At 42.2% G+C, this 1,153,433-nt stretch overlaps 2 protein-coding genes, 4 long non-coding RNA genes and 2 other non-coding genes across 19 annotated transcripts; 5 read left to right on the forward strand and 3 right to left on the reverse strand.

The window, feature by feature from the left end:
- The first annotated feature begins 119,120 nt into the window (after nt 1-119,120).
- Nucleotides 119,121-119,225, forward strand: LOC147350067 (U6 spliceosomal RNA). The gene has a single exon (XR_015149319.1). It is a non-coding gene; the product is annotated as a U6 spliceosomal RNA (small nuclear RNA).
- A 14,025-nt stretch (nt 119,226-133,250) lies between these two features.
- Nucleotides 133,251-165,324, reverse strand: LOC147350068 (uncharacterized). 3 transcript variants are annotated; one of them, XR_015149157.1, is made up of 3 exons: nt 165,204-165,324; nt 160,868-161,108; nt 133,251-133,715 (listed from the first exon to the last, which is right to left on the reverse strand). It is a non-coding gene; the product is annotated as an uncharacterized LOC147350068 (long non-coding RNA). The 3 variants fall into 3 exon arrangements; XR_015149155.1 differs by lacking the exon at nt 133,251-133,715 and adding an exon at nt 159,915-160,782; XR_015149156.1 differs by lacking the exons at nt 133,251-133,715; nt 165,204-165,324 and adding exons at nt 159,915-160,782; nt 162,551-162,703.
- A 112,155-nt stretch (nt 165,325-277,479) lies between these two features.
- SEMA5A (semaphorin 5A) lies at nt 277,480-844,949 on the reverse strand. 6 transcript variants are annotated; one of them, XM_086361185.1, is made up of 24 exons: nt 844,810-844,949; nt 710,131-710,223; nt 653,446-653,520; nt 644,175-644,369; nt 588,703-588,802; nt 570,374-570,419; nt 484,428-484,490; nt 474,186-474,284; nt 472,040-472,253; nt 450,014-450,299; nt 444,014-444,149; nt 435,096-435,300; nt 397,904-398,111; nt 377,239-377,356; nt 367,231-367,412; nt 359,443-359,586; nt 349,380-349,527; nt 306,534-306,759; nt 303,171-303,389; nt 299,028-299,198; nt 296,848-297,003; nt 294,155-294,202; nt 286,760-286,971; nt 277,480-284,209 (listed from the first exon to the last, which is right to left on the reverse strand). In XM_086361185.1, exons 4-24 carry the CDS (start codon nt 644,293-644,295, stop codon nt 284,090-284,092), a joined length of 3,222 nt encoding a protein of 1,073 aa, XP_086217311.1. In that variant the 5' UTR covers nt 644,296-644,369; nt 653,446-653,520; nt 710,131-710,223; nt 844,810-844,949; the 3' UTR covers nt 277,480-284,089. The 6 variants fall into 6 exon arrangements, with proteins under 6 accessions (XP_086217311.1, XP_086217312.1, XP_086217313.1 ...); XM_086361186.1 differs by lacking the exon at nt 653,446-653,520 and adding an exon at nt 714,981-715,161 and having other exon boundaries at nt 844,810-844,942; XM_086361187.1 differs by lacking the exon at nt 844,810-844,949 and adding an exon at nt 714,981-715,120.
- LOC147350070 (uncharacterized) lies at nt 740,913-749,453 on the forward strand. The gene is made up of 2 exons (XR_015148605.1): nt 740,913-741,049; nt 749,263-749,453. It is a non-coding gene; the product is annotated as an uncharacterized LOC147350070 (long non-coding RNA).
- Nucleotides 844,950-845,770: 821 nt separating the features above from the next.
- LOC147350071 (uncharacterized) lies at nt 845,771-858,718 on the forward strand. Of its 5 annotated transcripts, XR_015148601.1 has the most exons (5): nt 845,771-845,808; nt 847,888-847,977; nt 848,968-849,596; nt 851,661-851,902; nt 857,329-858,718. It is a non-coding gene; the product is annotated as an uncharacterized LOC147350071 (long non-coding RNA). The 5 variants fall into 5 exon arrangements; XR_015148600.1 differs by lacking the exon at nt 847,888-847,977; XR_015148603.1 differs by lacking the exon at nt 847,888-847,977 and having other exon boundaries at nt 858,234-858,718.
- Nucleotides 848,799-848,868, forward strand: LOC147350072 (small nucleolar RNA SNORD123). Its single transcript, XR_015149305.1, has one exon. It is a non-coding gene; the product is annotated as a small nucleolar RNA SNORD123 (small nucleolar RNA).
- An 82,362-nt stretch (nt 858,719-941,080) lies between the features above and the next one.
- Nucleotides 941,081-941,971, reverse strand: TAS2R1 (taste 2 receptor member 1). The gene has a single exon (XM_086362327.1). It carries the CDS (start codon nt 941,969-941,971, stop codon nt 941,081-941,083), a length of 891 nt encoding a protein of 296 aa, XP_086218453.1.
- A 204,515-nt stretch (nt 941,972-1,146,486) lies between these two features.
- On the forward strand, nt 1,146,487-1,149,072 carry LOC147350074 (uncharacterized). The gene is made up of 2 exons (XR_015149158.1): nt 1,146,487-1,147,415; nt 1,148,431-1,149,072. It is a non-coding gene; the product is annotated as an uncharacterized LOC147350074 (long non-coding RNA).
- The last annotated feature ends 4,361 nt before the right edge of the window (nt 1,149,073-1,153,433 follow it).

Consider the following 1,153,433-nt stretch of genomic DNA (forward strand, 5'->3'; position numbering starts at 1 on the left):
ATGGTGAGATACATTTTATTTTTTAATATAAATTTATTTATTTTAATTGGAGGTTAATTACTTTACAATATTGTATTGGTTTTGCCATACATCAACATGAATCCACCACAGGTATACACGTGCTCCCCATCCTGAACCCCCTCCCTCCTCCCTCCCCGTACCATCCCTCTGGGTCGTCCCAGTGCACCAGCCCTGAGCATCCAGTATTATGCATCGAACTTGGACTGGCGATTCATTTCATATATGATATTATACATTTTAAAATGAACTGGAGACATGTTAAAGTGAATTGGAGTCAAATCAAAGGACATATACTATGATGTTATATTTTTTCAGTGTTAAGAGGGAATTGGGACAAATACAAAATGATTTATAATATTTTCTATATGCACTATAATTTATGTTATATCAAAAATAATCCAAGAAAAAATATTCAACAACAGCCTACATATATTTTTGTCAGTTCCCATCTGCATGAGTATGAAGGATTTCTCTGAGGACAGAGGAGTTTCTGCTAAGAGCAATTTGCTTTGCTAAGCCTGCATATGTTAGTTTACTACATAGAATATTTAAAATAAAGTGTTACATACATGAAATATGTGAAAACATACAGAAATATGTGAAAACATGCTCTATACTATTTTTTATTGAGTGAAAATCCCTCACCCTTTAGGAAAATTTCTGTATATCAAGTGAATATATACATTTAATTACTTGGACTACCAAAATAGAATTTATTTGATAAGATGGATAAGTATGTGCATCGAGACTAAATAACTGTTCTTTAGGTTATTGCATAAAGCAGTAGTATAGTAACTGCATTTGACATTAAATGTGAGGTGAAATATAAGTAAAATAAAAATAAAACTACTTAAATAGGTATCATACACTGGTGACATGTAATAAAACAATTTTTATGCAGGAACAGTTCATTATTTTTGATCATGACATTTTTTGAATTAGAGATCAAAATCCACACAAATATCTATACTGTTTAAAGAACATCAGTCTTCTCAGAACTAATTTGCAAATTGTCCAAATAAAGCTCTGACCTTATACTTCTTCTTCCATGCGGTGTAGGGTCAAAAGTTCCTTGTTCCTCTCTGCATCTGTATTTGTTATTGTGTATTCCATCTTGTTTTATTACAGCTCACATATGTTACTGTGTTTGATTATCCATTGAAGACAGGATTCAGTTTTTGAACACTTTCCCATCCCCAGGATTAAGCACCAAAAGTAACAGTTTTCTGTGAAAAACAGGAACATCTAGTCATCCATTTGGTTGAATGAGTAAAAGGATTAATGTTAATTTATTTTTAAATCTGCAGCAACAACTGCCTTTATTTACTTTTTAATAAGAAGCACTTTGCCCTACATACAAATACATGTGTATATATTATTTATATTTATGTGTGTGTGTGTCTGTGTGATTTACCATACAGGTTAATGTACTTTTTATTCAAATGCTCATAAACAGCTAAAAATTATATGAGATATCATCAACACGGTCTCGCCAATTTACATTTCTATCAACAGTGTATGAGGATCTTCTTTTCTCCATATCTTTGCTGACATTTGTTATTTATGGTCTTTTTCAATGATAGGAGTGAGGTGATATCTCATTGTGGTTTTGATTCGCATTTCGCTGATGATTAGCAGTGTTGAGCATCTTTTCACATGCCTATTGGCCATCTGCATTTCCTCATTGGAAAAATGCCTAGTAAAGTTCTTCTGCCCATTTTTTAATTAAATTATTTGATTTTTTGGTGTTGAGTTGTATAAGCTGTTTATACACATTGGATGTTAATCCAGTGTGTGCATACATGTGTGTTAAGTCACTTAAGTCATATTTAATTCTTTGTGACCCTGTGGACCATAGCCTGGGTTCATGGGGATTCTCCGGGCAAGAACACTGGAATGGGTTGCCATGCCCTTTTCCAGGGGATCTTACTGACTTATCCCAGTGTAAATTGGTGTAGCCACTGTGGAAAACCAGTATGGAGGTTTCCTAAAAAAATGGAAATAGACTACTATATCATATAGCCATTCCACTCCTGGGCATATACCTGAAAAAAGCCAAAAACACTAACACAGAAAGATACGTGCACTCCAAGGCTCATAGCAATTGCTAAGATGTGGAAGCAGCCTATAAGTCCATCAACAGACAAATGGATAAAGAAGATGTGAGATATACATAGCACTTTTCACTTTATTGGATATTTAGATACTCATGAGAAATTGAAATTATAATGGAGTAATAAGAGTTAAAGCATACAAAACTGGAGGTGTCAGTCTTGAGGTCCCGTTCTCAGACACATCCCCATATCCCTGAGAACTTGAAATTTCTGTGAACTATACCTAACCTATGGAGTAGAAAAGGCAATCCACTCTAGTATTCTTGCCTTGAAAACTTCCGTGGACAGAGGAGCCTGGCGGGGTCACAAAGAGTCAGACATTACTGAGCAGCTGAGCATCCACATAACTAACCCGAGGACACCAGTGTCTTTTAACCCAATACCTGCTACCTGCAACCTTGTTTTTCAAGGCAGTTTCCCTTGTAACTAAGTAGCCAATCACTTCAGGTCTCACCCAATCCCTACTTAACAAACACCCTTTACTCTTAACAGCTTTAATTATTATTCTCAAATAAACAACTCACACAACTAACTGTAGCCTTATGAGTTTCGCTTTTATAAGCACCCGCCCCCCTTATTTTTTAGGCTGGCAGAATAATTCAAATGCTTCTTGAATCTGTGTGTCATGGGCTACTGTCCCACATGCAAAGTCACTTCAGTCATGTCCAACTCTTTATGACCCCTTGGACTATAGCCCGCCAGGGCAGAGGTATACACAGCAAGTATACTGGAGTGGGATGCTGTTTCCTTCTCCAGGGGATCTTCCCAACCCAGTGATCGAACCTGTGACTCTTGTGTCTCCTGCACTGGAAGGGGTGTTCTTTACTACTAGCACCATCTGGGAAGCCCAGGCTACAATCCTAACCAACCCCAAATAGACACCTCTTTATTTCAATCAGGTCTCTGTTTTTTAAAAAAAATTAATTAAAAATATTTAACATGAGTTTATTTTCTATAACTGATTTTATTCTGGCCATCTGCAGTTGTTGGGCTTTTTTTTTCTCAATAAACATATATAAAACCCAAGCCTGTTGGACATGAACTTCTTTGGCTCAGGCAGTTAGGAATCTGCCTGCAGTGCAGGAGACCCTCCTATGATTCCTGGGTTGGGAAGATCCTCTGGAGGAGGCAATGCAACCCACTCTGGTGTATTTTTTTTTTTTTTACTTTACAATATTGTATTGGTTTTGCCATACATCAACATTTTTATCTGGATAATTCCATGGACAGAGGAGCCTGGCAGGCTACAGTCCATGAGGGTCACAAAGAGCTGGACACATCTGAGAGAAGAGCACAGCACACATCCTTATAACATGGAGGTTAACTTAGGTGTGAGTAAAGGAGCTGACTTTACCATCATATTTATTCTCAAACAGGAGGTATTTGTTAGGTCGCCTACGCTTTCCAGATGGCTCAGAGGGTAAAGCAATGCAGGAGACCCAGGTGTGATCCCTGGCTTGGAAGGATCCCCTGGAGAAGGTAATGGGTATCCACTTCAGTATTCTTGCCTGGAGAACCCCATGAACAAAGGAGCCTGGTGGGCTACAGTGCATGGAGTTACACAGAGCCGGATACCACTGAGCAACTAAGCACAGCACAGCATGTTGTTTCTTACTTTTTCAGCGACATTATTTGAAACAGTAAGATTTTATGCATGGGCTTCCCTGACAATTCAGTTGGCAAAGAATCTGCCTGCAATGCAGGAGACCTTGGTTCAATTCCTGGGTTGGGAAGATCCCCTGGAGAAGGAAAAGGCTACCCACTCCAGTACTCTGGCCAGGAGAATTCCATAGTCCATGAGGTCACAAAGAGTCGGACACAACTGAGCGACTTTCACTTTGATGCATTATTTGAACTTTGAATTATTTTCCACAGTAGGTGTACTAAGTCAATATTGACAATATTAGCAGCTATTAATTGGCTTGCTTTACTTTTGTGTTAGCTCTGTCTGGATAGTGTTTATTCTTAATTCATAGTTAAGAAAAAATTGCTTATGGATGTTTCTGACCTATTGACTTCTTTTTGATAGTGCCAGTCTGTCGTTGTTGTCTCATGGGTGTGACTATGATTTTCATCACAATTTTTACAAGTCAAGTCATTGTGCCATTATGATCTGTGAACAATTACCAGATAAACTATGAAAATTATACATTTTGCTTTCTGTTAAAGATACAGTATTTGAAGGATTTTTACATTGCAGAATTCAAAAAGTGGTAGGTTTTGGAACTTACTGACCTATATTTAAGAAAAGTTATGACCAACCTAGACAGCATATTAAAAAGCAGAGACATTACTTTGCCAACAAAGGTCCATCTAGTCAAAGCTATGGTTTTTCCAGTAGTCATGTACGGATGTGAGAGTTGGACTATAAAGAAAGCTGAGAGCCAATGAATTGATGCTTTTGAACTGTGGTGTTGGAGAAGACTCTTGAGAGTGCCTTGAACTTCAAGGAGATCCAACCAGTTCATTTTAAAGGAAAACAGTCCTTTAAATATATGATGAATATATAATATTCATCGGAAGGACTGATGCTGAAGCTGAAACTCCAATCCTTTGGCCACCTGATGCAAAGAACTGACTCATTTGAAAAGACCCTGATGATGGGAAAAATTGAAGGTGGGAGGAGAAGGGGACAACAGAGGATGAGATGGTTGGATGGCATCATGGATTCAATGGACACAAGTTTGGGTAAACTCAGGAAGTTGGTGATAGACAGGGCGGCCTGGCATGCTGCAGTCCATGGGTTTGCAAAGAGTTGGACTCAACTAAGTGACTGAACTGAATGGAACTGACCTATATTTAAAAGGAATTGTTGACAAAAATGCACCAGAAATCATCTGAACAGACGAGAAAATCCAGTGAATACTACTGAAACTCACTAAAAACATTCTAGAACATATGGCTTGAAAAATCTATTTTTAATTACATGAGTTATTAATCTTCATTTAAAATTTTACTTTCCTTAGAATCTGGGTATTTTTTTTGTTATTGTTAGCTAAAATGATCTTTCCATTATAGCAACTCAAAGGGAGGTATATTAAAATCACCGCTACAGCTAGCTTTCTTTAATTAATTAGGACTTCAGTCTCTATCATTTTTCATAAGTGAAGTTAAAATGCATTTTTGACATTTAACAAAAGCGTGGGAGAGAACTTTCTGCTTTCTGTTAGATTTAAATACTTTGGTACATACCAATATGTTCAGTGACTATTTAGAAAATAATGTAGGATATTTTTATGGCAATTATCAATTACATCCCAGAATGTTGTCTTATGAATTGACTACTAATATTCAACTACAAAAATAGCTAGAATGTGGAAATACTATGTCATTGCCCCACTTTTATTGCCCCCATCATTATGGTATTCTTCTTAGAGTAGCCTTTAATATTCAGCTTGGTCCTTCTGTAAAATACCGGTTTGAATACATACAATTGGTGATTACTTGTTGGACACCCTGCTCGTTGTTCTTCATCCCAGGAAGGCTGCTCTCTCAGAACTGCAGTGCTCTTTAATTGTCTGTTTTAAACCTCCCTCTAAAGTTTTTGAGATTCCTTCTGCAAATGGCAGAGTCTAATTTCTCTCCCCTTGAATGTGAACATTTGTAATGGGAAAAAAAACCCAAAATTAGAATTACATCACCACTGAGACAAGGTTAGAAGAAGTGATGCTGCTATTGCCTGGCACTCTCTCCCTCTTCAGACACATGTCTTGACTTGTCTAAGACATGTCCACTGTAAGACATGTGCCACGGAAACCTAAGCCAACTTCTAAGACATCCACCTACCATGAAGCCGCCATGCTGGAGAGCCCTCATAGAGAGGACACACAGAAAGAGAAATGCCCAGGCTTAGCAGTGCCCACCTGTCGGAGTCGTAGCTCAACTCTCTGACATGAGTGGGCAAATCTTCAGATTACTCCAGCCCAGTTTAAGGCTGCCCTTCTTACTGAAAATTCAGACATGATCCTACCCCTTTCAGCCCTGTCCAACTTCCCAATCCATAGAATCTGTAAGTATAAAAGATTATAGCAATGTGCCAATTTAGTGTTCATCTGCTTTGCAGTCATAGTAAATGAAATCCCTCTAAAATATATTCATTAAAACACCTTAATCCATTGATATCACAGGTCCCTTCAGCTACTCTTTCTCTCTCCCATCTCTTAATTTAAATCAAGTTGCTAATCAATAATGGAGTATACAGGGCACTCTTGAACAAAACAATAAATAATTTTATTTTACAAACTAAGTATAAAACTACCTTTTCTACACTTTGAACATAATTTCAATAAAATATAATCTTTACATTTATTTTTAAATATCGCCTCTTCCCTTTTTAGACAATGATTATTTGAGTTGGGATAAAGCCCATAAACAGGGCTCCACAGGTGGTGCTAGGGATAAAGAATCGCATGTCAATGCAGGAGATGTAAGAGACTCAGGTTCAATCTTTGGGTCAGGAAGATCCCCTGGAGGAGGGCATGGCAACCCACTCCAGTTCTTGCCTGGAGAGCAGCCCAGTGGGCTACACTCCGTGAGGTCACACGTAGTTGAACATTATGGACTGTTGCCCACTTTAGTTGGACTAAAATGACTTAGAATGTGTGCAAAGCCCATAAGTATCTTCTAAGAGACACATTTATAAGCAAATCACTGAGCTTCCTTTTTTGTAAGTTTGCCACTCATTGTTCAGAGAGGTGAAATTCTTCAACAGTGAGTACCAGGTGCTGTGGAATATTTACAAAGATGAGAAAGAGAGAGAGTAAAGGCTAATGGCAGGTTTGGTGAGAGACACTTGAACAGAATTTCATGATAACCAAGAGTCTGAAGGATTAATAAGATAATCAGTTCACTTCAGTTCAGTTGCTCAGTCGTGTCCAACTCTTTGCAACCCCATGAATCACAGCACGCTAGGCCTCCCTGTCCATCACCAACTCCCAGAGTTCACTCAGACTCACATCCATCGAGTCAGTGATGCCATCCAGCCATTTCATCCTCTGTCACCCCCTTCTCCTCCTGCCCTCAATCCCTCCCAGCATCAGAGTCTTTTCCAATGAGTCAACTCTTCGCGTGAGGTGGCCAAAGTACTGGAGTTTCAGCTTTAGCATCATTCCTTCCAAAGAAATCCCAAGGCTGATCTCCTTCAGAATGGATTGGTTGGATCTCCTTGCAGTTCAAGGGACTCTCAAGAGTCTTCTCCAACACCACAGTTCAAAAGCATCAATTCTTCGGTGCTCAGCCTTCTTCACAGTCCAACTCTCACATCCATACATGACCACAGGAAAAACCATTGCCTTGACTAGACGGACCTTTGTTGGCAAAGTAATGTCTCTGCTTTTGAATATGCTATCTAGGTTGGACATAACTTTCCTTCCAAGGAGTAAGCGTCTTTTAATTTCATGGCTGCAGTCGCCATCTGCAGTGATTTTGGAGCCCAAAAAAATAAAGTCTGACACTTTCCCCATTTTTTTCCCATGAAGTGATGGGACCAGATGCCATGATCTTCGTTTTCTGAATGTTGAGCTTTAAGCCAACTTTTTCACTCTCCACTTTCACTTTCATCAAGAGGCTTTTGAGTTCCTCTTCACTTTCTGCCATAAGGGTGGTGTCATCTGCATATCTGAGGTTATTGATATTTCTCCATGCAATCTTGATTCCAGCTTGTGTTTCTTCCACTCCAGATTTTCTCATGATGTACTCTGCATAGAAGTTAAAAAATCAGGGTGACAATATACAGCCTTGACGTACTCCTTTTCCTATTTGGAACCAGTCTGTTGTTTCATGTCCAGTTCTAACTGTTGCTTCCTGAACTGCATACACATTTCTCAAGCAGCAGGTCAGGTGGTCTGGTATTACCATCTCTTTCAGAATTTTCCACAGTTTATTGTGATCCACACATTCAAAGGCTTTGGCATAGTCAATAAAACAGAAATAAATGTTTTTCTGAAACTCTCTTGCTTTTTCCATGATCCAGCGGATGTCAGCAATTTGATCTCTGGTTCCTCTGCCTTTTCTAAAACCAGCTTGAACATCAGGAAGTTCATGGTTCACATATTGCTGAAGCCTGGCTTGGGGAATTTTGAGCATTGCTTTACTAGAGTGTGAAATGAGTGCAACTGTGTGGTAGTTTGAGCTTTCTTTGGCATTGCCTTTCTTTGGGATTGGAATGAAAACTGACCTTTTCCAGTCCTGTGGCCACTGCTGAGTTTTCCAAATTTGCTGGCATATTGAGTGCAGCACTTTCACAGCATCATCTTTCAGGATTTGAAATAGCTCAACTGGAATTCCATCACCTCCACTTAGCTTTGTTCATGATGATGTTTTCTAAGGCCCACTTGACTTCACATTCCAGAACGTCTGGCTCTAGGTGAGTGATCACACCATCATGATTATCTGGGACATGAAGATCTTTTTTGTACAGTTCTTCTGTGTATTCTTGCCACCTCTTCTTGATATCTTCTGCTTCTGTTAGGTCCATACCTTTTCTGTCCTTTATCGAGCCCATCTTTGCATGAAATGTTCCCTTGATATCTCTGATTTTCTTGAAGAGATCTCTAGTCTTTCCCATTCTGTTGTTTTCCTCTATTTCTTTGCATTGATCACTGAGGAAGACTTTCTTATCTCTTCTTGCTATTCCTTGGAACTCTGCGTTCAGATGCTTATATCTTTCCTTTTCTCCTTTGCTTTTTGCTTCTCTTCTTTTCGCAGCTATTTGTAAGATAATGAATATAGCCAGTTCAAGATGTTAGCTATGAAGTTAAGAAGAAATATAAAACTGCAATTCCTAGCAAACATGAAAGCAAAGAAATGTGTCGATTTTCTTTTTTGTTCTCTTTTAGATGGCAGTTCTTTATTGAAGGACTCAATGGAGAGCAATATTGACAATACAGATTTTCACAAAGACCGAAAAGAGATCAAGGTTCCTGTGTTCAGACGCTCAGTCGTGTCTGACTCTTTGAGACCCCACGAACGGTAGCCTGCCAGGCTCCTCTGTCCATGGAATTTTCCAGGCAAGAATACTAGAGTGGGTTGCCATTTCCTACTCCAGGGGATATTCTAAACCCAGAGATTGAACCCTAGTCTCCTGCATTGCAGGTGAATTCTTTATGCTGAGCCATTAGGGAAGTCCCTTATTTTTCTGACTTCAGCCTGGAAAGGTTCTCTGCATCTCCTGCATTGGCAAGAGGATCCTTTACCACTGCACCACCTGGGAGCAACATCGAGGTCCCTAACTAAAGGAAAATAAACTTTTTCATCTCTACTGAGCTTACAAGGAAGGATTTGTTTAGAGACAAATAAAAGACATCCTTTCATGTAAGACAAAATAATATTAAGTGCTAAATAGAAGATTAAACTTAATTTGCCAAAAATATAAATCCTAAAGTCTTGTTAGGACAAAAGGAGATGGAGAATAATCTAGAAAAGCATTTCTATATTAAAGGACTAGCACCAGGATGCTAAGGAATATAACTTTAAATACGATAAAAGTTGGCAGAACTCTTTCGTCTCCAGCCCTTCCAAGGGAAGACAAAAGAGCTACAAGTACTTACGGAGGGCACCCTTCACAGCCAACCAGGAGGTCTTCTAGCAGAGATGTCCATCACATGTCCTTCTTCTTTTTTTCCTCCTAAAAGAAGTAAAAATGATATTTTCATAGTTCTTTTTTTTTTTTTTTTGTAAATCAAAACGCTCAATTCCAGGAATGCAATATACTACTATGGTGACAATATTTCTTTGACATGGAGCAATTGAATAAATCTTCTAAACATGATAACATTCACCCCTACCTTTTGTCAAGACATATAATAAAGAAACCTGTGCTAAATTATACTTTAGTTCATCCACTTTTATATATATAAAATGTTTATTCTGTATATGTACCCGTGAATCTATGAAGAAAGATAAAACATACATACAGCATTTGCACTTACATTGTCAACTGCTTTGACAAGTAAATCTATGAGTTAGCTTAAAATTCCTCTCCAGAAAAAGTTTGTGGAGAGTGAAGAAGTGCTATAAGATGGTGACATTCTGGAGCTATTTCTATTGCACATAGGGGCCTAGGTAAAATTTATTTCCCAAAAAGATTTGTCTCCTCTCAAAAACACTATGGAGTACAAGATTCTAAGACATCCGTCTTTGATTTTTTTTTAATTATTGTATTATTTGGTTAAAACCCTCAGCTGTAATATAGAAACCAACTTATAGATAACAATTTATGAAATTCTAGACGGTTACAAACATTTATGAGCCTCTAAGGTGGACGTATTCTTCATTTTCATCAGTTTGCATTGTGTCATGCAATAACCCCTACTTCCACCAAATATCATTTGGACATCAGTGTCTTAAAAAAAAAAAAAAAAAACTAATCTAGGCAGTCTTAATATTTTTCCAGCATAAAGCAAATAACTGTAACTTTTTTTTTCTGTTACACTTTATTGTTATTACATTTTATTTCTTGACCTCATTCTGAGTTTGAATGACAAGAGTCTGTTGAGCCTCTAGCCTATGGTCCACGCTAAACTCCCTAACTATAAGTACCTGTGGAAGTATAACCATAGTATTAGCAATTATCTGCTTATTCTTGCTCCTCACACATACAATATACAAAGAATGAAACAAAGGCAAGATGTAGAAAACTGTCAAGAAGGGAACTCAGGTGAAAAGGTAAAACAGTGGCAGAAGTTCAGCAGTCTCTGGACACAAACCATCTTGTAAAGGAAAGACAGGATCGTACAGGAGCTAGAGTTGTTATTGTTTAGTCTCTAAGTTGTATTTGACTCTTTTGCAACTCCATGGACTGTAGCCCACCAGGCTCCTCTGTTCATGGAATTTTCCAGGCAAGAATACTGGAGTGGGTTGCCATTTTCTTCTCCAGTAGAAACTAGAGTAGCAGATGTTATTTGAGAGGTAAGAACCAATACCTGTGAGTGCAAAGGTAGCCAGTTCATCTCCAGGGGACAAGATTGACAAGGTTCATTTGCTATTAGAAGTTGGTATTGTTGAAGGAGTCTTTGGCTTTTTCAACTAACTGGTTGTTAAAATCCGCAAATCACTCAGTCTTTGAGGTTCAGCTTCTTCATCTGTAGAATGCTCTGGTGAAATATTTTAAGAGTTCCTAGAAAATATAAGGAATGATGCTAAAGCTGAAACTCCAGTATTTTGGCCACTTCATGTGAAGAGTTGACTCATTGGAAAAGACTCTGATGCTGGGAGGGTTTAGGGGCAGGAGGAGAAGGGAACAACAGAGGATGAGATGGCTGGATGGCATCACTGACTCGAAGGACGTGAGTCTGAGTGAACTCCATGAGATGGTGATGGACAGGGAGGCCTGGCATGCTGTGATTCATGGGATCACAAAGAGTTGGACATGACTGAGCAACTGAACTGAACTGAACTTAAATGAGAAAATATAAAATTCAATTACAATAGTACAGGATAGAGGAGTTCAAAGAGTAGGCATTAGAAGCAGAAATTCTGCTTTGCCTACTTCCTCTTCAACATTGCTTGGATATGGTATCATTCATCCAACTATCTATGGGTCTATTTATATATAATTTTATGAACACATATGCATATATATTGATTTACTAAAATTTTATTTACAATATGTGTCAACATTCATAAAGGATTCTGGTCAGTGGTTTTCTTTTCATGTGATTTTTTTTTTTTTTTTGGTTTTGATATCAGTGTATTAGACACTATATATGAGTGGAGAGTTACCCCCTCCTTTTTAATTTTCTAGAAAAGTCTGTACAGATTTAGTATTATTTCTTCACTCAGTGTTTCTCAGAATTCTCATAGAAGCCATCTGTCCTTGATGCTTAATTTAAGGGAAGGATTTTAATTATAAATTCAATTCCTTTGATAAATAGAGTTCTACTCAATTTTGTATTTCTCTTTGAGTAAGTTTGGTAATTTATTTCTTTCATGTAATTGTTCAGTTTTATCTAAGTTATCAAGCATACTGTCACAAAATTAATCATAATATTATCTTTTTATTCTTTTAATGTTAAAAAAATGTATAGTGATATCCTCTCTTTATTGGGTGTTTTAATAACCTTCATCTTCTCTTTTTCTCCTAATCTCTCTAAATAGAAAATTTTCAATTTTTATTAATTTTCTTAAAGGACAAGATTTTTATTTTGTTGATGATTTATTTTGCTATTACCTATTTCATTATTTCTATTGTTTTAGATTTATTATGTTTTCTTACTTTAATTTGAAGCTATTTCTCTAGTTTCTTAAGGTAAAATCTGAGTCACAGATTTTGTATTTCTTTTTTTATTAAAGAGTTTATTACTATAACATTCTATATATATTCTGCTTTAGCTATATCTCAGAAGTTCCATATGTTGTATTTTCATTTTAAGTTAAAAAATTATAATTTTTCTTTTGATTCCATTTTACCTGATATATTATTCAGAAATGTGTTATTTAGTTTCAAAGTGTTTGGAGATGTTTTTCAGATATCTTTCTTTTAGTACCATACAAATTAATTTTAATGAGGTCATAAAACATGCCTTAAATCATTAAATTCTTAGAAATATATTGATGCTTGATGAAATGGCTGACAACATGATCTATACAGTAGGTTTGCTCCTGCTTCTGTATCTGCAGGTTCTGCATCTGCTGACTGAACCAACTTCAGACAGAAAATATCCAGAAAAAAATTTTTCAAAAAATTTTGAATTGTCCATTATTTGCCATACATTTACAACTATTTACATGGCATTTACACTGTATTTACAACTATTCATATTGCATCCATATTTACAAATAATTGTATCCATTATTAAAAATAATCTAGAAATTATTTAAAATATATAGAAGGAGATGTGTAGATTTTATGCAAACACTACAGCATTTTATATAAGGGAATTGAGCATTCATTGATACCAAGGGAAGACTGTACTGGAAAGTGTTCTCTGTTCACTTAGATTATGTATTCTGACTTTGTGTGGAGTGTTCTAGAAATGTCAATCAGATCAAGTTTGTTGATAGTTTTGCTTTGTTTAAGTCTTCTCAGTCCTCACTGATTTTCCATCTACCTGTTCTATCAGTTATTGGGAGCTGGATGTTGACATCTTCAACTGAAATTGTGGACCTGTCTCTCTCGCTCCTTTCTAAAGCTCTGCAATTGGATGCACAGTATAAGTTATTGTGTCATCTTGTTGATTAGACATCTGAGAGCAATCAGAAAAAGTGAACAAAAGCCTATTATCTCAATTGCCCTTGAATCAAGTTGGGCATATTTAAAAGGAAGTTGTTTTTCTGTTTAAGACACTGATGAGTTTATGTAGGGAAATTAGTGAATTGAAGGATAAAAGATAGAGAAACAATTTAAGTTTGTGGCAAGGAATCTCAGAGGGCATATGGAAGAGTCATCTATGGGGCAGGGCTTTGCTAAGAATGGGGATCAAGAGGGTACTTGGTGGGAGGTGACCGAAATGGTACCTTGCAGAGTCGAAATGTCTAAGATGGGATTGGTGTTTTCCAGGGGGTGTCAGGCATACATCTTTCCTATAAGCGACCTACAAAATCTTCATTAAAGTGTGCTTTTATACCAACACTCTCTGTTTGAACAGCCTTTTGCTCAGTTCAGAACAGCCCTGCGTTTTAAGTCTGAGTCAACATGGGGAAGTCCAAAGATGGTCAAATTCAAGAAGTCTGGGTCAGTGCGGCCATTGGAATAGGAGGTGCCTGAGAGTCTGCAGGAATTTAGGAAGCTTTGAACATGTCTCCAGTTCACTTTAAAATGCATCTCACCATTTTTGTCTGTAACTAAGACCGTTGGCATTGGTTTTTACCTTCATTACTGTGACTGTGGTGTACACTTGCTGTTAACATGCTCAAGAAAATTGCTGTCAGAGTCTAACTAAATATGGACTCTCTTATAAATCGAAGCAGTCGAAGCACGGCCCCTCCCCTTGAGTTGACTGGGCTTTTGTCTTTGGCAACCAGCAGAATACAATGAATGGAATCGATGCTGTGACTTCTAAGCGGAGGTCAGAAAGTCACACAACCTCGATAGACTTGGTTTACCTGACTTTCTGACTGTAGCACAATGAACTATATTCACTTTCACTTTCACTTAGGGCATTTTCAAACCATGGAATTTGGAGCTGAAGGTATTCTTATATGCTCTAGCTGGAGGACAAAATTACAGCAAAAGAAGGGATTTTTTAATCATTAAATACACTAGATTCACCCTTTTCATAAGTGATTACAAAGTGAAGTTGCTCAGTCGTATTCAACTCTTTGTGACCCCATGGACTGTAACCTACCAGGCTTCTGTCAATGGGATTTTCCAGGCAAGAGTACTGGAGTGAGTTGCCATTTCCTTCTCCAGGGGATCTTCCCGACCTAGGGATCAAACCCAGGTCTCCACATTGCAGGCAGACGCTTTACCCTCTGAACCACCAGGGAAGCCCTAAGTGATCACAAGGAAAGTCCTAAATTTAAAAATCCTAAAAATTGTACTGTTTCCTATATTTACTATAGGAAATCTCAATGGTGAGGCATATCATTATACCTTTGAATGATTTGCCATTTGTCTATGATCAGATGTTTTCTGGTTAGGGTTTGAGAGCCACAGTATATAGGCTTACACATTTATTAACATCAGAGGTTCCACACATATGCTTATAATGAGTCATGGGGTCATTTGAAGGAAATTTACTTTCAGCTGAGGAAAGCCTTAGAGCCTTTACTTACATGGTTTGAGTTTTGTTTACAGTTTTCCATATGCCCAGACTTTAACAATCTGTCACACAGATTAAAAAAAAAAAATCATTTACAACCATCCAAGTTTGTTTCAGCATAGAGAATATATAGCCAGAAATGTTTGAAAATTAAAATGAAAACCAGCAGTTTGGAGCATACTGAGTATGAATTAAATTAGGCTATCTGCTTTAAGTGGGAATTTTTTGAGAAACAGATGGGCACTTTTCTAAAAAAAAGTCAATAGCATTCACTAATCTGCAGGGTCTTTGAGTCATTCAGTCCAAATATGGAGGTGGTGCCAAAGGTAAACGAGAGTGGGTGCATTGCCAGCAGCGAAATGACCCCTTAGATGGAATGTTCTCAGAATAGATAATGAAAAGTGAGTAATAGTTTCTAATAAATTAAGTTAGAGACATCTTCAGTTCAGTTCAAAATTCTAAATCCAACCCCCATTCAACCTGTGGACTTGAAGGCTGGTTCTACACAACAGAAATGTACTATATCTGGAATTTACAAAGACGTTTAGAAGCAGAGCAGACAGAAGTTTACATTTCTAATGGAATTTGGTTTACAAGAATGGTCAACGCACTGGTTTCACCTTTTGCACAATGTGACCTCATCGTGTGCCTGCATCTGATCTGAAGGTGTACAACATGATATTTTGATGTTCATGTCCATTGTGAAATGATTACACCACCATCAAGCTGGTTAACATATCCATCACCTCACATATTTTAATTTTTTGTGTGGATAGTGAGAACACTAAATATCTCTCTCGGCAAACTTCAGGTATACAATATGGTGTTATTACCTATACTTGTCATGCTCTATGTTTGGTCTCCACAACTTATTCATCTCACAAAATCAAGTTTCACCTTGGTGCCCCAGCAACCATTATTCTATTTTCCTCTTTCTTGCTTTAGAATTTTTTTTTTTTTTAAGATTCCACATGTAAGTATAATCATGCATGATTTGTCTTTCAGTTGCTGGCTTATTTCACTTAGCATCATATCCCCAGGTTCAGATATGGAAACAGGTGTCCACTGATGGATGAGCAGATAAACATATGGTGCATATATAATGAATTTAAAACATACAGCAAGAATCAAGAAGAAAAAAGAAGCAAGGCGGAAGAGAGTAGGATGCAAATAAGGTGTCAGGAGTTGAGCTGAGTTGGGAGAGAGAGTGAGACTGTAAGGTGTGGGAGTAGCTGATTCCAGCAGGAAGCCCAAAATGAAAGAGTCATGCCTTTACTGCAATTAAAGCCAGCGTGCAAAACTGGAGAAAGTGCTGACTTGCCATGTTCCATTTGCCCCACGCAAAAGCACACCAATTCTGGATCAGGTAGTCAGTATAGACAAGGGGGTCATTAATTTTGAGGAATCCCTGAACAGAGTCTCTGGCAGTTTTATGGGCTCTGAGATCCAAGCAAGGGCACAGAGTTGAAGAGTACAAGGTGCTGACTCAGACCGAGGAAAGCATTTCAAGATTTCTTGCTTCTCTCCTCCATAAGGAGGTCTCAGCAGAGAGGCCGAACGAGGACTTCACCCCAAGGCTACAGATAAAGAAAGAGAATAAAGAGCAAAACTTCCCGGGCTCACCAATAACCAGTTGAGCAACTGCGGCTTTTATCTGAGGGTCTCAGACAGCAGACACATGGAGGCAGATGGATTTTACTATTATTAGGAAATGGCCAAATTAAGGATGGCACAGCTCTCAATCTGAGGTGAGTATAGCAGTGCCATATGCAGAGATACAATCAATTTAAGTGATTCAACCATTCTTCCCCACTGAATTCCACCATGAACTTAGCAGGTCTTACAAGCTACTGGCTTGTTTGTTTAATTTTTTAAAGCAGAATGGAATGTTTCATCATCTCAAGATCTTGGAAGAAAAACTACCTTTGCCCTTGTTTATGAATAACACTCACACGATTTTGTCAAATTACTTTGATAGGAATTAAGAAGTCCATAAAAATAAGCTTGAAAATGAATATGTTAGTCATTCAGTCACGTCCAGCTCTGCATCCCAATGGACTGTGGCCCGCCAGGCTCCTTCCTCTGTTCGTGGAATTCTCCAGGCAAGAACACTGGAGAGGGTAGCCATTCCCTTCTCCGGCAGATCTTCCCAACCCAGTGATGGAACCCGAGTCTTCTGCATTGCAGACAGAGTCTTTACCATCTGAGTCACATATATGAATATATGATTTATTTGGGTCCTTCCATTCATTAGTCTTGCTTCTACAGGAAAAATGAGACAAGTCCACAGAAGACCTTTCACAATTAGCACATCTATCTTCAAGCCTGAAGGTCTTTCATACTTTCTTGTGTGTCTTCTAGTATATATATAATAAATTACTTTTCCTAGAGTATTACAACCTTAGGTATAGTAATTATAGTGAAACAAATTGCAGTGGTCATTTAGTAAAGTGATGAATTGGTCAGAACCCATGAGAGGCAGAAAATGTAACATTAAGACATGATGAATGGGTGAGTGATGGTAAGACTGTCTGTAGATGTAACTTGAGGAGAACCCAAAGCAACAAATCTTCATGGTGGAATTGAAGATACATATACATGGAAGGGAGATGGATTTCAATTCCAACAAATCATGCCAAGTATACTTCATTATATGCTCTAAAAATAGCACCCTTACTATAAATAAATTATATACTTTAAAAAAAATCTTATCTTTTATTGTTTTATCCCAGGCAATTACTTTTTACTTCTATGGCAAAGTGACATTCCTTGAATTCATACTTTGTCTACTATCCTTAAGGTTGGTAAATTAAGTATATTCTTCCCCACCCCAGCATACAATTGTTGTGATTCTGCACTGTTAAATCACTTTTAATTGTATCCAGTGGAAACTGAATGAAGATTGTTTTTAAAATAAACTGAAAGTATAAGTTTCAAATATATGGTAAATTTAGAAATGTTGGGTAGTAAGTGTAATTGCAAAAGGACAAACTATTATTTTAAAAGTAATCATTAGTTAAAATCCCAAATGATTTTCTGACATTGACTTGTAGATTATTGTTAAATGCATGAGAAAAAATCAGATGTTCTAAAAAAAAACAAAAAACTAAGCAAAATTTTAGAAACCTTGAAAGTTGTTCAGCATAGAAGAATCAAAGATTTTAAATAATTACATATTCTGCTTTTTGCATTCTTACTTTCACCCACTTTATCTTACTAGTTATATCAATTCACTGCTGATTATCATTCATGGTTTCCCACCCAAAGACCATGAAGCCAGTGCCCCTGAAGTTCGTTTCTATGACTTAGTAAAGAACTTATCTTATAAATGTGTGTGTTAATAAATAAGAAATACTTATTGACTTTCCAATATGTGCAAATTGTTATGAAAGATCAAAGGAAGAATAAGAGCTCTCCTTTGCCCTCATGTACTTTGGAATGGTGGTGATTGTGGCTGTAATGGATAACAATGTTATGTGCAATTCAATTTTAGTCTAAGGCAAGGATTGCCAGGTTTTTTGTTTTTTTGGTTTTTTTTTTTCGTTCTGAAAAGGGCTAGATAGTAAAGATTTTTGACTCTCAGAGCTAAATAAAGTGCCTGTTGCAGCTAAATAAAGTGCCTGTTTCAACTCTGTCACAGCAGCATGAAAGAAGTTATAGACAATGTATAAACCAATGGGTGTGGCTAGATTTGACCCCTGGGTCACTTTTGCCTACCCCCAGTCTAAGGCAAAAGCACACAATTTGATGACATGCAGGTAATTTAATGTAACCTGTAGCTAAAATATGAAGAAATAAAAGCTGATAAAATCTGTCAAGATGATTTCTGAAGGCATCTTCAGAAAAAAAAAAATCGTAATTACTACCCTGGAAGAACTTCTAGGCTCCAATAGGAACTGGAGAAAATATAGTTATTCCATATAAGAAACCTCACTGTTACTGAGTATTTTCTGAGCCTGACAGGGTTAGTCAGTGGGTAGTAAACAAGAATAACATCTCTCCATGCTCCTGGGTGGATAACAGATGCAAAGAAGGAGGACAGTCTGCCAAGATCTCTCGATCTCGGGCCCGTTTGGTTGAAGCACTGTTGGAGCTGAGACTGGAAAGACTAACAAGTTAATATGCCAAGAATGGAATCAAAAGCCACCATTCACTTATTTCTGCAAGGACTATGAAACTTTTATTTGAGACTGATGGCCCTGTGAGTTCAAACTTTCATAATATCCTTTCTACTTTATGTAAGAGCTGACATGTTTACATAACAGCTCAATTATATACCAGAGCTCTGTGTGATGTTTACATCTAAACACATGTCATGAGTGTATGTAGAAATACATTGTGAATACTAACAATGCTTACCTGTTTTTGTATCTATTATTTTTTATGTCTACAAAAAACTCTCTGCATATTAAAAAGCTATAAGCTTTTCTGCAACCTAAATCCTTTCTTTCTTGTCACCAGTAATAGTCATTTCTGAGTCCTGCTTTCTCTTTCTTAAAAAAAAAACTAATGGTCCTTTGCTTAGATTCTCATTTCTGAAAGACCAAAAGGTCAATACAACCATAATCCATTTAGTAAAAAGATGAAACATTTAAAAGTGTAAACATTTTTTCTCTCTATTCAAGTCATTTGAATTGATTCATGAACATCTTCTTGTTGTTCAGTTGCTCAGTAGTGTCCAACTCTTTGCAACCCCATGAACTGTAACACAACAGGCTTCCCTGTCCATCACTATCTCCCTGAGCTTTCTCAAATTCATATCCATCTAGTCGGTGATGCCACCCAACCAACTCATCCTCTGTTGTCCCCTTCTCCTCTTGCCCTCAATCTTTCCCAGCATCAGGGTCCTTTCTAATGTATCAGCTCTTTGGATCAGGTGGCCAAAGTATTGGAGCTTCGGCTTCGGCATCAGTCCTTCTAATGAATATTCAGGACTGATTTCCTTTAGCATTGACTGGTTTGATCTCCTTGCAGTCCAAGTGACTCTCAAAGGTCTTCTCCAACACCACAGTTCAAAAGCATCAATTCTTCAGTGTACAACCTTCTTTATAGTCCAACCCTCATATCCATACATGACTACTGGAAAAACCATTGTTTTAACTAGACAGACCTTTGTCAGCAAACTAATGTCTCTGCTTTTTAATATGCTGTCAAATTTATCATAGTTTTCCTTCGACAAAGCAAGCATCTTTTAATTTCATGGCTGCAGTCACCATCTGCAGTGATTTTGAAGCCCAAGGAAATAAAGTCTCTCAATGTTTCCATTGTTTCCCCATCTATTTTCAATGAAGCAATGGGACAGATGCCATGATCTTATTTTTTTGAATTTTGAGTTTTAAGCCAACTTTTTCACTCTTCTCTTTCACCTTCATCAAGAGGCTCTTTAGTTCCTCTTTGCTTTCTGCCATAAGGGTGGTGTCATCTGCATATCTTAGATTATTGATATTTCTTCCTGCAATCTTGATTCCAGCTTGAGCTTCATCTAGACCAGCATTTCACATGAGGTACTCTACATATAAGTTAAATAAGCAGGGTGGTAATATAGAACCTTGATGTACTCCACTTCCAAATTGGAACTAGCTCATTGTTCCATGTCCAGTTCCTGACCTGCATACAGGTTTCCCATGAGGCAGGTAAGGTGATCTGGTATTCCCATCTCTTTAAGAATTTTCAACAGATTGTTGTGATCCACACAGTCAAAAGCTTTGGTGTAGTCAATGAAGCAGAAGTTCTTCTGGAACTCTCTTGCTTTTTCTGTGATCCAATGGATGTTAGCAATTTGACCTCTGGTTCCTCTGCCGTTTCTAAATCCAACGTGAACATCTGGAAGTTCACGGTTCACGTACTGTTGAAGCCTTGCTTGGAGAATTTTGAGCATTTCACACTAGCGTGTGAAATGAGTGCAACTGTGTGGTAGTTTGAACATTGTTTGACATTGCCCTTCTTTGGGATTGGACTGACCTTTTCCAGTCCTGTGGCCGCTGCTGAGTTCTCCAAATTTGCTGGCACATTGAGTACAGCACTTTCACAGCATTTTCTTTTAGGATTTGAAGTGGCTTAGCTGGAATTCCATTGTCTTCACTAGTTTTGTTTGTAGTAATGCTTCCTAAGGCCCACTTGACTTCACACTCCAATGTGAATATCTTAGAATTATCTTAATAATAATTTCATAGAATGACATCCTTGATATTTCTTTTTACTCTCCTACAAAAGGAAAAAAAAAACAGTATATGCCAATGGACTGAACTCTTTTACATACAAATAAACTTGTATCCTTTTGAATGAAAATTTGTACACCCTGCCTATGGTAACTTCTTCTGAGATTAAAGAGAGATCCAATTTGATTCAAATTACTCTTTCACTTGTACCTACTTTATGAAACTATTTATAGGTGAAATTATCTGTAGAAGTGAGAGATTACTAAAGATTAATCTGTGAAAATACATTACAACTTAATGTATGTTTTACTCATCATTACATTAACTAAAAGTAAATTGAATCACCTGCATAATCATTACAAAAACATTCATCTCCCCTCACACACAGCATTGTTGCAGAAAAAGCCATGTAAATGCAGAGAATATGAGCTGCATCTCCGCAATTGAATAAAAGATGGTCAAAATTAATCAGCTTTTAAAAAATAGGAATGTAAAGCCAATGTTACTTCATTTTTTTGCTGTTTTTTCTGTGCTTAATATATCAAAAAAATTATTTTCACATTTAGGTTATTCACGTAATTAATTACATCTAAATATGTAGACCTTTTAGACAGGTCCCCTACAGGTATTAAAATGGTGCAGTGCACCCCCATTCCTCATAGCTAACCCTATTCAAGGTGTTATAACACAGAATTAAGAAGTAATTCAACAGGAGTAATTTTAAACCTTTGAATAATGGCTGACAAAAGGGATACTGGCTGATGACTGATGGCCAGGTGAGGTCAAGTCAGGTTCATTATAGACTTGCTCATGGATGCTCAGCTTTTCTGGTGTCATATTCTAACTTTAAACTTTTCTTGTCAGATGGTCTTCTACCGCATACTATAAGCAACTCAAAAAAAAAAAAGAAATTTATGAACATCATGTATGAGATAAAATGGAGTCAAGACAGCAAGGAAAAGTTCTGGTAAGCTATCATCATTTCAATTTCACCACTTTTCTATGAAAAAGAGTAAATCATTAAAGTCTATTTTCAAACAAATTACCAGAATGTAGAGTTTCAGTGTTGCTCTGGATAATCTTTAGGAACTTTATTTGGCCATTTTACTTGTTCACTGTCCTTTCTTCAGATCTAATAATGTTACCAAGTCCAATCTTTTACTGCTTGCCAAATGACCGCGTAGCAGACCAGTAATTCAAGGGAAGAGCTATCGGGGAAAGGAATGGTGACTTTGAGAAAGCCAACAGACCAAGAAGATGGTAGACTAGTGTCTAAGAACCCTAAGAACCATTTTTCTCAAGTTAGAATTCAGGCTTATTTTATACTAAAAAGGGAGGGAGTGTGGTGCTGGAATCCTTTATTCTTGGCAGCTGTCCATGTCAGTCTGGTCCTATAAAACCACAACAAAACCACTTTTATTATCTGTATTGCAACTTTTTGTTGCAATTATCTGTATTGCAACTGTATTGCAACCTATACAATAGGAAAAAAGTTATACTCTTAAAGATTAGAGCCTTGAGAATGGGCTATCCTGTGTATTCCAGGTCATAGGCAACACTCTTTTAAAAAATATGCAAAGCCAGCATGATTAAGCACAGGCAACACAGCACAAAGGTTTGAGCAAAAGAAATAGATTCAACACGATGTCAGGTTTGATCTTCTTTATTACAGCAAGGTGAATTAAAGGTTTGCCTATAGAGAAAACAGAACCACATGATATTCTGGGTTCCCTGGGCCCCCTGCGATTAAAGGACTCAGATTCTATGAATGCGGATAATAGTCATAAGGATTTGTTTGGACCTTTTGATTATACTCTAGGACTTCTAGGCTTCTTGATTCTAGAGAGGGTGCCCTGTTTGGGGAATACCTGAATTCACCTTTGTTCTGGTACGCTGGAGAAGATTCTTGAGAGTCCCTTAGATAGCAAGGAGATCAAAGCAGTCAGTCCTAAAGGAAATCAACCCTGAATATTCATTGGAAGGACCAATGCTGAAGCTGAAGCTCCAATAATTTGACAGCCTGATGCGAAGAGCTGACTCACTGGGAAAGACCCTGATGCTGGGAAAGATTGAGGGCAGGAGGAGAAGGGGATGACAGAGGATGAGATGGTTGGATGGCATCACTGACTCAGTGGACAGGAGAAGTGAAGGACAGGGAAGCCTGGCCTTCACAAGAGACTGAGGCAGACCTGCCTTTGGGTGTCTGAGTGTCTCCTGTGGAGGCACGTGTCAGCAGTGGAACCTCTTCCAAAAAGACTTATACCAGTATGCCGTAACCTCCCAGGGCTTTTCAGTCAGTATCCCTGACCCAGGTCAGGCCACTGTGGACTCAGGCCTCCACCAGAGACTCCCGACACTCACAGGCAAGTCTGGCTCAGTCTCTTGTGGGGTCGCTGCTCCTTTCTCTTGGATCCTGGCATGCTCAAGGTTTTGTTTGTACCCTCCAAGAGTCTGTTTCCTCAGTCCTGTGGAAGTTCTATAATCAAATCCTACTGGCCTTCGAAGTCAAATTTCCCTGTGGGTTCTCTGTCCCTTTTCCAGATCCTCAGGTTGTGAAATCTTCTTGTGGGCCCTAGAACTTTTGTAACACAGCAAGAGCTTCTCTGGTATAATTGTCCTCCAGTTTGTGGGTCGCCTGCTAGGCGACTCTATAGTGGGGCTAATGTCAACCTCCTCCAAGAGGAGGGGTCACAACTACACCTGTCAGGACCACTGCTGCCAGAGCCCCTTGGCCTGCAACAGGCCACTGCTGACACTCAGACAGGAGACACTCAGACACTCAAAGGCAGGTCTGTCTCAGTCTCTTGTGGAGGTCACTGCTCTTTTCCCTGGATCCGGGTGCACACAAGGTTTTGTTTGTGCCCTCTGAGTATCACTGGCAAGTATGAGCTTTGATTTAAAATGTGATTGCACCCCTCCTACCATCTTGCTGCAGCTTCTTCTTTGCCCTTGGATGTGGGTTATCTGTTTTTGTTGGGATCTTACATTCTCCTTACATCGACATTTTCCTGTCGATGGTTGTTCAGCAGCCAGTTGCGATTTTTATGTTCTTGCTGGAGAAGATGAGCGCACCTCCTTCTAATCCACCATCTTGATAAGGAAACTATCCAAGAACCCACTGGGTGAAATCAAATTGTGTAATTTGCCCTTATGTTATACTTGATCTAGGGAGCAATTGTCTATGAGAAACGGAGAGCATTAATCCCTAATCAAACTTGGGATAAGGTTAAATGCATGAAATCACTTTTACACTTTTGACTTTGCTAGAAAGATTTTGTTTAGAATGCCCTATTAATTTGGAGCTTGGCCTCAAGATAGAGTCAACTGGGGTGAATAAATAAACCATGTAAGCAGAAAAATGGTTAGAAACACCTCTCACCAGTGATTCTGTTTCGCAGCTGAGAGAAATTTTCTAGGAAAAAACAGAGTTAATGGGATACTTAGCTCATCTTGATACTATTAATTCTCTTAAATGAGCTGAGAGGAAGGTAGTTAACCAGGCATATTACCCCAATTTTACTGCATCACTAATATTCAATTGCCTGTCCCAGGTCCTGCAGTTAGTTCAACCCATTCTTTTGCTTAATCTTCTCAGTATTTTCCTGGACAGGCATTGTTTTGAATACTGAGTTCTCGCCTTGTATACGAATGCAGTATGTAATAAATTAGGATGGTGGTAAAAGAGGTGACTCATTAAATTGTGATGAGATATTACCATTTATCATCCAAGTTCAGTCAAACTTCTTCCAACTTTCTTCCCTTTGGCCCCATCAGGGTTGATGTGAAGCCCCTTTCAGTCGCTCCAATCTCCCTCACGTTCTCCTCATCACCACTCCCCACCTTTGCTCAACCCTGAAAATTGTATTGATTTGATGATCATGGGGCCCATGTTTATTTTATTTTATTTATTTATTTTTTTGAGATGTAGGGTGTGGCTCCTGTCAGCATCTATGTGGTCCTGGACAAGTAGTTAACCAAACTCTCAGTGTCTAGTGGGGATGGCAGCTCTAGTTTCATAAGGTGGCTGCAGAGAAATGAGTCAGTGCATGTGAAAGACTTACCTATATTTCCACATTGTTGGCTATCACTAATGTTCTCCACTTCACCCTCACCACCACAGAATTTTGTTCCTTCTTTCCCGGGCATTCCTAACATCTTTCTTACAACCTTTCTTTGAAACTCAAGCCCCCTGATCTCATTTCCTTGAACTTTGACAAAGATGATAGCTCTTGAGTTCATACCTGATTTTATTCTTCAGAGGTTTGCTATGTCCTTGAGGCTGGATCTGAGTTGTCTTCATTCAGGTTGTCTCTAAGCAAAACCTGGCTATACGATGCAGCTTTCATCTGACTGACCAGATGCTGGGCATGCTTCTGTTTCCCCTCCTGCCCTCCATTGCCCTTTATACATTTTCCAAACATTCCTTGCTTATTAAAAGTCTATCTTCAGTGGTCATCATAAACCCTCTTGGTTTCATAGGTGAGTATAACTTAGCAGACAAGATAAATTTCTTTTATTTTTATTTTTTTAATTTTTTATTGTAACAGAATTTTATTTAATTTCTTCTTTTAAATTTTTATTGTAGTGTAGTTGATTTACAATGCTGTGTTAGTTTCTGTTTTAGAAAGAAAAATTTCATATGATACTACTTGTATGTAGAATCTTTAAAATGCCCCAAATGGACTTATTTACAAAACAGAAATTGAGTCGCAGATGAAGATGAAATTTGATCTAGTAAGTAATTCATGCTTAGGCATCAGTAACATGAGATTTTAGGGAAGAACAATAAAATAAACCTTAATGTATCCACTTTTGTGATTGACATCTGATCAAACTTGTATTCTTTTAAATATATTAAATATGCCAAATCATCACATTTGATTATAGGTAGTACCCTTGTCTGGAAAATCCCATGGACGGAGGAGCCTGGTAGGCTGCAGTCCATGGGGTCACTGAGGGTCAGACATAACTGAGCGACTTCACTTTCACTTTTCACTTTCATGCACTGGAGAAGGAAATGGCAACCCACTCCAGTGTTCTTGCCTGGAGAATCCCAGGGACGGGAGAGCCTGGTGGGCTGCCATCTATGGGGTCGCACAGAGTCGGACATGACTGAAGCGACTTAGCAGCAGCAGCAGCAGCCTATGTATTATGTTGCTTCTTAAAATATTTGTCTTTCAATTAGAATTGTATCATTGTCATGTTTTATTACTACTAATTTAGAAGTCTACTTTTAGGAATGAAATAAAAATATAAAGATGTTTTAAAAACACCTTCCATCATTCACTGTATGAGGATGCCAAGAATGCTGTTCAGTTCAGTTCGTCGCTTTTCAGTTCAGTCAGTGTCCGACTGTTTGTGACCCCATGGACTGCAGTACCCCAGGCCTCCCTATCCATCACCAACTCCTGGAGACTACTCAAACTCATGTCCATGCTATTAGTTGCCAAATTGATCCAGAAAGATATTAACTACATTTAAAAATTCTCAGAAATACAGAGTATACAAGTATAAGCAACCTATAAAGAAGCCAAATAACTGTGATTGTCCAAATGTTCTCTGATAATTGTTCACACTCTGCAGAGGGCTGTCAATAAATCTTGTTCACCACTCACAATACCTTAAGAATTATGAATGCTCGCACCATCCCCTAGAGGATGAGAAGTTCATGCTTTTCTGGAATTCCACCATTTGTCTGTATTTATTGGTATCTCTGCTTTTTCATATCTCATAGAATGAACAACTGGCATAGTTTAAAGTGCTCTCACAAACATTATTTGGAGAACTTACAACATTCCTTCCAGATGAATAACTGAACAAACAAACCTCTCACTTTATTTGTTATTTGTTTAGACACAAGGTTAATAGGTAGTGAAATCTAAAAAAGAAAAATGCTAAGACAAAAGCAAAGAATAGCAGTCTGGAAACTGCAGGACATCTTTCTGAGGCAAGACAGACTTAAAGTCTGGGACTGTGAGTGACACAGACAAAGTCCTGGGACAGCAGTGGGAAGCTTCCATCAGCTCACAGGCTTGGCAGCTTCTCCATACCCAGGAATAAAGCCCCCTCCAGGGCCTCCAGCCTAGGAGGCTTCAGGCAGAAAGCTTCAGCTGTCCTTCCATTTTCACTGTGAAACAAACAAGTTCCAGCTCTCTGTGGTCTTCCTCAGAGGGCACATGCCTCTACTTGGCAAGATTCTTTAACACTGTCCATTGCTGGGAACCCCCAACTTTACTTGGTTCCATACACTGCTTAGGGTACCCGCACCTCCCTTTGGTCTTAACCTGTGTCAACTGAAGTCTCTCTTCTCACAGCCGTGGCCCCTTTGGATTCTGACAGTGCAAAGCTGAGATCTAAAACTGCACATTCATGTCTCTGAATTCTTCATGAATGAACACTATAAATAAAGGAGAGATTGCCTTATCCTACTCCTTGTGTTTGTCGTATAGATTGCAAACATCCATTCAGGTCAGTTCAGCCACTCAGTCATGTACAACTCTTTGTGACTCCATGGACTTCAGCACACCAGGCTTCCCTGTCCATCACCATCTCCCAGAGTTTGCTCAAACTCATGTCCATCAAGTCAGTGATGTCATCCAACCATCTCATCCTCTGTCATCCCTTTCTCCTCCTGCCTTCAATCTTTCCCAGAATCAGGGTCTTTTCCTATGAGTCAGCCCTTCACATCTGGTGGCCAAAATAGTGGAGCTTCAGTTTCAGCATCAGTCCTTCCAATGAACATTCAGGACTGATTTCCTTTAGGATGGACTGGTTGGATCTCCTTGCTGTCCAGGGGACTCTCAAGAGTCTTCTCCAACACCACAGTTCAAAAACATCAGTTCTTTCATGCTCAGCTTTTTTTTATAGTCCAGCTCTCACATCCATACATTACTACTGGAAAAACCATGGTTTGATTAGATGGACCTTTGTCATCAAAGCAATGTCTCTGCTTTTTAATATGCTCTCTAGGTTGGTCATAACTTTTCTTCCACAGAGCAAGTGTCTTTTAATTTCTTGGCTGCACTCACGATCTACAGTGATTTTGGAGCCCAAGATAATAAAGTCTGCCACTGTTTCCCCATCTATTTGCCATGAAGTGATGGGATGATGCCACGATCTTAGTTTTTGAATGTTGAGGTTTAAGCCAAGTTTTTCACTTTCGTCTTTCACTTTCATCAAAAGGCTCTTTGGTTCCTCTCTGGTTTCTGCCATAAGGACGGTATCATTTGCATATCTGCGGTTATTGATATTTCTCCCAGCAATCTTGATTCCAGTTTGTGCTTCATGCCACCCAGCATTTCACATGATGTCCCCTGCATAGAAGTGAAGTAAGCAGGCTGACAATATACAGCCTTGACGTATTCCTTTCCCAATTTGGAACCAGTCCGTTGTTCCATGTCTGATTCTAACTGTTGCTTCTTGCCTGCATACAGATTTCTCAGGAGGCTGGTAAGGTGGTCTGGTATTCCTATCTCTTGAAGAATTTTTCACATCCATTAGGTTGTTTGTTCTTAACTGTGTGCTTTTTATCTGTTATTATTTATTTGCTTTTTTTTTTTTTTTTTGCTATCAGGCAGCGCCCCTCTTGCCCTCCCCTTTTTGAAATAATCTTGCCCATTTATTTATTTGTTTTTGGCCCCGTGGGGCCTTGTTGCTGAGTGGCCTTTTCTCTAGTTGCAGGGAGTGGGGGCTCCTCTCCAGCTGTGGTGCTTGGGCTTCTCATTGCAGTGGCTTCTCTTCAGTAGTTGCGGTTCCCGGGCTCCGAAGCACAGGCCCAACAGTTGTGAAGCATGGACTTAGTCGCTCCGCAGCACATGAGTTCCTCCCAAACTAAGGATCAAACCTGTGTTTCCTGCACTGGCAGGTGGATTCTCTACCACTGAGCCCCCAGGGAAGCTACCGCTTTGCCTGTGACATGCACACTTTCTAATGTGCTTCAGTCCATCTGTTTTTTAAAGACTTTTGACCCACGATCGGAAACATTTTCCCATTTGCATCCCTATAAATATTTTTGAACTCTATTCTGGGGCACAGTTACTTAGAAAGTTACTTAGAAGTTAGCTGATGTTTGAGGGAAAGAAAAAAGAAATAAAATAGATAACCAACAAGAACTCACCATGTAGCACAGGAAACTCTGCTCAATATTAGGTAAAAACCTAAACAGGAAAAGAATTTGACACAGAATAGGTATGTGTATAGCTTAATTATGCTGTCCACTGAAAACTAACATGCCATTGTTAATCAACTATGTTAGTCTCTCAGTCATGTCTGACTCTTTGCAACCCCATGAACTGTAGCCCACCAGGCTCCTCTGTCCAAGCAAGAATACTGGAAATTCTCCATGCAAGAATACTAAAATGGGTACCCATTCCCTTCTCCAGGGGATCTTTCCAATCTAGAGATCAAATCCAGGTCTCCTTAATCAACCATACTCCAGTGTAAAAAAAGAATTTTTTAAAAAATAAACAATAAAACCAGGAGAAGAGCTCCATTTAGTCCAGGGCTGATTATTTCACACCCGTGAGGCAAGACCCTTCTGAGTATTCCACCCAATGACCCGGGAATTAAGACACCTTTAAGTCTGGTGATCGGAAGTGCATGCTGTTCCCACCCCTGTGTGATGCCAAGTGGTGAGCCCCAGTGATTTCAGGAGGGTCTTCACTCACGTGGATGTGCAGCTCCCTGCCTAGTCAGGAGCCTCCGCAGAGTTCCAGGGTTCTGCTCAAAGGCAGGATTTCTCCTCTTTGGTATTCTGTCCTAGACACTCCAATCACTTTGGTGTCCCCAGAATTCAGACTCCATTTCCTCAATAAAGGAGACACCAATCCTTGCCCTGTGGCCAGGAAAGTCTCCCCAGGAAGAAAGATGGGTGCCAGGAGCCGGTGAGGCATTCCACTCGTGACAAAGGTCATGAGGAAGGAGGCTCGGCATACGCAAAGGCAGGATTGAGCCTCAGGAGTCCGCCCGGATATTCTCGAGCATCTACCCCCCAAAAACCCAGAGTCTGCCTACTTTATTGCTTTGTGCTCTCACCTCTGACATTACTGGGGGCTGTCCCCTACCACCATCTCTCTCTCTCTGTCAAAGAGTTAACTTACAGCTCCAATTAATAAAGTTCCTGGGCAATTAGGAGTGTTTAAATCCAAACCTCTCAGATGGCTCTCTAACTCGCCTGACAAGTTTACCCGGACTCCTGCAGCTATGCATACGATTCTTTACAGTCTCCCAGCCTCCAGAGGCACGGGAAGCTTAAGATATTCAAATAGCTTAGAGCCTCTCAGAGAGTTAGAAACTGTCAGAATAAGACTAGTAAGGGATTTCATTGATGAGTCAATGCTTGCTGCCAAGTTTTCACATCCCCTGAATTGTATCCTTGAATATGTATTAATTAATAGTTGGTATATAGAAAAAATAAGTAGGGGCCTTGGTGTTAGTAACTTTAGACCCTTAAGGTAATAAATTCTTTCCTTTGTTGTAAACCCATTACACATCCGCCCTATAGGAATGCAATTTTATCTTTAGAAGATGGCGCCAAACCTTAAAATAATTACTCTTAGAGAAAATAAGTCTTTGTTGACAAGTCCTTGTCAAGAGTCATAAAATGTTAGTAGGCCTTCTGGCCAGAAGATGATGTAAATCACCTAAACCATTTGTATACGATAAATTTGCAGGAAAGAAACCCTGGTTTTTGATAAGGATCAAAAACTGCTGACTTTGCATTCCCTATTATCCTCTATGTGTAACTTAGGGTATAAAAGCCCCTGTTGAAAATAAAGCTACGGGCCTTGCTCACCAGCGCAAGGTCTCCCCATGTCATTCTTCCCTTTAACTTCCAGCTGAGTCTCCATCTGGAGTGCGGAACCCACCACGCTTACTAATTATGCCTGGGCTTCTAAGACCCACTCGAGAAGGTGTCTAGGGTGAGGCACCTTCCGCTATTCGAGAGGGCACCTGCGGCCTACGTAAGTGGTGCAAACTTCTTGTCTTGAAGTTTTATTGGTCTCCCGCGTAAACCAAGCTACTCAGCCTCTTTTCTCCACTGAATTTTCCTACTGAGCTATCCTCATTCTATTACTCTTTATATCTCTAATTACCATTTGAATAGGTCGCCGACGCCGTCTCCCCTTCGAATACCCTGGATCAGCTGGGGCTGGTCCTCGGCAGATGGGGAAATTTCATTGTTCACATCATTTGGATCCTGTCTCTCAGGAACCAAACCCGTGACTTCTCAGTGTCTGTTCCATATATTTTGCTTTGCCCTGTTTGTCTATTTATTTCCCTTGTTTCAGAGCATAAATCTACTCCCGTTTGTTCTCTCTACATTGGCCAGAAGCAACATGCAACTGCCACACTGTTTTAACTACTGCTCCTTCTGTTATGTGGTTGACATCAGTGGGTCTGATGCTACTGCTGCTGCTAAGTCGCTTCAGTCGTGTCCGACTCTGTGCGACCCCATAGACAGCAGCCCACCAGGCTCCCCAGTCCCTGGGATTCTCCAGGCAAGAACCCTGGAGTGGGTTGCCATTTCCTCCTCCAATGCATGAAAGTGAAAAGTGAAAGTGAAGTCGCTCAGTCGTGTCCAACTCTTCGCGACCCCATGGACTGCACCCACCAGGCTCCTACGTCCATGGGATCTTCCAGGCAAGAGTACTGGAGTGGGTGCCATTGCCTTCTCCGATCAGTGGGTCTAGTTCAGGTTTATTCCACTGAAGTTTTGGAAACACCTTATCAATTCATACAGGTTTATTTTTCATGCGTTCTTTAGAATCAACTTATCTATGAAATAATCCTCTTTTGTTTATTGGTGTCCATGAAATGCATAGGCTAATTTCCAGGAAAAAAATATACAATAAAGCCTTCTATACAATAAAACCTTTTACATTTCAAGAATAGGATGTGTTTATTATTCCAACCCTGTACACATTCCTCAGGTGCATTTGTCCTACAGATTGTGTATGTATCCTGGTTTATTCCTACCTATTGTAACCACTTTTGTTGATTTGGGAAACTGACACTATTATTTCCTTAGTATTAACTGTTATTCTTGTTTGGGAAAGTTACTTTTTTCATATGTGTCTTGTATGCAGGAACATTACTGAATTCTGTTGTTTATTCAAATGTTTTTATTTGCATATTTTGTTATCTTTTCATACTATTCTCTCACAGATACTATTCTGAAATAATTTATGACTGATTTGTGTTTTTAAATACAGGTCTTTTTGCTTTTTGACAAACTTTATTTTTATAAGTTTACTAGATTCTAGTTCTACCTCTTACTTTTCTCCGTATCAATTATTAATAGAAAGCTTGTTTGAGAAAATCTCATTGATAATTCCTTTCTACTCTTACCTATTCTTTTGGACTTCAAGGGAGTGTCAAGTGAATTTATAAGATAATTTTCTTAAAATAATTAAGACTGTTCAAGAGAGAGATTTTACTTAAATATTAAAAGTTAGCATAGCACTTTATCTTATAAATATTCAAAACTAAAGAGATAGTAGCATAAGAATGGTAAGTGGGCTTGATTGTGTTAAGAATTTAAACTATGTGTGTATGAATTACAGATTCAGTCTTAACATAAATAATTTACATTAGGAGAAGAAGCTTAAGCCCATGACTCATTTATATGCAAATATGCATCATCTAATGTTGGACTTTGAGAAAGGACACAATTAAAAGAAAGCAGATGTGCTAAGTATTACAAAGGTGAATATTTTTCTGGTATTTAATTTTTTTAAAATCTAAAAATGTTGTGATATCTACTAATTGGATCAGTGTTACATTTGGAGATAATGATATCTAAATTTCAGCAGCCTTCCATAGGAATGTGTTCATGCACTTCGGAAATCAACGGGAATAACTGAGGCTACATTAAGCATTTTGGGTATCAAAGGCTTAACACAGGAAATAGCATCTTATACAACTTCTGAGGATGAGGAAAGCTGCTGTAACTGTCTCAGTCCACCTGATATACTCAAGCGTGTGCTTTTTAGACCCACTTGGAAACTGTATTGTTGGAAGAGGGTATTTGCTATGGCCAGTGTGTTCTCTTGGCAAAACTCTGTCAGTCTTTACCCTGTTTCATTCTGTACTCCAAGGCCAAATCTGCCTGTTACTCCGGGTATTTCTTGACTTCTTACTTTTGCATTCCAGTCCCCTATAATGAAAAGGACATCTTTTTTTGGGTGATAGTTCTAGAAGCTCTTGTAAGTCTTCATAGAACCGTTCAACTTCAGCTTCTTCAGCATTACTGGTCGGGGCATAGACTTGGATTACTGTGATATTGAATGGTTTGCCTTGGAAATGAACAGAGACCATTCTGTAATTTTTGACATTGTATCCAAGTACTGCATTTCAGACTCTTTTGTTGACTATGATGGCTACTCTATTTCTTCTAAGGGATTCTTGCCCACAGTAGTAGATATAATAGACATCTGAGTTTATTCACCCATTCCAGTCCATTTTAGTTTGCTGATTCCTAAAATGTCAATGTTCATTCTTGGCATATCCTTTATGACCACTTCCAATTTGCCTTGATACATGGGCCTAACATTCCAGGTTCCTATACAATATTGCTCTTTATAGCACTGGACTTTACTTCCATCACCAGTCACATCCACAACTGGGTGATGTTTTTGCTTTGGCTCCATCGCTTCATTTTTTCTGGATTTGTTTCTCCACTGATCTCCAGTAGCCTATTGGGCACCTACTGACCTGGGGAGTTCATCTTTCAGTGTCCTGTCTTTTTGCCTTTTCATACTGTTTATGGGGTTCTTACTGTTCATGGGGTTCATATTGTTCATGGGGTTCTTCAGTGGAGAAATATTATTTATATATATACTGTTCAAGAGGATCTCAAGGAAGAATACTGAAGTGGTTTGCATTCCCTTCTCCAGTGGATCACGTTTGGTCAGAGTAAAAAAAACATGGAGTAACAGGCAAATTTAGCTTTGGAGTATAGAATGAAGCAGGGCAAAACTAACAGAGTTTTGCCAAGAGAATGCAAACACCCTCTTCCAACAACACAAGAGAAGACTCTACACATGGATGTCACCAGACAGTCAATTCCAAAATCAGATTGATTATATTCTTTGAAGCCAAAGATGGGGATGCTCTATACAGTCAGCAAAAATGAGACTGAGAGCTACCATGGCTAAGATCATGAACTCCTTATTGCCAAATTCAGACTTAAATTGAAGAAAGGGAAAACCACTAGACCATTCAGGTATGACCTAAATAAAATCCCTTACGACTATACAGTGGAAGTGAGAAATAGATTCAAGGGATTAGATCTGATAGAGTGCCTGAAGAACTATGGACAGAGGTTCATGACATTATACAGGAGGCAATGATCAAGACCAACCCCAAGGAAAAGAAATGCAAAAAGAAAAAACGGTTGTCTGAGTAGGCCTTAGAAATAGCTGAGAAAAGAAGAGAAGCTAAAGGCAAAGGAGAAAAGGAAACATCTACCCATTTGAATGCAGAGTTCCAAAGAATAGCAGGAAGAGATAAGAAAGCCTTCCTCAGTGATCAATGCAAAGAAATAGAGGAAAACAATAGAATGGGAAAGCCTAGAGACCTCTTCAAGAAAATTAGATATACCAAGGGAACATTTCATGCAAAGATGGGCACAATAAAGGGCAGAAATGGTATGGACCTAACAGAAGCAGATGATATTAAGAAGAAGTGGTATGAATACACAGAAGAGCTATACAAAAATGATCTTCATGACCCAGATAATTACGATGGTGTGATCATTCACCTAGAGTCAGACACCCTGGAGTATGAAGTTAAGTGGGCCTTAGGAAGCATCACTACGAACAAAGTTAGTGGAGGTGATGGAATTCCAGTTGAGCTATTTCAAATCCTGAAAGATGATGCTGTGAAAATGCTGCACTCAATATGCCAGCAAATTTGGAAAACTCAGCAGTGGCCACAGGACTGGAAAAGGTCAGTATTCATTCCAATCCTAAAGAAAGGCAATGCCAAAGATTGCTCAAACTACCGTACCATTGCACTCATCTCACATGCTAGTAAAGTAATGCTCAAAATCTCCAATCTAGGCTTCAACAGTACATGAACCATGAACTTCCAGATGTTCAAGCTGGATTTAGAAAAGGCAAATGAACCCGAGATCAAATTGCCAACATCTGTTGGATCATTGAAAAAACAAGAGAGTTCCAGAAAAACATCTACTTCTGCTTTCTTGACTATGCCAAAGCCTTTGACTGTGTGGATCACAACAAACTGTGGAAAATTCTTAAAGAAATGGGAATACCAGACCACCTGACCTGCCCCCTGAGAAATCTCTATGCAGGTAAGAAGCAACAGTTAGAACTGGACATGGAACAACAGACTAGTTTCAAATCAGGAAAGGATTACGTCAAGGCTGCATATTGTCACCCTGCTTATTTCACTTGTATGTAGAGTACATCATGAGAAATGCTGGACTGGATGAAGCACAAGCTGGAATCAAGATTTCCAGGAGAAATATCAATAACCTCGGATATGCAGATGACACAACCCTTTTGGCAGAAAGTAAAGAAGAACTAAAGGGCCTCTTGATCAAAGTGAAAGAGGAGAGTGAAAAATCACTTTTTATAAGAGCCTTTTGGGAGAAATTGTTTCAAATGTGTAGACTCTTGCTCCTTGCAAGAAAAGTTACGACCAACTTAGACAGCGTATTAAAAAGCAGAGACATTACTTTGCCAACAAAGGTCCTATGGTTTTTCGAGTAGTCATGTTTGGATGTGAGAGTTGGACTATAAAGAAGAATGAACGTCAAAGAATTGATGCTTTTGAACTGTGGTGTTGGAGAAGAGTCTTGAGAGTCACTTGGAATACTATTCAGTCATTAAAAATTATATATATATATATATATATATATACACACACACACACACACACACACACATATACTGACACATACACAAAGGATCCTTATCCATTCATCTGTTGATGGACATTAGGTTGTTTCCATGTCTTGGCTATTGTAAGCAGTGCTTTTACTGACATAGGGGTGCAATTTGCATTTCTGCCAACAGTATAAGATGGTTCCTTTTTCTCCACAACCTCACCAACATTTGTTATCTGTAGACTTCTTACTTATGGCTCTTCTGAGCAGTATAAGGTGGTTCCTCATTGTTATTTTAATTTTCAGCACTAAGATTAGTATCCTAGGAAAACACTAAACTGTTTCAAAGATATTAAAAGCAATCATTCAATGAATAAGAAAATATAAGGTATCAACAGTATAATATATGTGGATGAACTGTTATTTCATGTTACGTTTCTCTCATATTACTCTTCCTCCTTCTGTCCTATCAATAGTCACTAAGAGGAAGCTCCTCTTGTGGCTGAGTGGGACCATACAGCCTGTTCCTGTCAATGGAAAGTGAGTGAGGTGATGGGGGGGTGTCCAGTTCACTGGAGTTGACATGAAGTTATTGCCTCAACACTCTGCACTGTCACATGAGTTTTCATTTTAGAAATAAGTAAAATAAAAAAGCAAATATTAATGCTGAACTAATCCCAACTTGTGTAAAAGTATTAAATTAATATACTAATATTTCTCTGCTGACTGCCATACAGATCCTTGTCCTAAAGGGAATGAGAACCTGCAGAAAAGTTACCTTCATTATAAAGTAATGAAGAAGAATCTGAAGTGTACTGATGAAACACAATTTTTATAAGAACAGAAACGAGACCCTTTTTTAGTTTCACTCATTTGCATGTAGTATGATTATGTGCAGTTTTCAAATATATGCCTTTTATAACCTTGTTTTGGCTAGAAAACAGAGTCTTGGGTTGCACTCATTATTGTGAGGAAAAAAAAAATAGAGGTTATCTGAATTTCTACTGGAAACTTTGAGTAAGCAATGAGAGAATAAACATATTTATGGTTTCTGAAACACTTTCTATTAAGACAGAAAGGAGATTTGAGAAATTACTTGTTAGGAACATGCTATCCCTTTTATTCACCTAAATACATCTTATTGAATTGTTTCTGAATGAAGGAATGAAGTGAATTATTTGTGTAATGCATTTACTTCTCTGTCTCTATAGCAAGGCTTTCAAAATTAGAAATTTTATTCCCTTCACCTAACAAAATCTGCCACATTAATTTTTGTGAATGAATAAAAGTGGAAATTACAGTCAGATGTGCCTGAACAGTTTTTTTCCCAACAGCAAATCCTAATATTTCTCTGTGCAAAAGGGTTTTAATTATGTACTCACATCACACCAATTTACTTCTCTTATGTTACTGTCCCCTTATGCTATGAAGTTCAAATAAAATCTACATCATTAATATTATTCAGTCACCAATTCTATATTTACTTTGCAATGTCACATACATTTTTACTACAAAAAATACTACAAAGGTAGATACACTGCATTTCCCCAAAGAGACGTTAATATTTAAGTACATACGTAAAGTTTTATTGTGTAACTCCAGGTCATCTGAGTTAAGATCTAAGTAGACTTAATCATTAGCAGCTGCCTGAATTAAAGCTTCTTTGGGGATTATCTACGATTTGCTTAAAATTTGAGAACAATTAACAGAAGCATTGCACTATGCTAGGTACATATTACAGCTCTGACAAAGATTTTTTACAGATCATATACTTCCAGACAATTTTTTGGGCCTAAAATTAGCTTCACTCAAAAGATATTGTCTTGTAGATGCATTATCTAAAAAATTTAGGCAAAGTGATTTAAAAATGAATAAACACAAATAATAAATAACACATATCCATGTAATCTAAGGGTTAGAGTAATATTATACTTAAATTCTACTTTTTATGTATTAGATTCTCAAGCACATCACTGCAAAATGCAGTTCACAATGCTGAATGGGAGTGGCACATGGGGACTATGAATAGTTATGTCCCTGTGGGGCTTCCCATGTAGCTCAGCTGGTAAAGAATCCGCCTGCAGTGTGGGAGACCTGGGCGCAATCCCTGGGCTGGGAAGATACCCTGGAGAAGGGAAGGGCTACCCACTCCAGTATTCTGGTCTGGAGAATTCCATGGACTGTATAGTTCACGGAGTTGCCAAGAATCGGACACAATTGAGCGACTTTCATGCGTTAGTTGCTCAGTCATGTCTGACTCTTTGGGGCCCTGTGGACTGTAGCCCCAGGCTCCTCTCTCCATGTGATTCTCCAGGCAAGAATACTGGAGTGGGTTGCCATTCCCTCCTCCAGGGGATATTCTTCACCCAGGAAATGAACCTGGGTGTCCCACGGTGCAGGCAGATTCTTTATCATCTGGGCCACTCAGAGACAATATAAGTTTATAGAACTTTGAGAAACACTGAGTCCCTGCCACTTTACATGTTTGTAAAGAAAACTTAAAATAAATAGATATAGAAATTCAGTAGACTTCCTCAAAAAGGGAATATGAGGAGTCGTGTGTGTATGTGTGTGTGTGTGTGTGTGTGTGTGTGTGTACAGACCTCGAGAGCGGGTGCATCCTGCAGCTGTCTCAGAACTGGGAAGCCACATAGAACAGACTCCCTAGTGTACTCGCCACTGTGACCTGCAGTAACACAGACAGTTTTTCAGGATAGAATGTAGCATCCTTGGCATAACTGTGTTACTGCTCCCTATCAGCGGCTTTATTTGTGTTTGTTTGGTCATATAAAAAGGACTGCACTTTAAAATTATTATGATGTATGAAATAAATAAAAATATAAATGAGTGGGATTAATGTTGTTATTTTGATCTAAAGCTTGATTATATGTTCTGTCACTGGTACCTATTTCAATTTGTAACTAGGCCTTCATGACAATAGAGACAGTAAATCTGTTATTTGAGATATCTATGACTTTTTTTGTAATTAACTATGGAGGAATCAATTATTATAGAGGAAGCACAGTAATTACTAAGTCTTGTAATTTTATCTCATAGATGACTAAACATTTTGAAGACAATTATATATTAATAAAGAAAATATAGACATACATAATAAGGAATATTATAACAGATTATTTCACTTGTTCATTAAGCAGAGAAAATTGACATTCCTCCACCAGGAAATATATGTAATCACAATGCATCATGTAGAGAACAATTATATTGTCTTGATGAATAAATGAAAATTGATGTTTTTATGCATCAAATTTTTGGTCTATAGTTTACCTGAATTTGATGATTTTTAAAACATCAATGAAGTTATTCACTCTGTTAGAATGTTGAATTAACTCTGCAATTATACTGAAGAATAGTATGCCAACTTTTGGTTCTTTGGCAGATTTTTAGATTTATGAAATACTAGCTTAGCATTTAATATAGTTTTGCATTTCCTGTAATAATAAAACAAACTAGTGAAGCTTGCTTAAAGCAGCCAGTGTAAAGCATTGAAGACGACAGAAAAATCTTGACAGAAAGTGTGGCTCAAATTGCAAATACTCCATCAGAACCAGCAGCAATGTAAACTCTGGTCTGCATGAAATCACTAAACTGAAGAAAAAAAAAAAAAAACTATATGCGCACGATGGAGCTCTTCAGTGTTTAATACCTCCCTGTGTGTGCATTTCATTTTCATATGCATGTTTTCGTCAGTTCATTAGTGTATATAGGAACAACTTTTCTATGGATTAAAATGAATATAAAACTCCTTATATTTTTTCCATGGATTAAACTGATAACCTCTCAAGAGTCTTCCCCAACACCACAGTTCAAAAGCATCAATTTTTCGGCACTCAGCTTTCTTATGTTCCAACTCTCACATCCGTACCTGACCACTGGAAAAACCATAGCTTTGACAATACAGACTTTTGTCGGCAAAGTAATGTCTCTGCTTTTTAATATGCTGTCTAGGTTGATCATAGCTTTTCTTCCAAGGAGCAAGTGTCTACACATTTGAAACAATTTCTCCCAAATGGCTCTTATAAAAAGGATTCCTGTTCTATATTATATATTGCCAAGATAATTAAAATTTAGTTATTTCAAAATAACCTTTTCAAAGATTTTCCATCATAACAGTAAAGTAAAGGTATTTACTAAGCCACCATAAAGATGTTTAAATTGAAACTGAAACACGTGAGGCAATTAGTCCATCATGTTTATTTGTTTTCCTCATCCATAAACATACTGAAACATTCAATATGTGTCATATATTTGAGGAGCTATACTTTTTTCAGCATTTTCTTCTTAAATAAGCTTTATTGTTTAGCAATTATTTTAAAATGAATACTAAAATTAGTTTATTTGAAAGAATCAGTCAAGGAGAATTAAAAATTAATTACATTTCCAACTTCTCAGATGACAGACCCAGCTTTGTGTTTAGAGGCTGATATTTTCTTTCATAACATTTTTTATTTTTTTCCTTCCCTAATTATTCAATGAACAAAAATTAAGTTAATTTTCAATAATTAAATAATATTATTCAATACTTTAAAATTCCTTACAAATATTATTGTTTGGGGGCTGTTTACTCTAAACTCCTTCAAGTTATTTGAGAAGTATATATTAAAATGACTGAAACCTGAGTTAACTGTTACCTTATGAATTTTTCTAGTGTATCATTAATGATATTTTGTATTTTTGTAATGTACTTTCCATATTCAAATGAGGTTGTAGGTTGTTACCTGACACTCACCTGTGACATTTCACATTCTATGTGCTGTCATCAAAGTTTGCTCTTTCTTTAAACTCCCTTAGTGGCAAAATGAGAAAGTCTATAGAATGGACAAGAATAATTTAGGTCTTAAAATCTTTAGCTTACATACTTCTAAAATTTGGGAAAATATTTTGCTCATTTGTTTTTTTTGCTGGAAATTTGCTAAAGCAACTCTCCTTCCACACTCCTGAACATCAAGCAGAGTGGTACAATCTCTTTACAGGAGTGGTAATTATATCATATATTTGCACAAGAAAATAAATATCCATAACCCTGTCCTCTAATGCAGTCAATGTTTTCAGGGTATTATTAATACAGAAGTCTCTTTCTGTATTTTTTTTCTCATAATGTAACATTCTAAGTTATCACTAATGAATGAGTGATGCTTTTTTCAACATATATTTTACAGTTTTCCACAATAATGTAGGGAACACAGCTAACTGTTAAATTCATTATGCAATCATAGTACTCTATAAATACAGGATAGAGATGATTTCTAGGGATACTTATCCAAGGTTTTTCGGTCATGATATTTTATGTTCAAAGAGGTCATATTTTAGTTTGATGATTTCAGATTATTCTAGTGATTTACAAAGATGTAGTTGATTAGCTTCCAATTTTTCTCTCTCTTCTCTTTCCTAATTGAAAATGTCTTTAACCTGCCTCCTTCATGATTCTGTTCTATATGAATTTCGACATACAGTGTTCTGACCTTTCTGTATCAATTCAGATTTACTTTCAGCTCCTAGGAACAAACATCCTGACTTCAGACATCAGTATTCATAAGGATTTATTCCCTTCCATAAAAGAGCAGTGGAAGTTGGCTGAACAGGGCTCACAGCGCAGATCTACTAAGTTGTCAGAATGTACTTGAATCTGTTTTGCCACTTTCAGTATAAAGCTTCCAGCCATAAGAACACCTAGAGAACAGCAGCCCCCATGCCCATTAAGTCAACATTCCTGAAAGCTGATAAAAAGAAGCCTACTCAATATATTCACCTATGTTCGACGCCAACATTAATGAGACGGAACCAAGTTTTTAGAGTGGAAGTGAACACAATGTTTAAAGCATAATTTTTTAATTACAAATTTTCTTAAATGAGTAATTAAATAAAAGGTACATTTGGAGAATCTTAAGGTTGTTGAAAAATTCATTTTATTATAGGCAGAGAGTTTTCCAGATTTGGGTTTATATTTTATATAAACCTGGTCATATAAAATTGTGGTTTAACAAATCATTCTTTTAGTTAAATTTAAACTCTTTTTTTTTTTTTTTTTACTTTTGCAAGAAAGTCAGACCTCAAATATCAGTGCTACCAAAAATGGTAATGAACTGAAGCTGGTCCATATCAATGAGTCTGCTTGCACACTCTGTGTTACCAATCTATTGATCATATCCAGAAATAAGAAGGTACATCACCAGTAATTGATCATGCATTTGGACCATTAATAGTTTAACATATCAACCACTCTACCAAACTGATTTACTCCTAAAGTTGCATATTTATTTATAAGATTTATTAAAAATATTTATACCTATCTCTATGCAGAGCATAAAGTTTATAGTGATTGGACTATTAAAAAGTTATAAATTGTCAAAAGCTCATAGAAATGAATTTTATTTAATGGCTGTTGATTTCCCAATAAGCAGCTTATTATGCACTACAATATCTTCATGAAATATGAAACCCTGAAAGTTAATATTTTTGAGTGGAGGTAATATCGTTCTCAGTAGCAATATGGTAATCTCCTTGTGATTTGCTAGCATGTTTTTCTGCACATGCTTCTGCCACAAACACTTTATTAATGCATTAAATCTGCCATTAAAATAAAATGACTTAAATCACTGAAAATGGTACTGTCTACTTAAATTATTCATCCCAATACTTTGTGCCAAGGGAAAAGTTAAATTAAAACTCTGAAACTCATGAAATCCATGCCCAAGAAATTTTTTCATGGATTATACTGAAAATAGCATGCTATTAATTTTGAGATGCCTGTGGCTTCATTTGAAATTCACAGCTCTTCTAAATATTTTCTTCTTAAATTTTTAATAGCTGAGAGAAACCTGAGAATTTTAGCATACATGCCCTGAAATGAGCACAGAGATCTGAGGCCTGTCTTCTCAGTTTAGTTAGAGATTTTAGCACTCTGCTTTAGTAACGTATCTACTATTAGACCAATCAGATCTAAAGAATTCTAGTCTTGAACTGCCTTGTCTGCAAGCATGTAATGTTTCCCTAAATGCATGTCAAGTGGTTTTTGTCTCAGTGAATCAGAGTCAGTGAATTAGCAAGTATTTTTCCAGATTCCTTATATATATGAAACATATACGCGTTAACATACGACATTTGTTTTTCTCTTTCTGACTTCACTTTGTCTGACAGACTCTACGTTCATCTAGGATTACAGATAGACATAGAGAGTGGACTTGAGGACACAGGGCAGGAAAGAGAGGAGGGGACAAATTGAGACAGTAGCCTTGACATATATATACTACCATGTGCAAGATCGGAGAAGGCGATGGCACCCACTCCAGTACTCTTGCCTGGAAAATCCCATGGACAGAGGAGCCTGGTAGGCTGCAGTCCACGGGGTCACAAAGAGTGGGACACGACTGAGCGACTTCACTTTCACTTTTCACTTTCATGCACTGGAGAAGGAAATGGCAACCCACTCCAGTGTTCTTGCCTGGAGAATCCCAGGGACGGGGGAGCCTGGTGGGCCATCTATGGGGTCGCACAGAGTCGGACACGACTGAAGCGACTTAGCAGCAGTAGTATGTGTAAGATAGCCAGCTAGTGGGAAGCTGCTGTACAAGACAGGGAGCTCAGCTTGGTGCTCCGTGATGACCTAGAGGGGCCAGATGAGGGGTGGGAGGGAGATTCAGGAGGGAGGGAGCTCAGCTTGGTGCTCTGTGATGACCTAGAGGGGCGGGATGTGGGTGGGAGGGAGATTCAGGAGGGAGGGGATATATACATAGAGCCGATTCCGATGCCACACAGCAGAAACCCACACAACATTGTAAGGCAATTAGACTCCAATTTAAGATATAATAATTTTGAAAGCAATAATAAAAAAAGGAAAAGAAGTCTTGATATCTGTATCTGAGGCATACCATCGACATCTGAACTGTCTTCAGCTGACATCCAACCATCTCTTTGCTCCTGTGTCTGTCTGAGTCATTGTTATAAGCTCTATATCCAGGCTGATCTAAAACTTGACCTCCTGATGGCTTTTCACATGCCTCTAAGATCAGGTTGGTGGTTCTCCTTCTCCTCAACACCTCCATTCTGCACTGTGTCTAGGAAGTTCCAGCATGCCCCTGGTGTTTCTTAAATTATTTCTGAACAAGTTTATCTAAACAATATATTTCATTTGCCAGTGGGAAGAAATTAATACATAAAGTTTAAATCAACTGCACATAAAAATCAACAATAAGAACAGAGAATGGCAACATAGAGGGGTGGGATGGAAGTTCAAGAAGGATGGGATATATGTATACCTATGACTGATTCATGTTGAGGTTTGACAGAAAATAACAAAATCCTGTAAAGCAATTATCCTTCAATTAAAAAATAAATTAATTTTTAAAAAGAACAGAGAATGGGATTTTACTGTGGGACTCATAATTTAGAACCTAATGAAATTCTGAGAGTATATTATAATAATTCATCAAATAGATTATATTACTTAATTCATGGTGTTCTCATGGTCTTCTTATCATAGTAGATGGAAACCAATTATTGTCTTGTCTAAGCTTCATAGATTTCCACTAAGCAAAAGCCAACAAACTTCAGACAAGAGCTATATATTCTTGTGGGGGAAAAAAATAACAGATTTTAAGTGCTGGACAATAACTTGTCATCTTCCCTGACTTCTTATCCAACTTTGTCTTTGGCACTTGTCATTTTGAATAAAGACATTTGACTAAATACACTTTTGTGACCCCTGACTACTCATCTTGGAAAAGCCAAGCACTTGAGAGAATAAAATTGTTCTGAGAAAAATCCATGAGATCAGCTCCTCTCTCTAGGACTGTCAATTCAAGTCCTAGTTCCTTTGGGAAACTGTTGAAATGTCAGTGTCATCTTAATACAAGGGTGCCGAGATAAATCTCTCATTTCACAGGAAATGAGAGGAATGAAATTAATTACTTTGAGTAAACTGAACTTACTTGTACCTCTCTGGCTTCATCGTACCTTCAATAGACCCCCAGTGGTGTGAATTGCTGTGGTGTTTTGATTTGGTTTCTATCTCCCAAGTAGGGCTTCCCAGGTGGTGCTAGTGGTAAAGAATCTGCCAGGAATCTCCTGCCAATGCAGGAGATGCAAGAGATGCAGGTTCAATTCCCAGGCCAGGAAGATCCTCTGAAGTAGGAAATAGCACCCCATTCCAATACTCTTGCCTGGAAAATTCAGAGGAGTCTGGCAGGCTACAGTCCCTGGGGCCACAAAGAGTCAAACTCAACTGAGCAAGCAAGCACACACAAATTCCCAAGTATGGCTGAAAGTTTTTGAGGGACCATGAAAAAAATATAAAAGTCTCCAGTATTTAGCATAATATTTAGTATATCAAAGGGCTTCCGTTGTGGCTCAGCTGGTAAAGAATCTGCCTGCAATGCGGGAGACCTGGGTTTGAGCCTTAGGTTTGGAAGGTCCCCTGGGGAAGGGAAAGGCTACAGACTCCAGGTTTCTGGCCTGGAAAATTCCATGGACTGTATAGTATATGGGGTCGCAAGCAGTTGGACGTGACTGAGCGACTTTCACTTCACTTAGTATATCAAAAGTAATCAACATTTGTCTGAATAGAGAAATATCATAGCTATTAACACATAATATATCTCTGGTTTTAACTAATTTTTTAGATGTTATTTATAATTTAGATTGTTATTATTTCTTATTGATTTAAGCTTGGTGCAAACTTGTTCTATTGATACTTATGCAGCTGAGAATATATGTTTTTCCTTTTTGTGTTTATATGCAATACTGCAGCTCAGCAGGCTTATGCACTCAAATTTTCATTCTATGGCTGAAAGTGTTCAAAGAGGAGAAACAGGCTAGATGTATTTCAGTGGAGCATTCTTATTTCCTTGACAGTCTTAGATCAGTGAGACACACTGTTTGTCTTTGTCTGTTAAATGCAAGAATGAATATGGAATCTAAGAAATGTTTTTTCACGTAAACTAAATATTGTTTCACATATTAGCTTCTTTATTAATTCTGAACTACTGTAATTAACACTACTTGGTCTTATGTGGTGTCCTAATATTTTACTAGATTCCATTTTAAAGTCTTCTAAGGACTTTTGTATTAATACATAAGTTTTAATGCTAATGCATATTAATCTGAATAAGATAAATTTTATTGAACGTGAACTTGTCAGTCGCTTAGTCGTGTCTGACTCTTTGTGACTGCATGGACTATAGCCCACCAGCCTCCTCTGTCCATGGGATTTTCCAGGCAAGAACATTGGAGTGGGAATGGTAACCCCACTTGGAAAGAATCCAAGAATCTTTCCAACCCAGGAATCAAGCATATTGCATTTTAGGCAGATTCTTTACCGTGTGAACTACCACGGAAGCCCATGAAGTAATGAACAAACACCCAGTCTCAGAAGCTTAAACAAGTAAGATCAATTTTTAACTAATGGTATAGATGCAAAGTATGTTGGAGAAGACTCTTGAGAGTCCCTTGGACTGCAAGGAGATCCAACCAGTCCATTCTAAAGGAGATCAGTCCTAGGTGTTCATTGGAAGGACTGATGCTAAAGCTGAAACTCCAATACTTTGGCCACCTGATGCAAAGAGTTGACTCATGGGAAAAGACTCTGATGCTGGGAGGGATTGGGGGCAGGAGGAGAAGGGGACGACAAAGGATGAGATGGCTGGATGGCATCACCAACTCAATGGACATGAGTTTGAGTAAACTCTGGGAGTTGGTGATGGACAGGGAGGCCTGGTATGCTGTGATTCATGGGGTTGCAAAGAGTTGGACATGACTGAGCGACTGAACTGAACTGAACTGATAGATGCAAAGCTGTTTCACTGGGAGCTCTGCTCTATAAATTCACTTACAGACTTTATCCAAAAAGTCAACATTCATCTTTTTCTGGCCTCACCATCAGGAGCATGAGACCTTGACTGTCTCTGAGGCAGAGAGAAACGTGGAGATCTTACATCAGCTGAGGCAATGCTAGCCAAATGTCCGATCTTACAGCCACTGACTTGAAGTGGTCATGTGAGTGGACAAAAGCCTGGCTTGTGTAGTCTTTCTTGCTCCTAGATGCAGAAGTACATATTGGTAAGCTGCAGTAATAGTTAACATATGTCTATCTTTGTTATGCTTTGGAAAACTGCAATAATCTATCTTTGTTATGCTCTGGAAAACTGCAATAATTTATAGTGGCTACTTCCTAGGATTTCTGTGGATTAATAGGGATAAAACATATAGAGCTAGATACATAGTAACTATTGAAACCTGACTACTGGAATAATTATTATACTGCTGCTGCTGGTGCTAAGTCACATTAGTCGTGTCCGACTCTGTGCGACCCCATAGACGGCAGCCCACCAGGCTCCCCTGTCCCTGGGATTCTCCAGGAAAGAACACTGGAGTGGGTTGCCATTTCCTTCTCCAGTGCATGAAAGGGAAAAGTGAAAATGAAGTCGCTCAGTCATGTCTGACTCCTAGCAACCCCATGGACTGCAGCCTACCAGGCTCCTCCATCCATGGGAGTTTTCAGGCAAGAGTACTGGAGTGGGTAGCCAGTGCCTTCTCCATTATTATACTAATTAGGAGTAATAATGGTGGTGGTGTAGTGGTCACGATAGTAGCCATAATCACATTTGCATTAGTAGCAGAAGGAATAGTATTGGCAAAAGTCGTAGCAGAGGATAAGCAGTAGTGATAGTGACAGTGGGGATGGCAGGAACAGGAATAGCAGCTACAGTGATCATAGAAGCGTGGTGTAGTAATAATACTAGCAGCAGTAATACTAGTGATAGTAGGAAGAGGAGCAATAATGTCGTTAGTACCAGCAGCAGTAGCAGTAATAATGAGAGTGGGGATGGTAGGAGCAGGAGTAGCAGTAGTCACAGAGCTGTGGTTGTAGTGGTAGTTACTTGTAGTGGTTGTAGTTAAAACACGAGTGGTAGTACTAGTAATAGTAGTAATAGTATCAGCAGCAGCTGATAGATATCAGTATCAGCGGTAGTATCAGGGGAGCAGTAGTATTTGAACTATAGGCAGACCTTGGAGATACTACAGGTTTGATTCCAGACCACTGCAATAAAGAGAACATCTCAGTAAAGCCAGTCAAACTGAAGTTTTGGTTTCCCAGTGCATGTTAAAATTCTGTTTACACTATGCCGTAGCCTATTAAATATGCAATAGCATTATGTTTAAAAAGACAATGTACATTCCTTAATTTGAAAATACTTTACTGCTAAAAAATGCCAACCATCATCTGAGCTTTCAGTGAGTCACAGTAGTTAACATCAAAGGTCACTGATCACAGATCACCACAACAAATTTAATCATAATTGCTTCCCTTATAGAGAAGCTGCCTGCAATTCAGGAGACCGGGTTCGATTCCTAGGTCGGGAAGATCCCCTGGAGATGGAAATGGCAACCCACTGCAGTATTCTTGCCTGGAGAATCCCATGGACAGAGGAGCCTGGCAGGCTACAGTCCATGGGGTCGCAAGAGTCGGACACGACTTAGCAACTTAACTACTACTACTAAAGTTTGAAATATTGCAACTATTACCAAATGGGACACAGAAATACAAAGTGAGCAAATGATGTCTGAAAAATGGCTCCAACAGACTTGCTCAACACAGGGTTGCCCCAAATCTTGAATTTGTGAGAAGCTTTTTGTATTTGTGAAATGCAATAAAATGAGGTGTTGTTACCCTGACACACAGTGAAGCGAAACAAGCTGAGACGTTGGAGTATGAAGCAGAGAAAGGGCTTCACTGCAGGGCCGTGCAAGGAGACAAGGTGGCTCATGGATGGAAAAGCCCCCAGCTTCTGAAGTGTTTCTGCAAAGCACTTTTAAAAGACAGGTGAGGGGACATTGCAGGGTACCTGATCAGCCTTTGCATAATTCTCTGATTGGCTGATGGTGAGGCAGTAGAATGGTGTCTCAGGGGTGAACATAGTCATTATGTTCCTGGAGGCCTGGGACTCTGTACTCATAGTCCTCCATTAATTCCTCCATGGGGTGGGGTGAGGGAGGTGCACATCTGCAAAACAACTCAGGAAATTTGCTTCAAACTCTATTGCTATTATCTAGGTACTTTCAGTTCAGTTCAGTCGCTCAGTAGTGTCTGACTCTTTGCGACCCCATGGATTTCAGCATGCCAGGCTTCCCTGTCCATCACCAACTTGCTCAAATTCTTGTCCATTGAGTCAGTGATGCCATCCAACCATCTTATCCTCAGTCATCCCCTTCTCCTCCTGCCTTCCGTCTTTCCCAGCATCAGATTCTTTTTTGATAAGTTAGCTCTTTGCATCAGGTGACCAAAGTACTGGAGTTTCAGCTTTAGCATCAGTCTTTCTAATGAACATTCAGGAATGATTTCCTTGATGATTGACTGTTTTGATCTCCTTGCAGTCCAGCGGACTCTAAGAGTCTTCTCCAACACCACAGTTCAAAAGCATCAATTCTTCGGTGCTCAGCTTTCTTTATGGTCCAACTCTCACATCCATACACGACTACTGGAAAAACCATAGCTTTGACTATCAGACCTTTGTCGACAAAGTAATGTCTCTGCTTTTTAATATGCTGTCTAGGTTTCAAGTGTTTAATTTCATGGCTACAATCACCATCTACAGTGATTTTGGAGCCCAAGAAAATAAAATCTGTCACTGTTTCCTTTGTTTCCCCATCACTTTGCCATGAACTGATGGGACCGGATGGGAGTTGCATTTTCATTTTCTTTATGACATCCTTAGAAGTATACACATTTTTATTTACATTTCCTTTACAATATTTGGTTTTTGCATTCTAAGAATCTTCCTCAAATCTCAAGATTATAAAGATTTGTTTCCTATGTTTTCTTCTAGGAATCTTAAAATTGATTTCTTTAATTTATTATCCTTTTTCAGGAATGTTTTGCATTACCTTCTATAGATATTTTCTTCCCGTTTTTATTACAATATATTAACATTTAATAAAATGCATGAATTTTAGCTAAGCAGTTTTATGAACTTAGCAAACCTATCATACACCTGTGTAATAATCACTAAAAAAAACCAGCAAAATATTTCCATCACTCTATAAATTTTCCTCATACCCATTTCCAGCTAATTCTCACTGCAAAATAGACAAAGAAGTCTTACTATTTTAGATTTTAGTTTACACATAATTGTCTGATGAGATGGGGTCCCTCCTCCCATCCCCCACCACATACTGAAATGTTCTGCTTCAAAACCATTTCTTGAAAATAATACATCTGTATCTATTATTTTATTATTTGTTTTCTTTTGATCTCACCAATTTGATATATATTCTCTCTGTGTGTTTTAATTTCTTTTGAATTAACTCATGAATTATCATTATCTGCTCTTTACATTCAAGAGTTGCTTTGGAGATTACAACATATTTCAATGAATTATTTTCTCCTAAGGTAAATTATTTTATCTCTGTCTTCTCATACAATACTAGTGTTGGAGGATACTATAACTTCACTTACATCAATGACTTTTTAATATTTTTTTGTCATTGTGCTTGTCCATTTTATATATACATATATGTTTTATATATTACAGAGCATTATTATTATTGGTTTCTAATGTTAATATTCATTTCCATTTACCAATAGATTTATTTTTTCTGTTGTCCTTGATTCTATCCTAATTTCTCTTTTCTATCTTGGATTATTTTACTCTGGTGAGAAAGATACCTTTAATATTTCTGTTAGTGAATATCTGTTTCTAGTGATATATATCTAGTGATATAACATATATATATGTTCTATCTAGTATATTATCTATATATAATTATATATATATATATAATTATATAACAGGTGATGATTCTGTTTTTATTTGCTCTTTCCTTGTTTATTTTAACTGTATATGTGTATATATTTTCACTTGGTATGAGGATTTCTAGATTAGAAATTGTTTTCTTTCAGCCTTTAATAATGTCATTTTATTTCTTCTGACTTCCATTGTGTTTGCTGACAAAAGCAGCTGTCAGTCTTAATCTTGCTCCTTGATGGTGATGTACGTTTTTATTTCTGTCTGGTTTTTATATTTTCAGCATTTTTAATCAAGATTTGTCTAGGTGTGGTCATTTTATATTTCAACTGCTTGCACGTACTGAGCTTCTTGAATCTGAAGACAGGGATTCCTTTATTGATTTGGAAAAATTATCAGATCCCTATCTCAGTCTCTCAGTCTCTCAGTCTCTCCTTCTAGAATTCTAATTATACGGAAGTCAGAGCTTTTGACCAAGCCTCCTCCACATTTGAAACTTGAATATTATCTTATTCCAGAAAAAGTTCACCCTATCCTAAGGCGTTTAGCTAGAGTGGAGCAAATCATTTCATTTCAGTACAGGTCTGCCCCTACTCTGTGTTAAAATTTTGAAACTGCTACCACTGATTCACCATTGCTACTACTGCATAGCTCTCCAACTGTCAGACATATAACCTATTGTATCGCCAGTGTTCCAAGAACATCTTATGTGCTCAGCCCCAGTTTCTATCTCCTCTGCATTGGAAATAAACTGACAACTACACTCTGATGTTCAGCTTTTGTTGGCTTATTTTCTCATTCACTTCACTTGTGCAGTTCAGGAGTTTTGCATACCACAACATGAAAACTTATTAATATTCCTCAACCCTTCCCTTTTCTTCAAGATGTTGGCCTCCTGAATATGAATTGTCTACCATTTTGGTTCCAGTTATGCCTTTGGAATAAAATCAGAAGAGCAAGACTGGATCAAATGTATTCACTTTAACAAATTTTGCTGTTAAGCTGCCTTTCACAAAGATTGATTTAATTCATTCTCCTCTCAAAGTATATGGCATGAAGTTTATTTCCTTGTGAAGTGATTATTTTCTGTGGTCTCTTGCTTCAATATAGGCAATCAATAAAGATGAACAAAATTGAAGGAGTGGCTTTATCTATAAGAAAATCCTTCCGTAAGTAAGTGGGGAAGTGTGGTGGCAGAGAATTCCTTTTAGCTTAATAAGACAAGATAAACTGATGGCACTTCCTTGATGAATTACAAGCATCATATAGAAATCACCATGAATTTAGCATTAGACAGCATATCAAAGGCTAATGTTACAGAGAACTTATCATTTAGCTTATATCACTTGGCTTTGAGGAAAGATAAGTCTTTGCTTTTGCCTTCTACCACTTTGTGTCTATGTTTTGTCGAGGAATAAATAAAGCTTACGTGCTTTAATACACCACAAATGATTTGCGGTTTGGCACTCTGTCATTTCTCTTCCACTTACGTGTAACAGCTCCTGGTGCATTTTGGGTGCTTAATGAAAGCACGTTGATTGAATATTTCTTGAAGGATGTAAACTTAGCAACATCAGCAAAATCTTTAACCTAAAACATATCACTGCAATTGCCTTTTTCTAAGAAATATCTCATGAGCTGCCTAATAGATTCCTCTCTATTGGTGAAAAAGAATTATTGGAGCATCCCAGACACAGAGAAGCCTAGATCAGCCAACCTAGGTCCCTCAAGATTAAAGAGGCACATGCAATTCATTGTCTTAATCATCTTGTTAAATATACTATCTCATATTTTTAAATTTCAGAATCTTTACTTGCTAACACAGCTAGTACCCAAACAAGAAGTAATTGCTGTTTTCACAATGTTAAAACTAAGAAGTTCTGCAATCTTCCATGATTCATGGCCCTCAGACTCCCAGGGTCTATAAAGGGTGCACATGTATGAGCTTAAGAACAAGCTGTGACTCATGCAAACTGGAGGAAAGGTTTTGATCATGATACACATGGTGTAAGGGGGAAGTCTGAAGAGTTATCCTCAACTGCTTCATTCACATCTCTTAGTCAGGTTCTGCTTGTTCCACAGTAAGGGCCTCATGGCCCTGTTCACTCTGGTGGATTAAACGTGTCTTCAGAGCTTTAGGCACATCCTCACAAAAGATCTCTCCAGGCACACATTTTACAGGGTAACGGAGTCCAGAGTATTGATGAAACTATTCATCAAAGTGTCATTCCTTAAAGGTTTGAAATTGCAGTCTTTAATATTCCAGAGATAGTCAAGATTTTAAAGAACCTTGATGCCACTGTTTTAATTTGATTAAAAACTACCCCAAATTCTCAGAACTGTAACATCTGAAGAGACAACGTTTCTTCAAAAATATAGGCATTTTGTAGAATTAAAGGAATGTCAGGCCTTAAAGAAAATCCCTTTCAAATAACCATCTCACCAATGTTGGGGAATGGTTCTGTCTGTCTATGATTGGGTCACCGTTTACTCCTTAGCTCAGCCAGGTACAAGTATAGTTCTAAGTTCACCATGTAAGATTAAAAGGCGACCTGGTGCACATCTAACGAGATTCAGGTTTAAGATCAGGGCTGCTCTTGTCTCTAAAGCTGCTAACTTTCAAACTTTGAAGAGAACAGATAAACATCAGCTTTCAAAACACCAGTCTTTTGATTGTACAATAAGAAAGTCTGGACAAAAGGATCTTTTTTCTCTTGGTTGGTCCCACTGATGCTTTGTCCTTGAAGTAAGGGATTACCTTATTACTAAGGGACTGAATCTTAAAGTTCTATTGATTTTGGGCAGTATCCCTGGTGGCCCAGACCCCATGAGTTCAACACTGAAAGGATCAAAGTGACCTCTTTGCCCTCAAAGTGACCTCTTTGAACTCAAAACTCAAAGGTTTTTAATTCAACCTCTAGAACAGGAGATCATAAAGAACTTTAAGGCTCGTTACACATGAAACTCTATGGAAATGATTGTCAGTGCTATGGAAGAGAACTTTATCAGAGAAAATATCATGAAAGTTGGGTAGCATTATATCACTGAAGATGCTATCACTATAGAAAAAGCCAAGAAAATCATCAAACCAGAGACAATAAATTCTTATTGGAGAAAACTCTGTCCAGATATTGGCCTTGATTTCATAGATTTAAAAGAGAATTGATTAAGGAAATCATGAAAGAGATTGTAGATATAGGGGAAAAAAAAGGTAGGGGAAGGGTGTTAAGAAATGGATCTTGGAGAAATTTCAAGAGCTAATAGACGCCGCCCCAGAGGAATTAACAGAAGACAATCTAATAGAGATGCAAGCTTCTGAACTGGTGCCAGACAACAAGGAAGAAGATACAGAAGAAGCAGTGCCAGCAAAAAAAGAAAACGTTAGACAAACTGGCAGAAGAGTGCTGAGAAACCAAGACTGTCTGTCACTTCTTTAACGACATGGACTCTTCTATGATAACAGGCCCTGAGACTAACGCAGTGGAAGAAGGATTGGCACCGTATGGAAACAGTTTCAGAGAAATGAAAAGCAAAACAGAATTACAGTGTTTACACCAAGTGTGCCTGCCTCCCCTTCCACCTCCTCCGCTTCTTCTGCCTCAGCCATCCCAAGACAGCAGGACACATCCCCCTTCTCCTCCTCATCCGCCTGCCCAGCAGAAAGCAGCGAGAATGAGCACCTTCATGATGACCCACTTCTGTTAGTGAATAGTAAATAATACCATGCTGTACAGTTAATAAACTCATCTGTTGTGTATGTGTGAACGTCTTCTTCATGTGAAGATCTAATAACTGGATGGCAAGAACTGTACGAGGTTTTGGCAACATCATCATCAACACTTAGTTATTCATTGTGTAGAACATCTTATGCAAGACTTGAAGTGGATAGGCTATCCTTACATAACATTAAGTGACTGATATTCAATATGAAATTAATAATATGCTGGTTTTCTTACTGTTTTATAACTTTGCTTACATTACTGTAAAGTGTGTGCTTCTCTCTTAATTGAATAAAATGAGCATCAGCCTATCATATCAGGAAACTGTTTTTTTAACGTAATAATTTTCTAATACTGTATTATAAGTATGACTGTAATTGTTGCTGTTCAGTCGCTCAATCGTACCTGACTCGGTGACCCCATGGGCTGCAGGCTTCCCTGTCCTTCACTGTCTGTAATACTGTATGCCGTAAAAATTTTACAATGACTTATTTATTAGAGTATAGGCTAAGCTACCATGAAGCAGTTGTATCAATTACACAAGACTACCCTAAAGAAATCCTATTACTGCTTCTTCATGATCAATGCATGAATCATCTCTTTTTCACATGATCTTTTCATTGTGGCATCTAATGTTATAACACCTACATTGTTTTGTATCATAGAATACAATACTGATGTAGGCACTAATAGATAATTCATCTTGTAAACAGATGACATAAACATACATTATGCATAAATCAGTACAGTATCATGAATATATTTTCTCTTCCTTATGATTTTCTTAGCAACATTTTCTTTTCTCTAGCTTACTTTATTATAAGAATACAGTATATAATACGCAAACATATTAATACAAAATATGCATTAATTGACTTTATGCTATTGATAAGCCTTCCAGTCAACAACACTCTGTTAGTTTTGGGGGAGTCAAAAGCAATATGTGAATTTTCACCTGCTTAGATAGTCAACACTCTGACCCCATTTTATTCAAGGTGCAGTTTGTACACTGTTTACTTAAAGAGAGAAAGAAACGTAAAGACAATCAAGAAAACACATTTTAATAAGTGATACCAACATGATACTTAGAGTAAGAAGAAATAATTGACTAATGGGTGTTGTCTCTCTCTCTCTGCCATACTGTATACTTGAAATAGTACGTAGAAGTCAATGCCATGCTTAGTTGCTCGGCCGTGTACGACTCTTTTTGACCCCATGAACTGTAGCCCACCAGGCTGCTCTGTCCATGGGATTCTCTGGGCAAGAATACTGGAATGAGTTGCCATTCCCTTCTCCAGGGGTTCTTCCCAATCCAGGGATCTAACCCAGGTCCCCTGCATTGCAGGAGGATTCTTTACCGTCTGAGCTACCAGGGAAGCCCAAGAATACTGGAATGGGTAGCTTAACCCTTCTCCAGGGAATCTTCCCAACCCAGGAAGGTAGGAGTCAGTAGGAAGACCAAAAAATAGTAGCATATCCTGGATAATTCTCAGTCTAAGTAATAGCACCACAATGTTCTTATTTGGCTTAAAATTATCTCTGCATATAGGAATGTGAGAGTTGAAATTCTAATAAAATAACACAGACTCAATATAATATCCCTGTGCTGTTTTAATATTGGGGAAACACAAACTCTTATAAGTGGGGAAAATCTCATGATACTGCCTATCCAATGTGTTTGGAGCAGGGGAATTCAACTCTATCCCTTTAGAGTCACCTATAGGTAATAGCATGTACCTACCCCTACTACCCCTGCCTTTGGGCTTCCCTTTTGGCTCAGCTGGTAAAGAATCCACCAGCAATGTGGGAGACCTGGATTAGATCCCTGGCTTGGGAAGATCCTCTGGAGAAGGGAAAGGCTACCCATTCTAGTATTCTGGCCTCGAGAATTCCGTCCATGGGGTCACAAAGAGTCGGACACGACTAGGCAACTTTCCCTTCACTTCACTTCACTGCCCCTGCCTTATCTAAAGTAGCCAATAGGTTAAGATAAGCAATGTCAGACCCTGAGAGGGTGCAGGAGCTTTTGAATTCCAATTTCAAATATTTGAATCAGTAGTTTTTAAATGGTGGAACACTCATTTTTTTCTAGCTTTATTGAGATATAACTGACATGTAACATTGGCTGAATTTAAAATGTACAATGTGATGGTTTGTTACACTTATATATTATGAAACAATTATCATGCCAAAGTTAGTAAATACTTCCAACACCTCACATAATTATTATTTGTGAGTGTGTGGTGAGAAACAATTAAACATCTCTCTTAGCAACATTTCAAGTATCTAATACAATATCATTCACTATAATCACCTTGCTATACATCAGATCCTCAGAACTTATTTATCTTATACCCTTTTGACCAACACCTCACTTCTCTCCAGCACCAAACCCTGGCCACCACCATTCTACTCTGCTTCTATGAATTCATCCTTTTTAGATTCTACACATAAGTGAGATGGTATAGTATTTGTCTTTCTCTCTGATTCACTTTACATACTGCAATGCCCTGAAGTGCATCCAGGTTGTCACAAATGGCAGGACTCCCTTCTTTCTGGGGCTGAATAATATTCTGTTTTATGCCTATGCCACATTTTCTTTGTTCATCAATCTGGTGATAGACACGCAGGTTGTTTCCATGTCTTGGATGTTGTGACTAACGCTGCAATGAATATGGTCATGAAATAACCTGTTCAAGATCATGATTTCATTTCCTTTGGATGTATAAACACAGAAATGAGATTGTTGGATCATATGGTAGTTCTATCTTTAATATTTTGAGGAACATTTGGGAAACTTTTAAAACCTAAAGTTTCCCTTGTGTGTTCATTGGAACTGCACGTGATTCCTGGTCTTATTCCATATTTTCTCCACTGATAGATGAGATACTCCTAAATTCATCTACACAAAAAATACTTTCTTTACGTAAAGCAATCATTTAATTACTCCATTTAGAACTTATAAAATGTCATAACATATACAAACAAGACAAAGTAATCAGTAATATGATACTGTCAGTGCGTATGTGTGATCTGCCAATTGTTTTTTAACACAGATACTTTGCCGATAGCTCAGCGGGTAAAGAACCTGCCTGCAATGCAGGAGATGCAGGTTCCATCCTTGGATGGGGACGATCCCCTGGAGGAGGAAATGGCAACCCACTCCAGTATTTTTTTCTTAGTTTTTTTTCTTTTTTTTTTAGTTTCTTTTTAAAAAACTAGTTAATTTATTTTAATTGGAGAGTAATTACTTTACAAAATTCACGTTGATGTATGGCAGAAAACATCACTCCAGTATTCTTGCCTGGAAAATTCCATGGACAGAGGACCCTGGTGAGCTACAGCCCATGGGGTCACGAAGAGTCAGACACAGCTGAGCACACAGGAGCACTTCCCCCGCTTTCTTTTATGAATCATTGTAAGTCACCAGCTGAACAATATGTATCAAGAATATCTGCTTAATATATACTACTTCTACCCCATTTTCCTGTTGATAAACTTGTTCAGAAAATTAACAACACAAAGTACTTTTAAAAACTTATTTTCACGGAAATGTTTCATTTTAGAGGTAATGACATTTACAGCAAAGTAACAAAGAATTAGATGTCAAGACTGAGTTTCTGAATTTTCTCCTTAGATTTTTATTGTAACAATTTAAGGAAGTCTCTTGTGGTGTTAAACCAAATATGGCAACGATATCATAAATATAATTTGAAGATGGACACTTTATATTGAAGTTCTGAGGATTAAAAATGATGCTCTTCCACTACTGAAGACTGTAAAATTGTGTTTTAAGAATACTCTGCTTAGTAATACACTGTTTAGTGTTTCCAGACATCCCTACTGAGATGAACTTAACTGCTGTCTCAGTGGTGAGTCCCTGAAGTCAGAGAAAACACTTTTTTTGACAAATGCTCATTTCCTTACATTATTTGTATTTCATAAAAATTATCCAGCATATTTTAGGCCATGTTAACTATTTTTAAAATAGAATATTAATCATATGTTTTTCTATGGGTATTTGGAGCATCACTATATATGGTTTTATTGTCAGTTGCATGAAAGTATCAATTATAGATACTAAAATATCAATATATGAATCAGTCTTAATCTACTCCATTTATGTTATACTTCCAATAAAAATCTTAATTTTTTAGTCAAATACAGTAAATGGAAGTTTCCATATAATCTTATTTTTGCAATCTGATTTATAAAATTATATTATTGCCTCAAATTCCCAGGTTTATGTGAACTTTAAGGCAGTTTAATGCTTTCCTAAAGTAAAATGTCTCAGATATTTTAATCAAAGAATTGATAGTCCTCGCTGTGCTAACATGTCTGCATGGAAGGATAGAATTTGAATATACTGAAGAGAGAGAAGGAAAAGAGAATTTGTCTTTCTCTGACAGTAACAGGCAATAATGCTGGATTCTTTCCCATGACAGCCACTGACCCTGGTCCACCCAGGAACTCCAGTTATGGTGAGCTGAATCAGTTCACTTGCAGACGGCACAGACATTTTGTAATTAGACAGTCATTTCCCAGCATCTTTCCTTGTGTATTGTTGATCATTTGAATTCTTGAGGGTCAGCATCCCACCAACCAAGCATGAATCCCTTTTCCTTGACACAGCTGATGTCTGGTGCTCTGACATCAGACACCCTAGGTCATCTGTTGTGTGGAATCAGGAGTAGACAGCAGGTGCTTATGTGTATACATTCTATAAATGTTTTGTAGATTCCATGGTGGCTAGTACATGTAGTCAAAAGTGGAGTGTGACTGTTTTGTATTCCTTTAGACTTCTGCTACACCTAAGAGCTGATATAATATTTGAAGGCTCAATTTTGATGTTTTTACACCCTCCACACATTTTTCAAAGAAACATGCATTAACTGATCATGTCAAAATTTACACTCAAATATCCTGTTATGAACTTTGTTCCTAAATAATTACTTTGCCTTTTTTTTGAGGACTATCAAAAATTACATCAATTTATCACTCTTATATTTATATTTATCACAGAAAAATGAAAGGAACTGGGGAAGGAATGGTGAAGAAACCAGTAATCCAAAACTGTTCTTGCTTTATTTTTTCAAGATTTTCTGATGGGGACTGTTTTTAAAGTCTTTATTGAATTTGTTACAATATTATTTCTGTTTTATGTTCTGGTTTTTAGGCCATGAGGCATGTGGGATCTTACCTCCCTGACCAGGGATCATCCCACATCCCCTGCTTTGGAAGAGTCTAATAAAAAATTTATTCACAACCTGAAAGTAAAGTGTTCTTTTATTTGATGAGAATGTTTAGGACCCTTGAGCCTGGGAGACAGTAGCTCTGAGAAAATGACTCCAAGGAGGCAGGGGAAGGGGAGGGGAGAAGTCGATCTATATGAAGTTTACAACAAAGGGTGCAGGCAGTCTGAACATCAAAGCTCAGGTATCAAGGAATTTAACATTCTCTGTATGGGAAGATGCAAGCCTATGGGCTCACTGAATTCACTCCTTTCTAATGCACCTCAGCTATCTGGGGCCAATCTTGTTTCCTTGTTCACCCAGCTTCTTGCATTCCCTTAGCTCCTCCACAAACTGTGGGGGGCAGCAGCATCCACTGGATCTGTTTTGGGAGCCCTCATTCACATTTGGAGGCCAGAAATTGCTAAAGGCTGTGACATTCCTTGTTTATTAATATGTCGGGAGATATTTTCATTTCACAGAAGGCACAGTCTTAACCACTGGACGACCAGGGAAACCCTCCAAAAGGATATTTAGCTAGCAATAACTTTAGAAAAATGCCTGTTTCTCCTAGCGGATGGAGAAAATATTATAATGGCTCAATTTCTAATTTGCTGCTAAGAAAAAGATGGTTAAAAACAAGAATTTTTTCTTTTATGCACAGAATTTTTTAAAAATGCTTTTTTATGTACCAAGGTGCACTGAATCATTTTAACTATAGTGAAAACTCTGCTGGAACTAAAATTTCAAATGCACTACCAGGTTAATTGCTTGCATTAAATACAGCAAAAATAGCCTTGCTGACTTAAAGCTATTCCTAGGAACATGAAGTTTGTAATGTCCCGAGTTATAGGCCTTCAGATGTGGCATCATTCTCATTAGCCAGTATTTACCTCTCCTCTTCAGCTATCTTTTTGCCCTTTTGGATGGAGAAGCCCGGAAGGCTGCAGTCCATGGGGTCGCTAGAGTCGGACGCGACCGAGCAATTTCACTTTCACTTTTCACTTTCATGCATTGGAGAAGGAAATGGCAACCCACTCCAGTGTTCTTGCCTGGAGAATCCCAGGGACAGAAGCCTGGTGGGCTGCCGTCCGTGAGGTCACACAGAGTCGGACACGACTAAAGTGACGCAGCAGCAAGAGGAACCAAAGGGCCTTTTGGTGAAGGTGAAAGAGGAGAGTGAAAAAGCAGGCTTAAAACTCAATATTCAAAAAAATTAAGATAAGCAGTCCCATCACTTCATGGTAAATAGAAGAGGAAAACATGGAAGCAGCAACAGATTTCCTCTTCTTGGGCTCTACAATCACTGCGGATGCTGACAGCAGCCATGAACTTAGAAGCCCAGTGCTTCTTGGAAGGAAATCTATGACAAATGTAGGCAGTGTATTAAAAAGCAAAGACATCATTTTGCCAAAAAGGTCCATATAATGAAGGCTATGCTCTTTCCAGTAGGCATGTATGGATGTGAGAGTGGGACCATAACGAAGGCTGAGCACCAAAGAACTGAAGCTTTCAAACTGAGGTGCTGGAGAAAACTCTTGAGAGTCCCTTGGACTGCAGGGGGATCAAACCAGTCAATCCTAAAGGAAATCAACCTGAATACTCATTAGGAGGATTGATGCTGACGCTGAAGCTTCAATACTTTGGCCACCTGATGAAAAGAGCCAACTCATTGGAAAGGACCCTGATGCTGGGAAAGATTGAAGGCAGGAGGAGAAGGGGGCAACAGAGGATGAGATGGTTGGATGGCATCACTGACTCAACGGACATGACTCTGAGCAAACTCTGGGAAGTAATGAAGGACACAGAGGCCTGGCATGCTGCAGACCTCCATAATTTTAGGAGCTGAGGCCTTTGGGAATTAATTAGGTCATACAGTAGGCATCCCTATGATGGGATTATAAGTATAAAGTATAAGTGTTAGTTCCTCAATTATAGGGATACAAAGAGTGGGACACAATTTGGTGACTGAAAAACAACAACTTGAGCTATCTCGGTCTAGATTCCCAATCTTACCTACCAAATTAATTCTCTAGTTGTGTTTTGCTCCCCAGTCTTCCTACTAGTCACGTGTTTATTAAATGAAAGTTAATACAATCAAGCTTTCATATTTGTTTCATTCTGATCGCATGTGACTGCCTCCCACAGCCATTTATAGCCTGATCTGTTTGTCAACAAGACATTCCAGTGCAGATGGTGGAGAGCAGCCACTATTTAGTCTGGGGCTCACAGAAGCAGTCAAGGCTGGAGATTGACATGTAAAAGTCACCAATATGGAGACAGAATTTGATGCCCACAGAGTTAATGGATAATATCACACAGTTAATGTCATTGGATATTGTCTTAGTTCAGGCTACTATAATAAAATATCAGACTGTGTGGCTTAAACAGCAAGCATTTATTTCTTACAGTTCTGACGATGGGGTTCCAAGATGAGGGCACCGGCATGGGTGAGTTCTGTGGGAGCTCTTTACCTTGTTACAATAGCTGTCCTCTCATTTTGTTTTACATGGATAGGAGAGCAGAGAGAAAGCAAGCTCCCATGTCTTCTCTAATCCCATCACCTAACTATAGTGAATCAGACAGTAAAGAATCTGCCTGTAGTGGGGAAGACCCAGGTTCAATCCCTGGGTAGGGAAGATCCCCTGGAGAAGAGAATGGCTATCCACTCCAGTATTCTTGCCAGGAGAATTCCATGGACAGAGGAGCCTGGCAGGCTACAGTCCCTGGGGTCTCAGAGTCATACATGACTAAGTGACTTATACTTTATATTTATAATACCATCACAGGGACACCAACTTCATGATCTAATTACTTCCCAAAGGCCCCACCTGCTAAAATTATGACACCAACTTCATGATCTAATTACTTCCCAAAGGCCCCACCTGCTAAAATTATGACATTGGAGTTTAAGATTTCAACATATGGATTTCAGAGGTACACATTCAGTTCACAACAGATAGCCTGTTATTTCCTAAGAGGGAGAACACCAAGATCTGAACTCTAGGTGACCCAAACACATAAAGGTTTCACCATGGGCTTGGAACCAGCAGAGCAGCCTCTTAAGAACTGACCAGTAAGAACAAGGGAAAACCAAGATATTAGGTCTCAGAGAAGCCTAAAAGTATAGTGTTTTGAGAAGAAAGGAGATGTCAAAGTTTGAACGGCTTATGAAGAAGAGAGTTTTAGGCAAAAAGGTAAACTGATTCTCTGGTAAGGCATCAGTGCTTCAAAGGATCAACTGTCCATGCACACAATGAAAATACTTAACAACTGCATCATAAACGTAGGACACTCTTTCTGTCTCTCATTAATGTGTGTAATTATAAATCTGTTCTTCAAATGTATTTTAGAAAATATTAGTTTAAAGCCTTTGTAATATATTTCTGAAGCTCAAAGCCAAGCTGGGAAAGCATTTATTGCCGTGGAACCTTCTCCTGTGCCAAATGGCTTAGTGGGAGAGATGTTGATGCACAGCCAGCCAATATGAAGCCAAAGCAAAACCTTTAACTGATCATTGAGATAAAAGCAAATGATACAACAGTTTCAACAGAGTAACTGAGACTGGAAGGCAACCATTCATCCTCTCAAGGGTTTGGATTTCATTCCCTGAGGTGCAATAGAAAAGCACCATTTAATGTCAGTTATAGAAACACAGTTCTGATTCTGATGAATCTCTCATGAGTTGTGTGATGTTGGCCAAGCATCTTGGCTTCTCCCATATTGTTTTCTTGCCCGCAAAATGGTGAAAATTATATCCATTGCATGAAGTTTGTATGTGGACTAAATTAGATATTTCTGTAAAAATTCTAGAAGGACACTGAATAAACATCCCTAACCCTGACATATATATTTCCATCTTATCTGAAAAGCAACTAGCCTTTATTTTTTTTTAATTTTTATTTTATTTTTTAACTTTACAATATTGTATTGGTTTTGCCATATATCAACATGAATCCACCACAGGTATACACGTGTTCCCCATCCTGAACCCTCCTCCCTCCTCCCTCCCCATACCATCCCTCTGGGTCGTCCCAGTGCACCAGCCCCAAGCATCCAGTATTGTGCATAGAACCTGGACTGGCGACTCGTATCATATATAATATTATACATGTTTCAATGCCATTCTCCCAAATCATCCCACCCTCTCCCTCTCCCACAGAGTCCAAAAGACTGTTCTATACATCAGTGTCTCTTTTGCTAGCCTTTAATATATTTTTAGGTGGATCAGTAAAATACATTTCTGTTATTATTGTTGTTCAGTTGCTCAGTCGTGTACAACTCTTTGAGTCTCTGACTTTATGACCCCATAGACCACAGCATGCCAGGCTTCCCTGTCCTTCACCATCCCCCAGAGCTTGCTCAAATCAGCCACCCTCTATTGTCCCCTTCTCCTCCTGCCCTCAGTCTTTCCCAGCATCAGGGTCTTTTCCAATGAGTCGGCTCTTGGCATCAGGTGTCCAAAGCATTGGAGCTTCAGCTTCAGCATCAGTCCTTCCAGTGACTATTCAGGGCTGATTTCCTTTAGGAATCACTGGTTTGATCTCCTTCCTGTCCAAGGGACTCTTGAGAATGTTCTCCGACACCACAGTTCAAGAGCATCTTATATACTAACCTTAACTCATAATCTCCTAAATACTTGCTAAATAATAATGAAAAGATAATTTCACCTTTGTCTCTTCTCTATAATCTTTTAGCTCCTATATATTCCAACTCTAAATAGTTTATTTTCTTTCTCAACTTATTTTGAAAATGGAAAATTTCCAGGTCATAGAGGACGGGGAACTGGTTCATAGTTAGATAAAGAGTTTGGAATGAAGAGGTAAGGGAAGTTCATCTGAACTTTCTGTTCTGTTCTGTTCTGTTCTGTTCACTAGAGATTCCAGAAAACATCAAGACTCTGTCAGATTAGTTAAAACTGTTGCTTCACTTGCTATACTCTCACCCTAGTAATATGCACTTGTGAGTGTTTTAGACACAATATCTGGAATTTAGACCTTTATTATATATTCAAAAATTGGGAGAAACCCCATTAGACCCTATTAGAAGTTAGTTATTTACATAAACTTGCAGAAGAGACACTCAGTGATCACAAATCAGTGCCTGGAAGTGATTTTTTATTAGTTATCATTTAGTTTAGAGATACTGAATTTTTTTTTGGTTAATACTAGTTCAACAACCTAAATAATTAAGTTTTGCTGTTACATTTCTGCAATTTCACAGCCAGATTCCATTCAGATTATTTTTAGCATGAGACATTAAGTAGGAAGTTAATTTTATGATAGTGGACTTTTTAAATCTGAGTTTTAAAAAATGTGTTATCTTCATTTAAAAGTTCACTGTAATTTCATTGCAAAAGATTAAATTCAAAACAGTTTACACAAATTGAAGAAGCAATTTGGCTTTCCAGGTGTGTGGGATGTTTTTACACTAACAACTAACTGACCAAAAAATAAACATTGTTACCCAAAGATGCCAATTACTGCTTCTATTTGATGGAGGGCTTGGTTCAATATGCCTCTTCTAGAAACACTTTGTTATCCATAACACATTGCTACTGTACCTTCTCAAATACAGAGCTAATGCCATAATATGCTTTAATTTTTCAATGAATGTATTATGGTTCCAAACCAGTTTAATTGAAGCTTTCAGTGGTTATCATTGTTAAGACTTTAAAATTAAATATACCAGATCATTTTCATCCTCACAGCTTATAATCAAAGAGAATCATCCTTGATAACCTGCTGACAGGTCAATTTAAAAGGATGTCCCATTTCTTAATTCAATTTTAACTTTAAATAATCAGTCACACTTCCTAGTTTGTATTTGAATGGTGCTGTTATTCATGTGCCTGAAATTACAAGTAAATGAATCAATGAAAAAGCAAAGAAAACAATACAATTCTACTTTGTCATTTATAGAAACAATATTGTTATATGATATACAATTTTAAAATATAGAACACATAGGGGGAAAAAAAAAGCATCACATTCAATGCCCTCTCCTGAGAGAAACCACTGTTTACCACTTTCACAATTGTGATGTTTTTGTGTAATTGGGCTTCCCTCATAGCTCAGTTGGTAAAGAATCTGCCTGCAATGCAGGAGATCTGGGCTCGATTCCTGGGTTGGGAAGATCCACTGGAGAAGGAAATGGGAACCCACTCCAGGATTCTTGCCTTGAGAATCCCATGGACAGAGGAGCCTGGTGGGCTACAGTCCAAAGGGTCTCAAGAGTCAGATGTGACATAGCGACTAAACTCCTACTAACAGTGTAATTAAAAGTATCTACTTGTACATACATGTGCAAATTTACACAAACACAAGAGGATGTTCCTACATACATATGGGTTTAGGGAGTCATTTTGCATATTCTCAATTCTGTTTTTTTTTTTTTTTATCAGATATTTCTGCTAGTTTTCATGTTCTAATAATTGCTTATTCTCAGGTAAGTGGTAAATACAATCCCTACAATTCTTCTCAGACTCTTCATCAGCTTGTTCCTGCCAGGTTGGAGAATCGACATGAAAGTGAGCGTGTTACAAACTCTACTGTCATTTCCACTCATCACCATCCCACAAATTGCACCGTATTTTATTTTACCCACAGAGCCTTGAACGCTGCTTTCTAAGAGCATGGTATTTCCTTTCATCTCCCTTCCTTTGGAAACAAGACTCAAATCATATTTCTAAAGTATAGATTCTTTACTCTTTGGTTTCTAGAAGAGTGTGATCAAAGAAAAAGACCCACATGAACAGAAACATTAAAAATCTTGTACATTCTATCTTTGCTGTTAGACTTGCCAAGGAGAATATGCTTATAATACTAATAGAAACAATTTGTCTCATTATTAAAATGCGTATTGTCATTGGTTTCTAGCTGTAGAGATTGCTATTAAAGGCAGAGGATGTATCTTATGTCTTGAAAGCTTAAGCCTTATTTTAAAAGCTTGGTGTTTTTCATTAGGAAGTCTATGCTTTGTTATTTATTAGTGCACTGATCTCTAACACCATTATTAACAATCTGTTTAGAGTAAATAGAAATCCTTCTGTCTGTCTCTCTCTCTCCTACCTTCTCCTCTCTGTCTCCTTTTTCCTCTCTTTATTCTGACTTTCCCAATGCCCTTTCCACCCAGCTAATTGTAACACTGTGCTCTTGCACATTAAATATTCCTGAGGTAAAGATAAGAGAAAAAGAACAAAGTTTAAATATTTTTTTTTCCAAAGGACAAAAGAAACAAGTTTCTGTGACAGGACAGAGAAAAGAGCAAGTTAAGTAATTTATCAAAGAAAAGAAAGTCCTGCCTCTCAGCCTACAGAGACGTTGTCAGCTCGTCAATGTGCTGACTGGTGGACACACAGCTCTACCAAGGTTAAAAGCAAAAGCAGTCACCTCACATTGTCAACTTTTTAATTTCCCCTGAGGTTAAAATGTAAAGGTAAGATAATGAGCTCGATTTATTTAGGGACAAAATCATCAAAAACAATGTTTTCTTTATTAAAATAAAATGTTTAATTACTTGCCATACCACTTGACTATTATATACTAGTCACATGATTAATCTAATAATCTTGATAGTCATAGTATGAAACTCTTGTATAATATGCACAAAGTGAATGTAGTGAGCTAAGTTGGAATGATATTTAAATTTTTTGAAAGAAGAAAACTTAAATATTAAAGGATATGTGACAAATTTGCATAAGTATATATACTTTCATAAATTACAGAATACATAAGATGGGCCATGATTTGTGATTTAAAATGTGTCACATGTATTTCCTAAACTGCATTTTCTCATAGGATCCTAGGAATTGTGCTTTATAAGTTATGTTTAGTTCATCCAGAGAGATCATGAGTACTGTGCAGTGCATTAGACTTCATGGACTTTGAGCTTGGCCTCAATAGAATATGTTTTCTTATCTGACTTCACCTTCAGCTAAAGGTTAACTTAGAAAACTGCATTTTAAGATACAAGTAAGTAGACACTGAGGTACATGCTACCCTTCCATCGAACAGCAAATCTTATGTGTAGAGTGTTAGAGATTTCAGGGCTTCCCTGGTGGCCCAGACGGTAAAGAATCCACCTGCAGTGCAGGAAACCCAGGTTTGATCCCTGGGTTGGGAAGATCCCCTGGAGAAGGGAATGGCTACCACTCTAATATTCTTGCCAGATTTCAGGCATTGTCATATTATCTGATAAGAGTTTGTAACTCTGGCATGCATAGTGAATAGGTTGTTCAATATAGACATATTATTCTCCCAAAAAAATACATTTTTCTGTTACAAATTTCTAACGGTTACTTTTCCAAAAATTTTCATCATTTTCCTTTTTCATTAAATGAATGTGTGCATGTATGCATGTGTTTTTAGTAGAAGCTATCAGACATCTTAAGCTTGGGAGCCTCAGAGATGTTCAGACAGACAACACATACTGAATAATTCATGATGCAAAAGCAATTTAAGGACCTTTGAGTGCCAGGCTGAGGCATTCCATTCTGTGGTACTCTTTGAGTTATTACATTTGTTCCTTTTTTTTTTTTTTGATATTTTTTTCTTCTGTTGCTGCTGTCCACTGACATTTGTAGACGCCATGCACATCCATTCCTTGAGGAATCTTTTCAATGATGTATGATATCTGCTGTGTTCTTGGAAACTACAGGCCCAAACTGAAAATACAGGAAGAAAGTAAATAAAAGACATCTCTGAGAAGAGGCACATCTTGTGGTGCCATAAACCAAGTGCTCAAAGGAAAAAAGAAAAGAATAGAAGAGAAAACACACAGTCAACTGGACAGAGGAGCCAACTGAAATAACCAATAATCAAAGCTTGAACAATCTGGGCAACAAAATTAATAAAGAAGTAATAGATTATAACCCAAATAATATCCATGAGTATGGATTAAAGGAAATAAATGACTGAAAAATAAACGAATAGGGGAAAGAGAAAAGTTTCATATGCAGGAAAAATCCAAATCAATTATTTTGATTCTCTGCCTTCCTTCAAGTGGAGTTTACTCCCCACTCCTTAGATGTGAGCTTCACATAGTGACCTTCAAAGACTACAGGAGGGAAAGAGGAGATAAAAGAGTAACTTTACAGAAAAGAAATCTGACAAACTCTAGCTCAGCCAGTTGAATAAGGTCACCAACAGCCACAGATCATATTGACATTATATGACCTTGATATATGATGAGAATGGCTTTTTTCCTCTGTGAATCTTTGTTTCAATAATCCATAAACTCTGTCTAATCACACATACACACACACGCAAAAATGTCTGACAAACCCAAACTGTGGGATACTCTACTGGACCAGTGCTACTCAGTATTGCCAAGGTCATCAAAAAACCCAGAAATTCCCAGAAACTGTCACAACCAAGAAACGATATGAAATATGATGGCTAATTGTAATGTGGTATGCTTGATGGAATCCTGGGACAGAAAAGACATTGGATAAAAACTAAGAAAAAGCCAAAATAAATGGAAACAACTGCAAGAAACAAACTGAATGAAGAATAACCTATTAGTGTTGGTTTATTAGTTGGGATGAATGTATTGTACTAACATATGCAGTATTCAAAAAACTAAGATCACGGCATCCGGTCCCATCACTCCATGGCAAATAGATGGAGAAACAATGGAAACAGTGACAGACCTTATTTTCTTGGGCTCCAAAATCACTGCAGATGGTGATTGCAGCCATGAAATCAAAAGACGCTTCCTCCTTGAAAGAAAAGTTACGACCAATCTAGATAGCATATTAAAAAGCAGAGACATTACTTTACCAATGAAGGTCTGTCTAGTCAAAGATAATGTTTTTCCAGTAGTCATGTATGGATGTGAGAGTTGGACTATGAAGAAGCTGAGCGCTGAAGAATTGATGCTTTTGAACTGTGGTGTTGGAGAAGACTCTTGAGAGTCCCTTGGATTGCAAGGAGCACCAACCAGTAAATTTAAAGGGAATCAGTCCTAAATATTCATTGGAAGGACTGATGCTGAAGCTGAAGCTCCAATACCTTGGCCACCTGATGTGAAGAACTGACTCACTGGAAAAGACCCTGATTCTGGGAAATATTGAAGGCAGGGGAAGAAGGGGACAACAGGTTGAGATGGCTGAATGGCATCACTGACTGGATGGACGTGAGTTTGAGCAAGCTCCAGGAGTTGGTGATGGACAGGGAAGCCTGGTGTGCTGCAATCCATGGGATCACAAAAAGTAGGACAAGACTGAGCAACTGAACTGAACTGAATGCAATGTTAGGAATATGCAAAGTAGAGTTGCAGTATACAGAAAATCTCTATACTATCTTTGACACTTTACTGTTGTTGTTGAGTCACTAAGTCTTGTCCATCTCTTTGCAATCCCATGAACTAACACACTCTTGATTCCCCTGACCTTCATTATCTCCTGGAGTTTGCTCAAACTCAGGTTCATTAAGTCAGTGTTGCCATCCAACGATTTCATCCTCTGCTGCCCCCTACTCGTCCTGCCCTCAATCTTTCCAAGCATCAAACAGTTTATCATTTAAAAATAGTAACAGCTTATTTCATAATACTTAAGTGTGTTAAATCACATGATCATTTATAGAAGGTGTTCTACAAAGTGTCACTTTAAATTAGTGTTTTCCAAATTCTAATCTGCATGAGAATCATAAGTCTTTCTTCAGTTCAGTTCAGTTCAGTCACTCAGTCGTGTCCGAGGGGATGGATATTCCTGTCCAACACCATCTCCCGGAGTTCACTCAAACTCACATCCATCAAGTTGGTGATGCCATCCAGCCATCTCATCCTCTGTCGTCCCCTTCTCCTCCTGCCCCCAATCCCTCCCAGCATCAGAGTCTTTTCCAATGAGTCAACTCTTCGCATGAGGTAGCCAAAGTATTGGAGTTTCAGCTTTAGCATCATTCCCTCCAAAGAACACCCAGGACTGATCTCCTTTAGGATGGACTGGTTGTATCTCCTTGCAGTCCAAGGGACTCTCAAGAGTCTTCTCCAACACCACAGTTCAAAGGCATCAATTCTTCAGCACTCAGCTTTCTTCACAGTCCAACTCTCACATCCATACATGACCACAGGAAAAACCATAGCCTTGACTAGACGGACCTTTGTTGGCAAAGTAATGTCTCCGCTTTTGAATATGCTATCTAGGTTGGTCATAACTTTCCTTCCAAGGAGTAAACATCTTTTAATTTCATGGCTGCAGTCACCAACTGCAGTGATTTTGGAGCCCCCAAAAATAAAGTCTTACACTGTTTCTACTGTTTCCCCATCTATTTCCCATGAAGTGATGGGACCAGATGCCATGATCTTTGTTTTCTAAATGTTGAGCTTTAAGCCAACTTTTTCACTCTCTTCTTTCACTTTCATCAAGAGGCTCTTTAGTTCCTCCTCACTTTCTGCCACAAGGGTGGTGTCATCTGTATATCTGAGGTTATTGATATTTCTCCCGGCAATCTTGATTCCAGCTTGTGCTTCTTCTAGCCCAGCGTTTCTCATGATGTGCTCTGCATAGAAGTTAAATAAGCAGGGTGACAATATACAGCCTTGACGTACTCCTTTTCCTATTTGGAACCAGTCTGTTGTTTCATGTCCAGTTCTAACTGTTGCTTCCTGACCTGCATATAGGTTTCTCAAGAGGCAGATCAGGTGGTCTGGTATTCCCATCTCTTTCAGAATTTTCCACAGTTTATTATGATCCACACAGTCAAAGGCTTTGGCATAGTCAATAAAGCAGAAATAGATGTTTTTCTGGAATTCTTGCTTTTTCGATGATCCAGCAGAAGTTGGCAATTTGATCTCTGGTTCTTCTGCCTTTTCTAAAACCAGCTTGAACATCTGGAAGTTCACGGTTCATGTATTGCTGAAGCCTGGCTTGGAGAATTTTGAGCATTACTTTACTAGCATGTGAGATGACTATAATTGTGTGGTAGTTTGAGCATTCTTTGGCATTGCCTTTCTTTGAGATTGGAATGAAAACTGACCTTTTCTAGTCCTGTGGCCACTGCTGAGTTTTTCAAATTTGCTTACAATCTTATAAATAGTTTGAAGCTGGTTTATGTTGTTAAGCTCAGTCATAGCCAACTCTTTGTGACCCCATGGTCTACAGCATGCCAGCCTTCCCTGTCCATCACCAACTCCTGGAGCTTGCTCAAACTCATGTCCATCCAGTCAGTGATGCCACCCAACCATCTCATCCTCTGTCATCTCTTTCTCCTCCTGCCTTCAATCTTTCCCAGCATCAGGGTCTTTTCCAATGAGTCAATTCTTTGCATCAGGTGGCCAAGGTATTGGTGCTTCAGCTTCAGCATCAGTCCTTCAAATGAATATTCAGGACTGATTCCCTTTAGGATTGACTGGTTTGATCTCCTTGCAGTCCAAGGAACTCTCAAGAGTCTTCTCCAACACCACAGTGCAAAAGCATCAATTCTTCAGTGCTCAGCTTTCTTTATAATCCAAATCTCACATCCACACATGACTACTGGAAAAACATTATCTTTGACTAGACACACCTTTGTTGGTAAAGTAATGTCTCTGCTTTTTAATATGCTGTCTAAGTTGGTCATAGCTTTTATTCCAAGGAGCAATTGTCTTTTAATTTCACGGCTGTAATCCCTATCTGCCGTGATTTTAGAGCCCCAAAAAACAAAGACTCTCATTGTTTCCACTGTTTCCCCATCTATTTGCCATGAAGTGATGGGACCAGATCTCATTCCCATGATCTTATTTTTCTGAATGTTGAGTTTTAAGCCAACTTTTTCACTTTCCTCTTTAACTTTCATCAAGAGACTCTTTAGTTCTTTGCTTTATGCCATAAGTGTGGTGTCATCTGCATATCTGATGTTATTGATACTTCTCTTGGCAATCTTGATTCCAGCTTGTGCTTCATCCAACCTGGCATTTCACATGATGTATTCTGCATAGAAGTTAAATAAGCAGTGTGACAATATACAGCCTTTAGGTACTCCTTTCCCAATTTGGAACCAATCTGTTGTTCCATGTCCACTTCTAACAGTTGCTTCTTGACCTGAATACAGATTTCTCAAGAGGCAGGTCAGATGGTCTGGTATTCCCATCTGTTTTGGAATTTTCCACAGTTTATTGTGATCCACACAGTCAAAGGCTTTGGCATAGTCAAGAAACCAGAGGTAGATGTTTTACTGGAACTCTCTTGCTTTCTTGATGATCAAACAGATGTTAGCAATCTGATCTCTGGTCCCTTTGCCTTTTGTAAATCCAGCTTGAACATTTGAAAGTTCATGGTTCACGTACTGTTGAAGTCTGGCTTGGAGAATTTTGAGCATTAGTTTGCTAGTGTGTGATATGAGTGCAATTGTGTGGTAGTTTGAACATTCTTTGACATTGCCTTCCTTTGGGATTGGAATGAAAATTGACCTTTCCAGTCCTGTGGCCACTGCTAAGTTTTCCAAATTTGCTGGCATGTTGAGTGCAACACTTTCGCAGCATCATCTTTTAGGATTTGAAAGAGCTCAACTGGAATCCCATCACCTCCATTAGCTTTGTTCATAGTGATGTTTCCTAAGGCCCACTTGACTTCAAATTCCAGGATGTCTGGCTCTAGGTGAGTGATCATACCATTATGGTTATCTGGTTCATAAAGATATTTTTTGTATAGTTCTTCTATGTCTGCTTGCCACCTCTTTTTAATATCTTCTGTTTCTTTTAGGTCCATATCATTTCTGTCCTTTATTGTACCTATCCTTGCATGAAATATTCCCTTGGTATCTCTAATTTTCTTGAAGAGATCTCTAGACTTTCCCGTTCTATCGTTTTCCTCTGTCTCTTTGCACTGATCACTGAGGAAGGCTTTCTCATCTTTCCTTGCTATTCTTTGGCACTCTTCATTCAAATGAGTATATTTTTCCTTTTCTTTTTTGCCTTTAGTTTCTCTTCTTTTCTCAGCTATTTCTAAGGCTTCCTCAGACAACCATTTTGCCTTTTTGCATTTCTTTTCCTTGGGAATGGTCTTCATCACTGCCTCCCATACAATGTCACGAACCTCTGTCCATAGTTCATCAGGCACTGTAGCAGATCTAATCCCTTGAATCTATTTGTCACTTCCACTGTATAGTCATAAGGGATTTGATTTAGGTCATACCTGAATGGTTTAGTGATTTTCCTTACCTTCAATTTAAGTCTGAATTTTGCAGTAAGAATTTCATGATCTGAGCCATAGTCAGCTCCTGGTCTTGTTTTTGCTGACTGTATAGAGGTTCTCCATCTTTGGCTGCAAAGAATATAATCAATCTGATTGCAGTATTGACCATCTGTGATATGGTCAATAGCTATATGATGGTAATAGCTATATGTTGACTTTTCCGGTATATCTACCTCTTCTTGGACCCTTCACCGAGAGACTCTCTTTACTCTGGTGTGTACTGGACAAAAGGTTTTTCAAACACTGTCTATCAATTTTGATGTACAGCCAACACTGGGAAGCCTTTTCTTTACTGCTTTGTATTGCAGAAGAAAGCTGTCTTTCCCCCTCCCCTTAGAATGCAAATAGCTCTATCAGTAGCTCTAGGGTTTAACTTTACATGTGTACCTTCCTAGTTTCTACTCCAAAATTAGAATGATGGTCTCAATATTCAAATTTAGCAGTGCTAAAATGCTCTTATCAGTATGTGAATTTCAAATGGCTGATAGAGTAGAGTCCTAAGGAAAGAAAGAAACCTGGGGAGAGAGAATGATGTAGAGGTGGAGGGAAGTTGAGGGGAACCAGAGGGGAGCCATAGGCAAGGGAAAATAAATTTTAAAGACTGAGAAGAAAATAAGAGGATGAGGAAGACACCAAATAAAAGAAGATACAAATTAAAATTATTGAGTTTATGATTATCAATCTTCCTTATGTATTTTCAATAAACTATCTAATTAAATTCTCATAAGACTGAATTTATTGTTTTTCCTATTTTACAAATGAGGAAAAGACTGGGTGATGATTAATTACTTGCCTTGGAGAGTCTAGCAAACACAAAGGAGGGAAGGAAGGCAGAGATATGGAGCTGGGGTTGCCTGCTACCCATTCTAGGAAGAGGATACAAGGAGTTGATGATGTACTTGAAAGGTTTGTATCATCAATGCAATGAAGTCAGGCAAACCCAAAGCAATTCTTGTGCCCAAGTCAGTGCTTCTGTGGAGAAGTGCTCTTGTAAAGTCAGTACACCCATTAAATCATTTATTTTAATATTAGAATAACTGCATGGATTGATGGAATGTGCTCTTGTGTTGACCTTTCATTGGCGTTTCCTTAAAGTTAAGTATTTCTTCTCTGAAATACTGTTCTGTTTAACATAACCATCAAGAATTCACTGGGCTTCCCAGAAGACTCAGTGGTAAAAAAAAAAAAAATCCACCTGCCAATGCAGGGGATGCAGGAGATGCAGGTTCAATCAGTGTTGGGAAGATCCCTGAAGGAAGAGATGGCAACCCACTCTAGGATTCTTGACTGGAAAATTCTATGGGCAGAGGAGTATAGCAGGCTACAGTCCATGGGGTTGCAAAGAGTTGGACACAACTGGGCATGCAACACACTCAGAGAATTCACCATGTGCAACAGTGAGCATTCACAATATATCTAATTCTTGTTGCTCCTTCTCTTTTCCAAGGGGTTTCTTCTAGTGCACCTGTAGAGAAGTGCCCATGTCTCAGGGAATTGCACCAGAAGGGCTGATAACCCCATGAGGGGTCTTCTTTGTGGTGTGCTGAACCAGGAGGGATCAGTGTGTGGTCCTTGTTCTTGTTCACCTGCTATGTCATGCCCAACTCTTTGAGATCCCATGGACTGCAGAATGCCAGACTCCTCTGTCCTCCACTATCTGCCAGAGTTTGCTCAAATTCATGTCCATTGAAAGGGTGATGCTATCTAACCATCTCATCCTCTGTCATCCCTTTCTCCTTTTGCCTTCAGTCTTTCCCAGTGTCACAGTCTTTTCCAGTGAGTTGGCTCTTCAAATCTGGTGGCCAAAGTTTAGAGATTCAGCTTCAGCAAGAGTCCTTCCAATGAATACTCAGGGTTGATTTCTTTAGGATTGACTGCTTTGACCTCCTTGCAGTTCAAGGGACTCTCAAGAGTCTTCTCCAGGGCCACAGTTTGAAAGCATCAATTCTTTGGTGGTCAGCCTTCTTTATGGTTCAACTCTCACATCTGTACATGGCTACTGAAGAAACCGTAGCATTTTAGGAGTAGGTATACATGAGGATGTCTGTTTCAGGTCCCAGTATCGAATTCTGAGAAGTGATTGGGAAATCACTTCTGAAAAGACCACGAAATGGAATGAGAATATTTAATGATCCTGCAGAATATGTAGACACTAACTGCAAATGAGAAACATCAGGGAAAATGCCTCATACTGTCTGGAAACATCACTGTAGTGGTACATGGTTTACTTAGGGAGAGAACTATAGTACTATTTAGTTCAGGAAACATGAAGAGAAATTTGTTCCAAGAAGAGTTTGGAAGCATCCCTTGATGATGAAGAAGAGCTCACCATATGCTGAAGGGAGGAACTGTTTCATCAATGGGTATTACTTGTGCTGCTGTATTCGAATGAGATGAGGGTCTTGACTGCAGATGGTAAGAAGGAAACTGATGGGGCCAGCTGCCTAAATGACTTCAGAGGGAGATTCTGTCTTAAGCTGCTGGAAAGATAACAGAAGAGAAAGCAAAATCCTGGGGTGGATATTAAACTCTCCAAATTTGCTAGCTCTTTATATGGAAAGAAATTAGTCTTCAAGTGACTGGAAAAAAAAAAAACAGCAAATCAGGGGGTTAGGGACAGAGACGGGATGAAAGAAAGGAATATGGAACATCACAAAGTTAAGTAATTTACTTTTGTGGAGATGCTTTCAGAAGAGTAATTTCCTATTTTTTTGCTTTCTGTTATTATTTCCCGTTAGCTGCAAACCACACGTTTTTGGTTCACTCAGTTGTATGTATCAATGTGTGATCTCAATCAGGAAGTTGTTGAATTGTATGACGGATATTGACATCCATGTATCTACAGAGCTGTGATTGTTTATTCATTACCAGCATAAAGACAATAAGATAATTTCCCCCTGCTGATCTTGGTGCTCAGGCAGATAGACAGGGAGTGTAACTGGGTTCCCCACTTGCAGGTCTGGTGCCATAAGGACATGCACGCCCTCAAGTAGGCTACTCCAGGGTGGCTCAGCCTGTGTTCACTGACAGACCAACACTGGGGATGTCTTCCCAACCTCAAATGACAAAGACGCATGTGTGTGTATGTGTGTGTGTGAGAGAGAGAGATTGAGTCTAATTATCAGCCAATATTTAAATGATTTTGTCTAACTATCAGCCTCCTTTCAGTTTCAGCCCCACTCCATCCTTAGTTGGTGACTCAGGGTTTCCTGGGTAACCTACAGTCCACCCCATCGACTGTAGCCTGCCTGGCTCATTTGTCCATGGGATTTCCCCAAGCAGGAATACTGGAATGGGTTGCCATTTCCTTCTCCAGGGAATCTTTCTGACCCAGGAATCAAACGCACGTCTCCTGCATTGGCAGATGATTCTTTACCACTGAGCCACCTGTGAAGTGTAATTATCAGCCAGTATCTAAATGATTTTGTCTATCAGCCTCCTTTCAGTTTCAGCCCCTCTCCATCCTTAGTTGGTGACTCAGGGTTTCCTGGGTCATAACATAAGACAACAGTTCAGGTTAGTAGGTGAGTGAGTGGTATTGGTTCTGCTTTTTTCACAGATTGGTGAACATATTAAACAAATTATCATAGTGATTCAATTAATGCTATCTTACATAAGATGAATAAAGTCTGGAGGCTTGATATACAATATTGTGCCTGTTCAACAATACTGTGCATTGAAAAATTTTTTTTTCTTTTTTTCTTTTTTTTCTTGCTATAAGGAAAGTAGATCTCACGTTGAATGTTACCACAATAAAAATAAAACAAAAGCTAAACACAAGAAGGAGAAGGAGACAACTTTTGGAAGTAATGGCTATGTTACCACTTTGGTTGTGGTTGCTTTTGCAAGTGTATATGTACATCAGGTTAACTGACTTGTGTGCTTTAAATACGTATAGTTTATTGTGAATCAATTACACCACAACAAGGGCTTCCCTGATGGCTCAGCAGCAAAGAATCTGCCTGCATTGTAGGAGATGCAGGTTCACTCCCTGGTCAGGAAGACCTGCAGGAGGAGGAGATGGCAACCCACTCTAGTATTCTTGCCTGGAAAATCCAACAGAGGAGCTGGACTATAGGCCATAAGGCTATAGGCCATAGGGTTGCAAAGAGCTGGACATAACTGAAGGAACTTACCATGCAGCACACATGCATGGACTGTAGCCTGCCGGGCTCCTCTGTCCATGGAATTCTCCAGACAAGAATACTAGAATGGGCTGCCACTGTTTTCTCTAGGGGGTCTTATTGACTCAGTGATGGAATCCGGGTCTCATGCTTTGCAGATGGATTCTTTACTAACACTGAGCTACCAGGGAAGCTCATCCAGAACTTAATGATGCATGGATGATAAGGAATGATCACAGACCTTCCTACTAGTTTTATTCACATGGTAGAAGCTCAGTAGATGCTGAATAATTGACAGAACCTGTAGACTGAAACCTGGGCTGGAAATCAAATTCCACAGGAAATTTTTTTTCCTCTGGATTATTCCCCCAATTTCTGAGCTCTGAAGAAGCTCTCAAAAGAGATGTCAGTGTCCTTTGGAGGATTATTTACATTTCCAATATAGTGTGGGTTAAAAGGCCCTCAAAGAAAAATGGCGTGTAATAACCTGGGCCCTAGGGGGTCCCTAGGAGGATGTAGCTGGAGTGAGTCACTTGAGGTATCTAAGGCAAATACCACCCTGTCAATAATGACAGGCTCTTGCAGAAGATGAGTTGTGGGAGAATAAATAATAAATAGGTTTCCAGGTGTCAGTCAGAAAATAAGCTATTACTTTGTCCCAAGTGCAGCATTTGGGGAAAACAGAGCAGAATACTGCCTATCCGGATGCTGCCATGAGCTCTGGATACCATGACAACCAGGACAGGATTGGGAGGAACATTCATTCCCAAGGTAAATGGATCACAACAGGTTTCCTCTCTGAGCTTAGAATACAGAGGCTGAGAGGTATAAATGGATAATTGATTTCCCTAACTTCATACATGACATTCTGAGAATGTTCAGACTTCTGGAGACTCTCAGGCAGGCCCTGGGCCATGGGTGGGTGATGGAGAACTAATTCAATCATCGTCTCATCCCTCCCTTGCTGTGTGAAACTTAGCAACACCTCATTTTCACCCTGCACAGAGAAGCGCTGATCAGAATCTTTGCCAACTACCACTGGGAAGCAAACGTTAATGGAATGAGCTGGAGATATTTTGAAATAAAACAACTTCAGATAACCCATATTTTGCCTAGAATGTGAGTTATTTGCTATTGCAGAATGATAATTTTGAAATTCTAAAAACTTTCATCACCCATTCATCCTGTGATCTCAGTAACAAAAGGATCTGAGTGGCAGGATGCTGAGTGATTCCCTTGAGTCAGTTCTTTGATTTCTATTTTTGAGTGGCATTTCTTTTAAAACAATAAAAACAATAAGCTCAGATTTGGGCTCGTGCAAATGAGTAGGCCAGAATCAGAATGCACAGTGTGAGACGTACTGATTTAAAGTTTAATGTGCTGTTCGCAACCTTCCTTCTATTATACTTTTCTCTACATTAAAGAGGCAATCTATCTGTTAAATTAGTTTTTGGTATAGTCAAGATTACTCCACAGTTTATTTAAGAAATACTTTTGAACTTTTTTTCTAGGCCTTCTCAAGTTATGGCTAAAATTCTTTACCACTGGGCTTCCCTGGTGTGGTAAAGAATCTGCCTGCAATGCAGAATACCCAGGTTCAGTCCCTGGGTTGGGAAGATCCCCTGGAGAAAGAAATGGCAACCCACTCCAGTAGTCTTGCCTGGAGAATCCCATGGACAGAGGAGCCTGGAGGGCTACAGTCTATGGGGTTGCAAAGAGTCAGGCAAAAAATGAGTAACACTCTCTAGACCTTCTCACATTCTGACTATAATTCTGCATTGAGTTCTGATGTGTCGGTTTTCCCTCCACATGACGCAACTCTTCTCACCAGCTGGATATCCTATGACTCAATTCTGACACGATCTACCTGAAGACAGTATCAGATTCCATAGTTCATTTCAAGGGTTCAGTCCTACAAGACTGATCTCCACATCAAACCCTGATCGGAAGGCCAGGTTGTTATCTGGACTTCTGACCAACTATTTGGAGGTCCCCACAGTCTCATCCATGGTTCAGTTAATGTGCTAGAGAAACTCACAGAACTGGGAATATTCAGAGAAATATTTTACTTCTGAGGTTATAAATTTATTGTAAAAGGGCTTAACTCAGGAACAGCTAGATGGAAGAGACACACAGGACAAGATATCGGGGAAGCCTGTGGAGCCCCCACTTCTCCAAGTGTCCCATTCTACAGGAACATCCATGTGTTCCCCAACCTGGAAGCTCTCTGAATCCCATCCTTTTGTGTCTTTATGGAGGTTTCATTATGTAAGTATGACCAAATAAATCTCTAGACCATTTTCTGTTCCTGGAGGTCAAGGGAGAGGGGCTGAAAATTCCAATCCTCCAATCACATGGTTGATTCCTCAGTAACCATCTTAAAGTGTTTTCCAAAAGTCATCTCATTGACATAAACCCAGCTGTGGTTGAAAGGTATTTCTTATAAATACAAATTCCAAGGATTTTAGGAGCTCTGTGCCAGGAATAGGGACAAAGATTAAAAACATATTTATTATAAATCAGTATCATAGTGACTCATATGTTCCTGTGGACCCAAGGCATCTTCTCAGATACAAGAATTCTATAAAATCTTTATCATGTTGTGTTTTTATCTCATTGAGTGTCCTGGGGTTTTTGTGTGTGTGTATTGTTTTAAATTTATAATCTGTGTTGAAGAATAGTTTCATAGAATAAGACCTGGTACTTCAGTTAGTATTTTGCAAAGTGGGACTGCATGTTGTTGCTGTCTTATTTCAACTTTAAAGAAAAACATTAATCAAGTTTGGGATATCTGTTCTATACACATCTATGTCACCCTTGTTTCCAGAACTTTGATGTATAATCCAGAAATACTAAGCAATTTACCTCTTCTTGGAGTCCAGAATAAATGCCTTGCTTTACCCACTCTTCTGAATACTAAAATCAAAACCTGTTAATACCAACATTGAAAAATAAAATATTATACTAAAATTGAACAATAAAATCTAACTGGTATTGAGAAAGCACGAATCTTTATGCTTTTATGCAAATAAAATATTTCATATTTTTACTCTCAATTCTCTGAGATGTGAACAGAAAAAACAGAATATGACTAAAGCAAAAAAAAAAAATGCTACTTGGAGGTTGAGTAAATAAATACATGTCATTTGATCAGTTTAAATCCATTTTGGCATGAGAATTAAACCAAAGTGTTGGGAGACAATCCCCCATGCATTTTCCAATTTCTGAGAGTCATGTGAACACATGTTATAAATAATTTTATTCTTTCTATGGAAGCTTGTATAGCAAAGATCTTTGGGAGATAGTGACAGACAGCATACTTACTTCTTAGTAAAATAAAAACAGAGTCTCCTTCCAAGCCAAGAGTAACATGTTTGCCACCTGTTTTAAAAGATTTAGGTTCCTGATACACAGGGTTCCTGTTTTTAAATTCAATCTATGAGTGAATACAAATATCATTTAGCCCTCCTCATATCTTCTTCTTGCAGTTGAAAAATGTATGGCTGATCTCATATAATATGAAATAAAAGAGACTTCAAACTGTGGTGCTGTAGAAGATGCTTGAGAGTCCCTTGGACAGCAAGGAGGTCAAACCAGTCAGTCTTAATGAAAATCAACTCTGAATTCTCATTGGAAGGACCGATGCTGAAGCTCCAGTATTTTGGTTACCTGATGTGAAGAGCTGATTCGTTGGAAAAGTCCCCGATGCTGGGAAAGATTGAGGGCAGAAGGAGAAGAGGGTGTCAGAGGATGAGATGCCTGGATGGCACACTGATGCAATAGACATGAAATTGGGCAACCTTCGGGAGTTGTTAAGGGACAGGCAGGCCTGGCGTGCTGTAGTCCGTGGGGTCACAAAGAGCTGGACACAACTGTATGACTGAGTAACAACAACGACAAAAGAGACTGGAAATATTCAGTGTATGAAAGGTTAGGGCAGACTACTCTGATTCCAAAGACAAACCTGAAAACTACTGGAGGAATTTGCAAGAAGGTCAGCTTTTGGAAATTTTGAGCTGATCAGAATTGAATTGGTTACTCTTTGAGAAGTGTATCCAAGGCTTGGTTACTCTTTGAGGAAGTGTATCCAAGGCTCTTCAATCAAAGTCTGAACAGTGTGTGAAGAGATGGGACCTGTGCCTCAGGTGGCATTGGCTAAATGAGCTCCACGTGGCCTCATTATATTCATTTATTCTGTGGCTGGAGGACCTGGCTGTTGGGAATTTGGGGACCAAAGGCTTGGCACTTGGAACAATGTGCTCTGCATATTCCATATTCAAGTATTTGCAACCACTGAAAACATTGCAAGGATTTGTAGTTCTAAGGATGCTACTAATGTGTCTGCTTTCTTATCCTCTCCTCTTTCGCAAAATCATCACGAATCATCTTGTTTTCTTTTCTTCTGGATAAATAATAGGAAACATTAATATTGAGAGGAAGATCATCCATCAATAAAATGTCTCATATGCCATTTATTAGGGATTTGCCTTTGGGGATTATCCCACTAGAAACTTTCATGGTAATTATGTTAGGGGAAGCACACTGATTGAAACTGCCCACCCTGGCCAGGCACCATAGTAACCATTTGCATGAGTTGTTTTTTGACAGGAGATCCTGATAAGGAATACTAAATTAATAAGCCACCACCAACCGGAAGAGTCCGGGAAAGGTCGAAAGGAGACACCGCGTGTCTGTCCAATTCCCAGAATCCCTCTCGCTAGCATCCATCTTGGCTGAGTGATGTGTGCACCACCAGGAAAGACTCTGAATTAGAATGATTGGCCAAAGACCACCTGGAAACTAAACCCATCACCATAAAACCCGACATTGCGAGCCATGCGGCAGAGCAGTTCTCCTGGGTTCCCTTACCCTACTGCTCTCCACGCGGGTCTCCTTTCCCAATAAAATCTCTTGCTTTGTCAGCACGTGTCTCCTCGGACAATTCTTTTCTGAGTGTTAGACAAGAGCCCGCTCTTGGGGCCCTGTAGGGGGGGCCTCCCTCTTCCTACCACAATTACACTATGCATTTGTCAAAACTCATAAACATATTCCCAAAAGAGTACATTTTACTGTATTCTAATTAAAACATAAGCCTTTAAAAGCTGAATTCTAAAACTTATTTCAGTTCTGACAATAATCTATCATGTGTTCAGTCATGTCCGACACTTGAGACCCCATGGACTGTAGCCCACCCGGTCCCTCTGTCCATAGAATTCTACAGGCAAGATACTGGAGTTGGTTACCATTTCCTCCTCCTGGAGGTCTTCCTGACCCAAGAATTGAACCTGTGTCTCTTGCATCTCCTGCATTGCAGGCAGATTCTATATGGTTCGAGCCATTAGGGAAGCCCAAATTGATTATTATAATTCATTACATGCTCAGGTTGTATTCTACTCTTTGTGACTCTGTGAACTGAGTTCTAATAGTTTTTGTTTAAAGGAAGATTTTCACTTCCCAGAAATGTTTTCCAACATTTTAGCAGAAAATGTATTTGTGGAGGAGGGCATGGCAACCCACTCCAGTATTCTTGCCTGGACAATCCCACAGACAGAGGAGCCTGGCAGGCTACAGTCCATAAGGTCACAAAGAGTCAGACATGACTGAAGTGACTTAGCCTGTACCTATTGGAAGGTTTGCCTTAGTAGGATCCTGACTCCTGTATAGGAGATCTAATTAATATTGAACGAACTCTTCACCATGTGTTTCTTGAAAACTGAAAGAGCTGAAAAGAGCTTCAGACTGTTTTAGGAAAGAGCCAATTCTGACTCCATGTTGGATCTGTTACTTCTGTTGCAGTGAAAAGAAAACAAGAGGAATAAGATTTTCTTTCCCTTTCTTGAGAAGAAGATAAAGAGAACAGTGAGCAGGCCAGAATATTCCTAGCTTTAACTTCAACTATTTCTAATCTATAATCTGTAACAAGTTTGCTTTTCTGCTCCCTAACTTTTCATGTGCTACATTATGCACATGTTATCCTTTGATATTGTTTTTGCTTTTGTTCAGTCCGACTCTTTGTGACCCCGTGGATTACAGCACGCTAGGCTTCCTTGTCCTTCACTATCTCCGGGAGTTTACTCAGACTCTTGTCCAATGAGTCGGTGATGTCATCCAACTATCTCATCTTCTGTCACCCACTTCTCCTCATGCCTTCAATCTTTCTCACCATCAGGGTCTTTTCCAATGAATAAGGTGTTTGCATCAAGTGGCCAAAGTATTGGAGCTTCAGCTTCAGTCCTTCCAATGAATTATCCTTTGACTCTATGCCAAATGCATCCTGTATCTAGTGCTCACCTTTACAACACTCTTCCCCTTGTTGTTGTTCAGTCGCTCAGTCATGTCTGACTCTGCCACCCTGTGGACTGCAAGAGGCCAGGCTTCCCTGTCCTTCACCATCTCCCAGAACTCGCTTAAATTCATGTTCATTGAGTTGGCAATGTCATCCAACCATCTTGTCCTGTACTTCTTCTCTTTTTGCATATCAGGAAGAAGGTCACAGAGCCACCAGACTGCCGGACTCAATTTCTGGATTATAGACAACAGCCTATGACTGTTTTTGAAACAGTGCAAGAGGAAGTGTTGCAGAAACCAGTAATCAAGAAACCAAGCACCAAACAAGGAGAGTTTGAGAATTCAGGTTTATTACTCTAGTGGGCCCAGAGGAGTTAACATTCAAAGCTCAGAGCCCCAAACAAAGGGGTTACAGAGTTTTTATAGACTGACGATAGTGGGCAACACTAGCTGTTAATAGGCTGGTTAAAACTAAAGGGTTTCACACGCAGGAACAGTGGTCAAGATGGGGAGGAGGGTGCCTGACCTTTACATGCGTAGGCATGATTAAGCAGGTTTGCAGGGGCCGGGCAAAGAGCAGGACAAGGGTGAGTGAGATAAGCTCTATTCCCTAGTATTGTAAGACCCCATTTTCTGAGCCTATGTAACCTACGTGATCCAGACTTTGCAAGGAGCAAGCTGAGTTACAGAGTCAGGAAGAGCAGGAGGTTATGTAAAATTTTAGCTTTTCCCCTTCAGGAGAAAATAAGATCCTAACACCTTTGTTTCTCATCACTGACCGTTGACTACAATCCCTCATCTGGGGCACAGTTCTTGAGGTTTGAGCCTACTGGTCCCCCTCTCTGCTGGTTGAGAATTAAAGCCACCTTTCTGTTTCCTCCGAATTCTGTCTTTGTATTTTTCATTCAGCTTGGGTGGGCAAAGAATGCCAAAATTTTGGCCAGTCACATTTTAACCTTTGCTTCTCAGTCGCTGTTGTTCACTCACAGGATACTGTTTATACCTAATGGCCTGCCTCAGGTAACTCTGCCCCTCTGCCTGGATGTTAAGCCACCTGCTTTTGTTCAGGATTCTGTCCACCTGTGGACCACCACAGAAAGGAAGAAACTGACACATCCCCTCCCCGATTGACACATCCCCTCCTCCTCCTCTACTGGTACTAAGTGGTAAAGAACATGCCTGCCAATGCAGGAGACATAAGAGACACGAGTTTGATCCCTGGATCAGTAAGAGGCCCTGGAGAAGGAAATGACAACCCACTCTAGTATTCTTGCCTGGGAAATCCTATGGACAGAGGAACCTGGCTGGCTACAGTACACAGGGTCTCAAAGAGTCAGACATTGAAGTGACTTAGCATGCACACACCCCGAGGCTTGAGATTCTAGGAGATATTTGCAAGATTAAATTCACTTTGCTTGCTTCCTCACCAATCCCCCAACCCTGTTCAATAAAAGAACCTGATGTGCAGACCCCATAAAATGGCTATTTGGGGATATCATTCTGCCACATTCTCGGCTTTCCGAATAAAGTGTATTCCTTCCTCAACACCTGGTCTCCATACTTTGGATCTCTTGGATTTATTGGCCTGTGGTATAATGAGCAGAGCAAGCCTGGACTTGGTAACAAAATTGCTAGTACTCGTGAAGCCGGCTTTCAAAGGCATGGAGTCCCTTTAGTTCAGTTCAGTTCAGTCACTCAGTCATGTCTGACTCTTTGCGACCCCATGAATTGCAGCACGCCAGGCCTCCCTGTCCATCACCAACTCCCGGAGTTCACTCAAACTTACCTCCATCAAGTCAGGGATGCCATCCAGCCATCCTCTGTCTTCCCCTTCTCCTCCTGCCCCCAATCCCTCCCAGCATCAGAGTCTTTTCCAATGAGTCAACTCTTCGCATGAGGTGGCCAAGGTACTGGAGTTTCAGCTTTAGCATCATTGCTTCCAAAGAACACCCAGGACTGATTTCCTTTAGAATGGACTGGTTGGATCTCCTTGCAGTCCAAGGGTCTCTCAAGAGTCTTCTCCAACACCACAGTTCAAAAGCATCAATTCTTCGGCACTCAGCTTTCTTCAGAGTCCCTTACTGTGATGAAATAGCTGCCCTTGGTGTTTGAAGAAATGCAGCATGCTTATTTGGTGCAAAGTAACACCTGGTGTTGTTTTTACTTCATGAAATGACTGAAAAAATTCTCTAAAGTTACTGACATTAGCAATCTTGGTATTTACCAGGCACTGTGCAAAACGCTTCACTTGGATAATTACACTTAATCCTCACCACAAACTTGCAATCTCAATACTGAATATTTTCATTTTTTACAGAGGAATAAAATTATTAATTCTGTGCTTAGTCATTCAAATGTAACAGACAAGGCTACGATTATAACTCAGATCTGTGTGTCTCAAAAGCTTGCTTTCTCAATGACGTGCAGAGGGTCACACACATCTGTTTCTCTGTGTGCATGATTGCTAAGTCACTTCAGTTGTGCCTGGTTCTTTGCAACCCTGTGAGCCCGTCAGGCTCTCCTGTCCATGGGATTTCCCAGGCAAGAATGCTGGAGTGGGTTGCCATCCCCTTCTCCAGAGGATCTTCCTGACCTAGGGATTAAACTTGAGTCTCTTACATCTCCTGCATTGGCAGCTGGGTTCTTTACCACTAGCACCACCTGAGAAACCCCTGTTTCTCTGAACACTATTTAAATTTATTTTGGAACTCAGTCAGAGACTAAATAAACCTAATAATCTTGTTAGAAAACAGTAGGAACTCACCCCTCTGTTAAGCATTAAAATCTTACATATGGGATGCAGAAATACTACTTTCTATGCCTTAGTCACTTTATATGACTTGATTTTTTTTAATCTTAAATTTTTTTTTTACTTCACTGAGCAGTATGCAGGATGTTGGTTCTTAGTTCCCCAACCAGGGATGGAACCTGTGTCCCCTGTAGTGGAAGTGCAGAGTCTTAACCACTGAACCACCAGGGAAATCCCAGACTTAAACATTAAATCAAGATTTAAATCCACCATCGTAGCCCCCCATTTGAAATGAGAAAACAAAGCGAGGATTGGGATTGTGAACAATTGCAGCCAACATGCCTCCTGTATGAGGTTTAATCTCTCCATGATTCTCTGTCCGTGATGCTATGTCCGTGTCTGCAGCCTCCAGGGCTGGGAGAGGAAAGAGTTACCAGGAGGAAGCAGTGAAGAGTGTCCTGCACATTCTCTTTTCCCCTGAAGTTCACATGGTCCTGATGACATCATCTGGGGGCTGCCCCTTGGTTTTCCTGGAGGGGCAGTATGTGGGTTGGGGGCCAGCAGGGGTTGACACATTAAGGTGCTCAGCCGGAGCACTGCTTCTATCCATTAAACTGAACCAGAAGTCACTCTCCTCTGTGTCTATTTTATTGTTTTTGGCAGATTTGAGCAAATTATTTCTGAAAAAGTTCAGTAGGTTGTGAACTTCATGCGTTTTTCCTGATCTATAAGCAAAGCAGTTCTGTTAGTGACTCAGTTGGGTAGGGGGAGTAGAGGGGATTTTTCTTTGCCTGGGAACCCTCCGGGTGGTCATCCTGCAGAATGGTGAGAAAGGATGTTTCTGACCTTGGCTAGTGAGTCTATGTGGCTGTTTAATCACTTTGACGCTATTAATTTAGGGAGTTGCCAAAGTCCATTTCATGTGTTTTCTACAGATTCCTTCCCCACAATCATATTCTATCCCTCCTATAAATGTACTAGAACTTGGGAAATGTTAAATACAAGGAAAGTTTCCATATTTCCCATTACTTCGACTTTGTTTTCTGTTATAATAGGTTATTATAAAGTAATAAAGTAATAGATAAGACATGTTCACTGAGGGTTTCCCAGGTGGTGCTAATGGTAAAGAACCTACCTGCCAAAGAAGGAGACATAAGAGACATGGCTTTGATCCCTGGGTTGGGAAGATCCCTTGGAGAAGGGAATGGCAACCCACTCCAGTATTCTTGCTTGGAGAATCTCATGGACAGGGAGCCTGGAGGGCTACAGTCCATGGGTTCACAACGAGTCAGATACAACTGAAGCAACTTAGTATGCACACATGCATGTTCATTGAAGCAAAAAGAATAATAAAGTTACCCCAATCCATTGAGTTTGTTAGACTCAATGGCAGAAGAGAGAGGAAGCATGACAATGTCTTTAAGATGTCTCTCTTCTCCTACCAAGCTATGCTGAATGTCTCTGGACCTTGTTCAGAAACTGCCTGGAGAACAGAAAACATGTTGCACTGTGTGAGTGAGGGAGGTTTTCCTTTTGCTTAATTTGGAAGCACTGCCTGCTGCAGTGGTCCCAAGCAGAACATCAAAATCAGAGGGCTGTGAAGCATGAGCTCCTCTCGCTAATTTATCATTGATTTGCACCTCGATCATTCTCTGACACTGAGCATCTGGTCTGGAGCTTATTGGGCCCAACACACCTCCCCAGAGCATCCCCAGCAGGAGCACAGCAGGTGGCCTCTGGACCAGCCCAAGGGAAGCCCAGTGCATCTCCTTCTATTAGCAGGTGCTGTCTGAGCTACTGTTAGCCTGATGACTTAGAGAAAGAGAGAAAAAATCCAAAGTGATGATGCCATGAACCATATCTGCTGGCTGAGTCTCCTGAGACTTGTAACTTCACAACTTCTATTCAGAACATGAACGCAGAGTTAATTAGCCATTGTTGTGACTGATTCTGAAGCCCATGATTTTTCTTTTTATGCGACTGATGTGTTATCTAGGCTAATTTGCAGAAGTTTAATAACCAGAGGTTTCACACCAGCATGAAAAGTAAATCACATGTGATGAAAACTTATTAAAAACATCCAAATAATCAGTCTGCAAACTGCCACTCACTCCCAGTCACTGGAAGTCATCAAAAAAGAACCACCAAACAAAGGAATCCATTGAGAGCTTCAGCTAAAATTCCACCTTTAAAAAACAAAAAGGGCAATTTGCACATCTTGATTGGAATCAGAATTCTTGGAAACTCAGCCTAGGTAGAGATGCCATGAAGGGCAAACTGCTTAAATCTCATCAGGCTGTTGGGGAGTGGGGAGAGTGAAGGCCGTCATGAGGTCAGCTCTGTCCCCCAAGGGAGCAAGGATACAGATGCTGCAGGCTCCAGTTGGGGTTTCTCCCAAAGGAAGCCTCTACCAGGCACATGCCCAATCCTTTCAGAGGAGCTATGAGAGGCAGTTAATGCCCCTACATCTGCCACCTGCAGAAAACAACACAGACTTTGCAAGGGCACTAATACCCAGCAGAGAGTTCCTGACATACAGTGTAAGAGAGTCATTACTACACTCTTTGCAGTTCACGCTGAGCAAAGGTTGATAAAGAGGCCAGTGTATAATAACCAGACATGGATTCCAGTTCCACAGGACAAAAGATGAGCCTGCCCTGCCAGGATCCACATGAGGCTCACAGAAGGACCAGGATGCAATGTCAGTGCTCACCTGTCCATGATGTTGGCACCCAGCACCTCCAAGCTCCTGATGAATGTCAGGTGCCGTGTGTTCCAAAGAGAGGGAGCCACCCATTTGCACTGTGGTTGTGAAGAATGTAGTAGGGAGGTGAGGAAATGTCAGCAATCTTCTGGCAATCCATGGCCTGGAGTAACTAGGAGGTAGGGTTTCCCCGAAAGGAAAGGGAATCTGGCATTAAATTAGTTCTTATCACTGACTAAATGGAGGTGAGTTTGAGTAAATTCCAGCAGATGGTGAAGGACAGGGAAGCCTGGCATGCTGTAGTCCATGGGATCGCAAACAGTTGGACACGACTGAGCGACTGAACAACAACTATGTACCAGAAGGTGAAAGGCTCTTTGAGTATGATCCCTCATCAAACTCTCACCCCAGTCCTGAGAAGGAGCTTTATCATCTGCCTCTGACCACAGATAAGCTAAGGTTTTGTGAGGCTAAGCAACACTTCTATCACTCAGCTAAGAGTGGACAGGGCAGAACCCAAATCACAATGCCTCTGACCCCAGAGTCTAAGCCCCTCTACCACCCATCTGGAAAACCCTGATGAAGGTGTCCCATTACTCCTGAAGTACAACCCTGGTCATTTCATTCACGTCCAACACATGATAGTCAAGCTGCCAAGCAAAAAATAAAATAAAATAAGAACAGTCATCACCCTGCGGAGGAATAAAATCTACATTCAAGAACTTAGTTTATCAGCTCAAGATTAGATAAGATCAGGAAACTATATTTCACAAGTTAGGCACCAGGGCTTTAATTCAACTGCTAGGAACTCTTGGTCTTCTCAACTATCTTTTCCTGAATTATTACTCAGGAAGAAGAGATGGGCTGTGTGTTAGAGGCAAACTGCACAATTTTTAAAAAAAAATTTATTTCTCCAACTCCTTTCTCCAAATGATATTTTCGAGTCTCTTAGTTTAGAAACTGGTATTAATTTTCACTTTTTTCCCTCCTCTTCCTCCCTAAGTCATTCCTATCACCAGATTGCAGATGGCTCTTAGTCACCACTTCTTTCTAGGTGTATTTTGTTACCTCTTTAAGCCCTCATCATTTTGCCTTTTTTTTTTTTTTTTAGATTTCTTTTTAATGTAGCCCCTTTTAAAAAATTTATTGACTCTGTTACAATATTGCTTCTGCTTTGTGTTTTGGTTCTTTGGTCAAAAATCATGTGGGATATTAGATCCTTGGCCAGGAATCAAACCCACAGCCCAGGGAAGTCACCATCCCAGATAAAAGTGATTAAATCCCTCTGATCATTTAAGGGATACTATCCATGTATTGCAACACTATGCATAGAGTTATTAATGGGAAAGTTAATAGAGATCAGCTCCTTCTTAGAGCAAAGAATAGGGGCCCCAAGAGTCGCCTCCCATCAGCAATCAGAATATGTAAAGACAGAGGAAAATATTTCCACTGGGTTATTTGGGAAGCTCCTTGACAGAGTGGCATCCTCCTTCAAAATGCCCCATGCACGCACTGCCGCACTCAGTGCCCCCAACCCTGCAGCAGCCCATCGCTGACCCACACCTCCTCCAGAGACTCCTGGACACTCATAGGCAAGTCTAGGTCAGTCTCTTGTGGGGTCACTACTCCTTTCTCCTGGGTCCTGGTGTGCACAAAGTTTTGTTTGTGCCCTCCTGGAGTCTGTTTCCCCAGTCCTGTGCAAGTTCTATAATCAAATCTCACTGGCCTCCAAACTCAAACTCCCTGGGGGTTCTCAGTTCCTTTGCCAGATTCCCAGGTTGTGAAATCTGTTGTGGGCCTAGAATTTTATTAACAATGTGAGAATTTATTTGATATAATTGTTCTGCAGCTTGTGGGTCATCTGTTCAGCGGCTCTATGGTGCGATTAATGGTGACCTCCTCCAAGAGGGCTTATGCCACAAGTTATGTGACCCAGGTCTGCTGCATCCAGAGACCCTGTCCCTGTGCCAGGCCACTGCTGACCCGTACCTCTGCAGGAGATAACACTCAAACACTCAAAGGCAGGTCTGGCTCAGTCTCTGTGGGGTCTCTTGGTCCTGGTACAACCAAGGTTTTGTTTGAGCCCCCTGAGCATCTCTGGCGGGTATGGGGTTTGATTCTAAACATGATTTTGTCCCTCCTATCTTCTTGCGGGGGCTTCTCCTTTGCCCTTGGACATGGGGTGTCTTTTTTTGGCTGAATCCAACTTTCTCCTGTTGATGGTTGTTCAGCAGCAAGTTGTAATTTTGGAGTTCTTGCAGGAGAAGATGAGTGCACATCCTTCTACTCCACCATCTTGCCTTCACCATAGTTTGGTCTCAGGTCAAGCAACAGGGAGGGAACACAGCCCCTCCCATCAACAGAAAATTGGGTTAAAGATTTACTGAGCACAGCTCCACCCATCACAACAAGACCCAGTTTCCCCCTCAGTCAGTCTCTTCCATCAGGAAGCTTCCATAAGCCTCTTATCCTTATCCAACAGAGGGCAGACAGACTGAAAACCACAGTCACAGAAAGCTAATCAAACCGATTGCATGGACCACAGCCTTGTTTAACTCAATGAAACTATGAGCCATGCCATGTAAGGCCACCTAAGATGGACAGGTCATGCTGGAGAGTTCTGACAAAATGTGGTCCATTGGAGAAGGGAATGGCAAACCACTTCAGTATTCTTGCCTTGAGAACCCCATGAACAGTATGAAAAGCATAAAGATGTGACACTGAAAGATGAACTCCCCAGTTCTATAGATGCCCAAAATACTACTGGAGAAGACTTGAGGAATAACTACAGAAAGAATAAAGAGACAGAGCCAAAGTGAAAACAACACCCTGTTGTGGATGTGACTGCTGATGGAAGTAAAGTCCGATGCCACAAAGAACAATATTGCTTAAGAACCTGGAATGTTAGGTCCATGAATCAAGCTAAATTGGAAGTGGTCAAACAGGAGATGGCAAGAGTGAACATCAACATTTTAGGAATCAGTGAACTAAAATGGACCGGAATAGGTGAATTTAATTCAGATGATCATTATGTCTACTACTGAGGGCAAGAATCCCTTAAAAGAAATTAAGTAGGCCTCACAGTCAACAGGAGTCCAAAATGCCGTACTTGGGTGGAATCTCAAAAAGAACAGAATGATCTCTGTTTCCAAGGCAAACCATTCAATATCATAGTAATCCAAGTCAATGCCCCAACCTGTAATGCTGAGGAAGCTGAAGTTGTATGGTTCTATGAAGACCTACAAGACCTCTAGAACTAACACCCAGAAAAGATGTCCTTTTCATTATAGGGACTGGAATGTAAAAGTAGGAAGTCAAGAGATACCTGGAGTAACAGGCAAATTTGGCCTTGGAATACAAAATGAAGCAGGGCAAAGGCTAACAGAGTTTTGCCAAAAGAACACACTGGTCATAGCAAACATCCTCTTCCAACAACACAAGAGAAGACTCTACACATGGACATCACCAGATGGTCACTACTGAAATAAAATTGATTATATTATTTGAAGCCAAAGATAGAGAATCTCTAGACAGTTAGCAAAAACAAGATCAGGAGCTGACTGTGGCTCAGATCTTGAACTACTTATTGCCAAATTCAGACTTAAATCGAAGAAAGCAGGGAAAATCACTAGACCATTCAGGTATGATCTAAATCAAATCCTTTATGATTATATAGTGGAAGTGATGAATAGATTCAAGGGATTAGATCTAATAGACAGAGTGCCTGAAGAACTATGGACAGAGGTTTGTGACACTGTACAGGAGGCAGTGATCAAGACCATCCCCAAGGAGAAGAAATGCAAAAAGGCAAAATGGTTGCCTGAGGAGGCCTTAGAAATAGCTGAGAAAAGAAGAGAAGTGAAAGGCAAAGGAGAAAAGGAAAGATCTACCCATTTGAATGCAGAGTTTCAAAGAATAGAAAGGAGAAATAAGAAAGCCTTCCTCAGTGATCAATTTAAAGAAATAGAGGACAAAAGTAGAATGGGAAAGACTAGAGATCTCTTCAAGAAAATTAGATATACCAAGGGAATATTTCATGCAAAGATAGGCAAATATAGAACAGAAATTGTATAGACCTAACAGAAGCAGAAGGAGAAGGTAATGGCAACCCACTTCAGTATTCGTGCCTGGAGAATCCCAGGGATGGTGGAGCCTGGTGGGCTGCTGTTTATGGGGTCACAGAGTTGGACATGACTGAAGCGACTTAGCAGCAATAGATGCAGAAGATAGTAAGAAGAGGTGACAAGAATACACAGAAGGAGTATATAAAAAAGAACTTCATGACTCAGATAACCATGATGCTTTGCTCACTCACCTTGAGTGTAATGCGAAGTCAAGTGGGCTTAAGGGTCACTATGAAAAAAGCTAATGGAGGGGATGGAATCCAGTTGTCAAGTATGGATGTGAGAGTTGGACTATAAAGAAGTCTGAGTGCCGAAGAATTGATGCTTTTGAACTGTGCTGTTGTAGAAGACTCTTGAGAGTCCCTTGGAATGCAAGGAGATTCAAGCAATCCATCCTAAAGGAGATCAATCCTGAATATTCATTGGAAGGACTGATGTTGAAGCTGAAACTCCAATATTTTGGCCACCTGTTGTGAGGAACTGACTCATCGGAAAAGACCCTGATGCTGGGAAAGATTGAAGGCGGGAGGAGAAGGGGATGACAGAGGATGAGATGGTTGGATGGCATCACTGACTCAATGGACATGAGTTTGAGCAAGCTCCAGGAGTTGATGATGGACAGGGAAGCCTTGTGTGCTGCAGTCCATGGGGTTGTGGAGATCAGACACGACTGAACAACTGAACTGAACTGAATGAGAGAGTAGAGAATTTGAGTTGTAATACGAGTCATGAAAGAAGACATACTGTGGATATTTGGTGCAAGAGTATCTCATTGGAATGAAGTGACCTGAAGCCGGCCAGTCATGTCCGACTCTTTGTGATCCCATGGACTGTAGCTCCTCCATCCATGGGATCTTTCCAGGCAAGAATACTGGCATGGGTTGCCATTTCCTTCTCCAAGGTATCTTCCTGACCCAGGGATCGAACCCAGGTCTCCTGCATTGTAGGTAGACACTTTACCATCTGAGCCACCAGGGAAGTTCCATTGGAAGGAATACAAGTGAAAAAGCCTGAAGGCAGGAAAACCTTGGGAGGATTTAAGACAGAAAAGGACAAACATTTCTGACAGGTAATGACAAGCAGGAGGATGACATTCAAATTTTCATGAAGGTTGATGGAGGTGTGATATTGTGAACCTTTTCAGACCTTGCAAAGAAGTTGGTTTTGGTTCAACTTGTAATATAAAATTATAGTGGCCTGTCATTCTTCATTTACATTTTAAGAAGGTAATCCTTCTTCCTGGGTTGACAATGCATTGGAGGAAGGCAAGCAGAGAGGAGCAGAAAGATTCTAGGATGCTGTAAAGGAGAGCCAGGAGCCACATGATATTGGTCTGGACCACACAATTAGCACTTGAAATGTCAGAAGAAGTGGATGGATGACTGAACATTTTTCATGCAGAGCTGCTAGATATGAGACGTGCAGGAAAGAGAAGAAATAAGGATGACTGAAGTGTCGGCCAGGGCAACTGAATTTTTGGTATTAGCAGCTAACAGAAGAAGAAGGTGTCTATGTGTGCAGGGCTGAGGGTAGGGCTGAAGTCAAGCAAAAGTGGGGAGTTCTTGTTGATTTCACTTTCCCTCCCTCCTCATTCCCCCAATTTATCCAGGAGGAGTTCCAGCTGACACTGTTTCCAATATGTATATACCCTGAGTCCTTCCATGTCGCCCCACTTCTGCGGCCACTTTTCATGTGATCATCATCTTCGCCTGAGCATCCATTCTTTCCCTCCTACATTCCATATTCCGTTTTCCATGCACCACTCATGATCTTTTAAAAATGCAAATCTGATCCTATCACTTTGTTGTTTACAAATCTCCTAATGAATACTTATCAGATTCAGGGTAAATGTCAGACTCTGGCTCACGGAGGATCTGCAGGTCTGGTTCCACCATTTCTTCACTCTCCAGCCACACCTCTCCCCACTTCACCCACTGCAATCTGGCACGAAAGTCTTCTTTTTGGTCCTCAGCCTCCCCAAAGAGCCCATGTGTAGAACCTTGGGAATAACCATTATCCCTCCTTGATCTCTTTGTAACTGAGTCCTTCCTGTCACTCAAATGCAGTTTAAATGTCACTCTTCAGAGAAATTTTGTCTGTCCCCTCTCCATCACATAACTCTATCGGCACTCTTACTGTTACTATAATTACAGGCATTATTCTTGTTAATTTGTTTGTTGTATATAAGCTGCCTCTCCCAAATGTAAATAAGGTCCATGGAAAGTGGCTCTGTTCACTTTGATCAAGTCAGACAGTGCCCAACACCTAGAAATTCAAATATTATTTAAACAGATTAATTCCCTAGTACCTCACACTTGGCATAAAGCAGATATTCAACAAAGGTTTTGAAGGTTTTGATTTTTTTAAATAAATGAATGCTGGAAGAAAGAGCCCAAAAGATACTCAAGAGTCATCCAAGTGTCTCATTTCTTTTCACTGTATCACTTGAGTAGGCAGTAATGAGTAATTTTCATAATCTTTGAATCAAAATACCGCTGTGACCACTGGCAGCTAGGTACTGTGAGATACCTAATATTTTCCTTCTGCTTTGGATGTAGAAGCATTATCTCAGGATTTGCAACCTGATTTGTCATGTATTGTTAAAAATTGTCACTAAGTGCATCACCCTCCATGAATCACGGCCGTTTTTCCTGTTGGGCTCTGCATGGAGATTACTGCGCCTGCTTCATCAAAAGAAGATTAGACTTCTCTCCTCTTCATCTGTGGGGATTTCCTTCTCAAAGGCAGGGGTCTGATTGGAAAAACAGGAGCATATTTGCAGATAGGCTGCAGTATCTGTTTTATTGTAGAATTAAGAAGTAATTTAAATAGATATTCCTTTACTTGGCCATAGAAAGTGAAGAGTTAGTTCAGTCAGAATAACAAACCATTTATCAAATTGATTCTGCTGCACTCACACCCCAGTTGGTACATACAATTAGCATGTTGCCAGAGTTTGGGTGGTGATGGAGGAGAAAGGAAAAGGTGGGTACTGAAAACATTGGCACCCAACTGGGATCCAAGCCCAAGAAAATAATCAAGTGGTCAGCAGTCTCAGGATAAACATGGTTTACTATGCTGGAGCACTGATTTATCTCAAAATTTTGGGGAAAACATTAGACACTTAAACTTACAAGTTAAGATCATCATTTTTAGTTGAAATAACACATTCTTGGGAATGCTTAAAAAGCAGAATGCATGTTCACAAAAATTTATGAGACATGAAATGAAACTGTAAAGGGAAGCCCATTAGCCTTAAGGGCTGTTAAGGTTATATAATCAGGGACCTGGGGGAGTCCATACTGCCATTCAGCTCCCACTGTTATAGAGATATCATCAGAAAGATTCTAGAAGCCCAATGATGAATAAGATCACCTCTCTACTGTCTTTGCCCCAACCCCCAACAGATGACCCATCGACCTCCCAATTGTGCTTTCCTCCTTTTGTTGGCAAACCCCAACTGACTCCTCCATGACCTGCTGCTCGTGGGCATTCCCTCAAGTAGATTTTGCCAGAAGGAACCCACTTAAGGTGCCCACCTCACATTCCACAAGCCTCTGAGACTCATCCACTCCACTAGCCTTTCTATCTGCTCCACCAGGAGGCAAACTCCAGTATTCTAGTGTCCAAGCTCCATCTCTGCATTCCTGGTACCATTGGGGCTCATTACATACCTGAAGAATTCATAGACTTACTTTCCTTAATGGATAGTTGTGCTGGACTTGATGGCAGAGTAGTGGACACGAGTCACATGAAGCATAAGAAGAAACATAAAATGGGTAGAAGTGAGGGTGTGTAGCGATGTGAGATGATTCTGGAGAGGTAAATAAAACAAGACCTGCAGAGCCCAGTAGGTCAAGCAAGGGATTTGGACTCAGAATAGATGCAATAAGGAGCCTTGAGTTTTCACAGAGGGCATTCATAAATTGGCATGTTATTACACTTTCCATGTGATGGTTGAAGGACATTTTGAAAACTAGTTTTAAATCTTAAGTACATTTGGTCTAAAATAATCTTGAATGTGTAGAGTCTAAAACAAATGTGTAGACTCTAATTGCAAGCTGTTTGTATTATGTAATTAAATGGATATAGAATGCTAGAATAGGAAATGGTTTAACTATTTAAAATATTTCCTACCATTTAATTAAATTGTCTTTAAATTTAAATAAAAATTTGGCATCATTAAATAATTTGACATAAAAGATGTTCAATAACTATGCTCATATTCCCTTCTAATCTTAATATGTAATTCTTAATGCTTAACTTTTTCACATTTCCTTTAATTCAGATGTTTGAGGAAAATAAATTCAACTCTGCATACTTCAAATACAATTAATTTTACTTTTAGTCTTTTAGATTATGAATATCAATACAATAAAAAGTGAATTTGTGTCACACAAAATTGGTGTGAAAATCTTGACTATGAAAGCATAGTAATTTTGTGTTCAGGTTATCACTTATCCAAACAATGTCCAAACAATCTACTAATAGAATACTTAGATGTAGGCAATGGTAGCTGATTTCCACTGTTTTACTATTTTGTTGACTTTCAGTTATGCAAAAAATGTAACTTTTTTTTCCAATGTTGTCATTTTAACAATGTATCTGGAAATTTAGGATGATAGAACAAAACATAAACAGGTCGTTCCCCTGATTTATGTAACTGCGGCGCGGTGTGCACCCCGCCAGTTCTTCAGTAGTGGTGACTGAGTCGTTGCTGACCTTCACAGAGCAGCACACTCAGTGCCCTTACCAAAACTGGTGAGTCCTTTTCCCTTGCCTTTCCACTTCAACTTTTATCCAAAACCCTGACCGTGATTTCTCAACCGAATCTCATCTGCCACCTTTCCCTAGGAGCTGAGCAACCCAAGGCAGGGTCTGGGTGGGTGGAGAGGAATTCAGAATCATATAGATGGAGCTACTGCAAAGTGGTCTTTAATTGATGGGCCCACCAGGGCTTCACCACAGATACTGTGTATCCCATCGAGCTCTTTTCTCTTCCTCCTGTGATGATTATTTCCACCCGCTGCTCCTCTCCAAAGTGAATGCCAAGGGGACAGAAGAATTCACTGACAAGAATAAGTATTTGAATTCTACCTCCACTCTTTATCTGACCTGGCTAAATAAATACCAGAGCTTCTAAGATCTGGAGATCCTTCACTTATGAAATAGAGGTAATAACGTCTATCCTGCAAGGTTGCTGTAAGGATAAGAGGTAATAAATAGGAAGTGCCAGTCATGTTGAATGACTGGTAATAGAATTACCAGATTTCCCCTCTTAACTAACTCTCAAAGAAGACTCTTACTTCTCACTAACAACAACAAAAATAGGAGCCATGAAGCAAGACTGTTCTCATTTTCCCGTGTGGCCAGTTAGTAATTACTTTCTTTGTGCTCTTTTCTCTTCTGTTGCAGATTGTCCATAACCCTCATACAAATTTCATGCCCTTACTTTCTATGACTACATTTCCTCATCCAGTCCCAAGTTTACTATCTTTGCCTTTCACTGCCCATTTATTGATACTTATTGGCTTTTAAACTAGTTTATACAACACAAAACCTAACAATTTTCCCCAAAGGAACATATTGTGGTTCAGGTCTTCTGTTCCAAATTACATCTCTCTCCTTACATTCTTTATGCGGTTTTAGTGGTGAAGAATTTTACTAGGGTGTGCCCATGGAAGTGAACAGGTCAGACAGGTTCTACCTTGATTCTTTTGAAGTTTCTGGTTTCATCAGTCCAGGCCATTTTGTAAAGACTTTGCCCACACAGGTCTATCTAGTCAAAGTGGTGGTTTTTCCAGTAGTCATGTATGAATGTGAGAGTTGGACTATAAAGAAAGCTGAGCACCAAAGAATTGATGCTTTTGAACTGTGCTGTTAGAGAAGACTCTTGAGAGTCCCTTGGACTGCAAGGAGATCAAACCAGTCAATCCTAAAAGAAATTAGTTCTGAATGTTAATTGGAAGGACTGATGCTGAAGCTGAAGCTCCAATATTTTGGCCACCTGATGTGAAGAACTGATTCATTGGAAAAGATCATGATATTGGGAAAGACTGAAGGCAGGAGGAGAAGGGGATGACAGAGGATAAGATGGTTGGATGGCATCACTGACTAATGAGCTTGAGTAAAGTTGGTGAAGGACAGGGAGGCCTGGCATGCTGCAGTCCATGGGGTTGCAAAGAGTCAGACATGACTGAGTGACTGAACTGAACTGAACTGTCTCAGGTTGGGATTGCTGACCCATGCAGATAATGCAAACTCAAACTTCACACCCTGATGTGACAGTTCAAGAAGTCAATATATAATTGTCCATATTTCAACAACTATTAACTAGGCACCAACGATATATGAGACACTGCTCCCGGTGATGGTTATAGTAATGAACTAAAGAGGCAAATACCCTGCCTTCATGATGCTTAAACTTTCAGAGGGTATCAGCTCTCTTACTCTGGGGGCACAGGAAAAAAGTAACCTCTTATGACAGTCCTGGGTCATTTTCCTTACATATTTAAACTAGCAGCATCAAAAGAATCCTGGTTCTGTGCCAAAATCAGCTCTATTTCCCCTTCTTGGGTCATGTCAAGGTGAGGAAACTCCCATCCCATGGAAACTCTGTCTCTATAGGATATACGTTTAGATCTATATGCCTCCCTCTTTCAGTACCTGTATTACCTTAAGCTGCTAGGGATTCAGCTTGAGTTCTCCAGCAGTCCTGGGCCCCAGTGTTTCTCTCACTTTTGAGCTAAGCAATTTATTGAAGTCATTTTTATTGTTTACTACATTTTAGGGTGTGCACAGAGCCTGAAAATAAAGGTTTTTTTTTTTATATACTAAAGATGCCCTAGATGATGTTTTTCAGATTTTATGGGCACAATTCTTTAGGGAACAGCATTTGATTCCACTCGGTCCACCAAGTTACTGATGGTACATTAAGAATTTAGGCAGTATTCAAGTATGAGTTGGAGAAGGCAATGGCACCCCACTCCAATACTCTTTTTTTTTTTTTAATATAAATTTATAAATCCCATGGACGGAGGAGCCTGGTAGGCTGCAGTCCATGGGGTCACTAAGAGTCAGACACAACTGAGCTTCACTTTCACTTTTCACTTTCATGCACTGGAGAGGGAAATGGCAACCCACCCCATTGTTCTTGCCTGGAGAATCCCAGTGACAGGGGAGCCTGGTGGTCTGCCATCTATGGGGTCTCACAGAGTCAGACACGACTGAAGCTACTTAGCAGCAGCAGCAGCAAGTATGAGTACCATCTCCAGCTTCTCACTTCTCTTTTTAACGTATTCTTACTATGGAGCAATAGGAAAGGAATGAGTCACAGCCCTGTCCTGATGCGGACATAGTGCTCTACACAATCTAAGGAACCAATGCTCTCTTTTTCTCTTTCAGGATCTGTGTTCTCTGAGCCCAGACTTCCACAGTGGCTCAGAGGGTAAAGAATCAGCATGCAATGCAGGAAACCTGGGTTCAATCCCTGGGTTGCAGAGATCCCCTGGAGGGGGAAATGGTGACCCACTTATGTATTCTTGCCTGGAGAATTCCATGGGCAGAAGATCCTGGTGGGCTGCAGCTTATGGTGTCATAAGGAGCTGGACATGACTAAAAGACTAACACTTTCCTCTCTGCTTGCTAACCAACCTCGGAACCTCATTCTCTGAGCCCATTCATTGTATCTCCTCTATTTTATTCCAGGGTTTTGCCTCCACCACTTAAGCACTGGTGGGGTATAAGACTTGGTCCTCAAGCCTCTTTGTTTCCAGCTCTTCACTAGATGAACAGCATCTGTTCTATGCACTTGGCATCTCTTCCTCCATCCTTGGTTTCAGTTGTCTTCCTCACATAGGAATTCTTTTCTTCCTCCTCCGTAGCTGCTGGTGAAACTGTTAACCTAAGTGCTTTGCTCTGCATGACAACAGGAGAGGAAGAGTGAGCTAATCTGGCCCATTTTGTAGCAATTCTAAAATCTCAGGTTTCACTGCTGTGCAGTAAACCACCCAAAGCTCAGAGTCTTGAAATCACCTTAATTTATATTCATTTATGTGTTTTAGATTGAGGGCAGCAGGATAAGGGGGCAACAGAGGATGAGATGTTTGGATGGCATCATTGACTCAATGAACATGAGTTTGAACAAACTCCAGGAGATAGTGAAGGACAGGGAAGCCTGGCATGCTGCAGTCCATGGGGTCCCCCAAAGAATCTGTCATGACTGAGCAACTGGACAACCAATGCGTTCCACGAATTCATAGCGTAGGTGTTTTCCTCTAACAGATGTAATCTGTTGTTGGTAGGTGTTCCCTCTGAAATTCCTTGTTGTCACTGTTGTTCAGTTGCTAAGTCATGTCCGACTCTTTGTGCCCCCAAGAACTGTAGCACCACCAGGCTTCTCTGTCCATCACTATCTCCCTGAGTTTGCTCAAACTCGTGTCCTTTGAGTCAATGATGCCATCCAACCATCTCATCCTCTGTCATCCCGTTCTCCTCTTTAGAAATAAAATTCCTTAGGTCTGTCCAATTCTCAGTCCCCTTCTCCTGTAGTTAATTTACATCCCTCATAAATTCTCATGGCAGCAGACTCCTTGCATTCACTGCTACCCATCCAAATGCTGTTCACACTGTTGTCATGGTGATATTCCCGAAGCACACAGTTGATCATGTCCCTTGCAGTACAGAATCCTGCAAAGTCTCCCCTTAGACTTTGGAGTGAAGTCCACTATTATGATGTTGCAAGAAGGAATCTGCAATCTGCTCAACCCTTTTATCTTTTCCAGCCTCACCCCTTACCACAGTGCCCCTTGTTTCCTCTGGGCTTCACCCATATAAAAAGTGCTTCAATTTACTAAATGCATTACACTTTCTTTAGAAAGAGTTTTGTGACTTCTGACTGGCTTCCCTTTTTTAATTTGTTTGTTTCATCTGACCCCCCCCCCCTCCACACACACTGAGACCACTATAATGCTTACTTCTGGAGGGTTTTGGTAAGGTCGAGGCAGCAAGTGAGACAAACATTATAAGATGAATATTAATACAATATAAAAATGCACCTACCCCTTGACTCAAAAATTATACTTCTAGTCACCAAATAGAAAAAGTACTCAGATTTGCTCCAAAATTATTTCATTGCAATAACTTTCGCTCTGATGCACAGCAAAAATTAAAAACAGGGAAAACAGAGGGAAAGATGACTGGGTGGTATCACCAACTTGATGGACATGATTTTGAGCAAGCCCTGGGAGTTGACAATGGACAGGGAAGCCCAGCATGCTGCAATCCATGGGGTCACAAAGAGTTGGACATGACCGAGCAACTGAACTGACTGATATGCCTTCCGACAAGAAACTGATAAAAACATTTTGTACATTTATGCAATCAAACATGATACTAGGCCCCTGCTAGTTCCATATGTAATATCACTGAGAAAAATCATATTATTAAAGAATATGAAGAAACAGGGACACTAATCACCTGGGAACATTGCACATAAGAGACTGTTAATTTTTCAGTTGATTGGAATTTATTATTTATTATCAGAGAAATGTATATGTTACTTCTGGAACATAAAGGTAGAAATGAGTTTAAATGTGCCAACAAGCAAATCTTAACTTCTATGTTAGAATTAGAAAACATTCATCTTATAATAAAATTGTCAATTTTCTTCCTTTACTGTTTCTGGTTTAATTTTTTGTCTGCATTTTGCCACTCAAATGCATGAAAGATCTATAAAATACAATCAGCTATGTTTGAGGAGTCATTTTCATGCTAAACTTTTGTTCTTAATCACAAGAAAATGGCTTTTGGTCTAAAATTTCTCTAGCAACCTTCAAGCCAGCAATAAATGTTATTTGGAAAACTTATGGAAAAAAAACTTAACTCCTTTCAGTTATTAATATTTAAACAATGTGGTTTTTTAGGCACTGAAAGAAAAATAATAACATTTAAAGCCTTCTGTCTCTATTGATTAAAATCTGAAAATGTTTTCATTGAATTTTTCTCACATTAGCATGATTGCACTTTGAATTTTTAAAAATGTTTTCTCTATTTGTACCTATATCCAGGTGAGTAAAAGTGAGTAGCAGCAATGAAATAATGATTTCCTTTGTGACTTCTTTGTGTGATCAATTTCCATGTGGATTCATGCAGATAATTAAGTCTCTTCATGGAACCAGTGTGTGTGCTTAGTTGCTCAGTCATGTCTGACTCTTTGCAACCCCACCAGGCTCCTCTGTCCATGGGGATTCTCCAGGAAAGAATACTGGAGTGGGTTGCCATGCCCTCCTCCAGGGGATCATCCTCCCAACCCAGGAATCAAACCGGGGTCTCCCACATCACAAGCAGATTTTCACCAGATCATTGTTTAATTCTTTCCTTACATGAACACATTTCTTTATGTCTGTTTTTAACAACATCAGCAAATCAATATGGCATTTCTTATATATTTATATTATCCTGTGTCTCTCTCATCTGTTCTTTGACTTCAGAAGTCATTTTTTTCTCTTAAAATGGTGAAGCTTGGCATGGGAGTATTTTATAGGATGTGTGTGTGTGTGTGAGAGAGAGAGAGAGAGAGCGTGCTCAGTCCCATCCAACTCTCCGTGACCCAAGGACTGTAGCCTGCCAGGCTCCTCTGCCCATGAGAATTTCTCGGCAAGAATACTGGAACGGGTTGCTGTTTCCTCCTCCAGGAGATCTTCCTGACACAGGTTTTGAACTTGCATCACCTGTGCCTCCTGCATTGACAGGTGAATTACTTACCAATAAGCCACCTGAGAAGACTTTTTTTATAGAATACTATTTATCAAAACATTTCCTTTCACTTTCCTAATTTTGGCCTGTTGATCCCATGCCCTGAGATACTCGATTGCACCATTTCCTAGGCCTTTGAAGAATCTGCCATATAAACTGAGCAAACTGAGGTTTCCAGGCTTTCTCTACACCACTGTAGAGTACATACGCTCTCCCTAAAATCACAGCACCACCTGGAGGCCTCAGGTGACCCGAGTCTGTCTTCAGCATCTCCTTCCAGATTCTAAACCCCACAGCTATTGCGGCCTCTCCCGTGTTTTGTTGTTGTTCAGTTGCTCAGTTGTGTCAAACTCTCTGTGACCCCACGGACTGCAGGACGCCAGACTGCACTTTCCTTCATTGTCTCCTGGTGTTTGCTCAAACTCATGTCCACTGAGTCAGTGATGTGATCCAACCATCTAGTCCTCTGTCAACCCCTTCTTCTCCTGCCCTCAATCTTTCCCAGCATCAGGGTCTTTTCTAGTGAGTCAGTCCTTCACATCAGGTGGCCAAAGTATTGGAGCTTCAGCATCAGTCTTTCCAATGAACATTCAGGACTGATCTCCTTTAGGTTTGACTGGTTGGATCTCCTTGCAGTCCAAGGGACTCTCAAGAGTCTTCTCCAGAACCAATTCAAAAGCACCAATTTTTCAGTGCTCAGCCTTCTTTATGGTCCAAAGCTCGCATCCTTACATGACTGCTGGAAAAACCATAGCTTTGACTAGAAGTACCTTTGATGGCAAAGTAATATCTCTGCTTTTTAATATGCTGTCTAGGTTCGTCATAGCTTTTCTTCCAAGGAGCAACTGTCATTTAATTTCATGGCTGCAGTCACTATCTGCAGTGATTTTGGAGCCCAAGATAATAAAATCTGTCATGGTTTCCTTTGCTTCTCCATCTATTTGCCATGAAGTGATGGGACTGGATGTCATGATCTTCGTTTTTTGAATGTTGAGTTTTAAGCCAGCTTTTTCACTCTCTATGTTTTGTATCTTAAAAAAAAAAAAAAAGGAAACTAGTTTTATTGGTGATTTCTGGAAGGAAAGGATTTAGTTCTTACAGCTTGAATTCCATCTTCAAATTTATCTAGAAGTTGTGTGCAATCTTTAAATACAAGTGCAATATAATTCTCCTTTGAAAGTGGTTCTGGGAAGCTGAGATGGGCTAAAGAAATCTAACTATGAAATTCAGGATTTATTTCTTATTATCTTGGGTAGAAAACATCCTGAACTTTTCAGAACTTCAGCTAATGGACAGAACAGTATTTTAAATAATAACAGAGTGAACATATCCCAAAGCAGCAGTATTAAGGCCTCTAATCTCCCATAGTATTGAAATGTTAAAGGACCATTTAATACCTTACATACTAAGATGCAGAGTTAACACTTTACTTGTAAAATATATGAATAATTTAAGAGATTTATCTAATGCTTCTGTGTGAGGCAGATAATCATCGATAACTTCCCAACTCTAAGGTGTTTGTTCTAAACTATGAACTAGAGGAACATTTGAAGCAAGTTTTATAATCCATTTTTTATTATCCAATTAAACTTATCTTAAAAGTACAATTAGAAATTCATGAGAAAGGAATCAGAACTCATTAAAGAGTAATGCTGATATCAAATTTCTAATTTATGGACTTTCAAACTTTTAGCCTTCTGCCCTTTATATTGATTAAAATGCTTATTCTTTTCTAATCTACATAGACAAACTATTGAACTCTAATTTGTCATTGCTAAGTGCATTTGAAAATCCTACATGTTCTTTGTTCATGTAAAGAGGAAAGCCATACTAAATGACACTCAGATTTGAGGTTTTGTATGAAATATACCTGTACATAACTATGATTATCTCTACATCTATAATTAATGATTTCCTGGGACTTATACTCCTAACAATATGGCAAATTGAATACTTCACAATTAGATTTTGAATGAATTGAAAAAAATACACTAATTTTTTCTTCCAGCTTTATTAAGATATAAATGATATATAGTACTGTATAAGTTTAAAGTATACAGCCCAATGATTTGACTTACATGCATGTTGAAATGATGATCACGATAGTTTAGTGAACATTTACCATCTCATATAGATATAAAATTAAAAGAAAAAGAAACAAATGTTTTCCTTGCAATGAGGACATTTAGGATTGACTCAACAAATTTCATATATAACATATAGCAGTGTTAACTACATTAATCATTTTTATCTAATAATTGGAAGTTCATGCCTTATGACCACACTCATCCACCTAGGAAGACTCAAAACTGGTGTGGCTTTAGCTGGTGGCTGAAATCATCTGGGGGCATCTTGACTTACATGGTTGGTGGGTAATACTGGCTATCAACTTGTACTCAAATTGGGCTGACAGAACAATTCCATATGACATCTACACATGTGGTTTTATCTGTGCACCCCAGAATATGAGAGGACATATTTGGGTTCCTCAAGTTGTGGTGGGTTGGCTCTGAGAGCTAGTGTTCTGAAGAAGTGTGCCTTTGTTATGACCTCGCCTTGGAAGTCAGCCAGCATCACATCTACTATTCTCTGTTGGATGAGACAGTCACAAAGATCCAGCCAACTTCAAAAGGATGGAGCATACATACATCCCACTACCAGACGAGCTGAATGTCAAGGTCACATCATAGGAGAACATTTTGCACCACCTTTAGAAAATACCCTGGGTCACAAGAGATGAAAATCCATGGAGGAGATTAGAAAAGTCTCACATGCGAATAATCAGGATACCAGGAAGAAAGAAAACAACATCAGAGAAGCAATTTTCAAACAGAAAACGGCTGAGAATTTTTCACAAGGATAGACTACATCAATCTACCAGGAATCACAGCCTCTACCAATAATCTGTGACATAATTAATGGGTATTGCTTAAAAATGATTTTTTAACAGAAAATGTATTTTTTCATACTATGGTAAAAAATACAAACAAAAGGAAAAATGGAGAACATTCTTAGGACAAAAAGAGAATAGAAGAATGATTTAATGAAATAATATAAGGAATGGCTACTCAGGCGCGAAAATAAAAGACAGAAAACTATGTCCCCAGAGTGCTAGGGAAAATAGATCTCATCCTAAATGTGTATATGGAGCAACATCACTTCATTAATGAAGGTCATTTTATTTCAGGTCATCAAAAACTGAAAAATTTCACCATCAGTCAATCTTCACTGAAGAACTTTAAAGGACATATATTTTTGGTAATTTTTCAGATTTGTTGAGGTATAATTAACACATAGGAATTGTATATATTTAAGACATACAGCACTTCCCTGGTAGCTCAGTTGGTAAAGAATCTACCTGTTATTCAGGAGAAACTGGTTCAGTACCTGAGTCAGGAAGATCCACTGGAGAAGGGATAGGCTACCCACTCCAGTGTTCTTGGGCTTTCCTGGTGGCTCAGCTGGTAAAGAATCCACCTACAATGTGGGAGACCTGGGTTCGATTCCTGGGTTGGGAAGATCCCCTGGAGAAGGGAACGGTTACCCACTCCAATATTCTGGCCTGGAGAACTCCATGGACTGTACAGTCAGACATGACTAAGCAACTTTCACTAAAGACATACAACCTGATTTTTGGTATATGTATAAAGTGAGAAATGATCAACACAATCAAGCTAACGAACAGATCCATCACCTCAGTAAGTTTTTATTTTTTTTCTTATCAATTTATTTTCACCATTTCTCAAATCATAATTTGCTTTTGTTTGGGCCTAGTTCTATTATGACTTTTTAACATTAGGACACTTTTTAGAGCAGTATAAAATTCAAGGTAAAACTAGGGGAAAGGACAGAGATTCCCCAAATATACCCATCCTCACATACTCATAACCACCCCCTCCCATTATCAACATCCTCTCCAGCATAAAACATTTGTTACAGCTAATGAAAATATGTTGACACATCATAATTGCCCAGTGCTCATGTTTTACTCTCTTGTTTGCATTCTATAGGTTTGAGCAAATTTATGATTTGTATCCATCATTATAATATTGCACAAAATATTTTCTCTGACCTAAACGTCCTCTGTGCTCTACTTATCTGTACCTCATCTCCAACCCTTAAACTCTGCATCCATTGATCTCATGACTGTCTCCATAGTTTTGACCTTTCCAGAATTTCATTTCATGAAATCATATACTGTGCAACATGTTCAGACTTTTTTTTAAATGGTGGTAGTTTAGTCGCTCAGTCATATCCAACTCTTGCAGCCTCATGGATTATAGCCCACCAGGCTCCTCTGTCCATGGGATTTCCCAGGCAAGAATAGTGGAGTGGGTTGCCATTTCTTTCTCCAGAGGGTCTTCCCATCCCAGGGATTGAGCTCAGGTCTCCCGCATGGCAGGTGGATTCGAAGCTGTCTGTGTTGCTAATCTCAGGAAACAAACATAAGACGACCTGGAAGAGGTTACTGAGGGACCATGATCTTTGCTTGAAGTGTGGGAAGCACCATTCTGGATAGTGTCTTACAACATAGGGGAAGGGTATTTGCAGTCATTCTTTATGCCCTTTGTGTAAATATGTTAAACAGACCCAGGACTGATCTGTTGAAGCTCTGCTTTATTTTTCAAGGTTAATTCAGCTCTCACTGTATTGGCAACAAAACAGAATCAACTCGGTCTTCACCTTTCCCCTGTTGGAGTCTTTATCTTGTTACCTTAGCAACTCAGTCTGCAGATATGATGATAATTAAAGACTAAACAGGAGAGTATCCTGACCTACTGAAACTGGGAAATAAACCCTCAAAACTATGAAGAAAAGTAAATATCAAGCTGTTAGGCAAAAGAAATTTCAAAAGTTGTACAACTCACTGTGATGGGGAAATGTATTAATAATTAAATTGTTTATGCCTTTAACAGTTAATTATGCAGAAAAAATACTTGGTGACTATGATATGTACTAATAATTTTTTTTTTACTTGACTCAAAATTATCATGTGGATTTGGGAGTATGGTATGCATTATGTTTGGAAGTAAGATGACACTGTGCCATTTATTAATCTTTTGCAACAAATGGAACTATATACTGTAAAAAAGGAGAAGCCAAAGTTCACTTTCCTTACTCTTAATCTCCAACCATTGGTAGCAACTCTAGTTCCTTCTTTGTGAAGCACCACTTTTAACACTGTTTGTGTGTGTATGTGTGTGTGTGTGTGTGTGCCAGGACTTCTCAACCTGGAACTGTTGGCATTTGGGGCTAGATCACTCTTTGTTTTGAGGTGCTACCCTGTAGAACGTTTAGCAGCATCTTGGCCTCTAAACAGTAGATGCTACCAGCATAACCCACATCACCCCCTCCCCAAATTGTGTCAAATAAAACCCTCTCCAGGCGTTGACAACAGAGACTACTGTCCTAGGTCAACGTTCTCTGACCTTCTTTTGTTTATACTCCACTCACACTTCAGTGTGCATGGGTCTCCTGCAAAAAGGTTCAGATTTCAGCTTACAGCTGAGATAATAACAGGCCAGGGAAAACTCCCCAATACCATGATGGTGGGGGCACAGGGCCTTGAATCATAGGATGTATTCAAGAATTTCAAAACTGTCACTTCGGGATTGGCCTAAAGTATCCCCACAGCATCTCCATATACACTACAGGAGGTGGAAGTTGTCACTACCCAGATCGAGGTTGCTGCAATCTGCCTGCAGTGGAGAATAACTAAAAATCTTGCTGTGGAAGATCAAAACAAGTGTTGTTGTTGTTTCCAAATTAAGCCAGTCTTTCATACATTGCTCATCAGAATGCAAATTGGTACAACCTCTACGGAAGGTAATTTGAAGGTACATGTCAGGATTGTAAGTGCATACAGCCTTTATCAATTCTGTATCTAACATTCTGTCAATCTTCTTGCACACATGTAAAATGGTATATTTACAAAGAGTCTCAGTGAAACAGTGCTTGTAATACAAAGCATGGGAGGCAACCTGAATAGTCTCAGTAAAGAGATCATATCCATAAAAGGTAACTGTAACAAATCACACTTCATTGTATATCCTTTTATATTTTGTGAATCCTAAATTATGTGTATCTGTTACTCATACACAAATGAGGTACAACGAGCCTCTAGTTTCTGAGAATAAATGAAGAAGAATGCCTTGTTATGTAGCAAAAACCTATTAATACTGATACCATTTAAAATATATTTCACCTCAACATACGTAAGATAAAATGGAAAAGCATTTTCTGAAACCTCATACTTCGCTGACTCCCTGCGGCCCACACCTCGTTTCTCCTATTTTCCAGGCTATTAATTCTAATGGAAGAAATACCCCAGAACAGAAGTTTGGGACTTTAAGACGTCAGTGGGCTTACCATCTATGATTAATCCAACTGAAGATTGTTTTCCAAAAAATAATTTCTTCATCTCACGTATGTTGAGGTGAACTATATTTTGGAATTTATGTGATATGAATATATAATACACATGACTACCAAAGTATAAAAATTGGGGCATGGTAAATGGAAACTTACTGTTTCTAGATATTAATAGTTTATAAGTAGTACAATATTAATTCTAATTAGACTGTGAAGAATCAAAGATATACACTGTAATCCCCAAAACAATTATACAAAAGGAATGATGCTAAAGCTGAAACTCCAGTACTTTGGCCACCTCATGCGAAGAGTTGACTCATTGGAAAAGACTGTGATGCTGGGAGGGGTTGAGGGCAGGAGGAGAAGGGGACGACAGAGGATGAGATGGCTGGATGGCATCACTGACTCGATGGACGTGAGTCTGAGTGAACTCCGGGAGTTGGTGGTGGGCAGGGAGGCTTGGTGTGCTGCGATTCATGGGGTCTCAAAGAGTTGGACACGACTGAGTGACTGAACTGACTGACTGATTGATAATGCAAAGATGCCAGCATTAGTTTTGTCTTTTTTTTTTTTTTTCCTGAGGAGGAAAAGAGGTAATTCTTCTAAGTATTCAGTATTATTTCAATGTGACTTTAATTTGCAATCCCTTCTTTCTTTTATGATTCTTCCATATTGTGTTCTATATTAAAACTTTTACCCCAAGGTCATCAAGATTTTCTTCTAGAAATTTTATAGTTTTAGGCTTTACATTGGGGTACCTGATCCACAGTTATGGATATCCACTGCTTTTTCCCCCATACATCTTTGCAATATACTCGGTAGTAACTGTTTTGGGGATTACAGCATGTATCTTTGATTCTTCACAACCTAATTAGAATTAATATTGCACCACTTATAAAATATAAATATATAGAAATAGTAAGAAGTTTCCATTTACCATGCCTAAAGTTTTATACTATAGTATCATGTGTATTATATATTCATATCACATAAATTCCAGATACAATGCTATAGTATTTGGTTTTTTTCCTTTCATTTTTATCTCATCTGAACTCAGCCTCCAAATTCTGTCTTCCCTACAGTTGTCAGAAGCTCACATACGTCGAGTCAATTAACACTTTCTGGGTTACTTGGAGCCTGTTCTATAGAAGCATGGTTAAGGGGAAAGCCAATAATCTGGACAGATTGGACAGAATTTGTTCCCCTCCTTGGGCTTTATTTTCCATAGAATTTTCTCCATCACATTCCAACTGCTGTGGTCTCTCCCTATTTCACTCTGATTCTGAATCCAGTAAAACTGCTGATATTTACCAGAAATTTAGCCACTGCATGTGGGAACATCCAGGGCCTGCCACCAGGCACCGAGCCACAACCTGGGCAAGTTACACAGTGTGGGCATCTTTTGCCATGACAACTTTCCTCCTACCTGCTGTGGGTGCTTTTTAGTTCCTTTGGACTTGTTTTGTTTGTCTGTTTGTTTCTCAATTATTTAATATTATCTGATGAGGAGTTAGTCCAATATGAGCTACTCTGCTATTACCTGAAGAAGAAATCCTTATGGTGATTTACTTTTTAGGAAAAAAAAAAAAAAGAATATTTTACCGCTAAGGGTATTAAAAAGAATTTGCTTCAAGAAGGATCATAAAGGAAGAGCAAATTGATTAATTCCCTAATAACAAAGTTGCATCAGAGTGCGATGATAACCTTGTGAGCAGAACTGACTTCTGTTTATCTAAATTTACTTCTGAAAAAAACATAGTGATCATTCCAAGTATGTTCTTTTTTGGAAAATGGATCTGCACTCTTTAAAAGCACATAGAGTGAGGGACTACTGCTGGAAAAAAAAGGATGGCAATTGTATCAGGAATGAAGGTAAGTATAAATTGAAGAAAAGACAAATTAAAAAAAGAAACAATTTTATTTATTTCAACTTGAAATAACTTTTTTCCATTGAATTCCTCATTTTGCACAAGCAATCACATAGAAAATTACTTTAATACATGATTAAAAGTTTAAAACATTCCTAATTGTTTTGTTCTTCACTGATTCCTAAAGTGCTTTATGATAATAAAATTCATGGTTATAAAAACTATTACCATGCAGAATACAAAAAGAAGTGTATTTTTTGCACTATCCAGAAATAACACACACTATTTTCAGTCCTCTTCAGGAAGTTTTTGGAAATAAGTCTGTACATTATCATAGTGTTTCTGCATTGATATAATAATAACCATTCTTCTATCCTGTGACACGTTTAGTCGATGGAGTTTGAATGTAACAACTCTCTGATTTGTCCACATTCTAAAGGAAATCAGTCCTGAATATTCATTGGAAGGACTGATGCTGAAGGTAAAACTCCCATACTTTGGCCACCTGATGTGAAGAACTGACTCATTGAAAAAGACCCTTATGCTGAGAAAGATTGAAGGCAGGAGAAGGAGACGACAGAGGATGAGATGGTTGGATGGCATCGCTGAGTTGATGGACATGAGTTTGAGCAAGCTCCGGGAGTTGGTGATGGACAGGGAAGCCTGGCATGCTGCAGTCCATGGGGCCACAAAGAGTCGGACATGACTGAGCAAATGAACTGAATTAATACTTGGAAATATCATGTGTGTATATATATATATAAAGTAAATGGTTTGTATTTTTTAGAAAGATGACAAATTCTTTTGACTTTCAAATTATAAAAAAATGTATATACATTTTATCTCAGAGAAATAATGTGTGGCATACTGTAGCTAATAACTATTTACATAAAATATTTTTCTTTAAAAGAATTCATGACATGCAATATTCACTATGTTGTTTCTGAGGCTTTGCGAAATCTTGACTCAGATAAATCTGTGCTTCTCAACCTGCCAGTTTCTCCCAGGTTTCCAATCTACTAAGAACTTCTGAAAATGGGGCTCAAGCATAAACATTTTCTAAAAAATTTTCCCTAATCATAATGTGCATACAATATTGATAATTACTGACAAATTTCATCAAGTAGAGGTATCTATTATACATTGGTTATTGTTTTTCTGATAAATATGGATAATAAATATATATTAATATATGCATATCAGAAACTTAATTCCAGATAATCTGATATTTGATTTTTTTTGACAGAACATGTTTAAAATAACAATAAAATTTTGAATATTTAATATAGAATAACAGGGCTTCCCAGGAGGTGTAGTGGTAAAGAATCTGCCTGCCAATGCAGGAGATGCAAGAGATGTGGGTTCAGTCCCTGGGTGGGGAAGATCCCCTGGAGGAGGAAATGCCAGTATTCTTACCAGGGAAATTCCACAGACAGAGGCGCCTGTTGGACTATAGTCCCTGAGGTCACAAAGAGTCAGATGTGATTGAGCACAGTCCTTATTCCTTCCAGCAGAGTAAAACTAAGATGACTGGAGACCTCATACAAGAGAATAAACATAATCTCGTTGTATTCCTCCAATAACTACGCAATAATTGACTCAGTCATTGCCGTTTTACATGCAAGGAAATCAAAGCATCAAATAGCAAAGAAACTTGCCCAAGGTGGTAGGACAAGCGTAAGCCACGGATGAACCCAGACAGCCTGGCTTTTTAAACCCAGCCTTTACTCTTAACACCCAGACTTTTCTACTCACACAGTAGTGATTTCCAGTGAAAATTAACTTTCCTGGAACATCCACTTCAAAGATGTCTTCCCTCTTAGTCTCATAATTCCTGAATTGTCTTCTATCACTGAGCTTCCCTGGTGGCTAAGATGGTAAAGAATCTGCCTGCAATGCGGGAGACATGGGTTCTATCCCCCTGGGTCAGGGAAGCTTCCCCAGGAACTTCTGAATTGTTTTCTATCAATCACTACCTCTCAAGAAAACCAGAGAAAAGATTTTTAATTCTTTCCCAAGAGCAGTACTCCTGAATTCACGGTCCCGATTACTTCTATTCATGGTCCCTATTATTCCCACGGACACAGGAGCCTGGCAGGTTAACAGTCCATGAGGTCGCAAGAGTCAGACACAACTGAGTCACTACACCCCACCACCAAGGCAGTGCTCAGTGTAGACTTAAGTTTCCTCGCTATGAAGGCAGGACCCTTTGAGCATAATTGAATCCCTGTGAATTAGGAGATTTTGAAATCTGGTCATGGCAACACATGCTATTCCGATACTTTTGGTTGTTTCCTCCCCCAGACTTGAGGACTTCCTTACACATACACACTCCTGAGTATTCTGTGAAACAAACTCTGTGAACATCTGCAGATCAAGACCCTTTGAAAACCTCCAGATTTCTTTCTCTCTACAGTTCTTTTTCCTCTCTGATTCTCAGTCCTATAAATTCTAGCCAGCTGGGTCTTCTGCGGTTATTGGAAGAAGTAGTCAATTGATGTCAACTATATCCAGTTGCTCCAACTACCGCACAATTGCACTCATCTCACACGCTAGTAAAGTAATGCTCAAAATTCTCCAAGCCAGACTTCAGCAATATGTGAACCATGAACTTCCAGATGTTTAAGCTGGTTTTAGAAAAGGCAGAGGAACCAGAGATCAAATTGCCAACATCCACTGGATCATGGAAAAAGCAAGAGAGTTCCAGAAAAACATCTATTTCTGCTTTATTGACTATGCCAAAGCCTTTGACTGTGTGGATCACAATAAACAGTGGAAAATTCTGAAAGAGATGAGAATACCAGACCACCTGATCTGCCTCTTGAGAAACCTATATGCAGGTCAGGAAGCTACAGTTAGAACTGGACATGGAACAACAGACTGGTTCCAAATAGGAAAAGGAGCACATCAAGGCTGTATATTGTCACTCTGCTTATTTAACTTCTATGCAGAGTACATCATGAGAAAGACTGGGCTGGAAGAAGCACAAGCTGGAATCAAGATTGCTGGGAGAAACATCAATAACCTCAGATATGCAGATGATACCACCCTTATGGCAGAAAGTGAAGAGGAACTGAAAAGCCTCTTGATGAAAGTGAAAGTGGAGAGTGAAAAAGTTGGCTTAAAGCTCAACATTCAGAAAACGAAGATCATGGCATCCGGTCCCATCACTTCATGGGAAATAGATGGGGAAATAGTGGAAACAGTATCAGACTTTATTTTTCTGGGCTCCAAAATCACTGCAGATGGTGATTGCAGCCATGAAATTAAAAGACACTTCCTCCTTGGAAGGAAAGTTATGACCAACCTAGATAGCATATTCAAAAGCAGAGACATTACTTTGCCAACAAAGGTCCGTCTAGTCAAGGCTATGGTTTTTCCTGTGGTCATGTATGGATCTGAGAGTTGGACTGTGAAGAAAGCTGAACACCAAAGAATTGATGCTTTTGAACTGTGGTGTTGGAGAAGACTCTTGATAGTTCCTTGGACTGCAAAGAGATCCAACCAGTCCATTCTAAAGGAGATCAGTGCTGGGTGTTCATTGGAAGGACTGATGCTGAAGCTGAAACTCCAATACTTTGGCGACCTCATGTGAAGAGTTGACTCACTGGCAAACTCTGATGCTGGGAGGGATTGGGGGCGGGAGGAGAAGGGGATGACAGAGGATGAGATGGTTGGATGGCATCACCAACTCGATGGACATGAGTTTGAGTAAACTCCGGGAGTTGGTGATGGACAAGGCAGCCTGGCATGCTGCGATTCATGGGGTCGCAAAGAGTCAGACATGACTGAATGACTGGACTGAACTGAACTGAACTGTGTAACCAACTATACACGATTAATGATTTCTATTCAAGCTCCTCCATTTGATCCTTCATATAGTGAATAAATATGAAATGATGCCTTAAGGTATTCGTTTGCATCATCCAGAAAAATAAAGACTTTTTAAAATATGAAAACACTGAGAAATCTAAAAGTGAATTGACTTAAAGCTTTTTCTAAAATTAACATAGAAGCAGCCTAAATGTCCATCGACAAGAGGAATGGCTAAAGATGTTTTACATTTATACAGTTGAATATTACTTATCCATGAAAACAAATGACACAATGCCATTTGCCACAACATGGACGGACCGAGAGATTGTCATGCTCAGTGAAGTAAGTCAGACAGAGAAGGAGATATGTCATATGACATCCCTTATGTGTGGAATTTGAAAGAAATTATAGAAATGAACTTACAAGACAGAAAGAAACTCACAGAGAACCGATTTACAGTTGGCGAGGGGAGGGCATAGTTAGAAAGTTTGGGAAAGACATGGACACACTGCTATATTTAAGATGGATAACTAACAAGGACCTACTGTATGGAACTCTGCTCACTGTTCTGGGACAGCCTGGATGTGAGAGGGGCTTGGGGGAGAATGGATGCATGTTTGTATACGGCTGAGTCCCTCCACTGTTTACCTGAAACTATCATAGCATTGTTCATCGGCTGTACCCCAATACAAAATTAAAAGTTCAAGTAAATAAATAAAATTAAGAGGAAAAAGTAGTTATTAGATCACTTCTCAATCATAATATAAAACTTTCAGGGTACAAATTTCTTTTATTATTAAAACTGCAAAATTTTATACTCCACAACATTGTTTCACTAAAGCATATAAAACATAAAATTATCATTCTGCTTTTGCTGCTCTTTCATGAAATGACTACAAAATATATAAATACTGTTTAATATTCAATAGAAAAATTGAAGTTTCTTTATGTATATCAAGACTTTTATTAAGATACCTGCCTGCATTTAATATTATTTTCATTTTGATTGAAGATATAATGTCTTACTAACAATAGGACTTCAAAATATACTGCTGCTGCTGCTGCTAAGTCACTTCAGTTGTGTCCAACTCTGTGCGACCCCATAGACGGCAGCCCACCAGGCTCCCCAGTCCCTGGGATTCTCCAGGCAAGAACACTGGAGTGGGTTGCCATTTCCTTCTCCAATGCATGAAAGTGAAAAGTGAAAGTGAATTCGCTCAGTCGTGCCTGACTCCTAGCGACCCCATGGACTGCAGCCTACCAGGCTCCTCTGTCCATGGGATTTTCCAGGCAAGAGTAGTGGAGTGGGTTGCCCTGTTCTCTTCCAAGGGATCTTCCCAAGCCAGGAACAGAACCTGCATCTCCTCCGTCTCCTGCTTTGCAGCTGAGTTTTTTACCAATCTAGAAAACTCATCCTGAGTTATTTTCCCCCACTGATTAATTACAGAACTAATTGTTCACACAATTTGAATGTTTCCTATTTATATATGCTTTTTCCTGAGGATAGTTTGAAGTTATTTACACTTCAGTCATTAATTTAAATAGTTCGTATCACAAAAATATCAGGTTCAAACAAGACACAGAGAGTAGCAACTTCACTTGCTGATTGACATGCATTTGATTGATCCATGCAGAATGTGCTTCCAGAAAGGCTTTAGGGAGGTTCACACTGACACACAATGTACTAAGATGAAACACGATTAAAACTCAATTGGGTCTGGTGAGCTGCCTGCTCTTTCACTCCTGTGTCCCTATCCTACCTTCCTCCAAAGGTCACACAGTGTTACTCAAACACCCTAATTCTTTGCAAGAAAAAAATGGACCCATCAGAGAGAGTCAAATTTTATTGAGACACATGGCACTGAATGTTCTAGAATGTCACCTGTGGGAATTCTGACCATTCATGGATCTGCAATTTGGGCAGTTTTGCTTCTGGCAGATGTATTTCATGTGACCACCTGACCATTCTTAATTATACCTCTTTGCAGACTCTTTCTTTGCTTTTTAAAAAGGGGAGATGTTGACTTCCTAATCACAAGTTCACACAAAAGAAATAAGAGCTGGAATTTATGACACTAGCGTTGCAGGAGCTTAGAAAATGCTGACGAAAATGCTGAAACACTCTGTGCTGTGGGACTAGCACACGCCGGCCATCCAAGATAAATAGCTTTAAGCACCTGGAGCAACCAGGGAGAAAGCACGGCCTCTAGCCAGGCCACCATCACATTCACCTTCTCAGGGACCCGGCTCAACTAAGGCCTAATCGAAAGGTCATTTATGCCTACATATGACCTCTTGATTTGACCTATTTGGTAACATTAAAATTTCAACTGATAAAATTATATTCACTGAGTTTTACCAAAGTCTCCATTAGTTTAGCAAATTTGCCAGTGCAGGAGACATAAGAGACGCAGGTTCATTCCCTGAGTTGGGAAGATCCCCTGGAGGAGGGCATAGCAATAATAATAATAGTAGGCATAGAGTTAGAACCAGTAAATGGATTTTTCCCATGGTAATTACAGGTCCTGACATTTACCTGAAAAGGGAAAATTTAGAGGAAAACATAAGCAGTCAAAAACATCGGCTTAGAGTGCTTGCTTCAGAAGCATGTACACTAAAGCTGAAATGATACAAAGAATTAGCATTTCCTCTAAGTGAAGATGACATGCAAATTCTAGAAGTGCTCCACATTTTAAAAAAACAGACAAACATTGGCTTAGATGCACAAGGAGGACAGAAAGATGCCTAGATACACAATATGATCCAAATCTCTCCTTCTCGGAAACAAGGAAGAAATTATTTGTTTTGTACAGAATGCCCTCCATGAGCTAGCAGCAGGACCCGGCTGGAATCAGAAATGGAAGCAAGTGCTGAATCAATGCCTCTTCTAAACCACAGTGACCTCTCTCTGTAGACTCTTCTTTCAGATCCCCTGGAGAAGGAAATGGCAACCCACTCCAGTACTCTTGCCTGGAGAACTCCATGGACAGAGTGTCCTGGTGGACTATACAGTCCATGGGGTTGCAAGGAGTCGGACATGACCGAGTGACTAAAACTTTCAAATATTTACATAATGAGGATTGAGAGATGTATCGGAACTGCCCTTTAGAAGCCAAAGATTTCCTTTTGGCCCTAAGGAAATAAAATTCTATTTCTTGGGTGCCTGGAAGCAGCAGTCTGGAGGAAAGGAGTGAATAAGTGTAAGGCCTTCCTGAGATTGGATTACTGAGATAAGCTTGGGGTGGAATGAAAATGTATCTCTTACCCCATAAGTACAAATGACAAATCTTTTATGTTTCACCATTTCCAAGGTATGGTCGTTTTTTGCTTCCCTGACTGTTGCTAAGGTGTTATTTGATCCCTATGAAAGTGAAAGTGAAAGTGATAGTCGCTCAGTTGTGACCCCACGGGCTGTAGCCCGCCAGGCTCCTCTGTCTATGCAACTCTCCAGGCAAGAATATTGGAGTGGGTAGACATTTCCTTCTCCAAGGGATTTTCCCGACCCAAGGATCAAACCCAGGTCTCCTATGTTGCACGTGGATTCTTTACCATCTGAGTCACCAGAAGTCCATGCGGCCCCTATGCACCTTTCTCCGCAGCTCAATTTGGCTCATTCCTTTCTGTTTGGTTCGCTTAGTTTATCCCTATTGTTTCCCAACACCAAGTTCAGGTCTCACTTTCTCCAAGACACCTTGCTGACCCTCCCTGGAGTGGGCTGGGGGTTCTATACGAAAGCCTGCTCAGTCACTGTCATAGTGGCTATTAGTAATTATCACACTGCATCTCCATTGTTCCGTACCACTGGGCAGTGAACTCCTAGAGCACAGGGTCTGAGTTTTCCATCTCTGTCTCCCGGGGCATAGTGGATGTTCAGAGAAGACTTTAATTGATGAAACTCCAGCCCTATCTCTTTTCTGACACCATCAGAGTCTGTGCTGGGTTCCACACAAACCCTTTATTATCCTCTCATGAAGGAGTCTTAGAATGCAAGCGACAGAGGCTAGGTTCCAAAGATAACAGTCCACCTACTTTGATGCAAAATAAACAGTGAGGCATCATTAAGCCACCCTAACTAGTAATAAATGGCTTGTGAACACCTCACATCAGATTACAATTCATAGATGTCTTACCAATCTGAAGTTGCCAGTGTAGATGTCTTACCAATCTGAAGTTGCCAGTATAGATGTCTTACCAATCTGTCTTACCAGTCTGATTAGCTAGCACCCATGGATCAGGAAAAAGAAAGTTCTGTGGAATAGATATGTCCCCAAAACACACGAAGACAAATATAACCTTGGTCATGTGTGTGCATACTCACTCAGTCATGCCTGACTCTTTGGGATCCCGTGGACAGCAGCCCACCAGTTTCCTCCATCCATGGAAATTCCCAGGCAAGAATACTGGAGCAGGTTACCATTTCTTCCTCCAGGGGATCTTCCTGACTTAAATATCGAACCTACGTCTCTTGTGTCTCCTGCATTAGCAGGTAGATTCTTTACCACTGTGTCCCAAAGGAAGTCCTGGCTCATGTGAATTATGAAATTATGAGAGCTCCACCCCTATCACTGACAGCAGATGCTTCCCCAGATTACCCATGTTAAACCCAAAGATATGAGGTGAGAGAAGCAACTCTCAAGAAACCCAAGTTAAATGGTACTTTAATATAATACAAGAGTATCTCCCTATAGCAGATTTCTAGAGACTCCCCTCCAAGATGTGCTAACACAGACAGGTAAGGTATAGTAAATTTAGGAACTACCTACTGCTTTTGTTAAATCCACATAGACTTATTTGTTAGCAAAGCCCACCCTGTTTTCCTGCTTGGGATTTTTAAAAAAACTAGCTGTTTCAGTCAGTTCAGTTCAGTTCAGTCACTCAGTCGTGTCCAACTCTTTGCGACCCCATGAATCGCAGCACACCAGGCCTCCCTGTCCATCACCAACTCCCGGAGTTTACTCAAACTCATGTCCATCAAGTCAGTGATGCCACCCAGCCATCTCATCCTCTGTTGTCCCCTTCTCCTCATTCAATCTTTCCCAGTATCACAGTTTTTTCCAATGAATCAGTTCTTTGCATCAGGTGGCTTCAGCATCAGTTCTTCCAATGAATATTCAGGACTGATTTCCTATAGGATGAACTGGTGTGATCTCCTTGCTGTCCAAGAGACTCTCAAGAGTCTTCTCCAACACCATAGTTCAAAAGCATCAATTCTTTGGCACTCCGCTTTCTTTGTAGTCCAACTCTCACATCTATACATGACTACTGGAAAAACCACAGCTTTGACTAGACGGACCTTTGTTGATAAAGTAATATCTCTGCTTTTGAATATGTTGTCTAGGTTGGTCATAACTTTTCTTTCAAGGAGGAAACATCTTTTAATTTCATGGCTGCAGTCACCATCTGCAGTGATTTTAATACTATAAACCCAGATTACAGTCCCAATTCACAGAGCTACAGTAGGAGTTGAGTAAAATTGGTTGAGGAAATAATATCAAGAGAAATTTGACATGATTAGTTCTCAGCCGAAATGAATGAAGGGTTATGCCTTTGTTCCATGGTTATTAAGGTGAAAAGCATACAAAATGGATTAGAGGATCAGGTATGCTTGTGTTGTTGGACTGGACTCTTTCCATGTTTCATTTGGGCATTAAATGCTATGATTCTAAGACAAGAGTCTCAAAACAGCCTTTTTCCTCAGGTTCCACTGAGGACATCTATGAACACCCACGTGGAGGGAGCCACCCTGTGTGCCTTATCTCCTGGCAGTCGGGTGTGTACAGAGCACCAGCCAGGAGTCATCACCTCCTCTAAGAAGGAGCAGAGATGCCAGTGCAGGTTCTCAGAATCAAACAGAAGATGAAGAGATTAAAAATCAGAAGCAAAGAGAGATGAGGGTTTTAAATCAAAGTGCTGTGCACTGTTCAGTATTTTTAAACATCCACTTTCTCCATGCAGGTCAATGCTGATGGCATGTCCTTAGTAATTCAGTCTTGTGAAACTCCTGTTTGATGCTCAGTTTTGTTGTGGAACATTTGCATTAAACTGTGTGAGGCTGTGGATTCTGCATCGGGAGCTGGGTGGGGAACATAATGGTCAGGCTCCCACCATGCCGCCATATCACACTTGGGCACGAGCAGATCTCTGCATTGAGTTTGCTCCAGCGATGATGAGAAAAAGTGAGGACCTCAACCCAGCACGTCCACCAAAGTGAAATATCTGCCAGGATTCCCAGGGGTGTTTGAAACAGAAGCTAGCATGAGAGAAATGGACCTTGACAAGGGGTGAAGGATGATTAAAAGCATCAGATATGACAGTCAGGGTGCAGCGTTGCCTGAAGTGTGGCAATGCTACTCTCTCATTAAACTCCATGAGCAACAAATGTCAACCTTTTAAGCTTTAAGGAGTCACTTTGGCATGAAGGTAACTACCTTAGGCAACAAAATACAGTAATTTTTCTGAGATATCAAAGCCTCTCTTTCACTACTTTCTGGATGAGATGAATCATAAGAACATTTCTTTTCTACACTGACGTCCCCCATGGACCCCATCCAAGTCCGATACCAGCTTTCCGTGAATGTGAATTACTGGTGCATGGACAAGAATGATGAGAATTCAGTGGGCCTGCACATCCAATGTCTCAGTCTTTGGTGAAAAAACCATCAACATCATGCAAAAGGCACCCAATTAAACACATGTGGGATATAGCATAAGGAAAAGTTCTACATGTAATAGAAAGTGAGCCAGCCCTCTTGGGAAAATAGAGCCCATCAGTAAAATGGGTTTTATTTCTACTCTGAAATTACTGGCTAAAATCAGAAAGCAAACATGAAAGAGAAAATGGGAGAGATGAGAGAATTTCATTATATTTGCATTTTTAATTCATCTACAATTATTTTTGTAGGCTGTCAGATGTTTTTTCCATTAGAATATGGAATTGGTCCAATGTTTTTATTTAATAATAGATATGTTATGGAACCATGCAGAGATATCATGCATGTATTAAGGACTTTGTACTTTTTATCCTACAAGCACTGAGAAAAACCATTGGAAGTTTTTATTAAGGGCAAGGCATGATTAAATTTACTTCAGAATCTAAAAGAACATTCCCCTTAGAGTACACAAAATGGATTAGAGGATCAAGTGTGCTTGTTGTTGGACTGGACTATTTCCATGTTTCTTTTGGGCATTAAATGCTATGATTCTAAGATGAGAGTCTCAAAACAGCCTTTTTCCCTTGTATATGAGTCATATGAACTTGACTAAAAGTAGCATTCTGTAGAAACTCTTCAAGAAATGGTTTTACACTCTCCAAAGAGGCAAAGAACAGCTCTGAATTTATAAAACAACACAACTTGCAAGAGGCCAACAGAAAATTCAAACAGAGTATTCAACAAATTCTGCACCAAATAGAGTATCTGTGTTCTGTTTTCAATGCCTTTCAGAATATCAAGATTTCAAAGAAGTCTATATGACAGCTGCAAAGATCATATTGTGTTATAGGTCACTTTAGAAATTGTACTATATATAGATAGATAGATGGATAAATCAGTTGCCAAAACTACTAATTTTAATATAGACCATTTACTAAAAAGCCATTTACTACATTTTAGTATAGGCCATTTACTAAAAGGATGGGAGTTGTGTGGATGAACTCAGTTGGTTCTTTCACCGAACCAAACTCAAGGCAATTCTGTGAATCCTCAGATGTATATTTCCCCTGGTCAATCAATTATGAAGTTCTGGGTATCTATTGCAGAGTAACAACTAACTGGATTAAAACAATTGTTTGCTATCTCTCACAGTTGTGGCAATTGATGAGTCATCTGAGACTCTGCATCTTAGGGTCCCCATCCATTGAGGGAGGTCAGGGCTGAGTCTGGAGATGTCTGAAGTCTTCTTCACTACATGCCTGCCATTGGTGCTGGATGCAAAATGGGTGGAAAAGTTGGGGGTAGACCAAGCATCTCTTTCCATTTGTTAAACAGTCTTGGAATCCTTGCATGTACAGTGGTTTCAAGAGTTCAAGCATCATGCATGGCACCTGAATTACACCAGAGCAGGTGATGTGAGGAAATATGCAGAAGTTTCAGAAGTTTCATAGTGTCATTTAGGTTTCTTGTAACTTAGTCTCAGGAATCAGCATCACTAACACTGCATTCTCTTGGTTACACAGGGTCAGCTTGAACTAATGCGAGAGAAGGCTACCCAAGGGGGATGAACACCAGCAGGCATGGTTCATCAAGGCCATCTGGTAAACTAGCTTGTTGTTCAATCACTAGCTTGTGTTTGACTCATTGCAACCCGTGAACTGCAGCATGCCAGGCTTCCCTGTCCTTCACTCTCTCTCAGAATTTACTCAAACTCATGCCCACTGAGTCAGTGACGCCATCCAACCATCTCATCCTCTGTTGCCCCCTTCTCCTCCTGTCTTCAATCTTCCCCAGCATCAGGCTCTTTTCCAGTGAGTTGGTTCTTTGCATCAGGTGGCAGAATTATTGGAGCTTCAGCTTCAGCATCAGTCCTTCCAATGAATATTCAGGGTTGATTTCATGTAGGATGGACTGGTTTGATTGCCTTTCATCTACTGGAGGCTAGTGGAGCAAAGAAGATGTGATGATTAAAGAAGTACAGCTTTTCAGCCCAGTTCTTTTGAAGGAAAGGGATGCATGCTACACGGTAGATCCGTGCTGTGATATCTTACTGAGCAGATTCCACAGAGGAAGCCAGTTTAACTAAAGAGGAAACTCATTTATTACCATGTAATATTTCTTAATATTTTGGGAGGAAACAGAGAGTAAGACAGGTACTGAACATTGCTATTTCTTGCTCTCACAAAAGGATTAAATAAAGGGAATATCTCTTGGAGTCCATAGGTTAAGTTTACTTGATGAAAGTGTCAGGAATGGCTATTTACTGCCAGGAAATGAGGGACCAGCCCAGTGATTAGAATCCTTCAGATTCTTGAATAGTCCCAGCAGTCAAGGAAGCTGGTAACTGATTTATCTGTAAACCAGAAATGTCACTTGCCTCTATCATCGATCAGGAGGATGTCGTGTCAAGATGCTGTAACGTGTGCTGCCTGGTACAAATTATCTGCAATGGATGGATCTGTTTCTCCTCATTTTCTTCATCCTTTAGAGGTTAATGGACACGAGAATCACTCCAGAAACCCCCAAAGCCCCAGGGCTTTTGTGTTGTACTCGGTAGCTATCTAAATCCTCATGATTACAGAAGTTGAATCTCAATTTAAAGAAAAAAAATTCCAAAAATACTTTAAAAGTACCATCTTTTTTAACTTGTTGTTCAGTTGCTCAGTCGTACCTGACTCTTTGCGACACCATGGACTGCAGCACACCAGGCTTCCCTGTCCTTCACCCTCTCCCGGAGTTGCTCAAACTCATGTCCATTGAGTCGGTGATGCCATCCCACCATCTCATCCTCTGTTGTCCCCTTCTCCTCCTGCCTTCAATCTTTCCCAGCATCAGGGTCTTCTCCAGTGAGTCACCTCTTCACATCAGGTGCCAAAGGATTGGAGCTTCAGCTTCAGCATCGTCCCTCCTGATGATTGATTTCCTTTGGGGTTGATTTCCTTTGGGAATCACTGGTTTGATCTCCTTTCTGTCCAAGGGACTCTCAAGAGTCTTCTGCAGCACCACAGTTCAAAAGCATCAATTCTTCAGTGTTCAGCTGTTCTTATGATTCAACTGACCATCCATCCATAGCCACTGGAAAAACCACAGCTTTGACTAGAAGGACTTCTGTCAGCAAAGTGAAGTCTCTGCTTTTTAATATGCTGTCTAGGTTTTTTTTTTTTTTTTTTCCCCAAGGAGCAAGCATCTTTTAATTTTATGGCTGCAGTCACCATCCACAGTGATTTTGGAGCCCAAGAACAACCTCGTGACAAACTGGTTTGTCTTCAGCAGTACAGAAGCATAGAGGCTGCAACCCCACATGAGAGTTTAAGCCAGGAAAGAAAAATGCCCATGTGATTGGAATCTGTGGAAGGAGAATCTCCGTGAGCACCAGGAGTGATTCCAAATTCTGGAGAAAAGCCAGCAAAGCCCGAGGCCCCCAAACAAGGAGGGCTTAAATGCTCGGGGATTGGGGGTAGTCTCAGCCATGGAGAGACCCACCCAGCCCAAACGTCGCCAGTGAAGTCTGTGTCTGTAGAGGAGAGCAACTTTGCCACCTGCTGGACCACTGGAGACCCAGGGAGACACAGCAACAAGCACCAGGACAAGAAGGATGCTGTGCATACACAGAAGGTACAAGCACGTGAGGACGGCTGGTCTATAGACCGGTTTTCAGGGGATGGGACTCAACATGGATTTGCAGACGCAAAGTTGTCAGGCTATGCATGTGACCTGTATTTAAGCTTTTTGTCTTTTCCCACTTCTAGAAGTCTGGAGAGAGTGATGTTTATAAACTGACTGCGTCTTGGAGCAGTTTAACAGACAGGTGTGGATATTCGAGGTGAGCAGCTCATCTCCACCTGGGGGACAGGAGAGCAGCCAGAGGCAGGGCAGGGCAGCAACGGGGCTCATTGCTCATTACTCACAGAGTCCTCTTGTGTTGGGCAAGGGAGCTCTGCGTCACCTCCAGGGAAGGGTGTGTGGGGTTCTAATGCCTTCAGGGTCCAGTCACCCTCATGCCTCACCCAGGGGCCCCAAACACGTTAGTGAAATGGTAGTGAGAATGCACATTCAGGCACAACCCCACCTCTCAGGACACAGAAGCCTCAGGAACAAATGTAAGTCTGGCTCTGAGTTGACTGAGTCAACACAAGGACCGTTCACAGCAGCCGTGCGAGACTCTTAGGGAACACACTCGGCACTGTTCCTGGTTGGTTCACAATCCAGGTGCTTTTTCTCCTTATTTCATGTTTAGTAAGTCTCCCCAGATTCCCAGGGTTAACAGAAGAATGCAGTGGCAGGAGAGCCCTGCCCTGGGGGCTTTAGGACTTGTGTCTATAACCTTGTAGTTTTACAGCTGTGTTGCCAACTCTGTCCATTTGGAGTTCATCCTCCTTAAGACAAAACACAGGCTTTGAACCAGCAGATCTCTGACCTTCTGTGGCATTTAGATGAGACCATGAATGACCATAAAGCATAAGCAGATTAGTGTTGACTCCATTCCTTCATCATTCACTTATTCCATATGTGTCGTTAAAGCCTGATCTGTGCCCGAAAGTCATGATAACAGAGGTGATACCGTATAGCCTGGGTCCTCAAGCAGCCCCACAGTCATGAAGGGATAGAAGCACAATATCTTTGATTACATTCATTGATATATTAAAGGTAATTAATGCTTAAGGTTTATTAGAAAAAAGGAAGACCTCTGACTGACACTCACAATCAGACATCATTTGGGTCCATGGCTGTCAGAGAGCCCACACCCGCAAGGCACCTGTGATTCAGGAGGAGAGTCCCCAGGCGTCCCTCAGGGCAGCCTGTGGGAGGTCAGTGAAATAGGAGCTCCTCATATGAGCAGGACAGATTAAAGTCCTACCACCTGCTTTGGCACGCTTCTGAGAGGTCATTAAACCCTGAGACAATGATAGGACTCAACTCAGAAAGGAAGATGTCTAAATGATACCCCCAAATCTGAGACTGTAATAAAAATGTGACAAACGCTCCACACAAGATGTGATTTTCCCGCAGCCACAGTCATGTCCGATATTACGTTTCATTATCTCAGAACTCTGTGAGCTACACAGATGAGAACAAGTGAGGTTCTGAGGGTTGAATCTTCTCAAAATTTCCCAGCTGGTGATGGTGTTCTTCAATTTCTTTTAGTTGGAAATGCTGTCCTATTTGTTGAAACAAAGGATGCCAACCCCACAGGGCCTTCGGTCAGTTGCTGATTTTACATGGGATACACCGCATCAGGGTGTGTTATCATAACACCCACCGACAATTCCAACAGAAGAGCTTCTCGTGATGAACTGTGGCCAACTCCCTCGAGGCAGCCACTTGAGCATGTGTATCCACCTCTTAACCCTCATGGCTTTTGCCCTGTGTTGCTTTTGCTTTGACCTCTAGAGTTTAAGCTGCCCTCTGCTGTTTTTTTCTTTCTTTTCCACTAGTTCCTCTGTGTGAGCTCAGGGTGACTGTCACTCAAATCCCTGGGCAAAGGTCTAGAGAGAGACCCCACTTCACAGAGAAGGGCAACACTAAGCAGTTATCAGACCATGGGGGAGAGGACTCGGATGTCAAGGACAACCAGAGTGCTCCTGTCAGGCCAGAGCTGACAACCATAGGCCAGTAAACCAGGAGGAGCAAGGGGCTGGCTCTGCAGCCCCCCACCCCACAGGGACCTGTGAGGGGAAAGGCAAGGATGAGGGGAGGCTGGAGACGTGCCCTGACTGCCCCAAGGGGGCAGCGTGGGGTCCTGACGGCAGGGCACCTCATTCCTGAAGACCTCGGCTTCCTGGGCCCTGTGCCTGGCTTTTCCCTCTGTTGGCTGAAATGACAGCGTTTCTCCAAGAACGGGACTCTTTTCAGAGGACCTGGAGGGAGGGCTGTGCTCCCAACCGCACAGCATTTTTCTTTCCTGGGCAGGATCCATGAAGCTTAAAGCTGAAGGCTGACAGGAGATTGAATCACACCAGCCTCTCATGCCCGGGTGTCCCAGCAAACGCCTGTCTCAGCTCTGGTGTGGAGCCGTGCAGAGGGGGCACGTGGTCTGCAGCTCTTGCTGCTCCTGAACCAGAGGAAGGGGCACTCAGGGACCGTGGGGCCAAGAAGAGAAGGGGGGTCTCAGCCTCCTTCCACGTCCAACCATGTCTGACAGGGCGGGTCCCATACCAGCTGGGCTGAGACCCAAGGCTGGTGAATCTGCAGAACGTGTGTGTGTGTGTGTGTGTGTGTGTGTGTGTGTGTGTGTGTGTGTAATGGGGGCTGTGCGTGGGGGCAGGTGTGAGAGAGAGAGAGGTGGGGTGGAAAATGCCTGTGATAATATGTGTGTTTGTACTCTATGCTTAAAAATGTGATTGTGAGCACATGGGTATTGTTGAGTGCATGATGAACGTAAGAGAACGTGCATGAGTGTAAAGGAGTTTGTGAGTGTGGGTGTTTTGTGTTTGTGGATGTGAGTGAACTGTGAGTGAACTGAGGTTGTAGTTGTGAGTACATTAATGAGTATGAGTGTGTATGAGAGTATGCGAATGTATTTGTGTGTCTGTGAGTCAGTGAATGAGAGAAGGTGTGTGTGAAAGGGCTGTGTGCTGGTGTGTTCTGTAGGATTGGGGAAATGTGGTGAGAAGGGACATGGAGAGAGTCTTAAGCACTTTCCAGGGAAAACATGGACCCTGGCATTTCCCCTAATTCGTGCACACACATCTTGCTGAACCACAGGCCCAGGGAGCCTGGAAAAGTGGTGTGGAAACCCTGTAAGATGAAAACTGGGACCCCTCTAGATACAGTGCCCCAGTGCACATTCTTGTCCTGGCCCATCGGCCCCTTCACCTTGGGCAGCTCTCAGTCTAGGTGTAGGCTGGCAGCATCAATGGAGAGAAAGCCCATCATTCCCTTGGGCAGGCCTGGTCTCCTGCTCCTGTCTGTTTACAGCCTGTCTTCCCTTCATGCTTTCAGAACATATGATACTGATCACTTCTGGGCAGTAATTTTCAAAAAGAAATGATCTTGAAAAGGTCCATTCATTTTAGATTCTGCTTCTATACACCTGTTGAAGCAACTTATGTGACAAAATGAGCAGAAGCTGGAAGAATTTATGGATTTGCGTTTCTGCATTGCCCTGAAGGAACGCCTATAATTGGGCACTGAGAGTTTATTGGAAAGTCCTAACCGCGGGATGCGGCTGCACTAGCTTCCCTTGCAGACAGAACGTCCCTCCCCTTCAGGGGAAAGTCTTCCTCTCACAGGTGTTGAAGGGCTGTGGGGAGCAAAGGGAAACCTCCATCACAGCCTCCTCTTCTGTCAAATCTCTCTGAGAAAACAAGTGTTGTCAGGTCTTAACTCCCAAAACAACTTTTTTCAATCCAGGACATCTCCAGAAGAGGGAAATGCATTCCCTGAGAAAGAAGGCAAAGACGCGAGAGCAAAGAAAAATAACAGACTGGTGGAACGTCCCATGGATGAGATCCTAGGGCCGGGAATCAAGACCCAAGGCTTTGTCTTCAGCTTCTACAACTTGATGTGTGATTCCGATTCTGAAATATTAAAATTGATATAGATGTATTTAATAATAATTTGAGAAAACTTGCCTTATTCTAAGGGTATCAAAGATCCCATTAGAAAAGTCTATATTTACTACAGATTTTGAAGCACAAACTAAGAGCTGTCAGTGGTACCTCCTCCATACAAGGGAGTTTCTATGTTGGTGAGGCTGAACATCGGCTCCAGGCGAACAGGGGTAGAGACATTTCAACCTTCCCCTGACCTTGGTCTTGGATCCATTCTGCAGCTGCATATGGTGGCCACTGCAGCCATGGTGTCAGGAGATGACCTACATAAAGAAAAAGCAGAGGTGATTAGAGTCTCAGTGTTCCCAGAGAATGTGACCCCACTCTGTTATCACTGCTTTTTCTTTTCTGAAAATGCAAATAATGTCTTCCCTTTATCTGTTCATATGGGTATAAGTGTCATACATATTGATATAGCTGATCCTACTAGAAAAATAGGGGCTTCCCTGGTGGCTCCATGGTAAAAGAATCCCTCTGTAAATGGAGGAAATTCAGGTTCAGTCCCTAGGTGGAGAAGATCCTCTGGAGGAGGAAATGGCAACCCACTCCAGTATTCTTGCCTGGAGAATTCCATAGACAAAGGAACCCCCGAGGGCTACAGTCCATGGCGTCACAAAAGAGTTGGACAGGACTTAGCGACTAAACCACTGGAAGGATATTCCTTCTGATTTGTTTCTTTATGGGTGTTCATTTTTATGACCTCCATGGTTTTAAGGTTCAACCCAGAGCCAAAGAAAATTCCTGCTAATGCTGAGAAAGACATTTCTGTATCATTTCTAACATGTTAAGAAGCCAAGATATTTTCATTTCCGAGAAGAGCAGCACCTGAGGCAGGGACTCTTGCCTGAGCTCTCCTTACTGACATAAAATAGAGACCCAAAGGATTTTTAAAACCTCTTGATTGAAGAAGTGGGGGAAGACTGAAGTTTCACACAGTAGTGACATTCTGGAAAATTATTTGGGTCACCTGTGCTGGGCCTGTCTTAATCTGTCTACACCAGTATCTGTGGACATGCTCTGGTTTCCTTCAGTCTCAGAGGGCACCCCAGTGGTCCCCACGGTTAGGCATGTGCTACACAGAATTGAGAGAGAAACAAGGGTGACAAAATCATTATTCGACACTTAGCACTAGAGTATTTTTCACTACCAGGTCACTCTATTGAGATGATGAAAACTCCTGTACGTATTGCTGTATGGTGACCAGGCCCTGCATCTACTGAGAAAGGCATCTCCTTCAGTGAAGCTGGATACGAGTGCCTCAGCTTTAAGCTCCTTTCATCTATTACTCATTGACGACAAGCCAGGTTGTTGGTTCTGAGGAGATACTGAAGCTTAAAGGTCAAAGTGATGTTTAGGTTAAAGGAAAAGAAAGTCAGACTTCCAAAGTGGTATATTTGGGAGCCATGGAGTTTAAAAGAAGTGAAGTGCTTTTAGTGAATGCCAGGGACAAATTTTAAAATGTACCTCTTGGCATAGTTGAAAAGATTTTTTTTTAGTAGGGGGAAGTGTATGGAAAATGCAAGCACTGTACTATGTTACTTTATCAATACAGGGCTTAGGTACATGAAGCAAAGAAGAAAGATTGCATTCATATGCATGTATCAATTTAGACGTTAAGAGCAGAGACACACTGAAGAAAAGCAAAGCAATCTATTTTGAGTTAGATATTAAACTCCTAGAACTGGACACTAAAAAAGGCTGCATCCAAAAATAAGGATTTTCCAGTGGTCACGTATGGATGTGAGAGTTGGACTATAAAGAAAGCTGAGCAGAAGAATTGATGCTTTTGAACTGTGGTGTTGGAGAAGACTCTTGAGAGTCTCTTGGACTGCAAGGAGATCCAACCAGTCCATTCTAAAGGAGATAAGTCTTGAATGTTCATTGGAAGGACTGATGTTGAAGCTGAAACTTCAATACTTTGGCCACCTGATGCAAAGAGTTGACTCATTTGAAAACTCCCTGATGTTGGGAAAGATTGAAGGTGAGAGGAGAAGGGGACGACAGAGGATGAGATGGTTGGATGGCATCACCAACTCAATGGACATGAGTTTGAATAAACTCTGGGAGTTGGTGATGGACAGGGAGGCCTGGCATGCTATAGTCCATGGGGTCGCAAAGAGTCAGACACAACTGAGCAACTGAACTGAACTGAAAAATAAGAATATTTCTCATATTGTCATAAGTGTACCAAAATCATTTTAGTTTTGTATTCATGGGTCTCCATATTATTTTGGACAACTTGATATGGGCTTTCCATGTCCTGAAATAAGTAGCTGAATTTGCAGCTTGTGGGAGTATACCAGAGAAACTGTGGCCGGTGAGGCAACTTTGCTGCTCCCAGACATACCTTCTTGCGGTGCATGTTTTAATCAAGAATGTAACATTGCTTAGTAGAAAGTAAACCACACTGCCTGGATATTCCATTTGCTTTGAAAGATATAAAGAATAAAATAAATACAGGTACTGAATTCATTTTACAGTTGCTGCCATGACAAATTACTACAAACATAGAGGCTTAAAACAGCAAATTTATTATCTGACAATTCTGTAGGATGAAAATCCAGGCAGCTTGGCAGATGTTCTTGCTCCTGCCCTCTCACGACTGAAGTCAAGGTGTCAGCAGAGCTGTGCTCCTTGCTGGAGGCTGTGGAGCATCCTCTCCTAGGCTCTTGATGGCTGTTGGCAGAATTCAGTACCAGGTGGTGGCTGCATCGAGGTCTCCATTTTGCTAGCTTCTGCCTGGAGGTCATTCTTAGCTTCTAGAGGACATCTGAATTCCTTGACTTGTGATAGCCTGCATCTTCAAAGTCAATGACAAATCCCTCTCAGATTTCCAATCTCTTGGACATTCTATCCTGCCTCAGCTGAAAAAAGTTCTCTGCTTCTGTGGGCTCACATGATCTGACCGTGCCTGTCTGGATAATCCAGAAGACCCACCGCATCATAAGGTCCAGAAATTTAATTAGATCTGGTAAATGCCCTCTTTAAAAAAAAAAAAAAGCATATTTCTTTCATTATTAAAAGCATACACAGGAGAAGCCATTAGTTTTACATAGGAATGTACTCATGAACAAAGCATTTCTTACAGTTTTCCAAAACTAATACAGTATTCTAAAATTCATTGAGTAAATACATCCAAATTTTTAAAGCTAAATTGAAATCCCTAAAATTACTGGGCAGAGTAGACTTTTTCAAAATCAAATAAAAAGAGAATGTGACTATGGTTTGTATTGCCTGCCTGCCTGCTAAGTCGCTTCTGTCATGTCTGACTTTTTGCGACCCAGTGGACTGTGGCCCACCAGGCTCCTCTGTCCATGGGATGCTCCAGATAAGAATACTGGAGTGGGTTGCCATGCCCTTCTCCAGGGCATCTTTGCAACTCAGGGATTGAACCAGTGTCTTTTGAGGCTCTTACATTGAGGCAGATTGTTTACTGCTGAGCCCCCAGGGAAGCCTGCTCTGTATTAAATAAATTTCACTTTTAGCTTTGGTGTTGTCATTGTCATTCAGTTGCTCAGTTGTGCCCAACTCTTTGTGACCCACATGGACTGCAGCAGGCCAGGCTTCCCTGCCCTTCACCACCTCCCGGAGCTTGCTCAAAATCCTGTCCATTGAGTCAGTGATGCCATCTAACCATTTCATACTCTGTCGTCCACTTCTCCTCCTGCCTTCAGTCTTTCCCACTATCAAGGTCTTTCCTAATGAGTCAGCACTTTGCATCAGGTGGCCACAGGATTTTATAAGATGCACCCTTATTGTTTCTTTGCAAACAGGATAACTTTCTTTAAAACCTGATCAACATTTTCAATATTTATAGCTCTATATGACAGATAACAGGGAAACATTATTCTCATTGTGTAATTATAGACATATTATAAAACCCAAGAGCATGAGATAAGCAAAAGAAATACAACTCTGAGCCATATGAACAAGATATAGTGGAAAAAATTTACAGGTTTCAAAGATTGGAAACCGGACATCTCTCTGGGACCATTAGTTTTTCTATCTTAGGTACTGTTTTCAAATAATACAGAAAATTTAAGAATTATCCCCATAGAACTATCTGATTTTTTGAGATAAAATTAGAATTTTGAATTTAAACTATTTGGAATTACTTAATACTTAAATATATTGTTCAAGTATATTGGTAAGGATTTATGCCTCATATTGGCTTCATACATATGTCTCCTACCGCACATGCACACATAACTTGTATTTACATTATATGTAAAATATTATATATAGCATATGTATATATGAAGTATGCATATTAAAGCTATGAAATAAAGGTCACTGAATTTTTATCTGTATTGAATATTTCAACTTCTGATAATTCATTACTTTCTTCTTTCTGCTGTTTTTTGATTGTTGTTCTTGTCATTTTTTGTTTTAATGATTATCAATTATTTTCTAAGTTAAAAGTAAAGCTTATTTTTCTTTGGCACACTGTGCAGGATGTGGGGGTCTTAATTCCCAAAGCAGAGATCTAGCTTGTGCTTCCTGCTTTGGAAGAGCTGAGTCTTAACCACTGGACAACCAGGGAAGTTCCTAGCAAAACTTAAAGACAATTTCACTAGGAAATGAAACTGTTCAATAAACATGAAACAGATCTTCCTCTCCTCTACTATGCTTTCCCTCCTCTAGTACAGTGAACTATTTTAGGGCTTTTACATAACGTAGTACCTTCTCTCTCAACCTAAACGCTACGATTGTTACTAGGGACAATGTGAATTAATAGGGGAAAACTCAAATGATTATAGTTTCCATTTTATCTATCTTTAGAGGAATCCACATTATTTTTAAGGGCATAAACCTTTTGCATACATATTTACTACAGTCAAACATTTAACTTTCAAATTACAAAATGGGTTGATTTCTAAGAAACATATTCCACTGTGGCCTCACAGTGAATGCATGGTTGCAAAGCAAGGGCTAGATGCTAAAAAAATACCTGATGCTTCAGAAACATTCATTCCAAAACAACTAAAGGAATGAAAAAGCACCCAGTCCAGCTGCATTTCAAGGGCAACCTTCAGCTTTTCTCAGGTCACAGAGAAAATAAACAAAAATTTATTGTTCTAATAATTTGTCACAGGAGAAAACTTCTGATCATATCTGTCCAAGCTTCTAAACAAAACACTGAAATTCAGGTCACCACATTACCTGGACTCATTATGTTCTATCTTTTTTAAAAAGTAAATTCTTTTTTAAACAACAGCTTGCAATTTCTGTTCAAAATAAAAGGCTGATTTCAGCTCATTTGCCATGGAAAATTTCTAACATAAGAAATTCAGAGCAAAATAAATTGAATTCAATTTCTTCTCATGCATTGCTTAGTGAAGGCAAAGGCTTTCTGCAAAGAGAAAATTACAGCATTGAAGGTTACATAAAAAGGAAGACTGAGAATAAAATGACACAGAGGAAACATTAAATATGGGGAAACCTGCCTTGAGCAAATACTGTACATTGACGTCTTGATTTCATAGCATTTCCAATAGCATTTGTAAAAATGTTCTGCAAATTGCCCTTAATGTTTTGAAAGGAATTCAATAGATTCAGGCAAAGTTGAGACAGAATATCCACCGGTGAAAGCTAAGGCACTTGGCTTTGGCACCTGAGCTGTCCGCGTGTCCTCGGAGGACACGCTGGTGTGTGACTCCAGCCTCACTCACAGGAGTGAGAATACACGAGGACATGGTCCTGGCAGAGACTGTTCAGTCTCCTCACAACAGGGAGTGGGTGATGAGGAGATCAATCGTCCAATACAACCTCTATGCCCCCGAGCTCCCCTGCCTGGCCCACCGGGGCTCCGCATCTGCCAGGGAGTCAATGAGCAGATGTCTCATGAAGCATCATCACCCGACCTGATAAACGCTAGCAGGAGACACCGGATTCTGGAGCGGGAAGAGGCTCAGTGAACCTGGGAACAGGCCAGCCTCCCCACTCCACTCAAGCCAAAGGCAGCACCTGCAGGCAGACTCGCTGGGTCAGGCAAGTGCCCCCAGAGAGGAAGGGCAGGGCAGCCTGTGTCGCCCAGCTCGCACTTCCAGGGGTCCCCACTGGCCTCAGCTCTTCCCTGGGCGCCATGAGGAGAAGCTGGGAATCACACAAATGAGCACCCCTCTTGGGATGAAGACTCAAGGTTAAGTTGATTCTCTGGGGTGAGACACCCCTGACCTTGACTCAGACCAGCCACCCTAGGTGGGCAAGCTTCCTGATTCTCACCGGATTTCATCTCTTCATATGTAAATGAAGGCACAGTTCATTATGTAGATTCAGGAATGGGAGATCAGCTATGTGAAACACTTAGCAGATGCTTCATAAATGTGAGTTAATATAAAAATTGCCACTCTGAGCCAAATGTATATTTAGTCAATCATGGTGTTCTTGATGTTTATTCATATGTTAACATCTGACTGGTTACAGTTATACCACAGTGCCACTCCACTTAATCTTTCTGCATTCATTTTGATAGAAATCAACATATCCTGTACATGGATAACGGTGTCTTTTCAATCAAATGCTTGCAAATGCAACTAAGTTGTAGCCAGATGCTACAGACTGAATGTTTGTCTCTCCAAAATTGCTATGCTGAAGTCTAATCCCCTGTGTGATGCTTTTGAACTGTGGTGTTGGAGAAGACTCTTGAGAGTCCCTTGGACTGCAAGAAGATCCAACCAGTCCATCCTAAAGGAACTCAGTCCTGAATGTTCATTGGAAGGACGGATGCTGAAGCTGAAACTCCAAAACTTTGGCTATCTGATGTGAAGAACTGACTCATTTGAAAGAAATCAACATATCCTGTACATGGATAACGGTGTCTTTTCAATCAAATGCTTGCAAATGCAACTAAGTTGTAGCCAGATGCTACAGACTGAATGTTTGTCTCTCCAAAATTGCTATGCTGAAGTCTAATCCCCTGTGTGATGCTTTTGAACTGTGGTGTTGGAGAAGACTCTTGAGAGTCCCTTGGACTGCAAGAAGATCCAACCAGTCCATCCTAAAGGAACTCAGTCCTGAATGTTCATTGGAAGGACGGATGCTGAAGCTGAAACTCCAAAACTTTGGCTATCTGATGTGAAGAACTGACTCATTTGAAAAGACCCTGATGCTGGGAAAAATTGAAGGCAGGAGGAGAAGGGGATGATAGAGGATGAGATGGTTGGATGGCATCACTGACTCAATGGACATGAGTTTGAGTAAGCTGTGGGAGTTGGTGATGGATAGGGAGGCCTGGCGTGTTGCAGTCCATGGGGTCGCAAAGAGTCAGACACAACTGAGCGACGGAACTGAACTGAACTTATGGAGTAGGAGGTGGGGCGTTTGAGAAGTGATTAGGTCCTGACTGTGGAGTCCTCTAAATGGGATTAGTGTCCTCATAAGAGAGACTCCAGAGAACTCCCTGTTCCCCCAGAGAACACGTGGCTTTCTGCCACAAGACAACTCAGAGAGATGGCCATCTACAAACCAGGAAGCAGCCCTCATCACACACCAAATCTGCCAGTGTCTTCATCTTTGGACTTCCCCATCTTCAAACTGTGAGAAATAAATTTCTGTTGCTCTGGCCACCCAGTACATGGCATTTTTATTATAGCATCTGAATGAACTAAGACACCAAGTTTTCTCTCCCCAGAGTCCCTCTGTTAATTTTACCTTCTTAATATGGCTGAAATGTGTTTACCTTTCTGTACTTTCTTAGACACTACCTTGGTGAATGCCTTCTCACCTGTCCTCCTGAATAGGTATCTGGTAACTAATCTGTTTCCTTCAATCTCTACCCCAGCTGACCGAGAGAGACTCATCTAAGCATGCAGATCAATTCAAGGACATCCCTTTGCCCCAAGACAAAGTCGAGCCTCTGCTTAACACAGCCGCTTCTAGAGTCTGGGCTCCAGCCCTCCTTTCTTTAGACTGAGTCAGGTCCCCAGTGCCCATCCTCTGGACCTTTACGTTCTCTCACCTGCACCCTGCCCTCCTCTGCTGGCCTGATTAAACTGTACTGGCTTTTCACCTTTGTGGGTTTATCAGTCCTCTTATTAGACGTGACTTTCTCAGGAAAGCCATCCTTGACCTCCCAAGGCTGGAGTAAGCACATATGTGTGGGTACATGCTAAGTCATGTCCAATTCTTTGTGACCCCGGGGACTGTAGCCCACCAGGCTCCTCTGTCCATGGGATTCTCCAGGCAAGAATACTGGAGTGGGTTGCCATTCCTTCCTCCAGGGGATCTTTGCAACCCAGGGAATGAACCTGTGGCTCTTACGTCTCCTACACTGGCGGGCACATTCTTTACCACTAGCACCGCCTGGGAAGTCTGTAAATACATACAGTCAAGCCATTACCTTAATACTTCACATTTTGTTATAAATTAATTTTTAACTGCCTCTGCCATCAGACTGGACCCTGTGCCAGAACACAGAGCCAATTATTTCATGAGTATTCTCAGTACCAGGCCAAGGATAAGCACATACTGTGTCTTGAATAAGCATTGCTGCAATCGATTAAGAATGAATGAACAGGATAAAAGTTTACCTCATGACTCTGTTCTCTCAGTTCCCATTCACTGTTCCTAGTGCCACACTGACTTCTTCGTCTAGAATAACCAGGATAAGATTCAAAGTCAAGGTCACTGTGGTGACATAACGGTGCAGTCAGAAGAGCTGTCAGCATACAGATTAAAACTGTAGAACCTGAAACTTCCCTGATGGTCCAGTGGGTAAGACTCTGCCCTCCCTATGCAGGGAGCATGCGTTCGATCCCTGGGCCAGGGACCTAAGATCCCACATGCCACATGGCATGGCCAGAAAACATGAATAATAAAGTAAATTTAAAAATGAATAGATAAAACTGTGAAATCCACTTGGCACATCTCTTTGAGAATCTTTCTTCTTGGGACCTTCTTCCCCTTTGATTTTTCTTCTTTTGCATGCTGTACTTCCTCCTTCCTCATGTCATAGTCAACCCTTTTCTCTTGGGCTGGCCAACTTGAACAGTCTTTGGGTTTTTATATGTTCAGTTATCAGCTAAAGCAGGCTACATCTGCACAAGACCAACACCTGAAACTTTAGAATGGACAGGAAAGAATCCGGAAGTGTGGGGGGTGGATGTGAGTCTTTGACCAGCTACATAAGACTTGAGAAAGTAAGTATCTCATTATCCTCCCTACTGAAGTGCACATCTATGGAGGATGAAATGGAGGCGGGTAAATAGATGTGTGAAAGATGCTAGAGGCAAGTGTTTTTGCTATTCATTTTGTTATCCTGTACTGTTCAGAACCAAGTTTGTGCAACTAATACCTGATAGAGTTATCTTTAGGCAAGTTGGCAAGGATTCCAAGGCCCCTTAAGAAGGAGGTATACATTCTTTGCCTATAAACAACAATCTATCTTGCTCAAGAATATATTTTTCCTTAGGCTCTGTGTTAATGACTATAGAGCAAAAATGTATCTTCCCTGAGGACATATTTTTCCTTAGGTCCTGTGCTAATGATTATGTAACAACAAAGTATCCTGCTTGAGGACACCTTTCTTCTTCTTAACAGGAACCCTTTCCTTCTGGCTAATCTTGTACCTATGTTATCTCAAGATGTATGCTGTGTGTGGGAGAGCTTCTAGGAGAACTTTTACAACCTTGAGGTAGTCTTCTGATCCATTGCTAGTAACTAATCAAAACATACAATGTTCTGCTCAAGTTAACGATCCAGGTATTCTCTTTCACCTCCTTCTGATGTCTGTGTCAAAAGTCTTCTCTGTTTCTTTTCAATAAACTCTCCTCACCGGAAGCCTCAAGTGGTCCCTGTTATCTGCCAGGATGGGTGAGAGAATTCGTCTCCCCGTGAAAGCTATGAGCTCAGGTACAGCCTACATTTCATGGCTTCATCACATCAGGACAAGTTTCACACTCAGTCCAGACTGGTCCACCGGGTACAAGTTTTCCATGCTATGATCCTAGATCAAGGAATAAAGCGATAAATTATATATTTGCTTGATTTTCCCTGCTCATCTTCAGATCCTTGCAGAAGTAGGAGTCAACTACCTGAGGTTTTAAAGACCTTGCATCCCAGCTATTTCTGCATGGGATCCTCAGAGACAATGAGAATGGCATTGCCTCCTGATGAGGGTCAGTTCTTCTCCTAGCACTTACGACTTTATTCTCCTTTGCACAATGAAGCATGACTTCTGTCATGTCTTTCTCCCCTCTGGTTGCACCTTTCCTTTAGCATACATTAGTGTCCACTGCACACAGTCGTGTCAGAACATACAGTAGTGTCTCCAAAAGTCACTGCAGATGGTGACTGCAACCATGAAATTAAAAGATGTTTACTCCTTGGAAGAAAAGTTATGACAAACCTAGACAGCATATAAAAAGCAGAGACATTTCATTGCCAAGGTCCATGCCAAGGTCCATCTAGTCAAAGCTATGGTTTTTCCAGTAGTCATGCAGGAATGTGAGAGTTGGACCATAAAGAAGGCTGAGTGCCAAAGAATTGATGCTTTTGAACTGTGGTGTTGGTGAAGATTCTTGAGAGTCCCTTGGACTGCAAGGAGATCCAACCAGTCAATCCTAAAGGAAATCGGTCCTGAATATTCATTGGAAGGACTGATGCTGAAATTGAAGCTCCAATACCTGATACAAAGAGTTGCTCATTAGAAAAGATCCTGGTGCAGGGAAAGATTGAAGGCAGGAGGAGAAGGGGACGACAGAGGACAAGATGGTTGGGTGGCCTCACTGAGTCAATGGATGTGAGTTTGAGCAAGCTCCAGGAGATGGTGAAGGACAGGGAAGCCTGGAGTGCTGCAGTCCATAGGGTCACAAAGAGTGGGACACGACTGAGTGACTGAGCAACAACAAGTGTCTGTTAGTCATTATCTCTGAAAGAAATATTTCCTCAGTCTTCTCATCATGTCTTCCTCTCATGCAGCTAACCTATCTCTATCATTCCCTTTTCTTCCAAACCTCTAGAAAGAACCATCTAGGGACTTCTCTTGTGACTCATTGGTTAAGACTTCATGCTGCCAAAGGAGGGGCTGAGGGTTCAATTCCTGGTCAAGGAGCTAAGACCCCCATCCCATGTGGCATGACCAAAAGATATAAAAAAGTAATAAAAGAAAAAACTAAATAAAGAACCATCTAGCACCACTGTACTTACTTCCTTAACTCTCATTCGTTGGCCAAGTCCCAAACTCTGCTATTTCCTTAAAATCAATTTATTTGTTATTTTCTGGAAATTGCATTTGCCAAGGTCAACAGTGACCTATAACTTGCACATCACATCCAATGTTGGGGTTTTGTTTTTTTTTTTTTTCATATAAAGGGTATTTTTTAAATTGTCTGCTAAAATATCTTCTGGGGGCTTTTTGGTCTTCCACAAGCATTGTCTTCTTCTGAGATCTTTATGACAACATTTCTTCATAGCTCATGTCTCACAACTTCCCCTCCTCCTCCACTCTCTCCCCTTTCCCAGTGTTACTCAGAAGTCCAGTATGAGGCCAAATTTCTTCTCCATCTCTGCATCATTTACAGATCACACTATCCATCCCTATGTCTTTAGCTACCACTGACAACTTTTAAACATCTTTCAGCATTTTGACTTTTTTCTGATGCTTAAATACACATCTCCAAGCTGCATACAGAACAGTTTCATGAAAATGTCCTAAGGCAGTTGAAATTTAAAATTCTAAAACCAAATCTCATTTTCTATCCCTAAACACACTCTACTTCTCCTCTACAACTTGTGGGTCCGGGGCGGTTTTGTTAATAACATTTTATTAATTGTTTAAAATCACTTCTGTTTTCCATGGGGAAGGGGCTATAACAGAGGAGTTCTTATTAATCTACAGAATGCTATGAGGTGGTTGTAAAGCTGAGTTTATCCATGGAAGCTGGGGTGAGTTAAATGCTTGACATAAACAAGAACTGTGAATGTCCAGTTACTTTCCAGGACAGAGTGAGGGATTAACACAGGAGTAGGGAAGAAGAGAAAAGAGTGGGTAAAATAATAAGCTAGGATTTCATTTGGTAAAGAAGAGTTAGGGAGAGATGTCAGTGTCAAGATAACTGAAAGGAGACACAGTCATTGTATGTTTCAATTCATGCAGGACTGAGCCCTCCCAGTGTTTCAGGAGAGAATTCTGGCCAAATTTAGCAATTGCCTTTGGCAGAGAGAAAAAAGCAGAAGGGATTATTTATTGGGTCTGGAAGGATTCAGTTCAGTTCAGTTCAGTTGCTCAGTGGTGTCCGACTCTTTGCGACCCCATGGACTGCACCACATCAGGCTTCCCTGTCCATCACCAACTCCCGGAGTTCACTCAAACTCATGTCCATTGAGTCGGTGATGCCATCCAACCACCTCATCCTCTGTCATCCCCTTCTCCTCCTGACCTCAATCTTTCTCAGCATCAGGCTCTTTTCAAATTAGTCAGCTCTTCGCATTAGGTGGCCAAAATATTGGAGTTTCAGCTCAAGCATCAGTCCTTCCAGTGAACACACAGGACTGATCTCCTTTAGGGTGAACTGGTTGGGTCTCCTTGCAGTACAAGGGACTCTCAAGAGTCTTCTCCAACACCACAATTCAAAAGCATAAATTCTTCAGTGCTCAGCTTTCTTTACAGTCCAACTCTCACATCCATACATGACTACTGGAAGGACACCAGGGCATTAAGTAAGGACCATCTTAAAACAGACAAGAGATAATCAAGTTCACAGAGGTAATATGTTGACAACAAAGACAAGGAAATGTAGACCTTGATGGAAATTTGGAGAGATCTGGGGGATGTGTTCAGATGTCCCCAGTTTCTGAAAGAGAGTTCGAATCAATCTTTTCTGATTATTAGGTCAGGAAACTCCCACCAGAATGGATTTCTTCAAATGAGTTCATAACTTGATCACAACCAACTATCTGGGAATGGACTCGGAGACAGTCACCATTACCACCACCATCTCCAACAGGTCCTACTTCTGGACCTATTGGTCTCTATTGCTTTCTTCATCCTTCTCCTCCCTACTTTCTAGTGTATCTGTGTATGTACGCTCAGTTGTTCAGTCATGTCCGGCTCTTTTGCAACCCCATGGACTGTAGCCTGCCAGGCTCCTCTGTCCAGGGGATTTGCCAGGCAAGAACACTGGAGCGAGTTGCCATTTCCTCCTCCAGGGAGTCTTCCTGACCCAGGAATCAAACCTCATCTCTTGCATTGGTAGGTAGATTCTTTACCACTGGGGAAGCCCAAGCAGACTATGTCTCTCGTTCTCCCAAGATAGCTTTGCTCTGGTGGGATCCTGCCAATACGAGGCTCTAGAGGGAAATGGGAGGGAGAAGGGAAGGGAGAAATCTGTCATTGCTGGAGACTTTGTCAGCAGCTGAGTGTCCTCTGTGGATCCAGACAGGATTCTGCCCTAGACCTGCCACTGGGGACCCCAACCCTGGCTCTGGACACTGCCTCCTGCCTCTGAGCCTCCAGTCTGCAGGGGAATGGAGTCCCGTCGTGTGTGGCCCAGGCCTGGGTGGCCTCACAGGCTCGTTCGGACTCTCAATTTCCCCGTCACATGTATAAACAGCATTGTTTACATCTCCTCTTTTTTTTGTAAATTAATTTATTTATTTTAATTAGAGGCTAATTACAAATTGTCGTGGTTTTAAATAGACAAAATGATTCCCTTTGTCCTGTTTAAACCCTCACTGATAAATTACTCATGGACAAAGGTCAGTAACAAGCCCTAATGAGACATATATACTCACGTTTCAATTTGGGTATCATATTTCAACCATTATCATTTCTTGAATTTAGTGTTAAACAAATATCTGAAGTATTAAATACATAAAATTCTAAACAAGGGTATATCAAGGGCAAAACAGCCCTGGAATGCAAAATGCTTTCCTGGCATTTTGAACAAGCCTGAGAAAGAAAAAAAGTTGTTCATCCATTCATTTCTCTGCACCTATTTGCTGAACAAACATTTACCAGCACCTTCTGTGAATCAGAAATTCTCCTTTGTTTCTGCAGGAGAGGGATTGGAAGTGTGTGGAAAGGGATAAATGATAGCAAAACCAGCAGCAACAACAACGAAAACAAAAAGAGGTTTCTGCCTCTGAGGAGTTCGGGTTCAATCGCAGGAGAAGAGTGTAAACAAATAATTACTGACTCCAACAAGGTTATGCTTCTATGGTGCCAGCTGGGGAAGGAAGGACCCCACAGTCATTTCTCATTAAAAAGACAGAAATGTGACTTTTAAATAAATATTTATTATCTCCTGTGTGTTTACTCTGACGGCAATTCACTTTTATGCATCTTCTGTTTGACTGTCTTAGATGTTCTGTCCATCAAGCCTTGCCTTCTCACAGCTGGAGGAGACCAAAGTCCATGTTTTTGTGTTAATTTGATTTATCATACAGGAAACAAATGTGTGCTCTGCTGAAAGGACCAGAGAAGCCATATAACAAGACCTATTTTAAAACTGACTACATTATGTATTGCTTTTTTTTTTTCCAGTTCACTGAATATTTCCCAGAGCAGAAATACATTTAAATTTGTTATTTTGTAGACTTATCTGTGTACCACCAAACACAATATTTCATTTGATTTGAAAGCCAAATGCAATCTAAGCTGATACCCATATCTTTTATGAAATATTGCAGCACAGACCAAACCTTGAAGAATCACAGATTGTGAGTGATGTCGTGCGGATCACCTCAGCATCTGGGTGTCACTAGGGAGCCAGACAAATCTCCATTATTCGTATGAGCATAATTCTAAAAGGGCACAAAAAGATTTTTGGGAATCAATTGTGTGAGAGATTGAGTATACAAATGGACAGTGTTAGACTGTGTATGAAAATAGAACCCTGATCCACAATTTTCAGTGACCGGCCCAGGAAACCAAACCATTATCCACATAAAGGGCCCAGGAAGCCAGCTTGCTTTCTGTGTCAGACTTGTAGGAAGTCAGATTACTATCTTTCGTGAATAATCCTGGAAGCTCATCAATAATCCTTATAATGATTGGTCAGAAAGAACCAGGACTTGGTTAACAACTGGCAGCCTCCCTAATTTTTATCCCCACTTTTAATCTAGGACTAACCAGAGTAACCTGTAACCAATGTACTCCTAAGCAATCACATTGGAGACCTCAGTTCTAGTTAGCTCACCTCCAGCCTCCCTACACCAACAAATTCCAATCAGAGCACACCAAACACTGTCTCTTGGTTTTCCAAAATAGAATTCCCCATTCATCTGCCTGCCTTCGAGTCTCTGCTGAAATGCAAGTGATGGTAACTGACTCCCTTACTCTGGCAAGCTCTGTATAAGTAGCTTTTGATTTTCTCATTTGATTGATCTTTATTTTCACATATGATTTCTCTTTGCACGTGAATTTAGTTGACGATATATAAAGTTCATTACTGCATTGAACAATGCACTCAGTGTTTTAAAACAAGATTAATTGTCAGAGTTTCAGTAAGCTATTTCTAAGAAAGACTATGAAACTGTTCATCATAGCATCTTGGCTATGAACCTGAATGTGTCTAATAAACTCAGTATAAGTGCTGAGAAATTCCCTATTGGGATCTACATCCTTTGTTCTAAGCATAAATGTAGGTTCTTGTGGAGACATGAGCTGAAGAGGTGAAATTAGAATGTACCTGGAGCACAACTCTGCCATATGAAAGAGGATTTGTAACAACTACAGTACCCAGAAGAGGATCAACAGGACATCAGAATGGGTCTGGAAGCCTCAAGAGAGTGGGCCAGTTACTGCGAGTGATAGTCCACTCATAGCAGAGGTTAGAGAAGAATTTCAGGGGGCAACATCACAGGTTTAAAAGGATCTGTGGTTGGAAGGGAAAAGCTGTCTGTTTTGTGATGCTTTAGAATACAGTACATGGACTAACATATTGAACATAGATGGAGCAACATATTTCACATGTATGATTTGGGATGGGCATTAGACCGGGTGATTTCTTATACAGTCTCTAAGATTTCATGATTCTGTACAAACTATTATTATAGTAACATAGTAGCATAATAAAGTAGCCAGATATTTGCATTGCAAAGCTCCTGACTAGTGTACTTCCACTGAACCAATCCAGGACAATGTTTTGAATTCAGGGAGGAAGTTTGTCTCAAAAGTATCAAGAGCTTGTTTTATAAGAAGAAATGATAAATGAATCCAGTGTTTTATCCTGGATGAACTCCTGGAACAGAAAAAGGAGAATAGGGTACAGCTAAGATAATCCAAATAAAGTATAATAAAATATACAGTTCAATTGGCACTGGTGATCAAGACTGGATCACTGGTTGTGACAAATACTCCACAGAACACAAGATGCTGACGGGGGAGGGTGGGAGGAGAGATGGTGAAGGGAGAGGAGCCTGAGCTCCAGACTCCCACAGGCACGAGGAGGTGCAGCCACATGCAGAGCAGCTCTCACTGAACACAACCTGCAGTCTGGAAGAAGGGCTCTGCTACCCAGAGAGCCCACACATGCTAAAGTGGTTTCACTAAAAACACTAAAGTGCTTTCTTTAAGGGGAAAAGAAAACACGTGAGAAGGAAGAATTCATAGGAAAGGAAAACTTCCACTAGTGAAGGACATGTGAAGGATGTGGACCAACCACCTACAAAGCCAGTGTGATTAAAAGACAAGAATTATGAAATTAAGTATAATTGCAATAAATAAACCCTTAAGGCTGAGACATGAAGATATAAAATGTGACATCAAAAACACAAAACGTAGAGGCAGGGAGTAAAAAAATGTACTTTAGAAAGTGTTTGAATTTAAATGATTGTAAGTTTAAAATAAGTAGACATAGTTACAGGTCAACACATACGAACCCTGTGGTGACCACAAATGAAAAACCTACAATACATAACACAAAAACTTTCCAGAACCGAACTCCAGCATAGCACTAAAGAAAATCGACAAATCACAAAGCAAGACGTTAAGAGAAGAAAAGAACTAAGAATAACTAAGAAACAAAACAAAACTCCCCCCGCAAAAAAGCAGCAAAATGGCAATTCCGTAAATGCATGCTATCGATAATCCCTTTTAATGTCAACAGACTAAATAATCCAAATCAAGAAACATTGAGTGATTGAAGGATTAAAAAACCTAAACACATCTACATGCACCCGTTTTATGGCTGTATTTTTTATGATAGCCAAGATCAGGAAGCAGCTTAAGTGTCCATCAACAGATGAATTTACAAACAAGATGTGAGATACACACACTCACACATGCACACACACACACACACACACACATGCAATTGCACATTACTCAGCCATAAAGAAAAGAATGAAATTTTGCCTTTTGCAAACATGGATGAACCTGGAAGGTATATGCTAAGGGAAAGTATTCATTTAGGGGCAGACAAATAATCCATGCTGTCATTTACACGTAGAATCCAAAAAATAAAACAAATAATGTGTGTATATATATATATAATATTTAAAAATATAAATAAATAGGTAACAAAACAGAAACATACTCACAGATATAGGGAATCAATAAGTGGTTACCAGTCGAGAGAGGGATGGAGGCGAGGGAAAACTAGGTTTAGTGGATTAAAAGTTACAAACCACTATGTATAAAATAAGTTACAAAGATAGAAGGATACATTTCATAGCACAGGGAATATAGCCAGCATTATGTAACAACTTCAAATGGAGTGTATTCTATAGACCATCCAGACACTATGTCATACTGAAAACTAATGGTAATGTTCTAAATCAACTGCACTTCAATAAAGAAAAATCTATAGAGGAAAGAATATATAGAACTCTCCAAACTACTTTTACAACTTTTTTGAAATCTAAAACTATTATAAAGTTGAGTCGATATAAAAAAATTGATGCTTCTTAAAAATGCAAATGACTGAGTGCGTAGTTTTTAATTTTCTCTTTCCTTAGTGTTATTCAGGAAAGAACATTGTCAAAATTATAACATATCAATCAGACACACTAGATTAAATTGTAACCTAAATCTGTGAGTTGGGAAATTCAAATAAAGTGAGGAGAGTTCATGCTACCCAAACAATTCAGAGTAGTCAATATATTCAGGAAAGTTTGAGAATCAGTCATTGCCATAGTTTCACCTGAGACTAGTCTTATTTAATCATTTTTCCAGTGTCCAAGCTTACTGTTAAGGCGTGGGAGTATAAATCTTTATTACAAACTATATAAAATATTTTGAAATGAGCTGGTTCTTTTATGCGATTCCACTTACGGATGTGGATTTCTAGTGTGGGAATTTTAACTTTTAGTCACTACATTAAAGAAACTGTTATAACCAAAGACTTTTGATAATGGCCCATTGTTTAATAGATTGCCACTAACAATAGTCAATTATCATGAGTGATGACAAAGCAAAACGTAACATCTGCAGGTTTCACTAGATTAAACCCTGTGATTCACTGAACAGGACACTGAACAATTAGGGATCCATCGTAAATTAAGACTAATTGAAAGTTAAACTTGAGAGATAAAGGGAAAAAAACTAACAAAATATTTGTGAGCAATTCAAGCAATCAACTCTGGATTTCATTACGAATCCATCATAGAGATATTTTAATGCATGAAAACTATACTATAGGGAAAAAGTTAAAGAAAGATGACTTACTTTTGCATTTTAAAGTATATATGTGCTGGAGCTTTAAAAAGGATTTATTGAGGTATGATTGACATACAGTAAGCCATAAATAGAAACCATAAAATATGTGCAAAAAACATAACTATTACCACAGTCAAGATGGTGAACATATTCATCAACTCTAAGGAATCCTCGAGCCCTTCTGATATTTCGTCCTCCTTTCAGTGTCTGCCCCCCATCCCCAGACATGCACCAATCTACTTTCTGAATTTTCTATAATTACATATAAGTAGATGATAGATAATTACACACAGAGAGAATATACTTCTTTCAATCATGGTAGTTTATGATTTATTAATGTTGTATGTATCACTACAGCACCATCCTCTTTAATTTTTGAGTAATATTCCCAATATTTTATGGCATAGATGTATTTAATACTAAACTTTGTTTAGTCATTCACCTTTCATCAGTTCAGTTCAGTCTCTTAGTAGTGTCTGACTCTTTGCGACCCCTGGGACTGCAGCACCCCAGGCCTCCCTGTCCATCACCAACTCCTGGAGTTTACCCAAACTCACGTCCTTTGAGTTGTTGATACCATCCAACCATCTCATCCTCTGTCATCCCCTTCTCCTCCTGCCTTCAATCTTTTCCAGCATTAGGGTATTTTCAAATGAGTCAGCTCTTCACATCAGGTGGCCAAAGTATTGGAGTTTCAGCTTCAACATCAGTCCTTCCAATGAACACTCAGGACTGATCTCCTTTAGGATGGACTGGTTGGATCTCCTTGCAGTCCAAGGGACTCTCAAGAGTCTTCTCCAACACCACAGTTCAGAAGCATCAATTCTTCAGCACTCAGCTTTCTTTATAGTTCAACTTTCACATCCATACATGACTACTGGAAAAACCATAGCCTTGACTAGACAAATCTTTGTTGGCAAAGTAATGTTTCAGGTTTTTAATATGCTGTCTAGGCTGGTCATAAATTTCCTGCCAAGGAGTAAGTGTCTTTTAATTTCATGGCTTCAGTCAGCATCTGCAGTGATTTGGGAGCCCAGAAAAATAAAGTCTGACACTGTTTCCATCCCCATCTATTTGCTATGAAGTGATGGAACCAGATGCCATAATCTAAGTTTTCTGAATGTTGAGCTTTAGGCCAACTTTTTCACTCTCCTCTTTCACATTCATCAAGAGACTCTTTAGTTCTTTTTCATTTTCTGCCATAAGGGTGGAGTCATCTGCATATCTGAGGTTGTCGATATTTCTCCCAGCAATACGGTTTCCAGCTTGAGATTCATCCAGCCCAGCGTTTCTACTCTGCATAGAAGTTAAATAAGCAGGGTGAAAATATACAGCCTTGACATACTCCTTTTCCTATTTGGAACCAGTCTATTGTTCCATGTCTAGTTCTAACTGTTGCTTCCTGACCTGCATACAGGTTTCTCAAGAGGCAGGTCAGGTGGTCTGGTATTCCCATCTCTTTCAGAATTTTCCACAGTTTATTGTGATCCACACAGTCAAAGGCTTTGGCATCGTCAATAAAGCAGAAATAGATGTTTTTCTGGAACTCTCTTGCTTTTTCAATGATACAACAGATGTTGGCAATCTGACCTCTGGTTCCTCTGCCTTTTCTAAAACCAGCTTGAACATCTGGAAGTAAATGTTCATAGACATATCATTTGTTTCCAGTTTTTGGCTGACCATAGCCTGCCAGTCTCCATTTGTCTATGGGACTTCCCAGACAAGAATACTGGAATGGGTTACCCTTTCCTTCTCCAGGGATCAAACCCTCTTCTCCTGCATTGCAGGCAGATCTTTGCAACCGAGCCACCAGGAAGCCCCAGGATACATGATGTGCTGTGCTGTGCTTAGTCACTCAGTCATGTCCTGTGCTTTGTGATCCCTTGAACTGTAGCCCAAAAGGCTCCTCTGTCCGTGGGGTTTCTCCAGGCAAGCATACTGGAGTGGGTTTCCATGCCCTCCTCCAGGGGATCTTCCCAACCCATGGATCAAAACCATGTCTCCCGCATTGGAGACAGATTCTTTACCATCTGAGCCATCAGAGAAGCCCAAGAATACTGGAGTGGGAAGCCTATCCCTTCTGCGGGGTATCTTTCCAACCCAGAATTGAACCAGGGTCTCCTACATTGCAGGTGGATTCTTTATCACTGAGCAACAGGGAATCCCAAGATACATGATAGGGGAACGCTAACTCTCTTTCAAACGGTTGTGCCAGTCTATGTGTCCCTCAGGAGTATATGAGAGCTCCAGTTACTCTGCATCGCGAACAACACTGTTTTGTGGGCTAAATTTTTAGCCATTCTAATTGGTGTGTAGTGCACTTCATTATGGTTTTAATTTGCCTTTCTTTGTTCACTAATGGGCTTCGCTGGTGGCTCAGCAATTAAGAATCTGCCAGACAATACAGGAAACCAAAGAGACACGGGTTCAAACCCTGGGATGGGAAGATCTCCTGGAGAAGGAAATATGTGACTTGTATATATTTTCTTCCAATCTTCTTTAGTGTCTGTTTTAGTGCTTTTAATATTGGGAGAAATATCAATAATTGCGGATACACAGATGACACCACCCTTCTGGCAGAAAGCAAAGAGGAGATAAAGAGTCTCTTGATGAAAGGGCTGAGCGCCGAAGAATTGATGCTTTTGAACTGTGGTGTTGGAGAAGACTCTTGAGAGTCCCTTGGACTGCAAGGAGATCCAACCAGTCCATTCTGAAGGAGATCAGCCCTGGGATTTCTTTGGAAGGAATGATGCTAAAGCTGAAACTCCAGTACTTTGGCCACCTCATGTGAAGAGTTGACTCATTGGAAAAGACTCTGATGCTGGGAGGGATTGGGGGCAAGAGGAGAAGGGGACGACAGAGGATGAGATGGCTGGATGGCATCACTGACTCTTTGGACGTGAGTCTGGGTGAACTCCGGGAGTTGGTGATGGACAGGGAGGCCTGGCGTGCTGCGATTCATGGGGTCGCAAAGAGTCAGGCATGACTGAGCAACTGAACTGAACTGAACTGATGAAAAGGAAAGAGGAGAGTGAAAAAGCTGGCTTAAATCTCAACATTCAAATAAACGAAGATCATGGCATCCAGTCCCATCACTTCATGGCAAATAGATGGGGAAACAATGGAAACAGTTAGAGATTTTATTTTCTTGGGCTCCAAAATCACTTCAGATGGTGACTGCACCCATGAAATTAAAAGATGCTTGCTCCTTGGAAGAAAAGCTATGACCAACCTAGACAACATACTAAAAAGCAGAGAAATTACTTTGCTGACAAAGGTCCGTCTAGTCAAAGCTATGGCTTTTCCAATAGTCATGTACGGATGCAAGAGTTGGACCATAAAGAAATCTGAGCACCAAAGAATTGGTGCTTTTGAACTGTGATGTTAGAAAAAACTCTTGAGAGTCTCTTGGACAGCAAGGAGATGAAATCAGTCAATCTTAAAGGAAATCAGTCCTGAATGTTCATTGGAAGGACTGATGTTGAAGCTGAAGCTCCAATACTTTGGCCACCTGATGTGAAGAACTGACTCATTAGAAAATACCCTGATATTGGGAAAGATTGAAGGCAGGACGAGAAGGGGATGAAAGAGAATGAGATGGTTAGATGGCATCACCAACTCAATGGACATGAGTTTGAGCAAGCTCCGGGAGTTGTTGATGAACAGGGAAGCCTGGCGTGATGCAGTCCATGGGATCTCAAAGAGTTGGACGTGACTCAGTGACTGAACTGAATTAAATATTGCCTTTTAAAAAGCAGATGTTTTTAAATTGGATGAAGTAGTAGGTATTGATTTATATTTTACATGCTAGGCTCAGATGTTCAGTCATGTCTAGCTCTTTGTGACACCATGGACTGTAGCCCACCAACCCCCTCTGTCCATAGGATTCTCCAGGCAAGAATCCTGGAGTAAGATCCCATTTCCTCCTCTAGGGGATCTTCTTAATCCAGTGATCAAATCTGAGTGTTTTGCATCTCCTGCACTGAACAAATGGATTCTTTATCACTAGTGCTACCTGAGAAGCCCATGTGAAAGTGAAACTGAAAGTTGTTCAGTTCTGTCCAACTCTTTCCTGTATAGTCCATGGAATTCTCCAGGCCAGAACACTGGAGTGGGTAGCCTTTCCCTTCTCCAGGGAATCTTCCCTTCTCCAGGGATTGAACCCAGGTCTCCCACATTGCAGGCGGATTCTTTACCAGTTGAGCCACAAGAGAAGCCCAAGAACACTGGAGTGGGTAGCCTACCCCTTCTCCAGCAGATTTTCCCGACCCAGGAATCAAACTGGAGTCCCCTGCATTGCAGGTGGATTCCTTACCAACTGAGCTATCAGAGAAGTCCATATATGTGTGTAATTTTATTACATATAAATTATTTCTTCCATGTGTTTTTGCTTGTTCGAATTTGCCCAGCAAATTTTCATTCTCCAGAAATCCAGAAGAGCCAAATGTTTAAAAGATTCACCCCCCCTCATCAAAGAAGTAAACTGTATCTTCCCATGACTTATGTGTGGGCTGCATATAGCAGCTGCTTTCTAAAAGTATAACCCTGAAAGGGGTAAAAAGAGTAACTTCATGGTAAAGAAGCTTGACAAAAGTACTTCAGTCAATTGATCAAAGCTAACACCCTTAGTCGGAGAAGGCAATGGCACCCCACTCCAGTACTCTTGCCTGGAAAATCCCATGGACAGAGGAGCCTGGTAGGCTGCAGTCCATGGGTTCGCTAAGAATCGGACACGACTGAGCGACTTCCCTTTCACTTTTCACTTTCAGGCATTGGAGAAGGAAATGGCAACCCACTCCAGGGTTCTTGCCTGGAGAATCCCAGGAATGGGGGAGCCTGGTGGGTTGCTGTCTCTGGGGTCCCACAGAGTCGGACACGACTGAAGCAACTTAGCAGCAGCAGCAGCAGCAGCAACAGCCTTAGTGATTAGTCATGTTGACAGTATGTACCTTCAACATGATGTGAGGAAAACCGCACTTTATTTCTATGGTCTTCCTCTCAAAACTAAAAACCCCAGGGTGGGAAACATATCAGACTCAGCCTAACAGAGGGGAATCCTACAGTGTAAGGGATCAATGCTCCTCAGGACTGTCAAGGTCAACAAAAGCAAGGAAAGTCTGAGTAACTGTCATAGCCAAGCAGAGGCTTAAGAAGAGATGACTTGTTAATAATTGCGATGTGATTGGTTCAGTGTATCCCAGAATCAAAAGGGAACATTAGGTAAAACTTCAGGAAATCTGAATAAACTATAGACTTGTAATGTATCAACATTGGTTTATTGTGTAACAAATGTAATACACTAATGTGAGACATAAATAATAGGAGAAATGGTGTGAGGCATATGAAATCTCTGTACACACTCCAAGTGCCCCTTAAATCTAAAAAGGTTCCACTTTCAAAGATACGTATTTAAAAATTGTCTAAGGACTTGGATTTATGTAATACCTTTAAGCTCTTCTTTAGATGTAGATATTATGAATTAAAGAGTCGTTTTCTATATTTCTTATAATATGAATTGGTCACTGACTGCCATAATGATATACTTAGAAGCCAATGTTCCTTTTCGTGTTTGTTTGGTCCAGTGAGTTATTATCATGAGGAATAACTGCCTATGATTTGCAAAAGTAAATATATATTTCACATCAAAGACTTCCATGGCTTATAGGATTTTCTTTGCTTGAGTGGTTTCTGAGGATGAAATTCAAGCTGGAACAGACATTACAGTGAAATCTTAGTGAATTTTGAAGAGGTCTGAAGGATTGAAAACATTTGATGAAACAGAAGACAAGTATCACTCCTTTCCATAGATAATGCTATAGAAATATAACCAACTGAAATATTATATTAAATGCCCTAAGTAACATTTAATATGTTGACAGTTTTGTGTTTACCATATGAATATAATGTGAGGGTTTAATCACGCAGTTGCCATAAATCACTAATAAATGAGAGCGGTGATAAAAGTAATAAATAGTGCAAGGTTGTATGTCAGATTCTCATCTCCACCCTTCTTATCTGCTATGTGATTTTTAAGTAAACCATTTAACCCAGGGTGTTCCTGTTCTTCCTTCTGTGAAAAAGGGATAATAAAGTACCCACCTCCTAGGATTATGAACAAATGCTGTTTCTGTCACATCATTTACCTCTAAATATATCGTAAATCCTACTCTATAGTGTTCCTTCAAAAGTTAGGTTTCTAGTAAATTAAATAAAGATAAAAGAACACACTTTTTATAGTCAATCATCCGTTTATCGTTTACTGTGCCCACAGTAAATGATCAAGTTTTCCAACTGGTCTCAGGACCTTCAGCCTGAAGGACTGACCCTACTCAGCATTTCCTGCTGTGCAGATTGTCTCAGCTTCTGTTAACATGAAGCTATCCTGATTTCCTCTCAGCTTTGGAGGATACTTTTGGCTGATACATTTTTATTTTTTAATATTTAGTACTTTAAAAGTATAATATATCTGTAAAATCAGCAGTAATTCTTATCTTTAAATGCCTTTTCGTAATGTTTCTTCTTTTCTCCCCACTCTGGCTGTTCCCAAGTTTCTTTGGTTTTCTTTTTTGATTTTTGTTTATAGCATTTTGACTATGGTATGTGTAGTATGAGTCTTTTAATACTTACTTTGCTTGTGTCCTACTGAGATTCTTGCATATGTAAACACATTTTTTCTGCAGATATTGAAAGGTTTTAGCAATTATGTCTTCAAATATTTTTTCTACTCCAATTTTACATATTTCTTTTTCCTGAGGAACAATTACATGGACACTGGATAATTCAATATTATCTATAAGTTTCCTTAAGCTATTCACTGGGTTTCTTTTTTTCTAATTCTTTTTCATTCTAGTTATCTCTGTTCTTCAGATTGGATAAATTCAATATTTATACATTTATTTTAAAATAACAGATATTTACTAATTTATATATTTAATGATAAATATTATAATAAATGTTTAATATGCAAAATAACACAGTACATAATATAATGAATATACATAGTATGTATTACTTTGTATTATATGTCATATAATATATTGTGGTTTATGATATAAATATTATAATAGAGTGTATTAATACACAATATCATTATAAATAATTATAATTTAAATATTTATATAAATATACTTAACCTATAAAATTTAGGCATTTAATTTATATTTTGGAGAAGGCAATGGCACCCCACTCCAGTAGTCTTGCCTGGAAAATCCCATGGGCAGAGGAGCCTAGTGGGCTGCAGTCCATGGGGTCACTGAGAGTCAGACACGACTGAGAGACTTCACTTTCACTTTTCACTTTCATGTATTGGAGAAGGAAATGGCAACCCACTCCAGTGTTCTTGCCTGGAGAATCCCAGGGACAGGGGAGCCTGGTGGGCTGCCATCTATGGGGTCGCACAGAGTCGGACACGACTAAAGTGACTTAGCAATTTATATTTTAATTATATATAAGTTGCATAGTATGTTATATATAAAATAATATATAAATATGATTCTGTATATGTTTGATATGTTATGCATATGTTATGCATAACATATAATTCATGTATAAATATTTATATTTGATATTTTCATTCATATTGTATAAACTTAAATATTGTTAGGTGACATTATATATGCATATATTTTTGCTCTAAATAAGTTACTTATTTTCTGTCTAGGAGGTTTAGCTCCTCCGTTCATCTTTCTGCAGACTAAAATTGTGTAGCAGTTACCATTGCCCTTCCTCAGGAGAATTATTCTTCCTGGATATTCTGAGCTGACCCACAGCAATATTACTTGCTTTGATCAATCAAACGAGATTGAAACTGACACGACAATTCCAGACATTATTATGAGTCAGTGTGCCAAACGAAAAGTAAAAATTAGGGTTAAGACTCTGTGCTTCCAATGCAGGGAATGCAGGTTCTATTCCTGGTTAGGGAACTAAGATCCCACATGCCCCAATGCAGCCAAAATAAGTAGATAAATAAAAATTAAATAACGAAAATTAGTATCAAATCAAGAGGGGGAAAAAAAAGCATCAGTGTGCCCTTCATCTGATATTCTTTTTTCTCTGGTTTGTTATCTAAGACTGTTCTAGAAAGTTGAAGTCTCAGCAGGCTGACTTTGGCATGAAAATTACAATCATGCAAAGCAAGAATCTATAATGATCTGAGCAAAGAATAAACATTTGTTGTTCTAATCAATGAGATGTGGGTGTCACTTGTTACTATAGCCAAGTTAATTTATCTTTCTGATACCTTAGATAATATAGGTACTTATGTATTTATAGTTTTAGAATAACTTATCATTTTAAAGTATATTTCACTACTTACACTTTGGAATTTTGTTAGTCACACAGAACAGTTCAAAGTAATATACATAGTGAGATTATTGAATCACCTCCTTCAAAAGGATAATGTGTTTCCATTTATGTAAATCTTCTCTTACGCCACTAAAGAGACATTTTAGTGCCTGTCATCGCATAATTTTAGAGAAGGAAATGGCAACCCTTTTCAGTATTCTTGCCTAGAAAATCTCATGGACAGAGGAGCCCAGGGCACTAGAGTTCAAGGGGTCACAAAGAGTCAGACACGACTGAGTGACTGAGCACAGACATCACATAATTTATGTCAATCTTTTTCTAATGAACAGTAATTATTTTTATCTTTAATCTATTAATAGTAGTATAATCAAAAACATTCTGCATAAAACTTGACATGACTTCTAATTAATTCTCCATCATAAATGCATAGAGTAGGATTACTAAATTCAAAACGATAATGATTTTTAAACTCTTGATTACTGTTAAATAATATCTTAGAATAATTGCATGAATTTACTTTCCCACCAGCAATATATTTATACTGGTAATTTCATACATACAATGTTACAATTATTAAGTTTTATCTTTTCTTCAGTAAAGCATCCATATGGATAGGTAGATGGATAAATACGTAGATAATATGTGTGTTTTGTGAGTGTCGATGAAGATACTCCCACAAATAAAGAGTATTTAAAATGCACGTGTGTATACACACACATATATTTTTCACCTAAACAGTGAAATATACAGTTATATATTCATTCACATATTCACATATATTAATACATATGGATGCATACACACATAATTGTTGGCTGTTGCTAGCAGTTAGAAATCATTAGTTGGTCAGTCTTATTTAATTTGTACTCTCTAACTTCCTGTTAAAGTACAATGCAAATCCCTGACATCGTGTCATTTTACCTGTAAATTCTTCAATCAAGAATCTTTCACAGATAAGAATGCAGCACTATTATTACTATTAGCAAAATCTTAGTACAACCCACTCCAGTGTTCTTGCCTGGAGAATCCCAGGGACGAGGGAGCCTGGTGGGCTGCAGTCCATGGGGTCGCTAAGAGTCAGACAGGACTGAGCGACTTCACTTTCACTTTTCACTTTCATGCATTGGAGAAGGAAATGGCACCCCACTCCAGTACTCTTGCCTGGAAATACCATGGACAGAGGAGCCTGGTGGGCTGCAGTCCATGGGGTCGCTAAGAGTCGGACACGACTGAGCGACTTCACTTTCACTTTTCACTTTCATGCATTGGAGAAGGAAATGGCACCCCACTCCAGTACTCTTGCCTGGAAATACCATGGACAGAGAACCTGGTGGGCTGCCGTCTATGGGGTCGCACAGAGTCGGACACGACTGAATCGACTTAGCAGCAGCAGCAGTACATCCTTATAGCTATATAGTATTCACTTTGTTCAAATTTCCCATTAAGTCGCTTCAGTAGCTTCCCCTAATAGCTCACAAATATTTGATGTTTTACACTTTTTTGTGTTTTTCTGTTCCCTTTATCATCAGAATCTTTGATTAAAAGTTATTTAAAGTAAGACTACTTTTAACATGCATGTACATATATCTTTGTAAATGTGTGATTCATTTTATCTTTGGTCTCTGCATAAAAATGAAATTGTGGGATCATGAAACAAATACACCTTCTTCTTTTGCATGAAACTAAGTAATTCCCCGAAGTGTTTAAGTTTACTTGCTTGTGTGCTCAGTGACTCAGTTGTGCCCAGCTCTTTGCAACCCCACGGACTGTAGCACTCCAGCCTCCTCTGTCCATGGAATTCTCCAGGCAGAAATGCTGGAGTGGGTTGCCATTTCCTTCTCCAGGGGATCTTCTCGACCCAGGGATCGAGTCAGCGTCTCTTGCATCTCCTGCATTGGCAGGTGGCTTTTTTACCACTGTGCCATCTGGAAGCCCCTTATGCTTATTTATATAATCACCAATAGTAAATCATAATTCTTACTTCTTATTGGTCTACATTGAAGCTAGAATCTCTTTGCAAGAGACTATCATCTATTGTTGAATCTGTTTTCATTTTTAGTGCAATTGCAAATCATTTCATGTTTAATTAAGGCTTTTGTGTTCTACCTTGATTTCTTTGCTTGCATCCTTTGATATTCTTCTCTAACAAGAAGCTTTGCCTTATTTTATTGATTTGTAATGATATCATATATCCTGAATAACAATCTTTTGCAATAAACAATATAAGTATTTTCTTCTACTCTGTTTTGACTTTTATAAGGTTTAATGTCACATAGAATTCATACAGAAGTTTTACATTTTAATGCAGTCAGTCTTTTCTTTACGTAGCCTTTTGTCTCCTGTATAAAAATTATTCTGTATTACAAGACCACAGATATTTTATATATTTATCTAAACATTTCAAATGTTGCTTTCACATTTACATGTTTATCTAAAATTTAGTATATTTCTCCACTTGTTCAGTTACATTTCTAAAAAAAAAAAAACAATTTTTTCTCATTTCCCCCAATATATCTGCTGTTACTAGGTCTCATATTCATATTTCTATTTCTTGTTTCCCCAGTTATTTAAACTTATTTATCTTCCATGAAGAAAACTTAAAAATGATGTAATTATTATTTTATGACAAATCATGTTATCTTGATTAAGTCAATCATTACTACTCCATTTTTTCCTTCATCTATTCTTAAGTTTTTATTCTTTCACAGGAATTTAAAAATTAGCTTTATTGTATATTGCATTATTTTATCAATCATTTGTTTATAAAAAAGAAATACTAAAAGATATTTTAAATGAGAATTCTTCAAGAAATATATGATTAGCTCATCCAATTTAATTTTTAAAATGTTAGGAGTTTGATTAGAATTTATTAAATTTATACATTATTTTAGATAAAATTAATATTTTGCTTTGATTATCCCCATAGTATTCCATTACATTATTATTTTTTTCAAATAATATTTCACAGTTTTCTCCATATGTTATGTCCATCTTCTTTACTGTTTTATTTCTAGGTGATTGCAGTAGACTTTTTCTATTTACTCATACTTTCATTGTCTCCTCCAGATCCTTGGAAGGATTAAACTACCCCCACCTTGAGGTTAGATGTGGACAGGTGTCTTGATTTGATCAGCAAGATGTCTGCAAAAATTATGTTTATGATTTCTAGATGTCAGCATTTAAAAATCAGTATCCCATTCCCCTTCCGATCCTATAGCAAACTCACCACAAAGAAGGATGCCTCCGGTGACACATGGAGGCTGCAGGACAGCGGGGTCTCTGTCGGCAGGAAAGTTGTTACAAGGGGATGTGAAGGGCAGTCAGTCTGGAGACACAGTGGACACCGAGTCAGCAAGAAAGAAGGCTTCCTCTGTTAGACTTCTGAATCTGGGTGTTCTGCAGCATAATTCATTCTAATCTGATTGATGTAGTACCTTCCCAGCAAATTGTCTGTGTAGACCATGCATCTACAGTAAAAAAAAAAAAAAAAAAAAAGCTGTCTTTTTTTTCTTCGCAACTCCCATAGCACTTACTTGTTTTCCTCATATACCTGAATTGAGAGAATCTTCCGTGCATCGTTGTGCAGAAGGTATACCTGCACTGAACACTCATTGAATAATAAGGGAAGAGAAAATGACTTTGTCTTGCTCCTTTGCTTAATAGAATAGCTATTTGTTGTTGTTCAGTTGATAAGCCGTGTCTGACTCTTGGCAACTCTGACTCTGCGACAGCACACCCGGCTTCCCTGTCCTTCACTGTTTCCCAGAGTTTGCTCAAATTCATGTCCGTTGAGTTGGTGATGCTATCTAACCATCTAATCTCTGCCACCTTCTTCTCCTTTTGCCTTCAGTCTTTCCCAGCTATTTAAGTATCTCTAAAAAGCACTGCATTTGCTGTAGGTCTCTGATAGCTGATCTTTATCAGGTAATAAAATGCATTTTTTATTTCTTCTTTACTTGATAGTTTTTTTAAATCACAAATGATGCTGAATTTCATCAAACATCCCTTACATAGCTTTATCCTAAGATGTGGAAGCTGGTGAATCTTATTCAAGGTAATTTTGTATTCTCCATCCTTTGCATTTACATAGACAACTGAGAACATACTTGTAATTTTCAACAAAAAAAATAAATAAATAAAAGCAACAACATCAACAAAACCCACTGGATTCACCATAGATCTACCAGGGGAATTAATAATAATTTATAGCAATATACGATGTCTGGTAACATTATTTGTTGTCAGTTTTGTAGAAAATACTATAGGCTCTGGGATTTATGAGTTGTTTTTGTTTGTTTTCCCAGAGACGAGTATCCCTCTTCTGTAAAGCAGGTGTGATGAGAAACTGATTTCAGTTCAGTGAGGAACTGGAGAGGGTCCCACCTGGTAGCAGCTTTAATGACACCCAGTCTTCCTCTGGTCTCCATCATCTGGAGCCTGTGGTCTCTGCTCTTCTGTAGCTGCAGACCCTTGCTCTAGGGGGACTTGATTTCCTGGACACCAAGAGGAGGCAGTCCTGCTGCTTACCTTTCCTTGCCATCCCAACACTCAGCAAATGCCTCGTGGAGAAAAGCAGCCTCCTTCAAGATGGGGTCCCCGTGAAGTCTGTCCCTACAGCCTACACTCTCTGCTGGTGTCTTTCTCTTACAGAGTCCTCTGCCCTGAACCAAGAACACGACCATCCCCTCCACGGATTGCCAAGTGTCCCCAAGAAAATAACTTGAGAAAAAGTTTAAGTGTTGTGATTTTTCATGGCAACAAAACTTTACAGTTGATGTATCTCCCTTCATCCAGTAGGACTTAGGAAATGGAATTCTGCATCTTCTAGCCAACCTCCAAACTCAAATGTTTTTCATTCATTCCTACCCCATTATTAACCTGGAAAAACAGCTGCTTTGGGGGCCTTTACCTGCAGTTTTCAGGGAAGACGTGAATGTCTTAAGACTCTAAGATGAGCTGATCCTACTTGTAAGCTGCTGGCTGCACAAGCCACGTGATCAGGCTCCTCAGTCCACGCAGTCTCCTAGCTTCCTCCTCACCCCTTCAGTTCCTTTTCCTTTTCAGATGCAGGATGGGTTTCACACCTAGTTGGGAGTCCTGGAAACGCCAACACCTTCTTTCAGTTCAGTCAGTTCAGTTGCTCAGTCTTGTCTGACTCTTTGCGACCCCATGGACTGCAGCACGCCGGGCCTCCCTGTCCATCACCAACTCCCGGAGTTTACTCAAACGCATGTCCATTGAGTTGGTGATGCCATCCAACCATCTCATCCTCTGTTGTCCCCTTCTCCTCCTGGCTTCAATCGTTCCCAGAATCAGTGTCTTTTCCAATGAGTCAGTTCTTCGCATCAAGTGGCCAAAGTATTGGAGTTTCAGCTTCGCTATCAGTCCTTCCAATGAATATTCTGAACTCATTTCCTTTAGGATGAACTGGTTGGATCTCCTTGCAGTCCAAGGGACTCTCATGAGTCTTCTCCAACACCACAGTTCAAAAGCATCAATTCTTTGGTGCTCAGCCTTCTTTATAGTCCAACTCTCACATCCATACATGACTACTGGAAAAACCATAGCTTTGACTAGATGCACCTTTGTTGGCAAAGTAAATTAAATTAAAAAGTAAAAAGCTTTTTAATATGCTGTCTAGTTTGGTCATAACTTATCTTCCAAGGAGCAAGCCTCTTTTAATTTCATGGCTGCAATCACCATCTGCAGTGACTTTGGAGGCCCCCCAAAATAAAGTCTGTCACTATTTCCACTGTTTCCCCATCTATTTGCCATGAAGTGATGGGACCTGATGCCATGATCTTAGTTTTCTGAATGTTGAGTTTTAAGCCAACCTTTTCACTCTCCTCTTTCACTTTTAACAAGAAGCTCTTTAGTTCTTCTTTGCTTTCTGCCATAAGGGTGGTGTCATCTGCATATCTGAGGTTATTGATATTTCTCCCGGCAATCTTGATTTCATCTTTACTGGATACAGAAACATCACCTGTTGCTAGCAACCCCCTGATCTTAGCTCCCTCATTCAAACAACTCTGAAGAATAGTCATTTCCATGGGTTACTCTGAACTCTAAACCTCACATCCCATTCCATTCCTGCTTCCCCATGCCTTTAACTATACCACAGGGATGCTTTGGGGCAGAACAAGTAAGACAGCTCAGAAACTCTTGAGTCCAGTTCTTCCTGCATCTTCTAGCTTTCCCTGCATCCAAGCAAGTGGAAGGACCCCTCTTGTGATCATTTCCTGTGGATGCCGCCCCCTCTATCCCATACAGAACTGCCAACCAGGCTCCTGGGGGCTAAGGAGTCTCTCAGTTTTGTCTGCCCCAGAATTTGCAACAGGAAATGATCATGGGTAGTGGAGACTATTGCATGACTATTAGCAAAATGCTTTTTTAAGGATGGAGTCTAGATTCACTTCAGCAAATGTTGGATATGGAGCAGGGCTGTCTTGGGCCCTGCTGTTGTTGCTTAGTCTCTCAGTCATGTCTGACTCTTTGCCACCAAAACGACTGCAGCAGGCCAGGCTTCCCTGTCCTTCACTATCTCCCAGAGTTTGCTCTGACAGACGGTAAAGCATCTGCCTGCAATGCAGGGGACCCAGGTTCGATCCCTGGGTTGGGAAGATCTCCTGGAGAAGGAAATGGCAACCCACTCTTGCACTCTTGCCTGGAGAATCCCATGACAGAGGAGCCTGGTGGGCTACAGTCCACGGGGTCAAAGAGTCGGACAAGACTGAGCGAGTGCCTTGCCTTTGCCTTTTGCACGTCCGCTGAGTCGGTGATGCCGTCCAACCACCTCATCCTCTGTCACCCCCTTCTCCTCCTGCCCTCAATCTTTCCCAGCATCAGGGTCTCTTCCTATGAGTTGGCTCTTCCTATCAGTATTGGAGCTTCAGCTTCAGCATCAATCCTGTCACTGAATATTCAGAGTTGATTTCCTTTAGGATTGACTGGTTTGATCTCCTTGGGGACTCTTTAAGGGGCTCTCAAGAGTCCTCCACACCACAGTTGGGCCCTGAATGGAGAAAAATCCATGAGTTCTCTTCTGCTTAGACAACTGTTCTCTCATGAGAATCAGCTTCTTGATGGGTCAGAAAATCAAGCAGAATACTATATGTTAAAAGTCACAGAGACTGAAGGCAATTAGAAGCTAGAGTGTAAATCCATCACCTTTCAGGGTCTTGCTGCCTGAACCCCTTCAAAGGAGAAGGGTGCCCTCACAGCTGGAATGGCAGCACAGATATCTAAAGGATCCTACATGGAAGCTTTAGAGTAAGGGTGACTTAGATTGGAAAGAATTTGGCTGCAATTCTGGGATACCCAGGTTCGATCCCTGGGTTGGGAAGATCTCCTGGAGAAGGGAATGGCAACTTACTCCTGTATTCCTGCCTGGAGAATTCCATGGACAGAGGAGCCTGGTGGGCTACAGTCCATGGGGTTGCAAAGAGTCAAACACAACTGATGCAACTAAAACAGACACATATAGGAAACCAACGCACTCCGAGCTGGAATATTGTAAAAACCTGCTGTAGAAGGTTAGCCAACATTCTGTTCTTCTCTCGTACCTTTCCCAGAAGGCAACACAAGAGGAGGAACCTGCAGCAGTGAAGTGAAGCTTTCTTCTGACTCCTTTATTTTTCGCCTGCCTATTTATAGGAAACACTTGCTAGCACTAAACCACCACGTGTCCCTGTTTTTCCCTGGGTTTTTAAGCTGTGGTGACTCACCAGATGCATCTCATCTCCATTTTGGCAAAGGCACAGTTGATGTGATGCCACAGACTTTTCCGGATGCTGTCATTAATCAAGATTTCTCCTTCAAACACCTGTTTCCTTGCAGGCAGGATTATTATTCGACTGTAACAGCCACGAGGAGACACCTTGAACCCTAAAACATAGAGCTTCTGGAAGGTGGTCCTGATTTCTTCCAGGGTTTGCAAAAAATTAATCTTTCCCTCCTGTGTGCTGTCATAGCACAGTCATTAGTCAAGAGTGATTCTTGCACATCTCAGTGTTCCCTGTGAGGATAAGGTTGACTGTTTATGACCCAATGTTACTCAGAATCTCCATTTTCATCTTACCTGTTAAAACATATGCTCTTAACCTGACTCTTCAAGAATCAGGTTCTGCAAGGAAGCAATTTCTCTGTCTTACAGCAACACTTCTTAAAATCTTCCTCTCGACCTAAATCTCAGGGCAGAGAAAATAATGAGACCACTGAAATATCAGGGGGAAAGTATAGCTTTGAAAGTGAAAGTGTTAGTCACTCAATCATATCAGACTCTTTGTGACCCCATGGATTGTAGCCCACCAGGTTCCTCCATCCATGGGATTTTCCAGGCAAGAATACTGGAGTGGGTTGCCATTCTCTTCTCCAGGGGATCTTCATGACCCGAGTCTCCTGCATTGTCAGTCAGATTCTTTACCATCTAAACAACTGCGCTCTGAAGTGTACCTTTAGATAAAATGAGATTCAGACTGAACCCCCATGTTTCACCTGTAAATACCGTGTGAATTTTTACCATGTACCACTTATTACATTTATCTTTTTCAGAGAAGTAATATTTTGTATAACCCGCCTTCAAGGAAAATTAATTTTACTTTGAAGTTTCTCATCTTTATCTTGCAGCTTCCTGTCCTGACATATGTGAGTCCCATTTTGAAAATTAATGATTTAAGGTTCTTAGCTCCTTTTACTTGGAAATATCACTTTAGTCCCAGATTATGGGATGATTTATCAGTCAACTGGCCAATTACAGTTTAGTATGAATAAGCTTGCTAGATCTTTCTTGAGAAAGAGTTACTGCAAAAGAAAAGGTAGTGTAATTATGAGAATGCTGGTGACCTAATAGGGGGACTGAGTATCACTGAGTGAGGGCTTTGGCAAGGAGCTGGACAGAGGATCACCCAATGACGGGGAAGCAACACACATCCAGTTATTTGTTTAGGAGTTAGCACCAGGGATCAGAAGCTGGCCTCCCTTATAGTTGAATACAGGCAAATTGAATAACTTCTATAGCAGTAGATCTTTTAGTCCTACAAACCACACTCCTGATAATAGCTAGGAGTAAAAAGTAGAACATATTCCTGAATTAAAATAAGATGTGATCTAGATATGAATGGTTGATGCAAATGCAAGATCATCTGAATACATGTCACAAGGCTGGTACAAATAGGCTGCTCTAGAAGTTCATTTCATGGAGGGGCCCAGAACTTTTTTAAAGGGTGAAGCCTCACATAATAATATGCATAGTAAATTGATAGTGCCGGGAGAAATATCAGCACCCTCAGATATCAGATGTGTGTGTTCGTCGTTCAGTCATGTTCAACTCTTTGCAACCCTATGGACTGTAGCCCGCCAGGCTTCTCTGTCCATGGGATTCTCCAGGCAAGAATACTGGATTGGGTTGCCATTTACTTCTCCAGGGAATTTGTCCTGACCCAGGGATCGAACCCAGGTCTCTTGCATTGCAGGCAGAGTCTTTACCGTCTGAACCACCAAGAAAGTCCAGATATGCAGATGATACCAGTCTAATGGCAGAAAGCAAAGAGAAACTAAAGAGCCTCTTGAAGAAGGTGAAAGAGGAGCATGAAAAAGCTGGCTTAAAACTCAACATTCAAAAAACTAAGATCATGGCATCCAGTCCTATCACTTGTCAAATAGATGGAGAAAAAAGTAGAAACAGTGACAGATTTTATTTTGTTGGGCTCCAAAATCACTGTGGCTGGGGACTGCAGCCATGTAATTAAGGCTGAGCACCAGATAACTGATGCTTTCAAACTGTGGAAGGACTGATGCTGAAGCTGAAGCTCCAATCCTTTGATCACCTGAGTCAACTCACTGGAAAACACCCTGATGCTGGGAAAGATTGAGGGCAGGAGGAGAAGGGAACAACAGAGGGTGAGAGGGTTTGATGGCATCACCAACTCAATGGACATGAGTTTGAGCAAACTCCAGGAGATAGTGAAGGGTAGTGAAGCCTGGTGTGCTGCAGTCCATGGGATCACACAGAGTAGGGCATGACTTAGGGGCTGAACAGCAACAGCACCAAGGCCAGACAAAATAAAGTTGTACCAGAAAAAGTCTCATGGCTCATTAAAAAAATCACAAATGTTTTAAACTTATTTTAGTTTTTAGAGCACTTTTAAGTCCAAAGCAACATCAAGAAAATGTACAGAAATTTCCCATATACCTCCTGGCCTCATATATGACAGCTTTCCCATCATCAACATCCTCCCCCAGAGTGGTCCATTTGTTATAACAGATGACTCTGCACTGACAGGTCATTATCACCATGATTCACATTAGGATCCACTCATGGTGCTGTACATTCTATGGATTTAAACACATGTTCATCATTATAGCATCATAGAGAAGAGTTTCACTGCCCTAAAAATCCTCTGTGCTCTGGGTATTCATCACCCGTCCTTCAGTACCTGACAACCATTGCTTATTACTTGTCTTCATGATTTTGCCTTTTTCAGAATGTCATATGGTTGGAATCTAACAGTATATAACCTTTTCAGATTGGTTTATTTCATGGGGTAATATGCATTTAAGTTTCCACTGTGTCTCTTCTTAATATCTTGTTTCTTTTAAGTGCTCAATAACATTCATTTGTCTGATTGCCACAGTTTATTCATTCACCTACTTAAGGGTATAGTGACTATTTCCAGTTTGGGGCAATTATGGATAAAGATGCTATGAACATCGTGTGTGGGTGTTTTTATAGGTATAAGATTTCAGCTGATTTGGGTAAATACCAAGGAAGATGTTGCTGGATCATAAGGCAAAAGGACATTTAGTGCTATATGAAACCAGCAATCTGTCTTCCAAGGTGACTGGACCATTTTGCCCTCCCACCAGCAATGAATGAGAGTTTCTGTTGCTGCACACACTCACTGGCATTTGGTGTTGTCCTTGTTTCAGATTTTCATCATTTTAATAGAAATCATCGGGAAGATCCCCTGGAGAAGGAAATGGCAACCCACTCCAGTATTCTCACCTGGAAAATTCCATAGATGGAGGAGCTTGGTGGGCTACAGTCCATGGGGTTGAAAGAGTTGGACACCACTGAGCGACTTCACTTTTCACTTCACTTCACATCAGTTTTTAGCTTGGCTTGGAATTTCAGGGCATGTGAATAGGAGTAGTGGGTGCCAAATAAGTAGACCGAGCTCAAATTGTAATTGGTTCTAACAAAAAGACCACATCATTCAACAGACGTATGATCTGAGTGTCTTCTCCCCATTTTTTCCAAAGGTCAACTCTTTGCAGGTCTAAGTGGCAAGAGAACAGAGTTTATCCTGCAATCCTCCAATCTGGGGCTCTGAACTTGCTTTTCATGCTCAAGTGCCCCCTCCCTGGTCCCAGCAGTCCCTCCCAACCCGCCCCATCCCAACTCGTCCCACCTAGTGTCCCTCTGTTCATTCCCTCCCTCAGTTCCCTTGCTGATCCATTCCCACATTTTTCATTCTTTACCCCCACCCTCCCCTCCCTTTTGTTTACTTCCCAGGCCCTGCCATCTCCTCTTCTCACTGGGATGGAGGCTGCACGGGATGTTGCTCGTCTGCAAGGGTAACAAGGGAAGACCTCACCTTCCTTCACTTCTCTTTATTTATCCCCTGTCATCTGACCCCACCCAAGGCTCTAAAGATGGATCAGGGCACCCCCAAATTCCTAACATGGTATTTTCTTTGCTTCACATGCCATGACTTTGAAGAAAGAGCATCAACCACAGAACTCAAACTCATGGCATGGATTTGTCTTATAATCTATCTGTTCTCCCCAAAGCCCCTGTTGAAGTCTGATTCAAGAATGACCAGAGACATCCCGGACACCAAGAACATCCCAGGAAAAGTTTTAGTGTTCCAACTGAAGGCCAAGAGCCCAGGGCAGCCAGGGACAACCTTGTCCACCCTCTTCAGAGGTCATGGCCCCTCATCTTTTGGGTGACAAAGCTGACGCGGGAACCACACCCCTGAGTGTGTAGATTCTCCCTGCACAGACACCAACTTCTGACTCCAGCTCACCTGCAGCTTTCCCTGCTGCCCAAGGGTCACTGGTCTCAATCAAGCTGGCAGCGTAGGACCTTGTTCCATCTGTTGCCACTGGCCCCCATCCCAGTGACACTGGTGTCCAGGTGCTCAACCCTTCCTGGCATTTAAGAGACAGCAGTTTCATGGAGCCTGATATATGGTGTTATCGGCATGGAAACAAATGGTTGCCTGACGGCCGCTGGCTTGTCTGAACCTGGGCAGCCACTCACTCGTTAGAGATAATGGCATAGTCAGATGGTAACTGAGGTCAGCGAGCCTCACTCTGTCATGCCTGGACAGAGGCTCTGCCCTGCACTTTTTCATTCTTTCATTTGGACTTTAGCCTAGAAGAGGTCACAGCAGTAACTGATCAGTTTGAACAAATGCCCAATATTTTGATTTTGCCTTTGAAGGTCTGTTTTGAAGGTAGTCATTGGGAACCATTAGCACACTCAGAGAACTTTTATGAGAGCAGCCTTATCTGTTTGAGTAGTTTAAGCTTTTTGTTTATAAAAGGGTAAATAACATTACAGGGAAAATGTATTTGAAAAGCAATGCTTTCTTTTCAGTTTGTCAACCAAGGAAGACCACTATCGTTCAGTTCTGGAGAGGAATGCACATGACCCAAGAGCACTGATACGTGTGACCCCTGAAGCCAGCGAGCGTGGGGCTCAGGTACCAGGACTCTCACCCACCTCTCACTTGTGGCGCATCTGTGACAATTAAGGACAACTGTTGCATTTCGCCTGGGACCCATGGGTGGACACAACACAAAGCCAGTTTGGGAATCTACACAATTAAAATTCTTACTGGAATAAACCATTCCTGTACCAGTGCCCCACCTGGAGATTAAGTTTTGTTTATTCTGTGGTTAGATGTGGATGTTGGAATGATAAAAATGTTCAGCTAGAATTATATATCCCTGATGATCATGCCAGGTGGGGATTGGGTCTCAGGCAACATTGTTCGAAAGATTCTTTTTCTCTTCTGAGTCTTGGTCTGAAGACTGATTAAAAAAATAATAATGATAAGGCAACTCTGTTCACATATACTATCCAGGGTTCCAATTAGCTATCAATAAGCACAAAGTTGTCTGGGCTTGATGGGATGTTAAATATAGAGTCCTAACACCCTTTCTGTTCCTGTAACTTTATGTTACAGACCCAAGAATGAATGACTTCACCAGGAAACTTGAGGCCAGCTGAGGGCTGACACCTAAAGTCAGCCTCCACCAATCATGGTTTTTCAACTTGTGAACTGAAGGGGTTAAACTGTGTTACCAAGAAGTTCCCTCTCAACCTGCATTTCTACCAACAGCTTAACTGTGTCACAGGCATTAGAGATGTTTACAAACAGGTGTCTTTCCACTTTGTTTTGCACATGTCAAGCCAGAACTTCACTTCTCTGTTCAAAAGTGAGCTGGCACTTGAGTTGTCTCGGCCATTGAAGAGTGAATGGAGGCGAAATACATGACTGCAGAGCAAAAACTTCAACAACCAAGGCATGATTTATCATGCCCCCCATTCACGATGGCAACTTGAGCTGAGAGGAAGCTTTGTTAGTGTGACGATGGAATAACAATCCTGGGGCAAAACATCTTTTCCAGTCCACATGGTAAAAACCAGAGACAAACCTTAACTATTTAGACCACTGAGATGTTAGGGATATTTGTTACTGTAGCACATTTATTTTTTTTCTAACTGATACAATATATTTCAACTTCTGAAAGCTTCTTGAGGACTTTTTAAATTCTTGCTGCCCCACTGAGAATGACTTAGTCAAATGTGTAATGGTCATGTTGATCCTAATGGAGTAACCTCTCTAACTTACCAAAAAAGAGACCATTTTTCATGTATGGTAACTAGGTGTGTGCTAAGACTCTTCAGTCATGTCTGACTCTGTGACCGTATGGACTGTAGCCTGCTAGGCTCTTCTATCTGTGGGGTTATCCAGGCAAGAATACTGGAATGGGTTGCCATGCCCTCCTCTAGGAGATTTTCCTGACCCAGGGATCAAACCCAAGTATTTCATGTCTCCTGCACTGGCAGGAGGGTTCTTTACCACTAGCACCACTTGGGAAGCCCGATTAAACATGTTTATTACTTCATTTGTCAATTTCTTGGATTTGGCCAGTGTAACTTGGAGAGGTTAGTGTGATCCAGAGATTTCTGATTCTGAAGCTGAAAATTTAAGAATTTTGACTCTAAGTGACAGCCACCAGTGAAGCAGCAGGAGCTTTTTTGCCATTTAATACTTGATGATTTGGACATCAAATGCTACAGAATTTGTAAGAGAAACTTCAGAGGAAGTAAATTTCCCTTTTTGAGATTTAATCTGATTGTGTTTAACATTTAATACCTGAAATATTATTAGCTTACACTTGTGGCAATGAACTGGGTAGATGGCATTCAGCTGAGATCATATGCACAAAATTACATGAAAAATTGAAATATCAAGGTTCGTTTAGCACAACTGTTTGCTAATGAAGACATATTACTAATGGAGAACTTTTTCTCTAAAAGGAACTTCCACCTGAGGCTGTGAAAATACAAAAGAGATAAGTAAACTAAGATGGAGACAGAAGGAAAAGGAACTTCCACCTTAGGCTGTGAAAATACAAAAGAGATAAGTAAACTAAGATGGAGACAGAAGGAATTATTCCTAATTAAATATCAGTGATTTATTTGCCAAATCTCAGATATTGCAATGAATAAATCACTGGTTGTGAAGGTGGAATTCAGGCTCTCCTCCTGACTGATACTGTGATGAACTAATTTGAGTTTGAAGTCTCCCATGTACTTTGCCCTGTGCTCCTGTCACTATAAAACACATTTCCTTGTATCTTTGTTCTTCATTCATGCATTCCAACATAAGGCAGTGAAATAGAAAACAGCTCTTGAATTTTAGAATAACAACAGCAGCAGCACAAAACTGTACAGCAAAACTGTTCTCCTTTCTGTGCTGAAGATGCTAAAATACTGTTACCTGCCAGAGTCAAAGCAGGTCCATAACTTGTCTGATAGTTGGAAGTGCATCTCTGTTTTTCAACCACTCAGCAGTGTGTGCTTGCTTTGTGGAAATACATGGTCTAGCTGAAGAAAAATCATCTATGTTGAATATTCCCAAAGGTTTCAGGAATGAATTCAACATAAAATAACGGATGGCAAACACTGAGGCTATTAATTTTGAGGCAATAACGTGCAATACAGAGGGGCTGGGGGAGCCAACGAGGGGATACTGGCCAGACATGGAAGGCTGAAGTGCCAGGGCTAGTTCTCACCCTGAGGACAGCTGATGGTGGGGTCTCACCCCTGTGGTGGATGATCTGATGACTCTATCCACTGAGTGGTTATTCAAACGGGAATGTGTTGGAACATTCTGATGAAAGCTTATGTCAGAGGTTTCTTGCAGCCCTCAAATGATAGCTTATGTACTGTTTTGCATGCAGAGATCTCCTGTCCAGAGAATGTAGCAGCAGAATGTAATGACTTTTGGATACTGATGTCCACCAGTTCATCATGGGTATTTACTGTGTGCTTCAGTGCTAGAACTGAGGATATAAAAATGAACAAGGCCAACACTTGGTTTTCAAGGTAGCAAATCTGGGTGGCCCTTGAGATTTATATTCTTGTTTCTTTGGGGGCCTGGGTAAAGAGTAAAGAATCTGCCTGCAATGTGGGAGACTTGGGTTCCATCCTTGGGTTGGGAAGGTCCCTTGGAGAAGGGAATGGCTACCCACTCTGTATTCTTCCCTGGAGAATTCCATGGACAGTGGAGGCTGGCAGATTACAGTCCTTGGAGTTGCAGTCAGACACAACTGAGCGACTACCAGTCTCACTTTCACATCTTTGGGGGTTCAGCAGACAGGAAACTTACCAAGTCAGTGTTATTTCAACAGACAAGTAGGCTGATACCAGCCACTGCTCGCCCTTCCTAGAAAGGAAGTTCTCAAACCAGGAACCGTCCATTGGTGACAGTCACACAAGTGTCCCTTTCTCCCAGACGCTAAAGGTGAATCAACAGAAGACAGGGACGCTCTACACTGGCAGGTAGGTCACTGGCTGGGGCAGACGAGGTGTGAAATGGTGAGAGTTCAGGGGTCCATGTGCTCTTCTGCCTCTCGGCTCGTAAGATTTCCCAGGAAATCCCACGTTCTACCTGCAGCAAGAACTAGTGGGATTGGAAGCATGTCCCCTAGAGTTACCAGAAGCTGAGAGCTAGTGGGAATTCTTAAACAAGTCTTAGCAACAGAAGTGGGAACAGCTTGTTAAAAGTCCTTTGCCCATATACTACCTTCATTGATTAAGCTTCTTTTTTCTTTTTTTCTCTTTAATCACATACCTTCCCAGCTTCATGCAGCCCAGTTGTTTTACAGGAATTGGAGTCAGCTCCTGCCCCGTGTCAGATGGCTAGGTCTGGTTGGGACCACCGACCCTAAAACGAGGCCTATGCAGGTGTCTGACGAATGGCTTCTTGACATCAGAGGACTCAAAAACTCTCCCCTCAGGTCACGCTATGAATTTACATTTTGAACATGCACAGGCATGTAACTGACACGCACCTGTGCAAAACTCTGGCTGCCTCCCCTCTTCCCCACCTCCAATAACCTTTCCCCAAACTTGGGATCAACATGCTTACCCCATAAACATCCCAGGCCCCTCACCTCTGGGGAGGCAGATCTGAGACTTGGCCCTCCCATGTCCTCACTTGGCTGCATTGTAAATAAACTCTTTCTTAGCTGTGAACCTCTGTGTTCTCTGTTTGTCTTGCTGCACATCAGGCAAAGAGACTTGGTTCATTAGCAGAATCTGAAAGCAACCCCTTGGCACAGTTCCAGAGGAGCACAAACAAGTCAGCCACCCACTAAGATGCTGCTAAACTGATATAAAGTTATCCTTGTGATGCAGAGAAAGGAGCGTCGATTCCCTCTGAGTCTACTGGAAGGTTTCACAGAGGATAAGGACTTTAGGTTGAGCCCTAAAGACTGAGTAGGACTTGGATTAAGGCAGGGAGAAGGCCTAGGGGTGCAGGCAGGAGTTCAAGGTGGAGATTCTTGAGTGGCGAGAAGCCCTGTAGGACTGGGATGTCTGTGCACTCGGTTAAGTGCATCTGTCCAGACAGCAGAGCCTGCAGTGAGCTTCCGGGTCAGTCTCAGCCTATGACAATGATGCTTTCTGCTAGGAATGACTGGGCACTCACCTGGGCACTTACTACCTGTGGCTGTCCCCACAGGTATTTCCCCGTCAGAGCCGATGTCATGGCTGCACCAGCCCTTGTGCATCTTGCTATTACTGTAAGTTGCTCCTCAGCAACAAGCACCAGGAAAGCTTCAAATAGCAAACTTCCTACTCACAAGTCCTACAGGGTACACAGCACACCTACAGTCACACAGTGAAGTGGGGACGGGGAGACCTCAGCTCCTGCCTTTATTGGAATCAAGGGCGGGGTGACTAGGATTTTACAGGTTCACTCTTCAATGGTGGATTTTAATCTAAGAGTAAAAATTAAAGCCCAGAGAAAGTAAATAAAGCAAGCAAGCAGGTCACACAGGGCTTCCTAAAAGGAGAACGTCATAGGTGGAACATCATAATTGACTCCTTTTTTAGTTGAATAGCAGGGAAATCAGTCATGAATATTCATTGGAAGGACTGATGCTGAAGCTGAAATATTGGCCACCTGATGCAAAGAACTGACTCACTTGAAAAGATCCTGATGCTGGAAAAGATTGAAGGCTGGAGGAGAAGGGGACGGCAGAGGATGAGATGGTTGGATGGCATTGATGACTCAATGGACATGAGTTTGAGTAAACTCTGGGAGTTGGAGATGGACGGGGAGGCCTGGCGTGCTGCAGCCCATGGGGTAGCAGAGTCAGACATGACTGAATGACTGAACTGAACTGAACTGAGGCAATGTATTTTTTCAACATGAGTGCCTTGAAGTGGATGCCTCAGCAATCCACCTCCCCTTCAAAGCATTGCTTCCTCTAATAGTAGAGCCTTAAGCTCCTAGTACAGTACATGTACAGAGAAGGCAATGGCACCCAACTCCAGAACTCTTGCCTGGAAAATCCCATGGATGGAGGAGCCTGGTAGGCTGCAGTCCATGGGATCGCTAAGAGTCGGACACGACTGAGCGACTTCACTTTCACTTTTCACTTTCATGCATTGGAGAAGGAAATGGCAACCCACTGTTCGTGCCTGGAGAATCCCAGGGACAGGGGAGCCTGGTGGGCTGCCGTCTATGGGGTCGCACAGAGTCAGACACGACTGAAGTGACTTAGCAGCACAGTGCATGTATAAAGTTTATTAAATATTCATTTATTTTAAAAGCGTTTTATTCACTGTTTCTCAAAATCTGGGGCTAGTATTTGATGGTAATCACTGGTGCCACTCCTCCTGTTTTGACACACGGATTTGTGCTTTTTTTCTTCTGAAAGTTCTGTAGTTTGCATTGAATAGGGCCAACATTGTAAGTGTCTAAGGAGAAAACATCAGTCTCTTTTAAAGTCTTAAAGAAAATACCTGTGTTCAAATGCCAACTATATAATAATAATGTGACATTCTGTAAAGAGCTGTCATTTTCTAGGAAGGCTTTCTGATATCACTTTAGCAGAATAAGTGCTGAGCATGGTGGAGGGGGGTGACTGGAAAGGTCATCCAACTGCTTTTTTATATTTTTCTCAAAAACGTGTGATACTATTGACCAAAGGTAAAAATTTTAATTCAACTGAAAAAATATCTTTGAATTAGTGAGCAAAGATTTTAAAGATTTGAGGTTAGATGAAAATTATAAACTTCATAATGCAACTCAATATGAAATACTTTAGCTTTTCACGATGGAACATGAATGGGTGAAAAGGGCAGTTTTAAAACTGAATTAAATGCAGAGTTAATACTTCTGTCAATCTTCTTATTTCAACTGCCTTTTTTTCTTAACATGCAGTTCACGTTAACCTTCTCAGGTAACCTTTCCTAGCTACTTGAAGAGAACTAGGGGAGCGTGACACAATGAATACCATGAATTACTAGAGGGGAGATGACCGTCTAGAAACATATCTAGCTAAAATTTCCTCCTCAAGGCAAAACGAAGGGTTGCTTAATCAAACAAAAATAGAGACAACTTTTTTCTTTGCAAACAGACCTTGTCTATAAACTCTGTTAAAGAAATGTCTTCAGGTTGAAGAGTAGTAATACTTCGTGGAAACATGCATCTACGTAAGTAATGAAGAGCACTGGAAACGATAAATATGTCGGCAAATAAGAGATTTTTAAATATTTATTTTAAAGAGAATTTGTGTTCCTGAACTCAGATTTGGCTGCTCACCACTTGAAAGCCAGTACCTGAGAGAAGAATGTTGGTAGGAATGGAAACGTTGCCTTATTCAGGAGGCTGGCAACCTGGGGAGAAGGTGGACTCGAGTGTAAGAACCAACTCCCCAAGATTCTACTGAACCATGAGCGTTTTCAAAGGGGGAATTAATTGTAGTTCATCATTTCAGGAGGCGTCAGAGTCTTTGTTATCTTCCACTGTTTGCAGAGTTTATGATTGGTGGTGAGATTATAGGACGTTGCTCCAGGACTCCTGTGCTCAGCCTGAAAAAGAACCTGCCTGCCAACACAGGTTAGGCATGAGAGATGCAGGTTCAATCCGTGGATTCAGAAGATCCCCTGGAGGAGGGCATGGCAACCCATTCTAGTATTCTTGCCTGGGGAATCCCACAGACAGAGGAGCCTGGCAGGTGCTCTGTCGTGTCTGACTCCTTGTGATCCCATGGACTGTACCCCACCAGGCTCCTTTGTCCATGGGGATTCTCCAGGCAAGAATACTGGAGTGGGTTGCAATCCCTGCTCCAGGGGATCTTTCCAACCCAGGGATCAAACCCAAGTCTCCTGCTTTGCAAGAACAGGATTCTTTACCATCTGAGACACTGGGGGCCACCAGGGGAGCCCTTCAGATCAGATCAGATCAGATCAGTCGCTCAGTCGTGTCTGACTCTTTGCGACCCCATGAATCGCAGCACGCCAGGCCTCCCTGTCCATCACCAACTCCTGGAGTTCACTCAGACTCACGTCCATCGAGTCAGTGATGCCAAAGTTTCAGCAAAAAAAAAAAAAAAAAACCTCCAAGGTATTGTTATGTATATTCCTTGAGGAGGAACCAAGATTCTGCATTATTGGTTTACCATTGCTTCTGCTTTGTTTCTGCATTTCCTAACTTTTCTAATCAGCAACTGTTTGAATCTGTCCTTTGATATTCAGGGAAGTTTTAGGAGGCTGAAGCTTTTTTTCTAGAAACAAGAAATGAGAACATTAAAAGGATTTGTACCTTGGAGGCTCCCATAGGGTCCTTTTTAGTTTCAATAGTCAATTCTGAAAAATTTTAAGGAATCAATTCTGAGATAAAATGTTTTATTTCAGATGAACTTTACAGTCTTAAAAATTATTGAGGACCACAGAAAATATTGTAATATCTACCAATACTTTGTCATATAAGAAACTAAAATAAGAACATATCTTCATTAATAAATATTTTAAATATTTGCTTATTAACTTGCTTTAAAGTATTAATAATTAACCATGCAAAATACATGTTTATATATAACTGAATCACTTTGTTGTATACCTGAAACTAACACAGCATTGGTAATCAAATATGCTCCACTATAAAATAAAAAATTTTTAATTAAAAAAATAAAGATTGAAGGCAGGAAAAGGGGATGACAGAGGACAAGATGGTTGGATGGCATCACGAACTCAATGGAAACAAGTTTGAGCAAGCTCCAGGAGATGGTGAAGGACAGGGAAGCCTGGTGTGCTATAGTCCATGGGGTCACAGTCAGACAGGAGTGCATGACTGAACAACAACAAATAAGAAAAAATAACTACATCTTCCAAAAGACATTATTTTTTATTTTTCAAATCTCTTTTATACTTAAATAAAGACAGCTAAAGTATAATATCTGATTTTTCATTCATTTTGTTGTAATATAATACATAATACAGCAATTTGAAAATTCTTTTTTATGACAGAGTAAAAATTTAGAAAGCAAACACTGTTTCATCATCATGAAAATGATTTTAAACTCATGGGTGATCTGAAAGGATCTTATGGATCACAGGAGACCTTAGGCTGTTCTTCGAAAACCACTTGTTTAAATGAAAAATAAAAACAATATGTTTTGAAGTTAATAACATATGTAGAGGTAAAATGTGTAAAACCGCTAGCATTTAGACTGGAATGAAGGAAATGAACGTAAGTACTGCACAGCTCTCACACTGTACTTGAAATGGCATAATTTAGAAGTAGTCCATGACAATATATGTAAATTGTAAATCTTAGAGCAATTGTTAAAAATAAATAAATGAACCAGATTCAGTAAATATTCCAAAATTGAAGACAAAAATCAAGTATTAAAAATCACTCTCAAAAAAAATAAGGAAAAGCAAAAAAATGAAACATTAATATGCAATATGTCAAGTTTAAAAATATATGCAATGTGAGAGTTGCAGGTTATATTTTATTTGGGGCAAAATGAAGACTGTAGCCTGGAAGACAGTGCCTCAGATAACGCTGAGAAACTGCTCCAAAGAGGCAAGGGGGAAAGGTCAGTATATATGTGATTTCAGTGAAGGGAGAAAATATGCAAGCAAGCACATACTTTTCCAGAAGGTTTCTACTAGTCTCGTGAACCTTGGCTAGTCACAAGGAACAGTTGTCACCGTAAAGGATTTTAGTGCTTTTCTGGATATGGGGAAACACAAGAATCAGGGCTCATAAAATGAGCTCCTGAAAAGATCTAACTATCTGAAAACCTATCCTGTCAAATATTCACTGAGCACAGAGTGCCTCATTTCTGCTCTCCACCCTGAACTGCTTTTGGGGGCTTTTTAAGGCCAGCAGCTGCTGCAGCACATGATTTAATCCTTGTAGAAGTAGGTGGCAAGTGCCAATTATTAGTTGACAGATTCAAATAGGAAGTACATTAGTACACATAAACCTAACAATATCAGAAGGTACATTAAAAGTAAAAAGTTGACAATCAATGACACCTTCAATTATTTAAATTTCACCTTAAGAAGACAGTAAAAGAGCAAATTGAAACAAGATGAGTATGAAAAAAGTGAAAGTGAAAATCGCTCAGTATGTCCGACTCTTTGTGACCCCATGGACTATACAGTCCATAGAATTCTCCAGGCCAGAATACTGGAGTGGGTAGCCATTCCCTTCTCCAGGGGATCTTCCCAACCCAGGGATCAAACCCAGGTATCCCACATTGCAGGTGGATTCTTTACAACTTGAACCACCAGGGAAGTCCAAGAATGTTGGCATGGGTAGCCTATCCCTTCTCCAGTGGATCTTCCTGACCCAGGAATCAAAATGGTGTATCCTGCAGTGCAAATAGATTCTTTACCAGCTGAGATATCAGGGAAGCACAAAATACTGAAGTAAAAAATAAAGAGTGGAAACGATGAAACAGAAAGCAGAGCCAGTAGACAAAAATGGTAGAACCAAAAGCTAGATTTTAGAATCTAGTTAAATCAATAAAATTTGTAAAATTTTAACTCTACTTAAAAAGGAAAAAAAAAAGAAAGGCAAAACCAAATATTCAGTTCAGTTCAGTCACTCAGTCGTGTCCGACTCTTAGCGACCCATGGACTGCGGTCTACCAGGCTCCTCTGCACATGGGATTTTCCAGGCAAGAACACTGGAGTAGGGTGCCATTTTCTTCTCCGTAGACTTGAATTACGGTGATATTGAATATTTTGCCTTGGAAACGAACAGAGATCATTCTGTTGTTTTTGAGATTGCAACCAAGCACTGCATTTTGGACTCTTTTGTTGACTATGATGGCTACTCCATTTCTTCTAAGGGATTCTTGCCCACAGTAGTAGATATACTGGTCATCTGAGTTACATTCCCCATTCCAGTTTATTGTAGTTCGCTAATTCCTAAAATGTCAATGTTCACTATGTGGTCTCCTGTCTGAGCACTTCGAATTTGCCTTGATTTATGGACCTCACATTCCAGGTTCCTATGCAATATTGCTCTTAACAGCATTGGACCTTACTTCCATCAAACTTTATTCCACAACTAACTGTGGAAAATTCATAAATAGATGGGAATACCAGACCACCTGACCTGCCTCCTGAGAAATCTGTACTCAGGTCAAGAAACAACAGTGAGAACTGGACATGGAACAACAGACTGATTCTAAATCAGGAAAGGAGTACATCAAGGCTGTATATTGTCACCCTGATTATTTAACTTATATGCAGAGTACCTCATGAGAAATGCTGGGCTGGATGAAGCACAGGCTGGAATCAAGATTGCCGGGAGAAACATCAATAACCTCAGATATGCAGATAACACCACCCTTATGGCAGGAAGTGAAGAATAATTAAAGAGCCGCTTGTTGAAAGTGAAAGAGGAGAGTGAAAAAGTTGGCTTAAAACTCAACATTCAGAAAACTAAGATCATGGCAACAGGTCCCATCACTTCATGGCAAATAGATGGGGAAACAATGGAAACAGTGAGAGACTTTATTTTGGGGGGCTCCAAAATCACTTCATATGCTGACTGCAGCCATTAAATTAAACCTAGACAGCATATTAAAAAGTGAAGACATTACTTTGCTGACAAAATTCTGCCTAGTAAAAGCTATGGCTTTTCCAGCAGTCATGTATGGATATGAGAGTTGAACTATAAAAGCTGAGTGCTGAAGAATTGATGCTTTTGAACTGGGATGTTGGAGAAGACTCTTGAGAGTCCTTTGGACAGCAAGGAGATCAAACCAGTCCATCCTAAAGGAAATCAGTCCTGAACATTCATTGGAAGGACTGAAGCTGAAGCTGCAATACTTTGGCCACCTGATGTGAAGAACCGATTTATTGGACAAGACCCTGATGCTGGGAAAGATTGAAGGTGGGAGGAAGAGAGGACGACAGAGGATGAGATGGTTGGATGGCATCACCGACTCAGTGCACATGAGTTTGAGTAAGATCCAGGAGTTGGTGATGCACAGGGAGGCCTGGCATGCTGCAGTCCATGGGGTCACAAAGAGTTGGACAAGACTGAGTGACTGAACTGAACTCAATTGTGATATGTTGATGAGAGAAAATACAAAATTAAACGTCGGAACTGTCCTGTAGGAATGTTTCTTCTTTCAGATAGGTCTAAAACAAATTGGGATCAGGAAAGGCGGGGTTTGTTTTATCACACAGCTCAGTGTTCACATGGGATCCAATATAACAATAAGGGAAATAAAATTATCTCCCATTCATAAAAGGACCCACCACTCAGGTGTGGAGATCTGCTGAAAGGCATAGCAATGACTCTCTGACTTTTCAAGCAGCTTGCCTCCTGGAGCGCCCTGCAGTCTTTATTATGGCAGCCACAGACTCTCCCACAGCAGCAGACATCATTTAACACAGGCGTCCCGTGTGCCCATTGTATGTGCTGGCAGGTGTTTAATCACCAGGATCACCCTGAATCATGGAACCACATGGAGGCTAGTTCCCTGAGAATTGATGCCCATCAACTGTCTACCTTTAACTGATGCTCTGTGTGTGTGTGTGTGTGTGTGTGTGCTAGTCACTCAGCTGTGTCCTACTCTTATTGACCCCATGGACCATAGACCACCAGGCTCCTCTGTCCATGGAATTCTCCAGGCAAGAATACAGGAGTGGGTTGCCATTCCCTTCTGCAGGGGATCTTCTCCATCCAGGGATAGAACCTGGATCGTCAGCATTGCAGGTAGATTCTTTACCAACTGAGCCACCAGGGAAGCCCATAACTGATCCTATTATATTCAAAAGAAATATGCCTGGCCTGGTGCTCTATGAAGACCTAGATGGATGGGAAGAGGGGAGGGGAGGCAGGCTCAAGAGAGAAGAGGTATGTACGTAAAGTTATGACTGACTCATGTTGTCATATGCCAGAAACCAACACAGCATTGTAAAGCAATTTTTTCTCCAATTAAATGATAAAAAAAAGAAATACACAAAGTAGCAGCAAATTAAGGAAGACTGAAATCTGAACCCCCCTGAGGCTCTATCCACACAAGTGGGTTTATTTGTTCCCCTTACAAGGCAAGATAATAAAGGACTTCTGATTAATTAGATAAATATGAATATTATTGCAGATGGAATGACTGACTCAGGGACAGATTGTTTAACTGGCCTAGTGTAGAGTGTGGGAGTACTGGGCTGTGTAAACCAAAAGTTCTTCAAGGAGACAGGATAAAATATTCCATGCAAGCAATTTACAACCATTTCAAGTAAGACAAGCAAAATATTCAGAGGAAGAATAGATGAACCTGAAAGCCCAGTGACTCAGCAAGAAAACTGATCTCATGCTCCTGTAAAGTACAATGGATGTGCTCCGCTTTGTGCAGGCATTCCAGAGTCCATGCCAACAGAAGCTCAGCCATGTGAGACGCATGGGTCCCCAGGCCACCTGCATTGATGACCTCCCAGCTGATGGGAGGACAGAGGGATTGGATGGTCTGTCTGGATGTCTGTAAGGGTCAGAGCTGGAAGAACATAAATTACATCAGCCCACATCCAATTTACTAGAAGTCAGTGACCCCATTCAGATAAAAAGGGGTCAGCAAAAATAGCTACATTATGGAAGAGATACATGAGTCCTTGGTGACCAGGAAGCTATCTCTACCACAGACACTTAAGTATTGTTTGAAATAAGTTTCAAGACTATTAATGCCATAAGGTACTCTACCAGAGAATGCTTGCTTTGAACCTCAAAATATCCAATATGATTAGAGGAGATGATTCAAAAGTAATCTGCTAGAAAGACTTACCTTTAGCATAAAATAATTTCCACTTTTAGGAAAAAGTTATAAGCAAAATTTAATAAGTGTGCTTGGTCTCTCAGTCGTGTCCAACTCTTTGTGACCTCGTGGACTGTAGCCCGCGAAGCTCCTCTGTCCATGGGATTCTCCAGGCAAGATTACTGGAGTGGGGTGCCCTTTCTCACTCCAGGGGATCTTCCCTGTGTCTCAGGGGATGACACGTCTCCTACATTGGCCGGCAGGTTCTTTACCACTCGTGCCACCTGGGAAGTCCAAAATTCAATAGGTGGTGAATATTTATGTTGAGAAAAGAGAATAGAGGCTAATATTTCCTAATTAGAGAGAGTTCTTAGTGAGGATACAATTAACCAATTTTCTTATTAGGGTGTGTGAACAGAAATTTTAGAACATACACAACAATTATTTTTTAATAGCTGTTTTGTTGGAATGCAATATACAAAAATTGCTCAAGTGTTCCCATCAATGAATTTTCACAGAATGAACGTCCTAGGAAACCAAAACCCAGCTGGAGATAAACATGACCAGCAACCCCCAACCCTTTTCTGCCCTACACAGATTAGAAGACAAGATACAGTTAACTGCTCTCCTGGCTTCAGCACTTCACATGGGTTCTACCCAATTTTTTATTTTAAGTTTTGGAGTTTATTGGTTTATTGGTTTATTTGGTTTATTATGTAGTAATAGGTAGACAAAACAAGAATATTTTCATTATTTTAAGTAAATTTTCAACACTGTATCAATGTTATTATAATTTCAAATTAAATAATTCACCACAGTTAGGCACTGGAACCACCATAACCCCAGAGTAATCACCATAGTTGTGGCTTCTTCCTCCTAAGCATCTCTCATCGCCACCCCCTCTTATTTATCAACATCATTGCCTAGTTTGAATATCTTTCATCCCTCACCTGAACCTCCCTGTTATTCCTGCTTTCTGACTACTCTCTTTATAAATCAGAGGTCTCCAGAGTAACATAACAAACAGGAAACATAGATATGTAAGAGGAGATTTTTTTATGAGAATTGGCTTATGTGATTGTGGAGGATAAGATATGCCATAGACAGCCTGAAGAACAAAGAAAGCCAGGGGTGTAATTCAGTCTGAGGCCAAAGGTTTGAGAAGTGTGCGTGTGAGTTTGTGAGTGTGTGTGTGTGTATGAAACCAAGAGTTCTGCTGATTCCAAGGGCAGGGCAAAATTGACATCCTAGCTCAAGAGGAGAGAGATTAATCCTTCCTCCACCATTTTTGTTTTCTATTCAGCTAGGTCCTTACTGGTTATCTATTTTAATGCTGTTTATTTGCTCACTTGGCTGCATCTAGTCTTGGCTGCAGCGCATCGGATCTTCCCTGTGTCACACAGGGTCTTTTTGCTGCAGCGCATGGACTGTCGACTTGCGGTGCGTGGGCTCAGTAGTGGTCCGCAGGCTTAGTCGCTCCACGGTATAGATCCACAGGATCTTAGCTCCTTGACCAGGGATCTAACCCACATTCCCTGCATTGCAAGGTAGATTTGCTACCACTGGACCACCAGAGAAAGTCCCTCCTCCACATTTTTGTTCTGTTTGTGTCCTTCGAGGGATTAGATGAGATCCACCCACATTGACGAGAGCCGATCTCCTTTATTCATCTATTAATCCATCTCTTCCTCTTCTCTTCCAGCTCTCTGAGAATCCCTAAGCACTGTCAACGTAACACTGTCAGAATATCCTTCTTATAATAAAAATCATAAAAAAACTTCAAAGTCCCTCAATGTCCTTACTTTTTCTAAAAGTCAAATATTGAAGGCATTTTAGGATCTATGATTACCCTCCAAGCTCATCAGACACTTTCTCCAGCCACTCCACTATGAATGCACCCCATGCCTTGCTACAGGCCCCATCCCGTGACCACCATTGCTAAAGGACTTCCTCTGACATGTCAGAATAGGCATGGCCTGGAGGCTTTCCCTATTCCGTGTCCTCTGCCTGGCACCCCCAGCACTCTTTTATGAATTCCTAGGGAATCTATCTACTCAGATCTGTCTATTACCATGATCTCCCTTGCTCAGAGGGGAACCACGGTTATTAAAGTCACCTATTTCCTATATCAAAAGCAATTTTCTCTTGATCTCTCTCCATACTATTTGCTTTGGCCTGTCTACTTTTCGAAGCATTTCTGATCCTGGATTCCCATCTGGCTTCACCTCCCTTTGCATTCATACCCAAGCCATTTAAGCCACTGTTTCAAAGGTGAGACTTCATCATCCTTCATGAAGAACTCATCGCACAGCCACCTGGCTTCCATGTCTCCTCCATGTTCAGCTATTTCCTTTGATCTCTGAGAAAAGAAAAGTGAAGTCACTCAGTTGCGTCCAGCTCTTTGTGACCCCATAGACTGTAGCCTACCAGGCTCCTCCATCCATGGAATTTTCCAGGCAAGAGTACTGGAGTGGGCTGCCATTTCTTTCTCCAGGGGATCTTCCTGACCCAGGGATTGAACCTGGGTCTCCCGCATTGCAGGCAGACACTTTACCATCTGAGCCACCTGGGAAGCCCTAACATAAGTTAAAAAAATATTATTTCAGTCCTCACGATTCCCCATCTCCTTCAGCCATGACATCAAAACCTTTAATTCCGTCATGACCTCACTTCCCTCCTCATTGTTTGAGTCCTCTCTGGATTTGTTTGGGACTTTTGCTGAGGCTTCACTGCTGTGGCTGGCCCCTCACTCAAAGGCTCTCTCCCAAGCCCTGCCCCTGACTCTCCAGGTTCCTGATTTAATCCTTTCCTGGATATCCTCACGCAGCTTCAGATGGTGGCTATAGCAACTGGTGATAAGGACAGACAACTGGTACCCCAGTTCATCTCCTGACTCTGACTTTCCTCCAGCACTTAAAGCTTATCATTTCCCAAAGACACCCAGGTCTCTCCTTATCTGCAAATATCCTTCTTACTCACCACTCAGCTTTTCAAGTTGTAACACTGAAGTTTTCAATCATTCTTCCCCCCATCTTGCCCCCCAATCCCTCTACCTCCAAAACCTCTCTTGCATCTTTCCATCTTGACTCCTCCCCAGGTGGGTTTCGAACCTGATCACCTCTTCCAGGCCACTGTGTTTGCTTCCCATCCACCTCCAAACAGCTGCCAGATATTTATCACCAAAGTGAAACTGGAGACATTGCCCTTCTGCCTAAAATGCTAAGGTGGCTCTTTATTAAATGCAGAGTATAAAATGGGGAATCTTAAAATTATTTTGGAGCTTCCAACCAAGCAATATTACCAGTAACTGAACCCTGTATTCATAGGCTTTCTTTCTCTGTTCTCTGCATGTGTCCTCTCCTGCTTGCCCTCACAACATCTTACCTTCATCTGAGCACGCCATGCACGTCTACATACACCCTTCTGTCTAAGAAACCTTTAAGTAATATCTTCTGGTGTTCCTTTTAAATCTTTAGGTATTTTTAGAGACCCAACCCCAGTATCTCTTGTGAGGTCTTTTTATCCATCATTTCTCCATATATCCATTTAATCCATATATTTCTTTACATAAATGTAGCACTTTATTATTTGGAGAAGGAAATGGCAACCCACTCCAGTGTTCTTGCCTGGAAAATCCCAGGGGCGGTGGAGCCTGATGGGCTGCCGTCTATGGGGTCACACAGAGTCATGCACAACTGAAGCGACTTAGCAGCTTAGCAGCACTTTATTAACATTCCTACTATAGATTTTCTTAAAACTTTTGACGTTTCTTAGTTGCTAAGTCATGTCCAACTTCTTTGCAACCCCATGGACTATAGCCATCCAGGCTCTTTTTTCCATGGGATTTCCCAGGAAAAAATACTGGAGTGGGTAGCCATTTCCTTCTCCAAGGGAGCTTCCTGACCCAAAGATTGAGTCTCCTACACTGGCAGGCAGATTCTTTATCAGTGAACCACCAGGGAAACCCTTTCTTATCATAAGTGAATACAAAATACATTTTTCCTTCTAGAATATGATCTCTTCAAAATTAAGGACACCATGATATTCATCATTGCATTTCCAAGACCTAGCAAAATGCCTAGAATATGATAAATTATTGGAAACATTTGTTTTTTGTCCCTATTGAAACCGAGCAAGACCCTGCAGGGCTGTTGGTCAGAGAAGCATTTCTGTGTCCTCCATTTCTTGCTTGTAGGGAATAGAATGTAGCCTTCATGATCTTCCTTAAGTTCCAAAGGGTAGATGTGAGCAGCCGTTAATCAAAGAAGGGAGAGGATACAGAGACAAGGGAGGGGGAGACAAGAAGCGATAGTTCCATCTCAAGGGAGCACATAGCAATATCTCTGAGCTCTTTACAGAGCCAAACGCCCCAACAAATGGAGTTAAAATTCTTCATTCCAGGGAAGACAACCTGAGGCCAGATTAAAGGAACCAGAGAAGTTCATCAAGAGAAAACCTGAGATCAGATTAAAACAGTGCAGGCCTTGCACTCACCCTATATATTATCAGCAAACCTGACCTTGAACTGTTGCTATAAACCTGGCAAAGCAACAAAGCTATTCTTTTCTACTTCACCCAAAACTCTTTCTGCAAGATTTGATTCAGCACCAGTGTACAGAGGTCAAGTTTTTGACATCATTATCAGGCACTTACATTCTATTTCATGTTACACTTCCATGTTGGAATCTGAGATACTACTAAAGCAAGGCCAGGAATATTTGTATGATGTCATTATTAACTTGGAGAAAATGTTCTTTATTTGCATTATTATTTTTTTCAGGACCTTCTTTTTTTTCACAGAAGCTTTTAAAGGTTATGTTCTGCACAGCATGCCTAAGTACTGTGAACTTTGAGCTAATGGACTCTGAATGATATTTTAGAACATCAAGTGCTTTCTGTCCTAGAACAACATGATTGACATATTAATAGCATACACACAGCATTTGAAGTTGAGGACTTGAGAAAAGTCAGTTGTGTTAAATACACAGTTACCTTAACTTATAGACAAACAATGACATTGGTAATAGGGATCCTAAATACAATTTCATGTACTTTAAATCCTTAGATATTGTCTTTACCAAGATGGGGGGAACACATAACAAATTCATTGGTAGGGAAGATTAAATAGCAATAAAAAGGAACAAAAACACAGATGGCTAATTATATATGACTAATGAGAAAACCAGCTGGATAGTATTTCCATGACTTAAAAATCTGGAGATAATGTAATGTATATAAGTGTAATCAATAGTTACATGCATCTCAGGCCATCTACAAAAATCGAAACTCTTAACCGTAGGAGAATTCAGATGCAGTTCCTATACCAGCCACAAGCAGAGCAAGGAAACCAAAGTGGGGTCACAAGATGTAATCCTTGAAAAGCTATTCAAGGGAGGATCTGAACGGCTCTTCCCTGGAAGATTTCAGCACTTATTCTGCACCATCTGCACAGAAAACTGGGATACTTCCAAGAACTTCCTGAACTGAAGATATCAAACATTCAGCTTCTGGATTTGCTGTTCTTGTTGTTCAGTCTCTAAGTCACGTCCAACTCTTTGCAACTTCATGGACTACATCACGACAAGCTCCTGCATCCTCCACTGCCTCCCAGAGTTTTCTCAGATTCATTTCCATTGAGCTTGTGATGCTATCTAATTATCTCATTCTTGGCCACTCCCTTCTCCTTTTGCCTTCCATCTTTCCTATCATCATGGTCTTTTCTAGTGAGTCAGCTCTTTATATCAGATGGCCAAAGGATTGGAGCTTCAGCTTCAGCATCAGTCCCTCCAATGAATATTCAGGACTTATTTCCTTTACGATGGACTGGTTTGATCTTCTTGCAGCCCAAGGGACTCTCAAGAGTCTTCTCCAGCACCAGTGTTTGGAGGCATCAGTTCTTCAGTGCTCAGGTTTCTTTATGGTCCAACTCTCACATCTGTACATGACTACTGGAAAAATCACAGCTTTGACTACACAGATCTTTGTCAGTAAAGTGATGTCTCTGTGTTTTAATATGCTGTCTAGGTTTTTCACAGCTTTCCTTCCAAGGAGTAAGTGTCTTTTAATTTCATGGCTGCAGTCACCATCTGCAGTGATTTTGGAGCCCAAGAAAATAAAATCTGTCTCTGTTTCTACTTTTCCCCCTTCTATTTGCCATGAAGTGATGTGGCCACATGCCATAACCTTAGTTTTTTGAATGTTGAATTTTAAGCCAGCTTTTTCACTCTCTTCCTTCACCTTTATTAAGAGATTTTTTAGTTCCTCTTCTTGATAGCCTGTATTACAAAGGACAGAGCTTGACTACATCACTTTGCTTCTCCAATAAAATCATAACCCTTTGGAAAGAAGAAAAGATAGAAATTCTCTATGTTGAGTTTCTCTATGCTGAGTTTCTCTACATTTTTTCTTTGTCTCCCTGGATATTTTTCCAATTTTAATCTTTATGAAATTGTATTTTTTCCTAGCCTGGTGCTTGAGTTTGACTGTCTACCAGGATGATTGTTGCTGGTGTTGTGATGCTGCTGATTCTCTGAACTAGGAGGATATTGAGATGAAGTTTTTCCACCTTCTGTGACCTGGTGCTGAAGGGCAGGTTCTGCCTGAGAAGCCTGTGCAAAGAGATGAGCATTTCATATTTAATTGCACTGCAGTCCTCTGATCCATAACAGTCCTTCTCCCCTGAGGGAGAACCAACCTCCCTGCAAGTGTCCCAGGTCACATGAGTTGCCAGCACCAGTGACAGCACAGAAGGAAAGAACCGGTTCCATATCCTGAAGGGAGTATAGATTTCCTTCCTTCCATTCACAAATGTACTGTTTTTATCTTAATAGTTGAATTTATTTGGATAATTAGCTTTCAAAGAAGATTTACTTTAACTCACTTTTTCATTGATGTGGAGACTTTTGGCTTCTTTCTTTTCAAGACTTCAGAGTATTCTACATCATTTTCATTAATGAGTTGCTATGATTTTCTGCAACAAATGTTCACAACAGTTTTGTTCCAGGAGCAGGTGGCTCAGAATCTATATCATTCTGTTGCATTGTTTCCTTTTCCTCAGTTCATTCCTACAGCTTCTTAGGGGAATTCCTTATGATTGGTTGACTGAGAATGTAAAGTTTCAAGCCTGGTTTACAAATGAGTCTGCACAGTAAACAGGTAACAATTGAAAAACTGGTAGCTACAGTATTACTGTCCCACTTGGAGAACTTTCTTTCCCCTCTGTCCTTTAAGGTCTTCTCTGAGTTCCAGGGCAAATCCCTCTCCCTCTTAGCCTCTGCCCACCACAACCTGCCTAGATGTCTGGATGCTCAGAGACCTGCCGTGGGTATTCAGTGTTCTCATGAAGCTGGGGCAGCAAGGGGGTCCTCCAGGCACTTTGTTGTCAGAACTCATGAGCGCATGAGAACTTCCACAGAGAGGAGGACAAAGGGGCAGCCTTGTGTGTTCATGGGGACACGTGGGGACATGAACCTCTAAGAATTTCCAGAAATAACTGGAGGACTCATGGGGGGTAAGGATTAGTACTCCATCACCAACACAGAAAGGATTTATCAGTGCAATTGCTACTGATCACATCATCATTTCTCATAGCCATGTCACTGTTCCCAGGAACAGTTCCCATGATCTCTTGGTTGATGTAGTTTATACCATTTATACAGCAGGCTTCACTTTCTTTTAATTAAATACATTCATGTTCTTAATTCCAGAAAGATTCCACTCCTGAAACTGACTAAAATTGGGGTGGGTGGGGGGAAAGATGATTCTCCTAGAACTAGTGAAGATACCCGGAAATAAGGTGGAAATATGTATCAGGATAACCTTCACAGAGAGAAATTTAGCAATCAAATAAAAAGCCTCCCTCAAATAAATGCCTGACTTTGGTCCAGTAACTTTTTTTAGGGGAAATATCGAGAAATTAACTATTTCCTGGCGTATCAGTAAACAAAGATTGTCACAGTAATCAGGAATTGCAGTCACCTCTGTTGCTGAGCTGATAAGCCCTGAGGGAACTCAGGATGGAAAGAATACCTGCCATCTAGCAACCATCAGACTGCAGCCACTCCCTATGGTGAGCCCCTAGAAAACTCAGGATGAGAAAGTACAGGAAACTGGCCCCAGACAGCTGAGGTACATTTGGAAAGAATAGTTTCAGTAATCTCAGACACTTGCATCTTCCCATACATAGAAAAGGAGCTAAATTCCTTAACTTGAGATATCTGGTTTTCTTTAATTAACAATGACCTTTTGATGTGCAGACCACCTGCTCTTTGTTGTAAAGCTCCTATATATCCTGGCTTCCTACACCCCTGCTCTTCAAACCAGTTTTCTCAGGATTACTTGAGATGCTGACTCTCTAAAAATTTGAAGACCTGAAAGTTGCCCCTAATAAAACATAACTCTCAACTTTTAGGTTGAGCATTTTTTTTAGCCAATGTTCTTAAGGGATACTTATGAAAATAGTCGTCTCAGTCTTGTTTGTAATAATGACTCTTGGAAATGACCTGCTGCTGCTAAGTCGTTTCAGTCATGTCCGACTCTCTGAGACCCCATAGATGGCAGCCCACCAGGCCCCCCATCCCAGGGATTCTCCAGGCAAGAACACTGGAGTGGGTTGCCATTTCCTTATCCAATGCATGAAAATGAAAATGAAGTCGCTCTGTCATGTCCAACTCCTAGCGACCCCATGGACTGCAGCCTACCAGGTTCCTCCATCCATGGGATTTTCCAGGCAAGAGTTCTGCAGTGGGGTGCCATTGCCTTCTCCATGGAAATTACCTAACTTCACACAAATTGGGATTTTACTTTCATGACATGGAAGCTGTGGAGTCACTTAGCATGATGGGGAGGAATACCTAGCAGACTGTTCCATGGAACACATTCATGAACAATGTTCAGCGGGAAAACAGATTAAAGAGTATTTATCTCCATATTTATAAAAATTATCTATAAATGCCTAGCTATGCAAACATCTCACTGGAATAGACACATTCTGGATATGAATTTGCCTTGCTTGCACCACCATCTGTATACTCTTAATATCTATTATCATGGTTTCCACACAGCAATGATTTTGACCAGGAACTCCCTTCACAGCAGCAAGCACTGCAAGGGGCTTATATCCAAGGACAGGACAGTTGTTATCACACTTTCACCCACCTGGAAGCAGTGGTCAGAACGAAGGGTAGAAGGGCTTACTGGGAACTCAGTTATAGCAGCAGTAACACAATACCCAGAAACGGAGTGGTGTTCTGTGTTGTAGGTACACATTATTCTTTGAATCAGAGATCATTATATGCTGCTTTCTCCCCCATAGCCAGAAAGCATGAGCCTGAGGATCAAAGGTTAAAAGTTGATACATCTTCTCTTAATATTATCCCTAACAAGCAACTCGGGAGAAGAAAATGCCAACCCACTCCAGTATTCTTGCCTAGAGAATCCTGTGGACAGAGGAGCCTGGTGCGCTGCTGTCCATAGGGTCACACAGAGTTGGACATGACTGAAGCAACTTAGTGTGCATGCATGCGCTGGAGAAGGAAATGGCAACCCACTCCAGTATTATTGCCTGGAGAATCCCAGGGACGGAGGAGCCTGGTGGGCTGCCATCTATGGGGTTGCACAGAGTCAGACATAACTGAAGTGACTTAGCAGCAACAGCAGCAGCAACAAGCAAGTCACAAAAGTTTTGCTTTCTGTTCCAGATGCATTGAGCTCTCCTGGTTTGGGGGTCTTATTTCCAAAGGGTGATGTTTGCATGAAGGCATACAGCAATAGCTCACTGTAATGGAAAATGAGATACCCAATTCTGACATATTGGCTTTCTTATGCCACTGAACCAACAGAAAGAAAAGGGCTACTCCCCTGAGGAGAATGATTGATCTTTATTATCATCAGGATAATCATCTTGATATCATCAAGATATCATCTTGAGCCCCGCACAAGAGCAGACAGGGAAGACTGTCTCTAGAGCCCAAAGGGATGCTTTGGTTTAATGCTTAACTGTCCATGCCCAAGAGTAAAAATTAATGGAAAAGTACAGTAATCAAAATAACAGAACTCCTGAGTATCAGCACTATACAGGAATGAAAGCTTGAATCACTCTACCGGCTGAGGACCCCTGACCAGTTTATGTGAAAGTGAAAGTCACTCAGTTGGGTCCAACTCTTTGCAACCCCTTGGACTATACACTCCATGGAATTCTCCAGGCCAGAATACTGGAGTGGGTAGCCTTTCCCTTCTCCAGGGGATGGCTGAGGAGAAACGTGAAATGTTTGTGGAAGGAAAAAGCCAGAGATAATCAATTACAGTCCTGTGACCAATTTTTCAAATGAGGATTATCATATATTTGCATATTTCCCATTTTGTTCAGTCCCTGAGTTGTGTCTGACTCTTTGCAACCCCCCTGGATGGAGCACACCAGGCTTCCCTGTCCTCCACTATCTCCTGCATTTTGCTCAGATTCATGTGTACTGAGTTGGTGATGCTATCTAGCCCTCACCTCCTCTGATGCCCCCTTCTCCTTTTGCCTTCAATCTTTCCCAGCCTCAGGGAAATATTTCCTCACATTTGATATATATTTATACTATTTGTAGATATAAATTTGGTTTTTCCTTTCTTTCCATTTTTATTTTATGGGCAAGTTATTGGCAAAAGGAGAGAGTGGGTGAGGTAAGCATCCTTTCCAACAAGGTCCGAGTCTCAGCTCTGGATGTCGTGTAGGTGGGTTCTTCCAACTAAATGATTCCCTTTGATCCTTCCCTTAGTCCCAGATTTAGTGGTTACTGTTTGCATCTCTCATCTTGTGTTCCCTAAAATTCTCTTTACCCCTTTTACTAGTTAGTTCAGTTTCACTGTTCCTTTTGGATGCATGCAAGAGCATGGCATGTGTGAAGAAACAGAGGCATAAAATCAGAGGGGGTTATGTCTGCAAGCGTGGCAGGGTGGAAGACTTCCTCACATCTGCCTCTCCATAAAAGCAATGAAAAAATTGGCAACCGTTGTCAGAATCAACTTTTTTAAATCTCTGAAAATCAACCAATAGCTGGCAGCAAACTGGCGCACATTTAGTCAAGAAAAAGAGCTAAAGCTCAGTAAGAACAGTGAGCTTTGCAGCATTTCAATTCATCTAGTCACATCTCCTGCTGCCCAGCTCCACAGCCCTGGAAAATAACAGCCCAACTTCCCAGAGCAGAGGGAGTCACACAGGACTGGAAACCTCTCACAGCCTCATTCCCAAATAGGCATCATTATCTGATTTGATTGGTATCCCTTGGAAGAACCAGAGGTCCTAGGAAATTAGAGAAATCTCTTTACAATCTCTAGCTGATCACTAAACTAATCAAGTAGATACCTCAAAGATACAGACTTTACAGAAATTGATTTTAAAAAGTCACTAAACAAACAAACCGCTACACACATAGCAACAAAAAACCTTGGAGTGGGGTGAGAAATGGATTTCTAGAGTGCCAAAATATTTGAAATGTCTTATTTTTAACTTAAAAAAAATGTTATAGAATATTACCCATTCACACAGAGAAACAGCAATCAATAGAATCCATCCTCTGGGAAACCCAGATAATGAAAAATATTTTAAATCAACTATTATACATATTTTTAAAATCTAAGGAAATCAAGCTTACGGAAATAAAACAAAGTGTGAAAAATCTCTCACTAAATACAGCTCCTTCCATTGCCCTGATTTTGTTCCAAATCTATAAAAAATATTAATTCTGTCTCTCACCCTCATTTGCAGATGCGATCCTGAATAGTTCATGTCAATCAATCCATCTTTATTGCCAATATTTGGATCAGGAGTGGAAACATGGCACCCTCTGGACCAATGAAGTACAAATAGAGGTTTGCCACCAGTTTCGGAAGACGCTACTGTCAGTCTTCTGGGGAATGCCCAGGAGAAGTCTTTTCCATCTCCAGATATAAATGAGGAAATCCTGGAGCCCCAGGTCCTAGAGATCCCACTTTCAGGAAATGAGTCCTGGCAGAAGCTGTGCTATGTACCAGAGTCTGGAGAGACAGAAAGCCTGGAGCCCCGAAGCTCTACTGAGTCAGGACATCCATCAGCAGCAAAGCCAGAGACACCCCAACCTTCCAGGGAGGCATTCCCCAGAGCCTTCCTACTTCCTTACTAAGCAATTAGGACAGGGTTTCTCCTTTAGAGCTTCCAAGCCCAGAGAACCAGGTCTTATCTAAATATGTGTACAGTGATAAAGAGAATGGCCTAGTGGATTAAGTCTGGGAAGTTTAAGCTAGAGACCTTTTCCCAGAGATCAATTTGCCTTGTAATTATCCATGTCTTGGTCCTTCCTCAGTCTTCGCACTCAAGTATATAAGAAACATTATTCCATGGGACTTGATGAATGAATGGCAATGCCCACACAAAGTCAATTATAGTTAAATTTATCATGCTTTCATCTTGATCTGATTCATTACAGGAAGGTAAGTTTTCAGACAACTTTGGATTAATTCTAGAATAAAATTTGGGTCTCCAGTCCCTTCCCTTGAATCACTATTAACAGTCAGCCAGTAGCTGTGATTTAAATGCATTCCATTTGGAAGCTGGCCAGAAGAACTCCCCTACAGAAGTAAGAGGAAATGAAAGAACTTGGCATTTATATAGGCCTGTTTCAAATTGCATACCAGCAAAATTCATTGAAAAATGTGTTTAAAATTCTGCTTCCCTATCTGTCGATTCTCATTTGGTCAAATTTTTAATGAAGTTATTGAACTAATACACAACTTCACAAAGTTACAGATGAAATCTCTAAACTTCCAGCAGTGCAGGGAATCAAACAACAAAGTGGCTCAAAATACACTACATTCCTAGCCTCAGTTTTCTGTTCTGTAAAATGCAGATCAACTTACCAATCTTAAGATTTATGAGATTTAAATGAGATATTAGAATACCCAGTACCATGGCCATCTCACAGCAGGTACGCAATTGCTATTTGTGTTCACCACCTTCTCTACTCACAAGCTTCAAAAACTAACATCTGCTTGGTCTAGGGCTCCAATGTGTTCTCTGTTTGGCTTCAGTTTGATTTCTACCTTGCCTTCAGCTTTTCTCCTAATCAATCATCTGCTCTTTCCAGAATCAGCTCTATCATCTTCCAATCACTGGGGGTTACCGCCTCCAGCCTGGTTTCTGTCCTGTTTCTTCTCCCTCGGTCGCACACTCTCTGCTCACTTGTCCTCTCCACACCTCAGCAGCTCAGTTTTCCACCTGCTCTCCCCTGAGGTCCTCTCCCGCCCACTGCAACCGTCTCATTGCACTGGATCTGTCTCCAGTCCATCTCATTGGACACGCCTAGTGTCCATCTAATTGTGAAGGCAAGTCCAGGTAGCACTAAAGTTAAACGGGTGGCTGGGGGTCTAGAATATCTGATTTAAAACTGTTTCCCTCACTACTCTTGCGACTTGTAAGTTCCATAATTTTGAGAAGTCTTATACCCCTGTCTCGAAAAGTGAAGTGACACTGTACTTGGGTCATGAATTTGTTGCGAGAAGCAAATGATGAGCACACCTGAAGCGCTTTGGACAGAGTCCTGCAGGTGGCGTGTGCTGACTACCTCGTGCAATGACAAGGATTGTCCACTAGGGGAGCACGTCATCAGATGACTCGTTCCAAGGCTCTCGGGGAAGCCGGACGCAGAGCAGACTTTCTGGTCCAAGAGGGATCCCCCAACTGTCCGCCGCTGACAGCAAATAGGTTTCCAAAAACAGTGGAAGCTGAAAACGCTACATTATCCTTTCTATAGTTCATGCGGTACAACTTGGTTTCTTTTAGTTTATATTTGATTTAGTGACATGATTCCTCTAGGGAACTAAGAAACATAATAATTAAAAAGCTAACAGCTTACTCTTAATTTTAATTACATTACCTAATCTATACATCATACTTTAGTAGAAAAAAAAATATTAACCAGTACTTTAAAACCAGCTTGAAAAATTATTGGCCTCATGACCCTAGAAAAAGACATTTCCTTTCAAGAGCCTTATTGTCTTTACTTAATGCAACACAAATAAAACAGCTGCCCTTGCTATCAAGTGTATTTACTGAGAGTTCAGATTGAATAATTTACATGAAAAATGCGTGAGAGCTTTGACCTACTAGAGAAGCACAAAGGTCTATCAGGAAGCTGAACTTCCCACAATGTTTTTAAATTAAAAATTGCCTGGGGGATAGGTTTTCAGGGTGTCAGCTGCTCAAAGTTGCACAGAGCAAGGCGTTGCTATGTTAGTCGAGTTCTGGCCTTTTGGAATTCACATTTAAATCAAACAAGATAGTGGGATGAAGTGTGGCTTTTTCCTTTCCAATCTCCTTAAATCAATCATTAACGAGTCAAATGTGATCTGTGTGGGTTTGGGTAGGAATAAAGCACACAGCCATATACATTAATATCTAGACTCTCAGGGAAACCATCAAGAAATGACAGAGGCTTCTAGAACAGAGTGATTCAATGGTGTTTACAACTGAAAAGATCACACATGATTCCAGATTTTAACCCTTCTTATCGCATCCAGCTCGCTGTGTTCAGCAGGACTTCCTCCATGCCATGCTAGGATGACAGGAGCACCATAATTATGTGCTTCTGTTGATTTACCTGCTGTGACAGTGCCCATGAGGCAGGAGACGGGGAACCCACAGATAAGCAGTGCTGCTCGTGTTTTTCTGCTGCTCAGATGCCGTCTATTTTCCCTGAAGTAGAGTGAAGTTACTGCAGAGATTGAGAGCCATTTAACTCCCCAAACTTATATGGCTTCATCTATGGCATGGGGATCACAGTACCGTCCTTCATAGCATGGTTGTTGTTGTTCGGTCCCTCAGTCATATCTGACTCTTTGTAACTTCATGGACTGCAGCACGCCAGGCCTCCCTGTCCATCACCAACTCCCAGGCCTTGCTCAAACTCATGTCCATCAAGTCGGCGATGCCATCCACCATCCTGTCCTCTGTCATCCCCTTCTCCTCCTGCCTTCACTCTTTCCCAGCATTAGGGTCTTTTCTAATGAATCAGCTCTTCATATCAGGTGGCCAAAGTATTGGAGCTTCAGCTTCAGTATCAGTCCTTCCAGTGAACACTCAGGATGGAGTTCCTTTAGGATGCATTGGTTTGATCTCCTTGCAGTCTTAGCATGGTAGTAAGGATTAGAGGAGAATTCACAGGCAATGTCTTGTGGATCCTGGATCTGGGTTTTCTTCCCTCTGTGCCTCCCTAGACACACATTCTCTGAAGTGCAGGCAGCTGGGCTGCACAGAATCCTCTGTCCTAGCAGAGGAGGTGTCAAAAGGTGAAGGAAAGTAAAGTGAAGTCACTTAGTCATGTCCAACTCTTAGCAACCCCGAGGACTGTAGCCTGCCAGACTGAATCTGCCATGAAAAAACTTCCAGTTTCCATGTTTTGCCTAAACGCTGCTTTCTTCTGAGTAGGACAAAGCACATGGAGCACCATTAGAGATGCCCTTCCCCGGGTTTGCTGAGAGAGTGAAAGACAGGCACTTGCCACCTCTCCCAACGGAGGCAGCAGAAAATGAGGCAGAGGATCAAGGGAGGAAATGGAAAGAGCTGAAATCACCAGACATTTCCACGTTCCCATTAAACTTCCCCAACAGGACTGAGTGAGCTGATCCTTCCTCCCATGAAGAAGTTAGTCATCACAGAGCCCCGAGCTGAGCTCCATGTGCTCCCTAGCGATCTACCACACAAACAGTAGTATATATATGTCAACCCTACACTCCCAGTTCAGCCCACCCTCCCCGTTCCCCTCTATGTCCGTATGTCTGTTCTCTATGTCTGTGTCTCTATTCCTGCCCTGGAAATAGGTTCACCTGTACCATTTTTTCCCCTAGATCCCATGTATATGCGTTAATGTACAAAATTTGTTATTCTTTCTCTGCTACTGCTGCTGCTAAGTCACTTCGGTCATGTCCAACTCTGTGTGACCCCATAGACGGCAGCCCACCAGGCTCCCTCATCCCTGGGATTCTCCAGGCAAGAACACTGGAGTGGGTTCCCATATCCTTCTCCAATGCATAAAAGTGAAAAGTGAAAGTGAAGTCGTTCAGTCGTGTCTGACGCTTCTCGACCCCATGGACCCAGCCTACCAGGCTTCTCCATCCATGGGATTTTCCAGGCAAGAGTACTGGAGTGGGGTGCCGTTGCCTTCTCTGATTCTGTCTCTGACCCCCTTCAATTTGTATGATAGACTATGCTGCTGCTGCTGCTAAGTCGCTTCAGTCATGTCCGACTCTGTGTGACCCCATAGACGGCAGCCCACCAGGCTCCCTCATCCCTGGGATTCTCCAGCCAAGAACACTGGAGTGGGTTGCCATTTCCTTCTCCAATGCATGAAAGTGAAAAGTGAAAGAGAAGTTTCTCAGTCGTGTCTGACTCTTTGCGACCCCATGGACTGCAGCCTACCAGGCTCCTCCGTCCATGGGATTTTCCAGGTAAGAGTGCTGAAGTGGGGTGCCATTGCCTTCTCCATGATAGACTCTAGGTCCATGATAGACTCTCAGATCAGATCAGATCAGTCGCTCAGTCATGTCCGACTCTTTGCGACCCCATGAACCACAGCACGCCAGGCCTCCCTGTCCATCACCAACTCCCAGAGTTCACTCAGACTCACGTCCATTGAGTCAGGGATGCCATCCAGCCATTTCATCCTCTGTCGTCCCCTTCTCCTCCTGCCCCCAATCCCTCCCAGCATCAGAGTCTTTTCCAATGAGTCAACTCTTCGCATGAGGTGGCCAAAGTACTGGAGTTTCAGCTTCAGCATCATTCCTTCCAAAGAAATCCCAGGGCTGATCTCCTTCAGAATGGACTGGTTGGATCTCCTTGCCATCCAAGGGACTCTCAAGAGTCTTCTCCAACACCACAGTTCAAAAGCATCAATTCTTCGGTGCTCAGCTTTCTTCACAGTCCAACTCTCACATCCATACGTGACCACAAGAAAAACCATAGCCTTGACTAGATGGACCTTTGCTGGCAAAGTACTGTCTCTGCTTTTGAATATGGTCTCTAGGCCCATCTATATCACGACACATGGGAGGGAGTTCCAAGAAGGAAGGAATATATGTAACTTATAGCTGATAAACTTTGTTGAACAGCAGAAACTAATGCAACATTGTAAACTATTTACAGTCCATTAAAAATAATATTTTTTTAAGTCTAAAAAAGAAGTCGGGAGGGATAAGTAATGTTCTTATAGTCACACAGACAGTGCATGCTGTTTCTGGTTGCCTAGGAACGAACTAGATCTTCTGGAAGACCTTGTATCTCCCTGGCAAAGGAGGGGACCCATCCACTTCCAGGCACCCAGTCCCCTGGATGTGAGAGGCAGAAGGGCAGGGTGGCAGGGAAATTGCTCTGTAGATTCACAAAGCTTGTGCTTGGGGATAATATCTCTTTTGTAGAGTTAAAAAAATTTTTTTTTCCTTTCTTCCTGTCAAGGAATCTTTCATTTTTCTCCTCAGTAACTTGGAGCCAACCATGGATTCAGAACCACCTGGGGAATACCCCTCCCCTGAGACTCAGAATGAACTGACAGGTGGCCCACTGGAGGGGAAGGCTTGATGAAATGCCTCTCAATCAAACCATTCACCTAGTAAAATGCTGCCTCCTCCACCATATGGCTGCCGTAGCCTTTGCCAAAACGTCTCTTGGCTGGTATGAGGGTAGATCTTTACTGCACAGATTCTTATGCATTGTTGGAAAGGAACAAAAGAAATACTCATTTAGTGAATCTGAAACTACAGAAAATGGAACAGAAAATTGGTCAATTTAATGATATTCATTTCAACATGTATCATAAAACAACTAAATTTATTTTGGATGTTGCGAAAGAGGATACTATTAGAGGAAAAGTTATTTTCAAGTTGAAATTTTCTTCTACAGAGCATGCATTTGTTAGCAGCAATGCAACTCTTTTAGACCAAGAATATAATGATTTGTATCTTAGCCAATTCAGAAGTCCTGGTTTAGTAAGATGCAATCAGAATCTGGACTGAGGTTGATACTCTGCCTCAGAATGGTTTACAGATCAAAATTGGCAAGTAATGATCTCATCCATATATTATTATTAAACATTTACAATTGAATTCTTAATTTAAATGCATTTCAGTTGCTTTCTTTGGGAACATTTGTCATAAATGTATAAAAAAAGAACTAGACAATTTGGATAATATAACATAAATGTTTTTTTAAAAATCTTTTGAGTGAGTTAGTACTGCGATTTTGGAGAGGTGACACTTCTAACTTAATATAAATTTTGAATGCAGTGTAGTAGGATGTGTGACATTGAAGTTGATATACTTAAATAGTATTAATAATCTAAGGTGTCTGATACCAGGTAACAAAGATCAGATGCAGGTAATTCAGGGCAGCAACATGACACATAACAGATGTAATGTCTTCTGTAGAAAACATGAAGAGATCGTGCTGACTCCATGGCGATATGAGGGCAGTAAACTTGCATTAGCAGAAAAAAGAGGTCATCACTGTGCATTAAAAGTGCATTTCTGCCATGTTCCAGGTATCATGCTGAGGCTTTTACATGAGTGTTTCATTTAATCTTCAGGATTTACCAATGAAAGAATAGCAGGACTCAGCAACAAGGAAGAGCAGCGAGCTTGAGATTTGACTTAATACAATGGGATCAAAAATCACGGTGATGATTGGCAGGACACCCCTGCCATCTAGGAAGAATTTTCTGCAAAGTGAGTGTTTCTTGGTAGACACTACATGTGTGTTAAAGAGTCTCAGTTATTCCAAGCAACCTGGAAAGTGATATAGTGTGAGTTTAATGAACAGAGAAAAATGACACGGGAGGAGAAGAAATTAAATGGGACTAGATCATCAAATGAAGTTGAGGGCTTCCTCAGCTGCACCCCACCAGATCCCAGAATCAGACCAACATGTGATGTCCTCAGCTCAGCTCAGCATGCTTAGTCACTAAGTTGTGTCCAACTCTTAGCGACCCTGTGGCCTGTGGCCTGCCAGGCTCACATGATGCCCTGTCTTACTCATATTGCATCATACTTTCAGCAGGGTCAATGGTTATTGAAGCAGAAGCTTATAAATGTTTTTTAGTGTGGGTCATGCAATGCTCCTGTGTGAGGCAGATGAGCGTTGGTTGGGAAAGTAAATTAAATGCAGTTCTAAATTAAATGTAGTCCTTGTATATGTACAAAAATACATGGCTGGTTTGGGTCATGAATGTTTTTTTCAAACATGCCTTCGGGAATGGCAATCCACTTCAGTATTCTTGCTTTGGAGATCTCATGGACAGAGCCTGGCTGGCTTCAGTCCATGGGGTTGCAAAGAGTCAGACACAACTGAGCGACTTTTTTTTTCATATTTAGTATACAAATATAAATACGTGCATTTTCAAAAATTAACTCACTTGTTCTCAATACTCTTACATCCAGTTATATCTTCTGCTAAATTTTCAAGCTCAGAATTAATCAATAGATAGCTATTTTATAGTTGAAAATTTTCCTTAATCATAAGCTGCTGCTGCTGCTAATTCGCCTCAGTCATGTCCAACTGTGTGTGACCCCACAGATGGCAGCCCACCAGGCTTCCCCGTCCCTGGGATTCTCCAGGCAAGAACACTGGAGTGGGTTGCCATTTCCTGCTCCAATGCATGAAAGTGAAACGTGAAAGTGAAGTCGCTCAGCCGTGTCTAACTCTAAGTGACCCCATGGACTCCAGCCTACCAGGCTCCTCCATCCATGGGATTTTCCAGGCAAGAGTACTGGAGTGGGGTGCCACTGCAGAAACACTAATAAGAGGTAAATGCAATATTTTGCTTCTTTTGCAATACATTTTCATATTTTATAGGAAATATTTCTAAATTTAAAATTTTTATTTATATTGTTGCTTATTTTAGAATTTGACAATGTGTAATTTTAAAATATGAGATTATTTACATTTTTCTTATTTTGAGCTTTTATCATTGGCCTATGAATGTATTATAATACTTTTTCAAACTGTACTGGCACTGTCTATATTTTAAAATGCTTCATAAATCAGACTGCCATGTCAGAGTTCTCTGAATCATGAGAGAAAAGACTCTACTCCAAAGAAACTGGGTAAAACTATATATGAAAACTAAAAGGTGATGAAGACAATTTTTCCTGTCTTCATCGACGTTAACAATTAACTATATTGAATCTTATGTAATAGAACATTTTGAAAAACATTAGGGTGACAGGCATCATTTTGAGACTAATCATTCAAAGACTAAAGAAAAAAGAATTGACTATATGAAGCATAGCTCTTTAAGACACACAGACTGTTAAAGAGTTTCACACCAGAAATGAGAAAGCCAGGAAGCGTCCTCCAGGGTAAATCTCTGCGTTGTATTGTCTGGGGGACCACAGAGCAGCTGAGACACCCACGGCTGAAAGCCTGCTGGGTACCAATGCAGCATGATCCAGTGTTGCTTTCCCAGGATTCAGTAACTTGTTGATTCACAGATTTTGCTACAAACACAAAGACTGAGTCAATATCTAAGTGACAGAATTGCACTTTGCGTTACACATAACTAAACTTCTAGATGTGAGAGGACTTGCTACATTGGTCCAATAGGAACACCAAATAGTTGTTTAAAAAAGACTTCCCAGTACCTGGATTTTTTTTTTCTCAACATCTTATTTTTTTAAGTTTTTTTAAATTACTTTTTTTTGTCACTGTGGACAGTGACTGAAGCCATGAAATTAAAAGACGCTTGCACCTTGGAAGAAAAGCTATGAAAAACCTAGACAGTGTATTAAAAAACAGAGACACTACTTTGCTGACAAAGGTCTGTCTAGTCCAAGCTATGGTTTTTCCAGTAGTTAGGTATGGATGTGACAGTTGGACCATAAGGAAGGCTGAGTGTCAAAGAATTGATGCTTTTGTATTGTGGTGCTGGAGAAGACTCTTGAGAGTCCCTTGGACTGCAAGGAGATCAAACCAGTCAATCCTAAAGGAAATCAGTCCTGAATATTCATTAGAAGGACTGATACTGAAGCTGAAGGTCCAATCCTTTGGCCACCTGATGTGAAGAGCTGACTCACTGGAAAAGACCCTGATGCTGGGAAGGATTGAAGGTGGGAGGAGAAGGGGACGACAGAGGATGAGATGGTTGGATGACATCACCAACTCACTGGACATGAATCTGAGCAAACCTGGGAAATAGTGAACAGGGAAGCCTGGAGTGCTGCAGTCCACGGGATCACAAAGGGTCAGACACGACTGAGCAACTGAACAGTGACAGCACAGTTGCTTCACCCAAAAGGGCGGGGATATATGTATTCGCATGGGTGATTCGTTTTGCTGTACAGTAGAAGCCAGTGCGTGAATATTTAACACAAACCTGAAGTGGTGTTGAAATATTTGAACTATTGAATAACTTTTAAACTCCTGCTTTATCTCAGAAAAGAATGTTGATGTTTTTGCTATTGATGCAGAAGCAGTGGTGGTTAAAACTTCTGGCACGTGAATCAGAGTCGTGGCAGGAAACTGTACCAGCAGGCGTGGTCGTCCTCCCTACTACACACTCCCATAAAACAAAACCAACGCATTTTATTTCAAAAAGGGTTATACTTAAGAATGTCCTAGATGAAGCAGTAAAAATTATTATTATTAAATCTCAACCCTTTAGTATACATCCTTTTAAAAAAATATTTTGGTTGTTAAAGTGGGATGTAATGGTTATCTCAAGGAAAACTGATTGTGTGATTATTTCAGTTACAAACAACACTAGCTATTTTTCCACAGAACACCTTTTATATCTGAAAAAGTAACTGACAGACCAACCATGGCTTTTCAAATATAGATATTTGGCAGATACTCTCTTAAAAATGAATAAAGTGAGGCATTTTCTTCAAAGAAAACAGCTGACAAAACCTGTTTCCAATGACAAAATTCGAGCTTTCAAGTGAAAACTAGAATTTTGGAAAACTTATGTCAGCTACTGTGAACTGGATAGCTTCCTGATACTTTTAAAACGTTTCTTATGACTTTGATGGTCATATTAACAATCTGACTTGTGTTCTATATCGACAGATGGAAAACTCATAAACAAAAGCTCATTTGGAACACTCCTTAATTCTTTGAGAGTATAGAGTGGTTCTGAAACAATAAGAAGGAAATATAATTGGAAAACCGAGGTAATGAACTGTTTCAGGGAAACTGAAGAGGGTCAGTGGGACATGAATCGTGGTCAGGCCTACCAGAAGAGCAACAATTTTCTTACTTCAATCCAGCACTTTAGTGAGGGGGTAAAACCAGTACTTTTATCAGTAATATGAAGCCTCTTTAACACAAACATGGCTGAAGCAGTGCACTGTAAAGCCTGCCTGAAGAAAACCAGTTCTCACCGAGTCATGCGGGGACTCAGTGAGACACAGGCATCATGGCAGATGAAAGCTCTAATGCTGTGATAACAGGTACCTACGTCTGAGTCCTGGCTCTGCCCAAAGCCGTTCTGTGACTTGAACACGTGGGGCCAACCGCCAGTTTCCTTGTTTTTAATGTTGGAGTACACCAGTACCTTACAGGGCTCTTAGAGCAATGGATGTACATGCTGAGTCCTGACAAGAACACCCTGAATGGAGTGAACCTGAGGAAACAGCCCCCTGTGCACTGGGATGAGAGGTGGGAAGACTGGACCCGGGGGAAGGGAAGGAGATGGGTGGAGCTGGGCTGTATCTCGTGGTCGGGATGGTCAGGTAGGTTTGCTTAGGTTTTAAGAGCCAGGCTGCATTGCCATCTCCCTGTGTGGCAAAAGGCAACAGTATTAGTAGGAGGGGGTAGCATGCATCTTCCAGAAAGAAGGCTTTGTTTGACTCATGGCTTTGGAAAATTATTTGCAAATATAATTTAAGATGTTACACAACTCACTATTTTTCTCATAGAAAAAAAAGGAGATATTCTAGTAACTTGTCAAAAAGCAATTAAAGTACTGGGTGATGCTGAGTGATACTTGGCAATTATTTTACTCATATCCTTGTTTCATCTATTACAAAATTGAATGTTTACTATCATAATTCTATAGTAATGATTTTTACCATTATAAGTTTCCGTGATTATACTTCAGAAGTATTACCATACATATTCATTTGCCACTTCCATTTTTTTCTCGTTTCCCAACATATATTTTTATAGAGACATATTTCTGTTAAGTTTTTCAATATATTAAGCATTCAGCAACTGGATTACTCACATTTCTATTTGTATTTTTATCCTATTGTCTTTTTTAAAAACTTGCTTTTATAGCAAGAACATTACAAGATATGGCAGGTTTTCCCAACCATTTTAAAAATAGATGTACTTAGGGCAATATTTCTATGTAATTTTGATACAATAATAACAGCATTATGACTGGTTTGCCAAGGAATGGAGTGAGGAAAAGGGACGTTTCACTATAGATACATAAATCACACACATAAATCAACATGCAATTTTACAATCAACTGGCCAGCCAGCTAGCATCTGAGATAAACGTCTTCAGGTTTTCGTCATCACCACAGTTAAGCTGACGACCTTCTCTGCATTATTAACAAGGACTCAGTGGACCACATTTAAGCTGACGACCTTCTCTGCATTATTAACAAGGACTCAATGGTCCCCCCCCAGCTTTGCCTGCACTCTTGGCTCTCCCTTCTGGGGAGCGGGGCAGGGCAGGAATATGGAGTAAGTTCTTCCACACGAGGTGCTTAAGCTGTCTGAAACTATTCACCCTCTTGCCGATTTTCTCAGAGCAAATATTTCAATATACTCCTTCCTTTTTCCTCATATCTAGTGAATAATTCTTTCTGTAATGCATCTTTCATTCAGCCAGGGACTCATAAAAGTAATGTACAGTTTGCTCTATGGCATCAATAACAGGAGAACAACACCTGCTATTTGCTACCACTGAAGATGCTGCCTGTCTGCCAATTCACATGGAATACCAATACATCGATAGTAGCAGCAACAGCGATCAAGTTTTATACCAGCTTCATAAGTCTTGAGATTTTGAATTGTGCCCAAAGCAGTAAATAATTAAGGATCAACTTCATGGAGATTACTGGTTTCTGGCACAGCAGGAATCTCAAGAAGCCCCCTGATCACACAGGGAGGAAGATTTCTAAATTCCCAAGAGCTTCAGTTCATGACTTGGTTGTGACACCTCGCCCTCCAGGAGGGGCAATTTTAGCAAAGAAAGAATTGGAGAATAAATTATCTCTGCTTCTCTTAGATGTTTCAGTTTGGTCATGCATGCGTGTGTCCTAAATGTCTTCAGTCATGTCCAGCTCTTTGCAATCCCCTGGACTGTAGTCTGCCAGGCTCCTCTGTTCATGTGATTCTCCAGGCAAGAACACTGGAGTGGGTTGCCATGCCCTTCTCCTCAGAACCTTCTTTGCCCAGAGATAGAACCCCTGTCTCTTACCAGTCTCCTGCACTGGCAAATGGGTCCTTTACCATGAGCACCACCTGGGAAGCAGTACCAGCAGTGAACTCTAAGCCACTTGCTTAGGATCAGTGATGCCAAAAGCATTTATCTTCCCTCTGAGCCCTTACATTCCATGTAATTTCAAACACTAGGGCATGTTGCGTTGGCTTGGTTCCATAGATAATATTAAATTACCCAGGAAATAAATCTAAGTTTGTTTCTCTTCAGAGTTCTGTCCTCTATATTGAACGTCATTATTATAACGAGACAGTGTGTGTAGTTTGTCTTCTCCTAAAGAGAAAAATCTGTTAAAAATACAAATGAAAGTTATAAACCCTCTTTGCACAGTTCTAGAAAGTTGATATAGACTTCATATCAGTCTCTCACTGTTATTTTATCCACATGGCAGTGCTGTAAGGCAGACTGGTTTTTGGCTCTATTTCACAGATGAAAAATAACAGACAGGAGTATTGTGCCATTGCCCAAAGACCTTGAAGCTTGAATATGAGGGAGAGAGATTCAAGCCAAGATGCTCTGGTCTGTCTAGAAACCTGAACCTCATTGCTGCTCCTTACAGTCCACTGGCTCACAGTACTTTGAGAGAGGGGGTTATGTAAATTCTATTGGTTTAAGGATAAAGGTACATGAAAATCAAAAATTTATCTAAATAATAAGTGCCTACTTTCATTATATTACTTTGTGTTGGCTTAGCTAGGTTTCTAACAAGTTATCAGTGGATTTGCATTCTTCTGATGTTTGTAGATTACTTTGTTGCACTCCAACCATCCCACCAAGAACTGCTAGAAACACTGAAACAATAAAAGGGAATTATCTGTTTGAAGGCGTTGAAGAACTGCCAAGATAGGAGAGGAGAAGGCAATGGCACCCCACTCCAGTACTTTTGCCTAGAAAACCCCATGGACGGAGGAGCCTGGTAGGCTGCAGTCCATGGGGTCGCTAGAGTCGGACACGGCTGAGTGACTTCACTTTCCCTTTTCACTTTCATGCATTGGAGAAGGAAATGGCAACCCACTCCAGTGTTCTTGCCTGGAGAATCCCAGGGATGGGGGAGCCTGGTGGGCTGCCATCTATGGGGTCGCACAGAGTCGGACACGACTGAAGCGACTTAGCAGCAGCAGCAAGATAGGAGAAGCCAGGATCCCAGAGATAAAAGAAGTGCAGAGAAGCATATTCACCATGAAACACAATTTTTTTTCCCTCAAACTACTTGTAAATTAGAAGAGTAATTCCCACTGGTTCAGAAACCAATCAGACAGACAGAGTTGAGAGGTGAGGAAGTTGAGCAGGATTTCCAGAAGTCTCAAAGCATTAGAGAGACGGAAAAGGGAGTTCGGGTCTCAGCAAGAAGAGAATGCCTGGTGTTTAACCCAGGAAATCCTGAAGGTCTACATGCTGTAAGAACAAAGTGAAATGCACCAACTCTTTAAGAATAATAATAAATTTATTTAAGAATAATGAAGTTCAGCCTCTTATTAATTAATCCCTGGTCAATTTCAATTTATGATTTGTTCTGAGCTACTGGTTCCAAACTTTTAGTTCACAAAACCTCAAGGGGCATTTAGTGCTTAGTGATGAATGATCTGCTTGTCAGAAGTAAAAATAAATCTCTAAGGATGATAACAAACTTTATCATTTGTCGTAACAAATGATCGTTACAAGTTTTTAAATGTACGTTTTGACATTAAATTTGAAAATCACTCAACACACCAGGATATAAGACCAAGTGATAGAAAACAAGCAAAAAAAAACAGACCCAGACCCATGGGGAATTCAGACATTTTAGTTAATTTTATCAGACACAAACTTTAAATTGTACACACATGTACAAATGTGATCACGAAATTAGATGGCAAATGGAGATCATCAATAAGGAAATTTAAGCAATAAAAGTAAATCTAATGGAAAATATAAAATTAAATATGCTCTAAGTGTAATTAAGATTGTTTGATAACAGGATATTGAGAGCTGAAGAAAGGATAATTAAGCCAAAAGACAAGTCAAAAGCAAATAGACTAAAATTGAGGGAAGATATGATTAAGGCCATCTCATCCTCTGTCGCCCCCTTCCCCTCCTGCCCTCAATCTTTCTTAGCATTAGGATCTTTCCCAATGATTCAGCTCTTTGCATCAGGTGGCCAAAGTATCTAAAGTTAACTTTTCTTTATTCTTGTCAATATCTTTCTCTCTGCTACTTTTTAGTATGGAATGATGTGGAATCAAAATGACTGAAAAGCTTTTCCTCCAAATCAAAATTAGGGCCTGAACAATATGATTGTGCATTTCGGTCTTCTGTTCATTTTGTGATCTCTTATCTATCTGTCTTATGAAATCCCTGGGCTTTATGAGTCAGGATAGAAATCAGACTCTACCAGATCCCTATAGAAATAGTATATGGGAATAGGCGTAATCAATGGACACAGAAGCTGTATCATATTCTGAGCAGATTTGCTTTCTATCTTCAAAGTCATCACTCAAACTCTGTGAACTTACATAGTTTGTTTTACAGTGTAGATGGCGAATGTGAAGAAGAAGGTATCTTTAGATTAAAGTAAACATCCCAGAATGGAATAAGAATGTATTCTTATCCAATGTATTTGAGTCTTTAAACTATAGCTAATTCAGTTTCCCATTCTCTATGGCTTATTTCCAAACGTTTCCCTTCTCCTAAATCTCACTTATACAGGAACTCTTCTTTCTAACATCTTTGGAAATTAAACCATTACCTACTATATATCAGATTTTTAGCACTAATTCCACACAATTGCTTTCACTTTGTTCAACATTTTTCTCCCCTTGTGTCCTTGGGAGAAGGTGCTCCTGAATTTAGCCAGCTCTTGCACCAGATACCCAGTGGCTTCATCCACATAGCCCCCCTCTCAATTCTCAGCAGTCCTGATCTAGCAATTATCTTCTTTCTGCTCTATATTCAACCTCACCTTTTTATCTCCTCATCAGTATTTGGAAACGCTCAAGAACACAACATTGTAAATCAAGTATACTCCAGTTTTAAAGAAGTAATGGTGTCTCAACCAGGGATTGAACCTTCCCCTGGTTGCGGCAGCATTACTGATGATTAAGTTACAAATAACTGTTAACTTTTATTCAGTATCTGCTATAGTCTCAATGGCACCCCACTCCAGTACTCTTGCTTGGAAAATCCCATGGATGGAGGAGCCTGGTGGGCTGCAGTCCATGGGGTCGTAAAGAGTTGGACACGACTGAGCGACTTCACTTTCCCTTTTCACTTGCATGCATTGGAGAAGGAAATGGCAACCCACTCCAGTGTTCTTGCCTGGAGAATCCCAGGGACGGGGGAGCCTGGTGGGCTGCCGTCTATGGGGTCGCACAGAGTCGGACACGACTGAAGTGACTTAACATAGCATAGCATAGTCTCAAGACACATAGCGTGTTAAATACAGTACAGTCACGGAGAAGGAGGTTGGGATTAGCTGATGGAAACTATTAAAATACAGCATGGATAAACAGCAAGATCCTACTGTTTAGCACAGAAGACTATATTCAATATCCCATGTTAAACAACGTGATGAAAAAGAGTATTTCAAAAGAATGTATACACACATGTACAACTGAATCATAACTGAATAACTTTGCTGTACAGCAGAAATTAGCACAATATTGCAAATCAGCTATCCTTTAATATAGATAAATAACATGATCAAGAATCTCCTATGTTTAAAAAATGCCTTTGGCTCTATATATTCCTCCAGTTACCCCCATTCCCCTCATTTTCCACCAAAAACTTACTGAAAATTTGCCTCATTCATTCTCTGCCCTTCTTCACCACGACTCTCCAACTCCATCAAGGCTCTCATTTCTCCCAGTATGGAGTTCGGACTACTGTGTATAAAGGCCCTAGTGACTCTGTGTGGCTGGACCAACGAATGCTTCGTACCTCCTCCCGCCCCACACTCGGTGCTCCTTTCCCTGTGGCCCCATGTTCTACACAGTCGTTGGAGCCAGCAATCTAGGAAGGAACACCATGGAGATGGGAAGACACACGGCCTTTCTGGTTCACCAGCTACTCAGCATGGAATCCTGCTGTGTTTCACAGACAAACAAATGCCAGGCACATTGCTAAGGCTTTTGAAATACTTAGGCGATTATCTCTGAGAATGCTGTATTCGTTTATAATTCTACTGGAAGTGCATGAGAAGGCTGGATTTGACAACATTGGAATATTTTCATTTTTTTGTCTTGGCAAATGTGATGAGTGAGAAATGGTATTTCATGTTTTTGAATTTCAATAAGACTAGAATCTTTCTTCGCATAGCTCTTGGCCCTTGTATATTGACCCTTGGAGGGGTTTGCATTTTATCTGATTTCCTTTTACTATCTATTTCTTATTGGTTTGCAAACACCTTAAAACTTGATATGATTCTTTTGAATAAGTTTTTCATCTATAGGATACACCCAAACTATATTTTGTCTGCTATATATTAGGTGTGTGAATATATATATGTATATATACTTAATACAATCAAATTAAATTATCTGAGGATCTGGTAGAAAATCACAAATCACAAACTGTCATTAATAAAATATCAGCACCATGGTAGACCCAACTTTGGGACTGAGTAGACAGTAATAGGGCCAATGAATTATGTCTTTCTCAGATTGAAGAAGAACCTTGAGTGTATTACTAGTTCATTCTAGAACAAACACTATATTGCTTTTTAATGAAGCTCAGAGTTATTGATTTTAGCAAGTCTTCAAGCCAAGAAGATTGTAGTCTGACTTTATAGTGAACTGAGAGGTGCTTCTAATCTCGCCCCTTGGGTGTATCTGTCATTTTGATGAATGTCTCTCGGCTCTTCCTCCTGGGCTGAGTAGTGGGCAATAATAGATGACGGGGGTGGGGGTGGGTACACTCTTCTCCAGTAGCAGATTGGGCACCTACCCACGCAGAGAGCTCATCTTTCATTGTCCTATTTTTTTGCCTTTTCATACTGTTCTTAGGGTTCTCAGGGCAAGAATACTGAAGTGGTCGGCCATTCCCTTCTCCAGCGGACTGCATGTTGTCAGAACTCTCCATCCATCTTGGGTGGCCCTACACAGCATGACTCATGGGTTCACTGAGTTAGACAAGGCTGTAGTAGGTGATCAGTTTGATTAGTTTTCTGTGATTGTGGTTTTCAATCTGTCTGCCCTTTGATAGATAAGGGTAAGAGGCTGATGGAAGCTTCCTGATGGGAGAGACTGACTGTGGGGGGAACTAGGTCATGTTCTGATGGGCAGGGCCATGCTCAGTAAAACTTTAATCCAAGTTTCTGTTGATGGGCTGGGCTGTGTTCCCTCCTGTTGTTTGACCTGAATTCAGACTATGGTGGAGGTAACGAAGATAATGGTGACCTCCTTCAGAAGGTCCCATGCATGCACTGCCGCACTCAGGGCCCCTGACCCTGCAGCAGGCCACCACCGACCCACGCCTCCGCCAGAGACTCCTGGACACTCACGGGCAAGTCTGGGCAAGTCTTTTGTAGGGTCACTGCTCCTTTCTGCTGGGTCCAGGTGTGCACAAGGCTTTGTTTGAGCCCTCCGAGTGTCTCTGGCGGGCATGGGGTTTGATTCTAATTGCGATTTTGCCCCTCCTCCCATTTTGCTAGGGGTTCTCCTCTGCCCTTGGACATGGGGTATCTTTCTTTGCTCGCATCCAAAAAAAGGGGCTTCCCTGATAGCTCAGTTGGTAAAGAATCCACATGCAGTGCAGGAAACACCAGTTTGATCCCTGGGTCGGGAAGATCTGCTGGAGAAGGGATAGGCTACAAACTCCAGTATTCTTGGGCTTCCCTTGTGACTCAGCTGGGAAAGAATCCGCCTGCAGTGTGGGAGACCTGGGTTTGATCTCTGGGTTGGGAAGATCCCCTGGAGAAGGGAAAGACTATCCACTCCAGTATTCTGGCCTGGAGAATTCCATGGACTTTAGTTCATGGGGTCACAAAGAGTCGGACACGACTGAGCGACTTTCACTCTTTCTTTACAAATATATAGTCTAAGTCCTAAAAAACAATAATATGCAGAAATCTGGATTAAGCAAGAGATGGTTTTCAGCTCTTCTCAGATTGATACCATGTGGTTCCCTGGGCTGCTCTCATCCCAGCTCTCCACCCTTTGCTGGAAGATGCATCCAACCTTTCCAGACTTGGTACCTGCAAAGATTCCCCCCAAGCTCAGTTGCACAGAGTGAGCTGGTAAGTCTCCCCAGGCCTTGACTTTGGCACTGTCATTCTCCACATATTCCAAAGAATAAGAGTAGGTTTAGGATACCATAGAAAGTATTCATTCCTTTCCGAACTTCGCAAGATAATAATAATTCTTTTTTGTTTGTTTTATTTACTAGTTATGCTTTTCAGAGTCCGTATATAAGTGAAACCACACAGCACATCTTTGCCTGACTTATTTCACTTAGCCTAGTGTCTTCCAAGTGCATCCATGCTGCTGCAAGTGGCGAAACTCCATTCTTTTTTAAGGCTGAGTAGTAGTTCAGTATATATGTATATATACCACACTGTTATCCATTCAGCTGTTGGTGGACATTTACTTAGGTTGCCTCTAGACTCACAGATTTAGAAAGTAATTTAGGTGGCTCAGACAGTGAAGAATCTGCCTGCAATATGGGAGACCTGGGTTTGATCCCTGAGTCAGAGAAGGCAATGGCAACCCACTCCAGTATTCTTGCCTGGAGAATTCCATGGACAGAGGCAGGCTATAGTCCATGGGGTCACAAAGAATTGGACATGACAGCACACAGGCAGTCTTTAGTGTTTATCAATGGGGAGAAATAAGGGGAAGGAGCAATACAGAGGTAGGAAAAAAGGTATTATTGTGGGATTATATGAAATTACCTGTGTGAAACTTTTGTAAATTGTAAAGCACTGTAGAATTGAAAGAATCTTTCATTATATAAAAAAAATAAAGATACTAATAATTCAGTGAATCTACCCTGGAAAGATGGAATGTAAGCACCTCAGTACCTGGTTGAAAGCCCTCCATGCCCAGATGGACCCTTTTTCAGATGAGATCTTTTCCCCTCCAAGTCCTCCCCTAAAGGACGTACAGACCCCAATTCACTCTGACTTGCCTTTGGATTTTCCTAGAAGTCCTGGCTCCACCCCCACTCAATTCAGGCTGAGAAAAATCTGTCTTTCATCCAACATTCCAGCCCAAATGTCCCAGAAGGCATCATATTCCCATATAGAACTGAGCAACAGAGCATCCCAGAGCCTCAGAAAATACTTCTACTCCGGGCACCTCTGATTCCAGGTCAGAATTTTAACGATAGCTAAGAAGCCAGCCAATGATCCTTAGAGCCTAAAAGCACTGATGTGACCACCCTCCACATATGACCACTCACCGCACTCACTGCATGTTTTATTAGCGGGTGAGAGGCAGGCCTCAGCCTGGCCTTCCCTTTATCCCGGGCTCTCCAGGCGTTGGCAGTGATCACAAATCCATCAGGCCCAATCCCAGTCCCTCAGCCTCCTGGCTGACAGGTCTTACCTGGAGCTCTGCTAAGGCAGGGTTGGACCTGCCTGCTGGTACCCGCATTCCCTCACATCCCATCTAGGGCCAAGGCTCCACCCTCTCACAGGCCGTGGCTCAGTCCCTGCTCACCGGCACATGGCCCTGGCCTGACACACACCAGGGCTCACGGGTCTCCAGACGACAAGTAAATGCCCCCATCCTCTGGGTCTGCCTCTGATGCAGGCCCCCATACACAGGGTTTCAGAGACCCCTGGAGAGGAAGGGATTCCACTGATTGCACACTGGGTATTTGGAGGAAGAAAGCATCTTGGAGAATCAGAAATCACGTAAGTACCTGAGACTCCTTTCTGTACCAGAAGATGGAAAGAGAAAACCCAGTATGAGCAATCAAGACATCTAAGCTTATGTTTGCAATTATGATCTGCCAAGAGAGCTTGTTTCAGTGAGGCGAATGCCACCTGCAATTTGTGGGGCGGGGGATGAAATATTTGTTTCAAATCCCCAGAACATTGGTTTGCGATTGCAATTCCAAGGGTAAAACAGAGAGAAATATATTCCACCACAATGCAGCTCTACGTTCTACCCTCTCAAGCCCCGCACATAATTCTTAGAGTTAAAAAGGAAAGGCCAAACTGGCAAAAGAGCATTCATGTCTGATTCGTGTTGCCTTTGGAATGGTAAAAAGTGCTTAGCTCTTTCACATACAGAAGCCACTCTGATTAGTTCCTACAGGATTGTAGCACACAGAACAGTGATAAAGGATTTGGTTGATGAGTTAAGCTATTAAACATTTATAACAGTGTATATTCATACTGATCAATTCATATTTCTTCTCATGAAGTCTGATTATCTAAGATCAAATTGAGGAAGAAATTTTGTCATCATGCAGTGACTGTCAAAGATGATAATTGCCAAAATAGATAATTCAGGTTAAAATGGCCTTCATTTCATGCCTCAATTATGAATGTTCACTGATCCTTGCAGTTTTCTGTTAAGAGGACAAAATAGAAAGTCATGAAGTCTAACCACGTGACAGTAAAGATAATGACTAAGAATGCTCAGTCTTCCTAATTTTGGCGCATCGTTACTTCTTAGATTTTGAAGAAAATTTTACATTTTCTCCCAACATCTCTTTCCTTTTTACCAATCTTGTAGCCAAAATGACCAGTAAAACATGTTGAGACTATTTTGGAGATTTAAAATAAGATGAATATATGGATGAATGTGTGTGTAAAATATCAAAGTATGAAAGGTTAAATGTAACTGGGGTAAGTTAGAGGGTAAATGAGTAGAAAATGACTATATTTATCAAGTTCTGTGTTTCTTCCTATTTTATCTTCCACTAAGTGCCTGTGGTCACATTTAGTTGTCGTTTTCCATGATGATTGTTAAGATGTCTGGCATTCTACTTTTCCTCATCCTATGTAACTTATATCACAGTTTCTTTCAACTGCAAGTGATATAAAATTGAATAAAGTGGTAAACTCCTTCCATTTTTCCCATAGGCACCAGAAAGCTAGAGGTAAGCATTCTGAATGGAAAGAGCATCTCCAAACTGAACCTCTGAACCAAGTTCCTCCTCCCTTCCTGTTCTGAGACCCTTAATGAATGACTTTCATCCTCATGTTCACAGAATGGTTGCTGTGCCTCTAGGCATCACATTTCTATTTCAGGTAGCAAAAGAGAAAGGGGAAAAGGGCAAAAAGAATGTGCCAGCTGAGTCTGATACTTTTTATTAAGAAAAAAGCAGCTTCTCCAGAAACCCCACCCACAATTTCTTATTGGGCAGAACTGTGTGTCACATGGGCACCACTAGCTAGAAGGCAGCCTGGAAAACTGAGATTTTCAGCTGGACACATGGCTGCCCAACCAACATAAAGGGTTTCCTTAGGGGGCTTCCCTGGTGGTCCAGTGGCTAAGACTGTGCTCCCAATGTGGGGAGCCTGGATTTGATCCCTGGTCTGGGAACTAGATCCCACATGATACAACTAAGAACCAGTGCAGCCAAATAAATCAATAAATATATTTTTAAAAAACTGTTTCCTTAGAAATGGAAGAAGAGTGGTAATAAGTGTGGGTGGACTAAATACAGTGTCTTCTACAGCTCCTGCTATGGTTAGGGTATATCTATACAATTATATAGTTATGCCTTAGAGATACATAGACTCATCTATTTGTGGTCTAGGACGGAGCTGTGATCCAGTAGGGAGTCATCAAACCCTGTCTGACTAGTGAGTGGCAGTGCTCACGGGATGGTCAGATGAGCCCCTGGAGAAGGCTCTAGTGCAGCTGCTGAGGCTGCTAGTGCTGGGTGTCCTGGGAGGAGAGTGGGTGGGAGAAAGGCAGGGGCTGACCCTGGAGAGCAGGGTCTCTCTCCAGGAGAGGGAGAATGACGTAACCACAATGAAGGCTCACTCCTGCATGGGGCTTCAGATACCATGTCACTATTCCCCTTGATACCATGTTCATCAGGACAGAGTGTACTTTCCTGAAGCTCTGAAATCAGAATAGTGTCTAATTCTTCCACAGGACACTGATGACCCCAGGAGGGCCAGTGATGGTTATATAAATGCAAGAATTTATCTGAATGTGCTGGGAACTAAGTTCGATTTTTTTTTTTTGTTACTGACCCTGCAGCAGGTGCTATGCTGGGTCTTCATCTGTAGGGTCTCACCTAAGCCTTGTGGAAACCCCGTGGTACGCGTGTACCATGGATGAGGCAGATCTCCTGCTGATCCACACCCTCTTGTCTACAGCTCTGTATTATTCACAGTTCTTCAGAGAAACAGAACCAATAGGATGCATAAAAATTCCTTTGTGTGGTGTGTGTGTGTGTGCGCACCTGTGCACACATGAGTGTGTACATGCCCATCCAAAAGGCAGGGGAGAGGAGAAATGAAGAAATGCAGGTGCCTGCTGATCAGGTTAGAACCTCTTCATCCAGCCATGCCTGAACTGGATCTCTGCTCTGGGAGCCATTAAATTCTCAGTTTACATCAGGCTACTGTGAGTTGGGTTTCTGTTGGGGTAGAATCTTTTCAACTACACTTAATAAGCATCTTTTCTTCCCCAGTTGCCAAATAATAACCACTATACACATTTCCTTCTGAGGGCTCTCCCTTCAGCATACACAAGGCATCCCCTGTCGGGGGTGGTGGTGGGGACAACAAGTCACAAAAAAATAAAACATGCACAAATACACCAACACGCAGCTTCTGGTCATGAGAGGACTGTCCCTGAAAGGGCCAGTGTGCAATTTTGAAGTCATGGTTTAGAAAAATGGACTTGTACTCTTTTTATATAGAATATGAATCTTCTCACTTTCTCTTCATAGCTCCTCATTTTGGGGTTCTTTGCCAAAAAAAGAAAATTGAGGTTCTCAGTAGAATAGTTGATATGCTCAGATCCCGTTAAACTGTTTTGCATCAGGAGAATAAGTCAAGTTTCTATCTGTGATGATTCCCATTACCTTCTTCCCTATGGTGGTCCTCATATGAGGGTCAGAGGTCATCTATGTCATCTCCAACCACTACTATGACAACAGCATCCTGAAGGAAGCATTTTCCTTCTCACTTAGCCCACCGCAAAACCCTCTGCCTCATTTCTATCCCTCTGTGAAAATAAACTCTCTTTTCTCAGTATGCTTTTTTCATTCAGTCACATTAAAATCAACAAATTTATTCTCTCTTTAAAATATTCATTTTTAAATCTTTATAATTTCTAGAACTCATTGGCCATGTTTCCAAGAAAACTATCTGATTATATGATATATATTGACCATACTGACTTGATGGACATGAGTCTGAGTGAACTCCAGGAGTTGGTGATGGATAGGGAGGCCTGGCATGCTGCGATTCATGGGGTCGCAAAGAGTCGGACACAACTGAGCGACTGATCTGATCTGACTGTATTCCATATGCACAAAGCCACATTTATTCTTCATAAAGTAATTCAGTAGCATAAATTGAGGACAAGTGAATTTATACATCTAGAAATATATGCGGAGTTCTTTATTCCTCAACTATTTTCCAAAATGATTGTCCTTGCATCCCAGAATTTTAAATCTGGCTAAATAAGGGAATGTTTAAATTCCTCTTAATCATCTCAGTTCAGCAGGTCCCATAACTTCTCTTTCTAAGCAGGGCATTCTCTCCCATTGACCAGCCTCTGCTACCACTTAGCACCTCCCAAATCCAAAAGTAACAGCTAATTTACAGTCTGTTTTTTTTCTACTTCTGCCTAGTTCTGTAGCAGATTATTAAGAACCATTTAAATCACTGGCAAAAAATGATCAATCTTAAATTGACACTATTCAAACCAATTATTAAAAGAACATTTAATAATTTGTTTTGTTTTCTCTTGCTTTCCTTTGGGCTCCAAGAAAGAGAAAAGGTTTATGTACTAGATTACATGATATGCTTCAGCAATATGTGAACCGTGAACTTCCTGATGTTCAAGCTGGTTTTAGAAAAGGCAGAGGAACCAGAGATCAAATTGCCAACATCCGGTGGATCATAGAAAAAGCAAGAGAGTTCCAGAAAAACATCTATTTCTGCTTTATTGACTATGCCAAAGCCTTTGACTGTGTGGATCACAATAAATTGTGGAAAATTCTGAACGAGATGGGAATACCAGACCACCTGACCTGCCTCTTGAGAAATTTGTATGCAGATCAGGAAGCAACAGTTAGAACTGGACATGGAACAACAGACTGGTTCCAAATAGGAAAAGGAGTTCGTCAAGGCTGTATATTGTCACCCTGTTTATTTAACTTATATGCAGAGTACATCATGAGAAATGCTGGACTGGAAGAAACACAAACTGGAATCAAGATTGCCGGGAGAAATATCAATAACCTCAGATATGCAGATGACACCACCCTTATGGCAGAAAGTGAAGAGGAACTCAAAAGCCTCTTGATGAAAGTGAAAGTGGAGAGTGAAAAAGTTGGCTTAAAGCTCAACATTGAGAAAACAAAGATCATGGCATCTGGTCCCACCACTTCGTGGGAAATATATGGGGAAACAGTGGAAGCAGTGTCAGACTTTATTTTTCTGGGCTCCAAAATCACTGTAGATGGTGACTGCAGCCATGAAATTAAAAGATGCTTACTCCTTGGAAGGAAAGTTATGACCAACCTAGATAGCATATTGAAAAGCAGAGACATTACTTTGCCAACAAAGGTTCGTCTAGTCAAGGCTATGGTTTTTCCTGTGGTCATGTATGGATGTGAGAGTTGGACTGTGAAGAAGGCTGAGCACCAAAGAATTGATGCTTTTGAACTGTGGTGTTGGAGAAGACTCTTGAGAGTCCCTTGGACCACAAGGAGATCCAACCAGTCCATTCTGAAGGAGATCAGCCCTGGGATTTCTTTGGAGGGAATAATGCTAAAGCTGAAACTCCAGTACTTTGGCCACCTCATGCGAAGAGTTGACTCATTGGAAAAGACTCTGATGCTGGAAGGGATTGGGGGCAGGAGGAGAAGGGGACGACAGAGGATGAGATGGCTGGATGGCATCACTGACTCGATGGACATGAGTCTGGATGAACTCTGGGAGTTGGTGATGGACAGGGAGGCCTGGCGTGCTGTGGTTCATGGGGTCGCAAAGAGTCGGACACGACTGAGCAACTGATCTGATCTGATCTGACATGATAAGCACCTTGATCTTTGACCTTCTTTCCCAAGGTGGGGAGTCACGTGGCTAATCAGGGGTCACACAGATTGTTTTTGGGTTGGAAGATGGCTGTGATAAAGGTAAAAATAGCCACATTCAGAATGGACAGAATTACGCGTGGGAATCATCTCAAGTGTGTGAATGGGGGTTTCCTTTAAACGTGACACTTGAGGAACCTCAGTGAGCCCCCAGTGAATTTTTGTGTGTGTCTGTGAACAACTGTGGCTATAAAGATATAGTTGTAGAGTCTCCAAGGATTATCTTTGGAAAAGCACATAGGATCCAAGAGATTGCTAAAGCATAAAAAAAGATACTCTTTTTTTTTTTCATTAAAAAAAAAAATGGCTAAGAGGAAAACCAGCCAAAAACATAGGCATAGACAGTAAAATTTAACACATACAAGTACTGGAATGAATTAAAAAGAATCCATTTGTACCCGCTTTCACAATCAAAAGGGACTCAGTCCAGAAATCTGTGGAGCTTTGTATGGAATTTATTCAAGAAGATGGAACCAATTTATTCCAGCTATTATCACAAGCCTGAAAGATCAGAGGGGAGGCAGCAGATAGGGCCTGTCTGCTGCAAAAGTCATTTTTCCCTCCTGTGGCCCCTTCTCAGACAGCAGCTTAGCAAGTCTGACCCTGAGGTCTTAGAAGAGAAACACAAATCCACTGGAAAGTTAGCCAGCACCGCAAGCCAGTAAGCTAAAGATGTAACCAGACCTAAGTCTCGTCAACAATTGACTAGGACAATCATCTCTGGAGAAAGAAAAAAAAAAAAAGATTTTGGAAGAGGTTTTCAGTATAATCATAATAAAATTAAACAAAATAGAAAACATAAATTGCGCGGTATTAATATAACTCTATTTGGAACTTTGCTTTCTGGGACCTTAATTACTTACTCATCTTAATTCTTCCTATATTTTATCTAATAAACCAGTAATATGGTTATTTTTGCTATTTTATTGGTAATATCAAGGGACTACTACTATGTATATGCAATTTCACCTGCAACTGAACCCAGTAATAACACCATCACAATTTCTGATTTTGCAGAGAAAGGATCTGAGTTTTCAACAGTTCATGTAAAGTGTCCAAAATACACAGAGTGAGTGGTGAGGACAGTGATCAGAGTCCAGTTGAGCCCAGAGCCAAGCTCTGCACCTCTGCGTACCCTGCCTCCCAGATTTCTTCAATCCCTCCTGGGATTTAAACTAAGAAGGATCTTGAAACAAAGGTCACTAATTCCACCTCTGCTTGGAGGCATGACTTGTGTAGTTGCAGAAAATCCTCCGACTGAGTGGGGATCTTTGCTCCAAAATGTTTCAATCTACTATTGTAGCAGGCGCTTAAACTCAGTGTCCACAGGGCCAGGCAGGTAACCTGAATGTGTAATTTCTCTGAAAATACGAAGACACACTTGCACACATCTTCACCCATCTGGTAGGCTGTCTTTTGGTTCTGTTGATGGTTTCTCTCACTGTGCAGAAGCTTTTTAGTTTGATGTAATCCCATTTGCTTATTTTTTTGTTTTTCTTTTCCTTGCCTGAGGAGACAGATCTAGAAAGATATTGCTAAGATTCACGTCAGAGTGCACTGCCTACGCTGTCTTCCAGGAGTTTTATGGTTTCTTATGTTCAAGTCAAATCCCTTTAGAGTCAGTCTTGGTGTATCGTCTGAGATAATGATCTAGTTTCTTTTCTCTTTTTTTACATGTGGCTTTCCAGTTTTCCCAACACCATTTATTGATTAAGAGGCTGGTCTTTCAGCACTGACTGTTCTTTTCGCTCTTTTGTCATAAATTGTCTATATGTGTGTGGGTTTATTTCTGGGATAAAGAAGATGCAGAATATATATAAAATGAGATGCTACTCAGCCAGGAAACATGAAATGTTGCTATTTGCAACAGCACAGGTGGATCTTGAGGGCATTGGGCTAAGTGAAGTAAGTCAGGGGGAGAGACAAAGGCCATGAGAGTTCACTCATGTGTGGACTAGGAAAAACCAATAAACAAACACATGGAAAAACAAATAGATGAACAAACCAAACAAAAAAAGAACACATAGGGAGACGGAGGAGAAAAGGGGGAAAAGAGTAAAGCTGGTCAATGTATGGTGACAGACGGAGAATGAAACGGTGGTGGTGAGCACCGCGTAGGGTGTGCAAAGTTAGAAGTAAAGCACTGAAGGTATGGAATTTGTGATATAAATCAATGCTTGTTGTTGTTTAGTTGCTAAGTCATGTCTGACTCTTTTGTGACCCCATGGACCATAGCCCACCAGGTTCCTCTGTCCATGGGATTTCCCAGGCAAGAATACTGGAGTAGGTTGCCATTTCCTTCTCCAGGGATCTTCCTGACACAAGGATTGAACCTGTGTCTCCTACATTTCAGGTGGTTTCTTTACCACTGAGCCACCAGAGAAGCCCTAAGTCAATGCTACATCAAATACATAAATAAAAATACAAGATGAAGAAGACTGTATCTACACACACACACACACACACACACACACACACACACAGGCATTCAAATCCACTTTTGTAATTCACTCTAGACTGACCAAAGGAAAGCACTCCACAGCTGAGATTGCCCTAGTGGGCAAGGGTTTATGACTCTATGTTTGAGGTCAGCAATAAAATCAAGTGAGAAAAGTGCTTATTTAATACTTGGCTAAAAGCACAAATAGTGAAGAAGATTCAGACTTTGAGGTACAACTGTGAATGCACCAAATAAGTACGTTGTAAATGGATATACTTTTACAAGATTGAAAAGGCAAACTAGGGGAATGAAGTAATAAAATTACACTTTTATACTGAGGACTACTACACTGAGCAGTAGGGGAATAAAAATTGGGCCACTTTAATACTCTAAATTGGAGACGGAAATGGCAACCCACTCCAGGACTATTGCCTGGAAAATCCCATGGACAGAGGAGCCTGGTAGGCTACAGTCCATGGGGTTGCAAAGAGTCGGACATGACTGAGTGACTTCACTCACTCACTCAAATACTCTAAATAGATGCACTGTTGAATGCTGTTGTTAGTATAGACTTCTCAGTTTTTCAGAGATTAAAGCCTTTTGTTCCTACCTGATGTGAACAACCTGCAGTTGTAGTAAATGAAAAACTAGGGATGCAAAACCAAAGGTCCACTCATGCAAACTACTTGAGCATTTGAATCTATTCTGTAGCATGTTTACTGAGAAAGATAAGGTTCAGAGCTTCTGTAATTCATCTTTGTTTAAACTGTAGAATATCCTGGTAATGAATTTAAAATGACTGGGAAATGTATTTACCAGCGTTGGAGTCTATTAAGGCACAATATAAATGTAAGCTGGCAATTGGGATTTATCGTGATCACTGGGGCACTTTAATGATAATAAAGTAGCTACCTTTCAGAATCCTGTTTTGAAAGGAGTAATTTTTATTTTTTCATTTTTATTATTTTTGCTCTGACTTACCAGTGTTAGACTTTATTATTTTCTGTTATGGAGATCGGGATTTGGTTCTTAGGCTTCCAGTATACATGCTTCTTCCCCCTTCTCCTTGCATAACTTTTATGCCAAACTGTTGGTGACATCAGATTGCAAGCTTGCATTACTATGACCAGTAACTATTGTTTTCTGCTTAGCTAAGTGGTGTAGTTTGATTAGGCTCCCTTTGCCTTTTCAATGATTTTTAAAAGTTTTTAATTAGAGGATAATTGCTTTTCAATGTTGTATTGGTTTCTCCCACACAATCACATGAATCAGCCATAAGTATCCATATGCCTCTACCAGGCGAACCTCACTCCCGCCCCTGGCTCCATCCCATACATCTAGGTTGTCACAGAGCATGGGGCTGGTTGAGCTCCCTGTGTTACACAGCAGCTTCCCACTGGCTGTTTGACATATTGTAACGTGTTTCTTTCAGTGCTACTCTCTCAGTTCATCCCACCACCTCTGTTCCCCGCTCTGTACACTAAGTCTGTTCTCTACGTCTGCATCTTTATTCCTGCCCTGCAAACAGGTTCATTGGTACCAGTTTTCTAGACTCCATATATATGTGTTAGTCTATGATATTTACTTTTCTCTTTTTGACATATTTCACTCTGTATGACATGCTCTAGGTTCATTCACCTCTGTTCCTCTATCTGGCTAAGTAATATTGCATTATACATATGTACCACAATTTCTTTATCCATTCATCCATCGATGGACATCTAGGTTGCTTCCATGTCCTGGCTATTGTAAATAGTGTTGCAATGAATTTTGGAGTATATATGTCTGGTTCCCCTTTCTTTAAATATAGAGTTATTTTTCCTATAATTAATAGCTATTCTGCTCTTTCACTTCCATAGATTTCTATGTAACCCTCACCAGTTCTTCCCACTTTCTCCAAATACTTCTCAGTGGTGTTTTCCACCTGGTCCAGTGATCCCATGCTTCTGTTGGTTCCATCTTGCTTCCAACTGCTTCTCTCTTGGTCCTGTCCTCTGGGGAGGGCCCCCTGCTCCCTGGGGTGAATGCCCAGCTGTCATCCTGAGAACGCTGGACTTTTACTTTAGCTGCCTTTGGTTGTCTGTTCCTTACCGCAGCAGAACCTTGTGTTGACATTGATTTTACATCAATTTTCTATTGTAAATGGAAAAAGGAGACATAAAAAGAGATAGGATTGTATCAGAAGATGTCCATGTGAAGGCTGGGATGCAGGGACAGTGTCCTGTGAAGCTGGAGGATTGGACTGAAGCATTTACAATTCAAGGAGTGCCGGAATCCCAGAAAACAACCAAATCTGGGAAGAGGCAAAGGAGGATCACCCTACAGTTTTCAGAGAGAACATGTCCCCGCCAACACCTTAAATTCAGACTTCTAGCCTCCAAAACTTTGAGACAATAAATTTCTGTTGTTTTAAAGCCACTCAGGTTGTGGTCCATCCTTGGTTGTGGCAACTGTGGAAACTAATACAGTGGAGAACTAGAAATAAGCCTAATAGGTACAATTATCAAAGACATTGCCATTTATATTGGTTATCTTTTAATAACATTCCTTAACTCTCAGAAGTGACCCAGTGTGGATGAAAAATATTAGAGGCTCATTCTGTAGCTTGTGGGAGAAGGCAATGGTAACCCACTCCAGTACTCCTGCCTGGAGAATCCCATGGACAGAGGAGACTGGTGGGCTGCAGTCCACCAGGGGGTCGCACAGAGTCAGACAGGACTGAAGCAAATTAGCAGCAGCCAGCTTCAACTCATCTTTAATTCCAAGTGTTCCCCTCGTTAAGCATGTGAGTGAGGGGTATAAAGAGTTAAGAGATAAAGTGAACAGCATTTTGGTATGAGGTGCTAATTTTTAAAAAAATCACTGAGATAGAAAAAGTGTAGGCCATGTATACTTAGTTGACATACAGGAAAACTAGTTGCTTCAATTCACATCTTAGCTAATCAGCTTGTGAATGGTCAAAAGACCCAGGGAAACTTAGTAGAAACTCCAATAAGAGAAGCTGCTGCTGCTGCTGCTGCTAAGTCGCTTCAGTCGTGTCTGACTCTGTGCAACCCTATAGACAGCAGCCCACCAGGCTCAGCCGTCCCTGGGATTCTCTAGGCAAGAACACTGGAGTGGATTGCCATTTTCTTCTCCAATGCATGAAAGTGAAAATTGAAAATAAAGTCACTCAGTCGTGTCCAACTCTTCGCAACCCGGTGGACTGCAGCCTACCAGGCTCCTCCCTCCATGTGGTTTTCCAGGCAAGAGTACTGGAGTGGAGTGCCATTGCCTTCTCCGAAATAAGAGAAGAGGACTCTATGAGTTCCCATTCTTCCAGCTTGTAGCTGAGCCAGGCTTCAATCAGGGCCATGCTGGATGTCTAAGACCCAGATAGAAACACCAGGTCTTATTGACTTGAGAAATGAAATGACAGAGTTCAAAGTAAATACGGAAGCTAGAAAGAGAGAAAGGAAATCCTGATATTGGGGTTTCCCTGGTGGCTCAGACGGTAAAGAATCTGCCTGCCAAGTAGGAGACCCGGCTTTGATCCCTGGGCTGGGAAGATCCCTTGAAGAAGGAAATGGCAACTCAGTCCAGTATTCTTGCCTGGAGAGTTCTAAGGACAGAGGAGCAAGGTGGCTGCAGTCCATGGGGTTGCAAAGAGTCAGAAACGACTGAGCGACTAACACAACCCAGTGCAAGAGCCCCAGATTCTGTGTGTAAGCCACCCACGTGTCTGACCGACGCTGTAGTCCTACTATGTGTATGTAGTCCTACTATGTGTATGTAGTCCTGCGTGTAAACTAAGTTCATCTCAGGAGAAAGGACCTGCACTGAGACCTTAGCTACTGCCATTTCTATGGAGACAGGGTAGGGAGTTTGAGTTAAATAAAACAAAGAAACTAAATCAGGACTTTTCAGAGGAACATGTCAAGATTCTGAATTCTGAACATTCAGAACATCAGAATTTTATGATGTCTCAGTCACACCCAAGATACAATCCAAAATTACCAGACTACAAAGGAGAACACGTGAATGCATACTCAAGAGAGAAAAGGCAATAAATGGAGACCTCCTTCTCTTCTAAAATATTAATGAATTAAAAGAAAAAAATGAAAACAAACAAAGCACACAGCTGTAACTACTGGGCTTTCTGGCACATACAAGTAGGCAGAGCCTTCTGCCACGAAGTGCTCACAATGCGCTCCTTTTATTTTCACAGTTCCACGGTTCAACGGTCCGTACTTCAAGCCCTCATCAGTTAATGTTATCCTTTATTATTAGAGTGATGGACAAGAATAGCCTGAGAGTGAAACAGTGGAAAGACAAGGGAAAGCAGTTTTGTTTTCCTAGTTTGGTGAGTTTGCTTTAACTTTGAAGTTATATGACATGTAGGGAGATGCTGATGAACAATTTTTTCAAGCTTTGGTGATTCTGCTGCTCATTTGCCATGCTGTGTAACAGCGAGCAGAGGAGGTAACCTATCCCTGTCAAAAATTGTATCATGGCTCCATTTACCTCTAGGCCAGATTTTCTAGTTGCTTCATTAATTTTACTCCATAAGAGCTTAAAAGTGCCTGGGGGTCATCTGATCTCTTTTCATCTGTTGGGAACCAGTCCCAGAAAACTCAATAAGTTTACAAAGTTAAACACCTTGTTAGTATCAGTTCAGTTCAGTTCATTTCAGTCATTCAGCCATGCCTGACTCTTTGCAACCCCATGGACTGCAGCATGCCAGGCCTCCCTGTCCATCACCAACTCCCAGAGCTTGCTCAAAATCATGTCCATTGAGTCGGTGATGCCATCCAACCATCTCATCCTCTGACGTCCCCTTCTCCTCCTGCCTTCAATCTTTCCCAGCATCAAGGTCTTTTCAAATGAGTCAGTTCTTCACATCAGGTGGCCAAAGTATTGGAGTTTCAGCTTCAACATCAGTCCTTCCAATGAATATTCAGAACTGATTTCCTTTAGGATGAACTCCTAAAGGAGTTTGAACTCCTTGAGTCCAAGGGACTCTGAAGCGTCTTCTCCAACACCACAGTTCAAAAGCATCAATTCTTTTGTGCTCAGCTTTCTTTATAGTCCAACTCTCACACCCATACATGACTACTGGAAAAACCATAACTTTGACTAGATGGACCTTTGTCAGCCAAGTAACATCTCTGCTTTTGAATATGCAGTCTAGGTTTGTGATAGCTTTTATTCCAAGGTACTGTTAGTATCAGTACTGGACTATAATACTGCATTTCAGCATCCTTCCACAAATCAATTGATTAGCACATTAAATGTAATTTTTTAACATGACTATTAGGTACCAAGAATCATCCTGGGAGATGGAAGTACATTAGTGAACATGATAGAGAAGTTCTCTGCCCTCAATCTATACTTACCAATTCTGTCTTGGAAATTATTTATCACTTGGCTTGGAGTTTTAATCAACTGATAAATACATTATTATTGTTATCACTTATGATAAAAGAATTCCTTTGGTTGATTTTCCTAACATGTTATTCCTCTACCCCTCATTATAATAAGTAAAACTAAACATTGAAAAAAACAAAATGATACCCATTTAACTTTTGCAATAACTAGGCTGGCTTCTGGGCATTACTCCCCTTCATTCATGCTGTATCTATTAATCATTCATTCATGTGACAATGAGCCCATTAAAGATCATTTGAAATTATACAAGTTATACTGCATGGAATATGCTCTATTCCAGAGTCATTTAGATGTCTTTTACTTGCTCTCCTCCTGCTGCTTTGTTCACTGCTGAGAACAAAGACAACAACTGAACAGAATGGGTCATTACTTTTTACTTACTTCTTTTGGCAAAATTCATTGTGATCTAGTATAAATTAGTTTCCCCAAATTAAAAATAAACATTTTGCCTATTAACATGAGGTTCTTGCTACTTCTCAGTTTGTCTTCTCTTTCTTGAAACTTGACTCATGATATTTAGCCTTCACTAATTGGCTGTAACTATTAAAATTGAATTCAACTAAACTGCAAATGCAATGTAGACACTAAAATAACCTGGTTTTTCATTTGCTCTAAAGAGATTGAATATGTAATGGGGAGTGTTTATATGTGTATATGTGGCTATTTTATTAACCTATGCATCAGAGTGAAAAGAACATAAGTTTTTAGAATGAACATGTGGATTAATATTTATGATACAGTGGGCTATTATTACTTCTCATTTATGGGCTGCAAAGAAGCCCAAATCTTTAATCTGCACCATTGTGCTATTAAATATCCAATATCCAAAACCTAAAAATCAACTGGGTGTGTGTAAGTTCTGTCCCTTGAGAGTCCCTTGGACTGCAAGGAGATCCAACCAGTCCACTCTAAAGGAGATCAGCCCTGGGATTTCTTTGGAAGGAATGATGCTAAAGCTGAAACTCCAGTACTTTGGCCACCTCATGCGAAGAGTTGACTCATTGGAAAAGACTCTGATGCTGGGAGGGATTGGGGCAGGAGGAAAAGGGGACGACAGAGGATGAGATGGCTGGATGGCATCACTGACTCAATGGACGTGAGTCTGAGTGAACTCCGGGAGATGGTGATGGACAGGGAGGCCTGGCGTGCTGCGATTCACGGGGTCGCAAAGAGTCGGACACGACTGAGCGACTGATCTGAACTGAAGTTCTGTCTCTCAGTTGTGTCTCACTCTTTGTGACTACCATAGACATAGCTCGCTGGGCTCCTCTGTCCATGGAATATTTCAGGCAAGAATACTGGGTTGGGTTGTCATTTCCTATGCCAGGGGATCTTCCAAAACCAGGAATCAAATCTATGTCTCTTGTGTCTCCTGCATTAGCAGGCAGATTCTTTACCACTGTGCCACTTGAGAAGTCACAAACATGAATTTGCCAACACTTTAAAACATTAATAATGCTATTCTTCAATTTACTCAATAAAAGAGTTTTGCTAATAAAGTATTACTGAATCTTCTAGTCCTTTAATCTGTACATATATTCATATAACAACAGGAGGAAGAAATTACCTTGACGATTTAATCAACCCTTGAGGATATTTTTCAGGTTCTCTTCAAAGTTTCCTTGCCTCTCCATTCCAAAAGTGAATCATTATTTCTAATAAGATTAGATTTCTAGTCAAAAGAGCAGAATATTCCCAAAGAACTCTTCCCGCCACTAAAAAAGAAAAAGTAGAAGCGTGCACACACACTCCACTATAGGTTAAAATTTTTTTAAATTTTATTTTATTTTTAAACTTTACTAATATTATATTAGTTTTGCCAAATATCAAAATGAATCCGCCACAGGTATACTTAAGGTAATGTATCCTTGGATATATCTACAGAAAGAAGCCAAATATTTAGACCTCTACATATTCTAGAATTAGATGAAATCAGTGAAGACTCAGATATGCAGATGATACCACTCTAATGGCAGAAAGTGATGAGGAATTAAAGAACCTTTGTATGAGGATGAAAGAACAGGGTGAAAAAACTAGCTTAAAACTCAATATTCAAAAAACTAACATCATGGCATACAGTTCCATCACTTCATGGTAAATAGATGGGGAAAAGTGGAAGCAGTGACAGATTTTATTTCCTTAGGCTCCAAAATCACTGTGGGTTGTGACTGCAGCCATGAAATTAAAAGATATTTGTTCCTTGAAAGGAAACCTATGACAAACCTAGACAGTATATTAGAAAGCATATTAACTTTGCTGACAAAGGTCCATATAGTCAAAGCTATGGTTTTTCCAATAGTCATGTATGGATGTGAGAGTTGGACCATAAAGAAGGCTGAGTGCTAATTGAAGGCTGAGTGCTTTTGAACTGTGGTGCTGGAGAAGATTCTTGAGAGTCCCTTGGACAGCAAAGAGATCAAACCAGTCAATCCTAAAGGAAATCGACCCTGAATATTCATTGGAAGGACTGATGCTGAAGCTCCAGTACTTTGGTCACGTGATGTGAAGACCCTGACGCTGGGAAAGATTGAAGGCAAAAAGAGAAGAGAGTGGCAGAGGATCAAATGGTTAGATAGCATCACTGACTCAATGGATATGAATCTGAGCAAAGTCTGGGAGATAGTGATGGACAGGGAAGCCTGGCGTGCTGCAACCCAGGGGGTCGCAAAGAGCAGGACACGACTGAGCGACAAGTGGAGGCTCACATTTAATTTGCTCAGAGAAACAGCAGTTGAGCTCAGCCCCCTTGTTGCTGACCATAAAATGACTTCCTATATTAAGTGAGGTCTAAGTCTGAGGGTTTTTTTCTCATAAGCAGAAGTTGAACATGCCCTGTTAACCCACCTGCCATATTGTAAGGAAGTCCAAGCTGCCCCACACAAAGAATTTTACCTGCAGTCAAATTCCAGGCCCCCAGCTCAAAGCCAGCATCATGCAGCCAACAATGAGAGAATGAATCCTCAGATGACTCTAACTTCTGGGCCTTCCACACGAGGACCTGGATGCTGTGGGGTAGAGACCATTGGTCTCTGAGGTTACCTGTTTAAGCTGCAGACCCACAGAATCTCTGATCATAAGGAATGTTCGCTTTGCCCTGCTGAGTTTTAGGGTATCTGTTACCTAGCTTTAGTAACCATTCATAATTTAGCTGTTTATATATAATTTCAGTTCAGTTCAGTTGCTCAGTCGTGTCCGACTCTTTGTGACTTCATGAATCCCAGCACGCCAGGCCTCCCTGTCCATCACCAACTCCAGGAGTTCACTCAAACTCACGTCCATCGAGTTGGTGATGCCATCCAGCCGTCCCATCCTCTGTCGTCCCCTTTCCTTCCTGCCCCTAATCCCTCCCAGCATCAGAGTCTTTTCCAATGAGTCAACTCTTCGCATGAGGTCGCCAAAGTACTGGAGTTTCAGCTTCAGCATCATTTCTTCCAAAGAACACCCAGGACTGATCTCCTTTAGAATGGACTGGTTGGATCTCCTTGCAGTCCATGGGACTCTCCAGAGTCTTCTCCAACACCACACTTCAAAAGCATCAATTCTTTGGCACTCAGCTTTCTTCACAGTCCAACTCTCACATCCATACATGACCACAGGAAAAACCATAGCCTTGACTAGATGGACCTTTTTTGACAAAGTAGTGTCTCTGCTTTTCAATATGCTATCTAGGTTGGTCATAATTTTCCTTCCAAGGAGTAAGCATCTTTTAATTTCATGGCTGCAGTCACCATCTGCAGTGATTTTGGAGCCCAGAAAAATAAAGTCTGACACTGTTTCCACTGTTTTCCCATCTATTTGCCATGAAGTGATGGGACCAGATGCCATGATCTTCGTTTTCTGAATGTTGAGCTTTAAGCGAACTTTTTCACTCTCCTCTTTCACTTTCATCAAGAGGCTTTTGAGTTCCTCTTCACTTTCTGCCATAAGGGTGGTGTCATCTGCATATCTGAGGTTATTCATATTTCTCCCGGCAATCTTGATTCCAGCTTGTGCTTCTTCCAGCCCAGCGTTTCTTATGATGTACTCTGCACATAAGTTTATTAAGCAGGATGACAATATACAGCCTTGACATACTCCTTTTCCTATTTGGAACCATTCTGTTGTTCCATGTCCAGTTCTAACTGTTGCTTCCTGACCTGCATTTAGGTTTCTCAAGAGGCAGGTCAGGCGGTCTGGTATTCCCATCTCTTTCAGAATTTTCCACAATTTATTGTGATCCACACAGTCAAAGGCTTTGGCATAGTCAATATAAGCAGAAATAGATGTTTTTCTGGAACTCTCTTGCTTTTTTGATGATCCAGCGGATGTTGGCAATCTGACCTCTGGTTCCTCTGCCTTTTCTAAAACCAGGTTGAACATTTGGAAGTTCACAGTTCATGTATTGCTGAAGCCTGGCTTGGAGAATTTTGAGCATTACTTTACTGCGTGTGAGATGAGTGCAATTGTGCGGTAGTTTGAGCATTCTTTGGCATTGCCTTTCTTTGGGATTGTAATGAAAACTGACCTTTTCCAGTCCTGTGGCCATTGCTGAGTTTTCCAAATTTGCCGGCATACTGAGTGCAGCACTTTCACAGCATCATCTTTTAGGATTTGGAATAGCTCAACTGGAATTCCATCACCTCCACTATTCTCTGAATAAATGACTATTTTTGGAGTCATTTCGCAATTTTTCCTGAAGTCAATATTGTCAATGCAGTCATCTAAATAGTAACGCAAAGAGCAATTACTGTGGTTACTTGTCAGATGCTACTCATGGCTGGATCTTTTTAGTATTTTCTTTCGATTTCTCTCAAATCCACTGACTTCACATATCACAAGGATTTGATGTTGTCACTCACACCAATTATGCTTTTCCATAGACTGTAATGTGAGACACAGACTCTTTCAGAGCAGACTTCAGGGAGTAAATTCCAGTGCTGTGCTGAAATTGTAGTTCACATGGGTTCTACTGTAGACAACTGAATTTCACTGTATCTTAATTTACTAGAAATGGTGATATAAAATAAGATCTGGCTGAACACCTGGGGTGTCTAATCAGGGTGATGAAGATGGAGTGAGAGTCAAGATGCCCTTGGTGTTAATGAAACCTGGACATTTAATTCCCCCAAATAAGTTTTCTCTAATGCCTAACAGTGTCCTTCCTACTGCGAATGATTATATTTTCCGTGTGGACACAAGTGTTCTTCCCATCAGTTACCCAGTTCATAGTTATGAAGTTCTACCCTCCTGAGAGTCAAACTCAACTTTTCTCCCACCTTTTATATTTTTAGATTTGTTTTCTTCTCTCCTTTTTCATTTTCCTTCAGCTATAGGAAAAATCTAGATGCTTAAACTATCATGATGACCTGCCACCTTGTTTACCAACAGAGGCCACTGTCTGCTACTCAGCACATCATGGGCCATTCAGTCCCCTGTGCCTGCCATGAGCTGAGTTAGAGCAGCTGTAACCAATCCTTCGCCTACGAGTTCAGTAAAGCTCAAATATGTGGAGTTGGAATCCTCGTAACAGGATTTCAACACATTGAATGGTCTGTTATTAAAGTGGAAACATATTCTATTAACTGATTGAGTCACATACTTATTATTTTTATCAATTTTAAATCTAGCTTTTAGAGAAGACCTGCTGTGTCTTACATTAGACACATTAGATGAGAAAGACATGATAAGATGAAAATACTTGCATTCATAAAAATACAGAGTATAAAAGAGACAAAAAAAGAGATATAAAAGAGAGAAAATAATCTGAAGGCTAAAGCAGCCTTGTGTCTGTTCTTCAGTTAATTCTCCCATTTTCTAAATTCTGTAGCCATGTTAGTCTTTGCATCTAACACGATGGGCATCTATAATGGAAATGGGGTGGAGACGGGCAAAGCTTGGGGAAAAGATTGCTTACAGTTAATGATGAAAGAAGCCAAATTCAAGATGTTGTTTTAAAATCCAGTATAAGATTTTAAAATCTTTAAATCTCTTAAATCTATTAAACCGTACTCCCTAATTTTAAGAATTCAATGTTCGTTTATTTCAAAGTATTCTAATTCACAGTCTCACACAAGATTTCTTTTGAGATCCTCATTTACCAATGAGGAGTGGCTACATTTGAGTGAAGCAATGACTTTCTAGACATGAGATGACCTCATGTTTGAAACTGGAATGCATAGTCGAAACTTTCTTCCTCCTTGAGTTGCAGAGAGCACAAGGTTAGCCCCTTCTAATAAGTCAGCTTTTTCTAATAAGCTACTCATACTAAATACTTTGGCAAAGTCAAAAGACATGAAGAAATGATCTCTCCTCTTTCCTTCTACACATCCCAGTGGGAAGCTGGCTACCCCTCCTCTGAACTCAGCTATCACTTTTTAACCACTCTTTTGGAACTTATTGATGTCTCCCTGGTGTTATTACATAAAGAATAAAGTGTGAGTCTCTGGAGGGCAGAGTCTGTGATCACCGCCAATCCCAAATACCACCCCCCCCCCCCGTCACCATTTCCCCTGAGGTCGCTTCTACACAGGGGCTTCTTGAATGTGGAAGAATTAGTTTCAGGATCCTCACAGATGGTTTAATCCTCATCTCCATCATCAGCTGGACAGTAGCGGCCTGTGAACAGCTCCGTTGTGTATTTTTTTCCAGAACATGGAAAAAATGCTGTTAGTTTTACTTATCACAATACACAATTGTGCTCCACAGATTTGTTCTCTGCTTTTTTGATAAAATACACTTGGCTCAGTCTACTGGCCTTTATTAATGGCATCTCTGCCTCAGCACTCCTGGTTCTGTCTATTATCCCAATCCCATACCAAGTGCCCATGACCTAAGAAGACAGGTGTGTTGATACATCTGTTTAATCCAGCTGGAAGATCAGTCTTGTCTGCAGGCAGCTAGATAAGAGTGAGGACCGTGCCGTGCACGGATCTGACAAATGCGTGTCTGTTGTTTCATGAGTCTCAGAGTGCTGCATGTCCTCTGCCTGGCTGAACAGGGGTGCAGGCTGAGGGGCCCTGATGGGAGGGAGGCTGCTTGCGTTAGACCCTCCCACAGAGGCTGCTACAACAGGTGTTCGGATGGATGCACACGCAGGAGACATCATCCCAGGACACTGGATGTGAGAAGAGTTAGTCCCAGCCCTGACTACCCCCAGTGAGACCTGGGACCGGGAAAGTCATGGTTTCCTCCTGCCTCAGTTTCCTCGGGGGTGGAGTGATCGGGCTGTGACCAGACTATCTCCAAAGCCAATGCAAGCTGTGGCACTTTGTTCCTTAGAAAGCTTAGGGATAAACACAGGTCATCTTGAGTTCTATCAGATGCCCAAGAGTCGTGTGACTGTAAAGGATGAACCTATCTAGGCAGAGTGTTAAAACAAGATGTGTGCAGCCAGTTTCCTGTGATGGAGAAGCTTGTGGATGAGGAAACAAAGGCAAACAACACCCCAGGACTTCTATTCTTCTCCAGATAATTTATCGATGCCAAGGTCCTCAGATTTATTCTTATATCATGCAAAAGAGTGGAGTGTGTCCCAAAGCAGCCCGAGCTGAGGGATCAAATAGTTTCTGGAATAGACCTGTGAATGCATTTTTTGACAGTGTTTTGGTTGTATGCTTCCCTGGTGGCTCAGACAGTAAAGCGTCTGTCTGCAGTGCTAGAGACCTGGGTTCGATCCCTAGGTCAGGAAGATCCCCTGGAGAAGGAAATGGCAACCCACTCCAGTATTCTTGCCTGGAAAATCCCACGGACAGAGGAGCCTGGCAGGCTACAGTCCATGGGGTCGCAAAGAGTTGAACACGACTGAACGCCTTTCACTTTGTTATAAGAAGTGAAAGGTTTTTATTTCATTTAAATTAAATGTGAACAAGTTATCTATCTGTACATATCCATGCATGCATGCATCCATCTCTTCTTTCTGACATCCTACCCATTGTGATGAATGGTAAAAATAATTTTTATATACATTACTATGTATAAAATTGCTAGCTAGTGAGAAGCTGCTATATAGCACAGGGAGCTTAGCTTGGTGCTCTGTGATGACCTAGAGTGGTGGGATGGGAGGGTGGGAAGGAGGGAGGCTCAATAGGGAGGGGATATATGTGCCTATATTGGAGAAGGAAATGGCAACCCACTCCAGTGTTCTTGCCTGGAGAATCCCAGGGATGGGGGAGCCTGGTGGGCTGCTGTCTATGGGGTCGCACAGAGTCAGACACGACTGAAGTGATTTAGCATATGTATGTATATATATGGCTGATTTACAATGTTGCACAGCAGAAACTAACACATTATTGCATTCCAACAAAATATAATAAAAATTTTAAAATGGTAAATATATACCCTCACAGTCATATGCTTTTGGAATAGTTCTTAATTCCAGGATGCTATGGAAAAAAGAGTTCTTAAATTCTTGAGGCACCCCTGTGAACATGGCCCAAAATATAAGAACGACTTGACCTCTAGATACTATCCCCCAAACCTACCCTCGTAAGGGTAGAGGCCCACAGTGAAAAGGAAAAAAAGTAAGCTAGAGGGGAAAATTTGGCATACCTTCATACTAGACTCTCTGTTCTGACTAAAGGACTTCTAAAGAACAGAAAGATAAATTCAGGGGGAAACTGTAAGGACGGAACACTGATTAAATCATAATTTAAAAAGATCTTTCAAGCTTTTCCAAGTGGATGTTAGATGAGTGTCTTCCTCTATGTGCTGTAGATATGGACTAGTCACAATACAATTATTTTCTTAGAGATGTTGAAATAATCCTTCCTTTTATTTTAAAGCCTTAGTACTCACAGTGAATTTTAAAGAGAATATTATTTTGTGTTTTCTAGTTAGAGAGTTATAACAACCTACAATGATGAAAAACATATTTTATTGGGAAACTTATTTGTGATTTAGTTAAGGCTTTCTCAATTGCAAAATTCTCTGTCCTCATAAGATTCTCTGTCCTCTGCCTTCATAACCTGCAAGCCTCCATGCTCAATGGCGTCTAACTCTTTTTGACCCCATGGACTGTAGCCCACCAGGCTCCTCTGTCCATGGAATTCTCTAGGCAGGAATACTGGGGTGGGTAGCCACTACTTTCTCCAAGGGATCTTCCCAACCCGGGGATGGAACCCAGGTTCCATCTGCAATCTGCATTGCAAGCAGATTCTTTACTGTCTGAGCCACCATGGAAGCCCTGGAAGCAAAATAGAATATTGAAACTAAAATTATTTAAACTAGCAGACACCTTTGAAATCTCAGGGCCTAAGATCCTAACTTCAGTTTTAACAGCTCACAGGAATGTATATATTTTCCTTCTCTGGGGTGGTCACTGGCAGGCCTAGGTTACAGAAAAATACATCAGCAGTGCTCACTTCCTACACTTTACAGCTGATACAGTTCAATATTGCAGAAGAACTCAGTATTCTCAGTCCGATCATGAAATTGCACAAGATATTTTTCTTCACCAATCATCAGCCCCTAAGTGACAAAAACTAGATGGTTTGAGGTTATAAAACAGATATCAAAGAAAGCCTGTCTTTCCATATCACTGGGAATGACTGTACCCTGTCTCATGACCACTGTGATAGTGATGAAATTGCAAGAAAGCAATCTTTAAATGCTTCTTCACCCCTTCTCAAATGACAAAAAAATGGAAAAATCACAGCAATTGGAGATCTCAAACTATCATTCTCCAAGGAATTCTGGAAGCAGATGGTCCATGGAAGCTGAGTGATGATATATGATTCTCAGAACAAGCAGTTTATGAAATCAGCAGCTTCTGCACAAGACCATAAGGACAAGATTTCTGGACATCTTTGGAGCCACTGATAGTCACATTTCCCTTTGTATGGTGTTAGTCGCTCAGTCGTGTCCAACTCTTTGCTAGTCCATGGACTGTAGCCTGCCAGGCTCCTCTGTCCATGGAATTCTCCAGGCAAGAATACTGGAGTGGGTTGCCATTTCATTCTCCTTTTGCATACTTTTGGTCATATTTTTGGTCATCCTTCTTTTGGCAATATTTTTACCAGTTCATATTTTAAATTTTTGACTTTAATAATACTAAAAACTTGCCTAAGTCTATTGTTGTATTATAGACAAACTCCACCCCACACTTTAAAATTCAGATTTCACAATCTATTGCTAAGACAAACAATTTAAGAATTGTCAGACATATTATACCTTTCCAGTTTTTAGAAAAACTCAAAAATGGCCATAACTACAATTAATGCTTCAAATATACATCTTTATCAAGAATATTCTAATCATTAATTAACCTTAACAAGTGGTAGACTGATAAAGATCCAAGACAGAGTGACTATGATTTTACTTATATAAAAACCACAATTCACCATTATCATTGATTTGATCTGATCCTCAACATATTTTCTCTTTAATGATTGTTCACGATGTTTCTCCTGTAATAATACTACAAATCAAATCCTCAAAGAGACTCCAACTTCTGAAATCATATATATTACTGTCAAATGACAGAAGATCAAAGCATTTAGGATTATAAAAATAGAGCATAAGAAATGCTATGTTACATCAAATTATCCAATAAAGACTCAAAGACATATACAGAATGAAATATTGAGTCACAAGTATAAATGAGATCTCAGATTCTAAATCAGACACACAAACTATAAATCAAACTATATGTGAAAATTCAACACTGAAGACAGTCATCACTTTGGGCTGAAACTTTGGATAAAGGATGATCAAAAAAGCAGATTTTGAAGAAGAGTTCCCTGACTTTCAGAAAAACGTGGGCGGTCCTGTGACCATAACAAGAAATGACAAAGAACCCGAATTAATCATGTCTGATGGATTAAATAAAAGTAAGCTCCATGACATCACTTTTAAAGCCAGTCAGTCAGTGACAGGTGAGCTTCCCAGGTGGCTCAGAGGTAAAGTATCCACCTGCCAGTGAAGGAAATGTGAGTTTGATCCCTGGATCAGGAAGACCCCCTGGAGGAGGAAATGGCTATCAATTCCCTTTGTTGCCTGGGAAATCCCATGGACAAAGGTGTCCAATGGGCTACAGTTTACAGAAACACAAAGAGTTTGACACGACTGAATGACTGAGCACAAGAGACCAGAGACAAGCCACACTCCTAAAAGTGCACATAATGGCAGCATAAACGTGTTAGCAACCACTGTTTTGAAACCAAGCCAGTCACCAGCATATACACACTATGCTAGCATTTACGTATGGATTACCCAGATGATAAAACAAATGCTTACACATTTCTACCTGTCAAAGCCCACCAGTCTCTTAATTACCCACTTCTCAGAAACCCATATGAAATCAATTCCCTGACCTGCTTGGACAGATTCTTCCTACAAGCATAGCTTTCTTTGACTTTGCCATGTAAAAAAGTTCAACTTCTTTGGGTGGTGGCCAACTTCTTTGAAAATCTGAAAAAAAAATCACATTGATAATGGTAGTTTTTAATAGCAAAATAGTTGTTTTTTTCAAATATGTAGAAAATTAATACAAGGGATTATAAAACACATAAGGAATTTGATCTAGGTTATTCCTGAATGGCCTAATGGTTCTCCCTACTTTCTTCCCTAACAGAAGCAGAAGATATTAAGAAGAGGTGGCAAGAATACACAGAAGAACTGTACAAAAAAGGTCTTAATGACCCAGATAACCATGATGGTGTGATCACTCACCTAGAGCCAGACATCCTGGAGTGTGAAGTCAAGTGGGCTTTAGGAAGCATCGCTATGAACAAAACTAGTGGAGGTGATGGAATTCCAGTTGAGCTATTTCAAATCCTAAAATGTGAAAGCTGTGGAAGTGCTGCACTCAATATGCCAGAAAATTTGGAAAAGTCAGCAAGGGCTACATGAGTGGAAAATGTCAGTTTTCATTCCAATCCTAAGGAAAGCCAATGACAAAGGATATGCAAACTACTGCACAATTGCACCCATTTCACACACTAGCAAAGTGATGCTCAAAATTCTCCAAGCCAGTCTTCAACAAAATGTGAACTGAGAACTTCCAGATGTTCAAGCTGGTTTTAGAAAAGGCAGAGGAACCAGAGATCAAACTGCCAACATGTATGGGATCATAGAAAAAGCAAGAGAAATTCCAGAAAAACATCTACTTCTGTTTCATTGACTAAGCTAAAGCCTTTGCTGTGTGAATCACAACAAACTGTGTGAAAATTCTTAAAGAGATGGGAATACCAGACCACCTTATCCGCCTGCTGAGAAATCTGTATGCAGGTCAAGAGGCAATACTTTAGAACCAGACATGGAATAATGGACTGGTTCAAAATAGGGAAAGGAATATGTCCAGGCAGTATATTGTCACCTTATTAACTTATATGCAGAGTACATCATGAGAAATGCCAGGCTGATTGAAGATCAAGCTAGAATCAAGATTGCTGGTAGAAATATCAATAACCTCAGATATGCAGATATCACCACCTTAATGGCAGAAGGTGAAAAGGAACCAAAGAGCCTATTGATGAGGTGAAAGAGGAAAGTGAAAAAGTTGGCTTAAAACTCAACATTCAGAAAAGGAAGATCATGGCACCTGGTCCCATCACTTCATGGCAAATAGATGGGGAAGCAATGGAAACAGTGGCAGACTTAATTTTCTTGGGCTCCAAAATCACTGCAGACAGTGACTTCAGCCATGAAATTAAAAGACGATTATTCCTTGGAAGAAAAGCTATGAAAAACCTAGATAGCATATTCAAAATCAGAGACATCACTTTACCAAGAAGCGTCCATCTACTCAAAGCTATGGTTTTTCCTGTAGTCATGTATGGATGTGAGAGTTGGACCATAAAGAAAGCTGAGCACTGAGGAATTGATGTTTTCACACTGTGGTGTTGGAGAAGACTCTTGAGAGTCCCTTGAACTGCAAGGAGATCCAACCAGTTCATCCTAAAGGAAATCAACCCTGAATGTGCATTGGAATGACTGATGCTGAAGCTGAAACTCCAATACTTTGGCCACCTGATGCAAAGAACTGACTTAATGGAAAAGACCCTGATGCTGGGAAAGATTGAGGGCAGGAGGAGAAGGGGACAACAGAGGATAAGATCATTGGATGGCATCATCTACTCAATAATCATGAGTTTGAGCAAGCTCTGGGAGATAGTTTTGGACAGGGAAGCCTGGCGAGTGACAGTCCATGGGGTCACAGTCGGACACATCTGAATGATTGAACAGCAACATAAAGTACATGTCTGCATGCTGGTGGATGAAAGTGAAGTGTTAGTCACTCAGTCATGTCTGACTCTTTGTGACCCAATGGACTGTAACCAGTCAGGCTCCTCTGTCCATGGGATTCTCAAGGCATGACTACTGGAGTGGGTAGCCATTCCTTTCACCAGGGCATCTTCCCAATCCAGGGATAAAACCCAGGTTTTCATGCATTGCAGGCAGATTCTTTACCACCTGTGCGACTAGGGAAGCCTGAACAAATGAAATGGTGGGTACATTCCATCATTTGATGGTAGATACATTCCATCAATGGAGAAGGCGATGGCACCCCACTCCAGTACTCTTGCCTGGAAAATCCCATGGACAGAGGAGACTGGTAGGCTGCAGTCCATGGGGTCGCAAGGAGTCAGACACGACTGAGCAACTTCACTTTCACTTTTCACTTTCATGCATTGGAGAAGGAAATGGCAACCCACTCCAGTGTTCTTGCCTGGAGAATCCCAGGGACGGGGGAGCGTGGCGGGCTGCCGTCTATGGGGTCGCGCAGAGTCGGACACGACTGAAGCGACTTAGCAGCAGCAGCAACATTCCATCAAGGGCTTCCCACGTAGTTCAGTTGGTAAAGAATCTGCCTACGATACAGGAGACCCTGGTTCGATTCCTGGGTGGGGAAGACTCCAGCAACCCACTCCAATATTCTTGCCTGGAGAATTACATGGACAGAGGAACCTGATGGGCTACAGTCCAGGGGCTGGCAAAGAGTCAGATATGACAGAACGACTCACACTACTGTTACTACATTCCATCAAGTCTTTCAAACTTCCCCAAAGGAAAAGCTTTGGCTGTTTAAAAGAAAAAAATAAAAGACATCAACTTTATTACAGAAAGTTCAGAAGCATTTGCCTGTTTCCCTTAAGAGAAACAAGAAAACAGACATTTCTCAGAACAGTCCTACCTTCCGCAAATGTTCAGGTCAGTAGCCTGTCAGCCACTAGTCCCTTTTGACATCTTGTCTTGCTCTGAAGTCTGCATCTTACTTTGTGAGTTCAGAACTTATCTAACCTCTACACTTGTGTATACACCTTTGTCTGAATTTATATGAATGAGAGAAAACAATCAAACTTACATACAAGATGATGATTGCACATGGGGTTTCCCAGGTCACACTAGTGGTAAAGAATCCACCTGCCAATTCAGGAGATACAGGTTCGATCCTTGTGTCAGAAAGATCTTCTGAAGAAGGAAATGGCAACCCACTCCAGGATTGTGGCATGGAAATGTCAAAAGAGTTGGACAGGACTGAGCACAAAGTGCAATAGGTCCCAGACATTTTCCTAGAATAACTATCTCTTTTTGAATCTGATGAGAATACACAACACCCATACATCCCCTTCTTATTCTCCCAATACACACAAATTATAGATGGATAACTTATTCAAAGGACTTCCCTGGTGATTCAGCGGTAAAGCATCCACCTGCCAAACAGGAGACCTGGGTTTGATCCCTGGGTCTGGAAGATCCCCTGGAGAAGGAAACTCCACTCCAGTATTCTTGCCTGGGAAATCCCATGGGCTACAGTGGGATTGTGGGCCACAGTCCATGGGGTCACAAAAGAGTCAGATAAAACTTAGTGACTAAACAACAACTTATTCAAACTTCTGTAAAATATAGAAAACTATATTTTACAAAGAAAGGGAGTAAGAAGTCAAGGGAGAATCATCCAACAATTTGGTTTAAGCACTCCTTGATTTTAACCCATGTGTTGTTTGCAGAGCCATAGCAGCTTTCATAATGTAAAAATGCAGAATTCAAAAGAGATGATCTCACAATAGAAAGCACATAAAATTTCATTTTTCCCATAGTATGGAAGGATTAAGAATCATTCATATGGTGTACAAACTGAAACCTACTAATGCAGTATTTCTTGTCAGTAAAAGCAATATGATCATTAAAACATTTCCTCAAATGTTACTCGAAGTTAATATCAATTTTAATAATGATCAGTTTTCCCTGATCTTTAAGTGGTTCATAATAACTGATTATGTGATATAGGAACAAATGCATTGGCTCTTCTGTATTGGCATAATTTAAGAGATAGTAAAATCACTTAATAATTTCAAATGTTCCTTTAATATCCTAGTTAACATTCTTGTAGCTAATGAGCTGTTTTTAAATTGCATTACTCCTTAGAGAATATGCTTAAATATAGTCTTCCCTCAAACTCTATCACAACAGTTTGGCTAATTAAAAACTGAGGATAAGTTATTCTTAAAGCTGTAGACAGAATAGAAAATGCAGAGTTTGAATAGAAGTAAAAAGACATTACATTAAAAAATCCCTAGTTTATTCCAGGTTTACTTTTTTTGAGACCCAAATTATGCTTGATATCAAGTGCAAAGCTAAGCATGATTGGGACTTTATGATTAATGTCATCACAGGCCATGCCTCTCTGAGAAAACCAACCACCTCTACTGTGTGTAAATTGCATATTTCAGAGACATGATATGTATTGGGTTGGTCAAAATGTTCATTCAGGTTTTTCCATAACATCTCATGGAAAAAAAATTTGAACTAAAGAGTGAAATTTTTGGCCAACCCAATACTTGCTGTATCTGTAGGTTTCCCAGGAAGAAAGTGAAGTGAAGTGAAGTCGCTCAGTCGTGTCCAACTCTTTGCGACCCCATGGACTGTAGCCTACCAGGCTCCTCAGTCCATCGGATTTTCCAAGCAAGAGTACTGGAGTGGGTTGCCATTTCCTTCTCCAGGGGATCTTCCCGACCCAGGGATCAAACCTGGGTCTCCTGCATTGTAGGCAGACGCTTTACTGTCTGAGCTACCAGGGAAGCCCTCCCAGCAAGAAAAAAGGCACTCAAATACGATATTGTTAATGATATGAACAAGGTTAAAGCAAACCAAAACGACTTTATACCACCGCAAATTTAGAAACTGTAAGACTGTGACCAGGGGCTTCCCAGATGGCTCAGCGGTAAGGAATCTGCTTGCTAATGCAAGAGACTTGGGTTCAACCCCTGGGTCAGGAAGATCCCCTGGAGGAGGAATGGCAACCCACTCCAGGATTCTTGCCTTAAAAATCCCCTGGAGGAGCCTGGCGGGCTATAGTCCGCGAGGTTGCAAGAGTCGGACAGGACTGAGTGACTGAACAGGCACGTGCACAAGTATGACGAACCTTAGGTGCGTGTCGAGGGGAGAGAGATGTTTCCAGAACCCAAAGAGAGCTGAAGCTACTGAAAAGAGTCACCCATAGGAAGCAACGCCCTTTAGTGAAAGACCACAGTTACTGTCCACCCCTGGTCCAGTAGGCAGGGAGCCAGGAGTAAATATCCAAGATTTCTTCTCCTCCCAAGCTGGGATCTGCTCCTAGAACCACTTGTTCCCCAAGTTCAGATGGGAGCTGGAGGACAAAGGAACCAATTGAAGCTGTAAGTAAAGGCTCAGAACAGTGGAGATGGGAGGAGAACGGGTCTTCAGGAGTAAGCGGAGAAGACCTGGCCGGCCAGCTGTGCTGCTCTTCACTTCTGGCAGAATCCTTCTCCCCTTCCAAGGGCAACACGAACATCAGCTTCCCACGAGGCCTGTATACTGACCACATTATATTGCTTCTCCCCTGAAGAGCTGCTCAGTGTAGCCCCAAGGTGAACAGAGGCACTGTCGTATTAATCAGGGTCTCCCAGCACTTGACAGGATACCTGGCATAAAGTGTGTATACGAGAGGTTTGGAGATTGAATACATGTATGATTTATTGGCACAATAAAATTGTTTGATATTATTTAATATTAGGAAAAGATTTTTTGTTTGGTGGGGGAATTATAACTGCAGAGGAACCCAGTTCTTTCAGACATGCTGCTAGCGTTTTGTTTCCTTCTGTAACAATCTTATTTTTTTTTTGTAAGGCTGATTTCACAGAGCTCTCAGAACACTGCATTCATGACTCTCAAGTGTCCTCAATCAGAGGCAGCACCCTAATGAAATCTATCTGTCATGGAGAAATCCAGGCTTCCTGCTGCTCCTGCTGCTGCTAAGTCACTTCAGTCGTGTCTGATTCTATGCGACCCCATAGACGGCAGCCCACCAGGCTCCCCCGACCCTGGGATTCTCCAGGCAAGAACACTGGAATGAGTTGCCATTTCCTTCTCCAGTGCATGAAAGTGAAAAGTGAGAGTGAAGTCGCTCAGTTGTATCTGACTCTTAGTGACCCCATGGACTGCAGACTACAAGGCTCCTCCATCCATGGGGTTTTCCAGGCAAGAGTACTGGAGTGGGGTGCCATTGCCTTCTCCGTCCAGGCTTCCCATTTTCCCCTAAATCCTGTCTCTACTCTGTTTGCCCTTTGATCCCAGGCTGGCAACATGCTCCGCTGACTCAACGCGGAGCCCAAAGCGAACACATTCACTGGTCACCAAACACATTTCGACCTATGTCTCTGAATCCAACTAAGACTGAAGCAGTGGTTTTCTAGTAAATTCCTTAAACAAACAATTTAAGAATCTAAGTCCCTTTCCCTCACGTCCAGCTCCGGAAGATTTTTCCAGCTGAACTCTGCTCTCACCGACTGGGTCTCAGGCTCCCCTTTCCCTTCCTGCGTCTCTCCCAGAGAATTCCAAACCCCTCCCTCTGAGTGTGTCTCTGGAGTCCTTCTCACGCACAAGCTGAAGTGGCTTTCTTACCAAAACACTTCCTCCAAAAAAACACAACACAAAGCTCAGTCCATTGTAACCATCAGTGAGTATTAATTGGCAGAAGAAATAATAGCTAACATCTAGGAAATCCAGGTCTCTTTTTAAATGAACTCATTTAATCCTCACTGAATATCAGACCACCTGACCTGCCTCTTGAGAAACCTATATGCAGGTCAGGAAGCAACAGTTAGAACTGGACATGGAACAACAGACTGGTTCCAAATAGGAAAAGGAGTACGTCAAGGCTGCATATTGTCACCCTGCTTATTTAACTTCTATGAAGAGTACATCATGAGAAATGCTGGACTGGAAGAAACACAAGTTGGAATCAAGATTGCCGGGAGAAATATGAATAACCTCAGATATGCAGATGACACCACCCTTATGGCAGAAAGTGAAGAGGAACTCAAAAGCCTCTTGATGAAAGTAAAAGAAGAGAGTGAAAAAGTTGGCTTAAAGCTCAACATTCAGAAAACGAAGATCATGGCATCTGGTCCCATCACTTCATGGGAAATAGATGGGGAAACAGTGTCAGACTTTATTTTGGGGGGCTCCAAAATCACGGCAGATGGTGATTGCAGCCATGAAATTAAAAGACGCTTATTCCTTGGAAGGAAAGTTATGACCAATCTAGATAGCATATTGAAAAGCAGAGACATTACTTTGCCAAAAAAGGTCCATCTAGTCAAGGCTATGGTTTTTCCAGTGGTCATGTGTGGATGTGAGAGTTGGACTGTGAAGAAAGCTGAGTGCCAAAGAATTGATGCTTTTGAACTGTGGTGTTGGAGAAGACTCTTGAGAGTCTCTTGGACTGCAAGGAGATTCAACCAGTCCATTCTGAAGGAGATCAGCCCTGGGTGTTCTTTGGAAGGAATGATGCTAAAGCTGAAACTCCAACATTTTGGCCACCTCATGCGAAGAGTTGACTCATTGGAAAAGACTCTGATGCTGGGAGGGATTGGGGGCAGGAGGAAAAGGGGATGACAGAGGATGGGATGGCTGGATGACATCACCAACTCGATGGACGTGAGTCTGAGTGAACTCCAGGAGACGGTGATGGACAGGGAGGCCTGGTGTGCTGCAATTCATGGGGTCGCAAAGAGTCAGACATGACTGAGCGACTGAACTGAACTGAACACCACTAATGACATCATATTGACTGGTTTAGTCACCAAGTAACATCGAACTCTTTTGTGACCCCATGGACTGTCACCCTCCAGGCTCCTTTCTCCATGGGATTCTCCAGGCAAGAATACTGGAATGGGTTGCCATTTTTTTCTCCAGGGGATCTTCCCGACCCAGGGATCGAACCTGAGTCACCTGCATTGCAGGCAGATTCTTTACTGCTGAGCCACCAAGGAAGTCCATGGCATTATGACTCAAGTTATACTTTCATCTTCATCTTCTAGGATAGGGAAATGGAGATTCACAGATGTTAAGTAAAATTGTCAAAATCACAACACTAGTAAAAAGAAGAAAGGAAGAAGGGGAGGGGGAGGGAACTCCGTCTCTTAACCATTCAGCTGCACTTTGCATCTCACCATTGCTGCTTGCTATTCACTGGGATTTATCACACCTCCAGAGAGCTTCAACGTGAAATAGCAACCCCGGCCACCTCCCTTCTTTTATTTAAAATCAATTCCGTCCATTGCAAGTTCACCATGTTTAACTTTGCTTCTGTGCCAAGCAAACTCATTGGTCTGAGTCCTTGCCCAGGGTGTCTAAGGAATTCCTGGAGGCATAAAAGCCAATGCGCCTGAAGTCAAGGCCCCTCTCAGCCCCTCAGTAGGATTGTTTCATTCCATTCACATCCAAAGTGTTTGATTTTGAAAATGGGAGGAGAGAGGGGACATTTTGAGGAGGAGAGACTAAAATGAGAAGAAGAAAAGTTTCAAGGGCAAGGGGCACCTGCTCACTGAAGTCCCTGGAGCAGATTTAAAACTCCCAAACAAAGAGGATTCAAATGCTCCAGACCACTGACCAGCCTGAAGAACTTGGTCACTTGGAATGTTGAGCCGCTGACCTTGTGTCTAGAGTCGCAAAATAAAGCACCTACTTGGGGGAGACCCTCCTTCCTCCCAGCCTCTGCCCCCATCAGCCTGCAGCCTGAAGGCCCAGCAGCGCCAAGACCTGCCTGGACTGTTTAGTGTCCTTTAGAAGACTGAGACAACAGAGGGGCTTTTCGGGCGAGTTTGTGGGACAATAGAGGGCAGGGTTGCCAAGAGAGGAGGAAAAGGGTATAGGATTATGTGTGGGGGTACATGGGGAAGCTGTGAACCGTTTAAGGTCTTCCAAAAATCACTAGAGTGGAAGAAGTCCTTAGGGCAAAAAACTGGCGATGCTCCATCACTAACATGGTAGGGAGCTGGTAACCCAAAGACTGCAAACTACATAATTATTTTATGCGATACTTCTCTGTCCCAGGTACAGTTTCTGTCATCTTCCAGTTGAGATGGCTTGAAGCTCCAATCCTTTGCCCAACCTGATGTGAAGAGCTGACTCATTGGAAAAGCCCCTGATGCTGGGAAAGATTGAAGACAGGAGGAGAAGGGGACAACAGAGGATGAGATGGTTAGACAGCAGCACCAACTCAATAGACGTGAGTTTGAGCAAGCTCCGGAAGATAAGTGAAGGACAGGGAAGCCTGGCGTGCTGCGATCCATAATGTCACAAAGTCGGACATGACTGAGCGACTGAACAACAGCAACATGCCTTTCATACAAATGGACCTCAGCGTCTCCTGATTAAGGTTCTGCATCCTCTTAGCACCCCTCACAATTTCAAAAAGAGGTCACCAAAGATTAATTTAAAACATAACCCCCTTATACCTAGCGAAGGTACTTGGAAACAGGGTAGAAATATAATAGCTTTTCTAAAGGGCAATTTCATAATCAAATCAAAAGCCTCAAATCCATGCCTAACTTTGACTCAGTAATTTCATTTACAAGAAATATCCCAAGATATATTTACAAAGATAGTCATCACAGCCTTGTTGTGATGACTTGGAACACTTGGAAACCACCTAACATCCCGCAAACAGAGATTGTACATTCCTGACAGGGGGATGAATAAAGGAGCCATTTAATATGATTGAGAAGCAAGCAGCTTGTTTCCTGGAACAAATTACTGTACAATGTTAAGACAGGAAAAATGGGTTGAATAATATTTGTCTGTACTTATAAAAATATTCCTGTGCATGCCTGCTCAGTCGCCCAGTCATGTACAACTCTTTATGACCCCATGGACTGTAGCCCACCAGGCTTCTCTGTCTATGGAATTTCCCAGGCAAGAAGATTGGAGTGGGTGGCCATTTCCTACTCCAGGCGATCTTCCTGGAGTGGAACCCATGTCTCTTGCGTCTCCTGCATTGACAGGAGGAATCTTTCTCACATTGTTTCCAATAAAAGGAACATTAACTGATAGCAGTCATCTCCAGATGACAAGTGTATATGGCAGATACTGCTTTTTAATCCACACGTTCACAACCCTGCCTTTCTTCTCAAGAGAGTCTTTCCTGTGTTTAGAATTGCAGTGTACCAGGTAAAGAAGGACACTTTCCAACCTCTCCCTCCTGATGGCTTAACCGAACGAGATGGCATGGCTATCTTCCCGCAGTTCTTAGGAGCTTTGTTCTGCTCCACAGCAGGACCACTCTTCCCTCCCTCTCTTACTTCTTCCTGTCTGGAGTACAGATAACACTTGGAGTTCCTGGAAGGCAAAGACCCCTTGATAAGAAGAGTAGAAACACTCTGAATAGAGGTTCTATAAACATTCCTGTGCCAGTGGCACAGTGCTAAAGAATCTGCCTGCCAATCCAGGAGATATGGGTTTGATCCCTAGATTGGGAAGATCCCCGGAGAAAGAAATGGTAACCCACTCCAGTATTCTTGCCTCGAAAATCCCACTGACAGAGGAGTCTGGCGGGCTACAGTCCATGGGGTCGCAGAGTCAGACATGACTGAGCAAGCATGCAGTCCAAACATTCACGCACAAGTATTTGTGTGAATATACAATTAACCTCTGGAGGAGTGCAATCACCAGGTCATATATGTAACACACACACATACACACACACACATATAAAATTTATGAGACAATGATCAATTTTTCTCTGGAGAAGCTGTACTGTTTGGCATGCATATATTACAATAATTGATTAAGGAATGAGGCTGAATCTGATTGCAAGTATGACGATCTTTCTTCAAAATTTGCTGTTGTCATTGTTCAGCTGCTCAGTCATGTCTGACTCTGTGACCCCATGGACTGCATCACGCCCGCTTCCTCTGTCCTCCACTATCTCTTAGAGTTTGTGCAAATTGAAATCCACTGAATTGGTGGTGCTTTTTAAATAACTCATCCTCTGTTGCCCTCTTCTCCTCCTGCCTTCAACTTTCCGAGCATGAGGATCTTTTCTAAAGAGTCAGTTCTTTGCATCAAATGACCAAAGTATTTGAGCTTCAGCTTCAGCATCAGTCCTTCCAAAGAATATTGAGTTTATTTCCTTTAGGACTGACTGGTTTGATTTCCTTGCAGTCCAACCCTCTGTCAAATGTACTTCTCAATATGTTCATATCTACTCAGGCACATTTTAGTATGACTGCTGAATGAATGTCATAAATGTTGCTATTATTGCCTTAACGTTGTCATCATTTTAGTACGCTTCTATTATGCATATAGGTGTCAGAACCTTCTCCTCCCTTAAATCTGTGACTTTGAATCATTTGTATCTTTCCAGGTTGAAGTGCAATGAGACATACAAGTAGGTGCCATGATACCTTCATAGACAATGGCAAGTGGAAATATGATGAGATGTATTAGCCTCTGTAAAGGTTGGTGACTGAAGTTTCTGAAACCTCAAATCATGGCTTCCCTCTTCAGAAGATTTTTCTCCTTGAAAGTACCTAATGTATCTTATCTTCTTAGAGAATGCTGGGACCTTATGTTTTCCATTTCTCATCAATGCATACTTTCCATGAACCCAACAATGACTTTTCAGAGAGGCTTGACATTAAATGTACTGAAATTCTTTCTAGGCTCTGTGACCCTGAGTATTTCAAAGCCATAACACAGAATCTCTGTCTTTTTAAGAAATAACATATATTTTCTAGTGAATTCTTAGAAAATGCAGGAAAAACATACATGGTATTAGTTCAAGATTTTCTTGCGAAGAAGAGCCATTTTTACATCATTTATCTCTAATGATATAGCAGAAGGAACTGACTGAACAAAAAGTCTTGAGAAATATTACAATTATCTTTGTAAAAGATCAAAGGGATAAAATGCCTGAAAGAGGAAGCTTATTTGTATAGAATGGTAGAAACCTGTTACATGCTGTTGAAGAGGAAACGTTAAAATTTTATATAACCTTCTACTCATTCTGCCTCTGTAACTCAGCTTGCGCCTTGCAAAGTCTGGATCACATAAGTCATGTAGTCTCAGAAAGTAGGGACTTACAATAGTAGGAACTAGAGCTTATCTCACTCACCCTTGTCCTACTCTTTGCAATCGCCAGGCTCCTGCAAAACTGCTTAATCATGCCTGTCTGGGTAAAGGTCAGGCCTTCCCCTCCCCATGCTGATCCCTGTTCCCGCGCGCGAAACCCCTCAGTTTAAACCAGCCTTAGCAGTTAGTGTTGCGCACTATAGTCTGTCTATAAGAACTCTGTAACCTCCTTGTTCGGGGCTCAGAGCTTAAGTCCTCAGGGCCCGCGAGTGTAGTAAACCTGAGTTCTCCAACTCTCCGAGCGCGGTGCTTGGTTTCTCCAGTACTGGTTCCTGCAACCGTGTCTTGGTGACATTTAGTGTAAGCTAACTGATCAAACAGAGAAGGCAATGGCGCCCCACTCCAGTACTCTTGCCTGGAAAATCCCATGGACGGAGGAGCCTGCTAGGCTGCAGTCCATGGGATCCCTAGAGTCGGACACGACTGAGTGACTTAACTTTCACTTTTCATTTTCATGCATTGGAGAAGGAAATGGCAACCCACTCCAGTGTTCTAGCCTGGAGAATCCCAGGGACTGCGGAGCCTGGTGGGTGCCTTCTCTGGGGTCACACAGAGTTGGACACGACTGAAGCGACTTAGCAGCAGCAACTGATCAAAGGGAAAGATTTCAAATGGGAAAATGGCTCAGACACTGTAAGAGCTTGTTGGCAAGGAATGAACTATTGATAAAGCAGCAATATGAAGGAATCTCAACTAGCCTGACTCTTTTGGGGGTCCCCAGCAGCAGTGCCAAGGCCTTACCCGGCACACAGCTTCCAAGGCCTGGGGGGCACCTCCAGTCAGAACAGAGCCTGGGAATGATGGGTATCCTTTTCTTGGACTCACAGCCCATTGGTCAGAATCCTCATCTGATTCACCTAAAGACCCTAGGATAGGGAAATACATCCCCTCTCTGCATGGCCCCCTCCAAGGAACAGCTCTACCTACAATGAGGGAACACTGATCTTTTGTGGACAGTAAGCCCTCTGACCAACTGTTGTTCCAGAATATGTCATTTGTTTTGTTGATTTATAGAATGCTGGGAAATTGAGATGTGTCTTGGATATTTTCCCCATAATCTTTTCCTCTTTTCTTTCCCTGAGTGTCTAGTACTTTTACTTCAATCCACTGCATTAAGTCTAAGCCAGATTCCCAGCAGTGCTTCCTACTGTATTTTTCTGGGGTTCCCAGGTGGCGCTAGTGGTAAAGAGTCTGCCTGCCAATGCAGAGACCTAAGAGATGTGGGTTCAGTCCCTGTGTCAGGAAGATCCCCAGGAGGAGGGCATGGCAACCCGCTCAGTATTCTTTCCTGACTAATCCCCTGGACAGAGGAGCCTGCTTGGCTACAGTCCATGGGGTCACAAAGAGTCAGACACAACTGAAGCACCTTCAGATCAGATCAGATCAGATCAGTCGCTCAGTCGTGTCCGACTCTTTGCGACCCCATGAATCACAGCACGCCAGGCCTCCCTGTCCATCACCAACTCCCGGAGTTCACCGGGAGTTCACGTCCATCGAGTCAGTGATGCCATCCAGCCATCTCATCCTCTGTCGTCCCCTTCTCCTCCTGCCCCCAATCCCTCCCAGCATCAGAGTCTTTTCCAATGAGTCAACTCTTCTCATGAGGTGGCCAAAGTACTGGAGTTTCAGCTTTAGCATCATTCCTTCCAAAAAAATCCCAGGACTGATCTCCTTCAGAATGGACTGGTTGGATCTCCTTGCAGTCCAAGGGACTCTCAAGAGTCTTCTCCAACACCACAGTTCAAAAGCATCAATTCTTTGGTGCTCAGCCTTCTTCACAGTCCAACTCTCACATCCACACATGACCACAGGAAAAACCATAGCCTTGACTAGACAAACCTTTGTTGGCAAAGTAATGTCTCTGCTTTTGAATATGCTGTCTAGGTTGGTCATAACTTTCCTTCCAAGGAGTAAGCGTCTTTTAATTTCATGGCTGCAGTCACCATCTGTAGTGATTTTGGAGCCCAGAAAAATAAAGTCTGACACTGTTTCCACTGTTTCCCCATCTATCTCCCATGAAGTGATGGGACCAGATGCCATGATCTTCATTTTATGAATGTTGAGCTTTAAGCCAACTTTTTCACTCTCCTCTTTCACTTTCATCAAGAGGCTTTTGAGTTCCTCTTCACTTTCTGCCATAAGGGTGGTGTCATCTGCATATCTGAGGTTATTATATTTCTCCCAGCAATCTTGATTCCAGCTTGGGTTTCTTCTAGTCCAGAGTTTCTCATGATGTACTCGGCATAGAAGTTAAATAAACAGGGTGACAATATACAGCCTTGATGAACTCTTTTTCCTATTTGGAACCAGTCTGTTGTCCCATGTCCAGTTCTAACTGTTGCTTCCTGACCTGCATACAAATTTCTCAAGAGGCAGGTCAGGTGGTCTGGTATTCCCATCTCTTTCAGAATTTTCCACAATTTATTGTGATCCACACATTCAAAGGATTTGGCATAGTCAATAAAGCAGAAATAGATGCTTTTCTGGAACTGTCTTGCTTTTTCCATGATTCAGTGAATGTTGGCAATTTGGTATCTGGTTCCTCTGCCTTTTCTAAAACCAGCTTGAACATCAGGAAGTTCACAGTTCACATATTGCTGAAGCCTGGCTTGGAGAATTTTGAACATTACTTTACTGCGTGTGAGATGAATGCAATTGTGCGGTAGTTTGAGCATTCTTTGGCATTGCCTTTCTTTGGGATTGGAATGAAAACTGACCTTTTCCAGTCCTGTGGCCACTGCTGAGTTTTCCAAATTTGCTGGCATATTGAGTGCAGCACTTTCACAGCATCATCTTTCAGGATTTGGAATAGCTCAACTGAAATTCCATCACCTCCACTAGCTTTGTTCATAGTGATGCTTTCTAAGGCCCATTTGACTTCACATTCCAGGATGTCTGGCTCTAGGTCAGTTACCACACACATATTTCTCTCTTCTCTACTTCAGCTTTAGATGAAATCTGTACCTTGTTTTAAATTAAATTTTCTCATTGTTTTTGTCTTGACTTTTAACTTCTATTTTGTATTTCATATCTGTGGATCATTTTGTCTTAATTCTTGAGTTTTAACTTCCAATTACTGTCTTTCCATCTGTAACATCTAATTCACCATTTACCCTTCTTCTGAGATATTTTTCAATGATTATAGTTTTTTTTTCAGGATTTTGATGAATTTCTAAATTTCCATTTCCTTTGTGAGTCATGCCTTATTCTTGCCTTACAAATTCTAATCTTTCTCTTATTTTTTCCAACATCTTAAGCATATTTGTTTTCAAAACTTTTTATAAGATTTAAAGTAGCCCCAAACTAGAAATACCCTGAATGGTCATCACTTGATGGCAGTGTCTGAATATCTCTCAAGAATCTTCTCTTATGTGGTCATATTCTTTCCTTACCTTATGTGGGATATATTTTAGGGAAACACATTGCTCCCAGATGTGGAGAATTCACAATGAGACTTTACATTTAGGTTCACAAAATTTTATCTTTTTCTAGACTAAATTATTTTTTCATCAGCATTACTGAAATATGTAAAATACACAAAATAAAATATAAGGGTAAACTTTGATAATTGTTTACAAATATATACATTCTTCTAGCCATGTTATTGCTGTTCAGTTGCTAAGTTGTGTCTTTAAGACTCCATGGACTGTAGCCTGCCAGGCTCCTCTGTCCATGGGATTTTCCAGGCAAGAATACTGGAGTGGGTTGCCATTTCCCTCTCCAGGGGATCTTCCTGACCCAGGGATTGAAGCTCCCCGTCTCCTGCATTGGCAGGTGGATTCTTTACCATCTGAGAGCCCTGTGAAGCTCTTCTAGCCAAATGGTCATTTGTATCACCCCTAAAATGTCTCTCAGGCTCACTGGCAGAGAATGTACTCCTTTCCCACTCCTGCCCCAGACAACCCCAAATCTGTTTTCTGAAGCAACAGGGATATATTGTACCGCACAGGAAATTATAGCCATGATTTTGTCATAAGTTTTAATGGAGCATGATCTGTAAAAATATTGAATCATTATGCTGTACACCTGGAACAAATATAATATTGTAAATCAACTATACTTCAATAAAAGTAAAATCTGTTTTCTGTTACTATGATTTTTTGGCTTTACTAGAATTTCACATCAATGGACTCATAGTTCACGTAATGTTTTTGTGTGTATGGCTTGTTCCACTTAATATCATGCTCTTGAGTTCATTTATGTTGGTGTGTATCAGCAGTTTATTCCATTTCATTACTAAGCAGAATTCCATTTTATGAATATACCACAATTTATCATTCACCAGTTGCTGGACATTTGGGCTGTTTTTACCATTTTGCTGCCATGAACAAAGCAGCTATGGATTTTGCATGCAAATATTAGTGTCATAGTTTCTTCTTTGCATGCTTGGTATTTGGTTAATGGATGCTGAAAATTGAAAATTTGTGTGGTTTAATGTTGAACTTTTTTATTTCTGTATAGTGTTGGGACCTGTTCTGATGATCAATTATGTTATTTTGATTGCCTTGACCTTTTCAAGATTTGCTTATAAATTTGTCAGAGTGCATATGAGCAGAAATTTTATCGTTTTAGGCTAACTTTCAACATTTATTTCTACAGAAGATTTTTGCACATCACGCAGCCTGTGGTTTCTTCATTGTCATGGGCTACTCTCTTCCAACAACAGCTCAGAATCCCAGCTCAACAAAGGCCTGGGATTCCTCAGTAGTGAACACAGGGTATTCATCCTTAACCCCCTGGGTGGAACTGACTTCCCAGTTTCTGACCCTATTGTTCTTTTTCAGTCTCTCAGTCTTGTACGACTCTTTGTGAGTCCATGGATTGCAGCACACCAGGCTTCCCTGTCCTTCACTGTCTCCTAGAATTTGCTCAAAATCGTGTCCATTGTGTCAACGATGCCATCCAATCATCTCAACCTCTGTTATCCCCTTCTCCTCCTGCCCGCAATCTTTCCCAGTATCAGGGTCTTTTCCAGTGAGTCTGCTTTTAACATCTCGTGGCCAAAGTATTGGAGCTTCACAACTTAGCACTCATGCATGTGTGTGTGTGTGTGTGTGTGTGTATAAATGACAGAAGAAGTAACAGTAGTTACTTGCTTTGCTGAGGTTTGCGTGGGGAGGTGGAGGGATTAGGAGCTGAACAGTTTGTAGAGATGAGTATAAGGAAATTTTTCACTAGTCTTTCTTAAATTTTTAATTTTTTCAAATTTTATGATTATGAATTTACTTCTTATTTAAACAATAAACATTTGAAACAGCAAAAAAAAAATGTATTGGAGCTTCAGGTTCAGCATCAATCCTTTCAAAGAATATCCAGGGTTGATTTTCTGTAGGATTGATTGGTTTGATCTCCTTGCTGTCAAGGGACTCTCAGGAGTCTTCTCCAACACTGAAGCTTTGCAACTGTGCCAAAGCCTCAGTTCTTTGGTGCTCAGCCTTCTTTATGGCTCACTTCTCACATTTGTGCATAACCATCGGAAAACCATACTTTTGCCTATAGGGATATTTGTAGGCAAAGTGATGTCTTTGCTTTTTAATACACTGTCTAGGTTTGTCACAGCTGTTCTTCCAAGAAGCAAGCGTCTTTTAATCCATGGCTGCAGTCCCCGTCTGCAGTGATTTTGGAGTCCAAGAAAATAAAATGTCACTGTTTCCATTTTTCTCTCATCTATTTGCCTTGAAGTGATGGGACTGGATTCCCTTTAACATCACGTGGTTTCATTGTGCCCCTACATCTCTTACAAGCATGCCTATCACCTCAAGCCTACTTTGCACAATCTTCCGTTTTACCAAAACCTTTACCTTAAGGGATGCTAAGCATTTACGATAGAGCTTTTCTGGATGGGAACCCCTTAAGTATCACTGCTATTTCTGTAAATGTATTTTATTTCCCTAGAACACACTCTTTGAATATGTGCAGAGCGGGCAGCTTAGAAATAGGGGACTTGTTGAACCCTGGTCACAGTAATTTACAAGTGATACGAGAAGTAATACAGATCAGACCAACTTTTCCAGGAGAAATTACTTCCCTCTTCAAAACATGTATAATCATTAAAGGGAGGATCCAATGTAGTGGAGCAAATGCAATGACTGTCCTCTCAAAACAAGGCAAACGTTGGGCACATTCTCTCATTTGTGATTTACAGGAGTTAACTCGCTTTTGTTTCAGGCTGTCAGCGTTTTGTAAATAACAATGCCCTGTTTTGGCAGTAGAGATGTAGGACTGAGACATGCCCGGGTATTTTCCCTAATCCCTTCCTGCCCTTTGTCTCTGAGCATCTAATCCTTTTCTTTCCATTAGCCACATTAAACCGGGCAAAGTGAGGGAGCTTCCACCCCTCAGATACTAGAGACGGATTCAAAGGGCATTTTCACCTGGGCTGGGTAACATCTCATTGTCTCACAAAGGACCCAAATGTAGACTGTTCAACAATAGGATCTGTTGTTACCTAGGCCCCAGTTTAATTTTATTACACTGTTGAAACTCGTTTTCTGAAAAGCTTCCAGAAAAGAGCCTGACCACACTGTCAAGTTCACAGTGGTGCATTTTGAGAAAAATAGGACAGTTGGCTATTTTCTAAGCATGGAGAGCTCACCCTGCATCCTGGTCTCAGGTCTGGGAATCTGACTTTTGGTGACTGCCAAGGACAGAGGGCCCATTCTCATCAAAAGCCCAGTCTCTGCCATGCGGGCCTTTCCTGCTGCCAACACACCCATCATCTCTCCTTCTTTCTCTTAATCCAGGTAACAGAGCTCATCTAGTTGTGCTGTGTTTACTGCCCCCAGGTCTATGGAAGGGCCATCCTCCCAGTGATGACTCTAGATCACAAAGCACTTTCCACCTGGTTGTGCTGCGTTTACTGCCTCCAGGTCTATGCAAGGACCATCTTCCCAGTGATGACTTCTGGGCACTGTTCTTTCCAGAGCAGCCTGTGGTTGGGGGTTTGGACAGTACCAGCCGCTGAAGGTGAGAGGAGAAGGGGACGACAGAGGATGAGACGGTTGGATGGCATCACTGACTCCATGGAATAAGTCTGAGTAAACTCCGGGAATTGGTGATGGACAGGGAGGCCTGGCGTGCTGTAGTCCATGGGGTCACAAAGAGTCGGACAGGACTAAGTGACTGAACTGAACTGAACTGAAGCAGCCCCAGGCATGGGGAATAGCCTGGGATTAACAAGTGTCTCCATGCCTCACCCAGCTCTACCGTTAACTGTTCTATGCAATTGTGTTTTGCACACATTTTATTTTAAAAAGAAAGAAATTTAATAGAAAAGAAATTAAGGCCACTCCTCCAGGGGAGTAAGAGCTGCTTGTCTTTGATGGTTTCCAGAGCCCTTTGTGGGGGCTCCTCCAGATCTAACTTGTCCCCCCTCCTCTCACCTTGCTCCATAGAAACGCTCCGTCCTGTCGAACTCTTTTCTTTCCTCCAGGCCTCAGTGCACCCTGACCCAAGCTTCCTCACCTCCCTCCATGACCAATACTCTGTGCTCTGCTGGTCATCACACCTGCCCATCCTCTGCTCCGTCCCTGCCTTTGAGGAAAGTGCCACGTGCCCAGGCTCTCAGGAGTCTCCCTTCCTCCTTCCTGGTGCAGACAACTTCCCCGCAGAGCCTGAGGCCTCTTCCCCTTCCAGGCACCCGGGCCACGCACAGTAGACTCATCCCTTCCACTCTGGACAGCTCTTTACCTGGTCCTGCCCCAAGAAGACCCCACAGAGTGGGCTGGCTAACCAGGAACCAACAGAGTTGTCTCAGCTTCACAGACTCCCATTTTCTGCAATTTTAGACAAACATTTGCCTTTGCAAGGAGGCATCTTCCTATGAGGAAGTAGGTTCCTCATAGTAGGTTCCTGCATCTATGAAGGAGTAGGTTTGTATTTAGATTCAGCTGCTGTAAGTAGGTTGACATTTGCTTGGACAGCAAAGAGATCAAACGAGTCAATCCTGAAGGAAATCAACCGTGAATACTCATTGGAAGGACTGCTGCTGAAACTGAAGCTCCAATACCTTGGCCATCTGATGTGAAGAGCCTGTAAGGTATAGTTCAGGCCGAGGCAGAAAAGAAGGAGAGACGACCTCACCATAGGTAGGTTACCTTTATTCAGGCAAGGAGGGCGACAGTCAGCCTAGCAACCAGGCTGAGAGCTAGAGGGATCAGGGAGGCTTCATATTTAAAGGGAGGTTTGTGAAAGTGAAAAGAGAAATGTTAGTCAGGTGGGACGTTTTGGGTAATCTGTAGTTGAGATGGCATTTGTAGTTGAACGGGGGTGGGAGGTTTTGGGCAGGTGGTGATAAGTCCCCTGGGCAGGGGGTGATAAGTCCCAGGTAGATTCAACCATCCTGGAGCATCAGTTCGGTTTTGTTTTCCCCAAAGTTAGATGATTCAGCAAGGGCATTTGAGACCGTTGTTTTCTTTTCTAGGCCCAAGGATTCCTTCTGAGCCAACTCATTGGAAAAGACCCTGATGCTGGGAAAGATTGAAGGCAGGAGAAGGGGATGACAGAGAATGAGATGTTTGGACGGCATCACCGAGTCAATGGACATGAGTTTGAGCAAACTCAGGGAGTTGGTGATGGACAGGGAGGCCTGGCGTGCTGTGGTCCATGGGGTTGCAAAGAGTAGGACACGACTGAGTGACTGAGCGACTGAACAACAGCATTTCTCACCACGGCAGGTCTGGGCCCCGTAGTTCTCCGTCTACACCAGGAGAGTGCAGGGAATTCTGTGTCACCTGGTCACATTGGGCGTAAGGAGGACCTGACTGCTTCTGGTCACTTGCTGCTCATTCACACCTTGGCTGGAACAACAGGAACCACAGCCCAGCCCGAGTTCAAAAGGTAGAGGAGACAAAGAAAAGAAACAAACAGGGTGACTGGGAGAAGAAATGCAAACTAAGTCATTTCAAAAATGCTATTCTGTCCCAATCAAAGCAACCACTCAGCCCTTTCCTTTACACAGGATTGGGGTTTTACCCTCTTTCCTACACTGATCTCCTGCAACCAGCTGTGGTGGGTTCTCCCACCTCCTTTCAAAGAATCTCAGGCCCTGGTCCTCACATGACAAGGTCCCCTCCATCAGATGCCTCAGCCAGATTGGACAAGTGCTCTGCCACTCAAAGCGGGCGCTGCACTAGGTCATCAAACTGGGTCTGAATCTGGCTCTGTCCTCGGGGACAAGATGGTCAGGGCAGTGAGCAGTCACATGCTTTCAAATGTCTGGACTTTTGATTGCTTCGTAGGTGTCTCTCCTGTTGGACTGAATCACCACAGCTAAAAAAGCCAGTTCACATTTGCTTTCTACAAACTTTTCTTTTTCCACTGCTCTCAAACACCAGAATTTGTCCAAGGCTACTAGATATTTATGTGAGTATGTGCAGGTAAGACTCCAGCAAATAGCTTCAGAATCCTGCTGTGGATGCAACTTGCAAGGTTCCATTCCAGACAACTTTCTTGTTGTTTAGTCGCCAAGTTGTGTCTGACTCTTTGCAACTCCATGGACTCTACCCCAACAGGCTCCTCTGTCCATGGGGTTTCCCAGGCAAGAATACTGGACTGGGTTGCCAGCCCCTTCTCCAGGGGATCTTCCCGACCCAGGAATCAAATCCAGGTTCTCCTACTTTGCAGGCAGATTCTTTACCACTGAGCCACCTGGCAAGCCCCCCCTCCCCCGCCCCCACCCCGCAGCTAACTCTCCTTGCTCATATATTTCTTCTTACCCACAGCCCCCTGCACCCAGGGAAATTCTTCGGGGAAATTCCAGGACCCACGCTGTCTGAATTTTGGTATGTTTTACAACTTCTCCAAATCCCAATTTCCACAAAACTTTTGAAAAATATGGAGCAGCGAAAAATCAAACCCAAAGATCAAAAGAGAGAATGTTAAATATCCAGGTCATAAAGCATGTTTCCACCAGCAGGTTTTTCTCTAGTTCTCAAGCGGGCCCTTGTGGAGTCATGATGACACTGGTCTCCATTTTCGGAAGCAAAGTTCAGAGGTTGGATTTTTCTTGTTTTCACCCTTCAGGGCTTCCCATCATCATGCCTCTTGACAAAAAGAAAAATAGGATGGAAACAAATAAAACGGGAAAAAGCACCTGCCTTTTAAAAACTTGTTGCTTTCTCTGGTTATCTCAAGGTCAAGGAGCCCAAGGTACCTAGAAACCTCAACTACTAAGCACAGAAAATCTGTCTTTTCCATAATTTTTTAAATAATTTTATTTATGTATTGACTCTGCTGGGTTTTTGTTGCTGTGTGGGCTTTTCTCTAGTTGCAGTGTGGCCTCTGGTGTGGAGCACAGGCTCCAGGGTGCTCAGACGTCAGCAGTTGCAGCACGTGGACTCAGTAGTTGCGGCTCTCAGGCTCTAGAACACAGGCACCATAGTCGTGATGCTTGGGCTTAATTGCTCCACAGCATGTGGGATCTTCCTGGACCAGGGATCGAACCCGTGTTTCTTGCATCGGCAGACAGATTCTTCCCCACAGAGCCACCAGGGAAGCCCAATCTTTTACCATAACTCTTGAACAAACTCAAATATCTCACATTCTCTGTTTACATGATGCATACTAATTATGAGAATGTTGCCATAAACACACAGAAACCCTTCATTCCTGAGAGCTGTAAGAATATCGCCTGTCTGAGCCAGTCCTTCCATTACATGGTAAGGAGAGGATACAGGCTGCTCTACAGAACAGAGCCCTTGAGGGTCTAAGTGTTCCTTCCCATCAGCACCTCTATCATGGATAATCATTACTTGCCTCTGTTTTGGAGGCCCTGGAATAGTCCCCAAAATACATATCGGACCAGCTTGATTCCCTCTTTCCCTGCAATGGACGCATAGCTGTTCCTTTTAGTTTTTAAATTTTTATGGGAGTATAGTTACTCTACAGTGTTGTGTTAGTTCCCAGTGTACAGCAATGTGAATCAGCTGTATGTGTACGTACTGCTGCTGCTGCTAAGTCACTTCAGTCGTGTCCGACTCTGTGCGACCCCATAGACAGCAGCCCACCAGGCCCCGCTGTCCTTGGGATTCTCCAGGCAAGAACACTGGAGTGGGTTGCCATTTCCTCCTCCAATGCATGAAAGTGAAAAGTGAAAGTGAAGTCGCTCAGTCGTGTCCAACTCCCAGCGACCCCATGGACTGCAGCCTACCAGGCTCCTCCATCCATGGGATTTTCCAGGCAAGAGTACTGGAGTGGGGTGCCATTGCCTTCTCCCATATGTGTACATAGATCCCCTCTTTTTTGGATACCCTTCCTGTTTAGGTCAACACAGAGCACTGAGGAGAGCTCTCCAAGCTAGTCAGTAGGTTCTCATGAGTTATCCTTTTTATGCATAGTATCAATAGTATGCTGCTAAGTCACTTCAGTGGTGTCCAACTCTGTGTGACCCCATAGACAGCAGCCCACTAGGCTCCCCTGTCCCTGGGATTCTCCAGGCAAGAACACTGGAGTGGGTTGCCATTTCCTTCTCCAGTGCATGAAAGTGAAAGTGAAGTTGCTCAGTCGTGTCCGACCCTCAGCGACCCCATGGACTGCAGCGCACCAGGCTCCTCTTGTCCATGGGATTTTCCAGGCAAGAGTACTCTAGTGGGGTGCCATCGCCTTCTCCAATCAATAGTATATATACTTGTATATATATATGCATGCCAGGCCCAGGCTCCCAATTCCTCCCACCACTTCCTTTCTCCTTTTAGTGTTTATATGTTTGTCCACTACATATGTGTCTGTATTTCTAAGGAAGATGAAATATGTATATTATGTAGCCATAAAAAAGGATTGAAATTAGGTCATTTTTAGAGATGTAGATGGACCTAGAGACTGTCATACAGAGTAAAGTGAGTCACAAAGAGAAAAACAAATATTGTATATTAACACATATATGTGGCACCTGGAAAAACTACGTTTATACGTATCTGTTCTGATAATCACTTGACCTGAAAGCACATTTCCTCTCTTAAAGTGTTGTGGAGTTTGTTTGTTTGTTTTTTTCTTTTTTTAATTGACTAACATCCCAGTTTTCACAAGGAGTGTTCAATAAAGGATCATATTTAAATATTGTTCACATTGTTCTTCCATTCACAATAAAAGGAATAATAGCAAAGGCGTACTTGTTCAGCACCTTGTATGTGGCCAGGCCCTTTGCTATGAGTTAAGATAGATGAACCTAAAGATTCATCCTTTAGATGAATCATCTAAAGGACCTTTCAGTATAGGCAGACCTTGGAGATAGTGTGGATTCGATTCCAGACCACTGGAATATGGTGAATATTGAAATAAAGCCAGTCACGTGATTTTTTTTCTTCCTCTGGTTTCTCAGTGCATGTAAAAGTTATGTGTCTACTGTACTACAGTCTATTAAGTGTGTGAGAGCATTGTGTCTAAAAAAATGTCTACCTTAATTGAAAAAACAGTTCCACTCAGTCGCTCAGGTGTGTCTGACTGTTTGCTACCCCATGGACTACAGCATGCCAGGCCTCTCTGTCCATCACCAATTCCCAGAGCTCACTCAAACTCATGTCCATTGCTTCAGTGATGCCGTGCAACCACCTCATCCTCTGTCATCCCCTTCTCCTGCCTTCAATCTTTCCCACCATCAGGGCCTTTTCTAATGAGTCAGTTCTTTGCATCAGATGGCCAAAGTATTGGAGCTTCAGCCTGAGCATCAGTCCTTCCAAAGAATATTCAGGACTGATTTCTGTAGGATTGACTGGTTCAAAATCCTTGCATTCCAAGGGACTCTCAAGGGTCTTCTCCAGCACCACAATTTGAAAGCATCAATTCTTTGGCACTCAGCTTTCTTTTTAGTTCAACTCTCACATCCATACATGACTAGTGGAAAAACCATAGCTTTGACTGGATGGACCTTTGACAGCAAAGTAATATCTCTGCTTTTTAATATGCTGTCTAGGTTTGTCATAGCTTCTCTTCCAAGGAGCAAGCATCTTTTAGTTTCATGGCTGCAGTCACCATCTACAGTGATTTTGGAGCCCAATAAAACAAAGTTTTTCACTGTTTCCACTGTTTCCCCATCTATTTGCCATGAAGTGATGGGACCAGGTACTATGATCTTCGTTTTTTGAATATTCAGTTTTAAGCCAGCTTTTTCACTCTCCTCTTTCACTTTCATTAAGAGGCACTTTAGTTTCTCTTTGCTTTTTGCCATAAGGGTGGTGTCATCTGCATATCTAAGGTTATTGATATTTCTCCCGGAAGTATTGATTCCAGCTTGTGCTTCATGCAGCCCAGCATTTCACATGATGTACTCTGTATATAAGTTAAATAAACAGGGTGACAATATACAGCTTTGATATACCCCTTTCCCAATTTGGAACCAGTCTATTTTCCTATGTCCAGTTCTAAATTGTTGCTTCTTGACCTGCATATAGATTTCTCAGGAGGCAGGAAAGGTGGGCTGCTATTCCCATCTCTTTAAGATTTCTCCACAGTTTGTTGTGATCCACACAGTCAAAGGTTTTGGAGTATTCAATAAAGCAGAAGTAAATGTTTTTCTGGAAATCTCTTGCTTTTTCTATGATCCAGCGGATGTTGGCAACTTGATTTCTTGTTCCTCTGCCTTTTCTAAATCCAGCTTGAACATCTGGAAGTTCTCAGTTCACATATTGCTGAAGCCTGGCTTGGGGAATTTTGAGCATTACTTTGCTTTCGTGTGAGATGAGTGCAATCATGTGGTAGCTTGAGCATTCTTTGGCATTGCCTTTCTTTGGGATTGGAATGAAAACTGACCTTTTCCAGTCCTGCAGACACTGCCGAGTTTTTTTAATTAGCTGGCATATTGAGTGCAGCACTTTCACAGCATCATATTTTAGGATTTGAAATAGCTCAGCTGGAATTCCATCACCTCCACTAGCTTTGTTCGTAGTGATTCTTCCTAAGGTCCACTCGACTTCAAACTCCAGGATGTCTGGCTTTAGGTGAGTGATCACACCATAGTGGTTATCTGGTTCATGAAGATCTTTTTTGTATAGTTCTTCTGTGTATTCTTGCCACCTTGTCTTAATATCTTCTGCTTCTGTTAGGTCCATACCATTTCTGTCCTTCATTGTGTCCATCTTTGCATGAAATGTTCCCTTGGTATCTCTAATTTTCTTGAAGAGATCTCTAGTCTTTCCCATTCTATTGTTTTCCTCTACTTTCTTTGCACTGATAACTTAGGAAGGCTTTCTTGCCTCTCCTTGCTATTCTTTGGAATTCTGCATTCAGATGGATACATCTTTCTTTTTCTCCTTTGCTTTTCACTTCTCTTCTTTTCACAGCTATTTGTAAGGCCTCCGCAGACAGGAGGCCTTTTTTGCATTTTGCTTTTTTTCATTTCTTTATCTTAGGGATGGTTTTGATCACTGCCTCCTGTACAGTGTCATGAACCTCTGTCCATAGTTCTTCACCCAGTCTGTCTATCAGATCTAATCCCTTGAATCTATTTGTCTCTTCCACTGTATAATCATAAAGGATTTGATTTGAACAGTCTAGTGGTTTTCCCTAATTTGTTCAATTTAAGTCTGAACTTGGCAATAAGGAGTTCATGATCTGAGCCACAGTCAGCTCCAGGTCTTGTTTTTGCTGACTGTGCAGAGGTTCTCCTTCTTTGGCTGCAAAGAGTATAATCAATCTGATTTTGGTGCTGACCATCTGATGATGTCCATGTGTAGAGTCGTCTCCTGTGCTGTTGGAAGAGGATGTTTACTATCACCAGTGCATTCTCTTGGCAAAACTCTGTTAGCCTTTGCCCTGCTTCATTTTGTACTCCAAGGCCAAACTTGCCTGTTACTCCAGGTATCTCTTTTGACTTCCTGCTTTTGCATTCCAGTCCCCTATGATGAAAAGGACATCTTTTTTTGGCGTTAGTTCTAGAAGGTCTTGTAGGTCATCGTAGAACCATTCAACTTCAGCTTCTTCGGAATAAGTGGTTGGGGCAGATTTGGATTAGCATGATATTGAGTCAAAAAATACTTTATAGCTAAAAAATGTTAACCATCACCCATGCTTTCAATGAAGTGTAAGCTGGTGGTGTGTGTTAGTTGCTCAGTTGTGTCCGACTCTTCATGACCCCATGGACTGTAGGCTCCTCCGTCCATGGGATTTTCCAGTCAAGAATACTGGAGTGGGTTGCCATTTCCTTCTTCAGGGGATCTTCCTGACCCAGGGATTGAACTCAGGTCTCCTACATTATAAGCAGACTCTTGACCATTTGAGCCACCAGGGAAGCCTTTGAAATATTGTTGAGAAACGCCAAATGTGACACAAAGGCAGCAAGTGAACAAATGCTATTGGAAATACGACACCAATAGACTTGCTCTATGCAGGGTTGCCGCACACCTTCAGTTTGTAATAAAATGCAAAACTATGGAATGCAGTAAGACGAGGTATATTTAGGTGGATGCTCTTGTTATCTCCGTTTACAGATGAGAAACTGAGACACAGACCAGTGATCAGCCCCAAGGTCACAGCCATAAGGGTAGAGCCTTTGTTGGAAGCCAGCCCAGCACCAGCTCCCTGTCGTCAGGGAGCCAAAGACGCAGCTGTCTTGTCAACACCTTTTCCCATCTTCCAACCCAGACCTGGTACCTAGTGGCCCAGAGATGGAGTACACGGAGGTGTTGGAGCACGTGCTTCGTCCCCTCACTTGTGTGTGTCTTGTGAGGCTTTAAAGTCTGAGTGATTTTCTAAAATGTGATCAGGTGGAGAATTCAACCACAGGTCAGATTCCTTCCTTTTAATTTTTTAATGTTTTTTAAAAAGTCTTTATTGAATTTGACACAATATTGCCTCTGTTTTATACTTTCATTTTATAACCACCAGGCATGTGGGATCTCAGCTCCTTGATCAGGGATCGAACCCAAATCCCCTGCATTGGGAGGCGAAGTCTTAACCACTGGACCGCCAGGGAAGTCCCCAGACTCTTTTCTATTTCCATTCTGATTCCCCTCCCCACACATTGCCCCTTGTACTGGGTGGGGTTGGAATGGCTGTAGACGATTCTGGGAGGTTCTATGCAGAAACAGATGGGGATACATTCAGTTGGGCTTCAGGAAGAGCATGTAAGTGGTATGTGATCACCTCTCTGTAAAGTGACGTTACTGCAGGCATCTTGCTGTCAATACGGCAGCACTTAACCTGTCTGTCATATCACCCCTGTGTTGACATGAAGGTGTGGCTTCAGAGGGGCTGTCTTGCAGTGCACAAGTCTGGGAATGGTGGAGGGGAAAGAAGATTTGGAAACACAAGGCCATCAGCTGCTCTACATAAGTAATCATCCTTGTCTCTTAGCTTATATGAGAATAAAAGTTGAAATAAGTGTTCCAAATTTTGACAGAAACTCTGTAATTCCACATATGGCTACATACAACACGGTGTTATTGATAAAGATAAATCAGCCTGGTTTAATAATTATCTTCTATTTTTGCAATAGTATAGTTTTTGTCTGGTAGTTAAGACACACACTCTGTTATTTTTTTGAATTATTATATATGTAGTTTCTCCCATAATTTAAATTTTTTTTTCGTTTGTAGAGATTTATTTTCTAAGTCTGAATAAACACTGATTTTCATACTTCATAGTGTGAATCACATATTCCTCTTCTCTCAAAGACACCAAATTAGATAAGCTTCAGGTGCTTTAAAGTGGGATCTATCCTGAGTATGTGCTACACAATGCATGTGCCACAAAGGGTTAGGCTAGAGTGACTGGAAGCCCAAGGCAAGTGTTTCTCCAAGTTCAGAAGGGAAGCGTGGCAGCTGTCACAGGTACTTGAGCAAATGTGTGTCCCCTTGTCCGTTCAGGAATTGCGAGCGCCTCCTAGGTTCAGGACAGGGACTTTCCAGCTGCAGTGCCGATCTGTAAGTGTGTGCACGTAAACACACCCACTGGCCAACTGCCCACCTCTCCTCCTGATGGGCATGTCCTGACGCCTTGTTGCTGCCCCCACCAGGCTTCTGTCAGGGACCGTGAGGCCTGGCTACCAGGGGATGCCAGCCTCAGAAGGGGCACAACTGTAACTCTTATAAAGGGTATCTACTATCAGGAAACAGGGCTTCCCTGGTGGTTCAGATGGTGAAGGATCTGCCTGCGATGCAGATCTGGGTTCAATCCCCGGGTTGGGATCAATCCCCGGGTTGGGAAGATCCCCTGGAGAAGGAAATGGCAACTCACTCCAGTATTCTTGCCTGGAGAATCCCATGGACAGAGGAGCTCGATGGGCCACAGTTCATGGGGTTGCAGAGTTGGACACGACTGAGCAACTAACACTTTCACATCAGGAAAAAGGAAGTACAGCAGGGCTGAGGTGGCAGAGGGGCAGACCCTGACAAAAAAGAGACCCATAGACAGGGCTCTGCACAGCACTTGAGTGTGAGAGTGGCTGGCTTCAGGAAAGATGATCCATGAACCTGTAACCGAACCCAGGTCAGCTGCTCACTGCTCACTGGCCAACCATTTGAGAGGCCGGTGTCATAGAAAGGAAAAGTGCTTTCATCAAGATCGCCAGTCCAGGTTCGATGCATGAGACAGGGTGCTCAGGGCTGGTGCACTGGGATGACCCTGAAGGATGGGGTGGGGAGGGAGGCGGGAGGGGGGTTCAGGATGGGGAACACGTGTACACCCATGGCTGATTCATGTCCATGTATGGCAAAACCAATACAATATTGTAAAGTAATTAGCCTCCAATTAAAAAAAGAACAACAACAAAAAGAAAATTACAGGTAGCAAGTAGCTGTGATACAATAAATAAGAAATTAAAAAAAAAAAAAAAGAAAAGAAAACCAGGCAATCTGGGGGGAAGGTGAACTCATATCCAGAGACCAGCTCCAAAGATTCTGCTTGGCCATGACAGTTTTCAAAGGGAAAAAAAAAATGGGAGAAGAGGGGTAGATCTCAGTGAGGCACTGGGGAAAGAGGGTGGGTTCTGTCTCCATTGTGTGCAGACCGACGGACTCTCTCTTCAGATATTATCCTGTCCATGTGATCTGTCTGCAGGATTGCTTAGAGGGGCTACGGGGGCAGAGAGCTAGTCTTCTTTTTAATGTAGGAAAAGAATCAACAGGTTAGATAAGGCATGGCGTGCATGCAGGACAGCATAAATCAGGGTTAGTTTCAGTTGCTTAGTGATCTCATTCCCATAATTAGATTCTTTTAAGATTAGAGGGGAGCAAAAAAGGGCAAACAGGAAAGGGAACAAAGAGCTGCTTTCAGAACCACCACTAGGATGAAGAATTGACCTTCTGGCAAAGGCCATGGAAAGTACCTGACAAATATCACTGAGCTCACATACATGAAGACTGGAAAACCTTCGTCCAGCAAACTTTTCTCTGTATTCTAAGGTGAGACTCATTTTCCAAACATTAATAGTGGTTTTTCAAACTGAAGATGAACTTTTGCAGTTTCGGAGGTTTGTACCAGGGATCATTTCACCAAGGGTTACCTTTTGAAAAATAACAGGGTTTCCTCTGTTATTTTTTAGTAGCTGGTCTTAGGAGCTCCGCACTACCCCGCACCATCAGATGTTTATCAAACGTGTTCTTGTTGCTTTCAGTTCTGGTTCTGACTGTGATCACAGGGGTGAGGTGAGAGCTTCGAATACTCCCAAGAAAAATGTACGCCAAGTCGATTAATGAGAGAAAAGCCATTTCTGACATTCCCGTTTGATTTTATAAGCAAACTCCTGTAAAGAAGTAAACCAAATATAAACAAGTATAACTCCAGAAAATAATATAGTTTCAAGTGTTATTTTAAGGACAATTTCTTCTTACATTAATTTCCTACAATTGTGCAGTCAATACATTCAATCATTCCTGTTATTTTTCATAAGCTGGGCTCGAGGATACACTTTAAATTGAAATTTACATTGTGTATTTCAAATACATCCAGAGAGGGATTTTAAATCATGTTAATTTTACTTTTTAAGAATAAATGAAGTAGACTCAAAAAAGAGGAAGTGGATACATGAATATTAGATGAGAATGTTTAAACATTAGAATGAGTGTGGTGTGTGTGTGTGTGTGTGTGTGTGTGTTCAGTTGCGTTTGACTCTGCAACCCCATAGACTGTAGCCTGCCAGGCTCTTCTGTCCATGGGAGTTTCTAGGCAAGAATTTTGGAGTGGTTTGCCATTTCCTTCTCCAGGGCATCTTCCTGACACAGCGATCAAGCCTGCATCTCTTGTATCTCCTGCATTGGCAGGCAGGTTCTTTATTGTAAGCTGAGCCAGCAGAGTAGCCCCCTATTATAATATATCACTGTAAATACAAAGATTCTGAAAAAAAAATCACGAGGAAGAACACTAGTGCCACATTTATTCCACTCACTTTCTAACAGTCAAATGTAGGTTCTCTGGTGGTGTTTTAAGATATAATACAGATACTCAGGAAGTATCCAAACTCAAATGGTCTGGGATGGGGTCTGGGTGATGTTTAAAAAACAGCTCCCCAGATAATATCAATATGCAGCCAAAGTTGATAATCTCTTGGATTGTCAACCTGCTAAATCATGAAAGACAAATCTCCCCAAGAAGCTGCAGGAAATTCTTCTGCACTTTTAGCATTAAAACACCCCCAACCTTCCAATCGAAGAGAAGTCTATAAACTGTGCAAGTCAGCCTGAAACATCTGGGTAAAGACAGATTTATATTTCATTAGTTGGAGTTAAAGTTAGTTAATCATTATAGCATGCTTCATTAGTTTATATTTTTGTATATTTTGTTATTTTTTGCTTCCATATTAAATGAGCCTTCTGGTCAATTGAAAATTATATATGGGGAATTATACACATATATGGAGAAAGAGGTGGCAACCCACTCCAATCTTCTTGCCTAGAGAATCCTGTGGACGGAGGAGCCTGGTGAGCTGCTGTCCATAGTGTAGCACAGAGTCAGACACGACTGAACTGACTTAGCTTGCATGGATGCATTGGAGAAGGAAATGGCAACCCATTCCAATGTTCTTGCCTGGATAATCCCAGGGATGGAGGAGCCCAGTGGCTGCTGTCTATGGGGTCACACAGAGTTGGACACGACTGAAGAGACTTAGCAGCAGCAGCAGCAGCATACAATATATGTTTAGATATATATATATATATATGAGTGTGCATCAGTTCAATTCAGTCAATCAGTCATGCCCATCTTTTTGCGACCCCATGGACCGCAGCACACCAGGCTTGCCTATCCATCACCAACTCCTGGAACTTGCTCAAACTCATGTCCATCGAGTTGGTGATACTATCTAACCATCTCATCCTCTGTCGTCCCCTTCTCCTCCTGCCTTCAACTTTTCCCAGCATCAGGGTCTTTTCCAGTGAGTCAGTTCTTCGCATAAGGTGGCCAAAGTATTGGAGTTTCAGCTTCAACATCAGTCCTTCCAATGAATATTCAGGACTGATTTCCTTTAGGATTAACTGGTTGGATCCCTTTTCAGTCCAAGGGATTCTCAAGAGTCTTCTCCAGCAGCACAGTTCAAAAGCATTCTTTAGTGCTCAGCTTTCTTTATAGTCCAACTCTCACATCCATACACGACTACTGGAAAAACCATAGCCTTGACAAGATGGATCTTTGTTGGTAAAGTAATGTCTATGCTTTTTAATATGCTGTCTAGGTTGGTCATAACTTTCTTTCCAAGGAACAAGTGTCTTTTAATTTCATGGCTACAGTCACCATCTGCAGTGATTTTGGAGCCCAAAGAAATAAAGTCTCTCACTGCTTCCATTGTCCCCCATCTATTTGCCATGAAGTGATGCGACCGGATGCCATGATCTTAGTTTTCTGAATGTTGAATGAGTCTTCTGATCTTAGTTTTCTTTTTTTAAACTTTATCCAAAATTTATTAGTCAGTTTTTTTAACAATTGGTAAATGATTATGTATTTTTTTACATACCAAAAATATGGTTGACTTGTCCACAAAATATGGTATGAAAATGGATACTTTTAAATTAAAGCATTGTGCAGTAGGATTCACTGAAGACCTGAAATTAGTATTCTACTAGGAAATTCGGCTGCAGACTTACTTTCAGAACATGGACAGAGATAACTGGAAAAACTTATGATTTGGGAAAATACTTTATTAACAGTGTATTATGAGTGTTGTCTTCAGTTAGCCATGCCTTTCTATATTCTTGCCTTTTGTTTTAATTGCTTTACTTTAGCAGCAGCAGCAGCGTCATCAGTGGAATTTTGTTTCCAGACTGAACCAAGTCCAGTAAGCTGATAAAGCAGATAGCAGCTAATGAAGCTAACAATGGGCCCCATAAATGGATGATATTATGTAACTATTACACATAGACCCAACAGATTTATGATTTTTCTATTTTGGCCCAGAAAAGTTTATTGTGCTGGGATTTTTTAAAAAAATTGAACTGTAGTTGATTTACAATACTGTTAATTTTAGGTGTAGAGCAAAGTGATTCAGATTTATATAAATATACATATTTATATACATACACACTCTTATTCAGATTACTTTCCATTATAGGTTATTATAAGATATTAAATATAAGTCCATGTGCTATACACTAAATTCTTGTTATTTATCTGTTTTATATGTAGTGGTGTGTATTTTTTTTTTTAATTGGAGGCTAATTACTTTAAAATATTGTAGTGGTTTTTGCCATACATTGACATGAATCAGCCATGGGTGTACATGTGTCCCCCATCCTGAAGCCCCCTCCCACATCCCTCCCCATCCCATCCCTCAGGGTCATCCCAGTGCACCAGCCCTGAGCACCCTGTCTCATGCATCGAACCTGGACTGGTGATCTATTTCACATATGGTAATATACATGTTTTGATGCTATTCTCTCAAATCATCCACCCTCGCCTTCTTCCACAGAGTCCAAAAGTCTGTTCTTTACGTCTGTGTCTCTTTTGCTGTCTTGTATATAGGGTTATCATTACCATCTTTCTAAATTCCATATATATGTGTTAATATACTATATTGGTGTTTTTCTTTCTGACTTACTTTGCTCTGTATAATAGGCTCCAGTTTCATCCACCTCATTAGAACTGATTCAAATGCATTCTTTTTAATAGCTGAGTAATATTCCATTGTGTATATGTACCACAGCTTTCTTATCCATTCGTCTGTCTATGGACATCTAGGTTGCTTCCATGTCCTGGCAATTGTAAACAGTGCTGCGATGAACATCGGAGTACATGTGTCTCTTTCAATTCTGGTTTCCTCAGTGTGTATGCCCAGCAGTGGGGTTGCTGGGCTGTATGGCAGTGCTATGTCCAGTTTTTAAAGGAATCTCCACACTGTTCTCTATAGTGGATATACTAGTTTGCATTCCCACCAAAATGTAAGAGGGTTCCTTTTTTTCCACACCCTCTCCAGCATTTATTGTTTGTAGACTTTTTGATAGCAGCCATTCTGACTGGTGTGTGTTGGTACCTCATTGTGGTTTTGATTTGCATTTCTCTGATGATGAGTGATGTTGAGCATCTTTTCATGTGTTTGTTAGCCATCTGTATGTCTTCTTTGGAGAAATATCTGTTTAGTTCTTTGGCCCATTTTTTGATTGGGTCGCTTATTTTTCTGGAATTGAGCTGAAAGAGTTGCTTGTATATTTTTGAGATTAATTCTTTATCAGTTGCCTCATTTGCTATTATTTTCTCCCATTCTGAAGGCTGTCTTTTCACCTTGCTTATAGTTTCCTTCGCTGTGCAAAAGCTTTCAAGTTTAATTAGGTCCCATTTCTTTATTTTTGCTTTTATTTCCATTACTCTGAGAGGTGGGTCATAGAGGATCCTGCTATGATTTATGTCAGAGAGTGTTTTGACTATGTTTTCCTCTAGGAGTTTTTATAGTTTCTGGTCTTACATTTAGATCTTTGATTCATTTTGAATTTATTTTTGTGTATGGTGTTAGAAAGTGTTCTAGTTTCATTCTTTTACAAGTGGTTGGCCAGTTTTCCCAACACCACTTGTTATAGAGATTGTCTTTTCTCCATTGTATATTCTTGCCTCCTTTGTCAAAGGTAAGGTGACCATAGGTGATCTTAGTTTTCTTTGAATGAGTTTCTGATCTGTTTTCTGAATGTTGAATGAATGAGTGTCTATATATATATATATATATATATAGCTCAGTCAGGACAAAATCTTCCTGTGATCCAAGAGACTTGGATTCCATCCTGGGTCAGGAAGATCCCTTGGAGAAGGAAATGGTAACCCACTCCAGTACATTTGGTGGGGAAATCCCATGGACAGAGGAGCCTAGAAGGCTATAGTCCATGGGGTTGCAAAGAGTCTGACATGACTTAGTAACTAAACCAACTGACAACATATATATGCGTGTATATATATATATATAGAGAGAGAGAGAGAGACAGAGAGAGAGAGAGAAAGCTGTTCAGTGGTCAAGTCATGTCTGACTCTTTGTGACCCCATGGACTGCATCACACCAGGCTTCCCCGTCCCTCACAACCTTCCAGAGTTTGCCCAATTTCATATTCCTTGAACCAGTGATCCTATCCAACCATCTCATCCTATGGAGAGAGAGAGAGCGATTTAATGGGATCATGAATACTGAAATATGACTTTCAGGCATCTTCTAGCTATGTTTGGGCTTACTAATTGTTAGTGTTCACTATAGAAAAACCTTATCTTATGCAAGAAAGAGTGGAATTTGATGTGCTGTAGAGAACATGAGCTTCATAGAAAAATAAATTGATCATTGCCAATACAGGATATCAACTCCTTGTAAATTAAAAACCTGATTGATTTTCCTCAGGACGCATTTCTTGTTGCCCACTGAGATACCTGTAAAAGTTGTTTACCACATCACAGAATCATCAGGAGACTGGTTAGTCCTGTCTTGGCCTCCACACAAGAGGCCATGGCAACACACTCAGGAGCATGTTGTGGCGTTTCCCCCGGAAGTTGTCTGCAGTCTCCCTCCAGTGAAACGCTTTCCTTTAAGTGGTGATCACACCTCAGCACATCTGGAGACAAAGGGGCCACTGAGGCTCCACAAAGAAAAATGCCACTAAATTGTTTCCTAAACAGTAGGGTTTATTTCAAGGCTAACTTACAATGGAATGAGACAAACTGTTTACATAAAAACCTAAGTACAAAAAATATAATACAACTTTTACTGTACATATCAGGATTCTCTTATTTTTTCCCACAAATGTTGGCAGATAGAGATGAGGAGGGGGCTGCTGTGGAAGGAAAATTGGGGGAATGTTGGCAGGACCCGGGATCATCCTTCATGAGTTGTTTATAAAAGATGCAAAGGTTTGGGTTCTAGCACTTGGCAATCCGCCAAGAGCAGTGAGTGAGCAGGACACTTGCACTTCTGGGGTACCAACTCATTTTACCTTGTAGACATGCTTGTTTTCCTCAGTGTTGAGGCTGGGAGCTGGCAGGAGTTGGTGTCTGCTGACTGGCTGCATGACCCCTGTGCTCTTTGCCCCTGAACATCCATCACTAATCCAGGGCAGCGGGCAATGGGCTCCCTACCTGCGCTGCACAGCCGGTATTTTAAAGTGATTTTGAAAACAGCATTATCTGGTGTCTTGGACAACTTTCTTAGATTTAGACCTGAACAGCTCTCCAGCAAGCAGTTAAGAACAGTGAATCGGGTGTGTGTGTTAAGTTGCTTCAGTCTTGTCCTACTCTTTGCAGCCCAATGTATGGTAGCCCACCAGGTTCCTATGCCCATGGGATTCTCCAGGTGAGAATACTGGGGTGGGTTGCCGTTTCCTTTTTCTAAAATTGTGTGCGTGCTGAGTCACTTCAGTCATGCTGGACTCTTTTCAAAACCAGTGAACTGATGAACAGAAAAGATGAAAGTGAAGATCACTGGAAATCTGGATTGCACATTTCTAGCAACCAGGTTTCCAATGAAACCTTGAAAGTATAATGTAAGGAATGAAAAGCAGTGTAGTATATACACCCAACAGTCATGAGGGGAATGTCCAGAAATCCACAAGTATTCCAACAAGACAACTGAAGTTCCATTTTTCTCACTCCAGTGAAGGGCAGACAGTGCTACCTCATTCTAAAAAGGGTCCATTATGATAAATATATATTGTCTCTTACACATGAATTTCAAGATCAGTAACTTTCTGTAAGTTTACCAAAGGCTCAACATGACTTCCAAGAAATTTCAATAAAAAAAAGAAAAACAATCCCAAATAAGTTTATTTTGTATCACAAAAACAGCAACAGCAAATTAACAAGGAATGAGGCATTTAACATTTCATAACATATTCAAAAGTTGTGAATGGCATAACACACAATTTTAATTACATACTTTTGAAGAATCTTACATTGGACCAATTTTGTGCACTTTCTTTGCAAACAGTGTAGAATTTTGGTGGTGTATGTAGGGGCTTGTGTTGAAGGTTCCTACTGTGCTTTCTTTCAAAGTGCAGAAATTCAAGTTTGATTTTGGCCAACAGTCACAGTATGGGTTGAGGGGAGAGAATGAATCAAATTTAACAGAGAAAACACCTGATTCAAATTAAGGAAGAAAACTTTGTGAACTTATGAAGCAGTTTTGACACTGACTTCAAACAAACAGTGGGCAGTATTCTATGTGGTTGTCACTCCACTCACCAGATCTGCCAAGCATCACCAGCTTCCATCTGATTTTCCTGTAGCTATAGAGACTTGACTGAAGAGGGCCAGTAACAAGATCCTTTAACTTCTACAGGCATCCCATTGACATTCCTTCTACAGAACAAACTCTCAAGTATTTTTGAAAGATGTAAAATTAAAGTGATGACAGTTTCTGGAAGGCTGGGCTCACCTAAATTCTGAATACATCATGCCACCCCACTCCGGCACCACAGCTCCAGTGGGGGCAGAATTCACACCTGACGATGCTGTGCTTCTTGTTCTTTTCCTGAGATCAAAGAGGCATATGAGTGATTTTCATTAGAGTACAGCCAATCAGTCTTCTGCTTTGAACAAATATCCAGATAAAATGATAAATCATCATCTGAAACAAGGCACTGGCGATTTTTTACAGGAAATTAAACTACCTGCACTTACTAACAAGGCTCTTTCTTAGTGATGATAGTTTGGGTCTTCTGGAATCCAGATTTTGCTTTCCAGCTTGTATTTATCTAATGTGGGGACCATTTTAAACATCTAACATTTGGGTCATTTTTGGCATTAAGTTGCCAAAAAGCTGAGAAAGAACAGGATCATCTTTGAATGGCTGGCCTAAGATTTCTGACTGATATGGAAGAGGTGGAATGAATTTTGTTGCCCATCCAACATGTTTGTTTAAGAAATGCTATACAGTGATTTTCCATTTCAATTTTTCTCCTTTCAGGTGTTACAATACCTTTGACTAGCTACTGTTGTCATGTCAACAACGTGAAGCAAGTTTGGTGGAATGAAAAATGGTTTTGGGTAATGGGTAATAAGGGGCTTCCCAGGTGGTGCGGCGGTAAAGAATCTGCCTGGTAATGCAGGAGATGAGACACAAGAGATATAGGAAGGAAAATCCGGTGGAGAAGGAAATGGCAACCCAATCCAATATTCTTGCCTAGGAAATTCCAAGGACAGAGGATTCTGGTGGGCTATATAGTCCACAGGGTCATGGAAGGTCACACATAAATGATCAACCAAGTGCACACACACACACATACAGTGGGTAAGAAGCTTGAATGTTTTGTTTTTCTTAGGCAGGACTAATACAATCTTTTAAAAATACTACACGAGACAACTTTCATTGGGAATAGTACATTCATGTCAGGCTCTGATTTTGGTTTTGATAATGCTGTTAGACATTTTGCAATGTGAACCCATATTTTCAAAAGAGAAAAGGTCTCCATTCCTAATGTTTCTGAAACATGTACTAAATTTTTGATGATGCAATATATGACCATTACAAAACTCCCACTTTGATCCATCTGCTCCAAAAATATCTATAATGCATCTTTAACATAAATCCATAAAAAAGAGAATGGAATAGTCATTTTGATAAAAATCTCTGCCAACAGTCCAACTTTATATCTTGCTCATTACTTTTCAATTTCAAAAGAAAAAACAAGCAAGGATGAAAGCAATATATTATTTTGTGTTTTATCAGGTTATCAAAATAGAATGCATTGGTTCTGTATTTGTAGAGTTACAAGATATATTTAAATTAATTATTATTAATGACAATAGGAAAGAATAACAAATAAATTCCACTATGGTCACTGGTCTCTGTATATTTTATCTTAGATGGCAATTTGCTGTGAAATATTTGGCATTCCCTTTTGTACATTTCTCAGGCCAAAATGAATGTTACTGTGTTGTCCCACTTCACACTCATTGATCAGAGAAGCTTTCTAGTGTCTGACAATAGTTAAAAAGGTAGGTAATCAGAAGTATTCAATCTTGGTAAAGCCTTGTCAACACGAATCACCATGTCAACATAAATTACCATGAAATAAGAGACAGTAGACGAAATGAATATGCTGGGCATAGCCAATGAGATCTGTGAACTCCATTTTGTATCGGCTTAAAAATAAGAGCAGGAAAACAGTTTGAATATGAATAGATTTAAGTGTGTTTGTTTGTTTCTGTTTAATTCCCTGCCTTCACAGACAATGATTATTGGAGTTGTGGGATTTATGTGCAGCCCTGCCACGTGGAGAACATATGCCTAGAGGCAGACTCGGTGCACGGCATTCACCCCTGATACTTGTTGCCTCTGGATAGATGCCCCAGAGTCACCTTGTGAAAATAGACTGAATTCGGTGTAGTTATCACGAAATGCCACACACAAGAAAATTCCACTGAAATATAAAAGACATCCTAGGGCTAAAGAAAGTTGATGACCTTGGGGCAAAGTCAATGCTGAAAGTGGTTTGACAGTGCTGGAGAAATATTCATAAATGTCAAAAAGGAACATCAGGATATTTGTAAATGCAAACACCATCACGGCTGCACCTCCAATGTGCATTAAGGGAGTGTTTACACAAAATGACTAACTGAGCGCAGACTTTGTACATTAAAAAAAAAAAAAATCTCCTTTGATTTGCAGTTGCACTAACACATCCTTTCAGGAAGCCCCTGGGCTGAACATTTGTCCGTAACTCTGAAGGCATCTGACTCACTAACTCTCTAAATTCTGAAGGATTCCTGTGCGAACTCTGACCACACAGGCTTTGATGCCCATGAATTCACCCTTTTCAGATAAATGAGGAAACAGAGGCACCTTCATCTGCACTCTGGGCAGTTGATCCCGGAAGATGCAGGGATCACACACAGGACTGTGTGAGATGATCACAGTCTCCACCTGGGATCATCCACAGCCCTGGGCTGCGAGGGACCAGAGTCCCTTCTTCACAAGACCACTTTCTCCCAAATTCACTTCCTTTCTCTTTGACATCACTCATGAGTCAAGGGGCCAGACCCCTGGCTCTCACTGACCCCGTGGGCTGACCATCCCTGGGCACAGAGCCTTCTCCACATAGGAGCCCTCACATCTGCTCACCACTTACCCCTCTCAGTTCCTTTAGGCTCTCTGTCCACCCTCCATACACACAGGGAGCCATCTTTTCCCCCAGGATTACTGCCAATTCTAGTTGGAATCGACAGGCTTAGTGACACGTCCCTGAAAGAGCAGGAAGGGTCAGATCCCCCGGTAAGTCCCAGGGGCACCAGCACAGAAGCAGGCCTAGAGCAAGTCAGGCAATCAGGGAAGAAAAAGCCCGAGTCCAGGGAACCTGGGTCTTCATGCAGCACAGCCTGAGTCTGTGTCTCCAGAATCCAGAGTTGAGGTCATCCAGGGAGACAAATCCCTCAGTGTGATCAGAGCCATCATCTGCAGAGCTACTTTGAGAGGCCACCTGCTATGCTGTGAGCAGGGAGCCTGGGGCAGTGCGGGTTGGTGTTAGCCAGTGACTAGTCTAATCTAGACAAAGCACCCAACACTGGGAATCAGATTCCAAAGAATTTCAGTGTGAGACCGAAGCCCGTTTCCTAATGAGAACCAGCCAAACTTCAACTATATCTAGAAGCAACCCTAGAAATTAAACTGTTATTAGTTTTTATTTGTGCTGCCTGTTTCAGAAAAAAAAAGACAAAAGGAAAGGAAGAATGAAAGAAAGAAAAAGAAAAAGAAAGGAAGGAGGTTGGATAATGAAGAAGTTACACAGAAATTTAAAATGTGACAGGTGTTGGCAGGAATCTCTACCATCCCCCTTACAAAGAGCTGCTGTTGGAAGTCTCCAGCAGAAGTGAGAGGCTTTACCATGAAAGCCACCACGTAGGGGCTTAATGAAGGGTACAGAGGGGAGGCAGACACGTGAGCAGTAGCCCTATGGTAACGGGAAAACAAAAGTTATTCCATGGCTGGTTAAAATTCTTAGATTATAGCTAAAACTATTTCAAAACCAATCCATATTCTATTAAGTAAGAGGGAGGGATGGAGAGAGGAAGGGATGGGAGGGAAGGGGAGAGAGAGAGGAGAGAGAGAGCAGAACATTTTTGTTTTGAATAGAATGCCAGAGAACAAAAACGAATGAATTTCTTTGCGGTGATCATCATAAAGCTTTATGCGATCAACAACATGAAAAGCCTGTTGCGGGGGAGGGTGCTTTCCTTAGTGTGTGAGACTAATTAATGACCAACTTTGAAGTCATTTAGAGAACATTTCCCATCAAGTCCAGTGATGCTTTTTTTGTTTGAAATGTCAGTATCGTCCGTCCTAGGGGAAAGAGAATGATCTTTTAAGCTTAGAAAACATTGTGGGGGTTGGAATTCATAAAACTGTTAAATGTGCTTCACGATGCGGACATCTGTCTTCCAGAACAGTGATGAGACAGGGTGAAGCAACCAAGGAAAACACAACCCAAGGACAATTAGAAAACCAAGTGTGGACTTCAGACAGAGCAATCTCACACAGCATTCAAGGGAATATGGGAGACACAGCATGAACTCCCCACTGGGAAGACCCAGAACATCATTCACTTGAAATCTATCAGACCTCCCAGAGCCCAGCTACAATTAAGATTTTATTTTAGTAGAGCCATTTCAGAAAATTTGGGTACATGAGAATGTTTTGAACTCAACAACATTCATTACGAAGCATAAAAATTTCGAATTTCTTTAGATAGGAAAGGGTGAATACATGTATGCTAAAACATACATGTGTCCCTCGATGCCCATACTGTAGATTTTCACAGATCTGAAGGTTCATTGATCAATAAGAGTATGTTTTAATGTCCATCCAGGCCTTTATCATGACACCCAGAGGCATCCAATGGATAGTTTCAATCTTCTTGTTACTTTCAAAAATTATTCAACCAACTGCCATATATTATGTATCTTTCTTTTGTGAGTAATTTATCCTTTTTTTTTCCTTCTGGGGACCACACTGAACAGTATCATAACTCTGAAATGCTTATGAATGATTGAAGCTCAGAACCACAGGGATCAATGAAAGCCTTAACTTCCAGATACCCTGATTTCTCAGGGTACTTCTTCTGAAATGTTGTTGCCCCATGCAGGGAGAGATGGGAGTAGGTGGGTGGGAAGGCAGCACTGAGATAAAAAAACAAAAGGCACCCAAGCTAAATACCACCTCCTGACCTGACCTGGAGGCAGCAAATGACAGCTTGGAACTTGGGGAGCACTTCAGTATGCACAGCAACACGCTGCAGAAAGCCAGCTTTACACATCGTTAATGCTCTTAGTAGGGGCTGGTGTCCATACGTTAGTTCTATCAGGGAGATGGAAAATAGAAAGTTGCTTTTCATTAAGTGTCAGTTCATCCAATGCCTTCTGTAGCATGAAAAAAAAAAGTTGTTTTCAATTATATTTCAGTTCTTTCAATACTTTCTTCAATTGGCATCATGAATGCTCAAAATTTTTCTTTGCAGAGAGAGGGCAGGTGCACAATCTATTATACAAATGCTAAACAAGTGGTTATTTTACAGAGTGGTTCTTTAGGATGTTACTACGGCCCAGACAGGCAGGCTCCCTTGACCGCGTGGCAAAGAGCTCCCTGAACTGCCATGAAATCCACAAGGCAGAATAAGGCGAGCTTCCCGGCAAGCTGCAGAACACATTCACCCTTCATCCCGTCTGTCCCTCTGTTCTTTACACTCACTTCCCCTGGGAACACCACAGCAATGGCAGCAAGGCTGAGGGTGGAGACCTCACATCGCGTACCTGCACCTCCACAGATGCCAGCCAGGCTGAATCCCCGGGCATCCTCAGGAGAGAAGCATTCCAAGTCCAAACACACACAGGACCATCCAGAATGAGAAGATGGAGATCACCACAATGGTGAGTCCTGGCATGGCCACATTCATATTCTCCATTTTATCAATACTATAAAGCATGTGGAGGTGGGGAGGCTCTCATATAAAGTGCCTGCTTTCTTGAATTAAATCACCATTAAGATTTATGCTCAGAGTCAAGAAGATTGTTCATATTTCTAAAGACTGCTTCCAATGTGGGTGGTACAGTTATGAAAAAGCTCAAAAAAAGCAACCAACTTATTCGAAAAGTGGACTGAACATAATAAAAACAAAATAAAACTGCACACCATGGCTCATTAAAGACAATCATCAAGAATTGTAGACCAGATTTCCACAGTCATGTTTAGATTTTTGTTGCTTTTGAGAACGTTTCTCTTCAGCAGCAATGGGACACTAGTGGCTTGAAATGCACTTGAGATGTATCCAGACTCCATCTCTGAAAGCTTGGAGACATGGGCAGTCATGGAGCACAGGCCTTAAGGAACTGGGGGAATTACATGAAGCCAAAAATAGAAGAGCTCTTAGTACTCATCATAGTTATTGAGATCTGTAAAGTAGGCGTTAGAATAGGTCTTCCCGGTGAGATGTGGGTTGAAGTATTTGTTTCTTTCCTCTAGGATCAAGTTGTTTTTGTTAAACGCCTGTAAAATATAAGATAGAAGACTTACAAGTACTCAGTAAGCAGTATTTCAGAAAGAGAATATAACAGGAGACAATTATAGTTGACCCTGGAACAACACAGGTGTTCGGGGCACCGACCCTCCTCGAAGCTGAAAATCTGAATATAAGTTATATCCACCCTCCATACGTGTGGTTCTTCCACGTCTGAGGTCTGCCTGGACACACAGTGCTGCACCTGGATTCAACCAACTTCCTATCGTGGAGTACGGTAGTAATACTGAGAAAATCTGCAAATAAGTGGACCCAAGAAGGGCAGTGTTGTTCAAAAATCTGCTGTGTGTGTATGTGAGCTCTCCCCTAAGCCTTCATTGTTTTCAAATGTCTTTTCTCACTTACACGCTTCTGCACATCATTTTCCTCGTTGAGGACTTGCCTCATAACTAGGATGAGGTCGGTAGATTTTTCAGTCCAGATTATTTTTGAGCTTTACTCAGAAAGTCTACTTTTGAACTTTAGTCTGAAAATTTCCAAGAGTTAGAACACCTAAATTGAAACCTCCAGGAAACCTAAGACTCTAGTGATTTCAAATTCACGAGCACTTTGAGTATTACCACTTGTAACTGAGTAGCTGTATAAGCAGCTTTTGGATTGTCATGGTACATTGATAAAAGATTTTGAAGGAACACATTTACATAAATGCATGAGATTCTTAATTTCTCATTTTCTACACTTGTGGGAAGGTGACTGTGGTGGTGGTGGTTTCTACTGCAGCCATTTCTGACACAAAATCTCCTTCTCACTAAGAGAATAGTTACCCATACTCTGGGGCCTCCCTGGTGGTTGAGATGATAAAGAATCTGCCTGCAATGCAGGAGACCCAGGTTCAATCCCTGGGTCAGAAGATCCCCTGAAGAAGGGAATGGCTTACCACTCCAGTATTCTTGCCTGAAGAATCCCATGGACAGAGGGGCCTGGCTGGCTACAGTCCATGGAGCTGCAAACAGCCAGACATGACTGAGCAATTTTCACTTCACTTTACATACCCGTACTTTTGTTGAACTATCCCAAGTAGAGGGTAAATTATGAGAGGCTCAAAATAAAAGATGTTAGGTAGGTGGCAGAGCCCAAACATCCAGGATTTATCTGGCCAAGGAGTCATAAGAAAGTTCTAGAAAGACTCATTAGAGCCTGGACAGCGGTACTTTGCCTTCAGAGCAGCAAGATTTCAGATTAAGTGGCTCCTGGATCTTCAGTGAGAAGAGGAGACCAGCTAAATGATCTTCAGATGCTTGAAGCAACTGATCACAGGTGAGCTGATGGGTTGGGATCACACGGAGAAGGGCTCCCTTCTTGGCTACTGGAGGTTTCTCCTTGAAGATTCTTGCTCCTGGGAACACATGTTCCTCCTCCTCTGGGGGCTTGGTTCTGAGAAGGTGTGTGGGGTGTGTTATTAATTCTTGGGGCTTCATTTCCTGGCTCTATCATGGATCAGTATAATGTGCTGATGGCTGCTGGATCCAGCTCTGTCTCTATGCATGTGGGGGCCCCATGGTGATGATAGGAATGAGAGAGGCCCCTGCAGATCCTGGGACATAAGAGCCTCCAACTAGCTGAAGCTGTGAGGGCTGAAGAAACTCCGTTTTCCATGTGGGAAAGAAACTGGATTTTGAATGAAACCATCACAGCAGAGAGACAGGGCATCAACATACTCCCTAAGGACTATTAAGGGGAACCATGAACTTCACAGGAATGTCAAAATTCAGGTAGCTTAATGAAATGATGGCATTTGCAGCAACACGGACAGACGTAGACAGGATCATACTAAGTGAAGTACGCCGGACAAAGACAAATATCGTATGATATCAATTATATGTGGAATCTAAAAAATAATACAAATGAACTTATTTACAAAGCAGAAACACAGAAAATAAACTTATGGTTTCCAAATGGGAAAGGTGGGCATGGGATAAATTAGGAGTATGGGATTAATAGATATATATCATCATATACAAACTAAACAGCAAGGATTTACTGTGCAGCACAGGGAAATATATTCAATATCTTGTGAAAGCAAAGTGAAAAGTGAAAGCAAAGTCAGACTCTTTGAGACCCCACGGACTGTAGCCTGTGAGGTTCCTCCGTCCATGGAATTTTCCAGGCAAGAGTACTGGAGTGGGTTGCCATTTCCTTCTCCAGGGGATCTTCCCGACCCAGGGATTGAACCCGGGTCTCCAGCACTGCAGACAGACGATTTTACCGTCTGAGCCACCATGGAAGCAGCACAGGGGAACATAGTCAATATCTTGTAACAACCTATAATGGGAAAGAATCAGAAACCAAATGTACATGTAACAGAATCACTTTGCTGTGCACCTGAAATTAACACAACACTGCTAATCAACTCTCTTTCAATATGTCAAATAAAAATTAATGGAAAAAATAAGAGACGTCATTCACCTTGCCCCTCACCCCATGACCTGAATCACCACCGCTGAGTTTTGCCGACAGCCCCCAGGATAACACCTGCCTCCTTGGCATACCTGGCCACAGCAGTGGCTGCCGATCCTTACCTTGATGGCCTCCACCGAGTCGTACTTGTCCAGTTTGTTAATGTGGTTGGTTATGCTGGTGTTGAGAGGGGCGGGTGCGACAGGGTGGATGACGGTGGCGTCGTGGGATTGTTGCTGGTACCGCTGGCAGTAGGTATAGACGAGCAGCGTGAGAAGGCAGCCTAGGATGGAGCTGCTGAGCCCCACGGCAATCATGTGGAACAAGTTGAACTCTGGGGAGACAAGAGCCACAGTGAGGCCACCGGGAAAGGGACACACTCCTCCCCAGCACAGTGGGCTCAGAGGAAAAGAGAAGGATGCAAGGGGAAAGCACCACATTCCTTCCAAAACCAGGAAATCATCAGACCCTCCTTTGAAGTGTCCCAGGGACGTCCCCGGTGGTTTGCAGTTAAGACTCTGCCTTCTAAGGGGGGCGGTGTGGGTTTGATCCCTGGTCAGGGAGCTAAGATCCTACGTGTCTTGCTGCCCGCCCCCCCCCCAAAAAAAAAAACAGAAACAAGATACAAGACAGAAACAGTATCATAACAAATTCAATAAAGCCTTTTTTTTTTTTATGTGGACCATGAAAAAAAAATCTTTAATAATATAAAATGTCACTGCTACCAAAACACTTCTCCGCATTGACCAGTGTAGTTTATGTCAATGCTTTTATGGATTATAACCAGTCTTTTGGACGCCCCACACACCCTAGCAGAGACATTTTTTCTCTTTAAAGGCTTGAACAAGAAAGTCCTTCTGTCTCAAGTGCAGCATGATCTGTGGTTCCTGGGGTTTCTAGGGAGCACGTTTTCCATGCTCCTGAAGGGACTGAGGGCCCCAGCACACAGCCTGTCTGTGTCCCGGGAACAAAGCGAGGATGCATCTCACTGCTTCCCATCCCCACTCACCTGCAAGCCTGACCACTTACCCTCTCCTTTATCGCTTCATATTGTTTAAAACTGTGCTCTGATTGCATCATTCTTAATGTTTCCACTACATTTTTGGAATATGAATATGCACATATTGTAAAACATTAGAAAGTGCATAAGGGTAGACAAGAATAAGTCTTTTTAATTTTTTTAATTTCCAAGAGGAAACGACTGTCACCATTTCTGTACTATGTTTTGGAGACACAAGGCACACTCACATGCTGTGTGTGTCTGTTGTAAATGTCACCCAGGTACCATTTTTTTCACTCACTTTGTATTTTGGAGACCTTATAAGTAAAATGCTTTACTCCAAAGAAACAAAGGATTTGTATCAAAGAAATATGATCTTTTAATGGTCATGAAATGACCCTCTTTTATACAGTGTTTTTTTCCTACTTAATAACATTTCAAGTTATTTTGAGTTATAAATACAAAATATTGAAAAAATGAACTGATAGGGCCTTATGTCTCTAATATAGGATTGGTTTGAGTGGTATCAAAGTGGCATAGCAAGGCCTGCTTAATGTCTGAGAAAGAACAACAAAATAAAAAATAAGATATTCACTGTGTGTTGGTAAAACACTCGACAATCAAAATTTTAAGCCTTTTAGGAAATAAAGATGACATCTGAGCTGTGCCCGTGAAGCTGAAATTACTGAAATTCAGGTAAAGCAAAGTATGACCTCAATGCTTTTCTGCTGTCTTGGCAATGTATGGCTCACCAGTTGCCTGAGGGTTACTGGCCTTGTGTCTCCATTGCACAGGGCGCTTCTGAGGCTCTAGCTTTCCTCCCAGATGTCCCCTTCATGCATCACCAGATGCCAAGTGTCACCCTTCTTCTCTCTCACTGCCCACTCTGCACTCAAATGGGACCACTGAAGATGCCTGCTGGGTACCACTGTGGATGCCGGACGAGAAGACTGGGCCACATGGGGAGGTCCCCAGGGAGAGAAGACCTGTGAGTCTGTTCCCTGTACCCAGCAGGTCCTGGCATATTTGTTCTTTAATCACCTGGGCTCCTTCCCAAGGACTCTGAGGGCTGCCTTTGCCTCACCTGGAATCCAGAGCACAGGTGGAGCATCCTTCACCCATCTCTAAACCCTCTAAGCTTCTCCCTCTAAGCTGTGCCCCTTTGCTGCTCCTGGACACCATATTCTGGGGCTCTGGGGCCCTAGGAACTGGATTTGCACCCCAAGGTAGATGAAGATGGTGTAGAAGGGCAGCCTCTTCCTCTGTCCTCTGTGAGCTATAACCAATGTACTGCCACTCCCACTGAAATTCTAAACTGATGATTCCTAATAGAGGCCTCCAGTGCCTTCAGCACCTGAGGCTGGATAATCCAGGAGGATGATACTAGAACATTCCACAGTACCACCCATTCCCTGACATCCACCTCAATTTTTCACTTCTTGATTATTTGGTCACTGGTTTAACAAAGTGAAAGGAATAAATAAATCTGTGGCGTTTTCTGATTTTGTCTAAAGCCTTTAGGGCTGAATCTGGGACAGTAGAATTAAGTATGTAAGGGCCATTCTACTAGCAACCATTAGAAGCTTCTACTCTAACCCTAAAGCCACCCTCAAGGTAAGCAAGCGTGGACTCCACACTTGTCATTTCTCAATGCTTTATAGCCATTTAGACCCTCCAGGGTCAAGGCCATGTGGGGATAAAAGCACTTCTGCTGCCTATATTTTCCTCCAATAGTTTCAGAGCGTCCAGTCTTACGTTTACGTCTTCAATCCATTTTGAGTTTGTTTTTGTGTAGGTGTTAGGGAGTGTTCTAACTTCATTCTTTTATGCGTGGCTGTCCAGTTGTCCCAGCACCACTCATTGAAGAGAATGTCTTTTTTCCATTGTATATCCTTGTCTCCTCTGTCACAGATTAGGTCACTGTAGAAGCAGGTGTTTTTCTCTGGGTTTTCTATCCTAATCCATTGAGCTATAGTTTTGTTTTTGTGCCAGTACCATACTGTACTGATTACTGTAGCTTTGTAATATAGCCTGAAGTCAGGGCTCCTGATTCCTCCAGCTCTGTTTTTCTTTTTCAAACTTGCTTTGGCTAGTTGGGGTCTTCTGTGTTTTCATATAAACTGTAAAATAATTTGGTTATAATTCTGTGAAAAATGCCATTAGTAATTTGATAGGGATTTCACTGAATCTGTAGTTTCCTTTAGGTAACAATAGTCATTTTCACAATATTGATTTTTCCAATTTAAGAACATGGTACATCTCTCCATCTGTTCATGTCATCTGTTTGTCTTTTACTAGTGTCTTACAGTTTTCTGAGTATGGGTCTTTTGCCTTCTTATGTACATTTATTCCTAGGTATTTTATTCTTTATATCCAGCAAAACTGACTTTCAAGTATAAGGAGAATAATCTGTTGTCTCAGTGTCACAACTTGGAGAACACTGTTCACAGGAGCCCTTCCTGTGGGCATATTCAGAGAACAAGACCCATACAACAGGCAAGACACAGACAAGAGGTTGGAGGTGAGCCTTAAATACGCAGTGGCTTGTAAACAAAGGCCAGTGAGGGTGAGAGGGGAGCACGCACGGCACAGCCGCTCTGGGTTCTGATGGTGCAGACAGAGCACAGCTGCAGATTCTGTGCTTTTCACACATGGAAGACTGGTGGGGACTGTCTGTCTAGCAAGTCCATTGGCACCATTTTTCCAGCAGCATTTGCTCACCACGTGTCTCTGTGTCACATTTTAGCAATTTTTGCAATAGTTCAAACTTTTTTTTTTATTACTGTTATAATCTGTTATGGTAATCTGTGATCAGTGATCTTTGATGTTACTATTGCAAAAAATTATGACTTGCCAAAGCCTCAGATGATGGTTAGCTTTTTCTTTTTTTGGCAATACAGTACTTTAAAATTTATAAAAGTACTTCTGCTGTAGTAGTAACATATTATATTATAACAGGGGAAGATGTATGACTCTCTCCATATGCAGATACTTTGTCATTAGTCAAGTGAATCATTCCTGCAGGTGCCTGGGGAAGGCTGGGCCAGCTGACATCCCTAGGATGATCGTATAGTCTCTGGGTCTCATGCAACTAAAAATAGCTCTCAAAGTCAGAACCTTTCAAGAGGCCTACATTTTTTTCTGTGTAAGTGAAAAATTGTTCCTATTAAATCTCTTGAATCTGCTTAGTGTGGCACTTTGCTTTGAATATGCTTTTTTGCTATTGTTTTGGTTCAGTAAATTTGGAACAGAGACCAATTACCCAGTGGGCTCAACTGGCCAATTATCTGTGTAAAGTTTGACTGATTTTTCAATAAGCTGAAAAAAGTTATCTGTGAAGTCCCCTCAACATCCTCAAAACTCCTTGCTAGGTAACGCTTTTTACTTGTCACCTACAATTAGCCCCATCTGACCTCTTACCCCCAGGGCTTCCCCGGGGGCTCAGACTGTAAAGAATTGGCCTGTAATGCAGGAGACTCGGATTCAATCCCTGGGTCAGGAAGATCCCTTGGAGAAGGGAATGGTAATCTCCCCCACTATTCTTGCCTGGGAAATCCCATGGACAGAGGAGCCTGGAGGGCTAGAGTCCACAGAGTCACAAAGAGTCAGACACGACTGACCATCTGGAGCACGCCTGCACACATGACCACTTACCCACCTGCTCTGCTGTGCCAGTGTCAGCAGCCTAAGACCAAAACAATGAGTTTTGAAGACTGTGATTAAAGTTTCTATGACTGAATCAATAGCACCTTGAGGTTTGATTTGGTGCAGCATATGGCAGAACTGGCTCAAACACACAAATGCTGAGTCTTAGGATGGAAGTGGGCCTTCTGTCCCTCCTAGCTCAGTTGGTAAAGAATCTGCTTGCAATGCAGGAGACCCAGGTTCGATTCCTGGGTTGGGAAGATCCCCTGGAGAAGGAAATGGCAACCCACTCCACAGAGGCTACAGTCCATGGGGTTGCAAGAGTCGGACACGACTGAGCGACTAAAGAGAGTAAGAGAGACAAAAGGGCCTTCTGTGTCATGTCCTCCTGGATGTTCAAGGTCTTGGCAGGACTCCCATATCTTACCCTGAGAAGGCCAGCTGAGGAAAGTGGCTTGTGAATTTGTGTTACACCTGCAGGGTCAGTCATGCTGCAGAAGCATCAGCTGGCTGCACCCAGATTCTGCCTTGAAATCCCTCAGGATGGGGACACTCTCTATAATCTCTGCCACTCTGGGGACCCTGGGTATTGTCTAAGAGTGCTGCCTGGACAGAGATGCTATGGCTGCAGACCCCAGACACCTTCCCGTGGGACACTCAGCACCAGGACTCTTTTCTTGTGGTGATTGTTGTTTAGTTGCTAAGTCATGTCTGACTCTTTGTGACTGCACAGACTATAACCCATCAGGCTCCTCTGCCCAAGAAATTTCTCAGGCAAGATTATTGCAGTGGGTTGCCAATTCCTTCTCTAGGGGATCTTCCTGACCCAGGGATTGAACTGACATCTCCTGCTTTGGCAGGCAGATTCTTTATCACTGAGCCATCTTGGAAACCCAAGGTGCTCCGGGCTTAACACTCACACTGGGATCCCACCGTCTGGATCTAGACCCAGCTCCACTTCGACTTCCTGTGAACCTCTTCTCTCTGACCGTCTCTCTGTTTATAAAATGCAGATAAAAGCTCTGGCTGCTATGCCTTCTCTACAATTCCCAAAACCAGTCTCTGAACACAAATGATTTTTCACCACTCATCTGGCAGCGAAGCCCGACCTGACCGGACCTGATCGTTTGCTGCAGAACTGACCAGAAATGCCAGGAGGAGCATTCATTAGCCGCTTCCCTTCATCCATATTCCATGGCAAGGTCTTTAAAGAGACTGGTTACTATGGAGTGTGGTCCCCAGATCCTCGGGGATGTCATACTGTATATGCCCAGTATCAGCCGTCTATACCCTGAAAAACGCTGACTTCCGAATCCTTCTCTATTGCCAAGGGTTTTACAAAAAGAACCGTGGGCTGCGGCACCCACAGGAACAAACTTTGCAGGGATGAAATAGGAAACCTCCTGTCATCTGATACAGTGTTGAGCATACAGTGACTGATCCAAAAATACTAAGGTGCCAATTATTCTTCTGTGAACCAACCCACATTCATCTTGCAGCTGGATCCCAAGGTGTGTGCGTGCTCAGTTGCTTCAGTCATGTTTGACTCTTTGCAACCCTATGGACTGTAGTCCGCCAGGCTCCTCTGTCCATGGGATTCTCCAGGCAAGAATACTGGAGTGGATTGCCATGCCCTCCTCCAGGGGCTCTTCCTGACCCAGGGATCGAACCCCAGTCTCCTGTGTCTCCTGTATTACAAGAGGCTTCTCTACCACTGAGTCACTGGGGAAGCCCAGATCCCAAGGCAGTGGTCGCTAGTCTGTGAACTCAGTGAATTGACCCACATCAGACTTGAGACTTCACCCTTCTCAGGCACAGGGCTCTCCTGGGATATGTCATTTCTTTCCAGATGAGTTGGAGCTATTAGAGTCCCCACTGTACGCACCCCTCACAAAACTGGAACAGAGTGGGTGCTCAGTAAACACGACTGAAAACAAATGGATTAACAGATGGCTGAGTAAACAGAATGTAACAGTGTAGACAGACTTTATCAGTGTATTTAATAACGCAAGTACATCCCCAAAACACACCTCTGAAAATCCAGCTTCTTTCTGAGTGTGAGAGACCCAAGACCTTTGACCTGAGCTGTCTGGGACTCCCAGCTGGAATAGATTATGCTAAGACTGGTCAGCACGTACACACAGGAAGACACTGGTCCTGTGTTTGGGTACTGGCTCCACACAGCAGCTGGACAGCGGCTGGACTCTGATCAGTGGACAGCCAGCCCCTCCAGTCCAGACAGGATAGAACTAGATGGGAAAGTCCAAAAGCATCACGGATTTGACCCAAGGAATGCGATTTCTGTCATTCAGGGTTGCTGGAAGTTTGAAAAATATCTCTAGAGATATGTCTAACCTTTCGCCCATAATAAAACTGTATCATTTTATTGCTTCAGCCTTTTGGAGATCTGAGGCTGGCTGTCATGGATTTACACTATAAATATAAACAAAATGGTTGCATTCTGTTTTACTCGTGGGAAATCTAACTGTAGCTAATACCAGAATCACTGGATCATACAGCTTACATCCACCAAAAACACCTGAGGGCCTTATTAAACCACAGAGCCGGACCCCTCTCAGTGAGGTTCTGATTCTGTAGATTGAAAGGGGCCTGAAAACCTGCATTTCTATCAAGTTCCCACATGATACTGAAGCTGCTGATCTAAGGACCCAATGTAAGAATCACTGATGCAGACATCAAATATGGACTCCTTTGCATTTTCACTGCCAAAACAAAATGTGTTTAGATCGAGGAGTTCCTCTAATCTGTTTTTCTTGGTCAATAGCAGAAACATCACATGAAACACATGAGATTAGAAACAACTGGAAAATATCAGAAATGCACTAGGAATTAATTAAAAAGCAGAACTCACCCCCACATCTTTTCTCTTCTATGCTGCTGGATCTGGCCACAGACACTTCTGGAAAAAAAGATTCAATCACAATGTATGAAGGGAAGGAAGATCACATTAATGATTCATTTACAAAGTGTCTAATGATTTTGAGTTTTATGTGAGTCAATGTTTCGAAAAGCGTAATCAATTTTTTTTTAAAAACACAATTATTTGTTTGTTTTAGCCAACCTGAGATGCATCTGGTCAAGGTCATCTTGATTGCAAAGGAGTGAGATTCATTACAGCAACAGAGAATACTATGGTCTCCCAGACTGAAATCAGGGCACTTGTTTCAAAACAAGGGTGGAGTTTGTGCAGATTTTCTGTTACAATGTATTCTGCTCGCTGTGGAACACTGTAGCGTCTGCCTCCCTGGTTTCTGCCTCAGATCTTTTGTCTCATCAAAACCAGTGTTGTCACATTCCCTGGGGAGGAGACCATTCCACTAGAGCTCAAAAGAAATTGCCTCAACAAATAATTTTCCTACTCAGAGCTCATTCATGCTGTCTTCCATGCTTATGTGAAACCCACAAGTAGGATGCCAATAAAAGGAGAGATCCACCTAAATGTTTAACTCCCAAGGATACACACCATTTCAGGAGTCCAGAAATGCTCCTGATTTTTCATTCAATAGCAAGAATTAAAAATATGTCTATGGTTGAAAAGGAAACAATAATAAACACTCCTGCAGTTCTAGACGGTGGAAGATTGAGGTGCCTTAGGAGGCCTAAGGTAACTTTCTCTAAAACACGACTACATTTTCCTTTAGGGGAAAACAAGGTATTCTCTATTGCAACCTTTTAAGAGGTTACTCTCTGCTTTTGGTCCATGTCAGAGTCCTAAGGGACATGGTAGAAATATGTGAAATATTTTGTAAGTATCTAGCCCATGCCTTTTGGTTTGGTGTTTAGATGGTATCACCACCTCAATGGACATGAACTTGGGTGAACTCTGGAAGACAGTGGAGGACAGGGGGGCCCACTGTACTGCGGTCCATGGGGTCACAAAGAATCAGACAGTTGAGTGACTGAACAACAGCCGGTGCCTGGGTGAGCACGTGATGGGTGATAAGCTATCACTATTAACCAGACATTGATTTCACATGGAAAGGACTGTAGCCAAAGGGCCAGCCAACCTCTTCTCTAAGACGAGAATAAGGATCGGTTTCCATTTTCCCAAATATACTAAGATTACATGAAAAGAATGGTCCTCTTTTCTCTGTGCAAACAAATATGCACAGCATGGCCAAAGCATTTAATCTAATATTTAAAAAAAAATCTATTTTCATTTTTTGAACAAACTGTGTTATAGTCAATAAATTGTAGAAGATATTGTGCTTAAAAAATCTTAAAACTCATGGCCTAAATTCAAGTCTCCAACTGCATTACCCACAAATCCATGCATGTGTGCATGCCTGCTAAGTTGCTTCGGTTTTGTCTCTTTGTGACCCCAAGGACTGTAGCCCACTGTGCTCCTCTGTCCATGGGATTCTCCAGGCAAGAACAGTGAAGTGTGTTGCCACGCCCTCCTCCAGGGAAACCTGTATCTATATCTACACCTATACCTCTATCTACATCTGTATCTATGTCTATACCTGCATTAGTGTCTACACCTGTATCTCTGTCTATATCTACGCCATGCCCTCCAGAGGACCTTCCAGATCCAGGGATTAATCAGCATCTCTTACGTCTCCTGCTGCTAAGTCGCTTCTGGAGAAGGCAATGCACCCCACTCCTGTACTCTTGCCTAGAAAATCCCATGGATGGAAGAGCCTGGTAGGCTGTGGTTCATGGGGTCGCTAAGAGTCGGACACGACTGAGCAACTTCATTTTCACTTTTCACTTTCACACACTGGAGTACTCTTGCCTGGAAAATCCCATGGGTGGAGGAGCCTGGTAGGCTATGGTCCATGGAGTCTTGAAGAGTCGGACCGACTGAGCGACCCCATGGACCGCAGCCTACCAGGCTCCTCCGCCCATGGGATTTTCCAGGCAAGAGTACTGGAGTGGGTTCTTTACCACTTCTTATGTTTCCTGCATTGGCAGGCAGGTTCTTTACCACTGGCATCACCTGGGAAGTCCCATCTATGTCTACACCCTATCTATACATCTGTATCTTACATCCAACTCTCACATGTATATCTATGTCTACATCTATATCTATGTCTACTCTATATGCATGCATGCATCTGCATCTACACCTGTATCCACATCTATGTCTACACCTGCATCCATATCTACATCTACGCCTACATCCATATCTACGTCTACATCTATATCTATGTGTGTGTGCATGCTACATCACTTCAGCTGTGTCCTACTCTTTGCAACCCCGTGGACTGTAGCCTGCCAGGCTCATCTGTCCATGGGATTCGCCAGGCAAGAAAAGTGGAGTGGGTTGCCATGCCCTCCTCCAGGGGATCTTCCCGACCCGGGGATAGAACCTGCATCTCTTATATCTCTTGCATTGGCAGATGGGTTCTTTACCACTACACCACCTGGGAACTCCCACAAATTCATAACCACCTTGAAACCATAAGAACTGATTGAATGATCTCTTGTTTTACCAAACAGAACCTCAAAGAGCAGTTAAAACTCCTACCCATGAATCATTTCCTCCTGAAACATTAGAAGTGATTTTGTTCACACTAATAAGCATCTCTGCCCCCTTACCTGGAATGAAGTTGGAATCAAAAATGCAGGGCCGGCTTTCTGTGGTGTTTCCGGAACACTGGCTGCCCACAGGGAACAGAAGGACGCACTGGCGGACACGGACCTGGACTCCAGCCACGTCACACTCTGACCACTCTGACCACTCCGACCAGCTCTCTGCAGGGGCCCGAGGAGACGAGATGAGGCAACAAGACCATTAACATCCACCAACCTGGAAGCCTGGCAGCTTACCGACATTGAGTTTGCATACGATATTTATAGTTTACAAATAAGATAGACTCACATCTCATGACCAAGTTCAGTAAATAAAACACACTGGAGCATGAATCAAAGAACTCATATACCTTTGATTAGAAATAATGTGCTTAGAGTACACTTTCTAAAACACACATTATTTTAATGCTCTAAAGTAATGTTAGACACTATCCTGCAGGATCATTCACACTCACATACGTCCCTGGAGAATTTCTACAGGTCTCAGCACCCAGGCAAGAGAACTGACGTTAATGAGAAAGTCTTGGCTGCTGAAGGGGGTTCAAGCTACTACACATACTAATACTTTCTTTTCTGTTATGAAAACAGCTCTGCAGAGTCAGTACACCACTGGCAGGCGGCACTTGAGGTAGAATTCGTTCTATCCCGTGTTTACTGTGCCTGAAGCACCAAAGATCCATGAACAAGTCTGGGTCAAGGTCAAAAGATGAGCCAGCTAAGGTCACTTTACCCCAGAGGAGGAGATTCCCTAGGATTTGTTAAATTCGCCCGGGTACATAGATGTGTGAAAAGAGAGGATTAATACACATTTTAAGTGAGGAGTTTAAAAAAAATGAACTCTCAATAATATTTCTGAAATATTTATAATATAAAATATTGTTAGTACACACTTTGCTTTTTTCTTCCTTTTTTCTACACACTTTGCTTTTTTCTTCCTTTTTAAATGTAAGTATCCTCTTTGCAGTTCAGGGAAAATCTGGAAACCAAACTTGTGTTTTGATCGATTGTAAAGGGTACAGTATTTTCTGAGAAATGTGTAAAGTAACTACTTTTGGACTGACTGAGGATACAGTTTCTAAACACTTCTCAATATACAGGAAACCTGCATGGAAAATATTCTGGAGCTAGTTAAAAAAACACACACACACACATACACACACGTTAGTGTGTTTCAAAGTTTAAGTCAGATTCAGAGGAGAGTGTCTCATTTTCACTCCAAGTGGTCCCTCTATGTTAGAAAAGTGAACTACTCTTGGATGGGGAAGGCTCTGCAGGGTGTCCACTGGGCACCTCGGCCGCCCAGCCTTGGAGCCCGGAACCCACGCCTACGGCCCTGGGGGGATTCCCGTGAAGCCACTCCATAAAGGCTCTCTGATTCCCACCCTGATTCTCAGCAACAAAATGTCAGTTCGCATTCCTTGCCTGCCTGCTCAGTCACTCAGTCATGTATGACTCTTTGTGACCTTATGGTCTGTAGCCTGCCAAGCTCCTCCATCCATGGGATTTCCCAGGCAAGAATATTCGAGTGGGTGCCATTTCCTTCTCCAGGGATCTTCCCGACCCAGGGATTGAACCCACATCTCCTGCACTGGCAGGTGGATTCTTTACCACTGAGCCAGAGGGGAAGCCCCTCAGTACCCATTACCAGCTTAAATATTTTAAGAATGCTTGGTCATCACCAGTTTCTGTTGCTAGTTCTGCAACCGTGGCATGGTGAGAATGAGTCCATCGTATTAGCAGAACAACGTGTTATGAAGTCACTTCACGGGCAACACTGTGGCACCGCTGTGTCCCCTCTTTTAGTCTTCCTGAGACACACTTTTGTCAATTTCACCATTCCCCCAACAGAGCGAAAAGTGAAAGTGAAAGCCGCTCAGTCGTGTCCGACTCTTTGCACCCCATGGACTCTATAGTCCATGGAATTCTCCAGGCCAGAATACTGGAGTTCCCTTCTCCAGGGGATCTTCCCAACCCAGGGATCTAACCCAGGTCTCCCGCACTGCAGGCGGATTCCTGCTGAGCCACAAGGGAAGCCCAAGAAAACTGGAGTGGGTAGCCTCTCCCTTCTCCAGCAGATCTTCCTGACCCAGGGATGAACCGGGATCTCCTGCATTGAGGGCAGTCTTTACCAAGGGGAAGGCCAAAATCGCCCTGTCCTCTGCGCTGGGCAGGGAGGGGCTGCTTACCGGGGCAGGGCTGCGTGTTGCAGAGCGCCTCCTCTGTGTGTAGTCCCAGGCAGATGTCACCTCCGTAGGCGGGGGCTGGGTTTGTGCACGAGCGTGTCCTCATGTAGTGTCCCCCTCCACACGTTGCCGAGCACGTGGACCAGGAGGACCAGCAAGACCACATGCCATCCACTGGGAAGGGGCAGAAAACCACAGCGCTTCTGAAACCCACATCTGACCGAGCTGGTGGGGCTGCCCAGGGTCTGCACCGCGGGAACGCGCCGGGCACACCATGGACCATCACAGGAGGGCATATGGGGTCTCCCACATTCCTCCCCATGCTTCCTCAGCTCCTCTCAATTCTTCCAGGAAATACTTCTAAGCATGGAACATGCAAGCGTAAGGGTGATCGAGGAATGCGTGTATGTCTGTAGAACAAAATCCAGCCTCTGGGGCTGACCTTGAACCTGGTTCTGTAGCTGTTCAGGTGAAGCTCCAGCTACCGCTCACTGCTGCCAACCACACAGGACAAAACCAAAGTCTTAGGCTCCCTTTGTGTTCCTTGCAGTTTACTGAACAAAGTGTGGACTTCAGGATTTCACGGACAGAGAAGCAATAAGTGTTCTTAGCACACCACAGGCGCCTAATATATGTTATAGACAGAACACTGTGGTTATTTAGTGGCTAAGTCATGTCTGACCCCATGGACTGTAGCCTGCCAGGCTCCTCTGTCCATGGGATTTCCCAGGCAAGAATACTGGAATGGGTTGCCGTTTCTTTCTCTGGGGGATCTTCTCAACCCAGGGATCAAAGCCACATCTCCTGAACTGGCAGGTGGATTACCCCTGAGCCACCAAGGAAGCCCATAATGAGAAAACTCATTTTAAAATAAAATACAGCGCCCCTTTGTGGACGCAAGAGGATGGAGGAGGAGTAAATTCATAGAAAGGGAAGAGTCCTAGTTGAGGCAAAAATAGCCCATAGCCGGCTGAGCAGCTCAGCATGCAAAGCTACGAGCTGTTTCAATCCCTGCGTGTTGTGGTAGGAATTTTCTAGGAGGCGGGAGAGAGAATCAGCATTTGCCCCACTTAGCCCCTGAACTTGTACCCTCCCAAGTGGAAAGTAAGAGGGCCACTCTAAATGTTTTCACAGCCCTCTAGGGAATCTTGGCTTTCAAAAGAGCTATTGCAATACAACAAGGTTATGTATACACAGTGTTGGCTTGACCAGCAGATCCACAAAAATAAAAGCAGCCACTAGGTCACACTGATGGGACGTATCTGAGATGGACCCCAGCCTAGCACCTGAGGGCCTGGGCAGCACCCAAGAATCTGCAGGAGTCTGCACATTCTGCCGACGGCAGCCAGGGCTTGTGTCTGGAGTCTGGGGAGGTGGCGTGGGCGAGGGGTCCTGACTTTCTCATGCTGCCTCCCGGCCTCTCTTTACAGCACAGATGCTAATCTAATCATGTGGCCCCTCGGGTTCCCTCTTGGCCCCCCGGGGGAGGAAGAGCCCTTTGACTCTCCACACTGGGGCTGTGGGAAAGACATGACCTTTCCCAGCCCCTCAGCATGGCTCAGCCAAGAAAGCTGGGTAGTTTGGAGGGAAGAGTCTCCTGAGGCTGGAGAAATTTAGGCAGAGATAGTCTAGGAAGTGCAAAGTAGCGGGAGGAGCAGGAACATGACTGGGAGCCCCCACTACAAAGCTGGGGACTGTATATTAAGTTTAATGTACATGTTTATTCACCCACCCAACTATCCACCCACCATCTTCTCATCATCCATCCATCATCCGCCCACAATTCGCTCATCATCCATCCATCTGTCCATCTAACAGATGCTGTCTAAGTACTGTTGCAAGCCAGTTCCTGGCTTAAGGAATCCAGGAAATTTTTTTTTTAACCAACTGAAAAAGATGCTACAGATACAGGCTTCTGTGCCTTTAAAAACCCTGTGCACTATACTTAGCGCGACCCCTTATTCCCCACCCCTGCTTGTCTATATGGCCTACTCGCATCTGGCCCTGAGGACTCAGCCCAGGGGCAGCCTGCTCGGTACAGCTGCCCTGATTCCAGCTCAGTGGGTCCCCGGCTGAGGTAGCCACCACATCTTGTCATCAACGCAACAGCTGGTGACCTACTAGGTTGTCATTGTTCACAGGATGCCTCCTCACTAAATTCTTAAGTTCCTTTCCAACCTGGACCAGGTCACTGAGTCTTTCTCTGTGCTGTGCTGCGCTTAGTCCCTCAGTCGTGTCCGACTCTTTGCAACCCCATGGGTTGTAGCCTGCCAGGTTCCTCTGTCCATGGGGATTTTCCAGGCAAGAATACTGGAGTGGGTTACCATGCTCTCCTCAAGGGGATCTTGCCAACCCAGGGATGTAACTGAGATCTCCTGCACTGCAGGGGGATTCTCTACTGTCTGAGCCACCAGGGAAGCCCAAGAAGACTGGAGTGGGTAGCCCATCCCTCCTCCAGGGGATCTTCCCGACCCAGGGATCAAATCCAGGTCTCCTGCATTGCAGGGGGATTCTTTACCAGCTGAGCTACCAGGAAAGCCGGAGCCTTTTTATATTCAGTAAATAATGCAGAGTGGGTTATCAAAAATGTCTGCTGAAGAACTGAATGAATTAAAAAAAGGAAGATCAAGTAACAAACTGCTTATTTTCGTATCCTTCAACAACCATCACTGCAGCTATTTGGAGCGTGTGCCAGGCTCACTGGGAGCTGAGGGCATGGTCAGGAGTGAGATGGTCACCCTCCTTGGGTGGTCACTCTGACAAAGTCGAAGGCAGGATACAAAATCCCAGAGCCCAGCACGCAGGATGGCCATGCAGCATGGGGTTAAATGAAAGCTGCTCTGATGTGGGAAGGCCAGAGGAAGCGATCAAGGTGACACAGCTGCACTCAGAGCCAGGGCAGGAAGAAGGCAGAGATGGTCAGAGCATCAAAGACGACAGAGAGCCTTTGGAGCTGTGTCAGTGCACAACACCCTGCGTGGGGCCCTTGCAGCTCATTTATTGACCCTGCGCTTGTGCGGGAACTCGTGGACTCAGGGAGGAGACTCCGACAGCGCACCTCCAGTGGGCCTGCCGGAGAGGCGCTGCACGTTTAGAAGACTGGACTCAGGAGGAGGTGGACACCTGTCAGCTCAGGGCACCTGGGGGCGGGCTTGGCAGGCCCCATGGGGGCCAGCCCTGTTAACTGTCACTCTGGTGAAGGCTCTGCGGTATGAAGGGAGGCCAGTTCTGGGGGATTGGGCCCGTCACAGGCTGGGAGGAGCCAGCCTCCCATGTCAAGGACAGGACACGTCTCTCCAGATGACGAAGCCCAGCCCGCTTCTCCTGAGGTGCAGTGCCTGGGCCCACCATCCCTCAGAGGGGCTCTGAGTATGTTCCGGTTTCTTTAACAGCAGCAGAAACAGATAAACATAATCTGGTCTAGGTTATATTTGTCTTTATAGCAAGGAAGTTGGAAGATCATCTCTACATCCATGTATCTAAACTGATATGTATACTTACATCTATGTCTGCGTCTACACCTGCATCTACTTCCACATCAACGTCTATGTATCTAACCTATGTCTATGCTGTGCTGTGCTAAGCCACTTCAGTCATGTCTGACTCTTGAGACCCCATGGACTGTAGCCCACCAGGCTCCTCTGTCCCTGGGATTTTCCAGGAAGAATACTGGAGTGGGTTGCCATGCCTTCCTCCAAGGAAATCTGTATCTATAGCTACACCTATATCTCTATCTACATCTGTATCTATGTTTACACCTATATCTATGTGTGTGTGCATGCGATGTCACTTCAGTTGTGTCCTACTCTTGTAACCCTATGGACTGTAGCCCACCAGGCTCCTCTGTCTATGGGATTCTCCAGACAAGAACACTGGAGTGGGTTTCCATGACCTTCTCCAGAGGCTCTTACTGACCCTGGGATTAATCAGCATCTCTTATGTCTCCTGCATTGGCAGGTGGGTTCTTTACCACTAGAGCCACCTGGGAAGTCCACAATTTTTGTATCTACACCTCCATCCACACCTGTGTCTGTATCCACCTATCTATCACAAGTTATACCTCAAACATAAAGCCAGGGAAGACGGATGAGAAGGTCTTCCAAGACCTTGATGTTTCAGTTTTTCCAGATTTCGGGACCTGCTCACCTGGGCAGGGCAAGATGTTGCATTCCTGGTATTCCAGGGACGGGCCCAGGCAAGGCATGCCCCCGAACTTGGGCTCCGGGTTGTTGCAGACACGCTTCCGATTCCGGATGCCCCGGCTGCAGTCTCGGCTGCACTGTGACCATGACGTCCAGGCCGACCACGCCCCGTTAACGGTGTGGGCGGAGTATCTCCCTGCCCGCAGGAAATCGCCCGACAGGCCTGCCAAGGAAATGGCCCAAGTGTGATTCAGTCAGGAGCTCTTAGAGTAACCAGAGTCCAAACTAACTCTCATTCTGCAGCCACTCTCTGCTCTGCCTCTGTAACTACATTCTCAAGTATCCGTGGAACAATTTTTACACTGCAGAAGCGAAAAACGAAATAAAAATAAAATTGCAGTTTGCCTGATAATCTCCTATAATTCAAGTCTTCTATCTCCACAGTTGCTATTAAATAATAGTGCAAATAAGACCTCGATTTGTGAATGTGGCAAAGTCCTTGTACAATAACAGAGTTCTTTCTTTTTTTTTTTTTTGGTAATAGATCACTTATTGTTCTGAGAAACTTCTTTCAAAGAAAATACAGCCTTCTCACTTCCATTGGGAATTCTGCAACAAATTGCCCTTGTGCAATTTGTGATTATTTTGATGAACATGTCTACTGCCTTAAAATATTAAGAAATAGTCATTTTCTCAAATGGAAGCAGGGTGACATGGGTTTTAACAAAAAACTCTCAAAGTATGCCATGAGGTTCTGGGTGTGAGGAGGCAGACAAGTATGGATGGTTCTAGGCTTCTTGGTTGCTTACTTAAAATCTGTGGCTCAGAAACCTATGTGGGGTGCTCTTCAGAGAAAATGGATGAGAAACCTATTTCTCTGATGAGACAGTCCTTTGTGGTTAATCAATACAGAACACACAATTTAGCCTTGTTTTGTGTGATAGGAGCCAAACAAGTCCAATTCTGTATTCTCAGGGTATCAATACCAAGATGCGTGGCTGGTAATTAGAACTTGAAGCCACTAAGACACAGAAGGATGAAGTATTTTTAAAACTATGCCCACAATATACTTTTAGAGGAAAGGTAAGATGTCTTTTTAAAATGTATATAAAAATTTTCCTTAGCTTATATTACTATCATTAAAATGAATGTTAATGTTGGTTTTATATATATATGAGAAAGGAAGGATTAAAAAAATATATGTTCAGAAAAGAGAATAAAGAAACAATGTCATTCATTTTCTCTTTTTTATCTTTGATGTCATAAGAATTAAGTTCACAGCCTGCTCTTAAACAAAGGAATACGTGACTGAATTGAAGACAGGGTTGCCAGATTTAGTGAATAAAATACAGGAAGCCCAGTTAAATATTAGTTTCAGATAAATAACAAATAATATTTTAGTATAAATATGTATCTAAGTGCATGGGATATACCTATCTTAAAAAAAGACACATGGAACATGTGTGTGTTAGTTGCTCAGTCATGTCCAAGTCTTTGCAATCCCATGGACTATAGCTCACCAGGCTCCTCTGTCCATGGACTTCTCCAGACAAGAATACTGGAGTGGGTTGCCATTCCTTTCTCCAGGGGATCTTCCCAACCCAGGGATCAAACCCAGGTCTTATGCATGGCAGACAAATTCTTTACCATCTGAGCCACCAGGGAAGTGCATAGAACATACTTATACTAAAGTAATTTTTGAAAAATATCTGAAATTCATATTAAATTGCACATTTTGTATTTTATCTCAGAACCCTACCTTGAGATCATAAGACCATCCCTTGTGGTATGTAGATATCTAAAATGGGTCTTCAGTTATCTATTTCTTGGTATTCCATCACCTATCTTTCTTTCTCACTAAAGTAGGATTTTATAATGAATCAGAATGCATATCATGTTGCTTGATTTTTTAGGTAGGTAGTTTTTATTCATTTGACTTAAAGTGTATACTTATTCAAATAAAATACTTCACTATGGTAGACTTCCCGCCCCCTTCCCCACCAAGAAACAATGAACAACTTGTATAGCTGCTGAACTACAGGGAACAGAATGGTTTGAGGTCAGGAGACAGTTAATGTCAGTGGAAATATGACTGGGAGTGGCTCTTGAGGGCAACTTTTGAGCCCCAAAGCATCCAGGCTGGCAGCTCCAGGAGGAGGAATGGAGATCTGAGACCTACAGGTAGCTGGTGACCCTCACTCAGAGCCGCTCCTTGTGAGTGCAGCCCTGTGACAAAGCAGGAGCAGACTCATGGCGCCTCCATAAGCTTATCCCACCCACGGCAAGCCCAACATGGTGACTCATCAGCTCTGTGGTCCGTCAAGGCCAATCACTCTGAACCTATAAATGATGTTGATGGTGACTGTGTATTCTCTACCACAGTCACATTGGGAGAATAACAGAATCGTAAACGAAAAAGTGTAAGAAATGTTCAAGCAGGCCCAGTGTAAGATATGACTCTACTGTTCTCATCATCTTGCTTCAAGAACCATCTTATTTTCTTTTTAACATTGCACTGATTTTCTTAAATCAGATGAGCATTAGCAGAGAGATGAAGGCAGAAGCAGAAATGAATCTCTTTGGGATGGCCAACCTCACTTCCTTTTCTGTAGTTGAGACACCTGAGCCCCAGAGGGAGCTAGTGAGTTGCCCGCTGGGTACAGGCAGGAGTGGCATTAGTGGCGGGAGGTGACCATTCAGTGGCAGAACCCGGCAGAGAGTGGATCATCCCATCTACCTTAGTGCTCTCCCTACATAAGTCATATGGCATTGAAGGGATTTATACAATTATAAGGGGCAAAGCAGTTTCAAAGAGTATTAAAGGATTCTCACATACTGCCTTTTTTAGCAGAAAGATTCTTTCATAGATATAAACACAGATATGTACTTCCTTTGTCTTTGTCCCATTTGGGGAGTAAAAAAAGGAAAAGCTTTATTTGCAGGTTAAATTTCAGTGCCAACTGCAAAGGGATCTGTACAGTCTCTGACATCAACAATGATAAATATATATAATTGTGTGTGAATAAAAGTGGTGATGGAAGAATGCAGAGGTTTCTTCAGTATATATTCTGATACTAAATCAATCTCCCATAAACTTTTCTGAACTCATTATAAATATGGTGCTATTTTGAGGGACGGAGTCAGGGAACCACCCCAACATGCAACTGAATATTTATAGTAAGAGTCTTTCCCACCAGTTCGCTATAAAGTCAGTTCTGATGTACAGAGATCATTGTTATAAACATGGCTAAGCCATAATGAACAGGAAAAATCCACCCCCCCTCCCCCCACGATTCTATGAACTTGGAGAGGAGACAGAATGCCTGTCCCTGGAAGCAGGTCAGTCCCTATGGAGTCGCTGACTCACCGTCGGTGGAGCAGCCACTGGTTCCATCACTAGAGCAGTACCGCATCTCAATTCTCTGTCTTCCCACTTCCAGCAAGTTTGGATCAGGCAGACGGGCTTTGCACGTGTACCGAAATCGCTGCTCGTAGTGACCCCCATTGTCAGAGATGTTGACAGGCGTCCAGGGAGTCCAGGGCGTAGTCTTCTTCAGCTCAGGGCATGGGTTGGTGTTACAAGGCTGGTACTCCTGGGAGAGAAAACGCATGACATGTGCTTATCATACTGCAGAAACAGAGCCTAGTGCTTCCTTCCTTAGGTGAAAGACAGGATTCTTTCAAACTTCAGGTCCTGAGACCCACCAGCCACTCTACAAAGTTAAAAGCACATTTTTTGGGGGTCAAATTAGGCATATAAGAGAAGTTAACTGCAAAGGAATATGCACAGTTTCCTCATCAACAATGAGAATGAGACAATAAATGTTATTGTATGCGAATAAAAATGGTACCTATAATTACATTTACTGAAAGTGAATAAAGATGGTGAAAGGGCTTCCCAGGCAGTGCTCATAATAAAGAACTTGTCTGCCAATGCATGAGACATAAGAGGTGTGGGTTCGATCCCTTGGTCGGGAAGATCCCCTGGAGAAGGAAACAGCAACCTATTTCAGTATTCTTGCCTAGAGAATGCCATGGAAAGAGAGGTCTGGTGGGCTACAGTCCACAGGGTCACACAGGGTCAGACACAACTGAAGCGACTGAGCACAGCAACAAAAATGGTGATCCCCCAAATCATCTTCCTTTCACTTAATAATCACTGAAAATGCTGTTTATTCTGATAGGTTTAGCTGCTTTTGTTTTTTAAGATTATAGTTAACTAAAATGATGGAACCAATATATTTGTTTTTAGGATGATAATGTGTTTGATTTGAGATTTATGAATAGCTTAAGCTCTGGATCACAGATTCAAAGTGTTAGAAAGGTAGCTATCCAGTTGATAACACAATACATGATAACTTTTAGTCTATAAGAAATTTCCACAAGGTAATGGTTTTTCTCAGTCTCAGCTCCCTTTCCTCACTGCCAGGTGCCTCCTCCAACAAGCAAAGGTGGGAGGACCCAGGCAAGTGGGCCATGCAGCTGTGGGTGGTGCAGTTTAGGACCATACGTCTAGGTCTAATTATTTGACAAGAACTTTAAGCACAATGTCTCCAAAAACAAGACCAAACCTAAGGGGTGCAGAGTTTGACCTTGAACACAGCACTAGATCCCAAGTCCTCCTTTTGACAGCAAAGGATGTTTCATTAGAGAGAAGACCTACAACATGCAACACACTCAATGATGGCCACACTTTTAAAACAATTTTATTAATTTTAAAAATACATATCAAATGGGAGTAAAGTAGCTTTCTAACATTTATTACGAGAGATAGTAAATTTTTCATAATAAACATGGCATCCAGGCCCATCATGTCATAGCAAATAGATGGGGAAACAATGGAAACAGCGACAGATTTAAATTTCTTAGGCTCCCAAATCACTGCAGATGGTGACTGCAGCCATCTGAAATTAAAGAGTGTTTGCTCCTTGGAAGAAAAGCTATGACTAACCTAGACAGTATATTAAAAAGCAGAGACATAACTTTGCTAACAAAGGTCCATCTAGTCAAAGCTATGGTTTTTCCACTAGTCATGTATGGATGTCAGAGTTGGACTATAAAGAAAGCTGAGAGCTGAAGAATTGATGCTTTTGAACTGCGGTGTTGGAGATACTCTTAAGACTCCCTTGGACTGCAAGAAGATCCAGCCAGTCCATCCTAAAGGAAATCAGTCCTGAATATTCACTGGAAGGACAGATGCTGAAGCTGAATTTCCAATACTTTGTGAAGAGCTGACTCACTGGAAAAGACCCTGATCCTGGGAAAGATTGAAGGCAGGAGGAGAAGGGGATGACAGAGTATGAGATGGCTGGATGGCATCACTGACTCAATGTATATGAGTTTGAGCAAACTCTGGGAGATAGTAAAGGACAGGGAAGCCTGGAGTGCTGCAGTACACAGGGTCACAAAAAGACACGACTTAGCGACTCAAGAACAACAAAAATTCTGTCCTTTCCTCCATCTCTTTCAGTTGAATATCTAGATGTTTATCCCTTAGAGCTAACAACGAGAATTTTCCAGTAATAGGCATCATCTATTAACCATGTACCATGGGAAAAGGATTTCAATTTTTATTCCTTACCCTCACTCTGCATTAGAGAAGGAAATGGCAGCCCACTCCAGTACTCTTGCCTGGAAAATTCCATGGATGGAGGAGCGTGGTAGGCTACCATTCATGGGGTCTCAAAGAGTCATACCCGACTGAGTGACTTCACTTTCTTTCTTTCTCATTCCATGACTCCAACATTGATGCAGCTTTCTCACCTCCTGTCATCTCAATGCAGTCACGCTGAACTTTTGCTTAGATCAAAATCCAGTGTTTACACTCGTTGCTAGATGAACACTACCCATAGGTGACTGTTGTGGAAAACTGATTAATTTCTGTCTTGTGGCCAGTTCCTTCCCGGCCCGAGGCAAGGGCTCTCCTGTTTTGTGGGGATGGTTTTCTAGTCTCTATGAACTTGTCATGCATTCGTACCCCCTCCTCATCAGATATTTGGACACAGTAAGAACTGTGTTGCCTGGTGTATGCTTTGAAAATAAAGTATTAGTAATACTGTATAAATGAAGTCTGGTAGGGCAGAAAGTAGCCATGTGCATTCAGGCCAGAAGCTTTAACTGGAAGCCTATTTAAATGTTTATTTTGTCACAATTCTAATTATTTAATTAGTTTTCTCTACTCAGTGTCCATCTTTTAAAATTTTGTACAAAGAACCATAATCAAAGGTTCTTCATTTTGTGACTTTGCAGGCTTTTAACAGAAAATATGTAATCACTGCTTTCCTACTTTAATATCTACTGCATCCCTTCCCCATCCCACATGGATGGCCCCCATCTCCACAGAAACACACACTGGAAGAGAGATGACTTCATTTCCTTTGCTTATAGCATCTTTTATTATGGCATCTTTTGGATGCTGCTTTTTAAATGAAAAAAAAAAAAAAAAAAAAAAGCTCTAATGGGTGAAATAAACCTAATCGTGTGAAGTACTAGACAGAACATGTTTGTGCTTTTTTCACTTGAGATGGAGACCACGGGATAGGAATGCCTTCGACCTTGTCTCCAACCGTCCAGGCCCACAGTGTGGGATACTGCCACCCCCAGACTGAAATTCCATGCGCATTCCTTTCCTCACTCTGTGCCAGCCTGGCTGGGCAAGTGCCCACGGGCTCCTTGCCAAAATGGACTTAAAGCACATGCTGCTCATGGACTCCTGCTCTTAGCATTAACACATTTGGCATCACCCGCAAACCTAAGATCCCGTGTCTCAAGGAAAAAAAACGTATAAAGTCCAATAATTCTGAGTTTCCTTGCACCAGAAATTTCACCTCTTCTATGGAGACGAAGCTTTGGTTTTGAAACAGATGAGTAGAGAACATATTTTAAAACCTGAGTTTGCCTCCGTGTACTGCTAACAGGCTCAGCAGGGAGTGGGGGTGAAATCATCCCAGAGGTGGGCACAACTCGACGGTGAAGAAGAACAGTTCGGAGCCATTAGACCTGAACCTCTGATAGCAAACTGTGTCTTCTTGTCTCCCATTAACTCATCACTGCTCAAAACTCAACAGAGTTTCGGGACCTCTCCTTTCAACTGCTTTTTAAGATCTGATGATGATGCATTTATTTAAAATATCAAATTTATTAAATCCTGAGAAATGGTATGACTGACCTGTTTTATATTAATAACCAAAATTATAAAGTGACTCAATTCAATGGTGAGTCGTTGTATGGCTTCACTGTGCCCGTGAGCTCCAATTTTCCGAAGAATTGACGCTATAAGTAAAATGGAGAGACTGTGACAATCCAAACAAGTCCAAATTTGAATGGACGCGGAACAACATTACATTTAATGTTAAAGAAAGAATTTGTTTTAAAAGTGATTTCAGGGAAATAAGTGTTATTACCTGCCACATAGGATTCTTAATATTCTCATGGAAAAGCTAAGATGATAATTGCGACTAAATCAATCTCTATATTGATATTGCTGCTATATATCCAAAGGAATTAAAGTCAGGATCTCATAGAGATATCTACACTCCCGTATCCATTGCAGCATTATTCACATTAGCCAAGATATGGAAACCTAGGTGTCTAATAACAAGTTAATGGATAAAGATGTCCACACACACACACACACACACAAATACTATTCAGCCACGAGAAAGAAGGAAATCCTCCCATTTGAATAACTTGATTGGACCTTGAGGGCATTACGCTAAGTGAAATAAGAGAGGTAGAGAAAGACATTCTGCATGATCTCACTTATACATGGAATCTAAAAATGACAAACTCAGAGACACACAAAGTAGCGTGGAAGTTACCAAGGAACTTCCTGGTTGGGGGAAATGGGGAAATATTGGTCAAAGGGTACAAATGTCCACTTATAAGATTAGTAGGTTTGGGATCTGATGTACCGCTTGATGATTATAGCTAATAATACTGTATCACGCACTTGAATGATGCTAACAGAGCAGGTCTTCAGTGTTCTCACCATAGCAAAGAAATGGTGATTACGTGACAGGACGGAGGTGCAGACTAACTAATGCTATGCTGGTGACCATTCTGCAATTTATAAATGCATCAAATCAACACACTGTACACTTTAAATATATACACAATGTTATGTGTCAGTTAAATCTCAATAAAGCTGGAAAAAATAAAAATAAGGACAAAAAGAACAAAAGACGCACGATTACTACAGCAATTTTCAGCAGTTCTTCCAGTCTGTTGTCTGTGTCCTCTCTGTCCCAGTCAACAGGAACACAACCGGGCATTTAAAGTTTGATCCAGAGACCTGGGTGGCACTTCCTGTTCCCCCTCACCTCTGGGCCAAGTCCTACATACACACACACACACACACACACACACACACACACACATATATATGTACACACACACACACATATATATAGCCTCCTGGGTTCATTCTCTCCTCCCCATCTTCATCATCTTTTTTTCTAATTCAGGCCATGGCACGTCAGGCCTGTTTCATAGAATTAAAGCATGTATTTCACTGACATTTAATTGTATATGTATAATTCAGCCTTCATTAATAGACTGGAAATTTGTCAAGAGCAAGACATTTGTCATATTTATTTTACACTATCAATCTTAAGGCCAACAATATTATTTTTGGTGAATGGACAAATCATACTGATTGATTCACAAGAAAGTCCGTTCTGGTGGAATTTGTATAAATTTGGGAAAAAATTAGATGGTCAAGTGGGGGTGCTCTATTTTGTTATTGACTTTTCCACTGAGAAAATGAAGGTATCTTATATTCCACAGGTTGAAAGTAAAATAGAGAGATGGTGACAATCCAAGAAAAAAAAATTGATACCACATGTTTGGCACAAAATAAGAAAATTACCCTTAAAGTGATTTCATCAATAACTGAATATATAAATATCGTCTCATCATGGAACACTCATGCTTTCTACATGCATTTATCAAGTTTTCTTTCAGTAACTTAGCATGTCACACACAGAAACAGAAAGCCATTCTGCATAAGAGAAACAAGAAAGGAATGCAATTGTGCTTTCAAAGGTCCAAAGCACCAAAGCACATGCACAGAAGCATATCTGTGACCCCAGGAGCTTGTGGAAACAGAGCCAAGATTGACAGGGAATCCTGGAAGTTAATTTAGAGGTCACAGCAAGGAAGAGAAGGAAAGGGAGACAGTGTATCCAAAGTTATAATGCTGCAGAATCACTTCTGTGTCCAACTAAGATGACGTAACAGAAATAGGATTAACTCTTTCACCAAAAATAACTTAAAATACATAAAACAACAGGTCTTAAGACATTGGACATCAAGCGAAGAAGGATACTGGTTGCCAATTTTGGGAAACATGAAGTGAGTCCCACAACTGACCAAGCCTACAACCCTAAGAAGGTTTCTAGGTGGTGGTGGAGGAAGGAAAAACCCAGGCCAGGCACAGGCTAGTGTTCAGGGAGACAGAGCTGGAAACTGGAGGAACCCAAAGGTGCTGGAGTTCTCCAAAGGAGAGGCCTACAAGACAAGCAAATTCTGGTTATGCACAGCTTCTCCCTCAAGTATTTAGAATAGCAGAAACCCACAAACATGTATGAAGAAACTGCACATTGGTGGCGAAAGACCCATCTGAAAAGATCAGAAAGAGCAGTACTTGTCACGGACATGAGGTTGGGAATAGTGCTCGCTCCTAAGAGCCATTCTGAAAAACTCCGTAACTCTCCTAGCATCAGTTAGGGTACCAAGAAGGGTCTTGTCTCCACACTGCAGAAAAATCACTCCAGACTGAACTCTGTTCCGATCTCAACTAACAAAGCTTATAAGCAAAAACCAAAAAGATCAAACTAATTGCACATAACTTGATCTTGTCCCAAAGGAGAGGTCTAGCATATTTGGGGGAATTCAGTATTATCTGATGAACAAGGAAAAGGTTACAATATCTTACATCTGGTCTAAAATTACCAGATATGCAAAGAAGCTTCTGAAAAAATAATAAAAGCAAATAACAGAACCTATTATGAGAAGAAACGTAAGTCAACTGAAATTGGCACAGAAATGACATACGTGACAGAATTTGTGATTCTATTTTTTAATATCTGTGGCTGATATTTAAAACTGTTATTATAACTGTATTGCATACGTTCAAGGAGCTAGAAGAAACTAATATATTAAGTAGAAACATGGAAGATACACAGACGAGATATAAAGTCAACCGTACACAACGTCAACTCTAATTTGATATAAAAACCAGATAAAGACATTAGAAGGAAACAAACTTACAAGTGAATATTCCCCATTAGCTGAGATACAAAAGTGCTTAACAGGGTTTTAAGAAACAAAATTCTCAACTATACACAAAGGTTAATATTTCATAGGTAGGAATTATGTCAGGGGTGTAAGTTTGCATTAACATTTAAAATTGGATCCATGCAACTCACCATATCAACAAGCTAAAAAGTAAATCTAAGCTGTGGGAAGCTGTTGTCTAGCACAGGGAGCTCAGCTCTGTGCTCTGTGCTGACCTAGCAGGGTGGGATAGGAGGCGGGAGGGGGGTCCCAGTGAGAGGGGACATATGTCTACATATAGCTAATTCACATTGTTGTACAGCAGAAACTAACACAACATTGTAAGTCATCTAGCCCAGTGGACATCTATGTTGCTTACATGTCCTGGCAATGAACATTGGGATACCCATGTGCATCATCAAGCCCAATTTTGCCCGTCATCACTTATGCCTGAAAAACGTTATTTTCTATCATACAATCAGCCAGTGTAGCAACTGCTTGTTATAGCTACTATGTACACATGAATGAACTGCATGCTTTTATAATCTTATTTCTCTTACAGTTTCTTTTATTTTATTTTTAATTTTATTTTTAAACTTTACAATATTGTATTACTTTTGCCAAATATCGAAATGAATCTGCCACAGGTATACCTGTGTTCCCCATCCTGAACCCTCCTCCCTCCTCCCTCCCCATACCCTCCCTCTGGGTCGTCCCAGTGCACCAGCTCCAAGCATCCAGTATCGCGCATCGAACCTGGACTGGCGACTCGTTTCATACGTGATATTATACATGTTTCAATGCCATTCTCCCAAATCTCCCCACCCTCTCCCTCTCCCACAGAGTCCATAAGCCTGATCTATACATCAGTGTCTCTTTTGCTGTCAGTTTCTTTAGCTGCAGTGCATTTCCATGCTGATACGGGTCTTTGAACACGAAGGAGTATCTTCCTTGGGGTTTGGAGAAGTTTGTGTGCTGCAAGATGGCTTGGTAGAAGGAGAACTCAGCCCAAAGGCCACCTTCTAACTTCTGTGTGAACTTGTGCTCAGTCATGTCTGACTCTTTGCAGCCCCACGGACTGTAGACTGCCAGGCTCCTCTGTCCATGGAATTTTCCAGGCAAGAATACTGGTGTGGGTTGCCATTTCCTTCTCCAGGGGATCTTCCTGATTCAGGGTTTAGGATTTGAACCCACGTCTCCTGAATCTCCTGCATTGGCGGGCAGTTTTTTACCACTAGTGCCACCTGGGATGCCCACCTTCTAACTTAATGCTAGAATAATCTTCTGATAGAACAATCCTCAGCAAATCCTAGAACATGTCTCAGTCCTCCCAGAGACTGGGAGGTTTGTAAACCACAGGAATTTATTTCCCACTATTCTGGAAGCTGGGTGTCTGTCTGCACGGCCAGGTGAGGGTCCTCTTCTGAGTTACAGATATCCCTGTATCTCTGGGGCCTCTTTCATAAGGACACGAATCCCACTCATGGGGGCTCCACTCTTATAGTCTAATCATGTCCTGAAGGCTCCATCTCCTAATACCATCATCTTCAGCATTAGGTCTTCAACACACGGATTGGGGTGGGGGAGGGCAGAGGCAGGGCACAAGAATTCAGCCTATAGCAGAACGCATCCAAAAAATGTCAAGGGAGAGGTTATACAAGATGATCTCAAAGCACTTAACAAACACATTTTGGATATCCACCGTCTTGCTTTTGATTTAGTCTGCTGACCCAAAATAAATATTCAGTACATACATTTGAGGGCTTCCCAGGTGGCTCAGTGGTACCCACCTGCCGATGCAGGAGAGGCAGGAGATTCAGGTTTGATCCCTGGGTTGGGAGATCTCCTGGAGAAGGAAATGGTAACCCACTCCAGTATTCTTGCCTGGGAAATCCCATGGACAATGGAGCTGGGAGGGCTACAGTCCATAGTGTTGCAAAAGAGTGGAATACAACTTACCAACTAAACAACAATACACAATTGAATATGGTTCATAGAAAGGGAAAGATTTGATATCAGACACGACTGAGTGACTGAACAACATAAACGTGACCAACAGCCAGTCTGAAGAGAGGAGGATGTTAGAGATTTTAAAGAATATTCCTGATTTATTTCCATTACTATTATGAGTCATTAATGGCCCCCTGACATAACATAGAAATATTCTTTAAAATGTAAAAGCAATATTGGAACAAAAAGAGTGAATATTTTTAAGTATAAAATCCATTGATAGAACCACTATGGAGAAGAGTATGGACAGCCCTTAAAAAACTAAAGATAGAAATACCATATGACCCAGCAAGCAGAAAATCATAATTAAAAAAGACAACATGGGTATACCAATGTTCATTGCCAGGACATGCTTTTCTATTTACAATTTATTATAATAAAACTATTTACAATAGCCAGGACATGTAAGCAACCTAGATGTCCACTGACAGATAAATAGGTAAAGAAGATGTGATACATATATATACATATATATATATGTATATATATATATATAATGGAAAACTGCTCAGCCATAAAAAAAGATGAAATTAGGTCATTTGCAGTTGTGACTGGACCTAGAGACTGTCATACAGAGTGAAGTAAGTCAGAAAGGGAAAAAAAACAAAACAAATATTGTATTAATATATTAACTCATAGATGTGGAATCTAGAAAAACGGTATTCGTGAACCTATTTACAGGGCAGGAATAGAGATGAAGAGGCAGAGAATGGACTTGTAGATACAGAGGAGAACAGGAGGGTTGGAAGAACTGGAAAAGCAGATTTGACACTTTCAGTTCAGTTCAGTTCAGTTCTGTAGCTCAGTCGTGTCCGACTCTTTGCGACCCCATGAATCACAGCACGCCAGGCCTCCCTGTCCATCACCAACTCCTGGAGTTCACTCAGACTCACGTCCACTGAGTCAGTGATGCCATCCAGCCATCTCATCCTCTGTCATCCCCTTCTCCTCCTGCCCCCAATTCCTCCCAGCCTCAGGGTCTTTTCCAATGAGTCAACTCTTCGCATGAGGTGGCCAAAGTACTGGAGTTTCAGCTTCAGCATCAGTCCTTCCAATGAACACCCAGGACTGATCTCCTTGAGGATGGACTGGTTGGATCTCCTTGCAGTAGATCACTAGTGAGAACCTGCTCTATGGCACAAGGAGCTCAGCTTGGTACTCACTGATGACCGAGACGGGTGGGATGGTGAGGGGAGGGAGGCATGAGAGGAAAGGGATATATGGATGCCTGGAGCTGATTCACTCTGCTGTACAGCAGAAACTAGCATGACATTGCAAAGCAATTATACTCCATTAAAAAAAGTGTTGTTCTAGTCCATCGCCTTAACCCCTCGGCCACGACTACATATATCATGTTGATGTATGGCAAAACCAATACAATATTGTAAAGTAATTAGCCTCTAATTAAAATAAATAAATAAAATAAATAAAAATTTAAAAAGTATTGTTAAAATGTAAAAAAAAACAGTCCCTACCCCAGGGGAGGGAGGTGGGGGGGAGGGGTTGAGGATAAGGGACATGTGTACACCCATGGCAGATTTGCGTCAATGTATGGCGAAAGCCACTACAATATTGTAAAGTAGTTAGCCTCCAATTAAAATAAATAAATTAACTTAAAAAAAATCCCACTGTTCTATTACAATAACTGCCTGCACTTCAGCAGACCTCCTCTGAGCAGCCACACTCCCCTCTTATGCCACGTTCATAAGTCTTTGATCATTTTTTCCTAGGGGTCCCCCAAGCCTGCAAGCTTTTTTAGGGTAAATCCTGGGGTTGAAACAGCTTCCTTCCATTTGAGTGAAGCACTGGCAGTACCGCTGGCTCCAAAGGGGGAACAGATTGAGATCAACGTCTCGGGGACTTTCAAATGGGTGCATTTACTTTCAGCAAGCAGTCAACCTGCATTTTTCCAGGTGCAGAAAAGCAGCAAAATATTCCTGTGCCTTTGCACTAAAAAAGAGATGTGTGTGCCTGTGTGTTTTGTTAGATTATATACATGTGCGTATCTATAAAAAGGGTAGCTGGCTTTCTTCCTCACACATAATTTTAGGCATTCCTGTTTATAACACTGTAGAAAGCCCAAGAGAATAAGGAAACCAGTGCTGTTGCTGGAAATCTCTTTTATTCTAGGGGCTGTGATTTGTGGTCCACTATAAACTTACATCTCACATGAGAAGACCCATTTATTTGCTTTATTCTTTCACTATCAAGCCCTTAAATTCTTAGTCTCTGAGAGTGAACATCAAGAATTCTGACTTTTTTTTTTTTTTTTTTAGGCAAACACCTTGCAACAAGAGGAGAAACCACTTTTAGTTAGGAGTGAGAGGCTGTCATTAGGAAGAGTGTTTCCTTCTCAGACGGTGATGGAAATGGGTGACCTTGAGCAAAAAAGTCCACCCATTACTGCCATTCCTCCATTTTTAAAGGAAAAAATGCTTCACTGTAATATACTTGCTTCGGAGTATTTGTACATATTTTAAGAGTTCTTAGAGGAATTTTGGAAGAACCAGAGTAAATAACACAAACCAAAATGAGGCTCTATTATTTAAGTTTATGACGAACTCATGGGGCATTGCTTTTATACTAATACATGATGGTAGTTGCCCTGGATTCTTTTAAGTAAGAAAAGCAAATCATCTGCTTTCTTACTAGAATATGACCGTGTGTGTGTGTGTGAATCTCACCATACATATACAATAGAAAAACGTGATTAAAGGAAAGAAATCTTCCCTATAAACATAAGATGTGGATGTTATGGATATATTCATAGAGTCACACTTGTGTGCACTGAAGTGGCTCTACTTCTTAAAAAAAAGGAGTAAGGGAATGGTTGTAAGTCATGAAAGTGAAAGTTGCTTAGTCGTGTCTGACTCTGCAACCCCATGGACTTCTGCAACATCCATGGAATTCTCCAGGCAAGAATACTGGAGTGGGTAGCTTTTTCCTTCTCCAGGAGATCTTCCCAAATTCAGGGATTGAATCCAGGTCTCCTGCATTGCAGGCGGACTCTTTACCAACTGAGCTATCAGGGAAGCCCATAAGTCATGAAGACACAGGTTAAAACCATACTCATGGTTTGGGTAAACCCTAGTTTAAAAAAAAAAGTGTATTGTATTAATATTAAAAGCTGTTACTTAGCAGCCTAGGCAACTGTTAGTATTTTACCAACATGTGGTTATTAGTCTGTGTTGGATACATAAACATTTATTTTATATATATATATATATATATATATATATATATATATATATACACACACACACACACACATATAAATCCCTATAACAAATGGTTCTGAGCTTTTGAGAAATGTACTAAAAATAAATGGGAGTCAGATGCTGCTTATAAATATATGTAACTCTTTTCTACTTGACCACTGACTGCAAAATAACTTAATACCATTGTCTTCTTTTAGATAATTTGGATACTTTTGTTTTTTTCTTTATTCTGCTTTTGCAGCTAAAGAAACTTAGATTAAAACAGAGTTGTAATATCTTCTATTTGTTTATTCAATTGGCAAAATTCCGAAAGACATCTTTAAAAGATATCAGGTTCTTCTGCCTTTCATCAGGGATGGAGGGCTGAGTGGTCCTCTTTGGTCCCAGGCAGCAGCTGGTCTGTTTGCCATTAGTCACCTGTCCCCTAACCCCCTGCTTATGGCACAGCTGTGATCTTAAGGGAGCTCTGACATTAAGGATCCACCTGCAGACTGTGGTGGGCAGAATTTTCAGATACCCTCAAAAGCCCCACCACCTGGATATCACGCCCTGTGTAGTCCCCTCCCTGCGAGTGTGGATGGACTTCTGAAGCTGACAGCACAGTGAGGCTCCTCCTTATCTGAGACCTCCCCACAGGGGACCAAAGAGAGAGGCTCCTGTTGGTTTTGCGAAGGTTAGTGCCCCGCTGTGAGTGGATCACGTGGCCAGGACCTGGGGGCAGCCCATAGGAAAGGACAATATCCTCCTACCCACAGTCAGAAGAAACTGAGACCCTCAGTTCCCAGACTTTAAGGACCTGAGTTCTGCCAACAACCACAGGGTTCCTAAGAGGATCATGAGCCTCAGAGAAGTTTGTAGCTCTGGTCAACACCTTGATTCCAGCCTGTGAAACACTGAGCAGAAGAACTGCTTCCACTGGGTCCAGGCATCTGAACCACAGATCTGGGAAACCATAAATGCATGATGTTTTAAGCCACTAAGTTTGTGCTGATTATGTTTTTTCCAGTGGTCATGTGTGGATGTGAGAGTTGGACTATAAAGAAAGCTGAGCACCAAAGAATTGATGCTTTTGAACTGTGGTATTAGAGAAGACTCTTGAGAGTCCCTTGGATTGCAAGGAGAGCAAACCAGTCTGTCCTAAAGGAAATCAGTCCTGAATATTCATTGGAAGGACTGATGCTGAAGCTGAAACTCCAATACTTTGGCCACCTGATGCAAACTGACTCACTGGAAAAGACCCTAATGCTGGGAAAGACTGAAGGCAGGAGAAGGGGATGACAGAGGATGAGATGGTTGGATGGCATCACTGACTTGATGGACATGAGTTTGAATAAACTCCGGGAGTTGGCAATGGACAGGGAAGCCTGGTGTGCTGCAGCGCATGGGGCTGCAAAGAGTCAGAGATGACAGAACGACTGAACTCAACTGACTGATTACATAGCAATGGAAAACCAATATGTGCATGTTCAGTCACTCAGTCATGTCTGACTCTTTGTGACCCCATGGACTGTAGCCTGCCAGGCTCCTCTATCCATGGGATTTTCCAGGCAAGAATACTGGAGTGGGTTGTCATTTCCTACTCAAAGCAATCTTCCCAACCCAAGGATTGAACGTACATCTCTTGCCTCTCCTGTACTGGCAGACAGATTCTTTGTCACTGAGCCACCTGGGAAGCCCCAGAAAACAAATACATTCCTATGTAAATATTTATTTATTTGGTATTTATATATAAAAGGGAATCTATTCCATGATCCTGATTTCCTTTCAACAGTCCAGGGATTCAACTTAGTAGATGATTCAAATTAAGCTGGATTGTCTTATCTGCTGCCTTCTTTACCCCTTATTCTGGTCGCCTAGTGGCAATGAACTTTCCTTCACAGAAACCTCATTGTCCCTGCTATGAGAGTCCTCCGATATTCTCTTATAAGAAAGTTTTAGTTAAAAGTTAAAAGAAAATCTGTAAAATCACTCATCTGTCGATGGACTTTCAGGTTGTCTCTGAGCCTTGGTTATCGTAAATAGAGCTGTTAACACATGGGTGCATGTATCTCTTCAAATAGATTTTTCTCCAGATATATGCTTAGGAAGGGATTTCTGGATCGTACAGCATGAATGATATAGATGAGTGGATAAAGAGTGTGGTATGTATGCATGTACATATACACACATACACATCAATATTCATATACACCAATATGCATATGTACAGTGGAATACTATTTAGCAATAAAAAAAATAATACCATTTGCAGCAACATGGATGGACCTAGAGATTATCATATAAGTGAAGTAAATCAGAGAAAGAAAGACAATTAACATATGGTATTACTTGCATGTGGAAGTATTACTTGCAAGATACAAATGAACTCATTTACAAAACAGAAACAGACTCATAGACATAGAAAACCAATTTATGGTTATCAAAAGGGAACAGGGTTAGGGGAGGGATAAATTAGGAATTTCAAAGAAAAAAAATGACCATTACTTGTCATTAATATTACATAGGAAATTCAAGGTGTTAATGAGAATCTGCATGTTATCTATCATGTTGGGGTTGGTTGTTACAATTTGTTTTATTAAAAGTGCCTGATAACATCCAGAGTTAATTTTTTTGAATTCAGTTTCATAGAATAATGACAGAATAGACATGTGGTGATCATCAAATTATATTTCAAACTCATCAGTTCCATTAAAGCTGTAGATTTCAGTTTATTGTGTTTGAGTAAACATGTTGGGTAAACGCTTTTGCTTTAAGGTCTTGAACAGAATTTAAGATGAAGCCCCATTCCCTCCATGAAAGAGCTTTTCCTAAAATGTGTCTCTGTGGGATGCTCATGGCACTACTGCGAAAAGCATCTGCTGTTGGTACAGAAAAGCTCCGGGTTCAACAAAGTTAAACGGGTTTCATTAAGCCAGGACGGACCAAAGCTGAACTGGCAGCTTTTTTTCTCAGAGGTATTCAGGAAGCAGAACTGGGTAGAGGGCGTCTTAGCACATGCAGTCAGAGAGGATGCTACCTGCAATCAAAGGAGTTCTCGAAAGGAGAGAGCAGACTTCTCCTCAAATGACTGATTCCATAATCAACTTCACTGATTCAGAACTGGAGATAGGGGTGTATCCCCAGAGTTTTGAAGTTGTGTGGAAGTCACCTGTCTTCTGCCAAAATTAACCAGGATTTAAAAGATACAGTTTTTTTGTTTTTTTTTTAAGTATAGTTGGTTTACAACGTGCTGTTAGTTTCTGATATAGAGCAAGGGGAATTCATATATATATATATATATAGCTTCCCTAGTGGCTCAGTGGTAAAGAATCTGCTTGCTATGCAGGAGGCACTTCATTCACTTCCAAGTTCATGGCCCCATATAATAACCAGGTATTCCCACATGGTCTTAACCTTAACCTAGCACCTCAGACTTCTCTTCCTGCATATAAAGGAATACATCATAATGACTGAGGAGTGTTAACAAGATAAGGTGTTCACAGAGATTAGCAAAGATCCTGGTATATGGAGCATCTCTGGTCTGCACAGAAGCCTGGAAATGAAGATGGGATGCGGAACACGAAAATATTAGGGTTTCTTCAAAGTTGGTCACTAGCAATCTTGAGAAATCACCCTCTGTCCAAGAAACTGTAGATGGTCGCAGCAACCCATAAAGATCCCAGCAGAGTTACACACACGAGAACGGATTTACCTAACTGGCAAAATATGTTTAAATTTGACTTGCATCCAAGTTTACATGTATTATCATTTCACTCCCTCCGTAATGTGATCATCCAGTAGATAATTACCTCTGAAATTTGTTATCTGAGTTTATATGAAACTGGCTTTTAATAAGTTCAAATTCCTTAAACAGTTAGTTAAGATGTCATGTCCTAAAAGAGAGTAGCAGGAACATTTATTTAACCTAAAATTCCTACAACATGAATGATGCATTTGGAACTTTCACTAAGATCCAAGTTCTTCAGTCATTTCCTTTCACCAGTGTGGAAATATCTGGAACTTTGTGTATTTTTTTTAGTTCTCTAAGCTCAGATTATATCATTTAATGGTCTGGGAAATGAAAAACATGTATATTTTATCAATACCTTTGCTTATAATTTAAAGCACAAGTAACCAATTTTTTTTTTGCTCTTTTTTTGGCCAATTTATTCTAGGAAATTATGGTCCTCAAATAAGGTTCTTTAAATGACTTTCTTCTTATAATTCAGATTAACTAGGTCTCTATTACCTCATGAGTATTTCCTGTCAGACATTATGGACAATGTCCTAAATACCTAAATTTAAACAACTGTGTTTTTGAAATTAAATGTCAAAGTAATATTGTCCAAATAGCATTTTCAGTGATAAACATAGTCATGAAAATAGAAGTATCTTGTTACCCATCAATTCATCTGCTCCTCCATCCATACTTAGCCCAATAATTAGTGTTGGAGACCATTTGTTATGCAAGATGCTAAAAGAGTTAATTCTTAGGTAGGTTGATAAGGAGATCAGGGACCTCCAGGAGGAGAAAAGGACAAACTTTTTTTCCCCTGCATTCCTGCATCTTAGTCACATAAAACATTTTTTTCTTTAAGCCCAGAGCTAATGATTACACAACAAAGCAACTCATCTTGCTCAAGGATATGTTTTTCCTTAAGCTCTGTACCAATGATTATGTTGTTGTACAAAGTCACTGCTAATACAAAGCAAAAGAAAACCCCAGTGCACTCTCATCCACCTTAAAAAAGTTTAAAGTTTTGATTACAGAAAATAAACGGCCAACAGGTTAAAATGCTGCTGTTTTGCTATGAAGTCATGTCTGACTTTCTGAGACTCCATGGACTATAGCCTGCCAGGCTTCTCTGTCCATGGGATTTTCCAGGAAAGAATACTGAAGTGGGTTGCCATTTCCTTCTCAGGGGATCTCCCCAACCCAGGGATCAAACTAGGATCTCCTGCTTTTCAGGGGGACTCTACCACTGAGCCACCAGGGAAGCCCACAGGTTAAAATATAAGCTGTCAAAAGTGCTGGGTATGTGTTCATATTTTTTCTTAAAGATAAAATTTGTTTTGCCCCAGTTTTATAAATGTATGCACAGGGTTCCAGCAGTAGGTTTGGTGAAAAGAGGAAAGTGAGAGGGTAGCCTGCCCAGGACTGTGGTCACAACTGATGGCCAAGCATCATTCCAAGGCCTGGGTGGTACCCTGGGAACATCATTATTCTACTAACTTTCCTCTCAAAGCCAGGAGCTACAGCAACAAGAGACCACCAATCTCGCAGCAAAGGAGACGCATTTCAACTCTAGGAAAAAGGCATTGCGCTTTCTTGGTAAAATCACAGTCTCCGTGCAGTAATATAAATAAATAACGGCTTCCCTAACATTTTTCTCAAATAAACGATCACAATAGTGAATATTCATTCTGTCTAAATGAACCGACAACATCATAACACAATATGTGTCTAAGACTGCTCTTGATGGATTTATTCCTAAGAATTTATTCCTAATAATAGTTTAATGGCTTATTGATGTCTTGGAGTTACAATTAAATTTACTTATTGCTGACAATACTATTAATGTGTGGTTGTTGTTCTTTTGTCATAGCCTAAACATATTTCTCATGTCTGCTTATATTTTTTTCTGTAAACTGAGTTTTTGGCCACCGCAGGGGCTTCCCAGATGGCTCAGCACTAAAGCATCCACCTGCCAATGCCGGAGACACAGGAGACGTGGGTTTGATCCCTGGGTGGGGAAGATGCCCTGGCATAGAAAATGGCAACCCACTCCAACATTCTTGCCTGGGAAATCCTGTGGATGGGAGAGCCTGATAAGTTATAGTCCAGGGAAGGGCAAAAGGTCAGACACGCCTGAGCAACAGCGTGTGTGCACACACTGTATGGGAGGTCCTGTATGGGAGGTCCTGTGCACCCACTTCTCATGGTCCTCTTTCTCCCCTCCTTAATGGGATATTCTGGACAATGGACCATTCAACTGCTTGGAGCACGTATCAAAGAGAACAGCCAGACCTGGCGAGCACCTGGAGTCTGTGCCACAAGGCTGGACAGAAAAACCTTTGAACACACCTGCTTCCTAAACCCAGTCTGACAATGGCCACCAGCAATGATGTCGTTCTTTTCCTATCAGTGAGGACTGTAGTAGAATTAGGATATTCACAAGGTTAACCCCAAACTTGTAAGCTAAACAGTTCTGGCCTTTAATATACTTAACATATGGCTATAGAAGTTTGTGATAAAAAATAATTGTCCAAATGAACTTTTGAGGACTGATCTGCATTACGGATTTTCATCTAGTTAAATATAATTTGAAAATCTATACATCTTTAATATACAATATGGTGATTAAATTATTAAGTTGATAAACTTGTACCAAATCCATATTTTTGGCAAAGATATTTATTTATCATGACAGGACTGGGCAACTGAACCAATGCTATACATGGGCTTCCCGGGCTGCACTAGTGGTAAAGAATCCACCTGCCAACGCAGGAGACATAAGAGATGAGGGTTTGATCCCTGGGTCAGGAAGATCCCCTGGAGAAGGGAATGGCTACCCACTCCAGTATTCTTGCCTAGAGAATCCCATGGATAGAGGAGCCTGGCAGGCTACAGTCCATAGGGTTGCAAAGAGTCAGACATGACTGAAGTGACTTAGCACACGTGCTATACATTATTTAGATTTTGTAAAAGTAAAAGTGTTAGTCGCTCAGTCGTGTCCGACTCTGTGACCTATGGACTGCCCGCAAGGCTACTTTGTCCACGGAATTCTCCAGGCAGAAATACCGCAGTGGGTAGCCTTTCCCTTCTCCAGGGAATCGTCCCGACTCCAGCATTGGCAAGGGATTCTTTACCACTGAGCCACCTGGGAAACCCCCATATGAAGATTACAGAACTAATAAATGTGGCTACAAATCTCTTGTTCTAGAAGGTTCCTTTAATAAAGGAGGAGTGTTTCTTGGGTTTCTTATGGAAAGCTATCTTTCAGGACAATAAAAAATGTCCCATTAAAATATTTAGAATTCTGTACTAAGTTCTGTAGAATTCACAGTTGCTCTGTGAATGATTTTGAAATTCATTTTTTTCTTTTCTAAGAAATGTAAAATTTAAGCAAGACTATCAACTGCTTGAATTCGTGCTTCAATTTCTACTAATTTAGGCAAAAAAATTCATAAGGTGGCTGAATAAAAAGGCCTGCCCTACCAAAATCTGACTGAAGTAGCTCTAAATTGCTTAATTTTCCTACAAATAAAAGTATATGGAATAAGAAAAATAAAGGATGAAGCGACTTAACATGTTCGCACATAGCAACTAAATAACCGCAACAACATGGGGTCACAGAAATGCAATTAACACTAATTAGCCAGGGTTTTTTGAGGCTGCCACCCCACCATTCAAACTCTCTTCCCATGGAGCTGCCTTGAATATGACTTTCATGATAATTTTGTTAAATTATATATATATATATTTTATATATAGCTATGTATTATATATATTAATATATAATTAGGCTTCTAGCGGAGAAGGCAATGGCACCCCACTCCAGTGGAAAATCCCATAGACGGAGGAGCCTGGAAGGCTGCAGTCCATGGGGTCGCTGAGGGTCGGACACCACTGAGTGACTTCACTTTCACTTTTCACTTTCATGCATTGGAGAAGGAAATGGCAACCCACTCCAGTGTTCTTGTCTGGAGAATCCCAGGGACGGGGGAGCCTAGTGGGCTGCCATCTATGGGGTCACACAGAGTCGGACACGACTGAAGTGACTTAGCAGTAGCAGGCTTCTAGCTGCTGGTATCATTCCTGCCTGCCTGTGTAAACTCTTGTTTGAAAAAAAACCTCACATCTCACTCTCCTGACTGCTACGTTCTTTCATGGTATAATAAAGCCAAACAACCTCTAACACCGAGGAATAATCTAAAAGAAGAAAACTAAATTTTCTTCTGTCACGTTATAAGAGAAAATTTGGATGTCTGTAGTCATCCTGCGTGCATGTGTGCTAAATCGCTTCAGTCGTGTCTGACTCTTTGTGACCCCATGCGCTGTAGCCCACCAGGCTCCTGCGTCCACGGGATTTCCCAGGCAAGAATACTGGAGTGGGTTGCCATGCTCTCCTCCAGGCGATCTGCCTGACCCAGGAATCGAACCCGTGTCTCCTGTATTGGCAGGTATATTCTTTACCACTGAGCCACCTGAGAAGCTGGGGTGACCAGTAGAACAAAACCCAAAGTACTCAACTTTCCAGATTCAGAAAATGAGATCCACTGCACTGGCTCCTCCCCTCCCATCCCACACCCTGTATTTGAACCAGGTGGCACTGTCTTAGGGACCCGTGAAGGCATGCTGTGGCTTCAGACCTCTCTGTCTTTGTTGCCACTGTCTTTCCTGTAATATGGGACTCTCCTACATTTACCCGCAAATACCACCCCCTCCTTCATGCCACCATAGCACCCAGAAGACAACAGACAAAGATGCGTTGCCAAAGGACCTGTCTCCTTTCATTTTGAAGACACGGGCTACCTGGTTTTCGTGCTCCATTTCTAGCTCGGCACTGGACACTTGCTCCTGTCACAAAGGAGAAGAATTTTCAGCCCCACACTGGACACTTGCTACCTATCAAAGAGCAGAAGACCCCCCGGCCCTTCCTCTGACAAACATGTCACTAATGGGGTCCATGCATCAGAAAATCAGCCTTCGCACCTGTGCTTTGACAGCTTTTCCTCAACGGTCCTCAAAATCTTTAAAAGCACTGAATAACCTTTCAATCAAAAGAGAATACACAAAGATCAAGTGGCCATAGTTCAAGTGGGTTGGGGCCAGGAGTGGTCCAGTTGGGCACTTGCTATGATCCCAATGCCACCTGCCCAGGCTCAACATGGCACCATTAGCCATACACAATAAATGAATGTTACCCTACAGCTATTGACTGGTTATTAACTAGTAAGGCATGGTAAGTGAGCTGGAAGCATTCCTTGGGAAAAATCACTCCCATTCTTGACCTAACAAGTACTATTTCTTTGCCTTCTTGTGTTGAATTGACCATGAGGTCCAGAACAATACTGAACATTAGCAGTGCTGGCAGGAATCCATGGCTTGTCTTTGAATTCAATTGAAAAGCATCTAACCTTTCACCACTATGTACGATGGTGTTTGCTGTATCATTTTAGAAGGTATCCTCATAAGGTTAAAACAGCTCCCATCCATGCTTTGTTTGTTGACTTTTAAAAAAACTATTACGAATGTTAAATTTTATCAAACATTTGTTCTGCATTGGGATAACTCTAACATTGTTTTTCTTTTCAAATCTTACTAATGTCAAATTTATTATTTACAAGGTTCTCTACTTGATCATTATAAATGTCATAAATATGAACATATAAGTGAAATGCAATTATTTATCTATGTAGAATTTATATTTATACATAAAAGTCTGATGAATTAACATTGTATACGGTTGTACAATATGTACACTGCACAGAAGAAGCCCCTGGCAGAGGGAATTGTGAGGGCTGAAATTCAGCCTGACTGTTTTCCTAAACCATGAGTGTTGGCAGAAGGGCTGTCTGTCCTCGGAGGAAAGGGCATAAAAACATGCTGGCTGCCTGCTGAGCTCTGAGCTTGTGGTGTTAGGACCCTCAGGAGGGGAAACAGGTACTACTTCACAAAAAGGTACCTTATAGGTGAGCAGTGGCTCTGGGGCTCACCCATTCCTAACCCTCAAGGCCAAAGGCATTTACCAAGCAACTCAACGGTTAGGGGTAACATGCTGACTGAAATCACCCACCCTGCCCAGGCACCACAGTAACCATTTGTGTGAGTTATTTTATGAAAGGAGGTCCTGGTAACACGGAATTAATAAGCCACCACCAACCAGAAGTCAGAAAAACATCTAAAGGAGATGCTACTTGTTGGACCACCTCCCGGAATCCTCCTCGCTGGCATCCACCTTGGCTGAGCAATGCGTGCGCCACCAGGAAGGACCCTGAGTCAGGATGCTTGGCCAAGGACAACCCGGAAACTAATCCCATCACCATAAAACCCGAGAGCACGAGCCACGTGGCAGAGCAGTCCTCCTGGGCTCCCTCACCCTATTGCTCTCCACTGGGTGCCCCTTCCCATGAAGTTTCTTTCCAATGTTAGACAAGAGCCCACTCTCGGGCCCTGGAAGGGGTCCCCCTTCCTGCAGCTCAACTGCTGGATACCTTATCTTGGGAGAACTTGCTGGAAGAGCTTCTCACTTTGAAACAAAGGATCCCAACTTCTCAACTGCTCAGAATCCCTGCTGCCATCTCTATGAGCTAGCAACACTGGCTCTGACTTCTCATATGCTCCCCTTCACAGTGATGCTGCCACAAGAAAAGGCACACAAACATTTAAGTAAGGGAGAAAGATACAAATGCAACTAAAAATGATGAAGACCTGACTCTTCTTGAAAAATAAGGATTGTTCGGGGACTTCATGAGGGAATGTGTGATCTCTGCTGCTGGTTTAAATTTGTGATGATTCTTCCTTCATTCGAATTTTACCAGGAACTTTCACACAGTTTACTGAGCAGCTACTTTGCTCCAGGTATCCAGAAGGTGCTGAGGATATAGGGCTGAGCCCCAGAGGCAGGGCATCTGCACTTGGGTTCTTGGAATCTCATGGTGTTCACAGCAAGGCGTCCCCAAGCCTCCTGGGATACCACCCCTCTCTAGTGGAGTGCACCATAAAAAAAGCATCACTCAGCTTTCTGGAAATCAGGCTCACCTATGATTTCAGCCTGGTACAGTTACAAGGATATGACTGACAACCTAAAACTCAGACGAGCACAGTCCTGTCTTCCACTGAGATGTAAATAAAACACCCACAAAGTGCCAGCTTGTAAACCTGTCTTTGATAACACTAGTCCCTCATCTTTTTTTAACTTGAGGACAAATGCTGAAACTTAATTCAGATTCCTTTCAAATGAGGCAAAACCCAATAAATGTGTAATAAACTCATAGCTGCTTCTACTCTGAGGCTTCCCCTACACAAATATCAGCCTAAAAGCAACAAGGGAAACTGCAACTTCTGTTAAAGAATAAGGAGCAATGACTTCTGGGGGAAAAAAGTTACCATTTCCACTAATTATTTTTTGACAAGATTCAGGTAAGAGAATAGTCAGAATTCTAATAATTGACACTTTGTATCAGGACAAAGTGGGATTTCCTCCGGTCAGGTTCCTCTCCTTATTTTGAGTCCTGGGTCTCCTCTAAGAATATTATAATCTGTGAGGCCAAGTGTGACAGACAAGACAGAGAGCACAAGAAATATGAGATCATTTAAGACACGTGCTCCCAAGAAAAAGGGTGTCAAACCCTCACGAAGAACACGCACGTGGAGTGACACCTCAACAGTCCAAGGAATCGGGTTTTACAAAATATAAAATTAATTCCAGTGGGCCAGAAGTATTTGCGTTTCCAGTTTAATGGCTTTACAGGCTAAAGGACTCGTCTGTTTCAAGATTTGCAGTGTGTGGAAAAACATGATAAACGCACTGGAGGTGCACAGGCCAGTCTCTGTTCAGCCGGGTAATCAGCGGGAGCTCTTCAGAAAGCACTGGGAGGGTGCTAGACGTAAGCCACCCCCCGCCAACACACACACATCCTCAGGGAAATGTCAGCACCTCAGTCAATCTCTGACTTGGTTTGCTAGAGCAAAGCAATGGGGGGACACCATTTATATCTTTTTATTGGAGGATAATTGCTTTACAATGTTGCCTTCCTTTCTCCTGTACAACAGTGAGTCCCTATGTGTATATATGGGTCGCCGCCCTCTTGGACCTCCCTCCCCCCTGGCTATCCCATCCCTCTAGGTCGTCACAGAGCACTGAGCTGGGCCCCCTGTGATGGCCAGCAGCTTCCCACTAGCCTTCTGTTTCATGTCTAACTCTCAGTACCACTAAAATAAAAGGAGAACATCAAGGCTGTATATTTTCACCCTGCTTATTTAACTTATATGCAGAGTACATCATGAGTAACGCAGGGCTGGATGAAGCACAAGCTGGAATCAAGATTGCCGGAAGAAATATCAATAATCTCAGATGCAGATGACACCACCCTTATGGTAGAAAGTGAAGAAGAGATAAAGAGCCTCTTGATGAAAGAGGAGAGTGAAAAAGTTGGTTTAAAGCTCAACATTCAGAAACTAAGATCGTGGCATCTGGTCCCATCGCTTCATGGCAAATAGATGGGGAAACAGTGGAAACAGTGTCAAGACTTTATTTTTGGGGGCTCCAAAATCGCTGCAGATGGTGACTGCAGCCATGAAAGTAAGACACTTGCTCCTTGGAAGGAAAGTTATGACCAACCTAGACAGCATATTCAAAAGCAGAGACATTACTTTGCCAACAAAGGTCTATCTCGTCAAGGCTATGGTTTTTCCAGTGGTCATGTATGGATGTGAGAGTTGGACTATAAGGAAAGTTGAGCATGGAAGAATTGATGATTTTGAATTGTAGTGTTGGAGATGAGTCTTGAGAGTCCCTTGGACTGCAAGGAGATCCAACCAGTCTATCCTAAAGGAGATCAGTCCTGGGTGTTCATTGGAAGGACTGATACTGAAGCAAAAACTCCAGTCCTTTGGCCACCTGATGTGAAGAACTGACTCATTTGAAAAGACCCTGATGCTGGGAAAGATTGAAGGCAGGAGAAGGGAACGACAGAGGATGAAAAGGTTGGATGGCATCACTGACTCATGGAGATGTGTTTGAGTAGACTCCAGGAGTTGGTGATGGACAGGGAGGCCTGGCGTGCTGCAGTCCATGGGGTCACAAAGAGTCAGACACGACTGAGCAACTGAACTGAACTGACTTCTGCTAAAATAGTGAGGTGGGGCTTGTCCAGAAAAACCCATCCCATATAGAGGGGGCTTAAAACTACCAGCCTGACTCCTCCCAACTTTTGGACACATGTAGCTTATCTCCAATACAGCACTGTCTACCAGAAGCTGATGTTATGGGGTCGTTAGTATTAGTATCTCTCCTCCTAGGCTGAGAGCTCCTCAGTGTTAAGGACAGCCACCTACCCAGATTCACATCCCACCCAGCCTGCATCCCTGGCTGTGGTTCACACTCATGGCTCTTCAAGACTCACTGTGGAGGGAACAGAGCTGGACTCCACGTTGGCTGTGCTCATGAAATGCACCAAGGAGATAAGACAATGTTTGACTAACAGGCAGGCTGATGGTCTGCAAAGGGCTCAGGGCCATTACATTTAATTTCTTATTTACAAAGGAGAGCTCAAATCCTGGAATCCGTGCAGCTTTAAAATATTAAATTCACATCTTCTTTTCTAATTGGGAGCTCTGCATTAGTTATATGTACTCAAGTCTTGCCTATGGGGGTCTGATAAGGTCTTGGAAGGTCACCGCTAAGTCTAATCTAATATCAAAACCAATTTTAATGAACTTCACACGCTTTTACTGCAGGCATGCTGGTTTTCAGTGCAGAATTTCATTTGTTTGGAGCAGCCTTGTAAAGTTAATTAGAAAGAATTTGAAATACTTTAAGAATATGAACAAGAAATGAGAAGTTCATAAGCGAATACCATGGAAAGAAAAATTAAATGTGAACAAAAACTAGCTCCATCGGGGTATGAAGAGTCTGGGTGAAGAAGACTGATCACAAAATACGTTCCTTCATAAGAAACTGTAAGAAAGAAACAAAGACTAGACAAAACCAATATAATGCACGAGTATAATCACTTCATCCAAATTGCCATCATCTTTAACAGATTAATACATAAAATTAATAACTAGTTTCATTTATTCACTGCTATACATTCTGCTAGGTACTGAGGATACAATCCCAAATAAGACAGATATTGTCCTAGACTTTGTGCTAAGTTACCTTAGTCGTGTCTGACTCCTTGTGACCCTATGGACTATAGCCTGCCAGGCTCCTCTGTCCATGGGATTCTCCAGGCAACTGGAGAGGGTTGCCATTTCCTAAAAATCTTAAAATATCATCTTTTTTGGGTATTAATAAGTTTAAAAGAAACTTCCCTGGTTGTCCAGTGGTTAATAATCCACCTTGAAATGCAAGGGACATGGCTTCGACCTTGGTCAAAGAACTAAGATCCCACATGTCTCAGAGTAACTAAGCCCGTGTACTGCAACCACTGAGCTCAAGGGCCACAGTGAGAATCCATCTGGCACAAAAAAGTATTCTTCATGATGCAACAAAGACCCTGTAGGCCACAACTAAGACCCGAGGAAGACAAATAAATAAACAGAAATAAAAGCATCGCCCAAAGGAATTTAAACCATGTGTAAAAAGAAATTAATTTATCTCATATTAATGTGATGGAACTTTCCCCTTTGAAATTGGACTAAACCCAAGTTTACATGACATATTTGGGGGCAACATTGACTTTATGTTTTTATGGTTTTTTTTTTTGGTTTAGAAGTACCTATGAAAGTTGAAATTATGATGGTGGGAAAATAGCAGATTTTAGAATAAGGACTCTGCACCTACACAGATCTGCTTTCAAAATGTTATGTTCATGTTGACAATTAGATACTTTCTTTTAGGTAGTAAAATCAGGATGCTTTTGGTTGTTGGGGGGGGGGTGTCTATCAAGAAAAATAACTGAAACCAGGATGTAGCTTATATGTTTGAAATCACTCATGGAGTTATACTGTGGAAATATTAACACAAGAAAATTTTCCTAGGGCTGTGAGGTGTGGCCAAAAAGTTAAAAACAACAACAACAACAACAACAAAGTTATAGTAGCCCCAGTTACATAGCTGCAATAGTGAGTGAGTGAGAGTTAAATGGCTATGCCACACCTCAGCCTAATGTTCAAGGCCTTTCAGGAATTGAAACACCTTGTTTTCCATATTGCATCTTGCCATATTCCTTGATGACTTCCCTGGTGGCCTAGATGGTAAAGCATCTGCCTACAGTGCGGGAGACTCGGGTTTGATTCCCGGTTGGGAGGATCCCCTGGAGGAGGAAATGGCAACCCACTCCAGTATTCTAGCCTGGGAAATCCTGTGGACGGAGGAGCCTGGTAGGCTACAGCCCACAGGGTCGCAGACAGTTGGACACGACTAAGCGACTTCACTTCATATTCCTTGACAACAACCTCAGGCTACGCCAGTGACGCTGAAGGACAGGGAAGCCTGGCATGCTGCAGTCCATGGGGTCGCAAAGAGTCGGATACAACTTAGCGATCTCAACAGCAACAGTGGCTCCCAGGGTGTTCCCCACCCCTCTGATCCACAGACTTCCTTTATGCTACTTTTACAGGGAAGCTCTCATTCCCACTTCAACTTGGCCAAACCCTGGCCACACCTCTGGGGCCATGGACCCATCCAGTCAGAAGTAACAGCCCCCTCCTCTGACCTCATTGCTTTCTGGCATGCCCCACTTCTTCCTTATAATCTGCCCATTAGATTTATGTTTTCTCCCATGGATAGTTTTCTTGTATGCACTGAGTATCTTCATCTTCCACAGTACCTCCTACAGTTCTTTACACACAGCACATGTCTGACATTTTTGGTTGACTAGATATACAGATGAAAAGATCTGAAAAGTCTATGGAGGATAGAATGGAAGACATGGATCCATAACTCAAGTCACTGAGAGCCTTCTTTCCTTTTGCATGTGAAACTGTTAAGAAATTAACAATTACATATGAGATCACACCAAATGTTTGAGAAATGAATTATCAAAGATGACTCATGTAACAGGTCAAGCTCCCTTCCACCCTTCGCTTTCGGATGTCAGAGCTTATCCCTAAAAGCTATTAGCCGTGACAAGAAGATAAGAGAAGGAAATCAATTACATCAGCTTCATAACCGCCAGGCTAACATCAGAGGGCTCCTCCTAAGATCTGGATTCCATCCGTTTGCCCCATGCTATTTTTGTCTCTCTCTTTGAGAGGCGACGGCTCACATGCTTTGAGGGAGCCTAAATGATTTTATAAGGTAGATTCCACAGCTTCCTTTTTTTAGCCACTGCCGTTTCTTTCTCCCAGCATGATGACACTCGGGTTCCTTGGAAGACTGCTTTTTAATAGCTGCAAACTGGGCAATTTCACGGGACTAGGATAGACTGGAACAGATGTGGAAAACCTTCCCCATCATGATAGAAGCAAGATGCCAAATACTAATGTGGAGGATTCCGCTTTCTCACGCAGCTTGGCTTATATAATAACGCAAGAACGTGACACAGTGCAAGCCAACTCCGTCTTCAACAGCCTTTCCTGCAACTACTTCTTTCAAACCAGAACCTCGTGAGATTCTGCAAATCAAACGGATCTGGGGAAAAAAAAAATGCCAAGTAGTAAAATGAACAGACAACTGTTCTAAGAACGTGTGCGATTTCAGCACATCCTCAGACCACAGAGCAAAACCGTTCAGCTTTAAAAAATTTTTTCTGCCCAACGTTGAAGGCTTCTAAATAGAACCTTGCATTTCTACTCAGAAATATTAACCAAAAAAATCAAAATGTAGCAGCAGCCTCTTGCTTGTATTCACATTGAAGAGTTCTGAGCTAGGCTCTTGTTCTTCGAAAATTCAAGGATTAATAAAAGGATAACACTTGGGAAGAAAGAAACCATGGCATCTGGGAAAAATATTTAATGTTTTAAAACCATTTTTTTCATGTTCCAACATCTGTTAGTTCCTTCTTTACTTAATTACAAGTTGCTTTGAAAATTATTATGTATGCACATTGTTCTAACAACTGAAATTATACATGTTCAATAATTCCATTGGAGGCATTCAGATGAAATAATAAAAAAAAAAGGGGAAATGCAAATCTTAGGCAAAACACCAATTAAATCATACTGTTGATATAATTAAACACTTATGTTACTTCCCCTAAAAGGGAAAACTGTTTGCCACCAGTAAAGCCAAATGACAAGTATCAATATGACCAAAACTTGTGTTAAAACTCTTTGGTTGCCCTAGTATACGTGTGAACTATTTCTACAACACACTACTCGTGCTAAATCAACACTGGTACTAAAGTACATTGTGAACAACACAGGGAGAGGGAAGGACCCTAAGGCAACAGCACATCCTCGTTACGAACTGCATACAGAGGACAGGAAGTCCTCATCTCCAAATGACAGCATCATTTAAAGGCCAATTTGATGGGACAGCTAAATTGCTTTTTTAAAAACTAGGAACAATCAAAGCCTGTTCAGACGCCAAGAGACCATTCTCTTTAATTGCAGTGGCAAGCGCCTGGTGCGACTACAAGGAAACAAGGTGAGCTACAGTAATTAACTAGAAATAAATACCCAGTGTGGCAGAGACATCAAGTCAAATAAAGCACCTACGCATAATCCACGATTAACCAAAAGTGTCAGCAGGCCAATGATCAAAGACTGAAGATGCATTTGGAAAAGAATATTCCCTGACTGTTGTTATAGGAACTTCTACTAAGGCTTTAAATTTACAAAGTCACATTTCATTACTCATTTGCAGCAGTTAAAACTCTGGCATCATTTGAAACAGGAGCCTGGGGGACATGCTTGGTGGTCCAGTGGTTTAAACTCCACGATTCCATTGCAGGGGGCACGGGTTCGATTCCTCTAGTTGAGTATTTACTAACATCTTTAGAATATGTTTCTTATTTGTGTACTGTGTATTTGTGTAGGTCTACAAAAGATTTTTAAACTCATGGTCATTGAGTGGCAATTGTTATGGCTGAGAATACTGTTTCTGTTTCCATAAGTTAATTTCAGGTATTTTAAAATCAGGTATTGGAAAATCTTTATCATGGAATGTATTAGCAACCTGTAAAGAAAGAGCCTGTGTGTGTGTGTATGTGTCACTAAAGTCATTTTTACAACAGAAAATCTTCAGCAAAGTGTTTCTTTTTCAATTAATGTTGCAATCACTCTATTTGAATTGTTACAGGCAGAAACAACCCCAATTTTCTGTAAAGCCAAAGAAATCTGGGCAATAGCCTCTTCCAACACTGTAACGAAAACACTTTTGTGAACTAGTCCAGATCTCCATATCAATTAGTTTCCAGAGATGGTAGCATAATTCGTATGTTCTAGAGGCAGGCTTTTGATGGATTAAGTCCTGTAATCCATCATTTTCTTTTCTTTCCATCTGCATCGTACATCATTCTTAGACTTGATGGCCACACTTCCAGTTCTAAATTTCAGAATGCTTACATGTTTTCAGTTATCTGCTGTACCACTTGACTGCATGTACTGATATTAACTTTTTAAAAATATTCAAGCCTCTTTCAACAAATTCTGGCATTTTTAAGCTGACAATCTTTCATATATGCAAGCTTTTCACTGAGATCTCAAATAACAAAACAAAGCCAATTTTGCATTCCCATGCTTAGGAAGGTGTAATATCTAGTTTCAGCTAGAGAGATCCATCATTCCCCTCACAGAATAATACGTAGAAGTACAAGTGAAAGCATTTTACAAGCACAGTGCAGTGGGCAAGTGATGGTGATGAAATGTACATATATTATTTTTATTTATAAAAAATTTTCAATGTTTCCATTGAGTAAGAATCAACTATTTGATTTGCACTTAATTTTATTAAATTGTATTTCAGAGAACAGCCTTTTTAGAATTATGAAAAGGGACTGCAAGGAGATCCAACCAGTCCATTCTAAAGGAGATCAGCCCTGGGATTTCTTTGGAAGGAATGATGTTAAAGCTGAAACTCCAGTAGTTTGGCCACCTCATGCGAAGAGTTGACTCATTGGAAAAGACTCTGAGGCTGGGAGGGATTGGGGGCAGGAGGAGAAGGGGACGACAGAGGATGAGATGGCTGGATGGCATCACCGACTCGATGGACATGAGTCTGAATGAACTCCGGGAGTTGGTGATGGACAGGGAGGCCTGGCGTGCTGCGGTTCATGGGGTCGCAAAGAGTCGGACACGACTGAGCGACTGATCTGATCTGATCTTCATAAACAATGGATAAAGCTAGTTGTATTTAACCCAGAAGGGCCACTGACTGACTTATTAACGTAAGCAGAGCTTTCAGGCTTCCCTGGTGGCTCAGTGGTAAAGAATCTGCCTGACAGTGCAGGAGACACAGGAGACTGGGGTTCAATCCCTGGATTGAAAAGATGTTCTGTAGGAAGAAATGTCAACCCACTCCAGTATTCTTGCCTTGGAAATCCCATGGACAGAAGAGCCGGGCGGGCTACAGTCCATGGGGTTGCAAACGAATCAGACATTGCTGAGAGGGCTAGACAGGAGCTTCCTGCAGCTCAGTGAAAAGCCCGAGTAAGCAGCACAGATGGCGGGCCAGCGTTTGTGACCGAGCCTTCAAGGTATTGCTGGGGAAATAGACAAACGTGCAGAAGTGGATTTTGGTAGAAGTGAAATAATAACCCTTTGAACAACACAGCTTAGTGTAAACTGGCAACATGCAAGAGCCTCTGTCTAGCATATGCTGGGCTTACATCGTCCAAACGATAACAAAAGCAAACAAAAACAACAGGACCAAGAGAAAACGTGCTTGCCCCTCCTCAGAGGAAAGTTCCTGTTCTCCACAGCAGGACCACGGAGCCCTAGAAAATCACCTTTCCAAGTGAGGAAATGCGAAACAGGAGTGCAAAGGAAACTGGCCGACACACACCAGGACGCAGACTACTTTTCAGGTTTAAAAACTTCCTTCTCTCCCAGCTAAGGTGTCCTTCCTATTTTCTGCAGAAAGGAGGTGCGAGCTGCCCCATCTGAGGAGAAGTGGGTGCCCCTGCAAGGAGGTCGTTATTCTCTTGAAGGGATGTGTGGTAGGATGTGTGCGTGCTCAGCCGTGTCTGACTCTTTGCGACCGCACGGACAGTAGCCCACCAGGCTCCTCTGTCCATGGGATTCTCCAAGCAAGAATACTGGAGTGGGTTGCCATTTCCTTCTCCAGGGGATCTTCCCAACCCAGGAATTGAAACCATGTATCTTGCATCTCCTGCAATGGTAGGCAGATTCTTTATTACTAGTGTCACCTCTTAAAGATATTTTGAAAGCAGTGAAAGTTGCTCAGTCGTTTCTGACTCTTTGTGAGCCCCTGGACTGTAGCCTGACAGGCTCCTCTGTCCATGGAATTCTCCAGGCCAGAATACTGGAGTGGGTAGCCTTTCCCTTCTCCAGGGGATCTTTCCAACCCAGGGATCGAACCCAGGTCTCCAACACTGCAAGTAGATTCCTTACCTTCTGAGCCACAAGGAAAGCTATTTTAGCACTAAAAAAATTGTCAGGCACAGGGGGCGCGGGTGGACTAAAAATAACTTTATCAATATAGAAGGAAATTAATCCAGCTTCGTGGGCAGGGTTATTACTTTGTGGATGGGGTTATTAACTTGTGGTTGTTAATTTGTGGGTGGGGTTACTACCTCCTGTAGAATGATTAGTTCTTACCCCAGTATCTTCTGAGGAGGCCACAGCATCCTGGACTTTCCAGCATCTTAAGGCGAGAAGACCTGCACCCAAGGTCTTACTCTGTCAACTTCGGGGTTTTGCGTACACAAATGATTTTCCCTGAGCTGTGATTTTCTTATTTGGAAAATCAGGAACATATGAGATAACCTTTCCCAAAGTATTTTGAGAAATCCAATGTGCTACACAAAACCCAGTTATTTTGTAATATTGTTATTATTTTCATACAGTGCGATCTATTTAAACTGCCAATTGCCAGGTCTTACTTGTTTCTAAATGTATCCACGATGACATTTGTTGTTCAGTCACTAAGTTGATCCAACTCTGTGCCACTCCATGTACTTCAGCACACCGGGCTTCTCTGTCCTTCATTATCTCCCAAAGTTTGTTCAGACTAATGTCCACTGAATCAGTGATACTATCTAACCATCTTATCCTCTGTCACCCCCTTCTATTCTTACCCTCAATTTTTCCCAGCCTTAGGGTCTTTTCCAGTGAGTCGGATCTTTGCATCAGATGGCCAAAGTATTGAAGCTTCACTTTCAGCATCAGTCTGTCCAGTGAATATTCAGGATTGACTTTCTTTAGGATTGACTGGTTTGACCTTCTTGCAGTCCAAGAGACTTGCAAGCGTCTTCTCCACCACTACTATTCGAAAGTATCAATTCTTCAGCGCTCAGTCTTCTTTGTGGTCCAACTCACATTCGTACATGACTACTGGAAAAACCATAGCTTTAACTATACAGGCACCATTACTCGATTCAAACAATTTCCAATGTGTTATATCAACTCTGATTAACCCTCCCAGAAGCCCTTTTGACAGCTTGTATTGATTTTGATGTCTTTATTCCTGACCTTTCAGGGCCTTCTGTGGTCCAGTTCTTTTGTATCTAGAAAATAGATCTCCCTCCTCTACTCCCTGCTGATATCTGAAATCATGGCTTTTGTCAACTGCTTTACACTGGGTGTGATATTTCAGTAATAAATATAGTGCTGGCAGGACTAAGACTGTTTTTGTTTTTGAATTATCTTAGTGTATGTGACACTGTCTTTAGCTTTATTCTTCTGCTAAACCTTTGAGGGAATTCGGAATTACATGAATTTAAGAAGCAACTCTATATATACTGTAATATTTTATGCCTTCCTTGGTGTTTTTAAAGAAACTTATGTATTGATTTTGCCTCTGCTGGGTCCTTGCTGCTGCCCTCAGGCTTTCTCTACTTGCAGTGAGTGGCGGCTGCTCTTCATTGCAATGTGTGGGCTCCTTATGGCAGGAGCTCCTCTTGCTGCAGAGCGCAGGTTCTGGGCGCACGGGCTTCAGTAGTTGCAGCTGGTGGGATCTAGGGCTCAGGCTCAGTAGCTGTGGTGCATAGGCTTAGTTGCTTACCAACAGGTAGGAAACAGGTAGGATGATCCTGGACCAGGGATCAAACCTATGTCTCTTGCATTGGTAGGCTGATTCTTATCCACTGCACTACCATGGAAGCCCTGTCTTTCTTCCTTTTGTATGTTGCAATTTTCAGCCAAAACACAGAAGTAAGATTTGGGTTATGAGTTCACCTTCCATTCATTTCCATGCTCATGAGAATCTCTACATGGAACTCTCATCCTGGGGGCTGGCGAAAGGATATGACTGCAATATTATGGACATCAAGGAAGCTAATGAACTAGGGGAGGGTTATGGAAAGACAAAAAAAAAAAAAGGTCTTCTTTTTTTTTGAGGTACAATTTGTACTTCATAAGAGTAAAGAAAAATAAGGTCTTATCATTTATCACTTAATATTAAGCAAAAAAATGTGCAAAGGCAGTTGCATCAGTGTATTCTATTTGTACCCAAAGAACCAGTTCTCAAATGCTGGCCCAGTTACCCACTACAGCAGGGTACTGGCCAAGTTCATTAATCTTTCTCAAGTTGAGTTTCCCCATCTCCACATGGAGGTACTAATGAAAACTGCCTAGAAGGGACACAGTGAGAACAGAACAATGCATCACACCCAGTAGGAGCTCAATAAAACTGAATTATTTGATTAGGGAACACAGAATTTCAGTCTATCATAACACACCTAAATAAAACTCCAGGTTGCTTGGTTATAGTTCCAACATTTCATTTGATATTACGCAGTAAGTTATGATTTGTAAAACTTAATGTAATGATTACCTTGATGGTTATTGGTGTGATCACTCACCTAGAGCCAAATATCTTGGAGTGGGAAGTCAAGTGGACCTTAGGAAGCATCAGGAAAAACAAAGCTAGCAGAGGTGACGGAATTCCAGTTGAGCTATTTCAAATCCTAAAAGATGATGCTGTGAAAGTGCTGCACTCAATATGCCAACAAATCTGGAAAACTCAGCAGTGGCCACAGGACTGGAAAAGGTCAGTTTTCATTCCAATCCCAAAGAATGACAATGCCAAAGAATGTGCAAACTACCGCATAATTGCACTCATCTCACACGCTAGTACAGTAATGCTCAAAATTCACCACATTACACTTGAACAGTACATGAACTGAGAACTTCCAGATGTTCAAACTGGATTTAGAAAAGGCAGAGGATAGAGAGATCGAACTGTCAACATCTGCTGGATCATAGAAAAAGCAAAAAAATTCTAGATAAAACATATACTTCTGCTTCATTGACTACACTAAAGCCCTTGACTTTGTGGATCACAACAAACAGTGGAAAATTCTGAAACAGATGGGAATACCAGACCACCTGACCTGCCTCCTGAGAAATCTGTACATAGGTCAGTAAGCAAGTTAGAACCGAACATGGAACAACAGACTGGTTCCAAATTGGGAAAGGAGTACGTCAAGGCTGTATATTGCGACTCTGCTTATATAACTTCTATGCAGAGTACATCATGCAAAATGATGGGCTGGATGAAGCACAAGCTGGAATCAAGATTGCTGAGAGAAATATCAATAACTTCAGATATGCAGATAATACCACCCTTATGGAAGAAAGTGAATAACTAAAGAGCCTCTTGATGAAAGTGAAAGAGGAGAGTGAAAAAGCTGGCTTATAACTCAACATTCAAAAAATGATTATGGCATCCTGTCCCATGGCAAATAGATGGGGAAACAATGGAAACAGTGACAGGCTTTATTTTCCAAAATCACTGCAGATGGTGATTGCAGCCATGAAATTAAAAGACACTTGATCCTTGGAAGAAAAGCTATGACCAACCTAGACAGCATATTAAAAAGCAGAGGCATTACTCTGCCAAAGGTCCATATAATCAAAGCTATGGTTTTCCCAGTAGTCATGTATGGATGTGAGAGTTGGACTATAAAGAAGGCTAAGTGCTGCAGAATTGATGCTTTGGAACTGTGGTGTTGGAGAAGACTCTTGAGAGTCCCTTGGACTGCAAGGAGATCAAACCAGTCCATCCTAAAGGGAATCAGTCCTGAATATTCACTGGAAGGACTGATGCTGAAGCTGAAGCTCCAATACTTTGGCTACCTGTTGTGAAGAGCTGACTTAAAAACCGTGATGCTGGGAAAGATTGAAGGCAGGAGAAGAAGGGGATGACAGAGGACAAGATTGTTGGATGGCATCACCAACTCAATGGACATGAGTTTGAGCAAGCTCTGGGGGATGGTGAAGGACAGGGAAGCCTGGCGTGCTGCAGTCCATAGGGTTGCAAAGTCAGACACGGCTGAGAAACTGAACAACAAGAAAAACAAGGTTAGAAATGAAGTAAAAATATGCCAAATATAATTGAGCCCAAAGTGCCTATTCTAAAATGATCTAATTAAGTAATATAACTATATCCTCACAGTTCCAAAGCACTGCTGTGATCTAGGCTTAAATCCCGGCAGGAGACCTGGAACAGACACTGATTTTCTCTCAGCCCATCTTCCTGCAAGTAGAAGAGGAGGAGATACTAGAATGGAGACACTTCTGCCCTCCTCCTCTAGGGACAGGCACAGTACCCTCGGGCAGTTTAACCCCTGGGCTGTCTCACTAGGCTTCATCCATAAGCACTGGTGTAGTTGAGTCACATTTACAGAGTGGTTGCATAGAACAAGAGGCCGATAGACTGCATCCAGCTCTCAGCAGGTGCTCAGTAAAGAGCATCGTTTCCCCTGGTTTCTACTGCTGTCCCTTGTGGGTTTCCCTTGTGGCTCAGCTGGTCAAGAATCCGCCTGCAATGCAGGAGACCTGGGTTCAATCCCTGGGTTGGGAAGATCCCCTGGAGAAGGGAAAGGCTACCACTCCAGTATTCTGGCCTGGAGAATTCCATGGACTACTCAGTCCATTGGGTCACAAAGAGTCAGACACGACTGAGTGACTTTTATTTTTACTACTGCTATCCAGGTTTACTATGAGAGCTTTGTTAAATGACACAGGATTTCAGTCTATCATAACCTGACTAGATAACAACTCGAGTATGTCTAATCATCACCTCATTTCAATAATTTGTGTGACGTTATGCAGTAAGTTAGGATTTGTAAGACTTGATCTAACAAGCATCATTATGGTTATCAGCTATTATTGAAAGAGGTTAAAAGTGAAACCCATATGTCAACCTCGGGCTTCCCTGCTAGCTTAGTTGATACACAATCCGCCTGCAATGCAGGAGACCAGGATTTGATCTCTGGGTTGGAAAGATCCCCTGGAAAAGGAAATGGCAACCCACTCCAGTAATCTCGCAAAGAGCTGGACATGACTGAGCAACTGAACACATGTGCCAACCTCATGTAACATAAATAACTTACATTTAATATAAATTTCTATATTTACACAAATACAAATTATAAATTATACAAATATGAATATACAAGTAATTTTAAATAGAAAAACATAAAATGTGAGTTGCTAATGGTATATTATTCAAGAATAGAAGATTTGTCCCCAAGACTATGACTTGATGCCAATAATGATGACAGCGGGTGGACCCTCAGTCATGTTCGCCTCTTTGTGGCCCCATGAACTGTAGCCCACCAGGCTCCACTGTCCATGGAATTCTCCAGGCAAGAATACTGGACTGGACTGCCATTTCCCCCTCCAGTGATTGACCCAGGGACTGAACCGTGGTCTCTGGCATTGCAGGTAGATTCTTTACCACTAGCGCCACCTGGGAAGCTTCAATAATGATGGTGACATTTTCTATTTCAGTTTGCCTTGTTGGGTTTGTTACTGAGCAATGATATATAAACATATGTCTCATATATTCTGTGCATCCTCCCAGACAGCCAGGGGATTGCATTCAAGGATGCTGACTGGAGACATGGAACAGGGCCCCAAGCGCCCTGCGTACTTACAGGCAGAGCTGGGGTGTGACACCAGCTTCCTCACCTGTCACCTGTGCCTTCCCCACATGCTCTGGGAGCCCACAGGTGTGAAGGGAGCTGTGGAAGAGCAGCAAGGACCAGAGAAACCCAGCACTCATATGGGTTCTACAGCAGCTTACTCAGAAGCAGGGCCCGGTGCTCATACAAGTTCCAGAGCGGCTAGAGCAACTTACGCAGAAGTGGGACCCAGCGCTCATATGGATTCTAGAGCAGCTTATACGGGTTCTAGAGCAGCTTACTCAGAAGCGGGACCCAGTGCTCATACAAGTTCCAGAGCGGCTAGAGCAGCTTACTCAGAAGTGGGATCCAGTGCTCATATGGATTCTAGAGCAGCTTATACGGGTTCTAGAGCAGCTTACTCAGAAGCAGGACCCTTTGCTCATATGTAGCACTCATATGAGTTCTAGAGCAGCTTACTTAGAAGTGGGACCCAGGGATCATTTGGGTTCTAGAGCAACTTATATGGGTTCTAGAGTGGCTTACTTAGACACGGAACCCAGCGCTCATATGGGTTCTAGAGCAGCTTACTTAGAAGTGGGACCCAGGGCTCATATGGGTTCTAGAGCGGCTTACTTAGAAGTGGGAGGAGTTTGTCCATTAAGTGTCCTGTTGTATCTCATTCCAAACTCATCAGAGGATTCAGCCACGAGGGAAGGACACATGTGTCCCCAGGGTCCAGGAAAGGGGTATCAGGATCAGAGCATCAGTGATTTCAGGGCCAGCACACATGGCCTCTAGCTAGCTTTGAGACAGAGGCCCAGAGGACAGTGGGCAGACCTCGGGGTCACAAAATTAACTGGCTGCAAAAGAGCCAGGCCCTCCCTCTGCATGTGTCAGTGAGCTCCCCAAACAACCCAAGGCTCGGGGCCCCCAAGCCTTTGACATCTGGAACTTACTTTTATCTTTGTTTTTTATTATGCTATTTTATCATGGTAAACATGATAAAGATTTAACATGTGAGCGACCCTCTTACAGATTTTTAAGTGTTCAGTACTGTATTGTTGACCGTAGGCACAGTGTTGTAGCATACCTCTAGAACTTGTCCATCTTGCTTAACTAAAACTTTATCTTCCCATCTCCCTCTCCACCCAGCCCCTGGCAAACACCGCTGCAGTCTTTGATCCCAAGTATCTGACTGTTTCAGATACCTCCTTATAAGTGGAATCACATGCTATTTGTCTTCCTGTGAATGGACAGTTTCACTTAGCATAATGTCCTCAAGGTCCATGTTGTTCCATATGACAGAATTTCCTCCTTTTTAAAGGCTAAATGCTATTCCATTTTATGTATATCCTGTTCTTTATCCTGTCATCTGTAGATGGACATTTAGGTTGCTTCTACATCCTGCCTACTGTGAATAGTGCTTCAGAGAGCTTTTAAAGATCTTGGTTTCAATTCTTTTGGATATAAAGAAATTGAAACCCTTGCATGCTATAGATGGGGATGCAAAATGGTGCAGCCACTATGCGAAACACCACAGAGATTCCTCAAACAATAAAAACTAAAACTACCATCCGATCCCAGCAAGCCCACTTCTTCATATTTAACAACAATAAAAAAATATAAAATCAGGATTGTGAAGAGATACCAACATTTAGAACTTTAAGAGCTGAGATTCACAGAAAAAAACTAATGGTTCTCAATGAGGATTCTTGACTGACCATCTCTTCAGTTCAGTTTTGTTCAGTTCAGTCGCTTAGTCGTGTCCGACTCTTTGAGACCCCATGAATCGCAGCATGCCAGGCCTCCCTGTCCATCACCATCTCCCAGAATTCACTCAAACTCACGTCCATTGAGTCGGTGATGCCATCCAGCCATCTCATCCTCTGTTGTCCCCTTTTCCTCCTGCCCCCAATCCCTCCCAGCATCAGAGTCTTTTCCATGACCGTCTCTTACTGAGATTTAAATAAAGGCTTGGAGATTTATTCAAAGACAAGGACATATGAATATCACAGGTGAAACATGGGAGATATTTTTGGGGAAATTTCAAGTTAAAAATGGCAGAGCAAGAAAAGATTCTCAAGTCTTTTATATCCTATTCATTCTTGAACTTGAATGCAACACTTTTTCTACTGGCTGCTGTTGTGCTTATGAAATTTAAGTTCTTATACTTTTCACGAGTCTGTCCTTTACTGTGTGAATAACATTTCATTGGTATAAATAATTTTTAACAAGCTTGAACTCAAAGGAGCAGCTGAAGACCAGGAATAACAAAGAAGTGAAAGTAGGGAAGAGAACTCACAAGGAAGCTGAGACTTTCTGGAAGGAGGTCACGGGCATCACTGCACTTGATACTCACCGTGGCTCTGGGAGGGATGAAAGATCACCCTCTTCTCAGAAGAGGAGCCAGAGATTCAGAAATATCACCTGATGTCATCCAGCCAGACACGGGCATGCAGATAACAAAATGTGTGACTCCAAAATCAACAAATTACCTATACTTACAGCCACATCTTTTTTTTTTTCTTACCAATTTAAAATATCCTTGTTTTTTTTTAATTCTCTTGTTTCAATATTTAATTTTTATTTTATAATAGAGTATGGTCAATTTACAATGCTGTGTGCCACCATCTCAATAGAAGACTAAACATCAAAAACAAACATACATTGTGGCCAAAGATGTCTAAACTGCAGCTAGAATATGATCAACATGTCACTTTACCTAAATGGCTATTATTTTTAAATAAGCATCTTAGGAATTGACCTGATAGGATATGTTTTCTAAGCAAGCCAAAGAAACCAAGCCTCTCCTTCATTTCGCTAAGAGACAGAAAGTGGAATAAATAGGAAAAAAAATGTGGGAAAAAAATAAAAGTTGTGCCTCTACTATAAAGAACAGAATGCTCCAGTGTGCCGTAATAATACCTCCAGGAATTACACGGCCAGTAGTTTAACTACGGAGGGGAAGAAAAAGAAAACTAGACTAAAATACCTAAAAACTTATACTAAACTCCTTAGAGATGCTCCTGATATTCCTCTAAATTTGAAAACTGATGTTACAGTTTCCATAAACCAAATTCTGCAAATTTAGACACAAAGAAAACAAATACATGAGCATTTTAGGAAGACATTCAAGTTTTACACATATAATCACATGTATCTCACACACACACACACAGACACACACACACAGTCCAGTGACTGCACAGGAGACAGGCTACACTTTTCTTTCATTAAATTTTTTATATGTAATAATTTAAGTAACTTTGCAATAAGAAAATTAATGACTTGAAATGGTTTATGAGTTCTTTGTAGTGCAAAGTTTACAAACTAAAGTGCAATTCCACTCAGGTCATCCGTCCCTATGGTTTACCAGCAGAGGAGACAAATTTTGACTTGAGAGTGGAGACCCGAGTGATAGACGCCAAACCATCTGGATCAGGACTGATATATTTTAGAAAGGCCAAACCTACCACATTTGAACGGTTTCCTAGACCTTCTAAATGATCACAGATTTACCTGTCACATTTTCATAAATAATTTTAAATCTCAGTATCTGAATTATCAATAATTACATCATCCTAAACTGAACACTCAGAGACGGCAATGGCACCCCACTCCAGTACTCTTGCCTGGAAAATCCTATGGACAGAGGAGCCTGGTAGGCTGCAGTCCATGGGGTCGCTAAGAGTCAGACACGACTGAGCGACTTCACTTTCACTTTTCACTTTCATGCATTGGAGAAGGAAATGGCAACCCACTCCAGTGTTCTTCCCTGGAGAATCCCAGGGACGGGGGAGCCTGGTGGGCTGCCGTCTCTGGGGTCGCACAGAGTCGGACACGACTGAAGCGACTTAGCAGCAGTAGCAGCAAACTGAACACTAAGATATTCCATGGTTGAGTTAGTTCAGGCTGACCTGGAAAGAAGTGCTTCTATAATCAGTAATAGATTCTGCTAAAGCTACTGCAATATCTTTGCCAGTGCAAAGGGGAACAAATCTAATTGCAAATCCCAATAACAAAATCTCCTTGGGTTGGGTATAATATCTGACAAAGCATCTCATAACCCTCTTCCCCTCTCCAAATTTCCCAAGACTATCTGAACTGTGTGGTTTTTAGGTCTCACTAAAACAAACTGTACAGCAGCACAAAAACCTTCTATGCGTCATGAGCCAAGGTTACAAAATTACTGCAAAGACCAACTGGAAGATCAGCAAGGAAGCATGCCCAACCAGACCTTCTCATGCTGAACCTCCCCACCAAGGCATCCCTACTGTCTCTACAGTCACTCTGCAATGTTTGCGCTGGGGGCAAGCAAATGAAGCCAAAGCCCCACAGACTTAGGTGCTCAATCATTCTGACAGATGGCACAGGAAGAGCAACATCAGACCTTCGCATAAGTGGAATTCTGACAGACCAAAGTGTTAGGAGAAATAGGACCCACTGAGGCATAAGACAAAGAAAACCAGAAGTCGTCTCTGATGCCCTTAAAATTGGCACCAAATGTGCTCTGATAACGGCCCCATAAAGTTGGTGAATCTTCAGCGTCTAAGGTTTGCCCACATGTTACATTAATAACTTAGTGTGGGCTCAGTTTGATGATTTTATCCCATTTCCCAAACCAAATATAGCATCCAGAGTTAAGCAGGCTGAAGTTTTTGTACTAGCTCAGAGACAAGAACTGGAAAACTCCTGGGGCAGCTTATCCCATATGGGAAGATTTCCTCCAATCAGCCTTCAGGATACTCTTAATTCCAAGTATTTCCTCCAGACATTCTCCTTAGCCAGAAAGACATGATTCACAGCATCTACTACCTGAATAGGCACTAGATTCACAGCATCAAGTTTCCAGCACATCAAGTTTCCAGAGCATTTTAGGTGTGCAGAACATCAAGTGTCTACTGAGAAGCTCCTGTTCGTTGTGTATCTAGTCAGTGAGACCACCTAATCTCTGCAGAGCACCTGTGTTTGCAAAACATCGTTTGCGAGTGTAGCATTCAGTGTTTGCAGAGCACCCAGTGTTGGATGACTCTGGTCTCCCAGCTCTAGAAGGCGGGCTGGGGATGAGGACTACTCACCACGTTACAGCCTGCACAGTCAGGCCCGTTCTCGCAGGTTCTGCGGCGAGCTTGAATGCCACCCCCACACTGGGCTGTGCACCGTTCCCAGGGTCCCCATCCTGTCCAGAAGACGTGTGGCGGGCACAGCAGGTGCTCATTGCAGTATCTGTAACGGGGAAACCAAGAGGGGGAAAAGCAGCCGTTTAGTGTCACGTGAGGCCGCGGGCCTGTCCACTCTCCGTCCCTGCACCGGATGTTGAACCCATGCGCATGCTCCGCGTGGAGGGGCGCTTCAGTGTTCCGAGTGGTCGCACAGGGAAGGAGGCGGATGCGGCGCTGGCCATGCTGTGTGAGCACAGACAATGGGATGTGCGGGAGACAACGCAAGATGCTAGACTCACGATGCAGGATGGAGCTTCCTGTGCAGCCAATTAGAGGAGAAACAAACAAACAGAGCCCTTCAAACAGATGCTCGGAAAAACGAGAACACACACAAAATACCTAAGTAGGGCATTTATCTTCGAAACATAAACACTGAAAGATAAAGTAGGTTATGAATACTAAGTCAGCAAATTGTGTTTGGGATTCATTTCTCATCCTTGAATCAAGTAAGGCCTGTAATCCTAGTAACATACCTTATAGAAAAGTTAGTCTAATTTTAGTATGAAGCTTCCAGCCACACACTGCCTAGGTTACTGTATTTTTAAATTTATTTGTAGACTCTCCCAGAATGATGTCCCACAACCTTAATTTCGATGAGCACCTGTTATCCAAAAAGAGGTGAATTACTGTTGACAACCAGTCTTTTGTTTTAGTGACTGACTACGCGTCTGTGTGTATATTCATATTACCAATTCTTAGCCAAATATACAAAGCTGTCCTTAGGCTTAGATATGTCAAATTTCTCCTCAGTCTTTCATACTACAAGTGAGATAAAATGAAGTGAGAAAAGCAAAGAATAAGAAGGAAACAAGCTGGCAATGCACAGGTTTATGGCTCACAGGTAAGAAGATGCTATTCCTCTTCATCAAGGGAGCTTCCCTATCTCAGGTGTGTCCAACCTGAGTTGCACTAAGGGAAACAGACACAAGCCCAGGGTGTGCAGGACAGAACAGACTTTTTAACTGAAATACAGTTAATTTACAATGTTGTGTTAGTTTCTGGTGTATAGCAGTGTTTCAGTATATATATATATATATATTCTTTTCAGATTCTTTCCCATTATACTTTATTACAAGATATAGAATTTAATTCTCTGTGCTATATAATAGGTCCTTGTTGTTTATCTATTTTTAAGGAACCTCCATACTGTTCTCCATAGTAAGAAAAACACTGTCATAATGAGCAAAAAACAGAGGTAAGGAGCTGATTTCCAGGAAAGTAAGAAAGGTAGTTTGGGCAGCATAGTTTCCTGACAGCAAATGCTGATATGACTCAACTGTTTTTCCATCAAATGAAGGACATTTAAGGAATATGGTAGATGCAGGAATATATACAAGCATGAAAAGCAAAAAGGCCAAGCTGAAGGGAGTCCAAAAGATGAAGCACAGAGAGCATCACTGGGCGTTCTGGGAAAGAATGGAAAGCAGGAGTGGGTCTTCCCAGTAGTCATGTAGGGATGTGAGAGCTGGACCAGAAAGAAGGATGAGCACCGAAGAACTGATGCTTTCGAATTGTGCTGGAGAAGACTGTTGAGAGTCCCTTGGACTGCAAGGAGATCAAACCAGCCCATCCTAAAGGAAATGGACCCTGAGTATTCACTTGAAGGACTGATGCTATAGCTGAAGCTCTAATACTTTTGGCCACCTGATGCAAAGAGCTGACTCACTGGATAAGATCCTGATGTTGGGAAAGATTGAAGGCAAAAGGAGAAGAAGGCAGTAAAGGATGGTTAGATAGCATCACCGACTCAATGGACATGAATCTGAGCAAACTCCAGGAGATAGTGAATGACAGGGGAACCAGGGTGCCCTCCATGGGGTCACAAAGAGTTGGACATGACCTAGCAACTGAACAACAGGAATGGGAAGACTGTGGTTAAAAAGTGCTTAAAGAGAAGTGAATAGAAAAAGTCGAGGAGAGTGGAATGATCTGTCTTTATATAGATGGAGTGGAGGAACTTGAGCTTTATTTTCAAGGAACCAAGGAAATCTCAAGCTCCAGAGAAAAAACGAGTACTGTCAGAGTTGGAGTGAAGACTTGGCTGCAGGAGTTGGTGCCTCATCCTGATGGTACTGGAGCCCCTGAGAGGAGCAGAGTTCTCCATGCTTGCATGGAGGTGGTGCTGAGTTCCCAAAGGTGGATTAGGAGGAGCTGATGGAGCAGATGCCAGCCAAGAGGGCGTGTTTGCAACAATCTGAGGCAGAGACACCCCAAGTTTGACAAATACGATGGTGATGGCAAAAGACAGGAAGCGACATCCATGGGACATCCGTGGTAGAGGGGGAACAAGATGGCAACTGTGTGGACATCAAGACAAATGAATAAATAAACTGTAGAGTCTAAAGTCAGCCTCTCCAATGAAAGTGGGTGGCGTGCTTACTTCTAGAGAGAGAGGGCTGATATTTCACAGCATAGGGGGAGTCGGGGACTAATTGGGAAAACGGTTTCGCCTCTAAATCTTCTCATGAAAGAGTAGGCAGTGAAACTAAAGAGTTCTCGCTCTTCTTCATAAGACAGTCTTCCAGGGTCCTGAGTCTCACAGCTCAGGACTCCGGACAGTCTTACATGTGGGAGGGAAGGGGAAGGAGGCTTCTAATTAACAGAGTATGACCTTGAAAACAAAACTGAGGATATAATAGATGAAAAGTGCCAGACCTTTGCAAATGTGCAGTTACAAGACGTAAAGCAAAGCATCCTGACTCCTCAGTGACCATTAACATCCATGTCAGTGCAATGATTGTTCTACTAGGAAACTGCCCTTTGTTTTAAGAAGGTGTTTGGAAGAAGTAAGTCAAGAATACTCAAAACATCAGAATTCTTAGCAGTAAATTAAAAATATCCATGCGGAACCTTTCTCAATGTGGACAGAAGACCATCCCCAGTTTCCAAAGTGATGTTGCCGACATGTAAAGGGTCTGGAATTCCTCAACTCCTTAACACTAACTTCAGCTTTCTAAACCAAAAACAAACCCACATTAAGAGTAGAGCGGGCAAAGGAAAATCTTATTTATAGTACTCATAAAACCCTTGACTTTTTAATAAAAAGCATAGCAGTGGAGCTACCACTTACCAAAAGGAAAGCAAATCAGAATGCACGTATCCTTTCTCATCTCTGTCTACATCATGCTCCCCTCTGAGCATGATGTTTATTACGTTTATTACAGCTGAAAGTCTGCCACAGGAGAACCTGATAACTGTGTGTAGCCTAGAACTTTCTATCCATGTTATAAATTATACCCCTGGCTGCATTTTTAGGTGGTCAACAATGTGCTTTCCTTCTCTTTCTTCTTCTATAGTAGTTCTGTGACAAAAGGCACACCAGATAATGTAACTGGTGTCCTCTGCAAGAGAAGTCAGAGAGCACTAGACATTGCCGGGCTAGTCTGTCATTTATGTCTAGGTTTCACTCAAAAATTCACCTTGGGGGAGTCTGCTCAGATGCTGAGCCCTTACAAGCTCCTAGCTCTGGATTCTCTGCAGTGTCAAGAGAGCACTGGCCCTCTGCCTTTCTTACTCCGTCACCCAACAAACACATGCCAGAGAGACGTGTCTCTTCTTAAATTACAGACTTGGTCATGAACAACAGTGGGCATCTAACCCACTCCAGCATTCTTGCCTGGACAATCCCATGGACAGAGGAGCCTGGCAGGCTGCAGTCCGCAGGGTCGCGAAGAGTCAGACATAGCGACTGAGCACACACAAACTTAGTTACCTCGGTGACTCTGGGTGTGTAAGGATTTTTATTAATTTACGGATAAAATAGATACACAATATATCAGCCATTTGCTCTTCATTACTGAGTCCTTTATACATGGCTGGCTTTTACCAAAGGACAAGCTGAACAGTTCTGAAATCTTATTGGCTCTCTCGGACCCCCAGCCTCTTAGAGCACCGATGGTCACAGATGCATTTCACGATGCATTAAAAATTAAGATTTTCATTTTTCCCATGACTGCTCATTCTCATTTTGCATTTCAGAATGAATTAATAGCCTGGCGCTATTTCTCCATAAATTATCCATTTTCCCACAGACCTAATCTCTGTGAAGAGAACTATCTTTCATAATCCTGCATGGACTAGATTTTCAAAACTGTATCATTTTCCCTTGTCCTATTTCTTCACGCTACAAATTGTGTTCTGTTCTGGTTCCACCCATGTTGGTTTCTCACGAAACCTGTTAGCCTGAGCCAATCAGAGCCCTGTGAGAACTGTTTTCTCCTTGATTTACTCTTAAGTGATCATTGCTTTTCTGGGCCACACTGGGAGAATGGAATCTTCTGTGGCACCAGAGAAACTGTACAAGTATTGAGTTCTCCACAATATTATTTTTTCCCCAAGAAGAAGCTAAGGGATCCATTAGGAAAGAGTAGTGATAATGATTTGCAAAGAGCATCACTTTGACTCATCATGGGATTAAGCAAACTTGCCTGTGCAGACAGAAAAATCATATCATAAACCCCGATTGGTGGCTGGGTCTCTTTACTTTGATAACACAACTGAAAGACGCTAGCGTGGTCTCCATGAGCCTCACTTCCTGGAATTCACATCTTGTGTAATTCCTTCCCACTCTGTGTGGGTGGGACCTGTGACTTGCTTCTAATCAACAGAATATGGCAAAGATGACAGATTGTCATTTCCATGATATGCTACCTAACCCTGTATTATCCTTCTTTCAAGAAGTTCCTTCGTCTTGCTGGCTCTGAAGAAGTAAGCAATCAGATGTGAAAGTCCCAGAGGCAAGGAGTTTAGAGTAGTTTCTGGAAAACAGCTTCAGTCCAACAACACAGGAGAAATCTAGGAAGCAGACCCCTCCCCTTGCCAAAGGAGCCTCAGATGAGACTATGGCCAGTCTATACCTTGGTGCACCCTTGAGTGATGCTGAAGCAAGGGGTCCAGCTAAGCTCCATCCAGGCCACGACCCCAGAGACACTGTGAGCCAATAAAGCACGTGGTGTTTTAGGCAGCTAAGTCTGCAGTAATATTTTTATGAATGACAACTAGAACAGATCTTGATACTTAGACACATGGAGCTACTTTAAGAAGGATCTAAAAATATCAGAGAGGCTTCAGGACTAGAAACTGAGTAGAAGCAAGTAGAATTTTGAGAATCATGGTAGAGAAAATTAATCCCTTTGAATAAACTGTTAGTATAATATTACAGAAGAATATTATTCAGCCTGAAATGCAATGAAGTTCTGATACGTGCTACAAGATGAACTTTGTAAATGATATGCTAAGTGAAATAAGTGAGATACAAACTAGAAAAGATTATATGATTCTACTTACTCAATACTTACTTAAATCTTCTATTAGGCAGATTTATCAACTATTGGTTCCAGAGTTCTTGTTTTGGGGGATGCAGAAGTTTTGGAAATGGTGTTATGGTTGCTCAATAGTTAAATGTAATAATATTCCTAAGTCAAACTCTTAAAAATGGTTAAATGACAATTTTATGTTACAGGCTTCCCTGGTAGCTCAGATGGTAAAGCGTCTGCCTGCAATGCGGGAGACCCAAGTTTGATCGCTGGGTCGGGAAGATCCCCTGGAGATGGAGGAAATGGAAACTCACTCCGGTATTCTTGCCTGGAAAATTCCATGGACGGAGGAGCCTGGTAGGCCACAGCCCATGGTATCGCAAATATTCAGACACGACTGAGCGACTTCCCTTCCCTTTATGTTACAAATGTGTGTGTGTGTGTGTGTGTGTGTGTACATATATATGTGCATGCATCTTCAGTCTCTTCAGTAGTGTCCAAGGCAAGAATACTGGAGTGGGTTGCCATTCCCCTCTCCAGGAGATCTTTATAAATCAGGGATCAAACCCATGTCTTCTATGTTTCCTGCATTGCAGGTGGATCCTTTACCACTGAGCCATTGGGGCAGCAGAAAAAGAAATTGAGGGAAATAATATTAAACAGAAAGGAAATTCTTGGCCTCTCCTGATGGCAAAAGTTACTAAAATGAAGAGGCAGCTTCTGAGCACCACTAGGAATGGCTGGCAAAGAGTAAAAAACTGAAGTTGTGAATGTACAACCTTTTGTTAAAACCTCAGGAGCATCAAAAGATCAGAGTAGTGTTCAGTCCCACAAGGAGTCCTTTCAGAAGTTAAAGAGCAAGAGTCACAGATCTTCTCAATCACAAGAAAGCTGGAGGGTGTTGTCCCTCAGCTGTCTTAGCAGAAGCCCCAGCTAGAGAAGGCCTGTCTCAGAAAGATCTGTGGGTGTAGACTGTTTAGTGGAGCAAAGCCCAAGGAAATTCATGGCAGGCTTCTGAAGTTGACTTCAGCAAAAAGATCACTAGCTGAGAGAAAGTACAAATGAAATGAGGCTGTTGGAAACCCAAACTTCCACTGGCAGGAAGCAGGCTCATTAAACTAACCAGCTGCAGGCACATGCTACCTTTCATGGAAAAGGAAGGGTCAAGCAGGAAACAGACATGAGAGCAGAGCTAAGAACTGTGGAGAATCACCCCCAAGCTTTGCAACTTCATCAAGCAACTCCATACACTTATCTGCATAGATCTCAGAATTTTTACGGAAATTTCTTTGTACCTTCCGTTTCCCCCTTTTTGAACAGAAGTAACCATAGTTATTATCCTCTGCCTGCCCCACCATGTGTCCGCTGAGTGTGTTGGTGGCCAGATAACTTGCCTCACACTTTAAGATGGACAGGCTGAAATGAACTACACCCAGGGAGACTCATTCACTTTGAGTCTGATTTGAATAAGGTTCCAGATTTGGGGAAATGACTGAATGGTATAAAACTGGGAGGAAACTGGAGATGGGGTGAATTGGATGTTGTATGTGATAAGGACAGGTCATCACTGATGGCAGATAAACTCTACGTTGAGCCCAACGATTCCTGCCTCTTGATGTGCAACATCCTTTGCAATGCATACGTTTGTGTATGATGTACATATCTTTCCTCTTGATTGAGCACTAGGTCTGTGACTTTCTTCTAACCAATAAACTATGGCAAGGTGTGGGTATGTCACCTTTGTGATGATATTACATAAGACAGTAATGTTCATTTTGCAAGGAGATTCTCTTCCTTCCTGAATTTGAGGAAGCAAGTGACCACATTGGGAAGGCTTGTTTGTCAAAAAACTGAGGACAGTTTCAGACTGACAATGAGTGAGCAACCAAGGTACCCAGTTTGATGGAAATGAATGCCAATAACAACCACATGAACTTGGAAGTAAATCCTTCCCCAGGTGAGCCTCAGATGAGACCACAGCTCTGGCCAAGCAGAGAACCCAGGTGAATCATAACAGAACTCCTAGTCCACTGAGAGGTTTGTTGTTTTAAGTTTGTTGAGGTTTGTTGAGAGGTGTGTTGTTTTAAGTCAGTAAGTTTGCAGAACTGTTGTTACACAGCAGGAGAAAGTGAATACAGACAAGGATATTCGCATTTCAATAATATTTACACGGGTCCACTGCTTCATCCTTGTGGGCAGCCTCTCTGGGAATCAATACTTCTACTCAGTTTTTACTACTCAAGAAAATAATTTTCCAAAAATTTTGGAACAGATAAACAAATGCCCATGCCTTTTAAAGTACATCTAGAACAGAAATTGGATATTTTCTTTATCCATTATTTAGACAAAAATCAATGTGAACATTTTTGAGATTTCTGTTGCAATAATGTTCTCACTGAATTTTTCACATATTGGAGATTTGATCACAAATAAAAAGTCACTTAGCATTAATTTAGGGACCTTACCGGGAGAGTCAATTTATTCATTTGTGGCCACTCAGGAGTTTTTTAGGTTTGTTGTTGTTCAGTTACCAAGTTGTGTCTGTCTGACTCTTTATGACCCCATGGACTGCAGGATGCCAGGCTTCCCTGTCCCTCACCATCTCCCAGAGCTTGCCCAAGTTCATGCCCATTGCATCAGTGATTCCATGCAACCATCTCATCTCATCGTATCTCATTTTTAGGTTTGATGGTGTTTAAATAAGCATGATGTGACCTTATTAATGAGTGTATATGTCTAGCCCTTGTTCTTTCATACCTTCCCATGAAGATCAGGGTCTCCTTTAATCTTAAGTTCAGTTCTCAAATATGTCTTTTGTCAAAATTAGGATGGTATTTCTTTATATTACTTAGGTAGAGAGACTTCCCACATAACCTGACAAAGACACTAAGAACTCTTTGCTAGTGAAGAGTTCTTAGTGCCCAGAAAGAGTTCTTAGTGCCAAGAGTTCTTTGCCAAGAAAGAGATGCCATGCATTTGTTTTTTCTAGCTTTCATTAACTTCTCAATCACCCCCTAAGAAAGGCTGTTTCAAAGGGAGATTCCCTGGGGATACAGGCCCTGTTCTTATCATCCACATGTCTATTACTTAGTTCAAGTTCCCTCCTCAAGCAAATACTCATCTAGTCCAAAAGTGTTTCTTCTGTAAAATAAGAACACTTTAAACGAAAGTTCCCCAAACACATTAACCATCCTGATCTTTTTCTGAAAATGAAGCTTTATGAACACTTGTAAATGGATACAGAACATATATAGATGTTAACCACACAATTAACCAGCTTCTTCCTTCCTGTGTGCTCAGCTTGGGAAAGGTGATAACAGGTGTGAGGTTTGTGGAGGTGCTGTGATTCTAGGGGTGGATAGAGGTCACTTTACCTGAATGGGCTCTATTATGTGACAACATGCAGCATTTAAAACTTCTGGCCAATTTAAAACCTTCTAATGCTGGAAGACATCTTCCCCATAATCGACTTTCCCACTTATCAACTGGTGTCAGATTGGAAATGACAGGCTTGTGTTAGACTGTCACAGGGTACTACTTCAAAAACAACCAACTTTGCCTTGTAAAAATCATCCTTCATTTTTCTCTGAGTCAAAAGAATGCAATCTTAATTGGTGATTTAGGAACACAATGAAGAGAGAAGAAAACGATTCTCTCCAGTTAATTTCAGGTTGTAATAAATATCTGATGGAGAATTACCTACCCACTAAGCCTGTTGGCTTTGTCTGTATAAATATTAATCACATAAGCCAATAACTGCATAGGTATTTTTACGAGGCACCCACTGAAGTCATTTCACAGGATACAATTTAATTAAAAAGTACTGAAAGCCAATTTGCTTCTCATGGACCAAGAACATAAACTGATGTGACTGTGGAGAGTTAAGACTCACAAAGGTGACGTGGAATTCACCTACCTGGATTTTCTCCCAAAACCATAAACGAGGGTGTACTTTAAATACGGAAGGAAGAGCCAGTTATCACAACTGCAGATTTATAAGGCCAAAACCAAATGTTTGAGTCTACAAAGAGCAACAAGTTGTTAAATGCGAGACTGAACTGAAATGTCCCATGGACGTGCTGAAAGCTTAAAATACACATGGAAAAGGAACCCTCCCTCTGGGTTGTCCTGCAGGTTCACTGAGGGGTCCTGTTAATAGACAAGTGTGTAGTTGTAATTATAGCCAAAATACTCACTATCTCACCTGGTGCCAGTGCTTAATTCAGTCGTGATGGAAAACTTACCTCTTCTGATCAACACCATCTGGACCCAGGACCAGCTCAGGCCCTATTTGGACCTGGAGGTGTGAGACCAGTCTAGCAGAATTTTAATAAGAGCAGTCACTCCCCAGCAGACTCACTTGCTTCATCTCTGGGGAGCCCAGCAAAGAGATGCCCGCTGTCCCCGTGTCTCTCATCCCTCAAGAGCCGCTGGGCTGAGTGAACCCTGCAGGCTCCACGGTGCCCCCACCAGTGATGCTGTCCACCCCAAGCTTTGGTTGAAATTAACGGATGAAAGAAAAGAGGTCATTCAGCTCAACAGAAAAGGATGCCACAGACAAGCTGAGCTGGATCCAGAAACTGAAACCGCAGGGAAACCGACTGCACCGGGATGACAGGAAGCAGGAGGGTGGCAACCCGGAGGCGCAGAGGGTAGGTACCCACCTCTCCTCGCGGTTCTGCCCGACGCACACCCGGCCCCCGTGCCGCGGGGTGGGGTTGCTGCAGGACCGCTGCCGCACCTGGAAGCCGATCCCACACGTGGTGCTGCAGGGAGACCACGAGGTCCAGGGGGTCCAGCCTCCGTTCCTGGGGGAAGAAGCAGCAGGGTCACTGGGGTCAACTTGCCCGAGGCCCAACTTCTATCTGCACCCGCCCCCAAGCTCGCACGGGGGTTCCCCCCACGGGGACCACTGACCGCCGGCTACGAAGGCTATGGGAGCAAGCAGGCCTGGGAATCAATGAAATGTACTGTCTCGGGAACCACAGCTACTATGAAATCTGTCCCCGCCCCCGAACCTGATTTTCGAGTCAAAAAAGAAAACTTGAGAGTCAAGTTTTACATGTACTTGCAAATAACTTAAAAACAGGCTAATTAGAAACAAGAAAGCTTAATGGTGAAAACGTTAAGCTAATGAAAAATAATGCCATTTTTGTTTTTTGACAAGCAATTAGAGATGCATCCCTGAAACTTTGGCCTTTATAATTTTATTTGATTTGTACTGTATCAGTTATAATCTAGGAAAAGGGCACATTGAATCAAATAATCATCTAAATGTTTCCTTTAAAATCTATTAATGGCAGTGACAATCAGTAACTCTCTTGATGGCATTCGTGTTCATAAAGAGTACCATAATGTCCAAAGTTATAAAACAAGCTTTATTAAAAATGAAGAAAGGATATTTTAAATTCAGATTCTTGGCTATTCTCTAATAATCTGACAAAGATATAGACTATAATCAGATCAGATCAGTCGCTCAGTTGTGTCCGACTCTGCGACCCCATGAATCACAGCACGCCAGGCCTCCCTGTCCATCACCAACTCGCGGAGTTCACTTAGACTCATGTCCATTGAGTCAGTCATGCCATCCAGTCATCTCATCCTCTGTCGTCCCCTTCTCCTCTTGCCCCTAATCCCTCCCAGCATCAGAGTCTTTTCCAATGAGTCAACTCTTCACATGAGGTGGCCAAAGTACTGGAGTTTCAGCTTTAGCATCATTCCTTCCAAAGAAATCCTAGGGCTGATCTCCTTCAGAATGGACTGGTTGGATCTCCTTGCAGTCCAAGGGACTCTCAAGAGTCTTCTCCAACACCACAGTTCAAAAGCATCAATTCTCCAGCGCTCAGCCTTCTTCACAGTCCAACTCTCACATCCATACATGACCACAGGAAAAACCATAGCCTTGACTAGATGAACCTTTGTTGGCAAAGTAATGTCTCTGCTTTTGAATATGTTATCTAGGTTGGTCATAACTTTCCTTCCAAGGAGTAAGCGTTTTTTAATTTCATGGCTGCAGTCACCATCTGCAGTGATTTTGGAGCCTCCAAAAATAAAGTCTGACACTGTTTCCACTGTTTCCCCATCTATTTCCCATGAAGTAATGGGACCGGATGCCATGATCTTCGTTTTCTGAATGTTGAGCTTTAAGCCAACTTTTTCACTCTCCACTTTCACCTTCATCAAGATGCTTTTGAGTTCCTCTTCACTTTCTGCCATAAGGGTGGTGTCATCTGCATATCTGAGGTTATTGATATTTCTCCCGGCAATCTTGATTCCAGTTTGTGTTTCTTCTAGTCCAGTGTCTCTGCATATAAGTTAAATAAACAGGGTGACAATATACAGCCTTGACATATTCCTTTTCCTATTTGGAACCAGTCTATTGTTCCATGTCCAGTTGTAACTGTTGCTTCCTGACCTGCATACAAATTTCTCAAGAGGCAGATCAGGTGGTCTGATATTCCCATGTCTTTCAGAATTTTCCACAATTTATTGTGATCCACACTGTCAAAGGCTTTGGCATAGTCAATAAAGCAGAAATAGATGTTTTTCTGGAACTCTCTTGCTTTTTCCATGATCCAGCGGATGTTGGCAATTTGATCTCTGGTTCCTCTGCCTTTTCTAAAACCAGCTTGAACATCAGGAAGTTCACAGTTCACATATTGCTGAAGCCTGGCTTGGAGAATTTTAAGCATTACTTTACTAACGTATAAATAGGAAGTGCCAATTGTGTATATCTTTATTTATGTTACTTTAACATGTATAAAATAAGGCAGATATATTAAAATATAAAATAAAAAACACTTTTATAAAAGTGGGTTATACAATAAGCTGCTAGTAACAGCCAGAGAAAAATTTTTGTTTAACATTGTATTTTTTTTCCTTAAAATGTCTGTTTGTAGAATATTTATAATTTAAATATCTCCCTTAGTATTTTATCCCTGCTATTTAAAAATAAACTATTGGAATTTTTTTTAATTTAAGTATTATTAATAAAATATATGTTAAAACCAGAGTCCAAACTCCCATATAGTTAACTGCATGTAGAATTGTTTCTCTATTTCTCTATTCACATATGCATTTCTAAATACTGTTACTCTTGTCTATGGTATTTATATTTCCACTGAAATAATTCTTATTTTACTTCATACATTCCTTTAAAAGCATGCAGGTGCACAGCTATACCATTGAAGCTCAAGGTATAAACAGCACACTACATACATAATTTCTAACACAATTTCAAATGAAAGCTCCTCTGAGAAAATTCTTAGCATATTTCATATTTCCCTACTTTATTTTCTGAAACTTAAAAATAATCAAAATCAAAATAAAGTGATACCTCAATGTATGATATAACAAAGCTGCTTCATAATAATTTAACCAAAATAACACAAAATAAGACAGATTTCTGAAGCTGTTTCTACAATTAGTATCTTACATGTCATTCCTCACACAATTTTAAAAAGTATACAAGTAATGTAATTTCAACATAAATAAAATGAAAACATAAATAAAATAAACATAAAAATAGAAATAAACATAAGTAAAATAAATTTCAACATAAATAAAAAGAAAAATTTTAAGCTTCTTTTATATAAAAAATATTTAGATAATGCAAGAAATACTGCTCCCAAAATTGCTTGGAAATTCTTAATCACCTAAATCTTTTAACAAACATGACACCTTATGATGTCATCTACTCTCAATCTATGGAACCTGTTGTATACAGGGCAGTAGGTATTTTAAATCATAGGAATATAGTACGTTAGGAGATTAATGACTGCATTGTACACATACATGACTATTTTATGGTGCTGGGTTCACATACCTCAAAGTGCTCTTTAGAGGCAGCCATAGCAGCAGGCAACCAAAGAAGCAGCATTGAAAGTGAGAGTGTTAGTCACTCAGTTGCATCTGACTCTGTGACCCCATGGCCTGTAGCCCACCAGGCTCCTCTGTCCATGGGATTCTCCAGGCAAGAAGACTGGAGTGGGTTGCCATGCCCTCCTCCAGGGTATCTTCCTGACCCAGGAATAGAACCTGGGTCTCCTGCATTGCTGGCAGATTCTTTACCAACAGGGCCACCAAGGAAGCCCAGAGTAGCATTAAGTCAGCATATATCAGCAGATGGATCATTTTTTTTATTAAGTCAGTTGAAAACAATCCACTTAATGCATTTAAAACATCACTGAAGCAGGTTTGTTTACTAATATTTGATTTTTAGTCTTAAAATAACCACTAATTGTATCACAGCTCCTTTTAGTGAATGGCATTCCAAAACTAGAGCCAGAGCTGAGCAGGCATCAATAAAGTCACAAGAATGTCTGTGATAGTCCTTTTTTCCATTAAACAATATAAAATAGAGTACCACTCATTGACTGTAGCCTTCCAACAATAACAGTTCTACAGCTTTTATGAAGTTTCTGCCAGGCATCAGTGGAAACCACCTTAGTTTTATAGAAATAATGCAACACGCAATGTTGAGATGCTCTTGTTTTCTGAAATAACGCAAACAGTCTAATCTCTGTAGCCTTCATGGGCTCCTTTTTGACTGTGTGGAGCATCTGAGCTGGCCTATGGAGATGGTGAACAGAGGGCAAAATCTGCCCTTGCAGCCTGCCTTTCCTTATCTGACCGCCCTTCCCTTCTTGGGCAGGCAGTGTCCTCAGGCCCTGGGTTGCCATACAGTGTGGTCCCCCAACACGTTTGTCAGTGTGAGTGATGTCACAGACCACTTGCACAGAGGTCTCTGCATTCTAAATTGGCTCTTGGAAAGAAGATAACACTTAGGAAAAATAAGTCGTACAATAAGTGAGGAGGGTGAGTGTGGACACTGATCTGAGAAGCTTTCCCGGTGCTTCTTGCTTTTTAAATTTTTTATGTCTTTTTTATTGCAGTATGGATGATTCACAATATTGTGTTAGTTTCAAGTGTCCTGGTGTTTGTTTAAAATATAACATATTGATTGGGAGACCAGGACTGACATGTGCACACTGCTGATCTTGTGTGTATATCTGTGATGCTCAATCATGTCTGACTCCTTACGAATGCTTTGATTATAACCCACGAGGCTCTTCTGTCCAGGGGATTTTCCAGGCAAGAATACTTGAGTGGGTTGCCATTTCTTACTCTAGAGGATATTCTCAACCGAGGAATCAAACCCGGTGATACTTTGTATAAAACAGATGACTAATGAGAACCTACTGTATAGCACAGGGGACTCTACTTGATGCTCTGTGGTGACCTAAATGGGAAGGAAATCCAAAAACGAGACGATATCCGTATATGTATAACTAATACACTTTGTTGTACAGTAGAAACTAATATAACACTGTAAAGCAACTATACTCCAGTTTTTTAAAAAAAGGAACATATTACTGTGGCCACAGCACTATACATGGTGCAGGGAAGGGAGGAGAAAAGTGACTATGGTTGTAAAAAAAAAAAAATGAGCCAACAACAAAACAATACACAGATGACAGAAAACCTACTCATGGCTGACACCGTGTGAGCCTCCTCCAGGTTACTCAGCAGCGGATATTAGCTGCGCTTCCCTTCAGCTGTTCTGAGCATTCCTGCTAAGTTATTTCAGCCCTCTCTGCCTCTCTGTGACCCCATGGACTGTAGCCCGCCAGGATCCTCTGCCCATGGGGAGTCTCTAGGCAAGAACACTGGAGTGGGTTGCCATGCCCTCCTCCAGGGCATCTTCCCCACCCAGGGATTGAACCTGTGTCTCTCACGTCTCCAGTACTAGCAGGCAGGTTCTTTACTACTGGCGCCACCTGGGAAGCCCGCTCGGAACGCAGCGCAGAGCTTTCTGGGTAAAGACTTGGCTTCTGTCAGAGAACATAGTGGTAGACTCTGGGGTCTGTCTGCCTTTCTCCAGATGGTGAGGGTATCGGCGGTTATAACTCTCAGGTGAGAGAATCTAACACCGTCAAGGGTTCTGCCGCTACAGAGCTCCCCTTGTGAACAGCTGCGGTCTTTATGGGGCCTACAGCACAGCACACCCAGCTTCCTGCCTTCCCCTCATCCCCCCTGGAGATGCTCAGAACCCTCTCCGTACTTCTGCACACAATCTCACTGTCAGAGTGGTCGTCCTGACCAACCAGGACGGACGCAGGTTTTGCTCCTAGAAAAAAAGTCCCATTAAAAAAAGTATACGGAGCCATCATTGGAAGCTGCAGACTTATTTAGATGACAAAAACTCTGTCAAAGCTCCAAGCCTTCCTTGACATTCTACCTTACTACTGAGCTAGTTCGAGTTCTGTCTCTCTCCGTTCCTTCCTCCTTCCCAAAGAATTAGAATTCAGAAGGGGTGTAGACATTCATGTGTTCACTTTAATTATAAAATTAAACCAGATTTTCATGATTGATAGGAAGTCTGACTTGGCCCCAGTTTGATAATAGAGTCTGGCTTAGCTAATTACCTTATACTGTGGATTTATTTCCATAAATTGAATGCCCTTAATCTGTAGCTCCAAGATAATGACAAATTTAAATGATGTGATATAACAGCATTTAATCAAAGATATTATATTTGCCAAATGTATTGAATTAGCAATATTTTGAATTCCCCAACACTTTCTGAGTATATTAAGTTAAACAATAACAAAGATAAATGAAGAAGGGGTTTAACTTAGAGTCATTAGATCAGTCTTTGTAAAGGCTTTCTGATGTACTTTGCACTAATTGAGGAAGTACTTGACATCAGTGACTGTGCCAAAAAAAAAAAAATCAGTTTGCAAGTTAGGTGGTTTCCACTTTTCTGCTTCCAACAAAACTGAGTGAGGCCAACATAAACAAGTTATCAACTGATAAAGGGCATTAAAAACAATTTCTGATGTCAGATTACCATAGTTTTGGCAGATAACTTCAAAGGAATATGTAAACTAATAAGCCCTTGCTGCTAGAAAACCAAATATTTGCTGCGAACTGGCCTTGTTCACTTGACTTCTCACCACTGTCTCTTTCCTTTGACAGCACCAGGGGCTTCCAGTGGATAGAAGTAAGTGAGTGCTATGGTTCCTCCCTCTTGACCCTGCAGTGAGGTGGTTCATAAGGATGAAGATCAAATCTGGTGACACCCATAAAACTGCATCATGGCCTGTTTTTGCCAATGATGGAATCCTAGCTTCCTATCCCTCGGGCACACTGAAATGTGCACTCATGAGAGGTCCGCATCAAGCAGACAGGATGCTCCTGGCAGCTGAGCATTCTCTTCCGTTACCATGAGAGACACAATCCCCGAGTCAGGCAAGGACAGAGATGCAGGCACAGTGTATTAACTCATGCATTCTTGGATCCCCCTTAAGTCGTCAACCAAAAATTATCGCTAATAGCTCATATACCAGTAAGTGACACTCTCATGTGGATTTGGAAAGCCATATGCACTTTTAGAGGGGCTTCCCAGATGGCACAGTGGTAAAGAATCTATCTGCCAAAGCAGGAGATGTGGGTTTGATTCCTGAGTCAGGAAGATCCCCTGGAGAGGGAAATGGCAGCCCACTCCAGTATTCTTGCCTGGAAAATCCCATGGTCAGAGGAGCCTGGTGGGCTTCAGTCCCTTGGGTCACAAAGAGTCAGACATGATGGAGCATCAAGATATTGAAATATGCATTTTAAGAAGCAGGGTCCTCTGAGTGTAAGCATCAGGGTAGGATAGCTTTGGTAGTTTCAGAAATGGCCCCTAGAGTCGACATTCCTGAATCTGTGAAGGACTGGTCTAGGGTAACAACTAAAGCTCACATGTCCACACAGGTACCTGCAGTGGGTCAGCTGCCAAGCACAACGTTTGTACTTGGACAGTGTGGTTTTTGGATGTTCTGTCTCCATAGCAAGCTACTCACCTGCCCTCTAAAAGAATGGTGGTAAACTAGATACCCTTCATATACTTGCAAGTTGTCACTGAATTCTCTTTTCACCAAAAGCTTCAAATGTTGCAGACATTTCTGTTACATCACTATTTGAATGTGTGAATGGAATTTAAATACCACAGAGATTTGATAGTCACCTTCGCATTTAAAAAATTGATGGGCAGAGTCTAATTTAACATTCAGAAACTGTATGCTTTTCTTTCTTCTAACATTTTGCATACTCAAAACACTTTTCCCAGTCTAACAATGAACATAAAGAGGCTTAGAATCTGATTTTTAATTTTTTAAATTGAGTTATAGCTGATTTACAATATCATGTTAGTTTTAGTTATATAGCACAGCAATTCAGTTATAACACATCTATGTACAGGATGCATAGGTATATAAGTGTATTGCAAATTAGGTTTTTAATTTAAAATCTCCCCCCACAGATCATGTCATTTTTAAGTGATCAACCTCTCTATCTTTTTGTGACCTTTCTCTTGAATAGGGAAGGCATTTATCGGAAGTGATTTCCCAAACGCCTGGACAAGCTGGGTTTACACTTGCGTTTAAGCCCAAGTGTCAGGAGGGACGCACCTGGAGCAGTTCGCGATCTCCATGCGGGGGCCCTGGCACTGCCAGCCGCCACACTGGGGGGCCGGGCTGTCGCAGGAGCGGGTGCGACAGAGGCAGGATCCCACGGCGCTGCCATCCGTGTGCGTGCAGGGTGTCCACGGAGACCACGCGCCAAAGTGCCCATCCACAGTGAGATTCCTCACCTAGGAAGCAGACATAGGCAAGGATGTCAGAAAGGGTTAAGGCTGCAAACATAATAAGAAAAAAAAATGAGATCTCCCACAAGGCCATCAGAGCTTCTTTGGAATATCTCATATTGCAATCAAAAAGAGAGGAAGGGGAAGTATTTCGAAGGAAAGCAGGAGAGGCCACTTTGGAGACAGGGATGAAGTGGAGGAGAGGAGGTGGAGGAAGGAGGTGGAGGGGAGGAGGGAACAGACGGAAAGGAGGAGGGAGAGGGGGAAGGTGCTAATGACCTGTCAATCAAACCATGGCAGGGTTGTCTACTCTAGTTCTTTTTTTTTTTTTTTTTAATTTATTTATTTAAATTGGAGGCTAATTACTTTACAATATTGCAGTGGTTTTTGCCATACATTGACATGAATCAGCCATGGGTGTACATGTGTTCCCCATCCTGAACCCCCCTCCCAACCTCCCTCCCCACCCCATTCCTCAGGGTCATCCCAGTGCACCAGCCCTGAGTGCCCTGGCTCATGCATCAAACCTGGACTGGCGATTTGTTTCACATATGATAATATACATGTTTCAATGCTATTCTCTCAAATCATCCCACCCTTGCCTTCTCCCACAGAGTCCAAAAGTCTATTTCTTCTTGTTTCTGTTGTTTTTCATAACAAAACATCTTTTATTCGTGAGGAAGCCATGTAAAACTTATTATGAGTAAGTATAAGTATAATTTTAGGAATCAAATTTAGGACTTTCCTGTGGCTCAGATGGAAAAGAATCTGCCTACAATGTAGGAGACCTGGGTTTGATTGCTGGGTCAGGAAGATCCCCTGGAGAAGGAAATGGCAACCCACTGCAGTACTCTTGCCTGGAAAATCCCATGGACGGAGGAGTCTGGTAGGCTACAGTCCATGGGGTCACAAAGAGTCAGATATGACTGAGTGACTTCACTTTCACTTTTAGGAATCAAGAATAAAGGACATCCTCTCTCCTCTTCTAAACATGCAAGAACAGAGTGGAGCAGAATAGGCTGTAGCTACTGAAGCTAAAGGTAAAGGAGAAAAGGAAAGATATATCCATCTGAATGCAGAGTTCCAAAGAATAGCAAGGAGAGATAAGAAAGCCTTCCTCAGTGATCAGTGCAAAGAAATAGAGGAAAACAATAGAATTGGAAAGACTAGAGATCTCTTCAAGAAAATTAGCATTACTCTAATTAAATACCAAGGGAAACTTTCATGCAAAGATGAGCACAATAAGGACAGAAATGGTAGGGACCTAACAGAAGCAGAAGATATTAAGAAGAGGTGGCAAGAATACACAGAAGAACTGTATAAAAAATATCTTCATGACCCAGATGATCATGATGTTGTGATCACTCACCTATAGTCAGACATCCTGGAATGTGAACTAAAGTTGGCCTTAGGAAGCATCACCACAAACAAAGCTAGTGAAGGTGATGTAATTCCAGCTGAGTTATTTCAAATCCTAAAAGATGATGCTGTGAAAGTGCTGCACTCAATATGCCAGCAAATTTGGAAGACTCAGCAGTGGCCACAGGACTGGAAAAGGTCAGTTTTCATTCCAATCCCAAAGAAAGGCAATGCCAAAGAATGTTCAAACTACCACACAATTGCCCTCATTTCATATGCTAGCAAAGTAATGCTCAAAATTCTCCAAGCCAGGCTTCAACAGTACATGAACTGTGAACTTTCAGATGTTCAAGCTGGATTTAGAAAAAGCAGAGGAACCAGAGATTAAATTGCCAACATCCACTGGATCATCAAAAAAGCAAGAGAGTTCCAGAAAAATATCTACTTCTGCTTTACTGACTATCCCAAAGCCTTTGACTGGGATCACAACAAACTGTGGAAAATTCTGAAAGAGATGGGGATACCAGAGCACCTGACCTGCCTCCTGAGATATCTGTATGCAGGTCAGGAAGCAACAGTTAGAACTGGAAAAACAGACTGGTTCCAAATCAGGAAAGGGGTACATCAAGACTGTATATTGTCACCCTGTTTATTTAACTTATATGCAGAGTATATCATGTGAAATGCTTGGCTGGATGAAGCACAAGCTGGAATCAAGATTGCCAGGAGAAATATCAATAACCTCAGATATACAGATGACACCACCCTTCCTTATGGCAGAAAGCAGCAAGAACTAAAGAGCCTCTTGATGAAAGTGAAAGAGGAGAGTGAAAAAGTTGGCTTAAAAGTCAACATTCAGAAAACTAAGATTATGGTATCCGGTCCCATCACTTCATGGCAAATAGGTGGGGAAACAATGGAAAGAGTGATAGACATTTTTATTTTGGGGGGCTCTAAAAATCACTGCAGATGATGACTGCAGCCATTAAATTAATAGATACTTGCTTCTTGGAAGAAAAATTATGACCAACCTAGATAACATATTAAAAAGGAGAGACAGTACTTTACCAACAAAGGTCCATCTAGTCAAAGCTATGGTTTTGTTAATAGTCATGTATGGATGTGAGAGCTGGACTATAAAGAAAGCTGGGCACTGAAGAATTGATCCTTTTGAATTATGGTGTTGGAGAAGACTATTGAGAGTCCCTTGGACTGCAAGGAGATCCAACCAGTCAATCCTGAAGGAAGTCAGTCCTGAATATTCATTGGAAGGACCAATGCTGAAGCTGAAACTCCAATACTTTGGCCACCTGATGGGAAGAACTGACTCATTGGAAAAGACCTTGATGCTGGGAAAGATTGAAGGTGGGAGGAGAACGGGCGACAGAGGATGGGATGGCTGGATGGTATCACTGACTCAGTGGATGTGAGTCTGAGTGAACTCCGGGAGTTTGTGATGGACAGGGAGGCCTGGCGTGCTGCAATTCATGGGGTCGCAAAGAGTCGGACAGGACTGAGCGACTGAACTGAACTGAAGGACCTATTTTAAAGCACAGGGAACTCCGCTCAGTAGTCTGTGTTGATCTATATTGGAAAAGAATCCGAAAAATTAATGTATGTGTATATGTATATATGTGTGTGTGTGTGTGCGTATGTGTATGTATATCTGATTCACTTCATTGTACACCAGAAGCTAACACTATACTCCAATAAAAATTAATGAAAAAAGAAAACATAAAATGAAAAAAAGAACTGAAGTTAAAACTCATACATGTACAACTCTTGCATTTTTATGTTCCTTAAAACATTGAAAGATTGGTCAACTAGTTTTATTTAAGATCTGGCTTGGTCTAAAAAAGTCATTTCAAACTGACATTTAGTTTACAAATTAAAAGAGTACCTATTAAGCAACCAGATATGTCCTAGTTGTTAAGCACATGCCAGTCAAATCTGTATTGTGTCCACCCTCCCAGAGTTTATGAGTCGGCATGGAGGAGCTGGACCCATAATAATTACTGCAAATAAATCCAATGATACAGCTCAGAGTAGGGGGTGTGAACGAGGAGATGGGGGGCTTCCAGCAAGCTGGTGGGGTCTGGAGGGATGGTGATGATGGGGCGTCTGGGCGAAGGGGTCTGCTGGGGCTGTGGAGGCAGAGGGCAGCCTGAGTGATGACAGAGGGGAAGGATACTGCCACATGTGTGGGCACCAGGCTGCTGTCCCTGGGACGGGAGGAGGTGGCCCAGAGGAAGCAAAGCTGAGACCTGAGCTAGAAGCTTCTAGAAGGGTCAGAACAGAGGGTGGGAGGGGTGTGTGGATGCCCTACGATGTGGATGCTCTGTGACGTGGGATGCTGAGAGCCCTAAGGGAGGGCCCTTGATGGTCCCTTGACCCATGGAGCCTAGTCCAGGGCAGGTGGAACCACATCATGTCAGCTCAAATCTGACAAGGGGATCTTCCCAGGAGGTAGTGAGTCCCAAGATTTGAGACTCACGGGACCCAGACTTCAGATCACCCAGCCCGCAGAAGGAATTTCCCCTTTGCAAATGGACAGAAGGCATAGAGTCCAAACCTCCTGAATTTAACATGGGGAAACTGTGCGTTTCTTAGAAAATACGATAAACGAAGAGATGAGGTTACATGTAAGTTACATGCTTCGCTTTATCCTCTGCTCTCTGCTGCTCCCACCATCTTGCTCACAAGTTCCTGCCCTGGTTGATTCTGGGGGATTCAAGACTCGTCATCCACATGGGGGGAGCAGAACTCCAGGGAGGAGAGAATTAATTCCTTTGGAGCAAACAAACTGTGACATGACTGAGCGGAGTCAGACACGACTTAGCAACTAACATGAGTAACTTGTAAAACAAACTGTACTTGTGTGTCACAGTTTCAAAACAAAGGCGAAACCATATTTTGTGAAAATCCAGGCAACTTTCCTGTGGTCTGGTGGCTAAGAATCCAAGCTCCCAATGCAGGGGCCCTAGGTTTGATCCGTGGTCAGGGAACTAGATCCCATAACTTGCAACTAAGATCCAGCATAGCCAAATAAATAAATATTAAAAATACATATATATCCAAGTCAGTTTTATCTCTGCACTGTCATGCCTCCAAATACAACAGGCAAGAGTAACCACTGCTGGTGGTTTAGTCGCTAAGTTGTGTCCAACTCTTTGCGACCCCATGGACTGTAGCCCACTAGGCTCCTCTGTCCATGGAATTCTCTAGGCAAGAATACTGGAGCGGGTTGTCATTTTCTTCTCCAGAGGATCTTCCTGACCCAGGGATTGAACCCAGGTCTGCTACATTGCAGGCAGATTCTTTACTGACTGAGCCACCAGGGAAGTTCAGCATTAACTGTTTCCATTTCCTCTGACCTGGCTGGTTGCTCGTCTCCAGCTGCCACAATGATGACTCTGTCCTTTCTTATCCACACCCAAGGCTTTATACCCACTTGCCACACCTGGCTCTTTCTATAAGATGCGGTCAAAAGGGAGAGGAGAAACCTGCCTGATCCTCTGGATTCTGAGTGATTCACGGGATCCTACACAAATGAGTGAAGGGACGAAGGCAGATATTTCCTGAAGCAAACATCCCCGTTTCTAAGTTCCCTGTAACCTACTGTCCCACCAGGATAAAAAAAAAAAAAATGCAACTCCTACTCTGACCATACTTCAGACTGTGGTGTTGGAGAAGACTCTTGATCCTCCCTTGGGCTGCAAGGAGATCGAACCAGTACATCCTAAAAGAAATCAACCCTGAATATTCTTTGGAAGGACTGAGGACAGATGCTGAAGCTGAAGCTCCAATACTTTGGCCACCTGATGCTGGGAAAGACTGAGGGCAGGAGGGGAAGGGGGCGGCAGAGGATGAGATGCTTGGATGGCATCACTGACCCAGTGAACGTGAGTTTGAGGAAGTTCCAGGAGATAGAGAAGGACAGGGAAGCCTAGTGTGCTGCAGTCCATGGGATCGCACAGAGTAGGACAACTTAGTGACTGAATAACAACAAACTCTAACCTTAAGGACACTTCAGTGTTTTCTTAGAAACAGAGTCCTATGTAACCTTAATTCCCTTTTCCTTCTTTCACAGTAGATTTCGGTAATACCTGTCTGGCTATCTGAACATAACATGTGGATGACAAGTGGGTCACCAATCACTTAGTCTACCGATCAGCCACTGCTTTGGGAGATGCTGCCAGCTGGGAATGGCACTGATCTGCAGAAAAGGGAGAATCTCAGAAGTATTGGACTTAAGTCCAGATTTATTTCCCAATGTAGTTTCAGAATCCTGTGTAAAATTTTTAGTCTGTGGTTTATGGTGTCTGATGTCTAAATAAAGAGCTCTAGGCTTAATCATTGCTAATGTCTCCTTTCACTCAAAGATGTTAATTACATAGTAGCCAGGGAAGAATCTGTTATTTTAATACATTTAGGTGCTTATTTGGTATACTTTATTTTGTTAGTCACTGCAGCATGTATTTTGAAAAACAGACTCATTGTATGACATAGTGTGCTAATAACCACGTGTGCAGACAGTATTCTTTCTTGGTGAACCCCAAGGACAGAAGAGACTGGCAGGCTACAGTCCATAGGATCGCAAAGAGTTAGACACGACTGAAGTGACTTAGCATGCATGTACACACCACCAGAGTGTGGATGACATTCACACATAAATCAAGCCCAGGTGGATTTCCTTGGTAGCTCAGATTAAAGAATCTGCCTGCCAATGCAGGAGACTCGTTTGATCCCTGGGTCAAGAAGATCCCCTGGAGAAGGGAATGGCTACCCACTCCAGTACTCTTGCCTGGAGAATTCCAGGGACAGAGGAACCTGGAGGGCTTCAATCCATGCAGTAGTAAAGATTCAGACACAACTGAGTGACTAACACTTTCACTTTCTCCCTTGTTAAGCAACACTGCAAGTTAGGACATATATATTACTTGAATCACTCTAGGTATATAAATTTAGATCTAACTTTAGTATTTGAAATCTCTTATACTGAGTAAAATGCTTACATTACAATAATATAAGCAAAAAGAACATTAATCAATATGTCAATTAACTAGTGTCCTGTCTCCTGGATAAGGGAAATCCATAAACATTTTTAAATAGGGAACTTTGAGTGGAAAATAGGTCTCTGTCTTTACTCTGGTCCATAAAGTCAAACTTTTCTTTCATTTCAGTCAAAAATTAAAAATAATAATATAAATTACATTTTAATTGCTTTTAAAAATACTTCTCTAAGCCTGATCTACATCAATGCTAATCATTTCATTTAGCTCATTTCTTTCTAAGAGATTTTTCGAAAGATATGTATAATTAATTAAAACAAGAGTTGGGTAATATAGGATTTCCCAAATTCTGCCTGGCAACGTACATTAAATCAGAAAAATACACCCTTTTCTTTCCTTAGCTTTGCTCGAAGTGATACAATTTATTGTCTGTTGTTGGATGCTTTGCATATTCTTATCAAAAGTGTATCTTGGTAAATAACCAATTACATTGAATGAGATGGGAGAGATGGTTGTGTGTAATGAAATCACCTCAAATCAGGGGGAAAAAAAAAAACCCTCTTAAGTGTGTTTTAGGGACAGTGAATCAGAGATCACATCTCAGCCACATTTTCCAAAAAGAGGTGGTGGAGGGGCAGCTCTGAAACCAGGGTAGGTCCACATCACCCCCTGACCTTTCCTGAGTTTGTATCAGAAGCTGTCCTCTCAGCAGAAAGAAGCAACTTTAGTGATAACCCTCCAGTCGCTTCTTAAATATCTGGTCACCTTCATTTTCTGACCATAGAAACATACACGTGTACTTGTTACAAACTAAGTGGGCGAGTGTGTATTTCGCATTATGTAATTAAGCATGTCGCAGATAGCCACTGAAACACCCTTGAGCCCTGGACCATGACTTTATTGCTTAAGAAGAACTGCTGTTACCTTCTGCCCCGCTTTTAAGCATTAAAATAGTAAGGTCAAACTTCTGCAAGAAGATGTGCTGATTCTTCTAAAGTGAATGTCTGAACTTTTAAAGCTACATGTCACATAGCACACTTTGTGTTGTCTTTAGCTGCAAAGAATTTAAAGGGGATACCCCTGTGCTTGTACAGTGCGGTTCAGACAGAAGAAAGGACTTCACACAGACAGTGGCATGTTTGAACCGGTTTCAAAGACAAGACACTGCAGATGTGTTGGCCCCTAAATTCAGAGATCCGGAGCTAAAGAACAAAAAGGACTGGCAGCTCAGCCCACCCCCTTCATGGCTTTGCTGAGAGCCTGGATGCGGTGAGGCACCCTCCTTTAGAGGGAAAAGCCTACACTTTGTGCCAACAATTGGGGAATGACACCGGTTTAATCACCTTACCTTCCTCCAGTCACTCTGCCTGCTTGTCTCACTTACAAACTGAAGGACAGCCTTTGTGACACATGCTTAGATAATGCAAAAAGCAGCTTCCTTGATAGGAAATGGACAGACTGTTCCAATGTCTCCGGCTGTTTGGAACAGAAGGATCATCACGGGTTTAGCATAAGGGACGGTGTCCCTCCTTTCTCATCTGTCTTGCAGGGTGAGAAAGGCCAGGGCTGATAAGAATGCACATGGGCAGTGAGGTGATGGCCAAGGGACTTACCTAAATCCTAAATGTGCTGAAGTTAATAGTTGTTGCTCATATTCTCCAAGGACAGAAAAATAGAACTTGGGATGACTTAACTGACAGCTCTGAAGACAAAGGAGAAGAAAGGCCGGATTGTGCAAGTGAGGACCCAGATAAACACAACGGCAAAGGCAAGAGTGGAATGTGCGTTCTTGGATTCAGAGTCTGACTGTAAATGGACTGGAGCTTCTCCACATTCCGCAGGGTTCCCTGGGGGAATGCACTTTAGGCTGCTTCTCCCAGGAATTCCCTGACCCTGCTCAGTAGAGAAGACACTGTGCCACATGGGGTTCCATCACACTATCCTTTAGTTTGTTTAAAAGCTCTGTTTCCCCGCTTCTGGAATTATAGCTCCCAGGAGATATGGATGGGTGTGGAAGATACTATTTTATTGATATTAATGCTACAAAGGGCAAAATAGTCCACACCAAACTCTGGAGACAAAAAAATCCAAGAATTAACAGAGATGTTAGATCCCACTTGCAAACCAGCACTATTTTCTCTTAAGATCATACATGTGTGTGTGTGTGTGTGTGTGTGTGTGTGTGTGTGTTCAGTCATGTCCAGCTCTTTGCAATCCCATGGACTGTAGCCTGCGAGTCTCCCCTGTTTGTGGAATTTTCCAGGCAAGAATACTGGAGTGGGTTGCCTTCTCCTGCTCCAGGGATTCTTCCTGACCCAGGGATCAAACTCTCATCTCCTATGTCTCCTGCATTAGCGGGTGGATTATTTTCTCTTTTTTTCCCCTGAAATTTAGGTATATTTAATTGGAGGATAATTGTTTACAATGTTTTGTTGGTTTTTGCCACACATCCCCATGAATCAGCCACAGGTATACAGATGTCCCCTCCCTCGTGAACCTCCCTCCCACTTTCCAGCCCATCCCACCCCTCTAGGTTGTCACAGAGAACCGAGTTTGGGCTCCCTGGGTCGTACAGCAAATTCCCACTGGCTAAGGACTTTCCATATGGAAATGTATATGTCTCCATGCTACTCCGTCAGCTCGCCCCACCCTCTCCTTCCCCTGACTGTGTCCACAAGTCTGCTCCCTAGGACTGCATTTCCACTGCTTCCCTGCAAACAGGTTCATCAGAACCATCTTTTAGATTCCATAATAGTAGTGTTATTCACTCAGTCGTGTCTGACTTTTTATGCCCCACGGACTGTAGCCCACCAGGCTCCTTTGTCTATGGGATTCACCAGGCAAGAATACTGGAGAGGATTGCCATTCCCTTCTCTAGAAGGTCTTCCCAATGCAGAGATTGAACCCGGGTCTCTTGCATTGCAGACAGATTCTTAACCGTTTGAGCTACAGGGAAGTCCTCTAGATTTCTTATGTATGTGTTAATATATGATAATTGTTTTTCTCTTTTTGCTTGCTTCACTTGCTTTACTCTGTATAATAGGCTCTAGGTTCATTCACCTCATTAGAACTGACTCAAATGCATTCCTTTTTATGGCTGAGTGATACTCCATGATATCTGTGTACCACAGCTTCTTTATCCATTCATCTGTTGATGGACATCTAGGTTGCCTCCATGTCCTAGCTATTGTAAATAGTGCTGGCAGGCAGATTCTTGAGCCACCAGCAAAGCCACTTCTCTTAAGATATTTCTTTTCAAAGTGGACAGCAAGTCATGGCAGCATCCTGTGTGGCTTGGTGCAGGAAGAGCTGAATGAGTTAAGAAAGCACAGACCAGATTTATGAGGAAGGTTCTCATAGGAAAAGGAATGTATGCCACAGAAGAGTGGGTTAGGACTGTGGGTTAGGACCGCTGGGGTCCCAGGGACAGTGCTTCCAGAGCTGGGGACCCGGACACTCACAGGACAGGTCGCGATGCTCTGCTCCCACTGCGTCATGCTCAGGCTCTCCTCCAGGCTCGTGCATTTCTTCATCACCAGGTCCCAGCCACAGTACGGGTCCTGGGCCCCAATGCAGGCACTGAAAACACACACCAAAGGGTCATCAGAAAGGCAGGTTAATCTAGAACAAAAGAGGTAAGCTAAGAGTTAACCCTTAGGACTTGATGTAGGAGCTAGTTATGTGAAACAAAAGCTTCCGTCTGCACGTTAGAGAACATAGCTAACTGCATACACCAGTAAGTATCTAATTAAAATTAAACAAATTAATTTTAGTTGAAATGTCTATTTTTTTCTAAGATATAGAAAATGACTATCAGTGCTAACATGGTGACTTTAGGTGTTATGAATGATCTAAAGTCAGACTTTTGCTCAAGAATACTAGTTACCACCTCCACCGCCACCACAACCAACATCATCCCATGAATAATAGGCATTATTTGTGATAAGTAAAATTATTACATCGATACACTAACAGCTTTTATAGGAAGGTATTAATATTTTCGCTTTATTTGTCATCATAATCATTATCACTACCACCACCATCATCACTACGTCATCCTCACCCACTTAATGACAGATATTATTGGTTAAACAGACTGTGATCTATAAGATTATTACATAATTTAACCATTTAAACAACTCTAATGAGGAAGTGAAAGTGAAGTCGCTCAGTCGTGTCTGACTCTTTGCGACCCCATGGACTGCAGCCTACCAGGCTCCTCCATCTATGGGATTCTCCAGGCAAGAATACTGGAGTGGGTTGCCATTTCCTTCTCCAGGGGATCTTCCCGACCCAGGGATTGAACCCAGGTCTCCCACATTGCAGGCAGATGCTTTAACCTCTGAGCCACCAGGGAAGACTTCTAATGAGGAAGGTTGTTACTGATAAGAAAAAAGAGACACTGAAAATTTCTAAAATTTGCCCAAGGACAAACAAATACACACCCAAACCTGTAACACGACTGGTTCAAATATAATAAAATAAATAAGTCTTCCTTTTGAGTAGCAGACTTTAAAAATGTATTAAAATTTTCCATTTAATAGTGGTTTAGTATAGCCCTGTCTATAATATTCAATATACTGTATCATAAATACTGTAGACAGTAGATACTTTATTCTAACTCTGTCTCCGTGAAAGAGTTCATATACAAAATAGGAATGATTAGATAAAGATTTCTGGCCAACAACAACAGCAACAGATACAATAGAAGGCTGGGAATTCCCTGGAAGCCCAGTGGTTAGGGTTCTGTGCTTCCAGAACAGGAGGCACAGATTTGGTCCTGGCAGGGGAACTAAGATCCTATAAGCCATGGGGTGTGGCCCAAAATAAAAATTAAAAAATCCAGGAGATGTGGGGAGGGAGGAAGCAGACAGAGGACAGTGAGAGGGCCAGAATGGTATAGAAAATGCTCCCACAGACAAGCAGCCCATTGGACACTTTCTCTTAAGAGCCAGGAGGTCAGGGACGAAGGACACGGTAGTGAGCAAAGGCAGCGAATACAGCCTGGGAGTGACAAGGTCTACCAAGTTAGGACAGAGCTCACAAGAGACTATGGCCACCTCCAACACTTCGGCCACCTGATGCGAAGAGCCAACTCATTAGAAAAGACCCTGAATCTGGGACAGATTGAAGGTGGGAAGAGAAGGGGACGACAGAGGATGAGATGGTTAGATGACATCACTGACTCAATGGACATGAGTTTGAGCAAGCTCCAGGAGATGGTGAAGGACAGGGAAGTCCAGCAGGCTGCAGTCCATGGCGTCTCAAAGAGTTGAGCACAACATAGCAACTGAGCGACAACAACAATAAGAGACTGAAGATGCTATCGAGCTACCAGTTCGCTGAGAGCAGGACTACAAATTCTTACTTAATCATCAAACATGGGGCCAGGGAGGTAGTCTAAATAATAATGTCATTAATATTAATTATATTAAAAACCCCTTATTAACAAATCAAATATGCTAACCTTGAATAGAGTGCTGTTCTAGAAACTTGACCTCTATCTCCTCATTTAAACCTCATAAAAGCTTTAAATACACTACCCCCATTAGCTACTCCACTTAGTCTCATTTTAAAAGGGAAAAGAATAATCAAAGAATAGAATGGAGACAAAGACAAAGGAGAAGTCCAAGTTCCACAGTTGGGGATGATAATCCAAAGGCAATAAATCAAGCAATAGAGGAAAATATGGCTGGTTAAGTTACTATGTAATTACTGCTTATTAACCAGCCAAAGTTCAAAGGGTTAAAACTGGTGGTTCTCACTGCAGGACCAGGCTGGGGTGGAAAGGAGTGTCAAACAGTTACCTTCCCCATAACCTCACTGGGGCTTTTTGATAAGTGCCCTGTAGCTGTTAAAAGATAAACTGAGGCCTTTTAAACTTTTCGGGGGACTTCCCTGGTGGCTCAGTGGTAAACAACATGCCTGCCTGTGGAGGAGACACAGGTTCAATCTCTGGGTTGGGAAGATTCCCTAGAACAGGAAATGGCAACCCATTCAAGTATTCTTGCCTGGGAAATTCCATGCACAGAGGAGCCTGGCGGGCTACAGTCCATGGGTTACAAACAGCAGGACACAACTGAGTGACTGAACAACAGCAGCAACAAAATTAAACCATTCAAGAGTTTCTTTGAGCAAAGGAGCTAAGAAGCAGTTTTTATAGGGAAGATTCCCTGGTGGCTCAGAGGAAAAGAATCTGCCTACAAGGCTGGAGACCTGGTTTTGCTCCCTGGGTCAGAAAGATCCCCTGGAGAAGGGAATGGCTGCCCACTCCAGTCTTCTTGATGGGAGAATTCCATGGACAGAGGACCCTGGCAGGTTACAGTCCATGGGGTCGCAAAGAGTAGGACACAACTGAATGACCAACACTTTGAGTTGAGAAGCAAGGCAAGAAAGTTATTTGATTGCCTGCAGCTTAAGAGGCACCTTACTTGGGAAAGCCTGGTTGGCTGCTTGCCATCTTGTTCTTAAGTTTCACCTTCTCTGATCCCAGTGTGCTGACTGGGTCAGGCAGGCCCAGCCCCTACTCCTACTGAAACATCCCTGCCGGATGCTCAGCGTACATCACACGGCGGGATCTACTACATGTTTGATTCTGTTTTCCCATCGGTGGGAAAAAAGGGCTTCGAGAATTATTCGAGAAGCCTGGATTTGATTTCATGCTTTTTTTTTTTTTTTTTTAATTAAAGCAACATGACCATGAGACAAACTTCACCTTCCAAAAAGAAGGAAATTTCACCAAGCCCCTAATTTTGCCTGAGACTTCCCCTTGCAAAGTTGCCGGTAGAACTGAAGCAATGCCACAGGGTTACAAGGAATAGTTAAGCTGCTTTATACGAAAAGCAGCTTATAGTAACATCACTTTCTTCTGATACCACTGATGGTTTTGCAGTTTCTTAAAATGACACTTAAAACACTAAAACTTCTCTATAATCATAAGAGCCCATTCATTAAAAATACCATTTATATATAAACATGTTTTCCTCACAGTAAGTATTTCATACCACAAGGAACATTCTAATGATCTCTACCAATATTCTAAATAACACCTTAAGGAAAACTAGTAATGACTTCTTATTTTTGGAAGGTGGGTCTCTGAAGGAGGTTGTGTCGAAATCACAGACTCCCTACCAGTGCAGCCATTGTGGAAGTGGCTTTTCTTTATTCCGCCATGAAAATGTGTTTCTTTCTGTGATGAATCTTTTCAATAATATTTTTTTTTCTTATTTTGTTAAGAACTTTAGATTATTTTCAGCTGACTTATTGCTCTGGTGTCTGAAAGTATATGAATTCAGAAAAAAATGTTGGTCAGAATCCAAGATTTAATTTGAAAACACATTTATTGAAAAGCATATTTTAGAGCAAATTTATATTTTTAGAGGTAGGCCTTAATTCTAGAAGGATAAACTACTTTCCTTTTTACAGGAAATTTATCTAAATTAAAATTTATATAAACTCTTCCTTTACTTTTTAAAGTTTACAATTATGCTATTTGTTAAGTAATAGAAAAAAAAGGCATATTCATCAAAATCTTTCTACTGTATATCTGGAAAGCTGGTGCTAAATACTGAATATCATCCTCTTGTGTATTAGATTAAGTATCGATGACTTCATCTGGCTTGTTTCCATCACACTAACTGCCATTATGTCAACTTATTTTTGATATTAGGAATTTTTGCTGTATCAACAAAATTTATTCATGAAACATGGAACATCAGAAGTGTTCCCATCATTCATTTCTTCATCACATGCTTAGCACCTGCTGTGAACTGACCTTGAAAGTGATGGGTGTACCAGGCAAACAAAAGAGACAGTCAGTGTACCAAAGAACTCACTTCTTAGTGAAGGAAATAAACTTGAAACAACTACAACAACAGCCAGTTGCAAAGTAAAAAAAAAAAAAAAAATGAAAAGGGGATGAGGAAGTATGCAGAGAGAGGCATTTAAGATGGGGCCAATAAGATGACTAGAGTGATCGACATGATACTTTTCAGGGAAAATAGAACATTTTAGCAGGGAGATCAGAATGAGGCAGCAAAACCAGCTGGGAGAGAGCTTGAGGGTCTAAAGGAACACCCAGTAAACGGATGCGGGGTTTTGGAAGAAGCTTGGTGTGTAGAATCTGCTGAGCGCTCCAGCCTCCCTCCCTAAGGACTTAGGTTTCCTTGTAAATGCTGCATGCATCTTTAAGGTGTTTCCCAAATTCTACGCAAGAATCAATCACATGTCAAATATCGCTATTTATTTGTATTATCATGAGGATGATAGTGAGAGAGAGAATAATTTATCTGTTCATGAATGATAGTGCCTTAATTTCTAAGACAATCTCAGGTGCCTTATTCTTAATCACTAAGTCACCATATACTTCAGAATCTGTTTTTACTTTGAGCTGCATTAAAAGCATTACACTACTAAAAATAAGATGGAGACATTCCAATGAGACAGTAACCCTTTTGAAGAAGGGCTTCCCTCCTGGCTCAGATGGTAAAGAAACTGCCTTCAATGCAGGAGGCCCAGGTTGGATCCCCAGGTTGGGAAGACCCCCTAGAAGAGGAAATGATACCCACTCCAACACTTGCCTGGAGAATCCCATGGACAGAGGAGCCTGGTGATTTAAAATCTATTACGTCCTAAAGAGATGGACACAACTGAGCAACTAACACTTTCACTTTCTGAAAAATGCATTCTAAGACATCCGCAAACTCCTCAACTGGTAAATCTAATTGGAGCATATTGTTTTCCCCCTGTTTCCTCTTCTATAAAACTGGAATGATAATGCTCACCTCACTGGGTTGTTCTGAGGATTAAATACATCATGTAGTTAAGAAAAAAAAAGCAACCAAACAGAACAAAGTATTTTGAGATGTGATGTACATAGCTGTTCTACTTAATGCATGCATGCATCCTCAGTTGTGTCCAACTCTTTGCAACCCCATGAACTACATAGCCTGGCAGACTCCTCTGTCCATAGAATTTTCTAGGCAAGAATAGTGGAGTGGGTTGCCATTGCCTACTCCAGGGGATCTTCCTAACCTAGGGATTGAAATTGTGTCTCTTGTTCTCTTGCACTGGCAGGCGGATTCTTTACCACTGGTGCCACTTGGGAAGCCCCTTCATCCTTAACCTCTAAACATAATTACAAATTAATATATGCGGTTGATTTTTGAGAGCATCTGAAAACATTGTATTCCAAAAATACTAACTCTGTGAACACCTTGGGGTCTTTATTTAATAAGGGCATGTGTCACACCAGGATGTGTTCCTTTAGGTATTTCAGCTACACATTTGGGTCGATTTATAATGACTTTTTAACTACCTGCATATGCTTGCACAGTGCCGTGGTTTGAAGGCACAAGAACCAGGAGTGAACTTGCAGCCCAGTGAGGGAGGAAGACCATGGTCATGATCATTGCTTGACACCAGAGTTGATGACTGTTAAGTAAGACGTCCAGACAACCGGAGCTACTGGTGTCAGAGAGAGCTGTGGCCCAGGTGAGTTCCAGGAAGTTGGCCTTTGAATGAAGCTGGGGATTAGCTGAGTAAGAAGAACATCCCTGGTCATTATGGCCCTGGGAAGGACAACATGGAGTCACATGCCCATGGCATGATCAGGGAGGTAAGCCAAGCAGCTTGGATGGGCTGAAGTTTCCTCAAGGTTCCAGAGAAGTGTAGTGATGCAATTAAAACAGTGCTTTGCTTAAGCATGAGGAATTTGTCTGTGGTGTATTGGATGTATATGACATCTACTAGGAGATTAATTTGTAATTCCCAAGAAGAACTGAGATACAAGTACATTGGAAACAGCATTTTTTTTAAAGTTAGGACACATGCCAAGTAAACAGAAGACATAATTATCAATAAAAATATGTGTCCACACTCATGATGCACAGCATTTTGAAGGCTATGATTTGTAGAGAAAGTTAATGAACTAGAATATCAATTAGTCACTAACATTCAATATATTAAAAACTATTCACTATTGGCTTATCATTAAATTACATTGATTAAATAAAATGAGGATTTTTCACATTTCAATTTGCTTTTATCATCAAGTTCAAAATAACTGATTTGCACTGCTGGAAATAGTAAGCAAATGGTTTTTAGTTAAAATCTTAGTAGGGAGATAGAACACTCAGGTTTTCCTGAAAATTTTGTTTTAAAACTGAGCTAGACTGATATAAATTTTGCAGTGAGGCATTATGGGAAAATTAATAGTTTAAACAAATAGTGAAAAAAGTGGGGGGTCTGAAATAAGCAAAGCAAAAATGCTTCCTGGAAATTGAGCAGTTGTGATCAATTTTGGTTTCTGATGTGATACAGAGAGTCCTGTTTTATCCAGTTTTCCCACATAGATTACTGAGCTGTTTATCTTGGCCTCTGGGTGGACCTCAGTCACTGGGGACTTTTCTCTTGTCCAAACACAATGATTTTCTGGAAAGGTCATTCTGCCCTTTGAAAGAGAAGCTCTCCAGGGAAGGCGGGCTATCCAGTTTTGTACTTAGGGACAAAAGGGGCCCAGAGGGCAAACATGGGCCCTTCCCAGCTCAGGGCTGTTGAAGGAATTTCCAAGTGACCGGAAAATGCTGCGTCCTGCGCCAGGAGAAAAAGAAGAGCATCACTGGAGTCTTCTTCCAGGGAAAAGTCTACACTTTGGTATCCTATCCTCTCTACTCTGTACAAAAGAGGTAGCTACAGGTTCCAATCCCCTCTTCTGCCTGGCCAATCAAGGAAAACAATGCAGACACAATTACTTTTTGCCCCCCTCATGTTTAATCAAGAGAAATCCTTCTGTGCATGAGGGTTTAGTGGGCAGAATCAGAGGACACAGGAGGAGTCAAAGGGTCAACAGTAGCACCTGAAGAATGTAAGTGTCAAGTCACATATTTTAATTTTTACACAAAACCCTATAGGAAAGTAAGTCCAGAGTGGGGAGGGAAATATTATGTTGGCTTCTTACAATTCACTCAATAGTTTGCCCATGACTGAGTGAATGAGGCTTGAGCCAAGGTGTTAGCACAGTCCATCCCAGGAAGGACATCCACCCATCTCAGCAGAATAGTGGAGGCAAGTATGGTGCCCATGTTGCCTCTGGATTCTCTGTTACCCTCCCCAACCACTGGGAAGGGCCTGGTGACAGCACCAAAGATAAGCACTTGACCTTCCTCACACCTGGCACCGGTCAGCCTCCATCGGTGTCTGAACCTCAGCCCCTCTTGTAAAGACAGGTACTCACTCACCTGAAACAGGGGATTACTGAATTTCCACTGGCAGATGCACCTGCCTATTGGATGGGACCATGCTGACATCACTCACCTACAAACAGAGTGTGGTTGTGGTAGAAAATCCCTTTGCTCAAACAGACTAGAGCTAGGTAAATAACTGAATGCAAGGAGCAGAATCTAGCCTGATGGGTCCCCTACATCTCAGACAATGTGAAGTTGTTTAAAGGTGCAAGAACAAATTCCTGACAGCTCAGTGTGCCCTCTGTTTGGTCCAGAGGCAAGTGAAGCTTATCTGGACAAAGAAGGCAAAACACGTGTATAACAGCAGCCCTGGCTCCTCAGGACCTAGGTGAACTGAATATAATACTCAGGCAGGAAAGGAGAGGAGCATCTCATACTGAATTCTTTTTATTTGTCAGACCCATTATATGGTCTCTGTCTTTTCATTTTCCTGGTGGCTAAGATGGTAAAGAATCTGCCTGCAATGCAGAAGGATCTCCTCCTTGGATCGGGGAGATCCCCCAGAGAAGGGAACAGAATTCCATTCCTGTATTCTTGCCTGGAGAATGCCATGGACAGAGGAGGCTGGTGGGCTACAGTCCATGGGGTCGCAAGAGTCAGACATGACTCAGCGACTAACACTTAACACACTGAGTCACTTGCTCACAATCACACATCAAGCTAAAGTCTTATCCAGATCCACCTGCATCCAGAGCTCATGGTCTTTCCATATGGGAGCTGCTTTGTGCTGACAGAGGGATGATGACTTCCTTAAGAATCACTAATTCATTGGACCAGGCTGCAAATACAATCTTACGGGGACTCAGGGAATAAAAGCCAAGGTGTTTCTGCTGAGAATAACTCAGATGCAAAAATCCGGTGTTGCCTATAAGCTTGCTGCAGCCCAAACTTACCCATAGAGCACTGTTGTTGTTCAGTCACCCAGTCATGTCTGACTCTTTGCGACCCCATAGACTGCAGCACGCCTGGCCTCCCTGTCCCTCACCCTCTCCCGAAGTTTGCCCAAGATCATGCCCATTACATCAGTGATGCCATCCAGCCTTCTCATCCTCTGATGCCCTCTTCTCCTTCTGCCCTCAATCTTTTCTAGCATCAGGGACTTTTCCAATGAGTCGGCTGTTCACACCTAAATACTGGAGCTTCAGCTTCAGCATCAGTCCTTCCAATGAATATTCAGGGTTGATTTCCCTTAAAATTGACTGGTTTGATCTCCCTGCTATCCAAGGGACTTTCAGAAGTCTTCTCCAGCACCCCAGTTTGAAGGAGTGGTGGAATAGAGTTCGTTACATAGCTTTCAATCTGCAAGCTCAAAAACAGGAGGCCAGTGGAGTGGACAGTAAATAATGAAACCTTGCAGTGTGAATCCTTTAGTTGCGCCTCTCAATACGAATGAGGTACAAAGGGTTGGTAATTACACTGATTTTAAAACTCTATCCAAGATGACTATTTGGAACCCAGACTGCCACTTATAAGACAGTAACATACTCATTTAGGAAACCAACCAGAGAGTGAAACCCCAAAACTATTGGGTGACTAAGGAAAGCTAAGAACTTGTACTAGCGGATTTGACTTGTGGAAAATTCTTTGCAGTTTCTTGTTCTTAGAAACTTATTCTCCATTGTAATGACAATATGATTACTTTAACACATTTGGCAAAAGAAGAGAAGGAAAAAAGTGTACTCATAATTCTAAGGTTGTGGGGGCAGCCCATAGCATCTCTGCAAGATGACACTCATATGTTTTCTTTGCTTTCATTTTCTACCTGGATCAAATATATGTCTACATCATTGTCAAAGGTGGATGTACCATGATCCTACTGCACACTGAACTCCCTCACTTCATGAGACCTTCTAAGATTCTGTGATTAACTCGAGAATTTTTTTTTGTTAGTATTTGACATTCTTTTCCTTAGAACAGAGAATTCCTTTTAGAATAGAGAATTCCTCCCAAATTGTAAGCGTCCTACTTCACATAAACCCCATTTCCCCTGAATACTACTGAAGAGTAGTATGACATATTTCTTAATTTACTGGTTTAATTCATCCATGTTCATGTTCAATGCATGCTTTGTCTGTTCCTTATCCACCCTGCCTTGGGTGTGTGACTTAATGACTCTGCTGGAAGACACTGTGTTCCAGTTCAGGCCTACCTCCAATCCACTCTTACAGGGTTGTAATCAGCATGTTGGCATGTATTTTACAGTTGTAAATATCATGTGGACATATATACTTTTTGTTCTATTTTCTAAACAGTGTTAATGACGGCAAACACATGATGTCAGCTTATTTTTTTCAGTTCAGATCGTATCATATACATGTCTTCATAGTTACCATTTAATGATTTAAGAATAATCCACTGAGGGAATACTCCACCAAGTCAGTATACATAACTTGGTAATTAATTCCCTTACTATTGGAAATTTAAGATTAGAGCACTGGTTGTGATTCAGACATAGCTTAAAAAATAACTGGAAAGGAACAGCAGGCTTGGAGATTAGGTCGTAGTGGAGTCTAGGATCAGACTTTAATGATAAATCAATTTTGGGATAAAGTCTAAAGTAAGTCCAAGGTCCTCTGGTTTGAGTCCAGAAGAGATATTTGGGAGATTTTATTTATGTCAGAATTTCTTATTAGATTCTGAGCCCAGGAAGACAGGGTAAGGATGTGTCATCTGTCATCATATACACAGAACCTAGCTTGGTGGTTGGTACCCTCGAGGTTCAATAAATATACTATGAGTGAATTAACTAAGGAAATCCCACAGTCTGTAGAGGCTACACCAAAGCCAGTGCCAATAAAAGCTCAAGACACTGAGATTTAGAAGACTCTTGAGAGTCTCTTGGACAGGAGGGAGATCAAACCAGTCAATCCTAAAGGAAATCAGTCCTGAATATTCATTGGAAGCACTGATGCGGAAGCTGAAGCTCCAATCCTTTAGCCACCTGATGCAAAGAGCCGACTCATTGGAAAAGACTCTGATGCTGGGAAAGATGGAAGGCATGAGGAGAAGGGGATGACAGAGGACGAGATGGTTGAGTGGCATCACCAACTTGATGGACATGAGCTTGAGCAAACTCCAGGAGACTGAAGGACAGGGAAGCCTGGCGTGCTTCAGTCCATGGGGTCCCAAAGAGTTGGACACGACTTAGCAACTGAACAGCAGCAAGTTTTTTGAGACAGCAAAAGAGACACAGATGTATAGAACAGTCTTTTGGACTCTGTGGGAGAGGGAGAGGGTGGGATGATTTGGGAGAATGGCATTGAAACACGTATATCATACAAGAAATGAATCGCCAGTCCAGGTTCGATGCAGGATACAGGATGCTTGGGGCTGGTGCACTGGGATGACCCAGAGGGATGGTACGGGGAGGGAGGTGGGAGGGGGGTTCAGGATGGGGAGCACGTGTACACCCATGGAGGATTCATGTTGATGTATTGCAAAACTAATACAATATTGTAAAGTAATTAGCCTCCAATTAAAATAAATTTAAATTTAAAAAAATAAAATAAAGGGAGAATATTTATTTTGTAAAATGGGTACTTGTCAAAACATCCTTTTGATGTTTATATGATTCATAACTGAGTGGTTAAGTTTGTCTTACTGGGGGACTTTTCGGGGATTCTGCAATTTCTCTCTATTTACTGTGCTTGTCTCATCAGGCAAATGATTTTTTTAGAGAATATTTCATTAATAAAGGTGCCAATTATTAACTCCACCTCTTAAAACTTTGTTCTTTCAAATAATATACATCCTGCAGTAACTTAATTTTGATATTAATCGTCTTCATGAGGTGTTAACGTTTTTTTAATTACAGGCTAACTAGAATTTGAAATGTAGTTATTTGAATGGAATAACTAGACATCCATTTAAAAAGGGAGTTAAAGTTTTTTCTTAATGGTTTCCTCTTTCCCTCCAGTTGTATAAGCAAAATTTAAAAGAGATGTCTCTTATGTTATATATAGGCTGGGGTTCTTCCAGTTCTCAGCTTTTCTTCTCTCTCCAAATAGTTTTTTTATAACAAGGCAAAAATAAAACAAATACCTAAGGACTAAGGGCTTCCAGTCCTTTGGGTAATGTTTTACATCACTGCTACACTTTTCTGTGGGCTTTCCAGGTGGTGCTAGTGGTAAAGAACCTGTCTAACAATGCAGGAGATGTAAGACGTGGATTTGATCCCATGGGTCAGGAGAATCCCATGGATAGCAGAGGCTGCTGGACTACAGTCCATAGCGTGGCTCAGAGTCAGACACAACTGAAGCAGCTTATCACTCATGCATGCATACTTTTCTTTAAAGAAAGCTTTACAGTTTCTCAAGAATTGAGGGTTTTTTTTTTTTTTCTTTTTAAGGTCATGAAGAAAAATAGTAGAAAGGAGAGAGGCAGAGTATCCATTTGTTAATTTGATAAGTATTTACTGAGCCTGTCTCTGGCCAGGCACATGCTGAAGGCTACAGGGAGCCTAGAAAGACAGTGCCAGCCTTTGGAGTTCATGTTCTCAAGGGCAGAAGGAAGCCTCCCCTTGCAGCCCATACTCAGAATTCCAGTTTCTGTTCTGTGACTGATGAGTCTTTATACAATCTCTCTCTGATTCCGATCCAATTCCTCATCTGTGAAATGTTGACTCTACAGCCTAATAGGTTTATCTTAGCTCATAATTGTGGTGGGTGTCAAATAAAAAATAAAAACTTGATGAGTGTCTGAAGAGTAGAAAATATTAACTGGGTTTAGAGTTAAATTATGTAATTTAATACTTAATGGATGTAATTTAACACCCAATTTTAAATGTTAGTGTATATAATGATGCAAGGCACGTTGGTTCATTTGAAAGGCATATATGACAATAATCTAAGTCAGGAATCAGCAAATGACAGCCCATGGTCCTAATCCAGCCTATTCCCTGAAGTCTCACTGAAACACAGGGGAGGCAGATTCTTGGCCCCAGTATCCTGGTGACTGTCACATCTCCATGTCAGGCAAAGCTTAACCACAGCTGACCTAAGCTTAGGTGGAGTGCCCCGGGATGCTCCAATCACGCACATGCGAGGATTATGAGCGCCTGCTACAAAGCTGCTTTCCTTCCACCTTGCTGTGCTCCAGGCAGGGTTTCGTGAGATAGTTTCTCATTGCCTCCCGAGTTCTAATGAGGCATAAGGGTTTCTGCCCCCTACTCTCACCCCTACTAGAGTCCAGTTGGAGGCATAAAACTGTAGCACGTACCCAGTTCCTCAGCCATGTGGGGCCCAAGTTCTTCTGTGGGTTATCAGCTGTGAGATAAGGACCCTGGGTTGTTTTGTTTTGGTGTCATCTGTGGGATAAGGGCCCTGGATTGCTGTTGCCTGGCAGCTCAGTTATTAAGTCGTGTCCGACTCTGTGACTCCATGAGCTTTAGATAACCAGGCTCCTCTGTCCATGGGATTTCCCAGGCAAGAATACTAGAGTGGGTTGCCATTTCCTTTATTTCAGAGAATCTTCCTGACTCAGGGATCAAACCCACATCTCCTATGTCTCCTGCATTGGCAGGTGGTAGTTTTACCTGCTGAGACACCAGGGAAGCCCAAGGAACTTGGGTAGCTGATACATTTTCTGTTCTTACTTTCATTGTCTATGTAAATACTGAACTATCTGACTCTAAAAGTAAATTGTTTCTCTGCCTGATGAATCTGTGTGCCTTGCTGACATACAACCACACCCACTCATTATGATCTGAGGCTGCTTCCATGCTGCAAGGATGGAGTAGAGAAGTGGCAACAGAGACCCTACAGCCTGGGAAGCCTGAAGCATCTTCTATCCAGTTCTTTACAGAGGACATGTGCCAACCCACTGATCTAATTAATGCACAACCTTAAAATGACTTTAAAGTCTAAGTCAAAAGCCCTACCACTCCACTTCCCCAGGGTTTCTTTTCTTTAGACCTGGGGAGTTTCATTCAGCTGAATTAACTGGAAGGTCACACAATTTCCTTGGAGGTGGGAGGCAGGGGATAACAGCTTGATTCCTGGATGTGATGGTTATAGTCTGAGTCCTGTGGTCATTCCTTTCTTCCTAAAGCAGGGAGATGAGAACACTATCAATCCTTGGCCAGTCTCTTCTTTTGCAAGTGGCTGGTTATGACTTTACCTTGGTATTTGTATCAGCAGGAATTAAGTTAATGGCTATTCTTGGCTGCTTCATCCTGTGCATCCCTATGAAGACCTTGAACCACTTTCATGCTGGGAGCCCCTGACTGTGCACCAGCCTCATGTGAGGATGACATCAGCTTACCTACACTCCATTTCACAGGCTGTGCATATGTGCTAAGTTGCTTCAGTCCTGTCTGACTCTTTGAGACCCAGCAGGCCATAACCCACCAGGCTCCTCTGTCCGTGAGATTCTCCAAGCAAGAACACTGGAGAGGGTTGCCTTACCCTCCTCTAGGGGGTCTTCCTGACTCACAGGTTGAACCCTCGTCTCTTAAGTTTCTTGCACTGGCAGGCGGATTGTTTACCACTAGCACCACCAGGGAAGCCCTTCACAGGCTGTACCCACATCCAGCTCTTCCTAAACACACATGTTCCTTAGAATTCAGCAAATATGATTCATTTCATGAAACTAACACATGTGTGTGGTAAATAAGTCCTGGAGTATGAAGGGCACACAGGAAAAGTAACCTTTCTCTCCCACTCTACATCCTCAGAAGTCATCCCCCATTCTGATCAGCTGCTTTATTATTTGCATCATTTTTCCATGCTATTTCTTAAATGGGTTGTGCAGAAAAAAAAAAAAAAAGACTAAAATTAAAACAAGATCTTTCTGCTCATTTTTTTGAGGTCAAACTTGACCAAAATATATTTTTAAGATATTGTTCTTTCAAAATACCATTCTGAGGAAAACAGTTATGGGAAGTTAAAAACATCATGCCGTTGGCCCCAAGTTACAATGTGTGCACAGCATGGATGGCACAGGCGTGCACATTATTTTGGCCTCTCCTGGGTCCAGGGTCACCTCTAGAACAGCTGGAGGATAAAGACTCATTTTACAGTAGCCCAGCGGTATAAAACCTCCTTTTGGTCTCCTTAACCCAGCCTGGTGGCAGTCATAATAAAGAAAGGACTAATGGGAGGAAGCTGGGGGTACTTGTCAATAGACTGAGTTCAGCCTGTCCTGGTACTAATTCTAGCTCTCAGCAACTCCATGGAAAATGCCATCAAATGGTCCATCCCTGCTGAAATCGGATGACTGAGCATGACATATTCTTTGTACCAGGAGGAGCAGAGAGAACCAAAAATAAAGTCTGGGCCTTGGGAGCAAGAGAGTTCAGCTCCGAACCTGAGTTTTGAATGCAAGAGCTATGTGACCTCGGGCAGGGCACCAGAAATCCCAGCTACCATTTCTTTATCTGAAAATTGGAGATGCTGTTTGACTTTACTGTCAGGGTGCTGTGATTAAGGAAAGTGGGGATAAGATCCAGCATAGTGGCAGACATAGAAGAATCTTGGAAAACTGTATCAGGTGTTATAATTTCTAAGCATTGCATCAGATATCAAACTGCCTTGCCTCTGAGAAACAGATATTAACAAAATGAACAATGTGAGTATGATTCTGAAGGAGGTAAGTAATTTAGTTAAGCTTAATTTCTCTTCTTAAACACTTCAAAATTTACTCATAAAATTGATTTTCTGATAACAAAATTACTTATTCTATTATAAAAAGCATAATTAGTATTGTTAGTGTAAAGAAAAATGCAATAGATTTCTGTGTATTAAGTTTGTATCCTGCAATAAAAGATCAGAAAGAGAAATTAAAGAAACAATCTCATTTACCTTCACAGCAAAAAGGATAAAAGACCTAGCCTAGGAATAAACCTACCAAAGGAGGCAAAAACCCGTACTCCAAAAGCCATAAGACAAGATGAAAGAAATCAAACATAACACAAACAGATGGAAAGATATACCATGCTCTTAGATTGGAAGAGTCAATATTGTCAAAATGACTATACTACCCAAGGCAATCTACAGACTCAACGTGTGCTAAGTCACTGCAGTCTTGTACGTCTCTTTGTCCCTATGGGCTATAGCTGCCCAGGCTCCTCTGTCCATGGGATTCTCCCGGCAAGGATACTGGAGCAGATTGCCATGTCCTCCTCTGGGGGATCTTCTCCACCCAGGGACTGAACCCCTGTCTCCTGTGTCTCCTGCACTGGCAGGCTGGTTCTCCACCACTAGGACCACCTGGGAAGCAGTCCCTACCAAATTACCAATGGCATTTGTTATAGGCCTAGAACAAAATATTTAAAAATTTGTACAGACACAAAAAACCCTAAATAAGCAAAGCAATACTGAGGAAGAAAATCAGAGCTGCAGGAATCAGGCTCCCTGACATCAGGCTATACTACAAAGTTATGGTCATCCAAAGAGTATGGCACTGGCACAAACAATGTACATATGGATCAATGGAACAAGTCAGAAAGCCCGGAAATGAGCCCACACACCTGTGGGCAATTAATCTATAACAAAGGCGGCAAGACAATACAATGGAGAAAAGACAGTCTCTTCAATAAGTGGTGCTAGGAAAACCAGACAGCTACATATAAAAGAACGAAATTAGAACATTGTCTAACACAGGAGCACTCAACCTCCAGGATCTAATACCTGATGATCTGAGGTGTAGTCATAGAAATAAGCGCACAATAAATGTAGTGGGCTTGAATTACCCTGACACCATCTGCATTCTCATCTGCGGAAAAGTCGTCTCCCACCAAACTGGTGTCTGGTGCCAAAAAAGGTGGGGACACCTGTTCTAATACCATACCCAAAAATTAACTTAAAATAGATTAAAGATCTAAATGGAAGACTATACTATAAAATTCTTAGAGGGAAAACACAGGCAGAATACTCTGACATAAATTGCAGCAATATCTTTTTTGATCCATCTCCTACAAAAATGGAAATAAAAAGGAAAATTAAAACAAATGGGACTTAATGAAATTCAAAAGCTTTCGCACAGCCAAGGAAACCATAAACAAAATGAAAAGACAACCCTCAGAATGGGAGAGAATGTTTGCAAACAAAGTAACCCACAGAGGATTAATCTCCAAAATTTACAAATAGCTCATGAAACTCAACATAAAGAAAACACAAACAACCCAGTTAAAAAATGGGCAGAAGACATAAATATATATTTACCCAAAGAAGACACACAGATGGCCAAAAGGCACATGAAAAATGTTCAACACTGCTAACTATGAGAGAAATAAAAATCAAAACTAAAATAACACCTCACACAAGTCAGAAATACCATCATCAAAAAGTCTATAAATAATAAATGTTGGAAAAGGTATGAAGAAAAGGGAATTCTCCTAAACTGCTCGTGGGAATGTAAATTGGTGCTGCCACTGTGGAAAACAGTGTGGAGCTTCCTTAAAACTAAAAATGGAGCTCTGTATGGTCCAGCAATTCCACTCCCGGGCATATTTCCAGAGAAAATCATGGCTCGAAAATATGCACACACATACTCACTGCAGCGCTGTTTACAATAGCAATGTCAGAGACGTAATCTAAATGTTCATCGACAGAAAAATAGATACAGAACACGTGGGACATATATAAAATGGGATATCACTCAACCACTAAAACAAATGAAATGGTGGCTCAGATGGTAAAGAATCTGCCTGCAATGTGGGCGACCTGGGTTTGATCTCCTGGGAAGACCCCCTGGAGAAGGAAATGGCTACCCACTCCAATATTTCTGCTGGAGAATTCCATGGACAGAGGAGCCTGGCTGGCTACGGTCCATGGGATCGCAAAGAGCTGGACACGACTGCACGACTTTTACTTTCACTTTCACATTAACACAAATGAAATGCCATTTACAACAAGATGGATGGAGAGATTACCATACTAAGTGAAATGTCAGGCAGAGAAAGACAAATGTCATAGTGTTGCTTATATGTGGAATTCAACAAAAATTATACAAGTGAACTTATTTACAAAACAGAAACAGATTCACAGACTTAGAAAACAAACTTGTGGTTACCAAAGGGGAAAGGTGGTTGAGGGCATAAGTTGGGAGTTTGGGACTGACATACACACACTGCTGCTGCTGCTGCTAAGTCACTTCAGTCGTGTCCGACTCTGTGCGACCCCATAGACAGCAGCCCACCAGGCTCCCCCGTCCCTGGGATTCTCCAGGCAAGAACACTGGAGTGGGTTGCCATTTCCTTCTCCAATGCATGAAAGTGAAAAGTGAAAGTGAAGTCGCTCAGTTGTGTCCGACTCTTAATGACCCCATGGACTGCAGCCCACCAGGCTTCTCCATCCGTGGGATTTTCCAGGCAAGAGTACTGGAGTGGGGTGCCATTGCCTTCTCCAATATACACACTACTATCTTTAAAATAGATAACCAATAAGGATAAACTGTATAGCACAGGGAACTCTGCTCAATATTCTGTAATAACCTAAATAGGAAAATACTTGAAAAAAATAAATATATGTATAGCCGAATTGCTTTGTTGTACACCTAAAACTAACACAACATTGTCAACAAATTATCGTCCAATGTAAAATAAAAATTAAAAAAAAGAAAAAAATAAGAGTGAGGGGACATAGGTATAACTGTGGCTGATTCATGTTGATGTTTGGCCATAACCAACACAATACTGCAAAGCAATTCTCCTTCAGTTAAAAATAAATAAATTTATTTCAAAAAGAAAAAAATAGTATATTTAACAATTAGTATCCTATTCCTCTACAGCGTGTTTCTTTAGGCATATTTCTTGAAAATTAAAATTGCTTTTGTCTAGAAAAAACACACTATCTTTCTCCATAATTTATAAAAGTCTGGTCATGTAGCTATCAGTTCCTTAAAAATTGATTCTTTTTTTTCTCCCGGGAATGTTAAGAGAGGATTTCTTGTCTTTCTATGAGAGGAAGATGACAGAAAAACTTTGGAAGAAATTCAGAGAAACTCTTGGGTTGAAATCTTTAGATTCTCTTTCCTCAAATGGAGCATTTAAGGGTCAAATACAAACTAACCCAGTCTGTTGTGAGTACACAGAGGATCACAGTCTATCAGTTTACAATAAATATCATCTCTCACTGCTTTTCCCTGAGCAAGTGGACAAGAAAACAGCAGGCAGATTCAGCTCTGGATAGAACTGTAAAATTCTGTCCTCCCAGAAGCCTGATACAGACAGACAAGAGGCTTATTCTCCTGAAAGGAACAGGGGAGACTGTCAACTCCTCCTGGGCAGCTGTGCCTGGAGGCTGCTGGTGCCTGTGGATTCATGACTGAGCTGCAAGTGCAGTTGCCTAGGAGATGAGAGGCGTGCAGATGATGCCTGCCTTGCTTGACCTGATTCAGGATCTAGTTGCCTAAGCGGCATCTACACGTTGCTGAGCTAACAGAGCGCCAGAGAAAAGGGGAATTGCCTCCTGCTCTGCCTGCAACGCAGGAGACCTGGGTTAGACCCCTGGGTTGGGAAAATCCCCTGCAGAAGGAAATGGCAACTCACTCCGTTATTCTTGCCTAAGAATTCTATGGACAGAGGAGCCTGGAGGGCTATAGTCCATTAGTCACAAACAGTCGGACACAACTGAGCAGCTAAAACTTTTTGCAAGGCGCTAACATCCATTCTGGCAGCAGGAACACCTGTGTTTGGCTCGGGTCTGACTTCTTGTGTGATGTCCTCTGTCACATCCCCAGAGCTTCCTGGCCTGGAGCTGGAAGACTGGTCACCTTTCAGGTTCACTGAACTTGTGACACTCCCACAGGCAAGACCCCAGCCTTCCCGGTCAACCACTGAGCTATCAAGAACTGGGCCAGAACAATTTCTGCCCTGGGCCAGCACTGCGGGAAACACAAAGCAGAACAAACTACAAGCAGCCATTGGTTACATTTAGGGAAAAGCTGTTACATAAAAGATAGTCGTTAATCAATATCACTATTTGTTTTCAGCAATCACAAGAGCATTGTTATTAGTTGGGAGGGCCCTAATGTTATTTGTTTCTCAACACTCTGATACCAAAAGAGGAATTTTATTATATACTGTGCTGTCTAAAACCATCTATAAAGCAATATTGTCATGATTGTCATTAAATATAAGAATCTTTTTCTATGTAAGAATACTGACTTTGCAGAGTGCTTTAAATCTTGCACAATATATATTATTCAGTTAGATTCTACAGCAATTAGTATGTGTTAGATAAGAAAGGCGGGCTTGCTAGGTGGCTCAGTGGTAAAGAATCCACCTGCCAATGTAGGAGCCATGGGAGATGTGGGTTTTGATCCCTGGGTTGGGAAGATCCCCTATAGGAGAGAATGGCAACCCACTCCAGTATTCCCAAGGGACAGAGGAGACTGGTGGGCTATAGTCCATGGGGTTGCAAAGAGTCAGAGACAACTAAGCAACTGAACACACAACACACATAGATAAATACTTTAGTGACCAGGTCAATATATATATATATAACTTGTGCCAGATTAATTCAGGAAGACCAAATATCAGCATTATCATTCAGTGCTGCGGGCGTGCTCAGTCATTTCAGTCATGTCTGACTCTGTGACCCTTTGGACTGCAGCCTACCAGTCTCCTCTCTCCACAGGATTCTCCACGAAAGAATACTGGAGTGGGTTGCCATTTCCTTCTCCAAACTCACTGAACAATTCACTTCAATCCTAACATCTGCTTACAGATGTCATACAGGGGTTCTTCTTCCAGGGATGCTGATGTATTATGGTTGGCATAGCAAGCTGGCGTGTATCAGAAGTCTGCATCCTGGGATGCAGGACACACAAGGATGCTCTGGTCCCCATCCATCCTCAGGGCTCCTGAACCCTCTCCCTGGGCGGGGTGTCTACAAGGGGCGCCAGCATGTGGGATGGACCCCCCTCCCCGGGGCTGCCCTACCTGCGTGAGCGGTAGAACTGGCACCTCTTCAGCGGGATCTTGGCCACGTGCTCTCGCAGGCCCGCGAACAGGACACTCTGGCTGTGCAGGATCCGCAGGCTCCTGACGGGCTCGGGTCGCCTCTCAGGGAAGAGCTCCATCTCTTCCAGCACACAGCCGCCGGAGGTCTGGGTCAGGGGCGCCCGCACCTTCTTAATGGTGCCATAATCTGCGGAGGCAACAGGGAAAGCAGAAAAGTGAGGTCAGCAGTCTCACCGTCACTCACCAGCTAAGCCACCAGGCTTCTCCAGGTGGGCTGCACATAGGGCCATCTGAGGAGCTTGGACAAATGCCAGGAGACCCACCCTGGAGGTGTTCAGTGAGCCACACTGGACGTGGGGCCAGGCACCAGTATTTTGACAGCTCTCAGCACAAGCGAAATAAAACCGGAATTAGGACCACTTGGCTACCAGCTGCCTGGTTCCCACACAGGTCCAGAGACCCAGAGCATGGCAGAGCTTGAAAGAAAAAAAGAAAGTGAAGTCGCTTAGTCATGTCCAAGTCTTTGCGACCCTGTGGAGTGTATCCCACCAGGATCCTCCGTCCATGGGATTTTCCAGGCAAGAGTACTGGAGTGGGTTGTCAGTCCCTTCTCCAGGGGATATTCCCAACGCAGGGATCGAACCCTGGTCTCCTGCACTGCAGACAGATGCTTTACCGTCTGAGCCACCAGGGAAGCCCACATCAGAGCTTACCGTGGTCCAAAGCAGCCAGCTTTGCACCATCCCATGGAGAACACCAGGTGAGAGGGGCTGGATTCTCGGTATCAGACAGAGGAGCTGACTCTGCTGCCCAACACAGTGGACCCCATCTGACAGACAGCTGCAGATATGCAGGCGGCCAAGGAGGCTTCTGCTTCCTTCCTGTCCTGAAAGTATCTCCGTCTCTGTGTCTGCATCTAGACACACACACACTCCCTCTCTCAGACTTGTTCTCTGGGATGCTCTCCTGGGTCTCAGCTCCATGGATTCTTCTTTCCTATCCTACTGAACATCCATTTCGACCCATCACCCTCCTTCCTCCATATTTTCTGCTCATCACGTGTTTACACGCATTTTGGTCTTAAGTGCTGCCCCAGGACAAGAGGGCCGGGGTCACGTGAACCAACAGATCCCCCCGGAGCGGCTGTGAGGGACACGGAGGAGGGTCCTCCCAGCCAGTAAGGGGCACGGCACCGTCAAACCCCCAGGTCGGGACACAGACTTGAAACATAGGATGTTGTCTGTGGTGCATGGATGTGAAACCCCACCCCCTCTAGCCAGTCTGCCAATCCAGGGCATGGATCCAACCCTCCTGAAGCACCTCTGAGAGCAGCTGGCAAGCTCCTCAGATCACCCTGGCTGAAGAAAACCCAAGGGAACTTAGGTTCAAAACATCACAGTTCTCACTCTATCAACACAGATGAGGCTACGAAGTCTTCTTAAAGAGGAAGTGGAATCCACAACCTTTGGCTTCAAGGCCTCTGATCGATCTGCTAATCTCAGAAGATTTGGACAGAAATTACCTTTCCAGTTTTCCATTCCTAGGAGAGTCTTTACAGATGGAGGATGTACAAAGTGGATATATGTTATCCTGAGTTCATTAAGGAATATGTATCTGAAACATCTCCAGTGATCATTCATTGATTATGAGCTGTTTTAAGTATTATGTATGTAATAGTCTATTTAATTTTGCATATAATAATATATTCAGTATCATTAAATCATTGCTCAATTTTATTTTAGGTTAGTTGGTAAAACATGTAAATTTTGAGAAAGCTCAAGCACAAATAGAATTGCTATGGATGCTGGGAAGATTAAAAATAAGGAGAATCCCATGGACAGAGGAGCCTGGTGGGCTACAGTGCATAGGGTTGCAAAGAGTCAGACATGACTGAAGTGCCTTAACATGCATACACACACTTGTGTTTAAGGGAAGAGTGTGTTTGTGAACACACAGCAAAGTATGGGGATGGAGAGATCAGGGGGCAGATGATGTAGCAAGGCAGCATTTTAATAAATAATCAGACTTCAGTGTGGAAGAAAATCTGTATGTATTTATTATATAAGTCAATCTAATTTTGACTTGGAGACCTCAGTTCCCAGCTGGTGGGAAGTTCAACCCAGTGAGGTTCAGGTCTTCCTGCCTGTATGATGCAACGGAACAAAGTTGAGCAGAGCATCAGGGCAGTGGTGCAAACAAAGTGGGAGCTTCACGGAAGTTGACTTCAGCATCCACCGGCAGATGGAATTGCCAGGCTTCCTGTGGACCAGCAACAGGCAGGGAGCCCCTGCTGCCCTTCAGGAAACCCTGACAACCAAACAAGGTTTGACACTAAAGATAAGAGCCAGGCCTGCCACTATCCAGTGAACAGCAAGGCTCTGATGAGGCTTAAGTAAGACTCTTGGGAATATAGAGTGCCCATGTGTGTGTGTGCATGTGTGCATGCTAGGGTGCTTTAGTTGGGTCCAATTCTTTGGGGCTCTATGGACTGTAGCCCACTAGGCTCCTCTGTTCATGCAATTCTCCAGGCAAGAATAACAGAGTCAGTTGCCATGTCCTTCTTCTGGGGATCTTCTCGACCCAGGGATCAAACCTGCATCTCTTACATCTCCTGCATTGCCAGATGGGTTCTTTATCTCTAGTGCCACCTGGGAATATATACACTACTATTTTCATTATAGGGGACTGGAATGCAAAAGTAGGAAGTCAAGAAACACCTGAAGTAACAGGCAAATTTGGCCTTGGAATACGGAATGAAGCAGGGCAAAGACTAATAGAGTTTTGCCAAGAAAATGCACTGGTCATAACAAACACCCTCTTCCAACAACACAAGAGAAGACTCTACACATGGACATCACCAGATGGTCAACACCGAAATCAGATTGATTATATTCTTTGCAGCCAAAGATGGAGAAGCTCTATACAGTCAGCAAAAACAAGACCAGGAGCTGACTGCGGCTCAGACCATGAACTCCTTATTGCCAAATTCAGACTTAAATTGAAGAAAGTAGGGAAAACCACTAGACCATTCAGGTATGACCTAAATCAAATCCCTTATGATTATACAGTGGAAGTGAGAAATAGATTTAAGGGCCTAGATCTGATAGATAGAGTGCCTGATGAGCTATGGAATGAGGCTCCTGACATTGTACAGGAGACAGGGATCAAGACCATCCCCATGGAAAAGAAATGCAAAAAAGCAAAATGGCTGTCTGGGGAGGCCTTACAAATAGCTGTGAAAAGAACAGAAATGAAAAGCAAAGGAGAAAAGGAAAGATATAAGCAGCTGAATGCAGAGTTTCAAAGAATAGCAAGAAGAGATAAGAAAGCCTTCTTCAGTGATCAATGCAAAGAAATAGAGGAAAACAACAGAATGGGAAAGACTAGAGATCTCTTCATGAAAATCAGAGATACCAAAGGAACATTTCATGCAAAGATGGGCTCGATAAAGGACAGAAATGGTATGGACCTAACAGAAGCAGAAGATATTAAGAAGAGATGGTAAGAATACACAGAAGAACTGTACAAAAAAGATCTTCATGACCCAGATAATCAGGATGGTGTGATCACTGACCTAGAGCCAGACATCCTGGAATGTGAAGTCAAGTGGGCCTTAGAAAGCATCACTACAAACAAAGCTAGTGGAGGTGATGGAATTCCAGTTGAGCTATCCCAAATCCTGAAAGATGATGCTGTGAAAGTGCTGCATTCAATATGCCAGCAAATTTGGAAAACTCAGCAGTGGCCACAGGACTGGAAAAGGTCAGTTTTCATTCCAATCCCAAAGAAAGGCAATGCCAAAGAATGCTCAAACTACCGCACAATTGCACTCATCTCACATGCTAGTAAAGTAATGCTCAAAAGTCTCCAAGCCAGGCTTCAGCAATATGTGAACCGTGAACTTCCTGATGTTCAAGCTGGTTTTAGAAAAGGCAGAGGAACCAGAGATCAAATTGCCAACATCCGCTGGATCATGAAAAAGCAAGGGAGCTCCAGAAAAACATCTATTTTTGCTTTATTGACTACGCCAAAGCCTTTGACTGTGTGGATCACAATAAACTGTGGAAAATTCTGAAAGAGATGGGAATACCAGACCACTTGATCTGCCTCTTGAGAAATTTGTATGCAGGCCAGGAAGCAACAGTTAGAACTGGACATGGAACAACAGACTTGTTCCAAATAGGAAAAGGAGTACATCAAGGCTGTATATTGTCACCCTGTTTATTTAACTTATATGCAGAGTACATCATGAGAAATGCTGGACTGGAAGAAACACAAACTGGAATAAGATTGCTGGGAGAAATATCAATAACCTCAGATATGCAGATGACACCACCCTTATGGCAGAAAGTGAAGAGGAACTCAAAAGCCTCTTGATGAAGGTGAAAGTGGAGAGTGAAAAAGTTGGCTTAAAGCTCAACATTCACAAAACAAAGATCATGGCATCTGGTCCTATCACTTCATGGGAAATAGATGCGGAAACAGTGGAAACAGTGTCAGACTTTATTTTTCTGGGCTCCAAAATCACTGCAGATGGTGACTGCAGCCATGAAATTAAAAGACGCTTACTCCTTGGAAGGAAAGTTATGACCAAGCTAGATAGCATATTGAAAAGCAGAGACACTACTTTGCCAACAAAGTTTTGTCTAGTCAAGGCTATGGTTTTTCCTGTGGTCATGTATGGATGTGAGAGTTGGCCTGTGAAGAAGGCTGAGCGCTGGAGAATTGATGCTTTTGAACTGTGGTGTTGGAGAAGACTCTTGAGAGTCCCTTGGACTGCAAGGAGATCCAACCAGTCCATTCTGAAGGAGATCGGCCCTGGGATTTCTTTGGAAGGAATGATGCTAAAGCTGAAACTCCAGTACTTTGGCCACCTCATGCAAAGAGTTGACTCATTGGAAAAGACTCTGATGCTGGGAGGGATTGGGGGCAGGAGGAGAAGTGGACGACAGAGGATGAGATGGCTGGATGGCATCACTGACTCGATGGACGTGAGTCTGGGTGAACTCTGGGAGTTGGTGATGGACAGGGAAGCCTGGGGTGCTGCAGTTCATGGGGCCGCAAAGAGTCAGACACGACTGAGCGACTGATCTGATCTGATGGATAAAATAGATAACTAGTAAGAACCTGCTATATAGCACAGGGAACTCTACTCAATACTCTGTAATGGTCCACATGGGGAAAGAATCTAAGAGTGGATACATGTATATGTACAACTGATTCAGTTTGCTGTATACCTGAAGCTAACACAACACTGCAAATCAACTATACTCCAATAAACATTTAAAAAAAGACTCTTGAGATAAAATTGAACATTTTAGAGCAATGCAGGAGTATAGTTGGGGAGCAGCAGAATAGGCGGGAGTCCAGCTGAATAACTGTCATGTTTTGACTATTACCAGCACTGAAAAATTGATGCTTTCAAACTGTGGTGCTGGAGAAGACTCTTCAGAGTCCCTTGGATAGCAAGGAGATCAAGGCAGTCAATCCTAGAGGAAAGCAACCATGCGTATTCGTTGGAAGAGCTGAGGATGAAACTCTACTTTGTCCACTTGATGCGAGGAGCCAACTCACTGGAAAAGACCCTGATGCTGAGAAAGACTAAAGAACAGGAGGAGAAGGGGCCGAGAGAGGATGAGAGAGTTGAAAGACATCACTGACTCAATGGACATAAGTTTGAGCAAACTCTGCTGCTGCTGCTGCTGCTAAGTCGCTTCAGTCGTGTCCGACTCTGTGCGACCCCAGAGACGGCAGCCCACCAGGCCCCACCTTCCCTGGGATTCTCCAGGCAAGAACATTGGAGTGGGTTGCCATTTCCTCCTCCGATGCATGAAAGTGAAAAGTGAAAGTGAAGTCGCTCAGTTGTGTCTGACTCTTAGCGACTCCATGGACTGCAGCCTACCAGGCTCCTCCGTCTGTGGGATTTTCCAGGCAAGAGTACTGGAGTGGGTTGCCATTGCCTTATCCATGAGCAAACTCTGGGAGACAGCAAAGGACAGGGAAGCCTGGTGTGCTGCAGATCCATGGGGTCTCAAAAAGCTGGACATGACTTAGCAACTGAACAACAGCACACTATTTTCACAGGAGCCAAGGGTGAGAGAACTAAATCCTATTCAACAGGTGAACAAAGACGACAGGCTGATTACTATTTATTTTGCTGACAGATTACTCTGTGAAACCAAATCAATAATCATGCAAACATCCATATGCTCACACACACTTTGGATTCTTAAGCAACTGTGCAGGAAAAACAAATTTTAAAAGATCTTTAAAAATTTGATTTAAATGAACTAACCATCATTGACCAAAATTTCTTGGTGTATATTTCTGCACACCTTGTATCTACTTTCCAGCTGACTAACAAATCCAGGGATTTGTTCGATCCAGGGATCTAACAAAACTGTAGGACTCAGCACTTTAGAGAACGGCACCGTAGTGTCAATTTAGGTGCTTGCCTACTGAGAATATTTCCTGCCATATCAGTAAACAAGGATGCCACCATCATCAGTGATTGCAGCCCTGAGGGAACTCCGGAAGAAGAAAACCTGCCATCTAGCCTGTAGCCACTCCCCGGGGTGAGTTGAGAGGAAAGGAAGCTGAGGAAGTGAAAATGCTGAGGTGCATATCAAAGAGATGATTTCAGTGAGCCCAGACTCTTCCTCTTCCCATACATAGAAAAGTGCTAAATTCCTTAAACTTGGGATACCTCGTTTTCTTTAATTTACAAAAAAAAAAAATACATTTGACATTCAGACTATCTGCCCTTTGTTTGCAAGACTTCTATATAACATGGCCCCTCCTCTCTAAGCAGTTCTCTCGGGTTATTTGAGATGCTGGCTTCCTGGCTTGAAGTCCTAAAAACTCCCACTGAGTAAGACATGCCTCTCAGTTTTTACATAGTGAGTATTTTTTAATCCTCATCACCCTCTATACCTCTGCCGGGTCATCTTCACCCTGAGCATCCGTCACGTGAGGCGCCTCATGGAGCTCCCTGCTCTTTTGGCACTAGGGTGACTGTGGAGGACCCTCAGGGTGCTTGTGTTTTTTGTTATTTTGTGTTATAATGTTTCCAGGGTTTAATGACTGATTTACTTGTTTCATGGCGTCTACGCTTGACACGATGAGGCTCCAAGAGGGCAGACACTGTCAGTGTTGTTCTCTGATGTCTGCAGAGTGGCCATTACCGTGGCCTGTGCAGATTACTGAACACGCGCTGGATGAGAGACTGAACAAGTGAGTTAGGCAAGGAAGGAAAGTAGAGAGACAGAAAGGCAGGGACAGAAGGCAAACGTTACAGGGATGTCATGTCACTTGCACATTTGCCAAAAAGACTCCTGATTAATGCTCTCGAATCACAACTTTTAGTAAGAAATATGATATCAGTCAGTGTGAAGGGGAAACAAGAAATAATCCTCCACGAATTCCAAAATATTTCCTCTCAAAGCATCATAAACTAAACAGGAGTGAAGAAAATCATTTTAATTGGTTTCAGCTGAGAAAATACCAGCTCTAAAAATTTGCCGCAGAAAAATATAACCATACACACCTTCCATACTCCTGAAACTCAATACTCTAATCAAAGTCAGCTGAAGGTAAAAAAAAAAAGCTAGAAATACAGAAAAGCATCTCCATCAGTCTTTACCGTTTTGAGATCAGAAAGAAAAGAGAAAATTGGCACTTCCTGTCAATCACAGATCACTTCCCCAGAGAGACAATGAGGAGAAAGTGGTTCAGAGAAAGTGAAGAATCGGTGCCGAGAGCAGGACAATAGGGTGACACTGTTTTGGCCCAAATTCTCATAATAATTCACCTTTTTGTGAAAATATGAACTACTAATTATGTTATGGAAACAAATTTCAGAGTCATATATTTACAGTTTCACGCTCAAATTGAAAAACTACAGCTATTCATTATGAAGGAGATAGAGCTGCTGCAAGATTTTTAAGACTGATGGAAGTTAATAGTATGGTTGTTATTTGAAAGACATGAATAGCTGTAATTACATGAAAATGTACATAATGTACTGCAGAACTTATATTTGCTAATTTCAGCAGAACAGGAAGCATGCTTATGTTCTAGGGAGTGGGCAGACTAAAGAAAGGATGCCCACTTAAATTTGAATTTTAGCTAAACCATTAACATTTTTTAGTATTAGTATGTCCAATTCAATGCTATTCATGGTTTATCTGAAGTTCAAATTAAAGTAGGCATCCTGTATTTTATTATATAAATAAAACCTCATTATATCCACATCTCATTTGATTATCACAGCAAGCTGATGTGAATGTAAAAAATATGTGAATGAGTATTCTCACTTGAGGGATGAGAAAACTGAGTTTCCAAGAATAGAAGATCTGATATGTATTTCCTATGAACTGGTCTTTCAAAGTCCTATAAAGAAGTCAGACATAAAATGGAAGTTCAAGTCAATGCTAATGAATGAGATAAATGCAACAAAGGGCCCCAAAGCAGCATTAAATAAAAAGCTAGTGTGAGTGACACCTAGGAAAGGGCAGTTTTGTCGAGATTGTTTGCAATACTGTTTTTATTCCATGAAGTCTTCCACAAGTCATGAAACATAACCAGTTGGGAGGCAGCAAGAAGGCAGGCAATCTCCTGATCCATTGGAAGCCGCCCACATGGACGACATGCAGGGGCATCGGCTTCAGAAAGCACCAGACTCTCCTCGCCATCAGGATGACATCCCTTCCCTGGGTACCACAACCCAGGCATAGACAGGCAAACAGAGTGAGTGACAGCTGTATGCCCTTACACCATCTATTTAAAGAGGGAGGCACACTGAGCCAGATCAAACACCTGTCTGTGGATGAACAGAAGTTGTATGCACACTTAAAGGGCAGTATTTCTGGGAATAAGAGCAAAGGACCCCTGCCCCCAGCCCTCTGCCCCACAAACAAGAACCGTGCAAGGAAGGTATCCTCACCAGACTGACCTTGAACAAATGAAGGGCTTCAGCGAAGTGCTCACCAGTGATATGAGAACTCTCCTGGGCACACAGCATCAGACTGCAGGTCCCAATAATTCCTAATATTGATTTTTACTGGTGACTAACAAAGTCATGGAAGACCAGAGGCACAGCTGATAGCAAGTGGAAAACACAGGCAAAATTGGATTATCGCAATAAGAGAGATAATCGTTTCAACCTCAATTGAAGTTGAGCCATTCTGAGCCATTAGGAAAATGACCAAAGGAAAAAGCAAAAATCATAAATGAGATGGTTTTCTAAGTTAGAACATTGACACGTGACACAGCAAGAAATCCATTTTAAAAGTGACTGCTGGAGAAGAAATATTTACATAATACTTATCAGAAGACTGGAGTGCTACTTGAAAAGGGCATGAGAAATCCTTACATATCCCCAACCCTCACCCAATTCCAACCACAGGAAATGATCCATGAGACACTGAAGTGTGGTCCACAACCTCCAACCCACAGGAAAATCTGTGCAGCTCCTACAGCTAATAAGCTGCCAAATAACCTTAGAGGAACAATATGAGAATCGAGAACAAAACCAAGTAAACAAACATGCATGTGTTTTTCTGCAGAAAAAAATAAAAAATTGATTTCAGTGAGCGCAGAATGTGGTAGTCACGAAAGCTGCCAGGACACATTCCTAAAACATTTCATGGGAACAAAGTGACTGGCATGTGGGACCCAAGGAAGCAATGATGCCTAGAATCCCCAACAAACCATCGAGCATGGATGCCTGGAGGTGGAAGCTCACAGAGTAAGTCCAGACCAGCATCATTCAATGGAAATATAGAACAATCCATGTAATTAATTTTTTTTAAGTAGCCACATTTAAAAAAAGATTAGCAGGTGAGTTGAATTTAATTACTTATTTTGATTTACCCCAATGTATACTTTGGCCAACTGATGGGAAGAACTGACTCATTTGAAAAGACCCTGATGCTGGGAAAGATTGAAGGCAGGAGGAGAAGGAGACGACAGAGGATGAGATGGTTGGATGGCATCACTGACTCAATGGATATGCTGCTGCTGCTGCTAAGTCACGTCAGTCGTGTCCGTCTCTGTGTGACCCCATAGACAGCAGCCCACCAGGCTCCCGTCCCTGGGATTCTCCAGGCAAGAACACTGGAGTGGGTTGCCATTTCCTTCTCCAGTGCATGAAAGTGAAAAGTGAAAGTAAATGGGTATGAGTTTGAGTCAACTCTGGGAGTTGGTGATGGACAGGGAGGCCTGGCGTGCTGCAGTCCATGGGGTTGTAAAGAATTGGACATGACTGAGCGACTGAACTGAACTGAACTGAAAGAAGATTCTTTCTGTTTTTGCTTTTATGTTTTGTAGAGTTTTCCTTTAATTAGAGGTTAGTCTTATGTCTGGCCTTCCTCAGTGGCTCAGTGGTAAAGAATCCACCCGCAATGCAGGAACCTCAGGAGACATGAGTTGGATCCTTGGGTTGGGAAGACCCTCTGGAGGAGGGCATGGCAACCTATTCTGGCCTGAAGAATCCCATGGACAGAGGAGCCTGGTGGGCTTCAGTCCCCAGGGTCGCAAAGAGTCAGACACAACTGAAGTAATTTAGCACACATATGCAAGCTTTTCCCTACACTTCTGGAGTGAATCTTTTTTATTATCTTTCTGAGAAAACCAATGACCCTTTGCCCTCCCAAATAGAAATGGTGAGGGCGACATGACTTTTCATCACCCACAGCCTGAATAATCAACATATTAAAGCTAGTGTAAATAAGAAAAAGCCACTGATATATTTATACAAAAATATATGCTAACAAAGAAAGAAGAGCAGATGTAAAACTTGATGGACAGAAAACTATAGAATCCCTTGTTTTCTTATTCAGTCAGTTTTGTAAAGCCAAGGTAAATCCTTGAGGGAGAATACAAGAAATTCCATTGGTCTGGCCACCCTAAAGGCAAATCATCTACCATCACTATGTTTTCTAAGCTAAAATTTCAGATAGTCATAGGGTATTCGAGTTGGAAAGGACCTACAACAATATTTTGCATTTTGTAGGTAAGAAAAGCAAAACCCAGAAAAACTGAGTCCCTAAGGTCAGATTCTAGAATCTAAATGTAGGTCCTCTGTGTATCAATCAAGTGCTTGTTTCTAAATTTTTGATGGTCTTTTCATTTTGAAAGTATGGAAACTATAATATGCAATCCTTACAATGGTGAATCCAGAATACTATAGCTGACAAGTTTCTCAAAAGATTCAGTTCAGTTCAGTTCAATCGCTCAGTCGTGTCCAACTCTTTGCCACCCCGTGAACCACAGCACACCAGGCCTCCATGTCAAAAGATTAGGTAGTCTGATACTAAGGGTATTAAGCAGCAGTTATTATTCAAGATACGGATTAAGCTATGATTCGTGGACGTGCTTATCACAGAATTCCCTGCACAAACAACCAATGTGTAAATGGTGCCAAGCCCAGGATAGATCTAACTTCTCTACCAGGCTAGAGACTCTCATTTCCATGAGCTCAGGAAGCAAACAAGAGAATAAACTGACGGAAATATTGCCTAAGGACTTCCCTGGTGGTTCAGAGGTTAAGACTCAGTGCTTCCACAGCAGTGAGTACGGGTTTAATTCTTGGTCGGGGAACTAAGACCCTGCATGCAGTGTGGCTAAAGGGGGAAGAAAAGAAAAGAAAAATGAGTAGGGTATTCTATTTCAGTTATTTTTTTAAAGAAGGTTTAAGGATATAAAATGTTGGTTTAAACAAAATATTTTATAATAAAGGTATGATTTTTAAACCACTAATTTCTTTATGTAATGTAAGCTCTGTGTAATATAAACTCTAATACACATAATTTAGTTATAAGTGGTTGAAAATTAACTATATTTTTTACTCTGGAAGAAAAGAGCAGGTCTTTTCTAAATTTCAAAGTTCAGCTTCCTAATTAACATCAATTCAATAGTTTAAACAATATCCTATTCTGCATCTTGATAGGGATGGTCAAATACAGAAATCTCTCATTTGCTGTGAAGTATATCGTATAATATGCAGATGACACCACCCTAATGGCAGAAAGCGAAGAGGAACTAAAGAGCTTCTTGATGAAAGTGAAAGAGGAGAGTGAAAAAGCTGGCTTAAAACTCAACATTCAAAAAACGAAGATTGCAGCATCCTGTCCCATCACTTTATGGCAAATAGAGTTAACGATAGAAACAGTGACAGACTTTATTCTCTTGGGCCCCAAAATCACTGCAGCCATGCAATTAAAGGACACTTGCTCCTTGGAAGAAAAGCTATGACAAACCCAGTAAGTAATTGACTGAAAGTCACTCAGTTGTGTCTGATTCTTTGCAACCCCACGGACTATACAGTCCATGGAATTCTCCAGGCCAGAATACTGGCATGAGAAGTGTTTCCCTTTTCCAGGGGATCTTCCCAAACCAGGGATCGAACCCAGGTCTCCCACATTGCAGGCGGACTCTTTACCAGCTGAGCCACAACCCAAGCAGCATATTAAAAAGCAGAGACGTTACTTTGCCAACAAAGGTCCATCTAGTCAAAGCTATGGTTTTTCCAGTAGTCATGTATGGATGTAAGAGTTGGACCATAAAGAAAGCTGAGCATAAGAATTGATGCTTTTGAACTGTGGTGTTGGAGAAGGCTCTTGAGAGTCCCTTGGACTGCAAGGAGATCCAACCAGTCCAGCCTAAAGGAAATCAGTTCTGAATATTCATTAGAAGGATTGATGCTGAAGCTGAAGCTCCAACACTTTGGCCACCTGATGGGAAGAACTGACTCATTGGAAAAGACTCTGATTCTGGGAAAGATTGAAGGCAGGAGGAGAAGGAGACAAGAGAGGATGAGATGGTTGGATGACATCACTGACTCAACGGACATGAGTTTTAGCAAGCTCCGGGAGTTGGTGATGGACAAGGAAACCTGGCTTGCTGCAGTCCATGGGATCGCAAAGATTTGGACATGACTGAGTGACTGAACTGATACCATACAATAAAATATGGGTTATTTTGGGCTGGATTGTATCCCTTGAATATTCTTATGTTTAAGTCTTAATTCCTAATACCTCAGAATATTTGGAAAAAGGGTTTTTTTTTTTTTTTAAACTATTTATTTCGCTGCATCAGGTCTTAGTTGCCTCATGTAGGATCTTTGCTGTGTCCTGTGGGATGTTTCATTGCTACACACAAACTCTCTAGTTGTGGTATGAGGGCTTAGCTACTCCAAGAATGTAGGATCTTAGTTCCCCAACCAGGGATCAAACTGTGACCCCTGCCTTGCAAGGCAGATTCTTAACCACCAGACCACCAGTTGAAGTCCTAAGAAAGGGCTCTTAAAGAGATAATTAATGTAAAATGAATCATATGTGTGATTCCTAAGTCTAACGTGCATGCTGTGTGCATGCTAAGTCATTCAGTCGAGTCCAACTCTTTGTGACCCCATGGACTGCAGCCTGCCAGGCTCTTCTGTCCATGGGATTCTCCAGGCAAGAATACTGGAGTGGGTGGCCATGTCCTCCTCCAGATGGAACCAGCTTTTCTTACATCTCCTGCCCTGGCAAGTAGATTCTTAACCACTAGAGACAGCTGGAAGCCCAATCTCGTGTGTCTGGTGTTCTTTAAGAAGAGGAATTAAGATGCAGACTTCTGCATCCACATGGGAGGATACATCTGGAAGATACTTGACTACAAGCCAAGGGGAGAGGCCTCTGAAGAAATAAACCCTGCCAACACCTTAATCTCAAACGTCTAGCCTCCAGAGCCATGAGAAGTAGACTTCTGTGGTTATATCTCCCAATCTGCAGTACTCCATTATCTTTGTTAAGGCAGTTTGAGAAGACTAGCAGATGGACTCCATGTCTAGAGTAGGAAGATTTTGTCACCCAAATAATTTGCTGAAAGCAATTTCAAAACTAGGTTGAAAATTATTTTTCCACATTTCCCTAAGCTATTATGACTCAAATTCTAATGCAAAGACATTATAAACTATGTTAGACAATTTTCTTTTTACCTTGTATGGTTTACAACATGACTCATATTAGTAATAGTATGGTATTATCAAATATTGTCATATGTTTAATTTAATCCCCTATACATATGATCCTGGGCTAGAAAAGCAGCAAGAAATGACACAGAACATGTAGTATTCTGAAAAACTGATGCACTTTGATAAACACTATAAAATAATTCAAATAGCTGAAGCCCTGCTGACAACCTTTATGTTAATGACCCTAGTGATCTTTGGGAGACAATTAGAACTAAATGAATCCTCAGGAAAAAGCTTTTCCAATATTTAAGGAAAAGGTCATTGACTACAATGAATTTCTTTTTGGAGGATTATCACAGAAATTTCAAAAGTTCACGAATTTTTTTTTTTTTGAAAGAGGGACAGCAGAAAGGAAGAAGGGAGAAATAGGAAAGGAAAAGAAATATGATCAGCTGAGTATAACATTTACTACTGCTATAAATAAAAATATGTTTTATTTTTCGTACTTATATATAATCAGACAGCCTTCTGCAATTCATTAAAACTTCAACAATAAAACAATATTTGAAGGGAAAGTCATGTCTTATGTTTCGGGCTTTCCAGGAGGCTCAGTGGTAAAGAATCTGCCTGTCAATGCAGGAGACATGGAAACATAGGTTTGTTTCCTGGGTCAGGAAGATCCCCTGGAGAAGGAAATGGCAACCCACTCCAGTATTCTTGCCTGGAGAATCCCACGGACAGAAGAGCCTGGTGGGCTATAGTCCACTGAGTCACAGAGTTGGACATGACTTAATAACTAAACAACAACATCATGTCTCATGTTTATAGCAGCTTCAAGTCTAATGAACTTGAGAACCCTAAACAACAAAGAAAGGTTCAGAGAAATTAAAAATTCTTTTTGAGTATAGCAGCCAGAAGCACTTCCAAAACACAGAATAAATATATATCTCCTCTAAGTTTCAATAGAACACTTAGGAGGGTGGACCTGTAGCATACTCTACACATATAAATTTTTGTTTTAAGAAAGGAAAGAAGTCATACCATGAAACAAAGAGACAAATATTCCAGGGAACTGTATGACAAAAATGCAGTATTATTGCAAAGTCTTGGATGGTTAAATCTTTTAAATCTTGATTCCATTCTCCTTTAACTACTTTTCTAAGTTCTGCTGTATTTTAAAGGGATGTTCAACTTGCCGTGTGCTGAATCCAGTACAGAAATTCAACGTGTGAGCCAGTTAGGTGGCCATCCTGATGATGGTCGTCTGTGATGGGGCTGGAGATTCAGTGCAGACACCAAGGCCACTAATCAGGGAAGCAAAATTGCTTTATTTCCAATTGTGCATTTGACTCTGATTCTCTGCTGCTGTATCCAAGAGACATTTTTATTGTTTATCTCATCGACCCAGAGTGACTGCAGACTAAAAGGAAGCCCTTTGTACTTGCATCTGTTGCTGTTCGGAGCACTATCTGTGAGGTAATGACGAAGTGCCCTCTTCCACTCACTGGGCAGCATGTTGCCATGGCAACAGATCATTATACAAAGTTCATCAATTCAGCTGGTTGTTAGTCCCAAGTAGCAGACAGCGAATATGTTTCCAAAGGTCTTTCTTTTAACCCATAATTGAGCAAATGAATTAAATTGGTCTTGGCACTGGGAGCTCAGTATCACATTTATATAGTGAAGGGGAATTAGGAGGAAAAAAAAAAAAAACAAAAACAGGCTTTCTTGGCTGGTGTATGCCTGAAAAGGAGATTTTAATTAACTCAGTTTATCAGATTCAACTAATGGCTTATTTTTTCTCAAAAAAATAAAAATAAAAAGGACATGTAAGCCAGCTTAGCCATCCCAGTCATAAATTATATGTAACATTCTTTTATCGCAAAGTATTACTTTAAACCGTATCGAGGGAGTTTCCTGGCTGTCCAGTGGTTAGGACTTGGCACTTTCACTGCTGTGGTCTGAGTTTCACCCCTGGTTGCTGCTGCTGCTAAGTCGCTTCAGTCGTGTCCGACTCATAGACGGCAGCCCACCAGGCTCTGCCATCCCTGGGATTCTCCAGGCAAGAACACTGGAGTGGGTTGCCATTTCCTTCTCCAATGCATGAAAGCGAAAAGTGAAAGTGAAGTCGCGCAGTCGTGTCCGACCCTCAGCGACCCCATGGACTGCTGCCTACCAGGCTCCTCCATCCATGGGATTTTCCAGGCAGGAGTACTGGAGTGGGGTGCCATTGCCTTCTCCGTCATCCCTGGTTAGGGAACTAAAATCCTGCAAGCCACACGGTCTGGGCAAAAAATCTATCTATCTATCTATCTATCTATCTATCTAGATATATAGATATATATAGATACAGATATATAGATATTGTCACCCTCAGCATGTAAATTCCAGGCAGTCTTTGTTGGTGGACATAGTCTGACCTATTCACTGGGGACTCACCAGTGTCTGTGCCTGACACCCAGTAGGTGCTCAAGCAGAGCACCTGGTCCAGTGTGTGGACCCTGGAGCCTGAGGGCCCAGGTTAGGCTCCTGTCTCCAGCTCACTCACCTCTGTGTCTCCTACACCCTGGGACCCAGCTCACAGACCAGGAGCTACATAGGGAGCTTATCTACACAGAAGTCTCGGACAGTGCCTGGCAGGCAGGGTATGTTATATAATAATTCACTGTTATTACTTTATTGCTATTTTTAGCTTATAGATTATAAGCCCTCCTCAAGTTTTGTCTAAAATGAACAAGCACCCTACATCTGTCAGTACTGGCCTCACATAAAAGAGAGGAATAGATGATGGTTTTTTTGTTTTTTTTTAACAACCTCCACTGCCTTTCTGAAAACCAAAATGAAACAAAACATTCCTCTAAGTACTCTACATCATAAGCTGATGCTTACAGGAAATTTACCACTGGAGCATCCTGTGAATAAAAACCATATTCCATTGGAAGTGAAAGTGCAATTAATAGAGTCCTCTGGGTATCTTTTCTAAGCTCCCATCCTACCCCACAGCTTCTTTCTCCCATCATTCTGCTAAGGTGGCGATTCAAGTTTCTAGAAGGTAATTACTTGCCTTAGATTTATTGTATCTAAATTACCAAACAACGACCCAGTTGGCCAGGTTGCCAGCTCTTCATTGATAGTCACCAGGCAGGAACACGGAGTCTAAACGACCCTCTCACCCCCAGTGGTAAAATCAGTCCTGCCTCTGATCCCATTAGGTATGAACTGAGGTGGCTGAACAGATCTATGCAAAGCACTTTTGTACTTGTGCAACATTAATTTAGAGGGGGAAAAAAAGAGCTCTCTATTCAATGGAGTAAGACAATTATTTTGTCATTTTTCTGAATCACTGCATTGCACTAATTACGAACTAGTGGCTGATAGTCCCAGCTGTTGAGTAGCTGGACTTTTCACAAGCTTTTTTCAGGCATGATCTCACCCATTCCTATGGAGTCAAAGCCAATCTGAGCCCTCCATTACTGACCCAAACCTTTCTCTTTAAAAAAGGACTTCTAACCGACCATCAGACCTACCCCAGGAAACTGGAACTCAGTATCCCCAAACTGCACTGTTATCTCCCCTTTGGTGCAAATCTGTTCATGCATCTAAATCCCTTTCCATTCATTAGGATAAATTTTTCAATTATTCAATGTTTTCATTTGATCTTTTCTCTCAGGGCTTCCCTGGTGGCTCAGATGATAAAGAATCTGCCTGCAATGCAGGAGACCCAGGTTTGATCCCTGAGTCAGAAAGATCCCTTGGAGGAGGGCATGGCAACCCACTCTAGTAATCTTACCTGGAGAATTCCATGGATGGAGGAGCCTGGTGGGCTACAGTCCGGGGTTGCAAAGTGTCAGACATGACTGAGCAACTAACATTTTCTTTCACTTTCCTGCCTCTCTGCCTGTAACGCCAGTGAATGCAGTTTTTTTCACCTTCGGAACAGTGCATGCCTTTCTATATCTGCAGGTTTTCTATATCCAGGGTCTTCTTCTAGGAAGGTTTTTCCAAACGTTCTCCACTAGGAAAGCATCCCCCTGTCTTTCAAGAGCCAGCTTCCACCCACTTTCTGACCCTCCCAAGCCAGACCATTGTTCCCAAGTCTCTGTGCCCCTAGATGTACAGGAAGAAATCCTTAACCAGTCTTTGAGGAGAGGGTGGGGAAGGGGAAGCCTACACTCTTCAACTGGACCTTGAAAGATGAGCAAGCATTCACCAGGCAGAAAAGGAAAGTAGGGCAAGTTGGGGAGGGGTGTCCAATCAAAGTGGGGAGGATGGGGGACTCTGGCTCATAGATGTGTAGGATTAACTGTTCCTTACAAGGGTGACACATTGGAAAAACCCAAACAAACCTTTTGGCCAACCCAAGAGCAGCACCACTTACAACAACAGAAGACTGGAAGCCACCCAAATATCAATCCTCAATATTACCTTCAGTTTAGGCAAACTGGAAAACTGCAGAGTGGCAAAGACAAAGGGATTTTAGTTATGTGCACAAACATGGATGAATCATTAATTTAAAAAAATGCTGAACAAAATTTTAAAAAGACAGTCTTAGGAGAATATACATAAACACACTTACTGAAAATTCAAACCATATGAAACTAAGCAATGCCATCTCGGGAATAAAATATAGTGAAATTATCAAAGAAAGGAAGGCAATAATAAAAACAAAACTCAGGACTGTGGATACTTGGGGAAGAGTTCATGGCTTGAGGTGGGGTAAAGAGGGAGGCCCCCAGAACACTGGTGCAGTTCTGCTGTGTGACTTGGCTGGAGGGTAAACTGATTTGAAAGTGAAAGTCAAAGAAAGTGAAAGTGGCTCAACTGGGTCCAACTCTTTGTGACCTCATGGACTATACAGTCTGTGGAATTCTCCAGGCCAGAATAATGGAGTGGATAGCCTTTCCCTTCTCCAAGGGATCTTCCCAACCCAGGGATCAAACCCAGATCTCCCGCATTGTGGGCAGATTCTTTACCAGCTGAGCCACCAGGGAAGCCCAAGAATACTGAAGTGGGTAGCCTATCCCTGCTCCAGCAGATCTTCCTGACCCAGGAATCTAACTGGCATCTCCTGCATTGCAGGCAGATTCTTTACCAACTGAGCTCTCAGGGAAACTGATTTGACCATGTTATTATTCTTTACACCTAAAATATCTATCTAAAATAGTAGTCTACAATTAACCCTTCCCCTCAAAAAACTTCTTAAAAATGGAAAACTACTATATAGAATGTAATTCTTGACCTTGGCAAATTTACCACTTTAGGCAGATGGGCAGACCTATCTCTTATACCACATGTGTGTGTGCATGCTATTTCGCTTCAGTCGTGTCTGACTCTTTGTGACCCTATGGACTGTAGTCTGCCAGGCTCCTCTGTCTACGGGATTCTCCAGGCAAGAATACTGGAGTGGGTTGACATGTCCTCCTCCAGGGGATCTTCTCGACCCAGGGATTGAACTTGTGTCTCTTATGTTTCCCACATTGGCAGCCAGGTTCTTTACCACTAACACCACCAGGAAATACCACATGCACCCCAGGCCATTACACACATGCAGTTACACGATAGGAAGCTGATTTAGAGGCAAATATATTACATTAAAAGAGAGTATTAAAAACAAAAGGCATCATAAGTATGTAGTAAGTAATAATTAGTATGCAGTTTACAAGTATGTAGTAAGTAAGTGATTAATATATGCACTGCTATTCCCTAACATTCCTCTGGGACAGAACCAGTTATTCTTTGGGGAGTGCCCTGGACTGAGCTTGAGATGCGAGCTTACACACTTTCCTGTTATCCAGGCTCTAGATCTGGATGTGGGCGGGGGGCGGGCCGGGCGGTCAAGGGAAGAAGGTTCCACGGGAGATAAGGGTTGGAGAGGAAGAGTGAAAGATCAAGGGTGGGAGAGGGGAGGCTGGGAGATGGCCAGAAGCTGCCAGTAAAACTTCCCCATGACCATCGAACTTCTCACAGCATTGTCTGTAAACTCACTCAAGGCTTGCCGGGCCTTGTTCTTTTTTAAACACAATCTGGTGAGGGAGCTGAGTGTGTGTCTGACAGCGTGAGAAGCACGGTCTGCCTGAGAGTACGTAGGACTTCCTGAGCATAAGCTCAGAATTCATTAGTGGAAATCGTGGAGAGAGCTGAGGACTTCCAAGGCCATGAAATTGGGAGTCTGAAATAAGAACCAAAGACTCAAGGGATATGAAAGCCCCAGCGGGTTTCCACTGTGCAGGTGTGATATGTGTTATTAAATGTTTGTGTGCACAAAACAGCTCTGCATCGTGGCTCATTACTGAGATGAAGAGCTGGGATGTTCAGCCACTATAGAAGCCCCACACTAAGGATGCAGAGCCCAGGGCCCTCAGCCTGTTGGCCTCAAGGCTCATTTCCCACGTGTCTCTTGAACCTTTCATGGATGCCAATGAGTCCTAACAAAATTCACTGGTTTTCCCTAACTAGGATTTAAATGGCTAAGGGGCAGCTGGGTCTCAATACGAGCTGTACATCCTCCAACCATGAAGGCCAAAGTGAGGGTCCAAGTCATACAGCAGGAGACTGAACGGAGAAGGAAACAGGAGGGTGTCTGGAGATGGAGCAAGAGGGAGTGGGCACCAACTGCAGGGCACAGGAATGGCCCTGATTCCTGGGATAGGGATATGCCAGAGAAGATAGGACACAACCCAGACACTGGAGAGAAGACTGGATCACAGGCCATGAGATAGGATGTCAAGTCACTGAACTGGATGATAAGTCAGAGCCGAGCCAGGGCAAGATGAGCTTCACTGGGCCAGTGGCCTCCTGGCATACCTGGAGCTCAAGGCAGGGAGGCTCCAGAACCTGAGGAACCCAGAGGTGCAGGTTAAGGAACCCCAACCCTGAAAGTTAGGAGGTCCTGAAGACAAGCTGCAGGTGGCTCTTCCCAAGTCAACAATTCAATGAAGATCAAGACAACTGACCATTATCTGGTCTGTGTGGTGAGAAATTAATGCTGCCCACAATTTAAACAGAAAATGCCAATATTTTGTAAGCAGTATAATTTATAATTTATATATATATATATATATATATATATATATATATATATATATAGTTGAACTCAGAGCAATAGTGTGTTGTGAAGATGGCCTTTGAAATAACCAGTTTACCAAGGACAAGTCAACATCTCTGCAGATAGGGCTTTCACTTTGAACCAGTGTTCTTTTGCTACGGTCAAGCTCAGATTTTAAAAATTAATTGAGTATATCAATGAGTATCTACATGAAATGCCTACACTGATAATTAGATTTTAATATCACTCTAAATACTATAAGTGAGGATCTTTTTTTTTTTAATATTTTGAATAGTTAGACAATTACTGACATTTTTATCATTAACGCTGTCGACAAAAATTGTCACACCCTAAAAGTTGAGAGTTATGTTTTATTCGGTGGGACTTGTTAGGACTTCATGCCTGGGAGACAGCATTTCAATAACCCTGAGAGAACTGCTCTGAGAATGCTGGGGATGGCAGCGAGGAGTCAGGTTATATAGAAATTTGCAACAAAGGGCAGGCAGTCTGAACATCCAAAGTATTTTGTGAATTAAAGAAAACCAGACATTTCAAGGTAAGGAATTTAGTCCTTTTCTATGTATGGGAAGATTCAAGAATCTGGGCTCACTGAAATCATTCCTTTCATATGCATCTCAGCTATCTGGGGCCAGTATCCTGGGTTTTTTCACATCCTGAGTTCCTCAGTGCTCACTCTAGGGAGTGGCTGCAGCCTGATGACTCCCGGAGGGCAAGTATTCCTCTCCCTCCTGGGTGTCCTGACAGCTCAGAACTTCACATTTGGAAGACTGAAATCATTGATGACTGTGATATCCTTGTTTACTGATATGGCAGGAAACATGGTAGCTCAGTTGGTAAAGAATCCGCCTGCAATGCAGGAGACCCTGGTTCGATTCCTGGGTCAGGAAGATACCCTGGAGAAGGGATAGGCTACCCACTCTAGTATTCTTGGGCTTCCCTTGTGGCTTAGCTGGTAAAGAATCCGCCTGAAGTGTGGGAGACCTGGGTTTGATCCTTGGGTTGGGAAGATGCCCTGGAGAAAGGAACAGCTACCCACTCCATTATTCTGGCCTGGAGAATTCCACGGACTGTACAGGCTGTGGGGTCGCAAAGAGTCAGACACGACTGAGTGACTTTCACATTCCATTTCTCAACACAAATACATGGAAATTAAGGGTCATAAAACCTCATATTGTTCTTGGTGTAAAAACCAACTTCTACTGTTCTTGACTTAATATTCTAATAAGGAACTTGTAGTAATTTTAGATAATTCTCAATATTTTAGCCTCACATGATAATGCTTAACACATATTTTCTTGTTAAAGAAAGCAATCATCTATCTTGAGCAAATTTTCTTGTCCTTTCTCTCTACTCAAGTTTAATTCTTCAAATAAAAAATTACGTATTTAATCAGTTTCATTGTACTCAGTTGGAGTGCAAGATTAGACTAAAAATAGATAACAAGAACTGCCCTCTGAACATTGTTTTAATCTCAAAATGCTTTAATAGCTTCATACAGAGTTAAGCTTTTGTAGCCTTCAGAAATCCAAAAAGTGATGATAATTATTCACTTGGTCAAAAAGTTAATTAATTTGCATTGAATGCTCTTAAATGGTGGAAAAGCTCAGAGCTTTTTTCTTCTTTCTTTTACATTTGGGTTTAGTTAACATAATGACAATGGGCTGGATGACCGCAAGGATGGCTGGCTGGACAGATAGACAGATGACTCCTTGGTTTCATCTGTCCATTCATTCAGCACTGATTTGGCTTTTACTATCAGCCAATGCACAATTGGGATCAACTTCAGTGTTCATTTCTTTTTCATCTATGGGAGCAACTTCGTACATATATAATTATAATTTCAGATATTCTTGACTTTAGGAGGTAAGTTTGGGCTGCCTTGATTCTCCATATACTACAAGGTCTCATTAGCAAAAGTCATGCCTTCAGCATCTCCGAGGAAATACTTATTTACCCAACATGTAAATCAGATAGGACCAAGTAGGAACAGCATTTGCTCAGAGGGGCATTGCCTTAAAACATTATCTTGTTCTTAATACTATGAGAATTGTATGGTTCCTTGACAAGAACCTCTGCAGCATCTTTTTGGAAAGAGAATTCTGTTTAAAGACCATAAAATATTCTGTTCAGGAAACATCGATTTGACTATTTCAATATTTCAGTAAGGAAAAGTAGGTGAAACTATCATAAACCAACAAATAATTGGATGGGTTTTTAATCACACTGTAGGATTAGGCAATTTTTTTTTGCAAGAAATAAGTTAAAAGAAATTTTGATGTTGACATCTCTGCAAAAGACAAATACGGTTTCCCACACCCGCGCAGGTTTATAGATGTGCCCTGTCGATAATCACACTACCATCAAGCTGTTTACACCAATTACAATTTTCTGCAGGCATCCTGGCGGAAGGATTAATTCCTCCCACCTGGGTTAATTCACCACTTCCTCTAATGGGCTCCAGGTGGAAACTACAGTATTAATAGGTGCATGTCACCCACTACACCTTGGCACTCTCTTATCAGGTCTGTCAAACCTCTTCCTTCTGTGCTAAGGGATTTCTTTACCCCCATCTCTTCTGCAAAGGTTTATTTGCAAAGAAATGATAGGGAGTTTTTTCCTCCAGTCACTCTGCTGTGTAACAACTTCTGGAAAAAAAGGCCACATGTAATGTCATTGCTAATGATATTTCATCATGCAGTGAAGACTGCACTTATACCTTCCTGGCCCTTCTGTGTGCACTGCTGTCGGCTTTAGAATTTAATTACCTGGAGGTCATGGCCTAAATCTGCTCAGTAACGGTTGGTCATTATTGTTAGGTAAGGATCATATATACAAGCCAGCAAGGATGGCAGAAAGTGCTTAGACAAGGAATGAAAAAGGCAGATGGTTAAAGCCAAGATGTAAACAATCCTAGATATAATTTGCTGCTAGACATCAGATGCGGGTCCACTGTGGCCCAAGCAACCCGACACTTTGCAAAGCCTATGTTACCACGTCCTGTGTTGAGATGAAATCATTTTAGAAACATTTGCTCCAGGGACAACATTCCTTTCACAGGGCAAGAGTGAAATCTGAGTTTTTCTAGTGCAAAGATTCAATTTGTTAACACATCATAAACAGAATCAAATTATTCCAGATTTTATGGTACTAAGAAGAATCTTGCTTTCTGATTTAATGGGTTAGAGAATGATGACAGTGGGCCAGTTGACAGCAATATTACAATTATTTTATTGCCCATCAGCAACATGCAGGGTGAGGGGTCCTGAGTCTGTCCCTTGCATTCTCTTGGTGTTATTGTTTAGTTAATAAGTCGTGTCCGACTCTGCAACCCCATGCACTGTAGCCCACCATGCTCCTTTGTCCATGGGATTTCCCAGGCAAGAATACTGGAGTAAGTTGCTGTTTCCTTCTTCAGGGGATCTTCCTGACCCAGAGATGGAACCTGCATCTCCTGCATTGGGAGGTGGATTCTTGCATTTCCTAATGAATGACAAAGCCTCATTCTGATTCTGTGTGTTCACAGAGGTCCATGCCAACTGAGTATTGGACAATTTCTTACTGTGGGAATCCAGACAGCTCCCCAGTGGTCCTGGAATACCTGGGTGTCAGAGACGAAGCAACCCCTGGGAGATTAGTGCAGTCCCCTCCCTGCCTATAGGGTGATGTCAGAAAAATGTTCCTGACAGGCTATGTGTTCATCCCCACAGTTAGGAAAGCACTGCTCCTCAAGGTCACAGTCCAGAGAAAGGAAGGAGAGAGAGAGAAGGCAGACATGGGGATGGTCCTTGCATTTTTAACGTTGTAAGATATTTTGTTTATTTGTTTTTAGCTTGTGAGGGAATTATCTGTGAAATGCCATAAATACACGGCATTTTCCCCCAGACTTCCACTTCTACATTATTGATTTTTTTTTCCCAGTGCAGACATTAGCTCATGGAGCATCGGAGCCAATGAAAAATGACTTCATTCTGCTATGAGCACTTTAGTCTGGGCTAGACAACCAGGTGGAGAACAAATAATCGATGTAACTGGGCCAGCCCAGACTAGAGCCACAGGTTTTTGCCTTTTAAATATGAACGGCCCTAATACCTGCAGGACTGGAAACATTTTGTACTTAGTTTTAAATTTTCAAAATCGAAACATACATTGAGAGGCTTTTTTATCTGTTTGTTTGGTAGGAGTGGGTAGCAGATGTGGGTGGAGGCTTCAAGAAACTTCCTACAGCAGAAAAATTTTTAAGTGCTTAGTCGCTGCATCATGTCCAACTCTTTGCAACCCCATGGACTGTAGCCTACCAGGCTCCTCTTCCATGGGGATTCTCCAGGCAGGAATACTGGAGAGGGTAGCCTATCCCTTCTCCAGGGGATCTTTCCGACCCAGGAATCGAACTGGGGTCTCCTGCATTGCAGGCGGATTCCTTACCAGCTGAGCCATCAGATCAGATCAGTCGCTCAGTCGTGTCCGACTCTTTGCGACCCCATGAATCGCAGCACGCCAGGTCTCCCTGTCCATCACCAACTCCCGGAGTTCACTGAGACTCACGTCCATCGAGTCAGTGATACCATCCAGCCATCTCATCCTCTGTCGTCCCCTTCTTCTCCTCGAGAAGCCCCCAAATTTCTGAGGTGGCCCCACAATTACATGTATTATATATATGTGCCTCTCCTTGAGTGGTCCAAGCTTTGATGATGATATATCACTCCTGTGATTAGCTGACCTTGTATGGCAACAGCAAAGGGATTCTGCAGATGTGATTAAGATCCCAAATAAGTTGATTTGGGGTTAGAATGGGGTTATCTTTTGTGGGCCTGGTCTGATCAGGTGAAAACCCTTAAAAGATAGACAGGACCTTTCCTGAGAAGATGGCTCTTTGCAGGTGGATGGAAAAGACTGGGTGGGGAGCAGCTGCAGGCCGCCTGCAGGACATGAGATGGTTTCTGCCAAGAGCCATCAAAACCCTGGGGACCCCAGTCACACAGCCAGAAGGACCTGACTTTTGCCAGCAACCTGAATGAACCCATATGTGGATTCTTCACCAGTCCAGCCTTCAGAGGAGACTACAGCCCTACCTCACATCTTGACACAGCCTGGTGAGAGCCTGAGCAGAAAACCCAGCCAAGCCCAGTCTCCTGACCCACGGAAGCTGTAAGATAATACATGTATTTCGTATTAAACTGCTAAGATTATATATATATATATTAATATGCATATATAAGATATTATATATGTATGTGATTGCTCATTTGTTTTAGTCATGTCCGACTCTCTGCAACCCTGTGGACTGTAGCTGGCTGGGCTCCTCTGTCCATGAGATTCTCCAAGCAAGAATACTGGACTGGGTTGGTGCCCTCCTTCAAGGGATCTTCCTGACTCAGGGATGGAACCCATGTCCCCTGCATTGCAGGCAGACTGACCGCTGAGCCACCAGGGAAGCCCTTATATACATTTGTTGTTGTTCAGTCATTAAGTAGTGTATGACTCTTTGTGACCCCATATATAGGATTTAGACAAAATCCCTTGTAACAATATATATTTGGACAAAAACCCTTTTAACCAAGTTTCTATAAATAGGAGCCATTAACAAGTGTTGGTAATAACTGTACAATGTATTTAGCTCCAGATGACAAAATGAATGAGGATGGTGTAGCCATTTAATTGGGAGTCCTATTACCTCTGGGAATGTTTGTTTTTAAGATCAGCTACAGAAATCCTTTTATAATAAAACTTGCAGGTTCATAATCAAACTGGCAGAGAAGTGAGTCTTCTCATAATGGAATTTCCAGGATAAAGGTATCTACAAAAAACATACCTTAAATTATGCATTCTAATAACTGGTGATCTACGTTAGACTTGCCTTATGATGTTTGCAGAGCAAGTGGTTTGAATATTTCTCTGCAGAAGCGGAGTTCTCTGATTCACAGAACAAGGAAACCTGGGATATTTGGTGGGTATTACTAAAACCTCTTTGGAGTTATGATGTCATGTCACACAGAAACAATAATAGGCTTCAAGAGTTTTGTATAAATAGGAGAACAGCAAGACTGGGAATGGGAGAACTATCATCGTTAACCTCCAGTATTTGTCCTGATTTCTAAAGGAGTTACACCAAAAATGTGCACCAGACAGGATCTATATGAAAAGATGAGGTAAAGAGAAACAGTTTGTGTTGTCCACCGACTGTAACAATTTACTTCCTGGGGCAACTTTCAATCAAAACTGATCTCGTGAAATATGAAAGAGAAAGAATGAAAGACTTACATGGGTCAGAACCAAAGAGAGGCAGGAGAGAGAAAGCAGAGAAAAAAATGAAAATTGGGTCTCCCATAAAGACAGAAGTGGATTGCATCAATTTGGACTAAATTGTGATATTTACTAATTAGCATATAATTCAGATTATTTCGTGGTTGGGGAACTAGGCCTAAAGTACAAAAATTATTCAGAAAACATGTTTAAAAACAAAACACATTAAAAAGCAAGCAGTAATGTTCTTATAATTAGTAAAGTTGTTATACCATTTTAAGTGGTTTGGCATACATTAAATTGTATTCAACAGTAGACTTTTCATTTTAATTGGGCCTGACATAAAGTAATACTAAAACACTAATTTTGTTCGTTGCATTCAGGACATTTGAGGAATGTCAGGGGAGAGGCTAGCACTTAAAATTTGGCTGCAACATCAGGTGCAAAGTGGAAAAGTATACCCAGGTGAATTAGTGTCCTGAGGCAGCTACAATAGAATATCGCATTCTAAGTGGCTTAAAGCAGCAGAAATTTCTCATCCCACTATTCTGGAGCCCAGAAGTCTGAAATCAAGGTATTGGCAGGGCCACGCTCCCTGGAGACTCAGAATAAAATCCTTCCTGGTATCTCCCCAGCCTTTGGTGCTGGCTGTCCATCACTGGTGTTCCCTGGCTCAGTCACATCACTCCAATCTCTGCTAATTTGTCACATGCCATTCTCCCGTGTGTGTCTTTCTCCTCTTCTTATAAGAATGCCAGTCACGTTGGATTAAGAGTCCACCCTACTCTGGTATAGGACTTCCCAGGTAGCTCAGTGGTAGAATCTGCCTGCAATGCAGGAGACCCAGCGTCGATCCCTGGATCAGGAAGATCCCTGGAGAAGGGAATGGCAACCCACCCCAGCATTCTTGCCTGGAGAATCCCATGGACAGAGGAGTCTGGTGGGCCACAGACTATGGAGTTGCAAAGAGTCGGACACGACTGAGCGCAGCACACAAGACATCACAATGACATGTGCAAGGACTCTTTCCAGATAAGTTCACATTCTGAGCCAGTTTTGCAGGGAACACAACTGAGCCCGTGACACCAGGAAACTGGCATTTTCCTACATTATTGCTATTCACTACAGGTATTTTATCATTAAACTGAAAATTCATAAAATTTTATCAAGCACCCAAATGACGTAATGCTCCCTTTCAGCCTAGAGGAAGCCCTTACATAAATGGGCACATACAGAGCAAACCTGGATTAGATTGGGATTTCCAGCTTGCACTGAGAGGGAGAGAATTTGGAGTGACTGTAAAAAATCTTTTCAACATAGGATTTTCACAGATTGATGCTTGCCTGTGAAACTTAAGTAGTTTCAAATTCCTTATAAATATTAAGGGAGATAATTGTTAGTAATGGCAGCATTAAATGTATTACTTAAATTTTGGTGCTTGAAAAGATCTGCCTGGGGTCTTAAGTCCTGTGTACTTTAGTCCCAGGGAATATTGAGGCCCCTCCTTTACTCAGCAGTCTTGTCTTCCTCTCTTTAGAAAGGGAGCTGAAAAACTGTATAATTAGGTTCTGGAAGAAACTATATTCAGGGAAATAAGTCAAGAGCGGGGTTGAGCTAGGTGATGATCATTACAGAAGTTTCTGGAACATTTTTTATTTCTTTGTTTTTTCCCTGTGAGTTCATTTTGGAAATATTGCTGATTTCTGGATTTTAAGCATTGTTAATAGCAAGTGACAATTAAAAAAAAAAATGCCTGTTTTGTATTAAAAATCTATTTGGAAAAGAAAAGAGGGAAAACAGGATGGAATCATTGGTGATATTTTCTCCATGGTCCTTGTGGAAAAGCCACGTGGACTTGTGAGTCTGGTCTCCCATCTGCACCGGGGAATCTCCTTTCTCTTCCCTCTGGTTGGTTTGACCCCAGCCCCACGTGAGCATCAGAATGTCACCCATTTAGTGACTCTTTCTGCAGCTCCATTTTCCTTCTCAGGGAGATGATTCCCAGCAGGGGTTAGCAACTTTATGAAACCCGCATTCAAGGGGTCTAGTCTCTACTGAAAATATTCAAACTCATTTATTTCCCCAAACTGGAGTTTTGGAAAGTAGAATTCCAGTTTTTTTTTCCCTCTTGGAAATCATTATACATGATGGATCTCACGCATTACCCTTAGAAGGGACACTGAAACCTTCCCCTCCTCCATTCCTTCTTATTGCTTTATTTTTTCCCCATCTAACACTTAATGTAGCTATTTGTTTTATTGTTTGTATCTGTTTCTGAAAGATAGGCTTCTTGAGGACAGAAAGTCCCTTTTGTTTACTCAGGGAGTTTGACACCAAAGCTTCAACTTCTTCCCTTCTCAGAAAATGCTGTCAAAAGATTCTCAGCTTCAACTGCCGCCTCGCAAGAAAATTAAGACACTCTTTGATATGACCCCTTACCTCACCCAAACATACCTCCAGAACATAACATACACTGAATCTATTTACTTCTGTTCCCTCCATGAAAACACCCAACAGCAATGTTTCTCAAACTTTTTAAAATGATCACTCTGGCAAGGAGACTATCTTACTTCTTTTTCTGTAATTGTCCTCATGTCCATGAAATTTTTACTAAAGATAGTGTATTTGTTTATGTGGTGCATGTATCATCCGTTCAGTTCAGTCGCTCAGTCGTGTCTGACTCTTTGTGACCCCATGGACCACAGCACGCCAGGCCTCCCTGTCCATCACCAACTCCTGGAGCTTATTCAAACTCATGCCCATCGAGTCAGTGATTCCATCCGACCATCTAGTCCTCTGTTGTCCCCTTCTCCCCCTATCTGTTCCTTACACATCAAAATAAGGGTTTTGTCTCTTAAGAACTGATGTTTGCTTCCTTGGGAGCTGTATAGCCCGGCTGAGAGCACATGCTTCAGTCTACACCACCACTGCTTGTCTGCCGGCCAAGGCCACCACACCCATCTTGTTTATGACTGAAACAGCCTTGACCGCAGACTAGTCTTCATTACACAATTTCATTGAATGACATGTCACTACACTGCCTGTTTGTTCTTATATAACCAGCAGGTCGTGCCTTAAAATCATACTGATGTTGTAAAAAATAAGTTCTATCCTGTTTCTGCCCTTGCTACTACTCTCCAATCCATTCTTCAGGTACTATGGACACTAGTCTTTTTTTTTTTTTTTCCAACTTACTCAATGATTTTGAAAACATCTATTGATGCATATAATTTCCTCTTTTTACAAAGTTTTGTTGTATTATTATTGTTGTACTCAGATTAAAGTCTTAATCTGGTCTATTGAGCCTATATCATCTATCCCTGCCTTTGTTTACAGTCAGGCAACTCTACATGGTTAGGTGAATTCTTCCTTAGTGTGATTGCCTAGAAAGCTGAACATGAAGCAAGAATTAAGAGCTGATGCATTATTAGGGGTGCAACCCCAGGACGTGTGAGTGAGGGACAAGTTTGAGCAGGAAAGGTAGGGGTTAATGCCAAGTGAGGGGTCACTGTGGGCCACCCCTGTACGCTGAGACATCTGCTTGGTTATGTGAAGAACCCACTGGCCATTGGAGGAAAAAAAGAGAAAGGAAATTTATTAGTGGTTCCTTTCCATATCGTGCCTCTTGTCCATCAACGTTCACCTTACTGGAAGTTCATTCCCCTGAACTTCCAGGTTGCGTCTCCCAGATTGTTTAGCATTTGCTTGAGAATCACATTCCAGGCAAGCAGTGTGATGTCCCATCCATGTCCAGAAGTGGCAGGAGGGCCTGGCCACAAGCTGATCAGCATCAGTGGGAAAAAGCGCATCGTCTTGCCCAGGCATCTATCAGCCCAGGTGGCACCTGGGATGGAGCAAATGGCTGAGGATCCAGGGAAAGGAAGCCCAAGAAAATCTGAGGACGGGCTTAGTTCAGTTCAGATCAGTCACTCAGTCATGTCCGACTCTTTGTGACCCCATGGACTACAGCACGCCAGGCTTCCCTGTCCATCACCAACTCCCAGAGTTTACTCAAACTCATGTCCATCGAGTCGGCAATGCCATCCAACCATCTCATCCTCCATCATCCCCTTCTCCTCCTGCCTTCAGTCTTTCACAGCATCAGGGTCTTTACCAATTAGTCAGCTCTTTGCATCAGGTGGCCAAAGTATTGGAGTTTCAGCTTCAACATCAGTCCTTCCAAAGTACATTCAGGACTGACTTCCTTTAGGATGGACTGGTTGGATCTCCTTGTAGTCCAGGGACTCTCAAGAGTCTTCTCCAACACCACAGTTCAAAAGCATCAATTCTTCAGTGCTCTGCTTTCTTTATAGTCCAACTCTCACATCCATACACGACCACTGGAAAAACCATAACTTTGACTAGACGGACCTTTGTTGGCAAAGTAATGTCTCTGCTTTTTAATATGCTGTCTAGGTTGGTCGTAGCTTTTCTTCCAAGGAGTAAGCGTCTTTTAATTTCATGGCTGCAGTCACCATCCCCAGTGATGGACCCTCACGGCCCTTCTCTAAGTTTTCTGTGCACAGGGTGTTCCATCAACTCTCAGAGGCCTTCATGTTCTATTGTTGTTTAGTTTTTAAATGCTGTCTGACTCTGTGACCCCATGGACTGTAGCCCACCAGGCTTCTCTGTCCATGGGATTTCCCAGGCTAGAGTACTGGAGTGAGTTCCTGTATCTTTCTCCAGAGGATCTGCCCGACCCAGGGATTGAACCTGCATCTCCTCCATTGGCTGAATTTGGACTCTCTACCGCTGAGCCACCAGGGAAGCCCTCATGTTCTATAGAACTCCCTAATTTGTCTTTCATCCAAAATGAAAACGCATCCTTAGCTCATCAGCCATCCCTTTTCTATGACTTCTTTCCTGACATTTCTGTTCTAATTTTCTTCTTTGACTACAAAACACAGTTTTCTGTTTCAAAAGTAAGAAACCATAGATGCTATATTCCTAAATTTTCCATGTACCTTTATCTTTGAAGGCAAGATTAGCCTAGAATGAAAACTCTTGAGTCACATTCAACTTTCTTCCAATTTTTACATATATTGCTTTACTTGAAATCTAGTCTTAAGTGCCCCATTGTTTTGCTTTCTTTTTCTTTTTTTCTTTTCAAAACTCCTCCATAATTTGTTTGGCTGAATCCAGCCAGTAATTAGTCTTGTTTTGTGCTTGTAGAAGACACTCCTGGTGTTTATTCTATTGCTTGAGATTTTCATTTTGAGGAATGTCTGTCTGTTTTCTTCATTTCTATTTGAATATAATACTCTTGATTCATATTTTCTTTTTCTCAGAATATTTCAGACTACATTTCACAGATTTATGCAGTCAGAGAGTATTCTAGAACCACCTTTATTTTTCCACTTGTAGATTTTTTTTTGTCCTGAGCACCTGAATATTTCTTTATTATTGTAATTTAAAATCTTAACCTGACTATATTCAGTGTTCATTTATTCTAAGTTAATATTGCTCAAGAATGGTGTGATTTGAAATGTACAGACTCTATTCTTCCTTTATCTCAGGGAAGTCATTCCAGGTATCTTTGCCTGTCCAGCCCAGACCACCAAGTCCTATCAATATGATTTCTATTTCTTAGCCTGGTATATTTTAATCATTCTGTATTAGCTTGCTTCATTTTAAAACATTTTCTTTCAAGTCAAGTCACATCTGCTTTGCTAAAAGTGAAAGTCCCTCAGTCGTGTCCCCATGGGACACAATGTGACCCCAAGGACTATGCAGTCCATGGAATTCTCCAGGCCAGAATACTGGAGTGGGTAGCCTTTCCCTTCTCCAGGGGATCTTCCCAACCCAGGGATCAAACTTAGGTCTCCTGCATTGCAGGCAGATTCTTTACCAGCTGAGCCACAAGGGAAACCCAAGGATACTGGAGTGGGTAGCCTATCCCTTCTCCAGTGGATCTTCCCGATGTGGGAATCAAACTGGGGTCTCCTGCACTGCAGGCAGGAGATTCTTTACCAACTGAGCTATAAGGGAAGCCCTGGTAGCTCCCCTGATTAGCAAATAATCCCAGCAAGTGAGATGAGCTGTGAAAATGTCTGTAATGTTCACATCAAGTAACAGATTTTATATCTGCATCACGAACAATTAGAAATCAATCTCAATGTTATCAGAGCCCAAGCACAGAGATAAGCAAAGTACATTCATTATAGAGAAGTGAGTCTAAGTCAGTAATCATCACTATTTCCTGTAGAAGGGCACTTCTTAAGTATGGACCAGAAATGCCTGGCATTGAGTTGACCTGGGAACCTAGTAAAAACACCCCCATCTCTGTACTGAATCAAGATCTCATGTGGTTGGGCTCAGGAACCTGCATTTCACCTGTCCTCCAGGTGAGTCTTATCCATGCCCTCACTGAACAAACAGTATTCCAAAACAGCACCCCAGAAATAAGGGCTCGAATTAAGGAAATAAACAGTCATGGAAAAAATAAAATAAATGGTTAGCAGAGGTGGCAGAGGGCTCAGCATTATAGAATGTGGTACCTGAACAAGGGGTTTCCCAGGTGGCTCAGTGGTAGAGAATCCACCTGCTAATGCAGGAGACCCAAGTTCGATCCCTGAGTCAGGAAGATTCCCCTGGAGATGGAAATGGCAACCCACTCCAGTATTCTTGCCTGAAAAGTCCCATGGACAGAGAAGCCTGGTGGGCTACAGAGGACCCTGGTGGGCTACAGTCTATGGGGTCACAAAGAATCAGACATGACTGAGCACCTAAGCACATACACACATTTTAACAAGAGTGACAGCATGTTGGAGGAGCAAATCTGTAGACATTGGAATTGAGGCCCAGTCAGAAAAAGCAATACATTTCTCCCTAGAGAGGACAGTAGAAGCTCTGAAACAGAATGGTATTTGCAGGGTTGGAACAGAGAATGAGAACAGCCATAGCTAAGAGCAAGAGAGAGCGCCTCACATGAGGGGCAGGAAGATACACAGAGCTAGCAAAGGCATGTCACAGAGGGAGGACACAGGCCCTAAAAGACGGGGGTTCCCAAAATCAAGATGCCTAGAATCCACGGATGGTCAACACGATGCTCATTCTGTCCTTGGAGAGAGGAACTCAGCAGCTGTTTGGTTATAAGACCCAGTCATTCATAAAACGCCACTCTTAAATATTCTAAAGGCAACATGGCCATGTTGCCTCCTGTTCTGAGGAGACCTGCAAAATATCCTCACAGTCATGAGCCAGAGAATGTGTCTCGCCCTGGCTAGATTTTGGATAAGACAAAGATGGGAGTAGCAAAGACTCAGCCCCAGAAGGTGTACAGGAAAAGCTGTTGGTCTCAGTGCAGTGCTGGCCAGCAGGGACAATATCATTCGAGCTGCAAGAAGCACCATGAGCTGCACAATTAACAAAGGCCTATTTCACTTTGATTTTTAGATAGTACTGAGAAATAGAAGTAACCAACTTTCAAATGACCACGGGCAGGGTTTCTCCAATTTGTGCTTATTCAAGTAAACCCCAGGTAAAGGAAGAAAAATTACCAAATCTGATTGCTAAACCCAAAATACCCAACTGACCCTACTAGCGAGTTAGGAAGTAGTTCAGCTTCATATTCACTGGCTGTGAATGGTAATTATACCAATGCTGTATCAGCTGTGCTGTGCTTAGTCCCTCAGTCATGTCTGACTCTTGGTGACCCCATGGACTGTAGCCCACCAGGCTCCTCTGTCCATGGGGATTCTCCAGGCAAGAACATTAGAGTGGGTTGCCATGCCCTCCTCTAGGGATCTTCCCAACCCAGGGACTGAACCCAGGTCTTCCGAATTGCAGGTGGATTCTTCACCAGCTGAGCCACAAGGGAAGCCCAAGAATACTGGACTGGGGAGACTATCCCTTCTCCAGCAGATCTCCCCGACCCAGGAATCGAACCGCGGTCTCCTGCATTGCAGGTGAGCTACCAGGGAAGCCCTGTATCAGCTGAGTCCTTCTTAATGTCTGGATGATGTACAGCATATGGACAGTAAGGTCCTGCCATGTCTGCTCAGTATCAGCTCTACCATCAAATGTATCCAAGGTTTGCCTTGATGTCATCTATTGGCTATGTGCATGCTAAGTTGCTTCAATCATGTCTGACTCCTGGCAACTCTATGGGCTGTAGCCCGCCAGGCTCCTCTGTCTGTGGGATTCTCCAGGCAAGAATACTGGAGTGGGTCGCCATGCCCTTCTCTAGGGGATCTTCCCAACCCAGGGATCAAACCTTGCTTTTCTGATTCGTCTGCATTGGCAGGTGAGTTCTTTACCACTAGTGCCGCCTGGGAGGCCCATCCACGCTATAAATAAAAGCCCACATAAACATCAGCCTTCTGAATTCTAAAAGTCCAATTCTGCCATCTTTGACATCCCTACTTGTCAGAAATGGTTCAGCTCTTAGCAGGTTTAGTTAAAACAGGCTGGCATTTTTGGATATTCCTTCTAATATTCCATTTGTATGTTTCAATGCCTTGAAAATAAAGAAGAAAGCTATCTGCTGGATCATTTCAAATGACATCCTTTTAAAGCTAAATTGTATTTTGAATTAAACCTTGCAAAAGAAGATATCACCTTCAAAATGTATTCAGCAGTGCTAGAAGAGATAAATGAAAAGACCCAGAACCTGGTTGAGACATGAAATTTATAATTTAAGAGTCCCTAAAGTTAGAATCACCCAGCTAGTCTAAACAAATTAAATACTATCCATGTATCCAGCTGCTAGGAGAACTCTGCATGTCTGCCCTTAGGCCCTGAGCAAGGTCGGGAGCAGGGCTCTTTCTGTATTCATGGCCATTTCCCTGCTGGAAGGGGCCTTCATCCACGGCAATCCCCACTTCCCCTTGAGTTTAACAAACAACCTGACTAGTGTGTCATGGAAACTACAGAAGAGTTCTATGTATGGCGTCTTCTCCCAGCGCCCATCCTGTGATTGGCATTAGTAACATCTTGCTCTACTATGAATGAATTTATCGATAAGCAGTAGATTATATCAAAAGCAAGAAAACCAGGTCTGTAGAAAAGAAAAGTTAGTCTCTAGAGGACGTATTTACTGAATGGCTTGTCATCTATCATGATTGGAATTAGAACCCCAAACCAGAATGGACCTAGAAATGACCATACTAAGCAAAGTAGGTCAGACAGAGAAAGACAAACACCATATGATATCACTTATAGGCCTCCCCTTATAGCTCAGATGTTAAAGAATCTGCCTGCAATGCAGGGGACTGGGGTTTGATCCCTGGGTCATGAAGATCCCCTGGAGAAGGAAATGGCAACCCACTCCAGTATTCTTGGCTGGAGAATCCCATGGACAGAGGAACCTGATGAGCTACAGTCCATGAGATCACAAAGAGTTAGACACAACTACGCAACTAACACAGACACAGACAGAGAGTTAGGTGGAATCTAAAACACAACACAAATGAAATGAAACAGAATTTACAAGACAGAAATGGGCTCACATAGAAAACAGACATAGTTGCAAGGAGAATAGGGGAAGGAAGGACTAGGAGTTTGGGATTAACAGATGCAAACTAGTAGATATAGGATGGATAAACAACAAGGTCCTGCTGTAGAGCACCAGGAACTACATTCAATATCCCGTCATAAACCATGATGGAAAAGAATACGAAAAAGAATAATACACAGATGCACGCATAAGTGAATCACTTTGGTATACAGCTAAAATTGATGCTGTACTTCAATAAAATTAAAAAGAGAGAAATTAGGAACTGCTTTTCCAATTAGAGTTATAACTAATAGACTGAAAACAGATGATTAAATTACTTCAAAAAGGGTGATGAAGATAAGACAGCACTTTGATGCTTGGAGGAAAGAAGGCAGGCCCAAAGCATGGCACCGAGGTCACACACGAAATCAGAAGCCGACAGAACACTCAGCAGAGGAGGGCGGGCTCCTACCTGTGGCCAGGTAGATGATGTGGACGAGGGCGTCCCGGGCCTGCACCACATCCACAGCCACGTGGGAGAAGCGGCTGCTGTCCTCCATGAAGGCGGGCATGGGGCTCACCGGCTGCACCACTTCGTGCATCAGGATGAATTTCTGCGCGTCCTGCAGGTTCCTCTCCGTGAGGTTCATGTACACACCCTGGTCCACAGTGCCGCACTGCAGAGGGAGAGAGGCTGTTACCAGGCCCGGCCACCTGCACACCCAGGGCCGCTCCAGCCAGCCTGGCTGGGGGGGCGACTGGCAATCTGAACATCTGCTGGTGCCAATGTGCCCCCTTCTCCAGTCCCCTTACTGCCCCTATTCTTGGTGTCTCTCCCAGTTTAGATCTGAGCTCATCGTATTTGGGGAGTCTTCTCAACTCTCATCCTAAATGAATGATCAGAACAAAATGAAGTGACATCAACAAAGCAGAAACAGACCCACAGACTTAGAGAAGGAACTTATGGTTACCAGGGGAAGGGTGAGGAGGGGATAGCTTGGGAGTTGGGAATTGACATGTATATCCTGCTGTACTTAGAATGGATAACCAACAAGGACCTACTGTAGACCAGAGAGAAATCTGCTCAGTATTACGTAACAACCTAAATGGGAGAAGAATTTGAAAATGAGTAGATCTATATATAAGAATAACTGAGCAGGCTTCCCTGCTATCTCAGTGGTCTGCCTCGGGTTCGATCCCTGGGTCAGGAAGATACCCTTCAGAAGGAAATGGCAGCCCATTCCAGTATTGTGGCCTGGGAAATCACATGGACAGAGGAGACCCATGGGGTCACAAAGAGTTGGATATGACTGAGCATGCAAACACATTGCCTTGCATTGTATAGCTGAATCACTCTGCTGTATAACTGAAACTATCACAACACTGTAAATCAACTATACTCCAGTGTAAAATAAAAAGTAAAAGTAAATCAATGATCAGAAGTTTAAAAAAAACATGAAGTAGGAGTCACTGCTAATTTGAATAGCATATGCATAACATCTCCTCGTCACCTCTAGAGTCCCCTAGGGAGTTGTCTGGCTAAATGCACACTGTCCAATCTGCCAGACACATCAGATTCCCAGGTGGAAAATTCAGCCATCAAATGCATGACGCAGATTTACTAGCTTTCTTTGGGATGGCAGGTCTATAAGCAAGACATGGATTCTACGGAGATAGATTTAGGTCATTTTAATCTGCAAACTATGCAATACTGTTCTGCTGTCTTTCACATAAGCTACACAACACTACGTTAGCCGTATTATTGTGCCCTTATTATCTGGGCTTCCCTGGTGGCTCTGATGGTAAAGAATCTGCCTGCAGTGTGGGAGACCTAGGTTTGATCCCTGGGTCGGGAAGATCCCCTGGAGGAGGGAACGGCTACCCACTCCAGTACTGCTGCCTGGAGAATTCCATGAACGAAACACTCTGTTTGCCTTATTATCATGTGCTTATTATCTAACCCAAGCCAAAAGAAACAAAAACTCTGGTTAGAGTCAAGCATCGAATAAAAACATGGTGCAGGGCAGCAAAGCTTGCCACCCCAAACATCTCTCTGGCATGTGAACGATTTTCAGAGCAGAAAACAACGGAGGCCCAAAGGACTCGAGAAGAAACTGTGACCTTCCCCTAAACGCTTACAAAATTTAGATAGATGGCCTGTTCCTGGAATAGAGCTATTTCCAGAGATGTCTGCACTGAATAAGGGCAGACTGTAGTGGGGAAAACTCAGCAGGGCCCAGAGACCAGAGCCCACTCTGTGTCCAACAGTCTCTGCAGGCCCAGCAAACTCTTGTTTACCAAACATTTGCTTTTCTATGTGCAGGTCAATTGCCTTCCTCCTCTTTGAAGTCTCAAACCAGTACCAGCAACATGCTCTTTTATCTTTAGCTGAAGATGGTATTTAAGGTGAGGGTTTCTGCCATCAGGGGGAGTTACTCAGTTTTCCTGGGTCCCTCTCCTGTGTATGTGTTATTAATCTTGTGCTGGATTTTCTCATGTTAACCTGTCTCATGCCAATTTAATTCTTGGACTGGTTGGAAGAAGCTAGAAGGGCAGAGGAAACTTTCTTCCTCCCTGACAATGATGAATTTTTAAGAACAGGGGGGCATAAGGAACTAAAGGATGTGAGAGAGGAAGGAGATGAAGAGAGAGAAAAGGAAGAAACCAGAAGGAAACAGGAAGGAAAGAAGTGGACTTTTCAGGTAGAAATACCATGCAGAGGACTCTGGGACTAAAGCAGGGAAAAAAAAAAAATCCAAGCCTGGAAACTGCGGAGAATTAAATTCAGAGCTGCACTGTGCAAAGGCTGGCAGGTGTCGTGGAGGATGGTTTTGGACAGGGACGAGGTTAAAAGAGGGGTGGGAAAGCAAGCCAAGCTTTCCCAGGGCAGCGTACAGAATCAGAAAATTATCACCACGATTTCTCGTTTCTTTCATAAACTTTAAATCCTAGGTCCAATAAAGGCTGATCCCCGGCAGAACTTCATAGAGGCAGGGTTGATGGAAATGAATTTCCCTGTCCATTCCATCTGAAAAACAACCTTTATAACATGTCGTTTCTAATACGTGGTTTTATAATAGGTTAGAGGTGCAAAAGTAGATGATGGAAATGGCTTGTGAAAAATTGAGGATATTTTTGTAGCACTTGATAAAATAGCCTACATGCCCCCAAAGGATAGGCTGATGGTATATTTAAAGAATCTTGGAGCAAAATGGATGCCAAGACCAGTCCAAAGCTTAGTTTAAATGCTGCATCTTTGCAGGGGTGCCCCTGGTACCAGGTGGCGGAAAGGTCGGGTGAAGGTGAAGGGTCAGTTCTGTGGCCCAGGGACCATGCGGCCTCAGGTGAGTCCCTGCCTAGCAGTCCTTGTCTCTTTATCTATAAAGTGGCTCAAAAACACTTCTGCTCCCTTCAGAAGTCTGCTGTGAGGCTTGTAAACGCCAAGGAGCCAGGCCGTGCGCCTGGCACAGAGAAGCCATTCAAACAATGGTATAAATGGTCCATGGGTCTGCCTCACAGCAGGGCAGCAATTCTATGGTCCATTGAGCTGCAGGGGCCAGAGGGAAGGAATGAATAAGTGAAGGGAGGAAGGAATCAACGAGTGAACACACAGCAGTTGTGCTGGGGCAGGGGGTGCAGAGCCAGGGGATTTTATATAATTACCATATTTAACAATGACACGTGGAGGGCAGAGACACTGCCCGTTAACAACAGTGTCACAAAACGGTCTGAAGTCTGTCCAGGCGAGTTCTAGTTCTGACAGTGGCCAGGTCTGGCTGTTTTCTCTTCCTGAAATCAGCAGCAATTCTTAAGTCACAGGAGGCAAGGAGCAGTCTGCCTGGGGGATGGAGTTTTCCATCCAGGTTTTGTTTTCTCCACACAGTGCTTTTAAAATTGACATCATAAAACCCGGGAGGCATAATATGAAACTGAGGACCTCTGGCTGCTGTTGAGGAGTCTGGGGACCTGGGAGACTCCAAGTGTTAAGTCACTGAGGTGACCTCTGGACCTCACTGAAGGGTGGGAATGCTGCCTGCCAGAGCTGCCATCCCTGTGGTCAGAGGGTTGGAACTTTTGGTCCCACTGCGCTGAACTCCAGGAAGGAGAAAGATGCTGGAGGTTGAATCCATCACCAATGGCCAGATGATTTAATCAATCTGCTTAAGTGAAAAACACTCATAAAGCCCCAAAGGATGGAGCATTCAGACCTTGCAGGTTGGTGACCACATGGAGATTCAGCAAGCATGCTCAGCTCAGAAAGAGCTCCCTGCTCTTTACCCAAACCTTTCCCTACTCTCCCTGTGCACCTCTTCCATCTGAATGTTCCTGAGCTATGTCCTTTACAAGAAAGCTTATTTTCTTGGACTCCCAAATCACTGCAGACAGTGATTGCCTGAAATCAAAAGATGCCTGCTTCTTGGAGGGAAAGCTATGACAAATCTAGACAATGTATTAACAAGCGGAGATATCACTTGCAGATAAAGGTCCATATAGTCAAAGCTATGGTTTTTCCAGTAGTCATGTATAGACCTGAGAGTTGGACCATAAAGAAGGCTGAGTGCTGAAGAATTGATGCTTTCAAACTGTGGTGTTGAAGAAGACTCTTGTGAGTCCCTTGGACTGCAAGGAGATCAAACCAGTCAATCCTAAAGGAAATCAATCCTGAATATTCACTGGAAGGACTGACACTGAAGCTCCAATGTTTTGACCGTCTGATGGGAAGAGCCAACTCATTGGAAAAGACCCTGATGCTGGGATAGATTGAAGGTAGGAGAAGAAGGGGGCGGCACAGGATGAAACGGTTGGATGGCATCACTGGCTTAATGGACACGAATTTGAGCAAAGTCCAGGAGATGGAGAAGGACAGGTGAGCCTGGTGTGCTGCAGTCCATGAAGTCACAGAGTTGGACATGACTTAGTGATTGAACAACAACGACGCTCTCACAAGTAAAATGTTTGAGTTCTATGAGCCTCTCTAGATGATTAACAAACCTAAGGAGGGGATCCACCTATAGCCCAGGTCGGAAGCAAGTGTGACAACCTGGACTGGAGACTGGTGTTGGAAGCGAGGGTCAAGGGGAGAGTCTTGCAGGACCAAGTCTATCAACCATGAGATCTGATGCTATCTCTGGGTAAACAGTGTCAGAATTGAGTTTAATTGTTGGACATCTGGCTTGGTGTTGGAGGAAAAAAAGCTGCTTTGTGGTGAGGGGGGAAAAAGGCAGAGGTTGGATTCGATCAGCAGTATCATTAGCCAAGAACTGGTTGAAACTATACAGTGTCTTGGTTTTCTAGCCAACTTATAATGAAAATCTCACCCGAGGATTCTTTTTCAAATATTTTGAATTCTATTTAAATTTATACCAGATATTTATTGGATCATAAGTAATCCACCTAGCTCTCTAACGGGCTGCAAATTCTCTCACCATGCCTTACACATGGGGCTCCTGCAGTGTTGGCGTGACACCCCAGGGACTCTGAGCAAGAGGAAAACATTAAAAATAGTAAAAACACAGCCATCGTCCTCCTGCAGCTTACAATCCATAGTCTTTGTCTTGCTAACACCTCTGAGAGTAATACATCTATATTTCTACTAATTCTTAAAACAATAATATTTGCATTCTTGTTTATTTTTTCCAAGGATGACAGATCCATCCTAGCCCTAGCCTGCCGGCCCTTGGTAGGTACATCTACGATCACCGAGGCACACGCAGAGAGTGCTTGACTTTGATGGTACCCTTCCTCCTGTTTTGTTGTAAATGCCAATGGAGTACTGAAGGATGCTGATGACTTGGCCAGGTCCCATCATCTGGTCCTCCAGCAGTGGCCTGCTCATCTGCTCGACCACTTTTGAGGGTCTGTTATCCATTTCGGCTCCATCAATTTGGTTGCTGGTAATCAAAACTGCACAGAGATTTCTAGAGTCTGTCCCAGTGCAGCTGTACCACTGGGTCTGGACAATGTTTTCTGTAAGTGACTGAAGCTTTTCCTAGTGAGGCCCAGAGTCTACATGGCTTTGGGGACTGCAGCTCTAACAGGGACGACTTTCATAGCACCACCTGCAGTGGTTTCTAGATTGCAACTGATAAAAATTAATAGTGTTACATTTTGTTACTATCTTCAATAGAGAATTTTGTATCAAATCTTGCAAAATTAGGCATTGTGCAGCCTACCCCATTCTTCTTGAATCTGAGTCATGTATCTGATCTTCTAATTAATTAGCTATTTCTAGTACACTCGTGCTTAGTTGCTCAGTGGTGTCTAACTCTCTGTCACCCCATGGACTGTAGCTGGTCCAGCTTCTCTGTCCATGGGGTTCTCCAGACAATAATACCAGAGTGGGTTGCCATCCCCTTCTCCAGGGGATGTTCCCAACCCAGGTATCAAACCCGTCTCCTGCAATGCAGGTGGATTCTTTACTGTCTGAGCTACCAAGGAAGCCTTCTAGTACATATGCACTGCATAAAATTCCAAATCTTAGTAGGCAAACAATAATTTAAAATATCTAACTGCATGTAACCATTGGTTTTTGCAAATATAAGGCCCTTTATACACAGTTAGTGGATGGACCCTACCCCCCCATAACAGTGTGTGTGGTTCCTTAAAAGTCAGTCAGGTTGCCTTAAGTTAGCATGGTTATCAAACATGGTAAACCAAAAGAAAATATTCGATACTCATGTATATCAGGACTTATGCAAAGAATCACCATAATCTAAACTTTAGTCCTATGCAAATCTTAAATACCACCCAAGGAAGACAAGCTCAGTGGAGTAGGCTCCCTGCCTGAAATGCACACCATGTTCTGCAGGCTTCATTCATTACACCACACGGCCCGACTTCATCTCATAAACGTGAGTAAGCCCTTTAGTGTGACTCTGGCATTATAAAACTAGATGCCTGTGGCCTCAGGAAATGAGGGGATTTGCTTTGTGCTACAAATGTATCCAGACAAAGGGGCTAAAAGCTATCCACTGCCCAGAGGTGGTAAGGCATCACAGAGTTTATTAAGTCACTGTTCACTGTGAAGACACGTGCAGTTGAAATATCAAGACATTAAAAGAACCCTAAAATACCGTGAGCATCTTTGAAAATTTTTTTAAACTTTAGGATTTTACCATGGACTTTCTGAAAGGAAATGATATATTTCACCTTCATGGTTTTCCAGAGGGCCTTCTTAAACAGCTACATCACCCCAGGATCCAGGGATATGGGTGGGATTTAAATGCAGAGACTCAACAATGAGGCACAGGGAGTCCATGTTCAGTTACTAATTACATAAATCATGTATGTCATCAGGAAACCTGACGACTTCATGTCTGGTTCCCACTAAACTGTTTGCTTGCCTGCATTTCTTTGTCTAGTACTGAACTTTCTTAGTAGGGAGACTTGAATAACAACTATAAACTTGATCATTCAGTTTCCTGACTTACAAGTGGGGCTAATGACACCCACTTTACAGAGCTGCTGAGATGAGAAAATATGACAAAGTCGATACAAACAAATAACCCTTAAATAGTCCCCCCTGTTGCTGTTGCTGCTGCTGCTAAGTTGCTTCAGTCCTGCCAGACTCTGTGCAACTCCATAGATGGCAGCCCACCAGGCTCCCCCATCCCTGGGATTCTCCATGCAAGGACACTGGAGTGGGTTGCCATTGCCTTCTTCAATGCATGAAAGTGAAAAGTGAAAGTGAAGTTCCTCAGTCGTGTCCAACTCTTAGCGACTCCATGGACTTCGGCCTGCCAGGCTCCTCCGCCCATGGGATTTTCCAGGCAAGAGTACTGGAGTGGGTTGCCATTGCCTTCTCCAGTCCGCCTTGTTATGGGATGCTATATCATTTTCCCAAGTAAAGCAGTGAATGGTAAAGTGGACATGTAAGCCCATCTCTATTCTCAGTGTCATGATCTTTATAAAAAAATTTCAAAACAATTAGAATTGAATGATTCTTGTCAAAGTACAAGTAAAATGTAAAATAATTGAACTTTTCCACATTCTCAGTTTTCTCAAAAGCCAGAGGTTTTATGTGTTGGGTTGACAAACCAACCAGGATTTGGAGGTCTGAATACACAACTTGAGTCTAACACTGACTAGTTATGAAGACTAAAGTTCCTCTGGTTGGAAGAGGTTGAGGCTCTGAATCTGAGGACTGGGCCTGAGAGCCCAGCTCAGCCACTAAGGGGCCTGTATCCTTGTCCTGATGACATACTCTGAGGCTCAACACCCTTCTCTGTCAGAGGGAGCTGTTACCAATCATCACACAGTTGCCAGAAGGCGGCAAGATACATAGAAGCATTGAGCCCAGTGTCTGGAACTTGGCATTCCTAAAAATTACACCCACGATGATGATGGTGAAGATCCTAAGACAGTTCTTCTCAGAAGAAAGGAGCTCCAGGGAAATCTGCTGGTACGCATGAATGTCTGAGTCTCCCTAAAATTCATATGTTGAAATCCTAACCCTCAAAGTGGCTGTATTAGGAGCTGGAGCTGCTAAGGAAGTGACTGAGGTTAAATGAGGTCATAAGGGTGGGGCCCTGATCTCATAGGGTTAGTGTCACTTCATGCTCACCTAGGAAAAGCCACATGAGGACATGGTGAGAAGCTGGCCATCTACAAACTACGAAGGGAGTACACTCTAGAAACTGAATGGGCCAGAACCTTGATCATGGACTTTAGCCTCCAGAATTGTGAGAAAAGAAATTTCCAGTCTGTGGCATTTTGTTACAGCAGCCGGAGCTGACTAACACACCTGCTGACAGACCAAACAGTAGAGGCTTTTGTCCCTTTTGGTTTCAGCTCCCTCTCAACATGGGTAGATGAGAGCAGATGATGTCAGAGCCCCTGACAGCTTGAACACGCGGCATTTGGTGCCTTATACACAAATGGCCTCCATCTGCTCCTGTTTTCTCCACAGCCGCCCCATCACATCCCATTCACCCCAACAGGAAATCTCACCGCATACCCAATTAGAGCTCAATTCTGTTTGTGCATCCCCACTGCTCTGTGTCCTGGACCACGGTCATTACAGCATCATTCATTAGGAGTCAGAGCTCCTGGGGACACAGAGCCCACCATCATTAGTACTAATTGAAGCTGGATTCCCAACCTGCTGCATTGTGCTGGCCTTTTGCAGTCCAAGCTCAGGCGTCCCAGCTGACAAAAGACCCTTTGAAGGCCGGGCGCCTCAGGACACAAAAGGCCGTGGTCTATTTACATGAGACAAGCTGAGTGAGGGACTGTCCCACAGGGGGTTGGGGGTGGGGCAGCTCACAGCTGCACTGTGCGAGCACCAGGGTTTCAGTGGCCCCAGCCTGTCTGTCTGCACAAGGTTTCTGCCTGCTATCTGGGTGAGCAGCGGGAATGACTGAAGGAGTGGTCCTTTGTCCCCGGAATTACCTGGAAGTTGGGGTTGGGGTTGGGATACGGCAGCCAGGCGGACCGAGAGTTCTCCTGGTACTTGAAGGGCCCGTTAAAGGCCTGAGAGATGGCGCTGAGGTTGAAGACGCACACGGCCGAGGCGGCAATGCTGTTCCTGGGGAGGTGAGGAAGAAAGAGGAGAAGACGGGTCAGAGAGCACCCTCGAAGGTGAGCTCTGCTCCCCACGACAGATTCTTGGTGCCCAGGAAACACCTTCTAGGGGAACACTCAAGATCAGCAGGAATAAACACCCTACAGATGAGGCTGAAGCAGTGATGGTGCTCCTCTGGGTTTTTTTTTTCCTCCAACATTTCATTCTAGAAACAACAGTATTTAGCAGTTATGTTGCTTGTAATCCCATGGACAGGATGGAGTCCACACCCAGCTGGGGCAGAAATGATAGAAGCTTTTGAGGAGCTGTATGTTATACCTTTAAAATTCCTGGAGGAAAAAATAAATAAATAAAATTCCTGGAGGAAACAGAGTTCCTCCTCCAGGGCATGGGCCTCCCATCACCTCCCCACACTCTAATCTGGGCACTTTAGCTGGCAGTGGGGTGAGCTGCTGCTGCTTCTGTCTGTAAAAGCCCCAAATAGTTGTGAGTATTTGTCATCTTTTAAAAATAAACAACTGAAAGCATTTTGCAACAAGTGCCTGTTAGAGATCCTTCGCGTATATGTACATGTATATGTGAAAAGTATTTTAAATTCAAAGGGTCAAAGACAAATATTTGGCAGAGCACTGACATAGGACCTCTTGAAGCTTTAATTCAGAATTCAGTCTTTGCAGGACTGAAGGCTGTCAGTGGGAGGCTCTCGGAGTCCAAGGCCCTTTTACTAAGTGGAAAAAAGCAATATTTTTTTTTTTTGGTTAAGTAAATCTACATTATGAGCTCAGCTATGGTTTTAAAATTTCATGTTTATGCTATTAGCCAAAAGTATGTTTACTTATCAACTGTATTTCCTAAGGCAAAGAAAAAGCAAGAAACTATAAAATGTGAATGTCTACCTTATCCTTGGTTCATCTGAAAAACACAAATAGGTGGTAGATATCGACAAACTCCAACTCATCTAAGCTTCTTAAGGGAGGGGACATTCACTGACCAAATGAGGTTGAGACAACTGCTCCAAATCACCCAGCTACTAAATGGGGGAGTTGGACTGAACCTCCAGGTAGGTTGGCACCAAAATGGAAATTTTGAATTCTTGGTGACAGCTCTGTGTGGAGAGTAACAAAAGACACCCCGTGGAAGGTTGGAGGCTTGAGAGCAGGTATACCTGTTCCCTCTGGAAGCCCCAGAGAAGAGAGTCTGGAGGGAAGACTCACCCCCACTTCTGGCGGATAAAATGATAAACAATAAATGTGAACTCATTACTAATTTTACTCTTTGCATATTACCCTTGGAAAACAAGAAGATAAGTCAAAAATGTCTAAGGTAGAATTAGCCTTTGGACGTGTGAGTGGACTTCAGCAAGAACAAGACAAGTATGTTAGAATGAGGACGGCAGCCGGACCCCCAGGAGGGATACCACCCGGGGACCAGGTGACCACTCCTCGGTCCTGGCACAGCGACAGCGAGGGGCTCACTTCTCCAAGCCCTCTGCTAAGTGCCTGACAGGGACCTTCTTGTTGATCACAGGGAAACTCTAGTTCCTGAGGCCAGCCTGACTTCACAGACATACGGACAAAGGTACAGGGAGGTGCCTGAGTCCACATCACAGGCTGAGGGGAAAGAAACCAGAACCAACCTAGATAGCATATTCAAAAGAAGAGACATTACTTTGCCAACAAAGGTTCATCTAGTCAAAGCTATGGTTTTTCCAGTAGTCATGTATGGATGTAAGAGTTGGACCATAAAGAAAGCTGAGCATAAGAATTGATGCTTTTGAACTGTGGTGTTGGAGAAGACTCTTGAGAGTCCCTTGGACTGCAAGGAGATCCAACCAGTCCATTCTGAAGGAGATCAGCCCTGGGATTTCTTTGGAAGGACTGATGCTAAAGCTGAAACTCCAGTACTTTGGCCACCTCATGCGAAGAGTTGACTCATTGGAAAAGACTCTGATGCTGGGAGGGATTGGGGGCAGGAGGAGAAGGGTACGACAGAGGATGAGATGGCTGGATGGCATCGCTGACTCAATGGACGTGAGTCTGAGTGAACTCCAGGAGTTGGTGATGGACAGGGAGGCCTGGTGTGCTGCAGTTCATGGGGTCACAAAGAGTCAGACACGACTGACCGACTGAACTGAACTGAACTGCAGGGGGCCCTGGTGCTCCTGCCTTTGACCCCATTGCTATGGCTCTTTCTTGGGAAGGGAAGACACTTATCCCCCACCTGCCTGCATCCATTTCCCAGTTCACTGCACTCACTCACTCTGAAGGGCACTGGGTGGGGTCTCTGATGTCAAACTGGATGCCCCAGGGGCTGTCATTCTGAGTATCCCTGACACGTGTTGGTAGACACTTCTTCCCACCTCCTGGAAAGCAGAGCCCCATTGGTACAGGTTATGTGTTCTGTGCATACAACGCACACACACACACACACACACACACACACACACACACGCATGCACTTTCCTGCCTTTCCTCTACCGTTTAACTTGCTGCAAACTGAGAAGGGTGAGGAGGAAGGACCCGAGTGACCACCCCCTAGCAGCTCTTTACCCACTCTTCCTGGGATGGGTCTGCCAGCCAGAATTGCACATTCACCTTCCCCTGTTGGTCCCTGCAGGCAGTGGTGGTCAGCCCAGGTCTGGTCTACCATGACCTTGTGGACAAGTCTGCTGAAAGCTGGGGTCTACAATGATATATCCATTTGGCTAATAGACCTTCAACCACATGTTGCAAGCTGGCCTCTGTCATGGATAATACTGCTGTATCTAATGTTCTGTTTCATTTCTTTCCCTGTTCAGAGCCTAGGCATGTAAGAGTGGCTGCACCCCCTCCCTCCCCCCAGGTGAGCCCAACAATAGGGGAACTTAGAATCTGCTGGAAGCCACTAGAAGAAAAGTAGAGGCATTCCTCTTAGCTCCTTGTCTCTTAACAAAAGAAGAAAAATCAAAATGTTAACCCTCCCCTACTCCCACAACTACATTATCTGAAAGCCAGCATTTTTAGATTCCAGGGGAAGAAAAAAACCAGGCAAATCTCTTCAGAGACTCTGTTGCAGGAATGTACTATTTCCTGCAGCCCAATCCATGCCCCAGGGTTGAGAAAATCACTGAGCTCTAGCTGGAGAAGACTCTTGAAAGCTCCTTGGACAGCAAGGAGATCCCACCAGTCCATCCTATAGGAAATCAACCCTGAATGAATATTCAGGAAGGACTGAATGATATTCCTGAATATTCAGGAATATTCATTGGAAGGACTGGTGCTGAAGTTGAAGCTCCAATACTTTGGCCACCTGATGCAAAGAGTCGACTCATTAAAAAAGACCCTGATGCTGGGAAAGATTAACAGCAGAATGAGAAGGGGGCGACAGAAGATGAGAAGGTTGGATGACATTGCCAACTCAACAGACATGAGTTTGAACAAACTCTGGGAGATGGTGAAGGACAGGGAAGCCTGGTGTGTTGCAGTCTATGGGCTCACAGAGAGCCAGACATGACTTAGAAACTGAACAACTAGGGACAGAATGAGTTGGAACACTGAACTTTATCCCTATTCCCCAGTGCTGGAGACCAAACAAACCTATGAGCCTAAGCACTGGAAAGCTCAGCCAGGGCAGTTTTAGCCATCGGTTCAGAGACAGGACACAACCGGTACCTCAAACTGTCATTTTCTCTCCATTTCGAGTATGTCTTGCGAAGAATGCAGTCATCTCCTGAGGGAGTAAGAGCAAGGCTGAGACAGGAGAGGGAGCAGAGGTGAGACATATGCCGGGATTTGCAACAGATAGGTCAGAAAGCAGTTCCCAAGACCTACTGAGAATAAGTACTGGAGAGAGATGTGGAAGGTCTAGTGATTCTCTTCCTGTTAGTATAAGGTCTCTGTATCAGATTTCCAACATGATGAGCATCTTCAACACTAAGCAAATATTCTGGAATAGTCTGAAACCTATCTTTGCAAGTATCTAAATAGACCACTCACCCTCCTGGAATGGCCCAGACACAGAACTTCCACCACTTTTTAAATTGTTCCCTTTTGCCCGCAGCCAGGGGAATGAACGTCTGGGTAAGCCAAGCTCCATTGTTTGTAAAATTGATGTTAACAGAGCCAGTGAACATTCATCTTGTGCAGCTTACACTATTTCTTAAATAAGGTTTTGGAAAGCAAATCAACTTCAGAAGCTATACATTGATTTTCTTTTTCCCCCAAAGAAACTTATCAAGGAGAGAAAATAACCTCTGGGGTTGAAAACCAGATTTACAACAAAGATGGTCCTGGTGGGGTGGGGGTGAGTAGCGAGTCATCCATTTTAGTCTTGTTTTTCTAACTTTACATCAGACAGAAGACTCCTCAGGAACAAACTTGTTTGAAAGCAAATGTTAACACTTAAGCTCAGCAGGAAAAACGGGAGGGAAGAGTAACAAGGAAGTAAGATGCAGATGACGTGATTCTTCAGAAATGCAATTCGTGGGCAGCCTTCCCAAGTGGTTCAGTGGTAAAGAATCCCACTGCCAATGCAAGAGACACAGGAGACCTGGGTTTGATTCCTGGGTCAGGAAAATCCCCTGGAGGAAGAAGGAGCAAGTCACTCCAGTATTCTTGCCTGGAAAATCCCAGGCATAGAGGAGCCTGCATTCATGACTACAGTCCATGGGGTCGCAAAAAGTCAGACACTACTGAGTGACTGAGCATGCACCATTTGGATGCAGAGGACACGAAAACAGAAGTCAACAAGACTTGGGAAGCTAATGAAACATCATAGACTGACCGACTGTCCCAGTGACCAATCTCTTGGTCTCGTGATCTGGGACAGACCCGTACACTTGGCCATCGCACCTCCATGATTGGCATTCTCAACTCATCCTGACTCTGCTCCTTTACCCTGGATACAGATATCTGGCTTTTGTCCAAACCATTAGGTCACCAGATGAGAGGTTTCAAAGGTGATGCAAAGCAGAAATCACCCTGCAGAACCATCATGCCCACTGCGAAGGTGGAGGAAAGTGGAGCTTGAGTCTCTGTAATTCCTTGTGGTGGGTTTCATCTCATGGAGTCTGAGCACCTCAGCTAAGGAAGGGAATTAAGTGTGGGGTCCCACCACACTCCACCAGAGTGAATGCGAGTCAGGAAACTGTATATCCTGTACTTAGTCCAAATAGTGTCAGTTCTCAAGGAAGAGTATCTCCCCGCAAGAAATAAAACACTATATTTTTTCCCCCAAATACTTTAAAAGTAGAATCATTCTTTTAGAAATGTCTAAGTTATTCATCTAATAAAATAGGGTAAGCCTACTTATGTGCTCTTCCTATATGTGCAGTTCAGTTAAAAGTTATGTTATCACAAAGATCAGATTCTCCAGACAACACTGGTTTCATTATGCAAAGATGCATGACTTATGTATAGGGTAAAAAAAGAAGACCCAGAGCGGTAAGATGGGGAGGGAGGGGACACATATATAACTGGCTGATTCATGTTGTGGCACAGCAGAAGAAACCAACACAATGTAAAGCAATTAACCACCAGTTAAAAATAAATTTAAAAAAAAGACATCTAATATATTCTAGCATTTCAGAACATGCCCAGAACACACTAGTAAATCAGAAGGAAAAATTTACAGAGAATAATTTGAAGCTACCATAACAGAAGGATAGAGCAAAACTTTCTGAGCAGCTTTATATTCCTAAGACCCATCTCAGAAATCACATCCCTTTCAGTAGCACTGAATTCATACTCAAATTTTTTTTTTTGGCTGTTAGCCCAGAGAAAGAAGAAACATCTCTGTTAAAGCAACTTGCAAAGCTCAAAGGGCAGAGAACAGTAGAATCATTCACAAGGAGCGGAAGAGCAGGGCAAGAACGATTTGCAGTTACGTACACATTGGTGGTGAAGATGCCGTAGATCAGATCCAGCTCGGGCAGGAAGAAGGTGCCCTGGAGTTCATGGTAGTAGAAAGGCACCTCACCCGGGCGGGAGCAGTTGAGGCGAGCCTTCATGAACGTGGTCCATGTGTCCTCCAGCAGGAAGCGGCCCCCGATGTCGTTCTTACACACGCGGGCAGCTCGGGAGAACACGGTCTTCCCACAGTCGTGCTCCACGGCATTTTCTCGGAAGAAGAAGTAGGTGAAATTTCCGATGTCGTAAGAGGACACGAAGTTTGGTTCTAGAAACAACAGGAAAGAAGAAAAGGCTCAGCCCACTGGACAGCACAGCAAACTGCTCAACATTATGTGACAACCTAACCGGGGGAAGAATGTGAAAAAGAGACACGTGTATCACTGAATCACTTTGCTGTGCACCTGAAACTAACATAGGACTGTAAATCAACCATGGTGGTGGTGGTTTGGCGGCTCAGTTGTGTCTGACTCTTCACAACCCCCATGAACTATCACCCACCAAGCTCCTCTGTCCAAGGGATTTCCCAGATAATGCTGGAATGGGTTGCCATACACTTCTCAAGAGGATGCTCTGGACTCAGGGATTGAATCAGAGTCCCCTGCATTACAGGTGGTCCATTGCAGGTAATTTCTTTACCTACTGAGCCATGAGGGAATCCTCAAAACTATGCTCCAATGTAAAATAAAAAGATGATTAAAATAAAAGCAAGAGAGAAGAAAAGCCTAAACATCCACAAGCTACTCCTTTGTATCTTGCCCGCTCAGTATTTATTCCAAGGAGACTTGATTTTGTGTGGCTAACACTGTGTTCTTATAGAAGGAACACAAGGCCCAAAGAGCACCGTAATGATCTACACCACTGGTGGAACCTGGTGCGTGAGTTCTGCTGTTTAGCTGTTGAGTCATGTCTGACTCTTTGCAACTCCATGGACTGCGGCCCACCAGGCTCCTCTGTCCATGGGATGTTCCAGGCAAGAATACTGGAGTGGGTTGCCATTTCCTTCTTCAGGGTATCTTCCCAGCCAAGGGGTCAAACTCAGGTCTCCTGCATTGGCAGGGGATTCTTTACTGTCTGAGCCACTAGGGAAGCTCACATGAGTTCTAAGTGACAGGAAATAGCCAGTGTGATTCCACACATAAGCATCCCGAGTTAATATAGCACTTAGGTACATAATGAGGCTTCCCTGATGGCTCAGATGGTAAAGAATCTGCCTGCAATGTAGGAAACCCAGGTTTGATCCCTGGGTTGGGAAGATCTCCTGGAGTAGGAAATAGCAACCTACTCCAGTGTTCTTGCTTGGGAAAACCCATGGACAGAGGAGCCTGGAAGGTTCAGTCCATGGGGTCACAAAGAGTTCGGCATGACTGAGTAACTAACACACACAACTTTTCGATAGGTACATAACATTAATACCATCAAAAATCAGCAGCAAAACTTTGCAACACACTTTAAAGCCAGAGACAGTACTTTATTTGTATATGCTTAATAACCTTCAGAAACAGTGGGAGACGAACTTATTTACAGAACAGAAACAGACTCACAGACTTAGAGAATGAACTTATGGTTATTGGAAGGGAAGGGTTAGGGGAGGGACTGATTGGCAGTTTGGGACTGACATGTACACGACGCTATATTTAAAATAGATGGCCAACAAGGACCTATTGTAAAACAATAAAGGTTAAAAAAAAAAAAGAAAGAAAAAAATTAGACACAGAGATTCTCAGCAATAATAATAAAATAGAACAATTACTATAATATACCATAATAAAAGCTATATGAATTTGGGGAAAGAAGTGGGAGAAAATTACTAAAAACATGAAATGTGACTCAGAATATGGAGGTATTGCATTAATATCATGTTTGTGTAGAAGGCAATGGCACCACACTACAGTACTCTTGCTTGGAAAACCCCATGGACGGAGAAGCCTGGTAGGCTGCAGTCCATGGAGTCACAAAGAGTCGGACACGACTGAGCGACTTCCCTTTCACTTTGTGTAGAAGAAAACAATATTCTTTGATTTTACTTACATACTCGAGTATGACTTTGGCATAAATTATGTGCTTTCAGTAAGGACTTTAAAAATGTTTTTCATTTGTGGAAACTGAAACTATAAGGTTAGTGTCCTGAATCAGCTTTAGCCATTCCTGTTACTATGGGGACTACAAAATGTGATAATTCTTACTTTCTTATTTCTGGGGAATTCATTTAGAGAAGGAGAGGGTATTGAGATGGAGTCACTGCCTTTCTGATCTCATGATTAGATCAAAATTATGGACTTAGAAATGACAAATTATTGCAAACCTTTACTTAATCACCACACTCATTAGGCATTTAGGAATTTATTATAGATGGTCAACAGAACTTTGTATACAGCACTGAAAGCATTATCTTCATGACTTGCTGTTTGAGTCTATTGATAATAAAGATGATACCATTTCAGACACCATGCCATGACGTGCTAAGTCACCTCAGTCGTGTCTGACTCTGTGCAACCCCATGGACTGTAGCAAGCCAGGCTCTTCTGTCCAAGGATTTCTCAGGCTAGAATACTGGAGCAGGTTGCCATTTTCTTCTGCAGAGGATCTTCCCAACCCAGGGATCGAACCAACGTCTCTTAAGTCTCCTGCACTGGCAGGCAGATTCTTTACTACTAGCACTAGGTGGGAAGCGGCTGTCAGACACAGCTGTGCCCTAACACTTATCTTTTAAAAACTCTAATAACCAGGTTTGATTCTTATGCTTTTCTCCGTTGCTGAGAGTTTTCTACTCAATCAGCAAGTGCCTTAATTTATGGTGCAATTAAGATAATAGGAAAATATCCTTCAAAATTAATGGAAAAATACACACAACTGTATCCACAGGGCATATTTCAGGGACAATTGGCTTTGGAGGACAATTCAGTTGGCCTTGTGCTTTGTCAGATCCAATCATGTTGTACCAACAGACATATTATCAGCAGGGCAACTAAAAACAGATTTGGCTACAAGATGATCCATTAATGTTAAGCATTAGGCCTGGTTTGGGCTCACCTAAGATCTGAAATAGGACTTCCCTGGTGGCTCAGACGGTAAAGCATCTGTCTATAATGCGGGAGACCCAGGTTCAATCCCTGGATCGGGAAGATCTCCTGGAGAAGGAAATGGCAACCCACTTCAGTATTCTTGCCTGGAAAATCCCATGGATGGAGGAACCTGGTAGGCTACAGTTCATGGGGCCGCAAAGAGTCGGACACGACTGAGTGACTTCACTCACTCGCTCACTCAGGATCTGAAATACAGACGCTGATTCCAAGACTGACATGAAGAGGGTGCTGAGTACTATTCTGTCCTGAAAGGTGCTCCCAGCTTTCAACCAAATTCGACTGAATTTCAATCAAGAGTTGATGTTATCACAAAATGTTTCAAATTCATTCAACTTCACAGCTTCCCTGGTGGCTCAGAGGGTAAAGAATCTACCTGCAATGCCATAGCCCGGGGCTGGATCCCTGGGTTGGGAAGATCCCCTGGAGAAGAGAATGGCAACCCACTCCAGGATTCTGGCCTGGAGAATTCCACAGACAGAGGAATTGGGCTACAGTCCATGGGTTGCAGGGTTGGAAACGACTAAACAACTAACACCCTCACTTTCTCACATTCTAAAAATGTAAAAATATTCTACTATACATTGTATATGTCATGTGCTTCTCTCTTTAGCTCATGATATTGTTCTTAAATAGTTTTATGTGCACTAAAGTATTAAAAATAGAGATTTCAATAAGAACTGATTTTAATTTATCAACTGTTAAACATAGTGGCTGATCACTTGCTTTAACTCAAAACAGATATTGTAAAAAACACCCTAGCTTGCATTAAAACATATGAGATGGAAGTCAGACATATTTACTGTACAGTCTGCTTTAATACCCTGGAATGTGTTTTTGAAAAGAAAAGCATAATAGTTGGGGAGTTTAGAATCCATGTTCACTGTCTCCCAAGAAGAATTACTCACTGAAGCAGACCCCCTAAAGCAAATATATGAAACAATTTATAAGACTCTATTGAGTTTCTAAAGATAATATTCACCTGTATGCCTAATTCTGAAGAGAAGGTTAAATCTCTGCAGAGCGGGTTCTGCACCCAGGCTCATATAACCAGACTGCAGTTTGCTCAGTGAAATGAAGACAAACAAAAAACCACCTTCATCACCAACAGACCTTATGGAAAATGAAGAAATGGAAGGAAGACATAGGTGTGTCTAGCTATAGCTCCCAGCATGGGTGGATGAGGCGTGAGACAGAGTCCACAAGCTTTATCAAGCACCCTCACGACTACCTACTTCTGCCAGTAACTCAGGGAGACACAGCATGAAAACCACATAGGAAATATCTGTAGGATCCAGGAAGCCTTGAGCAGGAAATCAAGGAGCTGAGAACATAAAAAAGATCTGCCTTGGTGTCTTCCGGCTCAAAGTTGGTCTGTAATTTAAAAAATCTCCGAAGTGAAGTGAAAGTCACTCAGTTGTGTTCAACTCTTTGCAACCCGGTGGACTATACAGTCCATGGAATTCTCCAGGCCAGAATACTGGAGTGGGTAGCCTTTCCCTTCTCCAGGGGATCTTCCCAACCCAGGGCTCAAACCCAGGCCTCCTGAATTGAAGGAGATTCTTTACCATCTGAGCCACCAGGGAAGCCCAATCTCTATTGAAATTAAAAACTCTAAAATCTCTATTGAGTGCTAAACTCTTGTATAAGGCTCCAGGCTAGGTGCTTCTCTTTCAGAAGCTCAGGAAACTCCCAGGAATCATAGAAGGAAATGCTTGTGTTACCCATCCAGTTTCATAGATGAAGACACTACAGCCCAGAGGAACCCGACCAAGTTCACACAACCAGCATCCAAGAGGAGGTTATGTCCTGAGTCTAGATGGTCTGACCACAAAGCCTATACATGGACCATTACACTTCACTGAAAACATAACGGGCTGCGAGAGAACAGTTACTTCAACAACATTGAAGAACAGGTCTTGGAACTCTAGGCAATGTTTCAGAAACCACAGTGGTGGCTGGGTTTTACTCAGGACCAAGACGAGGAGGGTCTGAGAACAGACCAGAGGGGAAGAGGGATGCTCTGATAAATCTTTACTCTGCAGCTATCAGAGACATCAAGGATGCCACAGAAAGAAAAGTTGGAGGAAGGAGTCAAGAATCCCAGAGCTCATTAAACAAGAATAGTGTGGGAAGCATTTGCCTCAATTCTGGAGAAGATGCTTCCAGTGATGTCCACCAGAGCACGGGCGCATGCACCAGGGATCATGAGAGCATCTATCCATGCTCATCGTCCACCCTACTGAACAGTCTCACCCAGATTTCTCATAAAAGAGGAGTACTGAGTCAGGCCTAGCAGACTTGCCCATGGGTTCCTCTTTCCCTGGAGAACCTCCTATGTCTCTCCACACCACTCTAACCCATTTTATGATAGGGTGACATAGAGCTTTTTAGATAGAAATGTGCAAATAGATTTCTTTCCTACTGGGAAAACAAGGGAAGAATTTGTACCTGGAATGCAGTACTGTACATGAACTTGAGCAAACCTGGGGAGATAGTGGAGGACAGAGGAGCCTGGTGGGCTACAGTTTGTGGGGCTGCAGAGAGTCAGACATGACTCAGCAACTGAATGACAAAAACAACAACGTTGTCATGTGTTTCTCTAACCCACCACATCTTACAGATATTTTAGTCAAGGAGCTAAGCTACAGTTGGAAACACATCCTGCAGCCTCACATCCCTTCAGGGGGATGATGGGTTCCGATGGGTGACCTGCTGTCATATCAGGAAGTTCCAGAGCCTTTTAAAACTCAGCCAACATCCTGTTCCTTTGCCAAAGATAGTGGAAAAGCAGTGATAGCTGTTAAATAGAAAGCCAAGGAGCTGTTGCCTTTATAGATAGAAATCTGGAGGTAGGCAGTACTTGAATCTCACCTGGCGGTATAATAAAATGCATATTGTTTCCCTTCCATTATTTAAGTCCTGTCTCTTGTTAAAATGTGATTCACCATAAGCTAGTATCTTTCACTCCTGAGTGAACTGAACAAGTTTAGAAATCAGTCAGTGGCCTTCCTGTCTACAGTGAATGTGGGTGCATGAAAGACAGGTCTTTTATTCGTCATCATTATCAAGCTACAAATGAATAGTAGTTTTGCTAATTCAGAATAAAAACAGACACAGGTATTTGTCAGCTTATTATCAAATATATGCATGGAGAAGCTGTTTTTCCCCCTCATGTTTGTAAAACATATCAAGTAACAGATTACAGAGTATTCTCCAAATTTGTTAAAAGGGGAATTATGTTTCATGATATAAGCACTTTTATTTTGTACATTTACTGACATAATAGTGGCCATGAAGATGTGAACACTGAGTAGGGACCCAAGCAATATAAATAAACTTGAGTTGTAAGAAGGACAAAAGCATCAATATTTTTGAGGGGTTTCTGACCATGTACAACCAAACTCTAAACTGCCAGATGGATCCTTCCACTTGGTCTTCTCTCTGCTCCATAGCCTATTGCACCAGTCTGGAGGGGCACCAGGCTCAGTGGTCCAATCTAATGACTGACTGGACCACTGAGAGGCTCTTGATATAGAAATATTTGTCTAAACCGATGAGAATGGACATTAAAGATAGGGAGGAATTCTGATTTTCCAACTCTATAAAAATCTTACGAGAATAAAAATCTATCAAAGTTTTAATTTTTTTGCAATCAAAGGGAAAGGCAGACTAGAAAATATCTAGCAGGCTTAAAACCCTGGGCTGAACAACTGACATCCAGAATGTTCCTTCATCCTGAACAACTATTCAGCCTAGGAAAGAAAAAGGCTGATACAAAATACCCTCCCAATAAATGAAGGCTACAATTTTTATTTCATGATTTCCTTTTGCTTTCCTTGTGAATAATTTGTATTTAGTAGACCTTCTGAAGAATTGATGTTTTTGAATTGTGATGCTGGAGAAGACTCTTGAGAATCCCTTGGATGCAGGGAGATCAAGCCACTCAACTCTAAGGAAATCAATTCTGAATATTCATTGGAAAGACTGATGCTGAGGCTGAAGCTCCAATACTTTGGCTACCTGATGCAGAGTCGACTCATTGGAAAAGACCCTGATGCTGGGAAAGATTGAGGGCAAGAGGAGAAGGGGATGACAGAGGGAGATGGTTAGATAGCATCGCTGACTCAATGGACATTGATTTGAGCAAATTCCCAGAGATAGTGGGAGAAAGAGGAGCCAGGCGTGCTGAAGTCCATGGGGCCACAAAGAGTCGGACACAACTTAGTGACTGAACAACAACAAGTAGAACTTCACATAATGAAAATGAGTAATCAAACATGCATATATTAAAGGTGATCAGACTTTGAGAAACATAAATAAAGCCAGGTTGAGTTCTTAAAATAGCCAGCCATTTCACAAAAATAAAGGAGCTAATGGAAACAATATTTAGACATGACATTCAGTGAGACAGAGGTTTCAGTTCTATAATTTTTTGATATCAGTTACCACCTAAATAATTTCTGTGCATATTCCTAGATTTTCAGGTCCTCTCTTTCTTTTGAAGATTGTTTCCCTATCACAGCTACATGGAAATGTGCAGCAGAGGGTTCCAAAGTAAAGCTAACTTCATCTATGTGTTTATTAAGATTGGATAATGAAACTAAAATTTAATTAAGTAAAAAGTGGTTTAAAAGACATTGACATACTAAAATTCTTTCCTTAAGATTTCTAGGAAAAGACTAGGTAGATGGATCGATAGATCAGTAGATACAGATAGATGGATAGATATACATGTTTGTGTGTGTATGTTTTGAGTGTGTTACATGCATATGTATAGGATTGAGGTGTATGTATACATGGCTCAATACTTCCACCTACTGGCAGTAAGAATTGGCCAGATTATGTAACAGCACAAGTTCTCAGTTTCCCCCATTTAGAATGTGTGCTCAGTCGCTTCAGTCGTGTCTGATTCCTTGTGACCCTCTGGCCTGTAGCCCACCAGGCTCCTCTGTCCATGGGATTCTCCAGGCAAGAATACTGGAGTGGGTTGCCATGCCCTCCTCCAGGGATCTTCCCAACCTGGGGATCAAACTCTCATCTGCCTGCATCTCCTGCATTGCAGGAAGATTCTTTACCCACTGAGCCACCTGGGAAGCCCCTTAGAATGGTAATAACAATACCCGATACTTAGTATTATTTTGTTGGACATGACTTAGCACCCTGAACAACAACAACAGTATCATTGTGAAAAGTCAAGGGTGATGCCTGCCATGTGCCTATCACTTGGTTGCTAATCATCAAACTATAGATCATCATTTACATATATTCATATTTATCAGATCAGATCAGTCACTCAGTCGTGTCCGACTCTTTGCGACCCCATGAATTGCAGCATGCCAGGCCTCCCTGTCCATCACCAACTCCCAGAGTTCACTGAGACTCACGTCCATCGAGTCAGTGATGCCATCCAGCCATCTCATCCTCTGTCGTACCCTTCTCCTCCTGCCCGCAATCCCTCCCAGCATCAGAGTCTTTTCCAATGAGTCAACTCTTCGCATGAGGTGGCCAAAGTACTGGAGTTTCAGCTTTAGCATCATTCCTTCCAAAGAAATCTCAAGGCTGATCTCCTTCAGAATGGACTGGTTGGATCTCCTTGCAGTCCAATGGACTTTCAAGAGTCTTCTCCAACACCACAGTTCAAAAGCATCCATTCTTCGGTGCTCAGCTTTCTTCACAGTCCAACTCTCACATCCATACATGACATTAAGGCAAAGTTAAAGACCTTTAGTTCCTCTTCCAGGGCTAGAGATAATATTCTCAGATATATCCTCTGAGCTGTCTTGCAGATGCTGAAACCCCTGCCAAATGGGAGAAGTTAACTGTATGCTGCCCACAAGCACAGAGACCCCAGACCGGTTGGAACCAGAAGGTCAATGATGTTGACTACAGCTTACCTCAACACCCACCAGTCAGCAGAAGGTCCTTGAGCTGACCATATACACGGCAACCTTCTCCTCCTCTTTTTCCTATAAAATCTCCAAGCAAGACATGGGGAGTGGAGAGTTGGTTCTTTGGGACATGAGTCCACCTTCTCCCCAGGACTGCTGACTTCCTTGATAAAGCTATCTTTCCTTTCACTCAACACCTGTCTCTCTCAGGATTGGATTCTTTAGGGGCAAGTGGCCAAACTTGAGTTTGGTGAAAAAATGCCTTATTGCCAAGTAGAGAGCCTGCAACATTCGCCTGAAGGGATTCTGTGATTGCCCAACTTTCAGGAACTCAGTGCTCAAGGACCAGGACAGAACACACCACTATTTTTAGAGAGTATCACAAGAATCGGAGAAGGCAATGGCACCCCACTCCAGTACTCTTGCCTGGAAAATCCCATGGACGGAGGAGCCTGGTGGGCTGCAGTCCATGGGGTCGCTAAAAGTCAGACACAACTGAGTGACTTCACTTTCACTTTCACTTTTATGCATTGAGAAGAAATGGCAACCCACTCCAGTGTTCTTGCCTGGAGAATCCCAGGGATGGGGGAGCCTGGTGGGCTGCCGTCTATGGGGTCGCACAGGGTTGGACATGACTGAAGTGACTTAGCAGCAGCAGTAGCAGCAGCAGCAACCACAACAATTGGTTCCTTCCTGTCACCTACCAGACTTCTGCATGCATAAAGGGGTGTGCTAAATAATCATACAGACTTTTCTGCCTTGGGTTTAATAACCCCAGCTCATTCTACCTCCTTTCTCAAGTTTTCACCAATCCAGAAAACACCAGCCACCATGTCCACTGTCTCCATATCGCTGTACCATGGCAGCTTGTGCATAAAAATCTGGACATCTGGAGAGAGATGGGGGCAGCTCATGATGGTGGTGTTTCCCAAGAAGTCAATTATCCAAAGGGGAGGCTGGGAGCCTACAGAAGGAGGAGGATCTGTCTTCAATTACTAGCTTACACATGCATCAGCCATGAGGCCCTGGTTCAGGAGGCTGATTCCTCTGACCCAGCTCGCTCATCTCTAAATGGAGACAGTGCCGTCTCCCTTGTGGTGGGGGGGTGTTGTGCAGAGATTTCCAGAAGACACATAAATGGAGCCTCCCATCTACCTGGCAAGTTATAAATAGTCAGCATCACCACTCCTTGTGCATGGAATAATAATTGGATGTACCAGAGACTCCAGCAGGTACACAGACAGGCAGATGATATGCAGGGAGGCCATTTCTTTAAACTCTTTTCTGACTTTATAAAGATAATCAGAATTGATTTACAACACTATTTCCAAGATACATCCATCCCCCTCAAGGTAGACCATCTGCCCACAATGCCTTCTGATTGGCTTGATTAAGCCTGAAAACTAGAAAATGGCATTTGGTCATGCTGTGTCTCATGTCACATGACTTTGCTCCCAAGCTCTAAGTCCACATGCCATCACCCTAACAAGTTTAAACTTCTTGAGTCAGTGGTCAGGGTTTAGTCTTTCAGCTGCACTGCTGAACAGGGTCCATTGTTCATAAGGACACCCCTTTTAAGCATTTGCCCAGATGCTGTCTGATAAAATGACAAAACTAGGCTTCAGACTATATACATCAGTGTCTTTTGTTCTGGGTTTTACCGAGCTTATTTTCCTTGATAAACACTACAGATCTCCTAAAACAAACACACTCCATGTTCAGGCCCTACTTGTCTTTGCTTTGCTTATTCTGTGAACTCTGGTTCTACTCATGAATTTTCTGCTTTAGCAAATCTCGTCTGTACAGGGAGAGCCTAACTCAGAAGATTTACACCTTTGGGGACTGCACTCTATCAGATCAGATCAGATCAATCGCTCAGTCATGTCCGACTCTTTGCGACCCCATGAATTGCAGCACGCCAGGCCTCCCTGTCCATCACCAACTCCCGGAGTTCACTGAGACTCACGTTCATCGAGTCAGTGATGCCATCCAGCCATCTCATCCTCTGTCGTCCCCTTCTCCTCCTGCCCCCAATCCCTCCCAGCATCAGAGTCTTTTCCAATGAGTCAACTCTTCGCATGAGGTGGCCAAAGTACTGGTTTCAGCTTTAGTATAATTTCTTCCAAAGAAACCCCAGGGCTGATCTCCTTCAGAATGGACTGGTTGGATCTCCCTGCAGTCTATAGATTGTGCCAAAAGTGATCTCACTGTCCCCAGGATGGAACCCAACAGGATCACCCTATCCCAGCCACGTCTGCATCCCCAAGAAGTGGTGTCTGCTCCCGGGAAGAAGTGCCAAGCTCCACAAAGCACCTGTCTTCATGATAAGCAGAAACAATTCCCCCTTAGAGTTAAGCACAGAAGGGATTTTTCTCTCTCCAAGTAAATTATCTTTAATTAGTAGGAGGTTAATCATTGTATTTTAAAGACCTCAAAGAGTCTATTTAAATGTGGGTAACATCAATAAAGTATTTCAAACCAGGAGAGCTTGTGATGGTTACAGAAACAGTTTTCTAAACTAGAAACACAATAGCTCATAAAAACGACTCTATGGATTTCAAGTGTGTTTTCCTTCACAGTGAGGTCAAGGCTGGACTCTCAGAGAATGGGGGAGCTGCAGAAATTGTGAGAGAACCCAAGAGAGAGACAGATGCTGTCTCCAAGAAAGAAAAGAAGCAGGGTGCTGCATCCCAGTGAGATTATGCCCTGGGAGATGTTCATGTTGAGTTCATAAAGCTCACTGATGGATTCTTTTTTCACATTCTCTCCGAGGTTTCAGTCCATGTGCAAGCAAGCAGTTCCCTCAGAACCCACAAACTCAATTTGTACAACATTAATTTGGATATGCTATTTCCCCCCCTTTCATGGGTTGACTATTTCCCCGATTTGATTACCAGTTTCTTAAAGGCAAGTTTTACAGCTTCTCTATTTTAAGCATCGACTATGAAACATTTATTATCCTGCTTTACAGTAATCATTTAATAAGGGTTATTAACGACTAGTATTTTAATGCACTAAACACATAAATTTGCTTTAAGAGTGATTTTGGCACAGAGAGAAAAATCTGATTTTGAAACTTATACGACCAAACATATAACTCAATGCTTCAAATTCTGCCAGAATATTATCCAATCGATCATGCTGCCTTTGATAACTGATGAAATACATAATGGCTAAAAGTGGGAGTTGAAATAGGTGGTAAAGGAAGATTCTTTAAATGTCCAGACCTGCATCCATTTCAAATATACAAATCTCTATGTTTTAAATTCTGGGTTACAACTAACAATGACATGTTCCCTTTGTTAACAACAAAATTCATATTTCTGCTGCTTATGAAATGTGCTTATCTCCAACTCATTCAACAAATATGGATGGAGTCTCAACTGTATTTCAGGCAGTACATGAAATGCTGAGTGCACAGAAATTGATCCCATCTAAATGCTGCCCTCAAGGAATTCATACACTCATGGATGAGGAAACAAAGATGTAAACTACTAATCTACTAACTCATTTATTAAAAAGTGATGTATTGGGTGCTTCCTATGAGCCCATTAACGCTGAAAGATCTGGGATACATCAGTGGCCAAAGGAAATAAGAATGGCCACTGGAGAAGCTTCATTCCAGCAGAGGACAGGAGACAAGTACTAAAGGAGGATCAAAGTTGAACACAGCTAAGGGAATCAAGAGGGCTGGATGGAGGAGGGAAGGTGAAAGCATTAATCACTCAGTCTTGTCTGACACTTTATGACCCCTGGACTGTAGCCCGCCAGGCTCTGTCCATGGGTTTCTCCAGGCAAGAATACAGGAGTGGGCAGCCATTCCCTTCTCCAGGGGATCTTCTTGACCCAGGGATCAAACCCAGGTCTCCTGCAGTGCAGGCTGATTCTTTACCATCTGAGCCACCAGAGAAGCCCCAGATGAAGCAGGGGGGTCATGTCAAATAAGATGGTCAGGGCCAAGGTCCCATTGAGAAGGCACATCAGAGCAAAGACTAGATAGAAATAAAGCCATTGCCCACATGGACTGTCTGAGGCAAAGAGTTCTCCAGATAGTACAGGGGTCAGCACCCTATAGACCACAGCCTAGACCTACCCACTGGTTATAAATAAAGTTTTGTGAGCATACAGTGTTCAGTTCAGTTCAGTTGCTCAGTCGTGTCTGACTATTTGCGACCCCATGAACCGCAGCACGCCAGGCCTCCTTATCCATCACCAACTGCCGGAGCCTAACCAAACACATGTCCACTGAGTCGGTGATACTATTCAACTATCTCATCCTCTGTCATCCCCTTCTCCTCCTGCCCTCAATCTTTCCCAGAATCAGGATCTTTTCAAATGAGTCAGCTCTTCGCATCGGGTGGCCAAAGTATTGGAGTCTCAGCTTCAACATCAGTCCTTACAGTGAACACTCAGGACTGATCTCCTTTAGGATGGACTGGTTGGATCTCCTTGCAGTCCAAGGGACTTTCAAGAGTCTTCTCCAACACCACAGTTCAAAAGCATCAATTCTTCAGTGCTCAGCTTTCTTTATAGTCCAATTCTCACATCCATACATGACCACTGGAAAAACCACAGCTTTTACTAGATGGACCTTTGTTGTCAAAGTAATGTCTCTGCTTTTTAATATGTGGTCTAGGTTGGTCATAGCTTTCCTTCCAAGGAGTAAACGTCTTTTAATTTCATGGCTGCAGTCATACAGCATAGATGTACACAATGGCCATGTCCGCTCTCATGCTTCAATGGCAGCATTGAAAAGCTGCAATAAAGGCCATATGGATAACGTATTTCCTCTCTGGCCCTTCACAGACAATGCTGATCCCTGGCAGAGAGGAAGGGCCAGGGCCAGGTGCAGCATATAAGAGGTTAAAGCAGAAGGAGCAAGGGGTGGGCAGGAGTGAGGACAGTCAGGCAGTGGAGGCCGGCCAATGGCGTCTCCACCTTCTCTGCAGCTGAAACGGGGACTCGAGAGGGTCTTGAGCAGGAGAAGGACCACGAACTCCAGTGTTGTGGGGTGAATACAATCCTGAACATCGACCATGGGGAAGGAATGAAAGGGACCCACCAATTCTCAGGGAAACTACAACTGACTGGAGCTACAGAATAATAGGAATTAGGGAAAAGGCAAAACTCAGGGGAAGTCAGAACAGTGTAAACAGTGTGTGGGAAGGAGTCCATTGAGGAGGGCAGTCGTATGCAGGGAGTTGCATGCTCCTCCTGAAAGGGCACCTAGAAGGCATGTGCGCAGAGGAGAGGACTCAGGGCTGAAGAGCAGGAAAAGCCAGATAACACAGGGAGGAAAGAGGAAACTCCAGGAAGGTGCCACAGCCAGCCTTGCTCTCCTCTCTTCGTCAGCCCCTGCTGACAGCCGATGGCGCGGCCACCACGCAGGTCTTGCAAAGGTGCAGGTGGGAGGCTACCCATTGGTGGACACTCTTAGTGTTGGTGGTGTCAGAAGACATAAGACTCCTGCCTGGAACTCTGGTATTAGACTCAGGGCACTTAGCTTGCTCAGCGCAGGTTGTTGAAACTATACCAGGAAGGGATGCTGGGTCTCTGGGAGGGGCAGCAAGGAGATCCAACCAGTCCATCCTAAAGGAAATCAGCCCTGAATAGTCACTGGAAGGACTGATGCTGAAGCTGCAGTCCTTTGATATGAAGAGCCAACTCACTGGAAGAGACTCTGATGCTGGGAAAGACTGAAGGCAGGAGGAGAAGGGGACAGGAGAGGATGAGATGGTTGGATGCATCAGCGACTCAATGGACATGAGTTAGAGCAAGCTCCAGGAGATAGTGAAGGACCCAGAAGCCTGGCGGGCTGCAGTCCATGGGTCACAAAGAGTCAGACATGACTGAGTGACTGAACAAGAACAATGGGGAAGATCAGAGGCTTCACAGGTCCTTCATAAGGGCTTTCTGTAGGCTGGCAGGACATCACCCTGGTCATCTTGATGCCACCCTTTGCCTAGAAGAGGGCCCCTGAAGCACAGAGACTGGGGTCACTGAAGGGTCATGACTTTTCATGTTCTCTCTACATGTTCCCACATCCTGAAGAGCATCCTTTGCACTTCTCTTGACCTGAGGGTGAGTGCTCATTGTTGCCAGGGTTTCTCTACAGTCCGTTGAGGGAATAATTCAGAGAGAGAATATGCGAGATGAAATCCACATCTCCTAGGCTGCCTAGGAGAGAGGGACTCCTTCCCCAGAGATGTAGGCTGGAGGACAGATGCACAGCGGATAAAGCACAGGCTTAAGTGGACAGACTCTCCTCACCAGTGCTCTGGAGCACGGAAGGAGGAGAGAGGTGCAGGCCAGCTCGGCCCTGGGCAAAGAGGACTGTCCCCTGAGCCCTCCTCGATGACTTCTGATGCCCACTGGGAACAAGAAGGCAACATTGTTTGCCAAGAGTGAGGAGGATACTGCTGAGATGGGGGCACTGAGTGCCCAGAGGGTTTAGTGGCCGCACAGAAATAGAGTGTCACTGGAAAATGGAACGCCAGAGTTTAAGATTTCAACATTTGAGTATTTCCTGTTTAGGGCACTGTTAGGGGTTGCATTGTATCCCCCCCTCCGCCCCCGCTGCTGCTGCTGCTAAGTCGCTTCAGTCGTGTCTGACTCTGTGCGACCCCATAGACGGCAGCCCACCAGGCTCCCCCATCCCTGGGATTCTCCAGGCAAGAACACTGGAGTGGGTTGCCATTTCTTTCTCCAATGCAGGAAAGTGAAAAGTGAAAGTGAAGTCGCTCAGTCGTGTCAGACTCTTAGCGACCCCATGGACTACAGCCTACCAGGCTTCTCCACCCATGGGATTTTCCAGGCCAGAGTACTGGAGTGGGGTGCCATTGCCTTCTCCTCCCTACCCCCAGCTCCGCCCAAAGATATGCTGGTATCTATAAATGTGATCTTATTTGGAAATAAGGTCATGACTGATATAATTAGTACAGGTGAAGCCATACTGGAATGAGGTAGGCCCCTAATCCAATAGACTTCCCTGATAGCTCAGTTGGTAAAGAATCCACCTGCAACGCAGGAGACCCTAGTTCGATCCCTGGGTCAGGAAGATCCACTGGAGAAGAGAAAGGCTACCCACTCCAGTATTCTTGGGTTTCCCTTGTGGCTTAGCTGGTAAAGAATCTGCCTGCAATGCTGGAGACCTGGGTTTGATCCCTGGGTTGGGGAAGATCTCCTGGAGAAGGGAAAGACTACCCACTCCAGGATTCTGGCCTGGAGAATTCCATGGACTGTATGGTCCACAGGGTTGCAAAGAGTCTGGCACGACTGAGCGGCTTTCACTTTCACATCCAATACGATTGGTGTTCTCATATGAAGAAATGAAGACGGCCAAATGAGGACATGGGACCATGGGGCGAGGCCACATAAACAGAGGCAAAGCCTGGAGTGATGCTGCCACAAGCCGAGGGAAGCTGAGAACTAAAGAGGTGGGGAAGGGTCCTCCCCGGAGTCTTCATAAAGAGCATGGGCTGCCAACAACTTGGTCTGGGACTTCTCACCCTCATAACTCTCAGAAGACACATTTCTGTTTTAAGCTACCCAGTCTGTGGTACTTTGTTCCAGCAATGCTAGGAAAGAAATGAAACAAACACCCCCACGGTCCGAACTGCCACTGACGGTGTGGCCTGAGGAGATGGAGTTGGTTGGTATCCGGCTGTTGCTTGGCAGGAGGCTGAGAAGGAAGACGCCTGGCACAGGACTGGCAGAGGCAAATGAAAAATGTATGTGACTGCTGTACTGGTCACCCTATGCATGTCCCCTCTATGACTAATTAATCCAGTCATGGAAAGACACTCCCTCTGTGGACAGGCAAATTATCCTACAGAGAATTTAATCACAACAGTGGATCTGAAATCAGAAATTCTGCTGACCATGGTTCAGAGGTACCAGCCTCCACACCTCCCCTGCTGATAAAGTTTCCCTTCCTCAACAGAGAAATGATAGCCAAAAAAAAAAAAAAGTGTGAAAATGTCCAAAACAAAGACCGGAGCTCTGCCTATCATAACATGTGAGCAGCTGTTAGCTGAGTGATGGCCTCCCAGGGACCTTGGGTCTTGTTGACCCCTGGGGGTACCACGGATTGGGCAGTGACAGGAATGTACCTGGGGGACTTGGATGTGGCTGCAGCAAGACAGGACGGCCAGGAGAGGCCAGCCCAGAGAGGAGCAGGGAAAGCTCAGAGGCAGATGGTCAGAGTCAGGAGAGACAGGAGACAGGAGGCTGGTAGGTGTCAGCAATCAGGAACCACAGCCCCAGGTGCACTCAGCCAACAAGTATTTACTCTCTGGCTCTAAAGTCAGATATTGAATCAGGCATTGGGGAGTTCATAGTCATTACATCTATTTATAATCAGCTATTTGCTACTAATATTTATTATCTCTGATGCTGCCACTGCTGCTAAGTCGCTTCAGTCGGGTCCGACTCTGTGCGACCCCATAGATGGCAGCCCACCAGGCTCCCCTGTCCCTGGGATTCTCCAGGCAAGAACACTGGAGTGGGTTGCCATTTCCTTCTCCAATGCATGAAAGTGAAAAGTCAAAGTGAAGTCGCTCAGTTGTGTCTGACTCTTAGCGACCCCATGGACTGCAAACCACCAGGCTCCTCCACCCATGGGATTTTCCAGGCAAGAGTACTGGAGTGGGGTGCCACTGCCTTCTCTACATGGTCTCATTTTATTATCAGAACTTCCAGGTCCAGTGACTAGTTATCTCCAGTTGGCAGATGAGGAAATTGAGAACTGAGACAATTCGGCTCCCTGAGGTGTGAGTACTGATTGACTGGCAGGTATTTCCACCTCCAAAGTCTCCATCACTTACCTTTTAAAATGATCACTGAGCCCAAGAAAAGGGCTCTGTGATCATTTTAAATGACCTCTGCCCAAAGGACTCTGTCAGTTCACATGTGCGTGTTACCCTGCTTTCTGGCTCCTGGGGTGACCTGGGGTGGAGGGCTGCCCTTTCCCAGCTCCTGGTGCCTGGGTTCTGGGATCTGCAAGTGATACACCTTGTGATTGTACTTCCTTTGAATGAGTTTATGGAAACTGCATCTTCAATTAAAACGTTGGGTTTTTATTTCCCCAGATGGGAGCCTGATGCTGAGGAAGCTGCCTGCCAACCCCACATGGAAGGCTGCTCCTCTTCATTCAGCAGCTCGTGGTCTGCATCTTCTTAAGGTACCAGCTCTGAGAGTTTCCAGTACATTTGCTCAGCTCTATCACAAACAAATCCAGCTCTCTAATGGTCATTTATTAACCCCTGTGCCTAATCCTCCATCAGTTGAAAACTTAGAACATAAGAGCATCATTTAATGAGTCCCTGCTGCTGCTGCTGCTAAGTCACTAACATCACACAATAGGGTTGCAAAGAGTTGGACACAACTGAAGCCACAGAGCACATGCACAAGCAATTATCATCAGAGTGTGAGAAAGTTAAGGATATGGCAAAAAAGAAGGGACAATAGGTAAGGCAATAACTTCCAGTAAAGGAAGAAAATTACTCCAGCACTTGGCAGAAAGAAAAGAGACAGAGCGTCGGGTCTAAGTGCAAACAGATGCCAAGTGTGGACTCCAGCTAGGTCAGTGAGAATAAATGTCCAGGCTCCGCGGGGCCATGGATACAGAGCTAACTGGGGGTCAGAGACCAGAATCCATGCTGGGTGGAGGAGCAATCAGAGCAGAAAACCAGAGCCAACCAGAGGTAGAAACGATATCTCAGAGTTCAGCAGAACAAAGTGCCCCAAGAGAACTCAGAGAGAGAATGACCACTGCACACACAGCAGCCTGGGGCCCTCAGGGCTCTCTGCCCAGAAGTGGGGGCCTCCCAGTGGGGCAGGGCATCACTCTCTGAGGAAGGCAGGCCATTCAGTGCCATGGGGGCTATGATGACCCTGCGAGCCAAGCGGCGGCTTCACTATATTTATTTGCAATGTCCATAGTTTTATAGCGTCATCTATGATTTAGGACACGCATGCCTACAGTGACTGTCCTTACTTAGGCCCTCACCTGACTCTCAGATGGAAGAGATTCCACCCAGAGTGTTAGCAGAATCGGAGTTCCTGATCCGCCTAGAAATACATACAAAGAAACCGTGCTTATAACTCATGCTATAATTTGAATGATTTTTCCAAGATATTCTTCAGGGTGTCACTTCTGGGAAAAGAAAGACACTGTGCTCCTAATTACTTTTTACTTTGCTTGCAGCAAAGTCTAAATGCAATATTTGTGGTTGCGGAAGAACTCATTTTGATTTTTAACTGGAATTTTACTTGGACAGGAAAAATCAACAAACGAAAAGAAAGAACTTTAAGCTACACAGATGGATGTGTAGAGCAGAAAGAAGACCATCTGTAGAGTCAAAAGGTTCAGCTGAAACCAGTTCAACAGAAATAGTGTTAATACAGGGAAGCTGGTTACTGCTTCAGTTTGGGAAAGCAATTCACGTTGCCCTTTGGAAGCACATGGAGCCATTCTATTTGCTGAAGAAACTGGGTGAGGATATGCTTTTGTCTAAAAAGGAGTATTTTAAAGGCAAACTGTGATGGCTGGTTTGATTGTATTATTTTACAAAACGCTCATGTTATATATGTACCTGTGCTATGCTTAGTTTCTCAATCATGTCCAACTCTTTGCAACCCTTTGGACTGTAAGCCACCAGGCTCCTCTGTCCATGGGATTCTCCAGGCAAGAATATTGGAGTGGGTTGCCATTTACTTCTCCAGGGGATCGTCCTGACCCAGGGATTGAACCCCAGTCTCCTGCATTGCAGGCAGATTTAATGATTTGCCCACCGGACCACTGGGGAACCCCCATACACCTAAATAGCATACATGATCATTCTAAACCAAAATTTCTCAATAACAGGCAATATTTTTCCTGAGGAATATTTGCAAGTTTCTGAACAAATGTTTTGTTGTCACACTGCAGGGGGTGGGTCATGCTAATGTATCTAAGTGGTATAAGCCAGGGATGTAGCTGACCATCTTACAATAACCAGGACAACCCCCCACCCGCCCCAGCAAAGAATTATCTGGCCCTGAACACCAGTAGTGCTGAGGTCTAGAAACTTTAATCTACATCATGAGCTTTTATTGGTGGAAGTCAGTACAACTTTGTAGAACGTGAAAGCTCAGAACAGTAAACGTTATAAGGACAATTATAAGAGCTCATCTTTATGCAAACCATCAAACAAAGGCTTGAGGGAAAGGATTACATATGGTGCATGTATCTATACACAAGATCGTGTTTGCTAGTGTGTGTGCATGTATGTGTTTCACCATATTCACACATGAGTGCACACATATTCAGAGGGTTGGATTTCAGCTGGCACGTCTCAGTACATGGCCAACTTTAACTTCAATTTGGGATGCTGGAATCACTTTCCCCTTGTTTAGTGAGCAAGTGACCAAGTTCTAGCCCAGGACTGAAGGAAATCTGGCAGTTTCTTATGTCTTTAAAAAAGGACACAAGGGATGTGGTTCTCCCCTGGATATCGTGATATCTGAGTGCAGTACCTGGAACTGTAGTTGTGAATTTGCACCTATAAGCACAGCTAGCCTGTGGACCAACCTGACAGACAGAGACAGCAGTGACAGGACTTGGGGGCTTGTTAATTCCCGAGCCACTGAAATGAGCAACTCCAATGACACCTACCCTGACCTCCTGGCTTTAAGACTTGATACCTTTAAAAAAAATTTGGTTACCTTACCTGTGGAATCTAAAAAAAAAAAAAAAAATGATATAAATGAACTTATTCCCAAAACAGAAACAGACTCACAGACTTCGAAAACAAATTTATGGTTACCAAAGGAGAAAGGTAGAAGGAGGGATAAATTAGGAGTTTGGGATTAACATACAGACACTACTATCTATAAAATCCCCTGAAAGAGGATATGGCCACTCATTTCAGAATCTGCCTACAGTGCAGGAGACCAGGGTTCAGTCCCTGGGATGGGAAGATCCCCTGGAGAAGGAAATAGCTACCCACTCCAGGGTTCTTTCCTGGCAAATGCTATGGACAGAGAAGCCTGGAGGGCTACATACAGTCCATGGGGTAGCAAGGAGTCATACAAGACTGAGCAACTGAGCACACACACACACACACACACACACACATCTGTAAACTAGATACTCAACTAGGACCTACTGTATAGCACAGGGAACTCTAGTCAGTATCCTGTAATAAACCATATGGGAAAAGAATCTGAAAAAAAATGGATATATGTATATGTGTAACTGAATTACTTTCTTCTATACCTGAAGCTAACTCAACACTGTAAATCAACTACACTCCAATATAAAATAAAAAATTTAATTAAAAACATTGTCAAGCTAATGGTAACCCACTCCAGTACTCTTGCCTGGAAAATCCCATGGACAGAGGAGCCTGGTAGGCTGCAGTCCATGAGGTCGCTAAGAGTCGGACACGACTGAGTGACTTCACTTTGACTTTTCACTTTCATGCATTAGAGAAGGAAATGGCGACCAACTCCAGTGTTCTTGCCTGGAGAATCCCAGGGACGGGGGAGCCTGGTGGGCTGCCGTCTCTGGGGTTGCACAGAGTCGGACACGACTGAAGTGACTTAGCAGCAGCAGCAGCAGAGCCAAACACATTCTTTTACACAGTCCTCTGAAAATGTCATGCAATGCTAGAAACTTCACTTTTTAGGGATACAGTGAAGTCAAGAAAGATTGCACATGAGTCTACAGACATAAGTGACATGACATCAGATTTCCTGAACTTCAAACAATAATATGAGAAAGCAGCTTAAGTTTGAGGAACGCTTATATCAGCATTAGCTCTATGTTAACCATGTCCTACAGTGTTGAGAGGATCGTTTCTCTTCCTAATTGGAAATGAGCCCTCTGATGGCTTTCTACATCCAAGAACAAAACAAATTACATTTTGACTCCTTTAGAAAAGGAGGAAATCATTTTATTTTGAAAACTGTGACAGCTTGCTTCTGAGCACCAAGGAAGAGGGCATCAGAGACCAGTGAGATGGGAAGCCGGGTGGGAGGGTAAGACTCACCGTTGAGCCACTTGGAGTTGTACTGTGCGGTGCGGAGCGGGGGCAAGATGCCCAGGCTTCGGTAAATGGCGGGATCGCGTCCCGGGAAATCCATGGCCGTGGCAGCATAAAGCTCCCCGCCGGCTGTGAGCAGGGCTGTGGAGTTATGCTGGGGGCTGTAGGGGCAGCGTGCCATGCCACTGATCTGGTCATGGATCTCCGTCAGGTTACTCAACTAGAAGTGAGGACAAGAGAGAAAAGTCAGTGATCCCCCCCCATGAAACCCCTTTAATACTGTTAATGGATCAGATCTGCCCAACTTGCAAATGAAGCACATACAATAAACTCTCTGGGGCTCATAGCATGGGCCAGACGTCCACATATTCGATGAGAGTAATATGCTGTGGGGACCATCAGAGAATCTGGCAATTAATCTCTCATCATCCCGTGAGAATGAACCCCAGGCTGTTGGATACTCACCAAAGACAGAGGAAGACTATCATTTATGACTTCTACTTATAACACACAAGGCAATGCAAGTTTGCCCACTTACATTACAAAACTCAACCTCACTGTTTATAGAAGTTAGGTACAGGTTTATCCACAAAAGTGGATTAAAGTGGTGTGACTAGCCCAGACTGTGTTCACGGGTAAGGATGGGTGGACATTTAGCAACCACGGAGCTCAAATTTCCAAGGCTTTAGATCTTAGTGTTTCGAGAGGCAACTTAGTGATCTGCAGTCCACCCGTAGGACTCCTGCATTTGAGAAGCTGAACCATCACCGAATGAGAAAAGTCGTCTGGGTGGCTGGAGGAGGGGATCTCCACTCTATTCTTCTCTGCTCTCACCTGAGAGCTAAGAGAGCACAGGAGTCAGGCAGCGGCTCAGATGCCCTGCCTGCTTTTTACACGTGTGTGCTTAGTCACTCAGTCATATCCAACTCTTTGCGACCCCATGTACTGTAGCCCGCCAGGCTCCTCTGTCCATGGGATTCTCTAAGCAAGAATACTAGGGTGGGTTGCCATTTCCTTCTCCATCGGATCTTCCCAACCCAGGGATTGAACCCGGGTCTCCCCCACTGCAGGCAGATTCGTTACCATCTGAGTTACGAGGGAAGCCCTTATCACGCTTGTAGACCCAGGTAAGCTACTTAAATTCTTTAAACCTTAGAGTCTTCTTTTACAAAACGATGACCCAAAGGATAACCACCAGGCTGGGTAGATGTGAGGGTGAAGTGACTGGGTTGTTGTAAGGTGTGTAGGACAGGCCACAATACCTAGGGCTGTCTCTGTGAGCATCACTTCTTATCATCATCATCCTCCTCTCTTTATTTCCAATAACTGAATGTTAACTTGAAAATAATGAATAGGAAAAGAGGAAGATTAATTCAGCCTTTGAGAGAAATTGTGTAACCAGGAAATTAATATAATGATATTTCTTTATCATTTCTTGTTCCCTGAGGAAAAGCAAATGAATATCCCAAATTAGGAAGATTACATGTGTGCTCTGAGAACCCTGCAATTCTATAGGAATGAGACCTGGATACAGAAAAGTACCCTGTTCATAATGACGGGTTAAAAGAAAGAGAAAGAGGGTCGCTAATAACTTTATTTTTCCTACGGGTCCATTTCTTTGTTGCTGCTGCTGCTGCTAAGCCGCTTCAGTCGCGTCCAACCCTGTGTGACCCCATAGACGGCAGCCCACCAGGCTCCCCCGTCCCTGGGATTCTCCAGGCAAGAACACTGGAGTGGGTTGCCATTTCCTTCTCCAAGGTTGCTTTAATTTTTCAACATGCTTCTTATCCAATTTCTAAATTGCATTTTCTTTGTTTGGATTGTGATTTTAGGTCATTTTAATACTTAACACTATCTCTGCAATGAAGCAGGGTAAGAAAAAAAGAATATGTTTAGGATTATCTTTAGGGTCACTGTTGAGAAAAAAGCTGGTAGAAATAGCTTGAAAGAATATTTAAATTTAATTAAACAAGCTTATTACATAACGTGTAATAAAAAAATACATCAAGTCTTTATTCAGTTTGACAAAACATGCTTTGAATTAAAATGCAACTCCTTGGAGAATAGCAATACATTTTAAAAGTGGTGTTTTAATAGGCTGTTTGGGTTTTCCTGGCATTAAAATCTATCAAAACTCCACATGCAGCCATACCGTGCGGTTCGTGCAGACAGGCGTGAAAGCGTTGGTCCCACACGTGAATAACCGGTCACCACCCACCAACAGTACCCGAATGTAGTTCTGACATTCCTCCTGAAAAACAAAGGCAAACAACAACAAAAAAAAAACACGAGAAAAGGGATTAAGAGGCCTGAGCTCAAGAGGAAGGTGAATACGAAGATGTCTTGTCTGTTCAATAAATTAAAAGTTAATTGACCACTACAAACCCAACATACCACCTCCTCTCAGATACTGACGAAAAAATAACAACAAAAATCTTAAATAGTTTACCTTCGTCTGCACACTTGCTCAACAGAGGATATTTGTGAAGATTAATACATGTTCAGTTAAAATCTCAAAGCGTGTGTCTTCTTTTGATGAATGTGGTTTCATTTTGTGTTGTATCTGATAACAGTGCAAACTCTAAATTGCCTTTGACGTATGGTAGGAAAATAAATAAAGGAAACTACTTGAGTGCCTCATGAGACAGCAGTTTAGGAAACTTGCCCAGGAGCTTCAAAAACCATGGTGAATGCTCTCCAAAGACGAGAGTCACAAGTGAAGCTCTGATTACAACCAAAGCGAGTTTTAGATGAAGTTCTTAAACTGCTTTGTGTACGGCAAGAATCTGTAAACAGTTTTGATTTTTTTCATGAAAAAGTAAAATACAACTATAGCAAGTAAACAATGAGGGATGAAAGCCCATGCTAAGGGAGTGAATATTTTTTATGATTGCAAAACATACATATATATCAGGGGCATGGTCAAAGTAGTACAGGAACATTCAGCTACAAAGCTCTTCATTCAGCCAGCAGGAATTTACTGATGAGATACTCTATGGTAGAGACTGGGGAAGAAGTCACAATCTAGGCCTTTGTGTGTGGAATTTGCTCAGTCGTGTCCAGCTCTTTGTGACCCCAGGTACTGTAGTCCACCAGGCTCCTTGGTCTATGGAATTCCCCAGACAAGAATAGTGGAGTGGGTTGCTATTCCCTTCTCCAGGGGATCTTCCATACCCAGGGATCGAACCCAGGTCTCTTGCATTGCAGGCAGACTCTTTACCATCTGAGCCACCAGGGAAGCCTGCATGGAGGCCCTTGGCACAAAATTAAAATACATGGAGTTGTCCACACGCTCTATTAAGGAAGCACAGGAGAACAGCATAGTGCTAATTCTAGAGGGGAGGGGAGGGGAAGGGGGGAGGTACAGGAAGGCTTCCTGGAGGAGGTGACACCTAAGGTCAGTGTCAAAGGAAGAGTACGATTTGGTGCCACTTGGCACTTGCAGGATTTTTGCGAGAGAAGGAGGGAAAAGACATTTTCAAAATGAAGAATGGACTGTGCTGGAGAAAGCAGGGTGCTTTCACTGGGAACAGAGGAGGCACTGCACGAGCTGGGATGCCAGGCAGGGACCAGGTGTGTCTGGCCAGTGAGTGTGAGCATACTTTTTATTCAGAACGTGAACGGGCCAGTTTATATTTTCACTGCATGTGGTTTTGACCTGATCTGATGTTTGTTACTGAAGGACCAATCAGGAAGCCATGTGGATGCAAGCGAAGGCAGGAGACTGCAGACAGGTAAGGAAACCACGTCCATAATTCGTCCCTCCTCATTCTGTGCCTGGACCACTGTGCAAGGTGTGAGAGGGCAAAGCCAGGCTCCAGCAAATGGACAGGACGTGGGGACTGACCGGACACCGGGACCTAGAAGACGCTGCATGCCGACACACTGGTTTGACTCACAGGCTTCCCCAGTCAGGAGGATCTGGATTAAATGGCGCAGAGATGCTCTCTTCAATGAAACAGAGCCTCAGTCTCCAAGAAACATTGGTTTGCCGGAACGCAGCCTGCAGCATGGCCTAGCTGTGGATGTAAGATGAGCTAAAACACTTGAGTTTGCTTTCTAAACATAAAGTGAAATAGCAAAGGTAGATAATTTACCTAATATTACTGAGAGTGAAAGTGAAGTCGCTCAGTCGTGTTCGACTCTTTTTGGACCCCATGGCCTGTGGCCTACCAGGCTTCTCCTTCCATGGGATTTTCCAGGCACGAGTATTGGAGTGGGTTGCCATTTCCTTCTCCAGGGTGATTGTGGATTTTGAGATGAGATCAACCTGGATTAAGGTGGGCCCTTGTTTGTGCTCAGCTGCTCAGCTGTGGCAACTCTTTGCAACCCCATAGACTGTAGCCTGCCAGGCTCCTCTGTCCATAGACTTTTCCAGGCAACAATACCGGAGTGGGTTGCCATTTCCTACTCCAACCTAATATTACTATTACCAATAATAGTAACCAATTAGCACTGGCTGCTAATCTGAAGTACTTTGAGGAAAAAAAGGAGAGAATAAAAGATGGACGTTAACTATTAGAAGAATTCAGAAATGAGTGTAAACAGAAGACAAAAGCTGGTGCTCGGTGACAGCCTTAGGGATAGGATGGGGAGGGAGGTGGCAGGGGAGGTTCAGGAGGGAGGGGACACATGTATGCCTGTGGCTGATTTATACTGATGCATGGCAGAAATCATCACAATATTGTAAAGCAATTATCCTCCAATTAAAATAAATAAATACATTAAAAACAAACTGCATAACAGAGGATGAGATGGTTGGATGGCATCACCGACTCAATGGACACGAGTTTGAGCAAACTCCGGGAGTTGGTGATGGACAGGGAGGCCTGGCGTGCTGCGGTCCATGGGGTCACAAAGAGTCAGACACGACTGAGGGACTGAACTGAACTGAAAAAGGTACATCAGATGCGGAGGCTTGTTCTGTTCTGCTCTGCTTTGTTTTTATAGCTGGGGAAAGGGAAGACGAGTTCTAAAGAGAAAGAACAAAACCAGACTTCAAAAAGGCGCATTGGTCTCCTTTCCCAGGCTCTGGGAGCTTTGGCTCCGAGAACACAGAGGAGGGTGTGCAGCTGTGGAAAGCAGAGGGGCACAGAGACAGGATCACGGCCATGGTGGGAACACCAGCTCTAACCGCATAAATGAAGGGGCTCCAGAGAGACATCTCGGGGAACACAGGGCTCAGAGTGCTCTGGATGGCCGGAGCGGACAGAACAGACCCAGCGGTGATGCTGTAACAATGAATGAGAGAAGATTACAAACGGCACAGAGACTTTTAGGGGTGGGAGTTTGTTTCTGCTGCTGCTTTTAGACCTCTTTTAAGAATTGGGTCAAAATGTAAGAGAAACATTTTGTTGATTTTCCTAAGCAGGAGACTGACGCAGGTAGAAATAAGCTAGAGACAGTCACATCACAGGGAACTTGGGGGCAAGGCTGAGTTATTAGAAGAGAATCATTCCTGTTGAAAGAGGTGGTCTCATGGCTGAGTCCTACAGACGCTCTGAAGAAAAGCAAGGGTCTCTCACTGATTATGGGAAGAGAAACAATCAAGATACCACATGTGGTATTTATCTTCATCTCCCCAAAGAAAGACAGTGTAAAGAAGGCTGCAGGTCAATAACCGTCTTGAAGGTCCATCACAGACTTGATGGAGAACCAGAAAGGTGGCTGGGGATGTGATAATTCAGATGCTGACACATGTCAGAGCAGAGGGACAAGTCATCCAACCAGTTACCCACACACAAAAAAAAAATCTTGGAAAAATATATGAGAGAAGATACCAAATTATCTCAATTAGTAAAAAGTATGTTCTGGTAGTCAGGCCCCTTGAGAATACCCGCTCGTCCCGGAAGGCACTGCCGGCTGGGAAGGGCAGTGTGTGCCCACGTGTCCCTAGTCAGCTCCTCCATTTCTTTGTTTTTTCTTTTTTTACATTCTGTTTTGCTTAGATTTTCCCCAGTTTCTCATTTAAAAAAAAGAAAAGTTGTTTTTGATGTATTTATAAACCAAAACTTGGTGTGTGTGACCTGCACAGGTTGTTAGCATCCAATCTGAAAGAATCTTCCATGCTTGGGACAATTAAGAATAAAGAGTACAGAATAAAAGCAGTACTGTAGAGTACCACCTTCACTGATTAACTCACAGGTTTCTAAATATTGGCACTTTGGATGAAAGTGTTGTTTACCCCCTACATCACCAGGTTCCCAGGCAGGATGGTGGTTCCTTTTTCTTCTCTGGAGTTAACCTGTTTAGGAGCAGAATCTGACAACCAGGAAGCAGAACTATAGGATCCAGCAGGAGAACAATGCACAGAACACTGGATTCTAATCCAAACTCTCCCACTGACCAGCAGAATCATTCTAGGAACTTGGTGTTTAAAATACTGAGATGAGATCACAAACAAGAAGCTTTCAAAAATTATAAAGTATAATACGTGCATAAAGGAACTCTTTTATTCCCTTAATAATCGGCTGTGTTTCCTTTGTAAAGCTGTTAAAGGTCACGGTGGGAAGGACTTTGGTTTAGACATAATGACCCCAAGCAGACAAAGAGCTCTTGTTGGATTACAAGTGAACTGACTATTTACGTTTAAAATAATATTTGTGTCAAACACATTTAAATAGTTCTAGAAGCCAGATTCTATAATGGGGTTTCAAAAATAATGAACAACAACAGATTTTATTAGAAAACTGTTTTGAACCCACAAACAACATAAGAGTTCACCCTCCCTTTCTCGTAGATGGAATGTTTAAGATCCTTTCAGGCCAAGTCACCCCCTTTCTCCCAAGGGAGCTGGAAAAGTTTAAGTGGAACTGAATTCAAAGCTCACGAAGAACTGGCAGTCTCCACCCACCCTTCTCTGCTAAACAGGCCCAAATCAAAGATCTGGCGATGTTTTCTTGACCCCGAGTCCCTAAATGGTCACTTTAAAGGGCTGCACATGAAATGATGCTCAGGCTGATCCCAACTGCACGGGGAATCTTGAGGAAATGCGTCCTCTCTCTTCCCACCCCTGCAGTCTGGGGAGGAATGTTCTACCCAGGGAACAGAGTGGGCGTGGATGGTACGACCCCCACAGCCACAGCCCCCTCACCCATGCTCCACATTCCTGTTGCTACAGTAAAATGCATTATGTGGAGACGCACAGACCACTTTCTTTTTTTTTCCCTTAGGGTAGGAAAAAATGAGTTCACTCAAAATGGCTGGCATTTTTCTCATTTTTGAGATGTCACATTTTGCCTTATTCTTTTTTATTTCAGGGAGAGGGGAAACTGTCAATCTGTGTGTAAAATTTTCATATTACTATAGCACCAACCAAAAGATAATTGAATTCCTATTTCTAAGCCCTGGGCGACTAAGAAAATCCAAATTCCACTGCGCTCCCCCAAATAGATGTTATATTTTAGTCAAAGGAACTCGATGGAAGCGTTTTCTGATCTGGGCTCTGAAAGCGTCAGCACAGGGAAACTAGGGGTGTGTGACCTTCGAATTCAGAGACTAGCCCTGGGGAGTGGGTTATTTCCTCCCCTTCTGGGTTCCAAGAGCAGGGCTCAGGTCTTTAAGAAAGCAACTGGGAGGCTAAATAAGAGAAAGGAACTCATGGGAAAAAAACGAAGAGCCCGGGAGGTCCCTCTGCTCTCCCTGCCCTTGGACCAGCCCAGCAGCATGGTCTAGGTTCTCTGCTTCCTAATTCTATCATTTTGTGCCAGGGAACTTCACCGCACACAGTTCTGCTACAAAACCAAATTCTATTACAACCAAGCTCAGGTTGCTCAAAACTCGTCTGTGAGTTTATCAGCATACTTCATGCAGCCTAAAAGAACATGTAGTTTCTCTTTCCCACAGTGTTGGCACTTTGAAACTCATCTTCATCTGTCTTATAGTCATCTTAAAAAAAAAAAACCTCTATCCACAAACGCAGTTTGAATCAGTTTCTAATTACTGAGCTTTGCCATTGTTCTTAGCCGATTAAAACCAGAAACATGTGGAACGTAAAGGTATGATTTCCTTTGAAAACGTTTGTTTTGCTCGTTTTCTTTCTGTGTATCAGCAAGCCTCAATTACATATAATAATGATTCAACCCTTCTGTGAATCAAAAGTACACTCCTAATGAGCACGAAAGACGGTCTTTGCAGTGTGTTCTCTGGCTTTTACTTGCTTAATTTCTAAGCACCAAACAACCAATGATCACAGCTTAAGGCAAAATATGGGCCAATTTTGATTCAGTAGAAGCGACTCTGCACCCCGAAGAGTAATAATCTACTAGTATAAGGTTACCACAAGATTGTTTTAAAATTAAAGACTCATAGACTATAAGCAGGAGGAATCTTGGCTAGATTAAGTAATCGAATATTCTCCTGTAACACGTAGGAGACTGAAGTCCACAGAGACGAAGAGGATTAACTGTGATTTTTTTAAAGTCCATGAAATGAATACATAAGTAAGATTGATATGAAATACGAAAGGACTCTTAGGGAGAGTAAAATCTAACACAGACAATGTAAAAGTTGTCAATATATTTCCCATCTTGGGTAATTACAGCCAGAATTTTCAACCGAGTCATAGTCTGGCAATGTCTGGAGACATTTTTGGTTATTTTTGGTTGTCCTGATGGGTGAGAGGAATTACCAGCATCCAGCACATAGAGGCCAAGACCCTATTAAACATGCACCAATAACAGGACAGACTTCACAGCGGGGAGTGATCCAGCCCCAACATCAGGAATGCTGAGAGCAGAGCCCAAATGAAGGGTCCTGCGTTTGTTCACTCCATAGTGGAGTGAAGTTGAACAGCCACCACAGGCTGGGATCAACATGAATCCACTGGCCCAGCTCCCAGTTGAGGAGTTGGGGGGCTGGGTAATTAACATGCAGACTGACCAGGAAATACAAACAGCTACTGAGAAGCGATGCAGTGGTGTATGCTGGAGATGGAGGGTATTGTGGGACAGGTGAGGCAAGAATGCCCACCGACAGGGGACACACAAGTCCAGGGAGATGGGTGAGGGAGGGTGGAATGATAGCAAGGAGGTGGGGAAGGGTTAGGATGGAGCTCTAGAGGTGGAAGAGGGCACAGCCACCCCCAGACCCAGGGCTACCAACTACACATATTCTCAGACAAGCCTTAGGACAGGCAGGTGTCAATAGGATTTTTGGCTAGGTTTCCCAAAACTGACTAGTGCTGCTCATGGGTGTATCATAGCCCCAGTAAGCAGGAAGAGGAGGACAAAGATCCAAAGTCCTAGAGGAAGATGAAGACAAGACAATAAAGAGGGAAAAGAGGACAAGTGAAAGGTTTTTCCAGTGGTCACATATGGATGTGAGAGCTGGACCACAAAGAAAGCTGAGCACCGAAGAATTGATGCTTTTGAACTGCGGTGTTGGAGAAGACTCTTGAGAGTCCCTTGGACTGCAAGGAGATCCAACCAGTCCATCCTAAAGGAAATCAGTCCTGAGTGTTCATTGGAAGGACTGATGTTGAAACTGAAGCTCCAATACTTTGGCCACCCAATGTGAAGAGCTGACTCATTTAAAAAGACCCTGATGCTGGGAAAGGTTGAAGGCGGGAGAAGGGGATGACAGAGGATGAGACAGTTGGATGGCATCACCGACTCAATGTACATGAGTTTGGGTAAGCTTCGGGAGTTGGTGATGGACAGGGAGGCCTGGCGTGCTGCAGTCCATGGGGTCGTAAAGAGTTGTACACGACTGAGTGACTGAACTGAACTGAAGAGGGAGAAAAAAGCCCAAGGACCCTGGGGTCACCAGTGTCACCAGACAAAAGGACAGCATTGGCCTGAGAACCTTGGCCAGAGCAGTCAGCGTTTCCCATCAGTGGATCTTACTAGAAGGAAGAAAGTCGTGTTTCCAGGCCTCACACCCAAGCTGATCTGATTCCACCCTTTTCACTGCTCAGTCCAGAGGGTCTTCCTTGAAGAATTCCTTGTGTGCCAAGGAACAAGGAGCAAAAGTGCAGGAATCCACCCATCGAACACGTAAGTGTTAGAGGGCGGAGAGGAAAAGCATATAGGAAGCCCCTTTTCAAAATCTTTATACATAATGTATACAAATTCCACTGTATTTCTTATAGAGGTAAAAAAATTTAATACGTTCTGATTCATTTATTTTGGGGGGAATTTTAAGAGACGCTATTCTGATCCTTTGGAACTTGGTGCTACCTTTAAATCATCTGTGTCTCTGATGACTTATCTCAGAGGAATTTTTGAGGTTAAATAACTTTCAGTAAATAGCCTTCAGCAACTTTTGCTTTTTTATTAATGTCTCCAAGTGTTTCTCTAGCTAGGATGGCATTTTCTTCCTCCTCTTCCTTGTTTCTAGCTCTTTCCTCAGTTTTGGGAAACTGAATGACTAAGTGTGCTGAGACCTGCCTCCGTGTATGTCTCTCAGAACTGTTGATTTAAAAGACAAAGAAACAGGGGATGAAACTGGATAAAATAAAGAATAGAACAGTCTTGGACAAACACAGGTGGTGTGAGGATACTTCACCAGCGCCCTCTCTTCATTTACTGTATATCCCCCAAGCTCTTGGCCTTGGGACCACACTTTGCACAGGAAGCCCTCTCTGCCGCTGTGTGTCTGCTTCTTCTGTAACCCCAAGTGTGATTCACATCAGAAAGGCCCACATTCCAATAAAGTAAGATGATCACTAACAGAATGATCCCTGGTGGTTCAAATGGTAAGGAGTCTGCCTGCAATGCTGGAGAGCCGGGTTCGATCCCTGGGTCAAGAAGATCCCCTGGAGAGGGGAATGGCAACCCACTCCAGTACTCTTGCCTGGGAAATCCCACAGACAGAGGAAGCTGGCAGGCTACAGTCCATGGGGTTGCAAAGAGTTGGACACGGCTGAGCGACTTCACTTTCTTTCAACAGAATGAAACATCATGAGCTTATGGACCAGCTCCAGAAGAATTCCTTCAGGATGATCCAGTGTGATATTCTTGAAATATAAAATTCCTTGAAAAAAGGACTCAGACCTCTTACTGAGCCGACCAGTTGTGTGAATGTAGATTGAAGAATTAATGTTTTTGAACTGTGGTGCTGGAGAAGACTCTCGAGAGTCCCTTGGACAGCAAGGAGATCAAACCAGTCAATCCTCAAGGAAATCAACCCTGAATATTCATTAGAAGGTCTGATGCTGAAGCTGAAATTCTACTACTTTGGCCACCTGAGGCAAAGAGCCAACTCTTTAGAAAAGACCCTGATGCTGGGCAAGATTGGAGGCAGGAGGAGAAGGGGATGACAGAGGATGAGATGGTTGGATGGCATCACCGACTCAATGGACATGAGTTCAGGCAAACTCCGGGAGATAGTGAAGGACAGGGAAGCCTGGCATGCTGCAGTCTGTGGGGTCATGACAGAGTGACTGAACAGCAAGACCTGTGATGTGCACAGGAATTCAAGAAATGTATCTCCAACCTTAGCGATAATTTTTCCTTGGGAACTTACGGATGTAGATATTCATTCGGAGACAGACAGAGAGAGCGAGCTCGTTTTAAAGATGTGTGTGTTAGTCACTCAGTCATGTCTGACTCTTTGCGACCCCTTGGACTATTCCCCGCCAGGCTACTCTGTGCCTGGGATTCTCCAGGCAAGAATACTGGAGTGGGTTGCCATTCCCTTCTCCAGGGGATCTTCCCAACCCAAGGATCAAACCAATGTCTCTTGCATTGCAGGCAGATGCTTTACTATCTGAACTACTAGGGAAGGCTCTATATTTTAAAATATGTTAAACATATTTTAAAGATATGTTAAGATGCATTATTAAAACTTTTGATCTAATAATTAGATTTATTATATAATCACTTCCTGGATGAGCTGCAAGATATGATTGCTGTGCTGTGCTCATTTGCTCAGTTGTGTCCAACTCTTTGTGACTCCAAGGACCGTAGCCTCCCAGACTCCACTGTCTGTGGAATTTTCCAGGCAAGAATAATGGAATGGGTTGCCATTTGCTCCTCCAGGGAACCTTTCCAACCCAGAGATCAAACCTGTATCTCTTGTATTGCAGGCAGATTCTTTGAACCACTGAGCCATCCAGGAAGCCCATAGCAATGATTAGGGGGAATTAAAATAGTATTTTCAAAATTCAGGTCCATATTTTTCTAAATAACATCATAATCAATTAATTTCATGTCTCATTCTAATGATTGGGAGGGCAAATTAGATCTGCAATGTTCTGAATCCTAACAACTGATTATTGTTCATCTTACTTTTGAACGGTAGAACCTTGAGAATTTCCTGCGTGTATATTTTGAACCTTGCTTCATTTTCCAGTTTCCATGGCATCATAATCAGGAATAACCTTCATATGGAAATGTTCTATATACCGGCCTCCAAGTCAGTGATGACACGCCCATAACAGCGTCCTCCTTACCTGGGACTTGCCTTTGCTGTAACAGGCCTTCTTGGTTGCTTCATCACACTCCCATTCCACAGCCTGTAGGAAACACCAACATGACAGCAACTATTAGGACTTTGACTGAATAAAAGGAAAATAAATAATAAGGCATCAGTACCCAGAAGAGGTAACACAGAGAGGCCATGGCACCTAACATTTTCATACTAAAAAAGTGTACACAAAATGCATGTCTTCCTGTCATGTGGGCTTACACTGAGCTTTCAAAGGGAAGCATTTTAAAGGACTCAGTATTTTCATTCATGCAGCAATAATGTGATATTTCAAGCGTCACCATAAGACAGGCACATGCTATGAGTTGGTGACTCTGACACACTGATGACAGAAACATTCACTTCAGTGCATCACAGAATAGATTCTGAAGATGCTGAGAACAGAAGCCTTGAAACAAACTGATCTAAATCCTCATTTAGATGTGTACATCTTATTTGAATAGTCTGTCATTTATCAATATTAATAGATAATGAAGCGAGGTTGACTGCATGTATCCCTACTCCCCAAACACACATATAGATGATGAATAGTCAATAAAATAAGCAGCTCATGCAAAGCCCAGCTACTACTTCCTCCCAAAGCCACTAATTTCCATACTCTCATTAGCTCCCACTAAATACTGAGAGCTACAGCTTCTAAATTTCTTCCCTCACTTTCTAGATCTAACTCACGCTGATCAATTTGACATGAATCCTTTGACATCTGATGCTAACTCACAAGTGGACCTGTGATTAGTCAACATAATGTACACTTACTTCACAGGAGAAATGATGCTTGCAAGCTTTAACGGCTGGTATGTTGAGACTGGGAATCATATTTTGAACAGATTTAAGCGTCTGCAGTATTTATATTTTCTACTGTTTTATGGAATGTGCACTTTCATAGGGCCAAAATGTTTCCTTTATTCTGTCTGTCTGTCATCACAATTTTATCCTATTTTCCTGTTACAGTTGGATTTCTGAAGAATTTAAGAGTTCTGAAGAACCAGATGAATCATTACCAGAAAAAAAAATTGAGGTGAGGGACAATGTGTTTTTAGTTTGGATTACTGCTACATAATAAACTAAGTGAAAAAATTCTAATGTTAAATATTATGCAAGAGAATAAAGGCTTCACTCTTACTTCTAAAAAGAATGTTTTTTTTTTTCCTAACTCTTCTAAACTGAGGAAAATAACAAAAGTCATATCAACACCATTATCTAACATCTACTGTTCTCCAAAGAATGTTACATAAGAGATTAAAACATAAAACACCACATTTTCCAAATCTTATCTTGCTTATCAAATATGAATCCACAAGAAAAGTGTTCTAGCGAGAACCACTTCAGGGCCTTTCAAACAGAAACAATATTACAACTGTTTTCCCCTGCGCAGACTTAGAGATTTCTGTCCGTGTCAACATCTGATGAAAGAATTGGTTCTTTCTTCCTGTGATGTTTTCCTGTTCATAATGCTTAATGGCACCAAGAAGGTTAGAGCTAATTAGCATCTAATGCAAACAAATGACTTGAGTTTCACACTAGAGAGACAGATCCTTTTATGAGAAGTGGTGACACCTCAGAGAAGAGACAAGAGCTTCACATACAGTTGCATAATTATATATCTCCAGGAAGCACAGATAAAACAAGTGCATTGCTGCAGTTCTGAGTGGAGTGTCCCTTTAGCAGACCTCTGTATAAAAGCTCATCCTGTTGTTTTCGTTGAAATAAAGACACCCATGTCTTCACACTTCCTAAGGTGAGGGCATGTCTATGTGTTTAGTTGCTCAGTCATGTCTGAGTCTTTGCCACCCCATGGACTGTGTCCATGGGATTCTCCAGCCAAGAATACTGGAGTGAGTTGCTGTTCCCTTCTCCAGGGGATATTCCTGACCCAGGGATCAAACCTGGGTCTCCTGCACTGCAGGTAGATTCTTCACCATCTGAGCCACCAGGGAAGCCCCGCCTTCACCCTTACTTCACTATGATATTACAGTTGTTGCTTAATCCCTAAGTTATATGACTCTTTTGTGACTCCATAGACTATAGCCCTCCAGACTCCTTCTGTCCCTGATATTTCACAGGCAAGAATACTGAAGTAGGTTGCCATTTCCTTCTTCAGGGGATCTTCCCAACCCAGGGTCAAACTTGTGTCTCCTGCACTGGCAAGCAGGTTCTTCACCACTAGAGGCACCAGGCAAGCCCACAGTATGATACAGTCTTTAGCAAAGTAGACCCCGATACAACTTGGATTTTATATCATCAAGGGGACTTAGTTATATATCACAAAGAGGAATTTCTGTTGCATAATTGCTGGGCAAATTATTCAGTGCAATGTTTTCGATAATGGGGCATTCCTAGTGGCTCTCACTGGTCTAGTGAATTTGTTGAAGGTTCAACAGTACTGCGCTCTTCAGTAAACTTAAGAGCTGAAAGAAGCAGTTAGTGCCGGAGCTACTGGAAGAATATTTATCAAATGCCATCAAAATTCAAATCCTTCTGCTGAAATGGCAAACAATCAGCTTCCCATGTTTGCCTAACATCCAAGTAGCCTTTGCATTTTCAAGATAAACACTGGCCAAGGATTGGAAGGGGATAGTGATAGGAAAAAAAACTGTGACAGTTCTTGAGCATATATCACTACCTTATCCAGTTTACCCAGGAAGAGCAATTGTTCACGTAAGTTTATTAGACCAACAGAAAACGGAAAAAAACTGACAGATTTTCCTGAAGATGGTTATTAAAAGTAGCAAAATTGCTTTCCTGTGGCATTTTTATTACAGTATATCAAGTTTCCAATAATATTCAAATCCAGAATTAAATACTGTGATTATGTAGCTATTCTCTTGATTCACTTTCACCCTGACTAGAAGACAGGATAAAGGGAAATTATATTAAGAAGAGAGCTGAACTATCTTTTGTACAGTTGAACACATGTGATTGGATATCCCAGAATTCGAAAAAGAATGGAGTAGGGAAATGTATCTTTTCCGGATTGGCCTAAAATTGGGTGTTCCAGACAAGCCCCTTATTTTTTGTTCATTCAGCAAACTAGACTTTACCTATACGACCAGGTGGCAGCAATGGATAAAGACACTTTCACTGGGGAGAAATCTGAATTTCAGTGGGACTCTCCAGTATCAGATTTTTTCAAAGTTTCTCAGTTATTCTGCTTGAAGTAGATTATGTTTTAGCCTGGTCACAACTTTTCTTTATTCAATAAGATTTATTGTGCAGAATGAAATTCTTTCATAATTTTGGAACAAATTCCACTATGATTTACGAAGCCATCTTTCTGGTTGACTTGCATTTTAAGACACTTTCTACCCATGCAAACCTGTCTTTATGACAGTCACCACAAAGGCTAAGACATTCTACATTTCAGACCTCAATGCAACACTTGTGATCATATTTTCCGTCTCTGTTTCTTTTACTTCTTTAATTTCTGTCATCTCTTGTCTTTTTCTGTTGCATAAGACGTGGCAGAGAAAAGATATCTTAATGTTTGGCTCTATTCTGTATTTAGTCTTCATTATATTTTTCAACAGCAGACATGCTGCAGTGATAATATGGTTACCTGGATATCCAAAGGCAATAAGTTTGAAATATCTACAGCCTAAAAGACACAAAGATTCCGGTTTGTGACACAACTGTAAATAGTTAGAAATACTATCTGTGCTATTCAACAACGTACAGAAGTTCTGCTTTATGCACACACATTTACCACTCTCTCATTTAATATTCATTAACTACCGACCAAGGACAAGACACCAATAGATAACGAGCGAAATAAGGAAACACACACACAGAGATAATATTCACACAGACATTAATTTACAATAAAATGTAAGTGACTTCTGTCAGCCTAGACAGCATCAGGCTAAATCTGAGAATGCATCCAAAGTCATTTGTGCTGTTACAGAAGCATGTTCATCTCAGAATCCAGTGGTACACTGAAACTCACAACATCTTTAACTTTCAGGAAGTGACAGAACTTTCAGAGAGAGCAGGTTTACCAAAAATCACGTTATACCTGCAGAAATCCTGTGTGTGTCAAAGCATTTACTGTTTCGTGATACAGTACACTGTTCCCTGTCATGCACACATACACACACATGTTCAGGTTAGGATAAACAGAACTGTGATCTCTGAAGTAAATAGGACGTGAGAAAGAAAAAAAAAGATTGGCTCCTTTTACGGACGAGTTACATACATATAAATCCACAGTTCGTGGAAGTATATAAACAAAGCTGTGTATGATCACATTCTGCAGACAGAGAAGTTAATTAGACAGGGACCAGCCAAGGCAGATACTTTTCATAAAAATGAAGAGAACAACATTCTAGGCAGATGGGCCAACACTCTTTCAGCAGATGGCTTTGCTAATTAGATACTGGCAAAAGATAACATGAAAAAAAAAAAAAAAACTAGTTTAATTACACAGTGCCAAAAATTAACAACCACCTGAGGGCTTTTTTAAAAAATATGTTTGCATTCATATTATTATGTCATGGATTTCTCTGAAATGCTGGAGAATGTTAAATTGTCATGATGATTATAAACAAATTGCCAGGGACTGTGAGATTGTATGTGTTCAAAAGAGAAGCAAAATGCAAACGAGTTGGAATTCGAAACAGTTGTGATTTTTATGCGACCTGAGTCAAGCGTCAATCTAGTTATCCTTGGGCAAAGGCAGCTTCGATAATTATTTTAGGGGTCACACTTGATAGGTTCAAAACAAGTGGCAGTTGGGAATTCCCTGGCAGTTCAGTGGTTAGACTCTGCACTTCCATCGCAGGGGGCCTGGGTTTGATCCCTGAACTAGGAGACTGGGGGCCCTTGAGATGTTAAGGTGTGCACTGCAAGACATAAAGCGGAAAAGAGCTGAGTCATTTTGAAAGGATTTGTCCAGTCTGCCTCTGTGTCTCTACTTCTTAGTGGATATTAAGTGTATTCATTCACTTTTAGAGTCAATTGGCTGTACACCTACATTTACGTCTATGGCAAATGTAGGCAAGCCCACTTTATTCTTACTGGCGGTTTCCAAATCAGAGAATTGGAAGGGGACGTTCATCATATTTTCTAACTACTGTTTTTTGATTCTTACAAAACTGAAGTCATCCAACATTAGAGAAACATCTGAACCTCAGAGAGTCCTGTACAAGCGTGTTATAATGATTGTTTAAATCCTTATATATCAAAGCCCAAGATTTTCTTCCACAAAATAATACCAAGTCAAACTTCCTTTGATCACTGGCCAGTGGAGCTCCCAATTTGTCAAATGCTCACTGGGGCTTTTGTTTTATAATTGGGCTTTTTAAATTCAGGGCTGTTCTTCTTAATTGAGCAGACAACATATGAGATTCCTAGGACTGATGTAACAGAGCACCGCAAACTGGGTGGCTTTAAACAATACAAATCTATTTTCTCACAGTTCCCAGGGGGTAGGTCAGAAATCATCCAGATTGCTTCTTTCTGGGCTCCCCCGCCTCTGGTGACTGCTGGCCATCCCTGACCGTCGTTGGCTCCTGGAAGCATCACTCTAGTCCTTGCACCTGTCGTCATACAGTCCTTCCCCGTGTGTCTCTGTCCAAATGCACTTCTTAAGAAAACATTGGTATTCGAATTAGGGCCCATTCAATCCATTATCTTAACGAATTACACCTGCAAACACTCTGTTTGCTAAAAAGGTCACATTCTGAGAATCGAGTTGAGGATGAATTTTGGAGGGACCCCATTCCTCACAGCACAGATAGCCTGACATCACGACATAAGAAGCCCTGAAACCGACAACTGACAGCATGTTAATGAGGGACACTGTTCTGCTGCAAATTAGCCAGATCTTACCAAAGCGTGGATAACAGTTTATAAAACTTTCAGTCAGTTCAGTTCAGTTGCTCAGTCGTGTCTGACTCTTTGCAACCCCATGGACCACAGCAAGCCAGGCCACCCTGTCCATCACCAGCTCCCGGAGATGACTCAAACTCGAGTCGGTGATGCCATCCAACCATTTCATCCTCCATCGTCCCCTTCTCCTCCCACCTTCAATCTTTCCAGCATCAGGGTCTTTTCCAAAGAGTCAGCTCTTTGCATCAGGTGGCCAAAGTATTGGAGCCTCAGCTTCAACATCAGTCCTTACAGCGAACACTTAGGACTGATCTCCTTTAGGGTGGACTGGTTGGATCTCCTTGCAGTCCAAGGGACTCTCAAGAGTCTTCTCCAACACCACAGTTCAGAAACTTTGGTTACACACTAATCACAGTGCTACATGCTTTCTATACATTTATCTCACATATATGCCTCTCTATAATTTTATGGATTGGAAAATACCATTAAGGTTCTATTCTGGCTGAGGACAGTGGTTAAGGCACTTTGCAAAACCACAAAGAGAGTACGTGGGACACCAGGATTCAAATTTGGTAGCTTGGAGGAAGTCTGGGCTCTAATCCACTCTCCCTTCACTTTGAAATTGTCAAAGTAACTGACCTTCATTGGAGGAGGAAATTGTAATCCACTTCAGCGTTCTTGCTTGAGAAATCCCAAGGACAGAGGAGCTTGGTGGACAGGCTACAGTCCATGGGATTGCAAAGAGTTGGACACGATTTAGTCATTGACCACAACTGACCTTCATTACTGCCTATCAGGGTTTTCTTTTTTCCCTTAATTTAGAAAGTGAAGTGAAGTGAAAGCCGCTCAGTTGTGTCTGACTTTGCAACCCCATGGACTGTAGCCTGCTAGGTTCCTCTGGCCATGGGATTCTCCAGGCAAGAATAGTAGAGTGGGTAACCTTTCCCTTCTCCAGGGGATCTTCCCAACTGAGGGACCGAACCCAGGTCTCCCGAATTGCAGGCAGATTCTTTACTATCTGAGCCACCATGAAAGCCCATAATTTAAAAAAAAAAAAAAAAAAAAAGGAAAAAACCAAACAACTGTACACTTAAAGCTAGAAATGTGTGTACACCTAAATTTGGAGCTGTAGCCATTCAGCAAACATTAATTAATCATACAAGTCATCGATTGCTCTGTCATGGAATGCATTCATTTTTTAAGCCTCTGGGCCCACTCATGGTCCTAGCATTGATTTTAAAGGAGGCATGATTCATCTAATGAAACTCTACAGTTACAACTGCACAGCCAGGGTATGATATAAAAACTGAGGTTGATTTTGTGACATTACACATCTTATTTTCTTGGGCTCCAAAATCACTGGAGATCGTGACTGCAGCCATGAAATTAAAAGACACTTGCTCCTTGGAAGAAAAGCTATGATTAACCTAGCCAGGGTATTAAAGAGCAGAGTAGTCACTTTGCCAACAAAGGTCTGTCTAGTCAAAGCTATGGTTTTTCCAGTAGTCATGTGTGGATGTGAGAGTTGGACTACAAACAAGGCTGAGAACTGAAGAACTGATGCTTTCAAACTGTAGTGCTGGAGAAGACTCTTGAGAGTCCCTTGAACGGCAAGGAGATCAAACTAGTCAATCCTAAAGGAAATCAACCCTGAATATTCATTGGAAGGATGGATGCTGAAGCGCCAATACTTTGGCCACTTAATGCAAAGAACCAACTCACTGGAAAAAGACTCTGATACTAGGCAAGATTGAGGGCAGGAGGAGAAGGGGGCGACAGAGGACGAGATGGTTGGTGGGCATCACTGACTTGATGGGCATGTGTTTGAGCAAACTCTGGAATACTGGTGAAGGACAGGGAAGCCTGGCATGCTGCAGTCCATGGGGTCACAAAGAGTTGGGCATAACTGAGCGAATGAACAACAACAACAACACATCTCGAATATCAGAACAGTCTGCTCTTGAGACAACAATGATTTTGTGCTTTTAAAACGGATGTTGAGATCCCATCCCCCCTCTGCCACAGCCTTCCAGGGGTCCTTCATTTACCTGGAGTAAAAGTTAAAGCCATCTGGAAGGGTCTACCAGATCGAGCCACTTACCTTCTCTCTGCTTTCCTGGCCCCTATCACCCTCATCTCCTGTGATGATCCTCAGACAAGGCAGATGTGTTTCCTGTGGCTTGTGTACCAGCTCATCCCACTTTCTGGGACACCCTCCTGGCTAATGCCTATGCCTCTGGCTCATCTCTGCTCAAGGGTTACCTCCTCGTGGGGCCTGTATGGTCATGCATGGAAACAGCAACAGGTGTTCTCAGCCCCCCTGGAAGGTGACTCCCACTTGGGTAGGCGTCTCATCCTCTTGGTTCACTTCTATGTCCTCAGCACCTGGAACACTGCTTCACACACAAGAAGTTTGTTCAAGAGCCCACCTTCTGCATACATGAGTAGGCTGAGGAAGCTCTATGCGTACAACCTAGAAGCAGCTCCAGGCACCCTGATTGTGCCCCCCAAGTGGAAGGGACACGTGAGGCTTTGGTACCATACCCTGCGCACCTGTGGCCCATGCACCACAACAGTGTTTCTTCCAAACCCTCCCCTGACACTGGGAAGAGACACATCAAGGTGAGTGCAGAATCCACCAGAGCAGGGTCCCCAGGCTTTTAGGCTGGGGCTGGCTTCATGGTAGATCATTTTCTGCAGACTGGGGTGGGGGACAGTTAGGGGTTCATACAGCACATCCATTTACTATGCTGCCACTGACCTGACAGGAAGCAGAGCTTAGGTGGTAACGTGAGCGATATGGGGAGCAGCCACAAATACAGATGGAGCTTTGCTTGCTCACCCACCACTCGCTTATGATCTGCTGTGTGGTCGAGTTGCTAACAGACCACGGACAGGTACTGGTCCTTAGCCCAAGAGTTGGGGACCCCTGCACTAGAGTACAGATGTCTACATTTCTTCTGCATTTGTGCATATGTGTGTGTGTGTGTGTGTGTGTGTGCTTTCACCTCCTTAAGTCAAGTCTTATGTAAAATCTCACATGTTGTTGTTTAGTCACTAAGTCTCATCCAACTCTGTGACCCCATGGATTATAGCCTGCTGTCAGGCTCCTCTGTCCATGGGATTCTCCCGGCAAGAATCCTGGAATGGGTTGTCATTTATTTCCTTCTCCAGGGGATCTTCTCAAGCTAGGGATAGAACCTGCATCTCCTGCATTGGGAGGCAGATTCTTTACCTCTGAGCCATCAGGGAAGCCCTATAATCTATCAGTTCAGTTCAGTTCAGTCACTCAGTCGTGTCTGACTCTCTGCGACCCCATGGACTGCAGCATGCCAGGCCTCCCAGTGCATCACCAACTCCTGGAGTTTACCCAAACTCATGTCCATCGAGTTGGTGATGCCATCCAACCATCTCATCCTCTGTCATCCCATTCTCCTCCTGCCCTCAATCTTTCCCAGCATCAGGGTCTTTTCAAATGATCTCATATAAAAGAATACAAAAGTGGTATTTACTAAATTCACGTTATAAATATAATCAAGATGATAGCATTAAATCATTAAAAAAAAAGGTGACTTCAAGTGACCCTGAGTCATAACACACTCAGTATTCAATCAGTTCAATGTTTTGTTTTGATTACTGAAATAATACTGATTCATACCAATTAAGTAGTATTAAATAAGTTCACCTTTGAATCAGTTAATTTGGAGTAAAATCTCAAATGACAGCAGACAGTTTATTCCCTGCTGTACAATAAACCAGCTTATCTGGGTAATCATAGCAATAAAATTTATGTCACTGAGGGTTGCCAATGCCTTAAATTTTTATATATGGTATACATCAATGTACCTAATTTTTTATTAATAGAATTTTTTATTAATAGAATTAATTTTTATTAATAGAATTAAAATATATGCAATGCCTAAAATCCCTTAGCACCTCTAGAATTCTGGGACTCTAGGAAGCATATTTGGTTCTAAGGAACCAAGCATCTTTGATGAGCAATGTAAAGTGTGGAGGGACTTGCCTGGTGGTCTAGTGGTTAAGGCTTTGTCTTCCAATGCAGGAGGTGTGGGTTCAATCCCTGTCAGGGAACTAAGATCCCACATGCCTCTCAGCCAAAAAACCAAAACATGAAACCGAAGGAATATTGTAACAAACTCAATAAAGACTTTAAAAATAGTCCACAACCAAAAAAATCTTAAACAAAATGCTTGGAATTAGATAGAATTTGGAGAAAATGTAATGGAAGGTGAGTTCTAATAACCCCATTCCACTCCTGAACATGAATGAGCCCTCTCTAGATGATTTTGCTGATTAGGAACGAGGTCAATATCAAGGACATTATAAAATCTTGTAGAATATTTAGAATTATGACTGTCAGACACTGAGGCATCAAACAACTTTTATATTTCCAAAATGTTGCCATCAGTGAAAATGTTGCTGGAAGGTAAGCTAGCAAGCACAGCTGCTCTTGGTTTCAAAGAAGTTATTTTCATGGATCCAAGAGAGATTGGTTTGAAAAATGGCATACTGTCCAATTCATCAGCCTAAATGTAGGGGTAAAATTGTAATTATGGAGAAATGACTATTTTTATATATAAACTTGCTGAAGTATTTGTATATAAAGAATCCAATACAAAGTAAATCAAGCATGGGATAAAAATGTTGACTTCAGAGTGGACTGACTTCTCAAGGACCAGCTCCTTAACTGCATATATCCCAAATGCCTGAAAAGTATCGCTTCAAATGCCATATTTTCAAGCATACGATTACATCTTCCATCACACAGATGGGGCAATTCAAACATCATGATATTTGTAATGTTCAACAAAAATGGTGACATTCATTAGAAATGAAACAGATATAACACAATCAAATTAAAAGTAGGCATTCTAGCTGATGTAACATTTATTCTATTCATGCAAAGAAGTACCCTGAAAGGAATAAATTGATTATGTAGTCATGAGAAATATCAGACCAAGGTGAGCTTCTTAACACAACTTGAAGACTTCACAGAGCAATGACAAGAGGTTTTGCAAAACTGTTTTTTTTTTTAAAAAAAGGCAGCAAATTGACACGGAATGCTGTTGGACCTCAGTCAACTGGAAGGATAAGCAACTTTGCATAAAGAATGTTGTCCTGGAAATGTCTCCACAAGGCTAAATTTGTACTAGGGCTTTGACCAAAGCCTGCTTACACAGAGCGCTTGACTACTGACAGTCACATTTCAGATCCTTGGGGAAAATAACAGAAACAATTCTGGCCCCACTACAGGAATGAGTTTCCCAGCCATAGAACAAGACTTCATTTAGGAATGCAGTTAAAGAGTTTCAAAGAGACTGCATATCACAGTGAAGGAGTTTAGAAGGGATCCCATCTCACAGTGAAGAACCAATATGAAGGGCCAAGGTATTAATTTTGAGGCAACATGAGATATAGAAAAATACTCTAGCAACCATAGCATGAATGCAAAGAGATAGAGATTCTTTGTTTAACTTAGTTGTATTCTGCTGAGGTCAAAAAAATATTTTGTGTGTGTTTTCAAGATTTGTTTGTGATCCTATATATTCGGTTTCTCTTGCTTAAAGCATAAAGTCACTTTTATTGGGTTCATCAGTTTCGGTCCTATTACTGTATATTCTGGCTATATAGTAATGAATGCATTCTAGAGAAACTGTGACCATAACACTCAGCATAAATGTAAATACATGCATGTTTGTTTCTACTTTTTCCATCAATATTTTCTATTTTTTTCTGAAACTAACTTCACAAAAACAAATAATACGTTGTACTCGACTCCTTTTCTCCATGGTTCTAAGTTAGAATGTGTGCACTAGAATTCACTGAAGTACTTATAAAGCCCAGATTATGGATGCTTACAGGGGAATTATTCTATACTCACTGAACCACTCAGAATTTATTCATTGTTCACGTTACTGCTTCCTGAGATGCACCCTACCACTACAAAGATTGAATTTATTTCAACTGCAAAACATATTGATCTATTTGTCAGATCACAAAATATATGGAAAATCCATTTTAGGACTCTTATTCAGCCTTAGTTTCATAAATTTTAGTTTGCAGCTAAGAGAAACAAACATTAAATTTGTTTTCTGATATATATTGGGGCAGTTACATTTCTCTCTTATTTTACATAAAATGTGTAACAGGATGTGTAATTTCTGTTCAAGAAATATTATTTATAATATCACAATGTTAAAAGAGAACTAAATGAGCATTATCGATATATTTATTTCCCAGTTACTGAAGCTCATAATTTTATGAATACCTGCTTGAACTTACTAAAGCCAGCAAATAATTCAGCATTCAACAGGAATGTGTGTTTTCACCATTTATTTCATTATGAATTTGTCTCTTTTCTATAGTATAATCAGTTTATTTATGTGCCAAGGGAATATTATAACTATTACTCAATCTTTGATGAGAAAGAACTCTACCTTGTAAACAAGTCTGAAAGCGTTTCAAGTATGAGAATGAGAACTGGTGGTTCTGTGATATATGCAATGTCTAAGATCAGATTGATTATATTCTTTACAGCCAAAGATGGAGAAGCTCTATACAGTCAGAAAGAACAAGACCGGGAGCTGACTGTGGCTCAGATCATGAACTCCCAACTGCCAAATTCAGACTTAAATTGAAGAAAGTAGGGAAAACCACTAGACCATTCAGGTATGACCTAAATCAAATTCCTTATGATTATACAGTGGAAGTGAGAAATAGATTTAAGGGACTAGATCTGATAGAGTGCCTTATGAACTATGGACGGAGGTTCCTGACATTCTAAAGGAGATAGGGATCAAGACCATCCCCATGGAAAAGAAACGCAAAAAAGCAAAATGGCTGTCTGGGGAGGCCTTACAAATAGCTGTGAAAAGAAGAGAAATGAAAAGCAAAGGAGAAAAGGAAAGATATAAGCATCTGAATGTAGAGTTCCAAAGACTAGCAAGGAGAGATAAAAAAAGCCTTCCTCAGCGATCAGTGCAAAGAAATAGAGGAAAACAACAGAATGGGAAAGACTAGAGATCTCTTTAAGAAAATTAGAGATACCAAGGGAACATTTCATGCAAAGATGGGCTCAATAAAGGACAGAAATGGTATGGCCCTAACAGAAGTAGAAGATATTAAGAAGAGGAGGCAAGAATACACAGAAGAACTGTATAAAAAAGATCTTCACAACCAAGATAATTACGAAGGTGTGATCACTCACCTAGAGCCAGACATCCTGGAATGTGAAGTCAAGTGGGCCTTAGAAAGCATCACTATGAACAAAGCTAGTGGAGGTGATGGGATTCTAGTGGAGCTATTTCAAATCCTGGAAGATGATGCTGTGAAACTGCTGCACTCAATATGCCAGCAAATTTGGAAAACTCAGCAGTGGCCACAGGACTGGAAAAGGTCAGTTTTCATTCCAATCCCAAAGAAAGGCAATGCCAAAGAATGCTCAAACTACTGCACAATTGCACTAATCTCATACGCTAGTAAAATAATGCTCAAAATTCTCCAAGCCAGGCTTCAGCAATAAGTGAACTGTGAACTTCCAGATGTCCAAGCTGGTTTTAGAAAAGGCAGAGGAACCAGAGATTAAATTGCCAACATCTGCTGGATCATGGAAAAAGCAAGAGAGTTCCAGAAAAACATCTATTTCTGCTTTATTGACTATGCCAAAGCCTTTGACTGTGTGGATCACAATAAACTGTTGAAAATTCTTAAAGACATGGAATACAAGACCACCTGACCTGCCTCTTAAGAAAACTATATGCAGGTCAGGAAGCAACAGTTATAACTGGACATGAACAAGAGGCTGGTTCCAAATAGGAAAAGGAGTATGTCAAGGCTGTATATTGTCACCCTGCTTATTTAACTTCTATGCAGAGTATATCATGCGGAGAAGGCAATGGCCCCCCCTCCAGTACTCTTGCCTGGAAAATCCCATGGGCAGAGGAGCCTGGTAGGCTGCAGTCCATGGGGTCACTAAGAGTCAGACATGACTGAGCGACTTCACTTTTACTTTTAACTTTTATGCATTGGAGAAGGAAATGGCAACCTACTCCTGTCTTCTTGCCTGGAGAATCCCAAGGACGGAGGAGCCTGGTGGGCTGCCGTCAATGGGGTCACACAGAGTCGGACACAACTGAAGCAACTTAGCAGCAGCAGCAGCAGAATACATCATGAGAAACCCTGGGCTGGAAGAAGCACAAGCTGGAATCAAGATTGCCGGGAGAAATATCAGTAACCTCAGATATGCAGATGACACCACTCTTATGGCAGAAAGTGAAGAGAAAGTGAAAGAGGACAGTAGAAAAGTTGGCTTAAAGCTCAGCATTCAGAAAACTAAGATCATGGCATCTGGGCCCATCACTTCATGGGAAATAGATGGGGAAACAGCGGAAACAGTGTCAGACTTTATTTTTGGGGGCTCCAAAATCACTGCAGATGGTGATTGCAGCCATGAAATTAAAAGATGCTTACTCCTTGGAAGGAAAGTTATGACCAACCTAGATGGCATGTTGAAAAGCAGAGACATTATTTTGCCAACAAAGGTCCATCTAGTCAAGGCTATGGTTTTTCCTGTGGTCATGTATGGATGTGAGAGTTGGACTGTGAAGAAGGCTGAGTGCTGAAGAATTGATGCTTTTGAACTGTGGTGTTGGAGAAGACTCTTGAGAGTCTCTTGGACTGCAAGGAGATCCAACCAGTCTATTCTAAAGGAGATCAGTCCTGGGTGTTCATTGGAAGGACTGATGCTAAAGCTGAAGCTCCAATACTTCGGCCACCTCACGGGAAGAGTTGACTCATTGGAAAAGTCTCTGATGCTGGGAGGGATTGGGGGCAGGAGGAGAAGGGGACAACAGAAGATGAGATGGCTGGATGGCATCACTGACTCAATGGACATGAGTTTGAGTGAACTCCGGGAATTGGTGATGGACAGGGAGGCCTGGCGTGCTGCAATTCATGGGGTCGCAAAGAGTCAGACACGACTGAGCGACTGAACTGAACTGAACTGAACTGAAGATATTTTGATTGAAAATCGATATTGTGTTACAGTTTTACAATAGATTGAAATAAACATCACTGTTTCCCCTCACCCCTTTCCATCCATTCTTAGTTGGTCTTTACCTATATAATTAGCCGAATTGGCAACTAATTGCCAAGTGTTGCAACTTTACCTAATTTTGTGTGAAGGAATTTGATTTCTATCTCTATGGCGCTGAGTAGCATCCAGAAACACTATTTCGTGTGTATGTAGAGGTAGAGCATGGTTGGTGGATTTGAATAATGGCCCCCCCACAAAAGATATTCACACACTATTCCCTGGAACCAATGAGTGCTACCTTGTAGGGCAAAAAAGAACTTTACAGATGTGATTAAATTAAGGATCTTGAGATGAGGAAATTACCCTGTATTATTCAATACAGGGTATTGAATACAGTCATATGCTTCCTTATGAGAGAGGTAGAGGGAAACATAACACAGATCCGGGAACAGGCAATGTGGCCGCGAGGCCGGGACTAGAGGCACGCTGCCAGCAGCATCTAGAAATGGCAAAGAAGTGATTCTCCCCTGAACCTCCGGAGAGAGCACAGCCTGGGAGATTTAATTTTAGCCCCATAAAAATCATTTCAGACTCCTGACCTCTACAACTGTGAGAAAATACATTTCTATTGCTACAAGTCACCAAGTTTATGTCAATTTGTCACAGCAACCACAGGAAACATGAATACAGGCATAATACACATGAATTAGTCACATGCAAACACACACATGATTTTAACATCATCAGGTGAACAAATTCATCTCTGTGCTTGTGTTGGACATCTGAGTTGGTCCCTGCAGAGAGGAAACAGGCAGACCCTGCTTTGCAAATGCTGCCCGGGCAGATGCTTGCAGTGGTTTGGGGGCACGGAAGAGACCTGGCTTAGGGACGAATCAAGGGAATTTCTCAGGGCAGCAAGGCTTGAGCTTAATGGTGAGGGAACTGGCAGTGGAGGGTGGGTAGTCATGAAAGGAGAATGAATCGGCCATTACAAAGGCCTAGAATGGGAAGAAAGTGTGTCTGTGTGAGGACCCAGGTCACTGGGGTGGGGAATAGAGAGGAATGTGGCTTTCTAGGTTGGTGTGTAGCTCAAGATAGGGCTCACAAACCATGCCAAGGAGCTCAATTTTTTTCCCTCCAAATTACAAAAAGCCACCGATATGATGTTAACCCAGATGTTGGCATGGTGAGGTCAATAACTGAGAAAGCTCTCTCTGGGAGCCTGGAAAGGAGTGTAGCAGATGAATAGGAGACAGACACAGAGGGCACTTCAGGCAACCAGCAGATGCTGAGGGCCTGAAACACACAGGGCCAGTGGATAAAGAAGGGATGAGTGCCCAGCCACCTCGCAGTGGGACAAGCACAGCCAGCTTAAAAAGTAGATGCCTGGGAGGGAGGCACTCGCCCACCTGGCCAGACAACTGATCACCCATCAGCAGCTCAAGTCTGCCCAACCTTTAAGATGAAACAGATCACGCCCACTCCTCTGGCTGGGTGGGAACTAAGCACTGGGCACAATTCTGGACTGCCTTCTCTCACTCCATAGGTAACTTCAGAAAAATTAAGCTACCTTTGCCATGCGGTTTGCAGGAAAATATAATGGGATGATCCATCTACTATCAAAAACAGCAGAGGAGTTGGCAAAAAAACAAATTCATATGTTCTGATCATCACACTCTTGAAACAAGAGTATTTTGGCTCATTGGTAACAATATTCTGGGTTTTTGAAACTAACTCAAGAAAACACCACAATAAGCAAAGAAGCAAACCATATTCATCAGGTGAAAGATATCACTAACACTGAAGGCAGTTCAGTAAAAGAGCTTCTTCTGCAAAGTCACACAGTAATGACTTGTGTGCTTGGAATTCTATGTCCTGAGACAAGCAAATAGGATAATATAGAAGAAATGTGACATAAATGGGAATTAAAAATGAGGAAAAACATAATCTAACAAAGCTCACGATGTTGAGATTTTTAAGTGGAAAAAAATAACGAAAATACCGTAGAAAGAATGAAGCTTTTCACATTGGTTAGGCACATTCCTTTTAGATTTTCACCTATGTGGAAATTTCTGAGAAAGAACATGCTATTAAAAATGAATATCTACTCGCTTCTAAATAAGCCAAATTCAGAATTCAGGCTGGAGTTTCAGGTACAGGGGTTCAATTACTGTCATTCTTAACATTAACAGAGGAAATTTAATGCCATTTTTAGGGAACACTTTGGGTCTGACTGTGACTTTTCAAGTTTTGACTCTGAATTTATTACTGCCTGCCTTTTGAATCAGCGTAGTGAGTTCAACCAGATCCAACAGACGAACATAATATGCAGAAAGCTGTCAGTCAATCTGGAGTTGACACATTGTTCCAAGCATAGCTGACAGGCAGAGGAGCAATACGGGCGCAGAAACCAGAAACTAGATAGTATGCGGCAGTAAAGCACCCCTAAAATAGACGTCAGAAAGACATACCAGGGAAAACATTCTCGATTCCTGCTGGGGATGATGTCTGGTGTCCTTCCGCCCATCGCTACAAATTTTGTCTTCACCAACAGCCACACGAAGCAGCTACTAGCATTAAATCCATCCTACACAGCTGCTAGAAAGGTAAATAACTTCCCCAAGATTGCCAAGCTGCTCAGCAGATGACCTGGGATTTGAACTCAGGCCACCTGGCTTCAGCCTCTCTGATGTCAGCCTGTGTGCTATGGCCCCCGCTTCTAGTGTGTGGGCTCTGGGACCTCCCAGATTCCTGGCTCCTTCCTGCTCCCCAGAGTCCTACGCAAAGATGGCGTTCACTTGCTTTCAGCTTGTCAGAGGAGATGAAATGCATCATGTTCTCTTCATAATAAAAAAGCAAAAAGACTCTTGGGGGGAAATGGAAAATAAAATGATTTTGTTGAATTACATTGGTTGATGCCAGGGCTTGCAGGGTAGAGGGTAGGGAGGGGAGGTGGTGTTTCATGGGGACCGAGTTTCAGTTCAGGTGAAAGGTGAGGAATCTGGGAGACAGATGATGGTGAGAGTTGCACAACCAAGGGTGCTCAGTGTCGCTGGACTGTATAGTCACATGTGGTTAAAATAATGTGCTTCATATCATGTGACTTTTACAGGAAAAATAAATTAAGAAAACAATTTGGCTGAAGAGGTGATGCCTGTTCACTTTGTCTTTACTGAACTTTTGATAAAACCATTAATAGATTCAGTGCTGATTCCATACTGGGCACGTTCATTCATTTGAACATGTTGGCAAGCACCCCCAAAACCTTCCCACTGGTGCTCTGAAAAGGCACGGAGAATGCAGGGGTAAATTTAATTGAGAACAGTCCCTCACTCTGCAATTCTGCTGAATTACCAAACTCACTTGAAATGATAGCAAAGGGAAGGTGTAGCACATACATGAGTGGGTAAGTGTGTATATAATCCCATCTTCTGGCAGCGAACAGCTAGGGAAACATGATTAAACTACATACAGGTAATTCCCACCAGGTTATATCCCCAAAGTGAATTTACATGTTGAATTTAAGGGAATAAAGTAAAAGCTCTCCCACAGAAATATCATGGAAGCTGATAAGCACCCAGGTCAACCGACCCCTCACTGTCCTGAACAGGGTATGACAGACCCATCCATTACAGGGGCACAGCCAGGAAAACACAAAATTCCAGCGTGAGAGTGTAAGGTTCCAAGTTCTCAGTGCAGCGAAAGATGGGTCCCCACCTTCTCACATAGAATATGGGGGGCAACCTCCTCCTCCTTCAGCACAGAGCAGGGAAGCCCACAGGAGTGTGCAGGACCATTGAAGAAGCCATATCAAACCTGAGAAAGAAAATGAGGCGGTACCATGGGGCCCGGGGCACTGCTGGGTTCTTAAACTTGCTGGGAGCCAGCTTAACTGGTCTCTCCTAGAATGTGACTCTTCCCTGGGTCCAGAGTCTCAAGTTTCCACTTGCTGTCCTCTTACCAAAGGACCCAGCCCTTCAGTGCAGTTCAGTCAGTTGTGTCCAACTCTTTGTGACCTCATGGACTGCAGCATGCCAGGCTTCCCTGTCCATCACCAACTCATGGAGCTGACTCAAACTCAGGTCCATTGAGACAGTGATGCCATCCAACCATCTCATCCTCTGTTGTCCCCTTCTCCTTCTGCCTTCAATCTTTCCCAGCTTCAGGGTATTTTCTAAGGAGTCAGTTCTTCGCATCAGGTGGCCAATGTATTGGAGCTTCAGCTTCATCAGAACTGATTTCCTTTAGGACTGACTGGTTGGATCTCCTTGCAGTCCAAGAGACTCTCAAGAGTCTTCTCCAACACCACGGTTAAAAAGCATCAATTGTTCGGCACTCAGCTTTCTTTATGGTACAAGTCTCACATCCATACATGATGACTGGAAAAACCATAGCTTTGATTAGACAGATCTTTTTTGGCAAAGTAATCTCTCTGCTTTTTAATATGCTGTCTAAGTTTGTCATAGCTTTTCTTCCAAGGAGCAAGTGTCTTTTAATTTCATGGCTGCAGTCACCATCTGCAGTGATTTTGGAGCCCAAGAAAATAAAGTCTGACACTGTTTCCCCATCTATTTGCCATGAAGTGATGGGATCGGATGCCATGATCTTCGTTTTCTGAATGTTGAGCTTTAAGCCAACTTTTTCACTCTCCTCTTTCACTTTCATCAAGAGGCTTTTGAGTTCCTCTTCACTTTCTGCAATAAGGGTGGTGTCATTTGCATATGTGAGGTTATTGATATTTCTCCCGGCAATCTTGATTCCAGCTTGTGCTTCTTGCAGCCCAGCATTTTGCATGATGTACTCTGCATGTAAGTTAAATAAGCAGGGTGACAATACACAGCCTTGACATACTCCTTTCCCAATTTGGAACCAGTCTGTTTTTCCATGTCTGGTTCTAACTGTTGCTTCTTGACCCGCATACAGATTTTTCAGGAGGCAGGTAAGGTGTTACTATCTCTTGAAGAATTTTCCATTTTGTTATGATCCATGCAGTCAAAGGCTTTAGCATAGTCAATGAAGCAGATGCTTTTCTGGAATTCTCTTGCTTTTTCTATGATCCAACAGAGCCCTTCTGAGTCTTCCTAAATGGTCCTCAAGCTGTCAACAGTGCCACCATTACAGAGAGAAACCAGCCATGCTCTGGAAGCAATTACACAGGCTGTAAAAAAGCACTACTTTTCAATTTAGTATTTTCTGAATATTCATTAAAAGGATTGTTGCTGAAGCTGAAGTTCCAATACTCTGGCCACCTGATGCAGTCGACTCACTGGAAAAGATCCTGATGCTGTGATTGAAGGCAAGAGAAGGGGGCAGCAGAGGATAAGATGGTTGGATAGCATCACCAACTCAAAGAACATGAATTTGAGCAAGCTCTAAGAGATAGTGATGGACATGGAAGCCTGGTGTGCTGCAGTTCATGGGGTTGCAAAGAGTTGGACATGACTTAGCCACTGAGCAACAACCAGCCCAATCATACCCTAAAAGAGCTCTAATGTCTCTGAAACAAGTGATGCTCCTAGAGTTATCCTCCTCATTTCCTGAGGCCTACAGGTCTGATTAGGCTGAACAATTAAGAGAAGCTGTTTTTTCTTACTTTTTTCTTGCTTGTTTTTCCAAATAGGATCACTTTTTCCCATACACATCTGTATGTACTCTCACCCAAGGGCAACAGGCTTAATGGATTATGATGATGGATAATTAGGTCTCTTAATTATTTTCTTAGGATTATTGTAGCTGAGAAAATCAAGCCACATGCACATACATCCAAATAGTAATTATGAGACATTTAATTGCCTTTTAATTTAGAAATGATTTCTGGTTTTGAGAACTATCTCCAGCCAAGCGCGTTCATCATTTTTCTTTGCATATTCAAAGACATTCCCAGTCTATTTACAATCATTTTGATTGGTTTACCTTCTATGGTGGTTTGACAAATGTCATTTGTAATTGGTTAGATTTGTGTTCATGCTAATATACAATCAGAGTGATTTGACCAACATACAATGCTTAATTACCCAATTTTAATTGAATCTATTTAAAAAAATGGATGTGGCGAGTCCAAACGTGGCCTACAAAACCTCAGAATGTCACCTTTTCTAGACATCCAACCCTTGGCATTTCTAGAAAATGTCCTCCCTAGGGAATATCTGCCAATTCTTGCTTTTCCTTTAAACAATGATGAGTCTCAGGGACAGAAACTTTTAACTTTAGGAAAATAGCTTCTATGTTGCCATAATATTAGTGAGAATCAAAATTATCATTGCATAATCGTTCTAAAATGGCTAAGTGAACTTTCTCTCCTGATGCCTAACAACTGTCGCTGAGGCTCAGCCGTGTTAAATGCTGATGAACTCACAAAACCAGAAACATGAATAGAAACTGTGTGTTACCCTCAATCCTTTATAATTGGCTCAGTGCCGAAGAAAAAACAAAACAGGCAATGCTAACTAACTAGTCATATTTCCACACAACTCAGTTTACAACTTGCAAACTTTGTTTCATTTTCTGAGCTTCTACTCTGCGACAGAATCTGGGATACAGTTGGGCTCCTATCCAAACCTTCCTGCATTTTAGGAATTCTGAGCCCAGGAGAGGTGACAGAAAAGGTGTGATTGTAATACAATGTGGGAAGTAAAAGTATACACAGGCAAGCATGCAGAAAGGAACACCTTGGGTAGAGGTGATGATGAATCACACTAAGATGCTTAGCCAAGCTTCCATCTGAGCAGGGCTGGAGGAAACGTGGAGGTTCTTCCAGTAAATGAAAGGAGCGGTTGCTCCCTGGAAAGAGGCAACAGCATGCATAAGGTCCGTGAGAAGAGAAAAGGCATCTCCTGTCTAGGAAACTGCAAGAATGCTCTATGAGTGAAGGCCCTGGGAGATGCTGAGGAGACCAGCAGGCTTTGATGATGGAAAGAGAGAAAAGGTCAGACCATGAAGCTTCTTATATGATGTGGTTTGAAAACAGGAATGCCTATATTGAAAGGATTTAGTATAAAAATCATACACTAGTTTACCTATATTAAGACATGCATCTCAGTATGAGTCAGGGGAAACTGAGCCATAGTGCATTACAAACACCCGCCCAAGGTCAGGAAACATGGAAGGAGCTAGGTTTCAAGCAGCATTGGATAAACAGTCCAGAAATGGACTGGGGGAAAAGGGTTGAACAAATGAGCAAATAGAAAATAATTCATAAGAGAACATTACCTATTTTAAGCCCATAGAGGATAAAGCAAAGAAGCCAAATTCAAGAAGTGTGAAACTCCAATATTTTGGCCACCTGATGCAGAGAACTGACTCGTTTGAAAAGACCCTGATGTTGGGAAAGATTGAAGGCAGGAAGAGAAGGGGACGACAGAGGACTAGATGGTTGGATGGCATCACTGACTCAATGGACATGAGTTTGAGCAAGCTCTGGAAGTTGGTGATGGACAGGGAGGCCTGGCGTGCTGTGATTCATGCGGTCCCAAAGAGTCGGACACGACTGAGTGACTGAACTGAACTGAATAAGACAGAATCAGTGATAGAAATGAGTAGACTGTTGGATTGGGAAAAACTTGATTTTGTTTTTTTCCTACCATCTTAGGAAAAACCCAACTGAACTTTTTGGCCAACCCAATATCAGTACAGGCTTTATTAATGGAGACAGAAACTTCCAAAGGCCTTAAGTGCTCTGGACAGAAAGTTTCAAGTCTGTTCCCTGAGGTCAGCTTGAGGTATATGTGTGCTAAGTTGCTTTAGTCATGACCGACTCTTTGCGACTCCATGGACTGTAGCTTGCCAGGCTCCTCTGTCCATGGTATTTCCCAGGCAAGAATACCAGAGTGGGTTGGCATTTCCTTCTCCAGGGGATTTTCCAGACCCAGGGATAAAACCCACGCCTCTAATGTCTCCTGCACTGGTGTGCTAGTTCTTTATCAAATGGTGCTGGTGGTATGAAAAAGTACTCCATTGTTCCAGAAAGAAGCTAGATTGGAGGTAAAGGGAAAAAAAAATTTTTATTTCAAGACTTAAATTGTCTTTGCTTGGGAACTAAGGGGATACAGTGATTTAAGAGTGGCTCAGACATTTTGATTTGGCTTTTGTTCTTTTCTGGGAAGGGAATGGAATAAGAAGTCACAACGGCTCACACAATCATAAATCAACATTCTACATGCTGGTTAACATGCAGGGTCCATGCTCAGTTGCTGGTCATATTACTGTTATAAGTAAGGATAAATCAAAACCCTTGTATGTTCAGAGTGTGAGATGATTCAGTGGAACACAAAGACTCACACCTGCAGCACAGTGACATTAAGGTCAAGAGAATTGAGCACAGTTTGTTGTCCCGGACAATAGAGTGAAGCACCCAGCACAGCATCTGGTTATCTAAGCATTTTGCTAATGATTTCTCAAAAGCATTAGCAAATCGACCTCTCCTTCCTGCAAGAGCCGCCTTCTCCCCATGTTCTACAGCTCACACTCTTCAGGTTTTCTTCTCCACTCGCTAGCTGCTCCTTCTCAGCCTCCTCTAGCAATTCTTCCTCCTCTGTGTTCCCTCCAAATACTGGCCTGCCTCTGCCATCTGTCTGGGGCTCTTGTCTTTCCTCTCAACCTTTCCTTCCTGGGGACTATGATCTGGTCCCATGATGATAAAAGCCACTAATACACAGTCCCTCCATTCTTTTCCATTGCTATCGATTCATATTTTTAACTCTCGGAATATATCCCCTGGAATAATCAAAAAGGGTCTCCAGCTGAATGCATCCAAATCACCATGTCTGGTCTTCTTCAGTGTGTCTCAACTTGCTTCCCCTCCCCTCAGGTTTTCCCCATCACCACCGAGCCAGTCGCTTGGGTAAAAAGTATATGAAGCATCCTGGATTCTTCTCATTTCCTCATTGTGAACTTCTAAGCCACCAACAAATCCAATCGACTGTGACAAGCAGAAAAAGATCTCAATCCACCCAACCCTGAATACTCTTTGGAAGTACTGCTGCTGAAGCTGAAGCTCCAATACTCTGGCCACCTGATGTGAAGAGTCAACTCAGTGGAAAAGACTCTGATGCTGTGAAATATTGAAGGCAAAAGGAGAAAGAGGTGGAAGAGGATGAAATGGTTGGATGGCATCACTGACACAATGGGCATGAGTTTGATCAAACTCTGGGAGATAATGAAGGACAGGGAAACCTGTCATGCTAACAGTCCATGGGATCACAAAGAGATGGACATGACTTAGCAATTAAACAACGACAACCATTTATCTACACTTGAACAAAAGTATGTTTTTCAATGTGAAAATTAGTTGAATATCTTCTGGTGGCTTGATATTGTCCTTAAAATAATAGCCAGAGTCCTCAGCCTTGTTCAGAAAACCTTGTGAGATTTTACCACCATCTGTTTCCCTGATTACTTGATACCATCCTTCTGCCCCTTGACTAATAGGAACCAGTAACTTCTTTATATTCCTTTGGCCCACCAAGGTCTGTTTTGGTTCTTTGGATCTGTTGGTCTCTCTTTCCAGAACCTCTTTCCCTCACCTCTGCCTGACTCCACATCTTTCAGACATAAGCTCAAACCTGACTTTGTAAGGGTGGGCTTTTTCCAACCACCTATCTACAGGAGACCCAGAGACATTGCCCATTGTATCACTGCATTTCACTCTCTAATACTTTTCTTAGGTATGGAGTCCAACTATTATCCAACTTCTAAGAGAAGAAAGTCCTTCGTTCTGGCTTGCTTCTTTACTCCCCACACTTAGAAGTCTGCTTGCCACATATGACATCCCGAAAATAAAATACTGAAAGAAAAAATCTAGGATTACAAGAAGGTACAACGATTTTGCCTTTAGAAACTTTCTGAACAAAAGGTAACAATTTTAAGGCAAAATAACCTTATTAACATTTGTTATCAGGTGAACTTAACTTTAAGACCATTGGTGTAAAATGAGTGTTAAGTCTGGGCAAAGCATGCTGAACTTTTGTATAATGGGAAGAGTAATCTCTGTTTTTCTTGTTTCGCAGGATTGTTGTAAGGTATGAAGAGATGAATATGGGAGCCCTCTACAAACTCAAGGGCAAAGTACGTCAGTAGTAGTCTGGCCTGGGATCTCCTGTCTTCATCAGGCATTGGCAAGCTCATTCTCATCCTTATAGATATACTGTCCATTGTCACATAACCAGAGTGGTGGCTGTTACCACCTGGCCTTAAAGAGTTTTGCATCTGGCAACAATCCAGAACATAACTCCTTTGCAAGGTAAAAAAAACAAAAGTACAAAACAAAACACAGAGAACACTTCTTAGCAGTCATTTCTATTATTTTTTCATAGCTACCTGTCACGTGACATTCAGAATGTTCGATGGACAAAATTCAGCTCACCTTTTGCTTCCAATAGGATTCTTGGTACACGTACTACTACTACATTATTATATGGGGAAAAAGTAAAGCTCAGCATATCTGGGAGACTATGTATAATACATATATAATCTTTCTTCATACCAAATCAAATTTCACTTGAAGGCAAACCAAATGAAATAAAAGCTTCTATGTCACACCTAAAAATGTTCATCAAAAGAGACAGTTCCAACTCAAAATGTGTGGTTTATATTAGGGACCCAGACTCTGTACGAATCCAAAAAAAAACAAAAAAACAAAAAACTGATTATAATTTCTCCTTGCAACACCTTGGAGTTCTTCTGCAGGCACTAAGACCCCCACCCAGATGGAGGAAGGTAATTTCAGGCTGAGGACAAGATCCCCAGAGCACTGCCCTATTACCTCACCACTGACCAATCAGAAAAAAGTCTGCACTCAGTCGAAGTTGACAAAGACTCTGACCCCTTCCCAGAGGATTCGTGCCTCAAAAACTTTCATGGTGGTGCAGAATCTTTGGAGCTGGTTTTCGTACATTTAGTTCCTCCTCACGGGCTATATACAACCATGTGATGCATATCTTGGACTCGTTCTGCAGAAACTAAGCCCTTCATTCAGGTAGAGGAGGGTGGCGGCACACTGACCTCAGACATGTAGAGTCAAACTGGCTGCAGTCAGAAGAATGACTAAGATTCCAGAAACATGACCCTGTTATCGCGCCAGTAACCAGCGAGAAGAAGGTCCAAGAACTGCAACCCTCACCCCAAACGTTGCCTTTAAAAACCCTCCCCAGAAAACCATCAAGGAGTTCAGATCTTTTGAGCATCAGCTGCCTGTTCTCGTTTGACGCCCTGTGATAAACACTGTACTTTCCTTCACCACCACCTGGTGTCAATAGATTGACCTTTTGATGTTGATTTCTAACATAATTCCACAGTGATTAAGGGAACAGACTCTGTATGATTTCAATATGTTTAGACCATGAAATTTTTGCACCTTGTGTAATGTCCCTTGGTAAGTTTCAGTATCTCCCGGTTTATAGTCTATGGAAACTTGAACAGAATTTATATCATACTGTTGGGTAAAAATTGTATAAATCTTCACTTTGTTGAATTGGTTCACAGTGCTTTTCAAGTTTACCACATCCTTCCATTTCTCTGAGTATTCATTTTATTATTTTTTAAGAGTTTGATATTGAAACTCCAACTAAAAACTTTTTCTATTTAAAAATAAGTGTAATAAACAATAAAATTATATATAACCTAATTCTGTATTTTCTAAGTCTCCTGTAAAATACTTTCATAATAAAAAAAAATAATAGAAATTTTAAAAATAGACTGGGTTACTGTGAGTCAGGCTAGCAGATTCAAGTTCAGTTAGTACTAACAAGAACTTAAAGTGAAAGTGAAGTCGCTCAGTCATGTCTGACTCTTAGCGACCCCATGGCCCACCAGGCCTTCCGTCCATGGGATTTTCCAGGCAAGAGTACTGGAGTGGAGTGCCATTGCCTTCTCCGTTAACAACGGCTAGGCATATTATATTTACTTGGAGCTGGTATACTTGGTGACAGCCTTAGTGCCCTCGGACACGGCGTGCTTGGCCACGTCCCCAGGTAGCAGCAAGCACAGGGCGGTCTGGATCTCCCTGGATGTGATAGTCCAGCGCTTGTTGTAATGCGCCAGGAGCGATGCCTCACCAGCGATGCACTCAAAGATGTCATTGACGAAGGAGTTCATGATTCCCACAAGAACTTAAGAATGGCATTTAATACAGAGCCTTAATTAAACTAGGAGAATTTAATAATTTAAAGAAGCATCCATGTGAATCCACCTCTAATCCTTCAGCTATCTCTCTTTAACTTGGAATACAGCTATCGTGGGAGGGATATGTGCACACAGCTACCAGGCAACAGCTTGCTTTTCTTAAAAGGTTATAGTAACACATCTTTCCATGTGTGTTGACAAGAAATTGTCCTTTGCTTTGAGGGAGATGTGAAAATAAAATTTCAAGTAAATGCTTAAAGAATTCAAAATGATTTGAAAAGCTAAATCTATTCAGTCAGTAGAAAAAAAAATAAAGCTGTCTGCCCCCCCAAAAAATCTATTCAGAATATTTATACTTGCTTCTTGCAACATTTGGAGAGAACTGCAACAAACAGCGCAATGCCTTGAGGCATTTATAAAAATTAGCTATCAGTGTATGATACAAGGAGAAATGTATATTTGATCTTTGTCCTGTCCTTCTCACCCTCAGCTCCTGAGACATTTCTAAAACCCTTGGAATTTCCCCAAGTGACAGGAATATCTTTTGCTGTTCATTAAGAAGCTACTTTCAGTCACTCCTGAGTTTATGCTAATGAGGTGACTCTTGATGACCCCTATGGTGGCTTCAAGCACATACATTATTTTGCCAACAAAGGTTCATTTAGTCAAAGCTATGGCTTTTCCATGTATGGATCCCCTGAAGGAGAAAATGGCAACCCACTCCAGTATTCTTGCCTGGAAATCCCATGGACAGAGGAGCCTCATGGGTCCATGGGTTAAGGGTTGGATACGACTGAGCAAATAACACACACACACACACACATATGGATGTGAGAGCTGGACCATAAAGAAGGCTGAGCACTAAAGAATTGATGCTTTTGAACTGTGGTGTTGGAGAAGACTCTTGAGAGTCCCTTGGACCTCAAAAAGATCCAACCAGTCCATCCTAAAGGAGATCAGTCCTGGGTGTTCATTGGAAGGACTGATGCTGAAGCTGAAGCTCCAATACTTTGGCCACCTGATGCAAAGAACTGACTCATTGGAAAAGACCCTAATGCTGGGAAAGATTGAATGTGGGAGGAGAAGGGGACGACTGAGGATGAGATGGTTGGATGGCATCACCAACTCAATGGACATGAATTTGAGCAAGCTCTGGGAGTTGGTGATGGACAGGGAAGCCTGGCGTGTGGCAGTCCATGAGGTCACAAAGAGTCGGACATGACTGAGCAACTGAACTGAACTGAGGGCTTCAGGATGTAGCCTGATGCCCAAGGGGCAGTAGCTCTATGATCATAGGACTGGAACTTACAGTCTTTCCTGCTGGAAGGGGAGAGGGGCTAGAGACTGAGTTAAATCAACACCCAAAGATGTATTCATCCATCCATGCTGATATAATGAAACGTTCCCCAAATACCTGGGGTTCAGAAAGTTTCCTGGTTGAGGTTGGTGAACACTTTAAGATGCTGGGAGGAATGTGAGTTGAGAAAGACCATGGACGCTCTTTCACGTATACCTCCACCCAATTATTACCTAGATATGCACCTCTCTTTCATTTGGCTGTCTGAGTTTCATCCTTTGTAATAAACTGGTAAATGAATAAAGATAAAGTGATTCCTTGAGTTTTGTGAGCTGCTGTAGCATATTATTGAATCTGAGGAGGGGGAGGTGGGAAGCCCGATTTATAGCCAATTGGTCAGAATACAGATGATAATCTGGACTTTCTGCAACACAATCAGTTGATTGGCACTGAGTCCTTCACCTGTTGGGTCTGGTGAACTCCAGGAAGTTAGCTGTAGGAACTGAATTGTAGGATACCCAGTTGGTGTCAAGAGAGTAGCAGAACTGTTGGTCTAAGGAAAACACCCCTCATTTGATGTCAGAAGTGTTGTGAGTAGCCACAGGTCAGACAACAAAAGGAATAAAACTGTCCCTGCTTTTGCACCCTGTCCTCCAGGGTCATTGAAGTCACTAGAACACGTGCATCCTGCCATTTAACCTTTATGTGTGACTAGAGTTTAGCTTCTTGTGAAACATATGAGAACACGGTCTTTAATTCCTATGACATGTCCTAGATTCTCATCATGCTTACATGGGAAAAATCAAGTTATTCTTATTAATAACACTTGGGTTTTTAACCATGAGCTGCTCTAAAAGATGTCCCTCTTAGCCTGGGTTTCCCCCCATTCACTTGGGTGTCTGTTTTTTTTTTTTTTTTTCTTTTTTTTACTGTGCACAAACACTGATAAAACAACTTCAAGAGCTGTGGTCATTTCTCTTTTCTCAAACAAGCACTCACCTCATCTCTCCCCACCTCCCCTGCAGAGACTGGCAAGAGATGAATTTCGCTTGTAAGTCCACTTTTGTTGTCTTTAAACTAATTTTAGGATTGGAAACTCTCAAATGGTGGCTGTGTGCCTAGTTTCTTTTTAGGAAATATGGGCCAGTAATGAAAGATGTAAACAAACTTCAAGTCTATTTTGGGGAATTAGTTGTAAGTTTGGAAGAGAATAAAACATACACTTGAAATAGATCACTTAAGTTTTAGTTTAAGTCTATTATTTCCTATTTAAGAACATTTCACATTTGCCCAACACACTCCTATAAGCTAAGAGGAACAGGACTTGTGCCTGAGGATAAAGATGATAGAAAGAACCAGGGGCAAGAAAGGAGGGAAGAGAAGCCAGGAAGGAAGTAGAGGGGAAAGGGGTGAATTGGAAGCTGACAGTGATAAAGAGGAAAAGGAAGTTGGAAAGCATTAAACCACCTAGCCTCCAAGAAAAAACATAATTTTAAAAAAAGTAATGTTCAAAGCAAATTCAAGAGCAAGGTACTAGAATAAGCATCTGAAGTTAAAATGTGGCCACTGTTTTATAAGGAAGAAAGTTAAATACATGCACTGGAGAAGAAAATGGCAATCCACTCCAGTATTCTTGCCTGGAGAATCCCAGGGACAGAGGAGCCTGGTGGGCTGCCATCCACAGGGTCGCACAGAGTTGGATACGACGGAAATGACTTAGCATGCATGCATGCCTGCCTGCAAGTTAAAAACTGATGTCAAATGAAATGACTTGAGTAGAAACTATCCTCTGGTCCTCAGTTTTGAGATTTCACATTGATCAGCAGTGGGACACCCTCACATTTACACACTCCCTCTGACTTCACCTGAGAGTAACGTTCAGTGTTTCATCAGTGGACCCTGAAGACAGAGATGGAAACTCAAAAAAGAAGCACATGTCTAGTTTTCTGATTTTGTATAACCTGTGCTGTGCTGTGCTTAGTCACTCAGTCATGTCTTTGTGACCCCATGGACTGTAGCCCACCAGGCTCCCCTGTCCAGGGGGTTTACCAGGCAAGAATACTGGAGTGGGTTGCCATGCCCTCCTCCAGGGGATCTTCCCGACCCAGGGACTGAACCCAGGTCTCCCACATTGCAGGCAGATTCTTTTCGTATAACCTACTTGAGGACAAACAAGCTACCTTTCTTTTCAATAACAACAACAGCTCTTTAACCAAGAACCTGCATGGCTGCCTAACCTGTGATGTTTCCAACATTTGCTGCCTTGAGGATGGAAGGAAGTGAAGCAAGGGAGGGTGGCCTGTGGCCGAGAATCAAGTGTCTTTATCTACAAAGACATTTATCCCTTACTTGGAGCCCCTGAAAGGTGAATAAGAATGTCTTTGATCTAAGATTCCTTCTAATCTGACTCTTGGGACTCTCACCGTAATGTATACACACTTTAATATTTAGGAATAGCAAAGTAGGGGAAGAGTAGTAATACACGAATTGAGTGAAACAGTGAGTGAGTGGTCCACCGGGACTGCCAAGAAGTGCCTTTTTTTCCCTTTTTTTAGTTTCAAGCAAAGTAACGGAAATCCTGAAATGAAGGTCTACCTCTGTGTGCTGCCTCCAAATCTGCTGCTGGTAAGTGGCTTCAGTCGTGTCCGACTCTGCAGCCCACCAGGCTCCCCCGTCCCTGGGATTCTCCAGGCAAGAAGACTGGAGTGGGTTGTCATTTCCTTCTCCAATGCATGAAAGTGAAACGTGAAAACGAAGTCGCTCAGTTGTGTCTGACTCTTAGCGACCCCATGGACTGCAGCCCACAAGGCTCCTCCATCCATGGGAGTTTCCAGGCAAGAGTACTGGAGTGGGCTGCCATTGCCTTCTCCAGCCTCCAAATCTAGGGGAAACCTAAAGGGTCTTGAATGGTGTGACTGCAAGTTTCCTTCCTGCTCTGCTCCCATGGATGAGGTCCCTTAGCCAAACGACTCTCCTTGTCACAGGATGAGGCCCTGCTCCTGCTAATCCCTGGGTCACAGCCATCCCATGTGGTTATTCACACAGCCACATGATGAGGACGTGTTCCCATCACATGCTCTCGTGGGAGCCAGGGGCACTCTGCCCTTTGATCCTGCAAAGTCTGCGTCCCACAGCCCCCGGTTGCCCACTCTGTTCCCCTGGTGGCCCTGCCTGGTGGTCCGTGTCCTCCCACCCCGGCTGTGAGTACTGGTGACTCACACACTGTGATCACCTCCTCTGTCCCGGGTGGGTGCCCTGCGTTCAGTCATCTTCCTAACCCCGGTAGCAGGGGATCACCTTCCCCATCAGGGCAAAAGGCGGCAATGAAAACACTCATCACCTCCAGGGAGAGGCTAAACCAAGTCCTGGTACCGGTCCTCTCAGCTTCCTCTGACCTTCCACACTGAAAGTCTGGGCTCCAGACACAGGAGCAGGGAGCACTGGTCTGCTCCCCACCACGCGCTTGCAGGGAATGTGAGGCACTCTGCTGGCATGCAGTGATTTCATGAATCTCAAAAATGTGTGAAGGAGAAGGGCAGTGCTTTGTGGAGGAAGACCAAAGAGGAATTGCTAAGTTTTAACATTCCTGGCCCCGCAGCAACCCCTCCTTCCAAGCCTCTCCCACAGTTTCTCCCACCATCACCAAGAAAGCCACTTATCTTACATTCCCCAACCTGCTGGTGAGCAAAGGACATCAGAGCTCCGTTTCTCACTGTGTAAACTCTGAATATTGCTGGCTTTACCTCTGCCCTGAGGGCATCTGAGAAAACAATGGATCCTTCAAGTCTCTGGACACAGGTTGATGTGTGCAAGTAGAGAACAGTCTTGTCCACAGTTTTGTGTTGTGATGTTTCAGATAGCAGAATGTCAGAGCTCACAGGGGCACACTCCAAAGCATGAGGGGGTTTCTGTACTTTCTAGGTATCTTATAAATAGAATCTATTGGCAAGCCTCTACTCATAAATACTGTTAATAAAGAGGGTGAACAGAAACATATAATTTGGGGGATACCTTGTTATTTGTGACAATCTCTAGAGGGCTAGGGCTCCATGAATGACTATTTCATGGTCACAAAGTCTCTGTCAATGTAATGATGCAATGCTTGGTTGAATAAGCCCTTTTATTTAATGTAATTTTAGGCTACAGTGGAAACTTTCATCAGATCCCTTAAGACAGTACTAGGAAACAGTATTTTATCTTTAAAGCAATCTCTGCCCACCCTGTGAGAAAAAAAAAATGTAGGATGATTATAGCAATGAAATTATTGCAACTACTCTCTTTCGACAGAAGGACATGGGCATGGTTAAACTGAAAATGCCCTTCTTTCTCTGAGAGTGATGAAGACGAGTCTATTCGTTGCAAAATGCCCACCACCGGCCCACCACCTGTGTTCAGCCACCCTCATAACCTCAGTGGGTAGGGAATCTCTTTCACCATCGGGGCAAAGAAGGCAGTTTCTAGCCTCCCTCTGAATGGACCCTGTGTAGCGATCATTGTATCCTCAGATCACACTACTGAATGAATTAACACAATTCCCAGCATATCAAAGCAATATTAACATGGAAGATTTGAGAGGCTCTGAACATTTGAACAGTAAGTTTAAACACTAAATATCAAGCAACCAATTGAGTACAAAATATAAGAAAGAGACTTAAACGATGGTCCCTTGTTAAAGTCTCAGAAAACTCCTCAAAAAGCCCACTTTATAGATTAGGAGGCTGAGGTTCTGGTTGAGGGTAAATATCTCATTAAGCCCAGTGAGCAAGTGGCAGGATCAAGGTGAGCTGCTAGTTTGCTGGCTCAAGGCACTAGGGTCTTTCCACCACCCTATGTGCCCACACTATAAGCAGTAGGGAAAAGCTCTTTCCTGGCTTTCATATTCAGAAAATACTAGATTCTGATCTCATAAGGATGAGCTGAGAATCCAACAGTAATACTTCATAGGATCTTGGGTTTGGAGAGAGCTAGATGACTTCAAATCTCTTCTAAATCCCACCTACCTGCCCCTCTATATCATGCTGCTAAGCTGTTGCTCTGTCCACTTGATAAATCCTATTGGTTCAAAACATCAATTTCTTGTGACAGGCCATCGAATCTTCAGCCCACTTGGCTGTAGAAAGTTCTTTCTTTAACTGAGCTGACATCCATCACCCCATAGCTTTTACCCATTAGTTCTGGTTCTACGCCCTGGAGACACAAAGATAAATTCTTAACCTTCTTCCACATTATTGTCCCTTTCTTGTTTATGGACTCCTAAATCGTCCTCCTGCGTCTTCTACTCTCTAGACAACTGTACTCAAGTTCTTCCAATTTCTCGGATAATATGGTATCTGATTTCTCTCATTATTCTGCTCTCTTTCCTCTCTCTACTTTCTGACTGTACCTTCAAAGTATTGAATTCAACTAAAATGTTGGAAGATGATATGACATGTTGTCTGAGGTCTGCTTCAGAATAATTTGTGGCTCGGGGTGGATGTGGGATTCCCAGGTGGTTCAGTGGCAGTAGATACATGTTTGATCCCTGGGTCGGGATGATCCCTTGGGAGAAAGAAATGGCAACTGGCTCCAGTATTCTTGCCTGGGAAACCCCATGGGCAGAGGAGCTTAATGGGCCACAGTCCATGGGGTCACAGAGGAGTCAGACATGATTTAGCAACTAAACAACAAGAAGTGGTGGATGGAAATAAGTGGGTAAGGAAATAGATGAAATGAGATTTGCAAAATACGTGGATAAATTATTTAACTGACTGCTTAATGCATAGTTTCATAATACTATTCTCTTTACTTTTGTCTAAGTGTAAAAGATTTTTAAATGGTATGGCATCCAAAAACATGTATGATTCCTCATACATGATAGGATTTGTTGGGAAAAAGCTAAGGTTACATATTCCGTATCATAATACTGTACACTGATTACTGACAAACATGACTGCTTTTTTTTTTTTTAAGAGCCATGTAAATTCTGTTGATTTGTGTTTCCTGAAAAATCTCTGGTATTTCCCATTCTTGATTAACATGGTTGGTTCTTGTTTTTTTTTTTTTTAATTGGTGGTGGGTTTAGCTTCAATTGTACAGCTTAATATTTGCCCTTGAAAATATTATTTTGGAAGATTTCATCTATTAAACACCCACGGACCCTAAAACTGTCAATCAACTTATTCATTTGAGACTACACAAATATTTTTAGCACAGCCTTTAAATCCTAATCTGAGTCACTGATAAAATTACTGAGACAGACAAAGTTGGAAATCTAGAGAATGAACTTGCAAAACATTTTCTGTGTGGGGAGGATGTATACAACAATTTCTTCTGGAAAGCTGATTCAATAAAAATGATAAGACCACCCATTCATTGAGGCAAACACAGAAAATGAGGTCATGGAACTCTCCGAGAAAGAAATATAAAGCTTATTACTTGTCATTTTTGCATTAAAGTTCAGAATTTGTGTGTAAGGTGATGGCATTGACCTGGGATTTAAAAAATTGTGATGATGATGGAACTAAAAATGCCACCTTAGTAAATATTATTGTCCCTGAGCAGTAAGAGTTGATGTAGTGGTAGGGCATATTAATGCTAGAAGTGAGGGAAAGAGATAATTGCATGTTAATAAGGAATTTATTTTCCTTCCACTGTGGCAAATTTCATTTACATCACACTTTATAAATAATCACCTCAACACTTCAACAGATTGCTGCAATTTATCATAAATTTTTAAAATGCTACCTTGTATATAGATAATCAGCACCAACCGTTTGATTTGTAATTGCTTAATAATTTGGGGATAAATTATATTTATATCTGTTTTAAACATACTAAATTATTTTTGAAGTAGGTATATTTCAATTTGTTTTAGAAACAATGACAATTTCATGATAAATAAGCTAGTAAGGTATACACTGCATCATATAATTATCTTCTGAGAAGCTAAGCAGAAGCACATTTTTTTTCTCCCTCTAGACTGTAAGATCAGATCATTAGACTAAAGGAACTACCCAAAATGCATCCCTTGGACTCATCACACAAAGTCAGGTGGGGAGGGAATTGTACTGAGAAAAAACCCATCAGGTGAAGAGTTGAGAACCTCATGTCTCAAATCTGTTATGCCGTGGGACCACCTAAAGTCCTCACTGGCAACAGGCTGCCTAGAATGGAATCCCCGTCCCCATGTGGAGACACTTTGTTAGCAGTTGGAGGAAAGGGGCTAGCCAGCTGCATGACATAGAAGGGAAAGTTTAATACTCGCTTCAGTACGCATGAAAGCAATACAAATAAATATTAATGCTAATAACAACCTACTCTGTTGCAGGTGGGACTCTTAACTGAGTCAGTAACAAGACACTAGAGAAAGCTGCGGAGTTCATAGAGGAACATGGGGACTTTTTTTTAAACCTTTTTGTTTTGTATTGGAGTATAGCCGATTAACAATGTTCAGACACTTTCAGTTGAACAGCGAAGGGACTCATACATATACATATATTCATTATCCCCCAATCTCCCCTCCCATTCAGGCTGCCACATAACATTGAGTGGAATTCTACGTTACAAGGACTGTTTTTTTTAATTAGCTATACAACTTTGAGCAAATTGTCTAACCTAAGCTAGTTTGTTCACCTAGAAATACGGGAAGAAAATGCTTTAGTTACCAAAATCAGTGATAGAGAGTTCAAAGGAGGTAATATCCATGAAAATACCTTTATATTTCCACTAAAAAAGAAAGCAAATATGCTACATACAATTATTCATCTAATACCAACAAAAGAAGCATAAAATATAAAATACAAGATTCCATATGATGAAACATGATCTTAAGGTTTCTATAAATGTGTATAGAATCTCTCAACATGTATTTTCTACTTCTTTTACATACGCAGCATTAAAAAATAATAAATCTATACCAGCACAAAGTAAGGGGTGGTTCTAAGGGTCTCTTCTGGCTCAGGGATCCAGCGCTATTAAATTAAATTCCTCATGACAATGAACTCCACTTCCCTTTGAATAACTGTACAGAAAGGAGTCTGTTTAGCAGACATGAGACCATGATCCCCAGAAGGACCTGCTTGCAACAGTGGCCTTCAGCCAGTATCTGGGAGGCTGGATTTCAGAAGGGTTTCTATCCTTCTCTAAGAATGGTTGACTGGGCCTAAACTGTTTCTATAATGAGATGGTTTATGCTGAAACACGCTTTTCTTCAAGGAGTCTGGAAGTTTAGTAGGTCCCAGGCAGAGGGTGCCTATGTGACCAGCCCTCATGACTCCCGTGCATTGAGTTCAGTGAACTTCCCTGGTGGACAGCGCTTCACAGGTGTTGCTGTCACAAATGTTTCTGGTTCTGTCACAAATGAAGTCCATCCTGTGTGGCTCCCCTGGAAGAGGACTGTCGTAGCTCATCCCTAGTTTGCCCTGGACTTTCCCCTGGGGTCTTTTCCTTTCTTGGACTTGGCTGTGTATCCTCCACCATAAGAAACCACAGCTGTGAACGTGATGGCCTGTGGAGTCCTATGAATTCTCCTGCAGAACCATGGAAGCTGGGGGACTCTACACCCAAACACAGTAACTTTACTGAAGTATGCAGAAGTACATTCCCAGACACGTGAGCAGTAAGACTTCATAAGTCAACCTGGAAAAGTAAAGACCATGTTTTGAAACTCTGGCCAGAGGAGAAAGTGTAAGAGGACAGGAACAAGTCCTGGCTGGTCATATAGGCAACCTTCGCTCTGAAACACTTCCTCGGGTCTGCCTGAGTTCTCCTGGCTTGGCCCTCAATGAACCACAGGATACCATCAACCAGGACTCACTTTAGTCTGATACAGAGGAGATTTCTCCAAGACAAGGGGATGCAACTGTGTTTTATCTTCAATTTCCACTGAGGAAGAAGATATTAGGAATTGTAGAGCTGTTTTTAAAAATAAAGATATAATTATATGTGGGTGTTGTCTGTGTTTACATAATTTAAAGAGTCTCTTCGTTAACCTGATTCCTTACTGATAATATTAGTTAACATGGATTGAGAGCTTCTAGGCAAAATGAAAGCCACTTTGTAAGCCTTATATCAACTTCAAAATAACCCTAGGAGGCAGGTGCCCTCATCCCCATTTTATAGATGAGAACATCAAATATATTACTATTACTGCATAAATATGGATTATCCTCACAATTTAATCTCTAACATTTAATGATCTTTGAATCTATCTTTATCATGTAGATTTAGTAAAACTAACAAAATAAAAAAGCCACAGACAATTACGATACTTTGATAATGGCCTATTTACTTCTATTAGAATAAAATTTTCATTTCCCCTCTAGCACAGAATGCTGCTCTACTGGAATTAAAACACCTCATTCAAACACCTAATTTAATCCAGCCAACAGCTCCTAGTCAAATACGTTTTCCCAATGGTCTCAACTGGGGATGAATTTGCCCCTCCCCCCACCAAGGGACATTTGGCAATGGCTGGAGTTGTTTTTGGTTATTAAACTGGGCAGGGGCTGGGGGGTTATGCTGGCATCAGTGGGTGGAGGTCAGGGATGTTGTTAAGCATCACATAACGAAGGCTTAGGAGCTTAGGACAGTCGCATAATGCAGAGTTATCCACCCAAAATATCTACTGCAGCAAAGTTGAGGAACCCTAATTCATAGGAAAAGTAAACTTCATACCCATATTATTTATTGATTTTTTTAAACTGATGCATTGATTGACAAGGCTATGGAGAGATATTGAGAAATACTGAATTCTTACAACTATTTCTCAACAGTAAGGTTAATAGAGCCAAGAAACCTGATTAAAAGAGATCAAGAAATTCCGGTGTCCCTGAGAGGGACGAAGACAGCTGTTTGACATTTTTCAGGTCACCTAACCTCTCAGAATACTGGAGTCTCTTAAGAAAATTGAGTGATGGTTCATGTCTCATTTTTTTTCCCACTCAACCACAAGATCATCAGAATTCAGTTCAAACAAGGTTCATTAACTGGAGCAAATAGATTAATGTCAAACACACTTTAAAAAAAATAATGAATACAAATAAAATAATGAAGACCGAACCAATAGAGGAAAGTACAGAAAGAAAAATGAAGCAAAGAGAATATTCAGGTTGGAACAAGAGGTCAGAATAAACAGTGAGGCCTGTGGACACTGAATCATGGATTTGTCCCTGGAGTTTTCAGTAAGTCAAGTGAAGGGGACCCAAATACCCTAAAGGCAGTGACTAGAAATGGAGTAACTGCAAGTTTCCACAACTTTCAATCAAAGGGACACACATGTACAAAATGACACACTCTCCTTCCTTGTGAAATGGACTTAAGGAAAATCTATACTACCCAACATTTATCTATAGTTAAATCCACTAAATTAATTGACTAGTATTTCTAGAACTAGTGTAATCTCAAGCACCATGGGTACACTGAGGCATTACCTGCTTTCTGGCAGTCATAACCTGGCCAGACAGACAAACAAATTCCCAACTGGGCTCCCTGCCATTCCACTGGAATGGTCTTTTTGAAATACATATTCCACTCTGTCACACATATGCATTCCCACTGCACAACATAAAACTTGAATTCCCAATAGTAGGCAGAATAAAGATGCATATGTCCTAATCTTTGGAACCTGAGAATATATTAGATTACATAGCAAAGGGGGCAGGGTTAGGCTGCAGACAGAATTAGGTTGCTAATCAGTTGACCCTGAACTGGGGAGATTATGTCTGATTATCTAGTGAGCCCAATATTACCACAACAGTCCTTATAAGTGAAAGAAGGATGCAGGAGCATTGGAGACAGGAAAAGAGATATAATGGATAGAGCAGAGGCCAGAGTGATAAAATCACTGCTTTTAAAGATGAAGAGGGCCAGGAGCCATGGAATGCAGGCATCCTTTAGAAGCTAGAAATGGAAAGGAAAAAGACTATCTCCTACAGCCTCCAGAAGGAACACAGCCATGTCAAGACCTTGGTTTTACCCATTTTGAACTTCTGACATCCAGGAAGGGTAAGATGAAAAATTTACATTGTTTTAAGCCACTAAGTTTATGACAACTTGTTATTAAATAGGGAAAGCAATAGAAAATGTATGCACTCGTGTTTTAGTTTTCTATTGCTTTCTAACAAGCTGTCATAAACTTGGAGGCTTAAAGCAATACCCACTTAACAGTTCATGGTTCTTGAGGGTTAGACATCCAGATGTGGCTTAGCTCTGCTTATGATCTCACCAGCCTGTAGTCGAAGTGTCAGCTGGCACCAAGATCCTGCTTAAGGCTCAGGATCCTCTTTCAAATTCAATGACTGTGGCAAAGTTCAGTTCCTGTGGTTGTGGGACTGAGACTCTCTGCTCCTAGGAGCTGCTTATGAATCTTCGCCGAGTGGCTCTCTCCATGACATGGAAGTTTGCTTCTTCAAGGTCAACAGCAGAGCCTCTGGCACTATTTTGGAGTCCCTCTTAATTAAGGGCTTATATAGTTAGCTCAAGTCCACTAGGATAATGTCTCTTTTTGATTGACTTACACTCTACTCATCAGTGTTAATAACATATGCAAAATCCCTTTACCACACAAGGTGACCTGATCATGGAAGTGTGTTAGTTGCTCAGTCATGTCTGACTCTTTGCAGTCCCATGGACTATAGCCTACCAGGCTCCTCTGTCCATGGAATTTTCAAGGCAAGAATATTGGAGTGGGTTGCCATTTGCTACTCCAGGGGATGACCCAAGGATCAAACCTAGGTCTCCTACATTGCAGGCAGATTCTTTACCATCTGAGCTACCAAGGAACTCATGAAAGTGAATCCTGAGATAGTAACAATGCTCCACTTGTCCACCAGGGGGCAGAATGACAGGTTGTTATGGTTGTTCAATCACCTAGTTGTACCCAATTCTTTGCGACCCCATGAACTACATCACCCTGTTTATTTAACCTATGTGCAGAGTACATCATGAGAAATGCTGGACTGGAAGAAACACAAGCTGGAATCAAGATTGCCGGGAGAAATATCAATAACCTCAGATATGCAGATGACACCACCCTTATGGCAGAAAGTGAAGAGGAACTCAAAAGCCTCTTGATGAAAGTGAAAGTGGAGAGTGAAAAAGTTGGCTTAAAGCTCAACATTCAGAAAACGAAGATCATGGCATCCGGTCCCATCACTTCATGGGAAATAGATGTGGAAACAGTGTCAGACTTTATTTTTCTGGGCTCCAAAATCACTGCAGATGGTGACTGCAGCCATGAAACTAAAAGACGCTTACTCCTTGGGAGGAAAGTTATGACCAACCTAGATAGCATGTTCAAAAGCAGAGACATTACTTTGCCAACAAAGGTTCGTCTAGTCAAGGCTATGGTTTTTCCAGCGGTCATGTATGGATGTGAGAGTTGGACTGTGAAGAAGGCTGAGTGTCGAAGAATTGATGCTTTTGAACTGTGGTTTTGGAGAAGACTCTTGAGAGTCCCTTGGACTGCAAGGAGATCCAAGCAGTCCATTCTAAAGGAGATCAGCCCTGGGTGTTCATTGGAAGGACTGATGCTAAAGCTGAAACTCCAGTACTTTGGCCACCTCATGTGAAGAGTTGACCCATTGGAAAAGACTCTGATGCTGGGAGGGATTGGGGGCAGGAGGAGAAGGGGACGACAGAGGATGAGATGGCTGGATGGCATCACTGACTCGATGGACGTGAGTCTGAGTGAACTCCGGGAGTTGGTGATGGACAGGGAGGCCTGGCGTGCTGCGATTCATGGGGTCGCAGAGTCGGACATGACTGAGCGACTGATCTGATCTGATCTGAACTACATCATGCCAGGCCTTCCTGTTCCTCACCATCTCCCGAAGTTTGCCAAAGTTCACGTCCATTGCATCAGTGATGTCATCCAGCCATCCGCTTCAAGGATCACTGTCCTGTCATGGAGAAGGGCTTCTGTAAGGCAGTGAAGCTATGAGCCACGCCGTGTAGGGCCACCCAAGATGGATGCGTCCTAGTGCAGAGTTCTGAGAAAATGTGATCTGCGGGAGGAGGGAATGGCAAACCACCCCAGTGTACTTGCTGTGAGAACCTCATGAACTGTATAAAAGGACAAAATAGAATGCTGGGAGCCACCTGTGCTTTTCTCCAGCATACTCCTTCCCTGGGAAAACTGGATGCATTGCCAGTTTACACTTGCCAACTCATCTTTAACTGAATTCCCCAACACAGGCAAATTAGTAAGTTGTGACTGCCCTGAATACGCTCACTGTTACCTTAGGTATACCCCTCTCTCTCCAGTGACGGCCCCCAGGTGGTTCCCCCAGCTCCTTACCACCTCAAAGAGTGCCCAGACTTCACCTCACTTTCATCGTCAAAGTATCTACCACAGAACGTAGGTGCATGGAGTTAATTATTATGCATCTTAATGTAAACAATCCATAGTTTTATTAAAAGTATGTATATGACAATTTTTGTATCAAAGCGTTTTCCTGACTGAACACTGCAATTCCACATGAAAGCATGCTGTAACGAACACCTAGCAGTGTAATCAATTTCACTACACCGTAAAACGGGAGCTAATATAGGATTCTGAAAGAAACGGATTGTGACAAGAAGAAAGCCAAAGACCTTCATTTTCATAATGCAAACTCAGACCTAGATTTGCCTGCTTGAAAAGTATCAATGTAGACACATACTGAATGAATTATGTAGAGAAAGTGGCCCTATGGGAGTTAGCAATGAATGCCCAAATCAATGATTTCCATTCTTTTTTTTATGACGGATCGTATTGGCTCAAATTAGACACAATTTATCAATTATTACTAACAATTGCTAGCGATGGGATGATTTTCCTTTATTTTCTAACTCAAGAACTCTTTCTTAGGGTCACATTTTGAGAAAATCACAGATGGAACAGACTCCCCATCACGGGCTAGTGTGAACCTAGGGGGCTTTTATGTGAAAGGAAGAACAGCCTCCTTCCTTGTTCTTGCAGTTTTCAGCTGGAAGCAGTCTACCGCTGCAGAACGGATATGCTTTAATAAATAGCTCTCCTTGTGCCAATGCACCACACATTGCTTCAATTATAGTTCTGCTCCAGCACTGGGGGAGGGAGGGGTCACTCCTCACAGCCTAGCCTCAGGAAGGGGAGAGGGCTCCCCCTTGGCCAGCTAGATAGTCTTGTCAGTCTGGGGCAGCCAGCCCAGCAGGACAGCTCACATTCTCTAATAATTCTATTCTAATAATAACACCAAAGGAGAGGAAGGCAGGAAGAAACATCTACAGTTCTGCGCTAAATTCCTCATGCCCCCAACAGTTCCCAAACCCCCTCCTTTTAATTAGAAGCACTTATACCTCATCACAGGCCTCCTTAGCCTTCCATCCACTGTCGAAGAAGCCTCCCACTCTAGTAAGAATTTTGAGCATCTCTTGTTACCAACTGCTATAAAGGCTCAACAGTAAGTATTTTAGGCTTTGTGGGCCAAGAGGCAAAATCTCCTATATTATGCAGGTACTTATGTAACAAGGGGGAAAAACAGATCTACAGCTTTAAAAATCAATGCAATTCAAACTATAGCAATAATAATTGAGTAAATTTTAAAGACATAGGCCTACTAATTAAAATAGAATTCTAGTTTGGGGCTGGGGCATGGAGGATAAATATTTTCTTAATTGTGGCTCATAGATAAGATTGAGCAAATTCTGGGAGATGGTGAGGGACAGGGAAGTGCTGGTGTGCTGCAGTCCATGGGGTCACAAAGCACTGGACAGGACTGAACCATGGAACAACAACAATTTGTTAGACAATAATCCTGCCCACTAAGTGCCTGCATTTCAGGATGCAGCTAATCTCCTTCCATCGTGTAGGGCTGGAGACTGCAACTCATCTTGGAGGGGATCCTGAGTATCAGTCATTAAGCTGAAAGCCAGCCAAGCTAGCGGCCTGTGTGAGTTGGCGTGAAAGGCCAAAAATGCCTTGAGCTCTTCCTCTCCAAAGAAACAGGGGATTAACAAGGAACTCCGAAGTCTCTCAACATACTAACGTCCAAATTAAACACATCGTTTAACTCAAACTGTGGTCGCCCCATTAAAGCCATGATTCATGAGACTCAAAAGCAGCCAGGCCTGGTTCTTCTCTAGGCCGACCTGAAACATCGGCTCACAGGTTTCCAGAACAGCTGTTTCCGGCTGCCAGATCCATTTCTCTGCCAAATGGCGGTCCTGAGTGGGCAAGGGATGCCCTCTGAGGCATGAAGGGCTCATCTCGGGTGCACAGGGGAGGAGCACAGCCCCACAGGGATCTACCTTCTCCTCCATTGGAGGTGGTACCCTGGGATGAACGTGACCCTGACGCTCTGTTCATGGGGAGTTAAAGAAATACTATCCAAACATAGGGATGTGCCCACGGAAACTGATGCAGGAGGTACGAACTTGGGAGGCCAAGCTTTTCTAGAGAGCTGCACCAAATGGTCTTCATCTCTTTGTAGGAAGCTCCCAAGAATATACTAGAGATTTATTCCAGCTTCTTGATCAAATACAGATGCTAAATAAAGGCAATTCAATTCTATTTGTAACATTATATTAAAAAGAAATTACAAAGAGGTGTCCCACGAAGCTACATTTGAAAATGTACCTGTGTGTTACATGTAGGTGGCTTACCCTTATCTGATTGGATCAGCATGAAATCAAATTTTCTAATAGTTACAACTATTAAGAGCTATTTAAATTATATATACATATAATATACAATTATATATATATATATATAATTATAATATATGTACATGTATATATATACACGTATGGAGAAGGAAATGGCAACCCACTCCAGTATTCTTGCCTGGAGAATTCCATGGACAGAGGAGCCTGGTGGGCTGCTGTCCGTGGGGGTCGCACAGAGTCAGACGCGACTGAAGCGACTTAGCATGCATGCATGTATTGGAGAAGGAACTGGCAACCCACTCCAGTATTCCTGCCTGGAGAATCCCAGGGACAGAGGAGCTTGGTGGGCTGCCGTCTATGGGGTGGCACAGAGTTGGACACGACTGAAGCGACTTGGCAGCATATATATATATATATGATTAGTTTCTTCCTAGCATTCGATTGATAGCTTTATTTTTCATATACTCTGATGCCCATTCCCAATCTCTTCTCTACCTCCCAGTACTATATGTTAAAAAGAGTCAGCATCCTTCCTTGCGGCCTGATTTGAAATTCTCACATACTGCTTTGGGCAACCAGACAGATACTGGTGGTCTTCTCAGCTCACCAAGTCCAGTGCCAGGGAAATACCCCTTCAAAGAGTGAGCCCAAAAGACAGGTGCAATCTGCTTCCTGGTCACAGCTGACTGGACCAGGCATGGACAGTTAACCCATTCCACTACAAATAAGATATTCCTTAGTCCTCCACCTCAATCCCCATTTATTAAACATTTATTCAAATGTTCATATTCAACCTCCTATCTCTCTCCTCTCTCTCTCTCTCTCACACACACACACACACACACAATTAATATTGATGTCTGCCAATATCTGAAGTAAAGCCAGTCAGCAGAGATGGAAACAATCTGTGACGAGGTACATGCGAGTCTCTTGTGATCTGTCTGGGCCCAGGCCCTCCCGCACCCTGGCAACTCATTGACTTCAATATTTGCACACATTCCCCTGCTTTTTTATTGTTGTTTAATCACTGAGTCATGCCTGACTCTTTTGTGACCCAGTGGACTGTAGCCCACCAGGCTTCTCTGTCCATGGGGTTTCTCAGGCAAGAATACAGGAGTGGGTTTCCATTTCCTTCTCCGTTTTCTTTCTTTAGCTGCAGTCAAAACATGCAAACCCATTTCAGCCCACTGCTTTTGTTCTGCATGCACCCTATGCAATGGAGGGGACAGCACACACTCCAGAGTGATCAGCAGTGCTGAAGACCAGGAACTAATACATTAGTGCACGCATGCACAAACACACATGCACCCATGCAGAAAATGAATAAGGACATTCATTTTTATATTTAACTCAAATATCAGCATGATCTGAAAAATGCCATCTGTATCCACACTTGCTATGGTTAATTAAATATCTGTTAAGTGGTCTCAGAGTCAGCAAAAGTATCAAGTGCTATTTTTAGGCTTCACACAATGCACTAAATATTATTCTATTCAAACAGACTAGACACTCAAGTTCTCTTCATAAATATGCAGTTTTTATAGCCAAGTATTTCTTTATATACTATAATTATTTTCAGACAACTATAACTAGAAGTTATCCTTAAATAGAATTTAAATGATAATTTAAATGGCAAAGATTGTATAATTCCATCCATTGTGAAGATTTATAATTTATATAGCTTCAAAAATTCTATGCTTTTGAAATAAATTATATCCATTTCCCAACACTGTGTTCCTAGTACAGAAACTAGCAAACCATAGCAAGCAGGCCAATCTGGCTCACTACCTATTGTTATCAATAAAGTTTTATTTATACAACCATTTCTACTCATTTACATACTGCCTGCGCCTGGTTTTGTAACACAAATGGAAAAGCTGATTAGTTGTAACAGAGATCACATGGCCTGCAAAAGCTTCAAAACTCATTATCTGATCCTTTACAGAAAAAAAATGAGCAAACTTTTGCTACTGCTACTGCTAAGTCACTTCAGTCGTGTCCGACTCTGTGTGACCCCATAGATGTCAGCCCACCAGGCTCTCCTGCCCCTGGGGTTCTCCAGGCAGGAACACTGGAGTGGGTTGCCATTTCCTTCTCCAGTGTATGAAAGTGAAAAAGTGAAAGGAAGCCGCTCAGTCGTATCCGACTCTTAGTGACCCCATGGACTGCAGCCTACCAGGCTCCTCCGTCCATGGGATTTTCCAGGCAAGAGTACTGGAGTGGGGTGCCATCGCCTTCTCCAGAGCAAACTCTTATTCTGGTCAAATATGGCAAAGCAGTTTGAAGTTCTTTCCTCCACTCCTAACTTAAAAAACTTAAATGCCATCATATTCAACCAAACTCAATTGAAAATGTAAATTCTTAAAATCTGTCTCTCTGCAAAACCATTGATGGACAGAGAGAACAAGCAACAAATATAAGACAAATTTAAAACAGTGGCATATCTACTATATTACATATGCTGTTACAATACTTCCAAACTCTAAAATAAAAAAAAAAAACCTTTATAGGATATTTTATAAATCAAAGTTCCTATAAGAAATATGTGACATCATAAGATAATTTGAGGAAGCTTAATAAAAAGACTATAAATTAAAATGTGAGCAGGTAGAAGGCAACAGAAGAGTCCCCAGTGGCTACCAGGGGGTCAGACAGACAAAATCAGAGAAGACTGGGAACATAAAGAGAGAGCCAGGTGGTACAGAGCTCTGTGATCTGAGTCCTCGGAGAGCTGGCCTTTGGTCTAGAACCACAGCCAGCCTGAGGTGATCTTATGTGGACGATAACCCTGGCCTCCCTGACTTCTCCACCAAAGTTTCGTGTGACTTCTCCACTGGCCCCGTTTCTAACCAATCAGAAACTTGAAGGCACAGGAGTAGAGAGGTGGTCCCTGAAGCAGGGCCCCATGGAGAAGGGAAAAGTGTACCGGGAGGCACCAGAGAAGACGCATGTCCTTTCAAGGCTGATGAAACAGGAGAAAATAAATATGAAGCCATTCTCAGTGGTGTTTGTGTTTCTAGCAAATATAGTATCACAAATGAAATGCCATTTCTAAAATCAAGAATAAGAATGATTCTTTTTACCACCATTAAACTTAAAAACAATTTTACCAAAAACTCATTCCATGATGAAATGGCTGGAACCAAAAAGTAGTCTTGATAAGATTACAACCAACCTGGAAAGGGAATTTAAAAATTTTAAACTACAGCTACTTAATATCATGTGATATTTGAAAAAAGTAGAAATGACAAAACAAATAAGAAAGCAGAGGACATTTCAAACAAAGATTTTGTCATCTAAAAAATAATTTTAAATTAAACAGCTTTTTGCTGGAGAGAGAATATTATATGCATTAATATTATAATCAATTGTTTAAGTTTACTGGAGACCAGTATGTGGTGTTCACAAAGTATCCTTTAATATGACTCTATTAGTATTTCCTAAAATGTTTTTTTCATTCTCATCAGTAAGACTTTTGGCATTTCCTCTCTGCTGCTGCTGCTACTAAGTTGCTTCAGTCATGTCTGACTCTGTGCGACCCCATAGACGGCAGCCCACCAGGCTCCCCTGTCCCTGGGATTCTCTAGGCAAGAACACTGGAGTGGGTTGCCATTTCCTTCTCCAATGCATGAAAGTGAAAAGTGAAAGTGAAGTCGCTCAGTCGTGTCCAACTCTTAGCGACCCCATGGACTGTAGCCCATCAGGCTCCTCCATCTATGGGATTTTCCAAGCAAGAGTACTTGAGTGGGGTGCCATTGCCTTCTCCGATTTCTTCTCTACCAATGTATATTTCATTGAGCTCCAAAATCACTGCAGATGGTGACTACAGCCATGAAATTAAGACACTTGCTCCTTGGAAGATAAGCTGTGACCAACCTTCTTGGAAGAAAAGTAATGACCAACCTAGACAGCATATTAAAAAGCAGAGAAATTACTTTGCCAACAACGGTCTGTCTAGTCAAAGCTATGTTTTTTCCAGTAGTCATGTATGGATGTGAGAATTGGACCATAAAGAAAGCTGAGCACTGAAGAACTGATGCTTTTGAACTGTGGTGTTGGAGAAGACTCTTGAGAGTCTCTTGGACTGCAAGGAGATCAAAGCAATCAATCCTAAAGGAAATCAGTCCTGAATATTCGTTGGAAGGACTGATGCTAAAGCTGAAGCTCCAATGCTTTGGCCACCTGATGCAAAGAAATGACTTCTTAGAAAAGACCCGATGCTGGCAAAGATTTAAGGCGGGAGGAGGAGGGGACAACAGAGGATGAGGTGGTTGGATAGCATTACCGACACGATGGACATGAGTTTGAGCAAACTCCGGGAGTTGGTGATGGACAGGGAGGCCTGGCATGCTGCAGTCCATGGGGTCACAAAGAGTGGAACATGACTGAGTGACTGAATTGAATGTATATTTCATCATTTATATATTACACACATAGAACTATGCATACATATATGTAAATTTTCATTATACTTCAAAAGAATTACATAAATATACAATAAAGAAATACAGAAATAAATTAGACATATATATAGAAATAAATATAGAAAATAGAATAAAGTTATTTTATATTTTAATTGAACAAGTTTTTTAAAATCTTGGAATAAAGATTTATGATAACAGTGATTCAAAATTTTGTTTAGAGATTGTTTTCACATTCAGTTTATTTTGACTTTCAGTTTAAAATTGTTAGAACCAAAGTATACATCTCAAACAGACATGTAAATCCAACTGCCCCTTTGAGCATTCTTACTAAATTTTGACTTCTTTCAAACCAATCTTCTGATTAGCTGATTTTTTGTTGAAACTTTCCTAGAATATTTCCAACTTTACTGATGTCAAAATCTCTTGCTTGAAAACTCATAAGGAGTTTAAAATGAGCAAAAAACACACTGAAATCCTCCAGTGGGAAGTTTTACAGTAAAATTAAAAGTGCAGATAAGAATGCTTAGAAAATAATTTTCTACATTTCCAAATATCCAGTATGGATAAGGCCATTATTGTGGTGATATTTTCATTTTCAACCACAAATTCATGTAAGGATAGATAGAATTAAAGCATTTGATTAAAAAAAAACTTTTCCATTGTATTAGTTTTTTAAAAAATAGACTTTGTTTCACTCATTCTTAAAATGAAGATCATATTTTTTCCCCAAAGCACGTATTTATCACACTATTAAAAGTCACAGGAAGTTCAGCAAATTTGGACCTCTTCTCTTAGAAAGAATGAATAGATAGATGGGGAGATACATAGATGAATGGACAGATATGTAGATGATAGATAGACACACTTCATATATATGTGCATATATATGCTAAGTTTAATTACTTTTTAACATATTAATATGACAATTTTAAAAGTCTGTTGCCACTAAATACTAATGGTACTTCTCTACAGAATAAAGTAATGGTCCCTCCACACTTCATTACAAAACATTATGAAGATCCTACCATGTAGATAACATGATACAAAAATCCACTTTACTGGCACTTGTAAACCAAAATCCTTCCCCATTTGCCCACAGTTTCTGCAGGGACCCCAGAAATTGACCTTGACTTCTGTTGGCAACTGACAGGTTGAAAAAGTGAAGGCACAGCACAGACTTGTATATTAATATTAGTAAAGGTCACGTTGCTGAGTTTTACATAAAAATAGTAGAAATAAATTTGAGTACTTTTCCCCATGATTTTTGATATCACTAGCATTCAAGTCTAGACTCCCTACATCAGACTCAACTCAGGTGTTTGTTAAAAATCAAGATCCTTGGTCCCTGGGGGTCAGAATCCATGGGAGGTGGAATCCCAGGACCCAAGACTTAAAGGAATTCAGGAAGGGCGGAGTGTGAGCCCCTTGGATGGCTCCAGAGTGCTCCCCTCCCCAAAACAAGTTGTTCTGCAACCTGAGCTGCAGACCCCCCGCCCAGAACTGAGTCTAGTTCTCCACCTCTCAGCATCCCAAGGCCTGTGACTGTTCGACCAACAGAACAGGACAGAGGTGCCCTGACCCTGCCAGCTCCCTGCTCAGCCCTGGCTGGCTCCATCACTCAGCTTCCTGCCTCGTGAAGCCAGCAGCCAGGTAAGACACAGGATTGTCCTGAGAGCAGAGGGAGAGACCCCCAGGGATGAGATGATGGTGGCTGAGTGAGATGGGAAGGGTGAGAAAGTGGAGGACAAAGAAGGAGGGAGAAGGGGAGGGGAGGGAAGGAAGAAAATGAAGAAGAACAGGAAGGCAGAGGAGGAGAAGAAGGGCAGGGAGAGAAAGAGAAGAGGAAGAAAGAGGAGGCGGGGAGGAGAGAAGGAGAGGGGTGACCCAAGAAGCAAAGAAATGCAGACATAGTGGCTGATCAACCTGCTTGACTGAGAAGGCAATGGCACGCCACTCCAGTACTCCTGCCTGGAAAATCCCATGGACGGAGAGCCTGGCGGGCTGCAATCCACAGGGTCACTAAGAGTTGGGCACGACTGAAGTGACTTAGCAGAAGTGGCAGCAACCTGATTGTAAAAGGAACTTCTGGCTCCAGCTGCCTCCATTTGAAGCTATGCTGGTCACACATCAACTCCCCAACTAAGGTTTTCAGAATTGCCTGATTCACAAAACTGTGAGCAAAATGAAACAGTTGTTTTGAAACACTAAGTTGTGGTGTGGGCTCAGGCAGCAATCAGTAGCCAGTGGAAGCAAGGAGTAACCGCTCTACCACAACTTCAGCTCTTGAAGGGACACTGCCCTGATCCTCACAGGTGGGCATGTCAAGCCCAAAATGCCCATCTGACCGTCCACCCTGGCTCCCCTTGCCCAGCTGAACAGAACCAGAACTGGGGCAGGGACAGTAGTGGCACTTCAGTTCAGTTCAGTCGCTCAGTCGTGTCCAACTCTTTGCGACCCCATGGACTGCAGCACGCCAGGCCACCCTGTCCATCACCAACTCCTGGAGTTTACTCAGACTCATGTCCATGGAGTCAGTGATGCCATCCAAACATCTCATCCTCTGTCATCCCCTTCTCCTCCTGCCTTCAGTTTTTCCCAGCACTTCAGTTCAGTTCAGTTGCTCAGTCGTGTCCCACTCTTTGAGACCCCATGAATCACAGCACGCCAGGCCTCCCTGTCCACCACCAACTCCCGGAGTTCACTCAAACTCACGTCCATCAAGTCAGTGATGCCATCCAGCCATCTCATCCTCTGTCGTCGCCTTCTCCTGCCCCCAATCCCTCCCAGCATCAGAGTCTTTTCCAGTGAGTCAACTCTTCGCATGAGGTGGCCAAAGTACTGGAGTTTCAGCTTTAGCATTTTTCCCTCCAAAGAACACTCAGGATTGATCTCCTTCAGAATGGACTGGTTGGATCTCCTTGCAGTCCAAGGGACTCTCAGGAGTCTTCTCCAATACCACAGTTCAAAAGCATCATTTCTTCGGCGCTCAGCTTTCTTCACAGTCCAACTCTCACATCCATACATGACCACAGGAAAAACCATAGCCTTGACTAGATGGAGCTTTGTTGACAAATAATGTCTCTGCTTTTCAATATGCTATCGAGATTGGTCATAACTTTTCTTCCAAGGAGTAAGCGTCTTTTAATTTCATGGCTGCAATCACCACCTGCAGTGATTTTGGAGCCCCCAAAAATAAAGTCTGACACTGTTTCCACTGTTTCCCCATCTATTTCCCATGAAGTGATAGGACCAGATGCCATGATCTTCGTTTTCTGAATGTTGAGCTTTAAGCCAACTTTTTCACTCTCCTCCTTCACTTTCATCAAGAGGCTTTTGAGTTCCTCTTCACTTTCTGCCATAAGGGTGGTGTCATCTGCTTATCTGAGGTTACTGATATTTCTCCCGGCAATCTTGATTCCAGCTTGTGTTTCTTCCAGCCCAGCGTTTCTCATGACATACTCTGCATATAAGTTAAATAAGCAGGGTGACAATATACAGCCTTGACATACTCCTTTTCCCATTTGGAACCAATCTGTTGTTCCATGTCCAGTTCTAACTGTTGCTTCCTGACCTGCATATAGGTTTCTCAAGAGGCAAGTCAGGTGGTCTGGTATTCCCATCTCTTTCAGAATTTTCCACAGTTTATTGTGATCACACAGTCAAAGGCTTTGGCATAGTCAATAAAGCAGAAATAGATGTTTTTCTGGAACTCTCTTGCTTTTTCCATGATCCAGCAGATGTTAGCACTTTGATCTCTGGTTCCTCTGCCTCTTCTAAAACCAGCTTGAACTCTGATCACAGTTCACATATTGCTGAAGCCTGGCTTGGAGAATTTTGAGCATTACTTTACTAGCGTGTGAGATGAGTGCAATTGTGTGGTAGTTTGAGCATTCTTTGGCATTGCCTTTCTTTGGGATTGGAATGAAAACTGACCTTTTCCCGTCATGTGGCCACTGCTGAGTTTTCCAAATTTGCTGGCATATTGAGTGCAGCACTTTCACAGCATCATCTTTCAGGATTTGAAATAGCTCAACTGGAATTCCATCACCTCCACTAGCTTTGTTCATAGTGATGCTTTCTAAGGCCCACTTGACTTCACATTCCAGGATGTCTGGCTCTAGGTCAGTGATCATACCATTGTGATTATCTTGGTCATGAAGATCTTTTTTGTACAGTTCTTCTGTGTATTCTTGCCACCTCTTCTTAATATCTTCTGCTTCTGTTAGGTCCATACCATTTTTGTCCTTTATTGAGCCCATCTTTGCATGAAATATTCCCTTGGTATCTCTAATTTTCTTGACAAGATCTCTAGTCTTCCCCATTCTGTTGTTTTCCTCTATTTCTTTGCATTGATTGCTGAGGAGGCTTTCTTATCTCCCCTTGCTATTCTTTGGAACTCTACATTCAGATGCTTATATCTTTCCTTTTCTCCTTTGCTTTTCGCTTCTCTTCTTTTCACAGCTATTTGTAAGGCCTCCCCAGACAGCCATTTTTCTTTTTTGCATTTCTTTTCCATGGGGATGGTCTTGATCCATGTCTCCTGTAGAATGTCACAAACCTCAGTTCATAGTTCATCAGGCATTCAATCTATCAGATCTAGTCCCTTAAATCTATTTCTCACTTCCACTGTATAATCATAAGGAATTTGATTTAGGTCATACCTGAATGATCTAATGGTTTTCCCTACTTTCTTCAATTTAAGTCTGAATTTGGCAATAAGGAGTTCATGATCTGAGCCACAGTCAGGTCCCGGTCTTGTTTTTGTTGACTGTATAGAGTTTCTCCATCTTTGGCTGCAAAGAATATAATCAGTCTGATTTCGGTGTTGACCATCTGGTGATGTCCATGTGTAGAGTCTTCTCTTGTGTTGTTGGAAGAGGGCGTTGGCTATGACCAGTGCATTCTCATGCAAAACTCTATTAGCCTTTGCCCTGATTTATTCTGTATTCCAAGGCCAAATTTGCCTATTACTCCAGGTGTTTCTTGACTTCCTACTTTTGCATTTCAGTCCCCTATAATGAAAAGGACATCTTTTTTGGGTGTTAGTTCTAAAAGGTCTTGTAGGTCTTCACAGACCCATTCAACTTCAGCTTCTTCAGCGTTACTGATTGGGGCATAGACTTGGATTACTATGATATTAAGCAGACATCAAACATTAAAAGCAAGGTGATTTGACACATATGCAAATATGTAAGACCCCTTCTCCCTTAGCAAATGCCTATAGCCAGAAATTGACAAATAAATTCTGTGTTTCCCAGCCCCTTTATGGTCTTGATCTTAAAATCCAGCTGTTACTAGAACACACTCAATTTGTGAAGTTCGTGATTAAAACAGGAAAATAACAATGACACCCATTCAGGGTTCCTGATGAGCCAGGTAGCTCCCACAGTGTTAGCCACACTCACCATAAAAGTCTGCAGGAAGGCATGAGGATTAGTCCCAAGAGGAAGCTGAGACACAGTGAGTTTAAGCAATTGTCCACACACAGAGACAGGACAAACTCAGAAAGCATTTTCCAAAACTCCTATTTACTGCCTTCTAGTTATTAATGTGGAAGTTGTAGATGAAAAGGCTACTAACTAAACTTTGCTGAATTTATGGGAAGATGAAATAGAATTGCTTGTAAGTTTAAATAATTTTTATGTACTTTGTTAAACAAAAACTAGCATGAAAACTATATCTATTTCAGTATCCTAAGTAATATAATATTTAACTGCTCATACGTGGGAAAGTTTAAAACCTAAGCAATGGGTGTTAGTATCGACCAGTGGCTCTCAATCAGGGTGCTATTTTGACCCCCTTTGGCTCCATGGAATTGTCTGGGGAGATTTTGATTGTCATTGTTTGGGAGGAAGGGCACTAACATGCTTAGATAGCCTCCCACCCTACACCCCTGCCATGAAAAAGGATTATCCAGCCCAAGACACCAATAGGCAAGAAACTCTGGTATGAAACGTGATTTGAGCTGTGCCCTGAGCTGCCCTTCCCTGACCTTCTGGTCTGTGATCAGTGATCCCGTCTTCCTGCTCCAAGTTCCCCGGCCAGTCTGCTGTCACACGCCAGCGCTTAATCACAAAGGACCTGGGACAGCACTGTCACTATTACCATTGAGTCTTTAAGAGCACAAATCTTATCTTGTTAAATACAACAGAAGCTTCTGCTGAGTTCCCTTGTGCCTTTCTTCCCTGACAGAACACAGTGCAAATAGTCAGCACCTTATATCTATTTGTCAACCCTATTGACCTCGTAATTTCTATTCTTGGAAGATCTGAAATGAGAGATTCAAAGCAGTCCAGATAATTGCTTCCTTCTAAAAAAAAGTCTTCATTCAAGGTCTTTGACTTCTTAAGGATTTATGAAGTCATCCTGTCCATCCCTGTACCAAGAGGCATATGAAAAATAACTCTCAACTTTTAAACTGCAAGAGAAAGTTATTACAAGAGAAACACAGACTTGAATTTTTGAAGGTGCAGTGCTGACAGCAAGCTGTTTTATATTCACTATATGGGCAACTGCTGCTTTTCTGCAATAACAGTAATAAATCTAATCAGATCAGATCAGTCGCTCAGTCGTGTCCGACTCTTTGCGACCCCATGAATCGCAGCACACCAGGCCTCCCTGTCCATCACCAACTCCCGGAGTTCACTCAGACTCACGTCCATCGGGTCAGTGATGCCATCCAGCCATCTCATCCTCTGTCGTCCCCTTCTCCTCCTGCCCCCAATCTCTCCCAGCATCAGAGTCTTTTCCAATGAGTCAACTCTTCCCATGAGGTGGCCAAAGTACTGGACTTTCAGCTTTAGCATCATTCCTTCCAAAGAAATCCCAGGGCTGATCTCCTTCAGAATGGACTGGTTGGATCTTCTTGCAGTACAAGGGATGCTCAAGAGTCTTCTCCAACACCACAGTTCAAAAGCATCATTTCTTCAGCGCTCAGCCTTCTCCACAGTCCAACTCTCACATCCATACATGACCACAGGAAAAACCATAGCCTTGACTAGACGGACCTTTGTTTGCAAAGTAATGTCTCTGCTTTTGAATATGCTATCTAGGTTGGTCATAACTTTCCTTCCAAAGAGCAAGTGTCTTTTAATTTCATGGCTGCAGTCACCATCTGCAGTGATTTTGGAGCCCAGAAAAATAAAGTCTGACACTGTTTCCACTGTTTCCCCATCTATTTGCCATGAAGTGATGGGACCAGATGCCATGATCTTCGTTTTCTGAATGTTGAGCTTTAAGCCAACTTTTTCACTCTCCTCTTTCACTTTCATCAAGAGGCTTTTGAGTTCCTCTTCACTTTCTGCCATAAGGGTGGTGTCATCTGCATATCTGAGGTTATTGATATTTCTCCTGGCAATCTTGATTCCAGTTTGTGTTTCTTCTAGTCCAGCGTTTCTCATGATGTACTCTGCATATAAGTTAAATAAACAGGGTGACAATATACAGCCTTGACGAACTCCTTTTCCTATTTGGAACCAGTCTGTTGTTCCATGTCCAGTTCTAACTGTTGCTTCCTGACCTGCATACAAATTTCTCAAGAAGCAGGTCAGGTGGTCTGGTATTCCCATCTCTTTCAGAATTTTCCACAGTTTATTGTGATCCACACAGTCAAAGGCTTTGGCATAGTCAATAAAGCAGAAATAGATGTTTTTCTGGAACTCTCTTGCTTTTTCCATGATCCAGCGGATGTTGGCAATTTGATCTCTGGTTCCTCTGCCTTTTCTAAAACCAGCTTGAACATCAGGAAGTTCGTGGTTCACATACTGCTGAAGCCTGGCTTGGAGAATTTTGAGCAGTACTTTACTAGTGTGACATATCATTCAATTCTACACTGTTCCTGACCTCAGTTTGTCACAGCTTACACCTGTAGCATTTTTCTTCTGTGTCTTCCTCTCCTGTAGCATTTGGTCATCTAACTTCTTTATTTTCAGTCTTTTCTCACCTTCTCCTCCAAATTTAGATTTATTTAGATCAACTCTTTCTCTGCCATATTCCTAATTTAGCCATGTGATACCTGGAATTCAGAATTAAGAAACTGCTAACTCAAATTAGTAATTGATATTAAGGTACAGAAGTCTATAAAAAGATGAATGTTATTGATGTCTATGTTACCTCTGTATCAATTAATGTGCTATCTCTATACTTTTCTCCCAAAAGAAATGAAGAGTAAGTGGTTTCTTTTTCTGCAAATCACAGCCTATATATTTCACCCCCTCTAACTTATCACCTGATATCCCTTTTCACCTGCCAACAGAGGTGTAAGTGGTTGGAAAAAAATGTTGGCTTTTAATTAATCATATAATTGAAGGGAGAAGAGAGACAAGAAATGAAACGGGGGGTAGAAACTCAGATCAGACAGAGCAGTGGATTATCCCCAAATCTTGTCTTCAAAAGATGGCACGTGGGCTGGTCACCACACATCTCCAATGCGGCGACCACCTAACCATCATCCGGTTCAGCTCCACTGTCGCTGTTCAACCTTTGAGAGCTGGGAGAGGCATGACTCTTTGGAGGCATGACACCTGGAATAAGCCTCAGCACATGCAACCCGCATCCCTTTGGGGAACCAGACACACCCATGAGACATTCTCCATCACATCAGCAAGTTGCCCACAAACTGGGCAGTGGTCCTTGCCTTGGGCTCAGAAAGTCACAGTCCTGCCAGACACCATGAGACGGATGCTGAAACCCATCCCTCCATTCTCTCCTGGATTCCTCCTGCTGCTACTCACACAAGGACTAACATCATGCCTCCGTCCTGTTATTAAGTGCCAAACTCTCTGCCTGGCATATCCCAATACTTGATGCTGTCTAGACACCTTGGCAAAACTCTTCACAGATCCACAGACCAGCTTACCTGCTTAACCCCTCAGAGCTCCAAACCCTGTACCTGATATTTGCTTAGTCCATGGATACTGGAGTCCTAACACCTCATCCACAGAGCAGACCACGGCCTCTTCCTCTACACTGAGGATGCAAGGCGGAACTGGCTTCCTCGTGAGCCAACAATCTAGCCCCACTCCAAGATCTACCTGGTTCATCATTCATTCATTCATCCGCTCATTCATTTTCCCTCTCTCACTTTCACGTGCTGTTTTCCTCCTCCATCTTTACACCCACTAAGACTTTAAACTGCCTTTTCAAAGGCCCACTGGACGGCCAGGGAACCCAAGTTCACTAATGTCAAAGCAGAACGTCCCACGCTCCATTTCCTCAACCCATCCAACCTCCAGCCTCTGTAATTCCACTCTCCTGACAGATCTCCAGCAGTTCTAGGCTTAGAGGGACTATTTTCAGAGCCCATGCTTGGATCCACTCCCACAAAGCTTGACTGACATCTTTGCTTTCCTTTCTCAAAGTTCCTGTTAAGGCAGGAATTCCAATGACTCTCCATGCTTATTCACTAGACATGGGAGGGATTTGGGGATTTCCACCTTTAAAAGTCCAGCTAAGAGAATCTGATGATCTAACAGATTTGAGAACTACTGTGTTAAAAAATCATTAAGCCTCTTGTCCTAACTCGCATTTGAAACACGCATTCTAGTGGAAAAGGCATTGCACAGAAATAAATGAACCTTTGTGAGCTCGAATTAAGTGAACAAAGAGAGAGATAAGAGACCAAATAATTTCCCAGTAAGAGCTTGGATGGTAGACTTGATGGAATTTTCCAGTGGTTCATGAAGGTGGTATGTGGAAGTTAAATGGGAAAGGGATGAACAGTGGCGAGGGGAGGAAGAGGGGTCACTGTCTTCCCCATCCTGCTCTTCAGAATTTACGTTAGAAGGTTGCAAACGTATGCTACAGCCAGCAGGTCGGAGATCGAATCTGGAGTCCACCAAGGTTACAGATGTGATACGGACACATTTTCCTTGAATGCAAAGTCACAATAAAGATGGTGGCTATCAGATTCAATACATGCTGAGTTCTTAGCACACAGATGGATATATACATATACATATATATATATATATAGGCTAAGATCACCATTATATAAGTAAGATTCAGGAAAATTAAATTTCTTCTATTGCTAAATATCTTCAGAAAATGACATTGTACATCTTGATGCTGGGAAAGATTGAGAGCAGGAAGAGAAGGGGGTGACAGAGGATGAGATGGTTGGATGGCATCACTGACTCAATGGACACGAGTTTGAGCAAGCTCTGGGAGGGAGTAAAGGACAGGAAAGCCTGGTGTGCTGCAGTTCGTGGGGTCACAAAGAATCAGACACAACTTACTGACTGAACAATAACATATCTCTGAAAATCTGACTAGAAATAACTGTCCTCATCCAAATAGCACTCAACAGTCTTAGGTAGAATGAGCAGAAAATACAGCTTCTATTTGTCAAATAAATCTGTGATCAACCAGCAGAGCAAACAGATTATTACTTATCACCTAAAGGGCATTTTTATGTGGTGAATGATAATTAAGGACTTAAAAGTTCAAATGCTGCCATGTTAATTTAAAAGGGGGTGTGTAATGGGAACAAGGAAATACAGAATTGAATCCCACATGAGGAAAGGAATATGGTATAAAACAAAAACAGTCATTTTAGAAGGTCAGGAAAAGGTTATCAGTGAGTGAAACATGTAATTAATATACTATCTATACCTCCATTTATAAGCTTATCATGTCTTAGAGGCTGACCTATGACTCTTCATATATATTGGCTATATTTAAACTGCTATGATAAACTGGAATTTGTCAGAAACTGGTAAAACAGTTTTCTTTCTACAAAAGCTTAAACATGATGTATTTATACAGGGCTCTCCAAGCATCAGGCTGCATATAGAGGATGTGACATTTTCTATAACTATGAAATACACATGTTCCATGAAAACAGAGACCTAGATGTTCTTTGTGAAAAATGGCAACTTTCCACAACGGTACTTATTAACAATGAATCTGCCTTTTCTGGCAGAGTTCAATCCCACTTCCAATGCTGTGGGAAAAAAAAAAAGAAATTAGGGCTTCAAATCTGACTTATGAGCTAATTAAGAAAAAATCCTGAAATTTATAAGGAGACAAAAATATTACAGTAAGACATTAAATAATTTCATTAGCAATTTACTTATTGCATACATGGCATGTACACTCAAAAGTTTTGTTTGAATCACCCTATTCTCATTTTCAATTTACTTCAAGCATATATTATCTACTCAAGTTTACTGCTCCTGGATCATTCATTTTCTTTTTTTATAAAAAGTAAACTTAAGAGCAATGAGTTTAAGATCACATATATTTGCTTCAATCATGCTTCAAATGAAAAAGGCTATTATGATTTCCTGGTTGCGGGGGTGGGGGGAGTCACCTATTATTAGAACTATACTCTTATTCACACACTCAAGGCTAATAAAAAAACCATCAATGTAAAATCTCTATTTACCAAGGTAAATATATTATACATTCTTTTGTGACTCAGGGAACATATTTACATTTATGGTTATGTATAATTCCATTTTATACTAAGTTGCCAAAAGGCATCATATTATTATGTGCTTGGTCAGATTTTTATAATGCCTGAAATTTTATATTTTTACATTTTATAGCTTTGGTGCTCAAGATTAATTTGGTAACTTGTTTTTTCTAATTAGAAAAGGAAATCAGCATTTTAGAAAGTCTCCAAAACTTGGGGCTAGTGCACTGGGACCACCCAGAGGGATGGTATGGGGAGGGAGGAGGGAGGAGGGTTCAGGATGGGGAACACATGTATACCTGTGGTGGATTCATTTTGATATTTGGCAAAACGAATACAATTATGTAAAGTTTAAAAATAAAATAAAATTGAAAAAAAAAAAACAAAACAAATGTAAATGTAAAACATCATATAGAAAGTAACCTGGTCAGATGGAATACTTGATGACTTTTAAATTTCAGAACTAACTTAGGAAATAATACCTTTGTTGCTGCTGCTGCTGCTAAGTCGCTTCAGTCGTGTCCGACTCTGTGCGACCCCATGGACTGCAGCCTACCAGGCTTCTCCGTCCATGGGATTCTCCAGGCAAGAACACTGGAGTGAGTTGCCATTTCCTTCTCCAATGCATGAAAGTGGAAAGTGAAAGTGAAGTCGCTCAGTTGTCTGACTCTTAGCGACCCCATGGACTGCAGCCTACCAGGCTCCTCCATCCATGGGATTTTCTGGGCAACAGTACTGGAGTAGGGTGCCATTGCCTTCTCCCAATACCTTTGCAATATCTTATAATTTTTAAATTTCAGGATTAGTATGGAAAGCACCAGTATTGGGCAGAGAAAAGAGGAAAGGGGAGGGAAAGACAGAGTACATTCGGTATGTCAGTCACCATGCTCAAAATTGTATGGGCTAAAAAAAAGGTGTAAAGGCACTCTCCTTTCCTCAAGGAGCTTTCACTGAGTTACAGCAGAAGCTTCAGCATCTCCCTCTGGAAGATAAGACAAAGGAAGTGATTCATGATGGGCAGAGAACAACAGTTAAATTTCAGAGAAGACAGCCAGCATCCCTGGATGATCAATTTTGTTTAATCTCTTTGTCCAACTCTTTTGCAGCCCCATGGACTATAGCCCACCAGGGTCCTCTGTCCATGGGATTTCCCAGGCAAGAATACGAGAGTGGGTTGCCATGCCCTCCTCTAGGGGATCTTCCCGACCCAGGGATCAAACCCACCTCTCCTCTCTCTCATGTATTGGTGGGCGGGTTCTTTACCACTGCACCATCAGGGAAAGTGGGTGCTTCATTAGGAGGAAACAAAAAAGGGTTGAGGAAAAAGATGGGAAGCAAGGTGGCGTAACTGAGTCACTTTGCTGCAGCAGAAATTAGCACACATTGTAAGTCAAGTATCCTCTCCAAAAAAAATTAATTATCAGCCAAATGTTGAAAATTGATAAATTCAACTTAACAAAAAATACTTTTTTTTTCTAAATTTCATACCATCAACTAAACTATTCCACAGAGGGTGGAAGAAGGGGGGTGTTGATTTACTTGCTCACACATGTGTGCAGAATTAAATACATAGATATGAACTTAGGTGATCAGAATGTTCTTCGATTATTGAAAATGATATTGACAGTGTTAAAGTTTGAATTGCGTCCCTCCCGTAAATGACAGGTTGAAATCCTAATTTCTAATACCTCAGAATGTGATGTCAACAGGAAATAACGTTTTTCTAGAGGTAACCGAGTTAGATGAGGGGAGACCCAGGTTCTGTCCCTGGGTCATAGAGAACCCCTAGAGAAGGGAATGGCAACCCACTCCAGTGTTCTTGCCTGAAGAATCCCATGGACAGAGGAGCCTTGTGGGCTACAGTCCATGGGGCCACAAAGCATTGGACAGGACTGAGCAACTTTCACTTTTCACTTTCATTAGGAGGGGCTCTAATCCAGTATGACCTATGTCCTTTAGAAAAGGAGAAATTTGGACACTGAGACAAATAAATACAGAGTGAAGCTGATGTGACAACAAATAGGGAGAAGGTGGCCATGAGACTAGGGTCTGCATTTACAAGCCAGGATGCCAAGGAATGGTGGAAAACACTCGAAGCTGGAAGAGGCGAAAAAGGACCCTCCCCTGGCACCTTCAGAGAGAGCACGGCCCTGCTGACACCTTGGTTTCAGAGTTTTGGCCTCAGGACCTGTGAGGGAATATATTTCTGCTGCTTGAAGCCACTCAGTTTGTGTCACTCTGTTACAGCATTCCTAGAAGGCTAACACAGATGGTTAGAATCAGAGCGTCGTGATCCAGTCTTTTCTTTGAAAGGTTTTTGACCAGTTCTCTCAAACAACCAAAAATATATAAATAATAACAAATATTTACACAGTTTAATTTTCTATTGCTGTAATGATTTCACTTTCCAAAGGATATTAAATATGAATTTTGTTCTCTGTTTGGCATAGAATTTTCAACCAGGTTTTTAAAGGAAAATATCTGTGATGAAGCTTCTTTTTCAAGATTGTTGTAGTAGCTGATCCTTTCACAACTTTAAATATATAAGGGCTTCCCAGTTGGCTCAGTGGTAAAGAATCCACCTGCCAATTCAGAAGAATTGGGTTTGATCCCTGGGTTGGGAAGATGTCTTGGAGAAAGGAATGGTTACCCACTCCAATATTCTTGACTGAAAAATTCCATAGACAGAGAAACCTGGAGAGCTACAGCCCATGGAGTCACAAAGAGTTGGACAGAAATCAACAGGCACATGCAGGCAAATATACAGAGTGACATCTTTAGTGAAAAAGCATGGTAAGATTCAAACACTTCAAAATGGTCCCATTGTACGATTTCCAAACCATTATCATAACATTTTAGCAATGAACACTCCAAGTCTTTGGCTCTGCCCACTGTTGAATGGAGGCCATCAGCCTAAGTAAATACTTGCTTGATGGAGCTGTTAGGAGCTTGGGATCTCTTCAGTTAGCCATTTGGACAGGCTTGATAAACCAAGCTCACAATAAACTGGCCATTAAAGGCACAGAGTGAGCTGTATTTGCTGCACCCTCAATATTAATTAAACATTGATGGTGAGCTTAACTCTTCTGAAGGAGGAGCCAAAGCAACTGACACATGCAACATTCAGAATCTTAGAGCTGAACGGGCCCTTGGAGATCACCTGTCCATCTAGTCTAGTTCTGATGGGCTGGAGGAGAGCAAATTAGAACAGCAACAGGAGTGTTATGAAGAAACTGTTGGCATGGATGGGACTATTATTAAAATGGGACTATTATTAAAATAATAGCTGCCCAGGTGAAGCAGTGGTAAAGAATCCACCTACTAATGCAGGAGATCCAAGAGATGCTGGTTCCATCCCCGGGTCAGGAAGATCCTGGAGGAGGAAATGGCAACCCATTCCAGTATTCTTGCCTAGGAAATTCCAGGCACAGAGGAGCCTGGTGGGCTACAGTCCAAAGGGTCACAAAGCATCAGACATGACTGAGCGATTGAGCACACACAGACAGAATTATAGGGTCTGAACAGGAGAACAGCACCTGGAGACACAGGGGGGAGGTCTGAGTCGAGCTGGAGATCAGGTCAACGTGCTGGAAGCTGGAAAGCTGGGAATGATTCATTGATGTACATCTTGTCCTGGTCTTGGAGCTGACCTTGCATTTTTATCAGCTCCCTATCTCAGGCTGGGCACTGACTGATGGACCAGAGAGGGAGGGCAGTGCAGGGGGAACTGGGAAGAAGAGTGTCTCCAGCAACCCAAGTCCGTCCTGGCAGAGTGGGGCTTAGATGCCAACTTTAAGCATCCCCTTAGGCACAGCCTTAGGCAGGATTTCATCATTTATCAACACCTATCATCTGAACAGGTTTTGGGAAGGCGGCCCCCGATGTGTAACACCTTTCTTTGCCCTCCTATTTGAACTTTAAAGAATCAAACAATATTTACAAGAAACCCTGGACAGTGATTATTCCAAGTAGCAGGGAAGCACTATGCTTCACATTTCCTTTTTCCCTTATGCGGCTGGACCATGATGTCCTAATGCAGCTGAAATACAGCAGGAGGAGTGCTCCTGAAACCCTTCAGGACCCCAGCTCAAGAACTGTAAGCTCCCAAGGCTGTAACCCTGCTATATTATGGTACTGAAACAGAAGACAAACAGAAAGAAAGCTGCAATCCCATCCTCTCGATTCTCCGCTACTGTATCCAAAGGCATTTGGGGATGCTGAGCTTCCATAGCTGCCCTGGGGATGTGGGGAGACCGTCTAGCATCTGGTGGGGTCGCAGAGCAAGCCCAGTCATGACCATCTTCAGAGCCGTCCTCCAGGATATCAGTGGGAAGGGCGTTAGGACAAATAAGCTCTCTGCCGCCACTGACCTCCTTGTACCTGCAAGGTATGACCACGCCAGAAAAGGGTCGGGAGGGCAGGTTTCCATAGTCCGTTTGTTTCTCCAGAGAAGATCCATTCCCTCCACTTCAAGAACAGGAAAAGCAGAACTGACATTTGCCTCTGAGCCCTCTGATTTCCTGTTCTCTTATCTATTCACCTTTCTGTTGAAAACATTTATCATCATCATCCAGGGATATGGAGACAAGAGTATCTTCTCAAATGAGAATGACTTTGCCTCCCCCACCCCCCAGGGGGTATTTGGCGACATCTGGGGACAGTTTTGGTGTTGCAACCGGAAGGCAAGGTGCCACTAGTATCGAGGGCACGAAACTCAGGCTGCCGCCTCCATCCCACATCCTACTGGGCACAGGACAGATCACCCCCACCCCAGAGAGTCATCTGATCTAAATGTCAAGAATGCTGAGGCTAAGAAATCCTGAGATATGTCTTGCTCTGGAACTTGTTGGCCCTTGTGTGGTGCTTGGTTTCAGTGTAGGTATGGAGGCATTTGATGACACGTGTACCCCAATGTTCATCACAGCACTGTTTATAATAGCCAGGACATGGAAGCAACCTAAATGTCCATCAGCAGATGAATGGATAAGAGAGCTGTGGTACATATACACAATGGAGTATTACTCAGCCATTAAAAAAGAATACATTTGAATCAGTTCTAATGAGGTGGATGAAACTGGAGCCTATTATACAGAGTGAAATAAGCCAGAAAGAAAAACACCAATACGGTATACTAACGCATATATATGGAATTTAGAAAGATGGTAACAATAACCCTGTATACGAGACAGCAAAAGAGACACTGATGTATAGAACAGTCTTTTGAACTCTGTGGGAGAGGGAGAGGGTGGGATGATTTGGGAGAATGGCATTGAAATACGTATAATATCATATATGAAATGAGTCACCAGTCCAGGTTCGATGCACGATACTGGATGCTTGGGGCTGGTGCACTGGGATGACCCAGAGGGATGGTATGGGGAGGGAGGAGGGAGGAGGGTTCAGGATGGGGAACAAATGTATACCTGTGGCAGATTCATTTCGATATTTGGCAAAACCAATACAATATTGTAAAATTTAAAAATAAAATAAAAAAAGAAAGAAATCCTGAGATAGGGGGGAAAAAGGAAGAGTCTTTTTTAAAAAGTTTTTGCAGCTACAGCCCGAGAAGAAGCCTCAGAGAACCATGGATGGGTGGGATCTCTTTTAAACAAAAATATAGAAACTCAAGAAGATGTCTCCTGAAGACCCCTTGAACACCATCCACACTGGGTTGAATGGTGGTCTCGCAAAAGAGATATGACTGCCTAGAAGCTGCGAATGTGACCTTATTTGGAGAAATGATTTCGCAAATCTAGTTAAGGGATCTCAGGATGAGATCACTCTAGATTATCTGATGGATCCTTAATCCAATGACAGGTATCCTTATACCAGAAAGGTGAGGGAGATTTGTCACTCTGACTCACGGAGAGGACCATATGAAGATGAGGGAGAGACTGGAGTGATGTGCCAACAAGCCCAGGAACACCTGGAGCCACCAGAAGCAAGAAGAGGCAGGAAGGATCATCCCCCAGGGCTCCGGGGAGAGTATGGTCCTGCGGGCATCTGGATTTCAGACTACTGGCCTCCAGGACTGTGAGGGAACAAATAGCTCATGTTTTAATCCACTAAATCTGTGGGAATTTGTTACAGCAGCCTTAGGAAATGAATAAACCACACAAAGGATCAGTCAGTTCAGTTCAGTCGCTCAGTCATGTCCGACTCTGCAACCCCATGGACTGCAGCACGCCAGGCCTCCCTGTCCATCACCAACTTCCAGAACTTGCTCAAACTTATGTCCATCGCATCGGTGATGCCATCCAACCATCTCATCCTCTTTGGCCCCTCTCCTCCTTTCTTCAATCTTTCCCAGCACAGGGCCTTTTCCAGTGAGTCAGTTCTTCACATCAGGTGGCCAAAGTATTGGAGTTTCAGCTTCAGCATCAGTCTTCCAATGAATATTCAGGACTGATTTCCTTTAGGATGGACTGGCTTGATCTCCTTGCAGTCCAAGGGACTCTCAAGAGTCTTCTCCAACACCACAGTTCAAAAGCATCAATTCTTTAGCACTCAGCTTTCCTTATAGGTGGTTCAGATTTAACTTGTATTCTTTCTAAAGGACAGAAATACCTGGATTTAGGGCTTCCCTGGTGGCTCAGATGGTAAAAAGTCTGCCTGCAATGCAGGAGACCTGGGTTTGATCCCTGGGTCAGGAAGATCCCCTAGAGAAGGAAATGGCAACCCACTCCAGTACTCTTATCTGGAGAATCCCCAAGGGCAGAGGAACCTGGTGGGCTATAATTCATGAGATTGCAAAGAGTCATGACTAAGCAACTAACATACACACACACACACACCTGGTTTAAATGTGACTTTCAAATGAGTTCTTTGAGATCTGCATTTATGAGCCAAGTGTGTTTCTCAGAGCTAATTGTCTCCCTCAACCAATGGTAATGTTTATTACAAACAGAACCAAATCACACTTTGTGACCCAAATCACACTTTAGACCCAGTGCTCTAAAGAGAGTCTCTTTTCTCAAAGCATAGACAAATTATAGGCAGTAAATTCATAAGCCTCAGGAGTCTCAATTAAGTATACACTGGCATTATAATCTACCTTGAGAAGTTTTAACGTTAACATCAGATAAAATTAAAATCATTTTAACCAAGCCCTTAGAACTTGTCACTATCACTGTGACAAGAGATAAAATGTCACCGACTAGTTTAAGTCAAAAGATTGGCCACATCAGTCTTCAAGGCCAACCTCTCCCAGTCTCCCTCTGCTCTATCTCCATATGAATTTCTTCTCTGCAGGTGTGTGTCAAATATCCCTTCACCTCACTCTTCAAAGGACAGTTATGAATGCATTTAAGGCTTTGTTGTTGTGGTGGTTCAGTCACTAAATCATATCTGACTCTGTGACCCCACGGACTGCATCACACTTGGTTCCTCTGTCTTCCTCTATCTCTCAGAGTTTGCTAAAATTCATGTCCATTCATTCAGTGATGCTAGCTAAACATCTCATCCTCTGCTGCCCACTTCTCCTTTTGCCTCTAATCTTTCCCAGCATCAGGGTCTTTTCCAGTGAGTCTGCTCTTCACATCATGTGTCCAAAATATTGGAGCTTCAGCAACTATCCTTCCAATGAATATTCAGAATTGATTTATTATTTATGGCTTATCCATATAATTCAAGGTAACCTACCCATTTCAAGATTTCTAATTTTACTGCATTTTTTTTTTGGTCACAATCAGTTAACATTCACAGGTTTCAAAGATTAGGTCATAGGGATCTTCTGAGGGGGCAGTTTTTCAACCTGCCACACCATGTCACTGGCAATACTGCCAGAATCACAGAGAGTAGGTTCTGATAATCCCAAAAGAAAAACAAACAAGCAAGACAGTGACAGATGACACGTATGGGTGAAAATGTGAGCTCTTTAGTTAACCCTCCTGATGTTAATTCTCAAGATACTAGGAAGTCATTAGCATGAACTCTTCAACAATGTGAGGGGTGAAGCACAGACTCCTGTGTAGTCAAAAATCATGAGATAACTTTACAGTTGACCCTCTGTATCCATGCTTCTGTATCCTCGGATTCAATCATGTAGTACTGCCGCACATATTTACTGAAGAAAAGAACCCACACGTAAGTGAACCTGTACATTTCAAACCCATATTGCTCCAGGGTCCACTGCATGTATTTGAACCACCAAAGTAGTCAAATGGAATCTCAAACCTGGTGTTTGGTCAGACTAAGAAACAGATAGTGGTAGAAACAGCATTTAATTTCACTCTCATTTTTATGCCCTGGGCTGTTTCTCAGAGCAGATTTGTGATGGTCATCAGGGCACCATCCCGGACCACAGATAGCCCAGCTGCTGTGACAGTGACATCAGCTAGCATCTAGACAAAGACAAAGCTTTAGAAGTGAGGCAGAAGTAGCTGGTGCGCAGGTGAGAAATCTGAAATCATGTGCCAGCCCTGGAGGGAAGCTTATTGAGGGTGGGAAAGAAGACACTTACCCATTCTCTCAGCATTTCTTCTCTGACTCTCCTGCTAAGTTTATGCTGAGAGGAAGAGATGTGCTGTGTGCTGTCCGACTCTTTGTGAACCCATGGAATATAGCCCATGAGGCTCCTCTGTCCATGGGTTCTCCAGGTAAGACTACTGGAGTGGGTAGCCATGCCCTCCACCAAGAATCTAACTGGCTAAGTAGTAAAGAATCCACCAACAGTGTAAGAGGGTTCCCTTTTCTCCACACCCAAACTAGTACAGCCACTATGGAGAACAGTGTGGAGATTTCTTTAAAAACTGGAAATAGAACTGCCTTATGATCCAGCAATCCCACTGCTGGGCATACACACTGAGGAAACCAGAAGGGAAAGAGACATGTGTACCCCAGTGTTCATCTCAGCACTGTTTATAATAGCCAGGACATGGAAGCAACCTAGATGTCCATCAACAGATGAATGGATAAGAAAGCCATGGTACATATACACAATGGAGTATTACTCAGGCATTAAAAAGAATACATTTGAATCGGTTCTAATGAGGTGGATGAAACTGGAGCCTATAATACAGAGTGAAGTAAGCCAGAAAGAAAAACACCAATACAGTATACTAACACATATATATGGAATTTAGAAAGATGGTAACACTAACCCTGTATACGAAACAGCAAAAGAGACAGTGATGTATAGAACAGTCTTATGGACTCTGTTGGAGAGGGAGAGGGTGGGAAGATTTGGGAGAATGGCATTGAAACATGTATAATATCATGTATGAAACAAGTTGCCAGTCCAGGTTCGATGCAAGATACTGGATGCTTGGGGCTGGTGTACTGGGACGACCCAGAGGGATGGTATGGGGAGGGAGGAGGGAGGAGGGCTCAGGATGGGGAACAAATGTATACCTGTGGCGGATTCATTTCGATATTTGGCAAAACTAATACAATATTGTAAAGTTAAAAAAAAAAAAAAAAGAATCCACCTGCCAATGCAGGAGACATGGGTTTGATCCCTGGGTGGGGAAGATCCCCTGGAGAAGGAAATGGCAACCCCCTCCAGTTTTCTTGCCTGGGAAACCCCATGGAGAAAGGATCGTGGTGGGCTACAGCCCACAGGGTCACAAAAGAGTCAGACACAACTTGGCAACTAAACAACAAACAACAGGAAACTAACTACAATATGGAAAGAAGTGTTGAAATCAGATTTCTCTTCTTTCAAGAGTCTCTTTAAATTTATTAGCTTTTGATGATACTAGAAATAATGTGTGTGTGTATATATATATATGGCATACAATTATGAAAATTACAGTAAAGAACAAAAAGGAGAATCCAAATCACCCACCACATACAGATGAGTACTAGTTAATTTATTTCAGATGCAACATATAAACTAAATATAAAGCAGAAAAATAATTTGAAATCAAATTGAAGGAATGTCTAAATTTCATATTTCTTCACCATACATGTAAACTGCTAAAATATTCCTAAAAGGAATATATTTAGAAAAAAATGTTGTAAACATGTTTATGATGAGGTCATTAAGGTTGCTGTCTATTTTTTAACCACATAGTTCTTTTTTTTTTAATTTTATTTTTAAACTTTACATAATTGTATTAGTTTTGCCAAATATCAAAATGAATCCACCACAGGTATACATGTGTTCCCCATCCTGAGCCCTCCTCCCTCCTCCCTCCCCATACCATCCCTCTGGGTCGTCCCAGTGCACCAGCCCCAAGCATCCAGTATCGTGCATCGAACCTGGACTGGCATCTCGTTTCATACATGATATTTTACATGTTTCAATGCTATTCTCCCTAATCTTCCCACCCTCTCCCTCTCCCTCAGAGTCCATAAGACTGTTCTATACATCACTGTCTCTTTTGCTGTCTCGTATACAGGGTTATTGTTACCATCTTTCTAAATTCCATATATATGCGTTAGTATACTGTATTGGTGTTTTTCCTTCTGGCTTACTTCACTCTATATAATAGGCTCCAGTTTCATCCACCTCATTAGAACTGATTCAAATGTATTCTTTTTAATGCCTGAGTAATACTCCATTGTGTATATGTACCATGGCTTTCTTATCCATTCATCTGCTGATGGACATCTAGGTTGCTTCCATGTCCTGGCTATTATAAACAGTGCTGCAATGAACATTGGGGTACACGTGTCTCTTTCCCTTCTGGTTTCCTCAGTGTGTATGCCCAGCAGTGGGATTGCTGGATCATAAGGCAGTTCTATTTCCAGTTTTTAAAGGAATCTCCACACTGTTCTCCATAGTGGCTGTACTAGTTTGCATTCCCACCAACAGTGTAAGAGGGTTCCCTTTTCTCCACACCCTCTCCAGCATTTATTATTTGTAGACTTTTGGATCGCAGCCATTCTGACTGGTGTGAGATGGTAGTTCTTTACAGAACATATTTATTTTTCCAAGTAGTAAAACTTGGATCAGTTATTTAATAATCAGAAGAAACAAGTTTTTAAAAAGTTGTTCTTCACAATTATAAATTTTAACAAATCCTATAAAAATATTTTGAAATGGATCCAACTTTAAAATCTAAGCTTGTTTTTAGCTTGATTCTCAAAGAAATACAGAAGACAGATGATGATCATTTATCAGGCAAAAATCCCATTCATAAAAGATAAATCACTTTTTGGGGAAAGATAAATATTGAAAATTGACCATGCCATTAATTAAAATAAATCCTAGAAATTACACCCAAATAATGACTGCAGTCTTATGTACATCCATATTTGTTGCTTTCAGTTCTTCATACTAAAAATCTTATTTGATTTTATTTGGTATATATATATATTCCTGTTTTTAGAAAAATTTGTTTTATATTTTTAAATGTTTTAATTTGTTTTATGTTTATATTTGTTATATGTTTTATTCATTTTTAAATTTTGCTTATATCCCACTTTCAAAAAGTATGTTTTATATCTGGAGTACATTCTTGTAACAAGGCTATGGTTTTTCCTGTGGTCATGTATGGATGTGAGAGTTGGACTGTGAAGAAGGCTGAGTGCCAAAGAATTGATGCTTTTGAACTGTGGTGTTGGAGAAGACTCTTGAGAGTCCCTTGGAGTGCAAGGAGATCCAACCAGTCCATTCTGAAGATCGAATGATGCTAAAGCTGAAACTCCAGTACTTTAGCCATGTCATGTGAAGAGCTGACTCATTGGAAAAGACCCTGATGCTGGGAGGGATTGGGGGCAGGACGAGAAGGGGACGACAGAGGATGAGATGGCTGGATGGCATCACTGACTTGATGGACGTGAGTCTGAGTCAACTCTGGGAGTTGGTGATGGACAGGGAGGCCTGGCGTGCTGCGATTCATGGGGTCGCAAAGAGTCGGACACGACTGAGCGACTGATGTGATCTTTGTTTTCCTATCAAATTTCTAACAGCATTTCTGCTTTTCCTTTTGATAAAAACAATCATCATATAATTACTTTCCAACTGTCATTAATCTTGTGACTTAGATAAAAATACCTACTTTCTTCTTAAAGGCATTTTTATGGGACTTTTTAATATATTTTTGATGAATTGTCTATATGAGACATTGTATTTTTAATTCTATGAATTCTTTCTTGATAATGGTTTTCTCTTTTCCATGGCAGCCTTTTCATGCTTTATGGATAGAGTATCTTTCCTTATGTTATTTTTTTTAAACTAAAGTTAAACAAGTACTTAATTTATAAATACATCCACCAGGCTTAGCACAGAATCCTGAAGAAAGCCCTCTATTTTGTGGTTGATAAACTATTTGTTTTACAGAAGAACTTCCAGCTGTTTCACTGGTCTATTTTGGCGTTTATCTCCAAATCTCAAAATAATATGGTTTCATTGCTGTTTTGATTGCTTCAGCTAAAAATATCATTTAGTGCCTTTTTTCCCCAACTTATCCCTCTCCCCCATCTACATACACACATCCTTCCATCTCCCCTTCCTCATTGTGGGTGTGTTATAATTCTGTTTTGATACCCAATGTTTACATATTCATGACCATGACAGCATCACAGACATGTACTCACACACATTCGCAGACGTGCCATGGAGTAAGATATGCTTCTCAAAACAATTTTATTCTTCTTGGAGGTAACAATGGTTACCTCTTTTCTTAGCTTGGACTAGTATAACAAAATATCAATGACTGGGTGCTTATAAAGAACAGGAATCTATTTCTCACAGTTCTACGAGCTGAGAAGTCCAAGATAAGGTGCTGGCAGATTAGGTGTTCAGTGAAGGCAAGATTCCTGGTTCATAGATGGTATTGTAACCTTACATGATAGAAGAGGAAAGGGATCTCTCTGGGGTCTCATTTATAAGGTGACTAATCCTATTCATGAGTGCTTTTATCTCATAACCTATTCTTCAGTGATCCATTGCTTGTTAAGTAGCATGTAGACTTCATGTTTGTTAAGTGTTGTTAAGTGTAGACTTCATGTTTGTATTGTTTGCATCTTTGTGTGTGTGTGTGTGTGTGTGTGTGGTTGATTTGTACCCTGTAGCAATGTGCTCGAAAAGGAAGTTTGATGTGATTTCAATTTTCTTAAATTTACTGAGGCCCAGCATGTGATCTATCCTGGAGAATGTTCCAGATGCACTTGAAAAGAATGAGTATTCTGCTGCTTTTAGATGGAATGCTCTATAAATATCAATTAAGTCCATCTGGTCTAATGTGTCATTTAAGGTCTATGCTTTCTATTGATCTTCTGTCTAAATGACCTGTCCATTGATGTAAGTGGGATGTTAAAGTCCCCCACTATTATTGTGTTAATTGTGTTAACTGTCGACGTCTCCTTTTATGTTTGTTAACATTGCCTTATATATCATGGTGCTCCTATACTGGGCACATATATATTTGCAATTGATATATCTTTTTCTTGAACTGATCCCTTGATCATTACATTGTGTCCTTCTTTGTCTATTGTAATAGTCTTTATTTTAAAGTCTACTTGGTCTGTTAGGTCTCTAATTTGTGACTACACTTCTCTTTGCTAAAATATCTGCTGGTTTCTCTTTCTGAGCAGTACTCATCTACCAGAGGCTTCCTCTTCCTAAAACTCTGATAGTTTTATCTTCGCTCTCATTTTACTAGTTCTTGCAGGCTTGTAACATTAAAAATACACATCTTACACTCTCAAGGTCATATGCCAGAAAAGGACTGAAATGATCCTGAGTGTTCAGTCTTATTTCTCACTGAATACCTACAATATTTTCTTGATTTTCACTGTTTATAATATTTGCAATTTCTTTACTATCTTATATACCTTGGATTATTACTGATTCATCTGAAGAAATTAGTTTTTATCATGTTTTGTACTGCAGTTTTCTCTGTTCTTATATTTTTCCAAATTTCCAAAATTTTGTTTCTCGAAAAAAGCTTGCATTTCTAGAATTCTTTGAATTTATGAATTTATGTACTTTTACCTTCATTTAAATGCTGTGTTTTGAAGGATGGAAGATCACGACATGGGTTCTCTCTACCTTCTTAAACCAGAAACGGGTGGCTACACTTTAAGACTACTTTTGAGTTCAATATTCCTTTATTAAAATGATAATTAAAATTTTTCAGCAAAAGACTTTAGAAGATCTTTGCCCTGTAAATATTAACACATTCCATACATAGTTATACTCATTTTCTCATTAAATAGACTGCTTCTAATAGGAATTATAATAGGGCAACTTGCCTCTCTCCCTTCTGGAAAACGTAATCAATGAGTGACCACTCCCAAAACATGAATAGGGTTCAGTAGAGTTGAACCTCAAGCGTTAAACTGTACAATCAGCCCACATAAAATCTTAACAGATATCATATTCTATACTTTGAAAGAGGATGAGTAGTCTCCAGGTTAGTAAGAAATGCTGCAAATAGATTAAATATTGTAACCTAATGAAGAAGTATTATATAGACTCTAAAATATAGACTCTATGTGAGAGCAGCAAAATGAGAGTTTGATGGGCATATATTAAATCAAGGTAGAGCCCATTACAGCTCAATCCACAGCTACTTTCTCAACTTCATCCCAGTTACTGAACAAATTCAGGATGACAAATCACTCACATGTGAAAGAATCACCAAGAATTTGAGTCCATTCAATCCAAAAAAATGGTAGGCCAAAGGGACACATTTTTTCATCTACCATTCTCCCTTGCTATTTTTCTTTGGCTCCTAGGAAACTAAGAGACTTCAGCTTCCAGAATGTATAATCTCTCACCTAAATAAAAAACTCATTACTTAAATTTGAAACAAAGGCTTTTCCTGGTACATTAGTTTATCTGTTTGGGTCAGCTTTTTGGGAGAGACACTCAAAATTAGGAAAAAGAAAGCAGGTCAGAGAATTCTGAGCATGCTTATCATTCAATAGCTATGTCAGGTACTGGGGCCACTTCTGAAATAGAAATAGAAATGCATTTTAGATAAACGAAATGGGCCCATCCATTTGTCTGCAGCCTGTGATTGCCAGACAGTGTTTGCTATTGACTTACATAAACTTCCTGACCTCATTTCATGAAACTAAATGATCCACATGACTAAGAAAAATATTCATGCATCTTCAATTTAGTTTTTGAGGCTGCAAGTGAAACATAAATTTGGAAGTGGATATGAGAATTATTAAAAAGCAAGGCATGTACAACACAACAGAATGCATTCAATAATCAAGTATGTACTACATTTTTTTCAGGGATATAAAAAAATTTTGCTTCCTTTGTGATGGAGACCAGTGTCAGTATAGTCAGGGTCTAGAACATCAGAAGAAGCTGAAGTAAGATACCTAAAATACCGAGTGATGCATTCTACACTTAGTGCTCTGGCACCCCCTCCAGCTCTCCTCATAGGCCAGAGAACCTTCCTCTGGCTGCTGGCAGTGTTGACAGCTTCTGACTCAGGCTACCCGCATCTCTGGAGAACTGCTTTCGGCTGATGAGAGCCACTCTGTCAGGAGATTAACCTCCACCACCCTCCTGACCCAACTTAAAAACCTGTTGCTAAAGACTGAAGGACAAGGTGGTAGTTGTATAAATCATCAAACCCTTGCTTCAAAGGGGACACACTGAGATTTCATCCATACTTTGGAATTCCCTGGAATCAGGCTGATGCTGGACCCCAGCTGAGAGCAAAGGCTTATCTTGTTTCTTTATCTGCCATATACCTCATCCCTCCAAGTGCTGAGAACATAACCTCAATAAAGCACAGGCATATGGATCCTTGTCTCAGACTTTCAGGGAACTTGGCTTAAATCCACGTAAAAATTATAATTATAAATGAACAATTATGTCTACTGTAGGCCAGTGGTCACCCACAGGTGGTGCAACATTACTCACATTGTAATGAGTACAATAGTGTTTCAGTGATTAAGAGACGGTCATCTGGGACCCAATGTGCATGCACGCATGCTCAGTCACTTCACTTGTGTCCGACTCTCTGACCCCATGGACTGTAGCCCACCAGGCTCCTCTGTCCATGGAATTATCCCGGCAAAAATACTGGAGTGGGTTGCTATGTCCTCCTCCAGAGGATCTTCCTGACCCAGGGATCAAACCCACATTTCCTACAACTCTTGAACTGCTGATGGGTTCTTTATCTACTGAGCTACCTCGGAAGCCTGGAGCCCAATGTACCCAGATCCAAATGGTAGTTCTGGTATATACCAGCTGGGTCATCCTAGCTAAACCACATAAACTCTCCAAGATTCAACTCTTCCTCTGCAAAATACTGACAATAATATCTACTACACCATAGTGGTACTGGGAAAACAAAACTGAGCTGATGATGCATGTGAAGAGCTGAGTACGGAGGAAAGGCACAGTGAACATGGTCTGCTATTCCTGCTGCTGTGGTTATCATCATTAACTCATGACATTAAGTCATTAAGGTTACATCAAATAAGAACAGTGCCAGGTTTCCCATTACAGGCAAGTTTTCTTTAAAGAAGGAGGAATCCGGGAGTCACTTAAGCAGTGACAGAAGGAAGAATCAGCACCAGGACGGCACACGTTAAGATTTTAATGCTGAAAGGGACTGCAGGGACGATCCAGCCTACTCTTCTCCTCAGCTCTCCTCTCCAAATGCACCATCAAGAAAATTGAGGTCTGAAGAGTTTAAATGGTTGGTTCAACATATCCCTGCTTTGTTAGTTACAGAAATGTTGGAGGCACGGATAAATCTGTGTGTACAGTAGCAAATCAGAATGGCTGGAATGGTGGGGGGTAGGGGCAGAAAACAGTATCAGTGAAGCATAGTCCTAGGTGCTAATCTTGTTTTCCTAGCACCTTCTGGGAGAAAATGCTAATGCCTGGCAATGTCCGAAGGTCTCAGTTTTTGGCTTCTTTCTGGGAACATGGATAAATTATAATCCCAGCCTCCTTGAAGTTGGTTGAGGCTGTGTGACGTAGTGGCCACTGGGCAGAAGGGGGCATGCCACTTCCTGGCATGGGCCATGCAGATCTTCTCTGCAACATCCTCCACCCTTTCTGCCCTGAAGGTACCACAAGCAGAAGCCCCTGGGCTCCTGGATGGCAGCAGAGAACAGAGTCCCCACAGCTGCTGCCTTGGACAGTCATCATGTAAGTAAGAAACTTCTGATGTGTGCTTATACACTAGGAGCTTATACACTAGCTGTTTGTTAATAGCATGAACTCAATGTGACTCTTTTCTGTGAAACTGGTAAAACCTTAGTCCTTATTGACTGGTAAAGAATCTGCCTGCAATGCGAAAGACCTCGGTTTGATCCCTGCGTTGGGAATATTCCTGGAGAAGGTAAAGGCTACCCACTCCAGTATTCTAGAGAATCCCATGGGGTCTCAGAGAGTCAGATACGACTGAGTGATTTCACTTCACTTTATACAAAATACACACCAGAAACTATAAATCCTCCAGGAACTTATGAGAAAAGGAGAGTAAAGTGTTTGGATAAATGGGTAGATAAAACATCTCTTGATGGGAAACGTTTACCAAGGGAGTGGAAGGAAGAGACAAGAATCTGGGGACAAATGGAGACACTTGGGGTTGCGAATCTACAGGTCACAGTCTAGGGAGGACCATGAAAATTATTGGCCAAGAAGTCAAAATAAACACATCAACTGCACAATGTCTGGGGGGAAAAAAAAAAAAAGCAAAAACAAAGAACAACAGTACATCATACTGTGTTCACTCACTCATTTAGGAAACACTTAACGGATATCTTCATCTGTACCACCTGTTTGGTACCATAATAGGTGACAAACTTCTTTAATGGATCAGATAATAAATACTTTAGCTTTGTAGCCTAGACAGTATCTGATACAACTGGTCAACCCAGTTGATCTAGAAGCCGTAGAAAACATCCAAAAGAGTGGGTGTGTTTGTGTGTCAATAAGATTTATTAAGGATAATCATGAGCTGGACAATGCAAATAAATGGGCATGGCCATGTTCCCATAAAACCCTAACCACTATCGGCAAGTCTTCATTTTCAGAACTGTCAAAATTTATCATAAAGATCTCTAAGCGCTTTAATCACTAAAATCCCAGTCACTTCTACAGCAGTATGATTTTAAGAACATATTTGACAAAGGAAGGCAGAAAAGAAAGAAAATTTAGAATCACGATTTTTAGGGACCACACGGGAGACCAGTCTTCCTTGTCCAATATAAATACAAGACAAGACTGAAAACATTAATCAATGTGAATATCTTACTTGAATAGTTATTCTAAATTATTAATTAAAACATCGTTCTTTAAATTATACAGAAGAATTCCAACAGAGGGTAGTTGTATCAAATTGTTATGACCCATCAGAGAGGGTTTTGATATTATAAAATGACTCAATTTGTTTTTAAATTTAATTTCATATTAATAAAAGGAAGCAATTTAAACCCAAGAACCACAACAGCTTCTTTAGAAATGCCACCAAGGGCTCATGCATGTGTTTGGTTAAATATATGAAAGACTCTGAAGAGGAAAATTCCCCAAGCACTGATCTTCTAGATTTAATCCAATAATGTTAACATTGCAGACTTGAAAAGTGGCTTCCTCAAAACACACAGAAGCCAAGGCAGTGATCACTTAACCTAGAGTTTCCAGCCTCGGTGCTATTAGCAGTTAGAGCCAGAGCATTCTTGGTTGAGCAGCGAGGGGCTGTCCTGAGCACTGCAGAAAGTTTAGCAGCATCTCTGGTCTTAACCCACTAGATGCCACTAGCACTTTCCCCTCCAGTGGTAACAACCTGATGTTCCCAGCAGTAAAACTGCCCCTAATTGAGAAATACTGGCTTAGAAATTGACTGGAGTTGAAACGCAATTCCCCAAACCTAAATATACAAGAAACAAAGTTAACATTTACCTTAACTTTGGAGCGAATTCTCTACCAATATTGACCAGGTCGTCAGAGACTTAATAGTTTTCAATTTAGAAACCAGAGCGAGGCAGGTGGCAAATTGGAACACAGATTTCAATTTTTTGTGCTTATTCCAGCAGTTTTGAGTGAGAAACAGGCTGTGAATTCCTTTCCCTCAGTAACAAAGCAATACAAAAATGGATTTTGAGCTATTTCCCCAAAGTACGTTAGGAAGACATCGAGGTTAAACGAGCTGCGGTCTCTCAGTGTTCATAGGAGGTTGCTCAATGCACATCTACCTCGGGCCATCCCAGGCACAACCCCAGATGGGCAAACGCCGTCAATTCCTCTTGAGGCCAGCTGTGTTTTTACATTTTCCAGAAAGCTTTGTTCTTAGAAAATAACTGCTGTGATCAAGGCAAGAAATAAAAAGTGATGCTGAAGAGTTGGATCTGTTATTATGACAAGAAGTAGGAGAGACGCCTGATGGGAAATTCCATGCCCTCCATCCCTGTGCCTGAACATGACTGGTTTCCAAGATGCAAAGGCTACATTTCAGCACACGGTGAGCTGCAAGGAGATTTATCACAGGCTGCTGGCAGAAAGACCTTATAAATGATGTCACATGAATATCTGATTCTCCAGTCATTGATGAAAAACAGATTTTGTTTCCTCTGGGTCTTTCGCTTTGATACTTTAAGATATGCATATTTGAAAATCACAACAAATATTCCAGATACAGCCACTCTAGCTCATGGTATATTTATAGGCGAATATTTTTGCAGTGATGCTAAGAGATTTACCTCAAACAGATAATGTTCACTGGGAGTAATAGTAATCGAGTCCCAACCCAATCCTTGCTCAAATTTTGGCTGCTTTAGAAACCCCACTAGTGGTGTCTTGACTTTGTTAGAGAGAAAAGGGGAAAAAGAACTCTGATTCAGGTTCTGCTGATGCCAGTTCCAGACTGCAGTCAGGATCAGGCTTATCAGGCAGCCTGACCTCAGTTCATTCTCTCATCCTGAAGCCACTTTACAAAAGTCCATTTTTCTCACTTGTGGATTTCCACACATTTCCACAAGCTGAACCACGAAGCCCGACCATGGTGGATGGATAACAGGCTCTGATTTCTGGGAATGTACCAGCATTGCATCTTCAACCCATCCCTCACCCCTTGGGCAGGAACAAGAGCGGGAACCCTCATTAAACAATGAAAGTTTGGACCGTCAAGTCACTGTGCTGGGACCAGCTAGTCATTGTGTGTGGACCACCCTGGTGTGGGGAAGGGGAGATGGCAGGATGCACCAAGGGTGTTCACAGTGCTACTGTGGTGGGGTGGGGGGGCTGGAAACTGCTGTCTGCAGAACACACATGAGCGCATTGAGTTCAGGGATCAGGAATTCAGAGGGAGGCTCTGGAACTCTGTGAAAATCACTAGATAGAAATTCAAGAAAGGAACCTTGTTCAATGTCTGCTTTCTCATTACTGATCTGAAAACAGCATTTAAGCAGAAGAATTTGGGGAAGAAGAAAAGTGCAGAGTAAGATGGAGCAGCCAGGTGGCTGGCACGTAAAAATAAAGGAATGGGTCGGAGTCAGGAATTAATTATACTGTCCTAGAATTTTCCTGTAGGGTGGGAGCATGAACATGTGCATTTCAGCATGACTTTCAGCAGGCATTCTGCACTTCTCTAGTCCCTGGATGTCATTACTTTCCTTCTCTTGAATTTAAGGACAAAAATATGAAGTTCACCCATGTCCTGTTAATGATAAAGTCTTAAAAAGTTGCAGAGTGAATATATTATCAAGTATCAAGGGATGCAGACTTTCACAGACATTCGTCTCCAGTCTATCACCTGCCAGATGACTACATATAATGATCGACTTTCATATAATCCTGAAGACACAAAGAAATCAAATGCTCCACAGAACACAGACAGAATTTCAATCTGAGACAAGAGGAAATCATCAAGAATAAAAGCTGAGGTTATGAAACACATTCCAGGAGTATCAGCCCAAACAGACTCAAGGTGGGTTACAAAGAGGTGACAGTTACAGTGAGACCCAAGGGTTGGCATCTTCTAGACTGAGAAGGGATTAAAATTGTTCATGAGAAAGAGGACCTGAGTAGATGCTGAGAGTTGGGAAGTGGCCCCCAGTCTGGGAAGTTTTCAGCAACCTGTAATTCCAAGACAAAAGGAAACATCCCAAGACATCTGCCAACCAGAAGTGGACCCGCCTATCAGGCAGGGAGGAGCAAGATCAAATGAAGCTTTGCCTAGTGTTAAATAAGGAATGTCACTGATTCTCAGCCCTGATGTTCTCCATTGTTTTTGCAAATTGCTTTTCCTTTCTGGGCTCTGTTCCCTCATTTTCTCACATTTAAGCAATTATTTTCTTAATTCAAGCATTCAAGCAATTATTTTCTTGAAGAGAGAGGAAAGGAGAAAATTTATAGCCTAAAATATTCAATTAATCCAGGTGGTTCCTGGAGGAAATACTATTTCTATAACATAACTGAAGGCATGGAAGTCGTAAATGCTACTGCTCCTTGTGATCTCAAAGGGCACAGTCCAAGTGGGCAGAAAGAGCTTTTCCATTCTTGCATGGTGGCTATTTCAAATCCATATATTCTCTAGGAGGGAAACACATACCAGAGTTTGAAGACTTAATACAATTAAAATAAATAAATGTAGCTCATTATTTTTTGTAATCACTGCATGTTCAAATGTTAATATTTGGGATATAATAAGTTAAGTAAAATATATTATTAAAAATAATTTCCCCCCAAAGGGATTCAGAGGTACCGACTACTATGTTTAAAATAAATAAGCTACAAAGATATATTGTACAACACAGGTAATATATTCAGTATTTTATAATAACTATAAATGGAATATAACCTTTAAAAATTGTGAGCTGTGTATCAATATGTTGTTCACTTGACATATATTCTACAACTACACCTCAATTAAAAATAGTGCTTCATATTACTTGTTTCAGTGTGACCATCAGATAACCTTACACTGTCCATGAGGATCACATTGTGTCTCTCCTGGGCACTATAACTCTTTCTTCATCAGCGTGCCAAGTCTTCTTTGTTACCCTTGTTGTTTTTTAGTCCCTCAGTTGTCTCCAACTTTTTGCAAGCCCATGGACTGTAACCCACCAGGCTCCTCTGTCCATGGGATTCTCCAGGCAAGAAACTGGAGTGAGTTGTCATTTCCTTCTCCAGGGGATCTTTCAGCCCAGGGATCTAACCCATGTCTCCTGCATTGGCAGGTGGATTCTCCACCACTGAGCCAACCAGGGAAGCCCATTGTTACCCTTGGAAATAGTCATTTAAGTTGAAATAAAATATTCACAGAAATCAAAAGGACAACTTAACTGCAGACATGTAAGAAAAAAAGTCTGCGTGAAAATTTCCAGAGAGAAGCCTCCAAGCTGCAGTAAGCTGAGCACCATATACACCCACAGAATGTGACAGAGGAGGGTCGCCCTGTGTGTACTGACCACAATGCCATGTCTGACATCTGTGATGAGGGCTGTGTCGTCAAAGCCTCCACAAAGGAAGTCCCTGCCTTCCTGCCGGACCCTGTGTCAGCAGACCGTGCTCTCTCTTGCCAGGTGGTGACGCTGATGAATTTTCCAAACCTCTATAAAAATGCTTATTTCATCAATAACCTCAACCTGATTTCCACCAAAACTCAGTCATGACAATGAGAAGCAAAAATGGGGAAAGTACAGTTAGTTCCCTTGTCCCTAAAATAACATCATACACATGGTAACGACAAATGCGTCTCCTTATTTTTTGCATTATTTCTTTCAAAATTATGTGGATTTTTTTTGTAAGAAATGCCCAATGGACTCTCATAAATCTTTCACCAAGATTTCTAGAGCTTACCCATTGATGTTTTATCACATTTGTTTTATGATTCTTTTTCTCTACATGCATGCATGTATGTGTGAACATATATAGACAGAAACACATACATGTATATACACTATATATGGGCTTCTGTGGTAACTCAGTGGTAAAGAATCTGCCTGCCAATGCAGGAGACATGGGTTCAATCCCTGGGTTGGGAAGATTCCCCTGGAGGAGGAAATGGCAACCCACTCCAGTATTCTTGCCTGGAGAATCTCATGGGCAGAGGAACTTGGCGGACTTCAGTCCATGGGGTAGCAGAAGAGTTGGACACAACTTAGTGTCTAAGCAACAGTAACGTAATATATATATACATATGGTAATTTTTTAAATCAGAATATGTTTCAGAAATGAAACTTCACCCTTACTTATCTCAGAAGGTTTGTCCAAAGAACAAAGACATTCTCCTTCATAACCACATTACAGTTATCAAAGTCAGGACATTAATGTTAATACATTCCTACCATCTTCTACCCAGACATTAAAATTTCACCAGTTGTCCCAGTACTGTCCTTTATAGCAAGAAAAAACGTATTTCCTGCTCCACGATGCAATTTTAATCAAGTGTTTCATTTGTGTGACATATGTATTTTTTCTCTTTAGGATGGAATAGCTCTTCTTGCTCGTTGTTCCTTGGTGATGGTGATTTTTGAAGAGTAGAGATCAGCATTCTGTAGAATGGACTTCATGTTTGGTTTGTGTGATGGTCCCTCGTGATGAAGCTGGTTATAATTTTTGACTGTAATATGGAAATCTTGCTGTGGCCTTTTCCGTGCATCTAATCAGGAAGCTTCGGAAAAGGTGATGACACCCCACTCTAGTACTCTTGCCTGGAAAATCCCATGGATGGAGGAGCCTGGTAGGCTGCAGTCCATGGGGTCGCAAAGAGTCAGACATGACTGAGCGACTTCACTTTCACTTTCCACTTTCATGCATTGGAGAAGGAAATGGCAGCCCACTCCAGTGTTCTTGCCTAGAGAATCCCAGGGACGGGGGACCCTGGTGGGCTGCCGTCTATGGGGTCGCACAGAGTCGGCCACGACTGAAACGACGTAGCAGCAGCAGCAGCAGCAATCAGGAGGCTTACACTAACTCTGTGTCCCATTACTAGGGAAAGCACCTTCACTAGCTGGTTATCAGAGTAGTGACCAGGCCTCTTCAGGATCAAGTCACAAGTTTTCCTCTTATAATTAATAAGCATTCTATAGGTAAAGACTTTGAGACTATATAGATATCTTGGTCACCATCAAAGTCTCTCATAAATTTAGCATCCATTGATCATTTTTGCCTGAATCAAGTTTCTCATGTGATCATTGCCAAATGATAATTTCCTGATTAAATCATTCATTCACTATTTCTTAGTTGGTATTTTAGCATAAGGATAAGCAGCCCCTTTGTCTCATTTGTTTACTCATTTGTGTATTTTTATGTTAGTATTTACTCATGGATTCTGAGTTAATTCAGTGTGCTATAATCTGATTCTGTCATTATTTTAAAAATCAAACTGTCCCAGATTTCTTCAGTGAGTCTACATCAAGCTGGCTCTTAGATCCTTCTGACCTGCTCTCATCATTCTTTGAATAATCCTTTACTTTCTGAAACAAGAAAGTCTTCCAGGCTTACCTGGGACTTTCTCTGCCAAAATTCTATAATCAGTTACTTCTCTAAGAAGCCCTGTCTCTTCTTAATGGATAATTATATTTAGAAACCAAGTACTAGGTATTGTTCAGTGTGTTCATTGCTGTTGGAATGACAATACTTCTAGACCTTCTTAGCCAAGGGTGCTAGGGAACTAGGAAATCAACAAATATATATACAGAAACATATATATCTGTACACACACAGATCTACACATTTCACTTTTTCAGCACATACAACATGCCAAATAATACATTATATCATGAGAATCAAAATGAGAATAACCCTATCTATTGAATAATGTACATATTTTATAAAAGATGATTTAAAATCATATACTATTTTGGTTAAACTGCTGATCATTCTGATTTCTTATTAATACATTCATAATTTCATTAATGATCAACTCAAAGATTTTAGTTATACATCAAATTGCAGTAGAGAGATGATTCATTGTCCACTGTGATGAAATGATTTTAAAAGTTATTATTTATTGTCATCACTTTCAAAAAACAATAGCAATTAACATTTGTTACAAAATGACTATGCCTTACCCCTTGTGCATGCACTACTTTATTTAATTCCAGCAATGACAATGGGTATTGTTTTGTAGCTATTCTCCAGATGAAGAAGTCTACAATTGCTGGGAGTCATGAAACTAGATAACAAACCCAGCTCTATGGGTCTTTAAAGTGTTTACCGATATTAGTTTTCTTGTAGGGGTTGGCTTATGTTAAGGTACTGGTAAATAAAACTTAAATCTCATATTAAATCCTAACTCTAAAGTTTCCTGAATGTTCACAAATACCAGCATCACAAAGAGAAGAAAATAACATGAATTTCTTGCCAATCACTTCTTAGAACTCCAGTACATGAGGGTGGTTAAAGAATTTTTCCCAACTATATACAGCCCAAGGGTTCTGTGCTTCACGGGGAGTTCCAGAATCTTGGTAGAGGAGATATTTATGCCACAACCCTATCCTTCTCCAAGAGACTGCTAAAGACTGAAAGGGTCTTTATGATTCAGATCTGCCCCTAAAATACACACTGTTCAGACTTAAGCATTTCAGGTTCCTCCTCCAAACCACAAAAAAAAAAAAAAAGAAAGAAAGTAGGTAAACTGCATTTTTATCTATCACCACTAATTCTTCATCATATGTGGTTTTAAGCCATATACTTAAATATTTTTAATTGCAAATAATAAAGAAGAAACAGAGATGTTTTTCTAAGGAAGCTGATTTTGATAATATGATGGCTGGATGAATCAAACTGAATAATCAATGATTAACTAGGGGGAAAAGGTCATTCCCTTACATTGAGGAAATAATATCCATTGAATTAGCTCTCGTTTGATGTAGAGTAAGTCAGCATGATTCCATGAAAGGAAAAGAGGCTGCTCAGAAGGAAGAGGGCTGGCTGGGAATTAAAGCAGGCGAGGACTCCTATCTAATAGGTCAACCAAGAGGTCCGTGGCCTGACCTTCTGAGGAAAGGAACACCTCCTCTGACTTGACTTACGCCTTCACGTACATCTGACCTTCTGAGGAAAGGAACACCTCCTCTGACTTGACTTACGCCTTCACGTACATCTGACCTTCTGAGGAAAGGAACACCTCCTCTGACTTGACTTACGCCTTCACGTACATCTGACCTTCTGAGGAAAGGAACACCTCCTCTGACTTGACTTACGCCTTCACGTACATCTGACCTTCTGAGGAAAGGAACACCTCCTCTGACTTGACTTACGCCTTCACGTACATCTGTCTTCATCCCCTTAAACACAGAGCTAATTAAGATGGAAAACAAAAGCTCAAGAAAAATAAATTGCACCTACCTGGATCAGAGACAAATCCTCCAGCTGTAACCTGAAGAGGTAGTTTCTACAAAATACAAGAAGAGAACAGTTTCATTTTTAATAGATCTAAAAAAAATTGCAGTTCATAAAACAATATGAGAACAAGTAAAAAAAAATAAAAACAGAAACAATGATTTTTGGCTTCCAAAGCAATCTCCTGCTAAGACTGTAACAGTTTTCCTTGGAACTCAGATTTCAAAGAGACATTCAATAAGTCAACAGAAACACACATTTGAGATTGGCGAGAAAGCTAAGGAATAAGGAGGTAGAAACTAAGGTAAATCTAAATTACTAACAAGCTCTCTGAATTCATGGAATTCCATTCAGACGAAAGGACGTGGGTATTCAATTCTGAAACTAAGTTTAAGTTCAGCAAGACTATACAAAACCACTCTTCGTGAGTCTTCATCCTGATAGGTCACCTGTATTCACCATGTTTTATAATTAAAATACATCCAGGTTTTGAATTCACCAATGGTCTGAGTATTATAGCTCTCTACCTCTCTGGAGAGGGATTCTGTGAATGATAATTTCAGAAGCATGAGCTTGTCTATCTGCCATTAAGGGTTTGAAAGGGTCTGCTCTGGCTGCCTAAGCATGAAACAGGGAATCAGAGAAAAGGAAATGATCAGCTTTCAACAATAAAGAGGAAGAACAATGAAATATGCAAGAGATATCAGCAGAGCAAAGGGGAAAATGAGGATATGGCCGCATAAGACTTTGGATCATATTGCTGTAGCATTTAGAGACAATGGATTGGTCTCCAACTTAAGTCATGAAAGAACATCTTAACATCATGCAGATGAGAAGCTGGGGCAGCAGAAGCAGCACCCCAGAGATGGATGGACGGGAAAGTCAGCCCAGGGGTGAACTGTGATGGCAGGGAGAAATTGACACAGAGTGGAGAGCAGACTTCAAGAATGCATGTGTGCAGGGAGGGATCTCTGAGAAGCTGAGGATACTGTTATAGTGGGACAGTCAAAGGTAAGAAAATACTAAGAAAATACCAATTCTCCCAACACGAGCAAGAAACAAATGTAAATGATTTTCACTCTTTTGTGGAGGTGGGCAGATGTTCGAAGTGACCACACTGTCCCAAAAGAGGTGATAATGGACAGACACGACAGGCCATGGGCACAGCCCTGAGAGAACCAAGAAACATCCCTATGGTGGGGATGCAGATGCCAGGCACAAACAACAGGGAAGGTTCCAGCTCCAGAAACAGGTAGGTGGACACTGCTGGGGGAAGAAGGGGACTTAGTGCACTTTCCGGGTGGTCTCAGGAGGACCAGCCCCTGCCCCCGGGGCACTCAGGTTTCTCACAGTGTGTCCCCGCTCCACGGGAAAGCTGCTGCCACCCTGTATGTTGAAAATCGCTTCTCCCATCACTACAATGGCATGCTCACTATGGTCATTCAGTGCCTCCAATTCAGCCCCTGAAATATGGAGGTGGCCAAAAAATTTATTCAGGTTTTTCCATTTTGGCCAGCTCAATAAAGTGCATGATACATGGCACCTCCACCACAGAGTCATTGAGGGAACACTCCCCATCTCTTTTCTTACAGTCAAATCATAGCTGTCTACAGCGGACTTCCCTGGTGGCTCAGCTGGTAAAGAATCTGCCTGCAGTGCAGGAGCCCTGGGTTTAATCACTGGGTCAGGAAGATCCTCTGGAGAAAGAAATGGCAACCCACTCCAGTATTCTTGCCTGGAGAATTCCATGGAGAGAGGAGCCTGGTGGACTACAGTTCATGGGATTGCAAAGAGTTGGATACAACTGAACGACTAACACTATTACTACACAGAACTGAGGATGCCTTTGAAGAGGGAATGTAGAAGCTGGACTACTTCTACGTAGTCCAGCACCATGGACAGGCAAGATCTCCAACAGAAAACATCTTCCTGCAGGGAAAGGAAGATGAATTCAGTGCAGGTATGGAGGAGTGTAGTCAGGCTGCCAAGGGAGGCACCACTGAAGTCTGGCTAGTACACAAAGAGCTGCCAAGGTCTCACCTGATGTGAAACAGTGCTTCTAGGAGAAATTAGAAATCTATACCTACCCAGGGCATCCCTGGTGTTTCAGACGGTAAAGCGTCTGCCTGCAATGCAGGAGACCCAGGTTTGATCCCTGGGTCAGGAAGATCCCCTGGAGAAGGAAGTGGCAACCCACCCCAGTACTCTTGCCTGGAAAGTCCCATGGATGGAGGAGCCTGGTAGGCTACAGTCTTTGCGGTCCCAAAGAGTCGGACATGAGTTACTGACTTTACTTTCACTTTCTTACCTACCCAGAGATGAATCCTTCAGATGAGGGGCTTACAAGAGGCACCAGAGGCAGTTACTGGCCATGATGCACTCACAGCCCCTTGTGAGCACCAGGGTTCCCCACCCCCAGGCTGGGTTCGTCATGGCTTTCTGGATGCAGGAAGTCGCCAGAAGTCACTGCCCCTCCAGGACAGGACGCAGTGTTGCCAAGGATACTTGTGCAAAGGCCAAAGTTCTGTCACCAAACTACATGGGGAGGGAAGCTGGGCACACTGTGCTTCCAACTCTTCATCCATAACATGGAGATAATAGCCCCATCTACTTGCTGATATTGCTTTGAGGTTTAAATCAAAGGGAAACAGAATGGTGTCTGAGCAGCACTTAATTACCAGTAACTCCTTCTAGGTAGTTTATGGAAAATATTAACATTTCCAGACACGTTGAAATTCTCAGCATTTTCTCCATTGTATGGAGAAGGAAAGAGCATTTCTGCCTTCCAGCAAAGGCAGGTTTCAGGCATAAGCAGGTGCGATTATCTCTGTGTTCTGGTGATGGGATTGTTGTCAGAGGGGGATGGTGGTAGCACCACTGGGCTTTTGGAAAAGAAGACAACATTGTTTATCTGGTCATGGTTCTGAGACCCAGTGGTCACACTCTTTCAAGCTCACTGCCTCTTTTAAGAAAAAAAAAATTTTTTTTCCTGCAAATGTTCCCAATAAAGAAGCCATTTGTATTCTTCCTCAGTGAATTTCCTGAGAGCTTTGATGATATTGCAAGGCCACCTCTTTCTCTCTCTCTTTCTTTTTCCTCCTCTGTCCCACACACATACACGCATACAAGGATGGGCACCCACACTACAGGGTTGTCTCTGAGAACTTTCTAGAAAGGCCGTTCATACACTAAGAAAGAGCTGGAAGGCATCATACCATTGAGGAAAGAGGGTGGTGGTGTCCGTGGTGCTCCGTAGAGCAATGAATAGGAAAACTGGACAGTAAAGTTCACGGTCGTCTTTCTCCTCGTGGTGAGGGTTGAAGGACGTGTGAGCGTTCTCTCTGAAAACCCCGGGTGCCGTTTCAGGTGTTGTTCATGGGGGAAATGTTATGGTCTGAATGTGTGTGTCTCCCCAAAATTCATACGTTGAAATCCAACCCTCAAAGGTAATGGTACTAAGAGGTGGGGAGATTTGGTCATGAGGGTGGGGCCCTCATGGATGGGATTAGTGCCCTGACCAAAGTGGCTCCAGAGAGCTGCCTCCCCCTTCCACCATGTGAGGACACAGTGAAAAGTCAGCTGTCTGCAAACTAGAAGAGGACCCTTACAAGAACCCCACAGGGCTGGTATATTGATCTTGGACTGCCAAACCCCAGAACCGTGAAACATAAATCTCTGTTATTGATAAGCTACTCAGTCTGTGGTGTTTCATTAATAGCAGCTCAAATGGACCAAGGTAGGAAGACATTGATCGACGATGGCAAACATGCACACTCTCAGTCTGCATCTCTGCAGTCAAATCCAGCTCCACTGGCCACGTCTGCTGCACGTCTCAGCAGTGTTCAACGGGCTTACCAGCGGATTTCAACCATTTGCTCTTCCTTCCCGAGATAACTGAGAACTATGGTGCCCTCACAAGCATCTCATCAGTAATCAATCAGTACGGCACAGGTGAAAAGACAGGACAGAGAAGAGGGGCAGGCTTACTAGGAAAGTATGAGATACCATCACCATCATTAGTATCACCATGCCTCAAACCTTAATGAAGTAAAGCACCAAAAATCTGAACTTTTCCTTTGATATTTTCTGGGTTACAAGACGCAAATAGTGATTTTTTTTAAACCAATTCTCAAGTTTTTTTTTTCTAATTTAAATTTATTTATTTTAATTAGAGGCTAATTACTTTACAATATTGTATTGGTTTTGCCATACATCAACATGAATCTGCAGTTTTGACCTAAAAAAAAAATCATAAAGTCCAAGAATGGTGGAGCTGGGTTGTCATTAGAGAATATATACCCCCTCGATTTTTTTCTGGACATTTCTGCAAAGTAAGGGGTGCAGTGTGATTTGTCCAAGATTATTAGGATTCAGAGAAACACCTATGATTAGAAACAGGACTCCTCACTTTGCTGTCCCTCCAGAAAAACATCTATTTCTGCTTTATTGACTATGCCAAAGCCTTTGACTGTGTGGATCACAATAAACTGTGGAAAATTCTGAAAGAGATGGGAATACCAGACCACCTGACCTGCCTCTTGAGAAACCTATATGCAGGTCAGGAAGCAACAGTTAGAACTGGACATGGAACAACAGACTGGTTCCAAATAGGAAAAGGAGTACATCAAGGCTGTATATTGTCACCCTGCTTATTTAACTTCTATGCAGAGTACATCATGAGAAATGCTGGTCTGGAAGAAGCACAAGCTGGAATCAAGGGAGAAATATCAATAACCTCAGATATGCAGATGACACCACCCTGATGGCAGAAAGTGAAGAGGAACTCAAAAGCCTCTTGATGAAAGTGAAAGAGGAGAGTGAAATAGTTGGCTTAAAGCTCAACATTCAAAAAACGAAGATCATGGCATCTGGTCCCATCACTTCATGGGAAATAGATAGGGAAACAGTGGAAACAGTGTCAGACTTTATTTTTTTGGGCTCCAAAATCACTGCAGATGGTGACTGCAGCCATGAAATTAAAAGACGCTTACTCCTTGGAAGGAAAGTTATGACCAATCTAGATAACATATTAAAAAGCAGGGACATTACTTTGCCAACAAAGGTCTGTCTAGTCAAGGCTATGGTTTTTCCAGCGGTCATGTATGGATGTGAGAGTTGGACTGTGAAGAAAGCTGAGTGCCAAAGAATTGATGCTTTTGAACTGTGGTGTTGAGAGTCCCTTGGACTGCAAGGAGATCCCACCAGTTCATTCTAAAGGAGATCAGTCCTGGGTGTTCTTTGGAAGGAATGATGCTAAAGCTGAAACTCCAATACTTCGGCCACCTCATGCGAAGAGTTGACCCATTGGAAAAGACTCTGATGCTGGGAGGGATTGGGGGCAGGAGCAAAGGGGATGACAGAGGATGAGATGCCTGGATGTCATCACTGACTTGATGGACATGAGTTTGGGTGAACTCCAGGAGTTGGTGATGGACAGGGAGGCCTGGCGTGCGGCAATTCATGGGGTTGCAAAGAGTCGGACACGACTGAGCAACTGAACTGAACTGAACGCCTTTGTGCCAAACAGCCTCACCAATCAGTCATGCAGTGTCCTCTTTCCAATTTAACTGACAGCAAACACGCACATATAGAGGAGTCATTCTTACAGTACAGTTATTCCATGTCCTCATTGTTCATCCACAGGTACATTTACAAATGTTTCTGAGGTAATTCCAGTCTTGGCACTACTCGTGACATGCTTTCAGTTGTAGGTAAATGAGTTTCACCTCTGGGACTGTGATCTGCCTGGGACATATGTCTCCCCATTAAGAGAAAATGTTAATCTCACAGGTATGACTCATTACATGGTGACTCGTCTCCCTCTTAATTTCACATGAATTATTCCTGAAACTGCCTAACCATACTTATTTTAAGAGTGCCCCAGTTCTATCCTTTGTGAAATGAGAGAGCAAAACTATACAATCTGTCAATTTGCTTAACACAGATTCCTAAAAGATTGTGACCTTTTTTAGAGATAAAACATGAGCAACAGAGTTGGATAATCATATGACCATCTAATGAAATAATTGTTATTATGACATAGTTCAATAAATTCCTAACACTTTTCAGGTGTATTTTTATTATCTGCAACTGAATACCATACTTCAATAATCTTAAATGAAATTTCAGCATACAAAAGAGGTAAGAAAATGTATTCAACAGTTTACTTATATGTAATACCTGTTAATCATAAAGTCAGTTGACTAAGTTGATTTGAACATTTTTTAATTTGGCATTATCAGAATTATCTATAATTTTGAATAGCCTCAAAGTCTTAATTATGGTCTCTTTTTGTGTTGGTTGGCTGGTTGCATTTTTGTTGCCTTTTTTTTTAACTTGTTTGATTTTTGTGAGAAAGAGTTGGCAAATGTTTTCAAAAATATTTGTTTAATACATGACGATGTCTACAGAAACCCATGGACAATTTAATGCCTTGCTAGACCTTTCCATATTAGAAATACATAGTATTATACATTTTAGTGTTCACTTTATCTATCTTGATTTTCAACAATTTTTTTAAAATTGTAAAAGATGAAATATACATGAAAAACGTGTGGAATTCCCTAATCACCTCCCTGGAACCTGACTCTGACAAAAACATAGTGTGGATTCTACCATTCTCAAAACACTTTCATCAAACTATTTGGTTCCAAGTATAATTCCAAGTGTGTTTCTCTGCTGTTGGAAAAATTCCAGTACAGCTAGCAACATGAGGGACCAGAAATCTCCTATGACAGCTTGATCCATCACAGTTCAGGTGAATGACCTATGAAGTTAAAGGTTACAAAAAGAAAGAAAATCTTCTAAAGGGAATATAAAAATGGATACTCCCAGATGTTGGGTCACTCAGGCTCTAAAGTAAGATCTATGGTCCCCTGCAAGAGGCTGCTCTCCAGGGCTTTATGGAAGAGGCAATCACTTTATCTCACAACTGAGAGCATGCAGAGAAGGGAAAACAATGTATGTGAGGTTCAAGAGAAAGGCTACCAACGTTTCCAGCAAGAAGGAATAATGCTTCTGGCTCCCAGCCAGCAGGGAATACTAACCAAATGTTTCACATAAGGTCAGATTCTCTATTCGGGCAGTGCTTTGAGCAACCCAAAGCATTTAAGTGGCCTCATTAATCTTCCTAACACCCCTCGATGTAAATAGGTAGTAATGAGGAATATCGTCATTCTGCAGGGAGAAGGCAGTGCTGCAGGAGGTTAAGAGATTGAATTCTAAGAGCATATTAGTTACATAGCTTAGGGGAGCTGGTCTCTATTGCCATGTCCCACCTCTCATTACAGAAGTACAAAGCAAGGGTTTAATAAGACTGTAAAGGTTCAATTTTACAGCCGTAGCCAATAAAACTATGGGATTTTTTCCCTTGGTTTGAACTTACTCTTTATCAAAGGTATGGAATAAAATTTGACATGTGCATTCAAATGTAATAACTGTATTACTTCTGAGAGTGATAGATGAGGAATACATAGACCCAGTAAACTGAATAATTCAAATCACAAAGCCATCGAATTTGACAGACACAGACTGACAGTTCCTAAGCTCCTCCATCCTTCCCCCACTACATGTCTGAGTGTATGGTCTCCCTCTTGACCAGAGTGTATTTCTTTCTGACGGATTATAGGAATGAATAACTCATTCCCACCTCCCATCACATACCCCAGTGGCCTATTAGAAACAAATCACTAAGCACAACAATATATTCTCTGAGGGAGCAGCCAGGGCCTTAATAGACGAAGTTCATTTGTGTCTTCATGTAAAGTAATAAAATTCAGCCAGCATTAAAGAAAAGGTTGAGCCTTCATGAGCATATTAACTAAATGATTCATTTTATCTAGAGACACCATAAAACTTAACTCTGACCTCCATTAATTATGAAAGACACAGGTGTTTTAAAATGACATTCGCTTAGAATAACTCAATTGGTCTCTGATGAATATAGTTATAAAATCAAAGGAAATAATTTCAGGTTCTTACTGAGCATTTAGGTTAGAGGCTTGCTTATAACTGAGGAGCAGAAGACTGAATAATTAAGAAAGGTAGACTTGTACTTAGCACTACGAAAATCAAGCAAATCTTGATTTACTTACAGAAAAGCAAGGAAATTATATTAAAAAAAAAAAACCAGTTTAAACAACAGTGATAGAAAAGTACCCGCGCGTGCTAAGTCGCTTCAGTCGTGTCCTACTCTGTGTGACACCATGACTGAAGCCCACCAGGCTCCCCGTCCATGGGATTCTCCAGGCAAGAATACTGGAGTGCGCTGCTATGCCCTCCTCCAGAAGATCTCGGCCCGGGGATCGAAGCCGCATCTCTTGTGTCTTCTGCACTGGCTGGCGGGTTCTTTACCACTAGCATCACCGTGTTTGCTGTCTATTAAAGTTCAGACCACTGCTGATGATGAAACAACCTGAAAACAAAATACCCACTGCACATAAACTGGGACCATTTGGGTAAATCTGAGAGTGAAGCTAGTCTCACCTATACCTAAGTCGGCTTCACCTGTTCTGTGATTTCCCATTAATGCACGATTCCATCCTAACTCTTGTCAATATTCCACTGGCTTAGAGGCTGATGCTGTGACTTCTTACATGACACCTGGATTTATAGTTGCAGAGACAGACTTAAAGATTAAAATATAATAAATGTGTGACTTTGAAGCTAAAGAAAAGTAGTATCTATATCTCTTAAAGCACAAAGTGTTTTCAGAAAGTTATTTTAATTATCTACATGTAAATATTTAATATTTCAATTACATCAAAATTTTAAGAATATGAAGATTTGATTTCAGCATAACCAAATCACATAGTTCACCAACCTATCTATAATTGCTATTCCTAAGATTTTCATTATGCTGATTGATTCTAAACAAATTTCAGGAGCTTTTATAATCTGTTACTTTAACCACTCCAAAAATATCTTTTCAATGTACTTTTCTCATAAGTTTTGGGAGTCTAATTCAGCTTTAATATTACCAATTTATAAATAGTGGGATCACATTTAGATCACAGTTTTTAAAAAAACTGTGATCTGACTTTTTTTCACTTTGCTAATATATTTTGCAATATGGTGACAAATGTATAATACCATCAGATTATGAGCTACCTCTTCAGTCAGAATTTTTCCAACACTCTTTGAAAAATAATAAATACATGTACTTTCGGCTATAGAATATTATAAGTAATTCTGATTTAACTATTATTATTATATTGTTATAATACCATATGTGTCTAGTACTCACTCTCCCAAAATTATACTGGTTTATCTCATTACCTATCCTAAAAAAGTCCATTTCAAACCCATTGAAAGTCTTGATTACTATTAAAAAAGTTCTAAAGAATGCATCAAAACTAAAATTAAACCACATTAATGGTACTCTTATATATTTAAATACCAATATTAAAAGGCACAGAAGTAGATAGAAACCTCTTACTATTTTGCAAGTAGAATCAAATAACAGAGATGGATTTTCAGTGGTTAGTAAATTCCAGAGATATGAAATCAGGAAAATCTTTTTCCCATAAGCATATTTAGGGACAAAGTTATTAATCAATACTATCAACAAAATATTAGTAGTTTAAATTTTGTTCCTGGTCTCTCAGTCATGTCTGACTCTTTGCGACCCCATGGACCATAGCCCACTAGGCTCCTCTGTCCATGAGGATACTTCAGGAAAGAATACTGGAGTGGGCTCTCATGCCTTCCTCCAGGGGGTCTTCCCAATCCAGGAATTGAACTCAGGTCTCCCGCATTGCTGATGGATTCTTTACCAACGGAGCCACCAGGTAAGCCCAATTTAAATTTTATTATGTTCTAAACATTATGTGCAAATTTCTAAGTGCTTTGAAGATTAAAGATCATGATTTATTGCTCTAAATTTAACTCATGACTTCTGCTTTTCTGGTCCACTGGGTATTTGATTTGTTCCTTTCCATTTTTCAATTAATAGAGATCATTTTTCCTTGAAAAACTACCAACTGTATTATTTTATGATTCCTCTAACCTATGCTTTCCTAGGAATATTCACTCTTCAAATTATCTCCATATATACTACTTTTCTGGGTTATCTCAGAGTTAGTAAAACCTGAGATCTTTTTCAAATATCTCACATAATAGAAGAACTCTAATTCATTTCTCAAATGCTCAATTCCAGCTGACGGTATTACAGCAAGCCACAGTTTCAAACCACAATCCCAAATCTTATCTTAGATCCTTGTTCTCAGCCGCCTATCACGATTGGCCGTCAATCACCATCAACTCAAAAATGTCTCAAATCTGACTTATCTCCATTTGCACCATCACTGACTACGTTTAAATTCTCTCTACTGTCACTTGACTCAGATCCCCGTCTGTACCTCCAAACTCTAGTGCATTCTGCACACAGTAGAGTGGAAGAATCTTTCTAGTACAAATAAGAACTTATAAACATGCAGCTTGAGAAGTATCCTGAGCTCCTACAGTCTTTAGCATAGTTCTGCCAAGTCTGCCAGGCCAGCAGATTACCAGAAGCTTGATTAAATCAAAATTCCAACATTACTTTTAGAAAGTCTAATTCAAATGTTCTGAGGAGAGGCCTGGCTATCAGCCTTCTTGAGAGCTTTCTCAGACCGGTCATCCTACTGACTGCCGCAATTGAAAACACAGGTTTACAGGATGAAATCCCCACTCCTCCATAATCTAAAGCCCCAGCCTCACCTATGCCTACCCCTCCTCTCAGTCACTAACAGGTCCAGCCAAGGTGAGCTCCTGTCAGCCTCCTCAGCATGTGAGTTCCCTGTTCTATGATCCTCTGGAAGACCTTTAAGGCCAACTGAAAAAGCAACTTCTCAGTACACCCATTTCACCTTTCTTTCCTCTTGGTGTTTTCAAGCCTCTTTATTCAGACCTCCCTGGAGAACATAACCATTCCTGTTCCCCATACTCATCAGGCCAGGAGTCAGGAAAATACTTCATGGGCTAATTAGCAAACACTTTACCATTATGGCCCTGTGGAAACTACTCATCCCTGCAGTGAAAGCTGGAAAGCAGCCATAAGCGATGTGCAAATGAATGGGTGTGGCTGTATGCCAATAAAACTTTATTTACAAAAGTAAGAGGCCAACCCAAGGACCTTAGCATGCCAACCTATGCCCTAGGATCTAAAGTCTTTACCAGGTAGACACTCTGCTGCATCTTCATTTCCCCTTGCCTAAGATACTTCTTGGCACAAAGTAGGTTCTATAAATATTCGATGAATGAAGAGCAACAATGTGAACTAATAAATTCTGATGGAACCCATGTGGGACTGACTAAGAGAAAACTCTCAACACTCAAGACTTGTAACACACACATACACTCAAAGGCTGGTTAATTTTTATCATTCAGGGAATATGGGAAATGGGAAGACTATATTAACTAAATAAGGAACTATTCTACTAGGTTTATTCTTCTTTGCCCTACCTCCAGCAGAAAGAAAAATGCAGAGATTTTTTTGTTTGTTTTTTTAATAAAACAGCAAAAGGAGCACAATGGTTGGATGGTCCTTCCCACAGGAGTGTCTGCAGACTAGCTGTCTGTTAAAAGCTCACATTCTGGGACCACACTCCAGGCCCCTGGTTCAGATGAGCTGGGAGAAGGGGCAGAGGAAATTTCATTTTGAATGACTATCTCAAGTGATATTTAGGTACACGGATGTTTGGTAAATACTGGAAAAAATGTAACAAAGCAAGAAGAAAAATAACAGATTAAAAAAAAAAAACATGGAGTAGGTTAATTAATCAAACAGGTCTGTTGAAAGAAAGGCGAGAAGAAGGAAGATAAGCAAAGAGAATCTTAAGAGGAAAACATACCTATGTAGCAAGAGCCAACAGGAAAAAGGAAATATTTAAATCTTAAAATACAGTTAAAAAAAAAATCCCGCTGGGGTGGGATAAAAATGAAGAGCAGGAATGAAAGCTCCATCCCTCCGTTCATCACCAGCTGTCTTCCTGGTGATAGGAAGTCATAATTAATATAAATACTATGTCAACATCATCATTACCAGGGATTTCTTTGCACAATGGGCGTTTACTGCTTTTTGGATTCACTCCTAATTGCTAATTTTACTCCACTCAGCATGAGTTACCTTTAATTGTATAAACTGGAAAATGGAAAGAAGTTGTGGCTACTGGAAGGAGAACTGCTGATCTCATAAAAGTCTCCAGGTTTTCTTTTAATTATAGACTGCTTCCAACAGATTAACTCCAAGGTAAACTTTGAAATAAAAATAGGAATTATAGCCATCAAAAAAGGAGAGCATTATATTGGTCAAATTTCAAAGGTGACACACGACTTCAAAATTTAGCTCCACTTGTTTCGAATCAACAGCAAAATCGTTTTGAAAGGAGGCATTTACACTGAGTAGATGCCTGCCCATTCATTTAATGTGATCTTATGACACTGTATGCTTGGAACACTTAAAGCAAATTCAGTACCAGCATAACAAAAAGCAAGTTAATCTTTTTTTTTTTGTCTTTGTAGATTCAAATCATGGGCAAAACAATGGTCTAAAATAATACACAAATGTTTCAAGACCAGTTTTCTGTGACGGTAAGAAAGCCCAAGCTCTGCCTTGAAAGCAGGTAGATTTTAGCTTTGTTTTTGGTAGAAAACATGCTGATTTGAAATCTGTACTATTTTTCACACAGATAGGTACAGAAATATCTTTCAATATATGGAACTAGTCCATTGATCATAATGGTAAGTCAGAGGACTCTATACAATGCACATTCACAACTCTCGGCTGGTACCCATGTTGAATCAGGTGGGCAAGGAAACCCATGCAACCCCATTAGCCTTTCAATTAATATTTTTATGAAGTTCCCATTGTGTGATGCAATTTTAAAATTTTAGAAATGAAATTAAAAATTTTCCAAGACATACATAAATCTTATGTTTGTCATCAGTTATGATTTTTCACCTGACCTAGTATTGGGTCTATGGGCTTCAAGGCCGTCCTCTCAATCACTGGCAGGTGGGTGGGCCTCCTGGACTCACAAGTGCTTGTGTAAGAGCTCAGAGATGAGTGTTCTTACCAAAATATCATAGATTGCAAGACTGTGCTCTTTAGTGATAGGTTTCTATTACACTGAAGCTTATTAGAGAAGAGGAAGATAATCAGAAAACAAGTTATAGGAAGAAAATGAATGAAAGACCAAGAAACAAACAAAAGCTGAAAGACGCTAATCTTCTCTCTGACGATGAAAAAACTCTTTTTTTCTTACCATTTATTGTATGGCTTTACACTTTACAAAAATATGGCTAATTTGTAAACACTCTAATTATTGTCAAACACCTTTTGGTGCATAGATCAAGTTAGTTGCCACTTGGAATAACACTTGAATTCAACACAGAATCACTAGCTATCCATACACTAACCCGAAACACTAAAGACAGATTCATTGGGAGAAGAAAATGTCGTTACTCTCACTTTGATCTACTGTTACAATCCTATACACAGTGAAACTGGAAATTGAACCAACTTTGTGAAATATTATTACTGTGAATTATTATCATTACTTTTATAATTATCCATGCAAAAACCTCTAAGCCTCTAACGTAGCCTTTCATTTGAAATTTTCACACACACATATACACATATATACGTATATGTATGTATATGTGCACGTGTGCTAAGTCGCTTCAGTCACGTCCAACTCCTTGCGACCCCATGGACTGTAGCCTGCAAGGCTCCTCTCTGTTCATGGAATTCTCCAGGCAGTGCTGGAGTGGGTTGCCATGCCCTTCTCCAGGGGATCTTCCTGACCCAGGGATCGAACCTGCGTCCCTTAAGTCTCCTGCAGTGGCAGTGGGTTCTTTACCACTAGTGCCACCTGGGAAGCCCATGTATATGTACACACAAGTATAGGAATACACACACACACACACACACACACACAATGGAAACTGGTTTTAGTAGGTCTTTTTTAGCAAAACATATACAAACCATCCATAAAATATTGTCCCAACATATAAACAAATAGAAATGAAATACTGTGGGGAAATAACTGAAAAGGCTAACTGATTATTTCTGAAATTGTGTTTTTTCTTTATGCTTTACAGTATTTTCTACTTTCTCTAAAATGAAAGTACCTGAATCTCATCACTGAAAATACAAACATTATTAATTTTTAAAGAGGCATGGGTAAAATAGGATATGAGTATCAATGCTTTTAAAATAATATGAAAGATACTGTGCATCTTGGAAATGATAAATTTAAGGATCCTTCCAGAAAATGCATGAATTCAGATGCAACTACCTCTGGTACCACATAGCCACAAATCACTAAAGAGAAGTAGTTTTTTAATTGATTTTGCTTGTTTTCCTTTTTGTTTTTGTTTTGCAAACAAGAGAATTTTTTGCAAGGAATGCAAAGAACGTTTAACTGAATTCAGTTTCAGGAACATAAAGTACCACTGGTATAAAGTGAAACAACCCAACAATAATAATTAATAATAATAACCACCCAATAAACCACCAATGGCTTTACAATGCCTAGTACTAATTATGAAAAAAAATAAAAAGACTATCATTGTAGTTTTTCACCACTTACGTATTCAAACAACTAAAGATTTCTGAAATATACACCTGCTACCTAAACCTTTTTTGCTAGATCAAGCCCTCCCAAACAGGAATCTGAGGGCTGGGTTATTTTTAAATTTTATAACTGGCTCACATGCCCACTTAAACTTTCTGAGCCTAATCTCACCATGTGTATCTTAGGTAAAATTGCTATTCTCCACACACAGTGATATCTGCCCGAAATGCAGATGCACACATATGCCAAAGCCCACATATACCCACACAGCTTCCCCACCACTGTGGGCTTACAGGATGCCTGTTTCTGTGACAGTCACTTTTCCTGGATTATTTCACCTAATTCTCACAACAGCTGAAAGGGATAGAAATAAATATATCAATTTTAAAGAGAAGAAAATTAGACTCTCAAATGGGCTCAAGGTCACGCAGTTAAGCAAGTCTACCTACTCCCTCTTTCCCATCAAGTAATCACGATGCATTATATCCTGCTCTAGAATAGAAAATACAGCCCATGCTCCTAGGGGTGCTCATCTGCAATTCAAGTTTAACTGCACATATGGGACTTCTATGTGCTAAGTCTGGCAATGCTATTGCTCCTGGTCATTATGCCATAGTATATGCCAGGGTGACTCAGTGGGTAGTCCAATCCCTCCCACATCTGGGCTGGGACTGTGTTGAGGGGAGATGGATGGAGATCTTGAGAAACTCTAGGATGGAGACCTCAAAGGTCAGAATGGAGATTTTCAAGGACACTGAGTAGGAAACCTTCAGGCAGGCCCTGATGGAGAGCTCAAGCAATAATGGGATCGATCCCTCCACCCATACTGGGATGGAGACTATCAGGAACAGGAGTTCCCCGGGAACAATTCTCAGGTGTTGTCTGAAGCCAGGACAGAACAATGGTGATGTCTCTTTCAAATCTTAGTTTTCTCAGGGGCTTCTCACATCCCCATTAGGAGAATCTGTGTCCTTGACCAAAAGCCTACCACCTGCAGAGTGTCGGCAGGTATGTGACGCAGCCCTGTCCCTGTAGCGTGAAGGACCTCCAGAAACAATGGAGAGTCTTTTCAGCCAAGTTCACAAGAACACTATTTCCAAAGTCAGTTGGAGTGGAATGAGAGGTGCAGGACTCTGCAACACCGGTTGGGGTCATATTTGCACCTGCTACCCCAGCCAGGAACCTCTTCCCCTTGGCTGAGGGTGAGAGTCCCTTTGCCCTAAGGATTAACTCTGTGGTTTAGAGACTGCTGCTCATTGTATCCTTGCCCAAATGTAGGCATCCAAATAAATGCGCTACAACCCCACTCTCTTTTCCTAAGTGTCCTACCAAATGCAGAGGGGCACATATACAAGTCAAATCCAGGAAATATAGACAACAAATCAACAGAAATCTTTGAACTTCTAGCCAAAGAGAAACTGTGCTACATCTTAGAGAAACAAAGAAAAGAAACATCAGGTCATGAGCACACTGCTGTTTAAAGTGGATAACTGACAAAGACCTCCTGTATAGCACACGGAACTCTGCTCAATATCACATGCCAGTCTGGATGCGAGGGGAGTTTGGGGGAGAATGGATACCTGTATATGAATGGCTGAGTGCCTTCGCTATTCACCTGAATCTATCACAACATTTTATTAACCAGCTATAATAATTAATTAATTAGTTGGCTCAGTTGTGTCCGACTCTTTGCGACCCCATGGACTGTAGCCTGCGAGGCTCCTCTGTCCATGGAATTTTCCAGGCTAGAGTACTGGAGTGGGTTTCCATTTCCTTCTCCAGGGGATCTTCCTGACCCAGAGATTGAACCTGGGTTTCCCGTATTGCAGGCAGACGCTTTACCGTCTGAGCCACCAGGGAAGCTCTAAACAGCTGTACCTCAATATAAGAAGTTTAAAGCTTAGGGGAAAAAAGACAGACACATCCTCTACCACGCAGTACTTTACTATCTGACAACGGGGAAGGGGAGAGTTGAAACATGACAAGCAGTAATACAGTAAGGGCAGTAAGGAAGGCCGGTGGCAGGTGTGCTAGCAGAACCATGCAGGGCAGGGAACACGGCAGCTCAGGCCCAAAGGGGGGCCCTTGAGCCAGATCCCTGCAAGGAGCAGGGGTTCACCCAATGGATGACCTGGAATGGTGGTGGGTGGCAGGCTAATATTCCAGGAAAGCACAAAAGGGTATCAAGTCCCAGAGGCAAGAGAATGAACATTTTCTAGTTGTGGGCAACATAAATAATTCCACATGCCTGAACTATGTAAGAATAAAAATGATGTGTGTGTCTCTCTGGCGTGCAGGACCACAAGCCAGAAGTTCCGACAGGCCACACCAAAGAGCTAACAGATGATCCCTGGATTGAACAGTATTTCTGCAACCTACATGAAGGCAAACAAGTTGTAAGTGCTCCAGGAGGAGTGACTGAGATGGGTATTTGTAAAAGATGACTTTGGCCATGGTATGCAAAAGGAAGAGAAATTCCAGAGGCCTGCACTGTATGGCCAAGGCTCCCAATGATGGAATTTGATGAAAGTCAGCATCAGAAACCCCTATTGCAGTCCCAGTGGCCTAAAGGCAGTAAAAGCCCCAAGTAAGCCCTCCCAAATCCACTGTCCATTCAATAAACACTGAAAGAGATGCCAATGACCCACTAAGTGCCAGGAACTAAGCCAACTCTGTCTATTCACTTAAGCGACAACCATACATCTCAAGTCTTCAAGTGTTAAGTGGATGCACAAGGTCTTCTTAACATCTGAGAGCAAATGTAGTGATTCTAGAAAATGTTCAGTGTCCATCCAGGGTGCTCAGAGCCTAAGCCAGATTTAGCTTCACTCAGGTAGAAATTCCACAACCTCTCTTGCTATGAAAGGTATGTTTCATCATCTAGTAAATTTGGCCAAAGAAGATAATGTGCACTCACTCTTCTGCCCATAGTACTTTCCTTGGCTGCCAGAAGAGTTCAAATCCACAAATTACCTCTTCACGTTATTACATCATTTCTCCTAAGAGATGAATAGAAAATATTTTATCTCCACCAGTCTTAAAACATACTGGCAGGATAGGTGATTTGAAGTCATGGAGGATGCACGTTTTCTGAGGAAGTCATGGCGAATGTCAGGAACACAAGACTAGATCTGTTCTGATTGGGTTCCAGTGGCCACACCGCCCAACTGGAAGGTCAGGCACTGACCTGGACTCAGAAACATGGGCTCTTTAAAAGAAATGAACAACAGCAACTCCCTTGAATGCTCAATTGACTGGCAAACAGCATAACAGAGGTCACAAAGAAAGATAGCAACAGATGTAGGAATGGACATCAAGGTCTCCTGTTCTCAAGAACTGTGCTGAATTGAGAAATAAGAACATGCTGTTTGGAGCAAACTGTCTGGGTCTGAAAGCGGGGACCATTTGTTATTAGACATAAAAATTTGTCTGCGGGGTAACATATTATCCAATTCTGCCTCAATTTCCTCATCTCTGACACAGGGATGGTGATAATACCTACCTCTCAGGCGTCATAGGAGGAAAAAAATACTGAAATAATTCATGTTAGAACAGCTCCCAGCACATGGGTATAAAGAGTAGCAGTCCTCCTATTAGAAGTAGCATGTTCAAAAAAAAAAAAAGAAGTAGCATGTTCATGACACTCTTACATGAAACTTCATTCTGAGATGAACTATTACTTAGCACTCATCAACTCCAGCAGGGATGCTCACGTAACTGCAGAGATGTAAAATGAAGTCGAAAATATCTGCAAGGGCAAAATGTCAGATCTCTCACCTTGCTCCTACAACAAGTTCTTTCTGTCCTGGATCAAATGTTAACTGCGAGAAATCCACAGCATTCTTCGCTCTGAACTCCCGCAACCAGGGGCCAATTTCTAAATAGGAAAAATAAATAAATAAGAAGATAAAAATGAATAATTTTTTTTACCCCCTCCGGGGACCCACAGAGAATGCACATAAGGTAGCAAACATTACATTTCAGAGAGGATTTGAAGGTCCCCTGATGGATGGCTTGGAGGCCACTGGACGTTTCCGTCAGGATGTCACAAAATCCACACTGAGAACGTGTAAAACACAGAGGACAGCCACCCAATAAAAAGGGAGCAAGACGCCAAGGCTGGGCTGTGATTTACAAGCCAGACGTGCGTGTTCCCACAGGATCTGGGCCGGGCAGATGATAACACAACACTCACAGGACTCATCAGAGGAATACCGAATACAAACAAGGCCACTTCCTGTGCAGCCTGGTGGGTAGGGGCCACAGAAGTAGAGAAATCACAACAGTCCCATCTGGAACCAGGACAAACACAGGAGCACTATTTGCCTTCTTCCGACGTGGACATTCCATTTCCCAGGCCTGTGAGTTTCTATGCAAGCCCCGCGATTAGTTAAACGCATTCAGTCCTTTCTGGATGAGAAATTCACTGTAACTCCTGACCTCATTTACATTTTTTCTATGGAAAATCAGAAAACAGCCACTCCTTACAGACTGGTTTTTTTTTTTTTTTTTTTACAAGCTCTGTTAACTCCTATGAAGCGACCTCCAGCCTAGAATTATTATAACATGACAGTACTGGAAAAGGGCGAGAACTCGGCTTTCTGAGCCGTTTTTGCAACTTTCATTAGCTGGTTTCTTTCACCAAAAAAGCCTTCGGGGACTTGCCTGCCAGTTGTGCGGAACCTGATCATTCTCCTTGACAATTAACCACTGGATCTGATTGTATTTTTCCTTGGCTTTAATATTCTGAGTGGTTTCACTCTGATGAAACAGGGGCATGAAAACAGGCAAATCGACACAGCTATTGGTTTGAGAAAAAACTGTGCTGCACAGAAATTATCTCATTCCACAAAAACAGATGCTAAAACAGATCTAATACGGAAATATGCCCCTGTCCCTAGACATGTCCCGTAGAAAGGCCTTTGTTGACATGAAGGAGGTAGATTATTTTCAAGGGATCGTTTTGTGAAACAAATATAGCATTTCTCTAATATCAGTTATTGGCAGGGGGTGGCAGGGGGCAATGAAATGAACTGAGAGTTCTAGTCTACTTAAAGCAAACCAAGGTGGAGTTATGCAGAAATCTCTATTTAGTTTTTGAAATTTTAATGTATACTGTATCTTGATCCTTTTTAGTATTTTATATAAGATTTTTCATTTTATAGGCAAGTCAATTATTTAAAAATACTTATTTGAAGCAAAATAAGTACAAGGTCCTAGAGCTATAAAAAGCTGTCAATAAATAGTCTGTTTTAGGAGTTTTTAAGGAGTATGTCAAGGCAGTATATTGTCACCCTGCTTACTTAACTTCTATGCAGGGTACATCATGAAAAACGCTGGGCTGGAAGAAGTACAAGCTGTAATCAAGATTTCTGGGAGAAACAGCAATAACCTCAGATATGCAGATGACACCACCCTTATGGCAGAAAGTGAAGAGGAACTAAAAAGCCTCTTGATGAAAGTGAAAGAGGAGAGTGAAAAAGTTGGCTTAAAGCTCAACATTCAGAAAACGAAGATCATGGCATCTGGTCCCATCACTTCATGGGAAATAGATGGGGAAACAGTGGAAACAGTGTCAGACTTTATTTTTGGAGGCTCCAAAATCACTGCAGATGGTGATTTCACCCATGAAATTAAAAGACGCTTACTCCTTGGAAGGAAAGTTATGACCAACCTAGACAGCATATTCAAAAGCAGAGACATTACTTTGCCAACAAAGGTTCATCTAGTCAAGGCTATGGTTTTTCCTGTGGTCATGTATGGATGTGAGAGTTGGACTGTGAAGAAGGCTGAGCGCCAAAGAATTGATGCTTTTGAACTGTGGTATTGGAGAAGACTCCTGAGAGTCCCTTGGACTGCAAGGAGATCCAACCAGTCCATTCTAAAGGAGATCAGATGCAGGATACAGGATGCTTGGGGCTGGTACACTGGGATGACCCAGAGGGACGGTATAGGGAGGGAGGTGGAAGGGGGGTTCAGGATTGGGAACACGTGTACACCCATGGTGGATTCATGTTGATGTATGGCAAAACCAATACAATATTGTAAAGTAATTAGCTTCCAATTAAAATTAAAAAAAGAAAATAGACATTAAAAAAATAAAAAAAATAAAGGAGATCAGCCCTGGGTGCTCTTTGGGAGGTGTGATGCTAAAGCTGAAACTCCAGTACTTTGGCCACCTCATGTGAGTTGGCCTCACCTGTGATAGCTGAGAGGGTTGCAAGCAGGCACTTGACACACAAAGCACATATCTTAGGAATACAAAAGGGGCATCGACAGGCAGAAAAGAGGACCGAATGGGGGCAAGAACATCAGCTTTACAAACTAAAAATGATTCGATTTAGGCAGTGGCTGTGAAAATGCAGCGAGGATGTGATGCGAGAGTCTGGTTGGCCAGATAACTAATTGAAGAGGTCAAGGGGAATGAGTTAATGAAAAGAAAGACAGTTCTGAGATTCAATGAAGAGGAGAATATGATGAGTGAGACATAGATGTCCAGGGTAAGACTGGTTTTAGAGAAAGATCATTGCTTCAGGGACAAAAATGTAGAATGTCACTCATGAAAAATTTCCAGTGACACTGACTTCAGAGCCAGTCATTGCTAAGCATCTCTAAGACCTAGAAGTGTCCAAACAGTTGTTTTAGTTCCAGAGGCTCATCCTACAGATAGAAAACCCAGGACCAGGAAGTCCTGCCAGGACTACGGTCCTGAGAGCAGGTCTAAGGCTTCATCCTCCCAAACTCACAGCTGCCAAAGCTGGGCATACATGCCACATCCAAGGCACTGAGGGTGACTAGGTGGTGTGAGGGGAGAGCAGAAGGCCAAGAGCCGACTCTTCTGTCCCAGGAGGGGAAACATGAGCAACATAAATGGAGAGAAAGCTATGAAAAGATGGGGGAAGAAAATCAGTCAACTGGTCTATCACATATTCACCTTTCTTTTCACTGAGAAGAATCAGAAGACAGTAGCCAAAGGAATATGATGAAGAGACATATTTCAGGCTTCGGTACCTATGCTGAAACAGGAAAGTGCTTACATTACTTCCTAAAGTAACCTCAAGTAAATAAGAAGGACCATGTTAAGAGGGGAAAATGAGTTCACATCATAGCATTCTTTCAATATTATTCAATTCACCTTGTTTAAATGTCTAATGAACTCACCCATTAAAACTGTATATTTTTACAGTTAACACTGGATCAAAGGTGGACAGTACATACATTCCCTTGTTTTCTGATTTCCCTGTGTGTTCTTCCAGGTCGGAATATCTTGAATTTGCATAAGGCATGGCCTTCTACTTTACTGGTTGCCATGAGGGCCTTGATGGGTTCCTGCCCCAGTCCATCTCTCCAGCTGAAAAAAATGCCTGCATCAATACCCACCCTTTCAACTTCCTCTATGAAATCAGAATCATGGTGTTCCATCCTCCTTTACAAAGACCAGTCCCTCCAACTTTATTTCAACACCATCGCTTTTTCTTCAATCCCTTCCCTAGATTACTTCTTTTATCATCTCTTATCTCCAATGTTGCCAGGTCCCTTCACCTCTTCCTATATGAATATGCATACTCCTCGCATTTAAAAAAATATTTTAAAACACATTTCCTTTATAATCTTTTGTGACTACAGTTTCAAACACCCAAATAATAAACTCCAAAGTGCAATTTGTTAAAAAGAGCTGCAGGCTTGGTTTTACAAGCAAGTATTGCCAACTGCTTAAGGAACCTATAAGACCAATTTCATACAAATTATTTTGGAGATTAAACAAAGAGATAAAGCTTCTCTTCTCTCTGCAGTTAGGAGGCTATAATGATCTTGATAAATTTGATACTGAGGTTGAACGGGCATTATGAAGAAATGAAAAGCATGGTCAACTCTCATTTAAGAACTGGGCTGAACATATTCCTAAGGAAATACTTGGATTAGCATATGGCACACAGAGATATGGACACACACACACACACACACACAAATTCATATGGTATAGGGTTTATTCTGGAGACATGACATCAGAAAATCTACTAGCAGAGTTTACCACAATAATGGATTTTCACAGTAACATGAAAAATTCATCAATGCTGCTTTCTAAGGACACAGAAAATGAAGAGTTATGGATGCATAAGAAGATGTATGAGAGAACAAAGTCAAGTCAGGCAGGGGAGGAGAGATCACCAGGGCAGGCAGTGGTGAACAAGCTCACTGGATACCAAAGAAAGGCCAAGGAGAGTGAGGTGATGAGGGCGGAACACAGAACGTGGACGCCGGGGGAGACATCACCCGCAGGAACACCAACTTTCTTAACGTATCTCACTTCCCCAAATAATGAGCTTCCCCCCTGCACCATCCCTTTCTTCTGATCTTGCTGAAAGACCCACAGGATGAAATGGAACTTAAATATCACAGCCAATGTGACCACTGTTTGAAAGTCAAGTAGTGCCATAAAAATCTATAAACACAAATTGAATATTTTACATATTTTTTAATATTTGATATTAATCATCTTAGCTAATTCATTCATTACACAAACATGATTGTTGAAATATGGCCTCTGGCAGTGACTTTCTGCTGCAGAATTAGCTGTGATGATTCATATTTGCCTTCTCTTAATACTATATGGGCACCCACAATACAGTTCAAAAAACAGTCTAGCAGAAGTATACTGATTCAATTTTTAAAAGTAGCCAGCTTCAAAAAACGATTCCTTTCATGAACATGTATCAGTATTACTAAATTTGGTCTAAACAATTGGCAGACATAAATTCCCTACTTTAACTCTGTCCAAGTGTGTCTTTCCTCATTCCTCAGTTAGTCACTTCAGTCACTCAGTTCAGTTCAGTTCAGTCACTCAGTCGTGTCCGACTCTTTGCGACCCCAGGAATCGCAGCATGCCAGGCCTCCCTGTCCACCACCAACTCCCAGAGTTCACTCAGACTTATGTCCATCGAGTCAGTGATGCCATCCAGCCATCTCATCCTCTGTCGTCCCCTTCTCCTCCTGCCCTCAATCCCTCCCAGCATCACAGTCTTTTCCAATGAGTCAACTCTTTGCATGAGGTGCCCAAAGTACTGGAGTTTCAGCTTTAGCATCATTCCTTCCAAAGAAATCCCAGAACTGATCTCCTTCAGAATGGACTGGTGGATCTCCTTGCAGTCCAAGGGACTCTCAAGAGTCTTACCCAACACCACAGTTCAAAAGCATCAATTCTTGGGCGCTCAGCCTTCTTCACAGTCTAACTCTCACATCCATACATGACCACAGGAAAAACCATAGCCTTGACTAGACGGACCTTTGTTGGCAAAGTAATGTCTCTGCTTTTGAATATGCTGTCTAGGTTGGTCATAACTTTCCTCCCAAGGAGTAAGCATCTTTTAATTTCATGGCTGCAGTCACCATCTGTGGTGATTTTGGAGCCTCCGAAAATAAAGTCTGACACTGTTTCCACTGTTTCCCCATCTATTTCCCATGAAGTGATGGGACCAGATGCCATGATCTTTGTTTTCTGAATGTTGAGCTTTAAGCCAACTTTTTCACTCTCCACTTTCACTTTCCTCAAGAGGTTTTTTAGTTCTTCTTCACTTTCTGCCATAAGGGTGGTGTCATCTGCATATCTGAGGTCACTCAGTCGTGTCCAGCTCTTTGCAACCCCATGGACTGCAGCACACCAGGCCTCCCTGTCCATCACCAACTCCCAGAGCTTGCTCAAACTCATATCCATCGAGTCGGTGATGTCATCCAACCATTTCATCCTCTGTCCCCTTCTTCTCCCGTCTTCAATCTTTCCCAGCATCAGGGTCTTTTCCAATGAGTCAACTCTTTGCATCAGGTGGCCAAAGAATTGGAGCTTCAGCTTCCACATCAGTCCTTCCAATGAACACTCAGGACTGATCTCCTTTAGGATGGACTGGTTGGATATCCTTGCAGTCCAAGGGACTCTCAAGAGTCTTCTCCAATACCACAGTTCAAAAGCTTCGATCCTTCGGTGCTCAGCCTTCTTTCTGCTCCAGTTCTCACATCCGTACATGACACTGGAAAAACCACAGCCTTGACCAGACGAACCTTTGTTGGCATCCTCATCACCACCCCATCCCCACCAAAAAAAAAAAAAAATGAAAAGAAAAAGGAGTAAAAGTTAATTTTTTTTTAAACCAAAAACTCTAAAGTTGTCCAAGTTAGTGATGGCTGTATGTTAACAAAGCCTTTTAGAGCCTGATAAATAAGAATCACAGGAGACTCTGCTGTTGAAGAACAGCACTTGTCCAAAACCTGACAGTCAGTCCAAATATCAGACCCCTGGCTCCTCCATGGGCTGAAGGCTTCAGAGTAGACTGTCTGCAGTCTGCAGATCAAGCTGATTTGTGGGCAAGCACTGAGAAGGAGAGTGGCTCTGGGTAGGCTGAGTTTCAGTCTTCATTCCTTCAAAGCTTAGTCAATTAAGCAACTAGGAAAGCAGGATGGTAAAACTTCTTTGGGAAACTTGAAACCATATTGGAAACTGAGTCACAGGCTAAACTGGATGGGTCTGGGGGATGGTGGCTAAAAATTGTTGAAAGGCACAGGTAGCAACATATATATCCTGAAATGAAAAGAGCAAATCAAGGCCTACTGTTTCCAATTCTAACAAGTTATATGTTGGTTTTATACTATATCTAGTACTGCTAATAACATGATGACTGGTAAAGTAGCTAACAAAAGGGGCTAACATTTACATAGTATATGCCACCTGCTAGGTGCTATTCTATGCACTTCGCATGTATTAAGTCTTGTATTTCTCCACCCACCCTATTACAGGTGAGCAAACCGAGTCTTGCTGAGATCAACACAAGTGCTGTTCAGCTTCTAGTATTGCAGCTATGGTTTTTAGCCCCACACTCGACTCAAACTACAGTGCACCTGGAATGTAGCTTCCTATGTGACGCATGTGGAAAATAACAGGAAGAAAGAAAAAGCAAAGACCTCTGCACTTTGAAAATGAGTGTACCACCATTGCTTTGGGCTTCCTGGTGGCTCAAAAGGTAAAGAATCTGCCTGCAATGCAGGAGACCCAGGTTCTATGCCTGGGTTGGGAAGATTTCCCATTGCTTTACGCTATTAAGCGAAAACTGCCCCCACTATGTTTAATAAATACTACACTTATTGTTGGGCTTCCCTGATAGCACAGCTGGTAAAGAATCCACCTGCAATGTAGGAGACCCTGGTTCCAATACCTGCGACAGGAAGATCCACTGGAGAAGCGATAGGCTACACGCTCCAGTATTCTTGGGCTTCCCTTGTGGCTCAGCTGGTAAAGAATCTGCCTGCAAGGCAGGAGACCTGGGTTCAATCCCTGGGTTGAGAAGATCCCCTGGAGAAGGGAAAGGGTACCCACACCAATATTCTGGCCTGGAGAAGTCCATGGAGAAGGGAAAGGGTACCCACACCAGTATTCTGGCCTGGAGAAATCCATGGACTGTATAGTTCATGGGGTCACAAAGAGTTGGACACGACTGAGCGACTTTCACTTCACGTCACCCAAATTGTATTTACTGTTGTCATTACTAATAACGATGATCTGTATGTTAAGATCTACAGGAAAAAGCATTCACCATTTTCCCTGTGCTGCGTGCTCAGTCGTGTCCTATTCTTTGCAGCCCCATGGACTCTAGCCCACCAGGCTCCTCTGTCCATGGATTTTGCCACCCAAGAATACTGGAGCTGGCTACCATTTCCTTCTCCAGGAGATCTTCCCACCCAGGCATCGAACCCCTGTCTGTTGTGTCTCCTGCATTGGCAGGCAGATCCTTTACCACTAGTGCCACCTCGAGGTTTTATGATTCAAGGGTTGTGATATAAATAAGGCAGGGGGAGAGAAAACGTCACCAACTATTTACAGCTTTACAGGATAAAGAACATTCTGGAATGAAAAGGCAGGGCAGAAGCCATGGTTTTGATTTCTCAGCAGACTAAGCCCTTCGACTCTGATATGGGGGTTTAGGACACTGTCTCAAATGTGCAGGAGCGAGGTCCTCACCTTCCTCAAAGGGCACATCTCTGGGCAGGACCAGCGGGGCAAAGGGCGGGGCAGACTCTGAGCTTAGTGTGTGGAGGCTCTCCCTGTCTGACCTTCTGTGACCTGTGACCAGGCTGTGAAAGAGCCATCCTACCTCAAAGCCACCTATTACTCTCTGAAGTTGGCCTGCGTCGCCCTGCCATGGACTTCATTTTCAGCTTCAATGCATTACATGAACCATTCTATCAAATGCAATCTGAGCTCAAAATATGATTGGAAAACAGAGGAGTGGAATTTTAAAAAGCCCTAGAAGAACAGCATGGCAGGTCAGGGCTGTTTACTCCTCTGTCTCCATTTTTCTCCAACCCCTTTCTCATCTGCCTTTCCAGGCCTGTTTCACCAAACAATCATTCAGAAGAAGGCAACGCAGAACTATCACTTCAGGGACCAGTTTGATGGCAGCTCCAAGCCCTGGTTCACCCTCTTCTCCCTCAATAAGATACACTCAGGCTTTTGAGACCTGAGTCCTGTCTGAAATTCTTCAAGTGATTATCATAGATTTCAGCCCCCAAGTCTCATGTGGTTGTTCAGCAGCAGATCAAAAAACAACAACAACAACAACAACAACAAAAACCTGTCATCTGGGAGGAAACATGCAAATTCACAACTGTAAATGTTTGTGAATCAGAATAACTGATGTCTCTTATTTATACTTTTTTTTAAACTATCTATATTTTCTATGTTTGAACTATCCTAGATGCTTTTACATGTTAGAAGCTTTTTATTACATTTAGTGTTCATAATCCTATAAGGCTATAATCATTGTGGTAGAAATAATTTTTTAAATAAAAATCTCTGAGATTTTGACAAATAAAACATCTTGCCAAATGCAACACAGTGGGAAGGAGTTTAATTGGAGTTTAAACCTAAGACAGACTAAGGTAATATTTCCATAAGGTCCAAATTAAAAATCAATTTTCCAAAGAACGCATATAAAGTACATTAATCCTTAGCACCTAGTAATCTATCTGAGTGGATTAATTTAGTGGAAACATGGTCACCACCCACCAAAAGAGAGAAAAGTTGGAAAGGAGGGAATTGGTGGTGGTCTTCTGATGGGGGATGTGAAGGATCCAGTGCAGGCTGCCTGGCAGGCAGGGCAGAGCATCATGGAAGGTCCCAGAAGAAAGCAGAAAGAAGGCAGCACCCCCACAGTAACCAGGTGTCCAGGGGAAGAAGATCCCAACAGTGCAACATGTATCTCCTTCATCATGGTATTTCCAAGGCAGGTGATGGTTACAGCAGCTAACTTACACGTGCAAACATGCTATGCTTTACTTTAGCTTTGTAGAAAGGCTGGAAAATGTCCAGTTAATTTTGTTTCTCCAAATGTATAGACCTCAATTATTTTAAAAATAACTACGACCCAGAATCAAAGTAATTATAGTAGGACATGATATTGACTGTCCTACAATTCATACTGCCCTTATTTTATACTTGATAAAACTCAGGGCAAAGAAGTAACATGATTCCAGAGTAACAGGCAATGAGTGGCCAAGTGGAAACACCAAGTCCTGTATCTCCTTTACAAATACATATATATATATTCTTCTCCATCACAACAGAAGGACATCCAAATGGAAAACCATGCACTGGAAAACCATGGGCTTATCTGAGCACATAAAGCTTTCCAAATAGTCACATTTTAAGGGACCAAAATATCGATGTCTAGATTTAGGTAGGAGAAAGCAATGGCACCCCACTCCAGTACTCTTGCCTGAGAAATTCCATGGACGGAGGAGCCTGGTGGGCTGTAGTCCATGGAGTTGGGAAGAGTCGGACACGACTGAGTGACTTCACTTTCATGCATTGGAGAGGGAAATGACAACACACTCCAGTGTTCTTGCCTGGAGAATCCCAGGGACGGCGGAGCCTGGTGGGCTGCCATCTATGGGGTCACACAGAGTCGGACATAACTGAAGCAACTTAGCAGCAGCAGATTTAGATATATATTTTATATTCAAACACGTATTAGCAGATTCATGTGAATGTGTATTTCCATATGTCTATCATGCATATATACGTACACAGATATATAATGCATATATAATCAATATATATTTACATATATATCTAGATACAGATGCATATATATAGCTGTACATATTTATACCTAGATACAGGCATCCATAAGTTCATTCATATATACACATATGTGTGTGCACATATGTATTTGCATAAGTATATATGAAGAGGTATAAAAATATATACACATACACACATGTATATTACACACTGAATACCACAGTAAAGAAAATAATGGTTTCAAGATCTTGCTATAGGAAACAACCAAAGTGTTCCATTGATGCAAACTTTTCTAAAAAAAATAAAACCAAAATATTCAATAATATCCTATTAGATAAATTAAAATATTTTATATCAGTAAAAGAAAATCCAATTTTTTGAAAAAAGACAAAGTATCTTTTATTTACACTAAACGCTGGACTGGAAGAAACACAAGCTGGAATCAAGATTGCCGGGAGAAATATCAATAACCTCAGATATGCAGATGACACCCTTATGGCAGAAAGTGAAGAGGAACTAAAAAGCCTCTTGATGAAGGTGAAAGTGGAGAGTGAAAAGTTGGCCTAAAGCTCAACATTCAGAAAACGAAGATCATGGCATCTGGTCCCATCACTTCATGGGAAATAGATGGGGAAATAGTGGAAACAGTGTCAGACTTTATTTTTCTGGGCTCTAAAATCACTGCAGATGGTGATTGCAGCCATGAAATTAAAAGACGCTTACTCCTTGGAAGGAAAGTTATGACCAACCTAGATAGAATATTCAAAAGCAGAGACATTACTTTGCCAACAAAGGTCCGTCTAGTCAAGGCTATGGTTTTTCCTGTGGTCATGTATGGATGTGAGAGTTGCACTGTGAAGAAGGCTTAGCACCAAACAATTGATGCCTTTGAACTGTGGTGTTGGAGAAGACTCTTGAGAGTCCTTTGGACTGCAAGGAGATCCAACCAGTCCATTCTGAAGGAGATCAGTTCTGGGATTTCTTTGGAAGGAATGATGCTAAAGCTGAAACTCCAGTACTTTGGGCACCTCATGCGAAGAGTTGACTCATTGGAAAAGACTGTGATGCTGGGAGGGATTGAGGGCAGGAGGAGAAGGGGACGACAGAGGATGAGATGGCTGGATGGCATCACTGACTTGATGGACGTGAGTCTGGGTGAACTCCGGGAGTTGGTGATGCACAGCGAGGCCTGGCATGCTGCGATTCATGGGGTCACAAACAGTTGGACACAACTGAGTGACTGAACTGAACTGAAATGAACACATAAAAGACAGCAGTTTTTAAAAATTTTATTTGTATTTATTTGCTGGGGTTTCCCAGGTGTCTCAGTAGTAAAGAATCCTCTGGCCAACCCAAGAGTCACAGTAGATATGGGTTAGATCACTGGGTCTGGAGATCCCCTAGAGGATGAAATGGCAACCCACTCCAGTAGTCTCGCCTAGAAAATCCTGTGGACAGAGGGGCCTGGAGAGCTACAGTCCATAGGGATGCAAAGAGTTGGACACAAATGAGTATGCATGCAATGCAATTTATTTATTTATTTTTTATTTTTTTAATTTTATTTTATTTTTAAACTTTACATAATTGTATTAGTTTTTCCAAATATCAAAATGAATCTGCCACAGGTACAATGCAATTTATTAAACTTTTTAAAATTAATTTTTATTGGAGTATAGTTGCTTTACAGTGCTGTGTTCTTTCCACTGCACAGCAAAATGGATCAGCAGTGCATATACATACATCCCCTCTTTTTGGATTTCCTTCCCATTCAGGTCACCACAGAGCACGGAGTAGTTTCCTGTGCTGTACAGCAGGCTCTCATTAGTTACCTATGTTATGCATAGTATCAATAGTGTATATATGCCAATTATCTCATGCAACTCAGGATCAAAAAAACAATCAGAAAGTGGGCAGAAGACCTAAACAGACATTTCTCCAAAGAAGACATACAGATGGCCAACAAACACATGAAAAGATGCTCAACATCACTAATTATTAGAGAAATGCAAATTAAACTGCAATAAGGTATCACCTCAGATCAGTCAGTATGGCCATCATTTAAAAAAAAATCTACAGACAATAAATGCTGGAAAGGGTATGGAGAACAGGGAACCCTCTTGCACTATTGGTAGGAATGTAAATTGATAAAACAGCATTTTAAAATGTTAATATTGTTTTGCTAGATTCTTTTTGCTTTCAGCTGCATATCTGTGCACCTTGAGTCTGGTATTCTATCAAGTCTCTTCATATGTTTCTTTGCAATGACATAATAACTGGTTCATGATAGAAAAAAATCTACAAAGTGCAAGTCATGCAAAATATCTGTGCTCTGGAATTAGTTTCTTCTAAAGTCCACTTCTTCACCTTGCACAGCCTGCTTGGTAGATTTCTAAGAAACTAAAAAGCTATGATAGTTTACTTTTCTTTAACTGTTCTGATTTGGGTGTCGTTAAACACAATTCGAAAACCGCAAGTCTCAAATTAGGCTATGTTTTATAGCCTGGAATCCATGTACAAGAGATAGTCACAACATAAATAGACATTAAATAATAACCACAGACCAGTTAAATTATAGGAAAGAATGCATTGCTCCAGGAAGGGCAGAAGCAGACCACCAGCATCCGGGGGTGGCTGTTAGATAAACGCTGGCCAGAGTTTGCTGAGGGCGTACCTCACTTCTAGATGGACTTCTGGTATGACTTACAGAGACAGCATTGCTCAGAGTTAGATAATTGCAGGGTATGCTGTTCTTGTTCAGTCGTTCAGTTGTATCTGACTCTTTGTGACCCCCATGGACTGCAGCATGCCAGGCTTCCCTGTCCTTTACCATCTCCCAGAGCTTGCTCAAACTCATGTCCATCGAGTTGGTGATGCCATCCAACCATCTCATCCTCTGTTACCCACTTCTCCTCCTGCCGTCAATCTTTCCCAGCATCAGAGTCTTTTCTAATGAATCAGCTCTTCACATCAGGGTATTGCAGGGTAACAGGGAACTAATTAAATGAGTTTGATATTTATCCTGAGTATCTATTTTAAGAAAAATCTTAGGAAACAAAATTTCAGTGGGGTTAACTACCATTCCATAACCAAATAAAATGTACTTCCTTGTTTAATGAAGGGTAGGATTTGTGATATCCACCGCGTTCCCTACTTTTCATTCATTTGCATGATTTTCTGGCCAAAACACTTATTCAGTCTCAGGATCCAATGTCAATGCTAGGTGAGAGCCAGGCTTCTCTGCGCCCACAAATTCTTGAGTTGTTCAAGGGTCCCCTGAGACACATCTGGCAAGGTATGAAGAGAAGCTTCTAGAAAGCTGTCAGTAAGCTAGGTTCATAATCCGCCTGGCAGGGGGCATTGCCTTCTCTTTTGTTTAGGACTTTTAAGATCTGGAAACCTCCTGTTTCACTGAACCATCTGAAGCAATAAATGCTGGTGAGTTCAGAATAAGAACCAAGCTAATCAGGGGCAGGTTTTACTGCTGGATACCTCACACAAGAAGCAATTTCTATTCATCCATCCATCGAGGCAGATTTTTTTTTTAGCTACAAGATTATGTAAATTCATATGTAAACTAAGCGAGACCCTCAAATTCTTGGACTGTGACTGCCTTTGTCTTTCTGGCTGCGAGGTTTGTGCTGAGACTGTCCCGCCCTGAACTTGGCTTGGCTTATAAACACCCTGCCTCATCCACAGGAAGCTTTCCGGGTGCAGAAGGTCTTAATTTTGCCTTGTGACCTGCAACATATGACTGTAGGCTATAAAATCTAATTGCAAAATCTTAATGTTGCGCCAGAGGACATTCAAAAGTAATTTCCTTCAGATTTACAACTTTAGAATTACAAATGATCTTAATATGATGAAAAGTGTAACAATGAACAATTTCTATTCAACAGGCTCTCTGCGAGTCAGCCATGCGCTGACGTGTCAGCAGTCATGACCAGAAGTCTGACAGGTACAAATAAAGCCACTTGCCACTGGGAAACTACAGAGATTACAGAAAACAGCCTCAGGAATTTCTCAGAATCTTAGGGTGTTTGGTTTTAAAATGCTCTTACACTTTGTTCTGCCACATATTCAGGCATTGACAGACTTTGGCTTTAAGAAAACAAATCATTTCCTGAAGTTAATATCACTCGCTGACAATTCATGTTCAGTTTCTTCTCAGGCTCCTTGCTATTTGGAAAAAGCACGTGTTCTCATCTAAACCTCTGCCTCCACAGACCGCAGGATTCGGGGGAAGAAGCCAAGTTCTAACAACTCAGGAGACAAGGCAGGGATGGGCCAGGAAGTCTCCTCGCTTGAAGACATTTGAAAAAGTCCCAGGGTGCTCTCTGAGCAAGCACTGATTCTATCTGTTCATTAGAACTAGGTTGATGTCCAAGACAGACCCAGCTTTTTCTAGGAACTTTACAGTTAAGGATTATGAGGATATGTATAATAATAGTAAGGTGGGCTTCCTAGGTGGTATTAGTGGTAAAGGACCTGCCTGCCAGTTCAGGAGACCTAAGAGACATAGGTTTGATCCCTGAGTTGGGAAGATCCCCTGAAGAAGGGCAAGGCAACCCACTCTAGTATTCTTGCCTAGAGAATTCCATGGACAGAGAGTCTGGTGGGCTACAGTCCATGGGGTTGCAAACAGTCAGACACGACTGAAGGGACTTAGTACACATGTATAATAATAAGAATTGCTGTTGTTTAGTCACTAAGTCAGGTCCGACTCTTTGCAACCCCATGGAGTAAAACCTGCTAGGCTCTTCTGTCCATGGGATTTCCCAGGCAAGAAAAGTGGAGTGGGCTGCCATTTTCTTCTCAACAATAAGAATATTCTTGCATAAAATAATCTTCTAAAGAATATTCTGTATTTATGTAGTCAACTAGTACTTCTTGAGTACTGTCTACACTGAGGAACATACTGTAGGTATATACAGGCTTAGATGCAAAGTTCCACATTAGAGAGATCTCTGCCCTCAAGACATTTATGATTCAGTGTAAACTGTGAGATGTCTACACAAGATAGTTATGCCGAAAGAGAGAAATGCTTGCAGCTCCCACGGGAAGTGTGGTAATAAATGCCCCAAGGCAGCACTGTCCAATGAAAATATATAGCAACCTACACATGTAATGTTAAATTTTCCAGTAGTGACATTAAAAAATGTTAGGAAGCAGATAAAATTAAGTTTCAACAATACAGTTTATTTAATCATATAGCCACGATATCATTTCAACATATTATCAAAATAATAATTTGGGAGATATTTTCATTTCATATGTATGTTCTAAGTGTCCGAAAGTCAGTGTGTATCTTGCACTACCTACTGCTTGTCTCAGTTTAGACTAACCACATTTCAACTGCTTGGTAGCCAAACGTGGCTAATTATTGGACAAAACACATCCAAGGTATTAGAAAAACAGCCTCCATGGTAAGGTAGAGTTATTTTTCTATTACCTCCATTGCTGGAAAGGAAGTTTTGGATCTTCTCAGAACCAAATGGCACTAACACTGCAACTGAATCAGAGACTGGCTCTGGCCACCTAATCATTAATGAAAGTAACATGGTTCTTGGACTTTGGTTGACTTGGGTTTGAATCTCAGATGCAAAAGTTTTTATCAGTAGTACTGTGAGGCTACCACTAGTTGCTTCCCGCCCCCAACCCCCCGTTAAACTAACTGTAAAACAGGGAAGTAACAGAATAGTTTGGGTTGAGAAGAATATGTAAATTAATTCCCAGGACACAGCCCGCAGAGTACCTAAAGCATGGGAGGATCTCAAGAATTATCAGTTCCCACCATCACCACGCTAGGTAGTCAAGTGTTAAGTTGCTCAGTCGTGTCTGACTCCTCTCCACCCCAAGGACTGTAGACTGCCAGGCTCCTGGGTCCATGGAAGTCTCCAGGCAAGAATACTGGAGTGGGCTGCCATTTTGTATTCCAGGGGATCATCCTGACCCAAGGATCCAACCCAGGCGTCCCACATTGCAGGCAGGTTCTTTACCGTCTGAGCTGGGTTTTAATCCATCTCACAATTTTACTATGAGGACGACTCTATCAAATCTTTTGACAACACCCTGAGGATCAGGCAACATACCTGACACCAGCTTTGCTGCCACTTAGAACTATATTCACTTTCACGTAAATCACATTCTACCTGCTCAGGGTGTAAGAGCCCTGCCAAATTTAGAAACACTCGAAGAACCATTCAAAACCAACTGAAAAAGTAACACCCTTTGCCAGGAATCTACTAATCCATTGAGAGGTTTTTCAGTAACAGGTTGACTCCGCAGGTCTGGGGCATTCGAAGCTTGCATTTTCCGAAGAATAGTCTGACCCTTGACCAGTTCCTGGGAGATAGTCTCTAAGACCTTGGCATAACCTGCCTGATCTGGGTGACTCAGTATACCTGAGAGCCTTGATTGATGGTGGAGACCTTTGACCGCGGTGTATCAGTCTGACCTCCACGGGGACTGGAAACTAAATAGCTAAGATCAGCCACATGCGTGTTCCATGCCTACTGACTGAGTCATAAATGTCCCCAGGACACCAAAGCTCAAGTGAGATTCTCTGGTTGGCACTACTTCGTGCATTTTTGTCACACATCTTGCTAAGAGATTGAGTGTTGTCCAGAGGATTCTACTGCGAGAAGACAAAAATCTTGCACCTGGCTTCTCCTGGACTGTGTTCTATGTACCTTCTACCTTTGCTAATTTTTAAGTGTATCCTTTTTTATTGTAATAAATCATATTGAGTTGGCCAAAAAGTTCATTCAGGATTTTCTGTAAGATGACACAGAAAAACCCAAAAGAACTTTTTGGCTAACCCAATAACTATAATAACTTTATTGAGTTCTGTGAATCTTCCTAGTGAAATCATTAAACCAAGGGTCATTTTGGGGACCCCTAACTGAGAGGTTACCTCCTTGTGATGATATTCACAATAAATAAAATAATAAAACTCATATAAATATTCCTAGAAAGGTATTATTCGAATACAGACAGATTGGTTTAGGTGAGTCAGAAATACACAGAAATCAGTCTCTCACTTATCAGAGGATTATTTAACATGCTTATCTAAAAAGAGATCCCAGTTTCTTTCAATAGGTAAAAATCTTGGGTGGCCAGTCTACAGCATTTCCAGAGGGGCAGTTCATTCTTAGGATCAAGCTCACAAAATTCTTTATCTGAGTTGTGATTATGCTATGGCTGAAAACAGGTACAGGTATAATCAGTACATTTCACTGTGATTTTCTTGATATATTTTACAGCTCCCTGCCCTGGTTTTTGTTTTGTTTTGTCTTTATTTTTTGTTTCCCAACCTACTACAAAAACCTCTGTGCTTAGAGACTTCGATCTTGGATTTTTCCAGAGAAACCAACAAGATAATAGATTAACAAAAATGAGCTGACATTCCATTAGAGTTTTCATTGTCCTATTCAATAATTAACATCAATATAAAATAAAGAAAGCCAAAATGCAACTGTTTTGCATTTTGAAAGAGGGATCTTTCAGAAGGGATGAAAAGAAGAGAGAAAGTCAGATTCAGAGTCAGGAATTCCCACACACGTTTGGAGGACACATTCTTAGTTGATGATGTCTCTGTGAACTTCCACCAACAGCCTTTGGAAGGTCGTCCAGTGTCAAGGGGCAAGCCTGCCCTCTGCATGCACTGGCATTATCTGTCTATGAGTTTCCATGGGCCACAGTGAACTGCCTTTGCTGGCTGTCAGCCCCTCTCAAACACACCTGCCCTTCACTTCTTTTCCGTTTTTCCCCAACACCCCCGCCACACACACACACCCGGTTGCACCACAACCAGCTCTTCGCTGAGCTCACTCTCATTTCCCCACTTTGCTAATGTGACTCAACCTTTTCTGAACGATTCCTTGATGCCTAGCAAATAAAACAGCCTGGAAGCCACTTACGAGTAGGGTGCAAATTTACTAATATTTGTGTTCTAGTAAGTAGCACAACAGGCCTCAAATGAACATGCATTTGAAAATGATAACCACACTGAATATAAAGCTGAGCATTTTAATGCCCAGTACAACCCCAGAATCTACCTGAATCCTTCCTTAAAAACCCTCACTAACCATTCTCTGTTCCTCTGGCTCACTAGATATCACCTGTATAATACTGCTTGGCTGGTGATAATGTTTCAGAGGCACAAATGAATTATACTGTACCATTCTTTTACTTCTTTTATATATGAATAAGTTCATATGCAAATAATGTTGTGCATTTATCTTAAAATGCTACTGTTACTATTTACAGAGTAAAATTTGTTGGTACCTAGGCTCTAGAATGGGCTTCCCTGATGGCTCAGACAGTAAAGAATTCGTCTGCAATGCTGGAGACCCAGGTTTGAGCCCTGGGTCAGAAAGATTTCCTGGAGAAGGGAATGGCTACCCATTCCAGTATTCTTGCCTAGAGAATCCCATGGACAGAGGAGGCTGGTGGATGACGGTACAGGGGGTCACAAAATGTTGAACACGACTGAAGTGACTTAGCACTCATGCAGGCACAGGGTCTATAACAGGGATCAGCAAAATGATGAGTCATGCACCACCCTGGACCCATTGATTATTTTGTAAAGATTTTATGAAACACAGCATACATTTACATATATTATAGGGCAGCATTTGGGCTACACTGGCCAAGCTGAATACAGACTGCCAAGGTCTAGGAAGATAATGGCGACCTCCTTCAAAACGTTCTGTGCATGCACTGATGCACTCAGTGTCCCCAACCCTGCAGCAGTCCATCGCCAACCCACGCCTCCGCCAGAGACTCCTGGACACTCACAGGCAAGTCTGGGTCAGTCTCTTGTGTGGTCACTGCTCCTTTCTCCTGGGTCCTGGTGCACACATGGTTTTGTTTGTGCCCTCCAAGAGTCTGTTTCCCCAGTCCTGTGTAAGTTCTGTAATGAGCTGCACCCAGAGCCCCTGCCCCTTCTGCAGGCCACTGCTGACAAGGACCTCTGCAGGAGACACTCAAACCCAGGTCTGGCTCAGTCTCTGTGGGGTCTCTGGGTCCTGGTGTGCACAAGATTTTGTTTGAGCCCTCCAAGCATCTCTGGCAGGTATGGGGTTTGACTCTAAATGTGATTTTCCGCCTCCTACTATCTTGCTAGGGCTTCTCCTTTGCTCTTGGACACATGGTATCTTTTTTTGGTGGGACCCAACCTTCTCCTGCCAATGGTTGTTCAGCAGTGAGTTGCAATTTTGGAGTTCCCACAGGAGAAGATAGGTGCATGTCCTTCTACTCTGTCATCTTTAACTTAAAAGAATTCATATAAGCTATTTAACTTATAACTTACATGCAGAGTACATCATATGAACTGCTGGGCTGGATGAAGCACAAGCTGGAATTAAGACTGCCGGGAGAAATATCAATAACCTCAGATATGTAGATTATACCACCCTTATGGCAGAAAGTGAAGAGGAACTAAAGAGCCTCTTGATGAAAGTGAAAGAGGAGAGTGAAAAAGATGGCTTAAAACTCAGCATTCAAAGGACAAAGATCATGGCATCTGGTCCCATCACTTCATGGCAAATGGATGGGGAAACAATGGAAGCAGTGAGATACTCTATTTTCTTAGGCTCCAAAAGCACTGCAGATGGTGACTGCAGCCATTAAATTAAAAGATGCTTGCTCCTTGGAAGAAAAGCTGTGACCAACCTAGATAGCATATTAAAAAGCAAAGACATTACTTTGCAGACAAAGGTCCGTCTAGTCAAGGCTATGGTTTTTCCAGTGGTCATGTATGGATGTGAGAGTTGGACAATAAAGAAAGGTGAGCACCAAAAAATTGATGCTTTTGAGCTGTGGTGTTAGAGAAGACTCTTCAAGCCCCTTTGACTGCATGGAGATCAAACCAGTCAATCCTCAAGGAAATTAGTCCTGATTATTCATTGGAAGGACTGACGCTGAAGCTGAAACTCCAATATCTTGGCCACCTGATTTGAAGAACTGACTCACTGGAAAAGATTCTGATGCAGGGAAATATTGAAGGCAGGAGGAGAAGGGGATGACAGAGGATGAGATGGTTGGATGGTATCACCGATTCGATGGACATGAGTTTGAGCAAGCTCTGGGAGTTGCTGATGGACAGGGAAGCCTGGCATGCTGCAGTCCATGGGGTCGCAGAGTCAGACACGACTGAGTGACTGAACTGAACTGAACTGAAGGTCTAAGATATTTACTGTGTGAATATCTTCTCGCTCTCAGTCATGTGTGACTCTTTGCTACCCCTTAGACTATAGCCCACCAGGCCCCTCTGTCTGTGGCATTCTCCAGGCAAGAATACTGGAGTGGATTGACATTTCCTTCTCCACAGATTTTTCTGACTCAGGGATGAAACCTGCATCTCCTGCATTAGCTGGTGAATTCTTTATCACTGAGCCACCAGGGAAGATATTTAGTACTTACTCTTTTATATCAACATTCCAAGCTCTGCCCTGGAAGATCATAAACTAATAAGAACTCCATAAATAAGTACTACAGATAATTAAACACACTAAGTATAATTCTTTAACAACAGACACAATGATAATACACAACCTTTAAGTAAGAAAGAATCTCTAGATATCTCTACTCAAATGCCGTATTTTAATGATGAGAAATCTGGAGTAATCAACTACCCTACACCATTTGCTCTATAACAGTTAGCATCCATGAGTAATAGCATTTCCAGAATATTTTATTCTATTAGTTTCATTTATCCATTAATATGTTTCAACTAAAGCAAAAATGGCACACAGAAGATCATTATTCTCCTCATGAACAAAAGCTGAGTGTTCCATGCACAGTCACACAAAATCACTTCAAAACCCCAGCTAATTACTATACTTCCACTTCCTCCATAAGATAAATAAACCTTTTGCAATTCCTAGCATGGCCTATTAGCTGATGTTATCTACAGTTCCAGAAAACTTACAGGCCTCACTCTTAGGCTTACTTTGGGACCAGCGGCCCCAAGTCAAACACTCAAGATGTTAGACTGAAAAAAAAAAGTTTTAAATGCAAAACAAAAGCTGACATTTGCTGGTTTTTATTTCCAGCATAGGTGGGTTTCAGCCTGGCCCGGGGTCCCCCAGAGAACTCGGCAGTCTGCACCCTCAAATCACCCACCTCCACAGAACGGTTCACAAACCCTGCACAGTCAGAGGAAATTAGGGAGGATAAATGCTCTCTTTCCCTTTGTTTCGTCCACTCGGTTTATGTTGGTGATGCTGTGGTTGTTTTCACTTCTGCCACTAACCTGACAGGAACCATACGCTTTTCTAAGGGCAGTTCTCATTGCCAGCAGGTAACCAAGCCAGTGTGGGCAAACCTGGAGCTGGAGCTCTGAGTTCCTCAGACGGAGCTGTGAATCCAGTGTCACAGTCACCTTTCCAAACTTGTCTTAATTTTTTATTGGACTACAATCACTTTAAAATGTTGTGTTAGTTTCTGCCATAAGACAAGGTAAGTCAGTTATGTGTATGCATATATGCCCTCCCTCCTGAGCTTCCCTTCCCCTCCCCGCATCTGACCCCTCTAGGTCATCAAGGGCATGGAGCTGAGCTCCACATGCTATAAAGCAGCTCCCCACTAGCTGTCTATTTTACACATGGTGGTGTATACATGTCAGTCCTAATCACCCAATTCATCCCACCTCCCCGTAAGTCAGAAACAGAAAAGGGACAAAGATCATATGCTAACACATATATGTGGAATCTAGAAAAATGATACAGATGAACCTATTTCCAGGGCAGGATAGAGACACAGATTTTTTTTTCTTGATAAGCTCACACTCTCATTTTCTGATGTATCTCCAATCATTTCAGAACCCCTTCCTCCCCACTCTTTGCCCGGTTTTCACAGTGTTCCTTGTGGTCAACTCTGCTCCCTTGCTCCATCCTGTTCAACTCTCCTCCCTGGACCGTTCATCCCCAGGCACACAGCAGCTTCCATCTGGCAGATACTTAGCACCTCAGCACCTGGCCCTGTTCTAGGAACTGGAGACACCAAAGGATAACAGACAGAGCGGGTCTCCCTCTCATTAGACATACATGCTAGTGTGGAGGTCAGAATCAGAAACATTAATAATAAGTGCTAGGATGTAATTTAAAAGGATGATTTTTAGGGTGCAGCTTGGAGCTCCATTATGCAGAGTTCAGAGGGAAGGCCACTTTGCTGAGCTGACATCTAAGCTGAGACCTGACATGTACATGCTGCTACATTTTACATGGATGATGACTAAGGACCTCCTGTACGGCACAGGGAACCGTGCTCGATGCTGTGTGGTGGCCGGCATGGAGGGGGCCTTGGGGGAGAGTGGAAACACCTATACGTGTGGCTGAGTCCCTTTGCCATCCACCTGAAACGATCACAACATCGTCAGTCAGCTGTGCTGTTGTGCAGTCACTAAGTCAGGATCTACTCTTTGCGACCCCATGGACAGTAGCATGCCCGGCTCCCCAGTCCTTCACCATCTCCCGAACTGTGCCCAAGGTCATGTCTATTGAATCGGTGCTGCCATCCAACCATCTTTTTCTCTGTCACCTCCTTCTCCTCCTGCCCTCAATCTCTCCCAGCATCAGGATCTTTTCCAATGAGTTAGCTGTTTGCATCAGGTGGCCAAAGTATTGGAGCTTAGTCCAAAGCAAAATAAAATGTTAAAAAAAAACAACAATAACAACAACCCAGGCTGAGACCTGAATGACAAAGAAGTCAAAGAGAGCTGGCAGAAGAGGACTCCAGGAGAGGGAGCTGCCTTGTGAGAGGCCCCAAGGCAGGCATGGGCCAGGGGTCAGTGAGCACCACAGCCAAGGCAGGCGTGTCCTGAGAGCTGAGGCCAGGAGAGACCTGAGGGAGGCAGGGCCAGTTCACACAGAGACCCTGCAGGGCAAGGTGACAAGTTTCAGTCAAATTCTACAGGAGTGATGGGGAAATTCTTGCTATAAAGGGCCAGAGAATATTTAGGCTTTGCAGGCCATGTGGTCCTGTCACAGCTACGCAATTCGACTCTTATCAATAAAGACAAGTACAAGTGAGTGAGTGCAACTAGGTTCCAATAAAAGGACATTCACATCACTGGAGGTGGACCAGACCTGGCTGGGGCTTGTGGCTTGCCAACCCCTATGGCCCAAGGAAGCCAAGGTGTGAGGGAAGGGGGTGAGGATGGAGGGAGAAGCGGGAGCTACTTTGCTTCCAACCCACCCCGTGGGGCACAGCATGTGAGATCTTAGTTCCCCAGCTAAGTTACTTGGGGACTAAGTTAGTTAGAACTAAGTTCCCCAGCTTTGTTTGATCCCCCGGGATCGAACCTGCACCCCCTGCAGTGGAGGCACTGGACATGCAAAGACCTAACCACTGGAGCATTAGGGAAGTCCCAACTTTGCACTTTTAAAGGTGTCTATGGTTACAGTAAGCGTCGTTTAATTTCAACTCCAGTACTTTGGCCACCTCATATGAAGAGTTGACTCAATGGAAAAGACTCTGATGCTGGGAGGGATTGGTGGCAGGAGGAGAAGGGGACGACAGAGGATGAGATGGCTGGATGGCATCACTGACTCGATGGATGTGAGTCTGAGTGAACTCTGGGAGTTGCTGATGGACAGGGAGGCCTGGCGTGCTGCAATTCATGGGGTTGCAAAGAGTCGGACACGACTGAGCGACTGAACTGAACTGAACTGATGTTTACAATATGAAGGAGGATGCCAAGGGATTTAGAATACAAGTAGGCTGTGTCTCAGCAGTCCAGAGGAGCCAGAGGGAAAGGGTGAATGAAGAAGGGCTTCGAGCTGACTGGGGAAAGAAGGAAATGTGAGGAATTAAGGCTGATACCCAAGTTTTCCCTGAGAGCAACTCAGTCGATGGGGAGCAATTCTGAAATAGGAGACACCAGAAATAAAATGGGTTTATTTTGGAGTCTGGAAATCTAAGTAGAGATTTCCTCTAAAAATCCCTGTATCCATACAAGTGGGCAGGCACAGGGCTGTGCTGAAGATCGGGGTGGCTGAACTTAAGAGAGAGAAATGAACACAGATGTGGTATTTGATATGGTTCTCAACAGGGATATTCAAGGAAGCAAGTCAGAACAAGAAGCAAGCAGGTCTCCACACTGAAAGTCAGCAAAACAACTTGTAGAATGTTGATCAAAGGGACAAACAGATGCAGACAAGAATGAATGAAGGAATTCACAGGGTCCTGCTGGGCCCCCCGCCCACGGTCATCTCCAACTCCTGTCGTTCACTGTAGAGTTTCAAATCTCACCACCATAACTCTGTTTATTTCGCAATTCATTTGACCACTTAAACCCCCTCCTTGAAACCAATAAGCCATTATCTACATATGTGCTTCTTCTTTCTCTGATGCTTTATTTTTTTCTCTTTTTTATTTCCTAAATTATGAAAATATGCCAACACATTTACAGGAGACTTGGAAAATACAGAACAAAGTCACACACATGTGCTTTTCAGCGCCTCTTAATTAGATGCTGTTTCTAGCGCCATAAATACAAATTCCAACTTGCCTCCTCCCTTTTCTCCAGAAGTGAAGGCTTACAGGTCCAGGTAGGTTCCCAGCCTCCCTGAAGATGCATTTGCCCTCCATGGGCCCCCTTGAAAGACAGAAACTGTTTAGGTGGTAATAAGATGGGTAACACTCATTCTTCTTGAACCAGTTACTAGACTTTGTTCTGATTTGTTTCTGCCTTCCAGTCAACCCATCCTGTGTCTTTGTGTGCATGTGTGTGCATGCACGTGTGTGTGTGTGAAGAAAGTTTAGTTCTGCCTGTCTTAGCCTCGGGGTATGGAATATAACAGATGTTATAGCAACTACAAATTTTTATGCTTTCAGGATAGGATGAAGGAGGTGGGGTGGGCTGACTTGAAGGCTCTTTGGATTCCAAATCAGACCAAAAAAAAAAAATTTTTTTTGCACAGTTACAAGAAAGTGCAAGAGGAAAAGAACCCCCACAGAGTTCAAAGGGATCTAAGTTTAATCAGGCAAAAACAATTTTTATAGCCTCAGGAACCCACTTGGTGTGCGAGGAAGTTGAGCCTTGGGCATGGAAGCCAGCAAGCTTTATTCTCTCTGTGTTTGCAACAAGCTTTCAAAGAAACTCACTGTGTAAAAGAGATACTGGAGTGGATCAGACTCACGAATTAACATTGTCACGAAAAGCTGCTTCCCACTTTGAGCAAGATGGCAAGTGGCCCATCGGTTACCGAAGCCCCTGTTCAGCTACCAAACCTCTTCCAGGGGCTCCATCGCCCAGCCCGCTTTGTCTCTTGCACGGATGCACCACGCATTTGAAATAATCATGAACTTGCCTCCTGTCCTCACCAATGAGCCTGACTTCAAGAAAAAAAACACCCTGAAAGAAGGGGCATCAGAAACTGGCAAGACGCACCGTCTTTTTTCTACTGAAAAACGTTCCCCCTTCCTGGGCCCGTTCACACCAGACTTCGTCCGTTTCCTACCTGAAGGTCACATGCGTGGTCAAATCTGCATCTCATTAATTACAACTGCTGGCAAGTCATTAAAAATCTCATTTCATTCTCCTATTCACCCTCCTTTTAACTGACTTTTCATAATTATAATTCTATCTTTGATATACTGGACCTATTAAATTTAATGCCATACAGAGATTTTAGAACTCCTGAAGAAAAGACCAATGCTGGACTGTGTCCATTAAAAAAAAGTAGTCTTTGCTTGGGAAAATATTAGGAGGAAACTGTAGAGCATTCTACTTTCATGGAGAGAGAAAGAGAAGTCAAGTTAATTGCATATGGTCGGTATAATGACGCTGTCCTTCTGAAAGGGCTATAATTAGCCAGAATTGTTTTCACAAGCGGGACCGACCAAGCCGATGATTCCAGCTTGCATTAGTTCTTTTCTAAATTTCCCCACCAGTTATAAACATTTCTATTTTTATTCTTCCCAAAACGTAAACACTACTGCATTAAAGATGCCCAAGCATAAGGGATCCTGACATTATCTCTATAAACGCTAGGAATAAATATGTCTCTTTTCACATGTTGAGTCTATTAAGAGGATTAGGAGAGAGTGGTACCATGACCCAAGGAGCCACCACTGAATTGGTGACACAAGGACAAAAAGCCCCAGTGAAACCTCTCCTCTGACTGTGTCAGTACTTGTACTAAAGGAGACACAGAGAGAAGTCATCTGAAGCCCAGTGTGAAGAAGAGGGACATCCGAATCTGATTTATAAATCCATAATAACAGCATTTGCACCAACATGCATGGACACGTATCATCCTAAGTGAAGTCGGACAGAGAAAGACAGACATCATAAGATATCATTTATGTGGGGAATCTAAAAAAAGTGAATCAAATGAATTTATTTACAAAACAGCAATAGGGTCACCGACACAGAAAACAAACTCATGGTTTCCAAGGGGGAAAGGGAAGGAGGGATGGACAGGGAGATGGGGCTGACACACACACGCTACTGGTGGCTCAGACGGTAGAGAATCCACCTGCTGGTGCAGGAGACCCAGGTTCGATCCCTGGGTCAGGAAGATCTCCTAGAGAAGGAAATGGCAACCCCATTCCAGTACTCTTGCCTGGAGAAGCCCATGGACAGAGGAGCCTGCTGGGCTACAGTCCATGGGGTCCCAAAAGGGTCAGACACAACTTAAGATACTAAAACAACAACAGCAACAACAGCTGATACATAAAATAGATGACTAATAAGGACCTACTGAATAGCAGGGAGAACTCTACTCAACAGTGCAATGAACTATATGGAAGTGAAGTGAAGTCCCGCAGTCCTGTCTGACTCTTTGTGACCCCGTGGACTGTAGCCCACCAGGCTTCTCTGTCCATGGGATTCTCCAGGCAAGAATACTGGAGTGGGTTGCCATTTCCTTCTCCAGGGGATCTTCCTGACCCAGGAATCGAACCCAGGTCTCCGGCACTGCAGGCAGACTCTGTACCATCTGAGCCACCAGGGAAGAATCTAAAAATGAGTGAGTATATGTATATATAAATGTATATGATTCACTTTGCTGTACAGCAGAAGCTAACACAACCTTGTACATCAACTGTACTTCAATAAAAATTAAAACAAATTTATAAGGCAAACATTCTTTATCTCCGTGTCTCATAATATAATATTAATATCAATGAATATTTATAGAAACACTTCTAGGCCACATCTTAGACCAAAGTTATTTAACTAATGTTATGGAGACAAGAATTATGAGAATGCCTTTTCCAGTGCTGAAACTCAACTGAAAATGTAGGTTTTAGGTTTTAAAATCTAAATCGTCAGGTTTTAATTAAACTGAAGGCAGTCGATTACCCTGAAATACACTGCAGTGATCACCCGCACCCTCCACCCGCACGCCCGCACCAAATCCCATTGCTCCCACTTCTTCAATGCATATCTTTTGTTCTCCCTGTCATGGCCTTGCTTCCGGCCATGGCTCCCATGGCTATGCTGAGAGTTGCTTCTTCGGTGCTCTGGTCCTGCAGTTTCCTCTGCCTGTGACCCCCCATCAACAGCCTTAGATGAGACTGACCTGGGTCTTCTCCCACTCATCCCCTCTGCCATCCAAGGTGCACCCTGGATCTAGCTGTATCAAACACTTTTGGGGTCCAGTGTCTCTCCGGACCTCACCTCCCTTTCCTCACCTGGAGCTCTGTTACCTGTTTGCAGGTGCCAGCTGTGATGGCAGCTCCTCGGGAAAGCCTCCCTGAGTCTCCCAAGACAAGAGGAAAGACGTCTCCCACAGGCACACATGACACAAACTTTGCCCCATCAGAACCCATGACCCGGTGTTCAGCTCACAACTGTCCCCCCGCTTCCTGTATTCCCAGTGCCTAACACAAAGGCTGGCACAAAGCAGCCATCCACTGGAGGAAAGTGTATGTAATGAATGAGTGGATGCTGGTCCAGTGAATAAGTGAGTGAATGAACACAAACACGAATAAATGAATACGAGTCCTTAAGTAGCCGCTCTGTGATGCAAACAGTCAGTCTGGAATAGAAGACAAAGCTGTGGATATAGACAAGTTCTTTCAGCTCTAGATGCATGGGCTGTCCCTCTAAAGTATAATAAAGACCCCAGGAATCTATCAAAGCAGTCCCTTATTTAGGCACGAGATACATAATGAAATATTCTTGCCTTAAACATTTCTAAAGCCCTTTTTGTTTTGTATTGGAGTTCAGCCGACGAACGACGTTGTGATATTTTCAGGTGCACAGCAAAGGGACAAGCCCCTCCCCTCCGGTCTGCCACGTCACGCAGAGTTCTCTGTGCTAGACAGCAGGTCCTTGTTGGTGATCCATTTTTAAATATAGCTGTGTGTACATGGCCATCCCAACTTCTTAACTATCTCTTCCCCCCATTCTCCCCCTACCCCACCCCGGCTTGCTAAAAAATTTTTCAGCAAAGCACAGGTTGAGAGTCCCTTGTAAATCTGGCTGTCAGCAGGGTGATGAGAAACTTCTGTTAACCTGAGGAAGGGGAGCATACACATTTCGACTAAGAGGGAGCATGGGTCCCCAAACAACCAGGTCCTCAGGGGAACCCCAAACCAACCCTTCCCTAGACACACACACAAACCAAGACAGGCATATAAGGTTGCAGCAGCATGGAACAAGTCCCTTCCCACCAAGGCTAAGGACTGCAGAATTTTAGAGCCTGACCTTTGCATCCCCATTGGCCAGGGTCCCTGCTCAGTTGTATATGCACCATGGGTTTGTGGGCAAGTTCCTTCACTTCTCTTAGCCTGCTTCCTGGGCTAGATAAAAGGGTACAGACATTGCCATGTTATAGAACTGTAAGACTAAAAACCATGTTGTACATAAAAGACTCAATAAATACTAGCTGTTGGGTTGCAAGGCATTGTCAGAATTCGAGACTACTGTTCTCCATGCTCTTCATCACCTGCCATGATTATCAGCAGTGCTTCCCTACAATAGATTCCCTTTGCAACATGCCTCAATAATGAAGTGTCCAGAGAGGGAAGTTCCAAATATCAATTTAGATCAAAGCTGAACTGATGACAAGTTGACATGCATGGAATCCAAAATGATTCCTTGCTCTCAGAGAGGACATACCAGAACTTTCATGATTGTAATAATGATTCGTGTACACCAGTTTTGCCCTTTGCTTTAAAAAATTCAGAGATTCATCAGTTCCAGCTTGCTCCGTCTACATGTGACAACACATGGTGCTGGCTTGTTGAGCACTGAAACACCCACGTTAGCGTAAGTCAGTCACTTTCTTGAGGGCGAGGGAAAAAAAATAAAACCATGGAAAAAGTTACACTTGGAGGGCAAAACATCCACCCAGTTTCGTATGAACCACTAGGGTGGAGGAGGCAGAATGATCTGGAATGCAAGACTGTGATAAGAAAGTTATTCCTCTGACAAGCTTTTGGGATTGATCGCCCTGAGGTCTATCACAGGACAGTAACAGATTTTAGAATTCTTGTTCTAACAGGACAATAACAGAGAACAGATTTTAGAATTTTTGTTCTCTTCATATGATAGGCAAATAACAGGAGATTATTCTTGTTGAGTTTTTAAGTTCAAGATAAACAAGAATTTCAGCTATGACATCATCTCTCGGCAATGGCCTTTGCACGCTTCAGGCAGTTTAATGACATGCTCCCCAAATGAGCCACTGTCCCCCTCTGTGAGGGAGGGAGGGAAAGTCGCTCAGTTGTGCCCAGCTCTTTGTGACCCCATGGACTGCAGCCCACCAGGCTCCTCTGTCCATCGGATTCTCCAGGCAAGAATTCTGGGGTGGGTTGCCATTTTCTTCTCCAGGGGGACCTTCCCGATCGAAGGATCAAACCCAGGTTTCCCACATTGCAGGTGGATTCTTGATCATCTGAGCCACCAGGGAAGTCCGCCCCTCCCCCCACCACTGTAGTGGGTATCGTATCCTGTCTGATCAGAAGTTAGCATCAAGCATGGGAACAAACCCTTGAAGATAATGTCTAGGGTGGTATCTACAGGGATGGGGTTTTGATTCTGTTAGCAACCCTCAGAGAATACAGTGAGCGAGATTTTAAGAAATTTGACAGACTGAATATATTTCAAAAGAGACAAAATTTCCGTTCTTGGCTGCACAACTTGCAGGATCTTATTCCCCAGCCAAGGATGGAACCGATCCCCCTGCAGTGGAAACGTGGAGTCAACCACTGGCCTGCCAGGGAATTCCCAAGATACAACATTTTAGTAGGCTAAAACTAAATAAAGGTGTTTTTCAAAATATGTATATTAAGAAAATAAAGGAAACTATAACGAGAGGTTAGATTAAGAGACAGAGACCCAGGAAAGAACTATCTCAACAGTATTCCCCATATATATATATATATATATATATATATATATATATATACATTTTTTTTTTTTAATAATCCCATACCTTGCTCTTTGGGGCTTCCCTGGTGGCTCAGTGGTAAAGAATCTGCATGCCAATGCAGGTGATACGGATTCAATCCCTGGAGAAGAAATGGCAACACATTCCAGTATTCCTGCCTGGGAAATCCCATGGACAAAGGAGCCTGCCTGACAGGCTACAGTCCATGGGGCTGCAAAGAGTTGGATACCACTTAGCAACTAAACAACTACACTAAACTTGATCTTTATAACAAGACAATAGCTACCAAAGAAATGAAGCCTTAGAACACACTCTTGAGAAACTTTATTTCAGGTGATAAATATAATCAAATTGCCATGAAAATAATAACACCCATAACAGTACATACTGATTGCACAGTAAGCCAAGCAAAAAGACAGTTATTTTACAATATACATTCATGACTCTTGAAAAATCCTGAAGCAGATATTATTATCTACATTATTCGTCTACAGAAACTAGAATTCTAAGAACTAAAAGGCAAAGAAGAGCAAGACACAAAACGATGAATATTTTTTATCATTTTCTCAGTCTAAGATTTATGTTTTAAACATCTATTTTTTATCTTCTTCATCCTATTGGAGAAAGTAAGCTTTTTGAAAGCAAATAATTAAACATGAAGTCATTCTCTCCACCATCTGTGAAGTTTTTGTTTGGGGTACAATAATGAATAAAACAGAAAGCTCACTCTCTAAAACCCAAGTCTGTGCAGAATCACATACTTTCCTTATTGAAAATACATATATGGCTCTTTTTAAAGAGAAAGGAGGGAAAGGGATGAAAATTAGACTATAGAGACTTTTTTTTCCTATAATGTAGCCTGGTGTGCTGCAGTCCATGGGGTCACAAAGAGTTGGACACAACTGAGCAACTGAACTAACTGATGACTGAGTCATATATTTATTCCGTGTTATAATTTCTGGATAAATCTTTGAATGACGCCCCAACTCTGAATTCAAATATAGATTAATCTATCCTTCTCTATGTACTACATTTGCACAGATCTCTTCAGAGATTCTTTTTCCAATTCACAACACTCTTCTTTGCTACATCTGTTTTCTGTCGTATCCATGCTCTGGCTTTATGCTCTGGACATTCTGATTCTACTTATGTATCTCTTATATACCTTAAAATCTGTCAGGAGTTATTTATTATATGGGTCAAGGAGATGTTTCTTCTGCACTGCCTGTGTCTTCTGACTCTCTTGGGGTTATTTATGGTCTCAGTGTTATGTATTGTTTAAGCTCATCTTCAGCAAGAGTGGGCTTCCCTGATAGCTCAGTTGGCAAAGAATCCACCTGCAATGCAGGAGACCCTGGTTTTATTCCTGGGTTGGGAAGATCCAATGGAGAAGGGATAGCCTACCCACTCCAGTATTTTTGGGCTTCCCTGGTGGCTCAGCTGGTGAAGAATCCTCCTGCACTGTTGGAGATCTGGGTTGGGAAGATCCCCTGGAGAAGGGAAAGGTTACCCACTCCAGTATTCTGGCCTGGAGAATTCCATGGGCCATACAGTCCATGGGGTCACAAAGAGTCGGACGTGACTGAGTGACTTTCACTTCCACCTCACTTTCACCCTCAGCAAGAGTGAGTCCTGCAGAAACCCAGGATCCAAGAAAGGTGAAGGCATGTCTAGAGAGCAGAACACTAGGGGGCGGTCTCAGAGTCCGAGATCTGCTGTTCTCTTAACTGCCAATGGCACCCCACTCCAGTACTCTTGCCTTGAAAATCCCATGGATGGAGGAGCCTGGTGGGCTGCAGTCCATGGGGTCTCGAAGAGTCGGACACGACTGAGCGACTTCACTTTCACTTTTCACTTCCATGCATTGGAGAAGGAAATGGCAACCCACACCAGTGTTCTTGCCTGGAAAATCCCATGGACAGAGGAGCCTGGTAGGCTGCAGTCCATGGGGTCGCAAAGCGTCGGACACGACTGAGCGACTTCACTTTTTCACTTTCACTTTAACTGCCAATGTCTCCGTTTGAGGCTCCTTCCTCACAAGGATAGCATGGGTTTGCATCTACAATACATGCTACATGCTAAGTCGTTTTTACCATGTCCAACTCTTTGTGACCCCATGGACTGTAGCCCACCAGGCTCCTCTGTGCATGGGATTCTCCAGGCAAGAATACTGGAGTGGGTTGCCATGCCCTCCTCCAGGGGATCTTCCCGACCCAGGGATCGAACCCTCGTCTCTTTATTGTCCTGCATGGCAGGTCCATTCTTTACCAGGGGTTCCCATAAAGCAGGTGTGGTGCTTGAATTTCTCCTTCAAGAGCCTGTTACACCCACAGCCAGCGTCCCTCCCCCTGCTTCCTAAGAGGTTACTTCTTTTGAACTCCCACTTGTGGCTTGTATTAACTTTGCAGAGGAGGCTGAGTTTCTATTCCTCCTCCATCAGGAAGCCCACCACACGCATCCCTAAGCATGGTTTAAAACCCCAGCCTCTAAGGCCTTTCAACCTGGATTCCTACTGAGGATTCCAGAGCTGACTCTTATGTTTGATGCCTGTTTGCCAAGACTTTCCTTTCTTTGCTTTTGGAGCACCTCTGTATTTTTTAATACCATTATACTAAGGTGAGGGATCTCTCCCGTCAACCCAGTTTACTGTTTTGCTGGAAATCTTAAATAAGACCTGTCTTCTTTATGTTTTCACATAATTTCTCAGGAACTAAGACTATTACCCCAAAATGAACAGAGATAATTATTTCTAACATTTTCATGCTGATAAATATTCACACTTTAAATCTGCAGGGAAGAGCTATACAATTTTAAGTCCCTACTTTTTATTTAACATCTGCTTTTTAAATAGAGTTTAAATTACTAAGGTAAATCTCATTTAACCATTAATTATATCCCCCTCCAAAACAGAACATAAAAACCCAAGGGAACACAAAATTAATCTCTGGGCCGCATGCTTTGGGGCTCAGCCCACACACATTCTAAACTCTTTATTTGGTCCCCCATAAACACCAAATGTAAGATGAATTCAGTGGTTAGGAGGTGACGTTAAAGTAGGAAAATTTTCATCTCAAACTCAAATCTTAATCTTTTTTTTAACAGTTTTATAAGTCTTTTTTATTTCAGCCACCAGTCTGGTCAAAATGATATGTGTGTATGAAACTGATATGTGCTAGAAAGTCATTCATTTTTTTTAAAACTTCACTTGCTGAGTATTTTTTTAAATAGGCAACAATCTTTGAGGTATTTTCTGTTGTTTATTTTACAAAATTCTGTTTTAGGGTTTTTTTCCCATTTTATTTATTTTTTTTATTGAAGTATAGTTGCTCAAATCTTAATTTTGATGTGCAAAACCATCTGTAAATGCTTAGAGAAGAAATCACGGCTGCCCAGAAAACATTCAGCACCTCAGCTGAATGGGAGTACTCAAAAGGATCCCTCAGTGACTTCCTGGTCATGTAGGCACGTGATTTGTGAATGAATCTGATTTATTTTTGTTTGTTTTGCATTTTTATCTCTTTTAATATGGTTGGGAAACCCACTCATTAAAGATCTCAGAACTCCATAGTACATTTCATTAGCATAGGATTTTTCATGAGACCTTATAATCCAGTTAGGTCCTTCACTGTCTGTGTGGTTATCTGGCCGGAGGAATCGGGTCTCAGACTATAAAAGGCATGAGTCCTTCTAATCTACACATGAACAAATATAGCACCTAGGAAATCACTGCCAAGTGCCGATAGCTTCATTTCTGTTTTACTCCCTCTGAAGACAGTTGCTGTCCTCTAGGAGCTCACTGGTCCCTTCATGCTCTACAGATGATAAAAATAAACAGCAGTAGCCAGATTCAGTCCTGTGCCGGTTCTGGACCTAAGGACAGCTAGTCGTTACCCCCACCTACCGCAGTAGAAGAGGGAGGTCACTATGATGACGCAGGGCAGAACAGGTCAAAAGCAAATTGCTTGGATGAGAGAAGTTCTCAAAGGTCACCCGGTGGGATTGTCTGGAAAGTGGCTCTAGCTCCAGCAAATGTTTTTGCTTGGCTTAAAGTAGTCACAAAAGCTGTTGCTACATAACAGAATTACACATCCTTTGGGAGACATCTTTCTCTCACATGGAGTGTGAAATTCTTGGCGATATCAACGGAGGCTTCACATAGGTATAGAGGTAGAAGAAATCCAGCGCATTTGACAATTACAAAACATGTCACAGATGGAATATTATCTAACCATACTCTCACCTCCGCCTCCCTGCTAGGCAGCAGCTATACGGTCCTCGCCAAGAGCTACAGACCTGCAGTGGGTCGGTTGCTCAGTCGCAAGGAAAACAATTTTTAATGCATGCAGTGGGATGGCTGAACCAAAAAAAAAAACAAAGTAAAATAAAATAAAAAGGCATTTCAAGTGACCAGAAAAAAAATAAGCACATGGAAATAGGCAGGGTGTGAAGCAGAATGTAGCCGGGAAAAACACAGTATTTCATTGGTTGCTTAAACAACCAGGGGTGTTCAGGTTTGGCTCAGGGAGAAGGGGAAGTCTTAAACAAGAACAGTAATGGTAAACACATGCCAAGCTCACTATAATCTTCCTACTTGTTCTTTCACTGCCGTGTACTTTAAATTTTCTCATAGCAGGCATCTTTAACAACCAACTATGTAAATGTATTATTTCCATATGTTCTTCCCTCTTCTCCCCCTAAATTCCAAACATTGCCCTCAAGAGCTTTTAAAGCTGAATTAAATCAGAGAAGACACTGAGCAATTTTGTGCAGACACCTTTGAGACTGAAGAATTTATGTCTTATAAATGGTGTGAATAATACATTTGACCCTAACACAAACTTCTTTTATAGCCTTGCATGAAATTCCTACTACACATCTATATTAGACAGGCTTCACAGGTCTAGATAAAATATTCTTCTATGAAATTATCATCGTAGGAAGGTTACTTGTATTTATAAGGAAAAACCTGATAGAATGTTAAAGCTTTCCCAATGAAAGATGGATGTCTTTCTTTTATCTTGCTCCTTGAGGGGAAAAAAGGCTTAGGGGATTTCAGATAAAGCTTATCAGTATCACCTAAGAGTTAATCACACCAAAGATGGAGTGAGATTAATATTATGTGTGTGTCTACATAGGCACACACATCTTTAGGTCCTATCTGGCTTTTTTTGAGATCCCATGGACTGGAGCCCACTTGTCTCCTCTGTCGACAGGATGCTCCAGGCAAGAATACCGGAGTGGGTTGCCTTTTCCTCCTCCAGGAGATCCTCCCCATCCAGGAATCAAACCCGTGTCTCCTGCATCTCCTGAACTGGCAGAAATATTCCCTACCACTGAGCCACCTGGGAAGCAGGAAGGGTGAATTCTTTTTTACCACCTTTCACACTGAATAATTGTAATTGCCAAGACTCATGAGGTCTTTGAAAACATGGTTAGTCATTCAAAGATAGTCAGATTCCTACTGTCCACTTCGAGAGACACGAAAAATCACCAACATAGCTTTCTGTTCTCTCAACCTTTTCATGAATCATCCTTGAAGTCTCAAGTCATTCAAGAATATTTCTCTTAAAGTATGAGAAAAAAAAAAAAAAAACAGAGAGAGAGAGAGAAATTCTTGCTCTACTTCATAGTATCTCAGATTTGGTTGGAAACAGTCTGCTGGGGGAATTTTTCTGTTATCTATCAAGAGAATGTCTAGTCCAGGCTTCAATCAGAAAGAGAAGTGAGTACTGCTCCCTGTTCAGAAATAAATACAAGAGAGGGTACACATGTTGTTTATCAACCAGGGTTTTAGAATATAAAATATTCCATGAAGCTTATATAAGGATTTACTCATGGGACAGATGCATAGGAACCGACGACAAAGCTCTGGAGGCAAACGCTGTAAGCTGCCCGTGTTCCTCCTTGCTAATGGAACCCAATATTGTAGAGCAGCAAGAGGTGGGACAAGAGGAGCAAGTGAGCTCCTCACCTAGAGGGTGAAATTTAAGAGGGTGCCAAAATACTCAGCAATCAAGATAATACTTTAATGCAGTATTTTCAAAGATGTGCATGCATGCTAATAAGTCCCTTCAGCCATGTCCACCTCTTTGTGACCCCCTGGACTGTAGCCCTCCAGGCTCCTCTGTCCATAGGATTCCCCAGGCAAGAATACTGGAGTGGGTGGCCATGTCCTCCTGTAGGGGACCTTCCCGACCCAGGGATCAAACCTGCATCTCTTATGCCTGCTGCATTGGCAGGCAGGTTCTTTACCACTAGCACCACCTGGGAAGCCCCTTTTAAATGTGTAAATTAACACAAAAAAGCTCATGAAGAATAAACTTTCAATATTTTTTTCAATATTTTAAATAAAGATGTTGGATCTCCACAGTCTGGAAGGAGACTGTACTGATCTTGACTATTTAAAATCTGAACAGTTTATTCATCATGGATTTTTTTGTCATACATATTGAGTTTTAAATACTGCATTGCTGCTGCTGCTGCTGCTGCTAAGTCGCTTCAGTCATGTCCGATTCTGTGCGACCCCATAGACGGAAGCCCACCAGGCTCCCCCGTCCCTGGGATTCTCCAGGCAAGAACACTGGAGTGGATTGCCATTTCCTTCTCCAATGCGTGAAAGTGAAAAGTCAAAGGGAAGTCACTCAGTCGTGTCCAATTCTTAGCGACCCCATGGACTGCAGCCTACCAGCCTCCGCCATCCATGGGATATTCCAGGCAAGAGTACTGGAGTGGGGCGCCATTGCCTTCTCCAAAATACTGCATTAGCTTGTCTTAATTTCTGAATTTTTTGGTGCCTCTTAAATATGCATCCAAGGTGACTTCCTCATCTCACCACACTCCCAGGCCTACTAGACTCAGGGATTAATTCATGACTTTTCCCATTCCATTTTTCCAGGCACTTCCTTTCTCTTTACAACTTGAGGCTGCCATGTGACATGGCTCTGGCCACTTGCATATAAACAATTCTGCACATGGCTCCCATGAAAGATTTTGCATTTGTTGTTGATTTCTGATACGAAACAGATGAGTCAAAAAGTTGGTTATCCCCCATTCTCCTGCTGTTGCCTGCCTCTGAACACTGCCAAGAACCATCCAAACATGAAATAAAAACAAAAAGCAAAGGCCAATTCCATGATGATGACTGAACAAAATGACAGAACTTTGGTCTTTGAGCTTGGATCCCTAATTCTTTAAGTTGAGTTAAAGAGCAATAAATATACTTACAATTTAAACCATTATTAGGTCAGCTGTCTGTTACTTGAAGCCAAGATATTTTTAATTGATGTTGTAAGCTTAATAGCCAGTGAGCTTTAAGAGTATGAGTTTTCAAATTTCACTGCATTAGTGACTTTAAATATACACTATTTCATCTCTGAGTTGTTTGTTTCTAGATAGAAAAAGTGCTTAGTCTAAAGTGAAATATGATTCCACTTCAATATGTTAATTAATTGAGGAAATGTGTGAAAAATTGAAAGGTCAAACCATTGTATATATATGAAATACATTCATTTTCCCTACTAAACATTTGTGATAAAAATGTCAGTATCAACAATGTCAATAGAAATCTCAAATTCTAGTTTGCTCTTATAGAATTTTATATTATTATTATTTGAAGAATAAGACTGGATAGAGTTTCTGATAGACTGGATAAGAGCTGATAGACTGGATAAGATAAGAATAAGACTGGATAGAGCTTTCCTAGTGGTTTAGTGGTAACGAATCCTCATGCCAATGAGGGTGACATGGGTTCGATCCTTGGTCAAGGCGGATCCCACATGCCACAGGGCAGCTAAACCCATGTGCCACAGCTACCAAGCCTGTGCTCTAGAGCCCAGGAGCCACAGCTATTGACCCCACGTGTCCTGAAGGCAGTGGTCCTCAACAAGAGAAGCCACCGCTATGGGAGGCCCACACACCACAGTTGGAGAGTGGCCCCCATTCCCTGCTACTAGAGAAATGTCCATGCAGCAAGCCACAAAGACCCAACACAGCCATAAATAAATAAATAAATATTATAAAAAGAGAGATAATGAATGTCCCAATATTGTCTGGACTACCTCATTATCCTAGTTTGAAGAGCAATCGAATCATCACTGTGGTGAGGCCTTTGATAGAATAATCCAATATATGGATTTTCCATTTACAGAAATTGAGATCAAAAGGAAAGGCAACAAGAGATTTCCTTTTCACCAGAGACACAGTCCACAGCAGAATTATAACAATTACACTGCTTTCTTTTCCTAGCCCAGTTTTCTTAAAACATGAACCAGGATGCTTTCCAAAAAACTGACTCTGAGAAGATGCCAGGATACAAGTGTCTTTGCGTAGCCTCTCAAGAATGGCAGCCTATGCCAGTGTTTATTATGTAGTCCTAGAAGCCAAAGGTTCATATCTGTGCTATCCAACATGGCAGTCACCAGGAATAGATGACTATTTATACTTTAATTTTAGGGAATTAAAATTAAATAAATTTAAAAATTCATTCTTTCAGTTGCACAAGCAAAGAGGATTGAACGCAGAAGAACTGATGCTTTTGAACTGTGGTGCAGGAGAAGACTCTTGAGAGTCCCTTGGACAGCAAGGAGATCAAACCAGTCAGTCCTAATCAAAAAGTGGGCAAAAGAACTAAACAGACATTTCTCCAAAGAAGACATACAGATGGCTGATAAACACACAAAAAGATGCTCAGTATCATTCACCATCAGAGAAACGCAAATCAAAACAAACAGTACTGTATCATCTCACACCAGTCAGAACGGCCACCATCAAAAAGTCCACAAACAAATGCTGGAGAGGGTGTGGATAAAAGGGCATCCTCTGACACTGTTGGTAGGACTGCAAACTGGTACAGCCAGTATGGAAAACAGTGGAAAGTCCCTAAAAAACTGGAAATAGAACTACCATATTAACCAGTAATCCCACTGCTAGGCACACACACTGAGGAAACCAAATTGAAAGAGACACACGTACCCCAATGTTCATTGCAGCACTGAGTGAACACTGCTTCCAGGGAAGCAACCTAGATGGCCATCAGCAGATGAGGGAGAAGGAAGTTGTGGTACATATACACAATGGAGTATTACTCAGCTATAAAAAGGAATGCATTGGAGTCAGTTCTAATGAGGAAACTGGAGCCTATTAAATAGAGTGTTGGTGGTTTAGTCACTAAGCTGTGTCTGACTCTTGCAACCCCATAGACTGCAGCCTGCCAGGCTCCTCTGTCCATGAGATTCTCCAGGCAAGAGTACTGGAAGCGCTTGCCACCTCCTTCTCCAGAGGATCTTCTCAACTCAGGGATCAAACCCAGGTCTCCTGCAATGCAGGCAGATTCTTTATCAATTTAGTTATGAGGGAAGCCTACAGAGAGTAAAGTAAGTTAGAAAGAGAAGCACCAATACTGTATATTAACATATATATATGGAATTTAGAAAGATGGTAATGACTATCCTATATGCAAGGCAGCAAGAGACACAGATGTAAAGAACAGACTTTTGGACTCTGTGGGAGAAGGCGAGGGTGGGATGACTCGAGAGAATAGCACTGAAATATGTATATTACCATATGCAAAACAGACGACCAATGCATGAAGTAGGGCACTCAAAGCTGGTGCTCTGGGACAACCCAGTGGGATGGGGTGGGGAGGGAGGGAGGTGGGGTGTTCAGGGGACATATGTGCACCTATGGCTGATTCATATTGATGTGCAGCAAAAACCATCACAATATTATAAAGTAATTATCCCCCAATTAAAATAAATTAATTAAATAAAAATAATGAAAATTTAAACAATTAAAAAGTAAAATAAGACAAAGAGACAAACCATTCAATCCTAAAGAAAATCAACCCTGAATATTTATTGGAAGGACTGATGCTGAAACTGAAACTCCCAAACTTTGGCTGCCTGATGCAAAGAGCTGACTCACTGGAAAAGACACTTATGCTGGGAAAGGTTGAGGGCAAGAGAAGAAGGGGACAGCAGAGAATGAAATGGTTAGATCACATTGCTGATTCAATGGACATAAATTTGAGAAAACTCCTGGAGACAGTGAAGGACAGGGAGCCTGGCATAGTGTAGTCATGGGGCTGCAAAGAGTCAGACATGACTTAACGACTGAACAACAATAAGATATAATTTAGGCACAGTAACATTTAGCATTTTAAATTCAATGACCTTTAACAAATGTATAAAGTCTATCACCACTGCCTCAATTGTGACATAAAATATTTCTCATGAAATATTTGCAGTAAATTCTTTCCCGTGCCCTCCATTCCATTCCTTTAATGGAAACAGAATTTAGTTTATCTGACTTTTCTTAAGTGAACTTGAATAGACTGCTTATCTTCAAAGAATTTACCCATTTCATCTAAACTGTCAAACTCATTGCTATTGCGCTTTTTAAACTGTAGGTTCAGTACTGATATCTCCTCATTCATTCTTAATATTAATGAACATATCTCTCTCTTGTTCCTATCAATCTAGTTAGAGGCTTATTGACATTATTGGTGTTGTTAAAGAACTAAGTTTTAATTTCATTGATCTTCATTATTTTTTTATTTTCACTCATAATGATTTATACTCATCTCCATTTTCTTCTTTCTTCTGTTTACTATAAGTTTAATTTTATTTTTTGTAGACTTTATCCATCCCTTATATAAGCAAATAATGATCTAAATCTCCCTCTACCAAGCTCTGCTTTAATCATATACAATAAATTTGGGTAAGTTGGGCTTTTATTGCCATATTTCAGAATTCCCCTTTGATTTTCTATCTGATCTATGAGCCATTTAGAAATATATTGCTTAAATTCCAACATAATTTTCTATATACCATTCTGTTACTGATTTTTAGTTTGACTCTGATGTGCTCCCTGATTACACAGCCATGATTTCAATCCTTTTTAATATATTGAGACTTACTTTATGCTGATCTATGTTTGGATTCTCCATCACCGTGCTAAGTCTTGGAAACTACTTTCAGCGAGCTGAGGCAATCATAGGACCCATCTCGTTTATTTACTTTCCCTAAGAAATAATCCTACTCCATCCTCTGCCTGTTGTCCACTGTCTGAAAACTGTACTTGTTAACATTCTGTCTGGTTTTCTTGTTTAAATCATGAAGGTAAATCAAATCCCTTTTTCTCATCATGACCAGATAGTAAAGTCCCCTATATCATTTTTCAACTTAAAAATCATGTTTACCAAATCTTGGTCAAATAAGAAGCATAGAAGACAGAAGCTCTCTGCTGATTCATATACAATTTTCAAAATTAGTATTAGTTATTATGGTTAAAAACTCTATCTTGAAAGAATTCAAACATTCATATATTTTTCATTGGTTTGCATTTATAGTCCCCAAAATGTTGTTACGTATTTATTCCTTGGATTAATTGATTAATTAATACATGGATTTATCAGCTAAGATATTTTCCCCCACTATGAAATGGAAAGTGTATGGTTTCCATGCTTAAGCTTTTCTTTTGTAAATATGCTTTTTTAAAGTAGGGCTGACTCTTTGGAAGTAAGAAATAAAAGCATTCAGGTGAGTCCTAACTTTAAATGAATCATGCTTTATTTTAGTCTATTATTTTAATTCAGAAAATGTTTGAATCTGGGTGGAACTATCCACACAACGATTTGAAATTTTCCCTGTAACTCCCAAATTATAACTTCTCAACATACTTTTGCATTATACAGTGAGAAACATTAAAATCCAGATAAAATTCATAAAGACTAAATATTCAGATTTGTTGTCCCTTCCTCACTGCTAGTTCCCAAATTGCTATGCTTTGTTGAATCTTCAAAAATTGCTCCCCAGAACTCCAAACTTTTATATGCAACTGACTACTTGACATTTTCATTTGGATGCTAAACAATCATCTCACACTTCAAATGTCCAAAATTGAGCCTCTGAAACTCCTTCCAAGGGTGACACTCTTTTAAAATCTTTCCCATGTTAGTAAATACCACTTTCACCCTGCCCAACTGCCCAAGCCAAAAACTCAAGAGTCACGCTTGTCTTTCTCTTTCTCTCATATATACAACTTAAAAGGAAACACTTTGGACATGACAGCCAAACACACTCTAGCCAGAATGTGGCCACCACTCCCTGGGGACTGCTGCCAACACTTTCATCCAAGCTACCACCATCCCCAGCCTGGATCACCCTCCAGCTCCCAAAATGCTCCCTCTGTCCTGCCCCACGCACTCACTTGCAATGCAGTCTGTCCTCAGCACAGCAGCCAGGGTGACACTTTAAGTCATATTTGGTCCTTACTACCCCATTCCTCTGCTTAATACCTTCCAGTGGCTCCTCGTGCCTGCATGTGTGCTAAGTCACTTCAGTCGTGTCTGACTCTTTGTGACCCCATGGACTGTCGCCCACCAGGCTCCTCTGTTCATGGGATTCTCCAGGCAAGAATACTGGAGTGGGTTGCTGTGCGCTCCTCCAGGAGATCTTCCTGACCCAGAGATCTAACCAGAGTCTCTTACGTCCCCGGCATTGGCAGGTGGGTTCTTTACCACTAGCGCTACCTGGGAAGCCCGACTCCTCACTTCACTCAAAATAAAGGTCGAACTCTTAAAGGCCCTACAGGACCTTTTCCCCCCATTATCCTTCTAATCTCATCTCCATCCCTCCTTCCATTCTAGTCACACTGGCCTCCCTGCTCTTAGTCACACCTGCCAAGTACCCTCCCACCCCAGGGCCTGTGACTTTCTTCTTCCCTCTGCTGGAACAATCTCCTCCATTATCCCTGTCACTTGCTCCCTACCTTTAAGTCTTGACTCAACAGGTTATTCTATACAAGCCACAGTCAATAGGAAGACAGAAACCACCCTAGGTAGCTCAGACAACACCTAATATAGAGAGTTGGTTGTACAGATATTGGAAGATAAGGTACAAGAATGAAGGATGCAGCCTGGGAGAGCCAAGAGAAAGAATGCATGACTCAGAGATGAGCAGCTGCTTGCAAGCTGGGCTGGACCCACACGCCTATTTCTGCTGCTGTGCCCTTCTCCAGCAGCTGTGACTCAAGCTGTGGCCGCCTGCTCCCTGGCTGAGGACTCAGAATCACTCCAGTCCTCCTCGTCCCCATCACACATTCTAACAGGAACCCGGCTGAGTCAGGAGCCCGAGGAATTTCACTGACTCCCTCATCAGTTGTACAAGGTGAAATTTAAGGGGCAGGTATGGGGCTGGAGCCAACAGGTAAATTCCAGGCACACCTGGTTACCCTAGTGTAAATTGCAAGATCTACTTAACCCATTCCCTACTTTATGTTTTTACTCAGCCCATAGTACTACACAGACCGGTTTATAGTGTGTGTGTGTGTGTGTGTGTGTGTATGTTAGTCATTCAGTCCTGTCCGACTCTTTGCAACCCCATGGAGTGTACCCTGCCAGGCTCCTCTGTCCATGGGATTCTCCAGGCAAGAATACTGGAGTGGGTTGCTATTCCCTTCTTCAGGGGATCTTCCCAGGGGACCCAGGGATCAAACTTGGGTCTCCCGAGTTACAGATTCTTTACCATATGAACCAGCAGGTCTATATTGTATCATCTTATTATTGTCTGTCTCCCCTAACATAATGTAAACTCTGAGATTTCCACCATTCTGTTTACTGGGGAAACCTCATGGTGGAAACATGTCTAGCACATCATATGCACTCAGTAAAGACTGATTGCATAATTCATAAACTGGACCTCTGCTTTTATCTTCAAACAAGCAGAAGCTAAAGCACTCTGTGTGATGAGGCGAGGGGACCCAGGGCACAAAAATACAAATGAGGATGACAGTCGTTAATCACGTTCTGAGAGCTGCCAGGAGCCCTCTGCCAGCCCAGGCATTCAGTGCATCAGGGTCTCGTTTCACTGATTTTATTTAATAGGGTGTGCAGTCTGCCTAACACAAAGGCCAGAGGGGCTTTCAAGGCGGGAATGGTCAGAGAGTATTAGGACAACGTTGCCATCTTGCAGACTGGAGGGATCTATCCCCTTGGGCGTGTTAGCATACATTGTCACCTGCTGCTGATTAGAGCAGGTGGACACTGAAACATCTGACGCATGTGCTTAGGTTTTCTGAAGTCCATCCCTGACTCACAGGCTGGAAGTGGAAACGTAAAAGAGAAATTAAAAAATAACTCCGCTGGTAGGAAAAGAGACACAGATGTAGGGAATGGACGTCTGCACATGGGGCGGGGCTGGGATGAAGGGAGATTGGGATTGACCTCTGTGCGCTGCTATGTGTAAGATAGCTAGCTAGTGGGAACCTGCTATATAGCACAAGGAGTGCCGCCTGGGGCTTTGTGGTGACCTAGAGGACCGAGACGGGGTGGAGAGGAGGTCCAAGAGGGAGGGGTTATATGTGTACATACAGCTGACGCACTTCATTGAACAACAGAGATAAACACAACATCGTAAAGCAACTATATCGCAATTAAAAACAAACAAACAAACTCCTCTTTAAAAAGCTTCAGGAAAATAAAAGTTTAAGATGCTGATTAGGTTAGTACACAAACTAAATAAGATTTGGAAACCTTGGTGTAGTCTTTATTATATGAATACAGAAAAATTTCAGCACTGTTGTCTGCAGAAGTAGGCAGAATCTGGGTCTCCTCAAACGTGAGCATGGATGCTTACTTTGCCTTGATATTAGAAGATGACAGGGAGTTATAAATCCAAGAAAAATATTGCTTAATTAAACATTTGTCCACTCTACATTTAATCTCCAACTGTTTTTCATAGGTAAAATAAGGATAAGATTTTTATCTACCTTCACTGTGAGAAATGGATCAATTGCCCACTTAAGGCTTAGAAAGCCTATAACATGCTTGAACAAAAATAAAATAAAACATAATCTTTGAGGCTAAACGAAATGACTATTTTAAATTAGAGTCCTGATAATAACTTCACAAAATCTTATCCCCAAATTTAATGCAATCCCACTGAACAACTTAACTTATAAAGTTTTACATTTGCAATCTTAGAGTAATAAAAACTATTTCCCCACTAAGAAAAATCAATCAAAAATTGGTTATCTCAAGATAAAATATAGATGTCTTACACATTATTTCATTAGTGGCCCTAGAACACAAAAGTAATACAAAAGTTATTGATCATTCTCAAAACTCAAATTATTTTCATCAGAACTTAATCACTGTTTATAAAAAAACATATAACAGAGACCCTCAAAAGCTTTCATCAGTCAAAGATCAATAACAGTATGAAAGTAGAAGCTAGGTATTGGAGCAATTTCACCCAAAGAATAATGCAGAATGGTTTTATAATGACTGCATTTTCTAACACCTCTATGCACTCATGAATGATCATTACATACCTAAGTTATAGAGTTGAAAAGCGACATTTTTTAATATTCCATTTTTTCAGAGAGCAAACTAACAACACACTTTAGAGTAAAAAAATGTATTAGCAAATGCAGTTCTTAAATGTGTAAAACCCTGAATAGTCATTGGAAGGATGATGCTGAAGCTGGAGCTCCCATACTTTGGCCACCTGATGAGAAGAGTCAACTTATTAGAAAAGACGCTGATGCTGGGAAAGGTTGACAGCAGGAGGAGAAGGGAACAGCAGAAGATGAGATGGTTGAATGACATCACCAACTCAGCGGGCATGAATTTGAGCAAACTCCGGGAGACAGTGGACAGGGGTGCCTGAGGGTGTCCTGAGTCCACGGAGTCGCAGAGTTGGACAGGACTTAGCGACTGAACAGCAGCAATGCATAAAACAGGCAGTGCGTGTATACCTTAGTTGCTTCACTTGCAAATAGGTTCAAATATTTTCTCCATGTGACTTTGCGATTACACTATGAGAAACATTCAGTCATTTGCATGATAACACGAGTTAAATTATTGATAGGTCAAAGGACTTTTTATAATAGAGGTCTATAGGAAACATTTCTCCCCCATAAGTAAACTCAAAGGAGGATAACTCATAACCTGCTATGAAACTAAAGAGAATCACAATTGATTTATGTAAATTTTTATTTTCACAAACAAAAGCACTGAGTTCAAGACAATTTTCAATGCTAAGTGGTATCTTGCTATATTTTAATTAGATTCACATGAAAATATTAAAATGAATTTTATGCAATCTATTTTAATTAAAATAAATTTTCCCAATTCTTCCTTGGAGAAAGTGGGCCACTGTCATGCAATTATGCACAATTATAACTCATAAAGGTCAAATGGCAAGTATAAGACTAGGAGAACAGGGAGAAATACTGGAGGCAATTTTAATCAAGGTTTACATGCTTAAAGACTCTGAAATCTGACAGGGACTCTGGAAATTACCTGCAACGGCCCCTTGTGTGGTAATGAGCATCCTAGATCCTAAGAGAAGAGATAGAATCCAGCCAGGATCATGAAACTGTATGCCTGTCTGGGGCATTAGACACCAGACAGCCAAAACCCAGAGAGAAAAAGGAGCCTCGTGGAAAATGTCTATGGTCCTGGGATGTTCATGAGGCCGAGAGATAGGTATGGAGTCCTGAGACAGGTATGGAGCCATCATACATGGCAAAAACATGGATGAACCTAGAGATGATCAAACTAAGCAAAGTAAGTCAGAAAGAGAAAGACAAATGCCATATGATACCACTTATACGTAGAATCTAAAATACAACACAAATGAACATTTATTGATGAAACGGAAACAGACTCACAGAGAACAGACACTGCAGTTCCCAAGGGGGCAGGGAGGGGAGGGATTGGACAAGTTGGGAATTTGGGGGTAGCAGATGTCAACTCGGAGAAGGCAATGGCACCCCATTCTAGTACTCTTGCCTGGAAAATCCATGGACAGAGGAGCCTGGCAGGCTGCTGTCCATGGGGTCGCCAAGAGTCGGACATGACTGAGCAACTTCACTTTCACTTTTTACTTTCATGCATTGGAGAAGGAAATGGCAACCCACTCCAGTGTTCTTGCCTGGAGAATCCCAGGGATGGGGGAGCCTGGTGGGCTGCCATCTATGGGGTCGCACAGAGTCAGACATGACTGAAACGACTTAGCAGCAGCAGCAGCAGCAGCAGATGTCAACTATCACATATAAAACGGATAAACAGCAAGGTACTGTAGAGCACAGGGAATTATATTCAACAGCCTGTAATAAACCATAATGGAAAAGAATATGAAGAGGAATGTATGTATATACGCATAACTGAAACACTCTGTGGTATAGCCAAAATTAACACAATCTTGTAAATCAACTACACTTCAAATAAAATTTTTAAAAAAATACTAAGTGCTGTCAGCTAAGACACTGAAGATAGGCCTCCAAATTAGTCATAACATTAAAGTTGCAAGTCCAAGTAAGCATGAGTCCAGCATGGCTCACTCCAGCGGGGGTTTTTCCCTGTGCATCCTGTGAAACTGCTCTAATTCCTATAACTGGCTCAGGCTCTCTAAACAGCCAGCCTGCTGGGTAAACTTTAATCAATAAACAAACAAAAGCAGAATGTGGCACTATCCCCTTAAGTGGACATTAAACATTTAAAACTCATTTGGAAGATGGTTATGAGACTCAGTAAGCATGCTGAGAAACATGTTGTCTTGAAGGGTCACTATTTTCCCCCTCTTTAGTGGAATAGATATTTAAGCAATCAACAAGGACGTAAGTGTGAAGCGTCTGTCGTGTGTCAGGGTGTTTTAGCAGCCACTGCATGATCGGGGTAAATATTCTAGACCATGCAGTCAAGGGAGCAACCGTGCAGACACAGCAAGCTGTTAGGGCTTCTTAAGCAATGAACTCCACAAGAGAAGAGGAGCCTGGAGTGGCAAATATTTTACCAAGATCCTGCCAGCATCTTCTGCTCAGCTAGGAAAATCGAATCAAGACATTGATGAAACGTGCTTAGCTGTAATGAAATGTTCCTGTAGACTCTTCTTGAGTAGAATCTCGTGCAAAATGACCCCAATGTATAAAACTAAATGGTGAAATTTGAAATATACCCCAAATATCAAGATCTTAAGTATCAAGGTGACCCAGTCCTGCCTTTATTGCTCTCTCATCCATGCTTTGTTATACTCTCTCAGACTGTTTGTAGAGAGCACAGAGAAGTGTTTAGGGGACATAGCTGTGGCCACCTGCTCAGCTATAAAAGGAGCCATTTCAAGGACCGACTGGGCTCTGAACAGTCATGGGGAATCTTCTGTGTCTGTTCTTGATCAACAGTCTTATCCTGTCTTAAGAACGGCACTTCCTTCCTAAAGCCCCATCCTCCTGGCCCAAGGCCTGCCTGCTCCTCCTCAGGGAAGATGGAGTCCTAGGCAACCCCCTCCTGCTGACTGCCCTGCATCCTGGGTCCCCCGGTCTCCCTCCCCTGGGCTCCCTGGGGGTTGGGTCTGCTTCCTGGGAGCTAATCCCTCACCTGTGCCCCGTATCCTGTCCCCTCCTACAGCCCTGGGGGCTCTGCCTAGTCAATTCCCTCCCCCTGTCTTTTCTCTCTTCCCCATCACCATTTAAAGAGGATTAAGTAATGCTCTCTTAAAAGCTATTCCCTATCCTCATGTCCCTGCCTACTTGAAACAATAATTCTCTATTTTTATATCTATTCCTTCAACTCACACACATCCCTCTGTTCATTACCATGTAGTTTCATCCCCATCACTGTTCTGAAGCTGCACTGATAAATGTCGTTTGCTAAAGGCTGAATATGTCCTGTAGGTGACACCACACATGACACCACCCTTATGGCAGAAAGCGAAGAGGAACTAAAGAGCCTCCTGATGAAAGTGAAAGAGGAGAGTGAAAAAGCTGGCTTAAAACTCAAGATTCAGAAAACTAAGAGCATAGCATCCGGTCCCATCACTTCATGGCAAATAGATGGGGAAACAATGGAAACAGTGACTGACTTTACTTTTTTTTTTTTTTGCTCCAAAATCACTGCAGATGGTGACTGCAACTATGAAATTAAAAGATGCTTGCTCCTTGGAAGAAAAGCTATGACCAACTTAGACAGCATATTAAAAAGCAGAGATATTATTTTGCCAACAAATGTCTGTCTAGTCAAAGCTATGATTATTCCAGTAGTCATATATGGATGTGAGAGTTGGACTATAAAGAAAGCTGAGCACCGAAGAACTGATGCTTTTGAACTGTGGTGTTGGAGAAGACTCTTGAGAGTCCCTTGGACTGCAAGGAGATCCAACCAGTCAATCCTCAAGGAAATCAGTCCTGAATATTCATAGGAAGGACTGATGCCGATGCTGATGCTGAAGCTGAAATTCCAATACTTTGGCCACCTGACGTGAAGAACTGACTCACTTGTAAAGACCCTGATGGGGGAAAGATTGAAGGCAGGAGGAGAAGGGGATGGCAGAGGATGAGGTGGTTGGATGGCATCACCAACTTGATGGATATGAGTTTGAGCAAGCTCTGGGAGTTGGTGATGGACAGGAAAGCCTCGTGTGCTGTAGTCCATGGGGTCAGAAAGAGTTGGACGTGCCTGAACAACTGAATTGAACTGAATATGTCCACCCAAAAGATATGCTGAAGTCGTAACCTCATGAATCTGTGATGATTATGATTTTATTTGGACATACAATCTTGATGTAATTAATTCAGATTTAGTCATGCTGGGTTAGGGTGGGCCCTAAATTCAACAGGGCTCCTATTTTTATAAAAAGAAGAGAAGACAAAAACATCTACACAGAGAAAATGCCATGTGACTACAGACTCAGAGACTGCAGTGATGAGTCCACAAGCCAAAGAACACAGGAGATTGCTGACAAGCACCAGAAGCTAGGATGTGGAAAAGAAGAAGTCTTCCCTGGAGCCTTCAAAGAGAGCACAGCTCTGCTGACATCTTGTTTTTGGACTTCCAGCCTCCAGAACTATAAGAGACCACGCTGTTGTTGTTTTAAATCATCTAGTTTATAGTATCTGGTTACAGCAACACTGGGAAATGAATACACCATTACTGACAGTTTCTAGGAGGGTAGCCATCTGTTCCAGTTTTCTGAAAATACAGTAGAGTTTTCAGTGCAGGTGCTAAGTCATTTCAGTCGTGTTCAACTCTTTATGATGCTATGGACCACAGCCCACCAGGCTCCTGTGTCCATGGGATTCTCCAGTCAAGAGTGGGTGGCCATGCCCTCCCCCAGCGGACCTTCCCGATGTCTCTAGGAGCTTTCAGCGCTACACCCCAAAAGAGCCTGGGGGAAATCAGGGTGAGTCTGTCACCCTACCTTCTGGCCCAGATACTCTGATGGCCACTTCCCTTTTGAAAAACCTCTCCTTCCCTGGTACCCATGACTCCAGCTCTCAGCTCGTTAATTCCATCTGATGGCAGTCAGGAACTCAGATTTCTCAACCTCATCTCACCATTTTAGACTTCCCTTCTTTACTCCATCTGGAATCAACAGCCAAGAACTTGGGGCTCGCGCTCCTGGTCCCTCCTTGAAAACATCAACAACCTCTTCTGCAGATTTCCAGAATCCACCCAGTTCTTCACATTCTGCTACACATCCCACAGCTCAGGCCCTCCTGCCCTCTTCATGGCTCCCTTTGGTCACAGCAGCAGCCCCAGGGTAGGCTCTTTCCACTGCCCGTTCTCCACCTTCCATGCTGAGCCTTTGCAAACAGAGGGGGCCTTCCAGAGATGCCTTCTGAGGCCCTACATTATTAAATCTTCCCTCTAAGTCTCATCTTCCTCCACCTCCTCTCCATGATCTAAACAGATTTCATGGCTCACTGGTCTTGTCACTTGCCAAAACCTACTGGGCTCCCTGCATGAGACTCGTAAACACATTCTCACAGTCATCTGGGACTCAGCTCTGGTCCTGCAGCATCCTAGAAAGCGTCCTCAGCCACTCCTCTGCTCAAGCACTCCTCTGCAGCCCAGGCTGCTGGTTCAGACAGCTTTTCCCTGGACTCCCACGCACATGGCAAAGACACCTCTGTGAGGACCCTTAATAGAACATTACACAACGGCCCTTTCGGTCTGTATTCCTTAAGACATTCTAAACCCTTAACAGGAACTGTGTTTTTTACCTCTGTCTCCTTGATATTTAGCACAGACTCCGGTACATAATAGGCACCTGAATATCCACTCCAAATGTTTTTTAATTGATTGATTAATTGGAGGATAATTGCTTTACAGTATGATGGTTTTTGCCATACAATAATGCGAATGAGTCATAATTATATATACGTATGTATGTGTAAATGCATATATCTACATGTGTATATGTAGATATCTACATATACACACACATATCCCACCCTTTTGAGCTTGCTTCACCCCTCCCATCCCACCCCTCTAGGTCATCACAAGACACCAGGCTGGGCTCCCTGTTATAATGCAGCTTACCACTACTTACCTATTTCACACATGAGTATACAGGGCTTCCCAGGTGGCACTAGTGGTAAAGAACCTGCCTCCCAATGCAGGAGATGGCAGGTTCAATCCCTGGGTCAGGAAGGTGCCCTGGAAGAGGGCATAGCAACCTGCTCTTGGTATCCCATGGACATAAGGGCCTGAGGCGGGGGGAGCACTCAGAGTCTGACACGGCTGAAGCAACTTAGCATGCGTGAAGAGTATATATGTCAATGTTGTTTCCTCAATTCTTCCTACCCTCTCTCCCCCACTGTGTCCACACGTCCTTTTAAAAATGCAGTTTGAAAGTATGCTGACTGCCACTGATGCACTATGCACGCACGTGTACTCAGTAGCTCAGTCACATCTGACTTATTGTGACCCTGTGGACTGTAGTCTCTGCTATGCTTCTCTGTCCGTGGAATTTTCCAGGCAGAATACTGGAGTGGATTGCCATTTCCTCCTCCAGGGGATCTTCCCGACCCAGGGACTGAAGCCATGTCTCTTGCGTTGGTAAGCAGGTTCTTTACCACTGAGCCACCTGGGAAGACTTTGATGAACTCTGGGGTTGTCCCAAAAGCCAAAGCCTAACAGTGTGCTCCACTGGAAAGGTTGGTAGGAAACAAACACTCATACCAAGAGCAAGGAGAATGTAAGATGGCACAACCCTCATGAAAGGGAATCAGGCAAGACCTAGCAAAACCACAGGTGCATTCACCCTTTGACCCAGCAATCCCAATTCCAGGCATCTCTACCAATAGCACACTTGCAAAAAGGAGGTACTGTGCATTGTAACACTATACATGATCACGTCCCCCAGTAAGGAGTTGTTGAATAGACTGGAGCTCATTCCATAGATGAGAGCCATGTGACTATGAGAAGTGACATAAATCCATGTTACTGAGGCATGGACTCCAGGGCATATCCTGATGTGAAAAAATGCTCGATAGAGAGAATTTTTTGTATACATGCTACTTTTTAAGAAAAGAGGGTATGAATATATTTGTACATGTATATGTGTGTGTGTGGAATTTTATTTATATTAAAAAAGAAACAAAAATCATAAACTCTAAGTAAAAGGTGAGCTAAAAGTAGAAAGGAGGAACAAGGTAAGGAAAACAGAGTGAAGTCAGTTTCTCCAAACACCCTCTTTAATTGGGCTTTAAAATATTACAGAATTATGTCAATTTTGAAAAATCTCAAAAACCAAAAGTGAAATTAACTATGTTTCGAGTTGATGGCCCAACCATACAAACTGAAATTCCTTCAACTTCAAAGCAGTAATTTTGCTTCAATTATCTAGTGCAATTCACACCCTGATGACTATAAAAGAAAAATCACACGAAAGGGTTTTCTGTAGTCAACAAGGACTAGAGTTGCACACAGCCATTATTCTGAAACAACTGAGTGTGTATTGCAGGAAAAGACAGAGGAATAATTACATTGACCTGCAGAGACAGGAGTCTGTGCACAGCAGAGAAAGACAGAGACATAGAGTGGAAGAGGTCCAGAAGAGATCCCTAGAGTCCTCAAGATGAACTAGAAGCATCCAGAACCAAAGTGTGCTATGGAGAACGCTTTCCTTAGCTCTGTACACTGACAAGACCTCTCTTTGGCCACTCCTATGCTCCAATCACATAAAAATGACTGCTTCTCAGGTCAATGGAAGGAAATGGATAAGAGGAGTGAAAGGCACCTTGTTATCCCAGAGAATAACGAAGCCATCAAAACCCACTTTTGTTGTCTCAGAAAAACTCAGGAGGCAACCTCAAGAGCGTACCCGCCCCTAAGCTTGAAATGTGATCATTGCACCATCTACAAGAATAAACGCTGCAATTAATTGAAATATATCAAATATTGAAATCCATATATTAAAAATAACTCTAAAAAAAGCAAACAGAACATTTTATTTGTCCCCTTTGGATAATGTTAGAGAACCAACTAATTGGACTGTATAAAAAATGGCACAGGAAAGAAAAATAAGCATCCACTCTGCCTTTCCTATGTCAGATGCACCCTTAGGAAATTCAAATAGTTAAGGAGTGAAAGTTACTTTATGTACAAGTAACTTAGCCATTAAGTGAAGGAAGAGTAGGAAAAGGTAAGACTCCTAGTTTTGCACCCATGAATGAGTCAGCAGATTTAGATGAATGAATGAATGACCATCAGTGACTGAGTATTTCGTAGCCCGGTGAAGGACAGGGCACCATCCATGACACAGTAGAGACAAAAAGCTGCATACCTGAATCCGAGTGGCCTCTCATCATCACTCCTAGTTTAGAGAAGAATTGGGGACAGAAGAACATCTCACTGACACCAATGGGAAGCACTGTGGAAACTCTCCAGGACAGTGAACCTAGGTTTCTTTAAAAATGAACGTGCAAGTGGAGCAACAAAAACAACACAACACAGCGAGAGATGAGGAGACTCGAGAGATACACCAACCAGCCGCAGTGTACGAACGGCATTCCATTCCTGCCTCAACACAACCGTTAACAAAGCAGGGAGCGAGCACTCCTGAGGCCATCAGGGGTCTCACAGCACTCCCGTGACGCTTGCTAGTTTTATGGCGTTGGTTTATGTTTGGGCTTTTGATTGTTCTGGTGTGATAACGGTAGTATGAATTCCTCATCTTTGATATTCAAGAACTGAACTGTCATGACAAAATTATATGATTTCTTGAATTCGTTTCAAAATAATTTGGTGAATGTGGGTGGAGCATGGGTGGGGATTTAAAAGAAAAAAGACGGGCCATGAATGAATAAATCCAAGGGTTGAGTGTTCCTTAGACTTTAGAACAGATTCTAATTTTGTATGTATTTCAAAATTTTTGTGATACAAAAGTTACAAAATAGTAAAAAATAAAAAACTAGTGGATGAATTATTAAAATACAATGTGTGATCACACTTGGCTTCATGATATAAGTGTGATTTCCTTGAAGACAGACACAAAGACTAGCTTACTTTTCATCTTGAATGCCGATAAGTGTGGAGGGGTAAAGAACTCTAAAAACTTTTGATGAATTAAGTAATAAAAGAACATGTACACATAGTAATCAGTTGACCCTGCAGATCTGTGGAGATATTTGAGACAGCAAAAGAATTCTGTCTGCCATGCAATGCCAGGTAAAGACAAAGGCATACGCTGTGTGAAAGGACTCGGGCTTTGTTGAGAAATGCTGAAGTGAAGAATTTTTTGTTTTGCTTGGTATGTTGTTATTTCTATGGGCAACATTTTTCTCCCCTGGTTCACATGCCTAGGGGGCTGACAGCACCTGTCAAGTAAATGTGGCCTCAACGATGGGATTTTCTATCTGTGATAATTCTGAGCTTGAATTCTTCTCAGTTTCAAAATACAAAATATTCGCGATGGGGGATTTCGTATTTTTGCTCTGATTTTAAACTAAAGTCACAGAATAACAGAGTGATAACTGCTGCTATCCTAAGCATGAGACTTGCACTTCAACGGTGCCTTTGCAATGCAAGCGTGCCTGACTCTCACCTTTATAGGAAATGACTGGGTGCTCTGCTCTCTGGCACAGAGACGCATCTGTCTCTAGCTGGGCGAGTCTCCACCACCCCAGGCTTGAGAACAGCCACGCGATGACGCAGGGTCCCTTCATGATGGGCAGGAGACCGTCAGCTCCGGGCACTTGTCTAACCAGAAGCTCGTGGTCCCGTCATGTGTGGAAAGTGCCTAAAACACACAGAAGAGAACAAGTTCATGAACATGGGCTCAGGTTTTCAGTAGTTGGCCTTTTGGTAAAGCCTCAGCACTCTAGTTAAAAAAAGAGAGAGACTTGGAGTACTTAGAAAAACATCCCTTTTTCTGGAAGATATTTCAGAAATGTGTGTATATATATATATATATGTGTGTGTATATATATGTATAAATACACACAGGCTTCCCGGGTGGTGCTAGTGGTAAAGAACCCACCTGTCAAAGCAGGAGACATAAGAGACACGGCTTCCATCCCTGGGTTGGGAAGATCCCCTGGAGAAGGAAATAGCAACCCACTCCAGTATTCTTGCCTGGAGAATCCCATGGACGGAGGTGCCTGGTGGGCTACAGTCCATGGAGTCACAGAGTTGGACACAACTGAAGCGACTTAGCATTTATATATATATATCTGAATCCAGACCTCTGTTCCTCCCAATGACTTTATGAGATAACCCATCCATTATAAAAGGGAAAATATTCATGCTTAAGCTCTGTCGAGTTGTCATTGTCAGCCCTGAACAATGCACTTTAAGACTTATGATCATCGTTTGGCTTTTCCCTTGGAACACCATTTTTACCTCCCTGTGCAGACACAGACCTGTATGTGGAAGCCCTCTGAATTCCTCCCCTTCCCTTTTCAAAATACAAAAGCCCCTATTAAATAGGGCCATGAGCATTGCCCTTTGCTAATAACCTGATTAACATCATGCCCCCAGCTCTTAAAACTCATCCACAGTGAGTGAGTTTATCCTTTGAAACTTACTGGTGACCTGGCTGCAAACTTTCTGGCTAGCGCTCAAGTGTGAATCAAATAAAACCTAAGCGGAGCACCTACTGGGTGAAATGAAATTACTGCGCTGGGAGCTGAGAGACTTTAAAGAGCATGCATAATTTAAAAGATTAATAAGCTTTAAAATAAGATAGGCTTATAAAAATAACGATAATCCAAGCTGTTGGAAAACCATAAAAAGAAGCTGGGGTGCTGTGAGAGTTAGGGGAGAGAGCACGCTGCTATTTAGGGGAATCAAGGATGGGCCCAAGGAGGACTTCATATTTGAGTTTAATTGTAGAGGATAAAGAGGATTTCAACAGACAGAGATTTCCGGAAGTAATCCAGAAGAGGATGAAAAGACGCACTGGATGGGGTAAGAGGAAGGATCAGGCTATACGTGCTGGGAACAGTTTACTATACTCGATCTGGACCCCAGAGGATGTAGAGGGGAGAAGGGAGAAGCAGCTTAGAGAGCAGGTGGGGTTAAGATTTGGAAGGTGAATGATACTAAGTTCTGAGGTCTCTATTTTCATAACAATAACCTACCACAGTATATTAACATTAGAAGTAATGTTAACAAGATCACTCTCTCCAGAGTGCACACAGGAAATTGGATAAAAAAGAACATAAAAGTGGAGAAGTTAAATTGAAGCTATGGCAATTGTCCAGAAGAGGAATAAGTGGATCTGTGATTTCAGGGGGCTTCAGTGTCAACAGAAATTAAGGCAAACCCAGTAAACACGCCATGTAATGGGTAAGGGAAAGTCCAGAAAATTAAAGATGTCATAGATTCTTCAACCTGCCTCCCACTGAAAGCCGGATCTGCGTCCCTTCCCTGCAACCCTGAATCTGGGTTGGCTCTCTGACTGCTCTGCTTGGCGGAATGTAATAGAAGTGATGACACCCCAGCTTCCAAGCTCTCACCCTTAAAGACTGGCAGTTTCCACTTCCTGTCTCTTTGATCACATCCTCTGGGGCGCTGAGACACGGGGTCAGAAGTTTAATGCCCCTGAAACCGCCAAGCCAGAGAGACCACATACAGGTCCTCCTAGCATCATCTCCCACATAGTCCGGGTTCCCGGTCAGCCCCACCAAGATGCCTGACACGTGAATGAAACCCACTGAGTGACTCCAGTAAGTATCCCAAGGGCACAGGCATCAGTTAGTGGAGCCTGGCCCAACTTCCTCATAAATGGCCATTGTTCCAATCTGTTAAATGTGGAGGAACAGAAAGCAAAAAGCACAGACGGACTCAAAGGATGTAAGTCCCTTTGAGGACAGTGAGGCCATTTTTTTTTCCAAATATGAAAAACAACAGAAGACGTTTTAGAGGAGGATATGATCATTTGGTTTGGTGCGTGTTGGGTTTAAGATGCTAAGAGAACATTTAAGGAAATGCAGCAGACTGTGGAAAATCCATGGCGGATGCTCAGAAAAGAAAAAAAAAAAAAGAATCAGAGACAGCATATAATATTTAGAATGGTTAAAATCATGGGTGTGGTTCAGACTCATGAAACATGAGACGGGGAAAAATTGGCTAAAGAGAAGTATTTATTTAGAAGTTGTTAAAGAAAAGTAACCACACAAAAATAACAGAAGAAACACAGAGCATCTCACAAATATAGCACCACGGGGGCCAAATTAAGCTGCTGGGAGGACAGATATAACACACTTTAAAACCTCATCAGCTGTACCCTGATGAGGCAGAGTGAAGACCGCTGGCTGTATTTAGTCAAAGAACAGTCAGTGGTCAATTTTGGAGTCAGTTTCAGAAAAACAGGAGACAGAATCCATGATGCAAGGAGCCAAGAAGGAAATGGATGAAGCAAAAGAGGGACAGGATATGTGTGGTACCTTGAATGTTAGGTGACCCCAGAAAATTCGATGAAGTCAGATAAGCACTAAGAGATCAAAGTTCTGAAAATTTTAGGATACAGAAAAAAATTATCATTAAGTATGTCTCCTTTTCTGAGGAGTGGGGAGTGGAGACGAGAATGCAGATTTTAGAGGGAGAGGTAGTATAAGACCCAGAAAAACAGGTGACAAAGGACTAAGGTTCCAGAAGAGGAGGTGCTTGTGAAAAAGAAGAAAAGGGTTTCATCTTTAAAAACAGGGTGTGTTCATGAATATATGGTAAGGGACTGTACAGTCCATGGGATTCTCCAGGCCAGAATACTGGAGTGAAGCCATTACCTTCTCCAGCCGATCTTCCCAACCCAGCGATTGAACCCAGATCTCCTGCACTGCAAGCGAATTCTTTACCAGCTGAGCCACAGGGGAAGCCAAAGAATACTGGAGTGGGTAGCCTGTCCCTTCTCCAGGGGATCTTCCAAACCCAGGGATCGAACCCAGGTCTCCCACATTGCAGGCAGATTCTTTACCAGTTAAGCCATCAGGGGAGCAAAAGAGGGTGGTTATGAAAGGAAGAAAGGGGCTTCATCTTTAAAAAGGGGGTGTGTTCATAAATATACAGTAAGATATCAAGATAGTGATGAGACAGAGATGATATCTCAATATATGAGATATAAAGATGGAGAAAGCATGAAGTGGAGGGTACGTCGTCTTTCACAGTCTCCACCTTCTGATTCCTGTTGACTCAATGTTCCCGGGGTTAGAAATGTGCAAATTAGACAGAGAAACAGATGAAGGGGCTGCAAATCATGAAGAGGCAAGAGAATGGTGTCCATGGGAGGGAGAGTCTGTGAGCAAGAAAGGTGGAGGAAGGAATGCAGAGAAAAACTGGGGTCCAGAGGCACCTCCATCCAGTGGGGCCATGGCCCCTGCCCAGAGACAGCACATTGTCACGGACAATGGAGTCCCAGTCACTGAGGAGTGGGGCACAGAGATGAGAATGTAGATTCAAGAAGGAGAGGTAGAATAAGACCCAGAAAAACAGAGGTGCCAAAGGATTATGGTTCCAGTAGAGAGGGTGGTTCCAAGAAGGCGATGGCACCCCACTCCAGTATTCTTGCCTGGAAAATCCCATGGACGGAGGAGCCTGGTGGGCTGCAGTCCATGGAGTCGCGAAGAGTCGGACATGACTGAGCGACTTCACTTTCACTTTTCACTTTCATGCATTGGAGAAGGAAATGGCAACCCACTCCGGTGTTCTTGCCTGGAGAATCCCAGGGACGGGGGATCCTGGTGGGCTGCCGTCTATGGGGTCGCACAGAGTCAGACTCAACTGAAGCGACTTAGCAGCAGCAGCAGCAGAAAAGGTGGTTATGAAAAGAATCAAAGGGATTATAAAATTAAAAGCATGGTTATAGTGGATTATAAAATTAAAAGTATGATTAATTTCACCCTTGGAAGTGGGGTCACAGTCTGCAAAACTGGAGACTCCTCTAGAATGCCAGCTTAGAGGTGAATACAGGGACCCACAGGGAATCCTGGGGTCCCTGTGACCTGAGGCTTATGACGTTTCACCAAATGACGTATCTTAATAGGAGTTTGGGATTAACACAAAGGCACTATTATATATAAAACAGATAATCAAAAAGGACCTGCTTACTGTACAGCACAGCAAACTCTACTCGATATTCTGTAATAACTTACATGGGAAAATAATCTGAAAAAGAATGAATGTATGTATATCTAGAAATAAATTACTGTGTTATGCACATGAAACTAACACAACATTATAAATCCATCCTTTGCTGTTGTTTGTTTAGTCACTAGGTTGTGTCAGACTCTTTTGCAACCCCACGGACTAGCCCTCCAGGCTCCTCTGTCCAAGGAATTCTCCAGGCAAGAATACTGGAGTGGGTTGCCATTTCCTTCTTCAGAGCATCTTTCCAACCAGGGATCGAACCCACGTCACCTGCATTGGCAGGCAGATTCTTTACCCAACTCTACTCCAATACAAAATAAGAAATTAAATTTTTAAAAAGAATAACACCTGTCAGAGGTGTTTGGGTGTAATTCTGTTCTGTTCAGAGCAAGGAGATGCAGAGCACCCTCACCAACCCTCTCGGGAAAGGTTGCAACTAGATTATCACTGCCCCACATCAAAAAAAAATGGTGATGATTAAAAAAATATATAGGAAAGCTAATGAAAGTAACACTGTAGCTCAACAAGCGCTAGCTGGCTTCGTGACAGGCAGGACAGCAAGCACTGACATCCACGCCCAGCACCCACCAGGCGCCCAGAGCTGTATTTCGGACACACCAACTCCCTCTGAACAGCATCCGTCACGGAGATGGATGGGAACACGGCCACCTCGACCTCTGAGACTGAGCTCACGTCCCCTTAAGGCTAAAAGCAAATTCTTTCTCTTGCAGATCGCTTTTCGTGTGTCAGATCCAAGGCAACCCAGAACCCACTCTGTTATGTGGAACAAGCCACACAGACAACCGCCAACTGTGACTGTCTCACGTTCACGACAGCCATGCATTCCTGTCTCAGTCCTGACGTCGCTGCCTCCTGAAGGAAAGGTGAAGAAAAATAACACAAATGCCTGATCCGTCCCCTCCCTGGGATTTTGGAAGTGATGATTAGAGAAGGAAATGCCGTGTCAAGTGAAAAGAGCAGCTAAAATGGGAGAGACCCGTGGTTTGATGGGGAGGAGATGAAATTACAGGTTTGCTGTGTTAGGCTAAGGGAAGCACATTTAATGAGAACAGGTGATTTTTAGAAGTTTATAATTTTCAGACTATAATATGTTACCTTTTTTTCCCTAAAATAAAGGCACTATAAACAGTCATCCTGGTAAGGTGCCAGGGAGGGACATGCAGAGTCGTCATTTAGATCAGGGTTTTCTGAGCATCCTACCATCAAAACTAACTCCTTGAATGGCCTTTTACTCTAAGTGGGCTCAGATATAAACATCAGGTCCTTCCATCCTGGACTTTTGCTTCTTAGTGGACTACCATGGGGTGGGGAGAAGCATCTTTATGTCAGCAAGTTCAGTGCTCCTTCTCGGACATATTGATGTTTAGATCCAGGCAGTTCTTTGTTCTGGGAGCTGTTCTGTGCATTTGGCACCACCCCAGCCTCTCTCTACCCACTACCACCCAGTAACCAGTAGCGTCCCACTCACTATCTGTGCCATTGAAAATTGCCTCCAGACTTTATCAAATTGTCCTGGTTGATAATCTCTGATTTGAATGTGTCAAAACACCTCTCCCTCTTTAGAAATAAAAGAATCTATCATCACTTGAAAGAGGCTCTGTGGGAGAGGGAGAGGGTGGGGAGATTTGGGAGAATGGCATTGAAACATGTATAATATCATGTATGAAACAAAAAAAAAAAGAAAGATTACTTCAAAATATGCTTATAAAATCATCCAAGTGAATTTGTATTGAATCATTTCCGGAAAATTTCAAGAAAAATGAAAGTCACTTTAAATATAACTATTTAGCTCCATTGGGGAAATACATGAGGAAAGAATTTTCAAAGGATCAATTTCAGGAAAAGTTGTTCGAATTCCATCCTATTATCTCTGGAAAATTAAAAGTATGTTTGGTGAGTTGATACTAAGCAAGTGATTTTGTCAATAGGAAGATTTATTACAGAGAGCCTGTTTGGGCTGTGCAATCAAATCATTTTCGTTGCAGCTTCTTCAAAATGCCTCAAGCCTTCTTTTCAGTTTCCTGATGCGGGAGGGAGGAGCCCTCTATAAGCTCGATCTAAAGAAGCAAAACTCTGTATATGTGTGTTTGTGCAATAAATAACATTTCCCATTCACACCCACACTGCAAATGAATAGGCTTTGGGGAACAGAAAATAACTGTTGCTTTTAGTAAAAAAAAAAAAAATTACTGCTGTCAGAAGAAAAATCAAAAGAATGAAAGCTACACAAGAAGTTTTGCTTCGGGAACAAAAGTCTCACTAGTTATTAGTAAAAACAGATCCAAAATAAGCTTCATGTACCTCTTTTCAGCAGCGGCTGGTTTTCTTCTGAGTCTTAGGTTAGAAGTAGCCAGGTTCACTGGTGTTGAGAGCCTGTGGAAACCCTGCCAGCCCAGCTCCTACCTGATGGCTTCAGGACCACCATCTCTGAGAGGATGAAGCCAGGTGAGAGAACTGACGAATGAGAGGCTTGGAGAGGACCAGCAGGCTGAGCTCCACCCTCGCAGGAGCACAACAACCCTTGGGAAGACGCTCTGCATGTGCATCTTAATTGTAAAAAGTTATGGTCTTTGGTACCATCGGAAACATGACAGCGTTTGGAAGACGGGGATGGCCAGCCCTTCCGAAAGGTCTGTGTTACCCTCATCTTTCCAAGCATCTCGTGGCCCTCCTCCATGGGATCAGGTGAGCCGCTCCCCCAGGGACTAAAGCCCCAGCCCAAAGCAAAAGCAGCAGAACCACTGAAGAAACCAGCCTACCCTTGGAACAGACCACAGAGCCTTACACCTGCACACCCTGGCACAGCCAAACGTGGCATCCTGGAGGCTGTTGCACCATCAGCAGCTGCCAGGTAAACAGCCCAGCCCCACTGAAACCCTCGCAAGATCTTCCCGCTGCTTTCCCAAGACAACCCCTTGCCCTTTCACCAACGACGCATCTCCTCCCAATTCCACCGCCACCGCTGGCAGCACCAAGGCTTCCCTTTGGCCCCTCCAGCAACCCAGACACGGTCCTTCCGGTAAGCCTTGCACAAGCATCTGCATATCCACTGATGCCTCGGCCCCACGTGTGTCCTGAGGCTCCCACTACCCACGGTCAGGGCTGGCCTCCACCTTCTGTACACACAGCAGCCGCCTACTCCGGCCAAGGTGGCAGATCCCCTGCGGTAAACCCTGATGAATCATGAACAGTCTCTACCTACTCATCAAGGGGTCTATGGAAAGTCATAACCTTCTAGGTTTCTAAATTTTGACTTCTCTCTTTTTTTATCACAAACAAGCTATAGGCTGAGCACATAGTGACAGCCCCAAGTTAGACGTTCCAACAAGCTGAACTGGCTGTCTGAATGAATCAGAAACCACATAACTGATGTCTTATTTATCATGGAGAGCTCACCCACCCCTCGCCACAGAGCAAGCACCCTCATCAGGCGGTTTATTCAGTCCCTTGGCACACGGGATATGGGAAGTGTCTCAAAAACTCATGAATTTGAGAGATGGAAGGGACACTTGAAGTCATCTCATCACTTTGCAGCAGAGAAAGCAAAAGCTCAGATGGACTGAACAGATCTTACAGGTTAAGGTAAGAAGGAGCAAACAGTGGCAGGCCACGTTCAAACAGGAGCAAAACCCCCTGGCCCTTTGCCTGGTGCCCCTACCTTCCTGCTCACACTGGGGAGACCACACACACAGGGCCACAAGTTCAAATGACTCAAATCACACCCAGAAACACAATTCTGTCTCGAGACTAAAGCATAACATATGAACCCATGGTCTGGAAACAGGGGTCGTCACTAATCCAGCCAGTCATTGAAGGATGACACCTGTGGGCAAGGGAAAGCCCTGTGACACAGGCGCAAAGTGAAGAGGGCACAGTCTGGGCACTTCCAGCTCACAGGTGTGAGTAATCAAAGCAACTCAAAATCCACCTTTTGATAAATACCCAGTTATCCTAGAAGTAAGAGCAAATCTTACGAGCCACAGGAAAAGGAGGAATCCCTCTGAATGGAGGAAGAAGCTGTGACTTCTAAAGGGTTCAAGTTCAAGAAGGGGGAATAAAGGTCAGGGGCCATCCAAGCCCATTGGGTGTATTCAGGGCTGGAAGGAACCTGTTGAATGAATTTGGGGTCTTTCCTCATAACATCAGACATTCTAGGTACTGAGGAGGAAATGCCATTAAGTGAAGAAGCAATAAAACAATAAACTTAATGCAAAGTGTCCAAGAAAATAGATTCCTCTATTCTTCTCCAAAAACAATAACCAAACATTGTATTCTTTGGGAAATAAAGCAAAATTAAAGTTTTCTTATTACGGTACTGAGTCTATAAAGGAAATCAGGATGTTCACCAGGCATATTGCATCTTCAATTTTTAGGTACATTTTTATAAAAATTGAATCCTCTTTACATTGTTTTAACCCATGTACCATGACTGCCAAATTTCAGCCAAAAGTGTTGTACACAAATGAATTAGTGCAACATTTTTAGGAATGTCTTAATGAAAACCCTGACCGCCCTCAAATACGGAACCCCTTCTGCATGGCACCTTCAGGTAGCTGAGCAAGAAACTGACTTTCTTACTCACAGATTTTCACCATATCTGAGATGAGATGGAATTTTATGGCTATATAAAATGACCTCATGGTATAAAATGGGGAAAAGCAAACATTAAACTATTTTATACATTTCAATAATGGTTTGGCTCCACTGACCTTATTTTATATCTCTCTTCAAAGGGAATTGTTATTAGACTTTTGCCTTTTTCTCCTTGTTTAGTTCCAGATCGCCTGGAGGGATCATAAAAATAAATGAAGTCCATTAGATAAAATTATTATTTACACAAAGGCAATATTAATTTTATCTGTCAGCAGGTTTTAAAACTAAGTGAACGTTCATTCAATGTACTTCTGTGCTAGCTACACCAACAGGAACTCTTTCTAAAGTAATGGTCCCACAAGACAACGTAACTATTAATATATTTACAATTACTAAGGGATTTATCCAGAGAAGTTCGCTCAAGGCAGGAAACTCTTATGGGCAGAACAAAATAATCACGTTATAAATGACTCTTAGTGTGACAATTACTATTCACAGTCCTGTTCATTTTTAGGTAAGATAGGCAGGAGGCGGAGCGCCACTTTGTCTCTCGTCAACCAGAAGGTGCGATGTCGATGGTGACATGCAAAGCACGCAACAGTGGCAGGAAGAAAAGAATGCTCTCCAACATCTCTACTCTGCTCAGCATCACTGACCACCTTGTGATTGCCAAGGCTGATGAGCTTATGCCATGGGCATCTATCACCATAGCAACTGTGCTCATGACCTCTGCTCTTAAATGTCTCCCCAAACCCTCTCCTCCCTGGCTTCCCTAACCATGCCAATCTCCCAGTGCTCTACTGCATTCAGAACCCTTATTCCCCACTCTTCCCTTTAAATGAAGCTGTAACTCAGCCTCTCCTGAACATTCATTTCTTCTCAGTCTACACACTCTCAGTGGCCCATCTCTTCAAACTCAATGACTTGATATAGTTCCTAAAAGTGGGTGACTTCCAAGTCTATAATGCTCTGTGAGACCTCCATACATAATCCAGATCTATAAATCAAAATAGACCTCTTCCAAAAATAGACCTCTTCACGTAAATCAGACAGAAGGACCCCATCTGAGGGTGACTTCCTTGTCTGCCTTACCAACTGTATCCTTTATGTCTACTTTCTCTTATCGCTGCTCCCCATCTACTCTGACATTCAACTCATAATCCAAGGACTCACCTTGTCTCCCCTCCTTCATCTTCCCAAAGCTCCTCTGTCATTTTGTCACTGTGTTCTGACAACTCTCCCCCAGCCCACTGGAAAAGACCCTGATGCTGGGAAAGATTGAAGACGGGAAGAGAAGGGGACGACAGAAGACGAAATGGTTGGGTGGCATCACTGACTCAATGGACATGAGTTTGAGCAAACTCCGGGAGATGGTGATGGACAGAGGAGCCTGGCATGCTGCAGTCCCTCGGGTGGCAAAGAGTCGGACACGACTGAACGACTTAACAGCAACAACCCCTCCCTACCCTAAACCCCTCTCTATTTCTCTCCTCTATAATATTAGCCATTTTTTGACAGATTTTCTTGCCTCCAGTTCCAGTTTTTAAGCTTCATCTCTGAGTAACAACTTTCTCTGATTCTTTCCCACTTTCCTCTACCCCCATGGGGCCCCTACACATCAACACTCATTTCTATTTGTCACCCTGAATTACAATTACCCGTGTACGTGCTTCATTCGAAAATAAGGCTGTGACAATCTTAGCCTCTGGACAATACAGAAGGTACAATATATGCAAAAAAAAATTATCTCATGAGAAATGAGTCAGTAGACAGAAACAGTGCACACTCACACATACCTCTCTACCTTCTTATCAATATTGATGCTTCCATTAAAATGCAATTCTTGTTCCCTTTCCTTCTATAACTCTGCTAGTCACTGTCACAGATGTTTTATTCCTCTATTAAAATTCTCTTAACATCTGGTCCAAATATAAGGATTCCCACGGTTTTGAGAAATGTCCTTTCTAAATGTCATAATTTTCCAATTAATGGTCAAAGGGATGAAGGGATTACTATAGGCAGACCAGCTAAAAAGAGGAAGTCTCACTGGGCCTGGAAACATGAAAGCACATGGAAGATATAACGGAAGTCTGTGACCCCTGAGGGGTTTGCATAAGTTATTCTAGCGCACCATAATTCGCTGCAACCGCTTGGAAAAAAATCATAGGATGAAAAAGGAAGAAATTACAACTCACAGCAGAAGTAAATTCATCAAATTCATTGTTGTAGGGTGAAAATACAAATAACTTGAAATAGCATCAGATAAATCTGGGGCTTCCCCAGTGGCTCAGCAGTAAAGAATCTGCCTGCAATGTAGGAGACTTCCAGGAGACAAGGGTTCAATCCCTGGGTTGGGAAGATCCCCTGAAAGAGGGAACGGCAACCCACTCCAGTATTCTAGCCTGGGAAATTCCATCGACAGAAAAGCCTGGTGGGCTATAGTCCATGGGGTCATTAAGAGTCAGACGTAACTGAGCACACATGCAGGAGATTGTAACAGATAAATTTACATATAATAGACTACTAACAATTTGGGTTTCGTGAAAAGGCCGCTGATTACTGTTTTCAGATTTCAGTTGGGAATGGCCCTGTGTGTGACATCTAATGATACCTATTAGGTCCAATGGGACTTCCCCAGTGGCTCAGATGGTAAAGAAACTGCCTGCAATGCAGGAGACCTGGGTTTGATCCCTGGGTTGGCAAGATCCCCTGCAGAAGGGCAAGGCAACCCACTCCAGTACTCTTGCCTGGAAAATTCCACAGACAGAGGAGCCTGGTGGGCTACAGTTCACGGGGTCACAAAGAGTCAGACACGACTTAGCATGCAGGCACATTAAGTCCAACGGACCAACGTGTCAAAGCTTCTTCGTTGGAGTTCAAATCTGTCACACTCTTTGGTCTAAGAACAAAAAAGACAAACCTCATGAGTACTAATTACTATTTGGGGGCAGTTATTCAAAAACAAGAATAAGCAATCCTTACTAAAATAAGTAATAACTGTAGTTAATATTGCATTGCATCTTTGCAATTTGCTAAAAGAGCGAATGAGGCTTCCCAGGTGGCACTGTGGAAAAGCATCTGCCTTTTAATGCAAGAGATGCAGGAGACTCATGTTTGATCCTTAGTTTGGGAAGATCCCCTGGAGGAGGAAATGGCAACCCACTCCAGTATTCTTGCTTGAAATATTCCATGGTCAGAGGAGCCCGGCAGGCTATAGTCCACAGGTTTGAAAAGAGTTGGACAGGACTGAGTGACTGAGCACACAAGAGGCCAAACAGTAAAAGTTCTCATCACAAGAAAATAACACTGAGACATATAATATCAAAATCAAAGATTCCACCATCAGAGTGATAAAATCTAAGAAACTGCACAGAAGGTTATGTGGTTACGTACAGCATCAATACACTTCTTGTTTTCCTGAAACAAGCCTATAAAATAAGCATTAGCCGTCTTTCGTATTCTACAGATATAGAGACAAGACTCAAGGAGGTCCTGCAAATAAACAGAAGAGCTAACAATGTTAACAGGTGCATCCCTGGTTCCAAATCCATGGTCATCTCACTACACTGAAGATACTACCCCTGTGTATACAATAAGCATTTGTTGACTAGAGATTGGAGCCCTGCTAGACACATGTATCATCTGGCTGAAAAAATAAGCAGGTGCTCTATTTCTACCAACTGACTTCGTATTGGGCTTGAATATGTGTTTCCTTGCAGATAGAAATTTTGCTAACTGGCACCATCATTCAGCGACCCTGAAGTCAGAGATTTCCTGGACCAGAATTTAACCCAGCCAGTGATGAACATGCACCAGCCTGAGCACAACCATGAGATGGCTTTAGCAATCTTCTGTCATTCTCTTCCCACCGTCTACACATCCTCCTGGGAGCCCAAGATGTGGAAGAGCAACCATCAGGTGGGGAATATCAATTGATGTCTCAGCTCCACCTTGACCCTGAAACTGCAACTTCCATCTTCTCTTCACTCCTACTTGAGTGCAAAGAATTACCTCCAATCAAACAAGGACCTAACACACCCCTAGCTGCCACTGTCCCCCAAATCTGCTTCCTCCCTGAGTCCTCCCCGTCATAACCAGAGTCATTTTGGTGTCTCTAATTTCCCCATGTGATACTCTGACCCATCAACAAACCCTATCCTATGGCTCACACTTCACACTGATGCTGAAGCTCCAGACTCTGGCCACCTGGTGCAAACAGCTGACTCATTGGAAAAGACCTTGATGCTGCAAAAGACTGAAGGCAAAAGGAGAAGAGGGGCAGAGGATAAGGTGGTTAGATAGAATCACTGACTCAACAGACATTAATTTGAGCAAACACCAGAAGACAGTGAAGGACAGGGGAGCCTAGCGTGCTGCAAGGAGTCCATGGGGTCGCAAAAGAGTGGGACACGACAGTGGCTGAACAGTAACAACAATGGATCGCACGCCTGGCCCCCCCTCCCCTCAAAGGCTGCAATCCCATGTGAAGCTGTTTCTTCTCCCACCTGCACCCAGCAGACCCTCTCTCATCAGAGTCTTAAGGCTTTTCTCTCTTGAACTCCCTCCACAGAAGTCTATTATCTACACTGCGGCCAGAGTAATCTTTATAAAGAGACTGAAAGTGTCAAACTCATAGAAGCAGAGAGTAGAACTGGCTGCCAGCAGTTGGGGAGTGGGAGAAACCGGAAGGAGGACAAAGGCTCAGTTACATGGGATGAAAATGTTCTAGACATTTAATGGACAGCATGGTGACCTGGTCAACAATACACACTGTGTGCTTGACATGCACTAACAAATTAGATCTTAAACATCCTCATTACACGGGCACACGCAGGTGACAGACGAAGGGTGGGTGTGTTCAGCAGCTTGACTGTGACAATCATTTCACAGTGTGTGTATATACATCAACACATCACATCGCACTGACCTAATGATATGGTATGTTTATACGAATTCCTGATATTGGAGGGCCTTTGTATTACAAGCCCAAATATAATGAAATCATTTTATTTGGTCATTTTTTAAAACTTTTATTGGAGTATAGTTGCTTTATATTGTTTTGTTAATCACTGCAGATGGTGACTGCAGCCATGAAATTAAAAGATGCTTACTCCTTGGAAGAAAAGTTATGACCAACCGACCTCACTTTCACTTTTCACTTTCACGCATTGGAGAAGGAAATGGCAACCCACTCCACTGTTCTTGCCTGGAGAATCCCAGGGACAGCAGAGCCTGGTAGGCTGCCGTCTATGGAGTCGCACAGAGTCGGACACGAATGAAGTGACTTAGCAGCAGCAGCAGCAGCAGATAGCATATTGAAAAGCAGAGACATTACTTTGCCAACAAAGGTCCATTAGTCAAGGCTATGGTTTTTCCAGTGGTCATATATGGATGCGAGAGTTGGACTGTGAATAAAGCTGAGCGCTGAAGAATTGATGCTTTTGAACTGTGGTGTTGGAGAAGACTCTTTGAGAGTCCCTTGGACTGCAAGGAGATCCAACCAGTCCATTCTGAAGGAGATCAGCCCTGGGATTTCTTTGAAAGGAACGATGCTAAAGCTGAAACTCCAGTACTTTGGCCACCTCATGCGAAGAGTTGACTCATTGGAAAAGACTCTGATGCTGGGAGGGGTTGGGGGCAGGAGAAGGGGATGACAGAGGATGAGATGGCTGGATGGCATCATGGACTCGATGGACGTAAGTTTGAGTGAACTCCGGGAGTTGGTGATGGACAGGGAGGCCTGGCGTGCTGCGATTCATGGGGTCGCAAAGAGTCACACATGACTGAGCGACTGAACTGAATTGAACTGAATGTACAGGAAAGTGAGTCAGCTCTCTCTCTCTCTCTCTCTCTCTATGTATATATATATATTCCCTGTTTTTTAGATTTCCTTCCCAGTTAGGTCATTTTAAGATAACTGATTCACTTGCTTCATTAAGATCTTACGTCACTTGTGATTTTTGATCCTATTCCGTAAGTAAAATTGCGTATTACTTTTTTTAGGCTTTTAGGTGTTGTTATCAAAGTTACAAAGTTTCATAAAATTGTTTAGATAATCGTCCAATAAAATTTCCATCCTATTTGCTCTTTAAGAAAACAAAAACAAAAATCCCTTTGTGTGCTGTGTTATGTGCTGTGCTAAGTTGCTTCAGTCGCGTCCGACTCTTATTGATCCTATGGACTATGGCCCACCAGGTTCTTGTGTCCGTGGGATTTTTCCAGTAAGAATACTGGAGTGGGTTGCCATGCCCTTCTCCAGGATCGAACCGGTACCTCTTAAGCTTCCTGCCCTGGAAGGTGGGTTCTTTACCACTAGCACCAGCTGGGAAGCCCCACTGTATGCTGTAAATATATGCAATTTTTATTTATCAATTGTACCTCAATAAAGATGGACAAAAGGAACAATTATAATAAAATATCTGCATGTTTTTAAAGGACTGACCCCACCCACTTCTGCACTTTCCCCAGCACTCTTAGGCACCATTCTGAGACCACACACACCCATGCACACACACCCAGGTACACACAGGCACACACTCATCTGTGTGGTATTTTTGCCCACTGAGCTCATCAGCTTTCAGATGCCACTTGCCACTCCTTAGGTCCAGAGGTCATTTCTCCAGGTTGTTTCAAACCATTCTCATGCCTCAGGCTTCTTTCAACCTCACCTCCTCAGAAATGAGTCCCAACCTGGCAGGCTGACATGGCCTCTCACTGTCTAGCAGATTCTGCCCTGTTCTCTTCTTAAGCCACTTAAAATTACATGAAACCACTCCACTGATGTATGTGTTTATGGCCTGCTTAATCCATAAGAATATCAGAGCTGGAGGACTGAGCCTCGGTCACGCTCAGTGGATGTTCCCAGGGTCCAGAAGAAAGTATGATATTAAATATTATCGACTGACTGACAAGGTCCTAGAAAGGAAAGAAACCAAGACAGCCTTCAGCTAAGTGATGGAAAAAAATCACTGTCAAGGCTTGAATGCTTTCTGCCAATGTCTCTGAGTGGTGCTTATCATAAGTTTCAGAAGCATTTCTATGGAAAACTACAAGTTTCCTCACAAGCAACCAGTCTATTAGGTGAGATTTCAGGAGAAGAAGTCAGCAAAGCCTGTGAATTAGATGGCACAAAAGCATGGAGCAAATAGCGCGTTATACAATGCTGGGGCATGCAGATGTGCTGTGAACATATGGTGTTTTATTCTTCACTTCATTAGCCTGAAATATGGAAAGGTCATTGAGGACATTATAATAAAGGTCTCCGTGGTTTAAAGTAATCCCCAAGTGTTTTAAATTCTACATTTTCTAAATATTAAAAAAGATGTGACAGTGGATGTGTTAATGGAAACACAATAAGAAGAATTCCTAAATTCAAGTCCAGGAAAAGCAGTGACAGATTGCATCTGTTTGGCAAGCCATTCCCAGGTGGTGCTAGTGGTAAAGACTTTGCCTGCCAATGCAGGAGGCTCAGGAGACATTGGTTCAATCCCTAGTCCAGGGAGATCTCCTGGAGATGGAAACGGCAACCCACTCCAGTATTCTTGCCTGGGAAACTCCATGGACAGAGGAACCTGGTGATCTACAGTCCATGGGGTTACAAAGAGTCAGACATAGCTGAGCCACTGAGCACACACACACAACACAACGAACACTCTTCAACTGCGATGCTTCAGCAGAATTGCAGGATGCCTGCTTGCTTGCTCGTGCCAGGAGAAAAGCAAGAAGTACCTATGGTCCCCCTCAGCCTCCAAGTCCCAGTGACCCACCTGCCCACCACTGTTGGCTTGAGATAGGTAGTAATTCAGAGATGCTTAGGCACACAGACTCTGGACCTAGACTGCCTGGGTTTCACTTAGCTCTAACAATACCCTTATGCCTCAGGATCCATTATCTGTCAAATGGAGAAAAAAGCCATGGCTTAAGATCACAGGAGTTAATTTGAAAGAGCATAGATAACTCCCTAGCAAATAAGAAGCAGCAAAAAGTTTTAATAAACAAATAAGGGTTATTTTTAAAACACTTCTTAAAATTTGCAGGGTAAAAAAAAAAAAACCCTCCAGCTACCAAATTAGTGTCTTCCTACAAAGGGATGATAAAATCAGTTCATGGTTTAAAAAGAACTGTGATGGTGGGCGGCCTCGGCCTTAGGAAAATTCCACATCTCCCCAGGAAGCATGTAAAAGAACATTCACAGCAGCATTTTTCATAATAGCAAAAAACAAGAAATAACAGAGGTGTCCACTGAGAGAATGGGAAAGCTTATGGTATGTTATATCATGGGGAAAATGGATGGGCACCAGCTGCATGCAATGTAAACAAATATTAGAAACATCATGGTGAGAGAAAACGTCAAGAATAATACACAATACAGTAAACCAATATTTGAGATTCCCAGGTGGCACTCGTGGTAAAGAACCACCTTGCCAATGCAGGTCCGATCCCTGAGTCAGGAAGATCCCCTGGAAAAGGGAATGGCTACCCACTCCAATATTCTTGTCCGGAGAATCCCATGGACAGAGGAGCCTGGCGGGCTACAATCTGTAGGGTTGCAAAAAGTCGGACACAACTGAAGTGACTTATATCTATTAAAAAATATATAAAATTAAAGGATAATTTGAATTTGTTAAAGCAATATTTAAGCACAATACTGTAAATCAATTATACAATTACAAAAAGATAATAAGAATTGTAGAAATATGCTGTAAAACAGCTTAAAAATGTGAATAAGACATGAAAACTGTGTTTTAGAAACAAGGAAGGCAGTGTAAACAGAAGCTTCACAGTGGTGCTAATGTGGAAGTTAGGAAACATTGAGAGAACAGTGGAGGGATTTCACTACTTCATCGCCTCCCCATGATCAAGCCACCTGAATAATTAGACCCACTAATCCTCCTCAGCCCCATCCACTTCCCTGCTTTTCCACTTCTACCCTCTGCATGGACAGAAACGGTCTCTTCTGTGTCTCTGTCAGAACCCCATGCCTCCTCTGAGGTCCATATCACTCACGAGTTCCCCTAGGTCCATTACCATTTCCCCAGCGAGAAGCAAGGGCCCTCCACCAGGCCTCCTTGGGAAGCAACTGTCTGCATGGCCCTCAGCTCAGCTCAGCTTATAATCTGGCTTCTTCTGCTGTGTGGCAGGGCCACCCATGAGACCTTGTGCCACACACAACACTACAGCCCCTCAAAGTGAAAGTGAAAGTCGCTCAGTCATGTCTGACTCTTTAGAGACCCCATGGGCTGTCAAGTCCATGGAATTCTCCAGGTCAAAATACTGGACTGGGTGGCCTTTCCCTTCTCCATGGGATCTCCCCAACTCAGGCATCGAACCCAGGTCTCCTGCATTGCAGGTAGATGCTTAACCAGCTGAGCCACCAGGGAAGCCCAAGAAGCCTGGAGTGGATAGCCCATCCCTTCTCCAGGGGATCTTCCCAACCCAGGAATTGAACCAGGGCCTCCTGCATTGCAGGTAGATTCTTTACCAACTGAGCCATCAGGGATGCCCACATAGCCCCTCAAAGCCCCAAACATGTATTTTTTGCACTTAGACATGACCTAATCTTTGTTGAAGGAAAGGAACAACCAATCACTTACAAACAGTGGAAAGGATATCCAGCTAATATAAGAGGAGGCTGAGGAACAGATGAGTTTTGGAAGCCTGGGAATTGTATAAACGAGCTAGAATGATCACATTTTGTCGGAGAAATAGAAGAAAAACCTCAGGGTAGAATTTTCTGAGAATGGGGGTAGCAAACACATTTATCTGCTAGAAGTGAAAAGACCAAAGTTACTTTTATAACGAAATCAAATAAATCATGGCACATCCATACTATTAAATAGTACACAGCCTGTAAAACCATAGTAGCAAAACTCTACACACAGACACAAAAATCCAATAATGATGCTGAAAAAATAAAGTGTAGACATTTACTTATCTATACAGAGAGAAAAAGGAGTAGGATTCCATTCTTCACTGAAATAAGCCAGATGATTTTTATGCTTGTATGTTTCTGGGTGAAAGAAAACTTTGATTACTCCTAAGAAGTGGAGGGTAATTTATATTTGTCTATATTTTGTAATTTATTTCTTTTTAATTGGAGGATAATTGCTTTACGAGATCGTGCTGGTTTCTGACACGCATCAGCATGAATTAGCCATAGGTATACACATATCCCATCTCACATGCTAGTAAAGTAATGCTCAAAATTCTCCAAGCCAGGCTTCAGCAATACGTGAACCGTGAACTTCCTGATACTCAAGCTGGTTTTAGAAAAGGCAGAGGAACCAGAGATCAAGTTGCCAACATCCTCTGGATCATGGAAAAAGCAAGAGAGTTCCAGAAAAAACATCTATTTCTGCTTTATTGACTATGCCAAAGCCTTTGACCGTGTGGATCACAATAAACTGTGGAAAATTCTGAAAGAGATGGGAATACCAGACCACCTGACCTGCCTCTTGAGAAATCTGTATGCAGGTCAGGAAGCAACAGTTAGAACTGGACATGGAACAACAGACTGGTTCCAAATAGGAAAAGGAGTACGTCAAGGCTGTATATTGTCACCCTGTTTATTTAACTTATATGCAGAGTATATCATGAGAAACGCTGGACTGGAAGAAACACAAGCTGGAATCAAGATTGCCGGGAGAAATATCAATAACCTCAGATATGCAGATGACACCACCCTTATGGCAGAAAGTGAAGAGGAACTAAAAAGCATCTTGATGAAAGTGAAAGAGGAGAGTGAAAAAGTTGGCTTTAAGCTCAACATTCAGAAAACGAAGATCATGGCATCCGGTCCCATCACTTCATGGCAAATAGATGGGGAAACAGTGGAAACAGTGTCAGACTTTATTTTTTTGGGCTCCAAAATCACTGCATATGGTGACGGCAGCCATGAAATTAAAATACGCTTACTCCTTGGAAGGAAAGTTATGTCCAACCTAGATAGCATATTGAAAAGCAGAGACGTTACTTTTCCAACAAAGGTTCGTCTAGTCAAGGCTATGGTTTTTCCTGTGATCGTGTATGGGTGTGAGATTTGGACTGTGAAGAAGACTGAGCGCCTAAGAATTGATGTTTTTGAACTGTGGTGTTGAAGAAGACTCTTTGAGAGTCCCTTGGACTGCAAAGGGGACGACAGAGGATGAGATGGCTGGATGGCATCACTGACTCAATGGACGTGAGTCTGAGTGAACTCTGGGAGTTGGTGATGGACAGGGAGGCCTGGCATGCTGTGATTCATGGGGTCGCAAAGTCGGATACGACTGAGCGACTGAACTGAACTGAACTGATACACATATCGTCTCCCTCTTAAACCTTGTTCCCACCTCTTACTCCATTCCACCCCTCCAGGTTATCACAGAGTACCAGGTTTGAGTTCCCTGTGTCATACAGCAAATTCCCACTGGTTATCTATTAGATATGATAATGGGTGTTTTTCCAAGTCACTCTCTCAGTTCATCCCACCCTCTCTTTCCCCCATGTGTTCACAAGTCTGTTCTCCATGTCTGCATCTCCACTGTTGTCCTGTAAGTCAGTTCTAATGAGATGGATGGACCTGAGCCTATTATACAGAGTGAAGTAACTCAGAAAGAGCAAAACAAATATCGTATATTAATGCATATATACAGACTCTAAAGAGATGAGACTATTCTTCTGTATTGTTTGAATTTTCAACAAGCATTGACTTAGTTTGTAACTTAGAGTAAGTACAAAATATTAATATTTAGTTTTAAGATAAGTGAGCAGGGTGAGATTAGTTTTCTGGATTTGCTAATGAGACTGGGGCTAAGTTCCATCTGTAGATTCAGTTCAGGCTGACTCACTGGGTATAAGGGATACAAAACAATGGGAGAACAGGAGCTGAGGGCAGGACAGAAGCAAGGCAAGTTTAAAGAGAGGATGATGAGAAGGTAAAAATATTGACCGAGCAGATGCCAACTTCCCATAAGAATTTTCCAAACACAACAGGAAACTCCTACTATTCTCATTCAGGATGGGGAACACATGTATACCTGTGGCGGATTCATTTTGATATTTGGCAAAACTAATACAATTATGTAAAGTTTAAAAATAAATAAAATGTAAAATGTAAAATAAAATAAAATAAAATCAGGTGAAGAACACTTATGATAAAAATACAGTACATGCAGGTATAAACTGAGTCAGTGACAGACATTTCTGCAACTGGGACCTCCAAGGCTTTTCCTTACTATACTCATTTTACCCGGGGGAAAAAGGAAACCTTCACTCGAACCTAAGAAGATGGGATTGGTCTTATTAGCCCAGACAATAAGGTGTAATATGCAAAGCCCTCTGCTTAGACAGAAAAGAAATGATCAGGCCCACAGGCTTGACAAATGTTTTCCAAATTTGACATGGCATTCCTGTGTTTTGTCCTCAAAGTTGCCCCTTTAGCTTGGTAAATAGCACCCACTGTGAAATCACCCAGGAAAGTTAGCACACCTGTTTGTTTTGTCGATAAGCAGTAGACTGTGTTTCTGGTTGAATGCCTACATGAAAGTGATGTGCTTTCTGTAATACCATACATAGGCGCAGCAAAATGTTATGGTTAATTTCACTATTCTGGAAAATTCAAACAGTTCTCTCTGATTACAGCTGCAGGACCACAAACAGCAGCTCACTGCCCAAGGAGATAACATTGCAGGGGATGAGGCAAGTTATGGAAGAAAGCTTGGGCTTCCCAGATGGCGCTAATGGTCAAGACCCTCCCTGCAAATGCAGGAGACATAAGAGATGTGGGTTCGATCTCTAGGTCAGGAAGATGCCCTGGAAGAGAGCATGGCAACCCACTCCAGTATTCTTGCCTGGAGAATCCCATGGACAGAGGAGCCTGGTAGGCTACAATCCATAGGGTCACAAAGAGCTGGACACAACTGAAGTGACTTAGCACGCATGCCCAGAAGAAAGTTACCTATTTAAGAAGCCTGAAAGAAAAGTTTGTTTCCACCTTGCACTATCCAGTATTGTTTAATGATTGTCTTTTTGAAAAACAAATAATGAGGCACTTGGCAGTAGCTATAACCACTTGAAAAAAAAACTATTTTCTTTGATACACCAGCACACATACACAGAGAGAAAATTTTTTAAAAGACACATTTAATTTATTTTTTGGCCATGCTGTGTGGGTTATAGGTTCTTATTAATAGGTCCCCCACCAGGGACTGAACCCGAGCCCTCAGCAGTGAAAGAGTCAAGTCCTAACCACTGGAACACAAAGGAATTCCCCCAGAAACATTTCAAGGGACTTGAAAGTATTCATATGCTTTGTCTTGGTGCTTTCATCTGAAGGACCTTCCCTGAAGACACTGATCAGATAAGTCACCACATATTCACATCGAGGTATATTCCTTCCGGTCTGATTATAATACATTAATTACAACCATGATATGGAAACTTCCGTTTAGAGAAACGGAAATGGTTCTATGTAAATATAATACAGAACATCAGAAAGAGAGGCTATTGTTTTTAAGAGAAATTTTAAGGACATGAGAAATACTGAAGATACAATATTAAGTGTATGGGCAGCAAACTAAACTCTGTTCCAGGCATATAAACAAGTACACACACACAGCACACCCACAAATGCAAGCCATGTGCGTGCACACACATAGATAGTCTCATACTGACATGTAAACATACAAATGCTGGGAGCCTGGGCTCTGAGTCGGCCAGTAAATTGGATGCAAATTCCAGTCACTCAGTCGTGTCTGACTCTTTGTGACTCCATTGACTGTAGCTTGCCAGGCTCCTCTGTCCGTGGAATTCTCCAGGCAAGAATACTGGAGTGGGTAGCTATTCCCTTCTGCAGGGGATCTTCCCAACTCAGGGATCAAACCCAGGTCTCTCTCCTGGTGGATTCTTTACCATCTGAGCCGAAGCCAGCATAGAAAAAACAAAGCAAGAAAAACAGGATGATGCTCCGAAGCCTAGGAAAGCTATGACAGTAGTGTGGCATCAAACGGGAGATCACGTGAAGGGTGCTCGTGGCACTCATACATAACTTCCTAAATGGAATTCAGAGCTAGAGTGTAAGACCACATCGCCAGACTCTTCATTCATCTTGTGAGTCTCTCCCACATGCCATACTGAAAATAAAATACAGCAAGACCATAACCCTTCAAAAGCTTATTGTCCAATATTTTTCTCTCGTGGTTAATGGTGATTCTCGGAGATTAGAACACAAGAGGTCATAGGAAAAGGCAAAAGTGCAGACACGTTGAGAAAACAATTTCCTAGCAGCTAAGAGGCCCAGCTAAGCAGCCCAGTTGACTTAAGATGCTGCTGCTGCTGCTAAGTCACTTCAGTCGTGTCCGACTCTGTGCGACCCCATAGACGGCAGCCCACCAGGCTCCTCCATTCATGGGATTTTCCAGGTAAGAGTACTGGAGTCGGGTGCTGCAATCCAGGTGTGCCAGGGACCAATCGCTTCAGCCTCCAGGCGAAAAGTCACCACTCTAAGAGTCAGACACAACTTGGAGACTGAAAAGCTACCAAACAAACCCACAAAATGTTACCACTTTCTGCATGTAATGACAAGAAAATCGTTGGAGAAAACTGAGAGCTTGCAGATCACTGACCTGAGTTTTATCCAGTCAAGATACTATGACTCAGAGAATTCAGTCTTCTGGCTGCAGGTTATCAGCAGTCTAGAAAGGACTGGTGCCAGAACCTGAATCACATGGATTTGATTGAAAACACACCATACAATTCTGTGTCACCAGTGATCTGATTTACTGCTTTAGGTAGGCTGATCATTTTGCAGCCACAGTAATAACAGACCCCACTGCAGAAAGCCTCACATTTAAAAATGTGTAAAGTGTGTATTACATTTCAAATAGGATATGATACTAAAGTATTTTTCCGGAAGTCATGTATGGAGGTGAAAGCTGGAACATAAAGAAGACTAAGCATCTAAGGATTGATGCTTTTCAATTATGGTGCTGGAGAAGACTTGAGAAGTCTCTTGGACAGCCGGGAGAGCAAACCAGTCCATCCTAAAGGAAATCAACCTTGAATATTCATTGGAAGGACTGGTGCTGAAGCTGAAGCTCCAATACTTTGGCCACTTGATGCAAAAGGCTGACTCATCAGAAAAGACCTTGATATTGGGAAAGATTGAAGGCAAAACGAGAAGAGGATGAGATGGCAGGATGGCATCCCCGACTCAATGGACATGAGTTTGAGCAAACTCTGGGAGACGGCAAAAAACAGGGAAACCTGGCGTGCTGCAGTCCATGGGGTCACAAAGAGTCAGACCCAACTTAGAGACTGAACAATGAACAACAACAGCTCAACTATTTGTCTCTCTGTAAAAATGAATACCAGTGATTCAACATTTCCACTGCTGGGTATGTGCCTAAGAAAAATTATACCATAATCTACACCAAAACGTGTACATGAATGGTAATAAGAGAACCATACGTAACAGTCCCAAACGAGGAGGCAATCTGAAAATCTATCACATCAGATCAGATAAGATCAGATCAGTCGCTCAGTCATGTCCAACTCTTTGCGACCCCATGAATCGCAGTACGCCAGGCCTCCCTGTCCATCACCAACTCCCAGAGTTCACTCAGACTCACGTCCATCGAGTCAATGATGCCATCCAGCCATTTCATCCTCTGTCGTCCCCTTCTCCTCTTGCCCCCAATCCCTCCCAGCATCAGAGTCTTTTCCAGTGAGTCAACTCTTCGCATGAGGTGGCCACAGTACTGGAGTTTCAGCTTCAGCATCATTGCTTCCAAAGAAATCCCAGGGCTGATCTCCTTTAGAACATAGTTGACTGGAAAAAGAAAATGTGGAATGCCCCACAGGCTGGGCGCTCAGTCGTGTTGAACTCTCTGTGACCCCATGGACTGTAGCCCACCAGGTTCTTCTGTCCATGGAGTTTTCCAGGCAAGAATACTGGAATGGATTACCATTTCCCATTCCAGGGGATCTTCCCAACCCAGGGATCGAACTCGCATCTCCTGCATTGGCAGGGATATGCTTTACCACAGAGTCACCTGAGACACCCCAGCAGTGATGGTGGGGACCCCAAAAGTAAGAAGAGAGTTCTTTATATATGGAGCTTTTCATCTGCTAGGTTCCCCTTATGCTGACATACATGTGAAGCATTGGTAGATGAGTTATGGTAAATAAAAAAGTAAAAGAGCTATACAAAACCTAATCTGAACTTGACATTGTTGCTCAACAGTTTGAACCCAAAGCACATTTTTAGGTTGAAATGCACTGATTATCCAGATAGCTTGCTGCCACCTACATAGTCACAAAACAACTAACTCTGCAAAAAATTTAAATATCTCTCACTATTTATAGTAATAAATTACTTTATAATTTATATTATCCATCATCAGAAATTACCTCCTCATTTATATTACTTATATTCTATTACTTACTAGTAGTATTAGCGTAGGCCTGGCTCCAAGCTGACATCCCCAGTGTGTCGTGCACACGCCTGGACAATCCCCAGAGACCATGCCCATGCTTCCTTCACCCAAACATATTTTAATAGAACTTCCTATTCTTTTCCCATTGTGTTTCCAAAGTGAAAGCAGTTCAGTCAGAGAGCTAAGGTGGGTTTTTCCCGGATTGCTCTTTCTCCAAAAAGGAGAATAAGTGGAAGACCTAATGGGCATAAAGGTGGCCGGTGGCATCTGCAAATACTGTGTCCGTGTACCTGGACATGTCACTTAAACCGTGTTTACATAATGCTTAGAAGACTAAGAATCTAGTGCTCCATGTCAGCCCAAAAGAATGTTTGCTCCTGTGGGGTCTGAGAACTCCCCTAAGGACCACAGTTCGGTGAAGCCTCCGTCACCCAACACTTGCACGATGGCTCGAATCAGCAGTCCCTGGTCCGCTTCTCAGCCTTTAAACATCAGTCTCACCCGCCTGCTCCACTGTCCCCACAGCAGGAGGTAATGAGTGCTGTGATGGTCAAATTAGCATTGCAGACCGTAAACGAGTTTTGTTTTCCCCTAATCACAATCCTCTATAAATCTCTAGCCAGCGTATCTTTACAAATCAATTCCTGGACCACCAAGCAAGATTCTTAACCCATGGGGGGATTTTCAGGACAGGATCCACCCTGCAAAAGAGTTTTTTGAAGAAATTCCAAGGACGAGGAGCCCAGGGTTGTTAGCTAAGCACAACTCAGCCCTAACACACAGCTGCTTCTTTTCCTGTAACCATTCCCTCTAGAACTCTGCCTCTGAGCAGGCCAGCACTGCCTTCAGCAGCCCTGATAAATTAAAGGCAGGCCTGCTCCAGTTCAAGCAGGCCCCACATATGGACTGCCAGACAGTCCTCCGCACCGGTCTACAGCTAGAAAAATCGTTATCTTTATTTGGGGTAACCCACATGCTTAAAACGTGGGCATCCCTGGTGACTCACATGGCAAACAATCTGCCTGCAATGTGAGAGACTCGGGTTCAATCCCTAGGTTAGGAAGATCCCCCGGGGAAGGGAATGACTATCCACTCCAGTATTCTTGCCTGGAGAATACCATGGACAGAGGAGCCTGGTGAGCTTCAGTCCATGGAGTGACAGAGTCCAACATGACTGAGCAACTAATACACACACACACACACACACACACACACACACACGGACTCAGCTGTCTCTATCCATTTCTTTTGGTCCACTCTTTTCACTGAATGTCAAGACTCATGAAGAAGGAGCCACAAAACACCCCCAATCTTACAGTTAATAAATAAAGTGACTTTGCTCACAGCCAAGGACTAATTAGTTCCATGTAAACATACAATCACACAGCAACAAAGGACTCTGATATCTTATCTCATCTGTCAACACTTCTCTGGAATTTTTAGAAGTGGCATGTTTCAACCTCACCCTCAGTTTCAGAAGAGATGCTACAACTTTATTTCCAATTCCACCATGCAAATTGAATTATTCCACAGGTCTCTCCAACGACTTCTGGAATCAGACAGCTATGAGTTTGAATTCATTCTAACTTCTAGCTTGAGAACACTGGAAGTTTCCTAACCTTGGCCAACTTTCTTTTCTCATCTAAAACACTAGGGCCATTGAATTGTCATGGTTTGTGTGGGGAACAGATAAGCTCATGCTTTTAATGTTCCCAAAACAACATCAGGCATGTATTGATGGTCCACGTTGAATGCCCTTCTCTCCCTGCCCCAGCCACTGTTCTGGTTGAATCATGACTGGCTTTCTCTTTTTCTTCCATCCATAAAGAAGGCTGAGCACTGAAGAACTGATGCTTTCAAATTGTGGTGCTGAAGAAGAGTCTTGAGAGTCCACTGGACTGCAGGGAGATCAAACTAGTCTCTCCAAAAGGAAGCCAACCCTAAATATTCATTGGAAGGACTGATGCTGAAGCTGAAGATCCAACAGTCTGGCCACCTGATGTGAAGAACTGACCTCTTAGAAAAAGACCCTGATGCTGGGAAATATTGAAGGCAAAAACAGAAGAAAGCAGCTGCAGATGAGATGGTTAGATAGCATCACTGACTCATGGACGTGAATTTGAACAAACTCCAGGAAATAGTGAAGGACGGGGAAGTCTGGCACGCTGCAGTCCATGGGGTCACAAAGAGTTGGACACAACTTAGCGACTGAACAACAACAACATTCTCAACATGGCTTAAACACGCCTGTCCCGACCCTCTGCACTTGATCCTGTGGACAGTCCCTGAGCATGGCTGGCAAGACACAACACTATCTTATTCCAAACTCCTGCCTCACCTTCCACCAGGCACCACATGTGATTTAGCATTCTTGAGACACCAGCATGTTCATACCTACACATCCCTTTCCCTCTTTACGCTTAGAACACTTTCTTCCAACCACAACTTTCCATCTACAACTCCTCCTATCCTGTGAAGACCAACCACAGATGTATCTGCAAAAGTGTGGTGATTCACCCACTCTTTTCCCCCACGAGAATGAGATCTTCCTTCAACCTTGCACTCAAAAGCCACTGCATATAGCCTTTATCCTTCCACTTGCAAAGGGATATAATTCTTCATGCATACCGCAACAGGCCATGGGCAGAGATTGTCTTATTAGTAGACCTCTTTTTTTTATCACAATAGAGAACTTAGATACTAAACACTATTTAGACCCAGACAGTGTTTATGAGATAAATGAAGAGGTGTAGGCATGGCTGGTAAGCCCAGCTTCTGGATCGGGCTTCCAGTTCCTGCCCCATGCTGGCTGAGTGACTCTGGGCAAGTTATGCAACCTCTCTAAAGCTCAACTGCCTCATTATGAAATGTGGATATTAACTGTACTTTCCCCCGTGGGTTGCTGTGAAGATTATAATATTGAATTCTTTACATGCATCATCTCACCCTGACTAGCATGCAATGATTAACACACATCTGCTGTCACATTGTAATGAAAACGGGAACACCTCATTTCAAGCCATATCATACTCTGTTGAAAAATGGGTCAATCTTTTTCACTGAGTGTTCCCTATTAGTGCTTAGAGGCTTAAGCTTTTGAAACAAACAACTTAATAAAACAGAAGAAAAGGATGAGAGAAAAGAGTAACAGAAACTTTACACACACAGCTCTCCTCTCTGCTATTGGAAACACAGTAAAAGTGGTACATGGCATTTACATCCAAGTTCTAAGACAGGTTCTGTGTCTTACTGTGAATACTCCTTAGAAGACATGTATATGGCCTTTATGTTAATTTCCTCAACCATGAAACCCAGGGTGGTCGTATTTCCCTTAACCATGGTGATACATGTTTTCATTTAGCTGCCTGTCATGAGGTTAAACTAAGCAGGAACATCAATGAATTTTTTTTCTTCTAATCAAAGTCATAAATATAAAGAAAGCTGAGCACCAAAGAATTGATGCTTTTGAACTGTGATATAGGGGAAGATTCTTGAGAGTCCCTTGGACTGCAAGAAGATCAAAACAGTCAATCCTAAAGGAAATCAGATCTGTCTAAACTATCTGATAGAGAGAGGAGAGTGAAAAAGCTGGCTTAAAACTCAACATTCAAAAAACGAAGATCATGGCATCTGGTCTCATCACTTCATGGCAAATAGGTGGGGAAACAATGGAAACAGTGACAGCCTTTATTTTCTTGGGCTCCAAAATCTCTGAGGATGGTGACTGCAATCATGAAATTAAAAGACGCTTGCTCCTTGGAAGAAAAGCTATGACCAACTTAGACAGCATATTAAAAAGCAGAGTCATTACTTTGTCAACAAAGGTCTGTACAGTCAAAGCTATGGTTTTTCCAGTAGTCATGTATGGATGTGAGAGTTGGACCATAACGAAGGCTGAGCGCCAAAGAATTGATGCTTTTGAACTGTGGTATTGGACAAGACTCTTAAGAGTCCCTTGGATTGCAAGGAGATCAAACCAGTTAATCCTAAAGGAAATCAGTCCTGAATATTCATTGGAAAGACTGATGCTGAAGCTCCAATACTTTGGCCACCTGATGTAAAGAGCTGACTCATTGTCAAAGACCCTGATGCCGGGAAAGACTGAAGGCAGGAGAAGGGAACGAAGGAGGATGAGATGGTTGGATGGCATCAATGACTCAATGAACATGAATTTGAGCCAGCTCTGGGAGATGGTGAAGGACAAGAAATCCTGGCATAGTTCATGGGGTCAAAAAGAGTCAGACACGACTGAATTACTGAACAATAACAACATATATATATATATATATATATATATATATATATAAAAGTGAAAGTGTTAGTTGCTCAGTTGTATCTGATTCTTTGTCACCTCCATGGACTGTAGCCCACCAGGCTCCTCTGTCCATGGGATTCTCCAATCAAAAATAGCGTTTGTGTATATATACTGTTTGTGTATATAGTGTGTGTGTGTGTGTTTGTGTATATATATATATATATATATATATATACACTTGTGAGACTCTGTTTGCACACATCAGGAAACAAAGTAGGTTCTCTATGCCCTGCTTGTTACTGCATTTTGGTCCCTTCAGAGAATTTGAGTAATACTTAGAAATGGCTTCACAGAGAAACAGTCTCACCAAAGATCCAAGATTCTGCAGGAATCCCACATTGCAGGCCATCCTGCATGCTCTCACAAAAATCTTCCTTATCATCCAGGGGCCATATGTATACACACACACACACACACACACACACCCCCACACACACACATATGAGAAAAACAGGACTAAAATTGTAGCGTAGGTACCCATTACTTTCTAATACGAGTGACAAATTTCTAACCCAAAGCTAAACCACTTATAAGATTTAGTAACAGCCCGAAATCTCCAACACTGTATCACTAGATTCCATATTTAATCAAATCATCTTGAAATGTGTATTTGCAGTGATGAGTGATTAGAGTCTCCTCTGATAAAGGATCGTTTCCGTGTCCCACTGGCACAAAATTTCAAGACAAATAACTTCCCCCTATTAGGAAGAACTCATGATTAGACTAACCTCTCATAGCTGGTTCTTGAGATCACAGAGTGAAAATCACCACAAATGAATGGACAAACACTGAGGCCTTGCAGGGGGACCCTCTCAGGTGACCTCTGATGGTTGACTCAGGGAAGGGGGATACTGGCATCCCCACTGTAAACCAACAAGCGATGACCTTGCTTCACCCTCTCCCTCTTTCCAACAGGTATTAGATTCCAGAAGGGATTATCCAGCCACCCAGAGAAAGGGTGAAAAGAAAGGAACTAGTTCTCGGGCATGTTCTCTCCCTGATTTAATAAGGAGCCATGTGTTTTGGACGCAACTTCTAGGGTTACAGAAGGCTAATCAAGATGTTCATTGTTTTTTCCCACCCTGAAACAACAGGCCCAGGCAGCCAACTCAGGAACATCCTTGGAGGCTCTGTTTGCACACGTCAGAAAAAAAGCATGGTGTTCTCAATGCCCTGCTTGTTATGGCATTTCGGTCCCTTCAGAGAATTTAAGTAACACTTAAAAATGGCTTCCCAGATAAACGGTCTCAACAGAGACCCAAGTTTCTGCAGGAATCCGACATTGTGAACCATCCTGTGTGCTCTCATAAAAACTTTCCCTATTATCCAGGGGCCATGATGTTTCTAACTCAAGGCAGGTCAGCCCTTCCATTTATACGACAGCACCTTTCTTAATTTTAAGCCATCGTGGTGGTGGTATAGTCACTAACTCGGGTCCAACTCTTGCAACCCCATGGACATTTTAAGTCATATTTAAAGGTGAGTGTCTGAAGGCCCAGGAAAGTATTCCTTCCAAACCTGATCACTGCCCTTCATTCTCATGAAGTAGAATGATATATAATGTATAAAGCCAATGAAGTTCTACTGGAGAGACACAGTGAGAATACAGTGCTGGAGCTGGGCAGCCCTGAACCAAACATAGAACCTCAGTTATGCCAGCTCTGTAAGGCAAAATAAGGATATCCATGCTCATCTCACTGGGCAATTGCAAGGGCTTCCCTGGTGGCTCAGACGGTGAAGCATCTGCCTGCAATGCGGGAGACCTGGGTTCAATCCCTGGGTCGGGAACATCTCCTGGAGAAGGACATGGAAACCCACTCCAGTACTCTTGCCTAGACAATTCCATGGACAGAGGAGCCTGGGGGGCTACAGTTCATGGGGTCTCGAAGAGTCAGACACGACTGAGTGACTTCACTCACTCAAATGAGCTAATATGTACAAGAGGTCACCAGGGTGCCTGCTGCCCAGCTAAGGGTCAGTAATCATGAATTAGTTTGCATGGCCTTTAACAAGGGGGCTCTGAATATTCTAGATTCTCTTCCATATCACCCATCACTCCTTACTGTTGAACAGATCAACTGGGAGGCGTGTGGACAGACAATGTCTGTCAGAGGGGCCCCGATGCAGCTCCTGTAATCACACACTGTCTGCAACTTACATGCTCACATGACAGGCCAGCAGGAGACAGGAACCCATGATGCCCAGTCGTGTCTGACCTGTGACCCCATGGACCACAGCCCACCAGTCTCCACTGTCCATGGAATCCTCCAGGCAAGAATACTGGAGTGGGCTGCCATGCCCTCCTCCAGGGGATCGTCCCAACCCAGGGATTGAACCCGGGTCTCCTGCATTGCAGTCAGATTCTTTATCATCTGAGCCACCAGAAAAGCCCACAGGAACCAATAGGCCAGCAGAAATGACCAAAAATGGTGAACTCCTGGGGTCTGTCTTTACTCATCAGGAAAATATTAAGACTGAGTTTCTAATTCCCCATCAAGGAGCTAAGACATGTCCCCTGGTTTAACTAGTCAGATAAATGGATATGGGAAAAAGAATTTGTTAGAAATAAAACTAACAGAACATAATTAAAATGACACTATCAAATCATCTCTGTCTCAAGCAGGGATTGTCCATATAGATACGTCTTCCTGATGTCAATTGCTTCCTCATCATTAAGTTTAGCAAAGTCATGGATACCTATTTATAATATCAAAAAGAGAGCATAACATGGGTTTTAAAAAGGTTGTCCAGTGAGAATAGTCTCATAAAGACTCTACCCTAGATTTATTAAAAATAAATATAATAATGAAGCCTCTAAAAGTAGGAAGCTAAAAATATATCCTCAGATAAGAACCAAATTATATTCAGTTGATGTCCAAATCCAGTGAGACTTTAAAATACTTCTCCTTTGGGGGTAAAAGGAGAAACCTTATTTTTTTGTTTGTTTTCAATGAAAGGAATTATAGATATCAAAAGTAATATGTTGGGTTTCGCTGGTGGCTCAGTGGTGAAGAGTCCGTCTGCCATCATAGGGGGCATGGTTCGATCCCTCGTCCAGAAGATCCCACATGCCAAGGAGCAACTAAGCCCATAAGCCACAACTTCGGAAATCTGTGAGCTGCAGCTATTAAGCCCTTGCACCCTAGAGCTCATACTCCACCAGAGAAGCCACCATAATGAGGAGCCCACGCACTGCAATGAAGAGTGGCCCCCATTTGCTGCAACTAGAGAAAAGCCTGTGCAGCAATGAAGACCCAGTGCAGCCAAAAATAAATGAATACAATTTTAAAAAATAATATTTTGATTTATACAGATGCTTAAGGCACCAAATTTAAACATTAAATATGTGTTGGACATGTAGAGACTATATAGTAGTATGTTTTGCAAACAATTCAAAGAACTTTACACCAGAGCTTAAAACCAAATTTGGGGAGAATAAACATAAGCATAATTTGACTACTAAGAATTGATAAAAAAATATCATTTGAAAAAGCATAAAGAAAATATTTATAGGGTTAACACTTAAACCGGAATTGTTTAAGTGTTAGATAGTGTTAGCTATGAGTGTCCTCATATCTAGAGGACAGACAGACAAGATATAAAGAAATAAGTCAAATGGAAGAAAACTTTTTGTGGTACACAGATTCCAAACAGGTCTTTAAGTAAAGATTAGGTGTTCATTGTCATAAAATTTGGAAAATGGAAAAGAAGATATTCTAGAATGAAAAATATGGGTCTATCAAAGTTTTCATAGAATAAACATTGCATACCAGAGTTTTTTAATCTCAGTATTACTGGCATTTGGATGGGGGTGGGGTTCTGGAGGTGCTGTCTGAGCACTGGAGGGTGTTTAGCAGTACTGCTCACCTTCACCACGGAGATGCCAGGAGCTCAAGGTAATAAAAGTAAGAGTAAGAAAAGACGTTACTTTGCTGACAAGGTCTGAATACTCAAAGCTCTGGTTTTTCCAGCTGTCATGTATGGATGTGGGAGTTGGACCATAAAGAAGGCTGCACACCAAAGAACTGATGCTTCTGAACTGTGGTGTTAGAGAAGACTTTTGAGAGTCCTTGGACAGCAGGGAGCGCAAACCAATCCATCTGAAAGGAAATCAGTCCTGAGTATTCATCGGAAGGACTGATGCTGAAACTGAAGCTCCAATACTTTGACAACCTGATAGGAAGAGCTGACTCAACAAAGACCCTGATGCTGCGAGAGATTTGAAGGCAAGGGAAGAAGGGAATGACAGAGGATGAGAAGGCTGGCTGGCATCACTGACTCAATGGACATGAGTTTGAGCAAGCTCTGGGAGATAGTGAAGGACAAGGAAGCCTGGCGTGCTGCAGTCCATGGGGTCAGAGAGTTGGACACAACTGAGCAACTGAACAACAATAAGATAATAATCTTGACAATCAAAATGTCTCTTACTGGTGTTGTTGTTTAGTTGCTCAGTCATGTCCAGCTTTTTTGTGACCCCATGGACTCTAGCTTAACAGGCTCCTCTGTCCATGGAACTTTCTAGGCAAGAATGCTGGAGTGGGTTGCCATTTCTTTTTCAGGGGATCTTCCCAACCCAGGGATGGAAGCTGCATCTCCTGCATTGGCAGGCAGATTCTTTATCATTGAGCCACCAGGGAAGCCCCAAATATCTCTAGATATTGACAAACATCCCTGGTTTGGGCAGGTGAGTGGAGGTGCAATTCACCCTCCCTCCCCTTGAGAATCACTGCTATATACAAAGTTATAATTTCAAAGAAGTGTCTGAGTTATGACAGAACAAAAGAACTAAACATAAAAAGGGAACATTTCCATCTTTTCTTCATACTTCAATTTTCTTGTCTACTTACTATGCCAGTAGGATCCTGTAAATAGAATGAGCTACACATATTAATCAAAACTGTTTCCTGAGTCCCTACAACACACAATTTCACCACAATGAAACGTGGGTTTCACAAAATAGTTACATAATGGAAGCCAGATAAATGTGCTTGTTACCACAGTAACAGGGATAGAATAGTTTGGTAAATGAAATGAATACTGTCAAAATTTGTAAGCAAAGCCTACATATAATCCACTGCAAAAACATGAACAAAAACTCTGAATGTCCAAAGGAAGTGGACTTTGATCCCTCAGCTACTTGACAACTTTGGTTTTGCTCCGCAGATGGTAATGGAATTACAAGTCAAGTATGCACCTGTGGAAGAGGCTCCACGCCCTTCACAGGGGTCAGCCGTGAAGAAAAAGAATAAAGACAGTTTACTGACTACCCCCCACTTCTCTTCTCTCTCTGCAGCTAAGCAGTGCTTTTGCCTGAGCCTTTCCTTAGCAGTTGGCATGGAATTTCCAGATGCTTTTAAGCTCTGCACAGGGACAGCACCACGGTTATGTAAGATAAAGAGGAACTGAGTCTTCTGTCCTGTCCCACCACCATCACCACCGCCGTCGCCATCATCACCTTCACTACTGCCACTACCACAGCAACCGCCACCAACACCATCCCCACCACCCGCACCCCCACCACCAGCACCAGCACCACGAGCACCGCCACCATCATCACCACCACCACCACCATCATCACCACCACCACCACCATCATCACCACCACCACCACTACCACAGCAACCGCCACCAACACCATCCCCACCACTCGCACCCCCACCACCAGCACCAGCACCACGAGCACCGCCACCATCATCACCACCACCACCACCACCATCATCACCACCACCACCACCATCATCACCACCACCACCACTACCACAGCAACCGCCACCAACACCATCCCCACCACTCGCACCCCCACCACCAGCACCAGCACCACCAGCACCCCCACCACTACTATCATCACCACCGCCACCATCATCACCACCGCCACCACTAACATCACCACCAAGAACACGTCCCCCTTGCCATCACCACCCCCATCAGCATCAGCACTGTGACCATCATCACCACGACCGCCTTGATCAGCACTACCATTAGCTGGAAGGTATCATTTCTACAGCAAGGAATCCTATGACCCTGCATCGGGCTCCAGCACAAGCAACCCTCTTCTTGGACAGAAGCACGCTCAATTTTCCCAGCTTCCCACACTTCTTACCTACACTAGACTTTTCCACTTCTGGAACTTGTACACTTCCAAAACTGGCTCAAGTTGTTCTCTTGACCTACAACATCCACTCCATACAAACGGTTAGCTTACCAACCTATGAAGCCAAAGTGAAAAGACACTGGACACAGAAAAGACTAAAACTGTTCAATGAATTGCAGAAATTCTCTCCATGTTACAAAACAAGTTTTCTAGTGGATGAGCACTCACTTATTTAACTCTTAAAAAGTACTTAATAGATGCCAGGCACTGTTCTTAATATTCTACAGTTATCATGATCTTGCCCCATAACAACTCAATGAAACCGTGACTATCAGCATTATCTTCTTTTTAAATTAATAAACTTTATATTAATTCTACATATATTAATTATAATTAATATATTAACTCATATTCTTAAAACAGCTTTAGTTTCACAGCAAAATTGAGAAAAAGACACAAGAATTTCCCTTATGCTCCCTGAGATCACACGTGCACAGCCTTCCCATCATCAACATCCCCCATCAGAGTGACTCCACACCAACACTGTCATCGCCGAAAGTTACCATCATCTTTTCACTGGTGAGGAAATTGAGGCACTAAAACACATGCCTAAGGTCACAGTAAATGGCAGAGCTGAGACTCAAACTCAGGAAGCAGTCTCTCTAGGGATTCTAAACCACTCCACTTTGGAGCCACTCTAAATGAAGATAGTTCCAAAGCTAATTTTATGTCATACTTTATTTAATATGTATACTTTTCATAAATGTATAAGTAACACTTCCTACATAAGTGTCATAGGTACATACAGAACTGTAAAAACCTTTGACCTGCTGCTTTTCAATTTTTTTCTAACAACAGAACCCTATTTTCAAGAGACTCAACCCCACACCACAGAGCACTCTGGAGGAAATCTGGGGTCAATTTAAACAGTTTAGAAACCATTGATTTTACTTCAACCTTCTCTTTTCACAGATATGAAAACTGAGGCCCCTAGAGGGAAAGTCTTTGGCCAGAGAACCACAGAGCTAGTTGACAACAGAGCTGAAACTAGAACAGAGGTGTCCTGGTGCCAACCAGTCGCCCTTCAATTATCCCTGGGTACCCTGGCTAATCAACAGATCCATAAAAGTGCACTTTATCATCGATCAGTTTGGAGACGTGACTACAGACACGTGAAAACAATTCAGCAGAAAAGGCAAAGATAACCACTCACCCAAACATGTCTTCTTCTCTAAGTCTTCGGGGTCAAGTATTCTAGTGAAAAATCTAGGATCTGGGCTGGCCCTCTCATCTATTCGGGTCCAAAGCCCTTTGCAGGCAAAGCTGGGCCACCAAGTCACCAGCAGAGTTAGCCAGGGAGAAACTGTAACAAAGACTTTGGGGGTCTGAGTTTATGGCTGAGCAAGAACTAAAACCTAGGTCCTCTGTCTGTCTGTCCACCCATCAATACCCAGCGCACACTCCCAGCCCAGAGTTCTCCTGCCCACTCCACACTTGGAAGAGTCCCTTACCTGGGTGTGGAGGAGACAGAGGCTCCTGGGCAACAGCCCGTAACTGATTTAAGGGTTGACCTTGAGACCCTCACATCTTATACCTTTCCATGACTAAGTTCCTCCCCTGCAGAAAACTACTCCTCCCCCCTGCCCTGGAGGAGGTGTTGAGAAATGATGCAACACACCTGGCCACGGAGCAAAAGTGCCTCAGACTGAGGCCTGAGATGGCCTCAGATCCAGGATGGCACCATCCTTCATTCATGCAGCTGCTCAAACCCAGTCTCCAGGTGGAAACAAAAGACTTCCAGAAACACTGTGGTTTTAACAAATGAGGAAGACCTCCCCACTGCTCTCTGGTTTTTTCCTGAGATGAAGTGTGATCCTACATGCTTTACTTAGAGGTTTTCTTTCCTATATGAGACATGATGCAATCTTAATTAAAAATATTGTGTATCTTCCTGTAAAAATAATAATTCAATAGAAAACAAAACCTTATAGCTTTTATTTTACTATAAGAAATTTTCATTTTTAGAAACTGGTCATTAAAAGTTAGTGCTAGAGGTCTTATTTTCCAGCCTCTTTCATTTGTTTTTATTAAAGAAAGGAAAGTGTATAAATAAGAGATAAGCATCTATCTATACCTATAAGAGGACAAAAGAAATCCTATGGTGGTGTCAGTCTATTTTTTAAGAATGTAAAAAATAATAATAAAGAACTCCAGTGAGATATTAAGTTCTTACTAGAAATATCGTATGTGCAACTAATAAATATTTTTCTGACATTACATGGGCTCCAGAGACGGATGGCCTTTCTTTATCCACCTTTTCAAAGCATTTTGTTCCATTTCCCAGCAGCTGTTTTCATGTCTGGTTTCCTAGGAAAGTCAGCTGCCAATCACCCCAGGATGAGGATTTCCATTTCATTGGTCTTTAATCTTGCAAAGGATCCAGGCTACTCTTTTCTCAGATTATAAATAAGTAAATAAAACAATCTGCAAGTAAGGAAAACAATAAAAAGGCATACAAGCTGCTTACATTTCCACAATAGAGTGTTCTGTACCTACTCACTATATTTATTTCAGCATATAGCAAATGACAATTTCCATCTGGACTTCTTTTTTTTTTTTCTTCCTTCATAAAAGTCATTTCTTGTTTTATCCTGTGATACTTTGAAAACAGTATACACTGGGTAACCATAAACAAAATAGCTCATAGCACCTCTCCAAAAATTATTCTCAAGTTTCAAGCACACAGAAGTTAGCTGTTCCAGCCCAGCCAAAAAAAACAGCGTCAAAGGGCTGCACACTGGAAGGGAAGAAATAAAGTAGCATGTCTCTGGCATGTTCTCTGCTATGCTGCTGACTATCCCGTGGAGCTCTGGAGTTTAATCAATTTTAATTGGACACTTAGTTCAGCCCCTGGGTTAGAGCAGTCAAGTAAGAGACGAATCTTGGTCATCCATTTGTACTCTGTGCCTTGTCTACGCCATAGTTAGTAAGTGTTGGTCACTCAGTAGTATCCGACTCTTAGTGATCCCATGGACTGTAGCCTGCCAGGCTCCTGTGTCCATGGAATTCTCAAGGCAAGAATACTGGAGTGGTTAGCCATTCCCCTCCAGGGGATCTTCCCCACCCAGGGATCAAACCTGGGTTTCCGGCATTGCAGGTGGGTTCTTTACTATCTGAGCCACCTGGGAGGCTCATGGTTATCCTCTGATTTCATCCACTGCAGGAGCCAAGCATCTCTATCCCATATCCAACAAACATCAAGTGAAAACGAAAAGTGCAACCCTACCAGCACCCTGATAAAAGTTCCCATTCTCATGTTTCAGTTCAGTTCAGTTCAGTTGCTCAGTCATGTCCAAATCTTTGTGACCCCATGGACTGCAGCATGCCAGGCCCCCCTGTCCATCACCAACTCCCGGAGTCTACTCAAACTCAAGTGCATTGAGTCAATGATGTCATCCAACCATCTCATCCTCTGCTGTCCCCTTCTCCTCCTGCCTTCAATGTTTCCCAGCATCAGGGTCTTTTCAAATGAGTCAGTTCTTCACATCAGGTGGCCAAATTATCGCAGCTTCATCTTCAGCATCAGTCCTCCCGATATTCAAGACTAATTTCCTTTAGTATGGGTTTGTTGGATCTCCTTGCAGTCCAAGGGACTGTCAAGAGTCTTCTCCAATACCACAGTTCAAAAGTGTCAGTTCTTCGGGGCTCAGCTTTCTTTATAGTCCAACTCTCACATCCATACATGACCACTGGAAAAACCACAGCTTTGACTAGACAGAACTTTGTTGGCAAAGTAATGTCTCTGCTTTTTAATATGCTGTCTAGGTTGGTCAAAACTTTCTTCCAAGGAGCAAGAGTCTTTTAATTTCATGGCTACAGTCACCATCTGCAGTGATTTTGGAGCCCCCCAAAAAATAAAGTCTCATGTTTACTAATCCCCGACTGCAATAAACTGGGCACTTCCCTTAAGTCACCCATAGACTGATAGGCAAGTCACATCATTACCACATTCCACCCACTGCCAGAAAGATGGCTCATCCCCAACTCAGAGAACTAAACTGTGCCTCCAACTATCACAAGGAAGGAACAGAGGAAGAATGAAATGAAATAATCTAGCACGCAACAAGTTGAAAGACTTACACTAAATATGCAACTATGATTAGAAAATGCTACATATTATAACTTAAAGGAGAAAAGCTCAAATAATATTGTATGTGCCTGTTCAGCTGCTCAATCATGTCTGATTGTTTGAGACTCCATGGACTATAGCCCACCAGACTCCTCTCTGTTCAAGGGATTTACCAGGCACGAATAGTGGAGTGGGTTGCCACTTCCTCCTCCAGGGGATCTTCCTGACCCAGGGATCAAACCAGAGTCTCCTGCATCTCCTGCATTGGTAGGCAGATTCTTTACCAATGCAACACATGGGGGGCCCTGTGACTAGAACTTTATTTAGAATGAAACACAGGGTCTTAGTCAAACCCATGCAAGGTGGTCCCTGAAATTAAAAGACCATCTCCTTCAAGAAGGAAGTGTCCTATCCCAGTAAATATGGGGTGGAAATTCAATCTTGTCATGGATTGCTTTGTCTTTCTTTATTTTTGTTGCCTATTCCAATTAAGCTAGAGAACTATGTCTATGAAAATGAAATACAATCAGCCACTCCCCAGATTATCCTATATGAAAATGACTTACCTTTGGAATGGCTATCTTGACTGACTAAGAACATTCCTTAAATTTTCACATTAAGTGAAAATATATAAATATAAATATATATATTTATATAATTATAATATATAATTATTTATATAAATATAAAAATATTTATATATATATATTAAATATATATATTTTTAAAAATATAAAAAATAAAAATATAAAAATATAATTATTTATATAAATATAAAAATATATATGCTTTCACATATAAAGCAAGGAACTATGACCTGATTTTATTGATTCCTCTACCATGTTACTATCATTTTCAAAACTTAACAGTCCCCATTGTTAATATTTTTTCTGTATAAGGACATTTCATGACCAAAGCACTGTATTCATATACCCATCCTTCCAGCAGCAGTCTCTGGTGTTTCATCCACAGTGTCTACCATCCCATATAATCCACCACGTGAAATATAGTGGAATTATCTGTGGCAGGAGGTAAAACAAAATCTGCATCCCCACCTAAGAGTCATGAGGTCAGGCAGCGAGGTGTTGGGCAACTCGGAATCCAAATCAAAAGAACTTTGAGAATGGCAGGCAACACCCCCAGGGGAATGACAAATAAAATTATCCAATGACTGGAGAGTGGGTAAAAAACTCTTTTTAAATCATTAGTACAGTCCTCCAGGGAAGGAGAAGGGCATCATGTAAACATATACCGCCTATGAGAGCAAATGTGAAAGCACAGATGAGACTATAGAGGAGATTAGCTACACGTGTGTGTGATAAGTCGCTTCAGTCATGTCCAGCTCTTTTTGACCCTAAGGACTGTAGCCCGCCAGGCTCCTCTGTCCATGGGATTTCCCAGGCAAAAAATACTGTAGTGGGTGGCCATTTCCTTCTCAGGGAATCTTCCTGACCCAGGAACAAAACCCGCGTCTCCTGCCTTGGCAGGCAGATTCTTTACCACTGAGCCACCAGGGAAGCCCTACACTTTATTACTTCCCCTTTAAATGAATTTCACTGAAGACAAGCAAGATGTGTCCCCAAATAGGTAAAGTAAAACTCAACTTTATAAAGTAAAACTTGTCCAAGACATTAAGAGACAGCATCTCTTTTTTTTTCCTATCTAGTAGCATCTGATTCAAAATTATCATCTACTGTATTTTTTGTTTAACTAAAAGGATACCCAATTCTCTTGTCACTGTGAATTAAAAATTTACTACTTAATTATTTTAGGAAAACACATATTATATGCACAAATAGACTTTATTGTAAGCATATTTCATTGCAATAATATTTGAGACTTTAAAGAATACCATTTTACAGCATTAATTTAATTTATAGTAAATGAAGCATAAGATATGGAAAACTCTACTCAGTTGTGTTCAAGATCTCACAGCTCCCTGTGAGTAAGAAAAAAATTACTTTCATCTAAAATGAGAGCTTTTCTCCAGTTTTTGCTGCTGCCTAGACAATATATTCTCTTCAAATAGGCATAAAATAAAAAAGTCCCTCTGACTAGATTTGATAGTGTAAATTTACATTCAGTGCTCTAAGTATCATGAATTCTGCATAAATATTAAGATGGAAATATGAATGATGCTTTTACAGTCTACTAATCATAACAAAAAAATTGGCCACAATCTTTACTAGAAAGTTTCACACAAATGATACAAAAAAGTCATGCAGAAACCTTAGCAAAACCTTCCCATATACTGATGAGAAGAAAATACCCAACACAGGTTATCAGTCACAAGTGAAAGAATATTTCCCAAAATCACATCAAAGGTTTTTAAGTTAGAAGATCTCAGAATGAATCTACTTTCATGATTCTACACTAGGGAAATTAAAACCTCCATGTCTCAGTTTTATCTATTAAATGGGAATAAAACCCTCTACCATTCGGGGTTTTATGACTGACTTTTATCATGACTGACAAAACATACAGAAAACTTCTACTACCATGCCTGACACATTGCAGGTCTTCTGTAAATATGAGATTTCCTATAAAACTGTTTAATGAATGTTATATCATTTCAGATCACTAGAAATCACATGGCATGTTGAGAAGCCTTCTGGCAGATTTTCCAAGCATGTAACGACTCTGCTTAAATAAATTCAACAATTTGTTAAATAAGTACATAAAAACATAAATATCCAATAACTGCTCACTGTAAGTCACTTCAGTTGTGTCTGACTCTGTGCGACCCCATAGACAGCAGCCCACTAGGCTCCCCCGTCCCTGGGATTCTCAAAGCAAGGACACTGGAGTGGGTTATCATTTCCTTCTCCAATGCATGAACGTGAAAAGTGAAAGTGAAGTCGCTCAGTCGTGTCCAACTCTTCTCGACCCCATGGACTGCAGCCCACCAGGCTCCTCCGTCCATGGGATTTTCCAGGCAAGAGTACTGGAGTAGGGTGCCATTGCCTTCTCCAATAACTGCTTACAACCAGTATTTACTTTTAAGATGCAGTTTCAGGAAACTGTTTTCTTTAAGCAAAATTTCATTAAAGAAGGGAAAAAAAACAAAAAACAAAAAACAGCTCTTTGGCCCGTGCAGAAGCAGCTGCAAGGGTCAGAGGAGCTTGATCATTTAGTGCCTAGGACTCCTCGGTGGTAAGATGGAGCTCTCCCGCCTAGTAAAGTAAAGATGACCACTGAACACAGACACCTGTGAGATATCCTGGGCCCTGCAGATGCAAAATGTCAGCAAGAGAAGGAGAGGAATCTAAACACTGTCACACACATCAGAGGAGGAATACCAAAGAGGACTTAAAGGAACTTACTTAAACTTAGTGCCTGTGTTAGAAGATGAAAAATTAGCATTTCTTTTAACATTCCTTTAAAAATCAGTATTTTTATAATTTTTCATCCTCTTTTTTCTTTTCTTTCAATTGGCAAGGTGTCAAAAGGCAGTACAGAGAAAAAGTGCTTCCAGATGGTGGGTCCCAGCAAATTGGGTGGAATTTTCCTTTAAATAAAATGGAAAATGTATGTCACAGAGGCCATGCTGAACACCTATCAAATCACAATAACCACTGCCTGCATCGTTATAAGGCACTCACTGCTTTATGGCTTCACTCTATTGCAAAGAGTTTCCAAAATCTGCATGATGCTCTGCAGCACTGGGGTCAGCATCGGGTCTGTGATTTAGTGCAAAGACACAGGCTGTGACATTTTCCATGACTAGACAACGTTCTTGGTAACACGGTTGAAAAAGTTGAGCAAAACAATAATAAATTTTTTAAAAATTTGCATTCTCCCAAGACAGCTTTACCCTGTCCCAACTCCATAAAATCCATGGGTCTTAGTTGTTGTTTAGTTACTCAGTCATGTCAGACTCTTCGCAACCCCTTGGACTGTAGCACTTCAGGCTTCCCTGTCCTTTACTATCTCCCAGAGTTTGCTCAAACTCATATCCATTGAGTCAATAACGCCATCCAACCATCTCATCCTCTCTTATCCCCTTCTCCTCCTACCCTCAATCTTTCTCAGCATCAAGGTCTTTTCCAATGAGTTGGCCCTTCACATCAGGCGGCCAAAGTACTAGAGCTTCAGTTTCAGCGTCAGTCCATGGGTCTTAGGGGTACCATCAAAAGATCTCTCTTGATCTTTCCAGTTTTACATTTTACTCTGATCATTGCGTTCTTTTGGGCAGTTGTCAGTTAAAACAAGGGAGGCAAATGAAACGATGGTAAGGGGTCACCAGACCATAGATTAACTCTCAAAACTCTTAGAAAAAACTCACTCTGAAGTACTTCAAACTTCAGCCAGGTGGTTGAATTATATTTGTTCTACCCTTTCACTCTAAAATCCATAAATGAAGGGAGAGAGTGTTGAGATTTGTAGATGTGAGCAGTCAGGAAAGGTAGGGGTTAACTGTGGCCGACTTGGTCCACTCTAGCCCATTTGTGATCACTGGTAATTACAGAATAAGCCCCCGAGTCATTATTCATCATAAGACTTGGCCCCACACTGCCCAGCAATGAGATCCAGGCAGGCCCCCGCAGAGTCCCCAGGGAGGGGAGAGCAGACCCTGGAACTAAGGGTCCTGCCTGCCTCCCTCCCACTGCAGGGCTGTCTCACCCATGCAGGGGATGGAAGCTGTCGGCACAAGGTCAGGAAACCTGTCAAAGACAACATGAAAATCGCGATGTATCGAGTCCAAGCCCTGGCCTTCGCAGATGTACGGCTATACAAAGAAGACACACAATGTTTTCAAGACTCATAGCTGTCCTGTTTTTAATTTGAGAGAGTGCATTCAGACCAATAGCTCCAAATCAAGGGTGATTTTAGTCCCTCTGCCTGGGAACAGTGGGCCACGTCTGGAGACAATTTGGGCTGTCACAGTCGGGGACGCTCCTGGCATATAGTGAACTGAAGCTGGGGGTGCTGATATATTTCCCATAATGTACGAGAAAGGCCCCCGAGAAAGAAAATATCCACCTCCAAATAGTGTCAAGATTGAGAAACTGCTCCCAGACTGGGGAGAGGGGTGGGTGGGGGAACTGCAATTTAGAGAGCATTATGCCCTGTAGGGAGAAAAGACCAGTACCAGACATAATGATCAGAACCCCTCCTCCTTAGATGATTGCGATGAAAGCATTACCATTTGCTCACAGTTCCTGAACCACGAGGAAAGTTCCTTATCCCCTGCATATAACCACTATTCTCCATAGCTTGCAAGCTGTCAGTTACAGACCTGGGAACTCCATACCACGGGAACTTTTCTCAGCTGCTAAAGTCGGAAGACTTTTCCAGTCATTGGACAGCTTTCTAATTATCTTTTATATCCTATACAGGTCCTCTCTTTATTTTGCCATGTAAAAAATAAGAGAAGCAATTTATAGAAAGAGTTCAACTCTCTGCTATATTAAAACGCTGCTGCTTTTATGATTTTACCCCCAAAGAAGTTACACTAGAATAATAAAAAACCAGCTGGACACAATTCATGAACAATTGTTTTTCAAAGAATACTTTGTTAATGTCATAAACTTCAGCTTCTAATCAAATATTTGATTCCATTGGACTGCATATGCAGAGTATACTTATCATTTCTACTTCTGTACATCATCTGCTTTGCCAAAACATTTTTTCACCTCTCACATAAATCTACATTTATTTAAGTCCTGGATGGGATCTCAGTTTGTGCATTTTTCTTCTCAAGTACCCATATCATTTGATCCCAGCTATTCCTTGGCACTACCTATAACCTGCTAAATAGGAATAGACAAATTCCTATTTGTCGGGAACAAGGAGAATTATAAAGGTTCAACCCATCTGACTCCATAACTGCATTTCTGTCTCTGGAGACATTTTTCTTCACTTCTGTGCTGTGAAGAAGTCCACAGACCCTCAGATCCACACATCCTTTGCCTATCAGTCCTTCTGTTAGATAAATTCATTTATTAAATCCCTCCAATGTCAGTGGGCTAGGACTGCTACAACAAATTACCATAGAATGGGTGGGTTTGTTGTTTTACTTTATTTTTAAAGACTGGGTGGCTTTAGGAGTAAAGATCTATTTTCACAGTTTTGGAGTCTAGAAGTCCAAATCCAGGATGCTAGCAGATTTGGTGTCTGGCAAGAACCCTCTTCCTGGTTCATAGGCCAGTCTTCTGCTGTACTCTCACACTCACAGTAAAAGCAGCACATGGGGAAAGAAGCAGGGAGGGGGAAGCCATCTCCTGTGCTCCTCTAAGGGCACTAATCCCATTCCTGAGGGTCCATCCTCACGATGCAATCACTTCTCAAATGCCGCATTCCTGACATCATCACACTGGGGATCAGAAATTTAACATTTGAACTTCAGAGGGACACCACCACTCAGTCTATAACACCTTTTACATGAAAGATGGAGCAAAATCAGGGCACAGACTCCACTTCCAGGCTCTTTGTCTCAGTGTGGAAATGGCAACCCACTCCAGTATTCTTGCCTGGAAGATTCCATGGACAGAGGGACCTGGCAGGCTACAGTCCACAGCGTCGCAAAGAGTCAGACATGACTGAACCAGTTTAACTTTGCCTCAGTAAGAGCAGCATTTGGCTTCAGCCCACAATGATCAGACACCCTCTCGTGACTCCAGTCAAAGCCTTGTTGTTTGCTCGAAATCCCTGGTGTCCAACAAGAGCATTCTTTTACTGTCTGCATGTGATACCTTCCCTCTCCGGATGAGAAATACTGAGAGCACATTAAATGGAAAGATCCAGAAGATAGGGAACTCTGATATCTATGTCTTCATCCACAGAAAGCAATAAACTTGTCCTAACTATGCTCCTGATGTTGACAAGGATGAGTGACAGGGTTTATTCTACTTGACATTTCCTATTGCAGAGAGGAGTTCAGGTGGCTAAGGAGCATCTCAACCATTTACGACAAAGGAAAGGAAAAATGGGTTCCCCAGAGGCTCAGTGGTAAAGAATCCACCTACAGTGGGGAGACACAGATTCAATCCCTGGGTCAAGAAGATCCTCTGGAGAAGGAAATGGCAAACCCCTCCAGTATTCTTGCCTGGAGAATCCCAAGCATAGAGGAGCCTGGAGGGCTACATTCATGGAGTTGCAAAAAGCTGGATACAACTTAGCGATCAAACAACAACAACAAATGGAAAAATAGAACACATCTTGGCCAGACTATGTGCCTCATTTAGGAACCAGACAGAGGTGGTGTCGAATCACGATCACAAGATAAATCTGGACCTGTGAGCTGAGGGTCATCAGGGACCAGGTAATGACGGACTCGGGATCTGTCTCCATGTTCACGTATCACTCAGCAACGCAGGTACACAGACTTGGGGGATGAGGGTCTTTCTGCTTTATGAAATGAGATCTACCTTCCTCACAGATTATGCAAATCTCTCCAAGTTAACCAAGAGTGATTTAAATTAGTTTTTATAAATGGCTGCATCATATCCGAGGCATTCGTATAATTTGATACATAATCTAAAATCTACTGATATATATTCAACATTTGGGGTCGTATTTATAGTTTGTCACAGGGAGGAGAGCACTGAAAACAATGCTACAATAAACACCTAATACACATACCCTTATATATGTATGCTTGTGCTTTTACTGTTTCAAACATTCTATTTCATATTGGAGTATAACCAATTGATGTTTCCAACATCTGCTGGATCGTAGAAAAAGCAAGAGAATTCCAGAAAAAAATGCACTTTGGCTTCATTGACTACACGAAAGCCTTTGACCATGTAGATCACAACAAACTGTGGGAAATTCTTAAGAGATCAGAAAAACAGATGACCTTATCTGCCTCCTGTGAAACTTGTACGCAACTGAAGAAGCAACAGTTAGAACTGAACATGGAACAACTGACTGGTTCCAAATCAGGAAAGGCGTATGTCAAGGCTGTATATTGTCACACTGCTTATTTAACTTATGTGCAGAGTACATCATGTGAAATGCTGGGATGGATGAAGCACAAGCTGGAATCAAGATTGCCAGGAGAAATATCAATAACATCAGATATGTAGATGACACCACCCTTATGGCAGAAAGCAAAGAGGAACTAAAGAACCTCTTGATAAAGGTGAAAGAGGAGAGTGAAAAAGCTGGCTTAAAACTCAACATTCCAAAAACGAAGATCATGGCATCTGGTCCCATCACTTCATGGCAAATAGATGGGGAAACAATGGAAACAGTGACAGACTTCATTTTCTTGGGCTCCAAAATCACTGCAGATGGTGACTACAGCCATGAAATTAAAAGACGCTTGCTCCTTGGAAGAAAAGCTATAACAAACCTGGACAGTGTATTAAAACATAGAGACATTACTTGGCCAACAAAGTTCCATATAGTCAAAGCTATGGTTTTTCCAGTAGTCATGTATGGATGTGAGAGCTGGACCATAAAGAAGGCTGAACATTAAACAATTGATGCTTTGGAACTGTGGTGTTGCAGAAGACTCTTGAGAATTCCTTAGACTGAAAGGAGATCAAACCAGTGAATCCTAAAGGAAATCAACCCTGAATATGCATTAGAAGGACTGATGCTGAAGCTGAAGCTGTGATAATTTGGCCACCAGATGTGAAGAACTGACTCATTTGAAAAGACCCTGATGCTGGGAAAGACTGAAGGCAGGAGAAGGGCACGACAGAGGATGAGATGGTTGGATGGCATCAATGACTCAATGGACATGAGTTTGAGCAAACTCTGGGAGTTGGTGATGGACAGGGAAGCCTGGCGTGCTGCAGCCCAGAGGGTCACAAAGAGTTGGACACGACTGAGTGACTGAACAACAAAATAGCCAATTAACAATACTGTGATAAAGTTTTAGAAGCATAGCAAAGTTTCAGGTGCACAGCAAAGCAACTCAGCCATACATACACATGTATCCATTATCCCCCAAATTCCCCTCCCATCCAGGTTGAAATCAGACAGAGAAAGAGAAATATTGTGTTTTTATTTTTATACTCTATATTCCCAGAAGTGGTAATGCTGGGTCAAAAACTACATATATTTTTAATGGGAAGTCAGACTGCTTTCCCCCAAATACAAGCAATTCACATTTCCACCAGGAAAGGGTGAGAGTCCTCTTTCATTAGCGTCCTTACCACCAGCAGTGTTTTGTGTTCCTTTGAGAGTTGGAAGTAGATGGAACATTATGCCATCTACTTACTGGACAGCAGAAGTTACTCATATGTGAACTATCTACTCATATCTTTGCCCATTTCCCTGTGGGCTGCTTGAATTTTTCTTATCAGTATATACCTACTTGTACATAGAGATACTAACCATAGGTCCATCATATGCATTGCAAATATTGTCTGTATCTGATACTCAACTTGTTAGATTGTATACATTGTCTGTGGCACAGATTGTTTTTTAAATGACAGCCAAATTACATTCTAGCCCTTCTGCCAGCAAAAAACGAGGAGGAAATCAGCAGAAAATTCCCAGCCTGCCACTGCTAAAATTAAGACTCAAAAACCCACTGAACATAAACTTGGAAAGGATCCAGTATAAATAAAACTACATGTCCAAAAATGCATTCTTCACCCTTAGCACAAACGTCATTTTCCCCCCTCCCTGGTTGAGAAGAACATGATGACCCACACAGTTGACAACGTGGCTGGTCCTTCCTGACCCCTGGGGTAGATGTTACTAAATGCAGCACTCTCCGTAATTCTTGAATCGGGGCAGATTGTTTGGGACTTTTCAGCTACAAATACTACTCTGTGCTGTGCAAAGTGGATTTTTTTTTTTTTTTTACCAGATTAAATACATGATATGCTTAGTTGAGAAACTGTCTCTAGCATCAGGAAGCTCAAAATTGTTAGGTGGTAAAGAGTGAGAAAAATATATTTATCATTTTACCTGATTCTCGTGAGCATCTTTCAGTGTTCTTGGGGTTTTGAATCTTGTCCAATTTTTATCAGACTGACACTGGTATCAACATTAAAGATGCTATGGAGTTTTTCTAATCCCCAAATGGTTCAATAAAACTAGTCTTAAAAAGGATAATGGAATCGCCTCTCACCTCAGTAACCTAATGTAACAGGCTAGATCCACTGCAAAGTGATAATATAATTCCAAGTGATGTGATCTCTGAGTCTCAGTCTTTCAGCAATCATTCAAAGCCCTGATCAGTCCAGGCAAATCCCAGTTTCATATTTTACTGTCCTCAGCGAGCTTCATTCACATCATTCAGTTAAGAAGAGACACTTATAAGTCAGATAAAGACAAATACTGCCTGATGTCACCCACACGTGGAATCTAAAAATTACAACCAACTAGTGAATAACACAAAAAGCCGCAGACTCACAGACGTAGAGAACAAACTAGTGGTTACTGGTGGGGAGTGGCCGGGGGAAGGAGCAGTACAGGGGCAGGGGATTTAAACAAGGGTTATTATGGAATCACACGCTACTACGTGTGTGATGCTTTTGAAAACTGTAAAGCACTGTAGAACTTTTTAAAATAAAAATAAATTTTAGAAAGGGAAGAAGAGACACAACCATACATCAGAGAAGAGAAGTCACATAGCTTTAAAATTCAGAATCCTTGAAACTGAGGGTGCTGAAGGTTGACTAATAACCCCCAGACTGACTTGTTCAAATGGCATTCTTGAGAGATGAGCCCCAATCTCTAGAAATAAGGTGAATTTTAAAAATGAGATATATTTTACACCATGGAGTCTATTGATAATAACAAGACCATATTGCAAGCTTAAATTTGCTAAAAGGGTTGATCTTAGGTTAAGTATTTTACCAAAATAATTGGGAAGGACATATACATATTACTACAGATTAAACAGATGACTGATAAGGACCCACTGTATAGCATGAAACTCTACTCAATACTCTGTGATGACCTATAAGGGAAAGGAATCAAAAAACAGTAGACATGCATATATGTATAACTGATTCACTTTGCGATACACCCGAATCTAACACAACATCATAACTCAACTATACTCCAATAAAAACTAATTTTAAAAAAATTAATAAGAACAAAGTAGACAAGAGGAAACTTTGGGCAGTGACAGTCTTGATGGCAATGATGGTTTCACAGCTGTATTGTTATCCCCAAATTCATTAAGATCCATGCATAAAGTACGTTTAACTTCTTACAGATCAATCTTACCTCAATAAAGTTTTTCCTTAAAGAAAAATAAGATCTTCTGGATGATTTATAAACTACTTTCTATGTTGGCATTTTACCTATGAAATGACTCACTGGGAGGAAAATGACATTCTTTAGTTCAGCTCATCTGTTTTAACAAGTGCTTGATCACTATGCCTTACAAATTATGTGTGTCCTTTTCACAAGTCTCTCTACGGATTCTAGATGCTCAAACCCATTACTTTCCAACATACAGCTCTGTATCCTGGCTTAAAGCAGAATACAACTGTCTCAGGGAATCTTAATGGCCAGCGCTGAATGTTATTTTCAGTTTCTAGGAGAAATGAGAGTCCTTAAGTTTACGTTAATTGGCCAAATGCACTTCTCCTTGATAGAAATCAAGTTCTAAACCACTGATAACATTCTGGTGACATCCTGAACTTTATATCTCTGATCCTCTTATGAAAGCTATTAACAAAGCAAGTGGGGTTAATTAGAAGAATCCTTGCAGGGAATCAAACACTGTGGGCTCTCTGGCCCTCATCATTGTCCGCTACATTATTATTAACAGCGTGTCACCGTCTCTTACCTAGCACATTGCAAACATTCATAGAGATTCGTTCAATCAACAAGGATGCAGATGGCTGCCAGAACTGACATTGAGAAATGCATTGGCAGAAGCATTCCCCAGATCTCTTAAATACTGAACTTTCACTAGCTCAAGTTTCCTGGAAATATATATGTAATTATAGTAATTAAATGAACACAGTGAGGGAAGAGGAAACAGCAGTGCAAAATTTTAATGCCAGAAAGTAGCATGTCGGTAAGAAAGAAAACTGAGGCGAAGTGAAAGTCCCTCAGTCATGTCTGACCCTTGCGACCCCATGAACAGTAGCCCACCAGGCTCCTCTGTTCATGGGATTCTCCAGGCAAGAATACTGGAGTGGGTTGCCATTTCCTTCTCCAGGGCATCTTCCCAACCCAGGAATCGAACCCAGGTCTCCTGCATAGCAGGCAGATTCTTTACCAGCTGAGCCACAAGGAAAGCCCAAAGCAAAATGGGTGGATTGTTAAAAATACCTTGCCCAGTGCCTTCTAAGACTCAACTGGGAAGAGACTGCTTTTGAGAAACAGTGAGTTAACTGAAACAGTAGAACTGCTGATTGAAAGAAAAAAAGCAAAATGAATGCTGAAAATTAATCATATTGCTTCACATACAGTCATCCCTCACATCCCCAGTTTCTGCATCTGCAACTCAACCAACCACAGATCAACTTAGAGAAACGAAGGACCGACTATGGTACTCCACCACTTAATATACAGTAAGTCCCCTACATATGAACGAAGTCCATTCCAAGACCGAGTTCGTGAGTTCAATTTTTTCATAAGTCCAACAAAGTTAGCCTAGGTACCCAACTAACACAACTGGCTATACAGTACAGTGCTGTACTACAATAGGTTTATAATGCTTTTCACTTAAATAATACATTGAAAAACAAACACAAAAAATAAAGAGAACATTTTTAATCTTACAATACAGTACCTCAGAAATTACACCAGACATGAAATAACTTACATGATTGGACACACAATGTATTTGAAAGTTCACAACTTAACGGTTTGCATGTTGGGGACTTACTGAAAAGAATCTGAGCATCCTTGGATTTTGGTCTCCAGGAGGTCCCAGAACCAATCCCCTACAGACATGGAGGGAATACTATACTTTTGTAAGAATATGACCCCATTTTCCATAACCAGAATGGCATTTTCTATTACAACAGAGGAGAATTTTGCTGCTAACATGTTGAATGAAGGATTCCCAGGTGGCTCAGTGGTAAAGAATCTGTTTGCCAATGCAGAAGACACAGGAGACGCAGGTTCGATTCCTGGGTGGAGAAGATCCCTTGGGGAAGGAAATGAAAACCCACTCCAGGATTCTTGCCTGGAAAATTTAACAGACAGAGGAAAGTCCATGAGGTCGCAAAGAGAGGGACGTGGCTGAGCATGTGCACATACACAAACCATATGTTGAATGAAATCCCTCAAGGCAAGAATGACCTTTGGGACTTCTTGTCACTTTTTCCATCACTTCTGAAATATAAAAGCACTACTATATCAAGCGGAATGTTATGAAGCACTCTCCAACAGATGCTCACACCCTACTCAAACGTTCCAGCACCCACAGTCATGTCCAAGGTGCTCTTTTCCTCTCTCTGGTCTCTCCTAGGGGAGAGTCCTTGGACTTTACTGTCAAATACAGAGGTGACTCTGAAACACTGATCTTTAGCCCCAGTCATTCCCAAATATCCAGACTCACATACATGACTGCCTATTCTGTCCAACTGAGTGAGAAATGAAAGGTTTCAGCTCAAAATGTACATGGTCCTAGGAGACTTCTTGCTCTTCCTTCCAAAACCTACACTTATGCAGAATTTCTGTCTCACTCAATGGTCCATCCACCAACTCATTCAAGCCCAAAGCTAAACAGGACTCTTAGTTTTTCTTCCCCTCTCCCCTAGTGGCCAAGCCATCAGAGTATCACTCACCTTGCTTCTAAAAATATGCCAAATCCATCCGGTTTCCTCCACCTCCACCAACACCCTAGTCAGTACCACCATCATGCCTCATCCGGTCACCTGTGATGGCCTTCTAATCGGTCTTCCTCCCTCCCCTCTTGCTATTCAATCATCCACTTCCCTAATGGCAACCATGAAAATTTAAACGACATTTTAAAAATGCAAACAAATCCTGCACCACCACTGTTTCAGCAAAGGCTTCCCAGTGCCCATTATAAATAACCAGGTTTCCTGTCCTATCACAGAGACCTGCACACTCTAACTCTTGCCCATCTCTTGATCTGAAGTCACACCACTCTCCCCTTCCACACTACACACACGAGTGCCCAAAGTTGCCCCTTCGCTGCCTACCACACGACCCTATCTGCAAGCTCTGCATCGTCCTTACCACTATCCGTTACTTTTCCATTTGTTGTTGTTCAGTCACTAAATCGTGTCCAACTCTTTGCGACCCCATGAGCTGCAGCACACCAGGCTTCCCTGTCCTTCACTGTCTCCTCGAGTATGCTCAAATTCATGTCCCTTGAGTCGGGGATGCTATCCAACCATCTCATCCTCTGCCACCCTCTTCTCCAATTGTCTTCAATCTTTCTCAGCATCAGGGTCTCTTCCAATGAGTGGGCTCTTCACATCAGGTGTGATGCAATAATTGTTTATAATCTAACTGTCTCCTAAAACATCTGCTTCATGAGAACTGGGAGCCTTCTTGTTTGTCAATATATTTCCAATACATAAGAGGCTCCTACCTTGTATGTACTCAGTAAATATCTATTTAAAGAGAGGGGACACCTGTATACGAGACAGCAAAAGAGACACTGATGTATAGAACAGTCTTTTGGACTCTGTGGGAGAGGGAGACGGTGAGATGATTTGGGAGAGTGGCATTGAAACATGTATAATATCATATATGAAATGAGTCGCCAGTACAGGTTCGATGAACGATAATGGATGCTTGGGGCTGGTGTACTGGGAAGACCCAGAGGGATGGTAAGGGGAGGGAGGAGGGAGGAGGGTTCAGGATGGGGAACACGTGTATTGTGAATTCATGTTGATATATGGCAAAACCAATACAATATTGTAAAGTTAAAAAATAAAATAAAATAATAAATTTTAAAAAATAATTAAAAAATTAATAAAGAGAGGGGACAGCTGGACATAGGTGATCTCTTCCCTGTCACTTTCTTCACAATTTTCAAGAAAAGTGGTTAGTCTGTTACAACGATAATAGAAACACAATTTCTAATCTGACATGAATCGGGATGCCCGCTAGTCCTTGATGACTCACGTGTCCAGGAAGAGATGCTTCAGAGGTACCGTGTGTTTATACAGATGTTCGTCCATGAGGGACTTTGCTTGAGATTAACCACCAATCATGTGTTTTCTACAAGGAAATTACACACTGAAAGTGGGTTCCAACCCTCAACATACTTGCTGGCTCAGGGAAATAAAACCAAGACACTGTTTGCAGAAACCTATAGCAGCTTTATTTTGCAATAACATTTAGGATAAGGAATGTTCTGCCCTGGAATTCCCTTGGTGACCTTTAAAAGATAAAGGGGGTGAAACACATCTTGAATCTGAATTCAGAAGTTATATATCATCCACTGAGGTTGGCATGTGGGTAACCTCTGAATTATGCTGGCAAATTTCTTAACTATCCATGTTTTGGTTTACTCATCACTAAACTGGGGATAATGTTAGGACCTGCTTTGTATGGCTGCTGAGAAGATGACATGATATAAATAAAGCAGTTACACCAGTGCCTGGGATGTATGGTGTGCTCAAGTAACTTGAGCCACTAATATTAATTATTACTAAGCTGTTATTATCAGTGGTTTATAAAAAGTTCCAAAAGAAGAAATGTTAACAACCTCTATCGAAAGTCTATTATCATTGCCACATTACAAGGGGCTGTTTAATGACTTCCACTGGTGAACAGATCCAAGTCCTTCAGACCCAAACCTACAGGCAGGTGGAGGTGACCCAGAATATTTACACTCCTTGCTTTCAACATAAGGAGATCTGAGCTGCGCTCAGATAAAAAGAAGAACCTATTCTAAATCAAGAACGCATTCACAAACCATGAACCTGTGCTTAGAAATATTAGTTGTAGGTATACCTGACCAGCCAGAATTTGCTTAAGAAAACAAAAAAGTAAAGTGTGAGTCATTCAGTCATGTCCAACTTTTTGCAATGACTCTGTAAATCCTCTTCCATAAAGACATAACTTGAACCAGAAAATAACCGTCAAAGTTAGAATATACATAATACTTAACGTTATAACCACAGAACAAAAGTCAGACCACCACAATTCATTTTTCTTATTCTTGCTATTAATATAACATCCCAGAAAAAAAATTTCTAAGAACTTGACAAAATCCCTATTACGTCTGGATTATGGACTAATCTGAGAAGAGCATCCAGAGAAGGCAATGGCAGCCCACTCCAGTACTCTTGCTTGGAAAATCCCATGGAAAGAGGAGACTGGTAGGCTGCAGTCCATGGGGTTGCGACGAGTCGGACACGACTGAGTGACTTCACTTTCACTTTTCACTTTCATGCATTGGAGAAGGAAATGGCAACCCACTCCAGTGTTCTTGCCTGGAGAATACCAGGGATGGGGGAGCCTGAGGGGCTGCCATCTATGGGGTCACACACAGTTGGACATGACTGACACGACTTAGCAGCAGCAGCAACAGAGAAGAGGATCAGTCAGTTCAGTTGATCAGTCGTGTCTGACTCTTTGCAGCCACATGAACTGCAACAAGCCAGGCTTTCCTGTCCATCATCAACTCTCAGAGCTTGCTCACACTCATGTCCATCGAGTTGGTGATGCAAAAGTGAAAAAAATAGAAAGCTGCAACAAATGTGATCAGCTCCTAGAACCATGGCAGTGGAATGATCAATCTAGCATACAACGGCTTATCAAATTTAGCAGGGGAAATCAAAAAAAGAAGTCATAGTTAGTTGGGATTTAGTTAGATTTGCCTACTAAAAATACGCTTGCTTCAGTGAAGATATTTCAGAATGAGCACTTATATGGGCAACATGTGGTCACTCATTACTTCACTGATGTTCCTTCATCTTTGGGTCCTACTGTGTGCCTGGCCTGTGGATGCATCCTACTGCTGTTCATAGCTCAGAACTTGCATCTGTGTTCAGGGATGAGTGATAAAAATGGTGGCCAGCTGTCTGCAACTTTCAGTGAAAAACATTTTTGTGTATACATATGTGTAGGGCTTCCCTGGTGCCTCAGTGGGAAAGAATCCACCTGCAATTCAGGAGATGCAGGTTTGATTCCTGGGTCAGGAAGATCCCCTGGAGAAGGAAATGGCAACCCACTCCAGTATTCTTGCCTGGGAAACCCCATGAACAGAAGAGCCTGGCGGGCTACAGAAAATGGGATGGCAAAGAGTCATACACGACTTAGTGATCAAACAACAGCAACAAGGAATATGCACATACTTGTAGCCCCAAGTCAATTAAAGATTATTTATCTAAAAGGCACTTCATGGTTGTGGATCATTCAGTAGCTATCAATCAATTTACCAGAAACTTATAATTAAGCCAAAAAGCTGGGCTTTAGTACACAGTTTATTTTTAAATACTTATTTTTATTTACTTATTTGGCTTCACCAGGTCTTAGCTGAGGCATATGGTATGTGTTCTCTGATCAGGGATCGAACCCAGGCCCCCTGCATTGGGAGCATGCAGCCTTAAGGCCACTGGACCACCAGGAAGTCCATTTGGTTCAATGTTTCAGTGACACTTCTTTCACTGGCTACTCCTGCTTTAGTGACTTTCATGATCTCAGTGCTAGTGCTTTCTCTGTCTATATGCATATTTACGTTTATTTCATCTGTATCTCTATCTACAAACCCATATATCTATGAATGGTGGTGGTGGTGACGGTGGTGATGTTTAGCCGCTAAGTTGTGTCCGACTGTTTGTGATCCCATATGGACTGCAGCCTGCCAGGTTCCTCTGTTCATGGGATTTTCCAGGCAAGAATGCTGGATGGTGGCCATTTCCTCCTCAGGGGGATCTTCCCAGCCCAGGGATTGAACCCACGTCTACTTCATGGGCGGGCGGATTCTCTACCACTGAGCCACCAGGGAAGCCTGCATATATCTATGAATATACCTATCTCTCTATCCATCTATCTATAGACAGACTATTCTACTGACCCAGAGGTTTATGGTCCCAGCGTGGCAGGGACTCTGTGAGGCACACAGGGCTGATTTTGAGCATGTACATCCCTGGTAACTACCTCACAGGAAACACAACTTCAGGGTTCTGAGCTTGGCTCAGCCATGCTGCACAGTGCCATTCTTACATTTAATGATACGTACTTCTTGAAGATGAAACTGATGAGATTCCACTGTGACCTTGGCAGTGGGTCCAAGTACTCTGTGTCAGAAATGTTAAAGGCAGGAAGGAACTGCCTTCTGATCTTACAGTGTGGTCATGGACTACGTGCTGACGGACTACTGCCCACGCCCCTTTCAGGTATGCTCACAACTCACAGACCACTCTGAGCGAGAAACACACTTAGAGAGGCTCGTGCACTCTTTCCTCTCTAAGATGCACTATGAATGAGGTACCCTTATACAGAAACAGCAAAAATTATTTGTGGAAACGGTAAATGGCCACAGCTGGACAATTTGGGGGCAGTCTATAATGGCTACCAAAAATCTATTTAATTATTGTAAAATCATGAAATAAACATCTTAAATCAAACAGAGCATGATCAGAAGGCCAGATGAGCACACCATTATCACACTCTTAAGGATTATTAAATCATGTTCTAAAAAATTTCAGTCAGAATCACTCCACTAAATAACATGTACATATTCAGTGCTTATTGTGTGTTAAGGATTAGGAAAATAAACACAATCAAGTCAAGGGCTTCCTGGTCTGAAAAGGAAAGGACTACATGTCTACAGGGAACAGTATAATGAGCCCAATTTTAAACTGCCATTATGGGGACAGGCCTAAGAATGTGGCGGTGCTGCATCATTTATCTGGCCATGAATAAGGACGATAAGGCTTGGTAGAAGAGGTGACATATGAACTGAGACTTAATGAACATGTACCCCACCTGCTGGGAAAATTACACCAAATACCCTAAACTTTGGTTGGATACAGAGGTTGAATAAGCCCATTCCTTCCTCTTACAGACAATCTCATGTACTTCCAGTTCTGTGTCCAAACTAAAATTAGGTTTCTCAGACCTAGTTTTGAAAATCATCCAGCCAGCCATCCAACAAATAATTATTGGCAGCTTTTATGTCTCAGGTCATTCTCTATGCCTGAAGATGGAGCAGTGATCAAAATTGGCAAAAATCCCTGACCTCATGGAGCTTACATTTTGGGGACAGCAGAAACGATACAAATGGTGGGGATGGTCAGGGAAGAAGGGAAGGTCAAGGCACTGCAGGACCCCGCAAGACTCCAATGGCTGTCGGGCAGGGAGTCAGGCAGTTGAGGTAAATGGCCAGAGATGTGGAAGTCACTCCAGAGAACGGCAGTGTCCTGAAACCAGATGGAGCAAGTGCTTCAAGGAGCTGAGAGGGATGGATTACACTGTAGGAACGCTGCTGACCCTGACTGCAGGGGTGATGCTGACAACATCCACCCCTGGATTTGGTAACATGGTGGCGACAGGTAATCTTAAAGAGGCAGGACTGATGGAAGGACTCAGTGGTCCAAGTGGGTTCAAAAGGAAGTGGAAACACAGGAATTAAGGATAATAAATACAAACAAATGCTTTCAAGCAGTTTTTCTGTAAAGAGAAGAAGAGAATGGGCTCATAGTTGGAGTGGAAATTCAGATCAACAGGTCACTTTTTTTTTTAATGGTAGATGTTTGCTTTCCTATTGGAAAGATCCATCAGAGAGGGGAAAATAAAACTGATGATGCAGGAGAGAAAGGGAAAAACTGTTTAAGTACTGTCTTAGAGTAGGAAAGAAAGAATGGGATATTCATGCCCAAGTTGGAGTCTTGGTCTCAAGAAGAATCAATCAGAGTGGCCAACGGGTGGGTCGTGTGATTGGCCAAATTGCGCAGGTGCCTCACCTTCAAACAATCACTGTAGAAAGGAGGTGACTTTCTGTGGAAACAGGAAGAACCGTTCTCAAAGGTATATGATCACTGAGCTGCGAGCAAGGCAGTCATCTCCCGCCCCCTACCAAAAAAAAAAAAAATTCTCAACAACGATAAACAGCTTGGATGCACCCACCTAATTCCTCAGCACTGGAAATAGAAGATCTGTTCACTATTTTTAGACACTATTATATGAAAATATGATGGTATTTACTTCCCAGAATCTACTGACCGTCTTTCCAACCTTGGCTTTGGTTTAACCAAGAGTGGTTACTGCCCAAGCTTGAGGCAAAAGCAAACGAAACAAAATGACTCTGCTCCCTTTGTGGCCTGGGAGGCTAAAAGAGACACAAACACTCATGCAAACCACATGAAAGGCTCCAGTGGAGAAAACATGAGCTGATTAGCTTTGCGACCCTGCAGCTATGGAAGCCTCTCCAGTACTGTGATCTGCAGACCACAAGCAGGAAAACCTTAAGTCCATGAAATCCAAAAATCCAAACACAGGGTCATTTTTATGCCCTTAAGAGAGTTCTGCCAGAAAAGATCTCACACACAGTTTAATCAAGGGGCAGTGTACTCACAGGCACATGTAAACCTTCAAACCCAAGCAATTAACCCCATACACAGATATCAGCCCCTCTAATGGGTGCCTAAGAATGAACAGAACACATGGTCCATTCCCAGGGAGAAAAGGATTCTGAACTTCATCACACATTTGTGACTCACAAACATTTATAGTAGTCACAGAGCCGCGACAATAACATAACGTGCAGAAGCTCACCCAAACAAACAAGTTTCAAAGGCCAAAAATCCCAACAGGGAAGAGAACAGGAGAGAAAGCAGGGTTTCCCCATTCTGATGCCTTCGACCCTGAACAGTGGAAACACACAGCTCTGCCATCAGTGAAGCTGACTTACGTGGATCAGGATATGACAAAACAGATCAGATCTGCACGGGGCCTTTCCAGATCGGTGCCTGGACAATGGGCACGGATAATGAGATGTGGAGACCACGGCTTTAGTATTCCAGCCATTATTGAGACTGACAGGCTGAATCTTGATCCCCAAAGGCAAGCACTCAGCATGTTTAAACAAGGGATGTACCTTGTGTCAATAATATACATAGAGATGTGCTGCAAATACCATAAAATGGAATTCCTCTCAGCACAGCAGCCCCAACTGAAACACTGACAGCAGAACTCAGGATTTACCAGCCAAGAAATGTGGAAAACTAAGGAAACATGGAGACTTGAACTGGGGTTCAACATTTCCAACTGGGGTTCAACTCCATCTCCATCTCGAAACCGAAATCTAGCTAATTCTCTATTTTTTGGAACTTACACAATTATGAAACCGTCCTCGTAAGCACATGATAATTAACAATTAATTAATATTTTAGGTGAGTACTCTAAACAAGCGAAGACATCAACCAATACATACAAGATTCCACCAGTCCTGCCTTGGTCTTTCAGACACACCACAGACTATTTTGGTGAAAATCAAAAGTTACATCCAAAAATGAAACTAGAGGAAAAATGCTAACATATGACTTAATAATGCTCAACATAATGAGTTAAGTTCTACTGAATAAAAAGATAGGAAATACTGTTGTTTAAAAAAATAGATAAAAGGCCAAAGTTACTCTTCCCCAAGCTAAAAAAGGAAAGTTAAAGAATGAAAGAATTCCAGTTGTCTGGCTGTAAACCTGGTCTCTATTTGTAGGATGAAGCAATATTTCCTTGAGATCTCTCATTCCTACAAATATTTTGATTGTCTGAACATACTCCTCAGATTAAATGTGTGGGATAATTTTTGTCAGGGAGTTAAAAGAGAGGCAGAATAAAACTATGGGAAGAATTACAAAATAAGAGATAGCTATTCTTACATAAGTGAACATGAACACTTCCCTGAATGAAAGAGTTGATTATTTTTAATAATATCAGAAGAAAGCAAAGGAAAAAAATGTATTAAGTTTCTAAGCACTGATTGAAATAAATATGAAGGAACTATCTGGTGATACTAAAATAAACTTTGAATTTAAAAGGATAAAGTTAACAAGCTAATATACCAGGGAGAAAGACAACAAAGGGTTAATATTCTTAAAAATAAATTCTGCAAGTATCTGTTAAAAAAACATGGAATCTCAACAGCTAAATGAGTATAAAACAAGAACTAATGATTCTTTCACAAGTAAGTTCCCTTCCTCTCCTCTACTTTCTTTCTTTCCTGCTCTTCTCCCCTTCTCAAAAAACAGCTATCACACAAAAAATTTAAAAACCTACCAAATAATATAATGAGCAAACAATAGAGTATATAAAAGGAGGCAAAACTATCGAATTGATTTAAAAAATTAATGATGATGATGATATTAAAGCTTTAGCAAAACAAATTCTGTAACATATTTTTAGTGAAATAAAAATATCTCGAATACTTCTGCAAAGCCGACTGACAATCTTATTAAAATGCACTGACTCTGAAAGAGTAAATCAACTACAGCTATTCTGGCATAATGAATTCATCTTCAATTAAAAGAAAACCTTCATAATAATAGCTGCTATTGTTTATGAAGCGTCTACCTTATGCTCCAAATTTCTACTCTTCACAAGGTAGTGAGTGTGGGCTGTAAAAGCAAACAACAGCGAGTAGCAGTGGGGTTCAGGAGTCTGCTACACTCCCCTTGTCATGATCCTTTCACACTGTCTGTGATTTTTGTTACCTGAAAATAATACATATCTCCAGCAAAGAAGTCAGAAAGAGAAAAACAAACATCATATGTTAATGCAAGTATGTGGAATCTAGAAAAATGGAACCAATGAACGTATCTGCAGGGCAGTAAAAGAAACACGGACTTAGAGAATGAAGATGTGGACACAGTCGGGGAAGGTGGGTGGGATGAGCTATGATGCTAGTACTGACATTTACACTAGCACATGGAAAATCGCTGTGGGAAGCCTCTGCACAACACGGCAGCTCAGCCCAGTGCTCTGTGATGACCTAGATGGTGAGAGGAGGGGGTCCAAGAGGGAGGGGACACGTGTGTACATATGGCTGATTCACCTCACTGTACAGCAGAAACTAATACAACATTCTAAAGCAACTATACCCCAATTTTTTAAAAATATGCAGTAAATTACATATGCATGATAGACTATTATGATTCATTCAAATAAAACATATTAACAATATATTTTCAATTACATGATATGCTATTCAGTTCAGTTCAGTCGCTCAGTCGTGTCAGACTCTGATATGTCATTATCATTTGTATATAGCATAAAAAATATACATTATAAGAAGTGAAAAAGCAGCATGTTAATTTTACGTCTAGTGGTGTTCCCACTCTGTACAACACTCACAAAAGACTGTATTAAATGACAACAGTGACTGTCTTTGATGGAGGCACTGTGGGTGAATATTCCCCTTCTTTTACATAATTTCCATAATCAGCTTTCTCTACTTTAATCTTCTTTTCATATTTTTGAGCTGCAAAAATACAACATTCTTCAGAAAGTTTTAGATCGTGACTATATGGTTTATAATCTCCCCCAGTAGCTCAGCTGGTAAAGAACTAGCCTGCCAATGCAGGGGTTGCAAGAAACATGGGTTTGGCCCCTGGGCTGGGGGAAGATCCCCTGGAGAAGGAAATGGCAACCCACCCCAGTATTCTTACCTAGAAAATTCCATGGACAGAGGAACCTGGAGGGCTAGAATCCATGGGTTGCAAAGAGTCAGACAGGACTGAGCGTGTGCATATAAGCACACATGCACACACACACACACACACACACACATACACATTTGGTTCATAAAGGGCCAACACCTCGACCCCAGAGACGACCTGTTTAGAGTCTGGTATATATCAAGGTGTGATCTAACAGACTTTGTAACACATAGGCACTTGGATGCAGAAATAGTATGAGTGTGTTTTTAAGATGAATGTGATTATATTAAGTATATTATTTTGCAACCTGATTTTTCCGATTAATAAGGTACCACACCTAGCTCTCCAATACTTTTATAATCTAAATTTTACTTTTCATATCATTGCTATTAAAGTGAAGAACACTTTTCCATTACTTGTAGAAGTACCGAGAGACCAGTGGCTCTGGAAAAATGTATATCCTCAAAAATTATACAACATCAGGCTCACATGCTTGCTACAATTACTTACTTCTGTGAATGAAGGAATGAACAACTAGAACAGGTCCCCACTTAAACTCCTTCAGGAAACACAAATTAACTGTTTTTCCTTTATCCTTCTTGTTAGATGATAAGCAGTAAGGTAGAGAGTCTAGCAGGCCTTGAACTGTCAGATATATCCTTTCACAAGAAAAAATTTTAAAAAATCGAAACCCCACCGCATCTGATGTATGTGGCAAAGAGGGTTGCCATATTACCCCATGATTTAAGTATGTCAATCTTGTTCACACTTGTCTTGTAAACATCTGCTTTTGTTCAGAATAAAAGGTGAAGATTTGATACCAGAATACTTCTGTACAATGTAATTATAAGAGAGCCCCCAAGATAATTTCATGATTGCCCTAATATGTATAAGGTATACATGTTAGGAGTATGTACGTAGCAGCATGTATGCTCAGTCACTCAGTCGTATCCGACTCTTTCCCACCCCATGGACTGTGACCTGCCAGGCTCCTCTGAACATGGAAATTTCCAGGCACAGTGGGGTGCCAATTCTATTCCAGAGGACCTTCCCGACCAGGAACTGAACCCAGGTCTCCTGTGTCTCCTGCACTGGGAAGAGGATTCCTTACCACTGAGCCACCTGGGAAGCACAGCAACAGGTATACGGCTACCAAATAAAAATGTCCCGTTTAGAAATTATATGTAGACCAAAATAGGAAACGCTGTCTGAGCTTATTTGGTAAATGAGCTGTTGCTGCTGCTGCTGCTGCTAAGTTGCTTCAGTCGTGTCCGACTCTTTGCAACCCCATAGACAGCAGCCCACCAGGCTCTCCCGTCCCTGGGATTCTCCAGGCAAGAACACTGGAGTGGGTTGCCATTTCCTTCTCCAATGCGTGAAAGTGAAAAGGGAAAGTGAAGTCGCTCAGTGTAACGGACCCTTAGTGACCCATGGACTTCAGCCTACCAGGCTCCTCCATCCCTGGGATTTTCCAGGCAAGAGTACTGGAGTGGGGTGCCATTGCCTTCTCCGGGTAAATGAGCTAGACATTGATTACTAGTACCATCTTGATCAGGCCCTTCTGGAGCGAAGCTGTAGTCTAGGTGTTTGGACTCAGACTAATACACTCAGGGCATACTGACTGTGATAAGCACTGAACACCAAATGCAGCCAAGAAGTAGATTTTTGCAGTTACAGTAGAGTGTTCAAAGTAGCTTATGATTAACTTCTGAGCATCCAAGATAAATTTTGTTAAGGGACTCATACCTACTGGCCACTAAAACACTCTCACTCTCTACACTGGGATCTTGGAGCACTGCGTGTAGACCAAGGTTCAATAAACTACAGTCATGTGGAACAAGTCCAGCTCAGCTTGACGTCTGTATTTGTAAATTTATATATATATCATCTGTGGCTGCTTTAGGCTATAACACAGAGCTGAGCTGATACAAAATAATGATGATGATGACATGATAGAGATGACATGGCCAACGAATCCTGAAATGTTTCCTCTCTCACCCGTTTCAGAAAAAGTTTACTATCTCCTGGTATAGCCTGCTGTTCAAAAAATTGATTTCTTGTTATTTAACATGAGCTTTGAAGATCTAAGTATTTCCAGAACAGAATAAAATCGTGTCTGTCCTTATTCTCAGGAGGCATGCTTAGTGCTAAGAGGTAGTACTGGATTAAGGTTAAGAACATGAGTTCACATTACAGCCCTGCCTCTGATCACTGGTGAGCTCTTGAGTCCATTGCTTCACTTCTCTGTGCTTTCAGTTTCTCTCTGGAAGCCTGCTCATTCTTTCACTGCCTTTCTGGACAGCTGAGATAAGTGATGCTCACATCCATCATGATTCTCAATCTATGAAATCATTGGCTTCTTCATTTCCCATTTGAGTGTCCAACTTACCAAGGAGGAAAGGGGTGGAGCGTGTCCTCGACCATGTATCACACGAAGGATCCACAGCCACTCGGGTGGTTCAGCAACTCTCACACACCAATGCTTCAGCAAAGACAAGGGGGGGGAAATAGAGATTATATTAACCCATTTGAAAAGCGGCCATGGTCATTGCTGATCGATTCTAGAAAGTTCCATGAATCCCCTGCACAACCAGCTGCATTGACAATGTAAGGCTTAGCACAGAGCAACTTGGAAATCACAACGTGACAGCCCTAGCCTTTTATCCCATACCAATGGGCTCCTTTCCTCAGAAAAGGAGAAACAAAAATTCAGATATCATTAATACAAGAAAACAAATCTCATAAAACAACCAAAAGGACCATTGCACACCTGTTTAAGTTACCTTAAGTAGTTTGAGCATCAAATTCCAATTGTGTGAATTTGCCCATTTTATGATGGGTCTTTCATTCTGTTTTTGGAAATGCATAGTACCTTAAGTAATGCATTTCAAAAATAGGAGATGAAGTCAGAAGGTATACAATAAACTATACTAGATTCAGAACTTGTGTTTTTATTTACATATTAATTTATTTGATGCAAAATATGAAGCTTTTTTTAAAGGAAATTGTAAACCATAAAAACAATTCACATTACTAAAACAAATATAAAGAAAATCCTAAAAGCTTAACACATATGTGATGAAAGATGACTGCGAAGCACGAGCTTCCGCAGAACCATGTACAACAGAAATTAAAGAAATGCGTTACTTTCCATTTCTTATTCAAAAAAGAAATTTCTCCGTTACTAGTTAAGGATGTCTCCTACTTCAGCTACTACATTTTGGGGCTCGTGCTTGTCCTGTTGTCCAAGTTTCCTTCTACTCACACAGTCCATAGCTTCTGGCTGCCATAAACCTCAAACACACTGAGGTTGCCTATCCCAGGGTTTCCCAGGTGGCAAAGTGGTAAAGAATCCGCCTGCCAATGCAGGAGACACAAAAGACGCAGGTTCGATTCCTGGGTCGGGAAGATCCCCTGCAGTAGTGAATAGCAACCCATTCCAGTATTCTTGCCTGGAAAATTCCATGAACAGAGGAGGCTGGTGGGCTACAGTCCACGGGGGGGGCAAGGAGTCAGACATGACTGAGTGACTGAACATGCCTATCCCAGCATGAACGCTTGGGCAGCAGCTGAGAATGATGACAAGAACAGGGGGAGAAGAAGCTTCCAGAACATTCTGAAACATTCTGGCTGTCCCCCTATGCAATGATTCCCACACCGTCTACTTAGTGATTATCTAAAGGCCATCTGCCTGCAGAAGGACAACTGGATTACAGCATCTGGAAATTTATATAGTTTTCTATCTGTTGAAATGCCATTTGAAAGTCCTGAGGTTCAGAGGCCAGAGGACAATGGCTAGGTGACAATGTCTTTCCATGAGGCTCTCTGCCTCCATTAGGCATCTTTATGGGAAGGGAGGGGGCAATCCAAAGTAAAATATTCAGAATTGCCCCAGAAGGCGCCCACAGCCCAGGTGCACTCCTGCACTGCAGCATCGCTGATCCTTAAGGTCCCAGCTGAGCCTTTGAAAGTCTGTGACTTCATCCTTTGGAAAGGAGGAGAGGCAGCTGTAAATCTTCAAGGCCAAAAAGGGAGGAAAGGAGCTCTCCCCAAGGTAAGAAGGCATACTCGGCCCAGGAAAAATTCCTAGGAGTGGCCAATTCCTTTCTCACAACACCAGTAATATCTCCTTTGGGTGGGGCAACAAATGTGTTAGCTGGGACTTCTTGACTAAACAACTTGAATACAGTAACTTCCTCTCTTGATCTATTTTACAGTTAGTACAAAAATTTCTTTCCATTTGGTTATCTCTTAATCAAAATTTAACTGATACAGTTGGATAGGCCCACTGGTTACTGCCATGAACGTCCAGCAATTCTTAAAGATTCCCATGTGTCAGAATTAAGTTAAAAATGAGAGAGTGATAATTAGGTCTGAAGGCTGAGTTCTCCCATCCTCCCTCAGTGAGATTATAAATTAGCTGATGTAGCCCCTTAGCTAAGACATCCAAGGGTCACACCTACAGAGAACAGCTATCCTCTTAAAAGGCAAAAATGATGGAGGCCAAATAGGACATTGAAAGAATCCAGAATTGTTGACAGGACCACACAACAAATACTGCAGGAGGTGAACTTTCCTGCTGAATCCAGGTGGGGACAGCCTGCATCCTGGACAGCCAGACGTGCCAGGCTCAACCTCAGACCTAAAAGCGAGGCCCTTCCTTGTGAAAAGGCAACACTCAAGGGACAGAATGCCCAGACAGAGTTCACACAGTCTTGGGGGACAATAGAATGCCCTTTAGAATCTGAAATCTAAACAAGAAACTAGTTCCAATATCAGGATTCGGGACACACGCCCTGAAAGGTTTTAACTATGCTTGCAGTTACATCAACAGTGAAAAAGACATTTTACCACTCTAGCCCATGATAGCCAAACAGACACCATCAGGACCTCCTACTCTGGAGGGTCAACCCTTGTCTGGATAGGTGTGCCACCCTCTAAAGCAGGAGTCCTCAACCCCTGTGCCATGGACCAATATTGAACCAGGCTGCAGAACAGGAGGTGAGTACATAAAGTTTCATCTATATTTACAGCGGCTCTCCATCACTTGCATTACTGTCTGAGTTCTGCCTCCTGTCATATCAGCAGTGGCATTAGATTCTCGTAGGAGCACGAACCTGACTGTGCTTGAATCATCCCAAAACCATCCCCCCCAACCCCTGGTCCATGGAAAAACTGTCTTCTATGGAACCAGTCCTTGGTGATGAAAAGGTTGAGGACTGCTGCTGTAAAGGAGTATACACCATCCCACAGGACACCCACGTGTGCCGAGCAGTGTAGGCGCAGGCTTGGAAACCACAGCAACAAAGCAGTGACCTTGAATAGGCTAAGCTAAAGTCACCAATATCAGCCCCTGTAGGCCTGGATGCTGGGCTCTCCTCCCTCAGTGAGGTCATAAATTAGTTGATGTATAAACTAACTCACTGACATATTTTCTAGAAAACTGAGAAACAATTCCAAAGGTAAAGAAGCTACAAAGTCTCAGAGGGTCATTTCAGACTGAAGTTGGAGTATTTTTAAGTGGTTATTTATTATAATGACTCATTAAATAAGAAATTGCTTATGTTTTATTAAAACACAAATGTCTCCATTGGACTCAATTCCATATTTTCCTTTAGCTGAAAATCAACTATAGTAGAAACAGGTCCTAAGTGCTCTGCCTCATGATTCTTAATTAGGGCCTGGCCATGGAAAAAGCTGCCAATGTGAGCACACGTGCAGGGGTCACACTCTGATTCACAAAGAAGAAACCTATCCTAGAAGTGGGACCTGTAGCCACCCTCACAAGTTCATAAAATCATCTCTAAATTAAAGTACATGTGTACAATTTAAACATCAATTAGCACTAAGTATCCATCAGAAGCCTCCCAGATGGCTCAGTGGTAAAGAATCTACTTGTCAACGTAGGAGATGCGGGTTCAATTCCTGGACCTGGAAGAACCGCCTAGAGAAGGAAATGGCAACCCACTCCGGTATTCTTACCTGGAAAATTCCATGGACAGAGGAGTCTGGTGGGGTACAGTCCATTGGGTTGCAAAGAGTCGGACACAACTGAGCAACTGAGCATATAGGAGCACACCCTTGAGAACACGATTTTCTGCTAAAATATGCAAACTTCCTCATGTGGCTTAGAGTGAGGAAAAAAAGGTGGATTGAAATGTTTTCCTAGAACCAAAAGGTCAGCTGAGCAGTGGTTTTGTATCCTAAAGATACAAGAGAGAAATTAAAATTTCAGGCCAATCTAAAGAGCTCCATTTAGAAATAGCACCAGAGTAACCACAGTAAAATTACAGGAAATAAGGGGACAATGGGCAGGACCGCCTGGTGTCGTAAGGATGTTTAGCAGAGTCATGGAAAGAAACACCTCAGGTGCAAGCTCAGAAAACCTGTAAGCGGCTGGGCTAGGGATTCCCAAGTTCCGAGAATTTCACAGCTTCATTGAGAGACATCCCGAACCACCACACACAACGTCCCGCTCTGGCCTTGCATGGCGGGTGGTTAGTAGATAAAGCAAGATTCTGTTCTCAAGAGCTCACACAAGATTTGTCTGCTACACAATTCACCAAATGCTGTGAAATGGGACGAAAGGGAGGTACTACTATCGAATGAACGAGTCAAGGCCTGGAAGCTGAAAGCAGCTCTGCTAAGACTGGAAAGCAGGACCAGAGGGCAGCGAGGATCACAGACAGGAAACTGGCCTGGTGCTCAAGTTTGTCGAGGAAAACAAGGAAGGAAACCAGAAAATGGGTGCTGGGTGGGAGACTGAGGAGCAAATAGATGCTCTGCCTTACTTCCCACATCACTCTACATGGCCAATCAGACACTTTGCTGCATCAAAGTTGAGGGACACACGCAACTCCCTAGTCACGTGGAAGGGTCCTGTCCTCAAGGAATTCACCCTCTGGCTTCCCCCAAATCAGAAACAATTTCTTTAGTAACCAGCCAATTTGTTTTCGTACAAATAATGCCATTTCTCGATCAAGACCATTTAGTAAAAAAAACCTCTTTCATAATTATCTCACCTACATTTAGAAAAGACAAGTAACGAACATCATAGTTTTGCTTCTTTAAATCTCTGGCTGTCTTTGGGCCAGAGTAGGAACACCAGGAGACCTTCAGCCCTAGCAATGGCTGAAGCTTCAAGGACAGTGGGTCCTCAGGTGGGAACACAGGACCTCACGTCTTGGTTATTTCATGACACAATCATCTAGCCCTGAGACCAGCAGAGGTAAACCCTACCTCCTGGAACAGAAGAGAAGGCACTTCTGAAAGTGACACCCAAGGAGTAAGATGCACAAGAAACCGATATAAGCATCCTGTCAGAGCCTTCACACCCGGATCCACCACGAGGCTCCTCTCTCCATCAGATAGTTGTCACCGTGGAATGTGATGGTTTACAAATATTAGACACAGCTGAGACCTATAGAAGACAGAAGGCGGAAATTGGATATTTCATTTCTCAAAGTGTTGACTAATCCTAACAACATTTGGGAAAAAAGAAACCTGACTGGTTTTCATTTTGGCTTCTGGTAGATCATCCTTTGGTGAGTATTTAAAGCTGGTAGGAACTGCTGACCCTAGAACAAATACACTGCCTCAGTAGCTGAAACAAAGCCAGCATAAAGAAACACTTCCTATGCCTCTGTTCCTACACCTGATGATGAGATGTGTTCTGAGCTTCCAGGAGGCATGGGAAGAAAGGGAAAGAGAGGGCAAAAATGACATCCTTAGTCAAGCAAAAATGTTGCCCAAAACTAAGCGACTGCTCAAAATGAGCAATTTCTAAGATCAGCTCTCTAAGGACGCCAATGTCCCTGAATAGGGGCTACTTTCTTCTTTCTGCCACCATGTGCCAAATTTTCAAAGGGCAGCCTCACTTTTCAGGCAGGCAATTTTGAAGCGCTTGCACAAGTGTTTAATTTGCATGGGCAATTGGCCTCTCGGCTTTCATTTTGACAGCTAAATTGATCTGTCCTTTGTAGACTAGAATCTCAGGACCCAGAAAGAGAAGGATGTCTGAGGCTTTTGGAAAAATGTGGTCTCTCAATTCCTATTTATTCAGAACAACACATTTAACAAGACTTGCCCTGTAAGCAGTCGCTCGCACACACAAAAGGGACTCAAGATCCAACTCGAGATTGAAATTTGAGATTCAATTCTAAGATCAAGATTTAAGGCTAAAAAATTAAACTATTGCTGTTACTTCCCATTAAAGCAAACAGGATAGGTTTGGGTTCTTAAACTAGCTCTTTGGTCATTCCTTAGGAAGAGGGCACTGTCTATCACAGATTAAATTCACAACTGGCCCCAAAATCTTCCCAGGAGGAAGCTGAACTAAGGCAGACAAAGGTCTCAAGCATGTGCATGAAGGAGAAGACGGGATTTGTGCCTGGAAAGACGGCAGACTGTGAAAATCACAGCGAATTGTTAGTGAAATGGCAATGGGATAAATCACTCAGAAAACTATTTTCTGAAAAAACGAACAGATAGAAGCTTTTTAGAAGTCTCTAGCTACAAAGGATGCTCTCTCACCAATTCAGTAGAGAAATGGAAAGATGTCCCAATCGGATTAGAACAAACCCACACAAGCCAATTCAATATGCATGCTGGGCTGTGTCAGTTCTAGCTTCTCAATACCTTCATTTATTTTATTAATATGTGTCCAGACTTTAATGCTGCTGTTTTACATGAGATAACAGTGATCTGGGACAAATTGTGTTTTGAATTAAAAGTGAAACTATGCTCTTGTTTTTTGGCTTAAACCCAGCAAGTGCAGTGAAATCCTTTCATTTCTCCAAAGGCATGAAGAATAAATGGGCATTTAAAACCTGTTGAAATCAGTCCCAGTGACCTATCGGGTCTTCCACTGTCAAAGGTGGGCTCCAAGACTCGTCTCTTTGTTCCAGCAACAGGTGAAGTTTCTCAGAGATGCATTTGTTTCTTGCTTTTGAGACAACAGCAGGCTTAACACCATATGAATCGCTGGGTGTGTTGTATAACCCAAAACCTACTTCTGTTCTATTTGTCATCCTCTCAATATAAATCAGTGATAAAAATAAGAAATAGGCTACTACGCATTGAACCAGATGGTGTCTTACCTTCCTGTAAACCCGGCTGTGTTTAGAGTGTGTACACATGTGGGGGAATAAAAAGATTTTCTTTTCTTTGCGTTTGGCAATGAGTCATGCCACCCGTTTCAGCACGAACTGTACTGAAACTTCCTCCCCAGGAAGAACCAACGCAGTTTCACTAACGTTTAAAAACAACCGTGTCAGCTGCCTTCGATTAGTCATGAAGCCTTTCTGCCCATCCTGCAGCCTCCAGCAAGGACAAGATCTGATCAAATCGGACTTGCTAAACATAACCAGAAGGTCGGGCGTGTCCTGATGCAAACCTGCTGTAAAAAGACACCCTTTTTGTATGAATCAAAGATGCTTCCTCCATTCTCTCTGCAACAGGCACCCTTCGAAATGTCAACCCAGGACCTTGACTTAAGGGCCCCCGTCTACCTATATCCCTTTCCTCATCCTTGACCATCATGAACCAAACTATCAGACCTGGGGGAGGGATGCTGAATAATCGGGAAATTTCTGAGCTTACTGATGATTAAACAAGACACAATCCATCACTCCCCACTGCATTCCATACAAGCCCTGCTTCGCTGGACGAAGCATAAAGAAAACAAGACCAGTTTAAAAGGCAGATGGTATTTTACAAAATTGTATTCCATTATTTTCCACTGACAAGCTCTGCCAGCACAGAGAGCGTGATCCAGGCCATGCCTGACACATACAAACCACCCCGTGGCTATTCCCCTGTCCCATTTCTCTGTCCCAACCATGGGCTGGGTTTGGCTTTCCTTTTCCTGGTGGCTCAGAAGGTAAAGCGTCTGTCTGCATTGCAGGAGACCTGGGTTCGATCCCTGGGTCAGGAAGATCCCCTGGAGAAGGAAATGGCAGCCCATTCCAGTATTCTTGCCTGGAAAATCCCATGGATGGCGGAGCTTGGTAGGCTACTGTCCATGGGGTCAAAAAGAGTCGGACATGACTGAGCGACTTCACTTTCACTTTCATAAAATCTCAAGACAAACCCCTCCTCTATTGGACGGTAAGTATGAAACTGACCATGGGCATTGGTTTTTTTTTTTTTTTTTTCTTTTGATTTTACTAGCTTCTGAGACAGTACCTGCCCTCCTTGTGGTACCTATGAAGTATATTTATGAATCTAAATCCAGACCTCTGTATTTCTCACCCTTTCCAATTCTATCTTGTTGGCTTGACCTCATCACTCAAGCCAGTCGCTTTAAGCGCTGTTGCTGCATCCCGCCAGGCTCTCTGAAATCCACATGTGTCCCCATGGGATGTAGTCCCCTGTTCTCTGTGAGCAGGACACCCAGTGCCTACCTCCAGTTATCTCATATCACCCTCTGGAATTTGTCTGCTTCCTCTATCAAGGGCTATCATTCTGTCCTATTCAACTCTGAGTCCCAGAGCCCAGGCAAACATTTCATGAGGTTTCCTCCACTCTACTTCCAAGTTTGTGTAAATGATAACGGACCCATGGACCCAGAGGGCATAATCCTAAAGTCAGCTTCTGGAGACACTCTTCCCTGTTAACATCACATTATCCAATCTGGTATCAGTCAAAATCATCCAGAAAAACAGAGCAAATCAAACCTCGGGGGGACTGAGATGCTCTCCTCCAGGTCTGTTGCCAGGCATCGAGCAGGTGCCCAGGTAGGAGTAGGTGGGTGGTGACTGTGCGGGAGAGAAAGTCCTGTGGGAAGGGAGTCACGCCTTCCTGGACCAGAGGCTTGAGGCATGCCTTGATCCCATCTCTGCTCAAAATAAAGTCCTCCTTCCACCTTTCTTTAGAAGGAGACACCTTTCTGATGCTACTCATACAGATCTGAGTCCCCCTTTTTTACATCCTGTTCAAGCAATTGTAAAATCCAGACTTTATCCTAGACTTCTCAGGGCAAAGAAGCCAAAATGGCTCTGTCCTTGTCTATTAAGCTGACTAAAACATACACAAGGGTCCTTCTGCAGACTCCCTGAGGGAGTTGCCTCCACACCCGCCAAAATCTCTCTAGATGCTCAGAGATATCCCCCCGAAGGGACAGCTGCTCACAGGAACAGAAGCCAGACAAGAGAACAAGGTCGAACAAGGGACCATCAGTGAGAGCCAGGAAAATGCCCTTCCTTAAATGATATAAACATTATCTTTATACGTGGAATGTTCATACTGATAATTCCCTTACGTAACCCACTTTCCACAGCCATCAGTTGAACTGCCAAGGAAAAATTACTCCAAGTTCTGAACTAATGATGCTCATTTAGACTGGAATGTTTCCTATGTAGCAAGTCTTCAATGATTAATTAAAACAAGATCAAAGTTCTTGGACTTCATTTCTATCATCAGAGCTTCAGGCCCCTTCACCCAGGCACTGTCCTGAATGTACTTGAACTTCAGCTGGTGGCCTGCTCACCCTTTGACCCTTCTCTCCAGTTAATTGCAGAATGTTGTTGTTGTTCAGTGGCTAAGTTCTGTCCAACTCTTTGAGACCCCATGGACTGCAGCACAGCAGGCTCCCCTGTCCTCCACTATCTCTTAGAGTCTGCCCAAACTCATGTCCAATGAGTCAGTGATTCCATCCAATCATCTCATCCTCTGTCGCCCCCTTCTCCTCTTACCCTCAATCTTTCCCAGCATCAGGGTCTTTTCCAATGAGTCAGCTCTTTGCATCAGGTGGCCAAAGTATTGGAGCTTCAACTTCAGCATCAGACCTTCCAATGAATATTCAAGACTGATTTCCTTTAGGATTGACTGGTTTGATCTCCTTGCAGAGTAAGAAAGTTTTCAGCAGCGCTCTTTCACCCTCTTAGTTTTCCATGTCAATTCAGGTTCAGTTCAGTCACTTGGTCATGTCCGACTCTTTGAGACCCCGTGGACTGCAGCACACCAGGCTTCCCTGTCCATCACCAACTCCTGGAGCTTGCTCAAACTCATGTCCATCAAGTCGGTGATGCCTTTCAACCATCTCATCCTCTGTCGTCCCCTTCTCCTCCTGCCTTCAAGCTTTCCCAGCATGAGGGTCTTATTCTAATGAGTCAGTTCTTCGCATCAAGTGACCAAAATATTGGAGCTTCAGTTTCGGCATCAGTCCTTACAATAAATATTAAGGACAGATTTCCTTTAATATTGACTGATTTGATCTTTAGAAAACATGGACATGCTCTGGCCACCTTGAACATGAAATTATGACATGCTTTACCCAGCTGAAAACTTAAAAGCATCTTTGACAACATAGCACCAGAAAAATCAATCTGTTCTTAAGGACATTTTATGCTTGAATTTACAATGTGCATTTTAATCTCAATGTTACATTTTTTGACTCCATTCATATTTACAATTCCCATCAATCACTTTTCAGGCTTATGGAAGTGATGCTATTCCATGAGAGTAATAAGCCCAACAACCGAATCCAGCTTTAAAGAAAAGTCTGTATGACTCCAGTGAAGATGACAAAACAGTGATACAGAAAATAAAATCAAGTGACAACAGAACACAGACCTGTCTTTGCTTTGGGATTTTTTTGCAAACTATATGCTCAGGTTTTAAAATAAGGCATTCTTGTCATATCAGGTCCCTTCTCTTGGACCAGCAGACAGCCAGCACCTCAGCACAGTGCTTGTGCAAAATCTCTCTCTCTCTCTCTCTCCTCACATGTTTCATCAGAGGAACTACGGTCTAATTAAGGACTGTCCTATCAATGCAGGCATCACTGTGAACATTAGGGAAATTAAACCATAAACAGAACCCCTCAATCACATGGAAAGCTGATAGCATTGTGGGGAGAGGTGATAAGACCCGTTATTATTCTTAGAACAAAACACCTTGCTCTGCTGGCCGTTTACTTTGTCACATGTTTCAGATAGCACTGGGAAGACGGGGCAGGCTGTGCATTGCTGACAATTTCTCAAGTCAAACTCCCTTTCCAAATATTGTTAAAAAGAAGCTATAAATCAGAACAGTGGCCTGAAATGTTGGTGATAGCTGCTTGTCTCAAAGACTCCTAAGTTAAGTGTCAAACCATAACCTGATGTAATGGCACGGTCTTTATCCACCTTACTCAATGAACTCCTCACCCTCTTCACATTAGGTCTCTCTTAGTTTCATATTCGGAGAAGGCAATGGCACCCCACTCCAGTACTCTCGCCTGGAAAATCCCATGGATGGAGGAGCCTGGTAGGCTGCAGCCCATGGGATCGCAAAGAGTCGGACATGACTAAGTGACTTCCCTTTCACTTTTCACTTTCCTGTATTGGAGAAGGAAATGGCAACCCACTCCAGTGTTCTTGCCTGGAGAATCCCAGGGACAGGGAAGCCTGGTGGGCTGCCGTCTATGGGGTCGCACAGAGTCGGACACGACTGAAAAGACAGCAGCAGCAGCAGCAGCAGTTTCATATTCTGGGGGACATAGGGTGTTTTAACAGAAGCTAAACAGATGCAAATTGTTCATAACCATCCTGAGATGAGAAAGGCCCAGGTCTCATGATTTCCCTCCACTATGGACCTTGGGAGAGGCCAATGATCCCATCATTGTTGTCTTCACCTGGCCAAGGATGGCAGACGGGAACTCTGCTTCTCAGACAAGGCACCTGACAAGGTGTGGACACCAAGCAACGAGGTTGGTTACTTGGACACCAAAAAACGAGGTTGGTTTTATCTGAACTGTATGGTGAAAAGAAAGCAAAAGTGATCGTCATTCAATTGTGTCCTACTCTTTGTGACCTCATGGACTGTAGCCCTCCAGCCTCCTCTGTCCATGGGATTCTCCAGGCAACAATACTGGGGTGGGTTGCCATGCCCTTCTCCAGGGGATCTTTCCAACCCAGGGATTGAGCCTGGATCTCCTGCATTCCAGGTGGATTATTTACCCCTGAGCCACCAGGGAAGTCCTCATAGAATGAAGAAAATAATCATAGCAGAAATCTGAATAATTGAACGGTTTCAGTCCTACACCTAGTCCTTCTGTCATCAAAGGATCAACTGTCAATAGAAAGACACTCTTCCCCTGACTCCCTGTTTCACCTTTCCCACCACTATCTTTTCCATCTGTCAGCCCTTCAGGCCCTACTGTGCTCCTTATGGCTACAACAGACCTTTAAAGAAAGGACAGACAAAGAACCTACAGTGACGTGAGCATCCCTCCCTCAAGGACCTTCACTTGGGGAATTGGCACTGCTCAGGAGACAGTCTGCATTCCTGCTGAGATCACCAGAGGGAGCCCCTCCTCCTTGGTTTCAATTTGCTGTGACAGACACATAGCTAATGGAGGAGCCTCACACTTCCCGGAGCAAGATGCTGGGCGGGAATTTCATAACTGTCCTTGGCTTGTCAACAGATGTTAGTGCTCAGGGAGAAACCTCTGTGGCATCTCAGCCAGCAATCCATCCCACATGCTGATACACGATCCCACAAGCAGAAGAGCATCCCCCCCAGATTATTCCAGCCTGGACCTCTATGGCTCCCAACAAGGCATGGAGGTTGGCACTGTGTTTCAGAAGGAAGCTTCAGAGTCCTATTCGAAGAATCACAATGGGCTCCCAGAAATCAGCCCACATCCCTTAACCAGAAGGGAAACTTCCTTTACCTTCCCGGCAACTCTCCCGAAGCCAAATTTACAAAGAGAAACGAGATGCAAACTAACCTTTGTTGTTACTTGCTAGGGAGACATGCCCAGTGTGACCTCACCCAGCTTGTTAGTTCAGGGTGCTGTTGATCACTAAAGCTCTAAAACCACTGTTCTTCTCCAGGTCAAAGCAGAAGCACTCATGTTCAGAAAAAACACGGGCGTCAGGACCGGCAGGAAAGCTTCCAAAGAGGTCTAATTCCATCAGGAAGCAGGAATGTCTGAGAGCTGCTTCAGAGGTTGGGAAGTTTTCCACCAGTGCTATGGCCACTGCCAAGGACATAGGGATGCACAAAGAATCCTGCTTCCTGAGAGGAGCTTAAACATCTCCTTCGTACCTATAAGATTCAGAGTACAAATGGAGTTGGACAAATGCAGACATTTCTTCTTTCCTATAGTAACTGATATTCATGAAAGAAGAAGAAAATGGAGTCAATGCTCTGCTCTTTCTTGACTCCACATTTACAGATTCTGCATTTGCGAATTCTATGCCTACTGGCTAACATTTATTTGTAAACGCAAAATGTTCTGTTGGCTTTAAGTTCAAAGGTAAGGAATCAATTATATGTTAAATAAGGTGATTTCAAAGAAATATGAATAAAATGTTCTTTATTCAGAAGTTGATGAAGACTTTGTGACCAGAGGCTCACAGGAACCTAACCCTGTGTGTGCCCCAGAAGCAAGGATTTAGAAACCAACTAATTGAGGGTTCCCAATGAACTTACATGTCGTGAGTACCATGAGTTGTGCTGTGTGCTCAGTCATGTCCAACTCTTTGCAACCCCATGGACTGTAGCCCGCCAGGTTCCTCTGTCCATGGGATTTTTTAGGCAAGAATACTGGAGTGGGTTCCCATTACCTCCTCCAAGGGATCTCCTCGACGCAGAGATTGAACCCGAGTCTCCTGCATTGTATTGATTCTTCTGTACTACTGAGCCATCAGGGAAACCCATACTCCAGGAGGATGGACTAAATATTGAAGGTCACGAGCAACAGCCTGACCCCCCTCACCAAGTCCCAGCTGTCCTCAGGAATGTCAGGCACTGGCTGACATGCAGGTGGGCGGCAGGACGGCATGAGCATGTCACACAGAGAAGGGGCCACCTCGACAGGGAGATGAGGGGTCAGACAATAGGAACTCCAGAGACACAAGCTACCTGATTGTTCCCAAGAAGCCAACTACCAGCCCTCTAGCTTCCAAGGAGCCCAGAACTCATGGTGCTGGCAGCAAACTGTGGGAGACCCCGGTGCCTGGCTGTCTGGCACTAATCTTTCTGAAGTCATCCTGGAGTGACAATTAGACCCCTCAGAAACTGACATCTGGACAATTCAGGGCACCAGGGATGACGGGCCGGTGGCCAAGGTCATTTGCTTGCCGCATGGTGGCTCCGGCTTTGGCTGGCAGGGCCCTTCATAGCTCTCAGTGCATAATGTGAACCAGATCCCCATCTTCCACAGCAGACAGTGATCCTTGCTCCCTTGATTTAAGGTATGATTACAGTCTAAAGAGTTGATTGTGCCTCATTACACTTGAGATAAGAGAGTCCTGACAGCCGAGGCTATTAACTTGAACTTCCAAACACGTCATGCTGGCCCTCTGACATATTCTCATCCGTGGTACATCAAACAGGGGAGTATTTTCTTGCTGCTCAACGTGTAAAGGAGAAAAAGTTAAGCTGGTACAGAACAGAGAGTACAGTTTCTGTTTTGTTCTCCTAGTCCATGACCATCTTAATTCAACTGTCACCACGCTACAAAGTACATTGAGACCTTTAACATCAAAAAAACAAAACAGGCAAGGCAATCCATAAAGGCCATGAAATAAAAAGGCCCAAAGCCATTACTTGCTTGTTTCTTTATGGTTTTACAGGCTTTTGCCTCTAGACACCTCTCCCCTTTTATTACAGTATTAAGAATTATAATTACCACCTTTTGGAATGATTAACTTCCTTTTATAATGAGGGAAAAAAAGAACACTGAGCATCTTTCCCCACCTTCACCTCTACACTGGGAATTGTCAATAGAAAGAGACCAAAAGTAACAGAAATGGCTCATAATAAAATGATGCATATACCATTTCCCAAGTTCAGAAAGGGTACTTTCAACAATGATCACAAAAATATGTCGGTCCATTCCACAAATGCATTCATAGAGAAAATCAGAATGACCTATAAATAACTCAAACCTAAGAATTATGGATATGAGTCAGACACCTGAATTTTTATTTCACCAGCCTCAGACAGGACTATATCTCGCCCATACCTGAGGCTGTGGTTATTGCAAACTAACCACACCTCTCAAGGAGTTCCCTGGTTAGTTAGCGTATCGTGGGCTTAGTCCTTGAGACTGGGAGTCAGTGTGCCAACATGAACGGGCCAGGACAGGAAACGGGTTTCAAATTGGGATCAAGCAATCTTGTAATAAGAAATTGTGAGAATTTTTAAAATGACTATTCCATCTGGCTTTCCAGCCAAAGCTGGTTCTAAAAATTCCCTGATCTCTCCAAATACTACATGCTAAAATAAGGACATGCGTATAGATGTTAACTGAGTTTTAAAAAGATCCAGTGGCAACATGAAAGGAAGGCTTGAGCACTACCAAAATTCAGAGCTGAAAAGCAGAGAAATAGTCAATATTGGACTAAAACTTTCAGAAGACCCTTCTAGAATGTGAGTGAGTCAGAAGGGTATGTACACATTATCTAAAGAAACTCAAACACAGAAAGCACTGAGGGAAGAATGTGATCAAAAGAATCTGAGGACAACCAAAGTAGGTGTGTAGAAAGAACCAAGCCTTGGTCTGCCAGTTTCAGCAGCAGTCAGCTTTTCGTTTCCAAGAAGACGGCAGTTGCAGGCCTTAGACTGGGGCATAAATTCTAATTAAAGTAAATCTTTCTGGGTTCCCTGAAGAGGTTTCCACTCATCAGCTTCATCTTTCAGCAGGGTTTGAGCTCCTTGTTACCTAACTCAACAAAGAGCTGCTCTGTCCTTGGCTGTGCCAGGGAGAGAAACACGTGTCCTGGCCGCACTAGGCCTTCCTGGGAAGTTTAATCTCTCTTCTACAATCCACTGAAAACAACTCCTTCTGTAAAGACAAGCATTGGGGATCTGGGTGAAGGTGAGAGTCGGGATTTGCCTGGGGAAGAAGAGGGAGTAATTGGAAGCCGAGACCAAAACATAACAAAACAAGAAAATGAAACCCCCTATTTTCAAGGCAATGTAAGGAGAACACAGAGAGGGGAGAAGAAAAGAGAGCCATTTCTGGTGAGAGAGCAGAGCCCAATTAGGGACACCTGTGACTTTGGGAGCTAACAGAAAACAGATGTGGCCGTGGTCTTGGCCTCCTGAGCCCTCAGCCCAGTCCTAGGGCGGCCAAATGGTACCCCAAACCACAAACGGGCTGGAGGAGCCGGGCGAGGACTAAGTGGGTCCAGCTGCAATAACAAACCAGAAGGGTCGAACCACAAAAGGCTTTAAAAATAAACACTGTGATTCAAAGCCATGGGGAAAACCCAGCGCTGGGGGAACTTCAAGGAGTTTTGGACCTCACCAGACCTCATTTTTAAAACCATTTAGAACTGCCTTTCAATGAGGTGTTTAAATGACAACAGAGAGGCCTGCCTCACTGAAGGAGAACAGGATCAAACAGAGAAACCCTCAGAAGAAGCCTGTTCAGGCTATTCTACAAAGAGACCCAACTGGCCTTTCATCTCCCCATGGAAACATCCTTCGTCTTGAACATGCCTCAAAGCCCCCAGGACGCTGAAAGCTTCCAGAGTCTTAATACTGTTACCCCCTAAATTTTCTGAATCAATCCTAACAAATTAGCCCAACTATGCCTCTATTTCAGAGCTTTGGGAAAATAATTGGTCTCCCTGTTTGTGCTAAAAACCTGCTGCTTCTAAGTTCAATTCCTGAAAGTACAAACTGTGGCCCAGAAATTTCCGAGTTGTTTTTAAAAAAACACAATAATAATAAAAAGACACCACCATGCATAATGGTTGAATGGCTGTGCCTGACTGAATCTACAACCTGCTCCATCTGCTTTAAGAAAAGTTGGGCAAAGGCTCCCTGATGGACCAGAAGCGGCACCCTCCTCAAGTTCAAAGGCTGACACTACTTTCTACCTGCTTAGCAGGAACGTGGCTTTTTGTTTTGCTTTTTAACTTTCCTGAGTGGTTTCCCATACAATAGCATCAGGTTAAAGGAAGGGCATGAGCTTTCAAAACTATGCATGCCAGCTTCCTAACTCAAAGCTGGTGCTCACTATTTCTATCATTAGGACAAAGGGAAAAAGTCTAGAGGATTGGGGTTCATCATTTTTTTCTTTCATTTTTACAATATTGTGTTGGTTTCTGCCATACAACAACACAAATCAGCCATGATTATGTATACACCCACTCCGTCCCCAGCTTCCCCCCTGTTGCCCCATCCCACCCCTCCAGGTCATCACAGAGCACCAGACTGGACTCCCTGGGCTACACAGCAGCTTCTCACCACTGATCCGTCTTGTACCCGATCCGGACGCGTGCTGATTGATGTTCCTGTCTCCATTCATCCCACCTTCTCCCTCCCCTACTGTGTCCACAAGTCTACTCTCTATCTCCGTGTCTCCTTTCCTTCCCTGCAAATAGGTTCATTGAAAAAGACCCAGGTACCCTCAGTGTTCATAGCAGCACTGTTTATAAAAGCCAGGGTCCATCTGTTCTGTGAGGCAGTGTCTACCACTTGACCTTTCTCGGCTTTGCTGTTTCATCTACCAAATGAAGTGATATGTTTACATTAGTTTCTTTAAGGCCAGTTTCAGGTCTAGAAAATCTAGCTGTCTGGGCATTTTGTTCTTCCTCTGTGTTCTACAACTGTGAAGACTCATTCTATGCCTACCATGACATTTTACCATGACACTTTTTTCTCCTGGCAACTTTTCCAGAAAAAAAATAAATAAGAAACAGCCATCTGATATCCTCTAATATACTTGGTTGGCCAAACTTCTTTCAGATTTCTCCATAACATTTTACAGAAAATCCTAAATGAACTTCTTGGTCAACTCAATAGAAGGATGACATGTTTTGAAAGGGTCACAGGACAAGTTTTTGATATAAAATACAAAAGAAGAAGGGAACATTAAAAATCAGTGTTTCTCCTTTCAAGTGAGAATGGGACAAGCATACAGGCATTACCATGTGGAAAGGTCCAGACAGCTGATGACATACAAGTCTTGTTTTTTTCCCTAGTGATAGTAGCTTTGTTCTATATCTTCAAGTCCTTCTAAAACTGATCAGATCAGTCCTTTGATCTTTTGCAATGTTTCAGGATGATGCAGAAATTGTAAACCTGCGTTATGTGCCTGAAACTAGGAAGAGCATTTGCTTACGATGTACTTTGCTCAGACGCTCAGCTGCTCTACTGTGTAGGCCCATCAGAAGCAAGCCAGTTAATAAAACACAGACTGCAGACACCCATCCACGTGTGGTCCAGCATGTAGATTCAGGCAGGTAACAGATCACCATCTATCCCTAGAGGCAGATGTAGACCGCTCTGGGGCTGCACAATGAGCCCACAAGTTGAGACTCCAGGATACGCTCCAGGGTGCACTAGCAGACTCCAGGGTGTCCACAGTGTCCCAAGAGAGCTGGTTGTCCATTTTGCTGGGAAATATATCACAAGAAGCGTCTTCCATGGACAGCAGTGCCAACTCCAAGGACCATGTCTGAGCATCAGTACATAGGAGACGCTCCCTGGTGACTCAGACGGTAACGAATCCACCAGCAGTACAGGAGACCTGGGTTTGACCCCTGGGTTGGGAAGATTCCCTGGAGAAGGGAATGGCTCCACTCCAGTATTTTTGCCTTGAGGATTCTATAGACAGAGAAGCCTGGCAGGCTATACAGTCTATGGGGTCGCAAAGTCAGACATGACTGAGTGACTTTCATACGAGAGCTAACAGGCAGGTGTAAGAAGCAGAGAGGCTGAAACAGGGAGTTTCAAAGGGGTACACATTTTATAATCAGATTAGTATCAGTACTGACATCCTTTAAATCTGTCACAAGCTACCTTCGGCTTCATTTAGGAGAAGGCAAGCTATGTTGGATGAAAACTGATTCAGGGAGTCTTAGAAGACTAAGCTCTTAATTTCATCTATTTTGAAAAACAAAGTATGGACAAGAAACATTTTTACTCAATTGTTGTTCAGTCTATACTGACTGACTCTTAGTGACCCCATGGACTGCAGCATGCCAGGCTCCTCTATCCTTCACTATCTCCCAGAGTTTGTTTAAATTCACGTGCATTGAGTCAGTGATGCCATCTAAGCATCTCATCCTCTGCCGCCCCTTTTTCCTTTTGCCTTCAATCTTTCCCAGAATCAGTCTTTTTCAATGAGTCAGCTCTTCGCATCAGGTGGCCAAAGGACTGGGGCTTCAGCTTCAGCAACAGTCCTTCCAATGAATATTCAAGGTTAATTTCCTTTAGAATTGACTGGTTTGATCTCACTGCACTCCAAGAGACTCTCAAGAGTTTTCTCCAGCACAATTTGAAAGCATCAATTCTTCGGCACTCAGCCCTCTTTATGGACCAACTCTCACATCCATACATGACTCCTGGAAAAACCACAGCCTTGACTATATGGACAAATCAATTCTAATCAATGCTGGAGGCAATGATGAAATACATAGTGCATTTTATATGATATTATAAGGTTAATATCTATTTTTTTAATTTCTCATGATTATATTGCTTTCATTAAAAGTTGGAAATGTCTCCCAGAAAGTTTCAAGAAGACTCTAAGACAGCTCCCAGGCTACCTGCCTTGCAAGATTTGCCTGCGTGAAGATAGCTGGGACATGTAACTTGCTTCTACCAACAGAACACAAGAAAGGTAAGAAAATATGAGTGATTACATGACTCTTACATTAGATTACAGCACCTGCTTTTCTGGAGTTTCTGTCTTGCTAGCTGGCTTTAAGAGAGCAAACAGACAAGCTGGAGAAGCCCATATGGCAGGGAGTTCTGGGCAGCCTCTAGTGCTGAAGGAAGCCCCTGGTGTGAAGTGAACTATTAGGAAATGGACCAAGAAGCAGACCCTTCCTCAGGCAAGCGTTCAGATGATATCCCAACACTGGTCAACTGCCCTTGATGGTAGCATTGCAGAGAAGCCAGGAAAGCAACACGCAGCTCCAGAAACAGTAAGATAACACATGTGTTCTTTCAAGCTGCTAAGAATTTGTTACATTATTTTAATATGCTAGTAGATAAATGATATAGACCATTAGAATGACACAAGCACTTTTATTTAAAATAAGCTTTTTCACAGGTCAGTTAAAAGTGAACTTGGTTCTCATGGATCCATTATTGGTAACTAATAGTCAAATGTTGCTGTTGTGATTGTATACAACTTTATTTGTCTTATTAGAGTAAGGTCTTGCTATCTTTAGAATGACTGTGGAGTAGTGATTGGAAAATGAGAGTCAGCTATCCACAATGCTTGATTTTGTAATGTAGTTAAAAATAATCTTATTAAAATCAGCTAATTAAAAATAAATATTTGTAGTTTATGATAGAGCAGTTCACTTGGATGCAATCTCAAAAACGACAGAATGATCTCTGTTCGTTTCCAAGGCAAACCATTCAATATCACAGTAATCCAAGTCTATGCCCCAACCAGTAACGCTGAAGAAGCTGAAGTTGAACGGTTCTATAAAGACCTACAAGACCTTTTAGAACTAACACCCCAAAAATATGTCCTTTTCATTATAGGGGACTGGAATGCAAAAGTAAGAAGTCAAGAAACACCTGGAGTAACACGCAAATTTGGCCTTGGAATATGGAATGCAGCAGGGCAAAGACTAATAGAATTTTGCCAACAAAATGCATCAGTCATAACAAACACCCACTTCCAACAACACAAGAGAAGACTCTACACATGGACATCACCAGATGGTCAACACCGAAATCAGATTGATTATATTCTTTGCAGCCAAAGATGGAGAAGCTCTATACAGTCAGCAAAAACAAGACCAGGAGCTGACTGTGGCTCAGACCATGAACTCCTTACTGCCAAATTCAGACTTAAATTGAAGGAAGTAGGGAAAACCACTAGACCATTCAGGTATGACCTAAATCAAATCCCTTATGATTATACAGTGGAAGTGAGAAATGGATTTAAGGGCCTAGATCTGATAGATAGAGTGCCTGATGAACTATGGAATGAGGTTTGTGACATTGTACAGGAGACAGGGATAAAGACCATCCCCATGGAAAAAAAATGCAAAAAAGCAAAATGGCTGTCTGGGGAGGCCTTACAAATAGCTGTGAAAAGAAGAGAAGTGAAAAGCAAAGGAGAAAAGGAAAGATATAAGCATCCAAATGCAGAGTTCCAAAGAATAGCAAGAAGAGATAAGAAAACCTTCTTCAGCGATCAATGCAAAGAAATAGAGGAAAACAACAGAATGGGAAAGACTAAAGATCTCTTCAAGAAAATTAGAGATACCAAGGGAACATTTCATGCAAAGATGGGCTCGACAAAGAAGAGAAATGGTATGGACCTAACAGAAGCAGAAGATATTAAGAAGAGATGGCAAGAACAGAAGACACAGAAGAACTGTACAAAAAAGATCTTCACGACCCTGATAATCACGATGGTGTGATCACTAACCTAGAGCCAGACATCCTGGAATGTGAAGTCAAGTGGGCCTTAGAAAGCATCACTACGAACAAAGCTAGTGGAGGTGATGGAATTCCAGTGGAGCTATTTCAAATCCTGAAAGATGATGCTGTGAAAGTGCTGCACTCAATATGCCAGCAAATTTGGAGAACTCAGCAGTGGCCACAGGCCTGGAAAAGGTCAGTTTTCATTCCAATCCCAAAGAAAGGCAATGCCAAAGAATGCTTAAACTACCACACAATTGCACTCATCTCACATGCTAGTAAAGTAATGCTCAAAATTCCCGAAGCCAGGCTTCAGCAATATGTGAACCCTGAACTTCCTGATGTTCAAGCTGGTTTTAGAAAAGGCAGAGGAACCAGAGATCAAATTGCTAACATCCCCTTGATCCTGGAAAAAGCAAGAGAGTTCCAGAAAAACATCTATTTCTGCTTTATTGACTATGCCAAAGCCTTTGACTGTGTGGATCACAATAAACTGTGGAAAATTCTGAAAGAGATGGGAATACCAGACCACCTGACCTGCCTCTTGAGAAATTTGTATGCAGATCAGGAAGCAACAGTTAGAACTGGACATGGAAAAACAGACTGGTTCCAAGTAGGAAAAGGAGTACGTCAAGGCTGTATATTGTCACCCTGCTTATTTAACTTGTATGCAGAGTACATTATGAGAAACGCTGGACTGGAAGAAGCACAAGCTGGAATCAAGATTGCCGGGAGAAATATCAATAATCTCAGATATGCAGATGACACCACCCTTATGGCAGAAAGTGAAGAGGAACTCAAAAGCCTCTTGATGAAAGTGAAAGTGGAGAGTGAAAAAGTTGGCTTAAAGCTCAACATTCAGAAAACGAAGATCGTGGCATCCAGTCCCATCACTTCATGGGAAATAGATAGGGAAACAGTGGAAACAGTGTCAGACTTTATTTTGGGGGCTCCAAAATCACTGCAGATTTTGACCACAGCCATGAAATTAAAAGACGCTTACTCCTTGGAAGGAAAGTTATGACCAACCTAGATAGCATATTCAAAAGCAGAGACATTACTTTGCCAACAAAGGTCTGTCTAGTCAAGGCTATGGTTTTTCCTGTGGTCATGTATGGATGTGAGAGTTGGACTGTGAAAAAGGCTGACCGCCAAAGAATTGATGCTTTTGAACTGTGGTGTTGGAGAAGACTCTTGAGAGTCCCTTGGACTGCAAGGAGATCCAACCAGTCCATTCTGAAGGAGATCAGCCCTGGGATTTCTTTGGAAGGAATGATGCAAAAGCTGAAATTCCGGTACTTTGGCCACCTCATGTGAAGAGTTAACTCATTGGAAAAGACTCTGATGCTGGGAGGGATTGGGGGCAGGAGGAGAAGGGGACGACAGAGGATGAGATGGCTGGATGGCATCACTGACTCAATGGACGTGAGTCTGAGTGAACTCCAGGAGTTGGTGATGGACAGGGAGGCCTGGCGTGCTGTGATTCATGGGGTTGCAAAGAGTCAGACATGACTGAGAGACTGAACTGAACTGGACTGAAGCATACATAGAACAATATTCAATTGAACTGCTCTATCATAAACTACAAATATGTATTTTTAATTAGCTGATTTTAATAAGATTATTTTTAACTACAGCACAAAATCAAGCATTGTGGATAGGTGACTCTCATTTTCCAATCACTACTCCACAGTCATTCTAAAGATAGCAAGACCTTACTCTAATAATACAAATAAAGTTGTATACAATCACAACAGCAACATTTGACCATTAGTTACCAACCATGGATCCGTGAGAACCAAGTTCACTTTTAACTGATCTATGAAAAAGTAACCATGTTCACCTTTAAAATGACCCATGATTACCATAACATGCCACATCTACTACTTTCAAAGTTTATTTTCAAAATTCTGATAGTTTGTTTAATGTGTTCCTGAAATGCACTCTGAGACATTGTGATTGATGTTAACAGTAGTCTAAGTAAAGGATCTGATTGTCTGAACAGCATGAGGAAGGTATTGCTAAGTTGCGTCATGTAGACTGTTTCACATTTGTGAGGGATATTTAGTCTGCAGGATGTATTGAAACAGATAGAATAGAAAACGAAAAATAGAATTACCATATGATCCAGCAATCCAACTCCTGGCCATATATTCAGACAAAACTATAATTCAGAGATACAGGCCCTGCAATGTTCAACTCTATTCACAATAGCCCAGACACAGAAACCACATAAATGTCCAGTGACAAATGAATGAATAACGATGTGGTACATAAATACGATGGAATGCTACTTGGCCATAAAAACAATGAAATAATGCCATTTGCAGCAATATGGATGCAACTAGAGATTATCATACAAAAGTGAAGTCAAAAAAAAATACCACAAAATATCATTTATATGTGGAATCTAAAATATGACACAAAGGAGGCTATCTATTAAACAGAAACAGAATCACACACTTCGAGAAGAACAGACAGGTGGGTGCCAAGGGGGAGAGAGATGGAGTGAGAGGTTGAGGTTAGCAGATGTAAGCTGTTATATATAAGACTGATAAACCACAAGTTCCTACTGTACAGCTCAGAGAACTATATTCAATATCCTATGATAAACCAGGATGAAAAAGAATTTTTTAATGTACACACGTATATATGTATGTGTAAATGAGTCACTTTGCTGTACACCAGTAATTAATACAACATTGTAAATTAGCTTTAATTTCAATAGGAAGTCAATAAACAAAATATTAAAAACGATTAGTTTCTTATAGTTATAGAGGATCAGATCAGATCAGATCAGATCAGTCGCTCAGTCGTGTCCGAATCTTTGAGACTTCATGAATCACAGCACACCAGGCCTCCCTGTCCATCACCAACTCCCGGAGTTCACTCAGACTCACGTCTATTGAGTCGGTGATGCCATCCAGCCATCTCATCCTCTGTCGTCCCCTTCTCCTCTTGCCCCCAATCCCTCCCAGCATCAGAGTCTTTTCCAATGAGTCAACTATTCACATGAGGTGGCCAAAGTACTGAAGTTTCAGCTTTTGCATCAGTCCTTCCAAAGAACACCCAGGACTGATCTCCTTTAGAATGGACTGGTTGGATCTCCTTGCAGTCCAAGGGACTGTCTAGAGTCTTCTCCAACAACACAGTTCAAAAGCATCAATTCTTTGGCACTCAGCCTTCTTCACAGTCCAACTCTCACATCCATACATGACCACAGGAAAAGCCATAGCCTTGACTAGACGGACCTTTGTTGGTAAAGTAATGTCTCTGCTTTTGAATATGCTATCTAGGTTGGTCATAACTAGAAATCCAAAATCAACATGTCAGCCAATTCAGTTCCCTGGTGAGGGCCCTCTTTCCAACTTAAAGACAGACGGTCACCTTCGTACTGTGGCCTCAGATGGTACAGAGACAGAAGCAACTTGATGATGTCTCTTCTTACAAGGGCCCTGACCCCTCACGAGTGGCCACCCTTACAGCTCATCTAATCCTAATTACCTCCCAAAGGCTCCATCTGCAAACACTATCACATTCGGAATAAGGACATCAATATACAATCTTGGCAGATACATAACTGAGTCCACAGCAGTTATGCATGAAAATATTTTTCTAAGCATGTTTATGAGTTAATTTAACCTCATGACTGCTTTGCTTAAATACATTATTTCTGTCTATGTTCTGTTAAAAGAGTATAAAATGCATGTAATAAAATATCATCTTTTAGTACATATAATAAAATATCATCTTAAAAGATGCTTGCTCCTTGGAAGAAGAGCTATGACCAACTTGGACAGCCCATTAAAAAGCAGAGACATTACTTTGCCAACAAAGGTCCATCTAGTCAAAGCTATGGTTTTTCCAGTAGTCATGTGTGGATGTGAAAGTTGGACCATAAAGAAAGCTGAGAACTGAAGAATTGATGCTTTTGAGCTGTGGTGTTGGAGACGTCCAACACTTGAGAGTCCCTTGGACAGCAAAGAGATCCAACCAGTCAATCCTAAAGGAAATCAGTCCTGAATATTCATTGGAAGGACTGATGCTGAAGCTGAAACTCCAATAGTTTGGCCACCTGATGTGAAGAATTGACTCATTCGAAAAGACCTTGATGTGGGAAAGATTGAAGGCAGGAGGAGAAGGGGAAGACTGAGGATGAGGCGGTTGAATGGCATCACCAACTAGATGGACATGAGTTTGAGTAAGCTCCAGGAGTTGGTGATGGACAGGGAAGCCTGGCGTGCTGCAGTCCATGGGGTCACAAAGAGTCGGATACGACTGAGCAACTGAACTGAACAGAGTAAAATATAACATGCTATTCAAGTAGGAAAATTTTGCTACTTACTCAAAGTTAGATATTTTCACTCACGTCTTCATTTGGGATGAAAAGTGGGAAATGTTTCCCGCATCTTGACATGTTTACCAATTTGAAACAGAACCAAATGTCCCAGGTTTACATTCTCTAGCTCCTGGAAATTATGGAATTCTTTATTTCATAGAATTCATTCCTCTCCTGTCATTGAAAGTCTACAATACAATCAAATGAAAATAAATACTATATTAAAGCCATGTACTCATCTACTTATAAAATGATAAGCCTTTGTCATACTGTTTTGAAATTTTTTAGATAATTTGTGGCCTTAGGACTTAAATTTGCTTGGTTATCTATTATCTATGCTGCTATTCTTATAGAGGGTAAGACTTCAGTTATTAACTCTGTTTGCTGTCTTAGATGTCCCTTAAGCCTTGCCGAACAAGTAGCACATGGCTCTTTTTGGACCAAACCCCAAAGACAGCCAAGTAAACCAAACAGTGAATCTCAATGCAATTTATATCATTTTTGGAAATGCTTATTTTCTTAGTAACAGGCTTTAGCATCCATTTAGCATAGAGATTTCCTAACAGAAATGATTTTAAAAGCTCTAGCACAGGGAATTCTCTGGCTGTCCAGTGATTAGGACTCAGCACTTTCATTGCCTTGGGCCTGAGTTCAATTCCTGGTCAGGGAACCAAGATCCCACAAGCCATGCGGCATGGCCAAAAAGCAAAACAACCAACCAACCGAAAAGCTCTGGGACAGAAGACCTCCACAGACACGTTTCTAAAGAAGACATATAGATGAAGAGATGATTCACATCACTAATTATTAGAGAAATGAAACTCATAACTCCAACGAAAATCATAATTACACGTACAGTTAACTCACACTAGTCCGAATGGCCATGATCAAAAAGTCCACACACGTAAATGCTGGAGAGGGTGTGAAGAAAAGAGCACCCTCCTACACTGTTGGTGGGAATTTGGGTTGGTAAAGCCATGACAGAGAACCGTCTGGAGGTTCCTTAAAAAACTAAAAATAGAGCTACCATATGATCCAGCAATCCCACTCTCGGGCATAAATTCAGAGCAAACTCTGAACCCAACATTCATAGCAGCACTATTGACAACACCCAAAACATGTAAGCAACGTAAGTGTCCACTGACTGATGAATGGATAAAGAGGAGGTGCTACGTACGTACAATGGAATGTTTCTCGGCCGTAAGAAAAGCATGGAATAATGCCGTGTGCGGCGACATGGATGGACATGGAGTATGGACGTAGAATGGACATCAGACTAAGTGAAGGAAGTCAAAGACAAATAGCATATGATATCACTTATTTGTAGAATCGCAAAAAATGACATAAATCGACTAACTTATTCACAAAACAAATGGATTCATAGACATAGAGAACTTATGGTTACCCAAGGGGAAAGGGGGCAAGGAGGGAGGGACAAATTAGGAGTTTGGGATTAAGAGATACACATTACCATATATAAAATAGATAAACCACAAGGTCCTAGTTTATAACACAGGAAACTATAGTTAATATCTTATAATAATCTATAAAGGGAAAGAATTCAAAAAAGAATATCCATCTCTCTATATATAATACACTTGAGAGACTGAACAACAGCAAATATATAATATTGTGCACACATTACATATCTAATACTGTATCACTTTGCTGTATACCAGAAACTAATACAACATTGTAAATCAACAATACCTCAATAAAAATTTTTAACTAAAAAAATAGAAAAGAAAAGAACACACACACGAAGGTCTTTATCGTCCCCTATATATTTTCATCATTATGATGGTTGTGTTGTTGCATATGATCTTGGCTTAAAGACCAAACTTGACTCCCTCCCCACTCTAGTGCTAGGAGTATCTGTATCCCGAACATGAACTAAATGTATAGCAAGTCTTCCAAAAAATAAGGATGCACCTTATATCTAAAGGGCTTCCCTGGTGGCCCAGACAGTAAGGCATCTGCCTGCAATGCAGATGACCTGGGTTCAATCCCTGGGTCGGGAAGATCCCCTGGAGAAGGGAATGGCACCCCACTCCAGTAGTCTTGCCTGGAAAACCCCATGGATGGAGGAGCCTGCTAGGCTACAGTCCATGCGGTCGCAAAGAGTCGGACACGATGCTTCCCTTTCACTTTTCACTTATATCTAAGCTCTCAAAAAGAATCATAATATGGAGAACACTCAATTTATTTTAAACAAAAAAGTCTTATTTGGGAAAGACATGATCTGAAACAAAACAGGCAAAGGATCTTCAAGTGCAAAGCAGATTTCTGACACAACCATTATTGAGCTCACTGAAACAATTAAAAAGAGAAGGGAGATTTGGTGCTGAAACTGCACTTGACAGAGGTGCTCGAGGTCCAGAAGCCACACACAGATACAAAGTGTCGCCTAAACAGCCACAGGCATCAGTAGCCTCTGGGAAGGACAAGCGCTTTGGACAGTATTGTTAATAATTAAGCATGATTTTCCTAGCAAATTAGTTACTTTTTTTCCCTTAAGCTTAGTTGCAATAATTCTATAAAGAAAACATCCTTTCTCCTGAGTATGAAATAAACACAGTGGAGCTGGGACAAAAATAAACCAGCCAGAATCTAAAGCATACAAAAATCTGGGGCTAAAAATGGGTACTCTCATTTTGCCTGAGAAATTATAGGTTTGGCAGGTGCTGCAAGCCACCAAGGCCTCCGCTGCCAATGCTACCTTCCTCTGTCCCCAAGCAGGGAGCTCTCCTCCAGCAGAGCCATGCAATAGGAAATGGCAAGTTACATTTAATATTCACATAGTATGCGGTGACACCACCAGAGTCGTTCCAAACCAACAGATGCAACAGTCAACCCCAGACTGGAACACGTTCCCCACACAACTGTGGACCTCAGCACCGGAAGTGTTTTCGCTGGCTATATTTTGTGACTTTGGGGAAATGCTATCTAGCTGTTGTTACTGGTTGGTAAGCCACATCTGAAGGAACATCCTGAGGAATCTTAAAATCAGTGATGCTAGAGCAGGTTTCCCCCACACGGGATGTACAGACATTTGCGTACGCATGTATGCGTGTGCTCAGTTGTGTTTCCAACCATATGGACTGTAGCCCACCAGGCTCCTCTCTGTCCATGTAATCTTCCAGGCAAGAATTCTGGAACGGTTGCCATTTCCTCCTCCAGGGGATCTTCCCGACCCACGGATGGGACCCATATCTCCTGCCTCTGGTGCATTGGCAGGTAGATTCTTTTCCACTAAGCCATCTGGGAAGCCCTAACATAACAGGTGTTCTGTGTTCATGCCATTTTCCTACTCCAGGGGATCTCCCCAACCCAGGGATCAAACCCAAGTCTTCTGTGTCTCCTGCACTGGCAGACTCTTTACCACTGAGCCACCTGGGAAGCAGATAGCTAAAGCTAATTCTCCGTCATGGTAGCTAACACATGTAAGCAGGGTGACCAAAAGGATCCCTGGTCTCTACTCTCTAAAGGCCAGTGGCACTCAGCACTGCCCCCTGAGTTGTGAAAACAAAACTGTCCTTAGACATTGAAAGATGTTCCTATAGGAACTTCCCTGTAGCTCACACAATAAAAGCTCTGCTTGCAATGCAGGAGACCAGTCTTCAATCCCTGAGTCAGGAAGATCTTCTGGAGAAGAGAATGGCAACCCACTCCAGTAATCTTGCCTGGAGAATCCCATGGACAGAGGATCCTGGAGGGCTACAGTTCATGGGGTCACAAAGAGTTGGACACAACTGAGTGACTAGCACAGGGAGCAAACTGTCCCTGGCTGAGAATCGCAGGGCGAGATCCATGGGATGGTGTCCCTTTCGATTGCAGGCACTGAAGAGGATGTGGTAAGTCTACCTGCTGGCACCATGGAGTGATCTTTGGGACAGAGTCACATGAAAAAAAGCCAAAGTCAGAACCACACCTCAGTTCCCATTTCAGAGTCTGCATATAGTTCCATCTGCTTAGGAAACTTCTGGTGAAAAACCTGAGACTTAATCATGCTGGTCTCTGGGGAGAGGGATCTTGTTTACATTTTTCTACCATTTAAATTATTTGCTATACTCCTGTACTTCTTCTCAATCACCTGAAAATAACTTTAACAACGTTTCATATTTTTCAAATTCTAGCATTCGATATGTTTTTTAAAAACTAGGAGGTTTTTTGTGTGTGTTCCTTTAGTCAAATTCCCATTTATTTATTGAAGTATAGTTGATTTACAATGTTGTGTTAGTTTTAAGTGTACAGCCAAGTGGTTTAGTTTTTATATACACACACATATGGCTTTTCAGATTGTTTCTCCGTGTGAAGTGAAGTAAAAGTGTTAGTTGCACCAGGAGCCTGGTGGGCTGCAGTCCATGGGGTCACCAAGAGCCAGGTACTGAACAAGGACAACCACCACCTTTCCCCTTTGGTAACCATAAGTCTGTTTTCTCTAAGTCTGTGAGTCTGTTTCTGTTTTGTATCAAATTGCAGTAGAGATGGGGTTGAAGCTGGGAGCCTCACTGGGGGAGCGGGCCCCAAGGACATGATGCCGCCACTGCCATCCTCTCTCAGCCCCAGTGCTGAAGCCGGCCGACCATCACCGCCTGCTCCAGGTGGAAGTGGGGACCAAAGGTGGGGATGTGCCACAGGTGCCCACAAATGAGTGCTCACTGCGTGGTAACCTCAACACCAGACAAGATCATGACGTCTAGCGGACTCAGGTCTCCGTTCAAAGGGATGCTGGCAGCAAGTCCCACTCCTGGTCTGCAACCACCCGTGACTCGAGGTTTGCTGCACCATGACTCTGTGAAGTAGTGGGGGTGGGAGTCCATCTTCCACAAACCTCCTAGCATCACCCCAAATCTCTCATTGCATCATCAGTTTTAGGAGCCCCAATTCCATCATCCAGAATGCACTCAAAGGGTGGATGGCATGCAGTCACTGCTGGGTTCTAGCTTATCAGCAGCATCACTAACGACACATCAGAATGCAGGGTCCCAGGCTTGTCCCAGACCCACTCAATCAAATGCAGGGTCCCAGGCCCACCCCAGACCCACTCAATCAAACCTCTACAGGTGGGGCCTCAGAGTCTCCATCTTAACAGGTTACCCAGTGATTCCTAGGAAACTTTCTACTTATTCGTGAATTTCCTTGATTTTCCGGTTAAAATCCGAATCTAACATCAAATACTCACTTTTCCAAGAGCTGAAATCTGGTTTTCCCCAAAGCCTCCAGGTATCAATCTTGAAACAAGTGAGTGAAATATACTCATCACTCATCAGGACAGAATGTTTCAATCACCCAGGAGGAGCTAAGTTAATATAATCAGTTTTAGTCCAGTGGGCTGTCTGCATGAAGATATTTAATTACCCTATTTTGGGTCCTAGTCACTGTCTGGTGTGCCAAGGTGACACCCAACAGGTTCTGGAAGCATGAAGAAGGGCAGTAACGTGGAGAGGCAAAAACAAAACTTCACTTGGAAGTTCCACGAGGCTTCCGTGTAGGGAAGGAAGGAGGCAAGGAAGTGCCTCCAAACTCCTCCAGGCAGGAAGTCTGGAGAGGAGGTTACAGGTGAAGCGATGCTCCGCTGTGGAGCAGGAAGGCCTTCAAGCTCCCCCTCTGCTTAGCTAAACTTCAGGTACGTTTCTTCCTGACTCTGGGCCCCTGACTTCTCTTTTCTTAGGACATTTACTTTAGAACACCTACAGGTGTCGAGTCTTTCTCTGCCCCTTTGAGATATAAATCTTCTCACAGGCTCTTGCCAGTTTTACAACCCACGGTTGTTTATCTCAAGGACCCAGGAGCCATCTTTTTGAAATGTGATCAGTAAGGAAGATAGGGTGCCCCTAGTCTCTGGGGGAGGGCTGGAGCCTAACTTCTGGGTGCCAATTAGCAAACACAGGTGGCCTCTTGGCAAAAGCCAGCCACCTCAAGCGCCCTCCAGTACTTTTGCATTAGCTCACCCCAGTGCCTATAAATGCTTCCACCTTTCACATCGGTAAGATTGAGTTCAACCTCTCTCCTCTGGTATAGCTGTCTTGACCCCTACTGCCATATCCTTGCATAAAATCTTCCTGACCTAAAGTCTAACTTCTTCAGTACAACTTTCCTTTGGCATTACTGAAGGACTTTTATATACGGAAATTTGTTTCTTATCTTATATCAAGAGGGATGGGAGTTCAGTGAGGTCTCAGAGATGGGGGTACCCAGATCTGAGTGGCTGTATATACAGGTAATTGGTTACCACTGGGAGATCGTCAGCAAACAAGGATTAAGCCACTAAAAGTATTTAAAAAGAGGAGTCATGAGGCCAGTAAAAGAATGAAGCCTCAATCTATCAAAATGGAGGAAAAGAACAGAAAAGAAGGGCTAGAATATTCAGGGACGGAGTTCACTATGAGTCAGTTTTTCTGACAAGGGTCCATATAGTCAAGGCTATGGTCTTTCCAGTAGTCATGTACAGATGTGAGAGCTAGGCCATGAAGAAGACAGAGCACCCAAGAATTGATGCTTTCGAACTGTGGTGCTGGAGAAGACTCTCGAGAGTCCCTTGGACTGCAAGATAAAAAAACCGGTTGATCCTGAAGGAAATCAACTCTGAATACTCACTGGAAGGACTGATGCTGAGGCTGATGCAGTTTGGCCACCTGATGCAAACAGCCCACTCACTGGAAAAGACCCTGATGCTGGGAAAGATTGAAGGCAGGAGGAGAAGAGGGAGACAGAGGATGACCCGGTTGGATGGCATCACCAATTCAATGGACATGAACTACTTGGGAAAACTACAGGAGATGGTGAAGGACAGGGAAGCCTGGCACGCTGCCGTCCATGGGGTCTCAAAGAGTCAGACATGACTTGGCAATGGAACAACAACAACAGAAAAAGGGAGTGAAAAAAAAAAATTTAGAGTGATTCTGAGATTGCTTTAAAAACACTTAGTTTGGAGATTTCTGGTTTCAAAAACTAGGTAAACGTATTTATATAGAAAGATAAGGAAATCCAATTACCGAAGAATCGTGAAGTTAATACAATCTGTCCTCATGTTTACTCTGAAGTTATTATTTTCAATGTGTATCATAAATATTTCAGCGTTAATGATCTGGGATTGGTTTCACCTGAGTAGTTGGCTGATTTTTCTCATTCTTCCTCTTCCCACGCAGAATTAAATACTTGGCATCCATTCCCGACAGACATTTCTAAAATACTCTTCAAAGGCAAGGCCATGAGGGAGCCTGGGTTTTCAGATCGGTGTGTTTCTGATTTATCACAGGAGCGGGCAGATGTGGCAAAAAAGGAGAAAGAGGCTTGGCAATCCCCGTGCTGAGAGGAGTTTCACTGTTGAGACTGAACCAGCAGACAGAAGGCGAGGCACCCTCACAAGCAATGCCCACGTCAACTCTCTTCCCCAGGCACAATGTGTCTACACTTTTCATCTCATGAGCCATATAAACAAAAGGAAACCAGAGCCAGGAAGAGGGAGGTGACCTGCATGAACTGTCCTGAGTCCAGCTGGACGCTAACTTCATTCCAGATTATGACTTTGAGGATCTTCCACTTCCACGGTGGTAGCTTTGGGGCACTCGCTGGAGAATTCCAAGGTTACACTTGGCCAGGCTACTCTGCAGAACTCTGCAGCCCATAAAGTAGACTTGGAGGAAAAGCATCTTTGTTTTCTGGCACAGCCTAGATGACTGTCAGCATAGGAGACTTTCTACCTCGACCGAATTTGGAAAATAAGCCCGAGAAGCCTTGAAGGCAGGGCAAGATGAGGCAGGTCCCAGCAGCTCTGTGCCTGGAGGTGGGGGCTAGGGTGGGTGGAGAGGCCAAGGCAGGACTGAGCCCGTTCTGGCCCAGTGTGGGCCCAGTGCCATACCTGCAGGAGGCTGGTTCCTTGTGCAGAATTACCAAATGCTACAAATAGGGGAACACTGCAGATGAAAGTGTGACGGGTTTATTAGTAATCACACCATTCGGGGCACTAAAACTTCAAAATCCTCTTCCTGACAAAGTCGTGCTAATCCTTACAACACCCCCACTGAGCTGGGGAAGCAAACAGGATTCATTATTCCCATTTTAGGGAGAGCAGAGAGAGGTAAAGGAAATGGCAACCCACTCTGGTATTCTTGCCTGGAGAATCCCAGGGACGGGGAAGCCTGGTGGGCTGCCGTCTATGGGGTCACACAGAGTCAGACATGACTGAAGCGACTTAGCAGTAGCAGCAGTAGCAGAGAGAGGCAAGGAGCTCTACGCAGGGTCATAGGAAGGTGAGCATCACTGGAGTCCGGATGACCAAGTCCAGCTTCAGAACAACATGCTGCCCTGCTCTACTGATTCATGCTGGGAGGGTCAGCTAAGGAGTCTCTCATTACTCAGAATGGAACTGGTGATTAGATTTTATTTAAAATAAAGGAAGCAGACATTGTTTTTTGTTGAAGCTTTAATAACAGTAAATGACAGTAATTTTGCCAAATGAGAAATGTCTGACTTGAGATGCTGGCAGACTTGCCCAGTATCAGGATATAGAATGTATGACTTTGATGAATCTCATCTGGAGCTGGACTCGCATCACCCGGCCTCCTCCCTGACGGTGGCCTCTACGTGCTACTGTTTCCCCTGGCAGCCTGAAAAGTTTAGGCATGAGTACTAAATAATGCTTGGGCTTCCCAGGTGGCAATAGTGGTTGCCTGCTAATGCAGGAGGCATAAGAGACATGGGTTCAATCCCTGGGTCGGGAAGATTCCCTACAGGAGGGCATGGCAACCCACTACAGCATTGTTGCCTGGAACCTCAAAGAGTTGGACAGGACTGAAGAGACTTAGCATGCACGTGCTGAACAATGTTTAGTGGTGTTTTTTTTTGTTTTTTAACAATCTTCCTTTAAATAAATTATAGTATTTTTCTTAATAGTTATCTATATTGTGAGAATTTTTGGAAAATACAAAGAAGTAAAAAGAAAGTAAGAGAAATGAGGGATCTCTTATTGGTGGATTATGAATGATCTCTGGTAACACTTGGGGGCATGTTCTACCTATCAGTTTTTATGCATGTAAATACATTTCTGTTAGGTAAAATGGGGGTTACTTTACTTTTATCAAATCCTTGAATATTATTCAAAAATATGTAATAAATGGCTACATAACAATCCATCAAATGGTATTATCCATTTTTTAGCCAATCCTCAATACTGGCTATTTTGGTGGCTTCCAATTAGTGCTATCATTAGATAAACATTTATATATTAGATAAACGTTTCTCATAAAAATTTCTGATCATTTCCTCAGTGGCAATTTGTAGCAGATGAATCACGGAATCAAAGGATTCACACAAATTCAAAGCTTTTCATATATACCACCACGCTATTCTCCAGCATGTTGTATCCATTTCCACTTTCACCTGCTTTAAGAGGTGAACTTTTCTGACGTCTTTAAAATTCCTCTAGAGGTGGGGCTTAAGAGTGGTAACGGGTTGCAATCATGGCTAGAACATTTGGCATAAAGCCATATTTAAAGCAAATATCAGTTTTACAGACAAAATGCCTGTTTGGGATGGCTAATGAGGGCTGCCAGCCTAGCGGGGAAAAATGAACATCTCTTCATTCCCCCCAAATTCACCACCATTCATTAAGTGACTATGGAAAACAATTCACATAAAAGACCCTTGCAAGGAAGGTGTCCCCATTTGACACTTGAGAATAATGAGGCTCACAGAGATTCTCTAACTTGGACGTGGCATGATGGAGCCAAGATGGCAGGCCTGGCTGTCTGGTCCATCCCACCCACATCTAATTTGGAAAGTTAAGGGACCCTGAGTAGGGGGTGTAAGCAGCCTTTTTGATCCTGGCTATTGTCCATCCTCTTCTTCAAGTACTCATGGCAGAAAAGTTTTCAATCCTAGATCCAAAGCACCCTTTATTCTGCAATGAACCCCCAGGAGGTGTGTATTGAAGGAGCACTCTGTAAGAACCCTGGGTAGGTGGAGTGCTTTAAAAAAAATGTTATTTACTTAATTGGAAGATAATTACTTTACAATACTGTGATGGCCTCTGTCGTACATGAACATGAATCCGCCACAGGCAGACATGTATCCCCTCCCTGCAGGACCACCCTCCCACCTCCCTCCCCACCCCACCTCCCCAGGTTGTCACAGAGCACCAGCTTTGGGTTCCCTAATTCATACATCAAACTCCCACTGGCTATCTATTTTACGCACAGTAATATACACATTTCAATGTTATTTTCTCATGGAGTACTTTTAATTAAACCCTAAGGCACAAAGCCTTTCAAAGGCAAGCTTTGAGTCAGACTACTGTGGGTTTTAGTACCAACTCTGCAACTTAAAACATGTGTGACTTTGGGCATGCCAGCTACTCCTCATTTATAAATGAATGAGGAAGAATTAAGGAGACAGTACATGCAGAGGGATTATCCTAGTGCCAAAAGCATGGTAAATGCTCAAGAAATGGTCTCTAATAAGAATTCCTACTATGGCAAATGAGGTGATGAGGATGGAACACAGGTATCTGACTCAGAAGGCAATAGACGTGACCTAGCTTTGACATGCTGCAATCTCTACCTTCAGAATGTGATGGGATTTCCCTGGGCTGCATTACCCAGGCAGGCACAGCTAGAGAAGCTCCAGGAATGGCAAGTTTCTTATCCCTGCAGTGTTGGCCTCAACACTGGATTCTGGAGGATTCTGCAGCAACCTCAGGCCACGGGTGATGGCTCCAGGGTAACGGACAAGATTAGATTCCATTAATCAACTCAGTCTAACTCAGTTCACTGGGCAGCCTTGGGCTCTTACACACCCTCTGTGAGCCTGTGTGTGAAATGAAGATCATCACAGTTCCAATCTGCTGTGAGAAGTAAATGAGATAATATGCAAAGATAACATGCAAAGGTCAAGGTGAAGACGCGTGACACATAAAAAACGAAAGACACTAACTGCAGGTATTACGTAACCATGAAAGCTGTTCACCTGTTTTCTCACATTCTCCGCTCAGCACACGGTAGACTCCTACCTCTCCACCCTTGGAAGTAGGTGATAGACGTGTAATTTCTCTGGCTGATATAAGTGGAAGGGACCAGAATCCCCCCGGGTAGAAGCCTTTAGGAGACAGGGGTCCACTGTTGTTGTTGTTGTTGTTGTTGATCAATTGCTAAGTCATGTCTGACTCTTTGCAACCCCATGGACTGCAGCACGCCAGGCTACCCTGTCCTTCACTATCTCCCGAAGTTTGCTCAAATTCACATCCACTGAGTTGGTGATGCTATCTAACCATCTCATCCTCTGCCACCCCTTTCTCCTCCTGCCCTCAATCTTTCCTAGCATCAGGGTCTTTTCCATTGAGTCAGCTCTTCACATAAGGTGGCCAAAGTCCTGGAGCTTCAGCTTCAGCATCAGTCCTTCCAATGAATAGTCCTTCCTGCATCACAGTGATCACCAACAATCTAGGTTACAGCAGCCCTGGAAGTTAGCCAGCCCCTCACCCCAGAGTGAAGACTGGGGGAGCAGACTCTCTGCCAACCCCAGATGCACACAGAACACGAAGCAGACGTTAGCTAATGGAGATTCAAGAGTACTTTGTTACTGTAACTTGACCCATCAAATTGATGCTGATACTATTCTGAGTAATTTGTCAGACTTGCTCAGAATAATTGGAAAAAATGGTCCCAGCTTTTGATCAAAACATTAATGATAGTAATTCTGATTGAGGACTTTCTCAATGAGGGTAGGTGACTGAGGTCAAAGGCTGCTTCAGAGCAATGAAAAGCTGGAGGTGAGAACTTTGCCCAGGACTCGGTGGGAATGGCTTCTGTACAACCCCCTGGAAGTCAGGAGATGGGAGAACACAATTCCCTCACCTCTAGCAATCACAGCTGTAAGTCGACACAAAGGGTGACGTAAGTCCCTTGAGGTTGAATGGGTGATGGGGTCTAAAGCCAACGGGGCTGCTTCCTTAGGTTCCTGCAGGGCTGTGGGTCTCCAGGCAGCACTGCCCAGCCAAGAGCCTAGAGGCAGATCTATTCAGGGGAGGCTGCACAGTGATATACAACAGAGTTGCTGGAACTAGGTATGCACAGCCCACTTTCCAGAGGTTTCTGTATTAGGGAGAGAGTAGTGTGGTCTCTGTCCTCCAATCCGTAACTACCACGCAACATAGGAAAAGCTTCAGTTCCAGATTTAGAACTAACTAAACTAACTATTGACTTCAGAAAACTCAAAAAGATTGCTGTTAAAGCAACCAGTTTGGGGTTCGAATAGAAGAAGCAAAAGAGATTTGGTAAATTATCCAAATCACTCAGTTTTACAAGTTACATGTAATATGTTGAATAACTGTAGCTACTAACAGTTTCGTCAACCAGTAAGTCTGTGTATATTCATTTTAACCAGATTCATTAACGACCTCACTGAACGATACAGTTACAAGGAAACTCATTTACTCAAAATTAAATGCTCTGTGGTACATTTTTATTTCCAATTTTGCTTGAAGGAAAAAATACATAAAAGCAGAAAAAGTCACAACTTGTTGCTCTTAGTAAAATGCTGTAAAATATTCTTTACAGTATAAGATCTAATCTTAATTATTAGGAATGGGACTCTACAATTATTAATTTTTTTAAAAAAGCTATAAAAACTCTTGCTTTGGTCTCTCAAAAACACAGCCAGTCATGCTTTCTAAAAGCATCTGTCTTTGGGGTAATTTCCCTTCTGCTTTCTCTCCAAAAGCTTGGCAGTGTTTGGATTTGTTTTTGCTTTTGTTTTTCTTATATCTGCTCTTGACATTTTTGAGCATAGAAAAGACATCATACAGTGCTCTGCAAGTTTTTTGTTTTGATTTTTGGTCTTCTATGGCACCTCCTAATAGCATTACATGACTGTGGGAATCAACTCTATGCTTCACGAATAAGATATAAAATGGAAAGTTCCTGCTCTGTGTTCAAAAAATAGAATCAGCTCTCTTGAGGCTGTACTGTACGTTTTCCTGTATTTTCTATAGACACAGAGATAATCCTTATCTCGGTCTGGGGCAAGTGCCAAAGGAACAGTCTAAAACAACAGATCCCAAAGGGGATAGGAGGGTTGGGAGATGATGGGGTGAAGTAGAGGAGAAAAACTGTATAATAATAATTTTTGTTCACTTCCAGATACATTCTTAATGTTTTCATATGCCTTTTCTTCACTGTGTGATCTGCATATATTCATTGCAGAACATTTATAAAAATATAAAAAAGAAAAAATCCTTCTTAATCTGACCACCAAACAATAATCACTATTATCATTTTGCTGTATTTTTAACAGTCTTTTATCTTAGAAATATATGTATTATATATACATACATGTATGTATATAATACATACATGTATGTATATAATACACACATAATAATACACATAATATACTTATTATAATATAGTGTATATTATATTATATATTATTATCACTGACTCAATGGACATGAGTTTGAGCAAACTCAGGGAGATAGTGAAAGACAGGGAAGCCTGGCATGCTGCAGTCCATGGGGTTGCAAAGAGTCAGACACAACTTAGCTAAGAATCTGAACAACAACAAATATTATATTATTTTATATTATAATAATATATGTAATGCATACATAATACATGCATTTATATAAGATTTATAGTTACTGAAAAGATATACATAAAATATATTTCCAGGTATATAAAGTGAAACCTTTTAAGTGCAGGATTTTTAACAACTGCACAATATTCATATTATTTATGCAACATTATTTAACTGTTTCTTTGCTGCTGGCCATTTATTTGATCCATATTTTAATTTACATTTTCTTTCTTGGTTTTCTTCCTGTTTGTTGCCATGGTTAACAAGAATGATACACATCAGCACAGAAGGGTCTTGCGAGAGTTTGGCTGTTACTCTGAACTTGATCCAGAATGTCTACTCTGATCTATGTTGATAAGGAAAATGGAGAACCAGGCATCCATGTGGCTCCTAAGGACGGGCTGAAGCTGGGGTCTGTGCCTTCAGGAAAAATTATTTAAAAAAAAAAAAAAAACAAACATCAGCAGAGAAGGACCTACCAGATCACCTAGTCAAGTGAATGATTTAAAATAACTGAAAAAAAGAACTATTTGCAAGCAGCAGTTTATACTGAATAATACAGCTTTAATTAGCACAACCTATTGACAGAATATGGCAACGAGTAGTAAAAACGAGGACCACTGACTGACCAGTAAGCCCAGTAAAGACCAGCACAGGTGCTGTGCTGTGTTCTGACTCCAGCAGATCAGACCAGACACAAGGGGACTCGGGAGCCAAGACCAAGTGAACCCACCCAAAGGAAACAGCCAAGTAGGGCCAGGGGATCCGACCTTGAAATTTTGGCCAAAGCTAGGGTGCAGTATGTTAAAGGGAGAGAAGAGAGAAGAAAGGGGAAAAAAGGACAAGAAGAGGAAAGAGGGGGAAAGGATGAAAGGAAGAGAGAACGAAACAAGTCAGGAGACAGGGGTGGGATGGCCAGGGGTGAGTCAGCACAAGGATCCTGGTGAGTGGCCAGCTGGTGCAGACGAAGCACGTGAGAGTCTGCACACGGGTCCTGGGGAAGCCACAGCCAAGGACGGGAGACCCCAGGTGCTCTCCTGGGCTGGGCTCCGATCAGCAGGGCAGGAGTCTAGATGCTGGAAGCTGGAATAGCAGAGTTGGGGGTCAGGAATCAAGAGACAGGGTCACCAGAGTGACACCATCAGTGACCCCAAGGAGTCCAAAGATGCTGGTGCGACTGCTTGTTATGGAGCATGCAAGACATTTACTATAGTCAGCTGCCTCCAAACAATAACCTATACCTACATCTATCCATCTATCTACCTAGGACAAAGAGTTTACATACTAGAAAAATGGTGGATGATGTGATAAAGGAGGTACTACTAGAAGCTGCAGATGTTGAGAATGAAGAGGCCTTCTAAGAGGTGAAGAGTTCAGTCCGTCACGGCTGGATCTGATCTGACAGATTTCTCCATGAGCAGAAATGACTTTCTACTGAGTCAGAGTCTCTCAAGTCGCACACCCGTTTGAACGCGGTGTGCAGAGGAAAGCTGAGCCCGAGGGCAGGCTTAAACCAAAGCATCTGCCAGTTAGTGGGGTTCAGGGGGAGCAGCCAGACACAAGGGGACACCAGCTGTGACAGATATAAGTCAAAGGTGAGCACAGAGCTTCCCAGCAGGAAACGGGAGTCTGGCTTGAAAAAGACCAAGGAATAAACAGGCACATCTGAGAAGCACCTTCACTTTGTTTCAAGGACATCCTGAAATTTCATCTGTAAGAGTCTCTACAGGTTTTAGAGGTTTAGGCATTCACTGAGTAATTAGGAGAGGAGTACCCACCCATGTGCAAGGCGCCATGGAGTTAATCTTCTGCCTCAAAGGTAAATGGATTTTGCCTGTCATCTCAGGATCGTTTCCAACACAGGGTACAAAGGTCTACTCCACTCTGCACAGCAGTCGTGCAGCATTAAGGCCACTTGTCACCCACCATCTGGCCTCTGTCTGCCTGTCCTTCCTTCACCCTGGCCACACCAATCCACCTTCATCAACTCTCATAGGCCACTGGATGCCTTCGCTTTAATTGAATGAGAGATTCTTTAAATTCTACTGTGCTTTATAATTTTCAAAGTTTCACCACTTGATCTCATATAATCTCATTATAACCCTTTCCCCTCTATCCCTATATTGCCCCCCCTTTTCTTCTTCTCACTGGTAACGACTAGTTTGTTCTCTGTGTCCATGAACCTGCTTCCTTTTTGTTTTATTCAATAGTTTGTTGTAGCTTTGAGATTTCACTTATAAGTGATGTCATTTATATGACGTATGATAGAACACCATAACAGTAATTTGCCTTTTTCTGACCTAATTCACTCAGCCTAATGCCTTCTGAGTCCATCCATGTTGCTGCTGATGGCAAAATTTCATTCTATTTTATGGCTGAGTAGTATTCAGTTGTGTATATACAGCACTTCTTTATCCATCTATCTGGTGATGGACACTTGGGTTGCTTCCATACCTTGGAAACTGCAAATAATGCTGTTATGAACATTGGGTGTATACATGCTTTTGAACTCATTTTCATTTTTTCAGACATATGCCCAGGAGTGGAATTGCTGGTCCATAAGACATCTTTTTGTATCTCCGTGATTTCATACATGGAAATCTCCCCACTGCTTATGCAGTTGATTTCTTTCTCATTCTTCTTGTCTACTTTCAAATGTCCTCTACATGGAGAGGCTCTTGTGAAGAGCCCTGTCAAAATCCAGTGTGTCCATTTACTCCACATCCTTTACTTCAATATTTATGATGTATTCAACTCTTTGTTTCCTTCTATGTTTTCTATTTCCTCAACTAGACTTTAAAAGTCCAACATTAGACTTTAAAATTCAGCACTCAAAAAACTAAGATCATGGCATCTAGTCCCATCACTTCATGGCAGGTAGACTGAGAAAAAGTGGAAGCAGTGACAGGTTTTATTTTCTTGGGCTCCTAAATCATTGTGGATGGTGACTGCAGTCATGAAATTAAAAAACGCTTGCTCCTTGGAAGAAAAGCTATTACAAACATTTGTTGCTTATTCGCTCGGTCATATCCAACTCTTTTGTGACCCATGGACTGTAGCTTGCCAGGCTCCTCTATCCATGAGATTTCCCAGGGAAGAATACTAGAGTGGGTTGCCATTTCCTTCTCCAGGGGATCTTCCTAATCCAGGGTTCAAACCTGTGTCCCTACACTGCAAGTGGATTTTTTACCACTGAGCTACAAAGGAAGTTAATGACAAATATAGACAGCGTATTAAAAAGCAAAGACATCACTTTGCTAACAAAGGTCTATATAGTCAAAGTTATGGTTTTTCTAGTAGTCATGTATGGATGTGAGAATTGGACCATACAGAAGGCTGAGCACCGAAGAATTGATGCCTTTGAACTGTGGTGCTGGAGAAGACTCCAGAGTCCCTTGAACTGCAAGGAGATTCAACCAATCCATCCTAAAAGATCAGATCAGATCAGATCAGTCGCTCAGTCATGTCCGACTCTTTGCGACCCCATGAATCGCAGCACGCCAGGCCTCCCTGTCCATCAGCAACTCCCGGAGTTCACCCAGACTCATGTCCATCGAGTCAGTGATGCCATCCAGCCATCTCATCCTCTGTCATCCCCTTCTCCTCCTGCCCTCAATCCCTCCCAGCATCAGAGTCTTTTCCAATGAGTCAGCTCTTTGCATGAGGTGGCCAAAGTACTGGAGTTTCAGCTTTAGCAACGTTCCTCCCAAAGAAATCCCAGGGCTGATCTCCTTCAGAGTGGACTGGTTGGATCTCCTTGCAGTCCAGGGGACTCTCAAGAGTCTTCTCCAACACCACAGTTCAAAAGCATCAATTCTTCGGCACTCAGCCTTCTTCACAGTCCAACTCTCACATCCATACATGACCACTGGAAAAACCATAGCCTTGACTAGACGAACCTTTGTTGGCAAAGTAATGTCTCTGCTTTTGAATATGCTATCTAGGTTGGTCATAACTTTCCTTCCAAGGAGTAAGCGTCTTTTAATTTCATGGTTGCAGTCACCATCTGTAGTGATTTTGGAGCCCAGAAAAATAAAGTCTGACACTGTTTCCACTGTTTCCCCATCTATTTGCCATGAAGTGATGGGACTGGATGCCATGATCTTCGTTTTCTGAATGTTGAGCTTTAAGCCAACTTTTTCACTCTCCACTTTCACTTTCATCAAGATGCTTTTTAGTTCCTCTTCACTTTCTGCCACAAAGGTGGTGTCATCTGCATATCTGAGGTTATTGATATTTCTCCCGGCAATCTTGTTTCCAGTTTGTGCTTCTTCCAGTCCAGCATTTCTCATAATGTACTCTGCATATAAGTTAACTAAACAGGGTGACAATATACAGCCTTGACAAACTCCTTTTCCTATTTGGAACCAGTCTGTTGTTCCATGTCCAGTTCTAACTGTTGCTTCCTGACCTGCATACAAATTTCTCAAGAGGCAGATCAGGTGTTCTGGTATTCCCATCTCTTTCAGAATTTTCCACAGTTTATTGTGATCCACACAGTCAAAGGCTTTGGCATAGTCAATAAAGCAGAGATAGATGTTTTTCTGGAACTCTCTTGCTTTTTCTATGATACAGCAGATGTTGGCAATTTGATCTCTGGTTCCTCTGCCTTTTCTAAAACCAGCTTGAACATCAGGAATTTCATGGTTCACATATTGCTGAAGCCTGTCTTGGAGAATTTTGAGCATTACTTTACTAGCGTGTGAGATGAGTGCAATTGTGTGGTAGTTTGAGCATTCTTTGGCATTGCCTTTCTTTGGGATTGGAATCAAAACTGACCTTTTCCAGTCCTGTGGCCACTGCTGAGTTCTCCAAATTTGCTGGCATATTGAGTGCAGCACTTTCACAGCATCATCTTTCAGGATTTGGAATAGCTCCATCGGAATTCCATCACCTCCACTAGCTTTGTTCGTAGTGATGCTTTCTAAGGCCCACTTGACTTCACATTCCAGGATGTCTGGCTCTAGGTCAGTGATCACACCATCATGATTATCTGGGTCGTGAAGATCTTTTTGTACAGTTCTTCTGTGTATTCTTGCCATCTCTTCTTAATATCTTCTGGTTCTGTTAGGTCCATACCATTTCTGTCCTTTATCGAGCTCATCTTTGCATGAAATGTTCCTTTGGTATCTCTGATTTTGTTGAAGAGATCCCTAGTCTTTCCCATTCTGTTGTTTTCCTCTATTTCTTTGCATTGATCGCTGAAGAAAGAAACCCACCGTAAATATTCATTGGAAGGACTGGTGCTGAAGCTGAAGCTCCAGTAGTCTGGTCACCTGATGGGAAGATCTGACTCAGTGGAAAAGACCCTGATGCTGAGAAAGATTGAAGGCAGGAGGAGAAGGGGATGACAGAGGATGAGATGGTTGGATGGCATCACCAACTCAGTGGACATAAATTTGAGCAAACTCTGGGATGTAATGAAAGACAGAGAAGCCTAGCATGCTGCATTCCACAGGGTTGAAAAGCATCAGAGATGACTTAGCAACTAAACAGCAACAACAACACACTTTAAAAAGAAAGACATGCATGCATCCTGCTCAGCAATCCCAGTCCCACTGCCCACTACATAATCTGCTTTCCAACGTGAGCATTTCTGATTGAGACACACGTTTCGATGAAAACGCAGCTTTTAAAATAACATTTAATTCCTATGTCATAATGATTCAAAAAACCATTTCAGAAATATGCAAAATATCACTCGCTTGCACAGTACCAAATGACACTATTTCTATTTTAACCTAACTGTCCTGAGCAGCAAAGTTACTAAGGGCCCCAAAAATAGAAAATGGGTTTAATTTGGCCAATAAGTATTTTGTAAAGTTTGACTGGAAGCTACTTGATAGCAGGAAAAAAGTTTTTTGTTCACATGTGGCCATCAGTGTTAAGCAGAGTACCTGGCAGTGCTCAATAAGTGCTTTTGGTTTAAAAGGTTTTCTATTTTACACTAATAAATGGTGCATGCTAAGTCACTTCAGTCACGGCCAACTCTTTGAGACCCTATGGACTGTAGCCCATGGGCTTCTCTGTCCATGGGATTTCCTAGGTAAAAATTCTGGAGTGGGTTGCCCTGCCCTCCTCCAGGGGATCTTCCCAAGCCAGCGATCAAACCTGCATCTCTTATGTCTCCTGAATTGGCAGGTGGGTTCTTTACCCTGCTAGCCCTAATATGGTACTCATTTGTAAAAGTATAAAATTATATAAAGTGGAAAAAGCCTCTCCCCGCCTCAATCCAATTCATCCTACAGAGGTAGCCACTGAGAACAGATTGGTGTATATTCTTTCACTTGCCACGTATTTTTGTGCACACAAAAGGATTTACACATGTGATTTTATAACATTTCTTTCACTCAACATATCATAGATACATTGCTATTTTGCAAAAACAGATATGCCCCAATCTTCTTAAAGCCTAGGTATGAATCCATACTTAATAAACCACTTATAAATATCCCTTCTTGTGGACACTTAGGTTTTTCTCCCATTAAAAGAAGAGATCAGTAAATATCCTCCACTATTGCACAATTAGTTGAACATAAACACAGGATACATTCCTAGATGTGTTAGTGCCTGGTCCATTAATGTTGATAGATATGTTCTAAACAGCCTAGTGTATTACGTTGACATCAGCCTTTGCATACCCTGGGATTTCTATTGTTTAAAAACATTTTTGTCAATTTGATAGGTGAAAATCAGTTGATGGTTTAAATATCCTTGATGATGACTGAGGCTAGTCAGGTTTTCATACTATTCGCTGCCTCTTATATTTCTTTTCTGACTAATAAAGATGATCCGACGCCTCCTTGCCAAGCGAGAGACTAAGCGCTGGAGGGGGATGTTGGAAGACTAACAGCCCCGTGGGCAGGAGGCTGTGCGAGTCAAGACTGCAATCCTCCGAACCACCTACGCTCTGCCCCTTGAGCTGAGTTGGCTCAACTCATCCTTAACTTACCCAAGCTTCCAGACAACACACCTGGTTCATTTTTAACTGCATGCATGTCATTTCAGCTGATATATCCCTCATCATTCCTTACCATAACTTTGACTAAGACAAAAACGCCTGCTGTCATTTGAAGATAACAGCATTTCTCTCCCCAAGGGATTGGAAGAGAAGACACAGCAAAGACGCGGGATGGGCATGGACCCGCCACTTGTCAGCCGCGAGTGGGGCACACGGCTCACCGTTCCTGGGCCTCAACGACATCAACCATGTAGAAATACTGTGTACAGTGTCTGAACTTTAACTGAATAAAGAAAACAAAGTGGCCACTGTTGGCTGTATGAGACAGGATTTCCTTGTTAAGCTATAAAATCCCTCCTGGGGCATTATTTCTCACTTCACACAGGAATACAGAACAAGAGGACTATCTGCTCTCCATCCCCACCAAGAATCTTGACTACAATCTATCCATCTCTAGGTGAAGAGTCATGCCAGGCATGGCCTAATCTCCCACTAGCCCACCTCCACGGATGGAGCTCCGACAGACCACGCAGGGCAACGATGTTCATGCCCACTCACATTGTTACCGTCCCCAAGCCTGGTACCTGAGTATATATAACTGCTGCTACCAAAATACCGTAAGAATCTGTTTAGACCAACGAATCTCAACCACAAAACTGAAGCACCTGGATCTGGATAATTCTGCATCATGAGGAACTGTGCTGTGCCTTTCTTAGCATCCCTGGCTTCCACCTGGACACGCCTGGTGCACATACCCCAAGTTGTGACAACTCCAACCATCTCCAGACATGGCCATTTAAATGTCCCTTGGGAGTCAAAATGAGCCCTCCAGTTAAGAACCATTGCTTTAAACAGAAGGAAATCAGCCAAATGTGTGTATGGTTTTTTTTTAATATTTTATTTTTTAACTTTAAAATATTGTATTGGTTTTGCCATATATCAACATGAATCCACCACAGGTATACACGTGTTCCCCATCCTGAACCCTCCTCCCTCCTCCCTCCCCGTACCATCCCTCTGGGTCGTCCCAGTGCACCAGCCCCAGGCATCCAGTATTGTGCATCAAACCTGGACTGGTGACTCGTTTCATATATGATATTATACATGTTTCAATGCCATTCTCCCAAATCATCCCACCCTCTCCCTCTCCCACAGAGTCCAAAAGACTGTTCTATACATCAGTGTCTCTTTTGCTGTCTCATATACAGGGTTATTGTTACCATCTTTCTAAATTCCATATATATGCGTTAGTATACTGTATTGGTGTTTTTCTTTCTGGCTTACTTCACTCTGTTTATTTTTTTTTAATGCAATGTTACAACTTGCTTAATTTTTCCTACGTTCCTGAATTCAGGGCCGTTTTGAGAGCCGAGCCAATAAGATAAGCTCGACGTTAGTGAAGTAAGTCATCAGGGCTATTTACAACTGATTGGAGAATATTAACTGCCTCAGGCAAATCAGTCATTAGCTACTGCTGATTTGGAGGGGGGACACAGCATTAATAATTCAATAAAGCAAAAGGCTGCAGGCTATAAAACCTCCAGGTTATTTATTTAGCCAATTAGCTTCGTTTTTGGTGGCAACCCTGCTCTTGTGAGTGGGAATAAGCCCTGTGTATTCTTCAATTAATCAGGAAAATTGTACATCACAAATCTGTGCTCATTGCCTTTCGAGCTGGAAGATGTGAGGCATAAGTGGTCCTCCAGCCTGCGGAGGAGGGAAAAAAACCAGCACAGGAGAGCCGCAGACTCATAACTTAGCCGCCTCACAGAGAACAGAGAGGCGTGGGAGAGGCGTGTAAATCAGAAGCCTGGGCCACAGCCTTCCCGCCCCAGCCCCGTCTCACTTTCCATCCTCAGCCCAGGGCAAGGCGGGGAGGGCCCCCACCAGGTAAAATGTAGATGCATTGACACCTGGACAAGCACGGTTGATGACCATTCGTGACGAGTGATCCCATCTTAACCACTGAGACTGGAAAACGTGGTATAAACACATGTCAGGTGTCATAGATGCAGGACCATTCTGTTTACTCCTTGCCCTCAATTTAGGGAATGGGAACCAAAGGATGTAGACTTCTTTTGCGGGGAAAGGGGTTATTTTGGTCCAGGTCACAACGTGTCCTGTCAATCAGGAGTCATCTCTGAGCTCCATAGGCTGTGATGGCCAAACTGGGGGGTGGGGAAATGCCACCACTAAAAAGACTATCTAAACCGACATGGTTCTGTTGACTGGGACAAACCATTGGAAATTCAAGAGATTTCTGCTTAAACCGTTATAAATTTCATCTTCCTTTTTTTTTTTTTTTTTGTAAGTTGCTTTGTCTCTATTTATAGTCTATACTTCAGTTTCTTTTCCCTCTCACTGTCTTTTCCCTCCCCTGCTTTTTTTTTTTTTTGGTCCCACTCACTTGTTCAAAGGCCAGATTTAATTATAAGGAGAGGTGCCTATAAGCTCAGACGCACAAGGAACGTTAGATGCTAAGACAGATGAGTTGTTCCCTGGAAGGCCACTGACAAGATTCCAATAAGGAGATGCCCTCCTCTCTAAACAAATGCAATCACAGAAAACTAACCAAACTGATCACATGGACCACAGCCCTATATAACTCAATGAAACTATGAGCCATGCTATGTAGGGCCACCCAAGATGAACGGGTCATGGTGGAGAGTTCTGACAAAACGTGGTCCACTGGAGAATGGAATGGCAAACCACTTCAGTATCCTTGTCTTGAGAGTTGGACTATAAAGAAAGCTGAGCACCAATCAACTGATGCTTTTGAACTGTGGTGTTGGAGAAGACTCTTGAGAGTCCCTTGGACTGCAAGGAGATCCAACCAGTCAATCCTAAAAGAAATCAGTTCTGAATATTCATTGGAGGGATTGATGCTGAAGCTGAAACTCCAATATTTTGGCCACCTGATGAGAAGAACTGACTCTTTGGAAAAGATGCTGATGAAGGCAGGAGGAGAAGGGGACAACAGAGGATGAGATGGTTGTATGGCATCACCAACTCTATGGACATGAGTCTGAGCAAGCTCCAGGTGCTAGTGAAGGACAGGGAAGCCTGGTGTGCTGCAGCCCATGGGGTCTCAAAGAGTCAGACACAACTGAGCAACTGAACAAGGACAACCACCACCTTTCCCCTTTGGTAACCTTAAGTCTGTTTTCTAAATCTGTGAGTCTGTTTCCATTTTGTATCAAACTGCAGTAGAGATGGGGTGGAACCTGGGAGCTTCACTGGGGGAGGTATATGTCTCCTCCCTCACATGGGGGAGACACAACTGAGCCACTGAACTGACTGACTAAACAAACAGCATGGCCCTACAAACCTCTAGACAAAGATTTGAAATGCACAGAGACATCTATTTTAGCCTTCACGGACATACGGGGTCAGTCGAATGGCCCTCACGAAAGCACAAAATGGAAATCATATCTCCAAACGTTTCTGTTTCCCTGAGACTGAACTGATGATTTGATAAACAAAACATAGGATCTCAGCTTCTCATGAAATTGCACTGACCCCCAAATTATCTTGGTCTACGCAAACATGGGGCTTCCCGGTGTCTCAGATGGTAAAGAGTCTGCCTGTAATGCAGGAGACCCAGGTTCAATCCCTGCATCAGGAAGATCCCCTGGAGAAGGAAATGGCAACCCACTCCAGTATTCTTGCCTGGAAAATCCCATGGATGGAGGAGCCTGGTGGACTACAGTCCGTGGGGTTGCAAAGAGTCGGACAGGACTGAGTGATGAACACTTTCACTTTCACGCAAATATTTTCTTCTGTCCTTTAATGTGCTTTTGGTTGTGTTGTCCAAGGTCAGGGGTACATACAGGTAGATTCGGATGACACTGAAGTGTATCTCAGAGCTGATGAGACCTCCCATTGCCTCCATTCAAGTGATGGGTTTGTCTGACTCCAGAAGACCCAGAAGGTCTTTGTCATGTTTTTTAATGTGGCACCTAGAAGCAATAGTCTATTAATTATTCCATGCAGTGGTAAGGCCTTGTATCAAGGGAATCAGAGGCCTCCTAATATAGAGCAGTAGCCCACCAGGCTCCTCTGTCCAGGGGATTCTCCAGGCAAGGAATTCTCTAGGCAATAATACCAGAGTGGGTAGCCATTCCCTTCTCCAGGGAATCTTCCCAACCCAAGGATCAAATCTGGGTCTCCTGCATTGCAGGCAGATTCTTTACTGTCTGAGCCACCAAGGAAGCCCATAAGAATGGAACTCGGGACAAATAAATTTTGATTGAAGAAGAGAGAAAAATCAAGATATCCGTAAGATACTCACTGTCTAGAGTGGGCATCCTTAGAGGTCAGCATTCTGAGTGGGAGGGAGGTAGGAGGGGAAACAGCCTCTTGTGGGTGCCCAGTAACAAGTGATACACATACTGGTCACTGAAAGGAACAAGGGGCACCCAGAGGCATGTTGGTCTGTGTTTCCTAATTTCCTGGGGATCACGATCATTAGCACTTGTCAATTTCCATGGTGTAAATGCTCCCTCTGGGGCCTACTTCAAGCTACCCACAGGAGATCACTGGACATGGGGATGGGAAGAGACACACACAGTAGGTTCTCAGGGAGTGAGAGGATGGACCAGTGCAGCCCACCACCAGCAAAGGAAGTAAGAACTGAAGGGGAATTGGAAACCAAGTAGGGACCCTGAAACCTGTTTCCCACGGGTGGGGATTTGCTCTATCTGGGCCTTTAACATTGACAGAACTGGGCTTTACTGATCATGTATTCTAGGACATTGAATGGAGCTTCCTTTTCTCCATTTGCAATTATGAAATTCTTAGAAATTTAAAAATTCATGAAGAGTACAGACTAAATTAAATCCAAACCTCAAAGGGCTGTTCATTTTCTTCCTGTTGTGACCCTACTGCATTAAATATGGCGGGAAATTATCAAGGCACTGATTTGGATTCAGATGCACTTTAGTTATGCCCAGACTTGTTGTTGATGGCACCCACAGAGCAAAGATTATCACCTCATTACTCTGAGACTTGCTGGTTGCCGTTAGCTCTCCCTCCATCACCTCTTTCTCTCTCCTTTCCTTCTCTCTCACTTTGTTCTCTCTCTTTGAGGGGCTCCCTCCATCTCTTCTCCATTTTTCTTTCTCTGTCTCTGTCCACATGCCTCTCGATCTCTCCAACTCTCTCTTCCCCAGTTCTCCCCCTTCTGGCCCCCTTAACATTTACTTCCCTAATCTCCTCCTCCTCTCTTTCTCCCTTCTCACTCTTCTCTCAGTTTCTCAATAAGGCAAGGATTTATATATTTATCCTCATAAACTACCTGGAAACCCAGGCCCTGGTTTTCAGTTCTGTTTACTGGAGTGAGTGACAAGCCAAACTATAAGGGAAACAGAAGGAAGGTGATGAATCTGAGTACAACAAATATACCATCTATTACAAATTCCAAACAAAGCTCAGAGCACATTTTAAAATTGCACATCACTCATATGGACTTAATATGATGTATCAAAAACAAATGTGGCTGAACAGAAAGAATGTATAGGCACAAGAGAGTAACCATTAATAACTAACTATAACTAACCATTTAAATAAAGTCAGCTGAAAATGCTGCAATAAGAATTCTGAATGGTATTTCTGTTTTATATGCTGGTTTCCCCTTGCCCTGGTATGTACTAGCCAAGCTCTGAAATTCTTACATATCAGAAGATTCTGGGGAGAAAAGTAAATTAGACCCAAAGACTGAAAAGCGTAAATCACAAAATGAGGGCAGTTTTTTGTTTGTTTCTTTTTTAATTTTTCAATAAGGGCCATTTTTAAAATCTTTATTGAATTTGTTACATTATTGCCTCTGTTTTATGTTCTGGTTTTTCGCTTATGAAGCATGTGGAATATTAGCTCCCTGATCAAGGATCGAACCTATACCCCCTGCACTGGAAGGCAGTCTCAAGTGCTACACCACCAGGGAAGCCCCAGTGAGTGCATTTAAAAAATGAATATTCTAAGATTTAGAGGGTAGGGGGAAAGCAAGCAGCTGTGAGGGATGAGACAAAGAATAGAAAACCTTTTAAAGATATAGATAATGTCCAGGTCAAGCACTCCTTTCCACCTGACGAGACAGTGCAGCCAACAGACATTGAACAGACAGAAAATAATGACTCTAAATGTGACAACCTGTTGGAAGCTAGTTCTTTATTCATAGAATCATTCTGCAATGCAGGGGTCCCAGGGAAAATTAACTCAAAATGTTGTCCCCTGAGAAAAATAAAAAAGGCGAAACTGAATTTCTGATACCCACAAATTTTGTAGAGGAAAAACAAATAGATTTTGAACCTGAAACCATTAAAATATAGGAAATTTTATAAAGAATTTTCTTCCAGAGATTAAGGCAAAGCATGTCCTCCATGTTCTTCTGATAAATGAAAGTGAAAGCTGCATTTATAGCTCTTAGAATCATTTGACAAATACGTCAATAATAATTATCCACTAACATTACTTCATTGGCCTCCCACAGTCAGAAAAATATTAAAATTTCTCATGTGATCTCTTTGTTTTAACACACTTGTTCTTATTTAGCATGTTATCAGGAGGCTGTAAGCAAACAGCTAGTTAGCTAGCTGTCACAGTCAACATTTAACATCTTTGAAGTTAATGATGCTAAGTGGAAACTAAAAAAAACTGTAATTAAAGAGCGCATTTTAATAAAACAACAGAAGAAGTATTTTACATTTCAAGCAAAGTGGTATAAATAACTCAAGAGACTACAGGGTCTCCCATTTGAAGTGCTATTTATCATTATATCAGTATATTCATTGTTAGAAATTCATTTATTCACACTTAATTATTATCTGGAATATTCGTATGCTTAATTTTTGCTAGGGTCTGAAGATTTGCTGCTGCTGCTGTTGTTGTTGTTGCTGTTCAGTCATTAAGTCCTGTCTGACTCTTTGCAACCCCAAGGACTGCAGCTCACCAGGCTTCCCTGTGCATCACTGTCTCCTGGGGTTTGCTCAAACTCATGTCCATTGAGTTGGTGATGCCATCCAATCATCTCATCTTCTGTCACCCCTTTCTTCTCCTCCCCTCAATCTTTCTCAGCATCAGGGTCTTTTAAAATAAGTCAGTTCTTCAAATTAGCTAGCCAAACTACTGGAGCTTCAGCTTCAGCCTCAGTCCTTCCAGTGAACATTCAGGGCTATTTCTTTTAGGATTGACTGATTTGATCTATATGCTGTCCAAGGGACTCTCAAGAGTCTTCTCCAACACCACAGTTTAAAAGCATCAATTCTTCGGTGCTCAGCTTTTTTATAGTGCAACTCTCACATCCATACATGACTACTGGAAAAACCATAGCCTTGACTAGACGGACCTTTGTCGGCAAAGTAATGTCTCTGCCTTTTAATGTGCTGTCTAGGTTGGTCATAGTTTTTCTTCCAAGGAGCAAGTGTCTGTTAATTTCCTGGTTGCAGTCACCATCCACAGTGATTTTGGAGCCCAAGAAAATAAAAGGTTTGTGTCTCTCCTGAATTCAAACGTGACGGGGTTAGGAGGTGAAATTGATTAGGTCATGAGGGTAGAACCCTCGAGAATGGGACTGAGAAAGCAAGTCAGTCTTGGTTCAACTACCATTTAATTTGGTCCAGTTCTCAAAGTAAATGTATTTAAAGGGACTGCACTGCCAGAGCTCTAGAGGGGGCCCTCCTTCAGCTCCCTAAAGTATGTGTCACTACCTCTTCCCCCTCCTACCCTCCATCACACACGTTCCTCTAGAGTCAGTGCAGCTTCTGTTCACCAGACACCCGTGGGTAGGCTCAGCAGATTTAGCAAATAAAAATACAGTATGTGCAGCTGAATTGGAATTGAAAAGAAAATAAACAACACACAGTTTGTTTTAGGTTAAATGTAAATTTCAGATAAACAGTGGATACTTTTTTTAGGGTAAGTACAGGGCAGATTTATACCAACACAATTACGCATTGTTTATCTGAAGCTCAAATTCAAATGGGCACCCTGTGTTTTATCTGGCAATCCTACCCAGGGAAAGCTGTGGGAAACCGTGCATAGTTCAGGGTCCTGATCCTGGCTACCTGCCTCTTCTTCCCACTCTGGGACTCTGGAAATGACAAAAGGGACATGTGCGCTTAAATGACAATGATCGTGAAAGTGCCAAACGATGAAAAGAAAGCGCCATCCAAGCCCAGACTCTTGAGACAGAAAGGAAATCAGCTCACATGAACAGAGGAACTCGTAATCTCCAATAGGACCTAAGAAGACTGCCAGGAAACACCACGGTGCCTCTGGGGCTACTCCAAGTTCAGAAGCAACACACGCAGTGATAAGCAAGAGAACGAAGGCCTTGCAGATTAGTTGGGGGACCCCCTTCAGAACCTCTAAACAATGCTGCCCACCACGCTCACCCTGGGTGAAGCAGCAGAAGCATCTGCTCCTGGGATGGTCCCCCAGCACTTAGACCAAAGAGAGAGGGAGGTACCCGGAGTGACTGCTGACACCCAGGAGGCACAAGAAATCAAAAGCCCTGCTGTATACCCAAACCCTTCATCTTCAGTCAATGGACTGCAAGCATGGAAAGCCAAAGAGCAACCACAGATGGAAGATTCCAGGCTCACAGGATGACCTAATGACCCAGAACCTCAGGAAAAGCAACATCAACACCAGGAATCACCAAAGAGCTATGTGGGTCCTATACGTTCATTTAATTCTTATCTATTCTGTAGTTGTGCTGGTATCATGAATGGGGTCACATTATGTTGTTATATATTCATCATTTATTGCTGGTAAATAGAAAATCATTGACTTTTACACATTTATTTCATAATTTGTAACCTGACTGAACTCATTTCCTCCAAAAACTTGTAGCTGATTATCTTGTGTTTTGAGGGCCAACACACAACATTCAGTTCAGTTCAGTTCAGTCGCTCAGTAGTGTCCAACTCTTTGTGACCCCATGAACCACAGCATGCCAGGCCTCCCTGTCCATCACCAACTCCTGGAGTTCACTCAAACTCATGTCCATCGAGTCCATGATGCCATCCAGCCATCTCATCCTCTGTCATCCCCTTCTCCTCCTGCCCCCAATCCCTCCCAGCATCAGAGTCCTTTCCAATGAGTCAACTCTTCGCATGAGGTGGCCAAAGTACTGGAGTTTCAGCTTCAACATTAGTCCTTCCAATGAACACCCAGGACTGATCCCCTTCAGAATGGACTGGTTGGATCTCCTTGCAGTCCAAGGGACTGTCTAGAGTCTTCTCCAACACCACAGTTCTAAAGCATCAATTCTTCGGCGCTCAGCTTTCTTCACAGTCCAACTCTCACATCCATACGTGACCACTGGAAAAACCATAGCCTTTACTAGACAGACCTTTGTTTGCAAAGTAATATCTCTGCTTTTGAATATGCTATCTAGGTTGCTAGGTTGGTCATAACTTTCCTTCCAAGGAGTAAGCATCTTTTAATTTCATGGCTGCAATCACCATCTGCAGTGATTTTGGAGCCCCGAAAAATAAAGTCTGACACTGTTTCCCCATCTATTTGCCATGAAGTAATGGGACCAGATGCCATGATCTTAGTTTTCTGAATGTTGAGCTTTAAGCCAACTTTTTCACTCTCCTCTTTCACTTTCATCAAGAGGCTCTTTAGTTCCTCTTCACTTTCTGCCATAAGGGTGGTGTCATCTGCATATCTGAGGTTACTGATATTTCTCCCGGCAATCTTAATTCTAGCTTGTGCTTCTTCCAGCCCAGCATTTCTTATGATGTACTCTGCATATAAGTTAAATAACCAGAGTGACAATATACAGCCTTGACGTACTCCTTTTCCTATTTGGAACTAAATTGTTGTTCCATGTCCAGTTCTAACTGTTGCTTCCTGACCTGCATATAGGTTTCTCAAGATAATGAAGAATAATTTTACATTCTCTGCTTCAACGTTCATATTTTCTTATCTCCTTTTCTATCTAATTGGATTGCTTGTGCTCAGTGCTCAGTTGTGTCCAACTCTTTGCAATCCCATGGACTACAGCCTGCCAGGCTCCTCTGTCCATGGGAGTCTCCAGGCAAGAATACTGGAGTGGATTGCCATTTCCTACTCTAGAATTGCATTGCTTAAAATGTCATCAAAATACAGCATTAAAAAAAAAAAATACAGCATTAAATCACACTGGGAAAGCCAGTATCCTTTTCCCACTTCAATGGGTAAAGAAGAGTTACCTTCTCCCACATTTCTCTCAATGCTTACATTCTTTCAGGGCTTCCCAACTGGCACTAGTGGTAAAGAACCCACCTGCCAATGCAGGAGACATAAGAGATACAGGTTTGATCCCTGGATTCTGAAGATCCCCTGGAGGAGAGCGCAGAAACCCACTCCAGTATTCTCGCCTGGAGAATCCCGTGGACATAGGACCTGGGGGCTACAGTACATGGGGTCGCAAAGAGTCGGACATGACTGAAGTGATTTAGCGCAGCACACACAGCATGGGGAACATGTGCTGTATCTGTGTTCACCTGTGAGGCTATTCCATCCCCACCTGAGCTTGAATCACTCTCTCTCTGCTCCCTCTTTGGAAACACACAGTCTGTCTAGATGGGCATCTCCATCTGCAGGTGAACTGAGATGAAGCTGGAAAGCCCCACTTCCAGATGGCCCCGCTGAGTATTAAACAATATATAAGTTCCACTTACAAAGAAAGCAGCTCCAGATGCTAAATGCACCACCTTTTACAGGAAAATTTGTTGTGAAAGTCCACTTTGACCTGCCATACTCTATCACCAGGGCTTCCCAGGAGGCTCAGCGGTAAAGAATCTGCCTGCCAAGGCATGAGGCGCAAGAGACAGGAGTTCAGTCCCTGGGTCAGGAAGATCTCCTGTAGAAGAAAATGGCAACCCACTCCAGTATTCTTGCCTGGGAAATCCCATGGACAGAAGAGCCTTGTGGACAACAGTCCATGGGGCCGCAAAGTATCAGACATGACTGAGTGACTGAGAACACACATTCCAATGCCACTATTCCTACTATTTGTGATCGTATTTTTCATTACTGCTCTCAAGTCAGGAAAATCAGTGACTAGTCTCAACCCTGTGTCCGCTGATACTAGCATCTGTATGTGGTATGTGCCTGCCACACACCCACAGAAGGTTGTGTCCTCGAGTAAATTCCTAAACTGATTCAGCTCTCTAACACACTGCTTGCGTGTCCACAGATCTCAAGCATTGACAGCAAATATTTTTTATATCCTCAAATAAAATATGCCCATTATAGAGTCTTTTCTGGAAACAGAAAGATATTTAAATCTATTCAAAATTTAGCATCAGGTCAAAAATTGGGGTAAGTGTTAGAAATCTATGAGGTTCCTTCTGAAGTGAATAAATTTTGGTAAGAACTCTCTTCCTGTGTTCTATTGGGTTTTAAGTCAACATAACTTTGTTCGCAAAAACACCTTCTGAAATGTTCACTGCTGCGGCTAAGTTGTTTTAGTCGTGTCCGACTCCTCGCGACCCCACGGACTGTAACCCACCAGGCTCCTCTGTCCATGGGACTCTCCAGGCAAGAATACTGGAGTGGGTTGCCAGGCCCTCCTCCAGGGCATCTTCTCGAAATGTTTGCTACTTGTTTGGTTTGATCAGTTTGCTTTCCGGTTGTTACTTGTTTTGCATTTAGCTCCAGTGAAAAACTGCTTAACGGTTTTACAACTATCAGCATTCTTTGAACAACCCAAAATCCTTGGTGGGGCTCACACACCATATTCTTACAGGCTTTCCCCAGGTCCAAACGGGAGGTGACACAGACAGACATCGCATCCAAGGAGTGTCCTTCAGCGCTTTGCCCCAGGTAGAAAAAAGAAGCTAGATTTGAATGCAGGATGCAACTAACAACAATGGGAGCCCTTCACTCTAACGAAAATTATTCAAAAGAGAACAAAATGTTAGCTTTTTCATAAAATCTATTTAAAGGTTCTTCCTAAATGGCAGGTGCAATGCTTGGTCCAAAATACAAGCGTTTCTCTAACTCTAACTTGTTGTTGCTGTTCAGTTGCTAAGTCATGTCCGGCTTTTTCCGGCTTTTTTCCACCCCATGGAGTGAAGCGAGCCAGGCTTGCTTGTTCTTCACTATCTCCTAGAATTTGCTCAGATGCATGTCCATTGAGTCAGTGATGCTAACTAGAACTGTGCAAAACAGAACTAAATATCAGCCTTTCCATAAAACACATCCCCATGGGCCCTCATAGAAGACCAGCCCTCTGTTGGGCTCAAGGCTGTACAGGGATCAAGAAGCTGCCATTCAGAAAGCAGCCAGTAGCCCAGTGGGGCTGGCGGTAAACGTACTTTACCACAAGCAGATAGAATGTGCTAGATATCGTGGGATTAAGTTATGAATGTATCATATTCATTCTGACTATAAGAAATTTTGAGAAAAACCACACTTCAGTTAGTGTGGTCCAAATAATTCAAAGCGAATGAAGAAGTAAAGTAGGTATTTAACACTTAAGAAATGAAAGTGCCCTTGAAGTAGCGCTAACAGGATGATGACAACAGCTCCAAATGGGAACAGCGATAACAACTCTGCACATGGACGGATGTGGTTTTTCTAACATTATCATCCATTACGACTCATCACAAACTTCTAAGAGGCTACCCAAGTGAGGATCTGCTCTCAAAACGCTGCCTTCAAGCACCACTCAAGACTCCCAATTTTTAGCTAAGTAATGCTGCATTTCAGTTGGCAGCACTTCCCCTCACCAATGGCTCCACGCTGTCCTTGGCACTTTTCTCCTCGTTACGTGATCAAGGAAAAGATACATGAGTGAGCCAATCGGTACAGGCCATTTGAAATGAAATATATGAGAAAACCACCATTAGAGACAGGAACAAGTCTCATCTGCTCCCCAGACAAATTGAATTCCTCGGTGAGAATGCAGAGGTAAGATAATCAAACATATGTAAAGTGTCTGAGCTGATTTCTTCAAAACAAATGCTCCCAACAAATAGGATTGCCAACTTTCTTCTGCTCATTTGCTAAAAAAGAGCCATGTCTGCAATCTGAGAACATTAAAAAGGCCCAATTTGGATTCACCAAAGGCCTCATGCAGCGGGGAACAAAAGGCGAGCATAATACATCTTATTTAAATTGACACAACTTCTCTTTGAGCACAACCCCAGCCTGACATTGCAGATGTTGCAGACTGTAAGTAAGATTCTGAGAAGTCAGTAAGATAGAAAAATAGAAGATTATTGTCTTTTTTCGAGTGACCTATCATTAATCTCTCTGTATTAGGGAAAAAAAAAACTGTGAAAATAACGGTACACTAAAATTATGCTTTGGCCATCAGCATTTTACTTCAAAAACACTACTAAAGTGAATATATAATAAATAAAATAAATAAATGTATTCCTCCTTCAGGGTGGCAATCAGTAACTGAGACTCCCCTGGTGGCCCAGCCAGTAAGGAGTCTGTCTACAATGCAGGAGACCCGGTTTCGATCCCTGGGTCAGGAAGATTCCCCTGTAGAAGGAAATGTCAACCCACTCCAGTGTTCTAGCCTGGAGAATTCCATGGACGGAGGAGCCTGGCGGACTTCAGTCCATGGGACCGCAAAGAGTCAGACATGACCTAGCAACTTCACTTTCTTTTCTTTCTTTCTTTTCAGTTATTGTACTCATAGGCTCTGATGTGGAGGGTAACTGCATGCCAATTGCTGCTTCTAAGTCGCTTTAGTCGTGTCCGACTCTGTGCGGTCCCATACATGGCAGGCCACCAGGCTCCGCTGTCCCTGGGATTCTCCAGGCAAGAACACTGGAGTGGGTTGCCGTCCATTTCCTTCTCCAATGCATGAAAGTGAAAAGTGAAAGTGAAGTCGCTCAGTCGTGTCCGACTCCTAGTGACTCCATGGAGTGCAGCCTTCCAGGCTCCTCCGTCCATGTGATTTTCCAGGCAAGAGTACTGGAGTGGGTTCCCATTGCCTTCTCCGGCATGCCAGTTGAACTGGTGCTAAAATAAGCACCCTCGAAGCTCAGATGCTCTTGTCTATTCCCACATCTGCCAGGAGAAAGTGGCCACTCTCCCACCACTCCATGGGGAGAGCCTGCCTAGGAAGACTTACAAGCAGCAGGGGTGGGGCTGTGGTTGCTACACAAGCATCCTTGAGTATCACCCCCATCTCACACAAGCCTTGAACACAACTTCTTTTTTTCAACTTATCTCTCAGACCTGGCAAGTGTCAGTCCTTCTTACACAAAGGCTCACACTGTCCCCACTGCCACACACCGCCTGCCCTTCCACAAAGTCCTCTCCTGGACCCACTAAGAGATTATGGCAGAAACCCTGTGTGTTCCTCTTCAGCCTCACGGAGTGGCGTGTAAGCCAGCACTGGCAGACCAGCTGCCAGATCCCCAGGAAAGAAAATAGGAGTGTCCTGGCCCAAACCCTCCACAGGCAGCCCTCCTTAAGCATCCACTTCCCTTGGCCTGCATATCACTCATGATGTCCTCAACTTCACCCTTGGACAGAAGGTGCTCCTTCTTCATACATCCTTTTGCCTCAGTTTACCCAACCTGAGAAATGGGACTATCTCACCTTGCTTGAGGCTCATCCCCAGGATCTGGCCATAGTAGCTACTCTACCTACATCTAGGGCTTTTTTTATACTGATGTACCACACAATTGCACTCATCTTACACACTAGTAAAGTAATGATTAAAATTCTCCAGGCCAGGCTTCAGCAATATGTGAACCGTGAACTTCCACATGTTCAAGCTGGTTTTAGAAAAGGCAGAGGAACCAGAGATCAAATTGCCAACATCCCTTCGATCCTGGAAAAAGCAAGAAATTTCCAGAAAAACATCTATTTCTGCTTTATTGACTATGCCAAAGCCTTTGACTGTGTGGACCACAATAAACTGGAAAATTCTGAAAGAGATGGGAATACCAGACCACCTGACCTGCCTCTTGAGAAACCTGTATGCAGGTCAGGAAGCAAGAGTTAGAACTGGACATGGAACAACAGACTGGTTCCAAATAGGAAAAGGAGAACATCAAGGCTGTATATTGTCACCCTGCTTATTTATCTTATATGCAGAGTACATCATGAGAAACACTGGGCTGGAGGAAGCACAAGCTGGAATCAAGATTGCCAGGAGAAATATCAGTAACCTCAGATATGCAGATGACACCACCCTTATGGCAGAAAGTGAAGAGGAACTCAAAAGCTTCTTGATGAAAGTGAAAGAGGAGAGTGAAAAAGTTGGCTTAAAGCTCAACATTCAGAAAACTAAGATCATGGCATCCGGTCCCATCACTTCATGGCAAATAGATGGGGAAACAGTGGAAACAGTGTCAGACTTTATTTTTGGGGGCTCCAAAATCACTGCAGATGGTGACTGCAGCCATGAAATTAAAAGACGCTTGCTCCTTGGAAGGAAAGTTATGACCAACCTAGACAGCATATTAAAAAGCAGGGACATTACTTTGCCAACAAAGGTCCGTCTAGTCAAGGCTATGGTTTTTCCAGTGGTCATGTATGGATGTGAGAATTGGACTAGAAAGAAAACTGAGTGCCAAAGAATTGATGCTTTTGAACTGTGGTGTTGGAAAAGACCCTTGAGAGTCCCTTGGACTGCAAGGAGATCCAACCAGTCCATCCTAAAGGAGATCAGTCCTAGGTGTTCATTGGAAGGACTGATTTTGAAGCTGAAACTCCCAATACTTTGGCCACCTGATGAGAAGAGCTGACTCATTTGAAAAGTGGGAAATACTGGGAAAGATTGAGGGCAGGAGGAGAAGGAGACGGCAGAGGATGAGATGGTTGGATGGCATCACCAACTCGATGGACATGGGTTTGGGTGGACTCCGGGAGTTGGTGATGGACAGGGAGGCCTGGCATGCTGTGGTTCATGGCATTGCAAAGAGTCAGACATGACTGAGCAACTGAACTGAACTGAACAGACCTAGGTTGTACAGGGCTTCCCAGGTGGCTCAGTGGTAAAGAAGCTGCCTGACAATGCAGGTGGTGTGGTTTCAATCCCTGGGTCGGGAATATCCCCTGGAGACAGAAATGGCAAACCACTCCAGTATTCTTGACTGGGAAGTCCCAAGGACAGAGAAGCCTGGTGGGCTGTAGTTCATGGAGTCTCAAAGAGTCAGACAAGACTTAGTGACTAAACAACAACAACCTAGATTGTCTACACAATTCAACAACATGGACAGATGGAAATACAGGTAAAACATTTAAGGAAGTAAAAGTTTCATGCTTGTGCTCAGTCATGTCTGACTCTGAGACTCCATGGACGATAGCCTGCCAGGCTCATCTGTCCATGGAATTTTCCAGGCAAGAAATACTGCAGTGGGTTGCCGTTTCCTACTCCAGGGGATCTTCCCAACCCAGGGATCAAACCCGAGTCTCCTGCGTTGGCAGACAGGCTCTTTACTGGGAAAAAAAAAGGCTCTTTACTGAGGCGCCAGGGAAGCCCTGCAAAAGTTTATGAACAGGAAATAAACAGTGGCAACTTCTCTTAATTAAAGCCAGGTTCAGATTTCTAACAACTTTCGTGTTTCATTTTAATCCGATCACCTTTAAATTGCCACTGCCAAAAAAGTAACTTTAAACTAGAAGGAAAAAGTGAAAAGAAAGACAAAAGTAAATACAAAAGGGAGGAAAAAAATTTTATTGTCACTGATATGTTGTCCATCAGAACATATGATGGACATGTTAAAAGGACAAAAGTACCCTAACTTCTTATAGATAGATAAATTGGTTAGTCCTACAATCACAAATTGAGATCTTTATTCAATATATTTATTAGAGAAGAAACTACACATACAATTAATTGATTTGCCAATAGTGGCCCTCAGTTTATGGACATCTGCACTCTTTCTTGGCGAATCTGTGGTCAGTCTTTCTGGAATATAGACAAAAGGCACAGCGCAACTTTGATAAAGTCCCATCAGTTCTTTTGGAAAGTTCTTGTAGTCACTCAACAGCTACTTATGAAGTGTATCAGATACTTTCCTAGGCACTGGAGCTCCATAAGTACAAGTCAGATAAACAGATCTGCTCGTATGGTGTGCAAAAAAGACAATAAACAACATAAGAAGTACATGTTACAATACGCTGGAAAGTGACAAGACTTTTCTCCACAGACTGTTCTCCATGGAGAACAGCAATCTCGCGTTGACCACTTCTTGTGCACCAGACTTTCCGTACACATCACCGAGAAGGCAGTACTGACATCTTTTCTGGAGGAGAAAACTTAGGCTCAGGAAAATGAAGAAACTTGCTAAAATTCATACAAATGGGAAGTTGATTTACAAGCCAAGATTCAAAGGCCCATCTCGATAATATAATGTGTTTGTGCAATCATTACACTGTTAAATTCTTGGGAAATCCTAAAGAGACCTCACTAACCATCTGAACAGGAAAACCAGGTGCCAGGCCTACTGCAGTTTGGATAAGAGATGAACACAAGGGAACCAGACACCAGATGACCCAATGGTCCTCAGCACGCTGAATACCCAGGCTCCTCCTCGCTATCACCTTGGTATCTGCAACATCCAAATTCTACTTGCTTTTCATTTTTACAGAAAGCTTTACTTAAAAGAAAATAGCATAAAGGAGACTGCCTTTAAAAGCAGACTGTCTTATCTATCCTAACCAAAACACAGGAGGAACCAAGACACCCCTTAGTAGGCGACTGGATAAATAAACTAACATCCATCCAGACAGTGAAATGTTATTCAGGGCTAAAAGGAAATGAGTTAACAAACCAAAAAGACTCAGAAGAACCTTAAATACATATTTAAATGCATCTCGCATAAGTGAAAGAATCTACTTTGCAAAGGCTACATTCCGTGTGAGCCTCACTATATGAAACGTGCAAGTGGTTAAACTGTGGAGATAGAAGATCCATGGATGCCAGGCGTTAAGCAGGAGGGGAGGATGAACAATGGAGCTCAGAAGATTTGTTAAGGCACAGTAACTACTCCACACGGTATGTCAATGATGGATACACACCATTACACATTTGCCCAAACCCATAGGAAGTAAACCCAGAGTGAACCCTAACATAAACCATGGACTTCAAGTGTTTATGATGCATTAAGGTAGGTTCACAGTGTAACAAGCGTACCCCTCTGGTAGGGGATGCTGATGGCAGGGGAGGTTGTAGGTATATAAGGGGGTGAGGGAATATATGACAAATTGCTGTGCTTTCCAAGTAATTCTGCTGTTCACCCAAAACTGCTTGAATATAAAGTCTATGTATAAATATATCTGGGCTTCCCTTGTGGTTCAGCTGGTAAAGTATCTGCCTGCAATGTGGGAGACCTGGGTTCGATCCCTGGGTTGGGAAGATCCCCTGGAGAAGGGAAAGGCTACCCACTCCAGTATTCTGGCCTAGAGAATTCCATGGGCTGTATAGACCATGGGGTCACAAAGAGTCAGACATGACTGAGTGACTTTCACATAAATATATCTATATATAATATATATATATTACATATATATATGCTTGTGTGCTAAATCACTTCAGACATGTCCGACTCTTGGTGACCCTACAGACCACTCCTCTGTCCATGGGATTCTCTAGGGAAGAATGCTGGAATGGATTTCCATGCCCTCCTCCAGGGGATCTTCCCAACCCAAGGATCCAATCTGTGTCTCTGGGGTCTCCTGCATTGAGGGGAGTTCTTTACCGCTAGCACCCCCGGGGAGGCCCATAAATACAGGCTTCCATGGTGCCTCAACAATAAAGAGTCTGCCTGCTATGCAGGTGCCGCAGGAGACATGGGTTTTGATCCCTGTGTCGGGCAGATTCCCTGGAAGAGGGCATGGCAACCCATTCCAGTATTCTTGCCTGGATGGAGAATTTCACGTACAGAGGAACCTGGTGGTCTACAGTCCATGGAGTAGCAAAGAGTCAGACACAACTGAAGTGACTTAGTTCTCACACACATGTGTATAAATATATCTATATATAAAATATGTGTACACATAAAGCAAATGTTAAGAGGCATACTGTCATCACCACTACTAACATTTGTTCAAAAAATTTACCATTTTTCAAAACAGCTTCCCTCTGTTTTACCCACATGATATGTGCCCCATTTGATTATTGCAAGATTCTTCTAGAATGATGCCGTGGTAACTGATAATTAATTATGAACATAGTTATTTCTTTGGGGAGAATGTCAGTGCAGTCTGTTTATAAAACAGAACTGAAAGCCTCAGAAGAAGGGAACAAGAAGAGAAAAATCTCATTAGGCCTGACAGTCCTCGATGGTGGGATTAACGTTACTTTCCTCCCAACTACAAATGTGTCAAGTTAAGGCCACACCGTTGTATTTCTCTTCTCAGAAACTTGTGCTGAGTCCTTGCAAGGCCCTCTTCCCACGCCGCCGTGTCCGTAACTCTTAGGAAACGAAGATGAAAAGTGTAACCGGATGATGTCTTGGATGAACGTCAGCAAAAGGCCAGCTCCTCATGAAGTGACACACGCGCCAGCAGCAGCTCAGCACTGACCTTTAGAGAAATGAACATTTTCTAGCAGCGAACCAACAAATTCTCCGATCTTATCTCTCAGTGCACTGAGGTTCAAGGTAACAGATGTAGGGTCAACACAAACTTAGAATTAGCATCTGTTTCTAATGTGTGCTAAATATTCTGCCTATTTTTAGTTAAAGTTTAAAAATACATTTTTATAGAGACACAGACATGGAGAATAAATATACGGATACCAAGAGGAGAGAGGGGTAGACTAGGAGATTGGGATTAACATATATACACTATTGATACTATGTATAAAATATTAACAGATAATGAACTGACTCATTTGAAAAGACCCTGAAGCTGGGAAAGATCAAAGGTGGGAGGAGAAGGGGATGACAGAGGGTGAGATGGTTGGATGCCATCACCGACTCAACGGACACGAGTTTGAGTGAACTCCGGGAGTTGGTGATGGACAGGGAGGCCTGGCGTGCTGCAGTCCATGGGGTCCCAAAGAGTCGGACATGACTGAGCAACTGAACTGAACTGAACTGAATGAGGACCTACTGTATAGTACAGGGAATTTTGCTCAATACTCTGTGGTGACCCAAAAAGGAATGAAATCCAAAAAAGAGGGGATATATATACACATACAGCTGATTCAGTTTGCTGTACAGCCAAAACTAACACACCACTGTAAAACAATATGTCAATAAAAAAGAAAAAGCATACTTTTTTAATGAATGGATCACGTTTTTGTTTGAATCTGTACTTACAAATGTCCTCCACAAAGACTAAATTTAACTATCCTTCTTTTAATAAAACCAAATTAAATCAGCAATGATACACAGAGCTCCTTCCTTTTGCATAATAGCTCAAGTGTTATAGGAATAATAATAAAAGAAATGTAAAGGATAGTCCCTGGCCTCAAAGTACTTACTCATGGACGCTGAGAAAGAGATGAAAGGATATCAAGAAGTTAATCTTTTAACTCTCAGACTCAAGACAACTATAGAAATAGAACTTCAAGGCAGTACATATATATAATATTCACTCTAAAACTGGCAAGGTATATAACGAAAGCGGTGTGCTATTATGTACAGTCTTCCTGCTTCCCAAGTAAGTTGCCAAAGCCTGGACCCTTGATCAGAACAGAATGGATGTGGCAGACACACTGATTCAGTGCTTCTCCAACCAGCCTGCTCATCACGCTCCCCTGAGAAGCCTTCTCATCACCCTGCTCCATGCCTCAGGCCTCTGATTTTCTCTGATTACTAGGTCTCTCAGAGTCAGCTTCTGCCAATTCCCCTTCTCTCCCCCAACCCAATATTTGCATAACACTTTAGAGTTTGCAAACTTTCCTTAAACCTCCTTAGGCACTGTGCAAGATCTATTTCCTGAACAAGTATTTTGTCCTAGAGACTGGCAAATATGAGTTGCATCAGCTCATACACAAAAACTTACGCTTCCCAAAGTATCTACTTAAAATATTCCCATTCTCCTCTCTAAGAAATAATAATAAATGCTCGTTTAGGCAGTTTTTACCTTAAAAACTCTTGCGAACTGACTGTATATAAAAATATTCATTCCAAAATGAAAATTAGGAATTTCAGGAAAAGAACAATATTTGTACTTATGAGCATATAAAAGTCCTTCAGTCGTGTCTGACTCTTCCAAGGACTATAGCCTGTCAGGCTCCTCTGTGCATGGAATTCTCCAGGCCAGAATACTGGAGTGGGTAACTGTTCCCTTCTCCAAGGGATCTTCCCAACCCAGGGATCGAACCCAGGTCTCCCGTATTGCAGGTGGATTCTTTATCATCTGAGCCACCAGGGAAGCATGAACCTGCTTCAAAACCAAAGCAGTTCTAGAATACTTCAAAGTGCTGAAATTCTTTTTCATTTCCTTTGAGACTGTCATTATTTCAGGTAAAGCAAAAATTTGTGTTCCTTCTGAACCATGGGCCTGCAACACCTTTGGTCCTAATCCACTACACTGGGGTCGTGATGAGATAATTCATTACCCAGTGGCAGTGATTAAACCGCCATCACTAGGAGTCAGCAGGCAGGCATGTTCAAGGAGAGGGTCTCAGTAACAGCTTCACCCAAGAGCAAATACGAGCACTCCGCATGAAACCGTCTCACAGGACAGCAAGTCAATGAGCCAAAGCTAGAAACATTCCGGGTGGGAGAAGCTGACACTACGGACTCCTCTACTGCCCTGACCTTCACGATTTCCTAAAGCAAGAAGTCTCACTCTTCCTTCACCTGCAGTAAGGACCATGTCTAGAAGCAGAATCTATGTGTTCCACTATTCAGTACACACTTAGTGATTCCCTACTAAGTGTCTGGCCCAGTAGCAAATGCTGGAATATACGAGGGAACTAGACTAAGCTCACAGTGAAGGAGTTGACATGGTTGAGTAACAAGCCCATCAGTGTCACTTCCAGGATGGGACAGCTCAACAGGAAGCCTGCATAAGGCTGAGGAGAGGCCCACTGGGCATCCCCAGCCAGGACAGTCAAAGGATATTCATCTATTGTTTTTTTTTTTAGCAGTTCTTGGCAAAGTATTTTGACATTTAAAAATGGGCAGTGAATGATAGTAAATACATCAGTCTCTCTGAGTGTTACTCTCCATTCTTCCAGTACGGCAATCTATCCTTCTTCCCTAAGCTCTACTTAGAAGAACAAAGAAGTATACTTCAAAGGTAATTTTCTTTATATTTCTGAATGTATCTCTGCTCTTCAATTTAATGCACAGAAGATATGTGATTTGTTACTTGAAGACTCGAATGGAATCATTATTTCTGATTTTAAAATTTCCAACATGCCAGTTCAAAAGCTACAGTATAAGTTTAAGCTACAAATGTTCTTCTGAGGATTTACTGATGGTTTTACCTGCCTGAGACTCAATCCTCAGGGTAAAAGTAGGACATGTGTGTACACTGTAAAGTGCAGAAGAAAAGTGTCTCATTAGTTAAAGGAAAGCATTCAGTCATCATTCTGCTTACATCACATCAGTGGAGGAGGGCATGGCCACCCATCCCAGTATTCTTGCCTGGAGAATCCCATGGACAGAGGAGCCTGGTGGGCTACAGTCCATGGGTTGCAGAGAGTTGGGCACAACTTATCAACTCAACAACAACAAAATAACTGCTCCCATCAGGACCACAGCTGTGTGCTCACCTGCAGAAGCTCCAGTGTGGGTGGGGGCAGGGGGGTGCCTTTCCCAGCTTGGGGTGAGCTTGCTGGCACCTCCTTCACAGCCGACAGATACCTCCTCCCTATCACCACTAGGGTCAGAAGAAGACTAGCAGTCTTATTACTACTCTCCCTGCATGTGCGGGACCATCTGACATCACCAATATGGGACCACTTTTAAAAGAAGCAAAACCTAGCTATTGCAATTTGAAGCATATGCTCTGCCTAGTCAATACAACAACCTCCCCACCAGTTGCTGTCGTTCAGTTATCTGACTCTGTGTGACCCCATGGTCCTGGCCTGTCCTTCACTATTTTCCAGAGTTTCCTCCTTGCCAGTAGTCAACCTAAATCACTATCTTGAGGCAACTGGTAACTAGCCTGAAGAAGGCTGAATTCTTTGAACGTCTTTGATTCTTCACTTTTTTTAACTATGTGCATGCATGCATGCCTGCTAAGTTGCTTCAGTCGTGTCTGCTTCTTTGCGACCCTATGGAAGGCATCCCACCAGCCTCCTCTTTCCATGGGATTCTCCAGGCAAGAATACTGGAGTAGGTTGCCATTCCCTTCTCCAAGGGATATTCCCAACCCCAAGATCCAACCCCAGTTTGTCTCCTGCATTGCCAGGCAGGTTCTTTACCATGAGCACCACCAGAGAAGCCCCTTTTTAAAGTATTCATTTTCCTAATTTACAGATGAGTCCCTGAGAACATTTTTAAAGCCAATAAAGCCCATGCACCCTCTGCTACCAGTTTCCAGGAAGGACAATATTCTGAGCAGCCTATCTGAGATAATCACTGCTCATTTATGTTTTAATATGCATGAATAAAAAGGCCCTAAAATAGCCTGGCACATGAATCCAATATTTGTCTTTTAAATTAGTTAATCTGGTATGGGCTTCCAAATGCAACGCTTTATTAAAAAGAACATTGCATGGTACCATTTTCCTATCTCCTTTTAGCTTCTTGTATTAGGGACTCACAGGGACATGGTATTTCTCTCTGAAACACTTGGAACTAGTCAGTCAGGATACAGAGACAATCAGCGTTCACACTTAATGGAAAATGATGAGTTCCTAATGGGAACCGACCGGTGGATATTTAATGCCAGTTGCCAACACAGGAGATGCAGGTTCAAACCCTAGGCCAGGAAGATCCCCTGGAGAAGCAAATGACCATCTACTCCAGTGTTCTTGCCTGGAGAATCCCACAGAGAGAGAAGACTAGCAGGCCAGAGTCCACGGCATTGCAGAAAGTCAGACATGACTGAGTGACCAAACAACAACAATCTCTCAAGAAAAGCATCATCGTTGTTCATACTGAAACAGAGCAGGACCCTGTGGTCCTTGACCCCTTGCTTCATGTCCTCTGCCTGCCTTTTGTCTGCGGAAAACTGAAGTCAAAGCATAAGTTCAATCACAGAAGTGAAAAATGTGGAAACAGAGGGAAACAGTCAAAGAAGACCAAATAATAGTAGTAATGCAGTCATTAAGCACAGTAAAAGGCCTTCAGTTCTTTCTCAAGGGCTACAGATAATATTCTGAGCTATATCCTGTGAGCTGTCTTATAGATACCAAAACACCAGGTGGAAAAGTTAACTACATGATGACCAGACAGTACCCAGGACAATTCTGAGGACCGGCCACAAAGAAAAGGGAACAAATGGACCTGGAACTGAAGATGAACTGTACCTAGAACAATCAAGATGACACTGGTCAGACCACTGATGACCAGTCTGAAGATGACTGTTGGAGATGTCAATGCTACTTCTGTATGTTGCCCCACCATCACCACCAGCACCTTTGTCTATAAAAGCTACTCTGGTGGCAAATGTCTGAAGGGAGGTTACCAATAAAGACGGGATCTGCTAATATCCAGCCAGCACTTCCAGACAGGAGGCATCTGAGCACTATGGGCATGGTTCAGATTCATGCAGGAAATATAAATTCTTGTCCGTACTTCATCAAAGAAGAATATGAGAAGTCAGGGTTTTGATCCGAGTCCCACAGGACACAAGCACTGACAACAGGAGCCTCTCTGTGAAGCCGCTGCCCCTCACCACTGGCCTTACTTACTTGTGTGTGTCAGTCTTTCAGTGGGGTCTGATTCTTTGCAAGCCCATGGCCTGTAGCCCATCAGGCTCCTCTGTCCATGGAATTCTCCCAGACAAGAATAGTGGAGTGGGTTGCCATTTCCTACTCCAGGGGATCTTCCCAACCCAGGGATGGAACCTGGGTCTCTTGTATTGCAGGCAGACTCTACGGTCTGAGTCACCAGGGAAGCCCTTTTGCCTTCGTTAATTTCTTGCTGAAACTGTCTGCTTCCCATGTCCGTCCCACTTTCCCATCACACGGTGGCCTCTTGTTTGTCTCCTGGCTGGTGTTCAGAAACAGACACCACTCAATTCTGTGTGTGGACCACTGGGATGTGATGGAGGCAGAGCTGGGTACAGTGATGGACACAAAGCCACCATCCCAAGTTAACTGCACAGAGGCCAAGGGAACCCTCTCGGCACCAGCACAGTTCATCTAACCCTGTAAATCACTTGCAAGTTAATACAATTTAGACTCCAAATGAAGGTAGCCTGTAATATTCAATGAAAGAGCGAAGTGTTAGTCACTGTGTCATATCCAACTCTTCATGACCCCATGGGTGCTCCATGGACTGTCCCTCTATCCATGGAATTCTCCAAGCAAGAATACTGCAGTGAGTAGCCATTCCCTTCTCCTGGACATTTTCCCAACCCAGAGATCGAACCTGGGTCTCCTGCATTGCAGGCAGATTCTCTACCATCTGAGCCACTAGGTAAGCCAATGAAGCATCCCTTTCTTCTCAATATTCAAAGAGCCATCCCTTTATTCTCCTCAACTGAACAGTAACACCTATCTTTAAATTACTGAGTAATTGAAGATTATTCCCACACCCTTTATATGTTTCTATTGTCTAAAAACATTTTTCTATTGAAATTACCACAAATTTGTGTAGCTAAGATAGCTTGTTACTGTTGTTGTTCAGTTACTAAGTCATGTCCAACTCTTTGTAATCCCCTGAACTGCAGCACACCAGGCTTCCCTGTCCTTTATTATCTCCCAGAGTTTGCTCAAACTCATGTCCATTGAGTTTATGATGCCATCCAACCATCTCATCCTCTGTTGCTCCTCCTTCTCCTCCTGCCTTCAGTCTTTCCCAGCATCAGCATCTTTTCCAGTGAGTCAGTTCTTCACATCAGGTGGTCAAAATATTGGAGCTTCAACTTCAGCATCAGTCCGTCCAGTGTATACTCAGGATTCTATTCCTTTAGGATTGATAAGTTTGATCTCCTTGCTGTCCAAGGGACTCTCAAGAGTCTTCTCCAGCACCACAGTTTGAAAGCATCAATTCTTCAGTGCTCAGCCTTCTTTGTGGTCCAACTCTCACATCCATACATGACTACTAGAAAAGCTGAATAGCTTTGACTATCCAGAATTGGGGAGAACCATTTATCACATTCTGCTATCATCAGAGAGTCATGGTCACCTTACATGTGCAATGGGCTATCGTGGGTCCTTTGGCCAACTCTTCACTCAGGACAAGAAAGAAGCTGGCCAAAGATGAAAGATGCTGTCCTAGGATGCTCCAGGCTCCTTCCAGTCATCCTTTCTGATCTGCTCAAGTTCAAGTGTGTTTTCAACAGGTGTGTTCCAGGGAGCAGACAAGTCACTGAGCTCTAGCAAAGGATTTCTTTTCCACTGGGTCAGAGAGGTAAGGAGATGAGGGAGGCAGGAAGTGGAAGCAACAGGCACTCCAGAGCTGGGCAGGCCAGCAGCTTTCTCTGGCTCCATGTCCCAGGAACTAAGGTGAACACCAGTATCTTCCCTGTTCTCATGGCAGCCTGAGAAGCCAGGCATCAGCCCTGAAGCCTGAGAGTCCTGGACACTGGGAACCTACAGGTTCGTTGGCCTCTGCACTCTGATATTTGTTTGTCTGTTTATATATATATGTATAGGCTGGGTTTTCTTTCGCCCAGATTGGCCTTTCTGCAACAGAGAAGGGGTCCAGATTGAGGCAGAAGTTTGCAGGGAAAAGGGTGAAGAAGGAAGCTTTGGTTGCTTGAGGACCAAGTTCCTATTCTAACAACAAATATGTCCTTGCTTCGGATGGGAATGACGAGTTCAGATCAGTTCAGTTCAGTCACTCAGTTGTGTCCGACTCTTTGCGACCCCAGGAATCACAGCACGCCAGGCCTCCCTGTCCATCACCAGCTCCCAGAGTTCACACAAACTCATGTCTATCGAGTCAGTGATGCCATCCAGCCATCTCATCCTCTGTCATCCCCTTCTCCTCCTGCCCCCAAGCCCTCCCAGCATCAGAGTCTTTTCCAATGAGTCAACTCTTCGCATGAGGTGGTCAAAGTACTGGAGTTTCAGCTTTAGCATCATTCCTTCCAAAGAACACCCAGGACTGATCTCCTTCAGAATGGACTGGTTGGATCTCCTTGCAGTCCAAGGGACTCTCAAGAGTCTTCTCCAACACCACAGTTCAAAAGCATCAATTCTTTGGCACTCAGCTTTCTTCACAGTCCAACTCTCACATCCATACATGATCACTGGAAAAACCACAGCCTTGACTAGTTGGACCTTTGTTGGCAAAGTCATGTCTCTGCTTTTGAATATGCTATCTAGGTTGGTTATAACTTTCCTTCCAAGGAGTAAGCATCTGTTAATTTCATGGCTGCAATCACCATCTGCAGTGATTTTGGAGCCCAGAAAAATAAAGTCTGCCACTGTTTCCACTGTTAGGAGAGGAAATGAAGCATGGGTAGGACAGAAGATGGCGACTAAGCTGGGACTGGGCACAGGGGCAGGAAGCTCTCCTGTACCTGGCCTTGGCCTTGGCTTCTGTCCTTTCATTTCCCTTTGAAACCTGTCAGATGGGAAATGCTCAGAAAGAGGTTTCAGGTGTTCCCAAGCTCTCTGCTGTCAACCAAGGAATCTTACAACACTTAACCGAAATTACCCCTGATGAAATGTCTTATCCATTCATCTAGAACTGAGAAATCATTTCCTGAAATTGGGTTCAATCACTACCCACAGAGTAGAAATTCAGAGCCCACACTCAAAGATGCATGTGTGTGTATGAGCATTTGTTAGTCACTCCATTGTGTCCAACTCTTTGTGGCCCTATGGACTGTAGTCTGCCAGGCTCCTCTGTCCATGGGACTTTTCCAGGCAAGAATACTGGAGTGGGTTGCCATTCCCTTCTCCAGGGGATCTGCCTGACCCAGGGATTGAATCTGGGTCTCCTGCACTGCAGGCAGGTTCTTTAACACCTGAGCCACCAGGGAAGCCCTCAAAGATGTGTTTGTTACCTATATTCAAAAGAGAGTTTCTAGAATCACAGCACAATTACAACAATCCAGCTGAGAGCAACATTATCATAAATAAACATGCAAGGTCTAAAATACAGCAATGCCACCAGAAAGGAAAACGACTTTCAGTTCACCCTCCACCCAGCTCTTTGGAGAAAATTACACTGAACTCTGCCGTATTTAATTTTAGTTCAGAAATAAATTTTAAAAACTGTAAAACAAATTTCTGGAAGCTATGATATTGTTTTAAAAGGCAGAGTCGCGGTTATTCTTCAACCCGCTCAGACTCCTGGGCGGATTCTAACACAAAAGGCATTTTGTCTCGGAGGCAGGGCCATTAGGGAGAGGAGGGGTCCACAGTGTCTGTTTCTCAGCCCACAATATGGCACCAGGGAGCAAAGTAGCATGTAAAGTAGACGAGCCTCAGATCAGAAAATCTTCAACAGGCATTGTCTGTAGCTGCTCAGTTCCCACGGGTATGCCATCCAAGTATGACAAGAACCAACTCTGACCCAAGAAACATATCGTGCCTGGGGCCATTATGACTCAAGACTGAAACATAACACAAAAGGTGATGTTTAGCATGGTTGGAGCTGGGCTGGGTGTAGTGCAGTTTGCCTACGTTTTTGTTCTGTATTTGTTTTGTGTATAGGATTAACAGTTACAGAATTCGCTCTACCAAACAGATGTATTAGTTACTGCAAGCTAAAGGAACGTAATGACAAGATATGTGTGCAGCAATTATGCTAATACCACAACCCAATGAGTAAACACGAAGCAGTGGGTGTAAGTACAAGCGCAGAAAGGTCCCACTGGCTCCCAAGGGTGCAAGGATGCTGGTGTTTCTGTGGTGCCACCTGGTGGACCCAGGAAGGTGGGAGCATTGATCATCAAAAGGGATGGCTGCCCCCTACCTGTGCCCACCACCACCAGGAGACTTCACAGGAATACCAAGCATTACTACTCCTAAAGCCTGACAAACCTTTATGGAGCAAGCAAAAAAACGATTTTAAGGAAAAGCCTCAACTAGTTTATGGTGGCTTCTTTATTCTCTTTCTATCCCCACCTGAGTTAATTTTCCCATATTTAAAAAAGCCAACAAATGCCAAAAGGAATGGATGTATTTGGCAATGAACGCACTGCAAAAATCACAGGAATTACACCATTAGTAATGGCACAAAGAAAGCTTGCCTATGGTACAGGAAGAATGCCTCATTGATCTAATTATCTGGATATATGTTTTCTTCTCCTCCCATTAAACTGCAAGCTATTAAAGTCAGAGAAACACCCGCTTTGTCTCTGAACATTAGTTAACGCCTTACGTACAATTGTTGCTGTTATTTAGCCACTAAGTTGTGTCCAACTCTTTTGTGACCCTGTGGACTATAGCCCACCAGGCTCCTCTGGCCATGGCATTTTCCAAGCACGTATTACTGGAGTGGGTTGCCATTTCTTTCCCCGGGGGATCTTCATGACCCCAGGATCAAACCCCCATCTCCTCTGGCTCCTATATTGGCAGGTGGATTCTTTACCAGTGAGCCACCTGGGAAACCCTTATATACATTAGGCTCTCTAAATAATGGACTGACTTCTTTTCTCACAATCCAGAAATGGACACTTTAATTCTTCAGTATTTTAATCTTCTGTTATCACTAAGGATAAGGGAACTACAGCCATGGCAGATAAATAACAAAACCACAGTCATCAATATATGAAAATCCCTCAAGTATCTCAACCTGGTTATGTATCATCAACTTCTACCCACTAATAACAAAAACCAAACTCCAAAATCCAGGGTACAGAGGCTCTTCTATCCCACAGGAAGGGGACAAGAAGAAACAGAGATCAGAAAGTGTAGGAAAGGGGAAAAAAGGGTGAAATCAGTGCTGTCCTGAAAAAGAAAAGCTCTATTTTACAGGAATAGGAATATAAGTCAATAGAAAACAATCAGGAGAAAATATATGCGATGTGAAGCTCCATTACCGGCATCCATCTGTTACTCATATTTTAATATCTTGTGTATCACCCTACAGCACAACATATGCAATTAAGGAGGAATTCCAAAGCCATTGTTTTTGAGTAAGTTATTGTCAACAGGCCGACCACACAGAGCCCGATGCAAATCACTGAGTCAATTCAGCACCAGTTGACAAAGTTTTGATTAATCCTCCAGTCCATCTTGTTTTATTATCATGCATTATTAAACGCAACACACGCTTCAGACTCCATCCTTCTTAAAGTCGCCACATACCCATCGTGACAGTGGGTAGCTGTCATCCCCATGAGGCCTCAGAAGCGATCATCTTTCCCAGTGACAGGAAAACATCTGTGCCTAAGACACACGTGCAGAGCTGTGTGGCAAAACTCCAAACCTTTCAAAGGTTTTAATCACTCTGGCACTTGATGTGTGTGTGTGCATTCTAATCAAAGCTTGCCTTGTTACCCTACTCAGAACACTCATTTTCTCCCAATTGGTCCAGATATCATCCCTGCACCTCCGGGACTGTATTGCACTCATCCAAGCGGATGGAGGAAAAATGCCACACAGAGATGCTGTGAAGATGGAGTGCATCTCCATCCAGGAAAATCCAGGACACCAAATTTAATTTGCATTTCAGGTAAATAACAAACAACGTCTTGTTAGTATAACTATTGGGTTGGCCAAAAAGTTCGTTCAGGTTTCCAAACAGAAAACCACTTGAATGAATGAATGAATGAATGTCTATATTTATGTGTGTCTGTGTGTATTCATTGGAAGGACTGATGCTGAAGCTGAAGCTGCAATACTCTGGCCACCTGATGTGAAGAGTCAATTCATTGGAAAAGACCCTGATGCTGGTAAAGATTGAAGCCAGGAGAATGGGGTAACAGAGGATGAGATGGTTGGAGGGCATCACTGACTCAATGGACATGAGTTTGAGCAAGCTCCAGGAGATGGTGAAGGACAGGGAAGCCTGGTGTGCTGCAGTCCATGGGGTTGCAAAGAGTCAGACATGACTGAATGACTGAACAACAAAAAATGTATATATACTTAATAGAGTCTTTTACACACACACATAGTCTTTTATACACATTCTGAAGGAGATCAGCCCTGGGATTTCTTTGGAAGGAATGATGCTAAAGCTGAAACTCCAGTACTTTGGCCACCTCATGCGAAGAGTTGACTCATTGGAAAAGACTCTGATGCTGGAAGGGATTGGGGGCAGAAGAAGAAGGGGATGACAGAGGATGAGATGGCTGGATGGCATCACTGACTCGATGGACATGAGTCTGAGTGAACTCCGGGAGTTGGTGATGGACAGGGAGGCCTGGCGTGCTGCGATTCATGGGGTCGCAAAGAGTCGGACACGACTGAGTGACTGAACTGAACTGAACTGAATACACACACATACTCACACAAGCACATATGCATATTTCAATTGTCTTTAGAGTAAAAGATAGGTGATCAGCAATCTAGGTTCTGACAGAAAAACCTGAACAAACATTTTGGCCAACCCAATAGATCCCATGCAACACTTGGGATATACTAACACTAAAACATTTGCTAACTCAGGCAGTCCTGCTTATGTAACTCCAGACTGTGGTCTGTGCCTGACCCCATCCATGCTATCTGTTTCAGAAGAGGGAAATCTTGCCAGATCTAGTTTCTCCCTTATGCATCTCTCACTGACTTCTTGGAGCTTGCCAACACATCCCTTCTAAGCTGGGCCTTTACTCCATAAGACTAATTCATCAGTATCTTCAGAAGCTAAACTGTTCATTAAAGATCAAGCTAAATTAATCCCCTAGTGAAAAAATTAACTATCCTTGTCCTTACGAAAAAAACCTAGACACTTATTTAATAGCCACTCTGTAAAGCTGAAATATCTTACTATGATTTTCTTGATATTTTAATGCTGTCATACAAAGACCATGGAAGAAAATTAATTAGCAATATTCTATGACAGCTTTTCTCCAATTAAAATACACTTGACTCACAAATACATTAGCAGTTTCATATAACTGTGTCAAAAGGGTTGCTAACACAGTTTAATCTCTAACCTGCTGGAATCAATACACTACAGAAATGAAAATCCACATATGTTTACACAGTGGTTCTCAACTTGGGCTGTGCTTTGGAATCACCTGGGGAGATTTTTTTTAAATGCTGCTGCCAGGGCCCCCAGAGATTTGGATTTAATTGGTGTGGGTGTAGTCTAGGCACCTAACTGTTTATAAAGAGCTTCCCCAGGCCTCCAAAAAGATTAATAAATGATCATTTATAGGCAAAAAAAAAAAAAAAAGAGCTCTCCAGGAATGGTAGGGCTCCCCAGGTGGTGCAGCTGGTAAAAAATCTGCCTACAATGCAGGAAACCTGGGTTCGATCCCTGGATTGGAAAGATCCCCTGAAGAAGGGAAAGGCTACCCACTCCAGTATTCTAGCCTGGAGAAGTCCATGGAGTGTATAGTCCATGGGGTCGCAAAGAGTTGGATAGGACTGAGTGACTTTCACTTTCATTTTCACTTTAGCTGGCTCATCTGCTCTAAGTCAGGTTTACAGGAACACACAGCTGAATATTTCGCAAACTGTTACAAAAGGAGAAACTTTAAAAGCTCTGGAGTCTAGGTATAGAAAAGGCAACCTGTTCAATTTCTAGATGGTTTTGTAATAATTCCCATACATAAGATGGAACTCAGGTACGTGCATTTTTTCATAGCATAAGGACAATATTGAAAACAATCAAAGCTACCACTGATACTAAAACAGACAAACACCTGATTGTGAGCCTTTTGTGCAAACTCACTCTCTACCCTTAGAAGAGTTACAAACTACTGTGTATAAGATACTGCACAACACAGGGAACGGATCCAGTGTGTTATGACTATAAATGAAATGTAGCCTTTAAAAGCATGAATCAATATATTATACACATATAACATATAGGACATCGACTACACGCCAATTAAAAATTTCTTAACGATGTCATTTTTAAAATAACAATGGCAATACGGCAGAGGCATCCGAAGGGTCTGAGTTAAGAACTGAGGGAAAGAGCAAGTCTCTGGGTGCAGCTCGGATGGTTCTTCCTGGAGGGCAGAGTTTATTGCTCTGTAGCTGTTAACGTGGAGACCAGGAAACATTTCCATACCTAGCTGGCACTTCCATAAAAGCAGAAGTGACACCAGTGGTAAAGAATCTGCCTGCCAATGCATGAGATGCAAGAGACTGGGATTTGATCCCTGGGTCAGGAGGATCCCCTGGAGGAGGAAGTGGCAGCCCACTCCAGTATTCTTGCCAGGGAGATCCCATGCACAGAGGAGCCTGGAGAGTTAGAATCAATGGAGTTGCAAAAAGGCAGACAGGACTGAGTGAGCACTCACGCAAATAAAAGCAGAGGCACCCAGCCCTCTGCAACAGGGACTAACCAGTGCTTACACCTGAGGATTCATTCTCATCCATACACGTGCATGTCAGAGGCACCAGCTGGCCCAGAGTAAGAATGCCGGCTCTGTCTGCACATTCCTGAGCTCACATGATTGAAGGACCTGAGACAGCCACATGACATCCAGGCGGACAGAAGGGACAGCAAACCTCAAGCCAGAAATAGCAGAGAGCTGGCCTGGACTCCCTCCCAGCGGTTCTCGATACATCCTGCGTCTCAAGCTTACAGAGTTTCCACAGGCTTCCTCGAGGGTCAGCCAGCCTCCTCCTGCGCCAGGAAACACGTGCTGAGCTTGTCACCTGGCACGTTCCCAGCGACACCAGAGCCCCAGATCATGGCGGGAGGCCCCCAGCACTGTGGCCCCCAACTTCAAGGAGAGGAAAAAGCTCAGTCTCACAGCCATCAGGGACAAGCTGCCTGGGACAACAGAGGCGACTCTGTCATGAAATACAGAGGGAATGTGGAGGAGAGAGAACAGGGAGGAGAGCCTGGGGAGTGGACAGAGCTTGCTTCATTCTCTGATTTCCTGGACATTTTCCCAAAGGGATGCTGGAATCCTAAGCCCCGATTCAACCAGGATCTCAGAGTAGTTTTCCTCCAGAGAGGACGTCTCCTTGATCATCTTGCACCGTGCTTTGCATACTGTATGTGTCCAAATAATGACAGTACAGAGAATGCATGCATCCCTGGAATAGAGATGACAGTACAGGAAGCACAGCCTCTGGCCTCTCCAGTGTTTAAACAAACAAAAAGAGATGAGGAAGAAAGAGAGTATTCAAAACATTTTTATAATCCCTTCCACCTGCAGGACTGTGTGTGTGTGTTCAGTCGTGTCCGACTCTTTGCGACCTCGTGGACTGTAGCCCACCAGGCTCCTCTGTCCATGGGATTCTCCAGGCAAGGATACTGGAGTGGGCTGCCATGCACTGCTCCAGGGGATCTGCCCGACCCAGGAAGGAACCCGCGTCTCTTCTGTCTCCTGCATTGGTAGGCCGTTCGTTACCACCTGCTGCATACAGAAACCTGGCAGCTACAGTTCATGGGGTCACGAAGAGTTGGACAGGACTGAGTGACTGAGCGAGAGTGTGTACACACACATCTGACTCTTAAATGATGTTAACCGGTTACATTATGAATTGCAAATCTTCTCTATGTTAATGTTATTAATTCAAGAAAATGCAAATGCATATTTTTATAGTTTCCATTTAAAAAAATATGAATTCTTTCAAATAGAGTCCTCCCTCATTTTACAAATGTTGGAGCACCTACTGTTTTCCAGAAATGTCTTCCAGCCCCAGAGAGGCACAGGGAACAGGACAAAGTCCCCTTTCTCACAGAAGGTGGATGCACACGAGGGGACAGAGAATAAACTTTTGCATCCATAGATACATGATGCAATGGCGGGTGATGAAAGGTGCTAGAAAGGACAGGATGTGAGGAGGGACAGACAGTGATGCTGGATAGAACCACAGATGGAGCGGTCAGTGGAGCTGCCCCAGTTCAGTTCAGTTCAGTTGCTCAGTCGTGTCCGACTCTTTGCAACCCCATGAATCGCAGCACGCCAGGCCTCCCTGTCCATCACCAACTCCCGGAGTTCACCCAGACTTGCTTCCATCAAGTCAGTGATGCCATCCAGCCATCTCATCCTCTGTCGTCCACTTCTCCTCCTGCCCCCAATCCCTCCCAGCATCAGAGTCTTTTCCAATGAGTCAACTCTTCGCATCAGGTGGCCAAAGTACTGGAGTTTCAGCTTTAGCATCATTCCTTCCAAAGAAATCCCAGGGCTGATCTCCTTTAGAATGGACTGGTTGGATCTCCTTGCAGTCCAAGGGACTCTCAAGAGTCTTCTCCAACACCACAGTTCAAAAGCATCAATTCTTCGGCGCTCAGCTTTCTTCACAGTCCAACTCTCACATCCATACATGACCACAGGAAAAACCAAAGCCTTGACTAGATGAACCTTTGTTGGCAAAGTAATGTCTCTGCTTTTGAATATGCTATCTAGGTTGGTCATAACTTTCTTTCCAAGGAGTAAGTGTCTTTTAATTTCATGGCTGCAGTCACCATCTGCAGTGATTTTGGAGCCCCAAAAAATAAAGTCTGACACTGTTTCCACTGTTTCCCCATCTATTTCCCATGAAGTGATGGGACCAGATGCCACAATCTTCATTTTCTGAATGTTGAGCTTTAAGCCAACTTTTTCACAGAGCAGCTGATACTGGGACAGAACCCTTCCTGAAGGAAGGCAGGAGCCAGCACACCACCTGGCAGCTCAGGGATAAGGGTGTGCATATGGATGATCACGGGTGCAAGAAAGAAAGTAGCCAATAAGGATAAAAACAGGTCAAGGGCCAGGCCACAGGAATCTCTGTCATTGGTGAGTCCTGAGCTGAGATGCCATGTTGCTACCAATGACATCAGGGGATTATGCCATGGTGCCAACTGAAGGCTGAGACTGGCTTTTTTTTTCATCCTATCTTCACTTCTCAGTCTGTCACCTCCTCCAAAGGCTCAGATATTGCCCTGTTTCCATAAGGCCCCTGTGCTTGGTCTAGCAAACAGCCTGATGCCCAACCATCTGCAGAATCCCAATAACTGCATTTTTGATAGAAATCAAAATTCACCACCCAGTTATTTCTCCTGACCAAATATTGCAACAAAATTCAGAATGCTGGAGAATTAAAAGCCTAATTTTGCTTCATTATATATCTTCTGTCTTGGCAGAAATATGAAATAACTTGGAGGAAAAGAGTTCCAGAAACATCAAGGATGACTATAATAATGACTGAGCAATTTCACATGGAGGGGACTCAGCATCGATGCGATGCCCAATTTCCTCCTCCTTTCCTGGATCCAGCTCTCATCTTAATAGCTCACAGAAGGCACAAGCATCTTGATTTCAACAGACAGCCCAATTGGGCTTAGTTTCCCCAATGAAGAAATCCATTTAGTAGAATTTTTTAATTATATTTCACATGTCTATGACTCAAACTTTCAAATTATGGCCTCACTTCATCAGTGATTTTCGCTAATTACTAGTGGGAGATCTCAGATACAGCTTCGTTGTTGGGGGAACAAGAAATGGTCTGTAAAAAAAGGTGGCAGGCTCATCTTTTCCTTGGGGACAGGTCCACAGGTTGTCAGAACTTTCCAATGACATGATGGAAGCAGTTAAGCCTACTGTAGTCTGTTTAACTCCCCTGAAGCACTGGGAGGACAGCTGCTTAATCTCCCTCTTACAGAAGGTTAGAGCTGCCAGAAAGTCAGTGCCCACGCCCAGCTGATCCCAGCCCTTGAGGTCCAAAGACCCAGGGAGGCAGAGCATTGGCCCATGGCCCATGGCACCCAGTACATCTCCGCTGGCGTCTTTCCCCGAGAAGACCAGATTCCTAAAGCTAAGACTGTGATCTCTCTTCTAACTGCAGCAAGAAGACACAGTGCAGGCTCATAAGTGGGGAGCATGTTATTTCTCCATTGTTTTTGACTTCCAGGTTTATAATTTCAGGGATCAGTGAAAAGAAGAGTCTCAAAGTGAGCAGTGAGAAATGTATCCAGGTAGATTAACTGTCATGCAAGCAGCTCTTCTCCACATTCACCACGATCAGAGCCAGATGAAATTAATGCCCCCAAAGGCACCTTGGGCTATGGAGGTGGGTCTCAACCTCATGGGAATCTTTCAGGTACAATTAATTAACACATCCACCCAGAATAATTTACATGACGGCTGCAGACAGATGAAAGCAGAGAAGGAACCAGATAATTCAGGCTTCCTTTTGGAATCATTTAAAGATTGATTCAGCATTAGACAGGGGCCAATTTAGTTGTAAAAGTTTAATTTTATATTAGCTGTAATGGGGACACTCTTAGCAGGTTACACGTATTAACTTCAAACCATTGCTTAGGAGCTGGTAAAATTATCTGACTTCTTGGTTTGTTCATGTCTCCGTTTAACTGCTATAAAATGTATTCATACATACTGAAGGTTCTAAGTTCATTAAATAGAACTGACGCTTAACTCTAAAATTATTTTTTAACCTAATGTCAATATAAAAGGCCTTTTTTTTTTTTCAACTTTTGGTTTGGGCTGCAAAGAGCTATCATTAGACAATCTTATATAAGGTTCAGTTTTTGGAAACAAGACTGTGGAGGGTCCTATTTAAGGAAGAAGCCATAGTGATGTACAGTGAAGTGCATCCTCATGGGCAGGGTCAAAAGGACAGACCCTGGGTCTTCAGGAGCATCACAACAAGGGATAAGAAGCTGACGGGGGTGGGGAATTCATGTGCAGCTTTGTTGAGCCCCCTATGAACTTGAGAGCAAAGACGGTGAGTAGAAATAGTGAGAAGGTGATGAAATCCACCACAACAAAGTGCTGAAAAGCCAAGGCCAACGGCCACCTGAAACTCAGATCCCAGAGGTGAGGTCCCAGAACACAACCAGCTTCAACTCCCAAGAGCACACTATGACCCTGAAGACCTGCCTCCCACCCACAAGCCATCCCAAGACCACCACGTTTCTCACAGGGAGCCCACCACCTCAACTTCTCTGAAGCACAAGCTTGTGCCAAAACACCCTTTAAAATTAACCAGTTACAGAGTATTTGTTAAAAGCTGGCTACAACCAATAACAGAATGAAATGGGTGTCAATTCCTCATAGAAAAACATCCACTCTCGTTAAACAAGATGAAATTAGTTAGGTGGCAGAGGTATCGCTTTACCAGAAATGAAATACTGATAGAAATTATGTGGTTGCACTCCATGACAATTAGATCTAATTATGTTTTATTGCCATAATAAAGGAGCACATGCTTTGGAGAGGTTGAGTTTTTACCATGGCCCCAGACCTGCAGATCTTTGTCTTCATTATCTGCAAGTCACTTTCAGGTTAAATTCATCCCAGAATATCTGGGGCAGATTTACATGTTAACTAGTTCCTTGGAGAGAAGGAATGTGAGCAGTCTTGGAAAGAAAATGCCATCTGACGCAGTAGGACTTCTCGCTGATGGTTTATCTAGATGCCATCACTGTGTGTTTCCCACACATGCCTTAATCACCTTCTTCAGAATAAATCGACTCTCTTGTCAAACTTGCTTTTCCCCGCCTTCTACATAAGTTTACACATGGTTACAGAGGCTTATTACTTTGTTCAGGATGCACTCCTGAGGTCTTTCCTTATTCCCTGGCTTCCATATCTGATGCAATGTTAGTCACTCAGTCGTGTCCAACTCTTTGCGACCCCATGGACTGTAGCCCACCAGGCTCCTCTGTCCATGCAAATCTCCAGGCAAGAATACTGGAGTGGGCTGCCATTTCTTTCTCCAGGGGATCTTCCCAACCCAGGGACTGAACCTGGGTGTCCTGCATTGCAGGCAGAATTCTTTATCATCTGAGCCACCAGGGAAGCCCATGTGATGCGATATGGTGCCTCAAAAGCCCATGACATAAATTCTCATTCAGGCTTGGGGGGAAAGAAACAGACTGTGATCATTTCCATGAAGTGACCCAGGCAGGACCCAGTTTCCACTCTAGACATGCTTACCGTGGAAAGCCATTCTTCCAGCACAAAGGAAAACTTGAGAAAGACAGCATGGGAATCACATCAAGAACATGGTCATAAGGCTCTAACAGCAACTGGAGAGACATGAGTCACTCTGCAAGTGGGGGAGTCTTGAGAGTCAAAGACTGGAATTCTTCCCCCCACACTCCCCACACGCCATACCAACAGGAACAGCTGATACACCTTTCCTAGTCGCTCACCTTGGAATGGAGCAGCCCTTCTTCTCAGGATCAAGCAGGAAACCAGTGTCATCTCCCATGATGAAGTTCCCTCCTCTTACCACATCCACCAGTCACCGAATCCTGCACGCTGAGCCTCCTGTATCCCAGCTAAATGGACCACTTCGCTCTCATGCACTGTAACTTCTCTAATAAACACCATCATTTTATTGGACATGAGCTAGTAAAGAGGCTCCCTGCTTCCAGTCTCCTCCTCCTCCAATCCATGCTCCATGCTGCAGAACAGATGGCTTAGAGAATCTCACAGATGCCCGCCACTGCCTGTGGGCCACATGCTGGCCAGACTCAACCACTTCCAGGTCTTCAGCTGCTCCAAGCTGTCTTGCACCCTGAAGCTTAACAGGTGGCTCCCTCTGTCTCCCACTGCTCCACCTAGGTCCTCTCCCTCCCACAGGTATCCACACAATAGCCTCCTTTTTCAGACCTTCCCTGCCACCCCTCCACTGCTAAACACTCTGGAACCTTCTCTATGTTCCCTTCAATAATCCATCTTACATTTCAATGCAGCTACTTGGCAACTTCCCATCCTCTTTGGCACAATAGCAGTTCTGTGAGGTTCCAGAGCCCTGTCTGTCTCATCCATTACTGTACCCTCAGTAGCTTTTAAAATGCAAGAGGCTAAAGGTAAGGAAAAATGTAAAGTGAATTATAATGAAGGACATTATAGAAGTTCAAGACAAAGTCTCACTGGCAACCCTGCTGCTGCTGCTGCTAAGTCACTTCAGTCATGTCCGACTCTGTGCAACCCCATAGACAGCAGCCCACCAGGCTCCCCCGTCCCCGGGATTCTCCAGGCAAGAACACTGGAGTGGGTTGCCATTTCCTTCTCTAATGCATAAAAGTCAAAAGTGAAAGTGAAGTCCTCAGTCGTGTCCGACTCTTTGCGACCCCATGGACTGCAGCCCACCAGGCTCCTCCATCCATGGGATTTTCCAGGCAAGAGTACTGGAGTGGGGTGCCATCGCCTTCTCCTACTGACAACCCTAGAGGATGCTTATCAGAACCCTTATGGGTCCAGCAGGAAAAACAACACCTGACAATGAAATCCGTGCCTCTGAAAGAGAAGAGAGGCCAAGGAAGCTGCAACACTGACCCATTCTGATCAAGCACAAGGTATCAGAGTAAATGGGCTTCCCAGGTGGCGCTAGTGGTAAAGAACCCTCTTACCAACACAGGAGATGTAAGAGATGCCAGTTCGATTCCTGGGTCAGGAAGATCCCCTGGAGGAGGGCATGGCAACCCACTCCAATATTCATGTTTAGAGAATCCCATGGACAGAGGAGCCTGGAGGGCTACAGTCCGTGGAATCACAGAGTCGGACAGGACTGAAGCGATTTAGCACATGCACGTGCACACCAGAGTGGGCACAAGGGGAAGCCCACGAGCGCTCTCCAGAGCTGTATTACTAAAAGGAGGAGGCAGGTGATGACTGGGGTGAGGACATGAGAAGCAGAATGTGGGGACAGGGCTTGGGAAGCCCACTTTTACCTTCCGTCCAAGATGCACTAAGTAATCATGGCCTGGCACTTAGTGGGCACTCAACAACAACAACAGCAAAATGCTGGATGAAAGGATATTGGCTCCAGAGCCCCAGGTACCCTACAGTACTGTGGTCTCAGCCCATCCTCAGGGGTGTTATCATTCTAATATTCTAAATTCTGCAGAAGTCTCAGAGTCTCATCTTAAAGCTCAGTTTCTGGGGGAAAAAATGTGCAAACCAGATCATCTCACTAGATAGTATCTCTTCAAATGATTCCTTCCTTCGCTTACAAAATATTTATAGTGAGTTGTTATTTTCATTGTTTAGTCACTAAGTCATGTCCAAGTCTGTGACCCCATGGACTGCAGCACACCAGGCTCCTCTGTCCTCCTCTATCTCCTAGAGTTTGCTCAAATTCATTCCATTGAGTCATGACATGACATGGTTGGATCATGATGCCATCCAACCATCTCATCCTCTGCTGTCCCCTTCTCCTCCTGCCTTCAATCTTTCCCAGCATCAGGATCTTTTCCAGTGAATCATTCCTTCGCATCAGGTGGCCAAAGTATCGGAGCTTCAGCTTCAGCATCAGTCCTTCCAAAGAAATCCCAGGGCTGATTTCCTTTAGGATTGACTGCTTTGATCTCCTTGCAGTCCAAGGGATTCTCAAGAGTCTTCTCCAGCACCACAATTTGAAAGCATCAATTCTTCGACTATCAGCCTTCTTTATGGTCTAACTCTCACATCTGTACATGACTACTGGAAAAATCATAGCTTTGACTAGATGAACCTCTGTTAGCAAAGTGAAGTTTCTACTTTTTAATACTGCTATCTATTTACTGAGTATCCATCATTTACCACTCACTTTTCTGGGAACTGGAGATATATTACTTAGTAAGACCAGGTGCATTCAATCATGGACCTTACTGGAAAAAAACAAGAGAAAACCAATATATAAGCTAAAGTATATGGTTTCAAATAGTGATATGAATGAGGAAGGGGGAAAAAATGTAGAGAAGAAGCGGTGGATTTCTCATGGGGATGGTCATTGGATATTTCAGGAAAGATGTCCACGGAAGGACCCTCTGTGATAGGCCAGGGTGACAGGAAAAAGTAACTTCATGGCACCTGGAATTAAAAGCCAGAAATGAAAGAAAAAGTCCTAAGACTGGAAGACATGCCACTTTAGCCCCATGGTTCCTGGCACAATGCTGAGTCCCAAACTCATACAGACTCACACATTCAGGCTTCCATTCATTTACTATCTCGTTTATTCTTTCAACAAAGGGTTCCCCCAAGGACTTACAGGCTGCCAGTACTCTGGTGGGTGGTAATAACATAATAAATGTTTGTTACTTGGTTGGGAGAATTAAAGTGAACCTGATCACATAAAATCTCTGATATTTGACAAATTTTAACCTATAAGATGGTAATTACGTATGATTCAAAGGTGATGTTTTATTCCTAAATTAGTAAGCACAAACTATGGGAGGTAAATAACAGGTTTCATAATCTGGATTTTTCAAGTTTTTTGTAAGAGCTCATTTATACATCATCACAAAATAGTACTATTTTTAGTTAGCAAAGAAGCCTCTTCTCTGGGTGAAAGGATAATTTTTAAGGTATCCTTTGTTAATCCTGTTCTATTTACAGTTAATGGCTGAAATAAGTAAAACCGTAGGTTCTTTAAAAACCTTATATTTTGGACCCTTTTCCCAAGTTAATGCAAAGTTAACAATATTCTATATGTATTGGTATATAATAGAACTCTTTCCATTTACCTCCCAACAAGAATTTCAACCTAAGATTCTCTTTCCATTCCTTCAGAAAAGAAACATTTTAAAGTATAATCTCAGCAATCCAAGGAACTGAGTTAAACAAGTTTGGAAAATATTTTTGGTGACAATCATTACACAAACAAAAAAACAAATAAAAACTGCTGCAATGAACAGAATCCTGATCCATTCAAACTAGAATGCCAATTCCAACAAACATACAATTAGAAGTTCTTGTTAAGTCATTCAAGTTTCATTGCTCATTCTGTGGCCATGAGTACCAAGTCCTGCCTTTCTTGGTATCAATCTGCAGGGTTAGAAATATTCTGAAAGGAAAGTTTATGAGAAAAAAAAAAAAGAAATATTCTGAATACTCTCAGGAGCCATTACTAGCTTTTTAATTCATGAGCTCATCCAAACCCTTATGGAATTCATGTACAATGAGTAATTATAATAGATTACTCAACTCTTGGGGTGATGAACTTTATAGCTGAATTTCCCACCATGCAACACAGTCCTTCCACAGCTAGGCAAGAGTGCATCTCGTCAAAGAGATGCCATGAACACAGAGATAGAATGAAGTTCCTCTAAACTACATTATTGGTGGTGATACAGAATTAGACCCTGTCCTATTCTCAGTTGACACTAAGTCAAGGAGATACATCCTTTTTACAACAGAGTCTAATGTTTTCATCTAGATAACTCAGGGGGCAACCACAAGAATGAAAACCCTCCAACATTGAAAACTCTCTGAATTTCATCCCAGATTCTGTGAATACAAGAAAAAGTACCTCTGATACACTGGAGACGATCACCCTGATGGAAGAAATCAAAGGCACCAGCTCTCTCAAAAGACCCTCCAACCTGCAAATGCTCCAGCCTGAGTTGTTTGGTATGTAGGCCCAAAATACAGTCTAAAAACAAAGCTGAATTACTGTGTAGAGACCAGGAAAAATGATTTAAAGGGAAATTAAGATAAATAATAACATAAATGTAAATAGTACCATCCTCAAAGTGTGACATCTCACCCCTCTGCTCTTCTTGCACAAACATCTCTCTCTCTCTTAGCCAGGGATGAACAGTGGGGAATCAAGAGGCATCCTTTATATGAGTATGGGCATGAATGAAGGCAGGGGAGTATTCATCAGTATTAGGCTCCTGACATCAACGGTTAGAAGTCACAACTGTCAGACCCAGAAGAGAGCAGAGCTGAAACAGCCTAGATCCACCTCTGTTGCTTCACGGCATGGGAGCAGACTCAGTTGTTAACACTTGCACCCCAAGTGTACACACAGAGTTGACCTGCCTTCTACTTCAGCCGTGTTCAAAACGCCTTCATCATGACATTTCTTTTTATTAATACATAAAATTACATTTCACAAAGGTTTTGTATTAAGTTGCTTCAGTCATGTCCAAATCTTTGCAAACTCATGGACTGTAGCCTGCCAGGCTCCTCTGTCCATGGGATTTCCCCAGGCAAGAATAACTGGAGTGGGTTGCCATTCCCTTCTCCAGGGGATCTTCCCCACCCTGTGATTGAACCCATGACTCTTACGTCTCCTGTACAAAGTGTTTACATTTAGCAGTCTGTAGACATTCCCAAGAATCTGGAGTAGGAAGCAAGGGGCATATTGTTGTGGTTCAGTGGCTAAGTTGTGCCTGACTCTGTCACCCCATGAGTTGAAGCACACCAGGCTTCCCTGCCCTTCAATATCTCCCAGACAATGCATACCACTATTTTGCAAATGAAGAAACAGAGGTTCTTGCCTTGAAGGGACTCATCTAGAGATATGTGGGTAGGCAGTGATGAAGGCCAGTAGAAATCCTGGTCTTCTAACTCAGAATCAAGACTTATTTTCTTTCACTTTCAAAATTAAGTGTTCATAGTAACTGAGCAATCTCCATGCACAGAGAGTGGATTTAGACCTCAACCCTCATGTTCAATTCTGCTGCTGTGGACAGTATTCTGGCACCAGGGAGAGACCTCAAGAAGAACCTGGTCTGCTGCCAGCAGGAGCACAGCAATGCATCTTGCTTCTCCATTTAAGGTATTTTAAATTCATGTGTTAGATCCCATCTCTCTCTGCTCTGCTCACAACCAAATGCTTTCAATGAAAGTGCCCATTTGGCTTAGCAGCAGATTATTTCTTATCTATTTTTGAAAAATCACATAAACTTAACCTGAACAAATATGCTGCCCTGCATGTTCTTCCTGAATTGCAGTCAAAGTTTTTCAGTAATTAAGCATTTTTCCTAGAGTGCCATCAACCAAATAGTGCCGTGTGCCAAAGCAAGAGAAGCGTTAATGAAAACGGAAAGCAAAACGAAGCCAAGTCCAAGGAGGAAAAACTGTCTGCCTTATTTCATCAAAACAAGATGCAAAAGAAAAATATGCAAAGTGAGGAAGAAAGTGTGTTATGGGTTGTCAATGTGAATTCTCCCACTAGAATATTTTAGGAGAATAAATTATGGATCTGAAGAACTTAAAAAAAAATATCACAGGTATGTGGGGTTAAGGTGTATTTTGGTAAAATTTAAGGACATTACTGATTCATTCCTATAATGTGATTAAGCTGGAGAACTTGACTATCCTTATGGGGGGAAAAATAATCCAGAGGGAACCGTCTCTCTGCATCTCATCCAAAGTTTGAAAGTTTAGTCACTCAGTCATGTCCGACTCTTTGTGACCCCATGGACTGTAGCCTACCAGGCTCCTCTGTTCATGGGATTTTCGGCAACAGTACTGGAGTGGGTTGCCATATCCTTCTCCAGAGGATCTTCCTGACCCAGGGATTGAACCTGGGTCTCCCACATTATAAGCAGATACTTTACCATCTGAGCCACCAGGTATCAAATCCTCTGGGTTTCATCAAAGTACTTAAAAATTTTTTTTCTTCTTAAAATGTGTTAATCAATAAGTAGTCTTCCAGGGAAATATTGGCCACTGGCAACACATGTGTCTGAAGGGAGAAGAGAGAGAAGAAGAGGGGAAAGAACGGGAAGAAAGGGGCCTCACACGCTCAGCAGAATTCACCGTCTCTGACTGCGCAAGTGTGGCAGAGCAGCCCCTTGCACAAGACGCAGCGCGGAGCTGTGCCATCACGTGGCCCAGCACACAGCTGCACCGTCAAATGCCAAGAAACGGAAGAATCACCCATTCTGTCTGCATCGGAAGCTTTCCCAATCTACACCCCAGAGTCACCTTCTGAATTTTTGCGCTTTCATTCTCCCCTTATTCCAATCACTATACCTACTATGGTTTCACATAGGATCATTATAATTGGAATATTAATTTTATCTTCCAAAAACTCAGTGCCCTTGGACAAAAGTGAAATTACTCAGTTGTATCCAACTCTTTGCAACCCCATGAAATGTAGCCTACCGTGCTCCTCCATTCATGGGATTTTCCAGGCAAGAGTACTGGAGTGGGTTGCCATTTCCTTCTCCAGAGAATCTTCCTGACCCAGGGATCAAACCCCAGGTCTCCCTCATTGTAAGCAGACGCTTTACCATCTGAGCCAGAAATGCTTCCTAATTAGATAGCGAAATGACATATTAATTTCCTATGGAAAAAATCATGATAAACTTGGTGGCTTAAAACAATGTGAATTTATTCCCTAGCATTTCTGGTGGTCACACATCTGAAATGGGTTTCCCTGGGGTGAAACCAAGACCTCGGCAAGGCCACGATCAAGGCTATAGACAGCAGTTCTTCCTTGTCTTTTCCAGCTTCTAGAGCTGCACTGTAGCTTGGCACCGGTCGCCCCTTCCATCTTTAAAGCAATAGCAAAGCATCTTCAAATCTCTCTATGCTCCAACTTCACATCCTCCTCTCCTCTCCCCATGTAGCAAAGATCCATCCACTTCCCCTTTATGAAGATTCCTGGGGTTACATTCAGTTCAGTTCAGTTCAGTTGTTCAGTCGTGTCTGACTCTTTGAGACCCCATGAACCGCAGCATGCCTGGCCTCCCTGTCCATCGCCAACTCCCAGAGTCCACCCAAACTCATGTCTATTGTGTCGGTGATGCCATCCACCCACCTCATCCTCTGTCATCCCCTTCTCCTCCTGCCCCCAATCCCTCCCAGCATCAGGGTCTTTTCTAATGAATCGGCTCTTCGCATGAGGTGGCCAAAGTATTGGAGTTTCAGCTTTAGCATCAGTCTTTCCAAAGAACACCCAGGACTGATCTCCTTTAGAATGGACTGGTTGGATCTCCTTGCAGTCCAAGGGACTCTCAAGAGTCTTCTTCAACACCACAGTTCAAAAGCATCAATTCTTCTATGCGGAACTTTCTTTATAGTCCAACTCTCACATCCATACATAACCACTGGAAAAACCATAGCCTTGACTAGACGGACCTTTGTTGGCAAAATAATGTCTCTGCTTTTCAATATGCTATCTAGGTTGGTCATAACTTTCCTTCCAAGGAGTAAGCGTCTTTTAATTTCATGGCTGCAATCACCATCCACAGTGATTTTGGAACCCAGAAAAATAAAGTCAGCCACTGTGTCCACTGTTTCCCCATCTATTTGCCATGAAGTGATGGGACCGGATGCCATGATCTTCATTTTCTGAATGTTGAGCTTTAAGCCAACTTTTTCACTCTCCTCTTTCACTTTAATCAAGAAGCTCTTTAGTTCTTCTTCACTTTCTGCCATAAGGGTGGTGTCATCTGCATGTCTGAGGTTATTGATATTTCTCCCGGCAATTTTGATTCCAGCTTGTGCTTCCTCCAGCCCAGTATTTCTCATGCTGTACTCTACATATAAGTAAAATAAGCAGGGTGACAGTATACAGCCTTGACGTACTCCTTTTCCTATTTGGAACCAGTCTGTTGTTCCATGTCCAGTTCTAACTGTTGCTTCCTGACCTGTATACAGGTTTCTCAAGAGGCAGGTGAGGTGGTCTGGTATTCCCATCTCTTTCAGAATTTTCCACAGTTTATTGTGATCCACACAGTCAAAGGCTTTGGCATAGTCAATAAAGCAGAAACAGATGTTTTTCTGGAACTCTCTTGCTTTTTCGACGATCCAGCAGATGTTTGCAATTTGATCTCTGGTTCCTCTGCCTTTTCTAAAACCAGCTTGAACATGTGGAAGTTCACAATTCACATATTGCTGAAGCCTGGCTTGGAGAATTTTGAGAATTAGTGTATGAGATGAGTGCATTTGTGCAGTAGTTTGAGCATTCTTTGTCATTGCCTTTCTTTTGGATTGGAATGAAAACTGACATTTTCCAGTCCTGTGGCCACTGCTGAGTTTTCCAAATTTGCTGACATATTGAGTGCAGAAGTTTCACAGCATCATCTTTTAGAATTTGAAATAGCTCAACTGGAATTCCATCGTCTCCACTAGCTTTGTTCATAGTGATGCTTCCTAAGGCCCACCTGACTTCACATTCCAGGATGTCCTTCTAGGTGAGTGGAAGTGATCACACCTTCATGATTATCTGGGTTGTGAAGATCTTTTTTGTACAGTTCTTCTGTGTATTCTTGCCACCTCTTCTTAGTATCTTCTGCTTCTGTTAGGTCCATACCATTTCTGTCTTTATTGAGCCCATCTTTGCATGAAATGTTCCCTTGGTATCTCTAATTTTCTTGAAGAGATCTCTAGTCTTTCCCATTCTATTGTTTTCCTCTATTTCTTTGCATTGATCGCTGAGGAAGGCTTTCTTATCTCTCCTTGCTATTCTTTGGAACTCTGGGGGTTACATTCAGAACTCACAAATGAACACTCAGGATAACCTCTCATCTCAAGACCCTTAACTTAATTACATCTCTCATGTTCCTTTGGGATTTCCAGGTGGTGCAGTGGTAAAGAATCAGCCTACCAGTGCAGGAGATGCAGGAGACTCAGGTTCAATCCCTGGGTCAGGAAGATCACCTGGAGGAGGAAACAGCAACCCAGTCCAGTATAATTGCCTGGAGAATCCCATGGACAGAGTGGTCTGAGGGGCCACAGCCCATGGGGTCATAAAGAGTCAGACATGACTGAGCACACATGCAGGTTCCTTCTGCCAGGTCAGGTAACATTCCGAAGGCCTAGGGGTTAGCAGGGGGGCATCTTTGGGGTCTCCATCCTGCCTACCACAGCACTGTATATTCACCTCTCAGTATCATCCCTCCAAATTATTTCCTAATCATCTTCCCAAATGAATGCATGCCTTCTTAAGATTCCTTCAGAATAATCAGCTTTTTGGAATCTTGATTAGTTTCATTTCTACTCCAACTTAAACCCTGTATCGGAGAAGGCAATGGCACCCCACTCCAGTACTCTTGCCTGGAAAATCCCATGGATGGAGGAGCCTGGTGGGCTGCAGTCCATGGGGTCGCTAAGAGTCAGACACGACTGAGCAACTTCCCTTTCACTTTTCACTTTCATGCATTGGAGAAGGAAATGGCAACCCACTCCAGTGTTCTTGCCTGGAGAATCCCAGGGACGGGGGAGCCTGGTGGGCTGCCGTCTCTGGGGTCGCACAGAGTCGGACACGACTGAAGTGACTTAGCAGCAGCAGCAGCAAACCCCATATATTATGAAACTCTTGGAGAAAGACTACAGGATAGGATCTATGCTTCCTTCATTCTGGCAGATGTGGAAAGTTCAAGTCAGATTCCTCAAAATGTTTTGCTCCCATATTCAAATCATATGCTTATAATAGCAGTCAAAACCCATTTAGAAAATGGCCCTATTCAGTAATTTCTATGCCTTATGTTAAAAAAATAAAGGTGTATTAATTTAACATTAGCTTGTGCTGTTAGGTAATCGATAAATCCACTGCCCAAAAACATTACCATCATGGGATATAAGAGAAAAATATAATCATCCGAATATGATCATGGGATATTTGAGATCCAAAATAAATAACTAAATATTCAGACATCACTCCATCAGATGCAGAGTGATGTCTCATAGACAAACCAGTGACAGGAAACTGCTCTCTTATTAATTCACTTGCTCCTTTCTTAACCAGAGTTGTTGAAGATTTGTGAATTCAGTCTGAAAACAATCACTTTTTATTGCATCAGACAGTACTTATGCATTCAATTCAATTTAGCCAAAGAAATATTCTGTACACCTACTGAGTATAAAGTATCATGCAAGGCACTGAAGAGAGGGCCCTGCTGGACTCAACTCCAGCCCTGACTGTGAGGAGGCACAAGTTCACACACAGACACACACACACAGCACATACACATATACACACTCCACACGACATACATATCACACACACACACACTTATACACACAGACATACATGCACCCCACTCACACACCTACACACATGCACACACCACCCAGACACACACATTAATACACACACACAGACACACAGAGATACCACACATATGTACACACATATACTCATAAATACACCAAATACACACAGATGCACACACCACACAAAAACATACACCGCATGCATACATAATTGTACATACCACATAAACATGCATGCACACACAAAGATATACATACATATGCTCATATCTGTAAACAGAGATACACAGATACACACTCATGCAGCATAAATGCACTCATACACTCACATGGACATGCAAATTCACATATATGTGCAAATGCATACCATACACAGAGATACACACATGCTCACATGCATGCATACACACACCACGTGCCTAATGGGTCACTTATGAAGAGCAGGAGTTATCTTGTTAATGGCAGGAGACCCGAATGTCCTCCATGGGTGAGGATTCGGAAGCACCGCTTGAGGGAGGACCTGCTTAGAATCTTTAGAGAAACAGATCCCTCCTGCCCACAGTGTCTAAAGGCTCTCACAGTGATCTTCCCCCACACTCAGTCACACAGCTTATAGTCCACATGATGCACATTTCAAAAATTCAGAAAACTGCCTTCACTTTTGTGTGAACCAAAGAGTCTTCCCCCGACAAAAAGAAAACCCAGTGGGAAAAAGCAGGATGTAGTGTACCATCTTCCATGTACTGAATGGTTGACCAACTGGTCCCAAAGATGCTGCCTCATCAAAGCATCCCGGAGCCCACAGCGGGGAAGCCCTTGACACTCCAGCTGTTGAGGAGCAGGTCTAGCTGCCCTGGCCACTCACCTGGAGAAGCAGTGACCAGGCAGTCTGGGGCCACGCTGGAATGGTACCTCATGGATTACAGGGGACACCCTGCAAGGCACTGTGGGGCTCGGATCCACAGACACCCTCGATGAAGGAACACACCCCCACTAGACTCTGAAATCTGCATGATATCCCCACGGGAACAACACAAGTACCACTGACCTGAGAAGAAGCCCGCAGTCTTAGCAAAGCCTGCTATTATTCCCACATCAGCTTCTTTATAAGGAAATAGAGAAAAAGGTCAGTCATGTCAGCTCCTGATTATTTGCTTACTTTTCAATGACATTAAAACAGGAATATCCATGACTTTGGGCTTTGGGGGCATAGTACAATTAAAAAAAAATAATCAAGCACAAAAAAGAAAAACCTCCAAGGTCTAGCTAGACAGATGGGGAGAAGAGTCTATCAGTGTTGTCACATTTCAAATAACCAAACACCAATGGAAAAACAAATTGTGTGATGCCTGTGGATAATCACATTTTTTTCTTAAATAAAGAACAGTGAGATTCAGTGACAATTTTGCCTGGTCTGTTCACTAAATGTCTGTGGCGGAGGAAAAAGAATTTACTGGGAGGCTTTTCAGGGCTCTGGAGACTGACATAGCATAATTATGGCTCCTGAGACTGAGGGCTCAATACCGGTGGCATCAGTATTATCCTGGAGCTTGTGAGAAATGCATCATCCCAGGCCCATCCCGAAACTCTGGACCGGGGTCTGCATTTTTACATAATCCCCAGACGCTCTGTATGTAACTTTGAGAAGGTGAAGCAGTGGAATAAATACCAGGAGTGCAATCTAGACCAAATAATGTCACGTGCAGTTTACTTTTTTAAACTTTTGTCTGTAATTAATTTCTCTAGTTAATGAAGCTAGCCCAGCAATGTCTTGGAATTCCTTGGCTAACAGGATGAGTTTTAATATAGTTATTCAGTGAAACAGTCAGTTTTTGTGCATCATTAAAGTTTACAAAGGTTATCTCCCAGCTCATTATGAAGAAAATATTATCACCAATAAATCGAGGGACTGCAGCTTACCAAGGAGTTGACTCACTGACTGCCTCCCATCTGATTGCCTGTTAGCACGGCAACTCACATTTGCAGGCTCAGAACACACAAAAAGCAAGCAAACTGACACAAAGGAGTTTTTCCCTTTCTGGTCAGGGTTTATGGTAACAACAGGTGAGAGAGGTCAAGCCAAGCGATGATTTGCATCATCCCATGAAAGAGAAACACCAGCCGTAACTATGGCAACCAGACAAAAACTTCAAAAATGACTTGCAATTTACAAAAGGCAGAGCAACTCTATTTCTTTCACAAAAAATTAACTGTGGGCAAATCCACGGATATTTTCCCCAGATCGCCCAACATACAGAAGACAGTCACACAAATGTTTTACTTAAGCACTTTCACAGGTTGTTTGGTTTGCTGTGGAATTGTTGAATTACGTACTTTTACACTTGGGTTATTTAGGTGTGCATGCATGCAGGGCTAAGTCGCTGCAGTCGTGTTTGACTCTGTGTGACCCTATGGCCTGTAGCCTGCCAGGCTTCTCTGTCCATGGAATTTCCCAACAAGAATACTAGAGTGAGTTGCCATGCCCTCCTCCAGGGGATCCTCCCAACCCAGGGAACGAACCTGGGTCTCCTGCATTACAGGCAGATTCTTTACTTTCTGAGCCACTGTGACTCAGTTTAAATCTAGATTTCCATGGATTCTAAAGATTAAAATGGGCCCTTACCTGATTCAGCTCGCTCATTCTTTAGGTGAAAGGTATATTGTTTTGAAGGTGAATTAACTGTTAAACGTAAGTAGCATGACATCTCACCAATTTTCAAGATTTAAGAAATTACGGTAACTTCTAATGTGTCTACTCTACACCTGAGGAAGAAAAATGATCACAAGGATCCGGCCCATTATATGTTTACTAAATTGGTCCTCTATAGATGTCCTATGGAAGGATCAGTCTAAAATTACACATTATTTACACAGCAATAATGAAGAAGGAACATTTCAATGTTAACGTCAACTTACCTACTGCCTGGAGATACCCATCCATCCAACTCCACCTCCATAAGCGGGTCCCCTGTGGATTTCTATAGATCCTCCCATTTATCTGTCTGATGCACTTTCTTCCTCACTTTCAGATCAGATATTACCTTCTCCCTTTTCAAATCAATGTGTGAACTGTCTGATGCCTGACGGATCCTCACCAGGAGAAAATGGCCACTCCACTAAGAAAATGAGAAAAGGATGAATCCCAACTGAAAGGAGTTTTAAAAAATTGTAAACAAGGGTCTCAAGGATGCATTTACGGACCAGAATGACATGCTTATCCTTCACTTACTGTTTTCATTCCACATCAGAGCAGAAACTATTTTGGGGGCTGGATAAATGAAGGCAGACTTTGGGCACCTGCTCTCTGAATTCCCACTGTCTGGACTCAATGAATGAACTGTGGCATACTATAAAGATGTCAATATGATATTGAGTTCCATCCTCCTGAGAATGTTTATGTGAGTTTGTGCCTCCTTTTGTGTGTTTGTGTTTGATTTTCTTCCTTTCTCAGCAAAACACGCCTTTGCTAATCACCACTGTGTTATTACCTACAGGCAGAGTGTGCAAATAAACACTAACATGGTTTGCAAAGCCTGCTTGGCTGTGATGTGCCCCATTTTCAACTGAAATCTAAAAAGAGCTCTAAAACATTTAAAAATTAAATATTTGATTCTACTATGTGCCTAGAATGCTTTTGATGGATTGTGCCAAAAAAAAACTTTAATTTAAAGCTGTTTTTTACGTGGCATGAAAATAGAACAATACCCTGAACTTTTCATTGTTCAACTCAGGGTTCAACTCACAAAGTGAGAAAAAGCTTTCCACCACCCAAACGGGAAAGCAACGTGAACTAGCTGCTGTGGCCATCCCAGCGTCCTTTTAATTCGGTGCTAATTCTCTAATTTGCTCATTTGTTTTCTCTAACCACATAATTAACACTGAAAGAAGCCTTTGAGAGGCTGGTTACTGAGCGCTCTATGCCTTAGTGGGAGGAAAAATGCCTTAGATAGGTTTCCAATCACCGTGCATGTACTGAAGCCAGAACAGCAAACTATCGTAAAATCCACACAAATAAGTGCTGAAACCAGCAGAGCCCTAAGACAGCTAATACCATGATGAGACCACCATGGGCTGGTTTTTCTGGCCTGTAAACAGGGCTGTCGGCTTCCCAGGTGGCGCAGTGGTAAAGAATCTGCCTGCCAATGCAGGAGACCGATCCCTGGGTCAGGAAGATCCCCTGGAGTAGGAAATGGCAACCCACTCCAGTATCCTTGCCTGGAGAATCCCATGGACAGAGGAACCTGGCGGGCTACAGCGCATGGGGTCTCAAAGAGAAGTACATGACTGAGCACTGCTGCTGCTGCTGCTAAGTCGCTTCAGTCGTGTCCGACTCTGTGCGACCCCATAGATGGCAGCCCACCAGACTCCTCCACCCATGGGATTTTCCAGGCAAGAGTACTGGAGTGGGGTGCCATTGCCTTCTCTATGACTGAGCACATGCACATGTAAATAGGATTGCACTTCAGTGCCTCCTATCACGTGATAATTATATGCTAAAGCATCGTTTATTCCAGGATCGACCATATCAATTACATTACCCTCTTCCTTCTGCGTTAGTGTATGTTTCTGATCGATTCTGATGCATTTCCTTGATTGAAGCCCATTTCAATACTCCTAGACTGTGTGCTTCTGCAAATATTGCCACAACACATGCAGTAGCCAAAGTTCAGACCTACATGGAGAAAAGCACTGGAGAAAAAGAGGATCACTGAAGCCCACACTGCTCAGAATATACATTGGTGAGAAAAGTGGGCAGCAAAAAGCCAAGTGATCCCTACCAGTGGTACCTGAGAAGGGCCATCACCATGGCCACGTTTCAGGCTTTATTCACCCCAAACTGCAACCTTAGGTGTACAGGAGTGTGAGCTAAAGGTTATGACCGTTCTTTTGACAAATCATCTGTTCATTTGCTTGTTTACTCTTCCCATATTTTTTGAGCACCTACTATGTGCCAGACACTGTCACAGGGGCCGAGGATACAGTGTAGGAAGCACACCCTTCACCCTCCAGGGCCTGCCCTCCAGGGAGGAGACATCCACCAGGCAGACATACAGCCCACGCAGGATGCTGGTGGTGATGAGCCTCGTGGAGGTAACAGGAGCATGGTGGGGGGCAAGTGGCTGAGACGGGAGCAGGTGCCTGAGAAGGGATGCTGAGACGGCCTCTGACATGAGAAGACAGGACAAGCACAAAGGGAAGGACAGACACGAGCGTCCAGGACATGAGAGCAGGAAGTGGACCACAGGACAGAGCTCACTCAGGGCCCTGGGCCCCTCCAGATCCTCTGGATTTATATATTACCCCATATTTTATACCATCTCGGCAAGGTCCTCAAGGTCAACATCATGAGTGACAAGTCCTGCTGATGGCCGGACCCTTGGTACTCACAAGGATGACATGTCACCACTGTGGTCCTCCCCTCAAAACCCAAACTGCAGTGTAGCCCAGAAAAGAAGAAAGTAAAAAAATCGGACAAACCCAAACTGAGAGACAGTCTACAAACTCCCTGACCAGTACTACTCAAAGCTGTCAAGGTGATCACAAACACAGACAAGTCTGGGAAACTGTCACAGCCACAGAGAATCTAAGAAGACATGACAAATAACTAGAAAATGCGGGATCCTGGATGGGATTCTGGAACATGACCCCAGGAGAAAGCAATTTAGGGGAAAATTGAGGAAGTTCGAGTAGAGTACCGGCTTTAGGTAATAATAATCCGATAATGCATCAGAGCTGTTTTTTCCTGGTGACCAATGTCACATTCTAATGTTAGACAGTACAGGGAAACTCTATACTATCTTGTCACTCTTCTGTACATCTAAAATGATCCTAAAAATGTATTTAAAAGTTTATTTTGTTAAAAAATATACAGAGGCTCTCTGTCTAGAAATCATGATTCTGGAAACGAACTGAAACAAAAATGATGGATCTGTGCCAACTTTGGAGCAGATTGCTCAGGACTTAACACCTCTCTGCATGTTCTTGCTGAACGGTTTATCAAATCTGTTTGAACTCTCCAAGCCAGCCAATGCCAAATGTTCCTTTATGATTCTAAATTATTAACTTATTTCTCCGCCATTGGCCCTACTTCTTTCCTCTGGGGCACAAATGACAAGGAAAACCTCTTTTCCTCTTAAGAGTCCTTGAGGTCTTTCGAGAACACTCTTCAACTCAAGTACTTTCTTGCCTTCTCTGGGCTCCAAGCTCCCCTGCACCAACAATGTCTGTCAGTGCCTCCCTAATGTATCCACAGGGTGCCTCTGATGTTTCCATGGTTGTCATAACTCCAGGGACGGGGGCTGGCCTCTTTGAAGGAGGAGGTCACCAGTAGGAATGTCTGCTTGATATTCACATAGGTCAGAGGTAAAGTTCAAGTAGTGCTGTTGTCAGACCTGTCCCCAAGTCCCTCCTGCACCTTCTCTAGGGTCCAGAGCATGGGCTCAAGGCAGCTCCTACGTATGAGAGGCCCCCATCTGCCTGGACTACACCTTCTCAGAGACCTCACCTCGTCCTCCTCTGTCACCCTCACAGCCAGACACAGCGCCTGTGTCCACTGATCAGTCAAGGATGCTGACAACTTGCAGGGAGTACAGCAAGATCAGGCTAACGTACTAAAGGATCCCACGCCTAAGCAGCAGCCAGCTGATGTGTATGAGAGAAAACGAGGAAAGGACAGGGGCCAAGGCGGAATAAAGGGGTGATGCTTCACTCTCCTGAATGGTTTTCGTTTCTGGGCTTCCAAAATGAGCAATTTTAACCTGAAAAGCTAAGCCTCTGAGGATTAGCATAACTATGAAATTAATATTTAGGAGAAAGTGAAATCTCTTAAATTTGGTCTCCAACACCAGCCTTAACATAATTTAGCCTCTCTTGTACATTTTAGTTGTGAACTTGATCACAGTTGTTGATCAAATCGGCTTTCCACTGAAATTGAATTCACACAGTCTTTTATGTAGTCAGGACCATGCAGCTGCTTTTAACACTATTTAAACAATGGATTGAAAGTAATAATTTTCTTTTTCAAACTAATATGCACATGCATATTTTGAGTTTAAGTAAAATAAAGATAAAAGCAGTTTTACAAAATAAAGCAATTAGTAAATGACAAGGTGATTTGATTTATACAGCTAATAAAATAGTATTTAAAATCTATTAGAAGCTAATCTAAAGAAGATCCATTCTCCCAACATTTTGATGATCATAGAGAAAGCAAGGGAATTCCAAAAAAACACAAAACTACTTCTGCTTCATTGACTAGATGAAAGCCTTTGATTGTGTGGATCACAACAAACTGAAAAGTTCTTGAAAAGATGGGAATACCACACCACCATACCTGCCTCCTGAGAAATCTGTATTCAGGTCAAGAAGCGACAGTTAGAACCTTACTGACTGGTTTGAAAAACTGAACAGCTCAAAATTGGTAAAGGAATATGACCAGGGTATATATTGTCACTCTGTTTATTTAACTTATATGCAGAGTACATCATGTGAAATGCCAGGCTGGATGAATTACAAGCTGGAATCAAGATTGTCAGGAGAAATATCAACAACCTCAGATATGCAGATGATAGCACTCTAACAGCAGATAGTGAAAAGGAAATAAAGAACCTCTTGATGAAGATGAAAGAGGAGAGTGAAAAAGCTGGCTTAAAACTCAACATTCAAAAAACTAAGACCATGGCAACCAGTCCCATCTCTTCATGGCAAATAGAAGGGGGAAAGGTAGAAGCAATGACAGACTTTATTTTCTTGGGCTCCAAAATCACCCCAGATGGTGACTGCACACATGAATTAAAAACCATTTGCTCCTTGGAAGGAAAGCTATGATGAACCTAGACAGTGTATTAAAAAGCAAAGACATCACTTTGTCAACAAAGGTCCATATAGTCAAAGCTATGGTTTTTCCAATAGTCATGTACAGATGTGAGAGTTGGACCATAAAGGAGGCTAAGTGCCAAGGAACTGATGCTTTCAAACTGTGGTGCTGGAGAAGACTTTTGAGAGTCCCTTGGACTGCAAGGAGGTCAAACCAGTCAATCCTAAAGAATATCAACACTGAATATTTATTAGTAGGACTGATGCTGAAGTTGAAGCTCCAATACTTTGGCCACCTGATGCGAAGAGCCAACTCATTGGAAAAGACCCTGAGGCTGAGAAAGTTTGAGGGTATAAAGAGAAGGGGACCACAGAGGATGAGAAGGTTGGATGGCATCACCAACTCAATGGACAAGATTTGAGCAAACTCTGGGAGATAGTGAAGGACAAGGAAGCCTGGGGTGCTGCAGTCCATGAGGTCACAAAGAGCAGGACTCAACTTAGCGACTGAACAACAACAAGAAGAAGCGGAAGAAATCTGTCCTTTATTTATAGAAAACAGGAACTAACTCTTCCAGTCAAGAGAAAAATAAAATCAAAGCTGACACATATATAAGAGAACTATGTAATGATCAAACTGAGCCTCCACAAAGGACAATGAGATTTGAGTAGAACTAAATATGGCACATTGGCAATGGTGGGTTTTTTAAAATGTTTAAATATTGTCTCTATCTCCAGAGTCCTATCTTATCGTGGTCCCATTAGAGCAGTGAGCTCTTGTATCATCACCTCCCTTAGTAGAAAGTGCTTTAAATTTCTGTAATGAGAAACCTAATCATGCTGATGGCTCCCATAGAAATTTCAGGAACTGTAAACATTGATAAAGAGAAAATTTCACAGCATACTTCTCAAATTTCAGCTGTAACTGTAACCACTCTATATAGTACATATAGTTTATAAAAGCTAAGAAATCAAAACCATTAGTACCCCCATATTATCACACAAAAACATAAAAAGATATAAAGAGGGACCAAAGGAAAGGTGATGTGAGTCAGTGTCTCAGCAGCAAATTATCAATTATCAATCATCATTATGGCATCACAATTGTCTCCTGCATGATTTCTCTCTTTTGTAAGCAGTTGATCTGGAAGAAGTAGCTCTCAGACAAGTTAAAATTGGCAAATGTTCATTAAGTGCTCAAAAACAGAACTCTCCATTTGCGGCTCAAGGCGGGTAACTCAGGACCATCCCAAGAGCCAGAAAATTCTCTGTTAACCTGAGGCAGTGCAAACATCAGGATGCCATCAAGGTGTCATCTCCACCACCAGGAACCCTACATCACTCCCTCACAGAGGGCGTCCTGGGGTGGAGAGTGGAATAGTGCGCCTCCACGTTCATGTCTCCAAAGAGCTTCCAAATGGCATGTGATACAGAAATAAGGTGTCCGCAGATGTAGACAGTTACACTAAGATGAGGTCTTTCCGGAGAAAAACAAGTATCATATATTAACACATATAATATGGAATCCAGAAAGATTGATACAGATGATCTTAGTTGCCAAGCAGAAATAGAGACACAGATGAAGAGAACAAACATATGGATACCAAGCAGGAAAGGGAAGGTGGGATGAGCTGGGAGACTGGGATTGATATACACACACTACTGATACCATGTACAAAATACAGAGGGGCATCCCAGGTGGCTCTAGTGGTAAAGAACTTGCCGCCAATACAGGGACATAAGAGATGTGCGTTTGATCCCTGGGTCAGGCAGATCCTCTGGAGGAGGGCATGGCAACCCACTCCAGTATTCTTGCTTAGCGAATCCCATGAACAGAGGAGCCTAGTGGGCTACAGTCCATAGGATCACAAAGAATTGGACACGACTGAAGCAACTTAGTCGCTCAGTCATGTCCAACTCTTAGTGATCCCATGGACTGTAGCCTCTGTTTATGGAATTCTCCAGGCAAGAATACTGGTGTGGGCAGTCATTACCTTCTCCAGGGGATCTTCCTGACCCAGAGATCGAACCCAGGTCTCTCACATTGCAGGCAGATTCTTTACCATCTGAGCCACGAGGGAAGCCCCTGAAAGATGATGCTGTGAAAGTGCTGCACTCAGTATATCTGCAAATTTGGAAAACTCAGCAGTGGCCACAGGACTGGAAAAGGTCAGTTTTCACTCCAATCTCAAAGAAAGGCAATGCCAAAGAATGCTTAAACTACCGCACCATTGTACTCATCTCACACGCTAGTAAAGTAATGCTCAAAATTCTCCAAGCCAGGCTTCAGCAATACGTGAACCGTGAACTTCCTGATGTTCAAGTTTAGAAAAGGCAGAGGAACCAGAGATCAAATTGCCAACATCTGCTGGATCATGGAAAAAGCAAGAGAGTTCCAGAAAAACATCTATTTCTGCTTTATTGACTATGCCAAAGCCTTTGACTGTGTGGATCACAATACAATGTGGAAAATTCTGAAAGAGATGGGAATACCAGACCACCTGATCTGCCTCTTGAGAAACCTATATGCAGGTCAGGAAGCAACAGTTAGAACTGGACAAGGAACAACAGACTGGTTCCAAATAGGAAAAGGAGTTTGTCAAGGCTGTATATTGTCACCCTGCCTATTTAACTTATATGCAGAGTACATCATGAGAAACGCTGGGCTGGAAGAAGCACAAGCTGGAATCAAGATTTCCAGGAGAAATATCAATAACCTCAGATATGCAGATGACACCACCCTTATGGCAGAAAGTGAAGAGGAACTCAAAAGCCTCTTGATGAAAGTGAAAGTGGAGAGTGAAAAAGTTGGCTTAAAGCTCAACATTCAGAAAACTCAGATCATGGCATCTGGTCCCATCACTTCATGGCAAATAGATGGGGAAACAGCGGACACAGTGGCTGACTTTATTTTTCTGGGCTCCAAAATCACTGCAGATGGTGACTGCAGCCATGAAATTAAAAGACACTTACTCCTTGGAAGGAAAGTTATGACCAACCTAGACAGCATATTAAAAAGCAGAGACATTACTTTGCCAACAAAGGTCTGTCTAGTTAAGGCTATGGTTTTTCCTGTGGTCATGTATGGATGTGAGAGTTGGACTAGAAAGAAAGCTGAGCCCCAAAGAATTGATGCTTTTGAATTGTGGTGTTGGAGAAGACTCTTGAGAGTCCCTTGGACTGCAAGGAGATCCAACCAGTCCCTCCTAAAGGAGATCAGTACTGGGTGTTCATTGGAAGGACTGATGCTGAAGCTGAAACGCCAATAATTTGGCCACCTGATGCGAAGAGTTGATTCATTAGAAAAGACCCTGATGCTGTGAGGGACTGGGAGCAGGAGGAGAAGGCGACAACAGAGGATGAGATGGCTGGATGGCATCACTGACTCAATGGACCTGAGTTTGGCTGAACTCTGAGAGTTGGTGATGGACAGGAAGGCCTAATGTGCTGCAATTCATGAGGTCGCAAAGAGTCGGACACGACTGAGAGACTGGACTGAACTGAACTGAACTGAAGCAACTTAGCATGCACAAACACATAAAATTGATAAATAATGAGAACTTACTGTCTAGCACAAGGAACTCTATTCAGTGCTCTTTGGCAACCTACATGGAAAGGAAATTTAAAAAAGAAATAGGATATATATAAACATACAGACAATTCACTTTGCTGGACAGCAAAAACTAACACAACATTGTAAAGCAACTATACTCCAATAAAAAAATTAAATTATTTTTAAAAATGAGATCTTTCTGGATGAGGCTGGGCCCTAATTCCACCACTGGTGTCCTCATAAGAGACAGTGGAATACACACAGGGTGAACGCCATGTGACGACTGAGGAAGGGCTTAGGGAAATGGGTCTACCAGCTGAGACACAGCAAGGACTGCAAGCAACCACGCCCAGGAAGCTAGGAAGGATGCATGAGCCAGATTATCCATTGAAGCCTCAGAAGGAACCAAGCCTGCTGATATCTGATCTCAGACTTCCAGCCCCAAATCTGTGAGAGAATGGATTTCTCATGTTGTAAGCCATCAGGCGTGGTTTGGTCACACTAGAAAATAAAGAGATAGTAACAACAATTATGAAAATCCCTTTGATCACAGCATAAAGGCTTAACAAATTTCAACCACTACTAAAGCAATTATAAACAAAAAATTTAAGGGTAACCAAAAGAATATCTAATAAGTTATCAATTTTCTTCCAGTGAAGGCATTTTGAATTTAGGCTTCTGCATATCAGTCATGAACTAAATATGTACTTGTTGCATGACCAAAATAGTTCAGGCTTTGACTTGGACACCACGGAGACTAAAAAAAAAAGAAAAAACCCAGGAGGCTGAGAAAGAACCAGATGTATTTGGAGTAGAAATGAGACATTCAAATGATAATGAGATTTACAACCAAGTATACAATATATTAGCTGGACTCCTATGAAATTGCCAATAGTTGACCTTTTTTGAACTACAAAAATTGCTATTTCATATGGTTTGAGTGTTAGTCGTTAAGTCATATCCAACTCTTTTCAACCCCATGGATTGTAGCCCACCAGGCTCCTCTGTCCATGGGATTTCCCAGGCAAGAATACTGGAGCGGGTTGCCATTTCCTTCTCCAGGGGATCTTCCCAACCTAGGGATCGAACTCAAGTCTCCCACACTGCAGGCAGATTCTTAACCGTCTGAGCCACTGGGGAAGCCAATGGCTCAAACTTAAAAAAAAGTGGTTTAAGCCAGGGATAAAAAATTGCAGCCCATGGATCAGATCTGAACCACAGCCTGTCTGTATGGTTTTACTGAAATGCAGCCTGTTTGTATAAATAAAGTTTTACTGAAACCCAGCCAGGCCCACTCCTTTGCTGCTGCAAAATGGCTGCTTTTATGCTTCAACAGCAGAACCAAGCAGTCGTGATAGAGATCAGGTGATCCCCAAAATGTAAAGCATTTGCCAACTGGCCCTTCGGAAGAAAACTTTGGCAAGTTTGCTTAACCTAACAGATGAAACGACTGGCAGAGTCAGCAAGGACGACAAAAGTTTACAAACAGGTAAGATGAATATAAACGTGTTCCCTGAGAGCCCAGTCTTGAGCTGGGTCTTGAGGAAGACCCGGATTCTGAACCGGAAGGGGAAAGGACGCTTCAGGGGAGGCCATCACTAGATGACAATGGCTGTGCTGACTCTAGGAACCGAAACGCCCGGGGCACCCACGGCCGCTGGGACAACCACAAATGCCCCTCCACTGGCTTCCAGGTACTGTCTCGGCTCAGCCCTTCCTAGGGCGAAGTGGAAACAGCATGAGGCGAGTTTGGCAAGGTTTTCAGAGATGTCAACATTCCCTGAACACCAGATAGAGAAACGGTATCTGTTTTCTTTAAGCAGGAATCCACAGAGGCAGGACAAAGGTATGATACGTTACGTTAGGGAAATAAGTCCTATAGATGTGAAATAATTGAATCCAGAGCAAAAATTATATTATTTGGATTATATCATGAAGAATAATTATTCCAATGTTTGCAGTAATTATATTTTCAAGAATTATGGGGCATTTTAAACAACTGGGAACCTCTTTGAGCTATCAAATCAAAAAGTAATGAAAAGGAGCAATTTTTTCCTCATTAATAAGCCACACATCTCATCCAAAATATGACCTGTTGAAATATGACCTGTTATCCTCTCACACTATGCCGCCCTCTTCTCCTTTTGCCTTCAATAGTTCCCAGCATCAGGGCAGCAGCGGATGAGATGGTTAGACAGCATCCCCAACTCAATGGATATGAATTTGAACAAACTCTGGGAGATAGAGACGGACAGAGGAGCCTGGTGTGCTGCAGTCCATGGGGTTGCAAAGAGTCAGGCACAACTGAGCAACTGAGCAACAACAGTGACCTGCTCTAAAGCCTGTATTTCTCCTGCACAAAGAATTGCCAAGTTCTTGCTACCAAAAGCTCCCCAGAGATATGAAAATGATGAAAGGAAGAGGGAAATCGGTCTGAGTCAGAACAGCCCTCTTTCCCAAAAGCACATTAAACCCTGGTAGTAACAGACACTGAAGTTGAGGATTCTGCCAGAAAGACAAGTAGGATGTGTGTGTATGAGCCAGAAAGTAAACAGCTATTGCATGTTTATATGCCTGAAATTAAATGTATCTTAGACCCCATTTATGAGGACTGTCCAGGGTAAAACAGTTTACAGATTTTATCAAAACTAATTCACAGCACACAGGGGTGCCTTTCATTACATAAACCAGCTGTCTGGTGCCCAGCAAAGACTTCAGCATGGAAAATAAGAATCTTTCAGCTTTGAGAGCTGGATGTATAACACAACTGCTCCCGATTTCTAAGGGAATTGCTGCGAACCCTTAACAGCGATGATTTCTTTCTCAAGAGCCACCGGTGGCTGGACACTGGGCTTCAGGCTGCCAGTCCAGGCCCCTGGTTCCAGCCCCATCAGGGGCCGGTGAAGTGGGATGACTAAGTGGCCAGGAGTCAGGTCTGATCAACGCACAGTCATATTTCTGGTCACGTGATCTGCTTCACCCCGAGTGTTTCACGTGACTTCACGTGAGCTTCATGTGATGACAGATAACAGATGACTACCCACATACAGGCTTCGCTGGCAGCTCAGTGGTAAAGAATCTGCCTGCAATGCAGGAGACCCAGGTTCAATCTCTGGGTCAGGAAGACCCCCTGGAGAATGAAACAGGAACCCACTTCAGTTTTCTTGCCTGGAGAATCCCATAGACAGAGGAGACTGGTGAGCTACAGGCTCTGGGGTCGCAAAAGAGTCGGACACGACTTAAAGACTAAACAACAACCACCTGGGGTACTGGGGTAGCAGTGACACCCACCTGAGAAGCTGGGGAGGGAAACGCAAGGCATGGTTCAGAGTCAGGGCCAGTCACAGCCGGCTCAGCTACTGTCCCCAGGCCTGCTGTCCTGGCAGGAGGGAGCATTTCCCAGTCCAAGAACCCACCCCACCACCCCCACAGAAGGGTTATGTGGGGGTCCCTGATGGCGTTGAGGCTTTGGGTGGAAGGAAAGTTGCAGCTGGCTCATGGAGACCTCTTGGGGTACAAGCCCCCTTTCCCCCACTTCCCCAGGGCTCCCACCAGGGGAGGCCAGGCAGAAGCAGAGAGCTGGCCAGCCTTCGTGATATGGTCCACACAGATGAACCTTCCAGAGCCTGAACGAGGGTCAGACAGGATCTGCAGCAGCCAGCAGAAGATACCAGAGCAAAAGGCTAAGACATCACCAACCTTTCCTTTTTTTTTTCTTCAGGTCCAGAGATACCTGCTTTGATGGAAAGTACGGCAACAATTTCCACTACAACCATTTTTATTTTCGTACTGGCCATTTCCGCATTTTTCCTCCCACCTTCCTTCCTTCCTTCCTCCGCTCTGTGTGGGCACTCCCTGTGCAGCTGACCTAACAGAGGGGCTGAGCCAAGTGCACAGTGCGACACGCTGTTGAGTAGAGGAAGGTGTTAACCCACATCATTGCCTGTTGAGAGAATTTCTATTCATCGAATCATCACAAGAGTAATACCTGCTAAGATAAAAAGTGATCACAATGGAGCAGGCAAGTTACCTGCATCAACAGTCACGAATGTTCACAAAGGTCCCTGGGAGGTAAGAACAACTCATCATTTTGTTGTTGTTCAGCTGCTAAGTCATGTCCAACTCTTTGCAACCCCATGGACTGCAGCACATCAGGCTTCTCTGTCCTTCACCATCTCCCAGAGCTTGCCCAAACTCATGTTCATCGAGTCAGTGATGCTATTCAACCATCTCATCCTCTGCTGCTCCCTTCTCCTTCTGCCTTCAATCTTCCCCAGCAACAGGGTCTTTTCCAATGAGTTGGCTTTTCATATTAGGTGGCCAAAGTATTAGAGTTTCAGCTTTAGCATCAGTCCTTCCAATGAATATTCAGAGTTGATTTTCTTTAAGATGGACTGGTTTGATCTCCCTGATACTCAAGGGACTCTAAAGAGTCTTCTCTAGCACCACAATTCAAAAGCATCAATTCTTTGGCACTCAGCCTTTTTATGGTCTAAATCTCACACCCAAACATGACTTGAGGAAACTGAGGCATGGAGGGGTTAAGTATATCCTTCAAGTTCTCTTGGCTCCTTAGCAGCAGAACTGAGTTACAAACCTAGCCATCTTCATCCAAAACCCACTCTCATAATCACTGCATCTCATAACTGACAGTGAAAAGTTTTAGAAGATCTTGATTCTTGAAGGAATCCTGTAACTGATCTTCCTCATGGAGTAAAAAAAAAATCCATTTTGGTGAAAAGGATCACCCATTTTGTAATTTGCAAGTTGGACACTGCATATCATATTTGCTAAAGGACTATGTGCTGGCTTCCCAATCCTGTCTTTACAGAAACAAATTCGGGGATGATTGACTTAAGCAAATGATTATGCATGTACTTTGTCAGCTCTCATACACTGAACATGATGAGGAGTGGAGTGGCAGATGGTACTTCTCCACAGATGGTCTTGGCACACCCTCCCTCACACACACCATCTTCTGCAAAAACCTCGGCACTTGCCCATCAGTAAGCATGCCAGTTCTCCAACCCCCTGAATCCGGGCAAGCTCTAGGACTTGCCCTGAGCATTAGAATACAGTGGGAATATTCAATACTTGATTCTGGGCACAGCCCCAATGCCCTGAAAACTTGGGTTTTCTGCCTCTTGAAACCCATGCCTTCCTATAAGACGAGAGAGGCCGTGTCCAAGTGAAGCCATCTGAAGCATCCCACTCTGCAAAGTCTCTTATGAGGCTGGACCACTCGCCCCAGTGGCCACATGACCACAACTGTAGTAGAGACCCAGGAGAAACACCCAGCCCACCCAAAGGACTGTGAAAGAGAATAACCAAGTATTGTCTTCAACTACTAAATGGCCAGACTATTTGCTACACAGCAGATAGGTCATAGGGCTTCCCTGAGAGCTCAGTTGGTAAAGAATCTGCCTGTGATGCAGGAGACCCCGGTTCAATTCCTGGGTCAGGAAGATCTGCTGGAGAAGGGATAGGCTACCCACTCCAGTATTCTTGGGCTTCCCTTGTGGCTCAGCTGCTAAAGAATCTGCCTGCAATGTGGGAGACCTGGATTCGATCCCTGAGTTGGGAAAATCCCCAACCCAGGGGAAAGGTTACCCACTCCAGTGTTCTGGCCGAGAGAATACCACGGACTGTGTAATCCATGGGGTCACAAAGAGTCAGACACAACTGAGTGACTTTTACTTTCATTTTCACTAAATAGGTCATGGAAACAAATGGGTTTATTGATTTAATGTATTTTCTTTTTTAACTTATTGGGGTATAGTTGCTTTACAATGCTGTATTAGTTTCTGCTGTACAACAAAGTGAATCAGCTATATGTACATACATACATCTCCTTCCTCCTGAACCTCCCTCCTCCCCCCATCCCACCCGCCTAGGTCTTCACAGAACACCAAGCTGAGCTCCCTGCACTATATACAGCAGTTTCCCACTAGCTGTCTGCTTTATACATGGTAAGTATATATGTCAAGCCTAATGAAATGAATTTTCTTTTGAGAAAGGTAAAAGGGTAAGAGAGCCGAGAACCAGAAATAAGAACACTACATTGTTTGCCTAAATTCCCAGGCAGAAACATGATGTGACCTGCGAGTCAGGCACCTCTAGGAAATTTCAGGAAGACCCAGCTCCAGAGGTCTGGAAAGCTTTTATGATAGGCAGTGTTTTTCTTTCTTTAAAAAACTAGTAGTTTGTACCTTGTGAAACTTTTCACCAGTTTTGTCCATCCGCATACCCCACCTCTGGCAAACAACAATCTGATCCCTGTGAGTTTTGGTGTTGTAATGTTCGTTCGTCTGTTTTAAGAATCCACATATAAGTGCATCATTTGGTATATATCTTTATCTGAATTATTTCACTTAGCATAATGTCCTCAAGGGCCATCCATGTTGTCTTGAATGGCAGGATTTCCTTTTTTGTGGCTGAAACATATCCGTGTATGTGTGTGTGTACACCACATCTTCTTTACACATTCATCCAGCAATGAACATTTAGCTTGTTTCCATGTCTTGGCTACTGTAAACAGTGCTGCTATAAATGTGGGGGTGTGGGTATCTTTTCAAATTAGGGCTTTCCTTTCCCGCAGATAACTACCCAGAAATGGGATACCTAGATCAAATGATAGTTCTATTTTTAAATTTCTGAGGACTCTCCATACCATTTCTCATAATGGCTACATACATCCCCTACACAAGAGTTCCCTTTTCTCCACATCCTCACCAGCACTTGTTATTTCTTGTCATTTTGATACTAGCTATTTTAATGGATATGAGGTATTATCTCATTTTTATTTATATTTGTATTTCCCTGATGCTTAGTGATCTTGAGCATCTTTTCATGTGGGCCATCTGTATGTCTTCCTTAGAAAGACATCTATTCAGATCCATTTTTTAAGTTGGATTACTTGGCTTTGTGCTATTGAGTCACATGTGTTCTTTATATATTTTGGATACTATCCCCTCATCAGATATATGATTTGCAAATATATTTCCTCCCATGCCACAGGTGTCTGTTTCATTGCATTGATGGTTTCCTTTGCTGTGCAGAAGCCTTTGATGGAATCCCACGGGTTTATTTTTGCTGTTGTTGTCATTAGGTAATTTGTAAGATACGGCAATTATATTTGCAGGTCTTGATGCTTCCAGAAAATCCAGGAAGAGGCAGAAGGGCAGCTTATTTGGAGCTCTGAGGCTTGTTGTAGAGCTCTATGCACACGGTTCTGGCTCTCACCATCAGTCTGCCTTCCAGTTCTGAAAGCACAACCAGCTGTCAGCTATATCACGGTCTGAGGATCCATCCAGGGACGGCCGCCAGGCCTTGGGTGCGAAGCTGCCCGAGTCGGGGTGCCAGCCTTCCCTCACATCTCCTCCACCCGTATCACTGTGGTAAACAGCCCCACGTGTCCTCTCCGGTGGCCAGGCTTGTCAACACCTCGCTGAGAGGTCAGGAAGCCACTTGGCCAGCCCCGGGAGGCAGCTGAGAGGGCCCACTTCCTCGGCCTGCTCCCCAACCAGCAACACGGTTTCCTTCCAAGGGCTTCAGGACTGAGGCCTCCATTTCATGGTGAAGCTACTGAACCAAAGCTACCAGTAATAAACTTCAATTAGAACAAAATAAAACATGCAAGCTTTTTATGCCAAGAACGTTTCAGACTTTGATGTATAGGCCTCTGACAATGTGATTAAGGTATTTACTGACTTGGAGTTAGAACTGTTTTTTCACATTAAACTGATAACTCGTGTTCAAACCCCAGCCTCCTCTTGGTATTCAGATCCTTATAAAATTCCATGGATACCTTTGCAAGTAACTCTAAACCTGACTTTCAGTTATTCATTCATTCTGTTGAAAGTTCTTCACCAAGCAAGGCAGGGGGATTGTGAAACCAAATTTCTCTGGGGGAGCGGCAGGGGGCGGTCTTCCTTTGCAGTCCAGGGGTGAAGATGCCACACTTCCAATGTGAGGGTACAAGTTTGATCTCTGGTTGGGGAGCTAAGATTCCACATGCTACTCGGTGAGGGCAAAAAAAATTTTTTTTAATTGTTTTAAAGTCCTTTCAGGGCAACCTGATGCGTGGCTAACTTCTCTTTCTGCTACTTTACTACCCAGACTCTTAAGTGTTTTATACTTTCCCTGGGATCATGTGGAAGGGTGGCCTTCAGAGTAGTTATCTGAAACTAAACCACCATAAAACCCAAAAGGTGTCATGTTCAAACAGACTCCACATAGTTTCCAAAAGGCTCAGTGGCCAGTGTGACCTCTGAGGAGAAGGCAAAGTCAAAAGATTAGCGGGGCAGAGAGACATGCTGGGGGCTTTTGCTCAGAAGCCCCACTTGCTGTTCTGGACCCCCGTATTCTCTAGCTCTCTTGAGTTCAGTTCAGTCACTCAGTCATGTCCGACTCTTTGCGACCCCATGGACCACAGCATGCCAGGCCTCCCTGTCCATCACCAACTCCAGGAGTTTACCCAAACTCATGCCCACTGAGTTGGTGATGCCATCCAACAATCTCATCCTCTGTCATCCCCTTCTCCTCCTGTGCTCAATCTTTCCCAGCATCAGGTTCTTTTCCAAAGAGTCAGCTCTTTGCATCAGGTGGCCAAAGTATTGGACTTTCAGCTTCAGCATCAGTCCTTCCAATGAATATTCAAGACTGATTTCCTTGAGCACTGCCTGGCTTGATCTCCTTGCTTTCCAAGGGACTCTCAAGAGTCTTCTCCAACACCACAGTTCAAAAGCATCAGTTCCTCAGCACTCAGCTTTCTTCATAGTCCAACTCTCACATCCATACATGACTACTGGAAAAGCCATATCTTTGACTAGAGGGACCTTTGTTGGCAAAGTAATGTCTCTGCTTTTTTCTTTTAATATAAATTCATTTATTTTAATTGGAGGCTAATTACTTTACAATATTGTATTGGTTTTACCATACATCAACATGAATCTGCCATGGGTGTACACGTGTTCCCCATCCTGAACCCCCCACCCTCCTCCCTTCCCATACCATCCCTCTGGGTCATCCCAGTGTCTGCTTTTTAAAATGCTGTCTAGGTTTGTTGTAGCTTTTCTTCCAAGGAGCAAGTGTCTTTTAATTTCATGGCTGCAGCCACCATCTGCAGTCATTTTGGAGCCCCCAAAAATAAAGTCCACTGTTTCCACTGTTTTCCCCATCTATTTCCCATGAAGTGATGGGACCAGATGCCACAATCTTTGTTTTCTGAATGTTGAGCTTTAAGCCAACTTTTTCACTCTCCTCTTTCACTTTCATCAAGAGGCTCTTTAGTTCCTCTTCACTTTCTGCCATAAGGGTGGTGTCATCTGCGTGTCTGAGATTACTTATATTTCTCCTGGCAATATTGATTCCAGCTTGTGCTTCTCTTAAATGAGACTGTTTCTGGAGATTATATCAAAAGCAAGTTGGTGATTCTTTGCTGTGTTGGGCTACACCATGAAAGACAGACTATGTGAATTTTTTCTAATTTATTATTTTTGGCTGCACTGGGTCTTCGTTGGTGCCCTCTGGCTTTGTCTAGCTGTGGTGTGCAGCTTCTCATTGTGGTGGCTTCTCCTGTTGCAGAGCACAGGCTCTAGGAGACAGGTTCAGTAGTTGCTCTGCGGCATGTGGGATCTTCCCAGACCAGGGATTGAACCTGTGTCCCCTGAACTGGCAGGCGAATTCTTAACCACTGGACCACCAGGGAAGTCCCCACCACATGTGTAAATAAAAAGTCATGTTCACACAGCATCATAGGTGATCCAAGGAGAGCTCAGATACTCCCATTTAGACCAACAGCCACATTTTTTTATGTTTGGAGGCTTTCACAGCTGCATATAATTTGATGGATAATTATACAATCAACACCTTTATCCAAAGGAACCATCCAAAAGGAAACAACACACATCATTGATAAACTCTTTAAGTCTTAAACAACATCCTGGGGTGGGGGGTGAGGAGAAAAGGGCTCCTTTATAATAGTCTCTTTTTTTATTTCTGAGATATTGGCCCATATTTATCCCCACTCAAGGTGCTGCTCTTTCAGGGTTCTGTAAAAGACAAAAGAAAGAAAATAGAAGTGAGTGAGTTCATTCTCCTGGGTCACAAACACCTCTGCAATGAGAACTGGTGGATGGAGCGTGCTGGCACAAAACCTGAATGACTTAAATAGTCACTGGCATTCTGACATCTGAGAACCACTGATGATGGCTCGACTCAGAGAAAGGGAACTCCTGGGATACAGGGAAGAAGGCTTGTGGAAGAGAGAAATTGATGCTCTCCAGTGACCACTGTCTAGCTAGGGATCTTGACCAACAGGCTGGGATCCCTCTTTGATGGAGTTTGCATAAACCTGGATGCTATGCTAAGGGGCTAGGAAATCAGAGAGAGAGACAGGCAGAGGGTGCGAGCATCCCCAGGAAGGCTGGGCAGGAGTGGGTCTTAGGCAGCTTAGTTATCTAACTCTGCTCCAGTGTCAATTGCCCTCTCCACATCCTGAGGCTCTTCTATTTCAAGAAAGGTCAGGTTCCCTTCTTATCCTGACTGCAGAGCGCACTAGACACTGGAAATGACAGCCCTGCAATGAAGGTGGATTATGTGATTTCTGTCTCTAAGAAAACCATCAAGAAATCTGTCCCACGTTTGAAGCCAGTGACATAAACCCCTTTATCCAAATCACACACAGAGCTAATCACTCGACCTCCAGCTCTGATGAGGAAGATCTCTGAGCCATCCCACAGAGATGCCTGCAGACTTCCCTAAGGTCCTAAAGGTAAGACCATGGGCAGTTCCATCTTTCCCTTAGTCATCCTGAAGGCATTTTTGGGTGTCAGGCCCTCTCTGCTCCCAGAGAACATCAGAAGGCACGTGTCCAGGCTACATGTGTGATGATGGGTGCACCTCTGCACCCCAGGTGGAGGGTCCTCCCCAGGGCCCTGGAATGAGTACCAACCAGGTGTTTGTGTTAGGAGAGCATCTTCCAAACCCCCTCAGGTCCCTCTAGCCCGTAAGGAAGGAAGCTCTGCCAGGGTGTGGAGACCAGAGCATGCTGTTCCAAATGTTCCCAAGCCAAGCACCCACAGTCACCCAATCCTGGCTAGAGGTTCTAGGCAATCCTCAGGGTTTTAATAGCATTTGAAGCATCCTGCAAGTTTTCTTAAAGAACACCAGAGAAAAATGGCAGCCTTGCAAGGGCAAGGAATACCCAACTGGAAAACCAGGACCAAGAGAACAGAAACCCTTCTGTCCTACACTCACTGTATTCCCAGATCAGGACCCAGTGTCAGACAGAGAGAAGTTTCTGGAAAACACTTGCTGGATGACCAAATGTCACCCTTCACCCAGTGCTCCTCTGGAGTTGGACCACAGTGAAACCAATGGACCGAGTTACAACAGAAGCCCCAAGGTACCTCCCTCTTTAAGAATGTAACAGATCACGATTTGTCCATGAGGGTTCAGAACAGGCCCTGCTTGCAGACAGAGAGACGCAGTGGACAGTTTCAACTGTGTCCTCTAAATTCTGGAATCCTATGGAACGGTTATATCAATTAGAAGGCAGTCGATAGTCAACATATAAGACAGTGTGCTCCAACCAAGTGCATTTCCCTTCCTTGGAATCAAATCCACCTCCCATTTGCCATGTCAGTTTAAATTAAGACAACAGAAAGGATTTGTCAGAATAAAGCTATTAAAAATTAGCCCATCCTCTGTCAACTATGGATTACTTTACAAGCAAACAGAAAAACCTTTGGGAAAAAAAGTAATCAATGAACACAGCAAAGGATAATTGTATCTGGGTGTGTATTTAACAAGGAAGCATTTCTCTAGGCATGGGGAAACGTAAATACAATTCTTTCAAAGTGAATTGGTCATCTGTCTCTAGAATGATTGGGGGCACCATGTGTAAGAAAAGACCTTTTCCAGAAGGTAACTGTATCCCCCCTTTTTTCTACAGATGAAAGACCAAGCTTTTTCTGCCTTGAGGGTCCCCAACAACCTTCTCCTTTGACCTTCTTTTTATGTAAACAAAGCAGAAGAGGAAAAAAAACTCAGCTGTTTTTTTTCATGCCCCCACCAACAGAATAAAATAAAAATGTCCCTGTTAGGCATTTCACTGTCTTCATCACCAAGACTGTCATCTTCCAAAAGTCTGAATGTGTTCCCAATTTTATTCAGTACCTACCTTGCCTAGCCTTTAATTCCAAGGCTTCTGATCTTTTAGCTCACTAGGAGAGGTAATCCTTTTGTTTTCTGCAAAGAATGATGTATTGTTTGACCAAAGCAATCAATCCTAGTGGTAGCTTTAGGCTGACAATTCAAAGATGTTGAGCATGCTGATCGGCTGAGTCCCAGACATTGTGGTGGCCAAGATCCCATGACTAATTTTGGACCATTGGACATCAGCCACCACAGGATATGTTGGAACTTGCTAAAAATAGCCTAGCTACCCATCGGCACATTTCAACCTACTGTGGTAGCCACAGAAGTGTGCTTCTCTTTTTAAAACTAGCTTCTTCCTCTGGAATGCAGTAAAGGAGTATTTCATGACAGGGAATTTTTCAGGAGGTCCAGAGGATGTTTTAAATAGATTTTTCACCTTTGAACTAACTGTTAAATAATCTGAAAAAGATTATTAATATAAAACTGAATGTCTTTTCTCTCAAGATAAGCAAGCCATACTGCATATTGTAGATCAATAGAAAACAATTGATACTATTTTCAGAACACTCCCTGGGCCTCCACTCCAGGTAAATGTGGAACATTTAATTAAACAAATCCCATTAATCATTTGAAAGTTGAAGTGGGAAAGGGAAACAGCTAACAACCTCCCGATTGCTCAGAAAAGTCAAATATTTCAAACATGCATATTTTGTTTCACGTATACCTCTAGGTATGTCTTTATATGAATTCCTTTTGCTTTCAACCAATTCTTTAAAGTTTATGCCTAACTCTTTGACAGAAATACGGCTACAAATCGTTTTCTTCCTACATAGAGGAAAGATACAGGAATGAACCTGGCTGGCGCTGATGTTCTGCTTCACAGGGGGCTTTTTAAAATCTCATGCTCAGTAACATCCGACTCTTTGCGACCCCAGGGACTGTAGCCACCAGGCTCCTCTGTCCATGGGATTCTCCAGGCAAGAATACTGGAGTGGACTCCATTCCCTTCTCCAGGGGATCTTCCTAACCCAGGGATTGAAACCAGGTCTCCCACATTGCAGGCAGATGCTTTACCATCCTAGTCCCCAGGGAAGCCCTATGGCACAGAGAACCCTGCTCAGTATTCTGTAATGACCTAAATGAGAAAAGAAGAATTTGAAAAAGAAGAGATACATGTATATGTTTAACTGTACTTCGCTGTACACCTGAAACTAACACCTTGTTAATCAACTATACTCCAGTAGAAAAAAGAAAAGAAAATAGAAAGGGTAGCACTCCCCTGAAGAGTAACAGAGATAAACACGAGGGTTCCCATACTCCTTCAAGCAGGCATTCTTCCCTAAACTGCTTTAGACTAGTTTTCATGGCTTAATTAGACTGGTTGTTCGCTCAAAAGTGCAATTGCAGAACCACAAAGGGCACTTGGCCCTGAGGGCCACCCACATCAGTGCCCAGCCTCAGCCATGCACTAATTGTGCCCTTTGTCTGGGCCTCCTAATGATGATTTTTGTCAAGCCTCCAGCAATGATTTTTGCCAAGCCTCCAATCACGATTTTTATTCTTCCCACTTAGCCCTGTCTCCAACAACCTCCAGGCAGAAAATCTGGGCCCCAAAGCCAGTTCTTCTGGGAACATACACTTTTCATCTAAAAACAAAAAATTAAAAGCCCATTGAAAGGCATTTAGCGACAGATCCAAAAGTTGGATTAAAGTCCACACACTACCACCAGTAGTTAAAGAGACTCTAAGGGACACACCACTGGGGGTGAGCTCATAGCCTCGTTTTATGGGCACAACCTCAGTGGACCCACTCCAAGGGGCAGACTGGGCAACCTTTTCCATTCTGTGTCCCTTCATCATGTGGACCCCAAACCAACGCACCAACGGAGGTGAGCGTTTTGGTAGAGGACAAAGATCTGGGTGAAACTTAGGAAAACCATGGCATGAGACATGCACCTGGCTGAGTCTCCCCTCTAATCCACTCACTAGCTGAGAGGTCACGACACTGTCTTCCCTCTTAATGTAAAATAGCCAAGTCATTGACTGCAAGAAGAAAAACTGCGATTTTTTCTGAAAGATTACCAAAGTACTCAGGATCCCAGAGATCAAATGAAGCATATTTATCTGGCCTGTTCTTTCCCAAAGTCACTCCAAAGCTCATACTACTCCCATCAACAAACCCGAACAAAGAAATCTAATATAGTTCTTTTCTATAGGAGAATAATTCCTTTACAATGTTGTGTTAGTTTCTGCCATACAACAAATGAAGTGAATCAGCTATAGGTAAATATGTCCCCTCCCTCCTGATCTTCTCTCCCACCCCTTGATCTTACCCTTCTAGGTCATTGCCAAACACCAAGCTCAGTTCCCTGCACTATACAGAAGCTCCCGACTAGCTATCTATTTTACACACGGTAGTGCATATATTGGAGAAGGCAATGGCACCCCACTCCAGTACTTTTGCCCAGAAAATCCCATGGACGGAGGGGCCTGGTAGGCTGCAGTCCATGGGGTCGCTAGAGTCGGACACAACTGAGCGACTTCACTTTCACTTTTCACTTTCATGCATTGGAAAAGGAAATGGCAACCCACTCCAGTGTTCTTGTCTGGAGAATCCCAGGGACGGGGGAGCCTGATGGGCTGCCGTCTATGGGGTTGCACAGAGTTGCACACGACTGAAGCGACTTAGCAGTGCATATATTGTCTACCCTGGTGGCTCAGATGGTAAAGCATCTGCCTGCAACGCGGGAGACCCAGGTTCGATTCCTAGGTTGGGCAGATCCCCTGGAGAAGGAAACAGCAACCCACTCCAGTACTCCTTCCTGGAAAATCCCATGGGTGGAGGAACCTGGTAGGCTGCAGTCCATGGGGTCACCAAGAGTCAGACATGACTGAGTAACTTCACTTTCATTTTTCAGGGCCTATATGAGGTATCACCTTGCACTGGTCAGCATGACCATCATCAAAAAGTCTCCAAACAATAAATGCTGGAGCAGGTGTAGAGAAAAAGGAACCTTCCTACACTGTTGATGGGAATGTAGGTTGGTATAGCCGCTATGGACAGCAGTATGGAGGTTCCTTACAAAACCTAAAATAGAGCTGCCATATGATTCAGCAATCCCATGACTGGGCATGTACCCTGAGAAAAATCATAATTCAAAAAGACACATGTACCCCATCATTCACTGAAGTGCTATTCACAACAGCCAGGACAAGGAAGCAACCTAAATGTCCATCACCAGATGGGTAAAGAAGATGTGGGACATATATACAACGGAATACTCGCCACAAAAAAAAAAAAAAATGAAACCAGGTCATTTATAAAGGTATGGGTGGACCTAGAAACTGTCATACAGAGTAAAGTGAGTCAGAAAGAGAAAAATGAATATTATAAATCAACTGTACAAATAAATTGTACCTGGAGTGCTTGATCTTCTGATATTATTTTCATTATATGAGAAAAAGAAGTCTTTTTTAAATACTCTGTAGACACTGGGAAGTGCTCTTCTTCCTAATCAAAGCCGTAAGGGGTGTCACTCCTCCCCATGTTAGCAAATCGGTCTCCCCTGTAGCCATGGTCCAAGTTGAAAGCATTGACTTTCTTGATCCTCCTTCAAAAAGCAATTAATTCACTGACAGACACTCTTTTTAAAAGTGTCTTCAAGGTATCTGAATTGACAGGAGGTCTGACGACTGTGAAACCTGACTCTACAGTCCTAACTGGGTTTTAGAGTTTCAGCATCTGAATTCCAAGCACTGTTATTTACTCCATGGAGTTCGAAAGAAATGGACCTTACTGAACAATGCCTGGATCAGGGATGAGCAAGGTGGAGACATCCAGAAAGTCCTTCGGCCGGTACCATCTCTGGGACATGTCTACTAAGATGCCCACCATTGCCCTTCCCCAAGGGCTTTCCTCTGCACCAACACAAACCAGGTTCCAGGGAGATGGAACCCCAGCAGGTGGGCCCAGAGAAACTGTTCAAAGTTAAATAACATTTGTAGGCACCAGCTTTCGAGTGAATGAACCTTTGCAATACTTACTTGCCAGCTTGCAGTTCCCCGAATGATTTCTTTTCACAAGCTGGGGATAGGACCTAGGAATTCCATCACAGCTGACAGACGGAAAGTAAATTTGGCTCCAGGCCTGACTTGGGAGTCGGCTTGGAAAGCCTTGACAGCCAATAAACCACTGCGTGGACGTGCGGGGCTCCTGGGCCCTCCTGTCTCCACCCCACCAGCCCCACCCCCAACCACCACACAAATTCCATTCACAGAAGGCATTTGCACTGGTTTCAGATGTACATTGTAAAGGAAGTAGGGGTAGACAGGCAGAGTGGGAAGGACTGTTGCCTCAAACACCTAGGTTCAGGTATCCCCACTTTTCCTGGCACCAACTTTGTGACCAGGGGCCAAGGAAGTGAGAGTTCTGTGTGGAAAGGAGGGAGGACCTTGAGAAGCATAGCTCCAAGGCTTCCGACCTCCACCACCAAGACGAAAGGCTGAGGGGTAGAGAAGTCCCCACTGCCTTCTCACAAGGGCTTCTCTCGCCTAATAAGCTGATGCCTGCCTTTCCCAGCTCGAGAGCACCATCAGACGTGAAACTAAAGGCAGGGAACTAAATCACCACCATATTCCCGTCACACTTATAACTGACCTAGAGAAGGACTGACCTCATGAGCCAACATGAACCAGCCCAGGAATAAGGCTGAGCAAAAGAGCATGTCCATCGATGATGGTGGTGGTGATGGTTTAGTGGCTAAGTCGTGTCCGAATCTTGCGACCCCGTGGACTTCAGCCCACCAGGCTCCTCTCTCCATGGGATTCTCCAGGCAAGAATACTGGAGCGGGTTGCCATTTCCTTCTCCAGGGGATCTTGCCAACCCATGAATCGAAACCGGGTCTCCTGCATGGCAGGTAGATTCTTTACAGACTGAGCTATGAGGGATGCCCATCGATGACACCTCTGATATTACATCATCCAGCTGCAGCTCGGAACCCCCAGAGCTTAGAGCCAGGCACTGAAGTTGCCACTGTCTGGACAAAGCCTGGCCAGCTCCCTTCCCACAGGGCCAGGGGCTGAAACACAGGAGGGGAGGGCCAGAGAGTGAGCTGGGCCTTGTTAGAAACTTAGGGCCAGTCGGAAGTTTCGAGCTCAGCTCAGAACTTCATGGTGAAGGAGAAATGCATTACTAAAAAGGCAGCTGGGTTAGCAGAGAAATTGACCACAGAAAGGTCAGGATAAGGAGGGACCGCAGAAGAATCCCTGTGATTGGGGTTGGGGGTGGGGGGATGGAGCAGATAAAAAGATTATCAGAGGATACTGGAGGAGCAACAGTTCTTTCATTCATCAGAAAGAACAAGAAACCACTGTCCAGCAAGCACCTTTCCACATTGGACATCTGGTCACCTTACCTCAGGCAAAGTTTCAACATCTGTAGCCTGGACCCCAGCTCTGTCAAACATGATCTTTCTTCTCTACTTACAGCCCAGAAATATTAAACTTAATAAATAAAATGCCCGACTTTAACTTCTAGCTCAAACATTAAAGAAGTTTTCTTTCCCTGACATATTGTCAAAAACCCTTCAAGTTTACACTTCAGAACAAGGACAGCAGGAGGAGGTGTCAGCAGATACAAGGGATTGCAGTAGCAACGTTCCAGGCTGTGAAGTGAACGTTCCAGGCTCTACCCTGTCATCCAACCACCTAACAAAGGTAGGATCCAGTACATGCTAGACTGTCCAAAATGAGTATTTGATCTTAGCCTCTGGATGCTTTTCAGAAAAAGAAATGGTTAGGAAAAAATAAAACAAATCATCAAAACTAATGGTCTAATACATTTTTCCCACTTAGGGCAATGTCTTCACAGAATTCTGTATATAACACTACATCTTGCTTTAATTACAATCAACTCCAGTTCTCAGATCCAATACAAATTAACAATGCTTCTAAAAGGAGGTCTTAAAACAAGAGAAAAATGGCATCATTTTCTTATTCCTTGTGTTTCCAAACTAAGTCTCTGTCCTGGCAAGATGGAAATTTCTCTCATCATGTAACCAGTCGATCTCTTTAATTGAATGCTTAACTAGTTACCCTTAAAATATGGAGAACATTAGCTCATTGCAAATGAAAGAAAACCACCACCAAAAGTACCCACCTAAACAGTACTTTATTGACCAATTAAAGCCACCAAAAGTGACTTCAAAAAATAAATGTCACCCACTCCTTTGCCACCTAATAAGCAGAAGGAAATATTAATGCAATCTCATAAAGAACTCCTTACTACTTACCAAGGGTGAGTAATAATTTAGGGTTGGTAACAGAAAAACATGGTCATTTTATAAATTTTACTCTTAATTTGTGTGTAAGTTAGGCTGCCAGTTTGGGAGGAGGCAAACTCAGAATGAGCGAGTCAGAAATTACACTGGTAAGAGGTCAATATTTAAAACTCTTGTCCATCTCAATTTCTGCATATGACCACTACAAGGGCTGAAGAAATTAGACATTCTTTGCAAACACCTGCCCAAACCATCCCAGGACTGGAGAGCAATACTTCACCACTAATATAAAGAGGCATATGAGCCCTGAAAGCCCCCATCTCCTGCCCAGTGTATCTGGAGCCGGGACCGTCTTTGCCAAAGTAAACACTCCCACGGAAAGTCACCATGTGGAAACCAACTGGTGTGGGGAGGGTAAGGTGCCCAAGAGAGAGCCAAGCCAGCCCTGAGGCAGGAGGCAGAGAGGATTCTCAGGCACTAAACAGATGGAAGTTGCCATAAACAAGAGGAAAGAGCTAAAGACACTCCCATCCAGAGACAATAGTCGAAGAGCAAGGAAATTACAGGCAATTCATATGTACCTCTGCCCATAACTGAATCTCAGCTTGTGCTTTAACTGCAGAATATGTCAAAGCAGAAAGGAAAGAGCCAGAAATGATTCTAATGACTCTTCTAATGGGGAAAAAGGGCCCTCTCCAGTTTAACTGTTTGGGCTCTGAGCATTCAAAAACCTGCATCCCACCACCAGCTCTGGCTGTTAGAATAATCTCACCAGCAGAAGCAGATGCTCTGCTAGGTGAACAAGGATACAGAAGCAGGTACCACGCACTCTGCCCCATCCCAGGAAAGCAGTGTTCTACGGTGAGCAGAGCCACACTCTGGAGTTCCAGACCCTGCAGTTCTAATGAGACCAGGAGATGGTGTGTTTTCCAAGATTCTCCACCCCCCACCGCCACCCAGAGCGATGCCCATGTACCAATAAAACTAGCAGAAGAGGATTTCCCTGGTGGCACTGTGGAAAGGAATCTACCTGCCAACGCAGGGGACACGGGTTAGATCTCCAGTCCTGGAGGATTCCACATGTTATGAAGCAGCTAAGCCCGTGAGCCCCAGCTACTGAGCCCATTCTTTAGGGCCCATGAGTCACAGCTACTGAAGCCCTTTTCATACTGTTCATGGGGTTCTCAAGGCAAGAATACTGAAGCGGTTTGCCACTCCCGTGGATCACGTTTTGTCAGAACTCTCCACCATGACCCATCTGTCTTGGGTGGCCCTACCCGGCATGGCTCATAGTTTCATTGAGTCAGACAAGCCTGTGGTCCATCTGATCAGTTTGATTAGTTTCCTGTGATTGTGGCCAATACTTTGGCCACCTGATGTGAAGAATGACTCACTGGAAAAGACCCTGATGCTGGGAAAGATTGAAGGCAGGAGGAGAAGGGGACGACAGAGGATGAGATGGTTGGATGGCATCACTGACTCAATGGGCATGGGTTTGAGTAGGCTCCAGGAGCTGGTGATGGACAGGACAACCTGGCGTGCTGCAGTCCACGGGGTCGCAAAGAGTCGGACACGACTGAGTGACTGAACTGAACTGAAGCCCACGTGCCCGGAGCCTGTACACCCCAACAAGAGAAGTCACCTCAATGAGAAGCCTGTGCACTACAATGAAAACCCAGTACAGCCAAAAATAATAATAATAAATAACACCATAAACATTTTTAAAACTGGCAAAAGAGAAGTATCCTCAGTAGACAACTGGAAACTGGTGTGCAGCAAACACCGAGTGGCCCAGGGGTCAGATGAGTTTAATTGATTTGACTTGGTTCCGGGTCTCATCTGGAAACAACCTGGGTTTGCTTGTTTTCAGGACAGAGATCACAGCTCTGATATACTTCCCAGGAAATGCCTGGGGATCAAAGAGATGCTGCTCACCCAGCATCCGGTGGCATCAGCACTGGGCTTTGTGAAAATCCTGGAAACACAGACACAATTCCCAGGAAACACACCAGGATTTGTTTAGGCCATGGGTGGTTCAAAGAACTCTTTAGAGAGTATGCCCCAGAGCTCTTTTCTCTTTTAAGTGGATAAAATGTTTTGGTACATTGTAACCACTCAGAACATTATAAATTATTGTCACTATCTTATGTACCTCTTGCATTTTGAGGTTTTGGATTTCTTCGGTGCTAAGTGTTCTTGCCTGGAGAATCCCGGGGCGGGGCAGGCTGGTGGGCTGCCATCTATGAGGTTGCACAGAGTCGGACACGACTGAAGTGACTTAGCAGCAGCAAGTTGGAACTACACAACTTCACTGAGGCATAGATTACATACCATTTGTGTACAATTCAATGATTTTTAGTAAATGCACATGTTGTGTGCCTGTCCCCATTATCCAGTTTTAGAATATTTCCATCTCCCTGAAAAACCCCAGCTGCCCATTAGCAGTTTCTTCCAATCCCCAGCCCCAATCCCAGATAACTTCAGATCTGCTTTCTGTCTTCACAGGTTTACCTGTTCTAGACATTTCACATAAAAGGAATCACGACACACGGTCTTTGGGGACTGACTTCTTTCACAAAGCATAATCTTTTAAAGTTCACACTCAGTGCGGCCCATATCAAGAGTTCATTCATTTGATTGCCGAATAGTAGCTCATTGTATGGCTGGACCACACTCTGTTTATCCACTCATCTGTTTCAGCTTATTAAATCTATAAATCCAACTAAATGACAGGGCTCATGGGCCTCATCTCAGCAATACAAGAAGAAAGGCTTCCACAGTTCTAAACTTTTTCTGGAATTTCGAAAAGTCTCTGTAATGTGTGAAAATGTCATGAGGATACAATACAGTGCCTGGAATTTTTCTGCCTGTGGGTGGCAGAGGCAAGGGCTGCTATTCTCAGTAAATAAACAGCCCTGAATTACACTTTTTTATGTTTTAATATACATAAACTATTAGAATACACACAAAGTGTTTTATGCTAATTTCCCAGTTCAGCAAGGTCACGGATTCATTGAACAAGCATTTACAACTGGGCAAACAGCCCTGTATAGGAAATATGAAGCTCACGGTCCTTGGCTCACAAAGACATCTGTATTTCAAGACGATGTCAGTAAATCAGTTTGGGAGTATCCGAAACACTTTTCTCCACCTAGTTTTTAGCTTCCACAGTTGGCCCCCAAAGTTTTAACCCATAGCTTTTATCCAGGACACTGTATCGCAGACTGTACTATTTACATACCACATAAAAGCATTTTCCCATTCATTCACTCACCACATACCTGAACCCAGGGCAGCCTGTGTGCCAGGCGCTCTTCTAAACACAGATTCACTAGGGGCAGTATTGTCTTGCTCTGAAGCTCCAAAGTTGGTTAAAGACTTTAAGCCAATACAGTATGTTGGGTTGGAGCAAAAAACTACAAAGAGAAAAAGAGGCTGAGGAAGAGAGGAAAGAGGGAAGGGATGGTGTCCTAACTAGTATGATGTGAAGATGCCTTTCTGAAGATGGGACACTTGAGTGAAAGCCCTCCGAGAGGCCAGATCTGGAAGCCATGAGCTGTGGGGGGTGGGGCAAGGGGGGGAGTGGCGGGGAGCTTTCCGAGCAGAAGGAAGAGAACATGAAGAGGCCAAAGGGGCTGAGGTCAGGAGGAGGAGACAGTGGTGGGACTGAGTCACGTCGGCGGGGCCAGGATCACACAGGGTGATTGGATGAGCTCAGGCGCTCATCCCCCCAACCAGGAACAGATTCCAGCCCGCTGCAGGGCCCAGGCCCCCTGGCTCTTCCTGCACGTTAGCAGCAGCCACCTGCCAGGATGGTACCCACACCTGGCGGGCAGCCAGTCCGGCTGGCTTGCTTTTCTCATTGCATCAAGACTGTCCCCTTGACCTGTCCTCCAGGCCCAAACTTGGGGCCTGCCTTCACCACCCCTCACCAGATGGCCTGGAACCACCAACATTGCTCCAGCCCAGCGGGCGTGTTGTCCCCTGGGGACCTCTCCGCTGCCATCCTAAGTGCCCTGCCCAGTTAATCAAGCAATCTATCAGAGCCCAGGCTCCTGGTAACTATTCCTCCCAGCTTTCCCAGAACTAAGTCTCCCAAAGTCAAGTTCACAGCTAGCACACACCGAGGAACTGACTTGAGGGGTGTCTCAGAATCAACTTCTCCCATCCCGACTTGCACGTCAACTGGCACGAACAATGGCTTCATGGCAACGTCCGTTGAACAAAGGGAGGTTAGCATCCCAAGGGATTATGTTTGCTTTATGCCATGTCAGTCACAAACAATGTTCTCAGCTTTACAATCGGTAAAGTTTTACAGCAGATCTAAATCTGGGCCCTGTAATTGCTAAAGGAAATCACAGCAGCCAGTTGTGATGCTAAAGCCCATTTGGCTGCAGCCTGTCCAGCCATAAATGTCCCTGGCCTCCATCCGGGGCGCTTGCTTGGCACCAGGTCCCGGCGAAGTCCTGGCAGCGGGCAGCTGCATCCTTGGTGGCTGACTGAGTTCAGCTCCCTGAGACAGGTCACATCTCCAGTTTTCTTTACAGAAAGGGAAGCTCTTTGTAAGGAATTGTATTGGGGGTCAGTTGGTGAGGAACACATCCGTTCCGGGAAGTTAACAGCCAGGCACTAATCATTCTATGTTTCTGCAGACAATTCACAGGACACAGCTTAGCAGAATTTTTCTTATTGCTTTCTTTTCTTTTCTTTGACTCTGCTTTTTCTTTGCATAGGCATATCATGTATCATTGCCAAATGTTGGGTGAATCTGAACTGACTGAAAGAGGCTCTTTTTCCTGTGAACAATTTGGCCATGCTCAATCTTGACTGTCACTTGCCTAGAACTTAATTTCACATTTCAGCAAATACAGTATTATTTTCTCCAGGAGAATTGCCTTCTGATAGCATCCATCTCCTGGTTATTTATCATACATATCTGTAATTGAATTACCTATTGCAGTAATGTGATCTACTCGCAAATGGACATAAAAATGCAACATAAAATAAAATTGTTCCAATATGTACCTCCTCATCATTCTATATGAACCCTAGGGTAGCCGATTTCCCAGAGAGATGGTGACAAGTAAAGAATGATAGATGGGAAGATAAAGATTAGTGAGTTCATGGCCTTCCAGAAAGCAAAGAAATTATCCTCTAAAAATTTACTCTTTTAAAAATTTAGTGTTCTTCAATATTAATCAGGAAACCAATTCGAGTGTATGTAGGGGGAAAGAAAGAGTAAAGAATGGAATGATTTCATTTTTTCCAAATGCAACAGTACCACACTAATTCATTTTAAAACTTAGGAAAGAGAAGTAAAGTGCTCAACTTCGCTCTTGTCAAACAGCCATTAATCTTGGACAATAAAAGAAGGTAAAGAAAAAGACAACAGCAATTCCTTTGAGAAAATTTTCTGTTTCCTTGAGCCCACCATTGGGCTAATCCTATTTTAAATGTCATGCCCCAGGGACCTATAGCTTGGCTTTGAAGTTGCTTCAGAATACTCTGTGAAATTCAGAGCCAAGTACCCCTAGATCTAGAACCTTTAGATGAAAAAGATTAATTGTGTCAATACCAGTACATAACAATAACTTAATTGTTATACTGGACCTTCTCTTGGATCAAGTTTTCATTTGCTTTGTTCTGTTTGGTATAAATTCTGAATCAAAACAAGTTTGTCTATATATATTCCAGTTTGCTTTAATTTTTCTCCTCGTTTCTTGCCGTTAGAAATTGATTCTGTGTAATCTGGATAACCAGTACCTGATAAATTCATCACAGAAGTCAGTGACATCTTTATCAAGCACACCAAAAGCTGCTTCTTCAAACAGCTTCCCAACGAGCTAGCCACTCCTCACTTGTTGAATTTAATCTTTAAGATGCTACCAATATGTGCAGGAATTAGAAACCTCAGGTTGCCACCTATCTACGACTGATCATTTCTACAAGGCAGCAAACAGAGTGATAAAAACCAGTAATTTTCAACAAAACTTCTGCATCTCAATTTTAAAAGGCTGCCAGGAACATATGTGAAAATGTCTATGTTAACAACAGTACACAAAGACAAGTATAAACAACTTCAAAGTGCTTACTTGTTCTCATCTTAAGACTCAAGAAAAGAGTTGACTTTCTCTGTATAAACGTACAAAGATGCGGGTGGGCAGAAACGGACAAGGGTCCACACACACGCTTGCACTTGGGTGTAACTGAAATTTGTTAGACACTGTAGCTTACCTTTTAAAAATTATTTCACTCCAAATGTAAAAATGTGTCACCTTGGTGTTATAATTATACGCTAAGCAACTTGTCTGTGTAACTATAGCAACAAGTTCAGAAGCATTTTAAAACACAAATATAGTACAATTTTAGAATCAAGAATTATGGAGGATTTCTTGCAGGATGTGGAACTTTGCTCAAACACTGTACACAGAGTACTCCAAAGATGGATTCCCTGACTCTGACATAGTATAAACGGATTAACTTGTTCTGTCCCACAAACTGTAGGATTTGTGATCCAAACCTCTTCTTATGGATTAGATCCTACTCTTAGTTAACTCTGGAGTTGATTACTTGTTTATATAATGGAATTCCTTTAGACCTCTGCTGGACATTTAATGAAGGAGGGGAATTTCCCCTCCCCCACTTTCTGGTATGTGTATCAGAAGGAACGCCTCCATTTCAGTGACTTTATAATAACAATGTGAATAACATTTGGAATCATTAAAAATAATCACCAAGTTAATAAAAACTATGTAATGGTTCGGCTAAGCAGTTCTCTCTAGTATCAGGAGCAAAGGACAGAGTCCCAAGGAGCTGGCATCTCTCATTTTGAGCAATTAGCATATAACACATAGAAGAGTCTGTGGGTTTTAACACTTCTAATGTGAACAAGATTTCTTGCTGCAAAGCCGTGGCTGGGGATTCAGAAGGTCTACAAACTCTAAAACTTAAGCAAAAGTTTATGGGAATATGCACCTATTTATCATGTACTGGCCAACATCTTGTAACAGCCACTACACTACACATTTCTTTGTTTCATCCTATCCAGAAATGGAGAAGAATCATTTTAAAAGGAGACCGGCAGTGAAAAGCACAGGTTTATTTTTATCAAGTTTTGAACATCCCCAAAACTTCTTTTGGACAAAAACAAGCTTTACCACCCAGGAGACCAAAGGCTTTGCTCGCAGCAGGAATCTCACAGCTGCTTGACATTAAAACAACCGATTAAGTTAGTGCAATTTGTAAAAGACATAAAATGATTAGTATCATCCATCTTCTCCCTGTTAAGCAAAGTATGTAAAAGCATGTAAAAGCGGGTACCAGCTCATCACCCCAAGGGTTCCATGAGTATGTAGAGAATTAGCATGACTAATGTAGCACCATGGATGAGCTGCTATATCATGGCAAAGTTTCTGCAAGAAAGAAACTTAAGGAAAAAGAAATCTGTTTCAAGTGGCCCAAGCAGTTGCACGTCAGATCGCTATTTTCATTTAAGACAAACAAGGAAAAAAATCTTTGGGTGTACAAAATCCCTGTTTCCTCTGGGGTAAACACAGACATAGAGGAAAAGTTATTTAAATGGTACACAAGTTAAGCTATTATCTGCTTGAACTGAAAGTGTGAACTGGTCACTCAAAATAGTGCAGGATAAACTCTGCCCTCTCTTCAATAATGGAAGTGGCATTAACCAGCAATTAATTTAGCAATCCTAATTAGGTGTTAAAATCTTCCCTGGTAAAGTCTGATTTTGTCTTTCTGGGTCTCCTTAGGAAAGACTAATTCTGTAATTAATAACATATCTGTTGATTGCAAACTTGGCCATCAGGGCTCTTCCGGATAAGCTGATTGTGACATACAATCGCTTTTTTTAAAAACAAGATTCAACATAAACCTTAATTTAAAAAAAAAAATGATGTAACAATCATTTGTAACTCCTGGCGTTTTCACTAATCTGCTCCTGGAGGAGAACTTCATGTCAATATTAAACATAACTCACATTCTCTTCACCTGATTCCCATTTCTTTCTGGGTGAATACAAAGGTCGGGGGGAGGAAGGCAGACGCACAAACAGGAAGAGTTTACAGGGATGCGTTTAACTCTGGAAGGAGTCTTTCTATTTAAAGGACCTGAGTCTGTTGACCACCTTTCCTATCCCTTCTAACAAGGCTGACAGCTCCCTCCCTGGTCGACAGATCACCTACCGCGCCACCCTCCGCCTCTAGGAAATGATGGCAAGATCCGCCTGGTCCTGTGCTTTGCTCACCCGGACCCCACCAACTCACCGGGCACAGAGGAAGCCTTCCTAGCCAGCCAGCATCCTCAGGCCCTCTTCCAGCGCTCGCTCTCGGCGCCCCCTACCGGGGGTCCCCAGGACGCCGCAAGTGCAGGAAAAGTTCAACCCCAACTCTAAACAGCCAGCCGCATCCAGGTACAAAGCCAGAGGAGGACGAGGAGGTGAACGAGCTTCCCGCCAAAGCCCGGGGAGCCGGAATCTGACCACGCTAGGCCTGGCACCGGGCGCCACGGCGGCGAGCGATCCCGGGAGACCCCTCTTCGGCCGCGGGTCCCCCGCGCATCCTCCCTTCGGCGCCCGGATCCGCCTCTCAAACCCAAAATCCTGAGCCAGGAGGGGATGCGAAGTGGTGGGGCGGCGGGAGAGATGCCCGCGGAATGGGACTGGCCTGGTTGCAGCCAGCCCATCGGGCCGGCGGCTCCCGGGGCGTCTACACCTTCCCGGCCGCGGCGATCGGGGCGGCAGCCAGCTTCGGTCTCCCTCCCTGCTTATCAACAGCGCTCGGAGGAGTTAAGCCCGGGTCGACCGCCTCCTGGTTTCTCGCGGGCGCCGCAGAGCCCAGGTCACTCGACCAGAAAACCTTGCCCCAGGCAGGCACTGCGAAGTGACGGCCACCGGGACCCTGCCCTCAGCTCCTTACGCCGCGAGCCCGGACACGCGCCGGGTGCGTGCAGCGACCTCCGCTGCGCACCTTAAGGAGGCGTTTGGAGGGGTGCCCTCTCTCCCAGCGCCCGGGGGCCCACCGGGTAGCTACCCCTCTTTCCCTCTGCACGCTCAGACCTCGGCAAAGGCGGAGACTCAAACTTCCAGCCAGCGAACCTGCTCAACAGTGGGTGCCCCCCCCCCCGCATTGGGTAGTCCGATCCAGCAAGTGCAACCCCCGGACTGTGTCCCACGAGCCTGCAGAGCGACCTTCCCGAGATCCACACGACCCACGCGCCCACAACTGCCGCCCCCGAGTCCTGGCCCTCAACGCGGCTGGCTCGCGGCTGCAGCTACGACCACGCGGGGACCGGGCGGGGTGCGGGGTGGGGTGGGGGGGTCGCTCACCAGGTGCAAGGCGCGTTCCCCGTGCCAGTCATCCGGCGCCCTGGGGGTCAAGAGCGGCTGCGAGGGTCTTCTTCAGCGCCCGCGAGGGAAGTCCAGGCAGCAGCCGCCGCCGCCCCCCACCACTTCCCTAGAGTTACCCCCAACTCGCTGAGCTCCGGGCTGGAGCGGGGGTGCGCCGGCTCGAGCCCAAGGCGCACCGTCCCCGGGCTCACGGCCGGACCTGAGGTGAGCAGGTTCGCGCCCAGCGGGGACGACGGACGAGGAGGCAAAGTTGGGTGCTCCAGCCAGCTCCGCAGGGAAGTCGCCGGGTGGAGTGGGGAGAGGGGAGCCCTTGGGATGAGCCACAAGGACCGGGGCGTCCCCCCGCCGAAAGGAGGTGTAGGGTGGTGGGGGCCGCCGCTGGGCTCAGGGCCGCGGACGGCAGGGTGCTGCGGAGCCCACCCGCAGCGGGAGCAAAGCGCGCGGGAGGCAGCGCAAGCAGAGCAGCCGCCGCCGGCGCTGCCTTCCCGGCGAGTAGAGCAGCGCGGGGAGCCGGGGTGGGGAGCTGGGGGCCGGTTCGCCCCGCCCCCAGCCAGCCCCTAACCCCGCCCCTGCCCGGTTGGCCCCGCCCCCTTCCCCGCCCGCCTCCGCCCCGCCTCCTGCCCCTCCCGGCGCGGGTGAAACCCGAGCGCCCCACCCCGCGCCTGACCTCCCGGGCCCCTCCCCCGACACCGCCCCTTCCCGGGACTGGACCCCCTCCTCTTCTCCCGGGGCGCCCCCTGGACTCCGGGGAGGCCCCCACTCCTGCCCGCCCAGGGCGAGCGCGCCCGAGCGTTGACTTTCAGGGAGCCCCCCTCCCCCGCCTCGCAACTTTCGGTCGCTCCCCCGCCCCCTGTCCCCTGTCCCGCCGCTCCGACGTGGCTGCTGGGGGTTGGGGTTGAGGGGGGGTATAAAGGGCCGCAGGCGGCGCGGGCCGAGCCCCGGGACGTGGCGCGTCCACTCCAGCGACCTCAGTTCCAGGTACGTGCGCGGCCCCCACTCCCCGGCTAATCCGGCCGGGGGATGGGGGGTGGGGGTGGGCAGGGGCCGCGGGGATCCTCTGGACTCCGAGTGTGTGATTTTGTTCCTCTCGTGTGCTCAGCGCTTGAGACTTCGCCAAAGACCGAGGGAAGTTGCTGTGGGTTCTTGGAGGAGCGTGTGGAGGGGGTCGGGGAGGGGTGGTGCGCCTCCCGGCTAGATGGGGTCAATTTTTGCAGCGTTGAATTAGAGAAGCGGACAAATCCGGCGAACCAGGGAGGCAGGTCAGGGGATCCCTGAGTGGCCGGGCTGCGTGTTAAGAGAGGATAATGTCCCAGATGGACAGTCTTCTCGTCCAGTTATGGGGCAAATGTTACTTGTTGCACTTCGAACGGTTCTTTCTCCTTTATTGAGCGAGTACTCAGGCGAAAAAGATTCGTAGTTGAAAAGCAGAATACCTTTCAAGACTCTGGAATTTGTTGGGGGAAAAAAAAAAGTGTGTTGGTACTTGGTTGCAAAACTTTGGGAGGGAACGCTGAAGGGCTGCGCCTGACCTTTCTGGATGGGGGTGGGGGACAGCCTCTCTGGGCCCTTTTCTCTCCAACTGGGCTTCAGAGCATGGCTTTCAAGCTTCCCTGGGGTGAGAAAATTCATGAATGCCCCACCGTGACCCTTGTACTGCAGTGACAATGGCCAGGTGGCCCCATGGGCTGCGAACTGTGCCCCTGCGTTCATCTGTAAAGACAAAGAACCCATGGCTGGCTGGAAGTGTCACGGCTCCCGCAGTAGCCACATAGATCTAGGAGGACGACAACAGAAAAACAAACTGACATTCATTTATCTTTATTTTCTAGAAAAATTTTTTTTAAATAAAAGAATTAAATGAAAGCAATCCCACGGGTTTCCGTGGAAGCCCAGCCCAGCCTCAAATCTCCAGTCTCTCTGTAGGGTTGGTGATGGAGCGGTTGGAGATACAACTCAGGGCCTCACTCGGATTTCCTTAAGATGTCCGGAGGAAATATCAGTAGCTGGGCGGGTGTCTGAGATGCTTTCTGCCCCGGGGTTGTGCCGGGGGCACTCAGCCAGGTGCCTGGCAGCTGCTGGACTCCTGGGGCCTTCAGGAAAAGCCTAACAGGTCTCCTTCTGTGCTGGGCACATGGGGCACCAGCTCCATTCCCGACATTCCAATTCTCCTGCCAACGTGGCAGGGAGACCCAGGAGTGCTTCTTGGGGAGGGCGGAGGCTGGCCAAGGTCAAGCCAGGCTTCTTTGCTCCTGGCCAGAGGGAGGGGGAAGGAGAACCCAGCCTCACCAGCCAAGGGTGGCTCTGTGGACCTTGGATCCTCCAGCTGCGGGGGCAGAGGGAGACAGAAACTAGAATCCGACGTGTTTATCTGCTCCTTGTCCTTTGCCCCTCAACACTACAGTTAAAGGCATTAAAAAATAAAAAAAATAAATAAATCTCAGCATATAGAGGGCTAAGCAGGGAGAAAGAAGTATCACCCAAAGAGGGCCGATAACATTTAACTCGATAAATTATGTACCTTTATGTGTCTGTGGAAGGAGTGAAGTGTTATCCACTCAGTTGTTTCCGACTCTTTGAGACCCCATGGACTGTAGCCCTCCAGGCAAGAATACTGGGTAGCCATTCCCTTCTTCGGGGGATCTGCCCAATCCAGGAACTGAACCCGGTCTCCTGCATGGCAGGCAGATTCTTTACTGACTGAGCAACTAGGGAAGCGTGTGTGTGTGTGTGTGTGTGTGTGTGTGTGTGTGTGTGTGGTGTCCCGGCGGGGGGGCAGGGGGGGGTGGTCAATTTGACAGGTACTTACAGACTACACCAAAGGGTTGTTAAAATATGTACTTTTAGTGATAATGAATTATAAATAAATGAATAATAAAAATGAGGAACGGGAGAAACCAAATAATAATTTCAGATGTACCTTTAAAGCTAAATGGAACTAAACTGAAGTCATAATTTACCTTGCAACTTGGAGAAAGTTCTTGAACTTTTCTGAGCTATAGTCTTGTCAGGAGCTTAAACAAACCTGATGGCACATACATCCTTTGTAAATATTAACAGAAAAAGAAACTGGTACAACTGAAATATTCACCTGAGGCCCTGCATGGAAGTAGGCTCTCTACAACAAAACTCATTTAAAAGAATCCACAGGTGTGTTCTTTTCCCAAATGCAATTTCTGAATTTGGTTTTTTTTTTTCTTTGATAAGTCTTAGCTGAAGCCCATGTGACATTAAGCTGCTTCTCATCACAGTCAAAACTAGAGGGAATCATTTCAAAATGAAAGTGTTTAGTTATCTTCTTTTAAACGTAAAATTGAAGCTCTCCCTAAACTCTATTCAGTTCAGTTCAGTTGCTGAGTCGTGTCCGACTCTTTGCGACCCCATGAACTGCAGCACGCCAGGCCTCCCTGTCCATCACCAACTCCCGGAGTTCACTCAAACTCATGTCCATCGAGTCGGTGATGCCATCCAACCATCTCACCCTCTGTGGTCCCCTTCTCCTCCTGCCCCCAATCCCTCCCAGCATCAGGGTCTTTTCCAATGAGTCAACTCTTCACATGAGGTGGCCAAAGTACTAGAGTTTCAGCTTTAGCATCAGTCCTTCCAATGAACACCCAGGGCTGATCTCCTTCAGAATGGACTGGTTGGATTTCCTTGCAACCCCAGGGACTCTCAAGAGTCTTCTCCAACACCACAGTTCAAAAGCATCAATTTTTCGGCACTCAGCTTTCTTCACAGTCCAACTCTCACATCCATACCTGACCACTGGAAAAACCATAGCCTTGACTAGACAGACCTTTGTTGGCAAAGTAATGTCTCTGCTTTTGAATATGCTATCTAGGTTGGTCATAACTTTCCTTCCAAGAAGTAAGCGTCTTTTAATTTCATGGCTGCAATCACCATCTGCAGTGATTTTAAACTGTATTAGGTGAGCCATAATATAAAGGAATGAAAAGACCAACCAAACACTTGGTGAAAATGATGAATTCTGGGGCGCTGATTCATGTGATTTGAAAAACGCCATCCATTTCCTGATTCACCTCAGTTTCTGGGTGGAAATGTGAGGAGTCTCTTATATATTTGAAACAAATAACTGATTTTGTCTTGTCTTTACCTTCCTCCCTTGTGTTTGAATTTCAGCCTCATGGTTAAACTGCCACCTCAGCTGAAAGGAGCCAGGAGAGGGTGGCAGAGAACATCACCCAGAGGAGACTGCCATGCTGCTGTGGGTCATAAGTGACCTTAACAGGAAACCTTGCTGTCTGTGATCCTAACAATGCAATGAGATTGTATCCAGATCATGAAACACCTCAGCATAGAAATTGTGGTTCTAGACGTTTCCATCAAAACTGGATTTTCCTACTGATGAATAGGGAACATGTTACAGTCACCAACCACAAGTGTTCTCTTTTCACTCCGTTTTGCTTCTTTTAGATCCATGGCATTGAGAAATGGAAAAAATGACTAGATCATCTGATCAACCCCATAAGTTTGGTTTTTTTTTTTTTTTGGTCTTAAAATGGCCAAACATTGAGAAAAACGGAGTTTTATGCATCACTAAAGTTACCTGGTGCTGTTTTTTGTTCAGCAATTTTAAATATTTGGAAGACTCACAATTACAGTTACAGGTGACTGAATCACCGAGAAAGGAAAGCTCAGGGAGCCGTCAGCTCCTAATCACATCCCTTGAGCTTCACCAGAAAATCTGTAGCTTTTTTTTTTCTTTCTTTTTTTTTTAAACCCAAGAAACGCCCACTCCCCTGGCAGAGGTAAGCAGACCAGCTTTATTTTAAAAAGCCGCTCCAGAACTAGGACAGAATAGAAAGAATAGTTATGGCACGTCTGAGAATGAGCGTGGGACAAAGTGCAGGTTCCTGGACCTTAAATGGGAGGACCTGGCCCACCAGGTAGGCACCAGGGCTCTGCCAGTCTGTGCATTGAACACTCCATCCTGGCCCCTTCCCTGTGTCTCAGTTTCCACCCCGCTGCATCCAGGCACTGCCCTGAGCTTTCCGTGTCTGGTCAAGGGAACGTGCTTTGCCACTGCAGGTTGTTTAGTGCAGGTCAGCACAGAGCAACGTGGCCCTTGCTCCATCCAGGTGAACTCGACTCACCTGTGATCTCTCTTAAGCTCACTTCACAGGTGAAAACCACCTTCCCACCCCTCACAGCCACATTCGAAGGAGCAGCCTGCCTAAATCCTACCCACCAAGAACCTTAGCAAGAACTCAAGGGTACAGCAACCCGAGCGCATATTTAGTAAGAAATGCTCCCTTATTTTTTATTTAGGAAAATTAATCTCACAATTAATCTCACTTTTAATAAGGGCCTGTTAATAAAAGATGTGTTTTTACTTCAACTATGTGTCGAGAAGAACAAAGTATTCTAGAAATCTGAAAGTATTTTTCCTGGTGTTGATGGTTAAATGTCTAGATATATGTATTTTTCTAGCATCCCAGTTTCCTTAAAATAAAATCAGTGTGCTCAAAATACCTCAAGTCATCTTTTTATACGTATCATATGGGGAAAGGGAAAAAAAATGCAAAATTTCAAATATTTTGGGACTACCTAGAGGAAATGCAAATTGTTTGCAACGTGGAGATAAAGCACTCCTGTGTGTCATTTTCTGACATTGAACCTTACATATATGTTGAGTATCTATACGCAAAGAATGACTATACTTTTTAAAAAAAATTATGTTTGTACTTATTAATCATTGTCCTCTATATTCATCTGTCTTTGGAAATAGAGCTTTGAGAGGAAATAAGTACATTTGGAAAAACATTTTCCAAGAGAGTACCCATCCTACATGTATTTAGAAACACAAATTAGTCTTCATTTATTCCAGTATTTACCAGGGAGATCAACTCATAATGACCTTGAGTTCAGTGAAAAGCCTCTCTCCTAAGTGAAATTAAACCAATAGGCAAAGTGTTTCCTGGAGCAACGCAGTGAGAAGATGCGCTGTTAAGAACCCCGTCGCACCGTCTGTCAAATCTCATTTCAGACCCTCCTTTCTGTTCCCGTGGTGTTGCCTTAATTGAGAATGTCAGTTTCTTTCCCTGCTCTTACGGTCTCCCTGTCACCCCTAGCCTACATCACTGTACCGCAGTGATCACCTACAAACACCACCCCCACTCCCATCAGCCTTAATAACACAGGACACCCCCCCACAATTATATTTAAGTTGCAATCGTCCTGGCTTTGAAAAAATATTTTTTTTCTTGCATGTAGGTTTGACCATGGAACTTAGCCATGATGAATAAGATATAAGTCCATGAAATTCCAAGAAAGTCTTCCTCAGAGAGGCAACAACTAACTGGGCATGCTCTTTCTTGCCCTTCCCTCCCACTTCCAGATTCCTGCCTGGAACTTGATTGTAATGGTTGAAATTCCAGCTACCATCTTGGACTCATAATCTCAGGATCTAAGCCATGAGCTAAGGATAGTAAGGGTGTCCCTGGTGGCTCAGACGATAAAGAATCCATCAGTAATGCAGGAGACCAGAGTTTGACCCCTGGGTCAGGAAGATCCCCTGGAGACAGGAATGGCAACCCAGTCCAGTATTCTTGCCTGGAGAATCCCATGGACAGAGGAGCCTGGCAGGATGTAGTCCACAGGGTCACAAAGAATCAAAAATGACTGAAGCAACTTAGCATGCAGCTGGCAAGGATAATAGAGGTGGAGGAGAAAAAAATGCCTGAGTCCTTCTTGACTTTATGGCACCCCCTTATTAAGCCAGGACTTCTGCCTCCAGAAGTCTTTTTCATAACATGAAAAAGAAGTGAATTTCCCATTTTTGTCTATCATTGTCTCTGTTCTGGTTTTTGCAGGAGAATGGGATTCCTAATTGACGGAAGTGTGAGACTCTCCCAGAGTCAGCATCCCTGTGGGTTCATCTCAGCATCACCACCCACGCCGCCTTCTCTCCCTCCCACCGTTGCCTTCCTGCCTTCAACGTAGTTTGTTGCCTGGCATGTTCTGGCACTGGGCTGCACCTTAAGAAGAGAATAGAGAGCAGCACAGCCAATGCCTACCTTTTCAGGCATTACAGCCCTTACAGGAATTAAGGAAGGTAGGGGTCAATGACTGATTTCACAAGTATGTTGGCATAAGCCCTGGTAAGTGCTATGAAAGACAAGTTTAGGGGTGTCTGATTTAGTCTGGAGAGTCAGAACAGGCATTGTTGAGGAGGTGGCCTTTGGGCTAACTTTGGAAGGGTGAGAAATGAGTAACAAAAAAATGGGGGAAGAGAGATTCCAGGAAAAAAGCAGAAATGTTTAACTTTAGAAGTTAACACTTGTTAAAATATCAAAGATAGTAATTGCAAAAGAATAGCCACAGACACAATCTTCTGAAAGAGTAAAGAGGAAAAAAGATGAAATAAAGACAGCTTGGTCAATCAGACAAATGGAAAGAAAAAATTGTGCAAGAGAAAACCTAGAAGAAATTAAGTAAATACATAAAATCTAATTATATCATAAAGCTCATAGCAACAAGGGGAAAAATACACACCAGACAAACGTCAGTCAGAATAAAGCTAGTTTACAAATACTAATATTAGAAACAAATTTTTAGATTAAAATCTTTTTTGGTAAAAGTATTCACCATCTAAAAAAAAGTTCAGTTCATTAGGAAATAGAAATACATATACAACTAACAAAAGAGTTTCAAAATATAAAAAGTAAAAATCAGAATTGTAAGGAAAATTGACAAATCCCCAGTCATTGATAGTGCACATTTCTCTCACTAATTGATGAATTCACAAGGGGAAAAATAGTATGAATTTAAATATTCTGAGAAAAGCAATTATCAAGGTTATTCTGATATGGTATGGATATATCAAACACTTATCCAAGAATTACAAAAATTAAGTCTGGGGCCACAAAGCAAGCCTCAATTAATTCTGAATAATTAGTACCATAACTGGGTTACAAATTAATAATTTAAAAAAGAATTTAGAAAACCTCACATTTGTTGGCTTTAAGCCATATTTTTAATAATGTGACAAGGAATAATGGAAATCAGAGAAACTTACATGTTGTATGAAGATTCAACATATAAAATGTGATTTAGTTAAAGTTATATTTACAGGGAAATTTAGCCTTAAGTATTTATATTAAGAAGGAAGTAGTAAAAATCTTTTTTCCAACTTTATTGAGATGTAATTGACCTGCAGCACTATATAAGTTTAAGGGGTACAGCATAATGATTTCACTTGTATCATAAAAAGATTTTCCCAATAAGTTTAGTAAACATGCATCATTTCATACAGATACAAAATTAAGGAAATAGAAAAAATTACTTCTTTGTGATGAGAACTCTAAGAAAGACTGAAATTAACAAGCTAGATATCTAACTCAAAAACCCAGAAAAGGAACAAAGCAAGGGAAATTATGTAATTAATATCACATTTGAATGAAATACGCTGAAAGATACAGTGGAGAGAATGGGAAATTCCAAAGCTGTTAAAAAAATCATAAAAGATTAACAAAACAGACAAACCTCTGAAAAGATATATAACTCACTAGGGAAATTTGGCTTTAGAAAACTAAAGAAGAAGTGAAAATCCAATAACACTTATGACCATTAAAGAAACTGAATCAGTACACACTTCGACAAGATGAGCAAACAGGAGAACTCTACTGAATATTCAAGGCATAATTTACCCCATTCTGTGAAAGTCATCCTGGTGAATATGAAAATTGTAGCCCACACCCCCCCAAATTCAAGAAATTTTTATCATTAGAAAATATACTAATATAAATCACCTCAGCAACTAAATGGAGAAGGAAATGGCAACCCACTCCAGTACTCTTGCCTGGAAAATCCCATGGATGGAGGAGCCTGGTAGGCTACAGTCCCTGGGGTAGTGAAGAGTCGGACAGGACTGAGTGACTTCACTTTCCCTTTTCACTTTCATGCATTGGAGAAGGAAATGGCAACCTACTCCAGTGTTCTTGCCTGGAGAATCCCAGGGACGGCAGAGCCTGGTGGGCTGCCGTCTATGGGGTTGCACAGAGTCAGACACGACTGAAGCGACAGCAGCAACTAAATAAAAAATAAAAACCATATGATCATTTTATTGCCGGGAAAAGCCAATTCTGACTCCATGCTCGAACTATTTCTTTGATTTGCTTTCCATTGCTTTTGTTATTATCAGTTCAGTTCAGTTCAGTTGCTCAGACGTGTCTAACTCTTTGCAACCCCATGAATTGCAGCACACCAAGCCTCCCTGTCCATCACCAACTCCCGGAGTTCACTCAAACTCACGTCCATTGAGTCCATGATGCCATCCAGCCATCTCATCCTCTGTCGTCCCCTTCTCCTCCTGCCCTCAATCCCTCCCAGCATCAGAGTCTTTTCCAATGAGTCAACTTCGCATGAGGTGAAAAATAACCTGCCTCAGAGAATCCTGCCCCTTTGCCTGACTGTTAAGCCAAAGGACCTTTATTCAGAATCATGTCCACCTGTGGATGGCAGGAAAGACGATAGTAGAGTGACCTTGGATGGGGTAACAATTTCAGTAACCACATAATATGCTTTGATAAAATCCAACATGTATTTTCATTTAAAAAAAGCACAAAACCTGTTAGCTATTAGATTAGTAACAAAAAGGAATTTATCTAACCTAATAGACTGTCTACAAAAAAAATTAACAAAATACTTGACGCTTCATTGTGAAAGAACTATTTACTTGAAAGAGAAGCTCAAGACAAGTGTGCACATATCAACACTTCTATTCAATGCAGAAACAGTGGTTGAAAAGAGAGGAACAAACTTTAAATTGCAGACCGTACAAGTGTCTCCAGTAAAACCACTTAAAAACATCTGCAGATAAATAATTAGAATGAAAGGAAAGTTCTGCAAGATTGCTAGATAGAATCTCAACACACAAATCAATTGTGTTCCCATAAGCCCGCAGCAAATATGAGAAAATATAATTTAGAAAAGATAACAATAATCAAAATCATTGATTTTTTACTTAAGAATAATGTCAGCAAACGATATGTTGGACCTTTGTGGAAAACTTATAAAACTAAGGGTCCTAAAGAAGTCCTATGGAGAAGGAAATGGCAATTCACTCCAGTGTTCTTGCCCAGAGAATCCCATGGACCCAGGAGCCTGGTGGGCTACAGTCCATGGGATCGCACAGAATCAAACACTACTGAAGTGACTTAGCACCCAAAGAAGTCCTAAATAAAGTAATTCTATATCACATTTATAAGTAGAATGATTCAGTAATATCTTCAACATGATATATTTGTTTCAAAATGTCCATGCTCCCCAAATTTATCCTTAAATACAGTGGAGTTCCAATGAGGCTGGCTGTATGGAACTTGGGTAGACCTTACAATGGATCTCCCAAGGCAAGAGCAAACATTTAGGAGTGGTTAAGAAATTTATGTAAAAAATGAACATAGCAGGTGAGATTATAAACTACCAATCCTGTTCATACAGTTGTAAGAGTTAGGGCATTGATGCATTGTCACAGGGAGAGACCAAGAGAACAGTGAAACAGAGGGCCCATAAACAGACCCAACATATACCATCCATGACTGTGACCAGGGGGCTCCCTGGGCAGAGGTAAGGCTCAAGTGTGTTTAAGACAATTGACCGCTTTGATGCAAAAAACACCGAATCAGATACTTCCCTCAAGCCATTCATACCAATAACTTCAAAGTAGATTAAAGCCAAACTGAGAAACAAAACATTAACACGTTTAGGAAAACATGTATCTATCTATATGACCTCTGGGTAGAGAAGGCAGTTTTCAAAATAAGATACAAATATCAGCCTTAAAGAAAAAAAACAGTCAATACCGCAAACAACGTTAAAGTTTGGAACTTCCGAATGACAAAATACAACTTAAAAGCAAGCCACAGCCTGGGAGGATTTTCCGTTCATACAAATGACAAAAGATGGTAGACAGAATATACATATTCTCTAACTCCTAACCATCCAATGGAGAAAGAGGAAGCAAAGGAAAAGTGTGCAAATGAAACAGGAAGCTCACCGACCAATAAACCTAAGAGTAGACTAATGACCTCCTTAACAATTATGGAAATTTATTTAAAGCAACATGGCACCACGGAAAACGGATCAGATTGGCAATAATGAAAAAGTCTGGCAATACCAACTGTTACCACCTATTGACAAGGGGAACTTTAGAGGTGTAAATTGGTGCAATCACTTGGGAAAGCATTTTGGCCACTCTTAAAAGCTGAAAACGTATATTCTGTGCAGCCCAGTTGGCAAAGTTGCAGAGAACAGGCCACATACTGCTAGGTTATATAAAGTATTCAAACCCCAAATATCTGTATAATGTATGGATACATACACAGTATGTATAATAGCAGCAGAAATGCTCAACACTACACTTCTGATGAAATGCATGATGGTGGAAAGATAAACACAGGACACTGTGTTTACCTGTGAATCTGTTTTCAGAGATTCAAGAAAATAAGAAACAAGGCAAATATTGAGAAAGGTTCAGTTCAGTCGCTCAGTCATGTCCGACTCTTTGCGACCCCATGAATCACAGCACACCAGGCCTCCCCATCCATCACCAACTCCCAGAGTTCACTCAAACTCATGTCCATCAAGTCAGTGATGCCATCCAGCCATCTCATCCTCTGTCGTTCCCTTCTCCTCCTGCCCCCAATCCCTCCCAGCAGCAGACTCTTTTTCAATGAGTCAACTCTTCACATGAGGTGGCCAAAGTACTGGAGTTTCAGCTTTAGTATCATTCCTTCCAAAGAACACCCAGGGCTGATCTCCTTTAGAATGGACTGGTTGGATGTCCTTGCAGTCCAAGGGACTCTCAAGAGTCTTACCCAACACCACAGTTCAAAAGCATCAATTCTTCAGCACTCAACTTTCTTCACAGTCCAATTCTCACATCCATACATGACCACAGGAAAACCATAGCCTTGACTAGATGGACCTTTGTTGGCAAAGTAATGTCTCTGCTTTTCAATATGCTGTCTAGGTTGGTCATAACTTTTCTTCCAAGGAGAAAGGTTAAAATTATATAAAGCTGGTTGGGTGGGTGTTCATTAGATTACTATCTTTTTCTGTATGCTCATCATTCAATAAAGAAGGTTAATGGGAAGTAAGGAAGTGTAGAAAGTAGGCAAAGAGAGCTCATTAGAGCAGTTTTGTCCTGGAGAGGAACAAAAGGGCTGGTAGCAGCTGGAGAGAGATGAGCACAGAGGGCTGTTTTTTTAAAGTGGGTCATTCGAAGCGTGTTTATATATTGATTGAAATACCTTCATAGCCAGAGAGAAATTGCCTATGCAGTAGATGGAACAAGATAGCCCCAGGAATGAAGGTCTTGGAAAGACAAGAGACAATAGAATTTGTTTGGAGAGAGCCGGAGTTTGTCTCCGCATTGTCATAGTGGAGAGGTCCAGCGAGAGAGCAGACGCAGCAGGAGTGGAAGTTTTGTTGTACACATGCAGGCCTGTCCTTCTGATAACTTTTGTTTTCCTTATGAAGTATGATGGCAGGTTCGGGTTGCGGGGAGAAAGAGGGTATGAAGTTTAGAAAAGAGAAGCTGTGAAATCGGCATCTTGGAAATCAGGAAGACACACTTGCTGGGATCTCCATGCTGCCTTGAAAGACAACCGAAGCCGGTGGTCGTTATCCTAACGGAACCCCATCCCCAGGCCAGTGGGATTTTGTCCTGCAAAGTTCAGCAGCTCAGGCACTGGCATGAGGAAGGCCAACAATTGGATCTGACCAGGAAACAGTTTCCCCAAGCAATAGAAAAAGGGAAAAGCAGGAAAACTGAAGATGTTTACAAGGAAGTGGCTTTAAGCATGGTCCTGCAAGGGAAGCCAACTAAGGAGGACGTGCAGACAAAAGTCACGGTGTCCATGGACTGGAGGACAAGATACAGTTAAGGAATCGTGTCAAGGGGTCCCCTTGAAAGGGAAGCAGAAGAAGTTGTGGGGGAAGAGTAGAATGAGGGCATGCATTGCATCATGGTGTTTCCATGGCAATGGGGAGCCCAGGTGGAAAAATTAGTGGTTGTTGAAGGCAGGGGGATGACAGATGGGTCGTAGAACAGAAGGTCAGCATCTTACATGTGTGATCAGTGTAGATGTTGAATCCCCCAGAGGAGTCCTCAGTGAATGAGGCAAGGTGACACAGGCGGGTCGGCAGACAACAGCCATGAGGAAAGGGCACCATCTTCTGCATTTTACAGGGTTTGAAAATGTGGTCCAGTGAGAATGAACCTCTAAGAAGACACTCACAGACTAATAGCCAGAGGAGCCCAGGATGGTTGGCCCCCAAATGCCATCCTTTTTCCACTAAACTTCCCAAGCAAGTTTCAACACAGTAAACCTGAATAACCATATACAATGGAATTTGATATTAATCTCCAGTATCTCTTCTAGAAAGAACTGGTCATCACCACCCTTAACCCATGTGACTAATGAGAAATAACCGAGAAGTCTGCAAACAAGCACAAGCCCAGGCTGACCATCAACCCAGTGAATAAGTCTCTAGGGGCTGAGTCCAGACCTGTGATTTTTGAAAAATCTCCCTGGGTGAGTCTGAAACACAATCTGTACTGACTTGGGTTATTGCCAGTACAAAAGCTCACCTATCTCTAAAGCATGAGTGGTTCTGATTGTCCCGAGGAAGAAATGATCCTGTAGAACAAAGGCTGGACTGCCTCTATTGGGAGTGTTTTTCTGTCCATCCCTAAGCTTCTAGAATTCTTGCACTGAGCAGCCTGTGTAGCAACTCCTTCCATACTAAACTGTATCAAGAACATGTTTTTCTGTTTAGAATCTTATATAATCAGAGCAGATTCGTAATATTTGCTCAGCTTGCCCAAAAGATTCATTAAAATATCATTAAAATATCAACTATAAAATATTTTGGCTCATCTATAATATATCCTGCAAAATGTTTGTTGCCTTGATTATTACTTTAGAGATTGCTTATATTATGGAAGCCTCTGTCTTATCTCTCTCAGTCTCTGTCTCTCTCTGTCTCTCACACAAACACATATACATACTTTTCCATGAGGATCAGATTTTGCAGCTTTGTGCATGAATGAAAGCAACTTCTTAGGAACATGAAATGAGACAGGATTCCCCTCTGAGTAGCACCAAGATCCCTTTGACCCTTGTTTACCCTCCCTCTAGCCTAACTTCTCAGCTCAACCAGCACAGACATGATTCTTTAATCACACAAGCACATGAGCTGAAATAATATTCATTTCACCTTTCCCTGCCCCCCAGGAGATGATATCATGCCTGCTCACCACAGGGAGACACGTCAGGCTCTAGGGTGGGTGAGGAAATGGCCTGCAGGTACCTTGCTCCTGGAAAATGATACCACCCCTGCCAGCCTCCACCGAGCTCCTGCAGCTCCCCTGAGTAGGCAGGATTGCCTGCCTTCTCTTCTGTTCCCCAGAGCCTTGTGCATGGATCTAACAGAAGCAGAAGATATTAATAAGAGGTGAAAAGAATACACAGAAGAACTGTACAAAAAAGATCTTCACAACCCAGATAATCACCATGGTGTGATCACTCACCTAGAGCCAGACATCCTGGAATGTGAAGTCAATTGGGCCTTAGGAAGCATCACTATGAACAAAGCTAGTGGAGGTGATGGAATTCCAGTTGACATATTTCAAATCCTGAAAGATGACACTGTAAAAGTGCTACACTCAATATGCCAGCAGATTTGGAAGACTCAGCAGTGGCCACAGGACTGGAAAAGGTCAGTTTTCATTCCAATCCCAAAGAAAGGCAATGCCAAAGAATGCTCAAACTACAGCACAATTACATTCATCTCACATGCTAGTAAAGTAATGCTTAAAATTCTCCAAGCCAGGCTTCAGCAACACATTAACCGTGAACTTCCTGATGTTCAAGCTGATTTTAGAAAAGGCAGAGGAACCAGAGATCAAATTGCCAACATCTACTGGATCATCGAAAAAGCAAGAGAGTTCCAGAAAAGCATCTATTTCTGCTTTATTGACTATGCCTTTGACTGTGTGGATCACAATAAACTGTGGAAAATTCTGAAAGAGATGGGAGTACCAGACCACCTGTCCTGCCTCTTGAGAAACCTGTATGCAGGTCAGGAAGCAACAGTTAGAACTGGACATGGAACAACAGACTGGTTCCAAATAGGAAATGGAGTACGTCAAGGCTGTATATTGTCACCCTGCTTATTTAACTTCTATGCAGAGTACATCATGAGAAACGCTGGGCTGGAGGAATCACAAGCTGGAATCAAGATTGCCAGGAGAAATATCAACAACCTCAGATATGCAGATGACACCACCCTTATGGCAGAAAGTGAAGAGGAACTAAAGAGCCTCTTGATGAAAGTGAAAGAGGAGAGTGAAAAAGTTGGCTTAAAGCTTAACATTCAGAAAACTAAGATCATGGCATCCGGTCCCATAACTTCATGGCAAATAGATGGGGAAACAGTGGACACAGTGGCTGACTTTATTTTTCTGGGCACCAAAATCACTGCAGATGGTGATTGCAGCCATGAAATTAAAAGATGCTTGCTCCTTGGAAGAAAAGTTATTACAAACCTGGACAACATATTAAAAAGCAGAGACATTACTTTGCCAACAAAGGTCCGTCTAGTCAAGGCTATGGTTTTTCCAGTAGTCATATATGGATGTGAGAGTTGGACTATAAAGAAGGCTGAGCACTAAAGAATTGATGCTTTCAAACTGTGGTGTTGGAGAAGACTCTTGAGAGTCCCTTGGACTGCAAGGAGATCCAACCAGTCCATGTTAAAGGAGATCAGTCCTGGGTGTGCATTGGAAGGACTGATGTTGAAGCTGAAACTCCAGTACTTTGGCCACATGATATGAAGAACTGACTCATTTGAAAAGACTGTGATGCTGGGAAAGATTGAGAGCAGGAGGAGAAGGGCACGACAGAGGATGAGATGGTTGGATGGCATCACCGACTCGATGGACATGGGTTTGGGTGGACTCCGGGAGTTGGTGATGGACAGGGAGGCCTGGAGTACTGCGGTTCATGGGGTCGCAAAGAGTCAGACACCACTGAGTGACTGAACTGAACTGAACACTTATTAAAAAGTAGAGACATTGCTTTGCCAACAAAGGTCCATATAGTCAAAGTTATGGTTTTTTTTCAGTAAGTCAGGTACTGATGTGAGAAGTGGACCATAAAGAAGGCTGAGCACCAAAGAATTGATGCTTTCGAATTGTGGTGCTGGAGAAGACACTTGAGAGTCCCTTGAACAGCAAGGAGATCAAACCAGGCAGTCCTAAAGAAAGTCAACACTGAATATTCATTGGAAGGACTGATGCTGAAGCTGAAGCTCCAATTCCTTCAGCCACCTGATGTGAAGAGTCTACTTGTTGGAAAAGACCCCGATGCTGGGAAATTTGAGAGCAAATGGAGAAGGGTGGAAATAGACGATGAGATGGTTGGATGGCATCACCAACTCAATGGACATTGAGTTTGAGCAAACTCCAGGAAGTAATGAAGGACAAGGAAGCCTGGTGTGCGACAGTTCTTCGGGTTGCAAAGGGTGGGGCACAATTTAGCAACTGGATTACAGCATATCATCTACAAAAGCAAATGGAGACCCATCTTTGGCTCCCAGGTGGTTGATCCCAGGGGTGCTCAACTTTGAACATGCCTCAGAATCATTGGGATAATTTGTTAAAAATCAAACTGGTGTTCAACACCCTTCCAAGTGTCTTATTCAGTAGGTCCTGGGTGAGGTCCAAGACGGCATCTTTAATCTGTTTCCAGGTGATACTGATGCTGGGGGTCTGGGTACCACCCCTTGAGAATGATAGCCTACAGGAATCTTAGCATCACACAGCCCTCATGTTATCTTCTGTGGGTAAATCAGATTTGCCGTAAAATCTTACCATTCTTATGACTAAACCACTATCAACTCCTTCCCCTTGCAGTCTTTATTCTCAGGAATTTTGTTTTCAGGAACATCAGCTCTTCAAATCTGAACCAGATTTTATCTTCTTGGTATTCACAGTACCCAGCGTAGTGGCTCACGTTACAAGGAGTTTGAAACTATTTTCTTGTAGAATGAAAGCAAAATGAGTGAGTGCAGTGCTGCGTTAGATTATTGCCAGCAATTTTTGAATGTGACAAAAATCCTAAGGATTTGGGTAAACCGCTCAAAGTCAGAGCGTAGCAGGCCCTAGTGTGAGGACGTCGTGTGTGTGGTGGACGAGCTCATTTTGCCCACTTTGCAAATTTAAGGAAAATCTACATTTTAAGACAAGTCCTGACTTTTGTCCAAGTCACAAAAGATGTAGCTGGCTCTGAGTTGTGATTCTCCATAAGAAGCCTTTGCCTGTCAAGGTAGTCCTTAGAGATTGGAGACCAAAGAGTTGTAGGTTATTTATTTCACAAAAGGCATTAGCAATCTAGGCAGCAACAGATCTTATAGCTCCAAGACTGGGATGAGGCTGACTGGACCTGTCTAGAAATAACTCGAGCACAGCGTACCTGCCCAGGTGACTCTCCCTCTGGGTAAGTAGCCAGATAAGTATGACAAGGAGCAAATCACTTACAGATTTCAGTGCCCTGGCCAAACCTTAGGGGCATAAGGGTCTCCCAGTTCCCTTTATTTAGAAAAACAGGTGGGAAATCTAGATGTTATCTGAAATAGTGTGTTGGCCACAAAGGAGTGTATTCATTCCAGTTTTTTGTAACAGCTTAAGCACCTACTCGAACTAACTTTTTGGCCACCCCGATATTTTAATTAAAAGGAAAAAGCTTCTCCTTTGGTTTCAAAGCATGACTTTTCTTTCTCCCTCTCCACCCTTCAGCAACTCTGGGGGGAGAAAAACAACTGAATGCAGCAGAGTGAAGAGATTGCTCCCAGTCTTTGGCACACAAGCATCACGGTCTTCCTGCACCCAAATGTTAATTTGAACTGACAGAACACGCTCAGCACTTTCATTTTATTTCATAACAAAAGCGGCAAACTTCACTTCTAAGCATTTTTCTTCCCCGTTTAATGGCTGCCATTCCCGAGGTCAGCAAACAGATGGAGTTGAAGGCGAGAATGTATAATTGCAGATTAGGCAACTGCAAAATTAATATGACTTTGTTAATGTCAAGATAAGATTTGAGAGCCAAAAGGGATTTTCGAGATCGTTGATCTTGAACTTCATCGCACAGTCGAAGACACTGAGGGCTGCAGTGATTATGTGTCCCTCTCGGATTCACAGAGCCAGCTGGGGACACAGCAACATCTGATGCTCAGCCTCCTGGCCCACAAACCAGTCCCCACTGCCCTGCCCCTGTGCTCCACTCTTCCCATTAATTCCTCACAGGAAAGGGGCTGTAGTTACCCCTCGCTGCTTCACCTTCCAATGGATGTGTATAGGCACAGGCTCACACACGTCCATAATGATTGTTTGGCTCTCCATTTGAACTTAGTCCTCCATTTTCAGATATTTCATAGTTTACTTGGATATGTCAACAACACATTGTACAAACACCATGAAAGAATTATTCAAGAAAGAACCTAGCCACGTGTGGTAATGAGGATTTAATTGAGTTCCAGTGACAGAGACCCAAAATAACAGGGGCTTAAACACTGGAGACAAAGGAAAAGTTAGGGCGATGATACAGTGCTTCCTAAATTCCTCTTGGGACCTGGTTCCTCTCCAGGCCCATCCCTGGTGGGCTTCCTATGTCTTCATGAACCAGCATGGTTAACCATCACCCCAAAAATCTAGCCATGAAACAAAGGAGGGGAAGAGAAAGGGAAGGCATACTCCTTCCCATGGGGACATGCCCTGGAGCCCACACACACATGACCTTGGCTGGAACTTTGTAACAAGGTCAGATCTTGATTCTGGGGATCCATGTGCCAAGCTATATAGTGTATGGAATTATATACTCTTGATGCAACAATGACTCTTGCTTTTTGTCTTAGTTTTGCCTTGTTGGCCTTTCTGGCCATCCAAACATCTATGTCTAATCAACTTCCCAGGATTTCCAGGTGGTGCTAGTGGTAAAAGAACCCACCTACCAATTCAGGAGATGCAAAAGATGTGTGTTTGATCCCTGGGTTGGGAAGATCCCCTGGAGGAGGGCACAGCAACCCACTCCAGTATTCTTGCCTGGAGAATCTCCATGGACAGAGGAGCCTGGTGGGCTACAGTCCATGGAGCCGTGAAGAGTCAAACACAACTGAAGCGATTCAGCACACACACACATTCATCTTGTCATGTGAGGATACACTCAACCCTACCCTAGGCGGGTGATCCCATATTGTCACTGTGCTCACCTCCAAATATTCTTGGGCTTCCCTTGTGGCTCAGCTGGTAAAGAATCTTCCTGCAGTGCGGGAGACCTGAGTTCTATCCCTGGGTTGGGAAGATCCCCTGGAGAAGGGAAAGGCTACCCACTCTAGTATTCTGGCCTGGAGAATTCCGTGGACTGTATAGTCCATGGGGTCACAAAGAGTCAGACACGACTAAGCGACTTTCTCTTTCACTTCACTTTTGCCTCCAAACATGTGCTGCCTCCACCAGGTCCAGGCGTGGGCCCCTCAGTCTAGCAAGTATAAGTTAAAAGATAAATTTCTGCCCATCCATTGCATTTAGTGTGCAATGGTAAAGTAGAAACAGAAAACTTCAATGAGAAAAAAAATCTCTCAATGGAAGGCAAGCAGAAGCTACTGGTTCTTCGTTGTTGCTGTTCAGTCGCTCGGTCACGTCTGACTCTTCTTGATCCCATGGACTGCAGCACACCAGGCTTCCCTGTCCTTCACTGTCTCCCAGAGCTTGCTCAAACTCATGTCCATTGAGTCGGTGATGCCATCCAACCATCTCATCCTCTGTCCTCCCCTTCTACTCCTGCCTTCAATCTTTCCCAGCATCAGGGTCTTTTCCAGTAAGTCGGCTCTTCACATCAGGAGGCCAAAGTGTTGGAGCTTCAGCATCAGTTCTTCCAATGTGTATTCAGGATTGATTTCCTTTAGGACGGAATGGTTTGATCTTTTTGCAATCCAAAGGACTCTCAAGAGTCTTCTCCAACACCACAGTTCAAAAGCATCAGTTCTTTGGCACTCAGCCTTCTTTGTGTTCCAACTCTCACATCCATACATGACTACTGGAAAAACCATAGCTTTGATTATGTGGACCTTTGTCAGTAAAGTAATGTCTCTACTTTTTAATATGCTGTCCAGGTTTGTCATAGCTTTTCTTCCAAGGATCAAGCATCTTTTCATTTCATGGATGCAGTCACCATCTGCAGTGATTTTGGAGCCCAAGAAAATAAAATCTGTCACTGTTTCCATTTCTTCCCCATCTATTTGCCATGAAGTGATGGAACCGGATGCCATTATCTTAGATTTTTGAATGTTGTGTGTTAAGCCAGCTTTTTTACTCTCCTCTTTTGCCTTCATCGAGACGCTTTAGTTCCTCTTCACTTTCTGCCATAAGGGAGGAAAGCTGTTTGTTACTAGTAAGCAAATCCCTCTGAAGAGTTCCTGGCCAGGTAGTGGAGTTAGCACCTTGGTCCCTTTGTCTGGCTGCACTGGGCATAGGTCTCTGGAAGGAGATCCTGGTCCATGTCTTCCATGGCTTTGTTTCCTGGGAGAGCCTTGCTGGTGTCTTAGCCTGTACTATCCAGCTGGGGCGAGCCCAGCCCCCAGCAGGTTGACAGTGGGTCAATGATCACTTACGTATGCAGGATCGTCTTGTGACTGCCTTGACAACACCTTTTTCAACCTTAAAATTCAGCATTTTTATTTCCTTACCTCTGCTCTGTCAAAAATCTTTTCAAATAAATGGTGACTACTTTGAGGGTGTCTTAAGGAAAGAAGCTTCCAAGGTGGCACAGTTGGTTGAGAATCTGCCTGCTAATGCAAGAGACACAGGTTTGATCCCTGTGTCCGGAAGATCCCCTGGAGAAGGAAATGGCAACCAACTTCAGTATTCTAGCCTAGAGAATCCCATGGACAGAGGAGCCTTGTGGACTACAGTCCATGGGGTCTCAAAGAGTCAGACACAACTAAGTGACTAAACAACATAAGGAAATTCCCTTGTTCTGGTCTCCCATTGTCTGACATGCATGCTGCATGCTAAGTTGCTTCAGTCATGTTCGACTCTTTGCAATCCTATGGGCTGTAGCCCTCCAGGCTCCTCTGCCCGTAGCATTCTACAGGAAAGAATACTGGAGTGGGTTGGCATTTCCTCCTCTAGGGATCTTCCCGAGCCAGGGATTGGACCCATATCTGTTAGGTCTCCTGCATCGGTAGGGAGGTTCTTTACCATTAGTGGTACCTAACAGGAATGCCTTATTTAAGGAGCATGAGAACAACCTATGATCTCTTGCCCTTGCAGCCTTCTCTGAGCTGCCTCTGGTCACAGTCTCAGTTTGGGGTAGAGGCTGTATTTATCAGCCTTACAAAGTCCCAGGAGGACCCTTAGTAAACCCAGTTGTCTACAAATAAGTGAGTGTCTTCTTCAAGACAGAATGTGGCATGGCAGAGCTGAGGTCCTTCCAGTTTTGCTTAACGTCTGATGGCTCTTGTCTTAATTGGTCTCTCTAACATCTCAAGCAGCTGCCAGGACACACCGGCATCCTGGATTTTCTGATCATTTCCCTGGATGGTGGTGATGGCAGTGACAGCATGTGTTCTGCAACTGGGATCCTGCAGAAGACAGTGTCACCGGATGTCTCATCAGCGCACAAGCTTCACTAGCTTTCCTGCCGCCATGATCTGTGTCTTTGCCACCTGCTATCAGAATGTTTCCTCTAAGACAATGACATCAATTTTAGGTTCTAACAAAGGCAAACTTGCGCTTCCAGGAATAGAATTCTGCTCTATAGATTCATCCAAACGTGGGACGATTTAGACGTCGACTTCTTTCTCGCATACAATCTGACCTGCTGTGTCTGTTCCACAAGGTTACCAACCACAGGCCCCTTTCTCCTGGTCTCCGCATCGCGCCTTGTTAATTCTCTGGTCTTCATGACCCAACATTTCTTACCACCCGTGAGGAGGCAGAACGAGGATGCTACATCCCTGGAGATTTCACACATCATTTCTGTGCAATCCTATTATTCAGAATTATATCTCAAGAATAAACTCATTTTTCAGCATGGCTTAGTGCCCAGACAAAACTCAAGGTTTTTATTGCTTGAGAAGGAAAGGAAGTTGATACTGTGGAACTTGAGTGGCCTCTGCCACATTATGGAATCTTTTTTAATGTGCAACATAAATATTTATAAAACAACCTGCAATTAGTTTATAGCTATAATTGCAGGACAACTATAATTTTTTTTTAACCTCTAAGTCTCTCTTCTCTAGAGTATTGTCTATACTGCCAATGAGGGAATTGTAGGAAACTCCTTATGTGAAGTGTTAGGGTCATCTCCTCCTCCACTGTGATTTGATCTTCCCTCTGTTCCCAGAGAGGAGGCATCCTCCTTGGGTGATGCTGGGACAGGCACTTCTTCTGTGGGAAATGATATTAAATCAAGTGAACACATGTTTAGTAACTGCTCAAAGTTCTCATTTTGAATACATCCGGCTTAACTCCTTATTTTAACTTGCCCCTGAAGCTTTTATTTCCAACAGGCATGGTTTTCATTATTAGAATGTACATGGTCTTTTTGTAACAATATTGAGCTTACTTTCTGCTTTCTCTTGTGGCATTAGTCATCCCAAGTATGCTAATTTTGTCCTCAGTATCCTATTTTTCTAGGTTCTGAATCTATATTTTCTGCTGACTTGTGCACATGGTATTATAGATTGTTCTTTGTGATTTTTTAAATTTAGATTGTGAGTTTGTGCTCAGTGGGTCTTTAGCTATGAAAACCCTGAGTGTCCTGAATTAAAATATGTCCCTTGTAGAAAGTTTTAGAAATCCCAGGAGTGATATCAGACTGCGGCTGTTTCTGTTGTTGCTAATTTTCTCCTTTGGGGATCTCATGCATAATAAAATCAAACTCCAAACCTTCATGAAATAAATCTCAGGGTTATTATTTTTAAGAGAAGAGTTTTTCTCCCCATGAGCCCAGGAGAAATCACTGATTATCTCTTTGCTGATGAGTGAATGCTTCACCTTCCCTTTCAGATTTCCCTTTCCTACAGTTTCCCTTGATATAGCCAATCAAGGCCTTTTGGGAGGGAGGAAGGGGAAGAAATGTCTTCACATCCTCCTGCATGCCCTAAGGCCTTGAACTCTAACCCCCCTGGCTGTTGCTCATCAGGATACGTGAGCCTCACCTGCTTCCTGCCCTGGTGCCCACAAAACAACCAGGTGAATTTCTATTCTCTCTTTATTTTTAACCCTTGGGAGTTTCCTTGCTTTGTTGTGAGCACAGCTCTGCATTTTGAAGCAGTTGGGTTTATTTTTATCCAGACTTTCCTGGTGTTCTGCAGTGGGAGGAGTTTCAGAATACCTAGTGGACCATGCTTCCATAAAAAGAAATCAGCTCCTCATTTCAGTTCAGGCAGAAGAATTTAGGTGCTTCAACCCAATAAATTGCAACAGAAATTTAAAATAAAGAAAAAATAAGTTACAACAGAACTGAGAGAAAATATTTGCAACATTTGTCACAGACAAAGCTTTAGTACGCTTGTTAGAAGGACTGTGGCTGAAGCCAAAGCTACAATACTTTGGCCACCTGACCCAAAGAGCTGACTCATTGGAAAAGACCCTGATGCTGGGAAAGATTGGAGGCCAAAGGAGAAGGCAGCAGCAGAGGACGAGATGGTTGGGTAACATCATCGACTTGATAGACATGAATTTGAATTTGCTCCTTGGAAGGAAAGCTATGACAAACCTAGACAGTGTGTTAAAATGCAAAGACATCACTTTGCTGACAAAGGTCCATATAGTCAAAGCTATGGTTTTTCCAGTAGTCATGTATGAATGTGAGATTTGGGTCATAAAGAAGTCTGAGCACCAAAGAACTGATGCCTTGGAATTGTGGTGCTGGAAAAGGCTCTTGAGAGTCTCCTGGACTGCAAGGAGATCAAACCACTCAATCCTAAAGGAAATCGACCCTGAATATTCATTGGAAGGACTGATGCTGAAGGTGAAGCTCCAATACTTTGGCCACATGATGTGAAGAGCTGACTCATTGGAAAAGACCCTGATGATGGAAAGATTGAGGGCAGGAGGAGAAGGGAATGACAGAGGATGAGATGGTTGTGTGGCATCGACTCATTGGACATGAATCTGAATTGAAGGACAGGGAAGCCTGGCTTGCTGCAGTCCATGGGGTTGCAAAGAATTGGAAAGAGCTTAGTGACTGAAAAACAACGACAAAAAAGAAAATATTTGCAACATTTGTCACAGACAAAGGCTTAGTGTCTTTGTGTATCAGGGCACATCTGGCTCCCTGAGCTGGATCCAGATGCTCCTGGATATGGACAGTGGCTCTAGCTCTTCTTTGCAGGCTACTCATCTTCTCACTGAAGCCTGGCAAGCTCTTGCATCCTAAGGACAGCCATCCACAGAGGTTACAGGATTGGCAGTACTGTTTTCTAACCCTAGGGAACACAGTTTCTCTGTTTACTCCTAAGAGTATTCCTGGTCATTGATGGCAGCTGTATGGCTTCCTGATATGGCATTTTGATGGTACACATGGACATATGGGAGCCATACCAAGATGGACAGAGGCAGTCAGAGAGCAGGAAGTGATGGCAAGTCACTAGCTATTAGCTTATCACAGGCTTATTAGCGTGTGGTGGAACTACACGGGGGTCTCCCAGAAGTAATACACAGTGAAAGCTTTGCAATGAGCTGATTCCTGGCAATCAGCATGGGGGACACTAAGCTCCTGTAATTGATTGGGTCCCTAAAGCAAAAGCGATTTTATACTGCCAAGATTTGAACCATCTATCTAGGGGATGCTAAATATATAGAGTGCATAAAAAAGAAATTCCCAAATAAAATATGAGTAAAGGATAATTCATAAAAGGAGCAAGAAAATAATGGGTTGGCCAAAATTCTATGACCAACCTAAACAGCATATTAAAAAGCAGAGACATTACTTTGCCAACAAAGTTCTGTCTAGTCAAGGCTATGGTTTTTCCAGTAGTCATGTATGGATGTGAGAGTTGGACCATACACAAAGCTGAGCACTGAAGAACTGAAGCTTTTCAACTGTGGTGTTGGAAAAGACTCTTGAGAGCCCCTTGGACTGCAAAGAGATCAAACCAGTCAATCCTAAAGGAAATCAGTCCTGAATATTCATTGGAGGGACTGATGCTGAAGCTAAATCTCCAATACTTTGGCCACCTGATGCGAAGAACTGACTCCTTGAAAAAGACCCTGACAGCATCAGGGCAAGAGTGAAGGCAGGAGGAGAAGGGGATGACAGAGGATAAGATGGCTGGATGGCATCACCAACTCAATGGACATGAGTTTGCCCAGAGTTGGTGATGGCCAGGGAAGTCTGGTATGCTGCAGTCCATGGGGTCGCAAAGAGTTGGACAGGACTGAATGATTGAACCAAACTAAAAACGTTCATTCGGGTTTTTCCATGAGATGTAATGGAAAAACCTGAATGAATGTTTTGGCCAATCCAATAAATATTAAACATATATATTAATTTTGCTGAAAAATCAAGTGACAATGAGGTATCATTTTCATCTACCAAATTGACAAAGATTATAATATATGTTTTACCCTCTTATTTTCTGACTGATGATCATGTAAATGTATATAAATGTTATGAAGGGAAATATTTAGCAAGAGCTTTTAAAATGAACACTCCATTTTCCTCCAAATTAATTTAAAGAAATAAGAGATTTATAAAAGTTAGAGACAAAATTTACTTGTGTTACCATATATACAGTAGATAGCCAACGGGAATTTGCTGTGTGGCTCAGGAAACTCAAACAGGGGCTCTGAATCAATCTAGAGGGGTGGGGTGGGGAGGCAGATGGAAGGGAGATTCAAAAGGGAGGGGATATATGTATACCTCTGGCTGATTCATGTTGAGGTCTGACAGAAAGCAACAAAATTCTCTAAAGCAATTATCCTTCTATTAAAAAATTAACACAGTGAAAAAAATAAAGGATGCAAAAGGCAAAAAAAAGTTGGGGACAGAGATTGTCACTGCAGCACTAGTATACACAATAAAAAGAAATAACTGAAATATATCACAAAAGAAGTATAAGCAAATCCATGTTTTTCATCCGTTACATAGCTAGTGCATTTGAATCTCACTTTCTTCTCAAAGCCTATTTCAACTCATGCAAAAAAGCTTATGACATTCTTATGAAAGTTATTTACAACCTAATTATGCAATGACAGAGAAATACACAGGTTGTAAGGCAATATGTAAAATATATAGTCCTAATTTTGTATTTATACAAGTATTGGTGACACCTCGAAGTCTGTAGACACATGAGTGATTGTGGCTTTCCCCATCATGAATTTCTCCATTTTCTCCATTTTTTGCAGTGAACACGGGTTATATTCATTGTCAGTGGAAAGGACAATAAAAGCTATCATTATGATTATATAGTTGTGATCAGTGGGGTTTCCATGCCTCTAGAGATTTCACTGCCACTTCCCCTGCTGCACGTGTCTGGAGAGGTGCTCACAGGGAGGACGGCTCTGTGTTCCTCTGACCAGGGCTGGCCCTTCCTGGTCACTGCCCACTGCAAGGACGATCCTTGGGGATCAAGTGGGCTCTGGGCTTGGAGAGGCCCCACTCACAGCTGGGGCTCCCTGAGTTGCTCCTCATTATTGAAGACTCTTGTTTCACATTTCTTTTTTTTCCTTTCTTTCTTTTTCACTTGTTCTTATTTTTTAGATTTATTTTTAATTGAAGGATGCTTGCGTTACAGTATTGGTGTGATCCCTGCCACATATCAACGTGACTCAGTCACAGGTGTACACATGTCCCCTCCCTCCTGTAGTCCCTCCCACCTCCCATCCCTCCCCACCCTCTTGGTTGTCACAGAGCCCCGGTGTGAGTTCCTTGAGTCACACAGCGAGTTTCCATTGGCTCCCTATTTTGCACATGGCAGTGTATAGGCTTCCACGCTGCTCTCTCCATTCATCTCACCCTCTCCTTCCTCCCCACCCCTTGCCCATGTCCGTAAGTCTGTTCTCTATGTCTGTGTCTCCACTGCTGTTTCTTTTCAGTTTTCATTTGTTCTGAATCATCTCTTTCTGAGTTGCTCTGCTAGTTAGCAGTTTCATCGCTCTTCCTACTGAGGTGCCCGCACATGTGAGGTTCAACCAGATGAAAGTGCCAGTATTTAACAGCTCTTTGCTTTCATAGAAAGCACTTTCAACGGGCTTAACCTACTTCAGTTGTATCTGTTCCTCATTTACTGGAAAAATCTTTCTCCTGATTGATTAGACGTTCTCGTTAGCTGGCTGCCCCACATAAGCAGTGATGCTGGGCAGAGCTACAGGGGGTCTGAGCGGCACTTTCACAGGAGCACAGTTTGGTTGGTTTTTAATTAGTATTTTTAGAATAATGCCTTCCCACTAATCTAAACTATCAGCTTAGAAAGTCAGGTTGGAATATTGACATTGAAATCGGCTTTCTTATACATATATATATATATATAAAATAAATGGGCTTTCATATATATATATATACATATATATAAAAGAACAGTTTCCACCTGCCTTCAGTTTAAAGGAATAAGCCTGAAAAGAAAAAAAAAAAACTTTTACAACATTTTATACATTGATTAGACTTGCTAGGTGTTTCAAAATAAATTTTAATTCAAATGTTAAAGGCTACAGATGACTGGAAATAATGTAAAAACAGAAAGTCCAATTTTAAAATACATAGTTCATGTTGGAGTAAAATAAATATGCATCTCAAATTATTCCTGAATTTTTTCAAAGGATAAAATAAAATGTAACCTAGAAACAAATGCAGAGAGATGTTACCAATTCTTGGGCAACAATTAGCCAATGAATCAAGCAATTACTCCTTAAAATAATCTGTATCCTCTTTCTAATATATTGTACTGCTTTTAATCTTGGTTTAAAGAATGAGATTGTCTTGGTGCAAAGTGATGATACAAAGTATTCCTGGGCAGGCAGTGGGGATGTCAAGTCTGAAATCAGTTAGGGAGTCTTCAGTTCAGATGTGACTGGACAGGCTAAGAAGAGGGTTGCAGGGATGAATGAAGACCAAAGCGCACAGAGTGAACCCCAGAACTCAGAATTCAGAGGTGGGGGAGGCGGAACCAGCAAAGGACTCCGGAACGCCCAATGAGACAGGAGGAAGCCCAGATGGCTCAGTGTCCTGGAAGCCAGGTCCAGGAAAAGACAGAAATCAAATCCATACACGCCGCTGTGTGATCAGTCCATCAGTCGTGTCCAGCTCTTTGGACCCCATGGACTGCAGCATACAGGCTCCTCTGTCCATGGAATTTTCCAGGCAAGAATACTGGAGGGGATTGCCATTTCCTGCTCCATCGATGCTGCTGAGAGGCCAGTTAAACAGAGAAACGCCCACTGGATTTAACCATGTGAATCAATGAAAGCAGGTGCGCTGGGATGACCCAGAGGGATGGTACGGGGAGGAAGGGGGGTTCAGGATGGGGAACACGTGTATACCTGTGGCGGATGCATGTTGATATATGGCAAAACCAATACAGTATTGTAAAGTTAAAAAAATAAAAATTAAAAAAAAATTATAACCAAAAAGCTGTTACAGAAAAGATGCTCAATCCTCACACTGGAAAAAAAAAAAAGATACTTTTAATGCAAGATGTTACCAGTTAGGAAAAAACCAAGTAAAGCATGTCTGGTATCTTTTTGGAGATTTTCTTATAACTGCATGTGAATCTACAGTTTTTTCAAAAGTTAACATTACAAGGATCTCGAAAAAGTTAAAAAGTGACACGTTTGATAAGAAAAGGCCAGGTTTGAATCTAATATTAGAACTCCTTCAAGCTCTGATTCAGATGGGGGAGACAGGACTACCAATATCATTTGCAGGATGAAGTGCAAATGAAAATGTAGGGCCTCGGGTTCAAGAATGATTAAGAATCTCAAGATGTGGCCAGCAGAGCATTAACCCAATGGTGGCTGTGTGACTGCCGGCTTGTACAGCCCCTTCCAGCAGGATCAGGGCTGTGGGGGTGGGCTTCCCAGGGCACCAACGCTTTGCCCACATGTGGGGCAGAAGGGGAGGGAACAGCAGTGGTGGGCTTGCCAGCTGCCAGCAGCCCCACATCAAAAATGGTCAGACTTTTTATTCCATGCTCTCACCTCCTCCAAGCATTTGTCCACATGTTAGCTTCTCAGTGATGACCACCTGATCGGTCCATTTAAAATGTCACACCCCTCATACACTGTGGACTCACTTCCCAGGTGGCTCAGAGGTAAAGAACCTGCCTGCCAATGCAGGAGACCCGGGTTTGATCCCTGGGTCAGGAAGATCCCCTGGAGTAGGAAATGGCGACCCACTCCAGTATTCTTGCCTGGAGAATCCCCTGGACAGAGAAGCCTGGTGGGCTACAGGCCATGGGGTCACAGAGGGTCAGACACGAGCGACTGAGCACACGGGCACACACCTAGTTCCTCCATCCTCACCCCACCCCCAGGGCATGCATCACTTTATAACAAACTGTACTTTCCGTTTTTATTAGTAAAATAATATTTTCACCAGAAGATAAGCTCCATAAGGACATTTTCATCTGTTTTGTTCTGAAAACACCACCAAGCCGATATTTGGTGCTCCGTGGTATTTGTTTTTGAATGAGTGGATGGATGGATAAATATAGGGTCTAATAAAAAGCTCTGAATGAGAGTGTTAGTCGGTCAGTCATATCCGACTCTTTGCTTCCCCATGGACTGGGGCCCACCAGGATCCTCTGTCCATGGGATACTCCAGGCAAGATTACTGGAGCGGGTTGCCATTTCCTTCTCCAGGGGATCTTACTGACCCAGGGATCGAACCCAGGTCTCCTGCATTGCAGGCAGATTGTTTACTGTCTGAGGCACCAGGAAAGCCCCGCAAAAGCCCCTGACCCAGAACAGCGAGTCTCCCCTTGAGTACGAGTCTTAAGAGTCTTAAATTACACTGGTGGGGCCTGGTCCTGCCTCTCCCTGTGGTCCGCTTTGAAATGTAAACATTGCAAGGGTTGAACAGTATTTAACACTAACGTCATGTCAGCGTTTTACTGCTTTGGGCCCCAGGTGGCAGAAAGACTCACAAAGCCAGGAAGGGTGGGAATGTCATCTTTAAAGTTGAAAACCGGAAACAGCACAAGTTGGAGTGTTACTGGGCAGAAGAGCAGGCGGTACTGTGAGAGCTGATTTCACAAAAGCAGTCATCAGGCACGGTGGTGTGACTTTAACGCAAGATGCTCAAGCAGCTCTCACTCTGATTGTTAAAGTGGGAGCATGATTGGCTGTAAGAGAATTTATTCCTCCAGGGAACCTGAGACTCCTGGATGGTCTGGAGGGACCAGGGTACTTGTGGAATAATGGGGGAGGGTGTGGGAAAGAGGAGGGCTGTTAAAGGGAAAACATCTTTTTCCCAGGTTCCATCAGCACCAGCACACATCACCTGAGTCTAATTGGAAAGCACAGACTTTGGATCTCATTTCAGGTGAATGGATGAAATGTCTCCGGTCAATCCATCTTTCTTCTAGTGACCACGTTTATTGAGCTTCAGAAATAGAAAAAAAGTGGAAGTGAAGTCGCACAGTCATGTCTGACTCTTGGAACCCCATGGACTGTAGCCTACCAGGCTCCTCCATCCATGGGATTTTCCAGGCAAGAGTACTGGAGTGGGTTGCCATTTCCTTCTCCAGGAGATCTTCCCAACCCAGGGATAGAACCCGGGTCTCCCACGTTGCAGCCAGATGCTTTACCATCTGAGCCACCAGGGGGAAGAGCTAAATGAAGTGTTCCTTCCAGGGGACTTCTCTGGTGGTCCAGGGGTTTCGAATCTGCCTGTTGATACAGGGGACACAGGTTTGACCCCTGGTCTGAGAAGATTCCACATTCAGAGGGGCAACTAAGCCCTTATGCAGCAACTGACGGAGTTTTTGCACTCTAGGGCCCATCCGCCTAATCAAGAGAAGCCCCCGGAACAAGAAGTCCAAGCACTGCAACCAGACAGCAGCCCTCCCACAGCAAAGACCCAACACTGCAGAAATGAATAAATAAAAGCTTCTTCCAGGATCCCCCCATGCTGCTGTATCTCTGCCCACATGATCCACCGGGGTAAGTTCAACTTACACTTCATGGGACTGAACCCCCTGCGTTTCTTTAGTCTTTAGGTTCTGATTCACGATTAAGTCTGATTTATGGACCTTCTCGCGGATGCTTACTGGAGCAAGCTAAGAGAGTAAAATGAAGTTGGATAAAGGAGAAGAGGAAATGAAGTGAGTTCATCTGATCCAACCCAGCATCACCAGCACCCTGTACATGTCAGTCTCTCCAGTGGATGGTCCCAATTCTGGAGTTCAGATTTGCTCCAGCCCTGAGGAAGGGCTGCAGTCTTTCATCCCTTGCCCTGGCTCATTTTTCCCCTTTTTCCAGCCATCTCTGTGGATTAAGGACAAGGCCATACCTCAGTCTTCATACAGAATGAAGAAGGAGGCACACCGAGGATTATCATGCCAACCGTTGACACATAAACATGTTAAAACAAAAAGCAAAAACTCATTAATCACTGTCTGGAAATGAGCATGAGTTTTAGCCCAGACGTATATGGTTACCTGATTAGATAAATGGGTGCCATACATGATACATCAATCTTCAGGCTTCTGATTGGTCATAACTTAGCAAGAGAAGGCCTACCTGTGGCTCAGATGGTAAAGAATCTGCCTGCAATGCAGGAGGCCGCAGCTCGATCGCTGGGTCAGGAAGATCCCCTGGAGAAGGGAACGCAACCCACTCCAGTATTCTTGCCTGGAGAACTCCATGGACAGAGGAGCCTGGCAGGCTACAGTCCATGGGGTCTCAAAGAGTCAGATGCAGCTGAGCAACTAACACTTCACTTCGGTTAGCAAGAGAAGAAAATATTCTACACACCCTACTCAGCCAGAGCTGGGGAAACATCCCAGTCAAACTCAGGGATTTTCTTAGATGGTTGAAACACTTGCTAAGGAACCTTGTGTATTTCAGTAGCATTGAGAGGAAACTATGGTAAAATTCCAACATAGCAACTCTATCAGTAACTCTAATAAAGAATTCAAGAATCACAGGACACTACCCCAGGGGGAGGAGACGTGACTGACGTGTGCCCCCACTTCTTTGCAAATGGAGTGATTACTGTATCCTTTTTCTTCTAAGATAACTTCTTGGCTATTTGTTTGTTTTTGTTGTTACTCTTGTTCACGTGTCTCCAGATGAGACCTGATGGAGAATCTTTGATTGAAAGGGGTCTAGTGGATATTTTCCTCCGCAACAGGGTGATGTCTGTTGTGTGCTGAGGTGGGTGATCGAGAGAGTACACTGGGATAGCTTGTGTTGTCAGCCATCGGCCCCTTCTTACTATAGAGGAATGTCTTCCTCTGCACCTACTACCAAGTCTTCTGTGTCACTTGCTGTGGCTGACAGGTGTGAGCTGACACTATGTAGGCTATGGCTAAGCAAGACCTCCAAGAGCCTCTGGGTGTCTGCCCCATCTCTCTGGTTCTTCTCCTGTAGCCACGCCCATGGCATGTCCCCACCAGGGGCCATTCCTCCAGCTCTGGGACAGGAAAGAAGATACCCGAAACTGACCCACCAAGGACAACAAAGGTGAGTGAAAAATAAGCCAGAGTTTCAAGGGTAGTTTCTACAGCAAATTCCAAAAACTGATGGATGGATTCTGGAACAACTGAGCTCTTTGTTCAGCTGATGATTCCCATAAGGAGAGGAAAGCAATGCTCTCTGCCTATGAAGCATCACGCGCAGTGGCCAAAAGGTTTTGTCAATTAAAGTTTAAAGAATCTGAAGATGAAGGGCTGGCAGCAGGTAAACAACACATCTGGACCACAAACTGCAAACTGGACTGAAGTGAAGATGTTCCCTGCTCAACTATTGTTTGCCTATAATCATTATGTTGACTTAAAACATACATACAACCTAAAAGTTGAGGGCTATGTTTCATTCGGTAAGAATGTTTAGGGCTTCAAGCCCAGGAGGGGCTTCCCAGGTGGCTCACTGGTAAAGAACCTGCCTGCCAATGCAGGAGACCCAGGTTTGATCCCTGAGTTGGAAAGATCTCCTGCAGAAGGAAATGGTCACCTGCTCCAGTATTCTTGCCTGGAAAATCCCACGGACAGAGCAGCCTAAAGAGGCCACAGAAGAGATGGATATGACTTAGCGACTAAACAACAACAGCAAGAAGCCTAGGAAACAGCATCTAAAGTAATACTGAGACAACTGCTCCAAGGAGACAAGGGAAGGGGAGCCAGGTTAATGTAAAAAATTTTTAATGAAGAGCAGGTAGTCTGAACATCAAAAGGTTATTGTTGATGAAAGAAAACCAGATATCTCAAGGTAAAGAATTTAGTGCTTTTCTATGTGTGGGAGGACACAAGAGTCTGGGCTCAGTGAAACTTTTCCTCTGATAGACACCTCGGCTATCTGCAGCCAGTATCCTGTGTTTTCACATCCCTAGCTTCCTTGGTGCTCACCATAGGGAGTCGCTGCAGTCTGATGGCTGCTAGATGGCAGGTATTCTTTTCCTTCCTGAGTTTCCTCAGGGCTCACTGGTTAACACTGGAGGGCTGCAATCAATGACAACTGTGAGATCTTTTGTTTACCAATATGGCAGGAAATATTCCATTTCTAAACCACATTATTAGAAGTCTTAATGTTTTTGAATTTAGGAGTGCCCTAGCAATTAGATGGAGAAGGAAATGGCAACCCACTTCAGCACTCTTGCCTGGAAAACCCCATGAACAGAGGAACCTGGTAGGCTACCGTCCATGGGGTTGCCAAGAGTCAGACATGACTGAGCGACTTTACTTATTTACTTACTTACTTAGCAGTTAGAACGTGTTCTCTGCATAACTGTAATGTGTGCCATGTGTGCTTTTCTCAGAAATTATCAAAACTGACCTCTTCAAAGATGAAGCAAAGTTCAGAAGCTCTTTTAGCTGGGTATCTGTAAATTTAGAATGGGATGTCCACCCATAATGGATTCAAATGTGACTTATTTTTTCTCCTCTTTTGTATAAGTTAATTTTAGAGCAGAAATGACACTGGTATTTTGTCCTTTTCCTCTCTTTTTTACCCCAGATAAAAATATGAAGACTCAACAGATCCCTTTTTTAAGAAAAATCAGTATTCAAACTCACATATTCAGTGTCATTTGTATAAATTGCCAGCAAATCTGCTGCCCTCCTGTGATCAGTGGGCTCTAAACAGAAGTTTGATAAAGCCTGTCAGTGCGCTTGTTAGAGCATCAATAACCTTGGCCTTTAGGAGGGAGGCTGAATGAAGACGGATGGGTGGCGGCTACGGCCCGGCAGGCTCTTCCTCTGCCAATTGTGGATGCCGACACATTGCCAGCGGCAATGGTACCCAAGTGCAGTTAACAGACGCCACGGCCAGAACAACTGTTCGTCTCACTCTCTGCCATCACTCTGACTTTGCTGCTAACTCTGAATCATTTTAATAATGTGACATGCTGCTATTTTCGTTTGTTTGACACATCTTGGAGTGACAATATTTCCCAAAGAATTATCCATAATGTGATAAAAAAAAAAAAGTCCATAGTTTACTTGTGCAAGTTTTCAGTATTTTTAATTGCAGGAAAATGCACATGGTTGAGTGGAGTTCTGGCAATAAAAGAGGCACTTTGGACTCTCCCAGTCAATAGGAAAATATAACCACACATGTACCTTATGTTTTCTTAAATATAGTGTTAGTCATTCAGTCATGCCCGACTCTGACCCCATGGACTATAGCCCATCAGACTTCTCTTTCCATGAAATTCTCAAGGCAAGAATACTGGAGTAGATAGCCATGCCCTCCTCCAGGGGATCTTCCTGACCCAGGGATTGAACTAGGATCTCCTGCATTGCAGGTGGATTCTTAACCATCTGAGCCACCAGGGAAGTCCTTAATTCTAAACACTACATTTCCTTAAATATAAAATGTCACTCTACCATCCATTAATTTACTTAAGTGGTTTTTGATTTATATATATTTTCAATCTGTGTCTCTGTTTTATTAGCACAGTACTATAACAAACCTTGCAATTGGGTTAAAACAATTTTTTTTTTCTTGCTTGTGTTACTGTCCAATGAGTAATTCCTGGTGAGTAGGCAATTTTCCCCTAACTTGTGAATCAAAGGCCCTACCACTTTCCACATTGTGGCTCCACTGTTCCTGGTGCTGTAGTGGGCCCCTCAAACATTGTTTTCAACCAGCTGTTTTAGATGCTAAGTCATGTTTGACTCTTTGTGGCCCTGGGGACTGTAGCCCACCATACTCCTCTGTCCATGGAATTCTCCAGGCAAGAATACTAGAGTGGGTTGCCATGCCCTCCTCCAGGGTATCTTCCTGACCCAGAGACTGAACTCATGTCTCCTGTGTTTCCAACATTGGCAGGTGGATTCTTTACTGCAGAACCACCTGAAAAACCCTTTCAACCAGTAGAAATGCAAAAAGATAGTGGACAGGGCTCCTCTGCTTCCTAATTACCCCATTGACAACGTGATATACCTCACTTCTACTCATATCTCATTGGAGAGAAGTGGTTCATGGCCAGACCTGGATAGAAGGCTGAGCTGAAGTTGTCCTAAGTTGGACAACCATCTGCCAAATATGTATCTATATTGTGGAAGAACAAACACAGGTTTGGGTTTATAGCTGGTTTTTCTGCCACAATCTCCTGGTGGTGTAACATATTTCCTGCTTTTCTTCCTTACATTTATAAACACTGACCTTCTTATGTCAATGTTACTTCAACTCTATTTTGAAATTCAAGCAATAACGTCTGCACGTGGCACTGAATTATTCATAATCTGACTCCATCTTTCCATACAAATAGTTTGTATCCCAGTTCTCAAAGCCTGTTGCATAAGCACTTGCCAATTGAGGCTCATCTAATAATATGACTGGGCCCACTTGGAGAGTTTCAGTCTATACTCATGGTTTGGGCTTGAGGACAAACTTAGTGGCATGGGAATCACACACTCCTTTTCTCAGACACCATGAAATTACTAAATCTGCTGATGCTAGCAACTTATTCCCTCAGAAGGAATTTGGAATCCATCATGCTTCTGCCAGTGTAAAATATTTACTTATCTATAATTGTTAATGTAAATTTGTTAAGGATTTTCCAAAGGGAAATAAATCATGTTAACTGATTCTCCATGCTTCTCTCTAACGTGTTGTTCATTTTCTCAAAATGCTCTGGTTTATTGGTCAGTCAAGGAGCCATTCTCCAAGCAGTGTCCTGTCTGTGAAAGTGGAAAAACTGAGCTGGCTTTCCTGGTGGGGAACCCTGACTCACAACCCCAAAGACCACACTCTCCCCTTCCCCAACTCCAACTACTTCTGGTGCTCACTCAGGGGACCCAGCAGTTCCTTAGCTTTCTAAAGGGCAAACAGTCAATTTATTGAACAAAAGCACTCCCTGCCTGTTTCTTTATCTTCCCAAAGTAGCTGTCTCAGAGATGCACACCTCAAGAAAAGGGGAAATTTTTCCATACTAATGACTTGATAATAAGTCAGATTGGTTTCCAATTTTTTTCAACCAAATTAAAGGAGAGTTTAATTGAGTTATCAGCCCATAGAAGATTAAAAGTAATTTTTGATAATAAATTGTAATATGATTTCTTCAGTGTAGCTTGGAAGAGTTCAAAGAATTGTGCAACATTGTTATAACAATTTTCTTCTATTTATATGGATGAATTTGCTAAGTACTTAAATTTATAAAAGTGTAAAATAGGAATAGAATTGACACTGAATCATTTTTCATTTCAGCAATAGGTAATATTCACCCAGAGACATATGAGCTAAAAGAGGAAAAGAACAAAAAAGAAAAGAAAAAGAAAGAAAAAAAAATCACCCATTTTGCTTATGATGCATTTTTTCAATAAAATCTTATGTTCTTTCTTACAATTATCAAAGTTTGTGAGACATTTTCATTTTTGTTCCATTATGCAATAGTAATTACTGGAATGATAACTAAATCCAGAAGTAATTATTCAAAATGTATATCAGGGTATTTAAAGTATCACATGATATTTTAGAAAATTAAATTTAAATATAGACCCATATTTATATTGTAGAGAAGTAAAATGGAAATGCAAATTTAATGAGAAAAAGAAATAAAGTAAAAGTTCTCCTGTAAGAGTTTGTTCCCATAGTATTAAAAATAGTTGGTGGTAGAGATCAAAACACTTTGTGATTGAGATTCCATAGAATATATTTAAAGGAGAAAATATTAGGGTTTTACTCTAAGTTTCCAGTGTGGACAGAACATTTGAAACTATAACCTTGTAAGTATTTAAATTTATGATAAGGCATTTTGGATATTAACTCAAACATGTGTGAAGGGAAACATTCACACATTCAGCATTCTGTTGGGAAAAATATTTGAAGATGCCAGTCCTGGTGTTGGTACACTTCTGTATCAGCATGCAACGGGTTGGGCCAAGAGCACAGAGTTGGAGCATGTGCGAATCTTCTCATCTCTACCCAGAGTCCCTGGGGCTGGAGCTGTGGCTTTACAAAGGTACAGAGTACCGGTATCATAGAGTACATAACATCCCGTGGTGGATTAAGGGTGGTTACCAGTTCTCTTCTTTTAAGTCAATGTTTATTGGAGTATAGTTGATTTACAATGTTGTGTTAGTTTCTGCTGTACAGCAAAGTGAGTTAGTTATACATATACCCACTCTTTTTTAAGGTTCTTTTCCCACAGCAGTCATTAGAGAGTAGAGTTCCCTGTGCTATAGAGTAGCTTGTTATTAGTTATCCATTTTAAAAGTGTGTATATGGCCCAACTCTCACATCCACACATGACCACTGGAAAAACCGTAAGGATGTGAGAGTTTGATCATAAAAAAAGCTGAGTGCTGAAGAATTGATGCTTTCGAATTGTGGTGCTGGAGAAGACTCTGGAGAGTCCCTTGGACTGCAAGGGAATCCAACCAGTCCATCCGAAAGGGAATCAACCCTCAATATTCATTGGAAGGACTGATGTTGAAGCTAAAGCTCCAATACTCTGGTCACATGATGTAAAGTGCTGACTCATTGAAAAAGACTCTGATTCTAGGAAAATTTGTGGGCAGGAGGAGAAGGGGACAACAGAGAGGGTTAGATAGCATCACTGACTTGATGGACATCAATTTAAGCAAACTGCAGGAGATAGTGTAGGACAAAGGAGCCTGGTGTGCTGCAGTTCATGGGATCACCAAAAGTCTGACACGACTTAGTGACTGAACAGCAAAAGTGGGTATACGTCCATCCCCATCTCCCAATGTGTGCATGTCCCTTGAAAGGTATAGTCCACTGTCCTTGTCCTTGAATCTGGGCTGGAGTGTAGTTGGTTTTGGCCACTAGAAGGCAGTGTAAGTGACACCCCAAACTCTGAGCCTGAGCCTTGAGCAAAAGCTCCAGCTTTTCTTCAAACGTCTTGGGGTTCGTCCTCTCAAAATTCAGCTGCTGTGCTGAGGAAGCCCAGATGAGCCACAAGGAGAAGGTGGTGAAGGGGCCCTGAGCTATCTCAGCTCAAGGCCCCAGCTGACACCAAGTAGAGGAGAAGAACCACCCTGTTGAAAACCCATCAACCCACAGAACGACGAGAGATAATAAATGGCGACTGTTCACCTGACACTGGTCAGAATCGCCATTATCAAGAAATCTACAAACATAAATGCTGGAGGGAGACTGGAGAAAAGAGAATCCTCCTACATGGTCAGTGGGAGTGCAAACAGATACAGCCACAATGGAAGACCGTGTGGGGATTCCTTAAAAAGCTGGGAATCACACTACCATATGACCCAACAGTCCCACTACTGGGCATATACCCCGAGAAAGCCATAATTGAAAAAGACACATGTTCCCAAATGTTCATTGCAGCACTATTTATGATAGCTAGGACATGGATGCAACCTAGATGCCCATCAACAGATGAGTGGATAAAGAAACTGTGGTACATATATATGATGGAATATTACTCAGCCATAAAAGGAAGCATTTGATTTGGTGCTAATGAGGTAGGTGAACCTAGAGCCTATTATACAGAGTGAAGTAAGTCAGAATGAGAAAACAAATATTGTATTTTAACACATGTATATGGAATCTAGAAAGAGGGTTCTGATGAACCTATTTGCAGGACAGTGGTGGAGATGTGGACACAGAGAACAGAAATATGGACACAGGGAATGAGGGGAGGAGAAGGTGGGATGGATGGAAAAAGTTGCATTACTATATGTAAAATAGCCGTGAGCATTGCTGTACGACTCAGGGAACTCGAACCAGGGCTCTGTGACAACCTAGATGGGCGGGATGCAGTGGGAGGTGGGAGGGAGGTTTAAGAGGGAGGGGACACATGTATACCCATGGCTGATTCATGATGATGGATGGCAGAAACCCACACAACATTGTAAAGCAATTATCCTTCAATTAAAAATAAAGTATTTTTTAAAACGAAAAAGCTATAAATGGCGACTGTTGCTTTCAGCCATAAGTTTTGGGGTCCCTCCTTGCACTGCACTAAGATAGCATATATATCAGTATAGAGAAATCCAGAAATAGTCACAGTGTGGGTAATCATGATCGTAAATAGCCTCACATCAATTCAGGCCAAGTTTTCACTAAAAAGTTTACTAGGTCATTTCTCGTAGCCACATGAGTTATGAATAACATGGTTCCTGAAGAATTTTGAATTTTAGAATTGTGGATACAGGATTGAGATTGTGGATATGTAGTTTAAAACCCAGCTGAAATCCTCTATAGTGAGTGAAGTGAAGTCACTCAGTCGTCCGACTCTTTGCGACCCCATGGACTATATAGCCTAGCAGGTTCCTCTGTCCATGGGATTTTCCAGGCAAGAATACTGGAGTGGGTAGCTATTTCCTTCTTCAGGGGATCTTCTCAACCCAGGGATTGAACTCGGGTCTCCCACAATGTAGGCAGACACTTTACTATCTGAGCCACCAGGGAAGTCCCTGAAATCCTCTGTAGTTTTTGTCTAAAAAACTATAACTAATAACACCATTCATAGGTTCCCTATAACCTGATAGACGTCATTATACATTCAAAGATACCATTCCTCATAATTTTGTATCCTTTCTTGCTGCCATACTAAGTTGTATGCTCCCATGAGTTGAGGAAATAGCCTTCTGTTCCCTATGTTTTTGTAATTTCAAGCATTTTGTTTTACACCCAAAGGTAGAAACTTCCCATTTTCACTGTTCCAATGTCTCACCTTTATTATGTATGTGTAGAATTATCCCCATTTTGTAGATGAAGAAACTGAGGCCCAGAGAGATTAAGTAAGCTTCCTGAGTCACACAGCTAATAATAGACCATGATGTCTAGATTTGAACTTGGGCAGGTGAGATTAGGAACACTACAAATGCAGCCTGCATTTTAGAGAACCACCACCTGCGCTGGCCAACCCAAAGGGTGGGCATTTCTCAAATGAGAGGGGGTTATATATGAACCTGCACTTTTTTCCATACAAAAACTTGATACAATTCACAGATCTTTATAAAGCAACCAAATACTGTATTAGTTACCCAAAGCGATGCAAAGATGACTATTGATGGAAATCACTCACAGGTAAATATATGGATATAAAAATGCATACTGCTCAATTAACTTTGTTGAATCACTGAATGAAGAAGCTACCAGTTTGATTTCCCTGGTCATCTGTCAAGGAGCTCACAATCCCTCTCATTAAGAAGATAAAACGTGGATCCATCAAAGTCGACACTCTTGTTAAAAGCAGCACAGTCCAACAAGAGCACACATTTAAAAGAAATAACAGCTTTACTAACAACCGAAGTGTGCCTAAATAACGAATAATGCTTACTAGATGTAAGCTTGACCAAAGTATTTTTTCTTTACACTTTGCTATTATCCTTCCTCCTTTCCAAGACATCACAGACCTCGATGCTCCCATTGCTTCCAATGCCAAGTCCATTTCACTCCAAGGTCTCTCTCTGTCCCTTCTAATTCTTTCTGCTCTTCTTATTTTGCGGCACCAAGATTCTTCAGCCTGGACTGGCAATTGACCCTTTGTCCTCTTCTTTGAAACTGATTCAGAAACCTCCCCCGCTGGTTAGTTATCCATTTTATAACTGTCTTCTACAGAAGCCAGACTCTTTTTCTTCGGAACATTTATAAGTCAGCAGAAACAACCAAACACATTGAAAACGATGTGTGAGCGGATTCCCTAGAGGTGCAGCTGAATGAGGATATCTGATTTGCAACGTGCTGAGGTTACGACATAGCACATGCAAAGAATGCACGACTTGGCAACTTTCCCAAACTTAGTAGATTTGGAACCAGCAAATAATTGGCCTCCTTATTTTGGGAGCAAGCGCTTTTGGAGAGAACCAGCACTTCACTTGCTAAATCATGTAAAACAAGGTGGAAGAGAAGAAGATTCAATTAAATAATCATTTGAGGATTGAAAAAGAGATAGTAAATATTTCTCATAAAACCCTTAAGCCACAATGAAGATGAAGTAAAGATTAGTAGTAATCTTTCAGATTTAAAAATTGGAGAACCTGATCACGGAATTAGAATAGCAGTCTCTCACTATTTAAATCAAAGTTGTTAGAGACTGCACTTTTAAGTTGATGGCTTAATGTTAATAAAATGAAGATAAACAAGGTTAATATTTGTATTTGTAACATATATAAATGCACATTTTGCCATTTAAATTGTTGACATCTAGAGCATTGGGTATAAATGCATATTGAGGTTCATGCAGAGATCGTATACTTAAGTAGAATTGTTGATAAAGGATTTTTGTGTCCTAAAAAACTTTCTGAAATAAGAGAAGTTTTCACATTTCAAAAGAAATGCAAATATTTGCCTATTTGCTGCTTACTCGTATTGTTCCAAAAACCACCTGAAAGGCTACTTGCCTTTAGATTTCTTCCTCTTAAATTGTGCTGACACTGAAAACCAGCCTTGCTGCAGATCTGAACTTTCAGTATGGGGGAGGACGGCGTGTCTGTGCCCAGCGGTCCACATCACTCACGTGAGATCCCGACTCAAAGAGCACCTGAGAGGTTAATAACAATTGTCCACACCTGGGCCGCCACCGCCTCCTCTGCCCCAGGTCAGGGCACAGCCGGGCCTCAGCACACAAGATGAAGCACGTGTATGAGAGACGCAGTATTAAATTACTCCAAAAATCATCTGATCAAGACAGCTGCCTGCATTTCTGCAAAACAGTCAGCTATTAAAGGGCTGGTTAACATGACTATTTAACCAGCACTGGACTTCCCCCAGCTCCGTTCTGGGAATGTACACTGGGCACATGTCACTGATGAAGCAGACAAGGGCATCAGGCCTGTGCTCACAGCAAGTCGCCTACACCCATTAGGCGGCTGTTCTGTGGTTGTTCTAAACCCCAGGTCAGTAATGATCATAAATTAATTGTACCAAGGTGCCTTCCTCAGGGCACTTCACAGACTGAAGACTGCACCTTGATGAAGTAGCTGGCCGTCCCCACACTTTCTGGACAACCAGCTTATTAGGAATACATCCTTGTCATCAAAGGCCGTTTGCTGTCTGCAGAGAGGACTGCAAATTCCTCTTACCCATGCCAAGAGGAAATTTCCCCGACAGAGGCTGGTGTGAATGTTAGGCATAGTATGGGGAAATTTGTCACGGTCTATGATCTGAATGGAAGGAATTAGAGGTAGAAAAGACCAAATGGGTTGTTCCCCTCTGTTGATCCTAGAAAGTTAAATTTTGATAGAATAATCCAAATAATAATAATACCATTTTGCATCACTTATATCAGTTGGGACTAAGTTCTGCTATGTGAGACAGAAAACCCAATTAGATATGTTACTTTTCTTGCCTTGTAAAAGCAGTCCAGAGGCAACAGCAAGAACATCTATGAACCTGCTCCCCTAAGTCTTCAGGACACAGAATTTGTCCAGCCAACACCTCTGCTATCCCCAGCATATGTCTCAGGACCTCAGGATTCCAACTGGATGCCAGAGCTCCAGCCATCACCACCGTGGTCCAGGGAGGAAGAAAGTGGTCCTCATCCCTTTAGAGACACTTCCTGTGACTTGCACAAAACACTCTGACTTACATTTCTTTGACCAAAACAAATGGCCATATTTAGCTTTGATTAATGTGAGTAAGCAGTCATTTGGCTTAGTTGCAAAAGATTAGAAAAAAAATTTAGAGAAAGGAGGAGTCTGAACTGAGGAGCAACTGGGATTTCTGCTGCATATAATTATAACCTCTTAACACATAACCCATTTTCATTATGGGCTACTTTTGGGGAATAATTTGATTTTGTAAAATCAGTCATGTAACCCTAGAAACAAAATAAGTGAAGAACATTTGCCTATTCATTATGATGATATTTAGAACTACTTCCCAACTGGAAATTCTTTTCATGTGTGTTTGCTCAGTTGCTCAGTCATGTTCCTCTCTTTTCCATTCTATAGACTGTACCCTGCCAGGCTCCTCTGTCCATGGGATTCTCCAGGCAAGAATACCGGAGTGGTTACCATTTCCTCCTCCAGGGGATCTTCCCGACCCAGAGATTGAACCTGCGTCTGCTGTGTCTCTTACATTGGCAGGCGGATTCTTTACCACTGAGCTATTTGGGAAGCCCCAGAAATTATTTGAAATCCTATAAAATATACTAATTATATATTGACTCATCAAGTATTCTAAAGAACTTTGAATGCTATAAAGATAACTATAGAATGAAAATAGGATTCTAATTTTGTTAAAAAAGAAAAACAGCAAAAAAAAAAAAAAAAAAACAAGTCTATGAGAAAAAAACTCTATTTCCTCACATGGAAGTTCTAAAGCTCCAAACACTAAAGCTTTCTATATCTGCATTTGGATTCAAGTCATAGAAAAATTAAACTTTATTTATTTATTTGGAGAGAGGTTTCTTACCACAATCTCCCCAGTGTCCTCCCAAAATGTAAAACCAAAGCTTGGATTTTGAACTCTAAATCTTGTTGCTGTGACAATTACAGTAACAACACTCAGTTCCACTGGGTCACACTGGTTTCGCTTGTTTCTAAAGGGAAGGGTGTATTTTAGTCTCAGGGAGACAGGGATGATGGATAGAGTCTCAGACAAGAGGTCGGAAGGCTGGCTTCTATTCTCAGCTCCTAGCATTGATTTGTGTGGCCACAGGCTAGTTACTTAAAGTCTTTGGTTTTATAGCTACTTTCTCCAAAGCTTAGCTACTTCCATGTGATAACTGCCCCTTAAAGATGGGAAGTATTAATTGTGGAATCTACCATGAAAACCCTTAGCTCCTCACCTTCTGAGTACTGCTTCTCCTAATTTCCCTGCGTAGGTAACGCCTCTCACCCAGCCAAGCATAGTTCATGTAGCTGATGCATTTGGAATGCTTTCTTGGCATGCCTTCCTCACTCTAGACATCTGAGGAACTGCAGAAGCAGCAGCTTCAAAACTCGAGGAATTGTGTGGATTCTGATAGACTCAAATTATATGAAACCCATTTACAGCCACTTGCAGCCAAGGCATGAGGAAGCAAGTTTCTCTGCACGAAGAGAATTCAACCAAAGCTCTGGGAAGTTCAATGCCAAGTCTTAGATCTAGAGGGAGCTCTGAATGAGGAACACCCGGGATTATCTATTTCTGGAACAAGACAGGCATTCTTGTCTGCCACACAAATGTGCCCAAGGAGTTGTTTCTTTTCCTTCTGAATGATTTCCTGCCACACTGAAGCATACGGTGAGATGGTCAGTTGCTCTTTTACTATGGAATTCAGAGATAAAACTACTCATGTCAAAATAAACAAGTCCACTAAGAAGTTTTTGGTTCACTAAAAACTTATACTACATGTCCAGAATGGGAAAATCAACCCTTTAAAAGGCTTGTGAAAAATAAGTGAAGGAGTGTGATAAGTACCATGTGCAGAATCGTACAGATTCGTGCAGAATTGTGAAAGAAGTCATAAAATGTTAGTAAAAATACATGTGCTCAGTCCCTCAGTTGTATCCAGCTCTTTTGTGACCCCATTGACTGTAGCCCACCAGGATCTTCTGTCCATGGAATCTTCCAGACAGGAATAATGGAGTGACTTGCCGTTTCCTAATCCAGGGAATCTTCCTGACTCACAGTTCAAAGTCCCATCTCTTGCATCTCCTTCATTGGCAGGTGGATTCTTTACTGCTGAGCCATGACAGGGTCAATTCAATAAAAATACAACAGAGTTAACAAAAATTATGTCCTGAGGACCATTATTATATTTGAGACCAAAATTAATATTACCTTATATCATTGACTTTGTAGCTGGACAGACCTGGAGTAAATTTTACCTTTACTATCTACTTTTTTTTTCTTTCAATCATCAGCAAATACTCCCTCTGAGCCTCAGTTTCCTCATCTGCAAAATGGAAACAATATCTGCCTTTCAGGGCTATGAAGGTTAAAGAACTTAATGCATGAGACTGCAACAAGGCTTCAATGTCATCAAATATCCAAAAGGTTATTTCTTTTTGCTTAGAAGTTGTCTCAGTGGAAGCAGGAGGCATGTGCCAGGCAGGAGACAGGATTTTATGTTCTTGCCTAAACAAGAACTCCCTCCTTCCAGTTTCTGTAAAACAAATAAGTAATAACATAAAAACTGGAGTCCCATAATTAGCTCAAAGTCTCATCAAGCCCAGATGGAGCCTCTGTGTCTCTCTGTGTTTTCTCTTCCAGCTTGCTTGGAGGAACATCTTTATCCTGTGGACATTTAAAGAAAATGTAAAGATGGAAGTAACATGGACACACTACTCTATATAAAGTAGATATCCAACAAGGGCTGACTCTATAGCACAGGGAACTCTACTCAAGTTGCTTAATCGTGTCCGACTCTTTACAACCCCATGGACTGTAGCCCACCAGGCTCCTCTGTCCATGGGATTTCCCAGGCAAGAATACTGGAGTGGGTTGCCATGCCCTTCTCCAGGAGATCTTCCCAACCCAGGCATGTTTAAAATCTGGTTAAACTGCAATTGACAATGTAGCCTGGTCATTGCTATGACTTGTAACCCTTTAACATGATAACTAGAATTATAATTGACCACATTTTATCAGGGCATATCAGATCTATATGAATTCTACATAATTTGAGGATATCTATATTAGTAACATCAACCATACAGTATAATTTGAGAAGATTTATATATATATATATATAAACCACTTTGCTGTATACCAGAAACTAACGCAACATTGTAAATCAAATATATTTTAATAAAAAGAAGAAATAATAAAATAAAATCATTATTAGAAAATAAGTGGAAAAAAAAATAAAGGAAATGTAAAAGCACCCGTGGCTGGTGCTGGGGACACAGGACCCTGTATGAGGGAAGCAGGGATTCTCCTGTGCCCTTGGCTTAGTTCTGCCCCCTTGATCAGAGCATCACCCGTCCCTGCATTCATGGAGCTTCAGTTTGGCATGCAGGACTCAGCAGGCTCCCTAGACAGCCACCCTCCCTAGCAGCCCCCAGCTTCTGCTTTTGCTCATCCGCAGATGTGAGTGTCAGGTGTCAGGTGTCAGGAACATGGGAGCTCTGCTGTTTTGGAGCAGGAGGAGCCCCTGGGTGCCTTGTCTTGGAGCAGGAGGAGCCCCTGGGTGCCTTGTCTTGGAGCGGGAGGAGCCCCTGGGTGCCTTGGCTTTCTTTGCTGTCCCGCGGCAGGCTGGCATATCTCAGGGACTCAAGGGTTAACAATATGGTTCTGAGAAAGGCACTATCCTCAGTCTCAGGTGACTGAGTGGTAAAGAATCTGGCTGCCAAGGCAGGAGACGTGAGTTCGATCCCTGGTCAGGAAGATCCCCTGGAGAAGGAAACAGTAACCCACTCCAATATTCTTGCCTGGAAAAACCCCATGGACAGAGGAGCCTGGCGAGCTACAGTCCATGGAGCCACAGAGAGTCAGACACAACTGAGTGATTAAGCACACACAAACACATCACACAAAAATACAGTAGAAGAGTCCTTGAGTTCTGCTCTTATCCAAATATTGTCCTTCCCAGATCTAAGCCCCATTCTTTCCCTATTTCTAGCTACACATCACACTCTGCTGCTACAAATGACATTAATTTTGCTGGGGGACACCTTCAAATACCTGGTGATTACTTAAAACAGCAGATGGTGACTGCAGCCATGAAATTAAGACACTTGCTCCTTGGAAGAAAAGCTATGACCAACCTAGACAGCATATTAAAAAGCAGAGACATTACTTTGCCAACAAACATCCATCTAGTCAAGGCTATAGTTTTTCCAGCAGTCTTGTATGGATGTGAGAGTTGGACCATAAAGAAAGCTGAATGCTGAAGAATAGATGCTTTTGAACTGTGATGTTGGAGAAGACTCTTGAGAGTCCCTTGAACAGCAAGGAGAACCAACCAGTCAATCCTAAAGGAAAACAGTCCTGAATATTCATTGGAAGGGCTGATGCTAAAGCTGAAGCTCCAATCCTTTGGCCACCTGATGGAAGAACTGACTCATTTGAAAAGACCCCGATCCTGAGAAAGATTGAAGGCAGGAGGAGAAGGGGAGGACAGAGGATGAGATGGTTGGATGGCATCACTGACTCAATGGACATGAGTTTGAGCAAGCTCTAGGAGTTGGTGATGGACAGGGAGGCCTGTTGTGCTGCAGTCCATGGGTTCGCAAAGAGTTGGACACAATTGAGCGACTGAACTGAACTTAAAAAACCAGCTGGTGAGAGAGGGCATGGCACCTCTACAAATCTCCTTCCACCCATTCCATCCTTATCCCTCCTCCCCCAGCTCAGCTCAGAACAAGGCACATAGTCAGGGGCTGTGGAAGGAACTGGAGCCTTCTTTTGTCAAAATTCCTTTTAGCATACTGGCAAAGATCTGAACTTTCAGTATGTAGGGGAGCAATGGGGAGAGATTTGTGGGTGCACATGTGTGAGAGAAAGAGATACATGTGTGTTTGATGAAGAATCTGGTCTGCATGTTGGTTTGAAGCCTGTTTCTAAGGTAAGAAACCCACACATCACCTCCCAGCTCATTCTGCTGGCCTCCTTCTTCAAATGCTGTCTGTTGAGAATTCCCTCCAAGGTCAACCAGCACAGGCATCAAGGTTACTCCTAGAAGCCTTTGCAGCTCCCGTCCTCTTCATGTCTTCTGTTTCCCCTTAAAATCTGGCGCTCACACATCTTTCTCTCTCACCTATGCATGAGGAGTGGCAATATAACCACTAATACATTTTCTGAAACTGCTTAACTAGTTTCCGTAGACCACTGGCCCCTGTGGAAGGGGCATCCATGCAAAGGACATTACTCCAGTCTTTGTTTCGGATGAAAGATCAAATATGCTAGGTTCCCCCAGCCAGGAAGAAGCCTTGTTAACTGTCATTCCTTCTGAGAAGGGTATAAGGATTAAAGACATCAAGAGTGGGGACTGGGACACCTCTGCCCACAAAGAGAAAGCAATTCCACCTACCTTGTTATGAAAGATTTGCAAGTTAAAGTACTAGCAGAGTGAGGGAAGGAAGGACTCTGCTCTGGAGAGAGGGGGTTAGAGACTGGACTTGCATCTCTGGCACTTGCTGCCCTGACTTGCAAGAGTCAGGTGACCTTCCAGAGCCTTGGTTTCCTAACATGGGAAATGGGAAGCATATGACCAATCCTGCAGATCTTTTGAGACAAATGTTAGCACAGCACCTGAAGTGTAATGGCCTAAGTGGTGGTTGTCAATATCACGAGAGTTGGGTGCAATTGGTGCAATCTTTTTTAATGCAAGAACTAAAACTTGGCAAAATTAAGGCCAAAGAAGTAAAATAATAATTATGTGCACTATTTGAAGATGTGACACCTTTGGAAGGCATTCGACTGTATAAGGCAAGAGTTTCCAGAATATGATCCATATCATTTGAACCACTGCTTCTGTTCTTACGAATTTGTGTTAAGAAAACACCTTAAAAGTGCAATATGAGGGCTTCTCTGGTGGCCTGGTGGTTAAAAATCTACCTTCCAATGCAGGTGATGTGGGTTCAATCTCTGGTCAGGGAACTAAGATACCACATGCAGCAGGGCAACGAAGTCTGTGAGCTGCAAGTGCTGAGCTGGAGCACTCTGGAGCCTGTGATCTGCAACAAGAGAAGCGTGTGTCCCACAACCAGAGAAACGCCCCCCATGCACCGTAGTGAGGACCTAGTTCAGCTCAGTTGCTCAGTTGTGTCCGACTCTGCAACCTCATGGACTGCAGCACGCCAGGCCTCTCTGTCCATCACCAACTTCTGGAATTTACCCAAACTCATGTCCACTGAGTCAGTGATGCCATCCAACCACCTCATCTTCTGTTGTCCCCTGCTCTTCCTGCCCTCAATCTTTCCCAGCATCAGGGTCTTTTCAAATGAGTCAGCTCTTTGCATCAGGTAGCCAAAGTATTGGAGTTTCAGCTTCAACATCAGTCCTTCCAATGAACACCCAGGACCCATCTCCTTTAGGATGGACTGGTTGGATCTCCTTGCAGTCCAAGGGACTCTCAAGAGTCTTCTCCAACACAACAGTTCAAAAGCATCTTCAGCATTCAGCTTTATTTATAGTCTAACTCTCACATCCATACATGACTACTGGAAAAATCATAGCCTTGACTAGATGGACTTTGGTGACAAAGTAATGTCTCTGCTTTTTAATATGCTGTCTAGTTTGGTCATAACTTTCTTTCCAAGGAGTAAGCTTCTTTTAATTTCATGGCTGCAATCACCATCTGCAGTGATTTTGGAGCCCAGAAAAATAAAGTCAGCCACTGTTTCCACTGTTTCCCCATCTATTTGCCATGAAGTGATGGGACCAGATGCCATGATCTTAGTTTTCTGAATGTTGAGCTTTAAGCCAACTTTTTCACTCTCCTCTTTCTCTGTCCATCATCAACTCCCAGAGCTTGCTCAAACTCATGTCCAACACCAGTTGGTGTTGCCATCCAACCATCTCATACTCTGCCATCTTCTTCTCTTCCTGCCTTCAATCTTTCCCAGTATCAGGGGCTTTTCTAATGAGTCAGGTCTTCCCATCAGGTGGCCAAAGTATTGGAGTTTCAGCTTCAGCATCAGTCCTTCCAATGAATATTCAGGACTACAGTGCAGCCAAATAATAATAATAACTGTTTTTTTAAATGCAGTGTGTTTTGTGGTTATAAAATTATGGCAGTTAATACAGTGCATGGTTAGATGAGTAGATCAAGGCATCAGAATGGAAAGTCTAGACACTAGACCCACACTTAGGCAGTCACCCTGAATGTGACCAAAAGTGACACTGCTAGTCAAGAGAAAAGATGGCCTTTTTGACTGATGGCGCTGTTCCAGCTGGATATCCATATGGAAAAAATAATTCTTATCCCTGCATCACACCAAACCCAGAAATCAATTACAGATGGAGTACAGATATAAATGCATGCAGTAAAATAATAAAGTAATGTCTCTGCTTTTTAATATGCTGTCTACGTTGGGCATAGCTTTTCTTCTAAGGAGCAAGCATCTTTTAATTTCATGGCTGCAGTCACCATTGCAGTGATCTTGGAGTCCAAGAAAGCAAAATCTGTCACTGTTTCCATTGTTTCCCCATCTATTTGCCATGAAGTGATGGGACCAGATGCCATGATCTTAGTTTTCTGAATGTTGAGCTTTAAGCCAACTTTTTCACTCTCCTCTTTCACCTTCATCAAGAAGCTCTTTAGTTCCTCTTAGCTTTCTTCCATAAGGGTGGTTTCATCTGCATATCTGAGGTTATTGATATTTCTCTTGGCAATCTTGATTCCAGCTTGTATTTGTTCCAGCCCAGTATTTCTCATGATGTACTCTGCATGTAAGTTAAATAAGCAGGGTAACAATATGCAGCCTTGACGTCCTCCTTTCCCAATTTGGAACCAGTTCGTTGTTTTATGTCTGGTTCTCACTGTTGCTTCTTGACCTGCATGCAGGTTTCTCAGGAGGCAGGTAAGGTGGTCTGGTATTCCCATCTCTTGAAGAATTTTCCAGTTTTGAGAAGGTAACAGTCAGGAAGGCCAGAGGTGCCCAAGTGGCAGGAGGAAATAAAGTGCAAGTGGCAGAGATCCTGACTTGAGCTAACCAGTGTGTTTTTTTCTTATGGAAATGTTTTTCTTGGGCTATGTTAATGAAACTATGTATTTGCTTTCGAATTTGCCTTTCTTCAAAATGCTTCCACCTAAGACTAACTTTTTTTATTTTCTCAAACCTTGGGCTGATAATGGCTCAACAAACCAGTATTCTTGTCAATTGTTTTATGGCTGGATAACACACCTCCTGCCATCCTGTCTATTGTGGGAGAGGGGCCTGCTGAAACTCCATCAGCCTTGAGGTGTCTCTCTTATTTGATTAATAGCTTTCTAACAGACATAAAATGCCTGGCTAAAAAACTACCAAGGAGGCACTCTTTCTGTCCCCTTCTGATGTCTATGTCAGAAGTTTTCCTTATCTCTATTATACTTTAATAAAATTTTGCTACACAAAATTCTCCAAGTAGTCAAGGCTCATCTCTGACCCCGGATTGAAATCCTCTCCTCTGGAGGTCACGAATCCCGGCATAACACACAACTTGCACCAGCAACCTTTTAGTTTGTTGTGATCCACACAGTCAAAAAACAGGAGGTACTTAAAGAAATGGAAATGCCAGACCAACTTATCTGCCTCCTAAGAAATGTGTATGCAGGTGAAGAATCAACAGTTAGAACTGGACATGAAATTACAGACTGGTTCCAAATCAGGAAAGGAGTATGTCAAGGCTATATATTGTCACCCTGCTTATTTAGCTTATATGCAGCGTACATCATGTGAAATGCTGGGCAGGATGAAGCACAAGCTGGAATCAAGATTGCCAGGAGAAACATCAATAACCTCAGATATGCAGATGACACCATGCGTATAGCAGAAAGCAAAGAACTAAAGAGCCTCTTAATGAAAGTGAAAGAGGAGAGTTTAAAAGCTGGTTTAGAACTCAGCATTAAGAAAACTAAGATCATGGCACCCGGTCCCATCAGTTCATGGCAAATAGATGGGGAAACAATGGAAACAGTGAGAGACTTTATTCTTGGGGGCTCCAAATTCACTGCAAAAGGTGATTGTAGCCATGAAATTGAAAGTCACTTGCTCCTTGGAAGAAAAGCTATGCCCAACCTAGACAGCATATTGAAAAGCAGTGACATTACTTTGCCAACAAAGGTCCGTCTAGTCAGAGCTGTGGTTTTTCCAGTAGTCGTGTATGGATGTGAGAGTTGGACCATAAAGAAAATTGAGCACTGAAAAACTGATGCTTTTGAACTGTGGTGTTGGAGAAGACTCTCAAGAGTCCCTTGGACTACAAGGAGGTCAAACCAGTCAGTCCTGAAGGATATTCATTGGAAGTCCTGAATATTCATTGTAAGGGCTGATGCTAAAGCTGAAACTCCAATACTTTAGCCACCTGATGTGAAGAACTGGCTCCTTGGAAAAGACCCTGATGCTGAGCAAGATTGATGGTCAGAGAGAAGGGGACGACAGAGGATGATATGGTTGGATGGCATTAGCAACTCGATGGACATGAGTTTGAGCAAACTCCAGGAGTTGGTGATGGACAGAGAAGCCTGACATGCTGCAGTCCATGGGATCCCAAAGAGTCAGAGATGACGGAGCAACTGAACAACTGAACTGAACTGAATTGACATAGTCAAAGGCTTTACTGTGGTCAGTGAAGCAGAAGTAGATGTTCTTCTGGAATTCTTTTGCTTTTCGTATGATCTAGGCAATTTGATCTCTGGTTCCTCTGCCTTTTCTAAATACAGCTTGAACATCTGGAAGTTCTTGGTTCATGTATTGTTGAAGCCTAGCTTGGTGAATTTTGAGCATTACTTTACTAGCATGTGAAATGAGCGTAATTGTGCAGTAGGTTTGAACATTCTTTGGCATTGCCCTTCTTTGGCATTGGAATGAAGACTTTTTCCAGTCCTGTGGCCACTGCCAAGTTTTCCATATTATTAGAGAAATGGAAATCAAAACTACAATGAGATGTCACTGCTCAGAATTGCCATCATTAAAGAATCTACAATCAATCAATGCTGGAGAGGGTGTGGAGAAAAGGAACCTACTTGCACTGTTGGTGGGAAAGTAAATTGGTACAGCCCCCATGGAGTACAGTATGGAGGTTCTTTAAAAACTAAAAATAGAGCTACCATATGATCCAGTAGTCCCATTACTAGGCATATACTCTGAGAAAAGCATAATTCAAAAGGACACATGTACCCCAATGTTCACTGAAGCACTATTTATGAGAGCCAGGACATGGAAGCAACCTAAATATCCAATGATAGGTGAATGAATAGAGAAGACATGGTACATATATAAAATGAAATATTACTTAACCATAAAAAAGTCATCTGTTTTTGAAATCTAGAAAGTAATTACTCTTGAATAGGAGGAAGGAGACATGAGAGGAATTCTCATGTTACATGGTGTACTAGATACACGGTGTGTTTATTTTGTGAAAACTCACTGATCTGTATCCTTATGATTTGTGTGTATTCCTGGATGTATACTGTGCCTCAGTTAATAGTTTACCCTCTAATTTGCAGCATGAATGAAGACATACATGCACACATGCACACCCAATTTCATTAACACCAGACCTAAGGTCCCTGTGATGATTCATTTTACATGCCAGTTTGTCTGGGTCTTGGGATGTTCGGGTTTTTAGTTTAACATTATTTCTGAGTTTGTTTGTATTTCTGGAAGAGATTAGCATTCGAATAGTAAACTGAATCATGGAGACTGCCCTTGGCGGTGAGAATGGGCATCATCTCATCTGTTGAGGCCCTGAATAGAACAGAAAGGCAGAGGAGGGGAGAATGCTCTGCCTTATGGCTTGGGCTGGGACATTGGTCTTCTCCTGCCCTCAAACTGGGACTTACACCATCAATTCTCTTGGTTCTCCGGCCTTTGGATTCAGACTGGAGCTACAGGACCAGCTTTCATTGCAGATAGCAGATTGTGGATTTGTCAGCCTTTATAATTACATGATCTAATTATTTATAAATGTCCATGGACAGATGAGTGGGTAAAGAAGATGTGGTACATATACAGAATTGAATGTTATTCAGCCATCAAAAGGAATGAAATTGGGTCCTTTGCAGAGATGTGAATGGACCTAGAGAGAAGTCAGAAAGGGGAAACAAATGCTGTCTACTAACACATATATGTGGAATCTAGTAAAATGGTACACATGTACACATTCACAGGGCAGGAATAGAGACACAGGCACAGAGATTGGACATGTGGACACAGTAGGTGGGTGGAGAAGGAGAGGGTGGCATGAGCTGAGGGTTCAAGGTAGACGTACATACACTACCATGTGTCAACTGAAGAGCTAGTGGGAGCCTGCTGTATAGCAGAGGGAGCTCAGCCCAGGGCTCTGTGATGACCTAGAGGGATGGAATGAGAGAGTGGAAGGGAGACTCAAGAGAGACGGGATATGTGTATATGTATGGCTGATTCACTTCATTGTACAGCAGAAACTAACACAACATTGTAAAGCAATTATACTCCAATAAAAAATCTCTATCTGTATCCTCTTGGTTCCATTTTCTGTTTCTCTGGAGAACCTTGGCTAATGCGGTTCCACATTGTATTTCGGTGAGTTCAGAACAACATTTCTGCTCTAGGACTTCTTGCAGCATTCTAGCTGTGTCCCACCCAAGACAATTTTGGATGCCCTCTGTCCCACTCTGCTTTGCAATTTCTTTATTGTCTCCTAAAATGAGACATCTATTAAACCTCTTTATCCCTGTTTGCTTCCCACAAATCTGCTGCTTTGTATCTGTAGGTATTGTCAACTCTGTGGATCCCAGATACTCCAGTTCTTCATTCTATTGACTCGATAGGTCTCAAAAGTGCTACTCCGTTCCGTTCAGTTTAGTCGCTCAGTCATGTCTGATTCTTTGCAACCCCATGGACTGCAGCATGCCAGGCTTTCCTGTCTCACCATCTCCCAGACCTTGCTGAAACTCATGTCCATCGAGTTGGCAATGCCATCCAACCATCTCATCCTCAGTCGTCCCCTTCTCCTCCTGCCTTCAGTCTTTCCCAGCATCAGGGTCTTTTTCCCAGCATCAGGTATTAAAGAGCTGTTGATACCAACTGAATTTGAACATGACTGATGATCATTACTGTTCCACTGGGAATTTGAGGAGACAAACTCATCAACGTTTCCAGTTGTTCAGACAAAGAAAGACAGATATCATATGATATCACTTATATGTGGAATCTTAAAAAAACGATGCAAATGTATTTATCAAACAGAAACAGACTCATAGACTTTGAAAACAAACTTAATGGTTACCAAAGTGTAGTCGCTCAGCCACATCTGATTCTTTTTGAACCTTTGGACTGTAGCCCACCAAGCTTCTCTGTCCGTGGGATTTTTCAGGAAAGAATACTAGAGTGCATTGCCATTTTTCTCCATCAGGGGATCTTCCTGATTCAGGGATTGAACCTGGATCTCCTCTGTCTCCTGCACTGCAGGCAGATTCTTTACCTCCTGAGCCACTGGGGAAGTGGTTACCAAAGGGAGGAGGGATAAACTAGGAGTACGGGATTAACATATACACACTACTATATATAAAATAGATAATCAACAAGGACCTAGTATACAGCACAGAAAAATCTACTCAGTGTTCCATAATAGCCCATATGGAAAAAGATTCTGAAAAAGAATGGATATGTGTGCATGTATAACTGAATCACTTTTGCCGTACAACTGAAAACTAATACAACATTATAAGTCAACTAAACTTTAACATAAAATACAAATTAAATTAAAAAAAATTCTAGCTGTGATTGGTGAGGTATCAGACAGGATGGAGTGGATAATGGTGTACAAAAATCTCAATGGCTCGATAACAAAGTCTATTTCTTGCTCGCACTCTGTGTTTTAAGCTCTTCTCATCTTAAATCACTCAGGGACCCAGGCTTGCAGGGGCTCCCTGCTGTCATCATCTCAGAGGAGGAAAAAGGGAGCAGGGGCTGGCTCTTAAAGCATCCATCCAAACACACTCATATTTCACTGGCAAAGGCAAGTCATATGGTACCCCCTTCAAGGACGCTCTGTCCTCCACAGAGACGGGCACTGAATAAGTGTGGGTGCTGACCCATTCTCCCATGGAGGGATCTTTGGAGGAACCAAGGATGCTGGTAATCATTACCTATTTTTCTTTCCAGGTGTAATTTTGAAAGAGAAGCACTTTCTGTAATGAAGGGGAGGGCCCACCTGAGTCAGCCAGGTCACCAGAATCAATCCTGGTCCTCAGTGGGCGATTGTAGTCATATTGACTAACATTCCATCCAGACAATGGTATGTGTATTAACTCTGCTTGATCAGTGGAGCTCCTGCGTGATCAGCAATAAGTTAGTGACATTTTGTTCTGTTTGCTCAATGGATTACCCTAAAGAACGCCTAAATAGAAAAGATCATGTCATCAAAATGTTGAGAGATAATCTCTTTATGGGGATCTGAAAGGTTCTATATTTATTAGTTTACTGATAAGGAACAGAAGGACATAGTCATCAGACCCTAAGTAGAGGGACTGATTAATATGTAAATAGATTTCCTCATTCTTCCTAGAGAGGAGACAAAAAGAAATTGTTTCTTTAATAGCAGAGTCACCTTAGATTAAACATTAGAAGGGGCTGACTCTACATTTCAGTGTCTAAGGAGGTTGTGAGGTGTTCGGATCCTGTAAGTACAAGTACCATTGATTTAAATTCTGGATCCACCCCTTCCCTGAGATCAAATTTAGAAATGTACTAAGGCTTTGATCCTTAAATAATAAGTCAACCTCTTCTTTACTGGAGAAGTTGGCTGAGCATATGCATGGTCTCTGCAGTTCCATAAAGTTTAAAAGAAAACGAAATAAAAATGAATTGTATACTGCAGAAAGATAGGGGCTCGGTATAAGTTGTTAATTTTATCGGGTGAATTATTTTGCCATAAAGGTAAGTTTTTGCACTTTCTAGAAACCCTCTTTCTGCCTGGGGATCTGATAGAGCTACTTTTCAATACTCACACAGCTCAGCTTGAAAAGGGAGAAAAATGATGGTAAACAGCTTCGCTTCTCCTCACACGGAGTCCTTTCAGGCTTTGAAGCTCAGCCTCTAATGAAGGGAGAAGACGCTGGCTCCAAACACCAGGTGCAGAGCTGTTTCTGATAAGATTAAAAAGATGCTTTTCTTACCAGATATTCCCTCTGAATGTAGTATTTCCTAAACAAAGTGATTATATGCCCAGTGGTGTGATTTATCTCATAGGAGCCTGGTTTCTTGCTTCTTAGTTCCTGATAAAATGAGTAGCTCTGGATTTTTTGGTCACTTTTGTTTCTTTGTTTTAATATTCCCACATCTGAAGACAAACTCGGAAGCTATGGATAGAAGAAATTTATGTCCACTATGAACTTTCTTTATTATCAAATCATACTAAATTATGAGCCTGTAAGAACATTGTTTCAAATTTAGTGAATGTCATTTCATTCCTCCCATTGATTTATTATATTGATGCCTAATTATTCCTTGAAACTTGTTTTATAGTAAACTCAACCAACTAATTTTTTACTGTGATAAGATATAGGTAACATAGAATTGTGGAGAAGGGAATGGCAGCCCACTCCAGTATTCTTGTCTGGGAAATCCCATGGACAGAGGAACTTGGTGGGCTACATATAGTTCATGGGGTCACGAAAGAGATGGACTCGACTTAGAGACTTAACAACAGCAACAGCACAGAATTGACAATTTTATTTTCTTAACTTATTTTATTGGCATATAATTGATTTACAATGCTATGTCAGTTTCAAGTGTACAGCAAAGTGGATCAGTTATTCATATACATGTATCCACTCTTTTCCCATAAAGGCCATTACAGAGTACTGAGTAGAGTTCCCTGTGCTATATAGTAGGTCCTTATTAATTATCTATTTTATATATAGTAGCATATGTATTGAAAAGACCCCGATGCTGGGAAAGATTGAGGGCAGAAGGAGAAGGGTGTAACAGAGAATGAGATGGTTGGATGGCATCACCGATTCAATGGACATGAGTTTGAGCAAACTCTGGGAGATATTGAAGGACAGGGAAGCCTGGCATGCTGCAGTCCATGGGGTCATAAAGAGTAGGACATGACTTAATGACTGAACAATAAGTGTGTATATGTCAATCCCATAGAATTGACCATTTTAAGTCTACAGTTCAGTGGTATTGAGATCATCCACAATGTTGTACCAACCATCACCTCGATCCAGTTCCAGAATTTCACTCACTAAAATTAAATATGCCTAATAGTTCAAAGCAATCTCCCTTCCCACGGAAAATGAATATCTGTTGCCAAATGATTTTATCAAACAGTACTTTTTACCAAAATAATTTCTTGAACATGAAGACAGGTAGTCATAAGGGCTTTTCCTTTGGAAGTCCCACTCTCCCAAGTTCTGCTCCATCTAGGGGTCTCTGGGATGACTCCATCCTCCCCATAGAACTGTTACCCTGGCCCTACACCAGCCCCAGAGGGACGGCCTCAGAGTGACCTGCCACAGACACAGTTAAATCAGAGAAAGTGTCTAAGTTGATGTACTGTGCAACGGCTCCTTGTGTAACAACTCGCTTGCAATCTCATCCGTCACAAGTAGGGGGGTATGCCAAGGATGATGCCTTTCAGAATTGAGAAGCTTGACATTTTGATAAGAGCAGTTACAAAAGTAAGAACTGAACTTCATTCCTTTATTTAACCTGAAAGTTCTCTTAATTTCCTGCATAATAGTGCCAAGAACTCAGCTTTCTGAGACTCGATTGGACAAAGGAGACATGTGGATTTGATTTCAAAGGCAAAAAAAGAGCCAAGACAATGAAATGAGCGCCTTCTCAAAGGTAACCTTTAGGTTCATGAAATAATTTCATCCTATTCCTCAGCTCCCTCTCCCCACCCCTACCCATGCAAACTCCTCATCAAATACTAAACACATCTGGCTGCTTTCAAATACGAAACAGGCTTTTAATTCATACCAAAAATGCAGACTTTTCAAAAGTTCTAAACTACAGCTTTAAACCCTTAATCATTCCTATGAATGCAAAGGCTCAAGTAATCTGGGGTAAAATAATCCTTCTTTAAAACATAAACTCTAGAATTTTATAATGAAAACAAAGCGTGCTTTTCAGTAGGGTAACCTCACAAAGGACAGAGGATGAGATGGTTGGATGGCATCACCAATTCAATGGACATGAGTTTGGGTAGACTCCAGGAGTTGGTGATGTACAGGGAGGCCTGGCGTGCTGCAGTCCACAGGGTCACGAAGAGTCACGACTGAGTGACTGAACCAAACTGAACTGAACCTCACAAATATATAAACCTCACTGATGTATTCCAGCTCCTAGAACACAGCCTGCCCAGGAAGATTCACCGTGAATATTCGCTGGATAAAAACTCTCTGTGGAAATCAGTGTTGTGGTGCCTTGTGACAGCCTGGTGTAACTTACTCCAAAGATGACTGCTGGGGTGGGGAAGGGGGCAGGGCAAGCAGGGCACCTGGCAGGACAGCCCCACTGCCTTCTCCCTGTCTCTCCTTACACTCCTTCCCTGTGCTCCCCGGCTCTCCTCCTCCCTTCTCTGGCTTCTCTCCATTTCTTCTCTGCTTGCCTTGCCTACTTCCCACCACTGCCTTTGTGTCTTGCTCTAGACCGAAGGCTTGTGTCTCTCCAGAGTTCGTACATTGAAAGTTCGTTCTCAGTGTGATGATATTTGGGTGTGGAGTCTTTAGGAAGTGATTAGGTCATAACAGTGGGGCCCTGATGAAAAGAGTTAGTGCCCTGATAAAAGAGGACCCAGAACTCCCTCTCATGTGAGGATGCAGCGAGAAGTTGGCTGGCTATGAAGCCTCAGAACTCAGAACCTCACCAGACACCAGATCTGCCAGGGCCTGGAGGATGGACTTCTTAGCCTCCAGAACTGTGTTGTTAAAGGATATTTGTTGCAGTTTGAGTGGCCTGACACCTGCTTCTCTCCTTCTATTTAATTCCCACTTTTCATTTCGTGGATTTCTCTTTCTCTTTCTCTCATTTTTCCATTTTGCTTCCTCTCTCCTGTCCATCTTCTCCCTTTTCAGTACATACTTGGAACTAAGCTGTATTTTAAATTGGCATTCGGATTTATTAAATTTGTCTCACAATTCTTTACTTTTTTTTCAGAAACACTTTGTAGACATCTACATTGCAACAAGGGGCTTCCCTGGTGGTTCAGATGGTGAAGAATCCACCTGCAATGCAAGAGACCTGGGTTCTATCCCTAGGTCAGGAAGATCCCCTGGAGAAGGGAAAGGCTACCCACTCCAGTATTCTGGCCTGGAGAATCCCATGGACAGAGAAGCTGGGTGCGCTACACAGTCCATGGGGTTGTAAAGAGTTTGGACAAGACTTAGCGACTGAGCATGCACACACATTGCAACAAAGAGCAAACTATTTTGCACTTGTCTTTGGCAAAAAAAGAAAAAAAGGCTGTTTCCATGAAGGCAAGTACAGCAGTGTTCCAGAAAGTTGCCTGCTTCCCATATGATGGAAATAAGTTATCTTATTGCCCATGATGCCCACATTATGAAGAAAACAGAGCACATTCTTACAGGAAAAAAAGGATGCTTTGGAGTTAAAGATTAATGGTGCTATTTAAATTGGGACGCCTTAGGTGATGTGTCACCTTATTAGGGGACGAGGTGGATGCCTTGTAAGGAATGAGTGTCATTATCCCTAGTGTCCCTTCCTGTTTACAGCGTCCAGTTAATGTTGGGATGACATATGTTAAATTGATGAGTATCCATGCCTTCAGCAGAGTGCAATTCCTAAATTCCTGGAAGAAGTGAAGCCTATGGGCTATTTCTTAATGAAAATAAGCATGAGAGTTACTTCTAGTATTTTCTGTAGGACAGTCAATACTTATTTCTCATATATCTGTCTTCTTAGGTTAAAGGAATAACTGACAAAAGTTAATCAGCAATGTCATCATAACACATCACACTGTTCTGTTCTGATTTCATTTTCAAAAATGATATAAAATTGGAGGACTGGGAAAGAAAACAAGATGGTTCATCCTTCCCAGTTTCAAACACCTGAGTCTTCAAATTCTCCAGATATGTTAAATGAAACAGAGTGTCTCATATTATGTAAGAAAATCTTCTCCTGCTCACATCATATCCTTTTGAACTCTTTCATTTTGCAACATGTAGAAGAAGCAATTGCTGGCTTGTTTTCTTAGTCAGTGGATTAATTTGCCTCCACTGTGGGTCTCTGCAGTTTTCCCGTCCATTCAGCTTATACTGCCTTGGCACAGTGCTTCCCCTGCTTCTGGATGCAAAGTCAAGAAATACGATTTGATGATTAGCCTACCTGTGATTTCCAGATGCCTTTGTTCCCCTCCTGTTGATTCCTAAGCTCTTGCCAGGGGAGGTAAGCTAGCCTGTCAGTAGGCAAAAGACTCTTCTCCAGTAAGTGTGGGTGGGTGAAGGAAGGTTGAACAGCAAGAGAACAAAACGGGAAGAAAATAGCATACTTTGCCATTTCTATAATCTTTGCTAAAATTTTTCTTCTGAGGCTATAAATTCACTTCTTTCACATAAGAAGCTTTGTTGAATAAAAATATTCTTAAAATTGCCATTAAGTGCACCACTTTGTTCAAGATGAACCCATTAAACATTTTCTTTCATATAATTAAGTTCGACACTCAGCAATCGGAAACATTTGTCCAAGTGCTGAAAGTGATATCAGCTTAGTGAGAGCTGAGAAGCCAAAGAATAGATGTGTATTTACTAAGCCCTGAAGAGCTTGTTTTGTTTTGACTTGACGGAAGGAAAGGCAGGTGGCCAAAACCCAGGACACTCACTTTGTCTCCTCAGGATAAGCCTATTCACTTCAGCTTTGTTCAAGTCCACAAATGCAATCATTCCTGGACCAGGAACTGAGGGGAGTCCTAAACCAGACACAGGACCTGTGGAGGAGAGCAGACAGCTACAGAAAGGTCAGGGGCAGCCTGAATGGGACACCCAGATGGGAATAAACCTGGTTAATGGGCTGTTATATAAGGAAAGCTGGTCGCCTGGCCTCCCATGGCTGGCCGTTAGAACCTGGACTGTTTTCAATAACATTGCATGATGTCTAGATGTTTATCTGCAGTGCTATCTGTGACTTTTTAAGGCGCAGAAGGACGGATGAATAATGATGTTCACATAGAACAAAACAACCTAGGGTCTACTGAGCCATCCGCTGAAGTCTGCACATACATCCAACGGGCTATAAACAATATGAAGTGCAGGACAACTCGATGCAGAGCGTTAATATTTTTCCTGTGGTTGTGGAAGGAAAAGAATCTTCTTTCCGTTTCTGTTCTCAAATGAAAAAAGGGGGTCTGGGAGGAAAAGAGATGGATCCTTGCAGAAGAGACGTGGAAAAGCACAGGGACAGGAGACTGGACCAACCCTCACAGCAGGAATCACTGGGGCTCAGGGTATTGATCAGAAGTTCTGCTGGGGACACCTGACCTCAAGGGATCATCTCAGCTGAAGGACTCCTATTCAGGTATTTTGTGATGGCTTGAAATTGCTGCTGTTATTTAGTAGCTAAGTCGTGTCTGACTCTTTTGTAACACCATAGACTAACCCACCAGGCCATGGGATTTTCCAGACAAGAATACTGGAGTGGGTTGCTATTTCCTCCTCCAGGGGATCTTCCCAGGGATTGAACACGCATCTCCTGCATTGGCAGGTGGATTCTTTATGACTGAGCCCCCTGGAAAACCTGATGGGTTGGAGACTGACCCCTAAGAGCTGTGCCCTTTGAGTTTGCATGGAAGATCCAAGTCACCAGATTTGTCACAAGGGAGTGGAAGTTTGCCGACCTTTGAGCATCCCAAGGAAAAGTCTGCAGACTGTAACTACATCCAGGCTGCAGCCTGTTTCTGTAAACAGGGTTTTGCTGGTGTGTGACCGTGTCCCTTTTGCTTCTGTTCGATGTACGGCAGCTTTCACACTACCAGAGCAGAGTTGAGTAGTTGTGTCAGAGACCACAAAGTCTGGAGTATTCAATATCTGGCTCTTTACCAAATAACACGATGATCCTTGAACTGTTAGCTTGGAATGTGGGTTTAAATGATGACCATCGCAGCTGTTCTTGTCAGAGCCTAACATCAGGAGATCCCTTATAAATTTTCTGCATTACTTACATCCTCAAGGATACTGGTAAGATCCTGAGATGGATGGATACCTTTCCCTATCATCCCAGTTCTAGCCAGTTCAGTTCTAGATTTAAATATGAGGTGCGATTCTATATTTCTAGGATGACAGAAACTCACGTGAGTTTCCTGGAGGGAAGCACTGTAACATGCATCAGTCCTTTACATATTGCATGAGCTTCTCATGGCTGCTGTAACAAATGACCACAAGCGTGACTTAAAACCACATAAGTGGATTATCTCACACTGTGAGCTAAGCAGCCCTGAATCAGACTCACTGGGCTAAAATCAAGGGTTTGGTAGAGCTGTGTTTCATCAGGGGCTCAGACAGGAGACTTGGCCCCTTTCCTTCTAGAGACCCCTGCAGTCCTTGGCTTGTGGCCCCTTCTTCTGTCTTCAAAGCCAGCAGGACAGCATCGTCCCTGCTCTCTGATCTCTGCTTCTATTGTCACGTCTTCTTTGACTCTCCTCATCCCGATATTCCCCTTTTAAGAATCCTATGATTACATTGGGCCCACTAGATAGTCCAAGATAATCTCCCCAGTAAAATCCTTAACTTAACCACATCAGCAAAGTCCTTTTTGTCAGGTGAAGTAACATAATCACAGATACCAGAAGTTGCTGCTGCTGCTGCTAAGTCGCTTCAGTCGTGTCCAACTCTGTGCGACCCCAGAGATGGCAGCCCACCAGGCTCCCCCGTCCCTGGGATTCTCCAGGCAAGAACACTGGAGTGGGTTGCCATTTCCTTCTCCAATGCATGAAAGTGAAAAGTGAAAGTGAAGTCGCTCAGTCGTGTCTGACTCCTAGCGACCTCATGGACTGCAGCCTACCAGGCTCCTCTGTCCATGGGATTTTCCAGACAAGAGTATTGGAGTGGGGTGCCATTGCCTTCTCCACCAGAATTTAGGACACAGCATCTTTGAGGGTCATATTCAGCCTAATGAGTCTGTGATGCTATCTTCAACATGTAAGAAATTGCTGAACTGCCATGGAAGACTACAGGAGATGGGTTTGTCCTGGGTCTCTACTTTTTACTCATCTACAGCACTTATTCACTGTAAGGACTGATGCTGAAGCTCCAATACATTAGCCACCTGATGTGAAGAGCCAACTCATTGGAAAAGACCTTGCTGCTGGGAAAGGTTGAAGACAGGAGAAGGGGATGACAGAGGATGAGATGGTTGGATGACATCACTAACTCAATGGACATGAGTTTGAGCAAACTCCAGGAGATAGTGAAGGACAGGGAAGCCTGGTGTGCTGCAATATAAAGGGTCACAAAGAATTGGACACAACTTAGAGACTGAACAACAGTGGCTCTCATTCAGGAAAGGAGTGAGTAGTAATAACACAGGTGGTCCCTTCTTGGTGGCATGTGTCATCACCCTTCGCAGGATGAGAACAGGGGGATGGAATGAGCTCTTGGACTTGCTGGTTCTGCAACCTCGAGGGGCTCCCTCATCCTCTCCTCCCTGACTTCTGCTCTGCTCTTAGGGTGGGGCGGGGGGCCCTTCACTGTCTGTGTCACATTCCTCCTTGGCCACATCTTAAGTGGACTTTGAGAAGGATGCTCCTTTCTGGGGAAAATGGTCAGAGTATTATTAGAACAGTTCTTCCAGCTGCAGGTATAAGAGCCAGGAATCTCTCTAGGGAGGTCAAATATTCAGAGGCTGTTAATGACAAGACCCCAAATAGCTTTAAATAGAATTTTCTTGAAAGAAAGGAAGAAACACAGAAAGAAAAGAGAAAGAAAAAAGGGGGGAAAGGTGGAAAGAAAGGAAAGACTTCCAGGGGCTGAATTGTGTTTCCTACAAATTCATGTGTTAAAATCCTAATTCCTAGGACCTCAGAACATGACTGCTTTTGGAGATGGGGCCTTTGAAGAGGTAATTAAGGTCAAATGAGCTCACACGCACCAGTCTTAATTCAATATTACTGGTGTCCCTATAAGAAGGAGAGATTAGGACACAGGAAAAACCACATGAGGACACAGAAAGAAGGTGGCCATCTGCAAGTTGTGGGGAGAGGCCTCAGAAGAAACCAATGCTGCCAGTACCTTCACCTTGGATTTATAGCCTTAACAAGAACCATGAGAAATAAATCTCTATTGTTTAAGTCACCCAGTCTCTGATACTCTGCTGTGGCTTCTCTAAGAACCAATACAGAGTCCAGGTATGGAAGCTCTGAAAAGTGGGAAAATCAGTGAATCTTTAGCAGCAAAAGCTCCCAGGAGCTGGGAGTGCTGGCCCTGGATGGACTTCCAGATCAACCACCAAAAATAGCATCCACCACAGCAGGTAAGGTCTAGGCATAAGAAGAGAGGGCAGATGCTGGAGAGTCCCAAAAGAAGAGCTGTTCACTACTCTGAGCTCTGAACTCAAAATTATCACCACCAGGAACTTCTAACTGTTGCAGACTAGAGTTGGTGTTTGAAGTCTTTTCCTAGGAAGAGTATCCTTGCCTTAATAACAACAAACTGTGAAAAATTCTTAAAGAGATGGGAATACCAGACCACCTTACCTGTCTCCTGAGAAACCTATGTGAAGGTCAGGAAGCAACAGTTATAACCAGACATGGAACTGTTGTTCAAAATTGGGAAAGGAGTACATCAAGGGTGTATATTGTCACCATGCTTTTTAAACTTCTATGCAGAGTACATCATGTGAAATGCTGGGCTGGATGAATCACAAGCTGGAATCAAGATTGCCGGGAAAAATAACAACCTCAGATAGGCAGATGATACCACTTTTATGGCAGAAAGCAAAGAGGAGCCAAAGAGCCTCTTAATGAGGGTGGAAGAGGTGAGTGAAAAAGCTGGCTTAAAACTCAACGTTCAAAAAACTAAGATCACGGCATCCAGTCCCATCACTTCATGCAAATAGAAGGGAGAAAAGGGAAAGTGGTGACAGATTTTATTTTCTTGGGTTCCAAAATCACTGTGAATGATGACTGCAGCTATGAAATGAAAAGACACTTGCTCCTTGGAAGGAAAGTTATGACAAACCTAGACAGCATATTAAAAAGCAGACATCATTTTGCCAACAAAGATCCATATAGTTAAAGCTATGGTTTTTCCAGTAGTCATGTACAGATGTTAGAGTTGGACCATAAAGAACGTTGTGTATCAAAGGATTGATTCTTTTGAACTGTGGTGCTGAAGAAGACTCCTGAGAGTCCCTTGGACTGCAAGATCAAGGCAGGAAGTCCTAAAGAAAATCAACCCTGAATATTTATTGGATGACTGATGCTGAAGCTGAAGCTCCAATACTTTGCCCATCTAATATGAAGAGCTGACTCATTGGAAAAGACCCTGATGCTGGGGAAGATTGAAGGGAAAAGGAGATGGGGGAAACAGAGAAGGAAGTGGTTAGATAGCATCACCGACTCAATGGACATGAGTTTGAGTGAACTCTGGGAGATAGCGAAGGACAGAGGAACCTGGCATGCCGCAGTCCATGGGGTTGCAAAGAGTTGGACATGACTTGGAGACTGAACAATAACAACAATAAAAACAAATAGCACCCAATGATAAGGCCGAACAACACCTGAATCTGCCTTGCTTTGTCCTGATGGGCTACTGCCCCCCTCTGGGTTGATATCAGTTTCATGCACCCCTTTGCCCAATGTATGCCCTAGAAAAGCTGTTGAATTCCTAAAGGAAAATGGAGAGGTAGGTTGTCTTTTCCTTCCCCTTTACCTAGATGCTTGTCAGAGTAGAACCCGTCCACTTACAAGATATCCCATTTTCTTTGTCCCTTCATCTTCTCATCCTACTATTCACTCCACAACAAATGGATGGGTTTTCCCTGGTTTCCTATTTTCCACCTCAGTGCTCCTGTCACTGGCAGGGAAAACCGAGCACTGTCCTTCTCTTTCTTTTTTAAAGTTCTGTCCTGCAGAAATGCTTCCCCTTGATGCTCTGGTATAAACCGTGTCATCCACCTCTACTCATGATCCCCCTGACCACAGATTCTTTGTGGCATAGATTCTTGTTTCTCATTTCTCCTGCAGTGTTCCACCCTGTGTCTAGTGTGGTATGAGTAATGGAAACAAAGTTCACCTTTATTTTTCATGCTTGATGGAACTGCAGAGGCTTGTAGCAGATGGCATCAAAAGGTGAAGGTACAATAAGACATTCGATTTTGTAATCAAAGAGGTCACTTTAAACAAGATGGAATGCCAGCCTGTGGGCTAATATTGACACAGTGGTATAATCCAACAGTGACTCAGGATATGTTTTTTTGAGCAGCCTACACATTTTCTGTTACATGGGACACAGACAAAGAAACACAAATATTTGGGGATTTTTGTTGCAATCAAAGCTGGAAAAGTTTAGGGTGTTTTCTTAGCCAGAAGTCTTGGTGTGGTCAGGAAGAGGTCTGTGAGCCCATGAGCAATTTCTCTGTAAGAAAACTATGATTACACTTTCTGTTGAATTTATTAATGGTTTTCAGATACTGAAATGCATATAAATTGAATGGACATTCATAAAAAGGATTCAGTTGGGAGAAAATAAAACAGATGAAGTCTGGATCTTTCTTTGTTGCTGATCTGAGGACTGGTGCATTCAGAAATGAATTGCAATGAAAAGTGTAGACCAAACAGCAGGATCATTGGGAACTATTAAGGGCTATTGGCACAATGTCAGTGGACAAGCTGATCCCAAGTAGGCTGATAAAAAGATTTGGAGCCACCAGCAATTCTGTGCGAAGATGCTCAGAGCATGTAGGATGAGGCTCGTGTCTGGTTGTCCTCAGCGAATTCATGAATGGGGTGAGGACATGGGGACTGGGAGCTCAGTGAAAGAGGTGGGTGTGAATAAGAGAGTTTGTCATTCACTGGTACTGAAATCGGCCCTCTGTGTTTTTGGTTGACAGTAGTTCAACAGGAAATGGATTTCAGGAGAAAGAAGCCTGCAAAAGAACTACAAAGGAAGAAAGTCTATTCAATACTTCAAACCAGCTGCTGGTCACCTTAACCAATGCCGCGGGTCAGCCCTTCAGTCACTGTTTACTGATGCTCTGTGATGTGTAGCGACTTGGTCGATACTGGGAGTGAACTGGGCATTCTCCAGGCTGCCGTAAGAAAACACCACAGACTGGGTGTCTTATAAACAAAAAAAGATTATTTCTCACAGTTCCAGAGGCCAGGGTGTCCACGATCAAAGCACCAGAGTGAACAAGTTCTGATGAGAGCCCTCCTCCTGGTTCACAGCTGGCTCCTTCTTGTATATACTGTCTGTATTTACTTCTTGTATATACTTCTGTATAATACTGTCCTCACACAGTATTAATCAATGGGGCTGGGGATCCCTATGGAGGTTCTTTTATAAGGGCACTAATCCCATTCCTGAGGACTTCACCCTCATGACCTAAGCACCTCCCAAAGGCCCCACCTCCTACCATCATCTCAGAGGGTTAGGATTTCAATATGACAAGTTTGATGGAGACTCAAAACTCAGACCATAGCCATCTCCTCCCTCATGGAGCTAACGTTCCAGCAGAGAATTAGGTGACCCTGCTGTAATACAAGTGAGGGCTGGAGAATGGGGTTGGGAATAGGGCTTTCTATCCAGTGTTATATAAGCCTCCCTGAGCAGGAGGTCTTTCAACAATAGTGGGATGGAATGAAGAAGTGGGTCACTGTGGAGATCCTGGGGTCAGGGGAGGAGGGAACATTCCAGGAAAAGAGACTGTGCAAAGAACCTCTGGTGACAATGCAGTTGGCAAGCTCCAGAAATAAGAGGTCCGTGGGGCTAGGGAAATAACAAGGGAAGTGACAGACTCAGTCTGTGGCCAGGTGTGTGGGGCTCTTTAAGGAATCAGAATTCCATCTTTTGTGGGGTAAGAAGCCACCGGGGATTTTCATAATTAGAAAGAATTAAGAAAAGATGTAGTCCCACCATTGTTCTCACAGGCCATCACCATAGTACACTGGAACAGAAAGAAATAGAAAATAGAAAAAGAAATAGAAAGAGCATGAAATCCCAGAATGGATTCTGTCACATGTCCGCTCATTGGCCAATGCAAGCCATTTAAATCCATCCAGGACCTGGTGTTTTGCAAAGACTGTTGCTGAACTTGAAGACTCCCAGTTATATTTTGCTCACAGTGATCTGAAATATAGAGATATTAAAAGCTTTAATCCTCAAATTTATCATGCTTTAAGCATGATTTTTATTTTAGTATCAAAAAGTTACAGTATTCAAAGGGCCCTTTGTTGTTGTCGTTCACTTCCTAAGTCATGTCCAACTCTTGACATCATGGATTGCAGCACACCAGGCTTTTCTGCCCTCCACTATCTCTGGGAGTTTGCTCAAATTCCCATTCATTGAGTTGGTGATGCTACCTAACCATATTATCCTCACCACCCTTTCTTCTTTTGCATTCCATTTTTCCCAGCACCAGGGTCTTTTCCAATGGGTGGGCTCCTCATATTAGGTGGCCAAAGTATTGTCAGCCTCAGCATCTGTCCTTCCAATGAATATTCAGGGTTGGTTTCTTTTAGGATTGACAGGTCTGATCTCAAATAGCTTATTTAATATATTTTTAGCTTTGAATATGAAAAATAATGAAAGGCACAAATAATTTAAAATAACTCCATTGCATATATATATATTTCACACACACACACACTCACATACACACTCACACACACACACATCCTTCCACCCAGAAGAAGTGTTTCCATGTTGAAGTTCCAGCCCAATGTGACTGACATCCCTGGAATTCTGTCACAGAGTTCCAGCTTCAGCTGCTCCTCTGATTCTACCCTCCAGAGATGACCACTGTCTAGATTAATTAGGATCCTTTCTCTTTTGGACATGTTGCGTTTTCTGGCTTCACAGCAGATTTGAACACTCTTGGGATGTCTGGGAAATTCTAGCTGTTTGAGTCTCACGTACCTAAGGAAGAACCCAGAGGACTTGGGGTCCCAGCTCTTAGAAACTGGGCCCCACATGTTTCCAAGTCCCACCACCCTGATTCTCACATACAAGCCCTGCTCTGGGAATGAGCAGCCTGAGAAAAGAGGCTTCAATGGAATCCACTTTTGGTGGAGGCATTTGGCTCCTGCAGGGCTGTGCACTTGCCTACCTGGTGCCTGGAGCACAAGGGCCCTGGGACATGGGGCAGCAGCCTCTTTGGTCAAGCCAGGAGGCAGTGCACACCACAGCATCCCAGGCTTAGTGACAGCAGAGGTCCCACGGTCACTGTCATGTCCGTGGTTTGGGACCCAGTTCCTGGAAGTGGGGAGCTTATTTCTCAGATGTCTCGAGAATATCACCTGCTCCTTGGTCCACTCTTTTCTGCTGAATCTACCATAGTTAGTTATTGTTACTGGTAACTGCTAACGTCTGATCCTGGCTGTTCTTGCCCTGTAAAAACATCTCCCCAGAATCTATATACATGTAAGCAACAGTGTACTTTCATTGGAAAGTGGAAGTCTACTGTACACACTGGGCTTCTCAGGTGGCACCTGCCAACGTGGAGATGCAGGAGATGTGGACTCAATCTCATTCTCTGGAATAGGAAATGGCAACCCACTCCAGGATTCTTGCCTGGGAAATCCCATGGACAGAGAAGACTGGTGGGCTTCAGTACACGTGGTCACAAAGAGTCAGACATGACTGAACAACAAGGTACACACTCATTGTACGATCCCAGTTAGCTTAGACCCCTCCTTTCTTGCCAACAGCCATCATGTTCCCTGGTACTGGCTCCTACACCATAATTTGCTTATCGAGTTTCCTATCAATTTAAGTTGGAGAGATTTTCCTATTTTTAATTGTTATATACAATATAGCAGTGAAAACAGAAATAGTTATGTTTACCAACTCACCCAGTAGAGTTTTTGCATAGATTCCTAGCAGTAAGATTGCTGAATTATCATAGATACATATTAAAATATTTAATATATGAATTATATTTTCAAAGACTATGCTAATTTGTACTCCCACTACAGATGCATGAAGAAATCTCTTTCCTACCTTTGGTCTAACACTTGATGCTGTTAGTCTTTTTAAATGTTTTTAAATGATGCCATTTTGAAAGGCAAAACTGCATCTCATTATAATATACATTTTAAAAATCATTAGTGAGATTAAGTATATTTTCATATATTTACTGGTCTTTGTATTGTTTAATCTTTGTTTTGTCTATTTATACCCTTTGTCTGTTTTCTATTAATAGAGATAACATCAGATTATGTATTCTAAATATATAAAATATACAAAGTATATGTTATCTATGTATTGTAAATACATAACATTTATGTTATATAATATGCAATTTGTATGCATTGAATTGAAAATAATTTCTCTAAGCCTCCCACTCATCTTTAATTTTATTTATGGCATCTTCTTCTATACCCATTTTACAAAAGTTTTATTCCAGACTCACTGAAATGGTTCAACTTTAAGGAAGCTATAAATATTATTAATTATATTAATACAAATTTGAGTAAAAATTTATATCATCATATCCTGAGAAAAATATAATCAAAAAGAAAATTTTGTGATTAAATACTTTAAATAAAACAACAGTTCCTCAGATATAACAAAAACTTTTTAAAAAGATTTTTAAAATGATACTAGAAATTATTATCAAGCATTAATATTAAATAGTAAAATCCTACATGCTTTCTCCTACTGCACTTGGAAACAGAACAGTCAGAGAATCGCCCACTAAAATTCAGACTCATTTAAGAGAATTAGTTAATGTAATGGGCCTCCCTGGTGGCTCAGCCGTAAAGAATCTGCCTGCAATGCGGAAGACCTGGGTTTGATCCGTGGGTGGAGATGATCCTCTGGAGGAGGGCATGGCAACCCAACCTGGAAAATCCCATGGACAGAGGAATCTGGCAGGCTGCAGTCCATAGGGTCACACACAGTCGGACACAACTGAAGTGATTAAGCAGCAGCAGCAGTTGCTAATGCAATAAGACAGAACCAAGTACTGGTGTAAATAATAGGGAAGAGGTGAAAACAGCATCACTTTTTGCAGCTAATGTGAATCTATATCCAGAAAATTCAGGAGTCTTAACTAAGAGAAGACGTCTTAGAGCCAATTTTTTAAAACACCAACATATGAAGATATCACCATATGCGACATAAATATTTGAAAAACCTAACAGTCTTTCTCTGTACTAGTAATAACCATTCAGAAATTGAAATGGGAAAAGATTCCATTCACGACAACTACAAACACTTCAAAACGACTGAAGTAAATTTTCAAGGCAGTTATAAGATTCAGAATATGTATTTTAGTATTAATATTTTACAGAGGACACAAAAGGAAGCTTCAGTAAATGAAGACATGACATATCCCCAAATGGGAATGTTATGAGCGTGTTTCCAATCAGTGTGTAAATTTAATACAACTCCGATCGGCATCCTAATAGTTGATTTTGTATTCTGATCCAGCTTCTTAAATTAGACAAATTGACTATCCATTTCATATAAATAATAAACTTGATCATTTCTGAGAATAGTTCAGAAAAGAAATTATAATGGACTATTTTCCAGATATTTGAACATATGTTAAAACTGCCCTAATCAAAACAATATAGTTTGGGAATACCGGCACAGGAATAGACAGATTGATGAGCAAAACAGAACACACTCCAGAAACCAAACTGGAAGCACTTGGGTTTTTAATATATGATAAATGATGTGAGAACAAATAGCCTATATTTTATAAAAGAAAAAAATTATATATGCATCTATACAAAATTTAAAAATTATTTCTAGATTGAATAAAGGTACAGTCCATTTAATAATATAATACAATATAGAAGTTATGCTGTTTAAAAAAATAATTATTAAGAAGAGAAGTTACTTCTAAGCAAGAGAAGGGATTCAGATAACATATAAAAACCAAAACAAAATGAACTCCTCATTGCTTTGTTTATATATTAACTCCATCATTTTATAGGTTTGGATCTAAAGCCTATAGATGAGAATAAGTAACTCATCTAACATAACTCAGTTTAGTGAAGACAGGGGAATAAATGACTACTCAGGTGATTAGAATATTTAATTGGGGTAAAATATCTAGCTTTTCTCTTTTTCAGCGCTTCTTAAACTTTAATAAACAGTAAAACACTATTTGTTAAAAGTTACCTGGGCTCCACCCCCAGTTTATGATTTAATAGATCAGATTAGGGCCTGAGAATTTGCATCGAACCAGCTCACAGGTGATGTTCACTTAACTGGCTGTGACCTTATTTGAAGTAATAATATTGAAATAATATTTCACTATGAAACCTCCTTATACAAATATTAAGGATGCTATTAGACACACTAGTTTGAATCATCAATAAATACACATTTTAAGGGGGCACCCATGTTATGAACTGAACTAAACCCATGTTATAGGACAGTGAAACGTGGTCCTAGAGGGACAAATAAGTACCAAGAATCAGTCAAATTCCTTCATGAACAGATCTATCAGGTCAGGCTGGGGTTATACAAAAACAGCATGATTAAGATATTTCATTCATCAAAATAAAGTTGAATGACATCAGTGAAAAAGGCAGAAAATTCTTTTTTTCCAAACCAAAAATTCTCCATAAGCGCAATGAGACAACTGGTAAATGTTGTCAGACTTGATATTTTCAGAACTCTGGAAAATTAACCAAAGGCATGGTGTAATCAGAGGGGCATTTGTTAGAGAACAACTAGCTAAATCTCAGTAAGACCAATGAGCTTCATTGCGTTTGTTGGGGGAGGGGGGTTGCCACACCACAGGGCATGTGGAATCTTAGTTCCCTGACCAGTGATGGAACCTGCACCCCCACACAGTTAAAACATGGAGTCCTAACCACTGGACTACCAGTGAAGTCCTGGCATTCAACTTGCCCTAGTCCCACTCCCTGGTCTCCAGATCTATAAGAACCTTGTAAAATGAAAGCCTGTTTTTCTGTTGCAACCTGGCAGCCACTAGAGGTAACAGAATGGAGCTGGAACTCTTTGCAAAGACCCAATCCCAGATAACTGTCACTGTTTAAACTGTCTCAGGGTTCCCTGGATGATCTCACTTGCAGGGTTATCTGCATTTGACTTGAATCAGAGCTTGTGCAGTGCAAAAAGACTTCTCCCCAAGGGGTGCTTGTTGAAAACAATTATAGAGACATGTTTAACTTTGTAGCTGCCCGAGGTGATGGATAACAGTTTTGACAAACACCAGGCTAAGCAACAAGCTTAAAAGGAAAAGCTGGAGAAAGAGAAATCTGAAGGGGATTAGAAAAGCTCTGACATATTCCTGGGAATCTAGGAAGACTGTGCATATATCCTGGGCTGTGAGCTTACTCAGGAAAGCTTTGTGAAGGTTCTAAGCTCTCAGCTTTAGCTGACCTTGAAGCTCTGTGCAAGCAGGAAAGGAAGGCAAAGGCAACACTGAGTTGAAGGAGCTCCTTAACACACATATGCAGCCCCTTTGCAAAAACTGGGAGGTATTGATGCCCAGGCCTTTAAGGAAACCTCTGTCTAATCACTAGCAGACCACCAAGCTAACTGAATAGAGAGTGCAGTGGCCACATAAGAAGAAGATACAGACTTTGTAGAATTAGTTCAGAAAAGTCACCAGATGAACAGCAATGATAACAATAATCCAGGGTGGAACAGAGGTGGGGAGAGGTTTAGAATTACTGTGCTGTGCTGTGCCATGCTTAGTCGCTCAGTCATGTCCAACTCTTTGTGACCCCATGAACTGTAGCCCTCCAAGTTCCTCTGTCCATGGGGATTCTCCAGTCAAGAATACTGGAGAGGGTAGCCATGTCCTCCTCCAGGGGATTGTCCCAACTCAGGGATCGAACCCAGGTCTCCCACATTGTGGGTGGATTTTTTTATTTTTACCATCTGAGCCACCAGGGAAGCCTGAGAATCCTGGAGTGGGTAGCCTATCCCTTCTCCAGGAGAACTTCCTGACCCAGAAATTGAACCAGGGTGTCCTGCATTGCAGGCAGATTCTTTATCAACTGAGCTACCCTGGAAGCCCTCAGAATTACTATATTATATTATTTTAAAATTCTGATTTCCTACAGAAAATTATGGGACATTCAAATAAACAGGAAAGCATGGTCTCTATATAGCAAGTGGACAATGTGTAAGCAATCAATAGAGACTGTCTCTGAGGAAGATCAAACATTTGATTTACTGGACAAAAACTTTAAATAAGGTATTCAAATATAACCAAAGTGGTAAAAAAAAAAAAACAATGTGTCTAAAGAACAAAAGAAAAATAAGAGATCTCATCAAGTAAAGAATACCTATAAAGAAATGGAAATAATTAAAAATCATATGGAAACCCTGCAGTTGAAAAGTACAATAACTAATATGAAAAATCCATGGCCAGTCTCAATGGTAGACTCGAAAAGGCAGAAGAAACACTAAATGAACTTGAAAACAGTTCATTGAGATGATCAATTCTGAGAAACAGAAAGAAAAATGAACACAGCCTCAGAGACCTGTAGAGCACAAGCAAAAGTCTCAACATATGAATAATGGGAGTCTCAGAAGTAGTGGAGAGAAAGGAAGAGACAGAAAGAATATTTGAATAAATAATGGCTGAAAACCTCTCAAGTTTGATGAAAAACAATCTCTTCCTCCAATTAGCTCAATGAATTCCGAATAAATAAACTCAAGAGATCCACACATACACATCATCATCAAACTGTCAAAAGCCACAGACTCAGGGAGAATCTTGAAAGCAGCAAGAGAGAAGGGACAGCTTTTGTACAATGGCTGACTCGTCAGAAACCATGGAGACCGTATATCTAGGGCATGACATATTCAAAGCACTGAAAGAAAAAACTATCAACCATAAATTCTGTATCTGCAAAACTATCCTTCAGAAATGAAGGATAAATAAATAGCATCCCACATTTTTAAAAAATTGAGATAATTTGTCTCTTAACAGAACTACCCTACAAGAAATAGCAAAGGGAATCTTTCAGGCTGAAATGAAGGGACACTGGACAGTAACTTGAATCCACATAAAGAAATCAAAAGCATCAATAAAGATAAGAACATAGGTCAGTATAAAAGACAGTATAAACAAGTGTTTGTTTTGTAGCTTTTTTCCTCCTTCCTAATTTAAAAGACAACAGCTTCAGGAAGTAATTATAAATCTGTGTTGATGGGCATACAGTGTACAAAGATGTAATTTGTGACAATAAAAAAGCACCAGAGTGGGAGGAAATGGAGTCATATAAGGACAAAGTCTTTGCAGAATACTGAAATTAAACTGATATAATCTGATGTAGATTATTACACAATAAGACATTAATTATCATCCCCAGGGCAACCACTATGAAAATAACTCCAAATATATATAGTTAAAGAAATGAAAAGAGGATTGTAATGGTACACTGGAATATATGTATCTGACATTAAAAAAAAAAAACAGAAGTAATAGAGAAACAGAGGAATAAAAAAGACATAAAACATATAGAAAACAAATAATGAAATGTCAGGTATAAAAGCAAGGTGAGAATTCTTGTCTAGGATACAAGGAGTGGGAAGGAATTGATGGCCAGTATGAGGACTTGGCAGAAATGAGGAAGGACCAGGACAGGAACTTGAGATAAAGTAGGAGAATGCTGGGAAGCATCACCATGGCAGTAAGTCCTCCCCCCTCCCCCCAGCAGTCCCTCTGCCCCTCTGCAGGCTTTCGAGATATTCCCACCTTCTCCCAGGTTGGCTCCTGCTCAGCAGCGGGCTTGCCATGGAAAGAGTGAAGCTTCCACTAGCTTGCTGTCCTCCAGAGGTGCAGGCCCAGCAGCTGCTGGCCAGATGCATGGAGCACTGCCCCAGGCTAGGGTCACCTTTGTGCTGTACTCATTGAGGCTATAGGAAAGGACAAAAAATTGCCACTGTGTTCTATCCTGTGGTCCCAGTCCTTTGTGGGTTCATGGAGCATCCTAACTCTACCCTTGACCTCAAGGAGAGGGAACTGAAGGTGCTGCTCTGTCCTCTGCTTGCAGTGGACCAGCCCTGCTGTAGCCTGGAGACTCAGAAGGGAAACAGACCAGGGCTTGGGAGGCTAGACCTGCCACTGAGGCAGGAACTGCAGGAGTCCTGATCCAGAGAGCCTGGCAGATGAAGGCTGTGGACTCTGAGGCCCTGACCTGATCCCGCATCCACCCCTAAAGGGGGAAACAGACAGAACAGGCTCCATCCTGAAAGCAGGACTCCATCTTGGGCTGGACTGTGGACTTTGAGCTGTATGCCCAGTATTTATGGAAACAGCATACCAACTGGAAAACCAGGCCCTCCGGATGGAAGAGCCCCAGGGCTTGTACCTAGACTCTCCATTGCCTAAAAGAGTACCCTAATTATCCATGTAACCAAATAGAATCATACATTCTATTATGCTTATTGGGGTATGATGACAGGCCTATTGATAATTGTCCACTCTCAACTACCTAGGTTTAAGGCATATGAATCGTGGGTTAACTTTGATTGTATCTTTATTTTCCTCTGTTCAGACTAGTTTCAGGGAATTCAGTGAGGTGGGTTTGGGCACGTACACTTAGGGTATATAAGGTTTTCACAAAAACTAGTCAGGATCCTTGGCTAAAAGGAGACTCTGCCTTGGGCCCACCAGTGTAATAAACTGCACTCCACTATCTGCATTGTCCTTCTGAGTGAGTTTGTTTCCCAGAATGTGTGGCTACAACACCCCCACCTCCAGGAAAGACCCAAGGTCCCTCAAAGCTTCCTTTGACTCTGCATGCCTCCCTATTTCCGCTGGGAGGACCCGCTGAGCAAGAGACTGCACAGACAGTCACCATTGTGACATTGCCAATTAGGAGACGTGGCACATAGAGAGGCTTTTCCAAACTATCAATAATAAAAAACAAATTTCTGTCAGCCTTGCTGGAGGAAAGATGGAATTAGCTTTCTGTTCTCTCTACAGAAAATGATATTGCTAAATTATTGTCCTAGGAGGAGGCAATAAAAGTGTGCAGGGAAAAACCAGAGAAGTGAGCCTTGCAGACGTGTGGCAGAAAGCCCGTTACTGCAAGGACTAATAATAACGATGTCATATGATTTTTCTGGATGTTACGATGCTTGTGCTATTTGCTTTTTAGTATATAAATTTGTGTGATTTTTCTCAAGCGTCATCATCATATGCTATGTAAGCTTCAACCCCCACGGCACCTGGGCTGGTCCTGTCCCCACTGTGTACGGGTGGCCTTCAAGGGGCTTCAAGAAGCAGCACCCCCACTTTAGTGCACTTTTCCATTTATTGTCATGAAGTCCACCAGGGGAGTCTCTCACAATTTTAAAACTTTTCATCTGTTTTGCTTCCTTTGTCATCACTAATATAATTTCTTTGTGTCTTCCTCTTTCTAGAAGTTTAATCTGCTTTGTCAGTAGTTTATTTTCTATTTTCTAAAAACAGCTTTTGCTTTTCTGATTTTGTTTCTTTGTCTTCTAGCTCATTAATTTCTACCATTGTTCCCTCTCTTTCTTTCCACTGATAAATATGAACTAGTAATTTTTTTTTTTTTTAGAAATTTTTGATACAGCAAAGAACAAGCCAAAATGTCCCCATCCTGCAGCTTTTGTTGTAGGCAGAAGAGGAATAAACAAACAAGGGACAACTTCAGGCATATTTTGTCATCAGAGGGTGTCTGAGGTGCTTTGAGGAAAAATAAAGATAAGTCAGGGAAACAAGACGATGGAGAAGGTTCTGTGTGAGATTATGTTCACTAAACAGCATGCACAACTTGAGAGTTGTGAGTGAAGTTTTATTTGGAGCAAAATGAGGACTGTGGCCTGAGAGAGGGCACCTCGGTTCTGAGAGACTGCTTCAAGGAGGCAGCAGGGGGAGTCAGGCTGTATGCAATGTAACAAAGGGAGAAGGCAGTGTGAACATCAAAGATCAGGAATCAAGTTAAGGAACCTAGCATTCTATGTGTGGGAAGATGCAAGCCTCTGGGCTCACTGAATTCATTCCTTTTATATGCATCTCAGCTCTCTGGGGTCAAATCCTGTTTCCTTACTCACCTTAAGGGGTGGCAGATGGCTGCTTCTTGCATTCCCCCAGCTCCTCAGCAATGTCTGTAGGGGCTGGCAGCATGGCACTTTTGGGAGCCCTCATTCACATCTGGAGGCCAGAAATCGCTGATGGCTGTGACCTTCCTTGTTTATTGATATGGCAGGAGATATTTTCATTTCACAGTTAGACGGCCAGGAAAGCCTTCTTCACAAAGGTGACACTCTAGTAGAGACCTGAATAAGTGAGGAAGAGAGGCACAGACTGTGCATTTTTCTGGGCTGAGTGAAGGAAGTGCAAAGACCCTGGGGTGGAAACGGACTTGACTCATTAACTAGAATGGCATAGAGGCCACTGGGTCCCATGCAGACCAGGTAAAGTAAAGAGAGAGGGAAAAATCAGTGAGAAGCTAGGGCTCAGAGTTCATGTGCTCTTATAAATAAATGAGAGGGAAAGTATGGTTTTAATTCTGAACATGAAGGTGAGACAATAGAGGGTTTTGAGTAGCAGACCGAAAAACCAGATTTACATATTTTAAAGCAGCCGCAGGTGTCCACAGACCTCCTTTGCTTTCAATTCTGCTTCTGGGAACTTGTTCCTGGTGTGATACCAAAAGCCTGAAGGAGCTGGATCCCGTGGGTAACAGCTGGGCAGGAGTAAACAGGCCTGATAAAAATGACAGAGAAAGAGTTGCAGGGGAGTCCGGGGGATTCAGACCAAGGCTCAGCTTTGATGCAAGGCAGAGAGTGAGAAGTCAGGAAGAAATATCCACCTGGGACAAGTGCCAAGAATCAGAGCAGGTAGCGAAAAGGCTGCTCAATTGTCAGAGGGCCTCTTTTCATTTTTGTTATTTTGTTTTTATTATTAGTTGGTTATACAAACATTACATGCTACTTGGAAAATCTTAGGAGCTACAGACAAGAGAAGAAGGAATAAAATCATTCTAATGTGTAAATCTAGAGATGAGTGAGTAAAAGTCACTCAGTCGACTCTTTGCAACCCCATGGACTTTACAGTCCATGGGATTCTCCAGGCTAGAATATGGGAGTGGGTAGGCTTTCCCTTCTCCAGGGATCTTCCCAACCCAGGGATCAAACCCAGGTCTCCCACATTGCAGGCAGATTCTTTACCAGCTGAGCCACAAGGCAAGTCTAAGAATACTGGAGTGGGTAGCCTATCCCTTCCCCAGCTAATCTTCCCAACCCAGGAATTGAACCAGGGTCTCCTGCATTGCAGGTGAATTCTTTACCAACTGAGCTATTAGGGAAGCACAAATTTAGAGATAGCTACTGAATAATTATTGTTGTTCAGTCACTAAGTCTTATCTGACTCTGCAGCCCCATGGACTGCAGCATGCCTGGCTTCCCTGTCCTTCACCGTCTTCCACAGTTTGCTCATGTACATTGAATCGGTGATGCCACCCAACCATCTCATCTCCCATTACTGCCCTCAAATTTCCCAGCATCAGAGTCTTTTCCCATGAGTCAACTCTTTGCATCAGGTGGCCGAAGTATTGGAGCTTCAGCTTCAGCATCAGTCCTTCCAATGAATATTCAGGGTTAATTTCCTTTGAGATTGATTGGTTTGATCTCCTTGTTGTCCAAGGAGAATAATATTGAATAATGTTTTGATTTATATCATTCTAATATTTCTATATATTTATGTATAAGTTTGTATAAGCATACTTAACATATTTCACATAAAATCATATACATTGTCTTATAATCAATTTTTTTGCATTTACTGTTTTATAAACCTCCTCATGTCTATAAGTGTAGGTCAACATAAGTATTCGTAATAGATCCAAGAATATTTCGTTGTAGAGCTCAACTGGGGTTTATTTAAATTCTCTTCTGGTCATTTAGAGTTTTCCACATATTTGCCTTCATAGAAAACCATGTCATGAAGCTTTCTAAATTTTTGTTTGGAGTATTTATTGTTTCTTGATACTAAGTATCTAGATGTGGAATTGCCAGGTCACAGTATTCAAAGTTGCCAGTATCAAGGCACATTGACCAATGGCTCTCAAAAACCTCTATGCTGATTCCAAACCTGCCTGCACACCACACCCTCCACACCCAGGATCACCAGCTCTGGCCACTGCATTCTTTTCCATCTTTGTCCACCTGCCAGCTATACTGTGGTTCTACCTAGTTGATGGTCCAGTTTGCATATTGGTTGCAAATTTCTCCTGTACTTTCCAACCTTTGTTGAATCACCCACTTCTTATCTTTTGCCAATTCTGTTGGGCACACTTAATCTTTTTTTGTTGCTTTTGAGAATTCTTGCTGTGTTTATATTAATTCTGTTGTATAAGCTGTGATGGTTTCTCAATGTTCTCGTAATTATCTTTGAGTTTTTTTTTTTTTTCTGTACAGTTATTTGAAACGTTTCTGTCATCAGATTTGTGATTTTTTTTGCCTTTAAGTTTCTGCTCTAAAAGACCTCTCCCACCCCCAGTTCTATCAGAATGCAATTTCTCTGTCTGTTGGTAAAGACTTATATTCAGATGTTAACCCAGCTGTCTGTCTTGGTCCCACTAGCATTCTGGTGAGAAAAACAAAAAAATGAAACAAAGCCACCCTGTTACACTGCGGCTCCATGCTGTTATACTAACATTCCTTGTGAATGTTCCCTCCTGCTCGCCTGAGTCTACAGAGAGCAATCACTGGGTCACTGTTTGCAGGGAGGTCTCCACGAGCTCCCATCTGATAAGGCACTGTCCCTCCTGGGGGAGCAAGGCTGTCCCCATCTCTGAGAGTGACCACACATGGCTTCTCAGGAAGGAGGTGAAGAGCATTAACACTGCTGGCTGGACAGCTTGCCTGCTTAACTTGACCTCTCCCTCTAGGCATCTAAAGAAGCAATGAATGACGGTGCAGACACCCTTGAACTCTCTGCAGAGGCTTGTCTGCACCCCCAGTGACCGGAAGCAGACAGCCGATGCTGTGTAAGAGGGGCATCTGGCCTTGTCACCCCTATTTGGACTCTGCTCCCTAAAACCCATGCAGAGCATCAGACGATCTTACATGAACTTTAAGGACAGCGTCCTCCTTAAGAGGAACTACAAACAGAAGGAGAGGCTATTGACGTGTAGATGTCTGAATTCATATAGAACTTTGCTCTTGAGACTTCTGTCCCAATGTCACTGAATTCTGCACCCATTAATTGATGAAGCCCCTACCTACACCACGGCGATGTCCTCACTCTGGGCCACAACAGCTGTTTCTCAGAGGCCATAAATCGTGGTTTGAAACCGGAAACAAGGGAGACTCTGTCCAGGGGAAACAAAGACAAAAACAGACAGAATTTGAATCTGGTTCAAAGGACACAGTTCCGAGTTTTCTCTGGAAGTTGATGTTAATAGAGCACTGAGCTCTATTATTTAATTGCATAAGTAGCAACATAGTCATGCATTACTTTTCAATTATAAAAATGTTCATTGACATATGGCCCACCGCCCCTTCCCCTGCCCCCCATCTCCTGTGAAGCAAGGTTTCCCCTGAGCCCAGGTACCAGCCTCTCTGCTGACCTCTGCGCCATCTTGTGCACGTGGCTTCTGCTTGCCGTCTCCTCCATCCGTCTCCTCCAGCGTCCATAGCTGTGTGCACCACACCCACTGCCGAGCATCCCGCCCTCAGCTCCCCTCTAGGGCCAAAGTTACTGTCCTGTCTCTCGGGCAGGTGAGTCAGGAGACATCATGAGAGTCCTTCCCTGTAGCTCAGACGGTAAAGAATCTGCCTGTAATGCCGGAGACCTGGGTTCGATCCTTAGGTTGGGAAGATCCCCTGGAGAAGGGAATGGCAATCTACTCCAGTCTTCTTGCTTGGAGAATCCTATGGACAGAGGAGCCTGGCGGGCCACAGTCTGTGGAGTTGCAAAGAGTTGGACACAACTGAGCAACTAACACTATTACTACTACAACTATGGCAGTCCTGGCTGCACCAGCCACTCCATCTCCAAGGCTCAGTCCCTTCATTTGTAGTGAGGTCAATAACAGGTTTTTAAAATACTAAATCAGGACCATTAGTGCCCATCATTATTACCATCGTTGTCATTTTCATGTTGAAAGTGATTATTATTATTGATTATAATTATTGATTTAATTTTAATTATTGATTTGACTCATTAATTTGATTGATTCAATATTATTTTTTCAATATTAATTTCTAAAAGAATAAAGAAGAAAAAGTATAATCATTTAACACACTTGTGACCTTCCTTCTGGGTAAACTTCATTCCTGGTGAGACTTTGAAGGATTCACACCCAGCCCAAGGTGTCCCAAGGCAGGGCAGGCCCTCTGAGCTGGGGCTGTGGAGTCAGATCACCCCAGTCTGGGTCCTCGTGGCTGAAGCATCCTGGGAAAACAACATCCCTGAGGGCCCTGTTCCTGAATGTGGAAAGTGAGGGTGAAAGTGAAACCGCCGTCCACATCAAGGTGTAGTGTAGTAGTGTCGCTCACTCAGTCATGTCCGAATCTTTGTGAGCCCAAGGACTGTGGATCCCCAGGCTCCAATGTTCATGGAATTTTCTGGGCAAGAATACTGGAGTGGGTTGCCATTTCCTTCTCCAGGGGATCTTTTCAACCCAGGGTTCGAACTCACATCTCCAGCATCTCCTGCATTTGGCAGGTGAATTCTTAACCACTAGCACCATAACTTTTGTGACCATGTAGAGACAGACCAGCTCATGGGAAGCCCTAGGTGGTTCCAACCCCAGGAGGGCTTTGGGGAGGACTGTCAGTAAGGACCTCAGTCTTCCGTACACAGCCTGCCTGAAAGCGTTCCCTGCCAGCCGGGAGCCACCCGGAGCCTTTGGCCTCAGCCTTGGAAGAGTTAAGTGACAGCACAGAACACAGTGACAGCTACCACGGGCCAGGCTCTGTGCTGGGGGTGGTTAGAGACCATCCAGTGACTCAAACCTGTCCTCTTTGCTGGATAGATCTGGTGCTGGGCATTCACTTTGAACATCTCCAGCTCACTAGAAACAAGGTTTCTTGAGAAACCTTCAAAGTTTATCAGGTTTTGCGTCAGACCATAAGACAAGGCTTCTAAAATGAAGATGAAGCCCAAAAGCTGTTCAGTAATTATTTTAAAAAAAGAGAGATTTGCCAATGGAAATCTCTCTCTGCACCTAGAAAATTAGAAAATGACAAACAACCTAGCAATTTTATGCATTGATGGTTGACACTCCAGTGAATCTCCACAATCTCCTCAAAAAGGAATTTGTTGGTGTTTTTAATAATCACTGACATAGGAACCCTGTTTCTAAGAACCTTTCCTGACAAAATTGCACAAAAAATAGGAAAAATAAGGGCCATTAGACATTATTTATTGTCATAAAAATGGAAGCACACTCAATGCGTCCAAATAAGGATGTTCAGTTCAGTCTCTCAGTCGTGTCCAACTCTTTGCGACCTCGTGGATGGCACTCCAGGTCTCCCTGTCCTACACCAACTCCCGGAGTTTACTCAAACGCACGTCCATTAAGTTGGTGATGCCAGTCAACCATGTCATCCTCTTCAATCTTTCCTTCAATCTTTCCCAGCATCAGGGTCTTTGCCAATGAGTCAGTTCTTCATATCAGGTGGCCAAAATATTGGAGTTTCAGCTTCAATATCAGTCCTTCCAATGAATGCTGAGGACTGATTTCCTTTAGGATGGACTGGTTGGATCTCCTTGTAGTCCAAGGGACTCTCAAGAGTCTTCTCCCACACTACAGTTCAAAAGCAGCAATTCTTCGGCACTCAGCTTTCTTTATAGTCCAACTCCCACATCCATACATATGGGAAAAACCATAGCTTTGACTAGATGGACCTTTGATGTAGATAAATTAAATACGTTCATTCATCTTTTCAACAAATATGTATTGATTACCTCCATTTCCAGGCACTGTGTTATATGCCAGCCAAGGGGATATTCTGTCATCATTAAAGTGATCAGCAAGAAAATACTTATTAAGGGAAATGAAATTTATAAAAATATATCTTTGCCATGATGATGATAAGATTCCCAGAATTTAATGGGAACATGGACAGATCCAAATGGCTGGTTTATTAGGATGCAAATTCAGGATGATTTTCTTCTTTATTATTTGTAAGTCGTTATTACATTATTTCCAATAATCATGTATGGACGTGTGAGTTGGACCGTAGAGAAGGCTGACCACCAAAGAATTGACGCCTTTGAATTGTCATGCTGGAGGACTCTTGAGAGTCTCTTGGACTGCAAGGAGACCAGACCAGTCCATCCTAAAGGAAATCAACCCTATATATTCATTGGAAGGAATGATGCTGAAGCTGAAGCTCCAATACTTTGACCATCTGTTGTGAATAGCCGACTTACGGGAAAAGCCCCTGATGCTGGGGAAGGTTGAAGGCAAAATAAGACGGGAGCAGGAGAGGATCAGATGGTTAGATAGCATCACCGACTTAATGGACATGAATATCTCCCAAATTCTGGGAGACAGTGGAGGACAGAGGAGCTGGTGTGCTACAGTCCATGGGGTAGCAGAGTCAGACACAACTCAGTGTCTGAACAACAACAAAAGTCTCAGTCCCTGGGCCCAAGGCTCCTTTCTCAGTTAGTCTAAGCCAGCTTGTCTTCCCTGCTTTGCTTTATTTTATTTTTGTTCTCTCCAGCATGATTTAAAGCCTCGAAGAGAACACATTGGAGAGTTATTTCACAAGAGGTCCGTTCATTCTCTTCCTGTAAAAACAGGGAGACCGAGAGCTATTCATACTTGGGATCCCTTGGGGAATGCTTTAGGAGTGGCACTCTGCCTGTAACTGATAAGCACATTCCAGCAGATCTGGGTGGAAGGGATGATGAAGCAGCTGCGATCTGCAGGGGCAGCAAGCTGGAGGGCTACAGAGCACAAAGGAGGGAAAGAAAGACAAGGACTACATTTTCAAACTGGAATCAGCCAGCTGAGCTGGCTGAACTAAACTCTGGTCACACTCACAACTGGACAAGGTCAACGATCCCCAAGAAGCACTCTCAGCTTACTCCCTTCAGGGCTCACGTTGATCGACACTGGTTCTCTCCGGGGAAGTGTTTTTATTTTGAAGGTTCTGGAAGCGTGTCATCTGTATGTCTGTTCAGAGAGAACAATCAGTTTGTTCCCTCCGAATTAGCTACCAGTGACTGAAGTAGCCTTTAAAATTCTCTACTCCAGACAGTCAAATACAACCTCAGTATCCTGAGGGGTAAGAATTTCCATCCCCTGACAATTGGCCCCAAGCATTTTCTGCCCATTAAAAGAAAGAAAGAAAGGAAAAACAGAAAGTATTTTACAAGGTTTATTTGGGTTTGATCCTCGAGATGAGCTTTTTAAAGATGATATCAGAAGACTCGATTCTTCTCTCTTTATTCTAAACAGCCACTGCACATTCTTAGGGTCAATGGCGTGCAAAAGCCTGTGTACTTGGAGGAGCAGAAGCTTGTGTTTGAATGGTAATTATCTATTAAGATTCTAAAAGTATCTGGGTTTGCAATATTTATCTGTTCACTGAAACGCAAGCTGATTCTAATGGGGAAGGCTGATTTAGGATTTAACAGTGAGTTAATTCACCAACTCATCACCTACTCAATGGACATGAATTTGAGCAAATTCTAGGAGATAGTGGAAGACAGAGTGCCCTGGCATACTGCAGTCCACGGGGTCACAAAGAGCTGGACACGACTTAGCTACTGAACAAGAACAACAGGTGAATTAATTCACCATGGAATATTACCTGTGACTTGTTTTGCCCATGAACCATATACAACAACACATTGGGAGTTCAGGATATACATATATACACTGCTGCTGCTGCTGCTGCGTCGCTTCAGTTGTGTCCGACTCTGTGTGACCCCATAGACGGCAGCCCACCAGGCTCCAGCGTCCCTGGGATTCTCCAGGCAAGAATACTGAAGTGGGTTGCCATTTCCTTTTCCAATGCATGAAAGTGAAAAGTGAAAGTGAAAGTGAAGTCGTGTCTGACTCTTAGAGACCCCATGGACTGCAGCCTACCAGGCTCCTCCATCCATGGGATTTTCCAGGCAAGAGTACTGGAGTGGGGTGCCATTGCCTTCTCCCATATATACACTACTGTAATATAAAATAATCAGTAAGGACCTACTGTATAGCACAGGGAGCTCTACTCAATGTTCTGTAATAACCTATAGGGGAAAAGAAAATGAAAAAGATGGATATACATATAATTTAATTACTTTGCTGTACACTTGAAAGGCTTCCCTCAGAGCTCAGTTGGTAAAGAATCCACCTGCAATGCAGGAGACCTTGGTTCAATTCCTGGGTTGGGAAGATCCACTGGAGAAGGGATAGGCTACCCACTCCAGTATTCTTGGGCTTCCCTTGTGGCTCAGCTTGTAAAGAATCCACCTGCAAAGTGGGAGAGCTGGGTTTGGTCCCTGGGTTGGTAAGATTCCCCTGGAGAAGGGAAAGGCTGCCCACTCCAGTATTCTAGCCTGGAGAATTCCATGAACTGTATAGCCCATGAGGTCGCAAACAGCTGGACACAACAATTGCACTCATCTCACATGCTAGTAAAGTAATGCTCAAAATTCTCCAAGCCAGGCTTCAGCAATACGTGAACCATGAACTTCCTGATGTTCAAGCTGGTTTTAGAAAAGGCAGAGGAACCAGAGATCAAATTGCCAACATCCACTGGATCGCGGAAAAAGCAAGAGAGTTCCAGAAAAACATCTATTTCTGCTTTGTTGACTATGCCAAAGCCTTTGACTGTGTGGATCACAATAAACTGTGGAAAATTCTGGAAGAGATGGGAATACCAGACCACCTGACCTGCCTCTTGAGAAATCTGTATACAGATCAGGAAGCAACAGTTAGAACTGGACATGGAACAACAGACTGGTTCCAAATAGGAAAAGGAGTACGTCAAGGCTATATATTATCACCCTGCTTATTTAACTTATCATGAGAAACTCTGGACTGGAAGAAACACAAGCTGAAATCAAGATTGCCGGCAGAAATCTCAATAACCTCAGATATGCAGATGACACCACCCTTATGGCAGAAAGTGAAGAGGAACTCAAAAGCCTCTTGATGAAAGTGAAAGTGGAGAGTGAAAAAGTTGACTTAAAGCTCAACATTCAGAAAATGAAGATTATGACATCCGGTCCGATCACCTCATGGGAAATAGATGGGGAAACAGTGGAAACAGTGTCAGACTTTATTTTTCTGGGCTCCAAAATCACTGCAGATGGTGACTGCAGCCATGAAATTAAAAGACGCTTACCCCTTGGAAGGAAAGTTATGACCAAACCAGACAGCATATTCAAAAGCAGAGACATTACTTTGCCAACAAAGGTTCGTCTAGTCAAGGCTATGGTTTTTCCAGTGGTCATGTATGGATGTGAGAGTTGGACTGTGAAGAAGGCTGAGCACCGAAGAATTGATGCTTTTGAACTGTGGTGTTGGAGAAGACTCTTGAGAGTCCCATGGACTGCAAGGAGATCCAACCAGTCCATTCTGAAGGAGATAAGCCCTGGGATTTCTTTGGAGGGAATGATGCTAAAGCTGAAACTCCAGTACTTTGGCCACCTCATGCGAAGAGTTGACTCATTGGAAAAGACTCTGATGCTAGGAGGGATTGGGGGCAGGAGGAAAAGGGGACGACAGAGGATGAGATGGCTGGATATTATCACTGGCTCGATGGACATGAGTCTGAGTGAACTCTGGGAGTTGGTGATGGACAGGGAGGCCTGGGGTGCTGTGATTCATGGGGTCGTGAAGTTGGACACAACTGAGTGACTGAACTGAACTGAACTGAGTGACTTTCAGTTTCACACTTGAAAGTAATGCAACATTGTAAATCAGCTATATTCCAATATGAAATAAAAATTACGTTAAAAAACCATCCCCACCCCCCCAGCCCCTGCCTCTTTCCTTTTCTGGTAGAATCTGATTATTGCAGTAACACATACATAACATAAAATTTACCAAACCAAATAGGTGCTGCTCCTTCGGGATTTGGAGTAGCAACAAGACTCTTGTAAATTCACAGGTGTCAGGCAACGTGTGTGAGAATGAACTCATGACTCAAGGACTGAGTTGTTGGCCCCAGTGGGAATCCCTAGTGATTCTGCAGTGAAAGAATCCGCCTGCAATGAAGGAGACTGCCTAAAATACAGGAGTTGCAGTTTGGATCTCTGGATCAGAAAGATCCCTTGGAGAAGGAAATGGCAACTCACCCTAGTATTCTTGCCTGGAAAGTTCCATGGACATAGGAGCCTGGTGGACTACAGTGCATGGGGTAGCAAAGGGTTGGACACAACTTAGCAATTAAACCACCACCATGATACCGTAGCAAAGCAGTCTGATACACCCTTCATTCCTCCTTTAACTCTTTTACTTTTCTGTGTCTTTATTTCTTTTCTCTGCCAGATCCCTCTACACACACTGTTTACTTTGTCTGGAATGTGTCCTCCTACAAACTCTATGATTGTTTGGTTTGTTATTGGGGACTAAGCTTACCAAACTGACATCTTGGCAGGTCAAAAATGATTCCATTTAAGGAGTTTCATATGATTTAACAACAACAGAAAAACAACACTGGCAGCAGCCTGGTGTGGATTCCACTGGCTCATCAACATAGCTCATTAGACCTGGAATGAACCATGTGCCCATTTCAAAGATGGGGAAATGTGAGATTCAGGCTCATTAACTTACCTAGCTCATAGAATCCAAATCAGCCTGTAATATGACCCTCTGTTATTCAGGATGATCCTTACCAATGCCCTTGCCCCCACAGTGCTGTTGGAGACTTCTGGTAACCATATTTATATCAGCCCCTTTACTTGGGGGGGTGAGGGTTCTGTGGTAGCTCAGCTGGTAAAGAATCCACCTCCAATACAAGAGACCCTGGTTTGATTCCTCGGTCGGGAAGATCCGCTGGAGAATGGATCAGCTACCCACTTCAGTATTCTTGGGCTTCCCTGGTGGCTCAGCTTGTAAAGAATCCACCTGCAATGTGGGAGACCTTGGTTCAATCCCTGGGTTGGGAAGGTCCCCTGGAGAAGGAAACAGCTACCCACGCCAGTATTCTGGCCTGGACTGTACAGTCCATGGGGTTTGCAAAGAGCCAGATACCACTGAGCAATTTTCACTTCCTTTACTTGGGAGTTGCTTTCATTAGTGCTCGCAGTTATGTACCTGGAACTCTGTTAAGTACATGTCATCTGTCATTATCATCCCCATTTTATAGATCAAGGAATAGAGTCTCAGCTCAGTACTGTGCTTACAGCATTGCACAGATGTGGCTTAAAAGACTCAGGTAAGCAGGTAGAGTCCTAGCAAGAACTGACATCAGGAGACTGGCTTTGGAGGACAGCGTATGGACTGGCTTCTGATCTCTACAAAGGTATGACACAAATCTGTTGAGCCTCCCTGTCTAGAATATTACGCTCAAGACTTCCTCTCTCCTCCCACAGAGCTGATTCACCACATCCATCTCCAACCACAGTTATGAAGGACATCATGCCTCCGTGATCAAAGGCACCAAGTCCTTGTCTCAAGAATTTCAAGTATTACAGCAGACGTGCAGTGATGCGTATGCTAGAGAATATTTATCATGAAACCAAGCTTTTTGACTATATCTGGTAGCGCTTTCTGGAAGCCAGTTTCCTGGGTTTCAAGTGAAGTGCATGCTGTTGCTTCAGTCATGTCCAACTCTTTGTGAGACCATGGACTGTAGCCTACTAGACTTCACAGTCCCTAGGATTCTCCAGGCTAGAATACTGGAGTGGGTTGCCATTTCCTTCTCCAGGAGATCTTCCAGACCCAGGGATCGAACCTGTGTCTCTTATGTCTCCTGCATTGGCAGGCGGGTTCTTTACCACTAGCTCCACCTCAAGTGAAGTAAAGTTCACAATCTTCAGTCACAAGCACAGCATTTGCTGTCCAAATGAGTGAACTCATGGCCAGAGGACCTTCCATCTATTTAGTAATACAGTATCTTAGCTCACTTACTTTGTATCCCATCCTTTTCCATCTGCTTATCTTCAGAAGAATCTGAAGTGTTCCCACTGGTTCTGGAATCTAGGTCATTCAGAGATGTTTTCCAAGTGCTGAGCCCAGTATAGCTACCGGGACTTTGATACTCTAAATTCAAATTGTGCCCAGTTACACATTAGCCTGTGTTTATATTATATTACTTAAACACATCTGTAGAAAGGAGAGAGTTTGTTTAACAAAAACTCAAGATTACACTTAAGAACATTCACACCAACCTCAACAATTGAGAAAGAGTTGAAATGTGTTGTTTTCCTCAGGAATGTTGAGATTGAAATAAAATGAATCCTCAGGCATAACTTTTATTTTTTATTTCTTTTTTACAGCAATTTTTATTGGTCTATCATTGCTTTACAATATTGTATTAGTTTCTACTGTACAACAGGATGAATCAGCCATAAGTGAAGTCGCTCAGTCGTGTTCACTCAGTTGCTCAGTTAGTGACTCCATGGACTGTAGCCCACCAGGCTCCTCCGTCCATGGATTTTCCAGGCAAGAGTACTGGAGTGGGTTGCCATTTCCTTCTCCAGGGGATCTTCCTGACGCAGGGGTCAAACCTGGGTCTCGGATCGAAGCCAGGTCTCCTGCATTGCAGGCAGACGCTTTAGCCTCTAAGCCACCAGGGAATCCCCAGTGTATACACATATGCCCTCCCTTTTGGACTTCCTTCCCATCCAGGTCACCAGAGTGCAGTAAGTAGAGTTCTCTGTGCGAGCAGTAAGTTCTCAACAGTTACCAATTTCATACATAGTATCAATGGTATCCTGTCAGTCCTAACCTTCCAGTTTCTTCCACCCCTAAGTCTTCACTTTTAAAGCCGACATGTTTTCAGAAGTTTCAGTAGATAATTTTATTCTAAACTGAGTTACACAGATGATCTTGTGGACAAACATTTAAAATAGAAATAAATAGAGCACCAGAGAGAAAAACGGAAACCCACGATGTGTTGATCTGAATGTTTTAAACTACAGGATAAAATCACCAACCTGACCCCCAAGCAGAACGATTAAGTAGATCCAGATGTCACAAATGTGAAGCCAAATGTCAAAAGCAATCGCTATTTCTTCTCACAAAGGTATGGAGTGTTGCATAGAGTGGTCTAATTACAAGGAGACAGAGAAACATGCTCACTTATGTAAGAGGGCAGTGAAGCAAAGGCCAGCGTGAGATCTGCATTTATGTTGACTCTTCCCCTAAAGCTTAATCTTCTGAGTTCTTTGGGACCGATTTTCTCAGCCTCTACCTTTTTCCTGGCATAAAGGTTTCAGATGACAGTTGACAATCAATAGGTGGCAAAAGAATAATTCTTTTAAAAGGAATATACCGTGGACATTGGGGCTTCCCCAGTGGCTCAGAGGATAAGGAATCCACCTGCAATGCAGGAGATGCGAGTTCGCTCTCTGGGTTGGGAAGATCCCCTGGAGAAGGGTATGGCTGCCCATTCCAGTATTCTTGCTTGAAAAATCCCATGGACAGAGGAGCCTGGCAGATTACAGTCCAAAGGGTCACAAAGAGTCGGACGTGACTGAGCAACTAAGCGCATGCACTGCTGATATCGTTGGTACTAACACAGTCACTAACTTGATTCCAAATTCATACCGTAGCAAGACCCTGTTGAAACAGGTGGGTCTCCTGCCCCCGCCATTTGGATTTTTCTCCAATATGGGCTCCATCTGTCTGCAGCATCTGCTATCCCACTGATTGCCAATGCTGGTTTGGATAATCTGTTTAGTTTCTTTCTTTCTCGGATATGTCTACCTATCCCTCCTCTTGCCCCAAGAGATGTAGGTCTACATGCCCTAAAGCTACGGAAATCGTGTTTCCCAAGCCTAAAATCACAGCACAGTTTGACATGAATGACTGTACTTAAGCATGCAATGGGGCATAATGTTGAAACTGTCTAAAGCGTGCAGAATGGGTGGTCCTTAGCCTGAAGAAATGTGTGTGTCAATCTGTCACCTGTGTCTGACTCTTTGACACCCTGCGGACTGTAGCCTGCCAGATTCCTCTGTTCACGAAATTTTCCAGGTAAGAATGTTGGAGTGGGCTGCCATCTATTTCCTTCTTCAGGGGATCTTCCCAACCCAGGGATCAAACCCGCATCTCTTACATCTCCTTATTAACAGGCAGATTCTTTACAACTGGTGCCACCTGAGAAGCCCTAATGAAGATGAGTACACATTAAATTTAATGTCTTCCTTCCACTTCTGGGTCTGGATTATTCTAACTACATGCAGTTACTATATTTGAATTAGTGACTGAGGATTTAAAAGATATTCTTACTCTGGGAGAGCTTTAGAACTGTTGTGTTTATTTCCTCATATCCAAATTGTTAAAACATTTGTATTTTGAGAAAACTGTTGATATAAGCACACAGATTTAGTCTTCTTGGTTGGAGTCACTGTCTTGTGGTCACTGAAACCATGGAGAATCCCTGAAGCTTGGGCACCAAACTGGTCAACCTCTGAATGGAGAATGGGTGGCAATGTGGCGACATGCGTCTCCTGGTTTGGGGGTGCTCATCCGACCTCTCTCTGAGATGGAATGGAATGCTCTTGCTGCCCCCGGCCTCATTGTAAGAGTCTGTCTTGCTGCCCATCTCCTCTGCTACTGACTGAGCAGGTGAAACACAGGACGTGGAGGAAGAGTGGACAGCGCCTTGTCCTGTGTGGTCAGCAGTCCTCTGGCCTGACCCATGGGCATGTGCTCCCACAGCAAGGCTCTTGGGGTGACCGTGTCCAGCCCCATCTCAGGGATTGGGTAGAGGACGATGCCATACCATGACAGAGGCTAATCCCATGCGATGTGAGCAGGACTAGAACACTTTGTCCACGTAAAGGCAGCTCCAAACAACCAAAAGACTGAGTCTGTTTTGCTTCAACCGGTGATGGGGCAATTAGTGTCCTTCACAATCTCCATCAACGTGAGAGCTAGGCAACATTTCTAGGAAAGTAGACTGAGAACCTGTTTCTGGAAGAGTTTACATTAGCATGCATTATCTGTTTTTTTTTTTTTTATAACTCTTGGTAACTTTTAAGCATACAATCATACCTTCATATTCATCTCATTAACCAGCATTATTAAAGCAAGATTTGCATGAAATTGAATGAGTAAAACAATCACACGAGACTTGTATACTTACAGATTTCCCATCCCCCCAAATATTTGAAATGTCTTCTGCTTTTCTCACCATATTTCCAGGAGAAGGCATCTGAACTTGACATGTCCAGAAAATGTGATTCCTCACTGTCCCCTCCAAAGGAAGGAGTGATTGTCATCTCCAGGGCACAACAGCTCTTTCCAGAGCTGGCCACCTGAATACACAGTTAGCTATAAACCTTCCCACCCACTGGGATGTGGGGAAAGGAAATTCCAAGAAGACAAAGTTTGTTGCTTTGCTCCTTCCTCCGTAGGCAAGAGTAACCTCAGAGCTTTCCGACATCCAAGGATCTTCTGAAGTGAAGACCTCAGTTTAGTACAAAGAGATCTATATATCTTAGGTTTATAAATCAACATTTGAATCCATGTTGTTGATGACTGGCAAATCCAAACCTAACACAGTTTTTATCATTACAAGTAAGCTGCAAGCTGGCCAAAATAAGGAACATCTTTTGCTTCCACTGGGGGGAAAAAAAAGGGTTCTGAAGGTGTTTTAGGAATATACACATATATCTTAGCATCTGACATCATCAGCTAGTTCAAAACCGCATCTGTGACTTCAAGCAGATGGAGAAGGCCCCAGCCCACCCACCTACTGATGCTGCCTCATTGGGAAGACATTCAGTGTGGTAGGAGTTCCACATTGCCACCATCAGGTGAAAGGGCCCCAAAGCTGAGCACACAAGTGCAAAATGAAATATCTTTGCAAGCTATTGTCTGTTCAGTGTGTCCAATTAGGTGAAATGGAAAGTGAGAGTTCAGCCCTTGTTTCCTCTTCCTCTTGCACCTGTCTGCCTTTTTATCATGTCACCATGGCACCTAGGTTCTTGGCAGCATGGAGTAGGTGAACCTACTTACAGGGCCAGAGAAATCCAGCCTGTCCTTGGCTTACTCTCTGATCTGATGAGGAAAATATGGTTGTTGTCTGTGACTCTAAAAAAAAGTGCAGAAATAATATCCAGATAGATAAGGAACGAGCAATCAATGCTTTCAGTCAGGATAAATCATCTAAAACCAGTGTTAGACACACAGGGTCCTCAGGACATTCATGCATCCTTCTGCCATCACAAGTTCCAGCAGGTGCTTCCCTTTTTCTTTAAGCTTTTTATTTTGAGATAACTGCAGATTTGTAAGCACTCTTAAGAAATATTAAAAGCATCTCCCAGATGGCACTAGCAGTAAAGAACCCGCCTGCCAATATAGGAGACATAAGAGATGTGAATTCGATTTCTGGGTAGGGAAGATCCCCTGGAGGAGGGCATGGAAACCCATTCTAGTATTCTTGCCTGGAGAATCCCATGGACATTGGAGCCTGGTGGGCTATAGTCCATAGGGTTGCAAAGAGTTGGACATGACTGAAACGACTTAGCATGCATGCGTGTAAGAAATAATACAGAAAAATCTCTGTACCACATACCCAGGCTTCTCCAATGAGGTAACACCTGGCAGGGATACTGACATTGATGTAATCCAGCAATACATTTTTCGCTTTGAAAATCAGTGTAACCCTTTGAAAAAGGAGAGCGTCCACAAAAATATCTCAAGTCTTTAGATGATGTTTCATAAATTTGTGAATAAACTTTGTCTGGCTGAGGGAGGCTGAGCAGCTTCTGTTAATTCACCAAACTGCCGATTCTTTGACTGCATCAAAGTTATCTCTCACTGACCTCACTTTCTGAGGAGGAGCAATGCCTTTGCATTTTGTTTCATTTTCGGGTTTCCTAAAATTAAAGTAATAGAGTGGACGGAGTGGTATGAACCAACCACGAAGGTGCAGAACAGAAATAGAAAGCTTCTGAGGTTAAAAATTTGAAAAAAGATCAAAGCAATGATCAGGTAGTGGCAGAGATAGAGGGCCAAGAAGGACAGGATGGAGAGAAAGGCCCTGATGTACGCACGTGTGTGAGGGTTTCTGGGGCCTGTCCATGTGTTTCTCACCTGCCAGGCATGTCTTCCCAAGGAAAATATCAAGGGCAGAGAAGAAATCAGGAAGATGAACAATGGCAATGCAAACTCAGCAAACAGAAAGGCAAACTGTAAGGTAGGGGTTACTTTGATGTGAGTTGTTACATTTGGGAAGAAAAGGCCCAGGAAGTCTTCTCCGTAAAATACCCACTTATATTTGACATGCATAGCAGAAGTACTACATGCATACAGCAGGGACACAAGAATCAGCCAAGGAACCAACTTGGAGATCTTCATCTTCAACCAGAACGAGAGCGGGTGAGCGATGGTAGCAATCTTGGTGCAGTAGTAGACACTGAGCCAGGTGGCAAACCAAAGTCCCAAATCATTTACAAATGTGAAAACTACAAGCATCTCAGTAAATTGAGGGAATTTGATCAAGGAAAGAAGAGCCAGGTTAGTGTAGAAGAAGGCCAGCTGAATTCCCATCCTGGAAATCGCCAAGCAGGAAACAAGGAGATCCAGTGGGATCAACTTTCTCTGCTTGATGAAGTCAGTACTGTTCACAATCACAATGATGCCATTTACTAAAATCCCCAAGAGAAGGTGTACCACTGCCAAAACAAGGTGGCTAACAAGGTGAGACTCCAGCATTCTGAGAAGAAAAAAAGAATCACTTACTTTAAAAAATGATGTAGCTATGGATGTTCAAACAGTTTGGATTATTTGAGTTTTCTTTATCCTTCAACAAAAATTCCTTTAGAGAACACAGCTCTTAACAACAAAAGAAATGAGGTAGGAATGTGGCGGACACTTGTTTCTATCACTGTTTCCTCAATTTAGTCCCAAGGCAGTCAAATAAGAAAGAGATACTTGAGCAATGATTTGCCTCTTAATGATGGCATTTGCATTTCCCTGGTCTATTTGGCTTTCAGCTTCATCATAAACAAATGGTGGAACCAGACACCTCCAGGGCTGGAGAAGGTCTTCTCCAGTACCTGAGCAGTGGAAGCTTCTCAATCCTCATCTCTACCATGAATTATTTAGTTATGCCTATAGGTGTGATTCTATTTAATACTTGCAAGGCATTCTTTACAGAAAACTCTTTTTAAAAACAAACAAAAAAATCATTTGTGGTATAATGACATAGTACAATCAGCAACATGAGACTCCTAAGTAGCAGTTCTTCATTATGCAGTTACTGAACAACTTAATGCCACCTAAAATATAAAACAGTAATGAGATAAATCATATGTTATAAAACACAGAGCATGACAAACTATAACGGCAAGGTAAGTAGGCTTACACATCCATGTACACAGTAGGTCAAAAGCTGAAAGGAAGGTAATAGAGAATCCTTCAGCACCATTCTCATCAGTCACCAAACATCTTCAGTATAATAAAGGGCTCAAAATTTTTTCCATTAGTTTTCCAAGACTGTGAGAATTTTATGACATGAGCTGATTGTTCCAGGGGAAATGTAATGATAAAAGAGCACATGATTTGATTTGTTGTTTTAACTCTCTAATGGATTATTTTTGGCAAAAGTAAATGAGCAATTATTAAAATGTATTCTGCGTGAGCAGTTGCACTCAACCTTGATACTGTTGACATTCAGGGCTGGATATTTGATGGGTGTGGCAGTGCCATCCTGGGTAGTGTAGCAAGTCTCTCAGCTTCTAAGCATCAGATACCAGCAGGGCACCCCCTGCCCAAGCTGCTACAACAAAAAATGATTCTGGACTTTGCTGAGTGTTCCCTGAGTGGCAAAATCATCCCTCCACTGAACATCACTGTCTTACTCCTGTGGGGACAAAGGTGGATACAATAGTTTCTGTCCTCAAGGCACTTGAAAACTAAAGGCAGAGCAAGCCACCTTGTAGAATGTGACATAAAACTAAATTCATTATTTGGGCAATTAATCACCAGAGCACAAAGTGGAGAGTGATCTATTAAGCCTTTGTGGAATGAAGCTTTTCCAACCTAGCAGTTAATCACAGTGGACCCAGCAGAGCCTCCCCTGAAGCATGTGTCCCTATGGACATGGGTTGTACTTTGCCTGAAAGTGTCCTAAAAGGCTCTTAGGGTGAAGCTCACAATTTAGAAAGGTGGAAGGCAATCCATATGAAATCCTTCATGTTGAAAGTAGGGACTTAGGTTATCTTATGATTCTTCTCTGAATATGCAGTATCTGTTTCCAAATTTGGAAAACTCAGCAGTGGCCACAGGACTGGAAAAGGTCAGTTTTCATTTGAATCCCAAAGAAAGGCAATGCTAAAGAATGTTCAAACTACTGCACAATTGCACTCATCTCACACACTAGCAAAGTAATGCTCAAAATTCTCCAAATAAGGCTTCAACAGTATGTGAACCATGAACTTCAAGCTGGATTTAGAAAAGGCAGAAGAACCAGAGATCAAATTGCCAACATCTACTGAATCATCGAAAAAACAAGAGAGTTCCAGAAAAACATCTACTTCTGCTTTATTGACTATGCCAAAGCCATTGACTGTGTGGATCACAACAAACTGTGGAAAATTCTGAAAGAGATGGGAATACTGGACCACCTGATCTGCCTTTTGAGAAATCTGTATGCAGGTCAAGAAGCAACACTTAGAACTGGACATAGAACAGGAGACTGGTTCCAAATCGGGAAAGGAGTACATCAAGGCTGTATATTGTGACCCTGCTTATTTAACTTATACGCAGAGTATATTATGAGAAACGCTGGCCTGGATGAAGCACAAGCTGGAATCAAGATTGCCAGGAGAAATATCAATAACCTCAGATATGCAGATGACACCACCCTTATGGCAGAAAGTGAAGAAGAACTAAAGAGCCTCTTGATGAAAGTGAAAGAGGAGAGTGAAAAAGTTGGCTTAATTTGCTATTATTTTCTCCCATTCCAAAGGTTGTCTTCACCTTGCTCATAGTTTCCTTTGTTGTGCAGAAGCTTTTAATTTTAATTAGGTCCCATTTGTTTATTTTTGCTTTTATTTCCAGTATTCTAGGAGGTGGGTTATGAGGATCCTGCTATGATTTATGTCAGAGAGTGTTTTGCCTATGTCTCCTCTAGTAGTTTTATAGTTTCTGGTCTTACATTTAGATCTTTATTCCATTTTGAGTTTATTTTTGTGTATGGTGTTAGAAAGTGTTCTAGTTTCATTCTTTTACAAGTGGTTGACCAATTTTCCCAGCACCACTTGTTAAAGAGATTGTCTTTAATCCATTGTATATTCTTGCCTCCTTTGTCAAAGATAAGGTGTCCATAGGTGTATGGGTTTATCTCTGGGCTTTCTATTTTGTTCCATTGATCTATATTTCTGTCTTTGTGCCAGTACCATACTGTCTTGATGACTGTGGCTTTGAAGTAGAGCCTGAAGTCAGGCAGGTTGATTCCTCCAGTTCCATTCTTCTTTCTCAAGATTGCTTTGGCTATTCAAGGTTTTTTTGTATTTCCATACAAATTGTGAAATTATTTGTTCTAGCTCTGTGAAAAATACCATTGGTAGCTTGATAGGGATTGTACTGAATCTATAGTTTGCTTTGGCTAGTATACTCATTTTCACTATATTGATTTTTCCAATCCATGAACATGGTATATTTCTCCATCTATTAGTGTCCTCTTTGATTTCTTTCACCAGGGTTGTATAATTTTATATATATAGGTCTTTAGTTTCTTTAAGTAGATATATTCCTAAATATTTTATTCTTCTCATTGCAATGGTGAATGGAATTGTTTCCTTAATTTCTCTTTCTATTTTCTCATTATTAGTGTATAAGAATGCAAGGGATTTCTGTGTGTTGATTTTATATCCTGCAACTTTACTATACTCATTGATTAGCTCTAGTAATTTTCTGGTGGAGTCTTTAGGGTTTTCTATGTAGAGAAAATAATAGCAATTGAAGCAACTGACAAACAACTAATCTCAAAAATATGTAGGCAACTCCTGCAGCTCAATTCCAGAAAAATAAATGACCCAATCAAAAAATGGGCCAAAGAATTAAATAGACATTTCTCCAAAGAAGACATACAGATGGCTAACAAACATATGAAAAGATGCTCAACATCACTCATTATCAGAGAAATGCAAATCAAAACCACAATGAGGTACCATTTCACACCGGTCAGAATGCCTGCTATCCAAAAGTCTACAAGCAACAAATGCTGGAGAGGGTGTGGAGAAAAGGGAACCCTCTTACACTGTTGGTGGGAATGCAAACAAGTACAGCCACTATGGAGAACAGTGTGGAGATTCCTTAAAAAACTGGAAATAGAGCTGCCTTGTGACACAGCAATCCCACAGCAATACACATCGAGGAAACCAGAATTGAAAGAGACATGTGTACCCCAATGTTCATCACAGCACTGTTTATAATAGCCAGGACATGGAAGCAACCTAGATGTCCATCAGCAGATGAATGGATAAGAAAGCTGTGGTACATTTACACAATGGAGTATTACTCAGCCATTAAAAAGAATACATTTGAATCAGTTCTAATGAGGTGGATGAAACTGGAGCCTATTATACAGAGTGAAGTAAGCCAGAAAAAAAAAAAAAAAAAAAACACCAATACAGTATACTAATGCATATATATGGAATTTAGAAAGATGGTAACGATAACGCTGTATGCGAGACAGCAAAAGAGACACAGATGTATAGAATAGTCTTTTGGACTCTGTGGGAGAGGGCGAGGGTGGGATGATTTGGGAGAATGGCATTGAAACATGTATAATAACATATGTGACATGAATCGCCAGTCCAGGTTTGATGCATGATACTGGATGCTTGGGGCTGGTGCACTGGGATGACTCAGAGGGATGGTATGGGGAGGGAGGAGGGAGGATGGTTCAGGAGGGGGAACACTTGTATACCTGTGGCGGATTCATGTTGATGTATGGCAAAACCAATACAATATAGTAATGTAATTTGCCTCCAATTAAAATAAATAAATTTATATTTTAAAAAAAAGTTGGCTTAAAACTCAACATTCAGAAAACTAAGATCATGGCATCTGGTCCCATCACTTCATGGCAAATAGATGGGGAAACAATGGAAACCATGAGAGACTTTATTTTCTTGGGCTCCAAAATGACTGCAGATGATGATTGCACCCATGAAATTAAAAGATGCTTACTGCTTGGAAGGAAAGTTCTGACCAACCTACACAGCATATTAAAAAGCAGAGACATTACCTTGTCAACAAAGGTCCGTCTAGTCAAGGCTATAGTTTTTCCAGTGGTCATGTATGGATGTGAGAGTTGGACTATAAAGAAAGCTGAGTGCCGAAGAATTGATGCTTTTGAACTTTGGTGTTGGATAAGACCCTGAGAGTCCCTTGGACTGCAAGGAGAACCAACCAGTCCATCCTAAAGGAAACAGTCCTGAATATTCATGGAAGGACTGATGCTGAAACTGAAGCTCCAATACTTTGGCCACCTGATGTGAAGAACTAACTCATTGGAAAACCCCTGATGCTTGGAAAGATTGAAGACAAAAGGAGAAGGGGATGACAGAGGATGGGATGGTTGGATGGCATCACTGACTCAGTGGACATGAGTTTGAGTAAACTCCGGGAGTTGGTGATGGACAGGGAAGCCATGGAAGACTGAGCAACTGAACTGAACTGCGTCATGTAGACACACAGTATCTCTACTTTGTTCTTTGTGTCACAACTTCAGTGCAATGTAGGAAACAGCCAGGAGCATCTTCAATGAGGTGTCGAGGGAGGCAGTTCATGAGTGAAGTGAAAGAAAGTGAAAGTCACTCAGTCATGTCTGACTCTTTGCAACCCTATGGACTGTAGCCCACCAGACTCCTCTGTCCATGGAATTCTCCAGGCAAGAATATTGGAATGGGTAGCCATTCCCTTCTCCAGATGATCTTCCCCACTGAGGACTCAAATCTGCGTCTCCTGTACTTCAGGCAGATTCATTATCATCTGAGCCACCACGGAAGTTCACGAGTGGGCCCTATCAAAACTGATTCAGATTCAAGCATGACGATGAGAGTAAGCCTGCTTCTCTCCTATGTGGAAAGAGAAAAAAAAAAAAAAACTTTCCGATTTCACATTCTGCAGGCTGGAAAAGTGAAAACGGGAGGGCATCCACCTGTGAAACAAGAGACTACGGCTGCCATGGTTTCTCTATCAAACCTCCATCATTGTGCCTGTCACTGCCTGCAAATATTGGGTCCTTGCCTGGATCCTGCAGACTCTGCTCTAGGGAGGGCATGTCTGGATTTTCTTCTCATCCCCAGAATGCATTTGCCTTTTCCCTGTTTGGCAGATGGTACTTTCCCCTGGAGGAGGAAATGGCTACCCACTCCAGTATTTTTGCCTGGGAAATCCCATGGACAGCGGAGTCTGGTGGGCTACAGTCCATGGGGTTGCAAAGAGTCAGATACGACTGAGCATGCAAACACCAAAGTAAAATCTTTTTAGATAGTTGTCTTTCAGTCACTAAGTTGTGTCCGACTCTCTGCAACCCCATGGACTATAGCATGCCAGGCTTCCCTGTCCTTCATTATCTCCCGAAATTTGCTCAAACTCATGTCCATTGACTCAGTGATGTTATCCAGCCATCCCATCCTCTGCTGAGCCCTTCTGCTCTTGCTTGCAATCTTTCACAGTATCAGGGTTTTCTCCAATGAGTCTACTCCTCACATCAAGAACCAAACTCCATTACAGAGGGTTTTCATAGCAAAGGAAAGTGGAAAAAATATTACAAAATCACAGAAAGAGAGCTTTCGTTTTCCAGCTCTCTGTTCCTAAAGGCATCAGGTCAGAGGGAAAGCCAGCTCATGCCTCTTCCTTGTCGCCCCAGTTTAGCCATGACGTTGACCTCCTGAGCCTTTCAGCATGGTCTGCACACTTCAGTATCACAAAAAAGTCATGGTAACATTAAAGAGAGAAAAAAATTCTGTTCTGAGTCTAGAATCACAATATAGTTTTTCCTACATGGCACTTGAACTAGCAGAGATAATGCCTGGAACACCAAAGCCTTTAAGGAAATAACTTTGCCCTATTCTACTTATTAACATGCTTGTTTGTCTTTTGAATTCAAGCATCTGGAGGAGGTATTTGGGTCTCAAATATTCTATGATGACTTTTGTGAGAACTAGCTTGGGGAGCAGCAGTAATTCTTCATAGAAAACTTTATTTCATGTAGAACAGGTCTTCTGGTGCTGGAATCCCATGGAGTAAAAAATAAAAATTCATGAGGCTTAAGCTACATTATTTTTTCATTCAATAATTGCCACCACCAGTCTCTTCAGTGAACAAACACAAAACTGTTGAAGGCACATCAACTCGCTTGGGACGTGAACTGGATTCCATTGAAGGATGGCAGAATAAGAGACGTCTGCCCTGGGCACCCAGCCTTCCTGTGGCTGTGGAGAAACTGATACTCATTCAGCCCTGGAGGTGACTGCATCTCAGTACTGATGGGAAGACCTCCAGGGTTGCCTGGTCCAGCATCTCCCCCCACCTTAGACTCCACCACATCCATCAAGATAACCATGGATGTTGATCGCGCTCTTATGTTAAGTGAGGGTGAGCTAAGTATTTTAATGAGCCACGCAACAAGCCAACAGAGGAAAACGGTTCTGAATATAGAACTGCTTTGTGTCTTTGAAGCCATTTGTTTTAGTGAGAAGGACACATCGGAGAATTTCTGACTCTGAGATGACAAACGAACAAGCCTGGCCTCACCTGTCAGTCATCAGCTCAGAATGGTGACAGTTTTACATGGACAAATGGCTTGGAACAGATAGAACAAATCCTGATATGGAGAAATTCACATAATGATTACCCCACATTACCCTGATTAAATCTGCTCACTGGCACTCATTGGTAATGAGCAGTCATTAAAAGAGACAATACTAAATATTCTTGAGGTAACTGACAGGCGGAAAGGGTTGCTTATTTATATTCAAATCACTCAGTCCCTCCAAACAAAGTGTGATTTTTTTTTTCACATGCTGTTAGATTGATATTGGCAAGCTTCTCACCAGGTAGGAGGCTGTGATGATCATCTTTCTGCTTTTCAACAGACCACGGACATTTATTTTGGGATTAGCGCCATCGTGAAAGTGAGCCATAGTTTTAATACCTTTCCCAAGTGGATCTTCCCACTTCATTACCAAGCGAACAATTCCTGGGGACCAATCCCTGCTTTAAGGAAGGTGCATCTGTAGCAACATTATTGTATATTTAATAAGATTGTTCAAATAAGAAAAATACAGACTCTGGGAAAACCAAGGCAGATATCCTTTCTGAATCTTCCCTGTAGAATAATTCAGCCCTTGGAATTTATTCCAAGCCCAAGTGGAATTTATTCAATCTAAAATTCACATTTTGATTGAAAACCTCCAGACCCTTTCAGACTAATAATTCTTTCAGTCCATTCATTTGCTTCTTTCTACTTGAATTTGCAGTTGATCTTTTCAACTAAAATTTTCATCTTTAATATTCAGGTCACTCCCCAATGCTTGTCCCTTCTTTGTTCTATTTATCCTGGTAATATATTTCTGTGCTTTTCCTCACTCTTCTCAGTGTTGTGAAATTTACTCTCATTGTACCAAATAGAATAATGGAGTCATGTAATGCATTGAATTTAAGTCTTACATGTAAGAACTCAAAGTGCTTTACAAGCAAGTATCCCTTGTTAGTTACAATGAGAAAGGGGAGGCACTTACATCACTTGAGTTGGTTCTCACAGTTTTGTCTTCAGCTCTGAACCGAGCTGGGGAATTTCAAATCCTTTCTTGCCTCTCACCCCCCTTCTCCCTTCCTCTCTCCTCCTTTCTCTCTATGTGTCTCCACACGTATTGTGTATCATGAACTAAGTACTAGTCTAAGCATGAAGTGTGTTGCAATGAGCAAGACAGACAAAGTCTCTGCCATCTTGGAAATTACATTTTAGTGGGGAAGATGAGAATTGAGCAATTAAAGAAATAAGTACTTTCTGTTAACATAGGTGCACTTTTAGGGAGACTGGTCAGGAAAGGTAGACTCCTCCAGGAGGAGGTGATAACTGCAAAGAGAACTGAAGGAGATGGAATCTATGGACACTGAGGAGATGAACATCCCAGGGGAGAGGGCAGGAGAAAGCAGTGCCTCCTTGAATCAAAGAAAGAGTTTGAAGTATTTCAGGAAAAACAAAGATCTAAACTTTGCCATGCCTGGAACAACATGAGCAAAGCAAAGGGCCCAAGGAGAGAACAGAGGAGCAGGCATGGCCCGGTCAGAGAGAGCTTCAGGTCATGGTAAGGACTAGGTTACATCCTCACTGTGATGGGAAACCAGTTCAAAGTTTATGTGAGTTTATGTGTTTGTGGGCGTTTCCCTGGGGGCTCAGTGGTAAAGAATCTGCCTGCCAATGCAGGAGATGTAGGTTTGATCCCTGAGTTGGAAAGATCCCCTGGAGAAGGAAATGGCAACCCACTCCGTATTCTTTCCTGGGAAATCCCATGGTCAGAGGAGAATTGATGCTTTTGAATTCTGGTTCTGGAGAAGATTCTTGAGAGTCCCTTGGACAGCAAGGAGATCAATCAGTTGATCCTAAAGGAAATCAACCCCTGAATATTCATTAGAAGGACTGATGCTGAAGCTCCAGTACTTTGGCCACCTGATGTGAAGAGCATACTCATTGGAAAGGATTCTGATGCAGGCAGAAACTGAAGGCAAAAGGAGAAGCAGTAGGCAGAAGATGAGATGGTTAGATAGCATGACCAAATTCAAGCAAACTCTGCAAGACAGAGAAGGACAGGGAAGCCTGGCATGCTGCAGTCCATGGGGTCACAAAGAGTCAGACATGACTGAGCAACTGAACAACAACAGCAAAATGTGTTCTGGCAGGGAGGGAAGGGTTTTCTCATAATGAGATCTACGTTCGAAAATATTTATGCTGACTGCTTGAAAAAAAAAGAAAAGAAAAGATTTTACTCTGGAAGACAGCCTTGTGGGTCAGGAAAGAGCTAGAGTAGGAGCAGAAAGACTAGTCTGAAGGCTGTTGAGGTCCATTAGAAAAGGGATGCATGTGTAAGTGCTAAGTCACTTCAGTCATGTCTGACTCTTTGCAACCCTATAGACTGCAACATTCTCTGTCTGTGGGATTCTCCAGACAAGAATGCTGGAGTTGCCATGTATCACCATGTAGATTGCCATGCCCTCCTCCAGGGGATCTTCCTGATCCAGGGATCGATCAAACCTTTGTCTCTTACATCTCCTGCATTGGCAGGCAGGTTCTTCACCACTAACACCATCTGGGAAGCCCTAGGCAAGGGATGCTGTTCCCCAAATCAGCTTGGTGGAAGAAGGTGGAAAGAAATGTCCTTTGACATTACTTTAGTGATTTGAAACCTCAGCAGGAATTTCAGATGGCTTTGGCAGGGGGAGTGAGGGAAAGAGAGAAATTAAGAACACTTTCAGAGTGGTTGACACACCCCACTGGTGAGCGATGGTGCCATTTTTCAAGAAAAGATTGGAGGAAAGTTAAAAGAGCTCTATTTTTGGTCAGAGGTGCCTGCTCCAGGAAGAAATGTTACTAAACAGTTACTGATAAATTTGGGGTTTGAGGGGAACCACAAGGGCTAGAAATATGCACTTGGAATTTACTTGAGTGTCCATGAGGTTGGACAAGATTATGTAGTAAAGAGGTTGGCAAGTGGAGTGTCTGAGCACTGTAGATAAGAAACTATTTTGTGCACTCACATCATCCCAACTGTCCTTTCCAATGCCATCTCTCTGGGGAAATAAGCATGATAGGAACAAAGTACATGAGCTAACACTTGCATCTTTGAAATTGACCCTGTCAGTCATGGGAGAGCCTAATCTCATTATATAGGGCTGATTCTATGTGTTGTTTAATTTAGAAGTATCACTCTTTTATTCACAAAGAAGATTGGTCTGGAGATTTTTCTAGTGCTATATTTGATCAATTTGATTATCCATGTTATGCTAGATTTATCAAAAAGTTGTTAAGCTTCTCTTATTTTCTATGCACCAGAGCGCTTTAAATTGCATGGGAGTTATGTGTTTCTTGGGGAATGGAAAGCATTCACAATGAAAGAATTTGAGGCCAGAGGCTTTTGGGAAAGGGCACAATCCTTACCAGTTATTTAGCACTTAAAATGCTTAACAATTGACAGACATGGTATCAATTTGCCTTCTTGACAACTGTGTGAAATCAATATTATCTCCACTTTACAGAGTATTAAATTGACGTACACAGAGGATTGGAAATTGCCCAAAGACGTGTCGTTTAAAAGTAGGATTTCCAAATATGGACCAAGATCTGATATTAACTGCTACCTGTGTCTGTCTTTAAACATTCACCATCACTACCTCCCATGTTAAAGCTTGTCACAGTGAAAATGTCTTTCAGTGGTTTAGGCTTGAAGGTTGAACAACTGCCATTTCTGGCCTTTCTGGTATTCATTCCCTCCTCTTTACCCTGACTTTCTTTGGAAGAATCACTAACCCCCGCCCCCCCCCCTACTCCCGCCGCCCCACAGACACACACACTCCATCCTTGTTTGTGTCTCTTGTTTTGGGCTGTCCTCATTTCTGAACCGAGGAAGAAACATTTGACCAAGTGTAACAGTTAACGTAACCACACATCTGAACAGTGGAGATCTGTTCAGGGATGAGTATAAGGTCCAAATTCACCAAGTCAGAAATAATCCCAGAATTTTTTGTATAGCAGGCTGGGCAAAATGAGCTTTTCCATCAGAGATGGGATGCTTGTCAGAAGCTGCTGGCAGCCATCTTGCCACCATGAGGGGGGACCTGAACCTGCCTGAGAACGGATTCTATGCAACAACATCAGTGCTCAGAGAAGAGAGAGCAAGACCAGTGCTCAGAACTTGTCAGCACCCAGAGTCAGCCCTTATATACCATTGGCTTTGATATTTAAATGAACCTTTACATTTCCAGATTTTGCTGAAGCAAGCTTGAGCTAGGTTTTTTCGCACACTGGGTGTACTATAATATAATAGCTGCGGGCTATATAGAAAAGAAGAAATGTGCTTTTCATTTTTTACATTTAGGAATTGGAGCCAGAGAAGTGACTTTCCTATAGCTAGTCATTCAGTGATACTCCTAGAGCCCAAACCTGTGATCTCTAAATTAGAGTTGAGTGCTGTATTCAACTAGATTCACAGTTTCTTCAAATATGTTCATAGGAAATTTGTTTAGAAAAGTTATGGTATTCTTTTCTGGGGTTTCCCTATACATTTAATGCTTTCTTCTCATCACAAATTCACTTAAACAGCTCAGAGTTTTTCTGTATTATAGGAAGAGTTTCTAGTGGCTCGGTGGTAAAGAATCTACCTGCCAATGCAGGAGACACAGGTTTGATCCCTGGGTCAGGAAAATCCTCTGAAGTAGGAAATGGCAACCCACCCCAGTATTCTTGCCTGGGAAATCCCACAGACAGAAGAGCCTGGCGGGCTACAGTCCACGGGGTCACAAAGAGTCAGATACTACTGAGTACACACACACAAAACACATATAGGAAGAGTTTGCAAAGCTTGAGGTTAGCATATGGACATTAGAAGTTTTATTCACTCCATGCTGTATAGACTGCCAGTGGCACTGTATGCCAAATGGCTATAGTTTGTCTAAAGGATGTTCAGTGGACTTTATAATATGCTTTGACATATATGTTGGTTGCATTCATCAGACTGGACACAAGGATGAAGATAGTGGATGTGTGGTCTCAAAACCCATAGCATCATTTCTGCCCTGGTACCATCTTGAATGGTTCCCTTTTAACCTCGTACCTGGGACTCTTTTTCCTGCCCCACAAAGAAAGGATTTTACTTAGGAGTTACAATGAGATGGTAGGAAAGGGCATTCCGGGTTTTCACACATGAAAGCTTGTTTCTCCTTCTCCCCCTCCAAACAGGATTCTGCAGATATAATTTTATCAACTTACAGAAGACCAAGATGGTTGTTTCTTGCTTTATTTCCCTGGTAACTGGGAGCAGGTTTCATGGTCTCCCACCTCATGTGGTTTGGGGACTCTTATCCAACCCCCAGCATCCAAAAAGAGACATATATGTGTGGATATATGCAGTGATACTCTAAAAACATCTGCCGAGAGAACAATGGGGGGAAAAAAATGAACCGTCTCAGCTTTATTTATTTATTTATTTTTACTTTACAATATTGTATTGGTTTTGCCATACATCAACATGAATCTGCCATGGGTGAACATGCGTTCCCAATCCTGAACCCTCCTCCCACCTCCCTCCCCATACCATCACTCTGGGTCATCTGAGTGCACCAGCCCCAAGCATCCTGTATCCTGCATTGAACTTGAACTGTAGATTCATTTATTATATGATATTATACATGTTTCAATGCCATTCTCCTGAATCATCCCACCCTCTCCCTCTCCCACAGAGTCCAAAAGACTGTTCTATACATCTGTGTCTCTTTTGCTGTCTCGCATACAGGGTTATCATTACCATCTTTCTAAATTCTATATATATGCATTAGTATACTGTATTGGTGTTTTTTTTTTTTTCTGGCTTACTTCACTCTGTATAATAGGCTCCAGTTTCATCCACCTCATTAGAACTGATTCAAATGTATTCTTTTTAATGGCTGAGTAATACTCCATTGTGTATAGGTACCACAGCTTTCTTATCCATTCATCTGCTGATGGACATCTAGGTTGCTTCCATGTCCTTGCTATTATAAACAGTGCTGTGATGAACATTGGGATACATATGCCTCTTTCAATTCTGGTTTCCTCAGTGTGTATGCCCAGCAGTGGGATTGCTGGGTCTTATGGCAGGTCTATTTCCAGTTTTTTAAGGAAACTCCACACTGTTCTCCATAGTGGCTGTACTCATTTGCATTCCCACCAACAATGTAAGAGGGTTCCCTTTTCTCCACACCCTCTCCAGCATTTATTGTTTGTAGACTTTTGGATCGCAGCCATTCTGACTGGCGTGAAATGGTACCTCATTGTGGTTTTGATTTGCATTTCTCTGATAATGAGTGATGTTGAGCATCTTTTCATGTGCTTGTTATCCATCTGTATGTCTTCTTTGGAGAAATGTCTATTTAGTTCTTTGACCCATTTTTTGATTGGGTCATTTATTTTTCTGGAATTGAGCTGCAGGAGTTGCTTGTATATTTTTGAGATTAGTTGTTTGTCGGTTGCTTCATTTGCTATTATTTTCTCCCATTCTTAAGGCTGTCTTTTCACCTTTCTTATAGTTTCTTTTGTTGTGCAGAAGCTTTTAATTTTAATTAGATCCCATTTGTCTATTTTTGCTTTTATTTCTGGTATTCTGGGAGGTGGGTCATAGAGGATCCTGCTGTGATTTATGTCAGAGAGTGTTTCTCCTCTAAGAGTTTTATAGTTTCTGGTCTTATGTTTAGATCTTTAATCCATATTGAGTTTATTTTTGTATATAGTGTTAGAAAGTGTTCTAGTTTCATTCTTTTACAAGTGGTTGACCAGTTTTCCCAGCACCACTTGTTAAAGAGATTGTCTTTAATCCATTGTATATTCTTGCCTCCTTTGTCAAAGATAAGGTGTCCATAGGTGTATGGGTTTATCTCTGGGCTTTCTATTTTGTTCCATTGATCTATATTTCTGTCTTTGTGCCAGTACCATACTGTCTTGATGACTGCGACTTTGTAGTAGAGCCTGAAGTCAGGCAGGTTGATTCCTCCAGTTCCATTCTTCTTTCTCAAGATTGCTTTGGCTATTCGAGGTGTTTTGTATTTCCGTACAAACTGTGAAATTATTTGTTCTAGCTCTGTGAAAAATACCGTTGATAGCTTGATAGGGGATTGCACTGAATCTATAGATTGCTTTGGGTAGTATACTCATTTTCACTATATTGATTCTTCTGATCCATGAACATGGTATATTTCTCCATCTATTAGTGTCCTTTTTTATTTCTTTCACCAGTGTTTTATAGTTTTCTACATATAGGTCTTTAATTTCTTTAGGTAGATATATTCCTAAGTATTTTATTCTTTTCATTGCAATGGTGGTGAATGGGATTGTTTCCTTAATTTCTCTTTCTATTTTCTCATTATTAGTGTATAGGAATGCAAGGGATTTCTGTGCATTTATTTTATATCCTGCAACTTTACTATATTCATTGATTAGCTCTAGTAATTTTCTGGTGGAGTCTTTAGGGTTTTCTATGTAGAGGATCATGTCATCTGCAAACAGTGAGAGTTTTACTTTTTCTTTTCCAATCTGGATTCCTCTTATTTCTTTTTCTGCTCTTATTGCTGTGGCCAAAACTTCCAAAACTATGTTGAATAGTAGTGGTGAAAGTGGGCACCCTTGTCTTGTTCCTGACTTTAAGGGAAATGCTTTCAATTTTTCACCATTGAGGATAATGTTTGCTGTGGATTTGTCATATATAGCCTTTATAATGTTGAGGTATGTTCCTTCTATTCCTGCTTTCTGGAGAGCTTTTATCATAAATGGATGTTGAATTTTGTCAAAGGCTTTCTCTGCATCTATTGAGATAATCATATGGCTTTTATTTTTCAATTTGTTAATGTGGTGTATTACATAGAAAGGAGTTGCTAGCCAAACTTTAGTATTATGTCATCCTTGTAACGTTTTTCCTCTGGCAGAGAGTGTTATTCCTTCTACTTACCATTGACCAGCATCCATCTTTTGTGAATATTTGTGGTACAAATGAGGGATGAAGGATGAGATCTGTGACACGGAGGAAGTGAGAAAAACATTAACTTGATTGTCTGGATTCAATACAATAAACTTAAAACAGAACCACATCACATCAGATCTGCAAAAGATATTAGTGCTATTTTTCACCAACTTCTTATTTTATCAAGAAGGAGAAAGAAGAATCCCAGAAAAGAATTTTATCAAGAAAGAGAAAGCAGAATCCCAGAAAAGAAGTGCAATTCTCCGTAACTTGTTCAGGGAAATATTCAGATGTATTCTAGAAGAGTGGATGCTGTGGGTGTATTTTACCTAGTTATGGCTGATGAAACCTTCATGGGATAGATAATGGTGGGACACTGGTAGGGCTTCCTTCATGGGTCAGTCAGTAAAGAATCTACCTGCAATGCAGGAGACCCAGGTTTGATTCCTGGGTCGGAAAGATCCCTTGGAGAAGGAAGTGGCAACCTACTCCAGTATTCTTGTCTGGAGAGAAGAGCCTATCGGGCTATAGTCCATGGGGTCACAAGAGTCGGACACGACTCAGCGACTAAACCACCACCACCATTGATGGGTGGAACATTGGTGCATAGGACACGGTACCTATGATCTCCCAAGGCATGCCTACGGACCATGTTTCTAGGGAGAGATGTGGAAACCCCACATATATGTACCTGTAGCCCACTAATGTGAGCTGCAAAGTATAGACACAGGGATTTGCAATCTTTTCTCAAAATGTGAAAAAAAAAAAAAAAAGAAAATTCAACAATGGTACTCAGGGCTCCTCAGCCATTCCTAGAGTGCAATTGGTCCAATATAAATTGCAAAGATAATGCATTAGAAATGGAAACCCAGAGCCAACATTTCATTATAATTTTCTGTAGTCATTAATATTTATCCATGTACATTTGAGACTCCCTACATACATAATAAATGTGGATAGAGAATTTTCATTTTATGAAATACTATCCTTCTTCAATTACCCACCAGTCTGAATGTTGTCTTATTAAAGTTAAATTGATAATACCAATTTTTAAAATTTCCTCTTCCTGCCTGACATGAAACACATTTTAGATAATCATAGATTCTACTGTTAGAGGAGATTTGGGTAATGCTCACAATTATGCAATTGGGAGTTGGGTTTTTGTTAGGTTTAGGTGTCCCATTTTTTTTTTCTAGTTATGACAACACAGTGATTTACAAGATTTACTTCCTCCTAAGAATTCATGCAGTAATGAATAAAGCAATTTTGGTTATAAAAAACGGGATAAGGATCAAACATACTCCAGAAGTAATTGTCCTCAGAGATATTCACAATGCATCATGCTTTGCTCTTAAATGGAGAAAGAGAGCGTAAATATGATCATGGATACACAGTGTCAAGGCACAGGGGAGGAGCAGAGAATAACACAACACATGAGAGAAAAACATGATCTTAATTATATGAGCAGTTAATTTACGCAGGTCAAATCTCATTTGTTGACCCAGTTTGCCAGGAACAGATATTCAGACCTCACTTTAGTTTCTGTGCTGTGTTGTGCTTAGTCACTCAGTCTTGCCAGACTCTGTGACCCTATGGAGCCTGCCAGTCTCCTCTGTCCACGGCTATTCTCCAGGCAAGAATACTGGAGTGGGTTGCCATGCCCTCCTCCAGGGAATCTTCCCAATTCAGGGATCAAACCCAGGTCTTCCACATTGCAGGTGGATTCTTTACTGTCTGAGACATCAGGGAAACCCAAGAATCCTGGAGTAGGTAGCCTATCCCTTCTCCAGGGGGATCTTCCTGACCCAGGAATTGAACTGGGGTCTCCTGCATTGCAGGTGGATTCTTTACCAGATGAGCTACCAGAGGAGCACATTTTAGCTTCCAACCACTTTTAAAACTGATTTATGAAGCTTATTTTGTGGCCTCCCCAACCCAAATAATCTATCAGATCTACTAGAGACGACCTGCTTTATTCCTCACCATTTCAAGGGGGTTCAAGTGTGATGCGAAGAGGCCAGAACTACATAATCTATAAGGTTATATGGAGGTCCCAGTCAGAAAGAGAGGCCACCTACCTTCGCTAGGTCTCCATAATCACTACTACTGAGGACCCAGAAGTGAGGAATGACACCTTCTGTGCAGAGTAGGGTCCTGCTAAAATGAAGACCTCAATTTCTTTTGATCTCTCTGCCCTTTTTTTTTTTTTTTTTTTTGCTAGAGACTGGCAGCATCGTGTAGGAAGAATCTATACTAACGATCTGTGCCCAGTGACATCTATGCGGACATTCGGACCTCAAAACCAATTCAGTCCTAGCAAGGCCATCCACTCACGTAGAGGGAGGGAGCAGCATCAGCAATAATCCATTCTTGAAGGCCCTCCTCTCCATCTTTTCTCCTCTGGGAACCCCTTCTCCAACTGCTCACTCCAGACTCTGACTTAAAACATTTTTATCTTGTGGTTCAGATACTGAGCTTGTTGTGAGGTCCACAATTTCTCATTGCTTAAAGAGAGCTAGAATCACCTCTTTAATTCTGAGGGTCATCATCAAAAATGGACTTGACCAAAGCAGTGTCAACTGAAAGCTTACTTAAGTCTGCAGCATCATTTAACAGATGTACCAATCACAGTGACAGATTTTATTCTCTTGGGCTCCAGAATCACTTCAGATGGTGACTGTAGCCATGAAATTTAAAAGATCCTTGGCCCTTGGAAGAAAAGCTATGACAAAGCTAGATATCATAGTGAAAAGCAGAGATATCACTTTGTCAACAAAGGTCCATATAGTCAAAGCTGTGGTTTTTCCAGTAGCCATGTATGGATGTGAGAGTTGACCCATGATGAAGGCTTGATGAATTCAAAAGAATTGATGCTTTTGAATTGTGATGCTGAAGAAGACTCTTGAGAGTCCCTTGGATTACAAGATCAAATTGTCAATTCTAAAGGAAATCAACCTTGAATATTCATTGGAAGGATGATGCTGAAGCTGAAGCTCCAATACTTTGGCCACCTGATGAAAAGAACTGACTCATTTGAAAATACTCTGATACTGGGAAAGATTGAAAGCAAAAGAAGAAGTTGGGTGCAGAGGATGAGATGGTTGGAAAGCATCACCGACTCAATGAACATGAATTTGAGCAAATTCCAGGAGACAGTGTAGAACAGAGGAGCGTGGCATGTTGCAGTCCGCAAGGTCGAAAAGACTAGGAAATGATTTAGCAACTGAACTACAAAGCACAACCAAGCATCTTGCACACTCAGATCTTTGACATTGCACTTATTGATTTGTCCATTGAACAAGTACTTCCTGGGCCCCTACTGTGTGATGCATTTATTCATGTACATCATTAGCAATGTCTGGAAGAACAGTTAATATATCTACTCAAAAAACTGTTCGTAGAAACAGACTCATAGACAGAGAACAGCCTTGTAGTTGTCAAAGGGGGGGTGGGTAGGGGAGGGATAGACAGGGAATGTGAGATTAACAGATGCAAACTGTTACCTATAGAATGGATAAACTGTTACCTATTGTTGTTGTTCAGTCACTAATTCCTATCTGACTCTTTGTGACCCCATGCACACCAGGATTCCCTGTCCTTCACCATCTCCCAGAGTTTGCTCAAACTCAAGTCCATTGAGTCGATAATGCCATCCAACCATCTCTGCCTCTGTTGCCTCCTGCCGTCAGTCTTTCCCAGCATCAGCGTCTTTCCCAATGAGTCAGCTCTTCGCATCAGGGGGCCAAAGTATTGGAGCTTCAGCTTCAGCTTCAGCATCAGTCCTTGTAATGAATATTCACTGTTACCTCTAGGATGTATAAACAACAAAGTCCGACTGATTAGCCCAGGGAATCATATTCAATATTCTGTGATAAACCATAATGGAAAAGAATATGAAAAAGAATATATATGCATATAACTGCATCACTCTGCTGTATAGCAGAAATTAACACATTATGAATCCATAATTCAATAAAATGAATTTAAAAGAAACAAATGAACAAAAACTGTTCACAACGCATTTGAAATAAGTTACTTGCCAATATTTTCTTTTGGAGGCCAACATCAACAACAAATGTTAAGCAGAGAAGTATAACAGATAACAAGAGTTGGGAGTATTTGCAAAACATCTGTGCACAAGCTCACTGACTCCAAGGTTGTGGCATCTCAAGGAAAATCAAGCTACATGGTATCTTTCCAAAATGCTCTTGGCTGATACCTCTCTGGAATGTAAATTTTCCAACTGCCATTTCCCCAATTTCCTATAATTCAATCAAAAGTCAGTGGTCACATGTCCTAAGGCAAGTTCTCTCTCAAATACAGAGTTTTAATGAAACACAAACATGCACACGCGTGTTCAAGCGAGCTATTCTGCATTATGCAAAAGCATGTTAAAAGTGGGGCCACATTTACATCTGTTTTGTTTTTGTGATTGAAGAGGTCAAAATATGCAAACTGCATCCACTCATGTCAATATCTTCAAGCAAAGGAAAATTTCATTAAAGTTAGATTCATGACCAACAGAACAGCCAACATCCCTCATTTTGGAAAAAAAGTGAAAGTTAGTCACTTAGTCGTGTCCAGCTCTTTGTGACCCCAAGGACTGTAGCCCACTAGGCTTGTCCATGGACTTCTCCAGGCAAGAATACTGGAGTGGAGAAAAGTCTGCATTTAAAAAAAAATCGGCATCATTTTTTTCTACCTAAAACAGAATACTTAACAAATATGCCTGTTTTAAACCAGGTATAAGAGTCTGCATATAAATACGCAACTAAAAAGCAAACTTAATTATAAGAAGTTTACAGCCCAAATGGACAAGAGTTGTACAGTCTGAGACTGGCGCTGAAAATTTTCATATTAAAAATAAAATTAGTGATAGAGGTATAAAAGACATTTAGCGATTTCCAAGAAGGAGTTTTAGACAGAGGCAATCCTTACCCAAGATCTACAAATAAAGGTTACATCTGTAAGTAATTTTGTATTTTCTAAGTTGATAGAAAAAAGAAAAAAAAAAACCTGCCATAACACAGCTAAAGAATTATCATCTTATTATGTACATGCTGGACTGTACTTATGACTGCTTCATCATAGGAACCATTTTTTCAAGTGAAAGAAATTGGATTTAAAGGAAAAAAAATCAACAACAGTGTATGCTCCTGGAAACACTGGACATGAAATGCGGGAAAAAGCAAAATAATAGTGGCATGCGTGCAGTGCGTTTCCCCTGTACTCTTGGCTGTGTAGAGTGGATGGATCCAGGCATTTCTACAGCATTGCCTGGTTCCTCTGTGAAGCTCCAGATTAACCTTGTTGGGGATATGGCAACTTTATGCTTCTGGTTTTGCATGGGTTTTTGTTGAGTTTCATACATACATCTCTGAATTGATCCTCAACATAGCTATTTAATTTAATTAACAGAAATCTGTGCAGAGTCTTCTGTTTTAAATAATTATTCATACAGGTACTGGTATGAAAGAGAATAAGGTCTTGGTTTGGAGAAAGAAAGCCAATTCTGAAACAGGAAGTGAAAGTTTCCAGAAAAAAAAATGGGAAGTGATTCCATAACATGTTGCTCAAAATCCCCCAACATGCTAAATTCTGACCTGATAAACAAGATAAACTGGAAAGTGATTCACATTTGTGAAGACTTTTCATCTTAATGGAGGCATATTTAATGGAGAAATCTGTTACAGGTATTAAAGATTTCCAGTTTTTAAAGTTTATGACACAAACCCAAAATTCTGTGAATATATGTATAAGTACAGGTGAATTTACAGCTCCTTCCATCTGAGTGAGTATAGCTCAACTCTGTGTAGACATGACTTCGGGTGGCTTCAGCCTGCAATCGCTTAGACCAGGACTTGGGTTCCCAGCCAGAGACCCGCCGAGGCCATGGAAGCACCAGATCCAAGCCTCTAGACCAGCGGACAGTGACAAGGGTCCTGGCCTTCAGGCTTTGCAGAAAAGATTTTCCATGAAGACGGAAAGTAGTGAAGCCAGTAAAGTATTTATTAAGAGGAAAAATACTACAGTACGTGTGATAGGCTCCCAGGCAGACTCAGAGGGCCAGGCCCCGAGCTGTGCCTGCAAGTCAGGTTGAATTATTCTTATTGGGCATTTCTTATGGGTATCCTTTGGCCAATCACTTCAATTTGCCTGATTCACAGTCCACATTAGGTATATCTCAGGATCCTCATGTGTGTACTGGCATCTCTGAGCCAAGATGGATTCTACCAAAGAGGCATATGGGTAGAGCATTCCTTGACATTGCTACCCTTGGATTTAGAAGGAGCTTTTCTATGCATGTGTGGTAGGGAAGTTTTCTGACTTTGGGAACAAGAAATAGGAGGTCTAGGCAGGGCCCAGTCTCCTCCCTTAATTGCTCTGCTATTCTCTTCTTGAAGTTTCCATTGATAGAGAATGAATCTCCAATTGCTTTACTCTTGGGAGGGGGTGGTATCTACCTCCTGCCTCAAACACAGGTCTTTCTTTCTTTTTTGTTAATTAATTAATTTATTTTAATTGGAGGCTAATTACTTTACAATATTGTAGTGGTTTTTGCCATACACTGACATGAATCCTCCATGGGTGTACATGTGTTCCCCATCCAGAACCTCCCTCCCACCTCCCTCCCCTCCCATCCCTCAGGGTCATCCCAGTGCACCAGCCCTGAGCACCCTGTCTCATGCATCGAACATGGACTGGTGATCCACTTCACATATGATAATATACACATTTCTATGCTACCCTCGCAAATCATCCCACCCTCCCCTTCTCCTACAGAGTCCAAAAGACTGTTCTTTACATCTGTGTCTCTTTTGCTGTCTCTCATATAGGGTCATCATTACCATCTTTCTAAATTCCATATATATGCATTACTATACTGTATTGGTGTTTATCTTTCTGAGTTACTTCATTCTGTATAATAGGCTCCAGTTTCATCCACCTTATCAGAACTGATTCAAATGTATTCTTTTTAATGGCTGAGTAATACTCCACTGTGTATATGTACCACAGCTTTCTTATCCATTCATCTGCTGATGGACATCTAGGTTGCTTCCATGTCCTGGCTATTATAAACAGTGCTGTGATGAACATTGGGATACATGTGCCTCTTTCAATTCTGGTTTCCTCAGTGTGTATGCCCAGCAGTGGGATTGCTGGGTCATACGGCAGTTCTATGTCCAGTTTTTTAAGGAATCTCCACATTGTTCTCCATAGTGGCTGTACTAGTTTGCATTCCCTCCAACAGTGTAAGAGGGTTCCCTTTTCTCCTCACCCTCTCCAGCATTTATTGTTTGTAGACTTTTGGATCACATCCATTCTGACTGGTGTGAAATGGTACCTCATTGTCAAACACAGGTCTTTCTTAAGCAGCCCTGGTGAGGATTTGGGAATTAAGAACACTCCAGAGGCCAGGAGTAAACTTAGGCTCCACTGAAGCTCTGGCTGGGGCTCAGCAACCTCCCTCAGCCCTCATCCACTCCCCTCCATCTCAGCTCCATCTAGGGTGGTGATGAAGCTAGCCTCAGCTGACTGATGACCAACGTTGGGTAAGATCCGCCCTTGTGGTTCTTATGACTGCAAGACATCCTTCAGCAACAACCATCAGGGTACTTTGAAAAAATAGAGGCTTTGTTACTTACAAGCTGAAGCTCTAATCCTTTGGCCACCTAATGCAGACAGCTCACTCACTGGAAAAGACCCTGATGTTGGGAAAGACTGAAGGCAGAAGGAGAAGAGGGTGACAGAGGATGAGATGGTTGGATGGCATCACCCATTCGATGGACATGAACTTGGGCAAACGCTGGGAGATGGTGATGGATAGGGAGGCCTGGCATGCTGCAGTCCCTGGGGTTGCAAAGAGTCAGACACAACTTGGTGACTGGACAACGACAACAAATTACTTACAAGACCTGGAAATCACACAATACACCTGGGACCACATAATAGGGTCAAAGGAGACAGAGATAAAGCACATGAGCTTGAGGTTCTGCTTTTATTGGGGTTGAGGGTAGGGGTCTAGGGTTTCATGGGCTCATTATTTTGGGGGAATTTAAAAGATAAGGGAGGGAATTTAAAGAACAGAAAGGGGGGGGGAAGTAGCCCCAATAACCAGTTATCTAGATCAACCTGTCTCTCTAAAACAAAGGAGCCTCAGAATGAGGATTTACATCTGATTTACATCTAGTCCTACGGCTGTGATTGTGTTTATTCCAATCAGCCTTCTTTGAAGGGGTTGCCTAAGTCAGGCACTTGTATTACAAAAATGGAATGGACCACAATCAGAGCTTACACTACAGATGGGAAATTTGTCTAGAACACAGCAGTGGGGTTCTCTAGTTACTGAGTTTCCATATTCCCATCTGTACCTGTGGTGCCGATCAAGTTTCTGGACCATCCTTTCTATGAACCTGCTCTGATCCTAGTAGTGACTAGCAGAATAGTCACTCCACTTGACTGTCAGGAGAAAGTTTTAAGGTCAGCAGAAGCAACTGATCTTCATATCAAAATGTGGCTTAATTGAAATAACTATCTGTACAGTCACATGACTGCATTATCATGCTAAGGCAGTGAGGTGGGGCAGATCATGTAGACAGAGTATCTCTCTGTTTCCCATAAGAAATATCTTTCCTACAAAATTCTGACAGCTAGGCTTGTTCCTGATCTTCTTATCATATTGCTATGTCCTGCACAATGTCTGTAGCAGAGACCTGCAGTTCCCATGAATGTCTGAGACCCCTTCCTGCTCCCCTTCGCCCACTTCCTCTGACAGACAACTGGCCTACATTTCCCAGTGTCCCTCAGGTGAGGGGTCTCCCTGTGAAGGAGTTCAGGCCAGTGGAATATGACCAGGATGGATGTGGGCCCCTCTGAAGTCTGGCCTGTAAAAACTGCCCAAGGCTATCCTCACCCTCTTTCCCTGGCTGAATACAGAGAACTCCAAAAAGCCAAAGGAAGGTGGGGTAACATGAAGCCAAGATGGGGTTCCCTGAATGACTGCATGGGGTGATTACCCCCACTGCTGTCTGCCCTCTTCAGACCCACAATGGGTGGAAATATGAGTAATGAATAAGCCTTTGTTGCATTGCGCCATCCAAATGTGGGGGACTGTCTGTTTTCCAGTTAACATAACTAATACAATGACCATGAAAGGTTTTTTAGAATCTGGAATTCCTAGGATCTTTTTATGTTTTACTGACTTCTAAAAAAAGGATTTATTTAAAGTGTGCTAAAATATAGATAATATACAAGTTATCATCTTAACCTTTTTTAAGCATATAGTTTGGTGGTCCTAAGGATGTTCATATTTTTGTGCAACCATCACCACCATCCATCGTCACAACTCTTTTCGTCTTGCAAAATGGAAACTTTGCACCCACTAAACTTCCCATCCCTGGTTCAGCCCTAGCAACCACTTTCTGTCTCTATGTTCTTCATCTGAGTGGAATCATGTAGTATTTGTCTTCTTTAAGTAGCATATTTCACAAAGCAGAAGTCTTCTTCCAGGCTTATTGTAACATGTGTCAGAGTTGTCTTCCTGTTTAAGGCTGTTGTGTGTACAGACCACATTTTGTTTATCTCTTCCTCTGTTGCTTCCACCATTTAGCCATTGTGAATAATACTGCTGTACACCTGAGTGAACAGATATCTTTCCTTGTCCTCACTTTCCATTCTTTGGGGGTATATATACCCAGAAATGGAATTGCTGGATCATATGGTTGGTTCTATTTTTCAGTTTTTGAAGAATTGCCAGACTGTTCTCCATGGCAGCTGCACCCAATTCCCCCCAGCACAAGGGTTTTGATTTCTCTGCATCCTCACTAACTCTTTTTTTCTATTTGGATTTCCTAGGATCTTAATATCTACCGCATATGAAGAAAAGAAACAACATATGACTGCATCAATTACTGTCTGAAATTTTATTCATTATCTGTGGAAATCAGTCCCCCAATTAAAACTATTCCTAAATATTCAAAGTCCACTGTTCTTTCCTTGATGTGAAACACAACCACTCTTTCACCCCAAACCAAGCTTCAAGGTTGCATGGTGACTTCTGAGCATAAAGTCAGGGTGCAGTTAGCTTTGTGGTTACTCAGTGACCTCCAGATAACAACTTGCTTCATCAGTGGGCGACGCTCAGTGAGGTGTGGGCCTGACAGCTCAGCTGGACGGTTCTGTTTGTGCAGAGTATTGTAACCTTGTCATTGTTGTTCAGTCACTAGGCCGTGTCTGACTTTGTGCAACCCTATGGACTGCAGCATGCCAGGCTTCACTGTCTTTGCCTTTATCTGAAGCAAATTAACAAGAAATGTAAATTCCCCTCCAAAAATAGATTCCAGGAAATTGAGAACTTTTAAAATTACTTTCCATAGGAATTTCCATAGTGCCCAAAGTTCTAGTTAAAAGGACTCCTGAAGTTCAATTTGGTGTGAAATTCAAAACAAAACCAAAAATCCTTCCTACATTTGTTGTGTAGAAACAACACCTAAAGCTTCTTTTAAAAATAGTATTTTATCATACCCATATACACAGTGCTATACACAACAGATAATCAACAGGAACCTACTGTAGAACACAGGGAATTCTACTCAGTACTCTGTAATAGCTTACAAGGGAAAAGAATCTGAAAAAGGATGGATATATGTTTAGTGAAGTAAAAGTCACTCAGTTGTGTCTGACTCTTTGTGACCCCACGGACTGTAGCCTGCCAGGCTCCTCTGTCCACGGAATTCTCCAGGCAAGAATACTGGAGGGGGTTGCCATGCCCTCCTCCAGGGGAATCTTTCCAACCCAGGAATCGAACCCAGGTCTCCCGCATTGCAGGCATATTCTTTACCGTCTGAGCCACCAGGGAAACCCAGATATATGTGTATGTATATGTATAAGTAAACCACTTCGCTGTATACCTGAAACTAATGCCACATTGTACATCAACTATATTCCAACATTAAATGAAAATTAAAAGAAAAGGTGGCCAACCTCTATCTTACAGGAGTTCCAGAAAGAAGAATAGGAAAACCAAAGCAAAGGCAATTATCAGGGAAATTACAGAAAGTTTCCCATTGTAAAAATGGCCAAAACTGAAATGGCCTGTTGCATCGTAAATGGGATGAATGGGAAAAGGCCCTGCAATGTGACGCATCACCATGAAATTTGGAACTGGATAAATAGAAACTCCAAGAGAATTCCAAAGTTAGGTGAAGGGACTGATGAAAACTAGACTGGCACCAATAATACCAGGTGATAGAAGTCAGAGGTACACAGGGGGAATCTTGAGAAATGGAATTACCAGCAAAAAACGTATGAACTTTAAACAATTTTATTGTTGTTGCCAAAGTATTCTCCCAAAATGCTTACTTTACTTACATTCCAAACACCAATGTGTAAAAATATTTATTTCCATTCATCCTCACTTCTACTGGACAAATATTATCTTTTTTCTTTTGATTTAACCTCAGTCTGACAGATGAAAATGATGGCTTTATTTTGCATTTAGATGGCTGCTAGTGAGACTGAGCATTAAAAAAAATTGAGTGCTAAAGTCATAATAATATTTTGAGTTATTCCCTTGGGCAAAAATTACAGAAGACTGGAACAATCTCCTAATTTTACTATCTCTCCATTACTCCTTGACTTACAAAACTCCAACTTTTAGGGAAATAGTTCAAAACTTCAAGGAAGCTTAAATGTATATGTGTGTATATATATATATATATATATATATATATATATATATAAGCAAGAAACCCTTTGGAACAATGAGGATAGAGAAGACCAAAGATGAGTGACTTTCACTATCAGATATTAAAACCTGTTACAAAGTGACAGTGACGATAATGAGGCAACAGTGGCTTCAGAAAACCAGAGAATAAGTAGGTAGTCCAGAAAAAGAAACATGTATATAAAACCATTTTGGTGTTTAAAGCAATGGAGAGATTATGGATTATTTGATGAGTGTTGCTGAGATAAGTGGCTAAGCCCCTGGGAGACACAAAGTTAGATACCTGTTGTCTCAGAATTTTCATAGAAATTGAAATTCATTAAACATGAAACAAATGGTGAAAATGTGGAACAACGTATCTTGTTGGTGGGAGTGAAAATGATACGACTACCCTGGAAGACAGTCTGTCAGCTTATTATAAAGTTAGGCACATTGTCAGTGATCCAGCAATTTCACTCCTATCTCTTTAAGTACCAAAAGAAACAGAGCATATACCCCAGAAAGACTTGTACAAAGACTGTCCATCGCAGCTTTTTCATAGCAGCTGAAAACATGAAAGAAATTGATGTCCACCAAGAGAGATTTGGATAAGTGAAAACTGACAGTGAGACACATAGAAATAAGCAGTCATGCGATGATTACTGTTTAGAATTAAAAGGAGCAAATTCCTGCCCGTGCAATCACACGGATGAGTATCACAAACATCACGTTGGGTGGAAAGAGTGCACACTGTGAGTGTATTTACTTGAGTTCTAGAATAAGCAAAATGAGCCTCTGGTGCTACAAACCAGAGCTGTGGTGGTCTGAGGTCAGGGCGAGGTGCATGGAGAAAATGATTAGTACAGAACAGGAAGGCACTTTCTGGAATACGAAAAATATTCCACATCCATACCATAGTGGTGGTTATGTGCTACTTCGATTTGTCAAAACTCATCAAACTGCAAACTTCATCATATGACAATTATCTCTTCATACAATTATTAAGTAGAGAAGGGGTTAATATCGAAAGGAAAGGTTGACAAATACAACTGCTTAATTTAAACTTCTGTAGAATCAAAAAGCCGGAGAAGGCGACGGCACCCCACTCCAGTACTTTGCCTAGAAAATCCCATGGATGGAGGATCCTGGTGGGCTGCAGTCTGTGGGGTCACTAGAGTCGGACACAACTGAGCAACTTCACTTTCACTTTTCACTTTCACATATTGGAGAAGGAAATGGCAACCCACTCCAGTGTTCTTGCCTGGAGAATCCCAGGGATGGGGGAGCCTGGTGGGCTGCCGTCTACAGGGTCGCACAGAATCGGACACGACTGAAGCGACTTAGCAGCAGCAGCAGCAGAATCAAAAAGTACACATAGTATTAAAAGATGTTTAGTTCAGTTCAGTTCAGTCGCTCAGTCGTGTCCAACTCTTTGCGACCCCATGGACCACAGCACGCCAGGCTTCCCTATCCATCACAACTCCCGGAGTTTACTCAGACTCATATCCATTGAGTTGGTGATGCCGTCCAACCATCTCATCCTCTGTTGTTCCCTTCTCCTGCCTTCAATCTTTCAATCAGGGTCTTTACAGATGAGTCAGCTCTTCACATCAGGTGGGTCAAAGTATTGGAGTTTCAGCTTCAACATCAGTCCTTCCAATGAATATTCAGGACTGATTTCCTTTAGGATGGACTGATTGGATCTCCTTGCAGTCCAAGGGACTCTCAAGAGTCTTCTCCAACACCACAGTTCAAAAGCATCAATTCTTCTGCACTCAATTTTCTTTATAATCCAACTCTTACATCCATACATGACCACTGGGAAAACCATAACCTTGACTAGATGGACCTTTGTTGGCAAAGTAATGTCTCTGCTTTTGAATATGCTGTCTAGTTTGGTCATAACTTTCCTTCCAAAGAGTAAGCATCTTTTAATTTCATGGCCGCAGTCACCATTTGCAGTGATTTTGGAGCCCCAAAAAATAAAGTCTGCCATTGTTTCCACTGTTTCCCCATCCATTTGCGATGAAGTGATGGGACTGGATGCCATGATCTTAGTTTTCTGAACGTTGAGCTTTAAGCCAACTTTTTCACTGTCCTCTTTCACTTTTATCAAGAGGCTCTTTAGTTCTTCTTCATTTTCTGCCATAAGGGTGGTGTCATCTGCATATCTGAGGTTGTTAATATTTCTCCCAGCAATCTTGATTCCAACTTGTGCTTCATCCAGCCCAGCATTTCTCATGATGTACTCTGCATGTAAGTTAAATAAGCAGGATGACAATATACAGCCTTGATGTACTCCTTTTCCTATTTGGAACCAGTATGTTATTCCATGTCCAGTTCTAACTTGCTTCCTGACTTGCATACAGATTTCTCAAGAAGCAGGTCAGGTATGTAACAATCAGAAAAAAAAAATCATTATGTATATGAGATTGAACCAATAATTTATTTTAGAAGGGAATCTTAAAGCTAGACACACACACACACACACACACACACATACACAAACTTACTGAATGATGAATAAAAATTATAGCCAATTTATTAAAGAAGTAATAGTATATTTACTACCTTAAATGTTTAATTGTCCAAAAGTTAAAGTGCCTCTGTAAAGGTTCTTAGAGAAACAAAATTCACCCAACACTTGGATATTTAAGCAAAAGATATGATAAATAGTTCACGAGAAAGCTACACATATATAACCAATAAGTATTAAAATGTTTGACCTGTCTATAAATCAAGAAAATGCATGCCTTACCCTGACTTTTCCTAGCTTCTTCCTGCCACTGGGCTTCTATTATTTCTCCAGGACCAACATTTCCCAATTCAATGTCTGCGTGCTCAGTCGCTCAGTGATGTCTGACTCTTTGCAACCCTTTGGACTGTAGCCCACCAGGCTCCTCTGTCTATGGAATTCTCCAGGCTAGAATACTGGAGTGGGTTGCCATTTCCTTCTTCAGGGGATCTTCCTGACCCAGGGATCAAACTCCTATCTCCTGCATCTCCTGTATGACTCCTATGAGTCCTCAAGGCTTCAGTTCAGATGTCACTTCTTTGACAGTTGCTCCTGACTCCCAGTTCTGATGAAGGCCCCACTCTGCAACACTGGACCATACATGCCCCCTTGCAGAGTATTCACCCCACCGTACTCGCTGTGCATCTTTCTTATGACAATCGTCATGATAATAAGTTCTATAAGGACAATACTAGAGCCTGAGTGTCTGGGACATACTGGTTTTTAATCAACATTTCTTGAATGCTTCATTGAGTGTGAGTGTCTTTTTAAATTGGGAAGGGTTAAAATGAAGCAAAATAATGTTGGCAAAATTTTAAATTATGGCACTTTACCCACTACCAATGAAAGCATAAACAGGTGTAATTTTGTGGGAGAAAGGTAATTTGCCAACATTTAATATAAGCCCTTAAAATGCTTTGCATGTTAAAGGCTGAATCTAGGAATTCAGCATTTAAAAATGTGTTCTAAGGAAATTATCAGATAATTTCCATGAATATTGGGACATGAGATTTCATTTCTTATTGGTAATAACATGAAAAAATTTAAACACCTAAAGGGAGTAATTAAATAAGCTATGAGTTATAATAAAATATTATTCATAATTAACAGTGCTTATATGATAACCTACAATTATTAATGTTAAAAACTCATTCACAGTATGTTAAGTTTTAAAAGCCAGTTAAAAATAGAATTATAATCCAATTTCAATTTAAAATATATATACAGAAAAACCTGCAGAACTGTGCATCTAAAAAATTAATAGGTATTTTCTACAGACAATGGAATCATGGGTGAATTTTTTCCTTTTTCATATTTGGTTTCTAATTTTTATTTCAACTAACATTATTTCTGTAGTTTTAAGGAATGAAAACATTAACCATTTGTTTTGGAAGCTCTGTTATCTTTACAGAGATGGGCTTCACCTTGAAGTTCAGCCTCTCAGGACTGAAATCAAAAGCAGATGACTGAGACCCACGCTCTTCTTAAAAGTTTCATTTCTTCTACTGCAAACATCTCTGCTCTGATCACTTTGAACACATGCCTACACTGTGTCTGATATGGCCCCAGAAGGAAAAGAGACTGGGAAGATGTTTAAGAATGAAATTTCAAAGACAAAAGTGGACCTTAAAAACCAACAGGCCTGGGGTGGTGAGGAAACCAGGGTCAGATACATTAAATGATGTGGTCCAAGCCTTGGTGATGCCAGAACATTCTTCCTGGTATGTATCTGGGCACCTGGCCTTCATTCACCACCAATCAGATTCTGAGCTCTCAGAGAATGGGAGCCAGTGAGACACGTGCTTCTTCTATCCACCCGGTGCCTGCATGCTAAGTCACTTCAGTCATGTCCCACTCTTTGCGGCCCTGTGGACCTTAGCTCAGCAGGCTTCTCTGTCCATGGCGATTCTCCAGGCAAGAATACTGGGGTGGGTTGCCATGCCCTCCTCCAGGGGATCTTCCTGATCCAGGGATTGAACCGGAGTCTCTGATGTCTCCTGCCTTGTCAGGTAGGGTCTTTACCACTAGCACCATCTGGGAAGCCCATTCTGCTGGGAAGGAAAGCAATAGTAATAGCAAACACTTAATATGTGCTTCTTATTTACCAGGTGCTGTTCAGAATGTGCTCTACCTGTGCTGACTCAGTTAACCCCCACTGCAACCCTGGGAGGTAAGAACCATTGAGTGAGCCCATTTCACAGATGAGAAACCTGAGTCACAGAAAGGTTAATTTGCCAAGGATACCAGCCTGCAGAAGAATGGCAAAATATAAACCCAGTCAGTCTGGCCCTAGAATCCATCCTCTTAGCCATTTAATGCAAAGAAGAATGATTTGAAAGGTTCATGAAAATCATTTCCTGGACTCCGTCCTTAGCCAGATTTAGTAGGCGGTGTAACGCGCATGAAATTAAAAGATGCTTACACCTTGGAAGGAAAGTTATGACCAACCTAGACAGCATATTCAAAAGCAGAGACATTACTTTGCCAACAAAGGTTCGTCTAGTCAAGGTTATGGTTTTTCCTGTGGTCATGTATGGATGAGAGAGTTGGACTGTGAAGAAGGCTGAGCGCCGAAGAATTGATGCTTTTGAACTGTGGTGTTGGAGAAGACTCTTGAGAGTCCCTTGGAGTGCAAGGAGATCCAACCAGTCCATTCTGAAGCAGATCAGCCCTGGGATTTCTTTGGAAGGAATGATGCTAAAGCTGACACTCCAGTACTTTGGCCACCTCATGCGAAGAGTTGACTCATTGGAAAAGACTCTGATGCTGGGAGGGATTGGGGGCAGGAGGAGAAGGGGACGACAGAGGATGAGATGGCTGGATGGCATCACTGACTAAATGGACATGAGTCTGAGTGAACTCCAGGAGTTGGTGATGGACAGGGAGGCCTGGCGTGCTACGATTCATGGGGTCGCAAAGAGTCAGACACGACTGAGTGACTGATCTGATCTGATCTGATCTGAACGCGCATGTCCTTCAAGCTCCCCAGCGGCGCCAGTGCTGCTGGTCTAAGACCAACACGCTGCTGAGCTCTGCAGACAGGAAGGGTTGCAACAAAGTGTACCAGCTACGTTCTGGAATTAAATCTAGTAAACAGTCAATAATGGATGAGTTACCCATGGATCAAATTAATTTACCCCAAGTGACTTCCTATTGATGTAGCAGGAATTGGTAGCGAAGTTGGTTGATAATCCAATTTTAAAACTTACTTTTTCCACTTCATGGTGGCAAGTAATGAGGCGATAAGCCCTGACAAGCCTGCTGGGGGCCTACAGCGATGTGAAACCAAGGGGGTATCATTTGCGGTAAAACCGCCATAACAGCACCACACAGTCTTCTGGTCACTAGAGCCTCATTTTCAGAAGTCACGGAAGACACTCTATGGCTACAGACAGCGTCCCACAAGCCCTTATGCTCTCTCTGCTCTCTGTCTACATCTGTTTTTCCGGAACAGGTTACCTTGGCTACATCCTCACGCCTGCAAAGTCTGTCCCCTGTGGCAAATTCAGATTTAATAAATCTGCTTGGTATTAATTTTCCTGCATGGCTCAAAGCGCCCAAGTTTGATGATCTCCATGAAAACCGAAAAAACCAGTCCCTGGACTCTCCAACTGGACAGGTGAATCCAGGCCAGTGGTCACCTCAGGGGGACAGAGGGATGTCCCTGAACCCACCCTGGAGGAAACAGAGCATCCCTCTCACTATAGACACGGGGAGTGCAGTGGGTGCGATTGGCTGCCCAGGACCCAGCTGGACTTCTACAATTGCGTCTAATACTCAAGACCTAGACCAGCTGCCCTCTGAGACTGGACAATCATACTGCTTTGAATAACAATCACAGGCTTAACCTTCCGCTGCTTAGAACAATCAGCCAGCAGCTTGCCACTGCTTTCCTCCTGCCCCAGGTCTTCCATTTCTCCCTGGAGAGCTACCAGGCTGGTGGCCAGTGGACGGAACCACAGGACATCGTTTGACCCGCCCCCCACCCCATCAGGCCTATCTGACCTCTAAGAACTGGGTGCGTGGGCACATACCTAGCGATGGCTCCATGGCACAGCCATCCAAAGCTACTGGATGAGAAGACACAAGACATGACCGTTTTTATAAGGGATTAGGCCCAATAAAATATTTTCATTTTACTACTGGATTCCCTTCTGTATCACCCTGCCTGGGAACAAAATTCAAACAATGGGCTCCAAATAAACTGGTTCAGGCTCTCCAATCACCTGTGCTTACCGAGTCAGAATCAGTTCCCACAGCATCAGGAGCGGAGGTTGCCGGAAGTTGTCTGGTTGGTTTCACTCCGCAATGAAGACTCAGATGCACCCTGAGCCCCCAAGCTCATCAGCAAGTCTCTCAAGACTGGGGACTGAAAACAGTAAGCGTTCATCTATGAAGGAATTCCTGAAGAGAAAAGTGAAAGTGAAAGTGTTAGTCACTCAGTCGTGTCCGACTCTTTGCGACCCCATGGATTATAACCCACCAGGCTCCTCTGTCCGTGGGATTCTCCAGGCAGGAATACTGGAGTGGGTTGCCATTTCCTTCTCCAGGAGATCTTCCTGATACAGGGATCGACCCAGGTATCTTGCATTGTAGGCAGATTCTTTACTGTCTGAGCCATGAGGTAGTTAAACATGCTTTTTAATAATAGATAAAAGGCACTTGAGGAAAAGTCAGAAATACTTCTAAACAAATGGACAAAAACCAAGGCCTCTGTATGACTTCATTCTTCCTTGCACAGAGCACACCCTGGCATTCACTGAGGTCCCCAGATCCCCTAATGCATTCCCCAACTGCCCAGCCTGGGAAGTGAGACCCAATGGTCATGAGGTCTTTTAAACCCACACCTCTAATACCTCTATGACTCTCTGTAGGCTGTGGAGGGCAGTGTAATATCCCACCCTTGGCAACAATGTCCACATCCTGATCCCTGGAACCCCTGAATATGTCTCCTTACACGGCAAAATAGACTTTACGGATTTGGTTACGGGGCATACCTGGAGGTGGGAAAATCACCCTGATTATCTGAGTAAGTTTCATCTAATTACCTGAGTTCCTGAAAGTAGAAGAGGACAGGAGGGGTGTGAATCAGAGAGATGGGAGCTTGAGAAGGATCCAGAGGTACGGGCGGTGTGCAAAGATCTGAGAGAAGCCTCTAGGACGTAAGGGTGGCCCCCGCCGACAGCCAGTAAGGAAACGGGACTTTCGTCCTACAACCTCTAGGAAATGAGTCATGCCAACACCTGAACGAGCAAGGGAACGGTTCTTCCCTAGAGCCTCCAGAGTGGGGCTCAACCAGTTAACTCCTGGACTGTGGCCCCGAGAGACCCACATTGGCCTTCTGACCTCCAGAACTGGAAGATCATAGATGTGTGTAATTTTAATATGTGTTGTTTCTGTCCATCATTAATAGTTATGGCGGCAATAGAAAAGGAATACATAGTTTTCATGTCAGTTTCCTTCTTAGTTAAAACCTTTCCACTTTAAGCAGTCGTATTTCTTCCAGCTGAAGACTCTAAGCAGCATGAACTCTGGTTCAGTCTCATAAAGCAACCCTCTTCCTGAGATGAGATAATTTAGAAAGGTCTTTATAATTTTTCTACTAATTTTTTATATTAAAAGCATCAGTGGATTTCCATGCTGCGTTTTGGCCCAAATGGCTTGACTAATCACAGCAGTGTCAGTTAGGACCGATGTAATACTGAACTCCAAAAGGAGAATGGATGCTATCTTTCCTGACCCTGAAGGTGGTCTCAATCACGTCTGGCAATGACTGCATAGTGTATTCTGGAATGCATCAGCATGAAGAGGGAAAAACAAAGACACAGATCTTCTGACCTCACAATCTGGTTTTAATATCATTTGTCCGCAGAAGAATCCACTATTAGAGGATAATTTCTTCAAGTCCAAATTTTAAGACCCCTCTAATCTAGCCATCTGCTGAGATTATCTTTATAGGAGTAAGGGAAATTTCAATGAACATATGAATTTCTTAGTTAATAAAATAAAAACTGAATCACCTTCTTAACCCAGTCTGCTGCTAAAAATTATTTTGACATATACACATCAGTACATGTGTATATATGAAATGTATACACAATTTTATACTACACACACACAGCTATATACATGCATTGATACTATATGTGTATATGATATACACACAGTTATATTACATGCATATACGTAACTATCTATTTCCCCAGGTGGCTCAGTGGTAAAGAATCTGCCTGCCAATGCAGGAGACACAGAAGACATGAGTTTGATCTCTGGGTCAGGAAGATCCCCTGAAGGAGAAAAAGGCAACCTACTCTAGTATTCTTGCCTGGAGTAGTACATGGACAGAGGACCCTGTTGGGCTTCAGTCCGTGGGGCTGCAAGGGCCAAGCACACATGCATCCACCACCACGTACATAGCTACATGCACACACACACATTAATCAGGATAAGCTAGTTCAAGCTGCATCAGCTATCTGTCGCTACATACAAGTCACACAGACTTAGTGACCCAAGACAACAAAGCTGTATTCGCTTGCAGTCCTGTGGGCCAGTGCTTTGGACTGGGCTCAGTAGGCAGTTCTCCTGTGAGTTTTGCCTGGGGTCCCCCGTGTAGTTCATGGTTGTCTTCTGCGGCCCATCCAGGGCTGAATGGTCCAGGACAAGCCCATTCTCATGCCTGGAGGCGGATGCTGGCCATCTGCCACGTCTCTCTCTGAATACGGTCCCTCCCTATGGACGCTGGCTACACGGGGTGCTCTGAAGGCAGCAGGGAGTTTGAGCAGAAGTTACGAGGCCTCAAGAGGCCTTTGCTGGCAATTCTTTCAAGGTCACTTCTCAGTCTGTTGATCAAAGCAAGTCACACGCTCAGCCCAGTCTTTTGGGGGGTAGAGAAAGAAAATGTACCCCCTCGTGAGAAGAGCAATAATTCCACCGCAAACACGATGGAGGAATTTATGGCTATTTTCATAATCTATCATTACCCTCGAATCTGAAAGGTTTATTTTCACTAATGCTGCATGTCTGTTGTGGTCTGCATAGGGTTCTTCTCCACATTATTCCTCATGAGGAAATGTGAGATGATGGATTTCTTCCTCCACCCAGAGTCCTCTGGGTTGGTTTTCCTTGCCAAGGGAAAGATAGCAGTGAAGAGTCTTGTAGGAAATGAGATGCTTCTGTCCAAGACTGACAGGAATCACTCAACCAGTCACTGTCCAAAGTAAGTGATAAGGTCTCACCTGACCTTAGAGGAGTGGGAGGCAAAGTTTTCATCATGCACCTAGAAGAGGAGAGCTCAAATATGAGCAAACGTATATGCGACTAAGCATCACAACATATATGCGTGCACGCGCGCACACACACACACACACCCCATCAATCTCTTAGTTCCACACACATATCTCAAATACTTGGAAGTACCCAGAATTCTCTCAGTGTTCTGGAAATTATACCCTGTAACTATATATCAGTTAAGAAAGAAAAACAACACAATTGGTAGTATTTTTGTCATTTTTGTAAGAAATTTTGATAGGAAAACTAATTCTCTCTTGTTTCTTCCAGAAATAATGATGTAAAAGGAATTAACTTGTTAAGACCCAACTGCCTTTGATCAGACTTGGAAGGATTTTCTCCCCATTCTGACTAAAAAGATGTTTTGCCATTTTGTAATATCTTTGGACATAAAGGTTGGGATTCCAGGCTGTGATCGTTCAGGTGTTCACAGATGTTCAGGCTCTTTCTCCTTCTGAGGGCTGGTCAGTCCATCATCCACATAAAGTTAAATCTTGTCATGTGACTTGATTTGGCTAGTGAAATTCCACTATTCATGTTTGCATACAATTCTACATTACAAAGCATTATGGCAAATATTAAATCATAACAAAGCTATTAGGTGCTCTCATGCAAACTTTGCTAAATAAAGATGATTCTACAAACAACATATGTGCTATTAACAAAAGGCAAAACAAATAATATTGAATCACCACGATACCAGTTGGAATTGTTAGACTCAGGTAATGGTTATTATTTTAAAACATTGAAACAAAGATAGAAAATGATTTATATTTTTTTAATTTTATTTTTTATTAATAATTTTAAAATTATTTTTCATGTTGGAATATTTACAAGTCTGTAATGAAGTAGGAGGAGAGGTTTATGAATTTTGGTTGCCTATACTGGAAACAGTGTCAGACTTTATTTTGGGGGGCTCCAAAATCACTGCAGATGGTGACTGCAGCCATGAATTTAAAAGACGCTTACTCCTTGGAAGGAAAGTTATGACCAACCTAGATAGCATATTCAAAAGCAGAGACATTACTTTACCAAAAAAGGTCCGTCTAGTCAAGGCTATGGTTTTTCCTGTGGTCATGTATGGATGCAAGAGCTGGACTGTGAAGAAAGCTGAGCACCGAAGAATTGATGCTTTTGAACTGTGGTGTTGGAGAAGACTCTTGAGAGTCCCTTGGATTGCAAGGAGATCCAACCAGTCCATCCTAAAGGAGATCAGTCCTAAGTGTTCTTTGGGTGTACTGATGCTAAAGCTGAAACTCCAATACTTATACTAATATTTACCTAAAATCCAAATTAGAGATTTTTTTAACTTAAATTGGACATAAATTAGCCACATGGGTCTTGCTTTCTTTTTTTCTCATATAATTCCACATTTATTTAAGAAGGTGTTTGCATAAAGATGTGTCATTAGGAACCTACCTGCCAATGCAGGAGACATAGATGGAGGTTCAATCCCTGGGTCAGGAAGATCCCCTGGAGGAGGGTATGGCAACCCACTCCAGTATTCTTGCCTGGAGAATCCCATAGACAGAGGAGCCTGGAGGGCTATGGTCCATGGGTTTGTGAAGAGTCTGACATGATTGAAGCAACTTAGCATGCATGCATGTATGAAGAAAGCTGAACGCCGAAGAATTGATGCTTTCAAATGAGAAGACTCTTGAGAGTCCCTTGGACAGCAAGGAGATCAAGCTAGTCAATCCTAAAGGAAATCAGTCCTGAATTATCCACTGGAAGGACTGATGCTAAAGTTGAAACTCTAATACTTTGGTCACCTGATGCGAAGAACTGACTCATCTGAAAAGACCCTGATGCTGGGAAAGATTGAAGGCAGGAGGAAAAGGGGATGACAGAGGATGAGATGGTTGGCTGTCGTCACTGACTCAATGAACATGAGTTTGAGCAAACTTCAGGAGATGGTGAAGGATAGAGAAGCCTGGAGTACTTCTGTCCAGGGGATTGCAAAGAGTCAAACATGGCTTAGCAACTGAACAACAGCAACAAATGCTATTTCTCAGCATGTTTTAGCTAATGGTGGGTTAGTCACTAGTCCTGTCTGACTCTTGTGACCCCATGGATTGTAGCTCGGCATACTTCTCTGTTCATGGAACTCTCCAGGCAAGTGGGTTGCTATTTCCTTCTCCAGGGGATCTTCCCAACCCAGGAATTGAACCTGGGTCTTCTGCTTTGCAGGCAGATTCTTCAGTGACTAAGCTACGAGGGAAGCCCCTCATAGACTCTCTAGCTAATAGTCCCCTTAGGCTTCAGCAATACATGAACTGTGAACTTCCAGATGTTCAAGCTGGTTTTAGAAAAGGCAGAGGAACCAGAGATGAAATTGCCAACATCCACTGGATCATCAAAAAAGCAAAAGAGTTCCAGAAAAACATCTATTTCTGCTTTATTGACTATGCCAAAGCCTTTGACTGTGTGGGTCACAATAAACTGTGGAAAATTCTGGAAGAGATGGGAATACCAGACCACCTGACCTGCCTCTTGAGAAATCTGTATGCAGGTCAGGAAGCAACAGTTAGAACTGGACATGGAACAACAGACTGGTTCCAAATAGGAAAAGGAGTACGTCAAGGTTGTATATTGTCACGCTGCTTATTTAACTTCTATGCAGAGTACATCATGAGAAACCCTGGGTTGGAAGAAGCACAAGCTGGAATCAAGATTGCCGGGAGAAATATCAATAACCTCAGATATGCAGATGACACCACCCTTATGGCAGAAAGTGAAGAGGAACTCAAAAGCCTCTTGATGAAAGTGAAAGAGGAGAGTGAAAAGTTGGCTTAAAGCTCAACATTCAGAAAACGAAGATCATGGCATCTGGTTCCATCACTTCGTGGGGAATAGATGAGGAAACAGTGAAAGCAGTGTCAGACTTTATTTTTTTGGGCTCCAAAATCACTGCAGATGGTGACTGCAGCCATGAAATTAAAAGATGCTTACTCCTTGGAAGGAAAGTTATGACCAAACTAGATAGCATATTCAAAAGCAGAGACGTTACTTTGCCAACGAAGGTCTGTCTAGTCAAGGCTATGGTTTTTCCAGTGGTCATGTATGGATGTGAGAGTTGGACTGTGAAGAAGGCTGAGCACCAAAGAATTGATGCTTTTGAACTGTGGTGTTGGAGAAGACTCTTGAGAGTCCCTTGGACTACAAGGAGATCCAACCAGTCCATTCTGAAGCAGATCAGCCCTGGGATTTCTTTGGAAGGAATGATGCTAAAGCTGAAACTCCAGTACTTTGGCCACCTCATGTGAAGAGTTGACTCATTGGAAAAGACTCTGATGCTGGGAGGGACTGGGGGCAGGAGGAGAAGGGGACGACATAGGATGAGATGGCTGGATGGCATCACCGACTTGATGGACATGAGTCTGAGTGAACTCCGGAGGATTAGTGATGGACAGGGAGGCCTGGCGTGCTGCAATTCATGGGGTCACAAAGAGTTGGACACGACTGAGAGACTGAACTGAACTGAACTCAATCATTTGAATGTCCAACCCTCCAGAAAAATATTTCCAAGTCCTACCCCCTGGGATTTGTGAATCTGAGTATTTGGATCAAGAGTCTTTGCAAGTGTAATTAAGTTGAGGATTCTGAGATGAGATCTCTTCTGCATTGCTCAGCTGGGTCCCAAGTCTGACAACTAGCATATGATAAGAGACAGAAGGGAAGAGGAGAGGCCAGGTAAAGCTGGAAGCAGAGATTGAGGTGATGTATCTACAAGGATTGCTGGCTGCACCAGAAGCCAGGAGAAGGGTGAGGAAATACTCTCCGTTGGAGCCACCAGGAGACCAATATTGCCAACACTCTGACTTCAGACAGCTCACCTTCAGAACCACGGGAGAGGAAATCTCCAGGGTTGGAAGCCACCCCGTTTACATGGTTTGCTGTGGCAATCCTGGGCACCTAGTAAGGCCCTCCATGTCACTCAGGATTTCCTTCTCTCCTCCATCTTTTTTTTTTTTTTAATTTTTTTGGCATTTTCCAACAAGGCAGCAGAACCATAATCTCTGAATTACCACTGTTTAAAATCTCAGTGATTTCACTTTGCAAGACTTCCTTCAGGTTCCGTAGAAAAGCGTCTGTTGTCACACCCCCATACACCAGGTGTCAATCACAGATGTGAACACGCATCCTGTGCTTTGCACGGAAACATTTTTGCTTTGTTTGCACATACAGAGCAAATGGTACAGAGCTGAAATAAAAATGAGCCCAGTTTTGGTCCTTCCCCTGACAGTCGGCTGTATGAACATATGGGCTATAAACCACCATATATATTCTATACGAATTCCCATTTGTTTTGTTCCTATTTTAACTCTCCAGGATTGAAAGTTCCCTTCAAAAGATGCCACGGTCTGAGTTCAGTTAATTTTCTTCTCTCTATTAAAATGCAAATTCATACTTCTGCACAACGAGCGATAGACTTGGGTAAGCTGTAGAGTTTTCTCCTCTCAATTCTTCACTGGTTTAATTTCAACCTGAATTAACTATCAAAACGCAGCCTATTTCTCAAAGTTCGATTAAAGTGCCACTTTCTTCATTCAGTTTCTCTGTTTCACCCTTCACTCTTACAATTTTGTTTTAATACCTGTGAATGTAGTCATATTTATTGACATCTTACTAAATATCAAGTGCTATGCCAGACGGTCATGAAGTGATTTCATTTATTCTTCAAAAAACACAGCTACCAAGAGCCCCTCTTTAGGGATGAGGAAACAAACTCATCAGGATTCAGGAACTTGTCTGAGTTCATTGTATCAGTATGCTACTGCTGTCTAACAAAGTTCCACAAACTAAGTGGCCTGAAACACTGATTTATTTTTCCACTGCTCTTTGGTCAGAAGTCCAGCAGGGCTGGTTACTCTGTTCAGAATCCTACAAGGTTAAAGTCAAGGTGTTGGCTGTGTTTCTTTCTGGAGGCTCTTTGGAAGAATCTGCTTCTAAGCTTATGCCCATTGTTGGCGGAAGTCAGTTCTTTGCAGTTGTGAGACTGAGATCCCCCTTCCCTTGACCCCCAGCCTCCTCCATCTTCATGCCAGCAGCAGTACATTGAATACTTTGAATACTTCATACTTTGAATCACTTCAGTTTCCCCTCCTGCCTCTGCTTTTAAGGCCTCCTGAAATTACACTGGACCCTCCTAGATAATCCAGGAAAATCTATTTTAAGATCAACTGATAAGTAACCTTAATTACATTTCAAAGTCCTCTTGCTGTGTATGGTAACATACCCAAGGTTGTGGTATCTCATCATTTTCTGTCCTGGGGATTAGAACTGGAATGTTTATAGGTCCAAAATTCTGCCTATCCATATTTTTCACAGGTTGTAAGGAACGGACCAGGGCTGTAAACCCAAATCTGTTTTTATTCTTTTTGACTTATATCCTTCTTCCTTCTTAATCTCACCATAACCTAAACCTGAGCTGTGGAAGCACAAATAGTAAAATCTGAGGATGCTGGTGAGATGGTAGAGTGTCATGTCTAAAATCACAGACCATAGGCAGCCCTGTCTGAAGTCAAATCCTCAGTCCCCTCATCTGTAGAATGGGTGCAATATCAATATCCACCTCTAGAGTTGTGAGAATTAAGTGACTTAATATTGGTAAAAGCTGAGAACATTGTCTGGCATATGGCAATCATGATAGAAGTGATTTTAAATAAATAAAAAGAAATGATCATAATGTACAAGAGAGAAAGAGGCAAAAGAGGACAGCAGTTGAGAAGTGATTTTTCTTATTTTATTACACCATGAGAGTTTACAACTTGTTTAAAAGTTGAAGTGCTTGTGAATCTAATCCTGCCCTAGTTTTCAGCTAACACTGTAAGCTGTATCTGTACCAAAACCTACTTTTGGGGTAGAGAATATGATTTGTATGCATTAGATGCTCACTAATCAATTGAGGAGTTGAAATGGATTCAGGAAAATTATACAAATGGGACATCATGACTTTTTTTTTTATGTTGCTTATTTCCAGGCAGGTTATTAAGTAGGAAAATAATTGCAAAAAGATATTTTTCTGTTCTTAAAAAAGTTTCATTTTAAGAAGGATTTGGAGAGACTTTTGTTTATTGAAACAGCTGTTCTGACTGAGAGCAAAATCACAACATAACGAATCCCTGTGATTGAAAGACCCTTGTTATAACTATGGTGATATAGCTGACACTGCAGCTTCCCTGGTAGTTCAGACAGTAAAGAATCTGGGTGCGATGCAGGAGACTCAGATTCGATTCCTGGGTCAGGAAGATCCCCTGGAAAAGGGAATGGTGACCCACTCCAGTGTTCTTGCCTGGAAAATTCCGTGGACAAAGGAGCCTGGGGTGCTACAGTCCACAGGGTCGCAAAGAGTTGAACACAATCTAGTGACTAGACTTTCACTTCTTCAGCTGCCATTGCATCAGGTGTCCTCCATGGTCAGCTGTGATGTATAATATGAAGGTATCTACAAAGCTTGCATCTGCCCTAAAATGCCATGTCCCTGGCTGACCACAGCTCTGGAAACTGCTCTTAATGTTGAACAAAATATCCGTGTTAATACTGATGATATCTGACAGGGATAAGATTCTTCATCAGTGAAACAGCACCTGATATTTTTCAGATGATTGAGAGAAAAAAAAAAAACTATTCTTTTCTTGGCACTGATGCTTAGGAAAAAAAGCAGAGTTTTCCTAGTGAAATTATATATTATATTTGCATGTTGACATATTTACTGTATAAATATATTGGTAAAATCTTAACACTAAATAATAGTAGAATAAAAATGTACTGATATCTTCAACTCACTAAAGAGTGAAAAAATGTAAGCAATATCTAGATCAGCAGATGAAAGAGAACAACAACAAAAACGAGCAGGAAGCAAAATTACAGAAAGCAGAAGCTAAAAACTAACATATCAGTTACAATAATAAATGTGAGTTGATAAATGTGTTGTTATAAAAATGTGAGTTATAAAACAAAAGATTCACAAAATCACAAAGCAAATTCTACTAAATGCTATTCAAAAAGAGATGCCCTTAAATAATATTTGGCTTAAAAAATTAAATGATGGCAAAATATTTAAGGCAAATGAAATTAAGCAAAGTGGGAATAACTATTATCCATAATTAAAAAGTCAATTTCAAGGCAAATTTTTTTTTAAAAATGATTAAAACTGGTCATTATATGTAGTTAATTGATATGTTCCAAAACAAAAATCTGAGACATGAAACATTAATGTTGATTTCTAGAACCAATTTTTTTCTATATATATATTTAATGCATGTCTATCATGTGCCTGGCATTATGTTAGAAATTGGAAACACACATTTTAACGGATGTGAGTATAGTCTCTGCTTTAAAAGTTTAAGCTTAATAAAAATAAATTAATGTACTAATAATTTAAATACATATGTAGGAAAAAGAGATTGGAAGAAGATACAGAAAATTTTAATTGTGTAGGCATTATGATTTCTTTTTTTACTTATGTGTTTGTTTATGCTTTTATCTAATTTATAATTTTTCTACACTAACAGGAAGTGTAAAATCATCATTTGAAACTTGTGCTCCCAGCAACTGCTCATGGCTTGCCCTTGCCTCCAGCCTCTCTGCCCAGCACATTCCCAATCAAAATTCCAGAAAGCTATTTTACTTCAGTTCAGTCGCTCAGTCGTGTCTGACTCTTTGTGACCCCATGAATCCCAGCATACTAGAACTCCCTGTCCATCACCAACTCCCGGAGTTCACCCAGACTCACATCCATCGAGTCAGTGATGCCATCCAGCCATCTCATCCTCTGTCGTCCCCTTCTCCTCCTGCCCCCAATCCCTCCCAACATCAGAGTCTTTTCCAATGGGTCAACCCTTCGCATGAGGTGGCCAAAGTACTGGAGTGTCAGCTTTAGCATCAGTCCTTCCAAAGAAATCCCAGGGCTGATCTCCTTCAGAATGGACTGGTTGGATCTCCTTGCAGTCCAAGGGACTCTCAAGAGTCTTCTCCAACACCACAGTTCAAAAGCATCAATTCTTTGGTGCTCAGCCTTCTTCACAGTCCAACTCTCTCATCCATACATGACCACAGGAAAAACCATAGCCTTGACTAGACGGACCTTTGTTGGCAAAATAATGTCTCTGCTTCTGAATATGCTATCTAGGTTGGTCATAACTTTCCTTCCAAGGAGTAAGCATCTTTTAATTTCATGGCTGCAGTCACCATCTGCAATGATTTTGGAGCCCAAAAAAATAAAGTCTGACACTGTTTCACTGTTTCCCCATCTATTTCCCATGAAGTGATGGGACCAGATGCCATGATCTTCGTTTTCTGAATGTTGAGCTTTAAGCCAACTTTTTCACTCTCTTTCATTCTCATCAAGAGGCTTTTTAGTTCTTCTTCACTTTCTGCCATAAGGGTGGTGTCATCTGCATATCTGAGGTTATTGATATTTCTCCCAGCAATCTTAATTCCAGCTTGTGCTTCTTCCAGTCCAGCGTTTCTCATGAGGTACTCTGCATAGAAGTTAAATAAGCAGCGTGACAATATACAACCTTGACGTACTCCTTTTCCTATTTGGAACCATTCTGTTGTTCCATGTCCAGTTCTAACTGTAGCTTCCTGACCTGCATACAGATTTCTCAAGAGGCAGGTCAGGTGGTCTGGTATTCCCATCTCTTTCAGAATTTTCCACAGTTTATTGTGATCCACACAGTCAAAGGCTTTGGCATAGTCAATAAAGCAGAAATAGATGTTTTTCTGAAACTCTCTTGCTATTTCCCATGATCCAGCAGATGTTGGCAATTTGATCTCTGGTTCCTCTGCCTTTTCTAAAACCAGCTTGAACATCAGGAGTTCACGGTTCACATATTGCTGAAGCCTGGCTTGGAGAATTTTGAGCATTACTTTCCTAGCATGTGAGATGAGTGCAATTGTGTGGTAGTTTGAGCATTCTTTGGCATTGCCTTTCTTTGGGATTGGATTGAAAACTGATCTTTTCCAGTCCAGTTTAGTGGATATAAACCAATTGATTTCAAAGTTCATAGAAAAGGCTAAAGTCCAGAACAATACTGAAGGAGAAAAAAGTTGGAGAGCTGACCCTACCTGATTTCAGCACTTACTCTAAAGCTATAGGAATCAAGGTAGAGCAGTGAAAGAATGGATACACAGACCACAGAACAGTAAGGAGGACCCAGAAATAGGACCATGCAAATATCACTAACTGGGTTTTTACAAAGGAGCAAAGGCAACTTATCAGGGAAAGAATAGTGTTTTCCACACAGGATGCCAGTACAGTTGGGCACCCTAAAAGAAAACACAGGATAAAATACTGAGCTTAGCAGGAGAGTTTCAGATATAATGTCAACAGTATAATACATGAGAGAAAAATGGATAAATCAGACTTTATCGTAATTAAAATTTGGGGTTTATGAAGGACATGGTTAAGAGCATTAACAGACAAGTCACAGATTGGAAGGAAATATTTACAAAAGACATATTTGATAAAGAACTGTTATCTGAAATATATAAAGAACTCTTAAAACTCAACTATAACAGAAGGAACAACCCAATTAAAAAATGGATAAAGATATGAACAGACACCTCATCAAAGATGATATATGGATGGAAAATAAGCTTTTTAAAGATGTTCAATATCATTTCTCATTAGGGGAGTGTAAATTAAACCAGGCAGATATCACTACACATTTATCATAACATCCGAAATCCAAAAACTAACACTACTGAGTTCTGGCAAGTGTGCAGAACAATAGGAACTCTCCTTTATCTCTGATGGGAATGCAAAGTAATATTGCCACTTTGGAAACGAGATTGGCAGTTTCTCACAAAGTTAAATGCTAATCATCATCTTGCCATATGATCCAACAACTGTGCTCTGAGGCACTTACCCAACTGACTTGAAAACTTATGCCCACACGAAAACCTGTATGTGAATATTTAGAGCAACTTTACTGATAATCACCAAAGGTTGGAAGCAACCGAGATTCCTTCAATAGGTGAATGGACAACTGTGGTACGTCCATACAGGGAAGCGTTATTCAGCAGTAAAAGCAAAGGTGCTGTCAAACCAAGAAAGAACAAGCAGCGATTTAAAATGCATGTTAATAAATGAAAGAAGCCACTCTGAAAAAGGATCATATTGTATTATTTCAACTATGACATTCTGGCAAATGCATAATTCTAAAGACTATAAAATAAACAATGGTTGCCAGGAGCTCAGAGAAAGGGAGAGAAGTAAATAAGTGGATGAAATATAGCAGGTTTTTAGGACAACAAAACTATTCTTTATGATAATATAATGGTGAACATATGATGTTATACCTTTCTCAAAATCCATAGAATTTTACAAACGATGAACTTTAGTGTGCTGCTGCTGCTACTGCTAAGTCGCATCAGTCATGTCCAACTCTGTGCGACCCCATAGACGGCAGCCCACCAGGCTCCCCCGTCCCTGGGATTCTCCAGGCAAGAACACTGGAGTGGGTTGCCATTTCCTTCTCCAATGCAGGAAAGTGAAAAGGGAAAGTGAAGTCGCTCAGCCATGTCCGACTGTTTGCGACAGCATGGACTGCAGCCTACCAGGCTCCTCCATCCATGGGATTTTCCAGGCAAGAGTACTGGAGTGGGGTGCCATTGCCTTCTCCGAACTTTAGTGTATGAGTATTAAAAACATCATTTGGAATATTGAGATATCCAATAACCTCATTAAAAGGGGTGAGGAGAAAAGCTGCTGACCTAAGTGACTCTGGAAATGAGCAGAGCCTCTAAAACTGAAGGCCAAAGAAACTGCCCACAGACATTGTACTCTAGTGGATAAAGCTATTTCCCATGGGATGTGGGCTAACAATGTTGATATTACTGGAATTGAAAAAATAAATAAATGAATGGCAAGTGGTGGAAGGCAGGCTTCTCACTGTGCATGCTTGCATGCTAAGTCACTTCAATTGTGTCTGACTCTTTGTGAACCTATGGACTGTAGTTAGGCTTCTCCCCTGGAGGAGGGCATGGAAACCCACCGAGAATTTACAGGCAAGCCCAGGAGGAGACTAGAATGATGTATGTGGTACTGGGTTAGAGATGAAGACACGAGTATGAACTTATGTTTAGCCAAACACAGATGTCAATTGTTACATACAGGAGTATTTATAAATGTAAGTATACTTGAAGATTAGTATCTACCCATTTATTTCCTTGTTGCATCAGCTGAGAGAGCCAGAAAGAAACACCACCGCAGGAGCAATGATAGCCCTAGCAGCTTGGTATCTGATATCATTCTTCCAACAGAAGGAATCGGGGATCCTTGGAAAAATGGTTCTAGAAGTGGGGCAGGGAAAATACACATAAGCCTGAAGCATCTTTTAGTCCCAGATAATAAGAAGGTGCCAAAATGAAAACCCCATGTGATGGGTTATGTCAATATGACAGGTGCCTCTTGAAGAGCTCCCAGTAAACAAAGCTGGACAATGTGAACAACAAAGTAATAAGATAGCATCAGACATAATCCGAAGCATAAAACAAATATCATGAGTCCACACTGATATAAATGATGGAATAAATTTGTAAGCGGGAAGAAAAGACCAATCTTTCATGCAGAGTATTTCCAAGTAGCTATGTGGATACTATGTTCCCAAGGAGGAGGAGCATAACTCATATCCTCACACGTGAATAGTGATAGCAACTACCTTCTAAAAAGCACAGTATGGAAGCTTGGTGGGGGAAGAGTGACATTCCCGCAGAGAAACTTGGCAAATACCCCTCAGCCAGAGGACCAAGGTGAACAGCAACAGTTCTCAGTCATGTTCCCGGTATCTACCCTGCGTGTCATGGGGTGAAAATGGCACTTTACCTGTGTGGTCTTTCTCCCAGAATCCAGAATCCCAGTTTTATCAGAATAAAATTGTAAATAAGTCCCAATATGGAGACACCCTACAAAATATCTGACCAGTACTCCTCAAAACTGGCAAAGTCATCAGGAAAGGTGGCGCAGTGGTGAAGAACCTGCCTGCCAGTGCAGAAGATGTGGGTTCGATCTCTGGGTTGGGAAGATCCCTTGGAGTTGGAAACAGCAACCCATTCCAGTATTCTTGCTTTGAAAATTCCATGCACAGAGGGGCCTGGTGGGGCTACCATCCACGACTGAGTAAGCATGCACACACACACACAGCAACAGCCAGAGCCAAGAGAAATCCAAGAAGACACGCCAGCTAAATCTGATGTGATATCCTGGATAGGATCTTGGAACAACACCACCAAAACATTAGGAGCAAATGAAGGAAATGTGAATAAAGTATGAATTTTAATAAATAATAATGCAATACCAACCAATAATGTTGGTTAATTAATTGTAAACAATGTACTATACTAATGTGAGAGGTTAATAATAGGGAAAGGTTGAGAATGAAATCTATGATAATCTTCTGTAATATGTTCTCAGTATTTCTGTAAATCTAAAATTGTTCTAAAAAAGCATATTAAAATTTTAATTAGATCATGAAAATTCCATTTAGGTTCTTTAATATCCCTAATTATACTTGCAGGATTAAATCCAAATTCCAGCCTTAGCAGTGAATTCCAAGCCTTACTTTTTCCCCTTTCCAACTCACACTCCAATTCACACTTGTGGGAGCTTCTCATGGCTTCTCAAAACAATAGCAACAAAAAACTGTCACTCCTTTCCACAATTCCACGTCTTTGGAAAGGTATCATGCATCCATTGGCCTTTACAGGTGGCTCAATGGTAAAGAATTCACCTACCAATGCAGGAGACGTGGGTTCAACCCCTGGGCTGGGAAAATCCCCTAGAGATGGAAATGGCAACTCACTCTAGTATTCTTGCCTGGAAAACCCCACGGACAGAAGAGCCTGGAGAGCGACAGTCCATTGGGTTGCAAAGAGTCAGACATGACTTATCCATCAAAGAATGACAACAAAGCATCCATTACCCCAGATTTTTCCTAACAAATGGTTCATCTTTGATGATTCAGCGTAGTTGTACCCTCCCCAGAGAAGTCTTCCCTGGCCTTCCCAAAATGAATTGATTGGATGCACTTTGTCTGTGCCATTTGGCTCCGAAGGAGTGCAATAAATTCTATCAGCTTGCTATTCGCTACTCAGTGTGGTTCATGGACCAACTTTGGTCACCTGATGCGAAGAACTAACTCATTAGAAAAGACCTTGATGCTGGGAAAGATTGGAGGCAGAAGGAGAAGGGGATTACAGAGGATGAGATGGTTGGGTGGCATCACTGACTTGATGGACATGAGTTTGAGCAAGCTCCAGGAGTTGGTGAAGGACAGGGAAGCCTGGGGTGCTGCAGTCCATGGGGTGGCAAAGAGTCAGACACGACTGAGTGACTGAACTGAACTGAACTCAGTGTGGTCCACGGATCAACAGCATAGGCATCACATGAGAACTCATTGAAAATGCAGAATCTCACCTCATCCTGTGCCTACAAAATCAGAATCTACATTTTAACAAGATCTCCAGATGATTTGTAGCCATATTATATTTGGAAGTGCTTTGAGCGTCCAGAATTTAGTTCTCCCCAAGCTCTTTGCATGTGGTTCTCTGAATTTTTTAAACTGTCTGTATCTTTGCCAAGTTATGAACTCATTGAGGACAGGGGTCATGTTTCAGTTGTTTTTTTTCTTTATCTCCCATATTATCACTGCATCTGAGACATTCAGAACCAAATTAATGACTGGTTCAAGGACACATTAAATGAGAGGCTATATTGGAAAGTTATAGAAGTTTTATAGGTTAATACCTAACACTCCATTTATCCTTGCCAAAATTTAGAAACAACTGACAGACAGGCAAAGGGTCAGGCAGATGATGTACAAAGCATCAAGTTTACTTTTGCTGATGAAGCTGATTTGGGAGATCATGGCTTTGCTCCACAGCTGGGCAGCTTCTTTATGCCTTACCCAGAATTAAGCAGACATAAAGCTTATCCCAGCTTCCCCGTGGGGAATGAGGATCTGCTCTTATAAGACATAAGGCATGGAGGCACAGATCTGTGTTGCTTTCTCTCCAGGCAGAGTCCAAAGAGCAGAAACAAGAGTTTCTTGTTCAGGATCTTCTCTTTAATTCTCAGCAAAACCGCTCCCTCCCTCTTATAGAGGATAATTAGTAGGTTATGCTGATGAAGTGAACACTGCTACCCACAGTGGAAAATTCAGAGGGAAAAAGGAATAAACAGGGATTAAGGGAGAGGAAATGGAAATATAATGCATGAGCTATTATCTCAGGGCGGGGCTTCTCTGCTCGCTCAGTGGTAAAGAATGCAGGAGACACAGGTTTGATTCCTGGTCCAGGAAGATCCCATATGCCATGAAGCAATGAAGCCTGTGTGCTACAGCTATGAGCCTGTGCTCTAGAGCCCAGGAGCTGCAACTATGGAGCCGGCAGGCCTAGAGCCCATGCTCTGCAACAAGAGAAGCCCCCGCAATGAGAAACTCGTGCCCCACAACCAGGGAGTAGCCCACATTCCCTGCAACTAGAGAGAACCCCCTGCAGTATTGAGTACCCAGCACAGCCAAAAATAAATAAAATTATAAAAAAGATGAAGAATATTATTGAAAGAATATCTCAGGGCAAAGATCATCCAGCTGACACTCAGAGGTCTGAAGGGCTTGACTTGGTTGAATCTTGCCTCCTTTAGGATGAAACCTCAGGCCAGTTCTGCTGTAAACCTGACTAGACCTGCACTGTCTCCTCTAGTCTCCAGATGAGCCAAGGGTGCTCTGAAAGGCCTGGTTCAGGGTCCAGCCCCCACTGGCCACATCCGACTGAAGGGTCTGGGAACCGCCATTGTGTTCCACTCTTCCAGGGGCTACCTTCCAGCATCTATCGACCAGAAAATTACCTAATATGACATAAAATGGCATCTTTAATCCATTCAAAATAAGGATGTGCTCTAACCAACCAACAATAATAAACTGAGTTTTGAGAAGACCAGGAATGTTCAAAGATCCATGAATGTCAGTTCACTTCAGTTCAGTCGCTCAGTCGTGTCCGACTCTTTGCGACCCCATGAATTGCAGCACTCCAGGCCTCCCTGTCCATCACCAACTCCCAGAGTTCACTCAAACTCACGTGCATCGAGTCGGTGATGCCATCCAGCCACCTCATACTCTGTTGTCCCCTTCTCCTCCTGCCCCCAACCCCTCCCAACATCAGAGTCTTCCAATGAGTCAGCTCTTTGCATGAGGTGGCCAAAGTACTGGAGTTTCAGCTTTAGCACCATTCCTTGCAAAGAACACCCAGGACCCATCTCCTTTAGAATGGACTGGTTGGATCTCCTTGCAGTCCAAGGGACTCTCAAGAGTCTTCAACACCACAGTTCAAAAGCATCAATTCTTTAGGGCTCAGCTTTCCTCACAGTCCAACTCTCACATAGATACATGACTACTGGAAAAATCATAGCCTTGACTAGATGGACCTTTGTTGGCAAAGTAATGTCTCTGCTTTTGAATATGCTATCTAGGTTGGTCATAAATTTCCTTCCAAGGAGTAAGCATCTTTTAATTTCATGGCTGCAATGAATGTAGTCTACTACAAAACCACAAGGCTCATAGCTGTGTCATTTGAAATATTTATTCATTGCCTTTTACACCATAAACTCACAAAATTTGAGTTTTTCCCTAAACTCTTTCGGTAATATGTATTATGGTATATATGTTGTATCTGACTCTTTGTGACCCTGTGGACTATATAGACCACCAGGCTCCTTTGTCCATGGAGTTCTCCAGGCGAGATTACTGGAATGGGTAGCCATTCCCTTCTCCAGGGGATCTTCCTGACCCAGGGATTGAACCCAGGTCTCCTGCATTGCAAGTGGATTCTTTACTATCTGAGCCACTAGGGAAGCCCATAATATGGGTTATAAAAATGCAACATTATAATATCATATTATGATCATCCTTAATCAGGCAGAATACCATAGTCGGTAAGCCTCCAAGCCTTTTTGGAAAGCCTTTTACACAATGATTTAAGACCCATGTGTATGGTATCCTAAAAAAAAAAAAAATTAAAACAATGATACTCACTGGTCATGTACATTTAAAAATACACAGTGCAGTTTGACAGTCACAATTTTTGGAAGGTTTGGTACTGATATAATCTCCCTGGGAGAGCCGAGTCCTCCTGAGGCACAAGGGGCTTTAAACACAACTCAACAAACCATTCTGATGCTCAGGCAAACATCCAGGGGTGGTTTCCTGTGGTTCTTGCAGAAAGAAACTGATGTTAGAAATATAGGATGCAAATGCTTAGAATTCATGGCCATGCACCACCAGCTGCTGCTCCTGGCAGACATTACTAATTGATCACAGCAGTCTTTTGCTTCAACCTAGATGGAGCCTTCTCAACCCAGAGCTCAAGGCAGTCACGATTAATTGATTGGAGATTACATGTAAAATGAAAGCTCTCTGATACTGCAGAGCTGGGAGCTTCCTGTCTCATCCCTTCTCCCCGCTAAACACAGATCTGCATGTACGTGCCTCAGCAGCCTCCACTGTTGCTGTGATCTTTTCAGAATGTCAACTCAAGGTCTATATGCTTTACTGTCAGGTTGGCAGCTTCCAGCCAAGTGTGTGGCACATTTTTGTTACAAGATTATAAGAAGAGGTGATGGGTGGTTCCCTAAACTGAAACAGGGACTAGGAGAGAAGAGCAGGTCTGGGAAAAGCCCCAAACAAATTCAGTTTGAACTGAGGGAGTCTGAGGTTTTGGTAGGACATCCCCCGCCACCTTCCTCTGCTAAAATCCAGACCCCGGACGACAGAGACTTTGGAGGGTTCAGAATTGGCTCTGCAGCTCAGACATGCTCAGGTTGTACTTGCTGAGTGGAGGGTGAATTCTCGGGGCACGTCCATGAGGCCTCTGCATGTGTCTGGACAGCAAAGGCACGCTGGATCTGCAGCAGGGTATGAGAGACCTCAAGGTCAAATTCACAGGCAGATCTACAGGGAGAGGGGCTGATAACACAAGCTGGTAATATTTATTCTCTCCTGATGAAAGCCCTAGAGGGCAGTTGTCCATTTAAGCAATCAGAGGGGAGATTATAAGAAAAAAGTGGACTTCAGCTCTTTGAAATGGATTAATTGACCACACAAGACAATTTTATAGAAGCATAGAAAGCACCTCAACTAAAATATGTCAAGCAAAAACACTTTTGAAGTGCTAATATATAATAATTAATAATTGTATATGATTTTTATGGTACTTTTATGTATTTATGGTCATCTCTACTATAGTATCACATTATACAGTGTTGTATTATGAAAGTGAAAGTGAAGTTGCTCAGTCGTGTCCAACTCTTTGCGACTCCATGGAGCCCAACAGGCTCCTCTGTCCATGGGATTTTCCAGGCAAGGGTACTGGAGTGAGTTGCCATTTCTTTCTCCAGGGGATCTTCCCAACCCAGGGATCGAACCCATGTCTCCCGCATTGTAGGCAGACGCTTTACCGTCTGAGCCACCAGGGAAACTTCTCTCATAGCTCAGTTGATTGTATTATGTTATACCATAAATATACTTATAAAAATGAAACTGGACAAAATATCCCTTGGAAATCAAGCACACTGGATACACAAGCCCACTGGGACTAGTTCTATATTTAACAACTGGGCTGCAGTCTGGGCGTATTAGAGATGTTGTTATGCATTAGCATCAGATTTTGCAGGACTGTGTACAGTGTCCATGCAAACCACCCAGCCAGAGCTGATGGCTCTCAATAAATGACAGATTCCAGTAAGCGGAGCTGACAGCTGTCAATAAATGACATATTCCAGTAGGCGGAGCTGACAGCTGTCAATAAATGAGGCATACCAGTAGGCGGAGCTGACAGCTGTCGATAAATGACACATTCCAGTAGGCGGAGCTGATGCCTGTCAATAAATGACAGATTCCAGTATACTTCCCACTACATGGTGCCAAGGAAGAAGACTAATTATTTCTACAAATTATTTTTAAAGAAAAGCATAGTGTGTTGTACTAGAGACAGAATTAAATATTGTGAAGTAATGTGGCAAACTTTACACAGATAATGCCATTTTGGTTATATCTTTTAAACTGTAATGGGATGCTTCTCTTCATTAAAATCTTCAATCCCCAGATTTTATTTATCAGCACCTCAAAAACAGATAACTGTCCTGAATGCCAGAGTGTCATCAGGAAGACAAAGCTGTTGCCACTGGGAAAAATCTTAAAAAAAAAATAAAAAAGAAAAGAAAACTTACTCTTGGAAAGAAAATGTTGATCCAGCAGTCCTGACTGTTGTCTCTAGGCATTTCCCAGAGACTAGATCTCCAGATGGGGAACTCTCTCCTGGGGGCCGTTCATCCTGAGAAATTCCTTGGGACTTTGCTTCGTCATGTAATTAATTATGCACAAGACCTGCAGGGTGATGTTCAATGTAATTTTATTTAGAAGAGTAGGAGGAAAGAAGAGAGAAGGAGGGGAGGGAGGGAGGGAGGAAGGAAAGAAGAAAGGAGGGAGGCGGGACGAAGGGAAGGATGGAGGGAGGAGGGAGCAAGGGAGGCAGGGAGAAAACAGGAGGGAAGGAATTACCCAGAGGTCCAGCATATGGTGAAATAGACAAATAGCATTGCATCCATGCACTAGAAACTGTAGGCCTGGGAAAATTTGCTTTTTATCAAGAAATACTTCTAACAAAATGTTACATTTTTTAAAGCAGAATTTAAAGTAGCACAATACCATAAAATTCCAATTTCATTAAAAAATATGTATTACTATGAAAATGAAACTACATATTAATAGTAATTATATCTTGGTAGTGGTTTATTGGGTTATTTTTATTTTCTTCTATGTGTTTTTCTGTGTTTGATAATATTCTGTATTTCTCTTTCGACTAACATACTTTAAAAAAATAAAGTGACAAATGGTATGTTTTTAAAAGTATCTAGTTACCTTTTGCCTGTTTTAAATGTGCAAAATATTCAACAAAATTTTCAAATTGTAATGTTTCCTGGATAGACAACAGAAAGATAACTTGAGTTATTAATATATAATCCAAATATATGTACTAATATATGATGGACTCTATTAGGAGTCATTAACTTAAGATCTCTTTTAAATAAAAAGCACAGAAAAAAGGGAACTTGCTTTGGTGTGTCTGTTTACAGAGCCCAGCGTATCTAATGATCTATTAGAAGTTAGTGTGTTATGACATAACAGTACATCACTGGAAATGAGTCTTAAAAGCATAAATATTCAGAGGCCCCAGAGAATTCTACCCACGGTTTTGTTGCTTATACTAAACTATTGCCAGACGTAATATGAGCCACCAGTGAAAGGGGAAACATGGAAGTTTTCACCTACTTGGGATAGATTTGACTTTTAGGTGACAATGGCATCTGGATGCAGTTCTTTCTTTAAAATAAATTTTTATTAAAGTATAGTTGTTTTACAAAGTTGATTTTGCTTCCTCTAAACAGCAAAATGAATCAACCCTGTTGTTGCTGTGTAGTTGCTAAGTTGTGTTCCACTCTCTGTAACCTCATGGGCTGCAGCACACCAGGCTTCCCTGTCCTTCACTGTATCCCGCAGTTTGCTCAGATTCACGTCCACTGTGTCTGTGATGCTCTCTTACCACTTCATCTGCTGCCATCCCCTTCTCCTTTAGCCTTTCATCTTTCCCAGAACCAGTCATACATACACAATACACATACATATACCCTCTCCCTTTTTGACTTCCTTCCCATTCAGTTCACCGCCGTCCATTTAGTAGACTTCTCTGTGCTCTACAGTAAGTTTTCATTAGCTTATACCTCATAGCAATCGTGTATACACCTCAAGCCCAATTTCCCAATTTCCTTCACTCTGTTTCCCCCTTGGTATCCATACACTTGTTTTCTACGTCTGTTTCTTTATTTCTACTTTGCAGATTAGATCATCTATACCCTTTTTTCTAATTTCCTTGTATATGCGTTAATATATGGTATTTGTTTTTCTCTTTCTGACTCACTTCACTCTGTAAGACAGACTCTAGGTCCACCCACATCTCCACAAATGACCCAATTTTGTTCCTATTTATGGCTGAGTAATATTCTATTGTATCATATATATGTAACACATCTTTATTCATTCATCTATTGATGGACATTTATGTTGTTTCTATATACTGGCTATTATAAATAATGCTGTTATGAACACTGAGGTGCGTGTATCCTTTTGAATTATGGTTTCCTCTGGGTATATGCCCAGGACTGTATGCAGTTCTATCTTATGATCCTCCTGCCAGTGAGAATCCCGTGAGAATTGCTTGATGAAACTGACGGGCTGTGGTGGGGAATAGAAGTGCCAGGCAAAGCATGCTCTGGGCTCAATTAAAGATCGAAAGACCCCAACATGGAGCTTCTTTTTCTACTCTGTATTGTCTACCCCCTTTAGCTGACAAAGAGTCATCTGCACCCACAGCGTACTCCTCAGCATCTCCAAGGGCCAGGTACAGAGCAGGGCAGAAATTGCTGTCCAATGACAATAAATTGCCATGTTGCCAGCTCCATCCATGCACTTTCTCTAAAGCTTCAAGAGGCAGAGATGGTGTCTCATCTTCCTTTATGGCTCTCTGAAGTGCCTGCAGAGATGGCTTACCTGCAGTACTTCTTCAATGAGCATTTGCTCTGTTTATTCTAATTGAATGAAGCATTGATGAACAGAAGGTGAGAGCCCATCCATCAATGAGAATCGATGGGAAACTTCATGGGTAGCTTGACGCTGGATATACCAAGGTCCTATCAAAAGAGGCCCTGGAAGAAATTCACGGAGTCACTGCCACAGGAGAACAGACTCCTGCACAGAGAAAAAAATAACCAAAGACTTATTTCAAAATACAGCAGCATATTAAGCATTGCCCCATGCCTGCGAGATTTGAGTAACCGAAACCTCAGAACAAAGACATAATTTTTCATCCTATGCTTGGATAACTATGCTAAGTGATATTAATTAGCTATCAATAGAAATCTGGGACCCCTTTAAACCATTAATGGAGTGACCTTTAGAAAGCTTCAATATTCTTCCATGGACGGAGGGTTGATTTATCACTTGGGCAGGTTAAATGAAGTCTTATGTGGTTACATGAAAATGTGTCTTTTTCAGAAATAGAGGAATTCTGGAAGTCTACATTATAAAGAATAGGATCGTGTTTAAAAATAGAGATTCTCAAATATCCCTCAGAGATTCTGACTAAATAAATATGAGACGAGCCTGGGGTGTAGGTGTGCCAAATGCAGGTATTTATTTTTAAATTGATTTCTATACGAGTAGAGTTGTTTTACAATGCTGGGCTAGTTACTGCTGCACAGCAAAGTGAATTAGCTGTACGCACACATGTATCCACTTGTTTTTAGTTTCTTTTCCCATATAGGTCACTGCAGAGAATTGAGCCCCGTTCCCTGTGCCAAACAGTAGGTTCTTACTGATTATCTGTTTTATGTATCGTAATGTGTATGTGTCAATCCTAATCTCCCAATTTATTCCTTTCCCCCTTTCCTCCTCGGTAGTAATAAATTCATTGTTTTCTATATCTGTGATTCTGTTTTGCAAATAAGTTCATTAGGACCATTTTTAAAGATTACACGTCATATGGTGTCGCTTACACGTGGATGCAGGTATTTCTGATACATGCTGAACAGTGCAGATAGAAGAGAGAGAAGGCAGACTCTGGTGTCAGGTAGGCGCCCCGCTCCCCACACTTCGGGGACCAGGGGTGAGTCCCCCGGGTTCTGGAAGGCACATTATCTGAATCTTTATGATGGGAATCACGTCAACCGCCATGAAATGCTGAGAATGTGAAGACCCTTGCCCAGCGGATGTTCCACAGGTTATCATTGCCCCCAGTTCCAGAAGTCCACTGTGTAACCACTTCGTAAAAACTGTGGCTTCAGGAAGGCAAATGGGGGCAAAAAATAGAGAAGTTAAGGGCTTCTCCCATGTTATAAGCTTCATGCTTGGGGACTGGCTGCTTCGGTACTGGTCACCAATCATTTAGGACTGGGTGCTGGGAGAAAGTGCTCAGCAAAGATGGCTCTGACCATCATTACATGGGCACCACCAGCATCTGCGAATACAGGGTCTGTAAAAGCTTGAATAAACTAAGGTGCATGCAAGCTGCTCCCAGACCATTCTCAACAGAAGACTGATTTCTGCCCATTTACTTACTTTTACCTACTCCATTGCTCTGCTCTGGCCTGGCTAGGGCCCTGTCTATCATTTGTCTATCTATCTATCCTGTGACCTTTAATACTTTTGCCCATTTACTCAATTAAACTCTCCTGTGAAAATATCCAATTAGCTGATGGACTCCAGACACTTAAAGTGAAAGTGTTAGTCACTTAGTCCCTGTCTGACTCTTTGCAAACCTATGGACTGTAGCCCAGCAGGCTCCTCTGTCCATGGGATTCTCCAGGCAAGAATACTGGAGTGGGTAGCCATTTCTTTCTCCAGGGAAGCTTTCTGACCCAGGGATCAAACCTGGGTCTCCCACATTCCAGGTAGATTCTTTACTGTCTGAACCACCAGGGAAGCCCTGAGATAGGGGAGATCCTTCTCAAAGTGTATGCTTGGACCAGCAGTATCAGAATTACCTAGGAACATGTTAGAAATGCAATTTTGTAAGTTCCATCCCAGACCTACTGAGTTTGAAACTCTAGGAGTGTTTAATAAACCATCCAGGTGATTCTGATGCATTTTCAAGTTTGAAAATTATTGCCATAGGGAGTTAACACCTACCATCATCCATTTAAATATATCTATATAGTAATAAGCTCTTTTTTAACAGTTGGAAAATTTCTTTCATTCTTTTTGCTCCTTGGGCTCTTTCCCCATAGATTTATATTGTAGTTTAACACATTTTTTAGGCTAGAGAGTCTTTTATAAGTTACTCTATCATACTTCTCTGGAACAAAAATAGATAGATAGAAATATATATATATATATATATATATATATATATAAATTATCATTTAAAATTTCCTCAGTGTAGAGTTTCCAAATATTAAAAATTCTTTTGTTATTATAATTTCATATTACACTACATAATTGATTAAAACTACATTATATCAACTTTCATGTTTTTCACAAGAAACAGTATTTTTACAAATTCATCTCCTAAAGTGGTGGGTGGGGTCTTTTTAAATTCTCACATAGAGAATGAGTCAGGAGTCCTCATAAATTGTATTCTTATTTAATGTCAAACATTGAAAACTATGTTTGTAAGTAGACAGGAATAGAAAAGTTTTGTTAAAACATTTTCACTCAATTCATTGAAATTTGTCTAAATTATGGGATCTGAACTATATATTAATATGTCATCAAAAATTATCTTTAATAATAGGACCAGGACATTTTTCATGTTGAAAGTAAAGAATTAGAGCCCTTCTAACTGGTAAAAGAGTTTGCTATTCTGTTAATACTGTTTTTATAATTTCTAGAATACATGTTCTCCCAAAATTCTGCCAATAGTTATCAAATAACTTTCCTGAAGAAGTGCTTTAAGTTGATATATTCATAAACATTTGGGAAAATAAGATTCTGTGAACTATATCATTGCATAATAAGTTTAAAATAAAATGTCCAGGTCTGGGAGTCTGACCATGTAGCTTGTGCACCATCCAGCTTAAAGGATGATATTTGCAAAAACTCTAGCACAAGGAGCTGCCCTGGATGGACACAAAGTGGTGGCCCTCCAGTGCTTTTATCTTATCAGATGCTTTAAATCTCTTCTCATTAAAATTAAGGACATAACTCTGTGGAAAATAGCCTTCATATTATCTAATTAGTCAGATGAGTCATTGTCAACCCAATCAAGTCAACCTTAATTTCTATCAGAGAGAAAAAGCAAGTCTGACTTCATTTTCAATTAAAAGTGTTGATGCCTCCGTTGACCAACTGTCTTACTTCTGAATTCTAAAGTGAAGGTGGAGAAAGAGATGAATAAGGCAGAGCTGCCTGCTGAAGTTGCTGAGTGCATGAAAGAAGAGGCAACTGCCTTCAGTTCCAACACCTTTGCCTCCTCATCATGGGATTTTTCCCCATGAGAAAGCCATTCTGTGCCAATACTCAAGGAATGAAAGGGAAGTCATGAAAATACGAACAAGCAATATTCTTATCATTACCCATTCTACCATATAGCTGAACTCATATCCTTTAAAACCAGGCCAAAGCCCCTCCCTGTAATACCAGGCTTCATCCTTCCCAGGAATGTGCGTAACCCAGGAGATAGTCCAGTCCTGTGGAGGGGAGGGTGATGTGCATGGCAGTGGGTTGAATGGTGGCCCCTAAAGAGATATGCCCACTTCCCAAACTCTGGAGCCCCGGAACAGGACCTTATTTGTAATTATGTTATGGATCTCAAGATGAGTTCATCCTGGCAGATGCTGGTGGCCCCTAGATTCTCACATGTCTTTGGAAGAGACAAGTAGAAGGAGACAGACACACAGGAAGCAGAGGAGATGCCACGTGATGTTGGTGGAGGCACAGACAGGAGTGATGCAGCCACAAGCCAAGGAACACCTGGAGCCACCAGGACCTGGAAGAGGCAGGAAGGATTCTCTCCTAGAGCCTTCAGGGGGAGTGGGATCTTGCTGAGTCTTGATTTCTCACTCTAGGTTTCTAGAACTGTGAGAGAATAATTTCCTCACAGTGGCTGTAAGAACCCCAGTTGTTGTAGCTTTGTTCCAACAGCCTTGGGAAACGAATACACACACATTTTAATTGAATGAGGCTTGTCAATGCTTCTCTGTGTGCAGAGCTTGCTGCCTCCAAGCTTCTGTGAAGATTCCAGAAGGATGAACAAGGTGCCTTTGGTATGTTTTACAGGTGATTACAGAAAGGGAATGGAAAGTAATGCTGGCATGACTATGGAAGAGGTAAGCAAAAGCACATTCTAGAGTCAGCAGGTGTGGGACAATGTTCCAATCAGGGAACAGGATGGACAGATGGAGCCCTTTGGTGATGATTACTTGGTGAAACAAAATGGGATCTCTAGTGCTCTATTTGGGGCTTCCCTTGTGGCTCAGCTGGTAAAGAATCCGCCTGCAATGTGGGGGACCTGGGTTCGATCCCTGGGTTGGGAAGATCCCCTGGAGAAGGGAAAGGCTACCCACTCCAGTATTGTGGCCTGGAGAATTCCACACAGTATATATCCATGGGGTCACAAAGAGTCAGACATGACTGAGCGACTTTCACTTTCTCTTTCAGTGCTCTATTTAAGGTCTTTTCTTAGTCTCTGTTTCTCCTAATAGGACTTACTCAATTTATAGATTTAAAAAAAAAAGGTCTACACAGTTATCTCTACCATAAAAACTAAGCTGAGAGTCAGGTATGGAGAGATCAGATGATACATTCCAGGAGAATTAAACAGGAGTGAAGAGCAGCCCGCATGGTCCCTTCACCTGGAGCTTGAATGCCTCAGTACAACAGCCAGAGAGGATGCCTATGGGCCATTCTTCCTCTGCGGTTTGGAGCAGGCACAAATGAGCCTATCTAAGAAACAGGACCAGAATCTTGGACTCAGAGAACACACTGGTGGTTGCCAGTGGGAGGGCATTGGAGAGGAGTGGAGTGGGAGTTTGGGGTGAGCAGATGCAAACTAGTATGTGTAGAATGGACAAAAACCCAGGCCCTGCTGTATAGCACAGACAACTATATTCAGTATCCTATGATAAACTATAGCTCAGTCAGCAAAGAATCTGCCTACAAGGCAAGAGACCAGGGTTTGATTCCTGGGTCGGGAAAATCCTCTGGAGAAGGGAATGGAAACCCACTCCAGTATTCTTGCCTGGAGAATCCCATGGACAGAGGAGCTTGCGGGCTACAGTCCATGGGGTCACAAGAGTCAGACACGACTTAGCAACTGAAACCACCAGCCACCAACCCTGAGCAAAGTTCCTGCAAGTGTCTATTTTCTGTTCATCCTACACCTGACCAGAGCCACTGGTGTTCCTCAAGGGCCCCCTCCCAAAAGACCGGCCCCTCAGCCACCTGGTGGATGCTCCCTGTCTGAAAGGAATGAGACTCATTACTGCTAATTAGGGCTTCCCTGGTGGCTCAGAGGGTAAGGAGTCTGCCTGAAGTGTGGGAGACCCGGGTTTGATCCCTGAGTCAGGAAGATCCCCTGGAGAAGGAAATGGCATCCCACTCCAGTATTCTTGCCTGGAGAATTCCATGGATGGAGGAGCTTGGTAGGCTACAGTCTACCAGGTTGCAAAGAGTCAGACATGACTGAGCGACTTCACTTTCACTTTTCAGTGCTAATTAAAGATTTCACATCACGTGTTCCACCAAATTGTACCCGGAAAACACTGCACACCCATCCTTGCTGACGATAAACTAGAACAGAAAAGAATATAATAAAGAATGGATTATATATATGTGTGTGTGTACAACTGAATCACTTTGCTGTACAGCGATAATTAATATGGCATTGTAAATCAACTAATACTTCAATTAAAAAAAAAAAAGCAGTCTGGGCTTTGTCCTCAGCTATTCTCTCAGCCTCAAGAAGAGGAGCAGTGGCCTTGAGCCTGGGCTTTTGTCTTGATTCTTCCATGTCACACTGAGCCCAGCTCCAGTAATTCTCAGAGCTTGGGTTTCTTCTTTGGTTGGTGTCAAGGACACTTGTATTCTAGGCACCAGCCAGAGCATACTTGGACCCTGCCTCCAGCCAAGGGTTACCAGTACACCTCAAGTCAGAGGAAAAATAAACGTAAGACTGCATGAGAGTCACAGAATACCCTTCCTCCTGATTGGTGGTTCTTAAAAAGGAGCAGGGGCGGGCGGGTAGGGGGAGGACACTGGGTCAGACCTGCTGAAGTTCAGGACTTTTGTTGGCCACACACTCGATTATGGGGGCTACATAGTGCATGTAAAACTCAATGAGTCTAAATATTAAGCTTTTATTCTTTAATTGACCCAGACTATCAAAGAACCTGGTCACATATGGTGACTGATTCAGACCCTCACACTGAACAGCAGCTGGATTTGCTGCCGTCTGCTTCCTGTAAGGGATACTGAACCAAAGTGCATTTTTGCCTAATTTGTGGCCCACCTATAAGTGGACCCGTAGCTTATGACGTCACAGGGCATCGTCTCCACGAAACTATGAGAGGACTGAAAAAAGCTGAGTGCCTCCCTTGTGAACAAGCGTTTTTATTGTATGGCACCAAGAATTCTATGACAAAGTGCGTTCTGCTCTGTGTGACGCAGAGCTGGTTTTGTAGCTCTCCTTTTTGTCCATAAGCCTCATTCTGACCACATTTTTTTTTTTTCCTTCACTCTAATTTTCTCACTTGTTTTTAAAACTAATTATCAAGAAAGGTAATATTCACTGAGGATGTGTGAAACCTATGTTAAAGGAAGAGTAAATCATTTCTCTTGTCCATAGGGACTTGAATTCAAAAGCAATTTTTCTCCCTATGCCAACACTCCCCACCCAACTATTTCCAGAAGAAAAGCTTTTAAAGGCTGCTCCCCATCAGTGGACAAGCCCCTGGGCTTGAACAAAACACTCATAATTTGGTGATAAATTGGAGATGGCTGTCTGCCTTCAGTCCACAAAATAAAAATTAAATATATACATATATATATGTATATATATATACACACACACACACACAGAGAAATACAGATAGATACACTGCACAGTGACTATTTAGAACACTTGGCTTTTTAGGCATTTTACAAAGCTTCCTCAAATATTTTTCAATAGAGAAACACAATAAAGGAGACAAATACTTTTCTTAAATTTTATCTTACCTGTATCCCTTGCTCAGTTATAGCACGATCTCTGTTCTAATGCTTTTTGTTCCCAAACTGAGTTTGCCTACTACACTGCCTTTAATTTTTTTTTTTTTTTTCTCCAAAAGGAGTTAACCAACACTTGGGTCCATTTGGATTTTCTGTGTGTATAGTGTTAGCTGTCACACAGCAGTTTAAATAACATGGCCTGTTCTTATGTTCTAGAACAATTTAAAATGTAATACATTTTGATAGAATTAAACCAGCTCTGATAACTCAATAACCCTCACCTCCAAGATTCCCTAGTCTACCATCAAAGAAATTACTAGCTTTTAATGTTTTCTCCTGTGAGGTATCCTCTTTAACAAAGCTATTCCAGTCCTAGTTTTACCACAAAGGGAAATGGCTTCATCATAATTCACAAGGGAAGATTTACAACTAATTGGGTCCCCTTTGCCAAAATTAAGACACAAATGAATCATAAAATCAACCCTTTTAAGTGTAGCGTCTAAGATGTTTGCAGCTGTTGACAACAAGAAAGCAGATGACAATCTGTAACAAGTGGAACAAACAAAATCAAACAAGTTTCAATTCACAAAAATATGGAAGAAATTAAGTTGAGATCAAAGGAAATCCAAGTAGTTGCAAATCAAACAAGACATGAACTCAAAGTGACTTCTTTAGTTTCAGGGCCACTAAACTGAGACCTTGAAACTAATATTTTCTTCCAAAATAAAGGTAAAAAGAATAAGAAGAGGGGATTGTGTTACCTACTTATAAAATAAAAATTTTATTAATTTTGTCTTTCAACATTTTTATAAGTGTCATTTAGTGTTTGAGGTATATCAGCTCTTCTTGCCACCTGTAAATCTATAAAAGGAAAATATTAAAATAGCCAGTTTCTTCCTAATGAGTTTACGTTGCCTGATCTTAATTTTACATCTTTTTCTATTACCTAATTTTAAATCCAGTTTTTTAAGTGATGATGTTTTGGTAGAAAGTTATGTTAGTTTCAGCATAAGCACTGGAGAGGTTGGTGTGTAAAAACTTGAAAATCAGTAAAACAATTGCTCTTTAACTCTTTCTCACATATTGATTAGTTAAGTTAATTTTGATCATTAATACCTTATGGGAGTCTTTTCAGAAATTTGCCTTTTAGTATCTCTCTCCAGAATTCACTGAATTTTCAGTTTTCTATCATTACTTCATTAGTTCACAATTAAAGGACTTTTCTCAATTTCATGACATTGTAGAGTTTTAATCTTGTGCTCTATGGATACACTAAGTAATAAGATCTTTTCTAGTTCCAATACATGGTCAGTAGGGTTGATTTTAGAGTTAATTTGTCTGGATGTGATTACCTGCTTACTTCACTGTTTGCCTGCTATGTGGCTTGAGGGGGAGGGTTGATTCATCTCCCTGTGACCCTTTCCTCATCTGTAAAGAAGAGGGGATAGTATTATCTAGTACACAGGCTGCGTGAGTGCTAAGTCCCTTCAGTCCTGCCTAACTCCTTGGGATGCTATGGACTGTAGCCCTCCAGGCTCCTCTGTCCATGGGATTCTCCAGGCAAGAATACTGGAGTGGGTTGCCATGCCCTCCTCCAGGGGATCTTCCTGACCCAGGGATCAAACCCACATCTCTAACATTTCCTGCATTGGCAGGAGGGTTCTTTACCATTAGTACAACCTGGGAAGCCCTATTACACAGTGTGTATTAAACAAAGCAACTGAGCAATTCATGTTGCTGCTTAAGCAAGCTCTTAACAAAGTCAATTCTGTCACTGCTGCTGTTACTGTAACTGGTAATGACATCGTCATTGTTGTGTCAGTTTGCCATCTCACAGTAGCCCTGAGAAAGCCTAAGTTCCTTCCTCAATAAAACACCTTTGAAGCAGCAGCAGCAGCGACCACCACTCCCTAGGATAATACCTGGAGGAATTCATTTATGTGGGAGGGTGTTATTTAAAAAAATAAAATAAAATAAATAAAACACCTTTGAAGATACAGGGGAACTTGAAAGTGCATCAATTATCCTCTGTCTGACAGTGACTCGCCTCCTTCCAGCATTTGGAAAAAGTTTGCATCAACCCTAAGGCATAGGGAACTGGTTTGAGATAAATCCGGGCCAAGGGAAAGTTTGGATGGTCTCTCATATTCCCTGCAGAATGATCTAAGGAGGGTGGAGCAAGATCAGCCTATACACTAGATAGTGAAGCTGTAAAGATTGGCAGAACCCTCCTACTACATAAAAAGCTGTGAGGGTGCTGGAATGGAGAATAAGGCCATGTGGAAACCAGAGACTAAACTTAGAGCAATTGTGGGTCTCCATGGCTGCACCTGACGATGACCACAGGATTCTCATACCCAAACAGTACCTGCGAGAAAGCCCTTCAGGATGAGAGGGGGAACACCATCTTGAAGATGCAGTAGGGACCCTGGCTCAGTCAAATATTTACCATAGCAGCTGGAGCCTGATTCAGGAAATGGGGGCTTCCCAAGTGGCTCAGATGGTAAAGAATCTGCCTGCAAATGCAGGAGACACAGGTTCAAGCACTGGGTTAGGAAGATCCCCCTGGAGAAGGGAATGGCAACCCATTCCAGTATTCTTCCCTGGAGAATTCCATGGACAGAGGAGCCTGGTGGGCTGCAGTCAGTCCATAGGATTGCTGAGAGTCGGACATGACTGAGTGACTAAAACTTTCAGGAAATAGAGCATGAGGAGACCAAGCAGGTAGAAAGCCAGGAGACATCGCCTCTGAGAGACAGCAAGGAGGGAATAACAAAGAGAAAAGCTTTGGTGAAAAATACACTGGATGAAGTAAGAAGAGATTACCTGAAAAGCTTTTAAGTGGACTAAATAAAATATACACTAAAGATAAGTCATGAGCCATAATAATGGGGTAGAAAGGAAAGTAATTATATAATGGATGGATTCAAGTGGGCTGCTGACAGTGCAGAAGAAAGCAAATGCAAGATCAAAAATAATAATTTAATGACTAATTTATTCTAAAAGCCTCAGGATATATTACTAAAGGCAAGGGAAGAGTAGAACTTTTGCAATTTTTTTCTATTACCTGGCAAAGTCAAGGTAAAGGAGAGATTTTAGTCTTACCTTTGAAAATAGGAGGTTAAACAACTTTGGAAACACACCAAAATTTTAAAATAGCCTATGTAACTATTGCTTTCCCCTTCATGAATCACAGCCTTGTCTTGGTGAAGGGGCTTGCCTAACTCAGTGAAGCTATGAGCCATGCCGTGTAGGGCCACCCAAGACAGACGAGTTGTTGTGGAGAGTTCTGACCAAACGTGGTCCACTGGAGAAGGAAATGGCAAATCACTTCAGTATTCCTGCTTTGAGAACCCCATGGACAGTACGAAAAGGCAAAAAGAAGTGACACCCGAAGATGAGCCCCCCAGGTTGGATACTGTCCAGTATGCTACTGGGGAAGAGCAGAGGGCAATAGCTCCAGCAAGAATGACGTGGCTGGGCCAAAGCAGAAATGAGGTTCAGTTGTGGATGTGTCTGGTGGTGAAAGTAGTCTGATGCTGTAAAGAACAATATTGCATAGGAACCTGCAATGTTAAGTCTATGAATCAAGGCGAGTTGGATGTGGTCAAGCAGGAGATGGCAAGATTGAATATCAACATCTTAGGAATCAGTGAACTAAAATGGATCAGAATGGGCGATTTTAATTTGGATGATCATTATATCTACTACCATAGGTAGTAAAACTTAAGAAAAACAGAAATCCTGTCGTTTCTGATACCATGAATGGATCTTGAGGGCATTGAACTAAACAGACAGAGAAAGACAGCATGCCATATGAATCACTTACATGTGGAATCTAAAAAAGACAAGCTCACAAAAACAGAAGGTAGAATGTTGGTTCCATAGAATGGGGGTGGGGTAAATGGGGAGATTTTCCTCAAGGGTATAAACTGCCAGTTACAAGGGTAATAAGTTCTAGGCATCTAAAACACAGCATGATGGTTAGAGTTAACAACACTGTATCATATGCTTGAAAGCTGCTAAGAGAATAGGTTTTACATGCTATCACCACAAAATAAAATAATATTTATGTGACATGATGATTATTATACGTTGGCAATTGATGATAATGTTGCTAATCATATAAATGTATCAAACCAACATGATTTATACCATGTCATATGTCAATTACATCTCAATAAAGCTGGACAAAGAATACCGCAGATAAAATCCTTCAACGGAGTTTGATTGCTTTGTAATAAATAGATTATTTCCAAGAAAATATTGTGTATATGTGTATAGAATACATGCACATGTATTCTATAAAACAAAACACTACCATAAAATCATTAGATCTATTTTATACTTGAGTGCTTCAAAATTTCAAATAAAAAAGTAGTCCATGTAATATGCAAATTATTTAGAGAATAGAAAAATAAACAAAGCTATTCAGTTCGTTTTATTAAGCTAGGAGAAGATTATGAGACTATGTGTAACAAATATACCACAAAATAAATGAAAATTAAAATCTAATTCCATTTGGAAATATGGATGCTAAATACAATTCAATTATATGTTAAAAAAAAAAAGTATCCACCACAGAAAAGAAAGTTGATATCACTAACACAAACTGGTTTAATATTAGGAAATCTGTTAATATGATTTTATACATTGAGAACCAATATGAAAAATAAAGAATCCTGCTTTTGCCAATAAGAAAAAGAGTTCGTGGAATTTTAAATCTATCAGCTATTTAAAAAGAAAAGCTCAGGTAACTACAAATAATACTGTCATAATATGACAAGTCTCAAACCAGCTAATCACCATGTTAGTCATTCAGTCATGTCTGGCTCTTTGCAATCCCATGAACTAAACCCACAAGGCTCCTCAGTCCATGGAGTTCTCCAGGCAAGAATACTGGAGTGGGTAGATGTTTCCTTCTCCAGGGAATCTTCCTGACCCAGGAATCAAACCCAGGTCTCCTGGATTGCAGGCAAATTCTTTACCATTCAAGCCACCAGGGAAAACCAGAACAACTTCTACATTTAATATTAAAAAACTTAACACATTCTGGTTAAAATCAAGAATAAGATAATCATTGCTGTTATTATTCTATATAATTCTGAAAGCCTTATTTATGCAATAAGATATGGAACAAACATTAAAATATAACCATTAGGAAGAATAAGGATTTGAAATAGCTCAACTTGAATTCCATCACCTGCACTAGCTTTGTTTTAGTGATGCTTCCTAAGACCCATTTGACTTTGCCTTCCAGGATGTCTGGCTCTGGGTGAGTGATCACACCATCATGGTTGTCTGCGTCATGAACATCTTTTTTGTACAGTTTTTCTGTGTTATCTTGCCATCTCTTAATATCTTCTGCTTCTGTTAGGTCCATACCACTTCTATCCTTTATTGAGCCCATTGATATCTCTAATTTTCTTGAAGAAATCTCTAGTCTTTCCCATTCTATTGTTTTCCTCTATTTCTTTGTATTGATCACTGAGGAAGGCTTTCTTATCTCTCCTTGCTATTCTTTGGAACGCTGCATTCAAATAGGTGTATCTTTCCTTTTCTTCTTTGCCTTTGGCTTCTCTTCTTTTCTCAGCTTTTTGTAAGACCTCCTCAGACAACCATTTTGACTTTCTGCGTTTTTTTTCTTGGGGATGGTCTTGATCACTGCCTCCTGTACAATGTCATGTACCTCTGTCCATAGTTCTTCAAGCACTGTGTCTATCAGATCTAATCCCTTGAATTTATCATGCAAAATGTCAGACTGGATGAAGCACAAGCTGGAATCAAGATTGCCAGGAGAAATATCAATAACCTCAAATATGCAGATGACACCACCCTTAAGGCAGAAAGTGAAGAAGAACTAAAGAGACTCTTGATGAAAGTGAAAGAAGAAAAAGAAAAACTTGGCTTAAAACTCAACATTCAAAAAACTAAGATCATGGCATCGGCTCCCATCACTTCGTGACAAATAGATGGGGAAACTATGGGAACAGTGACAGACTTTGTTTTCTTGGGCTCCAAAATCACTGCAGATGGTAACTGCAGTCATGAAATTAAGACACTTGCTCCTTGGAAGAAAATTTATGACCAATCTAGACAGCATATTGCAAAGCAGAGACATTACTTTGCCAACAAAGGTCCATCTAGTCAAAGCTATGGTTTTTCCAGTGGTCATGTATGGATGTGAGAGTTGGACTATAAAGAAAGCTGAGTGCAGAAGAATTGATGTTTCTGAACTGTGGTGTTGGAGAAGACTCTGGAGAGTCCCTTGGACCAAGGAGATCAAACCAGTCATTCTTAAGGGAAATTAATCCTGACTATTCATTGGCAGGACTGATGCTGAAGCTGAAACTCCAATACTTTGGCCACCTGATGCAAAGAACTGTCTCATTAGAAAAGATCCTGATGCTGGGAAAGATTGAAGGCAGGAGGAGAAGGGGATGACAGAGGATGAAATGGTTGGATGACATCACCAACTCAATGGGCCTGAGTTTGAGCAAGCTCCAGGAATTGGTGATGGACAGGGAAGCCTGGCATGCTGCAATCCATAGGGTCACAAAGAGTCAGACATGACTGAGTGACTAAACTGAACTGAACTCACTGAGGAAGAATAAGGCAAAGTCATCATCAAGTGGGTCACAAAGAGTCGGCCACAACTGAGCAACTAAGCATGGCACATATTATCAAGTGCTGGATGGCATCACTGACTCAATGCACATGAGTTTCAGCAAACTCAGGGTGATAGTGAAGGACAAGAAAGCCTGCCGCAGTTCATGGGGTTGCAAAGAGTCAGACATGACTTAATGACTGAAAAACAACAACAACAATTATCAAGCGCAAAAAAGGAGATTTAAAAGTCTAAGAAAAATAAATTTAAAAACCTCTGAGAATTAGGAAAAACTCAGTAAAGATGGCAAAAATTAGTCTTAGCCTTTGCCCCAGAAATATGTCTTAGTATTCTGACAGCTTGTTCTTAGCGTATTCCAACATAAAGCATCAAGAAATAACCTCATAAGGAAAGATAATGATACTTTATAAAATTTTTTAAAAAGCTAAAGGAGCAACACGTTATCAGATAAAAGCATGATAAATATTTTAATATATCCATTTTCCTTAGTGAATGGGTCCAATGGAATTCTAAACAAAATCCCAGTAGAATTTTTTTGGAAACTTGAAAAACATGATTCAAAATATCTTGAAAGAATTTTAAGATTATACAAATAGCTTAGATAGTCTGTGCCAATAGTTTTAAAATGAGTAATTAATATTTATTTTGATTGCTACAGAAATATTATAAAATAAGATGTATACCTCCCTTAAATGTTGTCAGTATGACATCAAAATTGAAATCCTAAAGTCCTGATTAATCTATTTAGTTTGTGGTATAAAAATTGTTTCCTTTTCTCTAAAGTTGTAGTATTTTGATTTGTTTTTAGTAAACATTAGACAAGTTTTTCCATTGACTTTCAAAGTTTAAAAATGTGCAGGAAAGCATAAAAGGAAGGAGGTAGATATTCTCACAAACACAAACACACCTGAGAATAAAATCAGCTGACTTTATTTTAACTACAACCAATTTTTAGTAATTACACCTATGAAGGCACAGAATATTCTGGAAACTCCATGTTCTGTAGTTAGTATAATTCTTGTGAACACCAAAGTTAAGTGACTAAACCCATGCAAATACAGCCAGACATCATAGATTTCTTGAAAGCATGTAATTTTTTTTTAAGTTTTCAAAGAAAATGACTTTGTATATGTCCTTTCTCGGTGTTTGCGTTGAAGATTGTTTGTCCTATCCCTCCATATATTATTGTGAGTGTTTGTGTGTGTGTGTGCTCAGTCATGTCTGACTCTTTACAACCTCACTGACTGTAGCCTGCCAGGCTCCTATGTTCATAGAATTTTCCAGGCAAGAATACTGGAGTGGGTTGCCACTTCCTATTCCAGGTCATCTTCCAGACCCAAGGATGGAACCTGGCTCTCCTATGTCTCTTGCATTGGCAAGTGGATTCTTTAACATTGAACCACCTGGGAAGCTGCCCATATTTTAGAAGATAAAGTGAAAAATAGAATGACATCCTGTTATTCTTTTTACAAGAAACAAGTTCTATAATAAGGGAGACTTTCCTACTTAAAAACTAAGCTTACCTCATGTGTGAAACACCCAACTGGATGGATTTCAAGAGGAATGTCAGGTGGTAGAATACAAAAGAATAGATTGTGCTCAGGCAGCATTATCCACAACAGCCAAGATATAGAAACAACCCAAGTGTCCATCAGGAATGCATAGATAAAGAGAATGGATGGGGAACATATGCTTACACTGGCATATTATTCTGTATCTAAATATAAGGGAACCCCGTCATAGTAGACAACATGGATAAACCCGGAGGATGTTGTGCTAAGTGAAATGATTCAGACACAGAAAGAAAACTCCTGCATGAAATCACTAATAAGTAGTAACTAAAATAATTCAGTTCAGAGCAGCAGCAAGTAAAATGGTGACTGCCAGGGACTCGGGGGAGAGGAAAACAGGAAGTTTTTGCTCCTGGGTATAAACTTTCAGGTATGCAAGATGAGTAATTTCTACAGCCTTAAGGTATAACAGTGCCTACAGTTAACAATACTGTATTTTAGACTTTAAAAGTTTGTTAAGAGAGTAATTTAATGTTAAGTATTCTTATCACCAAAAAAAAAAATAGTTAACAGTTGTAGGGTTAGTTGTTCAGTCCTGTCCAACCCTTTGCCATCCCATGGACTGTAGCCTGTCAGGCTCCTCTGTCCATGGGATTCAAGATGGTCAAGAATCAAGAATACTGGAGTGGGCTGCCATTTCCTTCTCCAGGGGATCTTCCTGACCCAGGGATTAAACCCGGGTCTCCTGCATTGCAGGCAGATTCTTTATGAACCACCAGGGAAGTGCTATAAAAAAAAATAGGGAAGAGGAAATTCTTGGAGGTGATGGATATGTTTATTACCTTGATTGTGGTGATGGTGTCATGGCTATATGCATATGTCTAAACTCATCAAATTGTATACATTAAATATATGCAGCTTTTGAATATCAGCTATATCTCAACAAGCTATTTAAAAGAAAATGATATAGGCAAACCATGAAGTCAGTGAGAATAGACCAAGACGCATAAAAATAAACTTGTTCTCACAGTCAGCCTCTAACTATAGAATAAACATAATGATTAGAAGCAGCTAGTTTGTATAAACATACTAAATGATCTGCGATGTAAATCCAATCAGAGGTGTAATTAACTCTGTGAACCAAAGTCAAAGTGATGAAGCTGAATATCCATGAAACAGATCGGTTCCCTCCAAAGCTTTCATGCTCCTATTAGTATGTAGCTCATGCAGCTTTCCAACTTCTAAGGATGGTTTGTTCCTCTGGGGAAGATTTATATGAGTTGAAACGATACAATCCTGTTTCGTTACTTATACCAAATGCCTTGAGCCACTACCAAATATCATAACAGAGATTCACATCAAAAACCACAGATTCTAAATATCACCAAAGCTCACATCATCTCAGGGATTCTGGGACTGTCTTTTCTAGCATCTACAAGTCTGTCGCTAAACATACTACCTCTGTGGACCTATATGACTCATGGGAAAACCAAGAGCTCTGATGTTAGGCCATACTTGTGGGCAACGTGATGGAACCCTGATGCTCCTTAGCCACCTCCCCTGTCTTCTCTCTACAAGCCTCTATCCTTTTAATTGTGACATGCTGTTTCCAATTCTTTACTTCTTTGCCCTCTACAAAGACTTTGTAAAAGACCTATAATATCTTTGAACTAATAATTCACTCTTTTCTTTTATCAGCATAAAGTTAGCAGGGTCTCTGTGCCATCATCAACCCAAGGGAGAACTGCAACTACACATCTTTGATGGAAAATAATTGAGCCTATTTCTTCAACATTCTTCCAAGAAAGATAGCCTATCATTTCTCTGATAAATTATTTTAGCATCTTTTAAACCACAAAGAAATTCTGGAGTTTAATCTAATCCAATGTGTGAAAAGCAGAGCTTTGCTCTACTTAAACAAAGAAAGTTGCAGTGTTAGTCTCTCAGTGGTGTCCGACTCTTTGTGACCCTTCAGACTGTAGTCTGTCAGGCTCCTCTGTCCATGGAATTCTCCAGGCAAGAATACTGGAGTAGTTTGCCATTTCCTTCTCCAAGGGATCTTCCTGACCCATGGACTGAATCTGGATCTCCTGGATTGCAGGTAGATTCTTTACTGTCTGAGCCACCAGGGAAGTGAAACTAATTCATAAAATTCTCAACTCAGTGAGATATTTTCCCCCATCTTTTTCATTGCTGCCTTCTCATCAAGATTCTGAGTGAGTGGATTTTAAAAATGACTCTGATTCAGAATCCAGATTATGTCTCCTAACATTGAAATTAAATCATTCATCAAGTTCACAATTTTTGAAAAAATGAGGTTTCCAGACGAGAAACTCATTATATGTATCTATGTCTAGGGCCAGTGTAACAGATAATGAAAATTGTGATCTTAGGTTATGCAGAATTCAGTTACAGTTTAGCCGTAGATATAAGGAGATATATATCTATATAGATATACACACACACACACACACACTTCCATGGAGATGATCTTCTTGATCTTTGCCCTAATTTAAACCAGAATGGTTGATCAGGAAGCAGTGAAAAAGACGGACTGGGTTTGTGGGGGGAGTCATTCTAAGGAATATAAGGAATCTGTACTACACAACTGAACAAGAGGCTTAGAATATAGTGTATGAGTTTTCTAAGGCTACCATAACAGAGTACAATAGACTGAGTATCTTCACCAACATAAATTTATATTCTCACAATTCTGGAGGCTAGAAGTTTAGGATGAAGATGTCAGCTGGGTTGGTTTCTCCTGGGGCCTCCTCCTTGGCTTATAGACAGCTGTCTTCTCCTTAAATTTTCACATGGCTGTCCCTCTGTGCGTGTCTGTATCCTAATTTCTTCTTCTTGTAAGGACACCGGTCTGTTGGATTAGGGCACACCCCTGTCACCTCATTTTAACTTAATTATCTCTTTAAAGACCCTATTTCCAAATATAGTCACATTCTGCAACACTAGCGATTAGGACGTCAACACATGGATTCTGGGTGAACGAGGGGACATAATTCAGTCCATAACATACATAAAACACCAGCATTACAGCACATTTCTCAAAGGAATTATGGGACCATTCAGCATTTCTGATACAGGAGAACAACACTGGCCAACAAATTTCTCAGAAGTAGAAGTGGTAAAAACAAATGATATTTCTGCACATGCAATTCTTGTTGAAAGAGGTCACTCCTTCATTTGCAATATGTATCACCTAGATAGTCTTGTAACGATATTCATCTCTTTTTTTTTTTTTAATTTTTCAGCACTTTATTTTTTTTTTATTTGATAAATTTAACGCCTTTTATTGCCATACCTCATTTTACTGTGCTTTGCTTTAGTGAGCTTTATAGATACATGTTTTGTTTTTTTTTTCCTTGTTAATTTTCTGTTTAGTTGATCTATCCATAGGTGTGAGTGGGGTATTAAAGTCTCCCACTATTATTGTGTTATTGTTAATTTCTCCTTTCATACTTGTTAGGATTTGTCTTACATACTGCGGTGCTCCCATGTTGGGTGGATATATATTTATAATTGTTATATCTTCTTCTTGGATTGATCCTTTGATCATTATGTAGTGACCTTCTTTGTCTCTTTTCACAGCCTTTGTTTTAAAGTCTAATTTATCTGATACGAGTATTGTGACTCCTGCTTTCTTTTGGTCCCTATTTGCATGGAAAATCTTTTTCCAGCCCTTCACTTTCAGTCTGTATGTGTCCCCTGTTTTGAGGTGGGTCTCTTGTAGACAACATATGTAGGGGTCTTGTTTTTGTATCCATTCAGCCAGTCTTTGTCTTTTGGTTGGGGCATTCAACCCATTTACGTTTAAGGTAATTACTAATAAGTATGATCCCGTTGCCATTTACTTTATTGTTTTGGGTTCGAGTTTATACACCATTTTTGTGTTTCCTGTCTAGAGAATATCCTTTAGTATTTGTTGGAGAGCTGGTTTGGTGGTGCAGAATTCTCTCAGCTTTTGCTTGTCTGAAAAGCTTTTGATTTCTCCTTCATACTTGAATGAGATCCTTGCTGGGTACAATAATCTGGGCTGTAGGTTATTTTCTTTCATCATTTTAAGTATGTCTTGCCATTCCCTCCTGGCTTGAAGAGTTTCTATTGAAAGATCAGCTGTTATCCTTATGGGAATTCCCTTGTGTGTTATTTGTTGTTTTTCCCTTGCTGCTTTTAATATTTGTTCTTTGTGTTTGATCTTTGTTAATTTGATTAATATGTGTCTTGGGGTGTTTCTCCTTGGGTTTATCCTGTTTGGGACTCTCTGGGTTTCTTGGACTTGGGTGATTATTTCCTTCCCCATTTTAGGGAAGTTTTCAACTATTATCTCCTCAAGTATTTTCTCATGGTCTTTCTTTTTGTCTTCTTCTTCTGGAACCCCTATGATTCGAATGTTGTAGCGTTTAATATTGTCCTGGAGGTCTCTGAGATTGTCCTCATTTCTTTTAATTCGTTTTTCTTTTATCCTCTCTGATTCGTTTATTTCTACCATTCTATCTTCTAATTCACTAATCCTATCTTCTGCCTCTGTTATTCTACTATTTGTTGGCTCCAGAGTGTTTTTAATTTCATTTATTGCATTATTCATTATATATTGACTCTTTTTTATTTCTTCTAGGTCCTTGTTAATCCTTTCTTGCATCTTCTCAATCCTTGTCTCCAGGCTATTTATCTGTGATTCCATTTTAATTTCAAGATTTTGGATCAATTTCACTATCATTATTTGGAATTCTTTATCAGGTAGATTCCCTATCTCTTCCTCTTTTGTTTGGTTTGGTGGGCATTTATCCTGTTCCTTTATCTGCTGGGTATTCCTCTGTCTCTTCATCTTGTTTAAATTGCTGAGTTTGGGAGTCCTTTCTGTATTCTGGCAGTTTGTGGAGTTCTCTTTATTGTGGCGTTTCCTCGCTGTGTGTATTCATCTCTTTTTTCCCCTGATTTCTTCTTTCACTGAAATTCCTTCTCTTTGTATGTCTGGCAAGATAAACAGCAACTTTTCTAGGATAAGGTTGAATAACTTTGAGTTATTGCATAGAGCAAACTACTTTTCTGACAAGAAAAATAAATGTGATGGGGTGACATTAGGTGTTTCAGAAGTCCTCCTCAATATCTTATTCATATTGCATATGATTAGGACCTGGCACAATGACAAAAGGAAACGATGCTGTTTCTCTGAGAAGCAAGAAACCAGTGATCAGTAGACTGACATAAACTGAAGGAAATTTAAAGGCTGAAAATTAGAACCAACAACAATTTGACAAATACTAATTTTGGAGTGTACCTGTTTGGATTAACTTCAAATACTTTTGTAAAGTTGTTTCTTCATATATTGGAAAAAATTTTTTCCAACTCTTATTACAACAGGCTTTCACATGTTCCAAATGTCTTGAAAGATTATTAAACATTTCCCAAATCAAATTTACACAAATAGCTCTTCTTTCTTGCAGTCACATTGCTACCATTCAGGATAAAATATTTCTAAAAAATTAAAGAGAGTCTTTTTAAGAGCAGACTGATTTAAAATTTAATATAACTAAAGTCTCTGTTAGAATGAAATGAATATGACTTGCAGGGGACAAAACTTGCTTAAAGGTCAATTTATGTAGAACAAAATGAAATTTAGGTGTCCCATCTCAAGAAAACTTTCTCCAAGTCAGCCAGCTAGCTGCAAGACTGTTTCCTTTCTCTTTCCTTTAAATGTTGACATACTCCTCCTGGTAAGGACCTATCAAAAGTCTTTGCAAATACTTCTGGCAGCTTTCTGTCTGTGGAAATAAAAAGCTGCATTTCCTTATTAAATATACACCAATTTCTTGGTGTATATTTCTTGCTCTCACTCTTCTAGGTACTATGATAGGTTAGTGCTTCTCAACCAAGGGCAATTCCCCCATCCTAATCCCAAGGAACATTTGCAACGTCTGGAGAGATTAGGGGTTGTCACACTGAAGAGGGGGCCTGCCCCCAGCATCGAACAGGTAGAGAACAGAGATGCTACTACACATCCTACAATGCAGAACAAAGAGTCGTCTGGCCAAATGCCAATAGGCCTAGGGTAAAAGCCATGTGGTAGGTTCTTGGAAACAAAAACTTATGAAATAGAAACTGTTAAGCACACAGAAGCTCACCCAGCTGAGCCCAGCTTAAATTGCCAATCAGAAGAACTATGAAATAAATAATTATTGCTTCAAGCCACTATGTTTGGGAGTGATTTGTTACATGGAAATAGAGAATTGACCTCAACTGGTCATTTAAAAACTTGACCTAGATGAGAGCACCCAGAATGATCCTGTCAAGCTAGAAGAGATGAGAGAAGGATGAAGTACTGGAGAAAGGCAGATTTTTAAGGGATGGTGGAATGAGGAAGAGAGACAACAAAAGTGAGGGAGTCAGAAAGGGGAGAAATAAACAAGAGAGAAAAGCTGAGGAGCCAAGAGTGACATAAAAAAGGAAACGGAAAGGAAAGTTTCAAGAAAGGAGGGGAAAATAAAATCAGATGAAAAGGAGGGGACAGTAAGAGAAGCCCCGAAAAGGGCCAGTTAAGCAATATCTTCTTTAATATCATTGCCTTAAAATAAAAACAAAGCTAAACCCCACTAGATGGTCTCTAGCCTTATATACACAATAGGCTTGGAGGCTGGATTGGTCTCCTTAGAAGAAAGTTAAATAGAGATTCTCTAATGCCAGAATACTCATAAAACTAGAATTAAGGGTACCCCCTCTCTGTCAGCAGGTAGAAGACAGTTTTTATTGGGTGGAGAAAATGTCAAGAAGAGGAGGAGGAGGAAGGGAGGAGGGGGAGGAGGGAGGGAGGGAGGAGGGGAGGAGGGAGAAAAGAGGGAGGGGAGGAGAAGGAGGAGGGGGAAAAGAAAGGAGGAGGGAGAGGGGAGGGGAGGAGAGAGAGGGGAAGGGGAGGAGGGAAAAGAGGGGAAGGGGAGGAGGGAAAAGAGGGGAGGGGAGGAGGGAAAAGAGGGGAGGGGAGGACGGAGAGGGGAGGGGAGGAGGCAGAGGGGAGGGGAGGAGGCAGAGGGGAGGGGAGGAGGGAGAGGGGAGGGGAGGTGGGAGAGAGGAGGGGAGGTGGGAAAAGAGGGGGAGGGGAGGAGACATTGGCTTTCCATCAGGGGCCATGTCTGCTCTGTGGCTGGGGTGCTTTACATGTGACAATGTTCAGTAGAGGCATTCAGTTCAGTTCAGTTCAGTCGCTCAGTCGTGTCTGAATCTTTGTGACCCCATGAATCGCAGCATGCCAGGCCTCCCTGTCCATCACCATCTCCTGGAGTTCACTCAAACTCACATCCATTGAGTGGGTGATGCCATCCAGCCATCTCATCCTCTGTCGTCCCCTTCTCCTCCTGCCCCCAATCCCTCCCAGCATCAGAGTCTTTTCCAGTGAGTCAACTCTTCACATGAGGTGGCTAAAGTACTGGAGTTAGGGTTATAGACTCTAACAATTTTCAGACCAACATCCTCCAAAGAGATGACTGGGGGAAAAAATGAATAAATAAGTCTAGAGTGGTGACATGGAGCTCATCAGACTGGTCCACCTGGGCATCCAATAGAAGGGCAGTCACTCCAGGCAGCCCTCGCGTTGTAGAGCAGGTATGAGAGCATCCATTTATGGGAAGCAATAAGGATAACATGGAGACAAGAGGGTGGACACCCAGGCAGAAGGGATCCAACCATAAATACACAAAAGTTCGTCCTACTCGGTAGAAGCATCTGTGAGGAATGAGGTGGATCGGTCCTTGGTGAGCTAGGATGGCCAGTCACTGGGTGAACCTAAATGCTAAGTTGCTTCAGCTGTGTCCCACTCTTTGTGACTTCAAGGACTGTAGCTCACCAGGCTCCCCTCTCCATGGAATTTTCCAGGCAAGAATACTGAAGTAAGTTGCCATGCCCTCCTCCCGGGAATCTTCCCAACCCAAGGATCAAACCCAAGACACTTAGTTCTCCTGCATTGGCAGGTGGGTTCCTTACCGTTAGTGCCACCTGAGAAGCCCCAAAGAAAGTCACTTCTGTGGCCCAAGTGGCCACCAAGAAATCATGTAACTGTCCTTAGAACATGAAAGCCAAAAGATTTTGGGAAACTCGGAAATTCCATCATTTTCTAGGTAAGGACTCAGAGCCTGGCTGACACGGCATCTGTGCCCACAGCTGCTCAATCGAGCAGGTGATGAGGCATGACTGACTATTAGAAAGAAAATGTGTTCATATTCTTATAAGGTGAATGTCTTAGCCACTAGATCAAATTCATGCTCTAAGAACATGATCCCAGATTTTAGGGCTGAGAGATTCAACTTGACAATAATGGAAACTGGTTTTAGAGTGGTCAAAGTTGTAAAGCTGGTTTGTGGTAAAAACATATAAATTGTCATTTACCCTGAATTCCTAGTCTAGAAATTTTTTGAGTGTACTACATTCTATTTAGGGCTTCACAGGTGGTGCTAGTGGTAAAGAACCCACCAGCCAATGCAGGAGACATAAGAGATATGGGTTTGATCCCTGGGTCAGGGAAGATCACCTGGAGAAGGAAACAGCAACCCACTTCAGTATTCTTGTCTGGAGAATCCCACGGACAGAAGAGCCTGGGGGCTATAGTCCATGGGGTCGCAAAGAGTCAGACATGACTGAAGTGACTTAGCATGCACATTATATTTCAGTTAAGCAGGAAATATTAATTGACACTCTAATGGACAGATGAAGAAATTATGGGACAAAAACAGGTGTAGCAATCTTCCTACAACTAGAAAGCTTAGGATGAAATTTGGATTCACATCCTCATGTTGGACCCCATGAGCTTAAGAATTCCTTAGCTTTTTGTTTTATGTTATGTTCATCTCAATTTTCTGTATCACCATTTCTTCCCTCAAAAAGCTACCCCTCCCTAGAGTATCTTTTTTTTTTTATTGATCCATGTTCTTTATTTAGTTCCTGCAGCAACAGTTCCACTGAGAACAAAACTCAGATATTATAAATCTAATTTGGTAAGTGAAATAGATCCCACGAGCTGCAGGCTGACTGTTCATGAGCTACAGTGAGATTTAAGTATTCAAATGTAAATAGTTAATACCCTCAAAGAACAGCAAAAGGCAATTCATGTTGAAGAAATCCAATAAAATCATCCTAAAACTATAGATCTTTTTAAGAGGCAGAAACGTATAGATGAGGGAGAAAATGGATATGAGAAATTAATCCACACAAACACATATGTGCATGCTAAGTCGCTTCAGTTGTGTCCAATTCTTTGTGACCCTATGGACTGTTGCCCTCCAGGCTCCTCTGTCCATGGGGATTCTCCAGGCAAGAATAATGGAGTGGGTTGCCATGACCTTCTCTAGGGGATTTTCCCATCTGAGGGGTTGAACCCGTGTCTCTTATGTCTCCTGCATTGGCAGGCAGGTTCTTTACCACTAGTGTCATCTGGAAAGCCCCCCATACACAAATCAGGCAAGTGGCTAGTTCATAATCAGTTTATTCAGGCCAACATGTGAACTGATATTCAGCCTAATTTATGACTAATATAATGCAAGTATAATTATAGATTATTTTCCTCTATCAGACTGCCAGAGATGAAGAAGTTTGATAATACCCAAAGATGATAAGAGAGTTTGAACAGACATTCTCATGCATTGTTAACAGAAAAGTAAATTGGTGCAGTGTATCTGTGCAGGCTTCTAAACTGTCAGAATGTACAACGGACGTATCTGCTGGTATTGCCAATTGTCTTCCAGCAATTTATCCCAGAGATCCATGTGCACAAATTTGCTTACAAATGTATTCATTACAGGTTGTTCATAGTAGCAGAAGACAAAGCACAGGCTAAATATCTACAAGTGGCCAGTTTGAAGTTGCTTTTTGATGGGAAGAAAACTATAATTTTTTTCCTTAATTTAAAGAAATGTGTATGTGTTCTTGGGCTGCTTAGTCGTAAAGAATCCATCTGCCAATGAAGGAGACAGGAGATCCTCTGGAGGAGGAAATGGCAGTCTGCCCCAGTATTCTTGCCTGAAGAATCCCATGGACAGAGGAGTTGAGGGTTACAGTCCATGGGGTCACAAAGAGTGAGACGACTTAGTGACAGAGCAGGCAGGCACAGACGTAAGTGTCCTTCAGGATGGAACTTCAAAATAGAGTTACCAGGATGGGGAACACATGTATACCTGTGGCGGATTCATTTCGATATTTGGCAAAACTAATACAATATTGTAAAATTTAAAAATAAAATAAAATTAAAACTAAAAAAAAAAAAATAGAGCTACCCAAGGAAATCATGAGGAAATTGTTTGTAATGCATATATATACCTGTGTATAAAGAGGTTTTTACATGCACTGAATGTTAATAGACTAACATCAAGAAACTTAAGAGCACCCTGGGGGCTAACGGCTAGAAGATCAAAAGGATGGGGGATGGGAATGGAGAATGACTTCTGATTTTCACACTGTGCTCTTTTGCTTAGTTTGAATTATTTCCTGTGAGTATGCTCACATTGCTTTTCTAATTACTATTTAGTGAAAAGAAGGCATTCTTCTTCAGAGAAGTAAACTAAAGTTGAAATTCTGTTCCTACTGATTTTATCTAAACATATATAAGCCAAATCATAATCATCATTTTGGTCAACCTAGTCCTGAGTCCAGGAGAGCCTAGGGCTCTTGGGTGACCAACTGCCCTAGCACGTCTGACTCCTTGCGACCCTGTGGACTGTAGCCCGCCAGGCTCTTCTGTCCATGGTATTCTCCAGGCAAGAATATTGAACTGGGTTGCCATGTCCTTCTCCAAGGGATCTTCCCAACCCAGGGCTTGAACCCACGTCTCTTATGTCTCCTGCATTGGCAAGTTGGTTCTTTACCACTGGTGCCCCTTCTGGACACCAAAACAGAAGTTGGGTTGTACAGCCCTGCAGACTCAAGGATCTGTGAGTAGCTGAGGAGGGCAGGCAGAAAAATAGAGCTCAGAGGATATTTGTGTGCTCAAAACTCACCATGCTGCTGATGAAGTCAGCAGGGAGCACCAAGGCTAGTCCCACACGCTGGCTTCTGGTGGGGAGGAGGCTTCAGGTTTGGCAAGGCCTGGTTTATGAATAAGGCAGTGAAATTTTGAACCTTCCTTGAGCAGGACTGGTGAAGGCAGACCCTGATATTAAAGGGATATTTTGAGACAATAAATGATGCTGTTTTTCTCTTGTGTGGGTATTTTCCTTCACTTTAATTTCTCTCTTTCCCCAAGTCTTCCCATGCAAGGTCCTTATGAGTTACTTGGCTGATTTATTGCCTCTGGGGTGGAGTGTGACAGGGTAAAGGACAGAAGGATGCCAAGACCTTTACAGCTGCTCTGAAACTGAGAGAGAATTCCAAAGAATTCTCCTTGCCTGTCTCCAAGAGAGACAAAATATTCAAATCCTTGGGAGAAGGGTTTCCTCAAGGCTAGGGAAGGGGACACTTTCTTGGTGGTCCGGTTGATCTCAGGTGGCCTCGGCCTGCAGAGACTTGAAGCAGGGCTTCAGTTCCTGGCCAGAGACCGAGGTCGAGTCCCAGCAGTGAGGATACCCGATCCTGGTCACTAGACCAGTGGTCAGTGACGAGGCTCTGGCTTCTTGGTTTTGCAGTAAAGAATTCCCACAAAGATGGAAAGTAGTAAAACAAGTCAAGTGTTTATTAGGAGAGAAAAGAGTCCAGTATGTGGGATAGACACACAGGCAGACTCAGAGTTGTTGAGTTGCACCTATGTGGCAGTTTGAATTACTTTTATGGGGCATTTCTTCCAGGAGTCCTTTGACCAATCATTTTGATTTGCCTGATTCTGAGTCCGTATTTGGTTTATTTCAGAATCCTCCCATGTGTGTGTTCTCCTTTCTTAGCCAAGATGGATTCTAGCAAAGAGGTTTATGGGTAGTTGACATCACTTACTATGGAGTCACGCCTCTTCCCTTTTTGAGCTCCAAAGAGCCTTTCTGCACATGTGTAGTCAGGGAGGTCTCTTTAACTTTGAGAATGAGGAATATGTGACCTTTTATCTCTTATCTGGACAGGGCCTAGCTTCTACCATCATCCTGCTTATGGAGTTTCTCTCCTCAGCAGGAAACTGTTCAGCCCAGGGCCCATCTATCTCCTGCCTCAGGCTGGTTAAGAATCCACCTTCTAATTCAGGAGACTCGGGCTCGCTCCGTGGTCGGGAAACTACGATTCCACTTGACATAGCGCAACTAAGGCTGCCTGCCACAACTAGAGAGAGTCCATGTGCTGCAACTAAGACCCGATGGAGCCAAAGAAATAAATGTTAAAAAAAGAAAAAAGACTAGGGAAGGAACCCCCCACCTGGTGGTAGAGTTGGGAGAGGAGGAAGAAGAAGTTTGAGAAGAAGAGCTAGAGCTCCTAATTGCACCCCGAATCCCAGGTTGAGCTACCAGAACCCCCAGAGGATGCTAGGGTGGGGCATGTCTGGTCCTCCTCCCTCAGGCTTAGAAGACCAGAGAGCCCGCCACCCGAAGTGACCACTTACAAGGGCTAAGTGATGCTCCAACAGCCACCATGGAACTCTCAGCCCAGCTCTCCCTGGGTTTTGGCACTGTGCAATGTTCTAGAACCAGGGCACTGATTGTTGGGGGGCAGTGATACAAAATAACTCAGATTAGCTATTGTACCAGAGCTGTGAAGACCTCACTGAGATTCCCTGTGACACTCACTGGCCCAAACCTCACTATTTACTCCCTCCTTCTCATTGCAGATACGTGACTCTCTGCCTGGGGCTGCTTCCACCCAGAGCTGCTGGCTGAGCTCGGTCAGATGGGCTCCATCTGACACTCTATCTCTAGTGTCTACGGAAAGTGAGTGAACAGAAAGGACTCAGCCGTAAATATTCTGTCTTTATAGTGCAAGCTCCTACTAGGATATGTCATCAGTTGAAGGTAGCCTAGAAAATGGAAATAAACTTCAAAGCCCAAAGAGGGAAAAAGACAATCCCATAGAATATTCTTCAAATGAAATTAACTGACCAACAGGCCCTTTGAGGCTTTCAGGCTACTCAACTCATATGAGAGCAAGCGTGTAATACGGATGACAGACCCTGCCTGGGTGCAGACTGTCACTTCCTTTCGGTTCTCAAATAAGAATCCTTGAGATGCTGTGCCACATGGCAGATTCAATTTTGTTCACTTAATTTTCATCTCTCTGACATAGTTTTCTTCTGCAAAAAAAAAAAAAAATGAAGACGCTGCTTTCTTCAAAGAAGACTTACCATTCAAAGAAATACACATAAAGAGGGAACAGAAAATGCAGATCCCCCTAAAACAATGCATTTTAATACACAGTGATGTCTCTATTTTTGTATAGTCTAACTTTCACACACATTGATTAAAAGCTTCACTAGAACCTGTCACAAACCACCTACACTGAAGTTTTGTCGCAAAGCGATCTTTGTTATTTAGTCCCATGTCTGCTACTCAGTTTTAAGCTTTCAGCATCCTTCCCTTCGTTTGTTTGTTGACTTTCTCAGAATGTGGTAAGCATCATGGTGGACACGGGAATATGAAGACAGGCCTCTCCTTTAACCATCGCCCGCTGGTCTTTCTCATGTGCATGTCCCACAAGCACGTCAATTTCAATAGACTGGACCCTGCTCCCTCTCATCTTTTTCATTTTATCTAGCATCACCATCATCTACACTATTTATGAAGCAAAGCTTTGCATAGCTTTTATTTCATCTAGCCTTAAACCAATCAAGTAAATAAACCAAAAAGGCTGGAAATGCCTTTTTCTCTCCTCTTGTATGTCAGGAATGCTTTTAGCAGCACATAACAGAATGGCAAACTCATGGTGGCTTAAATTCGTAAGACATTTACTGTTAACATAACAAGATCTATGACTGACTAATGACTCAGCAATATCACTCAGAATCTGTCCATATTCCCACTCAACCACCTCAAACATGACGTTTGTCCCCTCACTGTCACGAAACGGCTGCAACAGTTCCATGCGTCATATTCCACACAGTTATATTCAAAGGCACAAGAATTCATGGAGAAGCCAGAGAAATAGGAGCATTTTCATTCTTCAATTTTTTCATCAGGACAGAAAAATTTTCCCATAAGTTCCCATCATCAGACTTCCTTTTTGATTAGAAATGAATTATTGACTAATTGGTCACAGGGTTTCAATGATTTTCTCTTTCTTTTTTCTAATTGCAATATCCCCTCCCCTCATCAGCATTCTACTGATTCAGTATTCTCCTAAAAGGTCCCCACCTCAAGTCTATCTCCTACACAGATGCTAGCCCAGTATTTAATGTGGTAGCTGTACTTAAGGATGGCCACCAGTGACTCACACATCCTGTTACTCACACCCTGTGAAGTCTCTCCCACACTGCTCCAGGGGTGGTCTGGGTGGCCAATAGAAGATGGCAGACTTGATGGCATTTCACTTCTGAGGCCAGATTACAAAAGGTGCTGTGACTTCATCTTCAGTTCTCTCATCCTTTGCTCTGGGAAGGGCAAGAGCCGTGTCCTGGTGATGCTCAGCAGCTCTATGGAGTGGTCCACACAGTGAGGACTGAGGCTTCCTGCCAACAGCTCATGGTGGGTTTGGAAGTGGATTCTATCCTCGGTTGAGCCCTTAGCTGACATCTTGACTAACAACTCATGACAAGCCCTGAGCCAGGAGCATCCAAGTAAACTGTTCCCCTATTCCTGACCCATAGAGACTGTGAGACAATAAACACTTGCTGTTTTGAGCCACTAATTTGAGGAACTGTTTGTTGTGCCGTGATAGGTAATGAATTGACTTAAGGAGAAATTGTCCTGTCTAAAACCTGTAAGTAGTCCCCATGCCTCAGAGCAGATGACTTAGTCTTGCCAGCAGATGAATTTGGATTCACAGATTTAAAGATTTGGAATTGATATTTCAAACTGGGAGATGTCAAAACAGTAGAACATCTGGCCACACTAGAGCCACATGTCCATAGAGCACCGGGAGGTGAGCCAGTGGATCAGCTGTTTCCTTTGAAAATTCAATTCAGTTCCAATTAACTGAGTGTTCTCCACTATCACTACTTCAACAGTGGCAGGGACGTTGCCATTTTTTTAAATCCCTGCTTGTGGGCTTCCCAGGTGGCACTAGTGGTAAAGAACCCGCCTGACAACTCAAGAGACATAAGTGATGTGGATTCGATCCCTGGGTCGGGAAGATCCCCTGGAGGAGTGCATAGCAACCCACTCCAGTATTCTTGCCTGGAGAACCCCATGGACAGAGGAACCTGGGGGGCTATGGTCCATGGGGTTGCACAGAGTCGGACACAACTGAAACAATTTAGCACACACACACAATCCCTGCTTGTACCATTATTTGGAGCATGGTGGAGATGTACTCTTGTGTATCCATGTCCTATCCAAAATGGGGAAAAAATAGATCAAAAGGGCTGTGTTGAAAAAGCAGCTGGAAGAACACCTTCATAAAAAAGAATGTTCCCGTGTGTTTAATATATAAACAAAGTGTAAGAATACAAGTAGGTCTCAAGTCACTTGTACGTCTCCCCTGCCTGGTCCCCTTAGACATCTGTGTTTATGAGCCCAGGTCTGCAGGGCAGTGGTAGTTCATTAGCACAGTCCAGCTTCATTGGAATCCAGCCCAAGATCACTGGTTCATCACATTCACTTCTCCTTGAAGCATCACCCACCGTGAGGCTTTATGTGTCAACTTGGCTAGGCCGTGGGACCCACTTGTTTGGTCAAACACTAGTCTAAATGTTGCCATGGAGGTTTTTTTAGATGTTCTTAACATTTCCATTGGTGGACTTTGAGTAATGAAGACTGTTCTCCATAATGTGTTTGGGCTTTATACAACTTAAGGGCAGAGACTGATGCTTTCGGAAAGAGAAGGAAATTGGAATGAGAAGGAATTTGGCCTCAAGACAACAATATAGAAACCCTGCCCAGGTATCCAGCCTACCTGGCCTGCCATGTGGAATTCAGACTCAAGACTGTAACATCAAACCTTATCTGAATTTCCTGCCTGCTGGGTTGTCCAACAGATTTTTGGACTTGCCAACCCCCATGACACTGTGAGCCAATCCTATTTCTTCCCTTTCATACATATATAGTTCTGCTTCTCGGGAATATTTAACTAATACACACACCACTTTTGGCTGATTCGTGTCTCCCAAAATTCATATTGTTGAAGCACTAACCCTTAGTGTGATGGCTTTTAAGATGGAGCTTTCGTGATGTAATTAGAATGACATGAGGTCATAAGGGTGAGACCCTCATGAAGGGATGAGTGTCCTTATAAGAGGAGGAAGAGTCACTTCTGCCTCTGTCTCTCTGTCCCTTCTTCCCTCTGTCCCTCCACAGGAACACAGAGGAGGGTCCTTGTGAGGGGCAGTAAGAAGGCAACTGTCTGCCACACAAGCTGAGAGCCCTCATCAGATACCAACCCTGATGGCACCTTGGCCATCAGTACCCAGCGTCCACCACTGTGGACAAATACATTTCTGTTGTTTAAGCCACCTAGTATGTGGTGTTTTATTATGACAGCCTGAGCTGAGGAAGACACATTCCTTCCTCATCCTTCTTGATTCTGCCTTTCACATCCTTGGTCCCAGCACCGCTTCCACCCAGGACACCCTCTCCCTGGCCCCGCCATCACCATCTCCTCCTCTAAGGCTCAGCTCAGCCATAACCTTGCCCAGGAAGCTTCCCATGGCCAAGCCACCTGGGACATGTGGTCCTCGCTGATGACACTCACTTGCAGTACCCCCTCCCTCCACACGTCAAATCGGACTCTAATGACCTCCTGTACATGGCCACTAGAACAGGAACAGGCTCTTATTCTGTCCAGAGAATGAAGATAAAAATGGATGAATCCTAACACATGATCACCAAAGAGGACAAACAGAGAATGATTTTAGACAAAAGTAGTTTTATGGAATTAACATGTAAATCAGTATAGAATAGAGCGAAGCTTCACAATTTAGGAGGAAACAGAAGGATTTTCTGGGCTTCAGGCAGAGCCTTTTTTCCTAACTAAATCATTTCACGCACAGCTTTTGCAAATGCGTCTTCTGCTGGTCATAATTATGCGTCGCCCCTGCCCCCTACTGTTTTGAATTACTTTGTGCTAACACCAAAATTGTTCCACAGAGAGTCAGATTTATTTGCTGAAATGTGATGAGGAGAAGGGGGTTCAGAGACATACTTCACACGCGACGCCCATTGCGAGCACAGCTGTATTTCTGAGAAATATATTTCAGTCCTTTTGCTCCATTTCTTTTGTAATTTAATAACTGAAGTACAAAGCTCATGAAAGCTGGGAATGTGCTGGGAGGTCAGTGAGGGGAGGTACAGTTAGGAGAGAGGGAGTTAAAATAACAGGGGAAATGGATCTTTCTGACCAATGCTTTTTAGCTAAATATCTATTTCGGCGAAAGACCAAACATTGGCTTATGTCCACAAAAGGGTAGAACAATTAACAAATTCAGAGTCAGAATTCCTTTTGCTCCCCTACTGTAAGTATAACTGTTTGTCTAAAAATGATTTCACTTAAGGCCAGTAGAGTAGTATCTTCATGTCAGCATATAGAAGTAATGGTGAGGCTGGCTCTGCTCTTTGAATGGCACACACATTCACTTTTTCTCACAGAGCCTTGCACACAGAACATGCCATATGCACAAGTGGCTTTCTGTCAAAAATCAGCATTCACTGAGAAGCCAGAAATTTGAACTGGTCCCTAATGATGGGTTGGCTGACTTTCCTCCCTGAGGGGTAGTCGTCTGCAGCCTTTACTTGGTATTTCGTCTGTAAATGGGATGTAGATAATATCTTCACGGTTTCCAGGGAACCTGGTGTTATCCACACCAGCGTTCATGATAACAAACATAATGTCCCAACTGAACTTTTTAATCAGCACTTTCAGGAGAATGAAGTCTGTTTCCGTTTAGCAGACCCATTTGATGCTATCAAACCATCTGATGCTGTGATGAAGAACAGGACCCAGGCTCTGTAATCAGATGGAGCTCCAGGTTTGGCCTCACCAGATGCGTGATCCTGGGCAAGATGTTTGGCTTCTCTGAATCCCAGTACCCTACTCTAAAAGGAGGTAAATAAAAACCACCTTACAGGAACAATACGAAAATTAGTTCAAGCTTTGGAATAGGGACTGGCATGCAACAGTTGATCAAAAATGGTAGAAAGTGTTTGTAACAGAATATGGTTGACACCATTCCCTTTGGTTCAGGATTCTGGCTGAAGCTTCAAACAAAGAGTGAGAAAGCCCCTTGTGTTCCAAAGTCAAGTGCTTAACACATTCCTTCTGGATTTATTAAAAGACTGAAGAGCCAGTCTAGGGATGAAACTGAGTGTCTAGCATGATATATGCACTCTGTGTGTAGTATGCAACTTATATATATATATATGTCATACGTCTATACACCATACATACGTTCAAAGAATATCTGCATACACACATACATATATGTGAATAAATGAGTTCATTGAATGGGATGAGCCAAACAAGATTTGCCAACCAGGGAGGAGATTGCTGTGGATTGTTCTTATAGGAGAGAGGGAAGCACTCTTGAAAGAGTGGAAAAGGAAGCTCCAGGAAGAGGTATCAGAAGAAACTGTACATATTTTAGGAGGGAGAGACCAACATCTTACTACCCATCAGACCCAATGCCCTGCATGCTGAGTGAAACAAGAAGGGTGGCTCCTGGGAGGGCTGGGTGTGTGTTTCTTAGAATTGGGTGGGTTCGTGTAGGAAGTCATAGGCAACAACAGACACGTCTCCTGTTTCTCTCCCAGAGAACTTGGAAGATGAGAGACTGGCTGAAGCGGTGCAGTATAAGAGCTAGGGACAGAGGGCCCTCTTGGGGCCCTGTGACCACCATCATTCATGACCACCCTGAATGACAAGGATACTACCCATGCTGGCCAAGCCAAGCATTTTGGAAGCACCACCCCATTGGGCAGCCTACTCAGTCATCACCAGGAGGCTGTGGGAATAACATCAGAACAAAAGTCAAAGAATTTCAAAAGGTCTCCCATAGAACTCACTCATATTTTTGCAGAGACCTCTATGGGGCTTCAGATGACCACTGAGCCATCTCTCAAAGAAGTCCCAGCTCTGGAGAACCGATCACAGAGAGGGGGCAGGTGGATTACAGCATCAGGCACTTTCTTCCTTTCAGTTTTCCCCTTCCACTGTCCTGGAGAGAGGAGTATAAGGAAGGGGCAGGAGAGGAGGGATGGAGCAGACTATGTCTCCCTTTCCCACTGCAGGACCCTGAGCTGGGAGTGGGGAGGAGCTTTGCAGTGAAGGTAAGAATAAAGCTTTTCATCTACCTAGATCCGTAATCACCTAACAGTGAATCTTCTCTAAAAATGAACCAAAGCATCAAGAAAACTATATGAAAACAATGAGGTTGTTCCCTGTGTGTGTATCTCAGAGTTTAGAGGTCACAGTGAACCATACTATCATGTTATTATTCAGTTCAGTTCAGTTCAGTTCAGTCGCTCAGTCGTGTCCGACTCTTTGTGACCCCATGAATGGCAGCACGCCAGGCCTCCCTGTCCATCACCAACTCCCGGAGTTCACTCAAACTCACATGCATCAAGTCGGTGATGCCATCCAACCATCTCATCCTCTGTCATCCCCTTCTCCTCCTGCCCCCAATCCCTCCCAGCATCAGAGTCTTTTCCAATGAGTCAACTCTTCGTATGAGGTGGCCAAAGTACTAGAGTTTCCGCTTTAGCATCATTCCTTCCAAAGAAATCCCAGGGCTGATCTCCTTTCGAATGGACTGGTTGGATCTCCTTGCAGTCCAAGGGACTCTCAAGAGTCTTCTCCAACACCACAGTTCAAAAGCATCAATTCTTCAGCACTCAGCCTTCTTCACAGTCCAACTCTCACATCCATACATGACCACTGGAAAAACCATAGTTTTCCAAAAAAAAAAACCAAGTTCCAGTGATGACTTGCCTGGTGGTCCAGTGGTGAAGAATCCACCTTCCAATGTAAGAAACACAAGTTCCATCCCTGGTCAGGGAACTAAGATCACACGTGCTACGGGACAACTAATCGGTTGTGCCACAACTACAGAAGCCCGCACACCGCCATGCAGAACACTCGTGTTACCACCCAGCACAGCCAAATAAATAAATTCCACTGGGGCTCCTCTGCTCACACTGTGTTTCTAAGAGCTTGTGGATGGAGAAGGGAGACTGGAAAGAGGTGTGAAAAAGAGCAGGAGGGATAGAAGGCTTACAAGAAGTATAGACGAAATGGTCTTCAGAAAGAAGAGGTGAAATTATAAGTACAAAATTACTCAACACCAGTCAGGAGATGGAGAGTCATAGCACTGCTATGGAAAAGGAGCTTGGAAGTGGGTGGGACCAGAAAGGACAGCCTCAAAGAAGCATTATTTGTGGGAGAGACACTGCTATGTAGAAAGGCATAGTACCTCTGAGAGATGAGTCTGTGAAGGAAAAGAAGGAAATAACAGGGAGCAATGTGTCCTGCGAATAACTGAACAGAAAGAACAACGTCCCTTGTTCTCGGTTCAGATGTCTCAATGTTATCCAGATGTCAGTTCTCCCTAAGTCAGTTTATAAGTGTAATGCAATCCCAATAAAATCCTAAGCAGCTTCTTAATGGAGCTAGATGAGTTAGGAAAATAAACAGGAAAGAATAGCTAGGAAAACACCAACAAGGAAGAACTGAGTGGCTGGAGGAGGCTAGGGGAGGAATAAACCTATCAGATATTGAAATGTAACACAATTCCTACACAATTAAAATAGTGTGGTAAGGCTCAAGAATAGAAAAAATACTGGAACGGCATACATAGTTAAGAAAAACATGCAAACAGGTATCTCAGATCACAGGTATAACAATAATCTCTTTAACAAATGATGTTGAGAGAATTGATGAGTCATTTGGAAAAAAATAAAATTAGATCTATTCCTCAAACCATACATAAAAATTAATTCCCAGTAGATACGGTATCTAAGTGCTAAAAAAAAATAAACCTGTATACATACTAGAAGAAAACAGAGGTAAATTCTCCTCTAACCTGAGTATAGTAAAAGTCTTCTGTGTGTGCGCTCAGTCATGTCTGACTCTTTGCAACCCCGATGACTGTAGCCCGTCAGGCTCTTCTGTCCATGGAATTTTCCAGGCAAGAATACTGGAGTGGCTTGCCATTTTGTACTCCAGGGAATCTTCAGACTCAGGGATCAAACCTGCATCTCTTGTGCCTCTTGCACTGGCAGGCAAATTCTTATATCTAGCAAAATTTTAATATCCAAAATATATAAAAAGCTCCTATGACTCAATAGCAACAAAACAAAACAAAAACACACAACCCCCCCATAACTCATTTAAAAAACAGGTAAAGAAAATAAATATAATTCTCCAAAAAAGACGTACAAATGGCCAACAGGTATACGAAAAAGGGCTCAGCATCACTAATTATCAGAGAAATGAGAATAAAAACCACAGTAAGGTATCAAGTAACAACTATTAGAATGGTGAATATCAGAAAGACAAAAGAAAACAACTATTGGCAAGAATGTGGAGAAAAGGGAACCCTTGGATACTGGTGAAACTTGTGCAGTACTGTGGAAAGCAGGGCTTCCCTGGTGGCTCAGCTGGTAAAGAATTCCCCTGCAATGTGGGAAACCTGGGTTCAGTCCCTTGGTTGGGAAGATCCCCCTGAGGAGGAAATGGCAACCCACTCCAGTATTCTTGCCTGGAGAGTCCCATGGACAGAGGAGCCTGGCAGGCTACAGTCCATGGGGTCACAGAGTTGGACATGACTGAGCGACTGAGCACAGCAGAGCACATAGAAAACAAGGTGGAATTTTCTCAGAATACTAAAACTAGAACTTAAATATGATGCTGCAATCCCATTTCTGGGTGTATATCCAAGGCAATCAGGATCTCTAAGAGACATCCGCACCACCACCACCCCGTGCCCGTATTCATCGCGGTATTATCCACAACAGTCAACACATGGGCGCAGCTGACATGTTCACTGATAGATGAATAAAGGAAATGTATTCTATATTTATATTATTCAGCCTTAAAAAAGGAAGGACATTCTATCATTTGTGACAACAGGAATAAATATAGACAACATGAAAGTGAAATAAGTCAAATATAGAACATTAGGTTTATTTACCATAGTGATATGGACAAAGCAATTCTGACACTATTTTAGATGTGTTATAGGATTGAGCAATTTAGTGATATGTTAATATTTTTGGAAGCCAGGGTTCTTACTATGGCAGAAAGGACATGTATATAGGGGAAACAAGAAGTCAAGAAAGAACCTTATGGGAATGGACTGGAGTTAAAAGTATTAGTGTGACTGTGAACTCATGTTTTCAAAAATGTGTTTGCGTATGTGTATATGCATGCTTATGTGCACATAAATATATGAATGTATGTGTATATGTGAATTTATATGTATACATAAATATGTACATTTGTGTACTGGTTTTGTCCTCTGAAAAAGTCAAGAAGTAAAGACACCCTAGTATCAAAGAGCACACCTAATGCTCAGATCTTTGTCTCTAACACTGTTTTCCACTACAAGCAACCAGGTCTCCTTACAGAAAAGGGTAGTTTCAGGTCTGTGGCAGTGTAGGTACAAAATGAACTTGAAACATTTTGTTTTGTTTCTCTAGAAAGCACACACGTTTAAAAAAAGTTGGGGTCTGTCCTACGACACAGGGCTCAATTGAAGGAGCTCTAATTGTCCTAATATGGACCATGTGTATGTGCTGAGTTGATCAGTCTTGTCCAACTCTTTATGACTGTTTGGACTGTAACACACCAGACTCCCTTGTCCATGGGACTTTCCAGGCAGGAATACTGGTGTGGGTTGCCAGGGAATCTCTCCAACCCAGGATCAAACCTGCATCTCCTACATCTCCTGCACTTCAGGCAGATTCATATAGAGTACCAAAGTAATTAAGTACAGTAATGAGTTATAACCTATTTTGAAAAAAAAAAAAAACAGAAAATCATGAGCATAATACTTGAAGGTATTAAAAACTGCCTGCTCCTTGGAAGAAAAGCTATGACATACCTAGACAGCATATTAAAAAGCAGAGACATTACTTTACTGGCAAAGGTTCACATAGTCAAAGCTATGGTTTTTCCAGTAGTCATTATGGATGTGAGAGTTGGACCATAAAGAAAGCTGAAGGCCGAAGAATTGATGCTTTCGAACTGTGGTATTGGAGAAGACTCTTGAGAGTCCCTTGGACTGCAAGGAGATCCAACCAGTCCATTGTAAAAGAAATCAGTTCTGAATACTCATTGGGAGGACTGATTCTGAAGCTGAAGCTTCAGTACTTTTGCAAACCGATACAAAGAACTGACTCATTAGAAAAGACCCTGATGCTGGGAAAGATCGAAGGCAGGAGAAGAAGGGGACGACAGAGGATGAGATGGTTGGATGGCATCACCAACTCGATGGACATGAGTTTGAGCAGCCCATGGGGTCACAAAGAGTAGGACACAACTGAGCAACTGAACTGAATATCTGAAGCACAGAAAGAGAGAGGAAGAAAGAAAGGAAGAAAAAAAGAAAAGAATGAGGGAGAGGGGAAGTCTTATTCACAGCAGGATGCTGAAGGCTGACTTATAAAGCAATGGTAGAGTAGGAAAATCATTTTGCAACCACATGGTTACGATACAGTCTGACAGTATCTACCAATGGGTGGCCTCATCACCAACAGAAAAATTTCACTGAGGAGCAGGCTTTCCAGATAGTCTTAAAGTATCTCCTGCAGACTGATTCTTTCTTACAAGAAAGAAAATTGCAAATTGTCTGTGGAAAAATTAGACAACACCTTGACCAGGTGGTCGGAGTTAATATTATCCACGTGGAACAGGTAGATAGACCATGCGCCTTGAGATGTGACACCTGAGAAGGACATGTCACCCATAACAACCTGGCTGAGAAGGAACCTCAGCCTAATCACAGGGAGACGGCCTAGAAACAGGAGCGTTCTGTTAATATTTAAAAGTGGAGGGGGTGCTGTATTCTTCAAACACTTCAGTGCCGTAAAAGATAAAGAAAAGCTTTGGAACTGTTCCAGACTGAAGAACGTTAAAGAGGCATGACAACGGAGGGCAATACCTTTGACCCTGTACTGGGGAAGAAAACATCACAAAAGACATTATTACCTGGGTAACCGACAAAATTAGAATACGGACGTTAGATTAGTTAATAAGTTTGACATCAACGTAAATGTAAATTGATAATGTAAAATCAGTAGTTTTATGTAGGGATAAAAGAAATCTCTCTCTTCTTAGAAAATGTGCACTGAAGTGTTTATTAGTAGCAGAGGACCAGGTTATATGTAACTTCTTCTCCAATGGTTCAGAAAAAAATTATGCATGCGTGTGTGTGTGTGTGTGTGTATACATACACACATGCAGAAGGTGATAAAGCAAATGGGTAAAATAAAATGAATTTGGGTTAAGGATATAAGGATGCTTTGTACTATTCATATTTTTGCAACCTTTAAAAAATTTATTTATTTTTAATTGGAGGATAATTGCTTTACAATACTGTGTCGGTTTCAGCCAGATATCAACATGAATCAGCCATGCTGCTGCTGCTGCTGCTAAGTCACTTCAGTCGTGTCCGACTCTGTGCAACCCCATAGATGGCAGCCAACCAGGCTCCCCTGTCCCTGGGATTCTCCAGGCAAGAACACTGGAGTGGGGTGCCATTGCCTTCTCCGTGAATCAGCCATAGGTAAATGTATATCCACACCCTCTTGAATCTCTCTTCCACCTCCCACTCTTTCCCACCCCTCTAGGTTGTCACAGAACACTGGGTTTGAGCCCCCTGTATCATACAACCAATTTCCACTGTAATCCTGCAACTTTTATAAATTTGAAATTATTTGCAAAGAAAACTTCAGAAGCAATGATGGTCTCATGCTTCTGCATCTCCACTCCCTCACTGTTCATCTGCCCCTTGAATCACTACTCCTGAGCCTCACTCCCATCTCCTCCTCTGACACCTGCTCCTGGTAAAGGCCTCCATGTATTCCTGAGCAGGAGATCCAAGGGGAGTCCTCTTCAATTCCTTATCTTGCTGGGGTTAGGGGTAGCATTAGGCTCCTTCAGCCCCTTACTTACTTCCTAAAAATCACTACTTCCATGACCTCCCTCTATTTATTCCCTCTCACCTTTATGATCACCCCACTCCAGCCTTATTTTCTTTCCTTTTCCCCCTCAGCTCTTAAATGTGAGAGTTTCCCAAGATTCTTTGTTTGGATCTCTTTTAACTCAGCATGTTCTCTCTGCTTTCATTTTCATGGTTCCAAACACCACAAACTGGATAATCAGAAAATGGCTGATCATTCAAAGCTGGTTAACCTACTGTATCATTTAACTCTTGCTGTGTAACAAACAACTACACGATCACTGTTGTTCAGGCACTTAGTTGTGTCCAACTCTTTGGAACCCATAGACTGCAGCACACCAGGCTTCCCTGTCCTTTACCCTCTCCCAGAGTTTGGTCAAACTCATCCATTGAGTCGGTGATGCCATCCAGCCATCTCATCCTCTGTTGCCTGCTTCTCCTCTCGCCCTCAAGATTTCTCAGCATCCAGGTCTTTTTCAATGAGTTGGCTCTTTGCATCTGGTGGCCAAAGTATCAGAACTTCAGCATCAGTCCTCCTCCCAATGAATATTCAGCGTTGATTTCCTTCAGGATTGACTGGTTTGATCTCCTTGCTGTCCAAGGGACTCTCAAGAGTCTTCTCCAGCACAACAGTTCAAAAGAAGCATAAGTTCTTTGGCCCTCAGCCTTCTTTATAGTCCAACTGTAGCATTCAACAAAAAGTATTTACTCTTATGATAGGTCTGAGAGTTGGCAGGGTTTGGCTGATCTTGGTGGAGATCTTCTTTCTTTTTTGTTGTTGAGTCTCCTTATTCAACATGAAATTTTAGGACTTCAAGCCTGAGGGGCAGCATCTCAAGTCTTGCTGGAGGTTTTCTGACTATGCTCTCGATCAGATCAGATCAGATCAGATCAGTCACTCAGTCGTGTCCGACTCTTTGCGACCCCATGAATCGCAGCACGCCAGGCCTCCCTGTCCATCACCAACTCCCGGAGTTCACTCAAACTCACGTCCATTGAGTCAGTGATGCCATCCAGCCATCTCATCCTCTGTCGTCCCCTTCTCCTCCTGCCCCCAATCCCTCCCAGCATCAGAGTCTTTTCCAGTGAGTCAACTCTTGGCATGAGGTGGCCAAAGTACTGGAGTTTCAGTTTTAGCATCATTCCTTCCAAAGAACACCCAGGGCTTATCTCCTTCAGAATGGACTGGCTGGATCTCCTTGCAGTCCAAGGGACTCTCAAGAGTCTTCTCCAACACCACAGTTCAAAAGCATCAATTCTTCGGCGCTCAGCCTTCTTCACAGTCCAACTCTCACATCCATACATGACCACAGGAAAAACCATAGCCTTGACTAGACGGACCTTTGTTGGCAAAGTAAGGTCTCTGCTTTTGAATATGCTATTTAGGTTGGTCATAACTTTCCTTCCAAGGAGTAAGCGTCTTTTAATTTCATGGCTGCAGTCACCATCTGCAGTGATTTTGGAGCCCAGAAAAATAAAGTCTGACACTGTTTCCACTGTTTCCCCATCTATTTCCCATGAAGTGATGGGACCACATGCCATAATCTTCGTTTTCTGAATGTTGAGCTTTAAGCCAACTTTTTCACTCTCCACTTTCACTTTCATCAAAAGGCTTTTGAGTTCCTCTTCACTTTCTGCCATAAGGGTGGTGTCATCTGCATATCTGAGGTTATTGATATTTCTCCCAGCAATCTTGATTCCAGTCTGTGTTTCTTCCAGTCCAGCGTTTCTCATGATGTACTCTGCATATAAGTTAAATAAACAGGGTGACAATATACAGCCTTGATGAACTCCTTTTCCTATTTGGAACCAGTCTGTTGTTCCATGTCCAGTTCTAACTGTTGCTGCCTGACCTGTATACAGATTTCTCAAGAGGCAGGTCAGGTGGTCTGGTATTCCCATCTCTTTCAGAATTTTCCACAGTTTATTGTGATCTACACAGTCAAAGGCTTTGGCATAGTCAATAAAGCAGAAATAGATGTTTTATTGGAACTCTCTTGCTTTTTCCATGATCCAGCGGATGTTGGCAACTTGATCTCTGGTTCCTCTGCCTTTTCTAAAACCAGCTTGAACATCAGGAAGTTCACGGTTCACATATTGCTGAAGCCTGGCTTGGAGAATTTTGAGCATTACTTTGCTAGTGTGTTAGATGAGTGCAATTGTGCGGTCGTTTGAGCATTCTTTGGCATTGCCTTTCTTTGGGATTGGAATGAAAACTGACCTTTTCCAGTCCTGGGGCCACTGCTGAGTTTTCCAAATTTGCTGGCATATTGAGTGCAGCACTTTCACAGCATCATCTTTCACAATTTGAAATAACTCAACTGGAATTCCATCACCTCCACTAGCTTTGTTCTGAGTGATGCTTTCCAAGGCCCACTTGACTTCACATTCCAGGATGTCTGGCTCTAGGTCAGTGATCACACCATCCTGATTATCTGGGTCATGAAGATCTTTTTTGTACAGGTCTTCTGTGTATTCTTGCCATCTCTTCTCAATATCTTCTGCTTCTGTTAGGTCCATACCATTTCTGTCCTTTATTGAGCCCATCTTTGCATGAAATGTTCCTTTGGTATCTCTGATTTCTTGAAGAGATCCCTAGTCTTTCCCATTCTGTTGTTTTCCTCTATTTCTTTGCATTGATCGCTGAAGAAGGCTTTCTTATCTCTTCTTGCTCTTCTTTGGAACTCTGCATTCAGATGTTTATATCTTTCCTTTTCTCCTTTCCTTTTCACTTCTCTTCTTTTCACAGCTATTGTAAGGCCTCCCCAGACAGCCATTTTGCTTTTTTGCATTTCTTTTCCATGGGGATGGTCTTGATCCCTGTCTCCTGTACAGTGTCACAAACCTCATTCCATAGTTAATCAGGCACTCTATCTATCAGATCTAGGCCCTTAGACTATGCTCTAAGCTGCAGGCTAATCTGCCTCTGCTCCACATATTTCTCATCCTCCATGGAGCCGTGGGTTGGCTTTTACATCACGCTCTTACATCAATGGCAGGAAGCAAGGAAGCAAATAGATACACGTAATGTCTCTGCAGCCCTGGGCCCCAAACCAGCTCACTGTCCTAGCTACTCATATCCCATTTGCTAAAGAAAACCACAGTGCCAAACTCAATCAAGGGGCTGAGAAGGATGCTCTGCCTTTAGAATTAAGAACAGCCAGAGCTCACTAGTGGCAGCATGGCCGCAGGGAAGGGGGCACCTGGAAGTCTCTGGAAGTAAAAGGATGAAGCCATTTGTCTCAACTGGCTCTTGGTGAGGGTTGCTGCAACTGAAACCATGGCAACAGAAACATACAGGTATCCCAGGGAGGGGCCACAGAGGACTGACCAGTGTTCTTGTTGGGGACATAGGTAAGTACAGGTGTCAGGAGTGGGCAGGCAGAAATGGTCCACCTGAAATGTCCATTATGTGGATGGTTTGGGGTTTTTTTTGGCTAGACTGGAATTTGGTTGCTGCATGCAGGCTTTCTCTAGTTGCAGTGAGCAGGGGCTGCTCTCTAGCTGCAAATGCTCGGGCTTCTCATTGCTATGGCTTCTCTTGTAGATCACAGGCTCTACAGTTGTGGTGCTCAGGCTTAAGCTGACCCGTGGCATGTGGAATCTTCCCTGACTAGAGATTGAACCTGGGTCCCTGCATTGGCAGGCAGATACTTAACCACTGGGGCACCAAGGAAATCCAATGTGGGTTTTTTTAAAAGAGACTTCTTTCTTTGGGATGGAAAGCCAGATCTTCTATTCTCTAAGATTTTTGCATTTCTGGGGAGCTGCAGGGGTTGGTCACACTGCACTTGAGGGGCTGCTGTCCCCCCTTCTCCTGCTGCTGTCATTTCCAGTGCCCTTGGGTATGTGCAGCCCTGGACCCTACAGCTGATGGGGTGGCTCCACTGGGACCTCTGTATGTTGCCCCCCACCACCTTTTTCCCCATTCCCCCTGCTCCCCCTGCCCCTGATTGCCTGGAGGTCCTAGGCAAGAACCCGGAGTATGAGGTTTTCCCTACCAATGTGTAACCTGCTCACATCGATAGTAATAAAACAAGCTTTGGCAAAAATTCTCTGACAACCAAGGAGCAATATATACCAGCAAAGCACAAGGGAGCTTTCCAAAACGTGGAATCCCATGTGGCTCCCTGAGGGTCCTCCTGAGAATGGTATGTTTGATACAAAGGCTACATACATTTTCAAATGCATTTTTTAAAATGATCCAGAAGAAAATTGCCTATCGGAGTATGTCCTAAAACCAGAAGTATGGAGAAGCTGTGGAGCCTAGGGGCTAAAGCCAGAGGCTCTGGAGTTAGGCTGGGTTACAACCTTGGTCCTGCTAATTAGCTTTGTCATCTTACTGCCTCAAGACTATACTTCTTCATCCATAAAATACAGCCAATCCTAAACTCACAGAGTTCTGTAAGAATGAAATGAAGGACTCTATTAAAAGCCCATAGTGTCCTAACTAACCCACAGTAGGCATTGAATAAGTAACACCTTAAAAAAAAATGTTCCACAAAAAGTATTATCATCATAGTCTGGGTGTTACTGGGTTTTTTTCCCTCTTTTTTCCTCATTTACTACAGATGTGTTCCTCAATTTTGACAGCTTTTAGCCTCTTTGTGTAGTCTCCTCCCCTTGTGTGTGGGCTGGACATCACTTGCTTCTAATGAGCAGCGTCTAGCAAGGATGGCGAAATGGCATTCCTGAGACTGGCTGTACAAAACCAATTTCCCCCCTGTTTTCCCTTTCTCTCTCTCTGGCTCTTCTGGTTTGTTTGCTCTGGTGAAACAGCTGCCCTTTTGTGAGCCGAAGGGCCAAGGAAATGATGATGACCTTTAACCAACCACCAGCGAGGAACCAAGGCCCCCAAAGACACAGTCAAGGAGTAGATTCAGCACACGTTTTTTACGTATACACCACATCTCTGTGTCTTACCTATGTTATTTATGTGGTTGCATCAGGTCCTAGTTGAGGCATTCAGGAATCTTTGGATGTGGAGCTAGGCTTCTCTAGGGCTCCTCTAGTTGTGAGCTGTAGGCTCTAGAGAGCACAAGGGCAGTAGTTGCAGAGTGTGGTCTAGGTTGCCCCCCAGCTTGTAGGATCTTAGTTCCCCAACCAGGGATTGAACCCACATCCCGTGTATTGGCAGGCAGATTCTTAACCACTGGACCACCAGGGAAGTCCCAGTGTAATTTTTTCTGCAACAAATTGCTAACTGATATATCTTCATTGTACCAAACGCTATAAGAAAGTTTGGGTTTAATCTCCAGGAGGCACAAAGATTGAAATTGCAGCTCTCAGCAGGAGACCTGGGTTCGATCCCTGGGTTGGGAAGATCCCCTGCAGAAGGGAAAGGCTACCCACTCCAGTATTCTGGCCTGAAGAATGCCACGGACTGTATAGTCCATGGGGTCGCAAAGAGTCGGACACAACTGAGAGCTTTTCACTTTCACAGAGAAACCCATTGGATGGCTTTCTTGCCAATACACCGCACTTGCCTTTTAAGCTGTGGCTGGCTGTTGTGCAGGATTCTACTGAAAAAACTAAAACTGTGAAGACTCATCGTCATGGGTTGGCCTCAGATTTGCAAAGCAAGCCTTTAAGTTCTGACCTTCTTTCCCCGGGTACCCAGTACCTATGGTCCTGTCTTCTTTCTTCATATTGCCTATGCTATCTTCTGCTGAACTGAATCCCTCACACAACTGCCTAAGCTTACTACAGAGAGATACCACCTAGCACTCCGATATCAAAAACACATTGTGAGTGAGCAAGCATATTCACAGCCCACAGTGATGTCAAGGCTGCAGAATGGATGCTTGGAGTATGGCTGCCCTTATCATTCCAGATGAGACCCCTAGCCGATTGCCATTGGCTCAGCCGTGCCTACAGCGCTGGCTCAGAGATGGTCACTCAGGCTGTGAGATGGCCCCACACAGCCCCCCACCACAGTGAGCCTCTGCTGCACAATAAAGATGTTCCCAGTTCTCAGATGGGCAACAGGCCTCCCAAGCAGATGGAGGTGAGGGAGAGCAGGATGGAAATCAGAGCGTGCACAGAGATATTTCAGGGGTCAAACTGGCATTTGGGAGCTTGCCACCATCTGCCGTCCTGGGGTTCCATGTTTGCCAGTTCAGCTTGCAGATGGAGTGACAGCTTTAAATTTGGGGGATAGTTGCAGTGATTCTCTGTTGTTGCCATGAAGATCGTGCCTCTTCTCTGTCAAAAGATGCTGAGATCGATAGCTCCAAGGCGCCAGTATTTTAGCATCTAATTATTACGGGATTGTGGTCTTTTCCCAAGGGGAGCATTGCTGTCATTGTGGACTCTGAGGGACAAAACTGCATTACGCATCTTTCCCTTGTGTTACAGAGCCCCAACAAAACACTTTTTATGAACAGAAGACAGTCAAATTAAAGAGGTGAGCCTGACTTCAACTCTAGCCACTCTAATCATTCTTATTATCACTCCTGCCATGGACAATTCCTTAAACTCACCATCACAGCCACCACCAACACCACAATCAGCAACAACAAAATCAGCAGCAGCAGCACCAAAAGCTACGCAAGCACCACCAACAACAAAATCAACAATGACAAAGCTATCATGACCACCTCCACCACCAAAATTAGCAAAACCACCCCCACAATATCTCTCAGCAACAAGACCACCATGGCATCCACTGATCACAACAAAATTGACACCAACATCCCCACCAACAACAACCACCAGCAACAACAAAATTATCATCATCCCAAATAAACACCAAACCATCACCCCACATTTATCAGGTGTCTTATTTGTCAGGTACTGTGCTTAGTGTCTAAGTGTTGTTGTTCAGTCGATTAGTAGTGTCCAACTTTTTGCAACCCCATGGATTGCAGCACGCCAGGCTTCCCTGTCCATCACCAGCTCCCAGAGCTTGTTCAAACTCATGTCCATCCAGTCGGTGATGCCATCCAACCACCTCATCCTCTGTCTTCTCTTCTTCTCCTGCCTTCAATATTTCCCAGCACCAGGGCCTTTTCTAATGAGTTGTCTCTTTGCATCAGGTGACCAAAGTACTGTGTAAGTATTGTACATGGATTGTTGTACTTAATCCCTTCTCAGTGGGATCTTTGAATGACTTGTTCTCTCTCTAGCATTAAAACTCTTGCACATTTCCTGCTTAAAGTCTAATATCTCTATCCTTTCACTCACCACACACCACTTTTGATTTTTTGGCAAACTCTGCTCATTCTTTAAAACCCAGATGGTGATTGCAGCCATGAAATTAAAATACGCTTACCCCTTGGAAGGAAAGTTATGACCAACCTAGATAGCATATTCAAAAGCAGAGACATTACTTTGCCAACAAAGTTCCATCTAGTCAAGTCTGGTTTTTCCAGTGGTCACGTATGGATGTGAGAGTTGGAGTGTGAAGAAAGCTGAGTGCCGAAGAATTAATGCCTTTGAACTGTGGTGTTGGAGAAGACTCTTGAGAGTCCCTTGGACTGCAAGGAGATCCAACCAGTCCATTCTAAAGGATCAGCCCCAGGTGTTCTTTGGAAGGAATGATGCTAAAGCTGAAACTCCAGTACTTTGGCCACCTCATGCGAAGAGTTGACTCATTGGAAAAGACTCAGATGCTGGGAGGGATTGGGGGCAGGAGGAGAACCGGACGACAGAGGATGAGATGGCTCGATGGCATCACTGACTTGATGGACATAAGTCTGAGTGAACTCCGGGAGTTGGTGATGGACAGGGAGGCCTGGCGTGCTGCGATTCATGGGGTTGCAAAGAGTCAGGCACAACTGAGTGACTAAACTGAACTGAACTGAAGCATTTTTGGAAGAATCTTGTCCATGCTCTGTGAACAACTCTCTCTCAGAAGTTATCCTGTGGTAAGGTAATTGCTGATTTCCACACGTCTCCTTCAACTGTGATTAAACTTCACGAAGGAGAGATTGCATCTTTACCACACTTATGTCTTTAGTGTAAAGCACGATCACCCACTATTCACTACAGTGAGTAGCAAAGCTCTACTGGAAGGATGCAGACAGGGAAGATAGAGTGGGTCTGAACTAAATCTGTGTCTATCCCAATAGAAGTCATTAGATAAATGGCTTCCCTTGTGGCTCAGCTGGTAAAGAATCTACCTGCTCTGCAGGAGACCTGGATTTGATCCCTGGGTTGGGAAGACCCTCTGGAGAAGGGAAAGGCTACCCAATCTAGTATTCTGGCCTAGAGAATTCCATGAACTGTACGGTACGTGAGTTCACAAAGAGTCAGACATGACTGAGCAACTTTCACTTTCAGATAAAGTTTAATGCTTACATATCATTGCAAACTATACAGACATTATAAATAATGTGTGATTTCAAACTGAGAAACATTGAGACTAAATTGAGAAACATTCTAGGCTTTGAACTTTGAGTAATTCCATGTGATCTTCTAAGAGGCAACTTACTTCTGATAGGAAATGGCAGCATCTGAAATCACTTGCAAGAGAGTCTGCCATTGTCAAGTCTCTGATTTTGTCACTTTCTCCTATCACTGGGGATCTGCTGAGTTTGAATATTTTTTATTTTTAAATTTTTATTGGAGTATAGCTGCTCTACAATGTTGTGTTAGTTTTTATCTGTACAGCAAAGTGAATAGCTAAAGGTATACATATATCTCCTCTTTTTTGGATAAAAAGTGATCTGTTCCTATATGTTTAATACAATTCAAAAGAGATATATAAAGGTCCTAAGAAATCAGGTGTGAAATACAGTCAAAAATATACAAATCAAATACTTCTCCTTGCTTTGACTGTATGAGAGAAGTAGCTCATGGTAAATAAGTATGGCACAGGAGAAGATGTAATTATGTTAAAACCAACTCCATTATTACACATGAAAGATTTACTGACTGTATTGAAATGATAGAAAAAATAGACATGCTATAAATTTTACATTTCAATTGGAACATTGTAACTAGTTTTGACACAAAAATGCCAGGCATCACAGATATTATACGTAAGTGACTATGGAAGTTGTACAAAGAGGTAGAAACCATTGTTCCATATATATATATGTATATATATAAATATGCCAAAAAAATTATATATCAGTAGGTGGCACCACTAGTAAAGAACTTGTTTGCCAATGCAGGAGACATAAGAGATGCAGGTTTGATCCCTGGATCAGGAAGATCCCCTGGAGGAGAGCGTGGCACCCCACTCCAGTACTCTTGCCTGGAGAATCCCATGGACAGAGGAACCTGGAGGGCTACAATCCATGGGGTCACAAAGAGTTGGACACGACTGAGTGACTAACAGTCTCACTCACCATTGGTTCATATGTGTGTGGTACCAGTTTCTCTGATGGCTGATCCCTTCGCTGTTCACCTGAAACTGTCACAACATTGTTTGTTAATTGGCTATATCCCAATACAAAACAAAAAGATTTTTAAAAAAGAACGTGGATATTTGGGGCCCCTCCTGCTACTGCGGCTTGCTCTTTGTCCTTTCCATGTCTCTGCTGTAAGTGCCCCCCACTTGCTGGCCCAGTTTCCTCTGTGCTTCCTTCTGGAGCAGAGTTTCTGACCCTGTGCTGCCAACATTCTGGGCTGGATAATTCTTATTTGTGGAGCTGCCCTGTGCTTTGTAGGATGATGAGCAACACCCCTGGCCAGTACATGCCGGTAGGATGCCCGAGGTCATGGCCACAAAAATTCTCTGCTGACAAAAGTCCCTTGGGTAGCAAGATTACCCCCAGTTGGGAAGCACTGTTTTAGAGCTGGGCTTTGTCCCAGAGCATGTGCTGTTGTCTCAGCCCCTTGCTTTCTCCTGGCCTAGGTTTCTCGACCCCTAGGGATGCCCCACCAAGTTCTGCTGCCTCATCCCCTTGCCTTCTCCTGGCCTAGGTTTCTCAACCCCTAGGGGTGCCCCAAAAAGTTCTGCTGCCTCACTAAGAACATTGGGGAGACCTCTGCCTGCTCTCACAGCTGTTGGTCCCCAAGTCAGGGATGACCCCACTTGTCAGGGATGACCCCATCCATCATACCTGATGGGCTCCCAGGGGTGGAGCCCAACCAACCTGCCCAGGGTTCTCCAGCAGGGCCACACCCAGGAAAATCCTTGGGGTTTATGTCATTAAAAAGAAAGACAATTTATAAAGAAAAGAAATGCAGGCATCTGCAGGACAGAGACTCTCCCTCCCTGTCTCAGGGTGAAGAGACATCCATGTGTGCGTGGGATGCCTTGACCACCCGCAGGGAACACATGCTGATTTCAGCCCTCAGTACGATCAATGTCAGGTGGCTTCAGGACAACTGAAGGAGACCAGGGGTCAAAAATCGGCCACCTTCTTCATCTTCTGTAGGCACCTTGGCCTCAGATACGTCAGGGCTAGAGCTCCATGGAGACATCTACAAGTCAGTGCCCTGGGGTCCTCACTTCACCTGACTTTTTCGGGAGGAGGTGTAGGAAGCATAATGAGATGTGGGTTTGATCCCTGGGTTGGGAAGATCCCCTGGAGGAGGGCATGGCAACCCATTCCAGTTTTCCTGCCTGGAGAATCCCACGGACAGAGGAGCCATAGGATCACAAAGAGTCAGACACAACTGAATCAACTTAGCGTGCATACATAGTTGCTTTACAATGTTCGTGTCTGCTACACAGCAAAGTGAATTGGCTGTAAGTGTTCATATATCCCCTCTCTCCTGTACCTCCCTCCCAAACCCCATCCCACCCAGATCATCACAGAGCCCTGAGCTGAGCTCCCTGTGTTATACAGCGGCTTCCCACTAGCTATCTACTTTACATACATGCAGTGCACATAGTTGGACCGTAAAGAAGGCTGAGTGCCAAAGAATTGATGCTTTCGAACTGTGGTGCTGGAGAAGACTCTTGAGAGTCTCTTGGACAGCACGGAGATCAAACCATTCAATCCTAAAGGAAATCGACCTGAATATTCGTTGGTCTTGAACTTGAAGCTCCAATACTTTGGCCATCTAATGCAAAGACCCAAATCATTGGAAAAGACCCTGATGCAGAGAAAGATTGAGGGCAGGAGGAGAAGGAGCGACAGAGGATGAGATGATTGGATGGCATCACCGACTCACTGGACATGAATTTGAGCAAACTCTGGGAGATAGTGGACAGGAAAGCCTGGAGTGCTGCAGTCCATGGGGTCGCAAAGAGTCGTACACCACTTAGCCATTGGACAGCAACAAGTGCACGTCGACCACGTGACTCTTTTTAACAGAACATATGAGAAAGACGGAATTCCCCAGTCCCTGCTTATATGCAAACGTTATCACTTGCAATTGTATTTGAAAAATAAAACACATTTGGGGGGAAAAGTAAGGCTCTGAAAAGATTTTATATTGGATTCAGAGATAAAGAAAGAAAGCGTAGTGACCCAAGAGAGTAACCCTGAGAAGAGTGCCCCTGAAATAGGGCAGAGCATCCACCTCTGTTTTCCTTCGTCCCTTTGGGATGACCTCATGACCTCTGACCTGTGGACTTGGGGCACATCTCAGACTGTCTCTGGCAGGCCTGTGACTGAGAATCACATTCCTCCTTTTGCAGAAAGCCTTCTCTGTGAAGACTTCAGGGAGAAATAGCTCTTCCCTCAGTGTCAGGAGAGCAGATACTTTCTTGACCAGTCTATGCCTCTTTGAAATTCAGCTCTGAGTCTGATTTCATTTGTGTCTTCTTTTTAGCCCCATCGGGGCCAGAACTAAACCTGCAGCTCACTCCCTACTACGGCTAAGGCTGTCTGACCTGCTAGGAGACCCTCCTTCTGGCTCTGTTTTAGCTTCAGAACCTTCTCCTTTATTTGGCTTTTGAAAAATGCTTCTCTTAGATATTTCTAAATTTTTTTATGTTGAAATATTGTATCTTCTTAAGCCATTTTCTATCTTCCTTGCCAAAAAAATAGAATATAAATAAATTATATGCAAAAAGAAATTTTTTCCCAAATTTATTTCTAAAGGAAAAAATATATATATTTAAATTCTGCCACATCATGGATGGACTATAAATGTAGTCTCTGTGTTGTTCTTAAACAGCTCTCCTGACAAGACTCAGCAAGTTCTGGTAAACCATACATACAAATTATATCTTTGTGTAGAACACAGGTAGTACCTGGCAAGTTCCTGATACCATGAAGCCAGGCGGAGTATGAGAATGACCACATTTCTCCAACACTTCCTTGAGGGAGTTTTACAGGCACTTGTTCTCTGATGGCTTTGGGGCCACCATATCCTCAGTGCGTACCACGCACAGCCACCTGGCTAGTCACTGGGCAAAGAATTGTATATGGTTTGGAGAAACTTCTCTCGGAAGACTTAAAAATTTAGGGAGAAAATTACTGTTTGAAATGTAATTCTTCCAGAGCAGTGATAAGATCAATAAATTCAGACTTACAGAATCCCCAGAAGATACGCCTTAAGCCCTGGAGTCAGGGAGGCATTGTGTGGGGGTGATCCATTTTGGATATGCTGGTGTGATTTAGTATTGATAAAATTTAGGACTGTATTTCTGTGAAAAGTGCCACTGGAATTTTGATAGGAATTGCATTGAATCTGTTGATGACTTTGTGTAGTACAGACATCCTAATAGTATTAATTTTACCCAATCCAGGGCCACATGGGCTCCTGGGTCGCTGAGTCACCTGATTGTGTGGTGTTCATAGGGATGGAGGGGGGACTCAAGAGAAGGGGGTCAACCTGTTAAAAGAATCCTACAGCCCACTGGGTAAGACCTCTCTTGTAGATTTTCCAAATCTAAAAGTGGAACTTCTAAACAGAGGGGCTAAGCAGTAAAGTATCTTACTTAATTGGTCAGCAAAAAAATTCGGCAATTTTTCTTTTGATAAGAGAGTGTTCATCAGTGTGATCCATTCCCCATAGAAGACCTGTCTCCACACTCGTGTACCAACTATGGATGAAGCTTTTCTCGTCAACGGTGAGCAGCTGAGGGACACATTTTCAATGTTTAAAATAGGATCTACAAATCGTCTTGCTCCATCATTTCGGAAAGGATGACCCAATTGCTTCACATCAGTGGCGAAGCATTCATTTCACATTCTGGACACAGTGATTCCTGAGCTCCAAATGATACCCGAGAAACAGCGCAGGTGCTCCAGTAGCCTCTGGTGACCTCACCAGCGCTGTCAAAGTGCTTTATCTACACCCTATTATCAAGCTTTTCACCCTGAGGCAGCTCATTTTTTTCATCACCTTCCTGAATCATTAGACCTTAAAGAGATAGGTACTCTTATGCCTCATAAGACCTAAGTACATTTCTATCAGAAAGCAGACATTCGATAAATGGTCATTTAATAAATAGAGCTGATGAAAAAGAGAAAGTCTTGGTCTCAGATAAAACATTTCAGTATTAACTGACATGACTCTACTGTATTTGCTTGGACTTTTTACCCTTTCACTCTCTTAGGGAAACCAAAAAGAGCAGAATTCAGGAGCTCAGGGAAGTAAGGTCATAGCAGAAATCCTCTAAAGGCTTTGGGATTTACAAACCTAGGTTCCAAGTTAAAAAGCTTGTCCAAACTTGCTGCCTGGGAACAATAAACATCCCCAGACTGGAGCGAGAACAATCATCATAAAAGCAACGAGAGCTAAGATGCTGGGAAGGCTCTGAGCAAAGCGGGGCACCTCTTCGTCCCCTGGTCCAAGCCTCAGGCATGAGGACAAGGATTCCAGAGTGGCTGAGGGTTTGCTTCTGGCTCCATGTAGAGGATAAGCAAGCAGCCCAGTGTTTCAATGGTAACGACTCTGCCTGCCAAGGCAGGAGACCCAGGTTCGATACAGGTTCACTCCCTGGGTCAGGAAGATCCCCTGGAGAAGGAAACGGCAACTCACTCCAGCATTCTTGCCTGGGAAACCCCATGGACAGAGGAGCCTGGCGAGCCACAGTCTATGGGGAGGCAAAGTCAGACAGGACTGAATGACTAAATAGCAACAGCGACAAGGACCCAGAGTAGAAGTCCCCGTACAGGGTGCCTTGCTGTAAGACCCCAGTGAGATGCAGGACAGCAGATGCTGGAAGTCACCCACCCAGCCTCACGGGGTTGCTCTGGTCCAGGGTGCGTGGAAGAGGCTGAACGAATCCTGGGTCCAGATGTAACATGGTCACCAGAAGTACAGAGATGGGGGATGATGCAGAGATATTAGAGGAGATGCTGAGGACTCTAGACGTTCAAGTGTTGGGTGTTATAAGCTCTCTCTTATCTCCTCTTACAATCCTCCTAGAATTTAAATACAACCCCAGACATGTTGAGATAAGCCAAGCTGGCAAACATTTTCACCACCCCAATGCAATGGAGTCACAAATGTTAAATTACAGAAAAACAAAAAATATCATCTTTGCACACCAGGACAGTGCAGATTGAAATCTACCCCCATGCTATGAACAGCTGTGTCACCTGAAATATACACATGAAGTTACATCAGATCTGATTTTGGCACAGCTTTCCTTGATATCATAAATGAAACATCTAAAAAATAAGGAAGATTCCCTCTATGCCCACTTTCTGGAGAGTTCTTAATCATAAATAGATGTTGAATTTTGTCAAAAGCTTTTTATGCATCTATTGAGATGATCATATGGTTTTTATTCTTCAATTTATTAAAATGGTGTATCACATCGATTGATTTGCATAGAACAAACATATTGGATACTAAAAGGGAAAGGGAGGGGTGGGAAGAATTGGGATATTGGGATTGACATATATACACTGTTATATATAAACAGATAACTAATAAGAACCTACTGTATAGCACAGGGAACTCTACTCAATGCCCTGTGTGACCTGAATGGGAAGGAAATCCAAGGAAGAGGGCGTATGTTTGTACGTACGGCTGATTCAATTTACTGCACAGCAGAAACTAACAACATTGTAAAGAAACTATCAGTTCAGTCACTCAGTCGTGTCCAACTCTTTGCGACCCCATGAATCCCAGCACGCCAGGCCTCCCTGTCCATCACCAACTCCCAGAGTTCACTCAAACTCACGTCCATCGAGTCAGTGATGCCATCCAGTCATCTCATCCTCTGTCGTCCACTTCTCCTCCTGCCCCCAATCCCTCTCAGCAACAGAGTCTTTTCCAATGAGTCAACTCTTCACATGAGGTGTCCAAAGTATTGGAGTTTCAGTTTTACCATCAGTACTTCCAATGAACACCCAGGACTGATCTCCTTTAGAATGGACTGGTTGGATCTCCTTGCAGTCCAAGGGACTCGCAAGAGTCTTCTCCAACACCACAGTTCAAAAGCATCAATTCCTCAGCACTCAGCTTTCTTCACAGTCCAACTCTCACATCCATACATGACTATTGGAAAAACCATAGCCTTGACTAGATGGACCTTTGCTGGCAAAGTAATGTCTCTGCTTTTGAATATGCTATCTAGGTTGGTCATAACTTTCCTTCCAAGGAATAAGCATCTTTTAATTTCATGGCTGCAGTCACCATCTGCAGTGATTTTGGAGCCCAGAAAAATAAAGTCTGTCATTGCTTCCACTGTTTCCCCATCTATTTCCCATGAAGTGATGGGACTAGATGCCATGATCTTCGTTTTCTGAATGTTGAGCTTTAAGCCAACTTTTTCACTCTCCTCTTTCACTTTCATCAAGAGGCTTTTGAGTTCCTCTTCACTTTCTGCCATAAGGGTGGTGTCATCTGCATATCTGAGGTTATTTATATTTCTCCCGGCCATCTTGATTCCAGCTTGTGCTTCTTCCAGCCCAGTATTTCTCATGATGCACTCTGCATAGAAGTTAAATAAGCAGGGTGACAATATACAGCCTTGACGTACTCCATTTCCTTTTTGGAACCAGTCTGTTGTTCCATGTCCAGTTCTAACTGTTGCTTCCTGAACTGCATATAGGTTCTCAAAAGACAGGTCAGGTGGTCTGGTATTCCCATCTCTTTCAGAATTTCCCACAGTTTATTGTGATCCACACAGTCAAAGGCTTTGGCATAGTCAATAAAGCAGAAATAGATGTTTTTCTGGAACTCTCTTGCTTTTTTGATGATCCAGAGGATGTTGGCAATTTGATCTCTGGTTCCTCTGCCTTTTCTAAAACCAGCTTGAACATCAGGAAGTTCACGGTTCACATATTGCTGAAGCCTGGCTTGGAGAATTTTGAGCATTACTTTGCTAGTGTGTGAGATGAGTGCAATTGTGCAGTAGTTTGAGCATTCTTTGGCATTGCCTTTCTTTGGGATTGGAATGAAAACTGACCTTTTCCAGTCCTGGGGCCACTGCTGAGTTTTCCAAATTTGCTGGCATATTGAATGCAGCACTTTCACAGCATCATCTTTCACGATTTGAAATAACTCAACTGGAATTCCATCACCTCCACTAGCTTTGTTCATAGTGATGCTTTCTAAGGCCCACTTGACTTCACATTCCAGGATGTCTGGCTCTAGGTGAGTGATCACACCATCGTGATTATCTGGGTCGTGAAGATCTTTTTTGTACAGTTCTTCTGTGTATTCTTGCCATCTCTTCTCAGTATCTTCTGCTTCTGTTAGGTCCATACCATTTCTGTCCTTTATCAAGCCCATCTTTGCATGAAATGTTCCCTTGGTATCTCTAATTTTCTTGAAGAGATCTCTAGTCTTTCCCATTCTGTTGTTTTCCTCTATTTCTTTGCCCTGATTGCTGAGGAAGGCTTTCTTATCTCTCCTTGCTATGCTTTGGAACTCTGCATTCAGATGCTTACATCTTTCCTTTTCTCCTTTGCTTTTCACTTCTCTTCTATTCACAGCTATTTGTAAGGCCTCCCCAGACAGCCATTTTGCTTTTTTGCATTTCTTTTCCATGGGGATGATCTTGATCCCTGTCTCCTGTACAATGTCATGAACCTCCATCCATAGTTAATCAGGCATTCTATCTATCAGATCTAGTCCCTTAAATCTATTTCTCACTTTCACTGTATAATCATAAGGGATTTGATTTAGGTCATACCTTAATGGTCTAGTGGTTTTCCCTACTTTCTTCAATTTAAGTCTGAATTTGGCAATAAGGAGTTCGTGGTCTGAGCCACAGTCAGCTTCCGGTCTTGTTTTTGCTGACTGTATAGAGCTTCTCCATCTTTGGCTGCAAAGAATATTAAAAAACTATACTCTAATAAAAATTCAATTATTTTTTATGTAGAAAATGAACAAAATTCCAATACAACATTCTGTTTACATGGAATTTTCACTACCTGAAATCCAAGTTCTTGTAGACAAAATAGGCCATCTTTCCCGACACTGTTACTGCTGAAAAATGCCATTGAGTGCTGTGTTTCCAAATATTCAAGGGAGAAAGTAGAGCAGGACTCTAAGGAGTCTTGTGAAGGAAAGACCCTGATTCTGGGAAAGATTGAAGGCAGGAGGAGAAGAGGGTGACACAGGATGGGATGGTTGGATGGCATCACCAACTCAATGGACGTGAGTTTGAGCAAACTTGGGGAGATGCTGAAAGACACGGAAAACTGGTGTGCTGCTGTCCATGGGGTCGCAAAGAGTTGGATACAGCTTAGCAACTGAACAACAGCAACTAAGGAGTCTGTTTTGTGCAAAACCAATTTACTCCAAATTTTGGTAGCTTGCCCTGCTAGCGTGGCCTTTTCTGTGTGGAGGTAAGTAGTGAACACAAACTGGGAGCTGCCAGGACCCAGGAGCCTAAGGAACAGAGAAGGCCATTCCCAGGTGACCCCGGCCAGAAGGGTGGAAGCGGAGGGGAGCTGGCGCATCTGAAGGTAGAGCTTATGCCAACTTCCATCCTTTCCCGGGCCTGAGTGGCAAGATCTGGGGGCTAGGAGTTTGAAAGACTCAACACTCTTGCTTCTTGAAGGAAACCAGAAGCTTCCTGAGACAATGAGAAGGAAGGTTCTTGAAGAGAAATTGAGGCCCAGTGGGGGTTTGTAACCTGGTGTTAAGGACAAGGAGAGGACCCTTCATCCAAGCAGAAGGCAGGGCACAGACCAGGCCAGGCTCCCCTTGGTTCAGGGAGAAGGATAGCTGAGCATCACTGTGCCACACAGGCACTACCACCTCCCTTATCCCCCAGGCTTGGCCTTCACACCCTGCCTTATATGGCTAAGTGGTGTCCTTTGCAACTCCATGGACTGTAGCCCACCAGGCTCCTCTGTCCATTGGGATTTCCCTGGCAGGAATACTGAAGCAGGTTGTCATTTTCCTCTCCAGGGGATCTTCCAGGGATTGAACCCAGGTCTCCTTCTTGGGAGTCAGATTCTCTACCCACTTATCCACCAAGGAATCCCTCAATAACCCACACTCCGGGATAAAGCTAGGGGGGCGGAGGGTAGGTCTGAGGGACCCACAGGCCTGACTTGCCAGGGGTGTGTGTGTGTGTTTGGTGGATGGCTGTCAGACTGCAGGAAAGGAGGTCTAATAAAGAAGGACTCACCCTCCATCCTCAAGGGGCAGAGCTCTCAGGAAGAGGTCCCCATCTCTGACATCACAAGGTGGTGGTTGAAGAGTAAGGGTCTGTCCCAATGGCCTGGCCTCCTGGTCCTGCCACAGCCTGGAGAAGGTGATGCTCCAGTGGTCTTGATTTTCGCCTTCTTGATCAGCTGGGTTGTCACTTGGCTCCTAACTAGGGCATCTCTTACTCTCAGGAACATTCCCTGCTGATGCACCATCACCCTTCTCTCCCTGTCGAGAATGTCTGGGAAGTTATGAAGAAGCTTCCAGAAACCAAAAGCCCATGAAAGGCCCTTTCTGAACCAGATTGGTGACAACTAGAGTTAAGTGAGTGAGTTTAACGAGAGTACTAAGCGAGTAGGTACACATATTTCTTGGAATGTTGTTTTAAAATCTACCATTAAAAGTTCTTTTAAAGAAATTATTTTAAAAGGTTAGTGATTAATGATCAGTTCCTTATTATCCTGAGGAATGACAACACTACCATCTTCCACCAGTCGCTTGAAAGAACAAGGTTATCTGCCAATACGCGAGCTGATCCGTGACCCCTCTGCTGAAAGAGGAGGGGGATAATGTTTTTCTTTTTTCTTTTTCTCACTTTTCATGGTGATACCCATGGACATTTTCCTTCAATTTTGAGCAACAAAACCGTGCTGAATATATATCAATCGTGGACACGTAGATAAAGGAGGCAAGAATTCAGAAGAGGAAATTCTAGGAGAGGAAATTTAAGAGTTCATAAACATAAATGGGCTTCCCTGATGGATCAGTGGGTAAAAAATCGGTCTGCCAATGCAGGAGATGTAGGTTTGATCCTTGGGTCAGGAAGACCCTCTGGAAAAGGAAATGGCAACCTGCTCCGGTATTCTTGCCTGGAGAATCCCATGAACATAAGAGCTGGCAATCTACAGTCCAAAGGGTTGCAAAAAGTCAGACATGACTGAGCAACTAAGCACACACACACACACACACACACATGCACGCACACACACATACACACACACACACACACAAACATATAAATACCAGCTCATCTTTATTTTTTAAAGGTGTTCTGCATAATATATGAATATAAAAATTATAGGATATAGTGGTAGTGATTGCTATTCTTCTTTATCTTTAGATATGAACTTTTTCAAAAGACAAAAATATGATTTGGGGTCACATGGATTCCAAATCTCACTGTGACATGAAAAGCAGGTTCAGACAGACCCAAGAGAAAAATTATACTTTGGGCTGTTTCATACAAAGTTGGGTTCTCCACCACTGCTTTCTCTTTGAGTCTCACAGTGAGTCTGGCAGGGAGGCTGAGGGAAGAAATGTGTATCTTGGCTGTGTATAAGAGGGAATTGAGGCAATGTCTCATCTTCACGAGATTATCTTTTGGAACTAAAGTAAACAAAGTAAATAAGGTGCTGAACGGCAGAGATCATCACAAAACTGTAAATCAACTGCAGTTCAATTCAAAAAAGTAAATAAGGTTCATAAAATCGATAAAGGTGTGCTAGCTAATGTGCTTCACCCACAGGTGTGCTGCACCTGTGCAGGTAAGCTGATGAGGTGCCGACCACAGAGGGGCTCGGAGCAGGATGGAGCCTGGAAATAAGGTGAACGATGGGAAGGAAATATGTTTCAGAGGCAAAAACAGGAGGCTGGCCTGCCTTCAAGGATTCTGGTTTTAATAACCGTGGACTGGCTTACTGAGATGGACAAGATTGTTGGAAGAAGGGATAGGTGAATGGCTGGATGAATAGCTAGGTGGATGGATGGGTAGATAGTTGAGTAAACCAATAAATAGGTAAAGAAAATAATACAGTAAAGGAGAATGAATCTTCAGGGTGAAAAAAAAAAAAACGTTTAGAAATTTAGGCAGAGATTGGTATCACAGTATTGAGGCAAAATTTTTTCTCCTAGAGGAGCCCTCAGGGTTATAATTTGTTTTGTTTTTCCCTTTTAAAGCTTTCAATGGATGGGATGAAGCCCACCCACATTACTGAGATAATCTCCTTTCCTTACAGTCAGTGGACTATAGATGCCATGTCATATCAAACATACCAAATACCTTTCACAGCAGCACTTAGATTAATGTGTGATTAAATAACTGGGTGCTCTAGCCCAGCCAGGTTGATAGAAATAACCATCGCAGATCCAAATAATGGCTCGATAGAAGCATCTAGAATTCACGAATGGTATAATTCAAAGGTCAGCACACTACAGTCAGGAGACCAAATCCTGCCCATCTCCACTGTGGTTGAGTAACGCTTTTTGGAACTCGATCACACCCATTCATTTGGGCTTTGTCTTCGGCTGCTTTTGTGTGACTACTGCAGAGTTGACTATTTGTGACAGAGACCAAATGACCCAGAGAGCAAAAACATTTACTATCTGGCCCTTTAGAGAAAACATTTGTGAAGTTACTCAAGCAAGGCAATGGTTCTGCTCAATGGAAAAGACTCAGGATTCAGTTAAGTCGTCAGATCTGAACCCACAGAAGGCCTGGGGAAGTCTTTAAAGAATAGTCAAACATGACTTTGGAGAAAGAAACCCATAGTATTTTCCTTTAATTTCACCGCAGCTCGTAATCTGGCAGAGGGCAGCTCTTACCTCACCACTCAAAATTGGAGACTTGGGGCTTGTGGATGGAAGGCTGACCAGGAGGGAATTACACTCAGGAAATAGCACCTGCAGGGCAAACCCAGGCCAGCTTGCTTGATTTTGCAAGTAGCAATTAGCTCAGGTTTTCATCTAAAGTTTAAGCAGCTTATCATCACCTTGCAAAGGGGAAAAAATAACCTACAAAAACTTGTAATGCTTTTTTTTTTCCTGTTAAAAGCATATTATGACATTTTAAATTTTAATGAAATCATTTTCTCACAAAATTATTCAAAAGTTTTGTCTACCACTTGATATCTTACGATATTTTATGTTAGCAGTGGAAGCTCCCCCCCACCCACCACCCTTCATTGCTTTTTTTTGGAATAAATTTTGCTGAAACAAACTGATTCTATTATCTCGATTCATTACCCTGTGTCTGAACCAAAATAATGCTTGCTGAGATTATTAACTGGGCAGAAAATTTTTAGATTTTTTTATTGTCAAGGTGTGAGAAAAATACATAGCAATATAGACACATGATACAATAAAGTTAATTTTTACAAAAGACAAAAAATCCCACGATGCTTGAACAAATGAAATTAATGATTATCTATCATTAATCATAATCATTAATACAATTAATTATTATCTATCATTTACTGTAGGGATAACACATGGTACTCTTTACCTAGTCCCATACTGTGTATTTTGCATGTAAAATCCCCTGTAATTCCTATAGCAATCCTGGGAGATGTACATGTCATAAAGATACACATATCTTTATGACATATCTTTATCTGGTGTTTATAGATGAGACACTAACCTGAGCTGAAAGCCTGACCCTCCTCTTCCACAACCCACACCGCAACCACTGAGGAAGTGTTTCCCTAACTTAACTCCTTAATGACCAGGGGATTTTTGCAGAAACTAAGTACTGTGGCTGGAGATTTTTATTTAGGCCAGCGAGAAATTAATTCTGTTATTTCATAACACTTTATGTTTGCATCTTAACTAGCTTCACCTTGTTCTCAATGCACAGTCCATATTAAAGCATCACCGATGGCCCACCCCTTGTCCCAAGGAGTCATAGGATGCTGTTGATGGGGTGCCCTTGTCTACCACCCCTCTTTCTCGTCCTCACCTCACAGCAAAGTTGGAATTCATCCTTGAGAGGCCTCAATCTTCTTTTTAATTTGTTTACTTTATTTTATTAATTTCTAATGTCTTTATTGTGGTAAAGGTCACATAATATAAAAACATCCTATTTTCACCATATTTAACTGTTCAGTCCAGAGGCACTAAGTACATTCACATTGTCGTGCAACTCTCACCATCATCCACCTCCCAAACTTTTCACCTTCTTAAGCTGAAACTCTGTCCCCATTGAGTGCTAACTCTCTATACCCCATCTCCACTCCCCACTCCCCGACCCCTGGCAACTCCAGCCTACCTTCTGACTGTACAAATTTGACTGTTGGTACCTTGTATGAGTGGAATCAAATCTTGGAAAGACTTGCCTGTAGCATCCCTGGGTGAAGCCACAGAAAGACACAACTGCACATGCGTCAACACCCATGTCAATACCATGTCAATACCCCCTGTGCTCACATCTTGCTCCAGGGTCAACCAGAAGCCCCATCAGCTCTCCTGTGGGGCAGACCCAGAGTATCCAGGATTTGTGTCCCTTGGGTTGAGAGTGGTGGGTAAACACCCCAGTACCCTTGGTCCTCTTGTGGGAAACTTTAAGGTGCACCCTCTAAACCGTCCCCCAGTGGGCTTGTCTCCACGTGGCCACAGAGGGAACTTGCTTGGAGATGCAGCCTTTCTCCCATGTGTGCCTAGCAAAATCCACTTCATGCCGTTACTTGGAGTAGCTGTCAAAGTACTTGTGTGGAAACCCTTGTCTCAGATCTCCTGGGAATCCAAACCAAGTCAGCCTGATCCGTAACTAAACCCACAGTACACTTCTCTTGAACAGTCTCTTATTTCAGCCTTGAGTTCTTTCCTGTCAAGTCTTGTCCCAAGAGGGCCTGTTTGGAAGGGGAACTCTCTTCGCATTATATGTTTTCAGACCTTGGTTGGTTTCATCAACTCTACCTTTTTCTTTGACCTAAAGTTTTGATTGGGTCGTACAAATGGTTGACAAATAGGCAAATGGTTGAACTGGAGAAGCCACTATCCCTATGATCTTGAGAGCAAGCAGAGGCCCTGGTTTACCCCAGGCAACCCAGCCTCTGGAGGTGATGGTGAGGGTAGGAGAGAGAGCCGGTCGTCAGCCCGAGACGATAGGCACAGGAAGTTGAGGTGCAGCCATTCCCTTTCCTGGTTCCATCCAGATGGCAGTATGGACAAACGGAACAGGCAGGACACTGTGGACATGCAGCTGAATGATTAGTTATCCATGTTGACTTAGCTGGGGTAAGTTAGCAAGGAGTCAGACACAGCTGAGCACAGCACAGCAACACCAAACTATGAAGGACAGAGGCTCAATTAGCCTTTCTCTGCTTGAGTCCAATTGCTCCCCTTCCTGACTTCATTCTTTAGGAGCCAAAGTCTCCCAATCCCCTCTCAGACCATCTCCAAGGTGGAGAAGACCCTCTGCAGTGGGGCTGCCTCCTCATGAGGAGTCCTTAGCTGTTTTGTCCTGATGTTTGCATGCCTGGGATGACCCACACAAGAACATGCATATGGCCATCTACCTCATCCAGATTTTCTCACCTGGTGGGAGACCCACAACCCTCCAGCTGCCCTCATGCTTATTAAAGGAAGATAAGTCATTTCAATATTCTGCCTTCTCTCTCTCCCTCTCTCTGTCTCTCCCCTGCCTTCTGGGCAAGATTGGATTTTTTTTTCCTCTTTAGAGTCTGACTTAGTAGTATATTATTTTACTTTGTAGAAACTTACTATTTTGGAGGGAGTTATTACCATTCCATTCTCAGAATTACTAAGCCCATGGCTGAGACATGATCCAACCAGAGCTGGAGCTCCTGTTGGAAATAAGAAGCCAGTCTCTGGGAACCCTGGGCTGGGGGAGGTGACACCCGGGTAGTGGTCCTGTTTTCTAATAAATGAACCAGGGAAGTGGGGCAAGCAGACAGGGAGAGAGGAGACCAGAGAAGAAGGTGTCTCCTAGGGTTCAAGTTCCTGACTCTAAACTTTTTTGAGGCCCAAGCATATTCCTTACTTTGGGTCCCCAAATGCCAACCAGTGTTATTCTAACAGCATCACTTTTATTTAGTCTAAGTCGTGGACGGTTTCTGTCACTAGCCAATCCTGCAATGATTGTTATGTTATTTAAACTGACTCCATTTCTGTTTCTGCAAGGCACTAATGGATGACCAGGGCTTCCCAGATGGCATTAGTGGTAAAGAACTTGCCTGCCAATGAAGAAGGCAAGACATAAGAGATACAGGTTCGATCCCTGTATCAGGAAGATTCCCCGGAGGAGGGCATGGCAACCCACTCCAGTATTCTTGCCTGGAGAATCCCAAGGACAGAGGAGCCTGGTGGGCTACAGTCTGTGGGGTCATAAAGAGTAAGGCATGACTGAAGCAACTTAGCAGGTATGCACCCAAGGGATGACCAACCCCCTGGTAGATGAGCCAATTTATGCTAAGGGGGTGACAGGGAATAATAGTCATACCTTTTTTGATACTTTGCCTTGAAATCTAATGTTTACTGTCTTATGTCTTGTGTCAAAGTGCGTGTGTGCTCATACCCAGCTGTGTCCAACTCTTCGTGACCCTATAGACTATAGTCTGCCAGGATCCTCTGTCCGTGGGATTCTCCAGGCAAAAATACTGGAGTGGGTTGCCGTGCCCTCTTCCAGACTCGAGGTAATGACTAATAAACCAAATGTCAGCTGCAGGAGAAGCTCAGAGGATGAGCTTCAGTGCAGATGGGCCTTCAGACAGCCCTCAAATATTCCACTGGGTGTCTCTCTCCCTGGGTGCACATATGCTAAGGTTTGAGTTTAATTTTTTTCTTTTTACACTAGAGAGATAAGCCCTGCCAGTAATTCCCATGACAAGCTGCTGGAAAAGCCAATCTCACATCTTCATATTTTTCTGCTTTAACTCAGTTTTGAAAAAAACCCCAAATTTTCTTCAGTGCCTGCCTGGTTCCAGAAAAAGTTCGCTGGAAATTAGAAACACAGAAGACCGCCTTTACTTTTCTCAGTAATGGAACCTGGTCCCTTTGCTTCCATGTACTTCCTCTTCCAAGACACTAGTCAGTGTTTGCTTATTTATAGAGCAGGTGGCTCAAGTGGTGAAGAATCCACATGCCAATGCAGGAGACACAGGCAGGAGATGTGGGTTCAATCCCTGGGTCAGGAAGACCCCCTGGAGGAGGAAATAGCAACCCAGTCCAGTGTTCTTGCCTGGAAAATTCCATGTGCAGAGGAGCCTGGCAGGCTACAGACCATGAGGTCGTAAAGAGCTGGACGTGACTGAGCACACACACACACACACACACACACTCTCTCTCACACAGACAGACACACAACACAAGCCCCTGACTCCCAGGCATTCAAATCCAGTTGTCCTTCCCCTCTGTCACTTTGTCTGGTGAAGTGGATGCTCTCAGAGTGAACAGAGGTCAGACCTATCCCCTGGTCCAGTTCACTCCTCAAGGTCTCCTCTGCCCCCTGCAGGTCGGGTGTGTCCACAGTCCTCAGAAGGGGAGAGACTTTGCCTCACCAACCACAGGAGGGTCTGTTTATTGGGCAGGGGAAACCCAAACTAGATTCCAGATTCACTCACTTGAAAATGGAATTAGTAAAACTAAGGATTAATAAATAATGATATTCTTGAAGTAGTCACAATAAAAAGGTGAGTCAAGTAAACCCATACTATTAATAGCATCCAGAAAAAAGTGCTGGGATTCACACTCTCATCCTTGGTGACATCCAGTCTTGTTACATCTTAGCTGTTTTAAGTCCGTAAAAGGCAAGTACGCTTCCCAACAATTCCTTAGAGTTACGGTAAAAGTAATTCATGCAAAAATTATATTTGAGAGATTCAAGCATAAAGATCTTTTAATGCTTAAAATCTCTTTCTAATGCCCTTCTCATTCTCCTCCTTTCAAGGCCTAGTAGCCAAAGCACTCCTAATTCTAAATACACGAGTACTACTTGAATTTAGGGAATTGAAGATATCTCTAAATCAGGATGAGTCTTATAACTGAAGCCATGTCATAGTTTAACTAGCAGCATTTTTTCCTTAGAAGTACATAAAATAATGGTGCATTTTATAACCAGTGGCATTTTAGATTCCATGAAATACAGCAACTAAATGAGTCCTTCTAGAATTCAAGGTCTTTTTTAAAGCAGGTTAACTTTGTTATTGGATTTAATTCATATCTCAGTAACTTTTATCAAATTTGCAGAAATTGCAACTTACATACCTCCTCATGGAGTGGGGAAGGATTACAGAGGTCATCTGGTCCCATGTTCCTCAGGGACATTCGTTAGTGATAGACTTTAACCCAAAAATGTTCCGTTGTTTAGCAAGTTCAGGAAATGTTGTGTCAAATTTACTCAGGTTCTTTAGTACACTAATATAAATTATGAGTGTTCTAGTATGCAAGATTTTCCTCACTTATCTAATGAGTTTGAAAGTCCCTTTACAGCAAGGAGATCAAGCCAGTCCATCCTAAAGGAAATCAACCCTGAATATTCATTGGAAGCACTGATGCTGAAGCTGAAGCTCCTGATGTGAAGAGCTGACTCATTGGAAAAGACCCTGATGCTGGGAAAGATTGAAGGCAGGAGGAGAAGGGGACGACAGAGGATGAGATGGTTGGATGGCATCACTGACTCAATGGACATGAGTTTGAGCAAACTGTGGGAGACAGTGAAGGTCAGGAAGCCCGGAGTGCTGCAGTCCCTGGGGTCACAAGGGGTCGGACACAACTTAGCAACTGAACAACAACAACAAACTTTTCTTAGGACTGATTTGTAGGTGAATAGAAATGCTGGGAAAATGAAGCCCCAAGAGATTATACAGTTTGTGCTAAAGACCCAGTCAATACGTAATAGAGGCAGAAATAGTCTGGAGCTTCCAATCCTAGTTTCAGGGCTTTACTACACAGCACTGTTTTATGCCTCATTTTTCCGCGAATCTAGTGAGGCACCAGGGTACAGTTGTTTAGTTGCTAAGTTGTGTCCAAATCTTTGCAACCCCATGGACTGTAGCCCACCAGACTCCTCTGTCCATGGGATTCTCCAGGCAAGAAGACTGGAGTGAGTTGCCATTTTCTTCTCCAGGGGATCTTCCCAACCGAGAGATCGAACCCAGGTCTCCTGCCTTGGCAGATGGATTCTTTAGCATTTAGCCACCAGGGAAGCCCCATGATACAATTATTTCTTGTCTAAAGTACTACCCTAAGAATTTCAAAACTATTAAGTTAATGGGATATAGTTAGACAAATTTACACTAGAGAATGACAGCCACCTCAGTTGTGGAATTTCTTAGCACACTGTGATGTCCATTGGAATTTGTCACGCAGTTGCCTTCCAAGACCCAAGAGCAGCTTTTGGAGTATTATTTCACAGCAGGTACAGGTTAAGAGCCATGGGCTTCTCAGGTGGCTCAGTGGTAAAGAATCCACCTGCTAATGCAGGAGACACAGGTCTGATCCCTGGGTCAGGAAGATCCCCTGGAGAAGGAAATGGCAACCCACTCCAATATTCTTGCCTGGAAAATTCTGTGGACAGAGGAGCCTGATGGACTATAGTTTATGGGGTCACAAAGCGTTGGACATGACTTGGAGACTGAGCGCACACACACACACACACACACACACACACAGATTAAGAGACGGAAGCTAAGAAACAAGTAAAGATACCTCCATTACTACAGGTCCCCAAGCCTTGAATCTGACAGAACTCGAGCAGGTAACCCTCACTAGCGGGTCCACACTCTTGGCTTTGTGACTCCTTCGTTTCTGATTATAAAAATATCTTTATTATGCTACACTGCACCATAATCATTTGCATTTTTATTGTTTTCACTCAAAAGCTCCTAAGTTATTTAGATAAGCACCATTGAACAAGTATCTGAGTAATTAGTTCTTTTGATGCTTCCTGGTGGCAGCCGAGAAACTCAAAGACGTTTATTAACAATACAATCTGTCTCAGGTGGGCCTTTTTATAAACAGAGCTTAGCCCCAGAGCAACCTCTCATTAAATCCTGAACGGAAATTAGGTATTTTTCCTCTTCCATGCCATTCTTCATCAACCAGCCTCCACCACTTGAGTAGGATCATTTTATCTTTCCCTCCACTAAAATTCTACAAACCACTGCTAACATGGTGTCCCAGAGGACGCGGAGAATACAATCATCCTGTCCCTCAGCATCCACAGATGCAAACAACTTTGCCATCAGAAGGGAGTTACAGAGATCGTCTACCTTACACAGGGCTTCCCCAGTGGCTCAGATGGTAAAGACTCTGCCTGCAATGCAGGAGACCTAGGTTTGATTCCTGGGTTGGGAAGGTCCCTTGGAGAAGGGAATGGCAACCCACTCCAGTATTCTTGCCTGGAGAATCCCATGGACAGAGGGACCTGGCAGGCTGCAGTCCATATGGTCACAAAGAGTCGGATACAACTGAGTGACTCAACACTTTCACTTTCACTCTACCTTACACCCCTCATTTGACCCACCAGAGATAGAGATCCAGGTAAACTGAGATTCCCCAAAGGCCCGTGGGAAACCGGCAAATGTGACCCATCCCCTATCTCCTGTCCCAGTGAATTTCCAGTCCATAACTCTCCAAAGCATCCCATGGAGGCCAGTGCCTGAAAGTCACCAGCAGATTCCCACTAAGTTCCTGATCTGTAGCAAAACACCACATTCTCCCCAGAATGACGGGTGTTATTCATGTTGGACGTTGACATGAAATGCGTTAAAATTACCAAAGGAAAGATTTACATAAAGAAAGAGGGACTTTATTTTGTGTATATTGGAAAGCAGAACTGCGAGTCGATTGGCAGGTGTAGCAGACGGGGGACCTGCTGTGTCTCATCTGTTCTTAACCAGCTCAGAGATATCCAGGAAACGTTGGATCTGGCAGGTCTCTGCCCCACATCCAGGCAACAGGCTGGCCCGAACTGGACTTGAACACACTGCGGGAGGGAGGGAAATGAGCCAGCTGACGCTTGAAGGCAGCTTCTGGCTCCAGGAGCTCCTCTTTTTTTCAGATGTCTTCCTTCCTGTGGGTGAGGCTGCTCTACACTGGAAATGTCACTGTTAATGAGGCTTTCACTCTCCTGTCATGTAACAGACAACAGCACAAACAAGATTTCAAATAAGAGAGCTGTTAATCTTGCAGTGTTTGTTAACACATGAGTTCCAAGGAATAGGCATAGAAACAGAGCATCCACATGTCTCCCTCATTTGCTGGGTGTCACCCTCCTGAAAACATTAGCTGGCTGCCATAGAGGTAAACTTCCGTCTGCATACCTGCTCCCGAAGCATCATGCAAAACCCATACTGAGTTTTTAGCAAAACAACTGGACTCCCCACAAAGTATTTAGTCATTTTATCTCTCTAACATAATATTTTCTACATGCAATTACAGGAAAATCCAAGTTTAGAGGGGCAAATATTTCAGGTGGGAAAAAAATATCTTTGAATTTGTCCCTAACTTCTTAGTTCTCCTCACTTCTACAGCTAAGATCTGTGAAAAACAAGGCAAGGTTTACTACTGGTTTTCTTAACAAAAGAAAATTCTTGGTTCTTTTTTCCCATTTGTTTCTCAGCTGCTAAGTCATGTCTGACTCTTTGCAACCCCATGGACTGCAGCATGCCAGGCTTCCCTGTCCTTCCCTATCTCCCAGGGTTTTCTCAAACCCATGTCCATTGAGTCAGTGATGCCATCCAACCATCTTCACCTCTGGTGCCCCCTTGTCCTCCTGCCCTCAATCTTTCCTGGCATCAGGGGCTTTTCAAATGAGTTGGCTCTTCGCATCAGGTGGCCAAAGTATTGGGGCTTCAGCTTCAGCATCAGTCCTTTCAATGAATATTCAGGATTGATTTCCTTTAGGATTGACTGGTTTGATCTCCTTGCAGTCCAAGGGACTCTCAAGAGTCTTCTCCAGCACCACAGTTTGAAAGCATCAATTCTTAGGCACTCAGACTTCTTTATGGTCCAACTCTTACATCCATACATGACTACTGGAAAAACCATAGCTTTGACTACAGGGACCCTTTTTTTCCATACCTGAAACTTACTTTAACTCCATTTCCTGCTGTCATCATGCACAGCATTAGCAACCTCATGTGCTGAGAAGATTTGAGTTGGGTAGTGTTATTCAGTTTGGTGAGGCTCAGCTGAACCTAATTTAGCGTCATTCACAAGAAAGGCCGAAAATCTTTACCAGCCTGAAGCCCTATTTAGCAAGGGAAGAGAAAACCCAAAAGATAATATGAGATGCGTGTCTAGATTAGAATTGAAAAGGAGAAGTTGGTGACATAAACGGGCAGAGCAGAGAGTGGTAAATTCAAATTTGAGGAGTGACTAGGCAACATTATGAGCATTAACAAGAATTGATGCTTACAAATTGTGGTGCTGGAGAAGACTCTTGAGAGTCCCTTGGACAGCAAGCAGATTAAACCAGCCACTCCTAAAGGAAATCAACCCTGAACATTCATTGGAAGGACTCATGCTGAAGCTCCAATACTTTGGCCACCTGATGTGAAGAGCTGACTCATCTGGAAAAGACCCTGCTGCGGGGAAAGACTGAGGGCAGAAGAAGAAGGGCATGACAGAGGATGAGATGGGTAGATAGCATCACCAACTCAACGGACATGAACCTGAACAAACTCTGGGTGATGGGAAAGGAAAGGTGAAGGGAAGCCTTTTATGTGTCAGTCCATGGGGTCAGCAAGAGACATATATGACTTAGTGACTAAACAACAACAACAAAAATGATTCAGTCTGGAACAATTCAGAAGGGCAAACTCGAATTTGCTGACATGTGGAAAGCAATAAGTGATGCAGAGAATGCCAGTGCTCATTTCTTTTCCATTTGCTCCAACCAGACAGCTCATAAAGGAGACTGTACTTGCGAAAAGTTCCAGATTATCTTTACTATGACGTTTGTCTTTACTGTTAAGTAGTGCCAGAAGCAACTCCCTTTGGCTCTTCTCTCTCCCAGGACTCCCTTCTGGATGCTAATAAAGTCGGGAGAGTTCTAAGTTTCACAGTCTGAGTCAAGCAGTGCTACTCTTTTCTGCTGGCAATATGGAAAAAATAAATTAAGTTGGAGGATTTCTCGATGGAAACAGTTTACAATCAAACACCCTACTGTTGACAAAATCGTCATAACTGTCACTTCACTCCTGTCTGCCAACTGCATAATTAGTGCCATTACCAGTAAGTCGTGGAAATATAAATGAATGTGGGTTATACAACATAAAATTGCATAATATGAATCTCTTACAGAACCCAGGCAGTCACAAATTGTACACGACATGCAACTGGCATTGCTTCCAGAGGATCTTAAGTTCTCTCCCCTAGACCAAGTAAACCCTCTCATGACAGAACTTTAGAAAGATGTTTCCGGGTGAATTATTCCTGAGGGCAAGAGATGAGGAGGAGAGGAGGGGAAAATATTCTGTTTGGAACTGATCTAAAAATACATAAACTTGTTAGCACATTTTTATGTTTAGGACATGTGCTTTCATTTTTATATTTTTCTAAATGGAATATAATTTCCCCAAACAATTTTTAAATAACAGAGTTTAAAGCCAGATGCATCTAATTTGGTATCACCTACTATTCTGGATCATTCTTGTTTGGATATTTTGACAAAAATGTTAGACCAGACCATTTTCATCCAAATTGCCTGTAAATTCCTACGCCTTCTTCCCATCCCCTCTGCCCAAGACCAGCTCATGACATGCTTTCTTTTTCCCATCTTTGAACTTATTAAGCCTGGATCCTTGAAAGTACATCCTTTGACTTTTCTTAGATTCTGTAAGATGTGACTGTCAAACTGTTTTAGTTTGTGTTAATTACATCTTTGGAATTTCCATACTTTTGCAGAGTCCTCCCTTCTCAGTGTCCTATACTGGGCTCAGAAGTCATCAACATTCCCTAAATATGTAGAAGGTATGAAATTTAAAAGGCATACTCTTTAGTTTCTATAGAAAATGAGATGGGAATGGGAAACAAGAGAGGAAGCCTGACTACTCTTTTTAGTTGAATGAGAGCACAACTTTGGGAACCATAAATTCATAAACAAAATGTAGTGTGTTCATTAAACCTTGCTAATGAACCTTCTTAATCAGGATTACTTATTACAAGTGTGAATGTATATGAAGAAATTGCTGAGTCTCTTATGGTGTCACTGGGTTATGAGCTCCATGAGGAAAGAAAGTTTTGTCTATGGGAGGCAGAATAATGCACTTTCCTGGTGGCTCAGATGGTAAATAGCCTGTCTATGATGCAGGAGACCCAGGTTGGATCCCTGGGTCCAGAAGATCTCCTGGAGAGGGGAATGGCAACCCACTCCAGTATTCTTGCTTGGAGAACCCCATGGACAGAAAAGCCTGGTGGGCCCAGTTCATGGAATAGCAAAGAGCTGGACATGACTGAGACACTAACACTTTGACATTTGCAGGCAGAATAATGGCCCTTGCAGAGTACATTATGCAAAACACCAGGCTGGATGAAGCACAAGCTGGAATTGAGATTGCTGGGAGAAATATCAATAGCCTCAGATATTCAGATGACCACTCTTATGGCAGAAAGCAAAGAGGGACTGAATAGCCTCTTGATGAAGGTGAAAGAGGAGAGTGAAAAAGCTGGCTTAAAACTCAACATTCAAAAAACCAAGATCATGGCTTCTGGTCCCATCACTTCAAGGCAAATAGATGGGGAAACAATGGAAACGATGGCAGACGTTATTTTCTTGGGCTCCAAAATCACTGCAGGTGGTGACTGCAGCCATGAAATTAAAAGACACTTGCTCCTTGGAAGAAAAGCTATGACAAACCCAGACAGCATATTCAAAAACAGAGACATTACTTTACCAACAAAGGTTCCTCTAGTCAAAGCTATGGTTTTTCCAGTAGTCATGTATGGATGTGAGAGTTGGACCATAGAGAAGACTGAGCACTGAAGAACTGATGCTTTTGAACTGTGGTTTTGGAGAAGACTCTTGAGAGTCCCTTGGATTGCAAGGAGATCAAACCAGTCTATCCTAAAGCAAATCAACCCTGACATTCATTGAAAAGACTGATGCTGAAACTGAAGCTCCAATACTTTGGCCACCTGATGTGAAGAGCCAACTCACTATAATAGATCCTGATGCTGGGAAAGATAGAAGGCAGGAGGAGAAGTGGACAACAGAGGATGACAGAGGACGAGATGGTTGGATGTCATCACCAACTCAATGGCCATGAGTTTGAGCAAACTCCAGGAGATAGTGAAAGACAGGAAAGCCTCGCATGCTGAAGTCCATGGGATTGCAAAGAGTCAGTCAGGACTGAGCAACTGAACAACAACAAATGGCCCTTAAAGATTTCCACAGTCTAATCTCTGGCATTTTTCTTGGAAGACTGGGATGACAATACTTTTTAAAAAGTAACAGGAGAATGAGTTCACACATTATTAAGTTGAGACAGCCATCTCAATACAACAAGAGAGGCTTTTGTAGAATGTAGTGTCAACACTGAGGAATGATTCTGCCTGACCATCACCTGGGAGTATAGACCCAAGCACTGAAGTCTGTTTTGAAAAAAATTACAAGGTTTAAGTGGACAAAAGGGTGACTGATAACTCTGAAAAACTGACCCTGGCACAGTGCTGTGGCTGACCCTGGAAAAAATTTGAATTACTGATCATGTATGACATGTACATATTTTAAGCATAATATTCCAGATACTGAAATGACCAAAAGTAATGACCAGGAATGTTAAACCACATGACTCATGGGAGACTTGAGGTTAGATTGAGCTAGTAACAAAATCCCCTTCTGGTATCTTGAATAGGATAAGGAAGCTTAGTGAGTCCACAAGGAAACAAGGAGATGCATTTCACTCCTCCATCCAGGCTTTGAAGGTATTATTATCTTTGCACATGAACGAGAAGAAAATCCAATCTCCTCCCCTGCATAGGGCCTATTCAGAGCAGTTGTCTTCATCAAGTACAACAAAGAAATCTCAGTGGCTTAACACAAGATCATTTCTGGCTCATGCAAAGCTACTGATGGAGCCAGCAAACCTCCGGGACTGCTGTCCTCCACGTACAGGGCTTAGCCTTTCAGGCTGCTATGAAACTGTGTCTCCTCCATTGTGCCCACTGCAGGGATGGGAGTGAATGAGCAGTTCTGTGCTGGACAGCTCCCTTTGCCCATCCAGAAACCCTCGCCAGCATTCTCCAGCTATTCAATCACAAGAGTCTGATCTGTGTGATCTTGCCCTCTGGTTCTCATTGCATTTGAACAATGGGGTGGACCACAGAAGCAGAAGCTAAGTGAGTTCCAGGTGTTATTCCTCCACTCACACTCTGTGGGATCATGCTGGCCTCGCTGCATCTCTCTCCTGAGGACTTTTCTATCTCTCTCTGTCTCTCTGCATTCTGATAGCTGTCCTCTTCTCTTTCCAAACCCAGGTAATGCCACCTTACTGTTACTAGACCAGACTGTACCACAATTCCTTGCTGTTTTCTTAAAGCCTAGCCCACCCCCTTTGAAAACATTTATATAAACTTGAGAAATCCAACTCACTCCTTTAGTAAACTTTCTTCAATTACTCAGATTTTGCATGGTTTGGTCTGAAAATGGCCCACATCACGTCCACTTGAAATCATTGACCAGAATTAGTTATATCCTTGCTTAACTATAAGTCTAACTCCTCAATTACTCCAGAGAAAGGAGAACCCAATTTTCATAAAGACCAGAAGTCTCTATCACAGAGGCCCAGCAATCGATTCAACATGATTTATCTGATAATTAGAGGAAAAATGGTCACTTTGCCACTTTCAGCATTAGAAACAGCACATATGTCATCATAATTCCTTTTGTGTGTGATTGCAGACAGTTGGAGCACTTTCAAAAGCAGTGATCAAATACAAATCACCAAATTAACCCCAGTTGGCAATCAAATGGAGATAGCTGTGTCCTCCCAGGTTAGAGAAGATTAACCATTAGCTCTTTAGAACAAGCAAGGCAAATTACAGGACTTTTGCAGGATCAACTGGATGTGCCCTCAGATACAAAATGTTGTGGAGTAGCTTTCAAAAGATCTATTATACAGCTGCCACAGAAGGTGCAGAAATACAATGCTATATTTGAAATCCTTTGCCTGCTGATTGATTAACACTATTAGACAGAGGTAAGCATAGTACCCAGTCCTGAACAGATGTGCCCACGGCATGCAGGATGACAAGAGAAGTGTAAGTCAGGGGCCCCCAGATCCTGCTCTCCCAGTAACTGGTTGGATGTCCTTAAGCACTTCTGGTCTGGTTTCTTATATGTAAATGGAGACAACTACATCAAGAGCCTTTTAACTTGGGGTAGATGGATATATTGGGCTTCCTAGATAGTGCTACTCATAAAGAACCCACCTGCCAATGCAAGAGGCATAAAAGACTCGGATTCGATCCCTGGGTTGGGAAGATCCCCTGGAGAAGGACATGGCAACCCACAGCAGTATTCTGGCTTAGAGAATCCCATGGACAGAGGAGCCCAGTGGGCTACAGTCCACAGGGTCACAAAGAGTTGGACACAACTGAAGCAACTTAACATGCATGCATGCAGATGGATATATCATGAGAGCTCCTAAAACTGTGCAGATTTTGGAATATATTTGAGGTGTGATTTTACTTTTATAGAATGGATTCACAGGTTCCATAAGACAACAAAATGTCCTTTACCCTCTCCCCTCAAGAAAAAGTTTAGGACCAGTTCCAAACAATAGCAAGGAGAGATAAGAAAGCCTTCCTAAGTGATCAATGCAAAGAAAAAGAGGAAAACAATAGAATGGAAAGAGTAGAGATCTCCTCAAGAAAATTAGAGATACCAAGGGAACACTTCATGCAAGTCAGTTCAGTCAATTCAGTCACTCAGTCGTGTCCAACTATTTGCAATCCCATGGACTACAGCACACCAGGCTTCCCCATCCATCATCAACTCCAGGAGCTTGCTCAAACTCAAGTGCATTGAGTTGGTGATGCCTTCCAACCATCTCATCTTCTGTCGTCCCCTTCTCCTCCTGCCTTCAATCTTTCCCAGCATCAGGGTCTTTTCCAAGGAATCAGTTCTTGGCATCAGGTGGCCAAAGTATTGGAGTTTCAGCTTCAGCATCAGTCCTTCCAGTGAATATTCAGGACTGATTTCCTTTAGGATTGACTGGTTTGATCTCCTTGCAGTTCAAGAGACTCTCAAGAGTCTCCTCCAACACCACAGTTCATGCAAAAATGGACACAATAAAGGACAGAAACAGTATGGACCTAACAAAAGCAGAAGGAATTAAGAAAAGATGGCAAGAACACAGAAAAGAACTATACAAAAAAGATCTTAATGACCCAGACAACCACAATGGTGTGATCACTCACCTAGAGCCAGACATCCTGGAATGTGAAGTCAAGTGGGCCTTAGGAAGCATCACTACTAACAAAGGTAGTAGAGGTGATGGAATTTCAGTTGAGCTATTTCAGATTCTAAAAGATGATGCTGTGAAAGTGCTGCACTCAATATGCCAGCAAAGTTGGAAAACTCAGCAGTGGCTTTAGGACTGGAAAAGGTTAACTTTTGTTCCAATCCCAAAGAAGGGCAATACCAAAGAATGTTTACACTGCTGCACAATTGCACTCATCTCACACACCAGCAAAGTAATACTCAAAATTCTCCAAGCCAGGCTTCAATAGTACATGAACAAAGAACTTTCAGATGTTCAAGTTGAATTTAGAAAAGGCAGAGGAACTAGAGATCAAATTGCCAACATCTGTTGGAGCATAGAAAAAGTAAAAGAATTCCAGAAAAACATCTACTTCAGCTTCACTGACTACATTAAAGCCTTTGACTGTGGATCACAACAAACTGTAGAAAATTCTGAAAGAGATGTGAATACCAGACCACCTTACTTGCCTCCTGAGAAATCTGTATGCAGTTCAAGAAGCAACACTTAGAACTGGACATGGAACAGTAGACTGGTTACAAATTGGGGATCAAGGCTACATTGTCACCCTGCTTATTTAACTTATACGCAGAGTATATCATGTGAAATGCCAGGCTGGATGAAGCACAAGCTGGAATCAAGACTGCCAGGAGAAATATCAGTAACCTCAGATATGCAGATGACAACACCCTTATGGCAGAAAGGGAAGAAGAACTTAAGAGCCTCTTGATGAAGGTGAAAGAAGAGAGTGAAAAAGCTGGCTTAAAACTCAACATTCAAAAAACTAAGATCATGGCATCCAGTCCCATCACTTCATGACAAATAGGTGGAGAAACAATGAAAACAGTGACAGACTTTATTTTGGGGGGCTCCAAAATCACTGCAGATGGTGACTGAAGCCACAAAATTAAAAGATGTTTGCTCCTTGGAAGAAAAGCTATGACCAATCTAAACAGCATATTAAAAAGCTTATACATTACTTTGCCAACAAAGGTCCGTCTAGTCAAAGCTATGGTTTTTCTAGTAATCTTGTATGGACATGAGAGTTGGACTATAAAGAAAACTGAGCACCGAAGAATTGATGCTTTTGAACTGTGGTGTTGGAGAAGACCCTTGAGAGTCCCTTGGACTGCCAGGAGATCTAACCAGCCCATCCTAAAGGAGATCAGTCCTGAATATTCATTGGAAGGACTGATGCTGAAGCTGAAACTCCAATACTTTGGCCACCTGATTCTAAGAACTGACTCATTAGAAAAGACCCTGATACTGGGAAAGATTGAAGGTGGGAGGAGAAGGGGACAGCAGAGGATGAGATGGTTGGATGGCATTACCAATTCAATGGACATGAGTTTGAGTAAACTCTGGGAGTTGGCTGATGGACAGGGAGGCCTGGCGTGCTGCAGTCCATGGGGTCGTAAAGAGTCGGACACGACTGAGCAACTGAACTGAACTGAAGTGTTCTGCACAAACTCTTACCCAAAGAACAAACTTTAAAATGATTATGAGCCATTCTTAATGGACCAAGTTTTCTAACCTAATGTCCTAAGGTACCTAAACCATCAGCTCTCAGCTTCACTGTCCAGTTGCTTTAATTAACCATAGGTTCAGTTTTACTTGCATTCTAATTGGGTCCTTGACTAATTGTGCATTAAACACTTGGCAGTACATTACAGGTAATCTTACAAAGTCTTCATTTCTCCGAACTTTAATTTGCACATAGAAACCAATCTGGGAAATTCTAGGATATCAGAGTATTATGGTTGGTAGTTTCCCAAGGAAACGAATGAAACCAGAAAAGACTTAATATGGCTCAAAAGCATGATCAGTACCCACAGGCATACAGCAAAGACTGGCAATCTTTTTTTAAAAAAACAACGCTTTGCATTCAGTTAGGAACACTTTCCATCTTGGCATTTTCAGAGTGTATATAGGATGGAGCTGAATACATCTTCAGTCATGAAAGAGGAACTATGTCTCACTAGGACAGGTGAGCTTGTGTCTTGATATTTAGTGTCATGACAGCCAAGGTTAACTTTTGGCAATGGCAAGAAACAGTCGAAGGGCCTCTGTCCTCAGTATTACAGCCTCTGCGAAGTGAAAGTCGTTCAGTCGTTTCCGACTATTTGCAACCCCATGGACTGACCGTGGGATTCTCCAGGCCAGAATACTGGAGTGGGTAGCCTTTCACTTCTCCAGGGGATCTTCCCAACCCAGGGATTGAACCCAGGTCTCCTGCATTGCAAGCGGATTCTTTACCAGCTGAGCCACAAGGGAAGCCCCCTGGCCTCCCATTTAACACACACTGTTTTAGTGCTTGAAGACACAACTTTCATTTAGGGATTCTTAGCTAGGACGTCAGTGTTAAATTCTTGTCCAGTGCTGTCTTCCTATAATTTCCACTTTAGGTTTTGAATTTTTGTTGATGAGACACAGGATTGGTCCGGTGGGTTAATTCCAAAGTCTATGGTACAGTGCTTAGTCGCTTAGTCACATCCATCTCTTTTCAATCCTATAGACTGTAGCCCAGCAGGCTCCTCTGTCCATTGGATTTTCCAGGCAAGAGTACTGGAGTGGGTTGCCATTCCCTTCTCCAGGAGATCTTCCTGACCCAGGGATCAAACCCTAGTCTCCAGCGTTGCAGGCAGATTCTTTACCACCTGAGCTACCAGGGAAGCCCCAGGTTTGCACAAAATCTACATAAATAACTATAATGCCATGAAAAGACTCATTAAGAATTGGGGACTTCTGAGGGATGAGTGAGAATCAGATATCATTTCAAAATATTTTATTTCACTTTACAAAAGCAGAGTTTACCGAACAGTTAGTGATGACTCAGAAAGAAAAATGACTTCTAAACATAAACATGAAAAAATAGAACATGAACCACATATTTTAAAAATTCCAAGGAACTAATCACAACAGAATCTCTGTCCTCTGTTTATTTGGTCTCTTCTGCTGAACCGTGGGTTGTCAACCTGTTCCGTGAAGTCATCTGCTTTCAGACTAAGAGTCCTGGGCTCCTATCTCAGGCCAGTGGTAAAATTTGACAGCCTTTAAGTGATGTCAGTTCAGAAGCCTGTACCCAAGAGCCTTGACTTGAAAGAGTCAATAGATCAAAGTAGCTGCTATCATTCTTTCCATCAGGATTTAAGTCTGAAGGCAAAAATGACTACTTGTACCTTATAGTAGAGCCTTCAGCCTCAGAATAAGACAATGATTACCTTAGAAGACAAACACTTAGTGATTACTGTCATCGTGCTAAGTCATTCATTCACGTCTGACTATTTACGACCCCATAGATTGTCCATGGGATTCTCCAGGCAAGAATACTGGAGTGGGTTGTCATTTCCTCCTCCTGGGGATATTCCTGATCCAGGAATCAAACCTGGGTCCCTTGTGTCTCCTGCATTGGCAGATGGATTCTTTGCCAGGGCACCACCTGGGAAGCCCCAATTACTATCATCAATAAAATCGTTATGCAAGAGAATAAACTCCCTACTAGAGGATAATACCTAAATGTTTCATAAGGATTGTATCAACGTGTCCCTGAGAGTAAGACAAACCTCCAGAGTCTTCTCAGAAGGCACATACTGTCTGGAATATTTATATTAATAGATTTGTCCTCAACAAACTCAAGAGAAGGCTAAATGTCTCATCTAATTTGATGACTTTTCCCATGTAGCTCTTGCGATAGCACTGAGCTAATTTAAGAGATACATAGCACGTTAAACTAACTTAATTATTTCTAGTGTTTCTCATTTTACAAGGTAAAAAATAAATCTTGGAGATTGCTCTGGGGCCTTTGTGAAATCTCAAACATCCTTTTAGGTATTAAAGATATCCTAAAGTTTTTATTTTGTTTTTTCTAAATAGAGGATCCGATCTTGGTAAGGTAAAAATCAAACCAGCTATCAGAGGAGATTTTGGGCACTTGATCTTGACTGCATATTGGTGCCTGAGAACCAACTGCATGGTGACCTATTTAATCAAATTGACAACAAAGTGTTTTGAATTACACATAAAGGGTAATAAACTCATAAAGAACATGAACTCTTGCACAAGTGAGAAAACTTTGTTCTTTGGGGTTTTTCTTTTTAACAATCAAGGACATAGTAAAGTTAACATGAAGCACAGAAAAAAAAATTGTTCTGGCAGACACAGGTTCTCTGCTATGTAGACAGACTTTGCAAAAGCTAGAAAAATATTCTTTCATCTTGTAAACAAAGGCATTAGTCAGTGAACCAATGAAACCAACCAACCCATCAAAAATGAGCCAACTTAGCTAAAATTTTAACTTATGCCTTCTTTTCAGATTCAGTTATGATAAACCAAATCTAATAAAATTTATTTTTCGGTATTGTCTTTTTCAAGCTCTTTCATATTCTGGAAGGAACTTACTCATATGAGAACAAAACTACCTTTTTCCTCAGAAAATAAAGGCACACACTTATTTGCATTTCTCCATTCTCATTGCTTGTAGCATAGTCTCAACCACGAATGTTAATTATAAATTCTGACCAAGGTGAAAATTTTCTATTTCACAGAGAAAACTAGAGAGTATATTATTGAAAACAGTCTGTCATTCTGCAGCTTTTTAGCAGAATGACATAGCTTGTGAATATACTTAAGACAGCTTTCTACAGCCACACTCACTGCTTTTGTGCCTTAAGTAGCAAAAACAAACACATTCAGTAACATGACCCAAAGATATAGGGCATAGGAATATGAAGCCTCAAATTATACTTGGACATTAGTATCTCAGGATTCCATATCACTTAGAAAATATCTAGCCATCCAAGAATTATACATTAATTAGCTCAATTTAATATTAGTTTAAGGTTTTAAATTACCTAAAGAGTTTAGAAATTATATTTAAGCTGACACACTACAAAACATAATTACTACTGATATAAAAAGTTTGCTGGAATAATGATTCAATTTAGTTGAGTGCAAATTACTTTTCATAATCTTTAACTTTGTGTGGGAATATTATTAGCTTACTTGATCGTGAGACTGGAATAATTTTAGGAAATTCAGTCTATTCTCTTCATGAATCAATCAACTAAAAAATAACATGCATGCTTATATATAGTTAATACTGATAAATCAGACAAAAACATAGATTTCTTTTGAAAACTGTAATAATTACTCTAGTCCAATTTGCCAAAATTCTATCATAATTATGCAATCTCGAATCCTTAAAATGTTTCTGATCTAGCAACATATTTTTAAGGGCAACTCTGTTAATTATTAGAAATACAATTTCATTACTCTGGGGAAACATTAGGAATATTTTATTTATATAAGTGTATATTTACCTCTATAAACAATCAAAAGAGAGCTTCTCTAAGTGACATAACAACTTAATTCATTAATATCCTCTGGTGATAGGGGAAATTCCTGAGAAATGCCTTTCTCAATCACACACACAGACACATACTCATGAAGACATGTAGAGAACCTACAGCTTCAGTTCTACAATATCAGCCTCAGGTCAAAAGTAAACACAGACCCACAAAAACTCTGTGGCCTACATCTCAAAGAGCTTTTGCCTGTCCCAGAAATTCTTAGTTGATTAGAGTTCAAAATAGACAAACAAAAAGACTGAGAATATGAATTCTCCATTGTCTGTCATCCAAGAGAGAGCAGATCACTATCTTCCATCTACAGGAATTAATAAGCCATCAGGGATAGAACCAAGATTTCAATCATTGCTGACCCCAGTGAGAAGTAAATTGGGTTCTATGTGAACCACCTGTGTGAACCAGAAACAAAGACAAAACACAAAATCAGGGGAAAAGAAGAAAATAAAATAGAGCATCAACAATATTAAAGTTCCACAGTCATTTGGAACTCAGACTGGAAACCAAGAAAAACAAAAAACACACAGGCTGAGCCCAAGAGGTGAGCTGCTCCAGCAAGACAACCTGTCAGATGAGTCCTAACATCTCAGCAGGAACTCCAAGTCAGTAAATAATAGTTTTCAAGTATAAAACCACAACTCTCCTAAAAACATAAGCACATGTGAAAGACTATATTTTCCTCTATTAACTATGCCAAAGTCTTTGACCGTGTGGATCACAACAGACTGTAGAAAATTCTTAAAGAGATGGGAATACCAGACAACCTTACCTGCCTCATGAGAAATCCGCATGTAGGTCAAGAAGCAACAGTTAGAATCGGACATGAAACAAGGAACTGGTTCCAAATTGGGAAAGGAGTACGTCAAGGCTGTATTTTGTCACCCTGCTTATTTAATTCCTATGCAGAGTACATCATGTGAAATGTCAGGTTGGATGAAGCACAAGCTGGAATCAAGATTGCCAGGAGAAGTATCAATAACCTCAGGTATGAAGATGACAGCACTGTGAAGGCAGAAAATGAAGAGGAACTGAAGAGCCTCTTGATGAAAGTAAAAGAGGAGAGTGGAAAAGTTGGCTTAAAACTCAGTATTCAAAAAACCGAAGATCATGGCATCCGGTCCCATTACTTCAAGGCAAATAGATGGGGAAACAGTGAGAGATTTTTTTCTTGGGCTCTAAAATCACTGCAGACGGTGACTGCAGCCATGAAATTAAAAGAAGCTTGCTCCTTGGAAGAAAAGCTATGACCAACCTAGGACAGCATATCAAAAAGCAGAGACAGTACTTTGCCAACAAAGGTCCATCTAGTCAAAGCTATGGTTTTTCCAGTAGTCATGTATGGATGTAAGAGTTGGACCATAAAGAAAGCTGAGTGCCAAAGAATTGATGCTGTTGAACTATGGTGTTGGAGAAGACCTTGAGAGTCCCTTAGACTGCAAGGAGATCCAACCAGTCCATTCTAAACGAAATTAACCCTGAATATTCATTGCAAGGACTGATGCTGAAGCTGAAGCTCCAATAGTTTGTCCACCTGATGCCAAGAACTGACTCACTGGAAAAGACCCTGAAGCTCAGAAAGATTGAAGGGAGGAGGAGAAGGGGATGACAAAGGATGAGATGGTTGGATGGCATCACTGCCATCCTGGATGGACATGAATTTGAGCAAACTCCAGGAGTTGGTGATGGACAGGGAAGCCTGGCATGCTGCAATCCATGGGGTCGCAGAGTCAGACAGGACTGACCGACTGCTCTGAATTTCAATTAATGAGTGAAGTCTGATATGTAAGCATCTGTGTCTAGAATATTCAGCTGGCTTGGGGGACCACATCATTTTGCACTGCTTTCCCAAGTAGGTGCTGACCTTGTTGACATCAAAGCAGACAGTGGTGACACTTTCTAATCTTGTGGATGAAACACATCTGTCTCATGCTCTTCGTAATTTCTAAAGTAAGTATATTTCTATTCATTACTTATGATTGTTAAAATACATTCAAAGTTTAGTTGGATAATCAAGCTGGACATTGATCACCAGTGTCCTGAGTAGCACATCATTGTATAATACAAGGAAGCTGAAATCATGGGCCATTTCCAGCACAGACCATGACTAACTGCACTGCCCCCTCTAGAGGTCCAGGATCTCATTCATTAAGTGAAAGGTCAAGATGAATGCCCTCTGAAGGCCTTTCCAATACAAAGCCAATGGTAGTGTTCTCAGTAAATGGTCAGCAGGGTACTGCACTGTATTCACCTGGGGTGCTTGCACAACTAATAATCTTCTGATGTGCTGTTTTTACTAATAAGTAACTTGGTCTAAGGATAAGGCGATGGCAACCCACTCCAGTACTCTTGCCTGGAGAATCCCATGGACGGAGAAGCCTGGTAGGCTGCAGACCATGGGGTGGCTAAGAGTCGGACATGACAGCAACTTCACTTTCACTTTTCACTTTCATGCATTGGAGAAGGAAATGGCAACCCTCTCCAGTGGGACGGGGGAGCCTGGTGGGCTGCTATCTATGGGGATGCACAGAGTCGAACACGACTGAAGCAACTTAGCAGCAGCAGCAGCAATTTGGTCTAAAATGCCTTTTCTGTGTACTTAGAATAATTTTTTCAATATCTGCAAGTCCAAAGTATTGCTGTCATAATGTAAACAAACTGATTATAAATATGTTGAAATATTCTTGAGTACATTTTGTATTGGCTTCCCAGGCAGCACTAGTGATAAAGAACCTATCTGCCAACACAAGAGACATAAGAGATGTGGATTAAATCCCTGGGTTGGGAAGATCCCCTGGAGGAGGGCATGGCAACCCACTCAAGTATTCTTGCCTGGAGAATCCCCATGGACAGAGGAGCCTGGTGGGCTACAGTCCACAGGGTTGCAAAAAGTTGGACACAGCTTAGCACGCATGCATGCATGTATGCACTTTGTGCGTATTCTACAAGCCCTTAAAATCTGAATGCTAATCTAAATTGGCACATTTTAGAATATTCAAGAAGAAAATTAACTACTTTAACCCCCACCTTTTATATATTATGAAGATTTTGATGAGGAATAATAGTATATAAGCATTAACAAAACTTTGAAAGTTTCTTTCTATAATATAAAATGTTGTTTAGTCACTAAGTTGTGTCTGACTCTTTGCAACCCCAGGCTCCTCTGTCCATGGAATTCTCCAGGCAAGAATACTGAAGTGGGTTGCCATTTCCTTCTCTGGGGGATCTTCCCAGCCCAAGGATCAAACTCTCATCTCCTGCATTGGCAGGTAGATTCTTTACCACTAAGCCACGAGGGAAGCACTCATTTATTTATTTCTGTCTTTATTTTCATTACTCTGGGATGTGGGTCAAAAAGAATCTTGCTGCTGCTGCTGCTGCTGCTGCTGCTGCTGCTAAGTCACTTCAGTCGTGTCCGACTCTGTGCGACCCCATAGACGGCAGCCCACCAGGCTCCTCCATCCCTGGGATTCTCCAGGCAAGAACACTGGAGTGGGTTGCCATTTCCTTCTCCAATGCGTGAAAGTGAAAAGTGAACATGAAGTGGCTCAGTCGTGTCCAACTCTTCGAGAGCCCATAGACTGCAGCCTACCAGGCTCCTCCGTCCATGGGATTTTCCAGGCAAGAGTACTGGAGTTGGGTGCCATCGCCTTCTCTGGAATCTTGCTGCAGTTTATGTCTAAGGGTGTTCTGCCTCTGTTGACCTTGAAGGGTTTTAGTTAGATGCTTTCCTCATAAGCTGGGGAAAGATATCTTCTTTTACCAGTCCTGTTAGACACCATACTAGAAATTCTAACTAGTGCAATAAGAAAGATAAATAAATGTTATACAGGTTGGAAAAGAAGAAGAAAAAGAAAACCTTTATTTGTAGATAACATGATTGTCTATGCAAAAGATTCCATAGAATCTACAGAATAGCTTCTGGAGCTTTTTTAAAACTACTTTATATTCATTTCAAATTTTCCTTGGAGTTTGATGAGAGTAAGGATTCTAGTTAAGAGTCAGGTATTAACTAGAAAGTGACCTAAATCAAGAAGATGGTCTTGACGGCTATAATTTAGTAACAGAAAGAAAACAAAAAAAAACTCTATGGCTTAATGAAGGAAAATGGGGATTTATCCTTCCTTTATACAAATGATAAAATGGAAGATTTAATCTTTATGCTACTTCAAAGGTTCAGAAGGATAGAGGCAATTGTGCTAATACCTTTGCAAAATAATTTTGATAGTTTTCTTCTTTCTTATGCATTCAGTTTAAACAAGAGCTACGTATGATTTTCTCTAATTTCCATCTGCCTTTTGAAATACTTTTGTATAGATGTTTAGCGCCTTGGCTCAGTTATTCAGTGAGTTATGAGTCTCTGCGCCTGCTCTCTGATGGTGCACGTGTGTCATCAAACACGAGAACTGTAATAGTAATTATTACCCTGTTACTAAACAGTTGAGTAATCACTGCAATAAAATGAGGCATAAATGTTCAGATCACATCTGGACATTTAGTTTGGCTCCAGATAGTTTTTGTTCATGAAGCCTACTTTACCCAGCTTTTTATGGAGCTCCACTGAACGGTTTTCCAGAATCCTGAAATCTAACAAAATTTCCAAATCCTGAAGCTACCTGCCCTGGAGAGGAGGAGCTAGAAGGAGCGGTAGGAGCCTGGAGAACTTTAAGGGGCACTGTCTTTGGTGCATATAGGTCTTCATGAGCCTTGCACAATCCACGATCATTTTCCTGAATGCTCAGAGCCCTCGAAGAGCCAGAGGGCTTCTCCAAAGCACCACACCCTCCTCTTCCATGATGAAAATGTGGGTACCCTTTCTTAAACCTCACCTTGCTAATTGTAGAATAGCCTGTCTAAATTCCTGCCACCTGAGAAATGGAATATTTCCCACCACATCAGTGAACAAGAATGTCATACTCATCGATGATTACAGCTCTCCAGCATAAGCCAGTGAGCCCTGAGGAAGCTCAGGAAAGGATAGAATACCTACCACCTAGCAGCCATCGGGGTCGCACAGAGTCAGACACGACTGAAGTGACTTAGCAGCAGCAGCAGCAGCAGCCATTGACCACAACCAGCTGCCCTGAGGAAACTCAGGAGGAGAAATCAGGATACTGGTCCAGGACCGCTGAAGTGCATATCAAAAGAATGATTTCAGGGAGCCCGGACTCATGCATCTTTCCATACACAGAAAAGCACAAACTCCTTAACTTGAAATACCAAGTTTTCTTTAATTAACGATGATCTTTTGATGTTTGGACTACCTGCCCTTTGTTGCAAATCTTTTTGTTTAACTTGTCTCCTCCCCCTCATCTCCTCAGAGTCTGAAGGAGACTATTTTATGTATGAGAGAAAACAGTTCTCTTAGGATTACTTGAGATGCTGCCTGCCTAGCTTGAAGTCCTAAAAGTTTCTGCCAAATAAAGCATAACTCTCAACTTTTAGGTTGCGTGTATTTTTTTCAGTCAACACATCCTTACTGAGCAAGCTGAAGCAGCCAAGTTTGGGTCTCCAGCCTATACAGCACTCTCACTGCTCCCACGCCCACCTACATAGCCCACAAGATAAAGGAACCCTAAAAAGGAAAACATCTATTCAAAGGAATTTCTACACATAAAGCCACAAGACGAGATATCTTTTATATCTTTCAGGAAGGCCAAAGGACCCCAATCTTGGATTATCATGATAACTAAAACCTAGTTTGTATCATCAGTTTCACAGAGGATAAAAAAAATACATTAAGTTTCATGGCATTTCAAACTAAATTACTTAATTAGGGATGCATCTTTCCCTACCCACAACAAAGCCTATTTGTGTTAATATACTCATAAGTATGTAAGTATGTCACCACAAAGAGCTGGTACACTGTCCGGAGAACTTTCCCTTTTCCAAATTAGGTTTCTATGTGAAAGTTTGCAATGATCTGAATCTTTCCCTTTCATTCCCCATTTTTAACAGATAGCACAAAAGCTGCTAGCAAATTTAGACTTGACACCTACTTGCTAGAGTTCAGAAAGGAAAGGGTGACAAACTTCGCATCACTTGGGGAGAGTATTTCTTTCAAAAACACCCTCCTGGCAATGGGGAATGATTTGCAATTTGTAAGAGTTCCTTGTCTCTAACCTTATGCCGGAAATATTTCCTCTGCGATGAGAAGCTTCACCTAAATTGGAAACAGAAAGAATTCTCTTCGGGGAATTCCTCTCAAAAAGAAAGAAAAAACATGTCCATTGCCATTTCTCAGTGGAATTCTCTTCTACAAACACACGCCAAGATAACAAAAGATAATATTCCAGAAAGCCTCTTTATACATGGCCACTCCAGAGAAAAATATCTGTGGATTTGTGATAATAGAAGGTAGCTACTGAGGCACAAGTATAAATTCACTTTTGCTCTTCCTCAAAAAGGCCCATATCAAAACCTTGTTTAAGCTGAACCTTTTGGAGAACTAGTTTTGTATGATTTGAAATAAACTGAAGAAGCAGAATTGAGAAAGTTACCAAAAAAAGGGGTGTTAGAAATATTATGTTGAGAGAAAACAGCAATGCCAGCATTCATTCTATGACTCCATGAATCCCAGTGAAAATCTAGAAAAGGAAACAATCAGAAAGGATTGTCTATAAACGCACCAGCTGTGCAACAACATCTGAAAAACCCTGCTCTGCCAGGGGGCAGAGCGGGGAGGAAAGAGGGGGCAGAGCGGGGAGGAAAGGGAATCCAGAGAACAAAGGGAATCACAGGAAGAGGGATAGTACCAGGAGCCCCGGTTACAACAAAGAATTAGAGCCATCAGAACCACAGTGATGGCGCACTGGACTCCGCCAGGAACAAAGGAGTAGGAAATAAACATGAAACAGACGATTTCAAATGAACTGTTGTGTGCTGCTCACCAATCCAGAGGCGCATTGTTTAGCTAGTAAAACAATATGGAAAATAAAAGTGAATGTTCATAGAAAGTTCAAAAAGGAAAATAATGCAAGAATCTAATTACTTGACAATTTAGGGAGGATAAAAGAGAAGATACAAAAGATGGGAAGGAAAATCGAAATGACCTCCTAGCCTTTATCCTCCCTAGATTTCCACAGGGATGCTACTCAAAAATAAATTAAAAGGTCATGTCTTTAACAGTCAGAATGCAGAAGGATAAGAAGGGGCCCTGGGAGCAAAGGGGTGATGGACAGTCTGTGAGAGACAAGGCTAGGTTTTGAAAACTTAAGTGCAAAATTCATCATTTTTTTTACTTTAATTCTGAAAAGGCTTATAAATCATTTATGCATCTGAAATCTTCCTAAAAGTATGGCAATTACTTTTCCTCCCCTGGTAGAACTTCTCATATTTGTCCCACATTCTTTGTTGCTTTTTAGGAAAACATTTAGTTCTATAGAAATATCAAAACTCACTTTGGAAAATATCCTTCAGATTAAAGGGTCCTGGTAGGATTGGGGTTTTTAAGATTAAAATAATTTCTGACTAGGCTTACTGAGCTGCTCCCAACATCTTATTTAAATATGGATATTAGATACAGATATATTAATAAAATATATATTACCTATAGAGACAAAATTCACACCTTCAACAAAACTAAGACTCAGAGTCAATTAGCTTATCAATTGGGACCAGGAAGAATTTTTTTATAGGGAAAAGGCAAATTTAAGAAGAATTAGACTTCCTTGGTGGCTCAGTCAGTAAAGAATCCGCCTGCAATGCAGGAGACCCCAGTTCAAGTCCTAGGTTTGGAAGATCCACTGGAGAAGGGATGGGTGACCCACTCCAGTATTGTTGGGCTTCCCTTGTGACTCAGTTGGTAAAGAATCCGCCTGCAGTGCAGGAGACCTGGGTTGGGAAGATCCTCTGGAGAAGTGAAACGCTACTCACTCCAGTATTCTGGCCTGGAGAATTCCATGGACTGTCCATCGGGTCACAGAGAGTTGGACAAGACTGAGAGCAACTTTCACTTTCACTTTTTTCCTCCAGGTCATTCACACCCTCTTCCTCCTAACTCAGAGAAGGGTCTGTTGGGAAACAGTTTCTCCCAATGTATCAAACAAGAGCAGATGGCACAGGACCCAGTGATCTCAGTTTTAGAAGCCAACCTTAAAAAAAAGAGCCAGAGATTTCAACCAAGATTTATGCATAAAATTGTTTATGGCACCTTTTAAAAATCCAGTTAAGAAATGGGCAACCCCCTGAACAGCCACTAGCAAGGGAAAGAATAAATGAATCATGATATAGCCATGAGATTACTTATAAAAACCATGTCTGGGGAAAAAATAATAATAGGGAACATGCTCACAATATAAGATCAAGTGATGAAAAGTAGATGTAAAGACCTTTATTTACAGTATGAAGACATATATGTTAAAATAACACACATACACAAATATACATCTAGAAAAAAACCTAAAAGTTAACATGTAAATGGAGTTGTTTCTGGATGGCAGAAAATTATATTAATTTTGTCATTCATACCACTAAATTTTCTCTATAATGAGCATGTGTTCAGTTGTGTCTGACTCTTTGTGGCCCCGTGAACTGTAGCCCACCAGGCTCCTCTGCCCGTGGAATTTTCCAGGCAAGAATACTAGACTGGGTTGCCATTTCCTACTCCTGGGCATCTTCCTAATCCAGGGATTGAACCCACATTCTTGCGTCTCCTTCATCAACAGGCAGGTTCTTTACCACTAGCACTAATTGGGAATAGTAAGCATATGTAGATTTATACTAATAAAAAGTTATTAGTTATTAATTGAAATAAAAATATATTAAGTACTGATTGCGAGGTTTAAAATAGCATTGAACTTTGACTATCTCTTATTCTTATATCAACACAAATTTATTTTTTTTATGAATCTCAGATAATTATATATGTCCCCAAGTTGAGATGGAGTTGACTGGAATAATCAAACTAAAATAATATATGTTAAGAGCCAGGTACAAGTCTAGTACCAAGTATGAATAAATGCCAGTCAAACCTTCACAAATACAATACAGATAGTCAGTGAAATATCAAAAAAAAAGAGGCCATTCCAGATCAGTATTTCAATTGCTACTTCTCCACAAGCATGGGAATATCACACCCACATTGTTGATTTTTAGGGCTGATGGCATCACTGACTAAATGGACATGAATTTGAGCAAACTCCAGGAGATAGTTAAGGACAGGGGAGCCTGGCGTGCTGCAGTCCGTGGAGTTACAAAGTCAGACACGACTTAACCACTGAACAACAACCATTTGGGAGATGCTTCCAAATGTAGAGGGCTTCCCTGGGGGCTTAGTAGTAAAGAATCCACCTGCAGTGCAGCAGATACAGGGTACTCGGGTTCGATTCCTGGGCCAGGAAGATCCCCTGGAGAAGGAAATGGTGGCCCACTCCAGTATTCTTCCCTGGAGAATCCCATGGACAGCGAGCCTGGTAGGAAACAACCCTTCCTTCGCTGGATGCCAGATGGTCTGGAAAGCTTTGAAGAGCCCCTTCATATGACGGCAAGAAACCCCACAGCCAGACATACGGAGATGAAAATAACGGAACACCTAATACAAGAGTAAACGAGCCAGTACCTGATTCTACAGCAAGTTCTCACAAAGTGCCCCCGGAATACATTGAGAGCACATCATTAAAACTGTATTTTCATGTCCCAGAAGGACAGAGACTAGATTACCCTAAGACAAAAGCATCAACACGTCACATGCACCAGAAAGGTGGCCTAAGACAACGAGAAGCACCTTTCCATTTCATTCTATAAGTATTTTATCTGAGCTGCATTTCTTGTTGTCTGGTGCTCTGTGATCACACATGGCTGAGTTATTCATAGCCAGAGTGCTACTTGGCCTTTCAGATTTATTCTTCATCATCTCCAAATAACATAGTCAAGCTTTATAAAGGAATAGAGCAACAGTCACAGACCTTGTAATGCATTTCTTAGAGCAAATCCTTATCATCCATCTAGAAAAGCAACCTAATGGAATATTTCTATTTTGCTGGTGGAAAACCTTCAACAAACGTACATAATCCTGACTATGTAGGCGTTTGATATTTTTAATATAAGTGTTAGTTGCTCAGCTGTGTCTGACTCTTTGTGACCCCATGGACTGTATCTCACCAGGCTCCTCCGTCCATGGAATTCTTCAGACAAGAATACTGAAGTGAATTGCTATTCCCTTCTCCAGGGGATCCTCCCAACCCAGGGACTGAACTGGGGTTTCCTGCATTGCAGGCAGATTCTTTACCATTTGATCCACCAGGCAATGTTAAATAAATGTTTATGCATGCTTACTTTAGATTTAAAATCAGTTTCTGTGTAAACTGTAGAAGAGTCATCAAAAATGTTCTACTCTTTAATTTTACCATTTTTATTTTACATTTGAAGCTGGCTGATGATCAAGACTAAGACAGACTTCAGGCCTCCTTCTTAAGGATTCCCTTAGGAAACAAAACAGAGATGCTGGAGGAACATCTTTGACTTCTTTCATCAGCATCTTATTGTTTTCAAAGTACAGGTCTTTTGTTTCCTTAGGTAGGTTTATTCCTAAGATATTTTATTCTTTTTGATGCAGTGGTAAGTGGAATTGTTTCTTGAATCTCTTACTAATATTATGGTGTTAGTGTATAGAAATGCAAAAGATTTCTGTGTATTAATTTTGAAACCTGCAACTTTACCAGATTCATTGATGAGTTCTAGTAGTTTTCTGGTAGCATCTTTAGGATTTGCTATGTATGGGATCATGTCATCTGCAAGCAGTGACAGTTTAACTTCTTTTCCAATTTGGATTCCTCTTATTTCTTTTTCTTCTCTGATTTCTGTAGCTAGGACTTTCAAAACTATGTTGAATAAAAGTGGCGAGAGTGGACACCCTTGTCTCATTCTGGCCTTAGATAAAATGCTTTCAGCATTTCACCGTCGAGTATAATGTTAGCTGAAGGTTTGTCAAATATGGCCATTATTACGTTGAGGTATGTTCCTTCTATATCCACTTTTTGAAGAGTTTTTTTTTTTTTTAATCATAAGTGGGTAGTGAATTTTGTCAGAACATTTTTCTCCATCTATTGATCATTGGGCTTCCCTGGTGGCTCAGATGGTAAAGAATCTGCCTGCAATGCAGGAGACATGGATTTGATCCCTGGGTTGGGAAGACTCCCTGGAGAAGGGAATGACAACCCACTCCAGTATTCTTGCCTGGAAAATCCCATGGACAGAGGACCCAAGTGGGTTACAGTCCATGGGGTATCAAAGAGTCGGACACAACTGAGCAACTTCCACCAGGGGGTGAAACAATTAACAGGAAACAGTCCATGATGTAGGATTTCCCACATTGCACACCTACCCGGGCTGGTTCTGAATCCCCTAAAAGATCCTGGGAACCACCTTGGTTGGATGGGTCTCATAACCCCTGATAAGACTGTGATCACAGATCCAAATCCATCCTTCAGCCTGTCATGGCCCCATACACGACCATCAACCCAACACAAAATCAGACTGGTGTTCCCAAGGTAGGGCAAGCCTGGGTTTCTCTTCTGTCCCAGAAAATCCTATCCTGGAGGGCTGATTCAGATCAAGGGTCTCTCCTTGTCTGTTCCCAAATTCAGGCAATAGCCGGAGAGCCAGTTGAGCTGAGCTGAACAAGCATGCGATACCAGCAGAGGTTAAAGTGCATGGGGGAGGAGGGGTGGAGGTTGGGGGGAAGGTTAGCAAGTCCCTGGGTGGGGTGATTACTTACCATGTGGTCAGAGCCAGGAGCCCATAGAATCCTCACTTGGTTTCCTCCCACCTCCCTGGCTGCTGGTCCCTAGTCTGTTACTAAAATCTCCTCCACTGATACTAAGGTTCAGTTCAGTTCAGCCGCTCAGTCGTGTCTGACTCTTTGCAACCCCATGGATTGCAGGCTTCCCTGTCCATCACCAACTCCCGGAGTTTACTCAAACTCATGTCCATTGAGTCAGTGATGCCATCCAACCATCTCATCCTCTGTCATCCCCTTCTCCTCCTGTCCCCAATCCCTCCCAGCATCAGGGTCTTTTCCAATGAGTCAGTTCTTTGAATCAGGTGGCCAAAGTATTGGAGTTTCAACTTCAGCATCAGTCCTTCCATTGAATATTCAGGACTGATTTCCTTTAGGATGGACTGGTTGGATCTCCTTGCTGTCCAAGGGACTTTCAAGAGTCTTCTCCAACACCAGATTTCAAAAGCATCAAGTCTTCAGCACTCAGCTTTCTTTACAGTCCAACTATCACATTCATACATGACTACTAGAAAAACCATAGCTTTGACTAGACGGACCTTTGTTGGCAAAGTAACGTCTCTGCTTTTTAATATGCTGTCTAGGTTGGTCATAGCTTTTCTTCCAGGCAGCAAGCTTCTTTTAATTTCGTGACTGCAGTCACCATTTGTAGTGATGTTGGAGCTCAAAAAAATAAAGTCTCACTGTTTTCATTATTTCCCCAAATATTTGCTATGAAGTGATGAGACCAGATGCCTTGATCTTAGTTTTCTGAGTGTTTTAAGCCAACTTTTTCACTCTCCTCTTTCACTTTCATTAGGAAGCCCTCTAGTTCTTTGCTTTCTGCCATAACGGTGGTGTCATCTGCATATCTGAGTTTATTGGCATTTCTCCTGCAATCTTGATTCCAGCTTGTGCTTCATCCAGCCTGGCATTTTGTATGATGTACTCTGCATAGGAATCAAATAGACAGGGTGACAATATACAACCTTGAGGTACTCTTTTACCAATTTGGAACCAGTCTGTTGTTCCACATCCTGTTCAAATTGGTGCTTCTTGACCTGTGTACAGATTTCTCAGGAGTCAGGTAAGGTGGTCTGGTATTCCCATCTCTCGAAGAATTTTCTACAATTTGTGGTGATCCACACACACAGTTTGTTGTGATCCTCCATTGACACTAAGGTTGGTGAGCCTCAAACTCAATCCTCACCTTCCTTGTCTTCTACCCGCAGTTTCTTCCTTTCTGTGGATCTCAACACCACCCACACATGTGTGACACCCAAACCCATCTCTCTGGCCCCAACCTCTCCACAGCTTCAGTGAGTGTATCCACCTCCCTACTCCATAGATCCATAAAAATTTATATAAGGCACCCATCCCTTATCATATTCAAAACTTGTTATTTGATCCAAACTTGTTTCATTCATATGTCTTCCCATCTCGGCCAGTGGAAGCACTTACCTACACAGTCGCCTGGACCTCAATCCAGAGCCATTCTGCATGTCTCTCTTTACCCTGAAGTTCAAGTATAATCCGTACCTGCCTGTTCCATCTCAAAAATATATCCTGACCTTGCCTATTCTCACCAACTCTCCTACTTCATCTTACGTCTGAGCCATAAATCTCTTGCTCAAGAGATGTAGCATTGCACTGCCTCTGAATCTCAGGTGACCCAGACTACCAGGGCTGGAATCCTTCCTCTGCCCCTCATTAGCTGGGTTAAGTCTTTGCCTCCAATTCCATAGTTGTAAAATGGGAGAAGTAATATTTCCCACCTCCAGGGATTATTGAGGGACACATAGAAGCACCATCGTCCAGAGTCCTGGTCTTCACCAGGCCTCCTGACTGGTCTCTCTCCTTCCATTCTCATCCTCTCACAGTCCATTTCCTTGGCAGCAGCCAGGAGATAAACAGATTGCATCCCTCCCCTGCTCCCACATCACCCTGCACTGGTTTCCACATTTTATTAGAATCAAGTCCACATTCTTTCCCGGGGCCCACAAGCATGGTCTCTCTCCTGCACCATCTCTGACTGCATCTGCTGCCAGACCAGGACGCTCCTGGCTCAGTCCCATCTAACATGCCATCTATTCATCCTTGTGTTTCCTGCACACTCTGATTACATTCTTACTAGGAGCCTGTGCTCTCTCTCTCTGTCTGGAATGGTCTACCTGCAGCCCACAGAGCTGGCTTCTACAAGACCCAGCCCAGATGTCCCCTGCTCAGAGGGACCTGCCTTGACTGTCCTATTCTGCTTTAGTCCTGGCCACTCCCCACCATGCCATTGCTATGCTGTGTTGTATTCATGGCACTCACCATCCTTCTCTCTCTTCCCGAAAGCTCCCAGCTTGGAATCTCATGTCCCCAGATTATATGACCTCCTCATGAGGCTACCAACTCGGCCTCTCATTTCTAGCAGATATGATTTCCTAAGTCAATGTCACTCTTCCAACTTCACTTCTGTTTTATTCTTGGAAATTTCAATACAGGATGAGATAGTTGGATGGCATCACTGGCTCAATAGACATGAATTTGAGCAAGCTCTGGGAGATAGTGAAGGACAGGGAAGCCTGGCATGCTCCAGTCCATGGGGTCACAAAGAGTCGGACACAACTGAGCAACTGAACAACATAGATAACACTTCCAGCCTTTGGACTCTTGTTTAGTTCCTTGAATTCTTCTTCTCCATGTGGCCTCAGCCCATCCACTTTTCCTCCTTCCTTCCCCTCCTGTCTTGGCTCCCATTCCTTGGATCATTGCAGTTTTTCTTTGCCAACATCTTCAACTGTCTCGCTCTCATGCATTTTCATTATTGCTTGGCAAAACCACTACCCTGAAATCCATTTCTATTAATTGGATGTAGCTGGAAAAAAGCACATGCTGACCGATCTCACTTGAAATTCATGATGAAGTAACTAAGGTGGACCCTTAGTGACGTCAAGCATATGATCTATCAACCCTGCTTTACTCACTTTCCCTTTTCTCCTGAATTACCGTTTCACCAGTTTTTCTGCAAACCTTCTCTCTACCCCTCACTTTCAGCTAGTATCTTGGCCTTCTACTTCACTAGGAAATTGAAAGAAATCCTAGGAGGATGTTCAGATCCTCTCCACCTGTTTCTCTTCTTCTAAGCATCTGTGTTCACATATTCTGCCTGCATCTGCTCACCGAAGTCTGTGATTCTCAGAGCATTGTCCCGGACCAGCAGCACTGGGGGCTCTGGGAACTTGTGAGAAATGCAGATTCACAAGCCACATCACAGAACTCTGCGTCTGAACCAGCCCTTGAGGAATTCCACTGCGGGTGCAAGTTTGACAAACACTGCTCAAGAGAAACCCATGATTCCAACCAGGCTCAACCCCTTGTGTATCCCATTCCCTCTGTCCTACATAAAGGCATTGCTCTAGCAAGGCCCCCTGCTCTCCTGTATTATCAATCTCCCCTTCTTTCTATGAGGTCATCCCCATCACCATAGAAACCTGCTATCAATCATCTCATCTTACCAAAAAACTAAATAAATAAATTACTTGACCCTCGTACAGAAGCTGATGCTGCAGTTTTGAGGCAGAATATCTTTTTCTGTAGCAAACTTCAGTTTTTGCTCTTAAGTCCTTTAGCACTATTGAGCATAATCTCCATAAGGTTAATAGATTTGACCAAATCTACATCTAACCTCGTCTATACCTCCATAGTTATACCTACATTAGTGTTTGATTAAAAAACAGGGTACTATAGCTTAACCACATGAATACATAAAACTAACCGTCCATGTGCCATGATACCCCAAATCCATATTTTTAGGCCAGGCCATTTTCTAAACCCCAGACTTGTGTATCTGTTTGCTGGCTCAATATCTCCACTTGGAGACCCAACACAGTCTTCAAAGTCTAGCATTAATGCCAAATTCTCCATTTCAGTTGGTAGTAACTTCATCTTACCAGCCCACCATTCTTAAACCGCTGAGTCATCCTCCCGTTCACACCCCTCAAGCCAAACGAACCTTGTTGGCTCTCCCTTTCTTACAGCCTCGTCTGTGACCACCGTGGCCCCCAGCACTGTCACCTTTGATCTGGATGCTGTTATCAGCTCTGAAATGCTTCTGCCCTTGTTCCCTAATCTCAACAGCAACCCGAGTGAGCCTCTTCCTGTGTAACCTGAAACACTGGACCACGCTGCACCTCCACCTTGCTCTCAGAACAAAAGCCAAGTTCTCACCATGGTCCACCAGCCCTACAGGATCTGCCCCTTTCACTCACTGACCAGACCCTTTGCTCTGCCCTTTGTGTGGGCCATTCTGACCACACAGCCCCTGAAAGTGAAAGTCGTTCAGTTGTGTCTGTCTCTTTGTGACCCCATGGACTAGAAAGCCCATGGAAAAGCTATTAGGAAAGAGCTATTAGGAAAGCCCTTAAATATAGCAGGCGTATACCAGGACCTGGACTCCAGAACATTCTCTCTGCTTGGGATTCTCTTCCTCAGATACCCACATGCTCACTCCCACCTCCTTCAAGTCTTTACTTGCATCTCAATTTTCATCATGGCTTCCTGAGCCCATTGTTCCCACCTGCACACCTGTCCACCCCAGGGCTCCGACTGTCCTCATCCTGCTCTGATGCTACCTTGGGTTCACAGCCTCCTCACTATGTCTGGCTTACGCTTCACCTGTATGGTCTAGCTTTCCCCTAGAATGTAGCCTTTCTATTCCTTGCACAAAGCCTCCCACATGCACACAGGAAGCCCGGCATGTGCAGAAGGAACGAGCCATTTTGTGAATATATCTTAGTGTGATCAGGCCTCATCTCTCTCCTGCATTAGAGTAAAAGCTCTGTGAGGACCAGGACTTACCTCTCATTCAAGCACCTTAAACAGTCCCCAGAACAGGGTAGACATGGGTTTTTAGGAGGGCGCTGGGAGCTTGTCTTAGTCCTTGAGGATGGTAAAGCAAAATACACTACCAACCATACTATAAACAGGAGGAGAAGGGGTGACAGAGGATGAGATGGTTGGATAGCATCACTGACTCAATGGACATGAATTTGAGAAAACTCCAGAAGATAGTGAAGGATAGGGAAGACTGATGCTCTGCAGTCCATAGGGTTGCAAAGAGTTGTAGACGATTGAGAGACTGAACAACAAACAACAAAAACTATAAGTCACAAAATCTACTTCTCACAGTTCTGGAGGTTGGATGTCTGAGATGAGGGCACCAGTGTGGTTGGGTGGGAGGCGGGGTGGTCCTCTTTCGGGTTGAAGACTTTTCCTTGTGTCTTCATGTGGTGGAAAGGGTGCCCCACTTTTAGGCGGCATTAATTCCATTCCTGTAGGCTCCAGTCTCATGACTTGAGCACCTCCCAAAGTGCCCATCTCCTAATAGCACCACTTGGGGGGTAGGATTTCAATGTATGAATTTGAGGGGGAGACAATCAGACCACAGCAGAGCTCCTCCGTCTAATGAGGGTCTTCAGAGATGAAAGGGAGGCCAGTTCCTGTGAGGGGCACAAACTCATTATCTTCTTGCCCAGGTGCAGCGGGCCTGACTTTGCTTGTTTCTGGAAGGTCTGGAAATGAGCACTGCTTTTACAACACAGTACTATTTCCAGGTGCCCCCACTCTGCTCTCCCCCCTTCAGAACCAGATGTTCAACATCGTATATTGCACACTGCAGCGTGTTCAGTCATGTCCAACTCTTTGCAACTCCATGGACTATGGCCCACCAGGCTCCTCTGTCCATGGCAAGAATACTGGAGTGGGTTTCTATGCCCTCCTCCAGGGGATCTTCCCAACCCAGGGATCAAACCTGCGTGTCCTGTGGCTCCTGCATTTGCAGGTGGATTCTTTACCTACTGACCCATCTGTACAGAGGAACTTATTTGCAAAGCAGAAATAGAAGCACAGATGTGAAAGAACAAACTTTGCAGTTACCAAGGGAGGAAGGAGGGTGGGATGAATTGGAAGATTGGGGTTGACATGTATACACTACTATGTATAAAATAGATAACTGATGAGAACCTACTGTGCAGCCCAGGGAAGTCTTCTCAGTGCTCTGTGGTAACCTAAATGGGAAGGAAATCCAAAACAGAGGGGATAAATGTACATGTACAACTGATTCAGTCCATTGTACAGCAGAAACTAATACAACATTGTAAAGCAACTATACTTCAATTAAGAAAAAAAAATGAACAGATATTCATATTAAGCTGATTTCTCCCAGGTTGACATCTTGAGGGGGAGGTCTCACCCACACAGTAAGTCCTGATCTTGCTGAAACTGATCTGAAAATTTGAGACTCAGAGCAGGTCAAACAGAGGCTTCCCAAACCCTTTAGAGTCCCAAGTCTACCAGCTGCTCCCCCTCCAGCCATCGGGGACCTATCTTCCATCACTCATGAGCATGTTAACCAGAGACTAAAAGGTGTGTGTGTTAGAATTTGCATCTGTCTCGCCAGTGACTTCAAAACACTTTTAAAGGCAATAGCATTTCCTTTGCTTTCTAATGCTGGCACTAAATGTTGCATTGTCAAGGAAAAGGATTCCTACTTATAAAAAACATCTTTTGGGGGAAGGGAGGGTGGTGGTTCTCTGGAAACAGATGGGGCAAAAGGGCAAACATTTAACAATGTGTTATGTCGCTTCAGTCACGTCCGACTCTTTGAGACCCTACAGACTGCAGCCCACCACGCTTCTCTGTCCGTGGGATTCTCTAGGCAAGAATATTGGAATGGGTTGCCATTTTCTTCTCCAGGGGATTTTCCCAACCCAGGGATGGAATCCGTGTCTCTTCTGTCTCCTGAATTGGCAGGCAGGTTCTTTGCCACTAGCGCCACCTCGGTAACATTTGACAGACTGCGATCAGAACCAGGAAAACTCCTCTGAGTGAGGACACCTGGGAAGGAGAGACACTTCTGAACAAGAGGAGAGAATCAAGGCTTTTGGGTGGGTGTGGCTGGAGCTGACAAACAGCCGGTGCTTGCATGGTTTGCCTTCAGCTCCTGTGGCAAGGGGGCTTGCCTCCCGCCTCCATCAGATCGCTGCAGCCCCACTGCCTTCCCCTCTCCTCCCTCAACTGGCTTCTGAGAACTCCATTAACTTTCAAATCTGGCCTGTAAAGGCCTGCCTAGACTGGCTCCCCTTCACCTAAAAGAATCTAGTGATTACGACCTGTGTCTCTCCTCTCACACTTGAATCGTCTCATCCAGGCAACTGGAAAGATCATCTCAATGATTCTGCTTTAGCTCCTTGTGTGTGTTAGTCCCTCAGTCATGTTCAACTCTTTGTGACCCAGTGCCAGGCTGTAGCCCACCAGGCTCCTCTGTCCAAGGAACTCTCCAGGCAAGAATACTGGAGTGGGTTGCCATTCCCTTCTCTAGGGGATCTTTCCAACCCAGGGATGGAACCTGAGTCTCCTGCATTGCAGGCAGATTCTTTACCACTAAGACACCAGGGAAGCCTGTAACTCCTTAGCTGTTAAGAAAGGAAATAACATCAGCAGGCTCAACTGACCCTGGAAACAGAAGCTACTCCTAGAGCATGTGGTGAGCTTAGCTGATGCCAAGGCCTGCCTGTCCTGGGGAACGCCCCAGCGAGAGCCATCCTTGGGGAGCCAGATGGCCTGAGACTGTGTCCACCTGAACTCCACTGGGGCTGGGGGTCAGGTGCTACTTAATCACCTTTGGGCTTGCCCTGCCACATGGGAAATCCTTCCTCGTGTCTGACCTGAACCTCTCAATCCTCCTATTTGAGTGACCACACTTCAAACTCCTGAATAATTTTCTGGGTCTGATTCCCTCCAGAATAAAAGTCTTTTACACATTTTTAAAGAAATAAGACTGTTCTATTTCATTTTTTTTTCTCCCCCTCTTGGCTATTTGTAGAGCTTTAAAATATGGACACCAAAACGATATATTATCTTCTGAGAAAGGCCAGAATGTTTTGAAATATACAGTAGCCAAGATGCATCTCAGTTCGCAAGCTCGTATGTCAGAAGCAATCGTGAGCAGTTAAGGAGTTGACGAACATGACACGTTTAGAAAGGGCACCTGCTGAGCACCCGAGGTTCCGGGGGTCTCTGGGTGTATCATCTGGTGGTCACAGTCCAGTCTCTGGGAGCCAAGCCGTCTGCCTTCAAATCCCAGCTTCTCCTCTTGTTAGCTCTGTGACCTCAGGCTGGTGGCCTTACCTCTCTGTGCTTCAGTTTTACATCAGTAAAATGAGAATAACAACAGTATCAAGGGCATTAGGAGGTGGTGAGGTTTAAATAAGTTAATAAGCATAAACGATGATACTGAACATTCTGCAGTCAAAGTGAAGTGAAGTGGTAGTTGCTCAGTTGTGTCCAACTCTTTGCAATCCCATGGACTGGAGCCTACCAGGCTCCTCTGTCCATGGAATTCTCCAGGCAAGGATACTGGAGTGGGTTGCCATTTCCTCCTCTAGGGGATCTTCCCAACTCAGGAATCGAACCCAGGTCTCCTGCACTGCAGGCAGACTCCTTACTGTTTGAGCCACCAGGGAAGCTTTGTAGTCAAAGCTATGGTTTTTCTAGTAGTCATGTACAGATGTGAGAGTTGAACCATAAAAAAGGCTGAGTGCCCAAGAACTGATGCTTTCAAACTGTGGTGCTGGAGAAGACACTTGAGAGTCCCTCAGGCAGCAAGGAGACCAGAATAGTTGATCCTAAAGGAAATCAACCCTGAATATTCATTGGAAGGACTGATGCTGAAGCTGAAGCTCCAGTCCTTTGGCCACCTGGTGCAAAGAGCCAACTCATTGGAAAGGACCTTGATGCTGGGAAAGGTTGAGGACAAGAGAAGAGGGCAACTGAAGATGAGACGGCGAAACGGCATTACCAACTCAATGGACATGAGTTTGAGCAGATTCCAGGAGACAGTGAAGGACAGGGAAGCCTGGCTGCAGTTCTGCAGTGCTGCAGTCCATGGGGTCACAAAGAACAGGACACAACTGAGCAACTGAACAATAACACTCAACATTTCGTACCATAGAAAAGCCTGCTATCATCATTCACTCTTAATTCTCTATGTATGCGTGTGTGCTTAGTCATGTCCAACTCTTTGCAACCCCATGGACTGTAACCTCCCAGGCTCCTCTGTCCATGGGATTCTCAGGCAAGAATACAACAGTGCATTGCCTTTTCTTCCTCCAGGGGGTCTTCCCGACCCAGGGATCAAACCTTCATCTCCTGCATCTCCTGCATTGGCAAGGCAGATTCTTTACCACCAAGCCACCTGGGAAGCCCTAATTTTCTATAAATAAATATAATTTTGACTCTGAACATCTATCTAACCAGACCAGCAGGAAACTTACTTCTGGTGTTCAGGGGTTCCTCTGGGAAAGGGAGAGATCCCGAGCCAGGGGATATGAGTAGCCCCAGGTCTGTGCACACAGACCCCTGCCAGGCCCTGAGATCTCCAGCAGGTCTGGCATTCCTGAGCCAGGCCTGGACCTTGGCACTCTGCCCAGGTCTCCCAAGAGTCCACAAGTCAGGACACACCTCATGTGCAGGTATTCCCAGCACTGGGTACAAGGCCTAGAGTGTGCCCTGCACAGAGCACAGGCAAAGAAGAAATGACAACAGTCAGGCAGTTGGAATAAGGCAGGGTACCCGGCTGCTATGTAAGCATCGGTGAAAAGACCCCCTCCCCCAACCCCAACCTGCCCTTGAGAGTAGGTTCAACTGGAGTAGAAAGGCCCACAGTTCACTTTATGAGGTCAATTCACAGGACACAAAATTCGGCCATACCTCCAGACTAGAAATAAAATTTCATCTTGGACATTGTAGCAGAAACTTTAATGACACGGAAAGATGTTCACCGTATTCTGTTAAATGAAAAAGGTCAGGTTATAAAACAGAATCAAGAATGGTGTCTCTATGAATTTTCCAGGGTTGCTCTAACAAAGTGCCACAAACTCTGTGACTATAAACAAGAGAAATCTATTCTCTCACAGTTCTGGAGGGCAGAAGTCCAAAATCAAGGTGTGGGCAGAGCTGTTCACCCTCCGAAGTCTCTAACAAGATGGGGGGAAACCCTTCCTCACCTCCTCCAGCTTCTGACAGTTGCTGGTCCTCAGTGTTCTTTTGTCCTGCCAGCATCATTCATGTGGTGCTCCCTCTGTGGGTCTGCCTTCACATGGCCATCCTCAGATAAGGACGCACTGGATTAGGGACCCACTCTACACCAGACTTCCCTGGTGGCTCAGATGGTAAAGCGTCTGCCTACAATGCGGTAGACCCAGGTTTGATCCCTGGGTTGGGAAGATCTCCTGGAGAAGGAAATGGCAACCCACTCCAGTACTCTTGCCTGGAAAATCCCATGGATGGAGGAGCCTGGTGGGATACAGTCCATGGGGTCGCAAAGAGTCGGACACGACTGAGCGACTACACTTTCACTTTCTACACCAGATGTGTTCATGCATGGGTGTGCATACGTAGTCACTTCAGTCATGTCCAACTCTTTGTGACCCCATGGACTATAGTCCACCAAGCTCCTCCATCCATGGGATTCTCCAGGCAAGAATACTAGAGTCAGTTGCCATGCCCTCCACCAGATCTTCCCGACCCAGGGATCAAGCCCATGTCTCTTAACGTCTCCTGCATTGACAAGTGGGTTTTTTACCACCAATACCACCTGGGAGGCTCTCTACTTCAGATGACATCATCTCAATTTAATCGATTATATCTGCAATGACCCTGTTTCCAAATAAGGTCATAATCTAATGCATATCTTTTTTTTTCTGGGAGACACAGTTCAGCCCATAACAGTCTCCCATATTAAAGAACCTACATCTTTTTCAACAGAAACAAAAATGGATGCATCCCATTTTGAAGCCATGCTCGCATACCAATACCTGAATGAGATCTTACCACTGCCACCCTCTCCTCCCAGCTCCCCCCGATCACCCCACTCCCCTACCAGGAGAGCTATGTTGACACCTGGATCTTTCCATATGCCTCTATTTACCCCTAGGTTTCTGCTCATACCTTTAAAGACAGGTACTCATGATGTAAATTTGCATCTTCGGGAGAGGGTCTTGTTTATGTAAAAAATAGAAAATTTGATGTACCTTCTCTAATTCTTGGGCTTCCCTGGTAGCTCAGATGGTAAATAATCTGCCTGCAATGCAGAATACTCAGGTTCGATCTCTGAGTCAGGAAGATCTCATTTGCTCAGAAAAATCTAGATTTGGTTGTTCCCAAACCCTCCCTCCAAAGTTTTGTGACCATTGAAAGTATACAAAGAAACAAAGCAGGCCAAAAGGTTTTGAAATTTTGGGGAATCCGAGACACAGCTGCTCTGCAGAGAACCGTTTCATTTCTCCTTTGCTTACTTAAAATCAATGACTTGACTTTGGAGCCAGATGTGTTTACACTTCAAGGGTCTAGTTTCAAAGGCAGAACAGAAACATTAGCTCATGCACCATGGGCCAGTAGGTCATTAGAAAGTGGTACAAGAGGCAGAAACCTGGGGTTTCAGGCACTGAATTGGGGGAGTAGAGTGGTGACCTGTGAAACTTTACCAGATCTAAAGTTGCTGTGTATGTCTGCCATTTCTGGGAGTATATTTCCTAAGAAGATATTTGAGAGCTTTTGATGAAGATGCTATTGAAATTTCCATTCCTTTAATTACCTGTAAGATTATCTGTGACTTTGACAGATGCTGTAAACCTTGAAGCACAAAATGATGAAATACCATTGCTATTAGGAAGGGATGTGAATTTCAAAGGTTAGTAAGTGTTGCTTAGAATCTGCCTTTCTGACCTTCCTTGAACAGATGATAGTAATGTGGTTCTCAACTCAGGCTGAACACTGTAACCACCTATAAGGCTTTAAAAGTACTGATGCCTGCATCCCGCTTAATTGGTATTGGAAGAAGTTAAGCACTGAGTTTCTAGAAAGGCTCTTCAAGTGACTCTAATGTGCAGCAGAAGTTGACACCTGCCTCCCTAGAAGATTAAGGGATTAAATCTTTAGTTTAAGAAATGGAAAGGATTAAAACTGCTAAAAAACTAGAAGGGCTGTTTGTGAAATAAGATAACATGAAGAATGAGAAATAACCTCCTTCACGTGCCAATGCAGCCTTCTATGATCTGACCCACACTTTGCTCTTTAGCCTCACGGATTACTTCCTACACTTTCTTGCTGCAGCTGAACTTTCTCCACATAAACCACATCATTTCTCTCCTCTGTGCTTCACAAGTGTTCACAGTGTTCCAGGAATCTTTCCTTAAATCATTGCTGACAATTCAACCCTTGGTCTATATCAGTGTAACTTCCCTATGGTTCCCCAAGGTGTGAACGCACTGTGTTGCATTAATGATCTGTTTTCATGCAGGTTCTGCCCCTGACACCCATGAACATCCTAAAAGCAGAGATTCTCCCCTAGGTTCCCATCACCTAGGCCAGTAAATGGCCCAACAAGGAATGATTTTGAGATGAAGTCAGGAAATAGGAGGGCATTAGGAAGCATGTATCCGGTACTTATCAAGTATAATACTGGAAAATGTATAGTCTTGACAGGTAATACACATTTAAGAGAAAATTTGCTTTGTAGATGTTCACACCCAAAAGCTTAAAAAAGAAAATTATGCAAAAGGAGGGTAATATAGAAGAATTAGTTGTGTTTTATATTTTATATGGTGTTTATAAATGAGTCTTCATTTCCCTCTTTTCGTTATTATAAAAAGCCAAGTAACATTATAGGGCAGAATCTTTTCACTACATATATATATATATATATATGTATCAAATCATGATGTACAAGCTAAATACTTAAATACAATTTTATATGTCAATTATACATCAATAAAACTGAAATTTTAAAAAGTCAAGAGACATAAAAGCATCCTAGTAGCCAGGATATTTTTTCCAGCCTGATGGAAATATAAGATACTCAATTTCTACAAGTGGTTCTGCAGATGAAAGGCCTTCCCTTGGGGAGACTGCAATGCCCTGAAACATGGCTGCAAACATTTGCTGACCTGCCAATCATCTGTCCCAAGCGAAGTAGCCCAATGGCAGTGACACTTCAGAAGTATCAGAACCAGGTAATTTATTCCTTGACTATCTTCCCAGACAATTAAGAACCAAACATCTCCTGTGTGCTAAGCAACCCCGGGGCTATTCCTTTCCAGCAACTTCGCAAGAAACACTGTCAGAAATTCTTACCAGCCATCAAGTCTGAAAGAGAGGTCCCTGGAGATTGTGTGCACTTGAGCAAAGGCTGCTGGAGCTGAAGCAAGGGCAAACATCTCCTGCCAAGTGCAGCGCGTGTTGTTAAAGATGAAGTTCTTGCCCAGGGTTTCTCGCAGTCGTGAGGCACTCTGGATCAGACTTTGCAGAATCACAGCAATTGCACCAGCAGCACTTGGCTAGTGGATGCTTTAGGCATATCAAGCTTACCATGGCAGGCTCCAGGCTATTCTGCAGAGCTGGGCACAAGGCGAGCTTGCTAAGAGCTGTCAACAGCCTCACAGGGTGAGGATGGAGCAGAACCATGGGATGGTCAGCATTCACTGGGGGTCAAGAGATCATCTCTATCAGCCCCTTCATATTGCTGATGAACTGGCAGAGACTAGAGACTTTCTGGTTTCTTGCTGAAGGATCACACAGATAAGTAGGTATACATGTGCCCCATCCAAATTTGCAGGCTTAAGCCGGAGTTCTCTGCCTGAATGCTCTGATTGTCTGTTTGCAACGTCCAAATGCAGCAGCGGGTTTTCAGAGCTTCAACTGACTCCTCACCCTGTAGGCAGCTTAAGGATGACAGACTGTATCACCTTGGGCAAGTCAAGTTGGGGCTATACAAATGGACTATATCCCATCACTTCCGCTGTGCGTCCCTAATACGGCTCAACTAATCCCTGCCGGCATCCAGTTACTTTGCTCTCAGTCACCAAGTGTGACTGACCCTTATCTCTGACCTGAAAATCCTCAAAAGTTATTTCTTGGAATTTAAAGAGTTTCCAACAGGTAGATGATAGTAGAAGCACTTCTATTAAGATGTTTGTCTCTTTAAAAAAAAAAAAAAAGGAATAAAGGAAGAGATAGGAAGCCAAAAGGAAATATAATTATAGTTCCCCTCACCTTTTGTTTATCTCAAAGAGAAATGTGGTCTTATGTAGCCTGTGGGTTGATTTCAGCTGAACCACAATTTAACTCATTAGAAGCTATTAGGGTGTTTTGGAAAAGAATACAGAGTGGAGATTGTGAGTGAAAAGTAAAAATGTTTTGTGTTCCAAAACGAGAAATAGATTTTCTTCAAACTATAGAGACAGAATTAAGAGAAAAAAATAGAAGTGTGCTCTCAGATTAATTATTTCCCCCCAACTCATAAGTAAGGGCTATGCACGAACAACTCATGAGCTTATACTGATGCAGGCACCTGTGTACCCTGAGTATCTGTTTTCCTATGTGTATCATGATTGCATAATGATAAATGTCCCTTCCTGTTCAGAAGCAAATGCAATGAAAATGAGCTGGTAGGCAGTACCCTCTTGCCAGATTCCTCCCTTACCCCTAGACAACTTATCCATTGTTTTAGAAGAACTTTCATCTAAATAAGAAAAGAGTATCAACCACGTGGTGAGTGGGGAGGGCTTCCTCTAGGACATTGGATACAAAGTACTGACTTCAAAAGCAAGACAACCAGGAGAGGTCTTAGGTCTTCCCTCTAGGGACAGTTTGACATTTGCTTTAAAAAAAAATGGCACCAGGCATTTCTTATTCGAGGGATATACACACACATAGTCCTTTTCTTCTTTAAACTGCCTTGATATGACCAAATCCTTTCACAGATTTTCAATTCAAAATGCTTGAGAAATGGGCACAAGTGATTCGGCATGCGAATGGGATGAGATTTCCAAACAAAACATGGCACCCCAGCATGATTGTAAGACACTTTTAATTTTGAAATGATTGAGAAAAGTAAATTGTACATTAAGCTACAGAAGGATGCCTAAATGACATTCTGTGAATAAGATGCGTGAATTGATCACACCATTCTCTCCTTACCTGGAATGCCTTTGTTCCATTCTTGGGGATCTGGTGAGTTCTCCTGCATTCAGTTGCTTTGGTTGCCCTGCATGATGCAATCCTTCCGCATCAGTTCATTTCAGTTGCTCAGTCATGTCCGACTCTTTGCGACCCCATGAATTGCAGCACACCAGGCCTCCCTGTGCATCACCAACTCCTGGAATTCACTCAAACTCATGTCCATCGAGTTGGTGATGCCATCCAGCCATCTCATCCTCTGTCGTCCCCTTCTCCTCCTGCCCCCAATCCCTCCCAGCATCACAGTCTTTTCCAATGAGTCAACTCTTCGCATGAGGTGGCCAAAGTACTGGAGTTTCAGCCTTAGCATCATTCCTTCCAAAGAAATCCCAGGGCTGATCTCCTTCAGAATGGACTGGTTGGATCTCCTTGCAGACTCTCAAGAGTCTTCTCCAACACCACAGTTCAAATCATCAATTCTTAAATGTTCAGCTTTCTTCACAGTCCAACTCCCACATCCATACATGACTACTGGGAAAACCATAGCCTTGACTAGACAGACCTTTGTTGGCAAAGTAATGTCTCTGCTTTTCAATATGCTATCTAGGTTGGTCATAACTTTCCTTCCAAGGAGTAAGTGTCTTTTAATTTCATGGCTGCAATCACCATCTGCAGTGATTTGGGAGTCCAAAAAAATAAAGTCTAGATTTAGTAATAATTGATTTTCACCTACTTCTAGAATTGATGCTTTCAAATTGTGGTGCTGGAGAAGACTCTTGAGAGTCCCTTGGACAGCAAGGAGATCAAACCAATCAAGTCTAAATAAAATCAACCCTAAATATTCTTTGGAAGGACTGATGCTGAAGATGAAGCTCCAGTACTTTGGCCATCTAAAGTGAAGACCTGACTCACTGGAAAAGACCCTGATGCTGGGAAAGATTGAAGGCAAAAGGGGAAGCGGGCAGCAGAGGATGAGTTGGTTAGATAGCATCACCAACTCAATGGACATGAATAACAAAATCCAGGAGATAGTGGAGCACAGGTGAGCCTGGTGTGCTGCAGTCCATGGGGTCACAAAGAGCTGGACATGACTTAGCAACTGAATAACAACAACTTCTTTTCTTAACCCTGTCTATTATTCAGCTTTGGATAAGTAATGTTGTGGTAACAACCACCACCAAAATCCCAGGGGCTTACAACAACACAAGTTCAGTTCTCACTAGGTGCAGCATGCTTTCAGGTTGGCTGTGGCTTACCTCCACAGGTTCTCAGGCTGAGGGAATGGCCCTCCCAGGGACATGCCATTCCCATGCCAGAGCGAAAGAGGAGCAGAAGAATGGTGTTATGGCTCCTGAGTCTTCTGTTCAGAAATACACCCATGAGCCTGCTCACATGCCACTGACTAAAAGTAGTCAGATAGTCAAGTGTGACATGACTGGGTATGAAGTCAGCTCCTCCCACCAGCAGATGCATGAAGGAGGGACACATGAGGGGCACTGAATATCTTGACCCAATATTATAATCTGCCCTTAAGCTTTTGGCAGTCACTTTGCAAGAGATAAGAGACTGGCCATTCTACTATAAAGCCATATTTGCTCTGCTAACATATTTATACTCTGCTACTCTATTTTCATGCCTTTTTATGTCTTTGATACATTTTCCTTTGAATATCAAATAATAGGTAATTTTCAGAGATATTTTAATCATCAGATAAACTCAACTATGTAGTTATTAGCCACACTCCTGACTCCCTGAAGCACCATCAGCGTGACAACCAGAACCAAGCCAGGACCCACACAGGGCAATGTCAGCTGTGGTTTCCTGGTCCACAGCAAGCACAAGACATCATCGTTTGGAAGATTCATTTCTGTTGCACCTTTATTGAACTGTGGGAAAAATTGAAATCTCATGATAGATGAAATATAGTATTTGTGTGTGTGTGTAAAATAAGATTTGCTGATCAGTCTTTAAATACTCTGCAGCCTTGCTCCTCAAAGTACAGCTGTGGGGAAGAGCAATGGATGTCCCCTGGGAGCTGGTTGTTACTAGAAATGCAAAACTGCTGGATCCCAACCTAGACCCACTGCCTCAGAACATTAACAGGATCTGCAGGTGATCCTGTGCTCAACAAAGTGCGACTAGTAACATTATAAGTGGCAGTGGCCTCATAGTTGTGAAGTGTGTTATGCTAGAGTGAACATACACACACACATGTGCATGGATCATGGGGTCAGTAGGACTACCCTCCCCATTCCTCTCTGCATCTTGGGGCCCCAATACATGGGATAAGAGGAAGAAACATCCCAGGGTTATTCCATTCATCAGAGGAAGTGTGATAACAAGGGCAGATTGGGTATCTCAACCCCATCTCAACCCCGGCTGCACATTAAGATCACCTAGAGATGTTTTTTTAAAAAAAAAAAAAAATACTAATGCCTAGCCTCCACCCTCAGAGGTTCACTTGGTTTGGGGCATCCGAGTTTTTAAATACCTCCTAGGTGACTAAGGGTGGGGGTTTCTGATGCAGTGGGGAATGGAAGGTCTACTTTTGTAGGGAGATGTTTGTGAACTAGGAGCAGAGCCATCTAGCTCTCCTGTGAGCACAGGAATCCTCACCATCACTCTCAGGACCGCTGCATAAATATGTTCTAATCTAGGGGGCAGGAAAGAGAAAGATGTTGTATAGTGCTGAGAGCCACCAGGAGTTAGGATCTGAGTAGCACACCCAGCACCCTAGGTTTGATTTGCTGACTCCTGGAGCCTCTGTTCTGCTGTTAAATGGGCTTAAAATGATAACTGCCACTTGCCAGCCTCTGTCCACATTTCCTGGGGTTCTGAGTTTACAAAGATGCTCTTTATGGGATGAAACTTATTAAGGTGCTGCTTCCCTGGTGGCTCAGATGGTAAAGAATTTGTCTGCAATTCAGGAGACCCAGGTTTGATTCCTTGGTCAGGAAGATCCCCTGGAGAAGAGAATGGCAACCCACTCCAGTATTCTTGGCCAGAGAATCCTATGGACAGAGGAGGCTGGTGGGCTACAGTCCATGGGGTCTCAAAGAGTCAGACATGACTGAGCAACTAACACTTTCACAGAAACAAAAGTGTGTTATTTTTGTATACATTTTAAGACTTATTCTTGGAGTATTTTACCTCTCTAAAGAGTTATTGATTATTTACAGTTAAGAGAGATTGCCTCCTGCCTTGCATCATTTGAATGCGGGTGAAGTGAAGTGAAGTGAAGTGAAGTCACTCAGTCATGTAAACAACCTAAAATCAAGAGTTTTCAAATTGACTTCCTTGAGGCACTGGGATTTGGTTTCAAGTACAACTAGGACTTTTTGGTGATTTTCATCTCCACACTTTACATTTGTGAGAGGACATTTTGTCTGAATTTAGTTTTTCTTCTTCTACTCCCAAATTATGTTGATGGCATCATTTGGTTCTGTGTAAAGGAAATCTAAAATTACATCAGAAAATAAACACTAATGGGAAGAATATTTGGAATAGCATTTAACTATTTTGGTGTTATTATGATATTTTCTGAGTTAATCTAAGCTTGTTTTTTACTATATGTGTGAGTGCATACATATTAAATTGATAGTATTTGCTTTCACATGTGATTAAAGCAGTGTAATGTAAGAAAAGCTCATACATGTATATGTATGCACATATATATGTATATACCTTCATGGACATTCATATTACCATAATTTTGAAGAGATGAACTTCAATATTTCTTCAATATTAGAAGAGGTGAACTTCCAATATTTTAAAATCTCTTAGGTTGTCAAGGTCATAGATACATAATGAACTCATCCTTTCCAGCTGCTGCTGCTGCTGCTGCTAAGTCGCTTCAGTCGTGTCCGACTCTGTGCGACCCCATAGAGGGCAGCCCACCAGGCTCCCCTATCCCTGGGATTCTCCAGGCAAGAACACTGGAGTGGGTTGCCATTTCCTCCTCCAATGCATGAAAATGAAAAGTGAAAGTGAAGTCGCTCAGTCGTGTCCGACTCTTCGCTACCCCATGGACTGCAGCCTACCAGGCTCCTCCATCCATGGGATTTTCCTGGCAAGAGTACTGGAGTAGTACTCTTTGCCTTCTTTGCTGTTCCAGCTGGTAGCCTCTAAATATAAAGACCTGGGTGGATGACATTATTACTGGAACAAGAAGACTTTCTTCATATATCCTAACTTTGAAATGTCTAACCATCTTTAGTTGGGTTACAAATGTTCCCAACAACCAAGCAGACTTTTGAAGAGGAAAAATTATTTGCACCTAAGCTTCTGACAACAGACTTTTTATTCCAAAAGGATAAAAAATTCAAAAGTAAGTACGAATGTTGGCAATCCCATAATTCTCTGCTCAGGTGTCAATACTACGTCTTTGGAAAGCTCCCAAATGACTACTCCTGCTTGACAACTTAGGAGGAAATGTGGCAGTGATCATTAATCTCGTGGGGAAAGCGGTGTGTGTAACAAGAAAAAGATCTATATACAAACCTTTACTTGGGGAGATAAAAATAGGTCTCATTGGGAGGAAGAAGATGAAGGCCCCTATGTAATCCTTTCCACTTTTCATCTTTAAATTGGTGAAATTCTGATCGAAATGTTCATTTTTCCTCAAATCCAAGTGCATGCTCTTGAAGATGAAGACAATCTTAAAGTTAAAAGCAAGAAGCCCAGGGAGTTTCATGGCTGTCCAGTAGTTAAGACACCATGCTCCCAGTGCATGGGCAGAGAGTCCATGGATCCTCCGGTTCCTGGTCAGGGAACTAAGATCTCAGATGCTGCGTGGCACAGCCAAAAATAAATAAAATCCAAAGTCTAATTGTTAAGAAAAAAAAAAAATATTTAAGAGCAAGAAGCTCAGATCTCTTCTCTATGCTGGTAGGGATAACATAACATAAAAGAGAACACCTTCATGAAAGAGAATGTCCTTGGGCTCATCTACAAATTGAGGATGAAGGCAACTCAGAGGCTGCAAAGGACCACATTCAACCAACTCAAGTCCCAAAAAGAAGCACTAATCAGAATAATGGAGGCACTTTTTTTTTTTCCTTTGTAGGTTTTATGGAGGCATGGTAGGGGATCAAGGGAAATAGGGTATGTGTTGAGGTATATTCTAGAAATTAAGAGTTACATAAAGTAAGTGAAGATAAAAGGGGATAAAACACTCATGCTGGGAAATTTTTGTTTTCAAAACAACTCCATGCTACCCATGGTGTTAAGGGATAATCAGTAAAGAGGTAGTTCTTTCAACTCAAGTAACAAAGAGAAAACTACGCTTTGATCACTTCAAAGGAAACCAAATACCACAAAGAGGGAAACCTTACGGACAGATGGAAAAGGGGAGTGCTATCTTGAGAGGGCGTAAGAAGAAAGCAGCCCTTGGGAGACACAATAAAATGAGCCCCAGGACCCTACCTGCCTCCATGGGGTAGGCATTAGCTGCAGCTCTGTGTTAAGAACAGCACCAAGCCCTCAGTCTGGAGGTGATGAACCCTTTGGCTTTGGATGCAGAATGTGGTCCAAACAGAAGAGAAACCGGATGCAGGACTTCTCTGACGGTTGGGAATCTGCCTATCAATGCAGGGGACACAGGTTCAACCCCTGGTCCAGGAAGATTCCACCTGCCGGGGGAAGCTTACGGCTGTGTGCAACAACTGAAGACCACTCGCCCTGGCGTGAGTGCTCTGCAACAAGAGAAGCTGCTGCAGTGAGCCCCTGCACGCCACAGCTAGAGAGCAGCCCTGCTCGCTGCAACTGAAGAAAGCCTGCACAGCAACAAAGATCCAGTGCAGTCAAAAATAAATAAACTAATGGGGGGGGTGGAATTAAGTATATTATTAAAAAAAAAAGAAAGAAAGAAATCAGATGCAACCCTTAAAGGGTGCAGAGTCTTATCCATTTAACTCAAGGCATTGTGAGTTGTGAATTATTAGGTTGCTAAGTTTTCAAAAGTCGGGAGAGAGACAGCATGAACCATCTCATGAGGCAGGAAAAGTGATGCTCTGAGAATTCCTATCACCTACGAGCCCATGGTTCTGGCCACAGTGCCAGAGCCTCCGTCTGGCTCCAGACTCCACAAACATAACCTGGATCCCGAACCACTTTCCAGAACTGAGCCTTAGTGATAGGTAAGCTCCCTTGGGACAGTTAAGCAACTTTGTAAACAGAAAGGTGAAGAAAAAAAATTAAAAGATCGTGAGGTTAATCTAACCCACATATATGGTAAAGAACCCACCTGCTAATACAGAAGACATAAGAAACGTGGATTCGATCCTTGGGTTGGGAAGACCCACTGGAGAAGGAAATCGCAACCCACTCAAGTATTCTTGCCTGTAGAATCCCATGGACTGAGGAGCCTGATGGGTTATAGTCCATAGGGTCACAAAGAGTTGGATACGACTGAAGCGACTTAGCAAGCAAGCATGAATGCATATTGAATTTAGGAATGAATTATGTTACCATCATTTTTGAAAAATGCATGTCATTTAAATCAGTTGAAAAAAATCTATGAGAGTTCAGCATATTACAGCATATGACATATTGGCCCAGACGGTTGATTTGAAATTTTCAGTTGATTATAGAATTGTGGTTTTAGTGTGAAAGGAAGAGAATTTGATTATGTTTGTTAAGAGTGTTTGATAGTTTAATAGAACTTGATTTATTCACTTGTTATATTAACATGAGATAAGTGCTTAGAAGGAATTTACTTGTTGGGTTGTAAGTCTGTCCTGTGGAATATATGAAATATTTCAGATACATTAAATTTCAAGAGCAGAGTTTTAAAATATTTAAGGAAACTTAATTAAGTTTCTAAGTTTGATTGGTTGTTTAGGTGAATCCTATTTGTTTAATCCCGTTTGTTTAAACAAATCTTCATAAGCATGAGCAGTCATCTTTATTTTATACCAAAATTATTAAATTTATTAGTTTAAAAAGTTATCATTTTAACATAGGAGCTTGAGAAAAAATTAATTTTCAACTTTAAAAAATGAGCACTGATTTAAGCAAAGTTATTCTAAGTAGTTTTTTCTGAGATAAAATGGTTACAAAAATGCCCTTTAAAAAAATCTAAACTACTGTATACCTCAAATAGAGTCAGAATTGGGTCACAGTGTGCTTTGAAATATCAGTAGAGTTGTTTTGGTTTTTTTTAAATAGTCATTTGAAGAGTGATCCTAACATTCAGCAAATGTTAAAGCCCCTACTGTATTGAAGATGATATTTCTTAGTAGTATCTACGTTGCCACCTTTCACCTTCCACTCAATAATAATGTAATAATGATATTTCTAGCATTTTGGTTCTCAAAGCATGCCCACTGGCTGTTCAGTCAGTGTTTTCTACACAGCAACCAGAAGTAATGTATAATCTGGCTCTTATTTATGTCCGCTTGAGAACTGGAGGCACATACACTCCATACCAGCATCATTGTCAAGTGTCCTCGAACTTTACAGCTAAAACTATTTTGTCCCCCTTAGGGCTGGAAAGAAAAGTGATGGCTTCAAAAAATAAAAGCACTTTAACACTGAAAGGGCTCAGCACCTCATCTGGCAGGGAGCAGCTGCTCAGCACGCTGGGATCCCCCTATTCTCAGCTCCCTGACATCAAGCCTTCGTTGCCTTATCCCTTACAGTGTTTCAGCAAGTGTCTCCAGGACTCAGTAGATATGGCGCTTCAGGCCTTCATGCTTAACCAGTCACCCCCACCCCACAGAGGATGCACATTGGGCCACGCAGAAGCACTTTCTTGCAGAACAGGGCATCTCTTCAAGTTTCTCCCCTTCTGGTTTTCCCCATGCTCTTGGGGGTCCCTCATATGGGGACCCTTCCCCCCTCACGTGGGGACCCTTCCCAGCTCACAGAACCCAAGCTCTGGGTCAGGGTCTCCTTATCCTGACCCTTGAACCCAAGGGGCTATGGCTGGCTGTCGGGAGAGTCCTTGAACCTGTGGTGTGTGTGTGTGTGTTAGTCGCCCAGTCCTGTCTGACTCTTTGCGACTCCATGGACCACAGCCCGCCAGTTCCTCCGTCCATGGAATTCTCCAGGCAAGAATACTGGAGCGGATCACCATCCTCTTCTCCACAGTATGTATATGTGAATACTTACACGGAGAGGATCCATAGCTTCCATCCTGCTCTCTAAGGGCCCCCCAGTCAGAAAGGTGAAGGTCACCACTCCAGACACGTCCCAGCTCCACCCGCTGCCAAACACCTTGCCCTCCGTCCATCTCATGGGACCCCAGTGAGCTGGCTCTGCAGGCAGGTGGATATATCAGCCCTAAAAGAGATGTCAGGGGCTTCCAAGGACCTCAAGATTGCTCTTCAAGACTCAGCATCAACTTGACAGCAAGAGAGTCAACCAAGGGGTGTGTCTGATGGAGACATCGAAGATGGTTTAAGAGGATGGGTTAAGTATCCAAACACAGTAGGATAATTTGTAAAGAATCTGCCTACCAACGCAGGAGATGAAAGAGGCACAGGCTAATCCCGGGGTTGGGAGGATCCCCCTGGAGCAAGGCATGGCAACCCACTCCAGTAGTCTTGCCTGGAGAATCCCCTGGACAGAGGAGCCTGGCACACAGAGTCACACATAACTAAGGGACTGAGCATACAAGATAATACTTGACTTGGACAAGACCAGGCAGTAGGCGCCTGGATGCTAGCCGTCCATCACCCTCCACTCTGGATGAAGCCCTTCACACTGACTCATTGCTCGGAGCCATTACTCATCTGCCTGGGGCTCCAGCAGGAACACAAGAATCACACCCATACTCCATGAGAAGAATCTGCAGCTTCAGGGTGGGGAGGGCTCTTTAAGGTGACAGGGCCAGCCAGGGTCTTTGGCCTCTTCCAAGCAAGGTGACCAACTGTCCTGGCGTCAATCCTGAAAGTCCTGCACCCTGGGAAACCTCTCAGTCCCTGAAAATTGGGATGATAGCTTGTCCTACAAATAAAAACGCTAAATCCCCCTCTTCTAAGGAAGTATTCACAGCTCCATTCTAAGCCAAAACAAGGGAGTGGCCCGGAAGTCTTTTAAAAGTCTCATTTGAAAGTGAAAGTCACTCACTCGTGTCCCACTCTTTGGGACCCCATGAACTATACAGTCCAGGGAATTCTCCAGGCCAGAATACTGGAGTGGGCAGCCTTTCCCTTCGCCAGGGGGTCTTCCTGACCCAGGGATCAAACCCAGGTCTCCCGCATTGCGGGCAGATTCTTTACCAGCTGAGCCATAAGGGAAGCCCAAGAATACAGGAGTGGGTAGCCTATCCCTTCTCCAGTGAATCTTTCCAACCCAGGAACTGAACCAGGGTCTCCCCCATGGTGGGCAGATTCTTTACCAACTGAGCTATCAGGGAAGTCCTAAAAGCTAACCTCATAGTCGGCAGGATCATTTGAAGGTGCAAAGGCAAACCTTTCATGTGGAAAACTGCTCTTTTTTTTTTTCCTGCAAAAGATCAAAGTGTCCCTCTGCCCTTTCTGCAGGGACACAGAACACAAGTTCCTTGCTAAGTGACAGACGTGGCCATCTGGTGGGCAGCCGTTTTGACTCAAGCAGCACTTGACTTCACATCAGAGTCAAAGGAAACGCTGTTTCCCCTCCAGACTGTCATGCTCTCATCTACTTGCTTCCCACAACATCCTCCTCCTAGCCCAAACCGCTTCCCTTCACAATGAAGCTAGTGTTGCTCCGAAAGTCCTGGGGTAACATGGATCCAGTTACAGACTGCCTTGTCTTGGAGCCATCAGCGCCCCCCAGGGTCCTCCAGGGGCTGGGAGAGGCTTGGCTGGCTTACCCACCCTCAGCCCTTCCAGGGAAAGAGAAGGAGGTGGTCTCGAGCTCTCCCCTAACCTCCCCTTCCAGTGGAATCATTATACCCCACCCCCCAGCGGATGTTGGAGTCTTTGCTGTCACCCCTGGGAGGTTTACTTCTGGCATGCAATGAGTAATGGGCTGCAATACTGCTAACACACCCAACAAGACCCAGGACACCCCCTCACCACAAAGAATTCAATGTCAGTAGCACTGAGGGTAAAGGAAGGGTGTACGTCTCAGATGCTAGTCCTGTGACACTTAGGGGATTTTGAAGAGAACACAGCCCAAAGCTTGCACACTGATTGCCTTCTCTGATGAAGATTCTCACTGTTCCTGAGAAGGAGGGAAACATTTTAGAGTGGAAAAAAAAAGAAAGTATGAATTAATAGCAAAAAATTCTACTTTATAGAAAAAAAAAATGTATCTCCTACCCATCCCAAGTATTAGGAAGAATTAGAGCCTATTAAAGGTTGTTGGCAATGATCTAATGATGTTGGTGATGTCACGGATGGGTTTCTGGCTCTTCTCCCTGTTACAGTTGTGTTAATACCCTGTGACTAGGAGCAGGAGTGGGAGGGGAGAGATGCTGTTAGGCTGCTGTTTTCAGAATTAATTAAAATGAACTCTCTTTGAAACACTGCAAATTCACTTTAAGATTGTATTGATATGTCCACACAAAGAGTTGTGTATGGATGTTCATAGCAGCAGCATTAATAATAGGCAAAACTGAAAGCAATTCAAATGTCCGTCAACTGGCAAATGATGTGGGGACAATTGTGCAAGTCTGTAAATTTACTAAAAATCAAAATTGCACACTTAAAGCAGGTGCATTTTATGGTGCATAAATGATACCTCAATAAAGTGAAAGTTCCTTAGTTGTGTCCAACTCTTTGCAACCCCACAGACTGCAGCCTGTCGGCCTCCTCTGTCCATGGGATTCTCCAAGCAAGAATACTGGAGTGGGTTTCCATTCCCTTCTCCAGGAGATCTTCCTGACCCAGGGACTGAACCCAGGTCTCCCGCATTGCAGACAGATTCTTTACTGTCTGAGTCACCAAGGAAGAAGCTACCTCAATAAGGCTCTTACAAAAAATTCTACCAGACTTGGAAGGATTTTTCTTTTCTAATGTTTGTAAAGAAGTTATAGAAGGAACACTTAATTGGGGGGTGGGGGTGGGCAAGACATCTATGTCCTAGTCTTGATTCTAGCAACAATTAGCTGCATTACTGAAAGCAAGGCACTGATTTGCTCTGGGACTCAGGTTCCCAAACTGTAAAGTGGGCAGTAGCCTGTGAGGTACTGACTGTCTCTCATGCTGTTAAGATCTAGTTAACCAATGACTCACATTTCAACAGGAAGAGCAGCCACTACAGCTCAAGAGCCTAGGTCCTTACTTCATAATAATCAATTCACGTTTGAAGCCCACTTCAGATTATACAGTAGGGGACTGTGCAGATATAAGTCAAGCCCAGGACCACATGAATGGCTGAGGGAACCTCTCCTCCAGTCTCACCCTGTTAGCAGTCAGGAGAGACCCTCCTTCTCACTAGTGTCCCACAGATGAAGATGAAAAAGTGAGTGTCATTCGCTCAGTCCTGACCAACTCTTTGTGACCCCATGGACTGTAGCCCATCAGGCTCCTCTGTCCATGGGATTTCCCAGGCAAGAACGCTGGAGTGGGTTGCCATTTCCTCCTCCAGGGGATCTTCCCGACCCAGGGATTGAATTCAAGTCTCCTGTATTTCAGGTAGATTCTTTACCATCTGAGCCACCAAGGAAGCTCACAGATGAGGATGTCTGCTGTCGAGCCCAAGGGCCAGTGTGGGGTCTTCTTAGGCAGGTACACTCATACCCAAGGGGGTTCCTCTTCCTCTCCCAAGTTGGGCCATGTTGCCACGTCACCCACTTTGGACAACAGCCTGGGGCACACAGCACCAACTCAGACCTCATTGCCTGAGGCAAAACAGCTGCCTCACCTTCACCAGGTGTCCCCTGCCTGGGGGATAACAGATGAAGGTGAGCAAGCCAGATTACCCTTGGGGTAGCTCTCGCCTCTTCAAAGGGTCAGGGACTGCAAGCTCCTCACCATTGTCCTGTGCCCATATACTCAGTGAAGAACTAGGAAAGTCCACCCCACCTACTGGGGAGAATCCTCAGGTAGAACTGTAGCCCCACCAAGTGGCCTAGGATGTTAGAAACTCCATGTGCAGTTGCACAGGTTGTTGACTGCACAAGGGGTCAGGGATAATAAGAAGTAAAAACCTATTCCTTCTCTGCATGCTAAGCTCAGTGACCCATGTAGAATGATAGCTACTCAGGGGAGGAGCACCTTCTCCTAATCAGAATCAAGGCACCTAAGTTGAACAAAAACACTGTATGGGTCAGAGGCAACCCTGCACATTTCTGTGCTATGCCCACGGGGCATCGGATCCTCCCTGCTCAGGATCTCCTGGACTCTCAGGAAGGGCTGCTCCTGCCCTCTGCCCACATCTTCCTCTCTGACCAACACAATGTTGGCCGAGTAGGACCCAGATGCTTCCTGGCTGTTCCAATTTCCATCCTAATCCCATCCCTCCCACCCCTCCATACACTAATGGCCCCAACTACCCTCCTTCTCTTTCAGTCAAATAGAAAAACCCTCATGTAAATGTTTGCAAATAAACCACTGCATCTAAGTTGCAACTGAGAGCTCTCCAGGGCACAGAGGCGACGTAAGACAACAGCCCTTGTGATCTGACACAGGGACTGGCTGGGCACAGGTGCTATGCCAGGATCTCAAGGATCTGACAGGACATCTCCCATTTCACAGATGAGAAAACTGAGCATGCAAAAGTCAAACAACTCGCTAAAACCACAGAACCCAGGGCAGCGGCAGGTCTAGCCAACTCCACATCTCCAGGTCTCTTTGATTCCCTAATAGACTCTCTAGAATTAGCTTTCCACTCCCTTTTGTCTTTCCAAACCCACCAAAACACCATTCCTGCTGAGAACCGCTCAGATGATGGCTTACCCGTGATGACTTATGCAACAAAATCATGTGAAGAGGGCCTCTCATACTAAGCTGCTTTTGCACTGCCCTTTCATCATATATTTCATCCCCATTAGAGACTGTACTCTGATTACTTTTCAATATGCATCTTTAAAATGTAAAAAAATTAAAACAACAACAACAAAAACCAAACTTATTGTTACCAGAGGGGAAAGGTGGGGAGAATGTACATGTATAACTGAATCACTTTTCTATATACCTGAACTAACTCAACATTGTAAATTAACTATACTCCAGTATAAAATCAAAATGAAATTAAAAAATGAAATAATTTTAAATGCCAAAGATGAAGTCCCTTCATGAGACATATTGGGAAACCCAATTTTATTTTCCTGTCCCCTAAGTATAAGTAGGCTAGAAAGTTATGTAATGGTGAATTTTGCAAAAACAGAAAAACACCTTCTTGCTATAAAGGCGGAAAACCATTGGTCTTACCTCATATTTTTTCCAGATCTTTAAAAAAAAATGGGAGACCACTGTAACTCAATTTTCCAAAATGCAGTCGCTTCCCTTCCTGGACTCCCATTCATGTCATACATAGAGATGATAACCACTTCTGTCCAGTCATCTGATATGATAATTTTCCAAGGAGAGTTCACTTAGCAAGTAGAGAAGACCCAGCCAGGCATTCATGGAATCAGAAAGATTTGCTAAGAAAGCCAAAACTGAAGGCATCATCAGACAGAGGGTCCACTCTTTATACCAGCTGGTGGCTGACACCACAGAGCACCTTGCTTCAATGAGATCAATAAGGAGAGATGTACGGCAGTCCAGAAAGAACTAATTATTTCTTTTACTAGAACAATCCAGCTGTGTCTTCTTACACCATGTTAACTTTACAAATCTCCTGAAATAATTTGCAACTCTGTCAATGCATTACTAAGTTAAGGGGCATAATTCTCCCAATTAAGCATTTAAGTCAAAAACGAAGAGGAGAAAGAAAGAGAGAAACATCTCGCTGCATTTTGTGCTCAACTTTAAAGAAACTGAAGACTTGTTCTTGCCAAAGAGTGAGTACTAAATCCTGAGAGCTGTCACAGCTTCAAACGCGCTAACAGATGTTTGTTCTCAAGTGCATTTTCCTCTTAATGGCATTTTGAGGGTAGTACAAACTCACACAGTATTTTGGTGGAAACTTTTTTTAAAGAATTATTTTGTTATTTAAAAAAATTTTTTTTTGAATACACATTGGCCAGTGCAAAACTGCAGACGAGATTTAGCAACTTAGGGGAAAGATAGGACTTCCCAGGTGGCTCTAGTGGTAAGGAACCCACCTGCCAAATGCAAGAGACGCAGGAGACACAGGATAGATCTCTGGGTTGGGAAGGTTCCCTCGAGGAAGGCATGGCAATCCACTCCAGTATTCTTGCCTGGAGAATCCCATGGAAAGAGGAGCCTGCCAGGCAACAGGCCGTAGGGTCTCACAGAGTTGGACATGACTGAAGCAGCTGAGCACACACAGAGACTGCAAAGATAATGCCTTCACACACAAAGTTGGTTACAGCACCTTAACCTATATGCTAAGGGATACATCTTGCATTTGGGCCATGGCTAGCTGTAAACGGATTCACATGTGACTTCCAACGAATTACACTTGGCATCTCATCATTGTTATACAGTATCCTTTGTATTTATAGAATTTAACATACATCATATCATCCTTGGTCTTCCCTCATAGCTCAGTTGGTATATCATCTACCTGAAATGCAGGAGACCCAGGTTCGATTCCTGGGTTGGGAAGATCCCCTGGAGAAGGAAATGGCAACCCACTCCAGTATTCTTGCCTGGGGAGTCCCATGGACAGAGGAGCCTGGCAGGCTGTAATCCATGGGATCGCAAGAGTCGGACACGACTTATCATCCTTGCCTCCTAAACTTCTGATCTCATTGATGTCTTCAACAAACTTGGTTTTCATTGCCAACCTCTCTTCTCTTTCCATTTGCAATTCACTCAAAACATGTCTCCCAAGATTTTTTCTTTTTATATCCTCAACCACAATATTCCCTTTACTTCACTCTGATCTGATTTTCAAGTACAAAGCGCTTTCCGGGAGACAAGCTTGCCACTGTGTGCTGCTTCTTTTCTTTTCAACCCAGGTACAGTCGAATGTGACTCAGCCATCATCATTACAGGTACAGCACTTTCCCAAAATAGTCACCCACCCTTTCTCTCCTATTTTGCTTTGAAGTAAAATCCCTTTTGAAATTAAAGGGACTTCTCAAAATAGAATCCAGTGACAATGGGATTTGGCTGGACACTTTTGGCCTTTTGAAAATGTCGACATTAAAATGCAGATTTGATGTTAATTGATACCTAGATGCCTGATTTTTCTTAATCAATAGATGTAAAAGAGAAAAGGCCAGAAAAAAACAAACAAACAAACAAACTAGCACAAGACGCTAATTCAACTTTGTCTTACTTTAAGGAAACTCCATAGCAAGAATGTTCTTTTATCTAAGCTGGAATATCTGGAGTAAAAATTTTGAACATCAAACACTGGTTGTTTCAGAGTTTTCCCTACGGTGCATTCCATTGTTCCTGAGACTTTTTTTCATGTAGACATCCTATTAAAGTTCGGTCGAATTTGGAAAAAATTTCACGACAGGAGAGTTGTGAGTTAGGTTTTATTTGGGGCAAAATGAGGACTGCAGCCCAGGAAACAGCACCTCAGATAGCTCCAAGAAACAGAAACAGCTGAGAAACAGCTCCAGAGAGGCAGGGGAAGATCAGTATATGTGTGATTTTGGTGAAGGACTATATGCAATCAAGCACAGATTTTTCCAGAGGTTTCCTGCAGTCTCATGAAGCTTTCTGCTAGTCACAAGGAGCAGATTAAGGACCATGAAGGACTTTAGCGCTTTTCTAGATATGACGAGATACAAGTATTGGGGCCATAAAATTGGCCTCTGAAAATACCTAGCTACGGTCCTGCCGGTTTTTCCCAGAGCACAGAGTGCCTCATTTCTGCTCCCAATCCTGTATTCCTTTTAGGGGCTGTTGAAAATCAGCAGCTACAACAGCATATGATTTAATCCTTGTAGAAGTAAGACGGCAAGTGCCAATTTGAAGCTGACAGTTCAAATAAGAAATCCATTTTATATTCTAGATAAAAATTAAAAATCACTGAAGCATTTGTCTACAAATGGAAACTAATGACTCAGTCCTACACTCATTTTTATTCTAGAATGAAGGGCAACATGGATATACTTGAATTATCCAACAGTGATGTCACTTACCTTCTCTATGATCCATTGTTGCTTACAAAATTTCAGTGGCTCCATGCCCTAAGCAGAAGATAAAATATGGAAAAATTCTTTCCTTGGCCCTCACTGTGTGACCTTGGGAAAAGAAAATACCCTTTCTATGACTTTGCTTCCTCATTTGCAAAACAGAGAAAGCAAAGTTCCACTAATTTACTAATAAATTATCTCATTACTGAGTGTAAACACTGTTATTGTTTAGCATTTATTTCTGCAATCTGTCAAGACGTTTTGAAATTTTTGCATGAAATATACAACTTCATGCAGTTGTTTCTCCTCCCTCTCGCTTGGCATGTCGGCAGAATGGTGAACACATGGGCGATGTAAATGAAATGCTATTTATCTTGAGATGGATAAAAGGAAGTGTAATTAAGCCTCCTAAAAGCCTTCCAAATAAACTTCCCTTAAAGAAGGAATGGAAAAGAAGGTCATAACTGATCAAAGTCATGCATCAGATTCCTTGACATGAGAGACGAAAGGCAGATTGGGGTAACAACCAGAGAATCTGCACAGTGTAACCCAAAGACTTTACAGGACATAGGGGAAGTATCAGAAGTTCCCAGGTGCGCAGTGGGTAAAGAATCTGCCTGCCAATGCAGGAGCTATAAGAGCTGCGGGTTAGATCCCTAGGTCAAAAAGATCCCTTGGAGGAGGGCATGGCAACCCACTCAAGTATTCTTGCTAGGAGAATCTCCTGAACACAGGAGCCTGGTGGGCTACAGTCCACGGGGTTGCAAAGAGTCAGGCACAACTGAAGCTTCTTAGCACACATGCACCAGAAGAGTATGGATCAGAAACATGTCAGCAGGGAGAAATATCTCCATGTCTGAAATCTGGAGCTCAAATTGATAACTGATGTATGTGAACTCTCTCTCTTCTCTTTCTCTTCATCTTTTTCCTTCTCTCTTCTCTCTTTCTTGTGTGTGTATTAAGTTGCTTCAGTCCTGTCTGACTTTGTGCGACCCTGTGGACTGTAACCTGCCAGGCACCTCTGTCCATGGGATTCTCCAGGCAAGAATACTGGAGTGGGTTGCCACACCCTCCTCCAATCTCTCTTTCTTATCCATGTACAATTAAATATATATATGCAACCTATATTTTTTATTAATGGTGAAAAGCCAAGATGTCTCACAAAAAGGAGAAAGAAAGCTCTACAGATCTGCAGATCCTTAAAGAGAGATTTCCTTTTGTACATATGCAAGCTACCAAAAATACTACTCGAGGGGTCCATGCTGTTCACTGATTGAATTCTGGTCCCTGTCAAAAACAGAACTTTAGCAAAAACAAGTATAAGTATACATATACTCAACAGCCCACATATATTTTTAGCTTCTCTTCAGGTTACATTTGCAAACTAGCTAGTAAACTCTACAAAATGAATGTGGTTTATATTTGTTGCAAAATTGTTCACCCTTCAGGAAACTCAAGCTGAAGCAAAGCTATATATATATTTTTTTTTTTTTTTTCCCCTCAAGGCTCCGTAATTCTTCTTCCTTTGAAATTACACATATGAGAAGTGGTCACCCTCTTCAAGGCCATTAATTTTCCTGAAATGTAACCATCACAGAAATGGGCATTTTAATCCTTTTTAAAATATATGTGCATGCTTCAGCTTATCAACAGCCTGAACACATAGAGGAACCCACTTTGAAGTGATTGTGGAATTAACTGCTATGTGCCAAAACAGATAAATTTATCAAGATGTAAGTTTCCTCTCTCAAGGATTATGTCTTTATTGTAAGACAAAATTATGAGTTTACATTAAAGAGTGATTACTTTGTGATCTATCATTTATCAGCAGTCACAGACACTCTGTTTTGATTATTTCCCCTTTTCAACATGATCAATTATGGCTATGTTATTAAGACTGACTCCATCTGGAACATTCTTTTTTTAAATAATATTCAATGTGAATCTGCCTATAAAATAACATACTACTATGCTGGATAATCAATTACAATTGATTTTTTGATTCGTCTTTCAAACAAAGACAATGAAGATGTGACACATTCTCTGGTTAAAATATGGTTTTAAAAACTGGAATAAATATGAAACAATGACAGAAATGAAGCAAAATTAAAGCATAATATAAAATCCCTGTAATAACAGCAGCCTTTGAATCATGGATGAGCATAAATTGAAAAATCTATTGCTTTTTTTCTGTAGACATTCTTCTGGGTACTGCTATGCTACCATTCATCAGAGATACTTATCAGAAATAATTTACCTCAGGGAGAAACATTTCATTATTAGGTGTGATAAAAAGCAATATTATTATAGAGGCATTCTAATCATCAAGTTCTCTCAGCCTGTTCAAGCTTTTGGTAAGAGGTACATGCACACATAACATGAGAACCATGAAACATCAAAGCAGTTCCTGACTTTAATAATAATATAGTTGATAATTTATATATTTTAAATATAGCTTTCTACCAAGCTTATCACAATTCTTACAGTTGAAATTAAAATGTGCAAAATGAATGTTTAGATTAAATACTCCAAGTTGATGAAGGGTTTCCCTGGTGGCTCAGCAGTAAAGAAATTGCCTGCAACACAGGAGATGCAGGATCCCTCCCTGAGTCAGGAAGATCCCCTGGAGAAGGGCATGGCCACCCACTCCAGTATTCTTGCCTGGAGAATCCTATGGACAGAGGAGTCTGGCAGGCTGCAGTTCATGGGGTTGCAAAGAGTTGGACACAACTGAAATGACTGAGCACGCATGCAATTTAGGGTGAAACTGATTAAAAGTCATTTTATTTTATTTACTGTAGTCTCTAAATTTTCTGCAAAGTACAGTTAATATTTTATAATAAAACATTTCAATATTATATTTAATTTTTCCAAAGCTACTAATAATGTCATTACTTACAAAATATCTCCCTATATATGGCACTTTATATGAGTCAAAGTCTTTAATAAGATTCTGAGGTCTACAAAACTAAGCTGAATATGATGAAAATTACTTCCAAATTCATGTATCACAAGTTGAAGGAATGTGTGGATGAACATTAATATCTATAAAAACATCCTCTTCTCCTGGAAACCTAAACCTTAAACTGAAAACAGTAGTTGTCTCCACGGAGATGGGAGTGAGAGTAGATTTTACGTTCTATTTCACATTTGCCTATTTTGAATTTTTGTGTTGCTTTTATTTTTACATTTCTTCTATTTGAAAAAAAAAAACAGCTATTTTTCTTGAAAAAGTTTGACTGTTTTTGAAAGCCCTATATGACTCACAAACATACATATTTCCTGATTGCACAATAGGAATAAATGTAGAAAAAAAATAATCTTGGAAATTCTGCAAACTGAAAAGTTTAAGAAGTCACTGAAGTAATGAGCATGGGGTTTCTTTTGAAAATCATGGACATGCTATAGAATTAGATAGCTGTACAACCTTGTGACAAACCCAGACAGAGTATTAAAAAAGTAAAGACATCACTTTGCTGACAAAGATCCATGTAGTCAAAGCTATGGTTTTGCAAGCGTTCATGTGTGGATGTGAGATAGGCTGATATGGATAAAGAAGGCTGGCATCAAAGAATTGGTGCTTTTGAACTGTGGTGCTGGACTTGAGACTCTTGAGAGTCCCTTGGACAGCAGGAGATCAAACCAGTCCATCCTAAAGTAAATCAACCCTGAATATTCACTGGAAGGACTGATGCTAAAGCTGAAGCTCCAATACTTTGGCCACCTGATGTGAAGAACTGACTCGTTGGAAAAGACCCTGATGCTGGGAAAGACTGAGGGCAGGAGGAGAAGGGGATGACAGAGGATGAGATGGTTGGATGGCATCACCGACTCGATGGACATGAGTTTGAGCAAGCTCCGGGGTATAGTGAAGGACAGGGAAACCTGGTGTGCTGCAGTCCATGGGGTCACAAAGAGTCAGACACAACTTAGCAACTGAACACATACAGCACACAGCCTTGTGAATATACTACAGAACATTGCAATGTAAAATAATGAACTTTATTGTATGTGAATTGCATCTGAAAAAGGAGGAGGAAGAGAAAAAGAAAGAAAAGAAGAGGAAGAAGGAGGAGGAGAAAGAGGGGAGGGGAAGGGGAGGAGATTGAATTACTTGGGAACATTCCCCAATAATCACTGTGTCTCCTTCCAGCCAAAAAAAGTAGATGGTGAGAAATAGACACAGGTTACTCAAGATGACCAGCAGAGGCTGTAGAATTCTACAACCATCTTACCCACAACCTTCTTACCCACACCAAAGAACTTTTTAAAATCAAATTGCACTGTACAGGTAGATACCCTGGCTATGTCAAGAAGAGACTGTCAGTGAAGTGCCTTTGGTAGTCACCCTGAGCCTTTTATCACATTCTGTCCCTATGTTGATGCCTCTATCAGCTGGCTTTTGCTGAAAAATTAACCATCTCCAAATTCAGTGGCTTGAAACGACAGCCATTTATGTAGCTCATGATTCTTGCAGGTTAGTCATTTGGGCTGAGGCTCAGTGGGTCTCACTCTGCCCCACGTTCAGCCACAGGTCAGGTAGTTTGGCTGCCTGTGAGCTGAGGTATTGGAATGACGTCTACATCTCCCTCTTCATCTGGCATGCTAGCCTTGGGGTGTTTACACAGGCTTCCAAGTGAACAAGCAAAGCTTACAAGGCCTCTTGAGCTGAGCCTCTGAACAAGCAGAGGCTACTTCGTCCACATTCTTATAATCAATGAATCACGAGCCCAGCCCAGAGCTCAGCACTGGAAAAATAGTCTCCACCTCTCAATGGGAGGAACCGTGGAGTCATCTTGTAAGGCGTGGACTACTGGGAGGAGAAAGGGCTTTTCCGACGGCTCAGCAGGTAAAGAATCTGCCTGCAGTGCAAGAGATGCAGGTTCGATCCCTTGGTTGGGAAGATTCCCTGCAGGAGAATATGGCGACCCACTCCAGTATTGCCTGGACAATGGAGTATTACTCAGCCATTAAAAAGAATACATTTGAATCAGTTCTAATGAGGTGGATGAAACTGGAGCCTGTTATACAGAGTGAAGTAAGCCAGAAGGACAAACACCAATACAGTATACTAACGCATATATATGGAATTTAGAAAGATGGTAACGATAACCCTGTATACGAGACAGCAAAAGAGACACTGATGTATAGAACAGGCTTATGGACTCTGTGGGAGAGGGAGAGGGTGGTAAGATTTGGGAGAATGGCATTGAAACATGTGAAATGTCATGTATGAAACGAGATGCCAGTCCAGGTTCAATGCATGATGCTGGATGCTTGGGACTGGTGCACTGGGACGACCCAGAGGGATGGTATGGGGAGGGAGGAGGGATGAGGGTTCAGGATGGATTTTCTTTTAAAAATTTAAAATAAAAAAAAAAAAGAAACTTTTTGGAGTTTGCACATTTCACTTCCACTCATATCCCATGCATTAAGACTTAATTGCATGGCAAGGAAATCACTAGAAAGGAAGACTGGAAGATAGAATCTCTATTCTACACTGAAAGATGGGAGCTGAAATCCAATAGAAGATGGAGAAACTGAAACCACAGGACAAGAAGAAATCCCTGCTATATCAGAAACATCTATCTATGTTCACAGCCTATCAAAAGTTTTGTGAACAAAGGTACTTGTTGTAGGACTGTTCATAATGATAGCAGATATTGGCAAAGATGTTACATGGTCAGCAGCAGGAAATCGTTCAGTCAACTATAGTGCACCAGTTTAATAAAGTAATAAGGAACCACCAGATATGGTGGTTACCAAGATCACATATCATTTGCAGCTTGAAACAGTATCTGCCTTATTCCAGCTCCTCTCTTAGATATCCTTGAAGCACAAAAACTCACAGCCCTGAAAACAAGGAAATAACCAGAGGTAGCACAAAGAATTTGATTCAGATAATTTCAGTTCATGGCAACCTCAAGTTCTACTTTGTAAAACAAATTCATCCTAAAACTGAAAATAAGAGGACTAAAAGAAGACATTTTTCATCCCATAAACAGTGTTCAAGACACCAATATCTGTTCCCTAAATCTGTGAGAATGAACTTATGGTTTCTGGGGGAAAGAATGGGAGGAAGGGATAGTTAGGAAGTTTGGATAGACATGTATACACTGTTGTATTTAAAATGAATAACCAGCAAGGACCTACTGTATAGCACAGGAACTCTGCTCAATGTTATGTGGCAGCCTGGATTAGAAGGAAGTTTGAGAAAGAATGGATACATGTATATGTACGGCTGAATCCCTTCACTGTTCACCTGAAACTATCACAACACTGGTAATTGGCTATATGCCAATACAAATTACAAATTAAAAAAATAAGTAAAATGCAAAAATAAGACACTGATGATTTAGCCCATAATCCCAGGAAAAGCTTGAAACACTAGCAAGTCAGTGGGCTTTACTTCCCATAAACATTCCTGTGCTCTCCTGCCACTGTGAACCTATATCTACACATAAATACAAATCCCAGGGAACAACTTGGCAGGAAGTAAGGAGGAAGATGCTAGCAGAATCTTGGTGCTTTCTGGTTGGTGATATCTCAAGGGTAAAGCTTTACAGATGAGGGCAGATGTAGAGAGAGTCTTCATAGCAGTGCAAGTCAAGAATTATAGCTTTCTGTATACTTCACTGACTCTGAATATAAGATAGGGTCTCTCTAGGGAGAACAGATACACATGGGGAAAGACTTAGAGACTGGGAATCCAATCAGGAACTCTGCACATCAACAGCACCCCCAGCCCCTTCCAACAGTAGATTCAAGGAGCGATCCATTCATCAGACAAGTGGGCAGAGAGAAGATTCAAGAACACCCTCACTTGCCTTCTTTCTTCACAAGCACTCTATTGGAACAGATGTTTTGTTGTGTGATGATGAGTGTCGATGGAAACACTACTTCAACCTGAAAGATCAATGGAGGCACAGATCTCAGATGAACCTTTTGCATTGGACAGATAAATTTTGCAGCCATGACTTGACAACTTTAAAGGAATGAAAGGTCGAGCTATTTGGAAACATCTATAGAGTATCTATCAGAGAAGGCAGTGGCACCCCACTCCAGTACTCTTGCCTGGAAAATCCCATGGGCGGAGGAGCCTGGTGGGCTGCAGTCCATGGGCTCGCTAAGAGTCAAACACGACTGAGCGACTTCCCTTTCACTTTTCACTTTCATGCATTGGAGAAGGAAATGGCAACCCACTCCAGTGTTCTTGCCTGGAGTATCCCAGGGACAGCGGAGCCTAGTGGGCTGCCGTCTATGGGGTCGCACAGAGTCGGACACAACTGACGCGACTTAGCAGCAGCAGCAACATAGAATATCCATAAGGCAAAAATGAACTGGGATGAAAAAACGAGAGCATGATGATACATGGGAGATGGTTGAGTAGGGTTGCAAAGAGATTCAAGATACCACAACAACAACAACAAAAAAAGGTACCATGACAACATTACAATTGCAAGGAGGGATAAATGCTTTTGCTGCTGTAGGAAATAGACAGAGATGAGTAGGCTAAAACTGGACTTCTCTCTCAAAATGAAAGCATCTTTACCACCCCCAAAACATATCTGAACTTGGAAAAATAGAACAAGAAAGATATGGAACTTATATTTTTCAAAAAATAACTGCAAAACATCACTACAAAAAGAGAAAAGACTTGAACAAAGATGGATTTCCCAGTTTTTGGTTTTGGGGGTTTTTCTTTGTTTTTGGCTTGTTTTCTTTTCTTTTTTTTTAATTACAGGACTTAAAAATAGAAAGGAAACAAGTCTCCCTCTGTTGGTAGAAATATAAAACACTTTGACATTTCTTGAGAGGAGGCACTTTGGAAGTATCTCACAGTGCTTCCAACTTTTTTTCATTTATCATCATCATTCTCTCTTTAGACATATTAAAAATTTTCCCAAGTTGCCCTCACCCTGAAATTTGAGCACTGTAAGTTTTCTGAATATCTGTTTATGTACTCTATATGTGTAACTGTGCTCTTTACATAGAAGAAGCAAATTTTTTCCACCCTTTCCAAAAAATTATTATTGTAAACCCACACAGTTTCACATACAAACTATGGAAATCAACCAAAATCACTTTCATGCTCAAACTGTTATGCCTGGTCAATGGGAGCACTTCCTAACTTAATCCTATGTCTTTTTGTCAATTAATCTGAAAAATCTTCCTTGACTTCTGGCATAAAAAGCTGTTTCAGTCTTAATATGTGCCTTTCCCAGCCTGAAATAAGTCATTTATCTAAGACACCATGATTCCCTCTGGGGCAAATAGTATTAAAGGCCAAGATCTGATTTTAAGGATGCTCCTTACAAATGAGGTGATATTGTTTCTAGGTCATATCTGTGGTCAGAAATAGAAAGAGTAATTTTAAATTTATGAATAAATAACATATTTTCAATTTAATTTTACCATTACTGTGTTCTCAGCTTTATCTTATAACATATATAAAATAAATTTTATTTTAAAAAATTTTCTTGGAGTATAGTTGATTTACCTTCTGCTGTACAGCACAGTAAATCAGTTATACATATACATACAGCCACTCTTGTTTAGACTCTTTTCCCATATAGATCATTAAGGAGTATTGAACAGAGTTTCCTGTGCTGCACAGTAGGTTCTTATTAGTTATTTATTTTATATATAATAGTGTGTGAATCGCAATCCCAATCCCAATTTATCCCTCCCCCCCCCACTACCCCTGGTTATCATAAGATTGTTTTCTACATTTGTAATTCTGTTTATGTTACAAGACAATTTTTAAATGATGATACTAATATTATTACTGGTAGCTCAGCTGGTAAAGAATCTGCCTACAATACAGGAGATCCCAATTCGATTCCTGGATAGGGAAGATGTGCTGGAGAAGGGATAGGCTACCCACTCCAGTATTCTTGGGCTTCCTTGGTGGCTCAGACAGTAAAATATCCACCTATGATGTGGGAGACCTCGGTTTGATCCCTGGTTGGGAAGATCCCCTGGAGATGGGAAAGGCTACCCACTTCAGTATGCTGGCCTGGAGAATTCCATGGACTACAGGGTCACAAAAAGTCAGACATAACTGAGCAACTTTCACTTTTACTTTCCATATAACCACTGAAATGAAGTTTACAATTTTTATAACTCTTTTATCTTTAGATTCATGATATTAAAATTTTACATTTAGTACCATATATTGTCATAAAAATAAATTATTTCTGTTATGTTACCAACTTGATATACAAGTATATCTATTTCAATTTGCTTTAAAAATTACTAATACTTCTATGATTCAAAAGTTAATACAAGAAGGAAGACACTGAAATGTCTCAACAGGTAACTATTTCATTGGTTTCTTGTTTATTCTTCCACTGTGTTCACAAATGTGTACATAAATACCTCTCTGGGAGATGGTGAAGGACAGAGAAGCCTGTTGTGCTGTAGTCCATGAGGTCTCAAGGAGTTGGACACTACTGAGTGATTAAACAACAACATAAGAAGTAAGACTATCTCTTACCCTTGTGAAATTAACTTTACTAATTAGCAGAGCTTTCATTTAATATGTATAACACATAAGTTAGCATCTTTTAAAAACCTGCACAAGATTTTTTTATAGCTACACGTCATTTTGTATATTTTTTCAGTGATCAAGTACTTTTGACCTTAAAACTCAGTTTGACTCTTTTTTTAATTAAGAAACACATTTCAGCCTTAACCTTGCTTGTTCTCTAGGCAGCATTTGGCTTCAGCCTCCTTTGGACACATTCTCCTTTTCATTTCCATGGAACACACCCCTTGATTTTCCTGCCACCAAGTTCTCAAGGCCTTTGAAGTCTCCTCTTCTCATTATCCCTTAAATGTTAGTGTTCTTTGGAACTTTCTGATTTGATTCATATCCTCATTATTCTGTGCTTGAAGCTAAAAAAAAAAAAGTGCGTGTCTAACTTGTAGAGTCATGTAGAGATGGTTGGGAGATAAGTCATTCTAAATGATAACAGTTGGATTCCAGACCATTGTAAACAGCTGTCCATTCTTAATTAAATGCAGTAAATTATGCTTTATCATATATTCATATTCCCAAACCGCTGTAAATCAGAAAGATGATATATTAACCTTGAAACATCACACTTAATAACAACACTCCAAAAATAAGACATAGCCTCTAGTATTATTTCAGGTTAGTAGAGCATAGTTTTATTACATCTATTTTGTATATGGACCCTTCTCTGTGGGAACATTCACTATGAGGCTAAGATTATAGAAGTGCTATGTCACGAAAACAGAGGAAATGTGTTTCTGCATAGTGGGAGTGATAATTAGTCATTGAGAAAGAACCTCAAGTGTGTTGAGAACTTGAAATACATGGATTTATGTCAAAAGAGAAGCTAGCAAATGTAAAGTTTCATACTGCTAGGGAAATAAAATTACTGCAAAGCAATGACTGTTTAATTTGAGGCTAAAATTTCTGCAAAAGCTCTTAAATAAAAATGTTGAATAATCAAAGACATTAATGGCTGTCACTGTATTAAACTAGAAGTCTGATAATTCTTACTAAAAACAAACAAAAAAATGCCATGCCATCGCAAGTGGGTAACATAAAAAGACAAGAATGGAGGGATCCAGACACAACCAAGTCATTCTTCTGAGAATGTCTCAGGATATTGAGGCTTTATCTTATCTCTACAGTTGTAGACAGAAATGTTTCTCATCCTCCAAAATCATTTATGCAATTCAAAATAAAAATTTCCTCTTGGTGACCAATTAACTGTAATTTTTGAAATTAGAATCCAGGTATATCTCCTTTTCTGCTTTCAGTTGCAAGAAAGAACAGTGACCCCTCCCACTAATTTCTGCCTAGGCTCCCTGTTGGCAAGGCAGAAACCTGAGCTGCTAACCCCTAGCCAAGGCACCAGATGCTGGAGTGGCAGGAACTACCTCTTCCCTCCAGAAAGACCCAGATCAGAAGACCTTTCAGAGATCATGACAGAGAGGTATAGTTGAAGTCTAAGTTGAAACCAGTGGCAGTACACCAGCAGAAGCAGGAGCTTCAGAAGAGATGGTGACAGAAATGCTGAGGCCACGAGGGCTGGTGTAGAACACCTACAGCTTTGTCTGTGCCGGGGCGAGCAGTGGGTGTTAAGAGAATGAGGCTTGCTCAAAGAGTCCTGAATAAAGAGAGAGAAAAGGTAGGCAAAAAGATGGATAGATGATGGATAGGTAGATAGATAAAAACAGACATCTGGGTATCAAATTATTGAATCTTTCTTGAAAGATTCCTTTGCTGGAATCTTGTTGGACTGGACCTTGAGCTGTCTATGTGATGCTAAAGAGACCTTGCACTGATATTTCCAACCAATAAGGTACCAACTCCGAGGTCTCTTCACTCCATCTACCCCAAGAGTATATTTTAGTGGTCACTGAGATGATCTCATTTGGTGCCTCTTTTACAGAGTTGAATACAGATAATAGAGAAGCCAAGTGACTTGCTTAAGCTGCGGCATTTTTCCTGAGGCTGCATTCACTCAGAGGTTTTAGTCTTCTCCATAAATTCCCATGCACGTGGGTGGATGTTTAAAAATCATCTCATGCTTGCATGTCCCTGGGAAAATCTAAGTTTCTGGTGATTGGTCCAAAGCACTAAGACATCAACAAATAAATGGACAGAGGTCATAAAGAGACATTTACAAAAAAAAGAAACGAACCTTGTTAATAAGTATATGGAAAAGTATTCGTGTGTGTATGTATGTGTATGGGAGAGAGAAAGAGAGAGAAAATTGAAGCAAGTAATAGTTTTCTCTATCAAATTAGCCTCTAATTATAACATAATTATATAATTAAAATATGATATAAAATTACATAACTATAACTGCTGGAGAGTACATTGGTGAGATGGAAAACCCACAGCTTTGGGGAATGCAACTTGATAGAAGTTTTCTGAAAGGCAGTTTAACAATATTCTCCACAACCTCAAACTTGTTCTTTTCCATTGATCCAGGAAGCTCAGGAGTATATCTTGTTATGGAGAAATACTGAGAACCTAGAATTAAACGTTAAGCAAGATGTTTCCTACAGGGTTATCACAAGAAGCAAAAAAATCATATGACTATAAAAATAGTATCATAATCTCACAAAAGAATAATATGAAGCCATGCAAATGTTTACAAAAAATAATGTTTAGAAAAGGTCATTTTAATATAAATATAAAATAACAAGATACTGAATTGAATACATGCAACATTATTTAGATGTTTTTAACCAGAGGAAAATGCTAAAAGAAAATCCAATGAAAGATTAAAGGTGAGTTTGAAGAATGCAATTATGTTTTTGCTTTTGTGTATGTGACTTCTTTTGTGAGTTTATAATTCTCTCTAATGAGCACATTGCATTTTTTTCAAATCATAACATACTAGGTTGAAAAACAAGCCAGTCTTCTTTTTTCTAAGATTACTGTGTTATCTTAAAATTATTATCAACCTCTTGTCTTCTCTCTGCCAAGACAAAATAATTTTTACCTTTTAAACATTTTATTCACAGCTCTTACCTACCAACTCTTTAATTATACTTGTTACTCTTTCCTTAAAAGGTCTCAAGGTCCTTCTTCAAGAACTTTCCAAAGAAAATTCTGACATATTAGAGAGCTCATAGGATCACTAAGTTGTTAAGAGACTGTTAGAGTTATTTTAGTTTAACTCTGATGCATTTTTAATGGAAAATAAGACTGAGAGAACTGACATGCCCTTCATGGTTTCACATAGCCAATCAGCACCATGACCAGCTTTTTCATTTATTCTTTTATGTACATGATAATAATAGCTCGACCTGTTAGCAAGTCTAGTTCATCTTCAAGCTGGGTTCTCATCCCCTGATCTACAACCTACTCTGGGTCTCACTCTCATAGCCCTGTTGTTGGTTAAACATAAGGATAAATGAAAGTGAAAATCACTCAGTCAGACTCTTTGCAACCCCATGGCCTATCCAGGCCAGAATACTGGAGTGGGTAGCCTTTCCCTTCTCCAGTGGATCTTCCCAACCCAGAAATCAAACTTGCAACTCCTGCATTGCAGGCAGATTCTTTAGCAACTGAGTCATCAGGGAAGCCCCAAACTATGCATATATCGACCTCTTTGCATCATACCAGTTCTCTGTAAGATAAATGGAAATCATTTTCCTTCCTTTACTTCCAGACTTTCTCATGTTGTACTTATGCACATACTGGAAAGGAGTAGAGATGAGTTTGAGCCCAATCTAGGAGGTGACTCATTTTTAAAAGACAACTGTGCTTGTCCTGAAATATAATCTAAGACTCATGATTGAAAATAGGTATAGACTAATGTTTGGAAACTTTATTAAAAGGGATTTAATTAAAGCAAAACCCAAGACTTTTGAGGAAGCAGTAGGCTGACCATTCTGCCAACATCTGCTCCTGACCAAGGTTGTCCCTACAGCTGTTTCACTCTGGAAGAGTAGTTTTTCTCTCACCCTAGTATGTATGATGATTATGCATTCCTTGAAGCAGAAGAGAAAGTTAATCATTGAAATTCAAAGGTTTTCGCTCTGGGACACATCACTTACATGAGAACAGAGTAAAGTGAGCCAACAAGATCATCACATGTCAACAAAGCAAGTGACTCTATGCAAGCTGGCAAATTTGAAATAAGATGGATTAAAATAACCTGGAGTGACTTGAGGAGATACCCCACATCCAAGGACAAAGGAGAAGCCCTAGAAAAATGGTAGGAGGGGTGAAATCACCTTTAGAATCAAACCTCATGCCTGCCAGAGACGCTCAGTGGACTCCAACAAACCTTGTATGCACCAGGACCCAGAAACTCCACAGAGACTGAGACAGAACTGTGCTTGAGTGTCTCTTATGGAGGTACAGGTCAGCAGTGGACTGCCACAGGGGCAGGGACTCTGGGCGCAGCAGACTTGGGTATGGTATAAGCCCTCTTGGAGGAGGTCGCCATTAATCCCACCATAGAGCTGCCAAAACTTACACACGACTGGGAAATAGACTCTTGGAGGGCACAAACAGAACTTTATGCACACCAGGACCCAGGAGAAAGGAGCAGTGACCTCACAAGAGACTGACCCAGACTTGCCCGTGAGTGTCCAGGAGTCTCTGGCAGAGGCGTGGGCCGGCAGTGGCCTGCTGCAGGGTCAGGGGCATTGAGTGTGGCAGTGCATGCCTGGGACCTTTCAAAGGAGGTCGCCATTACCTCCACCGTAGTTTGGTCCCAGGTAAATAACAGGGAGAGAACACAGCTCCACCCATCAACAGAAAATTGGATTAAAGATTTACTGAGCATGGCCCTGCCCATCAGAACAAGACCCAGTTTCCCCCTCAGTCAGTCTCTCCTATCGGGAAGCTTCCATAAGCCTCTCATCCTTCTCCATCAAAGGGCAAACAGACTGAAAACCACAATCACAAAAAACTAACTGTGACGACGCACAAGCGCGGGCAGGTGCGACGGCACACAAGCGCAGCTGAGAGGAGCTACCCCACGTCTGAGGTCAGGGGCAGAAGCCAGGAGGACCCCATGCCCGAGGGGCGGCGGCCAAGAGGAGCTACCCCGTGTCCGAGATCAGGGGCGGCGGCCGAGAGGAGCAACTCCACGTCCAAGAAGCCATGGCTGCACAGGCACAGGAGGGCCTAGAGGAGCTACTCCACATTCAAGGTCAGGAGGGGTGGTGGTGAGGAGATACCCCTCGTCCAAGGTAAGGAGTAGCGGCTGCAAGGTAAGAGAAACCCAAGTAAGACGGTAGGTGTTGCAAGAGGGCATCAGAGCGCAAACACACTGAAACCATAATCACAGGAAACTGGTCAATCTAAACACACCAGGACCACAGCCTTGTCTAACTCAATGAAACTAGGCCATGTCCTGTGGGGCCACCCAAGATGGGCGGGTCATGGTGGGGATGTCTGACAGAATATGGTCCACTGGAGAAGGGAATGGCAAACTACTTCTGTATTCTTGCCTTGAGAACCCCATGAACAGTATGAATAAGCAAAATGATAGGATACTGAAAGAGGAACTCCCCAGGTCAGTAGGTGCCCAATATGCTACTGGAGGTCAGTGGAGAAATAACTCCAAAAAGAATGAAGGGATGGAGCCAAAGCAAAAACAATACCCAGTTGTGGATGTGACTGGTAATAGAAGCAAGGTCCGATGCTGTAAAGAGCAATATAGCATAGGAACCTGGAATGTGAGGTCCATAAATCAAGGCAAATTGGAAGTGGTCAAACAGGAGATGGCAAGAGTGAACATCGACATTCTAGGAATCAGCGAACTAAAATGGACTGAAATGGGTGAATTTAACTCAGATGACCATTATATCTACTACTGCAGGCAGGAATCCCTTAAAAGAAATGGAGTAGCCATCATGGTCAACAAAAGAGTCCAAAATGCAGTACTAGGATACAATCTCAAAAACGACAGAATGATCTCTGTTCATTTCCAAGGCAAACCATTCAATATCACAGTAATCCAAGTCTATGCCCCAACCAGTAACGCTGAAGAAGCTGAAGTTGAACGGTTCTATGAAGACCTACAAGACCTTTTAGAACTAACACCCAGAAAAGATGTCCTTTTCATTATAGGGGACTGGAATGCAAAAGTAAGAAGTCAAGAAACACCTGGAGTAACAGGCAAATTTGGCCTTGGAATACGGAATAAAGCACGGCAAAGACTAATAGAGTTTTCCCAAGAAAATGCATTGGTCATAGCAAACACCCTCTTCCAACAACACAAAAAACTCTACACATGGACATCACCAGATGGTCAACACCGAAATCAGACTGATTATATTCTTAGCAGCCAAAGATGGAGAAGCTCTATACAGTCAGAAAAACAAGACTGGGAGTTGACTGTTACATTGATCATGAGCTCCTTATTGCCAAATTCAGACTTAAATTGAAGAAAGTAGGGAAAACCACTAGACCATTCAGGTATGACCTAAATCAAATCCCTTATGATTATACAGTGGAAGTGAGAAATAGATTTAAGGGATTAGATCTGATAGATAGAGTGCCTGATGAACCATGGAATGAGGTTCGTGACATTGTACAGGAGACAGGGATCAAGACCATCCCCATGGAAAAGAAATGCAAAAAAGCAAAATGGCTGTCTGGGGAGGCCTTACAAATAGCTGTGAAAAGAAGAGAAGTGAAAAGCAAAAGAGAAAAGGAAAGATATAAGCATCTGAATGCAGAGTTCCAAAGAATAGCAAGGACAGATAAGAAAGCCTTCCTCAGTGATCAATGCAAAGAAATAGAGGAAAACAACAGAATGGGAAAGACTAGAGATCTCTTCAAGAAAATTAGAGATATCAAGGGAATATTTCATGCAAATATGGGCTTGATAAAGGACAGAAATGGTATGGACCTAACAGAAGCAGAAGATATTAAGAAGAGGTGGCAAGAATACACAGAAGAACTGTACAAAAAATATCTTCATGACCAAGAAAATCACGATGGTATGATCACTCACCTAGAGCCAGACATCCTGGAATGTGAAGTCAAGTGGGCCTTAGAAAGCTTCACTACGAACAAAGCTAGTGGAGGTGATGGAATTCCAGTTGAGCTATTTGAAATCCTGAAAGATGATGCTGTGAAAGTGCTGCACTCAATATGCAAACAAATTTGGAAAACTCAGCAGTGGCCACAGGACTGGAGAAGGTCAGTTTTCATTCCAATCCCAAAGAAAGGCAATGCCAAAGAATGCTCAAACTACCATACAATTGCACTGATCTCACACGCTAGTAAAGTAATGCTCAAAATTCTCCAAGCCAGGCTTCAGCAATACGTGAACTGTGAACTTCCTGATGTTCAAGCTGGTTTTAGAAAAGGCAGAGGAACCAGAGATCAAATTGCCAACATCCACTGGATCATAGAAAAAGCAAGAGAGTTCCTGAAAAACATCTATTTCTGCTTTATTGACTATGCCAAAGCCTTTGACTGTGTGGATCACAACAAACTGTGGAAAATTCTGGAAGAGATGGGAATACCAGACCACCTGACCTGCCTCTTGAGAAATTTGTATGCAGGTCAGGAGGCAACAGTTAGAAGTGGACATGGAACAACAGACTGGTTCCAAATAGGAAAAGGAGTACATCAAGGCTGTATATTGTCACCCTGTTTATTTAACTGCTATGCAGAGTACATCATGAGAAATGCTGGGCTGGAAGAAGCACAAGCTGGAATCAAGATTGCCAGGAGAAATATCAATAAGCTCAGATATGCAGATGACACCACACTTATGGCAGAAAGTGAAGAGGAACTAAAGAGCCTCTTGATGAAAGTGAAAGTGGATAGTGAAAAAGTTGGCTTAAAGCTCAACATTCAGAAAACGAAGATCATGGCATCTGGTCCCATCACTTCATGGGAAATAGATGGGGAAACAGTGGAAACAGTGTCAGACTTTATTTTTCTGGGCTCCAAAATCACTGCAGATGGTGACTGCAGCCATGAAATTAAAAGACGCTTATTCCTTGGAAGGAAAGTTATGACCAACCTAGATAGCATATTCAAAAGCAGAGACATGACTTTGCCAACAAAGGTCCGTCTAGTCAAGGCTATGGTTTTTCCAATAGTCATGTATGGATGTGAGGTTGGACTGTGAAGAAGGCTGAGCGCCGAAGAATTGATGCTTTTGAACTGTGGTGTTGGAGAAGACTCTTGAAAGTCCCTTGGACTACAAGGAGATCCAACCAGCCCATTCTGAAGGAGATCAGCCCTGAGTGTTCTTTGGAAGGAATGATGCTAAAGCTGTAACTCCAGTACTTTGGCCACCTCATGCAAAGAGTTGATCTTTGCTGGGAGGAATTCGGGGCAGGAGGAGAAGGGGACGACAGAGGATGAGATGGCTGGATGGCATCACTGACTCGATGGAGGTGAGTTTGAGTGAACTCCGGGAGTTGGTGATGGACAGGGAGGCCTGGCGTGCTGCAATTCATGGGGTCACAAAGAGTCGGACACAACTGAGAAACTGAACTGAACTGAACTGAACCAATCTGATCACATGGACCACAGCTTTGTCTAACTCAATGAAACTATGAACCAGGCCGAGTAGGGCCACCCAAGATCAACAAGTCATGGTGGAGAGTTCTGACAAACCGTGGTCCACTGGAGAGGGGAAAGGCAAACCACTTCTGTATTCTTGCCTTGAGAACCCCATGAACAGTATGAAAAGGCAAAAAGATAGGACACTGAAAGAGGAACTCCCCAGGTCGGTAGGTGCCCAATATGCTACTGGAGGTCAGTGGAGAAATAACTCCAAAAAGAATGAAGGGATGGAGCCAGAGCAAAAACAACACTCAGTTGTGGATGTAACTGGTGATAGAAGCAAGGTCCGATGCTGTAAAGAGCAGTATTGCATAGGAACCTGGAATGTTAGGTCCATGAACCAAGGCAAACTGAAAGTGGTCAAACAGGAGATGGCAAGAGTGAACATCAACATTTTAGGAATCAGCGAACTAAGATGGACTGAAATGGGTGAATTTAATTCACATGACCATTATGTCTACCACTGTGGGCAAGAATCCCTTAGAAGATATGGAGTAGCCATCATGGTCAACAGAAGAGTCCAAAATGCAGTACTTGGAAGCAATCTCAAAAACGACAGAATGATCTCTGTTTGTTTCCAAGGAAAACCATTCAATATTGCAGTAATCCAAGTCTATGCCCTGACCAGTAATGCTGAAGAAGCTGAAGTTGAATGGTTCTAGGAAGACCTACAAGACCTTCTAGAACTAACACCCAAAAAAGGTGTCCTTTTCATTATAAGGGACTGGAATGCAAAAGTAGGAAGTCAAGAAACACCTGGAGTAACAGGCAAATTTGGCCTTGGAGTACAGAATGAAGCAGGGCAAAGGCTAATAAAGTTTTTCCAAGAGAATGCACTGGTCATAGCAAACACCCTCTTCCAACAACACAAGAGAAGACTCTACACATGGACATCACCAGATGGTCAATACCAAAATCAGATTGATTATATTCTTTGCAGTCAAAGATAGAGAAGCTCTATACAGTCAGCTAAAACAAACCGGGAGCTGACTGTGGTTCAGATCATGAACTCCTTATTTCCAAATTCAGACTTAAATTGAAGAAAGTATGGAAAACCACTAGACCATTCAGGTATGACCTAAATCAAATCCCTTTTGTTTATACAGTGGAAGTGAGAAACAGATTAAAGGGATCAGATCTGATAGACACAGTGCCTGAAGAACTTTGGACGGAGGTTCGTGACATTGTGCAGGAGGCCAGGATCAAGACCATCCCCAAGAAAAAGAAATGCAAAAATGCAAAATGGTTGTCTGAGGAGACCTTACGAATAGCTATGAAAAGGTGAGAAGTGAAAGGCAAAGGAGAGAAGGAAAGAAATACCCATTTGAATGCAGAGCTCCAAAGAATAGCAAGGACAGATAAGAAAGCCTTCCTCAGCGGTCAAAGCAAAGAAATAGAGGAAAACAACAGAATGGGAAAGACTAGAGATCTCTTCAAGAAAATTAGAGATACCAAGGGAACATTTCATGCAAAGATGGGCTTGATAAAGGACAGAAATGGTATGGACCTAACAGAAGCAGAAGATATTAAGAAGAGGTGGCAAGAATACACAGAAGAACCATACAAGAGATCTTCAAGACCCAGATAATCACGATGATATGATCACTCACCTAGAGCCAGACATCCTGAATGCAAAGTGTAGTGGGCCATAGGAACCATCACTACAAACAAAGCTAGTAGAGGTGATGGAATTCCAGTTGAGCTATTTCAAATCCTAAAAGAGTATGCTGTGAGTGTGCTGCACTCAATATGCCAGCAAATTTGGAAAACTCAGCAGTGGCCACAGGACTGGAAAAGGTCAGTTTTCAACCAATCCCAAAGAAAGGGAATGCCAAAGAATGCTCAAACTACCACACAATTGCAGTCATCTCACACTCTAGTAAAGTGATGCTCAAAATTCTCCAAGCCAGACTTCAACAGTACATGAACCGTGAACTTCCAGATGTTCAACCTGGATTTAGAAAACGCAGAGGAACCAGAGATCAAATTGCCAATATCCGCTGGATCACTGAAAAAGCAAGAGAGTTCCAGAAAAATATCTATTTCTGCCTTATTGATTATGCCAAATCCTTTGGCTGTGTGGATCACAACAAACTGTGGAAAATTCTTAAAGAGGTGGGAATGCCAAACCACCTGACCTGCCTCTTGAGAAATCTGTATGCAGGTCATGAAGCAACAGTTAGAACTGGACATGGAACAACAGACTGGTTCCAAATTGGGAAAGGAGTACTTCAAGGCTGTATATTGTCACCCTGTTTATTTAACTTATATGCAAAGTACATCATGAGAAACGCTGGGCTGGATGAAGCAAGGCTGGAATCAAGATTTCTGGGAGAAATATCAATAAGCTCAGATATGCAGATGACACCACACTTATGGCAGAAAGTGAAGAGGAACTAAAGAGCCTCTTGATGAAAGTGAAAGTGGATAGTGAAAAAGTTGGCTTAAAGCTCAACATTCAGAAAACGAAGATCATGGCATCTGGTCCCATCACTTCATGGGAAATAGATGGGGAAACAGGGGAAACAGTGGCTGACTTTATTTTTTTGGGCTCCAAAATCAGTGCAGATGGTGACTGCAGCCATGAAATTAAAACTGAGTTGCTTGCTCCTTGGAAGAAAAGCTATGACCAACCTAGACAGCATATTAAAAAGCAGAGATATTACTTTGCCAACAAAGGTCTGACTAGTCAAAGCTATGGTTTTTCCAGTAGTCATGTATGGATGTGAGATTTGGAGTATAAAGAAAGTTGAGTGCCAAAGAATTGATGCTTTTGAACTGTGGTGTTGGAGAAGACTCTTGAGAGTCCCTTGGACTGCAAGGAGATCCAACCAGTCCATCCTAAAGGAAATCAGTCCTGAATATTCATTGGAAGGACTGATGCAAAGCTCCAACCCTTTGGCCACCTGATGTGAAGAACTGACTCATTGGAAAAGACCCTGATGCTGGGAAAGATTGAAGGCATGAGAAGAAGGGGATGACAGAGGATGAGATAGTTGAATGGCATCACTGACTCGATGGACATGTGCAGGGAGCCGGTGAGGCATTCCGCTCGTGACGAAGGTCATGAGGAAGGAGGCTCAGCATATGCAAAGGCGGGATCGAGCCTCAGGAGTCCGCCCGGATATTCTCGAGCATTTTCCCCCCAAAAAACCAGAGTCTACCTACTTTATTGCTTTGTGCTCTCACCTCTGACTTTACTGGGGGCTGTCCCCTACCACCATCTCGCTCTCTCTGTCAAAGAGTTAACTTATAGCTCCAATTAATAAAGTTCCTGGGCAATTAGGAGTGTTTAAATCCAAACCCCTCAGATGGCTCTCTAACTCGCCTGACAAGTTTACCCGGACTCCTACAGCTATGCATACAATTGTTTACAGTCTCCCAGCCTCCAGAGGCACGGTAAGCTTAAGATATTCAAATAGCTTAGAGCCTCTCAGAGAATTAGAAACTGTCAGAATAAAACTAGTAAAGGATTTCATTGATGAGTCAATGTTTGTTGCCAAGTTTTCACATCCCCTGAATTGTATCCTTGAATGTGTATTAATTAATATAGTTGGTATGTAGAAAAAATATGTAGTGGCCTTGGTGTTAGTAACTTTAGACCCTTAAGGTAATAAATTCTTTCCTTTGTTGTAAACCCATTACACATCCACCCTATAGGAATGCAATTTTATCTTTGGAAGATGGCGCCAAACCTTAAAATAATTACTCTTAGAGAAAATAAGTCTTTGTTGATAAGTCCTTGTCAAGAGTCATAAAATGTTAGTAGGCCTTCTGGCCAGAAGATGATGTAAATCACCTAAACCATTTGTATACAATAAATTTGCAGGAAAGAAACCCTGATTTTTGATAAGGATCAAAAACTGCTGACTTTGCATCCCCTATTATCCTCTATGTGTAGCTTAGGGTATATAAATCCCTGTTAAAAATAAAGCTACGGGCCTTGCTCACCAATGTTTGGTCTCCCCATGTCATTCTTTCCTTTAACTTCCGGCTGAAGTCTCCATCTGGAGCGTGGATATCCTCTGCGACCACTTATTTGCCTGGGCTTCTAAGACCCACTCGAGAAGGTGTCTAAGGTGGGGCACCTTCCGCTATTCGAGAGGGCGCCTGCGGCCTCCGTGGTCAGAACTAACCTGGTGTCACGGGTTATATTGATTTTCCGCGTAATCCAAGCTACTCAGCCTCTTTTCTCCACTGAATTTTCCTACTGAGCTATCCTCATTCTATTACTCTTTATATCTCTAATTACCATTTGAATAGGTCGCCGACGCCGTCTCCCCTTCGAATACCCTGGATCAGCCGGGGCTGGTCCTCGGCAGACATGAGTTTCAGTAAACTCTGGGAGTTGGTGATGGACAGGGAGGCCTGGCGTGCTACAGTCCATGGGCTCACAAAGCGTTGGACTTGACTGAGCAACTGAACTGAACTGAACTGAAAATGAGAGAGTCATTTCCTAGGCAGGTTGATAGGGAGTCTAGGGGTCCCCAAGGAGAGAGGGGTCTGGAATTCTCAAGGAGGAAGAAAGGACAAACTTTTTTTCTTTCTCCACATTCCTTAGGATTATATACCAATAATGTATCCTGCCTAAGGACAGTCTTTGGATTCAACCTTCTGTTATCTTAAAATGTTAATTATGGGAGTAGACCTGGTCTTTACAAGGATGTATCTTGCCTGAGGACAGTGTTATCTTAAAATGTAAATTATGGGAATAGGTCTGATGAGGTCTTTACAACCTCCAGATATTCTTTGGATTATATAACTTCATTGTTAACACTAGCAAGCGGGTACTCTTTCTACCCCCTTCTGATGCCTATGTCAGAAGCTTTCTCTATCTCCTTTATACTTTAATAAAACTTTATTACACAAAAGCTCTGAGCGATCAAGCCTCGTCTCTGGCCCTGGATTGAATTCTTCTCCTCCGGGGGCCAAGAATCCCGGTGTATTCGCGTGATTCAACAACAACCTTTCATCTTGGGGGCTCGTCCGGGATCCTTCAGGACAAGGTAAGGATGCTTGGAGCTTTAGTTCTTTGTTCTCTTAGCGAATACGTTTTCTGCTGTGCTTTACTAACTCTACCATGTGCTTGTGTGAATGAATGGCATGCCCTGCGTGAAGCAAGTAAGGAGCCCTACTCTGTGGTTCCACGGTGATCTCATATGGCTTATGGCAGAAACCTGTCGGGGCGTTACACCGACCGGCCAATGCCAAGAGGCACCCAATGTCTCCTTTGGGAACCGACCAGAAATGGGCAAAGTGTGTGGACCGAACTCTCCTTTCTCGGTCAAACTTTTTGGTCTCTTCGGCCATTTCATAACTCCTTGGGAATTAGAAGTACTAACCTAATCTATTGGATCATAGACTTTCAAGGGACTTGTGATCTATACTTACTGTGTACTGTGGCTTAGGTCCCAAACTTGGATTGGTAGTCAAGAAAGCGCCTAGCCTCACTAGGAATCGAAAGTTCAGAAGCTAGATGGAGTTCTAGCTCCCAGAACATCTCTGAGGTTAAAGGTTACTCAGATTGGGACTGCAATGGGTTTTTTTTCTTTGGTAACGCCGGTCTTAGTGGATCAGAGGAGGCTGTTATACTGGTGTGGTGATGCTTGGAAAGAACATGTCAGTTTTATGTTCGTGTCAGTCTTATTGTGGTCAGGAAATACTCAGGGATGTGCACAGGCACTCAGGTGACGAATGTTTCCCCTAGTAGTCTTAGCTTGGGAGGCATTCCGGAAGGTTACTCTGATTCACCCCGGGTGACATCAGAGGCAAGCAAGGTTAAAGGTGAAGAGCTGGATGTCAAGTAGGGATGCTATCAAGTCTACCCTGGTACATCCCCACCCCATCTCGGTGGTAGAACCGGGAGGGACGAGTACGGCGCCTGTGTCGGTAAGGGACAGACTAAGTCCGACCAGGAAGGAAAAGCTTTTGGTGTAATGTCTGTCTACACCCCCATCTAGAGCAGGGAGGGACGCCTCCGGTAGAAAAAATGGCGCTGGTCGCTTTTTTTCTCTCTTACAGATGGGAGCTAACAACTCCAGCCTCATTCCTTTGAACTGTATCCTGAAAAACTGGGATAGATTTGATCCCCAGGGCTTAAAGAAGACACACCTGGTCTTCCTATGTGATACTGCATGGCCACGGTATCCATTGGAGGACGGCGAACAGTGGCCAGTTGGAGGGTCTCTTAAATATAATACTGTTCTACAATTAGACCGGTTCTGTAAGGAACAAGGGAAATGGGTAGAAGTAGCATATGTGTTGCCCTTTTTCTCTCTGCGAAATATGCCAGACTTATGTCCTAAGGGTATAGATTTGGGTGTGAAACCTTCAGCTCCCTCCTGTCCTCTTACTTCGCCCCCATACCGGGGACTCCAAACTGGGATTCAAACTGCCCACATGGAGGTCCAAACAACTCCTGTCTCAGTACGACCTCAGACTTCTCTGATTTCAGTAGAAACTCAGACCATCGAAGTAAGAGATGAGATGGAGGACAGGAGACAAAGAGAAGAGTAAAAACAGGTTTCTCCAATCTATCCCTGGGATCATATGCGCAGAGCAGCCAGAGAGACTGAGGAACAGCCATACAAGCTGTTGCCTCTTTATGAAACACCCACTGGGAGAAATAATCAGTCTGTGAGAGTTAATAAGCCTTTCTCTTATTAAGAAATACAAAGAATCAAGGAGGATCTGGGAGATACTATTTAGAGGACCCAGAAAAATATATTAGAGCTTTTAAAGGTGTTACTCTGCTTTATGACCTCACTTGGAAGGATGTGATATCTTGGGACAAACGCTGACTCCTGAGTCAAAGACTCGAGTTTTGGGAAAAGCGGTTGCTTATGGAGATGAATGGCTTCGTAATGAATCAGTAGGGAAGAGGGAGAACGAGATAGCGGCCCTCCCCACTGGGAATCAGGTGGTCCCAACTATAGAACCAGACTGGGACTACAACACAGCTAAAGGAAGATGGGATCAGAGTCATTTTGTTAGATGTATTCTTGAAGGACTTAGGCAGGCACATTCTAAGCCTTTAAACTATGGCAAATTGGCAGATATAGAACAGGAGGAGAAGGAAGCTCCTGGTAAATTCCTAGACAGACTGAGAGAAGGCCTTCGCAGATTCACTGAGATTGATCCCGAAAGTGAAGAGGGAAAAGTGATCTTAAAGGATAGATTTCTCACTCAGTCGGCTCCAGATATCCGCCGTAAGCTATTAAAACAGGCGTATGGACGACATCAGTCTTTAGATACTCTGTTACAACTGGCTCAGACAGTCTATTATGGTAGGGAATATGAGGAAAAGAAAGAAAGGCAAAAAAAGACAAAGGAAAAGGCGGAAGCCTTCGCCATGGCTATGAAAAATGTTCTTAAACGGCCTGAGAAAAATGCCCAGAGGGGCCCAGGTGAAAAGGGATGGGCTTGCTATTACTGTGGAAAGGAGGGGCACCTCAAGCGGGATTGCCCTCAGGCATCTAAGCCGCCTCTCCCCCCCCTCCCCCTGGGCTCCATGTCCGGTCTGCAAAGGACCACAATGGAAGAGAGACTGCCCCCAGAGGCGTAGGTCTCCGGGGTCAGACTCTCAAGACAATCAGGACTGAAGGTGCCCGGGGGTCCCCACACAAGCTCCCATCCTAATTACACCTGAGGAACCCCGGATATTAATAGTTGTGGGGGGCCAATCCCTCGATTTCCTTTTAGATACTGGGGCAACTTATTCTGTGCTTACTGAAGCCCCTGGCCCACTTTCTTCCCGATCCACTTCCCTAATGGGACTGTCTGGATGAGCCAAAAGGTATTATTTCAGTTATTCTTTATCTTGCAACTGGGATTCTGTGCTGTGTTCACACGAGTTTCTGATCGTGCCAGAATCTCCCTCACACCTTTTGGGAAGGGATATACTGAGCAAGGTCCATGCCTCTGTTTTCATGAATATGGAGCCCTCCCTTTCTCTCCCTTTAGTTGAACAAAATGTAAGTCCTAGAGTATGGGTTGATGGAAAATCTGTGGGTCGAGCACAAAATGCTATTCCTGTAGTTGTTAAGCTCAAAGACCCACACGTATTTCCACATAAGAAGCAGTATCCACTGAAACCTGAAGTTAAGGAAGGGTTAAAACCCATCATCGAAAATTTAAAGCAGCAGGGACTATTAATTCCCTGTAACAGTCCTTGCAACACTCCTATTTTGGGTATAAAGAAATCGAATGGTAAATGGAGACTAGTTCAAGATTTACGAATAATAAATGAGGCTGTAGTTCCTTTACACCCCGTGGTGCCTAATCCTTATACCCTATTGTCTGAAATTCCTGAATGGGCCAAATATTTCTCAGTAATTGATTTAAAGGATGCCTTCTATTCAGTGCCTTTGGCGGAAGAAAGCCAATTTCTATTTGCCTTTGAAGACCCTACGCAGCCAGCTTCTCAGTTAACCTGGACAGTTTTGTCCCAGAGATTTCGTGACAGTCCTCACTTATTCGGACAAAGTTTGTCACGGAATCTACAAAACTTTAATAGCTCTGAAGCACCGGTGTTACAATATGTAGATGATATTTTGCTCTGTGCTGAGACAGAGGAAGCTTGTTTGCGAGCCTCAGAAGATTTCTTAAACTTTCTGGCAGACTGTGGTTACAAGGCATCAAGAGAAAAGGCTCAGCTTTGTCAACAATCTGGGCCTAATCAAATCAGAAGGGACTAGGGCCATAGGCCCTGAGAGAATTAAACCTATACTAAATCATCCCCTACCTATGACTTTAAGACAATTGAGAGGATTTTTGGGAATCACAGGTTACTGTTGTATTTGGATTCCGGGTTACGGGGAACTTGCCCGGCCTTTATATAAACTTATAGCTGAAACTCAGCAGACCCAAACCAACAAACTGGTTTGGTCTCCAGAAACTCAAAAGGCTTTTAAGGTTCTTCAGACTGCTCTCCTGCAAGCTCCAGCTTTGAGCTTGCCCACAGGGTCAGAATTTAATTTGTTTGTCACTGAAAGAAAAGGTGTGGCATTGGGAGTTTTGACACACCCCCGAGGGCCTCACCAGCAACCTATTGCTTATCTAAGCAGAGAATTAGATGTAGTTTCACGTGGGTGGCCCCACTGCCTAAGAGTAATTGGGGCAGCGGCTTTATTAGCACCTGAAGCTTTAAAAATAATTAATGGACTAAACCTTACTGTACTGACTTCTCATGATGTGAGTGGAATCTTAAATCCTAAGGTTAATATTTGGATGACAGACAGTAGGCTTCTTAAGTATCAGTCATTGTTAGAAGGACCAGTAACTAAGCTTAAAGTTTGTGGAAATTTAAATCCTGCCACTTTCCTTCCTGAGAAGGAAAATGAAACACCTGATCACGATTGTTCTCAATTCCTAACTTTAAACTATGCAGCTCGGGAGGATCTAAAGGATACCCCATTAGACAATCCTGACATGGAAATATTTACAGATGGCAGTTCTTTTGTTCAGGATGGAAAGCTTAAAGCAGGTTACGCCGTGGTGACTGCTGAACAGGTTTTGGAAGCAAAATCTCTCCCCCAGGGAACCAGTGCTCAGTTAGCGGAGCTTGTGGCCCTGACCTGAGCTCTAGAGTTAAGGGCAGCAGATGGGCCTGATAATCTATGTGAGTCTACTGCTGACTCCAAAAATCCTGAGTCTGCCGTTTGATCCTCAAGACAATGCCTTCCTGTTCTGGGCTCACTCCTATTCTGCAATCCACAATCGGTCTAACTGCTGGGTCTGCGGAGCGCTCCCCTCTTCGTCAGTGGAAGGCTTCCCATGGTGGACATCCCCACTTCAAGGAAAAGACTTTCTCCAAGTCTGTGAATACCTTCGACAACAATCACATGCGATGCCTCTTCTTCATCTGATGACATCTACCAACCCTAAAATGGACTGGTGCAACACTTTGTACTCTAACTATGGACATAATGTGACTTTTAATTTTGATTATACATTGTCTCGGTTCAATGACTATTTTGCTACATATAAGGTAAATAGGTCTAGATCTAATGGTTTTTTACCTGACATTTATCAAATATGGGAAGAGGTTATATGGCTAACTCCTGAAAAAGGACGTTTAATATCTACTGCCTCTATATGCTGGGAACAAACAGAGCTGTCCCCAAAAGTTAGCCAACAACTTAATTACAATGATTGGAAACAATTGGGATATTTGTCTCAGGAAACATGCAATGTAATCATTCCCGTGTTTTCCAATCCCAGTTCAGCTTCTCCCTTTGTCTGGCCAGGCATGAATTGGGACTGGATATCTCAGTCGCACTGGCTTGCTCCAAACGGGACTTATTGGATATGTGTTCTTACCTATGGGCATGGCTTCCCCCTGGTTGGATAGGGAGATGCACCCTGGGTCTAGCCTTTACTCATGGCTTTATATTTTCAGAGCTTCCAGAAAAGCCTGCTAATTTACCCCACCTTAAAACTCGGTGGGCAAGGTCTGTATTTCATTGGTATGATTATTTGGCTGCAGCGTTTGTTCCCTCTTTGGGAACTACAGATGTTATGTTACGAGTGGACGCTTTGACTGCTTTTACTCAACAGGCATTACAAGATTCTCAAAAGGCTATTTCAGCTGTTAATGCTGAACAAGCACAAATTAGAAAGGTGGTTTTACAAAACAGATTGGCTCTAGATATTCTGACAGCTGCACAAGGAGGAACTTGTGCCATTATTCATACCCAATGCTGTACATATATACCTGATATGAGCACGAATGTTACCCATTTTACTAACCACATGAACAAGATGATTAGGGCCATGGATACTCCTGAAGCCTCAATTGCCTCACTTTGGGAGACGTTAACTAGTTCCCCATGGTGGACAACTATCTTAATTACAATAATTCTGGTTGTTTTGTTCTTGCTGTTTGCTCCCTGCATCTGTAATTGTATAACTGGAATTGTTTCTAGCCGCATGAAAGCTTTTAAGTTACAAATGGTTGCTCAAACTCCTGCTACTGCTGTAGCTTCCTCCAACTACTATTTGGGGCCCCTGGATCAGATATCCTC

The sequence above is a fragment of the Bos grunniens genome, chromosome 20, assembly GCF_055505025.1.
Source record: "Bos grunniens cultivar Pamir isolate PY7600 chromosome 20, Bosgru_T2T1.0, whole genome shotgun sequence".
NCBI lineage: Eukaryota > Metazoa > Chordata > Mammalia > Artiodactyla > Bovidae > Bos > Bos grunniens.

Excerpts from the sequence above, each read along its gene's own strand:
- SEMA5A (XM_086361183.1), bottom strand. The coding sequence starts at position 644,295 with ATGAAGGGACCCTGCGTCATCGCGTGGCTGTTCTCAAGCCTGGGGTGG. Across the intron at positions 435,301-444,013 it reads ACCCCAACCCCAACTTCCAG|TGCGGCACTGTGGACCAGGG; the intron begins GTAATTCCGGGG and ends CTCCCTCTGCAG. Across the intron at positions 377,357-397,903 it reads CAGTTCTACCGCTCACGCAG|TGCCTGCATTGGGGCCCAGG; the intron begins GTAGGGCAGCCC and ends GTGTGTTTTCAG.
- TAS2R1 (XM_086362327.1), bottom strand. The coding sequence starts at position 941,971 with ATGCTGGAGTCTCACCTTGTTAGCCACCTTGTTTTGGCAGTGGTACAC.